The sequence below is a fragment of the Camponotus floridanus genome, unplaced genomic scaffold (assembly GCF_003227725.1).
Source record: "Camponotus floridanus strain SB8 unplaced genomic scaffold, Cflo_v7.5 scaffold5, whole genome shotgun sequence".
In the NCBI taxonomy this organism is placed as follows: Eukaryota; Metazoa; Arthropoda; class Insecta; order Hymenoptera; family Formicidae; genus Camponotus; species Camponotus floridanus.
This window is the reverse complement of record NW_020229658.1, coordinates 1,121,375-2,222,945: the sequence shown is the minus strand read 5'-3', so window position 1 is coordinate 2,222,945 and position 1,101,571 is coordinate 1,121,375. Positions and strand designations below refer to the sequence as shown.

Sequence of the window (1,101,571 nt, the reverse complement as noted above, 5' to 3'; positions counted from 1 at the left end):
AATACATTTTGCGTTCGCTTGTCTAAGTTATTCAACGAGCAAGAAAGCCATCTATTCGTTTGTCATTTTGATATTACGCTTGTCATATAACGAGTTTATCGGATGTAGCGATTGGCTATCAAATCAAAGAATTTTTAAATTTTCTATCAAGATTCTGAGAATTCTCTGATATCTAATTGAAACATCCGACAAACATTTTGTCGTATGGATGTAATATAAGCCTAAGCCACAGGGAATCGACTAAAATGGATTTGCCAGGCGATTTGGAAGGCGATGCAACATCATTTCCGTTGTAACCTCGAGCTTTGCTTCTCTGATATAACTCGGGATTAATGGCCACCGTTCCTATGGCGGTCCTCCAGGATCATGCTCGTCCGTTAATCCCGAACTCGATAACCTCCTGGCAGGATCTCCGTCTTCGCGGAAGTTACATGATGTTTCACTGTTGATCCCTCGTATTCGCCTTTGTACAGAAAAGAGAGAAAATATATATTTTATATATTGCAAAAGAAATTGATTCTTATTGTTGAGAAAATATATAATTAATCATTTGCTTATTAGAAATATTTTTCCTACGAGGAGAAAATATCCTCTTGTCTTGAAAATGAGATACGGCGATTAGTCAAAGAATTACATATTAAAGACTCTGTTACGTAGAATTTTTCATTTCAGTGCCTCTACAAACATCTCTCTTTCTCTCTCAGAATAGCGACCTATCGAGATCTGCTTCGTTTTTCGCAAAAGGAGGAAAAGCACGTCGGACCGACCAATCGCGACTCGGCAGTTATTGCGACCAATCGTCGAGTTTCCAGCATTCGGATGTGACTGCGAGCAGGTGAAGGCGGTATGCGCGGGGGTGCGAATCCGGGGGTCGAATCCCGCGGCAGAGACCAGCGGAAACCGGGAGTATGAGCGCGGTCCTGCGCGATTTGCCGGGAGTTTCCCGTATTCGTTTCCACGGACCGGAAGTCGGTATCGTATTTGCGCTTTCCATTGGGTTTCCGAGTATCGTCTGGGGCCAATGGCACGACGAAATGCCGACTGTCGTTGGGGCTGTGTGCTTTTCCAGGGGGGTAGGTTACGCCCCGCGCGGCGCATACGTATATAAGCGAGTTAACGCGTAGTGGTACGAACGGAGAGAGAAAGAGAAAGGGGGAGAGAGACGGATAAATCCCGACGGAAAGAGACGGCGAATTTCGCAGCGGGAGATCTCTCACCGTCTCTCCGTCTGTCTGTGTGTCCGTTCTCTTTCCTCCGGCAACGACCGTGCTCGCGTCCATGAGGGAAAGAGGGATTTCTCCCTCTCTCGATGCCGCCGAGCGAGTACGTACATACGTACATTTATACACGTACACGCAATCGTATGCACGTATATACGTGTATATGTGCACGCGCGCGGCTTCGAGCTATGTAGCTCCGTCGGAGAGAAAGAAAGAGAGAGAGAGAGAGAGAGAGGGCGAGAGGGGATTGGGAGGGAGAGAGAAAGAGAGGTAGATGGAGAAAGCACGGAGGAGGTCGAGAGACGCCTTGCTTCGATCCGAGAAAGAGACGCAGACAGAGTCGGAGAGTCCTGGGTTCGATCCCACAAGGAGGTAGACACTCGGCGGCACTTAAACCCTCCGTGTACCCTCCCTCCCGCCGTCCTCCCGATCCCGCTCGTATTCCTCCACTCCAACCCTCGTCGTCTTTCTACCGCGAACCTCCGACCGATCTCTCCCTCGCCTTCTCCTCTTCTGTAATTCGCCCTCTCTTTCTCTCGCTCCGTTTGCCTCGCATCCGGAATATCTTGCTCCTCTTTCTCCCTTTCTCCCGCCCTCCGTCGCTATTCTCTCTCTACTCTGGCGTTCTCTACGAGCCTCTCTTCCCACTCTCGCGGGGGAGGGGGAAATCCACCCTAGAAGCAGAAGCGCGAAGCTAAGGCCGCCCGAGGAGCGTCGAGGGTGGTTGGAGGATTTTTTTGTTACTACCGGCAGATGCTGTGCCTCGTGAAACGCAGCGAAGAAGGACGCGGCGGAGAGATAGACAGAGAGAGGACAGAGCACTGTCCGGGGATGGTCGGGGGTGGCCGCGGACGGCGAGAGGGACGAGAGGCTCCAGTGCGGAAGGTCGGAGGAAGTGGAACGGGGAAAAAGCTCGGCACGAAGCACGATATTTCCCTCACGGAGAGCGGTCACTTTTTACCTCGCCTCTTTCGGAGAGTGCTCCGACTGGAGCGTCGGAGAAAGAAATTTCGTTTTTCTTGCGCGTAGAGGAGCTACACCCACACACGTACTCGTGCACGCTATACTTTTCGTATGGCATTTTCGCAGCCACCCTGGAGAGACGTATCGTCAATCGGTTACTTTGCAAGTAACTAGACAAGGATCTAAAAAACTTGAGAAGATTGTTTCTTCGGCTGTTCAATTTTGAAATCTCCTTGATCCAAATTCGATTAGAGTGAAACTTTCTCTCTCTCTCTCTCTCTCTCTCTCTCTCTCTCTCTCTCTCTCTCTTCTTGATATAAAGTTTTTATCCTTGATGCAAAGATTTTTTAGAATCTAATATTTTGAAATAAAACTATATTTTTTGTATTTTTTAATTAAATCATCAATCAAGTTGATTTTGACTGCTACGTATTGAAAGCCCTGGTCTTTTATTCCAACTTGGCTGGATACTGGCGCGCTGATAGTTGAGATACGCTTGCGACGCAAGCAGTCGATAGGATGTTGCGCATTGACACTCGGGTGGAGCGACGATTTAATCGAATTACGGCGGCGTTGCCGCATCACAGATAATCGTTATTAAATTATCGAAGTTATACGTGGTGGCGACGACGCGGGCGCGCGTTCTTTAATGGCGCAGCCAACGGGGCCGCCTTCTCGGTGCAATTAAAACGTCCGTTACGGTCAATCGACGCGACGGTTCGTTTATTTTTATAAGTCAAGGTTACCGTAACACCTGTGCACACGCCTCTCGCCGGATGTGCCGGCGAAAGGATCGTGAAAGAAGCGAGAACGTGCCGAGCCATTTGGCGTTGACATTTTACTCGCGCTCTCATAACCGCGGGGCGCTCGTACAACGTGTCGTTAAAAACGAGCTAATTGGTTTCATCAAAGCGCCCGTTGGCTCGCAGGGGTAAAACGGCGCCGTCGTGTCACGAGGCGAGTCGAAGCCGATTCTGCTGCTCTCTTCCACCTGCTATTCTCCGCGAAAATATTTTGACAAAACGAAAATTGGCCCTGGCTATTTTTCAGTTGTGAATTTTTTTTTTATTGCTCTCTTGCACCGCCAACTTTTCCACTTTCGTGTTTCTCCTCCCCCGTCGATGTAAAGCGAGCTTTTTCCCCCCTCAATCGCCAGATTCGGAAGAAATTAATAACGCGTTCGCTCTTCGCGCCATAAGGGTGTTTTAAACGAGTTTCAAAGTCGCGGCGGCGCACTTCTCTTATTTGCTCTTATTTATGGAATCTTTTTTTAAATTTCCGAGCATCGACCACCGCGACGACAACGACGACGACACGGTCGAGGCGGCTGGGTTACGATATAAAGAGAGGCAGCGGGGCTGCGGAGGGAGGATGAGAGAGTGCGGGTTAAAACCCTTTAGTCTGGATCGCAGGCAGGACCGGTGGACAAAACCGCGCTGGTCGCGGCGCTCTGTTTCCCGGCACTTTAAAGACGGGAAATAAATTTGCCGTTGGAGCCAGAAGCTGCAGTTAAAACCGGAAGTGAGCGGACCATCCGAGCGCCCCAAGATGTCTCTCTGTTCTCGCAATTTGCATTGCAAAACACGAGTCCCCGCGGTTATCGACCTACTTATTCGCCGCAATATTACAATAATCGTCGGTTCGCCTTGCAATTCTCCCGCTGAAAGCAAAACTCGTACGTGAGTTGCGTAAAATCGAATAGTTGATAAGTTTGATAACGCGTATCAATCGGTACACGCGAATTTTCCGCGATGCCATGGCGGCGATGGTGATGGAGGAGCACGGGGGGGCGAGAGAGGGATACGCGGAGAAAGACGCGAAAAGAAAGCAAGAGACGACGGGAGGGAGGGCAATCCTCCTCCGAGAACGAGAGAGGCATCCTCCCTCCATTCCACCCCGGTCGGCAATGACAGATACAAATAAACGATCCGGCGATTTCGCGCAAGCGCCCCCGCGACTACGACTACGACGACCACCCTCTCCTCGATCTCGCGCTCGCTCGCGGCGTAGACCGAGGTAGGTAGATATAGGTGTAGGTAGTAGGTGGCTTTGCGGAGGCAACGGCAGAACGAGGGGCCCACCACCACCCTGGGTGGAGCCTGGCTGCTGACGTCATCAGACGTACAGACAAACGGCACAGACGTAGAAACCAATGCGCGCCACGGTGGTGGCCCAGGTGGTTGCTTTACGTCTGCGTACAAATAACACTGCCACCGTCGTACGCCCCCGCCTGGAGAACCGCCTCTCGTCTGTTTCTCTCTCTTCCGGGGTCTCCGAATCCCGCCTGGCTACCCGGCGACTGCCATTGCTCGTCGCCCCGTGAGAGGTAGTCTAGAACTACGTAGGGGTACGTCCTTATGCCCGGGGGAACCTGCTACTCTCCGTTAGAAATCGTCGAATCGCTCAAGATGGCGACTCGCGAATAGGGGGTGGCGGCTTTTGTCGTCCTCGCGAGTTACCTCGACTACTTGGTAGGAAGGCGGAAGGTGGATTGGTAGAGGGTAGCTTTTTATTTGTCGCGCGCACAGCGATTTGCATTCGATAGCTGACAACTGAACAAATCTGGTTTGCTTGGAGAAATCTCCCTTTTTTACGTTTTATTAACGATAGTTGGAAATTATGAATGCTTGCTATCCACAAAATATTATCTGGATTCTTCAATTCAACTTAAATTAGGCCAGATGATTAAAAGAAACAATTGTAAGTTGAGAGAGCCGAGGGATTAAATTCTCTTTTCGACCCTGCAGCCGAAAGAGTCTAGCTTTGACGCGACAGCGAACGTAAAAGTGAATTCTTAACTCGTTATCCCCGACCCTCCCCAACTTCGATCGTGGTTGCGAGAGTCGGGAGAAACTGGTAGCGCCCGATACGGCAGCGTGCGTACGGATGTACGGTGGAATAATGTGGTCGTTGGGAAAGTTGTATCGAGACCTAGTGTCACGACCGCAGCAGCAGCAGCAGCGACGGCAGCGGCGGCAGCGGGATGGACCTGCGAGAAGGGGAGGAGGGGGGAAGGGGGGAAAGAGCGGAGGACGGCGGGAGCCGCGGGTCGGTAGGTAACACCGTGGCGATGTTTGCGGAGAGAGAGAGAATAGAGGGAATACGGCAGATAGAGGTAGCTTGGAGTCGAGTGCCCGGGGCTGAATCGACCGGGCTACACACAGCACACCCCAAGCCGAGGTCCCTCTCTTACCCTCTTCCGTCACTCCCTCTTTCTCGCGCACTCTTCGCCTTCTCTCTCCAGCCACGGCCCTCGCCGTCTCTTCCGTACCGTCGCTTCTTCTTCTTTCTCTCTCTCTCTCCCTGTTCATTTCTCGGCGAGGAGAAATACTCGCTTCCTCCTCCTCCCCCGTTTTCTCTCTCGCCGTTTTCCGTTCCGTTCGCTTTCTCGATGCTACTCCGAGTGGCGTCGATCCTCTCGCGGCAACCACCGGCGTTGCCTACCGTCGTCGTCGTCGTCGTCGTCGTCGTCGTCGACGTCGACGTCGTTGTCGTTGTCGTTGTCGTTGTCGGCGGCGGCAGCGGCGTCGTTCGACCGCCATCCCCTCCTGGCTGACTCGTTCTCTCTGTCAACCACCCACCTCGTACCTTTCCTGCCTCACCACCGCCATCCCTCCGTCGTCGACCACCCTCCCTCCGTCGACGTGTCCGCCTTTCGTATCGCGAGCGAGAGCCACCCAATGGAAAATGCAACTAGCAAGTCGAGGAGAGGATAGAAACGGAGAGAGAGAAAGAGGGAGAAAGAGAAAGAATGACCGTACGTTCTCGTCGTACGTCTCCCTTCTCGCCTTCTTTCTCTATTTTCTCCCTCGGCTCTTTTATGGTACCTTCTTCGCTTCACGCATAGCTGCTTCGATCCTCATTCCCTCGTCTCTTTCTATCTTTGAAATTTCTCTTCTTTCTGCCTTTCTGCCTCTCTTCCTCTAGTCTGTGTGTTTTCTCCGCAACCAACGTGTTGTGAACTTTGTGCTCCAGTTGCCGATATGTGCCGGAATTTCGGCTCGATTCGCTATCGCGCACATGTCGTCCTTTTCGCTCTCGGTCGTCTACTTTTCAGCTCGTTTGCAAATATCCGATAATTTAAATTATTTTTAATTCTATCATACACATGTACACCAAACCGATATTCTAGACTCGATTGATTCTTAATCAAAATTGATCGTGCAACGCGAAATGCAAAATATTCTCAACAACATTGTTATCTTGTCATTTAAAGATTGACATCTCTGAGGGTCCTGCTGATTAAACGCATATCCGATCCGGGAGAATTCGCTTAGATCGCTGGATACAAGCTCGAGAGTACGTCGTCCCATTCGACACTCGACGAGGCGTCGAAAAGCGGATGCTCGCGGTTCCTCTCGACTTCGTTTTCGATGTTTGGACGGAGAGAAAGAGGGTGCAGAGGGAAAGGGGATTGTGTCCGCAATCCCCCAATCGACTGCCTATTTACCCGCCAAACAGCGAGCGCGCGCGGCGTAAACGATAGCCCTCTCTTTACAGATTCACCCCTTTGAGTTCTCTCACGGCCGGCGCCTCGCGGGCCTCAAATATTCCACCAGGACAAAAACGATCTCATTCCCATCTCAATCTATATTCGCACGTCCAACACACTCGAGATTATGAATGCGTGGGGTTAATGAAACTTGGAGAAGGCGTCTGCCTTTGCACCAGCGAGCGATTCGCGAGACCAACTCCTCCCGCCCGATCTGTCCTTTAACTCCCTTCTGTCTTTCTCTGTCTTCGGGTATACATGTGCAGGAACATCCTCGTTCTCCATATCTTTATCTTTTTCACGTCGCACTGTTGAGCTTCGCCCATTCCCGGGGCGCAAACATCGTAGACTCGAGCGCGAACTCGCGTCGTGGCTTTATTTTTTAAAGAGAAGCCGGTCGGTCTTTTTATACCATTTACCTGAGAGGCTACGTGTTCGCATGAGAAAGTGCCTCTTTGCTTCGGGCGAAATTCAGATTCGCCATTCGTTCCTGGATTTATAGCTCCTCTTGGAATGTGTGAATAATATTTTTAAGAAAGAGGATTTTCCTTTGAAAAGTGAAGCCGATTTTTTCTTAAAGAAGATTTCAGGATATAAAATTTTTATTTATAAATTATTGAAAATAACGGTTTTTAGCAAAACCATTAAACTTTATTGCACAAAAATAAAAAATGCAAAAAAATACTTGTATTACTTGATTTGGATTATTTTAACAGAATTTATTTAAGAATATGATATATAATATTATGTAATAATAAATGTGTATGTATATCATGCACTTTTATAATATTTTAATTAATTTAATAATTATTATTTCTGCTCGTAACAAAAAAAAAAATATATTACAATATAACATATATATTATATCTAATATTCGCGTTACAACTTTGTTGCAGAGCATCCACGTTGGAAGACTTTTGCAATTATTCCATCGCGTATCGACCGAGTTCCATTTGCTTGCTTTGCACCAGCCTTCTCCAGATGACTCCACGTACAGGACTAGAAAGATTCGCATTATATTTCGTGAGTTTCTTTTTATTATTTTTATTAAAATTTACTCCGCCTGGTCGATTTAATCGTCTTGATTGATAGTCGCTACTTTCTCTATTCTTAAGAAAAAATTAAATTGTTTTTCATAAAGATTCGACATATAATTTAATTACATTTTTATCAAAATGCATTTTACATTTTTTCAAATGTTAAAGAATATATTGCGACAATTTAAAAACTTACAACAATCAACAATCAATACAAAAAAAAAAGAGAAAAAATCCGCAAATTCTGAGGCCGTAAATGGAAATCGAGCGATGGGCCAGGTTGAGTTGAAACGATCGTGTCCCATAATTCGCCTTTCCTGTCGTAAATTATTTCGCAAAAAGAGACGAGACGGGGCGAGGGGAAACGAGGGACGCACGAGGTACTCGCGGTTGCGGTAACACCGTTATTATATACGTACGAAATGGACGTCGGCGACGCGGGGGGAATAAAATGGATGGAAAGTGAAGTAAGGTCATAAAGGTTTTTATTCCGGGGTGTTATCCTCGAAGTAATGCCTAGTAGTAAACCACGGCAGCCCCGGGGATACCCTATCGATACCGGGCGAGAACCTTCTTCCGTGCTCTGTGTATTTCTTATGGCCCCGTGAAACACGATGGACCTTGCATTACCGTGACTTACACGCGGTTACGCCGCGTTCCTCTCTTCGCGCCTCCTTCTTAGCGAGAGAGATATTTCTCTGTCGTCCACCGGCATAGTATTTATTTTATTACTGCGCGAATCTGTGCATAGCGCAAATGTCGAGAAAAAGAAACCGCAAACAAAAAAAGATGCCCCGATATCCATGTATTTCACGCTAAATAAATCTATGTTTAATTCTCCTGCGTTACTTTTATAAACATTATCTATAATTTATATTTTCTTTTACAAGCAGAAGAATCGTATATTTAATGCCAAATGAATCTATATTTGATTCTCATTTTGTATTATTTATAAGCATTATCTATATAACCTTTAAAAGGAAATAAAAAATAAAAAGAAATAAAAAAAGATATAATATTCTGGCGAACGTTGATGTAGGATAATCCCTAAGACTCGCGCGTAATTTACAAAGTCAGCTTTATCAATTCAGTCGGAATAACAAGATTTACTTCCGCCTTTTATTTTCAACGCTCACGATTATATTCGCCGGATGTGTTTCCTCGAGATCGGCTCTTACATCGAATTCGATACCCTCCCGAAGCTCTCTCTCTCTCTCTCTCTCTTCCGCAGGAGGATGAAGCTCGATCTGGAATACAAAAATAATGAGGGCCGAGTGTTTTGGTTCGATTAGACGACATCGATTTTTATCGCAGCCCCGACACCCCTGGCTTCTTTTCCTTCCTTCGAACGGGGGCTTCTCTCGCGGCTATGCAAATACCGTGGGGATGGAAAAAATTACGCCAAAGTGCTAAACGATCGGCGAGGAGGGCGAGCGCGCGGTGTGCGTGTTGTACGCGTGTCACACGTGAACGTGAGCGTGTGAGTGAACGCGGGGCCACCTTATGTCGAGTGGGTGACTCCGAATGGCAGAGGGTGCGGGATTTTCAGGTCGGTATGCAAATAAGCCACTCCCGGATGTCTCGGGGGTTCGATTCGGTTTAAAGTTATTGCTCGTGTCGGCCGGAATCATCGTTATTGGCGAATCGTTGCCGACGTCACGTCACCTCCCGCCATCATCAGCACGTCACGACGAAAGAAGGCGATTTAGATTATTGTTGAGCATGAGTTTCATCTCAAGATTAACTTAGGAAAAGGGAGAATAATCGAAATATGTTTTCGTGAGCAAAGCAAGCGAGGTTATTCGCCGATTTATCCTATCTCGCTCGTGCTTTGTTCGCGCACGAAGCTCGCGCGCGTGCGATATAAGGGAGCAAGACGATCGGAACTAATTACAAGATAAATGGATACCGTGTCGAGTGGAGAGTCTACGAGAGATAAGAGAGGACGGGGAAAAAGTGGGAAAGAGACGCAAGGGGCGGAGGTGGCTCCTTGAATGGTGATCAATGGCCAGCCAGATGGAAAGGATGGTATCGTCATTTAATGTTTTTAATCGTTCCGATGTGCTAGTTAGTTCATTATAATCATGTTCATTAAAATCACTTTACAAGTTGAACTATCGTAATTTAATTATTCGATATCGCTCCATTAAAATTCGCATTGTAAGATAATTAATGGTATCAGATTAGCATTACATCTATGATTTATTCTACTCTTTTATTTAAAGATACTCGCTCTCATTCAATCTTGACTGTATTGACACGCTAAAAAACAACGCTAAAATATTTTTAGAAATTTATTTTCGTTAATCCTCACAAGATGCTTCAGTGAATTTTTTATTCTTCTTTTAGAAGTGGATGAATTTAAAAGAAAGGACACGCGATACCGCGCTGATTAGCGTCTTGTAGACAGCTAATTCTTTACAGCAGCACCCTCAGCGGTCTGCAAATGAATATTGATCACCGCGGTCGAGAAGATCTGCTGCGCCGAAAAGAATCGTATCTCAAAACCGCAAGCGAGTGCCTTTAAATAGGAAATCAAACGGAGCGATCTCCGTCCTTCGGAGTTGACATCGTCGCTGCGGTAATGAATAAAAATTATAATTACGTTTCTCATCGTCGTCACTGGGGAGAGAGGAAGAGAAAAAAAAGTAGTTAATCAATCACGAATGGAGGGACCCCGAGACAGAGTTTCGTCTTTCCGGGGTAGTCATCGGTCGCCCCTTTCCGATGCCAGCCCTCCTTACGACTCTGCTCGACGAGTGCCATTCGCAGGCCACGAGATCCGCGGGCTAATCTTCGCAAATAATTATAAATTCTAATTTATGCGATTTAATACGTTTACTAATGATTTGTGTAAAGTTGTATTTATTCAAATTGTTAGTGAAATTCTGGTTATTAATGAAATAGGAATTAAATTAGCAACTTATTACACTTATATACGGAGAGATTTTTTTATAGTAATTTTATACTATTTTTTTATAATATTTTTATATACAAGAATAAAGATGTTTAAAAATAACGACATGTAGGCGTGACAAATTAAAATTGAATTGTAAATTGTATGCGTGGGAGTTGTAGAGCTGAATATATTTAAAGCAATCACGTATTCTTCGAATTAATCATAAAATGCGTTACAGAAGAATACTCCGCTTAATTCGAAAATTTCATTACATTACATTTTGATCGCAGAATACGGAAAAGATCAAACTTTTTAATCATGTTTAAAAAACGTGACAATAGAGCTGATTTATACTAGAGGACGTCGAATCTGCATATATCTATTAATAAGACGGTTAAGGCTGCGCAAAAATACAGGCGGGGGAGGATGCACGAGAGATGCTCTCATCGATGCGAGCTGGCACGGGATAAGGAGGCGAGCGAAACGAAGAATATGCAAACAACCGCGTTACACGCATCGCTCACCGCGCATCAAACGTTTATCGCGTGAAGCCATAAGAGAGCAGTTGGCACGGATGATTCATGGTGGCTGAAGAGCGCCAGCGACGTGTAGAGAAAAAGGGAGGAGGGACGCGAAGGGAAAGAGGGGTGGGTTGCAGGAGAGACTGTCGACTGTATATATACCTACATCATGCAAATGGTTCCAATCATAAGCGAAGTCTATAATCGATCTATAAATCTGCTTACTGGGAGGAAAGGATCCGGGGAGCGCGTCACAGCTCGCGGGGGTAGTGTGCCCTTTCACCAATACCATCGCGCGCTTGTACGCACTCGCTAACAACGGGGTATACACCACCGTAGACAAATGTATCTTGTTAGCATGCCATTTGTATGCATGGAGTTTTGTACATTCATTCGCTCCCGATTTTCTTCCTCTCCTCTCTTTCACCGGAACTCACTTAGATATGCCTTACATATGAGCGTTAAGCGATTGACTGCCTCAGAAAATCAAATCGTATTTTTCATTCGCCCGTATGATGACGTTCTTTTCGGACCATTAACGATGAGTCAATAATCGCTTTTCATCGACAGTAAAATTAATTATATCTTGCAATATTTAATCACTTTTAAAGAATGATATCCTTATAATGAGATTGTAATTGATATGTGATAAATAATAAATTTAAATTTTTGCTTCAATTTAAGTTTTTTATTATAAAGATTTTCTTTACGGAGAGATTTATCGGATCGATATATAATCGATTCATAAAATTATTTATTGTGGTTGTGAAATTCAATAGACGCGTATTTATTCGACTCATCGAAACAAATGGCCGAGTAATTATTCGAATCAAGGAGGGAAGAATGGATGCTGCTTACGGTGCGGCGTCGAGGAAAAAAACACCTTAAAGACGCCCCTGATAATTATAGAAACTTGCGGGGCTGTCCTGGTTTCTTGAATATCAAAGCAGCACTCGACGAAATAATCAGCGAACCAGAGCGAACGGACGAAGGGTTTGTGTTGGCCTCGAACAGAAGGGAGGAGAGAGTCTGTAGCCCGGCGATATTCTTTGCGTCATTATCGCGATTTAATTATGTCGAGTTCCTTTGAGTCTCTTAATTTGGGTTGCTTTGCTTTTTCGATCTCTCTCGCTCTCTTTCTCTCCCTCCGATTGTGGATATAAATATTTTCTAGATGAATTACCTCGCTAATCAAGGATTTCTTTTAATCAGGCATCTCGGTAAGGTGCAATTTATTTATTCATTATTCGAATCGTGCGGGTAATATAGCATATTCTGAAAGACTCGAGTAAGATGGTGATATAATTGAGAGATAATTTGAAATATTACATTTTCGTATAATACAGATTAATTAAATTTTTTATCGTGAAAACTCCTATATTAGATAGTTGATTTCGCGAAAGAGAGTAGGAATCACGTGAATCGAACGAAAAGCTGGCAAACGCGAAAACTCGCGTCCACCTTTCGGGAGAGAGAAATTAATTTTAACTTTAAATTAAGACTCGTTCGATACCTGGCTGCCTCTTTGTTGCCGCGACCGACCGACGCGGAGGCTGAATTATCCGCGCGGGGGCCAGAAGCCGGGAGAGGATGCCGAAGAAGAGGAGGAAGATGATGAAGAAGGGACGCAGTCCAAGTTTTCCCGTGCTTTTGTCTAGCGTTAGCGAGAACGTTAATAATAAAATAACGATTTCCCGCGCGGTAAAGAGTTGTCGCGCGCTTCCTCCCTCGTGATATCCATCATCGATTTCTTCGCTTGGAATTACGACGAGTCGTCGTTTCTCGCTCAAACTTTCTACCCTCGCATCCCACGATGGAATCGATATCTCAACGAATTACGAGCCCACAACTGCTTTACACGCGTACATATTAATCCATTAGATTCTATTACGTCACATGTGGAGGACAATTTAATTTTTAGAAGACAGAAACGCGATATCTTTCATAACCATTATCGGAAACGTCGCGGGAAAATAGACGAAAGCATTTGATAGATGACATAAGAAAAATAGAATAGAAGAAGGAAGGCATGGCATTGGGGGTGCTCCGGGAAGCAGAGGGGGATGGAACCGATGCCAAGGGTGGAACGTGGAGGAGGCCATCGGTCAATTAATCAAGATAATGAGTGCCACCGAGTCAAGCCGTGAAGCACTAGTACGTAAGGAGCGGAGGCGACCGACAAGTGGATGGCAGAGGTAGAGGGGGAGGAGAGTAGGAAAGGGAGAGCGGCACGAAAAGACGAAGAAGGAGGAGAATGAAGAAGGACCACTGCCTGGACGAGACATTCGACACCTCCGAACACCAACAATTCTAAAGATACGCAACTTGACGATAAACTTGGTTCAGGCCTCCGGATAAGCTGTCCAAGGGTTGGAAGGAGTAGAAGAGGGGGAGGGACGCATGATTAATTAATTAGTCTGGGCCAGTTAGAACTAGGTAGTAGCTTCACGCATAGCTCTATATCTACGTATTCGCTTTGCTCAGCTGTTATTGCCATGGTAGGATCGATGATGACGCTTTCCTTCCTTTCTATCTACTTGGCAATATATCTATGATCCAGAGGCTAAGTCTAAAGATTGCACGCTAAAGATTGCAGTCTAAAGATTAATTTACGCGTTTGAACCTGAAAGTCAGATCGATGTAAGCCAATAGCGAAAATGGAGAAATTGATGCTTATGAGAAAAAATAAATTTTTGTAAAATAATATTATTTTAATTTCGCGATATTGGAAAGATGAAGGAGATAAATAAAAATATTCCTAATAACTTTGTTTGTGGAAACACCCGTTGAATAAATTGGCAGTTTCGATTAAACCGGACATCACGTTCGTATCCTTTGTACCGTATCGCATTATTTTGTTGGTGGATCGCGAGTCTGGATTACCGTCAAGTAGTCGCATGAAATATAGATCGGACAAACATGGCGACGGCTGGCCGTTATCGCAGGTATACAAGTGCGCAGGACGAGATGGCCAGGCGCACAATCCTATCTCGGCGATCCTATCGTTCGGTAAATATAACCCTGAATGACCAACCCTTTGGATATTAACTTTCCCAATGTCGGACTAAACGCGTATCTGCCTCCACTCGATGCCGCAAGATCTCGGACGTTTACTCTAGATACCGGCGAAAAAGTACTCTCATCAAGAATATTCGTAGAGTATACTTCGTTTCTCGAAAAGTCGAGACAGACTCGGAGGGTTGACTCATCGAATGATGAAGGAAACTTGCAACAATACCTGGCTTCGAAATTGAACTCGCATATATCTCAAACAGATTATATACACATTTATAATATCATTTTTCATATTTTAATATGAAAAACATAATTAAATTATCCATTTTAAAAATAACTTATATATACATTTTAATTATTATAAGATGCTCTGTACACGTTTGTCGAGACGTTTCGGATCGGCGATATACGAACTTGTATCCGGTAACTCAAGCTTTCCCCTTAGACTCGTACCTCTTCGAAACCACTGATGTTCGCGATGAGGGGGTTGCCGCTGTTGGATGGCTGCCTGGATGTTGCTTAGAACTTGCGATAGTCCAAACATAAGGCACAAACACCGCTAGAGTAGTTCGCGGACGAGAGGACGGGTGGAAGCAGGGTAAAGGGTCGGACCGGAAGTTCTTACCCGAGAAAGGGAGAGGAAGAGAGAGAGAGAGAGAGAGCTGTCGGGTAACGTTGGGTTACCCCGGGTACAGCCGCCCAACGCGTCACGCATTAACATAATGCTAATTATCTTGCCAGCTCATTAGCGCCGGCAAACTGTCCGAGGAAACTCGGGGCCCCCCTGAGATAAGAAGGGGGTGGTCGGTGGAGAATAGGGGATGGCGGATTGTCATGCCAGAGGCTAGCCTCGGCTCCTTGCACGTGCATCTCATCCGTTCGGCCGTGTGTACGCGTTTCCTTGTCTAAAGCTACCAAGATTAAAGCTCCTCGTCTCCTTCTTGGATGCCTTGACGTGGATTCGTGTCGAGTTCGCGAAACTTCTCGGAAAGTGTTTGGGGCGCATCCTGACAACTTCCTCTCGCGCCATGACTGCATTCGACGATCGCATTTATCAAACGCCGTCGAATCCTCCTTTTATTTTGTCCACCAGGTGTTTCGAGATAGTTAACCCCTTCGGAGACAAATATTTCTTCTTTTCAACAGTATACGTGCCAATTGCTGTTATACATTTTCTCTGTCTCTATCTTTATTCATTCATCGCGCCAAAAATTGTTTCACAACATCGATTTATTCGATATGGCGTGAATAAATCTGTCGGATGTAAGTATGATTATGCGCGTTGTTTCGCCTGAGACAACGACATGGCTCCTCTCGTCAGCAATACGATTAGATTTCCGAGGCAAGTCGAAGAATGGCGCCTTTCGAAGAGAGAGAAAGAGAGAGAGAGAGAGCTTTAGCCCTCCGGTGTAATAACCGTAAAGTAGTAACGCGTCCGTCCCTCCCCCGCCGTCTACCCTCTCTGCTACCTTCGTCTCGTTCTCTTTTCTCTTCTCTTCTCTCTCTTCCTCCCCCTCGCGGCGCATATGCGCGCTCGGGGGAAAGGGCGACCCCCGTGGAAAAATCATGGCTTTACGCGTCAAATCGCGTATGCATATAAAGCGGTATTATTTCGCGCGTTGACGCACCGCCGAGTGTACCTAACCGATATACCTATACGCCCTCGGTGTATATTATGCGGCGTACTATATTTACTCGCAGTCAACGGGATTGCCGTGGAAAACAAGCCTGCTTGCGATTTTCCATCGAAGACGTAGATATCATGTCGATTATTAATTTATCCGTTTATTCGCTTCGCCCTTTTCGAGTCTCACTTGTAGCTTATCGTTGCGTTGGTCCCTTTACTTTTCACTATAGCGGCTATAGCGAGGATACTCGACTCGTGATGATACAGCGATATCGTTTGGATGGAAAGAGTTCCGCTGTCGTTATTATCGACGTCATTCGTTCCACTTTCTTCGCCCCCTTTCCTTTTCCACAACCACGCCTTTTTCTCTCCCGTGTAGCGCAGATGCATCGCGGAAAGAGCTTCTATCTCAAAGCTCGACGTCGGCCATCTTGCCTGCACTTGAATTGTTTCGGCCTTAATAGGAGTTCTGCGAGCATCTGTCGTCTCCTTGCCTCTCCCTTTTCTTCTTCTTCGCTCTTCTTGTTCGCTTGTCCGTGACTTTGCGCGAAAAATAGCGAGCAACGGAGGTAAAACATCGCGAAATCTACATTTTTACCGCGCGTCTTAACGTTCATGTTGCAATAAAGAACCCACGTATTGTGTATTCAGTTTTTCGACGTACTTATTATTGTCTTGAAAAAGTGTCTCGACAAGTGTCCATAGGTTGGTTTCCCAAAATTTTTTCAACTCTTTGAGATTGGATTTTATTTTTAGCCTAAAAGCAAATGTTACGTCCAGAGAAAATGATCGGTGAAATAAGCATTTTTTGTAAAAATTAAAATTTTTATAAGGATGAAAATTAAACGGTAATTCATTCATCTGGAAACTTGCATATTCATAATCTACGCGTTATAAACTTTATTTTAGGTCAAAAATGAGGTTCACCCTCGAGTTTGGGAAAATTTTGAGCAGCAATTGTTCGCACTCTTTACATCTTAAATTTATCTTCTATTTTAGCGAGTTGCGAAAATCGTCATTGCTCCCATACAAATAAATTTATCTGATATATAGCTCAATTCCACAGCTGATATTTAAATATGTTACGATGCATTTCTCGCGGCGGGTTGCGGCGTAGCCGATTAAAAACAAAGCCGATAGTTAAACTGTCATCATGTTCGCCGGACGTGAAGCTGCGTGAATGTAACGAAAGCGAACTCGTGGCGCGGGTTGATTTATTCGTAGTTCAGAGTAACTCGTTACGAGTTCACTTTCTCTGGTCCTGGTAGTAGTACCACCGAACGACCGAGCAACCAAGGACTCTCCTGCTCGCCGCTCGTTGCTCGTAGACGAGTGGTGCAGTCAGCCGAGCGACATCAAAGAGGGCGCGGAGCTTCCGTATAATTAGTGTCAGTCATATTTGCATATTGATTGAAGCGAACGTATCGTCGCGGCGCTCTCGACTCACTGGCCTCTTTTCCCATGACGCCTGCGCTCGTTGTTCACCCTTAGCTTCGTCTTTTCTATCGCTAAAGAGGCCTTCGAATCATGTCGCGATCCGAGCCACTGCTGGTTTCTAATCATATTTATACATCCTGACACGAGTCCCTTTCGTAAATAAAATTTACGGGGAGAATGAATTTCTTATTTCAAGCGCTTAAATAATCCCGACCGAGAATTTGAATTGTAGAGCTCGAGTTGAATTTAATTTGTCTGATGGATTTTTGATTCAATCCATCTGCAGTTATGCAACTTGCTTGATTATCATGGCGGTCCTATCTAAACGGCCCAGACCATTACCGACTATTCGCAACTTAGTAACTATAAATTGCGTCATCGTTTTGCTTTGCTTCAACGGAATGCGGGATGCCGCGAGCGAGAAAATTACGAAATGGCACCGTCACAGCGACAGTGTGTTGCAATCTTGTTGTCACGGCTTACGTGATTTATGAAAATGGAAAACTCAATGGAACTTTTACGACTTACGACTTTAGCCGCCAGCTATTGTCGCATTATTTTTCTCACGAGTGGACGCAGTAAATCACATGTTTCTTGCAATCGTCGACTCGTTCTAAAAAAGCATCGCGTGGCAATTTGCGCTATTTGACGTTTGGAAGATGCATAAAACCATTGTATTAAAACTTTCGACCAGATGTCAGTCTTAAGAGAAATTGTGAATTATTTTGCGCCAGCGAAAAAAAGAGAAAAAAATCTAATTGAAAAATCTGATCTTGATCTATTTAAATCTATTCTGATTCAACTAAATCTGTTGGATGTTAATCGAATCGAGTTTTGGATCCGAAAGTTAACGATGACTGTTGAAAACGCGTTACATCTCGACGCAGATTCTTGCCACGATGCGGTTATTATTCGGTTACCCGCTTCTCCGACCGAAGATTGCTCGTCGCGCGCGCCAGAGGATGACGGGAGCATCTTGCCACGAGAAGTGGGTCGGAAAAAGCGTTCCACGGCGCGATTCGCGCGCTTCTGCGCCGGACGGCTCTCGTTGCGGGGTTGAGAAAGGGCGCGCACCCTTCTATCGCCTCGTGCCGGCGGCTAACATATGAGGCCTTGGTGACTCTACGGTTTTGCGCCGTCGATTCAAATTCAACCCGGCACGGACGAAATCGGCGCGGATTTAAAAAAAGAGAATGAGAGGGCGGGGATGGACGCGAGCGAGAGAGAAAGGAAGAGAGAGAGAGAGAGAGAGGGGTGGAGGGCAGCAGAGAATGGCAGAGCAGAACGGGAAAACGGGGATAACAATAGATTGCAAGTCACTGGATAAACGACCGGGAATCGTTAAAACGCGAAACTCTATTTTGATTTTATACGTCGCGTCGCAAGGATGGGCGGGCGAGCGGAGTGATAAAGGACAAAAGTCGACGAGGGTCGCAGTTTTTAATTCGGGCGATGACTGTCGACATTTGTTCGGACACAGCGAGGCTCTTTTTATATCTATCATCGAAATGCTCCAAAAATCCCTTTTCCGGATTTTATGAAAGTTCCGTGAAAAGAAGAAATTTCGAAAGTCATTTTTCAAAAGTCCAATAAACATAAACGTAAACTAGAGAACGCAAATTTTTTTTTATATACAAATTTGCCTGAGAGATTTGCTAAGAAGAAATCAGAATCTGCGATTAACGGGGCATTCAATAATTTTAGTATTTTTTTCTATATTTCATATGTCATAATTTTGAGTTACGACATTCGCTTTTCTTCTTCACATATTTTTACGAGACGTAGCACGTGAGTATTTTGCCTCGGTGTGTTCGATATACGCGTCTTGACTAAGAGATCCCGCGGGATGTGCGCGAGTTCGATGCTCGTGAAGGATAGCCGTGGGTCAGGGGCTATCGCGGAGTTCCCTCATCCTCTCGCCCTGGTTTTCTCTTCCCTCAAGGATAGATCGAGCCCTCGAGACCCCCTCGTCAGTCATGGCAAAGAGCCTTCGGGCGCATCTCTCCAGGGGGGGTAAGACAAGTCTATATTTTTATTGATTTCGATTACGAGCCAATTCCTTCGCGAAACCCGCGCAAAGTCGAAGGGACGATTCCCCGTCTCGGGGATAATCGATCGATTGGACCGTGAAAAAAAATGTAGAAGCGAATCGCGAGTCTCGCAGAGCGCAATTTACATCGCGTCAGATGTCAAACGAGTGCTACACTTGGTCGCCGAAATTCGTCCGCGATCCTCTGTATTGCAAATCACCTTGTTCCGATCGGGTCCGCTCTACGTCCACGGCGCAATTTGGCGGCGGAGATTGGTCCCCGCTATCGTTATCGCAATTTTTCGATCGTGTTTCCGTATGCATATATATATTTCGCGGGCGGTATGCACGGCAGTATGCGGTATTTACAGGACGGTGGGCGCACCACCGGCCCGATTCAAAATAAGCAATTGACCCACGATATTCTCTCTCTCGCTCTCTCTCTTTCTCTCTCCAACCTCCCTACCTCCTTCCCATTTCCCTCCGACTGGCCCCGCGCGCCCACACCCCTTCAGATCCCACCCTCCCGCGCCTCCTCCGTCTCTCACTCTCGTGGTAACAAAACCCGTTCGTTCGGTGCGCCAATATGCGGCTAATTTGCACAACAAATAAAGCTTATTCTCCGGATTTGCATGTGTTTGAACTGCAGTGTAATTGGGTGGTACGCTCGGCTCGGCGTTGTCCACTCTCTCCCCCTCTCTGTCTTTCCCTCTTTCTCTCTCCTTCCATCCCTTGCCGTTCCTCCCTCCTGTATCTCCCTCCCCCTGGCGCCGTGTACAACCAGCGACGCGTCGATCGACGGATTTCGCAATATCGGCACCGAACTAGCGTTAAGTCGTTACTCGTGCCGTTGCGGAAAGTCTCTGATACCCGCTGATCGCTGAGATCAAATTTCAGTTTGCGGCCAAATTCTTCCCCGCAATCTCTTCGTCAATCAGCTGGTCCATGTCGTATGGGGATCAATTTGCGTTTCCTTTGAGAAATATATAGCGGTGATAAAGTAATTAAGGGGGGAAGAGGGGGTAATTATCTTCAAGTGTTTCACCTGCACGCGACTTTTGCCAGTCTTTAACGTGACATGTAAAATAATGAATAATTCGAGATGTAAAACGAATCACTATATCACGCGCGATTGTCGATTTAATGCTGCAATTGTCTGATGACATTTTCTCTCGTCTATTTTATCGATAATTTGCATCGAGCTTGCGCGAAATTTTGAAAAAAAAGCGCGGCGCGTATCGGAAGTAATTCTCTTAGAAAAGATGGTTATTTCTTATGGGACGAGCCATGGGGTAAAAGTGCGTGCCGATCGTCGACTTGGTCGAGTCGCCGCCGCTATTCGTGACCGAGACCGATATTCGTGCGTAAAGAGAGAAAATGGCGATAGGGAACGAATCTCTCTCCCTCTTCCCCCTTTCAAAATGGCGAGTCCAGCACGCGCCGAGATCGATTGTCGGATATGAGAGTTTCGTGGCAGCTGCGGCGCACCATGACAGACTTCCGACAGAACGAACGATCGACGACCTCGCTTTCAAAATGGCGTGAATTAGACTAGGCGGCTATCCGCGTCGATGCCTTGTAAATTCAAGGTACGACGCTTTACTCGCGACTTAAATTTTAATTACATTCATTTTTAATTACCGCAAAGATGTAATATATATATGTATATATGTAAATAATTATAGAGTGACAGATTAATGTCGGAAAGAGTCTTTCGCCTCGAAAGAAACATTTTTTACAAGTTTTATCTTATTATATTTATATGTCAATTTTATCCCCAATGCATCTATTTTATTTCTCCCAGCTTGTAAAGATGGACGATAATTTTCACGTGCTCTGTAATTATTACATGACGACATTATCCATTCTCATCCGTGTAATCGTTCGATCTGAGAAGCGTTCTGTCGCATCTCCGCGCGCGCGCGCGTGTTCGATTGAAAACCTCGATTTTTCATACGATACCCGATCTTATCGACTCTTTCGAACACGTCGACGGGGGTGAGCGAACAAGGCAGAGTAGCGGGTAGTCGGCTCCAGACAGGAGCGCGGGGCCGGGCCGGTGTGTCGGTATAAAGTGATAGTGTGCAATGAACTTGTAAACCAGTGACTGAGCATACAATGGCCGACGACGAACAGGGCTTTCGGCCGGTTGGTGACGTCATCACTTTGTGCCCCATGTCCGAATTGCATCGCATCGGTAGGACCCTTACCCACCCCATCCCACCCCCCTCCGTTTGTTTGCCCTCTCTTTGATGTGCCAAGCCTAGACCCGGCGGACTTTGCAGAGAGAGAGAAAGAGAGGGAGATGGAGAGACGACGGCCCGTAAACTCGACCGGGAGGACGAAGCGATATGCCGAAAACACGAGTTTTCGGGAATATCGTGCACCGGACGGAATTACTTTCGAGCCAATGGCACACCGATACTCCGATACCGGCGTCGCGACGAGCCGCCCTGCTCCCTTTTGCGAATTTACCCCGTCGCCGTTGACGCGTTAATCGCGATCTCGTGACGCGCGCTAATCGACGACGGAAATATTCGTCGTCGTCGTCGACGGAGACGGCGACGGCGGCGCGATCGATCATTCTCGTTTCATACCTCTCGATATGCTACATATGCGCGCGCTTATGGTCATTGTCATCGTTGTCATCATTGTCACATTGTCGATGCACGACGGATCGTTAATCGACGGCGAGTGCAAGGTAGATCGAATTTCGCGTTACAATATCAAACGCGCGCTCTTCTCGAGCGTTGTACAATTTAATTTCGAGACAATTTATACACGGTCTTGATGCATTTTCGCTGAAATTTTGCATTCTCGAGCATTGTCGGTCTAAATCTGGCCGACTGGAAAGGCCGAAGGACGCACGGCCGAGTTGTCGAATGCGAAAACAAAGAGGCTCGCGATGTAAGATCCAAGGGGGACGGCACCCGTAACCCTACCCGCGCGTACGGAACAATTACATTTTAATTAATATTTCCTAAAGAGTCTGAAGAGGCTCCCCCGTCGAATTTATGATCGTTTTATCCATTATTAGGGGCGGAGATGGGCGAATCTTGCGAAAAGCCATAACTTTGTCTTTACGGCTCTCTCTCCCCCGGTTCTCCTTGTCGTTTTCTTCGTCGCTCTCTTTCTCCCTCCGCGAGTTACGCAGCGCTTCTCCCGGTTTCCACTTTGCCGAATCTATCGTTTGCTTCTTCGCGTATTTCGCTCGCAGTTTCTTATCACATGGAAAAAAATAGACTTTTATAATTTTTATCGAGAGATGTATACATGATTGAAAGGTGGATGGAGTTTCATGCCGCATGTTTGGAACGTCTAGTTATTCTTTTTCAATAATTTTCGATAATTTTGTATGATGCATGTTCGCGTTAATCGGGTCGTAATTACTCTTAAAAGTCGATCGGCAAATATAAAGACGAATATCCAAGATGCCTTCGCTCGACGAGCGGCATCCGTAAATATGGGTTCAATGGTGGGAAACGTGCATCGGTTTAATGCAACGTGCAGACTTACATACGCATGTAACATGTAGCCAGCTGGGATGCCGGCGGCTCGGACCGTCGAGAGGCTCTCGGAGTTACTCGGGCTAAATGTTTCGAGTTGGCGATGAGCGCGGTATTATATTTCGATACGCCGTAAATGCGTTATGCGATCGATAAATGCGCGGTGGTGCACAGTGAGCGTCATGGACGCTCGGTAGGCAGCGTTTCGGCGGCACACACAAGTCTGCTGCAAACTTATTACTATTACCGCGAAAGCGTATCAGATATACGATGTACCGGGGCGCGCGGGATGCTTTAAATTCATAATTATGCACATACATAATTATGCAAATATCAATTATTACACGCGGGAACCGAAAGTTGTGTGGCCGCGTCTCGCGTTTCGGTCAGTCCGCGTTTTGTTGCCTTTTTTTCCGAGCCATTAGGCTCGCTGATAAAATATTTTCCTCGGCGTTGATGCTACCGCGGGGCATATTCCCGAATTTGCGGCAGCCAAGGTTGTTCCCGGGATGTTTAAGGCAAGCGAGCGTAACCCCCGAGATATCGTGCGGTCAGAGATTCCGCCGCCGTCATCGAGCTCGAAACTTCGCGGTCCCCAAGACGAGAATGTCTTTGAGTCCGGAAGGCATCCCCGATCCTTTCCTAGCGGCCTCGACCCGCGTCTCCGGCGCCGCCCGTCCGTCGACCCCCTCGGGGTCAAGTGCCACCGGGGGTTTGGCGGCGCGAAAAATGCGTTTCGGATGAAACTATGCCGTGGTAGTCGAGCTTACACACAGGTATGCGTCTTCTCGCTGCCCCGGGGCGTCGCGATGCCTCAGCTACGCTGCAACTTTCGTCGCGTGTTTCGGAGATGAAACTTGCATCTCGGAGCTGCATCATCTATACCAATTGGTATCTCTCCGAAGAGCATCATTAATTAATATTTAGGAAAAATTCATGATTGTTCAAAATTACAGATATATATATTCGGTCTATCAATGTATCTTATATCTTTTTACTTATTATCTAGGCTCGTAATTTGCGATATAATCCCTCTCATTAGATATTTATTATTTATATCCTTGTATAAAACGTTTTTTTTAATAAATTGCGAAGATAAACAGGTGACAACAATCGTCTTTCCTTTTCTTCCACTAATCATTCGCTCGCGAAGCTTTCGACACTTTGCGAGTGAACTCGGACGCTTCCCTTTCTGTTCGTTTGGGTGACCCTCTCGCTCTTGTCTTCTTTGTTTCTCGGGTTCTTGCCTCCTCGGCAAAAGGAGGGAGTTTTCGAAATATGATCTGCTACCTTAGCGAGGACACCCTACCGACTACTACTCGGCGGGGCGCTCCTTGCCGAAGCTTTAAGGGTCGATTGGGGCGGAATAAGGAGCAGGGTCGGGAGCAGCAGATTGACTAAGTTTCTGCAGCGGAGTTTCGACAGGTTGATATCTGCCAACCGATATCGAGACGCTTCTTTCTTATATTATAATAGGTCTTAAACTATTCGTTCGCTAGAGTCGATCGTACAAAGATGCAGCGAACTTTTCGTGATCTTTCATCCGAAGTAATTTTGAGTTTCGCGGTGAAATCATACAATATATTTTACATGATAGAATAAATTTTAGAAATAAATACAATATATCATACAATATATTTTACATGATAGAATAAATTTGAGAAATAAATATATTTTACATGATATAGAATAAATTTTATACCTTTAGAATGTATATTTTTTATCTCGTCATACACAAGATATATCGCATATAAATGTTTTATTTTATGAAATAAAAATTCTCACATCAGAATCACGTTCTGTCATCGCTGTCGCCGCCTTTGATTCCAATCTAAACAAGAGGCAGAGAGGACGAGGGAACTAAAAGGGCTGTGTTCGTCTCGTCGCGAAATCGGTGCGGCTGCTTTCTCGTCCGTCGTCGTACGGAAAGGGGCGATATTGTTGACAGGCGTCCCACGAAGTCATCCGGGTTTCGGTACAGGCGATGACGCGCGCTTTTTCCCCGTTGGTGATAAATGGCATGCACCTCTATCCTCTAAGCTGCGTATCCGAGTCGGTCGAAAAAGGATGAGAGAACGAAGGGAGAGAGGAAATCTCTCGGTTGACAAGGAGTGTGAGAGCGCAGGAACATTTGGGGATCGTTTTCGCGGTGTGGGGGGGAAGGTTGCGTGGGCAAGACATCGCTCTGATTGATACGCATTCATCCTCCTCGTCGCACTCGGCGTCTTGTTTTGCCCTCCTTCTCGGTCTATTCGTCCCCGTGACGCTCTCTCTCTCTCTCTCTGGAAATCTCGGACGCAATTAGCAATGAGTAATCATCGAAAATTAATGAATCGCATTATTTGATGATCTCGCACTATAAAACGAGACTTTTACGTTTGCGTTTACCTTTGGCTCGAGTCGAGGGTATTTTAGAAACATTGGCATTCGTCGACGCGCATATATCTATGTGTAATAAAATTAGGATGAGATGCGCGCGAGAGAGAGAAAGGGAGAAGGAGCAAGAGAGAGAAAGAACGGATGAGAGTAAAAGAAAACGGCGCGGGAAAGGCGATCGAAAGCAAAACCGAGGGATGAATTTATTCATGGATGGCGCGGGGGTATAAATGCAAAATTGGCAATACATACGAAATCTGCGTGGGTTCAAGTAAAAAGGGGTGAATACATTAGCTCCGGAATTAACCTCTTTGAACTCGGCTTGCATTGGAATAATTGGACGTTGCAGCGCGCAATGATCTCTGAATGCTCGTATAGATCAAGAGATAGATGGGAAGAGTGAGAGGAGAAGAGAGAGATACATATTTCGCAGCAGAAGGGAGGAAGGAAGGAAGCGAGCAACGATAAGAGACGAAATTAAAGACGACCATAGTGGTGAGAAAAGCAGGAAAGGTAAAATACGTAGAAAGGAAGGGAAAGATCGAGACCGTGAGACGAGTGCACCGTCGTGTATCGCGACAAGCAAAGTGTAATTTACACGAAACTTATGCACCGGCATGCGGCAGACATCCTCGAAAGTCCACGGATTTATTCCGGTACATGCGGCTGCGACAGTGCCAGATACTTTGTTTTTATTCCGCATCATGTGTGCGCATATATGAAGTTTGTCACGCTCGTTACTTCCCCTTTGTAGAGAAGAAACTGTCAATCCTTTTAAAATCCTGAAACGAGAAATTAAAAATCATTGAAATTTTTCACGCGCCTCCAGGATTACTCGATGATGACGCAAATATACACGGTAATTTGCGCGTATCGGGGATAATATCTCGTGATAGACGGCGTAAACGAGTCCAAGGCCCAAGGGTCACTCGGAAATTAGTGGTACCGCGAGGGTTCTCCATCTCTTCGATGCGACCGCGCTTCGGATTCGAAGGGGTTAGCTAATCTGATACCTCTGTACGCGCCCGTTTCCGAGTAGCGGCTCCGAGTGGATGATTAATGGCACGTTCTCCGCGGTTTTTTGTTAATTACTTGATTGGGAACGCCTAGTATGATATGCAGATTCTGCCGCGGCGATATTATCAGACGCGGCTTTAATTTCGAACGATGCTGCTGCTGCGCTCGCTCGCTGCCTTTCGATCGCGTTCTTCCGATTTGAGTGGTCCCATCCAATTGAACCCTCATTTCCTACCTCTCCCCCGGCCGTATCTTTTTAATCTTCCCGATTTTCACGAAAGGACGCCGCACCGACTCTCATAATGAATTGCGGCGCACCTTTATTTCTGCCAGGACGACGTTAAGAGTTGCGATTTAATATCGCCAATGATGTACATGCGTGTTTTATAAGGAAAACGAAGGAATCAAAAAGTTTTCCGACGAGGACAAGCGACGACTTGTTCGAGCGAAGCTTGACATTTCCCCCAATTTTTTTCTTTCTTTTTATATCGATAAAAGTGCGTTATGCGTTGCTCAACATCGCCAACGGGACGTCATCCGACGTGATTGATTTTGACGGCGTGCTTCGCTCCCGGGAAAGGAAAGTGGATACATATGTTGCCGGGCGTGGAAGACCTCGTCTCCTATTCGTCTCTTCCTCTCCGCTCGTCTGTTTCTTTTTTAATATCCGTCCGAGCCTGGCGATTCTATTGTTTGATCGTTCTGCAGACGTGTCGAGTAATCGAATAAATTCTCGACGTTTTCGTCGTCATTTGTCATACCACAATATTCTCCTCCGAATCGAAATCTTTTCGAACGAACATATTGCATTCCACATACGTACTGAAAATCGAAATTTTATTATACTAGAATTTGCATTTAATTTCGCTTCAAGCATCGACCGCTCTAGGATATAAGAATTTCTTTTGCTTTTACGGCCGAATTTCGGGATGATTGCTCGGGACGAAGCAGACATCAAAACATGCGCGCGCGATACCGATGACTTACGTCTGCTCGATCGTGAATTAGGTTTCTACGGTACGTATTCCAATTTTGTTTAAATCGGAATCGCTTCCTCTTTTTTTTTTCCCCGATCCGTCAAGATGAAACCTCGAAAATCGGCGAGCCCCGGGCTATCGTGCCCTCCTAAATCTGGACCGGCAGGTACCGAAAGGTTCTCGTACGCTCGTTCGCGACTCGGAAACGACCGGCCAATTTTTGGCAATTACCGAGATTATCTAATACACTTCGCGGCTAATGATTTCTCATTACAAGGTATAAATCTCGGTGGTCGATCGTGCAAGAATGCTTCATCTCGGAATCGATCAGTATTCTTGCCAAAGTTCACGAGATACATATAAATATAACACATGTGACATATCTATAATTTTGCAATAGCCTCACGTAATATCGGATGAAATCTGTATCAATGAGCTAGATAATGTCGTTTTTCACCTTTGCTCGTGTTGATGAATGTTGCGTCCGGAGTAAGGAAAGTGTCAAAGTATAAAGACAATAACAGGTCGAGAGCAAACTTTAAAAAAGTCATCTCTTTTTCTTTCTTTTGCTCTATCCCTCACTCTTCCTTCTTCGTTAATTATATTTATTTCAATTATGACCATCATAAAGCCGACGCGGACTATAATAAGGTAGCGGATTAATATCGGTTACCTGCCACTTTCGAACTAATAAAAGTTATATTATTAGCTGAATGACATGTTTATTCATTCGTGTTGCGATATAATGTCTCTTTCGTTCGCGAGATTTTATATCGTCTTTCCCGCGCTATCTCTCTCACAGGTTTTATCAATATTGAGGCAGCAAAACTTGGAAAATCTGAAAATCTACACTAAGGGAAAAATTATTTTAAATCAAGTAAATTTGTTTTTTTGAAACTTTTTCTTCGAATGGAAGAAATTATTTATTTCATTTAAGCAAAGGCATTTAATTTTATTTAAATATGCATATTATATTGACTCATTATTTTTTATTTATACATTTTTTATATTTAAATATTATTTTCATAAAATATATACACTATAATTTATTAAATTAAATATGTTGTTTTTTAAAACAAAGAATACAAAATTTTTTCAAGTAAAAACATGTATTTTAATAAGTATTTTGTAAAATTAAAATATAAAAATAGTTGGTTAAAAATTATATTTTTTTAAGCATATAAAATTTTTAATATATGTAAATAAATATTTAAACAAATGGACGTTTTGAATACAAGTAAATACATGATTAGCATCCACCGAATAAATAGCTTTCTCGAATTAAATAAAATTTTTTTTATTTTAAGATAGTTTTTCTCTCAGTGTATAATTAAAGTTACAGTATAAAAGACTTGAGAACTTATAATTGAACAGTATATCATCTTTATTTACATTCGTCTGATTCTCTACATCGATACGGAGAATAGGAAATCGTGTGGACTTTTTAAGTCTCTAGATGCAGCTGTTCGTCAATAAAGTGCCCGATAATATAACAAGAAATGGTTTCCGGTATCGGTTCTATTATCATCTCCGGATTGTTCATTATCATCCTGCTGCGAGTAGATTCGAACGAAGCGATACGTGCACGGCCTCATTTGCGGTCCGACTGCCGTGGATCGCGCGCATTAATATCCGCTAATTTCCAGACGATATATTCCCTTGAATGGTGCGCGTAAAAACGACACGACGTTCGTGCGAGCGCAGCGGGTTAAATAATTGAATGCGCGCTCGTTAACGGCGATTAAAGTTTTATCGGCGTCCGTGAATAAACCGATATGTGCGTATCGCGAACGATACTTTTTTTTCGCGATTTCCGAACGGCATCTCGTCATCGAGCTGGCAAATTATCGCCAGTTGCGCTGGTGGGGCGCGTTATGTGCGCGCGCGCGTCATTTTTAATTTAATTCGAAAATTTTTATGGTCAACACAAAGAGGGAGGAGGTAGTGAAGCTTTTGGCTCGACCAACCGCGCCAATAAACTACCCATAATTACAAAGTTCCATAGAAAATTGCGTTCATTCGAATCCCTTAAATGGACGCGCGCCCATTGTCTACACGCGCGCACAGGGGGGCCCGAAGCGCAAGTTTTTTAAGGGAGCCAAAATTCTAGTTCTCCCTCCCCTCCCGGCCGCGTCGGGGCTCTTCGGCCAGTGCGAGCTTTGATTTATGAGTTTTCGGTTTCGTAGTAAAAAATACGAATTAGTTTTCGAGATGATGATCGCGCGGGAGATAATGGGCCCGATTAAGAATCCGTGCTGGGCCGAGGCGAAACGGAGAGAAAGGGCGGGTGGAGGAAAAAAGAAAGGGAAGCGCGCGAGAGAATCGACGTTCGAAACAGACGGAAAGGTAGAGAGAACGGGAAGGAGGGGAGGAGGGCGAGGAAGAGGTGGACTGCCTTGAGGGCAAGGAGGGTTGCTCGCCCTCTTTCTCTTTGTTTTTCGAAACTCGGGTCACCCTTTTCGAGCGTTGTCGATCAGCGATCGACCTGTCCGACTTCGCGAATAAACTCACGATGAGCGATTCTCTCAAACGTGAATTACGTTCCAGCGCGAGAAACAAAAATCGTCGATCGGTTTCTTGGTCGGAACGCAGGTAACCAGGTCGATCAATTTTCTGCAGACTTCTCGAAGAGAGCCGGGATCTCTCGGATTATTTTTATTGGTATGGCCGCCATGGCCGTAACTCGTGAAACAAGATTCGCGCTCGACGTGAACCGCTCAAGTTTTTTTGGCGCACGGGAACGGTCGGGAGAAAATTGATTTTTTTTTCTACCTCGTCGATGGGAGAGTATCACGCGTGTTGGCAAACCGCGACTTGCGCGCGTATCGCGAATAGAAACGTCATATTTGCGCATAATAGCCGACTATTAACGTCGCGACGCCATTTTAGTCGGGGACCAGCCATTTTGAATTCATTTCCACCAATCGAGTTGGCTATTTTTTTCTTTTATTTTTCCCCCCTTTTCTTCCTCCTCCACTGCTTTCTTCTTTTCTTCTCTTTTCCTCCTTCTTTTCCTTCTTCCTTCTTTTACGTGTTCAAGAATGTTGCTGCCGCCGTACATATTCGCACATATACATACGTTACGTACATACTACGCGCTTGTAAATACGAACCATGTTCACGCAGACACACACACCAATAGTGCTACTGGCTGCTGTAAATGCTTCAGAAGGATATGGCGACGGAGGAGGAGGAGAAGAAGGAAAAGGACGCGGAGAAGAAGGATGAGAAGGCGGAGGACCCTCGGGAAGTGGTGGTAGCAGCAGCGGTCTTGAAGGGGGGGACCACCACCTCGTGGTATAACGTAAGCGAGCACACGCTGTCCATCGTAATGCCGTAACATTTATTTTGCCCTTTCCCGCGCCATCCGACGTCGGAATATTTTAAACGCGAGCGCGGGCGATGCCTTGCGAACCGTATAATTTGGCCGCGTTTAAAACTGTAAATTAACACGACTACCTGCACCGCCGCGCGATGCGATCCGATCCGATGTGATACCGGCCACGTATATAATACGGCACAACATTTTGTACATTCACTATACTATCGATCCAAGATATGTAGCTATATACATATAAATTATGAACGACTGGAACGACTGGAATGAAAGAGCGACATCGAGGAATTGTTCAAAGAGCGAATTGAACTTGACTGATCGATCGAACGAATCACCGCTGTCAGAATCGGTCCTTGTCTCCTCCGAATTAATTTTTCCATTTTAATTTTAGAATTCGACGTTAGCAGTACCGGTGATTTCTCTCTCACGCTATTATTCTTGCAAACTTTCTTGGCGAATGTCTTGATTTTCCTTGGAAGCATTCCAGCTAAAATTATGTGATGCACATTTAACTGTCGACTGAATTTTATTATGTATTTAATTATTTTATTATGTACTTAAAATGCGATACATTTTTGTATTTTCTGTATTTTGATAACAATTCGTTTGTCTCGTTTGATGAAATTGTACGCGACTTGAAGGTAAGTCGCAGCAAAGGGTTGGAACCCTACCAACGATGGAAAAGAGGATGTGGGTGGTGAGTGGGGGAGGTAGGGTGGAAGGTTGATATTACTAGCTGACTGTACGGAATGGGGCGTGGAGAGAGCGCGTTGCAGAGAGCAAGTGCATGGAGGAGGCAATAATCTGGTTATAACTTGAGAGATTAGGTCCGGATTCGATTACCGGCGAGGTATCAAACCGTTAAACAGTCTCCGTGCTAATCAAAACCGAACCTCATTATGAAGGAACCCGGACCTGGCGCTCACCTATCTACATCTTATCCCATCTACCTATGCGCGATTCGTACGCGAGGGAAGTCGCGCTTGAAAGTGTCTCCACGCTTGCAACATTTCGATCCTTGAATTGCAAGGAAGCTGATTCCAAGTTTCGGCTCGAAGCAACGTTTTTTATCTTCTTATAGAATGTAATTGTCGATTTATTCGACATAATAAGATTGTTTTTCTCTTGTACGCAAATAGGGGTACATAAGATTTCTGAAAATAGAAAGTTGAGAAATATAGCTTTATCGTCATCTTCTATCTTTCAACAATTTTGGTATGCTTTTCGAAATTTCGTCAGGTGAAGATTACTTTACCTCGGAATATTCCCAGATTCCACGATGTCTAATAGACAAGTAGCTTGGCCGACATGCCACGGATATTTCGGAGTCATAATCGGCCATTGCTCGGCAACTTTGCCGTTCCCTGCATGGCCTTAGTTGCTTCCAAATTTGCGTCACCTGTCGAGAACCTAATGTTGACCGTATATAAGAAAATTGGGCACAATGAGATAATCTAGATGAATAATTAAAATTCAAAAAAAATAACAGCAATAATATATTGCACTATGTTTTCTTTTTTGTAAATTCACGATTTATTTTTTCAACACTTGGAAACTTTTATTAAGGAACACTAATAATCAAACAGATAATATTTGCAAAACAAAATTTCGGCGTGTCAAACGTAATCCTCTTCCCTGCTCTCGTTTCTTAACCCTCTTCTCCTTTCCTTCTCTGTTTCTCCGGTCGGTGAATTTTTGCGAAACACGACGATTACACGCGAGAGAATATTTTCATAGATTACCCGACCCTATGGAAATTCGCTTCTTCGCGCCACAGGCGCCGGTATATGGATGGAAGCGACGTGTCGGGTTGTGTCTCGACAAGGGACAGGGTCCGGTTATTCGGTGGCGGGACGATTTTCTAATTATTGCCCCGTCCTCCGGAGCCCCTTCGGGGCTTGTTGCCGGCGAGCCGCGTGTGCGTGTACACGTAAATCCGTGATCCGTAGGTATGCTCGGTCCAATGACTCGATCTCGCGCATACGCGTCGCTTATGAGCCCCCGTCTCCTCCCCTTCAAATAAAACAGCGCGCGATAAGAAAATACATATTCACATGTTACGTTGATTATTATGGATTATGCTGTAATGAAAGTATAAATACGTTCTCGCGAAAAACTCGTTAAAAATATATGTTTACCGTTTTATTACGTAGTCGACTGTGAAATCAATAATAGTTGTCTATGCTCGAATTTGAATGAAACAAGAGTTTGATTATACACAGTAAAAAATTATGCGTCTATATGTTAAAATTTTCTTGTGTTACCACACACGTTTTGATTAATACTTTAATGTAAAATTACTTACAACCTATATATTATTATTTTCATAACGTTTTTATGTATTATATTTATGTCAGTTTTATAACTTAACACTTTGTATGTCTCTTAGGATATTATTTTGGAATATTATTTTGAATACTTTTAACATAATCATTTTAAACAATCAACATGTCTCAAAGTCAATTTAACATTCTAAGAAAAGTTAAAGTGAATCTTGAAATAATCTTGAACTTTGACGTACAAAAATAATCAAATGTACTAAAATCAAATGTTTCTATTACAAATAATTTAATTCAAGTTAAAATAATTACTATTATACGTTAATGTCCTCAACACTTCTTACGAGTTATCGTAACTATTTTTTTATATAATTTTTAATTAATTTGTATGTTATTTTTACATTACACTTAAAGTCACAATAACAAAAATAAAGTAAGTAAAGTATTGTGTCCATTATTTAACATTTTTAGTTTGTCAATAAGTAACATACGCCGAATGAGTTATTTTAACTTAAAATTTAGAGTGGACTTTCTGGGACATGTGAAAAATGTTACAATTAACATTTTATTTTTTACTGTGTATCCTTTTGTTTACGGGAACTTGCGAATTCGCGTCCATGTTGCCAATACAGTGCAACGACTTGCACTTATGTATACATCGTGCGCCTGTCTGCATCCATTTCTCTCCCACACCGGGGCTGTGTCGCGTTATCTCGCCTCACGATAAGTACATTAACTACTCGTATCTTCTCTAATAGTTTTCAGCCGAGGCCGAGAAAATGTTGTCCCACGCGGCCGATTTTAAAGAGACGTTATACGTATCGCGAATCGCTCTATTCACTTGGTGAGATTAGATAAATGAAGTATTACTGCATCTATTCTTGTCCTCGTCGTCGAACGTAATATCGACTGGATCTTGAAGGCAACGACGTTTCACATTAGTATTTTATACACCTGACCTAGGTCGGTGTTTTACAACGTCGACAACAAGCGACAACAACAACATCGGCCGGTATCGCTGCATCAGAAATGACTGATAACACATCGGAATTCTTCGACGACGGGAGTTACGCGTAAAATTCACTGTCGCGGAAAACGAGCGTGCGCGCACCTTTGGCAATTTTTCTTTAATTACAGGCTCATGCACGGCGATAATGCTGCTACATAGCGATCGCAATCTACGAAAATGGTTAGTGTGTACCTCTATGGTGCGGAGGCACACACGCGCATACATACGCACACGTGCATATGCGAGAAATTGGCCATGGTCGAAGTTTGTGCGGAAATTAAGTGCGAGAACTCGCACGACGCGAGACTATCCGGTGGCATGTCAGAGTCTAATGCGATTACAGCCGAAATCAGATCCCGCAGTTAGCCAATTAGGAGAAAGTGGATAACCCATTAAAACAGTCGCATGTTCCTTTTCCGTTTTCCCGCAAACATAATTACCCCAATGATGCGCAGCAACCTGATAGCCATTAAATTAGCATTCAATATTCCTCGGCTCTCCTCGCCTCTAGACCGAGAGGTTACATTTTTGCGCACTATATAGCCTTGATGAAAAAAATGGTGGTTCTTTAATATATCTGAAAAGAGAAAACGATTTTCTCGTTTCGATTAATTTCCTTTCATTTTGTTCCAAAGATATTATATCCTATTCACACACAGAAAAAAAGGACATTCTTGTTTTGAAAATATATTTAGTTTTAACATGGAAATCTTGAAATGAGATTATATTGCGCTAATTAAAGAAAAATATAATTGCTTGAATAATTGCTTACTTGAATGAAGCCATTTTATATAATTCAATCGAGAAAAATATATTTCTAAATATATCTTTATGATTTAAGATTTAAGATAAAAATATATTCTTTATGATTTAAGATTTAATTTTCTTGAATGGAAAAGAAACAATGTTAGATAGAAAATAACATTTTTAAATCAAAGATTATAATTTTCTTAAAATGGAGTTAAATAATTATATATTCTTGAGGTGACAATTACAATATAATATTAAAATAAGACTGTAATATTGTTGAAATTTAAAATTATTAAATTCTTCTAAGAAGATTATAAATTGTTGCGTATATACGAAACAATGAACGCGTTAGTTTAAGTATATAAGTTTTGATTTGACACTCGTTTTTTTTCTGTGCACTTATTTTGCAAGAGACACATAATATATTACATATAATTCATTATATTAATATAACTTAAAATGAATGTTGTTTTGATCGGTGATTTATATCTTACTTTTGCAAAATGGAAGAGATTCGAAGCGCGGCTCCCGCTGATGCGCAGAGAGTTTGCGAAGCGGAGTTCCCCGTAAAATCGCGTCGAAAAGCCATAAATTCTGACAAAGTTGCCCGAGGTCGTATATACATATATACTTTTATATACTATCCACGGGGCCCGTCGACGCCATAAAAATTAGATCGGGCATATGGTAACCGTGGAGGTGGCGAAACCCCATTACCCCGGCCTCCTCCTCCTTTTCCGATCAAAGCCAGAATAATCGAAAGCCTTTGGCACCTGCCACCTTACGCTACCCGGTTATACGCTTTGACAGAATGCCGCGTTTATTTCACGCCGGTTGCTACCAATTTCTAATGGACTTAACGCGAAGGCCGGCGTCGATCGAAATTTTTTCGTATCTTTTATACATTATAATATATCATATCTCGAGCTCTTTCTTCTTTTCTACTCGATTAATATTTTGCATTAATTAACAAATTATTGTGCTAATATATTTATTTATTTATTTACTTATTTATTTATATTGTGACTATTTATCGGGCAACTTTATGTACGATGCGAGACTATACCACTTTCAAAACGGAAACGATACGGCTCCGGAAGGTGTCCGTCTACAAGGAAAGGCTCTCCTTCAAAGTGCGCCACATTAGGGGGGTTGTAAAACTCACCGGGGTGCGCAGAATAACTCGGCGCTTAAGGGTGAACAAGGAGAGACAACCCTTTTTCACAAACAGGGATGGATTTAAGCAACGCAATCGTTCGAATCTTTCTAAAATTAATTACCAACCATCTTTTTTTATTTCAAGTGTGTAACTCGACAAGCGAGAAATATATTTTTTTTAAAAGGGTGAAAGCAAGATTTGCAAAAATATTCATCGAAATAATTCTCATTTCGTGCAATATAATTTCGAAAAAATTGCCGCTCCAAGAGGAATTATCTTCCAGCAGCTCGATGAGTTTCCTGCGAGAAAATCCGCTCCTGCGTTAATCGTCAACGGTAACGCGACGCATTGTACGACGCGGCAGATATAATGCCGTAACACGCAGCGGACTGTGATGAGGGGTGGACACGCGAAACCGATCCCTTCTGGGAACTAATTTTCACCGCGTAACGTTGCTTACTTAACCGGTCGGACAACAGGCACGGCGGCTAGGTATAGGTAGGGTACGTAACGTAAAAAGCGGCCGTCATCGTCGTGTCGTCGGCATTGTCCTCTCCCGTCGTCGTCAAGTAGCCGGTAGAGTATTTTGTCGCGCGCCCTTGTCGCGCGGCTAATTAATTAATGCTCGATAATTAGCGATTATCCCGGTTTGCGGCCGGCGTTATCGCGACTTTTCCCGCGCGACTGTCGTGCGTTTATAATCATAAACCGCGCCGGGGTGGACTCTAATAAAACGAGTCACGTCACCAGCTGTATATCATCGCTCCCACGCTCGCTCTCTCGCGAAATTCATGGCGTTAATACGCGCGTCGTACGTTTCCTCGTCCAATAATCCGTACCCTGAGCGAGCGGCCGATTGGCGCGGAGAGATATGCCATCTAATTTCTAATAACAACGCGTCCCTATGATGACGAGGTCGTAGTCGGAACGCGGCACCGCGTAACGAGAACGTAAGTCCGATGTGTGCGTGCCGGATATGCGCCAGGGAACCCGGAGAGAGAATGCCCGGCACAGAGCAACGACGATCCGATGGCATCGCCGTTGTTGTTGTTGTTGTTGTTGTTGTTGTTGTTGTTGTTGTTTCTCCGCCCGTTTCCCGCCTGTCTACCTGCGCCTGACTGTCCCCGAATCCCTCGCGGGCGGAGAAGGCTCGGGAGCCAGGGGGCGAGGGGGCCAGGGGGGGCGGGAGGAATTGGCGGCGAGGCCAAAATCGACGACAGGAGGGCACGGAAAGGGGAGACCGCATCGCCGCGTCGACAACGCGGGCAGCATCCAACGACAACATCGTCCGCAGCCGATCATCGGCCGCAGCGGCCGATGCTGCCCGCGCGCGTGCACAACGCATAACGTCAACAACAATAGATAATGCTCTAACGTGGAGCACAACGACGAAGCCAGCATCGCATCGCTCACACATTCGCGCGGTAAACGCGCGCGTTACACTACGTGTCTATCCGTTGGAGCCAAACACGACCTCCTCTCTCTGAAACCCTTCCCGCCTGCATCCCCGATTCCTCTTTCTCTCTCTCTCTCTCTCTCTCTCTCTCTGTGTTTCTCTTTCCCTCTCTCTCCCTCTGCCCCCCGCATCGGCTCTTCTCTCTTCTTCCCATCGTCATCATCAGTGCCCCTTCGCGTGAGGCCGCTTGAACGATCGAGTCCAATGAGATTCCATTGTCTCGAGTAATTAATATTGATTACAATAGGTTATACCTGCTCGGCCGCGTCGAGCCTCCCTCTTGCTCTGTCCCCTCCGGCTCCGCGGCTCTCCCCGTCCCCCCTCGCACCCCCGCGCTCCTTCCAACCCGCTTTGCGTCGTCCAACGCGACTAGCGGCGCGACGGCTTACCTAGATGCTCATATTCGATGCGTATCCGCGCCCGTAATATTAGGATTTCATGGGGCGGCTCTGATCGCAATTATCGTCACCCCGCCGCGCCGGCTGTGCCCCGCAGCCGCCTGGTCTAGTAGTTCTTCGCTCGATATTCCCGGCTAAAGCGTCGTTGATCGACGTGGCGGCGAACGCGGCGATCATCGATTTTATCATCGCGCCAGTAACCATCCGTGAGAATCTCTCAAATTGGAAAGAGAGAGAGAAACCCGAAGATCTCTCTACCGGGGGGGAGAGAGATTAAAATATTAATGAAAACGATTATACGCCCATAACACACGTGAGACTTGAAGCAAGTGTATTTGTAATTATCGCGAAACCGGATCGGCTATATAATAATATATTAGCCGGACTTGCGATTATACCGAGTGGACCTCTGCGATTGAGACGCAAAGAAGCGCGCTCCGTCAACCGCCTGGGAAAATGGAGGAATATTATTTCGCCCGATTGACTTTGCTCGCGAATCGTCGCGTATCATTAAAATCTTTAGCGGAATTAATTAACGACGTTAATAACTGTTTGCGCGCGTTATTGCGGTGGGAGAGATTCTGAGAAAAAGGAGCCATCCGGTCGCGATGACCGGATTATGGATATCGCACAATGGGACACACGATACTACCCTTATGGCGAAGCCGATCCGCGCGGGCGGACTGTCATTGAATATCACGTGCCTCTTTATTGCAAGTGCCTACCTCCCGGTTCGCAGTACCACCTGTACCGCCCGCATCGTGAAACAAAGGGGACTGCACCGCCAAAGATCCGTTTCGATGGAATATTGAGTGACGTCAAACGGAATTTTGACACTCGAGATCGCTTCCGTTCGCTTCAACTCTCGTTTAAGCATCCCTATCGGAACGCGAGGTTAAAGTTAAACCTTATGAGAATCTGAACGTCTTATTGTCTCGGGCGACAAGTAATACAGTTCTCGCCGAGTCGAGTCGTGCGGAGCTTCGTGCCATTCGAATTCTTGGCGGACGAGACTCGAGGTGTAGGCGCGAGACGTAGGCCGCGTACGTCAGAAAGATTAATTAATTCGCCAAGTGCCTCGTTCTCGCCAGCGGCCAGGGGACGAGATAAGCGATTCGACGGTTCGCATGACGGAGGCGGCGACTGTGCCATAACTCGCTCGAGACTCGCCCGCGATATCGCACACGCGGCTACCGCCGACACGACGCACAACCGCGTCGCGTTTAGCATATAGAGTGCAACAATTAAGTGGCGGAGGGGGAGGAGGGGGAGGGGGAGAGAGAGAGGGACGGACTTTCCTAGGGCGATTTATGCCACGGCGGTTTCGCATTTCATTCGACTTTACTCTTATTGTCGTCGCCTTAATAATCAGCATCGCGGCCAGATTAATGCACACGGTAATTGCAGCTCGGGGCATTCCGCCTCCCCTACTCGTGACTAATGGCGACCTCCTTCGCGGACTCCGCGTCCGGAATGACGGACTGACGGAGGACGTGAAGTCTCTCGGAGATTTTTTTCCACCTCGCTGACGCGATCCGTGAGATCGCCTCGGTTTCCAGGAGCGATCATCAGCAATCCGTTCGTTTGACGGCTGACAAAAACATTTATTTTTTTTCCACGGCAAGAAAATAATAGAGTTGCCTAGTTAGCGGAGAAGTTTAATTAAAAAACTGCGTGTCCTCCAGCGCGATGCGGCGATTGCGGAGCACGTTGCCTTCGGCGTGCTATTTTTTATGCTAGGGTATCGTATAAATACCGACTCTGCTGCTCATAAGCTAGAGAGGGTCATGATTTTACCATGACTCCGTCAGATAGGGTTATCGAGAGTATCGCCGCTGACTTAACCCGCAACCGGCTCGTGTTATCGCGAATCCCACTTATTTGCTCGCATGCGCTAATCACTCGCCATATATCTGCCATTCAGGCCGAGTTATTTTACAAATCGCTTCCTGGTCCCGAGAATTTCGCAGGGAATGCCTTTTATCGCACGATGAAAAATTTAATTCAAACGTAATTAAAATGTACGCGAGAGAGATGTAATTTTTCTTGTAAAATAAATCACCTAAATATCGATAGTTACGTTTTACGTCATCGATATCGGTGGCATCAACAGCGTCGTGAAACTTATTATTTAGAGCGAAATGCGGGCGTACATTTACCGGGAACTTTATCTCGTAACGCGGTCCATTTTCGAGGCAGCACTTTACAATATGCATTTTTGCCGTATTGTACGCTCTACGAGGCAGATCGTTCCGGTCTCCGAACAGTTGAGATTCCGGCGGCGCAGGTATACACGCTCCGAAATGACTTGACAAATAGGATCGTCGACCTGAGACGCGGAGGCGCATCCCGGCGAAAATGACGTTTCGTACCGTACCGGCGAAACACAAAGGTTCCGATAATGGAAGTGGAGGAGACAATGGGCCGCCATCGTCGGCGAAATATCAATTAAAATTGGGCCGACACGCGTTGTCCGTTCTTTATGTCTCTCATCGAGAAGCTTGAGGAATAGCGTTCCGAAAAGGGAAATCGAAATCGCGGCTACCGTTCGTGGGACGGCTACCGTCTTACGTCCATTTCACGTCATTAAATTGATTCCTTTCAATTCTCGTAGGATTTTTCAAAACTCAGCATGGGAAGCATTTTTCCTCTAAAATTCTTTTCTCTCTCCTTGTACAGTCTAGATATTTTAGATTGCTTTCGTTACGGTTAAGTATCGCGAACAGCCAGAATGTTAATCGTTGGGAAAAGAGGTCGAGGACTATTATACGCGGGAAAATAAGCACCGATGGGAGCGGCTCCTCCCATGTCGCTCGAAGACGAGTAATGACATTACTCGCAACTAACTGGATAAAGTGCAAAGTGTACGCGTAAGAGACCGAGTCTCGACGAGAGCCGTAAGCCGAGAGCGCATTGCGAGGAGGAAATACCGTTAATGTTAGGAACCGCGCTACTAGGAAGGCACTACGTCGGTAGCGATAGCGCTGCGGGAGGGAAAAAAGATATGTACAAGGGTTGGCCCTTTTCCTTTCCCGCGCGAGCCTCTAATGGCCCGGCGGGTCTTAAGGGCGATTTAAAAGGCTCTTAATGACATCTACTGGGCTGGCGCGACGCGGTTCTAATTTCATCCCAGTGGAAACTGAAGAAACAAGTGAATTAAGCAGCCCGCTTAATGACAGATCGGGTTCGCGGAGGCGAGGCGCTTCTGACCTTCCGTGTGTAACGATATTCCAGCAATTTATGCGTTCTCGCGGTGCTAATCCATTTTAATAATTCTCCTCCTCCTGCGCCGAAAAATTCGCTCGTCGTCGAGGAACGCGCGATCTTTTCTTAATCGCTCGAGGACTCTCCTGAAATTGATTCCGAGTGAAAAATAGACGCCTTTTATTCCAACGAAATATTTTAGACTCGAATAAAATAGCTAAAATAAATTAAACTCAACGATTGAATTTTCATTCGCGATACAAAAGCGTTCTTGAAATCTATTTTCATCTCTCGCTGGCAAAGTATGGGAATCTTCGTTACAAATTAAAAGAACGTTCGTTCCGACAGTCGGTGCACGATCGAATCTCCGGGAGGTAAACGATCGGTAGGTGGAGAGGTTAAGGCGGATCGAGGATGAAGAGTTTAAGAAGAAGCGACGAGGAGAGAGAGAGAGAGAGAGAGAAAGAGGAGGAAAGTCTCGAGAAAAAGGGCGGGGGAGGAAGGGTGGAGAGGGGGACGAAGAGTAATCTACATAGGCCGAGTCACCGGTGGAACCTTTACGCCCGACAAAGGCCAGTTCTCCCCCTTCATTTTTGTCTCATTTGAATATCTTCATTAATATCCTACCGGCCACAATCACCCGCCGCACCACCAGGCAAACCGCATGCATTACTCGACTTCTTGCCACCATTTAATCGATCCTCGCACGTAGATTGCGGCCAAAGGGGCGACTTGTCACTCGTCACATTGTCATCCCCGCGATCGACTAAACGAGATTTCGAAAAGCGCTTCTCTCGAGGTAATGAAACTCGCAAGCGAAACGTATCGCGGGCCTTTTCCGACGAGATGAATTCGTCCTCGCACGATTCTCAGGCCGCTTTAATGGCGATGCTATTATCCACGTGCGCTCGTTTGCGCGGGGAGAGATCGTGCCGCTTATAATCGTTACGGTTCGCGTTTGAAGGGCAGCTTTTCGACTGCCGAGGCCGTTGTTCTTCATCCTGTCCCGAGTGTCGCGGGTCAAACCGGCCACGGATCGGACGATCTATCAAGTCCGGAACGATACCGAGTAATTATTCGGCTCTTAATGACTCTTACGCGCGGCCCGTAACGAGTTCGAACGTGCGCCGAGCAATGTATTATAAACGCGCCCCTTTCACAATGCAAATTCCGCGGCGATTCATTAGGAGCTTTCGCTTAGGCGGAATTATCGCTCGTCCGTTGCTCCAGGACGCTGCGAGTCGTAAGGGTATTGTTCGCAATTTTTTCGCGAATTCCTCGATTCCGTATGTCCCGTCAATTTACGATCGACGCGCAAAATTAATATCTTATGTTCGCATCCGACGAGAGTAGTCGGCGTCGAATATCGATGGAGGGAACGCGAACCCGCGTAATTTGGACCACCTATACTCCCGACTAATCATAATAGCGTTTGGTTTTGGAGGGAGGGGACTTTTTGCGTTCCGAGAGCATCTCATTCACGAGATCGCCACCGAGAGTACGGGTATCTACGGGCTCGAGTACGTAGATGCGAACAACGTGTCTTTGCACGAGTGTGCGTACACGAGCTATATATACATGTATATTCGTACATCGGAACATAGTGATCGGGCCGTACGAAAGCGAACGAAAACCGAAAGAAGATAGCGTAGAAAAAGAGCGGCGGAGGCAAGAGAAATAGAGGAGAGAGAGAGAGAGACAGGGAGAGTACCCGGGGCCGAAGAAGCCAGCCAGTCGGTCGGACTCTGGCCACATAATAATCGCCCGGCACCATTAAACTAAACCGGCGAATAATATTATATTAAGCTGTAGTCGAAGCCGAGAGGGTGGAATAGTGGATCGACTCCGGGGAGAGAAGGGGGATCGGGGGGGAGACAGAGGAGAGTGATCGAAGCTTCGGAGGAGGACGGCCGGGGCATCGGCGCTTCTCAGAACTAAGTAGATTCGAATTTCGATACGGATGATCGGGCTGAATACAAATTACTCATATATGCCCCCTCGTCCCGAGTAATCACACGGTGGCTGCTCCACCGCGGTCCAAAAGAAAAATGCTCCTCGCCGAACGCCTCTTTTATTTTCTTTTTGCCCCCTGTCCCCGGTCTCCTTTTCCACGGTCGTCCTCTTCACCCGGTCCATCCCCGTCTCGTCTTTCTTCTCTATCGTCACTTCCTCCCGCTCTTTTTACCCTTCCTCTCCTTCTCCTCTTCCTGCCTTTTCCCCCGCGAATGCACCGACCGAAAATTTCTAAGATAGATTGCATCTCGAATAATCGCTGTGTCGTTTAATTTCGCCCGCGATCAATGTCCTTAAGTATTCTTTCTTCGAATTGCGACTGTATTCAAAGTAGTTTTTATAAAGTTTTTACTCAACAGATGCATAGATTTGTTTAATAATCGAGCGCTATAATCAAGTTTTTTCTTCCCCTCATCGTTTATAAGTTTATGCCTGATATAAATGTCTATACTTTTGCTTAATCATTAATCATCGGTTTCTCTCCGGCCGAATCGTTGGTACCATTGAGGGAGCATCAGTCGGCGACCGCGAGGATGGCCCGAGCGCGCAGCTTTGCGCTTTTAATATGACGTTTTGAGAGCCGACTCGAGTGAACCGCGCGCTCAAGGGAACCGGAGAGTCCTGCCCCCAAAACTCCGGGGAATCCAATCATGATTATTATTCCGGGCGAATCGATTGCAGCTCTCGATAGGATTGGCCCGGTTCTCCCCGGTCCTCGACTCGCGATACCCGGTTCTATAATGCCGATACCGGCGCCGCGGCAGCAGGGGCCCCGACTCTCGCTTCGCGGTGCAACACACGTGTGCGGCTACGACGACGGGGTTGGTTTCTCTCTCGCTCGCAGCATAAATAATTAATAGTAGTCGGAGAGCCGCGAAGTCAAGTCGGCCGGTGTTTTGCGGTTCCGAGGCTCCGCCCAGGCCGACTACGGGGCTCCTCCTTGTACCACCGAGTAGAACTCGATCGAAGAAGAGATCGTCAAACGGAACCAACAAAGATGATGTCCGCGAGGAACCATCCGCAAAGAATCGCGCGGCTGTTCGTTTTCCCCTCGAACTTGTCATTATCCCTATCGCGCGCGATACGTCAGCCTTGGAGCGTCATTTTACGTTTGCCACGATGAAGGATGCCGGCAAACGTCACTTGCACGTGACTAGTTTATCGAGGTGAAATTGTCGCTATAATTATGTAATTAAATGACAACTTAAGTGAAAGATTATATATTGTTGTCTGACTGAAAAAAATATTGAATTTTTGCTCATTTATCGCAATCTTTTATTATTTAATGATTATCGAATATTATAAAATATTTTCTATTTCATTTTGAAATTTTTGCAGCTCTGAGAAAGAAATGTTAATACGCGACATGTTCGAAATAGTGATCTCTCAATGGAAACAATTTTCCATTCTCTTTTCCTTTCTTCGTATATCCGTAATTTCAATACAACTTTGGCTTAACTTGAAGACATCTTTAGGAGCTATCATGATCCGCGGAGACGTTTATGTAAAGCGGAATAAGTGCGATGCTGCTGGTTCGATAATCGTAGCACGAATAAAGCGGATCCAACAATCTCTATTCTGGTCGGGAGAGGATCCTTACGTCGAAACCTCGTAGGATGAAGGTTCTCTCGGTGTCGAGAGAAAAATAGGACGAGGTGCAGGGAGCTGAGCTGGCGATAAGGAGTCATAAAAAATAATGACCGGAAAATTAATCGAATTCGACATCGGCCCGTCGCTTCGACTTGTGCCGCATCGTGAACTTTTGCCGCGGCAATTCGAATGTAAAGCCCATTACATACGATATCGCTGGGAGCAAGCGAGATTTGATCCTCGCGATCGCGGGACGAAATATGTGAATGAAGAATATCGAGAAAAACTTTGAAAATATAACGAATAACCTTATTAATTTGATGTCGCAATATCGCTTAATTTTTTGATGGGATCTTTAAGTGGAAGAAATAATTTATCACTTTCGCGTTCCTGGAGGAAAGGATGCGCACGTAAGATTAGATCCTCTGTTTTTAGACGATTATTCATACGATTCTGCAGAGCGACGACGTAACGTTTTCCGGGCTGGCGAGCGTCAGATGGGGCACGATCGGAGACGAGGCATTATTTCCCTCCGAGGGGGTATTATCATTATCGGACGAAAGGGCGCGGAAGGAGCGAAAGGCGGCGGAGGATGACGTTCCCGTAAGAAAGGGTCGAGTTTACACAAGAGTTACCGGCGATTCGACGAGCGGAGAGAGGCGCTTACCGAATCACTTAAATGATTAAGGAAAAGGGTTGTGTTTAGACAGCGTCTCGGATCTCGGGCCATTTCATTCTTCGACGCTCGGTTCTGCGTCGCGACTCCTCCACCCACGCTGCCGACGTCTTAGGGTAATCCGTTTTGTCAACGACTCTCGACCCTCGCTTGCCTCATTACCTTTCTTTTTATTCGTTTTCGCGCGATCCTACCGACACGCTCTTCAACGTCTCGTCTTAAAACGCACGAACGTCGTTTGACGTTGCGATGCTGAACATTTGAAAATCGCTTCTAATGCATTTTAATTGCTGCCCAGGTGAATTCTTTCCTCGGGAGATGCGTTAAAAAATGATAACGGTATAGACAAAACAGTGTCAAGTATAGCATTGTTTTCTCGGGTCGCTCCGCTCGGGGAAACATATTGATCGATGCTGTTGTTTCTCGCAGCCAGAGCGAACAATAATGTGAGAAAAATAAGAGGATGAAGCGAAGAAGAAGAAGAGGGAAAAGAGGAAGGAGATGAAGATCTATCCGTCTCTCGAGCCGGAGGCCTCCGAGCTCTTTTCTCTCTTACCTGTACCAATATACATTGCCTCGGCAATGTCCGCATTCTGCGATATTTGCAGTCTTCGAACAGCATAGCTTCTCTCCGAGTAAACATCGTGAGAGATAAGGCGCACACCCAGGCGCAGCACCTTGATTTAACCAACATTGCAGCACATCGAACGGCAAAAGGAGAGGCAAGGGGGCACTCGCGAAAAAATCTGAGAAAATTTTAGTTTCAAAAAGCTTTTTCTTGAAAGCTCGCAAGAGTCCTTTTTAATCGCTTTTTCTATAAATGTCGAAGAAAGAAAAATTGTACGCGTACTACTTCCATTTTCATAATACTCGTTCTCGCGAACGGGAATTCAATTAAAGTCACTCCAGCAATACATCCGGAAGCACCGAAAAATCCCAGGATACCGAAAGGGTGAGTGGGGAGGAGGGTGAAGGAGGACGTGTAGTGTCAGTAGTTATGGCTATCGAGAGTCAGACCCTGGGCCTGAGCGAACGACGGACATTAAACCTATTAAGACGGCAGAACCGCGGCGTCAAGAGATGACAGTGATAAACTCAGCCCTCTGACACGGAGGTCCCTCTCTCTGGAGAATACCTTCGCGAGGAATTAGCGTCTCTCTCTTCCTTCGCTCGGACGTCGTTTCGCTCGCGCGTCAGGGATTTCTCGGGAGGCTTACATTGAGAAAAAGCTAGAAGGATGCCCTCCTCGCTCGGTCGTAGGCGACCTCGATGAGAACCAAGGCGAGCCCGTAGAAACGGCCGGAGCCAGGAGGGCAAGCAAAAATAGCTGGCCTCTCGTATATATCGTTACAGTTTATTATAATATAATTATGTATCCCCCTCCCGCCCTTGTAGAAAAAGGATACGTTCGATCGGCGGGGCGGATAGCTTCGCTCCCTGGCTGAAATGGCTGAGCAAATACGAAGTCACGAAGTCGTTCGGGATCATCTGATCGGGTGCGGGGACGGGTTCACCAATTCCTACCTCACGAGGAGTCACGTTCCTTGCTTGCACGAGGTCGGGAGTCACCCCGTTGTTCTTTTCCCGTATGTGCCTGCACACGATCACGAGGCTCGTGACAAGAGCCTTACGGCGCCATCGGTGTACAATGCATCGATGCGATCTTACCTCGAGTAATGGTCGTACTTTTAGGGATCTTTCGAAGAAAATCCTCGATCGTTCACTTTTCCCAGTTATTGTTTTTCGGGAAATATTATGTGAGCGAGATTTAATGATGACGAACGATTTTTACGTGATTTTCTGACTTTAGATTTTCGATGGCGTTTCGAAATCTTTTCGGTATCGCGATGGGACAATATCGGGGTACATTGCCCCCCTTTTCCCTTTAACTATTGGCAGCGGCGCGAAATTTATGCAACCGTCAAAATATGGCTTCACCGCACTACGAAATATATGGTATAATAATTCTCGATATCAGGTGCCTTTAATCACCTTAAATCCACAGTCTGGGCACACCCCGTGTTCACTTAACTTCAGGGTTATCTTAATCTTTCGACAGCTGCCCAGCGCCTACTCAATCGTTTCTGCTCTCCTTCACCCTCGACTCGACCGTAGCACGTAGTGCTCCTTTATCCTTCTACTCCTTTCTTGTCTCGCCTCGTTCTTGCCCCGTGGCCCTGGCGTACAAACGCACTTGCGTACAGCGGGAATTTCACGTCTGCGAACGACACAAGGTGTCGACGAGCACGTCGACAACATCGATACATCAGCAACGCGTTCCCTGTTTTGCATAAATTTGTAAATTTCTCTACAAAAGCCATTGTGCGTGGTTGGCAGGTATTTACTTATTAATATTGTGACATATAATAAAGTAAAATCTCTCTCTCTTTCTATTAATGTGAGCGGTGCAAAATGCAAAATTATTGTACAAATTATTAAAATAATTTCTAAGGAAAAAATCCGAGAAAAAATATATAAATATAAATTTGCGACTTCAATCATCGCTAATATTATTAACGATAATTTCATTTTAAATCATACCCAAGTAATAAAGAGTCTCCCCCATCAAGACTGTTATGCGATGGAACGGTGATGCGTCTCGTAGCTTGTAAACAAACGTATATTACGCCGGAACGTGCTGTCTAACAAAACTTTTACGTTCCATAGGTTACGACCAGCTTCACCTCGTCTTCGGTGCCAACGAGAAAAGAGGAGGTGCTAACGATGCCAGTGGGAAAGATGCGAGATAACTCGACAGGTAACTAGCTGCCAGCCGAAGAGAGACAAAGAGAGTTCGCTCGCTCGCTTCTATCCGCGATTTGATTACTATGGCAGGAAATTGGGATTGTCGGATTCGCGTTGACCAGCTTCGCAACCGATGCGAGGATCCCGATGGACAACGAGATTCAGCCGTGAATTCTTCTCCCCCCCTCCCCCCGTCCTCCTTCCTCTTCGGCCGCTTTGCATGTCACGCTTCGATGCGTGCTTGCGATATCGAGAGAAGGGATCGTAACATCTGTATCATTTGTCAAGACTCATCAGGACGATTCGGAAACGCCTTGGAAAGTATCTCGCGGACGATATTCCGATACTTGTCGAGATTTAATTAACTTGGCTTATTTTGAATCTAGACGCGCATTTTCTCGCGGAATCGCGACATCGCGCGTGAATCGACGGTTTCGACATCCGCAGGAAGACTGTTGTTTCTCGCATTTAAATAGGCGCCGCCGAACCGGAGAGGAATCGACCTAATTGTCGGCGATACTGCACACGCGCGTATTACGCTACCTAAGTATGCACTTTGGATGCGCGGTGGCGGACGTTGGATATACCTTATTACGCGGTGGATCTTTTCAACGCGGGTAGATGCAGAGGAAACGATAGTGATTCCGGCTTGTTAAGCTCCTCCTTTAATTGCCCTTGGGTTTTCATCGTCCGTGCGTATACACGCCGCGATATCGTCTTAACGCGTCTCCGGTGTAGGAGCCGGCCGTTGAGGACGAACACCTCGACGCGGGAGAAATTTAGCGGAAACGCGGAAAAGATTATTTCCGCATAATCAGCTTTCATATCTCTTTCCCGCTCCTCCTCGAATCTCGCCCTTCAATGCATTTTCTTACATTTCCCTCTTATTTTATAACAATAAAATAAAATGAAATAATTTAATTGATATAAAATGAGTGTCATTTTATTCGTCTGATTATCCCTCGAGCGAGGTATCGTTGACTCGAGCGAAGGGCGCCGATTTCTGTGAAATCTGTCCTCCGCGCGCGACTCGGCAGTGCATTATTTTCCAATATTACATCAACGACGCCGGGGAGCGAAGGACGTAGGGCGAGGAGAGAGACTCCATCGGATCACGCACGGTTGAATTTCCTAGTCGGGGGAAACGGGAGAAGTGGGCGAACGCGGGGGCGTACGGGGAAAGGGGGTGGAGGACGGAGGGTCGACGAGCAGGGGGTTAAGCGGACCCGAGGGACACGTCGTCTCGGGCTTCGAAATTCCCTAATCGATCGTGCGCTCTCTCGACTCGAATCGAGATTGAAAGGTTCGCGTGCATTGCTCCAGAAATGAAGGAGCAATTTCAAGCGGCCGGCGCTCGCTCGCCCGCAGCCACACGGATAATCTTTTAATTCGCTTCGGGAACGGCACGTTCCGTGGCCGCGAATTTTTCCACAGGCGGTCTAGAGAAAAGAATTATCTGCACGTCGTCGCGCGATCGATCGCGCCGCGCGACCGAAATTGCCGTGCCTCGGCTCCCTCGTTCGTCTCCCTCCGCCCGCCTTCCTCTCTCCGTCCCTCATTGCGTTCCTCATTTTTAGTATGAAATAAAAAATTATTCCGCAATCTCTCTTCTGGCGCGAGATCGATCTCCCGTTCGATCGTATAAATCATAGGCGTACCTTTGTGTCGGGGGAGATCCCTCCCGCCCCCTTCCCTTATTTCATTTCGCCACCGTAGCTCGAATAAAACTGCCCCGCTCTCGGCCCCGCGTCCGCGCTAATAATAACGAGCGATCTCGTCGTTGTTGGCGAAATAATAGTCGGCGAGGTTGCGCTTGACGGAAAACAATAATCCGGCCCAAAAAACAATCGGAGTGGAAAAACGGCCGGCTGGAAAAACGCGTTTATATTTCACCGGTTGCGAGAGTGAATTCCCTTTGTGACTGTAGGATGACAATTTCACGGCATTTAGCCGCGACGGACCGGGGCCCCGTGGCGGATGGACGCGCGAAACAATGCTCGCCGTTCGTTTTTTCCTCTCCGTCTCTCGTGTCCCTCCATCCCATTCGTACTCACCCCCTCCGGCTCTCCCGTCTCTCTCTCTCTCTCTCTCTCATTCCGCCTCGTTCCGCGCTCTCCACGCGCGCCCGATGGTCTCTTTCTCATCGTGCCTCGTACCTCTTTCTGTTTTTAATCGGTAACAAAAGCGTTATTGCGGAAATTAAATGACACGTCGTATGGCAGCGCGCGCGCGGAGGGCGAATTGTCGGCTTAAAAACGTTGGTGCGCGAAAAGCCCGCAGCGATAGCGGCCACGCGAATGGAATTTCAACGTTCCGCCGGTAAGTCACTTTTTGGCTTTGTACCGAGCCCGGACCATGCACGAGCGGTCCCTACCACTCTTTTTTTGTGTTTTTTTTTTTCACTGTACGCGCGACTCGCGTAGCATTCGAGTGAAAGGCGCATTCTCGCGCGCCCAATGTCGCTAATTAAAAAGAAGATAAAGCCCGGCAGAATAATATCGCGCAATATTGTTTACGACGGATGAATAAGATTGGAGAAGGAATTAAAATTAAGCGCGCGCATTACCTTCGATGAAAATATATATATTAGGAAATAAGGCCAATTGCGCGTTCTCTCGAGAGACGAATCATTTATCGTCGTTATATTTCACGGCGGCGTGGAGAACAATATCTCGGGGAGATTCTGCGTGTTGTCGACTTCTCACGCTGCCGGTGCGATCCAAGTGGAACGCCCAAGGTTTGAGCTTGCTTGTAATTTCGCGGATGGAAGGACTCGCGCGCGGTGCAGCGATCCGACGCGAAAGTCGAGCCGCTTTAATTGCACATGCAAATCCGCCCGGTGGGGGCCAGCGGAGTCGACGCGACGCGAGTACCAATGCGGGGAATCCATCGAGAAACGGGGCCCAATTCTATTGTCCGATCTAGGATCTCCACTTGGGAGCGAAGTAATTGATAGATCCCTTTGGATGGCGAGGAGGAGGGATCGAGGAATGACAGGTTACGGGCCCCGGGGATGCCGGGTTCGCACGACCCTACTTCGCTGCCGTGTTATTAGTTAATTCTTACAATTACTCGTCGTCCCTGTGGTTATTCCATTACGGTATAACTCTCTCGTAGATCACCTGGACTCCTTGTCCCTCCCGCGCGGCTCATCCGACTCGACACACACGCGCACATATATATATATATATACGAGGAAGAACCGCGATCGGACGACATCGTCCGCCGCTGCCCGCTCGTTTGACGCGGGTCGATCGTTGGTCGACGATGCTTAACTCGCTTCCGCGATTCCTGATGACAGATTGTTACGTGCGCGCGGCATCTTTCCTTGTTTGATCGTTATTAATATCGATTACTACCTTGCTTCCAATGCCCGGAAATTTTTAATTATCGACTTTGGATTAAAATATACCGATAACGTCGCTCGTTTACTATATAATTTCAGTATTAGAGCCTCGAGATTTAAATCGGACGAGATAAATTTGTTTCTCCTTATTCGCGATCGAAGGACGAGTCGTTCCCGCGTCACGAGGGTTTTGCATCGCATCGGAATCGTAGCGGAGAAAAGCAGCAGCTTCGACGTGTAATCCGGCCGACGCCTCCTCACGACGCTGCACACACGCTAATAAATTGAATACTAACGAGTTGTAGTAACCTTGCATACAGTCTTCGGTCGAGAGAGGAAGATGGAAGAAAGAGAGAGAGAGAGAGAGAGAGAGAGAGAGAGAGAGAGAGAGAGGCGATGATGTTGCAATTGGGAACGGTAAAGTATAGGCGTGCACATCGAGTCGCATGAAAAATCCGGCAAATATGTGTTATTATCTATAACGCCTACTCTGAATATCTCGCGATAAATGGAATTAATTTCTGAAATGGAGGAAAATAATTAGGCATCGAGGAAGGAAACGCACAAAGTAAATGTAGCATGGATTTTTATCTAGCCCACAAAATCAGTAGCGGATCGTGAGACTCGTCCGCCGTCTTAATTGTAGTGTAATGCTCGTTGTGCGTTAATGGTGCGAATGAACCGAGCATTTCAATTACCAGGAGATGAAAGGAAGCAGAGCTATAGATCTAGGCCTCCTCTCTCGTTCGAGAAAGACTCTCGTGACTTACGTTAATCTACGAACGACGATTAGAGCCCCTTACGAATTACGAGTGGAAATTGCCTGAGCGAGAGAATCCCGCGTTCGTGCGATCTTTGCATATTCTCCGATTCGACGAGTTTTCGGTTCACGTCGCGTTCGCATGTCGACGCGCCAATCAGACCCGAGAAGGCTGAGAAAATAATTAGGAAACTAATGAAAAGCGGGCATTAACATTTATTCCCCGTGACGCGGGTACTTTTCGCGGTAATTAGATGCATTATATACCTTTTCACGCACGCGGCTTGCGAGAGAGAACGGAATCGCGCGCCGCGGCCATATGATTGGCAGGAAAATGGGCCGCGGGAATTATCGAGAAGCGAGAGGGATTTGGACTCGTTTCTTTTTTCCTCTCCCGTCCCTTTCGCGCTTGCAAGATACGCTAAACGACTCGTTTCGCCGATCGTTTATTACGCGATGTACGACAACGACGTCGTCCTCGACGGCGATCGCGCCGTTTTTTTACCTCGGTGGCGCCCCGGAGACCTTGACAAGGCGGGCGCCTCTTCTTGCGCCTCTTCTTCTTCTTCATTTGCCGGGTCGTGTTTCGAGCCGAGAGTTACACGCGAGAATGCCTCGCGATTGATGAGTGTGCGGCTCTTGGTTGGTAACGATCGCCGGATGTGGTCGGCGCTTAATCGGGGGCAGAGACGGAAAAATCTCTTCCGTGAGAAACTCACTTCCAGCGGGCGAGTCTCTCCCCGTGTATCGGCCCCGACCTTCCGCTCTTATCTCATTTTTCTCGCCTGTTACGACGGCGAAAGTCGCGGTTACGGTCATTTCGAGACGCGATTACAAAGTCCGCCGATATGATTACCGCTTCTCCGCGCGAGTGTATTCCTCGGATGCTTCACGGCACCCGTCGCGCCTCCCTTCAATTCGCGATTCGATAACGCGCTCTTTGTTACCCCGGGTGAGGGCCCTCGCAACGAGATCTCGACGGTCGATCGGAACGAATCGTGCCGAATTTTCTGGCGTATAATCAGCCGTTTTTCGCGGTGAACCGAGCACTCCTGTAACCGCGGGCGTCTTCCCCGGAAGGGCAAAGACGACGGGAAAGAGAAGGAGAAGGAGACGGGGAAGAGAGGAGGACTGGAATCGGGAGAGACATGTGGGGAACAGGGGGATGTGGATCGAGCCGAGGGCTCTTTCGAGTTTTGAATAAATTTGCATTGCCATCCCGCCCTCGTGCCGCATTCCAAACGAGTTAGTTTAGCGAGCGTTCTTCTAGCATAAGACCTGTGCACGCGCATGTGTGCCATTTCTATACGCTTTCGTATCGCGAATGCCGCACCCTGCGCTCCAAGGAACAGGACTCTAAGGAATTTATCTCATCGTAGAGTCGCACTGTTAGTCATGGTACAGCGACGTTACGCTCGCATACAAAATTACGTGGGAAATTTCATAATTATAAGTCACCTTTGCTATGTACAAGTAATTTTTTAAGATACAAACATTTTATTCGTGCATATATCTATTTATAATTATTAAATATATATTTATATATTTACTTAGCGTGATAATAAAGGATACACACACACACACACACACACACACACACACACACACACACACACACACATGTAAACAAAAGTAAACGTTAAAATTAAAATTGTATTAAAAGTCTCATTAAATTTTAACTTGACAAGGAATTCGGATGAGCAAAGATCGTGAGGAAAGTTTTAGGGGAGGAATATATCGAGAAGCGAAGGAACTTGAGAGTCTCGAGTACGTTGTACGTTTCATTAGATAGGCGAAACGACGTTCCTCGCTCGGTGTCGGATGCATTGATTTTCGTTTACCCGCCTCTCTCCCTCGTCCCGTCGCCATCTCCACCCCTCGGCGGGTCCTTTCTGCCCGTGAACACCCCCCTAAGGGAGGGATGTTTCGTTATTTAAACAGATTAGCGATACGATGGTCCCGGGAGAGCATCTTATGTGTTTCCGATGCGGTCCTCGTTCCAGAAAATTAATCCTTCTTGGAGACTTGTGTCGTCCAAAATTTCTCCCTCAGATATACTTACAATATTTTATATTTCGGCACAAAAATTCTAAATGACAAAGTGTAATAATTTTTTCAGAGAAACTGCAAGCAATGGAATTTTCGTTGGAAGCCTAATCAGAGTTGATTATCTTCATTATTAATTAATTTTTGTATAATTTATTATGGATATAGATTATTGTTATAGTTTTGTAGCAAAATACATTTATCTTTAAACGAAAGAGTCTACGATTTCCTTCAAACTTTCGATTCGATAGCTCAAGATAATCGGGATATAAGCAGACACTCGCGAAAAAAATAAATGTGCCGATGAGATGAGAGCTGAATAATTATCCGATACTCAGGTACCGAATTGTGACGGCGAAAAGTGCTTCCCCCTTGGCCATTTAACAGTTCCGTCAAGGTCTCCGCGGTTTCCTGGGCACGAAGTTTCGGCGAAACTCCGTCAGTATAAGAGGATCGTTCCCGGGCAAGAGAGAATCGGGGCTCTCGGAACCAATTCTCTAATACAAATTCATGAACGTCCTAGCGTTTACCCTCCATTAGAGAGAAGCGCAATCAAAACGGACTCCTCGATGGACGATGGCGGGATCCGGCCAGCTGTAAATCAAACTACGAAATTCCTTGCGTCTGCTCGGAAGTGTCGAACATGGACGGTTCCGTACTCTCGTCTCCACTTTCCCCTCTCTCTCTCTAGCTCTTTCGACGCGCAAGGGTGTAATTATGCGTCCATGGGTCCGAACCAATCGCGCGAGAAGACCTGTCGAAGACGGAATATCTGCACGCGCGTCAAATCTTCATCCTCATTCCAAACAACACGATCAGTTCTTTTCCCTTTTGCACAGCACGTGGCTTGCATCGTAAAGCAGCGAAAAACGAAGGATTCGGTAGACGACAAGACAAGATCATCTTAGATAGTACGCCCGAAGGAAAGTAGTTTTTTTAATCCGCCTAATTTTCATCCGGATCTCGCGAGACTCGCGCTTCGGGATGAATATGCGAGGCGTGAAGACGCGAATCTTGTAACGAGGTATCGAATTATCGAAGGATTTATCTCGGCGTCGCGAGCGTCGATGCCGCCCGAAGTCACGTTGTCCCCTCGTAGTTCAGCACCGAGTTCATCGTGACACGAGAGTCCCGCGTACACGGGGGACGATTCATCTCGTCCGTCCCGACACTCTGATTACTGGTTTCATGCTCGTGCAAAAGAGAATCGAAGCCCCGCCGCCGTCCCATCGCCCCGTTACACGCGCTCGCTCTCCTCCGTCCCGTTTTTGCATTTAGTCTCTTCGCGGAAGCGTAAATTAACTCCTTTGAGATTTTTTGCTCGCCTCCCACTTAGATACGGCACTTAAGGCTATCGGGCGAGAGGCGCTCGGCTCCTTGTGCGCCGCAACGCGAGGCATCGCCGGGGCAACAACACCGGCTATTCTGCCGCCCTTCACAGCTTGACGTTACAAAGTGTGTGTTTTACCTCGCACGCCATTGTATTCCCGATTCCCGTCCAAGTATTATTCTTGAAAATTCTCATTTTCGCGGATAACGCGAGATTTTTTCAGATAGTTTGCTCGAAAACGTGGCCACAAGTTAATGTTAACGAGATGTATTTTGACGATTATTCAGATCCTATTGAGGTGTAATTTTAGCGAGCTCGGAATTTTCGATACTATAAAAATATGGAGATTTATTTTATATATCTTCGGAGAAGGACGACGAACGGCTTTCGTTTTTGTCCCGCGAATTTGTGCTTCATTTTTGCCTCAACGTCCCCATTGGTTCGTGAGGTACGATCGTCTCTTCGGGGCGGACGCCAGAGGTTCGGTAAGAGCGTTTAGCATAATTCGAGGATGTTGCGAGGGTCCCAGCGCCGTTGCTGACAAAAATGCCTTGTTTTGCTTCGCTTAACTCTCCTCGTTAACCGCGTTGACATCTTGACGAAAAGGCAAGCCGGAAAATAAAATAGGTAAAAACAGAGCTGCGAAAAATCCCGCGGGACTTGGCGATATTTGCGACGCAGACGTCGTAAAATGTTAATTAAAATTTACAACATTACATGAAGGAAAATTTACAACATTACATGAAGGAAAATTTAAATGACAAAAAATTCAATCTTTTTTGCAAGATTGATTTTTTTTTACCTGTCTTTTGAATTTTTACCAGGAAGAAATTTAATCAAGTAGCAATAATATTCTATACATTTCATGCAATTTATAATTATAATATACACACATTTGCGAATAAAGCGTTTCCTGACGATTGTAAGCAATGTTAAATGAATAGGTCCACGACAACAAAATTAGGAGCAGAATTTTTGTCACTAAAATATTACAAGTACTTAAAATATACCCGAAATAATTGGCTCCATTTACTCCATTTAATTTTTTTAGATAAAAAATCATCTAATCATTCTAATATAATACCACTCAGAAAATATTGTTTGTACAAGAGTCATAAAGAGAACGTCAATCGTTGCAATTCTAATTAGAAGGGACTTTGCCATTTCTGCCGGACGAATTAAGCTAATCGCTCGCGACGGGAAGACAGACGAAACGCCGTTTCTCGTGGAGGAACGACAGGGAAAACGAGCCTTTCCCGAGATAAAGACGCTAAAACGCGAAAGCATGCACCCGAAGGGTGAAGAAAGGACACGACCCTCGAAGAGAAGCTTGTTGAAAAAAAGTTGGAGGGCACGAAATTAGGCGTACTCGCGGCGAAAGAGAGCATTAGACGCGGCCCCGGGGGTCTCGCCCCCGCTTTCGCGCACAGTCCCGTTTTATTCGATAATTATGCAAATGCCGGAATGATTGTCGGGCAATATGTCCTCGGAATAAAAGTACCCGGTCGGAGCAATTCGGTTATCTTTATGATTTCGGGTCGTCGAATGGCGGTGTAGGAGGGAGAAACGACGGGGGCACAGACGCTCGTGAAAGAGGGCTCGTCAATCCTCGGCGACAAGAGTCAAGCCCTTCATTTGCATCGAAACGTAGCCCTCTGGCTTCACCTTCTTACGCACAAATACGATGCGATCTGATCAACGTCTAAAAGACAGGTATTATCGCTGCACCTTTGATTGCGAAAAAAGAAAATCTCTCTTGAAATTTGTACAAGGATGAAAATATTTAAAATATATGTAAAGACAAGAAACATATAAACATGTCACTTTTTTTATAGATTGATGACTTTCTCGAGTAAAAAATAATGCAACTGATTCGATTTAACTGATCAATCAGATTATCTTTATAAATCATTAATTGGATATATTCCGTAAAATTAGCTTCGAGTTTTAGCTTTGCAATAGACTATTCGATTTTATTCGCTACTTTTAACGAAATAACAATATCTAATTAAGGTGCCTGAAATGAATAATTGAGACTGATGCAGCGGGATTTCGATCCGTACAACTGATTCAATTAAGAAGCCCCCGGCTTTGATATCTCGAATAGATTATATATCGCGTAGTGCATATGTATATTATTATTAAAATAAATTCCTTGTATCGAGAAAGGGTGGAGCTTGCCTCGACCAATGGGCTATCGTTGCATGCCTTGGATCGTTACGGAATTAAATTGATAGGAATACACTCATCGTGCTTTACATATCTTTCTTTAGGCCCTTTCTTTCGCTCTTCCGTCGGCGAAGATGTCGGACGTAGAATAAATTTTTATTCATCCCCTGAATGATTGCTTCATCGTTTTTCTTCTTATTATTTTTTTTAAATTTCATAATTTACTTATTTTCAAGAAAAGAGATCTGACATGTACGCACACATGCGTACGAAGCGAAAAACGCGTACGCTTTACGCGCTTCGGCGAACTGAAAAGCTGAAAGCTTTGATCCATTAGCCATGGAGATCTTTTCCATGGTTAAAAAATTTAGGGGAGAGAAAACTCTTCTCTTGTTTTTTTTTTTAACAAAGACTTTGTGAAACGAATATAACGTGGAAGAAAAATTAATACCTCAAGATTGAAATCTGGACACTTTGTCTCACTTTTTAAGACGATCGGCATCTTTTAGGACGATGAGGAAAGGACTGCGTGACAATGATTGAATGAAGAAAATCCGACTTACAATAACAACTATTTATTTATAGGTAATAATGCTGAATTACAATGAATACACTTCTTGCCTCGAGATACTAGATTGTATAAGTCCGGTCGCGAAATCGGCGTCGCTAGTCGCCGTCGCCGTGACTCGCAATGGCGACGACGGTGTTTTCCCCCTTTCCCTATTCCCCCCCCCCCTCATTCCCGTCCCGTCATGCTCTTCCTTTCTTCATACACGTCACCTTTTATTCTCGCCTTTATTATCATCCTCAATCTGGTAACGTTTTTTCCTCGATCAAGAATCGCCATTCAGCAATTATTTCGACGTTTCATCTTGTTGAGCCGAAAAACTAAACAATTTTGGAGACACTCCCTATTATTTCCGGGTCTTATATATCTACAGCAGTGGTTTGTGCGTGATAGCGTCGATGTAGCTTCGTCTGGCGTGAGAACCGGTTCGATCGATCGCTCTCTGTCCTCGAAATTTAATTTGTACTATTTGGCGTCGGCAAAGTTCTCGGCTTTGCCGATCGTGACGGTTCAGCGATCCTTGATCGTGAAAAAGAAGGTTACTCGAACGCGTCAACCCCCTTGACTTCCTCCCTTACCCCAATCGGTAGCGATGGCAAATACAGATCAGCTATCGGTGGTTAAATTTTCGTTTCTCTACGTTTAGCATCGTCTTAACGGGCTTTAGCTGGTACGATACTAGACACTATGATTATGTGAACTTTACAACACAAGAACCTTACGGCAAAAGACTTTGTACATGGATCTTAAATACGGGGACCGCCTCGCTCCGGGGAAATATTCTCGGCGCCTTTTTTTTTTTCATCGCATCGATGCGCTCGCCAGATCTATTGAAGTGTCCTTTTCTTCTCTCCCGTTGACGTTTCCTTTTTTTTCTCTTTATATATCATCGCGCACGAGGGTTGTGCCAAGAGATATTTCGCCGGATTCTCGGGCGGTCAACGCAAACGCGGGACACACGCAATATGGATTAGACTTACTTGTTTCGGTAGTAACTAAGTTATTTATATAAATAAGGTGTTGTTACGATTTATAAGACGCTAGGAGAGAACTCTCCGTTGTGTTTCCGTTTTCATCATTCTCTCTTCCTTTCTCTCTTAATCTTCCGCTCACATTTTCTCCCTCTCTTTCTCTCCCTCGCGATCTTCCTATATCTATCGCTCGCGTTCTCTCTTTCTCTCTTTCATTTACTCGCTCATTTTTGCATACATCATTCTTTCTCTCTCTCTCTCTCCCTCTCTCTCTCTTCCTTTCTCTCGTTTTTCTATGATACAGTGCTCGAGTCGCAGTTCTAATCTCGAAGAGATTTCACTTCTCCCGTGCCGAATCTAGAAGAGACGTTGTTATTTTTCGCGCTCTTGCGCGCATTTTACAAAAAGACGGCACATTTTCGCGCCTTCGTCCGACGAGAGATCGGCATTTTCGAAAAATCATCGCGATGTCCGCCTCGATCCACGCGTTACAAGCGCAAACGATCCACATCGATATCATCGAAGCCGGTTATCGCGACGAGAAGATCCGCGACTCGATGTTCGTTTCGCATGTGGCGATCGGATTGGGCCCCGCGTCGCCGCGACGACGTATAATAATATTAATAATGATAATAATACTCGAAATATCGGCGCGTCCGATCGCCCGGAATCTCTTAAAAACGATTAGCTAATTAATTCGCTCGATAATTAGGAGATAGGTACCTCTAGGAACGCATGCACGCGCGCACGCACTCTCCAGCAGTCTTTAGAAATATGCCTCTTTTCTCTTCCTCTCATCCGCCTCTCTCATTCTCTCGTTCCATTAATCGCTCGTTCTCTCTCTCTCTCTCTCTCTCTCTCTTTTCGCTCTCGCTTTCTCTTACTGTCCCGCCTACGATCCGCAATCGTCTCGGTATCGCGAGACATCGCGATGTGTTCGGTCATCACCCACGGGTATAATCGATGATACGTACATTAGAGAATATCTCTATTTGTCGTCGTCAATCAAACGAACGACGCGATCGTCGCGAACGCGAATCGGGAAGCGTGGCGAAAATATCGCGTCCGTTGATATGTGTGCGATCGGTCCGCGTCCTTCTTATCGTTAGCCGCGAATTTTGCCGGACCGATCTCGATTCGAGGGCCTCCGCTTAATCTCGAGCGCCCCTTTCGACGTCGCTCTAATCGTAGCTCTATACAAGTGTGCGAAAGCGCTCGCTTATCGTTCGTCGGAATCGCTCGTCGATCGCGTTCGCGTGAAACTTACGCGTCTTCCGACGATGCAAGATACTCTCGTAGCCTCTCTCGATACGCTCGGCATTGTTCGCACTGTTGGCCGATCCGCGAATCACCGCGGACACTCGCGCGACATTCGGAGAATCGTCTTCCGCGCGGGTTTCCACCATCGGGTCTACCATCACGGTTCTTCCTGCGAAGATTTTCTCGTTGCGTAGCTTCGCTCGTCCCTCCCGTAGCTTCGAATCGTCACTTCCTTCTCGTCGTCCGATCCATCACTCGCTTCGGCTGCTCGCTGCACGCTCTGCCTGCTGCCCTCGCCTGCCCTCGTCCGGCCTCTTCTAGGTCGCGCTCGTAAACAGAACGGAGTTCTTGTAGTAACCCGTTCGCGATTCTGGAACAGAAGCGATCGCAGGTGCACTTTCGAGTCTGTGCGAGCAATAGCTTCGATTAGCTTTATATCGCGAGATCACAAGTTTGACTCGTCGAATATAAGACATCGCGTAGCTCGATGCAACAGCAACGAATAATAAAACAGTCGCTACTACTTGATGCTAAATTTAAATCTTGCAACAATAGCATTGAGCGTCGCGAGTCTTGGTGAGGAATAGGAGAGAGAGAGACAGGAACGGATGAAGATGCGTGTGCGAGATGAATGGACGTGGGCGTAATTCTGCTACGAAGAGATTCGGTGATTGCAACGGCGAAGGTGGACCAGCTGGGTCATTCGATGATGGTTCATTCGGAGGAAGGCGCCGCTCACTAATTATCGTTGGTTCTCGAGACCATAGACGAACGCGAAAGGTGGATGAAGAGATGTACGAACCGAGTCGAGAAGAAGGGTGGAAGAGAAAGGAAGTCGGGGCCCTATCCGCGTACGCACACGTTCGTAAATACGAGACCGGCCGAGTCATCGGCCTCAGCGCGGCCCTTTGTGATCGAGCCGCCACTCTACTTTTTATCGAACTGTCGCTTATGATTGAAAATCACTATACGTTAATAGTCCGCGTGATTCGGTTTACTTTCGTCTCTCCGCGCCCACTATCATCCCGACCGTTTCAATCTGCCCGCCCTAATCCTTTCATCATTCTGTTTCATTCAACATGCGCGTTTTTTAATAATAAATTTATTCCTTTTTTCTAGTAGCCGCTAAAATTATTCTATGGAAAAAGTCTTGAGACGCGATCCGCGGCGATACGATTATTATTATATTCAATTGTCAAACTTTTAATAAGAGTTGATAATTATAATATTTTTACGGGGATGCTACTTCTCGTTATTTTATTTCTTTCACGACAAATCTCTGAATAACATTTTATCGTCGATAAAAAGCGCTTCCTTACCAAGACGTGGGAGTTGATTTTGCAAGGACGTTGCCAATTAAGAGCGGACTTGTTAATTCCTTTCGGGAGCCCCCGAGAGGGTGGGCGGGCGGACGGGCGAAAAACGATTATTTACGTGCAACGTCACGCCGGCCGGGGCCTTGGAGCATCGAAATCGCGCTACGGATATAGTTTTTGCGCGAGTTGGAAACTTCCTTCGGACAAGTTTCCGCGGAGGAGAGCGAGGCCAAGTTTCGAATATGCCGGGGCTATGCCGCTGACGCCTTTGCAAGAACCGCCGTCTCACCCACCCCTCTCTGAGAGGGACGCGACCGCCTCTGAAGAGTTTCTAATTAAAGATCCGAACTTTATTCCGTATAGCAAGAAATCGCTCTATGCGCGCCGCACGAAAACCCGCGCTCGACGAATGCGAGGAACTTGAGAAAGAGATGTATCGTCGTGTAAAGTTTGCCGACGCAATGGCACAAGAAAGGAGAGTGGAATGCATAAAACTTGTTATTTTCGAATCTTATATACTCTATGAAGTACGTACGCGTATACGATAGCGATAGCTATTTCGTGTTTTTGCTAAACGCACCTTGAAGAGGAGACTTGACTTGGTCCCTCTCGGCCGCTTGGTGCTGCCGCGATTTTCTCTCCAGCTCGAGTTCCTGTACCAGCGATTCTGCGACAAAAAAGGAGAAACAAAATTGACAGAGCAAAAGAGAGAGATAAATATGTGTGTACATGTGTGGCAAGGCATTTATAACGTAGTCTACATAAGGCAATACTATGTAATCTACGCGCATAATACGATCTCACTAGCGTTCTCGCGGCCCAAGATTAATATCGGCGTTCGGCGAACGCGCTCCGCTGCCCCGGTTGTATCGAAGGTATCGCCTCGAGGAGAGAGAAGTCTGTCGGCTCTCGCAGCAACGCACACGGACCCGGGAACGACGCGGCGGATTCGACGAGGCGTGAACCACGCGCGCCAAGGATGAAACGAAGCGGTAATTAGTGCAAAACCGGCAGCTACCGCCAGTCGCGCGCAACAGGGGGAGAGGAAAAGGGACGAGCCGGATAACGCACGAAGGCAGGCGTGAAAGGGCCGCGGGTTTGCTCACTGAATTTCGCAAGGATTAGGGTGAAAACTGGAAAATGTCCCTTTAATGATATCGCGTCGAATTAACCGGGCACACGCGTCTCCTTCCGTCTCCTTTCGAACGATTTGCGCAATAGATACTGTTGAAATTGAAATTATGAAGATTCTCTGAAGAAAAATAAGTTACATCCTGATAATGGAAATGTCCAATTGACGTTTCGATTAAATATCGTTTTGGTTTTAATTATCTTGCTAAGAAAAAGGAGCCTTTCGCAATCTGTTGGTCGATTGTTATGAAAATCACAAAAGCGGAGGATTAAACGGAAGGACGATGACGAACATCACGCGGCGCGACGAAGGGACGAGAATCTGATCGGTAAGCGTGAAATGGCGCCTCCTTGGGCAAAGAGCAATGGTAAAATCCAATTGCGAGGCCATTAAGTCCCGGTTAACCAGCGCGCGAACGTGCGAGAGAAGTCGGCATCGGCGAGGTGCCCTCTCCTTCTTTCCTTCCCTGTATCTCTCTCTGTCTCTATCACGCTCCATCTTTACCGCCTGTACCGGGACTAGAGACGGCGGGGCCGAGATTCCATTATGCTTTGAGCAACAATAGCTGAGGGCTGTTTCGTGGCACGTGGGTGTGAATTCGTGCGTTCGTCAGGGCCGTTATATTCCACGACTTTGGGGCAATGTTTGCGTTTCGCTGAGCCAAATTACCTCTCGCGCCCTTATCCGCGCGCGGGGTGTCGCGTCCCTTTGATATCCAAATGACAATTTAACTGCTCCAGATATAACCGCCCGCTCGCTCGTTCGACGAAGAAGGGCGAGGAAGGATAAGGAAGGGAAGACACCTTCGACACGATTTAAGAAAACTTTCTTGCCTCACTTGGAATGACTACGAATATGCCCTTTCGCAAAAGCTGCAAAAAGTGATTCGATTGATTGTACGAGTCTTTTTTCGGAAAGATTCGCGCCATTGTGTTTTCTTCTAATAACTTGGAGGATACTCGCCGTCGTATTGTCCGCCGGTTCATCGACGTAAGAAAGTAACGTGCGACAACGACTTGGAAATCCGGATTTCGCGATTTCTCGCGGATATCGTTGCGCACTCAGCGTATCGAATGAAGAAAGAAGCGAGCTCGTCGCTCGATCCCGGGGAATTTTGCGGAGAGTGCATCTCGAGAGTCCAGGAAGAATGAGCCGCTAATAGTTTCGCTACCGTCTTACACACCCTGACAAATCGCCCGGACAATGAAAACAATTTCAGACCGAGTCTATACGAGGCTCACCGTCCGGGGCCCTAAACGGTTCGTATTGTGTGCCACTATATCGGCCCATCTTTTTGGAGAAGGGAGAGAGAGAGAGAGAGAGGGAGGGAGAGAGGTGGTGGCGGCGCGACGCGACGCGAGGCAAGGGCCTCTAAAAAAGACGTCCGCTGAAAAAGAAGAAGGGCCCCGGGTGGCTCGCCCCCTCTATGACTCCGCATTTATCCGCACGTAATTAACTCCGGCACAATACGGCCGCGAGGAGAGGCCACCTTGCCTCTCTCCCGGGTAGAAGAAGAAAACGAACCGAATCGAAACCGAGGACAGGACGAGAATGCGAGAGAAGGCGCGATCTCGGGAGTCTCGCAAGAACCTGGAAAAACTCTGGCGCATTGTTCGCCCGGGATCGAGGATACATGGTGCCTCGCTCGTACGAACTTCATTATTACGTCTACCGATCCCGGTTGGATGGGATTCCACGAAGAAGGCCAATAACGCGCGATTGATAAGCACTCTCGCGGTCCACATCCCGTCGATAGTTTTTGCGTTCACTCAGCGTAAAGGAGAGAGATTTCCTCTCTCGCGAATTCGCCCGAGGACGACGTCCTTGGGAATTAACCGGGTTTGCCGCGGCGGCGCCGGATATCGGATATAACCGTCAACGTGATCAAGTGTACTCGACATGTTTCGTTCTTGCGCGAGCGGCGAAAAAAGCAATTTAAGTATCACATCGAAGCGATGGTAATTGGCTGAATGCTCTCGCTCTCGAGGATCGGGGCCCGAGGGTTAGCGACGGTTCTGCGAGCAAAAAATGATATGGAGCGCGAGGAACGGGGATGGACGTGGGGGCACCTAGAGGGTTGATTTCGTGTAGCATCGCGTTTTTAATGCTCTGATCTTTATGTAAAGCAGACGAGGTTCGAAGGGCGGAGAGGAGCATCGGCAACAGACGGGACAGGGGCAAAGGGAAGAGATAGAGAGCAAAATATGGGGAGGAGGGTGAACGAAAGATGCGAATAAAGGTGGGGATAGGCGCTTGAGCGTCAAGCCGACCGTGAAATTGTATGAATCAAGGAGCCGCGCGGAGACACAAAAAAGCCAAAGAACCGAGAGAAGAGAATAGAGAAGGAGGAGAGGAATCTCCAGGCCTCTCTCCCCCGCTCTCGTATCTTGCGCGACTTTTATAATTTCAAATTTCCATTGGCTGCAAATCCGCTAACCTCTTCTTCCCTCTCAACTTATTCCTGCCACGTTCCTCGTCTCTACAAATGACGAAATCGCCGCACTAGAACGCGAATGTAATTCTTCCCTTTGTCTCTCTCGAGGAAGGGTACAAGTTTGGCGACAAGAAGCGATATAAACGTGACGTTAATGCGCGGTTCGGTCGACTTGTCAATGAAGTCTGCTTCAGCGACGTCGTCAATATTGTTTGAAAAAAAAAACAGGCTATATCGAGGACGATCGATTCACTCGGTAATTGTTCTTTTTCCCGCGCATAAATCTCTCTCTTCAGTGCGCCATTCGCGTCGCAGCTCTCCAATAACGAATTTAATCCCCTCGCAATCCGCGCGCCTTCCAATCGGCGCCTGCGGCAACGCAAAATCACAAGTCCGACTTCTCTCTCGGTCTCTCTTTGTATACACACGACGAATTTAAGGGGTTCGGAAAAACAGCATCGACAGTTATTTCGCTTCTTTTCGAAATATTCAAGTCGATTACAACGATTCGAAGAGCCTGAGCCACGTCTCCCCGAGATTTATACATATTTGTTTATTCATCATTCCGCAGAATGTAGAAGAAAGCAGAAGAAAACTCCCCAACAAAGTCGTAACTCGTAATCGCCGCGCGGGGAGAGTCTTAAAGCAACCCCAATATTCCTGACAACACCTACCTACTCGGCTACAGCCACGCAAACTAACAGATAGAAAGTCTGTCCGCTCCCCCTGCTTCCCATCAGCCTTCCTGATTCCTCCTGTCCCGGCTTGTTCGCCGGAAAACCACGTCGTCGTGCCTCATGGATGTATTCAGGGCGAGAGGGATGTTTTCGAGCCCCAGCCCTACCAACCTGCCGCCCACGTCGACGCTTCCTTTATATTGCTCGTACACACGCGTCACGCTTTATCACTCTTGCACACGGGGGTTATTGTCTCTCGCGTAATGGTCTACGCACGTGTACGCACAGGTGCGACGCTCGCATTTTCTCGGCCGCGTTGGCGGCCGGAAAGCTGGAAATAATCTGGCGTTCAACAGAACCGCGTACATCGCCGTCGTCGTCGTCGTCGTCATCGTTATTTTTCTTCCCGAGGCGACACGCTCGATTTGCGAGACTGTCGCTTAAAACTTTTTACTTCTCTTCAGCGCAACGCTCGATATATTTTTTTTCCCCTTTTAAGTTTGTAGATCACTCGGTGCATTCAAGGTTAATTCATTCGTGGGAGCGCTCGGGTGCAGCGTGTAAAGACTAAGAGAGCGTAGTCGTTTAAGCACGTTGTTACCGTAGCTATATATGTTGATGTTGATCTTGCGAGATACCAATGAAAAATGGCGCGCCCCGATGTCTCGATCGCGATTATTTTCATTTCGGAATAATTCCCCAAGACTTCGTCCATCAAATATTAATGCCCGCGCGGCGATTTAGAATGATTGCGGTCGCAGGGAAGATGAAGGTCCACCGTGGAGCAATCTCAGAGTCTCTCGTAGGTGTGTGTTCAAACGTGCCATGTCTCTACGTGCAGTGGAAGAAACACGGTCGAACGCGGGGAAGACGGAGGAGGAAGAGGTAGGAATACAGGGGGGGAGCGCGGCGGAGGAGGGAATAAACGGTAGAGACGGCGAAGCTGAAGACGATGGTTTGTGGAGGAGGACAAAAGAGAGTGTCGGAGCGACAGAGAAAGCGAGAGTGCTGTAAAATCGGAAGGGAGGGGCAGCGAGGGCAGGGACGGGTAGGGGCGAGATTATGGTTGCTGCGAAATTATTGCATATAGTCTGAATATTAAAGCGTGGCGGAGTGCTTCGTCGTACTCTACGGATGGTGGACGTGGAGGAATCGCGCGTCATACATGTACACGTATACATGTGCACGTGCGCGTGTCTGTGTGCATGCGCATGTCCTGTATGCATGCGTGTATGTGCCAGAGGGAGGAAGGGAAGAAGAGAGCGAAGCAATGCGAGGGAAAGGCGGCGGGGTACAGAGGGCTGGGGGGGAGGAGGAGGTTTAAGGGAAGCGCGGAGGGAACGACGTGAGTGGAAGAAGGAGGGAGACCAGGTAACGCCACCGAGAGCCGCGGTGGCCGCCGGGGAAATTACGGCTCCTTCCTTACTTGCGAGAGATGTGCATAAACTCTGCATTACACTCAGTGGCGCTCATGCGAATGAGCTACATGAGACTCGAGACGACAATCGTACGACTGACCGGCAGATCGAGATGCGATGTTGCGAGCGTCACGTGTTTCCCCTCGAAAGGATCTGCAGGTACAAGTATCTAAAATACAGACGGAGAATTTTTTAATTTTGCTCAAGCGAAAGATTCTAATTCTTCGAAAATTGATCCGAACGCATTCTCCGAATGTGCGATTAATATGTGAATTTTTTTTCAAACGCCACATTGAAGCGATTTTCAGATAACGCATCATTTCGCAAAAGACGTGTCTCTTCTATCGGTCGCCAGGCGATGGGAATGAGAGCCATCGTTCGTATAGAATGCATGACTCGAAGACGCGGCGGCGGCCCCCTTTTCCTCTCCGAGGTCCCCTCAGTGGCGTAACTATCCACCTCAGACGACGTTACGTCGAACTACCTCTTTCCCCGTGTTCCCTCTCGATGGCCACCCCTCCTGGCCTCTCGCTCTTGCGATACCGCGTCGCTTGTCGTTGTCTCTCCTCTCCCGCGTCACCCCCGTCTAAATCTCCGTTGTTTATTGCAAATGGATTCCGCATCATGATGCCCGGGTGGCTGCGGGACCCTATTCAAATACCTCGTGTTTCCTCGTCAGGGCCAACTCGGTTCCTTCCTCACTCGCCCCCCCCCCGCTCTCTCTCTTCTTCTCCTCTCCCACCCTGCACGGGGTTGTTATTGCCGGCGGCGTGATTGCTCTCGCTCGAGATCTTTCGAATAATTTACTTTGCACGATACCACCACGACACACACCTCCGCTCCATCGTCTCTCCCTCGCCCTCGGGGTCGATCTCCTCCCTTCTCTTTTCTCTCTTTTTTTCTTTTTTTTATCAGGGTAATCGAGGATCGAAAGCACTCGGCCGGAAGATCAGAAAAATTGAGTGGATCCTAATACGGGAATGCGATTATTCGAATTAGCGGATCCCGCTGCTGGATCTTCATCGCCGTTTCTCCACTTCCCGACTTCAAGTTTCCAACACGCGACTGCTACTTTCTCGAATTACCGTAAACTTTACAATGTAGTTTACATGCTAGCTCTTTCTCGAGCAGTTTTATTTTCTCCCGTCAAACAACTTTCGCGACTTTGAGTTCTTCTCGCTGCGAAAATGTAACGCGACGCGATGAAACTCGAGGAGCACGATTGTATCTACCGTTTTCTCCGACAGATTCACGTAGGACACGCGATGAATATTTTAAGGCGTCGCCAGATGCAGAAAGGAAGAGGAAGAAGCGGAAGCGAGAATGATGAGACGAGCTTCCGTTAACGACAAGCGGCGCTTGTTTACTTTTCCGGATCGCGTCCGCGGTTTCGTGGGACTCAACGGCGTACGAGAGGGTGAAATTGCGGGTCGCAGGTTTGAGAGACTGACCTTGGTAATTTTGCCAGAAAGCCGACGCCTGGCTACCGATGAGATCCAGCCCGTATCCCCATGCGGGCTTCTCCGGCGTCGACGGTTGCTGAGACGGACGCGGCACTTGCGCCTCCCGGTACTGCTGGGCCGCTGCTTGTTGCTGCTGAAGGGGTTGCTGCGACGGCTGTTGCTGCGAGGACTGCTGTTGCGACTGGGAATGCACCGGGCTACCTTCCGGCGCTTCCGAATTCGTGCGCGCTTCCGCCGTGACGTTTTCTGCGTCATGGAAAAAAAAAAATAGCAGCCGCTCGATTATCGCGATCTCACATGTAAGTGTTTTTCGTCTTTCAATCTTTTCGCGATGTAATATTGACAAGCGACATTTTCGATCGAAGGCTCGCGAAACGATTGAAAAAAAGGACACGGCAAATGAGAGACTCTCGCGGAAAACTGAGACTCCTAGGCCCTCCGTAAGATCGTAATCATCGTTTCGTGACTCACCCTGAAGCCGACGCCAAAGTGGCGGAGTGGCGTGCCGTTTGATTCGAAATTAGTATCGCGACTCTCTGGATTTGACAGGATTAATCAGCGGTACCGGTGACGACGACGGCGGCGGTGGCGGCAGCAACAGCAGCAGCAGCAGCAGCAGCAGCAGCAACAGCAGCGGCGACGACAGAGACGGAGAGGTAACGCGAAAACGATGAGGTGGAAGAGATGGTGGAGAGGAGGGGGAGGTGAGGCCAGGACGAAACATTATATCGGAATAAGAGATTTCACTTAAAGGGTTTCGCGTTTGAGTTTTGGTAGTGACAGGAAGAAGGGTGGCGTGCCGCTTGTTGCTGCTACTTCTACTGCCGGAGGATCATGGGGCGAGACGCGTGGTGCCTAGTCAAGGTGCCGGTGAGACGATGGGAAGAGGGGGAGAGAGGGTTGCGGGGGGAAGAGGGCTGCCATCAGCCAGCTCGACGACGGAGAGGGATTGCATCGCCGGCAGGGGGATAAGTAAGGAATCATATTCTGCCGGGTGTCAGGCTGTTTGCTCTGCCTCGGCGTATTAATTAATTTATTCCGAGATCACCGATGGCCCCGAGGCTCTTAACGAAGAGACTGACGACGAGCTTGAGAAATCCTAAGAAAACCCGTCCATTTGCAACGATAACCTGAATCTAATCTACGCGATGAAAATCGTGACGTTATTTCCCGGCACGCGGTGCTGCTGAAGATGAATATTGTCAAGAAGATCTTAAATTTCTCGTAAATGATATTTTTCAAAAATAAATGTTTTTTAAATATTTTTATATGAAATTTCTAATAATGTATTTTAATTTCAAAATTTTCACCGTAGAAGCTTGTCCGAAACAGCGATTCGTACTTACCGGTGATCGCTCTGACTTGTTCCGAGGATGCTCCCGTGGCTTTGAGAGCTTCTTCCAGTTGTGTGCGCCTCTTGATCTCCAGGTCCAACTGCTCTTGTAGTCGTTTCCTCGCTCTCCGTTCCTTCTTGAGCCGTTTCTGATAAACCACTGTAAACAGAAAGGAATAACGCGATTATGATTAACGCGCACCTGCAGATGATGCTGATAGATATTATAACGTATCAGACGAGTGTTTTTGCGAATGTGCACGTGTTGATTAGCGCGTGTTTCGAGATGCGATGCGACCAAATTCACGCTGACCATCTCCCAGGGTTCCCCAGGTGGCGGAACCCCGGCGTGGTCAAAGTCCGATAGAATTATCCTGGCGTATCATTCTACAGCGGGGGGCTTCACACTACGCGCGGCGGGCCCCAAAACTCAAAGTATACGTCTAAGCGGGGGTCCGATCGTCTCGTCAGCTACCGTGCGCGGATCCGACGGTAGCCAACCGAGTCGAACGTCCGAGACGAATCGTTTATCGATTTCTCTCAATGAGTCACGCCGCTAAAAAGATACAGGGAGTCTCCTGCATCCGCGTAACAAATGTGAACATTAGGCAAATGCGAATTGGCGTAATGTTTCTTTTAGAAAAGAAACACCTTGCGTTCCTTGTGCTTTATTATTCTTCAGTCTTTGAATTATTTCATTAATAATACTTACATCTCGTTGAGAATAAGTATAATTAATTATACAAAATAAAATATACATAAGAGAAAATAAAAAGATAATAAAACATGTATCTCGATGTGAATTTAATATTCCTACAATTTAACTTCAACGTAAAATCGAGTGGTTTAATTAAGATTAAAGTAGATTTCCAATCATATAATATTTTTCTTTATATTTTATTTAAGATCGACTGCATTAAAGATAGCTCATTGATCGCGGATATTACGACAATGTAGGGTGTTCATTTTTTTCACATCGAATGGTCAGACTCTTACACTTCTTTTTCAGATTTCAATGTCTCGTTTTTTATTATCGATACGATCATACGCAAAATTGATTCGCGCGCACAGATTTGCGTTTGGGACTTTCACACATGCTCGTACAACGTTAAATACATGTGTAGAAGAGCATTCGACACGGCTATGCACGAGGTTCGGTCAGATACATGCAGACCGATCGGTTTGATCGTTTGAGAGCCAGCGCGTCGGCGTCTTTGAAAGAGAGAAGAACGAGGCTCTCCCCCTCCCTCTACTCGCTTTAATTATTTTCCGTCATTGTGAACCGACGCGTCCGGCCATTGTGTGTTCTCCCGGGGCGCATCGACACGTTTGACTCGATCTCTCCTCGCGAACTCGGGCTTTGTTCGATGACGATCCAGCCTCGATCGTTCCCCGAATCCTTCTTGCACCGAGTTGAACGAATAATGGAACGCGGCGCGTCCTCCCGACGAGACGATGACCGGTTCTTGCGTGCGATTTCATTCCCGCGAAAAGGTAGAAAAGGAAGCAGAAAGATTAGAAATGAATCGAGAGAACGCGATTCCATTCCATTCTCCAATCTATCGAGACGATTTTGAGGGCGACGATAAATATCAAGTTTTCAAAGATAAAAAAAAAACAAAGAAAATGATAAAATTATTACTTTATTCATAAGCGAGATTCTTCAGAGATCTCTAGTCACCCTGGTTGAATTCTTCGTATAATCGGCGAGATGGATCTGTCGTGATTCTTTCGAAAGGCGAAAGACAGTAGCTACTCTCGCCCTCTCGATTTAACATCCTACACTCTGACAGGTAAGACGGTAGCGCGAGGCGTAGGTATCACGTCGCCGTGGGCGTCCTCGAGTACGACGACATTACCTTACCTTTACCGTCGCTTTCGCTTCGGTATAGCATGGAGATTAGGCACGCGGCTTTAATCGCCCTCCACTCGGGCGTCATTTCTGAAACGGTAATCAGAGATCGTATTGCCGCCGTGAAAGTAAATCGTCGAGAGCTCGCGCAAAAAAGCATCCATCCACTTTAGATGCAAATGCATTTCTTATTCGGCCACACGCACATCGTGGAAATATCATTCCCGTGTCTCCCCTCGGACCTTTCGCTGCGGGTGCGATCGCGCTTCGTGACAGAAGCGTCTCGTCGCTCATCGGAGATCTCCGATCTTTCCTGATCCGCGTCAAATTGAACGTCCACGAATGCGTGATTCCAAGACGCGGAGTAACCGGCGGATGTGCCATCGATGTGCCATCGCGATCCTATCGATCGTGTCTCGCAGGTGGCCACTGGTTGAGCATCACTGATACGTGATTGATTCTCGGCAGACAAGGCGCAGACAACCCCTTCGTCCCTTCTACCTCTTCGCCATAACCGTGTGCCCCTCCTTTTCCTCCCTGCCTGTGTACTTGGTCTCCCTCTCTCTCTCTTTTCCTTATCCACTTTGGCATAACGCGCCTCCGAGACGTTTCTCTTCGTTCCTTTTCTTTCATTCTTTCCCTTTCTCACTCTTTCACCCGATATTTCGTTTTCTTCGCCTTCTCTGCCTTTCTCTCTTTCCTACGCAAAACGAAACAAGGGTGGAGAGAAAGTGGGAGAGGGTGGGGGCAGACGGGGAGGACGAAGAGGGCAGAGGGAAGAGAAGGTTGCGGGACGACGGGCGGCAGGAAGGAAGAAGGGGGCAGACTTCTCGCAGTGACGAGAGGGTCGGGGTGAGGAGAGACGGGGAGAGGAGTGAGCGAGAGAACCGGGGTACGGGGGGGACAGCATTATGATGCAAAGATGGCGCGGCGGCGGCACCCTAGAATTAGCTCGAGCACTCGCCATTGGCCGCTCAGCAAACCACTCCTTCGGTAACAACCGACTGCATACGTTGCATACTAAGGATACACGCGAGCCGGCAAAGAATTGCCCCGAATGGGGCTGCTGCTTTCTCCGGGGTCCGACGACGTCGTCCACCTACGAAGTGCCAGCCAGAACGAAAACTATATCTCCCTGCGACGAGTTGCACGAGTTGATGAAGGACGATTTTTTTCTTCCTCGAGATTTAGATGATCTCTCACGCGCGCAGATTCTTATAATTTTACTATCTTAACACGGTTTTTTTTATAATGTTATTACAGTTTTTTTTTAACATAGTCTGGATAATAATATATCGGGATATTAATATATTTTCTTTTATCATGTTTATGTTATAATAATAAATATACGAAGAGAATCTGTGAATGTTAAATTCGCATGACCCGCAACAAATATGAAATTATTGTTTTAATTCATCGTCATTGAATTTATCCGTAATTTGATCGACGAAAAATATAGGTACGATGCGTTCCTCGAGAGGTACCAATCGAACGATGAGGACAGCGGGTCGTAGATCGAACAGAAACTAGTAATTTCATGCTAGCGGATACAAAAGAGAGAGAGAGAAATTGCACTGGTATCTCGACATAGTGTTGAAGATGGCTGGGCGAGGATGTTGGCGCATAGGGGTCTAAAGGTTATAGGGATGATTTCAGAGTCACGGTCGCACGATCTCGCTCTCGCTCCGACAAGATGCGGGAGTTCGACGACGGACAATACTTTGCCGATCGCGAAAAACGTTCCGCCGTTCCTCGGCTTGTTTCTCTCTCTTTCTCTCTTCCCTTTCCTGTTTTTTTTCCCTCCCGATACTCGCCAGAGATACTTGTCTTTTTGCGCGTTACTTCGTCTTGTAACTGCAACGTAACTTGGTCGACCAAACCGAGTACGAGCTCTGAACCCGAGTGCTCATGTAACTTGGCCTATCGTGGCAGTATCATCTAAAGATTTCAACGCGGTGATTTTTTTGGCATTTCTGTGAACATTGAATGAAAGCTCGCTTGATCGATATGTAATATTTATTGCGTAGATACCGAGCGACGTCATCCTTTTCGTTTTGATACTAATTATCGTCAAACGTAATTGCATACTTGGTACCCGGTGCATAACGTCATTCAGCATTTCTGTTTTTGCGATGTCGAATAATCTATCCATCTCATTCCGAGCGTCTTCATTTGGATCTCGCGGCGATTTCATTGCGTCAAGACTAATCACACGTGTGCGTTCGTAAGGATGACATCAGTGATTACGCAAGGCGCGTAAGAAAGGGAAGAGACTTGCGGTCGATTATGAAATCAGAGTCGATAGAATCGAGGACTGTTGCCTGTCGATGTGGCAGATCGCAGATAGCTGAAACGCCGAGTCGTCATGCATCGAGAGCGAGCGAGAAGGAGAGACACGGACAAGCGAGCGAGAGAAGCAGATATATACATATATATAAAGACGGAGAGGGTGGTCCATTAGATAATGCAGTCAACAGAGAGAGCAGTCTCTCTCATCGGGCACGTCAAAATACATCAGCTACCACTGTGCGCTCGCTCAGAAATCCTCCGACCGCTCTCGGCGTGGACTCCCCACGTCGAAGACTCGTTGACCGGGGACTCTCTCTCTCTCCTTCCCTCCCTCTCTCCAAGTTCACCATGGGTTTAACGCTCGTTCGCCCGCCCGACAGGACACGATAGATCTCGATCGTCGATATCGAGTTCCGCAACGACGGGGGTAGATCCGAAATCGCCACATTCGGAGAGCGTGGGGTACTTAATCGCGGTCGCGATGCGAACACGGGCTGATTTATTGCGAGATATTTGCGCGAATCTCTTTTTTGCTCCGACCGACACGGCACTTTTCTCGAAAAATAAATTAAATAAATATATAACTTGGGTGACACGACTCGAGGATGTTGTTGCGGTCGATTATATACAAGACGTCTACCGGGCGCAAAACAATCAATTGCGGGGCCAGGAAACGTAATAGCCGAATCCAATCAGGAAACCCGCGGAAACTAATATAGAGCCAGGCCGTCTTACCCGGACTGTGCTTAATACCCGTAACCGAGAGCGAAAGAGAGAGGGAGGGAGAGTGAGGGGCCCTCCGGGAATAGCAATATGATTTACATTTTGCGGTTATATTGACCATTCTCGCCACCTGCAGCACTCGCTCTCCTTCGTGGCCTCCAGGCTGCGCCAAGAATGACCGGCTTCCACATTCCGGAAAAATTAATAATGGCTCGCCTTCGGGTTTCGTTAAACGATTCCCGTCCTCGCGCGCGATATCAGCGACTCTGGTTGACATTTTTTTTTTCCTCCACGATATCTCGATTTCGCGCGCGGTAATAAATAGCAATTTTCTAATTATCCTCTCGCGCGTTTCTCCTTTAAATATTTCGCTCCCCCAGGCCGTAACAAATGATATCGGTTTTAATCGGCGTATCCGACAATTTTTCCGTCTCGATGAGATTTTTTCCCTGATTATCCTCCGTCACATGTTTCGCTCGCGGCCATGTTTCGCTCGTTAATTATTCCTATTTGCAGATTAAGCGTGCGAAAACGATGTCAACGACGCGGTCACGAGTCGTTTCATGCTCGAGGAGGTACGATTTACGTAAAGATGGCAAGACGGGTATAACGCGTGTAACGCGTAAACGCGTAATTACGATTCATGAAGGCGGACCGACATGTCTGCCTGCGTCTGGACAAGCTCATAATCTCCTCAGGACGGCATTCTCGAGGGCCCAAAACCAACCGAAACACCCGTTATCCGTAACGGGGTTAGGGGGGAGGAGGGATGGGATGGAAGAGGACGGTTCTTAGGCACCTACTAGAAAAGCCGCGGTCGCTCCAGCAACGCGCTCTTCTCCGACGGACAGCATCTGTGCTCTACGGCTCTCGATATCCATATAAAGCTGTGTCTTGAATAATATTACACTTAGTCCGTACCCAGTCAGACGATTATAGTTGGCGGCAACGTCGATAGTAGTAGTTGGACCGTGCATCCTGTGCGAATGCTAATTTTGGAGGGCGCCGCGCTCCGAAGCAACTCGAAAGAAAAATTACGACACGTGCTTCGCCATCGATCTCAGAGTAGCTGGACGGAAAGTTAAAATCGACGGCGTAAAATTGCAACATTGAAAGAAAAAAAATACACACGTTTTACGATCGATTTCGAGGTCTGAATCTGAATTCTGTTGTCAAGACAATCGACACGGGCAAGATTCTCGCGGTCCACCCTCACTCGACGAAGCTGCGTTCAAATATCAATTTCCCGGTGACAATTTCCCCGTGGCTTTCTCCCGCCACCCCTGGATTCGCGACCCATATGGAAATGGAGATCGGTCATCGAAATCCAGTTTGCGAGTGGAAACATCCCGAGAGGGTCAGCCGTCTTATCCTCTTCCATTTTTCAGAGAGCTCGATCTCCCCTTTTTCCACGGCGTACATAAACCGTCATAAAGTCGAAAGCTTTTTTCGCTTTCGCGTATTATTCTTTTATCCGATCCGTCGCGCGCGATAAGGGTAGCGGCATCCGGCGATGAGATGGAAGGTATATCCGCCGTCTCTGGAGTCGGCAACGCCCGAGGTCGAATCTATCGCGAGGTGCAGAGAAGCGCGATAGATAGTTCTGTTCCATCTCGCCGGGATGTTTTCGTAGGATAAACTAATTTATCCTATTAACATCCGCCGTGTACCTTATCCGCGGGCTTCGTCCGCTTAACAGGGCGCACGTTGTTACGATTGTTTACCGCGTTTATAATGCTTCGTATCAAGAGAAAGGGAGAGAGAGAGAGAGAAAGAAAAATCGTTGTCGCGAAGATGATGAGATTATTCATGATCGAGAGTAATTAATATAAAAAACGCATGTAGAGATGCAGACTTTTGCACGAGAATCTCTTGGGAGACTCGACTGAGCTGAGACGTTGGTGACCAGAACTCTTGAATTACATGGATAAAGTAATATGAAAATATTTACGTCCTCTCGCATTCTTCCTTCATCCCCGGATGAGCGAGTGGTCATTCGAGACCCCCCCCGATCTGGTTACCGGATTCTCTCTGTATGCAGAAACGTAATAGCCGAATGGCCTGGCGTTTTGCCTCGCGGCCACCGAGCGGATCTTTTGTGAGCTCCGCGATCCCGCCCGATAAGTACTCACGAAGCGAGGAGGGAGGTCTCTCTCTCTCTCTCTCTCTCTTTCTCTCTCTCGATCTTAGGTAGGCCGTTCCAAGACGCTCGATAATTTCGAATAGCGCACCGCTCGCGATCCGATACTGTAATGTCGCGAAGTAAAGATCGTGTAGCATCAAAGATTTACTCCGGATACTTTGTAGCGTGCGAATGCGTTAGCGCGACGATTCCGAGACGCCTCGATCAAAGGGCGGAGAGGTGTCGGACAGTCGTAGAAGAGATAGGTGTAATTTTCGATGATAGACACAAGCGCGGATAATAATCTAAATGACGTGAGCATCTCTCGAGAATCACCGTATTTTCTCTCAATAATAATACTTATTTTTCAATATCAATCTGCGCGACAGGTTTCAAGTTGCAAAATTCCTCAGGCTTTCCCGAGTCCTTCGAGATCGGGAGATCGACGTTGCATCGTCCAATTGTCGATCTACGAAAAATGAAAGTCGATGACATCGGGGTTCGCGTTATTCGGATATCTCGCCGCGCGTTTCTTTATCAGCCGGAAGCAGTAGCGATTCTCGGAGGGGCTCCGTCTGTATGAGACGCGTGTTTTATTGCCCGAAAACCGACAGATATCAGGATTATGTGCTCCGTCACGGGAGAGACTGGGAGAAGCCGAGAGTGCGGCCGATACGTGTGTCTGGGGTAGAACGCGATGCGCGCGAGGGTGCCAACCCTCGGGAAAGGGCAAGAACATTACAGCGCGCGCGATTCCACACCTCCGCAAATCTTTCACGCCAACAGCCTCTTTTTCAGTTCATCTTGAAGCTATAAAACGACATCCGCGATAATTAAACGATCGGCGGAAAGTCAAAACAATTTCAGATATTGTAAAATTGTTCAAGTGCTATAAAGTTTGTAAAACATTTTAGAAAAATAACATAATTAAGACTTTACATTCTTGTTACTGTATAAAATTAACGAAAAATTACAGATGTCAAAGTGAGATTCAAATTTTATTTGCAATTTGCGCTGAAATTTTCTCATTAATTTCGCGATCGATCCTGGTTCCTTAAAAGAGATAGATTTCGCTGGACATTCGCAAACACAGACGAACGGTCGTCTGTTACTTCGATACGGTTGCGTTTATTGGCCATAACGGATATTGCTTTCTGGCAGAAAATAAGCGGCACGAAAAAATTGGGTGAGGTAAAGGGAGAAGCGATGAAGGGGTGGAAGAATAGAAAGGAATGATAGTCGAATCAAACGGATCGTGTTTGCTGTCCACTACGTGTGGTGGTATGATGATGATAGTATATGAGATATCGAGTCCGAAAAACACTAGTTAGATGATTAATATCGTCATAATCGCGGCTGAAGTCGATAAAATCAGACTGAAGATGACTCCTCTAATGCCTGGTTATTCTATAAATGGTCGTCAAATTATTTATGTATACGTTCGACGCTTTTTTCTGCTATTTCATTCCCTTGTTATATTAATTATATACATCTAGGTCCTTTTTCGAAGAGATGATTATAATTTGCGAATATGATATTCATCGAATTTTTATCACATTTTGCCGACTTATCTGGCGCGATCTCTTATAATCACACAGCAAAGAGAGACTCTCTCATCGGGATAGACATGTGCACGATAGCAGTTTAATTGATATCGATTCCCTGGAAAGATACGCCACGCGTGCATAGATTACGCGCGATATGCGTGCGATGTTTATTCAACTAAAAGCCAGGGCTCGTGTGGTTGTTTTTTTCTCGCTCGTCGGAAAATAACAACCCGCGGTGACGGTTCGCGCAGCGTGCGTTCCCCACTGTTCTCGTAGTCGGGACACGTGGTCGAGCTGTGCCAATGATGACGTTTCATTTTTCCGGGGCATTTTTCCCTAAATATCTGAAAAAAAACGAGACGAGAAAACGCGCGACGAGGGACGATGTGGATTCGAGGGGGTGACATGGGGAGAAAGACTCCCGTGGAGCGCATCGACGAGAAGTGTTTTAGCTTATCGCGTTTGTACGTTTAATACCTCTTCCTCCGTCGTCTCCGTATGATGTAGGGTCCATCCCCGGGGAGACGTACGGCGGCTTAATGGTGATTTTTTGTTGCCACGCAGTCGTTTTCGCTTCGTGACGATACCAATACGGACGACGTCGCGATACACGTTCCTCCCCGAGATACGGAGGAGACTTTTTCCGCCACGTCATGGCGACGAAAAGTTGCGGGTAGCTGGCAATCTCGAGACTCGCAAAGTTCCCGAGGAACTTTACTTTCTATCCTTGTTACGGCGCGCATGAAACTTGTAGGTATCTTAATTTAAAAAAGTTGACGGATAAAAACACGATGTTGTTTGTCAGAGAAAGGGATTTCATGCGTATTTTTGAATTTTGATACGCTTCGACAATTTCTCGTCGCGAATCTCGCGAAACAATGCGAATTCTATCTACCGGCGATGCTAAGGTAAAAGTAACTCTTTTGTCTTGTCTCTCGTAAGAGAGACGAGAAGGAAGAGAACAAAGGGCGGGTCGAGATCGCGCGGCGAATGAAATTATGCCGTGGAGCTCGCTCGAGTATCGTTTCAGCGAGCATGTAAGACGCTGAAAGTCCCGTGTGTCTCTTTTCGTGTAAGGAACATTTGAAGACAAGAAGAGGGAGAGAGAAGGAGAGAGCGAGAAAGACAAGAACGACGCGTAGGAATTAAATTCTTAAAGTTCCCTCCGACGTATGGCGGAAAGTCGCATTCCGCGAGTCCCCGAGACATCTAGAGCCAGCCTTGCTTTCCTCCTCCTCCCCCAGGAGCCTATATACCCCCCTTCTCTCTGGGGAGCCAATATTAATTCCCATAAATTTCCTCTCAACGGGTACGCATATTTCCGTACCACTAGCGCAGGACTGTTTGCCTTTTAATCCGAGAATATGCAAAGAGCGTTATTCTTCTTTTCTGTCGACACACGATTCAAAAGCCGGAAAACGGGAACCCATCGAGAATACAAGTAGTCAGGATAAAAGGCTCTTCAGAATTTCTTTAATATTTTCAAAAATCACGTTTGCATAAATTTTGATCCAAATTCGATTAATCTCTGAAAAAAGAATCTCTTGATAATCTTAAACATGTGTTTTTCTTTAAGCAACATTGACGGAACAAACGTGACATTTTCACGATGAGGAGTCGTCTGTTGCAAGGAGAAAGACGAAAGATTACGAAAGAGTTGTTCAAGTTGCTATCGCAAAGGGAATGAAATCTTTGTGGTTTCACGTCGGAAAACAGAGGGAAAAAAATAAAAGAGACAAGAGAGAGGAAGAGTTTGAGACGAGGGGAAGAAATACCGGAAGGGGGTTGAAGTGGTTTCAATCGCCGAGTGCAGCCGCAGCTTTCTCTTCCTGCGTTTCAATTTCTGAAGTGGCTCGCCCGCTACTCTTCTGGGTAGAAGCCGCACAGAACCGCGTGTTTATACAATGTAATGGCTTGTGCCAGCATTGTATATACCAACGTTTAGCGGTGTACCGTAGGTAGGCGCTCACTTCGCGATTCCCTTTCGGCATTCGTTTGGCACTTTATCACGCCCCTAGATTGCCGCATTAAACATCCAGCAAAGAGAAGCTCAACCCTTGCGCGACGCGGCTCGCGATTCTGAAAGGAGGTTTCCATTTGCCTTCTCTTTCTCCGAGCGAGGAGAAAAGAGAGCTTTGCGTTCCATTTCCACTCTCGCTCGCACAGTCCCAGTTTTTATTTATCTTTCATCAGGAAGTCTCATGCTTCTTTTTCGCGCGAACGTAGAGATTGTCGAGATATTAATCGTTTTCAGCAATCGCCGATTATTTCCCGTCTTTCCGCCCCCGCGCGTGATCGGAATTCGATATCGAGTTCCATCCTTTCGTCCTTTCGATCGCTCGACTCGAAGATGGCGTTTCGAAATTCAAGAGGGCATCGCGAAGACGAGGGAGGGAGGGAAGGGAGGATCTACGAAATTATGGCAGGTGGAAGACGGGCGACCTCCCTGGCGATCGGTCTCTCGGTCGTCGTGTACCAGGTATACGGTATCGCGTTACACGCGTGGTTGGCGCGGAGATCGAAGAAAGACGAATCGTTTTACGTTCGTGCTCGTAGCCATGAATGCCTCGGTACAATCTACCCAGATAATATTGCCACGGGTACATTGTTTACGTATAACGAGATGCGTATCGTCATCGTTGCCGCCGCCGAGTCCTGCCTCTTCTACACGAGCGGAAAGGATGCGAAGCGGATAGATTGCCGAATCGATAGGATAGCGAGTTTATCGATGGATAAATAGATTGATAAAGATTTACATACACGCCTAAAGAATATCTCTGCGTAACAGTATCCAGGTATTAGTAAATAACAACAATCGCCATACGCAACGTCTATGATTGCGGTTATATTACGAGGAGAATATAATCAAATTAAATCGATGCAGGAAAATTGCCATGCTTTTTGCGTTACATGACTTTAACTCTTTGCAAACAATGTAATTTATCGCCTTAAATTATTCGTTTTTATTCAATCATTTTCAAATCCTTTCGATTCAATTTTTAATTAGCATTTATTTTATATGCATTGATTGAATCGTCGGGAAAAACATCTTTGAGCAAAATTATTTTGAAAATTAGTTTCGAAATACAAGAGAAGCACCCGATAGCAGATGTGATCAATATTTTGTACAAAGTGTCAAACTTATCGCGAACGTGACGCTGATGATCGGCGATGAATAAGTCCGGTACGAAGATCGTACCGGACTTATTCATCGGTTCCTGCGAGGGCGATCGAGGAGAAGGGCTTCTTATGATACGCACCTTCGGGGCTTCCTTTCATATAATTTCCGTGGAATTTTGCGAAGGAACCAAAGTCGAGTCACTCGTTGCTTTCACACGTGGGTATCGATCGCAGGCCGACGTTTGACAGCTGTCACCGCGCCGATCCGAATTAATCGGACAATTCGCGCTAGATCCACGCTATGCGAACGATGTAAACGCAATTTACCGTGTAAGTCGATTTTCACGCGAAAGATGGAGTAATTTCTCTTTCGGCGGCAGAGCACGGAGCTACCGGCACGGTACGATGAACCGTCTTCGGAACAGAACGGTTCGGGTAATTGTGTCAAAGCGAGTTTCCAAATTTCAATCACAGCCGGCTCTCCCCTCCGGCGGGAAAATCATCGAGGCATTATGTATTTGCTCTCAAGTATAACCGGTTCGACGGGCTCACCCTCGCGCGGAGCAGTCGGCGTCTCCTTCGGCCGCTCGCTCTCTTTGAATCCGCGCGAGCTGTCGCCTCTCTCTTCGTCCTACAGTTATTAATATTTGCCGACAATTACCGAACAGTCTACCCCTTTAATTCTGCCCTTGGAGGACCAATCCTTATCGATCGTCTCGCGAACGTTGTCGAGATTGTTAATTAAATAACATTTCGATTGTTAATTAAATAATATCTCCGTTTCGGCTGTTATCGATGGAACAAATGGAATGCAAGTGCGAAAAAAGTTTGGACTTGATTAATTTTCCTTCTTCCTCTCTTTTTCCGTCTACTCGATGTGCGAAAACAAGGGGGAGACACTACGAGGAGCGACGATTTTCGTCACCGTGTTCGGGCGATCCATCATACCGCGTCGGACGGCGACGACGGCGGGCCGATGTCTCGTTAACCGAGAGGGCTGAGTAATTACAATCAGCGGTAGTCAACCTTGTATACGGCGGGTGTCTCGAATTCAAAGAGGAGAGAGACCGAGTTCGTTTGTGAAACATGCGATCGGCGGAGGTGTCGCGTCGAGAGGGTCTCGCACCTGAAAGCCCTACCATGGCGCTTTCGCTCGAAAAGCGAACGCAGCAGTAGTAGACACTTACGGAGGAACGCCGGAGTTTGACACGCGAAGCGAGACGAGGCGAGGTGGAGCGGGTCGAGGCGAGAGACGAGGATTCTCCATTGGAACGTGAGCGGCAAAGGCGTCTCGCTTTGGAACGTGAAACCGTCGCGTCGTGAATGAGCACCGTCTCCTACCTGGGCGTTATTTTGCGGGATTCTATCTGTTCGGCCGCCGGAAAGAAGGCGAGCCGCGGCGCAAGAAGACGCCGCTATTACTTTATTACTTTTCGTCCTTCTCCGTCTCTCGTTCTTTCGAGGGATCCTCGACACCCTGCTCGCGCAGCAATCAACGAACGCACCAACGAATCAATCCTATGAGCACACTTTGATAACGTAAGCATTCGCCGCCTGTCGAACGACTTAGGGCGGATCCCCGGGAACCAACCTACTCCTTTACTCAAATATGTCTCTATTAGTTTCTAAGCTCTGTGATAGAACCTCGCACCTGGTATTCTAAATCCTTGTTAGATCAGACACGGAGGGGATCGCCGTGATATTCGTTTACTCTCGATTCTATATTTCCAAGCTTTTCGATAATATTGAAGACCAAATGTGTATCATTATGAAGATTTTATATAGAGGTTTCTTAAAAGTGCGAAAAATTTTAGGAGATTTGTCGAAAATTAAGGAGGGTTTTTCATATAAACATATACTCCTACATTCCTCTTTGAGTTACATTCCTTCAAAAATGGTAGTAAAAATTAGGTTTTTATTTTTTTCTCAAATTTGGAACAAGTTAAAGAAATGAAATTAGGTGAATATTTTCTAGTAGTAAAACGATTTTATTAATATTTTTTCAGTAAGGGGATGAAACTAGCAACCCCTATTCAATTTTTTTATTAAAACTTTTTAAGTTTATAAAATCCTCCTTAATTTTCGACAAAGAATCATCTCCTAAAATTTGTCGCACTTATTAAAAAACACCCTGTATATCGTGACATTTGTTTGACATTTTGAATAAGGAAACTTTAGTTAAATTAATTTTATGGAATATTTTATTCATAGTAATAATTTAAATAAAAATATAATATAAAGTATAATCTAATAAAACGTAATAATTTATAAAAATAAGGAAAATAAATATAAAGAAAATTTCCACAAAGAGAAGCAAACATTTTTCGATGTATTAATCTGACATTACTAAAAGATACATAAAAATAGAAAGACTAGAATCTCTCCTCCATCTCTCAACTAACAACAAAATTGCCCGGTAGTAGCGAGTTCGCCAACTTGTGGAAACCCAGAAGAGAGACTATGCCATTATGGATGAAAGCCGGCTTCGACTTCCTCCCTCTATGTTTCTCTCTCTTCTCCCTTCGTCTCTCTTTACGTCTGTGCCGGGCGTTGGAAACTAGATCCGTAGTTTAAGTCGAAACTGGCCAGGTTCTAGTTCAAGAAGGAAGGGGAAAAGAGCGGAGGGAGGGGAGTTGGAAAATCCATCAAGGCCCGATAACGAAAGGACGAAGACAGGAAACGCTTCGATCCCTTTCCGACTCGGGCAAGTCTCTTCTCCTCCTCCTTTCCCGTCAGTCGGAGAGATCCCCTTTACGCGGCAGTCTGTCGATTCTCCGGGCGAAAGCGAGAGGGAGAGCAAGCCTCGCTAAGTACGTTTTGCATCTAAGACGTTCCTCGAGTTTAATTACCGGGGCTTTGCCGGCGACACGGATGGACCGAGCGATACACGTGGTCAATTCCGCCGCGATCTCCCTCGTGACTTTCATCATGAAACCATCTTCTTGAAGCTACTTTCGAACCGTGATCGAGGACTTTAGCGAGCGTCTCGTCGATACAAAATCAATGAGCGGTACGCTGATGAATTTTAAAAACAATATGTTAAATCGTTAGCTCATATTTATTTATAAATTTGATTGAAGGAAATTGAAACATCCACGACCTTTCTATTTACTTTGCTCCCCCTTTCTCTGTCCTACCGTTTATATTTTGCACTGGAAGCAACGGTAGGATACGCGCTGGCGTTAGAGAAGCGAGGATCAACGACAACTACTCGGGCCGTCTAGGAGCCAGAGTATAAAAGCTCGTAGAATGACGTTTTACAAAGGGTCTATCAAGCGCGGGGCAATGTTGATGGCCAACAGATAGGCGGAGGGCCGGTGCAATTTCGTCCGGCGTGCACCGCAGTCAGCGTCGCTGGCGTTACGATTTTTACGACGTTCTCTTTACAACCGACAAAATGTAATTTTCTGCGATATGTGTGCGGACGCGGCGATGGCGGACGAAAAAGGAAGGAGAGGAGAAAGAGAGAGCCGCGCTCGGACCATGCGCGTGGAAAGTATTGTCGTCGGGAATGGGAGCTTCGCGATGGGAGGGTTATAACGAGAGATTGGCTATTTTCTCGATAAATATTTTTCGTCGTTTCGCACAACGGTGTAAGGCTCCTCTCGTTCAACGATCGCTGGTCGCGACCGACTCGCTAACGTTTCCACAAAGTATCGAGCGCCCCCAACTTTTTGCATCTTTCGAAGATCTCGGAGAGATCTTTTAAGAATCATGCGCCGGACGCGAATTATTGCGAGGGCCCCGCGACTCTCGGTGTCGATCGTAAATTTCCTCGGACAATAAAGAGACGCGGACGGGGGATATTCTTCGTTAAAGGGGCCGCCGAAAAAATGCCGCGCTCGGGAGGGAGAGGATCTTTCTGATGTCGGACCGGGCAACGCAATGACCCGCCGACGAATATTTTTTCGGCATCGTCGGAGAATACGGAGGATGATGGCGTTTACCTCCATCTTGGGCCTTTCCGCGAGAGAGGACCGGAGCTCGGGGGACGGACTCGTTTGCCGTGGAATTGATTTTCAGAATTTATCGTGGCGAGCTTCCGTTCGCCGGCGCTGCCGGCTCGTTCTTACGCGAGTCGCGCGCGTAAAGAAGCCGAGTTTACGACAAGGTTGCGCCCGAAAAGCACCTTCGACCAGTTAATTGGAAGGCCTGTCTAATCACGCCGCGAAAGCGCCACGAAAGGGAAGAGGCTCCGTTCTTTGTTTCGGGCGAGCGCCTCGGTTCCTCCCCCGCACTATTTATAATTTAACTTCCGGTATATAAAAAGTTCTCTCTCGATATGCAAGATTTCAATATTTAATATATTCCTAGATGCGAATTTTAATTGCAATCGGTAAAATGTTCTTTTAATGATATTCAATAGAGAGAGAGTATCATTACACAGAAAAAAATAAAATGTTAATTATAACATTTTTCACATGTCCCAGAAAGTCCACTCTAAATTTTAAGTTAAAATAACTCATTCGTCGTATGTTACTTATTGGCAAACTAAAAATGTTAAATAATTGACACAATACTTAACATTTATTTTTGTAATTGTGATTTTAAGTGTAATGTAAAATTAACATACAAATTAATTAAAAATTATATGAAAAAATAGCTACAATAACTCGTAAGAAATGTTGAGGACATTAACATATAATAGTAATTATTTCAACTTAAATCATTTAGAACAGAAACATTTGATTTTAGTAAATTTGATTATTTATGTCAAAGTTTAAAATTATTTCAAGATTCGCTTTAACTTTTCTTAGAATGTTAAACTGACTTTGAGACATAATAATTGTTTAAAATGATTATGTTTAAAATACTCAAAATAACATTCCATTCTAAGAGACATATACAAAGTATTATAATTATAAAGTTGACATAAATGTAACACATGACAACATTATAAAAATAATATAACATATAGGTTGTATGTTAATTTTACATTAAAGTATTAATCAAAACGTGATAACACAAGAAAATTTTAACGGATAATTTATATGGACACAGATTTTTACTGTGTAATTTTGTCAGTCAGGTTTGCTTTAAGATTGATTTTTATCATTTCTCGTGCTCATAGTTATCGTTCGAATTTTGCGACGCAAAGAATGCGTCAATGCAAGATTTTCAACGAGGCGAGTCATCGACATGACGGAAACGCTCGCGCATGAGAATCGGGGACGAACGGCGGCAGCAACGCAATGCGCCAGTCGCAGTTGGGCCGAGATAATTAGGTTTGAGTGCACTCCGGCCGCCGCAGTCAGTAACTCAGTTATCAGTGGACACCCCGCGTACAATGGCTATCACAACGGCATCAAACATAACGCATCAATTAACGTGAACAATAACCGAGCCGTGAGAGAGACAGAGAGATAGAGGAAGGGAGGTGCGCAAGGGTGTAGAGTGTTATAGGGCGGCAAGTGAGCGCAAATGTACAGAGCGAGAGAGGGAGGATGAGAGAAGAGAGGGCCCCAGGACCCTTCCTGCGGTGACTACAGGATCGCGAAATGACAGCTGTTGGCTGAATACGCGTGATGACGCGTCATCATCGTGCATCATCTTTCGCAAAAAGAATCTAAAGCGAGGAATTAACGATTACATTATATTCAACAACATGATGGAGCTTCTTACGAGGCAAATTTGTATATGAAACGCAGCTGCCGGATGAATAAAAACCCAGCGAATTCCTGACATTCGTTGGCGCATGGATATCGAGTGGCTCGTGATGATGAATTCGCGAAGAGGCGAGGATGAGAAGGCAATTTTGGAAATCGGCCTCGAGCGAGGGCGAGGAGGCCGGAAAGGAAGACGAGGAAAAGCGCGAGGAGAGACGGATCTCGCGTGGGTGCTGGATCGCTCACACGTGCGAACGGCAACGTGACGGATAGAGAGGGACACGGGGAGAGATGCAGTGGCAGAGAAGAGGGTATACACGGACAGAGAGGCGTATCTAGCGCTTCGTATGCGTCGTGCACGAGATCGGGAGAGGCCCCTCTGGCCGTATTCAAAGCGCGCAACGTCGCTCCGTCTCGAGGAATGCGGCAATCGATTATCACGGTCCTGCATATCGATACTACCGTCCAGCATCGGGCACATGTACTCTCGTACACGCGCACACGTACAGCGACCGTGCCACCTTCGCAAACGCCCGGTTGGCGCCGCGCTATCTCTCTCTTTCCCTATACCTCGGCCACACGCACACACCGCGAACTAATGACACCGCCTCGTATAATACTCGTGCCTCGAATATCATCGGCCCGATATTGCCACCGCGAGAGATTAATGTTTCGTCGTAACCTGTCCTCTCTCTCCTTCTCTCTCTCTCGTACGCATGTATATACACATATAGTCACACACATGCGAGCGTATTCTCTCCGGTTCTCCACTCTCGTTTCCCCGTCGATCGTTCCCGAAAGCGAGTGGACACGTCGCCGACGATCGAGGGCGAGATAATATCGTTTCGTGATTCGCGGCACGAAAGCGTCTCCTCCGCTTCCCGGGAACGAGAGCCACCGTCGATTCGATCGACGAATCTCTTCTCTCGCAATATGTTGTAATAATCTGCTGATCGAGTTTGACAGATGTCAAATTATTTTAATATTATAATTATATGCGTAAATTATAAACCACTTCAACGTGACGAGGGAAATAAATCCTTTCCACCGATATTAAATTTTCTCTTTCTCTCTAGTACAAACATTACGTGATCTGCAGGAAGGCTCGTCTCCGACGAGGTATGGCTTCGACAAGGAGGAGTGTAACCGTCAAAGCAATTCACGGGCGTTCATCTCGAAAGTTTGGGACAGGCGGAGTTTCGGGTGCAGCAGCAGTTCGTCCTACGTCAGGAGCAGAAACGATAATGGCAGCTATTAACGAGCCGTAGCGGGCGCGAAGGCACCTGAGCCCAAAATATCACCGCGATTAATGCAATTACAGCTTACACATACACAAGTCCCTTCGGCTCCAAGACCTCCGCCATTACTAATTCAATGCGCGCGTAGAGATGTGTTTCCGGCGAATAGTGGCGGCGGTAAGTAAAGGGTTCGCTCTCGGCGGTCTGTCCGCAACCCTCTTGAAATAGTCAATAGACCGATGCTTGTAAACGCGCGTATTTGCTCTTGTTTTCGCGTCCGGTCGTCCATTATCGCGGAAAACGCGTCGATCAAAGTCCGATGCTGCCCTCAAATCTCTCTCAATCGGCGTAATTTACACTCGTGAATTATATTTGTTTGTCGTTTATAGAAAAATCGAGCTATTAATATGGAATATTGCGAACAAATTGCAGTCCCGCTCGCGATTCCGGTAGCCATGCGCGTCTGTAATTCGAAAGTGAACGATCGTAAGGGTAGACGAAGTAGGTTCGAGCGGGTTAGGGCACTTTGGGACCCCCTCGTGCCGGTGTTTGGCGGTTGCGGTTAACGTAATTACGGCGAAGGACCCCCGTCGGCCTCTTGCGCGAAACCGCGAACGTCTTAGCTCGCCGTCTTGCCCTCGTCTCGTCTCTCCCATCCCCCGCTTGTTTCCCGACCTCCGCGATTTTCCCTCGGCTCCACCCCCTTCCCCTTATCTTACTTCTTCGCTCGAGCGTGCGAATTGCTCGAATGCCGTAATCGCGAAATCGGGCGCGTCGATAAAGCGAGACTCTCGAGAAGAAGCCTCCTGCCCAAATTCCAAATAGATTATGAGATCAGAGCTTCTAAGATGCCGTTCATTTCGTTGGTTTGAGAGCCGCGTATCTTTATCGATACGTCAGTAGGATAATCATTAGACGTAACGTCACAGATAAATTATACGCCAACAAAAATATTCATGTACATCCCATAAAGATACCGGATAATAAAGATGCGTAATAATAACGTTGATCCAGGCTTGGTCGAAAATGATGGTCGCGAAAAGTCCGAGCGTCAAACGGGATCATCGATGACCACAAAAGTTACGCTTTCCAGCAATTACCATCGTGCCATCATCATTGTCATCGACACGCTCGCGAAACGTTCTCTCTCTCTCTCTCTGTCTCTCTCTCTCTTTCTCTATCGCGCTTTATTACAACCGGTACAATCGATCCGATGATTACAGCCGAAAACATAATCGTTAACGCACACGACCATTAATGACTATGGACCATTCTCGATGCCAAATTGGTAGCGGTTCGCGGATAAAGCGGATCGCGCGCGCGCATCGCGAATTGACATGCGCGGATGACGAACGTATTTAACGGGGACGTTAATTCTCGTTATGACGAATCAAAATTTAAAGGCACCGCACGTTATCGAATTAAGCGAGGCGAGCGTGCTGCGACATTAATAACAGCCACTCGAATCAACTTTCCGCTCGATCGCGCCACAATGTTCATTTAACGTCGCCATGAATACGTACGCGCGTGCTTTTCAATTCACATTTTTTCGTTTATTACGCTGCTTACATACTCGCTTTTAGCGCGCCCGGCGATTTTTCTATCGTTTGTTTAACAACATTTCTTTTTAATTAAATCCGCTTGTACTTTTTTAATTAAATCCGCTTTCACAAGATAGCTCGTGTGAGATATATGTTACCGAGCGCGTTACTTTTTAATCTTTACTCTGAAACGTTTAATCTTTCTCTTCTTTTTTCTCCGTTTTTTCCGCGGGAATACCGTTAACTATTGGTAGCGGTGTTACTACCTATAAATCGCTTTAAAAGGGCTGTACTTCCGCGTCGCGGACGCCCACCCCTCGTTCATCAGCGCGTCCCTTGGCAAGAAAGTAGGGTGGTTCTTACCGCCGGGCAAAATGCCCGGGCGTTAGTCTCGGCTCCTACATAATTTATGGAATTCTCCGTCTGTCCGTGGTAGCGGTGCTGGCGGTCTTTCCTCGCGATGTTATAATTAGAAATATGCTTACGACCGTAATTCCGAATACCGGGGAGAGCGGGTAGCGCGAGTGCGACGACAACGAGGGTGAACCCGCGTTTACTGCCAATAAGGGACGCATGCATAATAGAAAGCCGTAGATGGTAGTCAGATCGACCGACAGAAGGACTTACAGGAGAATGCTACTTTACGACGACTCGTATTATGGGGGTTGCGCGGGGATTCGTCGTCTTTCATACGCGAGCGCGCCTCCTTTTCGTGATTCGGAGATTTTAGCCCTCACGACCCGACTCTTCTCCGTAAGATATAACTAGATACAGATGTTGTGTATTTTTTTTCTTTTTCGATAAATTTTGAACGACGAGATAAACCAAATTTGTAGCCGGCGCTTCTGTCGAAAAGCACCCCGAGAGGAGATCGCAATCACGCGACATTTTAATGTACATTGGGTCGCGAAAGTCATCGAGGGATCCGATAACGCGATTCGCGCCACGCGTAACGATAACTGTAGTTGTTAATGGACTCATCGAGTGGTTAGGCGCGAGAATGATAATGTCCGGAGAATTGAGCTTAGCGTGATCCCCCGCATCGACATATCCACGGTGTACTGATGAGTAAAGGGGGGGGGGGGCGCTCCAGGGAGAGACGAGCGAGGGTGTCGGGATCGGTGTCGCCGAGCTGGGCGACGCGTAATAACCGGTTAGCAGTTACGTGTACGGACATTTATTTATTTACACCTTCCAGCGGGTAATTTCGCATAATTCGAGGTTCCGTTCTCATGGGGGAAAATCACTTTTAAATAGCGGGTTAGCCTCCGCCGACACACCCGGAAAAAAAAATCCCGTCCCGGGGAATCCTGAACTCGAACTTGCTCTCTTGCTCTATGCGCGGCGCGGTGTGCGAGAGAGAGAGAGTGCGATTAAAATCTAATAACCAGTTGAAACTACGAGAACCGCAGCGTGCGCGCGCGCGCGCGCGCGCGTGCGATCGTTATTATTAATAATTTCATTACGCAACGCCGGCCGGTCGCGCATTTAAATATTACATCTCCATTAACGGTCGCACGGTCGACGGGCGAGCCAAAGTCGGTTATGCTCGCGAAAAGGAAAAAAAAAAGACAAACGCGCGAGCGTTACATTATTTTTTTCCTACCATATTTCGTTATGAATTACATTAGAGACTCAAAGCTACCGTTATATCGCGTATAATAATCTTATTCCGCGCAAGGATAGATTTTCCTGCCGGTATATTGATATTCGTTCGCGCAATTTTTTTTTTTTAATCGCCGCGAAAGGAGGAGTTTTTCCGATAACCGATAATTCCCGAATTTCGCAAGAGATTGCGAAAAATCTGCGATGGATGACGTTCGCCGGTGCGTTTTGCGCAATCAACCCCCGTGTGTCATTGTCGCGAAATATCGTTTTCTTTCGTCGCTCGCGCATTCCACCCTCCGGGGGCGCTTGCGAGCACGGCAAGACGAGACGCTCTGAATTCTCGTGCAAGAATACACCCACACCCTCGCACACATACACAGGTACATAATCGCACGTTCGCCATCCGCGCGGAATCGACGACGACGTGAGAGCATCATCGTGTATTCGCGCGCGCGCATATATGGCGTGTATCCTCTCGTGTGCGCGAGCATAAATATGTGTACGCCCGGGCTCCCAAGTAATTCGCGCAATTTCATCTAAATTCCGTAGCGACGAAATTTCTCGCGCCGTCGTCTCCTCGCACGAGAGCGAGCCTATGTAAACGCGCGCTCTATACGAATGCTCCATCTTGGCGTATATGTGCGCCCGAATTTATGCCAACGTCGGGTTTACACCCTCCCCTCCCCTCCTCGTGTGTGTACGATACGCGCTGCGCATCTGTGTACACGGGTGTTTCTTACGCCCGCTTTGTTTATTATAGCTCGTCGACGCGGCGCGTTATTGTGAAATATGATTAGGTGCATCGCACACCTCCCCCTCTTTGTCTTTCGTTCCGCCCGTGTCCCTCGGCGACTTTTCGCGCGACGGCGATCCCAGGCATCCTAGACATTTTCGAGCCTTTGTGCGCGCGCGAGACCGATGCTCCAAATGCCAACCGCGTAAAGTATCCGCGGGAATGCTTATCGCGGCGTACCCTCCGTGTATTAATTCATGCACTTGTCGAACCCTTCGTACCTTGCGCCCGGAGGTCGCACCGGAGGCTAAAGTCACTAGATATACAAAGTATCGCAAGCCATAAGACTCGATGTATAAGCATTTGGAGCCAAAATGACGTCGAAAAGTGCACACTTTTGTTAGGTCGTATGTATGTACACTTTAAGTGCATTTTTCTAACTTGTATGTAAAATCTGAGAAGCATTCGTGACGTTGCTGTGTAAAAGGCTATAGGAATCAAAACGAAAAAGATTTTTGTTTATTTCGCATCTCCAAAAACGAAAATAACAACGAAAAAAGCGAACAATGGCTGAAATTAACTGGCAAAAGTACATTGTCATTAAGAGTTTATGTAAATATATAATTTGAATGAGCCGCTTATTGGAGCGAAAATGGCGGATGATTGCGGTATTTTATACACACAGAAAAAAAACAAGTGTCAAATCAAAACTTATATACTTAAACTAACGCGTTCATTGTTTCGTAACGTATACGCAACAATTTATAATCTTCTTAGAAGAATTTAATAATTTTAAATTTTAACAATATTATAGTTTTATTTTAATATTGTCACCTCAAGAATATATAATTATTTAATTCTACTTTAAGAAAATTATAATCTTTGATTTAAATGTTACTTTCTATCGAACATCTTTTCCATTCAAAAAAATTAAATCTTAAATCATAAGAATATATTTTTCTCGATTGAACTATATAAAATGGCTTCATTCGAGTAAGCAATTATTCAAGCAATTATATTTTTCTTTAATTAACGCAATATAATCTCATTTCAAGATTTCCATGTTAAAACTAAATATATTTTCAAACCAAGAATGTCCTTTTTTTCTGTGCATCTAGTGACTTTAGCCGAGGCATTTAAATCGCCAACGTTTTAGAATCCGCGTCCATTTTTTCGGATGGAAAATTGACGAAAGCGCTTGCAAGAGAGAGAACAATATTCTTTAGCATTCGCGAAATTAACGATGCGATATAGACGTCTTCGTGCCACTGTCGAGGTGCTAAAAATTGCGCGCAGCGTTGATTAATCAGCGGGCTCCGAGTCGCCACTAACGTGCCATTAACTCGGCATTATCCGCGGCATTATCTCATATACCGATTTTCAACTTCTCGTTGCATAACGTGACTCGAGTAGAATAATCACGGCGGTTTTATCTCCAAGCGCTAAATCGTTTCCGAGCGCAACGCTCGTAACGGAAAATCGCGTGCTTCCATCTCGCGTTGGAATAAAAGAGCGGCCATACACGTATATACACGTGTGTGTATATTTATATATATATATACATTATATATCTATATATATGCGAGTGCTATACGAGCTACGCATATGTATGTGCACACAAATCCGCGAGAAAAGCCGGACCCCCCGCCTATTTCCCGGCGGAGCGCTCGCTCGCGTAAATAAGCTCTCGCGTTTTATTTCTTTCTTTCATCGTCTCGCGCGTACGCGGTATATATATATATATATATATATATATATATATATATATTTTTTTTTTTCCCGTCCGCCTGCCGGGAATATTACGCATCGCGCACACTTGCCCAGGTAACCGAGAAATTCATCCCTCCGGCGTGTCAGCTTCGCCCTCGCAAGCGGCCAAGTATCATCGGCCCCGACTTGCGTTCGGAAGCACACTCGGAATTCACTGTGCTTAATTTGCCTTCTATGAAATGCTGTAGAAGAGGGACGAATTACGAGACAAGTTCACCGACTCGTTAAAGGAAAATGAACGAATGAATTAATTTCACATGACATTTCTCTAATAATTATCTTTCCATCATAACCGAGATCAGATCAACTGCGCATGTATCGAAATGATCTGCTGAAGCGAGGAGAGTGGAAAGGAGAACGCATAGACGAGGGAGGGTGGTTCGATGCCGCGGAAGAGAGGTACCCCTTTGTGTATTTCTGACGCGCACGATACACGCGTGATTGTCGCGTTATCTTTAGTACAGCGCGAAGATATCCCAGGGTGAAAGAGGAAAAAGTCTGACGCAAATGCTGTCGGATAACGATTCCTCTTCGCGAGCGAACGAACCCCTTTGTGTGTCGCGCGCGCCGCGTGTACTTCTTTAAAGAGCGTTCCTCTCCGCTTCGCGATCAGTGATCATCCGTAATGCGAGGTGGCGAGCGAGGCGTGCCGTAATGGCTGCTGCTGCTGCTGCTGCTACTGCTGCTGCAGCTGCTGATGCTGATGCTGATGCCGTGCGTCTATTTTTACGGTAAGGAGGGCTGGCACCCATGACGACGACGCGTCCAGCGCGCCGCATCGCATCGCATCGCATCGCATCGCATCGCATCCCATCGGTGTGCGCGATGTATAAACGCCGCCCGAGGTCCATCAGCGCATTAACAATTATATTACGGAAGCTCACTGTTACGCGCGAGCGAATTCATACGCGCGTGCCTCCGGGCCCCGCAGGCGGAGAGGAAAAAAAAATGCGAAAGAAGGGGGATCTATATAGCCGCACCCCGTTGGATTTTCATACTGTTGCGGTTCCAGACAGATCGCAGCAACATATTTTTCCACGATGGAATCTCGAATCTTACGTCGAATTATGGCTCCGAAGATGAGGTAATCAATTTGATCGCGCTTTTCCGTGAAACGAAATTTCATTATTCCTCGTTGTACGTCGCCCGACAGAGTCGCTTTCATCTCTCGGATTCGTAGTTATTAACGGATCTCGACACCCTTTCCCGGCTTGCCCTGCCCTTTGCCCGCGCGAGGGAAGGACCGAAAGGAAGACGACGGAAGGGCGGTTTCGGTTACCCTTTGGTCGCGTCGTAACAGTGGGTGCGATTTAATTTTTTTTCTCACTCTCTTTCTCTTTCTCGCCCTCCCGCTCTGCGTGTCCGAGAGAGCAGTGTCATATTCACGAGGTCGTGGCCGGGCAAAGCGAGTGTCGTGGCTGGTCGGACGGAGGGTCGAGAGAGCGAATTCAAGGGGTGAGGAAGAGGGGGATATTCCTACCGGTGCGGCGGAAAACGGGAACGGACGGGAGAGGGCGAGTAGTCTAGGCGAGACTTAATTAAACAGCGGGCAAAGCCAGGTTAGTTCACAAAGTGACCGCGGCACCTACCAACCCCTCTCCCTCTCGCTTAGCGGACGTAGCCGTTACCATCAACTCCTCGACTCCGGTGCAGCTCGATGGTCCTGGGACACAGGGTAACCTCGTCGAGTTGTGCGAGGAAAGACCGAAGCTCGAGCTTGGTCACCTTGATTGGCGAGACGAACACTGACCGCTCGAATGGCTATCCGGAATACCGATCGTGCTTTAAGAAGCCTGCTCTGGAATCGAGAAATTAAACTATGATAAAGCTTCTTAAAGTAAGCACGTTCGATTGACAGATTGGCGAGTTTTAGAGAAAAGTCTCCCCTCTTTTCTAGATTCTGGACTTTCCGATGATCGCTTCGTTGAATCTGCGAGATGAACGCGGAGGTGGTCCAGTACGGCGACACCTTTGACGTAGCCACGTAATCCCCGCGCCTGGTTCCTGCCTCACGTTGTCGACGGGGGTGGATCGGACGAGCAAGAGGCGAGGGAAGGGTTTATTTTCGCGGGGTAGCGTTATACAGTACTCGCCGCTGGCTGGCGCACCGTCGCCGCCCAACGTTCTTTTTATCTCAAAGCCGTATCCCTTTTGCGCCTCTTCTGTATTCCTCAATTTCCAATGAGTCGGAATACGACATGAAACGCTAAACTGCCACAAAGGGGGTAAGCCGATGAGCGCGGTCGAACCCTTTGCCCGGTCTTTCTCTTTCCCTCCCTCTCTCCCTTTCTCCCTCTCTCTCTCTCTCTCTCTCTCTCTGTGCGCCTCTCTCGCCTCGCACATCTCCCCTTCCCCCCCCTCTCTCTCTCTTCCGTCGTCGGATCGGGGTGAAACCTTTCCTCTGCGCTCTCTTTGAATTCTTTGTCACAGTGCATTAGATACGCTCTTGCCGTGTCATTATTTGAAACGGGAGTACACAGAGAATTATGCGACAAAAACGGCCGCGCGGGGCATTCGGGAACGAACGGGGCACGACGAGCACCATCTCGTCGTCGTCGTTATTTTTGGTACCGTCGTCGCCGTTCGAAAGTTGGACCTTTTTCGAGCGGCGAGCTTCGCCTCGTCGTCCGTTTCGCCTCGCTCGACACGTTCCACGTGCTCATTTTGCCGGCAATGGCAACGCGTTCCACTTGACGGGCTAATACCCTCCAACTTCCGGTATCCGCGCGAGTCTCCTAATGTTTGTCCACTGCGGTGACTTCGTTCGGTGCGCAGTGAACAGGATCGACATCGCGCTCGGCAGGATTCAATGAATCAGAATACTCGCGCTGAGAAAGATGAGGCGTTTCCTTCGCAGGCGAAAGGGTAAAGTGGTCATTGGCACGTTTCCGCGTGTGTGAATTTGTGTGCGTGCGTACATGCGCGTCACACGAGCGTCGGCCGACGGGGGTGAGCATCGTTGCATCCTCTACTCTGGTTTTACGTGGCTACAGCATCGAAGAGGGTTCTATCGATGGCTGTAAACGTTCACTTCAAAGCGAATCAGCTACCGTTACGCACGAGGGCATCGTTGCCATCAACATTGTCCTCGTGGGCGTCACTGTCGTCGATCTGAGATTGTCGATCGTCTTCTGAGAATTAGTCTTCGATTCATGACGGAATAGGAATAGATCCGAATATCGTCGATTTTTTTGAAGGCACGTCGTTTGGGGTCTCCTCGTGAATTTTTCCCCCGAGAAGAGACAATTAATACCTCGAACAATGTCGACGCGGCGATGCCAGTGACCCGGCATTCTCGTAATTTTATTTACGACGAGCCAATCGACCGTGCGCCGACCTACTTTTCACGGTCCTCATCCCCCGATATTTCGCAATCGCCTAGCGTGAAATCATTCTTAGTCATTCTCTTTGTCGATTCCGTAGGCGACTTCGTCGTCCGGCGCAAAACGGTGAACGAACGAGAGGTATCCAGAGGCACAACTCGAGAGAGGGATGACGCTGGCGGGTGGGCGGCGCGGCCGAGCAGGGGTTGAAGCGCGGGAAAGTCCCTCGGGTCCCAATTACACCGACACCCGATCCCAGCATTACGGCCCGGCTAATTCGAGGGGAGAGTCGTATATAAATCTCGGCGAGTTGATTGTGCAGTTTCAATTCCGTTTGTCGTTGGTACGACGCGGGAGATAACACGTCGGCAGGTCGTTACAGTTGCTTTTTTTTTCACCGAAGAGATTAATTCCGCATTAAAACGACGCGTCGTTCGATCGAGCGTGTCCCATAACCGTAACCGGATACGATTGAGCGTAATGTTTGTCATTAGGGATAACTATCTCGCGAAGATATTATACTGTCGAGATATTTCCGTCCAAGATCCTTCCATTTGTCCGTAATAAATTGTTCGCGGTTCGTTTCTTATTTAATCGCAACGATCGATGCAGTAAGTATGACTTGGTACCGCCACGTGATTGATCGAATAACTGTCACGTGGAGCTTCTTTTATCTCACGGCACAACTTGAAGTAGCTAACAACGAACAACGCACCTCTCATAGATTGTTACAAGAGGCGCCCGGTGAGATAGGCACGAGGGGGTGTGAGGGGCTTGAAAGGGGTGTTCTTCTCGACGACAAACGACTCGGCTAATTACAGGGAGGCCGCAGCTCCGTGTAAACCGGCGGTAAAGGCGGCTTCGGTTCCCAGGCTTCCGCGGTTCCAAAGGTTTACGCGTGTCGGAAGCTTTTTGCTTTTGCGCGAAAATGTCGTTCGTTCGTTCGTTTATCCGGGGTTACGACGGGACGGCCAGAATATCCGCCAGAAGATCGAATCCAGAAGCGTTTCTTCACATCATGTTTGTTATTCTTTCATCGTTCGCGCGTAAAGTTTCGATACTAATATTAATATTAGCGTCCGCGAACGGGCGAGTACCAGTCGCGTACACTTTTCCCGATCTCATAATGACTCGAAAGTCTAAATGCGATCGTTCACGTTTGCGTAAGCGCCGGAAAAAAACATGGGAGAGTCCCATAAGCATTGATGGTTCCTTCTCATAATCCAATTACAGAAAAAAGCAAAACAATGACATCATTCCATAATCGTTTGACGTTTATGGCAAAAGTAAACAAAGTGAGCGGTCGCGTTTCCGTCATGAATCAGACTTCATTAAACAGCCAGAAATTGAAATGCGATTTATTCTATCATTATTCTATCATTATTTCTTCGGGGGATTATATTCAACGAACAATCAAGGAGAGGTCGTTGGTCTTTTGTGACCAGAATTACGAGGCTGCTGCGTATTCGCCAGCTGCGAAAGGTCATCTCATTGTTCGCCGTCTCGACAAAGTCGCGCATTCAACTCTGACAACTTCCCTTGCCGTCGTGATACCACCGAGGCAAAGGAAGCCGGATTTCTCGCAGCCCCTGCTAAGATAATACGAACCCACCCATCCACCCACCCGGCAGGAGGTCGAAGATTTCAACCTTTACCGAAATGCCAAGCGGGGCTTTAAACGGGCTAATAACGTTGCTTCCCTCTTGACACGTAGTCGTCGTATCGCGTACGATTTCGATTCCGGGAGCACAAATTGCCCGTAGAATCGCGCATAAAGCGAGCCTTCGTCGACGTCGTTGACACTCGCGTCTCTCCTAATGATATCGTGTAACGAGAAACGACGTAATTGACGAGACATTCACCCCCGAGGAACGAAATTCCTTTCCGAATCGACATTGCATTCTTAATTAGCATTTACACTTTGCTGCGCGTACTTTTAAACACGTTAAATGTTGCTATTATTACTGTTACTCGGACTTTACAATCGATCTGAACGCGTGGGCTGTTTTCTTGATATTTTAAATTCCAGGTCGGATGGCTTCGCGCACGTGTGCGTCATTTCGCGGGGGAAAAAGGGGTGTGTAACGCGAAGTACTCGATCGGAAAAACTGCCGACGGATACGCCCTCGTTAAAGCGCCCCGAGGTCGTCGTCGTCGTCGTCCTCGTCGCCAGCCGGCAAAGGTTGACACGGTATCTCTTACAAGGCGGTCATTAGTCGAATGAGAGGAGGAAGTCTTACCAAGTGCCTGCGTAAATATCCGTGGGACTGGCCGGTCATCAATCATCTTAGAATCCTGCGAGCCGGCTACGCACGAAATTATGTATCGCGAGATCCGCCCTCAACTGAGACGAAATTACACCGGGGGCTTCTTAACGAACTATTATTTTTTACAGGAATTCCACGGTATTTCCGACGCGGAATTGATACATTACCTTGGATGATATATTCATCCAAGGCGCGCAAATACGAAGAGATGCAAGTGGGAAACACTTGGCAACCATTTTGAGTTTCGTCCGTCCTAAAGATACTCTAAAAGTATAAATCAACGACGATACAGGATCTCAACATCGCCGTTCAAGTGATAACGTAATGTCGTACGCGTGCGAAACATGCGCCGAGAACGCATACATCGCTCGCACGGATAAAGTTATCGATAGGGCGCACAATGCGGGCAGACTATTTACTATATTTACGATATCATAGGGCGAGTAATGGTTTCGCTTGACGTTACGGTCGGAAGGACGAAGCAATAGGGGAAAGAAGATGAGGGAGAGAAAGAGAGAGAGAGACAAAGAGGATGGATAGGATATTCCGTGAGACTGGCTGTCATATTCATGTATTGACACCGAGCTGGTTGACTAATGGACTGCTGTTGTCACAGGCTCGTGTTACCGCGAGGGCCTGGCCTCGCCGAGTCGTTTTTCCTGAGAATCGACCGAAACTCACTCGCGGTCTATACGTTCGTCTCGTGTTTATCGAAAATTTCAGCCCCCGCGAATCATTTCGAGTAACAATATCGAAGAAATAATCCAACGTTTTCGTTTACCATGTCTTTTCGTGACTATTGAATTTTATTATCGCGCGCGTATTATCTCGCTGAAGAATATTTTAATCGCGTAATTTTTCCGAGGCTTTTACCGAGAGACCATTTCACTCATTATTTTTGAATAGAATAGCACGTCGCGTTTCGTAAAGCCACGAATATGGCGTGAGCGTTCTTCCCGACTTTTACATATTTATCGAGTCTCGCATTGTTGTCACGTCAGACGAGACGTCGACATATATTGTCGAGCCTCGAAAATCCGCGATATTATATCTGCGAGCGGGAACCAAAGATCCAGTTCTGATCCCCGGATGCGGACGTTCGCGTTCATCAAGGCGGATTCAATCCGCACTTAATGCGTTCGCGGAAAACTGCAGTAAATATAAATAAAACGAGCGATTGATATTTTCGATTAAAGAGTTGATACATTTATAATACAACGCGCATTCTCTTTTGTTAACTTGTGATTTACGCAAAATTTGAATTTATTTGATAGATTACAAATAATGCATTAAATTAAGAATCATACGTACATTCTTCTCATTGTTTGATATTTTATTGTACGCGATATAACACGAAATTTTGAATAGCATTCACAAAATGTTCATTGATTGTTCAAAATTATGTTATGGAATTATATAAAATAAACAAAGGAGACTTTATATATCGGGAAAATCCTATTAGATAATATTTAGAAAAAGATCGAGGATAGGTGATATAATAAATCATAGGATCAAATGGCTGATTAAAGAGAAATGGATTACGCATCAGTAACTATTCTAGTTTGATACGAGCTCGATTAGGCGATCGCGGTCTTTGATCCATCTCGCTTTCCTTCCATTAGACTAAAAGACGTTGAGACGCGAATCTAAGGGAACGTTACGGGATTTAAGTCCAAGACCCCCAACGTAGATTAATACGATAGACGCGGAATCGACGGACGAATACGAGGTTCTCTACGGCTTTTTGATTTATCGACGAGTATAAGCTTCGCTTCGAAAACCCGCTCGAGGCTCTCGATGCACGCCTGCAAGATTATCGTGTGTCGCGAATCGAGCACGACCTACCCATTAGTGTGTATGTGTGTGTTTGCCAAGTCAATTTTCTCAAAGCTGTAAATGCGAAAGAGGCGGACGAGTTAGGTGGCACCTCGGTAAACCCGGTGCAACTTTGTAAAGGCACACCTCTCGCGATTTCGAGCAAGTAAAATCGGCTTCTGTACTCACCTCGCACCTTCTGCTCGTCTTGCAACTGCCGCTCCAGGCTGTCCTTGACCTCCCGCTCCCGTAGAACGTCCATTTTCAGCTCGGCTGTAACACACGCAAGATGATGGAAATTTATTTAACGTTTTTACGCGCTCCGTCTTACGAGAAGGGCGACTTCTCGTTCGATTCGACTCCTCGCTCTCTCTCCCTATCGTTAGTTTTAATCGCTCGGTTACCTAGTTTGCGCGAGAATACGCTCAAGACGACCGAGTGTCTCCACCCTCCATGAATAATTACTAGAAATGGTCTCATCTATTTGAGAGTTCGTCAAGGAGACTGAGTTTCTGGCCGTAAATTTCGAAAACGCGAAGGATTTCAAGATCAGCCAGCGGTTAGTTTACAGTAAAAGTGTCCTCTCTACCCATCTCTCGTTTCCCTCTTTCTCCTCCTCACTCTTCAATCATCGTCCGAGAGGTGCTACGGGGGGAGGATATCGCACGGTTGGCTGAGTTCGTGATTAAATCCAATGGCGATGGGCAGACCAGAGCTCGCATAGTTACCTCTAATAGAATTATATTAAGACATGGAGATCCCGTCTCTCTATCCCGCCCCCCCTGCTTCTTCAATCTCCACCCGCTTAGTCCATGTTTCTCGTCTCGCGTATTACTACTCGTCTCTCCCCCGTCCCTCTCCCTTCTCTGGCTCTCCGACTTGAGAACTCCCCTGTTCCCGTGGGAGCCACCGCGCTAAATTAGCCATTTCGAATCTCTGCTAGAGGGTCGTTAGGACGAGTCCAGAAACTCGTTGAACGGCACTAAGAAACCTGTGCGCTATCACGAGGCAACATGGTGACCAATATTCATTCTTGCGGGGAAACTGACGCGTTGAAACGTCAGCGTAAGCATATAAATGAGAAAATTAGAGAGTACGCGAATGTATATAAACGACGCCTCTCGGAAAAATTATACGTATTCTCGATGCTGGAGGGTGCGCGAAATCACTTTTCAGACAGTAACACGATAAAACGTTTCCGGGCTTTAAATCAAGCGAGCTAATTCGGTTGAACGAAAGAAAAGTAACGCGGCAAAAGGGGCTGCTCCTTCTCTCTATCTCTTTCTCTTTTCCTTTTGGCTGGCTCGCTTTTCAAATTACATCGTGGGCAATGAGCCACGTAACTCGTAATGCATATCAGCTCGCAATCGATCGAATGATTCACCGATCTTTCGTCGTGTAGTTGACAAGAGATATTGCTATAAATTAAAGTTAAATGGATAAAATTGAATATATTAAAATTACAATTACAAGGAAAGAAACTTTCAAGGAATAAATGTAACATCGATCCATCTATTTTTCACGCGTGACGTTTTCATCGAGAAAGTTTAATAAAATCCGAAACAACGTTTTAATCCGCTTATCGCATTTCGTAAGCTTTTAAAAGACTCTTTCGCAGGCTGATATACACACGCTATATCGTCGCATTAGCAACAATTATTTTCCGACCCGGGTTCACGTCGTGAACCCAAAAAGTTTCGCGACATACGTTCACAGACCAGAAAGAGAGAGAGAGAGAGAGAGAGATCTGACGGAGAATCAAGCCGGTAGATTAGGGTAGGGCTGCGTCGTCTCAGCAGTCTGCCAGCAATTTGAGAGCGTTTGCGAGGTCCATTAACGGCGGTAACTCTTCACGACCGGCCGCCACGAAGATTCAATTTGAATGCTAACCAGAATAGGAAGTTCGCGCCGGGGCCCCGTGGTATATACGCCGCGCACTGTGTTCCCCCCCCCCCCCGACACCCCTCCTCAGCCCCCGTTATCCCCTCGCCACCCTGTTATTGCCAATTTCGGCGCGTTTCTGCAGCCCACTTTGCGATCGTTTAGATTATCATCTCTCCCGGGTTTCTCTTTCTCTCGACGGCCCTGGCACCCTGCGCGCCCATCCCCCACCCCCTTTCCCATATCTTCTACATTCTGCTGCCCCCTCTCCCCCCCCCACCGTCGTCGTCGTTCTCTCTCAAACGTTTCCGGGGATAATTGAACTTTATTAGAGATCGTCGTCGACGAAACACCAGCCCTTGCATCCACCCCGAGGCTTATTCCGGATCGACTTGATTCCGAAATGCTTTAACGATTACCCCGCTCGCGCTCGCCTATCTTTCTCCCACTCGCAAAAACGTCTTTCAAATCTGTACAGCGATGAACGTCCTTGTCCGGGGCACTCTCTTTCTTTGATGACGCTTTAAAAAAGACTGTATTCGAAGAAAAGCTTTAATCAATTTTTAACAGTTTTTGTAATAGGTATAATGTAACTTGCCTAGGAATATATTTTTTAAAAATTATACCAGTCTGAATTTTAATTTTTCCTAGTAAGAAATAGACGCTACGACATCTGCAGGATATTTTTTTACATTTTTTCTTTTCATGACGTAAAGCAGGACACGAATCTCACGGTTGGAAAAGTTTGTCGCGACGGAGAAAAAAAACTGGGAATCAATTATGCGAGGTCGGCACTCGTGGGGGAGGCACGACCTTATTGAAATTTGGCTGCGGAGTCGTGAGCATTAAAATTGCAGGGATTAATATTAGCCGCGGTGAAAAGCGCTTTACGCTTTCCTCGCAAGGAAATGATACCGCGCGCGCCGCTTATAAAAGCCGAGCCCCCGTTCTATCATTCTTATGTCAATTAGACGAGCCCTAATCGCGACCCGGCTCATAAACCGAGAATTATATCTTTAATTTTAGCGGCCGTATTCGGACGCGCTTGAGAAGCGGAATTTCTGGGATCGTACGCGCTTCTTCAACCGCTGCGGGCGAGACCGCTTTAACCTCGACAGATAGATGGTAATTAATGACGGGAACTGTCCGTCGGTCAATTTCGTTTCCGAGTCTGACGTACGGGGAAATATATGCGGCCAACGGACCGCGCGGCGTATATTTTACATTAGTATTACATTTCTATGCTAATTGACGCTGGATCATCCTTCTTGTGCATCAACATTCAAATTATGCAAAGATGTAGATGAAGAAGGGAATGAAAAATGTAATTAATATTTAAGATAAATAAATAAATTATTGTAAATAATTCATATTTCGAAATTTTTTTCCGCATTTTTCCCGGCTCCAATTTTTTCTCCTCGCACATATGTACGCATACTTTTTATACCGCCGTCATTCGACGGTGCTACCTGGCGTATGCCAGATTCCCTGGAGCCGCGCTCGTCACGATTTACGAGTTTCTCGCCGGATGGCGGACGATATCGCGAGCGGACCTAGGATCGCTGGCGATAATAATTTTCACGGTGGCGCGAGCACTCGCGTAGTAACAATAACGGTGCAACGGAACGTGCATGGCACTGTTACCGGAGCGATTCATGGTTATTGATTAGTATATACGGTCGCAGGAAGACGAGAGAGAGAGGCTTCGATGTAGCGTTCACAAGCCCCGAGGGCTTGTACCACGACGCGGTGTATGCACACGTATACACGCACGCACACACACACACACAAATGTTATGTGTGTGTATATATCTCGCGTATACATAGCTGTACGCGACGCTAAGATATTCGCAGGGCCCTCGGGCAACCCTCAGAAACAACAATGTCAACTTGCCCGGCGCGGCCTGCAATCGTTTGAATAGTATAATGTAGTTTTCGTGTTATACAACTCACTCTCCTTCGGATACGAGCGTCTACGAAGCACCAGCCTTTTCTTTTCGACCTGCTCGAAACATCTAACCCGTCGTAGGCGCGACGACCTTCCACGGGTGAATGACGCGAAATATTTTGCGAACGAAGGAGACGAGGCGCGGCGAGGGGAGGGAAAAGGGGGGGGGGGTCTTGAGACCGGCGCGAGATTGGCGGGTATTTATGAATTTAATTTTAACGGATCAAGAGCGGTAATAAAGCGCGGGTAGGAATTAACCGCCGGATTATTTCGGTAATTTACAGCCCCGGGGATCGCGCGTCTGGTATTCTCTTATTTGCATCGCGATATCCTCGGGTCTTGCGTCTCCCTTTCGCCCAAGAAGAGTCTTCGAAAAGTTACGCACAAAGTTTACACGATAACATCTCTTCTTTTCTCCCGCGCATTTTAATCTCGATTCGATCGTATAATACTTCTCGAAAGGACTCGAGAAATTTCATAAATTTCGCGCCCTAATCCTCGTTAATCCCGATGTTGCACTATTTGCCTACGAGAAGATTCGCCGCGGACCCCGCTGGAAACGAGGATATTGTTGTTTCTACCCTTGCACATATTACAGTCGAATAATGATTAAGTATACACTCGGCGAATTAGTCCTGTCCTCCGGGCATGGGTCCTTCGCCGGAGATTCCCTCCGCCGAACTTCAATTGTCTGCCGATGCCAACGGTATCTCGTAGCCTCTTCACGATCATTCGCGCGAATAATGTTACTCAGATTTTTCGTTTATAATTAGCTTAATTAAATTTCGCATAGATGCATTCGCGAAAACGTGCCGCTCCCCCATTGGATTAATGCGCGTGCAACTATTTGACTTCCGAATTTCCGCGAAATAAGCGTATCTCGTCGATCGGAATGCACAGAATGCCGGGTTGTCGATAATAATTAAAACTTTCTCGCGCACTCGGCACAGTTTGACTCGACGAAGCAACAGCGCAGCCAATAGTTATCCCATGCGGATTACGGTCCTTGGCTAAGGGCTACAAGGGTTTCCCTCCTCCTACGGGATTTAAGACGGACTTAGCCCTTGTTCCGGTCGCTGACCACTTTGCCTCCCATTAACCATTAACGGATCTAACGAAAATAGGATTAGATCGCAGCGGAGCTAACTCTTCGAGTTCGATACGCACTAAAACTGCCGGTGCAACGTAGGTGGCGTCGGATTTCTTGCCCGCAGCTTCATTGGCAGATTATCGAAGGTTCCTGTCTCGTCCTATCAAGAGATGCCTCTTCTCCGCCGATTATTTTCGCACGAACGGCGAATCAACGCCGAGCAAATCGGTTTTGCTTCACGATTTATTGCTTCCACGAGGATTGCTCAAAGAAAGATTATCCTAAAATGTATCTTTCTTCTTTTTAAGTCGGGATAATTGATAAATTGATTTATCACAGGACTTTGCTCAGAATGCGTCAACTTATTGCATCGTACTTACACGTGTGATAATATAATATGTGAAGGAATTAAATTTATCTTGTTATAATATGTGAAGGAATTAAATTTATCTTGTTTACTATTATATATAATTTCGAAAATGAAAAAATCTTTTTTCCTTTACATCCCTGACATGTGATTTTTAATCTAACGTAATAAAATAATATTAATAATACATTTAATGTAATATTTTCTTATTTTCAACATAAATATTTCTAACGTAATAAAATAATATTAATAATGTACATTTTCTTATTCTATTTAAATTTCGAAAAAATCAATTTAATGACATAAATTTTTTATAAAAATATTTTATTTTTTATAAAAATTTTTTATAAATTTTTTATAAAAATAAAAGGACGTAAAGTGCAAATCTGATGAAAGATGTAAAAAATTTAAATGATTTCCATTAACTCTTACAGACGTGCCGATGCGCGCAATAATCGATATCTCCTCTTGAGTACGACATACCCGATGCCTAAGGTTCTGCCCGGCTAAACTTTCACTCGAAGATATGCCGAAGAGCATTTTCGCGTTTCGAGATAATCCCGTTCTCGCCCTCCTTCGAAGATAGATCCTACGGGATATCCATTGGAATTATTGCACATTCGAGTTACACGCGAGAACAAGGACTTCAAACTTTATCGATCCAAGAACCGTGTTGATATTAGACCGATAATGTCAACGAGTGTTTAGTTACGAACTGAAACAAGAGCTGGTCCCTTGAATAACTTAGCATGTGACAATATTTCATGAGTAGTTTATCTTTGAAAATTATACAGGGATATAATTTGGTATGCGTGAGTAAGAATGGATGAAGGATTCCTTTAGAAAGAGTCCCAAGTAATACACTCGATACATGTGCTTTCGATTCTTTGGCAACCGCAAACGGTATTAATTCTCAAGCCGGATCGACAAAGTTGGGAGGGAATCAAAGGTGAAGAAAATTTGCATATCGCTCCGATGAATACAATCTGGCAATTGCGAAAGCCACTGACCGTTTTCGCGTTCACCTTTCGCTCTTTCCTACAACGAGAGGCTGGCTCGTAGCTGGATCTTTATCATTATTACGACTGTCTGTCCACTATACGTGTGTGCTATAGACAGCGAGACATTAATGGCTCGCGATCGTAAAATCTTTGGTGCCCCGGTGGGAACGAGAGAGATTTTCTCTCGCATACAAAGTTTATCGAATAATAATATAATTCCTTAACGACTTATAAAGATATCCTTTACCGAGGGCACCTTTCGCTTTCTTCCGCGCCGCTTAATTATCGCGTAATTATTACAATTTAATCAGATTTCCTCTGATAACAACGCATCGATTTATACGAAAGGCTCGCGAAACGAGGATCTTGAAATGACTCCTTCTTAATACCTGTGTTTTATTGATTTGACGCACGCTCGTCCGACAATCATCGCGTGCGCCGGAAACGGCACGAGTTGTAAAATCGCGGGAGCCACCTCGTCTCCGAGAGGCAGCTGCCCTGTTTCCTTCCCCCGGGCCCTCCCGCGTGTCACTCGAGACCATAATTAACAATCGTTTTAATGAATTCGCTCCGGCTATCTTCATCTTCGCAACACGTTCGAATTATGAGCACGACGGAGACGCGAAACGGCGACGCTTCGAGGCGCGTCTTGTATGAGAGAAAGAGAAAGAGAGAGAGAGAGAAGAAGAGTATCTGCTTATTACGACCGGGCAATAATTCCCGGTATAAAATTATCATTAAGATTGTCGTTGCATCGCGCCGAGAACTGTCCGCTCGTTATCTCGACAGGTTGCGCAGGGCTGGCCCGACACGAAACAAACGCACGAGGATGATTCTTCGCAACGTCTTTCGGATGCGAACGCGTCGCTTAAAACGTCGATATAAATGTGCGCGGACATTCAACGTGACGTTAAAAGTGCCTCCGTACATTACACATGCGCCGCAGGTGTAAATCGAAATTATATCGCAGTTTCGCGTTATTAATTTTATTGACATCCGATAGCACATTTAATTTGAAACCGCGTCTCTTTATCGGCATATATGTTAAATACGATTCTAATTTAGAGAGACAGATAACCTAAGATTAATTCAGAATATCGCAGTAAGATTACTCTACCAAAGAATATAAAGTATTTTTTTTCTCTAAAAAATGGGAATCAATCAGTGATTAATTAATAAAATGAAAAAATGATAAGAATCGATACACATATATCATAGTTTGCATCGCGCGATGAAAAGACATTGAAGGGATTTGGTTCTCGTTAGTGATGGTCAGCGGTCCCTTCATTTTGGTTCCACGTCCTACCTTTCTTTCGGCGTACGATCGTAAATAACCGTCCGATGTAATAAGACATCAACGAGTGGCTCAGCACCTACGCGCCGATACCATCTTTATGAACATGAACAGTCGGAAGTTGTATATTCTTTTGGATGCGCAGTCAATTATGTATGTCAGCGAGCCGATTCGAGTATAAATGCACTCACGGCTAAAGATGAAACTGATACATTGCTCGATGAAAAAGGCACTCGTAGAAAAAAAAACTAATTAAATTTTAATTAAATGTGTAAGTGAGTAAAAAAAAGAGATGCGGGGGAGAAGATACAAGCTAATGCATGCGCTCTTCCTCTCTCTCTCTCTATTGTTTCGTTACCGTTCAAGTTCGCGTCTCGTCGTCTAATCCTTCGCTGATGTCGCGCGAGAAAATTAGCGTCGTAGGTGCGGATTACCGCACCCGTTATCCGCGATTATACGCATTAGCTGACGAGGGGAGGCGTCGTTTCGAAATCCAATTATCACGTCGTGGCGTGGAAAAAGAGGCGCCCGACGATATTTTCCCGCGTCGCGATAATCTCAAAGCGCTCAAAAGGTCTCGAAAAGTTCTCTCTCTCTCTCTCATTCCCTCCTCATCTCTGTCTTGTCTCCTTTTTTTATATCGTACTTTTATCTAAAGTTGATGGCAATAAAGGGTGCCCTCGCGTGCTTCGCGTCGCGAATCGAAGCGGCATCGCCGTCGAGCTGCAACAAAATATTCGTTCCTCGCGGCAATAAACGATGTCGTTAACGACACAAACACATACACGTATCCGATGCTCCCTTCTCTCTTTGTACTTCTCTCACGCGCGGCCGTTACTACTGCCCTTTTATTGCCGGTAAATTACACGCTTTATTCAACCGCGCAACGACCCGAAAGCAAACTGTATAATTGAACGGTAGTTAAAACTGCGGTAGGTCAAGTTCCTTTTTATCTCGGTCCTGTTGTCCGGCTCGCCTCGTCTTCTTCCTCGTCGTCGTTGCTGTCGTCGCCGCGCCTTCGTTTTATTGTCAGCGTCGCGCCGCACGTCGATATTGGCGTCGCGACGTTTTCCTTATAATTAATTTTTTTTCTGTCTCGCAGGAGATCTTATCTGCGAGCTCGATCCGGAAGCGGTTTTAATTTAATTCCGCGGAAAACGCGGCGAATTAATTGATCATCACTGGCCGCGCGGCGATCCCGTGCGACCGTCTGATTACGAAATATGTACGAAAATTGCGATAATACGCGATGCGTGCGTGTACGCCAGAATTACAGTGAAATTACGCCACCGGGAGCGTAATTAATTTCGATCGTTATCGCGCGGAATCGGGACGGTTCCGAGAAGGGAAGACGAGGGAGAAACGTGTCGCGCTCTCTGTTTCCACGAGGACCTCCTCCTCTTCCTTCTCCTTCTCCTCGCGATGACACTTAAACACCGACAGCGATAAAATTCACCACACGGTGAAACAAAGTCGTCGGACTAGGCGAAGAGAAACAAGAAGAGAGAGAAAGAGAGAGAGGGAGGCCCGTACCTCGTCTTCTCCAGGTCTAAGAGACGTCGTAAATTTTCGGTTTATAATCGTCGTCGATGCCAAATTATCGGAGACAAAGATTTCTTTCCGCAGGAAGAATCTCTTCTCGATCGTTTTCTCGCGATGAAAATTTGTTACTTAATTCCAAGACATTGTAAATGCAAGATGGCGGCCATGTGATAATCGAGCGCCGGGATCGATGTCTCCGCGATCGTTAAGTCGAGAATTTAAGTGACACCTCCGCCGAGAAAACGTCGCGGTTTATCGTTCGCGTCTCGGATCTTTTCTCTCCAAGAGGTGAGATCTCTTCCGAGATTGCGACTCGAGAAAAATGATAATTTATAACGCGAATGATTAAATCGGCTCGTTAAAATCAATGCAATTTTTCTCCACAAATTCATCGATAAAACACTTAACGTTACCATTGACAGATTCACCAACATATATCGAAAAGAAGTTTCCAGCTCTTTATCCTAATTCTCTGTTCCAGAAGAGATCGAATTTATTATTATTTAGGACGTCATTAAAATGAAATTATATCCCCGCTGGACAGACACACAAATATCCGTGGCGAAACGAACGCGGTGGAGTCGAGACTTATTTGCAAGAAGAAGCCGGGCCGATCCGAGAACGAGAGGAGCGATGTCCTTTTATTGTTAAATAAATAATCAACTAGTTGTTCTCCGTGTTAAGCATAATTTATTAGCCTGACTAGCGCTAGGCCCCTTCTCTCTTAAATTCTTTCCTCTCTCGGTTTCTCTCCGCTTCTTCCTTGCTACGACCCCCTTCCACCGCCTCCTTCCTTCTTTCTCTTCTACACCTTTCAGGCTCGTTTCAGGCACGTCTGGAGCGGTTTCTCGCGATGGTGCACGGTTTCAGACCGCAGATCGTTTATTCTCCGTTTTCGCCCCTCCTGCCCTATCTCGATTCTGTTTTGCGTTGGTGGCTTATGCTGAGAATACGGAGCACGGTTTCCTGCTCCTGTTTCTTTAATTGACAATCCACCACGTTCTCCACAGCTCGCTTCCCCGGGTGGGAACGTATCGACATCCACGACCGGCGACATTGTATTGTTCCTTGAAATTTTTTACAGTCGTACTTTCCTCTCTCTCCCGTACCTCCTGCTCATACCTTTCTCACGAACATGTGCTGTTCTTTGTGCGTTTGTCGATTTACGGGTAACAACGAAGCCTATTGCAATCTGGGCGCTAAGAAGTCTCATTAAAGATGCTTTTCTGAGCAATTCTTGGAAACTCGATGTTTGCTCAATAACGAATTTACGAGATTTCGATAAAGAATGTCAACTCGTTATCAGAAAATATTTAATTTTTTTAGACAATTGCTTCATATAATTAACTTTATTATAATGTTTTAATGACAAAAATGTGATAAAATGCTACCAATCTCGTGAAATTAAATTATGATTGATAATAGATTAAAAATACGCGAGGAATTAAGGAATGTACAATAAGTGGTTGAGGCATTCCTCGACAATTTGTAGTCGATGTTAAAGCCAGGCTTCTGAGTTATAAGCACAGATGCGGAGGTTCGTGTCGCGCGCACCGGGAGGATAGTTCCGAGGATACCCAAAAAGCATACACGATCGAATCGGTCGGCAACAAGAAGCAGCATCCTCCTCGTCCATTCTGTTACCACCCGGTCAGGTGGGAGTTGAAGAGGATGCAGGACAAGAGGAGCGAGAGTTACGATTTCGTCGGTCAATTTTGCAATATTCCCTCTCGTCGAAATAATCATCCTCACGTTGTTCTCTTTTTTTTTTACGTCAAAATTCCATCTAAATTCTCAGAAATCTATTTCGGTCTTCGTTTCGAAGATAATTAGATATTTGTAATCCAACTATATGTGTATATGTGTCGGAAATCCGCTATCCTAACGAGTGTCTCTAACAATAAGTCAGAGATCAAATTTTCTACGAGTTCGTGCTTGACGTAGCATTTGCGGGCGTATTTGTATAAATGCGAGATCTTCTCTTAAATTATATATGTATACATTAGAAAGAGTTTCGTCATCACCACGGCTACACGAAGAATAGCATGGGAACTATTATGCTTATTAAGGTGGAAAGTAATAAATTATAGACGGCTAATAATGGGAACCGCGAGAGGCGTAATTGATGTATGCAAAGGAAGTTGTTCTAGTCTAGCACCGTACGCTCTTCTCGGATACGCGTGTAAATATATATCTATATAATACACGTAATGCATGCGGAAAATATTTAATGACTCAGAGAGAGGCTCGCCGATTCTTTGCCTCTTGCGAGCTTCCTCGGCATCTCTTACGCCGTCGTGGTGTTTAAAATTTGAAAACTAAACTGTTTACTGTATATATGTGCGAGTGCTCCTTTTGTTTTCTATCCTCCTCCGCGTTTTGCCTGAGAGAAGATCAGCAGCGCATCTCTCCTCGTCTCTCTCACAGGACAATAAAGATGCCCGCTAAGCGCCACCATATAACGATTCCCCGAGATGTTCTACGACCGAGAGAGAACACGCGACGGAGATCAATAAATCGATTTCATTCTTAATTAAATCTAAGACAATACCGGCGTTAATTAAAGCAAACAGTCGACGCCAATAAAAGTCGCCGAGATGCCGTAAAAGCGGCGATTTCCAGCTTTATCGAACTGCGTAATCATTTTTTTGCGCTTTCCGATTTATGTTTATTATACGACAACCATTTACGGCGCGAAAAGATTTTATTAATTAATTAAAATTAATTTTGTAACAAGTGCAAGAGAAAGAACAACAAGCAACAATAAAAATACTCGATCGCTTATTGATTCATATACAAGATAAGAAGAGATAAAGAGAGCAAAAAAGAGAAAGAGAGAGAGAAAAAGAGAAAAAGTACGAAGGGAGGAAAAAAAACAAGCGTGCCGTTGATACACGTATGCGTACATAGTTTACGCGATAATGGCTGCTCGCCGTGCGATATAGAGATAGCTTCGGTTAAGCTAACGTATCCCTCCGTGCACGAGGAAGCGAGGAGGGTAGGAGGGTCGCCGGTTGGCAGGGTTAAGCATAAATCAATCAGCCTGCATTCAACCGCGAGCCGAGAGGAGGTAACCATCGGCTCGAACGTCTCGAAAGCACCACGATAGGTTTCTATCGATATTTCTGTTTACACTTGGAAATATTTACGCCCTCTCTGTCTTATCAGAGCTGAAGAGACACTTGCCAGGGAAGCTTCCGGTGCTTTACAACAGAAGGAGACAGAGAGAAATATATATTTTACATTTAATAATTTTTTTACAGCCCTCAATGTTTACTTTGAAATGTTCCAAAGTTTAAGGCAATATCGAGAGATCATCAGGAGGATTTATGATTGAAGACTTTGGTTGCGTGACTCTAATGGCTCTCGATTGCAATGCAGTTCCCATCAGCGTGGAAGACAATCTCGCCTCGTTTGTAGCTTTACGTGCCACGACAGCGGCGTGGGTAATTCGCGTTTCATTCGTAACGCGGGTACCTTGCTCGATAGCCCTGTAGTACGAGATCGCATCCTGCTCCTCCATCGTGCCGCACCGTCGCTCGCGATAATAGGATTTCACGTGAGCGGAGCCTCCCAAGCAGCGACGGCCAAAAATCGCAGGATTTTATGTAGCGAGGTGCGGTTGCGGCGCTCAACAGCCACCGGGGTGCACGGAACGAGGAAGAGGAGGAAGGAGGTGGAGGAAAAAAGGTCGCAAAAAGGATATAAAGAAAGCGGGGAGACGTTACTCGCGGCGACCGAGGAAAATGGCAAAGAATGGGACGGACGGAGAGAGAGAGGGAGAGAGAGAAGGAGATGTTGCGGGGCTCCTACAATTTTAATTAACCCGGTACCGGACACACAGAGCCGATCGCGATCGAATCGGGTGCACGATCTACAAGGAATCTACATAAGATCCTCCACTCGCGGCTACAACTCAATCCCCTCTTTATATTCCGCGTTCGAGAGGAGCCCTTTAACCGGGGACCGGTGGGGCCGGACACACATAATCCCGCTTCCTACGCTTCCCTTATCTCGTCCGAGATCGAAGATGGTAGCCTCGCTGCTGGCTCCTCGCCAGGATCTCTCGGCGGGCTCATATTGTTCCTCGTGCGGCATGTAACTTACCGGCGCGAGGGGGATGGTCTCCTCTCCTTCTCACGAAACGCTATCTTGGCTCCGAGAGTGTATTCGCCAGTAACGAGCAAATATTTGAACGATAAATGAGAATAGCGCGCATCTTTGATAAGAACGGACGGGATCGACACAATTGTCTTTTTTTATCCTTTGCAATTGGGGGAAACGGCGAGTCGAACCACAAGACAGTGCTTTGCGGAAGAATTGACTACAGGCTTGATTATAATTCTAACAAAAATTATGGAATACGATCGAGAGATGGAGAAAAATATTAAATCAACCGCCTCTTTTTACCATCTCTTTTTAATCATTCATCTGGAAAATTATCATCGTGTGATTGCCTTCGAGCCTATTCAATCGAGCATTCAATCCCGTGCTACTCTGCCGACATTAAACGCATAACGCGTGACGAGCGTCTTCGTAATGAGATTGTCGCGATCTTCGGAGAGTGTTTTGTGTGTTCGCGCTGCGAACATCCCGTGTTGCATAAATAAAAATCTCCGTACGTGTCTCACGGTGCATTAACGTTTACGAAACTCGAGCCGAAGCACGAGAGAGGGTAAATAACGCTTTCGGATCTTCGACATGCTTGCGAGAGAGCCACGATGGCGTCTCGCTCTTTTTAAGGCAACAACGACGACAGTCAGTCCTCTATCCCGTATCTCGGTAGGAGCAATCGAATCGCTAATAAAAAAGAAAAAAGGACGAGTAATATCGACAATATTCTCTCATCTCCAGGCATCTCCACCAGATTGGTTTAAAACCGACGAGCAAACGCGATGCACGTGTGTATATGTGTACACGAGGATGCGAGCACCAAGGCGCCCGGATCTCGGTGCCGACGAAGATGCGAATGCACCCATACGGCTGAAGGTTGGTAACACGATAGTGGCCGTATGTAAAACCATCTGGTGTAAAACGAGCTGCTCGTTCGAGTATTAAATCGGACCTCTCTTACTCTCTTTCCGATTACTTCCCCCGCTGTCCCGCCGTTTTCCTCCTCGTCGTCGTCGCCGTTGGTTGCCCGCCACGGCACGTTCTTTTTTTTTTCTTCCCTTCCTCTACCGCAGCAGCGCCCTTTATCCGCCCCCTCCAGCCACCCTTTTCTCAACCGGCTTGTCGATCGTGCTGGTGAAGATCTCTGCGTCGAGCGCGTGGAATCCGATCAACAATAACCACCGCACATTCCAAGCTTAATGTCACAACGTGCGCCAAATGAATTCGTTAACGTTCACGTGCTCACGAGTCGATTTCTCGATCGCCCGCGTCCCTTCTTATTAAAGTCCACGCGCTTATCGTGGAGTAAGAAAGGAAGATATCGCGCCATCAATGAATCGAGGACTACCGATTGAAACATCTTGGTGACACTGACAATATATCAAATCGGAAATGTCAAGAAATGTATATATCCGCTGTCATAAATTTATGATATTAAAGATTCTCCCTTATTACGAGTCGGTTTTAGGTGTCGGTGACTTAATGGGAATCCACAATGTCGTTAGCGGAATATCGTCGCCGAAAGGAAGGCACGAATTATGCAAGTGAGTCGTGCACGAAAAAGACACAATCGTCGAAGACTGTTCGTTAAGTCGCGAGGTTGGCGAAGGCGGCCACCAGCCATGGGAAGCGAATCGTCGATTTCTTTTTATGGTGTCTCTCTCTTTCTCTCTTCCCCTCGGGAATCTACCCCTACTCCCCTGCGAATCGACGCACACGTGCAACTACGAGGAGCCGCTTAAGGCGCGATGCCCGACGCATTCCTAACGTTAATGCCGGCAAACACATTAGTTAACGACCCTGAAAATGACACTTTGTATCGGCTAATGGGTAATTAAAGTCCCGTGGTTACGTTTCGCGCGGAATTTATTAAACGCGCCGCTCCGGACGCGCGACTCCGGCTGGATATCGAGCGCTCGTTTATGGGGATCCGCCACTTAAAACCTGCGAAAATGCAGATAAGGGACGCCTGTGTACATCGAGAGTCTGTGTGTATCGTTTCCGTTGCGATATGTCGTCGTCGGCCCGGTTCATTCATGTGCGAGTTTGGAACCCCTCGGAGACTACATTCGGCGCCAAACGTGGCAATTTTATTCCACGTTCGCGATATAACATGTAAAATGTCGCTTCAAAGGATTATAATTTTAAAAGAAAGTATATATATGTATTATGCGTGTATCTAGAAAAATACTAAATGTCATTTATATTTAATATATGTTTATATGCTGGACGACATTTATATTCCAGAGACTCTAGATATACAGATAATCCAGCACTGTGCTATAAATACGGGACTTCATAACGATCAAAGGTGGCATGTTGCGAAAATAGAAACGGATATAGCCGATCGATGACAGTTCGTGGACGAAATGTCGCGAAAGCTGAATTTCGCGTGAAAACATCTCAAGCTTTACTATTCTTTCCATTCTTTTTACGCATGATTCGCCGATATTACATCGACAAACTGCGATCGCTCGGCTATAAAATCACTCACGTTGCATATCATTTTATTCGTATATTCCTTTTTCTCCATAATTATATTAATAATTATTATAAGACGTTCATGAATCAGCGATTGCCGATCCCTCGTCCCTTATGTTTCGCAACCAAGCTTAGACAATAGAATTATCGCATACCATTAGCAGTAACAATTAGCGGCTATAATGGCAAATCGTTTATATCTAATGACATATAAGAGATACAGAGATCGCCGGATATCGCAATGCGACTTTTTGTCAAACGTCGTTACAATTAAATCGCGAGGATATTTTTCGATCGATATCTAATAAATGACTTGATGATTTACATACATTGAAACATCTCTGTTTTCTGTTCTTTTTTATCATAAAGTTATTAATTCCAACGGCTTTGAAACCTCGACTCGTGAGAGACGATTTCTATACGCGCCGTTTCTTGCATCGTACCCGCTCCTTTTTCGTGTGAAATTTTCTGAGACGATCTCGCGACGAGGATATTTAATAATAGCGCCGGCGTTATTTATCACGCGCCGTTAATGAGAAAGAAGTCGTATGCTGCACGTCATCTCGCGCCGCACCGACTCGTTCTTAATGGCTCTTGCCTACGTTCATCGTAATCTACGGTACAGACTCTATCTACGCGACAACGACATTTAAATTTATCCCCCGAATCGCGAACGATATCTCTTTGCGATGCGCCGAACGCAAGATTTCTTTTTTTTCTTTTTTTACGAGCGATATTTCATCGGGGGGGAGGTTCATGTCGCTCCTTGGATAAAATATTTGCATGAATCACTTTTGAAATTCGCCACTCAAAGGGGAGATGCTCGTTTTATTGATTTCAGAATTTCGCAGTAATAATATGCATCTCGAATTACCATCCTACGTTATACACACTTTAGCACGGATATTAAAATACTTTGTGCGCGAGGAAAAGCAACAAGTATACGACGTGTACGCTAAAGTTTACATCAAGATAAAAAGCAAAATTCCATACGTCATTCACCGATATTTGTCTTCATTTTTATCCTGCGAGTCTCGCTTTCACGTCCAGCTCCCCCAGATTACGCACATTATCATCTCCAGTTCGCGCATTCAGCATCTTAGCGCGATGCAGGCAAGACAAAAGTTGAAGCGTAAGGGGGAGGAGAATGCGGTAGATGAGGCCGTGGAATAGAGAGCAGGGAGCGCGAAGAGGAGCTCGGGGAGGAGGGGCGACGGGACAGGGACTAATGCCTCTTAATGTGGTTCTGGGAGAGCTGGAAGATAATGAAATTGTGGAGAGCGCCCTCAAGTGTCTTAAGAAAGCCCTGCCACTGACCTTTCTCGTAGTTGATTTGCCTCTCCTGCTGCCTCGCGTTGTCGGCCGCGACCTTGAGCAGGCCCTGGATATTCCTCAGCAGGGTCTCCGTACTCGAGACCGAGGGGTCCTGGGCACTCTGAGACACGGCGACCGCCGCCGAGGCTATCTGCGAGTAGTTGAGGGCCTGGGGAGGACTTTCCGAGCCCGGTGCCGGCAACGGCAGATTCTCCGGCACGTCCGACAAATCTGAAAAGCAAAATTTCTCATCTCATTTTCACCCGAAGAATCTCCGGCGAACGAAAGATTGGCTGCGAGAAACTCTCGCCGGCGATAAATAAATGCCGTCTATTCGGTAAAAAGCGTCGAGCTCATTTCGCGTGAGATTCCTTCCTCGCTAAGCGTTGTCGAGAGCAAAACGTCAATGATAAATTCACCGCAACGAACGTCGAACAACGTCCGACCCCTCCCGACGTGCGAGACTTGTACCGCGTGCGTGTCTCGGAGTCGTAATCTCGCGACGACTACTTGTTACCCTTCGCCACTTTTTGATTTAACATCAACACGGGCGAATTAAATTCACCGATTGAACGTTACACGTTTCTCGGACGATTAGTCGCGTCTCGGCCGATCGGCTGTTTAGCATCTCACTATGAAATACCGAGAAACACAACGAAACATTATTATCGATGATTTTGCAATATAATTTACAGCTCTTCGATCAGCCATGCAAAATTAAAATTCTTACAAGCTACGATGATACATTTTTTCGTTCTAAAAAATTTGGAGTAAAATAAAAATGTCAAGCTTAAAATATCCTATAATTAAATCAATATATTATATATCTTTTTTTTTGATAACTGAGAGAATAGATAAAATAACTGGACCACCGGGACGCTTCTAGAGGAAAGCTCTGCCTGAAACATTGACACTTTGCTATTGATCACGCCCTTGAGATCAGTGAGAAGGATCTGGCGGAATCGCGCGCCGGAATAAAGGATGCCTTATGGTTATTGCCGAAGAGGCCAGAGAGAGTGGCGGTGAGACAAGATGTCTGCGTGGGTTCCCCAGACTTAAGTGATCGCTCGCGGAACAGACCGGCCCGCACCGTAGGCTTTAGCAGCCCGGCTGCTTTACGGCTGGCGATACGTGGTTTATTGTATCGTCTTTTAATTATCTGCGCGCACCTACAACGCCACTCGGCAATCGCGGTTACTTATTGCCATTGGCCGATTTAATGCCCGGCGCGCGTCTTCGATGTTGGCCGGCGTCTTTTGATAGGGAAGCGCGTCGCCTCTCCTTTCGCTCGGTCCCCCCTGTCCACTTAAAAACCTCGATCCTCATTTCCTCTCCTTTTTTTCAGCGCTTATATCTTTCGCGCGGCGGCCCATTACAATTATCAGGAGAGAAGGAATGAGTCTCTCGGAATCTTTGCACCGCCAAGGCGCGTAAATTTGTCCTTTGCCCTTCGAATTTCTTCCTCTCGACGACAGGCGGTGGGACCACCGCGATGAAAAAGGCGGAAAATTATTCACGAATAAGTCGTCAAGATGTATCGCTTAGGGAGATTTGAGAAAGGAACAATTTGTCTCGAAGCGAACGATCGGGCTGGGCTCGGACCGAGGATTGCCAGATGCAGAAAATCGGAGGAGAAATTTCGGCAAGTCCGATTCCGAGAATGAGAGCGAGAGATAGTGTCTCATTAAATCAGAACCGCATTCCACGAGCGTGTACACTCCCACGGGCGTTCGATGGGGTTCTACTTAGATCATCCGTGAGCAAACCGTAGGTAGGTAGGTATCCATGTTGCGTACGACACGCTGCGAGACACAGATTTGATCCCTTCCCCTCTCCTCCTGCCCTCGTCGTACACGAATTGCGGCGGAATTTATACGTCTAACTCGCGCCTTTCGCGGAATTTAAGGGCCCACTAATTTGGGGGGGATATACGCGGGATCCCGTAATTTTGCGAGCCACAATGTCTTCCAATCCACTTGTCAGCCAACCGGCCTCCTCGCAGCATGAAGAATGGCGAATAATTTTGCGCTTTCTGTGAATTTTACGACTCCCGAAAACGCAATGTCCCGGATTCGTTGATAAATCACCGGGTCCCGCGAATGCGAGATCGCTTTCTCTCGAATGATTCGACCGCTCGATGCATTAAATCGCGGCTCTCAAAGGAACAAAATTAATTAAGACAACGTGAGATGATCGAACGCGTCCTCTCTCGAGCGTTCCCTCCTCTTTCCTTTCCGCAGGAAACGCATTCGTGGAACCGATCTCACGTACGTGGAACGGATACGCGACTTTACAAGCGATTCTCCGGATTCATTAATTGGACCGGCCAATTAACATGCCGGCGCGACAATGGTCGAGTCGATTAGAAATCAAAACGATTATGATGCCTCGGTGAGTCGGAACAAGGTGAGATAGCGAGACAAAGCTCGGACGGAGATTCTATCTCTCGATCCATCTTTCATTAGAAAAAATGAAACTAAATACCGAAGATGCGAGTCTAATGATCGCTTTCCGCCGACAGTGACGCTTCTCGCGCGGAGACCGCGCATTTTAGACAACCCTGAAGCTGAAGAAAATCAGAGTTTCACATCGCGAAACACGCGACGCGTCTGACGAATTCATTAAGAGAAGCGATAATTACCTATAATCTTTCTATTGAATATTATTTTCTCGCGTTAATTCGAGGCAATTAAGGACGTTCCGATTTACATGCGACTTGGCAACCGCTGCGACGTGTTTCTCAGAGCACGATGGAAGACGAATCCCGAAGCGTCCCTCGCGCTCTCTCGGTAGAGATGATGGATGAGAGGGCCTGACCCGCCAGCCGTCTAGAAGAACTCGTCTTTAAACGCGGCGTGTCCAGCAAAATCGATATAATTATTTCACAAGCACGAATCTCTCTTCTCGTTCTCTTTTTCTTTTCTCTTCTGCTTTTCGACTCGAAATCGTCCTTTCGACTTTCGTCGAACGTCAAAAGCGAGAGAACGCGTTTTAATTGATTGCGAGGCGAACAATCTCCTTCGAGCCCGTCGCTTTATCAGAGATATAATGTATCTGGCAACGCGGATCGCGTTGCTGTCACGCTTCGCGAATGAATCGCTCCTCTCTCCGAATAAAATTAAAAACGTACCCTCGTCCTTTTCGTTGTCATCCTCCAGGTCCTCCGATAGATTATCGTCCTCCTCCTCGTCATCTTGAGAACGGTGCGACGCGCCCGCCTCGCTTCCGGATTGCTCGCCCACACTTCCGCTTCCCACTGTCTTGGAGAGATTTAAAACCGGGCTGTGACCGTTTGAGGAGCCTGAAGACATAGATATCGCTCAAATTAATCAAATGACCATTTGTATTTAATAAGTATATAAAATATACGATCGATATCAGACTCGCAGTGACATTGTCCGTATTCGTGCCCAGCACAATAACGCTGGAAAGCGACGTCAATCTTTCTCGAGGAACGTTCGGTCACGAAGAACGAGATGCGCGTCCATCGACCGGACTGACAAGTTGATGGATTTTATTTGCCGCCGCGCATCCCCGTTTAGACGAGAACAAGCGGACTATCCACTTTCCGAATCTCCCTTTCCGCCCTTCCATCCCGTTGCGACCGACCACCTCTTTCTCTTTCCGCGCATCCCTTTTTCCTTCCTCCGACCTTTCTAAGCGAACGCGCGCGCGTATTTGATATCCTAGTATTTTAATCCTGACATAGATAGATACTGTTTGGGCAACGGTCGTCGGCGCTGACGCATTGCTTCGGGCCACTCGTGATCTCACGGCTACACCAACGAGTACGTGTACATGTATATGGTAGTAAAGACCAGCTCACGTACGCGCCCCGAAGCTCCATGTATCTCGTTGGCCATTGAAAGAGAGGGGTCGCGATTTTCTCGGCTCTCTTCCCAACGCGCGATCTAATGAATCGTACATCTTTTGCGTTAAATTGACTCCTACGTACTTCAGCTACTATCCCTGGATGTTCAAATCTACAAGGGTCTCTTGCGCGAATCGATCTCATAAATGTAATTGCATGTGTGTTTGTATCAAAATATAGCAAATAATCAATCGACAAATTGACATTACATATGACAGATTAAAAAATGCGAAGCATGTATTTGGTAAACGTTGAAATGTGTCGTCTTTGGCGTAGGTGAGTCTATCACGGAAGGGAAAAGGGGAGAGAAGGATTCCATCGGACGGATTATAATATTATATGGAATCGGAAAAAGAGGTACAAGGACCATGCCAGGGCGTAACCCGATATCGGACTTAATCTGAGAGATCCTAAACGCCCGGGATGGGATCTCCGTTCGACCGCGGACAAACACAAGCCAGATGGAAAGAAAGGTAGAGAAATACAGAAAAGGACGATCGCGATCCGACTCTGTCGGATCTCGCCGCGCCGGACTGTCGTGGTTAAAAATCTTTCTGCGCCGCTTGACTTCGAGTCGATCGACCGTTTTCTGACAACTCTGACGATTAAGCATCTCGCGTTACCGACTTAATCCAGGTGACAGGCGCCGCGACGAGACAGGTAGACAGGAATACGAGAAACGATATTGGAAATTATAAGCCCGTAAGAAACGTCCATGGAATAACTCGGCGCATTCTTTCGAAGCAGACATTTTCTTTGCTTCACGCATATTAATTAATTGATATTAATTAAACAAAGAAATTAAAAAGCTTAAAATTTATCGATACGGTTTGATTAAATCGATATTTAAAAATCATTAATTATTAGTTGATGTTGAATTATTAAATTTTCAACAAATGTAAAATGATAAAAATTGACATAATTACACAGAAAAAAAATAAGTGTCAAATCAAAATTTATATGCTTAAACTAACGCGTTCATTGTATGCGCAACAATTTATAATCTTCTTGGAAGAATTTAATAATTTCAAATTTCAGCAGTATTATTTTAATATTGCAATTGTCACCTCAAGAATATATAATTATTTAATTCTACTTTAAGAAAATTATAATCTTTGATTTAAAAATGTTATTTTCTATCTAACATTGTTTCTTTTCCATTCAAGAAAATTAAATCTTAAATCATAAGAATATATTTTTCTCGACTGAATTATATAAAATGACTTCATTCAAGTAAGCAATTATATTTCTCTTTAATTAACGCAATATAATCTCATTTCAAAATGTCCATGTTAAAACTAAATATATTTTCAAAACAAGAGTGTCCTTTTTTTCTGTGTACGTCAATTAAAACTGAAAAATTAATTTTTCACGCAAACGAAGGAATTGCTATGATTAAACTGCGCTATCGAGAGATTTACTTGTGCAACCTTACCATTGTGCGAGCTGAGGTCCCTGGGTTTGTGGTCCAAAGCCAGCGCTCTCTCGTTGTCGCTTCTCTCCTCGCGGAGCCTGTAACAGAGAAAGAGAAAGAAAAGAAAGGTTTCGTATTAATCCGAGGGGATTTAAATCGAGCGAGCGAACGCGGAGGTGGACTCCGTCGCGCTACGGAGGGTATTAATTAAATAATTATTCTAGTCGCTGGACGCAAGGGATCCGCGTAGGAAGATAAGTATCGGTCTCGCACACCGCGACGCTTCTCGGTCGTATCACTCGTACACCATGTATCGTTCTTAATCGCCTCGTCCTCTGCGACATCGCATTCATTTAATCCGCCACAAAGGCGCCATAAAGAGGAATCTCATTTTTCACGTCGCCAACAATAAGTTGATGAAATTTATTCCAATGTATTTGCAAAACAAAGTGTCTGCAAACAAACGCAGCGGAAACGAATTCGTAAAGCGTGTTTCACAGAGATTCCGCGGTTTTTCCGCTTTAAATTTTACTTCGATTTCCTCTCGAGCATCGTTAATGCGACGCCGGAGCTTTACGCTCCCGCGCCACGAGAAACTTTTTAATCTTGGCTTTATATTGTTTAGCACTCGTGCCCTCGGGGTCCATCATGATTTACCAAGAATCGTTAAGATTTCTGTCTCAATGTCGCATTAAAAAGCGAGCGAGGATTACAGAGTCGGATGGTCTGGAAACCATCATAAAGCCGAGATAAATGAAGAATAAACAAAATAAAAGCTTCTTACAAAATTTTAGTATAATTTCCTCAACGTCACCACGAAAAGTACGATCGACTCTTGCGACAGATTTTCCACAGATCGCGATTAATGGAATAATTAAAAATTATCAACAACCCCGTCATATTGTTTAATGAGCGTTTGACTACTCCTCTGAAATAATATCACTTCGCGGCAGAGAGAAAATAATTTTCGGGTGACAAAAGAGAGTTCCGTGATACAAGCCCTTTGGCTAAGGAACAGGCGGGCGGATTCCTTAATCGTGAGTAAAGAGTTGAGGGCGAGAACAACCCTCGGCAGAAAAAGAGGGATGTCCGCCGCGGCTTTTATCATGAGGTTTATAGCAAAGGTCACTGCTTTATATTGCATAGGGTAAAGAAAAAGAAAGAGAGAGAAGAAGCAAATGCGTCTCACATATAATTATGCTCTTTTACTATTGTATGAACACTTCTCTTATATCGCTTTCTCTCCCTTTTCTCTCTCTCTCTCTCTCCCTCCCTTTCTTATTCTTTTTCGCCTTTTGCCTCTTTCTCTTTTCTCTCCTCTCGTACTCGACTCGCCAAATTATCCTCCCGGGTATATTTTTTCCGGCTTCTATGGGTTGCGGTCCGGGGAGGGGAGGCGCCTTTTTCGCACCTCGAATCGAACCGCGGACCATTAAGTAAGAAGTTAATATCATTAAACATAATATTGGGCGCATCTGGGAGCCGCAGAGCACTTACCGACCCCTCCGTCCACCCTCGCCCCCGCCCCCTTGCTCACCGCCGCAAAACCCTCCTGTCTCAGCCCCATACTTCGTTTCTGCACCGCGAACTCGATCCCCCTCGCTCCCCCTCCCCTCGACCCTCTGCAACCGCTTCGCTCCTTTTCACTCCCGCCCGTTTCCCCCCCTCTTCTTTACCCTTAATTTTTTAATGAGAAAATGCTTTCAAAGAGCCGGAGAGAAATACTGTGTCTACGAGCGATAAGTTACGGCGGTATTAAGGGAAACGGAGAGCGGCTTTATGTGTGCGTCTCGCACAGGCCGCAAAATGTAAAGATTTCCCGACGAGGAAGAGAATCTAAAAAAAAAAAAGGATACTTCTTCAAGGTAATAATGGCAGTGACACGACGTCGCCATCGGGCACCGCAATAATTCGAATAACAATTTAATTTCGATGATAATAAAATTTTAATTGGTAATGCGAGTCTATCAAGACGGCGGTGGCGTCTTGTATCCCTAGCTCTTTCATATTCCCCCTTTTTCCGACAACAAAATCGTCGACAATCTTCGGAAGTAGCCAAGTAGCGAGTGAGGAAGAACGTCAGGCGGAAGCGCGTGGGTGGAAAGAGACGCAACGCGCAGAGTCGATTCATTTAGACGTCGCGGCCTCGCAATAACCGGCAACGAACCCGGGGGTTATTAAATTTGTAATTAGTCGAATATTACGCTCGACGTCGCCGCGCATTTTCGCGTATGTACGTGCATGTTGGCGTGTATCCGCGTGCGCGAATGCGTTAATGCGGGTTTCATTATGCGCACGTAATACCGCTCCTACGTTCGCGGATCTCTCGACGATATCCGAATAATTAGCGATCGCGGTTCTCTACCTCGCTCGAGGTGCGCCGTCTCGTACGCGAGAGAAAGGGAGGGAAGGATAACCACCGTTTCAACGAGAAAAAGCGAGAGGCAGCGTTTATATTAAATTCGTCGTCGCGAGAATTAATTTCTCCGTAAACAATCGCGGCCGCGAATCGCTCGCCCACGCAAAACTAATAAGCCGCGTACCCCGAAAACGCGCAGGACCCTTCCGTATCCTTAGCTTTAATTTTGCATCGGTAATGGCGAGCTCTGCGGGGATTCCATCCGATGTTCAGAAATGGCCGCTTCGAGCAGCGGGAGTTCATTAAAGACAGGCGAGGCTTCGAAGACCGAGAAAGAAAGATCGGCTGCGATTCCTGATATTATTTGATGAAATTAGATCGCTCTGAATCCGATAACGCGGAGGTTCCTCTCGATGCCCTTCTCTCCTCCCGGCTATATTTTTCCGGTCGGAATTCCAGGGAGACGTATGTATGTTTTTTCAGCCGCTTTGACGTTTTCGATCAAAACGGGATGCGCGACAAACAATGGGGTGGGATTTCCGCGTCCACCCCAAACGCATCGTGCGCATAACGCATCCGATAATGACGATAGCAATTGTAATTTCGGCACGACAAAGGGCCTCTGTAAAATGGCGAAGGTATGTCCCCGCGCTCTTCGATCCGGTGCGGCCGTCCAACAGCTTTTTTAATAAACGATACACGTGCCATCGGCGTTCCGGCATTCACATACGCCGATGAATTTTTATCGCGACGCGTCGTCGCATGTCGCGGCGTGTAAACATTTTTTTTTATACCTAAATCGCGAATCCCCAATTATTCGCGCGTTTATCCCGTTATCGAGTAACGTAAAGCCCGAACGTCGTAACGCCGGTCGACACGCTGTTACATTCATAACCATCGAGCGAACGAGACGAAAATTTTGCAGAGCCGCTAACTGACATGAAAATTTTAATCGCCGAAAAAAATTGCAGTCCACTTTGTATAAAATAAATTATCAAAAGGTACATTAAAATGATTCACATGCAATTTTGAATTAAACTAAATTGCTAAAAGATATATATATATATATATATATATAACTGGCTAATGCTAACTTGATACGAGTGATTTTGCGTGTGTTTAATTCTATATACAAAATTAATCTCGTAAGAGGGCGCGACATTTTCTCTCCGTACATCTCGAGGAGGGTCGTTTCCTCGTAGATATTTCGACCAAGTCGAAATAATAAACGACCTGGATCTGCGTGGAGGGTCGTAACATGATCCTTAGCGCGCGCTTCTGCGAGTCCAGGAGTGAAAATTCCACCCTTAGGACCGTGACATTCGAGGCGAAAGGGGTTCCGCGACTCTCTCTCGTAACGAGTGTCCTCGTTGCAGACGCAACGCGATCTTAAAGGGATACTTGCAATTGTAAGAGAATCTAAAAAAAATCTCACTAAATTATATCTATATCAATTCTTGTTTCAAAGATATAATTTTGTGTTGGCGCGATGCACGTCAATTTAGCGAGGGCGCGATCTAATTCAAACAAACGTAAGGGCGGAGAGGAAAAATGGGGGACTTAATTCGGGAACGTGGCGAGACCATAAATTACTGACGGGAGATTCCTCGCTGACGTACTACAAGCGTTGAAACTCCGGTTCCTTCGCGCGAAGGGCGATGGATTCGAATTACAAACGATGCCGTCGCCGACAAAAAGGGCCGGGAGTCCGATCCTCCGTGTTCTCTCTCTTGCCAGATCCTTACAGATATTATCCGGCATATCGCGAGAGACGGACAACATTTATCAAACTGCGCGCGACCCGTGGAAGGCCCCTTCCCGAATTCAATCAGCGGATGCCTGACATTCCACAAACATCAATAGGGCAAGTGAAATAAGACGTCTGACTTTTTCCGACATTAATTTCTGATTTTCTTCGATTCAATTTCAAAATTCCAAGTTGTGAAAAAAAAATCACTGCCACATTTCTTTATAAGATATAATTACTTAAATTTTAATTTCGTACTGTCAAAAGTGTGAGATGATTAATATATTCGTCTCTTCTCATTTCCAAACTATTCCGTATTGTGTATCTAAAAATTTCGGCGGATTCTTTGCAATCCAAAACAAGGAACATTTTTCCCCCGTAAATATTAATTCGATCCTCAACGAGAGCTGTACGATACTCGTGTAGTATGCCAGCAATATTGACTAAACACTGAATGTGCATCTCTAATAAACACTTCCCGCTTCGGAATTTGTCTATCGGAAAATAATCGCCGGTATTTGGCAACAAGAGCAGCGCCATTGCAAAATCCATAAACATCATATCGGCATTCTCATGCCGGATATAGTAACTGACACATACTAGTACACGTATTATCATCAACTATATACTCTCAAGAATGCACAGAAACGCGTGGAAAAATCGTCAATTCTTATCACGTAAAGTTGAAACGCAAACAGCTGACACGAGAGACACACACACACTCTTGACACATTATTTTTACGTCGCTCGTTCGAGAGAGTACCTACGCATTTTTTAAATTAGTTCGCACTTCTTCGGACCCTCGTCGTTTTGACTGATAGATCTGAGCGGCGATCACGACGCAATCGTACACAGGCTACCGTAGCTAACTCCATATCAATCCGTGTGTATTCGCCCTCGCGCCTTCCCGCTCGTAACGAGTCATGATAAATGACATGAGGCCCGCCGACAATTGAGATTAATTCACCGGCGTGCGTCTTGCAATTGACTTTGACGTCTGCACAATCCGAGGCGGCTTCCACGCCGGAAATCGCGCCGATCTCTCTCTCTCCTTCTCTCTCTTGGCGCGGGCGACTCCTCGTCAAAATTCGATTCTCGGCGGAATTATTTCGAGAAATCGATCGAAGCGCGGCATCTCGCTACGAAAGGAAGACGAGCGGAAGATCGGCGAACGACGACGCGGCCCCCCTTTCCTTTCGCATCCGACGAACCGGGCTAATTATGTATCCCCTGCGGGACCCCCGCGGACAGGAAATGAGACTCCCCGAGTTCTCCTCATCCGTTCCGTGTACACGTATACACAAGGATACGCGCACACGTTCGCGCGAGCGACGTACGTATCCCCGCGGAGGTTGAAGTGAAAACGCAGTTGTATTAAGCCCGGCCGAGGGGATCAGATACGAGGCGGCGGCGATAACCTCCGACTTTATCCTCGCGCGGGACAGCGGTTTAATTAGACGACGCCCGAGATTCGCCTAGAAATGTTGATTGAGCTAAATTGTTTTCCTCGGGGGCATGCACACCGTCTTCGTCGTCATTCGACCGAGGCGTTTTCCCTCCCCAGGCCGAGGGACACCTATCCCGCGCGTTCCGGGGGTGCTAAGGAGACAATGCTGATTAAGCGACGAGATAACCGGCTGTTTAGTCAAACGACTCCCGGATCGTTTCGACGGCCCGATTGTTTCGCCTCGGATTTTCACCGGGGACAGGCTTGTTAATTCACTCCGCAGATCCTGCCGGGAAAATTTAACACAAAGTACGGTTACGCGGAATAATTTGATGCGGGAATACGCATTCGCATCTCAAACTAAGAGCGATAAAGGAATAAAATATTTTATCATTATTGACGAGTTTGCTTACGTCGCGATGATACGTTGATGACGCGCGAATAGAAACGTTAATACGAAAGGTCATAATTTTCTGGAAGCAAGCGCTTAAAATGAGGACGCGAAGCGGAACGATTTTTCTGTCATCGAACATTCGGAGAGTACTACTCGTAATCGTTAACGTCGGCAGTTGGAATGGAAATAGAATGATAGAACGTGAAGAAAGGGAGAGATAGAGATAGAGAGAGGGAAGGAGACTGAGATGATCTTTCGTTAAAGCAACAATGTTTGTATCGAACGTTGTAGTCCCATTCGTTCAAAAATACATTCTCACACATGTAATAATATATGTAACCGAATTAAAATTTTTTTACATGCGTTCTTGTACATGAAATAAAATACTCGGCTAATTTTATATGGATCGATAAAAAAACACTATTCATCTTGATCGAAAATTAATAATTAATCGAAATTTCTGAAGACAAAATTGACGATTTTGCACATAATTCCGAATATATTATATAAAAAAAATTTAATTAATTAGGATATTCTTAAAAAATGCAGGAATTAAAAAAATAATTAAATGCAATTAAATAAATAAATATAATGAATGAAATAAATATAATAATGAATTAATGAATTAAATAAATAAATAATCTTGGAATACAATTAGATTAAAGGAAAATGTACGAAGATATAATCGGAATACCATTCTTACGTAACATTATCTCCAGTTAATATTTAATGTACCGTACAAACGACTGGACAGAGCGATAGCGCGTCAACGGAGAACATATTAGGTTTCCGTAATAAAGTGTAATGCGTAAGACAAGCCCCGAGTAGAGAAGCTCGTTAACAGATAGCACTTTGAGTGCACCGGCACTATGCGTCATACATCAGAAATGACGTTCGGGGTATGCGAAGTAGGGGTGCCTAGAAAGGGTCTGAATTATGAAACGGACCCGCCCGATTCTCCAGGAATGTACTTTGCTGTTACCACTTGCGTGTGTATGTGTATTTATGCTACATGTGCATACATATATACGACTTGAGCAACGCGTAACACGGGCAATTTGTACTTTAACGGGCCACTTTTATACTCGCCGCTTTTACGATCCAAAACATTAGCCGCGAAAATAAAGGGATATTTTTGCAAAACTATGATGATTATATATTCGACTCGTTCATTAAAGTTTCGTCGAGAAGCGAGCACGGTGATTCGCGACCACGATCTTCTCCCCCGTCGTTTCACGGATGGTAAAAGGGCGACGGGTTTCCCGCCGCGGCTGATCCATCCCGTGTTCCATCATCGCCCCCCCCCTCCCCCCCCGCGCGTGCGAAAGCCTCGAGAGCATTTTTCAATTCTCCGCGAAACTTTACGATAGGCATCTTCCCCAGGAGGAGAAACGGGCGCGAACCCCGCGCCAAACATTTGTACATAAATCTGAAAATTATGACCTTCGCGCTCCCTACACCCCTCGCGCCCTGTGTCTCGCCACCCCACCGGGAAGCAGCAGCAGCATCGGGGGACATATGCCTGCCAACGCGTAACGGAGAGATAACCGCGGGCTAACCCCTCGATCTGAACGCTACGTGTGAGGCTGCATATCTCGGACGCGTTGCCAAAAGTCGCCCATAAAGGCTGATATAAATTAGAATCAGTGGAAAATAAAAATCACTTTCCAGCAATGCGTCGAGCGGCGCGCGGATCATTCGATTAAGGGCTATCGATGGTCGTTACGGGATCTCTCTTCTCCACGTGACGTGACGAAAAAAAAAGATACACAGAGATAGAGGCCGGGAAGGGAGGGAGGGGGACAGAGAGAAAAAGAGATGGAGCACGATGGGGCTTATCGCGGTTTCGGATGGAGTCAATCTGCGGAGGTTTCACGCCGCGCCGGGACGTTTTTACCCCAATTCCAGTCCCTCGTGGACTTTTTACGTGCCCTAACCCGCCGTTGCTCCGTGCCTCTTTCACGCCGAAATAGCGGGAGGACTCGGTTTCCTAGGACAGAAAAAAGCCCTTCGATACCCTTCGGAAACTGCTCTACGTCCGAAAGCTGTGTATCCTTGAGAACTTTATCCCTTACTCGGATTTACAAGCCGGCATCGAAACTGATCACATATATTATATGTATATTATAAAAATATATATTTTGTAAAAAAAAATAGACAAAATGGTATCCGAGCAAAGAAACTTTCCCTCCCTTCTTCTTATCACAAAAAAATTCAACATCGGAACAAAAGAGAAAAAAAAAAGAACGATAAGATCTTTAGCGCAGAAATTTCAATCGTAGGGGATTAAAAACGAAATCGTCGAGGGGAGCGAGTAAATCAATTCTTCGACGAGATCGCCAAAACTTTTGACGCATCATCGATTAGACGGAATATCGGAACCACGTGCGCGCGTATAAATACTTCCATTCCGATTTACCCCTTTGCGTATCGTTGCTCCGAAGCCGGGGGCGAGATGCAGACTCGGAGGGGCGGAAAGCAGGGTTATCGTAGCACGCCGCGGCGGTTCTGCTCCAAGTTTGGCGGCGATAAGTCTCCGCTGTTCGATCGCTTCCCGGCCTTTTCTGAACGCCTGGATGCTCAGCCGCCAGGCAAAACGCAAATAAACTCACGGATACCAGCCCCTCGCCGCAGCCTTCCATGCCGCCAGCTCACCCCTATCCCTTCCCTCCTCGTCTTTGCCCCCTCTCTCTTCGTGTATCCGGCGGAGTATATTCAAGAAAAATACGTTGTGAAAAAATTGAAAGTTATCGCGCGCGATGCGAAGCAGGCTTTTCGTTTTCTTGACATAAGACGTATATGGATCAGAAAAATGCTCCAAATGTTATGAAAAATACTTGCCCGAATGATGAAATTAATTATATTTGTTTCTTGAAACCATTCTTTAATATCATATTTCAAAACAATTTTTTTACGAAATCTGTATTCATGAAAATTGTATCGATTTTAATTTTTAAGAGTTTTCAGATTTTAACATTTCTAAAGACTTTTAATTTAAAAAAGAGAAAAAGAAATCAACTTAAAAAATGAGAAGAGAGAAAGAGATAGAATAAAACATTTGTGATCTTTCACTTTTCTTTTTTTTTTTTTGGTAGATGCGTGTACAACGATGACGTAGGTGCAGGCGACGCGTGTGCGAAAATAGACGCGTAAAAGGCCCCTTATCGGGTTTGCGCAAGAATAGGATTCGACGATGCTTCCGAAAGCCATAACCGAAACGGTAACCGCCACCCTCTGACTGATCGAACTTATTCTTTTCCTTCGAACCACCCTCTCTCCCTCCCCCTTTCGTCGCGCATTCGAGTTCCAGCGATAATATTTGGCTGAAAGAGCGACGGGGGCCCTCGAGAAATGGCGGCCGCGTCATTTTTCTGGAAAATTGAATAGACAAAATCGAATATTTGCCTACTCAGCCGACGATTCTCTCCCTATGTCGATTCTTCGCTGAGGAATCGTTTCGAGAGATAAAAATCGGAAAGAGATAATGGCAAGATTGAAGTGGATGCGGAGACAATATCGCAAGTAACAACTTTGCTCCGTTTAAAATAGCATTTGCGCGTGATAAAAATAAAGGAGACGCGTACTTAATTACCGTTTATTAGCACCAAACAAGATGACACTCCACCCCCTCGTCTCGCACCTTCGCACTTTCTCATCAACCTACGTTTAATTTCTAACCCTTCCGCATCCGAGCGAACGAGGGGAAGGCGGAAGAGCCGGGAGTATATTAAGCGACACTCGGAATTACAAATAACAAATTGCAATTTGATTCCCCGTACGCCACGCCACCTCGTACGGGGAATTTTCGCAGGGCCGAGGGCGCAATTTATCATTAGTCCGCCGACAATTTGCTGACGGCCTTGCGACCTCGGTCGCAGAAAGGGAAGTACGTTGTTCGCATGCGAATGGATATACTTATATATATATTTGACATTTGAATATTTCTAATTTAGACAAAATTTCTTCGATCAATTATTATAAATTTATTTTTCATCAACTCGCACAATTTTTTTTTCCTAAATTATCACGAGAAACACACCCGCGAGCTGTCAATATTCCTTCCTTGGATTCGTAATCGAGAGGAAACGAGCAAGTGGCTCGCATCCTTTGCGCGGCGAAAAATACAGCGCGAATCGGGGGTGGTTTCTCGCTCGGAATCATCGCGTACCGGGTGATCCCGAATAAACAGAACCGAGGCTAAGCCGATGGCGGTGAAGGGACCTCGAAGGACGAGCATCCACGGTAGGTGGGTGGAACGCGAGGGAGGCGCGGACTGAAGCGGTTTATATGGCTGTATGGCTAAAGGCGCATCCCCCGAGCCGTATCGATCGTTGACTTTAAAATTCAAAGAGACCGACAATAGCTTCCCTTTCCGACGAGCCTCTGTACTACAATATCATATTCCGTTCCTTTCGTTTCATTGTCTGGTAAAGCCTGCGCTAATAATAAAAGATTGCTACCCTGGAAGCTATGCTCAGAGAGAGAAAGAGAAAGGGAGATGGAGCGAGGAAAAGCGCGCAAGAGATAAAGAGAAGAGATACGACCGGTAGAAAGAGAGAGAGAAAGAGCGAACAGGGGCTCGGCTTGGAAAAGTCTTCCCAACTTCGGTGCTACATCATCCAGATAGCCGACCCATAATGCGTCGGTGAAAAGTTCGTCGAATTCTGCGCGAATTTAATATGCTGCGCACGACCACCCCTTTGTGCCGCTTTTGTTACGTCGCTGTCATTCCGCCGCGTGCCGTTTGGTTTAACTGCGATTTACGTTGCTCTAACTATGATTAACACGAATTTACACTCTAGGTCATTATCGGGGATTTCTTTTTTCCTCCTGCACGAATTACAATCTCTGAGAAAGCCATCGTTTATAATCAATGATCCAAATTCGACGCCCGATTGCGAGAAACGTGAAGAAATAATAACTAAATAATGGGTTAAGAAGGATTAAACGAGTCGAGATAAAACTGGAAAAGATCGAAGAGATGGATACGGTAGGCATTCTTCTGCCAAGAAGCAACAATAAAGCCCGTTCAAATTACATAGGTAACGAGGACAGAAAGCGAGATATTTGTACGGGAAGAAAGGGAGATGGTATAGCCGGAGGGGACGTAACAATGGACGATCATATTAAATCATAAATGTAAACGAAGATGGGGCGGTGGGATGAGAAAGACGCAGCTATACCCCGAATAATGAAACTTCCCGATGTCCGATCAGAGTCGGAAACATGACGGTGTTTCTACGTTTTGTTATCTATACAATTTGCCGACAAAAGTTATTTTATTAGGATAATAAATAACTTTTCTCTCTTCCCACAAAGAAAGAGAAAGAAAATTCTGAATTAATTTAAATTTTCCTTCGCAAATAAAAATTTTGTGTTAATATAAACGTTACATTTTCCCCTTTGTACAGATATTTTCCCAAGTTTTACATGAACGATGACTTTGAGTCGAGCCGGGCATGAATCGAGAGCAAATCGAGAGCCACCTGCGCGAGTCGCGCAAGAACACATACTCGCGATACCTGAATCGAGATTAAACGTTTCGAGGGATGCGAAATGAAATATTTAGCGATCCACAGGGTCGAAACGAACCCCGTGCGATCGGCGGACCCCTTTGTCAGGGCGTTATAGACATCGAAACGAACAGGAATGCAGCGTAACCCCTTCTCACCACGTGTTGTACACGTTGAATTATTATAACGTCGAACGCAGCAATGGACTTTTATCTTTCGATCCAACTCTCTCCCCCTATGTAAGTAGCCTCTCTCCCCTTCTCCCTTTCATTCGCTATTTCAAATACCTCGCAATGTCACATCCGTGAGATTTCTATTTGCGCATGAATAAAATCTTAATTGTATGAGAGGGGGGGGGGTCGATCAATTTTTAGTTATCGCTTAATTACCTTCGCAAAACGTTCGGCTCGCCTATTTTATTCATTAATTCGTGTTATCGCGTCGACAAAGAAAACGATCGACGATTGTATCGTAAAATGACTGCGCATGGGAAATGTAAAAGAGAGCGGGAGAAAGGTGTCGAGGGAAGGAGGAGAGGAAGGATAAAAAAAAACATGACGAGTCATTCGCCGAAATGGATTAAGTCGTGCGAATATTGACGCGCGGTGTTGGTTAGATCGATCGGCCGTGTGTTTCACGGAAAGACGGGCGGGCGGACGGACGCTGAATGGACCGGATTGAAATGTCGGACGGCGTGAATGGCGGCTTAAAAGAAATACATTAGCGCAATGTGAAGGGTTACTTGAAAATAAACTGGAATAAGCGAGTGCCGCGCGCGCGGTTACACAAACGCCACCACCGGCTGATGGTGGTTGGGCGCATTCGCCCTTTCGCCGGGTACTCGATCATTCTTTCAATGCAGAAACGACACGCCACCGAGGGTGAACGTCGACTTTATGGACAGAGATTTTCCAGCGAGGCTCTCTCTTCGCCCGAGTTTTATCCGCGACCAAGAACGCGGCAACGATCTCCATTCCGCGACTAATGCGCTTTTTTTTCCCTTTCCCGAAAGTGAAAAGGCGTAAAAAAGCGTTTTATCGAGCAGCGTTTACGAATTGTTTTCATGCAAATCGCGAGTAACAAGATTACACATATATACAGATTATTTTGGAATAATTTAAAATTATATATAATGTGTATATACAAGGTTCTTAACAAGTTCGAAAAATTTTAGGAGATAATTCTTTGTCGAAAATTAAGAGGGATTTTTCATATAAATATATACTCCTACATCCCTCCCTGTGAAGTTACACTTCTCCAAAAATAGGGATAAAAATTAGGTTTCTATTTTTTAGGTTTTTATTATAATTTTATTTTTGTTCCAATTTTCCAAACACATTTACTCTAATTTTATTTTTATTTTAAAATTTAACTTTTTGTAATTCGAAACCTATGCTATTTAGCATCGTGCGGTGCACGATAACATATTTTATTTTATTTTTTTTAAACTACTGATTTTATGAAAAAAATAAAAGAAATAAAAAAGTTTCTAAATAAATCAAACTTTTTAATGTATATTTTTAGATGATCATATTCCGACCTCTGACTCTTTAAATAGTTCTAGTAAAAAATTGAATAGTGTTGCTAGTTTCATTCCCTTACAACAATAAGAGAAGCTGGAAAAAATATTAATAAATAACCTTTTTACTAGTACAAAATATCCATTTAATTTCATTTCTTTAACTTGTTATAAATTTGGAAAAAGAAATAAAAATCTAATTTTTACCCCCTTTTTTGGAGGAGTGTAACTTCGTACGAAGGGATCTAGGAGTACATGTTTATATAAAAAATCAAAGAATCTCCTAAAATTTTTCCCACTAAAAAGATACTCGCGATTTGGATCCATTTAATAAATTGATACGCGCAACGATCAATAGCTTGCAACGTTTGGAATCAAAGTCATGCTTACATGTTGCGATCAATCGCAATGGACATTAAGCGAGATAAAGAACGTCCAAACAGGTGCATTATTCGAGTGAATGGTTTATGACAATTTTATTGTCGGCCCCCGGTATTCAGCGGCTGTATTCGACATTCTATTCCCCTTCTCAGCTATCCCTCGACTTCCGAGAAAGAGTTAGGATTTTATTTTTCAACTATACGTGAGTAAAGGAGCGAGGGGCGGAGGGGCTCCTTCGGATCGTTTCATAAAAGTCGTCTGGCACATTCGTTCTCCTAGATTATTACCATCCACGAGTCGACAACGCACAGGAGAGAGACGCGGGATATATTATTTTATTTATTATTTCACTTTAGGGCCGCGTCGCGACCGTCCTCTCCTCTCTTCGCTCCAAAGGATTAAGGCGGACGGGCATAAAGTACGGAAACGCCTCGTTTTGCGTCACCTTGGGATCCCCGCGGATATCCGAAGCACCGGCGAGACACGTTCCTTATGGAGCCGCTCTCTTCACAGGAACCGTTCATGTGCGTGGTTTAATTAAGCCAACGTTCATCGTAAAACGCGACTGTACAAAGTTTCAATCGTCGTCTGTGCGTCATGTCGTACATGTATGCGTGTGTGGTCTACCGTAATTTTTACATTTTAATTTTCTCTTTAACGAGCGCATGAGATTGCTCGATATAAAGACGCGGATAATTAAATAACAAGGAGATATTCTGACAAAATTCGAGAAACGATAAAAGCTTACTTTTGACGGATCAAAACAATCTTCGCAATCGAAACAAGGTAAGATTCGCGGACTCCTCGCTTACGCTTTTTACGACACTCGTGTCATGTCGTGTCGCGCGCGTTATCGCATTAAGTCGGCTCGCGCGAGCTTCATTCAAATTCTTATTTCGCGAGGGAGAGAAGACTCTTCGTAAAATTAAGGGAGCCGTAACACGAAATCGTTGTCTCTCTGCAAGGGTGAAGGAGAAGACTGGGGACGAGCCGGGGATAGGGGAGGCAAACGCGCTCGCAGCTGCGACATCGCGAAATTACGAGGTGGCGGGTGGGATTCGCCGTGTCGCTCCTTAGAGGAAGCGTTGACAAATGACGGAGGCAACTTTTATTATTTTAGATGTCGGCCCATCAGACGCGCGAGCGGTTACGGCCTCACGAGCCGCGGCGTCGACTGGATGTGTTTTACATACATTTTGTAGCAGCGGCCCCCCCGGGGCGCGCTGCGCACCCCCGTTGACAAATGGCCTTGGGGTTTTATTAGACCAACTTTTTAAGGTACTCCCCCGAGCGCGCGGACGTGTGGTTACACTAAATAAAGATAAGCCCCGCGCACGGTGCTCGCTTTTCTTCGCGTTTTGTTTTCGCAAGCATCCAGACAAATCGATTCATCGCGGCAACGAGCTACTTTTTCATGCATAAGGAAAGAAATTACATCCACGAGGAATTCAATAATCTTGTAAAATCACATTTCACGCGGCTGCGTGAAAATACCAGAATAATCCTCCGATTTCTCGCGAGAGAAGGCAAGTCGAATGCACGTTTCGCTCAGGGGGCATATTTACGCTGGCGATGACAAATGGTTTTTAGCACTCGCGGTGGGTGGACGCGAGAGGGAAAGAGAGAGAAAAAGGGGAACGGGAAGGCAGAGGACAGAAGAGAGAACTAGAGTGCTTCGCAGATGCGTCGTGACTGATGATCCCTACTTCCAGATGTACTATATACTCCCGGTACTTTTATCGGCGCTTGTTTGTTCAGCGAGCTCCGAAATACCAGTGGCAACGGCGTGCCGTCGCAGTGGATCACGCGTGGTGAAAAAAAGAAGAGAGAAAGAGGAGGAGGAGGAGGAGGAGGAGGAGACGGTGGAAGCGAAAGCGAAGCGAGCGACCGCGATTACCGGCGACGGGAAGAGAGGAGAAAAAATGATAGTTGCATCAACACGGCGCGTCCAGGCGCATATATATTTATGTGTCGCCTCGCGATGTTGGGCTTTCGTCGTTCCCGATGATGGACGTCTATCACGTGAGACAACGTCCGAGGCATTTGCTTCATCATCGTCATCTCGTCTCCTTTTTCTTCCTGCGCTCTCTTCCTCGTTGTCGGCCTGTCTCTATTCGTTGCCTACCGAATCAATTCTCGAACGGATTTCTCGACAAATGCGCAATTTTCGAGACGAAAAGATCGCTACGGAAGAGGAGATTGCACTCGATTGGCAGGTTTTCTTGAACGCGGAACGCGAGAAGTCTATTTTTCTTATTACGATGCATACGAACGGTAACATTTCTCGGCGATCGAGATTCACGCTGTTTGCTCCGGCGCAATTTTTCAGCCGGGAGTATCATAAAAAGAGGAGAGTAAAGTCCGCGAAATTATCAATTAGCGAGATGAGCGGCCACTCTGCGAACGCAGAACGCGGCTATGTAAATTGAAGAGGTTACACGGTTTTACATATTTCAACAGATTCATGCGCGGCGGCGAGAACGCGAGGAGAAGCGGAGGAGGAAAAGCACGAGAAGGAGGAGGAGAGGCGACGATGGAGGGCTCGGTGGGGCCACTCGAAAAGTGCGGGCGAAGCGTTTTGTCGAGTGTTTTATGGAAAGCTTTAGAATTGTAGATTTTCTCTCTCCCGTAGCGCCCGGCTGGATTTATGACGGCCGACGTACGCGCAAACGTACGAGCCGCGATGTCCCTGCCGCTCGTGCAGCGCGCGAGGCGCCCGAAAATATAAAAGGATATTATTTAAATTCTCGAAAAAGTCCGCTTTTTGCGCCGGCGACGACGGCGAGAGTACTTTCCGAGAGCGTGATTGGGAATCCTTCCCGCGGAGGAAGTAGACAGAGCGGGGAAAAGCGTTCCGAGTCGATCCTCTTCCGCATAATCAATGTCAAAAACATTTTAGAAGCGTTCATCAATGTGGGACGCGAGGAACATAAGAGAGGGACGCGCCAAGTTGCTATTGGATTTCAATTGGAAAACGATTATTCTTGTCGAGTGACCGTGGCTGCCACTTGGGCTCGTTTGTCACCGAGAGAAGTACGTTACTCTTTACATCGCGCTGTCACACGCAGAAAGTACCACGAAAAAGGCACTGCTCTTCATCCCCTCTCTTTTCCTTCCATCTTTCTTTACACTCAAAATCTTTTGCAATCTTACAAAAAATTTAAGCGCGATTTAATGTCTGAAGTAATCAAAATATTCCAAAGAGTGTATCCCCCTCTCTCTTAACGAAATAAAAATGTAAAAAAATAATTTATACAAGTGGACCTTAATTCCACGGAGATTCTTTTCTACAGACGCCCCGAGGCGAAGGTACGGACATCTCAAAAGAACGCGACGCATCGCGCATTTCACGTATGCAAAGCGTCGCGCTGATCAAAGAAGGGAGAACGTGGCAGAAGAATCTGATTTCGGAGGTGCAATCGTCGGGAACGCAGAGCACACACGGAGCTATTTGATCTATATGCATATCGTAACAGCTCTCGTTCTCGAGCGAGGCCGCGTGCATGTGCATCGCGAGGAAGGGGACGAGGGGTAGGTGGCGGTGCGGATCTGACCCCCGCGGGGCCAAGCGCGTATTTACGGAAGGGTCGCCGATAACACGCCGACGATTGTGTCCACACGTCTCCACCTCCGCGTCCGGTCCTGGGAGCCCACGCGCGTAAGGGACGCCAACGGAAACGTGGCGACGGGCGGGACGAACACTGCAAATATTAGTTCATTACCAAAAGTGCCAGTGAAACCGAGGCTGCGAAACGGGTAGCACCGCGGAACCGCAGGAACGTTCGTCCGCGGTTTATTTAACGGCGCCCTTCCGGCCGCTTTTCAATTAACCACCCCTCCTCTCGTCGGCCGCCCACCCGCTGACCGTCTCTCGGATCGTGCTCTCGGAGAACGCGCTCCTTCATTTCTTATCCACGTTAGACATTCACAATTTCCCGGAGATTTATTCGAGAAAGGAGTATCGAGTTTCTTGTCTCTTCCCGTTATACAGAGAGGCGTCTCGGGAAAATTACTTATTTACTACGAGCGGATCGATAGCGTGAGAAAAACCGGAGGGATGAGAACGTATGGGAGATACCCCCGGAAGTGCAGCAAGGAATCGCATGTCGCGGGAGTATAAATAAGAACACATCAACGCGCGTGTAACCTCTCTTCCCCCGTACTTCGACCGCGTCCGGAGCATCGCTACGTTATTATATCCTGACGCGGCGCCAAAGGGGAACCATTTAATAACAATATATCAACGGCAGCGACGTAAAGACAAGGATACTGCAGCGTTAAAATCGATATTTGTTCCGCTTAATTAAGACGCACGGCGTAGACGATTGTCGTAATTAAATTCCGATTATCGAGGGTGCAAACTCGGGATATAAATACGAATCGCGCGAGTGCGATGAAGCGTTGAAAACTATCTGTGGTTGATATAAACAAGAAGCAGTAGTGGATAAGGGCTAAATATACAGGCTCTTTCAGGTCAGGTTAGAGAAACTTTAGGATCTCATAGGAAATTGAATTTGGAATAAAAAAGTTTCTATAAACATAGATCCGGAAACGCTTCGTTAAAAAGTTATAAATGTCAAGAAAATTACGTTTATTTGATGATTTTTAAAAATAATCCTTTATTTGAAAAAAGTAATGAAATAAATTGAATAGGTAATTAAATGACAAACTAAATTACATTATTTTCATTTATGTAATTCTGATAAGGCGTTCAAAAGAAAATAAACTCAAAACAACGAAAAAAGTAGAAACTGTGAAAACAAGCTTTCGAAGATCTTTTTATCTCTTATCAGAATTATATAAATGAAAATAATGTAATTTAGTTTGTTATTTAATTATCCATCCGATTTATCTCATTACTTTTTTCAAATAAATAAAGGATTATTTTTAAAAATCATCAAATAAACGTGATTTTTTGACGTTTATTAGTTGAAACTTTTTAACGAAGCGTTTCCAGACCTATGTTTATAGGAACTTTTTTGTTCCAAATTCAATTTCCTATAAGATCCTAAAGTTCCTCTAACCTGACCTGAAACACCTTGTATATGTATACATTTCTTCAATGCAAGTCGAATAATAAAATGAAACAATATAAAAAAAAAATGCATCTCTTAAATGACACGATAGACGACAAGCTAAGCTTTGAGAGCTCGTTTACGCGTATTCAACGACACAAATTATATGATCGCAAGCTCGTTAGTCAGCCACCGATGCCGCGACACAAATAGCGCTCGCTGTCTCGCTGAGAAAATATCCGGCGAAAGACGGCGGCTTAACGAGACGAGAGCGAAAAGCGGAAAAAAATATTAAGAAGGATGACAATTTCACGGTACATTAGCGTCCGGTAGGAGTATCCAGAGACATGTTTGCGGACGACGCGACTAATTATGTTTTTAATTAATCATCATTTTGTCATGGGCGATGCCGACAACGACGCCGATGACGACGAGAAGGCGTTCAAGTCGCCAACGTCCCAAAGTTTGCTCGGTTTGGCTCGTTACCGGCCGATGACGTACGTTCTAATAATGCACGTTGGCACAACATGACACCTGCCCCTCTTCCCCGGATGATTCCCTTCGACCCTATATAATACCCGTCGTCGCAGCACCTCCACCCCTCGGGTTACGCAGCGCTTGCACCAAAGCCACGATCGTTCTCGTATCCACGTCAACGTAAATGACTGCATATATTTCAGGAAGGAATCTGTTTATTATTTGTTATTGCTTTCATTAAAATTCCTGCCTTTTCCAACGAAATCCACAAGCGACTTGTCATCATTGGCGGTTCTCAGAACTCGAAGATTGATTATCTTTTTGAATAAACAACGTCACAGCTTCTTACGACAAATAATTCACGGTCGGTCGATAAATAATTTAGCCGGGTTAATAAAATAAATGTCACTCAGCCTCTCGGGTCAGCTTCCTTGTTCGCATTTCCCTTGGGAACGGCCTGTCGCCTCTCCTCAAGAAGACGCGACTTTAGCTTGTTCGCTCAAAGGAGTTTACGAGTCGAAAGATTTAATGCATACTATTTTCTTCCAGTTCACATCGATCATTCCTTTTTTCTGAGATTTATTCTTTTCATTATTCGCTTTGTATTCATTAATAAGTCCCACATCGATTTATTCTTTCGATCTCGATTGACGCGCAGCTTTGACGATTCCTTTCGTGCCATGTCGCAATCAATTATTGTGGAGCGATATTGGAGCATCCCGTGGAGGGATGATCCATTATCATCGCACGCAGAGGATGCGGAATCCACCTCGCACGATCGTCCGGTCACGACAGAAACAGGCTGGTGATGTAACGCGATGGTTCCTACATCGTCCTTAGAACGCGCGCCATCGATAGACAAGCGATAATCGATTCGTGGAAGAAGGGCTCGAGATCGATCGAGTTCGCCGAACGCGAGTTTTAATCGTGCGGTTATGTCGCGAATCGGGAATATATTTTTCGTCCGCACCGTTCGATTTCCGTGAGAGATCGTCCTTGGAATCACGCGAGCCGACGACGAGAGGAAGAGATGCGCCGCGCGCAAAAAATCGCCGGGCTAATTGTCGTCTAGATTGTTGTTGGGATTAGATGACGGGAACGTTAGCATAATCGGTACAACGATCGAAGGTGACCAGACGTGGAATCCATAAGCGATCGACGATGGATTTTATACCTGCCTGCTGCGCGCGAGCAGGGATCGAACCGCTTTCGTGAAATTGGGGTGACCCTAACGACGATCGAGCATCCTCCGTCTCTCTTCCTCGACGGCCAAGTGCACAGATCGCGTTTCTTTAAATATCTAAGTAATTGCACGGACGGACGCGCGCGTACACTGGCAATTACACGTGAAAATTATGTCGGGAAATTATAGGGTGGAATCCGAAGGAGAAATAGAAGGAAGGGTACAACGTCGGAGAGGAGAGAATGATAGCGTGACTAATGCGCTCTTTGTCAACGCCGGGATAATCGCAACGATTTTCGCGAATAACTCATTTTACTCGGAGCAATTTGCCATTTTGCGATCTTACTCGGAGATTAAATTTTCCTACGTATTGAGACGCGAGAGTCATCATTAGCGACTCCATCATTAGCGTACTCCAATATGCATATACGCGCTCAAATTATATATTTTTAACGAAAAAAAAATGATATAATTGACGGGACAAACATTATATTAATACGATGATAACACGTCGTGATAATTAATCGCAGCGGTAAAAAATGAATGAAAAAATCGTCGCGTATATAAGTGGCAGAAACAATCGAAATAATCTCTGATGGTCAAATTCACGTTGATGTGCGCGATTAAACGGACAAGACGGAAAACGTCGCGTCGCGGCACATTGCATAATTATGGGATCCTCGTTGCGGGATGCTGACAGCTCCGAGCCTGGACCGGTTGCCGCGTAAACAGTATTAATCACAATGCGCGTATTTGCACGCACGTCGCGTCACTACGACCCTACGTGATGCTCGTAGTTACAGTAGAGTTACCTCCGTAGGTGTTTGCACCGTTTCTACCTACATGTGCTTGTACGCGCGCTGACAGTTCGTTTGAACGCAATTAACGTGCCGCCTGTGATGGCATAAGAGAACGAAAACGGCGAAAGATAAATAATTAATTAAATAATAAATAATTCAATTAATATAAATAATAATAAATAATTAATAATAAATAATTAAATGTTTTGTAGCGATCAAAATAGACGAAGAGTCAATCGTTTGACAGATCTTGATCCGAATATTTTTCAGCCTACTATTTATCCGCGATAAGTATGAATCTTATTTTCATATAATTTCTACAAAATAGCGTATAATTCATTATTAAGTGTCGTACTCATAAAAGTGTCACGGTTAACTCCTTTGAACCTGATTAGATTAGAATGATAAAATATATTCCATAATTAATGTGCATAGCGCTGCCTGTCATCGTTTAATTAATAATCAATAAAATTTAAATTTATTTAAATACTTGATATTACGCATCTCGCGTTCTATAAAAACTTGATTTATCTTTGTCCTCTAGTTAATTTACTCGATGAAACGTTAACGCGCATTGAACTGAGACGAATCGTATTAAACCAAGTATTATATTAAAGGATTATGATGATATTGATCGTATACTATTCTCGTAATACAAATCGACATCGATGCCGGCAGCAATCGCGTGTGGTTATCAAAATGACAAGAAACAAAGCATCTTACGACGCGTTCCACGTGCCCGTTTTGTGTCTGTCGTCGTCGACACGTTTCTTCAAGAACGTCGTCTCGGCAGCCACGAAATCATGACCGTAAATGTAAATGGGCGACGTTATCCCGTTAGCAAGAGGGAGAATGAGGAAGAAACGAGAAGCAAAATCAAATGAGGAAGAGGGAGAGAGAGAGAAAGTGGAAGCAGAAAGAGTCGATCGTACGATGAGGTTCAACTTTATGAATATTATTTTCCAGCAGATGTCCTGGACGATAGGACGTCGTCGCCGTCGTCGTCGTCGTAATTAATGACATCGCGACAGCGCGACGGAGAGGGTGGAAATCCCTCCCAAGTTCGGGACTGGTTGAAGTGAGACGACGGACGAAAGACGAGGTAGAGGCGAGGGAGGACCGATGGATGGAGATGCGGAGGCAGCGCGTAAGGGGACGTCGACGATAAGGAACCCAACGTAGGAAGGCAGCGAGAGACTGACGGCGGATGGTATTCGACGACGACAGACAATGCGCGCCTGAATTATGCCGGAATGACTGGGTAGTTTTAAAGCCAGGAAGCCGACATTAGCGCATTGATATCGAACATTCTGACTGCGCGGGGAACCATTAATATTACTTACTTCATAACGGGCCGCGGTACGCCGAGGGTCGACCGGCAACTCTGCAACTCCGCCTTCATCCGCCCGTAACGACTGCTTATCCGCCAGTCATACATATCCGAAATTCAGTTCTATAGGTATCACTCGTGAAGAGAATGATCGATACATGCAATTACGACGAGTAAAAATTATAATTTCGCTATAAGCTGTGACCTCTCGGCACGTGTCAAGCGAGAAGATGATCACATTATTGGATAAAAAATACTCTAATAAATCTGAATACGGACAAACGGACTAACGTGAGACCGATGAGATTTAATTGACCGACCTGACGGATAGACTTGAGGGGAAATTGGAGTTTTCCTCCGAGTAGATCAAATGGATTAGCGGGAACAAATCATCGAGATTAAAACGCGGCGAGGGAGAAGGAACGAGAGACGACAGAAGGAGTAACGCGGTCTTCGATCGTCCCGGCTGTGCTTGTAAAATCAGAGAAGAGGACAAACAATTAATAAAGCCGGCGCCGTCGATTAATCAGAATTTAACTCGCAGTTAAATACTCGTGGATCGCCCTCGGCTGCGCGGCTGCTCTCGCGCGTATCTCGAGGGAACGAACGAGTGCGCGGGCCACGCAGGATAAACAAAGGTTTACATCAGTGTCAGTCGCAACAAGTCCGAATTCGTCTAGGGTTCTCGCCATGAATATTCACGGTGTGCTCGCCGGTCCGCCGCCCTTCCACACCAAACCGTCCCCGTCCCCCTCTTGCCGCCGCCGACGCCGCCCGCCCCCGCATTCGCTCCCCGTGGCCTCGTGCCCATTTACCACCCCCTGCGATATCCATCGAACGGCCACCAGTCAAAGGCTGAAATCACAATACGCGTTTGTCCGGTTGACGAAGTCGACGGTGGGGTCGACGGTAAAGCAAATAGAACGAGAGAGAGAAAGAGAAAGGGTGGCGCGCAGTCCAAGTGGGGAAGCGCGCGCGGGGACCGCGCGGAGCGAGTGGTCGGCGGCGGGGCTCGATCAGTGGTCATTGCCTTTGAATTGGAAATTACGTTTCGGACGGCCAAGTGTCGATTTTCACCCCCTCATATTAACGGCTCTCTGTCGTTCGAGGACCGACTTCTCCCTCTCTCGCATCTACGTCCTTCGACGAACGAGGGTAAAATTGAAGATTTTCGACATGCTTGACCCGCTCCGAGTGCTCGTCGAGGACTACCCTCGTCTCCCTCGCGTCGCTCCAACTTTTTATTTCCCGAGAAGACACGAGACACCGAATTCAACGCGAAAGCAACACGATAATATTGCAGAGCACGTTGTTTCGCAGCCTCGAGGCCGACGAAGGGGCGGAAGAATGCGGGGGGACGCAGAGCCCCTTCCCGAAATCAACCCTTTCGGGCGCGAGTATTTCGCAAGCGCTCGAATGATTTAATCCCCGAATGATGGACGGGCACGTCGCGACGATGATCTGCGTGGCGTGAAGTGACAAGTGGTTAGGATCACGCGGAAACCTCGGTGTGACTCGGCTCTCCGGCCACGACGGTGGCTGTGTGTTGGTATCGGATGAAACGCAGGTCGCGCTGGATGGATTTTGCGGCGGGGTAGGTGGCAAGGGGGCGGAATGACGCGGCGGGGGCGCGCGCAAAGAGGGGAGGGGGACGTTACGAGCTCTCGCACCATACAAATCATGTTGGCATTACTACGTCAGGCCTGGACTCAACTTGTCGCGCGACCGGAAACTCGATACCGCTCCCCGATAATGCTGATTTATCGGGAAGTGCAGCGGCGGCCTAGGCCGCCGGCGTCATCGAGCCCGCTCGGCTGCGTTTTGTATTTTTGCCGTCGGTGATGTAGCGCGATTTTTCCGGCTAATCGAGAATTACGGGTTCACGGGTGAACGACGCTGCGCGAACCCCTCTCGCATGTCGGAATTTCTGCGTAAAAACGCGATGACCGCGAGCCATGGTCCGGCACGATTTTTTTTTCATTTTTCTTTTTTCATTTTTAAATACGACTTGGATGTCCTACCTTTCGAGATGTTTGACAATATCTTCGTAGGCAGCTCGGCAGTTTTCCCAAACCGTCCCGGACCTGTGGAGCACAAAACAAAAGGCGATTACGATAAAAAATGGAAACGAAAGCCTGGGCCTCGGAAACATTGCAAATCAAAAGGGAAACGAAAGGAGAAACGCGTCGAGATTCGCGTCGTGGATGAAATTGCATAATCGCGAGCGCGTCCTCCTGAGGGAGGACACGCTTGATTAAGAGTCCTCGTTTCGTCTCATCTCTCTCGGCTACGTCGCGATTCGGCCGTTGCCGAACGCACCGAGAATGAAGAGTCTTTGATGTCGCTGATTAAAAAAGAGACGTCAGCGCGGGAGGAGCGGAGTTAATTTGTACCTAGAATCGCGCGGAGGAAAAAAGAAGGTACGACGAGAGAGGAAGGAAGAGCGGATAAGTTAATCAAAGGGCAGGGGAGAGGAGGGATCGAATCTTCGTTTGCGCGATGCAAGAACGAGACGGAAATTAAATGGCCCCGAGATCGTACGTCTCGAAAACGTTCTTTCAAGTATACCTCCCCGATCGACGGAGAGACGCTTCAGAATCTAATGTCAATATACGCCTGACACAATTTCCACGGATCTCGTTCGCGTATTTGCGGAGCGGAAAATGAACGATGGCGATGTGAGGGAAAGCGAGGAGCGCGAAAGCCGTACGTGTCGCTCGTGGAAACTGAAGAGGTCACGCCGGATGACGAAGGGCGGAGGGAGGGAAGAAGGAGATATACGTCGAGTTAAGGGATGGCGATAGAGACGGGGCGGGCTGGACGAAAGGGACGCGGTGACGGCGGTGGCGTCGGTGTCCCAGGATGGGGTTGCGTTGAATTAATCATATTCCGGTGTTTGTCGTGGCGCCCCCAGACGTAATCCGTCTTACCTCCCGATCTCTCTCGCTCCTCCGCCGCGATAGATTTGCATTTTAATTAAAAGCAAAGCGCTGAAATCATAATGCGAAACGTGCGGCGCCGCCTTCGCCGTGTCATTATACGCGCGCGTGCGTGTGTGCGTGTGCGTGTCCGCGTGCACGCACACTCGCTCTCACGCCGCGTCGTCGAGAAAGATTGAGACGCGTTAAAAATCCGGAGCGTCGGTTCTGCATTAAATAATCTTCACGTCGTCGAGTTTGCATTCAAAATGCGCGCCGGATACGACGGGAAAAAATACCCTCTCCTTTGTTTTTGGTCATCCTCTTGTCTCTCTTTCGACGCGAAATCGAGTTGAACGCCCTCGAGAGGAAGAAACGATCGAATCTCTCTCTCTCTCTCTCTGTCCGCTGCCAAGTCCCGATTTTCCAAGCGCACGCCGCCTAAAGCGAACTCTCGGGCAAAGAGGGTAATGGTTGGCGGAACGGGGCTAATTACACGGGGCGGATGTAATCGAAAATTAAGGCGAGTCTCCGTATCCTCCAAAGCTTTGGCTGGCTACGGGAGCGCTTCGCGGCGAGCGAGAACGTACCGAGAGCATCTATTAGAAACGCGTTAACAAATGCCGGGATTAGTCTCGTGTCTACCCCCTCGAGCAAGGACGAGAGGATGCTGTTCCTTTGGTTTCCCTCTCTCTCGCCTCTCTCCGCTTCTTTGCGGCTCTCTCTGTAGTCTACGGAACCGAATAAGCCGCGATATTCGTCTTGGGACCACATAAGGCGGAGATTTGCCACCCCAACAAGACCTCCGTCTTCAAAGGTGGCCTAACGCCGCGCGAGGATAAACTTGAATGGTCGTACAACTTCAAGGTCGAGCCGAGTCGTGAATAATGTCGAAGCGCGTTCTTGAAACAATGAGAGTTCTTGGACGTAAGATTGAATTACATTTTGCGAACATCTTTCAGCGAAAAAATTAATTATAAGCGAAATTGTAACTGTGCTTACTTTTTAAGAATTAAAATTCAAAAGAAATCGCTCCATTTTAAATATTCAGCACAGAAAAGGGGATTAGTCATCGATCATCGACGTGAGGCAGTGAAACGTAATCCAAGCCGAGTAAATGACGCGCGTCTAAGAAAGCAAAGTCGAAGGAAGACAAAAAAGAGACAATAACGAGGAAAGGTGAAAGAAGGGGAAAGAGATCAAGCGGTATCGAAACCCCTCGGATTTCCACGGCTTCTCTTGAAATCCTCTTAAAGTCGTATTCCTTTGGCCTCGCCGGCCAAAGAGCGCCGGTGATAAACTCGAAACAGATCAATCCAATTTTCGAATGAGCCCCGATCTCGCTCGAAATTTTCATTTCCCGACAACTCCTCCCTCATCTTTCGTCGATACACTCGTCTCTTTACGCCTGCATCTTCATTCTACGTGACTTGTCCCCGATCGGCTCGTAAAGCACGGAGGAGGAAATTAATGAAAATGTTTCCTGCTGCGAGAAGGCGCAGCTTCCGGAATATCATCGCTCGCAAGAACATCCGACACGACGGGATAAGCAGAAGGGAAGAGAGAGAAACTCACCTCGCGAGGGCTTCCATGTTGGTCATATTCGGGTTGACCTTGAGACCCTGTTCGGCGCGAGCCTGCGCCTGCGCCTGCAGGTGATGCGGTAGACTGGCCGGTGACAGGATGGCGGTGTGTCCCGCACCTGGGTGTCCGCCGAGCTGCATGAACTGCATGTGGCTCAGGTGCGTGGGTGGGTGATTGTATCCGTTCGCCAGAAGCGGTGACTTCTCCATCCTCGGTACGTCTGCAAGCAAAATATTCACGCGCGTTTGTGAGAGATCTCATACAGTTATCGCACGATACTTGAATGTTATCATTATTCACTCTAAGGTTTCCGCTGAGAAATTGTGTAAATTCAATTATCGATCTTCCTCCGCCTCTTGTAATAGCTCGGGATACGGGGAGAGAGCGAAAGAGAGGCGAGAGCAAGACCGAGAGAATCAAGGAAGGAGAACCGGGCAGAGGGGAAGTATGAACGTGTATCCAGATTTCATCGGAATCGGGTGAGACGTGTAGCTCCCGGCGAGTCAAGGATAAAGAGCGCTTTTGCGGGCTTGATGGATCGCCGGCCGCTTAACCAAATATCAATCACAACATGTAGCCTCTGCATATAATCTGCGCGTTGATTCGCGTCCGTCAGTTAGGCCCGTGTGTTTGCGCGACGCCTTAGCAAGCCACGTGATGGATTCGCGAACGAATCCGTAGGACCCCGGGTAAATCGCCGACCTGGGGTTTCATCCTAGCTGTATCGATGATTCTCTCTCCCTCTCCTTCTCGTCATATCGGGCTTATTGCCATATATTCCATATCGGGGATGCGGCAGCGCGCTTGTATTATTCTTCGGTTCGCTCGATTTTTCAAGACAAGCGCGGCTCTCTCTCCCTTTCTCTCTTTCATCGCAACGCGATAATGTATGCGTAGTCACGTTTTTTGATCGATGCCACGTATCTTCGGCGCGTGTCTTCAGTTGTAGGGGGAACGCGCGTCTCGTCGCAATTTGTCATAGCACTGCCAACACATCGATATATATTTCATCCTTGAAGATATTTCGATATCGATGTGACGAGCATCGGGATGAAATTCACTTCCGCGTCTAGATCGCGCATCACGCTCGGATTATGCAGCCTTCCCCTGAGGATATGCGTTCGAAACTTGTCGAGGCCGTTGCTTCTCGCTCTCGGGCGAGGATGAAATCCCGAATTCTTCCTTAAGTGGTCTCGCTCAAGTTCGACGGCATCCCGCTGCGATTTATTGCGTCTTTCTCGGAACCGTCATCCTATGAAATATTAGATAAACGATACTGTTGTCATTCGGCCAACAGCCGAGCTGGTCGACGCGCCCTTTGGGGGCCCAGGCCGTGCGCGAGAGAGAAGCGGAGAGAACGAGAAGACGGAGAGAAATGGGAAGGGGTACGGAATGAGTAGTGCCTATTCATTACAAATTATCTAAATGGCAGTGATTTCGGCGGACCGGCTGGCCGTTTGACGAGTAAGTGGCGGGTTCGCCGGTCCCAGTGACTGTCATTCCACGCCGGCCCTGGGCCAATTGGCAGCCGGCGACCAGCGAGCGACCGAGTCGCTCGACAACCACTGCGGGACCCGGCCCATGACCGGTCCTAAAATTGGACTTATTACAACTTATAGAGCGCGATTTGAACGCTCCGCTCAATAACATACATTATCCCCAATCCATATGATTTAATGAAATCTCTCTAAACTCGCCACTTAGCCTCAGTACCTTCTCGCGCAGTGCCCCTTTTTGTATATGTTGCCCTCACGCAGACTGGTACGTGTATTCGCGAAAGCGAGAGAGATGCTTGAGAAAATCATCCGAGCGTGTTTCGATCATTGTAAGTACCTAAAATGCATGTTTCGCAATTTTACAGCCCCGACAATACGTATTTACCGAATGCACGCAGCGTTCCGTGATTGATGAAGACGTTGCGCGATCCTTGACGCGTGACGCTACGCACAATCTCTCTCTCTCTCGGAAGAACACGCGCCCCTCCTCTTTAAACACGCGTCAAGATCTCGATCTCTCATCCGGCTTTAACTCGCCGCGCTCCATAATAAGCGAGCATTCTCTCGCGAGCGATGCATTTAGAGATTGTCATACGTCGCGTCGAATTCGAATGGTGAGAATTCGGCCGCTGTTCCGTTCAAAAATCGCGCGAGAGGCCCGAAAGAGGAGGCGCTTCGGGCGACTCAATCATCCTCCGGGTCGCCGATCGCCGGGATCTTAAAAGCCAAATGCGAAGGACGATAAAACACAATTTGAGCTAAAGACTGCACTCCTATAACCCCCCGTCCCCCTGCCCCCCGCGCAGGGGGCAGAACGCGCCGCCACCTCCCCCGGACCCTCCCGGAGGAGCTCTGATGAGGTGACAACCCATAATTATACAGACCGCTTTCTGTCTGGGGCTGACTGCGGTGGCATGCAGAGGAGAGGCCTCCATCATCCTCCTCCGTCCCCCCTCGCCCTCCCTCATCTCTTCCTCGTCCCTCTCCCCCGCTCTTATTTCCTCTTCTCCGTTCTTCCCCCTCTCATCCGCGTCTCCTTCTTCCTGCGTTCCTTTCCATTTTCTTCTTCTTCTTCTTCTTCTTCGGTTTCTCATTCTCAAGTTGGCTCAGGAGGTTCCGGGCCTCAATCCCGACGCTTAATAGTGATACGTACGTTTTCTTCACGTGAGGAAGAGTCGAAGGTGGAGCGAGTCAAAGCGAAATGACGGCGGGGGAGGAGGCAGACTGACCGGAGTAGTCGCTTCCACCCGTGCCATGCTTCGTCCCGTGCCCGTAGGAGAAGAATAACTTCTGCTACTTCTTTCTTGGTGTTAATTACAAAACGCGAGAATAAATTGCCGGGCTAAATGAGTGCCCGGTATCTCTCGTCGGTCTCGTCACGTCTCGTCTTTTCCTTCGTCCTGCGACTCGCCGCTGCCACGACGCGTCGGATATGAATGAAGGCTCCAACCGCACACGTATACATGTGCAACGCGAATGGAATTTATCAAGCATCGTTGAATCGACTATTCTTGCCGCAACCACTATTACAGGTACAGCATCGTATATATGTCAGCGTAATTCAAAAAGATATATATTCAATCTAAGGGGGCGGAATCTCTCGAATGTAGACTTTGACATTAATGCTAAGGCGACTTGTCCGATGTAAATTTATCAAAAATTCAAAGGTTAAATTCGCGTAAATTTTACCTTAGCATATAAACGTTAAAGAACAATGCGATCAGTTTCTCGTCGGAAATATTTTCCCTCCGAAACTTGGACTCGTCGTTGCGGTTCTTTTCGTCTTCCGAACGAAGGATCGCGCTTCTTTCGGTCGGCCAAGTACTGGCGAAAGAAGGGTCATGTGAAATTATTCGGAAAATATGCCCTTTGTGCTCGTCGTCCTCGGCGCAACCAGCATTGTTCTTACCAAACGACGAAGAAATCTATCGAGGGCCACGCTCGAATCCACTATAAGCGCGTGTTTGTGCTTAAGCACGTATATACATATGTTTACCCTCGACACCGACTCCCTCAAAACCCTTGGATTTAACCCTCCAACACCGACCCTCCGGCTACGGCCGATGACATCGCGACTCTACGAGCTGTTCTCTTCGAATTCCGCTCGCTTGTGCAGTTTGCTCGCTCAATTAAAAAGAGTACGTAAATCGCATCGAGTCTATTTAAGCACGAATCGTGCGAGCGCAAGAATCTGGGCCGATCTGGGAGATGAAAATCGAGCGCAACGAAAAGACGCGTATACACGTGCAGCGGAATAACCAACATTATTCCACGCGAGCGTGTATTGGTACATAAACACAAGACGGGAAACACAGTTTCGCGCAGGAGGAATCCGGTTTTTCAAGTAATCGAGAGTCGAAGCAACCAGCCAGGCCAGGCAGGCAGCCATCGAGGTAGCCCCGAACGTCGGTCGAGTCTGGAAAGAACGGAGGAGAGAGTGGATACCATGGGTATCCACACCTCCTCGCTCCTCCTCCGCTTCGTTGTGTATTCCTCTTTCCTCTTTCTTACTCACCGTACCTATCTCTCTTAATCAATCGATCGGATAACACGAAGATGTACCGAAACGTATCTCGCGACTGATGAGTAGATCATCTCATCTAAACGGTTATTGAAATTAATATATTTTCTTATGCATAAATAATTACTCGAGGAATTAAAAAAAAATTGTTTGCCAATCATCAGTATTTTTACGATCTTTCTCGTCGTGAAAAGCAACGCGAGAATATTGAGACATAGACGAGGCATCTCAGCTGACAAAAGGTTACGCGCCTCGAGGAGAAGAAGCAGAAGAGGCAACTAATCTTGTCCGGGGTGTATCGTAACGACAATAACGTACGAGAGAAGCTTCAGGACTCTCTTTTTCGAGTCCACTGCGAATCTTGGCATCGCAGCTTTATCGAGTCCTTCCTCTCCCCTCTTCTTCTGGCCGTCAGCTTTCTTCCCACTCTTCTCGCGGTCCAGTATTTGTTCTTCCAGCGCCTCTCCTCCGCCACGGAGGAAATCATCCAAGGGCAGTAAACCCTTTGATATATAGTCGAAGGTTTTTAGAGTTCTGTCAGCCACGCCCACAATCAGCCTTAGTATTATTTACACTCCTCGTGCATCGTAGACGATCGTCTCTCTCTCATCTTTCTCTATCTGTACTTTTCCCTCTTTCTCTCTCTCTCTCTTTCTCTTTTCTTCTCTCTCTCGCGTCTCTTCCACTGTCCAAGTCGAAACTAACGTCCTGCTCTCCCCTCTTGTCCTCTTCGTCTTGATCACTGGCCTTTCGTCCACTTTTTAACGGTTTCCCCGACGTATCCTGTCGCTTTGTCTTCGGGCGCTCTGCATAATATAACAGTGCCAACCCGGAGGCCGTTGGGGGAATCTTGAATCTTCTTTTGTTCCTATCCTATTTACTCCCCCCCCGCTCTCTCCGTCCTTTCGCCTCGTTCGTCTTCCCTCCTCCGGGAGAGCCGAGCCCTTCGATGAACGTACTCCGAATTTATAAAATTAGGTACGATCGCGGCTACGTCTTTCGCGAAATTATCTATCCCCGACGAAGATACTCCTCTTCCTCTCGATCGTACCCGCGGGGCCAGATTTCGGGTTTCGCTCCGCATCTAAAAGCGTACCCCGCGAAAAGAGGATCGGCCGGGCCGAATATAAATCGACGCATATTTCGTGCGACGCGAAATTTATCGGCCTGAAATTTCGATGATCCGATTATCGACACCGAATATATACCGATTGATTCGCGATTCGGTTGCCGATTTATATCGTTGTTCCTCGTTTATGCTCGAAACCAGACTCGGCTTTGTTCAGAGGCACAATTATTTCAATCGATTCCGTTTCGAGAGATAAGGAAGACGAGAAACGCGAGAGACGCGGGGAAACATTACGTTTGAAAATCGCTCCGGCCGTCACGAAAAATCGTATCCGGGCCTAATCTCAAAGGTAAATCTCTCCCGCGGGCTAATCAAAACCGAGGATCGAAACCGGGGCCCGTGTTCCCGAAACCATCTGCCCCTGCTGCCCGCCGGCCAGCGTTGCAATAGTCCGGCCCGACTACCCGCGTGGCAAACGCTTGGTCGATCTCAGCGGGGTCGATACTTTTCACGTGATCTCATAACATCGCTTAATCCTCTGCATAAACATTGCATTGTATTTCGCGCACGGGGGATGCTCCCATTATATCATATTTTGTTATTAATATCTTCTGACTGGATGGATCCCCCTCCTCCCAGAAGCTGGTACGGGCCACTTTTGTGCATCGACGAGTAAGGCTGCCAGTAAAGACAGAGAGGGCACGAGATGGAGCGAGGGAAAAAAGAAAGAGAGAGAGAGAGAGAGAGAACGATGGATCGAAGGAGAGACAGAGAGCGAACAATACCGGTTTTTTCGATTGTACGATACCCGCCAGGTATTTTCATTATCCGCGATCTAGTCCGAAAAACATCGTCAGCTTTGCACAAACCAATCATTTATATTGATTATATTTTTTTATAATTTTCTTAATTTTTTATTTTCTTGATTTATTTACATATTATTAAATTTATTATTAATCTCATGTATTACAACATTTCAATCAATGACGAAAAGGTACCAAATTATCTTTGTCCGAAATATAATTGAGAAATTTGTCACGAACAAGTGTTTGCAGAATTGCATGTTCGTAGTCGCAATAAAATCGTAATGAAATTCGTAAAGTTTTTACGATGACCGGGTTTATGTCTTTTCGCTGCACCATGTGAGTCCAATTGTCGAGCGTTTTAAAGCCGCGTGTCGCCATTTCGCTTCGCTATAAATTCATTCACTCTTTGGCGATATTTGGACGCCATTTGTGCGATTACGAAAATAAAAATTAAAGCATCTTATTAAAAAGTGATGTGTGCGTGTCTCCTAACCTTGTAATAAAAAAAAATCACCATTTCAGGGAAAAGCGCGTATTAATTTGCAAGGACGGTTGTTTTCACGCATTGTGGCACTAGTCGCCCTACAGCAAACACGAGCCATTATTTTCCGATCGTTTCCGAAAGACATTCGCCCACGCTGCGGCCAGGCTACGCCAACCTTTTACGATCGGAAAACAGCGGCCGGTGTCGGTTTTCATTTGCTCGCACCGTTATTTTTCTGTTAGCCCTTCCACACCCCGCGGTGGGGTTGCCGCTCTCTTTTTATTTTCCGCATCACGCGCGTTTGTTGGTCACGAGGGCCCGTACGAATTACACAGAAATATTCGCGCGCGGACAAAGCGGCCGGCTCGTTGATTCGCAAGTTAATTGAGCGGCGCGGCACACTCGTCGGCCTGCTAACGAGTAAATTGTTGACCACCACCACCACCATCACCACCACCACCATCGTCATTCGGCCATCGCCATTGCCAACCACCATCCGGGCCGGCGCAGCGCGAGACTGCGCGGAAATTGTACAGATTTTTGAACCAATTAGTCGCGGTTTTAATCGCAGGAAATTGCCGTCACTTTGCCCAAAAAGCGTTTCACTTTCGCCGATCTCCTCTATCGGCATCAAATCCCCGCAGTTTCAACACGCCATACGCGATCGGTGTAACACACCCCGTCGTCCCGTACACGAATCGCATTAAAAATATATAAATTTCAGAAAATGTCGCGTTATTTATTTTATTTCAACGAAAAAAGAGCGAAAGGATTCTCTATAGACTATACAGGATACTTGAAGACTCGATAAATCTATGCAATGTGATTTAAAATAGCTCGCAACAAGGATTCTAGACTTTATAGTAGTTGGAAATTTCATAAATGTACCCCCAGGTCTTTGCGAAAATTAAAAGGACGAAGCGCGAGAACCATCGTATAATTAAGTCGTACTAAAATTCGTCGTATCTCGCGAGAGGTGAATTTTATGACTGTCCTCTCAGCTGATGTCGCTCGCCGATTGCTTCTTTATTTTTTCAAGCTATACCGACAAGTTGCACGAAACATTGTTGTAAACGTTCTGCCACACTAGATTTCTATTTTTACACGACGATTCGGTATTTCTGCCAAGTTTAACCGGGATATAATCAGAGACGTGACGCAATCTAATATCCATCTGTTCACGCGATCTTGCAGTCGCATTTATCTGACGTATGGGTTCAGGAAGCAGGTGCTATGGATATTAATAATTCTTTTTCTCATACAAAAACTTTGTCCCTTCTCTTTCTTTCTTTGCTTCTCTCTCCTTCAGCTTTTTTGTCTCCTCTTATTGATGTCTTCATTTGCGCCGTCTCTTCCCTCGCGACGCAAAAAGCGATGAAACGCGAAAATTCTCGACGCGATTGATTTACGGTTTTGCGACTAACGATAAAGGCGTAACGGCGTTACAAAAATGAAGAGAAAATTTAAATACGCCGGCTGTTGTTTTTGTTACTTCGCATCGATTACCTGACGCTTTCTGTACATTTCTGTGTGCAGCCTCCGCTTTGCGAGCGTTTTTTCGCTACGCCGTGCACGCTAATTCGTCCACTTGTTTCCTCTCGTAAAAAACAATCAAGCGCGGCCAGGTCGGGCCAACACAGTAAACCTTGATTGTAACTAATGAAGGGTAGAAAATCGACCGAAACGGCCTCTGGAGATGCAGAGGCAAAAATGATAGATCCGCCATCGAGATTACATCGCACGATCCTCTCTTTTCCCAGTTATTTCGTTCGCTTATGCATAATATCGACAAGAATCTCCAGTTCAAACTTGTAGTGGCAATTAACAATTTAATAATGAAATTCAAACTTACAGTGGCAATTAACAATTTAATAATGAATTAAATTGAATTAGCAAGTAATTTTTTTCCCTCACCCGAATATTGGATTTAAAAATAGTTTTTTTTTTCAAATGATAATATCATTGATGAAACGACTATTTTGCATTCGACAACATGACTTTAATTTTTTATTGCAAAAAATTAAAAAAATGTTGCTCATATGTTCTTTAATTAGTCACGTACTTTGATGTATTTTGCTAAAACAGAAAATTGTTTTGCGGAAAAAATTGACGCGATATACATCTCGGTAAATCGTGATAGATCGCCGTTTTCCTTAATTCGTTAATTACCTCGTTACCCGATTGACCGGTATCATTGACCGCAACTTTGTAACTTTGATAATCTTCAATCAGGAAGACTGGATATGAACCTTGTGTAAACACACATTATATACCTGATTCTCCCATCAACAGTTTAATATGCTACTCTCGCGATATATTTAACGTTCTTTTTTGTTCCCGAAGTTATATATGGTGATTCTAGATTTTTTTTCTAGTGCATAAAACAATTTTCTTCATAAATATTACATGAGGAACGATAGGATGCGGAGACTTCATTTGGTAATTAGTACAAAATATAACTACATATAAAGAAGATGGTCGGTTTTAATAATGTAATCGTGACTATTTTAAATATTAACTCATAATTACCAAGTAAATTAGTAATAACGCTAGTTATTAACTTCTTCACCAACCAATGATAACACCTAATTATAAATATACAAGTAACACCGCCGTATGGAAAGGGATACTCGTTCATAGTAATCTATTCTCCTTATCGAGCCATCAACAAAACATAACTGCTCATTAAGTACTCATGTGCGCCGACAGCAATTAAAATCTTGTATGCGCGACTCCCGGAAATGCGTAAAGCAATTTACGAGCGCGAGTTCTTAAAGCTGGAAACGGAAGACGCGCACAAGTGCATTATTTCGATTGTTATGGCCTCTAAAAGTCTATACCTTTCTAAACAAAATACTTTGATCTCATTAAAACCTTGACCTGACTCGAAATATCATCGTGGATTTAACCAACGTTTCGGAAAATGAGGAACGAGGGTGAATCTTGACGCGACTTTTACGCGATTACTGTTTTGAGCGTGAAAATTAGCGCGGACGCGACAATCAACGAGAGCTTTCGGGATGGTCGACGCATGATATTGAAGCGATGTCGGGTCACTATTAGCCGGATTTTATTGGTACACGAGCCAGCCGTGTGCCGGCTGACCTACGACCGCTAACAGTTAATCAATGCTTTTATGAGCATTCGCTTGGCAGTACACCGTCGTTTCAAGCCGCGGCCCGAACCCACCCGCCCAACCGACCGACCAACCAACCACCCACCTATCCAGCCACCCAACGAGCACGACACGCTTTCCACTCTTCTCTCTCTCTCTCTTTCTCTCTCTTTTTTGCACATGTGTGTACGTCCCATGCTCTTCGAGCAGCTACCCGAAATTTGCGCTGCTACCACACCGAAGCATCGCTATCCGTTAAACGACCAAACGATTACACCTGGTCGACACAATGTATCAGTTATAATGCGCGGGCATCGTAGATGAAATCGATCTACATTCGACGAGTGCTCTCTTGAGGAGAAATCGAAATTATTTATTAACGGCAAATTCGATCATATTTAAGCTAATGTTCGTCCAAACCGGCCGGATAATTGACTTAGCTCGAGCGCTAATAAACAATTCGATATATGCATTAGGTCATGTAATATAAATTGCGCCGGGTCAATTTGATTAATGATACCTCCGCGATTGATGCATTAAATGATTAGGGCGGAATTCCGTTAACTATTTCGGAAAATTATACATCTAAATCACCGTAAAAAAAAGTGTTTGATAAATAAATGGAATAAAGTAAGTTTGACAGATATGCTTGCAACCTCATCCCATCATGCGAAACCTTCATCTCCCTTCCTCCCCTACGGCCCATCTATGGCTATTTATTTTTCTCATCGCTTTTAATTTCGTAGAGAGATAACGCATGCGTATCGGGTGCGATGAGGGTTCTCTCGCTCGTATATATAATGTCGATCCATTGTGCTCTCGAATGCGATCAGAGAGATCTCGCTATTGAGTTTATTAATTGCGTTATATGAAAAGCGCCGCGAAATTGAAAAAAAAAATCGTCGATCTGCGAAATTTCGTCCTTCTCTCGCTTTCTTTCACGCCTGATCTTACGCGATTCCGCGATCGGGGGAGATTTCATCCCTTTAAATCGTCCCTCTCAGAGAGCATTACACCGAATATGTTTCAGGCGAACAGATCGAGCGCAATCGGGCAGGTGAGAGGCAAGAGCGACGGAGACGGGGAGGGGAGCGCCGGCTCCAATCGTAAAACAATTATACAATTACCGCACGGCCGTAATTAATTACCGACCGTTTCAACATTTACCCCGACGAGAGAGCAGAGCGAGAGAGGCCGGGCTGCAGGCGCGGGACCGCGCCAACGCGGCATTAATTCATTAACGTTGCACCGTGAAACGTATTTGCTCGTAAAATTGGTCGGCCGGCGTGTTCGCGATTATTTGCTTAAACAATTTCCGAACGTCGATCGACGCCGCCGCCGTATGACGTGATTTAACGATTTCCTTCTCTCGACGTTCACGGCAATAACGTTCTCTTTCCCTCTCTCTCTCCCTCTCTCTCTCTCTTTCTCTCTGTCGTTCTATGTGTGTCCCCCGATGATAATACATCTGCGAAATAAGCGCATCCCAACGAACACCCTTCAAAGCGCTATCGAAGAGCACAAAGAGTCCGCGCAAATAAACCAATGAATATTGTATGCGCATTTATCGATCTTCCGGATGCTTTCGACGAGGGATAAATATCGCGCAAGGTTCAACCAAAGTCGCGCGAGATTATATTATTAATCGCGTTGTGTGCGTTATTAGTAATAGTAAATATTATTAATAATTAATAGAAATATATCAATGATGGATAATTGATTAATTACGGCAAACAGCGATACGATGGTACGCACGAGGAAAATGGAGAATAATGGAGGAACTTGCTCCATTCGCGGAATGTCAAGACGGTATAAGCGAGCATATATAACGTGTACAATTCGCGTAAAGGGATATCGACGATATATCGATGCCGATATTCCCGGTATCGGTGACCGCGCCACCGCAGGCCGCAACACGACGGTGCAGTCGCAGTTAATTTGCTCACTCCAAGTGTGTTTGATTCCTCTAATTAATTGATCGGTAGGGTCACCGTGTATACCGGAACGCATGTACGGATGGCAGTAATCAAGCGCGTGGGTTTCGCTTGCGTACGTTTATTTGCACGTGTACGCGCTCTATTTGACATAACGGTTTGTGCGCTTAATTTTTTTTTTGCAAAAATAAAAAGTACCGATCGAAAAAACTCGAAAATTAATCTCGAAAAAGACACGTCGCGCGCTCGAATTAAATTGCAATGACAATAGAACGATTGCAATTTTTTGCAACAAAAACCTTTTCAGTTATAAATATTTTTACTCTAGAGCGATATGAAATATAAATATTTGACACTATTTTTGAAGATCTTTACACGAAGTAATCTTTTGTGCAGGCACTCACCGAGGTGTCCGTTCTCGTAGTAATCGCCGTTGTCCATCCTGTGCTTCTTCAGGGAATGCTGAGGATGATGGCCAGCCGCCGCAGCTAGGTGGCTGGCCGCGAGGCTCAGTCCAACGGAAGCTCGCTTTGGGGGTCTTCCTGGCCTGGAGCTGTACAGTGAGAGAGAGTTACTGTGGTTAGAGACACCTGTCATCGAGGTAATGTCTTACCCCGATCGTTGTGGCCGCGATATTCATCGCGGCCGATTATCTGCTGGAATTTCAGAAGGAAATATCAGCGCAAACAAGTCTCTCTCGATTCATTTGTGCGATTGCGATCTGCTCAGCTGATTGGGGCTCGCGAAAAATGCGAGAATCGAAACTGCGAGTTATTAGTGATAATTGTAAACTGCGCGAATCCAAACTGCCACGCGGCACGAAATGTATGCTTTAACGATTGTGTGCGTTTGCTGATATTTCTCCATTAAGAATAAGTTTGACTTGCAACGCCTCGAGTGGATCTCGAATTTAGATTTAGAGATTATTGTGAGAGGAGAAATCTCACGAAGAAAAAGCCACGCAAACTATTAGAGAAACACCCGGCTTACTAGCTGAGGAACCAATTTGAAAACGTTAAGGGCTAATCTACGTAGATCGTGCGAACGTTTCGAGAGCAGACTCTTACGTGACTAGGGAAAAATGAAAATCATCATCCAGAAAAATAACGCTGGGCTTTTCTTGTGTATAAATCATATAATTCTCCATATATTAAATTAAATGAACAATCTGACGCGAATAGCAGATTGTGTACAACTTCTATTTTTAATATTTATTGATCAAAAAATATTAGTGTACTTAATTTCTCGATATTACATATATAAAATATTTATATATTAATATTTATATATTGTATATATATAAATATATATATATATATATATATATTTTTTTTTAATGTAGATATTTTGAAATAGGCTTGAAAGTTCATAAAAATTATACACATAATTTTGCATAATATTTAAATATTGATATTACTATAAATATAATATATATATATATATATATATATATATATATATATATTATATTATATCATATTATATTATATTATGTTATATTAATATTTATATTTATACTTATTAAATATTTATATATATTAAATATTATGCAAAATTATGTGTATAATTTTTACGAAACTTTCAAGCCTATTTCAAAATATCTTTACATTTTTTAAAAAATCTCGCAATTTGCAGCTTTTTATAGAGACTCATGCTTTAAAATCAAGTACGAGTGGCCGGTCTTTTCTTTTGATGAGCGTCACTGGCACCTTTCGAGCTTTGTCGGCGGCGAAGCAGACAAGAAAGATCTCCGTTGAAACAATCTGTACGATAGTGGCGATGATACCGGCGCAGGAGGGAGGGAGGTTCATTTTTCATAGGCGGTAGGCGCCAGAGAGGCGCTCACACATACAAGCATATATGTATCACACACACACACGTAGCTTTTACGCGAGCATGCACACTATTCTGCGACACGACGTACGAAATACAGAGCCGCCTTTTACTTTAGCAAGGAAATACCTATTACCTTCTTTACTCTCGAATAGCATTCTTAACACATTTCCACACGATCAAAGTATCAAATATTGTACTCGATTACTCCAATTAAATTGGAGGAATAAATGATGCGCGTTTCTCGAGATTCAAGATGGTCTTCTTAATTTGTACAAGCTTTATAGGATCGTGGGCGACTGTATTTTCAGAGAGAGAGGTAGGATCATTAGAGAATAACGAGGCAGAGGCTGAGCACCACTAACCGGTAAGCGAGCAATCTCATAGTAGTCAAGACAGATTTGTAAATCTAATTTTTCATCCCGTCTTTCTGCCCTCTCATTTTGCCTCTTCGCCAGAATCTTGCTCTCTCTCTCCTTCTCTCTTTCCTCCTCGCTCTGTCCCGTCAACGTTCTTTTTCGCCTTGCTACTTGTCTCTCGCTCTCTATCCCTTTTTCACTGCCGCCTCTCACGCACGGGATCCCCAGACGATTCTCAGACGGTCGGTTTATACGGCGTTGATCTCTTAAACCGCTTAGCTTCAGGTTACACCGAAAACACGAGCGCACTTTCTGAGCGCTTAGACTCCGCATAATGCGCATTTGTTTGCGTACCGCACCATCAGCGAAATAAGAAAAGGCGCCAACTGCAAGTCGCGGTCATCCTCTCGATGAAATCCAAGACGCGAGCGGATTCAAGCGATATGCAGGTCCCTCAAAGATTACATATATTATCTGCACATATATTATCTGTGGATATACATTATGACGAAACAATGACGAGATGGACGTGAATCAGGCCATTGACCAAGGGATCAAGAGATCACTGATAATCGCACGTTGCGGCAATAATGTTCAACTAGGATTCATTTGATTTTACATCGAGAAAATTAAAGTTTCCAAGCAAATGCAAATCAGCTGATAATTTGCCTACGTCAACCGCATCAATTGTAATATTACTTCATCGGCAAATCTCGTAATGTTTGACATTTATCATCATGCGAAATAAAAAATACTGTAAAACGGCCGGTATTTCTTTTTTCAAAATTATAATAACTTTCTCGTCCAAAAAAACATCATACACAGAAAAAAAATAAGTGTCAAATCAAAACTTATATACTTAAACTAACGCGTTCATTGTATATATGTAACAATTTATAATCTTCTTGAAAAAATTTAATAATTTTAAATTTCAACAATATTACAGTCTTATTTTATTATTGCATTTGTCCTTAAGAATATATAATTATTTAATTCTATTTTAAGAAAATTATAATCTTTGATTTAAAAATGTTATTTTCTATTTAACATTGTTTCTTTTCCATTCAAGAAAATTATATCTTAACTCATAAGAATATAGTTTTCTCGATTGAACTATATAAAATGGCTTTATTCAAATAAGCGATTATTTAAGCAATTATATTTCTTTTTAATTAAACGCAATATAATCTCATTTCAAGATTTCCAGGTTAAAACTAAATATATTTTCAAAATAAGAATATCTTTTTTTTCTGTATAAGATTCATTTGATTTTACTTTGAGAAAATTAAAATCTCCAAGCAAATGCAAATCAGCTGATAATCTGTCCACGTCAACCGCATCAATTGTAATATCACTTCATCGGCAAATCTCGTAATGTTTGACATTTATCATCATTCGAAATAAAAAATATTGTAAAACGGCCGATATTTCTTTTTTCAAAACTATCATGACACAATTTTCTTGTCAAAAAAACACATCCTGATGATATTTTCGCAAGATCGCAAATAATTATCGATCAAGTGCTTTTAATTTAATGCTCTTCCATCGTAAGAAAACTTTCGGATAATTATACAGGCTGAGCCACGGCAATGGTCCCTCTTTGGACGTTGTCTCCGCGAAGATCGTGGCGATCGAGACAGTATTTACGAGTGCACGGCGTATCGCGCGAATTATATATACGAGCAGGCCGCAATTAGAGCGGTTTAATCGTAACGAGCGATCGAAGATCGAATGCTTCGCCGACGCTTCTCCGTGCGACTCTTGTCGCGTGATTTATGCAGCCGGAATAAGACTGACGCGTTATTATTTTTCGCAAAACGAGTATAGTTCTCGGTCGGCCGAAAACGGTTCGACGGCTGGAAATTATCGCCCGAACGATCGTTTTGTACATTATTCGGCGCGGTGCGATCGATCGATTAGATTCGGCCGCGCACACTTCTATATCGTACTTGGCCGGGTTCTCATTCGGAATTGCGTGTGGGCATTAAGAGTTGCCGATGATCGGGCCAGGTGCTATGCCCCGATGCCGATCGTTCCCCGCCCTAATGATCGTTGCACCTACGGTGGAGAACCAGATCGCTGGAAAGAGACAGACGAGTCGGCGAGAGGAGAAGAAGGGATCGGAGAGATGTGTGGAAAAAGAATAGGCAACACGAAATGCGAATGCATGTGAGAGATGGAGAGAAGGACCGATCGCGCGGTGCGACTCGCGGAGAATTACATGGCTTTCGTAAGCGATGGGGCGTTTAACGATCTATCGACTTCGAGGAGTCTTTAGTTCTTTCAACCGTTTCCCCCTCGCCCCCGTGCATCCGTATCCGGTGCACTCGGCAAAAAACTCTCGGCGCAACAAAACGCAGCGAGAAAGGCCGATCGAATCGAATCGATCGAGTCGAATTCACGATGCGAATTCGCTAGAAAGGTGTCGGGAGACTCGGAGATCCGCAGGTGGAATTGACTGCGTCTTAATACGTATTAAACCAGCGGCGGGATTCGGACGGAAGAATTCGCGAAATCGAGCGTAAAAAAAGGAGAGGGGAAAAAGAACGAAGCGATCGCGCCGACGATGATAAACGGGATAGAGATCGAGCACGCATTTAGCTTACGTACATGGAAGTGGTACTCGCTTAGATCGCCGATCCGATATTAGCCTTAAGTAGATGAGCGCGCGGTGTGATTTATAGCGGGTACCTTAATTGTCTTAATTATGCGGCAGCCGCTTCCGTGGAAAGCGCTCTGCGCAATCGACCTCGATGTAATTTAACGTGAGCGTTTTCTCGCGATTCCTGGCTGCATCTGACAGCTCGCGCGCCCATTACGATAAATTCTGACGATAAACCACTATAATTTCCCGTTAAGATCAACGTGCGAGAGAGACACGCATTGTGTGTAAGTGTACACAGAAAAAAAAGGAATTCTTATTTTGAAAATATATTTAGTTTTAACATGGAAATCTTGAAATGAGATTATATTGCGTTAGTTAAAGAGAAATATAATTGCTTGAATAATTGCTTACTTGAATGAAGCCATTTTATATAGTTCAATCGAGAAAAAAACATTTTTATGATTTAAGATTTAATTTTCTTGAATGAAAAAGAAACAATGTTAGATAGAAAATAACATTTTTAAATCAAAGATTATAATTTTCTTAAAGTAGAATTAAATAATTATATATTCTTGAGATGACAATTGCGATATTAAAATAATTAAAATAATACTGCTGAAATTTAAAATTATTAAATTCTTCCAAGAAGATTAATTGTTGTGCATACGAAACAATGAACGTATTAGTTTAAGCAGATAAGTTTTGATTTGACACTTATTTTTTCTGTGTATGTGTCGCTCAAATTTCCCTCCTTCCTTTGCAAAACAAATAGAACAAAATAGAACGAGACAAATATTCCTTTTTTTTAGGAGGCAATCGTGCTATCGATTTTTAATAATAAAAACAATGCACACCTACAACTAGAAAATTGCTTGTATTCTCTGCTCGCAAAATGATTTGGCAAATGAATAATCGCGATGAATGGTGTTAATTAATTTTCTCGAATCATGTTACAATTGTTGTATTTTACCGAACCGAATTCCATTCGATTTTTTCTTTTTTTTCGTATTTTCCGTTGCTACATTCGTTCGTTATTGGCATAACGGTGATTATATTGTAAGGCAAATATTTGCCATTCGTGTTTCGCGTTCGGAGCAATGGGGAACAACGATGATGGTAAGAAGGAAAAAAGAGAAGAGGCTAGCAAAGTGCGTAGTGTGTCATGCGAACAACATCGCGTGCATGCCAATCTATGACCCTACCTATGTATGCCACATTAAATCGGTATAGATTGTGTGATGCCTTCTTGTCGATGAAACGGGAAGTCGCTAGCGGAATTGAAATAAAAATCTCGAACAAGTATGAAGGAAAGAGTTTGCTCTTGAGCGAAATATTTTAAATGTAACACTGCTAATATATAAACATATTACAATTTTTATATAAATAAATATACATATAAATATAAAAATACGAACGCGATAAATATATTATAATTTACTATTTAATAATCTCCTCGATTGCAATGATTTCTTGACGGCTCGAACGCGCAAGAAAAGGGACCAAACGAATAAAACGAGACGAGAAAGTAAACGAACGCGCGCGGACGAGCTATCGTAAATTGTCAATTTCGAAGTCAATTTGGCCAGGCTTACCAATCGGCTGCCGGTTAATTTCAAGGTGAATTGTGTCCAATATGGGTATATTATTAATGGCCCGTCGAGGGATAGGGTGCACTTCGAACCGACGAGGGTTGCAACCCCGTTTTCGCGCATTGCCCAAATCTATCGCTCGGGGCTGGCGATATGCTCTCGCGCATTCGGTATTCCGGATTAAATGCTCTCTGATGTTGCTGCAACACGGTGGGCGGTTGCATCGTGCATCCCTCGCACATGTCTAACGTCTGTGTGCGATAATCGGGAACGACATCGTCTCCTGCGATGAAGCTGGAGGAGCAGAATATGAATATTTCTACGCTAATTTCTACGCTAATTTTCTTTTTAATGTACACGAAAAAAAAATGCTTTTGTTTGTTCGCAATAATTATCTCCTCATATGTAGATTTCCATAAATATACTATGCTTCTTATAATATTCGAAATATTTTCCCCAACAGATTTGAATGTATTATGCATATATAAGGGAGGGAATTATTATCTCTCTGTTTTTATCTATTTCTTAAACGGACTTCTGGATTTTTTAGCTGTATTATGAAACCACGCTGTCTAACGTGTCCTGCTGCTGGTTTCCTGTTTCCAGGCACGGCCGGAACGCAAATATCGCGCCTTGTCTCTTACGAGACTGGCTACAAAGCTACAAAGGAGCCACTATACCGTGGTCAAACATGACGCTATCTTTGAATTACGACGCCGGTTGCCTTATCGCATCCTGCTGCTACCGTCTTGCGCCGTCCAAATACTCCCTGGCTCCTGAAAACAAGGGCCATCCACGTTGGGTTATGGGAAAATAACCCAAGTATACTCCTCGAGACTCGAGAGAGCTCGTCGAGTCTCTTACGCGGGGATCTTTGTTAGAGCTCGTCGAATCTCACCGAGAGAGTGTTCGACTATAACAGAATCCTGAATACCGAGAGTTGGAACAATCGGGGATCAATGAGAGCTTCGTGTTCCTTTACGCTTTGCCACGTGACCTTACGCGTCACAAAAACGCCGATTCAGTCATGGCTCATGGAATCCCACCCCGAGTTTCCCCTGTATTTGATCTATATATTGCGGAGTCAGGTTTCATGTGACCTTACATCTGGTGAAACGACACAGTCATCGGACATTAAGAGCGTTTACATTCGGCTGGTGAGCGAGAACCGGTGGTTGTCAATGTATTGTTATTAAAAGAAAATCCACTACACATTATCTTTTATATTTTTATGACTGGTAAAAGTCATTAAAAATAATAATAAAAAGTAGAACTTTCAAGTAAAATCCGTTTTTGCAAGTAAAGGAATTTAATTAATTCGCCGTCAATTCTTTTGTGTTTAATTAAGAACTTTTCGCTCGTGAAGTGGGATCAACTTCGAAGGGCAAATCTTGAAACGATTATGACTTTGAGAACCGCTGTTAGATCGATATTATGATAGCTGGCACGACCGAATTATTGTCTTCCGCGCTTCCCGGTTCTCTTCCGCGTGTCCCTGCCGATTCCCCACGATTTCTCTCTCCCTCTCGCTTTATTCCTCTCATCCTCTCAGCCGCTCTGTCTTTTTTTCGGAACTTGCGAGAGCGTCGACGAGAGCGTCCCCTCGTAAAGCCTCGTCGCGTGCAATTCCCGTCATAACAACGACTTCAATTTTCGTCAAAAGTCTTTCGCCGTTATCGTCGTCGCCGTCGTCCCCCTTCTACCCCTCCGCCTCCTCCCTTCGCGCCACCCACGCTTCGGTCCTTCGATTTGCCGCTTTATAAATCCGGTCGTCATGCCGGACGAAAATCGGCAGCCCCATAGCCGCGTGATATTTTCCAAATTATAAATTTTTACGAGTGTGCTCGCCCTTCGATTCCGCGTACCTATCTCTCCCTTTCAGCTTACGTTTCTTCCCTTTTCTCACTTTCCGCCCGCGATATCGTCAGTCAGATTGGATTTGTCCGATTTTACGATTTCGTTGAATGAACAAAAGGCAAAGTAGAGAAGTGTTCAAAATCGATACATTCCACCTACCATCTAATGTTTCTGCGCTTTCAAATCATCCATATGATTTTATTTATATAATATTATTTATTTCTTATATAATATTATTATTTTATTTATATAATATTATATCATATCACATATGATCAAGACTTAAGATTTTGAATTAATAATGTAAATATAATGCAAATACCATTTAATAAAAAAATTAATTAAAGACAGTAATAAGAGACAATGCGAAGGCGCATCGGTTTCTAAGTCCTGACCGTTATGATCGCAGCTAGATAACGTAATGAAATATACCGCTATCAATCCTCCACGCTCATCAATTATACCATAAGTCGACGCGAGCGTTCAAATCCAAGAATTTCCCAGTAAAATGGAGAGACAAGTGGAAATAAATGACGTTCACGTGAATATGGCGGATAATCGTATGCATCCTTGTGCCGTTACACGGAAGAGGAATGAAGGAACGAAGGAAGCTTCCCCCTCGGAGATAATGCGCTGCTTCGGACAAAGAGAGAGAAAAAAAGGAGAGAGAGCACTTTCTAATAACCACAATGTAATGCTGGGGTGCGTTATACAAAAGAAATCTTTTTCTCTCGGGGGTGGGGCTCGAGACTTATCTTAGTAATATTGGATTAAAACTTATGCCTCTCCCGGTCGCAATATGTTATTTTTATTGCTCGTAGCTTTGCATAATATTCGTTGGGGTGCGCGAGCGCCTCCCTCTCCCTCTCTCTCTCTCTTTCTTTCTCGGTCTCGTGGGCTAATTTTAATTTTTATGTCGAACCGCGTTGGGGAACATTACGATTTCGTGGCCTACTTATCTGCGTTTTAAGGTCTCGCGGCTGCTTCGTCAGTTGTATTCTCGACGTGAATTAACGAGATAAAGCTTTCGTTCCAGTTCATTCTTGAACGCGTGTTTGTTTATATTGCGACAAGGAAATTATCTTTTTTGTTAAAAAAAATCAACAATATTAATCGGTTCATTCGAGAAAACACTCGTCAAAAATATCGCGTGAAAGATCATCGCGATAACTTCTCATCATTCTTTATACTTTTAACATCTGGACATTTCACATCCGGATCCAAGATATATGTGTATTGCATTTGCTCAGCGGGACTCGATTAAAAAGGTGCGATAAATATATAAAAAAAATTGTAGGAGATTGTAATCGCGATACGAGACCACCATCGACGCTGGCACTTAACGACAAGAACACGCTATATATCTGTCTATCTCCGAGAACCTACACGCATGGTCCGTGAACCAATTTCGATTTCGAGAACCCTCGCAAAGGTGTAAAACATCTCTATTATTGTACAACAAGCTCTCGTATCAGATATACTATTTTTCTTCGGAGAGAACACGCGATGCATTCTCGAGAATCACAAACAAAAGATCGACTTGTAGGTAGATTTAAAATAATGTAATTAATATATATAAAGCGTTGAGGCAGAGGAAGCAAAACTTGAATTTAATTCTGGCCAAATTGCTCTGAATTATTTTTATTCAAAGAAAGATTTCACTTTTAAATAGCGAAGATGATTTCTTTGTCTCCTTCAAGACGATTTTGGCGGTAAATCCATTTGATGCGATCCACGAGACGGTGATGACAACGACGACTACCGTGTTCCTTTACGCACATGACACGTACTCGGCATAATACCCGATAATACCTGTATTTGCACGTGGCGGGCGCGACAGACCTACTCGTGCGACGTGCGTTACAGCCGTGTAATCCCGGCAATCTCGAGGACGTGGCCAGGTCTTCGGCAGGAGTAATCCTGCCAATTTGGGCCGCGGATTATCTCCGAAGGAGAGAGGGCAACGATGCGTCCGCGTTGCAAAACTTTGATTCGATTTCTGCGTAAGCACGATCGAAATCTTTGCGCGTCGACCGTAAGACGCATCGAATCCCCGGATTTAATTCCGTCTTATTTAATCGGATCGATAGTGTCTACATCCGCTAGAAATTGTCACCGTGCTACGGTTACTCTCCGACAAGTGCCATCAATTTCGAAAAATTGATTATCATAAAAATCATAATTTACTAATCGACGACAGATGGAATAGAAAGTTTGATCGACATTCCAAAATAAATGTAATTAAAATAAAATGTTTTGCTTCATCCCTCTATCCAATAACGCCGCGAGTAGCCTAAAGATCAAGACAGGCAAAGACTAGCTTAGGAGAAAAGTGCTGAGGTGCGAGCTGAAAACAGAACAGGAAGAGTTGAAGGTGTAAGTGCCAGGATGGTGCTTACCTCGAATAAAATATATCGGCTCGTAAAGCGACTGCGGTGGTCAGCTTTTTGTCCGATGGCGCGAGACAGGTCGAATATAGCTAGGGCGGGGGTGAGTGTGTGTACATTGACAGGGTGAAAGGGAAAGGTGGCCGCACAATCTTTTTCCCTCTCTCTTTCTCTTACGATAGGCTTCGGTCAGTGACTCTCATTTCAATATTTTCACGATAAATCCGGGCTTCTTTTACGAGTTGCGGCGGAATAAATAATAAAGCGCGTTCTGCCGCTCCCACCCCCCCTTCCCTTTGCTCGGCGCCATCCCTCTCCCTTGCTCTAGTCTGGCTTTTACGACCGCTACAAGTATGTTTGAATGCCAGATCGAAATAATAAGCTATAAGGAGAGGAGGAATAGTCGGCGGCTGATGTGGGGAATGAGAAAAAAAAAAGACATACCCACCTATGCGCGAGAACACGTGTGTGTATACGAGACGTATAAACTCACGCCGACTTATGGCAGATCCGTACGCCACGTCGAGGATGCCCGATCCTTCCCCTCGGGCCTGACCGATCCGTTTCTTCTCCCCTCGTCTTGCCACGTTATTCTCGTGCGGCTTTATTAAGTCGTTAAATCGCGGAATCGTCGTCGACACTCGAGGTAACATTCCTCGCACGATCGTCTCAGTTCAAGACGAGTAGCCTCGATTACCGTCAATTAACGAGGAACGCATTCTTATTACCGATAGTTGTACACTTGCAACATTCTTAGCTGGATATTCGCATATTCGTAAAAAAGAAGACATCAACCTCTTTTCGCGAGTGGAAATCGAGCGATGCGGATGTAGCGGAGTGAATTATGCACGCGTTCGCTTCATTTTATTGCGCTGTAAAACGTATATTCGCATGCAGATATGTTTACATGTGGCCTAAAGTCACTCCTTTCCGAGACTTTCCGCGCGTAGCGTTTTCTTTTCTTCCTCTCGCAGTCGCTCAAGGGATTAGGTATGTCTAGTCAGCAGACCGAAAAAGTATGATGTTTAAAAATTTTTTTTGAAAAGTGTAATATTTTTTTTACGAATAAATTTTTATTTAAAAATACAAATATGAAGAATGTTATATTATTTTAAAAATAAAATATTAAAAAATGTAAAAGTTATAACTATTCTCCTGGTTATTGTTTTTTAGAAAGCGCTGCGCGATAAGTAGTGCTATTCAAAGCAGATTTATCTGATATCAAAAATTCGATAAACTGTAGTTAATGTATGAAATTGTCTAGTAAATGAACGAAGGATTAATCGAAAAATTGTTTTGGGACAAAATGGCAGCCATTTGGCACTAAGATATTCTTTCTCGATTTAAAAATTGCTCATTTTTTATTAAATAACAAAAAGTATTCATTAAAAAACGAAATCCTTCGTTTATTTACTAGATTTTTATATGTAGAAGAAGCCTGTAAAATTTCAAGCAAGTCGGTATAACGATTTTCGAAATATTTTGCTCATCGACTTTGAAAAAGTGATTTCGAGAAAAACACGTTTAAGATTTTTATGTCAAATTTACGTTTATAAATAAAATACAGATTTTTTTAATTTACACAGAATTATTTATTCCGGGCCCATATAATTTTAGTTTATTTAAATCTTCATATATTGGCTTGATAACCCTCAAAACATCAGAGTTAAAGCTTTATAGTCGTGTTTAAATAAAGTTATACATTCTGGCGCTTCATGAAACATACATAATTCCGTCAATTTGCATCCGATTATTATGAAATTTTTAGGAAATATTTTCAATATGATATACTTCAAGGAATGTAAAATCGTTTTTTTTTTTATTTTTATGACTAGACATAACCCCTTAATCGGCTTCGACGCGCATCTTGCGAGCAACTCGCTCGCCGACTCGAATAGTCTTTCGTGTTTAAGCGCGATAATTAATAATGTAATTAAGTCGAGGCCCATAATTCAAAGGGCGTCGCGTTTACAAAGCATTGGAATATAATTGAGGAATTATATTTTGTTTTCGAGGAGAGAAAGAGAAAGAGACGGGGAGAGATTCCATCGGACAGAATGTCGAGAGGTTTCGCTGCCAGCATGTGCGCTGGGCAAATTGTAATTAAATATCAAACGTTTGCAATTACCGCGCCGCACCTGCTCGCATTTCCTCTTCTCGTCGATTTCGCGCATTTAGCGATCGCCCGAAAGGGAACGTTCCTCCTCGACGATAAATTTCAGACTCGATATCTGGAGACATCGATCGATATCGAGAAATTATTGCATGACTGACAAAAGGAATGTCGAAGACGATTAAAGTATATGCAATCAAAATCGAGAAATTAATCGGATCACAACTTGGTCTCGTTAAATAAAGAAGGGGTATCTTACAGGAAATTAGAGGTATCTAGCATTTTAAGGAAAAAATATACAATCGCACTTTTTTTTCGTTCAAATAGTTGTGCAGATATTTGCGATTCTTCTTGAATGAACGGATATATCGGCGAGAAACAACGACGCGAAATTGAACCACGATTGATTCGACGTCGCAGCCAAGCGGAAACCAGGAGTCTTCGTCGTCGTCGGGGGAACGCGATCCTGTTTCTTGCATTGCCGCGTTCCTGGCGTTCTCTTATTAGCACGCGTCCACCGCGAGAGAGGACTTGATTTACAGCGACGTAGCGGAACGAAAGTGTGTGTGTGTATGTGTGTGTGAATACATATGGAACGAATCTTGCTCTAATACAATACAGGCTCATTGTACAAGCACGCAACACACACACATGGGAGAACCAGTCAGATAGAACCGAGAGAGCGCGCGCGTGGACGGTTGTCGGTTTGCGGTTGACCCGTGCCATACCACACTCCGATACCTCTGCGGTCGCAACCATGCCGACACACCCGGGCTACCACAGGACCTATAACAATGTCCGCGCTAGAGGTCTAAGAACCCGACTTTTACCGTTAAAGATGCGCCCCGGCCTTCTGTCATCGGCCGTGAACACGTGTAAGCAGATCTCCGAACTAACCGCGTACAGGACAAGATACTACCTCATTTACTTAGCTCGCATTTAACGCAAGTGTGCCAACAGGTGTCTATGTCGTAAAAATCATTACAAGATAAAATGTATTCAACTGTCATCGGTTAGACATTTAAATTATTTCAATGGGTATTGAAATCACGAATCGCGAACGTAAAGTGACATATGCAATTTGCAGGGCGAGTATAATAAAAAAATTAATTAGTTTCACGCAAATCGATTATCGTTATATTAAAATTTATTCGCGCGTGCATGATTCTCGCGACGTAAAATATAATAATAAATTTCAGAGAAGTCACATTACCAGTAATTTTAACCGATTTCGCCCACCGGTAAGCCAAATTGACCACGGCTGTGTGGTCGGAAACGTCACGTCGTATCCGTCAATCTCCACGTGTTTCGTCGAGCGTGTTGAGCATAAAAAATATCCTCATATTTTCCCGCATATCTTTCATTGTTAGCGTTACTAATTACGTTATAATTAATTGCGTCGACAGTACATTTGTTTCTTCGAGAAAAGGCGAGATAAAAAAATGTATAGAAACATAAATCTTATGGGAGATAAAAAATGTGAGAAAATCGGACGAATAAAAAAAGATTTTACAAAATTATCCGAGACAATATTATTGAACGATAAAATTTTTATTTTTTTAACGTAACTGTTACAAAGAGAGTACTGTCGCCCTTTGGCAAAGAAGTCGAGCATAAAGCAATTGTTTTAAGTGCGATCGCACGCGAGAGCGAGTTTCGCACCCTGTCGAAGCGACCAGTCGCGACAGATTAACCGAGCGATTCGTCAGCCTCGTTATACGAATAATCATCGCTGCCATCCATCGCGAGTCATCCGGATAAACCGATCGAAACTTCCTGCCACCTATTCAACGTGCTCGAGTTCCTTTGCGTCACGTCGATTCACTCGGCTGTGTCAATTTAGTCGTCTTCGATCTCGAATTGGACGTTAACGTCGCCCACGCGTGCTTCGAGAAACATCAAGATTGCTGAAGAAAACACGTGGAAGAGCGTCAGACGTATCGATCAACGACTGTTCCTACTTTTAGCAAAACAGATAAAAACTTGTCTATAATATAATAATATTTCAGAAGGAATGGACAGTTTTATAAGTTTTTATCGTCATTAAAACTCCTCCTCTTTCTTCAAGCTTTCATTCATCGAAACATATCGCATAATGGCAGGCCGGTCCCGAAGGGGTTAAAAGCGGTAACGTTGTTATTGTAGTTATTGCTATCGCGTTTCGATTCCCCGGCGTCATTTCGGGAAGCATCCGTTTGTTGCGAGAGAAAGAGAAGCGGAATCGAGAACGGCAGCGAGAGGGAAGATCGAAGATCGCTTTATCTTAATGCCGAAATCGAATCAGCTCTCTCCGCGCGTGGAATTAGAGATGGCAATACGGGGCTATCAGCGCATATGCACTCTGCAATCGGCTGCAACCCCTGCCCGGTACCGTGAGGCATGCCCTTCGTCACAATGCGTCGCGAGAAGGGCGAGAACAATACGTCCAACGTGGGGAAACACGAGAACACACGTATCGGATGATATTACTCGACCCTCTCCACGTCGCCGAAGAGGCCTCTGGTGCTCGCGAAAAGTTGTTGTTTTTTTCTGAAAACGATTGCAAGGAGAGTCTCCAACATCCGAGCACCAAGAACGATTTCGCGCCAAATTCCTTTCTCCCCGAAAAAATGGCGAATGCAAAATTTAATACAGCGACTGGGAACGAGACCGAACGATCCTCGCTATTTTCAACAAAGCTCTCGCCTTTCATCTCGATACACCGGCTCTCGCCGAGAGTCTTTTTCGTTCTTTTTCCCTCTTCCTGTCGCTCTTTACATTTTTAGCCCCGCGCGCGCCGCTTCCTTATAAACTAATTTCCCGCCTCGTCGGGACCTCGGCGGCCGACGCCGAACAATTGAATTCTCTCTTTCCATTTACCTATCCGTTTGTATCAACATTTACATTTATATTTGAATAATGGGGAAAATAAAGAGGCCCAGCGCCGCCGACAGTTTCGCTTGTCGGACGCGTTCAGGGCTCCTCGCTATTACATTTTTAAGCGTTCGCTTCCGAGCCCGCGGCGAGAGAGCTTATCCACCCCCCAACGGCTCTTTTTCTCTCTCCGCTTCTCTCTTTCCATCTTTCAACCAAGGAAGATGGATGTACGCGGGGATTTGCGAGAACGAGTCAAGAGAAAATCGTGCTCCCGCCGAAAGGTTACGTCCCGGACACCCTGGGAATTCTCTGTGCGTGATATTTGTCGGAGGACAGGTCGATACGATGGCCCGTATTAACATTTAGATAAAGCTTATGTTAATATTATTTCCTCCCCGCCGCGCTGCCCATCCCCCTCGCAGCTCGTCGCAGGTTATCTCTTCGAGAAGTCGAAGAGACGTACTCGGCGCGATGTCTCGAGCGGGCGATTTCGCGAAACGACGTTGTTAAGAACGAGTCGCGGTCCCCCGAGGGTGAAAAATTTCAGAAAACGCGATATTAATGACGTGTGTAAATTATGCGCGATTTAATATGTTTCGCGATAGTAACGCGCGGCGCAAATATATATAATATATATGTATATAAAAGCGATAATTACTCGTAATAAAATAAACCGTTCGATTAAACGGGATTATTGTTAAATACGACGAAATGGCAGGGCGTTTTGTTCGGCGAATTATATTTTGCGTCGAATTTAACGCGAGACGTGTCTCTTGCGGCATTGAATTATCAAGCAAGCCATAAGTTATTCAAATGCAATTCGCAAAGTACACAAATTATTATTAATGTACACGGATATTTTCACGCGTCACTTTGCGCGCCGTCGAACGAAATTCAAGTATCGGAATAACGCGCGGTTGTAACGAGATATATATTTACATTAAATGTGTATATAATCCCGATACATATGATTTCGATATTTGCAAAGTACGGCCGATTGTTATCAATTGCAGAAGCGTAAATGCGATATATTAAACGATAACAATATTATAAATTAGATTAATCGCATTTAAAAAGGATATTTCTTAATAAATGCGAAAAATTTTAGGATTCTTTGTCGAAAATTAAGGGGAGTTTTTCAAACATATTCTTACATCTTCCCCTGTGGAGTTACACTCTTTCAAAAATGGAGATAAAAATTTGGTTTTTATTTCTTAGGTTTTTATTATAATTTTGTTTCAATTTTCCCAACGTTTACTCTAATTTTATTTTTATTTTAAAATTTAACTTTTCGTAATTCGAAACTTATGCCATTTAGTATCGTGCTGTGCACGAAAATATATTTTTTTTCTTGAAAACTACTGATTTTATGAAAAAAATAAAAGAAATAAAAAAGTGTCTAAATAAATCAAACTTTTTAATGCATATTTTTAGATGATCATATTCCGGCCCATTAAAAAGTTCTAATAAAAAAATTAATTGAATAGAAGTTGTTAGTTGTTTTTTTTTCATCCTCTTATAACAATACAGAAGGCTGACAAAAATATTAATAAATAACCTTTTTAATGATAGAAAATATCCATCTAATTTCATTTCTTTAACTCGTTCCAAATTTGAGAAAAAAATATAAACTTAATTTTTATTCTCATTTTTGGAGAAGTGTAACTCAACAAGAAGAGATATAAGAGTATATGTTTATATGAAACCTCCCCGTTTAATTTTCAACAAAGAATCATGTCTTAAAATTTTTCGCACTTATTAAGAAACATCCTGTATATTTACATGTAATTTGTAATGTATTCCTAATAATCACTTTAGCAAGTTAAGATTATTGAATTCAAGGATCTTGTGCCGCGCAAAATTAATCGACGTACGATTTTGCGGGAAATTTGCGCGACTCTGCGGCCAATTGCGTGCAATTTTGATGACGCCGACTGTCATTAAACCACGGACAAAGTGTCGCGAATGCGATACTCATGGTGGCCGGTGCCTCTCTCGCGCTGTACAGAGTATCGTGGGTTGTCTTTTATGGGCGAGGCGTGTCTCCGGCACTCGCCGTGGCATTATGGGGAAACGTTAACTAGTGATTTACCGGCGTCATGTGTACGCGCGCGGATCTAAGGATTGTGGCCCGAGGCGAAACGATTTTAATGTCGTTTACTGCGGGCGTTATTCCGCGATATTGACAGTCGTGTTAAAACCTCGATATTACGACGTACCTGCCCCGCTTCTTAACGTGAAAGCGGGCAAAATTAAAAGCGTTCCTCGTCTGCGAATTTACGCAATTGGGGTAGGGCGCGATATTTATGCATGAAAAAGAAGGAGAAAGAGAAAAGTAAAGAAAATGAGAGCAGCAACGATATACGAGCTACGCGTTTCCCAACGAGTTTATTCGAAAGTCGAGACTCTTTAGAAGACGATCGATCGACCGGTCTCTCGTTAATTTTTCCCTCTCCAATCAGCTGGGAAAGATCATCTGAAAAGTATGTATCGAGTAACCTTTGCAATTTTCATTTAAACCGAAGGAGCAAGCGTAGGAATATTTGACATGAGCCTCGCAGTAATTTCGCGACGCAAGCATATCATCGGAGGACGATATCCGGGGAAAGGCGGGATGTCGGCGGGATAAACGGGTAAACATTTGATAGACAGTTAACAAACGCGCGGTGGTTAGGTAGCAACGTGTTAGGCGAAAGGGTCTCCTTTTACGAGGTAGCATATTTCTGGTACTGTTCTGCGCTCGCTCGGACCACCCACGTGGAGCATTCAAAATAGCATCCAAAATCATATAACAGTCGATTGTCCATGCTCGAGCCAAGTTATGAAGCAGTAAACGCGTACTCTCCTTCCCACCCTCTCCTGCGTTTCTGTCTTTCCCTCTCACGTCAATATCGCGCTCAGTTCTGGTAGCCGCTCGCTTCCGGTTAGCTCGTATAGTCGTTTTCGCTAGCTACAACCGTCTTGAAATGGAATAATTCGGATGATTGCGTTTATAGAGACGCGTTTTATGACAAGGTTGCCTCGTGTTCCGACAATATCCTATGATACCTCTCTCTCGAATAATACGTTGTCGCAATAAGAGATAATAACTGTATGACGTGCAAAACAATGCATACCTTTCACACTTTCATTCGTCGCTCTCGAAACGTCACATCCCACATGCAGCAGAGAAATGAATCCAATTCGTTACGTACCTGAAAAAAGACGAAAACAGAGCCTATTAGTTTTTTGCGGTCATCGGCAAGATAAATTGGGGTAATCAGTGATTTCGTATTCGTGAGCAATGTTACTTGCGCAGAGCGAAAGGGAATCGAACGGAAACAAAGGAGCTAGAGGTATAGAGTATATTCGATTGTCAAAGTCGCGATTGATCGCGGGCGCGAAGATAATTCGTGCCTCGAGAGACAAAGACGGGACGTTTGATTTGTGGAGCGCAATCTTTTCCTCGCAATGTGTCTAGCGGCTCCGATACGAGAGAATCTTTCGCGTTGGCGAGAGAAACTGCCGGTTGCGCGCGGTGGATCGATAAATCAGGAAAGCATTAGGCGCCACTTCATATTGGATCTACGATCTCGCATCCTCTCCCACCTACGTCTTCTCGTTTTCTCGCTCTCCATCTCTCTTTTCCCTTCTCTCTCTCTCTCTCTCTCTCCATCTTTCTATCGTTCTCTCTTTACCGCGCGATACTCGGGGATTTATACGGGCAATATCGGGGCGGGATTAGCACGATCGGACGGACTCGAGTCATGCTCGTGGCCGATACCACGTGGCTATTAGTGTCAAAATAAAAATGTGGCCGCAATATATGGCGGGAACCGTAAGCCCTCTGTTATTGCTACAGCCGTGATGATAGAGAGACTCGGCCGCGTACTCTTCGCGCGAAGAAAGCGCGACGAAGAAGAGGAACGAGGACAGGAAGGGAACGAGGATGGGCCAAAAAGAAGAAGAAGACGTGGAAAAAGGACGGGCAGAGAACCTGGGCTCCTTGCGGAATGGGAACGTCGTTGTTCGTGTATGTATGTATGTACCTGGCATTTCGGCGTCTCCTCTTCATCAACCTCCTCTCTCCGCGTCTCATTTCTTCCTCGCACTTTTTTATCGGTCTAACTTTCGGAAATGAGACATCCCCGCGGCCTTTCGTCGGTCATTTCGCGAGAATTGCCCAATAATCAGCATAAATCTTGCCGAACCTTATAGCGTAATCCGTTCGCTTCTCTTTCACGCCAGCCAATCGAGACTCCTCTCGAAAAAATTCCATAGTGCGCTATGAAGGTCTTTCATCGTCGATATCGCTTCGATCGCGGATCCTCGCTCGGAAAGCGCGTAAACGAGCGTGTATCTTTGAAAACGACTAGTGAAACGGGGTTAACGACAATGAAGAATAGAACGCGCGGTGTCGTGAAATCGCATCTCTCGCCGCGTCCTCGTCCCCCAAATAAAGTAACCCGAGGATCAGGGGCGGCTGGACCAAAGCACACCGACGAGTAATAAAACGCCCTTCGCCTCGTCAGCTTGCCTGGGCCGGGGGAGGGCCATAAAACTTAGAAACAATTGTCTTTTATCGTTTTGTTGTTATTTAATTTTCTCCCGGATTGGGCAGCAAGGGCCAATCGAGACGTCGAGCCCCGACACCTCGGACCCCGGTCCTAAATAATTTACGAGCGCACCATCGCTCCCCCTTTTTCCCCTCTCTCGGTCGTCCACGACTAACGCCCGGTAGATTTGCGGAAATCGTCCCAGCATAGTTATATCACACCCCCGCGTCTTCCCGGATATTCTCGCCAAGAATTACGACCGGCCAGCCCCAGTCCAACCCCTGAGCGAAACGTGTACAAACTGAAACTCGAGCTCGCGACACCGCAAGCGAAACATCGCTAAATTGCACGTTTTGCAGAATATTTCCGCTCAAAGAGTCGGAACTCTTGCCTCTTTATATCTTTTTGGCGATTAATACATGTATGAACTAGCGTTTTAAAATTCATTTCGTAATTTCGTGACTCACATCGTTCTTGGAATAAACGTTCTCCAGCGGGTTATATGAAGAAAAAGTAACGCTGTTGAAGTTTGAATTGGCTGGACGGTCGCGCGACGTCCCGATGTACAGAGAGCTCTATTTTTATATCCGTTCGTGCAGGAAGTTGGCTATGTGTGGGATAGGGGACCGCCGTGTGGCCCCCAATGAAAATAATTATTAGCGTTAAGTGGACGTCGTTAGGCCAGGAGGAGGCCGTCGGTGACACAGACCGAGAGTGGTTACATCGAATCAGCCGCGCGGCCAGCCAGCCTGGAACGGTACATGAATCTGCTCGTCTGTCAGAGGATGCGGATCCATTGACCGGGCAACTAGATTTCATTGCGTAATACTGCGTACGGACGGACGGACGGCCGGAGCGCGCAGACCACCTATGAAATTGCGTTCGTTTGTTTCGTTACGAGAGCGAGAGTGGCATGACGTTGAGCATTATTCTCTCGCTCGCTCCGCTCGCAAAATTGATCAATTGCGTAGAAATTGAATCGTACGACACGCTGTCAGGAGCAAGTGCGCCTCGATCATTTTTTGCTTAGCTAATCTCGCGCTCGATCGTTCTCGCTCGTTGTTACCCTCGTATACTTGTCATGTATTTAATGATCGCCTCCTTAACGTCTTTCGTTTAAGGAGCCTTGCTATTTCTCCGGTTCAATGTTTTACGAGTTATAAAATCCAAGATGTAATTCGCGAAAGAAAGAGCAACGTTGCCGGAACGAGCGGTCGACTATTCGATACCGTCTTCATACGAGGCCATGTTATAAATGAATCCCACGAGGCGACGTACAGACAAACATTAAATGGAACATATAAATAAACGGTTATGTCCGAAGACGAAATCCTTCCTACTCCCAACATTTCCTGCTCTCTCACTCCCCGTCTCTATCACCGTCACCATTCGTGAGTTATGAATCGTAAATGTTAGATCAGCAATCTAAAGGAGATGGCTCTCTACCGGGGGTTAAAGCGCACGCGTTAACTCTTGACGATACTATTGACACTGCCCCGATAAGTACTCGTCTAGGTAAGTCCTGTCAGCGATTACAATGTTACGACGTCGATCGGTCTTTCTAAAGGAAAATGGTTCATCGACCTTTCGATTCCCAAGAATAGCATCAAAAGAAAGAGATGTACTTATTATCTCTTGTCTTTTTATTAAATAGAATTCGAGGAACGTGTAAGAGAACGCGCAAGCCTGAAGCCAACTAACAAGATATAAAGTAAGTAATGAAGTGTTATTAAGGAATTAAATCTCATAATAATATATACGAAATTCTATCGCGGAGAAATAACTCGTATAATTGCGTAAAATGTTTTTCATGGATATCACGAGTCGGAAATGATACGAGAACGAGCTCGTTGAAATTGTTTTAATAACGATTAAATTAATATTATTAATTGGTATGTCACAATATACTCGCGACTACTTACCCCCCGTGATTTCTCGTATCTATCTTCGCACGAACGTATCAAATTGCTCGGGTACACGCGCGTTGATACTTCACCAGACTGCTTATTAACTCTCGTCGACGGCTAATTGTCGGTTTTGTTCTTTGTCGCGCGTGGGGAAGAAGATCCCTCTATAATAGATAAGCCTACGTGTCTCCTATCCTCTTTACGCGTGTCTCCCTATGTGTCTTCTATTTTCGCTACGGCAGACACTCAAGTACGCAAAAGACGACTTCGGTGAGTCTCTTCTTTTATTAAAAAATACATCGTTATTTTTAGCAACGATTGTTCCTTGTTGCAACTCATAACACGACGCGTCTTTCTACGCTATTTAAATTATTGCGCAAAATTATATCACGCGATATAGTCTCTTTACATAAATGAATATCTGGTATCTCTGCTAAAAATACGCCTTCATAACGAGATGCACTATTGCGACTCGGTCGCATAAATCGTCTTATCGGGCGAGAGAGGCGGGGTAACCCGATGTTTTATCGTCGCGAAAGATAGCTCAGGTCGCACCTGTCGTACCGGATATCTGCGGCGCTCGCTCGAAGGTAATGACACAGATCTCGCGTCCGGAACCGCGTCGCCGAGAGTTGACACCTGCGGCTTGAGAACGAGCTCGAGGTGCGGTTCTATTTGAACGGAAACTGTCTCGGGATATCGCGGCACCCACCGAGCTCCCAGTATTGTGTGAGAGATGGCTTTGTAGTCTGGCAAAACGAACGCACACATACGCGCACACGCACGCGAGTCGCACGCACTCGAGAGAATCATCCTCGCATCTCTTCACCTCGGTTCTAGTATCTCGTTCCGCTCCTCGTATATTTGTTGCTCGCTCCTTCGGTAGCTATATGCAAAGTGGAATCGTGCCGCCGCGAGAGTTGTAGAAATTAACAGCCGGAACATCCCTCGGTGCGCGAAGGAAATAAATACCAAGACGTTTGTTTACGAAAGAAAAAAAGAAATAACGAGCTGCATCGCCAAGTTCGTCGAATTACGCATCTTTAAATTATGAGATTGTTTCCGAGCGCTCTGTATAATTAAAAGCAGCGGTAAAGGATTGACAAAAAATACTCAAGTGGCGTGTTCTAGCACGCGTAAAACTCATACGTTCTATTTATATTCTCCTTAACTTTGAAGTACCGTATATGGATGTCGCGTCTGCTTTTCGTCCTCGTCGAACGAGGAGAACGTGATCCTTTCTGGTGCTCGTATCAATTCGGAATAGTCGGCGCCACTCGAGACAACGACGACGACTGTCACTCTGGACCCTGAAGACGCAGGGCCTCGACGATAAGGGTCCCCTTCAAAGGATCTTCAACGAGATTAAACTCAAGCTGCTCAAAAGTACGGAGATTCTAAACCATTTCAGATATCGTCTACGTTTTGTATACTTTTTTAATTCTGCCGGAAGAGAACGCGATAGCTTTAGAAAGACGGACGAAAAGAGATCGAGGCATCCGATCCCAGCAAATGTAAATGTTACATAACATGTAACAGTTATATTGTCGAGTGGGAAAGTACAACTAACATTTATATAAATGTTACTTGATGTTTGCTGGGATGCGAACGATAAAGTTATGAGAAAAAATAAAATCTCTTAGTGTTGAGATAATCAAATGAAAATCGATAGGGAAAAGGGGGGGGGAATTATTAAGAGACATGAAAATCTGGAAAGAGAGACAACGAGTTAATTCCGTGCCGCTTCGTGGCGTTCAAGAAGCTCCTCGCCGTGTAAGCAGTTTCGCACGATAATTTCTCCCTTGTAAGAGCGAAAAAAAAATGCATCGCCGGCGTAATCTCCCGCTGCCATCGGATCGCACGTAATTCCGTATCATTCTTTCGACCGATGTAATTATCCCCGGACACGCGGTACCGTACGGCCGCATTCGTTATGCGCATGCGTTTATTATGCGTGCGGCCGGCGCGGCGCGGAGATACCTGCGCGTACAGGGTGTCGCAAATATTTCCGAGTTTGTTCGACAAGTATCGCGTCTCTTCACGGTCGACGGAGCCGCAACGACATGAGAACCGAATACGGGAAACGGCGCGCGAGCGCATAATACACACTCTACTTGTGCGACAATGCGCCGCGTTGTTTCCGCGTCGTGTGCGTACCCTCTTGTCCCCTCTGTCCTCCCCTGCCCCCTCCTCCTCGTTTCTGTTTCTCGAGACCGCGTCTCCTCTCGAGATGCGGAGCCTCGAGTGCGTATGTGCCACGCACCGGCTCGCGTTACGCCGAGGGTAATTTCTCGGAAAGTCGATCGACCGCACGTACTCGAGGACGTGTACATTTCTCTCCTTCTCTCTCTTTCCTAGAGATCTAAAGTCACCGCGAGATCTTCCGCGAGCCTGGAACCTCGTCGACCTACGGTATCGACCGCCTCTCTTCCGGTATTGATTTTCATAATTTTGTGAAAATACCCGCACAGTACCGTTGTTGTTACATTGCAGCAATATTGCGGCAATATTTCGAATCTTGGATTTGAAAGAAACGAACAAACACAGAATATTGCAGCAATATTGCGGCAATATTACAACATTGCAGCAATGTTGCTGCAATATTCTGTGTTTGCTGGGAAGAGTCGTTCCTCCCACTGCAGTAATATTGCAATGTTGCTGCAATGTTATAACAATATTAATAATATTGCTGCAATATTCTGTGCTGTATGGATTGCTCGCGTTGATTATTTGATTTAATTGTACGTTCATATCGTTGAAGAGGCAAATCACGTCCGTCATGGTTTCTTTCGCGCGATCGATACAAGCCTTCCGAGGGAAAGGCCAGCGAATAACAGACGGCGTTAACACGATCGCGCTCATATCGCCGGAATTGCAGACGGCAATCGAAGCGGCATAAACTCGAGAGATGGACGTACGTATTACACACTGCCGGCGACGTGTGTACGTGTCGACTTACGTACTACTCATCCCCGGAGTATTACGTGGCACCCACGCGAGGGAGGGGAGAGAGTTCGCTCGTCTTCCGCAACGATACGAGCCTCATCTCGGCAAGAGCCTCGAGGATCCTCGCGAAGGGACTTAATCAAGGATCCGAGTGTTTATGATTTTTGTTATTGGTGTCATATCTCCAGAGATAGTTCTCCCGAATCTCGCACTCTCCTCGCTCACGTCATCCTGTCCCCTCCGCGTATCATCCTCGCTACTTCTCGGTGCTTCTTGTAAGTACCGATCCGGATAAAGTCTCTGAAGTTTAGGGGCTCGCTGAAATTGCCCGCGCGGAACGTGGACGTAAAGAAGGGTATATCTCAGATGGTCGACTTAAGCCAGCTGACGGTCAGTCGAGGTGGTACCTTCAATCGAATTGCCAACTTATAATTGCTAATGTAATTCGCGGCTTTACTGTTCTCCTCCTGAGAATTTAACTCGATGACGACGTATAATAGTAGTAAATTATAATAAAAATAAAATATGAAACATTACGTGACCGATTAAACATGAATGCTTGAGAAATATAATTAAAATAATTAATTTAAATAATTTTCAAGAAATTCAAACAAGAGTTATGCTTTGTTCCCGAGGTCATTGCCATGACTCTCTGTCACAGTTTTCATGAGAGAGAGCCGGAAGACGCGCAAGAGATCGAATCTCGCGGAAGAGAATGCATTTAGAGAAAAAGAGGGACACGATGAAGCTTCGTCGAGTCGGTGATCGCGTGAATGGCTTGGCAAATAATTTCGTCTCTGTCTCTCTGGCACTTTCCTTCATCACCCTTCTGTCACGTTCTTCGTTCTTTTCTCTCCATCTATCTTGTAGCTAACCATCTCTCTCTCTCTCCCTCCCATCGTTTACAAGTTTTACCTCGTCTTTTTTTCAACCAGGTCTCTTAAACGTTTCGTGCGCGCTGGAATCATTCGATCGTGAACAGCCGTTACATATGTTGTCCATTTCATATTCAAACAGCGCGGGAACCAGCAGATTGTATCCGTTTCGTTGAAAATCTGCCGTCGAATCTTACCCGGAACCGATGAGTGAGCTTTAATCAAGCACGATTTTATTACAAATGTAAATGAAATTATGCAAAGAGCCGATACTAAAAAACTATCACCTCGTCCAAAAAGGTCTATAAAAATTTCATCGAGGATTTAGGCTGTTTAGTTTTTGGCTCACGGGCAGATATAATTAATTAATTTTCGGCCAAGTGTTTCTAAAAATAGCTTTATCGGGGAGATCGAGACACGCTTGTATCCCACCGTCATCGACCGTAAAAGCGATGCGATGTATATACAACTGTTTCACGCGCACGCTTACCATGAAGGAAGTATGTACTACTTCTAGGAGTCGCAAAGGCAACAACAGTCAAGAACGCAAACCGCGTGCAAACGCTGTTTCGTGCTGGTACTCGCATGTCGGATACCCTCCTCGACCTCTTTCCCCAACGACAGTCGAGCCTCCCTCTCCATCGTAATTTCTGCCTTGCCCGCGGCAAAAATTCGTCTAGTATATTTGCATTGTTCCAACAACCTTACGTATCTTCCCAGGCATTTACGAGGCGATGGCAAATCATAACTAGCCGTTCGTCATTTCTCGCTCTCGACGAGAGATTGATAAACGCTACGCGTACAATCGCCCGAGGGAAATGTTGCGCGTTTAGAAAGTATCGTGACAGAAATACCGGTACCGAGTAAAGTCTTTTTCTTACGGCATTTCGCGATACATCGTCCTTCGGTGAAGCTTAATGAAACGCGTTTTACCCTCGCACGAATTTACACGTTCGATATGACGCTGCCCTATCGGAAGGCTGAGGCGAATCTTCACGATTGCCCCTTGAACTCGTGACAGGGCACTCCAATCAAAGAATATCGTAATCTCCGGACTTTACATGTTCGCGAAGCTCTTACGTAATTCACGTGTCTGATGAGAATCCTGTTTGCGTGCGACAGAGAAAAAGATGGAAAAAAATTAGAGAGAGAGGATGAGGAGGAAGCAGGTCTGCCCTTCGACCCCGCAAACGCCAACATATATAGCAAAGTAATTCCTACGAAAGTATGATTAATCGGCCACGCTTGGCTCTCGTTTCTCTCTTTCTTTTTTCTTTCTTTCGAGGTCAATTCTCCGTCTCATTCCTCTCCACAGGACGGCACCGGGTGTCCTTGCAATCTCAGATATACGAAAATGAATGCGATCGATGACAATATTCGCGCTTCGAATAAATTTTCCTCTCTACGCGATATATCTCTAACTAGGTGTGATTGGAGAAAGCACTTGGATTGGCTGTCGGGTAATTTCTGCGCGATATGCCTCGCGTAACAGAATCTCCTTCTAACACATATCTCGCATCTCGCGGAACTGAACGGATTCGGATCGAGCGTGTAGCTATCCCAGACACGATCTCTGCAGGTAATTTTGCGAGAAGAAGGAGAAGAAGGAGAAGAAGAAGCGGAATAAATTCGAAGGTCTCGTGACGTGGAGTTTCGAGGCGCCGAGCGTTTCCTCGGCACGTCGGTCGTCGAGGCCCCGGTTCACGGGGTTGTTTCGGGGGCAAGCGAGGGCAAGGGGGGTCGTGCAGTTGCCACGCGGACTGACTGACAACCTGACTTATGCAAATACAGCCTCGCTTCGCCGGGTAATCTGATCGTACGTACCTACGTACGTACGTACGTACGGACGTAGCGCGCCGAGCCTTTACCTCTCCGGATGGGATTTAAATTACTTGCGAGCCGCGCCGTTTTACGGTAATAATAATATAACGGCGATGACTTTATCGCTCAGCCTCGGTCGTCTGGTTTGTTCTATTCCCGATGGGGGAACAAACACGCGGAGACCTCGATCGCGGAACATGATGATTGCTCCAAGGAAATAATTAGGGTGAAACGGTACAATCAAGGTAGAAAACTTTACAAAAATTTTAATATTTAAAAAAACAATTTTCTTTGTTTCAAAATTATTTTTGAAATGAATTTCGAATTAGTTGCGGTTAGATAAAAATGCAAGTGAATACGATGAAGAGGATAAAGTTGGCGGGAAGGGAATGGAAAAACGCTGGCGGTGGCTTCTATCTATCGGATCTGCACTTCTGTTGCACCGACGCTGCCCTCTTCCGCCGCATAATAATTACGCTTCTCGGTGCTCGAGCGAGAGAGGGAGAAACGGTATTCACGCATGGCGGGGAGAAACAGGAAACAACAGTGCGGTTCGTCCATTAGTCTCGTTTTTTACGATTACACGTCGTACACGACGCGACAGCGGCAACGAAACGCCGGTAATTGCGAAAATTCGCTCGGACGACAATAAAATCGGTATAATTAAGGCGCGGTAAAAATTTTTAATATATCGTTTCTCGACGCTCGTCGTCCTTTGTCGCGTTTTCGCCATTTTCCCGCTACATTTTTACGACCAGCGAACGCCTCTCGCGAGGCGAACCGCGTAACGACTGTCCATGGACAACAAATTACGCACATTTCACGTGGATGCCTGGTTACTTGTTCTTTGTCGTCTAATCAGTCGCTCGTAAAAGTAAATAATTTGTTCGAGTTGCATCCGAGCAACGTTAAAAGATCCGGGAATTTACGCACGTTTGGAAAATCCTCAATTTCTTCTTTTCACGTGCTTTCTCTCATTAATATCGTATTAAAAATTTATGAAAAATATATTCTAGTCGTGTAGTGAATAATATATGTTTATCGTATAATCGGCGTTTCTCTTTCTTTTCTTAAATCCGGAATCGAGCGAAATAACAAGAAATTACGCACTGACAGCTAGCCAGCCGTTGCCGGACATCCCCGATTATCGTGCCGACAGTGCGGAGTCTTTCTCTCGCTAATCACAACCCCTTCACTGAATCTCCGGGGTAACTATCAGGTTCTTCGCGCCGAGTTCTCTCTCGATGAATCTCCAGTTAACTAACGCGATGGCAGGTAATTAATTGAAAGGGTCCTCCTGGACACTAGCTGGACTTGCTCTGCCGCTGCAAGTGGGCGAACTCGATGGGGTGTGAGTCGGTTCCGTGCTGGTCACCTCTAGCTAATCATAGACCACGGACACCCTTGGCACCCGAGACTCCTCTTTCCTACCCTCCAACGCCCCTCCCCCGCCCCTTGACCATTCTCCACTCGAGCGAGCTATGTCTATCCTATACTTCGTACAAGGGTGTCTGATTGTAATTACTTTACTCAAGTGCGGTGATTAAAGTTCTCCGGTGACTCCGATGCCTGACGATCCCCTTTTCCCCTCTTCGCGCGATAATCGCGGGTTCGCTTACGTTTCTTTCCGATACGGCGTCTTTTCACGATCATCTTTTCGCGGGGATCGCGCATCGACACGAGTAAAATCGACGGTGCGTTAGACTGAATAGCCACAGATGAAATAAGCAATGACAGAGAGAGGAAATTCTTCATTAATTACGCATCTCCAGTTTATCGATCATGCGTATCATTCATTTTTCGAATGTGTCTCGAACGCGATTTCGAAGGCAATATTCAACTTGTCAGAATCCGATCCAACAAATGTATCCGTGCATTCTCGTCAAATTTTCGTTGATTATTCCCTCCTCCATCCTCCGCGAAACAATGTCGAAGCGAGGCGAGAGAGAATGAGAAAGAGAGAAAAAGAAATGAAAGCGAATAAATGAAAGGGATGAGAGAGATAGATAGATGGATAGATAAAGAGAGAGAGAGAGAAGGAAAGAGAATGGTAGCAAGAGCCCACCGGAGCGTTTTCTCCCTGACAGAGACTTTTCATCGGCTCTGCAACATTCTGACAGCTTATTCCGTCGTTCCCGCCCCAAACTGCCAACTGTCAAATGCCACTGCGCATTGAATCCGAACAATCATTCTGTCGCGTCCGCGCCCGCGCGCTGTCAGAATGCCGGATTAACGCGCCAGCACGTAATTCCCTCGTGTCGCGGTGAAAATCGTTCGATTGAATCCATTTCCCCCCAAGTTGCTAAGTACCGGAATCGCGCGACATTTTCGATTCACCGCGTTGCCCTTTTCTCTCGACAGACACTCGCGTTCGCTCGAATAACGAGTTCTAAAAAAGCACGTATATTTTCGCCTTGCATCTTAATATCCACAGTATCAATTTTGTATATTGTCCATCACGCGCATTATTGTCGAAATTATTCGTGCCGCAGTCAAGATTTCGGGATTTGCTGGGAAAGCGCGACGCGAGAGTTGCCGGACAATATCGAGAAATTAATGAATTCTTTGCACCGAACCTGGAGGCGCGAGGCAATTCGAGCCGAGGTGCAGGGGGCTATTGATCCTCCACCTCTCGTCGACCTTCCTTCCATCTTCGCTCTCTTGCTTCGGCTTCGTCTTCTCCTTCTCCCTCTCTCCCTCCTTTCGATCCGAACGTTTCGCTTCGAATTCATTTTCCATCGATACACGTGCACGTACGCTCACCTACACGTACGTACACCTACACATGGACGTGGAGGATCGCGAGATTCGGGGCAGGAGCAATAGCAGGTGCGATTATCGCAAAAGCGCGTGCAACGCAACCGAAATGTCATTCTTACGCACCCGGCGCGAGCCGGACGAGCATCGTTAACGACCGACCACGCACGCAACTGTCTGTATGCACATGTACATAAATCTATTCATCAAATGGTCGCCTATTTGGAGCAACTCGCATTGTATAATCATCATGAATATATTATGGCACAAACATATCTTATTGTGTGCGCATGCGATGTGATTCCAAATATAACATCATTGTTTTGCCGTGACATTTCGGAGCTCCTCTGGCAATCCATTTATCTCAATCGGGCAGGAATCCTCGCATCGTTCACGTCGAGGAGAAAAACTCTCGATGACGCGGGCGCAACGAAACGGAAGTCGTTCTAATGCTTTTAGCATGCATTATTTCTCAACACGAGCGTCTTGTCAATTGGCCGCCTCCATTTGCCGCGGCGTCGCGGCATCTGGGGCCCCGAATACGGCCCGATAAAAATTATGTCCCGCTAAGGAACGAGCTCTCCCATCAGCCGGCATCGTCCAGTAGACGCAGCTGCGCTTGCACTCACGACGAGTGGCGTCTGTGTATCTCGGACGAGCACGTCCGCATGCGGTACACCAAGAGACAGAAGCGTGTTCGTAACGAGTATCACGTAGGGCGATATTATGACGTGACGTTGCAATGATTGCGGCCAAAAAATCTCAATCACCAAGAGTTTGCCCGAGTTAGATTTTCTCTCAACGACTTATTCTATGCCAATCGAATTTAATATCGAACGCGAATTAATAAAAAATAATCGTATACCGATAAAATAATCGTATACCGATAAAATTAATCATTAAATAATAAATAAATTTATGAATAATTTATTAATAATTAAATAATTAATTAATTGATTAAAATATTAATAATCGTATCAATAAAATCATTAAATCATGCGAGGTAAAAAAAAATTTAAATAATAACGCATACTTGAATACGGCTGTCGTGAAGCAAATTTAGGGAGTGACTCGTGGCTCTTGAGGACGAGAGAATTAATAACGCGCGGTGTAAAGTACGCGCAAACATAATATCGTATCGAATCGACCAGTCGGAAAAAGAAGCCGGTGTGAATCGTCCAGGTGTGTACGTATTGCGCGCAAATATATCCGTGAAGCGGGCCTTATCATCGGTTATTCATTCGACCCGGATCAATCGACCCGACAAATGATTCTAAAATAAACACTCGAAAGCGCTCGTTATCGAACATTAGTCCGTCGAAGCGAAATGGCAAGATTAAATGCCCATTAGCCATAACGAAACGTTGGCAGGGTCGAAACATATGTAAATGTGTTGTGCCATCGAAATTGGACGAATACATGGGAGCGTGTAAAACGAAAGGAAAAGAGCGCCAAAGATACAACAAAGCTACGAAAGCTCTCAATATAACATCAGTGCACAACAGTGGCAATAACAATTGCCCGCGCAGTTACGTTATTTAATCTCGTGATAATCATCAATTATTATTATGTGCACACACGGCGCAATATAATTGTTAGCACTTCGACAAGACTATGAATAGCGTAACTCATTCATAATTGATACACTCTATGAATGATACGGCAATCATATATATATATATATATATATATATATATATATATATTATATATATATATATATATATAATATATATATACATATATATCGTGCGGCGAATAATTATTACTAAACTTACACTGTCGGCTTCTTATTTGGATACAGTGTATATAATTTCATCGTCACAAAAATATTACCCGTATATTTCGACAAAGTATTATAAATCGATCGAAAATAAAACGAGCAATTAAATTGGATGAAAGTCTTAATCGCGTGGGCACGAAAATTGCGCAACGACATTCGGCGGTTTCCCAAAGGATTTCCAGCCTATTTCTCCGGCATTCATCGCGGCTCGCTTATTATTTCAACGGGTGCAGAAACGCCGGACGCCTGTCGGTAGGTGTTAAATTAATACCGGCCGCTAAATGCGCCGTGTGAACAGGTCAGGTGCTCGTAAAGCGAAGCGACACACCCGTTGTACTCCAAGTCGCCTTTCGCGACCCCTCCAGAGTCGTCCCGAGACCTTAATGAATTACATGATTAGGCGATTTTATTGACAGTGATATAACGATTTCGATTTTCAATCCAAAGAGCCAGACATCCGCACCTGAAAGGTAATTTTGGAGCCCCTCAGTTTTAACCGTGTCAAATAATCGATCGATGCTTTGTTGATTTAAAGCGGTTTTGTATGAAATCGATCGAACCACAAGGAAGTTGAAGAAACTCGCGATTCGATCGGAAGAGCAAACTTTAACTCTCTTCGATGAGTAAGCGACACGATACATTTTTAATCGTCGTACAAGATTACATGGCGCATCGAGCGCCGTTGATTAATCGGCGGCATGTTCGAGATTTTAATTAATCTCTTGGAGAGAGAAGGAAGCAACGCGCGCATAAGATCGACTCTCTCGGTGAAGAAATTGCTTTGCCCTCGATACCACCGCAGGAGCAATCGGCAAACGAACCCTCGATTCCCGAAGGAACTTGACGTATCCCTGTTTCGTGCACGCTTTATCGACTATCCGGCATTCTTCGAGTTTCTCTCCCAAGTCTGTCCTTTATTTTTGAGAGGATCAACGGCGATCTCGCGTCTTGACATTCGTGATCGAACGACTTTAACTATTTCCGTTAAAAGAAAAAAATGTTTGATCATTTTAGCGTGAATAATTAGAGCTAAGAAATCGAAATTGCAACTGTATGCTTTGCAAATCGCTTTATAACGTGAAAAGAGAAAGAGCATACAATGGATCGAGGTTACCAAGTAATGTCGGAGAAATCGATTCCGACTGAAATCTACACATTCCGCTAAACTGAGCAATCTTCTGCAGGGAGACCACACTCGGGTTCGATTTAATAGCGCTCGTGCACGGTTCGGAATTTAGAAATCGCCGATTATCTTACGATAATACGCGCCGCACCGCAATAATTCATTTTTTCACATCGGCAGCGTACGAAGAGAAATTCGTCGAAACGAATTTATCGATTTCCGAATTAATTTCTCGCTCGCTATCTGCCGACCCTCGGCTTTCGCCGGAGGAATCGGGGAGAGGAGAGGCCGGGAGGGTAAAGGGGGCGGTTGGGGGGTGGAAAAGTATTCCCGGGAAATATTTCCGTTTTTACGTAGCACGAGCAGCGCGAGGGGCGAGTATAGAGACGGAGATGGGATGGGAGTTCTGATTTCATTAGGCCCTGTGTTATGCGATTAATTAAGTCGCGAGCTTCGAGGAAAAATAAGAGGTAGAGCGCGGATTGGGCTCTCTTTCTCTCTCCATCTCTCTTCCTTGCTCTGGCTTTTTTTTTTATATCGCGCTCGTCTCTCTTTTTTCACCCCGCTAAAACAAGAGGCGGACAGGCCGTAGAGAGGGGAGGGAAAAAATGAACTCGAGACATTTCTCGCCGAGGGATGGGCGTTATTAGCCAGCTTGGAGAAACTCTCGAACCGCCAACCAGCGAATTAACGCATAGCTACATGGACGGAATTCAATTCTTTAGGCATCTTTAGGCTCCCTCGAACCGGACAAATACCTTCCCGTACGATAAAGATACAAAGAGCAAACTGTCACTTTTTCATTTTCAATCATCATCATTAAAAATATCTCAATAAAAGAAGTTATACTTGTCTTTGAGTAAATTGATTATGAAAATATCGGTTGGTCGACGCGACATTCGCGACAATCTCGTGGGAGGAGAACGTCGTCCTCCCAATCTGTTCGCCATTTTCTCTCCCTCTCTCTCTCCCTCTCCCTTTGCCGGATGACTACTTTCGAGCCCCGGAAAATTCCGTCGTAACAATGTGACACCGGCGTTCGCAACGGCGCGCGATATTAACGACGCGCGGCCGTATTCGCTTTGTGAAGCGAACTATAACTGAATTTGGCCCCGTCATTTTATGCATCAGACTCGCCATGCCCGTATAACTGAATTCGATGGGTAACGCAATTACACATCTTTGCCCGCGCGTCGCGCAGATATACGCCGCGCTCCGGCTCCGATACGTGTGTGCGGACCACACCTACGCGAGTACCATTAATTATTATACATGCGTATATAGCGACGTGTGTCAACGATACGCCGGTACAGTCAGTCCCGACGACGGAAGTAACGCGGCGAATCTATGGAAGCTCGCGATGCGGTTCCGAAGAACCATTGACATTTATACAAATTCGTGACGAATATTTCTCGGAAAAGGCCGGTAAATTGGTCCGAAGCGGGAGGATTGCATTTTTTGTTATCTCCTAATCTTAATCGCACTCATTTTTATCAATTTGCGATATCACCGATACGAATTGCGGTGTATGTGTTTGTAGATAATATACAAGATGTCATTTTAAGTTATCCACCCCAATAACTTTCTTATTTTTGATTGTAGAAACAAATGTTTCAGACTAAAGTTGCTTGACTCGAAGAGAGACATAAGATGATGTCATTGATTTGAATTTGGATAATTGTTTGAAGGTCACTTTTAATTTTTTAAGTGGCATCCCTATTTTTTATTGCTTACTCTTATAGCTTATCTCGAGGGCTTTCCAAAACATTATAATAAAGTATTTTTTCATAGAGTACTTTTCGAATGAGGGTTATGAGGGTTGAAATAATTTCTTAATTTTACATAAACCATAAAATATATCTAGTAAAATATTCATTTTTCAATTATCTTACCTTAATACTTTATATAAAAAATAATGAGAGAAATCAATTAATGTAAAGAAAACATAATTGTTTCTAAGAAAAAATATGTAATTTGCAATTAACAATTCCCCCTTCGAACAACTTTGGTCTGAAACATTTGTTTCAATCAAAAATAAGAAAGTTATTGGGGTGGGTAACTTAAAATTACTCCCCTTGTATATATATATATATATATATATATATATATATATATATATAAAAGAAATAGGAAAATTTTCAAATAATGCAAACTATTGCGAGTATGGGAAGGGAAACGAGGCATCGGATGGCAGAGAATGCCACATGATATATATCGAAGCATGAAGCGTAGTGGTTCGTTATATATAGACACGTAGATATAACGCTCGACAGCACTCAATCAGAAGTCATAATACATTTACCACGACCTAATGAAGACTTGATGAAAGGCTACCGCTGGGACGGAGCCAGTAGTTCTCGGAGAGAGAAAAGGAGAGATGGCATAGTTAGCGAGAAACGATTCGATCAGACGTGATTGATCGCGAAGGACGCCAAGTGTCGAGAAAAACGCGATCGATTTTTATAAAAAATATTTTCACGACGATTACAACGCGTGCATATGCCGAGAACGAGAGGACACTTGTCAAACATACGGCGAAAAAAAAGTGGTCTATAGAAGCGAAGGTATTAGCGTCGAGTGGCAAATAGACCTTGGAGAAAACACGGGAGGCAGCCAAAGCCGCGAGATAGCTGTCGGAATCGCTGTATGCGAAAGATCGGCGCCGCCCTTTCCCAGTTTCTTCGTTCCGGTCGGCAACGTAATCCTCGGAAATTAAAAATTCCCGCTTTTTCAAACGGTCTAAAGCGTCTGAGGCGAGCCAAGGGACTGACAGAGGGCGACTCGCCCCGTGGGCACTCAGCTGGACGCGGCTCCATTTACAGAAACTCCATCAAAGGGATTGTGGCATTACGCTTTAGAGTTTCGGTGTGCCTGGCAAGACGGCCATTCTCTCTCTCTCTCAGTCTCTTTCCCTCTCTCTCTCTCTCTTTCTCTCTCTCTCTCTTCGCGGTCGAGGATAAAGTGACTGCGAGTGTACTCTCGTACAGTGACTTTGCTGGTCGCGAAATGTTCACCGTGTCTCTGCCGTAAATGAGTATTTGCCTTTGTGAATAAATAAAATGCATTACAAAGTTTCCGTGACTTGTCCGGAGAGGCGAAGAAGCGGTACATAAAGACGACAAGGGAATTGCATAGGTAGAAGGTTTATTTAGAATCGGAAATAAGATTTGTAATTAGTCCAAGGAAAATAGATAATTAATATTTGCGTTAACATTCGCTTGTCGCGTTCAGCTTCTTTAAGAAGCGAGAGAAGATGAAGGGCAATGGCGATGAGGAGGAAGGGGGAAAGGATCGAATGTACAGAGCAGGGAGCAACATCTAAGACAATGAGATACGGGCCTTTGGAGTAATCCTTCGGCCTTCCTTAGCGTATCGACATTAATTCCCTTGCCCCCAGCTTTTAACCGGAACAGACGCACCCTATAATAGGCAAGTTGGAATCCAATCTGCAAGTTTGCAAATTCGATTCGGCTGTCTTTAGCGAGAAGAGAGAGTCGAACGAGCCAAGCTGCGCGAGATGCGCCTCTCAAGCGTGAAGTTTGCGACGCGTGTGCGGTAATCGATGCACGACGTCTATGATGCCTTTGGTCCTGCTCTTTGGCGCACGAGATAATCGCGACATACGTTATTCTATTCTTGGACCATCGGATCTCCACCGGTATCAAAGTCGCATTAACCTCGTTTTCGAAGAAAGCGCGATGAAAGTGAAGAATGTCAATGACCGGCTCTTTGTTCGAAAAAGCGTTCCCGACCTCGTGTCACTGGTCTCGTGCACTCAACGCAAATGTTAATCTTACCCACGACCTTTAGCCAGTCGATAAAGTTACAACGAGCGCGCTTTATTATCAAAAGTTTTTATAAAAAATGTTAAACTTGTTAAAGAAAACATTAACTAAATAATATGAAGAAAAAACCTATAATTTGGCATTCGAGAAATTCAAATATATAACGTGATTAAGTGTTAATTACCTATTTAATTACTTATTTAAATAATTTTTCTATCTTTTTTGTTATAGTATTTTATTCTGTAAATGTAGAAACACTTTTTGAATATATCTTTCAAGCAATTTATGCAAATAAATAATGCAGAAAGTTAAACTACTGCATCATAAAAAATTCAAATCTTTACGAAATAATATCTTTGTGATATAATATTCTATCACCTTGAAATTTTATAAATAAAATAATTATTTATCACTTACCGGTACGATGTAATGCGCAACAATGAAGTCGAAGAATTCCAAGTTGATCTGTAAAATACAAATATTTAGATTATATAAAATAATGTCCAAAATAATTAATATTTCAAAAAATAATTATTGCACACAATTAAATTTTTATTCATTCTTTTAAATATATATATATTTGATAAAACAAATTATACAGAATTTTCGAGAAAATTTTTTTAAATATAAACTTTCATAAAATATGCTAAATAAATATACTTAATTTTCTTGTATAAACAATTTAAATAATTATGAATCTAAAACACAATATTGAAACATTTCATGTATATTTAAAAACCTAATTATTATAAAAATTTTATTAGCATTTTAATTTTACTTTAAGTATTTTTAAATAGAATCTAAAATATTTTATATGCATTGTAATGTAAGATGAATTATTATTATAAAATTAAGCAGACGATTAATATAAATAAAACGAATAATAAATTAAACTAAATTGCTCACCATGGTTACTCTATTGTTGCTCGATGCTTTAGTTTTTCCTTGTTTATTCTTTGTTGCTCCTTCATGGTATTCATACAATATTCACTCGCGAAAAGACGATTAATTACGATCGTGCGCGCACTAATCAACAGAATACAACGATCGCGAGGCACTTTACATAGCATTCCCGATGTTAATCGCACAAGGCCGCACTTTATTTTATATCGTGAAAGGGAAAAAATCAGAGTTAGACGATTTATATTCGAAAAATCGAGCGATTAAATTCACACAATGTTATCTCTGCTGTTAATTAAATAGTATATGCGTACGCTTTCTGTCTCATTATATAACACTAGCGAATAGATATGCAAGTTGAAATCAAATATAGATGGAATGTAATATGTCAGATTATATCTCGCCGTCGCTTTGATGATTTAAGCAATAGATTTCGATCGAATAAATTATACAAAAGATGTGTTTCAACAGATCACTAATGTACAAGTGTCAAATTTGCGATTGATACGTTAAAATAACAGTGTTTACAAAAATCATACTTGTTAAACGTAATATGTCAATTAATCAATTCGATTTATATCCGCGATATTTTGTTAATGACTGAAAAATTTCAAAACAGCATCAGCAATTTTAACATTCCACGATATAAGTCGTTATTACGCGAGGTAATGGCTAGTTGAAACGTAATAATCATAAAAATTAGCCACGTATTTTGATAATCTCTAATTGTAATAAGTATTTCGAGAGATAATATGACGTCACACAGAGCGATGTGTGTTCACTCGAGTCTCACCGCACACTGACACGTCACCGTACCCGTACGTGCGTGTACTCTTTGAATGACAACATCACGGCACGTAAACAAACCGCGCGCTGCGTGTTATTGCCACATTATCTGTTCAACTACGAACGACAAACGACGTACAAAAAGCGTATGAAATAATCATACGTTTTATTCTTATAACTCGCCATTAATTCGCGTACAATTCTCTCTGCAGTAACAAGATAAAATGATGAAAATCGATGCCGTTTTCCAACTTTTCAGTCATTAACAAAATATCAAATTGAATCGATTCGAATATTATTGCGACGCGTTTAATAAGTTGTCACATACTTGATAGTATTCTTGATATATTATATCTTGCAAATATTCATCTTTGACTTTAATTCGTGTATCTATTCGCTTGAAAGTGCGTACGTATACCATTTCGTTAACAATAGAAATAGCATTGTGTGAATTTAATCGTGCCATTTCTCGAACGAATCGCAGCTTCGTCTAACTGTGATTATCCTTATGTCATAATATAAAATAAAATACGCCTCATGTGCGATTAACATTTGGAGTGCTATGTAAAATGCCGTGCGATCTTTGCATTCTGTTAAATAATGCGCACGCGATCGTAATTAATCGTGTTTTCGTGAGTGAATGTTGTGCGAATATCATGAAGGAGCAGCAAAAGACAAACAAGAGAAGAAAAGGAGGACGAAAGCATCGAATCATGGAGCAACCATGGGGTGAGCAATTCAAAATTTTGTTAATTTATTATTTGTTTTATTAATAAAATTAACTGTTTGCTTGTTTTCATTTTACATCACTATAAAATAATATGTGCATATAAAATATTTCTAAATTTTATTTCAAAATATCCAAAGTACACTTAAAGTACTAACAAATTGTTTACAACAATTAACGTTTTTAAATAAAAATCAATTTATATATATAATATTTCAATATATGTTGTTTAAGATTTACAACTATTTATATTCATTTATATAAAAATTGCATTTTTTTTACTTGCATATACTTTATAAAACTTTGTACTTGAAAAAATGTTTCGAAATTTCTCTAATTTCTGTTATTAAATATTTGTTCAAAGAGAGATATAAATATTTAATTGTGCGCAATAATTAGTTTATAAAATATTAATTACTCTAGACATTGTTTTACATAATTTGGATATATTTGCGTTTTACAGATCAACATTGTGTGTGTTCAACTCCGCTATTGATCATCTCATATCCGGGTAAGTGTTAAATTATTCTTTATCTCGAGAGAATGAAATATTATATTAAATATCAATACAAAAATTAGGTGATCGTCGTGAATAGCAAATTCTGAATTTATTCTCCCTAACTAGCAGAAAGTAATATTAGAAATAAAAACTGCTGAAAATTACATTAATTTTATTTTCAAAAAACGCTTATAGCGAATAAACAAAGAATAACGTATCGAGTCAGATTAACGTAAATAAATCAAAGAAAAATAAAATTCACGATCTCTACAAAATTGTTGTCCTTGTGTATTCGTCACCTCGGATTTGGCGAAGAACATTGCATACACGCGCATTGCACGAGTTAGTATTCTCGGCGGGGACGTGTATTATTCAAATTAGATTCCTCGGGTTGTGCGGCGTCGTAAGGTTTGATATAAAGCCCAAATAATTCTCCGTGAGGCGGTAGCGTGATGTAAGTACAAGCAGCACCGTCAGGGGAATCCTCGAGTCCACCAGCAGCGGTAGAGAGAAGGGCTCATATAACCGACGATATATATCAACATCAGCAACGGGCCGTCAACCGGGAAAAGTTCTCGCGGAAGATGGCAACGTTGAGAGTCGACTCTTGTCACACCGATGTAACTTGGTATATACAGTCGTCTCTCGCACATTGATCTTGATTACTCGTCGGGTTAATAAAGACCTTGGAAATATATAAAGCGAGCTGCTCCGGGTATTTACACAAAGCCAGCAGGAAGATAAATCAAATGGCAGCTCGTGCGTTTGTCTCTTTTTTAAATATAATAGAAAAAGTAAGAAACCATTAGCTGTCATTACGCGAGCGATATTTTTATTGACTCCGACGACTCCGTTTTCGCAGCTCCTCCCACGAAGCTCGGCAATTAAAGGGTTAATGCGAATGTCGACATGGAAGCGACATGGTTGAACTCGATAAAAGCCGCCAACTTTATTGAAACTTTCTAAATTTCTCGAAGACGGCACCCTCGTGGCAAAGTGCGATGGCGAAACGAGGAGCATCTTACCCCTTGCGTTCGCATAAACGCAATAATTCGGAGTGGCGGTTCGCAGGGGTCGAGAAGAGGAAGAAGGAGTTGCCAGGGTGGTTGGCATGCGCGTAAATGTAGTTATAAATAAATCTAGAGGCTCTTAATGTTTGCTGTGCTCCACGGAAGCGGCGGTGGAGCGCAGCCAAGGAGAAATTCGGGGGGAAAGAAGAGGGAGGGAGAGGGGGTTGGACGGTGAGCGCGAGGGACCGAAAGGGTAGAAACCCTCGGATCGCGCGTGCTAGGCTCCTTCGGTTCTCTTCTAAAGCAGAAGACCAGTCTTGAGATTCGTCGCAGGATACTCTGTCGCTCCTGGCGTAAAAAATTGGGCGGCTGTCGTCGGAAATAAATACATCGCGGGGAGATCGATGTTCCTCGCTTCCTCTTTCGCGGCGCGAATTAATGACTATCACGGATGTTAGGCGGGCAGGCTGAAATTAGCGTTCCTCGCCTTCTCTACGTGCATACAATTAAAAGAACACCCGTGTGCAACACGCAGCGAGCTGCTCGTGCCCCCGTCCGTCCGATTGTCGGCCGAGTCTTTTAATTTCTTTTCCTGCGTGGCCGCCGACGATCTCGTTCGGATAAGAGCGCTGTATTACAGCGCATTCGCACGGTAGGCAAAGAACTCGTTACTTCGCACGCTCTTGGAAACGGTGTTGCAATCATTCCGTGAAGAACGTAGAAAAATGAGCGAATCTTCTCGGACGATTCGCCCGACGTGATACATGGTCTGACTGAAAAACGCGCACGCATCTAAATATTTCCGTTTTTTAGAACATTCTTTTTAATCTAATGTAAGAGAGAAAGGGAACTACGTCTAGATAAAAATGAACTGTCAATTTGCCGTTAATTTCGCGATCATTTGTCGCGATAAGCTTTCGCCGTCGTGGATTTCGCGTCACCTATTCCCCGGATATCCAAAGGCACAACAAAGGGCGCCCTAGTGAAATGAGTCGCGAAATTGTTCCGGTGGAATTTATCAATTTTCTTTGAGGGATTCTAATTGTACTAATTTGTTGGCCCCGGGAGGGCACGCCACCGGCTTCGCGGATTCGCCGCCATCGAGGGGGAAAAGGATACGACGGAATCCGATCGTTTAATCTCCAAGATCGCTCTCTTTCCCGCCCCTCCGGAGACGTATACGAAACTACGTACGAAAGACGAACGAACGCATCTCTCCTCACCTTCAGCCTTCGGCGGAATGCTGATTCAGTCTAGCGTGAGTGAAATGGGTTGCTCGTTTCATCTCCGAAATCATCGATCTCCGATCTTCTCCACCGCCCAATTTCCACTCGAAGGAAACTTCGTCCCGCGTTAAATGCAATCGGACGTAGCGTCGAGCGAGTCGAGAAAAATTAATCGTATAATTAATTTTACAATCTCTCTCTCTCTCTTAGTTAATTAATATCGATTGCCGAGAATAAAAGGATGATGTGATATCTAACAATATTGCAGATCGCGATCGGATTTCTGAGCATTCTCAGGCCACACATTCGTAACTTGGCATTCAAAGACACGCGTGAGAGTTGGCGAATTAGATGTACCAGGATGCACTCGCGAGCCATATATGTACCTCGTGTTGCTTTTAATTGATGCGTTCTGCATTTCTGTGCCAGTGGCGAGGCCGTGCCTACTCCGCCCACGTTGCGGATATTCATGTGGTAATGTTACGAATTTATCGCGTCTTATTATCTATACGGACTCACCGAAGAGCTCATGCTCGTTCCGTATCTCGCTTCGTCTCTCTCTCCCTCTTACGGATCATCGATCTCCTTTTCGAGCTCGCACAAAGTCCTCCTTCCTTTTCAAATGTACCGTTTTTATCCTTTTTCATCTCCTTTCTTCGTCAATGATATAATATTATAACTTTGTCAAGCAATTATTTACCATCTATATATAATGTCTTGCGTGCGTATTTATACATCATAAATCTATCCGCGAGACTTTCTCGTCGAATGTATTATACGATGATTCGCTTGTCTCTCTGGCAGTTTTTTTTCTGGATAATAAAGCGAATGGAAGGCGGAAAGGAGGAGGGAAAATTCGCAGGAGTGCGACCTCTGCGAGGTTGACGCGAGGCGAGATAAGTAGAACTCGGCCGTAATTAGCGTTACTTTTGCCAAGTTAATTACGAGGAGGATTCCGCCGGCGGCGAGATTCGGGAAGAGGGAAGAGACAGAGAGAAGGAAAAGGAAAGAAGGGACGGAGGTGATCTTTGGGAAAGAAAGAACTCGAGGAAAAGAATCGAGAGAGCTCGGGGCTGATATCAAAGCGAAGCAAACAATACGGCGAGATGCTGATGCGATTGTATTACGGCTAGTGGATCGGCGATCCATTGTCTCGTCACGTTCTGCCCACTCGATTCCTTTATCTCGATCCCCAGAATACTCGTATCGTGTCATATCGAGTGAGCATCCATCGAAAGTAGCACGCTCTCTCGCACCGAGGGGTTCATCGAAATCTACCGGGGCGCGATACAGTTACGCATTCGCACGCATGCATCGTGTCGGTATAATACGGGGACGTGTGCGACAGAAAAATGCGCTAAAGATATTCAATTACCGATCGATCGTCGCCTTCAGATAGATAGAGCATGAGATATTAGGCGGATAACCGGCATCGCTCCTCCAATCGATCGTATCTCCGCGAATCCGTCTCTCGTATTATAATGATAGGAAACAGACGCGTCACGATTCGAATCGCGAGTCGCGATTTATTCGGCGGTGTGTATAATTATATGCGGGGCGTACCGTAATTATATGATAAATCGAAATGAGCGGCGGAGACGCGTGGCTGCGCGGCTAAAATAAATGAAACCGGCGTGAAAACGAAATTGGATACACACGATCCGGCTGGAACCGGAGTCGCCGGCGGAATTTATTTGTTTTTCATTCAAATGGCCTCATCTCGCATTTATGTATTCCGTGATATTGCACTTTTTAAACTCGCCTGCTTTCATCGCGCGCCCCGCTGGATATTAAGACCTCCGGCAGCGGTGTATTAGTCGTATAAATTTACTTCGAATGACGTTGGATTCTCGTTCTCCGCACCACGGTACATACTAACGCCCCTCGAACCATTTCCCCTTTCCCACCCCTCCGTTCCCTTTCGCCACAAAGTGGCGTTTCTCGAGTACGCCGTATAACGCCGACTATTTGTATTAATTACAGTCGCCTCGCGAAGTACTCGAAGACGACGATTAATGACGCCGATGCATCGCGCGAGCGTATACAAATAAGCTCGGTCGATTATTTACATAATTGGCCTTCTCTCGCGCGTCAGCGAATTGCCATTCGTCAATTTAGTCGGAAGAAAGTCGACTGGAAAGCGCGCGTAACGCGAACGACACGTGAAGTCTAAAGACGCAGGCCTGCGAGGTTCAGTTACAAAAAGCAGAGTGGACGAATCTGATAGATTTTATGACTAAAAACGAATCTGGCCGCAGAATTTCCCCGGTGGCAGGTTTTTAAGCAATTTGTAGTTGAATGGCCCAAAAATCGATATTTTGGCCAATTTCATGAATTCATTGTGAGGAAATCAAATTTTTTGAAATATCTCTTCAATGGCATCGAATAGTATTCACTTTCACCTTTCAAATCCACTTTTGATTATCTCCGCACGATTTTTTTTCTGCGACCAAATTCGTTTTCAGCGTCACAAAATCTATCAGATTCAGCTACTCTGCTTTTTGTAACTGACAAGAGCTCAAATTTCGCAGGCTTGTGAAATCATCGATATCATGACACACGAGCGCCCCGCGAGAAATACGAAGACTGGCGAAAAAGTATAAGTGGTAATAAAAAATCGGAGAAGAGAAGAGCGCCGGCGGACGGATGTTGCGGAATAATTGGTCCGAAGTATTTTTTAATCGAAGCCGAAAAAATGTACACGGCGGCGTAGCAGTGTAGAGCAGAAGCAGCGACTACGAAAAAAAAAAGCGAGAAACGCGCGGACGGAACGAGGGTGAAGGTGCAAGAGAATGGGCAGGCGAGCGAGCGGAAAGATGGGAGAGAAAAGGAGAAAAATACAGAGAGAGGAAGAGAGAGAGAGAGAGGGAACGCGCGAAAAATTTCCCTACCGTTTAACTGTAGGCGTTGCTCGCGTTTTTAATCGACTCCCCGGCGTACACTCTGAAATTCCTTCGGTTAATTACGTGGATTTCCAATGCATCCAGACCCCGTGGAATTTTTACGATTGCATGACCGCCGCCCTGCCTAATACCAGTGGAGGTGGGATTTGTACGACTGAAATATTCCAGGGATTTAATTTTATAAATGACCATCCTGCCGCGGGCTGACGATCCTTGCTCGATCGATCACCTCGGCTCTTCGCTATTTTCCGTCTTCCGTTTACGAGACACGAAGGGTTGGCTCGCGTTGGGAGAATAAAAATGTCGTTGTTTAATTTTTCAGTTTTCATAGAAAAGTTAATTACAGAAGATATAGATTCGAGGAAGTTGCTCAATTCGAATAAACCTCGACATGAATCGTGGGGTCGACGATAAATAAATCGACGCCGAAAGCATATGAAAAACCGTCCGAAGGAATCTCGACGTTATAAATAATTCAACTCCTGTCCAGGACGAAATATCGTTTCCCTAGCACGTCTTCCCTTTCTCTCTCAATCTCACTGCGTTGTACGCGACGGTCAAAAAGGGGAACGTAATCTTTTCGCGAAAGGGTTTTCGCGAGAGCACCTGAGAACCAGGCAAAAGTCTTCTCCGACACCCCCTAAATACTTAATTCCATTCTCGGCTAATTGGACAGTTTTATTAAGGGATGCATATTTCAGATGGCGTTTTTATTATGTCTATTGGGAGCGAAGCGCGCTTTCTCGCCATCGACAACGCAGAGAAAAAAAAATAGAAGAAGAAGAGAAAGGCAGAGGATCGCGCCGCGATGCCATGTATAGAAGGGTTGCCGTTAGGGGCTGCAGGAATTAGATTTTAACCCCTTGAAAAGTATTAGCACGCTCGAGAAGAGAGACCCCCGGAGAAAGAAAGAGAAAGTATAAAGGGAGGACAAGGAAGAGGGGGCGGGGGAGAGGGAAGGGTCGATGCGAACGCAGCCCTTTACTCCCGACCACAGTTGCCCGCGGTATTGTCTCGCAGATTAAAGTAAAAGTGTAATTTCTCGAGAACGAAGGCCTCTTTTATATCTTATCTTAACCTCTTCTTCCTCTCCCTCCCTTAATATTATATACTATTACAGTAGGAAAAACGCACAATTCAATCTTTTATAATCGGCCGTTTCTTCAAAATTTAATTTTAAAGAAAATCAAGATGAAAAATATTTAAGAAAAATTTAAGAAAAATATTTTTCAAATTGCGTAATTTTATATAATGAAGATAGATTTAATAGGAAGGTAAAATTTTAGAGTAAATAATAATTCTCTTGATAAAATTTCGCTCGTGACATGAACCTTCGGTGAACTTGGAAATTTGAGGGCTCGCGAAAACTCTTCGGAGCAAATAAGAGAATCTTTCAAACATCCGAGAAGACCTGCGCGATCGCGAGGAGGGAGGCAGACGCGCGTGGACGGCTCGTATAAATTTTAATAAGTCTCATTCGCCGACCCTTTGAGCCCGGCGAAATGAACGAATTAAAAGTTTCTCTCGCTTTAGTGGTCTCGCGGTTGACATTTCGGCGTGATCTCGCGGAATTGCTCAACTTTCGCCGTTTCGAGAAAAAGTGAGCGCGCCGGCCCGCGGAAATTCGCCAAGAGCATTCTGAATTACTTATGTACGGCGTCACCGGATTATCGAAGGGAAGACCGAACGCGTCCTATTAAAGTAATTCGAGGTTGCGTCGTGATTTTGCGTCTTCTACGAATTGAGAATAATTGAACGGTGCGTTAAAGGCGAGGGAAATTAGACGAAATGAAGATTAACAGCAATAAACTCTTCGAAATCGTGACATGCATATCTCTAGTTGATGCGAAATTAGATTCGTCGCGTTCTCGCATCTGGATATGCTGTAAAGTAAATGGAAGCAACCCTGGCACGCGAAACGCTCCCTCGTTAACCCCTTCTCGTGGAGTGCATCGTCTTCTGCCCTCGCTCGCGAATCCGAGGAACCGAGTAAGATTTCAATTAAAACAACCCCCCGGCGAGGCGGGGATTAGCTGTACGAATCCGTTTCGCAACCCCCGGCGCAAGCTCGGTTATGACACGGCATAAATATCAATGTAAATTATCCCGGCAAGAGAGAAGCGTCGTGAGGAGAGATCGCCAAGATGCCACGCGGACTAACGGAGGCCTTTATGAACGCAATCATCGCGCGATTTTGCATTTATGAGGTTTAAATTGGTACCACCTACCATTGTCTGTTTCGCTTGTTAGCATTAACCCGTTCCCGATTTTCCACAGTCGCGCCGAAGATGACATGAATAATCGAAATTAAGGGGAGGAAAACAGTCATCGTACAATCAAATATTATAATGTAAAGCTGGAGAAAGAGATGCGTGATCGAATGTGTAAATTATGTGTAAATTTGCTAAACAATTAATTTTTTTTCGTGTTCGATCGAGATAATATTCCGGGTGGAAAATCAGGAATACTGGATTCTACTGTAATAATGGAAACTGCGGATCGGAATATACCGGGTGTGCGTAGATACGTTTACTCTACTCGCGTTACATAGCGATACATTACAGGCGGCGCGTCAAATAATAATTTTCCCAGCGGAGGCAGGGTAGAATCGCAATTGCGTTCGTTCGAGTCGACGGAAAATCATACTACGAAATCATAATTAACGGAATTATGTCGGAGGTAACCCGATACGTTTTCGAGTGGAGGGATGGGGTCGCGAGTAACATAGCCGAGGGAGACGAGACGGCGAGGAGAGACGATGTTTTCCAGGGGGCTACATCTAAGAAGGAAGGGTTGCGCTCGTCGAGAGACGCGCCCCCAGAGCGCGTACACGCAAGCACGCACATACGCACGCACGCACGCACGCACGCACGCACGCACGCACGCATTCGCGACGTAATGAACGTGAAATTAAACGACGCGCCTCCTCTGCTCGCGCGAGCCGGGGAGATTGCGTTTTGCTTTATTCAAGAGGTTTTAATTATACAATGCCTCGGCATCGGCGCCCGAATATCGCTCTCCACGCTCTGTTTCGAAACACCTCGAGAAGTCCAAACGGTCGCCGGTAAAAATGCGCCACGTCGGAGAAACGCGCCTTTAATGCCCCGTCGTTAGCGTTCCTCGCGGTGAAATGCGAAATGCGAAATAATGGCATTAAGCCCACCGTCATGTTTTGTAGAAAAACAGAGAGATCGTAAAAATTACATATAATTTTATTAGCAGTTAGCTCGTGTATGAAAATTATGCGCCAAAGAAAATCGGAAGCTGTAAAACTCGGATGTTGTTTCAGATCGATTCATCTGGCATCTGCGGCTGATTGCTCGATTTCTCGCTATTATTGGAAACTTTCATCTATGACAAATGTTCCGTTATGTGTTGCAAGAGAAAAGAAAGAGACGGAGACATTTCTTTTTACTCTTGCAATTAGAGAGAGAAACGTAGAAAGTAGTTTTATATAAAACCTAAAATGCATACTTAACGTGCGCGCGTATCGCAAAGTTGTATAAAATGTGAAGGGAAAATAAGCGCTCACGCCTCACATTGAATTCCGTAACAGAGCGATAATAGTGATGCGTACGCGAAAACGCGTTTTGAAAGGAATCAGCGGAGGAGAAGAGAAGCCCGGTTGAAATCCGTATCCGCTCTCGTGAAGAGCCGAGGCGTAGCGAGAGAAAACACAGAGAGAGAGACGAGGAAGACGAGGAGAAGAAGAAAAAGAAGGGGGTTCTGGACGGGAAAACGACAGAGGGCCAAGAGGGCGTTAACTGAACTTTAATGGAGATCATAGATAAAACGTTCTGGCGGACGTTGAAAGAACTCTTTGACGGATTACGCCTAAATCGTATCTATCTCCGCGTCGTCAAGAGTGCGAGAGAGAGAGAGAGAGAGAAAGAGAGAAATGGCTATTGTGTATACCTGAAGAACGCGGCAGCGAGGGGTCGGCGAGGGGTAGCCGAGGCTAAGTGTTATAATACCTGAAACCCGATGGACTTGCGAGAGGGGAGGAGGTAGAAAAACCAACGAGAGCGCGAGGGGGAGGAGAGAGAGAGCGACTCCGCTTCCTACCGTGCGATAGAATATTCTTCGGAATAACCGACGGGATTCCGAGTCTCTAGGCTTCCCTTTCCTCGCCCCCTTTCCTCGCCCCGGGCTGCCTTTTGTCGGTGGCGTTGGATCGGTATCGTTGTCACGATCTGCCAGACCCGACTCCTGGATGCAGCATCTCTCGCGCTGCTTGCAAACGTGCTTGATTTCACCGGCGATTCCGGATAACGGAGTTGAAAATTTTATTACACCTGCGCGTGTGATAAAGGAAAGAGGGGGGAGGGGGGAGGGAATCGTTAAAAGATCGCGCGCCGCGCTTCGTTCGGAGGCGGATTTAATCTCTCGTCTGTGTGCCAGAAGATCCTGCCTTCCACTGACATTTATTATGCGCAGATAGTTGGCGAATATTGTGCAAAGACCGGCCGTTTTATTATCCTTATCTCGGTGAAGAGAGCTATAACCGCATATTAAAGGCGCGCGTTGGTATTCGGGAAACTGGGTCAAGCGGATGGCTCGACCGCGGCAATCTTGTATAGTTTTGTTAAATATTTATGAATTTTTCGCCCGACACGCGCGTTAACACACAATCTCGAACGAGGCACCAAGTCGACATTCGGCGTTAAAAATTCTAATGTCTCGAAAACGCGAAATTAATTAACGCACGTTTGTGCTCGGCGTTATTCTCAACGGATATATATCTATTCGGCTTACGGGTAAAAGCCGCGACTTTGTCACTCTGTCTCTTTATGCGAAAAATCGGCGGGCGCGACCCTACACCAGCTACGCGGAAAAACGTCGCATTTTTTCCGCCCCTGGCAAACGAGAGATTTCCGGCACCCTCTCGGGCGCTACTTTCCGCCCTTTTTCCCATTCCCTCCGTCCCTTTCTCTCGCTGGATTCGTACTCGCGTTCGTCGAGAGGACGAGAAAGGAAGCGAGAGCGAGAGCTCAACAAGTCGAATAAAAAGCTCATAAATAAAGAGGAGGAATTCTCCCTCGCTCTCTCTCTCTCTCTCGAAGCGCCCGGTTGCCCGCGCCGTTTCCACCCTCTCCCTCGCATCCCTCGCAGTTTCTGCGAATGTCCCCGCGGACACCTGTTGCTGTTGCTCTCTCCGCGCGGCGACGACAAAGAGAGAAACGTAGAAACGGCAATCGCCGATCGCGGAAGCGCGAGCGAGACGGGAGGAAATTGGAGCTATTCGACATCCTGATTCCTCCTCGCTGTCGAGTGTCGACCGGGCGTGATCCACCCTCGATGAGCTTCAACCGAATGCGTTTGGAACGAAAGGAGGTGAGCGTGACGCCGTGAATAATGTCTCTCTGCGTTTGCCATTCGCTTTGGGTATCTTGGTACGTGCTCCTTCCGACTCTACATATCGTATATCATTCCGTTTAAATTTATCTCGCCTGAGAATGAGATTCTACAGGTTGTACAAGCATAAACGTGTAGTTTTGTTTATACGACTTGATATATCTCTTCCGATTTTTTCCCATCTATATAATTTTTCTTTAATTCGCAATCTGCATAATGAAGTTGAAATGTATGGTTTTATTTAACCCTTTACAATCCTTTAACTAATTTTATTATATAACCTACCAGCAACTCCAAGTTACTACATCAAATAAAAAAAAAATCTATTATTTTATCATCATTATTTTGCTCTCAAATTCATTATAATTGACTGAAAAATAAATATAATATTATAAGTAATTTCATTATATCTTTTTTATAATATGTACGCCTATGGAATGCAAAGGGTTTAAATCCTCTTATAAAATTGTATCTCATGATTGTTTTCGAATATTTTAAAAAATATTGTTTTGCATATTCGCAATTTTTTTATGCGCGCGCGTCAAAAGTTTCAAGATGTATACCAGCTGGGAATAAAGATTACGCTTCCAATTAACGTGTAAAGTATTGGAAAGGGGAAAAACAAAACGCAAAACTCTAATTTTGCTCACGAGCTTTATCAGAATGTCATGTCCGACACCATGACAGCACACCGCAAGCGGGGCCACGGGTATCCGAGGCAGCTGCTGATTTGTGATAAATGGAATCCGGGGAACGCGACAGGAGTGGGAATAGTATGCCCGTCGGGTCGTCCCGCTAATTACGGGGTGGCCTCGAATAAATTACAACCGAAAACGCCAACTCGTTTGTATACCGTCGTATTATAATTCCGCAGCGTCGTTCTCGCCGCGAACAGGAAAGCGATAATCCAAGGAGCGGGGAGGACCCGATATTCTCGTCTCGACCTTGTACGAAAATATGCGAGCTATTTTATTTCCCAATATCTGCGCGAGTCGTCGTCGGATGTTTCAATTCCGGTCTCACCGCGATCCCTCGACCCGACAAATTGAATCGAACGCCGAGAAGATCGTCCGAGGTCCAGTTTTCCCTTCCGTTGCGTGGGCGAAATGATTTTTTTCCAGTAGCGTCCGAAGACAAATTGAGAAGCACGAGATGAAACATCCAACTTGGCTCTCGATCGAGCCAGGACGTCTCGATTTTCCGGCAAAAGCAATTTTAGGGAGATTCGGAACTTGAAAAGTTTACGCGTCAAGTATACGATTCGGAGACGGAAGCAATCGCCCGTTTTTTTCTCAGAACGCGATAATAAAAGTGTCGGGGGGATAAAAGAGAGACGAGATCCTGTTGGCGAGGCAACGAGGTCCATTTGCAAGGATTAACTCTGCGAAATTGGACCTCTTTAGACGTTAAACAGTTCGCGTCGGAATAATAAGACTCCGGCATTATTCCGTATCGAATGCGTTTTCACTCTCTTTCTTTCTCTCTCGGGGAGAGAACGAAAAAAAAAAGGGAAAGAAGAACGAGGCGAGAGTTCTGTCCGCACAAGCGCCAGCTTTTATCCAGCTCGCCCGGTCTCCCCCGGGTATTCCGGGTATATAACCGACGCCGACTCTCGATTACAACTTTTTATTGCATTTCCATTTCATCTCTCGCCCAGCCGAGCAAGAAGAGGAAACTCTCTCGCGAGCGACCGGGCACCCCGGAGTGAGATTGAAACGAATGCGTTTTAAACGCGATTATTGCGCCAAGTCTCGGGCAGACCCGGGGGAAAGCGGACGTTTGCAATATACGTTTGTGACGTCACGACGTGATCCCGCGACAATAATTTTAGGCAGAGCAAAAGAATTTTGCGAGCAAACATTTTTTCAGCGATCTATGTAACAATATACATGTTATATTCATGTTATATAAAATCCAGATAGAGCGGAATCAAATTTCGCAAAGCGAGAAGAATTTTACTTGAGGAATACGATGCGCTCGACATTCTTCGATAGCGAAAGTAGAGGAAACGCACGCAGATAACGAGCAGTTCGAAGCGACCGAAACACCTTCGCATTTCGAGATAACAAAGCGAAGAGGCGGAACACCCGCCGCGTCATGCCGCTATTATTTATTGAGTTAATCTTGGGCAAACATACACACACACAACGGATATGATTCTTTTTCTCTCGTTCTTTGCTCTTCCTTCTCTTTCTCCCCCGTTCCGTTACTCGCCATAGACGAGTGTGCGACGAGCGCCAGAAGTTTTAACGCTACCGGAAGCTGCGATGAGATAGCGCTAAGGGCAATTTGTCGGAGCGAAAGATATAACGCGCGCGCGCGCGCTCGTGTTCCTCTTTTTCCGCGAGGCAAATCAGCCGGTCGAGCACACGCGCTCTTGGATGCGCACGCGTGATTCCGCTGAACAACGTTGCGGGAGTTTCTACGACATGATTGATGAAACATATCTCACGGCGCGGAAGAACCGGGATCGTGAAATCCGATGGTTAGAACAATTCTCGCGCGCAGAAAAAGAAAATACCGTTCGACTCGTAATAAATTGAGTATACGTAAAACACGCATCGAGAGACGGGAGTATCGTTATCTTTCTCTATCCACGTTTTACACAGTATCCGTTTGTCACATTTTCGAATAAAAAAGAAATAAGCATCTCGCGGACAAAAGGATGACAATATGTCAATAAGTACGATCGAAGCCGTTACCCTCCTGCTGATGGCTTCTTTTTCCGACGCGTATCCGAGATCATTCGGGGATGCGTAAAATCCTGCTATTTATCGCGATAATCGGGGCGTGAGCGATATTTGCAAGAGAAAGGGAGAAGCTGAGAGAGAGAGAAGGAGGAAGGCAGATGGACCGACGACAGAGACGATGACAGTAGCGCGTAAGTAGCAGCGAATCTCTCCGTCTACCTCTGTTTCTCTCTCTTTCTTTCATTCTAGAGGCGGTTCTCGGAGGTTTAGAGAGCATTCAGGATGCGTTTAGGGCATCGCCCGGATGAGGACTGTCGCGCAACCGAATGTCGGCCACCCGTGGCGATCGACGGGGGCGTGAAATCGGGCACCTCTTTAAACGCGAGGTGACACCCGCGGGGCGATTATGCGACAGGATGACAGGAGCGGGCCGAAAATAGAGTGCGGTGCCCTTTCAGGTATCGTCAAGCGTGCAGCGCGTGAAATATTAAGGGCAGGCATCTCAATCCGAAACACGGTTACACGTGGACTTACGTGGCGCGCGTTAACCCGAACAAAACATTGCACCCTCTTGTACGAGACACGAGGGCGCATTTCAATATCGGCCGAAGACTCATTAGTTTAATGCAGAAAGGAAATGAAATAGATTGTATTTCGAGAAGAAACATTAAAAGAGACGCGGGATCTTGTAAAATTAAAAATGGAGAAATTTCAATTTTGACAAGTCTGACAGACTCGACGCGTTGCTGAAACATGATGTAAAGGTAGAAGAGCGACTCTAAAATTTCTAAGATGAGAAAGGAGGGGGCTGAGGCCGAGACGAAGCGGAATCACCGTGAGGAGAACGCCGTGAGGAGACGCGTGTTATTAACGTTGGAGCACATACGGTATCCGTGGCGTTCTCGATCTTCGTTGGCAGCCCGTTTACCATGGCCGGCGAAAAATAAGCGTCGCCGATAAGCATCCGGCGCCGGATAAAAAGGAATGTCTATAATAACAGCGTCCATCTCCGAAGTCTCGAGTCGAGACGAGTCGCGAGTAAATAGCCGCGCATCGCGCACAATCACGATACCCAGCGCGCTCAGGTATTGCCATTACCGTACCCGTGGGATTATTTACGGTTACCATAACTCCCAAGCTCCGTTGCGCTTAAGATCTTAAGAGAGACCCGTACGTACGCACGTAAGTGGAAGAAACATCATCGACGATTTATTCGCGCCGGCTGGCGCGAAGAACGCCACGAGAGCCTCGCGTTGACGAAATTACACGGCTAATCATCATTAGCGACGCTAATCCCGAAAGTATCGATTTCCCTTTTACTCTCGTTAACACCCGTAACCTCCGAATACCGGCAATTTTTTTTTTTTTTTACTTTAATGCGGAATTTTCGAAAATAATGACTCGTCGCTAGAGAAGCGACAGACTTGCTCATATTAATATGTGCACGTCATCTCGTACATGTTAAACAACACGAAGCAGAAGCAACGCGATCCATGATGCACGCATAGCGCGATATAACACACGTTTCTGACGTAATTCACGTTTTACGTAGCCACGTGTTATCGTGACAGTCAAATTGTGGGGAAAATCACGTAAACCGAAGATGGAAGGAAACGTGCGACGGATAATGTAATCGTGATAGATAATTATCATCTCTTTGCGAACGTAAAAAAACAAAAGGATCGCGGTAAAGGAATATATACGAACTGTCGAGAATGACAAGGAAAGATAAGGAACGCGAGAAAAATACGTCTGGCATAGCACCTCGTAATTTCAGCGTCTAGGATGTAGTTTAATAATGAAGGTGCGCCTCGCCACCGTCTAAAGTGGAAGGTGAAAACGGAAATTCTCCTCTGCACTATTCGGCATGACGCTCCGACTTTTACCAACGGCACGATCGATACTTCGGCAAAGGTGAATTCCGTTGCGGCACTCGTGACATTACGATGGAACGGTACACGTAGCGGTATCTCGCGAATGAAACTTTGAAAGGTACTTTGAAACTTTGAAAGGCGAATTCATACGAGAAATTGAGGGAAGTAATTCAGGGAGTTTGGTCTCTTTTTTTTTTTTTTCGCTCGCACTCCGCCTGTCCTTTTACGGAACGGCCAGGATGCATTCATCGTACATGAACGTATGCTAATGCCTAAACGCACGAAAGCTTAAAGAGTGCACGCGTAACGCTAATGCGCTCCAGACTGGCCATATTAACGACTCGCGTATTAACAACCTCGCGTTGCAATGTCGAGGGCGAGGAAACTAATTAAGAACGCACGGGCATTCCGGAAAGAAGCCAACTCCGATGCTCACACGGTAGCACTCGTTATCAGTTAAACGAGTATTAAATGCAGGAAAATTTAATGTTACTCACACGCTACTACGATTATTAGCGGCGTTAGCGTGAAATTAAGTGATGACTTCATTACAAGTTTCTAACAGTTAGAGAGATATAAGATTCACAATGTATTATAAAAATTATACTATCAAGCACGCAAATAATACATACATACATACAAAGAATGGACAAAATAATATATCATTTTCCTTTAATTCCCCTTGAAATAGAATACATACAATTCTTGAATAGTCTCCAGGGCCTCTCACTTTCTTTTTCAAAACTGCCCATAGTGGTTCGATGATATTTACATTAAGTAATTGTGCTGGTCAGAGAAGATATTAAAGTTCATTTTGATGCTGTTTAAATCAAGATTGAACTTTTCTAGCTGTGTGTATCGATGCGTTATCATCTTGAAGAATGGTATTATTTGATAGAAGAATGGAATAATATTCCACAGATTATTCAAAAATTGTATGATTTTATTCCAAGGAGAATTGAAACTGTATTAAATTCAAATGGTGGCCCAATATCTGTTAATATTATTAATAAGTAAATATAATATTTACTTCTCAGATGTTCACATTATTTTGTCTATCCCCTGTGTATCTTGTCTGCAAAATTCTGTCTAAAATAACACTTAAAATAACGATATCAATTGAAAATCGATCGTTGAATAGAAAGTTGTGCAAGCAATTTGCATAATTTGCACAATTAAAAATGTCTAGCGACGTAATTCGTTTAATTCGTGTGCCTCCAGCGAGCCAAAATGTCTTGCGTGCACCACGTGCCACGAACGCATCGGCGTGTTACGCGCGCGAGAGCGTGACCGAGAGAATAGGAAGGACGCGCCTTAAATTATCGCAATGTTATACATTCACGTGTCGACGGGATCTGCGGTAAAACCGAGCTTCCGCAGGAAAATCGCGGAAGAAAACAAAGATATATCACGCATAAAAATAACATGTTTATGAAAAAAATTAATAAATTGCTATGTATTCACGATGCGAAATAAAATTATAATTGCGTATGCAAATTAGCGAATAGCGTTCGTGTCGTCTGCGGTGAAATTGCACCGGCAACGTTTCCGCGATATTTCACAACAACAAGAAAAAAAGAAAATTATAAATTCGCAGAATTAACTTTGAGACTTGGGGAAAGGAAGGTGACTATTATAACGATTAACATAATTATATGTTTATTGCTATCTCAAAAGGACACATTGCGACGAAATGTGAAATAAGAAATTAGCAAAAGTGCGCATTGGCAATGTAACAGTCGTACTAGATACAAGAAAAAGAGGCTAAGAGAACCTGTAGCTGTACCATGGACTCGCCAACTTTCGCAAGAATTTAATATATAGAATGCCACTTTTACGACGGCGGTTCGATACTTTCAATTTGCCATCGCCGTCTCTTTCGCGTGGAATGAGGAAAAATTTGCGCGCAAGACAGAGGGAGACAATGCAAGTTACATGAAAAAAAAGAGACAGACAAAGAATGGAATAGACAATCCTCGGATATCTCTACGCGATCCTGCTCGACGCTGCAAACAACCCGAGGAATCGCAGCTGCTGACGGTCGGTATCATTAAAACGTAATCACGGCTCTGTTCGCTAACCCCGGTGATGCTAATTTGTACGTTAATTAATGCCGAGTACCATTGTGTTCGCTTATGCCTACAGAAGCGATTATTTAGCGCGTTGCCTTAGACGCTGGTAAGCGCATTCGCTCGCTCGCTCGCTCGTCGATCAAGACACTCGCGCGCTTCCTGTTTTCTATCTGAAACGATTACGGCGAGCCGTTTCTCGAGCGAGGTCGGTTCAATGTGTTCCCGCCATCATCGGCCGCCGTGAAATCCTGGTTATCGAGGACGTAAATGCGCATGCACGTATCGCGTCGTGGAAGAAGCGCGCCAGAGATTTCTCTCCTCCATCGATTCGACCGCGCAAAATGTAGACATTTTCAGATAATATTCCGTGGAATTAAAATTTACCTCTTCACCAAGATGGATTAATATATAAAGAGTAAAAAAGTATGATCGTTGCAAATATGATTACATCGAATAAGTGAATTCGAGAGGATCTTGAATATCCAGACTGCTCTAAAAGCTGAGAAGAAAAGATTCCTCGATCCATTCTGTCGCGTTCGTAATTATAAAGCTATTATCGAGGATCGAACGCATTGTTTAGCTGAGACGCGAGAGAGAAAACAGCCGGCATCCCGCTCTTCTAAAGTGCACTTCTCGTAGGTGCTCGAATGAGGTGCGCGTTCAGTTGCGGACACGTTCGTTGTTTCCTCCCGGGGCATTCGCGCGTCCTCTCTCTCTCAAATGTTCTTCATTACCGAACGCTAAACGACCGCTTCCCACGACAATGGGCTCCCTCGGCTACTTCTTTTGAAATTCCTTTTGTTCCTAGCGGCCACAATGATTCCCCTGCCTCGAGAGGACTCGGAGGAGACGCGACCGTTGCTTCTGGATGCAATTTACAGGGCCTCCTTGTCATCGAGATTCGTTGTCATGCGCGAGCCACCCGATAATTAGGATATTCACGCACATGACAATAAAATATTGACACTCTCAATCAACAATACGTATGAAAAAAAAAATATTTTAAAAAGATATACATGCAGAGTTGATTTAAGTAAAATTTGACGTTTATAATTTGATGTATAAAATTGTGAGCGAATGTAATTGATGAAAATCGAATTGAGACTTCCATCTTTCGCGACAGCGCGTAATCCCTTTTTATTAGATGGCAATCGCAAAAGTCGATTTCAAATCGTACAGAATCCACCAAGATCGACGCACCCCTCCTCGATCGATGATATCGGTCAGCTGCTCTCTCGTGTATTCTTTGTGCCGCAGGCTGACGGTGCAATTTCGACCCCACCTCTCGTAGCCGTCGAGGCGAGTTTTTTAGCGAATTTAATATTTATATCGAATGACTGATGACTATAATAAAGAAACGGGGTCGTATTGTTCGAAACATTTTTGTCATTGATCGATACGACTGGCTGCTGAGAAGAAATGCTTTCACGTATGTCCTCTGTAAACCCCAACGTGTCGATGTCTCGAACCGTATGTCGGCGGTATCCGGCGATCGTTTTTAGATCGGCAAGTTGAGAAATCAAAGTGAAAAGCTATCGAGCGTGCGATTATCGTGCGAAATGTTTCGAATCGAAGCGATTTCTACCTTGGAATCAATTTCAGAAGGCTCTTGTGTAAATTACAGCGGTCTTAAAATGACCGAACAACCATTTGACAGAAATAAACGTGACACGACGTGACTGAAGGACACAGTAAATTGAGATCGTAACAAACAAGGACGGATCTGTTCATGAGGAAATTATCACGAGAAGGCCGGTGTGGTATCGCTTATAACGTAGTTTAAAACACTTTGGAACATTTGTGCTGAAAAGTCGATGATGTACGACGCGGTGTTTTTAAGGGGCCGAGAGCTACCTGCTCCGACTTCCTTTCTGTCCGTTATACATCGTAGTCTCGATAATTCGAGTCGAGACCACGATGTTACTCGATCCGCGTGAAATCCCGATTGTTCCATCGCCATCCACGGCGTTTGTACTTGCGGTCGGTACAAGACAAAGTCATTTCCACCTTACGAAGGGAGAATCGAATAGCGACGACGTGGCACGGGCAATCATTAACCAATCATTATCGTTCCGCTCTGGCTCGAGGCCGGGACCGAGCTCTCGAAACAAAACCATTAATGATTTCTATTTGTATTCGTCCGTTTGGCTCGTTTCTTGGGGAGGAGGTAGAGGGAGGGCTCCGGGCCCTCGAACCAAGTCCCCAGTGAATTATGTGAGAAGTTAGCTTATTTTCGTTAAGCCGAACTCCCGCGGCGCGAACAAATCGTCCTTCGCTGCCGCTTCTCGAGACCGAGCTTTGTTTCTCCTGTTTGTTGGCCCTTTAACTTTTCAACTTTGCGAGGGCTGTTGCCTTCTCGCTCTTTTTTTCCTTTCTTCTCCCTCGCTCGCGTTAATTCTTACGGAGAGTATCGCCGAGCCATTGTCAACTTTCCACTAATGACTTCTCACCTGTCCATCGTATCATCGTACATGAATCATGAGCTCTTCAACAAAATTCTCAAAATAGCCAAGAGTCGTGACAACCATTAATTATAAACATCCGTTTATTAATTTATATAGTAATTACACGATTTGATTTAATTATTTTTGCAGTTACTAATACTTGGAGTAATCCACAACGATCGGCCTTTATGCGATATGCCCGGCTGAAAACAAATTTAACGATCCACACCGCGTTCGCGCTTTGCATCCCAATAGAGCGGTAGAGATGGTAAGACAGAGACGAGACGGTGACGTGGTGGATAGACAGGGAGCAGAGAGTGCAGAATGAAGTAAAGTAGGAAGAGATGCGAGGAAAGAGGAAGAACAAGAGAAAGAGAGAGAGAGAGAGAGAGAGAGAGAGAGAGAGATAGAGAACGTGTTGCGTTTCGCACGCATATATTTCGTTTTCTGTTGTTGCCTGAGAAAACAGACGGCCATGGCCGAACGTCGGCCCGTCAAAGCAGGGCCTTCCTCGTTCTCTTCCTTACGCGTATCCCGGACCCACGGTACGCTTTCCTTCTCCTCCTCAAAACCGGGTAATCGTTCCCTCGCCGTCCCCGACGCTCAGCGAGCTCCTCTCGTTATTTATTAGCAATCGCAGGCGGTGTACGCCTAAACCAATATCGTCAGAGGCGCCGCGTTCAACATTACTGCGTGTCTAGCTCGATGACGATGATAATGACGATGACGACGATCACGGCGGTACGATTCCTCCTTTCCCCCTTCCCCTTCCTCGCGAGATATTGCAGCGCACATGCACACACGTACACACACGACTGGTGTATATCAGGCGCGCGTATCATCTGTGAAAACATTCCTTCTAATTGGCGCTCAATATTTATTGTAATTTCAAACACGTGAGCTCGCGCCGGAACCGCCTCCGTCGAGGTCCGCGTAGAAAACAGTGCCCCCCGTTCCCTGTCTGGTTGCACGAACGTTTTACGATCTCGTTGAACCATGGATTTATAGTCCTCCTCGATGGGCGATCCGCATCGTGGACCCGGAACGCGATGAAATTCGTTTGTCGATCTCGTTAACCCTGCATAATTCTGATAAATTTTCATCTCACGCGGGTATCGAATTTTTTATTAGAACGACAGAAATGATATTGATAATAGATACTTCGCAACCGAGAATTCGAAAGCACGAGAATGTGTTGGCGCCACTGGAACATAACGTTAAAGATTGATACGTGTGCTTGAGAGTATCGGATACCTCGCGCGAGAGGGTACCAGTACCATCGCTATCCTCCGTGTTCCAATTTACATCAAATCAGGAAGACAAGCTGGGAGAAGAACTCGCGCGAAGAGTTGCCGTAGAGACAGGCCGAACGTAGCGCGAAAGTATCTCTCTTTCTCCGTCCCCTCTCCCCCTCTCGCTCTTTATACCTGGATGTAACCTCGGAGGCACTGACAGAAAGCGACCCGCCCACAAAAGTAATCTCGCTCTCGGTCGAGGAAGAAAGAGAAAAAGCCACACCTGATTCATCAGCGAGGAATAAATCGAAAGACGAGCCAAAAACAAAACAATTCACCATCCACCACTTCGTATGGTTCTCGCTCTTTTCTTATCCTCCACCCCTTCGCATATATTCTTTGTCTCGCATCCACTTCTCTCTTTTTCTTTCTCTCTCGTCCGTGGTCCACTCGGTAATTCCAAATGATGCATCCCGGGACCGTTTCTTCCGCACGTCTAATGCTGCACGAGGAAACGAATAGAGCCGCACGTGTAGGTGTGCAGTCTGCTTGCCTCTCTTTCTTTCTCTCAATCGAGAGGCCAGGTACGCCCCGGCTATCCGCGTATATAAATTACCTTTTTAATTTCCCGCCAAGACAAATGATTTAATTTATTCTATCAATTATCGATGAAGCGAGGCGCGGCGGTGCGAGGATCAGGCTGGCGGGAGGTGGGCTTGTTTGGTTTTCATTTCGATTCGTCGATATCTGATCGGCAGTGAATCTTTTTCGCCCGTGTCCCTCGATCGACCCATCTCTCTCGCTCTTTCTCTCCCTCTCTCTCTCTTTCTCTCGATGCCCGATGCTCGATGCTCGATGCGCCTGATCTTTCTTCTTTTCATTCTCTACGCTACTAAGTTGTATATACACCGAACGGCAGCCGTTGCTTCTTGTTTGCCCGCAGCAACCTCATTCGATCGACCCGGCGCTCTTTTCCTCGTCCCTCTCGCTACTTGTCCGAACCTTTCGTCGCGAGACAGAGCGGCCTCTCGCCTGATCCGGCTGATGAAACATCGATTAATAAGAGAAATTATCGGGATTCGAAACGAAAAAGTATCCCGCCTCGTCGAGATCGATCTCGAACCTCGAGTCGTCGATCTAGTGGGCGCGGGAAGGAAGGTAGGAAAAGTATTTTATCGCGTTTGCACGATTTGTCGAGCACCCGTGCGCGCGCTCTTGTTACGCGTGTGCGAGAAAAACGAGATTCGACAAGGAAACTCCGTGGCAGAACAGGGCGGCGGGGAGGAGACGATCGAAGCGTAGGTAGGTACCTACACGTCCGAGACCGAAACGGCCATTAGGTACCGAATCGACCGGATGATGTATGCAGCGCGGCCGATAAAAGCAGCAGCGAAAGGGGGAAAAGGCTGAGGTATAGGAAGATACTCTAGACCAGATGAGCAGATACGCATGCAACGCGCGAATTATGAGTACCGAGCCGATAAAATCGGGAACGAGCGCGCGTACAAAGCGCCAGACAAAGGTGAGGGAGCAGGGGGGGGCAGGAGGAGGGAGGGAGGGAGGGTGCTCTGAGACATATGTTTCCACGGGTAGACGCGGCCGAGACTGCTCTCTCGGAACCGGTTCGACGTGTATCCTCTCTCTCGCTCTCTCCCGGGTTAGGTCAGTTATTCAAAAACTGAAATATCGCCTCATTAACGGCGGCAGCTCGTTTGCGAACTCTCTTAAGGGGCTGAAATACGCGGCCGTGTCGCGTCCTCGGCGTCATCGTCTCGCGGTTCATCGAAAGCGGGGTATCGAAGAGTCCCTGTCTTGTGAGCTTCAAATATACAGATTGACAATTTTTTCAAATCAAAATAATTCATACAATTTAAATATCCTTGTTACTAGCCCGTAATAAACGCGAGATCGGTATTATAAACGTCTGAAATTTATTTTAGACGCTTCGATTAAAAGCTCGCAATGCGGGGAGAGCGTTCTCGGATACGCACGCTGCAAAAAATGAAAATGAAAAAAAAAAAAAAAAGAAACGCGTCGAAAAGGCGGGAAAGAGGGGCAGATGGTACGGTCCGTCTAGAGTGGAAAGAGGGAAGAATGAGAGTGAAGCAACGAAATATTCGCGCCGACAAAACTCGGCTCGTTCTCGACGACCGGAGCGGAATTCTTCGCTCTCCTATTTCTGCGTCCGCTTTCTTTAGCTCGCTCTCATATCCGAAATTGGCCGAGCAGAAGATTCCCATAAATACGTACATCGCGTGTATAGGATCCCCCTCGATCTCCCCGCGCGCGCTCGGATCAAGTTTATACAATACTGATATTTTCGCGGGCAACGGGTGTCTAAACTTCTAGACGGCGTGAGATACGATCGAGTCTCGACGAGAGGCTTGGGCTACACGTTTATATACGAACGAAACCGCGTATTAAGTTAACGGCAACACACACTCGGATACGTTTAGGCACGCGCTTCATCGTCGTACGGTTCTTCTCGGGTTCTCGCGGGAGAGAGGAGAGTTCGATATCTATCATCCGCGTCGATAGATAAATAATTCAGCGAGAGGTATTACACGTACGTACGAGGCTCGCAGGTGTTTAAGTTACGATCGTTTTCTGGCACGTACAGCCGTATTCCTGCCTCGAGGATACCCGCGATTTATCTTGCGGCCCGTTTTCGAATACGTACCCAGATTACGCCCGACTATTCCGCGATTAATCATCATTCCGCCGCGATTAAAGGCCCAATTAAGTCCCGTTTTTGCAAGTCTGATTGTCCCACGATCGCGCGGCATATCGTATACACCCTCTCTGGATACGTACCGAGCACGCACGGTTAGCCAGTCGGCCTTATCTCGCGATGTGCGCGAATTAAAATGTACTTTATGGCCTGTGTCAGGCGATAATAATCGCCAGCGAGACATACCGCGCGGGAGGATCCTCGTCCTTGCTTTCTTTCGTTCAGGATATGCATGATATGCGCGTCAACTTTCTCGACGATCGCAGATCGTCAATGGGATCGGAAAGAAATCGGCAGCAAGCTATCGTGATCGTCAAGCATAACCGGAAAGCGTAAAGTTGGTATAATTGCGGCAATTTGAACACGTAACTACGGACATAACTCCACTTACAAAACGTCAAACGATTGTGCACAATTATGATATAATTTATTTGCAGCAGGATGCGATCCTATCGTTGCTCCATGTCGGGGAGATTAAATCATTTAACGTTATGTGTCAGCGATTTCGATGAATATAAACTGCGTATGCCAATCTCGAAATTTTGACAATTAAATCGAAATGGCGCCCGCGATTATTTCCTCCACTTTTGCCAGATTGCTCTACCCCGAGAAGATGCCATAACGAGCGACGTTGATAAATAGCGAACGCTTTCGAGAGCCAGAATCCCGCGTAATTACATGCCTATGTTCGCTCGTGGATGTGTGCAACAGTTAAAATCGCATTCCAACAGATCGTTTCGTTCGATTCCATCTCGATCGAAAATTACCCTGATTATTTCTGAAATATTCAAAATCGATCGCATCGCGACATTAATTTGTTTTCCTCTCCCGAGTTTTTTTTACAGCACAATAATATTTTCAAGTTATTAAAAACATTTCTTATCTCCGAGCCACTCGTTGCATCCGCCCTAATTAATTCGCTCGTAATTCGTTATCGTCCTCATCGAGACGACAAATACGACAAACACCTGCCTGCGAAATCGTCATCGGCGCGATCGACGAACCCGGTCCGGGTATAGCAAGCGGATAACGCAATATCCACGCCACTGCGAGCACGATCTGTGGTCGGATGTATCAATGTCAAGCGCTAATAACACCTCGAGTGCTCGTTCGCGGGCGTCCGAACTGTATGCAACAACAACGGCTGGCAGCTAATTCCGAACAATGATATAATTACATATTATTCGCTATTATCTCGAGTGTGTGATGTGCATGGACGCGCAGAAATTAGAAGATTGCGCGCCGACCGGTTAGACACGACCGTTGATAGGACGAAGTGATCCTCGAGATGGAAAAACACAAATTAATTATGAGAAGAAATCTTTTTCGTCGAACGCGCACCAAGAACTTGCCGGCGATCGTACAAGAAATCCACCGCTCGCATGTATACTTGATGTCCTTGATTACAAATTTAATTTAACTTGAGTAACAAAATGAAGTAACCTGGGAATTCCTAGTCGGCGCTTTGAAGAAAATGCCAATCAAAATTAGATACTCAAATAATTGAGGAAGAAATAAAAGTTTGAAACAATCGGATACGCTTTTTTCTTCATCGTTAGCAGAGGTCATAGACCGAGCGAGTTTATTATTTGCATATTATTATACTTGGATTAGAAGCATATGCATTGGAGTATCTCTCCTTTTTTGTTGATACAAATCGCTTAGAGAGAAGAGAGGAAGAAAGATGGAATCGGATGATTCATTCCTCAAGATTACATTAGAAATCTAGGCGTGTCGACCTAGAGCCGGTTCCCTTCTCGGTTCAGCATCTTAAGATTGTGATGCCATGTTAATCAAAGGGCGATTTCGGTTGATTCCAAAAACAATGCTTGACGAATCATAGTCGAATATATATATTTTTTTTACACGAGTTTAATAAATGAACTCGATCATTTACCGTTTCTTACGTTATCGAAACGTTATGAAACGTTATGAAATGATAATACAATCGTTTGCTATCTACTTCTACGTATTGCTATCTACTTCTACGTATACCAATACGCATTTATTTTTTTATTTAGAAGATATTTAATTTGATGATAAAATCTTAAGCAAAAATATAAATAGACGTCAATAATACCTTAATATGTGAAATTGGTTATATTCAAGGCTAATAATAATAACTAGACGCATCACACGAAGCTATTCATGCATCATGACTGTTAATTAGAGAAAGAACAGCCAATATTTATTTCGAAATTATGCCTATAATCTTGTTTAAATTGCATTTGGAACTGTTAAACAGATGTGTGTGCCTACAATTCGAAAATAATATTGTCGGTTCCTTTTCAAAAACTAACAGTCATGATTCATCAATAGCTTGATGTGATGTATCTAGTTATTATTAGTCCTGAATGCGACCAATTTCATGTGTTCATTATCGGCGCTTACTATACAACTTAGGTAAATGGATCATCCAATTTAAGTCCACGCGACGATCGATATTAGTTATTTTTTTCCATTCTTTCTCTCTCTCTCTCTTTCTATCAGAAACACTATAATGACTATCAAAAATCTAAGAGCACATTCCCGCATAACTTATTCGATCGATATCTTGCAATCACGTGGTGTTTATCCCGTAAGCCTACATTCGTGTGCGAAAGGGAAAAGCGCGTAAACGGTCGCACGTAAAGTTGAGGTAAAGAAGGCATCCGCGAAGATATACATAGAATTGTGAGAGAGAGAGAGGGAGAGAGAGAGAAAGGGAGAAAACTGTAGTCGACGGGCCCCGCGAAGGAAGAAGGAGCGGAATACCAAGGAGGAGAGGTGGCATGCGTGCATCACGCGAGCGGACCGCACGCGTGTAAAGATGGCTCCTCGCCCGACAAAACCGGCAAACACTGTTCGACTGACTGGGCTGACGACTTCGCAGTCTGGGCACCCTTCAAGGGTATATCATAGGGGCTATCAGGCGTCCATGTACGTAAGATCGACTCGACATCGACTCGCGCGGGGATCATTACTATAGGAGCAGCTACTCGAGAGCCCCGATTTTGATTGACGCACGACGTTACGCCAAACTTGGCGGCACGCGAGCCAAACAGACGGCCTCGCTCGAAAGAAGCTGCCACTGCCTTCTCGATCGGCACCGATTTCGCCCTAGCTAGAGTCGCAAACAAGTCGCGATTTTACCGCCATAGCCCGCATCATATGGTGAAACGTGCCTCTAGACTATCGATCGTATACTCAAATATCCCTTTGTAACGCTATGCAAACTAGTAAACGATTAAAAAAAATCATATCAATTATGGCCGATGCTAATCGCGACGTTTGCGCAATCGATCCGAATAAATGAACGTATGCGAGTCGAGTTCTAACAACGACTTGATTCCTCTTAAACGCCAAGTTCTAACTGCCACCTAGCTTCTCGGGGTGGTCTCGTGCGTCGTTTAATTACCGTGTGTAACGAGTTGGAGTGGCTAGCGTGCGCACGAAAACCCTCTCTCGCGAAAGGGGTGCGATATGCTCGCTGACGTCGTCCACGAATCACTCGAAATTACCGAGTATCGTTGTGACAGGCCGCCTCGCGAGAGGCGGAAAGGACGCCTTTCGTGCAGTTTGCACACGACGGCCGCACCGACGAAAACTTGAAATTCGTTCGGACTGCAACATTCCGATGTGAGGTCGTAATATGCCAGCGATATTATACCGAGCGACGCATAATTGTGGCAATTACATGGTGCAAATGCGGCGACTTTCCTACGGATTAAAAAATTTCCCGTGTAGATTTTTCGTATAATTCAGTGAGAAAATATACATCGTCCAATAAATGATTACCGCTAGTTAATCGCAATGCAATAATTCGACGCGTACCTTGTCGAAATGTTTCCCATGTCATTTCCGGCCAATCAATCATTCGTAAATTATATATTTGCGAATTATATGTGTGCCACGGATAGTGAATAGTTTCCCTATGTAAATCAAACTAGATATATTTGCCATTTGATTGATTAACGTAATCCGAGCGAAACATAATCGATTTTCATAAATAAAAACGCGTAACGATATCGTGAAGGTAATAACCGTCCTATATAAACAAACGTAGAGAAATATGAAATAAACAGAGATAGAAGAAACTAATCGCCTAATGCGAACCCCCCCCCCCCCACTATCAGATATGAGCGATTACGATAATAAGATAGCGACATAGCCAAAGTAGAGGGAGAGAGAGGGATTCGTATTGACCTTCGGATCAATTCCGTTAAATCCGCGGTCGCATAAAATTGTTGCCGTAAAGGATTTACGAAGCTGAGTGCGCCGGTAGCATGACACGTCCACGACTAAGTTTCGCTCTATCGAGGCACAGCTTACTCGACGTGAACACGCGATTGCATGTACAACGTGGGATTCTTAAACGCGTCTCCCGAGAGAGATGGTTAAGAGCTCGCGGTGCCGAATGTTTTCCGTAATGCAGGACACGATACGGGGAATCTATAAGACAATATCGATTAAAGCAAGCACTTTACAATCTTCATATCTCGTATAAGGCTTTCTCTCAAAGTCCTTCATTGTCGGTCCATCTTGTCGCTTATAATGAAACACGATCGCTCCGATTGATAAGAAAGTAAAACATTTTTCAAGAAATTTCTCAATTTGCACCTAATCAATCTATTTATAAATCTATCTCAAATTATTTATTGAATTTATGTGTAATAAATTCCTGTGGGAGATCGATACCTTCCAACCTGGGGTAACGGCAAAAATACAGAAGGATTAAGGACCCTTGTTTCACTCGATGAGTTGTATCGCGTTTTAGTCATCGGGCGGAGGCAAAAGATGCGCTCTTGGGGATAGTTCTTTACGAGGGCGGCGGTATCGTCGCAACAAGGGTGAATCAAGGGGAAAGAACGAAACGGGACTCGTGGGTTTCGCTGTCGCAGTCAGCTGTTTTAATGTAGGTCACTGGTTCGCGCAGAAACAATCGATTTTGGCTCCTGTGACGCGACATGCGTGGGCCATTGTTAAAAGTACGTAACGCAACCCGAGCGTTCTCGTCGACGAGAAAACGCTCCGATCGAATCTTGCCGACAATCCTCCTCGTCTTGGGAATACGATAAACTTGTGAGATTTACGCTTTTATTGCTTCCAGATCTACGATAAAAGGAGTTACAAGGAGCTTGATCATCAAGTAGCTAGACATTATAAAAACAAATTGCGTGTATACATTCAATTTATATATAATTCAGAGATATATAATAAATATATAACAGATATACAATAGATATATAACATGGATATGTAATAGATATATAACAGAGATTAGATATATAATCCATAAAAAGAATTGACTATAATTTTTGACTAGGAAAAATAATACAGATTGAAATAGAAATGTTAGTAATTTAATATCGTTAAAGTCGTGCGGCAGAAAGATTTCAAATGGCGCGTATCATTTATAAATTCTGTGAAGAAATCGTTTATCTTCTAAATGATAGGAGAAATTAACTTTCGCGTTTCGATCAAACCGTATCCACCGACCCATCATGATTGGCGGGAACGAACGGCGCGGTAGAAAATGTAAGATATCAACGGCATATCGGCGCAACAGTCGCGTATTTAACGCCTTAAATTGGGAGCCTTTCTTAGGGCTCCGTCGAATGCACGGCACGATAGAGAACGCGTCGGAGAAAGAACGCCGAAAGGGAAACGCGGAACGGGAGCCTGGCGCCATTGCGATACAATACGGGGCCCCGATGACTTGCATTTGTATCTCGCCATCAAGAGGCCTCGTGATTATAGCCATGGGCCCGCTCGCATCCTGCTCTCTCTCCTTCCCGGCTCTCCTCTCCTTTCTAGGCGTACCGCGCGCGGGTTCCCATCGTCCTCGAGAAAGGATCTCGTCTTATGCAGACGGCCGGCAGACGATACAGATCGCGATAATAATATTGTGACTTTATCATTGCACGCGCACACCAACACCCTCCCCCTTCCCTATTCCTCTTACGTTAGATGCGAATTAACGATCTCTTTAATTGCTCTGGATCCGCGCGGTTCAACCTCGAGGTTTAACGAGTCTCGGATGCCTCGCGGTCAGGCATTGAATGTTGAGAAAAATAACAATTGAATTTCGCTTTAAATCAACTTACAAGTGAACGGCAAATTTACAGCGCATCCGATAATTGAAAATAGTTCAGAATTGCAAACACATTTGAACAAGTCCTCTTGTGTCTTTTCTCCAGAGAAAGAAAATGGCCAAGCTTTACAAGTTTCGCGAACACAGGGGAAGAGATAAAGGAGAAGTGGCGAATATCTCGCATGGCTGCAACGGTCGGCCATCTTTGGCCAACATTATAGAACGAGAAGCGAGCATCAGCGTTAAAAAGAGGGAGAAGATCGAAGAAACAACGAGAAAAAGAACGGTGGGTGGGTAGCTCGATTTTAATCCTTCTTGTTTGTCTTTGCATTAATTATCCAGAATTAAGAACGCTGCTCGACCGCGGCGCCGCGCGCAGCCGGATTACTGGCTTTATTATTACTTGTTGCAGATTATTAATTACCGAGAATTATGAGCGAAGCGCGGGAATAGGCTGTGGGTGGTGATGGCGAATGGCATCGTGGGCGGAGAGCGGCGGACGGTTGCCGGGAAGAAAGGCACCCCTCTTAGATTTGTGTTTTCAATTAATTTCCGTAAATTAAGAACGATTGTAGTAAGAGGAGATTAGTAACCGCTAGCCATGCTTCGAAAGCTGTAAAAATACCGTCAATGAAAAAGCTCGCCTCGCGTTCCGGTTTCTCGAGTGTAAATTAAATTAAACAACTCGATAAACTATCTTCGCAACAGCTACAGCTGTTGCAAAGATCGATGAATAAACGCGAACAAGTGAATAAATAAGCGATATCACATTCGTGATACTAGCGACTGTATCATTAAATGGTCCTGGCTAATAACTAACCGTCGTGACCGTTTGATTGCGTTCGAGTTTTCCAATCGAGACACGGAACAGTGTTTCCACTTTTTATCAATAAAAAAAGAATCAGCGCGCGGCTGTGTTTTTATCGCGTTACTATATATTAGAAAGTTCAAGGCTCTGTATCCGCTTTGCGGTTTTCATCGATTGCAGTTGCCTGTGAATAATTCTCACGGCAACTAGTACAACGCGAACGAACGCGCGGACTTCGTTTTCGGTTACGGGATTAATCGACAAGCAGATTTAATGGAGACGCACCCGCGCGCGCGCGTCGTGGGGGTGTCTACGGGTGTATATATGTATCTCGATGAAAAGTAATGCTAACAATGGGGTCATGCGAGCCTTTATAATATCACGCTGGCGGCCCAATTCCCCGTGCAGGATACGGAACGGGAAAAAAAGGCCGAGAGGCCTGCCAGCTGCTGTAAACGATACAATTACCAGATAGATACGTGCTCGTGTGTACGGAGAGAAAGAAAGAGAGAGAGAGAGAGAGAGAGAGAGAGAAAGAGGGAGAGAAAGGAGACTGATCGTCCTCCACTCGGCGTCGCTGCGGCAAAAGAATCGAGCGATCCCTTTTTCGAGACGTCCGTCCGTCGAATAATATCGCGATGCTTTCCGTGAGCCACCAGGAGAGCACAGTCGCGTTCATACGAGGACTTTACCGAGCCCTATTTGTGTATTCGTGCAGTTAACACGAGCGCATAGATATTAAAAGCTTACGTAGCCTATAACCACGCATCGGCGCACGGCAACAACCAGGAGCTGGGAGGAGCGAGCAGAGGAAATAAATATTAATAACGGCTTTCTGCTGCCATCTCTCTCTCTCTATCTCTCTTTCTGTTCTACTCTTGCTCTCTCTCCCCCTTTTCACCCCCTCTCCTCTCCGGTTCTATTCTCTGTGTACTACCCCTTCTTTCCTCTCTCCTCCCTGTGTCTCTCGCTCTCTCACAATATGTCTGTGCATTGTTAGAGCCATTACGGGAGCCAATTAATCTATGCACAATTTTATAATTAAACGGCTAATAGCGCATAGAATTATAGTCCAGGGCCGCGCGCACTCCCACGTAGTTTCTGGCTGGCTGTTGTTATGTCAGGTACATACTAAGCGCCGTGCTTGCGAAGAGGAGCGTAGAAAAATTACATTATGCGTTCCCTTCTCGGTGCCTTTTCCTTCTTTCCTCTTTGTCTCTCCGGCGCGACCTCTTTTCGCGGATTCCCAATTAGAGGCTCCATTCCGAATAGGTAGTTTGCGCGCGATCGTTGGTCCGTCCGACCGAGTTAGGCGAATTAATTGATATAATTGACTCGTCTCGTTAGCTATGCGCAACGCGGCCGCATTATTATTTCCTCGCCGATTACCGTAGGGCCCGCATAAATGTATATACATATATATATATATACGAGATACGACGCGAATAATTATCGCAATCGATTATTTTTTTCAGCCTAACAGGAATATATCTCTTGGCGTTCTCCATCAAGATAGCAGCTCTCCAGATACGTGTCTCCCCGAGATACGCTCTTGAGAAAAAGTTGAAAAGAGAGAGACGGCGTCTCGCGATGAGAGATAAATAATACGCGGCATTTAAAAGCTTACACCAAGCGGCAGTAACGATTCACGCATCGCGCTCTCGTTAACACGCGTGTCTGACAGAACGAACTCGGCACGCGGCATTCGTCGTTATCGTCTGCATACTCGGCTTTTTTTAATATTATTACTCGGAAGCGCACGAAATACGAATGCGCGATTCAGCTGTATATCTCGGAGCAGTCCGGACGGAACAACGCAGCCGGCGCCGCGCAGTAAACCGCAAGAAAAATCCCCCTGAATTATCGGTGCGGTTCTGGGCACATGCTGTTGTATCGGTCCCGTAGAAGCGTACAACGGCGGCGGGGTCGACGTGCACTCGTATATATGTAGATGCGCGCGCGTACGCTTCATGCGCGCGTGGGTGTAGGCGCGTGTGTTTGATTCGTCGTAGATGTGTGCGTCCGTTGCTGCCGTGCATTATCAGAATGTAACGACGTCAGCGGTACACGCGATCGGACCGCACAGGAAGGCCGTGTCGCAGCCTCTTGATCATCCTATTTTTCAAGCGCGACCCCGTCTCCCTCTTTTCCGATCGATACGCGCGCGATCAAAGTCGGCAAAGTGTAGGTAAGAATCTGCCAAACAATCGAAACAATCTTGCTTCTCTCGCTCTTTCGAAAATGTCACCGAGTATAATATAATTGTTACCAATAATTATCACTTGTTTTCGGCAGTAAAATAATTATAAATGTCGAAAGAATTTTTCTCCACAAACTGTTGTTAAAAAATTATCCATAAAATTGACAACAATTCTATCGCTTTCTAGATTGAAAGAAATTTTATAATATTATATGTATGAGAGAAAGATTATAAGAAAGTTTATAATAAAATAAAATTACTTAACTTACGAATATAAAGAATCTACGGTGTCGAGAAAATTGCTCGCTAATTGAAGCTACAAGTCGAGGTTTGTATCACGAGAAGGAGCAAAACTGTTGGATAAAACGAGTAGGGAAAGACGAGACCCGCACGAGCCGACGGCTCGCCGAGTTCTGTTCTGTGACTGCTACTCCGGATTATTCGGATCCCTGCGATCCCTACGAGTTTCCTCCTTCTTCCTCTCGCGCTCGCTCTCTCCTTCTGGCCATCTCCGGCTCTTTCGCTCTGTCCCTCGGGATATCCCTCGATTCCCTCTCGCTCTGTCCCTCTCTCCGTGTCGCGTTGAATCCGTTTCCGTTGTGACTGCCGCTGCGCGTCGCTCGCCGAACAAATATTGCCCATTTGCCAGGCGATTCGCGGTTCTACCTCCAAGAGAACCTCATCAGCTTCGCGACAGGAAACGTACAAGTGGAATCGACAAATTATATCGAGAAGGAATCGCCAAATCTATTGTTCAATAGGAATCAACGGGACGATCTGGATTGATAAACGACGCGAGGCGAGAGGACAACACTTTAGCCGACGACCTTAAATCCCCTCGTTCCGTTTACCATTCCGTTTCGTCTGTCGTCTACCTCGTGGGTGGGGTGAGAGAGAGAAAGCTTGTACAACCGTGCTCTCCTCCTCTCGCCCGGCATCCTCTCTTTCTCTCCCTCGTCGGGGACGATTCATTCAGAGAAACTGCCGTGAAAGGGACACCTGTTGGCGCGGGAACTTGGTGACAATCCTAGAAACGAGAAGCACGTGCCCGTGTTATGACTCGGATATCTTAATTCTCTCCTTTTTTTCCTCGCCTTACGGTGCATCGGGATTACTCCCGCTTCGAACGAATATTATTTTACAAGCGGATGCGATATGTCTCTCGTTTTGGCATAATTCTCCCGAATGTAAATAAAGCTATTGCCGAAGCGGCATTCTTCTCAAACCGTAAAATGCAATTTCGATGCATGAGGATCGCTCGTGAATCGCCTGTACGAATAAAGCCCGAGGGTCACCAGGAGCCGTTCTCGATGATGATCAAGTCTTAAGAAGCGGTAGGTGGTGCACAATTAAAGTACTTTTTGGCCGACTGGTAGCGGGCGCGAAAGCTGTAGTATAAGCGAAGATAAAGTGCTGCCCAGCGGCGACATCGTGCGTTATTAATGTATGCGAGGATCGTAGCTTCCGTTTGCAACAGTGAGGTCTCAGATGTACGCGAGCCATATTTTCAAAAACCCCTTCTTTTCCTCGTAATAATTGATACGCGATAAACATCGATAACAATCGATAAATATTCACTATTCATCACTACTGTGATTCGTTTTTCAGATTCGTTTGCAGAAACGCCTGGAATACAGCAATGGCATGATCGCCACGAGGCAAAATGGAGACTGTCAAAACTGGTTTCATCGAAATTACCAGTCATGATCCCGAGCTCTGTTCTGTTCTTTTCGTTCCGCACACTCGCTCATCAGCTTCGTCATTACCGAACTTGGAGGAACGCAAATTTGTCTCGACCTAAGAATGCCTATTCGCGAGAATCGCAAGCGACGACCTAATCGAAGGGGAAATGTACAACAAGGAGAAGAACCGTCGTCGCGTCACCTTTGATGAGCGTCGTCACCTACCTGGCCGTGGTGCAGTCCCTGTAAAGAACGTCGAAGTCCTTGCAGCTGAGCAGCTTGCACCGATTGACGCCGGGTTGAATGGCTCCGAGACCGCGTAAGATTCTAACTTGCTCGACGTTACACACCAAAGGTACGATATCCAGCCGCTTGAGCTTGGTGTAGACTGTGTGAAGGCCGCCCACGAGATGCTTGAGAAACAGTTCGAAGGCCTGCGGCAGACAGAGCATCGTGTCGCCGGCGATAATAAACGCCGCGACCTTCTGTCCGCGATAATCAACCAACTTGCACTCGTTGGCAGTAGGATCGCTAGTACTGATCGGCGGTGGGCTGTTGTAAGATCGCGGTGGTAAGACCGCGTGATGAGCCGCCATCAGCTCCAGGGGCGAGCCATGATGACCGCTCAACATACCACCTAGTTGGCCCAGTAATCCCAGTCCCGGCGGCGGTAGTCCTGGCATACGAGGAACCATGCCCGGCGGTGCCCCAGGTCCACCTCCGGCCGACAACGGCGGTGGACTTAGAGGAAGACCCTGGGGTGGCGAACCTCTCGTGGGCGATCCCGGTGTCGGCACACCGCGATGCTGCTGCTGATGATCACGAATCTGATCACGCCCGTGCGACTGCTGATGAGACGGCGGCGGCTGATGCTGACTGGAGCCGTGGAGTTGCTGTTGCTGGCTCTGCGTCGACGGACTGTGCGGATGTTTCGGACTGCCGGTTACGGGACTGGCACGGCTGCTGTGATCGGAAGAGCTGTCCATCGCTCCGTGGTCCATGGAGGGTCGAAAACGCGCGTCCGTGTTCTTCCTCGTAGAGACGACGAGACACTCTGCCACGTCGTCCTTGTCGTCAGCAATACGGTCCGTGTTCCTGACGTTCAATGTCGTCACTGTGTTCGCCGGTTGGCGAATATCGCGGTGCGACTCGAACGTAGAAATGTGAATCGCTTCAATGCATGTTAAAGCATGTTTCTTCCGATCCTCTTTGTGAGTCTTCTTCAACGATAATTAACGTGTATCGCAACCGATTTATAATCTTCAAACCTGCGCCAAATTAGCGCCCTTGAAATGTGCCGCCTGTCACTGCAAGGAAGTGTTGCGCGTCTTGGCACAAGTCAAACCGCACGATTTCTTCAGTCCTTATACGCACGTGAACCTCTGTGTCCATAACAATGTTTTAGTCCACCACGCGGATATCTGATTTTCACCGATCCATCGCGGAAACGCTCAACACGCCAGCTTACTCGCGACAATAACGACAATGATTACGAGGACGATGACGATGACAACGACAATGACAGCAGTTGTTGCGCGAACGATGACAGTTCTCGGCACTGAGTTTATCAACGAGACGTAGCAACTTGTTCACTGGCTCACGACGATGATGTCTTCATGTCACAACAAACGGAAAACGGCTACACCACGACAATTACACCGGAATAAAAGAGACGCGTAAATACGAGAAAACCGCAACGTGTGTACGAGATATGACTGTGATAATGTCAATGATGAGATGACAGCGAGGATGACGGCGGCGACGACGGCGACGGCGACGGCGACGGCGACGGCAACGACAACGACGACGGCGACAACGACGACGACGGCGACGGCGGTGGTGGCGGCGGCGACGATGACGACGGAGGCGGCTGCCGCGGTAACTCGCAGGGACGCGCGTCGCTCGTTCTCAAAGTAGCAAACGCTCTCTCGGTCGAGTCGGGAGTATTTCCCTACCCAGTCACAGATGTAATAAATAAAAACATCAGTGGGAGCCCGACAAACGGGGAGGATGGGCGTTCTGTGCGCACAACCGACTATCCGGTTGGCGGAGCCACCAGGGCGGCTGTTCTCGCTATTGGACGGCAGGCTAACACTGTCTACGCCTTTCAAACCTTCCCTCCGGGTGGCGGCGGTTCGGCCAACCGCCCCCCGCATCCCCCACTATTTGCCAACCTCTGCCACCGACGTGGTAGACGACGACAACGACTACGCCGACGAGGACGGTTCCGGGGGCTACCAACACAGAGGGACAACCAGACGCAGACGCGCGGAGAGCCTGAGGACAGTACGACTGGAACGTACCGGCGGTGTGCGAGTGGGGGAATTCTTCTTTTACTCTCGCCGGGTTTGTCTTCTTTCGCGTTGCGGATCTTACGTTCTCTTTCCTGCCTCGGCGCGCGCGTGTTCCTCCTCGCCCCACTCTCTCTCTACTTTTATATCTCTTACTCTTGTCTCTTATTCGCGTGCTGTTCTTCACTCAGTCTCCTCACTCGGCTCTTATTTCTCTTCTTCCTCCGACTGTCTGCGTCGTGGGGTTTCGTTTGCGACACTTCCACGTTGCTATGTATCTGATCATTTATATTTCTTCACGTTTGACAATTCTTTACTTTTAATTCCATTCATATTAGTCTTATTCCTCGCTTTCTCTTTTTATCATCGATTCTCTAAAGTCGTATGCCATTCTAATTTTTCTTTCATTTTTTTTCTTATCTTTTTGACTATTCCCGTCTCTCCGTCCCTCTCTCATCGTCTCTCGCCACCCTCCACATTTTCCAGATTCGCGCTCTCTCGCGCGACCAGCCGTTTCTGCCTTCCGTGTATATGTTTTCTTCTTCGCTCGCTCCCGTCTGCCCTACTCTCGCTTTATCTCTTTCTTTCGTCATCTCCCTCTGCGTTAGGCGCGCACACACGTACTGCCTGTTCCGTCTCTATCTCTCTCTCCCTCTTTCTCTCACTGTTCCCTGTCCCTACGACGAAGAATGTCGCCAACGTTCGAATCGATCGCTCGCTTTCGCGTGCGCTGCCTCCCTTCTTCACCCTTCTGCCATCCGCGAACCCACTCTCCCTCTCCCCCCCTCTATCCCCCTCTCTCTCTTTCCTCTACTACCTCGTTCACCTCCTCCTCAACCTTCTCCACCTCCTCCTCCTCAACCTTCTCCACTACCCTCTCCTACTCTTTCCTCAGATCTCCTCTACCATATTCGCCATCAGCATTACACGCGCGCACTTATTTCTTCTGTAGGTAACTCCGCTTTCCTTGCGATCTCTCTCCTGCTCCGCCACCCCCTTACGCCTTCGCCCACCCTTAGTCCATCTACCCTCTCTCCGCGCCGTGCGCGCCTCTGTGTTTCCTCCGCCTCTCCATCCCCACCAGACCGACACACAGGATAGTCTACACTCTCCGACACGGTTAGGGTATGGGTGCTTAATATCTTTGTGCCATACCCAAGGCGCCCGTATCCGCCGACAGTTCCTGGAGGTGAATTTTGCCGCGATCGAGTACCTCGATTCGCGGGGCAGAGATGAAAATCACAAGTGCGAAACGAGTACGAACAATTTTATGCAAGTAGATGCAGCGAACAGAATGTTTTAGCTTTTCAAAAATAGAGGCAAACATATCGCTGATTAAAAAGAGCTGCTCGATTACAAGGGTAACCACAGTACGAGAACCTTTATGCTGTATGCACGAAATATTTAATCATAAATTAGATCAGAGGAGTATTAAATTTTCCTCTTGACAAGCTTTAATCTATACCTTTAACATGTTTCTTGAAGCGGAATGCGAAAAGCACGCGACAGGGATGATTCGCGGAGACGATCTCCGATTATCTCGTCATAGACGCTTCGTGACTGATAGCAACAGGAAGGGAAACAAGTCTAGCGTTCTCTCCTCTCTTTTGGCCAGTCAACCCCTCATCGTCCCTCGTCGGCCCGGTGACCCAGATTTGCTAGGGAGACCCTTCGCGATGCAAGTATCGTCGTATGCGTTTATACGGACACGTTCGTGTGGCCATACAAACATACCTAGGTACACGCATACACGCGCAAATAGATACGCACACGTAAATATAAACCCATACTCGTGTAGAGATTCTATGGTTCGCAAATACGTTTACTCAAAACAGCTGATCCCTACCTCGTAGATTTCGAAACGAAAACCCCTAAGCTTATCTTTCATTGAACGAGCTCGATCATTATTTCTACACTTGTAAATCTAGCTTGCGTGCCAGCAAATTCTATTCTTAATTGCATATCACCTTGTAGGTTAATTGATATTTTGCATTTTCCACGTGAATCATAATTAATTACTCCACGCTGTAATATTTGAGCGCAGAAACGCTTGATATATTTCACAAACATGTCTCAGATACGTAGATGTATGTTACGATCAATATTTTATTGTAATTGCATCACTCGCATAATTGAGCACATATTCGCTGCTAATTGTGTGCTAATAAGTTGAAAAAAAATTTACAGCGGACGAGTTTGCAAAGGCGATCTTATTGCTGAATAAATAGAATAAATCGCGATACACGAGATAAGCGCCGTCTCTATCGACAAGTATCTAGACTCGGCAATTTTTCCAGAACGGAATAAGAATCGTCCTTTGTCTTGCGAGAAGACAATCGATCATAAGATCGATGTGCGTGGTCCGGACAAGTGAGAGAGGTCGAGGGAAGGGACGGGGGGGGGGCAACCAGTAGGGGACCGATGTTTGCCGCGACCCAAACCACGTCCAATTAGTGGAATTAATACCGGCTGGGCTTTGGGGGAGCTAATGCCTCTGTGTGTGCATACCTACGGGTATGCGCGCCGATGACTGCACTTTCCTTCGTGCGTAATGAAGGACAGTCCCGTCGTCGAACCTATAGGTCGATGCATTCGCTCGTGGAAACGCGATCGCCACCGACCTCCTCTTGTTCTGCGGTCACCGATGAAATTCCGCAACTCACAGATTGTACTCTGATGAATCGTTAAGAAACTCGGCCGGCTAATTTCGTTCGATTATCACGAGAAAGGTTTGAAATATATCGCCCAGATATTAAATTTTAAAAACACAATTGACAAAAACAAACGGCAATCGTTATTATATCTTATCAACAAATGATGGGCGTTTTCCAGCTAGGATACGCTAAATTACACTGAGTAACACTGTGTAAAATTCTTGTTGGAACGAACAGTGTGACAGTAGATTTAATTTCTGAAAATCTCAGTAGAGGGTAGTTTTGATCTTATAATACATTATAGAGTCTAAAGAAAAAATTATGTTATTACAATGTAGGTACGTAAATTCTAAAAAAATATAATAAGAAACTATATATAATATATAACAAATATATAAATGTTTATAAAAATAAATAATAAAATTTTTATTGCATTTATTATTTACATCTTAGAAATCCATTTTTTTCTAAAATAAAATCCACGTATCTACTCTCTAAATTTATTTTCTAAAATTTATTGTAATGTATATAATTATACGTATAACTTGTTGTAGCATATGTATTATTTAAAGATTATATTCAAAGACATTGCCACAATTTAAATGATATCTAGAATAGAATTTCTTACAATTGGTAACATTGGACGCTTGTACTCGCTTGTATTTTTCTGTATCAGACAGTGTAACTCTGTGTTAGCTGGAAAACGCCCGATTAGTGGCCTGATGTAAACGAGATATCGAGCTAGTAATGAAGAATCTAACGATGAATTTTCCTAATCCATTCTTCGGAGCATTTCGGAGACTGTCGATTATCGGAAATTTATTTCGGATATTACGCTCGATGGCACGCATATCGTTTCTTCGCTCTCCGTCCATCGTCCCTCTCTGTCTATTTTTCGAAAGCGCACCGATATATCGCTCCTCCTGTTCGCGTTTGGCGCGAGGTTTGGCACGATGGGGAACGAGCGCCGGGCATTTTCAGACAGGCCACCGTGTGATACGCATTGTTCGTCCTGGACGTCGCCGCCGTCGCCACCGTAGTCCCTGTTACCGCTCGTTGCCCACCCCGCTACAGATACGCGCTTAGCGCAACACGGTGTGTTTGCATCGTGCATAGCTGTTACGTAACCCTCGTCATTGTTTGCGCATCGTCGTTACACGCCTGTATGGAGAAAGGGAGGACGGGGAGGGTGGTCACTCTCTCTCACCGAAAGGCGGATGGAAAAAAAGAATTTTTGCTCGTCTCGCGCATAGAATACGAGCGCATCTAGACGCAGCCGAGCAGAGGACCCGCGTCGGGAGGACCTCGTCGAGAACAGGCCCGATTGCACTTTTGTGATGTTCACATCACATCGTGCGCACGTTCATCGCGTATTTTCTCCCTCTTCCGGTCTCTTACGCGTTTCACCGTTGGATAAACTCCCGTGGCGGATGAATATCGATCGTCCCGAAGCTCTCGTTGGAATATGTATCGCGCGAATGCCAATTCTACCGTTTTAATTTTGCATCGGCACGCGGCTATTGGAATCACAATCGCAGAATCAATCGGTACGCCGTAGCCAAATTTGTCCGTTCGCCGGGCGAGAACAACAAGCGAGCGATATGCAAACGAGCGAGTGTCGACGTGGAGGGACAGAGAGGGAGAACGAGAGCGAGCGAGGGAGCGAGGCGCGGGGGCGAGGGGGTGGGACGGTTTACATTTTCCAGATTGAAATGTTAACCCGGTAGAAAGGTGGTCGGCGTGCGTGTGCATTACGGCCGATAACCCGATAACGCGTCGTTGTATGCATCACGCCCTTACATCCAGCATCCCCGTTTCAGTCCGCGATGAAGCAATCACCGTCGATAAGCATTGTACGGATCCGGCACAATGGACAAGACTTTCCAGCCTCTCCCTGCCCCTCCCTTATCCCACCGTTATCTCTGCCTCCCTCTGCCTCTGATGAAATCCCGGCGTAATCTTCCGTGATCGAATAGCCGTCCGAATTATAAACAGAAGCGGTCTCTCCTCATTTCTTTTCTATCGTTGCCCTCAAAGTTCTCTTTTAATCGGTTACATCGAAACCGCGACTCGACTGTACCATACTCGAAGCGATATTAAAATTACTAATAATACTTTCCTCGACGTGGACATTAATTTTAACTTCGAGCTGCCTTCTTTTTTCGTTTTAAACATCGACGATATTTTTTTGCATTGAGAAACGTGACGAGATTAAACGCAAAAGTTATCGAGCAGGCCTATGTTTTATGATCGCTTCATCTGACGCGCTATATAAGTAGTGGCCTATTTGCATACGAGCGTCTCTCTCTCTATCTCCCTCGTAGTTAAGATTAAAAAATCAATCGTGGATAAAATTGTCAAGAGTGTAATGTGAAATTTAATCTCCATCGACTGATAGAATATGCACGATCGAGACCACGATCGAAAGTGTTTCTCTCGCGGACGAGTTGGTGAAGCGGGAGGGCGGGGCGGGGGGAGGGGGGTGGTGGAAAGTGACGAGAGTCCAAATAAAGTAGACAAAGGGGCGCGATGAAAAACGACGGCAATTTTTCTCGATACCGATGCCGGCGTTCGGTTTTTCACTGCGGCTTGCGCGCAACTAATTACCCGTATGCCACGTGTTATTATAAATAGCCAATCGTTACCGGCACAGCCGCATTCACGATTCGCCCATAATGGCGTGTTATCGGATAAATAAAACAGATAGCCGGGAGAGAGGGTGCGCCTCGATTATACGTCGGCATCCCCTGCAAACGCGGCTCTCTACTCGCGCGGCCTGCAATTTCTCGTTATTATTTTAGCACATTCAGACGCGATAGATACACATTTGCGATAGATACACAAATTGCGGCGCGCATGCGCATCATCTCCCGCATAAGACACAGGTACCATTGCATCGGACGATTACAATGAATACGCGTCAAATAGATAAACATCAGTGATACGGAGAAAGACTCGTCATTTATTACTAATAAAGGGCGTAAAAAATGGAAATTTCATACATTATACTTCGGCTACTAATAGAAGGGAAAGTGAATTAGCTACGTTTTCTCGTTTTGACGAAAAACGAAGTCTTGATAAAACAATCTTCTCGTTGATATTGACGGCAACGGTGGCAAAATGCGTCTCTGCGCACGGGGTAGTATAGTTTTCGCCACACGCGGTATTCAAGCTAAATACATTAGAAAGCTCATTTAAATACAACACAATGGCTTCGGCCGGGCGCCGTGTCGGCCGGATAAATTCGTCGGCCGAAGTAATACTGTCCATCGCGTTTCCTGACGCGTCATTCTCGGCGCGAATCGATATCGTCGCATCGCGCGGCCAACGGGGAAACTCGGTCGTTATTCGAGATCGCGGTACAACCGGCAACCGATTTTAATTACTTTAACGACATTTATCCATTCCCGAGCGACGATGGCATTTTCGGCGGTTGCGCGAGATCGACGTCAATACTTTCCCGTGGCAAACGCCGCGGAAGACAATCGCGTTGACACCCCGTGATGGATGTCCCGCCTGCTCAAAATACCCCCTCGCAGTTTTCCCGCCAATAAAGCCCATTGTAAATGCGAACTATTCGAAATATTAGATCGGCACAGCGATTACGGCTCGTTCAGTCATCGCCGTTGACGCACCGTAATCCTTTCCCACCTCCCTCTTCCCGCCCCGCGCTTTCGCGCTCCGTTTTCGCGCGTCCCGCTCCAGCCGTATAGTGAAAAAAAAAGGTCCTCCTTTTTATACTATTCGGGCATAGTTTATAGAAGAGTTCGGGGGGGAAAACATATGCGACAGCGCGAAACGCAGCATGAAACGATGCAAATTTTAGAGAAAGAGATTTTACTCCATCATACACATGTATTATTTATATTTCCAAGAACGAGATTCGCGGCGACCAGTGCTAATTTTAGTTTACACATTTTACCCGCTGTTACATATTAATGCGCGCACAGAAGAAACCGTATGTAACGTTTAAAAGTTTTTAACATACTTAGTAATAAGTAAGCCCTACTGTCCGCCGCGTTTCCGTCCGCCATTATTCACGATTGAATTATTAAAGTACGATAAAATGTTCAAATCGCTCGTAATTATAACCTGCGGAGAAAAAGCGCCATCGGTTCTCTTAGTCGCGGAAGCCTTATTAATCCGAAAGTCTAACGAGATGTTGAAACACGTTGCGCCGATACTATACCTACTATTAACGCTCGAATTGCGAAGGCTACTCTTCTATCAGGAGCGGACAATCTGACATACCGCGCGCTCAATGAACAGCTTACATTGATATTTCAGCAAGCGTAAGCAGAAAATCGCGTGCGCCACTGCAAAGGCGATATTACGACACGGCATCTCCTGCGCATTGCACGCTACACGCGTTACAATATCCTCCGCGATAAGTAAAAAAATAAAATAAATCGCAATCGCTCGCGAGAGACGCTTTTCATCTCGAGACGTTTTCGTGTCTTCGAATTGCCACGCTACTCTGACGTGGAGATTGTTTGGATTGTTCTTAATCTCCATTGTAATTGCACGCGCGACCGCCGGGAACTGACCGGCCAATTTTGAATTTGGATTGTCGGGCCCGATGATGGATCGGCCTTTTGTACGCGGCGCTGATGATACCTCCGCAGATGTATCGTATACCGCACCCTTTTCGGACGAAACCACTTGCCGGTGATTATCGATTAAGCGCATGCACACACCGCCTCTCACCGATCCTTTTCCCCCGCCACCTCCCCCGTCTTTTGGTCCTCCTTTTTTCCCTCCTCGAATGCGCTCTTTGGCATTTTTTCTCCTTTTTTTTCTTTTTTTTTTTATCTCGAACGCTCGACATCTGGCTTAGACGACTTTTGAGACCCGTTACGAATTTACGATCTTCCGTCAGTCGATATATGACGAAGTCGATTGGTTTTATAATGTATAATTAAAATACATCGAAAGTGAATAAAGGCCAATTTAATTTCTTAGGGTATTTTTTTGTAATTTATATAATAATGATAATAATAACTCTTTCTTAAACGCAACAAATAAAAACATTAGCCAAGTCTGATACAAAAAATGCACGTGAACAAGAGACGATGCTAATAATGTTACTACTAGGCTTAACTTGAAAAAGTCTTAGAATTTGATATGATTATATCGTTGAATTTTTTTAATTCAAAATTTTGCAGATTATCCTCTAGTGTGAAATCAATGTGATTAATCCTAATAATTAATAATGTACATCGCGTGTATCATTGTCGCGTCTTTTTAACACAACGCCACGCCAAATCTTCGGGGTCTTTTAACAATTTTCAAATATGTCGAGAATCGAGATAAAAATTAATAGAGTATATCGCGCCAATTGTCACAAACTACGAACAGATGTTCCCACTTTAGATAATTCCAGCCTTTTACATTAATCTAATCAGCATCACTAAATAAGGAATACATTTAATAATCAATATATACCGCATGTTGTGCGAAAATAAAATCCATGTTATCTTGATAAGTGAAAAAATCAGTGATTTATCGTTATTGAGCAAAAAGCATCTACCGCTTTGTCAACTGGGTTAAAGCATTTTACATCTTAAATAATTGCATCGAAAAAAATAGATACGATATTTTCGTATTTTTTTACGATGATTTGAATTACATAATTAACGCAATTTATAATTGCGGCTTGCAATTGCACGATTGCAATTTAATATTACATGTTTCAATATATTTTTTGTAAGATTTAACTATAAATATATATGAAAGTTGCAGACAGGAATACTTTTACAGCGAGGTCGCTTTTATTTATTAAATTGCGATTGCGATTATCGAGAAAATAAAATAAATATTGCAGTTATATTTGAAATTCGAGAATCTCTCGAGTGCCTGATTCGTTTCAAAATTGAATAATATTAAGTAGTAATATATACACTGAAAAAAAATCTAGTTGCAGAAATCTGGTAAATATGTCTGTTAGAAAATGGACGAATCAGAATTGCTTTAGAAACTACCAGATGAGTATGATTAATTTCTTCCTGTTAAATTGACCAATTTTCTTGATAATAAAATTTTTAAAAAATGGCATCATTGTGCCCATGTTTAGTTAATATAGAACTAGAAAATATTAACTCAAATCCTCATAACAAAGTCTATTAAGTATTCTAGTTATAAAAAATCGAGTCTTAACGAGTGATAACTAGAAATTTGGCTTGGTTTAACCAAAATGCCTTTTATCATATACGTCTTGTTGGTATCAATGAAACGATTTTTTTCAGTGTATATATATATATATATATGAAGATCACGTGCATTTGGCCTGGCCACAGGCCGCGGTAGCGAATATAAGTAGCTGCGCAATTTTGTAAAATACCGTAACCGTAATTACTGTTATTGCAGGATATTTAATACACGGGGCACGTTTTTACTCGCGGTCCAACCCCTCTGATCAATCCTCGCGGCCGCGAGGAGAGCAATAGAGCCACGATATAAGCATCCTCGTAGTCGCCGAAGGCTACGAAGGACGAAACACGCCCGAGGTACTTTCGGCTTTATAAATAATAAATTCGCGTAGGAAACGGCGAAAAAAAAATTGACGACCGGGAAGGAGACGAGGGGGAGATGAAATTGAGCGTGTGAAAGGGAAGAGGGAAAGTAAAAATGCGCGATGAAGAAGGATCTGACGGCCAGTATGTTTACCGTAATTTTAGCATAAACAACATCTTTTACGAGCTAAAAAGCGCGTTTCGATAATTTTACAATGAAATGCAGACAATTCAATCCCATTTAATATAATTCTTTAAAATAAAAGAATAAGAAAATGTAAGCGATAATTTTTTCCGAAACGAATTAATATAAAAACTATGTTGTAATTTTTAATTAATTGTTACAACGCAGAATTTTTTTTTTATAACTGACGCTTTGCTCTGATAATGCAAACGTGGCATGATACATGAATGAAATACATCGTCGTTTTAATCTGATGGGAAATTTTACATATTTTAATCTATGTCTATATCGTTCTTGAGAACCGAAAAATGGAAGTGTTTCATTTTCTGCGATGTAACGAGGTAATATATATAAGCACGTGAAATGAATTTACTTACCAACCGCCTGCAGCTCTGCATCTCGTCGCACCATCTGCCATCTAGCGGTGACCACTGCGACTGCCTGTTCCTCGAAGAGAATACTTGATCGGTACAAGTGTCGATGCAATAGATGACTATTTATCACAAGCACAAACACGAAATGACACGATCACGATGGTTCAGTATCCCATACAGTACAGAATATTGCAGCAATATTATTAATTTGTAACATTGCAGCAGTATTACTGCAATATTATTGCAATATTATTGCAATATTACTGCAATGTCTGTGGTGTGTGAGATTTTATTCGGCACACCCGGCATTTTATTCATTCGCAATCGTAAATTCACTTCAATTTACGTCATGTTATGTCAGAACTATTACGAACTATCGCGAACGACGCGAAAAGGACAACGACATTTCTCAACCTTGAGATTCGTTTTGGCAAACACGACGATCATTCGCGATGCGATTTACGATGATACATGACTGCGATCGCCGAATTAACATCAAACAATGATCGCGCGACATTTATTCGACACTCCCGATACTCGTTTGAACTCGAGACCCGCTTCCGACAATATAAAAAACGGGAAAACTCGGAGCGATTGACGAGTGCGATGAGACAAGACGCGGCGCGAAACGAACATGGCGTCTGCGCATGCGCAGTACCTTTCTCGGGCTTGAGAGATTCACTTCAGCGGACACGACAAGCATTCCCGACGCGATTCACGCGGCTACAGTCGCGGAATAACGTGAAATAATGATCGTACGGCACTAATTTAATACTATTAATATTCGTTTGGACGCAAGACGTGTTTGCGACGATGTAAAAAGCGAGAAAATCTCAAGGATCATTGACGACATCGTTCGGATGTGGCGCGAAACACATATGGCATCTGCGCATGTGCGCCAAATTTGAATTGCAAGCAATAATTAATATTTTTTCTTTATTCTTCATTAACGCGATATTATCATATTAATTAATTTATTATTGGAAAATATTCTCTTTTATATATGCATACTTTAATGATGTATTCGACGCACTTTTAATAAGTCAAAGATATGACCTTCTCAACCGATGGGCAATTTATTGAAACCGACTTTACCGATTTAAGATATCGATGTTTTCTACATCTTTCCATCGAAAATCCTACAATATCGATATTTGATAACGATTTGACCGGGGACAAAATTATGCGACAAGAGAGAAAGTGAGAGAGAGAGAGGAAGAGAGAGAGAGAGAGAGAGAGTGAGAAATGTGCACTGTATACAACTACAATCAAAATACTTTATTCGCAATCAGTTCTATTGTTTTGTTTTCGTGAATGATTTTCAAACGTGAGCATGCGAGATCTAAATATTTGTAGAAGTAGAATCGCATCGAAATTTACATTGAAATTGCGTTTAATCTAATTTTAACATTGCCAGCGAATGTTTACATATTCGATTTGTCGTTCGTCATTGATGCGTATATCAAGCAACTAAAAAGATTATTGCAAACGAGTGAGTAATGTTTCGCAGAACGCTTGTGCTGATATTCCCAATTACATATATGTATGTATTTATATATAATAGAGTTTATATATATTTATTAACAGATTAAATAATATTTCATATTAGATAATATTTAAATTTATATTAGACATATATTTTTTCACAGAAAAGGACAATATTGTAACTACTGTAAATAACCTATATAAATTTATCTTTCTATATTCATATGATATTACTACCTAGTACTCTTTTGCTTTTTGAAATTTTGAATAAAATGGAAAGTGTAAAATTAGATTTATCTTTGTGTATTTGTTAAGCCTTTAGATATAATAATGGGTAATGCGGGAAGCAGCCAACCCGTCAGCCATCATCATGGAAATGTAGCAAGCAGAGAACATCGACGTAACAAAGATCATCCTCCACCCTCTCCAGGAAAGGAAGGCCAAGCATTTGTATTTGACAAAAAACCTAGTCTTCTCTTTCATTCTTCTCAAGAGGAAGAAGAGTCATATTTTGCAAAAGTAACACGAAGAAAAATTAATTTATGTATCATACTTATACACACATGTATAAATACTATATATACACAATCTTTGTATAAACAGAGCGGCCAACAAGATAGAGAGGATTTTGGTTCGCAGCGACCAAGATCAAACACTGTTTCTGAAGGAACAAAAGTTGCAGACAATAAGGTGCTACCGACAGTTTTCAAATGGGAGGGAGGAGGGAAGCAAGTATATATTAGCGGGACATTTACTGGATGGAAAACATTGCCAATGGTGAAAAGCCATGGGGATTTTGTCACAATAATTGACTTACCAGAAGGAGAGCATCAATACAAATTTTTTGTTGATGGAGAATGGAGGCATGATCCTGGACTGGTGAGCATTTGTGGATTTAATAACTTTATATATATATATATATATATATATATATATATATATATATTATTATATTATGTACAGCACTAAAAATGCAAAAAATTATTGATATATAGAAAATCGTAGACAATGGCATGGGTTCTAAAAACAACTTAGTCTCTGTAAGAAAATCTGACTTTGAAGTATTTCAAGCTCTTGCAAAAGATAGCGAGGGCGTTAGTAGTAGCACTCAAACAGAGTATGGGCAAGAAATACCACCACATAAACATTGGGAGAAAGTAACTGGTCCACCTATTTTGCCTCCGCACTTGTTACAAGTTATCCTTAACAAGGACACACCGCTATCTGTAAGTTGGATTAAAAAAGAAGTACTTTGGAAACTTTTTAACACAAACTTTTTAATAAAACAATCTCTACCATTGTGCTTATAATTTTTTTCAGTGTGAGCCTACTCTTCTACCTGAACCAAATCATGTTATGCTAAATCATCTTTATGCTTTAAGTATTAAGGATAGTGTGATGGTCTTATCAGCTACTCATCGTTATCGTAAAAAGTATGTTACTACTTTGCTTTATAAACCGATTTAATATTAAGCCATTCCTGTATTTTTTGGTGCTGCTCGTTTCTTGATTATTATAAAGTAGTATAGGTGCTGAGTATGATACAATTGATGCGAAATTTTACAAGTCTTTCTTTGGAGGCGAGGGTATGTTACAATATTCAGAAATTTGTTTTAGAAATTTGTTTGTCGCTACGTTTATTATATCTCAGTCATATGTAAAATAATGTAATTATATTATTTATTAAAGCCCAATATTTTATATTTGCTGTTCTTACTATCATCATCAACTTGTGTAAGATAACATGAATTATTTTAAAATGTGTATGCATTTTAAGGAATTACAATTATTTGTACATATATCGTTTCTATTTACACTTTGTTATCGATTATTTTCGGCATGTACGCGAAAGGTGGACTCGATCTCGTTCTGAGAAAAAATAAACCCTCGGCTGTCTGATCGACATGCTCTCCCATGAACGTCACTTGCGAATTGGCGCATTTACCGTTCATGTACGAATCCCAGTTATCGCATTTTGTCGCTGAAAATCCCGTTTTCGAATTGATACTTTCCGTGAAATATTCATATGATCGTCCATGACTGCATGCCTCTAGAATAAATAGAAATACGAGTGATATTTTTGTTACAAGACTCTAGTCTAATAACAAGAAAAATTTGTTACCCATTATTTCGGGAACGCAGCAACATCCAGGTTGAACCGCCGTACCAGCATTCGGATAAAAATCTACCTTTCCTAGAGGTTGAAGAAAGCCTAATACACCTCCACAGGAATGTATGATATCGACAAATACCGCGTCAGTAGAATCCAATCGAGTTTTTTCAGAAGTAAGCATATGGAATCCCGGCATCGCTGGATCTAAGCCCGTTACTCTGCTTAATTTCCCAGCAATAGTCGCACCACCCGCGTTCCCAGCCACGTGTGCACCAAGAGAATGGCCTTACATGGATCAATGACGAACACAAAGTAACACAAGTGTAATTATAAAGCATTATCATTATGTTACACAAGATGATATACCGATAAAGTGAACGTTCTCCGTTTTTAATCCAGTTTCTTTCATTAAAAAATCTATGAAATTTGCAGCATCAGTTCCGACTCTTACAGTATTCTGCATTGGTCCCAAGTAAAATGTGCTCGCAGCCAAGGGTTCCCAATCCACGAGGATAACATTATAATCACCATGAGTGAGGAAAGCTATTCAAAACGCAAATTGTCAACAAGTACACTATTCGTTGGATGCATTGGGATATAACTCGTAAAGCAATCAAAGAAATAAATAATACCTTCTTTCATCTTCAAAAGCCCAGTGCTCATGGCGCTTGATTTCCAACCGTGTGTTATGAACTTTGTTTTTCGCGAGGGCTTAAAATCGGAATTAGCGAGATTCGTGGTATCATTTAGAGTCACTCGCGTGCCTTCTTTTGGATTGGAACTTGAAAAGAAAAAAATATGAAGCTAAATCGAATGAACGACTAATAAAACAAGTATAAAATAGTGCGACGTAAACAGCGAGTTTATTGTTAAGTATTATATAAATTATAATCAGATACCGAGTATAAATTATATAAGCTATCTCCGATCCATCCAATACGCCACTCCTTTCGCCATCTTCTACTTTTAATACAGCTACTTGGGGTTGCCCATTGCCATCAGGCATGAATATCCAATCCTCTCCGTAGCCGTCGTATCTTTGGCGTAAACCGCTTTCCCATCGTTGCGAGTACGCAGAAGAATACCACAGTGTAATGAGAACAATAATTTGTCTCGATAATAGATTTAATAACATTTTATATAAAGTTGTTTATGATCACAAGTTGTGCGAACCGATCGTGGTAATTAAATCGTCGATGCCACGGGGTTGAAGACTCCTCTTTAAATTCTGGTAGCATCATGATAAAATGACAGTATATACCCTCTCGCTTGGCCTAGTTTCTTCAGTTTTTATCTCTACAGTTATATCGCGAGCGCGGAAGTACTGTCAAGCGACTTTGGAGATTATAATTGTATTCAAAAGGGTGCAGATTACCAAATTGCACACACCACTTCAAGCACGCATATCGCGCAGCGCTAAATCAGCGGTTTAAAAACCGGTTAGTTTTAACCGGTAATATTATAAATGCTATTAAATGCTATTATAAATGTAAAAAAGTAACAACTCGATATCATTTGGATTATTTACATTTGCATTTTCTGATACGTGTGCTTTAAAAAAAGCAAATTATATGATGATCATCCGTCTCGGATAATATGCGTGATCTAGTATAATCGTTCATAGCATGAGTATCAGAAAACGTAGTAACAACAAAATTAAAAAAAATGTATGTAGTATGAATAAAATAAAATACAAAATGTGTTTATATGAACATATATTAATAATATGTATTATTACATATATTTTTTTAATCTTCGGTAGCAACGGTTTTTAAAACTAGTGTTTTAAAACTCGTATAAAACACATGCAGAACGCATTTAAGAATAAAGTACAATCTCCCTATTTATTGCTATAATATTCGTGATATTGTATGTTTTTACTTTGTGAATATAAGAGCTGTTATTTATGTATAAACATAAATAGGAAAAAAGGATTTATTGCAAGAGGGAAAGGGAGAAGGAGGGAAGAAGAGAGAAAGAGAAATCTAGTTAAATTCTAGCAACGCAAAAAATAATAATTGCACGAAAATCACATGTCGTCTTCTTTCAATCGTACGTAAGTATCATAAATATGGTTGAGAATTGATGACACCAAGAATCGTTTTTTCCTTTGCTCCTTTTTTCTGAATCGAAATAAAAATTGTATATGTTTTCGGGAAATAATATTTTTGTTGAGAAAGAAATTGGAAAATTACTCACTTGTCTTTTTCATTTCGTTAACAGATATCGTATTTTTCCCAAACTCGCCATCACCAAAACAACCAACTAAAGGTACATTGGGAAATAGTGTCTTGAATATTATTGACTCTATTTCTTTTTCAGCGTCTATAGTGCGACCTATGCATGCGAACATAAATCCCACGGAATGTTTCCTTAACTTTACTTGGTCCTTAAATAATTTTAATTTTTTTTCAACTAGCGCCTTTGTGTCGCATTTTTGGTCTACCACTATGGACCATGATTGTATTGGACCAGTAATTAGGACAGCTACACAATATGAACTATATACACAAAATTTTGTCGCTTTTTTGAACTTTTCATTATTATGTATACGCTGTGTATATACATTTCGTACTACACCACCCCATAAAGAAGCTATTTTATCTCCTTTGCTATAAAGAAAAAATATATGTTATTCAATATCATGTCATCACATATAATATATCTGTTATATATAATTTTATTTATACATATATACACATATAAAGTTGTTGTAGGAATTTATAATTAAATTACCTGTTTTGTACAGCCGAGATCATATGCTCTGCTGTAGCATGACCTGAATAATTGCAGAATAACATTAAACACGTAGACTTGTTATTTGGCATAGATGTTTCATCAATCACATTAAAAAGTTTATTCTTCTCATATTCAAATGTTTCAGATTGTTGTTTTGCAACTTTTTGCGAAATTGATTTTTGTATATATGGCATACATATTGTAAACATATTGACTTTCACATTTGAAATTTGTGGCAACAATGCACATATTATATTTGATGGAATTGATGTATAATCTTGTTCTTCATTAACAATACTACGAGTACATAGTATTGTAGTCTCACAATTTTTTGGAAGTAAATTCAGGATATATTCTTGTAAAAAGTGATAAAAGATTAATTTCAATAATATTATTCCATGACTTATAGATGAAAATAAATAAACAAGATAAAATATGTAAGTATTAAAACATAAAAGTATAGAAATTACATATATTAAAATATGATTTATCATTTGTCTTGGAATGCAACTTTCTTTTATTTATTACAATTAATAAAATTCTTCATTCATCTGGATAATGAATATATTAAATAAATTATGCTCTTCATAGACATTATAATAATAAATATCAATAAATTAATTAATTTGCTTATTAAAAAGATATATAAAATATACCTGTTATAAGATGTGATATTGTTGTGCTAGTTACAGAAATAAAAAAAAAACCTAAAAATGGTTTAATTCTTGAGTTTTTGAGATGTTTTAGATTAAAATTATCTGTAGATCTTTTATAATTTTCAAGTGATTTAACAATGAAATATTCTTTAAAACAATGAGGACTTCTTCTTATGCTTTTTTCATTGTTTGCAGCCTCCAACCAAAGCCTGTAAAGAATAATAACATATAGAATTCATATTATATTCATACTATCATTTGTTCATATGTATCATTTGTTTATATACTATACACTCTGTTTATATCACATACTTTTTATTTACAATCTAACAATGATGTTAAATATAACTGCTAATAAATTTACGTATGAAATTTATAAATTTAGATGTACACATTAAAATAAATGACATATAAGATGTGTGATTTGCTAAAATTCTTTTGAATAAAAATTTCTCTAATTTTATGTATTTATGATTAAATTGAACGCAAAATCATTAACGTATGGACGTTATACCTGCAAACCATTGCGGCATTTGTTAAATCTCTCCCGTTTAAATATCCGAAAATAATTCTCAAAATATCATAGGTTAAGTAGATGTTCGAATCCACTGAATTTTCACAATTTTGTTGCACCGTGTCATTATTTTCGGATTCCACACGAAAAGCTTCAGTCCGAATTTTCTTTCGCGTTGAGTCTGCCATTTAAAATCCGATAATTTGTAATCCCTACTTGTTAGTTGTCCCAATATCGTAACATACATACGAAATGCGACATGAAAACAAAGGCATACAAAGATAAACCTATAGCACGTTGCTCCAAACGCCTTGAAAGAGAAAAAGAGAGGAAATTGGATGATGTCCTTTCCCTATATTGTATTATTAAACATTATTGTGAATTTAATTATCTGTGTATTATCTCTATATGTTTTCTATTAAATGAAAGATTTAATAGAAAAAAAAAAAAATATATATATATATATATATATATATTCATACATATATATAGCGTATGTGTATGTATATAAAAAATCAGCCGTATGTAACATAAACAAAATATAATATGGCATCTTTCATAAGATGTAATAATTAGTCATTTTTCCAATGTGTTATAAAATTGCGCAAATTTATTTAGATAGAAATACATAAAAATGCGCAATGAGGAATTTATTGTAAAGTATAAGTAAAGGATAGGAAGAAATCTTTTATTTCTCATCTTTATAAGTATGCAAAAATTTATTACAATAAAATAAAATTTGTGGATTTTACAAAGCAATCTTTGATTAGGGAGATAGACGCCGCCTCTCATTTGCTCCAAAATAATTGCAACCAGTGAGAAATACTCAGGTGCAAATTAAATTTGGCAATGTTATGATACCTGGTTGAATGTACGATATCGACATTGACACGTATGCTAATATTATCTGAGAACCTTTTGCATCCTGCTGTAGGCGATTCAATTCGACGGGTTGGAGTAACGGGTCTTCTTTCCTACAATTTTGTTGAAAATTACTGCATATTAATGTGATACAAAAAATACATTCTTCTCATTAATAGAAGATACCTTATCACTACTAAGCTGTACAATGGTTGACCGGGATTCGCCTTTCTATAATGATGAGTACAGGAGTACACATTGTATGATATTTTATGTCTGTTCTTTTTCCTTCTAACAATCCTTTCTGGTGCTGGTTTTATTATAGCGAGTTTGTTGAAGATCTCCGCCAATGAGACCACATTTCTCGGACCGATCAATGGATTGATAAGCTTTATGACTTGCACTTCGTGGCATTCTTCGTCATCTTCATTCGTATTTTTACAATCTTCATCATCAATCGTAATAGTTTTCTCCTCAGACCATCTTTTTTTCAGTTCTACCCATGAACTACCTCCTGAACGAGTGGTAAAGGAAGGACGATTAACGATTTCATGACCGACATAATTGCTCCTATTGGGGTCATCGTATCGTCTCATAACGGGATGCATATTATTATGCATCGATGCATTCTCTAACATTCTTCGTTGACAAAATCTCTGCTGCCACGAAAAATTCTGATAAAAACCATGGAATTGATTTTCCGCGAAGAAATGTCTCATTCGATATCCCTCCATGTGTGTGAATGGCATTGCGAAATTATTCATCTGTATAGTCAGACTTCTACTTTGCTGAACGCCGTTTCCGTTATTTCCAAAGGCGACAAACAAATTGTGAAATACGTTCTGCGTTCTATTCTGCACGTAAACATCTGGACTGTAATTAAAGGAAAATCTATACGCATAAGGCAAACCAATGTTCGTCCCATGTATGTGATGCATGGGATTGAAGGATCGTGACGGACCGCACAAAGTCGATCGTGAATGTTGATTATGGAAAAAAGTGTTTCTATTATTGACGGCAACAAGACTCCTCAAATGCGACGTATTTTGCCTCGCGTTTGTCCTAGTATCCTTGCAATTCTGTCTTGCTCTTTTGTCATTTTCTTGCATGTGTAAAATTTTCGTTCGATTATACTGATAAGCGTTCTTCTGAGGTCTTATATTATGTGGTATATATCGTCTGGGAATTTTCTCTGTAATATCCGATTGAAATGCAATATTTGGTAACAAGTTCAACATTTCCATTCTTGTCATACAGTGTGGTAATTCTTGGATCTCATCATCAGACAACTCAATTACCTAATTGAAAGAAAAAAAATTATTTTGCGAATAATACTTACAATGAATTCCATATATATTAAAATATTATACCTCATGCTTTGACTTTTTCATATTCGACAACTCATCAATTTGCGTTAATTTTCGCTTCTCCGCTTTAGAATTTTCATTTTTGAAGCCAGAATCAATTACAGAAATCTCAGGAGATAATATTTTATCATTTCTTTTAGGCAACTGCTTAACATTACGTTGAATACGAGCACCCGGCCATTTTGATACTTTAACAGTTTTCTTCGAGTTACATGTTGTATCTCTGAGGATTTTGATATTGCCTAGCAAAGTTTCATCAGAAATTATTTCTGGTTTAGAATTTCGACTTTTATCTTCGATATTTATATTGTCTTGTGTCGTGTCACTTTCCATTAATTCAAATATATCCGAGTTATTTACACTTTTCTGATCTTCTATATTAGATAAAAGATGGACCATTACATCTTGTACTATTTGATCTACAGGCTCTTCTGCTATAATATTTTCTTCATCTTTTGCATTAGCATCAACAAATGATTTATTTAATGTTTTTGTCATATCTTTTATCAAAGTTTCTTTTGATTTTTCTATGCTTTGATGATTCTGATTATCAGATATTCTCAGTCCACTTTCAGGATCAACAATAATTTTCCGTTTAACAAACTCGTCTGATCTATAGCACTTTTCCGGCTCTTCATAAAAATAACGTTGTATACGATAGCCATAACGTGTTAATTGACTATAAACTCTATATTCATCCAAAGTACATACTGAGTCATCAATCAAGATTTCATATGCTTGTTGAATCGAACATGGTACACCGTTCCAAATGAGTTCAAGACAATTCTATAATACACAAAAATATATCAAAAATAAATTATATTTTTAATACATTAAGTACTATAAAAGTTTCATAAAATTGTTCGATAGTTACAAAAATTATATTAAATTTTAGAAAACATACTGTCTCTATGAGAAATAATGTTTCTTCTGGCAATAAATATAGGGAACCATTTTTTTCCAAGCCAAAATTGTTCCATTCTTGGCCAGATCTTTTAGTAACAAGAGCTTTCTTTTGGGACGGTATCCATTCAGCACTGGCTAATTCCGAGATACGTTCAACTCTTTCAATATTTAATAAATCTCTACGATTTTTAAGTCCTTTTTCAATCTGAACATTTTGAAGCCAAGAGTTATTAGGCTCAAAATGCTTCTTTCCACTCTTGGGCAAAACTTTCAAAGATCTTTCTAATTCTTCTAATATGTTACCCCTGATACCTTTGCTACGTAGTAGTTCTTCTGCTCTATTTGTATAAAGAACATATCAATTTCAACTTGGTAATGCAAATTTTAACAAGTATAAGATGCATCAATAATTATAATGTTGTAATATAACAGTTTATGTAATCAATCTTTCTCTAATAAAATAATTTTTTCTTTAATTTGTTTTGAAAAATTCTTCAATGCAATTCAAATTAAAGTAAAATAATTTTTTCATGTACATAAAATAATTTTATACATAAACAGTATTATATTTAAATTATGCTACAATGGCTCTAAAAAATTAATTATGTTTACAATAAGCTGTTAAATAGAGAATAACAAATTGTCAAGTCACAAACTTACGTCAGTGTATTGCAAAATAATTTTTCGCATGTTTCATCCATAGCGATAAATAGATAACTATAATAAATAGCACTGTAGAATATATGAAATGCGATTTAAAAGACACATGTCAAAGGATTTTTTAATATTATTCAAAATAGCGTACAGTGCTCAAATTACTCAAATAACAGGGGCTACGCCAGTGAATTACGCATTACAGCGAAATCAATGTCAGATTTGCGTTGTCGTATCCCTAGACACGCACATTTTCGATTCAATTTCTAGGAAAATAAAAGCAGGCGAGCTCATAGATGACGCAATGGTTCTCCGATATGTTCGTTTTTCGATATAACATGCCCGTCTTGCATTTCATTCATTAGTAATAAACCATAGACATATAAGACACATAGATGGCATCAGCTGATATGGGAAAGGGGAGGGAGAGTTCCATTTTATTTAAAGAAAATAAAATTTATCATTATAATTTAATTATTATTATTTATTAATATAAATTTTATTTAAATTTAAATAAAATGTATGTTATTATAATTAATGAATATTATGTTATAATAACAAATATTATATATATAGATCATTATTAAAATTTCACTATTTATCTATAATATTTATTGATAAATAATTTATTAATAAATATAATTTTTATTCAAAATAGAGTAATTAAAATTTGAATATGAGCGGGAGTTGCCTGAAAATGACGGACCAATCAAAAGTGACTCTTTGCTGGCCACTCTGGGCTGCGTTCGGAAACATCATCCGAGTGATGATGTTTCCGAACGCAGCCCTGTTATTAGAGGACCTCTAAACTAACTTCCCCTCGTCGCAAGTAAACTCTACGTATCTTATAATCTATGGACAAAACAGGACAAAATACAAGTTTGTATTTGTAACGGGCCACTCCTTTCGCTCGCGAATTCTTACACAATGCTCGACGGTTTTTTTTAATATCCTCGTGTGTAAGCGCACGCGGTGATGCTAATCGCGTGCATCATCTACTAATATATCCTGGACTCGATTGACTCGATTGGGAAGTCGCGATCCTAAGGTGAGCCTTATGACACACAATTCGAAGAATGCGTTGGGCGTTGACCATCACTACCTAACCCTGCGGGAGTTGATTATTATCATTTTTTTTTAAATTTATTTTACCGTGTTATTTATTAAGCATGTAATGACTGGAATTATGATGCTTCCATAGGAAGTAATTAAGATCAACTGAATTTAACAAGTTACGCGTACTGCTGATTAAACGTGGTGACTGTATGTGTCAAAAATTTCGTTTGTTATCGTTTGAATATTTTAATCGAAATTACATGGCGCATTATCGCCGAAATAATGTTTTCGAGTGTCTTATGGAATATAAGTGAATGACGAATATTTTATATTTCAGCAAAAATGTGGATCTGGATTCTCTTATTATTCCTGGCTTCTGGAAATGGCCAGGTCAGCCAAGAATCACCGGAATATACTTCAAGATCTCCTCCACGAAATCGTTACGATGAGAATACAGGCTTCAGGGATCAGAATACAGGCTTCAGAGATCAGAATACAGGCTTCAGAGATCAGAATACAGGCTTTGGATTCTGGAATCCTCAAAATGAGAATGTTGTAATTAAAGAAGCGTAAGTTTCGATACATTGGACTTGACACGTTGAGATAAAACATTAATTAATATAACATGAATAAAATATCTCTGAAAGATTTAATATAATTCTTAATTTATTTGCAGTACATATTTCGTCGTTGCGTCTCGCATGGTTAGACCAAATCAAGTATACAGAATTGCTGTAAACATTCTTCACAGCCCATTACCTATGACAGTGCGTTCATCTATTCAACGCAATGGGGTGGAAATTGCGGCGGATTATCAGGAAGTGAAGGAAGGCATACCAGAAACTCTAATGATGCGCATGCCACCTACATCTGTAGGTGGTGATTATAAATTGCGTGTGGAAGGGATGTACAATGATTTGAAAGGTGGTCAAGCTTTTTTGAACGAAACCAAATTGATATTCTCACAACGTTCCATGACTATATTCATACAGTTGGACAAGCCTGTATATATGCAAGGCGAAACTATACGATTCAGAACGATTCCAATAGACACGGAATTGAAAGCATATAACAATCCCGTGGACGTATATATGTTAGATCCAAACAGGAGAATTATGAGAAGATGGCTCAGTAGGCAGAGCAATCTGGGTACAGTATCGTTGTCATATCAATTGTCCGATCAACCTGTGTTTGGGGAATGGATTGTACAAATAATAGCACAGAATCAAGTAGAGGAGAAGACATTCTTGGTGGAAGAATATTATCAAACACGTTTTGAGGTGAATGTTACAATGCCAGCGTTTTTCTTTGACAATGATCCCTATATTTATGGCATCGTTCAAGCGAATTATACTTCGGGCGCACCGGTAAGAGGTAATCTAACTCTAAAAGCCAGCTTCAAACCATTGGACAGAACGCGCATTTCTTCCGGGATTGAGCCAGTCGAAATGTATTTTAATTTCAACGAATATTATCCGGCGTGGTTTAGAGCATTAACTTCTGATGAAGAGAGAATACCAGTGTTGAGGTTCTTCAACGGGTCATATCACTTCCAATACCCTATGCGGGAATTATTTAATTTTGTCCAATCCATCGATGGAATGGAAGCCACTATAATTGCAACAGTAGGCGAAAGATTCTTGGATGAGGTGATTGTCGGCTATTCTGTGGCGAGGATTTTCAATTCCACTACAAAAATTCGTTTCCTTGGAGGCAGTCCGCAAGTCTTTAAGCCGGCGATGCCGTTCTCGTTGAATCTTGTTGCGTCCTTCCATGATAACTCGCCACTACGACCTACGCAGCTTAATGGTGCTCTAATGGAGATTCGTGCAGATGTCGAGATGCGAAGCGGACGTCGTAACATTGATACCCAGTATCTAAGAGCATTACCGGAACACGCGGATGTGTGGTCCGTAAAGATGGATCTCAGAAAGCAACTCGGGCTGGAGCAAAACGTCGATCCTAATCAGATTCTGAACGATGTTACTTCTATGAGGATCTACGCACATTTCACCGACGGTGAAGGTCACGAGGCGCGGACCGAATTATTACTGCTCGCTCATGAGTCTCCAAATATGAGGCACATCAAGATATCAACCTCTACTGAAAAGCCTAAAGTCGGCGAATACATGGTGTTTCATGTACAAACCAATTTCCATATCGATGCTTTCAACTACATAATCATGTCCAAAGGTACAATACTTTTGACCGGAGAAGACAATATGCAACACAGTGTAAAAACCTTTGCGATACCTTTAAGTCCTGAGATGGCTCCTGTTGCAACTGCAGTGGTATATTATGTGGGTCGCTATGGCGAAGTCGTGGCGGATTCACTGACATTCCCGGTGAACGGCATTTCGCGCAATAACTTCACCGTATTCATCAACAACAAGAAGGCGAGAACAGGCGAACGCGTCGAAGTAGCCATCTATGGTGAGCCCGGCGCCTACGTTGCATTGTCGGGTATTGATCGTTCATTCTACACCATGCAAGCGGGGAACGAACTGACGTATGCAAATGTGATTACGAAAATGGCACACTTCGATGAAGACACCAACGGCACTTACTTGCACACCTGGCAGTACCACGACGGCGATCCAGATGAAATCGTGTACTTCCCGTCATCCACTTTCGGTATCGATGTCAATCGTACATTTGATTATGTCGGCCTAGTTGTTTTCACGGATGCTGTGATACATCGGCGACACGAACTCTGCAATCAGACTCAAGGATATGGCGAGTGCCTATCTGGTCGATGTTATAAATTGGAGAAAAAATGTGACGGCGTGTTCGACTGCGAGGACGGTACGGACGAGACGCGATGCGTAGAGCGAAATGCAACCGATTTGGCGCAATTCCGCAAATGGCGTTTCAATCGAATTCAGAGGCATTACGAAAACGTCTGGTTGTGGAAGGACATTAATATCGGTCCACACGGTCGGCAAATCTTCAACCTGGACGTGCCGCGAAGACCGGTTCATTGGATGATTACCGCGTTCAGCATGTCGCCTAGCATGGGCTTCGGTATGTTGCCCAAAGCGTTGGAATATATGGGAGTTCTACCGTTCTTCATAAATGTAGAGATGCCAACTCGTAGCAGGCAAGGCGAACAGATCGGTATCCGTGTGTCTGTGTTCAATTATATGCGCCACAATATCGAAGCGACGGTGGTATTGGCAGACTCCAGGGAATTCAAATTCGTCCATGTCGAGAAGAACGGCATTGTACAGTCGTACAAGCCGCGCACTTCCTTCGGCGAACATCAGTTCTTCATTTGGATTCCTGCACAAGACGCTAGCGTCGTTTATCTGCCCATCGTACCGGTGAGACTCGGCAATATCAAAATTCAAATCGACGCTAGTACTCTGATCGGGAGGGACTCGGTGACTCGTAATTTGTACGTTGAGGCCGACGGAGTACCACAGCACCGGCATGAATCAATGTTGTTGGATCTTAGTAACCGAGCCTATGTACTTCAATATATGCACGTAAACATTACCGAGACACCAATCATACCATATGATGAAAACCGTTACTATGTGTTCGGATCCAACAAAGCGACTATCAGTTTGGTTGGCGACGTGGTGGGGCCAATCTTTCCGACAATGCCGGTAAATGCGACGAGTCTCATGAATCTGCCAATGGATTGCGCCGAACAGAACATGTTTAGCTTCGCCGCCAACATGTACAACACCTTGTACATGCGTCTGATTAATCAGCGTAATCGCACGCAAGAAAAAGAAAGTTTCTACTACATGAATATCGGTTATCAGCGACAGTTATCGTTTATGAATCTCGATGGGTCTTTTAGTTTCTTCCGCACTGATTGGAACCAATCGATGCCGAGCGTCTGGTTAACAGCATTCTGTGCGCGGATATTCCAAGAGGCCAGCTTCTATGAATGGGAAAATTATTTGTACATCGATCCCGAGGTGATAGCCCAATCGGTTTCCTGGATACTGAAACATCAGACGGAAAACGGCTCGTTCTACGAAGTAACCTGGCTACCGGACCGAAAGATGAATAGTTCCTTAAATTATAGAAATGATCTAATGGCTCATCGAAACATCAGTCTTACTGCTCATGTTCTTATCACGCTGGAAAGCGTCAAAGATCTCACTGGCGGCTTAGGTTCTCAAGTGGCTCTCAGCGCGGCCAAGGCTGTCAAATGGTTGGAAAGAAATCTAAACTTGCTGGAACAAAGTGGCAAGCCATACGAGGTAGCGATAGTAGCTTACGCACTTTTGGTAGCGAAAGCCTCGACCGCCGAGCAAGCTTTCAATATTCTGGCAAGACATGCACGGAGAGAGGGTGGGCTGACGTACTGGGGTAGAGAACAGGTGCCGCTTCCTCCAACCAAGACGGAAAATCAAAGAAGCTTCCTGCTGCCGCGTTTACCTTACAAATATGACTCTGAAAACATAGAAACAACCGCATACGCGCTGCTGGTGCACGTCGCTCGACAAGAGATTATGATAGAGCCGATTGTTATGTGGTTGAACGCACAGAGATTAACGGATGGTGGATGGGCCTCTACTCAGGATACTGTTTGGGCGATAAAGGCATTGATGGAATACACCGTGAGATCGAGAATAAGGGATGTCAGTTCACTGACAGTATCAGTGGAGGCTACCGCTTTGCCGGGACAGACCAAGACGTTGACGATAAACGATAAGAATCTGGCAAGACTTCAAACGATCGAGGTGCGTAACATTTCAAGGTTCGTATTTTCTGCAATATATTAGACTACTGTTTAAATTGTACGTTATTTTTTAGATACCGCATGGAGATGCATGGGGAACTGTGAGAGTGCAAGCAAAGGGCGCGGGCTATGCTATTTTACAGATGCACGTGCAATATAATGTGGACATATGGAGATTTCAAACGCAACCGCCGGTTAAATCCTTCGATCTAGTCACTAGAGCGAATTTCCACGGCAGAAATCAGTCTCACATCTCATATTTTAGTTGTCAAAGGTGAGATTACAAATTATAATCATAACATCTCTTGCTATTTTTATTTTTACTGCTATAAAAATGTACTGTGCTTCGCAGATGGACGAATCTCAATGAATCTGCGCGTTCGGGTATGGCTGTATTGGATGTAGCCATACCAACCGGTTACATAATCCAGCAGCAAACTCTGGATAAATACATCTTATCGAAACAGGTGAGAAATCTCCAGAGAGCACGTTTCCAAGACAAAAAAGTGCTTTTCTACTTCGATTATCTGGACTATGAAGAGACGTGCGTAAATTTCACCGTGGAACGTTGGTATCCTGTTGCAAATATGTCGCGATATCTTCCCATTCGCGTTTACGACTACTATTCTCCAGGTATTTATAAATTTATTATTATTTTACATTTTTTATATAATTATATTATTTGTATTATATGACTAATTTGTTTTTTTTGTTTTAGAACGTTTCAACGAATCTATATTCGATGCACTGCCAACATATACTTTAAATATATGCGAGGTTTGCGGTAGTTCACAGTGTCCTTACTGCCCAATTTACAACGCTGCTACACTTTTAGCAACACCGGCAGGTTTCCTGCTTATCGCGTCACTTGTTGTCACGATAACAAGGTATTTCCGAACGCAACAATTCAGTGACGGCTAGCAATCACTGCAATGACACAAAGATAAAAATGTTTGATCCTTGTCAATTTCTATTGCCATGGTTTGCCTCTCCTAACAGAGCACAAATATGGAACGGTACGATGATCGAAACATATAATTTTATAAAAATGATACAAATAATATGTGCGAGTCAAACAGAAGACAAGTTATTATTTCCGCATAAACAATCAATAATGTAATTAATTATCTCGTGTAATTACGCGAATCATCATTGAAATGATCATGCTATAAGTTTTATTCCTCTATTTAATGAAATTATTTTTGATAATTCTAACTATTTTTATATACGACATATTAATATTGAAGATCTTTTTTCTTGCTATGTAATTTATGTAAGACATATATCAAAATTTTTTTTTACTTTATACGCTTTTATATTTGTAGATTAATATTTTAAAAAATTGTTATCAATTTAAATAAGAACAATTAATCTTATTATTTATCCGAGGAGATTTTTTGCAATAAGCAAAAAGCATAATATACTTTTTGATACAAAACGCACAAACTTTCATTGCATCATGATATAAGAACATTGTATTGTTGAAAGTAATCATTTCGGAACATATTGATTGAGAGCAATTTTGGGCGTTTTGCCTAAGCAATTTATTATGTATTATTCAAATTCGATTATTATTAACTTTATAAATATTATATTATCCGTCCTGTGTTTTTTTAGAATGCATAAAGTTGTTTTTTACATGGTTAGGGCATTGTACTCTTGGAGGCAAAGCATCTCAAGTACAAATCAAGCGTAATAGTGCTAGCCAGCGATCTTCGTTAGCTATGCTATTAACTATTATTACCAAAATAATAACAGCAAAAGTGTTCGTAGTAATTAAAAGAGTATATCAAAGAGGATATATTATATACTAATTTTTCGGATTTTTAATAAGCTGTGTAAAATGCTTTCCACTAAATTTTTTTCATTCGATAGTTTTCATCTTCATTCCTTTGATATTTCTTATTTTATTTATACCATTTATGGAATTATATATTATTTGTAGATCGTGCCTTCGTAATGCTCGTTAATGCTCGTTAAAAATATTCTGATTATTAAAAACTACTTATTTTATATATTACATCAAATTTTGAATATATATAAAAAATGAATATATATAAAAAAAAGAATCATTCAAAGAGGCAACACAAGACTCGAATATATGATTCGGTAAAATGTGTAAATAGTAGAATAGGAGACAAATATTCCAACTCGATAAAAAATCGAGTAAATTATGATGATACCATCCTGTTTATATATATATATATATATATATATATATATATATATATATATATATAAACCTGATCCACGCAAATATATATATATACTTGCGTGGATCAACAGATTTGATGCCGTCCCGATTAGTGCCTCAAGAGAATACATTATGTGTATAGAAGATATGTGTCTGTTAAAAAAAAACGTTAAAGATATATTTTAATAACATAGCACATTATATAAATATGTATATGACTTACAAGATATATATATAGAAGCTTAAGCTATAATTAATCAGTTACGCACCACCGATGTTTTAAGGGTTTGCCTTGAACTTTAAATACGATTATCACAATTCACAAACGACAGATTTTTGCAAAAATTATTTTTTACACGCAACGTAATACAGATTATAAATATGATCCTTAAAATGCATTCGTGCTTGCGTAACTCCTCGAGATACCGTCCAAGAAAAACAAGTCTGCTTCAGATAAAATAAGTACTTTATTAACACTAATCATCGCAAAGTGATCTTTGTTCGTATGATCTAACACGATCTTTTTTTATTATTAGCGAAATCAACACATTTAATACATATGGAATACATATTTTTAAGTTTTATAACCTTTATACAAATATAAAGAATAAAAAATATTATTTCATATATATATATAATGTTTAATGTATCTTATTATCTTGATTTCGAATGAAAAGTTCTATTCTCTTCTAGGAAAAAAATAGGAGATTATATTAATATAACAGTTATAATTTCCACTCAATATAACTGTTACATGTTATGTAACAGTTACATAACATGTAACAGTTATATTGTTAAGTGGGAAATTACAACTAACAATTATATAAATGTTACTTGGTGTTTGCTGGGTTGTAGGATACAGAAGGAAGAAGCAGATGCAATCAAGTTTCACCCTGTGTTTTCGAAGCAATCTTTAATATAGCAACATAGTCAGTCTTACAATAATAAGCCAAAAATACAATCTATATCAAGCTTGACGGGGAGCAGGCAAAGGTTTTTCCCTTTTCCCGTGAGCTTCTTCGCAGTTAAATCGCGATCAAGAATCTCGACGGTGGGGGAAAAAGCGGTCGTTGCTTTCGCCCGGACCCCTCGACAAATTTTACAATTTTACACAATCATAATGTATCACGTTCGCAAAATTGTAGGTCCTGCTTTCTAACGATACGGGTTCGCATAACTAATAAGAGACGCACGCGTGCTCAATATCCTCTCATCCTCGCTCTCTATCGCGCCAACGGAATGATTACGTAGCTCTTTGAGACGAGCCTTTAAAAGTATTCTTCAAATATCAAAAAATTGTTTTGTCAAGCTTCGGAAACGGATTCCTCCGCCGCGTACCCCTTTTTGATGATTGCGAACAATTTCCATCTTGTCATTCTTGACAATCATTTCTAAAGTATGCGCAATTTGTTTCAAGGATTCGTTCTAGATATAAATCGAATTATTACTACTAAATGATTCTTGCGTGCTGGCATGAAATTATACATTTCGTTCATAATTATCGAACATGTTTCGGTTGCGTAGATTGTCTCGCAGTTTAAATTGTTTAAATTCAGTCGACTCTTAAAATTTAAAAGCGGCCCGGTCGAATGATGTAGCCGTTAGATATGCATTTTTATAAAATGTTTAGAAATTCAATCATATATGTATATATATATGTAGCAATTACAGAGATAAAAGCGACATAACATCGTAATATCCGCGCAATTTTTGTTCATTCGAACATTTTTCTAAAATTATAGTAGCACTTCACAGTTGCATTTTGATTTGACGATATTTAACGCGAGCATAAAATAACGGTAGCATAAAATTTCATCATTTTTGTGCAAGTCTGATTTGTGTAAATTTTTCTGGAGTGCGGCGGCCTCTCTTAAGTATGTTAATAATCACAAATCAATCTTAATTCTCATGCTAGGCATTAAAAATAACTACTCACGCAAAGCATGTTTCGAAAAGAAAAAAATTGAGAATACATAAAATAAAAATACACTGTTAGCTGTACAGGTGTTGCATGAAGCATGATATTTAAAATATAAATAAAATGATATAAAATATGTGCGAAAACACAATTTCGTACGAGATTTGATTGTTGGGAAAATTACTAATTATAAAAAATAGCCTGTCGATTTTCGCGTACGCTCTCTAGATTTAAAGCTCTCGCATCTAATCTCATGTATAACACTCGCACATCCCAGACTTATTGTTCTGACATTCGTGCTTCGGACCTAAAGAATCAGGGCAGGAGGAAACGATTGATACAAATATATATAGATATATTATAATATAATAGAGTTATTTGATGAAACATTTAAAGCCTTACAATAAAATATACAGTATGATGTATGTCATCGTATCTCGTGTGTGGGCGTGTGTCGTGTTTTCGTGTCGGATTAAGTGTATCTCTTACGTGTTTAAAAGATGTCTCAAAATATGCAGCCACATTTATCATGTTTTTTGCATTTTTTCGCGCTTTTTTTGTCTTTTTCTTTTCAGATCGATATATTTTCTTGATGAGTAAGATATTATTATGTACTTTTTTTGGACCGAGAGACTCGATACGGCAGTAATTCTTGGCTCTTTCGCGCGCTTCTCTGACAATTTCTGACGAGATTCGCGCGCGGGATATCCTCAACACATACCTTTCCTCTCGTCCGCGCGTCTTGTCTTTTTCTTCTCGCATAATGATTTGTATAATATAGATATCAGTATACAGAGCTAGTATCAAATCCTAACGAAATCGGCTACACCAAAATTGTTCCAACGTTCCGGAGAGATATGCACACTTTGTTCTGCATCGGTCAGATTCTTCACTGAGCCGCATTCCATCGAGAGGACACGCCCTCGAAATTTTTTTTTTTTCCTTTATCTCACCTCCTCTATAGACAGACTCGCGAGGATCTTTAATCTTTCATTTATATTATTATGAAAATCTTCTCGCTCAACACGGATCGCCGTCAATAACACGTTCGCTATTTTTTGCACACGTAGAACGGCCAACAATATATCACGACCGTCGCAAAAATATCATTCGAAGGTTCGAAAGTTGAAGAAAGACCGCAATGCGGATGTAACATAATTTATCGGATTGCAGTCACGCATTCGGCGTCTTAAGCGACACAATTATGTATTCACGCGAGTACGTGATAATAGAAAATGAGGCCTTGCGTATTTTTTTTTTTTTTTGACTGTCGTTCCTTCTCGTAAGAAAAGCGATATATTCTATGATGCTAATTCATTAAATTACTCTTCATGTACATGTTGATGCAACGTCATTAAATATGTTTATAAAATTTCATTTAAACAATAAAGTTATTTAAAGGAGCTTTTAAAGTACATCATTGGTTCGCACATCTGAATAAAAACGATGAGATGTTATATTATGCGAGCATGTACATTATATTTTGTTAAAACTGATTCGAAAGTCATGAGGAGAAATAATAGTACGCCAACATTCGTTAAAATAATTCTCAAAGCACTTATGTGCCGAATAATATCTCTATTAGGCTTATAGTTTCAAGCCATAATTAATCAGTCTAATTACATTTTTAGTTAATTAATTTATGTTATATATCAATTCTCTTATATTCAGAGAGAGAGAGAGAGAGAGAGAGAAAGAGAGAGAGAGAGAGATTAGATATCAAATCTCCGACTATCCATCATTTTTAGCATATGACAAACATTAACACAGATCAATTTTTATTTAATTTTGTATTACATTTCGGATTTCAAAAATTTAATCGAAATATTTTGAAAGTTCGTTGATATATCGTTGCAAAGATTAATGCATGTGATTCGAAAAAAAAGAGTTATAATTTTGATTTGAAAAATATCGATTATAATAAGCTGTTTGATAGTTATATTTTAATATTTCAATTTCTTCTACTTCTCAATTTTTACACATAGGAAAAGTCTATAACTAATTTTACATAAAAACTATATGAAGTATGAAAACGTATGAAAAAAGAGCATCCAAATCTTGGCTAAATGCCCGGTATATGTAGTGTACTAAATATTACTCTTGACTTTCATGGCTATCGTTAAAATTTCAAAGGATCTTTCATCGTGACAAAAGGATCACGATGAATAATAAAGTGGCGTAAAAATATCTTTGTAATACGTAAAATTTATATACGAAAGTAATGCAGTTCTGCATTTTTAGCTTTTCTTTACGAAAATGCGACGTTAGCGCAATATGTTATTTTATCCCATTATAAATTACAAATAGAGGTAATATTATATTAGTATAAGAGAGAATGTTAGTATATATACTGTAGCAGCGATAGTATTCGATACAGATAAACAGAGCCAAGTAGATAGCTGTTGGATAACACACAGTTATTAAACTGCTGTTCGTCTTTATGATCTACATCGTCTTTATGAGCTCGATTGTTTAATAAGTACGGAAAGGTAGTTACATCCATTTCCTAAAATAATAGCGGTAATAAAAAAGAATCAAGCTGCCTAATGACTACGTGATATCCAATAGTCGTTTACTTAACTCCTCGCAAAATTAACCATTTAGTCGATGTGAAAAAATAAACATAACGTTCTTATATTCTGTAAACTACTGTGGACCGCATCAAGATTGTTATTTCTATTTGGTTGCTTTTCTTGTTTTTATAATATGCTGGTTGATTCTCCTCCCTTTTCATAATTCGCATGAATTCTTAATCTCGGCGCAAATGTAAAGAAGGATATTTACGTGCAGATGATGAGCGTTGAAAATGGTGATTCTTAGACATAAGAGAGTAATATGTGACAACTTAGTACAAGCGATTGATTACTAAATTGAAATTTTTCATATTCCATATTTTAATAGTTTTTCGAAGATTAATTTTCATCCATTATATTAAGTCGCATGATATAATTCGTTATCGATCATCTGCATGTAAACTTTGCGCGATATCGCTCGTTACATATTTAAAACGAACTTAATTTCTCGTTCTTTCGGGCAATAGTATTTTTTGGAAAATTCTTGACGTTTACGGATATCAATTTTTCGCCTTAGTTTCCGCTAATTCAGCTAGATTCCTTTTCTTTAGAATCTGAAACAAAAAATACGGGCGAATCTTCAGACTTATTGGGTTTAATTTAATATTTATAGAATTCGAAATAACATGTCTGATATAATTTTGTGTTTCTAAAAATTACTTAAAATTCTATTATTTATTACTTAAAATTTACTTATTTTCTTACCGCTATCAGATTTGTCTTCTGAGGTACCGTTTGTTAATTCGGGCTCCTTCTTCTTCTCTCCCTCTTCCGACTCTACGCTAGACGCCTTCTTCTCCTCCTGATTTGCGGCCTTCTTGTCTTTCGCTTTGCCTTTAGCCGGCGTAGCTGGTTTGGGCTTCGGCTCCAGACTCGGATCCAGCACGATCTTACCGATGTTCTTGCGATCGTGCATTTTTTGCATAGCCTCGGGTACATCCTCCAGCGCCCATGTTGAGTCCACCACTGGCTTGATCTTGCCCTCGCTCCACAGTGTATACACTTGATTCACTGCTCGTCGAACGAACGCGTGACTGCCGTGTTGGTACATTAAGTGGCGTAGATTCAATCCAGACAATGTCTTGTTCTCATCAAATAGCTTTATAGGCGATACTTTATCGACTTGCCACCACTAAACAATTAAACAAATCCGTAAAAATGACGGAAAAATAAAATAAATTAAAGAGACATTATAAAAAAAACATTGAAGAGATGAATCGTTCAAGAACACAACAAAATTTATAAAATGTTACGGAATGTTGTTCAATATGATATATTTTTTATTCGAATAAATTTTATCATTTAGAGAAACCTGTAATGTCAAATTACGTACTGATCGCGCTGCGGAAAAGAAGCTCTTAGTTTCCCCGGTGACGACATTGCTGGATCCATAAAGAATGTACTTGCCCATCGGTTTCAAGAGGGCGTAGCCCTTATTACATTCTTCGCCGCACAGACAGTCTAAGACAATATCTACGCCTTCCGGGGAGATTCTGAACAATCAGAAATACGTATAGCAAAAGCGTAACATTTGATATTATATATTGATTATAAAATTAAAATTAAATTTTTTTGAAAAATATAAAGGCCATGCAATCGTATCGATATCTTACTTTCTGACTTCGTTGCTATAATCTGTGCCGCGTTCCAAAAGATGGTCGATAGTTCCGGCATTTTTGAGAGCTTCGTGCTTGGATTTGCTGCAGACGCCAAAGATAGTTACATCCTTCACGGTTTTCGCAAGTTGAACCACCGCTTGACCCTAAATGGAATAAAAATAATATCCCTCATCGACGTGTAATATATTAAAATTTAATATAAAAAATCAAGAGACATTCGCGAAGCAGCGTTAAAGAAGTAACGCATATGTTCCCGCTCGTCTTTGACATCTCGCTACAAAGTATGCTAAAAGGCACACTCCAATCCCTCCCATCTTTCTTCTTCTGTCTTCTTTTCGCAATGCAAGCTACTTTTTGTTGAGAAAATACAGTTACCCGCGCTGGGCTCGTGTTGGGCGCGTTCACTCGTAGAAGTATAACTTGAGAAAGGATGAGACGGGATTAAGAGAGGAGAAAAAAGAAGCGCAGCCGCCCGAGATTTTCAACAGAAGCGGCATACATTATTTCCGAGAATCGCGCGCTCGTTGCTTTTCATTCCTCTCCACCCCTTGTCGAGAATTCGATACCCGGCGACCGATGCCGAGAGCTTCGTGCTCCAAGAAGAGTATAAATGAGATAAAAAAAAGAGAGATGCAGAAAAAGAGGGAGAGTGATATAAAGGCAGAACAGAGGATCCAGAATCCTTAAGTAACCGCAACAAATTATGTATGCACGTATCACGAGAGAGATGCGCACGTAAAAATTATGCAAACTAGAGAGACGTATTTTAATTCTTCAATACAATTATATCATCTCAGTAAACATCAAATAACATTTACATAATTGTTAGTTGTAATTTCCCATTCAACAATATAACTGTTACGTGTTATATAATTGTTATATAACTGTTGCATAACATGTAACAGTTATATTGTTGAGTGAAAAATTATAACTAATAGTTATATAATTGTTATTTGGTGTTTGCTGGGATGTCTCCTCCCTCCCTCCCTCCCCCCCCTCTCTCTCGAAGATTTCCGTTTTACTTTGCGAGTATTTGTTTACCGAATTTATAATGATTATATAGAAGCTTCACTAACGATGCTTCACAAAGCAGAAATTTTTTTCCTCTCTCGCAGACAATGATTTAATTAATATTAACTGATGCGCGATGAAGAACAAATCACCCATCACTCCTCGTTCATCCTTCCCTTGATGTAAAGATAAGGACGACGTATATAGCGTAGGAGTTATAATTCATACTCCCCGACAACAATGGGTATAGCCTAAAGAAATGCGATAGCGCGAAAACGCGGACACATTTACGTGTGATTCTACGCGCATTAGCCCGGGAAGCCAGTCACGTAGAGCAGAAAAGCTCCCCGTTAAAAAGAGAGCACTCGACTCTTGAAAAATACCGCTTTCTGATCACGTCGGGAGAACTTTCCCTCTTCTCGTGAATCTTTCAAATGGATCGCGTCATATCTCTTTCTTTCTGTCGTCTTTTCAGTTTTCTTTATGAACAAAGTGCGCCCGATACATTCGAGAAAGCTTTCAGATGTACCTGGAGAAGATGAATACACCAAGTGTACCATAGAAAAATATTTAGAAAACATGTATTCATTTTATAAAAATAATTATTAATTATCATTCGGTATTATTTAATAACATGAACGAACAATTATTAAGATTTTCAATAGCCACTTTAATCCTTGTTTAACTGATCCTTTGTCTTTTATTACTAGCACTAGAGAGACGAAAAAACAGTCAAAGCGCGTCGACCATTAATTTTTTTAATAACATCACAAAATTATAGCCGGATTTATGAGCAACATATGAAGCCCAGTCTTTTTATGCGTTTGTATTGCGTTTCTTTTATTTCGCCTTTTCCTCCTTTAAGTGCCTACCACCAGTGCAATAAAGTATGACTAAAATAAAAAAGCAGAGTTAAGACTCGTAGTTAAATTTTGGCTCTAAATTCGAAATGTAAAATACTTTCTCTTCTCATCGCATTATCTACACTGAAAAAAATTTCTAAGATTTCTGTGAGATGCATTTAGTGATGCATTTTTTGAAATATTTAATTTTTCTCATAATAACAAAATATTTAGTAATAGTTATAAACATTTTACAAAAGCATATTTTACATTTAGTTGAATCCACTAAATATTACATTAACTAAATTATTTCGTCTTAATCACGTTTTAATAAGTTTAATTAAAACTATTTCGCAGTGGGTGATATTTGTCAAATTTGGATTATTATAACCAATCCTTTTTTTTCAGTGTAACATAAAATTATAGAAGAAATAAATGTTATAAGAAAGTTAAGATATTAAAGAGGATAAAAAACTAATGTCTATCAATAATATGATATCTCATTCTAACTCATTATGAACAAAAAAAGTGGATACAATGGCGTAGGAAATCTCTCAAGTATATCTCACGCGTATTTGGATTTAAGATAGTTTTCTTCTTTCCGTAGCACATAATTACATCTTACACGTGGCAAGAAAACACCTTTGCGAGACATTCGGAATGGAGTTAGGATCGTTGCGGAAGTCATCTTTAATTAAATTCTTCAAGTTCTTCCGTAACACCATAGCAGGGCATTCATTGATCGGGCTGTCACCGGTTGTACACGTGGCACACGATACCGACACGGTGTGAAAACAGCTTAAAATCGCGCCACGTGGTGGTGATGTGCCGGTGATGGTGATGGTGATGGTGGTGGTGGTGATGGTGGTGGTATGGTCTCAGACGGGCGCGGTCCATGACGGTGGTCGATGAGAGAGCGAAAGGTTGCCTGGCAACCCTCACACCCCCGTGCGATCTGCGTCCCGCATCCCCCGTAGATTTCGCCTTCCGTCTCAACCGTCTGGGAAAGGGGGCGCAAAGCGGCCGGCGGGGAGAGGGAGGGAGGGAGGGGGTGGTTTGCCGCCAGCCGTAGTTGGTTTCGGGTGTAACCTGTTGAGCCGTATTGATCCCGACGGTTCTTCTTTTTCTTCTTCTACCTCTCCTCGTTCGCCGTCGAGAGAGAAACCACCCCGCGTGGCCAAAGAACCCGGAAATATCTCCTTGGTACTTTAACCTTCTCGATCCCCTCCGCAGCCGCCCCTCGATTCGCACCAACAGCTATCCAACTACCATGGCTTATATGAAATTTCAACATTCGCACCCCGCGGAGGGGATTTAAATTGGTCTACAGAATGTGAGTAAATAAAGCTTGGCAAATCTCATTTTGGTAACTCGAAGGGGGAGAGAAAAAGGAATTTGTAATATTTATCGCATAGAATTTAGGTCTTTAATGATGAATTTGCTTGATATCCGATCGTCATAATAGTTAAAAAAAAATATCCTCTGTTATATCCTCGTAAAATGTAGCGTAAAGGATATAAAAAAAATGTCATAAGTGCCGCATCTTTCGCATACAAACGTTTTTTCCATAAAACGATTCTAGCAATAATGTTAATGTCGCTTGCTTCTCGGCGATATAGATGCGGCCGTAATACGCTACTTATTGGATTTGTAGTATGTTCCGAGTAACGTAAACACGCTTCGTAAAGATATGAGCTATTCACGTTTACGAGCCAAATGTCTATGCGCGAGACATTAACTCGTTTATGCACACACGGTATGCACCGTGGTAAAGCTGTCCAAACTCGCGAAACCATCTCTTCGCAGAGTCGCGTTATTGTTGGCTAAACACTTTTGTGCGTTAAAGGCATAATTTCATACGTATACACGCTGTTTAACTGTTGCTGTTTAACGATAAATCATGTGGAATTCGACATTATTATCGCGCCTGCATTGTGCCATAAACCTTAATACAATCACGCGCACAATAAATTATACAAGTAAATAGAGAGTTAAAAATATACACGGAGTTAATAATAAATCGTGTACTTAGTATAAGAAACAGAGCTATTAATAAATGTTGTTGAAATGCTCGATCCATTTTTATGGTTCAATGTAATATATAATTACGAGATCTTGAAACGAGTAGAATCTTTATGATAATGATTACAGAGAATTTTAAAGAGAAAGTATGATTAAAAAAATCCTATACACAATTGAGCATAACAACTTTATCATTAGTACTGCAACCGAGGCATTTGTGAAGAGGAAGAAAAGAAAGAGAAGAATTAAAAACAAAAGATCGAACGTAATAATTACGATACATCCATAAGCATATTGAATCCTTCATGATTAAGGATAGGATTGAGCGGAGAGTGTAATTAAAAAATACAATTCATCATCCCTCCCCCCGTATCTTGAAAGAGAGACAGCGATTTCGCGCTTCTTTCTTCTTCCCTTTCTCCTCGTTTTCTCCTTTCTTCTTTGCATCCATGATATAAATACAAATGTGAGAGAAAAATTCGTCGTCTTACCACACCGCCGCCGGCGCTGTGAAGCAGCAAGCTCTTGCCGGGCGTGAGATGGGCCAGTTCGAAGAGCAGAATATAAGCCACGGTATAGTTCATGGTGATGGCGGCCGCGTCAAGGTAGCTCATTCCGGGTGGTAGCGCGAAAACGGACGTTGCTGGAACGGTTACTAGCTCCGCCCACGCTTTGTGATCGGGAAGGGCGACCACTCTATCACCCACCTGTTAAAAAAAAACCATTATTTTCTCGACAGTGTCAAAACAGCACTTATACCGTGTGCTGTAAATCAAAGGTTTTATTCTTGATTTGAAAGCACATTTTTAGGGTCGAACTTAGGGAACGAAATGTCTTGTCCTTTCTAAAAAACACAAAATCCTGTTTAAAGTTTAATAAATTAATACTTTTATTTTTTTATATAGAATGTGTGCATAATATTATATTTTCAGGATTACTCTTACGAGTCTTGGATGATTGGATAAAAAGGATGTAGTGAATTTTTTACACTTCGTCTCCTTCTTCGTGAGCTGCTTTACCGAATTATGCTTCTCGCTATAACACATCCGTTTTAGCAAACAGAGGCAGGAGCAAACTGCTATTACTTCCGATCCGTACGCTTTCTCCTCTCTTCCTCTTTCTGGCGAAGCAAGGCAGTCAGTTTCACACATGCTGGTCGGATATCTGACCCTAAGCGCCTGGAGAGCTTGCTTCTCTGCCTACCTTCTTCTGACCTCGAAAAGACTTTTGCGAGTCACGAAAATAGACCACCCTAAGTGTACAAGCTATTTCATACGGCGACGCCCTAAAGTCCGCTGTAAAGAAATTCCGCGGATCTACTCCAGGAGACTCGATTCATCACGAACATGTTAAATATGATAAGATCCTTATATAATCTCAGGATACTTTATCAAGATACATGAGGATTTTTGCGTGTGTTTTTCTGACATCAAAAAATCATCATGGCGAGAAAAAAGGTAGCCTCCCGTTTTATTTATGGCACTATATTGTATATATTTCGAGAGCTTTGAAAACACGTAGCCAAATGTCAAAGCTGAAAATCGATACAGGACCACTATTTTAATACGCAAGATAGCTCCATCATCCAACTGAATTGGATTAGTGCGTTACTATATAGATAGCGTTCACTAGATTGAGCTTCTAGTTTCTATTAAGCCCATAGAGGAGATTTTGCTTAATCAAATCGAAGGAGAAGCTTGCGCCTTGTATAATTCAGTTATGTATATTTCCGTCTACATGTTGCTTACGCAGATGAATCTATTTCCATGATGTGTACTTCGCAAAATTATCAATAATATTCGACATTGTTTGCATTAATCTTCTCTGGATTTCAACGAGATTTCAAAGAGAGAATAGAGGCAGAGTAATTAGTGACTATTCACACGATGCAATCGCATATAATTCGATACATTTTGTAACAAAATTCCGAATACACGTAGGATTTGGAGACACAAACTTGTATACGATTTAAGCTTCGTGCTACTCCAAATCAGATTCGTTAAAAGTTTCGTGCTTATACTCACTTTGAAGTTCTCGACTCCCTCGCCGACTTGTTCAATGTCACCCGCGCACTCCGAGCCCATGATAAACGGAGTTTTTGGGGGCGAATCAATCGCGCCTTGCCTAGCCATCAAATCTTGGAAGTTCAGTCCGCTAAAGATGAAAGAAATTTTATTAAATTACGATTAATAGCAGATAAAGGTAATATCCATAAAAAATTTTATTTTAAGCCACAGAATGTAACAGTAGAATTGAGATGTCAGAAATTAATCCAATCAAGACTTATTTATTCCTGTCATTTATTTTATCCAATAACCATTATTCATTATTAGCTCAACATAAAGAGGGGACAATATTTTACTAAATTCTCTGAAAATTATTATCCTTCTCACTGTCATAGTCAAGAATTTCGTTTCAATCTTAATGTCACGAAACAAAGGGTGTGCTCGTTTTCTGCGAAACACGTCTCGATAATAAAAAAAAAATCCCGGGAGAGTCTGAATTATAAAATCCCATGATTTACGTACGTCATACGCGTGACATGCGCACATCTAAAACGTGGGGAAAAGAAGAGGCGAAGAGGGTTGAAATGGAACCATTTCACCTAACAACGAGTTTGTTCGCGGTTCGCATATAAATACACGTGGCAGTTACCTTCGTCCCCATGACAGGAGGGTACAAAGAGGCGAAGGCGCCGCGACGCCTAGACCGATGCCTGGCGTCGCACGCAACGCACAACGGCAGCGTCGCGACGTTACTCATCGCATCGTGGAAATATTTACTATCGGTATCTCCGATGAAATATTCGTGCATTTCGGCGAAAATTATCCAAGAATTTTGTCAAAACGATGCGTGTATCGACACATTATTTCATTCTCTTATAATTATATTCACGAAAAATTTATAAATTTATTACATTGATATAATAAGAAAAATAAATTATATAATATTATATAAATTTATTATATTGATAAGAAAAATATATAAATTTTATTATATTAATAATATATAATAAAAAAAATAAATTATATAGTTTTAGAATAAGTGAAATATATAATTTAATAAGCATATAATTTTTATATATTCTTCATAATATTAAATTCTTTCAATTAATAAACTCTTAGTAAATATTTTTAACAATTCTTTTAAATAAATAATTTTACAATTATTTGCAAATATTTTTAATAAATTTAATAATAGAATGTCTACAATAAAGAAAGAGAATATGTGTTATGTATATATTTGTTCATTGAATATTGTATTTTTTTCGCGTAAACTTATCGATGTTACAACGCATTCGTAACTTTCGGTTAGTATAGTTTGTTGGCTTGATTGAAAGAAATATTTTACTTTCGACAGACTGCCAACATGTAGGTTCCGTTGCACTTAGCCGCAAGATATGTCGTAAATTGTTATCAACTCTCGCGATACACCACGTAATTTCCTGGAGTCCCGAGTATATAGTACCATATGATGAATCATCGTGGACTCGCTGAAATTTTATCCAAGGTCGGCGAACGTATCGCAAACGCCCACGCAATCCCTTATCGCGTTAATTTTTTTTATTATATTTCATGAAACGTTATTTTTTCTTTCTTTGTTACGCATCTAAAATATTTCTGCAATGTAACAACAATAGTCTGTGCTGTATAGGAATAATTATGAAGCAAAAGAGATATATAAACAATAGGACATCAGTAATACTTCTAATACATATTAAGACAATGTGAGTCATTTGTAGCATGTGACTAATGGTTTCAGCTTTTCAATTTACCACACATACTTAGATGCGTTGCAGCTATTGCGTGTATAAGATAGCCCGTGTTTTGCCGATAACCGTAACGAAGGAAATTGCGGTCGAGAACGATACACCGCAAAAAACAGAAGTTCGAGCGATTTACGTAACGACGACTAGACGTATCGACCGCTGCTCTTTCCGAACAATCGAATTTCATGGGATTCTTACGGAACAATGATATAAGAGATTAAATTCCTCGATACTGTCGAAGTGTAATATAACCGTGGCGCGTGTAATTAACAATCAACATCGCGAGCACGATAACAGTGATTGAATCTGGTACGTCATATTGACACGTCACGTGGATCGCGTACATTTTTTGCGTTCAATAATACGTGTCGGGCGAGGCTGCAATGCGTGGAAATCGCGCGACTTACGCATCATTTATTGCAATTCGCGCAACCGCGAACGCGTCCCGGCAAAGGACGTTGCATTGAATCCAACGTAACGAGTGGAGAAATACAATACGATGATTCTATTCCGCGGTTTATTGACAGGTGTAAGCGAACACCAGTCGCGCGAAAGCAGTCGCGGCGCGTCGGATTAAGCCCCGATTCTATTAAATTCTGTCTGTCGATGCGAAATATTCCCGCCTGTCGCGAATATACGGACTTATCCGTATATTCGTTCGCGCCCGCGGTTGGAAAAATCCAGCGAGTTAAAATTAGCGATCTCAAATGGCCGTAAAAACGGCGCGGCTCGCGCTCTGACAGGAGGGTTGCCACGCGATTAATATACCGAGTGTCTTTGCGCAAAAGCGTAGCGATACAAAGTTACCCTGCAAACTCTCCCCTTTTTCGCGTTTATCCCTCCGCGTTTTAACATATGGCTCTAGTCCTTACAATGTACCGCAGTGCGTAACCGCAATATGATACCTAAGTTATACAATAGAGTTTGTAATTATGTTATTATAGTTGTATATTAATTATTGAGGAACGGGGGAGTTGGGGGAGAAGAAAATTGATATATTTTTGCCTCCCGGAAAATAGGGATGTTTCAGAGCGACCGTATCAGCAGTTTTTTGAAGAAACGCATTTTCGTGAAATCATCCAGCAGTTTATAAGTCAATTGATTAGGTTTGCATTCGCTTTTTTATATCATGGTTCGTGCTCTTATCTCTTCTCTTACTATATTTTCGATGAAGTTTTTCATTTGTGATGTACCAGAGTGCATCAACAATTATACGGAGTATTTTTGACTGGAATCTATATTTTACATAACAAGCAAATTTAATCATTTTTAAATGCTCGCTTTTAAGTGTCACTATCAGCTGTTAATGCAAATTCGTTGAGCGCAAGTGCGAGATAGTTAAACGTAACGAAGCGAAAACATATTCCGTCCCAGAAAGATAAAATAAAGCAGCATCGACGACGCAGCTCGGAGATATGGCATAATGAAATTCTGGTCGCGACCCGTTTCCCATCGCCGTGGCTACCGCGCAGATAATGTGTATTACATGATTTAGAGCCGATCGCGCGTCACGCGAGACGCTTTCATTCACCTTGTAAGACACCGCATTACCGTCCATTACTTTCACAATTTGTCGTACTTAGGGTCGTTTCTGCTCCTTCCGTTCGCCGGAGTTCATACAAGCGATCGTGACGGGAGAAAAACGGTCCGTTCCGGTCACCAGCAGAATTTCTGCGTAACGTCATTAACCGTTTCGACGTATCCAACATGTATAATGTGTAACTGCGCGATAGAAAAGGGCGAATAATAAACAATGATTGGGAAAAGTAATTTATTTATATTTATTACAATAAAGTGAGAGGAAAATCAACTTGATTTGATGATAGGCGATTTCTGTATCATTGAGGCATATATTTCAACGGTATAATAAATTAGACTAATTTGAGCGGAATGAAAAGATTCATCAAGCGATGTGGGTTCTCTGTCCCCTTGGTAGCCAGAGAATTTTACCTGAAAATTTCGTCGTGGGAACCAGAGTAACCGCGTCCGATGATTCGCTCTTGTTGAAGAGCCTGAAAAGGCACGCGGATACAAGGACAAGGGAAAGGTTCAGAAGTTACGAAGTTCCGAAGACTCTTGCAATCGCTTAATTCCTTCAAATTGCGTCGAATTAAGGGGAATAATTTTCTCCATTCTTGGCAAGAGGCAATTGAACGAACGGACTGGACGACGCGACATGCAACGCACCCCAGAGTCGCATAAAGCTACACAACGCAAAACGGACGTAGAGACACGCACGATATACAGGGTGTCTCCGAGAGGAAGAAATTCAAGTTAACAAAGTTGCTTTCCATTTACACTCAAATGATACCGAGTCACTCAGTTATGTATTTTATACTCAGATTAGTGACGTCATTAGTCAGTGAATAAAAGGAAATAAACAAATAAAAGTTCATAACCTCATTTTTAATATTAGTCTATTAGACTCACTAAAGCATACGGTCTCGAGCGTGTTCGGATTAACGGTAAAAACTCAGTTGAATCTCACTTGCCAACATCAAAAGGAATGTGCGTTCAACCGAGTTATGACGTCACAAGTGAGAATTATCCGAGTTTTGGTGTAAATGGAAAGCGACTATCGAGGCGAATTTCGCACATAAATAATATCTCTTTCGAATTAAATTCTCTACAATTTTAACAACCGACATGATAATTATTTTCATTAGGAGGGGAAAGTGCTATTGGTCGAAAACACCCTGTATGCAGGCGTTTAAGGTAGGAGAGCCAGACGTCGCCCTTTAACCGCACGTTTCCACCACCACGTTGCTCGCGAACGTGTGTTATCGCGTAGATGTACACGTCAATCGATCGTCGGGGAAGACATCGAGGCGCCTACGAAACTATAACTACGTACGGTGAAATCAAATGCACGAATCTCGCGTGACGTTCGTTCGAGTGAAAGTGCACCCGAATCGCCCTCGCTGCGGCATTTTCCATGTGTCAGAAAAATATCGCGTATACACGATTTCTGCCTCAAGCGTTACGTCGATATCAGTAAAGTCGCTTTATCTCGAAATATTGCGCAAAATTTCCAAGTCGTCTCCTTCCCCCTCCGCCCCCCCGGCATCGAAATGTCGCGTACAGATAAGCGTAGTTTTCCTATGAAAATAGAAGAGGACTAGAATATCGACAACTTAATGAACGTATAAATTATGAAGTTAGAGAAGATGATAGAATAGTATATAAATAACGAATATTATACACTCGGGCGACGAATCGATTTTCCTCGCAAAGTCACAGGATGCACACAATGTAATATTTCCTGCCCTTGATTATTTAAGATACGCTAGGGGCTCTCTGACCTCATTCAACCTAAATCTTCGATGTGGGAGAAATGGACGATGAACAATGAGAAATCGTAAACAATCGCCAGAACAACAGAAACAAACAAATGTAATCCTTTTGCGAGCATATAATTGAGCGTTAAAACATAGTCCATAAATATGTCCCAGCAAACACTAAATAACAGTTATATAACTGTTAGTTATAATTTCCCATTCAACAATATAACTATTACATGTTATGTAACAGTTATATTGTTGAGTGGGAAATTACAACTAACAACTATATAAAATGTTACTTGGTGTTTGCTGAGGTGTATGTATTTATATAAAATGAGCACTGAGATGCCGGCGAATTAATGATACGGAGATTAAACTCAACATATTTATATACGTATTACATCATAAATTCGATATCGAAACTGTCGAAAACAGCGAGAGAGAAAAAGAAAGAAAGAGAGAAAGAGAGAGAGAGAATCGAAATTAATCGAGTAAAAAATTCATGAAATAACATGTCACGTAATCGCGATGTCTTTGAAAAGAAACACGACCGAAGGTTAAGTTCGCGGACTGAGGAAATAAAAATAACCCGAGTACGAACGCACTAGAGTGAAAAGTATATGCGATGGCAATTATTGTACCCCACGCACGATGGATGATCGCGCTGGCGGCGACAGAGTTATCAATTGTTTTCAGACGAGCTCTGCGGGGATACCGATATAATTCTTTGTTGCCTTTTATCGTCTCCCCGATGAGACTGCTGCAGACTTTTACGACAACTTCGATAGATGTGTTATACGCCGTAGATGTTGACTCTACAGATGGAAACAGATCACAATCAAGCAGATGTAACGGTGACAAAAGTGCATCAGCTGATGTGCGGACTGACGTTTGTAAAAGAAGAGATCAAAACACGGATTAATTACGCGTCATGAGAATTCAAGGTGTGATATTCGCACGAAAAGATGTAATTTTCCTTCAAGTATATTTACAACACATTGCATTTGTTTACACGCCTCGACTTTAAAATCTTAATATTATACTGAATATTCAAGAAGACGGGAGCTATTTTAATCTGAGAATATCAAAACATGTTGTTAGGAATTATAAAATGAATTAGATTAGAAATAGCTGACAGCAGAGTCTATTATACATGAGCGAGATAACCGAGTAGGAAAACAGAATCGAATAGTAAGACAACAGCTGCGCATCCAAACGCGTCATATTGTTTTTATGAGTCACTAGCGGACACATTGATGTACTACGTGTCGCTTCTATTGTTGCAAGTTTGTACAATAATTCTCGGTAAAAATAATTTTTATATTGATCGGACATACATTCAACATTTTGCGAATTTTTGTATCTCTGCAATTTTATCATATATAATTTTCATTTTTATTTTCTCTGTAATTTTATCATATATAATTTTCATTTTTATTTTCTCTATAATTTTATCATATAATTTTCATTTAATTTTTATTTTTATCATAATATAATTAGTATAATATCATAGTATAATTTTCACTTCTTAAATCTTGACCATTTCAATTAATTTATAAGAAAATGAGACCGCGGATATAAATTAAATCAGATGGATATAAATAATCGTCATTGTCTGGAAAAAAATGTCGACTCCGATCTGTCATGGTGATGAATCTACCGGTGATTCTCATATAAATGTCAGCTGACGCATCGCACTGATTGCACTTATTAAAAAGAAAGAGAAAATATGCATATACTTGTAATCTAGACGATAACCCGAGACGACGATTAGCCGACTGGTTTCTCTGTTTACCACCAGCGATATACGTACATGAATCATACACACACAGATGAAAAATTCTATCACGGGCAAACTGTAGCTGGCGGTCGCCTCTGCATATTTTAAGACTCGGTTCGCGCAATCGAATATCGTGCTGCACAGCGAGAGATCTTACGAGCTCTCTGGCTAATGTTTTTTTTATTGTGTATCTGTGTTCCATAAAATTGCACGCGTCGTTGCAAATATGCAAGTGGAACGATCATCAGATACATGTTTCAATGCAATGGAAACGAGAGAAACCTGCATGACGCACGGAAAAACGCAAACATCGAGCGGATGATCTACACGTAGTATCTTCTCAATTGACATAATGCAGCGCAGATGTTGTCGCAAATAGTTGAACAATAAGGGGACAAATTTGCGCTGGCAACTTTTCAACATTTTACGCGGTAATAATTAAAAGTAAAATGTAAAAATATTCATAATTATAAATTAAAATTAGTTAATCATGTTACAAAGTTGCAATCGAGATGAAAAAAGAAATAGTGATTTTATACATGACGAATACATGAAGTTTATTTTCAAATTTCTGGCAAAACATTTTTGCGTCCGGATAATGATAATGTGTATAAAAAATAATAACTCAGCATGATTCACCCGACAATATGAACGCACCGATAGATCTATGGGATGTCCGTATTGATCGAACCACACCCGTATTTCCTACACCCTCTACCCTACGCCTCCCTTCCGTCCTCCCATCCCTCGCACACACGCGGTTGTCAACGTAAATGCGTGCGCATAGAAATCGATGCAATCGTTTTTAGCCGAAAAGTTTCAAGCCGCGAATTGATTTAACCTTAATTTCATTATGAATAAGATTGTATGGCCAATAAGCTGGAGAAAGAATGATTGAACGAGAGGAGAGATATAATATTATTATTATCGGGGTTAATTCGAAGATTTATTGAATGTCATCGATCGAATCTAATTGTAAGATCAATGGTACTCATAAAAACGCGTTTCGCATCTATTCTAGGATTAGACTTGACATTGACAATTGCAGCAAGCATTTATGCATTTTGTAATTTTCCACGCGAATAATGAATCTAACATTGAGTAAATCGAATTTAAAGCATACAAGAGATTATTCATTCGAGACTGAATCAAGTATCGAGCGTTATCAGTAAAGTAATAACCAGATTTCTTGGGAGCTCACAAGAATCTAAAGAAAATTAAGTAAAAACTTGAGAGATTTCAACAATTTGTGAATCTGAAAAATCAAAAACTCAATGACTAATATCTTGATGCAAGTTCCAAGACTTGAAAATTCCATCCAAACAATCATAAATTTAGATCCAAAATTTTTTTACGCGAATGTATAGGCGTTAAAAAGATTGTGGAAGGATTTTTTTGCATTAGTATCAAACACGATTATACAACATACGGGGATTAAGTCTGCATATACTGTGCGTAGATAGACGGTGCGTGAATAATCGCGAAAATATTACGCATATAAGTAGATTTATGCACGTAAATTCCTTGCATGTATATAATATATATTCAGAATTTATGCGGATGAAAGCTCGTGCTGACTTTTTCGTGTAAGTATGTTTAAATGAAAGGCACCATTGTATCTGTCCCGTCGAGTTTATCATGCTAATGAGGTCTTAATATCGCGTTATGGGAAACTTTGAACGGATACCATTCAGCGAACGAGCGATATACCACCACGATGTCCATGTTCTTCTCTTTTCTTTCCTCTCCTCTCACTTTCTACTATATTTTAGGGGCGTTTTCAAGACTCGTCTTTCATCGTACTCGTGCTCTTTTTTTCTATCGCTTCCAATTTCTCGTAGGAAAACGTCTTCGAAAGAAGAGTACTCGTAGAATAAAAAAAAATACAGAATGTCGGATAAACCATGAAATACCATGATACTATTTATATACTTTATATACGATCGCATTTCTCTCTTTTCTGAAGAAAAGCGATCGAAAAAATGGAAATACATTCATGCGTTCTTGGATCTGTTAAAGTTTAAATTTCTAAACAAATTGGACAAAGTCTCTTTCATCTCTTTTGTCAAAGATATTTATTACACGTAGAATAATATAACGTTTATCGCACTACGTGGATTATGCTGTGTCTCTGTAGATATAAACGGAAGAATTGTTTTATTCACGAGCAATTGCCTGTTTTCTTCGATTCTTCATTCTTTCATGAATAGTCAAGAAAAAGAGATACGTAGAATATAATATTACAATCGAGTGCAAATTTATAGTAAAAATTTAATAAAGAAAGAGAAGTTCTTTTGAAAAGAATTTTACATAAAGTCAAATCTTGTACAGAAATTTAAAAAATTTCACTTAAAAATTTTTAATTATTTCAGAAAAAGAGATCAGAGATGACAAACTAAATTTTATCAAAGTTCACTTATTTTGTCTCGAATCTCTTCAAGAAGTTTACTCATCTTTGATGAACAATATCAAAAGAATATTTCAGATCTAATATAAATTCTTCTTAAAAGTTGACAAAATACAAAATTAAAATAATAAAGCAAGTGTTTCGCGCATAAAGAGTACAAAAAAATATTTAAAAAAAGCATTAATTTAAATGTTCCGGTAGCGATATGCGCTTTTAATATCACTTCCACTTTCGGACGCGACATCTTAAATTTGACGTTTCCTGCGACGAATAACCCTTTACTACAAAGGGCATATATATACGTCCAAATGCGTGGAGATCACGCTCACATGTGAAGCACGCTCGACTAAAATGGAGAATGCCTGGGGCCTGCGATGGCAAAGACTAATTTGACAAAGGGAGCAATTGCATTTCGATAAACATTATTGTAATAACAGCGCATTTAACCATTATTGTCGTTGATTTTGAATTTATTACTCTCCAGCTATATAAATTCACGCAAATTTATATTTCCTGAAATATGTGAATCAGAGGAGAATAAGCTTATCTTATTAAACAGGATGGGAGGATTTTATATACGTTTTTTTTATTTCTGTAAAAAAAGATTCTTAATTTTTCGAAGAATGTAAGTTAACGAGCCCCGCTTGTGTAACGACGTACTATCGAAACGACAACTGAACTTTATTTAGCCGTCCATCTCGTCGAGCTCGACGACGGGGGTGCGCGTAGCTTAACGAACATGTCTGCAGCGAGGCAGACAAATTTATTCGTCGTGCCGGCATTGGCAGCGTGATATCCTTCTATGGGGGCTATTTTCTCATCAATCCCAATAGCTTTTATAAAACGTGACTCACGCGCGAAAAGGTCCGCGTAAGCCTTTGGCAAATCCGACATTCGCCATCCCCCCCGAGCACCATCATCGTTTCTGACTGTTCGAGATGAAGCCAGATACGATACGATACGGTGAAAGTCGATTTCTTTCTTTATAATTGAAAAATCCAATTGATGTCTCTCCCCGGTAATAAATAATCGGGTGGTAACGTTGATTTACGAATCGACGTATCGGAAATTGATTAATTGATTATCGATCGCATGAAGCGAGTGGATATTTAAAAACGAAACACATTTTTATAAAATGTAACATCTCAGCAAACACTAAATAATAGTTGTATAAACAGTTACGTAACAATGTAACAATTATATTGTTGAGTGGGAAATTACAACTAACAATTATATAAATGTTACTTGGCGTTTGCTAGGATAGCTCCTCACTTTGAGCGTTAAATCGCTATTAGGCCGCTTTGATCACGCTTTGTGCTTCGTGCGATTGAATTAAGGGTACTTCGTAAGGATATTAAGTGTGTCGGTATTAAAATGCACAATTTGATTCGACTATTTGGATTGTAATATAAAAATAATATTTGATGTTAACATAAAGATTTATAACGCATAATTTTCATTTAGCGAGGCAAGCCGTAAACAAGCTCGTAAACTTATTTTCCTTAATTCCACTCGTTTAGACATTTGAGATCATAATTAGCTAGTCACTGCTATTGTGTATGACCCGCATATAAGTCATAAAGAATTCGTATTTAACGCGGTGGGAAAGCGAAGAAACACAAGCTAAACATTCCAGAGAATTTACGTTGATAGCCCTCGACAAAAGAACGGAAGTTATCTCATTCTTTCGATGTTGATCTTTTCGACACTTATATATCTCAATGAGAGAGATAATGAGAGGTACATATACAAAATTTGATCGAACAAGATTCCAACCGTGCCGCACCCTATTCGTGACAAAGAAAAAATCCCCCCAATAATTTTATGCATTTTTCGCTCATTTAATTTCACAATCAAATATGATTTTTGATTCTTAGCTTTATTCATCGAAGATAATAAAAATTTGTTGGAAGACAAATATAATTATAAGTTGTAAAAATAAAAATTAAAATAAATAATTTAAAATTTAAAATAAAATAAAAACTTGATATTATATATGTATTAATTATATATGTATAATTTTTTTACATACACATACATGTTATAAAATTTCAGAAATTTTCTCTTTACTTATTTCTTCTGATTATGAATCACTTTTGAAAGGATGATAGTTAAAGTAATTAGAAAAATACCAGACTTAATTAGCTGGAATAGAAAGTTCTTTAAAGAATTAGAGAGATTTGAAAACTGATACGAATGTATAAATCATGGCATAGGTATGCTCGACCATAAGCAGATAACCGAGCAAATATTGCTGCGTGAATTCGAGGCGTTCCAACAAGTTAATCGGAAAAAATATGGCTCCTATATTACATTGTTCCATCTAACGACTCGATATAAGTAACGGAGAGGATACATGTATGTGCATCTCGATTAAGACGAGACGAAGCTACTCACCAGGCTTTGACTCGTATCAGGACCTCTCCCTCGCCGAGGGTGGGCTCCGGCTTTCTCAGGGCCTTGACACTCTTCAGGCCGCCGAAACCATTGAGTACGATCGCCCGCATGTCCTTCGGCTCCGGAGTGGGCTTCTCCTCGCCATTTTCCTTCGGTTTCTCGCCTTCGCCATTCTCCTCGACCTTCTTCTCGTCTTCCTTGCACTCCTTCGTCGGCTCCTCCTTGTCCTTGGCGGGCGGCGGTGACGCCGCCGCCGTTTCCTGCGGCTTCTCGCCCTCGGCGCTCGGGCTCGTCTCGTTCTTGTCCTCTGCCATCTTTACGTCTTCCTCTTTTCAGACGCCCTGAAACTCTCAAGCTCACGCGACGTCCTTTACCGCGAGACTGAGGCTGACCTGGCGGCGGCGGCGGGGATATACCTCAAGATGGGGAGCGTGCGTTTGCACCGACAAACGAAGGAGACGGAGAGAAAGAGAAAGATGGAGAAAGAGAGAGAGGTAGAGATAGAGACAGAGAGAGAGAAAGAGAGAGAAAGGAGGGAGAGAAAGCGCCCGTTCGAGTGAGTAATCCGTCGACTTCACGGCACGCTGTTGTCGTTTGTACAACCCGGCACGTACGAACCCCACGGAAGCCGACGTCGTTCTGCGCCTATCGCTCCGCTCCGACACTACGCCGGCCGGTAACGCGCGCGTTATTGCTGTTGCCTAGCAACCGCGCGCCCTCGCCGGCCGACCAATCGCGCGCCGCCCTCGTCGCTCCGCCGCTGCCACGTTCACGCCGTTCGTCGCGCGGGATGCGCGCGCAGCCGCGGCCGCGCTGCTCCGCCGCAGCCAAATAGTCCCGTTCCCCGTCGTGCCTTCCTCGTCGCTCCCTTCATTCTCCTTCGCGCGTTCCTGCCCTCCCCCGTCCCCTTCCGCTGTAATCCCTCGCACGCTATAACCTAAAAATTTGAAAATACCGACTCCGTCGTACTTCGAGTTGGGCTATCGATCCTCGGCACGATGGATATACATGGCCGATATCGCGCCCGTAATTACAAATTGCGCGGAGCGATAAACGCGAGGAGGCTCCGATCTTGATGACGCGACCGTGTAATTGTTTCTATGAATAATCGAAGGATAGGGGAGAACGCGAAGGATTTGCGGGGTGCCATCGTGATCGCCGGTGAATGCTCCTATATCTAAAGTTTCTGGCGTACTTGAAAGCTGACGTGTAAAACAATCGCGATGCCCAAAGTCTGAGAATAATACGTTCTTATCGCTATGAATCATTGCTATACGGATGGGTCGAGAAAAATTTTCTTACATTCTTTATTTGATAGATTACTGCTGCGTCATTTTAGAAATATACGAGACATTAAAATTGAAGCAAACTGTCCTAATAAGTTCGTTAATTTAAATTTTTCTAAGATAAAACAAAACATTCTCTTTATTTATTTAAAAGCCTATTTTATATTGTGCGAAAAGAAAGCTAAGTTTTTTACTTAGAAAGCAAATACGCAGATTTTAATATTTTTGTATCTTCTACATCTCATAGCAGCAATATTGTAATATTGCAATGTTGCTGCAATGTTACAACAATAATAATATTGCTGCAATATTCTGTGCTGCATGAGTTGTAACGAATTTAGCCTTTCATATCGGGAATGAATTTTCAGAACATAATAAGCTTATATGTCAAAATTTTTCAGGAGCATTTAACGTAATTGTATATCTCGTGTTACTTTAAGAGTGTTACTTTTCATTGATATATCGCAATAATAATTACAAACTTTGGTGCATTTCGCCTGGTTAAAGTACGTCAAATAGAAGAAGATATCCTGGAAGAAGGAAGCGCAAGTTAAGGTCGAAATAGAGGGATTTCTTGCGTATCGCATTCACGGACACCAGAAAATACTCGATACTAATAACTCGCATAATTTACTTGTCGAGTGTGCGAATCTCGCCTGTTCCTTATGTCCGTCTTTCAACCCTAAAAATTCGCTCATCCTTCGCTCCTCGGTATCGCGTCTGCTACCCGTGAGTGGCGAGAAAGTAGTGCCCGAAGCAGACGACGCCCGAAACGAAGCACGTGTATTCCTACGCCAACCGCGATGTGCGTGGGCTTTCCATGTCACACGTCACACATACACACACGTGTGTGCGTGCGTATCCTGCCGTCCGTTCCTCGATTTAACGAGAAACACGCCTTCTCGACACATGAAGTTCTACTTCATGTCGTCTTCAGATGGAACCGATACTTTAAATACGTTATTTTCAAGCGATCTTTTCATGTATATTATATGTTAATGAGACAGGAAAAAAAAATTCGAAATCCCATACAGCACAGACTATTGTTGTTACTTTGTCGCAATATTGCAGCAATATTACAATATTGTCACAATATTACTGTAATATAACAACAATGATCTGTGCTGTATGGGATTGTTCTTTGTAATTTACAGCACTATTGCACCTGCGTCATTTATAATAAAAATTTTTCGAATATGCTACAGACTTGCTAATTTTGAAGACATCAGGATTATAATTCCGTATTGTAAAAATATAGGAATAATATTTAAAAATGTACGATACATATTTACATCCCGTATACTTTATAACATTTATTTGTATATTCTTTCGTAATGATATAATTACAATAAAAGCATATCAAGCAGAAATAAAATTATTTGACATAGTAAGTATTAAACTCACTTACATGTTAATAAAATCGATCCTCGTTTACATATGTTTATTGTATAACAATGAACACAAATCACAATCTGTGGCGCGATCGTGCGGTTGAATTCGCGAAACAATTGGACTGGGTAATGAGAATCATGCAATGAGGATGTGCTGATTGGGATGAATGGGTTACATTGTCGGGAGGGCAAAAAGTGCTCAGAGCTTTTCTATCGAGGTCCCTGGATGCGAGGCATAATGTCGAGAACGTATCGGAATTTTTGGAACATACTTGTATTATAAACATACTTATTTCTTGTTCGAAAATTTCAATTGTATTATTTTATAAGTGATAACTATAAATAAAAACGAGGAACGATATATATTTAATGTTAAATCTTAATTATTATAAAAATAATATAAAATATTATTCATAAAGAATAAAATATATAATAAGAATATATAATATATAATATAAATATATAATAAATATATAATATAAATATATAATAAGAAATTAATAAAAAATATTGATTTTAAGAAATATCGGCATCTTACGTATATCTCGTATTTAATTCGTATGTTTTACATAGTTCAATTCGCACGTGCTTTATATACGCACTCCTATATAATTTCGCAAAATTAACGTGTAGGTGCTAGCGAAGCGTGTTACAAGCATCGGTGTTAATTGATTGTATGGTAAACTCACGGTGTAGTTGCTTTGTAAAGTACGAACAATAAGCACAGCGTAGCGATTGTTTGTCCGTATGATTCCGTATTGTGTCAAGTAATGGGGAATACCTATCAATTATTAATCACGATACACACAAAGGTGCGAAACGAAAGAGCATATAATTTGAATACGCATCAAAGTACGCGTTATTGTTAATTTATGTAACAGTTCGCTTACTTGCGTCAATGAGGCTTTATTTTGCGCTAATCTCGGAATTGATTTGATATAGTGTCAACGAAACGCGATTGCTAACAAATTGATAAATAAGACATATGTAAGAGCAGTTATCACGTTTATTTACCATCTGAATCTTTCCTAGAATTACTTTGACGAGAGAATTCGAAAACGCATAATATAATCGAAAACATTGAAAAGAATTAGATTATGCCCAGCAAACAGCAAATAACAGTTATATTACTGTTAGTTACAATTTCCCACTCAACAATATAGCTGTCATGTAACAGTTATATAACATGTAACATTTATATTGTTGAGTGGGAAATTACAACTAACAATTATATAAATGTTACTTAGTGTTTGCTAGGTGTTTTCTCTTAATATTTTTTCTATTTCATTTTACTTTTCTTTATACTTTTTTATATTTACGTTGTTAATCTTTTGCACTTACTGAGCTGCTAAATTATGATTGAAATTTAGAGACATGTAAAACAAAATAAATGAGAGATTTGAATGAAAGATTTGTTTCATGCTTAAGTTCAAAGTCGCATAGAATATTCGATGAAAGATTATATTGTTTGGTATTCAAGCGAGTAATGAGGACGCAATTAATAAATACGATAACATCAACACGTGATGATGTCTATTTTGTATATAACGAAGATGGTTGCTTTGTTCTACACGCATCATTTATCATCGCTCATAAATTTTTACTTCGGGCTTAACAATAACACGTTGCGATTATCAGTGCGATATGAACGCGTCATAAAAAGAAAGTTGACGTATTATCAGCATTTTTATCGTGCATCGATATGCGTTGCAAAACTACGATCCTTATAAATTGAAGCTTTCCTTCCGATATCGCGCAGGTATAATCGAGAATCTCCAAACGAGAAATATTATTCGCATGTAAATTCATAGTATTCCCAGCAAACGCCAAATAACAGTTATATAACTGTTATGTAACATGTTATATAACATGTAACAGTTATATTTAATGGGAAATTACAACTAACAATTATATGAATGTTACTTCGGGTTGTTTGCTGGGTTGTTATTAATCAATATGGACAATGTACTCTACATCAATATAGACAAATAAAAAATTTAAAAGACGTCATTTGAATCGTCGAAATAAGCTAATCAAAACAGAAAACACGAGCAATGCGAATCTCACATGCGGGTTTGTCACATCACGTTACAGTTCGCAAGCCGATTACGCGCGAATTATGTCATAATCAGCTGACGCTCCAGATTCGAAATTCGCGTTGCATCCGGTCTGATTCGAGTCTTCCCGGATGACAGAATTTGTCGATACCTTGGGCCAACATTCACGTCGATAAATGTTAGGCTGTTTTCCTTTTTTTACTTATATCTTTTTTCTTTACATTTTTGCATTTTTCTTTCTTCTTCGCAAATTCCGATTATATTTCATTCAATCTTCCGCAGATGCAGTTACTCTAACAACACATGTCCAAAAGACGTCCATAGAATATTTGGAGGACAGCCAAAGGATATTTTATGTCCTCTGAATGTCCTCTCGATGACTTCTGGACATCTTTTGGACATGTGTGTGTAGGGTAGCGAAAACAAGCCTATTATAAATAATCGATTCGTTATCCTTTTTTAGAACACAGCTCCACCTGTAATAAAACGGAGAAAAAATACGTACAATACGAACCAAGTTCAATTTTCGATTCTAAAACACGAAAGAGCAAAAGATTAGAGATAGATTTTATCTCTTTATCTGACTTTTTAAATGAAATCATATCGGTCATACCTGATCCTATCTACAGTCTATACAATAAATATTGATATTTTTTCTGAAAAAAAAAGTCTTGTCAGATTTCAATGTAAAATTAGATCGAAAATAAAATTCAAATTGGGTTCAAAAACCGATGAGCGACCTCGAAAGACGAGATCTACGAGAGGAAGATTCGCAGAAGATCCCATAGATAGGTATCTATCGTTTACCCTTCATCGTAAACACACTCTAGAAATTGTGCGCTTCGAGATATCAGCTGATTCTTTCCCCTCCTCTGACGTTCTCCCCTCCACGCGTCACCAAGCGTGCTTAACCGAGCGCGCGTTTCCTTTCCGCTAGATCTAGGTAATAGTGTGATAATCGCGCGTGTACGGGATACGCGTGTGTTTTTCCGGGTTGTCAACAACAAAGGGCCCGATCGTGGCGAGACAGCCGCGAGAAAACATCCCGTATCGTCGCATCCATGGCAGATCATGAGGTTGTCCAAGCGAAAAGGTGAGAATTTTTTTTCAGAAATTTTCGCGATTTTTCATGCGAATCGGGAGTGTCATGGGTTTTAAAATTACGCGATTGCCGCGCAGTCATCGTTACGTCATTTGGCACAAAAAGTGGATGTGTGCAACAGGGATTGCGATTTTTTTCTTCCACGCGAGACGATGACGGATTGTCGTGTTAGAGACGGTAGAATATTTTCTAGCAGTCTAATAAAATATGCGAAATAGACGAACAATCGTTACAATTTTAAGGTTTAATTCGCGTTAAGGTTGTGAGGCTATTTCATCATTAGATCTCTTCTGATTCATCTTCGTGGCGATGCTGTGTAGTTAATAGAGAAGGATGTAGATAATAATGTAATGATTGAGAGTCTATGATATCACGACTATTAATACACGTCTATACAGTGTATACCTGTGTTAATGCAACAGTATGACTTGACACAAATTTCAATTTGCTAATTTATCTGCTATTTTCTTTATATATAAATTGAAATACATCTTGTAAGATGAAGAATATATTTTTTCCAATTGCGTGTGTGTAAAAATAAATATTTTATTTTTTCGAAAACAGTAGCTGGATTTGGGGATGGTTTAGTTGGTCCGGATCATCTTCAACCATGTTACGTACTGTGGAGAAAAAGATTTTATCATGTAAGTAAATATAATAAAACGTTTCAACAATTTTATTCAAATTATTTAAAACTTATGTGTTCTTTTTTTCTTTCAATATTACAAGGTTTAAAAACAGCATATAGAGGATGGTTTGTGGATATTGGACCAGTAGTAGGACCAGCGGATAAAATATGGACTATTTCGTTAAATGAAGAATCACCAAAGACACCGATTGTTTTATTACATGGTTTAGGATCTGGAGTAGCGTTATGGTGTTTAAATTTGGATACGCTTGCATCTCAGAGACCAGTATATGCCATTGATATATTAGGTGAGAGATGGATATTTAAAATATCAAAACTTTCATTGCTTTTAACTTTATCTGAAATTCCATATTTAATGTGCATTTAATAATAATGTAATATGCATAAAATAATAATGTAACATAATCTGATGGATTTAAAGTTTTTCCTGCTTTTGCCATTGTCCACTTGACAAATATATGATTCATGCATATCTAAATATGATTAATTGATTGGACTTTGTAACTACATATAATATAAATGTATTGATAGACTTGTGCAATATATGATTATTTGAAATTTTTTATTTTTAGGATTTGGTAGGAGTAGCAGACCTGTTTTTAGCACTGAAGCGCAAAAGGCTGAAGAACAATTAATACGTTCCATAGAAGAATGGAGAAGGGAAATGCAACTAGAAAATTTTGTATTATTAGGTCATTCAATGGGTGGTTTTCTTGCGGCATCTTATGCTATGCAATATCCTGAAAGAGTAAAACACCTCATACTAGCTGATCCATGGGGTTTTCCTGAAAAACCAGCCGATGCTGCTGCAAAGGCAAACTTACCATTTTGGGTTAAAGCTATTGCATTTGCAGTGCAGCCTTTGAATCCTCTATGGGCAGTTAGAGTCGCTGGACCATTTGGTTAGTAATGCTGCTATGAATATATATATTCAGTATTCTGTTTGCACTAAAATGAATTTTAAATTAAAATGCTTACTACAGGACAGTGGCTTATTGAAAAAACAAGACCTGACATAGTGAAGAAATTTTCTCCTTTATTAAAGGATGATATTGCTATAATTTCACAATATATACATCAATGCAATGTGCAGACACCATCGTAAGTTTAAAAAATGTCTTAATATATTTAAAAAAGTATTGCTGTGTTATATTTTCACATTATATTTGTTTTAACAGAGGTGAAAGTGCATTTCATGCAATGATGTTTGGTTTCGGATGGGCGAAAAATCCTATTGTCAAAAGGATGCACAAGTTGAGCAATGATATACCTATAACATTACTTTATGGCAGTAAATCATGGGTTGATAATTCAGCTGGTGAAATGATAAAGCAGTATCGATCCTCATCGTATGTTAACGTCCAAGTGAGAAAATTACATTAAATTACAATGATGCTGAAACAGATTGATTGCAGTTGTTTGTACAAAAATATAAATTATATTTTACAGGTTATTACTGGAGCTGGCCATCACGTTTATGCAGACAAAAGTGAAATCTTCAATAAATACGTACTGGAAGCATGCGCTTTAAGTGATTCGATACCTCGTTTAACATCATCACATTTACGCTCATATGCTAAATTCACTAGTGATGACGAAATAAATGATTTATCTAATGAAGCAGTTGAAACACCAAGATCCGAAGAACAAAAGTTAGACACATCAAAATCAACTAAGCTTTAATTACAATTATAGCGCGAAATATTTTTACAAAACAGAAGATTTCCAATACTATATTGCTACTAGTACAAAGAACTATATATAGTAATTACATATATTGTAATGGGAGAATATCGTATACGTATGTTATACGATATGTTAAATATACAAATAAGTTTCTAATTTTTCGTTTATGTCCTATGACAAAGCCTTATAAAATATACAAATATGATGTAAAAATGTAAAATGTAAACTAATAGACATTGGCTTTATGTGATAATTGATTGTAGATATTGCATAATTATTTACATATTCTGCTTTTAGTTTCGGAAATTATGATCAGAGTCCGGATCTCGGTGCCGTTTTCCCCATTCCAAGTGCATGCTAGCAACCGAACGCCGCGAAAAGCAATATTGGCTATTTGCGCCGGTCTAACGTACCACAGAGGGCACCTTGACATAGAATACAAGTATATATATATATATATATATATATATATATATATATATATATATATATATATGATGTTTATATATATAATTTATATATATTGTATATATTATTATGTAATATTAAGTAATATATATATGTATATATAATATGTATTAAAATATATGTATTAAAATATATATGTATATATAATATGTATTTGTATTCTAAAGAGAGTCAAAGGAGTGTGGCAGAAGTAGGTACGTTTCGCTGATTGGCTCCACCATATTGTATTAATATTCTGCAACACGGTGCCCCCTTTGCTACATTAGATAGTCGCGGCGTAAGTGAAATATTGCTTTTCGCGGCTCGACCGCTAGCATGCACTTGGAATGGGAAAAATTGCACTTTGATTATGACAATGTATTACTGCGAATATGCGGAGTTTATAAGAGTTCTTGCCATAAGTAAGATTTATATTCTTTATAATCGATTTTCTTAAATACAATTGATTAAAATCTTATCATATAAACGCTACATAAGAAACTTATATAAGTCAAAGCGATCAAAGAATTTATATATGACAACTATGTGATAAAAATTTGTACATTATGTACAGTGGTACAGTTTTGTAGACATAATAAGCATAGACTGTGCACACATATCTTAACTATAAAAAATGTATGCATGCATCAAATTAGGAAACAGTAATATTTCGAGTCTATTTATCACTTTTTAGAGTGAAATCGTTTCTGTATTGATCATAATCTAATATTTGAAGGAGAAGATTAAACTCCCCAAAATTCTTTCTTTTTCTAATCATGATTTAACATTTAATCGATTGTCTGCATAGTTTATATTTATTATGTCTCATTTTGTTAAAACAATCTAATCTCTAGAAAATAATGATTAGTCCTTTTGTTGTTATTAATTATATTATCTTGGATAACAAAATTATGTGTACAATTTATTTATGTGGACAATTTATTAATTATTGTACAATTTATTATTAATAAATTATTTATTATACACAAACGTGAAAAAAGTAGAATATTAGTATTATATTTTATATCGAATAATAAAGATTGTTGAGAAATATATCAGCTTAAAATCATTGCACTTGACTGTCAAATTCGTCGCTATTCTCATTATAATCACCTTCAGGTTCATTATGATCAGATTTTATTTCTTCCTCAAAATTGCTTAACATTTCATGTTTAAGCAATTTTCTCGCCCGATGTAAGCGTCTTTCTTCTTTCCGTTTTGCGGCTAGAAAATCAGAAAGGATCTTACTTTGCTCTTTCTGTGTTAAGAAATCGTGTTCTTTTGAAACTAAGTTGCAAGAACTTTTATCAACATTAGTATTTATGTTTAACATCCGCCTTTGTGCAGCCTCTTTTGATTTGGATACAGAAGAGATAATCTGTAACAATTCAAAATATCTTTCATTTATATATTTATATTTCACTACAAAATTAAAGTTAAGATAGATTACCCTGGACATAATTTTGTAATGATCCAATCCTAATACATCATGTCTCATTATTGGCAATTCTATATAAGATTCATCCATCTCAGAATCCTGATTTGTTTCTGATTTCATATACAAAGTTTGATCAGCTATATCAGTATGTGAGACATCCAATTGAATTTCTTCAGATTTCTCATCCTTAAAATTTATTGTTGCTAATCTTCTTTCTACTTCCTTCTCCGTTGCAAACCGCTTGTCTTCGACAAATTGAATAGGAGGTACTATACCTATAATACGGAGCTGTGATAGCTCATGTCGAATAATTTTAGCACATTTTTGCAACGCTTCCTTGCTAATAGGCGAGGAGACATCATTAGTACTATTTATCCAGTATACATTAACACACTTATAATCCGGAGTTATTTTTACACAAGTAATCTCTATGCCTCCATTTATGATATCAGACACTTCACCCAATGACATCAAGTCTGTTATGTGCTTCATGAAAAGTTTATCTCGGACCACCATTCTGCGCATTGTTTGCACAGAGGCTGTTTTATTGCTCTGTTCGATTCCTAAAGTATTGTGTAAATCTATCGTTGGGTCTTGCCACTTTCTGTAAAATAATATAAAAATATAAATATACAATATGAAAATAATATATCATACAAAAATTTACATGCAAAAAAGTTTCACAATATAAATCTATAGTTTAAACATATATCTAATTTATCGAAAGAGATCTCTCACCTTTTCGACTTACGAGTTCCCTGCAGCATTTTTTTAATAAATTTACTCTCTCTGTATAAATTCAAGTACGCACTTGACGAGTTTAAGCATCTGCATATTTGAAAGTATGTAATAAAAGAACTTGCGTTTCGCATGTTGATTGTTGATTGTCAGTTAATAATATACGAATAATAAAATAAAAATTGATATTAATAAATTAATTAATATCAATTATTGCATGATGACAGAATAATCTGTTCACTCTCTAGCCAAACTTTATAGAACACGATTTGTGAAAACAAATATAGAATTAAGTTAGGTTAAGTAATAAGATAGAGAAAGAAACTTGCCATTAACAAGGATGGAGAATTCGAAAACCGCGAACAATACATAATTTGTTAAAATTTTCAAATTTAAAGAAGCAGAAAAAAAAAGATGAAAAAAAAGAGAATCAATATGAGAAAGAAAGATACAAGAATTTTTGTACATATTTGAAGAATATATAACTAACAAATTTTACAAAATTTTTTAATCATAAATACACTTATTTTTACATCTATTATGTGATGAAGATATAATTAATAAATTGATAGAATATATTTTAAAAAAAGATTTCGTTTTCTATAAAAATAAAACTTGAATGCTTTCTAAGCACATACATGTTAATCAAGAGTAAACTATAATACATGTATTTATTATATTAGATTATTAATTAACTATGACAAATTAAATATGGTTTTTTTAACGATGTAAAATTTATATAATAAAATACTGTAACACTATGTAGTCTCCTTGTGTGCTTTGTCTTCGTGTGATTTGTGTTTCAATAACGTTTCTTCTTTTCTAATGCTAAAATTACAAAAGAATTAGAAAAAAAATATATAGAAAAATTATACATAAAATCAATTATATGTATACATCTCACTACATTAATGTAAAATATTTAAAATAGTCACGATGACTTTTTTTACCTTTCCTTTCTTCTATAATCTCTCTTCTTCTTTCTTTAAGTTCTGTAGGTAGGTTTTCGATCATACTTTCAATAAAATTATCTAAAACTAATGATCTATTCATTGATATTATCGATTTTCTACAAACAGGACAATCTCTTCGTTTTTTATTCCACATACATATGCAATGGTGACAAAATGTATGTGTGCAATTTAATGTTGTTGCTCTCACAAATAATTCTGAACATATGCTACACGTCAATTGTTCATCCATAATGTCGCTCACTTTTCCAAGAATATTTTCCTTAGTATTAGTTTCTATAATATTTTGACTTAATCCAGTTAAATCTATTGTGTCTAATATTTGGAATTCTGAAGAATCATTAATTACTTCTACAAATATACAGTTATCTGCTGTACTTGCTTCACTAGTTATTAGGTTTGCTGGAAAAAAAATTAATAAGATTCAATAATTTATAGTAAAAATTGTTTTAAAAGTTGTCAAATATATAAATGAAAAATAGGTGGGAAATAATATTTTTAAATCCAATTTATTAAAACATACCATTTAACATTGCCTGTGAAGTTTCCGCCTTTGCTTCTTGTTCTTTTAAAGCTTTTTCCGTTTCTTTCAATCTCTCTTCTAATATATTTTTCTCATTCAATAATTGAGCTTGAATATTTTTTTCTTCTTTTACCTTGTTTTCCATCATATTTCTCCATTCTGTTTGTTGTTCTTGTCTCCACTTTTCCATTTGTTCTCTCATTTTTATTTCTAACATTTCTTTCTCTTGCTTACTCATATCTAGTGCTTCTTGCCATTTTTGCTTCTCCTCGTTTATCCTGGTCTCAAATTGTTGCCTTTCGCTCTCCAATTTTTCTAATAACTGGGAATACATGTTTTGCAAATATTGTTCTTGAGCATTACCTGTCTTTATTTTACTTTCTAGTATTTCAATTTGTCGTAATAAATTTTCTTTATCATCTTGAATAACAGTTTGTTGCGATAACAGATCTTCAAGTTGTTGTTTTAATTCAATTTGTTCCTTTTGTTTTATTTCAAGCTTATCTTTAAGTTCTTTTCTTTGACATTCTTGATTTTCAGCAAATGTTTTCTGCTTGATTAAAACAGTATCAAGTATTTTTTCATCTATACATGGCCTCTTAACACAATGATCTTTTTCAGCAAGAGTAAATGTATATTTGAATGTTTCATTTGGACTAAATTGTATAACATCACCTGGATAAATATTTTGTATTACTCCAGGAGAGATAGCAATATTATTGACAAATGTTGCGGATGAACTTAAATCTTTAATCATCCATTCATCTCTATCATCGCATATAAAGATACAATGTCTTCTAGATATTGTAACATCCAATATAATCTCGTCATTGTCTCTTGCACGGCCTATTTTAAACTGTATATGCCCCAAAAAAAATTATATTTTCAAAATTGATGATTTTCTGATATATATACACAATAAAAAATACAGTAAATTGTTATAAACTATTAATTTGTTGAATGTTTTGTAAATTGAATCTGCTAAAATGTCACTATATTAGTAAATATACATATAATTAAAGAAAAAATACATAAATTTCTATTAGATATATTTTGTTACTCTCCATTAACAATTAAAATTGTTTAATATTTATCTAAGATTAACTGAAAAATCCTTTCTCTATTAATTTATCTATCTAAAGTATTTACATTGCTATTTACCAGATTTTTGTCAATACGTATACGATCTTTGTTGTCGGTTCGTATTAGAACTGGTTCCAGAATTTTTGGTTCCGGTTCATCAGATCTTCTTTTAATGGACTGCTCCATCATTCAAAACAATATTTCACAGATAATTATGTCAAAACAATAAGAAAATACATTGGATATAATAAACAACCCATGCTTCTCTACTTCTTCGCTTTACCGCGACATTCGCATGATAAAGCCTGGAGCGCATAAAAAAACTTAGACAGTAAACTTAAGACTTAAACGAATCGACCAATCACCTGCCGGCCCGGTTCCACAACTCGAGTTAATCCGAGTTTAATACGTTAAACTGGTCCTGACTGGTCCTGATTGGTCCATTGACTACTTAAACTCGGATTAACTGGATTGTGGAACTGGACCTTATTGCTCGACTGTGATTGGTCGATTCGTTTAAGTCTTAAGTTTACTGTCTAAGTTTTTTTATGTGCTCCACGCTTAAATGTTAGGGGTGCTTTTCAACAAAAGATACACATAAGTACAATGTCACATGATTGGCTATCGGATAGAAAAAGTTTTGGGACATTAGACATTTTCTATTCGATAATTAATTATGCAATATTGCTTTGACCTGTGTTTTTTTCTGCGTTTGAGAAAACGCTAAAGATAAAGTATTGCATCAACCAATCGGAGTAAAGAAATTTTATTCTTTTTGTTCTTATTGGTTAATCGAATGTTTCGAAGCATTTCTAGCATTTTCTCGATTGCTAAAATTAGATTACGCATTAAAATTTGAGTAATCAAAATAAAAGGAAATAAAATTTCTTTATCCTGATTGATCAAATTTTAATCTTTAATCTCAATGTTTAATGAGATATATTTATGAGTTTTATCAAATTTGTTCTTTATAGCTTTATAGCATAAAATATACTAAATTGAAGAGAAACAGAAAAAAAAACAAAAAATGTAAGTTTAGCTATAAAAAATAAGCCTGGAGTTCATTGATTTTTTACGAAGTTTAAAATATTATGACTATTGCATTCAATGAGTTCTATAAATTATGCAAGATTCTCTTAATTCATCTGTTTTTTTCTGTAATTTTGTAATGAATATGCATTGTTATCGTTATTATAAAATTTTATTATTGAAATTAATTAGAAAAAGATAATTAAATTTATCTTTTATGATTAATTCATTAAGATTAAAAGCTAACATTTTTTATTTTACCAATTATTCTATTTATAGAAAAGAAAATAAATAATATCTGCAATTCTGATTGGCTGTTTGCGCCCAAGTATTGACCAATTAAATATGCGGATTGATCAAAATTTCGTCGCTTGTAAACTGTCAATGAGCTGCTGCCTGTGACTGCTACCGGTATATAACCTAAAAAAATGCTAAAATACTCTATCCTTCGCGTTAATTGATGATTGTGATATAACGCCGAGGAAACCAGTCGTAATAAAAATCAACGAAGTAAGTATCTCTACAAGAGACGCACCGATGCCGAAATACTATTGCGACTATTGTGATACTTATTTGACACATGATTCGCCGAGTGTACGCAAGACCCATTGCCAGGGTCGCAAGCATAAGGATAACGTGAAATATTTTTATCAAAAATGGATGGAGGAGCAGGCCCAGCATCTAATCGATGCAACAACAGCCGCTTTTAAAGCCGGTAAGATCGCCTCGAATCCCTTCGCGGCTAACAAGGGTGCGGCGATACCGCCACCACCCAATCTCGGCTCTAGTCTTGGCTCACGATCCGGAGTACCGCCGCAAGGACCTCCAGGAATGATGCCACCACCCGGTATGCATCCAGCTGGTCCCATGGGACCAGGAGGTCCAATGATGATGGGACCACATGGACCAATGCCACCTCCGATGATGGGTATGAGGCCACCTATGATGGGACCGATGGGACCAATGGGTCCTATGATGGGTCCTATAGGCCCTATGGGACACATGAGACCACCAATGAACGGACCACCGCCTCCCATGGTAGGCCCACCACCGATGAAGAAATAACAGCCAGAGGATTTTTATCTCTTGTGTGTTGTCTTGTGGATACAATTGATTTGGTTGAACCTTGATTGCGTGTGGTCATTAGAATGGTCTGATGCAGAAAAATATGTGTACGCATATTGTATATTTAAGAATTCTGTACAAACTAAAACTAATTCTGCAATTAGAAAGTTTGTCGACATTTTGATATATGTTCAAATGGCTTGTGTGTTCTCTTCGAAAAGTAAATGTAATGTTATTGCAACAGTATCCATATATTATTTTGTTTCTGTCATTTACTATTCCTTGACATATAAAATAGAATTCCTAGAAACATGAAGCATATAATTCTAAACTTTGATTTTTTAAATTGACAAATTATAATTATTCTGCCAAAATATGTGTACATATAAGATCACAAAGTTTAGTCATAAGTAAATCAAATAATTTTGAGATTTTAATTAATTAAGAAATATGTATTGTTTCTAAAACATAAAATAAATACTTTTTATGTATATTCAAAATTAATTCTTTAATGTTTTATTTAAAAACAATAAAAAGACAATTTTTTTAAATTCAGATTTTACTTGCTACAACAATGACATGATTTTAACTTACAAATATCATAAATATGAACATTTTGAGATATTGTTATAAATGGATATATGTATGCAAATAAGAAAATATTAAGATAATTATTTAATAGTTCACTTAAAAATATAACAATATAAAAGGACAATTAATTTGTAATTAATTATAGCAAATATTACACGACTAACATAAATGATACAAAATTTATCTTAAGATGTCATTAATTATATTTATCAAAATATATGATTAATAGAATAAGGATGGAAATATATGTATGTGATTAAGTAGTTTGAAGATATTTTACAAGCTGTGTATTATATCTTTTTCTGAATATATTATACACATGTTTGTGGTTATTTGATATTGCAACCCACATAAACAATTTTTCATCCACACTTAAAATTGTGCAGAAATCATATCTCTTACAAATAACTTTTTGATATTGCAATATTTGAACAAAAAAAAGTATAATATTTGAAAAAAAAACTATGTATTTAAGTTCTTCCAATATAAGTCAACTTTCTTACGATATTTCTTCTCTAATCTAATCATACTTTTTATCGAGCAGACATGTTTTAGCTGAAGTGTTCGATTGCTAATTTTTCTTTCCAATTCGTTTGCTGCATTCATTATATGAGGTAGATTAAGCGCATGAGCCTCTTTTATGAGAAATGATGCATCCTGATAAATATTTTCCTCTCTCTTTTTTTTCCTTTCAATTTTCTGTTGTTTCGATAATTTAATTTGTTTGCTTTTTTCTTTTCTTGTAATATTTTTCGGGTTTTGTTTGCATTTTTCGAGTATTTGTTTGCTTTTTTCTTTTCTTGTAATATGTTTCGTGTTTACATCCTGTTTGCCTGCGGATGTATTGCATTCAATGTTTAAATCGTTTGTTAATACTTGATTCTCATTTTTGTCTTCTGTTTGAATCAATACTGATTTATCATTGTTAGATATCTCAGTATTTAATGACATAATAGTCCCACAATTTTCTCCAACAGAATCTTCTATTATCATTATTTCATTATCATCACTATCTATGATTTCATCGATTATAGATGAAACATCGATCACTCCTCTTTTCTCAATTAATGTCTCGTCAGTCGTATTCTGTTGAATATTAATCGTAGAATTTTCAGCAGAGTTTATATCTTGCGAAACGTAAGGTGTCGCAGATGCCGAGGAATTCACATTTAAGTATGATTCGATATTTTCTTGTTCATATATTTTATCCTTTTCCAATTCCTGTACCCGTGCACAATTCGTATTTTTTGTCATCTTTTCCGCGTGTTTTTCAATGCGACTCAGCGTTTTGCATAAAGTGGCAGGTGTGTGAGGCACAAATAAATGGTTATAAAGCAGAGTGAGTTTAAGATAAGTGGCATTATCAAGTTTCTCCATCTTCAGATTTTGTTTTTTAGATTCGAGTTTCTTCATTGCATTATGAAACTGAGAAATATAAACATTTGGTTGAGGCTCAGTGTTGACAATCATAAGAAGCTTGACTTGTACACGCCACATCCTTGTACGTAGGCGAAGATATTGTTTCCTGGTACCATTGTTCCAATATTGCAATTGTTTTTTATATCGTTTTATCAAATTAAAAAGTCCTCGTGGATCATTTACTCCTTGTATATGTTCAGCATAACATGTAAAGCTCATTTTTGTGAGCTGCGGTAATCTCGAAGACAGTAGATTAAACATTTTTGTAGGACTCATGGGTAAAGTTACATCCACTCCGTAACTTTTTTCTTCGTCTGGGAGATTGAGCCAATAAAGCAGTAAATCATATATCAGTTCTACATATTCATTCATTGCTATTAACTGTAAATTTATGGTTTGATGTACTGTGAAGCCTGTTTTCAGTTCAAATTCTATCCCCTTATCTGATAATGTCCTAAGGAAATCTGGAACAACTTGGCGCTTTGGTAAACTATTTATTATAGTCTTCTTTCCATAAGATGACATATTGCTTTTGAGCAATGAAAGATTTCTCGAGATTATTCGCGCGTTCTTGTTATTTTTGTAATGAAATTTACCAAACGAAAATAAAATAGTGGTAAACTCTTCTTCATTTATTACATTTTGTTTGTGCTTCTTTTGTTTTTCTTCAGGTCGAAGTATGTTACTTATAGAAGGAGATTCCAAGTTTTTTTCTACTCCTGAACTGCATAAGTTGATTTGCAAAGTTCCTTGTGAAGCCGGCGTCTCACTAGCTTTTGCATTAGATGATAACGTATCTATATTGACAGCAGGATGTTCTTCTGTTATCTGCTGAATATTTTTAGGACTATTTGGAATCGATCTGCTACTTGTTGTCCTGGATAGAGTATCAATTTCGAAATCATCTGAAAAATTCATTGTATATGGTCCATCCATATACATCGGTCCGTCTATATAATTTGTGACTGCCGCCGGAGTTTGAAAGTGCTGCGACCATCTATATTCCTTGCACATGGACGACTCGTGACCGCGCTTGGTGCAATTGCAGCAATGCAGTAGACCCGGCGGTTTCATTACGTTGTCTGGATTCTGTGGTACGCTACTCATGTCGGTCGTTTGATGATATCGTCGCCACAGATCAGGACATTCCATTGACTCGTGTCCTATCGAATGACACATAGTACAATACAGGACACGACAATACTCGCAAGTTTTACGAAACGTATTCTGCTGCTTACCACATGTAAGACATATCTTCTGTGGACAACGAGATTCGACGTGGCCCTTTTCACCGCATATGTAGCAGCATGGTATTTTACGCGGCACTGGACAATCGTAACGTTGGTGACCATCCCGATGACAATTGGAGCATCTGACATTCCAAAATCTAGTACGCTGTCTGCTGGGAGGACTCGGCATCAAATCCTCATCTATTATCATCCACATTCGCGGATCCTTCGACATGCCTTGCTGCAGCTTACTAACATCAAAGTTTTCCAGATCGCGAGACGAGTTGTAGTAATAATTTCTCATTGCGTTTGGCATTGATTTGAAGCATTCATTCTTCGCTTCGTTTCCTCTTTCTTTACTGCTGCTTTGCTGCACGATATCTTGATTGTATTCCTGATTAATACATTGTCGTTTGTCTTTAGAATCTTCGGTTTCATTGTGTTGTCTCTTTCGATTTATTGCTACATCACTGTTGCTACATGACGCCTTTGCATCTAATGTATTGTTTTTACTTCTTAAATTATATCTATTATGTGTATTATTTTCCTCAATATTTTGTTGTGTTTTTAACGAATATTTTCCTGGAGTCACAAATATCCTTTGTTGAAAATTAGCATTATTTTCTTTAGATGTATTTTGTGATAATTGTTTTGTAGAATTTTGATTTGTATCTTCAGTTGATACTTTTTCTTGATTTTTATTTAACTCTGCACTTTTAGATGACTGTTTAATTTCATTTATACTTTTGGCACTTTTCTGAACTATTGTGCAATTCAAAACAATATCTTCTCTAATTTCTTGTGTATGTGTATGGGTATTCTCAGTATTTACTGTTGTATTCTTATTATGTAGAGATTTATCAGTATTTTTATTTTTAAAAGATGTATCTTGATGACTGCTTGATACTCTTGTATCTGTAATTTTGTATTTCATAGTTGGGATTTTCTCTGAAATTAGATTATTCATTCTTGAATTTGTATCATTTTTTTCCTCATCGGAATCTTGCAAATTTATAAGTGGTGGTTTTGGCTTTGGTGGAATTGGTACTTCAAAAATAGATTCTTCAGAATCAGAACTGTCCGAAGTCTGCTCATCGTTCTTTAATGATTTGTTTAAGGCCACCTCTTTTTTCATACATTTTAAAACAACATTATATTTCGAATGTATTGTGTCATTTGATGAAGCAGTATAATCATTTAAGGAATTTTCTTGATGTTTATTTTTTGTATGGTTAAAAGATTTATGCTTCTTGGCAACACTTTCATTGCACTTTTTTCCTTTTTCTACTGAAAGGTTTCCTGGATTGTCATTATTGTCATATTCATGTATTATAGGATTTATCTCTCGATCAGATAATTTGTCAGTCTGAATTTCCACTGATCTAGGATCATTAGTTGAATTTTGTGATTGTAACATGTCATTGCTCATCAATGGTTCTATGACAGAGCCCTCGTTTGATAATGAAGTGTTCTGATTACAATGTTCTTTTAATGTTTTTTTAGCTTTACTAGACTTATCTCTAGAAGCTTCAAATTCTAATGATTGCTTGTCCTCTTTTTGTTGCATACCTTCTGGTTCAGAGTTTAATTCAGCAACCATGTTAGCAAATTGAATCCTTGAATCCGAGGTTTTTGGTTCACCCTCGATGTTTGATTCATAATAGATTTCTGCATATAATCGGGACTGTAAGTCGTTATCATCGAAGTTTTCGCTTTTATAATCTATAATAAATATATTATCATTACCATTAATACTTGCATAAATACTTGTAAAACTCAAGTATAACAATAATATAATAAGAAATTGACAATTATGGACTTTTGTAGTAAAAAAAAAACTTGTAAATATACATGTGCGTAATTTTGTCGATTATCTACCTCTGAATAAACTATTCTCCTCTTCAGATATATTTTCTGACATAATGCTTATCTATATCTCTGACATAAATAAAGATGCTCGGAAGAATTTTTAATTTCATTAAATGACACACCAATTGGAACATAATAAAAAAATGTTATAGAAAATATATGTTCGTTATATAAACACGTGCATTACATGAAATTACTCTATATAATTTTGTTAGCAAGAAAAATGCAGTACCAAGCTTTCTTGTTTAATTCCCCTAGAAAGCAAGCTTACATATCTAGGAATATGTCATATACCTAGATTGTTCATTTTAATTATTTTAATATTTTTTCACATTCAAATCTTTTTCGAAATTTCTAACAATATAATATAATATAATATAATAATATAATATATTATACAATAATATAATAATATAATAATACTTATCTAAAATAATATATATGTATATATTATTGGCCGCATTCAGCGGACTCAACAGTTGGACGCAATAATATTAGATTTTCCGTTGTAATTCAACGCTGATTGGTCGGATCTGCAAGTAGAAACCAATCACGTTCGATTGCTACTTAGCGGTTGAGTCCGCTGAATGCGGTCACGTGACAAAGGCTGCGGTCTGGAAGACGCTCTGGATGCTTTGAAACATCATTCTATCTTTGTTCTACATTCCATGAGAATAAAGATAGAATGATGTTTCGGAGCATTCATAGTGCAGTCTTGACCGCAGCCAAATTCACATATTGCATGTACTTCAATTCGATACTTCGAGAATCGCAATTGCATTTCGATAGATTTCAAATCGCAGTTAGTAACGTAATGACTCGCCGGAGTCGGATTCGAATCACTCCATATTTCTCGCGATCGGTACCGTTTAAAAGTGATTCTCACACGCGAAGAATTATCACGAGTATATTGTAACGTGACGAAAGTTTTCTTGACACTCCTCGCAATCGTGATTTCCGTGCCCGCGGTCCTCTTTAGATTAGATTCGGAATCGATCAAAAGCTGTGACCCACAAACGAGGATTCAGAATATGGCCTCTAACAGCCAGAGGATATTTTATGTCCTTGGATATCCTGTGGATAACCTTTGAACTCTCTTTGGACATATGTGCTATTAAAGAGACCTATATATCGAGTTATCCTTTTTACAAAGTGCAATAAAAATGCAACGGATGCAAGCTGATTGTCAGGTATATAAATATATTATTATGTATGCATCGATCATATTTTATGGAGGAAAGATTATTTATTGTTCTCGTTTTATTCGCGATAAGACAAGAGCAACAGCTTCCTTGTTCCAGAAACGATTCTGGAAAGTTAGCCGCGAATGACGTATTAGAAGAAACACGCTTGCCAATAGCTCGTGCCTCTTCGATGTTGGCATCACTCGCGAATCGTTCCTCGCGACGTCGGCTGCTCCGAAAAGAGTCGGCCAATCGCGTAGCTTCGTTTAGCGCACGATCGGTGCAGTTGATAAATGGAGGATCCGTGTTTGTCAAGGTAGTTTTGTTTACGCGGAAATTTTCACTCGGTAACAACTTTTCGCGTGTCCCGTTTGTGCTGAAGAGGTAGATGAAGGTACGTAATACCGTCTCGCATTCGAGCCGTCGTTCTTGACCCTCTCTGTTACGTCCTCGCCGGGGAAATCGCGCGAACGCGTCAACTTGTCGTCGTAAGCGTACGAATCTTCTCGACAGGACGAGTAGTTGACGCTAAAAAAATTCGCCATCATCTGGCGAAATTCGCGATTTAACTTCTTCCGGATAGTCTGGCGTCGCGTTTCGCGTCAAAATCAGTGAATTTCCGTCACGTTTAACCAGCACGAGTCCCAAAAACCTTGTTTCGCCCTCATAGGTTATGGGTTGTACCTGATGTATCATTAGTATGGAATAGATGAAATCCGTCGAATCATTTGTCTCATGATATCTGTTTGCGTTATTTTTGTGTAGTTGTAAGTTTTAGAAATGTTTTCGTGCTCGATATGTGATAAAGTCGATGCATACTTCTACATTTTCCATTGTCTTTCACTGAGGCTATTGATCATTGAAGTGCAAACTTGACGATTGTTTTAATAATTGGATTATTAACAGTGTTAATTTTTTATAGCAACTGCGCTGTATCTTTCATATACGTGCGTCTTTTTTTACTTCATTTTCTTTGAAATAATCAAGTTGCACATAGTAATTTGAGTAGCGAGAATCAAGAAATATCTATTGTTCGTCAACTCCTCATATTCTAGTAGAGGGATATAATTATTATGATAAAATGATTTATACAAAAGTTGTTTCATATTTTCGAGTAAAAATCAAGTTATGTTTGAGAAATATATTATAATTAATTATATTTTTATCCTCGATATTTATATTCAAGAAATGTGATAGATGCAATAGATTGATTTTGTATAATGATTAAACTTATAAAAACATAAAAATTCATGAACGAAAAATATTATTTTACAGAAATATTTTGTTTCTTTTCTAGAATATCATAACATGTCCCGCAATCACAAGGACAAGTATGAGAACTCCAACCCACGTCGTATGTACACACTCATGTGCCCTGAAGACTATCAATCAGGGAAGAAATCTCATTGGTCGGAGTTGGAGATAACAGGCAGTATAAGAAATCTAAGCCCTAATTTGTGGCAAATGATTCATCTGACAGCTTTGTATCTAAATGACAATAGTCTGCAGAGAGTACCAGCTGAAATTGGTCGTCTTGCCAACTTGCGCATTTTAGATCTCAGCAGCAATAAGCTGCGTAGTCTACCTGCTGAACTGGGGGACCTTATCTACCTCAGGTAATATAAAGTAAACAAAATTAAATTGAGAAATATCAATGCATGTGAATGTACTTATATCTTTTTTTATTATAAAATGTTTATATTGTTTCAGGGAGTTGTTATTGAACCAAAACTACCTTCGTGTGTTACCGTACGAACTAGGAAAATTGTTCCAATTACAAGTGCTTGGACTTCAAGGAAATCCACTCAGCAAGGATGTATTGACATTGTACGGGACTGGGGAGCCTACAGGGACGAACAAGCTGCTGACATACATGTTGGACAACTTACAAGGTAAGTGGAAAAATTTCATCTATTGAGAGAAAAGAGTTATCAAAGATATTAGAATACATTTTTTTTCTCAAAAAATTATTTGTATATTTTCTGCCAGAGAATTGATATATTGTTTATTTATATCAATAATAAAATTTATAACATATGTACTTAAATATTTATGTTGAGAAAGTAAAAGGCAGAGAATAATCAAAAATTAAAAATCACATGAAAAATCTCTCATTTCATAAAGAATAAAAAAATTTTATTAAAATTATTCATTAAAATTATTCATTATTCATAATATAATTCTTGAACAAGAAGAATTAAACAGTTATAATTGTTTAAACACACAAAGTATAATTGTATATCATTTAAATTAATATGAAAAGATGTTTTCTATTTAGATTTAGATTTGAAATTTTTTTCACAATGTATGTTGTCATTTATGTTATGTTATATTGTGCACATAAAAGAGTAAAATATAAGTAAAATATATTATTTAAAAATTGTTTATTATATTATATAATTATATATATTATATAATTGTTTATTATATTATACTTTATATATATAATAATTCTTAAATATATTAAAAGTACATATAATACTATAATAATTTAAATTAATCTTTTAATTAAATTTATTAATAATTTAATAATATAATTTATTAATAATTTATTAATCATATATTTTAATAATTTATTAATGAGATAATTCATCAATAATTTAATAAATTAATAATTTAAGTTGAGTTAAAATCATTTCTAATAACTCCTTTTCACATATATACATACATAATTTACAAATTTATTTTATCTCCTTGATATTCAGAAAAAATTTCTGATAGCCAAAATAATGTAAAATTATAAAGGTGTAGGTTCTTTCGCTTTAAGTCATTGCAAAATAGAAAACGGATGGAAAGACGAATACATGAAAAGACACAGGGACTTCGATGTAACTAGTCTCCGATATTTTCCAATCCGAAGAACATAAATCACGATACACAACAAAATAGAGGAGACACCTGTAGGCGATACTCAAGGGACATGAACACAATGGGCACACTTAGGCCAATTATGGCGTAATTGTAGTCACGTTACTTCTGGAAAGTCGTGACGACGATGTTGCGCCGAGAGATCCTCACTGATACAATGCGCATAAATTTGTTTCCGGGACTTTGGCTCTCACATAACACCGCGGATTGCCAAATATGTCTATATAAATCATTATATATGTACTTTCGCATAATCGTATTTGTCGATTTAACGATTTCGCGAAAGCTTCTACAATAATCCGCGGATTCATGTATGTACGTTCAAAGGCAAACATATTTGCAATTTTATATGAAGGATATACTTTATTAAGAAAAAAAATCGCTGTTGAATGAATTTTTTACGCTGTTGAATGAATTTTAACCCTTTCGACTAATTTTCGACTGCTAATTATCACAGATTATTAGTATTAAATTTAGTTCAAGATCATTTTTCAACTTGTATAAATCAAAAAGGCTATATACATATATATTGTAAAAATTTATAAAATTTATTTGTACAAATTAGTTATGCGTATAAATCCATTTATAAAAGACCTTTAAAAAAGATTTTTATTTTACATGGAAATTAAATTAAAAAGACTCATTAAATGTTTGATGCTTTTATAACTGTTTTTTTAGACTTAATATAATTCAGTGCTTTTAATATAAAACAGATTTTCTATCTAATATAAAAATTTTAATGTACTTGAAATATATTTATGTTGTAATATCAACATAACAAATTCTGTAAATAAGAATTACACAAGAAGACATTTAAAATCTATATTTTTTTATATATGAGTAAGTTCATATTTGATTTGAAGATTATATGGATTTATCAATATTTGATTATTTATTTTGATATGTGCATTTGCTAAATTTTTGTAAAGCTTTTCCAAAAAATAAGCTTTTTAATTCATATCTTTTTACTTCTTTAATATATATTATACATTTTCTCATTTCGTACGAAAAAAACAATATATCCTGACAAAGAAATGTATACAAGATGCGTGTGACGACCGTACTCTAATAAAATATAAATATACTTTCCGCGTGATTTAAGATAAGAGGGTAACTCCATGTGAAACGAAAGGGTGGAGAAGACGCGTTGAGAAGATGAGAGAGAAGGGAGAATAAAAAGGATGATGACCGGAAACATCCTAATGCCGCTACGAAGAAGCGGCGAGAGAGCCGCGAAGGGGAAATGACTGGCAACGATGTACAGTGTGATGTTGTGGTATCGAATAGTAAAAGTTCTGAAGAGAACAATGGATAAACGGAATGGTACAACCGAGACCTTTCAGGCGATCGGATAACGGGCAAAAATGCGCGCAACACAATAGGTGCACGCCCTACAACGAGAGAGTCTCTTTCTTTCTCTCTCTCCTTCTCTCTCTCTTTCTCTTTTTCTAACTACAATTTGTTCTCCATGAGCGTTCGTTTTCTATGAAGCGTAAATCTAAACCGATCAATCTATCCACCCCTGGACATACTTACCCATCCGATCATATATAGTTGAAAAAGATAAATCCTCGCGGAATAACGTATGTCCATTTGTTAATAATTAAATTATTTTGAAAAATTCATGCAGCGATTAAAAAAGAAATCATTGTTAGAGAAAAATTTTCACAAACAATCTCTCTTAACATCTCATCTCTACAAACATTCTCTAAACATTTACATTAAGCATTGTTGATTTTTTATCTTTTATGTCTCTGGAAAAAAACTTTATAGCATTAATGTCTTAGGCGACTGAATGAGACACATGACGCCATTATAAATGATTTCATAGTACGATAGAACGCATTGAATGCCGAGTAGATAAAATAGTCACTCTCATTATCCATTCTTATATTATAATTTCAGAGTATAAATATATTTTCGAGATTTTTTTCGCGTTTGAATTTTTTAATAATGTTTATGAGTGTATCTTCATGAAAATCTTTATGATGATGGAAATAAAGAGAGAACTCAAATTATTATAATAAATTTAATTAAAAGATTGATTCAAATTATTATTGTAATTATGTATATACATATTTTAATATATTTTGAAATTATTATATATATAAAGCATATATATATATATATATATATATATTAAACAATTTTTTATTAATATATTTTTCTTATTTTTTATATGCACAATATAACGATTACGACATACATACGTATCATCATATATCGTTATAACTATATTTGGATGTTTGACAACATCCGTGTAATGAGAATGCTACTTTTTTGGGCTGGAAGGAAACCAGGTCTCGCGTCAGCGGGCCGAGTGAAAGGGGTCTTCGGGCCCGAAAAAGAAAATTGTTATCCGCGATTCACTCCGTCACGCGCCGCCCACTGAGGCATCTCACCCGTGTAATTACAGCAGGAAGGGGGGGAGGGCCCACTCCGGGACTCCGTGTAATTGAGGACGAAACCGAGGGGAGAAAGTGAACCGTCGTCGCTTTGCGTATACACCGACGCTGCATGATTCATTCGTTATTCGGCGCACACGATGTGTACGCACGCGAGGAGATGGGCCCGGTAACTAGGGCATGACGAGGATGGCACCTGTCGTGATTGCACAAATCCTACGAATATCGCTCGAGTTTCAATAATTTTTTATATTTGGTATTATCCCAATTGCAAGAAAATCTAATAATTATTTCAATGTCTCATCAGTAATAGTTTATCATATAAAATTTACTTTATATGAATCTTCTTTTCTGTCTGAGATGGACCCGATAATTAGGGCGTGATGAGGATAACACCTGTCGCGATTGCACAAATCCTGCGAGTATCGCTCGAGTGTCAATAATTTTTTATATTTAATATTATCCCGATTGCAAGAAAATCTAATAATTATTTCAATGTCTCATCAGCAATAGTTTATCATATAAAATTTACTTTATATGAATCTTCTTTTCTGTCTGAGATGGACCCGATAATTAGGGCGTGACGAGGATAACACCTGTCGCGATTGCACAAATCCTGCGAGTATCGCTCGAGTGTCAATAATTTTTTATATTTAATATTATCCCGATTGCAAGAAAATCTAATAATTATTTTAATGTCTTATGAGTAATAGTTTATCATATAAAATTTACTTTATATGAATCTTCTCTTCTATCTCTTTCTTTTTTCATCTCTTTTCACATTATGTTTTAATTAAAAAATAAAAATAAAAATACCGAAAATATTTGCATATATTTCTTCAAAAATAGCATAATAGCTAATTTCTCTTTAAAAAAATGTTATACTTTTTATAGAGATTTAATGACTTATTGAGTAATATTAATTAAGTTTATTTTTGAATTTAACACGATTTCTAAAACACAAGTTTAAATTTAGGTTTTCATGAGCTAAAACGATCTCCTGGTTACGATTCTAAAAGCAAACACGAGTCATGAATTGTAATTGCATGCGCTACCAATTCGTGTCACTCGGGTGTCCTCATTAACGCGTTGTTTGTCCGCTTCTTCCATACGCTGAGATGTGCTTCACAAGTATCGTGTTTCTCTAAAAAGATAAATTTTCTTTAGAAGAAAAGGGCTCGACTTTGACGTCACGTTGATAAATAAAGGCGAGCTCTCGTAACGTTGATAAATGAGAACTTCCATACAATTAAATGAACGAAAAGCTCATGTTTAAAAGAGATCCATGTTGTCTTTAAATATAGCCGCTATATAGGACTTATTAAGAATTGTCACTACACAAGTATGCCGCAGACAATGTAGCTTGCATTATGACTATACAAAATTAAAAAATCTTTTTCTTCTTTTTTTATTTCTATGTAGGAGAAAATGTAAAAGGAGATACAACAATCAAAGTTTCTTTAAAGAAGAATTAATGTTAGATTTATATTATCATTGTCATGTGTCATTTTAATAGAAGTGATAGAGAGTACATATAATGTCAGCATGTCTATAAGTTTGGCATTGTTTTCGCTGAAAATGAAAAGGAAAACGCTTGATGTGAAAGTAATTGAAAGTAATATTGTCGCTCTACGTGTACTATCTTACAATTAGATCATCGATTAATACATATTTCATGAAAATGAAATGTAATCGATATACGAGTTTTTTTTCTAGATGAAATCATGTGTACGCATATGTATTTGCAGAAATTTTAAATCTACTTTACATGTCTCAATTTAATTAATATTTTCCATTTATTTTTTAAATATCGACATTTTGAGAAATAACGAAGTTAACATTATTGAATATAAATGTTTAAAAAATTCCAAATCTTTTTTTCTCAATTTTTATTATTGTGTATAATCGTAACTATAATATTTATTGTTATATTAATAATTATACGAGAATTACATGTAGACTAATATATGAATAACATACGAGAATTATATATAGAAATATATTATTGTTATATACTATTATTAATTAATATATAATTAATATATACTATTGTTAATGCATAATACATTTTGAAAACCAACAGAGAGAATACAGAGAGAATAATTTTATCCAATTCAAATTAATATTTAATTCTAATTAATAAAATTAAACATGTGTCACATTTGTGAAATTTCATAAATTATTCTTCCAACCATTAATTCTCAAGTGTTCACAAATTAATGACTAATATTGCATATCATCTCATTATATATGTCCTTCAATTACGCTTCAGCTGTAGAATAACACGAGCTATTTCAGTTTAAGTTTAGCCGTACATCACATTGAGTAATAATTGATATCTGCCATTTTTTTCATCGAATTACGTAACTCGAGCCATGCAGAGACAAACGTCGCAATGTGCATCGATTACGTTTTATTTTTACGGCCAGTGCCGGGGGAAAGAAGTGCTATTTTCGAATCGGTCGGCACTTACAGCCGGTGGTTCGCGACTCGCATCGAACGATTCGGGCGTGGGAAAGCGTGGAGTGTGTTTCCGACGAGGAAACTCGTTTTTCCCTTCGATATACTTCCGCGCGAAAGTTGCGCTCTTTTTACAAGTTCTATGTGCCCGGGAGTACGATCGAAAATTACTTCGTTCGTTAAGTTGAAAGGTTTGCTCCCAGCAAAAATTGCATCCACTGCTCCGCACTCCGCGACGTACTAATTATGTAGGAGATTAGATTACTTTTCAAGATACTCGATCCTTTATCTGGGACAGATAATGAAAATTTAATGGCGATGAAATTTATTCGTTGCGTATATTGATTTAATGCTAATAAGCTTTATCGAAACCTTATTAATTGGTTTTTCGTGAAATTCAAGTAAAAAAATTCCTCCTTCTTGTCATTATTCTAATTTGAAAAAGATTTATTTTAATTCTTCCCAAAAAATTTTTTCCTTTATATATTTTATTTACTTTCGAAAAAACAAAGTTTTTTTTTTTATATTGCTCCTGGATTCTTATTATATCTCTCAGATAATAAAATTTTATTCAGGCAAAATATATCACAGTTATTAAAGTAACAAGTTCAATTTAATATACTTTGCTGAGAAAGTGGCTTGCTTTTCCAGTTTAACAACTTAAGCTGTCTAAGAATCGTCCTTGTCAATAACTTAATTATAATTGAGATAGTAGTTGCCAATCTAGTTGTTCTCAAAGTTATAAGATACATTCAAAGATACATCATTATGCTAATGTATCATTTAAAAAAGAGATGTTTAACATGGAGATTATATCTTGCATTTACATGACATTATTTTTTGCAATATTTAATAATATTAAAACAATTTTATTCATTAGAAAAACTATATAAATTAATAATATAATAATTTAATAATTTCTGTTGAAATAATATAGATTTAATTTTTGTAAATTTATTACTATTTTTGTAATGCTTCAAAATTATTGAAAAATCAATATTAATCTAATTCTTTTTTTTCTTTAAATATTAAAGTATTTTTTATTTCAGTTTTCAATATATTATTGATGATCATTACTATTCCTTCCAGAATGTTTAATTGATTCTCTAAAATAGGCACTTTAATTAATTAAGAATATTAATTTATACAGATTAAATTATTTGATCAGAATATTACGTTTGCCGAACAAAAACGAATCAGCTTCGATCATAACAGAAATTATTCAACATTAATTTCTAAATACATATAGCACTTTGAAAATAGCCTCGTCAGCTTCTCATAATCGATGTTTGTATCGATTCGTTTCGGGTAACCCGAATTCACGTCCGATTGTCGTAAAAGAGAAAGAGAGAAAGAGAGAGAGAAAGAGATTTCTCTTTTATTTTTTTAAATCCTCGGCAAATGAGCGAATCTCTGTACCGTCTTCTTCGCGGAGAGGTCTTTTTATGTCAGCAGTAACATCGGGACATGTTTTCTCGTGAGTGGGACACGTACCTAGTCGTCGGACCGCCTCTTCCTGTGTGTCCTTCCCCTCCTGTTCCTTTACAAGCTGGACCGACTGGTTACGTTCACGTTCACGTTCACGTTCTCATTCTCGTTCTCGTTCTCGTTCTCGGGACTTCCAAGTACACTTGGTTGGTTCACTTTCTACCGAGAGCACCTGACCCGCGTCGTGCCACCCAATGGGCCCCACCGTCGACGCCGTCGCGAGGTACTTTCCTCGCTCGGGCTATCATTAACCCGGCCCGAGCAAACCCGCCGTTAAATCGCTCCGCGAGCAGTGGATAACCACCGGCTCGTTTCCTCTCGCGAGTTATCGCCGCACGCTCAAAGCCGCCGACGTCGGTGGTTAAGGGGCATTCGGGCCCTTTTTGCCTCGCCTTCCCCGTTCTCTTCGTCACGAACCGCCGATCGCGTTGTTTTCTGGTCACCGAGAACACCCGGTTTCTCCTCCGGTCGCCGATTACGCCGATTGAAGCTCCAAATCGTCGTCCAACTTCCTCGTTTTTTATTGAAAATCGATTCGCGAGAGACAGGTGAATTTAACAGGAGAGATTAAACGTCGTTTTATTCATTTCGGTTATAATTGACAATCAAAATTATAACTTGTACTATGATGTTTTTCTCGCAATATCCGTTACACGCTTTACGCCATCAGTAGTCAGCTAGGTAGATATGCAAAAAACTCGCCGATGAGATCGAACTCGGGTGTTTGCGATTGCTCTTTCGGGATATTTCGAGGAGCCCTTAAAAGTGAATTTGTGTGCTTGTGGATATCGTTTCGACTCGTGCCGGATATTCCGTCATGAGCGCCTCAAAATTGCATCGATAGGGAATCGCATCGGCGTATACCTCCCCCTCCCCGTCGTCAAACGAGTTTATCGAGGTGAACGAGACTCGCACAGGGTGTGCGCATCCGATCTACCACCAATCGAAATAGCTTCGGCAATAACGAAAGTAGGGCAGTCCTTCGTTTCGCCCGTTGCTTCGCTACAACCGAAGGGAAAAATACGAAAGAAACGAATATGCGGCCGCAACTCGCGTCTCGAGCTTGCCAAAGCTTTAAATGGACGTCGTAGCCACCGTGTTAGAAGAGGAAGGGAGGAAGGGAGAAACGATTAGACGATAGAAAGCGTATTTTATAGGAGGAGCATTTAGCCTTCCTCGTATATTTTTGACGAGAAGCTGACTGTCTCTTACATTTAATATTATCATTTGATATTTCGATTTTCCCTTCACGATAAAATACGAAATGAATCGCACAAATGAAACTTTATGGTGCTGGCAATATACCGAATCTTTATTCCAACATATTGAAAACACCTGGGGAGACGCATATCAAACTGTAAATCATATTCGACCTTATCGTTTTAATCTGTTTACCTTGTAAATAACAGATCGAACAATTTACGTCGACTTTTTACTTTTTATAATCCTCGGCAGATTATTCCGCGTAGAATATTTGCGCGATGACCTACTCTACATTTTTTTCTTGCTAATATGCATATACATTCCGATATCGATTCGAATTTTAATGAGAGGTTCGAGAATCAGTTTATTACGATTTTCGTTCAGACTAACGTCCCTTTTCAACTTTTCGTTTCTCGAGATTGCAAGAATTAAAATTAATTTAAATTTGTAAAGTATATGTTAGATGGATTATATTAGACGAGGTTCCTAGACATGCTATATAACGCAATCTATAAATTATATCAGGGATGCATCGGGGATACTCCTATAAACCTGAAACTTTATTGAATTATTCATAACTGTTTTAAAATTATTTTATGGAGACATATGGTGCCTCCATAACATCTATTATGTAATAGCACTATCCTAATCTGTTTTCAATATTGTATAGACTAAAATTATTTTATGATATAAAATTATCAAATATATGAATATATTATATAACTCGATGATAAAACCTGTCTTCATTTATATTAAAAAGATGATATTTTTGCAAATATAAATTCAGATTCTGCGGTATTCCTTGGGTGTACTTCAATCTTTCAAATAAAGAAATAAATCCCTAAAACATGTACGCGGAGAGTGCAAGAACATTATTCTAGCATAGAGCAACGTACATTCAGCGTTCCACCGATCGCAGGTAGATGCACGTATAGATGTGTGCACATGATTCTGCGTATTTCCCTGTGAATATGTTGCGTGATGTCGAGGAACGCTCACCTCGGGATAGCATTGTTCCGGTTTGTTTACGAGTTATAACTTTATTCGACGACCCATAACCCCGAATCCGTTCCGATCGACAAATCCTCCCTCTCCCTTTCTCTTTTTGCGTCTCTTCTCTTTCCCGTATTCGTGTATCACCCGTGAATCACGTCGTGTGTTCGCGGGCATAACCGCACGCGATTTCCTGCCTTTCTCTAGAGGCAGCAGTCCCGGCAACAAACGAGGCGAATCAAACGATAAGGCATTCACTCGCGCGTGCGGTGCAACACACTAAGGCGGTTTGACGGAAAGAGAAAGAGAGAGAGGCAGAGAACGTGTGGGCAGTGGGCAAGCGCTTATTATAAACGAGACTCTCCTTATCTCTGTGAACTAGCCGGCCCCGTTCTTTCCCACGTTTTGTTGGTGCCCGTGAGCTCCTACGATTCGACGAAATCGAGTTGAAAGCGTCGCGGTAATCGAGGAGTAAAAAGTAGGGTGCAAGAAATTTTCGGGAAAATTTCCTACAAGTTAATAAACGCGTTTGCTTCATGCGATATTTAACCGTGTTTTGTAGAGTAAGATTTATAATTATAGAGATACACAAAGTATTCGCATTAATTATTTTGCAAGAAAATTTTGCGTTGGAATTAATGAACATACTTATTTGAAGAAAATAACTCTTCCCACTTTCTTGATTGATTTATTTCAATTTTTTAATTTCTATCTTTATTAATTGATATCGATATATTTTTTATATCAATTTTTAGCACTTTTAGATTTCGTAATATTCTAATCGGGTTTTTAATTTTTAAATTTGTAAAAAAACAGAAGAAACGCGCGGATATATTTGATGGATATATTTGATTGGAAATGATTAGTTTGTAAAATTTAAATTTAAATACGCGTACTAAATATATATTAATATGCGAATAATATCATGATTATATTAATAATAAACTGACTTTTGCTTTAGATCAATGAAATAGTTATAGGTTCTTCATTTATCCATTATTAAATAAGTTATTTTATGCCATGTTATATAAATAATGTATGAATTAATATAGTCTGACCCCTTGGACTATTATGATTAAATTTACATAATTATTATTGTTATGGTTGCGATAGTTTGATCTCAATAACCGATATAATAATTTGTATTAATAATTAGCGCCCGGAAATTTATAGAAGCGCGGTTATCGATGAGGTCTCAATGACCGTAACAATTGCCATCAACAAATATTAGTTGTCCTACGAGAGAAATAAAAGATAGTTTGAATATTTCGCTCTATCTCGAGTTTCTCATTACCGTTTCTTCTCAACTAATCGCTCTCGACTTTCGTACTCTAAATTTTTTTTTTATTTTTCGCAGCCTCGACTCATTTCCCCCTTCCGCCGATTTCTTATTCCGAGGGGAAAGTTTAATGAGAGGGTTTTTCTTGATTGCTGGGCCGATCGGTCTCTCTAAATTCGAGACCTCCTCAAGTTTCGTCTTAATGACGTTACTTTCGTAGAATCGCCTCCGAGTCGATCGTGAAGAGAGGAGCTGCTCGCGAGTTCGTAACCGTTAATAGTGCGGCGAGCGATGGAATACGACTGAAGGACCTTTATGAAGTATTCATTTGGTTCGGTCGATTCAATTCGACCCGCTGCTATTCTTACTGCGAAAAGTAATCGTGCACAATCGAGGCGGTCGAAAAAAATAGTTGAGATTGCGCCCGTTTTTTTAATCATTATTCTTGTCGTTATATATGGTATTGTATCGTACAGTTTTGATAAAAACAACACAAATCATAGATTTCATTTTCCAAGATTTTTTTAAAATTGAGAGATTTTTCATGTGTACAGAGTTGAACAAATTACTTGGATTTTTTGTTTCAAAATTGAATCAAAAGTGCTGAATGTTAATTCTGTTGTAAACTTTTATTTGAAAAAATTCACAATAATATATAGAACTAAAAGTGCACTTTTAACACAATTTTGAAAAATTGAGATATTTTAGTTGTTTCTATATATATATGTGTATATACATTTTGCGTATCTATATACGTTTAATATATGAGTTCGTGAAGATATGAATCAACGTTTTTACTACGAGTTTTTAATCCGATTGAATTTTCTCTTTCGTTCTGTATTATTATACTCACGTTCTGTGTTATTATACTCACATCTTTTCATTAAATATCACGCGACAAAGTACATTGTGAATGTCGCGCTAAACGCAATCGGGAGATCCCATCCGTCCTTAAGATAAAATTATTAATTAATAAGTTTCGGGATGAGAAACTTCTCAGAGTTTCCTCTCACCACTGTACTATAAATTTGCGGAGTATTCCAAGAATAACCGACTGCTCCAAGGAGAGATTGCGTCTACTTTCTATTCCATAGCCGTCGCCATCTGAATCCGCGTGTTAGAAAGACCGGAAAGATCCGTAGAGAGTGCTATACGTATAGAGAAACTAAGAGCCTGTCGCCATAATTTCAATCGCATTTCTTAACTTGCCTGAATTCTCGTGAAACAACGCATTTATGCATTTACTCGCGCACGCAGTGGAATAATTATTTTGCAGAATATCACAAAACAAATTTCTGTCACATTAACATTGATTGTGATTATACATTTTTTTCACAAAAGTTACAAATATAAAATACTATCGTGAACTAAAATGATAAGAAATAAGATAATTGAAAATTTACTTTTCTGTACATATAAAAATTATTAAAATAGAAACAAAATAAAAAGTTTAATTTTAATCTGAAGAGAAAATTTTCAATTTAATTTTACTAATTCATAAAATTTAATTTTTATTCAAAGTTTGTTCAAAACATTATTAACCATATATAATAAACATCATTATAATATAAAAAAATGTTATTTAATTATAAACAATATTTTACACATTTATGCCAATCATGTAGTAAATAAAAAATAAGAAAACTCTTTTCTTTACATAAAAGATAAAAATTTGATAAAATTTTTGTCTTATCTTTTACATCACTTATAGATTAACAAAGCCTGATTAACGTTGGAATCCGTACAAAGAACACGGATCGCCAGAGGAAGTTTAACCGCGGCTTCCTGTACTTTCCCTTCACTCTAAGTCTTTTGTTAGGTTCAATTAGGACTTTGTCCTAATTATGTACTACAAATTCTTGCTCTTATCAAGCTATCAGAGAATTTTTTGAATAAATGAATAATGAATAGCGATGTAAAAATCCTTAGGTACAAGTATTTTTTTTTGTACCTTTTTCTCTTCTTATTTTCTTTTTGTTCAATTTTGATTACATATTTATATTTATCTCAAGATATTTGCTGCAGCAAATATCTATAGCCAGATACTAATAGCAAAGTAACTTTTTTATACCTCATCTAGCGTAAAATTTTATTATGAAGGAAAGACATTGAAAGAGGCTATTGTTTAATACGAGCTAATTTGTTGGAAGCGACAGTCGATTGTTGCGAGTAGTTTTCGCGTCCGGCGTCTACCTCCCCCGGAAACGCCACTGGATCCAGTAATTCCGTTACTAGCACGTTCGACAACGCGACTGGAATTACCGATCGCAATTTTCCGACGGTGCGGCATTGACGAGGCAAAGGGAAACACGTCCTCACGAGCACCGCGGCATAAATCGAAATCCATCGTACTGAATATCGGCCGCGGTATTATCGCGCTCGACAGCGCGTTACGATGTACATGCAGTGGCCACAAATTCACGCCCATGTTTTCACATTGCGAGATTCTTTTTGTATATTTTTTTTGTAAAGATATTCGACACAAATAGCTTTTTGCAAATAACTAGCAAATAGAGTTCTCTCTCAAAAATTTTTTCCTAAAATTAAAACCTGGACCATTAAAATAATCTTATTCATCCGTTAATCCAAATATATGGTTCGATAATTTAAAAATAAGTCAAGGTTTTTGACTAATTTGTAAGCAAAGGAGATTTTTCTTTATATATATAAAAGATCCAATGTATGTGATTTTTCAAGGAATTTAAATTAGGATTAAGTTTCAAGATTATTAAAGATTAATCTTTAATTATGCAAAATTCTTTTCTCGTCACAGAAAAATAAAAGTTGGATTAGTCAAAGAAGCACATTATTTGCGGACATTATATATACTAAAGCTATATCGTACACACACGTGATTCGAAATAATTCCTGCCTCGAATACATGTAAAAATGCGTGACTAGTATGATAATGAATTAGTTGGATGATTTGACGAATATTTTCTTTGTTTGATATTCGTTACAATATATTCAACATCATATGTTACCTGTACTTTCTACGCTTACTGCACTTGAAATGAAGCAAATATAGTTCACGTTTTTCGAAAGAAAAACTAAAAAGATTGGTAACTTTAGAAAGATAAAATAAATTCTGATTTGATCACTGTCATTTCTTTATTGGCATCTTCAAGTTTCAGCTTTTATTATTATAAGTCGTTGCATCAGCTTCTGATGTCTTACATTTTATTTCACTTCTTCTTACACGCTTTTAGAAGTTTTTGACATTTAATTTTTAACTCTTACATACGTATCAGAGTAGAAAATTTTACGGAGAGGTAACATAAATAATCCATTAAGATCTTTCCAATGCATTATTAATTTATGACATTGTTATTTCACGGCTATTATTCTGGAAATAATAGATCTGCAGAGGGTATAATTATAATGTATTTTAAAATTTTCATGTACCATAACTAAAGGATTAAGGTACTACGAGTTTTCCATTCTCTCATTTAGAATTCTATTGGAAAGGACATTCGATCTCACTGTCTTGTTTTTTCTCTTATAATAGCGTTTGTATTCCATCATCCGTATTTATTATGCGAAATGTAAAACTGTAGATAAAAGAGCATCGTATTTGCGCCACGGGAAGCAACAATCTAATGGCGTTTGAGAGACAACTTTCTATCTTAATTTCCATGTCGCCTCTCGTAACTAAAAGTCGATAGTTTTCTTAAGACAATGTGCCATCGTCACCTTTAAGCAGACAATCATGATAGCGCGAGTGGCCAGGTATCACGACGCTCATCCCTTCTCTCGATCGATTACTACTCGAGCGATCAGACGATCACCGTAATTATCGATTAGACGACGACGCCTGGATGCGTGGCAGCTTAAGCTTATCGCCATCGTCGAGAGAACGTTAGCGTCGAGTCGCCTCATTTATAATCCACGCTAAAACTCTCTTGCTGTGATCGGCCGCGACGCGATTTTACCGAGTTTCACCTGTCACGCTATAAAGCCTCCGTTCGCATACCGTATCTTTAATGCGCTCCCTCGCTATATAATCGGCAGTGGTCTCCTCTGAAATTGATTCCGGGGATTATGGGGATATCGTCGGTGTCGCGTTCGTTTTAGCTACAGTTGAATATTCCACGATACGTCTCGAGGGAAGATACGCCGAATCTTTTACGAGACTCGCTTTTTTTATTGGACAGCTTTAACAGAGTGTAGTATTTATTTTTTAACTGTCACGTTGATTAATATTGACGTGTCTTATTGACGTATAAAGTTAAATTTAACCAACTGTACTTTGGGATTTTTTTGGATTATTTATATATGTTGGTAATAGAGAATTAGTTAATTAACATGTCAGAAATTGCATTTATGTTAAATCAGTGCGCTTAAAAAAATTTTAACATTAATTTTTATTTTAGATCTAAAAATTTAAATTATTAAATGGAGTTTTTCTGAAAAACACTTTTCTGAATGGAAGCAGTCACACAGTAATGTTCTCTCTTTCTCTTTCTCACTATCTCTTTCCTTTTAATTATTAAAAATAATTATTTAAAAAAATATTAATATTAATATTATTTTTTTGATGATTGCGATTTTTAGCTAGATTTTATAAAATTATCACATAACGATGAAAATTGTAATAATCTATATTTTAAATTTTATATTAGAAATCTACAAATGTCCAACTATTATTGGTTTCTATCAGGTAGATGTTATACGATACGATTACATCGATACTTCCAAATCATTAAACGGGAAATTGGATTTTTCGAAGCGATTTCACTGCTCTCAATAAAAAAGTATTCCGGCACTGTATCGACGCTATTTCCAAAGGGGTTTTATCGCGATCGATCGACATCGCGTTGCCTCAGGAATTTTCAATTGTTAGCTTATCAACGCGATGCGGAAATGGCGCTTCTTCGGAATCGAAATTAGTCCGCGCGGGATGCGGTTAATTCGTTTCACTTTTAACGAGGGTAGACTTGGTGTAAAAAAAAAAAGACCGCCGTTTTTTGTGCGTCGTTAAAGCTTACGAGATACTCGTATTCTGTGACGCCGCCATATCGGATTACCCGTTTCGCTCTGTTTACGCATTTCCTTTTTTTCTGCTAGCTTTCTCTCTTGTTCGTATTTTTTGTCGCACATTTCGGACATTGCGACGAAATTTACGAGACACATTCTTGCCCGGAGCTCTCCGCCCTGCTATCTTTCGATTACGAGTCTCGCTCGTCGCGACTCGATGCGGCACGTTTGCATGCTGCTGCATCGAATTCCCGTAAAACTAATTACAAGTGGCGAATGGACACTCGGTTACATGATTCGCGCCACGGACTCGTGACTGGCCTTCCGAACCCGTCCCGTCATTTCAGATTCGACCTGCGACCGTTAGTCGTGATCTGCGATGACTATTGGTATCACGCGTTACGCGTATTTTGACATACGTTGCGATCACGTATGTAGCGATCACGTATGTAGCGATCACGATTAAAAGTTTGCTAGTGCAAAAAAATATTACCAATGCTAATGATATTTTTTCCGAACATGGACTTGATTCTAAACAAGTAAAATTGCGATATCTGTGGATGCAGCGTCTGATGTATTATATGTTTGCAATAAAAAGCTCAAGATTGCATAGAAATATATCTAGATTAATTTAAATAGATTAATTTTATATATATAAGCGTTTAGATTAATTATTTATAATTAATGAAAATTTATTTATAATTAATGAATATTTTTGATGACATAATCAGCTTTTTTCATTAAAAAATCAATTATTTCACTTTCGCTACAAGACAAATATACGATAATGAAATGCATATCTCTTACTCGATCAGATTCTGATTTCAGAAGAAAATGACCCAGCGAAGGATAAGTAGATATGTAGTAGTAGAGAGAAAAATTTTCAAGAGAGAAGTCGAGTAGATAAGTAGAAAACTTTCGTCAAGCGGTGGCCCGAAACTTTTCGCGATCTTATTAAGAATATCTTCACGAGTCGCAGGGTGGGAAGGTCGGAGATAACGTTTCACTGTGTTTTCCTTTTTTGAGCTTTCGATCAAGTCGCGCCGGGAGAGAGAGAGAGTCGAATAGATCCGGCAATATGGATCGTAAAGCTCCTCGGCTTTAACCCGTCACGGGCGATTTCGCGTGCTGCGATGCAGCTCCATAACACCGGGCTAGAATATCGTCCTTTGTTCCTGGCTAAAGTCGACAAGGACGTCCCGGGAGAAAAGTAGCCGGTGTCTCGCGATGAATCGTGCGTGTCCCAGCGGTCGGCCATAAAGCCAAAGTACATTCTCTCGGACGTCCTCGCGATGCAGAGAAGACTCGCGTGCATAATAAACGCGGGGCGTACGTGCCCGGGTTGGTGGATACCGTCGTCGTCGTTTATCCGTTCCGTCGTTCAGTCCGACCTTGGCATTGGTGATTGTGCGAAAAAGAGCGTTCGGGATTCGCCTCGTTGGCATGGAAGTCGCGAGGGAGGCGTCTGGGATCTCATAGACTTTCCCCTTGGACAGGAGGATAAATTAGGATCTATGCACGTGCAATCGCCAAAGACGTGTTAGACGAAACGAGCAATATATTAGACGCGAGAAAGAGTTATATAGAATGCAAGAACGCATACTGAAGAGACGAGAAATTCTTTCGAAAGAATATACGATGTTTATTATACAAGGATTCATTTATATTATTAAAAATGCTTTTTCACGAATTTTTTAATTAGAAAAATATACATTTCTTAAAAATTATTACTTATTATTACTCTCTGAAATTATTATATTTTTTAAATAATATAATTAAATATAGCTGATACTTTGTCTTTATGATTAAGTAGCTATTAATGTAATACTTATTTTGAATAATAGGTAACAAAGTTCTTTTTAGACTCGATGCATGTCGATATCTGGCCTTATTTCGAGACACTGTACTATCGTCGTGCGTCACTATTATTCGCTATTATTATGTTTTACGTACCTTGACTGTTACGATATCATAATCGAAGTCACTCGCGGAACTCGACAGTCTGCCTTCACTCTGACAGGTTGCTCGTCTATACACGTCGTCTTCTTTACGTCGGTAAAAGCAAGTCGGTTCTATTGGCGGGGATATCAGTACCGACACACAAGGCATCTGCCGCGTTGTTGTTGTTGTTGTTGTCATACTCTAGGTACGTCATACTGATCCTGCGGCGAAAGCAAGCCCCTTCTGATGGCATGCTACGTGATTTCAATATGAAGGAGACAGTCAACAGTCAGAAACGTGTCGCGTTGAGATACGACGAAGCTCGCGTGGCTGCTAAAGCACGAGTGCATGTATCTATGTGGATGCATCGTCGATATTCGCCAGCTTCCTCGATATAACGTCCGTTGCCGGGCCTCTGGAATATTCAAGACAAGCTTTCATTCGCGTTCTAAAACCGCCATGTGCAAATATTTGTCCCATTTTGCCGCTGGTCGCGATTATATATCTGGGAAGCTGTATCTAACGCGGAAGGAAAAATTAAAAAGGAAAATTTATAAAGGGAAAGGGATAATTTAATATAAATCATCAGTTCACATTCATCAAAGATTTAGAAAACGTGAAATCTCGAGTCTTATTGAAAGAGAGAGAGAACGTGCTACTTAAATTGATTTTTATTCGATCGGAAATTGTTTTTCCGATTCAATTTTTTCATAGAGAAAATTTGTAATACAAGCTAGTACATTATATTTTGTAAATCTTTAGACCAAAGAGAGAGTTAAAAAAAGAAGCATTAAATTAACGAATTTAGGATTTGTGATTTTTCTTTATGATCGATTTTTACCTGTCGCACAAAATTTGTTAATTCTAATAATAAATATGAAACTTCTGAAATATGATCTTATCGTTAGATCATTAATTTCGGATTCGTGAACCGAGCGTTTCTCTTTCAAGTCTGCTGCCATGTATACGTTACGCAAGGCGTAATTCATAAAAATAATTTACGTGCAATTTCGCAAGGCGGTTTTCGCACGTCGAGACGTCGCATTGAGAAGTCGGGATTCGATCGCGGGATAAAACGCAGGGTTTTACACTTACCGGCGAATGACACTCGCGAGGATCTCGAGGACTCTCTCTCTTTCTCTCTTCCTCTTCTCTCTCGTATTGGCGCGTTCGGATATCTCGCGACATCGATATCGACATCATCGATCATCGAGCAACCTCTCGGAGCTGTCTCGAGAATCGCGACATTATATCGACGCGCGAAAGCGAGCGCGCGATTCGTGCACAAGAGCACTTATCGCAGCTCGTTGAGAAGCGGTGAAAGCAGCCGAGTTAACTAAGCGCGCTTGACATATGTGGGTGCCGTGCGATAGAGAAACCTTACATGTTTATGCGCTTCCCACCGAAGCGGTTTTTTTCGCTTTGCGCCTGTATTTATTCACGCAATCCTGTTTTGTTCTCTTGTCCGCGCCAACTCATGTATATTTTTCTTTTTGTCGCATAAATTCAATTTCGCATTAATTGCTCTGCGTTACACTCACTGTTCGATGGAACGAAAAGATATATAATATTATGATACAAAATTTTGAATATATATCAGGTTTAATCGCGCAACTATAATTTCAATTTTACAAGAATTGATACATTATCTCTCTTTTACATCATAGTTGTATTTACTAATAAAAAATTTCAAGTAAGTTTACCGGATTAAAATTAGCCTCAAACAATTTCTTTAAATAGTTAATGCAGTTAGCATTTAATTTTGTGTTTGAACAACTTGCTTGGTTACAAGTAGCAGTTGCAACCAACGTGTTTGGTTTGAAAAGTGCCATGACAAGAATTTTAAAACGTCATTAATACGAGCGCGTTACACCCGAGCACAACGGAAAATTTCTGCAATTCCCGATATTTTCCCTGATCAACGAGAAGACCGAGAAAGAGGTGCGGTAAATGTTGGGAGGTTTAAATTCCTCCGCGCCGAGAGAGCCCCCTCAAAGGAAACTGCATTCGCAGTTGCAGCTCGCTGATTTACAACGTTGCAGTCTCTCGCTGACGTTTAATCCTTTCACTTAGCTCGCCGCGATAAAGACGCGCGCATAGGCGCACCGTCTCAAAGTCCCGTAGCGTAGAAAATTACTTACATTCAGTTAGAAAGTAATACAATGACACACTTAGACAGAAACCGTGCAAATAAAATGTTGCAGGAAAGTGTAGCGCGCGTACCAGTTTGCGCGATTGCCGAGAAGCATACGAGTGCGATTCTGGCGCGAATTAATTTTGGGCGCAAAAAGGATTGCGAAATATGTATATGTATTTCCGAAATTTTCAATCTTCTTAAACTCGATGCAATCTTTTAATCATGCAACGTATATGTACACATGATTTCTTAATTTTTTATGCAATTAAATTTGAATGCAAAATCTGCGATATTTAGCAATGGAAAATACTGGTTTTTTTATATTTCCATATGTAGAATGTTAAAGTTAAGAGAAAAAAATTCCTATAAACTGACGGGGTAACATCCCGCGGGCAAACATTTTTTGGTTTTAATTTTTTCCGCTATATGCATGAGGCATGTGGTTCTTTGTTTTTTTTTTTTTTTTTTACGAACAACATTCAGAAAGGAAAGTTTAAAGTTTGCTCGGACAAGAACTTTGTTATAATATCTGAAATGTTTCTTGTATCGAAACACGTGTCTTTTATTAAAAGTTTTTAAAATTGTGTAGCGACACAAATTTCACATTTTTTTTTATTTTACAGGTTTTAGAAAAATTCTCTTTTCGAAAGAGAAATGGAAGAAAAAAATGATTAATACGTAATTTTATATTAAATAAATATAATTATATCATACTACGTGTTATTCATATTATGTTCTATTCATTTAATTTTGCTTTCTTTATTCTTTCCGCTCATTATTAAAAGCAAAGTAATACGAGTATCAAGATTCGCGCGCTCAGCGAATTTAACCGAAAATGTGCGCAACTTGCAATTGCGGAATCGCATCTCTCATAAATTGCGTAGTAAAAGGCGAGAGAATCGCTCGAAGCTTTAACTGATTTCCGAGTGCGAGGACTACTTGACGCCCGAGGATCGTCCGCGTAAGCCCGATAGAGTTGAAAACGAATGGCCATCGGCCGTTACGAAGCGCTTAGTCAGCCACTCGAAGAAGTGCCCGTCTGCACGTAATGTCGGACGTTGTACGATCTGTAGGTGGTTGACTTTCCACGGAGAAAATTCGGAATGTACGCCGGTATTCTCTCCCTCTCTTCTCTCTTTCTCCGTCTCTGTCTTTCTTCCTGTCTGCCGACCGAGGCATATCTCGTTCCTTTTATTGTTGGTCAGATCGATAAGCGACCGCCGCCACTTCCTCCTTCGTCGTAACTTTAACGAGTCCTCGCGTTTGAATCTTAATGACCTGCCTTCGAAACCCGGATCGCGCTATATTCGCGAATTACGCCGAGAGGAGACTATTGAGTCGTTGAGTCGAATTGATGGCGAGCGTAATTCGTACGGTTAGCCTCGAGGAAAATGTTAATAGCGGGTGTAGGATAATGAAGGTACGTTTCGAGAGTTAAGTACGGCAATGAGAAAGGCTTCATCAGCGCATCGTATGTCTATGAAAAAACAGCTGTTGAACTGTTGTCATTTTTATATAGCATTATTCAAAGTCAAGTAATATAAAATATTCTTAATAAAATAACATTACAATTTATAAATACAATTGATAAAAAAACACGTATAATTTCTTGAAAATATTAATGTTAAAAAGATATTAAAAGTATATTAATTAGTTTTCGAAATGTACAGAAACATTAAAAATATTCCTAATAATTTATATATTTTGTTATTAAATATATATAATTAAATGAATGTAAGATATAAAAAAGTTAATTATATATGTTATATCAAATAGTTATTATATATAAAAAAAGTGCAAATAATTATTGAACAATTAATGATTAATTGAATTAAAAATCAGTGTCGATAATTAGAATCAACACGTTGAAAGGACTCGTTAATTAAAACGTGTATAGAATGCCAGAACCCACAAAAGTTTTGCGTTCATGTATTATGATAGTAGCGGTTAAACATGCAAATAGCTTCGCTTAAATTGACGAAGTTTCATCATCCGATTACAATTCCGTTTGGGATATGCGAGCGGATCAAAAGTTTGACGGGCGTAACTTTCCGAACCACGTGGTTGGCGGTTTCGCCGAAAGAGCGAGAGAGACAGAGAGAGAGAGAGAGAGAGAAATAAAGAGATTTGTAAACCCATGACAGAATCGCATTCAAACATTTTAGTCATTTTAGTCATTTTCTTTGAATATATTCTACACTATAGAACGTATCCCGCAATTAACTGACGCACGGTACCGGCTGACAATAGCGAACGCACAATCTACGTGCACGCATTGGTTCTCGGAGAAGAACGCACTTCTATATGCTAAACGGATGTTGCAAATTTGGAGAAGTGGCTCGGTTTCACCGAGTTATATTTCCTTGCAAATGTGTGCTGTGAAATATTTCGCGTTACATGTTCGCGTTACAAGTTCGCGGTTTGAAATGACATTTCGCGATGTAAACAGTGCGACGTGATTTAATATTACACGGATTTAAGCACAATTTAAATATCTCGCGAAACAGGCTCGCTCCGTTGAATGCGGTATTATTTAATATTTTAGCTAAATTGATTAATTATAAACTTTATAATTAATCAATTTATTACATCTAAATATATGAGGGTTTTTGTCGAGAAATTATCAACTGTTGTGCATGTGAAATGTGACGTAACTGGATTTTACGTCAGGCGTTACACGAATATATACATATGAAAAAAGGTATGTGACGCTTGAATTGTTGCCATTTTTCCGCGATGCCGATTGGTTCTTTTATTGCGCTCAATTCATGTTGTGAGCAGCTGTCATTTGCGATTATTACAAATTTGGACAGCTTGTGTGAGTGAGAAATGTATATATAATAAAAGGGGATAAATGGCGCGCGCGAAGCGTTGTCTAGTCAGCCTTTAAAAAAATGAATATTTTTGCCGTATTGACGTTTTTAAAAATATAGATCATTTCGGCGAGTGTTGTAGGAGTGAAAGATCTTTTACGGAGATAAATTGCGCGTTACGAGAGCGCTCTTTGAGTCAGGGAAGCTCTGTTATTGTCATTCGAATGCAAGCTACAATGGCCGGGAGCGACGTGGCGAGTTTGTCGATGGTCTGTGTTTTTGGGATGCGAATACACGTGCACGCGCGCGAGTGCAGCTGCACCCCGCGGGTATATGCATATTGAAAGGCTCTCCGTGCACCGGCATTCGGCATTGCACCGCATATTACCCAAGGATGCACGAAATTCCGCGACATTTGCACGCGGGACACACGCTGTTGTTCGTTGCTGTCGCACGTACCCGCGCACTCCCATTCTTGCATGTTTCAAAGGCCTGCGACAACGGCCAAGCTCTTCTCTCTCTCCCTCTTTCCTCTCTTTCAAGGACGAAACAGTACCGTTCGTGCATCTTTTCACGATACTCGACACGTGCGCAAATGCGATTTGGAATTTTTGGCATTTGCAAAGAAAAAAAAAATGTAAGTCTGAGAAATTCTTTCAGCAGGTACTTGTGAGAATCTCGATCGTGAATTTGCCACAAACGTAATATTACATAAATATATAAAATTAGCATTTGGCTTCTCTCTTTCTCTCTTCTTAAATAATTCTTAAATAATTTCTTGTTAATCACTGTGGGAAAAATGTTTTTCGATCCCTACGAGCTTCTGAATTTTTTGAATATAAACTAGAGTTTCAATAAAAACTATCGAATTTTAAAATTGGCATATCAACTTTACATATCTATAAAAATAGATATATGTGTATAAATAAATACATGTAGATTAAATCCGTTCTACAAATAAACTCGATAATCGGTTATATTTTGCACTAGCGATAAAAACGCGAGTTGCCTTCTCTTCGCGAGTTTGCATATTGCTTTTTGTGAGTTTCGTTGTAACTTCAAATTACGCTTTATACATCCTAAGATGACGCAAACTTGTCAGATAAGAAGTTATCGTCGTAATTCACTCGCGCGAACTATAACTTCCATCAAGAGAGATATCGCATCGTTTATTAAAGTATGTGTTGATCAAGAACGATGCTCCGGTCGGTGTTCTATGAAACACCGTTCTATGAATTAAGCTCATTTTATACGAAAAATTTTATTGTTCATTTAATATGTCGTGCGATATGGAAAATATTTTAAAAATCAAATTATTAAAATTAAAATATGATTAGAATTAGATAGTGCTATTTTTAAAAATAATTAGGCTAAGAAGGTTAATAAATGTAACTTAGTTGTTTGAATACAGGGGCCTTTAGTCTTTAGTTTTAATTCTTTTCTCGCGGATAATAAATCGCGTGGAATGAGCTTAAGATGTTACTTCTGTAATGTATACGTTGCTAACAATCCTCGGATAACCGGCCGTCATTATTTTCGCGAGTTACGGGCTTAACGAAATACGACGTTGCCCTCGGGGAGGGAGTTTTACTCCAACAGGCGGTAAAATTTACAAGGAACGGCCAGGACGCGCATAAATTCTCGAGGGCGAGGAAAAATTCTGAATAAAGTCCGAAAGAGATAGGGAAGAGGAGAAGAAAGAAAGTGCAGTCGAAAATTTTAACGCGGCGCGTAAAGATTCTTTTTCCTGCGCTCCTGGATATTTCTCAGACGGATAAAAATCGAGAAAACACAATCCTTATATAATCAATCTGTAATATGTAAATTCGTTTGACGGCGCACTCCCATAAATTATTTCGCATGAAATCTGTTCTATTATTTCACGCGCGACAAATTTGCATCTCATCACCGCAATAGCATCGCGAAATGTTGAGAAAAAAAGAGCTTTCGAAAATTCGCGAGGATAAAAGAAGCAGAAAGAACCTCGATTCATAAATGTATATCATACGTACGAATACATTATTGAAAGATTTTTTGTATTTTAATATAGTTTGTCGCACGACATGCTTCATGCGAAATTCACAAAGAATGTATCATCAACGAAACGTTTCGAAAATAATATCGTGTTTATTGCAAGCTTGATTTATATCGGCTAATTTTGATGCAGAATATGCAGCGTCATAAAAAATGCACAGCGGAAGTTTTCGTGAAGCGTGACTGTTGTTTAGGGCGTCATTGGCACGCGTCGCTGCTGTTAATTACCGCCTTCTAAATCGCAATATTAATCAGCAACTACCTACCTACCTATCTATCTATAGCTACCTACCTACCTATCTATCTACCTACCTACCTACCTACCTACCTACCTACCTACCTACCTACCTACCTACCTACCTACCTACCTACCTACCTACCTACCTACCTACCTATCTACTTACCTACCTACCTACCTACGTACTCGGTAGGGCAATTAATTTTGAATCGATCAATCATGTACCGTCGCAATGATGAATACCTACTGAATGCGTTCGCTTAATGCATCCGCGTTACGAATATGAGCGTTAACTATTAAAATGATCGAACTGTCTATATATCGACGATATTAATAATCGCTATTTGCGTGCGATGATAGACAGGAGCGATTGAATTACATCGCAAGTATTTTAAATGCATGATTTTTCTGTTTCAAAATAGTTTATATTTTTTGAGGAGTTATAACTATATGATATGCGCGAAAGATAAAAAAGAAATCAAAGTCAATTTCTCTTTTATTATTTTGATATTTGATGCATATAACCTAAATTTGCAGAATATTTAACAAATTTACATTTAAATTAAATTAAAAGTTATAACAATTTTGTATTTTTTTTATTTTGAATTAGAAAAATGCAATTTTGTTTTATATAATTACTGTTATTTCCAAGCTAAATTGCGCGTATCGACGTTTAGTAATTTTATTTTGATTACAAAATGAACAAAATTGAAACTTTATCAAAGAGATCTCGATAGTGGAGAATCCAAGTGGAATTTTGTTTCTACCCACCTCAATTAGGCGCGTCTCTCTCGATGAAGGAAATTGCGTTTAAACGCTGATAATACGATTGAGAGCGGATATCTCCGGGAGATTGCGCCGCGCGAAAGGAAGCTGGGAAAAGATACGAGATGGCTCGAGTGGGAAATCTATGCCATGTAACTCGTTATTAACCACACTCGGTCGTCGGCCGCCTTTTTTCCCATATCGTCGCTCCGGGGGCTGCTAGACCGGCCATGAATCCAATCATTAACGACCCCGTTCTTGGACGTGTCATCCCCGAAACAAGACGAAAACAATCCATTCGGCGAGTTTTCTCTCTCTCTCTCTTTCTCTCTCTCTCTCTCTCTCTCTCGATTGTGCGTAATTAGTATCATTCAAGCGCCGGACCGAGAACACGTTCGCTCGAGAGAATAATGATCCGCCTCATTGGCCGCGTAATCATGAGATACCCTGTATGCAAGCATGATAAAACGTAGAATCGTCGACTTAGTCGCGTTTCTTTAACCACCGGCAGCGATTCGTTTATTCCGCCGCGGTTTGTTGCGCGTTCGCGAAATAATAACGCCGGAATAATCACTTAATTTCGCGCGCGAATCAACGATACGCTGATGCCAGAATAATTACTTATTCGTGCACGTATAACGGGAGATAATATTATCCAACTAATTTAATTGCCGAGTAATGCTAAAAGAATGATTCAATTTGTAGTTTGGAGATAATGAAATGATTAACATTTGCAAATTGACGTTAACATAGAAATATTATCCAACTAAATATATGTACATATGCTCCAAGTATTCGCGTTGGTCGAGAATTTAAAATAAATTTCACAACATACGGAATATGTTTCCGAGTTTGTTAAACCGCATTCATTGTTTCGCACAATTTTGATTTCCATGTATTATCCAAACTCGTACTTTTTCGAAATTTATGGCGCACAATATACGGCGCTCTCTGAAAATAAAAGGCTCTCACCATCTTCGGTGCCGCAGAGTGAGATTGATCGTTTCAGCTGCGAAACTACACACGTACGGTGTAGTACTCGTAAAATATTAGCGAGTTCACATTTTCCGTCCCTTGGGCCGCCGAGTGGCTTCATGCCAGTATCACATTGCAAAAACGCAGTATATCGCTATAACGCAGCGCTAGCAGCCGAGCGTTTTCTCCCTGTTGTCATACTGTAAAAATCGCTCGAAAACTATCGACTCGAACGTTGTATATGTCGTTTGAATAAAACAAAAGGCGGCGGGGCATCTGGCTGTATATATGCGTCGAGAGTGCAGTTTACTTCAAAATAAAAAATATGGCTGATTTTCAAGTACTGCGGAATAAAAAACCGCGATATCGGATTGCACATATGCGTTATTTCGAAAAATATCATATAAATATATAGGCAAACTCTATCATGACTGATATAATATCTCTTATTCCATTGTATTCGTGAATTAGCAAACTGCATGCAAATTTAATTATTCACGAGGTCGACACTTGTCAATGTATTTCCATTACCTCGGTTAACGCGTTCGTCGGAAGAGTCGAGGGCCAGCCTATTTTCGCACGTGACCTCATATTTAAAATATTACAATTGACTCTGTATATATGAATTAACTCGTATTTCGAGCAATTTCTAGCAAAGTAAATCTTCGTCTTCTCTCGTAATTAATTGTCCAGTTAAAATCGATATTTTACACGTCGCGGAAAGTCAGTATCGAATTTACATTTGTTAAACGCGAACGCGAACGGACGGACAGTAATGTTCGGCCAATGGGGACAGGGACAAATTAATGACGCGCCAGGACAAATGCATCATCTGCATGTTGATTAGCGGCCGGGCTCTGCCCGCAGCCTCCTTCAGGATTCACCGGAGCTCGATGGCCAGTATAATACGGAGCGGAAAACGGACGCGTTTCCTAGTTATTAACGTTCGCGTTCGCGTCCGCGACCACGCCGGTGGCCGATGTAACCGTGAGTTACGTTTGACAACCATTGCTAACGCCTGAAACACGAGTATGTGTCCATCGACTAGCTAATATTTTCATTGTCAGTCAATTATCACGCATCACGAGCGACATGCGCCGCGACGAATAGCGCGCGCTCGCGCGCGTTTGGAATTTCGTATTTGATGGCTCGCTAGTAAATTTGACACGTTCACGCCGGAAACGGATACAATTATACCGTAGAATGCGACTCGTGACATTATTTATCTGCAATATCGTCACGTTGTCAAGTTTATCGTCGATAGAAAATTCAACGCATCTTTTTACATTTTCTTTCGCTCAAGTATTCGGCTTTTAAACGTGTCGCTGACGCTAATTTTTTAAATATTTAATTACGAGCAAATTAAATATCGTTGCTTCAAAATAATTAAATTAACGTTATATATATATACGTTACTAAAAATATTATACGAAAAATGCTTTTAAATAAGAGATCAATATCTTAATAATTTACTCATAATCTTTATATTAATGAAACTTGTGTTTTAATGAGGATATGATGTAAAAAGTTTACCGTAAAATTGTAACGATCTGCATTTTTCTCAGCTTTACGACGCTGTTACAAATCGCTTTTAACACTCATTTATCTGCATTGAGATGTTGACAAGTATATTTAAAATGTCAGCATTTTTACCTCACAGATGGTAAAATCGGCTTGTAAAATTCCGGGGCATGGCTGGCGAGAGAGGATCTACGACTCTGGGAAACTCTCGACACGATTCCGACGTGGGGTAGAGAAAAAAAAAACGTGACTCCGAGAGTACATCTCTCGAAACGCTGAGGTAAATTAACCGTTAAATCGAGGTTTCGTCCGTGACGTCTTCGAGAAACTCACGAAACGAGAAGCCCGAGCCGCGCTCGTCCTCGTCGCTGCGAAAGAATTCTCTTTCTCCCTCTCTTCCAATCTCTCTCGTTCGTCGGGAAATGTATTTTCAGACCGCGGAGAACGTTAACGACCGTGCTGTTCCAGAAACAGATTTATTCTGTCAGCGCATTCAGCAACAGCAGTAGCAAATCTATTTCGAAATTTCGTATTTGTGTGCACACACGCGCGCGGTATCGAACAATATTTTTTACTTTTTTTTTGTACGCAAATCTTTGTCTATTACGGCGAACGACGATACAATACATGCGAAACAATTACGCACAATTTTGCGAATATCATTGTTAGGAATAAATTTTTGATGGATTTCCAATATTTCATTAAACACAAAAACTTGTCAAACAGTGTCATGTGCGGCTCAAAAGAAAGAGCTATATTGAAGGTATTTATATATTTATATCCTATACAGAGAGACTCTATATACACGTTCTAGTTTTATTACAAGATATAAAATGTTTCTTTTATCTATATATTTTTTTGATCTTTTGATTTTCCGTTTTTTGGAATTTATTTAATAGCCAATAATTTTATTATAATAAATTTTTCTACTGAAATATATTTTTCTACTTCTATTATATGTGTTTGCATAAATATAGTACCAAGCACAGAATACATAAATTTAAATACGATACTTTGATTTTTCACATAAACCGCGACGGCTTTCTGCTTGGTATTTTATAGCGTACACCAGGTGTACGCTAAAATATTCTATACATGTCATGGTTAATGTTAATATCAACAATCCCGTCGTGCGAGCGAAAGGCCGAGAGAATACCTCGCATAGCTAAGCATAGCATTTCTTTTCGCGAGTAATAAGGGTCATTATGCCCGTCCACTCGTTCTAACTTGTCGCAATCACGCACAAAATTCAAAGACGACCCGCGATTCATCCTTCATTCCGGCGGGTCTTAGAGTTTCATTAGTCACAAAACCGAGAATGGTGATTCAGCAGCGCGAAAGACAGCAGAGTATACGGTATCGGGTGCAAAGGGGTCGTGCGAAACGGGCCTAAAAGACCCGCGATCAATTTGTAGACCTTCGCGCGCCACGTTCCTTCCCTGCCTCTAATTTCTCGTTTCGCACCCTGTTGTCAATCTATCTCTTTGCTCTAGCACGTAAACTTAGGTTGGACTCATTTTATCACGCGAGTCTCTGAGTTTCTCTAGGATATATTTTCCAAATTATATTTATATATCTATTATTATATTTATATATTTATTATATATTTATTATCTTAGAATATCTTTTTTCCATTGCTGCTTGAAATGTTTAGCTTATTAATCAATTTTTTTAATATGTCCCTTTACTTACTTATATTCCATAACTTGATTGTTTTTTTTATTAAAAATGAATTTGATTTTTCAAAATTATAATAAAGCGCGATCTATTTAGATAATTAAATGCAATAATAAATAGGAGAAATAAGCGAGTATAAATTATAAATTTGTTCAAATATTCATATATGTTAGTAAAATTTTTATACAAATGTGTGAGTAAAATTTAGAAATTAAGTTTTTGTTCATGGAACTTTAAATCAATCTTTTTCCTGTCATCTATTAAATAGAATTTTTTTCACGTACCGTTGACGATGTAATGTTCTAAGATGTTCCTTTGTCGCGAAACGTACAATAAATTCTACTCCATTCTACTCGTGACGAGCGACATTCTCTATTCACGAAATAGTCGCGGCCATAACGGTGTCGGTACGATTCTGACACGTGAGATTAATTGCCGGTAATCTCGCATTAGATTATCGCGCGCGTTAGAGACGCACGAGCGCGATATCGCGAGCTCGCTATTATCGCTTTGAAAAAAATATTGTACGTTGTACAAAGAGGGGCTTGGTGCGAGAAACTGCGTTTCATTCTTGGAACGTTAGTCGCCTTGATCGTCGTTAAGTATACCTTACGTAAAGGGATATCGCGCAACGCGTACATACATAACTAACGTCGTCATCGTGTGTAGTTTTACGTCTCCTCCGGTAATGTCTTCCGCGCGCGAGTAGTCGTCATTACGTGATTTCTTACGTGTCCCCTCACAAAATTTCTGAACATCTTGTTCTCGCACCGCTGATATTTCTTTTCGCGCGTTAATAGCCCTTTACGTAATTGTCCCGACTGGGAAGAGAGTATTAAGCTGTCAATTACGCGAGAGTTACACAAATGTACTCTATGCGTATACTTACTCCTGAGTCGCGCAATATTACGCAACGCTAAGAAACGATCCACCGCTTCGTAACGAATGGTGTGCGGCATTATTAAGGTCACGCGAGATTAGTCAGGCTTAAATCGAAGATCCTAGCCGCAGACATTTGTCAAAGCTGTCCCGATAGGTCGCGATCCTTCAAACTCCCATCGACGCGCTGCCACCGCCGGCTTTGCTCGCTCCTTTCGGAATTAATGCCGAGGTATCCCCGCCGTCGTTCGGGTACCATATGAAATTCCACGGTTGAATGGATGGTGCCTTCCTCCGACTTGCATCGACCAAGTACATCATCTTCCACGGCATCTAATATCACCGGGAGCAAAGCCGAGGATTCGCTCGTATAAAGGTGAATTTGCATGGTTCCTGGTTTAATGATCGTCCCGAATGAATAGTTCGAAGCGAACGAGCTTTCCCTTATATTATCCTCGCCCTTCTTATCTTTATTGTAATCTCTCCGAGATATTTTACATATTTTTATATTATTTATGTAAAAGTATATTTTACATAATATTTATGTAGATGAAATAGGTAGATGACATAAATAGATTTACGGAATAGATGACACGAAATTGTGAGGTGCGAATCTAGTTTCCATGAAGTATGAATGCGTCGCATATTACAATCATAAACTAACAGTGACTTCCTGGCAAGACTCGGTGTGTCTGAGGTTAATTCGCAGAGCGAGTGCGGCGGCGGGCGCTACAATTCTTAACGGAGGAGAAGGGAGGTCGCTATAATTAGAGATGACCCGGCTTGATACTGTCGCGGCGAAACCCCTGAAGACTTCTGGCGATGTGTCTTTCCGCGACTCCTTCGCTCTGCTTTTCCAACCGTCACCGGCTTGAAAATTACATCCACCTTGAGTGCTATTCCCACAGGACGGCGGTCGTTCTCGAACTGATACCCGCTAGCTGCAGTTAACACTGATTTTATCTCACATGATGCTCTAATGGATACTTGTTGAATTATTTAGAGTCGTAAATATAAAGTAGAAGCATTATAGTGAATAATTGCTCTCTCCGGCATAAAAGTTTTGTTACTAATTTTAATAATATACACTTTTGATTCAAAATTGTTAAAATATCTATACATCTAAAAGTTTTTAATTACACATTCATATTTTTATTAGCAGCGAGAGAAAGGGAGAATAATGTGTCTATATTTTGTAGATTTGACTTTAACATTTTTATCACTTTGTGGTTTAATAATATTTTTTTTATTATATATTATTGAACATAATCTCTGACAATATTTCATATTTGTATTTTGAATTTACATTTGATAAATTTAGCCTGTCAGCGTACACGTGGAATTAAAAACACATTAAAAAACACACTTTTTATCTGACACAAATGAATAATATATTATCGCAAATTGAATACACGCATCGTCAATGCTATTTAATCAAGAGATGCGGTAGCATTTCGATGCCAAGTATATAAATCAACCTGGCTTAATTAACCTTTCCTGATGCTAGGGCTTCTCTCTTCAAATGCTCGAAGCGCACGATCAATATTGCAAATTCTAAACACGCATGATTTATTCAGACTTTCTGTATCACACACATACATACACGTACGGCTTTATGTACGGCGTGATAAAGTACGATAGGGGGCGTGTACTCAAATCACTGATCCGCGTGTTCGCTTTGATTCCGTTAATTCAAAGGTCCTTGTTTATTTTCGAGCTCAGCTAACGCAACAGAAACCCGATTATGAATAAAATCCGGAACAATATGAACGCGTTTTGCATCAAACGAGCGAGATTAAACACACTCGTGCATTATAACTTACTAACTCATTGTTCACATTTCAGTTTATTAACAGCCCTTTTTATCGAGTTCTTTTTATCGACTAGTCCGAGCTAACGAAAGCTTCGTTCTGATGAGAAATCCTCATATCCTTTTATCTATCTCTACTCTCGAGAGCGCAGAAAAGGGCAAAGTACGATAAGAAGAACTACTCGAAAACGACCGATGAAGTATTCGATCCTCGTTTTCTCGGTAATTTTTTTATAACTTGAAGTGGCTCGCGCACGAGATGAAAAATTGCTAGGAAATTAGCACGTGACGAGAAAAATGGCGAGGAAAGCTCTTCGTCAGGTATATTTCGTCGCGTTTCGATCGGTCGTTAATATAATTAACGTGACGGATAATTAAATGTCCGCTTTCTAAGATAGCTTAGACTAACGAATGAACTCGTCGATTAATATTTCAACGTAGAGGAACGTAGAAAAAGAGAAACAGGGATTAATGCATCGCATAAGGATAGGTAATGATGATCTTCGCGACGATGAGGATGAGGACGCGAAAGTCGGCGCGACGCGACCAACATGTTCATTATTTCGAGCTTGGAAAGTAGACCGGCCGTTATTAGCTTTCCACGATCTCTCACAACCGCCTACATTAGACGTCTATTACTACGCGTACATGCGCACTCGGCCATGAAAACCGTGGACATCCCGTCTCATTGCAGGTTTCGCCTCGCTTCGGTAATAGAGCATAACTTACCGGCTTTTAAGCAGTTACTTGAATTCGTGAATGATGTTTCAATTACTCTCACCAGTAACATCTTCCAATCACATTAAGCAAAGTAATTATTTCAAACATTGGATAATTTAATGTATATTAATTTAATCCACTAGAGTGTCATTTCATCGATGTGTAATGGTAGATTAAAATTAATTCGAGCAGTTTATGAAGGATTAAAATTATGAATAAAATTATGATTAAAAATTATAATTAATATTAAATTTCTCAGTCATCAAATTTTAAGTATAATAAATATATAATTTTCATATAAATATTTGTTTACAAAATAAAAATAAAATTAGTTTTATTAATTACAAGCTTTTTCTTTTTACAAAAAATTAGCATATTATGTACCAAAAACAAAAATATCATTTTATTTTGTTTTAGAAAATCCATATTTATTTATAAATATATCATACTCTTATTATACTTAATTAAATAGATATATATTTATGCATTTTTTCAATTTTAAAACAGTAACTCTCTTTAGAAAAACAAATAATGAATTTAGATTTATCAACTAATTTATATAAAAATAAATACGAAATATTTTTTTACCGCTGCATTCATTATCATTATAAAAATTTATATAAATACGCTTTTTATAAAATTGTCAGAAGAAGTATTTGTATCTTTTTATCCTTTTCTAAAATTATTTGATATTTCCTAGCGAAAATAGTATTAATTACAATCATGTACACATTAATTGGTAGAATATGATATTACAATTTCACGATATTCCTGACATTAATTGCACACAAATCTTATTATATTATGAGAGTAAAACATCACACAATACTATGCTGAGAATCTTAGAGTTCGAAAATCGCACGATCAAATTTACGTGTCATTCGCCTCGACGACATTACATCTGTTGCCAATGACATCGCACTGACACTATACTGACACTATACTGGCATCGTATTGACACTACTGACATAAATTGGATCGATGAAAAGTATGATGTGAAATATATTCAAATATATTCAAACGTCAAAGAATCTATAATTGTCCCATTGAATTGTAATAAAATAACTTAATAATTTTAAGTAATTTTAGTAATTTTATTCTTTGTCACACTTTGTTTTTTTATAACTTATAACTTAGAGATTAATCCAATCTGAAGCACAATCCTTAAAAGTTCTTTCAGATTCTTATTTTAAAAGAAAAAACATTTTCTCTTAATTTCAGATTATTCGTTAATTCCGTCTTAATGAAGAGAGATATTTTAAGTTATCTCAAGTTAGATATTTTAAATCATTGAAAAATTCTATCATGTCAGAAAATCTATGATATCTACTCAGTTTCAAATCTACAATTATCAATTTGTTAATTAAAATACTGATACATGAATAATGCAAGAAAAATGAATATAAAAAAAATCGATAATTTAGAATGCATAATTTCAAATGTTTTTACATTCAATATCTTCTCATTTAAAGTTTAAAAATTATAAATTTATCTCATTTTTATATTTATAAATCTTCTATTATTATTCTTCACATTAATTTAACAAAATTTGTAACGTAGTTGTAGAGACTTAGTAATAAAGACTATTTATTAATATTATATAATATTAATCGTTTAACAGAAATGTAAAAAATAATATAATAGATTGTAACATGAAAATTTTTCTCAAGAAAAGAATTGTCTCTAGATTTACTAATTACAGATTAAAGAATACATTCTTATTATCAACTTTCACAATTTGCTATGCAAAAATTTGAATAATAATAACTCAAGTAAAATTAAATAAAGAGTTGGATAGCTCGGCAATACCACTATTAGAGAAATAAGAAATATTACTCAAGTGCTACTATATACTTTCCCTTCGACTCAACAAATTTGCAAATACAAAGAGTATGGTTGCAAATACAAGAATATAATACAAAGTTTGCAAATAAAGAGATGCTTGAGAGTCCTCTCCTCGTTTTCGTTCTTTTTTTTCTCTGGTTTATTAGAATATCTTAAGAATACCATAAGAAAGATGAATCACAGAAAACGTCTCGGTAGGAAACCGTATATCTTATCTATATTCTGGCCCTGTTCAATTTAGATACCATCGATTCGAAGGGGCACACGATACCCGTACAATTAAGCCCTGAAACACGTTGTTCTCGTTGAAAGGAGGGAGAAGAGCAGGAAATTTCATTTCTTTGGCCTTTCAGAACTCGATTTAACTGAAAATAATCCATCTGATAGGCACGCATATTGTTCCTGCCCACACATGGAGACTAACGGTCGACCTCTTTCATAATATTACCATATTAATATTCGTTCGCCGCGGTTTATTTTTACTCATCCGCCCAGGGCACGACCGACCGTTCCAACCTAATCCCTTTGAATAATTAATTGCCCCTCTCCGATTCTCCCCCGCTCCTGAAGCTGAGCAGCCGTGCGCATTGGACACGCGTACTTGGTTTATACTTTCACTTCTCTACCGTTAATTACGCTTTATCGCCGCAAAACTTGTGTCTGATTTGCCTTCGCGGTTTACATTCCCGTACTACGAGTTTAGAATCGATAATGTGCTCGTTGCTTGATTTGAAAGTGAAAGTATATGTATTAAAATAGCTGATATCTAATCGCTAAGCTCTAGTCTTATGCTCATATCATGATGCGTAATTATAATTTGACATACTTTTTTGTAACATGTAAATTTCGATTGCTATTAACTTTTTTTTCCTTTTTTATTATATTTCTCGTGTAAAGATAATGATAATTTCAATGATTATTTTTTCATCTAATTCGCTTGAAGCAGCAATGCTGTGAATATTAATGTTTTTAAATATAATGGCAGAGTTATTTATAGTACTATTTCATCGTTTGTATGTATGCGCTCTCGAATTTATAATAAATTTCAATCATTCCTCCCTGAATGCCTCACGTATTTATAAATAACAATGGAAAATACAGCTGGTCTAATTGTATTATTATGAAATGAATTTCATATTGTTTACGTATCGGCATATAACATAAATATCGACACCAATTTTATTTAGCGTCAATTTTATTATTTTAGTATAATCTTAATTTAATCACGAGATAAAAACGCTGTCTGCATTTTGTTGTTAAAGATTAGCTAAAATTCTATTTCTACGAATTACTTTAAACTTTTATGAAAGAAGAACACATCAGAGGTGCAAAGGATATTTTAAGAGTGGATCGGGGAAAGAGAGAGGAAAGAAGAGAGGCAAACTTTCTCCCGGGTGATTGTCCCACTAACCGCGATATTATCGAGTAGATTTCTATGTATGTATATTTCTTCTCACCCGCTCATCGGTTTCCTTTCCAGCGACTCTTTTCGTCTTTTCTCGCTCGATTCGATTTGACCTCTATTTTCTATCTTTTATATCTAGCCATCTATGAGAAAGCCTGGTCGCGGTGAATTTCCAATAGGGTTCTGCAACTCAGGATTTGGCAAGATTCACGAAGAGAAATGTACTCTCGTGTGTCTCCGCTGCAGCATCGAGACTCGCTATAAAGAGATATCGAAAAGTGCAAGCGCGCAATCGAGCGATCGAGTAAATGCGACGAGCTACCACGAGACGAATTATTGTTGATTTTGGGCATCTACGATTGTGTAGTCAAATATTTCCCCATGGAAATAATAAATATTTACTTTAAAGAAATATTTTTAAGAAAAATAATGGTATTTGAAAAAGACGTATTAATAAAAACAATTTTTAATTATTTTATAGATTATTCGAAAAAGACTAATATAAAATTGTAATAATTTGTCATAATCCTTAAAACTTCTTCTTCTTTGTCTTATTTCTAAAGTGTTTTTCTTTCATTGAGTTAATTATTTTAATAATAATAAAATAATATAAATTACACATTTTTTAAAACGTTCCTTTTTTTATTTTCTTTTTTTCTTCAATTTTAAAGTAAATCTGTATAAAAATATTATATGAAAATATTTTATAAAAGAAGATGTTAAAGTTACCATTGTAGAAAAGTAACATATTCTTAGGATTTTTAAACACATAATAATTTCTTATGTAAAGACTGTTCAATATCCCTAAATCAATTTTAAACAAATTTGTTATAATAATTTTTCTAAATATTTTCATGTAATAATACTTTTTCAATATCTATTACATTTGAATCATATGAATCATTATAAAATTTTATATGCTCTTTGAAAATATTGTACAAAATTTTGACTTTACCGCAATTTATTAAAAGCGTTCATTTTTCAATCAAGAATTTATATTATTACTAATTAATTTTTGTTTATGTATGTAACTGACATTCGCGCAATAATATATTCCCTAGTGTATTGTTTATCATAAAATATTGTCGCGCAGTTAGTTACAATACCAAATGCATTTGACATATTTATACGCTATTTTCTCGTCGCAATATTGCATATTTCGCTTTGTCTAAAGAGAAAAAAATATTGCATTTTGCGAATGGATTTTCAAGTAATGTCGAAACATCATCTGTCTTGTTTTTAGCCGTGCGAATGTTATTGACTGTGTCTACAAGCGCGCGATATTGATGTTATATAAAATAAAATGCCGTTGTGTGACGTTACGTTTTGGCTCACAATCGATGCAACGCATAAATAACCCGTCAGAGCATCGCGCGCGCGATAAGCATGTGACGCCAGCAGCATGTCAAAAAAATTTAATTAAATATTATATCGACGAGGCGCGATACATGTATCCAATTTTAGATAGCGCGTAGTTGTGACGAAAATTATATACATATTTTATCTCATAAATATCTTTTACTCTAAAATATCTTTTAAAATTATTACGATTATCAGATGTATAATTATATTTTTTTATTTTATTGCTTTCTAAAAAATTGAAAAGTTAAATCATTCAAACTCGGAATACGCTCCGTTTATTTACGCGACTTATTTTATAATTTCATGATAAAAAAAGGAAAATACCGAGAATGTATTTAAAACCGATTTTCATTCTAGTGTCCCTTTATTTTTTAAAGAAAATGAGACAAAAGGGAGAAATAAACATTCGGATCTTTTGATTATTATCCCCTAAGGTACTTTTGATTCCAAGCACCGAAGCACACGGCTATGAAACAATGTCATTCGTAGATTGGCGATAAAGGAAGAAAAAAAATAAAAAAGGAAGCCAAAAAAGTAAAAGACTAACGCGAAGAGGTTTGAAAAGTTTTGAAGGGGTGATTTTCTTTCCGCCCACTTATTTAACTAAACGAAATTCTCCACCGACTTTTCACATCATTTTCACTCGAAAAGAGCCGTATGATTATAACTGAAATAACGAATTTTAATGCAAATATAAGAAACATAATTTTATTATTTATATCTTGTGCGCAAGAGAAAAAAAATTATGTTTATTTTAATTATAAATTCCTTTACTATTACTCCGCCATTATTAGATTCGCGTATTCGTATTCGCGTCTTCCGTATTTATTATCTTCCATTAGTTTCGCAAATAAATAATAAATAATAAATAAATGTTAAGTTACTTACTTTATTCTGACATTATCCGATACTGCTGGATTTCTTCCTTTATTTTTGTAGGCTTTTTTATGGCACTCACACGACACTCACTCACGGAAAACACTGGTAATTGCTCGCGCACTAATCTGTAAAATACGATCGCGCGACATTTTCGCGACACTCCCACACGTGGATCTTATTATGTTGCAATAGTAAAACGCAGAAACTACACATCAAATTCAAGAATCTTAGAGTCCACAAATTGCGCGAATAAAAATTCATGCGTCATTCCTCGTGACGACATTACATCTGTGCCAACAATAATATTATATTAATTTTGCACTGACACTGCATTGACCAACGAGTATACTAATAAGACACAATAGCATTTGTGGAAAGAATAATACTATAGCGTAAAAAAACTTAATCGTAGAATATTACTTATCAGAATGCCGATGACAATGATACTGACCTTCTCGTTCGAATCTCACCTCTCGAATAATAATAAGGCAGCCGTATATAAACAATGGCACGCTACACGTCATACAAAATGTTTATAGATCGTAACCTTGTCACTCGTACGATGAAATTTGAGCGAGTAGATAGTTATAAACATTTGTATCATTTGTCTATCGCGCAGATTATTTTCGGGCTATCCTGGGATTGTGGAAATCCTACGACCGACATACAGAAACCCCGAGAGGACGATATATTTGCGGACTTAATTGAGTGCACGTCGCGTTTCCTTCGCTCGTTTAGAACCCCAATGTTATCTAAAGGGAACAAGGTAGTCGATCGATAACACATCGCTTGCGGATTAAGCTTCTCCGGTTCTGGTGTGCATGTGCATCAAATAATAGACGAAGAGTTTACAGTAAGAAATTCGAAATTCATCGAGAATTGACAACGTATATTTCATACAACAATTTCATGAATATTTCTCATTATTAAAGAGAAATCCATTTCGCGAAATGTGTTTGTATAAATCTTGAAAACTGTGGAAATTATAAAAATAGAAGAACATTAACTTAAATAAACTTAAATAAGAACATTAACTTATAAACTTAAATAAAGCATATAATATACATTACTTAACATACAAACGTTGATCGAAGAATAATAATCTTTTCGTTTCATTATTCGTCGATCCTTGACCCTCTTCCACTTTCTGTCTTTGGTTATGCACCTCCACTACATTGTACTGACATAATACGACACCAAGTATGTAAATAAGATTACGTTGCTATTTTTTATATTTATGATATATAAACGATTGTCAGATACAATTTGTAATAAATATTTTATATTATTAATTTGATTAGAGACAAAAAGCTTGTTTATCGCTTATATTATAGATTTAATTTTCTGTTAAACTGATTAGATTAATTAATAAAAATAATGAAAACACGGTTTAAGAAACACGGTTTAAACAAGATTTCTAAATATACTTAAATAATGGATAATTTATTCATTTATAATTTTGTAATCAATTTTTTAAATATTGATATTTGATTACGTGCTTTTTATTTACATGACTTGATCAATTGTCACGCCTACGTATATGAATTTTATTTTTGACTTTTCAGTTGCTCGATTAGTAATTAAATATTAAATAATTAAATATCAGATATTGATAATTTATTTAAAAATATACGACTCTCTTGATATAAAGATGACGACGGCATTTTAACATGATTTTATGTCATGTCTTTCATTCATTCGATACATGTATAATATTTGCATCAATTTGCTGTTCTCGTTACCACAAGCTATTATTTTGTCAATTGTGGTTTACCAATTCATTATGTCTATTATTACAGCCTGCTCGTAACTCCTGTCAAGTTATTCCAATATCACTGTAACATCCTGTAACAGCAAATTTATATGACTCGATACCTTTCCGTTATCTAGCATGTATAAAGTTTCATTATTTCATTATCATTACAATAACTATTATGGTTCAATTCATTAAAATCAACAGAAATGTCATAAACGTACGTGTACAGAGTATCAGCACGGACGGTGGAAAAAATGTGTGTTTTTGTGAAATTGATTCGAATTTCTCCAACTTGCAAATGCGAGAAAAAACATATATCACGACTTAATCGCGTCGACGTCCCTCTTCACAAAGAAGCGCGCACGGTCGCCGATAAAACTACGTTCTTGTCGAGTTAAGTAAGCACCTACCTATCTACCACCTACCTCCGACAGCTATCGGGGTAGCCAGTCGCCAAGCTAGGAAGTAAGACGGGATAAGATTACAGAGGAGGTAACTTTGCGTCACGAGAGTAAAAAAGCTCTTAGAGCGATTTAAGTGTCCGGGAGAGTAATCCATAAGCTTTAGTTTCGATTCCCTCATGGGATCCCCTCTGGGATCCCCTCTGTTGCCTGTTGATTATTTTCTCTGGAGGAACCGCTCGCAGTACGCTTGTTCGCTGCACTCACTTTGATTAGCGCTTTGCACCGTTGCATCCAATCTGGCTTCTTTATTTACACGATGATTCGCCATCGGGCTGACCAAATATTTATATTTAAAGAATTTCATTTATATCGAAAGAGAGACTTTACTGCGCTAATTTAAGTTTTCTCGAGAACCATCCGATACTCTCACGGTGGCAGAGTTACTCTCTTGTTGGTATAATTTAACCTTACCTGACATTACTTCTAAACATGTTGCGGCAGACTTTTGCCGCCATGAATCTCCGTCCGGCCTAATTGGAAAAGTCCACCTCGTACTTACGTCGAAGTGGAGACGATTGAAATTTCCGGGCACGTAACGCGTTTGTTTCCACTGAGAAAAATATCCGCTACTTCTCTCCTGCCCCTTCTCCTCTCTCTCTCTGTCTCTTTCCTTTTCTTTTTCCTTTCCTCTCTTGCCGTATCATCTTTCGCATCGCGTACCGATGCATCCCAGGGATTCTGTGCCACGTGCCGCGATTCGTATTCAGCGTCGCGAGATGCGAAAGGATCGGAGGATCTGCTTTTCCAATCCTTTCGATCTCGTCCTTTCGCATACTCGTCAATTTTTCGAGCTTTTCTCCCTCTCTGTCGCTTTCGCTTCGTGTCGTTTCCGAACTACCGGGATTCAATTCTATGTAGGTAAGTCCTCTTCTTTGGAAACGAACGAAAGAAAGGTCGCGACATTAAGTAAACATTCGTGGATAACTACATCTTCGAGATCTTCTTTCGCGTCGATTTCCTCGTTCTTGATATCGTTCCCAGCAGGATTCGAAAGTCAAGTGCGCATATTCGACGGGCAACAACACGTTCGAAGACGTGAGGGAAAGTTTCTTAACCCTGATTCGAGCTACGTGAGTCTTTTAAATTCTTCCCAACATATTTAAAACGCGCGACAGCTAGTCTGTAAAATAAATGATTGAGGTCGGAAAACGTTTCGTAAATTTTCTACAAAATGTATCTAGGCGTGTGTATTACACACAATGTGTAACATTTATTAACGTGTTCTATTGAGAGAAAATAGCGTTGCTTGTTTGAGTTTGGAAAATATTTGAGAGATATTTTATCGCTTCGGACGGAGAATTACCCGCTTGCAGTTTCGCCCCGCAATTTATGGGGACGTCTGGATTGCGTGTAATTGAAGTAATCTGCGCTGTGCAGCAAAAACTTTCTTTTAGACAAATGATTGCCCAGACGAGAAAGCGGTTAACTACCTTACTGATTCGTTTACTTTCATAGAAGCGTTTTCGCGCAGTCTAATGGTTGTTCGAGAGAGGTGTAGACGGATAACAAATTACCATCTTTGCTTGCGCAAAAGTACTTGCTGTTGCAATAAATCAAACATTATGTCCGTATAAACTAATCTTCGAGTAAAATTCAGTCGGACGAATCATACTTATTATAAATGATGCAATAATACACTTGTATCTTATTGCCTATTTGTTTCCGAAATCCTCGTTACCCCTTCGCATATTTATACTTGTATATTAACCGTAATCGTATATAGAAACATCGCCAATAATTTTCGGACCGAGCAGAGCATGATTTGCGGCGCGAAAGCGCGAATGGCGATACATTGGGAAAGTTTTCTGCGCGCGGAATAAAATTTTCTACCCCTCGTACCTCCTTATTTTCTTTAAATGGGAACGCTTTGTCCTCCGCGTGCGCCCCCGAAGAAAATTAAACTTCAGAACTATCGTAGTTTAGAGGGATTATTGGGAAATTGCAAAAGTTCGCCATTCCTCAAAGTTTACGACTTCACCACCTTAGCGCGATTCGACCGGGCAATTTAAAAGCGTAATAGTCTGTTCGCGAATAAGAGCTCAATAAGTGAAGAGGTATCGACAGCTTGCATGGCAGACTTAATAATAATTCGTCGCGACGGGTTCTGCCAGAAATTTTGGATCGCGTCAAATTGCATTGTTACAATGACGATTAATTTTGACGCGAACGTACATTATATGAATGATTTTTTTCCTTATGTTGCGTCGTTGAAAAACGCGTAACGTGATGTACGGACACGAAATGGCATTATGCGCAATTGTTGATCCTCTCAGGGACACGCTACCCGCCCGTGACGTATGTATATCGGGTATCGATCGTGGCCATCATTGGCCGAACGTATCGTCACGTTCGACAAACAGTCGTCCCCCCCGCCTCCCTCCTCTCTCCTTCCCCGCTTCACGTTCGAATTGGTGATCCGCGACTGCTCATAGAAATTCAAACGAGTATTGTCTGACAGACACCGGGCCTCCGTTTCGCAGGCCCCGCTTTCCCTCGGCTTCCCGGACGTAATTACCGCGTCCCAACGCGATAGGACGCTAAGTGAACCGTTTCAGGATTCAGGGTGAAAGGGATAAAAGCGAGTTTACATGTTCGCTCAAAAGTGTTGAGTGAATAACAGTGTTAGTTAATGCACCGTTTACGATATGACTCATATATACTCTCTGCGGGTGTCTCTTCTATTAATTATTCCATCGCTTAATATTTCATCTGAGAAATTGACACGGTTCTCTCTCTCCTTTATTTTTTGCAAATTTTGGGAATTTTACATGTTATTTATAATTATTACATAAAAAAAAAACTTTTATATCAAATCTCGGACTCTCAAATTTTTAAATATAAATTTAAGGCTCGTTATACAAGAGAAGTTTTTTAATTAGACAAAATTACAAGTTTTAAGCTCTTTTTATTCAGAATAGTACACTATCACGAGGTACACATCTCAATGCAAATTAAGTTAAATGCAAATTTGCTCGTTCAATCTATCCGCTTTGAACGACAAGCGTCGTGAACTCGACGTAAGTATCGCGTCTACCTTTGCCGCACCGACACACAAGGGAAGTGAAACTACGGTATGGCCGTGCAAGAATAGTCCGGCTTTTTGTGTTCGGAGTACCACTAACTAAAGGCGCCGCGCCTCTTTCCCTTTCTCTCGGTATTAGCCTAAATGTACGAGCGAAGGTAGCGGGACGTTTTTGCCGAAACTTCCTCTTAACAGTCTCGGAAGCAACGTCGGCCGCTTTTTTACCTTAACAGATCCGCCCTCCATTCTCGCCACCCTTTGTTCCGACGTGGAAATTACTCGATAGAGATCGCTGCGTTCGGAGAAACGGGAAGAGAAGACGGGAAAACCATCCGGTAGACAAGATAGAAATGTTGTTGTCGCGCGTTGTTTGTCGCTTTCCCGTTATTTGTTGCTCCGGCGTTTGCAAGGAGGACTCGCCTTGGAGGAGCGATACCTGGCGAAAAGCGCGAGGCGCATAAATCTGCCAGCGGGACGCGCGCGCGTCTCCTGATTTACATAATCCATTTTCAAGTGGCGGCGCTTTTGCTCCTTACACCGGGGTTCTTTTGTTAGAACAGGATGGCCTCTAATACGACACGAGCTGAGCTTTGTCAAATTTATTTAAACAATGTAGAAGAATCGCGCGCAAAAATGACGACCAAATCGAGAAGCGCTTGGATATAATTCTGGAAATATTTGCTGGATTTATATTTATATCGATGCATTTTTATTTTGAGACGTCGACCTGAAGATATATTTTCTATAGTTTAACGTTCGCGAAACGCAAATAGAAAAGTCAATGACCGAGGAGGATCGGCGAGAGAAACCGAGCTCGACAGCAGTTCGAATGACAGGTGCCCCAGAACTTTCACGAAATAATGGTATCGCAGTCGGAAGAACGATTCGCGTTTCGAGATTCGAGGAATGATTTGAAATAGCGACAAACAAACCCTCGAATCGTGGAGTATCGACAGCGAGAAGGTGATTGGAAACGAAAGGGAAGATGAAAAATAATGATCGCGTTATAAAAATTAAACTGTAATCCTCTTTAAAACTTGGCCGGAGGCGTCTCTTGTAATTTTGCGCGCGCTTTTGTTCGATGCTGCATGGCTGTTAATAATGTGTTTGATGCTCATCGAAATTGACAGAGCGGTATTTTGCACGTGTAAAGCCCGGTATATTATCCCGACAATAGCAAATCTGTAACTTTTCTATTTCTTTTTCTAATTATTATTTTATTTTATATTTTTATACATGCTTTATTTGCAGAGCAATTTAAATATTTTATAATTTATAAATTTAAAATTTTAATATCTTATCTTTTATTCTTCCTTTTTTTTAGCATTTTGCAAATAATATTAGATACGATATATTAATACGTTTATTTCACTTCCGCGATTGCGATCGATCTGTCAAGTTTGTGAAAGAGATAACGCCATATCCGTTATGGCGCACGCGAAGAAAAAATGAATATTCAGTCTCGTCCATAACAGTCACGACAGTTTTGTCGATTGAGGATTATCGATTCGCGTCACGGAATAGAACGGCACCGAAAAGAGGCAAGGAGGAAACGGCGACGATATCGACGAAACGATTGTCGTTCACCGAGACGAGGAAGAAGGACAAAGAAGAAGTAAGCGGATGCGATGAAAAACGCGTTATCTGAAACGTGACGTACGATATTAGCGTGGTACTTTTAAGATTGATCGGTTAGAAAATTTACTATGATTGATAAGACTTTGCGTGTGTCACCGCGATTTCGTCGTAAAGTGGAAGGGAAGAAAATAGACAATGTCGCTTTGTCACTCTCTTGGTTCTAACTATTTTGTAATCGATCTTATATTTAAAATTTCACATATTCAAATTGTGACTTTTTTAAACTGTACAAAATTTTATCATAGAAATTATATCATTTTAGCTAATAAGCCATGCATAAAAAAATCTCTGCCTAGTTTTTATTATCTCATGTTTCTCATTGACACAGATACAGGATCAAACACTCGCATTTGACGCGCGATCAAAAGGATCGAGTATGTTATCCCGCCCCTTCGAATAATATATAATTTTGCACGATTTTCAATGCAACGCGTTTTGTGATGTCGCCGCAAAAAGGATGACATTATCAAGAGTGCACGGTGATTTATTTAACAACGCTGCGGCGAGCATTATTGCGAATAGATATTGCAGCCTCAATCGCATCAATCTGGCCGCAGTTTTCTGCGCCACACACAGATGTATATGTATATATAAATAGTGATAAGGTAAATTTAATTTTCCACCGAGTAATCCATTAATCTGGCGATTTTGCGGCCGAACGCAGCGAATATAGGGCCGGAAAAAAGGCATCGGGAGCATTTCGCTGCCAGATTTTTGAGGAAATATTAAAGTGGAAATATAATAACATTTATTTCAAATGGCAGGAATACGCACAAATTAAACAGATAGAGAGCGAGTGGAATAAATACACATAAGCCAATATATGAAACCGAGATAGCTTGTTGCAAAAAGAATTTTACCTCGTTTTTCGTGCTTGCTTTCCCGCAATGCCCGACAATGCTGACCCTTTTCGAAGGGACGATATTCGTAGAATGATTTCGAGACACGTGCCAGGGTATATGCGATCATCAGCCATCGATACGGTTCGAATGCATTTTCCGGGGTGGGCGAGTGCGGGAGAAGGGAAGCCGGTTATTCGTCCAAGTTATGCATCGTTCCAACCGCGGCCCGTCGTCCGTTCATAGAATACCGGAGTCTCCCATACAGTCGTCTCCGTCTTTCAATCCCTGATCGAATTTCCCTCAACCCGAACAAGAGACTCGCCCATCTCCACGTTCAACCGTACATCTCCATGGTAATTTCAACCGCGCTTTAACGGATGCATTCGAGAGAGCGGCGACAATCTGCGCGTTGATGCGCCGCAAAATGCTGCGGACGATGTGACGGGACTGTTCGATTAAGCATTAACGCGATCCGATCGATGTCGCGATGCATAGGGTTCACAATTTTCACATGCTGCAGTGACGAAAGTCGAGAGATATATCTTGGATAGATTTCATATTTATATTTCCTCTTTTCTATCGAGTTTAAAACAGCTATACGCTTGTTCACGCTCGATTTATGACTTTGCGTGATCTGCATTTATCATAATTGCAAGAGAGGTTGTCGTAACGGTAAGGTTGTCGACCGTGTCGTGTTAATGGCCATTATAATCGGCATTAGAACTCTCGTAATAGAGTCCGTGAGAGTTTGCAGGACGAGCGCGCCACGCACGAACGCCGTTTAAATCGCAGTTCCGGGAAATTAATATAGTATGAAACCAGGTTGATAGACCGCGCGTGTAACTGCCGCTGCTCAGCTGTACAAACGCATTTGATGCCGCATTGTCGTCGTATCAATGCGACGCTGCGCGTTGCGCGGTGTAGCTCAATCATCGCAAGTCTGGCTCATTGAGCCCGGCGCAAAAACAAGCAAAATATATCGCGACCGCATGCAGCAACTACATAGATATTTTATCGCCTCTGAATAAAACAATCCACATTTTGAATGGTTTTAAAGGATTTAAAAATGCGTCCTCTCTCGTTATTTTTATTTCATAATTTGAAAAGAGAACGCTATAATTTTTCATACAAGAACCACGCGCGAAATAACATTTTTATTAAATTTTTCCGTTCATTAAATTTATGAAGGATTTATTTATTAATGACTATGTATATTTTTGAGAGAGAATTTGTAATTATTATACATGTCTGGAGGCACGAAAATTTCACTTCACAATTTCGCGATTTCTCGTTATTTTCTGCACCGAGTGATCGGAGCGACTTGGTGCGCGTCTTCGTTACGACGAAATGCACGCTGGATCCATACTCCGCCAAATGGCTCGATTCCATCGGATATGACGTTATACGACGTTCTTCGCAACGTCAACGCGCTCTCGATTCAGATTACAAAAGCATTTTCCCTCGCGCAAAAGCTGACGTTTACGTAGCGAGCGACGGCGCTACGTATGTGGTAGTCGACAAGTGAGGAACAGACAAAAGTATAAAACGGGAATAAAATGGGTTTAGGGAGTGGAGGAGGGACGTGGTGGTGTGTGGAAGGTTCGCGCATAAAGAACACGAAAATCCCGTCTCAACAAAAACGGCATGGTAGAGCACTCGCGGAAGCTCCTCTTTCCTAGGGGAGATACGTCTTCCCGAATCAGCTCGCAAGGAGAGAGAACCGCGACGGAAAATGGTGCTCGTAATAATCCGCGACGAAATAATGCCACTAGACAAATTGTCTCGGTCGAGATTTTCCTTCTTGATGTATGTCTCGTTAAAAATCTCATAGTCGTACAATTTCCGGAATGCGATGTCACTGCGGAATTTCGTTCGACGCGACGTAATTAATCCTCCGATATATAAACGAGTCCTTATTTAAAAACTCGCGCAAGTAAAATTTATACAATAGTATCATTTAGAATAACTTGGTACATATTTTTGTAGTATTTGTAGAATACACGATTCGAGTATAGAATAAGATAAAAGAGCCAAAGGATAAATCGATATTCTGTAAGTATAGCATGAAAATAGAAATAAATACGGGATTATTCCGACTCTCAAAGTGCATCGAAATTAAATATCAGTTTGAAGAAGAGGGTAGGAGAGAGAGTCAGAGAGAGAGAGAGAGAGACGAGTTGTCGCCGTCGTGGTCGAAGCGAATGCATTGTGCGACGAACGGAAGCATGTATGCAAAAGACGGAAGTTCCGCGGTACAGGGATGCGGGGGTGCGGTAAAAGCCGCTCGCGCGGAAAATCACAAAGTCGAGGGACGGTCTTACGTTCGCAGATCGCGACCGCGATACGGGCTATTAAGCGTATGCAAAGCGGAGTTAATTTCATTGAACTTTCCGGGTAACAAAGTTTCGCGCTACCATGAAATGTGACGGCGATGGTGGTCTAAACGGGTTGGCGATGATGGAATACGTAATGAGAGACCTAAAACTATAGATATCTCGATTGAAATAAGTGCGTTGCTCCCGGCGAGCAACGCACTTAAACACTGATTTGCATCGTTCGTTTTATGGAGAGATGCCAGGGTAACATTGAGGAACATTGAAATCTGGAGAGCATAATCTTTTTGTTCGCGCGCGATATAAATGCGATTTTGATGCAAATTAATTTTCCACGCGAATATCAAATGAAATATTGCGAAATATTTCAGAAACGTACAAGGTATCACGTATATTTCTTAATAACGTTTAATATTATTTTAATTTATAATTCTTGAATCCCTCTCTCTCTTATAAATAATTATATTTATAATTATTTTTCCATCAATATGCGCAAATTTCTCATTTAATATGAAAATGGGATGCGCGTTGTAAATTTGATTAAAATTAGCCGATAACTTCATTATGCGCAAAAATTTAAATTTTCGCTCCAAGTAGATCAAAGGATATATTTATTAAGTTTAATACATGACTTGCCAAATATTCCATGTGGCTCGACACGCGTCATAAAAGAAAAATGAGAAAGTGCACTGGGAAAGACGTCCATGCCAAGAATCGCTTCGTGCCGGAAAACAACGTCGGGTTGTAATGCGCGTTTTTGTTACATGACACAATCGCGACTTATTTCACCAACTGTCTGAGCGACTTACAGCTTCAACTCCGGTTTCCGCAACGGTTCGCGTAATACATCGACCGCTTACCGGTATTATTCTATCCACTTATGCAAATGGGATGCGGCTCGTGCTCGCTCTCGCGTCTTGGGAACTGGAGAAAAAGGGGCGACCGCGGAAAAGCGATGGTCTCTTAATGCGAGTACTTGTATAAACTTCGATCCCCCGTCACGTCGTAAATCGAGAGACTCGCGAACAGTTTAACGCATCGCCGCCGCCACGCTATATCGGGTTTGCGTTTTATGGACTACGGGAATACCGGCCCCTCACGAGTGCTTTGTGCGCCTGCTGCTTTATCGTCTCGTTTAATATTTATTTAACGTTACCGTAGAAATATCGAGGGACCCACAATTTCCGTAAATTCAGCCATCGATCGACAATCCTCGAAGATCCATCGTTTTACGATTTTCAAGTAATTTTTTTCCGCGACAAAACTGCATCGGATGCAGGTTATTTTTGTTAGAAGAAAATTATTTCTTTGTTGCTTAATTATATTATCTCCCCAACGACATTATTTCGGCGGAAAACTGTACGAGAAGATGTTATATTTTAATTCGTTTAAAGAGATTTGTTTTATCTCGCGATAAAATTTGTCCTCCTTCTTTCTCTTTTTCTCGTTTCACGCGCTTCGCGTAATAAATATATCTTCCTCCCTCTGTTTCTCTCTCTTTCTCTTGCTTTTGTTCCGGCAATTTCCATAAAATACTCTGGCTGGTGCTATGCAAATGGCGGTCAATGCGTTTCGATTATACATACCCTTTGTACCGTCGCGTGCCCAGGAGAGCGAAAAAAATAGGTTCCGTTTAGCTTGCGGTACATGCGACCAACAATACGCGCGGCCATTGTATTTTATAGCAGTAACGGCCAGGCAGTTGTTGTAGCTTGAACGAGTGAAAGTTATGTTTTTGATTATCGCCAGCGAAGTTTACAATGTTGCCCGGCTTGATGAATTGCCGTGGACGACTGTCGGAAAATGTCTTTCACTTCCATTTTTTAATTCCCGCATCACTTTGACCGCGCGCCGGCTTTTCATAATTTCACGACAGTTATTAATTCTCAATCGCGCGTATATTAATTTTCTATCGAAGGTTCTTTTACGCGCGTCAAACTGATATTCATCACGTCGATTCGTAAGTTTTGCGCGCGCATTAAATACATTATATTCGTCGTGATTAATTTTTGACGTAAATACTCGATCTCTCGCGAGATAAATGACGAGGCGTCTATATGAAACATATTGCGGCAATCGCTTTGCAAACGAGCGTCCCAATTTCGACATTAGGCGCGGATGCTGCGAAAGAATCCGCTTCTCTGGGCCTCGCCTCGGCCTAGCCTGCGATTTTCTATCGATCGAGCGCATTATGCAAGAACATTGCATCGCGCTTGGATCGCTAGCCTGTCCGTATAGTTAGGCAGTATCGTGTCAAGGCGTGGCGAGGTCGTTTAACGCGAGGTCGCGCGCTACCGCAAGAAAGCTACGAAAATTGCTGGCATCGAGTAACTTTAATAGTCCGTATCGCACGGGTGCGGTCTATCGGACCTCGGCCATTTCTCAGCGAGCCGTGACGATTTTTCGTATTTTCCGCCGTGTTCTCTATACAAGACGGCTCTCGGTGATCGGAGGCACACGTTGAGGTATTAATTTACTTTATCAAACGCGTGAGAACAGTTACGCGGCGTGTTGGATACGTATATCCAGCGAACCTCGATAAGAATCGCGAAAGTGCAACTCTGAAGTACAGGGGTTAGACAATTATTAATTTCTCCACCTGTCGCGATTAGATTAGCTGATACAACACTGAGTGGAAAAAAATTCAATTTGTTATTTAGCAATTTAATCGAATGGCGCGGCCTCGATTGGCGCGGAATGCGAGTTTGTCGATCAAACCGGTTAATTGAACAAGGTTGAATAGAATAAGACGGTATGATTTTGTGCCCGCTAGCGTGGGGATGCTTGCTACGTTGCCGGGGAACATTGCCTCGGACGCGTATAACAAGCCGCACATAGGCCAAGATATGCATTATCGATGACAGCCCTGAAACGTGTAATTGCTGCACGGCTGACAAAAATAGAGGAACGATCCCGACCAGTCACCGCTGCACCGCCCTATGCACTTCCGCGGTGCGTTCCTACGCAAGAGCGTACGTTCCTGCGATGTATCGACGTTCGCGTAGTAATAAAATATCGCTCGTTTATATGTTCGCTCGGTTACATCATCGGGATATCCTCCGATCTTTTCCAGGCATTCGTTCTACGCTGCGATGCATCGCCCGAGGATGATAAGTTTCCTCTTATTGCATTTTGGTCTGAAAAATTGTTCGGAAAAATCGCGAGCACGATGGAATACTATGACATTTATAATATATTTATTATCGTTTTCATCAATGTCTTTGTCACGTTTTGTTTTTCTATATTGCATTGTAAATTTAAAAAGAATTAATCCTATTACATCTTTTTCGAAAAAAAAAAACATTATTTCGAATTAAATACAAATGTTGATAAAGATTTAAAAGAATCCATGATTATTAAAAAATGAACTCATAAATGCATGTAAAACCATTTATATATTTTTCATATTCACTCGTTTTTTCATTTCATGTCTGTTTAGCATAAATATATAATAAAAACCGAATAAATTGCTCACTACGTATTAACGATCATGAAAATGGCAAGATTTGCGTAAAACAAATGCAAATATTGAGTTCATTGTTTGGCGAGTACTGACGGAAAAAAATACCGCTTTTAATTGAAATCTCTGTTTGAACGTGGAACGATGCAACAATGCGAGACATGTATCACGTATTTTGACGCGGTACATTCGATAACGAGAATAACGGGGGTATCGTTACTCGGCGATAAAACGCAACGCAATGACGCAACGCAAACAGCGCATCTTCGTTCCGGCGCAATTGTTTCACGCCGAATAAAAAAAATATTAGGTTGATTCGATTTAGCGGAGAGAAATTTATAGATTGATCCGAAAGATGCGTTTTCTCTTTGTAAACAAATCGATCGAATCTCATTTCTTCGTAAATGCTGGTTTTTTTTCATAACTGCTTTTACGTACAACCGCCAAGCGTTGCTTTTAACAATTTCGAACTCATTCCAAAGAGATCTTTCGGATACACTTGAAAATATTTGCGTACTAAAAGAAAATCCCGAGTGCTGTTTATCTTTTGAGAGCACGTGACGTTAAAATTTGACCCTCTGCTGCTCTATCTCGAGATAACTCGGGTTCGTTTCTCAAAGCGGCATCATCGATAACTCGCGAGAAAGGGAGCACATCGTGGATCGTAAGCCGCGACAAACGATGCGAAAACGAGCAAAACTATGTTTCGCGCGCGCGCACATTCGCCTTATTATCGATTTTCGATAAACATCGCACCACCCCCCAGCGTGCAGCAACGTAACACGCTCGAATTGCTCGCACACGACTCGTGGAACATTATTTCCCGATAAAGCGCACATCCGATTCGTTCAGTGTCAAAAGTCATTTTAACCACTTTTTTTTTCTTTATTTTAGCGTAGAAAGAATTACACTATGGAAGCGAAAGAAAGAGAGAGAGAGAGAGAGAAATACTATGGCCGATATTAAAACGTACACCCTGCCCTTAATACGTGCGAGTAAACGGCTGATGAACAAGGGGAAGAAGGGAAAAACAAATTATTAACATTTCCGCATCGCCAGTTGCTAGAAAGAGAGCGCGATCCGCCCTCCTTCGTCCTCTTGTGACTTTTATATTGTAAGAATTATTCGATTTACGCTCATCCCGAGTTAATAAAATTGTCCGATCCGCCATTATTTACCGGTGCTCGATATTAATTTTTCGCGTATCCGTACGAGAGCCAATTCGAGATCGCTACAGATAATACAACGTCGATGTTCGGACACGTGTCGATATTACTACTAACATTGTTGTAATTACTGTAAACTGTACTGTATTAGATGGAATTGGATATCATGAAAGATACTTTTTATATAGAAGTTTTATCGTTAAAAGTTAGTTACTTTATAACGATTAAAAAAGTTAAAACTCGAGAGTACGACATTATGGCGTTAAACGCGCTAATCTGCGAGAAGAATAATTAAATCAAATAACAGAAAGAGAGATTCTCACTTTACGACGTTCCTCATCAATCATTTCATTATCGTTCGTTATTTCTAATTTGCGACTTGAGAGATTGCGCTTTTCCTCTCTTTTAAGGGAAGGGTTCCCGAAAATAACCCGATGAAATTTTCACATACGACGCGTTGCCTCTTATCTAATGCAATCTCGCGTTCTTTTTCCATTTTGCACGCGATTGACATGTCAGGGTGGTTAGAAAATTTCAAAGTATATATACCTTTGCATTTCCATCAACAATTACGGCCTCGCTGCCAGTTCCGAGTCCTCGATTTTAATCAAGTAACTTTCACGACTCATTCTGAGGAAAAAATAAAACAGTTTATAAGCCAAGATTTATCCGTGGCGTATAAAATCTCCACTTGTGTTAGGATAGGAAGTGTTTAATATTGCAGCAAGAAGAAATTTAGTTTCATGTTACTTGATTTACTCTCTTACTTTCTTATTGATTTAATATCCTTACTGCATTTGTGCAGAAATAGCCGTAAGAAATAATAATCACTTATTCAGAAAATATATGGAGAAAATCTCTTTTATGATAATGCGATTCAAATTCAAACTTAAGCTCAGTCAGTAATAATTGAGAAAAGTAGAGAATGTAAGACATTATACTTATAGAATTATCAATTAGCAAAATAATATTTGTCAGTCTATTTTAATTTAATTCTAGATATTAATTTTACGTTTATTAAATTTATTATTGAACAATCTATTTTCTGCAAAATTTCTTTATCATTTTCTTTTCTGCGTTGAGGATAATACTTGAATGACTACGTAGACTGATGAAAAATTATTTTGTCTATTCGTATATGGTAATTAGAGATTGATTTATCTAAATATTATGCGTTAAACGGACAGTTTCAAGATCAATTAATCAAACTCCGTTATGTTGACAATACATGAAGAAAAGTCAGGAATGTTATTGTACGGTATATTGATCAATCACGATGATTTGGTTGACGAACACTAAGAGTGAATCTCTCATTCGAAATTAAACTCACTTTTATGCGGATTTCCTCTACTCACTTTTGATAAATGATATTATGTGTTATTTTTCCATGAAATAAATTTTAATATTATTCCTGGAAAAAGAAAAAGAGAAGGGGAAAGAGGAATTGGCAAGGCAAATTTATTAATGATTCCAACCGCATCGATTTCGTGAAATAATAATTATCATTGTAAAAAAGTATATTTCAATATGACATGAATATATTTACATGTAAGATATATTTTCTCAATAAATTGCCTATATTTCATTTGATATAAACAATGCATGAAATCATTAACATATACAGTAATATACATATATATAATTCATTTACAATATATATATATATATATATATATATATATATAAATGAAATTAGTAGCTAGGCTGTTATTTAGAGTACTAAATAATTTAACCAACCGAGTCCGCTTACCGTACCACTGAAAATTATCGAATGTTTATTTGCACGTTTTGGCCCTGTGGGATTTTCCTCGATAATAGAACGATGTTTACATATTATTGATTCGGTTACGTGCCGTCGCTGAATTTAACGTTCAACGCTAATTGGGAGGGAAGCATACGTAATCTCGCGGCATATGCAAATTCGCGTCACTGCGCATCGTAGACTAACGGTATCGGCAGGTGCTCTTGTATATAAGTTTCATAGATATATACCTGCATGTGTACGTACATATATATCGAATTTGCAGACTCACCCGACAAACTCGAACCGCGAGAGAATCGCGTTTCAATCCGCGAATATACACGCTAGAAAGATTCATACGCGCAATTAGTGGTATTACCTCCGTTTATCTACGCTACTTGCGGGTAAAGCGATCCGTTTTCGACACGCCGGAGCCGCGATTAATAATTTTGAGATAACATATATATAGTATCGGTCAAAAGTATTCACGGTCAAGTGCATTACTTATGAAAACAGGAAAATCGTTGCTTTGGCAGAAATAACAAACATATGTGTGGATGAACAAAAATATTGATAGATATTAAATTTAAAAATATTTTATTACCGTTACTTTAATAATTCTTGTATTATCTATTATATTATATTTTATTATCGCTGTTTTAATAATTCTATGAATATAGGCAAAACAGATAGGAGAAATAAATTTAATCATTTACTTGTGTGTTCTGTATTTTTGGGAGATGATGCGATACTTTGACCGATACTGAAACGATTATTAAATATCGGTGACATGTATATGCTATGCATATACTAACACCAATATTACAGAAATCAATCATACGCCACCGCCGTGATTAAAGCAGGGATCGTGATTCATCTGAAACAGAAATGATTGAAGGATATTAATAGCAATATCGCGATTAAGTAACAGAATATTATAGACGCTAAAGCTGTGAAGATTGTATACATATTGTACATATTGTTTATATGTAACTATTGTGCAAAATATATGTTATAATTTCTTAAACTAATATTAAATATCAGGATTTTAAACATAATCTGATTTTAAATTATAAAAAAATGCCGATAGAAAATTTATAGTTCGTTTAAAACGCAATATGGAAAAGGTTAAATAAATATTCGATTCAGAAATACGGTAGAGAAAATATAATTCGCATAAATCTAATTTTAAAAATATGCGATTAATAATTCTTTTTTCTATCAATTATTATATTTTGATTACATGAAAATTTTTTTCTAATTTTTCAAAACGCACACACTCTTCGCTTCAGAGAGAGAGAGAGAGAGAGAGAGAAAGAGAGCTTGAGAGCTTTCACTGTTATGAAAACAATATGTTTATTTTCCAATCGGGACTGCTATTTCTATCTAGAGCAATAAAACGTATTTCGTTAGGGACCTGCCGTTTAATCCCGCGAGAAAGTTAGATCTATCATTTCTTGCTGCATCTCGCGTTCTCGGGGGTGTCGTAAATGTCAAGGAGGATTATTGCAGCTGTCTCGGGCGGTAAGATATTGCGAACGCGTGAAAATCCCGATCTTCGGAGTGCCGCTTGTGCCGCCGGTGTCCGAAACTAACTCGTTCGTTCCGTCTTCTATCGGAGAGACACGTGTCAGCAAAGACCGTCGGGAAATCACATCTCCGTTCGCCATAATCGGCCAGTATTGATTGACCGCCGCAATCGCGATGCCTCGATTCTATCATGTTCCATTATTGATGTAACAAAATAGGACCATGTAAAAATCGAATAAATCTCTCTAAAGTTCTTTATCATTCATGTTAGAAGTTAATCTTTTATCGTATCGTCAATTTGATATGAGATGTATATTTTGCTTCTTTATTATTTTTTTACGATACATTACACGTTAGAAATATAACATTGATATACTTTTATGGGTATATGCTTGGATTGATTTTATATTTATGTGATTTTATATTTATGTGTTTTAATTATGGGGCTCATTTTTTTTAAAGATATTTTTTTATATAGAAATTTATAACAATATATTTTTTAATAATGTTACGTATGATTTTAAAAATTTATTATATTATTAATCTTTTATTATTACCTTCTTTCATTTTTGTGATTTACTGGCACATTAATTTATTGATAATTAACGCTGGTACTGATAATTATGTATTGATAACAAAGTTAATTAGCTTTCGTGTATTACACGCCAGTTATCGCAGCATTAAATTTCAATTTCAGACGTTACGATTCAGGATCCTTTTCTAATTATGGAAGACAGATGTTGTCTTCCTCGTTGATTCGAAATAAAAAAATCGTCTACATTTTCGAAACGAAGTTTGCGGAACTTATGCTACTTATCCGTTGCGAAAGCGTTATTCACAGTTTCGCTTGTGCACATTTCGCTGCGATTAGCGCATGTTCGTTAGTGTTTGGGCGTGAACTTGGATGAGGATCTTCGCCAATCAGTCGGGCAATACTCCGTAGCAGCGAAAGATATTCCTTCCGTGACCCTCCAGGATCCTCGGGATAATGGAAGGATTCTCGGGCGGAGAGGATTTCTGCGTCCCCATGACGAAAGTAGAACGCGCGGAACAGATTGCCGTTTATCGATTTTGCGTCCAGCCACACAGACAGCCCCGTTATCTCGCTTTATAAATATTTAATTGAGCAGACGGGGAGGAGTTACCCTATATATGCGGAAGACCGCGCTCGATCGATTGACGAGAGAGAGAGAGAGATAGAGAGAGAGGGAGAGGGAGAGTAATGGAATAATGAAATAACGCTCGTGAATGTCGCACAAGTCGTATTTGAAATTCCCTTTACATGTTGAGTAATTTTACATCGCACACGCGCATGCATCTCCCCTCTTCCTCTCTTTCTTTCTTTTTCTTTTAAAACATACATATATATAATTGTTTATATATATTTGCATTTATATATCTCATATGCAATCTCTCTCTATAACATACATCGAAATTTTAAATGATTTATTGATTATCGTAATTTATTAACTTTTTTACGGCAAATATATTATTTAAAGCAAAACATTTTGAGAAAATTTTGTTCTGAATTTTTTACGCGTATCCAACATCTTATCATATCAAAGAAATTGTCCGGGCAACCGCGTTTATTTGCAGCGCATCGTTATTCGCGACAAGTGCGATCTCTTGCAATATTTTCCAGGAAATAGATGACACCGATAAACGGACAAAGTGCAGGCTGTGCATTATCCACTGTCCAATTAAATATGCCAAAACGTCGGCCGATCGGAAATATTTATTAGACGGGTGTTCGGCAGTCGCTCTTATTCAATTTATGCGCGCGTGTTTGATCGACGAATTCTCTCCAGCTGACGAGCACACTACGAACGACCAAATTTTACGAACAAATAATTTATCGTATGCGTGTCATTTCGAAAATTGTTTGTAATCTTCGTCAACCGATCGGCTACCATCATTGCTGATCCCTTTGATTTACGCATTTGTTCGATGAAAAATTTTACGCGAGCGTCATTTTTTGGCCGAACGAGATTTATCCAGACACATTGTCAAATGTTCGAAAAAGCCCTTGATATAAATAATTGATATGAATTTGTGTTTGCGTTATTAAATCAATCAAATTTTACAATATTTTTATGACTCTCTGTTATATTAAATTAATTTATTGTTTTTCTATTAAAAATTCTTTTATTCTATTGGTATAAAAGAAATGAATTATAAAGAATTTTTTTGCAGTACATCCGCATGAATTTGTGATTTAATTTATTATAAAATAGAATACATATATCTTACGAACATGTGTAATTTGTTTATATATAAAATCGCGAATCGATCAAGAGGAGTTTTCCGGGACGATGGAAACTGAAATCCCTTCAAGGCTACCCACGTTTCTCTTCGTTTCCTCTCCTTGAGAAAATTCACAGATAGCTGCGCCACGTCGACCATAAATTTGCGAACAATCATGATAATGGATGTCTTCCAGGAAAAGTTATAACTGCGGTGAGGTGTAATAATCGGCAAGGGTCGTTAGATTGACAAAATGTGGAGAGAAAAGGAACCGGAGAGGTAAAGAAATAAGCAGCAAGGAAAAGAATGAATCTTTTAGGCAAACTCGAAGGAGATAGATTCTAGAAAAAGCACGAAACGTACATCGCGTTGTTTTCGTCGAGGATGCGAAACGAGGCTGTTTTTTTCTTTGTTTTTTTTTTATTGCTCTTGTACTATGTTGTAACTTGACTCTAGGACGGTTGCTACCAACGATGTCGCGTGTTTCACCCACAGCCGAGAATGTTTATTTTTGTACGTGCCTGTACGTTCCTTTTCGTTGAAGCTTTCGACGGTACGTCAAGTGTGTCGCGTGTAATTTTAACATCCGAGTAGTCACGTGTGGAGATCGAAGATTTCATTGCTTGAGATAAACCCATAATTTGCAAAGTTTATTTTACCTACGACTTCAAAGAGTACATATTCCAAGTACATGTAAATCTAGGATGAAGTTGTATCTAAAATCGACCCTACAAATTACGGATTCCACGTTATTATTCACAGCCGTTAATCATAAATATAGTTATTTCTCTGCTGTAGTTAAATTTAGTTTTGTACCATTACTTACACGCACTCCAACATTTAGAGATCTAAGATTTGTAATTTTAAACGAGAGAAAAAGAGAGAGAGAAAGCGAAAGAGAGAATATCAAACAAGTTTATCATATTCAATTAAATTGTGTTCTATTACAACGTAACGATTATTATCATCAATAATCGGCAACTATCTGTGATTACAAATAATATAATCTACTTCCTGTTGGTTATTATCGTTACTACTCATTTTTCACATACACGCTAATCTTCAATTTTCCAAGCGTCCGAAGCTTGGTGTAATGATCCAGAAAAACGACCAGCACGGTCTTGGGCACACGTAATGGGCACGGGATGTTAGTATTCCCATTACAGGGATCCCCGCGTGCATGCCGCAGCCATAATGCGTGCACAGTGGATTTCTCATTATCGATGCCCGTGATTTATGCTCTGTTATCGTAAGGGACATTGTACACGTAGTGCAGGACCTAATTCGGATTACACTAAGAGATTACCGTGTAGGTAAAGCATCGGTCGGGTTCTCATTGGCCGTTTCCCATTGGTCGCGAACGCGTTGTATCCGCATCGGTACGATCGGCGGACCATGTCGATCGGAAATTTCCAATCACGATTGACCAAACCATATAGGATCGACATGTTACATTACATTTAACCCATTCGGAAGTGAAAAAATTGTGTGTCACGGTGTATGTCATACATTTATAATTAGTGTAAATAAATTTCTTTGTCTTTATTTCCTTGGTGGATGTTTGAAAGTTTATGGAAGCAAATTTGCATTAATATATCATAAATGTTTATTTATAAAATCTGATATTTCCACAATTCGCAATATTATTTGACGAGCTGTCCTGATTTGACAAAAAATGTTTTTGAATTGTTCTTTACAGAAATTTATAATTGCAATACGTTATTGCATGATGGTTGATGCGCTCGAAAGTAAATTGAAATTGGATTGGTTTATATTGGAAACGCTTTGAACTGACAAAGTTATTTTCATCGAATATTGGCATCCGTAAATGAGGTTTTCATACTTGAAATAATAGACGTCGCATTTTGTTATTATGCATTTTTCAACGAGGAAATCGCAATTGTATTGAAAAAAATTATTGCTCTCTAAAATACTGCCACGTGATTAAAATAAATTCCGCGATATCAAAGCAGCCTCTTTCGTGGCGTGTACATGAGTCACGTATATAGCTTTATGTATGGCTCTGCTAAGCGTTTTTCTCTCGCCTTTAGCCAAGTTGCGAATTTTTCTCGTCATTATCTCGTCTCGCGTCGACAAATTCCTCGCCATGTCGAAACCGTTCAATGTTTATCTTCAGTAGCGGCCACATTTTTAGGATGTACGTTCACGCGCGACGTTATTACGAGATTCCACGACGAAGAACATTCCGTCGTAAAACTTTGCTAAACGTTCCACTCATTGTCCACGCTCGTACACATCGTTATTTCCATTTTTACGGTCTTGCAAAATCCTTGCCTCCATTTATTTAGAACTGAATTTTCTTGTTATACGTGCGCGCGTGACAGAATATTTCAAGCCAAATTTAACGCTTGGCAGAAAATTAGAAGGTATCTTTTTTTAAATAATTTTTTAAACATTTTACCTTTGGATTGATTTATGTTGAAAACGCTTCGTAAAGTTATAAAATTATTTTCAGCGAATATTGGCATCCGTAAATGAAGTTTTCATATTTGAAATAATTGCATTTTTTTACTATTACATTCTGTCTTTACTGTTCCATTTGATTACTGTTTTATAAAATTGACATCTCGTGTGATAGATTATATTACCTTATCTGTATTGTAGTCTTACTTACCATAACTGGTCATGTCTCTCTTTTTCGTTGGAACAAGTTTCTTATACGTGCTATTTCAGTTTGCTACTTATCTTTATCTTTTTCATCGCGCGTGTAAATCATTGTTGTAGTCGCTTTCACTCAAGAATCGCTCATTCAAGCGTACTTATCGGTCGAGATTTTCTGGAGTACGCTTATAGCGGACTTTCACGTCGCGCTTCGTCTATTTTTCATTATTTCCCGATATAGCAGTTCGTTTACCTTTGATAAAAAAGAGACAAATCCTCCGCATCTCTCCCTTATCCCGAATATCTATGATGGAGAGTCGCGCTGTTCACTTTCTGTTAATTCTCTTCTAATTTAATCAAATCGTCGCGTTTATTTTTCCCCGTAAAACGTAAAAATGTTTAACATTGTATTTTTATTTTGGTAAAAATTTAAATTGACAAAAAATGTTCATTTATTCATATCCATATTTTAATTTTTTTCTGGTATTTGAGAAAAATTTAAGTAACTGCTGGGAATCGAAAAGCGTATTTAAATATGTATATCTGTAAATATTCTTAAAATATTTTCCTGCACTCTTGATTTATGTTCTTTTTCACAATGTTGTAAAACTAGTTATCAGGAACATAATAGTATGCAGTCAATCTGCAAATTGTTGCTTTTCATTTATGTTTTTTTCCTGGAACCGGAGATTTATCACGTTGTATATCTACTTCTATAGCCGAGATAATTTTCAGCCAGTAGAGTTAGAAAAGGGGCAAAAATTATGACAGTCGTTCGAATCGGTCGACGCGGTAACAACGTCGCGTTGCGGTTTAATGGTTCGACGTGTTTCACAATAATGCCAATTTACGGCGACGCTAATCGTAGACGGTCACTTTATCGAGTGGTCGATCGCGCGACGGGACATCAAAATCAGTTTGTAACAATCGCTAATGGCGCATCCCCGATCGGGACACGCGATAACTGGCATCGCCATCGCGTCGCGAGACTCCCATCTCTGATCAAGAAACACGATCTATCTTACATCGCGACTGTAATCGGTGGGAAAACTCTGTCTCGGGCTTCGCTTCATTTAGACAGGTGCACTTTATATCCAAGTAACGCAATAAAAATCATCATTTTTCTTCTATATACCCTCTTATAAGTCAGGAAATAATTGAAGCGATGTTACACAGACATTATTTTCTATTTTAATAAAAAGTGCCAGGAAATTTAATATATTTTTCTTCGTAATATTTATAATAAAAAGCGTTAATATACATAATATACATGTATGTATACAAGATTAATATGCATATACAAGATGATTCATATAAAGTGACCGATGTGAATATTAGCTAAAGTTGAAGAGCTATGAAAAAATTTTTACACCGAAAGATGTTTGATACAGAGGGGGACATCATATGGTACAAACGATATTTTTATAGATGAAGGCAAGGAGATTTCAAGATCAACTTAATTTGTTTAAATGAAACCCCCATTTTTTATTACGGATTCTTATAGTTTATCTCGAGAGCTTTCCAAAACACTATAATAAAGTATTTCTTCATTGAGTACTTTTCGAGTTATGAGGCTTGAAATAATTTCTTAATTTTTACATAAACCTTAAAATATCTAGTCAAATATTCATTTTTCGATTATCTTACCTTAATACTTTTATGTACGAAATAATTAGAGGAATCAATTGGTGTAAAGAAAACATAGTTGTTTTTAAGAAAAAATATGGAATTGTTAATTACAAATTATATATATTTTTTTAAAACAACTATGTTTTTTCTTTACACCAATTGATTGCTCTCATTATTTTGTATATAAAAGGTATTAAGGTAAGATAATCGAAAAATGAATATTTTACTAGATATTTTATGGTTTATTTAAAATTAAGAAGAAATTATTTCAAGCCTCATAACTCGAAAAGTATTCAATGAAGAAATACTTTATTATAATGTTTTGGAAAGCTTTCGAGATAAGCTATAAGAGAATAGCCTTAAGAATATTATTAAAAAATAGGGAGTTCCATTTAAAAAAATGAAGTTGATCTTGAAATCTCCTCAATGCCTTCATCTATAAAAATATCGTTTGTACCATCGATATTTTTAACATAAAATTTTCACAGAGAGAAGATTTAATCCTTGCAATTAATGGAAAAATATCTTCATTCAGGGAGCGGAATTTTCGAAATTTTTCGCGCAGTACCTTATACCTCGTTTTTATCTCATCGAAGGAAAAATGTATATGTAATAATAGAGCGCAAGCGAACTTTTTTCAAGCCTTCTGCGTAATGAGCGCGCTATTTGTTTCGAGAGAAAGAAAGAGGCGCTTACAAATTTTTCTTTGACTGGCGCGTAATAATAGAGAAACCGCTTCAAACACGCTCGTTGCTGATATATCTATATAATAATAGAGAGACGGTTTCTCCCGAACTTCTTGCTCGACGAGTGTGTAATAACAGACGAGCGGTATCGAACTTCCGCCCGATGCGTGCGCTAATAAGGAAGGTGCTTCTTTTAAAAACAACGCGTAATAACGCGCAGAGGAAACGCGGTGCCAAAACTTTTCTCGATGCGTCTAATAACGAGATGGGAATTTTAAAAAGGGACCGTGTCTCTCGGCTGCACCATCGGCAGACGGTTTGGATGAGAGAGCGAACGGGAAGAGATTCGACCGAATGGCGTGCCGCGGGCGATTGATGACTTGCGACCTACTTTTCGCGCCGGCGACCCAGATGCGAGGGTGCTCCTGATGTAAGATATCGGTCTCTTCTCTACCTCTCTTTCCCGCTTCGCCAATGTTGCTTCTCCTCTGCACTCTCTCCGCTCTCTCGATTCGCCTTGCGGCTGTGTGCGTGAGTGTGCATGTGTGTGTGACAATAATCGGCCCGGTTAGTTGCTCCGACAGCGAGAATATATAGCCGGTCTCGTTTCGCGGATCGCGAGTGACTTTGAAGTTAAGTTACGAGATTTTCGAGAACTGATTATTTTGGAGCTGACATATGTTAGATTCCAAAAGTCTTAAAACACAAACATATGTGTTTCTTATTTATTTCATCTTAGAATGTGCGCTTGTAAATATTCGACTTGTATAAATCATTTTTAAAATAATTCGTCTTAAATAAATCGATTTGTTTGAAAATTGCTTTATTTAAATTCCTTTGCTTAAAAATATAAGATAGTATTCTATTAATTATTTAATGCTACGAATTGAATCATTTGTCTGCAGAATTAAAGTTACGGCATGTCATTATTTTAATTTGAACAATATTATATTAAAACGTAACGTAAACGAGCGTGTAATAAAAAGCGCTTTCCGATAGGTGACGTTTTGCATGCGAAGAGTTATTACCGCAGGTATTTTAAGCGGAGTGCATTTTAAACGAGCGACTTATCGTTCGATGAATCATCGATACGACCGAATAGAGTTACTCTATTTTTCGCTCATGATTCATGGTGTAAGTAAGGTGATATCGATGGAATGTGCGATATTTTATCAACATTATCCAATGCAAATTCCATGTCATATACGTATGAAAATAGCATTGATAGCGGAGAATTTATGTAACTGCCCAGAATTTTCTTTGAATTAAAATACACTCAATTATATAAAAATCGCGCTCCTTTGATATTCCTACAAGATTAGATTTTTTTCTCCTTCTTTTCTACATTTAAATTTTCTACTCAATGTGTGTAATTTGCAAAAATGCAACACTTAAAAAAGAAAACCAACTATTTACCAATTATAATTTACAATTTTATCATTACATATCGTTTTTTCAGATTTGTTAATTTTCCTCAATTTTATAAAAAAACTTTATTCGATCGAAGATAAAATTAGAAAGTTATAAAATTTCTCTTTCCCTTTGTGCAATCTACCTTAGACTGGCTCATATTTTACGCTGCAGTAAGCAAGGGGCAAAGAAGGAAAATGGGGAAAACAGGTTCGGGATTTGTTTATGAAATTTATGCTAAGTCAAAGAAACCCGGATAAGCAGGCAGGCAGACAGGCAGGCAGGCAGGTAAATTCGTCTCTGTCAGTGTCGCGGCGAGTAGGCGACGATACTCTCCGACACGTCTCTCGTCCTGCCTCCCGCGCTTCTCCAACTTTCTCCGTACGATCTCTCGCCGAATTGTGACAGCGTCGTCGTCGTCGTCGTCGTCCGCCGGAAGGATACGATGCCGCGCCGCGCGATATATACTCGATGTGCTCGGCGTCGTATCGAAAGGTGGTAAGGAGTGGGAGATCGGATAATGGGGAGGGGGACCAAGTTCCGTCGTTGTAGCGGGGGTTGATGTGCTCGCGGTGGTGGTAGCGACGACCAGGGGTAGGGAGACCTTCGCGTCGCAGAGCACCGAGAACGGTGTACGGTCGCTCCGGACAGCGCCAGCTTCAGTGTCGTTCCGGCCACGGTCTCGTACGGTCGCGTTCACGGCGAAAGATCACGCTCTCGCTCTCCTTCGGTCTTTTTCCCGGTCTACTTTCGCCCCGTGAGACGCCGCGCTCGTCTCGGCGAGCCGAAGATTCGATTGTTCTCGGCGTTAACGAGGGTCGTTAAAGATGGGCTAGATCGAGGAGCGGCTTTCATCCGTTCAGCCGCGGCCACATCAAGATCGTCGGAATAATGTGTCGTGACAAGTAGAGCAACGTAGAATTGGAATTGTCGAGTGGGCAGTGTCGAGTCGAATCTATCGTCAGAGATATACCGTGCGGTTGACAGCACCGGTGGCGTTGGTGGTCCGCGGGCATTGTAAGATGAGCCCGGCCTCCCAGGGCGCCCTGGAGGTGGAGCGTTACATCGGCAGCTGTCTCATCTCGTCCAACGTGCGCGCTGGACTGCACGGAAAGCCCGCGACCGTCTGCCGGAAGCAGGAACAACCAGCGACGGTACGCGGCGCCAAGGCCCGCGGCTGTTACAATAATGGAGCGCAGGGTTACTCCGGACTGGCCGATCAACAGCAGTGTCAAGTGCAGTACGGCGGTCCTGGCGGCTGGACGGGCGCGCCATTGATATCGATGACGTCGAGCCCGCGCAGATGTAATCAGCGATTATCGCCGTCGCTGGGCCAACAGCAGCAGCAGCAGCAGCAACAGACAACCTGCTGTGCCGATCAACAGCAGGTACCGCCAGGCGGTCATTTGCATAAGAGTCCTCTGTCCAGGCTGGCGATTCACACGCAGGGCGCGCCTTTGATCTTAGCCGGGCGATTCTACAATCGCGGCAAGGTACATGGCAACAACGGTGGCAATTCCAATGGCACCGTTAACACTCTCTGCGGCAATGCCGTTGGCAGTTACGTTCATAATAACGCGAACTCGTCCACGACGAGTAACGTGAACGGCTCGACGAGGTGTCCGGCGTCGCGAATCGTCGCTCAAAGGCCACCGGAGACCTCCATGAAGAAATCTGGAACGATTTCCGCGAATTCAAAGATGCCGAATCCCGACTGTCCCTCCGCTGCGGGAAAGGAGAACGCCGGTTCCTCGAGTATTGCGAACATCGATTCTCTCAGTATCGCGAGCGACGAGAGTTCTGGGTCGAACAACTCGGAGAACAGCCTACCGCGCATAATCAAGCCTCGCAAACGTCGAAAGAAGGATCGCAAGCCGCCGAATAACGTCGTCGCGAACGGCATCGACGCGGCGAAATCGGAGGAGCCGGTAATAACGCAGCGTCAACAGTCCTCGGGTTGCGGTAACGGAGTATCCGGGGAACAGAGCGTCGTCGTCAAGTACGCGCCAACCTGCTACGAACCGAGGATTTACGAGGCGGTCGCGCCGCATCTCAGGAATTACCGGAGGCCACCGGTCGGCCATCGGGAGACTGTCTACGGCGGCTGTAGAGCGCCGTCGATGCAGATGGAGATGGCGGACGTCAGGCAGCAACGGTACGCGCATCATCGGCACCACGTGCAAGTGAAAGTGCTAGACGACAACCGTAACGTGGTCGCGGCGCCGATGCGTGCCGCAGCGGCGCCGCCCAAGGGCTACCGGCATCATCATCACGCCAACGGTAACGGAAACTGTAACAGCGGTCTGCCGCGACGTTACGTTCACGAGTACGCGGGCGAGTCCTGCGAGGCCGCCGCGAGGGAGGACGGTCTGGGCCCGTGTCAGTGCCGATACTGCGATCCGGCCGGTCTGATCTGGGACGTCGACCGGAACGGTTACTCGCCGTTCTTGACGGCGCCGTCGCTGTCGGTTCCACCGCCCTCGTCGTCATCGTCCCCGGGGGTCGATTATCGTCACGGCGGGCATTTCGGTCAGATGCCGCTGTTTCTCACGCCGCCGTGTTCGAATCTACAGGAACGCGCGCTCGATAGACTGTTCGACGAGCACTCCCGATCACAGGACGACGGTAGAGAGTCCGTTGTGGGGCCCGGCGGCGTGGTTTTGAGACGCAGCTGGAGCGATCCGACGAGTTACTTCAGCTACGGCGAGGAGATTGTCGCGCCGACGAGGGACGTCGGCGTCATCGGCGATCGCGGAGGCCAGTCCGAGAGCGGGAAACACAAACGGACCCTCTGGCGCGGGGACAGCATCGGCGGCGCGCCGACGAGCTCGTCGACGGGAGCCAACGGTGCGAGTCCGAACACTGTTGGCGGACCTGCCGCGTCCCCGAAGGGTCTCGAGGTCTCCACCGAGATCATCACCTCGCCCAACGGCCACCGCGACCTGGAGATCAAGTTCTACTCGTCGCCGTCGCCCGCCGAACGTCTCGTCGAGGAGGACAAGTCGTCGAGTCTCGTCGACGAAGCCGAGGACGACGAGCACAACGGCGACGGCGACTTTAGCGACATATGGAGTTACCACGAGTCGAAGCTGCAGCAGGACTTCCGCACGTTGCTACAGGCGGAGGAGTGATGGGCCGTTTCGTCGACTTATTATTACTTCTCTCGAAGTGTCCACGTGCGTTCGCGGTCTCGTAAACTCGCTCGGTGGAGTGCGAAGTGAGAGCGAAGCGACGACGACAACAACAATAATAATAATAACATCGATAAAAACACGGAGCAAAAAATAGAGTGCGTGGATGTTGACGACGAAAAGTGTTTGGCATCTCCCGAAGCGGGTGGAAAAAAAAATACGACGACATTTACTTCGCCCATCCGTCGCGCGTAAACACAACTCGCCCGAGTCTCGCGACGTCGCTTTTATGTGCGGTCGAGGGTCTTGGGCCAAGTGTCCCGACACCGTATCGTTTTATGAAGCGCGAAGCCGCGAAACCTCGACGAGACAACAACAACTACGACGAAGAAGGCGATAACGACGACTACGACGACGACGAAGGGCGGCTTTTCATCGTTAACGGTGTTCGTAGTAACTTTGCACGCGACGCGATACCGGATGGATCATCGCTTCGACGCTTCTTCTCGATGACGTTTCGCGTAGCGAAGTGAATTGACTCTCAGACGCAACGAGAGACGGTGCGTCGAACGTAGCCTTGTCGCGAGCGTGTTAGTCCGAGGGAGATGGAAAGAATGCGTATTCGCGCGTGTAACGACTGCATCTATCATGCGTCTTAAACGTAATGAATTTTTCTTGTAGTGGGTCGTAGTACAACGATCGTCTCGGTTGTATAAGCAACAGTCGCTCGTATACATATGTTTACGCAAGTGCTTTTTATGTCCCGCTTATGCAAGTTTTCGCTCGGAGATCCGGAGGTGGGAATTATTAATTGAGTTAGTTTATCGTGGGAAGAAACTCTGTCCGTTGTCCGGAAAATAATTACGCTGTATATTTTACAAAATCGTTCCATCGCACGACTGTATGGATCGTGTAATCGATCCAATTTGCGTCGCTCGATTAAAGAGCACCGAGTAATAAATTCTATCGACTTATAAATATGTAGCTATAAAAAATGCTTAGGTAATGCCGGTTGGCTTAATCGCGGTTTAATTACGTATCGATTCTATGCGTGGAGTAGCCACTTTCTCTTTATTTTCGTAACTCGTATTTTCGAACAACGACAGTTGTACTACGACTTACGACGAGAAATCGTGCGTTAAAAGAGGCCAGGAAACGATGACAACGTAAGAATAGAAATAAAAAATGCATAAACATTTCTGATATTTTATGTATTATCAATCAGAATATTGAAATGCTTTCAACCGTGCTCTTCGGTAGACGCGGGGCCATCGCTCATGTCTTTTATTCCTCCGCTACATCTGTTTTCCGATCGATTTCCCATTCGATGATTTTATCTCATCTATCGTAAATTTATTCCATTTCCTTTTCGCCCTCCGACGTTCGATTCTTATTTTTCATCGTGTCTTGGCTACTTAATTAGAAGTATGTAGAATACTAAATCGTCGCCGCTTTGCGCGTAATTAAGCAGCGACTATTTTTCTTGATGTTCGTTAATTACAAAAAAGCGACGATTTGTATGTATTCTACACGAACGCGCGACACTTTCTTTAATCATCTGCGTCGCGAGAAGTTAAATCGTCTCGACCAAATTTGATTTATAGTTTTACGCATCTCTCGACGCGTGAAACTTTATTCAATTACGTCAGTCATATCAGAATAGCTCGAGAGAACGGCAGCCTCGCGTCGCGAAGTCTAGAGGACGACGTCTAGAAGAAGCGCCCGGGGAAAGCACCGTGCCAGCCGCGAGGGGGTTAATCGCGAGGGTTAATCGCGAGATGCACTCGGGCCCGCGCATCGTCTCGCCCCGCAAGAGCGGCGAAGTGTACCGGCTTTTTCTCGCCGCCACCGTTCAAGACGAGTAGCGGCGACGTGACCGTTTAAAACGTAACGTAGCAATTAATCGGAGGAACGATGAACGGTCCGGTCCGGCCGCTAGCCGATCGTAATCGACGTCTGCGCCTTCCACCCCTCTCTCTCCTCTCTCGCGGCCGATAGTAGGTCGAACTGTCGGAGAGGATCTTCTTCTTCTTTTTCTTCTTCTTCTTCTTTCTCTTTCTCCTTCTTCCCTTCCCGAGGGGCTTGCCTCGCGTGAAAGGAGCTACCGCCTTCGTATTAGTAATTCCGTTTAATCGCGCGCGCTATCACCGTGTTTTATCGGATAACTCGGCACAACGGTTCAGCTCGTTGACTTGATAACCGGGCGGGCTGCCTCGCCGCGAGTTCGTAACATTGTTACGCGTCCCACCTTCCTCTTCTTGCGCGCCGTTTACCGTTGCCTCTCTTAAATAACGGCAGACGGATCGGATAAACTCGTTATTGATTTGTCCAATATCAATACTTTAGAAGCGGGACTATCGTCGTTGTCGTTTCGCCGCGACTTGAAACTGGATGGGAGAGATATTGTCGCACGTTCCGTTACCGGATATCTGTCTCTCGCCACTCGATAACTGAAGTCTATAACGTTCGCTTTGAGCGTGGAATTAAATTGTAATTAGCATACTTTTGTATTCTTCTCTTTCGCGATGAAACTTGCGCAGTTATTTCGAATTCTCTTTTTATCTTTAAATAATGCGATTATGTATAATACTTTCATATCTATTTATATCTAAAGGAATCGAGATTATTTTTTCCAGTGTCGATAAGGATCCTGAAAAATGACTAGAAAACTCGTTTCTCTATCAATTTATTATCAGACTTAGGTGACTTCCGTTAATTTTTCGAAAAATATAATCGATCGCAATCTCCGCGCTTATCGCAACGATCGGGACAGGTCGAAGCTCTCGAGATCGTGCGAGGGTGGAAGGTGCGGCAGGAATTACCACGGCAGGATCAATCTATATAAACTCGAGATACGCTATATCTATATTAAAACGAAAGGCCATCGCGCAGATTTACACAGATCGTAGAAGCGAGTAAACGTAGAAGCGAGTCGGGCGGTCACACACACGTACACGTGCAAGGTCCGTGTCGCGATCTATGTCGTGATAGGTCGACTCGTTCTTCTGTAAATCTGCGCTCGATGATCGAGAGAACGTCGGTCGAGGAGACCGACCGCGTGCGACGAACCCTGCGTCATTTTGTATGCGATATACGAAGACTATACCACCTTATCTCCCCGCTCCCCTTCCGCGTTCCCCCACAATATACATGTCAACCAGAGACAAACAAAACACGCATTACTACGCGAGCCACCACAGCATTATAACACGTTATCATCTTTACCATACACATACGGGCACAGACACACACACACACACACGTACAACCAATCAACCACCTATCGTTAGACCGTAAGTTTAGAATCTAAGACGATCCACTTAGATTATTATCTCCGTTGTCTATATGTGTATAGAAGAAATCGCGTGAAGACGGTTCGCCTTTTGTTGTCACGATTTCGGAATACGCGATGGAAAAACGACGACGAGACACGACCGGGAATCTAATCGAATGAATGTTGTTTTGCACGATATGTGTCTCCTTTTGGAGAAATGGAGCAAAGAGAAAGGATAAATATATTATAATGAATAAAACGTGAGAAAAATACAGAGAATAAAATAAAATTATTGCATCATCTCTTTATAAAATGCGATGACTGAGATAACTATATATATATATACATACACACACATAATATATATAGGAATCGGAAGTTTGATGTTCTAGTTTTCCAAAGTATACACGCGGTGGAATCACTCATGAATATTTATAGCTGCCGTTTCTCCAAAAAGAAGCGCGCGCGGATTAAACTAGGAGGAAACCGATGAAATCTTGTTAGTATTCAGTACACACTCGCAGCGTCGGGAATACGAGGGTAGGCCGTAAAAATTCTCCAATGACGACTACAACGACGTCCGTTTAGGCTGTAACGGGTGTGCGCTTTGTGCCAAGTTGGACGTGGCGAGCGTGTGTCCCGAACGAGAGTGCGAAGAATGATATTAGCAATATTTCTCTCTTGCCGGCGAGTCGCACGTTGCGGCAAGTTTTATCGCCAAGTGGTGGCAGATAAATATTTTCCTTGGTTCCCCTTGTTAAGGCAGAGTATGCGCGCGACGCATCGATAAGGGAGAGAAAGAAAGAGAGAATGATTATGCTTTAATAACATCGTCGTCGATATTTTTCTTCGGGAATTCTTACTATTGGTCGCGTCCGAGAAAAAAGGTTTGCCGCTCGCAAATATCTGTTCGTATTTTATCCGATTGCACGCGATTTTTGTTGATGCTGTATCGACGTATATTTTCGGTTATATTATATACAATGCCTCTGCATGAATGCGCTATATGAATGCATCGAATGCAGTGTCCGGCGGAAAGAGTGAAACACGGTAAAACCAAATATAAATCGAGTGACAGGAGCCTGTTTTAAAAGTCAATCCGCAAAAACTTTTCCTTCTGCATAGAATCGGTCTTTTGTATTAAAAGTATTAACGAAGACGCGCCCGAATCGCTTACTAGATTTAAATGAAAGGATTAAAGGAAGGGAATTTACAATCGCATAAGTTTTCGTAGTACACTTCAACTCGTTTACAAGTTGTCGCTTTTGCTACAAGCGTTTCTGCACAAATTTCCTTCGTTCGTCTTATGAAAGTTACGGCTTCACTTTGGTAACTTTGATAACTCGACAATAAGACTTGTAACGCACTTTTGCGCATTGTAATACTGTAAAAAATATTCCTATAATGCATCCATATTCTCGATTTGACAAACAGTGCAGCTATTGTGAACAAAAATTTGTTGCGCGAAAAAGAAAAGATTATATAAGGCGTTATTATCACGATCTCTTCGCGAGAAATAGCGACCTTAATTTGAGAAAATTAAAGTGTCCTCTCGATTTGATTGACATGATATTTGCTGATTTAACTTGTTACGAATTCGTTTTCTGGCGACGAAAGTGACCTAATTTACTTATCGGTCTAATGCTAAGAAATTTGTTAAGACACGTTGCATAAAAATTGACAAACAAATGAAGTTGATAGACATAGAAATAGATAAATAGGTAGGTTGATAGATAGATAGATAGATAGATAGATAGAGAGAGAGAGAGAGAGAGAGAGAAAGAGTGAGCGAGAACGATATATAATTTGTTTTTTGGAAAACAATGCCATTGTTGAATATGCTTTGAAAGATATTTTCGTTATCTGCTGTTTTAAAAGTTACAATGTTGTATGAAAGATGAAAGAATTTTTTTTATATGCCATTGTTATAAATATTTGCGATTTTTATTTACCGAATGTCTAAAGAATATGACGAAGAGTGACAAACATTGGAGAAAATAACTACTGCAAATATTGAAAAATGGGAAATGAAGAGATTTAAAAAAAAAGATGGAAAAATGAGAAAAAGTTAATAGGATTGTGAAACGCTTGATAGTGAGATAGTTCGTCGACAGATCCTGCGGTTTTCTAAAGTTTGAATTTCGATATTACTGCTTTTTCTTTTCTCGTGAGAGAAAATTACAATTTACATAGTTCAAAAAAAAATGAACGAAACTCACAATTCAGATCCCTAGAGATAATTGTGTAAAATATTTGTACAAAATAGACTCGCTGGATCGTCGACACATATTTATATTTTCATTGTTACTTAACTAATTATTTCCCCGGCTCCGATGTCGTTTTTCCCGATCGCTAGTCTAGTGATCGTTTCAGAAATCGTGCTTTCCGCCTGATCTGATCTCTGACGAAGGCAGAGGGAGAGACTCGAAAACAGCCGAAATGGAGAGAGTTCAATGAACGTGATTTAAATTGATTCTTTATCGATATCTTTTTCTTTCTTTCTTTGTTCTCTTTTTCGTCCCCATGTCGGCCGTCGATCGTTTTTGGATTCTCTCACCCTCCTGCTTCTTCTTTATGTATTTATTTCACTCATCGTCAATTGACGTTAATAACGTATTGTGATAATGCAACGATATAATACATACATGTAAACATACACATCTACACATACACACACAGATACTCGGCTCCGCTTCGTCGTAATAGACTGATCAACCAAGCCGACCTATCAGCGTCGCCTATAGTGCTATGTCGCACTAACTCGAATCATATTGTTTGGAGAAATCAATAAAAACGTCTTTAATTTATCCGTGTTTACTACCTTTTCATTATTATGTATTTATAGATTTATATTAGAATACATAGACATAAGCATAAAAAATGGTAAAAAAGTATATATCAAATATTATAAAAGTGATACACATATAACTTTATTTAAGTTTTTTATATGTGAAAATAATTCATTATTATTATTTAAACATAATTGAAGATATAATTAAATAGAAATTATATAATAAATTTTAAAGTATGCAAAACATACTTTAAAATTTTATAGTATTAAGACAATTTTTATTCAAATTTTAATCTTTGATTAATTTTTGTCATGTGACGAAAATTGTAGCGATTTAATATTTATGATATAATAATTATGATATATAATGATTATTTTACGTCTTTAATCATTTTATTTTAATATTAATATTTTTCTTTCAATATTAATATTAATATTTTATTTTTATATTGATTATTTTTATATTAATATTAATATTTTATTTTTATATCGCCAATGATAAATTAGTTTCTTGTAAATACTTTCCTCTGAAATTTATTACAATTTTCAAATTGGGAAAACTAATTTCGGAAATCTAGTGACAAACTAAATACCACGTATCCTTTTTTGCGATTGTCATCTGTAAGCATTAATTTATTCACGTAAAAATAACGATATTAGTTCTTGCATATAATTTATTTCGTTTACTTTTTTTCGCGAATAAGCGAATTGGATGAAAATCCATCGAACAATCAATTTACATGTTTATTCAGATAAAAATTATTCTAATGCCATAAATTACTATAATGGCAATTTCGCTTTTATTGTACGATGAGATATATAAAGCCGCGCATGATATAGCACATGACATATAACGAGTTTGACTTATGGTAACAGAGTCCGATACGTATTTAAGATTGTACATATCTTGTTGGTGAACTGATTTATCACGCGAGCGGCGATTTAATATCCCCGACAGGAGTAACGATATAAAATACTTAAGTCACGATTGCTCGACATTACGACTAGTATAAATGTTTGTAATACTTGGAGTAATATAAATATCACAAGCAACATCGAATTAAACTCTAAGAATTAAACTCTAAAATGTAAACTATTGAGACATAAATTCTATTCGTGTTTCAACCAGTATGATTCAGACATTAATAGTTTCTTATCAATCATGTGTAATCTAAACAGTATAAATCATGATGTTTGTGAAATTTCGTGACTTAATTAATATTAACTCTGGAAAAAGATAAAAAAGTGCACAAGTTTTAATTACATATAAAAATTATCTTTTAATTACACACATATTTTATATTTATCTTAATAATATTTAATTTCGCATCCAAAATCAAAAAAGAAGATTTCCACGTCATTTTTCGACGATAAGATCTCTTGGAAAATATATACTTGAATACTACTTGTACGATTGCAATCGCGATCTTTCTCCATTGGTGGCACGATATTATCTGTTTAAGTACCGTTTATGCATCGTAATTTCTCGAGAAGTCCTGCCGATTTCATCGCGAGCTTTGCATCGCCGTCCTCGACGCCTCCGCGCACGCGCGCAAATTCACTGCAAGCGAACGCATGATTCTCGTCAAGTCAGGAATCAGTTTATGCGCTTCGCGATACTAGACCGTCGTTCGACGGCGGCGGATGCAGTCCGATGACCTCCTCTTCCTTATCTCGGAATTGAGTAATAGCCCCTTCGCCGGTTCGTGTGTGGGTCGGCAAACTGCTATAATTCGCCCACGTTGCACATCCACTCCCTGATACTGTTAACATCCGCTCTTGATGCTCACCGCACCCCTTTTTGTCCGAATTTTTGAACCGATTTCTTACAAAGAAATTCGTAAAAGCTGATTCTTGCCCTCTGCTTATTGCAATGATAGGAAATCCTTATGATTTGAAGGACCAAAGAGTCTTTAAAAAAGATTCAGGACTTTTCTATACAATTAAATATTTGCGTATTAAAAACCATTTTTTTTTTAAATTCGAAAAGAGACGCGAAATAAATAATAATATATATTTCTTTTTTAATTTATTTTCCATTCAAGAGTTCTCTTATATTTATTATGTGATTATTTCCTTTCATTTTCCTGTTACAATATTCTTTGTGCACGGAATCACTGCTGGAAACAGCTATTCTAGATTTCTGAGACGGAGATGAGAGCTGGTCGTAAGCGGATTCAGGTCACGCTTGCGGTCAGATTCAGGGTCTCTCGCCTCGTGCCGAAATGAATGTTCGTAATCAATGACACTTCATTAGCTGGTCGACGCATTGCCTAACAGCCTGCGGCATGCTCTGTCGATTGAATTAGCCGATGTGTTTGCGTATATGTGCAACGTAATCCCTCTGTCTTATCGCGCCGTTACTTGAGAATGAATCATTATACCGGTTCGAATTAAGGACGTCAATCACGATCGGGGCAAAAGAGAATCAGAAAAAAATCAAGAATTAATATGCCGATCTTTACAGCAGATCCATCCGAGAGAAAAGTCAATCGAACGAGTCGATCCGCGTCGAAGTTTGCTAATCACGAAATTGTTGCAATTTACGGTTATTATCTCACCTGGCGAATACAGATGATTCGTTCGAGTATCATCTGTTAATTCGAGTTCGATCGCGAAAAAATCGGGAAAAGATAGACGCGTATATCGAGGGGAAACGTGTCACGTATCGAATTATTTCAAGGGCAGATGATGCGTAAGTTACGGCAACTTGTATTTTCTGTTGCGTGCAAGCAGATGTAGTCGTTTATGCAACATCGTAAATTTAAATAAACAAGATGATGAAGTCCGGAGCCATAATATTTATAGGATTTGAATTTATATGCGGATTCAGAACGATTCTAATTAATTTATCGATGCATTATTTCACGTCTGCAGAATGTAATGAAAACACGTCATTAATTTCAAGTTACATATATCTCTGAGCTCTATAGAGCTTCTATATCTTGATACTTTGGATTCAAATATTGCTTATGTAACGATATAGTATATAGAGGATATATATGACGAACGTGTTTTATATAACTAACGCGCGACTTAAGCCGACTAAATTCGATATCACGAAAGTGTAATGTAAGAAGAAGATTACATAAGATACATTGGATTTGCACCATTGATTGCACACGAAAATCTAAAGTCAACGCTAAAAATTTTACACTTTGATTTTCATAGCAAGTATATAATTATTTTTCCTTCTCCACCTGTGTAATTTGCTATCAACATTTACCGATAATAGATCGATATTTTATCATGTGGATATATAATCTCATATGCTATTACCACATGGCAATTGCCACTTATTACTTTGCATTACGTATTACCAGACTGAAAATTATAAAACTCCTAACGTGGCTTGATTATTTAAAAAATAAAATTTTATTAAGCATATATTAAATACATCGAATGCGATATAATCTGCTTATTTTAGATATATAATTATTGTTTTTTACCACATTTTTAAATGAGGTGATTAAAATTAATTTGAAATATACAACTAAACTTTTTATTATATCAAACAAATTATGCATACGAGAAAAATAATTATTTTTCGAATCTTGATTACGTTTTTCTTTAAAAAATTTATTTTTAAAATATTAAAAATTAATAAATATTATCTTATTATAAAATTTAAATTTATAAATATTATTTTATTATAAAATTTATTTTTACAAGAGAAGAGATTCTTACACATGTGCATGCACCGAGAGAGGTTCGTTGTACGAAGTCTCGTAACGCACTAGCGCAGTTTCTCGCTAATTATGCGACCTGTCATTAAGACGCTCGCGAAAAAAAGGACCCAAGGGCATAATGCCGACCCGACGTTGCACTGCCGCGTAAGCCGGCTGTTTTTCATCCTCGGCCTTATAATCACACACACTTTGTATCGCCGCATTGGCACCTTCTACACTCGTTAGTGCTTCTTCGTTCGTACGTTCGTTCGTGAAAGGAGAAGAAGAGAGAAGGAAGAAGAGAGGGAGAGCTGTATCTCAACGACGACGCGTTCTCTTAAGTATATTTTAAGAGCCGCGTCGTTTCCAGTCAATTTGCATCTGAATACGAGCGTCATAATGGCCTGAACTTTGCATACGTGACCTTGTCGCGTGTATCACGAGCAGAATGCGCTTGGGAGAGAACGTTGTTGTCGGTATTCCGCCGCCTATACGCTCGCTCTTAATTACGACTATTAATACAGAACGAAAGTCCTCGCACGGACGAAGCAATTGCTCGAAAATATACGACGTGCTTTATAATTTGTAAGATCGGATGTTAGAGTATGGTTCATAAAGCTCATCAGGAATAATTTAGTGTTTTTAATTTCCGTCGATGATCGATGATATTTCTCATCGAACTATGTTCGATGGTCGCTTTATATATATGCTTTATTTTAATAGTACAAACGGAAATAACTTTTTTGCATTCTCATATTTGAAAAATATTCTGTAGTATAAAGTCCAATACGCTCAACATTTCAGGCGTTATTAGCGAATAATTGGTATCCATTATTTATCTGAGTAATTATTCGAATAAAACTACTGTTGAATGGTTGTGTGACGTATATTCGGATCATAAATATTCATTATTTAATTATTACTCGCGTGGGATGCAAAAAGGCACTTTATCACAAACAGTATGGAGATTTATTTTTTTTTAGACATTATGTAATCTATATTATTTGAAAATAAACTTAATTCTGACAAATATATAAATATATAGATCGTGTAGCTTACGTTTCAATAAATGTGCCAAACGACGTACGCGATAAATTTATGTGTGAGGTAGGTCGTGTAAATGTAGTCAAAATACAGGCAAAAAGACTTCTCTCCGGTAACGAGTGGCAATTACTATAAGAGCGATAAGTGCACGGTGCTTATGCGAGGTAGATCTTAAAGCAGCAGTCGCGAAAGAAAATATTTAACCGTCGTAAAACAATCAACGAATGTTCTTTATAACTTTGCGGATCGGGATCTTTTTTTCCAGCTTCGCACTTTATCACAGTATCCGAACAAAATTGAATTCCGCACGACTGATCTTGTCGCCTATTTTATTCATTAAAAAATTAGAGAAAGTTTTATATTATATAATATAATATAAAATTTACTAAGAGAAAATTAATAAATATACTTTATATAAATACTTCAACAATTTTTAAATATTACTCATTATCTATTTATGGGAAGATGTTATATATTTTATTAATATTTATTAATATTTATTAATATTTAATTATGAATTGTTATTATTATTGTTAATTAGCCTGTAATTATGCTAATTACACTGTTACGCTTTTATTAAACTGTTAAACAAATTAATTGTATCGAGTTAAGGCGTAGAAGCATCATAATTTTCAGTTTTCTCGCTGAATCCTCGCAAACGTTATTACTCAAGGGGAGAAACTTCTACCTAGGGATTCTGCGTAGAATTTATCGCTACTGTACCGTTGCTGGCATAAATCGCGAATTTAACAGTCGCGTTTTCTCATCGAAATTCCTTCGATGAGTCCAATCTGCAGCGTAAAAGTATCGGGTTTCTTCGAAGAGCGAAATGCTGTTGTTTCATGCGGTTTGTAAAAATAAGGTTCGTCTATAACACACTACAGTACCAAAAAGTTTTTAACGATTCACTACCAATGGAGTTCCATTTCCGCCCGATTTATTCCTCGATACTGTATTATTGCAGCCGATAGTATCAGTGGATACTATCGGATTAAGTAGATCGATCACGATTAATGTTGCAAGAGTTCTGCAAATGGGCATACCGTATCTAAAAGTGCTTTGTCAGTACTGTACTTTTTCAGTAAATCGTATTAAGAAATATTTATTTAAATATTTTATTGAAATTAAAATTAAAATACGCGAGAAAATTTTATACCGAATTATGACAGGTATTGAAACAGGATAAAAAGATTATATTAAAAATAACTTATTGCCTTGTAATTTTTAAATATTTACTATCTTTAATGGAATTTATTAAAGATATTTTGCGATTTTACCTCAGGCTATATCTAATGCCTACTATCTTGAGACCTACATCTTGTATATATTAGCGTATTATCGAAAATGAGATAGTGCATCTTCAACGTTTAGTCTATTATAATTGGGTAAAAGTGGGTTAAAGCGTTCGTTTAGTGCTCTCTGTGATGGGCGTACAAGCTGTTTAACTGCTGAGGAATCGCATATTTGGAATTAAGCGCGACTTAAGGTATTATTTCATTTCACCTAATGCGGAAAACAACTTGAGAATGTTTGGTTTAATGATCAATATCTGGGTTGCGCGCATAAATAAAATCTGAAATTATCTCAAATTAGAACGCGTTCGAATAATTCATTAACTTTTAAGGAAATAGATTCTCTTCCAAAAATTTATTTTTATTATTTTATTTTCTGTATTTGATAGTAAGCAAAGGTAGACGATATTTTTTAAATTAGTTATCTAGAAATTTGATCTTTAATAAGAATCTTATTATAATCATTTTTATACAATAGTTATTTAAGGATTTAGTAACTTAATAATGGACATTCTAAATGTATGATCGTGAAATGAAATTTTTGGAAGAGAATGACACAATTAGCACTTCAGATACGAATTTAATTTTCCTTATTAAAAATTTTAATTTTATTTATATCAAAAATTTGAAACGAAATGGCAAGCAAACTATCGAACAATCATCGAACACATGGTAATGGATTATGATTGCGAATAGATTGACTTGATGCAGCTCGGTGATATCTTGTAGTCGAGCATTATTGGAGACGGGAGTTTGTACAGTTTATGAGCGTGTACGATACGATGCGCAATGTTATTATAGCGTGCGTTAAACTAATGGTAACGAAACGTTATCAGGTGAGCCGTGTCGAGTTGTCGGCCGCTCATCGTTGACATCGCGTTGCACTTATGCCACCGGGGGTTATCATGTTACCTCGCATATGGCATTCCTGTCACCTAGCTCTGCCGGTGACACGTTACACGTAAATCATCGCGCGGAGAAACAAACGGAGTCACCACCGGTGCTTCCGGTCACTTCAAACGTCGACTCCCGTAATCGTATACCTGGCGGCCAGCAAAATGCTCGTGAAATTCGTAGCTTGAGTTTATGTCGACTCTTGTCATCCGTACTTGATCGGGGATATTGTATTAAAATAGCAAAAGAGAATAATAGTAGTTTTTAATTTGCGAGATGAAAATGCTCCGATAATTTGCTTTTTTTTTTTCAAGAGAGATAATTTTGCTGATGATTGAAAAGTCTCTCTTTAAATTCTCTTAAAAAAGAAAAACTCTTTTCTTTTCTTTTCTCGACTTTTCTCTTGAAAAGTCTCTCTTTAAATTCTCTTAAAAAAATAGAAATTATTTCTTTTTATATTCACAAACATTACATTTGTTTAAAAAAATTATGGAATTAGAGAGAATATTAATACACGATAACTAATGCTGGACTAATGCGTATTATTCTCACGTCTTCTTCGTTTTTCTAGCATCAATAAAACCCGAGAATTAGCATAAGACATAGTGAGACATTTAACGCATACGTCATACTTAGCTGATCATAATGTATCCTCGACATTGCGAGCGTCATAAAATCCATTCGAGTCCTCGTCCACCTTTTGTCACGGTTCGCTCCCCTACATCCCACCGTTATCTTTTTGCGAGCCTTCAATGGTTATCAACAGGGATTATACTCAACACTTCCGCGCTGCCTTTCCCATCGCGACGGTAGTCGCGTTACGCAACTCTTTGCGCATTAATCGCCACTATTGTCGGTGGTGCGAAGTCCTTCTTGCGCGGCTCTCAGCCTCTTCGCGACTTAGCGGTGTCTTGCTTCTCTTTCTCTTTCTCTCTCTCTCGCATCATGCGAGTGGTCATACCAGAATACCTGTAGGGTTGAATTTACAGTTCTCTACCCGGACTCGCGGAAATATATCTTCCTTAACACAAGGTAGCAACGCGAAATTAACGACGGCCGCGCGCGGATTTTATGATCGCCGATATCTCTCTCTTCGCGGTCTCTTAATTCCTTTCCGATATCGCGAATCGGCGTTTATTTCTCTTTTGTGCGCACAGCGCATATAGACGCCCGTGACTTGCGGCTTATGCTCCTTGTAACCCATCGATTACATTCTCGTCCCGTCGTGAAAGAGAGAGGGAGCGAGAAAAGAGAAAGAGAGAGAGAGAGAGAGAAAGGGAGACTGTTCCTTATCCGATGTAGCTCTCCGCGCGGTAACTTGGAAACGATTGAATCCGCACGCCGCGCCGACTGCCTATTAGTTTCTCATCGGTGTGTTCTTTGAAATGCTACTTGCGCGCGAGATATTTTATGCAGGAATTTATGATCGCCCGTCTCGTAATTCAGCGGGTTTGGGAAAAAATGCGTCGAAGGTAGCGAGTCATTTATAATCGGGCGATCCGAAAACGATGAATCATCAAGTAACGAATACATTAGTGCTTTATGATAGAATCGTCCTCTGCCGTTTCTGCAAAAATTTTTCTACAAAATTTAATAGTAACCATAGACGCTAAGAAAATTATATATTAAAATGTCATCTTGAATTTTGCATCGGAAGAGTTATACCTCCTCTTAGATTAGATACGAAAATATCGCCAGGATTAGGAATTTCTCGTGAGAAAATTATGGATATTAATAACGAGAATATTTTCCTTTTGCGCGAGTCTTATCTTTCTTCCGTTAAAATGCGTTGCGCAACATCATCTCCGATTGGAGAAACTTATCTAATTCGTCGATGATAACATTGTCATTTTTCCGTGGAATCGCGACTCGTTCTTTCTGCTATTCTCGCGGCAGCCTCTCTCGTATCGCGATATCTGGAATGTAAGAGACAGATCTCAGAAAATTGATCGAATGGCTTTTAATAAGGCGAGGCGCCTGCTGCATCGAAGCCGCGGATGCAACGCGTTCCGATTACGTGTCATAGAATGCGCATCTCGAAACGTGTACTGCAGAAAAACGATACGCAAAACCATCGTCATCCGCAAATTCCGACAAGTATCGGCGGCACGTTATGTCAAACTTCTTCGGCGTGTTAATCGTTTCTGCTTCCGTAGATAGATTGTGAAAATAAAATATACGCGTGCACATATACACCAAACACAAATACATATATACATACGTACGTATCGAATGCTTTTGTACGCCGAGGCTCTCGCTGTTTTATTACTAGAGATACTCTATCGTATATCACTTTTATATGCACCGATGCATATCTATTCTCTTTTCTGTGTGTTGTCGAACGACAGCGATATAATCGATTCAAAGGTGGCATGGCTATCGAAGTAATAAAATTGCTTCTTTTTTTCCTTTTTATAACTGCTCCATGTTTTATTTCCTAAGTGCCTTTTTTATGTAGCAGATGCACTTCACTTTTTTCGCTTTGGATATGTAGAATTTTTTTATGGATTTTCAATTTTTCATTAAAACACGTAGCGTTATTCGATGTGTGCTCGGCAAAATATCAAAGCAATAATAATTTCTGAATCATCAAAAATACATTCATTCAAGATATAAAGGATTAAGTTTAGGAATAAAAATATGAAACAGATTATTTTTATCTCGTAAAGTAAAATGCATCCATTGCATTTTTTGAAACAAGTTTACAATATTTAACTATTGAGAGAGAGAGAAAAAAAAGACGGAATATTGAAATTTAAAAAATTCTAAAAAAGACCTGTGTATCTCTCCATTGATAAAAAATTAATTGCGATTAATTTCGCAAGGAGAAGCAGTACGTATTTGCTTTTTGCCAATTCTAGGACACGGTATAATCAATCAACTTTGATGAGTGCTTTCGGATCGATGTAAACTTGCGCAAACAAATATTTCCAAACGTCGTCCATTTCTGCTACAAAACGAGATAACGCGAAAATGAATAGCGCACGATTCGAAGGGATTAATCGGGGCGCGGATTTTCAAGCGAGGTACAGTGCGCGATACTCGATTCTGTCGAAATCATGGTTGAGGAACGGCAGCGGGGCAATATCGTGGGAATGTCGGTAATATCACGCGGAGCGGAGGCACAATTGTAAACGCGACTACTCCCATTTGATCAAATTTTAATTCCGCTCGTGTCTGTTTAGCATAAGCGGTACAATGCCATTACACAATGCGCGGCGAGAGTGGCTGATATTCATCTCGTTTACCCGACGATCTCCAGATTACCAATCCACTCAGAGTGCATTGTTTGCCGTCACAGGAACTAACAAGTCACATTATCGGGATACTGCTTGTACGGTTTAATGTTATCACGAGAGATACGCGTAAATAGAACATACAGAGTGCCTATCGTTTCTCTTATCCCATTGTTACTCTTGATAAAAGATAAATCGATTATCCTGCAACTAAAATTTAATGAGAGCCCGTTAGCTGTTACAACTTTTTTCATTTGTTGCAAAAAAATTATTGCACGCTTGTTAAATTTGTTTGTTGCGAGTTTTTCTCATATTTTTTTTTAAATTAATTATTTAATAAATAAATTCTGGGCAAACATTTTCCTATAAATTAATTTGAAAAAAACAAGATTAAAATGGAAACGTTAAAATCTTTTTTGTTTTTATTTTTTTGCAATTTTAGCTTGAAGTCTTCGATTTTGTCAAATCGATACGTCACTTACAACTAGCTCTCGCGCGAACATAATCGTCTGTGAAAGAACGCGACGTGGAGGTAAACGAACGAGAAGGGTGAGGAAAGTAAAGGGATATATCAACGAGCTAATTAAAACGCTTGAGGTCGCGCCACGAGTTTAGACGCATGGGCGCGTTGCAGTGGATTATTGGCCCAACCTTGGCAAGTGCGGCTCATTTAGCAACGGCAACGAGCGAAAGTTGGTGCGCCGACTTCGAGAAAGGAGCTCGTAAATAAAACGGAAGACCGAGAGACGCGGAGCGAGAGAGATTTATTAGAGAGAGGTGTGCGCTAGGATATAGGCTTTTAATTTTTCAGAATTTTAATACCATGCGTTTATATAATTTTGCCGAAGGCTTATAAAAAGAGAGCTTATTTAAATTTGTGGATATAAAAGTTGTAATGCATAGTACAAGAAAACGTATTACGCAATTTTAGATTTGATAAATTATTTGCTCTATTAAAACTGAAATATGAATGCCTAGAACGTGCGCTGTGTATAATCGCCCGCGTGTCTTTATTCACAAATATGTCGACTTTGTGTTACTACGTCGGCCTCGTGGACGGCCTCGGTGCAATTTGAATGCAAATTATCATGCATCATCTAGGCCATTATGCCTCCTTCTTCCCCGTATCGTCGCCATCGCCATAGATTTTTCCGAGAACATTAAAAGCGGCCATTATGCCTGCGTGAAGTATAAACGAGGGTAACGATCCAAAGCTGCCCGATTATAGCCCTCGAGGATTACGATGATGTTACTTTCCCGATTCGATCGCTCTCGAGGCCGAAACACATTGTACATAATTGAATTTCAGCACCACGTCCCCTCATAAATTCAGAGTACCCTGTATATAATATCGGAAAGAGGGACAATATTTTTGATGATAACGACAACGGGAGTGGAGCCTTTGCTTACCAGCCGCCAAAAAATTGATAGGCAAACTCAATTAAGCAGAAAACAGCAAAACGCGCTTTTACGAAAAAAAGCATGTTTTTTATGGAAATTTTATCACCATGCGCGATATTATATTTATGAATACATAATGTATCGATGTTTTATTCTAATTTTTCCATGCGTTCCTGCGTCAACAACACGAAAATGTCTGCAGTCGATTAACAGAGTCAATCGAGGAATGGAAATTTTTATCGACCTCATCTTGTTATCCGAAGCCGCTTGTCGGAGCAAAAAAAACTTTTAATCGCAAGAACTGACGTGTTCTCGCATTCTCGCACGCATCCTACCGGGCACGCGCGCGTAAATTCACGCACTTTAGCCGCTGCATCGCGTTGCATCTGACGCGTGCACGGACTCGTTGCACTCGTTCGCCCAACTCGCCACATCCTTCTTCGGCTTCTCTCTGGCGATAACACGAGACACTTTTGCGTCGCAACGGCCGGTTATCGCACGCCGGCTCTTCGTCTTCATCATCTTCTTTTTCTTCTTCTTTCCCGTCGTCATTTTTTTTCCGACCAAGGCTCGCAACTCGCTCGACTGTCGTCGTCTTCTTTGGAAATTCTACCTGTGTGTTTTATTAACTGACGTTGTCCTCGGAACTGGCCTCGCCTCGGGTAATAACAAAAATATTGCTTGATTTATCAAGCCAGAGAATTTAATTGTTAGATTTTATGTTTGCGCGCGGGATTTTAATTTTTTAATTATATTGTTGATGTTAATATATCAGCAGAGCAAAATCTATTCCTGAAAAGCCAAAACAGAATCCAATTATATTATCAATTTAATGTATCGATTGTATATATTATACATAAGTATATAAACATTTTATAATACATTTGTTCAAACTAGAGTGAACATCAAGAATTTATTACTTTGCAAATAGATTTTTTTCACTGAGAAAAAAATAGAATTTTTATCCATATTTATTTAATTTATTTGAAATAGTACATTTTTCCGATAAATTTTTAGCTTTAGCATACTTCTTCTGGAGAATTAACTTTTGCATTTACGCGATTTTTTTTATATAGAGATACCGAAAAAGATTTTGGTCATATATTAATGATTGCATCATGGACAGTTTGAAGTTTTAAGGTCAATAAGAAATGATTCGAGGAATTAATTTTGAGAAATGGCTTGTCTGTACTCTGTGAGATACGAGCGACAAATGAAGCGTGTTTGCATCGCGTTGGCTTCCCCGACAATACTCTCCTTTCATTGAGATTGATTAAGCGAACGATGATTGCATATTGATGCAATAACGGCGGATTCTCGAGACAATGAAATCTTTGTTTCGAGGTAAGAAAAGGTAACGCTATTGCGAAAGTCGCGTTGCATAAGTATTACATCGTATTCCTTTATATTCCCGTTTCGTATCCGTGTCTTACTCTATGCTCCACAAATAATGTCGAATGCTTTCTCTCGCCGGTGATTCATTCGGACGGATTACTATTCGAAAATACGATTCCGACATCGAATTAATTATCGAAGGATAGAAGATTTCGCACATACACATACACATACACACACATACACATACGAGTCTGGAAAGAACATAAATAATTCCTCATGCATTACAATGAATTACATGGATTTTTACATTCAATTTTTTATTATTATTTTATTATTTAAAGCACTACTGCAGGATGAGGAAACGAAAATAACAATATCCGTCTTTTAGGATCCTAAATTAATGCGTTTGTATGTATAATATTAATTTGACTACTAATAATCCAAATAGCACATTTTGTGTTATCTCTTGAATAAAATTACTTTTCCATAAAGGAAATATTTAAAAGTATAATGAATCACAATGGGAAGAGATGCGTCACGGGAGAATCGCATTTCGGGACCAGGCGAGCACAGGAAACGTTGTCTTTCATTCGTATTTTATCAGCGGTCGCAGAACTTGTGGACGTAAAGCAAACGCCGTAGTATTTCAATTCAACGAGCATGCATTGCTTTATTCGAGGCGCGTGCCATCGCCGGCGCTGAGGATTTAATTCTTTGTCTTCGCGCTTGAGACGCGTGCATATAGGGACAGATTTATGGCCGCGAGCTTCGCTGGACGAACGAACCGGTGGATCTTATTAATTTGTTACGGTTGCCCGCCGCATTTATCAGATTTTAGGTTGGAGAAACAAAACGCGACAGCTTTTAACAAATCGTCGAATTTATTATAAGCTTTTACTGAAATTCTCTCCCCTTCTCTCTTTATGTCGACAATCGCGGGGACGAATCATTTGACGCGGGGGTAAAAATTCGCGACGTTCGCCGCGCGAAATCGACTTATCCGCTTTGAATCGGATTTCGGCCGGAATTATCTGAAATCAGACGTCTCGGCTCGATGCAAATCGTGACGGGACTGCATCGGGAAAGGTTTATGCTAACTCGCGTTCGACTTGGCGTCGATCTCTCGCGTCACGATTCTAAATCTCTGTCGGTCGATTTAACGAAACGTCGCTACGCCACACAAGGTAGACACACTCCGCCTGCTCTGTGTGGCTGCTTTATATCGTTGGCTTTCCATCTGTGACTACTCGCTCGCTCGTCGGCGAGAAAGCATTATACTTTAAGTACGCTAATGCCTCGGCTCATGTTTTATTCAGGCGAGCGTGCGCGCGAAAAATGTTAAATGCGCGGCGTAGATAGGTTATTTATTATTTGCACCGCGGCATATATCGACTGGCTCTATCGAACAATGTCTATACATCGTGCAACATTTAATAACGACGAGCAAACGAGACGTTACGTATGATATTTTACATCACCTGGAAAAAATATGTCTAAAAATATCGAAACAATATTCGACATTACATCAAAAAACACGATAGAGATATTATACAAAGAATTATATAAATTTTTATAATTTTTTGAAAAAGAATGCAATTGAATATTGAACGCCAATCGTAAAAAAAACACACATATAAATGTACAAAAAAAATAATTATCGCCTCTCTTTGGCTAATTAAAGTTCATGTCGCGGCTTCAAATTTCCGACATTGAAAAATTCGCGAAAAGTATCGCAGTAACGTAAACGCTATGATTTACTTCCCTTTGCCGACCAAGTAGGTACAACTTTCTCGTCTGCAGCTAATACCGCCGGCAGACACGGTAAAGCACTGAGCTTTACGCCGCGTCGTTTCTCCTAAAGCTCCCGGCGTTCTTCTCGTTGTAATTCTTCGCCGTTGCTCGAAAAACTCCGCTTTAATTAATCCCTCGCCCCCCCCCTCTCGATCTCGCCACACGTGCTCGCCGCCTCTAAACCGCCCCGTGCGGAATTCGAATTCGTCCCTGCGGCTGTTTCCTCGCGCATTATAGCACGCGAGCGGAAACATTTCACCGGCGGAAAAAGGGGAGTTTCTATGGAGCGCTCATCGAAATTAAAAATTTCATTTTCAGGGAAATAACAGTGAGATATTTTACATGTCTCTCAATATTTTAATTCTTTAGTGAAATATTGTTCTTTTATCTTTCTCACAAGCATACTTAAACTATGACAAGATAAAAATTGAAAAGAAAAAACAAAAATAAAAAAAGAAACTCGAGTAGAGAGATAAATTTCTAACATAATAGAGCTTTGTATTAAAATAATAATATAATTCTTCTTTAATCGGGGACATTTTCTGATTCAGTTCAAGAGAGTAAAACAATTTCTTGTGCTTGGATATTTTTATCTTACGTCTATTTTGCAATGGACTATAATTTTACAAGCAGTTTACTAGGTGTATCGTCTAGTGGTACTTATGACATTATGTGCCCCTGTTAACGCGCCGTTCGCGACATTCCGACTCACTCGGTAAATAATTCACGCGGGCAAATTACAGCGAGCGAGAGCTATATATGCGCGATAACGCATTATGCGTCGCGCGCTCACAGTTCTATGCACTCGCTCTCGCATTATCAGGTGTGCGCGATTGCACCACCCGCCGCCGTCCATTCTCGCCGTAGTATTCGTCGCGTATCGCGCGCAATCACCTTCGTTTCATTACCGTTCCATTCACCAGCAATTTCGTGTTTCATCGCCGATGGCAGCCGACAACGACGAGTCCAATCCGCTTTAACAGACGATGAATTCTTCGACTGAGGGGACTGCGTTCGCATCCTTTCGAACTTCCACAAGACAGGGAAAAATTTTAGAATAAAATGCAAGGGAGATCTTTATAAAGAAATATTGAAGAAAAGATTAATTATATAAGCTATATTATTAAAATTTCTGAATTGATTAATTAAAATTTAATTTTATCTCGAAATTTTGGGGAATTAATTTTTATACTTTATAACTTTGATGAAAGTGTAGAATATTTTATATAGTTTAATAAATTTTGAGACGCTCTCTTTTTCCCTGTCTTTTTATCTTTCTAGGAATAATGATTAAGATAGATAATAATTATTTATAAAAAGTTCCAAATTTAAATAGATTTCTGAGAAAAGTGTTGGAGGGTACATGTAATGGAAATTATAATGCACATGCTGTTACCATAACTGATAACACATTTACAAGAGAAAGAGATAGCATATTCTAAGAGAATATTAAAAATTTCATTTTGACATATACTCGCGAAAATTGAGGATTCATATTCAACATTTATCTGTAAAATTTCATTAAAGAACTTGTTCGAGAGCGTATGAGCGAAGGACGTCAATTATACCTACTGAATAAGTCGCGATTTCGTCTTCGCGTCACTAATATTTTCGTTATTGAAGCAGGACAGGATGAGTAGGATAGTAGTTGCTAAAATATTCCGTTTGTACATTTAAATGAGAGAGCATTCACACCACTCAGTCCGGTTTCCCGTTGACCTGACCTATCCCATCCTACCGCCATCGTATGTGAATGCTCTCATTTAAATATACGAATGGAATATTTTATCACGGCGCTATCTTTGCGCGATCGTGACGCGTTTGAATAGTGGGGTTTTTTCTTTTCGAACTATATCCGGAACCTATTTACATCGCGCTTATTTTCAGAAGTCGCGATAAATGGTTTCCTTTGAAATCTATAACAGAAACGCAAGTATAATTCTTCGGAGAGATGTTGGATATAAAAGTCATTGTATTTTATTAGAAGGGCAAAAATTATATTAATCATTTGGATATTATCAAGTAGAGCTAAATTACAGATAATTAATATTTTAATAATAATTATGAATATTATGATAATTAAATCTTTTTATGTTTATCTTAAATCAAACAGACTTAGATTTTTATTTTTTTATCAAATATTATAAAATAAGATATGAATCGAAAAAGAGTATCGGGTATGGAAGTTGAAATAAATAATTCTTTGATAAAATTGATTTGTAAATGATGTAAAAGATGGCGTAACAGCGAGGAAATTGCTTTCGTAGAGAAATCTATAATAGTTTTACGAGATATGTCTAGTAACACTGAAAATAGTAGAGTCTATCTATATTCGCGTAGTTTGCAGGAAATGTAAATACACGGGCTAGTAAACAGCCAGTAGTATCTATAAATATCTTTCGCATCCATATTCCATCTTGTAGTTAACGACTTTCCAGTTCCTCCCTGAAACGGTTCGCAAACATTACGAACAAGATGGATAAAATTTAGCGAAATTAGAGGCAGAGAGAGAGAGAGAGATCTATATATTATATTTTTTAAATTCATATATCTAATCAAATCCTTGCTTTATTGATTTTAAATTTCTTGATTGTGTGTGTTACAATTATACGTATTATTGTCTTTTTTAGAAACCCGTGTAAAACTTGGTTTATTGTTTCTTCTCTGTAAATTAATTCCATTCAAGACGCGTTTGCGCACAGAATTTGCCTTTAAAATGAAGATCGTGAATTAAAAAACATAACAATCGTCCTGAGTCGAGTTAGATTGGACGGTGAATCAGATCTTGAATTAAGCATTCGTCTGCTGACTCACCCATACTTTGAGAATCATTCCGTTAACCCTTCCGGTCACCAGGAAGCGACGGTTACTCGGTTATGCTCAGTCACTATATCTTTTTTCAGCCCTTTAATCCCGTACTCTCCAATCCCTTTTACTCGCCATTACTATACGTTTCTACTATACTTTTGCTATGTAGCGAAGCGAGCGATTCGTTCGACGTATCGTTCGCAAGAAGCGTATATAATGAAACATAACGAGCAACACAAATACGATAAGACCGTCTGGAAGGAGGGGGTGGAACGGGAGGGGCAAGTTCTCGATTTTGCGGATTGCACATACGTTGCGTGCTTATCAACGAGATCCATTAATCTACGTTTCCACGATGAACCATCATAGATCACGCGCTCGTCAGAGGGAGAGAGAGAAGGGGTGAGGAAGAGAGGGGAAAAAGGAAGGATTTCTTGCCTCTATTCTGCATCTTCTAATAATCTTGGCTTCCGGTAGGCACTACTGAGAATCCATTACGGAGAGTGCTTTATTTGCACGTGCAGCGTTAAACGGATAGAAATTGTAAAATTGATTCCACGATAGTGTTTCCGGCAAAAGCTTAGAATTCCGGTCTACGCGAGATATCAAAGATACGTCATTATTCCTTAAAGCACAAGCATTTCATCTTGACGTTTTAATTATTTTTACGTAAACAATATTTTTACACAAACATATAAATTTATAGAAAGATTATAAGAAAGAAAAACGAAGAAAAGTGCCCCAAGCAAACAAATATAAATGGAAATAACGTTTGGTCGAGAAATAAAAAGATTCTCGCGTCTTACGAGGGATTAAATAATAAATTCGATGGATTAAGATTACATAAATTCTGTGCAGGCCGGTTTTGCTCGACATATTTACTCTGAAAAATATGTTGGTCGGCAACCTTAATAACTGACGCAATTCGACGGACGATTTACATCTATATTGTTGTCGAGAATATATCGTAGATCAACGGACATGTCAATATCGCGTTACACAGGGACTATGAATGACGGCGAGGCGCGGCTGGACGCGTGTCCATCAATATCGATTATGTGACTTTTTAGCTACGCGACGTGATTTGCATGCGTATTACGCTGCAAACGCACAGTGTGATACGCTTTACCGGTTACGCGCGCGATAAAACGAACTTATGCACCTGCCGCCGTCGTTGCTTGCTAAGTGATAAGCATCGGCTACTACGGGATACGTGTAGCAATCAGTGCCGATACTTATGTCGATATCGGTCCTTTAATGCGGGCGTATCATCGCCTCGTGTATCGGCTCGTCATCGGCGTGCCATCAAATAAATGTAAATGCGAGCGCGTTTATGCTAAAGCCACGCTCCATCTTCGCCGCATAATCGCAATCTCCGTTTCTTCCACGATCAAAAACACATCGCCTCGCGTCAAATTAACTTCTCCAAGCTTAATCGCATTTACAAGAAGGAAATTGTTATATAATTCACCATTTTATAATTTTCTAATATATAATCGGATAATTTTTATAGATAATTGTCTAATATATAATTATATTTTTTATATTTTATCTCCAGGGAAAAATAGAGGCGCTTGATATTTTCGAATTTAAATATATCCGAGAATCTACGGTTAAAAGAATATTCGGGATGGCAGACTGTGCCTGTGTATCATTTATGCAGCCGAAAAAATTTGCGCTACGTCGACGACGGAAAAATCGCGAATTAGCGGGACAAAAGCGCGCTGGACGTTGAACACGCGAATATTGAACATTTATATGCTAATAATCCGCGATATCTCGTTGTACGGGTATTGTTGTATTATTATCCGGCGGTGAGTTATCACGTCCGAGTAGTTAGCCGTGAAATTTAAGCGAATCGACGTCGCGACGATTTCCGTTCAGCCGCCAATTCGGTCACGCGATGTATCGCGCGTGACGATTCGATATTACGTCCTCGCGTGTGGGGAAGGAAGAGGAAAGGAAAAGAACGACAGGTACATTGTGAGGAAGGGAAAACTGCGCTCTTTCTACATCGGTCGCTACGAGAATTCGCGTTCTCCGGACTCCGTAATAAAATTAATGGAGCGTAGCGACCGTCGCGAGAGAAGCGCAGGGAATTCTCTCTCTCTCTCTCTCTCTCTCTCTCTTCCTTTTCCTTGATGCGACTTCTGTTTAAGCAATTCTACGCTTCGATTTCTCGGCGTGTATGCGTGTATAAAGACATTCACGATATTCGGTAATACAGCGAATGAGAGCAATTTCAGACTTTGATGTCAACCGTAACTGACTTTGACTCGATAGAGGATTGTCCATTAGTACAAGGGCGTAGTTTTGTAAAGGGATTCATCGGGCTCATTGTTACTTTTAGCGATATTTTAGCGACACGTCTGCTTCGCGGTATCGCTTCGAGGCACATCGCGTATCGGTTTCGCGCGCGCGATATATCTCTGGCGAAGTAGCAAAGCATGTTGGTGTTACAATCGCCGCGTAATTACTCGGCAATTACGTTGCTTTCCGACGATATCGAGATACTATAGCCACATTTGCGCGGTGATTGTTAACAAACTAGAGAATCAATCATGAAGAACAAATTGTTATAAGGCAGCTTCGGAAAAATGACGCCGCTGTCATGATACTTTGAAACTTTGCGGACAATAGACTTATATTTCGCGAAATTATTTGAGCATTGAAGCTGAGAAATAATAGACCAACTCGAGGAATAATAGAACAAAATGAGAGACGCTCGATAAAAGCAAGTATTCAAGAATAATAAAAGCAGAGAATAATTGTACACAAGAAATCTCGTTTTCAGATTACAATTGAAATTAAGAAACTGTCAGAAGGGGAATCAAGTAACTTCGGATGGTATCAGTGATTTATTCGCGATGCGAAGATGGAAGGCGAAAGATTATTTTTTTTTTATTTTGTTGTTTTTTGACGTTCGTTACCAATGTTACGCTACGTGATGGCGATTTTAAATGACGACGACAACGGCGTCCGGTTCCATCGTAAGCCGCTTTGCGGTCGTCACAACAGGAAAATCAGGTTTTAGAGTCGTACACGCGTTACGCAACGCAGACGGGAGCTTCTCGCATGATAATAAATTGCACCCGCGCGCTGCGAGCTGTCGAGTTACGTAAATTTAGTAATTGTCGATCGAACGTATGCTGCAAGTGTGTCGCATCGCATGCAAAATGTTTATGTTACATATAGGATAGGTTAATGCAGGCGCATTTAATAAGAGCTTCGATATTTTTTGTAGAATGTACTCAAGAGACATTTTCTTAAAATATAAACGTGTTATAATAATGTCCTTAAATGTATTTCCAAATCAATAATAAATAATCGACATAAAAAATAATTATTCATATTTTTTGTCGATAATTTTCTTTTAACTTATTTTTTCAATGGATTTTTAAACAATATTATTCTAATTTGATTCTGAGCTGTTCTGGAAAATCGTCTAAATTTTCTATGCACAATCTGGTCACATTATGCGGTCGATGACAAAACGATGCATTAAAACATAAGGAGCTTTTCGATATCCTTGTATCCGGCGCCGGTATTTCAAGATCATTATCTGTAAGACACTTTAAGACTTTCATGTCTGCGCGCAAGGAACACACTTATATTGTAGTTGTAATATGAATAACAAATAACACGGATAGCGGTGGCCCAGCATCGCAAAATAGTGGTCGACCAGTAATGCGAATAAATAACCAAGTACCGCTCTAACGTTCCAACATTTTTATCATGAATTTTATACGTGTCGGCAAGCAACCCAAAAGTCTTTGAGAGAGAAAAAGAAAGAGGGGGCACATCGCCATAAATAGATAAATATATAAATATAGGACGTTCGATAAAATTTTGATCAAAAAAAGATCAAAGAAATAAGTGAAATTGAATTATTATAAATTTTATGAAATTAAAATATATCTACAGATTTTTTATGACACATAATAATCACAAAATATTATAATCAATTTTTGATAAACAAAAAGTTACGATGTGTGTTACCTGTTCGATCTCCTTGCGAGGAACTGGTTTCGTTTTCGCGCGAATAAAGTGGATGCACCGGTATAGACGAAAGTGCATTTGGCCGTGTTTGCTCTAAAACTGTATCGACATTTCACGACCGGTCCGTTTACAAGCAAAGTGCAGTTGGAGAAACCTAAGCTTCCGCGTGTAGCAACCGTCCTCCCTCTCTTTGCAAATTTCGCTGATTAATGCATTTGCGCGCGCGCGCGCGTGCGGGCTCATTGGCCGGTCATTCGATATTTATTGCATAACAGTGTATAAAATTCGAACGTCGCTTCGTAGCCATTTGTTTTAATTAACGCGCGCATTACGCGGTAGAAATAGCTGCATCTCGCAATCTGCGTTCTGTAATATGTAACGCTGTAAATAAATGTAATTTATTTAATGATATTGCCACAAATAGCAATTTACGGGCAGTTTTTCTTAAGAAACGATCCTATGCCAAATTTATATATAAAATCAATTTTTGGTCGACAAAAACTCTTAGGAAGTAAAGACTTTTATTTTTCAGTATCTCGCTTAAAAAAAAAAAGAATTTTTACGAATTAAACTTTTGTATTCAAAATAGATAATACAATTTTTCGGTCAATTTAAAAAAATAATTCCGATAGATATTTTACTCGAGGATTTTAGAATTTATCAAGAAAATGGACGATAAAATTCTTGCTGAGCGAAAATCGATTTGAAGTTTTGATGAAAAAAATATCTTCCTATAGTTTTTCGTTAAGCTGGTATACTTTATATTATGAAAATATTATTATGCGATGCGAGGGTTAAACTTTGCACGGTATTCTAGCGGTCACCTGTTGCTGATAATTTCGTTATGCTGAAGAATGACAATGTCGAAAAAGCGGCATTTATGCATGCAAGTTTATTCTCGCGTGCATACAGACGGTCTTATATATCCTTGCCACTCGTTTATCCTCCTGGATCGTGTAAAAGCGCGTGTTTTCAGCGCGAACACCTCTCCATAAGGATACGCGCAAAGAATTAAGTCACGCTTCGCCGCGTTCTGAATTAGGTTCTCGACTACATCTGCAAACACAAATATAGACGCACCTACGCGAACACACTCCCGTAATGCATAAAACACACCCGTGTGTGTTCCGCATTTCGCAGCGGGGGCATAGGGTGCATTTCCCCGTAATTCCGAACGACATTCCCGGCCTTTTTTCCCCCAAGTTGCCGCATACGTAGAAAGTGGATGTCATAAATAAGGGAAATGGCCGAACGGAATCACCGAGCTTCCCTTGCTCGTTTTTAAGGCTTTACATCAAATATAAGATCGGAGATTCTTGCTCTTTAATCTTAGATCAAATAGCGAATCATATTATCGCATGAGAGACTAAGAAGACAGATGAAAAAAATGACAAAATTTTAGACGCGGTTAGACGCGGTTTTTCCAAGCTCTCTTTTTCCGGTTTTATTCCAGGATTAACTTACCATGCGCTTACTGTGTAAATATACTTACTGCTACGTATATGTACATTCTCTGATACTATTTTATATTTTCCTCACAATGAGAATATCCAGGTTCTGGATTGTAAAATAAATATCTATTAAACTGCGCCCCCCTTACTCCTCCATCTTTCTCTTTCCACCGTTTCCTCTTTCAAACGGGCACACGACTAGACAGCGGCATAAATATGTATACGCGGCTATGATGAGAAAGAGGAGAGGCATAACTGGAGAGCAGCGGCACAGTTATCGTATATGGGCACAGATCTCGCTTATAATAACCGTGTGGAGAGCTATCGCACGTTCCACATACTGAGTGTTGGGTAGCCGACGTGTTTTGCGAATAGATTGATATACATTTTTCTCTTTAAAAATTATGAAATGAATTTTTTTCCAGAAAATTCCAACTAAATGTAATTTTTATTGGAAAATTAATACAATAAACAATTTTTGCCTCATTTCAAACTGTACATTTGAATTCACTTCGAATACTTCGAATTATTTTGAAATATTAATTTTTATTTAATTATTTAATTTATATTTTTGAATATAGAAGCAAATGATATATATTTTTAGCATGTTTCAATAATTTAATAAATTGAATATTTTGATATTTATTGTTACCTTTTTATATTCATTTTTATTATATTCATTTTATATTCGTGACAAAATTTTTTTAATTGTTCGCGAATTAATTTTTATTAAAGAAATGTCATTTCGATTTTCGGAGCAATAAGGAATATCATCTATGTTTATTCGTCAAACACTCTGTATGTGGTAACACGAATGGTTACAAACCAGGTTTTACATGTCTCTCTCGTGTCATACCTGATGACGATGACGAATGACTGCGATTGTAATTCCCATCGACTTGCAATTACTTAACGCGAGATGAAGCGGTTAATGTAAGTATGTGTAGTTCGACTTTGGCTAGTACTTAGCGAAATTAACGATGTGGCCGCAGTCACGTATATGTGTCTGCCTTTTTCATAAGCAATGGATGATGCATTTCGACGTCATCGTCATCGTCCTCCTTATTGTTCTCGTAATTTATACATAGAAAATATAAGCGTGTTAAAAAGATGATAAATATTAAAAATGATAAATATACAAAAATTTTTTCAGGCGAATCATATTTGAAATTTAAGTAATTATAAAAATAATTAACTTACAGTAAACAATATATATTACTTAGAATTGAAATTTAGATATAAAAGAAACCAATTTGCAAAATATTAAATTAATTCAAAATTTAATTAATTTAAAACAAATTTAGATGGAATTATAATAAATCTTTTTTCTTCTCGGCATGTATTATGTTTATATAAAAACTCAGGCCATAAATTCAAGTATAAAATACTGCATTATTTTATTTTATGTTTCACTCTCTTGCATCTTTTTTCTTCTCGTTTTATTTGTTTTCTGCTAATCATTGCTCGGCATATAGGATTGTATGCATAGAACTTAAGATGAGTTTCCAAGTAAGAAAGCTTACGGATGTACAGTGCGAGCAGTGCAGTAAAAGCCGCTCTTCAGGTATTGCTTTAACTCGCTCCTTCAAAGTTCACCCAAAAACAAGGCGGGTTTATTTACCTTGACAACCGGAAAACAAGGTTTCACAGTGACATTTCATGAAGATGTGTGTAAGAACAAGTAAGACGAGTTGAAATGTCAATGCTTTGATAGTCGAACAAACGCGCTTCTTCCTAACAAAGTTAAGAATGGCTTAAGGCAAAATTCAGAAATGAGGAATCTGATTATACTCTCAAGAGTGGCGTGTGAATCTTAATGACAAATCATTTACTCGACAAAGAATTATGGACAGTATGAGTTAATCAATATTTTTTTTTATTTTAGAAAACAAATTTTATTGATTAAATCATATAAAATATCGATCGCTTTCTATAACTTCTATCAAAAAATTATTTTATATTTAAAAAAAATTATATTTTTATATTTTATTTTACTCGATATGTATACAAGCTAGCATCATTTTGAAAAGGATGTAAACCGAAACAGAGAATGCACACACACACACATATATTCTCTGTTTCGAAGTTAGGCTTACATCATTTTCAAAATGGCGCTAGCCTGTTGAGGTCAGTTATCCTGGTTTTATGCAAAGCGGTCGGTGCCGCCTGTTATGTTGATGGGGTGTTGCTGGATGCAGAATGCGTGCGTGTCATAAAATACTGGGCACGACGCACAAGCGCATAATTACTGAATATTTAAGCTCACTCATGCACCATACGCGCGGTTCGCGCGATTTTTCCGCGCCCCTAAATATCACACGATCTTCGCTACGTTCTCGGAATTTTAGTGAAAAACCTGTGTAATGTCGGCTCGTAACTTCTCCCGCGTTGAATAATTCGACCCTTCGAAATTATTGGAAAGTCATTCGGTGCCAGCGTGCGCAAGAAAACAAATTTCTCGTCGAGAAATGCAAAATTTGCGTTCACAAAGATGTAAATTATTTCGTCTCATTAATCGTACTTTAGACGTCTCGATAAATTATGATGTTTTTATAAGCTCTCCCGTTAATAGCGATCTTTTCCTCCATTTAGAAATTAATTTAAGGATACTTCAAATTACACATGCAAGGATTCAATCGATGAAATTTTAATAGTAATTGAAATTTTTACGAAATATATATTTCACGTTACTATATACATATAATATTATATATACTATATAATATAAACAATTTAACGCTTTCTTGTTTATTTTATGTTATTGTATACAAGGAAAAGATTGATTAAAATTTAAACTTATCGAAAAATTCGAATGTCCTTTCGGTCTGTAATTCTTATTGCATCGTTTTTTTTTTCATCTACCATTTTCCCGTATAATTTTACGACGTGATAATACTGCGTGTGCTCTTGGATGTATCGGCGAATATACTGGACATTCTCCGCAGATAAGACAAGTCGTATCTAAAACGTCGAAATATACTCGTGGCGCGCGCCCGAGTCGCTCGTAAATCGTCATTATCATCGGCGAAGGAACGCTTGTCATTAATTTATAATTCTAAAGATAGAAAGCGAGATACTCATCCGCTCCCGCCTTTGACTTTTTGCTCCTTCTCACGCGCAACAAAGTTTCTCCTTGACGAAAGAGAGAGAGAGACAAAGTCTTGGAATATATCGCGGATCAGGGTGTGTCTTGTTTGCGACGGGATAATCCTTAAAACTTCATGTCGCGCGTAGGCAGTCACTTACACATACACCTGTCGCACGTTGCATCTTCGACTCACCTTCGACGTCATTAGTTGTCTTACCGATAATTTGTGGCAAAACTCGTTACGATTTTCTTCTCTTCATGTGTAACATGCAAATGCGCCGAGTCGCGTAAAAGTCCAACAAATATCTGAAAGATAATTAAAGATTTGCCTCGATATAAAAATCCAATAGATATTTGAAAGGTAATTAAAGAATGTCTTAATCATTCAAATATTTTTTCCTCTTGTACGTTTTTTAGATACTAAATGCATATTACGAGTCATGATGTTTTCTGCACGTGAGTTGAATGCGAGTTGTAGTGTATAGCGTATAACTTATTAAAACTCAATCAAACGAACTTTGGTCTTATAACATTGAAACGTTTCATTCATTTTTTTATCAAATATAATATTTTTATTATACGTATAATAAATTTTTAAATCCTCGAAATCAAGTCTCGTGCGAATAATCGAATAGTATTATTCAGCGATCGCGCGAAGGTTTGATTCGCGCTCGAGGTTACGAATCGCTTTCGCAAAAGTGATCCGATTTGCGCGCAGGGAGGATTGCCCTTTAACTCGACCGCTATAATAAGAGCGGAACGGCCGGTGTCGGAGGCGTACGGTTGATGTTCATGGCGAAACCTTTCGTGATATGTCACGGCGGAGGAAATCGAGGAACGGGATCGCATTGCGCTCGTAACCAACTCTCGTCTGTGTATGCGCGTATGTGTCGATCGAAGTTTCGTGTTGCCATTATTGTGCCTCTCTCGATCGGCATTCTTCTCTTTTCATTGTTCCATCCATCAGCGACGAGCTGCTCATTATTTGCAGTAAGATAGCTGCCCCATTATCGCCGCCCGGCAAATATTATTAGCCAACTCGAGCGGACATCATACGCAGCGGGGTCGATATTAATTACGATTGAATGCACTGACGGCGATGCTCGAAAAACGCCTGTTTACGGAAACACCTGCATTGTGCATTGTCTATCCATCTCGACGTTGCTCCATTCAACGGGCATTAAGCGTGATTTAATTATGATTTCAAGAGCTCGAGATATGCTAATAATATATGCGCTTCCATGGAATTCTTCCATGGGGAAAAAAAGAAATGTTGGATAAATTTCTGACTTTTCAAATGCGATTTTTTATTAAAAATACATACTTTGTGCATACTTTGAAATATTATGATTTAAAATATTTAATGAAAAATTTATATTTAATAAAAAATTTGTATTAATTGAATTTTTGCTTTTTCAAATGCCATTTTTAATTTTTTAAAAGTATACACACTTCGAAATATTATGATTTAAAATATATTTAATGAAAAATTTGCATTTAATAGTACATTTAACGTAATCATGTAAAACATTCACAAATATATATATATCTTCTTCTCCAACAATAAGTATTAAAATATTAAACTTAATTTTTTTATTCGAGATACTTGCGCCAAGTGCAACATTGTCGCCGATGGAATAATATGGGTTATGGACTAATTTGAGAGTCAATGATTTATGGTGTTTCTGGCGTTGTGTGGTCCTCGTAAAATTCGCCGTTCCCATGACTTGGCACTTCGGCACGCCCGCCGGTCCTTCACTTTCGAGAGGGCTGTTACGAGATTACTCGTGCGCGATCGTTTCAAAATCCCGGAAGTTTCTCGCGTGCATTGTATCCTCGAACGCGCGGAGCTTGTCACCGTTCACGGCATTCTATTACGTGTGTAATAGAACATCCTCAAAGCCTGCGAAGGGAACCTCAAGTGTATCCTTTGATGGCACTTTGCACCACTTTGACGTCTACGAACGCGCATGTCGATGTACCGAAACTTGTCTTGGACATCGATATAAAGTCTATCGATTATCTCGTCGTTTCTCGTTACAATGGTATCGCGGTAAAAAAAAAGCTTGGACAGGTTGATGGAGGATGTTGTCCACTTTTTTTTAAATTTTGCAAAATATAAAACTAAATTAGTTCTTTTTCCAAAGTATGCGAAGAGACCGTTGCTCATTCCTTTTTTTTTTTTAACTGCCGCTTCCTTCCTTTGTTCAATAAATTTGCACAATATGACGTTAATAACGCTTCAATGTCTTCCGAGTTTGCTTATCCAATCTTTCAAATCTCAACGGGGGAACGGGGTCGAGCAGAAAATAAACATCCCGTGCGTAATGAAGAATTCATCCAGCTGCGGCTCGGTCGCGAATTCGAGGGCGAAGAAAAAGTTTTTCCAGGTCAGGAAACCACCACGTCCCAGCGCGTTTATTCGAACGAGGGAAAACGTGGGCGCATTATCGCCATTGCGATTTATCGCGAAAGTAGGTGCGGTAACATCGCGCGAGGAGACGCCGTTTATAGGAAAGCCGTACGATGGAAAGAGAGAGGAGAGGAAGAAAGCATGACTTTCTACTTCGTGATGCATCGCGAGACGCGTATACGAAACGTAGGCACGCGCGAGAAAAATCGCCGCCGTTCGAGCTATCGATCGCTATCGAGTGACAAACGAGTCGCGATCGAAACGCACTATTTCTCTTTCCCTCAGTCTCTTCTTTTTTCGCGCCGAACGAGTTTCTCCGCGAGAATATAAATATTAGTCGCGGCCGATAGAGAGATTAATTGCCGTCAATGGCCGAATGATAAATTGCGCCGGGTATCTCTTTTTTTTCTCTCCTCTCTTAGCCGTCCGAATTTATTACGCTCGGTGGAATAGTTCGCATTCTGCCTCTCGCCTCGAAGCATAACGCGAGATCTCGCTCGGCAATAGATAACCGGTGTGTATAATGATGCAAACGCGCAGGCATCAGGGCTTTTAGAATCGTCGGACTAGATAAGATCGAGTCCGAGTAATGCACCGTCGAATTAAAGAAGTTGGCGAGATGTACGCTGATATTAGTTAAGCGAATGCTGAAATGTGTTGGATGAAACCACCTTCTGACGGAAGGTGAATTAGACGAATTTGTAATTTCTCATCGATGGAATTGTTATCGACGACATAACGAGAAGTAATAAAATATGAAAAGATAGTAATGATATGTATAATAAAGTAATATAAATGTGTATAATAAAATGCTAATGATTAATAATATTATAATATGATAATATTATAATTGATAATTTATGGTAATATTATGGTAATATTATGATGATATAACATCTATCGCTAATGTACATAATAACGGAATTAAATTTTGCCAAAAGAATCTATCAATGAAATAATTAAGGTCGGCTGTTCGATATTCGACATACTTTCCGTAATTTTAACACAGTTCTTAATGTAACGGCACAAAGCTCCCGTAAATTTTATAGGAGTTTTTATCGCGTGGCAAGATTCTTTTATCTGTGAGAAGCGGGATCCGATATGATCAAGCTCTTAAATGCGTTCGTTCATTAAGGATGTCAGCGGCGGGTGCCGCAAACGCGCGCTTAAAAAGCTTTTGGAATTTAATTAGGCGACATGATTACGCGGATTATACGTTTCCGTCTACAAATGGAACTCCATTTAGATGTTATCTCGAGGCGGTGGGGACTACGTCGACGGCAATCGAGTTGTCGCGCGGGATCACTGGAATATCGAAAGATCCCGATAAGAGAGAGCGTGTATCCAGATTAGAACTCCATTAAATAGCCCCGCTCTTGCAGCTTCCTAAAAGCTTTGTCCCATTTACTCTGTGTCATTGAGTACTTTAAGGACTACGGTGCCCTCGACTCCTTTATTTTTCAGACAATGGAAGCTTGCGCGCAAAGTGTCTCTTCTTGCAAGAATCTCGCTTTATACCGAGTTTTAAGCTTCATTTAAAAACCAATGTCGATGTATATTTAAAAGGCGGGAGTGTAAAAATTCATGAAGCTCGCGCAACTCTGGAATTATGAACGTACATTTTTATCGTGATTTAAATACGCGTGCGTGATTTAAATAAATGTACATTGAAATTTTTGTATAGAGCAACATATAAATATACGTTTGACGTCCACGTGACTTTTATCCTTAATTATGTAGATTTTGAATTTTTATCCCCGTCCGCTTCTCAGGACCATATGATTGGTTGCAACAGTTGAATTTGCGACTTTACGTTTCTCATTTTCTCGAGCTCGACTCGTTTTCGCGCGCATAATTTTTTACCCGAGCTATAAATCGGCGTCGCGCCGCCGCTTGAGAAACCACCATCGTCATTAAGCCGCCACAAGGTTGCATACAAATGCCGCCGGCGATTTTCAGTGCAACTTGCCGAAGAATCATTCGACAAAACAGCGCCGGCTCTGCGCGGAGAATGTTCCGCTGAAATCGTCCTCGTCTCGCCGTTAAAACGACGCCAAGTTCGACGCTGGTTATTCATTAATGCTAATGATCCGTCGTTAATCTTCGCCGGCCGGCAGAGTTCGAGAGTTGCGAAACTAACGCGAATGCTATTGCGAAAGTGGAAAGTCGCACATAGTGGACTTTATTGTAACGTTTCGCTTTTTCCCTCCAACTTTATCCCCTAGAGACGTACTATATCTAATACTTTTTTCTCCTTAAAAATTTATTTAATTAACAATCTCCAACTTTTATAGCGCGAAACTCTCAGAGTGTCAATAAATTTGACACTAAAAGCTTCATTCGTGCGCGTACATAGTAAATAATAACGCGACGTGGAAAAGTAATATCATCGAAAGCAAACTATCGTTACACTTTTGTTCCATATGGGACTCTGTCCTTTGACCGGGTCGGACGGGGAACAGGAGGAATTCCCGCGTTTCAATTACCCGAGCCAATTCTATTGTGAATTCGATGCGCGAGAAAGTCCCGCGGCGAAACGCGAAATGAGGCGTCCGTTCGCCAACAACGTTGACCAACTCCGTGTTCGGTTGCAATTCGTTCGATTCGATATAGCAGCCGTTCCGTGCGCGGCATTCGATAACGTCACGGTTATAATACTCTGATTAAATTTCACGACGCAAGAGACAGAGAGACAGAGCGGGAGTCGGCGAGATTCGGATCGAGATGTAGGACTTCGTAATAGTTAGTCTATTAGTTTTACGAGGGCGGGATTTTCCACAGTAGCCGTTAGAAAGTTCCTCGGAGATGGAACTCGGAGGAGAGTTGCGATTCGAATTCCATTCGTGTCGAGGTGCAACTGGGTAAATGCGGGTTAGAGGGGATGTGCAACGAGTGTGGTTGCGAAATAAGGACAAACTATCCCTGGATTTATAACGTGCGACCAAATCAATCGATTCTACTGTAATTTAAATGTGAGAAACACATAAATCGATCATTTCACACGCGAGCGCGATGAATAAAGATTACAAACACGCAAGTTGATGTAAATCAGTATCTCAATCAGTCATTATTAATTGTTTTACAAATTTAATATTATATTTTAAAATATTGTTTCTTTTCTATTTTTTCCTGGGGAAAAACTTAAATCTGACTTATACTATTCCAGAATTGCTCCTTGAGTCGATTCGTTGTGCAGCCACTTTTAGACTTGTTCTGCTTTTTAACTCGTTAACCTATTTCAATGACAGACATTTTTCAATGTACTAAGGAATAAAACGTGTTTGATACAAAAATGGTTGAACGAAAAAAATAGCGATGGATTCTTATAAAGCGAAGATATTTGCGGCAACATAAATTGTCCAATGACGAGAAGAGATTATTTATATTCAAATGATCGCGGTTAACCGGCGGTTGGGATTCGGAACAGATGCTTTTATGTGGGCCGAGAGAAATGGTTTGCGTTCGTTCGTGTTCCGCCTAAACTTAAATGGCGTGAAAAAGCCGCGATTCGCTCTAGCAAGTGTTGCAAAGAGAAGAGAGTTCACAAACGGAAATGATAATGAACGAGTTACCTCTCTGTCGGAATTCATCGGTCCCGCGTCCTCGTAAATGCGCGCCTTATAAGCTCATCGCGTGTTTATTATGTGCCAAGTGTCGCCACGCAATGTGCGCTTTTATCAACGCGAGGATATTAATGTTTCATTTCCGCTGGCTGCCGGTTTCATGAATCCGTGACGACGACGACGACGACAACTTTTAATTTGACTCCGCTAGACTTCAACTGCTGGAATCATTCCACCACGACCCCTGACCTAGAAGTCTTCTTGTCGGCGCATTAGCTCGGTTATGACCTATATACGAGATATTCCGGAATGACGCTATCTATTCAAGAACTGAAGCATCAGTTGCCTTTGAGTTAAATCTTTACGAGGCGAGTTAGATTAATCATCATTTTTTTTAAGATTTAAACGTAATTGGAAAATTTAAATCATTTTTGTATCAGAAATATTCTTTTTAAAAATTGTATTTTTATTTTTGAGAGAATTAATTATAAATTATAATTTTTGAAGAACTCTTCGAAATTGATTGGATTATTTCTTTTTTAATTTTTACAATTTTTGTAATTTTTAGTTTAAAGTTATCAAATAGATTAATGTTAATTCTTTGATCATTTAATTTTAGTAAGTATCTTGAGACAAGAGATTTTGATAATCTAAATTAACAGGATTAAAGAACAATGTTTTATCTTAGAGTATTACTTATAAAAGGATCATTTTGGTTAATATTTTATCAAGAATGAGAAGAAAGATAATGATACTTTGCCCTCTACCATTATTTTACTTCATTAAGACATTTTCTTGTTGATTTTTGTAAATGAGAAATAATGAAGAGGAACTTTATTTCTCAGTAAATTTACTTTAATAAAATTTTCAAGCATAAAAAGGAGACATTATTATTAAGATATTTAAACCATCGAGAGGATTAACCACCGATTTTAAAGCTACATAAATCGTGAAAGCCACTATTTCTAGAATTCAGTTAGCCATCACTATTAATTCATCTTGGTTACCGGGACATTTTCGGAATCAATTAACGAAAAAAGCACTCGTTCATCATTGCAAGCGTTCGCCTTGCGGCGTCGTTTTTCTTCCGTGTCACCGGACACTGGGAGTGCGCGTTTTTCCCAACGCGTCCTTCGTTCTGAAATTGAAAAATTAAGCGAAAAACTCTCTCGCGGCCCCGAACAAATGGCGGCTCTTCGGGACTTATGACGGCGGGCGTCCCGGCCGACGCAAACACGGTTAAGGAAGAATTCGAGGCGCATTATCCTTGACCGCGCGCTACGAGATAAACGAGCCATGTACCGGGCAGGACGGAGCGAAATGACGATGTCGGAGATTGCGGGAAGAAATTCGGCAAGAAAGTTCGTTCTCTTCTCGTCGTTGGCGAGTTATGCGCTTAATGCGAGTAACAGTTCTGGACGATCGATCGATCGATCGAGAGCGAGGTAGCGCTCTATGAAACAAACCCTTCTATATCCGGATGGAATCAGAGGCTTCCGGGCCGATAACGCGAGAAAGAAGTTAAATTGACAAACTGCAATTGTCTACCTGAGAGCGAACGAGGTGATCATCGATCGTGCTCAAAAATTCGCCGGGTAGGGAAAATGCAAGCGGCTGTCAATAAAGTAATTTACTCTGCGAAAGGAGGTTTATGGGAAGGATATCGATCCTCGAGTTTCGCAATTTGGCGCTAATAATATCGATGACACTTTTCGATTAATGTTCCTAGTCTTATGTTCTTTCTTCTGCTCGTCATATTTTATTCACATTATTTAACAATGATTTGATTAATCTTCAATTATCGTCAATTTCATTAATAACTCTTACTAATATTAAATATCATATGCCAGATAAGAATAATATTTCTATGTTCTCGTGTGTTTTTCTACCAAAATTTCGGTTTTCTAAAGAGAAAAAAGAAAGAGAAAAGAGAATCGCGGGAAAAGAACTGGCGAGCAAGTGGACAAAGGCGATAAAACGTAAAAAACGGAAGACTATGAAAAGAGCGGGAGTTGAAAGTCGCTTGCACTCCCGGTTACTCTTCTTCTATCCTCCTCTACTTTTGTCGGCGGCATTCTCTGGGAGAGATCTGACGTGGAAAATGGAAGTAGGCGCCGATATCGTCGCCTTCCGGCGATAATCGAGCACATTGCATCGAACTGTAATCGACATTCGACTCATCAACCAGCGTTCTCTCTTTCTTTTCTCTTTTTAACGGGGACAAATAAATTACCTTCTTATCGACGCGTGCGGACACTTTTTCTTCTTTAATTTATCGAATATTTTTTAGCTCGCCATTCGTGTTATACAGGCTGTTTCGTTTTATTCATTTAATTCAGCTGCTATCGAATGGCCTGTATATCGCGAGAAGAATATAATGGAAAATTAAGTAAAGTACTCTCTGCAGCATAATAACTGCAAAAAAAGAGAGAATAAAAATTAGAGATTTATTATGATACATTTTGCAAAATCGAATAGATCAACAAATAATCGGATTAATCCGTAACAATTGATAATTAACGTAATATGTGCATTGTTTCGCCAATTATGCTTCTAGAATGATAATATCGTTGGAAAATAATATGGTAATTGCAATAATGATTGCAAATAAATCTTTTGCGTAGAATCTCACCCCGCGAGTTATTTACATTTATTTGATAAATATTAATGATGCACCTTCCTTGATAGATTCTCGCAGATAAATTTGTGCGCACCACAATTATTCATGACCGTTCAGTATCTTTTCTCTTTGCTGGGCGTATTTCTCGTTGTGCGTTACCAGCATGTAAGACGAAATATAGTTGAGACTTTCTAAAACTACATGTGTAGCGAGCTCTGAGAATATCTCACTCGGAAATAATTTACTTATATATATTTTATGACACCGCTCCTATTATTATTACGGCCATTTATCGATTTCTATTATTGTTTCTATTGTACCAGCTCTCGGTTGTATTATTTTACATTTATGCTCAGAGCCACTACTAACGTCCCTCGATCTTCTCTGTTCCAGGTGAGTTACGAGCTGTTCCGGGATTATGGCAGCCCGTTGACTTAGAATTATACCGAGCCTCCGACATAGTGGTGAGTAAGCGGATAGATAACATCGAGATTTATAGTCCGGAGTTAAGCCGTCGAGAGACTTTATCGGCGCAACGATTCCATCTCCGCAAGGGATAGAGAGAGAGAGAGAAGTAAATAGTTCGGCAGAATTTCGAGAGGCAGAACTGGAAAGTGCCGTCGCGTCTCTCCTCCCTAACGTAACCGCGCGAAATTCTTCTTCTATCCGACGTGCAATCTGCCCGCTGAAAGTATTCACGACCGCCCGCGACAACCTGCGGCGAGGAATGCCGTATTCGCGTTTCGTAACAGCCCGGCCTGAGCCGAATACGTCAATCACTCGCGTATTTTTTCGCGAATGCCCGTTGAATTACGAGCGAATACCACGGCATTTGAGCGGGGCCCGCGAGCAAAATACGGTTACCGGGATTCTTTCCCGTCCATATGTTACCGGGAGATTACATGCTTGGTTTGAGAATTGATAGTTGCGTCAATGGCGAATCGCTGACGAGTCGTTAGAAACAATCAATTTCTCCTCGGCATCGGTATGGGTTTCGGTGAATGAGGTATCGGGATTTCGCGATACAACAAGTATACATTTCAGCATCGGTACCTTGCTGCTCATTGTTCGACCGAGCTTAATCTCGACAAATTGATCGTATTATAAATGATATGAAGGAATGCGTCAAATGTGATGAATGAATGTTGGATGAAGAAATTTCTCTTTCGTTCTGACATTACTCGCTGATATAACGAAACAAGTTGTCGAGAACAATACGAAACAACGAAGAAAGAGATTGGAAAAATGCAATATAATTTTCAACTTTATTAACATGATCGATCGATTTCGGATAGATTAAAGGATTCAATATCGAAAAATAACCCGTGACGCAAGTAAGATACGTTGTGCGCGTATATCGCGTAAGCTGCACGTTCTCGCGGAATGCAAGGGGAGTGAAAAATCCGCGTGCTTATTACACGAGTCGCAAAAAGCGAGACACTATCGGCGGCGGCTGCAAGGGCGAGTCGTGCTCGTCTCTTTTTCCCGCATTTATTCCTAATAATTCCTCACGTCCTTCGCGTACCACCGCCGTGGTAACGCTATATCCCGCCGCGGTCTTACCGTCATTATCGCCGATGGTACGGATACGCGTATCGCGGAGGAAAGGGAAAGGAAAGGGGCGCACGCCGGGAATTGCGGCGCGGCAACGAGCGCTTAAATCTACAAGGCTGATTATCGTGCGTTTCGCACACATTGTTGATAATCCGAGGAAGGAGAATTTTCCCCATATCTGTCGCATTTTCACAGGAAATGGTTCAAACGTTTGCGATTATTATGCAAGTATGAATTATTACGGATGGACTCCTCGCTTGAACCCGAGATGAAAATTCCTACGGAAGAATGTCAAAGAAAATTATGTTTTATTACAATTTTTTTTTAATTTCAACGTGAAATTTTCTCAATAGGCGGCTAAATGCGTGGGATTAAAAATCTTTTGAAGTAATATTCACGTTAAATTAAATAAAGGATGGAATTTTTTTTTAAAATTACATTTAATTTAAAAGCTGTCAATATGTCAATATTTTTCTGATTTTCAGGTTAAATAGAGAATCGTTAATATTTTTTTCCGTAACTAATTACAAATTTTTCTATATAATATAATATGGAAATAAATTCTCTATCAATTTTTCTTTAATTCCTTTTTAATTTCAGCATGTTTTTTTGAAAGCAAAACTTTTTAATTTATTTCCCATTAATATATATTATATCAAACATTTTTATTTATATATTTCATGTTATTTATTTATTAAATTTCAGCTAACGTAATTATAAATTTATTTAATTTTCGCGATATTTTGTAATGTTTTGTACCGTTTCGAAACTATAGCGCTAATTCGAAGCTCATAAACCGTTCGACATACGCTTCCGGTGGTTTCATTGCCGGTTGATAACCGATTTCGGATTGAACCACTACATTAGTAACATGCTGATAATTATCAATTAAAGCGTCCTTTAAATGCGGCGAATTCGACATAAATTGGTAACTCGATACACCCGACCATGATTAACCACATCGCAATGCTTCGGCATGACTTAATTAGAACGCGTCCACATCGCGTACATTGTGTGTATTCGATATTTGATGCAGGGTATACGCCGCGCGAGCGATTGCGACGATCGTTACATTAACGTGTGCGCGCGCAAAACGTCGCGCTGGTTAGCGGCGGCGGCGAGTGCGCGGTAATTACTAAATCCGTGTTAATTAATTTCACGATAATCGAAAATCCGGCATGGGAGGAGATTAATCATTTTCTCTCTCGCATGTGACGCAGCAACCTGAATAATTTTTTGCTCTTTTTTTTTTTACGTAACTGCATTCTAATCTGCATGGCGAAGATAAAACGACAGTGTCGATTTTTTATCGAAATAAGAATGATAAAAAGAAAAAAACGAATCTAATACTGAGAACATTAAAACTTTATTCTTCAATCGATTCTGGAATGGAACTTTGTTTTTTTTAATTTGGGTCATTTTTAAATAATTTTGACCAAACTTTGAGGCTTTTTTGATATTTGTTTAAAAAATTTATACAGTTTGATGCTTTTAATGACTAAAATATTGAAAAAATATTAAAAATTTTAAAGAATTTCTCGAGTCGAGTCGCGCGATGAGCTTCAACAAAATTTTTGTAAAGAGGAAATCGCTTTCCGATTTGCTAAAAAAATCAATAACTCGGCAGTTTGAAATATTCGGCATACTTAGCCATTACGCCGTTATGAGTAAAAGGAGTCAGATCGCATTACTAATTAATTACGCACTCGAGCCGTGCGTTCGTGAGAAGTAGACTCTTTGCTTACAAGTGTCGAGAGGCGGAAGAGAAAAGATGAGGAGAGGTGGAGAGAAAGAGAGATGAATGGGTAGATGTAGAGAGAGAGAGGAGGAAAAAGTAATAATATTGCTTGATCCTGGCCTGATCCACTTCGCGGTGGATATAATAGTTATTGTACGACGACAGGCAAGATAGATTAGCGCGCGAGAAGCCAGCAGGAAGTCCGCGATCTTCTTCGTTCCAATTTAACTGTTCCGAGCTCGCGCGCGAACGCCGTTTACACATAATAATTACAACGATTTCTACCAGCGAGCCAGAGCTCGCTCCTCTGCTCTCGACTAGTCGCACCTGTTTCCACCTGCCTCGTTCATCACCAATTATGGTACATCGGGTGCATTACGCGATTATTGTTATTATTATTATTACAATTGCCCCGCCGGTATTATGAATATTCCGATTACAGTAATTATCGTGTGATTATATTATTATTGCCCTATTAATCTCATTTTATTATCTTGGAGCGGAGTGAAATGTAATCTTTACTTAACATCCATTTAAATTCTACGAAAATTAATTTTTTCATTCTTTCGAATGTTGAATATAAAAATATCCATGTGTACGTGTTTTATGATATACACGTGTATATTTTTTCTGCGATTCTTGGATGGCTTGTCCTAGATTTTAAACAAATGAAGCACTATATATCGTTAATTTAAGGTTGCCTCATTCGAGCGTAATCGATGAGACGCAGGTGTACGTTGGGTAGTTATGCGCTGCCGATTGAACGGCCGTCGTAATTGCCGAGATGACCGCGATAGCTCGTTCGCGAGTCGTTGCGAGAAGGCGTTATGAATACCGCGGGCTATTGTAAATATACTCCTATACTCCTGTGCACGTTTCTCGCAGAGTCGGCGGCGCGATTTGTAACGCTTATCGCTCGCGTAAGTCGAGACGTGCCGCGCGCTATTTGCGAAAAGTCCTCCAACAGCCGCCGGCGAAATACCAGAGGTCTGCAAATTTGTTTTTACACGTTCGATCGTACTCCGCTGGCGTGGTAAAGATAATTTTCTGCCGGATGTGCTTGCCTAGAGAAATCTCTGAAAAAAAGCGATCTGAAGCGAGTGCTTTAATATAATGTTAATAATTAATAGTTTTCACAGAGAGCTTTCCGGTGTGTGATCGACACGTTGTTAATCGATACAGGTTTCTGTTTCAGATTAATTTTTATTCTTTTACTTTTCTTGTGTATTTTTTAAGGCTTTTATTTTTTAGAAATATATAGTATTAATAATTATCGCGAGGGATCCCAACTCCAACAAATAATATTAATAAAAGTATTCAAATATTTTATAATATTTGTTTTATCTAAATGAATTTATTGAAGTGATTTAAATCGGAGTGACTTTAATTTATCACGTTATTGTACAACGGATAATGCGAAAATTTTTCCTGCATGTTTTATCGTAAAAGAATCACATATTTGGGAACATACATATATATACACACACACAATTGTTTTCTCCAATTCTCCGTGATCTCGTTCTCCCGACTGATTAAGGTTAATTAAAACGATCAAATTAATCTCAGTTTACGATAGTTGCGTTCAATGAGGACAATCAGTCTGGCGTCAATTGTTGGCGTCGCGGCGCCGATGCGTCTCCGTAAGGAGCACTTCGTGACACTTTGAGAAATCGCGCTTCCCACGGGCGTGCTCTCCGAGTTAACCCGGTCTTCGAAGTTAATGGGTCTTCGTTTATACTCTTTATTTTTCGGTCGGCCCGGTCTTTTCATTCTTTCTTTCTCTCTCTCTTTCTCTCTTTCTTTCTCTCTCTTTCACTGTCCAAGAAAAGTATTCCCTCGAGAGATCTCTATGATTTTCTACATTTTCGCGCGAGAACTCTTTTATTAAACAGCGGACACAACCAGGCGGAAAATCGTCGGACGGCACAATGGCCGAGAGTTCTACGGCGATTGGAGAAAAATCCGATTCGTGTAACTTCCACTCCTTTTTCCCGGAGTTTTAAAGCGCATTGTTGTTCTCTTGTTTGACCGAAAAGGCATCTCCTTTTGTGACTCTTATAAAACGACGCTATCAAATTGTTTCCTAACAGCGACGATGATGCAAAATTCATTCCAACTTCGATCGTTTTTTCCATTACAACGGCATCATTTCTCTCCGATAATGTTTAATATATAAATTGCTGAAGATTGCATTGTCCGAGATTTTATGTCTCTCTCTACGTTCATTGTAAATTGAAAAGCGATTATGAGAAGCTAAAATGGAATGAAAATTTTCAATTCCTTTGTGAAAATGATTAATTTTTTCAATGTATAATTTTATATATATAAAGATTTATAATTATAAAACAGTAATTGTATACTTTGCAACTGCTTGTTTGAATATTTTTTATCTTATTTTTTAGCTTTATATATTAAATTTCTCAATTATATATACATATATACGCGTAATAAATAATCAAATTGATGCAACATATTTAAATTCATAAGCGAAAAAATTTTACCTTATTTTATTAACGTACTTTATTTTGTTGAAAATATTCAAATTACGAATCTTTTGATTTCTTCGATTGCTCTTCTCGTCAGAAGATATCTACAGAATAATACGATTTCTTTTCCAAATGCGACAGCGGCGTGATCTCTGGGCCAAATTTACTGCGATATAAAACTGTGCGACTCGTTGAATGACAGCATATTCTCTGCAAGCGGTTTTAAATTGCTGCTCGTACTCGTCGTCGTCGTCGATCTTTAAAGTCGCACCATCCGACTATCTGCAATAAAAAGAAAGAGACGAGGTGGAAAAGAGAAACGTATCCTCCTTTCTTCGATTGCTCGAAGCGCATCGATCTTGAAACTCCTCGCGGAAATGGGTCGACGACGTATCCTCGAGAAGGAGTGCCAGCCGGCAGGATGAGAATGTTGGTAGCTTCGCAGGAAAAGGAGGATTTGTCGTTTGCCACCGGCTGCCGACAAATCTTCTCAAGCGAGATGTTTTAGCGCCGAAGGGATCATCACATGCGTTTCCACTACATACTCTTGTCCACCACGTGTCTATGTCTTTACCACGTTGGCAGCCAGTCTTCTTCGACAAGGATGACGACGATTACACGGCTACGATGGACGAAGATATGTAAGAGTTCGCTGTCATCTTGTTGGCTTTCTGAAATGCGACAGAAATCAGTTGCTCTCTAGATGAAAGTCTTCTATTTCCAAATGTCCGAGGTCAGTGGGCTGGATTTTCGTCTCTTTTATGCTGGACGCTCGACAGAAGATTCCGACATCCGAGATGTTCTATTTCGAAACGATCAAGTGGAATCTCGTCGTCTTGTAGTTAAGCTCATCGCTGAAGACGCTGAAGTTCTATTTCAAATGTTGGAAACCGATCATTTCGGTGAGAGAATCCTGCAAAGGGTCGTCGTTGTCGTCGCCATTTCGAGCGCGCGAAACCGCTGAAAATTGCTGAGATTGTCAGCGCTGCAGATTGCGGTTGGTGAACAGAAATGCTGCGTTCTATTTTAAACGGACCGGCGGAGACTGAAATAGTTATCTTGCATTCGTTGGAGATGTTCCACTTTGGATTTTCGCGATATAGCGAATTCTGGAAGACTGGTCAGTTTTTATTTAAGTTCAATGATGGAAAGACATTCTATTTCGTTGATTTTGGGACGGTTGATAAACTTTGATACAATTATCTCTTGTATAGGTCAGAAAATATCCTATTATTATTTTAGATATCCTAAATTAATAGATAAAGATTCTAGATCTGAAAGAGATTCCGAGATATAAATACAACTTATCTTTAAACAAATTATATATATTTTTTGTGCACTCTATTTAGATTTTTTATTTAAATTCATATTCGAATTATAATTATAATTTGCAAAATAATTTTTTAACTATATGTGTATCATTTCAATAATATTTTTATAGTTAGCGTTATTTTCGCAGGAATATTTCTTACTTAGAAGGATATAAATATGAAAGATTGACATATCAAATATGTGTCAAAAAAGATACAATGAATTGATTATCAAAATTCGAAAAGAACATTTCACTTATATAACTTTTTTATTAATATCATCATCTCCTTTTTAGTATCTTTTCATAGAATAGAAAAGGAGAATATATATATTTTGTAATGCCAGAAATTTTGAAGAAAACACGTTCCATAAGTTTAATATCAAAAAGTATTTTTATCGTTTTTACATTATTTATACATGGTTTAAAATTCATATCACGAACATCAAAATTATAAATGAGTCGCAAATTTATGCGATTTTATCGTAAATAGCTAATTTTGTTTTTATAATCATCAAAAGTTTCAGTCGCGTAAATTTAGAAATTGATTCGGAGCAATGTACGAATTTGGATTAACCGAGATTCATCTCGAAGGTTCACCGATAAAAAAAGGAAAGCCATCTCGGCCCTTCGCATTCGGGTCCGTCCATTTATGATGAAACGAGCGAGATGGATCAATTTCCTGAACAGGCGGACGACGATTTCTACGTATATTACGTACGGGTCGCCGGAAGTAGGTCCGTGGGAGTCTGGATTAAGGACGGGAATCGCTTCGTCAGTGACTACTATCGTCACCCACGTAATGATGTCCTTCTAATTTGTCCCCGCAACAGCCCGGCGATCTATGCCCCTATCATGCGAAGTCAGGCATCTTAGATTACGTCAAATAGAATTTGAGGACCACCCAAAATGTCTCCGACAAATTGGATTCCCTCTGCTTTTTCCTTCTTTTCTTATGGTCATTGGAATGAGGATCTTTTTTATGACGATTATTAAATTTACGAGCGAATATCAAGACATCTTTTATCAGCATCTTCCTTTCTAAATTTTTATAGCATAATTCGAATTTTATATTATAAAAAGAAATTATACTATTAATAATAATATAACGTAAGAATCCTACAATTCGCGATATCAATCTTGACAAAGATAGTATAAAAATTGACAAATGAAGAAATAAATCTTATATTTCTTAATTTCTTTTAGCAATAAAATCGGATATTTTGAGGATATATTTTTTTTATTTTAAATGTTACTTTCTTTTTCGGTTTTACATTTATTCTGAAAGATTATGCCTTTTTCTCTTTACTCCTTCCCTCTATCATTTCTAGTTTCATCATGACAAACCGATTTGATTTTGCAAGGACACTCCATATTTCCAGGTGAGATCTCGTTCGTGCTTCGATTGCGCTGGTTTGATCCTCGCGCCTCGAGGCCACACTATAATTGAGTGGTTTGCATCTCGGTCGGCCAGACTGTGGATGCCCCTCAGCGTGGAGCACGCGAACGGGAAGAAATTCGCGTCGCATCTGCGAGACGAGTGATCGACGGAGATCGAGGGAGAGAGGGAAATTTTCTCGGGATCGGAGAGGAACAGAGACAGATGGAGAGAGAAGGGGGCCACGGAACTGTGCATCGGGCGGACATTGATTGAACCGGGAGCACTTGCCCCCGCATACCAAGATAATACCGCGAAATTACGGGATGCGCCGTGCGCCATAAGCCGCTAGACGTGTCGCAATTAAAGGGAAATTCGTGAAGGAGAGGAGGAGAGAGAAATGGGTAGTTGTCACGCGATGCTCGGCCACCCAGCAACCTCCGCGAAGAAAAGTCCGACTTGACATAATGTTTTTCTTCTGACGTAAATAATGACTAATAGGTGCATTATTTGGGTAGTGGATTTTTTTTATAAAATAGGAATAAAAAAATTAATTGGAATGATATGTAACCTATTATGGGTTAAGATTAAGAGAGAATTTTTTAATAGTTACTCAACATTTGTTATATTAATTAAAAGAAGGATTATTTGGGAATATTACCTGATTGTGGAGATTGAATGTAGATATTATCTGAAAGCAAAGATTGAATAGCTTATAGTAAACAATCGATACACAAAAATTGACGAAGAGTGCAACCGCAATGCAGTATTATTTTGCTATAGCTGTTGTCTAGTATCGAGAGGACGAGGAGGACGAGCTTTGGAGTCAGTACCTTTTTATGAAGATTTTATCTTATTCTACATCAGACAATTCTAATATGACATTAAATTAATCAATATATCATTAATTATCGGCCAATTACGTACATTTTACAATATATGGATTTTATTGAAAAGCAATAGTAACGAGGTTATTTATTGCTATGCAATTTTCTTCGCAATATTCATTGATGTTTATAATAAAATGAATTAATCTGACGGAAAAGCGCAAGTATACATTTAGATTGGCATGAGCGTCGCTAACAAAATAAATGAATTGAAATTAATTACCGGAGACAGCTTAATCGGCAAATAGTCAATATCCGACGCACGAAGCGCGCGAATAATGGCACGGACTGGTTTTTAATCTGGTTTTTAACCGGTTTTTAATATCTCTCGGGAATTGCTCGAAAATTGCATCGCCGTGTCATTTCATCGGAACGTTTGATTCAGTGAATGAAAAAAATTTTTTTTTCCGACGCAAACGGGAATTGCTTTAATCAGATTAAAGTGGAATGGCTTTTATCAATTAAGGTTGGTTGGTAAGCGAAGGGGGACTGGAAGCGAGGGAAGTGGACGGGAAGGAGACGCAATGCAGAAATTCTGTCGCACGCATTATTCACCTGAGTAATCAACGATGATACGGAAAAAGTCCGACTGTTTCAGACTGTGTTGTTACGTAGATTGCCGCATTCACCTTTAGCCGGAACGCGCGATTAAACACATTGCATTCGCGTTGCACGCCTCATATTGATTTTAGATTACTTTTCCGCGCGCTCCACGTGTCTCTAACCATATACAGGGTCTACCAAAAGTGTGGAAACCCCTAAATATCTCGGAAAATATACGTTTTACAGAAAAGTGTTTCCAACAAAAGTTGTAGGGTTTAAGAAGATCTATATACTGATTCTATCAGTTTGACCTTGGATGGCGTCGTCAAGGTCAGGTCAAGGTCACATTGACTTTTTTAAATGACACCCCCTACATTTGATTGCATATTCTTATAGCTTAATTCAAGAGCTTTCCAAAACACTATAATAATGTTCATTTTTATTAAGTACTTTGCGAGTTATGAGGGTTGAAATAATTTCTTAATTTTACATAAACCATAAAATATCTAGTAAACCATTCATTTTTCGATTATCTTACCTTCATACTTTTATGTACAAAATAATGAAAGGAATCAATTGGTGTAAAGAAAACATACAGTTGTTTTTAAGAAAAAATATGGAATTGTTAATTGCAAATTACATATTTTTTCTTAGAAACAACTATGTGTTTTCTTTACACCAATTGATTCCTCTCATTAATTTGTACATAAAAGTATGAAGGTAAGATAATCGAAAAATGAATGGTTTACTAGATATTTTATGGTTTATGTAAAATTAAGAAATTATTTCAACCCTCATAACTCGCAAAGTACTTAATAAAAATGAACATTATTATAGTGTTTTGGAAAGCTCTTGAATTAAGCTATAAGAATATGCAATCAAATGTAGGGGGTGTCATTTAAAAAAGTCAATGTGACCTTGACCTGACCTTGACGACGCCATCCAAGGTCAAACTGATAGAATCAGTATATAGATCTTCTTAAACCCTACAACTTTTGTTGGAAACACTTTTCTGTAAAACGTATATTTTCCGAGATATTTAGGGGTTTCCACACTTTTGGTAGACCCTGTATATCCGCAATTACGTCACGCGCTCCATTACGACGTTCTGATTACATCAAGAATCGCGGAATAGAACGCGCATTTCATTATACGACACGTTCGTGACACATCGTCGCTATCATCACTTGACGCAATAAAATTGAGCTGTATAAATAATAAGATAATCCAGCAATCGCTTTTCCGTTACCTTCATATTTAATTTTTACAGCACAATCTTAGTCCTTCTCTATCGTCTCTTTTATCTCTTTTATCTCATAGTAGGTTTAATCACTTTATTTAGAAATCTATCATTTATTATAGCATTTATTATAGCGTGCAAACATATGTGAAGGCAATTAAATTACGAGAATCCATTTGAGCGAGATCACGCTAATATCTTTTTTTGCGACGAGTTGCAAGTTTACAGTTTCAATCAATCGGATTTCGCTCAATAAGGACTCGTATTTCTCCGATAACGATCTTTATCCGGTCATACGGTTCATATGACGTATAGTTCACCGATCCTTGAGTATAGACTCCACCATTCGATGGTCCGACATTGCAACGCTAAGCATTTCGGTAATACGAACCCCTCGGGAGAATTCTCTAATTCCAGTTCGCTCTAATACATCTGACGTCATTTGTGTGGACCAAACTTTCGAAATTTGACCGAACCAAGTTGGCGTGTCGAGCGTGCACTAATGTTGCAACTTTGAGGCAAAAACGGTGGCCGAAAGAAATCCAGATTAGCTGTCGTCCTTCGAGAGGATTTTCGACGAAAGTTGTTCATTCGTTATTAATATAGAAACGTTTAGAGAGAAAATTGAACTTGTAATATAAAAAAATGCAATTTAAATTTAATTTTAATAAAAATGCAATTTATATAGAAAAGCAATTTAAAATAAAACAATATATAAAAGCATCAATTTTTAACTTTTAAAATTTATTTCGGCATACGAGTTTTTTTTGTATCGAAAATTTCGTAAATTTTCCGTAACTTTTCATGGAGGGGGAGAAAGTTATTATACCACAATAAAGTCCTCTCGAGAAAATGAATTTTTACTAAAATGTTCAAACATGATTGACACATATTTGATAGTAAAATAGTACATTCTTTCTGTTTATTTTTTTTTTATTGTTAAATGCATCGAAACCTCTTGAAAAATATCGTCAAACCTATAAAGCTTCCTCTATATCATGACTCACATTTCAATACAAAACGTAGGTATTCAGTCAAATAACGAATTGTAAACAAGTTGTACAATCACAAAATTCATAGACAACAGCAGAGATGACGCAAGCTATTATATACATTCAAATTCATATTTTTACACTCGTGGAATTTAGGTGTGATATAGAAAGAGATATACACATGCATAGAATTGAATATTAATAAAAATATAGATTGAGATAATTGATATTGCAAATTCTTATTTTCTACGGGTATAAATCGAAGCTCTATTTTTACCGTAAACTTAAGCTTTTCCGCTGCAGAGAACAGAGAATGATTCCTACGAGGATGATGCGCGTTATTCAGAATTAGTTTGCTAATATTATCCCGCTAGTAAATCGAGAGTTCATTTTACTGTGGTTGACTAGTCCAGCACTTTAATTATTAACGGCTGAAGTACGAATCGGGTAAGCACGACGGAGAATTAGAAGTGGTTAGAGGCATGATCTGTTCCGGTTGCTATCTCTCCCTCATTAAACAGCGTAACGTTTAATAAGCTTGGTGCGGTGCGTGATAAATGCGACGAATTTGCAACAATATGCTGCGCGAACAACTGTGAACTCAACTTCAATGTTCGTGGCATACGGAGATGTATTATACAATAGTTTATCTGATTAATCTTCATAGTATCGTGGAAAGAGAGAGAGAGTTCATATTAATTTCATGCTATTAAGGTACAAATAAATAACATGAAATGTACGATGTATAAATATTGCACGAAATATTTTTTATTAATTATTTCTAACATTATTATATATTTCTTTTATGCTAAAATGTCTCGAAATTATTATCCTTATATATATATTTTTTTTCAATTGATGTCATAATTTTTATTGATAATATGAATAAATAAAATAGCTCCGATACATAAAATGTTTCAGATTCTTTAAAAAATATCTTAAAAACTATCATATGTCGCTTTGCTTTTTTAGAAACTCTTCCGGAACAAATTTTTTCAATCGCAGAGAAATCCGAAGCGAATTTTTATTCCGCGCATTTTCTCAAGCTGAAATCGTTCACACTTGGATTTTGTCTCTTCCAAGAAATCCCACGCGGATAATCTTGTGCCAAGCGCTCAATCTTGTCGCGTTACACTGAATTCTTGCCAAAATCGCGGCGGGCAAGTAAGCGAAATCGATATTGCACCGATTGCGTAAGCGCGCTCGATCGTATACGATTATTCCTTTTACATATTTTTTTAATAACTTTCTTACAGGTGATATTTATCAAATTTTCGATAAAGAAAATGTTGTGAATTTTATTATGGATTAACATCACGAAATTCTATTCGCATTATCTCTCTAAAGTGTCGCGCAAGAATTATTATACGAAAAATTACGACATATCAAGTATCAGAAAAACAAAGAGGGCACTTTTCAATTCGTACTTTTCCAACTAAATCACCACTCGATCTAGATATTGCAAGCTCGGCTCCTGAATCTCATTGTCGGTGATAAATTTTCATAGGCTTGTTCGAACAGAGCGATAAGCGAGGGAAGATTCCACCATCTGGACCCCGACTTTGCGCGTTAAACGTGTTAAAGTAAGATAAAAGAGAGTTTACGCTAGTGGCTACGTCTTCCTTCCCCTCTTTTCTCTCGTCGATCGAGTCATTCCGCCTTCCTGACTGCTTTATCGATTTCTATCAGGCTTCACATATCAATAGTCGTGGCCGACACATCTGGACCAATCGCTAGCGCGTGGTTGCGCTCCGCTCCTCGTTGTTTGATATACTCGCCCAGCTAAGCGAACCGTTACATACGTCAGATACATAATGATTACCTCTTGCATTATACACCGAAACTCGCCGACATTATAAACAACATCGTCGCTGTAGATCTCGGCATTCCGGCCAATCTCTCTTCGTTATTAACGATAACGCGCGCGCATGCTCTCCTCGGCTTCTCTCGAGGTAGTTATCTCTCTATCACAGATCAAGGTTTACACTGCATCTCCATAGAGATTATACTCGTCAAGAAAATAGGATGTCGATAAGGATATTTGTTATAGGTCGTCGAGCATCTACGCTTCCTGTACATGCAGATTAGCGTGGAAATATTGATATAATAATTTTGTCTTCATTTAAAATGGCGCTGATTGCGGCGTTATTAATGTAAGGGTACATGTAGAGAGCGTGTGTTCTTAATTTATATGATACAGTGTATTAAATTTTTATATTTACGTCGCGTGTCGCTTCTCATTCTCTCTTTTTCGGTCAAAAAATGCTTCTTGGTGCGCGTTGAATCCGATGCGACGGAAATACAGAGACGCGAAACGCTCGGTGACCCAGTTTCTCGCGCTATCCGTACAGGCCGCAAAAATTGCAAGAATGTCTGCCACCGTGGAATGAATTCCGCACGGGCGATTGCTTTCTACGGAAATGTAGTATTTCGCCTGTCGCCGTGCTCGGTGGCGCCCACGTATGATCCCGCAATCTGGTTAGCCGGCGAAAGATTGCGCGGAAATAGCAAGGAGATCGGGCTGCTGCTCAAAGTGGTGCACGACGACGATGACGATGACATCGACGACGATATGCATGCATGAGAACGCCGGAAACATCTCTAAAGTCACCGCGAATATCTTTTCCGCATCGGAAAACGAATGACACGAAATTATGCGACTCAATTCGCAATCTTTGTTTTCTCTCATAAAATGGATTTTTCTCATAAAATGTCGTATTAATTTTATCTCTAATATAGAGAATTTTTTGCCTTTGCAGTATATGATAAGTCTGCAGTTTCAAGACGGAATCTCATAGATGCTTGTTAAAATTATAACGTCAGTGTCTAAAAAATAGATGGGATAATACATAATAAATATAAATTAATCACGAAGAATCTTTGAGAACTGATGTATATGCTAAAAATACAAACGCCTTTTATCTCATAAAATTATAATATTTAGCAAGGTAATAAAATCGATATTGGTCTCTTAACAATTATCAATTCGTTATATTATTATTGCCTCGATATTTTTTTTTAGCGTTTATTGAAATATGCACTTTTTCCTTTTGTTCCCTGTCTCAAGTTATTAAGGATCTTTTGATTAAGCGATTCGTCTTTTAATTAACGGCCATTCACTCCCATTTGCATCTCATCGCATCTGTTTATTCGACTGCTTTAATATCACTTTCATATCGCATTATTTATTTATTCCTTATCAGTCGCGCATGGAGCGCATCGTTCAGACAAACGTAAAGAGTCAGCGATTCAGGCCATCATTAGAAGCCGATATCGACATAAAGTTTCTCTTCCGATTTTTCTTCCCCCGGATGGCTGGCTCGTTTCGCACAAAGGGTCGATTCAGTACCGGTATCCTTTCGCTTCTCGATTGCGATGCTTCCTCGTCTCGACATCGCATCGCCTCCTCGACGACTCCATTTACATTCGAGCGAAGCCCCGGCCGTGAAGAGGAATGAGTCGTTGCGCCGCTCGCTGCTTGCATTTATGCCCGGTGACAGGTATGATGGATGTTTCGATTTTACCCATGGCCGCCGTCGCCGTCACCGCTATGATTACGGTTAACAGTACGTGCACGCGCGCGACGAGCTGTACGAAATGTTCGATCGATCTCCCTCTCGATCGATTTCCTTCCCCTTTTTCCCTGCGACTTTTATGTCGTTGTCTGCGCTAGATCATGCTAACGATCGCCGGTATTGTTTCTCGTTCTTGCAGAGATGCACACGAAATTCTCGTACAAGTTTGGACAGAAATCTTCATATAAAATAAGAAATAACATACATCAATGACGATATAATGATTACTCGATAATTAATAGTACAGTTTAATGTGTTCTATCTGCCTATCGCAACAATGGCAATTTATTTAATTTTATGAAATAATATTTTTGTGAGACATAACATTTGGTTATTCAAGATTTTCTTGTTCTATGCAGTTTGATGCAAATCTTTCTTTATAAAAAGATACACTCATTACTGAATTCGCAGAATGGTTTGTATGACTGACGAATTTTTTACGCCGAATTTCTTCACCGTGTAAACGCTGTTATCCAAACTCGTCGTTGCGTAATTACGGGAAATTACGAAGACGAGCGCGTTGGTAGTCCCGGTGATAGGAAGTACTTACCGGTCACACGATTCTCTAGCAAATGCTGCTTCTGACTGTCTCGGTGAAGTTAATAGCTACTGACAGAGAAATGCATTGGCGGCGATGCAGGCATCGTCACCTTCTTGCTTCGTTGATCTCGTCGGCGAAAGTCTGACAATGACAGCGCGCGCACTTCGCTGATATTTACACCTTTCAACATTATAATTTTATCACCTGAAAGAATTTCTTCTTCGATATGAAAAGTTTGATTTTTTTGGATTCTCTTTTTCTGCTACATAAAAATCTTTGCTTGATTTAAAATTCTTTTGTAAAAAATTAATAATATTTGTAGAGATGTATATTTATATCTGAAAAAATACTAAAACTTAATTTTGATGCATTTATATAATTGAAAAAGAATATATGTCCTTTTTAATAAGAATAAAATTAATCCAAGCAAATGAAAAAAAATCGGATTTTGATGTATCGTTTTCGCTTGCTAGTATCTCGATCATCGATATCGATTTAAATTTAAGCTCGATTCGTCGAAAGTGCATACGCGAAAGTTGGATCGCGTCGAGACAGTCTGGCTGCGGCAGAACGATATTAAAGTTCGCCAGTGATATTCGCTGTTACTCCGTCGCGTCGGTGCTTCAAGAAGTTTCACGACTGGTATATAAATACCTCTCTCCTCCCGCAGCATCGTTGCAGGCCTTGGAAAAGTTCGGGCTGTCGCTTCCGGGAAGAGGAGGAGGAGGAGGGTGTCGGAAAAGATGGGGAAAAAAATTTCGCTGGGATGGGCTTGGCATGAAAAGGGATTGAAGCGAGACGGGAGGAACGACAAAGTTTCGAGTAGAGCGAGAGCATATTCTCGAGATTGAATTCGGAGATACGAACGTCCGCGAGTCGGAAAGAATGCAAGCGTGTAATTTCTTGCGACACACGAGGCGAGGGCACGTCCCGCAAAAGTATGACGCGGTCTTTTTAAACGAGAAACTACTACGAAGGGGAAACAGCTCGTCGATAGCGATATCGTAAGCCATTCTCGGCGGTTTGAATGGAGTCAAAAAGAAGGAACGGTAACAGGGGTTTAATCCGAGTTTATGCGGTCCGATCGAAAAGATGCGACTGAAAACATATGATTTAAATTAATTGAGCGCTTTAATTTATTTTACGCGATGTCATCGTGGGACATATTATTACAAAGCATATGCAATTAAAAAATTATGTTTTATTGTTATGAATTAATCTTATCGTATTCCTATGCTTTCTCTCTCTCTCTCTCTCTCTCTCTCTCTCTCTCTCTCTCTCTCTCTCTCTCTCTCTCTTTCTCTCTTTCTCTCTCTCTCTCTCTCTCTATCGTGCATTCGAGACTTCGTAAGCTGGAACTGCGCTCTCGCATGATTTATAAATAGGAAATAGGTGGTCACGCGACTCATCTCGTCGACGATGAGAGCTCCCCTTCACTCGTCGAGTTTTCTCGCCGCTTGTCTAAGTGGCGCGGCTATTTACTCGCGCGCATTCTCGCCCACTCTATTTTTCGCGACCTCCTTCCCGCGAGAGCGACTAACAAGAGAGAGCATCTCGAACGAGGTTAATCCCGGTGGGTAAGAGGAAACCGTATTTTGACATAACGCACGCGTAAAATGCACTTTCCGCGAGGTCCGCTCGCGGCTTTACGACATCATAATGCTCGAGTTTCCCATCTACCGTTACCTAGGGAATTCATGTGCTCTCTCTCTCTCTCTCTCTCTTTTTCTTGTGTCTCTATGTTTATCTGCTCACCATCCCCTTGCTCTTGTCCAGGGAGATTTACATGCCTTTAACGCGGTAAATGGACCTTTTAAAACGGCACTTATTATTTACGAAAGGCTACATCTCTCCCATTATCCTCACTACTTCACGATCCTAACGAGCTTTTTATCAAATGGTCCCATAACACATACACATGTTTTTCAATTTTGAGAAAGTAAATAGTAAATAATGGCGGTTAAATCACATCGATTTCCTGACAAGTATTTATTTAATTTTTTGTCGTGCATTTTGCAATATTTTCGCAATAGAGAGAAAGAAACTTGGCTTACAATTTTTCTAATATTTTGCCAACTCATAGATCAGATTGAAGAGGAATTTATAAAGTCCCTAGAGATATTACTTATACAAAAGCATAGTGTAAATCTTGAACAACAGCATATTCTTGTCAAAGAATTAGGTAAATTACACAATTTTTCTATGTTTTATCGCTCGAAATTTTATTAAAGCTTGTTATTGTACTTGTGAAAACAGCAATTATACCGTTAATTCACTAAAGATTCATTAAGTTGTTGTTTTCGCAGAACGAAGGTAGTTATTGCTATCATAAAATTCTATAAACCAAAAGCGATTAATATTTCGATGAGCTTGGCAACGTGTTCAAACATTTCCGTAATTATGAAATAATATTTTCTCGACCGAGCAATCGCGCGCGGCCGAGTATTGATCGATAGTAGATTGAATTATAATATGCAGTGTAGAATTGCAAGTTATAATTGTGTAATGTATATCAAAATTTATGTCCTTGATTTAAACAATATGCAAAACTGGAATTTAGTCGCAATTTAGAATTATGCGGAACGATTACAGAATTGTAATACATTTAATTGTTGCAACAGAAATTTATGTTTACTCTTTCAGAAATACTATCAATTTTTAATGTATTTTAATTTAGGTAATGAAAGGAAATTTTTATTCCTGTATATTAATATATTTCGGATTTTTATAATTGGTATTAATATATTTTTCAGGTTTTATAATATTAATTTTTATTTTTCTAAAGTAATCTATTACAAATAATAAAAAAATACACGCGAGAGAAACACATAGTTTAAAAGAATTAATTTCAGCGTTTTAAATATGTACAGATATTAGACAGAAGTAGACAGAATTTACGTTTTGTCAATATATGCGATAGAAATATTTTATTTCTATAGCGATGACGCAATTTTTAGCACGCACGATTGTCCTTTCAGAAAAAGCTGTTACTACATGAATTATTGACGAAATAATTTTAATGAATCCGATTACTCGATTCGGATGAACAAGCGGCGCGATTATTGCAGATTTGCACAAAGTTCATCTGTGGTAAAAACGTAGCGCGTGCGAATATAATCGAGTTGTTTGCCTATCAGATCCTCGCTCGCTCGCACGAATTTCATGAATTCCAATCGGCCGGACCAATTCGCGGCGTAAATTCAGAAACGCGGACATACACTCGCAGTAAATGATCTCTTCTGTTCGTGATAGTCGCCTCCAGCCATTTGAAAACGCGAATGTCGCCGTGTATACATGTATATGTACATGATGTATGTATATATGTGTGTGTGTGTGTGTGTGTGTGTGTGTGTGTGTGTGTGTGTGTGTGTTCGGTGGCAATCTAATTCCGAATAACTAATACACGCGAATACATAACGTGTACACGCGACGTTCGTGAATTCAATTTTTCGTCATCGACGGATGCCTCCGTTAATTGAAAAAGTAAACTTTTTCTTAACAGAAATTTAATCGAGCATTTCACGTACGCTTCAACATTGATGATTTTTTTCAATCGCGATCGTGACGTTCCCGTATGATAAAATTAAAGCCATTGTTAACCAAAGATATTCGTTTAACGCGTTCTTCAACGTAGAATTTTCCGACCGTAGATTGCGTTTTACAGGCGAACGAACGTGCAAAAGGATTTGCGGGAATGTATAATTAAAACGATACATAATTATATTCCGCGCGAACGAACAACTCTTTTGCGGAACGTAACGTAGAATTAATTTCATTATCCGACCGAATTGCGCGGCACTACGTTAATGGAAAATCCCCGTAAACGTCATAATCGCGCTACGAATGCGCGGATTTGTTAACGTTTAATATAAATGCGCATAGCTTTTAGTAAAACGCGCAACTCTCGCGAAACTGGAGCTAAAAACGATTAGCGATCGAGCCAATCGTGTCATTTTTTTTTCAAACCGATACAGCATTATACACAATTCATTAAACCTAATTAAAAATTAATATTCTGCATTACGATTACAGTCGCCAAATAATGCAATAGACAAATAGTACTTGCAAACTTTTACAAAAGCGACAATCTCGATGCTAACTTTATCGTGGGACAATTTTGAAAAGGATTTTTTTTAATATACATACATCTATACGTCTATATACATGTACATTTGTATAAATATGTATCGTAGAAATAAGAGAGAGAGAGAGAGGGAGAGAAAAAGTTGTATGGTACAAAAGAAAGAAGTGTTGAGAAAACACGTGGTGCCCACAAGAGGAGTATTATGAGAAAAGGTGAGACCGAATCTAAGAGGCGGCTGATGTAAATGGTAGGAGGGGGCACAGGATGGAAAGTACAGTCGCGAGTGTCATTTGCGGTTCGTTCTGAGCCGTTTAAAATGCATTTTCAAAGGGAATCGCGAGCGCCGCTGTAATTTTCCGCGCGAAACGGAGCATGAAATAAAACGACCGTATAGCTGCAGTATATCCTCCTCCCCTCCCCTCTTCCTCCCTCCCCTCTTCCTCCCTCCCTGCTTATTCCCCTTGCGATACACCCTTGCCGCATCCGGCTCTTTGATACGTCCTGGTTTATTTTTCCCTTCGGTTGCCCTCAACGCTCCTCGACAGGTTTTAACGATAATCTTTCCGAGAGAGGCGCACACTTCTTCTCTTCCTCTTTTACCCCCTTCCTCTCGCTGCAATCTCCGTAGACTATATACGATGGCACTGGTGTGTTCCGAGCTATCTCCTGCGTCGAGTATTAAAGATAGGGAAGAATGCTCGACGTGAAAATTGCGTTTCTTCCTTTATTCTTGAAGGGCTCGGTGGCAGAGGAAGCTCACGGACCGAGAAATGTGCTATTTTCACGTGGCACGTGCGCGAAAATACATGCCGAAGACGCTTAAAAATCTCACACGTTTATTTGATAAAAATTTGATATAAAAGTATTTTTATGAATGACTCTTGGAAATAATGAGATAAATGTTAAAATAAAGGACGCTTTATAATTTCCCTTTGCATTTTTTTGTCTTACTATTGGAGACAATTATTATTATCTCGAGTAACAGAATTATAATGGAATTATAATATTATTTGATTACAGTGAATTGCATTATTCGTCTGCAATTGAAAATAAATCGGATTTAATTTGACGGCATTTCAAGTCACATTGTACATCTGCTTATTACGACGTTGTGAGATATGTCAATTACGAGATCTCTTCGTCGAAATGGTAGCGGCATTAATGTTTCCTTCTTTATGAATAATTTGACATCACTCGAATGCGAACACGCTCGGGCGCGAAATAATGGTTTTCTCTCCCTTCCCAGCGGTCCATTTCTACGGGATTTAACGTGCAATTAATAAGAATTACCATGCAATTTCCAGCTCTCTCGCGAATGTTCATTCATGCTTTCTCTTGGATATTAAATCCCTTCGCGGGTGGGATCTGCATTCTTGGAAGCGCGAGAGTGTAAAGAAGTCAAAAATGGAGAATATTAACAACGACGAATTAATATATTCCTAGCAAATACGATTCTCGCGTCTCTCGTCGTCTCTGCGGTTTGTTTTTACATCGAAATCTTTTTGGAAACTCGCATAAAGCGCGCGGAAGTGATACATTAACGTGATGTATTTTATGTATCCAAAATAGTATTACTGTATACTGCGCATAATTGAGAGGTCTGAAAGCGACGGCAGCAATCTCCATTTAGCTACATTAAATGGAATTGGATGTACTAAAACAAGCCGGTATATTTTCACCTTGTGATAAGCTTGTCCATTAATAACATTACACAAAATTGCATAATCATATGATAATATTTTTTTAAAAACGAGCTAATGATTGAATCGATTCCGATTGGATTTTATTACAAAAATTGATATTTATTGTTTTATTGTTTAATCACATGATCTTAATCAATTATATAACTTGTATTAATATGAAATAAATAAACACAATTATCAATGCATTTTTTATGATAAATTATACAACTTTGTTTAATTATTAATTATTTTCTTGAAAAATGTTGGTTCTATTCTGAAAGAGAAGTCGCAATGAAATTTTATTAATATTTTTTTCATTACATCAGAGCAAATTGAAGGGTTTTAGCGGTGGATAATCCCTTTGACGATTATTTATTTCAATTTAATTAATTGCAATTAAAATGAGTAGAAACCCTTACCTCCACACAAATATTAAAGCGACAAACTAAGTATGTATTAAAAAAGGAAAATAGCTATCTGTCCCATCAACTACAAATATTGATAGTAAAAAATATTTCCTTGTGTGTTTTCAATAAGATTTTCAAAAGGATAATATAAAGGATAATATAAAGGATAATATAATTTTCACATTGTCACATTTATTTATTAATGTTTATTAATACTATGTATTAATACTATGTATTTGTGTTCGCAATTTGCAAATATTATATATTATAATTATCAGTACTATTAATACTGATATTAATAGATTATTACTCTATTCATACTTATCATTAATATCCAAGATTAATTATTCTCTCCATCTCTACAGATTAATTGATTATTTAAAATAATTAAATTAGTGTCCTGGACATATGTATAAATAGCCACACAATGACAGTTCGATTCTCTAAATTATATTTGCATAATAATTTTGAAATATAACTTGATGTTTTAATCAACATGACAATTCAATATCGCATTATTATTTGACAATACAAGCTTAAATATTTCACACTTCAAAATGAACATAACAAGAAAATGTTAAAGAAAATGTTACATTAACGTTTCTAGTACGAAGTAATACTGTTCTCTTTTTATTTTTATTTTTTTGTTACGCGATCTGTGACGTGCTGCAGGTTTATCGACACGCGATTCATTGAATTTGTTATTTATTTGTTCGGAAACACTCATTCGACGCGCTATTTTTCACGCGCGCGCGCGTCTGTCTCTGTAGAGTATAAAAATGATCTCTTTACGTGTATCATAACGTACCGGCTATCCAATATCGGAAAGAAATTTTCAGCGCGTCTTACATTCTCGCTTGTTACATTTTCCGACAATAACATTATGAGGACCAAATTTATCCGCCGTGTGTCGTAAAAAGTTTTCTTTTATTTTTATATGAGATAGAGAGAAAAAGAAAGAGAAAAAAAATGATATAAATAACATTTATTTTTATCTAGAAAAAATTGAGAGAATTAATTCTACATGAATGTATATTAATGTGAATTCTTCGTTTAAATTAAAATTATTTTTAAACTTAATTCCTCATTAACATTTATTTAATAGTGATTCTTGATTATCCTTATTTAATATTTTGCTCAATATTTTTTGATACAAGTTTGTAGCAAATATTTTTAACATAGTCTCAAATCGTGGAAGAGCTAATCACGTGCAGAGTGATTCGTATAACAAGGTAATGACTCTTATATGAGATTCTAGCTGCCAATTAAATTTCTGCCAATTGAGCAGCTCAAAGTTGATGAAACTTCAACGTTACAAACCGGGACCTCACCAGGTCTAGGAAAAAACATGCCGCGTGGGAATGGGGCGTCATTCCATAGACGTTGTTTTGCATAGCGAGCGTAGATAACGTCTCCCCGTCCATCCGTTTGTCTGACATAGCACGGGCTGTTATCTCTTGCCGCCGCCGCATAATCGGCGGGATAAATGTTTCGTACTTCGCGAAGTCCACAAGCCGCCTTAGATAAGAAACGTGTTCGCGCCCGGCCAAGAGACGGAGTTTCGCCTCGTATTACTGAATCGTCAACGGGCCGACGTAAGCTTCTGATGTTTATGCATTATTCATAAGCGGTTGCATTACCGACAAAAAGCATTATGTAATCGCGCATCGCGAGAATTGATATTGTGCTGGCGATAAAAAAGATAAACTGCGGAAAGCGATACCGTTCAGTTCGAGCCAATCTGCGAAATTTTAATAAATTTCACAAAGGAATTTTTTTTCTTTTCTTTTCTACTTATTCTATTAATTATTTATTCTGTTATTTGTTCGATTATTTTTTTCGTAATAAATATACATTTTAAAATTGTAATATAAAAATATGCGCTTCTTGAATATGCTGGGAAAAATAAATGAAAAATGTTAGAGTGGTATTATGATTCTTTGCACTATAAAGTCCAAGATTTAAGTTTAACTTTTTACACGTATGTTTATTTAAAGTATGCAGGTTACTGTCCTTTGCATATTGCACTCGGCAAAGTGTTTCATTTGCATATACATTATACGATTCATTCGTACGCGTAATTTGCACATATTTATGTGCGTACCTTGCGCCAAATGCATCAGCATGTGATCAACATAACTTTCGAGTTACAATATGCAAGATAACGAATTAATTTTCACCAATTTTATTTTCAGTTTTCCGCGTATATATAAACTATTAATTTTCTATTCTACAACTTTCCATTATAACTTTCTCATGCTTTCATTTTAACATGTTCTTTAATTATTGGGTCACATCCTTTATTGATAAATTTATTAAACAGCAATTATGGGAAGCATTGAAAGACTCGATGAATAAACGAGTTTTAATGATGAAGATGTGGTATACAAATTAAATAAATTTTAAATAAACCAATGAAATATATAAAAATAAATCTGCATAAATTAATTATTCTTTAATCAATTAATTTGGACTGAGAGAAAACGTTATGTACATTTTAATTACGAATGTATAAAACCGGTCGATCCCACGTAAACCTGTAACGAAATTATTTCGTCATCTCGCGTAACCGCGAGACACAAATAGGTTAAGGATTACAACTAGCGAGCGGTACGCGGTTCTTGCTCGGTGAATGATGCAGACACGCGCATTTGTTTGACCATCGCGACACAATGGAACGCACAACGCGCGGAACGCGAAAGCATTACATAAGCACGTGTACGCGCGGTAATGGCTCTTACGTAAGAGGCAACATTGCCGATTACGCGGTGGTGCATTGTGCGCAGCTCCGGGATAAAGTCGGCGAGCGAGTATCGCAGCCGGGGACGGTGGAACTTATTGTTCCTCTAATTAGCGCATCTCCCTCTAACGCGACGTTACGAGCGTCCGCCTGTTGAGCGTAATTTGCATCTCGCGCTGAAAAGTTTCTCGCTTTATCCCCGATGACGCGACCAACAACATTTCTATTCGTCAATAGTCGACCTAAATGCGTCGTTTCGTCAATAATCGACCGTGTTCTCTGCAAACGATATACGCGGTGATCCACTTCGAAACGCTTATCGGTCCGACAGAAAATCGTAATCCGGATAAAAACGTTCAATTAAATTCAGGTAGCTGTATCTGGTGATAAACACGACTGTGCAGTGCTTTATTTGTCTGTCAGAGAAATTGGCACACAGTCATTCGTTTTACCGTTTCTCGAGGTTTATTTGTGTCTACGTATTGATAGGTGTACAATTGATAGGTGATGTAAAAATGAGAGCGTGTAATGAGGAAAAATATCAGATATAATATCAGGTAAAATCGTAGAATTGTATGCATAAATATTAAATGTACACAATTGTGTAAGTTAATAACCCAACTATTAGTTAGTTGAAAAAATTGAAAATTTGTAACAATTTGACATATACTGTTGATTACGACTCAGAGACTCTATATCGAATGAAAGCTGTTAGGGCCGAACTTTAAATCGAAACTGTTAGGTAATTGTGTCGAACGCATGGACCGGACGTTCATGGAACGTAGAGCACTAATTCGTCTCGCCTTTTAGCTTTATAATTCTACGAAGGACTTTTGTCCGTTATTGGAGTTCGTCCTTATAACGGAAGTTTGGAGAACGGTCAGGCGTGGCGGGTCGTTTAATCGAGCGGGAAAAGATTTAACAACATGGAAAGAGTAATCAGTGTTCACTCATTACTTTGTTAATTAATGAACACAATTCAGCAAGCATTACGTTCGATCATTATAACAAACGCTAATTCGATGATTATAACAATTTAGTACGCAAACCGTTTGTCAATTAATTGTTTATGATTATTTATAAATAAATATATTATACTCGAAGAAAGAAAGGAAAAGAAAAAATATATATCGATATGTTTTATAATAAAAAAATTATTTAATTTTTTTCTTATTTTATCTATATTTTTTCGTTCAAATACATTTAGATCTTGTAACATCTGTGAAAAAAGATTTGCGATTGTTCATACGAGACATTGTGATAAAAAGAGAAACTCTACTTGTTTGGAAGTACATTAATCAAATGTAGGGTTACTTTGTACCTCTAACCGAGTTAGCGCACTTTCTAACAATGCATTCTTCGAAACGCGGTTTATGCGACAAAAAGCCGAAACTGCATAATCATTAGATTAAGCTTCGAAACTTCCTATTGTATGCGCCGTGCTATTTTCTCTTTTCCTTTCCTTCTTCTCCTTCTCTCTTTCTCTCTTCCAGGTCATTAATTTAGAATTTAATTTAATTGATTGCTGTTTTCTATCCAAACATTTCCCAACTTTTTACATTAAATACCTTGGAAATTCAAATCAAATTTTGCGAATAAAAATCTTTTATAATTTGCAAATAAAATTAAAGTATATATCCTGATCTTCGTGTATGATACTTAGTTGAGCAAGATGTTATCGTTTGTAATCCTTTTAATAATTTAGTGTGTTGTTATGATTTTAAATTATTACGATAAATTATTTTATTCTTTTCCACGAATTTTATCTAGAATTAAATGACTTCTTTTAAAACATTTCGCGTATACATATTTTGTTAATATATGTACGATAAGCGGATACGCATGCTGTTTACCGAGCTTCTTGCAACGCTAAACTGAAGTTGAATTTTCTATGCAACGGAGCGGTTGCTTATCATTTTCTGCAAGAGCTTTGAAGCTGCTGCCAGGCAAATCTAGATTGCGACTCTGAAGTTAATGGAAAAACCGCTGGTTATATACTTCTCTTGGCCGGCCAGCCAGACAGAATGCTTCGAATACACTTAGCATTTATAGCGGAGTGTGTATCGGAAATGAGCTGTTAAAAGGCTGCTTGAAAGGCTTCTCTTTAAATTTTATTCACGTTCAGATATTCCTTTAGATCGTCGCGCTCTTCTTTCTTCCGCTGCCATCCTTTTTTCCATTTCTTCCAGAAAATTTTCACAGAGCAATTCTGCTCTCTAATTAAAAATTTTTTTAGCTAGATTTACATTGTCAATTTATTATATTCGCATGCTTGATTTATATTATCTTCATTTTCGTAATCTTATTGTCATTGTTAAAAAAATACCCAAGATAATATCGACAGCTACTATCTACGCGATTGTTCATCATGTATATCGTGTGTATCTCGTAATAATTAGGTTGTAAACGCGATTCGCCTCGTTCTCCTGCTTGCATTCCAGAATTTAGCAGCAGCGATACGGTATTTCGCTGAGACAATGGCCGTCTAATGTAATTGTGTAGTCATCAACGGACGGGGATGATTGCGAATTTTAGCCCAGTTTCTCACAAACGCGGAGGATCCTATTGACTAATTAGCGATAAAGCGTCGAGCGAGAGATTGTTTTCTGGTTTTTTCTCCTTTTTTGCGCCTAATTGGTCTGGTCGCGCGGATGGATAATTGAAAATCTAATTTCATTACTCTTTGTTGTTTCAGGTAAGTGACTGTCGAGAGAAGCAAAGAGAAAGATAGGAAAAGGGAAGATAACTGGGATGGTGTAAGTAATCATCGCTCTTTATCTCCTCTTTGTATATTTGCCTTTCCCTTCGTTGTTACCATCGACCGGCGCGGAGATAAGGTACAAGAGCGCGAGTTCTTCCTTTGGGAATTATTAGTAAGCTAAATTTGCGCCGGCGATTAAGTGCATTTAATCATCGGCAGGGTAATTTCGTTACTTCCGCCGCGCGCGATCTTCCGCCCGGGAAATATTTCCTTCCTCGTCGAGTCTAACGAATAAACGTTTACGCGTGCTCGTTCTCCCTTGGTTTTGCTCGATCCGTTTCTACTGAAAGTGAAAAATGACCGAGACGCCTCATTCTTTATCTTTCACGTCTTGTCTTTTACATCCGTCTAGAAATGTTAAATGTTCTTTTTCCATTTTTACATATTTTCTTTTACATTTCTATTTCTAGAGAATTCAGTATGTCATCTTTTTTTATTTAAATACACATACATCTGTCTGTATAGAATATATTAGCTTTGATAGACTATTTTTTTCAGCTCGTTGATGGGCTCGTTTTTATAAAAATAATAGCACTTATAAAAACAATATAATTATTCTCTTCTCTCTTTATTTCGAATACATTTTATTTCTACGGAAAATTATTCGTTACACGCGCAAATTGTAAATGTACGGAATAAACGCCGCGATTTTTCGCGATTTATCTAATCTATTTTATGTCGGCCTTCAGCCCAGCCCAACCCAGTTCGATACATTAAAAAAACGCGAATTCATCGGAGATAATACATCACGCGCAGTTCGCGAGCGCAACGAAAAATCGCGTTCGTTACAATATAAAATCATGCGCGTTCGCGCTCGCGTATATACACGGTGAGCGATGCGGCAGCGAGGAAGAGAATTAACCGTGTTAACCGGGTATAAATTTCATCTCCATGGACACGGAGTAAATTCTGGCGAGCAGTTTAGCGCGATAACTAACTAACAACCGGTCGAAAGCGCGGCGTTGCAAAGTGCTTGATTGTAACTTATGCGACTTCATTACGCCGGCCGACACGTCGTGATGTAATTGTCTCGCGTGCGTTGTGTGTTTTTCGCAATTTCGCCGCCGGTGCAATATCGCGCGCGAGTCCCGCGCGGAAAAACCGATCATTTATTAACATCTTGCTTTATCGCACGCGTACACGCAATCTCCGCGCATTTTTATTCTTCTTCGCGTGAACCCCCGTCGCGCGAGGGGATGCACGTATCTGATGGGGCGTGAAAAATTATTCCATCGAGCCGTTCGCGTCCTTTCTCGAAATACACACGTTGGCGAAGTGCTTTTCTCTGCTTTTAATGCGGTGGTTTATTCAATATTGATGGAATCGCGCGACGTTAATGTCTACTGTTGTGTTGTTTACGCAGCACCACGCTATCAAAGAAAATAAATACATTAGTCGGTATGTACCGTAATTTCGTTCACTTAGAGTAAAATGATGAAACCGCAAAGCGTGACTAAATTATGAAAAATAACCGAAAAGTAAAAGGATTACTTACATACGTTTGCAGAGATTGCAATTTATAATATTTTCAAAATTATAATTATTATTATAGACAGAGAATGAGCAATCATGGGTATAATCGTGAAAATCTATTTAGTAATCTGTGTAATGTCGAGGAGTATAAAAACTTTGTTTTGCCTAAAATATTTTTTTTATTTTTAATTTTCTCTCTCTCTAGCGCAGCTATAATGAACATTTGCTTCCATCTTGACTTTCCTCTCCAATTACTGCTTAATTAATGTACAATTCTCGTTGCTCGGGAAGGGACTAATATCCTGGAGCATAATAAACGTTCCATCTGCATCTATGTCTCGCTCTCCGTCTATTAAGGATCGTCCAACTTTATGTAAAGTAGTCTGAGGTATAAATTATGTGCAATTTTTAATCATATTTAATTTTTACAAAAATTCCCTTAAATTTTTTTAAACGGTGACAGTCTTTTACATATTTAAATAGTTTACATAATCTTTGCTATAAAATAAATATGAAGAATATTAATACATATAATAATTATGTTTGATATCAATTTTGATATGGCAATCTCCTATGTAAAAAAATAGTAAATTGGAAACATTAAAATTATAATTATGCATATAATCTATGTATGTGCGATACCTTTCGACGTAAATCAAAGTATGAATGCAAAATCGGCGTGCATTCTCGATTTGCAGCCGTTTAAATTAAATTCCTGAGTTACCGGAAATTTCACTCGCCACATCGCTTTCAAAATAAACGACCGATGTATATATGTTAATGCAGCGCGGTCGCGCGCGATTATCGCCGGCGTCTAATTCGCATGATCGAGTCCGGGCTGCTTCCGCTGTTTTCGTGTCATCGGTTGTGTTATATTGCACTATGCCCATATCGAGGACAACGCCGTGGATAAATCGATCAAATTATCCACACGCCACACACGAATGTCGTGTCGAGCGACGATCATTACCGCCAGTATCGCCACTCTGTCATTATGAAAGCGATTTTACCGCCACCAAAGAGAAAGAGAGAGAGAAAAGGAGATTTTAATTAATAAGCGCACGCGGCCTTTTGTGCCGCGAATATCCGTGATAGCGTTCCTTGGCGATCGCCATCTTTTCTCATGCAAATGATAAAGTATTGTTATAATGTAGATGGGCAGGGCGATATGTAGAGAAGTTATTATGTAATTTATGTATTATATATACTCTCTTATGTTGTGAGACGCTTAGTCTAACAATAGCACGGTTCGTAAAAAAGTAAAAATGTGATCTAACCTCAGGGAAGTCTTTTTGTTCAAAATTTATGACTCATAATAGTAATTTATTTTCTCATTTTCTTCCATGAATAACGCGTAGTAAATATATTCTCGTTTGAACTCTATTACATTGTAGATTTCTATAATACAATGGCTTTAAATTAATTATAATTTTCTCAATGCAATAATCTTTTGGCAAATCACGTCGCTGTTGAAATACACAGATTTCATCACTTTCCTTAATTAATAAAAAAAAATTATTGAGAAAATCTGCATCAAAAAATTTAATTTTCTTTAAATAAATAAATTTTTTTTAACAAACAAACAAGGCACTATGAAATCGTGTCAGTTTTTTTGCGGCACTCAGTTTCGAAATTATAATTGCAAAAATCGCGATTGAATCAATATGTCAACACGCATATAATCGTTAATATCGCAAAGAGAACATACAGCCGCACAGAGCATTGTGACTGGGATCGAAGATCTCTGAATGATTCGCGGTCTGTTTTAATCGCGACATTAATGTGTTTGCTAGCGCCATGAGCAACGAGACTCGATTATCGTCGCTCATTATCGGGAGCGATAATGTTATGCCTGCCACAGCGGTTGTTTGACTCTGCGAAATGGCCGTCGAAATGCATCGGAAAGTCATCGGTCGATTGTTAATTTATTATCGGCCATTTGCACATATGTTGTTCTTCCCACACGTGCAAAATGTCAGATTGCGAACGGATGATAATCAGTCTCGCATAAACTGTTTTCTCGCAAAAGTCAGATATTTCTCCCATAAAATGCGAAAGCGCAAATTGCTTTGAGATGTTTTTCTGCGAGAAAAACCGGAAAGAATTGTTTTTCTTATTTTCATAACAGTTCAATCATTATACTTGATGTGTGTTATTGAAAATCGAGAGATTAAAGGTATTTTTTTAAGAAAATGAATTATCGCGCAGAGCGATGTCATTCGCTGCCGTTTCATGACATTCTACACTTTCTTTCCGAGGCACTGTTTCGTCGTCGTGCACATAAAAACTTGAAGTGTTACTCTACTCCCCGAGGCCTGACAGATTTATTACCTCGGTCCTACTTCCACCTGCGTTAATTACGAGATTTTAGTTCCGTGTCGCGCGCGAGTTCGTTGACGACAGAGAACTTTAGCCGGTGCAAAATTTTATGCAGCTTGACGATTTCATGAGGTTTGTCACTCTTCTCCTTCTTTCTCTCTCTCCGTTCATCATACAGCACGCTACCGCGTTTTATTTACGGATGCTGCTCGTCGAATCGCCTGGAAAATTACTCCGCGCGACTATTCGGCCTAAACCTCTTCACACCATTTATCACAGACGGAATGGCCGCGATAATAAATTATAGAGATAAATATTTGTCTGTGAATTAATGTCGGATAAAATCGGATGATTATAATTCTAAAAAAAATATATAAGTATATAATTATACTTATTATTACAATAAGACGCTATTTTTTTATCAAATCAATATTCTTGGAATTAGAACTTTGCATTAATGTACAATTTATTTTAACGAATCTTGCAAAATTTTAAAAATATAAACGTGCAAATATGATAGCTGTATTTGATGATAAAAAGACTGGAGTTTAAATAAAATATCATGTTTCTTTTTCTGTTTAAATTTTGTGAAAAAATATTATTTTACGAATATAAATTATATAATTACATTTATCGCGATAAATATAATTATATAAAATAATTTATCGCGATAAAATAATTATTTATGAGATGAGGGTTTTGAAATAAGAATAAATTATTTTTCTCGCTACATGAAACACATGTATTCATGATATATTTTCGTTAATATTCGATGCGTTTATGACACTTTTATATCTTAAAATCTGCTTAGAATGAAATGAATAATATCTGTAAAAGTAGAATATGAACTTTCTCATTAAATAGAGATATATTGGCGAAAATAAGATTAACGATTTTTCACGCGTGTATTTATTATAATCGACTCGACTGCTAAAACCTGAGTATCTTATTAATAGCTTGGCATGTTTGTCATCGCTTTTACAATTACACCCACGTCACACATTTTTCTCATTGCTAGACATGCCAGTTGTTCCATGCATGCAGTAATACAGGTGTCTGCATATCTTAATCTAAAATTTAGACATTAATACTTAGACCGGCATTAGCATACATTTGTATATCACGTATAGCGCGATCTACAAATTTCGAGCCATGTGAAACACTTGATACAATTTTGTCGTGGGCGAACGTACGTTAATGGAAACATCGACCACAATGCGGCGGCCACATCGCGTGGGACTCCCTACGTTCGCATTATCAAGTCTAATGTATCATCCACATGTGCGGGCGCATGGGAAATAAAGCATTGCTTTGCATACTTTAAGTATCGTACTGTTTCTCCCGTGCAAAGCAAATATTTGCTCAAGAGGAAGTCGACGGAAATACCGGGAGCCAAATTTGTACATTGAGGCATATGTAATGAATCATTATCATAATCCGAAGTAAATAAATATTTGTTCAGCAGAATATCGAAAAAGGTAAATGAAAAGAGACGTGTCTTTATTTTTTCAAAATCATTTTGTGATATTTGCATACATACATTTGATAAAAAAAATATACTTATCTCAAAGAAGAACATTATTATAAAAATACCATTGAATTAAGTTAGTTATTAAGTATTTTAGAAATAATGAAAGGAAAACTTAATTCTTTAATTTTCAGGAATTATAATGTTGAAAAGTAATAAGATATATTTTTTCTGTTTATAAAGAGATAGAAAATATATAATTTACTTTCTTCCTTTCTATTCGTTTGTCAAAAGAGCAATTGGAGAATTTCGTATATTTCAGAATAACGTGAAAGTTCCACGAGAAAATTATTCGGCCACCTTTTTTTCTCACATTTTCCACGAGCCGGATGCCGCGCGATTGCCGCCGCCGGCGAAACCAAACTTTTTTTTATGAAAATCCAGTTGCCGAGTCTTATTGGAATTGGCAAACGATCACGTAACGTCGAGCACTCCACGGTGATACCGTTCTCACGTCTCGCAATTTATAAATCGAGTGGAAAATAGCGTCACGCCACTTTTAAAAGTTCGTCCTGATCGAATTTTCAAGCAGGGGCAAATGACAGTTTCGCGTAATCCCGCATAACAGTCCGAAAGGTTGTAATTTTAATTTATTTTCGACGATGGAACAAATCATGTGCGTTATTTCACGCGTACGTAACATTCGTACTTGTCATTACACATGATGCTGTAAAACTGCACGACACGTCGCATTTTCGGAAAATTCTATGCAATCGTTTGCACGTGTATTTGGCATTTGGTTGAGCACGCTCGATTGAATTATGTGTTCAGTGTCGCTTATAATTTAAAAAGTAAAAAAAAATTGTTGAAGATTTGTCTTTATTTCTAATAATACAATTTCTCTTCATTTTATCGACTTGAAAATTTGATATTTTTGTACTATATTCTTAAGAAATATCAAAATTATTAATTGACTCTTTTGTGTTTTCAATTAAATAACTGTAGAAAGAGGAGTAGAATTTATATAACTTGATATATATTTTACATATTAATTCCATAGCTTGTAAATTTCAAACTTCATTATTTCAGACTTTGTTAATATTCAAAGTACAGAAGTGAAAATCGTGAAAATAAATAAAAAAATACATAAATTTACGTGTATTAATTTAATTTAAATTTAAAGTTGTTTTTAAATTTTCATAAATTCCTTTTGCATCAGTGACGTATGTATTTCTCTTCTTCTCATATATAGATTTATCATGTGCGATTGTGTAATTAGCAACATGAGATGGCATCAGGATGTTCTCGAATGAAATTCGGATGCGCTATTTCATGGTTGTAATACGCAATTGTTCCATACAGAGAAAGAAAGGGAGAGGGAGACAATGTGTGTAAGTGAGTGAGAGAGGTGAACGTTCATCGATCCGCTACGCTGTATACACGTGTATAGTACGTACATACACGCGCACACGCACCCGCGCTCGTCGATTAATTATCGAGATATCTCACATCGAATGCGCGCGTTTGTGGTCGCGCATGCACGTGCAGCCCAATGCAACGTCCGCGCAATGCATTCATGCGGGCCCATGCATTCGGGGCAACCGGCATATAACGCGAGGCCGTGTCAAGTCCCAAAATCGCCGATTGTTTTCCCCGTGTAAATCTTTCGAAATTCATAATCGATGGGAAAATTAGAGAAAAAAATCTGTAATTTGTGGCCGTTGCGTAACATCGACAAATTCGTTATCTTATCGGAAAGCAGAGAGATCCCAGGGCAAACAAATGTAATCTTTTTCTTCCATTAAGAATTAAAGAATGAGTTTACGAAATAAATGCGGAATTTCCATTCAATTGAATTTTACAAGATATCGCGTCAGTAAGTAACAAGGCGGCACGTGCAAAGCTTAGCGCGGAAAATCGAACTTTTTCGTATTAGTAAATGGACCGTTACGCCGATCGACTCGCTCGTCGCTTCCGACAGGCGTCACTCGCCGAAACGAAGGACTATGAATCGATTTAATTAGATTAATGGATCTCTCGTTCGACGCCTGGTAGATAGGCTCCGGCTTTTACTGTTATCGGCTCGTGCTTTCTACGCGCTTTCTTTACCAATACCTATGTTCGCACACGTTGCCTTTTGTCAATGGAAAAAACACGAAAGTACATATAAACGCTGACATCATCTAATATTTTCATTAACTGGAAGAAAATTTCCAAAGAATAATTTTTTTCTGTATGAAAAGTAGAAATTAATTTATCTAAAATAATTATTTAAAACATTAAATTAAATTAAATTCTTATAAATGTAATTGCTTTAAAAAGTCAACTATATCATGTAATAGTTCATAATAAATAATTTTGCCCGTTCAAGAATGTAAATTGCTTAAGGATTAGATCGGTGATTCCTTGCCACATGCGATTATTGAATAATATCAATATCAAATTCTCGGCTGAGATGAGTCGGCAATATGAAACATACGAAGCGTCGTGCATGGATCTAATTTAATTTCCAAAACGCCCGGAAGCAGACAACGAACGGGCTCGGGAAACGAACGGCTGTTCCACGTCGACCAAACTTCGGAAACTGTCATTAAAACTTGACGGAAAACGCTGCTTGTCCGCTGCCAGCGGCGATGACGTTGTCGTAGATCTTGATATTCGACGCGGCCATTCGATATTAGCAGCTTATTGTAGTGTGATAGTGTGATTAGAATTTTTTGTGAACTAGGGACAATAGAAAAAAGTCAAGGTTTTTCGATTTCGAGGAAGAGAACAAAATTAGAAAATATTTACGAAAATATTTAATTTTTACATTAATTCTTTCATAATATTAAAATTATCTTATATTCTATTCTCGCATAATATTACGATTTTTTTACATTTATTATTCGAGATATAATTAAGTCTATGTTAATTAATATCGAGAAAATTAATTAATTCTGCTACTTTATAATGCTTTAAGAAATGTTCGTAAGAGTTACTTCACATAAGCTTGTTATGCTAAAAAATTCAGAGAGTTAAAGGTACAATATGCGACGCTTCTCTCTTTCTCTCTATATATATATAATCGATAGAGCGCAACTTTCGAAACAACGAACTTTTACTTAGGAATGATAATGAAACTGACAACAAAACTTTTATACTCTCGATGACGATATCTCTTATACGTGATTGAAATCGAAAGAGTAAAATAAGATGGAAAAAGTTACCGAAAACAGAGATAGAGAGAGTGAGAGTGTGAGAGAGAGAAAGAGAGAAAGAGGATACGAGGGTGGAAGGGAGATAGCTTGAAGGGTCAATGGATCGCTCGAGAAAGCCTTTTCCTCCGAGATTTAAACGCTACCGGATATTAAACTGGTCCGACAGCGTAAGGTAATGCTGCTCTTGGAAAATGTCGAATCGACTGATTTTAATACCGACCCTACCGGTTCAAAGCCGCTCTTATGCAATTAGGAGCGACCGTGATGCGCTCTTTGCGCGAATTTGTCGAGCGGTATATCCAACGTAGGTACCGCCTCGAGAGTCCAGGTGGTTTCTCGAGTGTTTTATTGGGAGGGTGAATAATTGGGGCAGGTGCATCCGCGAATGCGCGCCCGTTGCTACAGAGACGAGCAAATGATTATACGCTAAGGCTGATTATTCGCGATTTATCTCCCTAAATAGGATAATTTTCCAGAGCGACATTCTGAAAAAGAAATGCGGAGGATATTAATTATTAAAGCAAAGAATGGTTATATACTATGTTAAGGTAATCTTTCAGGTATTTCGAAACGTTGAAAAATGTAAAGATTTTAAAATTCTGATCATTTTTGTAGTACTTTTAAATTGTTATACTTTGTATAAAATAACGCGTTTATATTTTTAAATGATCACTTTGCTGCTTCATAATATTCAAATATTTGAGTAAATCTAAATAAAAATTGAATTAAAAGATACATATATTACTCTTTTTCTTGTTATTAATAAAATAAAAACTTTTAATATGTCTATTTGATGCATATAATTTACTTGTATTTTCAATTGTGCTTTGTCGATATCCATATTGTTCAGCGATACGCATTAATTTCAGCGATACGTCGAGCTGAGTTATCGTTTAATTCTGAGTTGTACGCGTGGAAATTTAGCCGCTCAATCGGTTGTTTGTCAAGCAGCGGACGGGAAACAGAAGATACGATCCGGAAATTATTGGACGCGTGTGATTACGTTAATTTCTGGCCGAGATTATATTGTACATCGCACTGTGCAGAGCAATAGTATCACAATCATGCGACTTCATTCAGAGTTTCCATAGAATGATACGCGTATATACAAACTCCAGAATTAGATTTACTTTCTAATTATACATGCATATATTTACCATCCGCATAACATTCTACATCCATAATATATGGATATATTCTATATCCATAATGAGAAATTACATATATCGCTCGCAATACGAATTCAAACTTTTTGAGCCTATGGAATCACGTAGAAATGAATTTTATAAATTCTGTAACTAATAATTATTTTCAACACTTTTATTATAATATATTGTATAATTATTATATTAGCACTATTATTATATATTATATAATTATTTTCGGCACAACTATTATTTATTATTTATTCCTTTTTCAACACTTTTGCAATAATTAATAATTTTTAGAAATAAAAATTTACTTGTATAATGATAATTTTTTCTTCCACAAGATACTAGTCTTAATTTATTTTACATATTCAGATATGTATATCTGATAAAGTTGTCTATCTCATAGAATATAATTCGTTTTTTATCGCTTTTAATATGCAGGAATTTATACTTCGCTTATCGCTGCAGCATGGGATTAATGAACAGTATTAGAATTTATCGTCACATTGATATGTTATGAACGACGCTTATAATCGCATAAACCAGTAAGCTGACGAGCCGAACGAAAAATAACGGCCTCATCAAAAATTCATAACTGATAGCCTATATTTCTCGGGGCCGCGACATCCGCTAAGAATAACGAGCTGGATCGTATTCTGAAGTAGAATACGCATTTTTAATTGCGAGAAACCGGAAACGCGCGGGTGAAGCACCACGCCGTAAATTATATTATCAACGGAACGATCCGATGAAAGCATTGCGTGTTCTCGGAGCACAAATTTATGAAATATCATTGGATATATTTTCCGCCAAGTCGCACGTTACTCGCGCCGCGATTGTAAAACAGAGAAGTGCGCTCGTAAAAAGGCGGCGCCCACAAGCGCGCTCTTTCCTCCTCGCGAATTTTATGTAACTGCATGCGGAAGTCTAATACATCTTGCGCAATCGTCGAATAGAGCTGGCGTGTTACATATTTATCGTGTAACAATTACGCAATCTCGCGAGAGAACATCTTCGGAAATGACATAGCACTTAGTTCTTGGATTGAATCCAGTATGGAGGAAATAAATCATAATTTCAAGTAAATTTTTTCAAAAGAAGACATTCAACATATAGAGCGAAATTACTTATCGTTCATGATGATATATTAGTTTATTGAAGATATTAATAATAATTACTGATTATTGTAAAAGTCTTCCAATAATATATTTTCCTAAATATGAATACAACCATTGCGCGGATATCTAACATATTTTTTACCTGTGCACTTTGATTGTATCGTTTATCATTAAATTTTTAATTGAAAATAGTTGATAAAAGGGAAAAAGGAATCTCTTGCCACTTATTGATTGAAGCTTATAATAGAGCAATGTACTTTAATAAAGGCATCAAAATCATCACGATTATATCCAAGGAAAATTCGCGTATTAATTTACCATATTGTGTGATTGACTGATTATTTGCATAATATCGGTAATACTGTAATATCGGTTCTTTATAATTAGACTAGTATCAATGAGCATTTTCGATAACGCACACGATGCATGATGCGAAAGCTTGTAATTCGACCTTGCTTATTATATTCACTGAACTTTGTTTTTAGCTCTTTTTTATTTTCCATATCACCGTTTGCAAGTCGGCAGAAAAAAAGAAAAAACTAAGAGAAAAAGAGACATAACAGCTTCCGGCAACGTGCGTATCATTTTCAGCGAATATCCGCAAATAGCCGATCTGTTTGCTCGCGCGCACTGCATACACGTGCACTTTTGGAAACGTTCTCGTTTGAGTGAGTACTTCATAGACAAGAAAGGGAGAAAGAGAGATAGAGAGAAAGTCGAAATCGAATGCAACACGCCACGAATTTAAATAGCGCAGCCGGATAAAGTCCCGCGAAAAAAAATCACGAATCACCGCGTAACCCGTGCGTGCTATTCGCGTGTACGCGCGCGAACGAGCGAGCGAATGAACGAGTAGGATTGTACGCACGTACGTATACGTACGTCGAACGCGGCGCTATGTGCTCCGTTCTCTCGATTTTCGATTTTTGGCCGCATTTAGCGAGCGACGTGTGTTCGCCGACGAAACGAGACTCACGCCGAATTCGGCGTGTAATGGATGAACGTATTTCGATGAATGCGCCGACGATGAATGCATCGCTCGATGCCGACAGGCTCGCTCGATACGAGGCGTAACGAGCATCTGATTCCACCGCTTTCAGCAAGGTCGAATACAGCGGAGAGCACCGATTTTTCAAGCATTGCGCTTCGATGTTAACTCGATGGAAGGAACATGTAAAGATATCGTAGTAACTGAGACGTAATCAAACGAGAAGGTAACGCAATAAATGACACGATAATATTTAATGATGAAAATAATTAAAATGGTTGCGAATATAGTAATACAGATAAAATTTATCAAGTGTCGCTGAGAATTATTAAAGATTTAAAGTATGAAAAAAGAAAGAGAGAGAGAGAAGATAGAAAGATTATATTAGATTGGAATTATTTATAAGTGATAATGTACATTATTTATAGAGGATAATCACAATAGAGATAGAAATCAGACTTATGAGACAGAGATAAAATGTGAAATATTAATTATCGTCTTGGTTTATATCGCGTTCGCATTCGATGCCGCGCATAGCGATTTTTTCTGGGAACAATTCCCATGCAAGCGCATGGGAACAATCTGTTTATTAACCGCTTTCCACTCGATCGTGATGAAAGCCATTTTATTACCTATAAATCTCTTTAATTGCCCACAACTCGTTTGCAGGAACAAAAGTGTGGCGCGGATTTTATAATTCTCGTACTAGTTGCAGCATGAGCGTTTATGGAAACGCTTTGAAAGGGAGATAATATCTCTTCTCCTCCGAGACCTTAAAATACATAATTTTTTTACAACATAATTTAATAAAAAAATTTCTAATATCAACTTTATATAAGAATTCTTTTTCAAGTCGTCATTGTGATTACTCGCCGTTGTGTAAACGGTTAGTATGTATAAAGACGTCGCTATTTTATTGCACCTTCAACCGGTTGACAGTTTACCGGGCGGGAAAAGCGCGCTCGCGATAAAAAGCGCTCATTTAGCGGCGCAAGAAGCGAGAGTGGAGACCGCACCAGCAGCGACCCGATCAGGAAGTAGCGCTATGGTACAGTAATCATCGTCGGACCTTTTTCCATCATCTCGCTGCGTATTTTGCGTAATTGGCTTCATCGAAGAAACCGGTGCGATGCTGCGGAACGGCACGAGTCCGAGAGAGGCGTAGCTTCTCGATCCTTTTTGCGGGGTAATCACACAACGAGTATGTAAAATTATTAAGCAAAGTACAGATTTAACCTTTCGATAATGACGTATATTATCGAAGAAATCCTAGCCCTCGGTGTAGACTAGTTTCTGATTTTTCTTCGTCTAAAAGAATGATAAACGTCGAAAGAATTTGCACCTTAGTCTCTCGATATATCTCCTAGTCGGTCCATAATAAAACTTGCAGTGTTACGAAACCTTATGCTGCGAGCGAATCTTTACGACACTGAAGGAGTGGTCTGAGAATGTCACTTTCGTGCGAAACGACGACAAACTTGAACAACGATCAAACATTTGACGTCTGCTCTCTCATCTATTATGTGTATCTTCATGAATGTGCACGTGGATGTGGATGTGAATGTGACGTAACGTGAACTTGGACACATACTATGTGTAATTCGCATAATAAAGATTTAAATTTACTATCCAGTTTGTTAGTCGGGAGAATTTAATACTTTTTTTATCTCACATTTTATACAAGCAATGCTTTTAAATATTTTATATATATAATTTTATCGCAAAATTCTTTTTAAAAATAAATTTTCTAAAAAAAGGTAAAAAAATATGCTTTAAGCTCATAAAAAGATAATCAAATTTTTAAGCAACGTCAAAGGAATTAAAAAATATTAAAAAATATTAAACATCGTTAAAAAATTAGTTGTTCAAAAAGGAATATAAGATTAATGCGATTAATCAAGTTGGTCGCGAATCAATGTATAATCGTTAGCGCGATTTAAGATTCCATTAAGTCTCTTAGGAGATGCAATGCTCTCTTCTCCACGGTAATTCCCCCTCGTTGACTCGCACGCTCGGCTGGATGATAAAACGCGATAAAAGCTGAAACTTATGCACTCGCGTGCACTTTATACTCCCGGGACGAATATTTGGAAGGTTTCACCTATCTCTATCTACCTACTTGGTGCACGTTTTATTATTCAGTATGTTCAGAACGACCCGACCTCAAACCCAAAAGGCATAACTTGAAGAACGAGTGAGTCGTAAACATCTGCCGGTAGCGAGCGATGAATACTTTCGATAGCTCCTCTAAAATCTCGACTGTGCAATGTGGATGGTCGAGCAATCGTATAATTTAAAATTACAGTCACACGGGAATCTTATGGAAGCATTTCAGAAACTTGATTAGAATTTTATGATTAATATCGAACCAATATTTATCGTGTATATTGACAAAAGGAGAATTTTATGATTCTAAGAGAATTTTATGTCTCTTTTAATTTAATATCTGATATTATATATATATATATATATATATATATATATATATATAGATATATATATATATATATAGATATATAGATATAGATATATATATATATATATATATATATATATATATTACATTTTAAAATAACAAGTCCTTTTAAGGATTTGTTATAATAATGTTAGCTTTTGGACAAAATATATAACATGTTCCGATTCAGTTTCCGATTTCAAAGTCTTTCTCTCTCTCTTTCTCTCTCTTAATGAGAAGATTCTATTATATTCTGTTATATTTTATCCCAGTTTATTTTCGCGCTATAAAAACTCGACATCGAATTTGTCATTAAAATATAATGCGAATATTCTGTATACTAAGAGTGCCTCGCTAATTGAAATTAACGAATAGACTATTACCGTGATTATAGAACACCCATTGTATGTCTGAAGACGGATGCGTTTCTCATTAGACCTGGAGAACAGAACGGGGGTGCTTTCCCGGTGAGGAAGATTTCATTTCTTTCTTCAAGAGCTTCGAAGTCTTTCATTTGCCGCGTCGTTTTCTTTGTTAAGTTGTGAGTTATTATTTAACACGAGAAAGCGAAGAGAGACTTGACTTCACTCTGGTACAAAAGTTTCTTTCGAGTTTGAAAATCCACCTAGGCTAGCCGACACTAATCTCTCGCTGCATAATTATAAGTTAGAGTGTGCAATTTGTAGTATATGCATTAAGATGAAGAGTGGAAAAAGAATGAGCATTAGAATGTGTTGCGAAAGCTAAAACATTTTCATGAAAATGTAAATCGCGCAAGCGAGTAAGTTTTGCAGTTTAGATTTCTTCTCTTTGCAACTTTACGCTTTGACAAATTCTAAGGAAAAAATGCAACATCTTGATTATTATATATTTAAAATTAATATAAATTTATTAATTTAAAAATTTTTAATTTTATTTATTTTCGTGAATTTTATTTCTTTATCTAGTTTTGAAATTTGTAAAACCAATTGTGCATTAATAAATAAATTAATGAATTGTCCCCGATAAATTAATGAATTGTCTTACAGTGTGAAAATCACTCGAATAAAATCGATAAAAACTTAAGTCCGACATATATTCGAAATTTTCTGCTTCAATATTTTTATTACAAATTATATCTCCCAATATTTTCACTTGTAGGAACAGTTCTGCGCTTATGACATAAAGGTGTAAAAAAAGAAAACACGGAGATTCGATATTACATCCATACTTACATATTAATGTTACGTTGCAAAAAAAATTAGACTTGATCAAAAATATCGATTGTCATCGGTTGACCTGTCGCTTATCGTATGAATAGGATGGCATCGATCGGATATCTCGTTTATCCACGCGCAGTTCTTCCTCCAAGAATACCGAACGGGGAATCGGAATGTCGTTGCCGAGCAAGCGATACACCCCCGCAATATATCCGATAAGATCGGGACAGAAACAGCAGCCTTGCTTTTTCCTTGCGTCCCTATCTCTTATTTGTTCGCTACCGATTGCCTCGCGATTCTTCGTCGTTGTTTCTCTCTCTTTTCCTCTCTCTCTGTCTTTTTTCTTCTCTTTTTTCTTCTCTTTTTTCAATGTTCCAGCATCGCGATTCCAGCGATATAACGCGTGGCGGCGTGGATCGAACCCGTGCACACTCAACCGTTAAACGAATCAAGATAAGATAACGTAATTGAAGTGATGATAAGGAAGTTAATTTACGTCGGAGGGAGTTCGCGGCACGGGTCACAGTTAAAAGGGAAATATAATAAAATGCCGATTACGATCGCCGGTCGATATGCAATGTCCGATCTTACTGCGTTATGCTCATTAATGACTCTATATTGCGAATTAAGTATCGCGATTTCTTCTTTATTTATCATCGACTGTATCGAGTCGTAAACGTCTTTATTTGATTCCGTGTTTCGTTCGATTCCGATCTCTTTCTGTTGGAAAAATTAATGGCGAACTTAGTTGAATACAATAATAAAAATAGAATCGGACAATTTTTAATGTTACAATTAATTTTTATATAGATGTTATAAGTGAAACGATGTATTTCCTAGAAAATAATTAATAAATTTTTTGATGATATATATCGGAGTAGATATTTAAGATTGACGAATTTGTGAAATTTTACAATGTTACGCAGCATTTCCAAATAAAGTTAGTTTCAAGAAAAAAAAAACAGGTCAGTTTCAAACAAAAGAATTGAAATGAATATCTTGATAATTCTACTTATTTTATGCGAGAAATATAATAAAATGCAGTCAGAAGAGATATCATAAAGAATGTTGAAAAACCAAGGAGTATTAAAACGATATAAAAGCGATTAGGAGATGCGATAGAGACATAAGTCTAAACAATTTTTATCGACTGTAGTAATTAAATACGATTGAGGAGGATGGCTTCAGAGGACAGCGTATTTGTAACATTTTTATAACAAGCATTTACAAATTACTCGTCGTCGGCTATCATCGTTCTGTTTTTCTTATCAGCCTTTCGCGACACACGTATGACGGCGCATCGCATGCGATTGGCGGTATGTTGTTAACAGGTAATTTGTGGCACGATAATGACTATTCTGCTGGTAGCCTTGAGTCGGCGATTCGATGTCGCGTTGCGGCATGTTTCAAGCTCGCGGTAATTCATGTAACATTTATAACGCGCAGTGAAAAAGTCGAGGCGAGGCCTCGACGTAGGCGGTAGCGCGAATCGGCGAAACTATTCCGGTTCGCTATCTGAATTTGCAATCCGAATGCGTCTTAATTAACGGATTAATTGTAAAATGTTTTTACATATAGATCGACCATTAATGTCTTGAAATTTTCAAGTTAAAGCAAACCTGTGGAATTTTAAATTTGTCAAAAAAATAGTTCGAAAAAAAAAAAAATGCAATTTTGCGACAATTTAGCTATGCAATTTAGCTATTTAAAAATTTTCCGAAGCGATCTTTTCCCCGGTGTTTATTTCCACAGTTATCCGAAAACAACACAATCGTAAATCGCTGCAGACTCTCGTCGCTGTCGTTTTCACCCATTAGAGGAATACGCATTAACGTTTTCCGATGGAATGAGAGAAAAAAAAAACGCGCACGAACGCGCAGGGGAATGCCGCGTCGAAGGACGGGAATGCCGAGCCTGAGAAACGTTTCCATTATCGCCTGGAAAAAGGACACGCGATTCCTCCGCCCGGAAAGGCAGGCAGGACGTGAGGGAAAAGCGCGATTCGCCATAATGGCGCGCTCGCGAGTCGATAATAAGGGTTCGCTAGCAGCGTCCTTGAGTTAATGAGACCTCACCACGGCGTGCCAGCTGGGTCCCGTGGCGCGGATGGAAGCAAAGACGACTTATGTCCATTCTCGTGTTTACGACATTCAGGAGAGTGGCTAGTATTATGTACCCTAACTTTTTATATTTTTCTGTAAATTAAAAAAAAACACTCTAATAATTCTTTTAACAAAAAATCACCGATAAATACTATGATTGAAGTTAAAATAAAAAAGAAAAAATATATAAATGCACATATCTTTTGCTTCTAATAATATATAAATAATTCGCATCTGAATAATTAACATTACAATAATTTAATTTAAATAGAAAGAATTTTATTCCATTTTTTTCAAATGATATTAATGATTTAAAGTAGATATTCTATTCTTTCTCTCTTTCTCTCTCTAGAAAAGAGTGAAGACTGAATTAAAAATCAATTTTTTAAATTCATGCATAAAATCCAAAGATAATTATAGAGAAGGGAAATTATTATTTAGTTTAATAAAAAGATCAAATTTTTGCCAGAGAATAATTTTCTACGACAATTTTAATGTTTTACTTGTTGTAATTATCTTGCCGAGTTACACTACATAATATTGAAAAAAATTAAGCCGACCTTGAATGCACCCACCATTGTGCCTCCATCGAACCTCATCGGCGGTTTCGATGAAAAAAGAAAAGAGAGAAGGAGAGAAAAAGAAACCGAAAAAAGGAAGGAAGGAACGATCGCTTGCCGATTCAGTTGGCGTTGCATCGTTGGTGGTAAAGTGGACGCGTTTTTGTGGACGCGAAGCAAACCACGCGGGTTTCACTCATCCTCTTATCCTTTCTCCACTTCGTTTTCCTACACGGTTCTTCCTTCTCAGGGAATTCTTTCTCCTTCTCCTTTAATCCTCCTCCTTCTCCCCGGCGCATCGCCATTCTTTTCCTTTTCCTCGCATCCTTATTCCGCCCTCTCGTTTCTTTCCCAGCATTCCGTAACGGACGAACGCTCTTACGATGATCCTTTCGCGGCGCGAGGCACTTTCGGTCTAACGGTCCCTTCTCGCGCGCCATGGGATTATGCAAATTAAACGAGCGTGACGGCCGATCGGCCCCCTCGCGAAAACGGAACGAAAACGCCGGCTTCGGGCCTCGACTTGTCTCGGAGAAACTGCGCGAAGAAGCTGCCCTTAAGCTAGGTCGCGCAAACCCTGTATAAGTACATATACTTATCGCGAGAACATGTTAATTATTTTTACAATGTCTGTGTTAATCGTGTCTCCTGATCAATATAATTTTCGTATGAAATCTCTGGAAGCTGTACAACACGTCTTGTGTGTACATTTCTCCCATCTATGTACACGGAATACGAAACCCGGGTACAACTATCGCGAATGAGGTTGCGCTCGTTCGAGATATAACGAATTTACCGTGGAAACGTGGGAAGCAACACGGTTGAACGGTGTTTTATTGCCGCATCCGCGATGGTTAATAATCAAATGGTGATTAATGGCGCCGAAATGATGTTGATTTACGGCGATTTGTCATGTCTCCGGGATAAAGATTGGTCGCTCGTTAGAAATTCCCGGGTATGCTCGGTGAAGCGATAGTTAACAGCGAATATGTGCGCGCCGTGCAATTCGCTGACTTTGTATGGCAATCGGTCGAGCGAGGTACGAAGAGAAGTGACGTTTGCATGATTACAAAGTAGAAGTAGAATAACGGTTCGGCGCACGACGACAATGACGAGTGACGTTCATTAGAAAGTTAGGTGCTGAAATTAGATTGCGCTACTTCGCGAAGTCATACCGTACTTCCTCCCCATTCCATTGTTACTACTATAAATCTATAAAGTGACCGGAAGGCGTTCGATTGGCGATCGCAGCTTGAGAATTTTCAGCGATGAATATTTTATAATTATTTTAACATAATTACTTGTGGATAGCGGGATTATCATTAAATCTCGAATAAATATTGAGTTACCATTATAGCTTTCTTCAAGATATTTTTGTTTCAAATTTCTAACCGTGGCAAATGTTTTTCTTATAAACGCACATGTTTTTACAATTATTCTTAATAATTATCAAGTTTAATTAAATTTTAAATTAGAATAAATCTGAATATATTAATAAATGGAAGATATATAGATAATTTGCCCAGTCGTTTACCATTATATCGAAAAATGTTTATGAAAGTGACGACAAATATTGACGGAAGAATCCTCTCATATGCGGGAAAGGGGAAAGATGTGACGGAAACGAAAAGAAATAGCGCGAGAAGGAGAAGAGAAGGAACAGGGATGGCAGATTACTATGTCTACCGCCATGGCACGTGCCTAGGTCCCACGACGTAAATCAGCGCACGTGCCTCTCGCGGCCGCGAGCTTTTCCTCGGACAGGTTCAACGATCGATACCCCGAGAGGAATGATCGATGCCCCCGCGGCTTCTAATGGTCTCCGTATATCGCCTCCGAGGATAGGAAACCTCTCCGATAGAGAAAGAAAGGGAGGAAGAGAGATAGGGATTCATATATGTATGCTGTGAATCTATACAGGGTGTCTCTCTCGAAACTGTGAGTGCTTTTGTAATCAAAAACTGTGATGAATTTTTCCTTGATTTTTCCAAGATTAATTCGATGGAAATCTCTTTTTGAAAATTTTAATAATTACATCTTAAATTAAGATTAAAATTAATCCAATTAAATTTGTCTAAAAACTTTGTTATACATTTTAACTTTAAATTGTTTACTTTCTCGAGACTTCAATAACTCTTCGAGGTTTACAAATTGTTGAATAATTAAGCCTCGTTATCGATACTTTATTATTAAAACAATTTTTCTCAGTCTCAACCTGTTATTTTCGATGAGTAAAAAAGATATATAATGGTTTTGGGCCACTCTGTGCAAACGCGGCAATCTGTGAGTAATCTATGGAGGATCTACGCATTACCGACTATTACTCATAATTACTGAACACGGCGCGCTCGATCGTATGGATCCGTAATCGTAACGCGATATAATATGTCTCGTAATGAGCACATCTAATAAACGCCGATGGGTAGAAAGAAGAAGTCAAAGATGAAGCGAAGAAGATATTTTGTTGGCATCAAGCCGTCGTCGGTCACGTGCTACCGACTGAATCAAAAAGTTGCCATGTACGGTCATTGAACGAGAGAGCAGCAGGTTGGCATTTTCATGACGCGTGCATGTGTGTGTGTGTGTGTATATGCATATTCGTCATGAGAGGATGTATCGTTATATGTATGTATATATATATATATATTTATATATCGCAATTGCTTCTCTGCAAAGCAATACCGAGATGTGCGAACGAGGTTGTTACATAAGAGATGTATCAGACCGCAAGCGCGATTGTGAGACAGCAGGAGAAAGATGAAAGGGAAAAGGAAAAGAGAGAGAAAGAGAGAGAGGAGGGAAAAGGATATTAAATGACTTGGAATGAAATCTCCTGCGAAGATAAATGTAGGAGCCAAACGTGGAGCATTGCGATTGCGGAAAGAGTATGACTGCGAAGTTCAGAAATTAATGATTATACCAGTTTATAAAATTGCATCTCAATAAGTTAAATTATTAAAAATGCATGTATATATGTATATATGCATACACGTTGTTAATTGATAAATAATATAAATGTCAAGTATTTGAAATGAGAAAGAAGAATTTTGTAAGATACAAGTTATTTATTTTTGTAACGAAATTATATAATTTTATCCTTTTTATTCTTTTTATCACGATATTTAATTATATCACTTTCTTTCATTCAATTATTATTAAGATGTTTTCGAACACTTGAATAACCTAAATCGTGTTATTATATTACAATCTACTTTTTACATGTTGAATAATTTAATGAATGTAGCTCTCATGTGTCAAATTATTATTCTACTTCTGTCACGATTATTGATTTACTCTAAATGGAAGAAACGTGTGTGCATACGAAGAAGTATCGACATGCAGATTTATTTTATGTGGAAATGGGGAACAAAAAGAGAGTAAGAGAAAATCAGAGTCGAGTGATTAAGTGAAAGTAACGAACTGTATAACTTTTGAATACCTGAAATTGGCAGAGAGTATGATAGACGGACAGAGGGGGAAAGTCGCGACGCATATCGTGCGAAATGTACGTGCAGAATGACGAGAGTGAGAACGGAGAAAGGAAGAGAGCAGCGGCGGAGAGGGAGAGAGGCAGAGAAGAAGGAGAGAAAGAGAACGAGAGATTCGAGAAAAGTGATTTACCGCAAATTGCCCCGTTCGCTGGAGTCGCATCATAAGCATTGGGCAATCGCGTGCATACGGCTAACGTCATGTGCGGCGAAAGAGCACGTGAATCCCATGCGAGTGAGAGAATCGAAGGCTGCTTCCTATTTATACGACAGAGGAAGTGGCAAGAAGACATCTTCCGAGAAGATGCGAAGATGAAGAATATGTTCGTCGCTTGTGATCGTTTGGTACGCGGTGTTTTCGCGAACAATTTTGCGCGCTCCGTAATTATGATCGACATCTTATTTATATAACGTATAAGGAAACTTATACAGGGTTGGGCAAAAGTCCAGAAACGGTCAAATATCTCGAAAAGGATCAACTATAGCGAAAAATTGTAAATAGCAAAGTTGTAGGGCTTAAAAAAATGTACCTAATGATGACTAAAAATTTTACTTTGAGTGGAGGACGAAGATCATATAAAAGTCAAATTGAATTTTTTAAATGGAACTGCCTACTTTTTATTGCATATTCTTATAGCTTATCTCGAGACCTTTCCAAAACACTATAATTAAGTACTCTTTTTATTAAGTACTTTTTGAGTTATAAGGCTTGAAATAATTTCTTAATTTTACATAAACCATAAAATATCTAGTAAACCATTCATTTTTCGATTATCTTACCTTCATACATTTATGTACAAAATAATGAGAGGAATCAATTGGTCTAAAAAAAACACATAATTGTTCCGAAGAAAAAATATGTAATTTGCAATTAACAATTACATATTTTTTCTTCGGAACAATTATGTGTTTTTTTTTAGACCAATTGATTCCTCTCATTATTTTGTACATAAAAGTATTAAGGTAAAATAATCGAAAAGTGAATATTTTACAAGATATTTTACGGTTTATGTAAAATTAAGAAATGATTTGAAGCCTCATAACTCGATAAATGCTTGAGGGAAAAATATTTTATTATAGTGTTTTGGAAAGCTCTCGAGGTCAGCTATAAGAATATGCAATAAAAAATAGGCAGTTCCATTTAAAAAATTCAATTTGACTTTTATATGATCTTCGTCCTCCACTCAAAGTAAAATTTTTAGTCATCATTAGGTATATTTTTTTAAGCCCTACAACTTTGCTATTTACAATTTTTCGCTATAGTTGATCCTTTTCGAGATATTTGACCGTTTCCGGACTTTTGCCCAACCCTGTATATGTAGCCAGGAAGAAATTTATTATTTTGAGCGATCGTAATCGCAAATTGTCACTCGGGTAAACTTACGAGAATTGCAAATATAAAAAGAATTCTGTTAGAATAATTATATTAATTAATTGATTATCGTTATAAAATATATAAAAGAGTAATTAAAAAATAATTTGCTCTCTTCGAACACAGATATGTATCTTCAAGAAATTGTCGTTACATTAAATTCTAACGCACTTTCCTGTACATTTTCTCTCACAACAATTTTTCTCGGAAACAACCGAACGACTTCCTATCAGCTGTTTGTGTCGGTCAACTTAACGCGCATAAAGATACCCGGGCGATGACTCTTGTCGTGAGGTCATCGTAATTTCTTTGCAACATTGTGCGGGCGCGTATACCGTGGGCGTGTTCTGTGAAAATAATTCAAATTTCGCAGGTGTTTCAAGAGAAATACTATTTACTGCTTCCGTGTGTATGTGTGTGTATGTCTGACCTGCAAGAAGCATAGGGATCGTGACCTCCTGCTATCGTTCCGGCATCTGCTTGTATCGCGAATCTGGTGCAGCTTACATTCTTCTCACGGCAATTATGGCTTATTTAATTCTCTCGTTGATCCCCTAGATGTTCAACTCGCAACTTTGTAAGCTATTTAATTAACATGTATTCTAGTTCCGGGGAAAATCATTTGTCAGAAAAAATTAATAAAAAGATTTAACTTGATTATTCAAAAATTAATTATTTAAAAATGAAATGATTTGTAATTAAATTGAGAATTAATAAATAATTATGTATTGAATAAAATTCAATAATTTTGACATTCTCTCTATCTCTGTGCCTCTCTCTTTTACGAATTTTTTCCATCATATTTTTTTTCATTATTATTTTTAAATAATATAAATACTCGATCTATAGGATATACATTTCTTACCGCTTTGATGTCAATTATTATCGTCAACACAGCGATATGTGTGTAAGCGAAGTAGCGACGTCGGTTAATTCGTCGCCAGGTATCTCGACGCCTTTTATGAGAACGTATTTATCGGGTAGGATAGATCGCCATATGGCTGTTGTACGGTACATGCTTGACAAAACGAAGACTATCATCGCCGCAGCACTTTGCAAGTTAGCAAATTTCCCCAGACGCAATATCAAAAGCGACGAAACTTGGCTGAATATCGCTGAAACGACATTTGCCCTTGTATTATATGCGACATTCTCTCTCACACTCTCTCTCTCTCTCTCTTTCCTCGAGTTTTACTGCTTCTCTTCACTGAATATTTCCGCATCGCGTTAAAATGCCCCGGTCGTATCGTCCGCGGGCGATATACACTCCTCGGTGGCCCTAATCGCCCCGTACGCGAGGTTAACACCTTTAATCCTTTGTACAAGCGGATGTCGTGCTAAGCTTCCCCCAGGGATATCAGAATTCCACGTGGAAATTTATCACCCGTTTCTCTGCTCTATTCTTCCGTTAATATTACATTTGTATTAGCTCTAATCATATGTGTAAAGAATTGCATCATTTTTTCTTTATCAATGTGAAATTAATTTCTTGACGAAAACATTGTCCCATTTTGTTTGTTTATTTGTTTTTTTTTCTTTTTTCTTTTTTTTTTTAAATGGAACATTCAGTTTTATATATATATATATATATAATATATTTTATATTTTAATTTTAAAATATTACAAAAATTAAGAATTTTGGTAAATTAAATTATGAGAATGCAAAGGTATAAGGCAACCTTATTTTTTAAAACTCATCCATTTTAATTTATCAAAAATTTTATTTAAAATTAAATTGTCGATATCTTTTATTTTGAGGTAGCTTTAACTTATTAAAACTTACAAATGCTTCGAGATGCAGGATTCCATTTTTACTACGCGATAAATGTACATCTTCGATTCGTGGGAAATTGTAGCTAGTCGTTCATACGAATGAAACACGGCGAAGCAGTTTTCTGGAAACTAAAAAATTACTTCGCACCTCGCGCGTGAATACAAGTTCTGGCAGATCTGTCGATACATCGCGAGCTCCTAATTAATGGCCATAGTTCGCTAAGACTGCGTTTCATTCGTCGATAACGTCACGTAAGTTCAGAGTTTCGCCTCTGCAGTAATTCCATTAGGAGAGGAAAAAAAGATTCTATTTTTTTCACATATAATTACGGAACGTTCGTTCGCTTCCGGGATTTAAGATGGGCCGAATGACCCACGCGAGAGATTTATGTTGCGTCAGCGTACGATGCCGCGAGGTATTATTCCCCAGGGAAGCTAGCACGTGTGTCTTGATGACGTCGAAGCTACCAGACGGTGGAGTTCGCTACCAGCGAAGGTATTGTTTTATATTAATAAAGCGAAGCGAATACTTTTACATCTACTTATCGAAGCAAATACTTTGAGAAATGTGAGCAAGGATTGTTAGTATATTTATTTCTATTCTTAGAATTGAAACTTTTGTTTTCTTTTTAAGGAAGGGAAGTATAAAAAGAATGTATTACACTTTTTTTAACACGTTTTATGATATATCTTATAAGATTTTATAATTTTAGATATTTTTTAATGAATGAATTGATAAAGAGAGAGAAAGAGAGAGAGGCATTTTCTCTGACGGATAAACAAATGCTTTGAAGTATAAAGCGAAATGCTACGTTCTAAAAGCAAGATTGTTCATGCGAAATGTAGAATGCGCTTTTACACCTTCTTGCTCTCTTTTACTTTAAAACAAATGCTTTTACAAATGCTCCAGTTTCTCTCCGTTAAAAGGTACTTCACGTTTATTCATAAAATTGACTCTTCCATGCAAAATCAAGGAACACTTAACACATTCAAACTAATCGATCATTCGATCGTTACTCGTCGCATCATCGCGTCTCGTACATCAAGACGGAATTGATTAAAATACCTATCTCATCGAACTCCCAGCGATCTCGGTAAACGGCCTGCAGACGCGGAATTGCCGTCTGTTTCGAAAACGAAATCGCCGTTTCACGTTCCGCTCACGTGCCGTCGTAATTGCGATCGCGCATCGCGATCGTCAAAGGAGCTCCCTGTCCCTTTCCCCTTCGTCAAAAGCGGGGAATGCAATGATGAGCAACGGTGCAGACATGGCGAGCGGCAGACATCGAGAGTCGCGTCGCAGCGGGTCGTAATTTCTCTCGCACGGCGGGAACCATGCCGTTATACTACAGCTTGATATCCCCGGCATAATTACGGGTAATTAGTTGTTACGCGCAATTGATAATAATAGCCGTGTCCGCTTCTCGGCATTCTCGCCGAGACGCTCGAGATGTTTTCTCCGCGTCGCCGATACACGAATGCGACGTGTTTTGTCGATCCTCTTTTTCGCAGGAGCAACGAGGGATCTGTTACGATTTAAACCGAAAGTCACTTTAGACTCGCTAAATCCCTTCGAATTAACTTCTTCTCTTTGATTGTTTACTCCGCTGCTGAGCGGAACGATGCTTTTTCCTAGAATGGTCGAGCACAATTATACTCGCGAGAAGTGATACTCCTTCTAGTGGAATCTCAACGCAACCGTGCAAATCACGGGCTATTTTACGAGATGTTTTAAGCTCAAGTATGACGAAAAAAAAATCAAGTATATTCATTATGTAATTTTGATAAAAGGAATTTCGTCAATAGTTATCTAGATTATTACGATCGACATTAAAACTGATGCCGATAACACGACTCCCGATTCACATTTATCTTCGCTTCTTTACGCTCGCTCGCGCGCAGTGTTTTTAATTCCGACGCGATTGCGAAAGAGAAGCGTTGAATCGCAGCGAGTTGTCGACAAACTCTCGTTTATTCCCTGAAAGTCTGACCTCGACACTCAATTGGAATTTCGCCGATTGCCTCTCAGAGAGCGAACAACGAAACTCTGCCGCGCCGACCGTCCGGAATCGTCAGGCGAAACTTTTAGCGCGGAGAGTTACGCTCGTGTTTCGGTTCTTGCCCGATCGTTTTGCTCTCGCATTTTATACACCGTCGCTCGCAAAGATTTTCCTACAAACTTCCGGATCGTTATACGCGCGCTCTCGCGAATCCCGTAGCAGTGGCTCCGACAACTCAATCCTTCAATACAAAGTGTCACTTTTTTCTCTGCGAATGGAAATCGTAAAGTTTCGTGTGAAAGAAAATCTAGGATAAGCTTGAAAGTATCGATTTACGATTTTAAAAAGTATGGAGGAGTCATTGCGGAATTAAAAATTTCGTACGCAACAATTACAAGGAAAAAGTATTATTACCCGCGAGTTTAATTTTTAATCTTTATTAACCGAGAGAGATTATAATTTAATTATTTATTTACATCTTAAGGAGGTCTTTCTCGCGCTAGTGCAACGTGCCTTTTTCCTCGGGATATTAACTCGACAGAATCACAGCGCCGGATACTTTCGAGGAAAGCGTAAGACGGAAATTACGCAATGTCGGGTGAAAATTGCGAATTTCCATATCGCGGGAGTGCGAAAATAAAACACACCCGGCGGCGTGCTTCGACATTTATCGCCGTAACTGTGTTCTTGCTTTGCATATACCGTCCCCCGCCGCTAACGTTGCCCTACCTGGAATCGCGCAATATCGGACCGTCGTGTAACTTACGTACTCACTCGGTGGAAAAGCCGGCGAGTTAAAAGTTAATAAACGCACTTTTCCCCATCAGCGGTGTGGAAAAGCTGACGCAAATTTACTCGATCGTCAGCAGAGGAATATTATAATCAAAATTCCTTACTTAATTAACTCGAAAATATATTTAGTTTCGTTCAAAACAATCCTTGGTATTCTTAATAAGATGATATTTCAGATGATAAAGTCACGCGAATCATTCTACGTAACGTTAAAAATATATCTCTACACTGAGAAAAAATCTGGTTGCATTAATTAAATAGAATTCTGGTAGATTCAACCAATATGTCTGTTGGAAAATGGACGAACCAAAATTCTTGTAGAAATTACCAGATGAATCTGATTAATTTCTTCCTGTTAAATTTATTAAATTTTCTGATTAATAATACTAAACTCGCCAGCACCAAGTCGTCTAAAATGTTTTCCATCTAATCTCAAAAGTCTGTTTAATATTCTGAATTCCAACACAATTATTGGATAAATTCAATCCAGATTATTGAAGACTAAATTATTTTAAATTCAGTTTGTTAGAAATTAAACTGATAAACAGTGATGCAAGAAAAGGATGCAGCTCAAACACACACAATCAGAGAGCTAGCGTCCTCTTTTTGGCACTACTATTCGTAAGAGAAAAAAAATACTTTGGATTTAATGTTAATACTAGTTCTTTATATACATTTTATGGCAAATATTGAATACGAGTTAAGAGTGACTAACCGTCTAGTGGCAAGCAAAGAAATTAATGTAACAAGAAATTTTATAGATTCAACCAGAAAATACTAACCAAATTCTTATAGTAAAATCTATTAAACGTTCTGATTATAAAAAATCGAATCTTATCATGGCAACTAGAAATTCTTGTTTGATTTAACCAAAATGCCTTCAATCATATACGTCTTGTTGGTACAATCAAACGATTTTTCTCAAGTGTATCAATATTGCTTTTGATTATCTAAAACTAATTATTAAAGAGATTTCGGAAAAATATATATTACTCGATTCAAATAGAATGCGCAAATAAACAAGAGCATAGGCTATTGAATATTAAAATGTTTGCAAATAAATCTCAATCAATAAGCTTTCCCTTGAACAAGCAGATATCGTTCGTTGACTAAACATTCATTGCCGAAATCTCATCCGGACCAACTGACGCTTGCATCCTGCAACGGGGGTGCTTATCGGTTTAGAATTTGGGTCGACGCGGGCAATTAGGCAGCAACAGTCACGCGGGTAATCTGCTTACGAGCAGCGAATGTGCAGCGAAGTGGCGAGTGCATTTGTACATCGTGTGCGTGCGCGCGTGCATCTCGACGCTTCCTTCGAAGGATCGGCCGTGATTCGCGCCACGGTTTCCGGCGGTACCGTTACCGCGTTTCGCGTTTCCGCCGTCGTCGTACACGCATTTTGCTTCGTTTCGAGAGAAGTGTGTAATTTATGCGCACCAGATAATCCGCGAGCGAGCAAACGATAAATCATTCATCGCGGCCGAGTCACGTCACGCATTCTCCTCCTCCTTTCGTATCTCTACCTGCGAGTCGTACTCGTTTACACAACGAGTACTTTGGAGAGGGCGGAAGTTTCAGGCGAGAGAGAATACATTAGAATAGAATGGAATAGAATAGATAGTTGTGTAGAATCTAGAACGAGTCTTCCAAGATGCGACAAGTGAAAGAATATATTTATGTAGAAAATGCAGATAAAATAGATACATTTATTAAGAGATTTAATCCGATCTTGGAGCGAGTCCTTGAATATTTCTCTGGAATGGGAGAAATATAGCGTGTATTAATTAAATGGAATGAAGGCGAAACTTTGCATACATGATTAGCAAGTTATGCATTGCGACACGCTACACGCTACGCCTACTATGATATTCAGATAAGGTGAAAAGAAATTTGCTATTATAATTTAATATACGTTTATAAAATATCTCAGGTTATAGACAAAATTATACGAAGGAAATTATCCCTTCTCTAAACTTTGGCTTTAAAAATATTTATTTAATTTACTTAATTAAATAAACGAGCGTAATTAATTTTATTATCGGTTCATTAAAATAATATTTTATCGTAGCAGTGTTATTATATTATTTAAATATCCGTTCTATTTATGCATATGTAAATTGCAGAGAATTTTTTATAAAAATATAATAAGTATAAATGAAACATATACAGATGCAATATTTATATTTATATCTCATTTTCGAAGATTCCAACAGCTTTCCGCTAGAATCTTCGAAACACTTCGAGACACGACACGTCCTCGGGAATCCTGAACGTAACACTTTGATATTTCCGGGAAGGATCGGGCTGGTCGGTGCATTCGCGGGTCGTCGGCCGATCGAGAGATCGGAGCAATTTGGCCGCGAGAAGAGGATGCGAGCAAGCGGAAATTGTGCTCCGATTGACCCGCGAGACCTCCGTCAGTAGACAGCTTGGAGTGAGGGAGGGAGGGAGAGAGAGAGAGAGAGAGAGAGAGAGAGAGACAGAGATCAGCTCGACGCTTTTTTTCTCGCCGGAAGTGGGAGCGTGCACCTACCTAGCTACGTATCTACATGCATACGTGTGCAATGCGCGCGTGCAGCAACGCCGTTGCACTCGTCGACCTCGTCCTCTCGCTCGCGTTGTTTCAGATGCTATCGCGGCGCTGGCCGGCGGGATAATGCCACTCTTCGAGGATCACGTAGAAAAGTCCTTTCCCACTCTCACTCTTGTTATTCCCCCCTGTTGACCGTCTCTCGCGGTTATTTAAAGAGCCAAATACGAAGTGCACATATCGTGCGCGCGCGTATCTCTCTCTTTCTTTCTCTCCTTCTCTTTTTCGCTATCGCGATCTCTCTCGCGATATATTCTCGTCTCGTATAAAATTCCCACGGGAAAAGACTCGTTATGTCGCGTGCTTATTCATGAGTCTCACGAGTTATGGGTTTCGTGCTCGCGGGCTACTGACATCGATGTGTGGTCCGTCATGTCGTTTTGCGTTATTGCTGCGGTGAAATATCGTTTATATCATTCAATTAGATATATTATCTTTTTTTCGAATAGATTTATTTATTCTTCACAAAAATTACCTGTTATTTAATGTAATAAAAGAGATAAATTATAGGTCGTTTATAGAAAATCTCTTATTAAAAACGATATCGTGACTGAAAATAATGGACCGAGAATATTTTTGTATCCTGGATTAGAATCGTCATTTTGTGGTTTCATAGAAAAAAGAGAGAAAAGGAATAAGAGAAATGTCCTACATCGAATATAATCGAACGATATAAATGCTTTCTAAACCGCAAACTGACATTGATTGTACCAATTTCAAGACACTGATATTTAATAAAAATTATATCTTATTTATCAGAAGACAATGAGAATAAAAAAGAGAGAGAGAGAGAGAAAGAGCATGTATTATGAGATTTTTAATCGAGAATCAGTTACTTTATTTGCAACCTAACTCAGTATTATACATGTGCATATTATTTATAATTTTACAATAAACAAGAATATACAAAAATAAAATGTCCTTATAATGCAAAGAGAAATAAAATTCTTTATAGCTTTTACAAATACTGATCTTTTTCAAAGGTCCGGTAAAATTTGCTTATCTCGAAATTCGACACGTTTGAAAATCCTCACGAAATCCCCATAAATCCCGCGATTTTGCAGAGGAATGATCTGCAATCGATGTTACTACGAGCGACCGTCGTTTTCCCGGCGACAATCGCCCTCGCGCAGAGACTCTCTCTCTTATTCTGTCGACCGCCCGTCCATTTTCTCCCCTTATATCGGAGGGAGTTATTGTCATTCAAAGGGTGGTCGAAACGAGTCGCCGAAGTACTTAGGGGCTTCGGTCGCGCGACCGGAATCTATATTGACGGCACAAATCCGCGGCAGTTCCACATCTTTCATCATTCTTGGGAACGAGATTAAAGGCTTCAACTACGAGAGATTACGACGAATTTCTCGGCACGAGGTTTACGTATTAATCGATTTCGATCAGTATTTTTCACTATATGTACGAGAATGTGACCCTCTTTACGACGCTCTTTTCGGCGAGAATTTCTCAGGAACTCGAAAAGAGAGAGAGAGAGAGAGAGAGAGACAGCAGCTGAGATAAGGCGTCATAATATCGATGGAATCGTCCTGTCCGATTCAGCAAATATTGCTTATTTCCCCTTAAGACATTTTCTTCCCTCTCGAGCTTTCGAAAAGTAATATAATAGATCAGTCTTCTATATGTGCCATCTGAGACTATACGTGTATTCCCATACGTATGTATATATATACGTGTATTCCCATACGTGTGTATATATTATATATATATATATATATATATATATATATATATATATAATATTATATAACATACAGAAATCATATCACATGTGCTCGGGACTATTTTTCTGAAAAATATATTCTTATCTTTGACCTCAATTCTTCGAATTCTTTGTAGCAAGAATTTAATAATATTCCTTATCGCGACATTTTATCATTTTGATTAAAATATCTAATCTTTCCCTAAAATATAATCTTTCCCTTTATTTTAATCCATTTCATTAGTTAACTTCCAAGTTAGAATTTTATTAGATGTTAAAAAATTAAATAGATATTGGAAATTAAATCTAGAATACGTGTGTGTGTGACACTCTCCTACATATTCTATCTTTTAATCTCTAAAATTGACACATCACATTTTATGCAAATATTTGAAATCATTTTTAAAGCCATTTAAGAACACATAGAAAATTCATATTATGTCTTGAATTTCAACAGCATACATATTTGCAATGTTGAAATTAAAAAACGAGCGCAAACACATTAAAAAGTATCTAGAACATTATTACTTGAGATAGCATATTTTTAAAGGAAAAAGGGAAAAGATTCTTTCTTTGAAGCACCACGGTATTAATTTTAACCGACAATTTTCTCATTTAAGCGTAGAATAATAATAATCATCGCTACCCCCTTTTCTCTCTGTTTCAGGTAAGCTTCTCTTTCGCATTAAGCGCGCGAGTGCCACCGGATACTCCGGCGAGCCGGTAAGTCCCAGCCAGCTGTTACAGTTAATTAAATTTAATCGTCGCTCAGCATCCTCATTTCGCGAGACGGACAGTCAAAGCGGGAAGGAATATCGCGATAGCAACGATAATCTCGCGGACGAGCAACGGACGCGAGGAGTTTTTATACGCATAAACGACGCACGTTGATGATCTCGCGCATCCGTTAAGGTCCACGCGTATTTAGATCTAATCGCGCTTCTTCTCCTCTCTCTCCAACATCATGCAGTCGCGATTAGACGACGGGAGAAATAAAGCGGAGAGATATCGCGAGAGAATTTAGACGGCGCGCATATTTTTCTCCACCGGGAGCCTTCCCATCGGCATCGTTCGCGCCGTTACGCACTTTCGAGAGTCGGTAATTTACCGGAATTACAATTACGCGGCGCGGAGAAAACGTGCCGCTCGTTACTTCCCGACGTACCAGATGTACAATAATGCGGAAATGATGCGGTGGAAGAGGAGAGCAGTCGCGGCCTTTCGAGAAATTAAGAGATAGCGGTTCGCAACATTGCTCTCTCTCTCTCTCTCTCTCTTTCTCTCGGCGACGTCGCTCTCGAATTATCTCCTCGCGGGCGCACGGCACCGACCTCGTTTTAGCGCGCGGTCTCCGGTGCGCGCCGGACCTTCTCATCCTAGTATTTGCGAGAATGTAAATGAAGCAGATATTATTAAAGTTGAGTCGCGCGCGCGTTGAAAATGCAGCGCGCCTACCGCTATACAGCCACTTTCATTAATATCATTAAACTTTTCGCATTAAGAGCGCGCAGTCCCCGCCTCATCCTTGCCGCTGCTATCCATTCTTTCTCTCTCGCGGAGCTTGCATTGAAATTACCGGTCGCGCACCGCCGTCCCTATTTTCCATTCTTGTCGCCTCTCGCAAACGTAATAAGCGAGTTTTTCTCAAATATGCACGAATTTTTTTGTCCCCTCATTTTATCCGCAGTCTGTTTGACAATCTGATTTTTCTCTCGTGTCATACAAATATCTTCATTTTATTTGCATAAATGATTAATTATTCTCTCTTTATTGTCCCTTGCATACATGTATGTTTGCGAATTATCCTCGAATACACGCGAGCCTCTTTCCATTAGTCATTTTATCCCGTGCTCCCTTTGATGATTTTAATTTTCTTTCGCGTTATACGAGTATACATTTAATTTTATGATTGATATAAATGCATTAGCGATATCCTGAGCGGTACAACATTTTATTCGCTGATGAGCTAATAATTTTCACTGAATAATGCAGCAATTTATAAATAACCACGGGCCATTCGTAATAAATATCTGATGTTTATCGGACGATCGAAATTGATATTGCATTATTCAAACCGCAGTCTCTATATCTCTCGTTACTTTCGAAATAGATGGTATCTCTCCCGGAGAGAAGTCAGTCTCCGCCATTCTCTTTTCTTGATTCATCACTTGGACTTTCCGCAGGCTACATTCGCTAAATTGTTCGCATGAACGATACTGTACGCTTCTCGTGGATTTGTTCCAATTCGAATTTCTATATTTCGTATAAAATAAAATACATAAAAGTGAACATTGTTAATTATTCGCAAGTTTGTGCACGCTAGCAATTCACTTCCTCCGTAAAATAGTTTCCGCATGGGAAAATTGCACCATATCTATATTTTTCTTCTGCAATATTATCTGTATATATATACTTTCTCGCGTTCGCCCCCCGGGCATATTCAGTGGCGAATTCCGACGATTTCCAGATCGTATGAAATTGATAGCTCAAGAAAACTGTTTTAAATTCCAATTTTTCCATTTCACATAAGATTATTTGCATCAGTGATATTTTATTTGGATTTTTTTTAGAATGCATAATCGATGTTCTTACGGAATATACTTATATTTTGTAACAAGCATTTCTCCCCTTTCCTCCTCCTTCCTGCTTTATATTTATGCTCCGATGAACTGTATCGCTCGTAAACAAGACTTCCTAGTCTCGAACTCCATTAATTCGCCATCCATCGGAATATCGTAGAGAAAGAGAGAGCCCGATCCCAGTTACTGCCTCAATAATTTGTTGAAGCATCTCTCGCGAGTAACCGTACAGCGTCCCGTATGCAGTATATCGCGGTGTGTGTTTTTTTCTTTCGTCTTGTCCTTTTTGGGAAAGACGACAACGACGTCGCAGGAATAGGTAAGTAATTAATTTGCGCGCGGCTCGCGAATTAATTACTTATCTATTGCGAAAAGAATTCCCTTACCGTTATTTCCGGGGCTACAAGCATATCGCATCGCGATCCGCTTGTAACTTTTTTTTTCTCTAACACCAAGTCGTACCAAGTGCTTTCTCCTTCTTGGCGCACATGCAATCGACACGTCGCCATCGAATGCCTTCCACCTTTCCTTAGATAAGCATTTTTTGGAATAAAAACGCATCACACGTAGATAGTAACGTGTATTACACGTTGTTTGAGATTGGAGAAAGTAATAACGGTGGCCGGAATATCTGATAGTATGATGTGCTTGATATAAATATAAAAATGTATTTTCTCTCTTTCTCTTTTTGCCCTTGATTTCGATCGATTTCTCAATAGCGATTGTGCAGGTGGACGAGGATGTGGATAATCCGCGGTAGCGCACGGCAATTGTAAATGCAAATACCGTTTGCCGTTGTCTTTATCGATCCCATGCCATTCTTTAACGATGAAAACGAATGCCGTTTCGGTGCATGCTATGTCGGCTCTTATACCTTATAACGCTATACGGCAAATGGAGTTATCTTATTCCAACGTATAACTGTATCTGCAGAAAGTCTTTCAAGAAAACTCGCTCTCTTATACAGAAGAGGGAAATCGAGGAGGGAAATTATTATATAGAAAGTAAAGAGAGAAAGAGAGAGAGAGAGAAAAGTGAAAGTTGGAAAATAGAGAGTTGTATACCTCCATATCCCAAAGTGTATTTATTGTTTAGAATTTTATAAAAAGTACATTTACTCTATAATAGACAAATATAGATAAATTTGTCTTCAATAAATGATATATTTTGTAATAAATAAATGTAAAAAAGTATTTTTTATAAATAGATAATATATTTTATAGAGAAGGTAATGCATAGAGAATTGAACATTGTGGAAAATAACTCATTCGTCGAAGTAAAAAATAAAAACCCGACAATTGGCAATTAGTCATTCAAAGTAGAAAATAAAGACTCGAGAATTGAAAGATTGGAAGCTGAACGAGCGCCAAACTTGTATAGTGGCAACTGCGATACTGTGTGATAAAAAAAAAGCACGATATACAGATTTATACCGGGATTTCTCATGAAAACTTCACCGTTCCGACTCGCGATCGAAAATTGATTGCGTTGGACGTTTCGTCGTATAAAAGCCGGTGCAGCTGCAATTTCGGATCGAGCCTCCTTCGAAATCGATAGTGCCTTCAACGAGAACATCGGAACCGAGTAGAACTCACAGTGACACTTGTCAAAAATTAACGTCGCGCGCATGCATGTACGATCGATCGATGGCGAACGCGAAAGAGAGCCGAGTCCTCTTTCAGTGTGTAATAAAAAGTCGGTTTTTGCCCGATGCTATAGCCTGCTGTCACGTACGTTTTTCCGTAACGTAATTCGCTGCCACGCGTTATATCATCGCGCGACATCGTCCATTTTTTAATAGCCCGACAGGATACGAGGCGGCGGAAATGCTCGTCATCTCTCCGGGGGACGCGCGTCCTCTCTCTTTCCCTCTCGCTTCCGCACACACATACTACTCTCTCCTACACTGTTATTTTCGACATAATCCGGCTTACTGCGGCTTACTTTGCCGCATACCGAGAAGAGAGGAGGAAGGGGGGAGAAACGTGCTTTCATTAAAGCATTAATAAAACTCTAAGATATTTACGTTTTACGTGCGTATTTCGTAGCCGTGACATAGTTGCAATTCTAAATGACTTCTCCTGTTCATATACAAAAAGCAATACTAGTAAAAAACTTGTAAATTAATGGATATTAATTTATAATGATAGTAATCTATTTTACGTTATAAATTAAAAGAAAATTTTAATTGCAAAGTGAAAATTTTTAGAGGAAAATTTGGGTTTTATTTCAAGTTTCTTTTGCGATTTATGCGATATAAATGGAATGACAAATATTTAATTTAGCATTTAATTTTTCAATTAAGTGATTTTTAACTCTTTTATTGAAAGAAACCAAATCTTTCTGTGCATATTTCGAATCTCTCTTGACGCAGTGGATCTTGAAATTGTCCGACTAGTCTAGTCTTTTTATCAGTGATTCACCCAGTTACATCGCATTGTCCTCTCTCTTTCTCTGTCAACGGGATAAACGGTTTTACATTTCAGCTATAATTCATTTTAACGTAATTTCGTCGCGTGTACATGATTCTGCATTGCTGCATAAACGGATTATTGTACGGATTTTATCGCATTCGCAAAATACGCGAAATATTTTACGCGCACACGTATACGTATGCGAGAATGATTAATATCCTTCTTCGGTGTCTCATTATACACACGGCATGCGTGTGCATTTCACGGATGATGAGATGCAGCTATATCGATATTACTTTATTACGCTCGTCTAATATTACGAACGATATGTTTATCGTTTTTCGCGCACGCGCGTGCAAGTGATAAGCTCGGATGTTTCACTTGATGAAGTACGTAACGGGAAACGATGATGAGAGACGAAACGATGCTAAAGGTGATGCACGGGACATCATTAATGCCGCGTAGCCGTGAGCGTTATTTCTTTTTAAAAGCAGCGAGCAAATGCGCCGATATAAGCGAGTAAATATGCCGATAAGAACGTAATAACATCGTAAAAACTAGCATAACGTGTTGTGGAGATTTAATTACGAAGGAAACATAAATTGTAACGTACCATGAACGTTCGGAATAAACATTTAATTACATTACCGTTTCTTTTAACTTGGAGGCGACTTGAATAATGCACCAGTTGGAATAGTACCGCTGGAATATATTTTTTATAGAAAAAAGTTATACCTAAATGAAATATTTATAAATATAATTAATAATTCTTTATGTAGCTCTATATGATGTTTACTATTAATAAATGTTTTTTATGAAAATATATAAAATATTTTTGAATGTATTTAAATAAAGGTAGTTATTATTATAGTTATTATTATATATGAAATTTTTTGAAAGCTAAAATTGTACTACATTAAGAAACTATTGAAAACAATGAACAATTCTCTAGAAAAATCTGCCGTCTCAAATAGAATCTTTTTCTAACGTTCGAAAAGTAATCTCCGTCGCATATTCAAGAGTCAGCACAAGAACTAAAGATTGGCTTTTAGAGAAGAGGCACTGACTTGTGCGATCGTCAAGAGTGAGTAGAGAATGGGCAGGAGGACGGAATTCAATCTTTTCGAACGGAAGATTTAAGGAAGAGGACGCGATATTTAAAGTTTCCTGTCGTCGTTGTCTCGAAGAGTTTTCTCGCAAAAGCGGCTATTTTGCATTGATCTGCAAAGTCGATCGATCGTTGTCGGAGCGGCGATTCTCGAGGGCGAATGGTGACAGAAAAGACAAAAAAAAACAAGGGAAAAAAAGGATAGAAAAAGAGGAGCAAGTTGCCATTCAGCGACTTTTTCTTCGCGCCGCTTAAAGCCCGGGCTCGAATCGATTGTGCAATCAAAACGCGGACGGGTCTTAAGAAGTAAGTCCTTGCAAAGAATCGTCCCCGGAAGTGCTTCGACGAACTCCCCGACTCGTTCACGAAATACTTGGGTCCTCCGCCTTTTCCTTTCAATGGCTTCGTTCGCGAGAGAAAAAATCATTGCGGATCATCCAAGCTGATACGAAAGAAAAGACATTGAAACAACAATCACGATCGCAAAGATACATGTATAGGCTTGATAGATATTCCGAGATGGGGCGTCTATATCTCGTCGCGCAACATAAAATGCGCGAATCTGCCTGTTTCAATTCATCGCAATAAATTTTCGCCAAATACAACGTATATCTCTCTTACACGTCTCTCTATTCTTAACTTTGAGAATTTTCACACAATCGAATTTGGCCAAACCAAATAAGTTCTCCCCGACGTACACAATGACGATCGCCTGCACTGCTTTCCGCGGAAAGTTTAACGGAACGTTTCAATCCGACTCCTCGGGTCTTCCGGCGTGCTCCCGGTAGCCGGGGGTATTCTGCGATTTACATAGCGGCGAGTTCAAATATTGATTCGCCGCGCGCGAGCGCGACGTCGCCGGAATCGACTTCGTCAGCAGCAGCAGCAGCAGCCGGCCGCAATCCTCCGGGAAACTCCTCCGTCTCCGACAGGATCCTCTTCGAAGGGGTAGAAAACGTCCCGGTGCCTATCATTGCTTGTTTGCACGACGGCGAGAGAGTACACATACCGATGTTCACTCACACACACACACACATACCCGAAGAAAGCAGAGAAGCATCCCGAGAGGAGGGACTTCCTAGCGATCTTCCTCCCTCGCGCAATTACTAATTACTCGTTTAGCGAGTGACATATACCCGGAACAGAAGAGGGCGGAGAAGAGGGTGGCAGCAGCCCTGTAACGACCTTTTGTCTTAACGACTCACGAAGAGAACGGAGTCGCTTTTAACCAACTTCTCTCTCTCTCTCTCTCCCTCTTTCTCTCTGCTTCTCTTCCGTTCCTCCCTCTCCTCTGCTCTTTTCCGCCCTCCTGAACCACGTATCTGCTTGCTTTCTCCTCGACCTACTCATTCCCCTTTCGTCTCCCCTGTTTCCTCATCCTCCTGTATTCACCGAGCTGCAGCTGCATGCTCGCGATCTTTAGTTATCTTCGAGCGAATTCCTCGTACCGGCAGGAGATTTATGGCGACCTCGCGTAAGTAAGAAGAAGAAGCATGCCATAGTCATCTTCGCGTTCCGCAGAGGAGTCTTATCTGCTATTATGTGCTATTTCATTAGCTACAGTTGTGGCGCGCTCGAATTGTGAATTACGGCTTCTCGAACTGTCGTCTTTCTATTCTATTCTCTGTCGAGAGGTATATATGTGCGCCTTTAAAATATTTATTTCCTTCGTGTCTTTTCTCATCGCGTGGGCGTATAAAATGATTCACAACTAGCGTAACGAGAATTAAATATTCCATAAATATAGAGAATGTAATCTTGAATCTCTTCTTATATAAATTTAAAAAAAAAACTTTAAAAACATATTTTTGCTTACATTTATTAATAAAAACATTTTAAAATGTATCTTTGCGCGACTTTTTTCCTAGCATCGACGTTATTAAACATTATTGTGAAATTAAATGAAATTAAAATTTTTATTATGATTCTGAAGGTATTAGAATTTTTTCTCATTCACAGTGTCATCTGAAAAGATCACAGTGACATTATCACGTCGGTCTCATCTGACCTGTTACATTCGCGGGATATATCTGCATTATGAGAAGTCATTTCGCAGGCAGACGCGATTCGGACGGCTTACCTGGAGGCGTTATCTTATCTTTAGGTATGCGAGCTCGATCGTGATGAGCGTTTTGAATTCCGGCGTGAGAAAGAGAGGTAGAGAGAGAAAGAGAGCAGTAACTGAGATACGTCACATTATCATCGTTCTAAGAACGTTAAGCCGACGTCTCATGAAATGTAAATGCCCTTCCGGCATATCTAGATTCAATTAAATGTATGTATACATTTTCACTACTTTGCCACTTTTCCTGGTTACGTTATATTGCGTTACATTGCTGGCAACCGTCTCAGAACCACCCACTCAAATGCAATTTACATTTATATCTGCTTTATTTAAAAATGAACAAGGAAAGATGCATTAAAATATCAGTGATAGCGATAATATGAATAATGTTTAATGCGGAATATTAGTTATCTATATTTGTATTTTTGAAAAAATGTCTATTAATTTCCCGTCCAGGAAATAATTTTACAAATTCATTTACAGAAAGTTTCAGAAAAAAAGATTCGAAAATTTATCTCCTGTTTTTTCATCCCATTTTAACAATCTTACATAAACTTAAGAATTTAAACAATAATACACTACTGTTAATTAAAATTGATTAAATATTTTGTCGGTATATTTACTGATAGTTATACGATGATACTAATTTCATGATGCGTCGATTTGTGCAACTAGTAAATGAGGAAATTACATCTTTAGGTCAGTTTATCACTGTCAGTTACGTGGATATTAATCGATGCTGATAAGCAGCATTAATTTGATTGTTAAATGCCTGTTGGATTCGATGGAATGCAACTGTATTTGTGCACAAGTATATATTTTCGAATACATACAAGAGTCTTTTTATCTTTTTACAATTTTCCCTTCAGAATTGCATTAAATAGAGCAAGAATTTGTTAGCGAGCAATATAAATGTCACACCATCCTGCACGAGATAACTTTGCAGGTAATAGTGTTACAAATACATGCGACAGAATTTCATTATTCTCGCATTTAATACTTGTAACGAGCTGTTAAACGTTCACTTTTATTACTTTTGCATTTATAATTTTTTAATTTTTATCGCCATATTATGCGTCATTAAAGATAATAACGTTTTAATGGTAGGCTGGAATCCTTTTCAGATAAGCGGATTATTTCTCATTGAGCATGCTACTAACCAGCTTTTTTCTTTTGGTTTGTCTACAGTTGAGTATTTTTATACATGAAGAAAAATTTTAATTATTATATAGAAAATTAAATAATAAAAAATCTAATATTTTATTACAATTTTTTTTTGGAAAAATAAATGATAAGAAAATGATTAAAAACACGAGCTTGAAAAATAGGAAAATTTCTATAAAAATTCATTTTATACAAAAATCTGTAAAATTCCAGAATCATAAATTTAATGAAATTGGATCAACTTGTTTGATTACTTAAATGCAAAAATAATTCTACTCTCATCTTTCTTATCGCTATGACTATTATTAATTTTTCGAATCGATCGCAATGAAATATTTATTTCAGATCTTGCGACTTTCTTTCTTTCTTCGATTCATCTTCGAATAGCCACTCATTCATGCATTTATTCGCGAGCAAATGATATTACTATTTTAGGGGATTATTCACTGCGAGAAAGAACTCTTCGATATACATACATATATCGACATTTTGTCGACCGACGTTAGATTCGGCTTTCGCTGAGGCGACATCCAGTCGGTTCTCCGTATGCGCAATATTCCGGTGCTGATCTTTCATACGACGATATCCGCTCTTTGGGACGTAAGACGACTTATCCGTGTATGGGTAAATCCGAGGACTTGTCGTTCTCAAAGGGTGAAAGTCTACGAGGCGCGTCGCGTCACTGCATCTTAGAGGATGCAGCCCCCCAGCATCCGTTTTCCCGTCTTTTAGCATAAGTCGCGTCTGTCACAGCGTACACGAAAACTTGGCTCGAATAAACTGCACTTTGCTCTTTTCCTCGATCGATAGCGTCCTCAAGTTCTACTTGCGCGAATCGATTTTATCCACTTCCCTTTCTCCCTATCTTCACTTTATATCTTTTAATCGTGTTACACGTTATACGCGGCATGAATTTTTCTAATATTTTCTGCTATTTTCTTCTGTATAGAGTTAAAATATTTATTATTAAAAAATATAATGTGATATAAAAAGAATATCTTAATATATGTATATAAATACTTTCTCTCATTGGTTACAAGATTAGCCATTGATTATTTTATGCCTTATTTTTTTTTCATCGAAATTTTATATAGTATTTTTAATAATTTATAATTTGTTTGCCTTTTCTGTTTACAGAAAATATTAAAATAGGCATGTAGCGCAAACATGATATTTTCAAATAATTAGTTTTTACATTAATTTTTCTCTGTGTTAAGCGAACGTGAAACAAATACGGTCATTTAAAATTTTGGGACGGAGGAAATGGCACAGCTAAGGTACTTACGATGCAACTTACGGCACTACTGCACAGTCGCGATTTACGGTAGTCGCATTCCGACGCGTATCTAATAATGTGCAGTGAAAGTCCCTCTCTTATGCATGGTCGCCCATGTTTACAAGAGCGCCCATGCAGACATGCTTGCAGTTCACGCGTACTGATCGCTCGCTGGTCATAGTAATATAGATACACACCATATCCTTTTATTAATATAATAGGAGAAAAGCGGGAGATGAAGAGAAAAAGAGAGAGAAAGGGTGAAGATCATAATTTCCGACGCCGCCGTATTTCACGCGATCAATTGTGAAGAAGCCATTGGATTATTTTATAGTTTTATAGTCAGTAATAAAATATTATACATATTTTCACACGTCTCAGCCTTTCTTAGTGAGACGTACAATTTGAACTGAAGAGTGCACAAATAAATTAATCGATAATAAATTACATGCAATATTTTGACATCGAGAAATAGATCATCGACAACTGTCGAACAGAGATTTGGTCTCTAAAACGTACAGCTTGTCTCTCAACTGAAATATTTCTTATTTCCATCATTTCTTATATATTCGGTATTGCTTATTCTATGTCGCGTTTCCTATGCTTATTCTATGTTTCCGGTCGCGGCATATTAATATTTAACACACGGGCTTCTCGTAATTCAAAATCGCCGGTCCTGAATAATTTACGTCCACACATCTCATGCATTGCCGCGGCGTCTTCGATAAAGCGAAGATCGATAAGACATTACACGGAGATGAGTAATGTCCCCATGTGCCGATATATGTACAACGACAGTTTCAATTGACTATGACGAATCGCGTGTAACCGGACATAGATCCACCTTTACATACTATAGCTTGGAGGAAACTTTGTGGGCATATTTTTTTATCTTTTTTTCACTAGACGATTATATATATATGTACAAAAATAACGAGGTATATATATATGTACAAAATCAACTATTTACTCACTATTTTCTAAACGATCCTTTTATTTGATTTTCTATAAAATGTTCAGTAAAATTGTGTTATCAAAGAAAACATCGATTTTAGATCAGAGAGCTTCAAAATATGTACATTCGCTATACATTTTCTATAAGCACACACAAGTTTGCAAAATATTTTTTATTTGAAGTAAATAAAAACATTTCCAAAGCACATACAAGTTTACAAAATATTTTTTATTTGAAGTAAATAAAACATTGTACCTAAAACTTGTGTAAAAACTGTACAATTATTGTAACTGTAATATTTTTTATTAATTAGAATATTTTTTTTTATTATTTTATGCTTTGCTTTATCGGAAAAGTATCGTACATGCGTGTTACATCGATCGAATATAAAGTGCGATGTTTTCAATTGATTTTCCATTTCTTGCTCGACGCTGATCGTTCGTAAAATCTTGAGTTTTTTTTCACGTTTCTTTCGCGCGAGCGGAATTCCCAGCTTGTGAAATCATTGTCGCTCGATTTTCAGTGAACATCGCGAACGATCCCATTTCCGATGCAATGTATTGGATGGGAAAGGCATCGAGATCGAGAGGGATTCGAGAGGGGTGGTTAAACCGCGATCGTCGTCACTATCGTTGATGGGCTGCAACCCAAAGAACGATGTAACTGGTTTCGCGAGAGACCGATTGCAAGCAAGCGCGATCGATTGCATACGGCATTGCAGGTTTCAAGCGTCAGTGGCAGCCGCTATTTTGGTAGAGTAGCAAAGTACTTGATATTCTCTTCAATTTATCATGATTACAAATATAAATAGGACATTTGTTATGTTCCAATTTATCAGTTCATTTCTAGCAATAACAGCATTTATGTAAGCTAAGAATGTATAGATTATATGCATAATTTTACTGTATTATATTTCCTTCTAATAGTGCATATGCTACAAGAAATTGAAAAAAATGTATATGACATATATATCGTAAAAAATTTAACATTTTTTAAATTAAAATTATGCACTCTGTATTATTTTCGTATATGTTCAGAATTGTGAGTCTTATATTTCGTTCTTAAAATTAATTCACGCATCTGAATCTCGAGCTAATTAAATTAACCTTTCGCGGAGATCAATTATCAAACTGAAAAGTTGAATTAGTTTCTTAAATATATGTACATGTATATATATCTTAGCTGATGTCTGATTTTGCGTGGGTTAATTCGATTTTTCTCTCCATTTTTTTTTCTTTCATAAGGATCAACGCACGCGGAAGATCGCGTCACTACGTGATCGATGGTGTTTATGCGCGAAAGTGATTTGACTTTATGACGAGATCGCTTGATGGAGAATGTGGGAACGATCATACTTATGTGCTGGATCGATAAATGAGTTAATGTTGCATAATCGATGCTTATACATTTTGACATCGAGTTATAGTTAAATTATAGATTTGCGCATACACAAATCTATCTGAGTCAATATCACGATCCTCTATTTTTTACTATTTTTTTCACATTTATATGTGTGTGTATAACTGAGATGTAGATTGAAATTAATAGTTTTTTTATTATAATATTGATTACATTCCTCAAAGATATCTTGATAATTATAACAAGAATAATAATAATAATAAAGAATGTTATCTATTTCCCTTTAAAAAAAAGTATAAAAAGCATATCTTGTAGAATCTCTGCGCTATATTTGTAAAAAACATTGTTCAATCAAAATTTCGTGCTTTTTATTAAATATATTCATTTAAAAAAGGAAATTATATCGCAAATTCTTTATTAAATTATACAAATTTTTGTTCATTTAGAGATAATATTTAAAATGTAAAATATTTAAAAGTAAATAATTGAACGTAAAGAGAAAATATTTGAAGTATAAAGATTATTCTATCATAAATTATTTCACAATTATTGTAATTCTCAACAGGTGGAAGTGACTGGGAAGCTTCTCGCCGCGTGACTTAAAATAAAATATTCGTCAAATTGACTTGTCTGTTCGATCACGCCTCGATCGAGATCGATTATGCTAGCTATGTCGACGGACACGCTCGTTAATTTCTACCGTCGAGATGAACTCGAAACACTTCTTCTCGGGGTGTCGATTATACGAGATGTTCGCTTAAGAAAGGGGAAGAATGTGAGTGAGATAGAGATAGAAATAGATAAAAAATACAAAGAGAGGGAGAGAGAGAGAGGGGGGGGCAGTCACGTGCAACAAGTGTGACTGCTTCATCAATCTCTCCGTGTGCGTGGGCAGGCGTGAGAAACCCCGCTCTCGAACTCTCTCGGTGTTAGGTCGCCGCCAAGAGAAAGAGAGAGTTGGGGAGTCTCGCGCGCGCAAAAGGTCACATTTCTGAGATTTTCCCGAGTTCTCAGCAGCCGAGACTTGGATCCGAGAGCGCAGAGTCGGAGCCAGGACCGAGGGTGGTGAATATATTCGCGCGTATAATACGCCCACGTGGCTGCGGTAGTTTCGCATCGCGACCTCGCCTTCCCTCCTACATTGTCGCATAGATCAGGCAATAAAAGCAAAGATGAAGTAACGACGATGATCAAAATTTTTTCGCAGAAAAAAGGTTACGTTCTTTTTTTCGTGCGATATGAAATTATCCGGATATAAATTTTTTATGTTACATAATAAATGAAATTATCCGTACGTTAATTTTGTATATTACAGAATAATTTTTCGCAATTTAGATACATAAAAAATATGTATGCAATATTAAAATCTAGTTTTCTAATTAATCTCCAATTAACTTATATAATTATACTGACATTTATATATGTTGCATTTCAGGATGTAACATTTAAATTTTATTATTGTAATTCCATCTTTTTTATCCTATATTATATTAGCAGTTTTAAATACATTCATATAGCCATTGACATTTCACTTAAGAAATCCTTGACTTCCATCACACTTGACAGTCAATTAGGCGAATAGCCAGCCAATCATCACCAAGATCCGCTAATCATTTGTCGGTGAAACGATCGTTTGAAGTATCAATCGAGTAATCGAACGCATCCACTTAAGTCACGATTTATACGAATCATTTATCATTTCGACATGGAAGAAAACACGTGCTACGACGATTATCGTGAAGAAGTATCATGTGTCCCGCGGCGCGTAAATTCCTGTAAGCTCGTGTAAATAGTTACATCACTATGATGGAATAAAAACTATTCCCCTTTCTCTCATTCTTTTTCTCTCTCTCCTATTTATCTACCTGGAGTAACAACTAGCTGTCCGCGAGAATCGCATCAGCGTCAGCATTCGTTTCCCGAAAAGGCCTCGAGCGTTTTCGTCATTATTTCCATAAATTCGCGTTTATATGTCATCTACTGTCAGCCGCCGTATTTGTTTTACAGACGTACATGCCGGACATGCATCAATTTGACCTAGTTTTGTGCATTTATGGAGCGCTCTGCGCTAATAATTAAATGTGACAAAAATTGTCTTTTCAAAATTCTACTAGCATTTTTGACGATATCAACAGCGATAGTTTTGACATTAAGAGTAAAATATGACTTGCGGATTCGTGTTTTTCGGAATTCCTTCTCGCAATGATTTTATCCCACGTATCAGTTTTTATTTAGAGGAAGAAAAAAAGATGTGTGTTTAGCCATGCGAAACGGTCGAGCATAAACACCGAAAGTACACATGTAACGGTAGAGAGATCTCGCATCCTCGGGATTTATGGATCGATAGACCCGTTAAATTTGTTAGACTGTTAGCCTCATAAATTGCCAGATGGATCTGCGGATTGCCGGCTTCGTAAATTGCTAAGATCTATCGGTCGTTCAATTACAAAGCCGTTGATCCATAAAATCCTCACGCTTTCTCGCTGTATTACGTATATTTACATACACAATGATCTGAAATTGGATCGACATGCGCTCTTCTTCATTCTCCATTTTTCACTTTCTATTTCTAATAAATAGATGATGTGAATTACGTTCTCAATGTAACTTTTGCTAGGTATATCTACAAAACAGGAAAGAATTACGAAAATAGATTAAAATATCTTTTCATGCAAATATAATTCACATTTTAAATTTTTATCTTTATTTTAAATGTTATAAGAAATAACGTTTCTATGAATGTTATAAAAATGCTCTTTGTGAAAGTATTATTGTATTTGTGTGAAAACTACTCCGCGAGTTTAATTTTAAAGTCCGAATTTTTTCAAATTAAAAATTGAAAATTCAATTCAGAATCTAAAAAAAGAATTTATTAGCATAAAAGTTGTTCTCTCAGGATATTGTTCAAATATTTGAATAGAGAACTAAAGTCTGAATTACTTGTAAATTGACTAGTTTCGCGAGGCATTTTATGCGAAACAATGTTCCATTAATAATTGCGAAAATTACACAAATCTAGTGTCAGTAGTTTCAAAGCGCGAGATCCCTCAGCCAGGAAACTCTGACGGTATTTCGCATCTATTTTTCTGGCGACACACTCGCGCCAAATCCGTCGCTGTCACGTTGTTCGGATGGCGATCGATGGCAGTGTGCTCTGATTGACGTTCGAAACCTAATATCCGAAATGCGTCAGGCAGGAGGAGTTTGGAAAATGTATGAGGCCGTCAGTCGCACATCCCGAGAGAAGGGAAACCTTATATAGAGTGTCCCAGAATATACAAATCGGATTTTAATCAGTCACCTTTTTTTTAATAAGAAACTAAATCTCGTAACTTTAATCATTCTTAATTAAATTCAAGGGCAAATTAATAGTGACGCTTTATTCTTTCTGAGATTTCATATAATATTTATAATATTTTTAAAACATTCTTATATTTAATATTAAATTTAATATTAATATTAATTTAATATTAAAATTCGAGGAATTATAACTAATAATATCATCTCGTGAAAATTTCAACTAGTAAAAAAATTTGTCGTTGATGATTTATTTTGAGATAGCCTGTACGCCGCGTGATTCCATAGAGACCGTCCGTATGACAGTAATCGACTTTCATGTCATTTTCTTTATACGAATGTAATACTTATACGACGAGCTGTCATTCGAGAAAACTCAATTCAGTAGCTCAATTGAGAGGAGTGTCTTCGGATAATCTTTCCGAGTTATATCCTGTATCGCATTGCATCGTAACGTTGTGCGAGCTAAGAATAAATTAAATTGATAGATTACATCAGAGTAAAATGTCGATAGAGAAAGTTCGAGCTGAATTCGTAAACACGCTAGGTTGCTCGAAAGAATCCGATAGGAGCGAGAAAAATCCGTATTCGTACGGAAGGAAAAAATATATTCAATCTACTTTAATAACAAAGTATCTGATTTCTTTCGACGTGCTTTAAATTTTAAAATTTCAAAAATCGTGAAATATTATATATATATATATATATATATATATATATATATATATATTCATTACTTTATATTAAAATTAATAAAAAAACTCTGATATAAAAATTTAAATTATTGTATTATTGTTAATTATTGCATTATATTAAACAATTGTTAAGTTTTATTATATTTTTTTATATATTTTATTATATTCAAACGTATCGTTGTATTTTTTTATACACTCTAGAAATTTGCATCGCACATTTTACGAAATATCATGTAGTTTCGATTAGGTAACGATATTGAAATTTTAGCGCGGATCAATAGACAAACATATAAAAATGTTTAACACTTTAAATTTGAGAATGCGGTATGCAATATAATATCGGGGCAGAAAAATACACAGTCAGCATGATATATATTTACTCCCAAGGCCTGAGGGATTTGTAATTCTCATAAAAGCGTACCTCATTGTAAAATGCGATGTGACGCAACGATCTTGCTTCTAACCTGCAACCTGCAACCGATCTCTTTCATAGCTTCAGTAATGTATTCGAATTTTAGTGTGCCCTGGATTTAATTAAAATATTATAAAAAGCATAAAAAGAATTTTCTTAAAATTTATATTCTTTGAAAATAACAGCGTGATCTAAATGGAAAGCTTAAAATTTCCCCTCTACACTCTTCACCGCAATATAAAAAAAATTTGTAAAAATTTTGTATTTTTATATATCGCTAAAATATTATAAAATATTATTACAGCAACATATATTTTGTATTTTGTGAAATCTCGTATATTTTATTATATTTAATGTATTATTATATTTAATTTGTGACATTTATAGAAGAGTAAAATGCTATTAAAGAATGTTTTCTGATTTCATTTTTGCATATCTCTATTATTGATAGGAAACACATATTGATATAATTTTTTTGTGCCATTTTTCGGAAACTGAATAAGTACGTCACTGCAATTTTAAGCGTTGTGTACTTACGGCCTTATGACGACGGCGTGGTGCACGACGACAGGTTCTGTCTGTGTAAGCACATTTACGAGAGAGGTTGGCCAACTGAGACCCGTAACTCGTTGGTTGGGAGTAACGTAACACGTTACCTAATCGCGCTCATGGCCTCACCTCGTTCTGTCTTACCTCATTTCCTCGCGTTACGACGTGTTGTGTTTTAAGTTATCGGCTCGGTCAGTCTGAACTGATTAATTTTATGAAAACAGTCCGACGATGCTAGACTCCTGCAATGCTAGACTGTAAACGGAACAACTGAAAATACCAGAAAATTCATTTAGAAAAAAGCTTCGGCTTTTCTCAAAAAAATTAATCATAATAAAAGCACGATTAATTGTAATTTATTTTTCGAAATTTCAAAATTTTATCTATACTCTTCAAAATATAAAAGGCCAAATTATTTTATTTTCATTCAAGGTACTAATTGGAATACTAGACACAATAATTGCAAGAAGTCATTTGTGGAATATAAGGAACGACGATAAAAATTTAAAGCAATACATGGTTGCAACCGCAAATAAATTCCGCGTCTATTGTCTCGGAGTTCGCACTAACTAACCAATGGCCAATCAAAGTCGCGATAAATTTTCCCGCGCGCGACAATATTTCCGCATTGAGTTTTAATATTAACAATTTACGTTGATTGCCGGAAGACCGCGACGTGCTCAACAAATTTGCGTGTATCAAGAGCGATACAACAAGCGCGAGAAAACCTCCTTCTCTCGACAAACTCTCGAGTCTGTGTGTTGTTACAGACCGCAAAATGCGATAATAAGTTATGGTCGCTCTTGTCTGAAGACGGGAAACTGATGTTATATCAACGCAAGTCAAGCATCAGATTTGCCTGTGAGAAACTTGGAAACTTGCATTAGTCTTGTGTTGCTTGTGCAATTAGCGTTAATTCTACGATACTTGTATTGTTAGCAGTCATATCATACTGATATTATTAGTGCGGCTATTATACAATATTTACATCCTTTGGCAGTTTTATTTCAATTCTATTATTAGTAGTACTATTTTGTTTTTATTAATTAACAAAACATATTTTTATAATATAACGAAACAACTTTTACATATTAAATTAATGAAATTTTTCTTCTACATAAGCAGAATTCTTGTTTAAGTATATATTTGTTCAAGAATATAGATTACAATCTCGAAATACAGTATAATCTCGCGTATATTCAATCATTGAAGGATTGATTTCTTAGCCAAATAGCACGTATACTCATTACAATATCATTGCGGGCACAGCAACATGTGTTATGGAAATGGCGATATAATTCCATATCGACCATAGTCGAGCCTGCGGTCCACCGATAAGATCGAAAAGAAAGACATGTATTATCGAGCCGATGTAATCGGCACCGGCTAACCGTTGTCGCTGTTAAGTAGGTTAACAGCATGTCTAATAGTTCCGCTCAGCTTTGACAATAGGCGAACCACCTGTTATAGTCATTCGTTTGTAAAAGGATATGGCATTAGTGTTGAATTTAATGGTTATTGATAGATTTATTTTTTTTTATATAAAAAAAATCTGTCGAGAAGAAAAAACGCAACTTAATTTTTTAATTTTCTTATACCTTATTATAAAAATTAAATTTAATTAATTTAAGATTTTACCTCAAAAATTAAATAATGTTTAAAAATAAAATTATTATAAATTATACTATTTTGAAAAAAAAGCTTATTCTATTTTTGTTCTTATTTTCATGTAGTCGAAATATTTTAATTTATCCTCTTATCTTTTTTTTATCGCAGTAATATAAATAAACACTAATCGGAACGCTTTAGAAATGAAAGATAGAAAGATTCTTAATAAATGATATTTATATGCTTTTAGTCTCCAATTTATTACTTTTATGCTAAATAGTAACTATCTAAACTTTATCATTTACGAGCGTAATTGCAAAACTAAAGTATGAAACATACTGAACTCGAAATACATGCTGTCAGATTACTTGTCGTTGATTACTAAGTTTGAAGGCAGCAGAATTGTCGAGTTTACATTGTGCAAATTGAACAGCAATCGCTAAACGACGCAGATTTCATTGTGCGTGTCTGCCTGTGTTGGTTGCCATAGAACCAGTTTCATTTCTAACAGCCAAAGTGTCCATTCTTATGAAAGTCAACGTAACACAATGATAGATTGAATAAAATTATTTGTCGATCTATGTCATCTATGTAAATCTATCATCTACATATATTATCATATAGATGATATTCGATATTTTGTTTCACCTACTACTTATACTTGATTGAAAAATATGAATATGGCAAATTTGAAAATTATACAATAAATAATGACTTCCGTGACATTTTCACATAAGAAAAGATTGATTTCGAATTAAATGAAAAATTTCTCATTAAAAAATAGAATAAAAATGAATCACATTCTTTATAATATAATCTTGTGAATCTTGTTGTAAAAAACAATCTCGCGATTATTATACTTATCAATTTAATCTTTCTTTCTTTTTTTATCGATCAATTTAATCCTCTTTTTTCATTCTAAATTCAAAATGAGATATCGTGTGGCATAATATACAAATTTTATTTTTACTCGAAATGTCAAGACAAAGCGTCCATCTGGGCATAATAATCGCGGTCAGCGAAGACATGTACGAATCTGAAGGTATGTTGCCGTTGTTGTAAGAAAGAAGGGAGAGAAGGAGATAGAAAAGGAAAGAGAGAGAGAGAGAGTCGACAACGTTGTCAGGCAGGATAAATTGACGGCTGTCTCCTTCGAAATGGCTCCCCGGGGTCCAGTGCGACGTGCTACATTGCTACAAAGAAAGGTGATATCTACCCCTCGCCTGCACTTCCGGCGCCGCAACAAGGGCCGAAGACACGGATGGCATCCGTCGTGCAGACCAAATGCGTCCTGTTCTTCACCGCTTCTCGGTACATGTGTGTGCAACCACCATTTTCTTGCATCCGGCATCCGTTACGTTTTTCACTTTTGCTCTTAGGCTTTTTGTTTCGCGGGTTTTCTCTCGCTTTCGTTTTTAGTTTTTGGCCTCTTCCTCTTCCTCATTTTTCTTTACCTTACAAATTTTTATTTTGTTCCTTTTTGACAAACGTTTTATTAGAGAGTAAAATGAATTTTTCTCTTACCCAGAATATTAAATAAAATTTGAGAAAAGAAAAATATGTCCACTGTAATTTACATAAAATATGAAAACTTATGTAAACAATTTTTCTCTTGCTTCGTAAAATTACTTAATTTTACGTCCAATATTTATTAAAAATTTAATAGCAATATTTTGCTTGCAGTAGGTAGGTTTTAATTTTGAGATGTGTATTTCTAACGAGTGAATAAAAATTATAATTATTGTCGTTGTGATTATTCGGTTTCCGACAATTAGTTTCCGCAATTAATTTAGTACGGGATGTCTCGAAAGACTCGCAATTCCTTTTATCAATTTGTGAATTAAAATAAAGTTGATATTTATTCGATACAAAAAACGATGAGATGATTTCTCATGAATATTTTAAAGAGTAAGAAGATAAAGTGGGATCTTCTGGTAACAAGATGCGAGCGTCAATTTGGCAAAGTCAGTGAAAAATAGAGATATTTCATCGAGCAAGTAGATAAGTCAGAATCTGCGACCGCAGAATCGTGACAAGGACATGTCAGAGCCGTGCGAAAGTCATGCTAGCAGGAAATACGGAGGCCAGAAGGATAATAGAGAGAACACCCAGTGGCAAGGAATAAACCGCCTGATTTCGTTTTATTCTTCCGCTTCCGGTGCAGCGTGATGTGCAAGTTTTTACAAGTTAAGAAAAAATTATTGTGAAAGCCAAGAATTTGTAAAAATTAATATCCAAGAGTGATATGTGATATACATATACATACATAAAGTTTCTATATTTTTTAAATCAAATTACATATATGTATTCTATTATATATAATTGATTTATTATTTATTATAAATTAACTGTTGGTCACGCGTAATAATACGCGAGTACTTCTATCCTTCATTACCATTGATTACTTCATTACACTTGAAAAACATTTTATTGTGAGAAGAAACTTTATGAACAAAACACCGATTTAGTCAGAGCTTGTGGTTTTGTATTTAATAGACGTCATCAGGACAAAGTAAGTTCCCTCTTTCCATTTCTATCATTTTACGTCCATCTATCTCTTCCTTCTCTTGTATAGTCGAAAATAAAAAGGAATTCGTAATTTCATTATTTCGGAATTTTGTTAACACGCTATTTTCGTGCTGCTGTACACGAAGCCACAAAATTGTTAAAATATCGCGTGTTTGCGAGAGTTCGGGCCCTCTCCCGAACGTGGAAAAGCATCAGGATTAACGAATACTTCGTTATGAAGTTCCGTTTGACCTACTTTATCCGAAAACTAAATTCAACAGTTAGTCATAACTATAACTGATAACTGTTAAATTGTTGAAGAATTTTGCTGCAACTTTGTGGAATATTTACTTTTAATATACTCCTCCCATATTCCATGCAATATCGTTGGAATTTTTTGCACATAACCATATAAATCTATACGTACAAATATTTAAAAAAATTTTTTCTCTGATGTTTTTATTATGCAAGCCATGAACACGTGTGCGCTAATGTAGTAATATCTATTAAATTTCTTTTTATTAAATTCTATTTATTAAATTTGTTTTCTGTCTTCGTGATACGAATGTGCGCGATTTCTGTTTATTACATCTCATTATATATTTTATATCATTACGTTATTTTCATATGATTTTATAATATATTTATGTAATTTTATATGTAAATGACAATTTACAAACATTTATTATTCACTATTTTACATTTTATATATTTATTTATACATTCAAGTGTTCTTCGTGTATTTCGCTTGTCTCTCTCTTTAATTTCATAAAACAATCCAGAAGTTTCTGGTACTAACTGCGATTAACACAGAAGATAAAGAAGTAACAGTTACGGCAGAGTAAACGAACTTACGCGTACGTTCAACATCCGCAAATCGAATTTACGAAATTCGCGTGATTCTTAACGCTGAGAGAAACGCGCGCGCAGAATGTGCAATTCTAAAATCGCCACGGGAAACTTATTAATTGGGACGCCGGAAGCGTTTTCGCACGGCCCGCTCGTGGCGCCGTGATTGAAGTAGTTTTGTGACTCCCGTTCTTGTTGCAACTTCGAAAAGCACGAAACGCCGCGGGAGAAAGAGATGGATAGATAGGAGAGAGAGAAAGAGAGAACGGAGCAGCCACCGGTTGTACCACCGTATCTAATACCTATCGTAACTCCGTAATTTCTCGTTCTGCAAGCACGCGGAAATGCAGCTTTAACGTCAGATTTCAAGGATTCCACGATTCCCTCCTCTCTCTCCCTCTCTCTCTCGTTAGAATCGCAACCGGATTTCCCGAAAATACCACTCGGAAATTCATTACGACGGTTTAAGTCCCATTTTTCGCGAGTCCGTTATTCTTCTCCGATTTTGCGCGCTTATCGGGTTAAGAGATTTTGAAAAACGCACGTCCAATTTTTATAAAGAATGCTGTCGATCGCGCTTATTTTTACGGGTATTATCGGCTCCCGTGAGCGGTTTACCGGTTAAATTTGGATAATACGAGTCGAATCGTGATCCCGTGATTCCAATTCGGCGTTAGAGAAATTGTGACGAATCCGCGGAGATTTTCGCGTGCCGCGCGTCCGTAAATCACGCGAAAACTTCCGTCCGGCATGTTTATTTCGCTGCTGTTCGCGTTAAGCACGGATTCATAACTCAACCGCCAATGCAATACGTTCCGCTGGACGAATAAATATGATCGGTTATACTCTCGATGCCGTTGCCGGCCCGCAGAGGCGTGCAAACAAAAAGTATCGCGAACAACCTGGGCGTAAATTTTTTATCGCGCTTACCCGTCAAACATCGATTCGTTTTCGCGCGTGTGTTTACGCAGTTTCTGCCTCGTTCCGATTTGTCACACGTACGATATTAACCATCCGCGAAAATTATACTCGGGTGTATCGCGAATGGTAATACAAACACTTCGCCAGTGGATTCGAAAGTTAATTTCGAATGAAAAATATTGCGTCAGCGCAGGCTTATCTTGCAATGAAAATATTGTCGATTTTTTTAAATATAAAAAAAAATTTTTCCTAAAACGTATATTATATAAAATAGTTGCAATTTCGCGGGATTATAATTTTTTTACACTCATATAATTTTGCAAGAAATGTTGTAATTTCTCGCAAGTTTCGTTTCAAGTCCCCTAATGTCTAGCTGCTTCGTTACATTTTTGAAGCAAGAAGATTGAGATGTTATATCGTCGCTCGGCAAGATACGGTTACACTTATGTAATGACACCGAAAGAGAGTCGAGCGACGTTTCTCCCTCCAAGCGACATGATTCCTCTTTCGCTTATCTCTTGTCCCTAATCTTCTCGTCAGCTCTCGGTCTTATTAAAATTCCGGATGACTCCGACGTTACCACTCTTATCTCCCGCGATGAATATTTGCGAGGGGCGTGAATATGTTGAGATTTTAATACAAGGTGTCGCTGACTTATTACACGATTTTGCAGCCACAGGAAATTTGCTAATGAAGAGTGTATATCTTTTTTTTTAATCCGTAAATATTAAATATGATAATAAAGGAAATTTAAAATATGCGCATATTGAAATAGCGCGGATGTTTGATTTACAATTTGTTCCAATTATCTAGAAATTGCAATCATTTGTAGCATTTTATTTAGATTCCTTTCATATGCTTTTTTCACCAAATTATATATTCCACAATTTATACTTCCACATTCATTTTCCTAAATGTATTGTCGCGAGAATGTATTGAGCCGCATTGAGCGTGCTCAACATCGAGAGAATGCATTATGATGGATATCGCGACCTGGATTGCGCGTAAACGTCGGGAGACTCGATCGATGACAATCGAAACGCCAGGCCGGTACTATCCGACAATATATACATATTTGCATAATGCACCGAATATTACCAATAACGGGACCAATCGTGGACTGATCATAACTCTATAGCTTAGAGAATACGTGCATTAACGAGTCCGCCCAGGCTGATTATGGCTTTTGAATCAGATCTAATTTTGCCATCGCTCATCGACAATATTTTTCATGAAATAAATTCAACAATTTTGAATATGCCGATATTGCGGAAAATATTGTGCTTTTCCATTTTCAGAAATTTTGGAAAATGCACGAAGATTGCATGTTTTAAAAAAGCTTTAGAATTTTAAAACCTATAGATTTTCATCCTAGCTATTATATAATTCATATGCTATCGTAAATTCGAATTAAGCACTATTTATGTTTCTTATATAATTACTTCCTACGGTATACTAGGAAATATTACAAGTAATACTTACAACATGCATACGAAGAGAAGAGTAATTTTTACATTATCGCGCAGGAAAAGACTTCGTTAAAAGGGCAACGCAATAATCGTTTCTCCGTGCCAGATGGCACGTAAAAGTTTAATTAAACGCATGCAAACTGCGATTTACTGTTCCGGGTTTTTTTCCTTACGCATACTACCTGCAAAGCCTGAAATGTCGGCGCTTTCATAATTCCTGTCATAATAATATAAATATGACGTAAAACAATCATTAAGTTATATGCTAATATTTCGATGTAATATGTATTTAAAAATAGATTATTATTTTAGATAGATAGATTTTTATGTATTTAAAGATAGATTATAGCATATTATTAATTATCTCGATGAAAAGCAAAACGAGCAACATTAACATAAATATATGTTAATCTCGAAAAGTGCTTTGCGTTTTATAATCACGATTGCAAGTAATTATATAATTTGAATTTATATATACTTCAATATTGAAATATTCCTATCTCAAATTATATATAGATAGAAACAATTTTACTTAATTAAATCATGATTACTAAAAGAGGAAGCGAATCATTTATAAAGTATAAAACTCATTGCTATCTCGCAAGGATAGGCAAGGACAGTCCATTTGAATTAGACGAGAAAAAAATTAATCTACTGAAAGCAAAAATTGATGTATCTATCTAATAGAGCTTGAGCTGAATTAGATGAAAAAAAATTAATCTATCGAAAGCAAAAATTGATGTATCTATCTGATACAGCTTATCGAGATTGTACGCTCATTAAAGACCGACGAGAGGATAACGCGGGAATAACGGGGCCCTAATAGCCGCAGGGTCGCGAATTATGTTTCAGCCGCGGCAATGATGCTGCTTTTACGCAGCGAACCCGTAGACAGTAAAACTTTTCTGAACGGCAGTTAACTTTCACAGAGGAAGTATCTACGAATCGATTTATGGCTCATCATGCTGTCCTCTGATGTAGCGCGGCCGATGGAACGGCCCTCCGTTTGCGAACCTGTGCAGTGATTACGGCTTAATAACCCACAAATTTAGCGTTGAAAAGAGAAGAAACAGCTACAACCATTACCGCCTCGATTTCTGGTTTAACCGTTTGAATAGCGGGATTATCATCGACGCTCGAAAAGCAGACGTTGTCACCGTAATTTTCATCCGCTACCAAAATCGATTCGTGACTACAATTAATGTTCTTTTTTTTTTCAATTTTGCTATACATTATATATATATTTTTAAAATTTTGATCAGTATCTCTTTAATATATTCCAATAATTGATTTCTACAAATATAAAAATAATTAATACAAAGAGAGCTTGTGTATACAACAAATATTTTATTTTTATCGTATAATTTTTGACGTTTTCAAATGTATGAAAAAAATATTCCGCCGATGGGAAACACAAGCGATAATCGCGTCAAGAGCCCATAAACGCTCATATATGTTGAGTATATCGCTGTCGATGAACACTGAAACATATTGTAACTAAAGCCCAGCGCGATAATGGCCCGCAATTTGGAAATAACGCGAAAATTCTCGAGCGTTATCGCCGCGATGCGTATCTCTATCTTTCTCTTGCATGCGAGTTCGCAGCATGAAAAAGAGAAAATAGAGACACAACCTATGATCCTATGGCCTGACATATTGGTTTAACGATTACGGCGATAAAAATGTGCGCGCGTAAACGCACGTGCGAATCGCGAGGGAGAAGAATTATACGATGGCAGGAGCACGCGCGATGGGGAGTCGATGCATTTCCCAGCAAATCGCACTGCTCGCACGTAGCAAATCGACGGCCAATGCGGCCTCGGATAATTGTAATGATGTCTTCATCGCACATCGGTGTATTACCATCCCCGATGATAATGTGCCGATTGATATAATTTATGACGCATGCTGCGTGACTAACGTCGGTTTCATTCATGTCGCCGCGCCCCGTAGCCTTGAGTTTTATTCTTACAAGATCTTTCTGCACGACTTAATATTCTTTCCGACAAAGGACATTCTCAGCCATAGTTCGATAAATTGCGAGCAGATTTTAAAAATCATGATTTTTTCTCGTAGAGAACCTTTTTTCCTAAAACATCAATCCGATTTTCGTTATTCGGCGTAATATTTTTATTATGTTGCACATATAAATATCAGACAAATTTGAGAAGTTGTTAAAAGTTTGGAATTAGAAGTTGAAAATTGAAATTAATAGTTTTAATGTATATAGATCTATTATTAAATTATTACTTCGATTAAGCGCCAAATAAAAATCTTGCTTCATAAAGCGTTATAAATTTTTGTCTTAATTAAACTTATTTAAAACGATACTCAAAGCTAATTAAAAATATGAACGTCAAGTATCGTTATAAATGTCGCTTTCATCACTCGTCGCCTACCGTATGCGAATGATTTACAGAAGTTTATAACAATCTCCCGCGGCTGCCGTACAGGTGATGTATTTTTAATGTCGGGCGCCGCTTCGCCGTTTTTCCCGACGGGACGAAAGTCTCGCGAAACTTTTTTATCCGCGCGCAGTTATTCGCTCTCGCGAAACTTTTGACGTACGGGTGGGTCTTAAGACAGATTCCATCTACCGCGTATCTTACCGTTCGCGATCCTCCAAGGGATTAAGGCCAGTATATCAGTCGCGTCGACGAAAAATATAAATCCGCATTCCTTTTAGCCGATATGTTTCCATCTCAGCGTATAAATGTAACATTCTTTTTTATATCTTCGGCTTGAGTATCGACTTATCTCACGATATATATACTGATATGAAATAAATCAATATGTAACTAAATACTTGTTGAAATAAAAGAATAAAGAAATGAATATATTTTAATTGAGATAGACTTTTTATAATCTTTACGTGAAATATATTTGATTCGATACTGGCACTTTTAATTTATATTTCTCTGCGTTATTTTTTAATATATCTTTTGAAAAATATACTTTCTAGTTTTGATGCTATTGACTAGATTGATGATAATTTAATAAATTTCAATAATCTTATTTAATACATTTTATGAACGATATTACTGAAGAAATTGTCCAGTATATCGAATTTTTAGAAAATTCCAATTCATATTCAGCTGTTGATCGCGTGGAAGGAATGTGAAAATTTATTGGCGATGTAATATCGAAATGGGAAGAAGGTTCACTCAAAGAATTAAAGAGACAGAACTATTTTACTAGCTAGAGACATACTCGGGATGGATTTATTGAACTTGTCCCCACTTGTTTTCCACCCTCCTCCCTTCGTCCTCCTTCGGCAGTCAGGAGAAATCAATATGGCCTCGTTGTGTTTCCGAGAGCGATGTCGATACAATCGGTAAAGCATGAAAAGTGTGGTATGTTGTACTTTCCGACACTCTTACAAAGTTTTTGTATTATGCCTCTCCGTATTCGAAGATAGAAGGGCCGGTTCCCTCTGATTGGAATGTACTTCTACATATTCGCCCGACTTGAGTCTCTCCTTCAATCGACCGTGTATTCAGATGTCCGTTTCATATTCTGCACGAACTTTTGCTTACTCTATTCGGAAAGTTTCGTGATCGAGTATCATGGTAATACAATTCGATTCCTTGACAGCGAACCATGCGCCTTGAACCTGTTATTTCTTGACATATAAGTTTACTCAGGATTTTTCATGTAATATCACACCTCCAGAAGTTGAAGATATTTTTATCCTGGAATTCGTTCTCTTGTAATTTATAAAATTACAACATATATTAAAACACTTGGGCTAAATTTTTATTTAGAGAATTTAGAGTTAATAGAACGTTGTAAACGTTAATAATTAAAATGTCATTAAGAAAACATAGCGAAAGGAACGCTTTATCTCTACGAATTGTTAGCATTGTTTTTCGACACAATAGCATTTACGCCATCATCCTCTTGTTTTCGATACAGCCTTCGAATTGCAATCTCGTTTCGCATTCATCAAATATAAAGCCGAGAGTGATTCCCAGCATGCGCTGCGTCGGCTTTCGAAGTTCGACCGCGATGACAATTAGCGATGGCATAAATTGAGACAGAACGCGACGGATGTCGACGAGCATGTTGAGCAGCGCGTGCATCGTCAAGGAGATAGGCGTTCATGAATATGAAATCGAATATGGAATGAGCCCTTTTGTCTTCCGCGTGTTCCACGTCGATCGTTTTGCGCATCCCGCGAACTTAGCATGTTTAATCTCATTCGCTTTGTCTTTCGTGCTTAAAGTCGATTTTGCGCACTAACGTAACCAATCGTAAAAGAATCATCTCTGTTTTTCTTAAGCTTTTATTAAGCACTTTCGAGATATAAAAAAGATTTTATATACATATGTCATATATTTAGGTAAAACACAAATAATAATTATATGTGTAACATAAAATATAACTGAAATAAAAAAAAGATACTATAAAATAATAAAAGAAATCAAAATTATAAATATTTCATTTTATAATTAACAATAAATATGGAGAAATTTATAAAATTTATTATTTTTATATGCACATAACTTTATAGCGTATAAATATATATTATATGTATTATATAAATATATATTATAACATAAATTTATTGAGAAAGAGAGAGAGATTATTACAGATTTTTGCAGTTTCCTCTTTTCATTCCTTTTCACACGGATGGCTTTTTCTCACAATAAAACATATTTATATCCTAATATAAGAGATTGACCTAGAGAGATATCTTGGCCGTTATGTATCTCACTTCTCGAGAAAAGAGCTCTTCATTGAGAGAACAGAGTCAAAGTCGATCGGAAGATTTTATGTTGAAAAATAAGAAACGGAGAGGTAAAAGCATCCTCGGAACAAGGATACTCTCAAGTAATATGGCTCTGAATTTGAGCTTCGCGACCATTACAATTAAAACGGTAATTAAATCTTGCAATATCTTTTTTTATACACTCTCTTATAGCGAATGCGTTTAATAGGAGTGGTCGCACTTCACTTCCGTGCGCCTGAAAACGCAATTGCGAGTAACGAGACAGCTAAACGGTGACTTTAACTACATACAACTCAACGGTATTTCTTTCGGCTAAGAATTCCTCTTGCATCTCTTTATGTTACTTTGAAAAAAATGGGATCAAGAATGAAAGTAATTAAATTATTATGATTAAATTACACACCTTTCATATAATGCGTTTATAACTTAACTTTGCCTGCGAAATTAGCTGGGAATTAACTGAGATAACTTAATTATCTGGCCAGCTTATCTTCTACCCCGTATCCGCAAAACGTTTTAGGACCGAGCCATGGTTTTAGCACTTTTAGGAGTTTCCGCGCTGATAGAAACGTACGGGATTAAGAAACAACACCGCAGCCATTAAAGACATCTCTTTCGTGCAATATCTTTAATTACAAAGATGCGATTAGTACGCGCGGTGTTGGCGTCGGCGGTGGTGTAATTAACGTGATATACCCGACGACTATAATTTCGCGAGTCACGATGAACCGTCTCTCGCGAGAGGCGCGGATATTTAAGCTGTTGCGGCCATTACGCGTGACTGTCGGCGATAAAACCTTGATAGAGCAATATTATTCAGGTAATTTCGCGGCCTCGTATCAACCAAGGTATCGATGAGCAACGAACCAACGATTCGATCCCGTATGTCGTTTTGCAATATTCACATGACGGATAGTGTTCATAAAAATGCTTGGACTTCCTATTTATTTTCACATACAATATAATTTTAATTTATTTAATTACATTTTTATAGAAAGAGAAAAAGCGTGACTTTTAAAACATAGTAAATTGATTGAGTAAATTACACAATTCAAGTTAGCACGATACGATACGATGAAAGTCGATTCCGATGAATAATCGAATGCGAAATCGTCGATTTACGTTAGGGAAAGACGATCATTTCTTCTCCGTGACCGATATTCCTTCGCGATAGTGACTCAATCCCGATCACGGTTTTGTCTATTTCCGCTGTGATTTCCATGTAAATCAGCTTAAGAAAAAGAAACCTAACCTAACCAATCATCGCTTCTTCATGACTAAAGCCACTGAGACGACAATTCGATTTCTCTCGCCTCGTCGTCTTTTCATAGATCGTCCTCATCTTCATTTTTAATAATAATTCCTTATTATATTCTATAAGGTGTAATGTATATCGGAACACGTCATTGTATTTTACATATTAAACGACATACCATGTCACATCGGCAATTATCACGAATAAATCATAAAAATTAATTGATAACGGTCGAGGTATTGCTAATTGCGCATTTAAAGCTCGCAATCTTCTCAGGACAAGCAAGAAGAAATTCTCTTGACATGCCGAATCTTTCGTGATGTATGTTTTATGAGTGCTACATTTTACGTTTTATGTTTGAACATACTCGACTTCCGTCATGAATACCGTAGTAGTAGCGCCGTTAACCACTACACTACTACAGCATGATTGCAGCTTCTATTCATTTTAATGCTCGGCATGATTCACAACTCACTCGTAGACCTCCAATCGTAAACTCGTAGATCTGTAGGTCTATAATGATAATTAGTAGCGTAATATATACGTATGTTTCGGCTTGAATTTCAAGATATTCTAATTTTTAAAAGAAAATATTGTGAAAGAAGAGAATCTGTTTTGTAAGAGAATGTATTTTGAGAAAAAAACTGCAATTTACAATTTAAACAATTTACAGGATTATTTTATACTTCATAAATATTAATAATATTTTACTAACTTAATTTAATTTTGATTATTGACATGTTATTATTCTTGTGAAAGTAAATTATGAAATTTATGAGAGAAATTTACCCAGTAATTGTAAATTCTATCAAATATAAAATTATTTATATATATATTTGTATATATATTAATAACCTTTATTGTATTTTTAATTGCATTTTCAAAATGATTAATTTTAATTATTTTTTTTTAAATGACATAATTACAATTGCAACAACTTTTGTTATTCTTCTCTTTCATCAATATTATTTATCCTCGAGCGAAAGTTCTCTTTTCCATGTTATGAATGCTTTATATGTGTGTTACATTTACACATCACATATATACACACATACAATACAAGCTGTTTTATCCATAATAAATGCCAGCCACGTGTATTCCTGCATGTGAAAAAAAACCATTCCGACGTGACGTAGCTCGGAAAGCACCGTTTCACGCTTGTGCCATTTTACGCTACGGCGCTTTCTTTATGGGAAAGCGGTATTATTGGGAGCGATCGATTCTAGCTTCGCAACACGCCGGATCAATCTGATCCGCGAGCTCGATATTTTTCTTCCACGACCGTGTCACTGTCCGCGCGGGCTCTATTATTTATACAGGGTCGACCTGAAAAGTTGAGCATTGGCGGAGATTAAAATGTCGAGTCTGACATCGCGGGGAACCAACAGCGCCGTTTGTAAACGATTTCGCCGTGCGATAACGCGTAAAACGCGACGCGATCGAAATTTTTATCACGGCCCAGCGAAGCGTCCTGAAATTTTGATTACTTGCCTCTTTTGCCGGATGCTGTCGGCTTTATCGAGGTAAACTCGAATGGGAAATACGCCGCCGGGAAACGTATGCATATAACTCGATGGTGCGGCATGATGATCCCTCTCCGTTCGATGATTGCTATCAGGCTTGAATATCCATTTTCACGCTTGACGATGATTTCGACGTTTTCGTTAAATTTTCATTTAGCGACAAAATTATAACTCTACCCGAAAATCTTTATGTTAGGCAAAGTTGGAGAGCCGAGCTTCAATTTTATTGTTTTTATTATCTCGAGTAAAATATAGTTTCTAATTCATGAAAGATCTTTTGGGTGCAAATGATAGTTTTGATATAAATCTAATCTCTCTTTCAAAGTAAGTAAATTTTCGCGATTTATAAAGACCAATTCGTCGAAGGGCGCAAATTCCCCCAAACACAGAGATAATGCAGTCCCGTAAATTACACTCGGCAATTATCACCAGACCTCTCGACCGGATGGGTGCGCCTGGTTGCAAGCATGCACCGCCTGGTTGCTCGGTTCGTTGCATCTACGATAGTAAATCGCAACATAGTTCGCGCGCGCGGTTTGTTCCGAGAGTAGCGTCTACGAAGGAAGGCAAGGACCTTCCACCTCGTTCATTCTGATCCTGGGACGACGGAGGACGACGGATATGCGCGTATCTCTCCGATGGCGAGGATATACGCGCCGAGCGAGGCTACCATTTTCATAAATCCACCGTCGTTGGTCTTAATTGCAATTTGCCGCGACGTAGTTGTGCACGTCCTTTCGGTTAGGATGACACATCTTATTGCACACCATTAGGCTTTGGACGTGCTAGGCAAACAGCCGATAGACGCGCCTTCGGCTCCATCAATCAAACGATGCGATCTACTCTTCGGTAGTATTGCATAATTTAACTAAATTGAAGCTGTGGAATGCAAAATAGCACGCGAATGCATTTCTTGACACTATGTGAGAATTAAATACACATATTGTAAAAGGTCTTACAATTAGATGTATGTGAATCTAGGGAAAGTGAAAATTTATTTAACACATTTTTTTCTTATACGAAAAGAAATAAAATTCCTTGTCATAGATAATATATTGAAAGCCAAATTAAGAAAAAAATTTAATCAAAAGTATTTTTTCTTTCACGGACCTCTCATATTTTACATGAAATCTTTTGATATGTTGCTTCCGACAAAAATAAATCAAGTTATATTCGATCTGAGATAAGAGCCTTAAAAGTATATTTATGGAAAATGAGAATCGTTATTTTAGACGACGATCCGTCGACATATCGCACGCGGCTGATGCCGCGGTATGCGACTGCATCCAGTATAAATCGGGCGCGTCCTAAGGCGGAGCCGTTACGTCTCGGCTCTTCTCCCGCGGGGCGAGGCTCAAGCTTTATGCGCGCGCCAAGACGCGTTAACGACGCGCGGGATGAAGCTGATGCGTCGTAATACGACTTCAAAGATTCACACGGCCCGTCTAGTCGTGTTGGGTGCGAACCCACGAGCAGATCGGCGCATTTTTATGGACCGCAAGAGCAGCCCGTCGTCTCTGTAATACGCCGCATGCTCATTCTCCGTCGTTCTTCAGCCTCTCCTAAGACGATGGATATATATTTCCACGAATTATCGGAGGAAGATTCGAGTGGATAAAAAAATTTTTTTCTCAAGAATTTTAGTTTTAAAATTGAAATTGCTGATATAAAAATGGGAAAATAATATTAATCACAAGAGATTTTTAACTCGTCTCAAACTCTTGATTATCAATTGTCGCGATCAAGATTTATGACGTCCGAATTATTTGAATATCGGTAAGATAAAAAATTGTCTATTGTTATACTTTATGATACCAAAAGTATTCGAAGTTAGTCAATTTTTATCAATAACTTTGTGTAACAATTTATTTGCGCCAATTTTTTTTTCATTGAGCTTCCACGATTCTCGTTTACACTTCCGAGACATTAAAACGTCGTTTCGCGGTCGACGGCGGTATCTAGTAACGCAAGTAAGGCGAGCAGCAAATTACTCTCGGATCATTTCTAGGATCGCCTTAAACGAGACGCGATTTCGTTCATTCCGTTCATCCGGGTCCCTGGTTTTCTCGCCGCAAAACACGCCCAGGTGTAGTAAACCACCGCTGCTTTTCACTCCTCTTTTCTCGGCCGCTGCAACCTCGTTAGCGTGCGCGCGCTGTATGCATCTAGATTCTTGGTTAGCGTGGTGTTAAATCGTTACTTTGATTGCGTGCGCGCATCCCGCTTGTCGAGAGGCGCGGCGTTAAAGCGAATTTGCACGGCGATGCATTCGCGCGATGAATCGTTTAGTATGAAATCATGCGAGTAGTAAGAATAATGAATCATGGTGGGTAAGGTTTCCTCGAAAAAGCGCGTAATGAAGGAGGTGTACACATTCGCATTGTCTTTCGCTTTGATCAATGCGGGATAAATCATCCGGAATGAGGTCACACGCAAATTAAAGGATAATGAGAACTATTAAAGAATTGTAGTCGACCAAACTAGCCAAGAAACCAATTAATTTATTTAAATATTACGACGTTTCGACCATATGGTTGTGGTCCTTATCAAGTACACGATGGAAAGATAAAAAACAACAGGCATGGCACTTAAACCAGCACAAGTCACAAATTACAATTTTGAGAAATTAAGAATTAAAAAATTAATCAAACAAAAGACGTTATTTGATTAAAGTTCGAAATTGAGAGAACTGATGTGTCCGTGTGAGACGTCGTCAAAAAACTAAAACGTTTTAGTTTTTTGACGACGTCTCACACGGACACATCAGTTCTCTCAATTTCGAACTTTAATCAAATAACGTCTTTTGTTTGATTAATTTTTTAATTCTTAATTTCTCAAAATTGTAATTTGTGACTTGTGCTGGTTTAAGTGCCATGCCTGTTGTTTTTTATCTTTCCATCGTGTACTTGATAAGGACCACAACCATATGGTCGAAACGTCGTAATATTTAAATAAATTAATTGGTTTCTTGGCTAGTTTGGTCGACTACAATTCTTTAATAATCCTTTGATTGTTCGACTAGCGAGAATAGAGCGTTTTTTCGATAATGAGAACGTTGCAGTTCCGAAAAAAGAGAAAAAGAGAAAGAGAGTAGCATAAAGGATACAGGAATTCATATAATAGTAACATCTGACACATTATTTGAATTTGTAAAATTACTTGTTGCTTACTTGTGTCATACGAGCAATGCGTTAACATAAATATGCAGGATATACGTTACAGAGCGAAGGCATGAAAGCGTCTTAAAAGCGGATTCTCCGAGTCCCTACGGCTACGTATGATTGCTCTTTCACGCGGTGCAAATTTGAGTAACAACGCGCCTTTTTCATTCCCGGCAGCTCTCGGATGTCGTGCGCGCACAGTTCTTATCCGATCTCGCTCCCTTAACGAGATCGAAAGTGTGCAAGGGCCCCGGGAGAATTAAACGGAATAAATAGATAGTAAGGGGCACATCCGATCGCGCCTCTAATGAAGGCAACGTACGTGGAAAACGAGATTTTTACCGGTGTCTTTACATTGGATGCCAACTCGCGGCGCGAACTTGGAGCGCAAATTGCGAAATGCGCGGATTACGCACGATTACGACCGGAACGCAATGCTGCATTCAGTGTTGATTACCTTGCTACTGCAACTTTGCTACATATCAGTAATACGTAAGAAAGATTGATGAAGGAAGGAGTTGTAATACTTTCCTACAAAGGATAAATTATCGCTGTGAAATGAATTCTTTATATCCTCTTATTATAATTTATTAATACGCGAAGATTTTAGCGTTATGCGATCGATTTTAATATTTTCGTACGAGGTATATTCTTCTTCGACCACTAGAATGTTGAAAATAAACTCGATGGAATAAAACGTTTCGAAAGAGCGATGCGTCTCGCTGCAACTCTCGGGCGGGCAAGGATGCGTCCTCGCAACCGGGCATAATTGCTATTTATTGCGCGCGGGGTCTCGCAATTGTATCACGCCGGCTATAATTCCGCGGTGCTATATCACCGCGCTTTAGCGCGCCTCTTCCGCACGGGTGTCGTTTATTGTGCTCTCGAGACGACGGCGACGACGTGTCGTCGCTCGCAATCCGGTATATTTCGCGCGTAAATGTACGAAACTGTTGAAAATCTCGCGAATCAGCCAACTGACGACGATATTTCTACCTGACGAGCGTGCAGCGTCATGATACGACTATCGTGATTTCGCGGTCAGTTTGCAAGAATTAGATTCGGGGGATTAGATTCGCTCGCGTCGTTCCCACGGAATTACACAGAGTGATTCTGGCACAAATGGGACGACGGGGATATCTCTCTCATATCTGAGACAAGAGAAACGACAAAGAAAGATATTGCATGATGAGATGTGCAACTTTTCTTTCGGCTCTGTTCCTTCCGTAGCTGCAAGATATTGCGATTGCAATTTTTTTAGAGCAGCCGAGTGTATCCTGTATCTATCGATTACTTCCGTTTTTTTCGGTTAATCTCGTAAGCGGATTTTCTCTTCGTTATTTTTCGAAAATAATAAATTATCGTGTATATTTAATTTGATATAATTATAAATCATTATACCGTTATCATATCGTGTTCAATTTATAAGGTTGAAAAACACACACGTTTCATCATTTCATACCCTCATCGCTTGCCGTCATCTCTCGACACGGACAATCTTTATCATCATCACTCGCTAATGATGCTCGGCCGAAAATACGCACGTTAAATTTAGCGGGGAAGTAATTTCCGACACGTCACATGTGCGCGCTACCACTGTTAACGGACATGTAACGGGAGAAAACACGGGTTGGAACTTCCCTCGATTCCTAACGGTATGGCAAATGTTTGACTAACGTAGAAATAACAACGTGGACAAAGAAAATTCAAGCGAAACTTCATCGCTTCGGCAAACATTTAATTAAATCAACAGACGTTTTCTTAAATCAACAACAATCTAAGTTGAAAGCAGGGCAACGCACGCGTCGCTGACTTTTTCACAAAGCTTAAAACGAAATCGGACCATTTACTTTCGGGTTAAGGCGCCGTGATGGAAATCTATCGATCGCGGTTTCTTAAGCAAAGATTTAGATTTTAGCTTATCATTCAAGATGTAATCCTTCATTGAATTTTCTATTTTTATGAAACTGTATATATATATATATATATATATATATATATATATATATATAAAATAATAAAGATCTCAGAAAATTAATCTTTACAGTTACATAAAAAAATTATATATTTATTCGTCTTTGTATGAAGAATTTAGTAAGAGACGATAAGAATTTTTAACAACTTTTTAAAACAACTTTTTAGAACAACTTTTTAGTCAAGTGAAATAACAAGTTTTCTCATCACGATTTATGTTTCTTATATCGCACAGTTGCGGTAAAAAAAATCACTTCTCCATCTCATATCTCCCATATCACGAAACCAACATTAGCTCGAAGAAAAGATTTAAATCCTATAAAAAGATACTCATATACGAGTAGGTTACAGTACCGCTCTTATCGCAAGAGATGCGGAAGATAAAAATAGAAACGATCGGAAAATACGACGCAGACACGCGGCGTTGCAGATCGCAAATTCGTTTTCAATACCGCAGCCGTGTCCGAACGCATTAATGCCCCCTACTCGCCCCGCCTACGCAAACGACACTCGGGAGACCTTTTTATTTTCAGGAGCACGTACAACACGCGGCGGTCCCCCATATATACGCGGTGCGCCATAGTTAGCCGGTCACGGCGATCCGTTACTCCGTATGCTACCAGCTGGCCGAAACTGTCACGCACTAACGACTCACTAAATTTCATCGGGCTTACCTTACCCCGTCTCGCTTTTTTAAAATTCGTTTCGCTTTTATTTCGCCCCTCGTAATTCTTCACGATTTTTTCCCGTCGCTTTTGCGGCTTGCTCACGCTGCTCCACTTCTTTCTCGTTTCTGGCCAACATCCGCCTATCTTGCACGTGATATCCATCCGTTCTGCGCGCGAATTTTTCCGGACATGCGCCACCCAGATGTTTGAGATGAAAAGGATGATCCATATAAAAGTCAATAATTAAGAAAATTTTAATTTTTAATTATTCGAGGTATTTAATATAGAAGGTGATGAATTCTGACGGATAATATTGGATTAAACTTTTATGAAATTGGAAAACTATAGAAGGAATTAATATTTTAATCGTTAAAGGATTTATTATTAAAATATTTTCCTCTAATACGTTATATAACAAAGAAATAACATTTACTGTCTTTAATAGCTCTTTTCTGTCTTCTTCTTCTTCAACTTGGAGAACATTTCTTTTTCCAAGTTACGAAATTACATTAGATGTTCTAGTTTTATAATATTCAGTAAAGAAATAGTCGGAGAGACGTTTACGTTTAACCATCCCACTCCTGCAAAAAAGCCACGATGCGACTTACTCTCTCTTCCAAGCGAGAGAGACGTCTTACTTTGGGAAGCGCACAAAATGCGACTAACGCAATTTACGTTGACTAGACAATGTGTTTGCGGCGCAAAAAGATCTTCATCGCGCCAAGAATATCGCGCTGCCTCGTATCGTCTACCGTTGGCGACATTTTCCACCTTGCGCGTGGAGACCACCATTGTTGCTAACGTTGTTTAGTTCTTCTTACGCGCGATCTTGCACTCTCCCTCACCCTTGTGAACTTTACAACTCGTCGACCGTAGCGAAAACGGAAAAAATTCCCCGATGCTATTATGAAATAAAAGCAGCCGCAAATTTCAATGACTATTGCCGCAAAATTCGCGGCGAAAAACTCCGAGGAAGCTTCCTGATATCGCGGTCCGTTAAAGTTGTGTACGATAAATTAGGATACGTGCTTTGTGCCGTGAAAATAAAGGCTGAGAGGGAAACGAAAATTTAACCCGGTTATATTTAAACGCGTACGCGCGCACGATAGAAACCTTCCTGCGGAAACGCTTCTATCAGCGCTCTCGCAGCTGCTCTCTCGTTATTTTTATTTGTGCGAATTTTTATATGGTTCCTATTTTTTGTATTTTCACTTTTTAAATATTATGAAATATATATGCTTTTATATGCTTGAAAAAGTGATTTAAGTAAGCGCATAATTAGATTATTCAAAATCTCTTCCAAACTTTTTGAATCATTAAATTCATATCTGAAGATAAAATGCGAATTTAAAATAGATATATTTTTGCAAAAGAGGAAAGTAAACTTAACGAATAAAATTCATCGGCTTCAAATTTGTGCTGATTTCTAAAATATGACATATTGAAATCTATATATATTTCAAAAATTAAGAAAATCTTGGTCATATTTGTACCCTGTAAATTATTTGAATAACAAATCCTATGTATAATTACTTTCCTTAAAAGCGCTATATATGTGCATTAATATTAAAAAATTGTTTATACTAATAAAAAATTAATATTAATAGCAACATGTATGCTAAAAGATTCCGCGGGAATTTCACAAACATGTAATAAAGTTTGCGTTGAGAACGCGCAAAATTTTTCTACACGCGCATGAGAGATTTCAGCGAGACATTTTCTCGACAATGACGCCGACGACGACGACTACGACGAAGAAGAAAGCTCGATAAGCCGAAATGCATTTGCTTAAGGGGTCGTAACGTTTTTAATCTCGCCGACAATAGCGGCGTCTCTATGGGGAATCGTCAACCTTAGGATAAGCGCGGTCGCCGGATGAGAGGAGTGGAGAGCTCATTTTCCATTTTCACGTCCACGTCGTTACATATACACGGCCGTTGGCTCGCTCGTGAAACGGAATATCCACGGCATAACGTTACGACGTAGTGGACTGTAGCGGCAGATACGTTTCGAGCGGCCTCGTCATGAAATTTGAGAGCGCGCGGGATTTGAGTCACAACATACTTCGAGCACGCGCGCTGATAATTCCCGAGAGATAAGTTGGATCTTGGCATATCGTCGTTTTATCGCTCGCGTAACATTGTTACGAATTAACCTCGCAGATAAATATCAACCGCCGCGAACGAGCCTAGCATGACTGACATTTCAGCTATGCGGCTAGATTAGATGGATTAATGTCCTACATTTCTTTCGCTGTTGTTTTCGAGACGATGTACCATAAAATGTCGACATAATCCCAAATGTTTCTTTTATGTTAATATTGAAGAGTAAAGAGAGATAAATGGAAAAAATACAAGTAAACAATGAAATTAAGATATACAAAAAAATAAAGATTAAAAAATTAGCAATATATTAAAATTCGGTAAATACTTTTCTCTCAGCGCGATGTTAAATAAAAAATTACTTAAAAATATTTATTTCTCTTTATATGTTATAAAAATGTGTAATATATTTTAATTAATCTACGTTTTCATTTTTTTCACACATATCTACACATACACATACGCATTTATAAAATTGTCAATTGTTAATCTCGAATATGAAAGAAAGATCATTTCGAAAAACTGAAAATGATGGAGGAAGATGCTTCCTTTCGCTCGCAGCTCAAACATTTGCAATTCGATTCGGCAAATCGATTATTCGTCGAAACCTATCGATGCACCTGAGATCGAGATAGGGATTGTACGATTGTCGCCGGCGGCTTAATGAACGTTACCACTTCGACATGTAGCAAGGAGAAAGAGAGACAGAGCGGGATGACAGGTGCGGGCGGGCGGGTTAGAGTCCGCCACGCGCTGGGGAACAATAACTTGGTCATCGTGAGCTGACGTGAATACGGCCGAGGCTATTAATGTCCGATAATACGCTGTCATTGAATCGCGCACGGACAATCAGCCCGCGGCCAGCCGTAATTTATGCATGGCATTATGGCCGACATATGCACGAAAGAAGGGAGCCGAACGGTGCCTTTACACGCACACGTCAATGGTTCGCTAATGAAACAATACGATCGATGCATCATTGAGATTCTCTTCATCTCTTTTTTTCTCTCTCTCTCTCTCTGTAAATCTATTTTCCGTTCGCATCTTTATCTTTTCCTTCAATATTTTGCCTATCGATATTTCTCTAGTCATGTAAATGTCATTCAATGTCTCTTCGTCTATTGACGGCAAATTTGAACAGTCTAGTTGGGCAAAATTCGAAATGTGATTATAAGGAATATTATTCCAAGCGAAAGGTGTGATAAAGAAAAACGTGACGTGCATTCGAGTAAACTATTAATATTTCTTCGAGATACAAATGAGAGATGAATAGAAATGTTTATAATTAATTAAACGGTTAAATATTAAAAATAAATGCGATTAAATTTAATCTGTAATTAAAAATGTTTAAAGTATTAAAAAATAAAAAATTGTATTTATATTATTAAATAAAAAATTGTATTATTGTTCGTGCGAGAGAATTAAATTGATACATGTATGTGTATAATATGTGAATGCATTGAATATATGAGTTTTCGACAGAAATAATCTTGAAACAATTTCTTTATTATACTTTTTTAGTATTGTTTGAATGTAGAAATTCAATGTGTATATATATATATATATATATATATATATATATATATATATATATATATATTTCTAGTTCATTATGAAGTAAAAATGTTAAATGGACTCGACGTTCTGAAACATATCTTTTCTCAACAAGGAATTTTCACATGTCACTCTTAAAATACCGGGATTTGCTGATTCCCTATATAAAAGATTATTTGAATATTTTTTTTATCATTATTTAGTTCTCTCTGATAAAATAAAATTGGACATATCAATGCTCTTTTTCATAAAAAAGCTTAGATAAAGTATTAAGCGGACTCAACATTTCTGAAATATCACATCTTTTTTTTGATATATCCTATATATCCTATATAATATACGTCATTCATTTTTAATTGAGAAGTAATTGAGAAATAATATTATTTTGATGGGATTTATTTAGTCAGGATATTCGTTATATTATTTTTATTTTCGAAAAAGAAGAGTAATAAACATTAATCTTGTCTCTACACAAAATCTGTACAATTTTGTACGTATATGTAAATTTTAGTGAAATAAGAACTTTTTAAAATTAAAAATTTAAATAGCTTAAAGTTTATAAATTTTGAGAAGAAATTTATACAAGGGAAAAAATTATATATATACATTTCACACATATGTTCTGTCGGAAAAATCTCTAATCACTTGTTCATTTTACCTCTTTTTATTCGCCATTTCTTCTCATTCATGCTTATTCCTTCCTATATTTATCGGAATACTTTGACTGGACACTTGTTCTCAGGTATAAATGTTTAAATCACTTGCCTTTTTCTATTTTCTCGATTATTGTCCCTTTTTTCATTTTATTTAAAAATATTAATATAATTAATACAACAAATATTTATATAATCTTGGTATCTCTCTTAGTCTTCCCCTTCGACCTGTTCATGGGTGATCACCTAATAGCCCTAACAATCCTATTTCTCAATTAAGTGAAATTATTCGAGAAAAGCCTATATCACGTATATTTTAATTACGTGCCCTAACCGCGTAAATAAATGTCCGATATTACGTACTATTGTACGTAAAGCTTTTCTTAAGGCCAGTTAAACTTACTTTTCGAAAAATGAGATAAACACTTCTTCTTTTGCTGATTACCAGCAAATGAGCGTAAATATTTCATGCTCATCGTTCAATTTTACGATCGTTAAATATTTGAATATAATTTTATTTTAACTCAAATAAAGTGCACGTAGAAATACATATGTATTTTTCGTTACTTTTGACCAATATTTTGGTCATCCTCTTCATCTCATTTAAAATAATTCGTCAGATCAGTTAAACCTACCTTTCACTGATCACGACCGTATTTAATTTGGCTACTTTTAGCCAAAAAATTCAGAGACCTCTCTAAGGTCAATAAAGGAGAACAACTCCTTTCGTTGTAAGTTATTTATTTTCGCATCAGCGTAATTTTACGCTCATTTATAGTCGTAATACGTAACGACGATTGTCATTTTAATATAACTTTGCTTTAACTAATATAATACTAAGTCATCCATCAAAATTGATTGATTGAAATTTTTATGTTATATGTATATATATAAAATATTTGTAACAAAATTTATAATAAACTTATAATAAAATAAAATTAATTGAACATACATTTTTATATTTTTCATTATATTTTTTCTTTATATTTACTTACTTATTTATTAATTTTTTTAAATATTATATATGATTTACTTAATCAATAACTTAGATTTATAATAGTCAAAGCAAAGTTTCTGATATGCTACACTACATAAATAGATGGACTACGAAAAATTAAAACAAAATCAGCATGTTATAAAGAAACAAATTATTATATAAAATATTAATAAAAGAAACAAATTATTATATAAAATATTAATAAAATTAATAGCATGTTCTTTATTAAACAAAATAAATAATTGACTGTAATAAAGAATTGATGAAAAATTAAAATTTTTTTTCTATATTTATTTAATTTTAAATTTGCATTCCTAAGATGCTGTATTACTATATATTGAAAAAAATTATTCAAGTTAATATACGTATTAAAGTTAATATATATATATATAAAATGTAATTTGTTTAATTTGTTGTAGCCCATTTATTTTAAGGTAACGGACCTATAATCTACAATCTATATCTACAATCTACATCTACAAACTCCACAAATCCGTTATCTTAAAATTAAATAAAAGTTTTTGACTCACCGACACTGATGCGCAACAGCGGAGTCGATTTCGAAGCTACGTTGTCTATAACATACAAATATAAAATTCAAATTAGCAGTGTTTAAAATCATTAATATTTTATTATATATATATATATATATATATATATATATATATATATAATAAAATATATATATATAAATATATATATATTAATATATATATATTTTTTTTTTATTATATTCAATTATTATTGTACGCAACGAATTTTATATTCGATACGAGCAATAATAAACAAATAAATAAATATGGAATAATTTTATAAATTGTAAAAAACCTATTTTTTAAATCGAAACTTTTTTTATAGGATTTATATAAAATCTTTTTCTTTCAATCTTTCTTGTTTAAATCATTTGAATAAGTGAATCAAACTAATGCAATTTATAATAGGTAATATACAAATAATAATACCATCAGGTTGTTCCGCTGGTGCAGGATGCCTCTCCTAGGCCTCCTCCTCCTCTCAGTCTTAAACGCGCGATACTTTTAGCGGCACTCCCGCACTCACGTGCGATATTTTTATATCGCTACTTCCGCACTTTTACGCGCGATACTGAACGGCACTCCCGCACTATTCGATACGTTTAAAAATTTTCTGTTTTGTCGCGCGATGTATATATTTAATATATATATACTTTAAACGGCACTCCCGGTTTCGGTACGAGCGAAAATCCCGTTTCACTTACAAGAGTCATCTTCGAGTCAACAGGTCGGGAATTCAACGGCATCTTACCTCCGAACAAGAGTTAAATCCGAAACGGAAGAAAACTATCGATTGATGGAATCAACGCGAATGAAGTTCACTCGACTCTTGTCCGCGCATAATATCTTATCTCAGACGGAACAAGAGAAGAGATTCCATTAACGACGATTCCAAGCAATCGATCGAATCCTAACCGATCCGTACCGAACTGGAGCCCGAAGCAGAGCGTGACCTCAATCAGCCGAACTTGAGCAAAAGCTCAAAACCGCGCGCCCACATACAAAGTACTGGCATCCGTGCGCGGCCGGCATCACCTAAGTGCCGCGTTGCACCAGGCGTGAGAAAAAGATCGTTGCAGCAACGACTCAATGAGACATCCCAGTTAATTGACGTCGGAAGATGACAACTCGATGACAAATAAAAATGAAATTGGGATTGCGAGAAAGTCCAACGCAAAAACGCGATGACGCGATGACGCGAAAAAGCTAAACGCGAAAACGCGGTAACGAAGCGCTTGCCGTCCGCGGCACGTTGACGGCACCGACAACGCGACAGGGTACTTAGCTTCCTCTTCAGGCTCCTTGAGATTTATTCTAAATTAAAAAATTTAAAATAAACTTCAAAGCACCATCCAAGTACTAAGCCCTCCCACCGCGACAAGGTGTACCCCATGGGAGGGTTATATTATTGTATATATAATATTTTATATATAATATAATATATAATATATTTTGTAATATACTATATAAATTCTAATTCGCAAATAAATAAAAATTGCTGTTTCCTCATAGCACTCATATTCACTCGCGAACAAACAATTAATTATATTTAGTCATATACTATAGAAACGATCGCGAGACCTTTGCACGGTACTCCCGATCGCGGAATAATTACGAGAAATGTACATTAATATATTGTATAAGGGATAAAGAAGTACGCGTTAATTGTAATAGTCGTAGCGAATTATATTTCGATATTAATCGCGATCGCACTGTTAGAAAAAGATTCAATAATTCAATAATACGAAGTGTTCCGTATCACTACTTTACTACTGGAATGTCGCCGTGCGAATGATACAAGGTCTTCGCCTACGTAAACAATACAGCGCTACGTCATCAAGGCTGAATGTCGTGTTATTGACTTCGCTGCCGAAATATTTTACGCGTACTATCGATTCGCTCTACAATAGTCATAGCGAATTATATTTCAATACTAATCGCGATCGCGCGTTTAGGAAAAGAATTCAATAATACGAAGCGTTTTGTATCACTACTTTGCCGTTGGAATGTCGTGTGAATAATACAAGATCGTCTATGTATTTATAATTTTTTAATTTTGTCTCTTTGGTTTCAATTTTTATTTGGAATAACGAAGGATCGCGTTTCGATGGATGTATCATCGCCATATAGTTTCATGTTATTCATTAAGAGTTAATTAATTGTTAATTGTAATAGTCGTAGCGAATTATATTTCGATATTAATCGCGATCGCACTGTTAGAAAAAGAATTCAATAATACGAAGTGTTCCGTATCACTACTTTACTACTGGAAAGTCGCCGAGCGAATGATACAAGGTCTTCGCCTATGTAAACAATACAGCGCTACGTTATCAAGGCCGAACGTCGTGTTATTGACCTCGCTGCCGAAATATTTTACGCGTACTATGACGTACATATACGAAAATTGAATTTATATACAAGTATATTTTTAAAGTCGCACACAGATTACTTATTTAATAAACGATTAATATACATCACAAGACTTTCCATTACGTTAATTATTCGATTTTGCCATTCGACCGTTTTACTGTACGTTTCTTCGCAATTTCTAGAGAGCATGTCTTCCCAATTACAATAATATAGATATATCAATACCGATCATCTCCAACTTTTTTCTTCTCGAGTATAGATTTTAATCATACAATGTCTTTTGTCGTGATTCGACCAAGTAAGCATGACGAGCAGCTCGTTCCGCGCATTCTTGTCACTCGCGACGATTGAAGTCGCCGTGTGTGCAGCGCAGCATCAGGCTGCACACACATTCGCCAAAGTGACATTGCAGCTCTGGTTGCATCCGCTGCTGCCGCCGCCGCATCGCGTCGTGTCTAATACGTTGTTGCATCTCGCGCGTATGCCGAGAATCGTATGCATTGCGCCGCGTAATCCTCGGAAACAGCGGGTGCGCCCGCCACGAAGAAACGAGAAAAAGGAACGTGAGAGAGACGAGAGACGAGCGTCGCATCGTTGCCTCGTGCATGTATCTTTTATCACCGTCCACGCTTTTTCGCATCGCACGTCTCGCTTAAGCTTGAATCCGCAACGAAATGCTTTACGTTCCGTTCCGTCATTTTTCCTTCGATTTTATCTGATTTGAACTCGTTTGTACAGAAAAAAAGCTCAATAATTACTTCTTCTCATCTTGTTACATTTTTGAAAATAATTTGCCGGATTTTCTAAAAATTTAATTTTACAGTATATATACATTTATTTGTTATTAAATTTGTTAAAGTTTCAAATTAGCGAAAATTAAAAAGAGTAACTTTATTATAAAGTTAAATTGAAAAATACAATTTTGCTAATTAAAAAGCGATTAATTATTAATACAAAAGCGATTAATTGTTAATCTTTTAAGCTATTAAAATTTTTTTTGGAATTTTCCTTTTACAAGGTGATGAGATGATTATATTATCCGTACATTTATCCATAATTATTTCACAGTTATTAAATTAAACATGAAAGTTAATGCCAGAAGCAATAATTATGTGTATCATAGTTGTAATCATAGTTATCAGCAATTGAATATATAAATGTGCGTGATGCAGATGCTGTATTTTGCACGAGGTGATAATTACTATCATGCTGACTTATTCATTATAAGGTCATTCATTAGGGTAATTGTTGCAATGTTCAATTAAGTTCATTGACAAGTCAAGCCAGTTACACCAATTACATTTCGATGCGTTACTGTTGGGAAAATTATCACTGATTGATAGTTCAATGCTTCAATAAATTTATTAAACTAATTGGATGTTACGATAAACATTTACATTCTTATCGACCACGTTTTATTATTATCGGACGTTGCATCATATATCATACATATATTTTTTTTTATTTATTTTATTAATTTATGATAAAACGCAGATCATTTAATTTTTCCATAATAAATTGTTTCGATAATTAAATTGTAAGATATATACAAACTAAAAAAAAAACCGTGTCTATATATATATCATTCATGTATGAAGAATATATTGCATTTTGTACAACTACATTTAAACTAAAATATAAGAGTAAAAATGCAACGTTGCACCGAAAAGATTTTCAATTCCTAATCTCTCTCTTTCTTTAAATTCTGTACCTTTTTCCTTATTCCCTTATTCTGTTCGTTTAAGGAAGCGTTCAAGGATTATAAGGCGAGGTTTATGCCGAAAGTGAGTTAAATGAAAATTTACGATCTGCGAAGCCAAAAAATTCTAGCCGGTTCGCCGAGTTTGCACATCTTCTCTTCGTTGTTGTAAATGACATTACTGCACGTGTGTACATATGTGTGTATATATATATCTCCCCGCGAACTCTTAATTCCTTTCTCTTTTCTTTATGAGAACGAACAGACACACTTCGCTCGTTCGTTTTGTGAGCTTTCGCCGGAAACGACTTTAAAGAAACTGTACTGAACGATTCTTCAAATCGATTCTCTTTTTTCCACTTTTCACAAGCTTACTTGCATTTTTTCTGCCTTTTTTCTATGTATAATGTGAAAAAGTTGGTAGTTTACAATAAGAATTAATACTTTAATGAATTTGGAATTGATTCTGTTTTTTTTTACAAATTTAAATTGCAAATTTTTTGCTTCTTTATTGTAATGTCTTAAAATTTTTAATCTTACATGCCTTGAGAGTTAAATATCAGTTACGAAAAAATTTATTAAAAATAAATTTCTAGAAAATTGTAGATTTTATTCTATTATTTTGAAATTTTTATTCCGCGAAAATTTTAATATTAATATTAATAATAATAATATTTAAATAAAGTATTATTCTTTTTAAAAAAAGTATAATCTTACCTTTATTAATGTTTATTATATGTATTACAAATGTTTTGTTCAAATTGCGATGCGAAAATTTTGTAACATCATAATTGACCGATTAAATTTTTTATAAGGGTAAACATAATAATTTTATAATTCTTACAATTCTTACAATTCATACATTTAATTCGCAAAATATTTTAATATCAAATATTTATGTAACACGAATGGAGAAAGAGAAAACGAAAGAATAATAAATTTATCAATTTCAAAAGTGATTATTTTCAAGTTCATTAAATACTATCGTGCATTTTCGCGACAATTTCTTGAAATTGCAGATAAAGTTTTATCTTGCCGTGATAAAAACGAATAAAGCAAAAGCTGAGAAAGGAACATTTTAGCAGAAGAGAAAATAGTGTCGAAAGGGGAGTGTTGTTTAGAATCAGGGAGCTTTTTCTATATTTTTTCTCTTTTTCGGAGATGGGTTCTTCGTACTCGACGATCGTTTCCGCTGCTTTCCGTCGCCATCCTTGTCATCATGCAACATCCCAAGACCAAGTTTTAAATGACCAAGTTTCGCCAAGGCAGACCGATGCATATTTACGCGGGTGTCCGTCGTAAACTCGCGAACGAGATTACCGGATAAAAAGGAATATCGGGCGCGCGCGATCGCGCGCTAACCGGACTTGCCGGAGAGTACAAAGTTACCCCGCGGTGGTTTCCGCTAACAACGTTAGTTTATCGACGGTAGCCGTGTGTGCAGGACACAGTAAGTGCCTTCTCGTTCTCGCGAGAAAGCGAAGAGTCGCTTACCTATCTACTTACGATGGAAAAATGGGAGCGTGAAAAATACATGCGATGCGCGACAACGGGATAGATTTATCGACCGGCAAAGATATGGGACTCGCGCCATTTAAATGGTAATGGAAACGCGGTTTGTACATAATGTCGAGCAGGACAGAGATCATAAATTTTAAATAGAGTCAGGCATACAAGGTGTATATCCCATATTGAAAGCATCAGCTGATAATTCAACTATAAATAAATGATATGACAAATTCCTAAATTTTAGAAAACAAAGATAGTTTCGAAAGCAAAAAAAGATTTAAATATAAAATTAAAAAGATGTAAAAGTATAACATGTAAAAATACGAAAAAAAATATAAAAATGATTAAGTAAATATATCGATTCCTTATAATTAAAAATTTTTATCAAATATGGCAAGTTATTTCGCAGAAAATATTGGAACAATTTTGTAATTTTTTTTTATTTTCATATATATTATATTCGCAAAGGTGCGATAATTAATTATAGAACTCTTTCACACATAGATAATAATTTACAGCAAATTCTATTATCTCTCTGACAAAGTTTATCATAGGTATCGGTGACAGGCGGAAGGATTTAAGCGACGGGCCATAGGAACATAAAGCTAAAAATCGCTTTTTGCAAATTTACATCGCGCACAAATTGCAGCGATGCGCTAGCGTTAACGCTAATAACATTAACGGTCCAGCGAGATTAACAGTTATTAAGAAACGTGAGAAAACGTGTTCAAATGGTACATGCTGCACTGCACGCGCTCGTGTCGGATATCTTAATAGGCTGAATATGAATACGGCCTTACCGGTAAATCCCGTCGTCTCGTCCCGAAGCGAACGGATAAAAAGCGAATCTTTCAAATGGGCGCACGTACGGCTTGCATATTTCACCACGAAGTATGCACATGCACATTCACATGCATACTGCATCCTTTTCATTCTCAAGCAGCACAATGAAAACTTGCGTCTACTTGAGTCGACTGAAAAATCAGTCTGCCAGCGAAACGAGAAAAAAAACCTTGCCTTTTGCGACAGCTCGCGTGTAATTAGAATCTTTCGAGGATAATATTGGTGCAATATTACACGACATTGTGTTAACAACGGAAATCTCGAAGGAAATCTCCATCAACGACGGCGAGGTATAGCTTTCGTCGAAAGCTTGCACGGCTGAATGCAACGAACTATAATTTCCGGTAATATTCGAGATTGTATTCGAGGTCGAATCTTTCCGCCGGAAATTTCGATCCGGATGCAACTTGCATGGAGCTGAAGATAATTAATTTTATACGATGTTTGTAAATCGTTGCGTTTTGTGTGTCTGTGGTGTATAATATCCGATAAGAGATGTATATACGCGAAATTTATACTAGAAATTAAAATTTTAAGTAAATATAAAACATTGCGCGCATATTGACTCGATAAATAAATATATATCCCTCGGAAATACACATTTCCTCTCGTAATATATTAATATTTAATAAATTTTCATCAAACATCGCATAATAAATTGTATTTATCGATAATTCTAGAGAAGTAAATTGCTCATCGATGAAATCATTCTTAATGAAGTATCATCAACAATTTTGTAACAAGCTTAAAAACTAAGCGCTTAAAGTGTCGCGACTACACGTGCGTGGGAAGTTAAAATAATGCTCGACTAAATTCCAAGCCGTGCGCTTTACGTTCGCCATGAATAAATAATTCGGGAATTTCCGCGCGCGACGACATATCCCGAGAGAGATTTCACTTTATCGCAGAAGAAACAAAAGAGAATAAGAGAGAAAGAGAGAGAGAAAGAGAAAGAGAGAGAGAAAGAGAGAAAAAGAGAGCGAAAGAAAGAGAGAGCGAGAGAAAGCTTTTCTCGTTCCGCAAAATCTCGCGTATATTTTCCACCCGTAAAACTAGCTACTTCATCTCGGTGACATGAACATACGAATGCATGGACACGTATAGTATGACAAACCTCAGCATATCATTCGACGAGGGTGACGAAAAGACGCAATTTGCGAAAGTGCTTATATTTTGCGAGCTATTACGCGAGCTTCTTTTACTCTATTGTTATAGGAATTTGAACAATTTCACCGATCGCTTGCACAGAGTAATATTATAACGTGTGTATTATTTCAACTGTAATAACATTGCATGATCCGACGAAAATAAATCAAATTGAAACAGTGATAAAAGATAAAAATATGATTACTGAATCGTACAAAGTACATTATTGTTTTATTGAAATTTAATTCAATGAAATAATATCTTTAATACGCGTAGTTATACTGAAATTAGAGTTGTTATAATAACATCCATAAAGATATCTTTATTTTATTATCATTTCAGGAAATGCAATTATAATACAAATTGCAATATATTAACATCAAGAAAATAATCGAATTAAAACCGATTTTAATTGAGAACTACGAGTCAAAGAGAGAAAGCGCGTGCATCCCGATAATCGATCGCGCAAATTACTATGTAAACATTTATTTTACGCAGTTGAACCGAATATGTAGAATCGCAATTGAGAAGAAGTGCGTAAGAAAATCTTCTGTGCAACGTATCCGTCTTGGAAATTGCGCGAAAACGAAAAGCACTGCGTATGCATATAATCCGCGAAGATAAGGTCGCTTTCGCCGCCAGAAAATATATATATATATATATATATATATATATATATTTCCACCGTGACACGTGGGAAATTCCCGCGAGTATTAAAATATTTTATCTTGCGACCGCGTGCAAAAGTGCCGGAGAGATTCCTGCTCGAGCAGCCCCCGACAACGTTCCTCGCTTGCTCCGAGAGAGTAGCTTTCTAAAAGCTCGACTCAAGGAATCTTGTTAAAAATTATGTCCAATATTATATCTCCATTCCTTTTTCTTAAATTCCTGCTATAATTTAAGCTTGACATTTGAATATAAATGAAAAATTTTGATTTTTTTTCCTTCGACTTGTAAACTGTAATATATTTGATCACGTCAAGATTGAACAATTTTTCGATTCCTATATTCAAAATATATGCAATATCGTCGATTGACATACCATTTTTCAAAACTGCCTGTTGCGGAGTTCGTTACGAATGCAATCGACAGGTACGTACCTCCTTTCGACAACTTATAATATGCAAGAGAGAGAGAGAGGGGGAGAGAGAGAGAGAGAGAAAGAGAGAGAAAGAGAGAGCGTTACCGGGAAAGATTAAAAGTCACGCACGACGGACGGCGACTTGAAGCACGGCGGATGTCGATATCGACAAGCATTAATGTCAAGCGCAAAGTCGAGGTCGTTGCGCGCGACAAAACACCTTTTCTCTCACTCTCTCTCTTCTTTCGTTTGCGCTGTCGTCGATCGGGAGATGGGTCGTTAATCGGGGAAATGTCGATAGCTGTTTATAACTTGCAACGGCATTTCCGTAAGCGTGTCAATGGCACGTCAGAAGGACAGAGTATATTATAAGATAATCGACTACCAGCCTTTCTACAGTCTCGATGCCGCGCGTTGATGTTTAAATTGCACCTGAATTTCGCGTCGCGCGAATCGCGCACGAATATCGGGAGTATCATTTTCGCGAAAATTCATCAATCCGTAAAACTTTAATCCCGTGGAAATGTAAAGTTTCCGTATGCTTTATGTTTAATTCTATAAGCGCTAAAAATATTTATTTCCTGGAATTGCCACGGCTAATAATGTAGCTGTTTACAACTTGGAATTAAAATTTCCAATTAAAAGAGAAATTTAATTTAAATTCAACTTCATATATTTAATATTAATATTTAGAATGTAATATCTCTCGTAAAATGTTTGAGTCATCAGAAGCATCAGACTTCTATTCGAAAAATTATTTCGGAGCACAACAAATATTTACAAACGATAAATATGTGAACTTTCAAGCTCTCGTTATTGCAGCAATTGCCATCAAGTCAGGCAAGAACTTCTTTTTTAATCCGAACAGAAGTAAAGGAAAAGCATCTAATTATCGACGATAAAAAACGCGTCATAGTGCGAATGGAAGAGGAAAGCGGAGCAGACCAACAAGATTGGTCCAGATTGGCCAAGATTGGTCGTCGAGAATAGTTGAACGGACACAAAAGTGCATTGTGGGCTCTTGTTAACACTGGCGAGAGAAGACTGGAGAGCCATTAGTCGGCAGTAATTGGCCGTCCCGTTTCGTTGCCTTTCCGTTTCCATTCGCCCAATATTTTCCAACGCGTCGCTGCGGCAAACATAATATCCGCGTGGGCCTCGAAAGAGGATAAAGTACTTACCCCGATTTGCGGCATGGTCGGCTGGATTAATCGTCGCGCGTGTTTGAACGTAGCAACATGGATGCAATGGCAGGGAAGACGACGTCGCAGTAAACCCCGGGTGATTTGCAGGTTTTGCATCGGAGCGCGGCGCGGATTGTTTTAATCCGCTACGCGAGTGGGAAGACACAGTCTTGAAAACCGCACCGCGTTGCACGACAGGGACGATCATCGCCGTGACATATCGCCGGCTTATTCATTTGCATATTACAACTAGCCTCCTACGGTTGTAATCGCGGTAAACATAATGGCGCGCCTGCAAAACGCAACAAAGTACACAGGGTTATAAATTATTTAGCTAAACTTGATGTAATACGCGATAAAAGAGATAGATTGTGTAAGCACGAGTGGAGATATATATGGAGAGAGAGAGAGAGAGAAAGGGAGAAATTATATGAATTTAATTGTTTAAATGTTTTTTCATTATATTATAATTATTTAATTATTTATACATAAACTTATGAAGCTTAATCCTCTTGTCTCTTTCTCCAAGTGCGATATTTCAAAACACAACTTCTTCAAATGATATCTTATGCAGTTGAATAAAAAATATTAACGTTTAATATTAATTCATGTAATTCTCCGTTTCGCTTTACAAGGATTTAAAACGATATTGAAACATGCATTTTATCAGAAAATTTATAAATAAAAGTTACCTCGAGAGATTTATCAATTCGAATATTTAACGTACAATAATTAGGGAAATATTAATTAACGCAGTATGATACATACCTAAATTAATAACCTTTTCGCATCATCTTAGAATTAGAATATCGATTCCCGCGTAAAGTAACGTGACGTAACGCTTTCTTCCCTGCAAAGGATGCACAAAGGTGAATTAATATTTTTCACATAATCCTTCTCTTCATATATATGTTGATACGATATGAAAGTACACAATTTACCGAAAAAGCTATATATAATATAATAGTTACCTCGAGAAATTGTTTGCATTAATTTGAATATACAACTGTTTCGATGTATACTTGATATGTAACAATTGACGAAAACAAATGCAGTGCGATGCGCATTCGAATTATGTCCTTGCGTTATGTTGATGTAAGAATATCGAATTCTGTGTAGAATAGTGACGTAACGCCTTCTTCCCTGCAAGAATGCACGGAGGCGAATTAGTAATTTCCACGTAATCTTTCGTTTCTCTGTATGTAATTAAAACGATATGAAAGCATGCCATTTGCTGCAAAGATCTTTATATAATAGTTACCTCCGTTACCGAGAAGTTCGCATTAATTCGAATATGCAATTGTTTCGACGTACAGTTGACGTGTAACGATCGATGAAAATAATTAATACAACGCGATGCGTTGTATTAATTAATTAAAGTCCGTCTTTGCGCCATGTTGGCGTAACAATGTCGAATTCCGCGTGACGTAACGTGACATAACGTCTTCTTCCCTACAAGAATGCGCGGAGACAAATTAGTAATTTTTATATCATTCTTTGTTTCTCCGTATGATTAAAATGATATGAAAGCGCGCTGTTTGCTAAAAGATCTTGATAATGATTACCTTGAGAAGCTTATTAATACAAATGCAATTGCTTCGACGTACAATTGACGTGTAACGATTGGGGAAATAATTCGGAAAGCGCGTACTTGAAGCGCGTACTTGAAACGCGTCCTTGCGCCATGTTGGCGTAAGAATATCTAATCTCGCGTGACGTCACGTGACGTTGCGCCTTCTCCCCGCGGAGAGGGGCAAAGTAGTCCCCGGAGTTCTTTTCTTCTTCGTCGCGGTTTTCGCGTTTCTCTCCCGGATTTTATTCGGTAAAGATGAATAATATGCGTGAATTGAACGCGAGTAAGTGTCGACTCGAGTATCGCATGAATGCCACAAGGCGTCAACATCGAAAGCGAATATCGCGAACGCCCTGAATCGTTGGTGAGCTCCGAAATATTCCGCAGCAAGTATTTTTACTTTTTTTGACGCCGTACCATTGTGTCTCGTATTCTCGAACTTTCCATATATTATAAATAATGACATATCATCGCGCATTATTATACGTATTATGTACGCACGGTTAAAGTTGTTATTATCGCGACGAGTCGAAGGATCGAACGCGTAAACGTGTGTAACCTTCGAGTATTTGTAACCTTCAGTAGGGATGAGGGAACGAGAACGTACGGTCGCCATATTAGTCGTACTACGACATTCCTGTGGTATCTCCGTTTTCGCATAAGTTTTACGCGTGAATTAATATCGGGAGTGCCGAATATATTAATATTATCAGTTACGTATAACGAGAGTGTCGAATGATCTATAATCTATATGATATAAATATGTATAAATCGCGCGTATGCAAATGTCGGGAGTGTTAAGTAATTGCGTGTCATGATATATGTGCTACAACCATATAAAATCGCGAGTGTCGAAACCAGTGTACCTAAGGATTATTATTCTTCGTAATCATCCCAGGTTATCGAGCAATACATCGTAGAGATTTTCGAGAGATCTCCGCATCGTATTAAGGTTAGAATTTGTATTAATATAAATATCTCTCTCTTTTTCTCTCTGATAATAATTTTTATCCATAAATCAGAAATATTTTAAATATTTATGTTTTTATATTATAATAATATAATAAAATTATTATATTATTATAATTAATTAGAATTATGTAATGTGTTTTACTTTTTATGTATTATGATTAATATAATATTTAATTATTAATATAATATTTAATTATAATTAATTATAATTAATTTTTAAATATTATAATCAAACGATATTTATGTGCAGTTTTTACACATTTTCAAAGGTATATATTGTGGGATAAAAAAATATCAAATCCGTCAAATATTGATTTATAATAATACAGAAAATATCTTTCGGAAAATTTTATTTTATTTTACACGATAATGCCATTATCACATTTATGAATAAAATGTTCTCAAATACTTTTATTATTATTTTATTTATTATTATTTATACGGATATTTCGCGAATACATTGCAAATCTGATATAATATATAATTTGTGTTTTGTCAATACTTATAAATACGAGATTTTTCGAACTATTCCATTATTTTTTCTCCAATTTCACACGTGTCATTGTAATTTTTCGCATATTAAAATAAAAAACGAATATCAAAAAAGGAACAACGTTGAGACATTATTACATACACTGAGAAAAAAATAATATTGAATTGACATCACTGTAATTGGAATTTATCTTATTAACTCAACAAGATTATTAATCAAATCAATACACCATTTACTGATTTGATTAATAATGTTGTTGAATAAAATAAATTCCAATTACATTGGTGTTGTTAATTCAATTTTTGTCTCAGTGTATGCGGTTGTTATAAAGTCATTGTTATAATTCACGTTCGCTGTCATTCTTGGATCTCGAAATAAGGCAATTACCATGCTTCGTGTTCTCCGAAAAGGAACAGCGTACGCCGCAATCGATATGAAACGATGGGGACTTATTGATCAAACTGCCTTTAACCAAGACGCTTGACTGATTTCACTCGACGATCTGATCGCGGGGTATCTGTCGGGTCGAATCAGCGGCGCATAAAAATTCCCAGTCCCTCGCTCGGTCTCTCAGTTCTGTCGCGGTCGCCGATAAACGATGAAAGTTCCGGCAGGATGCAGTTTCCAGTCAGTCAGGCGAATCCGAGGCGGCGTTGGCGATCCCGCGAATTGGCCGCAGGTTCCCATGCCATTACTTTGCTTTACCTTACCCTTACTTTTGCCTTCCTTCAAAGAGCCAGACATGACTCGCAAAGGCTGTTTCTTTGCAGAAAAAAATTTATCTTATCACGCGTACTCTAGCTGAACATATTTATTTTGATTCAGGATGCTACGTAAAAAAGTTAATTTTGTAAATTCGCAAAGATGCACGTATCATATCGTAGATAATTTTGTAATATAAATATAACATATGTAAAAATGAATGAAAAAGAGAGAGAAAGAAAGAGGAAGATTTAATTTCTGTTTTCAAATTTCTGAAAAATTTTAAGAAAAGAAAATAATTTTTCTCTTACATATATAAATATAATATACAATTTTTGTAATATAAAAAAATTAATAAAATAAGAGAATATACTTTTATAATAATAATTACTATAATTTACACAAACATTTAATGATTTAAATTAATGTATTATAAAACGTTTTATAAATTATAATATCAAAGATATTATTATTGAATTATTATTGAATTATTATTGAAATTAATTATTATTTAATGTTAAAATATTAATTACTACATATTATCTTTACCATTGCTTTACATGAAAGGGAAATAGTAATGCTCGAAAAATAAAAAATTGTAAAATTGGTTTCTGATTTCTTATTAAAAACTCCACTGCATGTGGAGAGCAGCGTATCTCTCTTCAAAGCGCGATACTTGCGTCGGATATAATATTAACATTTTATTAAACGTCTCGTCTCTCCGATCTACCGTCGTCGGTGAGTTAAAGCGGCCGATTTGCATAGTCATGCTACATTATAAGCTCGGAAAGCCGCACCCGGCAACCCATTCGTCGCTTTGCTCGTCGTTTCGCGTTGCTGGCCTGCTGCTAGCTCGTATCTACACTCGGAGTACTCGTATTACAATACCATTCACAACTAGCGCGTGACTTATTACTCCGAGCCGAGAAGTCATTTCGAAGTTTAACTGCTCCACCCATCCGGCAACTGTCATGATGGCAGCTTTGAGTACGCGATTAGGGCTGCTATGTATCAAGACAATCTCTGCATCAACGATATCAGTACAAAGTCTACGTTGCTTTATTAGAGTGAAACATTCCTATAAAGTATTTTCATAATCCAGCATATCATTTGATTTGAATTTTAACTAATTTTTAACTTTACAAGTGATTCAAAATTAATATGATTATGTTATTATAATACTTTTAACAATAATTGATTATACGTGCTATAGATTTTGCCAAGTTAAACAGAGTCTCGTTGAATCTAAAAAAATCTTATATAACGTTTCACGGTAATACGTAATCGATACTGATAACGAGGTTAGCAAGCGGAATTATCGATGAATAGCGAAAAGCATCATTGCTAAGGTATCGGAGCGTCCGAAGCTAAAGTATCAATGTCGTCACCAATATCGGAATACTGTTAACGTCTTTAAATCGGATAATTTCCACGATGGGCTTCCGACGAAAGTCTCGATGGAAGCTTTTGCCCTTTGCCATCGTTGTTGAGACGGCGTTTTTTCAACCGTGAATTTAATCGAGCTTCCTATCGAGCGGCCAGATGGGCTTTTAAACGGCAAGATTCACCGTCTTCCTGGTACATAAATCCTGCGGCGATCCTCTTCCACGTCAGGCCATAACCCTGAATGCGTTCTCGCGAACGCGAGACACGCTTCGCTACCGCTTCGAGTGAGCACAGGTGGTGTTATGCCCTGCAACGGTTCCTCCGCGAACTTGGCGCGCGCGTCCGCATCCGGAAATTGCTTGTCCGAGGCTGTCGACATTCGCGAACTCGAATCCAACGACACCCCTTGAGTATGACGGATATTCGTGTTCGGTAGCCCGTAAACAACAAGTCCAGTTTACGATGTATTGATTATGTTGGACCTTTCGATCGATGATCAAAAAGATTTAGAGTTAACAGAAACATAATTAATTTTATTAAAAAGTGTATGTAGTAAATATAGAAATCTTTTATCTTTTCTTAAGTATTTTTCTAATTTTATTATTGAAGTTGTAAATATTAATATAAATATGTGAGAGAAAGATTTATATAAAAATTATACAATTATATCTTGCATTTTATATGAATTTGTAAAGCAGCATCACATGTAAGAAATATTAATGCTTTACTTTATATGTGCGAGCTTAAAATAATACAAATAAAATTAAAACTAATTTTGAATTATGAAAAATTCTCAAAAATGTCTGAAATGTAACTGTCTTGAATTTATTATATATCACCAGCTTTATTTTTTATATTCTATTTAATATACTTATCTTTCCTTTTTTTACATAATTAAAAAGGTGATAAATATTCTTTTACTCCTTTTTAATGATTTATGTAACAATTGATTCATAATCTCTTAATATTCATTGATAGAATATATGAGATTAATAGAATAATATCCATTATCTGAGATTTATGAGAATAAATTATGAACCTTGAAGAATTAGTTTAATGATAAGCAGCCATAAAAAATTGATACGCTAAGTATTTTTTCTCATTATCTCTCTATAACAATTGTCGCTTTACTATAACCATCTTGAACAAAGAGGTGGATTAAAAGGATCGAGATGCGAAATCCCGCGGAAAATCTATTATCGAGCTTTCGAACGATTTTCTCTCTAGCCCTTTAAAAAGCTGTGTGCCAGTAGTAACCTCCCAACAATCAATTACCGTTTCAATCGTCGTCGTTCCGCAATCTGAAACGGATCCAGATCTGCAGCACTCCGTCATTAACCTCCTCTCCGGACTGAATAAAAGTTCTTTGTTTCTGCACGCCAAGTTTCTGTTGTTGCGTCTTGCCTATTAGGCGTCACGATTGTTTTCAAGAGGGAAAAATGTAGGTTCTCGTTGTTGTTCTCCTCGGCAACGTACGCCGCGAAAATAACAAGTTGAAACGCAACTCATTGTAATTCGCCGCAATCAGTGCGTCACCATATTGTACAATATTTGAACTCTTTATTTAAATTTCTCTTCTGTCAGTTTGCGACTTTATTCTTCGAGTTTATATTCGCACGCTATCAAACATATCAGAAATAATGTTTTAGGTAAACAAGAAATTACGATTAATAATATAATTATAATTTGACGCAGCACGAATGGTATGAGGACGATATGATACAATATTGTGTACATAAATTGTGAATATTAATCAATTACGAAACGAGGACAATGAGAGCTTTACATAGAATGCGTTATTCTTATCGCCGCGCGATTTTCTCGGCGGCTCTATTACCGTCGTGCAATTAGGTGAGAATGTAAGCGGATCGACGTTTGTTTCTGCTGCTAATTGCCGACGAGTGTTTGACGTAACGGGAGCAACGCGAGTTCTCGTGTCCTAGAAACTGTGCGCAAACTTATGCGATGCTTGGATTTATAGAGTAGTTTATTTAATTTGAGCGCGTCTTCAATTTTTAGGATGTTTATTTCTCCCGAAGGTAAATTTATGCGCATCGTTCTACGATAAATTTAAAATATTTGTATTTTTATTTGGCGTCTCCCGTAAATTCAAATCATTCTGTTTACGATTCCGAGTTTCGTAGCTGAATTAGACTTTAAAGCGATTTTTTCACTCTTTCAATATCCCTCGCTTCTCGTTTTGCCGATCGTGCGCGTCTTCCTCTCATTATCCTGTCGTAAACGATCCCGTATTATCCACGCGCGACAGGAAGGACCCGTTGGCGAACGTTAATGCCCGTATAACAGTATTTATTGCCCGGGTTCGGTCTTTCTCCTTCTGTCTGTCCCTCTCTCTCCACCCATAAATACATACGCACAATGCGTCGTTAGACGATCGCTCGGCCCCGGAAATAGACCGTGACCGAGTGTTGCGCCCGAGACAATCCCCGGAAGAGCGCTCAGACAGCCACCACCATACCGCTACCACCGGAAGGTTAACCACCGACGACGTGCCTATCTGTCTGCGCGCACAAGCACGAGTCTCTTCGCCTCCTCCTCGACGTTCTCCCTTATCTCCGGCTTTCTGGATCGCCTAACGGAAGCCCATATTAAGTTACGCTCGAAAGATACCGCTGGCCATCTCGCGACGATATGCACCTCGTGCGATCGGCAACAACAACGGTCGCGTACGATTATCAACGCGAAATGGAATAAAAAAAACGTATCGGCGTATCGAGTAGCTTTAATGCGGTCTCTCCTTTAATGGTATTTCGTCTTCGATATACCTCGCTATCGATTGCGAGGCTACGTCGACGCGTAATCTTTTCGCTTCGATAAATTGTCGTCTGGGAAAACTCTAATGCAGTTAGCGATATCTGGAAATGGAATTCCGCACGCGAGAATCGTTTAAGTTATCTCAAGTTAAAAAATGATTAAAGTGATAGATGATATCGGTAACTCGCGCGCGGAGGAGGGGGGAGTTTGTCGGGGCGAACGTATAATTTCCACCGATTATACGTAACGGTTTCCCACGACGGGAAAGATACAGAGCAAATAGACCGCGCATTGTAAGAAGCGTTCCAAGACATTAGGGCGCCGAGCCGTGATCCGAGCGCGCTACTAAAAGGTAATCGCGAAATAATACATAGCGGAATTACATTCCGCTCGTACGGGTTGCCGCGTCGGTCTTTTGCCGGTATATTATTACGAATCGCCTGGGGAAACATCGCGCTAACATCGCGGTAACACCTAGTCCCAACGCCGAGTCCGTCCGTCCGCGCCCCTGTTCTTAATTAGCACCCCGGAGGGATACCTTATTACCTCTCATTGTGTATCCTCGACGCGAAAGGGACGCTGATAGCCGGGACGCGCGAAATCCGTGCCACAGACGTACGGGCGGCCTGCAATTTCTTGCTTCGGCACCGCTCTTCGACGCTCGTTACTCTATGTTTTGTTAAACCGTACGTAAGTACGGCTCGCGTAATAATTTTCCTTTGAACGCGATAGTCTCGTAATAATTGCGCGAGAGACGTAATAATCAATGATCGGCATCCACGGTAAATACATTACGCGCGCAGATACTCGGCCGATCGTTTCGTTCGTTAGATTCAACTCCATTCATTCGTCAAGATAAATCGCACGCTATACACATGCGCGATTTGATGCTCGGCGCTTTGCCATTTATCGCGCCGCCTACTCTTATCGCGCGATTCCCTTTGGCAGCGCGATGATTATTATAAACATCGTTTAATACGACCCGGGCGTATTCCAGGTAGATTGTCGTCGTGATCAATGAAGATGACGATTCCGAACGGTCGCGGCGGAAGAAGAGAGATAGCGCTTCGCTAATTAATTTCTTTCCTCCTCTCGCCCGCATATCTCGCGGCTTTATAGTTATTATCGGTTCTATTATACGGCGGCAATACTAGTTCCCTAATTAATATAGAATTGCCAATCCTTCCTCTTTTTCCACGCGATGTTTAATGTTGCCGGATGGTATGGGACTCGCCACACCATACCGGACGGCTCCTGATACACCACCGTGCATAATGCGTGTGTTATTACGTTTATCATACGTACATTTACCCGAGGCGAGGCGAGGCGAGGCGAGTCGCGTGATGGTAGAGAAACAATTTCCTATCCTGGGTCCTAATTAATGCGCGCTGCAGCGTAACCGCCAGCTGGGATCGTGATCGAAGACGTTGTCGTTGGCGTGTGTGTGCGGTCGCGCGCAAGCGAATTAAACATTGTTGCTAAATTAATGCCGCCTATCGGCGTAATTAATGCCCGACGGAGCCGGACATTTTTCGCCGGGATATCTCGTGTCAGGCGCGAAGCATAGCACGAGCGTCATGTTGCTTGCGTTATCGCGGCCGAACTCTCGCGGCGTGTTTGCGTAATACTACCCGCGGCTTGCCATTAAATTCGTTCCAATTTAATTAAAGTTCGCGTATTCCGATGCGCATTTCGATTCTCGCAATGTGAACTTTTCACAAGTGTTTGACGAAATTCCACGAATGTAAATAATATCGTCTTAATATTGGAAATTTTATATTAAATTTTGTTGTAAAAATATTGATTCGGATTCCTTTTTTTCGCGCAGTTCTCCCCTTACATCGGTTGGAATGTTAAAAAAATTTATTTACAAAACACACAGCGAGATTTATAACGCATTTGTTTACGCGTGCATCTCCCTGTACGTGGGCGAAGCTCTGGCACGAAACAATTATAGAGAGTTGAATGCTGAATCTCCGTTGAAAATCAGTCACTCGCGGCGGCATTACGGTAACTTTAACCGCGCTGCATTAACATTCAACGGGCGGCGCCGCGACGCGATGGCGCTATTCTAAATTACTCCAACAGGAAATAACAACTGGGTCAAACCGCCGTACGGTGGAGTGTCCAAAAATTCTGGCGAAAAATTTCGCCGAAAAATTGCACTCGCGCACGTGACGTTTGCTCTATTTGCTGTCGAAGGTTGGAAGGTTTTTTTTAAACTTTGAAGATGGGAGAAGAGGGAGGGGGATGAACCTGGTAACTTGTCGCGAGAAGTTTCCGGCGCACCCGAAGGCACAGTTTTCCGGAGAGAAACTACTTAACTATAACGTAACGGTGCTCGTATATGCAAGTAGTAAACCGCGCTTCTGTTCATTCTGTCTTTCTCTCTCTCTCTCTATCTCTCTCTGTCTCTCTCTCTCTCTCTATCTTGATCTCTCTTGCACTTTGGAGTTTCGTACTTCGTTACGGAACTTGAACGCTCGTCTTTCCGAAGTCGCGCTTTGGGCTTTGTTTTCAGTTAACTCGCGGAGTAACCGCCGAAAGTTGGAGCACCGCGCGGACTTAAAGAGGCTGCCGCCGCTATGTCGGCGACGCGACGTAAACTTGCTTTCCTCCGGTTATTCCGATTATTCGCGTTATGGGAATTAAGTCACGGATATATAGACGGAGTATTATGCTGCATTATTGCAAAATGCACGAGACCTGGATCATGGAGCGCGATCTTTTCCTACGTGTCCTTTGACGACGATACAAATACATTTTTAAGTTTGTACTTTCTTGATAAAAATTTACTAGATAATTATCAAAGATTAAAAATAAAATTATAATATTTATTTCGAAAATAAGATTTTTAATTCAATTTAATAATATTTAATTCCAATAATTGCTAAATTTTAGATATTGAAAATATTGGACTCGGGAGTTTTAAATAAAAGTTAATACGTGAATTAAAAATGCGATTAATTATAACTAATGAAAAGTACGAGCGTAAATATAGCATTCGTGAAACAAGAGAATTCAGTACCAAATTAACTGCAATATTCTAAGGATAATTGAAAAAGCAGTAATATCATTGTTAGCGGGTAAATATGCGAGAATACTTCGCAGAAACAGTTCGTTTAGCTTACTTGCCTTCGGAAAATGGAGCGTAGTCGTAGCGTGTGAGTATACGGGATTAAGTTTCATCGTTCAACAGCAACGGGAGATTTATGCTCAGCTCGGGGTTAAGATAGCAACTATTCCGTAGGCGTCTGTCCTAATTCCGAATATAATTGCTTTTCTCTCGGGCATTTAACCGGGACGAACGGTGGTGGCAATGGAAGCGGTGGCGGCGGCGACGAAGGAAGTATCTCGCGGTGTGTTTGCAGCCTGAAAATCCAGGGCGTGGACGAGAAATGCCAAGACAATGCGTCTCATAACGCGAAATGCGGGCGAACGGGCAGACAACTCGACGTAGATGAAGATTATGCCAGTAATCTTTTAATTAGCTCATTTTATTTGCTCCAACATTGCTCTAAAGAGGCCACCAGAGATACACGGTAATAATATGGAATATGCGCGCTGCGTTTTGTATTCCCGACAATGAGCCATTTTTGAAATGTGTGTTTATGAACCTCTTTTAAAAATTACTGAGATTTTGCATAAAGCGCAAATCATATATTGCAAAACCCAGAGAAATTAACATCTCTCTTTCGCCTTTTTTTCAACCCATAATGGATTTATTTTTTAAATATGAGAATGGATAAAATATTAAAAGAGTAAAATTACGAAATATTTCCATACATTAACATAGCGTTGTAACCGTGATCTTTTTCTGTTTCAGGTATGTGATCGAGAAAGTTTCTCAAAGGGACATGTGGTAAGCGAATTAGCATAATTTCTGTTATTGCACGTCGTAGCGTTTCGAAAGAATGCGACGGTGACGCGCGTTTTTATTCCATTTAATTCTTTAGAAGATTCACAATAGATGGCCGGCGTGACCTAAATATCGTAAATATTCCGCACATTAAGTCGGAATTATGTATTACGCTTAATATCCTTTGCATTGCTGCCGGAAATCCTTTGTAATTCTCGCGCGACGCCATCATTCTACGACGGTTTAATTTCGTATTTGGCACGGTTTCAATAGCATTCGTCGTCACCGTCGCACGCGGCGAAGCCTTTATGGCTCAATTTTCTGTGACAACGTATGAATATCCGGACTTTAAACTCGCCGATGAGTCACAACCGATTTCATCAGTTGCTTTTATCTTTGTCGTGTAATCGGTATGCTAATTTCCAAGTTTCGCATGAACACACTTTAAAACATTGTTAAAATGTTTTAAATGTTTTGTGTGTATTACTATATTTTAAATATATTTAGTTTATGAAAACATTTTTAATACCATTGGCACAGATCTGGAGTATAGTCTAAACTCCGAAGGGAATAATCATCGTTTATTAAAATAATAGTAACTTGTGTATAATAATAATAGATGAGTCATAAATGAGAGATAATCATAGTACAATTAATAATTATATAATGTATACATAATCAGTTAAATATTTGAAAGTAACTTTCGAGTTTCTATAAATTTCGACACGTATAAAAAAATAACAAAGGTAGAAATTTAAATAAAAGTTTAAAAAGAAAACTTTTAAAAAATTAAACATTTTTAAAATAGACATTTAATTTTGCAATTATTTAATTAATTAGGAACTAAATTCGAATTTTATCTTTAATTGATAATTAAGTATCGAATCTCACTTTAATTGATGCTAGTAATTTATAACTTATGATGCATGTACGATGACGTACTTAAACTTTTATGCTTCGAAAAAAATACCGAATCAAATATTTTATTAAACGCGCACATTTCTCGTTATACACGTGGAGATATTTTTTCCATATTCTCGCACGCCTAGACACATGCATGACTTTTGATACCGATGTTTATTTCGAGCTAAATGTGCATTCTGTCGTGTTCTCTTCGCTCTTTTCTTTTTCGTTGTTTCTACGTTAATATGAATTTGACGAGAAAAAGCATTGGATATCTTTTCATTTTTTCCCCGTCACGGAATCCCACGCGTTTCAATATTTCCGTCCATAGTAACTCTATGCACGGCTCTCGACAGCCGTGCATCGTGCATATACGCGATATATATTTTTCGTCACACTTGAACTTGCATTCCATGCGTGCCATTCTACGATTTCCGCGCAAGCACTTAACCATCTAGCAAAACCCAATTTTCATTTCGCGGATGACATGTCGAGCCAAATGCTACAACGTTGAAAACTACGGCGGAATTAAAAAGTATAGAAATTATGCGAAAGAGATAGAAAAACGCATTTATTAGAATTCCAGGCTAATTCTGTGAAACGCACTGACAGCATAAGAGCGTAAGGTAGCTTAGTATTTAAATAGTAGATTCAAAGAAATTTAAATTAATAGCAGTTTTTTTTAATATTATATCATATTTAATGGATGAAAGGAAAGTCGGGTGAGCAGTTAAAAAAGTAGCATTGAAATAAAAGTTGCAAAAATATAAGTAAATGTAATAATTTATTTCAAAAGAGTCATGATATATAAATAAATGGTTAAGCAGGATTTCTGATTAATTTTCCTAATTTGCAATAATAATAATTTGATGAATCGAAATTTAATTCCGTCCGATGTTTTCCAATTTCATGCGTAAACCAACGACGTAATTTTGATAAATTATTGCCGCAAAATTAATCCGCCTGCTTGTCTGAATTGCAAACATAGACAAATATTATCAATTACATTAGCAACTAATTAATCTTGAATTGTGTGCACGTTCACGAAGCGGCATAATTAAATAGCAGTCGCGCTTAATGGGGGGAATCGAAACTCAATAATTTCGAGATTGTCCTTAATCTATACGAGAATCTATACGAGAAAAAAAATCAATGTTACATATAATACATCGCGCAAACCGTGTTATCATCGAAATAGAGAAGAATCGAGGAAAACTCGGAGATAAAATATCAGAGTTACCGATAATGAAAATGGATTTTACAAATAAAATTTTAAATCTCTTTAACTCCTTTATATTTCATCATTCCCGTTTTTTTGCACTATTGAAAATTAATGTAACGTTCACATGGAGTGACATTATTCACGTCACGCCGGCGCAAATAGCAGGGTCGAAAAATGATAAAGTTTAAATTTGCATTCGTGTTTCGATGCTACGGAGACGTAAATAAATGCCGATACGATACATCGGTATGATGTATTATCAAAATGGTCCGGGTACGCGACACCGGAACATCTATCATGACACACGAATCTACTATGGGCAGAGCAGAGCAGGATAGGGCAGAGCAGGGCAGAGGAGATCTTCGAACATTATCGAGCAATGCCATTGTCCATGTTCATAATGATCGCCGAACGAATTGGTCGGCAATGTATTTTGTCGCATCGGTTAGCCGCGCACACGCACACGCACAGCTGACGGCTCGTAACGAGCCCGGGGCGTATTTTTAAGCAGCTTTCATTTATCATGCTACCGTAAACAACCTACACTGATCGTGATTGAATTTGAAACACGACGCGCGTTATAGATTGGCTACGAGTCGGTTTATTCCGTTCCATATTCGATCTCGTCAATAATGACCGCGATCGAAGGGACCATGGATTGGATTAGTATTACGATTGATATGAAAAGGAAGGTAAAAACCAGTAGAACAATAGTGACAAAAATTTATTCCGTTTTGGAAATATATTTAATATAATACATCTTCCGAAAGAAATATATATATTATTTTACAGAAATAGAGAGGTTACAAATATATATAATCAATCATATAGTAAGAGTATTTTGTATAATGCTTCCTTTTAATATAACAATATATTTTTCTTTCTTTAAAAATATACATATTAAAATCATATTAAGATAATATTTTTAATTTATATATATATATATATGTGTGTGTGCGTATATGTAAAGAAAAATTAAATATACGAAATGTAATAAATATATAACGATATATAGGCCATAAGATAAAATGTTCATGTTTATGTCGAATAATGAGTCTCATATCTCTAAATTTTTTTTGTAATTATTAGAATAGAGGATATCTTGATCATCTGAAAAGGGCGCTTTTTACTCCTCTCTCTCAGAGACACGCATATCACAAAACGTTTTCATGCGAATCAGCGGTTACCTTCTGTCCGATAATTCGCCCAACAACAATTCTTAACGTTGTCGACACGCCACATGTCGTGTCGCTCGCTCGCGGGTTCACTGGCTCGTGTTAATAATCCACGGAAGCGTGCACTATCGCCAAAGCGAATTCCGGACCTAACACTAATTTAAATATTAAGCCATGCGAGGCTCATGTTAATAACAGCGGTGGCTCGTTGTACGCTTGTGTGTGCGCGCGCGCGTGTATTTCTTCCCGCACAGTTACATTTACATAATCGTATTCCTCGTTGGTTTTTTTTTCCGCGTTTATCCGCCCCTTCCGGGCGCAGCGGATAACAAAAACCGGGCCGTTTGTTTCTCGGTTTATCGCCGAGCTTTTGGGAGGCCGAGCTCCTCCTCTCTTCTGCATGGTGTATCATCAAACGTATCGCACGCGACGCGTTTTATACGCGACGTCCCGCTTTCGCTCGATGAAATTTTAATCCTAGATTTCGCGTCACTCGACCGTTAACGAGAATTATACGAAAAACATATGGAATTTCGATGAAAGAGATTTTGCCAAATATATTTCGAATTGGTTATTGGAGTTTTATAAAAGCATGAAAGATAAAAGAATAAAGGATTAAAAATTGAATATCGCCGCGAGGTATAGTCGGATCAATTAATAATAATCTTAATAATGATCTAACGTGCATTCTTATCGAGACGTCGCGATTAGAATCTCATGGTCGAAATAATCGAATTCCTTCGAACTCGCGGGAGAATTAATCCTCGCTGCTAATCTTGTCGTATTCTCATTGTGTCATTCTAGAAGGCTCGTTATATCTCGCGACATCATCGAACACGTCAAATGGCATCGAGATAAGTAATCTGTCAATTATCGGTCCCGTTGCTCGCATAAGGTAGCGTGAGTGTTTTATCGCGACACGGTGATCTCGTAATGCGAATGAATAACTTCTGGCGAGATCTTTGTAAAATGGAATATTATTTTTTTATTATATTTTTTCATTTAATTTTTTATAGGATTGAAGTATACGAAAATATACAGAAATATATGGATTATTCTGTTATTTTGCACAACATTCCAAAGCTCGTGCTTGTTTCATAAAAACAAAAGATTGAAGACTGATTTATAATTGAAACGTTTCTTCTTCAAAACGATGATTATCGTATCACGACGAACGATACAACATATATCATTGAGATGATTCCTGGACTATGTACAAAAACAGCTTGATTGCGATTTGATGTATCGCGAGCCGCGAGTATTACGGTCGACAAATTCATTAGTTTTCATTCAACGATCGCGAGTGGAATGATTGTATCTTCTTCTCTTCTTCTCTATTTCTCTCTCTCTCTCTCTTTTTCTCTCTCTTCTCTCCTCGCCTCACCTCTCTCTTCAGCGTGCACCGTAGCCATATTTAATGCGCATTAAGCGAATTTCGTACTGTTGTATTCATGAATAGAGGTGTAGCGGCCATCAGTAGCGGTATTAAAGACAAATCCTTCCGGTATCCGGTAACTGCAATTGTGCATATGAAATAGCAACCGAGCGAGCAATCGTCCGCGATCCTTTCGATATTGATGGACGGCAGTTTGCGTGCAGTACGATCGTTTTTCAATCGTCGTGCATCCCGCGGAAATCGTGCATCGCGCCGGTCGCATGTGCGCGCGACAAGACACAATATGGAACAAATCCCAAAATCAGTGGATATCAATTTGTGCGAAATTACGGTCGCGCGACATTACGGCAAAATTATAACTCGCGAGCCGATCTCGTTTCGGAATACAATACCATTAATTAATGTCGAAATGTGGATCCTTTCGATAAATAAAATATCATCCGCAAGATATTATGAGATACGCATATGCAACGTTGCGAGTTTTAATTGCTTTCATCTTCAGCATTATTTAATGCAATAAATATGTAAATGTTTGAAAATGGTAGATTTGTTATTAAAATAAGAAATATATAAAAATATTCTTCTTTTTATTATTATAAAAATAGCTAGAATTAGCTAGTAAATAATTATTAATAAATCTTTTGTAAATTTTATTCTTTTAATTTTTTTTATTATAATATATAAGATTTATTCTCCCAGTCTTGTGATTAAAATAATTAAAACAAAAAAATTATTATACTTTTTTCTCAATATTTTTCCTCAAAATAATTTTATTTTTAATTTAAATAAATAATTTTTCTTCAAATCTCTCTCTCTCTCTCTCTCTCTCTCTCATTTAAATATAAATATTAAATTAGTCTTTATTTTTATTTTCTATTGCAAAAAGTAGATATTTCGAAAACGATCTGTTACTAATTTTGCCGGAAACAATTGCGGCGAGATGAAAGTAACTAAGCGATGGAAAATGTTGCAGCGTCATAAACTGGCGAAAACGGAACACGTCCGCAATTTGGGATGTTATGTGGGATTCTGGCCTTTGTTTCTGAACGCAGAGAGATATTGAGAGAAAGCATCTAATGAACCTCCGGCTAAATGAGTCATAGGCCGAATACGTGCGCAAAACCGGTAAATACCTGACCGGTATGACACTGACCGGTACGTAAACATTATGTATGTGTATGCGACTGTACGATTAAAGTTGTACCGGCATATTTGACTTTCGATTTCCACTTCGACAACGGAATTAATAACGGACCCGCTTAAAACACCATCCATAATTCTTTGACGCGTAAAAAATACGTTTTTTATCGAACATCTAAATTCACATTAATCATAGTGAATGTTTTTTTTTTCTTTTTATACATCGCTATTCGTTCCACTTTTCTTTTTCACGACGGAATTAATAATAGCTACAGGTAGATGGACGCTATCATTTTTGTTTCGATCGAAAATATCTTTCTTCGCTTCAATAACGAGATTTATTTATGTCGAGGTTTTTTTCAAATGTCTTCTCTTATAGTTCTCGCGTGCAATTTGAAGTATGAAAAAAATATGTTTTTATAGATATATAAAATTCTCACAATTTTTATTTTATTGTTTCTTTATAAAAATTATAAATTGCAGCGGTGCATGTGTGTGTTCGTGCGCGTGTCTTGAAAATAATAAATGACAATATCTCGAGATGAGATACATGTGGCTCGACGGTATTCTTTGGCTGTGGTCTGCGTTCTCTCGATTAATCTCGCTTACTCATTTTTTTCCCTCGGGAAAAGCGGCCGTGACTATCGATACATGAGCGAGATACTTCGCGACACACCGTGCAAAAAAGGAACGAGTCATCTCTCTCGAGAATCGTGTCTCTTCATCATGCCACGATATGTACGACGTGCAGATCCTTCGGCTTTATCTGATGCATTCGCGACATCTCGTCGTCGATCCTGGCGAACGTTGCGTCGCCGGACAGACATTTTCTCGATGGCGTTTCGCAAATAGAAACAGCCGGCTGTGAATAGACAGACGCACAGAGTGAACGAAATAACTGAAGAAACGGAATAATTAATCTTGCCGACGCCGAGAATCGCTAATTAATTTAATATGCTATATCGATATTATCTCGCTCTCGTGAGAAATCGATACTTATAATTAATCCTTCCTCGTATGCTTTCCGGTCATTTTTAAAATCAGCACTGCCTGCTTTCGACGTGCTAACTAATTTATTATGTCACTTTCGAACATAAAGCTTGATTACATATAGCTTGATTCATATCTAGTATATAAAATGTTAAGGATAGATTTGTTATGTAAATGTAAGACGGGAAATCTCATGGCAAAATCGAATTGGCTTGTCGTTTATTTATATATCATTAAGGATGATGTATGTGTGTGTGTCTTGGTAGTTAAGCTTGAAATAAAAATTCTGTTGCAGTAAAGTCCATTTGAATTTAAATAAAAAATAAAGCTCCATCTTCAAATACTTGATATAGTCAGCCGAGAAGGAAACATTTTATTTTAAATTTCTTATAGCTCAAAATTTTATTCCACATTTTATAAAGATTTTTATTTGATTATTTAAATAAAGAAAAATCTCTTTTCTCTTAATATTTTACAACTATTCCTTGTAATCTTTATATCTAAGAGTGCTCTTCCTTCTCGAGGACATTTTGAAAAATTGCCGACTTAAATTGGAAGACCGAAACTGATTTCGCGATCATCACCGAAATTAATAACGTCGTCGAATTGACACTTATAATTAGATCAATCTGTCATCTAATTTTTTTATAAGGCGAACTGTTTGCACGTTTCTTTTTTAAAATATGAATTCTGACATCGTTACGATAGAATAATCTTTTTAATAACGATTCAATTCACGCAGCTTTAAAACGAAAGAAATCACACGTGTCGAAGGAAAATAGACCTATGAACTCTCGAGATAATTGAAAATTATGTAAAAGCGATAAGCCTCTCCCATCGCGGGAGATCGAACATTCCTCGTAGAGAATTATTATCCGACCATCTTCTCATTGGATGATAAGCGAGAGAGCACGTTTTCAATAGCGAATTATTAATTAGGCGGCTAATTAAGTGCAATTAAACTATTATTCTAATAATGCATTGACAATGTAACGTGCATACATTATTGTCAATTGAGGTTAATGATTAGGCTAGTCCGAAACGCGTAACGAGCTGTTACGCAATGCGGTAAAAAGCTTCGGATCAAATAATTGGATGCGCTCGGATAATCATTGGTCACGATATCGATTCGATAAGTATCTCTAATTACTATTAAATAATAGGCGCTCTCTAATGATAGAGACCTTACGCGCGTGTCTTAATTAGGTATATTACGTAGTCAACATGTCAGACCATATGCTAATTTTGCATATCTCGGCTATTTCTTTTTCGAAATAAAACTCATTAACCAACGATGCATGTCTTATGTACGTAGATATCGTTGGAATAATTTAATTATCTCGTGATAAATTGTGTGCTCCAAGTCTTCCAAGTGTATTGAAAGGAATGTTAATATAAATATCTTGAGATAAATATTTTTACACATATACGCACACATTAGTATAATATTAACAGTTTTTTATATAATAATGTTGTCGAAAATTTAATTAGAATGTTAGATATATGGAACATTTATATATAAAATATATTATTATTAATTTACAATTTCTTGCTAATCAATCAACACAGTTGTTTTATCTGTGAAACATTTAATCATTAGCTTCACCTTAACGTGTAGTAAGAAAAGTGCGTTTGTTTGCACGTAATTTGTGATAGCATCGGTATTTTCTACTAAGTATTTTCGAGCAATCATTTTCAATGAAATCGATGATCGCTAATCAGCGCAGAAGGATAATTTATCGCGTTTCTCGTCTCGAGATGAACCGAAATTTCATCTCGGCGATCGTGCTTCACTATCCTTTCGAACTCCGAGTTGGTGCAATTCTCAGCCCTTAAGTGGCTGATTTATGTACCGCGTCCGCGCAGAATACTTCGGATCATGAATCAAACGAACGGAACCGGTGATTTAGACTGCCGCGGAGTTATTTGTTTATTTATGCGCGTTTCTATCTCGCGCGAATCTTGCGCGAAAGCCGATTTCCGTGCGATTATCTTGGGGCCGTGCTTGGGCACGTTGCGCGTTATCGGCATATATTACACGCTCGAAGTATTTCTTCCAGCATCCTCGTTCGTCTGGCAACAGGAAGTGCCGTTACTCCCCGAGCGGTGTAAGCCGATTTTGATCGTTTGGCCATCGGATCCCGAATGGAGAAGACTTTCCCATAGAGAGACCAAAGTGAATAAAGTCTTAAACCGCCGTGTCCCTGTAATTAAAAACGTCAGATTCGTCTTGTCGCACTTTTCATCACAAAGCTATAAATCTTCTCTCGATTCTTGGGGGCCGTGTTGTAGCATCATCCGCGATGATGAATTCCATCTGTCAGATTTTGAAAGATTTAATTTTTTTTATTTCAATAAATTTTATTAAATTTATTATATAAGAAATAATTTCGTTACGCATTTGTGCGCATACGAATCATAATTCCTGATAATTAAAAAAAAATTTTTATTATTTATAATTTCAATATTTTTTCGTTGTTTTCTTTTTTCAAATAAGAATTCTAATTTTTATCAACAATAGTCTTACATGAAAATACTAATGACATCCTTTCAGTTTCATTTATCTGTTTTTTTCATTACGCGAACAAATACGTGGAAACGAATGTATTGAAATCTTTGTGTTTCTACAAATAGCAGGATCGCGTTTGGCGTGCGAAATCAGTTGTCACGCGATACTGAATTCAATGACGAGGCCAGAACAAGAGAACACGTTGCTGACCCAGGGATATTTCGATGTAATCGTATTACCAAGGCTAAACAAACTTCTCTTTTTCTCTATCCTTCTCTTTCAATCCGTCATGATTCATTAACGAGACAAAATAAGACCATAGTGTGAATAGCACTCTGGCATAAGATACGATCAAATTTTGCAATGTGGTTCTCTGATACAGAATGACGATACTAAATTAATCGCATGGATAAATGCAATATGTGTTGTATATGTACTTGGGTATATGTAGCGTATCTCTCGATACTTTTTATGTCTTTTTATCTATATTTTTGAATCTAAAGTTGTCGAAATGCACATGCATTATTAAAAATCTTTCATTTCTCTACATCAACTAGTCACCAGACATGAACAATTTCATTTAAGAACTATTGAACTTAAAATGTAAATAGAACAAATAAAATAATTGTATATCAGAGTTGATTTGCGCTTATTTACTCTGGAATACAAATTTAAACCAAAGTAGGACAGCAGAATATTATTATTTATGTCAAAGTTGATTTCTGAATCTATTTTAAACGGATACTTACTTTTCCAAGTATATAACATATGCGTTCTCCCTTTGATTCTTCTTGCCCTAGATTCTTCGAGTTGCTTTTAAACTTTTTTATATCGAGAAATTGCACTTTCGGCCTCCGAACACTTGCGAGTCGCGTGTAGAGCAATTGATTTATACGCGTGTACACGTCATCGTCAGGAGGTATCATGGAAGAACCGCGGGTTCATGATTTAGCATACTCGCTTTGCTCCTTTATTCGCTCGCGTCCGCGAGAAAAAGTGCGCCCAGACATTTTCCCAACGTTCATAACGAGCGCTCGCTAAGCGTCGCGTGAGTAATGCGGTTGCGGTCTCGAAAGGGCGTCATTTTCGCGCGTCGCCGGTTTCCCACCAGTGTCAGGAGATGACGCGTATTATATTCTGCCATTCGTTTGCGAAAAATGGGATCCATGACGGCGATGATATAACAAACGCGAGGGGATACCCGGTAATCTTTTGCACGTGGCTTTTTTTGCAACTTTGTTATAATGCACCTGTAATGCGTTTCTCGACACATGAGTGTCGTAAATCGTCCAATAAAAACGATATGATGTAATGGTCAAACGCAAACCACTTTTAAATAAAACTACCATTTTATTTTTCTTGCTACTATTTGTATCATTATGTGATATCTTAAGACTAAAAATTGAGTTTTCGATACATGCTGTTTTAAATTGTTGATGTAAGAATTCCCGAATAGTTTGTATATTTCACGTTGCCATATGGAAAAAATATAATATAATATGTATATAGATGGAGATTTTTAATTTTTTTTAAGAACGCAAAATATTTTTACTTCATCTTCTTAATTTATTCCTAGCTTTTGTTTAATATATCGCATAAAAATCAATATCGAATATATAAATTTATTCCAACTATTAGGAAATCATACGCGATGTAGTTCATCGTTGATTTGATAAGAGCACGGTTTTCGCTTAGCTCATACACATTGTACTGATAGTGCTCTGTTATCGTTCGTGCAACGTAAAATCGATAAATATTCGTAGAAATATACAAATTACGCACACGCACGGATGACGAAAAAAATTAATATCCTGAATAATACGGTCGCGCGATACGCATTTCGCGCTCACGATGCTCGGTGATCGACCCTTTCATACGCATTTATTTCGAGTTAGATGTCGGAACGAGACAGTTACTACTAGATCCCCGTGCGACGATATGACGTTTATAAAGGCAAACGACGCTCTCTCTCTGGAAAGATGTGTTTATCTCGGAGATAGGAGAGACGAGAGTATTTTCCACGATGACATTACACCGCGTGATGCGATAAAGCGAAAAGTTACGGCATCGTTCAAAGAATGAATACGTATAAGTATACGCTTAGTTATACGCTTAGTTATACACGCATAAATTTAGATAGACTATCGCGAAGGAAGGAACCGCCATTAATTATTTTTAATACCGCTATCACAGTTTAAAGGAGATTCGAAAGAATTATGATAGCGAGTGTGCATATCGCACACTGTTTCATTACAATCGTGTGTCATCGATAACGAAACATATGATAGAAACGTATGCAACGAAACGTATCTTAATAGCGATATGTAAATGCCTCGTATGGAATCGTGCAACGTTATGTTACAATGATTGAACGCGCGAGTCAAAGTTCGCGCGTGAGATTCGGAAAGATCGCTTTTTCGAGGAGCCGACGAGCGAGCGAACGAACGAGTCTCTATACGCGCGTCTTCCTCTCGTCTTTCGAGTGAATCGACCACAGGGACTACGTTATTAGTAAATAAAGACGCGAGGAAATTCTATTTGCGGGCAAACACACCGCGGCGGCCGCGGTGTGTACAGAACCCTCGACCGCGACCATCTCCAGCGGTCGCCGCCTCTCCTATTGGAGTAATGCACTCGAGGCTGCGCGAGTCTATCTATGCGCTTTCTCGGTTCCTTTATACGGCGCGCCGATTTCCAGGGATAAGGACGAGGGAAACAGGGGAAGAGAGAGAGAAATACTGTCTATTCGTCGTTACGTGGACGGTGCGACGTAAACGTTTTTGCGATGGCACTCGAGAGAACGTTCCGCAGTTCCCATCCCGTCTGGCCAGTCTCCGAGACGAACCACTTTCGCATCCGACGCTTTTCGCTCGATCGACCGGATGACTCGAGTGTTTGCGCGACGATCGGGCAGTAATTAGCGAACAATCCGAACAAGTTTTAAGAACGATATACATTTGAGTAAAGAAGAAAATATGTATGTATAAAATACAGGAGAAACAATATTTGTGATGAATGATTGTCAGGATCGCGAATAATTTTATAAATAATTATATAGATATAATAAAGTAATGAGAAAAATAATGCGCGTAAGTTTATCTTGCACGAACAAAAAGTTTCTTTAAAAGCTTCAAAGTTTTTTATAGACATGTACAGGTGAACACGGTGATTTTTCCTACAATACTTTTTGCAAGTCTTTTTAAACATTTTCATTGAAAGAGAATTAAAAAAGATCTTTAAAGATGAACCGTTTGGCTACGATATTTCATTAGATCAAATTGCGACTTGAATCTTTTTCATTGCAAAACTACTTTAACCGTTATCGACCGCGTATCGCGGTCATGGAAGATACTAATTTCTCGGTTCATTCTTCATCGTCATTCGCCGCGCAAAAATCTCAGCCTCTCAGCCGAGAAACGAGACGAATCAAGCGCTCGTTAATACGTGTCTTCGGCACTTAGTTATCTTAAACGGTGCCAGACGCACCGAGCCGACTGGGAGCAGGCGATAAATTCTCTTGCGGTTTTAATTTGCCAGTGAATTCTCACCGGAGAACGAGGGGTAAAAAGTGGGAGACGAGGGGACCAGAAACACCCGGGTATTAAAACGGTCCGGGCATATATAGCCGCAGTAAATTATATCGTTCTCGCGAGAAAGAGAAAGAGAGAGAGAAAGAAAGAAAGAGAGAGAGTGCAGCGGTTTGCATTAGTGCTTGCAAAAAGTGTCCCGAGAGCAAAACTTTTGGATAGAAATGTATAGCCACTTGAGATTACTTTTCCTCTTTGCCGAAGCTGCGTGTCGCATCCAGGGACACATGTATCCTGAGACAAATTGCTTTTTTATCTAGTTTGTGCGAAATAATTAGATTCTATTAGGATATAAATTCTTTTTTATATATTTTTATTTGCTTTTATATAATTAATTTATAAGAGTGAAGTTTTTTAAATTTCTTAATACTCGAAAATTGGTGTTTTTTTTGTAAATTTAACATTAATATACTTTACTTTTTTTACAAACTAGCGGGAAAACGGAAAGATATAAATTTACTATTAGATTAGATATGTGTATGTCTCATTTATATTAATTTAAATTTAAAAATAATTGTTGGTTATCTGTTATTGTATTTTCTAATTTTATCAAATGATTAAGAAAATTAATTTGTGCAATTAATAATTTATAAAAATTTTTTAATCAAATTGTAAATATATTTAATTAATTTTTCAAAATTAATTTTGTCGGCGACAAAAATCGAGATAAAAATCGTGACAAAATTTCCAATTTCGCATACGAGTCATTCTTTCGAGGATCGAGAAGCGTTCTTTATTATTTTACGGTCTTTGTTGGAGGCTCTGCAGAAAGAGTGCATTGATTATAATGAAAGTCCCCGTATCCAATGACGGATTCGACGAACAAAACGACAAGATGAACCGTAAACCCATAATAATGGAAGATGAGTCTCTGTCCGGGTGCTCTTCGTTTCACTGCCACGTCGGATTGTCAATATTTCCGTTCATTACTCATGGCCGCTCCGTTGTACCTTGCATTTATGCGAATGACTTTTCTTTGGAATACAAAAATAAAAAAAGCTCATGGGATCCGAGAGAGGCCAACTCGACATGATTATTTTCACGACAAATCTTTGAGTAATTCTTAGAAAATTCGAAACAGCTAATAAACATTTAAAAAATTGGTTTTTAAAATTGTTACAAAATCTACGAATAATGAAAACTACTTGCTGTTTATTACAACAATCGCAATAACACGTTAATTCGATGCAAATAAAATGTTAATGCAACATTATACAACGTAATATTTATCCAGACTAATTACACTAATTACATAGTAAGCTCGTGGGAAACAATTATCTTACACGACGCATGGCTATTTATTTATGATTTTATCTACAATAATTTTCCGATTTATTATGCCCGTCGCATACGTATGATGCTTGTGGGTCATTAGCAAATCTAAACGTTTCGTGCAGACGTTGTCGTCGCAGGATTAATTAATAGAGCGCGCGGCCACATATGACGGACGTTAACGGATGGACCCGCCGTCATGGGAACATGACAGCGTCACGATTAACGTAAGTGGAGACAGGCAGACTGTTTGTATGATGCTGCCGCCCATCAAGTGCGTTATCTTTAGCTATATATAGCGATAGCACGAGGCATGCGTGGGGAAGAATCGAGGAAATAATGCATGTGCTTTGAAATTAACGTTCGATTCCTTTAAAAGTCACATCCGTTATGTTGCGGTAGTTTTATGCCTGCAAATATCAGTCGTGTAAAATAACATTTTGCAATGTGTAATATAATTTATATTTATCATTTGTAATATCTTATCTTTTCTGTAGTCGCGATATAAATTTACTTTAATGTGAATTTATTATTTTGCTCGAACAATAAATTTCACATATGAACCAAGGAAGCATGCAATCATCGTTTTTATTTCACAGGATCACTATTACTCGAACAATTTATAACGAGATTTTCACGTGAATCGTACGTGCACACAATGTGTATGCATGGGAGAGAATATCATAGTAATAATACTTGAAAAGAGAAAGAAACGCGCTTTCGTATATTAATTAAAGGATAATAGATTTTGCGTAACACGAGATTCATCAATAATTTGCATATTTTACAAAGAAGATATTTTTTCAAAAAACTCTTTTTTGAAATAAAATTCTCCTACTAATGGAAATTATGGAACACGCACAATATTATTCGCAAAATTGTAAAGTAAAATTTCCTATTAAAATGAAAAATTGTCAGGATATATTATTCAGTAAGGAAGATAAAATTTTTTGAAAAATTATTATTTGTGTGCCAAAATTGCAATTGTAATCGACAAATTTATATATCGTAGTTGAACCTACAATACTCGATGAATATTTAACAGTGTATCTTTTTTACTTTCGTATATCATAACTGTGGAGTAAATACGAACGTGAGTCAAATAAAAATCTTAATTTCTCTTTCATTATTTTATTGAGCAAAAATGATATCACTCTATCATTTTTTATCTGCAGGATACTCGCATGATTTTTTAAGTCACTGATAATAATATTCTCAATTTACATGATAATAATATTCAGAAAATTTCCATTGCAATTTTCAGACTTTCGTTTTATTTATCTTCATATTTTTGCCACGTTATTTTGTTGATGTCCAACTCAGTCTTTTTAATTCTAAAAAATAAAAATACATTTTAATGATAAAAATTTGACAATCGTAGCATAAATCGCCGAATGATAAAAATCGTAAATTAGTATAAATCGAGACCGATTCTCCGTTTCAACAATGCTGGCCACGCAACATTTATAATTTGACAAATTCGGCGAATGAAAACGTAAATGTAACACGCGTATGTAATTTAATTAACATTCCCAGTGTAGTGGAATGAACAGGCGGATGGGCGTTGCAGAGTTCGACCGGAAAAATATGTCGGACGAGGAAAACGCCTCGCCTATGTCCGGATGCGGTTCAATGCGGACGATCGACGGGTCGAAAATTAATATATCTGTATATATATGCATATACATGTATCTATCTGCTCAGTGATGTGCAGCGACTCGGAGAAACACAGTCTGTTAACATCTTGCAAATTTTCGTTAACGAATTTTTTAGTCGAGTGAATACCATTTTTTTCAAACATTTAATTTTTTGTGCAAATAATAAAATTTGCACTAGTAGCGCAAAAAATTTACAAAGAAATACACGTTTTTAAATTTTCCTTGTGATAAATGAAATTTTTTGTTCTTGAAAAAAAAAAATAAAAATTTTCTTTCTCCAGTACTAGTTAATACGCGCGTATATAAAATATGAAGCTTTACATGTTAGCAGTCAGCTATCATGTTAGCAGTCAAGTTATTATATGAAGAAGGTAATACTCGAGATTAAAAAAATTAACTTTAAAGATGAAACAAAGATGTTAACATAATCGCTAAGGAATAATTGAGCCCAACTAAAAGAATCCGTACGCAAAGTTTGTCAATGTTATTCAGAATCATCTTGCAGACTCATCGGCGACCGAGACAGTCATCTTCGTTGAGGGCGTCGAGAGGCTCTTCTCTTTTTCTCGAGTATGAGGCAAGAGTTCCTTCGCGTTGTGCGGTGCCCTTTTCAATCTCCGCTGCTAAATATATGCACAGGCTCTGTACTGTAAATAGTAATTATTACACACTTTACGAAGAGTATTAGAGAGAAAAGATATTATACATATATTCTTGAGTGAATGTGCAAGTGGCATAAATCATTTTCTAGTAACGAAAATTTCGAAAAAAATAAACTACCGAAAATTTTATTAATTACTTTAGCATATTAATAGAAAATTATAGAAAATTATAGAAAATTGTCAAACAAGTCATCAATCATTTTTAATACAAAATATATCTTTATATCTTTATAAGAATAATAATTATAGAGGATCAGATTATTATATACATGTTCTGAAAATCTTACTACTCTACTTTCAGCTATTTTTTCATGCTTTAATCTCGTTAAAACAATCTCGCACGATCTCGCGACATGCACGCAAGGAGGCGAGACTAATATGAATTTGCCACATGTATGCATTCGGCTTCATTCTGCGCGCGTGAAGCAACAACGGCAGTCGGCGCTGTTTAGTGTTACCTTCGCATAAATCTCGATCTCGCTCTGTAGACGTGCGGTATCGATCCTGCGGTTTGTATGGCGCGCGTTTCAGCGTCAGCCGGTATTGTTTCAACGCTATACACGTGCACGGTATACGCGTGCCAACGTCAGAACGTCTTTCGAAATTATGTAAGTTTCCGCGCGAGAGACGCCGAGCGGTTCTTGGTATAGAAGCGGGGGCCTCTTTTGTGCATTCCCTACCAGGTCGTTAATTGTTTCCGAAACAAAGCGCCTTTAATAAATAAGAGTCGCATTGCTCAAGGAAACGCGCTGAACGTCGTGGTTTACGCGATGCCAATTACCTCCGCTGTGTGTCTTTACCTCCGACATTCCTCTACGATATATTCAACTTGAGAGAATTATGGTGAAACGATGAATTCATTAATTCTCATAAATGTTGATATGTTTAAATTAATTACGTGATTATTACTATAAATAAAGTTACAGAATTTTAATCAAGAATATAATGTTTGTTACAAAAGCAAATTATATACATGATTACTGAATCATTCAATTTTATAGCTACTGTCTAATGTTGCTACTACCTATTATGTGTGCGTATAATACTTGGTTTAATAAGATACATATGAAGTATAATAGAAGTAATATCTGATATAAAAATGTTTCGCACTTTCAAAATGTGTGCCTTGACATTGTAAGATTAATTACTATAATATAGTTATAGTAAATGTAACAGAAATTTTATACAGCATGCATGCATAATATTCGTTCTCCTAATAATGTAGAAATGTAAAATATAATTTAGAGACACCGTAAAAATATTTCTATTCTTTTTACGATTATTTAATCTAATTTAGGAAGAGAGCATAACTCAAATCCTATGGAATATATATTTCCGGAGAAAAATAATAAAATTACTCTTATAAGAAATACATTAAAGATATATTAATTCGCTGAATATCTGAAGCGTTTTTCGCGAATACCAAGGTGGTCTCTCCATTAGAAGATCCATGCAATGTTTGACCGTAGATACCGAATTCCTGCAAAGATATCCCGAGTGCTGAGTATCCTCCGTTCGCATTCCACAGATTGATCCCTCGTCGTGTCGCCCCAGTAAACGATCCTACGGTAACAAGCTACATTTACAACATGACTTGTAAACTTAACGTACACTCGACGTAAATTTAACGCGCGTTTAATGTCCGCAGTTGCCAGCCGTTCTAACTTGACTAGGCGATTTCATCGATGAATTAACTTATTTACGTTCTGCTCACGCAGAGTTAAAGGCCCGCATATTGTTCGCAACGATGTTGCATCGTTCTTGGGAAATAGCTGAAGATATATGTACAATATACGAGTCATCAACCTAACGAGAGGCACGATGTTTCATCGTCGTCCAACGCAAGCACGCGGATAAATATGTCGATAAATAGACAGAGAGCTACCGGAGAATTGCATTCGATAATATCGCGAATATGAAAGCAAGATTCCATATATATAATTAAAAGAATTAATTATACGAATAATTAAAAGAATTAATTATACGAATCTTGCTTATTTTTCTTCTCTAATATTTCGATGAAAATTTTATTTGGATTTTTGAAAAATTATGATTTATACCTTAAATTTCAATATAATATTTGAATATATATTTTCACTTGGTTATAATATTAAGAATCTTAATATTTATAGCAATATTTGATTGAAATATAACATTCGCTAAAATAAGTTGACGAGAAGCATAGAAAAAGATTTGCAGTCGCATTCAAATGGAAGTTTTTGAAAAACTTGATCGTTTTACGTATCATTGATGCTCGATTGGCGTTTCTTTGGCCAAACGCAAATTGATCGTAACTCGACTTTTGCCTTCTCCATTTTCACGAATTTTTCTCTTTCTCTTTTTGTCGTTTCGTTCGCTTTCGTAAGCTTGTCGCGATGTTTTTCATCTGGATAGGAAAAGAGTACTCGAAGCGCTGTCGGTCCATAACTACGATTGTTCAGATGATGGCTCCGCCATCGATGGTTTCTAAGAAGAAAGGTTGATGGAACTAAGGAAAAATACTTGGACGAAAGTCCGAAGAAATCAACCGATGCTCGGATAGAATCGACATTTCATACTCATCCGAGATTCGCGATCGTAATCAACGGAAACGAACGTGATTTTTGTAAAAATATATTGTAGAAAATTCTAGAAAATATCAATTGAAAGTATAAAATGCTCAGTAATAAAAACACATAATTTTCTCACAAGAAAGAAAGAAATTTTAAAATAATTTCAATATATAATAAACTATTTTTCTTTGACATTTTTCTTTTTACATTTTTTATAAATTTAATGTTAAAGAGTAGTGAGAAAAACGAATGATGCATGTAAAATATTAATATCTATTAATTTGAAAATAAATAAATAAAATTTGTCGCGTAAAATAAAAAGATATCTAATTATATAAGCAAAAATCAATTTAAAAAATTTGACTATAATCAATAATTTTTATTAAGTTAATTAATAATTTATAATAATAAATTCTAATTAATATTTATAATAATAAATTAATCAATAGTTTATAAAATAATTTTACATAAAAAATTGTATTGCATGTGTAGTGCTATAAAACATTTTTTGATTTTAATTTAATTTTTTATTTTGTTTTCAAGATTTTTTAATTTAGACGTAATGAATAATGTTTTGACTCACTGAGTTATTTTCACGGGGAATTTTTGTTTGTAGAAATACGAATTATGAGATGGCTCACATACACATACTTTATTATAATTATCTAATAAACTACTGAGCAAATGTTATGTGCTAATTCCAAATCAGATACAAATTGCAGTATACATACATAAAATTCTATATAAGAGATAGAAGGCAATATTTGTTCGCCGTATATTTAATAGTATGACGGTAATTAATTCATTATTAAACCAATGTTATAATCATTTGTGTCCAATAAATGGATTCGGATTTACATTATCTGAACGGCAACAGTGATATACGTACATAATAATCATTTATTAATAAATTGAATTACATATGTAACTTCAAAGCCACACAAAGCGGTGCAGGTTCACAATGCATTCAATAGTAGTGGATATTACAGCGGACTAACAAATGATATGAAAAATATAATCGATCATACAACTGTATATATAAAATAATTCTTTCGTATAATAAAAATGTTTTATATTCTTTCTCATCAACTTCGAAGCTGGTATTACGTTATGTTATGGTCTATTTAGAGAGTTAAATTGTTTCCGTCCTAGCTGTTCCGCGCGACAAGAAAGAAACCATTTCGAAAAAGTATCAGAGCGCGAATGGCGCGTTTGGATTTCGTGGTCGCGATGTTTTTCGGACCGCAATTTTCCGCGGCTCTCTCGTGATCGTAGCCGGTGTTCGCGGACATTGCAACGGATATCCCGGCACTTTTTATAAGGCTCGTTAACCCCTCACGCGGAATGGCAGAGGCATAATTGCGTACATACGTGCGTACTTCGGGCACTCGCGTTCCCAGGAAGCTTGTCCATCGACGGATTCTTATCCGCTTAGATAACGAGGGATTTAACGGATCGCAGATAGCCTCTCTTTTCCCACCCTTTTCTTTACTTTCAATTTTGCAAATGTACGAGATGTTTTATACGCGGTAACTCGTAATCAAAATTATCCGCATGATAATTTTTATTCGTAAAAGAACAGACAAATATAAACATATTTTTTTATTGTAGAATCAAAATTTTCTCTCGAGAAAATTTCTTTTCTTACCCAATCATTCTTAGAAATTTATTCTCAATCTTTTTCAGATTTTATCACAATGAATTATTTTCGGAATCATTGTCGCTAACCACGAAGTTCTTGAAAAATTGTTTTTGTAAATACACAAAGCGAAGAAGCTCTACATCTCGTACTGAATTTTTCGCATAGAACAGAAGCGATCGTGAGATACGCGAACGAATGCGTCGTGGTAATTTCGCGAAAGTACTACACGAACAGCGGCAACGATATTACGAAATATATTTCCCGACTAATTAATGAGAATGTATATCTAGTTAAGAATAGTTACATCATTTGGTTTAACCCTGATAGCGCTGCGGGCAATCAACGTTTAGGATAATTATGAATTGTTGAGATGTTATTCCCACGGATGTTGCGCGAAGCATTTTATGTATTTATTTGTGAAAGTAAGGCGATGTCATGAACGAGTTAACGTATTACCATAGAGATTATTAACATATCTCACGTCTCGCTAATTAAATCTTTCTCCACAATTTGTAATATTAATTTCCTCCTGCTCGCTAAAAGAGCGTTTCCGCAAGATAATGTTACATCTTATTTTACAGCTCGCGATTTCTCTAGCACGCGGCTCAGTTACGTTCCCATCGTTTCCGCTCTGCGAAAAAATCCACGCGTCAAAACGTCGCGCGTTATAATCGTCGGGATAAACTTTACGCGAGTTCTCGCGAAACCTCTTCTCCTCTTCCTCTCGCGAAGCATCTTTCCGACAGTACGAGCCTAAATAGCAGTTTCTCCGGCGCGATGATCGCTGCGGCGGGTATTAACGCAGAGTAACTGTATGGTCGACAGCTGATGCCGTTATCACGGCCCACGTAGGTCTCGCATAGGGCCCCTCCCCCCGATCTTCTTGCATCTTGGCGATTTTTCGCGGTCCTGAATAATCGTCCCAGGTGGGCACGCGTGCGAGACTGGCAGATTCGTCGTTTGTCACGCGGTGCACAACCGGCAGCGTAACACCGCCCGGTAATGACATTATATTGCGCGCACTCGCAATAATAATGACGGTCGTGGCGCGTGGGCCCGACAAGAAGACTCGCGCGTATAACGGTAAAGACTCCCGTGTCGAATACGTTTCACTTAGCTCCTATTCGTTTCCTGAATCGTTCGCCTAATGGCGATGTAAAGCTCTCTGTCTTCGGCGAACGCTCGTAATCGATGGATGTGTTGATTCGCGAGTCGGAAGGATACTTTCGCAAAGATACTTTTGCCGAGCCTATTGCTCGATCGTTCGTTTCCGATCGATAATAACTCTGGTATCGCGTAGCTTCTCTCCTTCTATTCCATCTTAACATTTTTATATAATTCTTTTAACGAAGATATATCAGTTTCTGTAAATTTCTTAAAAATTCTTCATTTTTTTCTTTTATTAGGAATTTCGCGAACTATATTCTATCTCGGATTAATCTTTTATTAACATTATAAAGATTATCGAACCGATGACGCGATAATTGATGATGCTGTAAGGTTGATTATAATTAGAAAAGATGTTTTAGGAATTATTGCGCGATAAAGCCGAACATTGTTTCCTCTTAATTAAAACGATGCTGTCGCGATTACGTCAATATTATGCCACGCGACGTCGTAATGAAATTGTGAGGTTTTGAGGCGTGCGCCGTACGGGAAATTCCGAAATTGCATTAATTCCGAAATTATGTTAAGTATGCATATATCAGCTTTCACGAGAGTTGATATTGCTGGCTTTGGTAGGTGTAACTATTTGCGCCGCAACGCTATATCCCGTCGACGCGTAATTTCGAACCAACTAGTTTACCGGAATTTCTACGGAGCCTTCAGATTTCCGCATATTGCAATTGTTTTGCTTTAATGAATTTTTTCATTATTGTAAATTTTAAACGAGGGGGTCAGCTGATGCTCATATAATAAGCGCGTATCGTATTTTATCGCGAATTACGCAGGATAAATCCAATTCTATTTTATAGACGTTATTCTTTGATATGCATCGTTACCAGAGATATTGTTCGTTAGCAAAAACATTGTTGTGCTGAAAAATAAATGAAACGTTACATTAACGACATGTAATTAAAAATATTTATTTTATTTTGTATTTATTATGTAATTAAATATGTATTTAAAAATATTAGTTTTCCAAGAATTAAATAAAAAAGAACATTAAATGAAAAATTATATTTTTGCTTTTCCTAAAGATATTCTTATGTGCGATGCATGCATCGCAGGATTTTTTGTCAATTTCTTTTTATGGAAAAGGATTTTATACATCTTCAATGTCATAGATGCATTGTGTATCATCCATGTTTATTGCACAAATGCACATTTGTCGGAAGAATAGCGCATAATTGGATATGATCATCTAAATTACGGGACATATAAGGCTTAAAATTGCTTATAAAGATGTGGTCGTGAAACATGTAATCATGATTTTCTCGCTTTTGCTTCTGCGTAACGTAGATTAGATAGCCGGTATCTTTCAAGAGAATCTTCCAAGAGAAGTGAGAGATTCTTTATTGTGGAAAATGGCCACTAGTTACCTAAGAAAACTCACAGCAGTAACTATTCTATTCGGCTTTTGTAATCTTAATGTTAAATAAAAATCATAATGGCACTATCGCGTCAAATGAAATTAAATCGAGCAAAGTCCGTGTAAAATTAATTAAAAATAAAGAATACGCAGAGAGTATATATATATATATATATATATATATATATATATATATATCCTTTTATAACTTTGAAAAGCACTTTTGTCACGATCGATCATCAGTACAAGAACTTCATCTCTCGGTGTCTTGTCGAGGAAACGTTATTTCAATTCTTTTGATGAGAAATATCAATAAACACATGTGAAGTTCCTCGCGAGTCTTATCGAGTATAGGGATCCCTTTGCACTCGAACTTCTAAGTATGTACAGGAAACGAGCGGACTCTCTTGGCTGGTTAACGGTGATCGAAACCGCCGAGCCCACCGTTGGAACGATATCCCGTGTGTGGCACCCGGTGTTTCATTGATAATCCACCCCGCGTCCCCCGATCTCGGCGAGCCACTCGGTGGTCCCCCTCTCTCGGTAAACGCGTGATGGATGCGCCGCGGGGCATCCCGCACCGCACGACACGATACGGGACGGGACAGAACGGGACGAGACGGGACGCGAGGGGACGGAGCGGGACGGAGCGGGACGCTTACACACGCACGCATGCACGCGGCATTCCGGGAGCACGGTGCGGGGTCAAGTGCCTAACTCTAACGGGGAGGAATCATCGCGCTGCTGACGCGGACTTACGAGCTTACGTCACCTTGCCAGATTCCGCGATGGCACAAGGCAACCTCTCGGTATGCACGTGGTTTCCCTGGGGTCGATTTACGTTATAATATTTTAACTTTCATTTTAAACCAAGCGATCTTGGGAAAATGACGCAGAAGAAGAATGATGATGATGATTTGCGTTCATAAATTCATTCGCATAAATTAACGATATAAAATTGTAAGCACTAAATTATATTAAAATTATGTTAGCGTGATATATTAGTTAATTTAATTTAAATAATATTGTGAATTTAATTTTTTAAATAATTCATGTGTAATTTTTTGCTTCGTGAAACAAGCAGTCTTATAAAACCGATTTAGTTGCTGGTTTCTTGAAAAATCGTTTAATTTATAATCGTGTGATTCATAACAAGAGTATTGCATCCCGGGACGAAGGAATGCTGTCGGTGTGAAACGAGCATTCGATTCGCCACGGCCCGGCGACTGCATTCAATTATACCGCGTTGTTACGACGAACGCAACGCAGTTTTCGCGATTTTGTGTGCTAACACGTTTTCCGCATTATGGCGTCGTGACCTGAAAACTGCGCCGAGATATCCCCCCGCAGATTGGCCGGGGTCCAACGTAAGCGACCGCGTAGATTGAGGAAAATTCTAAATTATCCGTCCGGCGTGGCCTGAACTTTAATATGTGTGCAATATGCAACGGGAATTGGAATAATCTTCGAGAATCGCTGGCACGGTTCGTGCCACGTGCATCATTTTTGCGACTTAAAAGCTCTTTCAGTCATGGAAAAAATATATTCTTGGAATATATTATTCTCTCCGACAATCGAAAAACGCACGCACACATCTCGCATTGAATAATGAATAATATAAATGTGAGAACGATGTGCAAATATTTAAAAAGCAAATTATTGCGAAGCGCGCTATTTGCATTCGCGATGATAAATCTTTTCGCGTATACGGTTCAATTATCTTTGAATTAATAATGCTCGTATATTTCACGAATTGTATCTTAAAATTTAACAATTATCGATTAATTAAACGTTATATTTAAGATTAGTTTACGTTAGGAAGATTAGTTTCGCATAAAACTACCTGTTATTCCACTCGACGATCATGAGAATAAATATGCACATCAAAGAAGAAGATTACGATATTAATAATGCATACTTATGTATTCATCGCGCATTTTCAGGGTATTAAGAAACGTGAGAACCATCTCGCATATCCTTTTTAAGAATGCTACGGTAGACTAGACCATAAATTTCCTAGTTAATCGAAACAACTCGATCTTGTATTACAAACTCTCTTCCGTAAGCTGAATATAACTAGGTTCGATATACTTCGCGGCATGTATCATTCGCTTGTAGATTTTTCTCCATACGTCAAAAGATAAAATACACAACAGAAAACGCATTAATAATTTTTTTTTATATATTTTTCTGAATACAATAACATAATGGTTTTCATTCACATATATACTTTACATAAATTTTTAAAATTTCTTTTCTTTGCATTTTCCCTCAGAAAATCATATTATTATTAACTTAAAATTATAGATTTCATTCTACGTCATTTAAAACCTTCCATTGTTAAATCCTTGTATTACCGACGTAACATTAAAGCACGTCTAACAGCGAGAGGAGGAAACCGGTACCGATAACAGTACTTGGGATTAATATAGCCGCGGAAATAAATAAATTCGAACATTTAATGGAGCATTTATCCTATCCATCTATCCACACGGTGATTACGTGCGATGAAGTCACGTTTACGATGAAATACCTGTCATCGAGCTGGTCATATGTTTCCAGAGTTCAGACATTCGTCCCATAACACTCGGTGGTCTCGCGTCGAGATGACAATTTCCACCTCGTATCAGCCGCTGGGTCGCTCGTGACCGGAGATTATTTATGGATTTGTAAATATCAAGCGGGTACGAGAGAGAGGAGAATTCAGGGAACGTTGAGTACGCGCAATGTGACGCTACCAACGAATGACCGGCGATTACATCGCTTGCTCATCTCTCTCGCTGATGATGTGCATTACGGTCGTTGGTTCGTTGGTCGGTTGCTTCGTGCACGGCAGCGCGACGAAAGAAACCGGCGGCGCCCTGTTGTGCCGCGAATCGGCCGGCGAGTGCATAAAAGCAGCGGGATACCGCGCGCTTTAATTATTCCCCTTGTGCACTCTTACGCGTGCGCTCCTCCCTCTATCTCCCACCGCGAAACCCAGATTACAGCTGCCTCGGTGATTAACCCTTCCGCAATCTGCCCGGAAAGATTCAAACAGCGTATTTACACTACGAATTTGGTTTTGACGATGTATCCTACACGAGGGCGCGTTTGCGCTTGCGAAGCGAAAGAATATAAAATCGAAACATTTTTAATATTATGATAGATAAAAAAATAGAACAAGGACAAATAATATAAAAATACATAACAATAGAGTTGTAAAATAAATATTAAAATAAGATGAACGTAGGAAGTAAATTATACTTGGAATTCTGTGAAATTATTGGAATGATATAATGAATATTATTTCCTATTCAAGTTAATACGTAGAATGCAAGTTTGATGATTGTATCAATCGAACAATCTATTATCATTATTGCCGTTTAATATCAAATTAATATCGACTAATATCGCGGAGGATGCGAGGACCTTATCGTCATATTAATTGTTTATCGGCGAGGCAAAGTCAAATCAGGTGGAATATTGACTCGTGGAGGATCGCCGTTGCTAATGCGCCTCGCAATACTGTCAGGATCACAGGCTGCACCGACAATGCACTTGGACGCTATGATCTAATCGGTAAACAGAGGGACCCGGCGTAGTGTGCGCTACGTGCGCATGGGAATCACGTGCGAATAGATTATGCGAATACGTCGCCGGACGACGCAAATGTTTATTTAGGAAGCGGCGCGTCCTCGCGATATATGGCATTATGATAATCCGGCATGCGCTTGACACCCGCGTGAGTGCACGCGGCTGCGCTCGCCACGTGAATGAATTTTCAAATTGCATTTCCCGGACGGAGGACGAAAAATATTGTATGAATTTTACTAAGAAAACATCACGCTACGCTCTTCTATTTTAGAAAGCATCGAAAATAATGTCGTCAAGATTAGGATAAAGATATCTACTCGAGACTTATTAGCTTCAACTGTTCGTCGATATTGTCAAAGTTTCGATAGGCGCGTTATACGTATTCTCAAAGTGTACGTGTTACAAGTTTTACCGAAGAAGAACGAAGAAAAGAGAACGAAGCGAGTCGATACGCGTTGGCGTAAGTAATATAAAGTTACAGGTATTGTGGACCTCAAGACGGCAAATTTAAATAAAAAGCCCTTCCTCTCTATTTACTTGCGACTCAATTGCACGAGCAAAGGACACTCACACGCGCGTGTATACGCGCAACTTTGCTTCAGAAAATGAAGGGAGATAAACTGACTCAGTTTAGTTTGACGCAAAACGCGCGGCGTAAAAAGTAACATTGCTGGCTGCGAACAAAAAGAATTTAATTAAGAAATTCGTACACAAAGTTTGGCCGCTTTTTGCAGGGGAAACTGGGATCCGTGCATCCTCGTTACTGTTAAAGTCAATTTGTCTTTTACGGCGCGTAAAAGAAAGAAAATTTTGCTTTTGGAATTTACATTATGCATCACTGTTGCTGCGAAACTTTCATTGGTAGCAAATTAGAAAAAAAGTTTTATCCCTTATATAAAATACTAAGATATTTTTGGATTTTGTTAAATAATTACTATATGTGACATTTGATAAATAAGCTGATTATTTCTTAATTAACGCTTCATTATTTCGTTGAAATTTTAGTGTACATAAATATTGTTTACTCTTCTCACTTATGCGATGAATGAAATATTTTCCGGACGACGTGTAAAAATATTTTATTAGTTAATGCAAACGCACATATGTATGGAGTACGATGCATCATCGTCGCCAAACCTCCAACAGCAACGAGTATAACAGGCAGCGGTCGAGGTCGTCGCGCAAATTATTCCGCTGAAAAGAAATAAGAAAAAAAAATGAAAGAAAAATGGAGACGAACGAGAGGTCGGAGCCAAGCGCGTGTACGCACAATGGTGACCGTTAAATTCAAATCAACCGAGATATATAACGGCCGATGTGTAGCCGGGCGTGCGCTCTAACTAGAATGAATGCGCCGTGGCTCGACAGGAAAGTTGGCGCGGCTCGTTGCAGGAAGAGAGCTGGACGACGATGCGGCAGAGAGGCCCCGGTTTCTCCTTCTCTTCCGTAACAAACGGGATGGGCCCCCGGATCCCGCGTAGCACGAAAGCGATTTATAAATTCTCGCGTGGGCGAGAATGGTCATGACGAGAGCGATACCGGCGTTTGCCGTACGCAAGTGGTATATTTGCCGTATATTATGTAGTCTACCTTGATTGTGCGTATTCGAATGAATCGTGCTGCGGAAGAGATTTAAATAAATAATAAAAAATAAAAATATGTAGATTATTAGACGTCTCGGAAATATTTTTGAAAATATTGAATTATCCAAGTACGATCGCGTAATTGATATTTCTACTTTTCCGCGATTTTTGTCACTCGTCCTCTACTTTTACCTCCCATGTATCTGAATTATAGCCACGGGTTTATAGCCTGGGCGAGCGCGCGAGGATTAATTTAACGTATTTACGGTAAATCTTCCGTACGAAGCATTTTTCGATATCGCGAGCGCGATGCGTTGGCGATACTCGCGCACTCGCGAATACCTCGAGCAGCGATGGGAATTCACGGGCGAAAGGGTTAACGGATGGCGGATACCTCGGCATAGCGGCGGTGTCCGTATATAACGATCGTATTAATACTCGCGGCATGGTTCGCGTACCCCTCCGGTTCGGAATTCCGGTTTGTGTGTATGGAAATCCATTAGCCCCGCTGACAAATCAATAGGCGCGGCCGTTGCAAACGTTGTTTCTGCCTGCGCTACTATTAGACGGGAAGAGGGAGAGGGCGAGGGAGAGAAGGAGACAGAGAAAGGCGGACAGGTGGACGATTAAGAGATACCGAAACACACGAGCGGAGCCACCATTATCGCGCAAGACGAAGAGGGAGAGATTAATATCCTTCGGATCGAATCGCCCGCTACATTGTGCCGATACGGTTCGACGGACACCACCGGCGAACACGGTCTGCTATTGACAAATGAACGTGTAATCGACATCCGATATTCGACCGTGCGCAAAGGAGATATAAACGGCGCGCTCGCGGGGATGCGAAACCGCGTGCGGGTTAATTATCTCGCGCAGCATGCAGATTTTATTAAGATATCGAGAGATCGTCTCTCGTATAACGATTTGCGCGCATATAGTTTAGAGAGCGAAACGTCGAGCGGGAAGATTCTGTTGGCTTCTTGTTCTCTCAATCGTTCTTTCTCGATTATATTAAATTATGATGCAATTATTAGATGGAAATTGTTTTTATTTTACCGATCTATTTTATCTATTTTCTGTCACAAGAGAGATTATCTTGTTTCTCATATCCAATTCTCCCTTCGATCTTTATTATTTCACCAGTCTACTTAATGTCTGCCATTGAAATCGACTTTATCTAGAGACGATAAATGTAAATCTCAGCAATAGACTTGGACTTTGCGAACGAGGAAAGCGAGATGAGGCGGTTCACAGCCGCGAGCTGTGCTTGTTTCGAACGAAGACGATCGTCAGCGTGCATTCTCTCGCGATATAACGATTATTTTAAACAACCCACTAGACGGAGAATACAAAGTACATTCTTAGGTAAATGCGCGTTTTGCTCTCTTGCAACGACGACGGCTGTCCCCTGGAGATACGAAGACGATCCGTCCAACTACTCCCGTCTTGTCGTCTTTTTTCGCCCTGTCGCTTTTGCTTCCATTCCGTCAGCTGTTATTTCTATATCTGTGTTATCGAAATACATCTGTATTATCGAAAAAATTAGTATATAATTAGTATATATCAAAATAGTATATATCAAAGTCTTGCTTTTATATGATTTATACGATGACATTTACATATCAACTTTTAAATTTACTTTTAAACTTTATAATTTTATAATTTCAAGTTTTTTATAGATAAATTTCTTATCGATTAGTTTTCAAGCGAGATAGAAATCTTGCATTTATATATGAAAAAATGAAGGGAAAGTCGTTTAGTGCATCTACTATCGGCGCAAAATTAAATCGGATTACGCGCGATTATTGTCTTAGTCAAGAAGGTACGAAGTTGCGAAAGATTGATTTATGAAATCTCTGTAGAGACGATTAATAATCGCAGACGCGCGCGGGGCTCTGAAGTGAATATAAATTTTTTTCCTCACGCTCGCGATTAATCACTCGCGCGATCTATACGCGCGCCAACTGAATCTTATTGTCGGAAAAGTTTTATCCGTCACTCAGCTCCCTCCTGGCTGATTTTTCTCAGATCAATCGTAACTTTTTCTTCGCGCAATGAATCTAGGAATTTATTTGAATTAAAAACGAAATGCGAAACTTTACGATCCCCGCGAGAGTGATGGATTGAATTAATAACTTCTTGATGTCTCGTAACGTTCAGAATTTAGAATTCAGAATTTGCTTTATTATTACTTTATGAATTCGTGCCCGATCGTTTGTTTATTTTTATAAAGCTATATAAACGCGACGGAACATTATAATGCAATATTCATAAAAAAGCACAAAGTCAGGAAAATAACTTATTTCGTAAAATATTATGTTAACATTTTCCTCGAGAGGTTTCAAGTCGCTACGCGCAATATTGGCGGTCGGGAGTAAAGAATACAGATATTGCCGGGAAAGTAAACAATGTTACACACGGTATGACGTAAACTCATTTATATATTTCAACGAGTCTCAAAGATTAAAAATTGCATTAGAGCGAAAAAAGCTTAATTCAATTATCTTTCCTCACATAATTTTTGGTCTTGTAAAAAGTAAAAATTATAATTGTGATTGCGTAAACTCACTGCAATCACGATTGCATTAATAAATATGCACAATTATTCTATTAAATAAGAATGAAATAAGAAAATATAATAGAATCGGCCGTAAATAGTTTTATAACAGCTTGATACTCCGAACTGCAATCACGATTAACAAATATGCACAATTATTCTATTAAATAAGAATGAAATAAGAAAATGTAATAGAATCGGGCGTAAATAGTTTTATAACAGCTTGATACTCCGAATGTAAAAGTATCATTATTGCGACGGTGCCGACTGTGCAACACAAGTTCAAAGATCGGATAACTTCACAGTTAGATGCGATTATACGATCGAATGGACTGCATAATGGGTACCGACTGTTTCGCTGTTCGACCGGATAATTGAAATCCAGTGATGCTGCCGGTGGGCGCGATTTTATTATTCCCGGCAAGATCTCGGGACCAGTCGTTTCCTCAGTCGTAAAATCACGCCCACGTGACAAAACCACGAGTGAATGGCACACCCTGTTGCAACGGACTATGCAAATAAAATCGGCCGGTTTAGCGCGAAGCGGTAAATTCCGAGGCGCCGGTGCTTTAAATCGCCTAATAGCGTGCGCTTCCGTCGGGGGCGGTATCTCTTGTGTTCAAAGTACCGTTAGAAAGATCTTGCCCGAAGATCGCTCGGCCAAAGTGTTTACGATGTCTCGCGTTATCGCATTCGACGCAATGTGCCAGTGCTAATTGGATTTAACGATCGATAATCTTGAGATAGATTAATTTCCACGTCCAACAGATTCAAGCCTTACGAAATTTTCGAATTTTTCCGATAATCCAAAGTATACTAATTTTCAAAGTCGAGCCAAATAGCGTGCTTCTTCTCCATTGAACTGGCTCCAATTTTGCGATATCTCGGTATAAGACTCGGCACGAATCTCGATGCTATTTGCGCCTGAAACGAAACTCGCGTTATCGCGAAAACCGGAAATTGAAACTCTCGTCGAGTTGCCAAAAAATGATAAATCGTCGTTGAACTAACGATACTCTTCGGATTAGATACATTATTGTGCGTTTTGGTCGAGGAATGTCTTCTTTCTCTTAAATATTTATTTTTCTCATTCTACATGTATATATTAGTTTCACTATATTCTCGACTTCATTATATATATGCATAAATGCGGTTAATTATTTTCACGGATAATCAATTTTGCGGTTTTTTATTGCGGTTTTTATTGCAGTAGTAAGACGGCGTAGATCGCGTGGAAATGTAATTGAAATGTAAAAACCTTGCTCTCCTTCTCTCGCAGAGCGTAGTGAATTGTCTTGATTCCGCCACGGTTAGATACAACGTTAATTACGTTCCTGTGTTATCTGCATACTTTTGCATAGCGAAACGCTTCTCTGTTTAATGCAATTTCATTAGTCTTCCGTGAACTTTAACGTGCATTGCTCGTTTTATCCTCTGCCGAGGTTAAGCGTGTTTCTCTTTCCATTCGCTTCTTCCTCAAGGAGCAGCAGTCTCATTTGGTCGATGGAAAGCTATTCCCAATCTCAGGAAGCTGTGTCTAAAAGAAAGAGCAAATAGTTGCGCGCGCGCAATATTGTTTAAAATATGTGTTTATTGTTTTAGAGAAATATTATTTCTAAATAAAAAAACCTGAATAAAGAATATTATTTTCTGCAACTCTTAAATTTTGAATATTAACTAGAAACCAAATGTTAAATAGAGATGAGATTCTATTTATTTATATATTAAAGATTATTAAATATTCCGTTTATTATCGTACATTATAAGTTTCCTCGGCAAAGAAGCAAACTTATTACTCTATTCTAAATTGATGATGAATTTCGAACATTAAGTGAGAGTGTAGAGTTTCAGTTTCCTCGTTAAGAAACAAAAGGTGAAAATGTGAAAAGGTGTACAATGTGAAAATTTACCCGTGAATTAAGTTAATTGCACGTTTGATCCCCCGCGATTTACACACCGTCGTTCATTAATGAACGCGTCAAACCGTTTAAATTACGCAATCGCGCAATCATCGTTTATTTTTGCAAGAGAACACAATGATTACCTTTTGCAAACATGAACGTCGTAACTAACCGAGTATGACGATGGATTCCTTGTTCGTTCGCACGGCAAACTTAATTAACGATGCGGTATTGAGAGGCATTCGTCATTTTCCATTTCCAACGAAAGTAGGCGCGAAGCGGGCAAGATTGATGATAAGTAGCGCCTATTGAATCAATCGAAGCGAATGACGGCATACCGGCTTTAATACTTTTTACCAATAGATGCGCGAAATTGATGATACTGATAGCGCAAAATATATTGACGCCTAATCTTAACTCCAACTATCGATACACGCTCTCTCTCCTCTTTTATACATTCTCTTTATATATATCTTTTATATATTCTTATATATTCCTCTTTATATATTCTTTATTTATGATCCGCTAGAATTTACATTCCGGGATACGGGAATGAATCCGCCAGGGGGAATTCTCTAAGACCCTCGTTATCACTTGCGTATGCAGCGGTGCACGACATTGATATAAACATGCTCGTGGAATTTAAAAAGATTCGGCATCCCGTTGGCTGTCGGCGCGCGATAATTTGATATTCGATATATCGCGCCGGTATCTCGAACTTTGACTGCGTACGCGCAGTTATCCGCTACCGTCTCTGCGACGGCGAAGTAGGTCAAATTTCCAACGAGGCCTGCTGACTGCCTGACATAAACTTTGACGGTAGATATGATTAGCCAATTAGACGGGCTCGTGTGTAACAAGCGAGTGCCAATATCGTGTCGTAACTTCCACCGGCGAGTTAATAGGAACGGCCTACCGGCTCTCCTCCGCCGCCATACTAACCTTAGGACCTCACCTCACGTTCGATTTTATTACGAGTAGCAGTACCGTAGATTTTAACCCGCCGTCGTGAACCGCACGTTCCCACATTAAATTTTAATCGTTATTACCTGATAACTTTTTCGATTATTACAGAGCGATTGGTATTTTTTTTATCTTCGAACCGCGTTTCTGCGCTTAATTAAAGTTATCATTTATTACACGATGGGTATTTATTGAGCCATTAATTAGTTCCTACTTAAATTTTATCTTTATTACCGGTTCTTATCAATAGAGTATCTTCTCTTAATGCGCGGTTTACGATTTATCGGATCTATTTTCTCGTTGAAAAGCGATTCATGTCTGTGTGTAGCGTAACAGATTAATTTCCGTATTTAGAAAATGCCTAACGTATGTCCGGCATCCCTGTTCTTATTCAAGAAGAGAGGAAGAGAGAGAGAAAGAAAATTCCCGTTCATTCATTGGGAGACAATAGATCAGGAATGTGACTGTGTACCGTCACTCTTGTCGAATGACATTTCTCATTGCTTGAACAATGCGTCTGCGTGTCGACAATTTTCCCTTTCCTTTGATGCAGCGCACCGCAAACCGGACGAAAGGACAGATTTCCGTTCGCATGGTTTTACATCGCAACTTTGATGGCGTACGTGAAATGTTACGATTCACAGTGGCACGTATCGTAATGCGAACTTTTATCGCAATTAATTTATTATATATAATTGCAACTTGACATTTGATTCGATTTATAAAAAATTTATAAAATTTATAAAAAATATGTATTTCACATGTAAAAAATATTTTATATGTGCATATTTAGAATATAAAATATAATTGTGGTGTGCAATATATTTAAAAATATTTCCTCACGTTGCACGGATGCCGATGGTCCTTATGAAAAGGTCTTTTTAAAGAGAATATCGGTGTACGCTAATACCTTCGTTGTCGTGCAAACGCGATCCACCGACTAAGTGTCCTCTCGCTGACGATTTATGCGCCAGCAACAGGTGTTGGAAAGGCGCGACACGACACGAAGGCGATCCAGTTGCATCGCTTGAGAAAATGGGATAAGAACGCGAGGAGAGAAATTTGCGAGTGGAAATTTTCGGGAGACAATCGAAAGAGAGAGTACAACCATCTCGTTAGTCGGTGCGTTTACTATAAATGGTAATGTGGGTTTTTCTCTAGAACACAGCAAGAGGTCGGGAAAGAGGGATGGAATAGAAATGGGATAAAGAAACCCTCCAACGACTAGGAGCTAACTGTTATTTCGGTTCAAATGGGAAGCCTGATTGCGCTTTTGTTTTCGTATATCTCCCCTATCTGTTCTCGCTTTTCACTTCACTCTCGCAACCATCGTTAACTATGCCGTTATTATTGTTGCAACATTTTGTACTATTGCAGCATCTTCCCATTAACCTCTAAAAATGAAAACAAAACATTGCGACTTTCAATTGCGAGCATTTACAATTATATTGTAACAAATAACGAAGAAAACAATGATATATAAAAATGTAGTGACATAACTGTTACATATTTAAGATGTTCATATATTGTATAAAAAGATTTTATAAAGATTTATAATTATATAAAAAGATTTTATAAAGATTTATAATTATATAAAAAGATTTTTTTCTATTTATTTAACAAACTTTGTTAAATATTAATTACAGTCTAAGTTATAAATTTGTTTTCCTACATACTGAAAAAAGATGTCCAAGTGAATGAATTTATTCGAAGACAAGTGAGATACTATATATACGGAGATAAAGGTATATGGGCAGAATCCGCTTCGAGTTCACTTGCTCGGCCTACAACGGTGAAGTGACCTGCCAGACACCCATCAACGCCTTAGACGTAGACAAGCCCGAGTAATCGTCCTCATCTCATTCTGTGCTCTGTTTCTCTTCTCTGTCTTGTGCTCCTCCCTGAACTGACCCGACCTGACCCGACTTGTCTTTAATTCTTTCATATCTTGTCAGTCTATAGTTAACGTTCAGTACACAATGAGACACTCTGATAAGCCAAATTTTTATCTTTCATTTGCGGTTAATATTTCTGACGTGTTAAATTATTTTTGACTATATATTATATTAAATTATATTAATATTAATATTATTTCTATTTTTATACTAAATTTTGTTTAAAATTAATTAAATAAATAGAAAAAAATATTTAAAAAAAATTAAGAATATGAATAATTGAAGTAAGAAATATCATGAAAAATTGAAGCACTAAAAACTTTTTATTTTGTATATGGAAAATTAATTCTAAAAGTCAAAGAGGAAATATATATATTATTATTATGTTGTTGCAATATTGCTTCAATTAAGATCATCAATTATTTCTTAGAAATATATCTGATGATAAAATATATATTTTTGCTAATTTTTTTTATCTAACTCGTATAATTTAAATTAGAATCATAAATTTCTTTTTACATGCAACAATAACAGTAAACAGAAACAACAGTCGGCCTGTGCGAATGCCGTAAAAGTGGGCGATTTTTTAGACCGTGAACGGGCAGGCGCTGTTTGGTCTAGAACGATGCCTCGAGGCGAATGCACACGTTGCATTCTTCTCGTATGTAGGCTAGTAGTGACTTCCGCTTATCTCTCTCTTCTCCTTCGTCTTTCTACTCTTCCAATTAGATGTTACATTTTGTAATTGTTTCCTGCGGACCGCACGCCAAAGTTAATTATTCGAATCCGTTATGTTCCCATTCGCCTTTGCTTGCTAGGAACAAATATCACGCGGAATGAGGTGCAGGCTGTGCTATGCGCGCATTATGTCACGATCATTACCTCTAACAAGCATCGAGTTAAATAATTAGCACTATGTGTCAAATCTGTATGAAACTCGACTCTTCAGTTGCGACAAGAAATGGACTAAAAAGAGTATTTGTAGAAAATGTAAAGAATTGTAAAGAATGTAACTTATTTTTAATTTATTTTTAGTTTATTTTCATAACATTTATTTAATTCTGATACATAAGAAAAAAATTGACAATCGTATAAGTGATTCAAAATAAAATTTAATTCGTATAAATGAAACTCGAAAGTTACACGTTAAACAGATAAAATTTAGAATCTGCGTAAATAAAATTCAGATTCAGATCGTTTTACATTAAGCGTGTTAGGAAAATGCGAAGCTTTGTTGAGAGAAAAAGAAACGACGATAAAAAAAGATTACACGTTCGCTGTAACTTTGTTCCTCGCGGTCGACGATTCGCCGCCGATGCGATTTTTCCGGAAATAATATCGGAAATACGTGACGCGCTTATTTCAAGCGACGACACTTAAAATCCACCTCATCGAGTGTGGGCGAACTTTTAACGCGTTGTTTTTCTTGTTTGTTTCAGGTAAGCCACCTTCTTTCCTTCCTTCCACTCGGTTCTTCTTCCGGAACTTTCGTCAAGCTTTCTTTACCTTAGTCCTCCAAAGTATATATAGGTATATATGGCGGGTAAGTTATCGTATCACGAAGTTTTCGCACCCCTTTCCCCCACTTGAACTTTAACGTGCCATGCCGCCGTTCCGTTTTATTAAACTTTTGATAGAAAATCGTGATCAGAGATATTAACGATAGTTATGACGATTCTTGAACGAATGAGAAAGAAAAGTCGAAACACGTCGAAGATATTCCATCTGAGTTATTATTAACTCTTCGACTTCCCTGGGTATTTCCTTGCTATGACACGCTATGTAATATTGTTAGAAAATTCAGTTCTTGTTTATTAAGAAAGGTATAAAAATATCAGCAGTTCTTATTTATATTCCGCGAACGAATTTCCTGGAATTGAATCAGAGCGCTATGAATAGAGATACTGTTCGTAACTATGCATTCTCTCGGTGGTATTATTAAATAAGAAAAATTTCTGAGGAATTGCAATGAATCTGCGACATAGAAAATTTTTTGAAAGTCTTCTGAGTGTTTGAATCTTTCGTGAAACGAAAACTTTATCATATCAACATCAACATCGTGCAAATAAAGGTAGAAAATGCTATCTTGTTTTATAAAGTTATGATATTTATATTGATATTATTTTTTTTAATGTAGCGTTAGATATTAAGAAATTTGTAATATTTACTCATAAAAAATTAACGATTTTATTTTAGTTACAAATTTTGATCATTAATCACACACAATTATATAATTAAAAATAATTTATTTATAATCGCATTAATTTTTCGCTTTATTAAATTTTGTCAGATTCAGATGTAAAGCCTAATACATGAATTAGAGATTCCAAGTTTTTAATCATGGCGCTATCTAATGTCATGCTGCTTCCTTCCGGCGCCTTGTAATCAACTCGTAGTGACTGTATCACAATTTTACGTCGCGCCCTATTAATGACAGATTTAACTAATATCATACGATACATAATCGTGCTATCGTTCGTTTGTGTTATTAGCGAGTATTCATTAATTATGTCGAGACGTTTTCTTTGTCGTAATTACATTAATCCCGTCACCTATAAGTCATTTAATCATTGCGACGCTTTAATTGATGTATTCATTTATTATGCGGTTTGCCCATCGTTTTCTTTCTCTTTTTTTCCTGCAAATTGAGTTCTTTCGAGCCATCCTTAGTAAACTTGACTAAATTAATTTAATATTTCCACTCCGTAAAATTATTTCCGTTGATCTCTCTCCGCCCGTTTGTTGTTAGCCCGCTACCAGAAACGATGGGCACTTGCTAGTTTCGAGAGTTACTCTAATGGCGGTCAGAACTACAGAACTGCGACGTGCTCGAGGGCTTGCTAATCATGAGATAATTGCGTTCTCCGACCTCCGGCTCAAACAGTAATCTGATTCCGCAGCTGGCCGTCTTGCGTCGGTCGTATTTCCTACCTTTCCTAGAGACTAGAGAAAGTTTGTCGGTGCGAACTTTGCATCTAATATCATGCGTGTGAACGGATTCGCTGATAAGGCTTTTTTGCCACGAGCAACATTTTTATATTTTAATTTATTACATTTATTACATATTTATTAATTTATTGATATTTTTCCCCCCTCTCTCTCTCTCTCCTCCCTCTTATTCTCTTTCTCTCTTTTTTTCCTTTTTTCTTGAATACTTATAAAGTGATTTTTTATTGAATTGTTTCGATTCATTTATTTACAATTTTATGCGATGATTGATTTATTAATCGCAGAGTTATTACATTGATGAACATATCAAAATTATTATGTTGAAAATGAAATTACAAATTACATTAATAAAGGATTATATTAGGATTTTATATTAATTTTAATTTCAAATTCTATAGAATAAAGTAATGGAACTTTAATATGTTGTAATGAAAATATTTTGATACTTGGTGGAAGTTTGAATTACCATTAATAATAAGTCGATCGACGCCGACGTCGGTTGGAGGACCATGTATTCGTGGTTTTCCGCGCGTCCTCATGGTCTCCATGATCCATCAGGAAAGAGCCGAGATACGGCTATAGTCAAGCCGTGTCTCGTTATTGCGATAGCGCGAGCGAGACTCGATTAACTCCAACAACTTAACCGCCACTATACACGTGACAATAAGGGTCGGGTCCTTGTCAGAATATTGTTGCGAGAGAAGACAGGGAGAACTAATGCGATTACCCTCGTATGTCGCGTCTTTTCCAGATTGTATTCTGTATAGAGCTTTTACTAAATTACGAAATTCATGTTTCAGCAAAATTAACAGTAAATTGTTTCATTCAAACACAAACTATTTTTTTTTATTTTATAAAATAAACTGTGTGTGCTTAATTTTTTAAATACACACACAGAGAAAGAGAGAGAGAGAAAGAGAAAGAGGAGAGCGAGAACACTTAATTAATATTAAAAATATTTGAAAAATTGTATGTAAATATATATATATTAATCGTAATTTAATGATAAATTATTTCAATCGCAAAAGATTTGACAAAATGAGATTTATTATTGATCGATTTATATTGGAATTAGCATTAACTATTGAAAAGGGATATGTTCTATTTTATTTCCCTTCAAATAAAATTTAAGACTTGGAAAATTTAGTGAAAAATCTCTGTGCGTGTGTGCGAAAATAAATTCGATTTATAACACATATATTTTTTGCATCAGAATATAACTCTACCGATTATATTGAAATATTATTTCACTGACATTTATAAATATTTTACAATATTTTTATGTACGTGATAAGTGGCACGGAACATCTAAGCGCTTTTAAAATGCTGCTTTCAGGATTACGAGAATTAATATACGTATTAATATATGACGGAATACAAAGCCTGGCAACCTGGTTTTCCCTTGTTGCAACTTAGCGTATATCTATATAAGTTTATCAGTGTGCTCAAACTAGATTCAATTAGGGACAGCATGTATATACTCGTGTGCTCATCGATATTCATCCCGCAGCTAATACCTGCACGCCTCTCGATGGCGTGTAGCGCGCATAAGAAACAATGTAGCATTGTATGCATTACTCTATGAATCCGTGTAACATTACAAAAATAGCAGAATATTCAATAGGCAATTTTTCTGTCCAACATATAATTTTTAATTCTTTTTTGCTTATCAATTGCTTAGAAACACAAGTCCTTTTGGTATTATTGAATAACGACATTTATTTATTTGGATAATTTCTAAGAGTATTTTTTCTTACATATTTGGGCAAAAGTGAAATATTCTTAATAAAATAAATGAGGAATAATAAATAAATAAAGAATGCGATTAGAACCATTAATTAATGTTTAAAGCATATAATAGTACATACAATACAATAGAAAATTATTTTAAATTATTATATTTAAAATTATATGGTGGTATATTAAAATCTTTTAAAAATATATCGAATCCTTTCTTTTTATTTTTTTTTGTCAAGATTGACTTATTTTTCATTAAAATATTGCTTTGTTTAAAATACATATTTAAATCTATATATTTGTTCATTATTATTCATTCCACGATTAATAATATCTGAATATCTATTGATGTATGCAGAAACGACATGGTATATAGATATGATGCATTATTTGTAATAAAAAGTTAAAATACAAAGGATTGATGACAGGATTCCCGAATGGAACTTTTCATTTTTTTTGCGTATCGTCACACTTAAGTTGCGTTCGCTATAAATTGTTTATTAATCTACCATACTCTCGAATAACGAGAATAACGAGAAATCGGCGATATCTGCGATAAGTGCATGCATATAGTAATCGCGCATCGAGATTATTAATAGCGTCTAACGAACTGATTTGTAACATTGTTGTATGAAGCAGAGATAATTGAGCGCAATACATCTGCCGCTCGCGCATTCGTGTAAACAGTACGCTACGATAGATAAATTATCGATGTACCATGTCGACATATGTGATATTCAACTAGCTTGTTAATTAAGTACTGCCACTAACGTAGCTTATCAAGACGGAACAAGATACTACTGTATCTAATCATCTAGTCATCGTGTTTAAATTATGCAACGAAGTAGATAATCCTACAAATGAATGAATATGTAAAATACTCTTCAATAGTATTACCTTTAAAAAAATCTCGTAGAGAAAACCAAGATTAAATATTGTAAACTGACAAATTTATCTTCATATTTTCATTATGATATTTAGAAAAATTATAAATATAAAAAAATAATGCATAGAATTATTTTCATAATTATTAGAATATAATCATAAAATCGTAAAAGATTCGTAAAATCATAAATGTTCATGTTTGCGTTTAACTATCAGTATCAATCTCTACAAAGATTAAAGAAGAATACCGTGTTCTTCGCTATTTTCTAAATTAAACACAATTAATGAATTAAACGAGCCGACGCTAATAGTATGATATACTCGAGATTGAGCCGTTTGTCTCGGCGACAAGTAATTAAGATGTTCAATCGACCAATGTCGGATTCTATCTCGTTCACGACAACGGAAGAGCTTTTCGCAGAGATCTGGCACGATGCCGTCGTTATGCACGATCGACGATGAGAAGAAGGACGTAATCGCGATTTCTTCCACTCGAAGACGCGAGGAAGGACACACGTGTCTCCCGCCGATTTCACAGAGGTAGACAATGAGCCTACTCTTCATCCTGTCGATTCGCATGCTCGCTCCAACAGTCGGCCCATTATGTTCTCTTCCTAGTCTTACACCTTCAATAGTCCTATTCCGAAGACTTATCGACGGGAGAGAGAAGAGGACAAGAAAAGGAAAAGGAAAGAGGCGGAAAGATGGTTCTCGAATAGTTGCAAGATGTTTATTTTATAATTCTGTGAACCTGTAATTTTCGAAATCTGACATTTCATAAGCAATGAGTACAGTTGATATGTTTCTAATGAGTACTATATCGCAACCCTTTCCCCTTCTCAACTTCTCTCTCTCTCTCTCTCTTCCTCTCATTCGTGGAACCGATATCTTTGTATAACAATGACGATGATGACTCGCATCGTTTGAAATCTTTCCCAGACGTAAAATCTGGACTGCACTCTTAATGCGCCTCACTTAATGATCTTGGATATTATTTTCTTTCCGAAGAGCACACTTGCGGTTCATAGAATAAATTTCCCACAAGGATCTCCCCTACAAATGCGTTGATCTATATTACATGAGTTTTTCGATGAATTATACATAATTTTTTCTGACCTAGAATAGCTTTTATAATTTAACAAAATTAGTGGTAGACAATAATAAAATTTTCATTATATGATATCTAATTTTGCTTGTTATAAATGATATTCTTAGGTTCTTAGAATTGTGCAATATATTTAATATATTTTTATATCATACACATACAGACACAGACACATAATCATATTTTGGCTATTATAAAAATGATAAATATAATATTATGGAAGGAGTTAAACATATTAATTACGCTAATATATCGTATTTATATATAAATATAAAATCTGTTAAAAAAATCGTGTCATATTTATATATAATCTGTTAAAAGAAGTCAATAGCAATCTTTTATTATCTTTTCTAAAAAGATATTTTGACGTATATTCTGTACACACACACACACACACATACACACATACACATTCATATATATCCTTATACGCCAAAGATTTTGCTTCAAAAATACTCAATCATCAATCCGTTAAGAAAGAGTCTTGTCTATGTACATCAATGAAAAAGAGACAATTTGAAGAATCCTCGTATATTGCGGTGACCTCCCGAGCGAGTGAGCAAGGTAACCGATACTTCTCCGAGTGCTAACAATGGACGATGAAGATCTATCGTGAGAGCCATTATAAAGTTCTTACCGCGGTGCTCTGTCTCTTCCCGGCATCGATACATGCTCCACGAAAGTCCATAAAAATCATTGTGGTTTATTGAACACGCCGACAGAAAGAGTTTCAATCCAGGAATTTCATTAACATTTCGAATTCATTACTTCTGTCGGATATTTATCAGTTTCATCGAGTTATTCCGATTGAGCAAGCTGCATAATGCAGAATGCTTCAATATTTGTGTACGAACTTTATCGGCGGATTTTATGAATAGAATATGAAAAGAATATTCCATAATTGTGGATTTAATAAAAATATTAATATATATAAATGAATATAATCTTTTCTTTCATGAACTTTAATGTAACTTTTATTTTAATAAAGCTTTTTTTATTTCTATTTATAGAATTTGACAGTTTTGATTAAATAAACGCTTTACATCAAAGAAATAAATACACGCATATTTAGCAAAAATATTGTAATAATATTGAAACGCAAAAAGGGGTGATTATATTAGACGATATATTGGATGACGAAAAATACATTCAAAATTTATAGATTCAAACAGCAAATAAAATGAAGGATAAAGGACTTTGATAATCACAAAGGTCGTTGCAGGTTGCAGATTTTAACGGTTGCGACGAAAGCCATTATAGCGCCGAGGCAGGTGCAACGATTTGAAGTTTGTTGAACCGCAGATAACGAAGTGGCGCGACGCGGTGCAGGTTGGAAAGGTAATGACGTGTGATGCGATACGAGTGACACGTGTAAACGGGCCACGTAACAGCAGCCGACGCCGTTGTGCACTCGCCGATGGCACGCGTGCAGATCGCACGGTGCAGCGGCATTAAACAGAGCCGTAACGTGCATCCTAACGGATCTGACGAGGTCCACGCGCGGCTCGTTAAACGCCTGTGAATCCAATTATGTCGTCGCGAGCCGCGTAATCGGGAACGGTAGGTCTTGACTGCGCTAAGCGGCGCATTTTAAAGCTTTCTTCACTTGAACCATGAGATGCATAAAAATGCATCTCAGAGACGGAAGAACGAGTATTCATTCCTAGGAAATTATATTGATTATATTTTACAATATTTTTTTAACACTATATATAACATTTTATAACAAAGTATTTCAAGTACACGCAAAATATTTCAAATACACACATATTAGTTGTCGATATAAATTATATTAATTTTGCAGAATAATTTGTTGTGCATTACAATGTTTAAAAAAATAAAATTTTTAAATCACGTATAAAACTTACATAACTCTCGTGCGTTTTTTGCCGTACATACGGTATTTTTACCGTTGTTGCACTCTAACAACGCAATTTCCGTATTGAGAATTAAAATGCCGGCGAATGTTGGTAATTAGAGCGGTCATCATTGAATTAATTTGTGCATTAGCGCGCACCGGTTTTTATTTTCGAAGGCATTACATACCGGTCAGCCGTTACTCCGTTCTACATTTGTGATAGATTCCACGTAATTAAATTCTTTGATGTACTTTTGGAATTTTAATTCGACAGATCACGCAACTCTTGATAACAAGCATATTATATCATTTACACTGGTAAATCAAACTTATACGTAAAAAAGTCTTGCAAAAAATTCTTAAAAAAGAAGAAATTTAGCTAATAATATGTTGATATTATTATGTATAACACAATTCAGTAAAGTTGAATTGAATTAAGGAAAACGGAAAATTATTTTTTTTTATTTATATAATATACTGTAATTATTAATATCATTACTAAAACGCCGTAATAAGTTTACAGTTATTCTTTTTTGATTATGTGTATATTTAGAAAATATTTATTTACACAATATTTATTTACACAGTTATATAATTATTATAAATTTGATTATTCAATAAAAAAATATGTGTGTAAAGTGGGATTTTTTTAGAAAGTATTTTCTTCTCAAAGATTATAAATTTTTTTTTAAGAGAAGAATATATTGTAGTAAGCTGAATATAGTAAGCTTTTATTTTGTCTTACAATATAAAAAACATATTAACAAAGAAAACTTATCTTCAGAAATTGCTCTGTAAAAATTAACTTTATTTGTTATTTCTTAACCTTGTTATTTCTTAATTTCTCAAATCTTTCATATACTCATGTCATGATATTGTTATTTTGAAAAGGAGAAAAAAATGAGCGAAAGTGTAGTAATCGATCTTTATAATAGACCAACGCGATAAGCCGACGTCACGAGAGGCGCGTTTAGGTATTATTATTATTCGTGCGTTTGATAGAGTCTTCCCCTCTCCTTTTGATCTCGAGGATCGATTCCGCAGTCGTTAATTATCTTCGCCGACTGCAGTTGATTGACTTTGCCGCAGTGAACCGATTAATTACGCTGCCAAGATCGAGGGAATGAATCATCTTGCTCAGAGGCTTCATTACGAAACTGCGAAGTTTAACAAACTCCTCTCTCTTTCTCTCCTCTCTCTTCCTCTCTCTATCTCTTTCTCTTTCTCTATCTTTCTCGTCTCTACAAGTGTCACCTTTGAAATCTCTTTCGAATACTCGAGTCACATTTGATCGTGAGAAACTTTCATATTATGTAAAAAATTAGGTTTATTCCTTATTTATAATTAACCATTAAACAAAATACTTTTATCTCATTTCATTTTCATTATTATTTTATTATATTATTCTCTAATATAAAATATTTCTGGTTTTTTATTGCAGTTATTTGTCCTTATACATCTAAATTAGTGATATTCTATACGCATTTTTTTAATATAGTCATATACAAAAGCTTATGTTAAATATTACACAATTTATGTACATAATTATGTTTAATATTACACAATTTATGTACATAATTATGTTTAATATTACACAATTTATGTACATAATAACATAAAATCTTTATGTAATTCTTTATCTGATAAATTCTCTCTCTATCTCTCACAATTAATTTCAAAAACTGAAATTATATTTCATACGATAATTATGTGTGTGTGTGATTTAATTATGAAGTTTATCTATGAATCTATGAATCTATCTCTATTTCACGAAATTCAACATGAGAGATAGTTCTCCATTTCCTGGTTTTCTCATTAACTAACAATCAATCTTCTGTTATATGTAACGTAACATAGTTGCATTATTATTACCATAATAATAGATTTATGCACCAATCCTACGTTGCTTCTGCCCTTTCTTGATTTTATTCATAGCCAGCATCGCGAATAGCTTCGCTTGCTCATTAGAAATTCTGGATTGTCTGATTTCAACCTTTTCTCTCTTCCTCTCTCTTCCAACTTTTTCCTCTTTTCGGCTGTAGACATACTATCGTATTTTACAATACAAATATACCGACCTTATAAAACAGAATATACGCGAAAGATTTAAAGCGAATCATGCGATACTGTAATTTCGATCAATCATCCAAACATATTACATTAGAAAAGAATCGATTCTTATACATATTACTACATCGAAAAACGATACGTTTCTTTCAAATTCAATTAGACGAGAATTTAATTGCTATCAAAGTCATTTACTTATATCTTTTTCTATTTCATTTCAATTTTTAAAGATTTTCTATTTCTACTTATTCGAAACCATCGTCAAAAATGCAAAGCGAGCTTTGTATTTGTCGGCTGCGTTGTCTCGCGTCCCAGCATATGACTGTATCTTCCCTAGTGTCATACGTAAACCCACTACGCGAAAGAGAAGAGAGTCTGAAATCACGAACGTTCCGGTTGCAACGCGGTGCAGCGATGTCGCGTTTGTTCCGCTGCGTTCACGCGCGGAGATGCAACGCGCCAGGGAGGAAATATACTACTTTGCCCATTAAACAACACAGAACGAACGCAACGTTCTACCTACCTACCTACCTACCTACCTACCTTTTCTACTCGCTCTTTTGTTGTAATCAACGTCGAGATGAAAACCAGATGTGCTTCCGACGTGCGCTTTGGACGCGAATAATCGAGCGAGAATTCGCACAATGTATTTGTATATCGAATGTACGATTAATAATGTTTACAGATTTGATACTTACAAAGAAGCAAATTATTTAGAGAAAGAAGAGTTTGCAAAATGTTATAAATTATAGTTTCGAAATAATTTAATTGTATATTAAGCTGAATAAAAAAATTCTCATACGTTATAAAATAATACATATAAAATAATACAATCTTTAATATTTATTCTTAAACATTTTATTAGTTTTAAAATTTAAATAATTTGCACAAACTTGCAGAGCGATATTTATCGGCATATGAATTTCATATATTACTGTTTAAAAACTTTAATTAGATTTATTTTACTTTGTAATCTGTATAACTTTTTTTATTTGTAGCTATAGAAATGCGTATATTGAAATTGATAAATATTTTATTTTCCATCTTTTATTTGAGAAATATAAATTGAAAATATTAGACGACCTAAATATACGAGAAAATAACGAGTCGCTAAAATTATTGAATAAAATGAAAAATACTGCAACTGAATGCGATTAAATAAAATAGAATAGATTGAAACACCGACGAGAGTGAAACAGATAAACGGAAGCGGTAGAAGCTTCGTGTAATAAAAAATTATAAAGGAGATGGAATTATACAGAATAACGCAAAATGTGTATGCAAATAACGTTCGTGGGAAATTCGTAGAGAAATTCCGCACAAAAGAGAAGAACATCATTACCGGGGCGAGAGTGGCATAACTCGACAACGTCATCGTGCCCAGACAGTGTGTGTACAACGATTCAGAATGCCAGGCGGGTGTGCGGCGGAACCAAGCTGGCGCGATATCTCGCTCGTGCAGTAAAGAGCACGAGCGGAGAGAGGAAGAGAGAGAGATAGAGCTTTTTATGGTATTATAGAAACAGCTTGCGTTGCCTCGCACGCGCGAAGTATGCTTTGCAGACTGTTACAACGCACGAGAGTCACATACTTATTGCGTATCAAAAGCGCGGCGCGCGCGTTTCTTAAACAGACGGTCGGCGTCGGGGAATGTCGGGCGGGTGAGTCATGCGACGAGCGCTTTCCGCCGTTTCGGTATCGCGAATACGCGCTCTTTTCCCATATCCCCGTTCTCAGGTTGCAGCATCCGGTTGCCAGGCGTGAATATGCCACGGGGAATGGATAGTGTCGTTAAAGACGCGATATTAGAGCCTCCCGGCTATACGTACGGTTACTTGGAGAGAGTAACATATCTAGTAACGAATAAAGATGTTTGGAGCATATTGTATCCCGGCTCCAGATTGCGCTCCGTATCTAGGCAGAGGAAAGTTTTATGCATTCCGTGTGAGTCTATTGAAAAATATTTTTCCGCTTATATTGCGCGAGGAATACAATAATAATTCGCGGCATCAATTTTATAATATATCGTAAATTGCAGCGATATTAAAGTTTTCGGATATACGTGCCGTTATTTCTTCGATAACATATCTAGAAAGTTGTGCGCGTAAAGATATTATATTGTATTTTAATGAATTAGAAGTTTTTTAGGAAAACACTTGTAAATTTTTTAAGAATTTAAGGAATAAAATATTAAACACATTAAATATTAAAATATTAAATTCAATATATAAGTATAGATGTAATGCAATAATTAATCTCTCTTTAAAATGAAGAATAATCTTTTTACCGTAAAACAGAACGTTATAATTAACCGACATAATCAATTACCAGTCGATACACGGTCATTTAACTGGCGCAGGTCGATGCATTCTTACGGGACGCGAGTGTTGCAACGGTTTCGACGGCGTTTAGCAACGGAACGCTAATAGCGGTCGGCTGTTTTTTTTCTTCTCTTTTTTTTTAGCATACCCCGCAACGAATGGTGGCATTGTCGTCTTCGACGTACTCTTGTGCTTTTTCGGCCGATATAGCAGGCAGAGCGAAGTGGACGAACGTCGTTAAGTCGACACGGTGGTAAGAGCGTGGGCGCGAAAGCAGCAGTTAGGGCAACCGAACGATGGCTTGTAATTGTACGTTGTTTTCTGCCGCGTACTGTACCGTTAATGTAAGTGGATGTCGACGTCCAACGATCGCCGATGCCGATGCGTTTCTACGGGGTGTCTCGAAAATCGCGCGCCGAATTCTTCAAATTTGAACTTGATCTTTTCCCCAGCGAGAAAAGCCTTATTCGAAAAAAAAATGTTATCGCGCAAAATAACATTTGAAAATAATGATTGCGATTGATAATAATTATGATTAATAATATATAATGATGTGATGTTTTAAGGAAAAAAGTAATTAAAAATATATTCAGTGAAATAGAAAAGAATAGAAATTTTTTAAATTATTATTTTTTAATTGATTTTTTTTTCGAAAGGTTCCGTTTATTGATCTCTCCCGTTTTAATTGAATATTATAGTTATTTTATGTTCCATTGAATTTTTAATAATTGCTCGATTCGAGGCAAGTGTGTGATTTCTAGAATACCCAGTGTATGCGGCTCTGCCGCGATACACCGTAATTTACGAAACGATTGACCGCATCGAAAAAGTCGGCGATTGAATTATTATCATTACTTATGAAATCCATCGCGCTGTAAACGCGCATCTCCGTACCCCGTTATATCTCGCGGGTACATCGAATGCAAATTTGTATTGATTCAAGGGGCCAAGGAGAACGAAGGAGGAAGGTGTAATAACCGTAATAATAATAATAATGAGCCGCGTAATGGTAGCGAGAGATTAATCGTCCTGTCTTCACGTATATCCTGTGCCGATTGCGCAACAAACTTAAATCCACACAATCTCGACGTTTCTCTCTGAGAAAACGTATCGAGAGAGAGAGAGAGAGAGAGAGAGAAAAGGAGATCGATTATCCCTAATCACCGTAAGAGCTATCGGCCATTTATTACTTGAAATTAAACTATATCGCTCTATCTTCTCATTTATTACTACTACTTTACATTACGCTATATATGAATATATGTATCGCTCTATCTTTCAATTACGTTCCGCGATTCGTCTATCGTTGTTAACACATTCCGCATTTATCACGAAATTTTGCAAATTGTTGTATGAGATCTCGAGGGACTCGTCCGTGCACATACCATAACGAATCGCCCACCTATTCGTCTATTATTAGCGGAATTCTCTCGAAAGGGCATAAATCTCGTCTCCCACCTGCTCTTCGCGATTACTTCTCCGAGGTTCTTTTGCCAGCGATCGCGCAATCCAAGTCTATCGCGAATATACTCGCTGAAGTATACCAGCATGTTGTGGAGGAGAAAGCGCTTTGATCATGGTCGTTAGTGAAGTTGGCTCGTATGGTAGCTCGGTAAACTACATTGGAGGAGAAGTGCATGCGGGCTCGATAGTCGATCTAGAAAATATATCGCTCGCGATAGGTAGCCGTCTGATAAGTCGTTTCGCCGTTTTCCTTCTCTCTCTCTCCCTCTCTCTCTTTCTCTCTTTCTTCGTTTTCTCTTTCGCTCCCTTTCCTTATCTCGCCACATCACACTCACGCTCGGCCTGCGAGATAACTCGTACGTGTTGCGTATGCATAATGTCCCTAATTACTTTACATTGTTGCTGTTGCGCGTAATAAATGCGCGGCGACTCGCGCGCGAGCGAGTACACCCAGTGTCTTGCGCGCGAGATTTACCGCTCCGAGATCACGAGAGTCCGACAGACACCTCTTCTCTCTCGCTCTTTCTTGGTCTTCCTGCTAGACGCTCCTCGGTTTCTTCTTTCGGTTATCAGCTATCAGCTCTACACGGAGCTCGCCTGCGCGTATCGTTTCTGCTGTTTTCTTTCCACTCGACACATTTTCTTTTTCTCTGGTCACATCCTCTCGGAGAACGAACGGCCAGAGATAAATCCCCGTTTGATTGTCACGGATTAAGAATTTTAAACTTATTTGCGCTATGCGATTTTTTCGATCGATTAATTTTAATCCCCGATACTCTCTTGATATCGCTCCATCATAAATTAATTTTGTACCTTTTTATCATTGTTTTATTTTTCTTTTTGATTTCCGAATATTATATATTCCGCTATTTATTTTTCAAAAAATGTTGCGCTTTAATAATAAAGGTTTTACATGCCGGAAAATATACTAGATGATATAACGGATATCATATGGACGGAGAAACAAATTCCCAAGATAATCGATTAATTATACCTAACGGGTCTTATTTCTGAAAACCGCAAGAAATTTTCGATCGATCAACGTTTGCTAAATTTACATTCCATGCAACATTAATTCTCACAAGAACGGCATACACGAATGCACCTTTATGCATCGCGCGTCGTGCAGTGGTACCCAGGAGACCGCGGGATCTGTTTATTCGGCGCGCGTGTTATTCGAGCGAACGATCCGCGTTTTATCTGTCGTCGACGTATTCGCATCTCCTACGAGACACATTTGCACGCGCGCGAAAATAACTTTACGGCATATCCGGGCAGGGCTGTAATCGCGCTGTAATTATCGTCGCGCTTTTCGATCTCGCGTTCTACATATATTCCCAGAAGATCCGTTCGTGTCATCGCGGACTGCACGGAAATAGATACCGTATAAAAAGCGATTAAACGAGCAAGAACAACATACAGGTTCTATACCGAGCAGAACTGTTGCAGACTCCATATTTTCGATATCTACGATAAATAAGCGAGTATGAGAAAATATATATATGAGAAGTATAAAGATATAACACACATTTTCACTCTGTTTTATAATAAATTATGAATTTATTTTTTAATGCGTGCATCTTACTACACGCTTCGTTTAAGTAAAAGTAAATGTATAGTATGTTTAGATAATAGCGAAATCTACATTCAACATTTTTATTTCTATCTTAACTTAAAAAAAAAGAAATTTATAATTTGTTGAAATTTGTATACGCGAGAGGTTTTATTTAATGTCACAGAAATATTGAAAAATAAATTATACTTTTTTATATTTCATACATATAGATTTGCAAACGCGTAACATATACATATATATATATATATATATATATATATATATATATATATATATATATTGTAGCTGAGCAAGTAACACTGGATGTAGTTGGAGAGAGAGTCGAGCAATGTTCGATAAATTAAAGGAGAATATTCACAATGGTTTCATAATACAAAGCCCGCATTTGCAATGACGGCATTTTTTGCAATTACGACGATTTTAAGCTCTTCTTTGGCGCACACGTTTCGCATCACCAACGCGTAGCGTTTCCCCCTTTAATCACGCTAATCACCGCACGTGCGCGCGATCCGTGCAAACGAGAAGTATGCGGATTACGTTAACGAACGGATTAAAAGCGTGGTGTTGTCAATCCCGATGCATCCGATTCTCCGTTTAATATCGCGTATTTGATTCTCTCTGTGCGCTATTAATGCGGGCTGCGCCCACGATTGCGCATTTTTTGGTATTTTTTTTCTTTTTTTTTTTTTATTCCGCGAGACTTTAAAGTAGCGAATATTGAGTATTTTTGGTATTTGATGGGCGAGGAGAAGGCATCTCGATGCAACGCGGTCGATTTACTCTTCTCGTAATGTAGATACTTTGCAGTCCACGCGAGAAGATCGTCGTGTAAACATCACGTAGACAATGCACGGCGAAATTGCGGGCAATTTTATAGCCTACGGCAGCTCGTGGTTATAAAACTCGTATCGCGTAGCGTTGAAAGCGAACTGATGTCGTCGCGCGATATATCCGACTTGCATCTATCCCGCTTGCAACATTTAGCAGCGGGCGGACGACATGAGAAAAGGGTGAAACGATAGAATTAAGTGTGCCGGTCACGTATGTACCGTTGACCGTAAGTCGCAAGTTTAAAGAATCTTTAAGCGTTTCGCGAAACGATTTGCAACCGACCTTGCCAAGTAACAGCCTCTACCCACTTAAAGTCGCCATACGTTCAACGCCAATGTGTACGCCATCGTCTAAATTAGTCTGTTTGTCGGCGAGAAGGTCGATTTGCATCAAATCGAGGAGGTACAAAACGCCGCGCAAAAAGCGAATCGATTAAAGTTGGTTACTTCTCGGTAACGCGCATATTCGGTTTTGCATTAATTCGAGGAAATTCGCCGCGCCGTACTTTTTATTCCGATATTCCGGAAATCACGCTGTGGATCTATTTTTGCGGTTCGCAGCATTGACTCGATTTATCGGGTCATTGTATATGAAATTTTGTTTTTGCCTTAGGCGTTTTTCACAGATGATTTGCAAAGAAAAACGGACTCTATTTTGAACGGAAACATTTTTGCGCGCTCGACGTTCGTGACAAATTCTCTCAATTTAGCAGAAGTAGAATGGAGAGATCTTGAAAAGAACCATTAACTCGTTGCATTCGAATATTAGCTAATTCTAGTCTAAAGATAATCGATTTGACAACTCCTTCCTAACATCTCCACTTTTATTATTTAAAGAAGGATTTAATGACTCCAAAGAGATGTATTTTAAACTGACTCATTCATCCAGCGACGGTCGATCCGCTCTTGCTTCGTGACGCGTGCTATTATTAAAGCCCGTTGGTCTATTTCAAATAGTTCCGGCGTGCTGTGCCGCAAAGCGATCGTATTGTTGGGTTTATTGTAGGTATTCCGTTCGCTGAAACGCTTGCATAGACCTCAGCAGGCACCACCTGAGTACATCACGCTGTTAGAGAGACAGCACGAGATCAATCGAGATCTGGCATACCAACAAGGACTCTATCTCTCTCTCTATCTCAACCTGTTAAATCAGGCGGCTTAATACTCGCTCGATATAGGGTAATTCGCTCAATAGGTTACATTAGACACGAAGACGAGGTTAAATTGTTGAGATGGATGTTATAAGCTCTCTAATGGTTGTTCTCTATTCTCTCTGTGTGTTAGATATGTAAAATACGATAGATGCATTATTATGTGCATAAAATTTGAGATCTTAGCGAGAATCTAATCTAAATACTTTCCGTAATTTTTTAATTTACAATTGATTTTAACTTTTAAGTATCTTGACTAAACCGTAAATTAAAAGTTTGTTGAAAAATAAAATCCGTTTAAAATTAAATTAAATTTCACGACATTTATCTTCATGTTTAAATTTGAATTCGCAAACGCGCGCACGCAGCGCAAACATTTCCAGATGCTCATTACCTCCAAGGAAGTATCGATTTAAAATTAATAAAAAAAAGAGTACGTCTCCAAAACCTTCAGAGTTGTTTTATATAATCTCATGCTACTTGGCCTATAACTCGGTGTATAATCAGGAATGGAATTTTGTTCGCGACAGAGATGACATGTCCATTAAGGATGGAACTATGACGGGAACAGGGACGTAGACGCGCCTCGTGTCCTGGACCGCGTCCAAGCCACGAGGAATTTGGGAGTTCGCTTTCCGCGCGCGCAATGCCGTCTGCGGAGTCACCATTATGCAAAGCATTCCATTCCGTGAGGGCCGCAGGATCCTCGAACTCGACACCTAGCTATCCGCGCACCCCGACTCTTGCGGCGATGTCGACGTCGAGGACCATGCCACTACTGCGTCGTATTTCGTTCTTAGCCGCATTTCCACATTTCCGCAAGAATGTCGCCATTTCCGTCCCTTTAGCTAGAATTAATAATTGTCATCAGTTAAAGGTAACTTAAAAATAAATAAATCGTATTTTTCTGTCCTTTTTTGTACATGTATGAATATTAATAATAGATAAGTAAATGATTTTGTCCCCAAACATTATAGAAAAAGATTATTATTTATTATATTTAATATATTTTAGATTAATATATTTTTTAATAAAATATGTAAAATATGTAAAAGTGTAATTTTAAAATTTTGAAAACACGATATCGTGTTTTCAAAAATGTCGAGGGCATAATTTATTCTCAACAAAAATTATTCATTGTTTATTACTTGAATTATATAATTACCTAAAAATTCCTAAATTATTTACTATTCCCTTTTAGAGATTGTAACTATGTAATCGGATTAACTTATTTCGGGAAAATGTATGTCGCGTTATAAAATAAATATTCATTTAGAAAGCACTTTATAGCAGGGATAGATAACGGACAGAAGGAATTATCGATCGCATCAGATATGAGACGAGCTTCGAATCCTTTGCAACTTTGATGTGCATGTGGGTGATAACGCAAATCTAAAATAACGCTGTGAATATCACGTCCGGTAGATTCGGATTCGAGCTATTTGACTTTCTGTGGGAATCAGCCGCGCGTGCTACTTGCAAACTGCAAATATTTCGACACCATCTCGACGCGCTCTCATGGCGAAACTATGAAAACTTAACGTGTTTTATATGGAAAGGGTAGTGCATGATGTTGAAATAAATATAGCGCGCTCGTTTGGCCATACGTGCACCCACGGGTGCATCGTAGGTCAGTGCACCGTGTTGGAAATCCGCACGCGAGAAATAAAGAGAGCGAGCGGCATATTTTTGCGCGATGCCATCGCTGATGTTGATGTTTACCTTGACGTTTATGAACGTTACATAATGTCATTAATAATAATTGTGCTCGCTCCCATAAGTCTGAATATACTACAATGATAAATATTCGCACTGTTTATTAGATTATTTTATTATTCCGAAGATAAGCAATTATAAAATTAATCTTATATATTTGAATTTGTCGATAAAGATTCAATTTAAATGGATGTCATTTATAATAAAATGTTAATTTTGTTTAAAATTATTAAAATTATTAAAATTTTTGCCTCTCTAGAAATTAATAAATTTAAATAAAAATATAATTGAGTTAAAATTTAAAAAATAGATAGAGATATAAATTATGAGAGGAATATTTCTTAAAAGCAAAAATGAAACTAGTGGAAGCTGCAGCGTAAAAAGATACTGATTAATTAAAGACTGTAATATAATGTTGTATAAATGATACTAATATTGATCCTATATCGCTATTATATCGAAATAGATTTCTCATTGTCGTTCAATATCAATTTCGATACGGCGGCTTCGAAAGAAGATATTTATTGCCAAAAATGTGGTATGCTTTCCACGCTGAAAGATCCGCGATCGGTTAAAGATTTTCTGCTACGTCAGACAGTCCGCGATAGCCTTTTTGTATTTCCCTACATCGATTTTCACAGAGAGACATTCGTCTGACATTGCTTTTTCCCGTACTCTCGCGTATAGACGATAGATACTGGTCATTATTATTTCCCATTTATCTCTTAATCGAAATATATATCACGGGATTTGCAGAAATAGGTAAGAAAAAGAGAAGCTGCTGTTCGCGAACGTGCTTCACTTCGCATAAATCATTCCCATCTTTGCAGCTCGCTACGTTCGCGCCGTCATCCATTTTGGAAGCAACATAGATCAGATTTCGAGAATCTCACTGAAACAGATATATCGCGATGATTTGCAGCAAATAATTTCACTCGAATTAATCGCGTTACAAAATGCAATTATCTATCTATCATTTTCATGTACAATAAATTACACTCGCAATAAAATATCAAACATTTTTTTTCGAGAGATTCTCATTATTTTTTTCGACTTGATTTGATCAAATAATTATTCGAAGCAAATAAATTCCTCGAATATGTAGATTATTTTCGATTCGCTCCAAACCGCTTTTGGCAAGCCGAAATAAACGGAAGCGAAAGAATGCATCCTTTGTGAATGCGCTAGCGATGAAACGCTTTTCGCGGGAAATAGTTTCGCCCTTTCGGGATATTGGATATCGCGGCTTCTGATTCTCGCATACTCGGAAACCCGAACAGGAATAATCGCATAATCGGATAGCAGGTTACTCTCTATGCATCCTCTTCGGTATTCTCTCGTTTGGTTTTCACGTTGGTCTCGGAAGTTCGCACGCGATCCGACAGTTACGAAATTAGTTTAACTTTATCCAGTAGAATTGCTAAATTATTTCTTCCATAATGCACTTGTGTCATAGATTGTTTGTCGCCATTATCTTCGGGTTTTTCTGTTTCAGAATGTCTTTTTTGTATTCTCAAAGTAAATATAATTTATTATATTCAAATATAATAATATATTATAATATAATTTATTATATATACATAAAGTTTTTTTTATTTGTCGCCAAATTATTTATTAAGTAAAACTTATAAAGTATTTGTAATAGGAAAAAATATATAAATATCTATCTCACATTTTTATTAATATTTTTCTTTCCAAGTTGCTACACTTTATAATAATAATTTAAACATTTTTTCGTATTTCAAAATGCAAAAATGTGCGATTAGGCACGAAAATGCGAGGAAAATATTTATTATATATTGTACGTACGTATGTTGTAAGTTCCTATGTGACCGTAATATTGTAAAAGATCGACGTCGTCTCATTAGGACTCGAAGTTTAGCGCCGCGGGTATTTCGCAGCATAATTGTAATTAGGGACAGTTAATGTCGTGTGATAGGGAGACAGCCGGTAGAGTTATTTGCAGATTAGGGGGCGGTGAATCCGGTCCGAAAGGACCTTTCTCGCCGGCGGCGAAGAGAGTCTTGCGAAGAGCATCCTCGCGGCTCGGAAGTTGGTGAGTTACCAACTACTCGCCGCCTCAATCGACCGGATAATCTACTAGTCTGTCTCGTCCCCCAGGGGGGCAGTAGCTTGCATGTCTAGATAACTATGCTTTCGAAACAACGAGAGAGAGAGAGAGAGAAGGAAAGAGAGATGAGGAGTGAAATATGATCTCGTCGATGAAACGCGGTAACACCGCGATAAATTCTGTCGTCGAACTACTTTGAACTTGGCTTCCTTAAAACTTAAAATAGTACGTAGAAGGATCCTGCGGAGGATCTTTCTATCCGCGAGACTTGAGAAGCGTTTCGAATAATTATAGCGAGCGATAACTTTGCCGCTACAAATCCGTTACTGTCGAAGCTGTCTCTTAGCCTCTTCATCGTTCGCAGTAATAAGAGAGATACTTTTCTTTGAGCAAGTGCACTCGACTGCGTTACTGCATAGTCGGCGATAGTGGCGAGTGGCATAGTGGTTATTGTTCGGGCTCTCGGAGCGAGGCTATTAAGCGGCGGAGGAAGATTATGAGAACCCGCTTCTCTCCTTTGATCCCTTGAGCATGACCGAGAGGAGTCTCACTTCCCTCGCGCGGAGATCGGGAAGTTAGTAACGGAAGGACTCGTCGGTTATACGTTACGGACCACGGATTTCATTCTCCTCCTTCGCCTCTTATAATTCGCGACCGCCATTATTCCGCCTTTATCTCCGTCTTCGGAATAATGGCTAGAGACGTCGATTCGTACGATGAGCGTGTTTGGATCATGTTGTAGGAAACTGTGTTAACGCTAGCTATATATTGGAGAATAATATATACACAGATAAGGTGTATATCACGGATTTGAATTAACTAATAAGTTCTAAACGGTAGCACAAGACAGTTTATCTCCTAAAATTTATTAATCAGATATTATTAAAAGAGAAATTATAAGAGATAGTTTGAAGATATTAAAATATATTATTAAAGGTATAGAGAAGAAAGAAAGAAATCTCAGAAAAACTCACAAATGTCGATGTGCAGGTAGGGTAAAGGCACTTTCGATCGAGAAGACATCGCCTCAAGAGTCGTCATGCAACGTCATCGTGCATGACGGGCGTCTGCTTATGGTCGAACTTCGATCTCCGATCTTGTGACCTTGCGGAAATAGACACAGACAGTACCTTTGTCTTCTTCTTCTTCCTCGGGCTGTCACTGAAGAAGCCGGCGAAGAAGAAGAGGAAGAGGAAGAAGATGGAGAAGCTCACGTATGCCAAAGATGTACAATGCGCCAGTTGTATATTATACCGCTCCGAATCCTTATAGAAGCTCATTGTCTGCCGCGAAGTCCTCGTCTCTACCGGAATCTTGAATATTTATGACATTCGCTTAGGCGAACGTGAAGTTCCTTGGGCGAACGCGAGGTTCCAGCGAGTTTCAGATTCGTCTCAAAGGACGAAGTCGAGAGAGAGATTCTGTGCCGCGAGGATCTTGGATATGGCGCGCCTTAGACGACGATTTATCACGGTCTAGGGAACCTTTCGCGTATGATCCTACGATCTTTGTTGATACAAGATACCAACGCACGAGAGACTCCAGCGAATGTAGGGTGACTTGAGAAATGGAAGGAATATATCTTTTACTTCGAGAAGAATTTCCAATTTCCCTATATTTAAGATAGAAGCCGCAAATTTATTTAAAGAAATATAAATTAAAAATTGTTGAGAATTTATTTATTTAAAATACAAATAAAAATTAAATACATAAAAGTAGCATACATATAAGGTCATTTAATCCTCTGGCTTTAATCTATTTGATTCAACAATAACTTGCTTGAAATTTTCAAATTTTTTGAATTTTTTCTATTTTATTATAAATCACGATATTCATCTATGATCAAGCTATATTTAATTTTAAATTCTTAAAAATATTAAAGAAAACTAATTAAAATAATTAATTTTGATAAAAAAAATTTACTTTACTTTTTAATAAGACATATCATCCAAGTTGCTCAAATATTCTTTATATTCCTTATTGCCTTCCCTTCTTTCGCCAAGATCATGAAAATGCGCAAACAAACTTGTCGCGAACGAGCATCACGGTAAATGGTTAAAATTTAGCTCTAATGTCGTTCCCGGGAGAGTGCGCAAGAAGGCGAAGAGTCTGCAGAGTTTAGGCAGCATTAGCTTTTAAGCCACTTCCGGCAGTAACGTAACGTAACGTGGGTGGTTTGCGCGAGCATTTATATTTAAAGTTTCGCCGCATAGCAGTTTGCATTAATTACTCTTGCGAATAAACGCCCATCGAGAGGACAGCCATTGCCGTTTCATTCCAAGGTTGGCCCAAGTAAATTCATTAATACTCTTCTTTTATGCGCTTTTTGCCCGTTATTTGGGAATAACAATGTTGCGAGAGCTCGCTTTATTTCACTGCTGGACCAGCGGCAATCTATCAGCTTTATTACACGTAAAAAAAAACACCGGATGACAGCGCTCTCATCCAGCGATATGACACGTGTCTTATTTTCTATGCGCGATTTAACCAATTTTTCGCCGTTTTTCCCATGAATATAAAACGAATGAAAAATTGTTTTGGCTGCCAAAATGTGTCAAATCTTCAAATCAATCAAATGGAAAAACAAAGGGAAGATATGTGATATTGCATATCATTAATCAATATTAATTTCAAAAAATAAAAATAAAGAAACTTGGATACAAATCATTCATAATGACTCGAATTATATCATATTCAATCATTGACTCTTTTATATTAATAAATCGACAATATTTGCTTTAAGCTATAATACATTTATACATAATACGTATGTAGATGATAGAATTTCCGCACATGTATTGATTGGCGTATATATATATATATATATATATATATATATATATATATATAAAATACTTGTTTTTATTCTGTTATTTAAATATATGCAAAATATATCTTGTAAATATTTATTAATTTTGTTTTTTATTCTTTTGTAGGTAAGTTCATCTGTCAATGGTCACGTATTATTTGCTATTTGGTAAGTGACTCAATGTATTACAGTAAATTAGTGGCAATTTATTTATAGAGAAAAAGATGAAATTTAGGACTTGGTCCTTCTACACATATACTTGTTGATTTGTGCCTTATATATGAGGAAATGGCTTTTCGTAATTTCCGTAATTCTGCATGCGACGGTGTTCTTCCGCGAAAAGGTTGATCATCGCAGTTCCGCTCAAATGAATTGTAACTCGCGTTCCTCGATACACCTCCGGAAATTGCGCATAATGAAGCGTCTCGTCCACTGATGTTTATTTTAAGCGATACCGATTTATCAGGATAATGATGAGGAAGCAGCGTGCGTCGAGGCGCACCCTCCTTCCGGAAACGCGCGATTATACTCCTGTGCCGCTTATTTCAATGCGATTACAATGCGACCACGATCTTTCATATTTAATCGCGCTTAATTGACGCGATCGAGAGGAATTAACAAGAATGTTTTCTATAAATTGTTTACAAATACGACAATTGTTTCTGAGTTTTACATGCAATGATTTTAGCAAAATTTGATAGAAAATATAAATGAGTAATTCGTAAAATAATTTATAAATATGTTGCTTTATCAAATTTAAGAATAACTTTTTCTTAGAAAAAAATATTTTGTAAAAATTCTTCATTTTTAAATTAATAATATTAAATTTGAATTTTAAAATTAATATTTTTGTAAATAGTCATTTTTTACGATTTCTTAATATTTGAATATTTAGATAAAAAATAAAATATATCTAATACATTTCTATTGTTTTATAAATGTGACATGCAGATTTTATAACAATCTTAAGTTATATGAATTATTATACGATATATTTAAATTGATAAAATATAAACAGATAACACACACACATACACTTATAATGCATTATTCGATTTACGGTTTCTTATTAGTTTGATTGTAATTAAATTTTCCTGAGTTTGTTTACTATTGAAAATATTATCAATTCTAATTATAACTTGCAGCAAGTATTCTAATATAATTAAAACTTTTGAATTAAATATAAAATAGAAACTTGACAATGTGCGTGCTTAAAAATCATTCTTTTTATATTTTTATTATGTGCGTACCAAAAATATTTTTGTTTAAAAAGAGTTGAAAAAATTGCTCTTAATTGAACTGATCGCGTGCGAATCGAAAACATGCTTATCGTCAACACGCAGTTTTGATAAACGCGCGTTTCTTTTTTATTTATCTGCACAAACAAATATTTACACGATGCCGTTAAATTGTGCGAACTTATAGTAATCGTTCTCGCGTATCGCGTGGTCTCGATCTGTTACATATTCATACCATATCAACTGTCGAGAGCGCAAATAGCGCAAGCGAGCGAAAACACACCGAATGATAGTTAGATTACAGGCGAAAAAACGTCATCGATAAGTGCACAGTATCGCAAAAATCATAACTACGTAAATATTGAATTCTCTCTTATCATAAATTTTGCATCGTCGCTCTTTTGAAAACTTTGCGTATTTTCGTTGAACGAATCATAATTTTTGCGATCGCTTGCTTCTATTCCGTTATCGTATCAAATGGAAACTTATTCTTTCTAAATTGTAAAAAAATTTACAATTATTAATATAAGTAATTATAGATTTAAAATAGTTACAGTTTTGAAAAAAATTCTCTAATTTATAAATTGCCATATAGTTTCTGTTTATAATAGATCCTCTTTGGAAATAATATTTGTTCTATGTTGAAATGCAATATATGTCTCATTGATAATAAGAATGGAAATGATATTTATTTTTCGCTGCTTTGTCGCAAATAATAGAATTGAAACATCGGATAATTTGGTTTCCGAATTCTACACACCGCGAATTATTAATTATGACGAAATTTCGATTTGCTAATTCGTATTGTTATGTTAAGTACGCTAATACATTTAGTGGCGTTGGCAAACGTGCGGTTATTGCGATCGTGCTTTGCCCATAATCCGCGAAACTATTGCGATGTAATTTTACGTTGACTCTTATTCTAATGGTTCGTTCTATTATGTTTGGTTTATGTTTCGTGATAGTGATTTACACGATCACGGACGATAAACTGCAGTATTTACCTATAGACACATCGATACATACATACAAAGGCGTTTTATATAAAATCAGTATAATTAGTTGCTACATGTGTATATTTGAGCGAAATAACTGCTGCGCGTATATATTATACTGAAAACATGATCAAAATATTGAGAACACAATACATATTACATTTCAGCATATTATGGACTTCGTAGTTGATGGTTATATTACATATCTAATATATTACAATTTAGCTGTGACCTAATTTTATCGAAAGCTATTATCGTGCCAGTAAGTTGATTGATACTATCAATAAACATTTCATATAAATTACGCACAATATTGAACAATTTAGCATTAACAAATTATATCAAAACAGAACAAATTTCTGTCGAAACATGGCGAGATTTCTTTCATTTATTTTATCGATAGATTTATTTTTCTTTAAAACCCTTTGATTTAAAGCCAATGTTTTTTTCAAAAATAAAATCCGTTGCAATCAATAGAGAATTTTGCTTTTGTGTTCGAGTAAAAATCCATGTGTGTGATATTATATATAATACAAAATATATATAAAATCAACAATAATTATATAAAATAGTATAAAATTATACAATTAATATTGTGTATGTGTGTATATATATATATATTATTATTGCAATTATGTGATAGCAAATTTGTGATACTCACATATGTGAAACATAATGGCTTCTCTATTTTTTATACTGACAGATTTATTTTTCATGAAAGCCGTTTGATCTAATACCAGCACATTTTACGGCGAGAAAAACGAGCCGCGAGAAAAATCGATAAAGAATTTGGCGGTATTTGAGTCAAAAGCTGTCAAGCGTTACGTGGACGTCAGCCAGTCGTGTGAAACTTTGTAATCAAATTCTTTTTTAAAGGGAGGAGGCAGGGACGTTATATTGAATCAACGTTCAGTCGGTAGAACTTGACAGAGAGAGAAAGAGAAAAGAAGCATGCTTATTAATTAAATTATTATTCCAGGACAGTCCCACGAGTTGATTGGAACGTAAAAGTTTGCTTCCGCACTAAACTTATTTTAAAAATAGCGTTATCGCGATTTATTCGATGGGGAACCTTCTAGCGCATCTGCCGTAAATTCAGTCGCGTGATTTACACCGCGTTGTATAATATTTCGACGTGTCTCGTATTATATGGACATCGCTACCTTTATTATTTATGGACTATCATTCGTGAATTTAATTTATCGAGAAGCGTAAAAATTTCATCAATTTTTTATCGATTTTTCATAGCATAGATTTTAAATCTTCCCCCCTCTCCCTTCCCTTCGAGAATTCTTTCATCTATTTAATGATAAATAAAAATATATATAATGTTTATGAAATAATTTTTGCACTCTATATAACATATACGTTATACCAATTAATGTAATTGTAAAATATAATTGGTAGAATTTTTAAAAAATTCTTATAACTGTTTTTCAAGATAAATGAAATTATTATTATTTTTATTATTTATAACTGACATAAAATATCATGAAATTTTGTACTCCGACATTTACGACTTTTACGTAATGCATGTTATATGTAACAATGTTACATATCTATAATATTGCGCGGAATAAAATGAATATTTTTCGAAAGCGAGATATTGCCGGTGACGTTTGCATACATGCGTCATAAAATCATGCGAATTTATTTGCGCGGAAAAGCCTCCTAGGAAAATCGCCGAAAGATTAAAATATCATTTAAATGGGCAGGTGATCACTTCTGCCCTCGAACGACAATTTGTTCATTTTATTTTTTGCTTCGCATATTACCGATAATGAGAACAAAGCGGAGTCGGTGTGGGTTCATTTATCCGATTGGAACGATGCATTATTAACGAGGGCATTATCGCGTACCATTATTTGAAACACTTTGGCGCGCCGCGCGGCCGGAAATCGACGTTTGTCGCGAATTCAATGAATGAATTTATTCGCCAGTTTCGCGCGCGCTCGATTTGTCGTCGTCGATGTTCCAATCTCGCGAACCATTATTCCCTTTAATTCGCTCCCACGACTGAATTTAAATAATGTCGGATTTTGTGACGATTACAATGTGAACAAGAGAAACTTGATACGTATTTAAATTAAAATTATGTGAAATCGAAATCTAAGTCTCACATTGTCTATGAAATATATAATTTTTTATATATATATACGAACGTAGTATATTTTCGAATATTTCTGAATGTGAATAAAGGTATTGACGAATATTTCTGAATTAAATCTTTATACATATTAATATTCAAATTTAATATCCTCGTTTTTAATTCGAATTTCAAAATTATTCTACAACTAAAATAATTGTATAGAATCTTTATCGCGTTACAATACAATAATATTTTCAGAGTAACATTATCGAGAAAACGTTTCGACGATGAAAAAATAAAATGGATCAATTCATATGTTTATAATTAATAAACCGATAGGATTTCGTATCTTCTTTATGCATCTTCTCATCAGCTATAGAAATTATATTTGATTATTTGATATATTTTAAGCAACGCGTGAAAAATCCTACGGATCGTCGCGATACAACGTGGTTCCGTCGACGTGCCTTTATTCTCTCACCGCTCGTAATTAACGCCGCCCATTATTGCTTTGAGACAAGATATTTCGCACGATTTATCGCAACCATTACTAACAATGGACGGCGCGAATGAAGACGGAGAAGAGAGAATTACCTGTCGAGACGAAGCGAAAGTAAAAATTTTGCCGAGGACGTCGGTTGGAAGCTATTCAATTTGTCGTTATCTTCCTGATTCACGCGATAATGTCGAATTTATATTTAATAGTGGCTTTGCCGACATTATTAATGTATTTATTCCGCTTTTTTCAACTAGAAATAAGTCTATAAATTCTTGTTATTATTAAATTTACGTAAAAAGTCCGTGATATTTTTAAACAATATTAAGAAACGTTACATTAAACTATTTTGAGATAATCCTCTCCTTAATTTTATGTTTTATTGTTGCAACACATATTTCTTTTTAGGACTAATAAATTTTATTCGGCATTTTATAAGAAACGAATATATATATAAATTGGTAAAATTTAAATTTTCTCACTATTTCTGCGTTATAACTTGGTCTATGATATTTATAATAATTGCAGCACGCGATATCCGTTGCAGCCGGCGTTATCGAACCTCTACGCGTGCTCATTCCTTTTATTTATTTATTTTTTTCACATCACAACCGCGCAGCCGGAGCAACTCTCTCTTTTAAGTCACGTTATCTCTTATCGTTAATAAATTTTCCCCTATTCCTCGCTTTCCTTTTTCCTCGTCGTTGCATCCGGTGCATCGACGAGGAGAGGCGATCTCTCGATGAAAAAAGAACAAGTAAACTAGCAACGAACAGGGATGAGTTACCTGCAGCCTGACTCTCGGATCCTTTCGAAGCCGATTTTTCCACCGCTTTAATTGTAAACGCCATTTTTATTGCTTCGCACTAATATTGTACGATACGTATCGCTCGTAAGGCTGATTTATGATAGAGACCTAGGATTATTACTAGTCTGTATTATGACTAGTATTCCTTTTTTGCTTGGGATATTTTTCGCATTCTATTCTTTCGTCGAATATTTTTAAAAAATTTATATACTGTAGAGATATTTCAAATTTAAAATTAAGGACCTGAATAATAAAAATTCTAAATCATAGAAACTCCAAAATTACATTTGCAAAAAAAATGTAATAATTCACGGTTTCTTTTTAAATTTCGGTTACAATTATTTTTTTTTTAATTATGTAACTAAATTTAATAATATAATTAGATTCGTGTATACATTTTTTTAAATTGCAGTAGGATATGGACACGTCATGGTATAATTTAAAATTTAGATATGTTTTCACATACAAGTTTATTTATATATGGAAATAGGTTCGCGTATTTTATGATATGATGTCTTTCTCAGACCAAAAATTTATTTGATTTAGCTCTAATGTTTTTCAATTTAAGATGGATCGAAACGGAAATTCTTAATTAATGATAGGCAGGTAATAATGAATGGAAATTCGCGGGGTCTATATGTACAACTTCGGGGACAGTCTGTATAAACGTCACGGGAGAATACTCGTCTCGACAATACAATGCCGGTCGAGGTTGCCGCGTCATTTACGAATATCTAATTACGAGGAACGGTCTTACCCGAGAGAGGTAACTTTGCAGTCCTCAGAGCTCGCTCGTAATGGAATTGTTGGCCCGGTTATTCCGCTGCGGCCAGCAAGTGTAATGACAAAATACATGAGATTCTGTCGCGCTCGGTGCGAGTATGCTGTGCGTTAAGGACAATCCCAACGGTCACCAAATTTCTGCTATTACCGTTTATACAAGATGTCTCAACACATTCCATCGGGCTTAAGCGTTACTTGATATGTGAAAGATCTGAGTATTCTATAAATGGATTTCGATGTCGGGAATAATTTGATATCGCGCGCTATAAATCTAGACACGCGGGTATTTTTATCGCCGCATTTATATGCACATCGAACAAGTAAAACTTGTCGCTTCAAATTGAACTGATCGGAGAAAAATCATGTTTCCGTTGCTCGAACGAAACATATCAGACTTTAGAATCATCGCGGGCAGATCTCGAGATTTACTATGAGAACACGTAAACGTGGCAGACGTTTCTCACTTCGGGGACCGCGGACGTGCTAGGGATTTCAAGTCGGCTCTGGTCGTCATAAGTTTGGATTTCTTTATGCGAACAACGAGACGACCCCGCGCTCCCAAATAACTCGCGCGGATTTTAAACCTCGTCCGATGGACACACGTGTCCCAGGACCAACGAGCGCGTGGGAAGATTTTCTGAGGGAGAGAGAGAGAGACAGTCGATTTCTCTCTCGGTTTTTTAATCCATGGTATTAAATGAAAATTAAGTGCTTTTCATAAATAAAAAGAAGAACAACATGAGTTTCTCCCGTAATACGCGTCTTTGTCTTCGTGGCTCAGCAGGTATCATAATTCAACGCGAAAAAGTCTCGGCAGGATGATCGCGAAAAGTTCCTCTCGCGCGTTTTCGCGCGCCGTGCGCTTAATGGATGTCGCAATTTCGCCGGAATTCAATTAAAGAAACGACTCTTCCGACGTCCTCGCAAGTTAACGCGAGTCTTAGGAAATAATCTTAGACGAATATAACTGCGTTTCGCACTACTCTCTGATAATTCGACGAACAAATAACAGTGGAGCGCGAATTCAGATTCCACTTTGAGCGCTTATCCGGTTAGCTACATTTACGATCCTTTCTCACGCTTGTCGTTGAACTACTGTTTCAACGCGAAATCATAAATCCGTTAAATTTTGCACGACTGAATACATTTTACGAAGCGTCAGTAATGAATTAATTACAGAGCAAATTAATTACAAATTGTATCGAGATACCAGAGATAATAGAATATAACACGGTTAACATAGCTATTATTTAGCATTCGATTTGTAAATCTTTCCTGTATTAGATTTGTGATTGTTCTCTTTTCTTATGTTTTATTAAAATAGAGATTATAAAGCAAGTGTCAAAATTATGATAATTTATATGATTGCTTCAATTAATAATAACTTGTGTAATTTGCATTAATTAATTTGTCAATTTTATCGTTTGAATCTTATAAAAATATCTATTATTATATTGGAGCTTAAGAAATGAAAGTAATATATAAAATGATTATGTAATTCACAACCCAAGTTATATATTAGATGACTTGCGCATTTTGTCTCGACTACAGATTTCCCGGCGCACATGATACGCGTACGCTTTTCTTCTTATTCTTCCTACACGATGTTGTCGGTAGGCGGTCTCGATGACAAGATCTAGAAATGTAGATATATATCCGGCATGTCATGCGTATGTATGTGTTATCCACGCACTCCTAGTAAATAATTCATCGACATCTCGCAGAGCGAGACCGCCCTCGGTCACATTACACGGATATATCTACTCATATTGAGATCCACGGGGAGTTTGTGTACAGGGTGGTCGTCTGAAAAGAGCGACATTTATCCTATTTGCTTGAATTTTAAACTGATTCTGAAAGAATCAAAATTTATAATTCAACACATTTTTGGTTTAAAATGTGACTATGCACATGTATGTGTAATATGTGTGATCATATGATATTGCATATTATATATAACGTGAGAAGATTTATTTCTTTTATCATATAAAATAATATCTCAGGAAAAGATGTATATAGATACGGATACTATTTATTTATTACAAATAAAAAAATACAATATCTGTAAAATACAAAAATTTAAGTCTTTAAGAAATTTGTTATTGTGATTACAAATATTAAAAAGAAACAAAATTATATAACAAAGATAAAAAAGCTAAATATTAGGAGCTAAATATTAGCTATTTCTTCTTTTTTGATATTAATTAGTATGATTTGTTAAATGCAGGATCAGTTTGTCGATTGTAGAATTCTTTTGAAAAGCGTCACTTATAATAAGTGTCTCTATTAATACATTATGTGACACCTTATCGGATATGGATGACATACTTTCATATCTTTATGTACGATAATTATTAAATTATTTAATTGATACACCCGGTATAATAGCGGTATAATTCCCCCGTATAATTTTTTCAATTGAACCACCAATGCAGCGTGTGATCCGTAGATAGTCAATCATAGCCTTAAAGGGGGAGAGAGAGTGCTCGTTTCTTCCGCGGTGACTCGCAGAGACAACGAGGAGAGCCGTTTCGTTGTCCAGTCACGTCGCGAACACTCGGACCCGTCCTGGGACATAAGACGAGAAAAAAGCATCGCGAGCTATCTATCCCACACGTGGAAAAAAAAGTCGGAGCGCCGATACGCGACGCGCATAGGCGCCGAATCGAGCGAGAGAATCTCAAGAATCGAGAATTAATCCTTTGTTCCCCGGCGGCATGCTCGAGCATCGCGTGTATTTTCAACTTCTCGTGTCGTCGTCCCTCGTGCAATAGACAATGGCGAACTTGAAACCCGTAGAAAGTTAATTTCCGGTATTGTTGGAGTGAAAGTCGACGACCTTAATCGTCCTGGCATCGAGTAACGCGCGTTAGAAAATTTGATTGAAAGTATATCGCACATGTTGAACGAGTAAAGATTTAGATTTTCAGAACTAGGATATATTTAAAGGAGCGTTTGTGCAAATAATGTACGGCATGCGAAATTTTCCGATATGCTGTTATCATATTTATTATCCCATGTAAATCTTCACGTTCGCATTATAATATGCAAATTTCTTTTCCGCGGAATACTTTTCTTTAACAAGCACGCTCGATGGATGCAGATGCAGTTTGCGAAAACTTCCGACAGTTTCCTCGCCCGAAAGTTTCCTCGATTTTCCACTCGACGACCTTCGGTTCGATAAAAAGTTGCGCCGCCTATGCACGATCCAACGACGGATCGATGCCTCGGAGAAAAGCCATTTTCCGGCAGCACGCATCTCTGAATTAAATCGAAGAGTATCCGGAAGAGAGTGTAATGTAAGTAAAGTTCGACGTAATTGACGTTTGCTTTAAAGGGGATGCGTGCTTGTAACAATAGCATCTTGAAAAATTTACTCTTTAAAATTTGAAAAATTAAATCTCTGAAGAAAAATATCATTTGTACGTGTGTATGTGTGTAATATGTATGAAAAAAGAAAATAAAGTAAAACAAAGATAAATGTTACGTTCGAGATTAAAGCAGAAAGTATGAAAAAAGTACGAAATGAAATGATTCGCTAATTATAATTAACTATATAAGATACATTTTATAATCCTTGTATATACATTTTTTGCACAATTTTGTTATTTATAAGCTGCAATTTTGATTATTATCTCCTTTAGTAACTATCGAACGCTTGTTACTTTGCCGGCACTCGTGCTAACGAATGCTTTAATTACACGATAATCACTCTCGCGGCACAAAGTAATAATTAGATCGGACCGGCTCAATGTTGAATCGAGAGCTTTTTATTCGAATAGGCGGTCGTATCATGTGATGCGATAATCGCTTCCGCGTCGAATTAATCCATGACGCTTATCCGAGAGAATAATTCAGGATGCTATGTTAATAATACGCTAACGAGTCCATTAAATTGAGAAAACAGCATGTACGCACAGCGAATAATTCATGCAGTACGTAAACTTGATACAATTTTCATTTCTCAAGCGAAATTATGTCGCCATATATCTTAATTATAAATATACCAAACTTGAGAAAATAAATTCAAAATTATATTCAATTATAGCATAATTTAATGCAAAACAAAATTACACGATGGAGATTACGAAGAAAAAAAATATTTGAACAAAAATCCAAAACTTTTAATGTTGCATTTTCTTATTTTTCAAAAAGAACGTTGTCTTCTTTTACGATGCCATTTTTCTCAAAAGAAAAAGATTTCTAAAAATGATGATAGCTACTTTCGGCAAAATATACACATCGAAAACGAACACTATTTATTCGTGCTTTTATCTTGCTCTCTCACTTATATTGCTATGCTTCGGCGAACTCAAAGTGGCTCAAGAGGAGCGGAGTATTTTCGACAAACTCCCACGACTAGCTGCTAGTATAATACCACGCGAATATAGGTCGTAGGGCTCGTAAGTCACGTTTATCTTCGAAATATGGCCCTATTTTTGAAAGGTCCACCGGAGGAGTTATAAATTCCAGATGGTAATTCGGCCGTACACAACGTGGCCCGTGCCCTCGTCTCTCTCTTTCTCTCTCTTTCTCTCCTTTTCGCGATTTATAATGCCAGTTTGTAAGTGACACGTGGACTAACAACGCGTTGACTACGAAATCGCTCTGGAAGTGAAAATTTGGTTAACAAAGAAGACTTTCTTCTCTGCTCCGGAACATAAAAGATACGCGCATTTTCGCGTGAAAGATGTGCTCCGTCATGCTATTCTCACGACCGTGATGCTTTAAGCCTGGAAATGGCACCACGTTACAATGCCCTTCTTTGATATAGTGATATCTATGTTATATAACTATCAGATTGCAAGAGATTTGTCTATATCAAATATGGTTATCGATTTGAATTTTCTTTAAAGAAAATTGGGAGATTTTATACATGTAGATGTTGAAAAAAATTATTGATGACCATCTTGTTTGATAAAAATTATAAAGAAAAATATGTCAAAAAATTATAGAGAAAAATTAATATTCGATATTTATTCGAAACTATAATATATATTATAACTATAATATATATTTGAGAATTACAATAAACTATAATATATATTATAACTATAATATATATTTGAGAATTACAACAAATTTAATATTGGAAAAAATAAGAGATGAAAAGCCTTTCAAAATTTAAGGACGTAATATTTAATTTGCGGTTAGCTTTCGCTCAAAACTCTGTCATTACATTAAAAATCGAGAGTTTTTAAAGTAGTAATTTGAAATTTATTTAAGACTATTTAAATCTTAATTATAGCATGTTAAACGATTAAAGTTGTACAATTTTGTCGTTTATAATAATGAAATTCGTTCTGTAAATGCATTATTTCGAAACAAGAAATTTACAACGATTGAACATAAATTAGCTTCTCGAAGTTATCTATGCTAAATTTTTTGATATTTTAAAAGCGAAAATAACATTTTATCTCTAATCGATTCACGTACGTTACATAATTAATACCAGGACAAGCGAGCTGACAATCTATTAAAGGATTTAAATCGGCAATTGGTTTTCACGCGAGAATCTGATAGTAAAATTAAAACCAATAATTTTAGAGGATGTTATAATTAAAGATTCTTCAAATTCACTTCAATCTATTTAAACATAATATGTATTAAAAAGGAACGCGGTTAGCTCGGTTTCCCGATAATAATGGAGTTCATTATCCGGATTCGTTATTTTCAAGAGATATCGCGCGCGACAATTTAATTAATGGATTGTAAATTAATTCCTTCAAAGATATCTACGTCAAGCTTGACAGACAAGCAAGCTTCTATCGATCTTGATATAATAATAGGGATTAATTTCTAATTAACTGAAAGAGAAAGAGGGAGGGGAAGTAAATTGTGCTATGCGCACAATCGAAAAATATAACGTTGCCGGTCGGAAAAACGTTTGCTTCCGGTCGGAGCGAGCAAACGTTAACAATGGCAAATGGGTATATATGCACAACGTAACCACGTTTCCCGATGCAATTCACGTGCTATGCAGTAGTGCATTGTAGCGCGGCATAGTCGTGCACGCGACTGTGTTTTCACGGCGGATCGAACCTATCGAAATTCAATATCGCACGATAATGGCACACATGACAAGGGCGCACATTCCTCTGGTGTGGAGAAAAAAAAATTGAGGCTTACGCTGTCATGGATGACGCTCTTGCGTGCTCGTAATGAAAGCAGCGGGAATATCGCTTCCACCGCATCTTCTCTCTCGATACATTATTCCAATATTTGAGAATAACCGCCGGCAGCGGCATGATTCTCCTCTCGGTCTACGTTCTAGTTTCCGTTTAGCACAGCCAGATATTCTTGACAACCAGGTCGCCAGCGCCGGATCGGGCCGGTCGAGTTTCATCCCGGCGGTATGTATCGCGAGCCGCCGCTTTTCATTTTCCGGTGCGGTACGCACTTCCGTCGTCATAATTATTAATGCGTGTTACGCGCGTGACAGTTAATACGTTGCAATCCGCGCGCGACATGAAAAGCTCATTTCAGGAATCTGTCTGTTTCTCGCTTTGTTGCCGCGCGCTATTGAATTTATATATATATTGGGCTTTATAAATCATGTACATGTCGGGATCGATCGGAGCTCTCTTCATTACATCGCAATTGCGCGAAAATGTATAATCTTTTATATTAACGGATAATTGTGTACAACACGAGAATTTTTTCATTGGAATTTAATACCGCTTATTTGGTTATAGTATTTTCGGAATTACGCCTAAATTGGTAAAATTCCTATGAAATGCTCGAAATATCTTGTAATGTCGGTCAAATTTGTGAAATTATATATGTTAAATTAATAAATAATAATAGTTATGCAAAATTAAAAATAAAATCACTAAAATTTATAAAAATTTCATCAATATAACATTCCTAAAATTATAAGAATTGAGAAAAAATAAATATTTGCTAGAAAATATATAATAAATTTATATGAATGGATGTACATGAATAGATGTAAATGTGAGTAAATAATGATATCTTTTATAACGTTGGAAATAATAAGTTGCATATTGCATCGGATGTTTATATCGAACAAAATTAATTTATTTTGTAGTTCGTAGAACTCTCGACGAATAAGAGAAAATATTTTCGCCGCAGGAAAGGCGGATCCTACAATTACCCAACGTCAGCTAACGAGATCTGACAAATTCTATCACAGCCAGAAAATCGAATTGGGAAATGCAACGCGGCGCAACGAAATAACAAGGAATTGTTTTCCATTGTCGAGAGCTCAAAGAGCACAAATTACACAGACACAAACAATCGAGATAATTTGTTTCCGGGGACTGGTTGATTTCTACTGCTAACAAGGGGCACGCTTAGCCACCCGTAAATTCGAGAAAATTTAAAAGTTTGCATGAAAGCGGAGTACCCGAGCACATAACTATGTTTCGTCGTCGCACTTATGTATATAAATTCTTGAGGGATAAAGTGATATTCCTCTCTAATATTCGCTTAATTGACAAAAATTAAAGAATAAAAAAAATGTATAAAAGTAATAGGAAAAGAAGATGTTACAAAAATCCAAAAAACATTAAAGAATAGGATATGTGTGAAGTATTCTAAATTTAAAATGTTTTTCTCTCGTTAATAAGATAAAATAACAACGCTTATTAAATTATTAATAGAAACATAATTATGTGGAAATAAATTTGTCCAAGTTATTACGGCATAAAAATTGTTTCAATCATATTTTGTCTATCATAAATATGACAGCCCTTGAAAATATCCGTGGCGAAAAAAGCAAATCTTCGGTGACCGATAACCCGGCCGTAACTCGAACAATCGCGCGCCATAATCCTGCTCTAAAGGAAAACCAATCGCGACAGAAACGACGAGCGAGCCTTTCGCGTTGCGCCCTTTTACGAGCCGTCCTCCGGTCCTTTATATCTCTACTGTTGCGCCGCGGAATCCAATATCGTGAGGGGTTCGCCTCCGCAGTCGCGGCGATTTCGCTCGGGAAAAGGACAACGTAGTCGAAGCAATTATGTAAATCCACTCGCGAGATCAAGATACATTTCAATCCCGTTGTCTCTCTTCCTTTCCCTCTTTGTCTTTCTTCTTCTTCCCTTTCCCCCCGCTCCCCCCCCCTCCTCTCTCTTTCTTTTTGTCTCGTCATGTCTCTGCCATGCGTATCTAAAAGCCGACCTCGGAAAACGTTCAGCCATGCGCATAATATAAAGATGTTGTTACGACCGCTCCGTTTTTCCTCTCTCCTCGTGACCGACGCTATACATCCCCTCTGTATATTTTTCCCTTTGCCGTTTCTTCACCAGGTCGTCGTTTGATTTTCTGGCATTCTCTCCTTGTATTTCTCCGCTGTAAATTGCGCGGAACCGACGTATCTAGCATTCCGGGACGAATAACGACGCAAAGGGCTTCATTCTTTTTTCGTTGCCGTCGTCGCAGGAGTTCACTCTGCGGCATCGATGGGAAACGTACGTTGACGCGTTCAACTCGCAGATCGCTTCCCCCTATCGCGTGCATTACGATCGCGCGCGAGGCTTTCCTCTTTTCCTTTCCGTCTTCTCTTCTCCCCCCCCCCCCCTCGTGTCTCTCCGCTCGGCTTTTTACGACTTTGGCAACGACGAAGCTGTCAGTTCCCCGGAGGTCGACGGGAATTACGGAGAGAGCCGTGACGAGTTCTCCGCGGAATTGCAGCGGCAATTTTATTTCCACCTACATCGATTTTCGAATCCTTTCAACGCCTGGAAAATTGTCGATTGTGAGCACTTTGTGCGTGCAAAGATCTCTTAGCGCGGATATCTCTTCTACGTAGAAATATTTAAATAGCCAAGCAATTGTCAATAGAATTTTGAAGAATTGAAACTGAAGGATATCGCGAACCTTTTTCGTCTCTATTCGCGTCTTTGAGGCAACTTTCTGTTTTACGCATTTCGAGTCACTCAATTCATAGAGACTTTATGAAATATCATGAACTTTCGCTCTCTGGTTGCGACGTTCATCCTCTTGACTCGCGCAAAGCAAAGTATGCAGGAGCAGGAGCTGTATCATTTTACAACTCGATGAGTTTCAATCTCGACGGCTATTGCAGCTGGTTGCCTCCGTTAATATAATAAATACGCGCGCGAGCTGCCCCAATAACATCCCTTAACGTCTCATTATACAGTTGTAATGATGTAATAAGTATCTTGAAGCGCTGCTAATAACGCAAAGACGAAGATATTCGCGAGAGTAATAACGCGGGAAATAACCACGCCCCTCCTTCTTTTTCTCGTTACTTTTCGTGGCGCGAAAGCGTAAGGGGGTGCTGCTTTCTTATGTTGCTCGCCTTCGCTAAATCTCTCCGACCGCGCTCGTAAGGACTCGTCGAACGATTCCTTCCGTGAGGAGAAGTAGGATATTGCTCTTCTCTCTCAAGATATAACTTTGTTCTTTCTCGATTGTGTTTTCTCAGATAAATGAGGACGCTCTGCAAAAACTAATGTATTTGTTGTTCGTTATCTTCAGTCGTTTATTTTCTTTAAATCATCGATTCTTCTTCTATTCGAGTTTTGAAATATTCGAAATATAGAGAATTTTTTCTTTATATAAGTATATATATATGCGTGAAAGGGAGCGTGTAAAATGCGTCTGCATCCCGTATGCAACCCTCCGAGAGTACACGTCCCCCTGTGTCGGCGATACAAACGGCGTCTTAAGTTTTCCTCATTGCTTTGTAACAAATGACGTCGTAGAATGGCGAGTATCGAACAGCGGATCGATTCGTAGCGCCCAAGAGCGCCGCGAGAGCTCTTTATCTTCGTTGATATCTTGTCGCGATAAATCATGGGAATCCTATTCAGCACGGGAGGGGGGCGGTCTACCGCGATTTATCACGCTCGGTGCATGCCGTACCCTATTCCTCCTCCTCTCGTTATTTTCTTTCGGCCATTTATCGGCCGGTCTTATTAGCGGCGATCGGGATGATCGGTCACGTGGATAACGCGTCGCGAATATCTGTCCGAGTTCTAGATACATCGTGATTGCCTCTAGATGAGACGCGCGCGTCGACGTCATCTTGCATCGACGATTTTTCGATACTTTCAAACTTTTTATTATCTAAATTATTCTTCGGAAGTTTAAGAAAGTTTTATTATCCAATAAATTAAGTAAAATAAATTATGAATCTTGAAAGAAAGAGAGAGAGAGGTTTTAAAATCAAATAAAGAGGAAATGAAAAAGAAAACAATTAATGAAAGCGATATACCTTGAAAGCTATATTGAATGATAAAAAAATATATCAAGGATGTTTGTATGTTAGGATTATAATTATAATGTAATGAATTTAAATTAATAATAATAACAATAATTTTTAGATTCAAAGATTAATATTGAAATTAGTAGAAAATTTTCGCCGAATATATTTCGAGAATCATATTTCATTTTCGATGTATAAAAAGATGTAAATGATAAAATTTTCACAGATATAGAGCAGTGATTATTATTGGATTAAGTTGATAAAATATTCGATAAGCAAAAAATGGCCTGACTACATAATGTTCGTATTTTTAAATAATCTATCCAGAGACTTTTTTTTATGTGATTCTCGCGCGACGAACTGCCGTCATCGGAAGATTTGCATTCTACTCCGGTAACTCTGGCTCGCTGCAAGCGCCGGAATTTACGTTATTTTCCGAGCTCCTTTAGCCGTTTCATAAACATGAAAGTTTCGTGACGCAGGTGGAATAGCGAAACTAGTCAAAGTGAAATCTTGTCCGTTCGCTCAGCCGGCGGAGACAAATGACGGCGATAATATCGCCCGCTTGATTATAGCATAATGTTGCAACTCGACGCATCCATTCTTTTTTTAAATTTTCTCATCTTTTTTCTTTTTATTTTACATAACATTTGTAATTACGAAAGAAACTGTTACAAATGATTAATCGATAAATATTCCATCTTCTTTTACATGTTCCAGAGAGCGGAATATTTAACTTACATTGAAAAAACTTATTTTTAAGCAATTTTAAATATTATATTTTTTAAAAGTAAATATTATACGTTCGAACAAAATTACAATAAATTTTTATTTAAAAAGGATATAGAAAGAAAAACATAGATGCATGTAAATAATCGATGAAATAATATGATATAAAATAATAAAAAAATGTGAGAGAGAAGATCATTTCTAAGTTAAGCTTTATTGCCTATCAAGGAAAAATCCGCATTACAAAACGATACACAGAGTCTCTCACATTTCTATATCTATAATCTCTATATATCCTCTAATGACTACTATACTTCAATACATATATCGTATTGGAACTACACGACCGCAAAAAAATTGCGAGAAAGGATCGCAGCGGATTTCGACTTGCTTGAAATCGATATTCCGATACCCGATAGCTCGCGAGTGATATACTCGAACGAGACCGACAATTCAACGGCCATCAGCTCGCCGAAATTTCTTGGTCCCTATATATCGCAAGCATCTCTGAAATTCTGCTTTGATAGATCTCGGATTATGCTCCGCGCAAGTGGGTCATCCGGTGAATTATACGTAGCATACCGGTAAAAACGTGAGTAATGGAGCTTTACCTCCCCATCGTCCCGGAGTCATCGTCGTCGAAAGGGTTAAGGGGGTTGTAGAGAGACTACAGTACGAGATAAGCTCTGCTTAACAAACACCCGCGCGCGTGCAGGACGTTTCCATTCGTGCTGCCGCATCGTTAATTTCGGAACATCTCGCCAACCTATACTCTGTATAAACCTCGCGAATACGTACCTCCCGGCATGATTTATACGATTGTATATATGCAAGTTGAACTTACCGGGTGGCCTCGATTCATTTCAGGTCAATGTTCTTTTAGCGATAATTCGACAAAATACCATTTATTTTTCAATAATCAAATACATGTTAAGTATATCCAAATTGAATTTTTTGTTTTTATTGCTCTTATAATATTGCTGTGAAAATGAGAAATTTTTCAATCTTTTTCATCGAGTTAAATGTGCAATATTATATGCATTATTTTGGAATAAAAATAATATTTAGCGTTTTGAACATTCAACTTGATAATTAAAAAAATATCACGACTAGTTTTTCCGACTTTGCTAAAAATCTTGCGTTTTTTGAATATTATTATATTTGTAAGAAACATTTCAAATTTTGAATTATTGTTTTATAACTTGAACTTTTTAATAAAGAGTTTAGTGTAAATATTTCATTTTGATCTTTATTTAACTAGATGAAAAAGATATTCGGGAAATATGTACATATTTCGTAGCTCATATATTTTTCCTCTGCTTTCCTCATATATTTTCGACAATATCGACGCGACGAGGAGAGAGAAATACTTGATCGAAGAATAATCGCGGTTACAACAAGCGCGGCGTGTCAGAGCGGATAACAGTCGCGATAAGAAACGCTTACCCAACTGCGAAAGCGCTCGGCATTAATTACAGCGAAACGCTGGCAAAAAACGGGCATCGGGGGTTCCCTGCCGTGAATCCTCGATCTCCGCCGGGTCCGAATGATCGCGCGGTATCATTTATCGCGGGCGCAAAGTCCCGGACGGGTCGGCGCGCGCGTCTTTTTGCCTCGTTTGCCCCGCCGTAGATCGGCCGAATATCTCTCCATAGAGACTGCGAATTTTCATTAAGCGGCAGAGTCGCGACGTCGTAAGAAGAAATTAGGTTACGCGGGAAGAAGGGAATTTACGTCAGCGACATAGTTCGCGCCGCAGCATATTACAGAGCCGAGCCGCGAATTTACACGCCTCGTAAGCGTTAAAGTTCTCTCGCTGACTTGATCCTTAAACTCGAATTTTCGAGTTTTATTTCGAGAAAAAGCCTTTAAATATTCTTCTCGCGATTTTTTTTCATCGTTTTGCTTTGTCACTTTCGTTCATTTTATTTAACTCTACGTGTGCTTTATATCTTCTCGAGAAAATAAGTTGGTGTCAGAGGGTTAAATCAGTTTACCGACGACACAGTTTGATAAAATATGCGCCGTGTCCTGATAATGAAACGATCCATCCGTATACCTGTCACTGGATGACTTTTGATTCTTGACTACTTAAGAAGCGAGGAGATTAGAGCTCTTACGGTCCCCATGTGTGCTCAGATTAAAACTCGTCTGTAACGGTATCCGCGGTAATGTCGGTGTACAGGTACAATATAAGCATAAAGTGAAAAGCAGAGTCACTTTACATTTACGGAAACGTGGATTACTCCAAGTCAATGTAAGGTGATCGGAAAGAACGCTCGAAATCTACACAAAGAACTGAATGAAGATCGTCGTGTCGTATGACGTTAAAAGAGGGATTATCGCTAACGGAAAGAGGCATTTACGTGATTCCGAGACCGTTATATACACGAGTCGCCTATGCATTGTTGCATTAATCCGAAAAATGTTTCCGCCCATGTATCGTTTATTTATTGGAGCATTCGTTTGCAAACGAATGCTCCAATAAATAAACGATATCTGTCAATGTTATTATCAAAGGTATAAATATATATATTATTGTATGTATATTACAATTTCAATTTTGAAATTAAATTTCTGTAAAATCCAAGTCTATTTAAAAATTGATTAATCAATAATATTTTATTATTTCATTCGCATTTTTGTAATACGTGTAAATAAAAATATATATGTTTGATATACATTTTATTGCCTTATAAGAATTATGTTTAAAAAAAGCTTAGAGATTTCTTCATTAAAATATGCCAACTATTTCTTTTTTAATTACTCTAGTGCAATTTTAATTTAAGTTGAAGCACTCGTAATTTAAATGGATAAAGCTAAAAGTTTGTAAGCACTCTTTGGATTTAAAGCTGTTTAGCCAATTTCTGTGTTAGTAAATTTTATCCACTTTTGACTTTTCTTTTAATTCAGCTAAAATGAATATCTTTGAGAATATCTTTTGCACAGTTTGGATGACAGAAACTTCTCAAAATTTCGTTTCTCTGAAATTTCTCTGGAAACGCATCTCGCGTACGTACATGGTATATCATGCAAAATAATATGTATATATATAATCGCACATCTCATGCGCGCATACGTGTCTAGACCGTGAAAATTACGTAGGTAAGACGGCTATTCCCGTCGTACAGATGTAACAACGTTTCGTGGACGGCTTCTCGCGTGGGAGGTAATTACGCGGAACTGATGAGATCTTCATCTTGCGGCTCTCGCATTATCTATTCAGGATCTGCGAGCTTGTCACCCTGCATCACACGGAGAAGATTCCCCGTCGCCGCCGCCGCCACCCACGTCTGCTTCGTTTCCGCCGGTATTTTGCGGAATACATCCCGACGTGAAATTAATTTTCAGATTTTATGAAACTGCGCCCGCAACTCTTATACGTCGGAAAATTACGAGCGTGCAACAGATATGCCGCGTTTTGATTTAACAACTTAATGTAGTAATTATTATATAATGTTAATTCTAATAAAGAGGTATTTCATTGCGTTATTGCCAGGGGAACGATGCTAATAAAAATTATATAATTATGATAAATAGGTTGCTGCTTAAAATATCAAGAAAGAGAAAAAAAGAAAGCAGCTTATGCAGTGAAAAAATAACGAGCATTATTAATAAATGTCACATTTCAAATATTGAGCTCACTTTTATCTGCGAATTAGTTGACAAATTTAGAATTGCATTTTTTTCTTTTTTGATATAGAAATATCACGAAAAATATAGCGAAAAATTTTCTTATAAATTTAAATGTGCCACAGAAATTCAATCGATAATCATGCTGGTAAAAAATTGGCTTTCCAAATAAATATATAGTGTATGCGATATTTCGAATTTAAATATCAATGTGACAGATACATTTCTATAATCGATATATATTTATACACCGTTTAAGATCTCGAGTTGCTTCGGAATCTTGTCTCTCAAGACGTAGCGAGCAGGTCGCTATCAGACACGCGCGTGCATTTATTGCGCTATATTACGCGCTTTATTATTATTACATATTCTAACAAGCGATATATAATCCGCTATACCCGGTGTGCCATCTGCTTGCTTTCCGGATTGTTATTCGTACCGACTGGCTCCGTCATCGCGCCGGTGAGCGCATAAACATGTTATCTGAATGGTTTCATTCATTTCATCGCTCGTACCCTCTCGTTCCCGCTTGTTCCCCGTCTGTTCCCGCGGCTCTTTTAACTCTCTCTTTTATACGTAATTTTAATCGTCGCGTAAAACGCAATTTCCTCCTACGTCGTTTGCTCGTTGCGGATCGACAATGTTCCGCGTACATTTACGCGCTATTTTAAAATTATAATGAGAGTTATAAAGGAAGTACGGTAGAGAATACGAACAAAAGCGTTTTTTCAAAGTTTTATTTTCCGAATAATTTTCACGGATATAAACCACGTGTTCTCTCGGAAAATAATTAACGTCACATTCATATATTTTTTGAAGATTTTATTTTGAAAATAACATTTTTGAAGGAGAGAAATATCGAGGACAAATCGCAAAGAGGAATGAGGATTAAGCGTATCTTTCTTACGCTATGGGTCGAGATGACACGCGTGAAGTCAACACTCGCGTATTCGCCTCGTAGACGAAGAACGCGATGCTCTCTCTCTCTCGCATCGCTCTCTCTTGGAGCGGACAAGAGAGCGAGTGTCTTCCCTTTTCCCGGCTGTAGATCATACGGTAATGATAAACGGGATGTAGCCTCGAATGGCCGTTGACCCGCGACCTATTTGCGCGATGTACACACTCCGTCAATGCTTACGGAAAGCTCTCCTCGACACTCGAGAAGCGCATATGTGCATACACATAGATGTACACACGTACACACAAAAGTACATATAGAGACACGTACCGGTGCTCGTTACACGGACCGTCATTCGTGCATATTCGTCACACCTAACGTGTATACACTGTGAACCTGTACGCTCTGTACATATATCTTATACGGGGTGTTTCGCAAGGTTTGCGTTATGCTTCAATGGCATGCTCGTTGATGAACTTGCGTATAATTCTTACTTGGTGAAAATTTCAATATTTAATTGTCATCCAATTGCGTGTTTCAATTTATCGTTTCGCTTTTTAATTTTACTGCTTTTTTTACCGAAATAAACGTTACACATAATTGTGCTCCAGGTTAAAAATTTTTACAAGAGCTGGATTGTTTCGTCGATTAGATTTTTATCAAAGGTTGCTGAAATTTACGTCTGTCAGTTACATGTATAATAACCTTCGCTTATTTGCTTCATTTTATTTTGAAAATAAATTATTCGCAAATTGTTCGATATTGAACAATTCAAGGCTTCTAAGAACTTAATCAAATTAATTTTAAAAAATCGATAAGCATCAGACATGCAGCGTAAATGGGACCATTTTCGCTTTTTTTTAGACACTCTACGACGAATAAAATTTATGAATCGTCCTCTGTCAAAATACAATTCGCTGAAGTATTTAATTTCAAAACTTTAGACACTTCTGCAGGAGAGTAAACGAGGATCCCGGATGAAATTTCCAGCGGAGGAGTCCACTTGAGGATTTTTCCGCCGAAGCAGTTCCAGCTGCCACTAGAATATATTTTTTTTTGGAGACACCCGTAATAGAACGTTGCTGCGCGATTCTGTGCAGCGGCGCGATCCGCCTCTCGGAGGCCGGGTTGAGCGCTACTTGAAATTTTCAGGGGAAGATGATTTATGTGGCAGGCCTCGACCTCGCCACTAGTCGACTCTCTATGTGTTCGAGAGGCATACATTTTAATCTTAGTCACACTAGAGAAGCGCGAGTCTACGCGAGAGACGTGTATACCGCACTCTCTCGAAGAGATCCGCGTAGTCTTCCGCGTCGTGCCTCGAAGAAATATGATACGTTAAGGGCGGTATACACAGTTGAAAATCATCATACGTTATATATTCAATATCTGATTGAAAGCGTAATTAATTATCGACTTGTACTCTTATGAATCATCCATTGAACTTCTCGGATTCGTATTCCATAAATTCCTGTTTGAAGAATCTATCATTATTTCATATTCACTATCGATCAATCTTTATTTATTGCCTGAAATAATCATTGACTTATCAAGTTTACTTTGATTGATTAGACTCTGTTTCGACATTTATCAAAGCGCTTATTGACTCAAAGCTTCCAGGCCGTTTTAACGATCGTTGGATAAATAAATGTCGATGATATTTAATTATCCCTATCAAGTGTACTATTAATTGAAAAGTTAATATTTATTTACTCATATTTTAAATTACCCAAATCGTACTCTCAAAGACAACTATTAAAGTTGTTAAATGAGCTTTTTTAAAGTTTACGAAATATATAAAAAGGAAATATTTATGCTTCCTGTGCGACTCTCTGGCATCGACATTTTGCTAAATAGCTAAAAGCAAGTCGTTTGAAACTCTCGCGTGGTGCACGTTTATTTTTGATTTCCGGTTTTGACAAATGCCCAAGCCACCTGTGATAAAACGGGAGAAGTCGCGCGTGGCCGAGCAAAAATGACATGATGTATGATACCCCTCGACATCGTCAGCCAAGGACACCGACGGCAGGAGTGGCTCTAAAGAACCGCGTTGTATCGATAATGATTCTAACAATACGGCGTAATGAGGCGAGTCGAGACGCGTCTCGGAGAGAGAATGACCCGATAAGTTACCCTCTTTAAATGACTAGTCAAATGACTGTGTTCGATAGCGAGTTATAGGATACATTTATATCGACAGTCACGTGAAATAATGGATGAGGGAGAGAGAAATGGGCTAAAAGGAAGAACAATCGCGTATGCTGACTGTGTGATTACAGATGTGAGAGAGGTTAAAATTGCCAAGTAGTATTAAAAAATATATTAAAAAGAATACTTGAGATTCTTCATGTTTTAACTTTAAAAAGATATATAATGTGTAGTATGTCTCTCTTTTTAGAAATGTCTAAAATTTTCAAGAAACGCGATTTTTATCGAAGATGAGATTAAAATCTTCCAAACACTTTTATCTACTTTTTCATCTAGTGCTTAATCCGACATTTTTTTTTCTTTTTTTGTGTAAATCAGAGAAAATTAAACTACGACTCTCGATAAGTTAGTGGCGACAGTTGCTATTTATTGTCCGTCAACTCGAATGATTAAAATTTTTCAAACACTTGTATCTACTTTTTCATCTAGTGCTTAATCGGACATATGTAAATTCTAATTTTAATCCGATATTAATATTTTATAACATAATTGGAAAATGGAGAAATAATGATTTGTTTCCTTTTTTCGCATAAATCGGAGAAAATTAAACTACGACTTCCAAACACTTTACTCTACTTTTTCATCTAGTGCTTAATTCGACATATTTAAATTCTAATTTTAATCCGATATTAATATTTTATAACATAATTGTAAAATGAAGAAATAATGATTTTTTTCCTTTTTTTCGCATAAATCGGAAAAAATTAAACTACGACTCTCGATGAGCGAGTGGCGACAGTTGCTATTTATCGCCCGTCAACTCGAATGTGCTAAGCACGCGCGGATTACGCGTACACGTCGAATGGGTTTTCGAGATTCTCTTCGGAGGTTTCGCCCTCCCGACGACACGCCGTAATTCGCAGGACGGCGCCTCGTTTCGTCGCGGCGTCCTCGCTCCGACTGGGCTTTCAATTCGATTACGATTTCGCGGTGTGTGCGGTTTACGATGCACCGGCCGCATGCGATGGTCCCTGATGAGAATTATATTGCGCTCGTCGTCGCCGTTCTTCGCCGGAGCCGCATGTTCTCGTATTTTCCCGAAACGGCACAATGCGAGCCCCATACGTTACACGCAAACGTGGTGGTACTAGAAATACAGTAAAGTCCCTCCGTGGTTTTGTTAGGATGAAACCGGGACAAGCTTGGATAAAACTCGGATTATACGAAATAAAGGATCCGCGAGATAAAATCGAGGGAAAAAAGCGACAATATTGTCACTCGAAAAATTAAATACGAGATTTTGCGTATATTGATAATTTAGACGTCGAGATTCGAACAAAAGAACAACGAGGGAAAAGTGAGAAAATAGTTTTGGTGGCTTTCTAAAATCGGCGAGCGATTTTTAGTTTGCCTTGACTTACGCGGAATCTCAAACTATCGAATTTTGGATTATCGGGTTCCGAATCGCCGATTCTCTCTGTACTGCAATTTAGATTTAATACAATCTCGAGACACTTTTGCTCCTTCAACAGCGTAAAGTTAAATCGAGAAAAGTACACACGATTCTAAGATGTAGGAAAAAAAACGGATATCTCCGCAAGCTTTTCCCGAGCGTTTCCTGCAATGTAATTTGGAAAATTGGAAGCACACGGGATAAGCTGATCCCGCCGGTGTCGCAGCATCTATTACCACTTCTATCCTTATTCCCCCGACACTTCTATCTTTATTCCTTTTTTTTTCTCTCTTATCGCGCGCGGTCGTTCCTTTGAATTAATACAATATAAATGCAAATTGAATCGCGCGATCAACGGCGCCGGCAAGAAAATTCGCCGGCTAATCGCGGAAGCCGCTCGCAATCACTCGGTCCACGTTGCTTGTCGCCTCTCGTCAATCTCGCGACACACGATCCGTGATTACCCGCGCTGATGAAGAATGCCAGAATGGCGAAATAAATCAATTAAGCCAGTTTGATCGAGATTGACGTCCGATACGAATCGCAAAAAATTACCATTCCATTTAGACTTGCTAAACGATGAAATTTTTCTCGGAAGAGACCAACGTGACGGAAAGCGGAATAATTTACGATGTGAGTTTCCGTCGTATCGAGACAGATTTATCGAAAACTTTTGCGTCGCTCAAACTTCAAAAGTCGATTAATCGCGACGGATTTTTTCCAAAGCTTTACAATTTTTTTTTATTTCGTCGCACAAGAGTCGCTCTGTCATCTCCGGCGGTTGTCTAGGTGTAACGGGAAGACGAGTTTTCTTCTCGAGACCAAGAGAGACGACTTTGATCTAAAAGCGATTCAGCGTAATCGCTTTCATGCGAATCGGCGATACCATTTAATCGACATTCTACCGTATTACCTTCCGCAAATAGCGAGCAGACGGCGGCGGCGGCGGTTCTTCGGACGTTAAAACACTAATAGGGACAGTGACCGTTGCGAAGAAACCAGGGCACTCGAACGCAGCGCGCAGCAACCTTCCTCTCTCCGAGTATGTCTATATCGATTACGAACGGGCATTACATCCCACATCCAGTCTCTCTTCGTCTCTCGCTTGCCACGATCGATTCTCATCGGCGATCAATCAATCTTGCACCAACCAATTTCCCGATGTCTAATTAACTTGCGAATCTCCTGGTTTCTCTCATTAACTCGTATCAGTCTCTGCTAAAAAGAAAAAAGCTTCGATGTTTCATCTAGCACATACTTTTACATATTGAAGATTGTACAGATTACAAAATTATGAGTGTGCTCTTTGAAATTCTTACCTACTTCGTTTCGTTTGAAATATACGATTTAATTAAATTTAATTGTATTAAGATAGGGTTTATATGATTAAATTTAATTTTGTCTTATTCAAATAGACAATTGAAAGAAGATTCTCTTCTAGGTTAATTTGCTTAGTTTGTATACTAATTATGTTGAATAGTTCCACATTAAAAGCTCTCAAAGCCTTTACTCTCTTACCTCTTTGCTAATTATGTTGCTTGAGGAATTTTTTTACGATTTCTATTTAAAATATCAAAATTCTTATGAATTCATCGCATGAGAGGAAAAAATGCGGGAATGTAAATTACTCGGGATTGATTCTTTCGCTTATCATTTCTCACACATTTTTTATTCTTCATTTTTCCTCTTACATCTGCATAAATCTTAATCGCGTTCGCGAGAAAGAGAAATAGAATTTTTCTTCGACTATCGTACGTCGTCGCAACGAGTTTCCAGCTGGTCGTACTCGCGCGCGTAACTCGCATACCTATTATCGCGTCCATAAATTTTTATGCGACTCCGGATAAGCCGTCGCGTTGGTTGGCAGAGCAAACTTCCGCCCTTATTGTAACTGCGAATGCGAGATTGCGAGTGCGCCCCGTGCGGCTTTTACTCTCTTGCGCTAGAAACAATAAAATTGTCCCGCGAAGATTGTTAGTCACGAGTTTGCCCACGTTATTTTCTGCCAGTTTCCTCGTAAACGTAACAAGTTGGCGTGAGAAATCAAATAACGAGGTAATTTTTTTATATTTTTTTTTACAAATAATTTTAATAATATATATGGTAAACGTACGAGATTAATTTTCTGCTTCGTGAAAAAAGTGTACCTTTATCGAAATCTTATTAAATCAACTATATCTCGACTTGTTGGAATTTTATGAGAATTTTATGATTTTTTGATGATTGCGCCAATAGTCTCGGTCCTTTTGTTAGAGCTTTTTTATTTCAGCAATCTTTAAATATCAGTAAAGTGCATTAAAAGCGTCTAGATGTCGCGATCAAATATCCTTTTAATTTTATCTCGAATTTTTAGATTTGTTCTTTAAAAATAATTTGAGCTATTATCTGCCTAATTTCTCATCACATGGGTCTCGATAAAATTTCACTTTTTTATTATATTATTTTATGTAACGGTGGATTTCTATTTTTAGGAAACTAAAAATTGCAGGGATGAACAAACGAGCTTTCCATCATCGTCATCATCGTCGGCTAAACGGTTCAAAAGAGAATTTCGGTCGACTCACTGATCGTTATTAATGATCGTGTATCGCGCGACGAGATCTTCTCGCTCCAACGCCTCGGCGGCGAGAATATATACGCATAAATCGATTTACGAGCCGCTTCGTTGGTCACGTTGGTGCGTTCGTACATTCGTCGACACGCCCCCAAGCTAGTGTGACGAAAACGTCCACTCGGCCTCTTCGTATCGATCGCATTACAAAGTGCACCACATGGTAACGAGATTAAGCGCTGTCGATTCTATTTATCAGTGTTAGTCGCCGAAGATCGAGAAGCGCCGGGATATTACGAAAAAGTCTTCTTCGCCTTGATTGGCAGAAGAGATTTTAATCGATATTCGCTTTGTAATCGAAATTATTGCACTACTCATCGCTATTAGCGCGAAATGCATATCTTCTTGAATTTTTTCATTCGTCTCTCTTCTCTCTTCTCTTTCGTCTTTACTCATTCTCACATATGTACCATTATATGCAAGTAACAAATATATACTCCTGGATAAAATTAACGCATAATCTTTTTTTCATTTTTTCTTTAAAATTTTTCGTTAAAATTTAAATATCAGCTTTTAAAGAAAAAGTGAAAAAAATTATATATTTAAGGAACATAAATAAAATAGACAATAAAAAAATACATATACTTTAAAGATTTTTTTTGTGCGACAAAAAATATCTCAAATTAAAGGATAATTATTGAATTATTTCATCTCCTTGACATTTATTGAATTATTTCATCTCTTTGGTTTCCGTGTAAAATTTTATTTCACAATCAAGGACAATACACGGCGTAGGAGAGTTAGAGAGTGATAGGGATCCGTTAGACTGGAGAGGACGAAAGCGTCAGAGATAGGAGGAATAGAAAGGAGTAAGAGAAGGACGTACTTAAGCAAGTCGGATAGAGTAGGCACACACGTGGCTAGGTGGCTTATTTGTATGCTCGCGTAAGGTGCTAATTTGCGAAGTACACGGCGTATATACGCGCGTGTGTGCATACGAACTACGACGTGTGTCCTCGAGCGAAGCGTGCGCAGGTACCGCAAACTGCGCGAGACCAGAGGTCGAGAGGATGAAATGGGGATTTCAGGAGGAAGAAGAGATAGACGGATAGAAAAGAGAGAGAGAGAGAGGGAAGGGAGAGAATACGCGAAGAACACTAAACGTGCGACTGCATACTCTCGTCGTAGTTAGGTGCGTCCATCGGATCCGATATCGCGCATACGAGATTTCCGGCATACCGATGTCTGAGACCGGAAAGGTTCTACGTCTCTCTTTTCTATGCCAAGTATCGGCGATGCAGCGTTCATTGAGATCCATTGCACATCCATACGCGAATGTGTGCATTTAAATTTAAGTAATCTTTTAGTTTACTCATGTTGAGTTGTATTGAGAAAAAAATCTGGTTAATTAGAATTCTGGTAGATTCAACCAGTATGTCTGTTGGAAAATGGACGAACCAAAATTCTTGTAGGAATTACCAGATGAATCTGATTAATTTCTTCCTGTTAAATTTACCAAATTTTCTGTGGTTAATAATACTAAACTCACCAGCACCAAAAATCATCTAAAATTTTTTCCATCTAATCTCAAAAGTCTGTTTAATATTCTGAATTCCAACACGATTATTGCATAAATTCAATCCAGATTTTTGAATAAATTATTTTAAGTTTAGTTTGTTAGAAATTAAACTGATAAACAGTGACGCAAGAAGAGGATGCAGCTCAAGCACACACAATCAGGGAGCTAGCGTCCTCCTTCTGGCATTACTGTTCGTAAGAGAAAAAAAATATACTTTGGATTTAATGTTGATACTAGTTCTTTATATACATTTCATGGCAAATATTGAATACGAGTTAAGTTAAGAAACAAGCAAAGAAATTAATGTAACAAGAAATTTTATAGATCCAATCAGAAAATACTAATCAAATCCTTATAGTAAAATCTATTAAACGTTCTAGTTATAAAAAATCGAGTCTTATCATGATAACTAGAAATTCTTGTTTGATTTAACCAAAATGCCTTCAATCATATACGTCTTGTTGATACAATCAAACGATTTTTCTCAGCGTGAATATATTGTATGTTCAACCTCTAAAGAGTCCTGTCGATCGCATTCAATGTCTGTTGAGAATTAATCTCTATAAATTGACACTCGATTCATTGATTTAATTCGGTTATAATTGAACCGAAATAATGCTGACCTCGAGATGCTTCTTGTTAACGCAGCTTAGCTAAGCTTTTCGGATTCTAATATCTACAACCGAGGAAATGTATGCGACTCGCGGGACATCCTGTACATAACCGACTGGAAGGAAGAAGCGGATGGAAGCGGACCGGTAGCGGTGGCGGAAATCCATATCGCGATACATCTGTCGCTGACACGGACATTTCTCCAGTTTCCGTTGTGCACCAACCGGCCAATTCCGCTCCCTTTTCTATCCGTGCTTACATGTATGCGCGTATGCGCATCTCTCTTTCTCTCTCTCTCTCTCTCTCCGCATATCCGTGCCGTTGCTTCTTTTCGTACCGTTATGAACTACGACACGTCCGCTCGTAAATCCCGTAGATGTCGAACGATCTACTAGCGGCTATCGATCGCCGATCCGAGACTCGTTGATTATACCACTGCGAGCTTAGACCGCAGAGCGAAGTAAATACCCTCCTTTTCCTGACCCGCGCAGCCTTTTCGCACGATCACACGGAGGGATAATTAGTTTCAAGTGGAACGCATTAACGTGCATGACAGTACGTAAGTGTGATTTTTTTTCTTTCGTTTATTTCCCTGCAAAAAATATCGCTACTGCGGGTTTTTCCATTTGCGAATAGGTGCGCGTTCTCTGATGCCGCGATTTACGCCGAGTCGCAGCGTTCTTTTTATATCACTCTCTACGATCGCTTACGTAATTATATTTTCATGCCGACAGCTCGCGTGAGCGAGCTCGTTAGGCAAATTAAAAGATGTCGTATCGAGCGTGATTTATTCGACTCGCGATTGATATAATTTTTGAAAAATTGTTACAACCCTGATAAGAGAACGACGACCCGATATATTTTCGACGTATTATCCGAATAAATTTCCAAGCATCCGTCTACGTGTCTAATTTCTGCACGACCGTTAATAATAGTAGAGATACATTGCCCGTCAATAGTAATACAATTGAATAACTGGCAACCCTTTGAGTAATTTTTTCCGCCGAAGAAATGCAGCCGCTATTAAATTCTCCATGCATATTCATACACTCGGCCGTATCGCATTCCAACGTCGCCACGATAAGATGCGGAGTTAAACGATTCTCGCACCAATCTCGCGCGATTATGCGTCAGAGTGAAAAACACGTTTCCCGTTTATTCGCGGGCTTTTTGCGCGACGTGCGGTACTCGCGCGTGTACCTCGTATAAAGTATACGTACGACGCCGATAAAGGAGACTCTTTTTGCATAATCTCGTCCGATTATGCCCGATCCTTTAGGCGCGCGTGCCCCGTAACGGCCGCGTATATAAGTGGCACACAATGCGGTAACCACGGGGACCGTAGTTAGGGGTTAAACGCGTCGTGCCATCGCGTCCGTTCGCCGTCGTCGTCGCCGTCGCCGTCGCCGTCGTGCACGCTTAGTCGCTGACAAATCGTTTGACACCCGTGTATATGTGCGCCGTAATGATACGCTGCCGAGCGCGGAATGCCTCCTTTGCATCCGTGACGAATCGTAGGCGCACATTGTACCGTAATGATACGCCGTAGCGTGCTATTAATTTCGCTGCACGGAATAACGTTCGAGAGAATAGGGGAGATAGAAAGAGAAGCGGGAGAAGAGCTCAAGATTAGGAAGAAAAGAGAGAGATGGAAAAAATGATAGCACGCGCGATGCTTAATTGACGGCCGCGCGTTCGCGGGCCAAGATAAGAATCACGTTCATAGTGATGCAGATGAGCGTACGTACGGTGTATATATACTCGCATTATTCGCAATCTTTCGCGAAAGCGGCAAGCAGACGAGAGTCACGCTCCTCGGCGCCTTAGTCCGCTGGCACACTATCTCGCGCGGGTTCTCCCCGCGAGTCTCTCCTCGAAACGCATCTCTATCCCGCGCCTTACGGTATTTCTCCTCCTTCTCCTTCGTCCTCCGACAATATGAACCACCGTCATTACTCATCTTGTCTCGTTGACGATTATGCGCTCTAACAAATTGTATACGGCGTTATACGCTCTACTTCTTCCTCCTCCTTCTCCTCGTCTTCTCCTCTTCACCTGCTGTTTCTCTCTTTTTGGCCAAGATTACGAGTTCGTGCAGAAAATGAGCGCGTTATTTGCGCGGCTGCTTTTTCGGAAGAGTTACAGTTTGGACGCACGGATCGTGATTAACCTCGCAGTCGTGACCCACGATGACAAGCATTCTTTTTAAATGGAGCAACGTTTTTCTTAAGCGAAATATAACAGATATGATAAAATGAAAGTTTCCCTTAGAAATACAGACCTGGGCGAATTTATTAAAAATTTGTCTCGAGATTCAAAAAGATACTCGATACATTTTCGTTCTCTCTTTCTCATCGAATCGTCTCGATCTGAGTAATTTCCTTCGGAGAGTAATTCTTTCAGAATTTAAAATACTCGAAGAGTCAACTCTCTCACCGGTCCAATCACTTCCGTCATTCCGAGCATGCCTCGATTGCTGGTTATTATTATAATAACGCGCGCTGCTTGTTGCTTCATATCGCGAATAACCGGACACATTTCGCGCGAGCGCCTCGGGCTCGCCAACTTCGGATCCCTAATCACGACGCAGACATCATCTCGGCACGAGCACGAAGAAAATTTGCCGAGATACTCGCGCCGTTGATACCGGCACGGCGATTTGTCGTCGTATTGTATTCCCGGGCTATTCCCGGGTGTACGCGAAATTGGCGAGTTGGCCCGATAAGCGAAAAGGACGTGGCGTGCACACGTCAACAATCCGTTATAGAAAATCCACACCGCGCCCAGCGCGCGCCGGCCCACATAACTTCGCTCTCCGACAGACCGGGATTGTCTTATTACCGCAAACAACCGTGTGGTCACGGGCGGGCGTGCACGGGTCCGCGCAAATTGTCTCCGCAAGAGAGAGAAGCAGCCGTATGCGGGTCACCGCCGTTATATACAGAGCGGTCCCCGGCCCCTGGTGAACTGCCCGGCATTCCCGGCCAGCCACGGATTCCTTAACAAATTTGGAGTTGACGTTTGATGGCGAAGTTTAATTGTAATTCTCCCTGTGGCTTTGTAATCCAAAATTGCGGCTGCATTCGCTCTCGCGGCTTATGGCGTAATTTCGAAATTGACGCTTAGTTAGACAAATCATTTACGAGACGTATATATTCTTCGAACGAACAAAATTTGCTTTATTAATTGATTAGATTTGTAAGAATTTATTAAATTTATTTCTTCTCTGTTTCTTGACGAAATTTCGAAATTTTATTTTTATTGCATTTCATTTCTTTCGTATAATTCTATATTTCGATAGCTGAAGATTGTCGTGCGAAAAAAAAGTCAAAACGTCACGCGATCACTCTTGTCCACGAATTATGTATTATGAATTATGAATGCGCAATTACACGATGCCTATCTAAAGACAAATATGAATTACATCGACGGACAGCTCGTGTCACGCGCTTTCCATTCTCTCGAAGATTAATTGCAGTTACTGCTGCTATTCCAGACATTTACAGGTGTATACCCAAAAACGTCCTACCGCGTAGTTAAAAGTCGACGTGTAGTAAAAACGTCGGCGATAAAATTACGGCAAAATATGACGACGTCGTGTAGTTTATTAGAATCAAAGGATCCCGGACACTTTTTGCCCCGGATCCTCCCGAGGTTAACGAACCGGCCGCCGGTTCCTCGCGGATCATCGCGAGCGGTTAAACGATCGCTCCGATCGCGGCGAGGGAAATTCGGTTTTAAATCTCGCCTAGAGTCGTAAACTCTAATCCCAGTGCGAAATATACAGCGCGCGCTAACGGTAATCGAGCAATTACCCGCCGCTCGCGCTCTAGCGATTCTTATATATCGCACGGCCTTCTCTCGTTCTCTCTCTTTATCTCGGTTCTCCTTCTTTTTTTTTTCACGTACGCCACCTTTGCCACGACGTAAACTTGAGAAACCACGACGCGCTTCTTCGAGCCCGTCAAACTCGTACCGCTTTATACGCTTCCCGCCGATTACGGACGCCGCGGCTCATCTAACCGGCTAATTCTCGCATAGAGTCACGTCGAGACGATACTCGAAACCCGAAAGTCTCGAGTCTCGAGTGCGCTGATACGTGAGATACATGTAAAAGCAAAATCCACGCTCTCGTCGCGAGATTTCTAGCTGCGCACTTATCGTTGGAACGAAAATATGGATTTCGGGACGATTATAACTCTGCGGGAGACTTGGTCCGTTGGCACGAAGCTTTCGCCTTATCCGCGATGTTGCGGAAAATGCAACGATATTAATTTTCGCACATCCTCGGTAACCCCCGTGAGGACAGAAATTTGCGCAAAGCTCTGGTTGCGCGCGAGCGCGCTCTAAATCAGCATTACGAAAGCTGAATAAAGCCATGCGTTGTACCGTAATCGGTTGCTCTTTGTAAGCGTCTAATTAATGGTGATGCATCCTAATTCCGGGCTTTGCTCTTAGCACGTAGATAGGTCCCTCCCAACTCGGGCAGTTATGCCCGGTACAATTGGCGACTTGGCGACCATATCGCGCGAAAGTTATGCGAAAGATTAATGTTTTCGCTCGTTAATCAACATTAAGTCAAAAGTGAGAGCTGCATTTATATAAAAAATTATTTGTATTGCAGTGATATATGTTCATGTATGCATATTTTACACCATTTTCTCTATTACATATATGTATAATGATTTGAAACAATTTATTATTATTTCTTTCATATTTTACCCAGTTAACTTTTTTTATTTTATTAATTTTTGTCACTATTTAATGAAGGGGCTTTTCATTCTCGCGCGAGCTTCGGACTTAAATTTGCCGCAGACTTTCAATTATTCAGAGATATTGTTATAAAAAACCGTCATGTCTGGTGCCGAAATCACCCTTTACTTGAATCACGCAGCAATGTCGTTACGAAGGCTTTTATTCATTCCAGCGAGTTATTTCGCCGTGTCCGAAAAATGGACGAGCGAATCGGACTCTGAACGAAATTCGAGCATTCTTCAGTAACACACGCTTCTTTGCAATATGAATGAGCGAATGGCTCGTAAAAGGTTATTTTCCGGGACCGCCAACCGCTGGATACCGGATGAAGATCCACCACGGGCATTAAAATTTTCAAGTGACGTTCGCGTGATGGATCGCGATACTCGAACGAGCGAATCCGTTGTATGCGCTTGCCTGACATTACGAATGCGTTTCATCTCTCGCAGTATCCGCAGCATCATTGTTGGCATCTCTGGAAAAAGCGACGTGAAAGTGTGTAATCCGCGTGGAAAAACGCCTTTCCGGAAAGTCCGAAAAATATGGTGAAAAAATTCTCATGGTATTTCAACGGAAATTCCAAGCTTGCGCGTAAAAATTTTTCTAACACGATTTGCTAATATATTTTCATCATATTTGTAGACAGATTAAATAAATGAAACTACATACGGTGTTCGAATAATCAAAGATGTATTCTCGGAATATGATGGATTTATTGACATGCAATAAACCGATTTGCATTGAATATATTTTTTGATAAATAATTCCGCACTTCAATTATTGTTCGCTTGCTCGCGAATAAAATCCTTTGTGTATCAAATCGCGTTTTTTATGTTTTACACACGTTATCCACGTGTATCGCTTTACGCACATGAGTCCACTCGATTTAAATCGCGCTCGATTTCGTCGCATCGACACGCGATGAAGCGGCCTGTTGTAACTTAACTCTCTGGGGAGTCGACGCGGCCAGTGCTTCACCAAAAGTATCTTTTTGAAATCCTAATTGAAGTCTATGGGCGATGACTCTTCGCCTGAACGAAAACGCGATGGTTCCAAAGCGAAACCACCGAATCTAACGGTATTTAGTTTAAACAAACGGAGGACGTACACGCGCAATAGACGTTACGGAAAACATGATAATAATAGCAGTCATCTAACATGTTAAATTAGTTTTTAAAATATTCAACTTTGAAATTTAAAATGTTAATGTAATCGATAATTTTCAGATATTTTTTTAGAAAGTTTTAATACAAAAAACTTCATTTAAACGAAAAATGTCATTTAAATTTAGAAGAAAAATTACGCATTGTTGGAATAAAAACATCAATCATATAAAGGTGATTTATTGCAGAACATTCTGTACACAATATATATATTACACTTCCTTCTCTCGTTCTCTGTGCCTTGTCAAGTGCGACTATATCGCAAAGCCACGAGATAAAGCCGCCTACCTTCGGTAGCTACGCCGAGGCTACGTTTCCATATCTCGTAACTTATGAGCATGCATCTCCGCGAATGTAGATGCGCTTCAATACGATGGCGACATTGCAGAAGAGAGGATAAGATTACATATTAGCGATGTTTATAGACTCCTTGTTTGATAAACGTAATCCCGCGACGAACATCCATTTGCGCAAAGAGCCGATGGGAAAACTACGTTGCACTTATCGCGCTACCGCAAAAGCTGAAAAGAAACTTTGTATTGATCATAAAAGACTATTGGACTACGAAAAAAGACAGAATGGTATAGAAAATAAGGTTTATCGTATTATTTTTTCAGAATACAAAAAATAGCACAATATTATAAAGATGTATAAAAAAAGAATAGTCTGATATGACATTAAATATTGGAAATTAATCAAATGGGAAAAAAAGATTTTTTTTATTTTGCTTTTCGCGTGCTATTCTTTATCATACTGATTATTAAATAAACGATATCAGAGAATGATACAATTGTCACTTGCCATAGTTACTGAGCGGATATTCATATTTAGAGATATTTAAAGAGAAAAAGAATTTGTCGACTCGACATTTAAAATGCAGAATCCTTTACTGGACAATGTGCACTTCGATCAAAGTCTCGAATTATAAAACTGTCTGACAAAAGATCGACTCGATTGCGGACAAGCGAAAATCTCGTTAATTGGAGAGCTCATCGAAATGCGTTTGAATCACCCGTAGAAATTAAGCTGGCGCATGTTCAAACAAACGTGGATTCTCAAAGAAACAAAAAAGAAAATTGTGACAGGTATTTCTGACTTTTGCGAGTTAAGCTACTCCGACTGAAGAGACGACTGACTTTAAAGATCAAATATTTAAAGCATAAAAAATTGTAAATATTAATAATACGTTAATTATTAGTATAATCTGCATTCTGTATACATATTATTTTTATTTATATAAATTTAAAAAATTCTTAAAATTTTAAAGCTATGTTTATTTTAATAATCAATAGTGAAATTTAAGCGGATATATCACATTTGTTTTAAATTAATCGCAGACAAGGGAAAGAAAAAAATTAATTCAACAAAATCTGAATCTGAAATTATGAAGTTTAACGTTGTTTAACATTTTCCATAAAAGAGTACACGTTAATCGCCTCGGCTCGTCACTAATCTCATTCCAAATTTTCATCTTTTGCTCTTCCTCCTCCCGTTAATAACCTGGCGTAAGCAAGCATATAGGAGATGCCTGTCTCTTGCCGGAGGCGAGAGCGAGCTCGAAACACGTCACGGTACGGCGTCAGTCAACGTCGTCGGATCGCCTGTCACGGAATCAAGCGCCGCTAGGCTGACGGCGAAAAGTTAGTCGAGCGCGTTTTAGTCGATAGTCCGCAACTGCGAGACCTATTAGGCCGAAGTGCTTCTCTCCATCTCTCGATTTTGCTTCCAAGTCCCGCCGTTCCTCTCTCCGCGGTTGGATGCGCAGTCGTTGGCGAAGTTTACGCCACGCCGGTTATCAATGGCAGTCGCGTCGAGGAGCTGCCGTATTATGAACTTATCACGGAGACAGTCGCGGACAACTTCGCCATTAAAGTTTCAGCACGAGCAGTGTTACTGACTCTCCTTCGCCTTCCCTTCTGCCCTCCGTTTTCGCCTCTTCGTCTTCTCCTCCGTCCGCTTCATGGGAGCGATACGCCCTTTCTAACCATCGTTCCGTCGCGAGGATCTCGGCGAACAATGCGAGGAGCAAACGTGCTGCTGCAGCAGCCTAATCTGGTTTCGGACCATGATGGAGCTAACTGTTCGGGAGATTCGGGCGGATTTCCTCTTTGATATTAAGGGGAGAAACGAAGGAAGATATCCCCAAAGTTCTTTAAATTCGTCTTACTCCAAAATATTTCTAAAATTCTCGAAAATTTTACGATAATACGAAATATACAATTTACTTACAATATTTTTGATTATTAAAAAAGTAGACTTTCTCTCTTTCTCCTTTCACATACAATTATCTTGATTATAAAATTTGTGCACGATTTATTCAAATATTTCATGTTTATTCAACATTCAAACATGCATTGCTTTTTTCGTTATATTTCTGTCGTTACTATTATATATATATTTTGTTCGATAATTGATAGGCTGATATTCAACGAACTAAATGGTAAATAACTGATTTATCGAAAAAAGCAGACTCGCACACAGGCACTCCCATTGTCGGAGCAAAGTCTCTCTCGCTTCATCGATCATCCTCTGCCGAGTCGATAAAAAGCTGTTTTAATTGGCCGCGAATCGTGGAAATTCAACGACGACTTTTCAGCTTTGTCGTTGCTTCCTGAAGCGTTAAGCGCCGATATAAACGCGCGATATTGCCGTATCGGGTGCGCGTTTTAATCCTTTATTGCGCCGCTGAGAAGCGAAATCATTGACATGGTTCCGTTATTTATCGCGTCGAGCGCGCAATTTTTATAATATGCTACGTGACACTCTTCGTAAAATTCTTTACTTATGTTTTCGTCATTATTAATTTATTTCTCTTCTTTCTTTTCAGGTACGTCATTCTACCGCTAGTTGTTTTTCGCATGCAAGGTACAACTTGATAAGAGGTATGTTCGTATTATTTCAGTTGGTATTGAGAATGAATACGTTTTTAGTCGATAGAACGAGACAAGATTGTATTAATAATAATATTATATATAATTTATCGTGTGTACGTCCATACGAATGTAATATATATTTTCTGGGCATTTAATAATTGCTCGGCTGAACGAATGGGAAATTATCAGGCTAAGCTGCCTGCCTTATTATCTCAGGAAGAATCATGCGTTCTCTCTCTTCGCGATCTGCAGGGACCTCTCTGCAGGAGAAGCGAGGGTCTAATTAAAAACTTTAAGCCGCGGAACGAAGCTTCGCATGTTTCTGGACACTCTCTCCTTCTTTATTCCCAGGAAGCGCGACTTAATTAACTTTGCGAAGAATGAACCGCGTTATCCCCGCGGTACTCTTAATATATCTCTTTCGCCGCGTTTTAACTTGGCACTCGCGGGAATTCGTTCGCAAAAAGTCACGCTTTCGCGCAATTTATATATTCCCGGACGCGAGTCCTGCGACTTCCGAGAACGACGATCTTTCTAATTGGCGCAATTACGATTGCTTGTACTTGGTATGGCGCACGGTGTTGCATACCGAGGAGCGAGCAATTCGCGATTCATGCCCGCGGTTATTCCTGTCGCGACGGTTATTCCTAGAAACGGAAATTTCTTCGGCAAATGAACCGCGCATACGAAATAATTCGCGAGGCGCGAGATGGAAAATTTCAGCGGCGAGCGCTTTCATTTCACGAGAGGAATTTATAATCTTAAAATTTTTGCGCAAATATGTCTTAACGCTACAAGCATTTTTCTTACATTTCTCAAGAAGAGAAGTATGCAAATTTCTCGCCTATATCAAAGTGATATTAATATTGAAGTTTTTTTCATACACATAAAAATATACGACATGGCTTACTTTCGAGAGATACTTGTCCAAAATATGTAAAAATTTTTTTGAAAGTATTTCGGATTACATTAGCATAGAATTATAAAAATCAAAGATGAATTATTTTCTCACGGATTCATATATGTATATTATATGAAAAATTTATTTATACGAAATAATGGATTATTAAGGAATCATTTCCAAAAAGCAACTCTTGAAATCAATATATATTATATAATATTCAGATTATAATGTGCTTGCTTATATATACATATATATTCGTGAGATACACTTAATATTCTTAGAAACAGACATGTAAGTTTTCTCAATATGACTTTCTTATAAAGAAGAAAACTTTGGTTACAACGACGCTCGCAGTTCGCCAACGCGGCTGACACATTTTATACATCGAACTTTATCATATCTCGTTTGCAGTTCTTTTCTTTTTTCTTTGGCCTCTTGGAATTTTGTTTCAACTTAGCACGTGCAACGAATTCTATCGGAGTATTTTAATGTTTTTTACTTTCTCCACGATCTCTGCTATATCATTATTGATCTAAAAAGAATGAATGTCCGAAAAACCATGCGAGTAAAAATATATGATTGAAAGAAGGGGAGAGAAAATGTCATGATAAAAAACCTGGGCACTAATATCGAAAAACGAGTTTTCCGGCATCAGCTGTGAGCAACAGTTTCTAATAAAATACGATATAATCTCCAATATCCCTTGTAATGTTAGTCTATATATTCGCCGGGTGCGGTGATTTCAAAGCCCGGTTGGTAAACATTACTACGTATTAACTCCCAAATGAATAGAAAATGTTCCTCTGAGAGGTCGGTTTGTTTCACACAGGGTATAAAAAAGGTCTCATAGATTGTGCAGAAAACGCGTCATTCATAGCCGAGAGTTGAATATTGAGATCTTGCTAAATATAAAAGAATAAAAAGTTTTAAATTCAAGAACTCGATGAAATAATTTAAATATATATGAAACGTAGTAATGTAAAAATTAAATAAAAATTAATTAATAATGCATATTTAAAAAAAACAGATAATTTGCGGAAAAATAATTAACAAGAAAAAAGAACGATAAAAATATTTGAGAGAATAATTTAAATGATTTAAATTAAAAATTTGAAATATGAGGAACAAAGTTTTCAGTATTAATCCCAAACTCGATATTTTTGAGATATTTGTAAATTAAAATTTTACTACATTTTATACACATAAAAGAGTATCGGTTATCGGTACAGAAAGTTACCATTGGAAATCGGGTTTCGTGTATTATTTTGCAAGCCAAACTCGAGCCGAACAACTTTATCTCGAATAAAGTGTATAGATACAAACATCATATATGTTACAGCAATTCTTTTCATTGATATAATAATAAAATTCCGCAATTTTGACCAAACAAACTAGTGTTACTCTCTAGCGATTAAGCACGCGAGGCGTATCGCGATGACGTATGTATATGTGCCGATTCCTATTATAACATATGTTAAAACAGAAAAAGAAAAACAATCAAAATTCATTATAAAAATTAATTCTATAATATGTAAAACAAATTTTTTCAGTATTCGAGACTATGTTTATCAAGTCACCATTTTAACAATAATTTATTAAGTAATTTCCAACATAATTAGTGAAATTAATGAATATTAATTTTCCAAATAATCCTTCTATAGTTGTTCTACAAATTAGTGAGTTTCATATTAAACGTCAAGAGAATAATTTTAATTTAATAGATCATTTACATAGAGAGAGAGAGAGAAAGAGAGAGAGAACATATGAGATTTTTCGATATTTAAAAATATCTTTGTTCAAACATTTACTTATTTTTGAATAATATTCCCTCGTGAAAGGATCGATACTGTTATTCCTTGAAAAAGCGTGTGTTACATCGCCATCGAGGCTGTTAGTGACAGCACAGTCTCATAGAGAAAAATATGTTATTGCGAGAGAATGCGAATTAGCCCGCGGTTCTTCGTATCGCAAAGCTCATCTCCGTGCACGTGGTGGCGACAGATATGGCGACAATGCAAAAGAGCACGGACTCAACCATTTTCCCGTCCTTTATCCTACGCAATGATCGGCGGGGCAATATCCGCGCTACCCGGCAACCCCGCGGAAAATGGTTGAGTATGGTAAAACACTCGAGGCGATCCCTCATTTTCCTTCATACTATAACATCCTCGAAAAGATTACTCTGGCGCAAGACAAAGCTATTGCGTCGAGATGCGCATTTATCTATCGCGAAAATATAATTTTTCAATTTTCGAAGCGCGGTATATGCATTATCGAAGAATACAATCTAAATCCAATAGATAATAAAGGCTATAATAACCATTTCCGCGTATATTGATTGATATTAAAATTTAATAATATTAATATTGTTGAAATCATAACCTTTGATATTAATTAATATCGTGATATCAAGCCATTAAGAATTAATAAGCGAAATTGGTTTTCACGATATTATTTTCCATGTTAATGAAAGTAATTTACTGTTGACTTTTTCTCAGCGAAATGTCGAATATAGTTTTCCTTTATTGCACCTTTTTATATTATACACACATCTATAACATTTTTAATAAAATTAAAATTTTATTAAAATAAATTTCACTTAAAACTAGACCACTAGATTGAAGAATGTGGCTTTGAATGTATTTTCTCTCTTGAATTTTCAGTTCAACGGGAGTTTTCTTTTTTTTTTCGATATTAAATTAACTTTCTTGCGCTTCAATCTTAAATTAATTTTCTAATTACTCAAATTATGAATGCTTTGGTATTTTCGTTGAGGAAAAGTCAATTTTGAAGTCAGTCATCGAAATTATCAATAAATATTTAAAATGTAAACGCTTTGTACGACAAATTACTGTGGATATCGCTAAAGTTGTGCTCCGATACGTTGGCTCATAGTTGACAATGGAATCAACCGCGGCTTCACGGTTCGCGAGTATTTCGCGTAGGTTTCGCTAAAAGAACAGAGAGGAGAACCGAGAAAGAGCGGTCGACTTCAATAGAATAACTTAGTAGTCTCGTTTATCCTTTCGCTCGTGTACACCGGCTCGACTCGGTCCGCTCTCGCTTCGTTTGTTCTCGAACGCGACGGGCGATTAATTAACGAGCTCTCGACAAACGATCGAAGTGCCGTGTAGACTACGAAAGGGAACTAGGGTGTCGCTAGGGCGTCGCTCGGACTGTATACCCGGGTATCTGTCCTCCGCCTAATTAAAGCAGAGTTGAATCATTACCGAAGAAGGGGAGGATGTGGAGCAAACGGACGACGGCCCTTCCCATCTCCTCCCGCGGATAATGCTATTTCCCAAACGCCACTTGCAATTTATTCATAACTTGAGAGAATTATATTTTGAGAAATCTCTACTTTGGATGCTCAGTTTATGCACGAATCTAATTTCTATAACATTATCGGATTTCTGACAACGAAATATTTATTTATTTATTTATTTATTCTCGTTGTATGCGATGATTGGTTTATTTTCAAAGAGAAAAGTGATAAATGCGAATCTTACGAGATGAATAATCTTGTAAATAACCCTCTCATCGTAGCACATTTGTCAGCTTCTCATAAATTAACATTATCTTATCCTCATCCGCATATCTGTCGCGTTGCGTCGCGTTCGCTCACTTGATACACTACACGTTCGCAAATTATCGGCTCGTTTTCGCGACGCGCGTCTCTCCCGCTAAAGCGCTAATTATCGCAACCCGATTGCCAGCGGCCTATTCATAATCCGCGTGCACCTAATCTAAGCTCAATTACGCGCGCCAAGCGGATTATATGCACTCACTTAGAACCGAATTAGATCGTTCCCTCTCCCTTTCGGCGCGATCTCTGACGTTAATCTGCGAATCGCACTCAATGTATCCGAAACGCTCTGAAACGCGGCTTAATTAGACGGGCGCAAATGCTGCCTTGAGCTTTGAATTTCGACGCGACTCAACGTTGTTTGCAGTTTCCGATAGTGTGCGCAAAGTGAGCGCGCGATTTAATTCGCTGTCACGAGTCGTAATTAACGCATACATTTGATAACATCAAAATCAAAAGTATACTACGCATACGTGACTTACATATCGTTGATGAAAGCCTGCAAAAGTTTATCGCGAAGATTGGCAGAGTTGATTTAATTGCTTAATTGCTTCGTGACATAAATATTATATAGTGAATACTTGACATTAGATTATATAATAAATATGTATAACTTCTTTTACGACACAAAAAATGATAAAATAACGAGATATTTTTGTAATAAAGATATATATTTCGAAAATTTAATTAATTATTTCAATATTGCCAGCTAAGACTGTTAATCAAAATTTGCATTCAGACTGTTAATCAAAATTTGTTTACGCAATGTTCGTAACATGTACATGTGTATATGTGCGCGCGAGCGCGTATGTGTGCGTGTAGCATAAAGAGGATCGTAATTCTTCTTTAGTTTGAATTCTTCTCTTAAGATTTAAAGTTGGACTGCTTGGCGACTCGACCCGGTGGATTCACGTGCTAATTAATCCGCGCCCCATTTATAAAGCTGTAACACCAAATGGAGACCAAGTTTGAAAGTGGCTGCCATCGCGCGAAGCTGCGCGGAGGCCGGGATGGAGGACGAGGCGGCGCGAGCGGATGGTTGGTATATTAAAGGGTGCCCGATCGTTCGTCACGGGGGGACGATCATTTATAAGTCGAGCAGGTTCATGATTCTCTTTACTGCTCTCATATTTCGTCGCCTGAAATTCAATCTTCCGTTGCACCCAAGACATTTTCCGTAATTTCTGTTCGATAAACATTTTTCTCTTTTTTTTCAATTAATGTATTAATGATTTTTAAAGATTTGCATAATAACACGAGATGACATAAAGTAAAGTGGCACGAAATAATTTGATAAGGATTACGAATAATAACATGAGAAAAACAAGACTCGGAAATAATTTTACGCGGATGGACATTTTAAATAAATTGCAACAACAAAGTGTATTTGTGCCACCTTAAACAAGTATTTCAATCACGAATTTTCTTTAAATAAAAATTAAAGAGTTATATATCCGTCAAAATATATATTCGAAAAAATATATTTTGAAAGTTGATAGCATTAAATCAGAGTTGCTTCGCAAACTAGTAGTTGCACGAAACATTTTGTATACCGTCGAAGAAAAATGCAAATCGTTGAAAAGCATTCAGTGTACTTTAGAAAGTTTAAAAAATTATGGGTAACACACACACACACACATTTCCATCGAAAATTTTTCTGCTGCTTTCTCGAAGTGCTCGTATTTCGATTCTTTAAAAGAATCGATCGAGGTATCGATGTCTTCCATATAAATAAAAGAAGTCCCGGAAATGTGCGAAGCCGCCGCGAAGAGCATAAAATCCTACCGTAAAATTCAACGAGAAGAAGGATATCGGTATCGTGGGTCGTAATGATGACGATGGCGCATTGATTATAGGACGGTCGGCGGTTTAACAGTACAAGATTTCCCGGCGGAAGAAGGAGCAGAAAGAAGAGGAGATGTGTGAAAGAAGAGGCTCCTTGTTGCGTAGCCAGTCGAGCGTGCGATATTGCTGGGTAGAAGAAAAATGAAGAGCCTGTTATCACCATCAATGATATTTGAACGAGAACCGATCAACGAGATAGTAGAGTCTAATAGACATATTTAGAATGATACGATATGAATAATGTACAAAACGTTAAGAATAGACTTCTGATCTAAAAATTCTTACGAAAGTGCCGAAACGCGACAATAATTTTTAGTTACAAACATCTAAACATAAATCTCCGCGAAATTGAAATTTTAGAGATGCAAGTGGACAAAACTTGATTATTCGCTTAATTTTTAATTACACCTTGTTTTAATAGAATTTTAATTAATAAATTAGCAAAATTATAAAAAGAAAAGCGAGTATAAATATGTTAGCACACATACACGCTAGTTTCTTTAACGGGGACAAGAATGAAATTTAAGGCAAGTAATAAAGTTTTATGCAAACTAATTAATTTGCTCATTAGAATGCAGAACGGCGTATAAATGGTTGGACAGGTATTTTTTGAATTCGAGGATAGAGATGAATGGCGTTAAGCGAATTCCGAGAGAAACGAAGCTAGAAGAGAGCGGGAATGAGAAACGTTTGCAATGCTAATTATATGGCTTTTCTTATAACGCTCGGGTACCGCTTTCATGGCCCAGTTTAACTGACGATCTCGCATTGTGTTCTTCATCCCTCCGTGATCTACGAGCGTATCTTTGCGACCGGTATCGTGCAACTCGCTCGACGCTCTCTTTCTCTTTGTACTCGTGGTATTATGCGCTCCCACGGTACATCGAGGTTTGAGAGAGAAGATTCATATTCGCATTTCGTATATTTGCGGTTCGGCATTTACAATCGCGGACCTACAATTCATGAAGAAATAATATTTCTCAGAGATACGACTATTGAGGACAATTTTGAAATAATTCTTTAATTATATCGATCGACCTCTCTCTCCGCCAATTAAATGAAATAGACTTTATTATCTATTATAACGACTCGTTATCGTTTCTTATATTTCCATCATTATGACGGACTATTGGAGGAATTCTGTCTGGGCTAATAAAAGTTTCCTCCTCTCTCTCTCTCTTTCTCCCGGTTCCATGATATTTATTATATTCGAGGACCATAAGTTTCGCCGTGACGAGGATAAGCTGCAATGACGCGAGGACAATAAAAGGACCAAACTCTATTAGGAGCGTCGCGAATGGAGCAGAAGCCGTCTTTACAGGCGCGCTCCGACGGGGTATCGATCGATCCCCGTGACCGTCTACGTCTACGAGATCAGAGCCGAGATTACTTTCATCGTTTTATGCCCGTTACGTGCCACGTCGCGCTGCCCGACTCCGGCCACGTTCTCCCCGCTCGGGGAAAACTTTCCTTCCGCGTGAGGAGAGCATCCTTCGTTCTTCTTCCTCCGACCGGCCAATCAGCGCGCTCGCGAATGTGCTCGGATCGGCGACAATAAAAGGTGAGGCAGTCTCGACGGGAGTGACCCATCTTTTACGCTCGGAACGCTGAGTCGCGCGTTTTCCGTACGTGTCCGATGTAACCGTCGCTAATTACAGCGCCGTTAACTCGCTCGGACGAGCTCCGCGATTCCAAAGATTTGGGCGAATTCCACACTTTGCTCCTATTTAATTAAAGTCTCTAAAGGCGATATAATTATCTCTAAAACGAGATGATTAACAAGTTGATCGCTCGGTCGCAGCGTTCATTTCTGACACGACTATCTTTTACGACGTTTATCTACCTCCGTTTTTCTCGTAAAGCGAAGCGAATAATAATTCGCCTACGCGTATATACTTTTAACGGGGCGGACGCGCGATCGTTAATCGCGCGGTGTAATATGCTACATATATCCATTACAAAACGTAACGCAGCCGTAATAATGCATACTAATTGTTTAGATAAGCGCGAATCCGAGCGGTTCGTTTAGAAACAGTCAGAATTGCCGACCGCGCGGTTCGTCCTTGTATTTCTAGCGGCTCTTTTTCTCGCGACGATGCGATTTGCATACGTTGCTCGCGTCCTCGTGGCATTCTTTTTGCTCTTTTTATCCACCGAATAATTCGAAACGCATTACGTAATCGAGTGTGGCTCGATTCCGACCAACATCGTATGTGACACTGGGTGAAACGCGCCCCTAAATAATTATAGATATAATGGCTATGAAAGATTTGCGATCTGTTCGATTAAATGTAACAAATTAAACGCGCTTGATTAAGAATGTTTTGTATGTACAATCCCAGCAAAAAGTAGCTAAAAATCAATATTGACGAATATATCCACTTTTGGTGTATTTTGCGTATGAGAAATTGTGTGGAATATTACAAGTTGATCTTAGTTACAGTGCAGAGATGTATTTTTTAATATTTATTGCGTTTTTACTGAAATATTCCGAATTTTGTTCATCGAAATGATTAACTTTTGGCAGAGAATTTCATCTTGTTACAGATACATGGCTAACTTCATTGAATTATATTTAATATCTTTTTAATCAGTTAGTACTTGTATAATATTATTTGACCAAATATTTCCTCTGTATCTAAACTTTTGCAAATTTTAAACAAATTCTGAATATTGTTTCCATTTTAATCGACGTGGTTGTACGTTTCCCATAAGAACACATGTTAAAATCCTTATAACTTGTGAACGCTTTAGTGAATCGATTTAAAAATTGTACTGAAGATTCTAAACATATGTTAAGGACATTCTGTACAATTTTCATTTAAATTCTCAATATTTTGAAAATAGTACAAAACATCCTTAAATGTAACAAATTAAATGCGATTTTTTTTATATTTATGAGCGCATTGTAAAGCCTCGTTTAGCGATTTAGAGATTCGAAATTCATGCAATTATTTATTCCGCGCAAATTTTTTACAAGCTAGCCTAGCAAAGAGTTCCGGGAAATTATTATCCGGGTGCACTTTGTAGATAAGTTGGCCGACGCAAGATAATGAGGTAATAAGGAAATGAAACGAATGTCGTCGTTGTCTGACGGAAAAAGAAGGAGAATGAGGTAGAGAGCCATTCATACGTCCTCCGGCAATCCGTTTATTTTATGCTTTAAACGCGTCGATAAATTGGAGTACGCCTATTAAATCTCCCGTTATAGCGCACCCTCATTTATCCAAAACTCGTTCGTAATTCTCAAGAATGCTCTTGCAGTTTCTGCAATGAATATCGCGAGCGCTTGCGTTATGAATGGGACGCGTTACACAATAATTATGTTCTTTCTGTAAAATGTTGCGTTACACTTGCGTTGCTATTATATATAAAAATTATATATATAAATTCTTTCGACATTTTCACATGAATAAAAGTAAGGAAAAATGGGCGAGAAATTGAGCCTGAGATATTTAATATGAAAATAATGGTTTAAAATAATTTTATTTCAATCAGCAACGAAGGTTTTAATATTTTACAAAAATGTTTATTATGTCGTTTGATGTCATGTATAAAATCTCGTACGTGAAAGCTTATCTAAAAATCCAGTATACGACAAACAAATTAATAACTATATATAAATGCTTCTCGAATCAAAAGTATTTTCACCGAAAATATTTCCATAAAAGAAATAAGCGCTATTCAAAAATGGAATGGAAAAAGAAATTCGCGTACACTCGAGAAAAATCCCATTATCGAAGATTAATAAAGAAATAAAAACGATAACGTATTTCATCTCTGGTGAAATTTCTTACGAAATTGTCAGTCAGATGGAAACGCAAATCGCGTCTCTTTCGCCGTGAAACTATTTCTGCCGCGAATTTCTATTTAAGTTTCACGGTAGAGAACTCCTTACCCTTCTACGAAATTCCGCGCGGAACTGAATTTGCACGGAATAACAAGGTAACAGCTCGTGTTTTACGAGCAATGTGCAAATGCGTTTGTTCGCTCGCCGTGCGTTCGACCGTTCCCTTTAGCCGCACTCCCGGTAACAGATTTGTCTCGCATAAAAATCGTACGTCGTCCTATTATCGCTTTCGGATTCGCTTCGTTCTTGAGCCTTCGTCTCGTTCAAGTTGCGCCGACGATCTCTCTTCTCGTTTGCGTAATCGTTGCTGCTGCACACGTCACACGGCGAACAGTGATTCTATACTCGAAAAATTGCATACATTTTCAAGATGCAATTGGATTGTTCTTTTTTATTATGTAACAATATGACATAAAAAATAATAACAATTCGATAAAGCTTTGTCACTTGGTATTCGAGACTTGAAATGATACAAATTGTTACGAAAGTTAATCTGGAATTTTATGCGAATTTTGGAAGAATTATATTATACTTATAATTAATAATTATTAAATGTAATTATTCTGTGAGATTTCTATGATCTTTTCTCAAGAATATTGTCGCGCATTATTCGAATAAAATCAGATTGTACTATTAATTTTCTGGTTTTGTCTTATAAATTTCGTCTTAATATATGTAATTTTGTTTCAGTAAAATTAATTTAAATTTTAATTTTCGATCTTTTCTCAACAAATTTCTGGGAAATTTGTAACTGACGAGACATTTTATTATTAAAAATGAAAACACACATTTATAACACACTTTCCAGATAATTTCCAGATAAATTCAAACGTATATTTCTTTAACGTGAAATTTCAACGAGAGAGATACAACTTCGAGATTTCTATCATTGAAATTCGAGAACATCGTTGTATCAAATTTCCGTCGCGGAAAAATTGACGCCGACCTCGTCAAAAAGTCCTGAAAGTATTTTCAGGACGACGCCGATTGCCTATCTTGTATATAGAATATTGCGATAACGACGACTCACCGTGACCTGGTTCGCACAAAAGGCGTATTCGCGCGATAGCTTCGATTGCGACCGTCGGCAATGGGATCCGCCTTCTTCGCCTTCTCGTCGAGGACGGTTCTCCGAGACCCTGAGAGCCCTCGCGATTTCGTCACTCGTAGAAAGTGTCTTTGTTACGAGAAAAGGCGTTAGCTATTTCTGATGTATCGATTTTTTAGCCGATAGATATCGACTTCTTATTCTTTGCTCGTCGAGACGTAATGATCCGCGAGATTATGTAGAAAGAAACATGTAAAACGTGTTGACAAGTTAATTTCTCTTTGAACATTGATTTGCGAGAAGAAAATGTATTAAAAATTTCTCTTTGAACATTGATTTGCGAGAAGAAATGTATTAAAAATTGGTAACTTTGAAAAATAGCATGATACTGTAATGATTAATAATAATTTCATTTAATCTATTTAAAAAAAGATGATTACATTTTCGCAAAAATATAATTCTATTTTTAACTATTATATTATATCCAGGAAATGTTATTCTTGAAATTTAACATAACAAGATTTTTCTAAATTAATTATATTAATTATATCAATTCAGAAATTTCCTGAATTAATATATTTTTTAAATGCATTATGGATTTTTGTTGGTATTAATGTTTCGAAGTTAGATACTCTGAAATTAATTAACAAAGTAGAACGCATAGTGAATCCTACCTGCGGATATAATTAGTGCAACGACCGCTCACCTGGCGATCCCAATATCCGAGTTGCATTCGCGAGCTGCTGCACTCCGTCCAAAGACGACGCGTCTGTGAAGTTGCAGAGTCGCTCTGTCCCCCGCGGCTAGACGCACATTTAGGCGAGCAAACCATCTCATCTGCTCGAACACCATAATCGTAACCGCAGCGCGGACACAGCGTGCGTACGCTTTTACCTCGACTCATCAACAACGGGATAAAACAGAAGGGCCAACATCTGCGAACACGGGTATATCAATTTTGCGAGATATCCTGCGGCATTCTTTCTTTTAATTTTCTGTATCTCTGCTTAATAAAAAATGAGAGAATCTCGTGGTGTCTCTTTCTTAAATTACATAAAATGCAGAATTGTACATGTTATTAAACTCAAACTGAAAATTCCGCATTTTTTTGCTCTCGTTAAAAACGTCTATAAATTTTCCGTATATTTGTATATATCTTTCGTTGTTACAATGTTTTGTATCTTTCTAGATCTTACTCTGGAAAATTGCTCCGTTTAGAATATACAAAAATAAATCGCGAATACAATATATGCTTTAGTCGATAATTTAACGAATAGCTTTTCTACACTTTGAAATATATTCTTAAAAGAATAATTTAGACTATATCATAAATGTCTTACTTTAATTAATATAATTATGAATAATTAATTTAAGCAAATAATAAATGATAATATTATTATAATTATATGAGGAAAAAAATATAAGAACATGTATAGATAAAAACTATTTTCTGGCGATGCAGCAAATATCGCTACATATATAGTCTCATTGCATTTCATTAATCAGATTTAATGAACTGAATATATTTCGAAATACGGCATTACACATTTATACCGGCAATCACTCGTCATGATTTATGAGAGGGAATAATTTTGCGATTTTCGTCACGTATGAATTCGATTCGCTGCGAAATGAACGCCTGTGAGCGGGATTAAAATTTAACGAGAGGGATTTAATAATTACGAATCGAGCAGCGATTTGCACTCCGTCGTTTCGCGCGACATGTGGCGCGTTAGTCTTTTGAAAAACCCGTACATTATAGGGAGAGACTATTCGGAGAGTTTGCAGGTGCGCTTGGCTAATTAGCGCCGTTTTTACCGCCGCTAATAAGCGATTATCGGAAACTTGTTTTACCGCGGAATTTATCGGCGCAAATTTATGCAAAATGTTAAAGCGGATGCGAGTAAAATTCTCTCTCTCTCACACACACACACACACACACACTCTCTCTCTCTCTATGTCTCTCTCTCTGACGGTTTTATTTATTTAATAATAAACTATATTGAGATTTTTCATGACGCGTACATGTTATTACATTGAGTAAATAAATAAATAACTTTTATTCTATCTGCAATTTGTATTTATAACATGTACACGTTATCTCTTGCTGCATATTATAAATAATAAAATTCAAACTATAAATAATCTGACAATTTTTCGATGAACAAACCCCAGTAAACAAAATGCAGCTAGACGAGAGCTCGTAAATTTCTGTTGTTTAAAAATTATCGGCGTCTCTTTCTCGCCGCAAGCAGGACAGCGAACTGATTTGTCATGATATTTCCATGTTTCAACTGTAAAAAATAAAGTGGCGTTAAAGATTTATGTTCATACTTTTATGCTCTTTAATAAAGACTTCGAGCTTATAAAAATAATAGATTTGCAGTGTTTAATTAGTTTATTATTGACAAAAGCAAAAGACAATGCAAAATTCTCAATATTCAGTCTAATAACTGTCCACACATTTTTAATTTAATTTAATTTAATTTAATTTAATAGAAATTAAAATAAAAGCTGTACCTTCCGTAGAGAAGACATTGTTCGGCTGTTTTGGTGCGCGAGCTTTATCATCAGGTATTTTCACTGTTGTAATCCACGGAAACAACGTGCCACTTTGCGACGGTTCGTTCCGCTTGCATTCCACCCTTTGTGATTTATAAAAGCACGCTGCTTCCTAGAAGCATAAATTCATTCGCGTGTGCGATAAACAATTCGACTGTGCAATGCGTGCGTACGCGCGTTTCCGGCAACGAGAATACGCATTCGGGGCGTAACGTTAATGAACAGAATTTACGAACGCATTTCTAATTATCGTTTTAAGCGCGGTACTCGATTGCGTTGTTTGCGGTAAACCGAATCGAGTCGCCACCACGGCCGCTGATTACAACAAAATCCGCGGTTTAATTAACGAACGTAATAAGTCATTATGGAAATCATCCCCGAGATTGATGATCGTGCGCGTAACTAAATATTCAAACAACGATATATCGCGAAATGATTTTGCGACCTTTTTATCGTCGTCATTTCATGAATCGAAATCATCTCTCACCCTTTCCAACGCTCCAGTATTTACTATTATTATTATCATTTTGTGATAATTAAAAATCCATTGTAAACGATTATTTTTTTACAAGATTGTATTAATTATGTTTGAGAAGCGATACACATTTTTTGTTTCTACTGACATCTTTTTATATCGTTGTAAATAAATCTGTAAAAAAAATTAAAAAGTTAAAAAAATATCCTGTAAATTAATTTATCGATCTCGAAATTAATAATTAGTAGAATCATAAATTTCAATTGCGAGATAGTTTATTTGTTATTTAAAATATCAACAAGCCTTTAATTATTCGTTTAGATAACAAAATCATATATTGATAAGTTAACTTTATTAACAGTGTAGAATAATAAAGCTCTGCTTTAATTAACTTCTTTTTTCACGATAAATGATAATTGTATTGTTTATAATATATCAATATTGAAATATTAGTATTGAAATGAAGCGTATAATATCGAAAACGTTTTATTCAAGAGTTTGTTATTGACGATTTACATCGATAATAAATATTTTTGCAAAGCGTTTTATTAATTCTGCAACAATTCTTCTCTCGTCGCTTGTACGCGGAATCTCGCGGATATTGCGACGCAAGTTCCGCTGCTTGCAAGTTCTCAGTGGGTTTACAGGACGTCAGCTTCGCGTTTTTGTACTCGAGGGTGCCATAAACGTGACCGCACAACGGACAGATCATGCGTACTTTCTTCGCGCGTCTCATTAACGGAATAAAACAAAACGGCCAACATCTGTTGCAAATCGCCCTGCGGTGGGAATCTGATTGCACGTTTACGTTGTACGAATTGCGAGAGACATCGTATAATTTCGCTTGTATAAAGATTGTAGTTCATTTAAGAGAGAATTAATCTAATATATAATAATTTTGAAAATAAATTACTCTTTTAAAAGATTGAAAATGTCAATCATATAAAGTTGAGAAAAGATTATACATGTATAAATATATAAACTTTTTAATTAATTAAGTTTAAATTTCTAAAATTAAGCTTTCCGATGAAATTCTTAGAATTCAAAGTTCTCAAAACTAGATGGGGGATCAGTCAAACAAACAACAAGAACCAATTCTGAGCCGCCTACGTGCAAGAAAATTACGAGCTTTAAATTTCGCTTGGTCGATCATGTGTATCATGAAAAAGTCAATAAAAGGCAATCTCTCGTTAAGTTGCAAAAGAAGCAGACCTGTTACACGAACAAGGAAAGTTTTATCGGATAAACTCGAGAGTTCAGAAATTGCCATAATCAAAAAGTATAATCATTATTATAATGTTAATTATCACCAATAATAAATAATAAAGCAGGATAATTCTCTAACAATAATGCTATGCAATGTTTGCACCGGGAATTATAATATTTCCAAAATAACAATCAATTCATTTAAATTTAGCAAATTAAAGTTCCTATTTAATTTTTTGTAATAAATTAATATTTTAAAATATGATATACATTTATTATACATATTAATATTATATGATATTATATATTTAAGATAAGATTTTTTTATTCTAAGAATCGTTGATTTAATTAATCTCGATATACATACCCGAGAAGACAAAGAGCTCCGATATGAAAGGTTGTCAGTTTGTCGTCGCGCGTATAAAGCGTCGGTACAGTTTCCTTCTGGCATTGGGGACAGACTTTCCTCTCGCCGTGCAATTTCCATGTGTCCACTGCGACGGTGAAAGCGAATGTTAAGGCTTAGCTTTCACACCGACCACAATGGGAACCGCAGACTGTCGTTGCGCTGGATAAACCGCAGACGACAAAACATTCTTCCAAGGGCCGCTCTCACCGACGTCGCTCAGCTCTAATCGTAGCTCAACCGTTTCTCTAGGTTGTACGTCTGTATGTTTTATACAGACAGGAAAATTTAGAGCTAATTGTCATTAATAATTCTGATCGACGTTGGCGTGATCGGATCTACACAAGAATTTGAGTAGCAATCTTTTTCGTATGAATATCATAAGAAAATTTATATCTCATAAATTATAAACGTCGAGCATATTTTCCGAAATAAATTAATGATGGAGAGAGAGAGAGAATTACGAAGTAGAAATTAAAAAATGAAGGTACTTTTATATAAAATATTTATTTCGCATAGTTCGTCCCAATCATAATTAATGGATCCTAAACGTTTCCTTAAATGATTATTCTTTCTGCAATAGCTTACTTCGGATACGGTGAACAGCCATATAAATCAATGGCGGAAATTGCTACGGCGACTCGCGCCGAACATGGAACTTTAGCGTTTACCGTATCCGAATTAGGATATATCGCGAAAGCTCTCTCGGTTGTGCCGTGCGGCACGTAAGATTTAATCGCATCGGTATCTACCGCGAGTGGCATAAACTTTCTTCGACTCGTTCTTCTTGCTGCTGCTATCGTCGCCTGGCGTGACCAAAGACGAAATCCGATTCGATATACTTTTTCGTCCTTCTGCAAAAAGTCACGAACAAGTAGATTTTTGTCGTCAATCATCTCGCGTATATTACATGATTTAATTACAAGAGCAAACATAATATGGAGTATGTATATACAATACCTTTTTAGAAATGGTTTCAGATGAGCATTTCTTTAATTAATTTGATGATTATTTGTTAATAAAAACAATTTAAAATAGTACTTTACATGAAGTAATGAAGTAATGTAATTAAATGGAAACATCTTTTATAAAGTGAAAATAGAGTCGCTATATTTTAAATTATAAATTATAACTTTTTCCGTAAATAGAAAATTTGAGAAAAACATGCATATAAAGATAAATTTTTTAGCTACCATTTAATTGTTGAACGAGAAGAGTTATAAATATGTGAGGTATTGAAAATTTTATAATACGTTACAAAAATCGCGTCCAACACATGTAAGTTTTATAAATTCATCGCACGTACGTGTTTTTTTCTGTGGATTACGCGGACATAAAGATCTCTCTTATATCTATTTTAGAAACTTTATATATTCTCAACCCGAGAGACTCGTAGGTTGAAAGACCATAGGATGGATAAGATGGAAGGTCGAAGGTGAAACACGAGACGATAAGACCACCACAAACATGAAGGTGCAGTCTTTCTCTTTCTCTCTCTCTCCTCGCTTTTTTTGCGCATAATTTCCGTACGTGGTCTTCTCTCATCTATCAAGATATCTATCCCATCTATCAAGATATCTAATTTCTTAGATAGCAACTCTAACGTTGAAAAATGTGAAAATTTATACCGAACCGAAATCGAATGTTTACTCTATAAAAAGATTTTTGTTGAATGTGCCATTAAAGAAAGAGGACGCGTTTTATTATTTAATAATATAGAATATATCGCGTAAATAAAAAAGGAGATATTGGATATAAAATAATATGTATATATGATATTTTTTGATTAAGAAAAATAATTTTTAATAAAATAAAAAAACAAATTAAGATATAACTGAATAAAAATAGAATTTTGAAAAATCGAAAGTATGCATTCTCGAGAACATGATAGAAGAGAAGGTTGATTTAAATGTGAAATATAGTATTTTATATCTTACGATGTAGATAATATACGAGTATATGATATTTTACGATTTTACTGCTACTCTGTTGTATATTTTAGCTATTTTATCTGATATTTTATCTAAAAGGAACTGAAAAATATTTCTCTACGTTAGTTGAAAAAACGGATGTCTGTACCTGATTGTCCAAACATTTGCCAGCGATCTTGGAATGATATTTACGGATATGTGTTAGTAGTCTGCACGTATTTCCCTCAATGCTTACTTGCTTGTCACACACTGGGTACCAAGTCGTTACGTACGACTACATTGAGATTGAAAATAGACATTTGATTAGGATATGTATTGGAATGAATATTATCTATTAATAAAAATTTTAGACAATCTCATTATATCAATTGTAATACTTTAATTTTATAATTTTATTCGACGAAAAATTATTTGTCATTTTGATAAAATCTGAATTTTAGAAAATCTCATACGAGTTAATAACAAACATATTATTACTGTCACGAAACTAACCTAATTAATTAACTATATAATGCTAAATGATCGACTTTTATTAAAAGTCTATTATAAAAGATTTGGAAGAGAGACACACGTGTAAAAATTAAACCAACCTGCTCCTCTATCATGTTCTTGAGAATATTTTCGACTTTTAAATCTATTGAACATACTCAAATTTTATACGATTACGATTGACACAATTACATCGACAAACTTTGCGTGTATCAAATCGATAACGACGAATTCAAATTGTTTCTTGAAATGACTTCATTACGTAAAGGAAAATGTTATTTCCATTTTTAATTTGCATTCCTCTGCACATTTATATTCAATATTTAAAAAAGAAGAAAACAAGATTAACGTAAATCGACGCGAAATTATATAGATAAAAAACTTGAGTGGACGAATAATTTCGTCAATTGCTCTCGCGTAGAAAAGTCTTTCTTGTAACCCGGATATTTTCGCGGATAGAGAGAACAGGACACATGATTCTGCGGGGACTTTGTCACGTTTTAGAAGTTTCTCAACAACGCGGACGGAAGTGCTTCTCGAAGGAGGCAATCCACATGGTGTCGCCAGAGAGGTGCGAGCCGGAGAAAAAAGGAGCTTTTCCTGAATGTGCTATGAGAAGTTGAGCTCGCGCGAGTCAAAAGTTTTCGCAGACCCGAACAAAGGTTCACACAAAAGCTCGTCACGGACGACGAGCACGGGTCTCTTGCTTCCGTTTTGCTCGTTCGCTCGCAAGGAGGAAACTACGTGGTCGGATGCCCACTTCCGGTTGCCGTCGAACTCTCCCCGCCGCGTATGCGCTCTATCGAATCTTAGATAATACCACATGTAACTGTATAAGATTACCCGCGGTGTTTTCCCGGAATTCTTTTTCTCCCCCTTTTGCCGGATCGCATTCTCAACTCGACGATTCAGGAAGCGAGGTGAATTTCCGCTATTTGCGAGGATGAAGGTGAGAAAAGAGTGCTTCGTGACAAGTATTTAGTGAGAGGAGGAAGAAAATAAAATCAACATCTCTCGCGCACACATTTCCTTTCAAAAGAGAAACACAAATCTTCAGACCTGGTTCGTGGATATTTTTATGCGTTTTTGAAATAAATAATCATATTTCAAAATGTTCACTATTGTTAAAAAATAAGAGATAGTTATTACATAGTAATAATTTTTCATAATTAGATGATATATATTCCTTCGTTATTTGATTTGCATAAAAATAACAAGATTCTTATTATGCAAATCCTTCGTAGATGCTTCTTTCAGGGCTTCTCTATCTTTGAGATTTTTATTATTTGGCGTAGAACTTGCGATACATTATATTCATGCCATTCCGTGACTTGGCAACATAAGAAAGCAATGTTACCCGTTCAAAGATATAGGGCTCTCGATCATTAATCTCTCTACTACAGACTGACATTGATTGTTCTCCGCAGCGTCGTATCGATATAATACCATAAATATGGTATCGCAGCGGGTGGTCATATCGATGTCGGGCAAACTACCAGCTTGTCACTAAAATTAACAGGGGCCCGCGCCGCGAAAGGCAGTAATTGAATTAGTGGTCGAGAATATGTCTCTATCTCTTTCTCTCTCTTTCCCTCGGTTCCGGTAATGGGTCAGGAAATCAGGTCAGGTGGAGGAAGATGAAGAAGAAGAAGCGACGGGCGGACGTGGATGGAGTGGTGCCAGATGGTGGTAGAGGGACTTCTCCGAGTACCGTTAACCGCGTCTGTGCCAGCCGTACGTTTCTTTATGCGAACAGACGTGGGCAAAGAAGAGAGACACCGGAGCCACGCGGCACGTGGGTGAAAGACGCCCACGTGGATGGTCGCGAACAAAAGCTCCGACACGCAAAAATCTCGTCCAACGCGCAAAAAAGCACGAATGCGCGGCTCAGGCGTCGCTAATTGAAAGATATAGAGAAGGAATGATATAGGCGGACCACACTTACGATGGCAATGAATCGATAACTGCCTCCAATGGAGAATACTATGTATTTTAGCCACTGTTTGAATATTATAATATCTTAATATATGGCGCGAAAACTATTGGAGTTATTTTCATGTATTTTAAAATTACGGATTTTCTGGAATCTCGTTCTTTTTGGAATGGATTTTTCTTTAAATACTAATTTCGAAAATTTTAAATTTAAATTCTATCAAAATAAAATTTGAAAATTGTATTTTATTTTATTTCTCATTTACATTATTCTTATCTACTTAGATAAATCCTGCTTGATTAGAAGTTTTCAAACACAGGCTATTATTATGAAATTTATTTAAATATTTTAGTAACGCACACTTGTATTTCTCGACGTCTTATCAGATACGTTATCGAAGCGTCGTTTTAATCGTTTCTTTGTACAAAAGCGACTATGGCGGGCTGGGCCCCCGGTGCATGATGCCTCCTCGTCGATGCAAATCGTGAGAAAACATGCTCGCGTATGCCGCCCGAGGCGTCATTGTCGGCTGGGAATGTCGTGCGTGGGGTTGCGACCCGAGATCGTGACCCGATCCGAGAGAAGCTTCGCTGAGCGGAACGTATTTTTGCATAATTCTCTATTTTTGCATATACGCTCGCTATACGTCGAGAAAGGGCCCAGGATCTTGATGCGTCGGTTTACGGTTAAACGCGAGTTCGTACATCGTTGAATCTCTATTTAGCGGTAATTCTTATGGAAACAGTTATGTTTTAGGATTTTCTTAATTTTAAATTAATAAGCGAGTCTTACTTGTAAAAATAAAAATTAAGAAGAGGGAGAGAGCACATTACATCACATATGACTGCATTAACTAATTTGACAGAAAATATAGAATTTGTTTATCATATGTTTAAATATGCCATCGCATATGTCAATATTTCAACTTTGCTTGTAACTTGTACATTTAACAAAGAGCTTGTTAAATGAGAAGAAAGAGAAAACATTCGCACATTTATACTTTTTATACATCTCTCAATTTGACATAATATTAAAAATGATAATCTCTCCAAGTATACGATTTATTTTTGTAAAATAAGATTTGATATCGGGACTTAAAAAATGAGACGACATAAATAACGTGGATACTTTGTTCCTTGCCGTCTTTATATCCTCTCATGCCACTTCGATAAGTCGACAAAGGAAAATTTATCGTAATTAGTCTCCCACTCGGGGAGAAAGAAAGAGAGAGAAAAAGAGAAAGAGCCTCATCGGCGAAAAATACATTCTGCACGCCTTACTCTCAATAAATATCGTCGATAAAGTGCCGATAATCTCGAGTCAATTACTCGCACTCCGCAGAAGATACTTAGATTCATTTACAATGAATCACGTGTTATACACACCCTTTATCCTACCATGTGGTTTCGAGATCCGGCGGTTGCATTTCGCAGCCGGATGTATGGACTGGCTGTTCCGCGATAAGTGTCAAGTTACCGCGATAAATAATAGGCTCAAATTTTTAAAAAGATTCGCCACAAAGTCTAGAGTTTATTATTACTCGTCGTACATGTGTGTGTGAAATCAAATATTTTATAGAATATTTCTAAATATTAATAATTTTCAACTTTGTTAAACCCAATACAATTAATTTAAAGTTTATGTTAATTAATTAGTGCAAAATCTCTAATAATATACGTTTCGTTAAATTTTGCTACTTGGATAAAAAAATTTATTTTAGTGGATTTTTCACTACATTTCTTATTAGTGTGAAAAATGTTTTGTGTCACGATATATTCTCGAGGCTTTCGCAATTGTAAACCCGCTTCTGGAAAAATCAGGATAATTGCAGCCATGTCTAAGATAAAGGCAGGCAGCGACCTGGCCTAGTCGTAGAGCCAAAGCCTCTGTGAATTAACGTACACGATTGTACCGTGCACAAAAAGCAGTTACATCTAGTTGGATGTAATTGCGGTAGCGTGCACGACCGCGCGCGTACTGTGTTTTGTCGAATTTAGATAATTGTCGTAACAGGAGGCTAACGTGTCCTTAACTTATAGTCTTCTTCCCTCGAGAGAATCAAGTACACATTATCTCTTTTGCCGTCCTCCATTGATACGTATCAGAATTCACATATGTCTTATCGTTTTATGAGAGAAAATTTGAAAATATGACAAATTTTTCTCACACGTTTTTTTTTTTATTTGTTGATTTATCGTTTTTATTTTACACTAAGGACTCTTAATATCTGCTCTTGTACAATGGTTTATCTCGTCGGCTTACCAATGACAGATATTATTATCGCTTATCGCGCCGGCAAAGGCGGATGCCTAAGAAAGGATACTATTAAGGCCATCCCACGTCTTCTTATCGCACGTGTGCTAGCGACTTACAATTAGTCGTCTTCGCCGTCGTCATTATACTTTTGATAAAGTCGGGCACGAGATAATCATACTTGAGACTAAAGCTAGCACAATTCTTTTAACGTCTAGAAAGAATACTATGGTTAATTATTACCTTTTTCCACTGCGAATATAATAAATATATTAATCTTATAGCTAATTCTATATAATATGATAGCGTCATAAAAAGTGATTTACAGTCGCAAATAAAAATAACGATCATAAAAGTAATTAAAGTAAGGATATTAGAAATTAACAACGAATTTCATGCGAAAATAACTCGTCCAATACCTGATATACACATTTATGCAACATATACTTTGTACGTTTTAATACGCATAAAAACATAGCATCTACCGATTCAAAGAAAATACTCAAACTGAGTGCACGCGGGAGATGCTATTCGTCGTCGGAAGACAAAGGCTCGTGGAAGACGCGAACGAGCGCGAGAATTATTACTGTACCGAGAGAGGAACGCGCGCACGCGCCGCCTCGTATATCCGTAATAATCATTCCCCATTCACAAGACGAACGTTTCATTCGCCTAGTTGCAACAATCTCGTCCTGCAAATTGCGATAAAGAAGCGTTAGCGGCGCGGCTCCCATAATCAACCTTGCTCTCGCGTGCAACGACATACTTTCCAGCTTTCTTCTCCTCTCCTCGTCGTTTCTTCTCTTCCACGCTCTCTCTACGGGGTGTAACTAACAACGGGGCCGCGCCGTGTATCATCTCGCCGCGTTAAGGTTGCCGGGGCGCATGTGTGCGCTGGGAAACGAATCGTAGAACGTGTTGCAGCGGCACATTGTAGATGACACAATCGCATTTTTCCGCGGTGCAATATACCGGGATGCGTGGTATTATTAGTCTTCCAAAGCGAAAGCGATTTTGCTTGGCGTTTTGCTATTCGGTTGTTAAAGCGTTTTAGCGTAACAAGGTAAAACGAAGTGGAACTTATCTATCTTATTTCAAAATGCTTATGCGGAAGAATTTTTATTCCTACGCTTTAGCGAGGAATATTGAGTACGAAATTTAATATTTTATTATAACAGCGCATTTTACTTTAATTAGCTATATAAAATTCATTATTTATTTTTTATGTTTTTATATATTTTATATATTTTAACAATAAAATGTATTATTTTAAAATATCCTCGCGTAGAAATACATAAGTAGCTTGCGAAAGATTAAGATCTTCGTTCAAATTTTCTCATCGTTGACACAGATATTCGAGAAAGCATATTCCGTAATCGATTCTGTCAAATATCGAGTTTAAATTCCTTCTCCTAATTTCAATAAAATTTGCAAAGCTCGAAGTTTATGTAAATTATGGGCAGAAAGCGCGGAATCAATTCGTAAGTATAAGAAAGAAAGAGGATGTGAATAGTCGAAAATCGACTATCGCGAGGTCAAACCGAACGAACGAACGAACGAACGAACGAACGAATCGAAACTTTTCTAGACTTATCAACTGCGAGGATAAGATTCAACTTATCTCTTTTACGATATGCGGGATTTTATGACCCGGACGATTCTCTCGCGTTACGGCTCGGTGAAGAAGCTCTCGAGTCTTCTGTCGAGTTTTACGTATCGTTCCGATTTATTCCTTTTACTACTTCTTTACTATTTCGGATAGGGACTTTGGGATTTAGAACGATTTTCCGAAGGTTTCCTTCTTTTTTTTCCCAAGCACATTGTCGCTTCCGAAGAACGTGTGAAAGTCGCATGATCAAAGTTATAAGTCGAATCAAAGATTTCCATTTCGCGAGCGCAGAATCAAAATATATCATAGTGTAGAAGACACAAGCTTCGTATTTCTTTATGATTTTATCAACTAATTGTGCATATTTTTGAAGAACTTTGTAATAAAATAAATTAAATTATTTTTTAAAATTAATAACTATATATTTATTAATCACGAACAATTTGCGATTTTTTATGCCACTAATGTCGGATCAAATATGTGTAATAAATAGATATAAATAGATACAAAATAAATAGATATAGAATAAATAAAAACAGAATAAAATAGATAGATAAATAGATATAGAATAAAATAAATATAAAATAGATATAAATAGATATAGATATAAAATAAATAGATATAAAATTATAGCTTGATTAAATCGAACAAATAATTAAGTATGTGTGTATGAGTAATGATAATGAAGAAATATATTCTCAAAATCAATTTTACATAAAATTAAATAATAAAATATACTTTTAATTGTAATATATATTTACGTCTCGAATATAACATATTTTTTATCATTAAATTTCTAATATTTCTGATATTTCAAAACGATATCTCTCAACGGTTCATTAAATACGAAAGCATCTCGTTCAATATCATCGGAACTTTTAATTGCCGATATTCCTTCGGTATTTTGGAATTCAATCGAACTGTCGCTACAAGCAACAAAGCGGGATATCGTCTGCGGGTCAGCGACGAGAAATCCGGTTGCCGACATGTACCGACTTTGCGAACAATCCGCCATTTCATCCTCGCAATTCGAAGCTTTGATCACTACCGCGTAATATCGAATTAAGCTGAAATGGGAAAGGAGAATGGGAGAAGAGGCTACTGCTTCCGCGTGGAAGCGGGCTTCGCGTGTACAAATTTGTCTATGGACATCCGGGAACGCTCAACTCCTATGGACCCTATCGCTAGACGCCGCTCTCTACCGTCTTTGCGTCGGCATTTCCCGGAGAGACGATAATTAATTATTATCCATACGTGCCGGTGAGGAAAATTCATCCCGTATCCCATCGCACGTTAGTTAGAGATCCTGTTAAACCGCTAATAATAGCTATCTAATTTCGGTTTTCGTTAAAGCGCGCGTAGAACTTTGCGAAATTGAAATTATCAGATTACCTCGGATATAATGAGAAATTTCCAAAATTTAAATTCGGATGAATATATGTGTGCTTTAGCGCTAACACAAATCGCATCTTCTTCTTTAATTTTAGCCTTGAAAAATGTATATTGCATTCAAGAACATTTCATTACAGCCCATATTTTAAGTAACAAATGAATAAACTCTAAATATATATTTTGATAAAAATCCACATCTTTATAAAAATTTATTTAGGAACTAAAAAAGAGAAGGGGCGAGGAAGAGAGACGAGTAGATTCTAAAAAATTTTTTAAAAACATTAAAACGTAAACATTAAAATTCTGGTGAAAGAAGCTTTAACCCATCGATACAATTTCTGCCGTCGAGGTTACGATGGGGCCCGTTTTAATTTCCGAGGCCGCACCCGATGATAGACCATCGTCCCGCCGATGAAAAATGCAGGGTCATAAATAATGCCGCCTGCGAGACAGAGAAGGCCGTAACCGAGGCGCGGTGATGTGGGCCAAGGGAGGCCAACGAACCCCGACGCCGTCGCTTCTGCCAATGGCTTGACTCTGGACCGACACGATTCTGTCGCCTACACAATTGGTACCTGGCGATGCAGTCTCGTCACGATGACGATGACGACAATGTTGACACCATGCAAGCGACAACGTACAATGCGAACGCCGATTTTTGGTAGTCGCTTTTTGTCAAAACGCTCGCAACATTTGAAATAGACATCGAAATTTATAGTTGATAGGCAGAAATTTTAACGTGTTCGGAAAATAATATAGAGACGCGAAAACGAGATTTCGATGTTTACGCAGTAAAAAATAAAATGTTAATTATAACATTTTTCACATGTCCCAGAAAGTTCACTCTAAATTTTAAGTTAAAATAACTCACTCTAAATTTTAAGTTAAAATAACTCATTCGTCATATGTTACTTATTACAAATTAAAAATGTTAAATAATTGACACAATACTGTACATTTATTTTTGTTATTGTGACTTTAAGTATAATGTAAAAATAACATACAGATTAATTAAAAATTACATAAAAAAATAGGTACAATAACTCGTAAGAAATGTTGAAGACATTAACATATAATAGTAATTATTTTAACTTAAATTATTTATAATAGAAACATTTGATTTTAGTAAATTTAATTATTTTTGTATGTCAAAGTTCAAAATTATTTGAAGATTTACTTTTCTTAGAATGTTAAACTAACTTTGAGACATGTTGTTTAAAATATAATTATGTTAAAAATACTCCAAATAATATTCCATTTCTAAGAGACATACAAAGTGTTAAGTTATAAAGTTGACATAAATATAAACACATGAAAACGTTATCAAAATAATAGCATACAGGTTGTATATTAATTTTACATTGAATTTTACATTTTACATTTGAATACTAATCAAAACGTGGTGACACAAGAAAATTTTAACATATGGACACACAATTTTTTACTGTGTGCATTATTGTATTATTAAAGATGTGAAATATTGAAAATATTATTTTAACATGCGGTATTTCTCTAATTAAAATTTTCTTTTAAATTTGATATTTGCTTGAAACCTTTTTTTACTACGTATTTATAATATTTAATCTTTAGCTTTAATTAGTGAAATATGAAATCTGAAGGTATTAGAGCTTCAAAGAGCCATGTGACATTTCAGCTTGTCGCTGAAAAAGTTATTAATCACAAGAGCGCACGTCTTTCCATAAAGTTGAAACTACGAGAGAAAGAATCGTCTTGAAAAAGTTAACGCATCGTGAAGCGCGTCTTTAATACAGGACGAACGCCTTTTCAGGTCGTTCGTTGAAAGAGACACTCCTGAGGGACGTGGAAGAACCGGAAAAATGGAGGAAAGGCGATCCGGTGATACGTAGGGAGACACGTAGACGGGAAGGAGAGGAGTAGAAAGGGGAATTCTTTCCACGGGAATGCAGGCACCTTCCCTCCCTTCTTATAACCCAAAGACCCATCTTTGTTGGCCGGCAGCAATATACCGTGATATGACATTCTTTTCCTACTCGTAACGTGCCGGCTTCTTGAAAATCGTGAAAACGCTGCCCGGCGGCTACTGCCTCGCGCAAAAAGACATCTTTAATCGTTCTTGCGAAAGGAAAGACTATACACTTTTATCGTCGCGATTCCGCCGGCTATGTACTCGTGACGAGTATGAGATTAGACTTTGTCGCGATAGATTTCTTCCGGTTCACTTTGCACTCTCTATTCCAAAGAAACGCTCAAAGATCGAGATATTAACCAGCGCGTGTAAAGAAAGGCGAAAATAAAATATACTCGAAATCAATAAATTATCTTATAAATTTTGACATAAAGATTTTTTAGATGTAAAAATAAATACATGCAGATTGCAGACACACGTTCGCAAATTTAAATTTAAATTAGTAGAATTTTAATATGTAGAAATAACGCAAAGATGTAAATTAGGAGAGATAGAGTTGAATTATTTGAAAATTATCTCGAAATTATGTGAATCAACGATAATTAAGGATTTTATTCCTTTTTCGGATGTGAAAGTTGTGATTTCACATTCTGACGTTTATAGCGAAAGTGATCGAGAGGACGCAGCGTTTATTACCATAGCGTTTCTCGATATGGGTTAGTGGGACGACCGAGCATAATCGAAATACTCTTTCTTCCGACATCAACATGGAATCTAGACGATCCGTGCAGGCGCTAAATGGAACAGTCTTTAAATGTCAAGTACTGAATCACCAACTTACATCCGTCTTGACTTTGTACAGTCGTTCTTATTTAGAAAGTTGAACAACTTGACGCGCTGTTGACAGAGATTCTTCTCGTTTTTAATAATATTCGCTAAAAATAGTCAATGAAAATGCATTTGATTTAATCTGATTTAATCGATAAGTTTATAAATCTTTATTATACTTAAATAGCAATAAGAATTTTAAATGATAAATATAAACATTAATTTTTTTAATTTAATGCAGATGCTCGCACATGCGCGTTGAATTCTACGATATATGTATCGATTTTTCTTTTCACACAATTCTGTTATTTGATTTAGCGCCTGACACTGCTTAATATAGTGATGATAAGGGCATTTTATCGGCCGATTATGCGCGTTTTCTCGAGAGAAGGTAGATATATAGGCAATAGTCCGCGAATTTCATGCTGGAATATGTCAGCCCGTCGAGGTTGTCGTCGTCGTACACGGACGGGAGAATGTTAAATCGATATGAGAATGAATTGGGTGATTTTGGGCGTTCGCGCATCGTTGCCTTTGAAGCGGGAGCTGAATAACGCGCTATTTTATCTGCCTGTTCCTTCAAACGACCCGCTTACAAAAATATAACCTGGATAGAAAGAAGAGAAAAGAAGAAAAATAGCTAGCTAAATCTTTACAGCTCCGTTAATGCAACGTCGCATCCATTTATATATAAAACACGGAATCCGAAAAAAAAGATAAATATAGGGCAAACGCGATAAAAAAAAATGGTCTATTCGGTTTGATTACACAGAGACCGAAGAACATGAAATAAAAATTCGTCTACTTTTTCGTACCTTTCCCGGTTTTTCATTTTGAAACGAAAGCTCCTTTTCTTGGACAACTAATCGCGCCGTTCTAATTTTCACCGCGTCGACTAGCGAATCTAGCGGTTTAGGAGACGGTGGGATTTATCGCGATGGCATTTTCCGCGAGAGGAGATTCAAAAGCCACAACTCGAGAAAATTTGAGGGGAACGAGAGCAATCCGCGAAAATCTCGCTTTTGCGCTCTCAGGCACGAGGGAGGATCTCTCGCGACGATGTTTGCAAGGATTTTAATACCCGTCTGCCTTCCTCCTTTCCCGCCGCGAAGACAGGCTGCACGATTATTTTCCACTTCGTCTTTCGTTCGTTCGTTCGCCGGCTAATTCTTCCGCCCCGTCCGTTTTTCCTCCGGCATTTCTTTCCCATCGAACGATTCATCTCGCTCGAAAGGAACCGATAAGCGCCTTTGTCGTTTGAAATCTTTTTATAGCGAGGAAATTCGGGACAATTGCTATACAAAGATGTTTAAATATAATTGGATTTTATTCTCGCTCGGTATGCATATTACAATGCATATTAAAAATATAAGAAATGCATATAAAAAGAAACTTTTTTTTTTCATCTTCTTGATTAAAATTGACAATATCTCTCGCTCTACGAATTTGATGGAATTTTTTTCCTTGACTTTTTTTATTTCTCCAAATATATCGATACCATTCGAGTGATCTCATTCGAGCGTGTAAATCACGTGCTCTCTGTGATCCATTCGCGGTAAATTCGCCCGGCAGTTAAGAACGCGTTGCGGCCGGTCCATCGCAGGCAATTCCGATGGAAACACATTGTATTCGGTGTGTTACGACGGCTTTAACTGCTGGATAAATTTACCATCGTCTGGATCAAACGGACGTTTATTGTTCGCCGCACAGACAACAACTGGCCATAATATCCCGCTGCCAGAATTCTATTTGAATCTATCATTGCAGAGCAATACATAACGAGAAAAGTAGATCAAACTAAAAACTAGATTTGTTTATCATTAGGTTATCTTCATCGTTTCATAAAACTTGTCATAATATAGTTTAAAATATGAAGACAGTACAAATGATAATCTTGAGATTTTTATAATCGCTATTTTCAAAATTATTAAGATATTTTATTCAATTAACTTGTATAAAACAGCTGTTTCACATTCTTTTTGCAATGGATTAAATGACTTCTTTTAAGGTCCTCTTTGCACTTTTTTTTTAAATATAACGAAGATATTCAAGTTTTTAGATAATAATATATTTTTATTTATATTCTGCTCCATTCATATAGCACTTTTTAATTAAATTACAATAATTGATACTGCACATGTGCCTGTTTCTGTTAAAAAAAAGGAGAAAAAAAACAGATCGGAGCATCTGGATTTAGTTGATATACACTGCGAGTCGAATGCTCTCAATCGGTGTAAAATTCGCAATAACGGTGACACATGATGCTAAAAAGACGCGTTCATCACGTGTACACCGGCGATATTGATCACGGGAGCGAGGCTCATAGGGAGAGTCAAGGGAAAGCAAGTCCGGGAAACGGCAAAACCAATTTTGGCGATGGTCAAACACTTCCGCCTCGCAGGCTTATTTGACCGTGTGCGGTGCTACAATTTCATTCGCACGGCGCCCGGTATGCGTTGTCGGCTCGTCGTCGATACACACGGCCGGGCAAATAAAATACCATGAGAGAGAGAGAGAGAGAGAGAGAGAGAGAGAGGGATAGAGAGAGAGAGAGAGGGATGTGTGTACTCGATTGCCGCCGCCGTTACCGTGTATACTCGCTCGGTGTATGTACAATATATGCATGCGCGCAGGCTCGGATTAAAGGCCTTTGAGCCCTCTTACGCGCCTCATGCATACAGTAAATAGATAGATGCAGTCGCGTACTCGCGCGTACAATGATTATTATAGCCGTGAGTGAAATCAAGCGCTAACATACAAAGGAGAAAGTTCCAGCGTCATAACGTTTACTGCTAGATATACTTCTATGCAGATAATACGTTTAATCAGAACGCATTTTTGCATTTTGCGCATGTAATTAAATATTTGTATCGGATTGTTGCACGGTAAAAATTTGGCGATTTTACCGTGGATATTTTCAAGTAATATTCGTGGAACAAATATGCAATTTCGAAGAAATTTGCTATTGTCTTTGTCATTTGATTTCGAAAATATAAAATAAAGGATCGCGAGAGAGAAACACAAGATAAAAAAATAAGGAATTTATTAATTTGTCACTAAATCAAAGTAGATGAATAATATTGCACAGCAACTTGAGAAATTTGTATCTCATAAAAAGAGAGAGAGAGAAAGAGAGAAAGAGCGACAAATAACAGCCGCGTCGCCTTGTTCACACACAGAATTTTGATTTTCTGCAAGAGTCTTGGGCATACCTCGCACTGAATTTATCTTCCGTAACCGAGGAAGTCTCGGTAAGAAGTAAAATGACGAAGATTCTTCGCGAGCCAATCTGCAGTTTGGCAGGTTCCGCGCCGCCGCGCTCATTGTTCCCAATGAATTATCTCAACCCTGCATCCTCCGCGCGTGCACATCTTGTTCGTGTGCATCCGTACACGCGAGCGCGCGCAAATGCATTCTCGCTGGCTCGATATGCTTCACGACGCCTGGAAATGGAAATGGAAGTGGAAGTGTGCCACCGGGTCAATGGACCTCTCTCTTTTCTCCGTTCTTGCCCCCTCCCTCTTCTTCTTCTTCCTTTTCCTGCTTCCAGGCCGCCTCCTAGTTTCGTGACCCTTCGGACCCCACGGATGCATTAGCCTCGGACACGAACCGCTACCTTTTTGTCGAGCCCTGCCTCGCCACCTTTCTCCTTACATTCCTTCTCCGTCTTCTCGTTTCTTGCGTTTCTCCGATTGCACCAAGGACACGATACCGGATCTCACGTGCGGCAAAAGCTTCTTTCTATCGAGTGAAATTTCGCTGGCGAACGAGCTTTTCGACATCTTGCACGTATCGTTATTTACCGCGTCTCCGATAAATAGGTCAGCTGTGGATAGGTCAGCTGTCGCCAAATTTGCGTCCGCGTAGTGACGTTATTTAAATGACTCGTGGGCAATAATTTTTTCATAGAAAATAAATTGGAACAGAAAAAAAAATGCATTACTATCAAAATTTAGACTACGTTTTCGTTTTAAGCCAAGCGTGTTTGCGAAATTAAACGAGAAAGGCTTTTGCTTGATTATAATTTGATCAAATTTGCTAAACTTATCTCAGAGCATACGCGATGTTTCTTTTTCAAAACTTCGCTGTTTCAATTTTATATTAAACGAGAATTTTTTAATACCCGGGAATAGGTCTTTTGTATACACGTTGATGAAGAATAAGTCGAAATTAAGGCTGACATTTCGGACTTACTGTAAGACACGTCGACTTATTTCTCGCGCGTAACAGACACGGCGCCAGAATAAGACGACGTGACGCAGAAAAAGCCATCTGTTTTCGTAACGCAACGCGCGATACATTCTGAAGCACTATTTTTCACTTAAAATGCATTACGCTCCGCATGATGCTATAGTATATCATTCTTACTTTAGGCGACTAACCAACAGCATCGTCTTGGGAATGCAGATGAAGTTGCGACGCGAATAAACGCATTTTACACAGTATATATACGCAAAGACATTAATAACACCCAAGAAATTATAAGATATTAATAATAATATATATATACATATACGCATTTATTAAATTATGAAAGAATTATGGGCGATTAAGTTTAAAAACTTAAATTAACGCGAAAGAAAGGGAGAGATTAACCTGTCAAACGTTACCGTTCAGAAAAACAGCCATCTTACAACATTTGCGAACTTTCATGCCTTCGAAATACATATCACGCAAACGAGCCGCCCACTCGATTCGCTGGGAAATCGCGAGTAGATATTCGTTCGAGGGCGATCGCGCGAGGGTGAGACGTTTCGGAACTCTCAGAAATGTTTGCCTTCGTCGCATTACCCTCTCCCCTGGTCGCGTCGTAAACACGATTTATGCGATTTTTATACCCCTTTTCCGCGATCGGGTATCCCCCGGGAAGATCCTATTCACGTGACGAGAGGGGGACGGGGACAGGGGGAGCGAGCTGACGACCCTCGCACGGAAGTCTGGCGCGTTTCATACACTTTTCATGAAGTACATTTTCCAACAAAACTCCTCGACGACGTGCACGCAACCTCGTTTCAACGAGATCGACAGGAACGTCTACATATGTGGTGAGGCGAAAAAACTTTACCCAGTAGCGGCATCGCAGCGTAGTTTACTTTCCACGAATTGGTCGGAGTTCGCACGCGCGCAATCAATTTATTCATTTACTGTAGCTCCAACTCGAATACTCTTTGTCTTTTGCAAGAAATAACGGTAAATCGAAATAATATAATAATTTTTATAACAATAGTAATAAATTGTCAAAGTTTGATAAATAAATCGAATCTTTTAATTATATAACACAATGTCAAATAAAGGTAAATAATTTAGAAATATTTTTAAAATGGCAATCGTAGCTTATTTAACTTGTATATATGTAAATTTGGTCATATTTCAAGATTCTTTGCAACACAGAGAAAGAGAGAGAGAGAAGCGAGATTAATTTTACTTGATCTCGAGTCTAATTGGTAATTAATCTTCGAAATCCGATCTTTGGCGTTGCGACGCGAAATTAAATACTTTATCGTATTTACTTGCGACGGACATGCACCTGTTTTCAAACGATATATGCAGAGCCCGCGAAATATCGCAAATCGATAGGACGCGGCCATAAATCTCCCTTTCTCTCTCTCTTTCTCTCTCTTCTCGTACACCAGCGAATAACAGTTCCCCAGTGTGCCGCCCAGCGAATCCTGTCTAGATATATCGAGTGTCCTCCGCGGAAACATCTTCGTCGGACATCAGTCACGACGCTTGTTGTACAACCGAGATTGCGATATGAAAGTTTGAGCGTGTACGACGACTACATTTGAAATTGATTGCGCTCGTCCTTAATATGTCTTACACGATGCAAGTCGAAAGCGCAAGCTACTTGCATGCAGTCGAGCAGTTGTGTAATCAGACAGCTTGCAAAAGTAATGGACTTCTGATTGACTGGCTTGCCTCGTAACTTGTTTTCTTATTCGATTCGTTTATCTCACATTGTATCCATATTCCAAGTATCAATACGCGATATAAATATATATATTTAATTAATTTTTTTATTAGCTTTATTGAGAATATTTTCTTCGAATTAATATTATTGTACATAAAAATATTTTTTTCAATTTCTCTTAGCGTAGATTTCTAACGATACTAGATCCAACAAGATACATCAGTCAGTGTAAACGTACCATTAGTTTATATAGTAAATTCATATTTAGATTTTTTTCCAGGTTTGTGCAAAAATCAAGTAGAGGCACAGTCGGGGATGAGCGCGTTCTATGCGAAATTTGTTTTTTGTAGCACATATTTTTTTTGGCGTTGCACAATGCGCGGGCGAGCAACCCGGAACATGCTGTAGGACAGATCGCCCTTTATGTACCGCGAGGCACTTTATAATTCTTAAATATGGAGGTACGCAAACAATGGAAACGACTGACTGACTACTGGGTGCAGCTGCATGGCTCGCCTGTGCGCTATTAATTTCGTTCTCTCGTATTTCCCTTTTTTTCCCAAAGGCGCATCCATTGTGCGCGTAGAGAGCAAAGTCCATTGTTATGATTCAAGTATGATCTTGAATAAAATACGAAGTTTAGAAACTTCAAATTTGAGAGTTCCGAGAAAGGCTTCGCGTCCGATTGGAACAATCGATCACATATTAAAATCGATGCTCTTTGTACGTTAAAAAAAAATAAATTTGAAAAATAATTACGTTTATTTTATTTCATTTTATTTTTATGTGAAAAACGAAATTATATTGCGTATATGTAGCTTTTGAGTTGCGAAAGAAATATAACATGGCCAAAGTTTGTACGCTGTTATAGAGTTTGTGTCAGAAAGTTTTCACGCTATTATGAAGTTCTTCGCAATGTTGTAGGTTTTTCAGGATAGTCTGGAAGGAAGATTGATTAATGGTCGAAGTCAGTCTCGAAAATGTTTTCGACTCGTCGAAATTCAGGTCTTACTCAATTCTCCGCACTAACGAACTTGGAAGGTGTATCGGGAATTGGGAGAGTAATTTTTAATTCGAAAGGAGAAATATACATATATATATATATATATATATATATATATATATATATTTACGATAAAGTGCGGAGAAATGTATTCATTACTTGTATGCATGACGAGAAAGATCGATTGGTTTTAACGAATCGCATTTATCGTACGTTTGATTTCGAATTTTATAAATTTATGATGCGAACGATATTAACACGTTATTTTTCCATATTTCTGAATAATATAAATATATAATAAGGATATAGTGTTGACTAGGAATATGTTTATTCACAAATGTTAATTTTATCGATGAATACGTGTTTATATGATTTTTATTAGAAAGATATTTATATTTTTTTATAAAATTTATTTATAGTTTAAAACTAGTAATTTACAAGCAATTTTAATTTATATCTACTTATTATTTATTCTCTAATTTATTTTATTTGTTTATTGATTTATTTACATGTTTATTAAGAATTTTATCAAAATTTATTTCTCATAAATTTATGGAAATAAATACCAGCATTTCAGTCAGCGAATTTTATCGCATACTGATTTATGCGCTCGCATCTTTGATCAATCATGAAATTCACTAGCGAAGAGTCGTGTCGAATATCCAGCCCGCATCGATGATTGCGCCTCATACAGATGACGCACGGAATTATCCGATCGACATGTGTTGGAGTGTCGTGAAGGGATTAAGGGCCAGCGTGCCAGGCAAGGGCATCGCGCATTATCGCGCCTCCTCGATCGCCAGGAAGCTTCATTTAGTCGCGTTCACGCCGACAAAAGGAAGCCATAAGGAGTGCGGAAGCGCCGCATACGCGCAAATGCATTCTCGCGATGTCTACATCATATTTTATTGAGCGATCGAAAATAAAAAAAAAACATGTAGATATAAATGAAGATGTGTAGATAGATGGATAAATATTTAGAAATTTTTCTACTTTGAGAGAAAACTTTTAGATATATGAAAGGGAAAATAAAATAAATATATAACTTGTGAGAAGGGGAGATATATTGAGATTAATACTAATGGCACATTACTTAATTATTTTCATGTCCTACGATTGTTCGCGATATCGACCTCTAAACATCGCGAATAGCGCGCCATTTTCATTGAAAAAGTCCAAGTTTATATCTCGCGTCAATAATTCCTTACTCGATAGTGGTCGAGGACGGAGCCGAACATCTGTCGGCCTTCTCACGGTTAGTCTCCGCGCCTCTGGGAAAAGAGATGGCTGCTTTTCCACAGAATTATTGCAGACCGCGTAAGAAGACCTTGCGAGCGGAGGCCGAAGGGAGTAGAATTCTTTTGAGAATAGAGAGCAAGGACCGCGGCTGGGTTGTTGTTATCGTCTATACGCGAGTAACTACGGGAGTAACGTTAAAGGACGTCCTCAAACTCGCTGACGCGAACGCGACTTTGAGATGCATCGTGTAATATACAACCGCCTTTACACATCGAGTGCATGTGCATGCATATATGTGAGAATGTAACATCCTTATATAAATGCGAGCCGGGCAGAAAGAAGTAGCCGGATATTACTCTTCCACGCAAACTCTTCTCCCCATCTTTCTCTTCGGCTCTTTTGTCAGGGTGAACGATTTTTGTTTCTAAAGGCCTGCTCGACTTTCCACACTCGACTTGGCTTCGCTCCATCGAGCTTTCCCTCATCGACGAATCTCCTCCGGGAAAACGCCGCCCACAAGGTATACGAGAAAAAGGTACACGTCGAGAAAAAAGAGCTGGCTTTTGATCGGATCGATGCTTGCTTTCTGCTTGTCTTAAACGTTCGAGCGATCAAATGAATTAGATGTTGACAGCACGCCTATGATTCAATTTGTTAATATTAACGTTATTCTTAATTTATACTGAAATTTTTTCAAATACGTTTCAGTAATATCTCACAGAAATGTTATTATTCTTTTATAAATATTGAAAGTATTTTGTTTTATTTCTTAGCAAAAAATATTTAAAACTTTATTAAGGATGTTTTGTATGTACAATCCCAGCAAAAAGTAGCTGAAAATCAATATTGACGAATATCCACTTTTGGTGTATTTTGAGTCAGAAATTGTGTGGATTATTACAATTTGATCTTAGCTACAGTGCAGAGGTGTATTTTTTAATTTTTATTGCGTTTTTACTGAAATATTCCAAATTTTATTAATTGAAATGTTTAACTTTTGGCAGAGAATTTTGTCTTGTGACAGATACATGGTTAACTTCATTAAATTATATTTAATATCTTTTTAACCAGTTAGTATTTGTATGATATTATTTGACCAAATATTTCCTCTGTTCCTATCTAAACTTTTGCAAATTTTAAACAAATTCTGAATATTATTTCCATGTATTTTTGTCATTTGAATCGACGTGGTTATACGTTTCCCATAAGAACACATGTTAATTCGATGCAAATTAAAATCTTTATAACTTGTGAACGCTTAATCGATTTAAAAATTGTACTGAAGATTCTGAAGAACATATGTGAGGACATTCTGTACAATTTTCATTAAATTTTCAATACTTTGAAAATAGGTACAAAATATCCTTAAGAACATTTTTTAATTTTTTACGCGAATATCTATTGATCATAAATTTTGAAACACTGAAATAAATTTCTGAATACAAGAAAATGGAAAAATTAACGACGTAATATAAGATTGTAATGTGCGTGCAGTTCGCTTAAATTCGATTCAGAATAGCTTTATTGCAGTTACGTACAATCGTTGCACCATATAAACTCTCAGATATCTTTTACGTCGATTTGTATCGCGGAATAAAGCCGCACGAAAATATACATGACGGTGGTGATGGTGAAATCAATATCGTAGTTTTACGTGCATAGCGTGTGACATTTTGTACAATGAACACCGGAGGACAACCGAAAATGCGGGTTTGCATGCATGTGGCGCCTATGCATGAATTAATGCAACATAACAAAACAATAGCGATAGAAATTGAAACAAAGGGCTCGCGAAACATCCCTGATAATGGACTATCAGAAAGAGATTTCAAATTTCCGCCCGCCAGATTCATTTTCGAGACGATCTGTTGCATCGTAATACGTGCTCGCGAAACATCATATCGCTGAAATTGGCGTAACTTATATTTTAATGATGAATTTAAATATGATACAGACTTAATTATTGCGTATCCATTTCATCGAAACTGCAAAATATCATTTAATTATTATTATCTTAAAATAAGAATTACAATAATTAATTATCTCTTTTTCTTCTCTTTCTCCCCTTCGATTGCATATAAACGCGAAGAAGTAATATCAAATTATTAATTTATTTCTAATTAACTTATAAGTTTATTTAATTATTTAGACATACATACACACGAGTAATATTTGGAAACTTTAAATCGATATAGTATAATATAATTACCGAGTGAGTGTGTGTGTATAATATGCAAGTGTGAATGTCTGATGCCTGATTATCAATAAAATACTAATTTATTTTACTGCATGAACACGCGCGATGTGCATGACGTCATTGCTAACCATAATTATTTTGCAAGCTCGCGCGGCAAAATAACGAGAATATCGAGAATCTCGTTGCCACTGGCCGCTTAATCAAATGCATATTTATGCATAGCGCTCGGACGCGTTGCAGTGGATCAATGCACGTCAGTTGATGCTTTATGAGCGATATTTTCATTGGCTTATCCGCTCGTATTCCGGTATTAAGCGTGACGCAACACATCGGCGTGTTCGTAATTCCAGTCGGCAAGTCATTCACAGCCAGCCGCTTGCCTGAGGCTGGGATTTGAAAATCGATCGCGAAATTAATCGCGCAACTTCAACTCCCCCTCCCTTTTACTTCGAGATTATGATCACGTGTACGTCACATGCCGCGATGTACGTAAACGCAGTCATTATTCATGCACGCGGATTCGCATTTGAATAAAGTGAATGGAGTTAACGCGCGTCGTCCCTCGACTTTTGCTGCTACAGATCCTCGCTGGCCGCGAAACTGATTGATCGTTGATCCACGATCGTTTCTCGATATCCAAGCTCTGCGATTATTTGATCTACAGGATATTTTATAGATTGGTGATAGAGAGTCTTTGACAAAAATAATCAGGAAAGATAATTATATATGTTTTTCAAAAATTTTCAATCGTCTTTTTCAATATTCGACAAAACTATGTTTCAAGTCAGTTTAAACAGAACGGAAGGTTCGGACATTTTAGCTACTCGAACCTCCCACGAACTAGATTTATCTTATCCTAGACCTCGAAGTCGGTGGCTGTTGCGACTCTAAACCGCCTCGGGATTGTTCGTCGACGAGGAAATATGAGTTCGGCGACGAGTAAGTGGTATTCGCCACCGTTTCGCGCGCCGGGAGATTCATTCCGATCATCGGCGATAATTGCGTTTCATTCGATCGTGTCGGCGTGATTGTTCTATGAATATCAACGCGGTATTAAGTGCAGCGCGAGAAATTTGTCGTTCAATGCGGCAACCGGAGAAAGAGAGAAAGAGAGAGAGACGGAGAAACATACAAAGCGACAGAGAGAAAGTGGTGGAGAATCGCTATTGATTGTCGACGAGCGACTACCTGATAATCGTAACGCGACCGTCTGACGTTAATTACTAACTTCCTCGAGAGCGCCCTCGGCTCGCGAAAAGCGGCTCGTTTGCTATCGCCTACGTTGCAGCGAACGACGTGTATTCGCCTCGACGCATTTATCATCCGACCAGACTAAATTGCCGGTCATTTTTCAGTGCGCTTTTACGCCCGTCGCGAGAGCTATATCGCCAAGAAAACGGCCGACCCGTCCGACGTCATTTACGAACTGATTATTGACAGACGTAACTGGCTCTTGGGTAAATTATTTCCAGAAAGAGAAAAGAAAGTTTGAGTGATTATACACAGATATATGGGGAAGACATTTTCATTTTTACAAAATTTTATAAAAAAATCATTTGGTTTGTTGTGAAAGTGACATATAATTTGATAAAATATTTGATTTAATAAATAAAAGAGTAAAAATGTTGTTTTAATTTTATTTTCTTTTTTAAAGTCGTATTTTTTATTATTGTTTTATTATGTTAATTTTTTCTATTCCTGTTTACTATTAATTACGCAAAAAATACATGGCAATTCCGCACATTGATACGACGAAACAATTATGACAAGGATGTTTATTTTTTTATGGACAAAAATTTTATAGCAATCAGCAAGATTACACAACGGTGAAATTTGTTTAAAAGATTCGTTTTTTAATTTTTTAATACTTTGTTGGTGCAATAACAGAAAACAAATACCAAATTAAATTGCTTCTACGAGATAAAAATTGCAATTGAGAGAGAAACGTATTCGTATGTTGAAAAGAATATCAATAAATTGTCCCAGTTAAAATAAATGTTTCTCGTGTTTCTATAAAAAATAAAAATTGGTTACAATCCTACGAGAAAAGAGACAAAAAGAAAGAGAGAAAGAGAGCTAATAAGTGTGACAAAAAAATTTAATAAACCGGCATAACATTACAGATTAAAAGAATAAGATGTATAACAAGGGAATAATTCTATATACGGGATATAATAAATCAACGTTATCAATAAAATCATTATATTGAAATTAATATCGTCCCTCTATCAGTATTGATGCGGCACATAACACAGGATATTGTCCTTTGATCCATCACCGATGTCATGCAAAATGTAATTATGTGTAATTATATATTTTTGGGAGAGAGTTTTTTTGTTACGCATAACATATAAGTATCACACGTGAATCTGATTAAATTATATGTAAAAAGCGCATTTTTTACATGGGAGATGGTAATCTAACAAAAAGCGTTTGGTAATCCCTAATGTTATTAAGGCATAATTACTTTATATACACGTTTTAAAGTAATATTAATACATAATTATCCTTTACACGTCGCATAAATCATATACTTATTTCTGTACTTTTATCTCTACAACTTGAAAATATATAATAGAATTTCTTGAATTTTATTAATTAATTAATGAAAAATTGGACAATCTTTCAAAATTTAGAAACGATTCAAACGAAACAAATTTTGTCTCATTATGTATATATATATATTTTTTTTTATCGTAATGTAGAATAAAACACAGTCCGCTATAAGTATCATGGGATTGCTTCTCGGGAAATTTTTGTGGAATAGAGCAGATATATTTTCCCCTTCGCGCTTTTTTCCGCTATCTTTCTCGGTCTCTAATTGCACGTTGTCTCGATAGCGAAGCTTTCCGCCCTTTGATTAATTGCTTGATTGTCGGTAGTCGCGGATTCCGGCGGCGGGCGGGGCGACCAGTTAATTGGTTCCGAGTCGTTCTACAATCTACAATGTTACTACCAGCAACGTTACACCGCACAGTCGGGCCAAAGAGAAAGATGACAGACGACAGCCGCGACAAGATTCATCGAGTTATACCACGGCGCGAATTAAAGAGATCCTCGGCCAGAAGGCGCTCTGTAATTATTGCCGTTCGATTAATCCTCGCGCCATCGCTTCTAATTGCGAGTCCCGCGCAGCAGAACGGGACACACGTGGCGCGAGGTGGACGCGCTTAGATTCTCGTCATCTAATTGTATGTATCGCGGCTATATATATATATATTCTTATCAGGACCTCACAGATCTAGAGGGGCGACATGATTTAATTCGTCTCGCAAATTAAATGGGGTCGACAAACACGGTAAATTGCAATTTCTTCGACAACATATTACACACAAATATATACACAATATGCGGAAGAGACATGTATGTGAAAGTCATTCTATTTTATGAAAATAATTTTAAGAAAAGAATATCCCTATTTATTCGTAAAAGATAGACGTGCATTTGCGTATAATGAGGGATTTTATATAATATTTTTGAAGAGGACGCGCGCATCTCGAGGCAACGAAACGCGATAACGTTGAGAACAAAGCTCTGCGGAGGGAACCAAGTATAACTAGACGCTATCATTACTCATCGGTTCGCTGCGCGAGCCTGACGAAACCACGCATCCTGTGTATCTCACGCGACTACGTTATCGGCAATGTAACACCGTATCGCTGCGCGAATCGACGATAGAGCGAGGAATTCGCGCATCCGATTCCGATCGTAACGAGAATAGACACCCGGGTGTTCATTTGAGCCGACGTTATGGCGATGGGCGGATATAGATTTACCGACAATGTAAATGTACGCGTTCGCGCCAAGGGTCGTCTTCTGTCGGAGTCGACCGAGTCATCGTCGCCGCATCCTCGACCGCATTCAATTGTTCGCCGCTGCCGCCACCGCGAACGGACGTTTATAGGGTTGGGTAGTCGGAGCCCCATCGATCGTATCGCATCGATAGAACCAAGAGAACCCTCGCGGGAACCGCTGCAAAGTAACATGTATATATCGCGAAATAGTATAGCACGAGTATAGGTACTCCGGTTGATTTAGCCTGACGGCTTAGCAAGATCCGCAGCTAGCTACCTACCTGCCTTCCCTCTTTCTCTCTTCTGCGACGAGTTATCGAGCGGAAGCGCCGATCGATGCGTTCGCCGATATATCGAGAGGAGCCCGTGTACTTTAGTCGGCGAGAAATTACACAGCTTGCGAGTCACCGGAAGTTTCATCGTGACGAGCGCTAATATCGAGACGAAGATGATAAGAAGGCGAACGTGTTTTTTTATTTTTTTATTTATTTCCTTGTTTCATTTATCGTTTTTGCGAATTTTATTGTTGTCTTGCTTGCATTTATATTTAATAAATAACGAATATCTTCCCTGCGAATTTCTCGCGAAAACAGATAAAAGATTCTCGCGAGAAGACGAGTCATCTCCTTCTATTCCCGCGGAACGTATGCACAGATGCAGTCTCGATGCACTTCGAGGAGCTGCAGCACCAGTGGGTGCAGGTGGACGCACATGCCACGATCCGTGTGTCGCGATAGCGCACGATCGAGTCTCCGTTTCTATCTCTCGACAACTTAATTCCGGTACGAGCCAACCGTCTGGTCGGTGCTGCCCGCATCCTTCGGAATAAGAAAGAGATACAAAGGAGGAAAAGTCGGAGAACGAAATAATAGAGCGGATTGTCCAGGGAAGATCGCAATTGTTAGGATTTCTTATTAACGCTTCTTTTCTTCTTTTTATAATCACGTGTCTTGCTATCAGTTTATTTATTAATACTATTATATATTGTTAAAAATTATATATTGTTTTATTATATATTGTTAAAAATTCTATTATATATTATATCTATTATCTATTATATATTGTTAAAAATTATATATTTTTTTTCTTTATATGAAACAAAATTTCTATTAAAATTTTGTATTAAATCGACAAAATATATAGTCGACGTCAACGGCTGGAGATCAAACGGTTCGATTTTTCCAGAATACAATTTGTACGTTGCCGCTTCGTTTGGTGTCATAACCGTTCTGCTCCATTTTATCGCGATATCTCACACGACGGAGCACGGAGTTTTGAAAAATTCAAGACACAGCACAAAGTATAGAGACGTACGCGCACTTTTCGACTGGATGCACTCGCTCGTTTGTGCCGCGCGAGATGAAAAACCGGAAGCGTTGTCGAAAGGATAAAAGAAAGTGGCGACGTACCTACGTACGTACGTACAAAAGGACATCGAGGAAGAGGCGCTTCTTGTATCGCTCATAGATTAAAAATCGCAAACTTTTCACGTCGCATCACACGTTGTATAAAGTTATCCCCCGAAGTAAACTTGCCGGGAACTTTTGGGCTTCTCGCCCAGTTTCGCCCAACTACGTGCGTCGCAGTCCGAGCGAGACGAAGTTTGGATCGACTTGAAATTTTTACGGCAGTTTTACTACATTTGTTCGGCTTTCGCGCGCGAAGCCGCGCATATAAACGTAAGGACGTGCGTTTTCCGTTCATATTATGTTTAAGGCGACAAAAGTCTTAACTCTGTAACTTGCCCGGAATCATCCTGTTGAAAGCGTAGCGTGTCGAGAATTTTTTAATAGTTTGAAAAACGGTTATCTCTCTGCGTTTCTCGCTCCGAAGACACGTACGAGTACACTTATATTTCGGAGAAGTCTTATGTTTGATGTAATTATCGTGAATTTTACTCTGCCGCGCATATTCGTGTGCTTGTATAACCTTTTCTCAGACTATTGTTAAATTTCGATGAGAATTGTACGGTAATTGTTTGAAGTTCGTTGCGACATTTCTGTTAAATTTTCTGTATGCGAGATCGGCGTTGCTTTCTTATCTCGATTAATTTGTACGAGAGGAAAAAGAAAGAAAAATACGAAACCGGAGAAACACGAGATACGACAACTTATCCTTATCTCGTGTTAAACCGCGTGCTTAAAACGTTAATCGAGTTAATCAAGCGACTGGTCGATCGGCTATTTGAAAGCGACAAGTTGCACTTGTGAATAAAAAAAATGAAACCAGAACATATTCATTATACAAAAATAAGGAGCAAATATAATAATCTACCTTCAGTATAGAAGAAAAAATAAAATTAAAGTGAATTTTTATATGTTGCGAACTTATTTAAATATTAATTAATATATATATATATATATATATATATATATATATATATTAATGCAATTTTTTAGACTATTTGCTTTTTTTACATACACATTTATTCTAAAAGCTATGCATTTCAAATTCTTGATATTATTTTAAAATGTTTGTCATAGAATATTAACAGAGTGAGAAATATTAAAAAAATATAATATATTATTATAAATAAATAAAAAATATAATATGAAAGAGAGAAAGAGAAAGAAAAGGTAAAAAAATTTCAACTATTCTATTGTTAATGACTAATATAAACAAACAGCGATACGAAAAGGTAGCTTATAGGAATTCTTCGCTGTTTTAATTCTCTTTATTTTTGCGAAAAGTGAATAAGGATTGAAAGAGATAATAAGGATTGAAAGATGAAGACAGAAATATTGGGTTGTTTGCTATAAAATACGTACAAATCGCCGCAAACGTATTTTAATTATTGATTCTGCATGTTCATTGATAAAAATCGCGAATTGTATATATCACAGGCACAAATTCTTTGTAAATTTAATCTTTTTATAAAAAAAATTTAGCTTTTATAAAATGCTGGTCATGTAAAAAATTCGGCGTTTTACACAAAAAGGCTGATTTTACAAAAAGCTTGCGCACATGTATGCTATAATATAATGTTATAAAAGAGGCATTTTATTATTTCCAGTTACAAATATGCAGTACGTGAATAAAACGTTTAATGATCCTTTATTATATGCGTGGTCCTTTATTTATAGTCGCGTCTAGCTTTAAATTTTTCGTTGACATATTATCGTAAAACTTTAAAAAGATATCGGTGAAATTAAACAATTTTATTACTTTTACCACAATGACTAGAAATTGTAAAAGAAACAAGCTTTATGATAGAAAGCTTTTCATCTTATATTAAGCGTGCATACACACACATATATATATATATATATATATATATATATATATATAAAGTATCTTTTATATAACTCCATTGTATTTATACGTACTCTTGAAATATTTTTGGATGTTCGTAAAAATTTTCTTGAGAGAAGAGAGTGAAAGATTTTTTCTTTTTTTTTGTCCTTTACGTCTCTCTTTCCTGTAATAAATTAAATAATGTAATAAATTAAATAAATGTCAGTCTCTCTCACACACACACACACACACACATACACACACACACACACACACACACACACACACACACACACACACATACATACACCAACCAGAAAGCACTATGCACTTCAAAAAAGCATCAGATTTATCATTTGTGTATATCCCATTTCCGAATTACGATTTAATTGAGCGACTAAATTGAGTTTACGTTTAAAATCGGCCGGATTTCAATTAATGCCTGTCTCTCAGTGTCCAAGTGGTGAATCACATGCGATTTTTCGAGTTTTCTCTGCCTACCTATCTGTCTATCTGTCTGTTTGCCCCTCTCTCTCTTTCTCTCTTCCCCTTTTCTATCTTGATTCTCAACGATTTTGATGTTTTAATTTAAACATAGGTCATCAATAATTAAAGGGCACAGTACGAAATTAAACTCTATATGAAAAACAAAAACCGATGATGACTCATTATAAATAAACTATATTAATAGGAAGAAAGATATCGATATTGATGCAATGTATAAATAAAATAGGCTATCACAATAATAGAATATCAGCGAGATAATTTTTATAAAGAGAAATTGAAAGATTATTTAGTAATTTCATTAGAAATTTTCTTGACATGACTACTCTCGCATTAATTATTTTTGTAATTCAATAACTTTGTAATAGGAAGCTTAAAATTTTCTTGCTATTATTACGATTGCTAATATCCTTTTTACATGAGCGAGATTTAGATCTAGCTCTAAATTTCTGCAGTTAATATCCAATTCTCTCGTAATCGTCCAATCTGCGAACATGTGTATAAACTCGAATACGATGCGATCCACAGACACGCTCAAGAGAACCATGAAATATCTTCTCTCCCTCCTTCTCGTATAACTTCGGTAACGAAACCGCAATGTGTTTCTGGCGTTTCCGTTCATGTGCTGTCTGTCTGTCAACAATCTCGGAAATTACGACCTAGATGCGGCGACACGAATAATGATAGTGCCGATACTAATGCGGGAAATATCTAATATTTACGGTATATGTATAAGAAATTATTATTAACTCTTAAAGAAATTTTACAGATGTATTGTTTGGCTATGTTAAATAATTTGTCTCTTTCTCAACAAAATATGTCGAATGGTAGGAAATAAAAAATGTAAAGCTTTTGGAAATTAAATTTTAAAAATATAATGAATTAAATACTTTTTGCATGCTCCTATGATTTACATCGCGTTTTGCGAAACACTGGCAATATGGATGGAATTATCTCGATATTTTCATGAAATGAATGTGTTCCGACAGCCTTAAATCTAAGGCAAGATATTCTGCAAATAATTCGGCGTATCCAAACTTTGTCTGTTGACCAAAGTGCAATAATTCATAGGTTGTAATTTATGCGCGAATTTCATTATCCTTCAATTCATCCGTTGCAAGGCACCTTTTTTGTTTAACTTTATTCAGATCGATATTTACTTTTCACCTTTATTGCGAGCAACGTCATTTAATCACTCGATACTTGTTGCTTCGTGTCGAACGCCCGTTGCAATTTCTTGCGTATTTATTAGCACGCAATAGAAAAGCTCTCAAAGAGCTTAAATTTTGAAAGAAGCTTTACTCAAAAATATGTACAAAGCTATCTTTAAAATCTGTCTTTGCTAAAAATAAAAATAAAATGAACAAAACTTAACGCGAACAAGTCAATCAAATTTATCACATTTTAAAAAAACTGAAAAAGTTTCTCATTTAAACAAATTAATATTCTTATATTATTTTACAAGTAGGGAGTTTTTTGAATAAAATGGATCGTTCAATCCGGTTTTTCAACATTTCCCATCCTTGACATGCACCTACACGCGTATACAATGAGAGTGAGAGAGGGAGAGATTGCGGTCGATAGGAGCGAGAGCGGCCCATTGCATCGACGGCCGTGGCCGGCTGAATGCCAATTATCTGATCCTGCGTATTGGCCGCATGTACCTGTACGCTATTCGGATGCAGTACGTACGCAGGAGCAATATCCAGATGATTATCGTGTAGCCGGCGTAGCGTAATCTCCGGACCGGATCATCAAGAGCGTGCCATTATGCGCCCGTGGCAACGCGCCGATTTCGGGGAAGGATTTCTATCTCTCTCCCACTCTCCCTTTTTTCTGTTTTTCTTCCTCTCCGCCCGCATTTCTCGGCATATATCGGTTACACTTTATTAACGCATAGGGAAGTTGGAGCAACGAGATGCCGGGTAACGCCCGGTAACGCACGTTGCGCTTTTCGAGAGATCCGGACTTGTAATCGCGCTAATAACACCGTCATGCGACAGACCTGATTTTCTCGAGATAATTGCGCACACTGCTTTAATCTCAAAGGGCATCGGATTTAATTTAAATTTAAGATGGAACCTCTTCTTTTGCTCTCGGGTTTTGTACATTTTATTGTGTATTTAGATCTTGTTTTTTGTTTACCTTACAATTGGCTCTGCATGGCTCTTTGCTTATTAAAAAATATTGGATTATGTCTATTTTAAAAATATTTTATAAATAAGATAATTATACAGCTTTTTTATTCTCATTATATATGTTATATATAGAGTCATGTAATTGACGATATAACGATACAGGAAAATAATAATTTTCTATGTGAAAAAATAAATAAAACGCATAAAAAATAAATTTCTTATTAATTTTTCATTTTTCGAATGCGCATTATATAAAAAATTTATAGTAATTATGTCATTTCATGATATTTTTAAGAAAATAAGTATAATCAAATATTTTTTAATCAGCAAAGAGTCACGCATAATCAACTGTTTTCACAAGCTATTATAAAACAATTTTTTTGAAAGATTTTATATGTATAAAAAAATATTATATGTCATTTAAATGCATATCATTTAAATATTATTTTCATAACAATTTTCATAAATAAAGCACATAACTCATTATCTTGTATAAACAAAATTTTTATAATTAATAATTTTTTAATTAGTAGTTTTAATTACATAAAAAGATGGATATAAATTGAAATCTAAACCGGACTAAATGTTCTTTATGGTGCTCTTTACATTCAATAATCATTTAATCCGCCGTAAATCCTATTAGACTAGAATCAAGTTAACTTAGACTCTCGAAAGAGCCTTACCAGCGAGTTTCACGTGCAGAATGTAAGATTAAACCGAATCCCGTGAACAGTAGTAGAGCAGCGCAACGAAAGGGCATCGCGACGACGGCCTTTTGAGTGGTATCCTCTCTATTGTATGTCAAAGTGGTCGCCGGTATTTAACTCAAGTCCGTTCATTCGTAAAGTAAAATAAAGACGAGAAAGGATAGAGAAGGGGGGAATCGACGATGTAATCGCATTGCGATCACCTCCGTGATCGCTTACAACTCGCCGTTAACCGGAACAAGATGAAACGGAATCAAGGCGAAATCGTGCGCACGCGGAAAAGGAAAAAAGAAAGGGAGGAAGAGCGAGAGTGGCTCAAACAAAGGGCAAGTTGCTCGTAGCTTCTTCTCCGTTTCATCTACAATGCAAGAAGGAGAGAGATCAATCTCTCTTTTGACCGAAACTTTTCACATAAAATACTACAACTTCTTCGAGAAGGGCCTTTAATTAAACGTTATCGTCCGCCACCGAGAGGATCGAACGATTTACGAAGACGGGACGTAAGGGGTGAACGTTTAATTTACAGAAAGTTTACTTCGTGAATAGAAATTACGTAGTTGATTTTTGTTTAATTTCATCGCTATATGCGAAATCTCATTACAAGTTCTTAGTATTTTCGTTGCATTATTGAGAAGCTTCGTTTTGAATATTGAATTCTAAATATGCATACGTGGAAACGCTTTATAATTAATTTAACGATAAATTGCTCGAGTCACTTTCATGAAAATTGAAAACTTGATGTGCTTAGCTATTATACGTATGCAACTGTAAGTAACTAAATTTCTTTCCATAATTTCGTCTTCTTTTACATACCACATTTTTGGTCTTCTATTTAGAGAACAGAAAAGTTATTTTGTTTCATCTAGAGAGGAAATTCTTTAAAAATAACGACGTATTCTGATTACACATTCGAGTAAAACTATTATAGAAGTTATAATATAATTTCGTTATGTAGCCAAATTTACTTTGCTGGAATTTAATTATCCGAGTTATCCAAAGTATTCGGCGCGTTTATGTCGCAATTAAATGCCATAATACGACTAACCATTTGCCGTGTGTAGTTTCGAATAAGCCAGTGTGCAAAGTGTGACATCTAATTTCAGGAATCGTGGCAAACGTGGAAAATTTAATTAACCGTGGCAGTTAAAATATATTTCACAAACGTAAGATAAATAAATATGTAATATTAAATTAAATAATGTTTCATATATATATATATAGTATATATATATATATATATATATATATATATATATATGTATATATACAAAATAATGAAATAATGAAAATAATAAACATTTAAATTTCTTTATGAGAATAACTTTGAAAATAATAACAATTATGAAATATATATAATAATAATGAAAATAATAATTTAGAGCAATATAATTAAGAGCAAAATATTAATCTCTTTGATACAATTATACGCGATACTAGGATAAATGCAGATTGTAATCTTGGTATTTAGCACACCTTGGACTATGCGATTAATTGCGTGCTCTCCAAAGCAGTCGCCATGAATATTACGTCGGTATATCCGCGTGTGTGTAAGTGCACACAGAGAGATAGAGACAGAGGGCGAGAGAGAGAGAGAGAGAGGGTAAACGTTGAGCTAAGCACAGTGCGTCAATACAATGTAACGGCCGCGGCGTTTGTTGCTTACACGCTTGTACATTGCAACCGAATGCAATTAATTCGGGCGTCTGCGATTGAACGCACGAATTACACGTTCCGCTACATTTGTCGCGGGACAAGACTAATCTTCCAAGAAACGAAACGGACATTGGCGAAGAATTGATTTACGACTATTATCAATGCGTACATCCATCGTTCTTTACACTCGATTGATTTTCAGTTTAGTTACTTCGTACGTTATTAGATGTCAAGATAGATATTGCAAATACATGTAATAAATGTACGTACCATTAAGTTATGTGGAATAGTCGATGTATAATAATCGAAGAAAATTAATCGGCGCAGCGCAGTACTACTAGTGTGACATTTTGACACGTGACGTAAGGATTTGAACAGCCCCCTCTCCGCGAGATACACGCGTAGACGAACTATCCCCTACGCGTCCCTTAGTGTCGTCTCGTTTCTTCATCGGAGTTGACTGTTTCGCGCGATATTTATTAAAAAAGACTCGCGTCTAACAAATTAATGAATCGAAAGTGCTGATTTGTGTAATGGATGATCGTCGCAGTAATTAAATCAGGGTGTTTTCAGTCTAGGAATAATGTATCGATATCGGAAATTCGGAGATTTAAAAAAAAAATCGAAGACACATTCAAACCACTCGAACTTAGCCGCTCTCGTTATTAACTATCGCGTCGCCACTCGAGTAAGACGTATCCGCGTTTCTCGAGGAAATTTAGTCGGTAAAAGTGAATCGCGTGCATAAATAAATACCGAAAGTATCGAATAAAGTATTGCGCGATTGTCATAGAGTATCAATGTCGATGCATAGTATATTTGTGTATTGAAAGCAGTCACTTGAATTAATATATTTTATTCGTTTGGTAAGCAAACTTCGCCATTATTATATCTGTTACACCTTTCGCGTTTTTTTCATCAACTTTATTCCATAAAAATAATTGATACGTGCGGGAATGTCGGGTATTGCTATAAAATATTAAATAGTGTGGAAATATAATATATAATCGAGCATTTAAAGTGTTAAATCATCGAGACAGAGAGAGAAATATGAACATTGGAATATTTCAGAATAATCTGATACAGAGAGAGGGAAGGGGGGAAACAACGAATATACCGTGGTTATTATTATTACATATCTGTCTCGCGAATATATTATTTCGTAAATGTAAATAGAGTACACGTGAATTAATATCGGCATATCGAGTTAAACATATTACGTATTATTATTACTCGCATTATATACGCACGATTGTGTTTATAAAGTCGTAAATAATCGCGCGCACGGCAATGGTCTTACAGATAACGTAAAGGTCGATGTAAACATCTGATGCCCGTGACGTGAACCTTGAGGCAAGTACGTGGTCTGCTTATCGTTAGTCTCATTGCGACGTTCTAACAATCAAGATATCTCCGCGTTTTCGCATTTTTATATCACGTAAAACCGTGAATTAATATCGGGAGTGCCGAATTTATCAAGTAATCGCGCGTGTAGATTGATATCGGAGTATTTCTTCTCTCATTTTTTATGAGATAAATTTCGAACACATCGCGAATGTGATTATGTGTTATAATGTGTCTACGATTTATTTAAGTGTATAAATTGTTGAACTACGTGTGTTGAGTATGTGCCAAAGGATTCTTCACAATCTCGAAGCGTCATCGACCAGTCGTAGGATCATCGAGAACTCTTTGTGTCATCTCTTAATTAAGGTTAGTGTAATATTAAGTTATGTGAAGAATCTTAAACCAGAGAGGGAAAACGAGCATATACATATATAATATACATATATTTACGTAATGTAAAAATATTTTTTACATTAGAACATCAAAATTTTGCAAATTTTATAATACGCTATCAAATAATATTTTATATATTTCCGAAAATGCACGAAAATATCTCATTATAATAAAATTAAATATTAAATTTTAAAATAAATTATATATATTTAATAAATTTAATTATATTTTAAAATAAATTACGTATATATAATTTATTTTAAAATATATTTAACTTTATTATAATAAGATATTTTCATGTGCACTTTCAGAAATATTTAAAATATTATTTGATAGCGTAATATAAAATTTGCAAAATTTTGATACTTATTCTAATGTAAACAATATTTTTTTGAGAGATTAGATTTTAATTTAGATTTCACGTATATTATCAATTAAAATTTGTCAAATATTTTTATTTAGCAAATAAAAAATTGTGAATCTTGTATTTTCAAGATGTATATTTATATTACATATACATAAATTATATCGATATTTAAATTAACTATCGTAAACAAACTATTTCACAAGTTTCTTTGTACTCCATTTATTTTCTAATTACCATGCCATTGTTATTTCTCGTATGATGAAAAAGCGAATATCGAAATGACGAAATACCAATGTTGAGAAATGCCGCGAGAGCCCTTATTGTTTGTACTACAAACTCATTCTTTATTTGCACCATTGTCGATCGACGCCGTGCACTCATATCACGCTGAGTGAATCCAATTTTCACTCGTCTAGATAAAAAGCGGAGGAAAAAAGCGCGTTTTCGTTATCGATCGATCTACGATCGGGCTTCTTTCGCGGCAAACCGCAGCGCAGCTTTTTCGTAACACGCTGCTGTTCGTTTGCGTTGTTCGCGTTTAAATAGGCGCGCTTCTACATATTTGCATGTACAACATCGAATGGAGAACTCTCAGCGGCCTCTCTACAAGATCGGTCTACCGTTATCTTGTAATCATATCTTCCTTTGACCACACGCGGTATCGATTGCCGACAAACCGGCCGCTTCGGCTGATTCCATCTTTCTCTTTCTCTCTTCTCTCTCTCTCTCTGTCTGTCTGTCTATATACATACATGCATATATATATATATATATATATATATATATATATATATGCATGTATGTATTCATCTACGTCTGTGTGTCTGTTAGATTTAATTCACTTAACTCGAACTATGCACTGCTTCTCGAATCACCTGGCTGCGGATGAGAACTCGCGCGCTCCTCGGAAATCTCGATATTCCGAAATCGAAAATTAAATCGAGATATTCGAATGTAGAGTATTAAATTCTCCTTGTTGTTATCGCAAAGTATCTCGAAAAATACGAAGAAATGTCGAAACACGGCGACTTTCGGATAATTATTTATCGTTAAATACACAGGCACGTATAATTTGCGTCCGTTTATTATAATTTTTTTAAATATATATTCCTGCAAATAAATGTTCTAAAATTTTTACACTAAAAATTTTACACCTTAATAGAATATTTTATTATTTAAGTAAAATTGTATACGAGTATATAACAGTTTATTCATAATTGCTACGCAATAATATTAAGGGATAATATTAATATTAATATTAATTATATTAATTATAATATTAATATTAATATATATTATTTAATTTTCTACTTCTATAAATTTTTATTCCTTATTGCTTAACGAAAATAATCGTTTCGAAACAAACATTCGAGTTTCTAAAAATATACAGAGAAATTATTCTCAGAATAAACTTTACCTTGCATCTCGTGCATCCCGTCACTCTCTCGCGCAGTATTTACATAGGGAAGTTAAACGGCGAGTTCGATTGAGTTACGTTATCGTATCTCCCGTTGACCACTTCCACGAAGGTGCCCCATACATGGAGGTACCTTACCCCTTTCCCCACCGAGTGGATTTAATTCACTTAACTCGAGGTTCCGGTTTAATTGCGTAAGCTAGCTCTTCTACCGTACCTGACCATTAAAAGCTCGAAGGGCTCGCAAAAGGGTGATTTGGCAGAAGGGAACAAAATCGAATCGATTGCTTCTCCGAAGGTGCTTCGTTCTGACTGCTTCCGAGAGAAAGGTAGAGACAGCGAGAGAGAGAGAGAGAGAGAGAGAAAGAGAGAGAAACGTGTACGTTATCGCGATGGAATAGAACACCGATGCTTTATATATTGCTAATGGAATCCCGCTGGTCGACCAATTCTATTAACGATAGGATTACCGTTCTCTCGCGGTGGCGGCTGTCACTTGTGTTCGTGCGAGTAGTTTTGTGTCAGTCTCCGCGCGTCACGACGATTAACGTGAAAGGCGGTTAACGCCCGTGAGATATCTCGAGTCAAATATCTAGTTTCTCTAGTCGTTTAGATCCACTGATACTTAGATCCTAAGATTCTTGATTAAATCTTTCAATCCTGAGAGATTCCTGGACTTTTAACCTTTTAATCGTTGGATAGAATCTTTGTATTTAATTTATGAAATGTTTATATTCATTATAATTCCTAAAATGTTTTTCAATTTTAAGATCGCTAGATTTACGAGTTTCCAGCATCAAAAAATTGACTTTGATCAATTTAAACGTTAATTTTAAAATTCTATTCTGATTTTCAAATTTTAAATATCCCTTCTAAAGCCTTGGTTTTTTATAGTTAAAGACTTTCGAGTAAAAAGATTTTTTTAAATTTTCAGAGAGCGTTGAATTTTTTTTTTCGAGCCTTTTAAAAACGCAAAATATTGCGTTTTTGTAATCACGGTTTATTTTCACGCACTCGTTAATTCCGAATAGCCATGCACTTTAACCCGACACGATAAAAGGGGGATTCTCGCGTATGAATGACCATTTTTTAACTTTTTACCGGCCACCATTGCGGCGAACGATGTGTGCTCGTAGGCCCGATACATATGTGTCATGTGTTATTTCGACGTGAGAACGCGATAAGCGGAATTTCGAATAATATAAGCCATGGCGGGCAGCAACGCGTGTTGTATAAACCTTTTTTCCTGAACAGAGGCCGAATATTACAAATATTGATCGGGCGTGAAAACAATAAAATATATTATATACAATAAAACATATTCCCGGAGATATCTAATTCGACAAAGCATACATTAACCTTGTAATGGAAATATTTTTTCCACATTTGTGCAATTGAAGGCTAACATTTCGACTCGTATTATTATCATTATTTTATTACGTCTTTATTTTTTATTATTTTTACTTGCTATGTTATCTATTATTTAATATTTTGATTCTATATTAAATAAAACCAAAATGTGCTAACGTATAAGACGAAATGTTCATATACCATGCACAAGGAATAATTGCTGAACATTCTATAAATTTATATTTAACCTTAAATTTTAGTTTGAAATTTAACTTTTAAAGATTCTAGTTGGCATCTAAATGTGTTCTGATTGAAGCATAATCTTCAGATTTGGTCTTAAAGTGGAACTAGGTGAAAAGTTAATAAATCTAATAAATTTTGAAATTCATGAATTTGATATTACGCAAAGCACTTTTAACTTTTTCAAAGTATAGAGGCTAAAATTGCGCTTTGCGCAATGTCAAATTCATGAATCTCGAAATGTATTAGATTTATTAACTTTTGACGTAGTTGTGTGAGTCGTCCAATTCCTCTTTAAGTGTGAACTGAAAATGCTATTAGACTCGTTTTCATTTTTCGATTCCGCACTCGAGTCACGTCTTATCCACGATGTAAAACGCGACGTACACAAACTGCATCTGGATTTAGCTGCGCGAAAGTATCATCTGACGGTGAGAGGAGCGCATCTTAAATATTAAGCGATTCATCGATCGTACGCGACCAACACGCAGAGAGAAAGGGGGGAGAGGACGAAGGAGAGAGAAAGAGAGAGAGAGAGAGAGAGAGAGAGAGAGAGAGACACTCGAGATTGGTTTGGACGATGTCTCAAAGTACAAAAGGATTATTCTTTCACCAAGTCGGATAACTTTGTCTCCTCTTGTCTTTCCTTCTGCGTTTTGTCCTCCTTTTTTCTCGCAAAAAACCCGCTTTTACGAGAGCGATTTATACATTTATGGAATTTTTGAGTGACTTTCCACAACACAGATTCTGTATAGGAAGCGTATAAGAAGTTAGGTTAGATTCGTATTTTGTCCCAATATATGGGAAGGAGGAAATAGTATAGAAAAAGAAAGAAAAATTTTATTTATAATTTTTTATTTATCCATTTTTTACATAATATTATATATAAAAAAATATTTTTGATATGATGTATAAATGTGTATACTATATATAACTAACAAAAGCTAAAATTATGAGAAGTTAATGGAGCATAATAAGTCTCTAACGTAGAACTATTAAATTCCATATTCCATTTCTTGATTTCATCTGCTTGTTCAACTTCACATCAAACCTCACGAAAGAGCGTCGTTAAACTCAACTTTGACAACTCGATCTGATCTAAATTGCGGAGCAATCTGTGACTTTTCCGGTGAAGCTATTATAGTACTCGACGTCTTATGGAAGAAATTAATGAATCTGTCATTATCGCATATATAAACCGATAATGAAGAAATATCTATTATAGTTTGATCTATAACACTTTGGCTTATCTGTTTGCAATCAAATATGAAGCATGCGAAATGATACCGTAAGATACGCGTGCAAAATTATCGAGAGAACAAAATTCGCATTTTATGGAATCCCGACGTGTCTCGAATGCTTGATTGACGGATAGTGCATTATGCAGACACAAATAATTCTGTCATTTATAACAATTCTGCATCTGATTTACTTATTTTCAATCTCCGTTTTACTTAATCGTGTATTAAAAAGAAAGATATATGTTTGTAAAAATCTGTAAAATGTTTAATGAATCAAATATTCAAGAGAAATGAAAGAATAGACGACCTATATATAGAAGATTCGAAATGTTATATTATGTGGATTATTGAACAATTTTTCTATATCGATAATAGTTTTATATAGGATTTAAAGCTAAGGATCTTTCTCTTTCATTTCCCATTCATCCATTGTCGATCAAGAAATAAGTACCGGAATACGGTGAAGGTATTGGCGCGAGATATGGATTCATTTGCATATTTCTACTCCCCAGACAATCGAATCCAATTATGATGCTTCAGTGATCACGATTGCAGGATTGCTCCTGGCATAAACGCATCTGTGAATCCGATTTTCAGGACATAACGCGTACAAACGGAAAGAATATTACTTCATGCTCGAAAATTCGTATTATTATATATATATATATATATATATATATATATATATATATATATATATATATAGCTGTGTCGACAATTATTACAAATACATATATCGGCTTTCATATTGCCATCAAAAATAAAAGCGCACATTGATATTAAAAGAGTAGTCAAAAATTAAACAACATTAAATTAAAAATATATTGATTGATGTATAATATATAAAATTTATTGGAAAGAGAGAAAACAGCAAAGAGAAACTTAGTCGAATTTTATTTAAAATTTTTTTATTTCCTAAAACTTTGTGCAAAAATATATATAAACATGTATATAATATATCGAATTTATCAAATGGTATCTGATATTGTGCTTTTAACAAATTTATCGAATGTAAATTCATTAACTATTATTCTATCGTGTAACAAATTTATTCCACACATATATCTTTTCTTTCATTATTATTTTCTGTATTTTTTGTTCTATTATTTACTTTTTTATCTATGATACATGCGAGATAAAATTTTACTAAGATATTTGTCGATACGAGATGCGTACGCGATAAATCATTCGCAATGAAGGATTGATCGTCCAAACAATCTACGTGATGGAATGTCAAATTAGAAAATGTCACTATGTAGGGCAATTTTATCGATCATTAGCGGTCATTTTATCCGTATCGACATACATTATCCCGCGACCGGATAAATCATTGCTTCAAACCGCAATCCAACGTGACTGACTAACGAATTGATCTTGAAATCGATACTAAATTAGCTTTTCATATTTCTACATATCTACGTGATTACGCTACGCATTCCGCGTATTGCGTATCGATTTTATAAAAAAGTTCGGCATAACGGTTTCCTATTAATAAACTCTTTTCTGAATATAATAATTTACAGTATAAATATAAATCAATATATTTTTTCTCATATATACAGTTTTTGCCTTTACGCTAGGATACACACTGATTCATGACCTGCCAGTTTGAATGGAGAAATATTCACTCGCGGGACTCGCATCCCCTGTTAAATCGTACAGGCAGTTTTTCATTCACTCGACAGGTATTTGCATTTTGATTGCCGCAACTCGAAGACCACGAAAGAGTTACGCTGATTAAGAATTTGTAGCTTGATCTAAAGTATCTTTTTGAAATATGGAAGTTGATTAATAGGTATAATTAAAATAAAGCGCGCGTGTAGCCGCCATTAGTCTATTTTCTTCGTTAAAGCGTTGTATAGATAAATAAGTATCGCATAACGGAGCGGGCCTTTTACATCGTGACGGTAAAATTGTTATAAAAGTGGCGAGTTACGCGATATTCTCTGAACCCGGATAACCGATCCAATGAATTCAGGTTCATACAAGCCCATCCGTTGATTGGGTGTTAACGCTGAGACTGCAACTTGACAAGATAATATGTAAGCCGATGGCGAACGTTCTCCTGATCGCGATCGGAAATCTTTGCTTGAATAACGAGAGACGTGAATGTACATACGCGTGAGCGTGCTAGAAACAAATATTCTAGAAAGATATATCGTCATACACGGTTCAATTTCATGAAGAGCGTTACATTCCTTGCGTACATCTTCCTTACAAAGAGAAATAAATTTTAATCGTATTAAAAATCAATAATTTCAGTATTGTTATATGAAGAAATTTATGAGAGAAAACGGGAAAGAATTAAGTACTCCAATTTTTGGAATTTTACAAGCTTTATTACCTTGTTAGAATTATTTAGATGTCAAAATTCAATCTTATATGCAATCTTAAAGTTTATTTTATAAATTATAGGATGAATAGTAAATTACATTTTTATCACACAAGTTCAATTATGTAAAAAAATTCTAGTTTATTATATATATTTTGTATAGATTATATAAAAATTACATATAATAAAAATATAAAAATTATATGTAATTTTAAATTACATATAAAAATTATATGTAAATTCAGTTGGACGTTCAGTAGCCACTTTTTCCTCTGTAGTGGCGCGTTAAACTTTACGGCATTTTTAATAGCACTGCACGCGACCTGACATCTTTCCGTTTGCGAGCTTCTCTCAAAACTTCCCGCAATGTACGCGCATCTAATGGCCGGGAAGAAACGACAACCGCGTCGTCGTTTATGTCGCAACGAATAGTCTCGTTGTAGTATACAGTCGTAAGGAATGAAACGCGCTTGCTCGCTGTTTTGCGAAAATAATCGCCTCTCTTAAACGCTATAAATGTGTTTACTTGCGCATACAGCGTATCCGTTTACGATTCGCGAGAAGTTGCTCTCAAGTACGTCATCATGGCTCATAGAAACATCTGTACTTTGCTCAGAAATCATTTTCATCCAGGATGGTTTCAGCGCAAAGTCTTTCAAGTGCAATAAAAGCCGATATAATAAATTTCAATACAGAACTCCCATAAAAACGCGAATAATATTGTGATATCGGTACAATTTTAGATTCGTATCTTTAATTTTTTATTTCTTTCGTTTATTTCGCCCCATTTTTATTAAAATTATGAAATCATGATTGAAGAAAGTTTTCCCCAAAAAACATTGTAAATGCTTAAGTATCAAGTGTGATGCTTTAAACGACGTAAGTTGAAGATAACATATTAATTATAAATGATATATTATGACATTAATACACATAATTGCTTGAATATTGTGCTTTATGTATGTATAATGTTAATATTTATATATGAATATGAATATGAATGAACATATATAATTAATATGAATGAACATATATAATTAATCAAGAATATGTAGCAACGGCGTGTTTGATATCAATCGTGTATTTCGATATCGTTTAACACTCTACGACATAACAGAACGAGTCGAGAACGCCCCGTAATTTCGCACTTGCGGTAATTTGGCGAGCACGAGCTTAATTAACGAACAAATTACCTCGGAATAATGCGAGCGTGTTACAAGCATCCGCAATTTTGCAAACAGCGATCGGCGACAACGCGTGATCGATGCGAATGCAAACGCTCATTTATCTGACGAGACCCAAGAGTCGTTGAGAGTAGTATATTTAGCTATAAATCAGACGGAAACTTATAAAGCTCGTAACGGGTTGGCAAAACGATTTTATAAAGATGGCACGCGAAGTACGTATATAGACAGAGCTACCGAAGTTACGAGCCGGATGATTTACGGCTAATAAAGCTATCTCGCGTCTCTGTGAAATAGCCGCGATGTAAATGCGAGATCATTTTATTGCAGCCCTATTTTACGAGACATCCATCTATATGGATCTACTGATATCGTGTTCATTCACATTCGAAATTACATTCCCCGTACCTGTAATTAGAAGAATTCTCTCATTAAACTCGACTTCAATTTTTTATCGACTTTATGATGGAATATTTTTGGAAAAATTATTTTATTGGACTTTATTGGTTGGTGAACTTGTCACGAATTTAGAATCGACTTAGCAATATTAATCCAGTAAAAATAGTATACATCTGTGATACATTGCTTCTTGAAAATTGAACGTATATTTCAAAGATAACTCTTATTTTCCCCGTTCATTCGCGGAATATAATAGTTCTTCCTTTTCTTTTCGAACATATATATATAGCATTGTTCCCGTTTTATGTGTATGAAACTGTTCGTGTCTCGAAGATGCGTTATTGTTCCATCTTTCTGGAAATACTTCCGGGAGAGACGGGCGGGTTGCGCGCGTGTATGTGTGTGTTAGAGAGTGCGAAGAGAGAAACAGGTCGCCACACAACACAACACAACGCAACCCAACCCAACGCAACACAAGGCGACGCAACACACGCGGTGCGCGCGCGCGGAGAGCATGTGGTAAAGTGCGGTAGACACTTTGGTAATGGCGCTGGGGCGGCGTGACGAGATTGGCGATGCTATCAGGTGTATCTCCGCTGATGAAGGTTGTAACCTCGCGCGGACCCCATTTATTAAAGCCGCGTCTCTGCCACGGCAGATACAAGGTTACCGCTGCTGCCGGCATCACTAGCTACGACGTAGCCGAGAGCAGCGCAACATGCGCCGAACCCACCCTGCAACCTGCACAGGGATGGATCGCCAAGATGTTGCCTTTCTCCTCCGATGCGATTTTACGCGACTTTTTCCTTTTACATTTTGCCCAAGTTAATTTATCAGTCCATTCGCGTTTAATAGTTTTGCAGAGCTCGGAACGCGTAAAGCTTATTATATCGCGGAGATTGCGCGATTAAAAATGATTAAGGGTTTCCGTTTATCGGACGATATTCGCAAAAATATCGGGAATATCTGAATTTAATATCTGAAAGAATAAAAAATTTCATTTATTAATTATCTATTTTTAATTTTATCCATCGCGACTACATTTACAAGATAATTTAATATAATTCTCGAGATAATCAAATTTCCGGTTGTTGCGTACATTTGGACAAGTTCGAATTTTTTACAACAATGCAGTAAATCATGTATTTTCTCTATTAGAATTTTAATATAATGTAATGATAAACCGTTTAATATTTCATTGGAATTACAATTATCCAACTCCAGGGAAAAAGCATTTGAAACAAGAAACTTTATTTTGCAGAAAAATATATTTCTATATTTGAGTAATTAAAAAATTTTCCAGTAATAAAAAATATATTAATCATATTTATATGCGAGGAGGATTTATAAAGAGGATTCTTTATGTGTTTCTAAATTTTAATTGTGTTGTATTTGTTCATTTTTTTGTACCGTGTATGTGGTATCGATTATCGCACATAATAATACTGTAAAATAAAAATTTGCCCCCGATTTAAATGCTTCTTCACCGCGATTAATACCAAAATTCCTCGTGCATCAGCAGCGTCCGGGGTACGCGAAGAACTTCTCCGGCCCTACGTCTTACCAGGCGGGCGTCTCTCGTGCGGCTTGCTCTCGCGCAGATTGCAATCAGTCATATTAGCCGGACACACCTCGGATATGTGCGCGGCCATCTGGCACGTAGAAGCTCGGGGTTGTACGCGTCGAGAGTAACGGGTCGTCTGACGTAATCACCGGTGCCGGCGGCTCGACACCATCACTACCATCACTCGCACCACCTGCATCTCGTCGCCGCCGAGTGCAACACGTTTCTCCGTTGCCGGCTGGCTACCCCTCTCCCCCTCTACCCCCCCCCTCCCCGAGGCCCGGCTCCCGCTGCCGCCTGCTGGCTTATCGGCCTCACGGCCCTCCCGAGATATACGATATCGCGGAAAATCATTTTCGAGAGACAGCGCCGGCGAGAGATGTATCGCCCGTGACCCGGGTCGTCCCCGATATCGCCACGCCTCTCTTCAGACGTGTCAGTATTCCGACGTTTGTTCCTTGTTCCTTACCGCGGCTCCTCGAACCGAGCGACAACTGGACGAAAATGGAAGAGATATACGGAATCTCGTTTATATCGGATTCGACGCGCGGAATGATTTATCTCGTAATCAAATGCAAACCTAGGTGAAAAATGGATGCGTCTAGTCATCGCAACATCGCGCGGAAAGGTTTTTCGATATTGTACTTGAGAATTATGACGAGGATTAACGATTTGACGTCGCGAGATCCGAATGTTAGCATGCTCCTAATGCATAGTTCAGTGACGCCGTCTTCATTAATCACTTTCAATTAAGAGCGCGATAAAGCGCGATAGAACGGCGTGTCGGACATTCGGTCAAGTTAGCGGTGCCGTCTACCCGCGAGATAAAATGATCCGCTACCAGCCCGCGTTGCACGCTCCGCCGCTCGAAGCCCGCGTTCTCCTCAGCATCCGCTCTCTCGAAGGCTGTCTCGTACCCGAGCCCGAGAATCGAGAAGGCATCCTCCGCGGCAGGGATACGATATCGCAGAAAATCGTTTTCGAGACCGAACGCGAGATAAATCATGACCTGACCGTTGCCGCCAAGGCGACCACGCCTTTCCTAGACGTGTTGGCATCCATTCGCCAGCCGTAGGATAGGCAGCATCCCGTTCCACGGGAGGAACAGCTCTCGCGGAAGGTTCGTAAGGTCGCCGCGCCGGGTGATACATGCGCTCTCTCGCGAGACGCGCTTCTTTCCGCACGGAAGAGAAAAGTTCCCCTTTACGCGCACCTGCGATTATATACTTAGCCCGGCGGTTTATAATGCCGGGCGTTGCCTACGCCAGGAAATTATATCGCGATAATTTCATCGGGACGAGGCGGCTCGCGATTACGATCGGCTCCGTTCTGCGTCGCAGGTGTAACAAATCGAAAATTGCACGCGCCCTTTTTTCGGCAGTTGTATATTATTAGCGTTACGATTTAATTAACCTTTTTTATCGCGCTATCGCAATCTACACGCCATTCTATGGGGCGATCTTTATCGCATTTCATGCATGAGTATTGTATCGGGTATGCGTAAAATTATTGAAATTGAGAGAAGGTGGAGATGTATCGGGTGTCGAATGAAATTGTCGTTCAGAAAAATTTCAGTTCGACTGACCTTCAGTTAAACTGACGACAAATCGACAGTTTTAGGACACTTTGTACATGTCTCTTCAACGTTGGAACACTTTGTATATGCATTTAGATTTTATGACGTGCGGTAGAAACTGCCTATCTATCTACGTTGAAGTGACTCCGCGTTAGATGACACTCGAAATGAGAAATCTCACAACGACCCTTTCGAAAGTCATTCACGTCGGAAAGGACGATATCCTCCAGGATACACAGCAGGGGATGCAAAAAGAGAATGCGCCGCGAAAGTCGACGATCTCGTTAAAATTCGCATTAAACCACGGATCAAAACGCAAAACTTCCACTTTAATATCCCCATTTCCTAACCGTTGCCTAACGACATTCTGTATACTGGAATTAAAAGCGAAATAACCAGAAATCTAAAAAGACTCGACAAAAAAATAAATAATTTCACTCAAAGTGAAATGGGAGATGCAAAATAGTTTCATCATCGTTTTTAAATTGCCCTTTTTCACAAAAAGAGGATTAAATGCAGCGTTTAATTCTGAAATTGAATTTTGTAATAATTTATCACACGTTGAAAACGAAAAAATTAGACCATAAGTCACGATACAGTTACACGTTATCGTAAAAATAAGAATTTTGTCTGTATAGGGACCATTATCGTACATACATTGTGCATATATGAATGGTAATTTTGCTACTCCATTAGGATTAATTTAAAGTCGTTGAAAATATCCCGATAATTGGACGCGCTTTTGCATGCGTTTAATTCTTTAGCGAGCTCGTCTCATATCGAATATAATCCTTTCTTTCTCCGTAATGAAGAACGTCGCTTAGTCGCTTAACTCGATTATCATATAATAGGCTTAGATCCGCCGGCGAAAACAGCGTTTAATAAAGTCTGCGAAGCATAATCCCGCGCCTTTTTCGATCGTCCGGTGAACATCTCGATTAAGTATTCTTGCGAATTAGCATTATTCGCAGAATTATGCTAATGCTAATACACTGACTTAACGTGACGAGAGTTTGAACGTGTTATAAAGGGTATTTTATAAATGATATATTTTGTCTAACAATAAATGACAAATACACTTTAAAACAGAGCTAATAATCACATAGATTGCTCTTCACTTTATAAAAAATTATTTTATAACTAGAATCAATATCAAGATTATTGCTGTTGCCACTATTGACATTGTTCTCAGAAATATTATTTTTTAAATGATACATATTTTAAAAAGAATCAATAAGTAAGACAGGTCTGTGAAATAAAAAATCAATTAATTATAAAAAGATAGGCTTTGGACCATGACATGAGGTGTAATATACGTGAAAAAAATCTGAGAGTCGGAATTGTTACATATCAAGAAATTTAATATCAAATAAAAAATCTTTTTACTTGTGACAAACACTGCGTTTCGATTCTGTTTCGGATCTTTTTCAATGTCGACAGATGTTATGAGAGATTACAATGTTAAGAATAACGAAACTGTCAATATCAATATTCGCGGAATTATCTGTCAATTAAACTCTTAAATTTTTTTCACATATATTACACCTTAAGTCATGGTCCAAAGCCTTTCTTTTCATAATTAATACATATTTTATATTTTAAATATTACTTAATGTGTGTGTGTGATTAAATATGATTAAATATTACATATAAAAATACTAGGAAGAATTATTTGGGCGATTTTAACAGCAGAAAGAAAGAATCTTTGTGATTTCGAGGACACCCGGTGCAGGTGGGAAGCCGCCGAGATGAATTATGCAACGACCAATTAATAAAATTCCAATCACACTCGTCGGCGCGCGCGCCGTCGCCTCGTAAAAACGATTCCCCCCTGATCGAACGCCTCGAAGCATCCGGAATGAACCCCGAGCTTTAATTCGCTCCGAACCGACCGCGAAAAATTCTACAGACGTATATAGAAGACACGAAGGAAAGATTAGTTCTTCCGATGAAAACACGATTAGCATTCGTTTTGTGATTTTTAAATGTGATAAATTAAGTTGCATATACATATATGACGAATTAATTAAATAAATGCATATATGAAGCGAGCATTACTTTGGATTAATATTTCAGATTTTTTTCTTACATTTATTTTATCATCGAAATGATTACCTTTCTCTAAAAAAAAAACTACATACTTTCATGACAGCAAAAATCCACGCGTATTCACGCGTGATGAACTACGCGTGATACCGGCGTCATTCGAGTTTAACACCATTTCGCATTTTATACGAGCTCGCAATCGAATCACGCGTAAGAGAGAAAAGTAAGAGAGGCATGTGAATTTATCGCGCGCTAAAAAATTCACCATCAGTCGCATCTGAAATTAGATCGAATTTCAGATTCGCAAGGATGAACGCAAAGCTTCGCGGAATTCGATTCCGACAATGTGTTAATTAACGTTTCTGTCTAGTTGTGCTCGCTTCGTTATAGATTCTTCACTATAATCTCAGCTTCGTTATTAATTAGCATTCTTCGTTGCTTCAATGATCTTTAGCACGAGATAAAAGCGTGCTTCCCTGCATATTTATAAAAAATGTTACAATGGAAAATATTTTATACTTATTTGAAAATAATCTTAATTATCTAAGTGGTACACGTTATATCTCGATGTATAACATTTTCTGTAATTAATGCTAAAATTTTAAAATGTTAATATCGAAACATTTTCACATGTAAAAATTGCGATATGCATCTCTCATCGTGTACCTTGTAGCATTATTCGGAACGCATCCTCCTATTTTGCTACACGAGCGTATAATAACCGATTGAATTTCATAAATATTCAAGATAACATTTTGGCCACACATCATTCGACTAATATTTAATCCAATCCTCATTTGTATGTTCCAGGTAAGAAACGGAGCGTAATGGAAGCCGCCCTGGGTCCTTGACTGGGTACGTGCCACGCTTGTCTAACAAGTACGTTTTCGTTGTCTCGACTTGCGTTTCTAGTTGTTTCTCTTACGATCTTCAGACAAGTCTATTCTTTTCGACGAAAAAAAAACCTTCTCGCGAGCACATAACAATAATAGCTGCACTCACGATGGAAATTTGCAGCCCGTAAAGAAAAGATTTAAAGCCAAATGTCAAATCTCTCTTTACATTTAAATATTTTTTCGACAAGGATATTTTTAAATAGACTACTCGAAGCGTACTTGTAGACATAATAATCAAATAAATGATTCATATAATATGATTAGAAAAGAGGCGGACAAAATTGGAGTACACCTGAAAAACCTTGCGACTAAGATAATCAATCGTAACGCGATATAAGAAAGGCTCGTTACGCTCTTGCGCAAACATTCGAGCGGGCAAATCACGAAGTCATTTCCGGGATAAGAGGGATCAAAGCTTAATCATCCGCCTTGAATTTCCGAGCGCGTTCACCGCCGGGTTAAGGTCGCTACTCGAGAGGAAGAGAGGAGAGGAAGAGTCGTCGGTATTCGAGTCGGGTGAAAAAAGCCGACCTCTCTCTTCGCTCAGCGGGGCTTCGAACGGGCCTGGCCGGGCGGGCCCTATTGTCGGCGCGTTTCCCTCCCGCCCGCTTGCTCGTGTCGGTAACAAATGACGCTGCGTGTTCCCCGCTGGATGTCACTCGATATCAGCTGGCCAGATCATCCTCGACTCGCGGCGCGAGCGCTCTTGCGAGACGAGATTCCGCGGAATGTTCTCGTTACGCTTCTCGCAAAAATCCGATCGCGACGGTGAAGACGTAGCCGCGTATCGCCGTCGTCATCGTCGTCGTGCTGCTCTCGATCACGTACTGGATGAATCATGCCAAGTACCTTAGATGAATGAGTTTTTGCTCGGACTGATCGACGCGCGAGATTCGTTTCATTCCTCGGCGCGTGCACGCGATTTTATTTACGTACGCAATTTATACGGACATTAATAAAGCGTTATGAATGCGTCGTGAATGCGATGAGAAGAAATAAACAGCGGCGTAAAAATGTTCATCTCCAACTTCCCGTTGACGAGAATCCACAGTATTCTCTCGCGATACTTGTCGGATATCGCACTTAACCCGCGAGACTCAAAATCGCGCTTTTAAGCCGGGCGACCGCGTATATACTTTATACGCGCGAGCATTTTCTCTTATACATCGCGAACGTAAAAGCTTTACGAGAAGCTATTCGCGCGTCTGCATAAAAGCATCTCGGCCGATCCATTTTGTTCTTTTAAAGATTTATCTCATTTTCTCGACCAACGATCTATTAATTTTCTATGGGACTTGTTTCCAAAACACTTTCTCAGTTGATACATTTGCGTAAATTTTCAGGCTAATAAACGTTCTATTTATGTATTCCGTAATCACTTTATAATCTGTAACTCGTTTTCATCCCAATATTTTCTCGCTAGAAAATTGCGTACTATTATTTTACACTTTTTATGACTTTGTAAACTATAAATATATAAGAATTACTTTTATAAAAGCAACATGAATACTCTTTATGAAATTTTCACGACAATTTATCTATGATGTTCTGTAATAATGATTAGAAACGAAGTCCGATGTAAATGACATTTAATGCCGACATTATATCGATATAATGTGTACCATTTATAAAATTATTACAGCATCGGAAAATATACTCCCTAAATGCCAAGTTCCGCACTAGGCGGAAATTTTAAAATACCACGTGCTATACAATGCGTGTAAAATGGCGGGGCTCGCGAAAGAGAAAAAGAGAGAGAGAGAGAATAAAAAAGGGAACTACCGCCGGTTAAAGAGAGCCGCGTCTCACGCGGAATTTTGCCCGCGTGCAACAAGACAGTAACATTTTAACACGCTCGAGCGACAAATAACCACTATTAAGTGCAACAGCTGTACCATGATCACGATGCAAGGATGTGCCGCTTGCGGCTTTGGTCGTATCCTCTCGTCGTCTGTAAAGAATAAGGGTCTGCCGATCGAAGGGATTCTCTTCCACTTGTGTGGCCGGACCGACTACGACGCCTTCGTAGTGTCTTGAAAGCCACGAGTTACCGGTTCGGCGCGCGGGATCGATCGGCGGATACCGGATATTAAGACGGCAGGTACGCTCCCTGTCGATCCGTTCGGTTCGATCGAATACCACAGAGGAAGAATACCTTGCCATTTTTTGCCAATTTATAATTTTATCATTTATTATTCACTTATTACAGAATGTTGTATCTTATTTTAAAAAAATATTGAATTTGACGTTGTATTTTTAATAAAACTAAATAAAAGTAATATAAATAATATAACGTCCGAGAGTGTTTATACAGATTTGCATAGCGAAATATCTTAAATTATAAAGAGAATCATCGATGTATTTTTTTTAGAAGAGCAATATATTTTTACATATTATTTCTTTCTTGTTATTATTATTTGTCTTATAATTTGTAAACAAGGTATGTTCTTTTTTCTCTGTAATTTTCGATTCAGACGCGAATCTGTCGCGAAACAGATGATTCGAATGATCGATCGCAGAAATCGTAATTTCGCAAAACTGCCACTAGTACGGACGCAACCCTAAACGATCGGTCATAGAGAGGAGCCGGGATTTTTATTCCCCTCTAAAAAGACGGAAATCATTTCCACGACTCAGACCGCAGTAATCCGCGCGACAAGCTATACCACGTAAAAAAATGGTAGTTTCGAGACCGCAACCAAGCCGCGCGTCATTGCCCTTTATGCTGTCCGTACACGGGTCCGATTTATGGTTCTGATGTAACCGGGACTTTGTTGTTGACCCATTTTGGACACAGTTTTCTTGGCCATCCGACTGAAATGAATTCATATTTACGCCTCGGTTGCTGAATATTCAGAATTTATGGTAGAAATATCGCCGCGATTCGACATTTAAAAAACTAATGGACAAATATAAACCGGATTGGGTCATCATGTCTGTATCGTTCTTATATATCGATTTATACTATTATGTACACAATTAAGTTACACAGAAAAAAAGTAAGTGTCAAATCAAAACTTATATAATTAAACTAACGCGTTCATTGTTTCGTATATACGCAACAATTTATAATCTTATTTTAATATTGTAATTGTCACCTCAAGAATATATAATTATTTGATTCGACTTTAAGAAAATTATAATCTTTGATTTAAAAATGTTATTTTCTATCTAACATTGTTTCTTTCCCATTCGAGAAAATTAAATCTCAAATCATAAGAATATATTTTTCTCGATTGAACTATATAAAATGGCTTCATTCAAGTAAGCAATTATATTTTTTTTTAATTAACGCGATATAATCTCATTTCAAAATTTCCATGTCAAAACTGAATATATTTTCAAAACAAGAATGTCCTTTTTTTCTGTGTATATAGACCACGATTTGATACATAATTATTTAATTTGCGCAAATTCTTCAACTAATTTAATATTTAATTTTCATTGAAAGGATGAAGATGAGTACTTCTCTCTTTTATAACGCGCGCTTTCTTCGTGCACGAGTCATTATTTTGAAGGTTCTTGCGCCTAAAAATTCGTTTAAGAAAAACGCAAGAAAGACATTGCATCGACACGCGTTACATCACGACGTCTCTCATCACTCGTTTTGTCTCGGGCGAGCGTTTGGCGATTTCTCTTCTCTTCCTGTTCGGAGAGGCAATTAAACCGGCGCGGCTCGCGCCGACGGGCATACGGTAATTATTACTCGAAGCGACGATTTGTGTCGCGGTCAGGCTCGGGCGCGCTAGATTGATACGGCGGACGCAAGCACGACAAATGGCTCCACAATCCCCCGCGTGTCCCGCGAAAAGCGTAATACGCGTACGTCCGGTCCGGCGAGAGATGCGTGTTACACATGCACGACGTACACGCGAGCGCGCGCGTGACAAAGAGTCCCGCACGCATGCGCACCTGACTTCTGGGTGGTAGATCGTAATTACCATAAGTCGTGAAATATGACTTCATGATGACGCGCCCGTGTACGACAAATGGAACAGCCGACCGACCGACCGACCGCTGCACCAGGGTCCGGTAATGGCGGCCGGTCGGCCTTCCACTCTACCTTCGTCGCGATCTTCGTTCAAGATTACCGCCGGATCGTTGAACAAAGAAATATACAAGTATCCCCCCCCGGGATCTCTCATTGACATTGTTAGATGCATTACGTTATGTGTGTGCGTGTCTCTTTAATAATCTTAACCAAATTGCGAGCGTAACCGGTAATTAAACTTGACTTTTTTACTCTTTGATCCTTTTGGATTCCTCTCTCGGCAGCAGGCCACCTTTGAGTTTCTGCGCGAGCTTGTTGTCCCTAGGATAATTTCCTTCCGTCGGTGTAATAACCAAACATTTTACGTGAATATAATCTTGTACGAGCTGGACTCGACGACAAGTATATAGCGAGGTAGCAGCAGAAACTCGCTCGGTCGCTTTTTTTTTTTTCTTTCGGCGTGACTAGGTATCACTCTCCTCTCTCCGCTCGACGGAGAGGAGACGTTTGAGATTCTTGTCCCGTAAGCGTCGTAATCGAGTCAACAATCAGCCGCCGTACAGCCTGTATCCCATCGACTACGCGTGCTACGATAGATATCTCGATAATATCTTCATTGTGATAAATGTCTCCGCCGTCGATGCGATCCGTCCGCCCGCAAATTAATGACACGCACGAACAACATAAAACGACGACAGTCGTTCCAACGATCCGGTATCTCAAATCATAGATTCGATTATAGATACACCAGAGACGTTTGTTTCTTTGGCTCTTAGTTACCGGATTTTACTAACGAGAAGAAATATTTAGAGTATATAAAGGCTAGATTAGTTTTATCCGGCAAAGGTAATGTAACGTTAGCAACGGAGGCTTCATAAAACATTTTATCGTTAATCAACGCATAGCTTTCCGGTTTTATTAAGTAACTTGGAATGTACTATCAATAATTTGTCAGGATATAAATGAATCTTTTCCCTTTTTCTTTCATTTGTTGTGATTAGGGTTGCCAACCGTCCGGTTTTGATCCGGACTGTCAGGTTTTTTAGGAGTCTTGTCCAGTGTCTGATTGATGAGTCAAACCGGACACCGGACGTTTCTAAAATTGTTTGAAAAACAATATTGTAGGAGAGAGGTAATAAAAAAAAGAAAGAGAAAGAGAGAGAGAGGAGGGGAGAAAGAAAAAGTTTCTACTTGAAATTTTGTATTTAATATAGTTTTATGTTTACTGTTTCTGTCCGGTTAGATTTTGTCCCAAGACGAAATGTCCGGTAATTTAGATATTTGGCAACCCCAGTTGTGATTGAAATGTGACTCAATGGGATATTCGCGACAAGATGGCGCGAAAGCATCCGCGAAACGAACGTTGATTTCGAAAGCTTCCCGTGAAAATATAATCGAGGAAAAAAGGAACAAGCAGCAAGGGAACAATTAGCATGCCCGTTGAGTCGTCGCTTGTGCGTCCCACACACGCGCGGAAATTTAAATATAATGCCGCGAATAATGCACACAATGACAGCGCGTAGGACGACGAAAATGCCACTCGGATAGACGTACAGCGACTTGATATTACTCGCGGGTAGCGCAACATTAATATTCAACCTTCGAAATACAAGCGGGAGGAGAAAGGATGCGAATGACGGCGAATCCTCGCAGAGAAATGAAGATCGAGAGCAGGAGGATCTTTTATTAAAACGTAACAATGTGGAAAAGCAATATTCGGCTTACGTCAACGAGAGCCGCGGACTTATCGAACCTGTCGATTTCGTCGGTCCTGCCTTGGATAAGCTTCCCTTGGAATACTCGTTACTATTGCAACAACGGACGCGATTCTGAGATATGTTTTAACGATGTCGCATCCATTCAAGTAAAATCTATCGGGTGTCTGTCGACCTGCATTTCGAATAATGAACGTCCCGGCTTTACGATTGAATAGAGAACGCTTTCTCGAAAATATTCACATTCTCATTTACACATCACATATCATTTTCACATGGTTTCTTTCTATGAAAACGAGAAGATAAAAAAAAAATTCTAGCATAGATTGAAAACTTTTTTAATAATTTGTGAAGAAATAATCGATTTTATTTCTTTATATTTATTTAGTATTTATTACTTTTAATTTTATTATTTTACTATTTAGTATTTATATGAATGAATTAAATTTAATATCTGTTATAATTTAATATAATTTTGTCTCTGCATAAATTCATTTAATTTAAAATAATGTATATAAATGATTATCACAGTCATTAATTTTATGGCAGATGTTTCGCCTCTCAGGAAATGATTGCAATAATGTATGATGTAACGTCAAAAATTGTTTCCCGAGCGGAAGTAAGTACGGAACTCGGTACCGGCGAACGACGCGAAAAGGGCAATCAGAAAAAGTTATTTCCAATATGGAGAATTGCTGCCTGAGAGACGTGATCGTAACTTACCTTTTACACGCACGACCAAATTGAATTCGGCCAAGTTCGGAAATTATTTTTTTATCCTAACGGGATAAGCCCTTGTCGGCGGTAACTTGCCTTCATCGTAATTACGCTGGATATTTGGACAAAGATTCCCTTGTCTAACAATTTCGGAGTTACCGTGTAATTTCCACGAAAAAGAGTGGTTTAAAAACATTTTATGTTTTGCGCATTCAGCGCGTCTCTTGATAATCCGATTTTTGACTAGTTTTCTATCTTTCGTTGAACAGAATTTATTTATTTTTTTTAAATGGTAGGATTTTGCCTGACCTTTTCTGTGTGCTGTCCGACTGCGACCATACATTACAAAATGCATAATGTATATATATGCGACATGATGAAAAATGTACATCTGTCGCGAAAATGTCGTGGCGGGTCTGACAGATAATTCCGCACAAAGCCATCGTCCGTTTTTCATTTGTTACGTGACAACATTTATAAAATAATATAGATTCATATATTTCAACGTGAAAAAGAAGTTAGGAAATAACTACTATGTTATTAATCGTTTATATATTTAGTATATATATTGTATTTCATAGTATATATATATTTTATTTCATATTTCATATATTTATTTCATATTCATATTTACTGTTTGTCGCGGTAATGTTACTTATTATACTACATGTGAAATTTATACGAAAATAGCTAAAAGGTATGAAGTACTTCATGCATATATTCGTTTACGAATAGATATGAAACGTTAAATATAATTCTACGTGAATAACACACATAAATATGCAAAACTAACTTTTTGCATGTAGTAGTAGAACGCGTCAGATTTATCAGGGAACCGAGTTAATAATTCGCCATCGAGATTAATTCCGCTTCGCGGGGATAATCTTCCATCGACGATCATTGTGCGGTTTTTATGAGAGCGTGCTTTTTTCTTCGTAGCGTACCATATTATCATGCTACCATTTCCCGCAGTTATTATCGGAACGGATATTCTCCGACAATCGGGTATTGTCCGTCGCGTACCGGCAATTTTGATCTTTCCTTCTCAGCGAGATTCGCTTGCGGTCTCGGTCGTAGCCAGATATCGAGTTGCGGCAGTCGAACCTCGTGTTATGTTCGCAAAAGGATATATTGATATTTAATAATCGGTTGAGTTATGCGAAAAAGTTATATTGAGAGGAAGAAATCCTTGAACCTTAAATCGGGCTCGCGAAACACGCGAATAGCCCCGCTATTGTTCTTTAATCGATAATGATAGCTTTCGAATACTAAATTGAAAAATTAAATCGCAATTAAACACGTACCGCGTTTCTGCACGATATTAGCCTTGACATTTTGCCATATGACACATCTGCTATGCAAGCATATGCATTTTCCAAGAGATTGTAGTCGAGATTTTTCAGTTTTTCGAAAAATGGAGATCTCCACTGAAAAATAATGTCAGAATTTTTATATTCTTAATTTACCAATTAACTCGCCATTTTTTGTCATTTTTATCTGAGATTGTATTTTTATTAAGTAATAAACGAGATCCATTTTTTCTCATTAATTTTGTAAATTTATTCCTTAAAATGAATCACAACAAATATGTAGAAATTAATATTTTCAGGTTTGAATCTAATTATACTTCATACTTGAATATTATTATTTTATTAACATTTTATTTATTGATTTACTTATTATTAGTAAAATTTTATACATAAAATAAAAAAAATAATAATTTTATTGAGACATCTCTGTTTCTACAATTAAATCATAATTCAAATGAAACAAAATTTATGAAAATTCAATAAATAAATTCTGAATTATTATTGATCAATGCTTGCGACAATATGGTAATTGATGATTGATTTAATGACATCGAAAATCTTCATTAGCGGTCTGTTAGTTTTATCATATAATAAATATATGCCAGGATTATTTATCAACAATTGCGATTGTTATCTTAATTAAAGTCAAATTATATCATTTACATATTTGAGTGACTACACAATAGAATACAAAAAATCTGATGCTCCTCTTGCTTCGCATTGATTTGACGGAAAATGCAGGTCCTCTGAGTATCCTTTACATACTCAAAATTAACATGCATTTTCACCTTTAAAAAGTTAAAGACAATTTTAATTAGCAACACTGTTTATAGTCAAAGTCTAATTATTATTCCATTAACTGATTAACACATTAATTAAAAAATGTTATTTTTACGCAAAATATCAAATTAAATTTCTCGAGGTAAAATTCGATACAAACCACATTCTTGCTAATGTTTTACGCTCGTTAGGGACATCCGATGCGTATAGCACGACCCATGAACCTCGATGTTCTTATAGCTGAGTAAAAACGGAAACACGGAGATGCGAACAGGATATTATGAAAGAGGGCAGAGAGGGAGGGTCTCCTCTAAAAGGTCTTTACTGCCAAGACCGTTTCACGGACGCAAAATGGCGAGAAGGGCATTGAATAGGATGATCGCCATTACGTGTACGAGCCATTGTGTCGTTTCGCGACGATGACATTCTTTTTACCTTTGCGTGAAGAGAGCATGTTGCTCTTTACGGTCGGCAGGCTTATATTTGCAAAACGTCCTTCCGCCATTTTATCCCCATGCGCCCCATAAAGCACGAAGATCACGCGCGAATCGACCAGCTGCGTCCAACGATGCTCTTCGTGTTCTTTCGATGGTCATATTAACGGTTCTCTTCGCCGAGTGTGTTTTCTCTCTCTTTCTTCGGAGCATCAGCATTTTGTTAAAAACAAATAATCGTTATGTTATTTAACAAGATTAAACATTTTCGTAAATTGAGAAAGAATTGATTCGAGATTGAAATAATAGATGCAGAAAATGTGGGCTGATTTGATTTAGAGTTGGTGGTTAAATGCGACGTAAAAATGAGTTTTATGTGGTAGTGCGTTTCCCATCACGACACAAAGTAAAGTTACACGGCTGGTCTTGCCGGGCGAAAACGCGAGATCTACGTGAGCGGGCTACTAAGTTGTCTCGTATGTTTGCTCTTCGCCCATCTCTTTCTCTCTCTATCTCTCTCCGCCGCCCATTAATTAAGTATCACTTCTCGGAAGAGCAACGCATCGTCGACCGGCTTATACGCGGCAGCTAAGAATAATAATCAGGGGAGAATAATAACACCTGGTTCGAGGTTCCGCGCACGATAACGCACTCTCTTGCTTCGCATGCAATTGCGACTTATTACTCGATGAACCGCGTATGGCAATGCGGAATAATTATCGTGCCAGATCGCGTAATCACATGTGCGACGTGGATGCCGATATTATGGAACGAGCATCGTGATCTCGAACGATTGCGAGAGAAATGCTTGGTCTCGTTAGTCGAAACAGGCGAAAAGAAATTTTGAATACATATAATATTTATAAATTCTTACGAAATTAAATATCTTTTTTCTTCTCTTTTTTCTTAACAGAAGAAAAACAAAAATTTGTAAACTTAATTTGATCCCAATCGAGAAATTAATTGGACAGATTTTGAGAGTATCTTGAATTTCCGATGATATAGCTATAATAATATAGTTTTAAAAAAATTACAATTTTGCGTATAAAATTGTTCAATTATAAACTACAGTTTACGAAATTAAACATTTTCAGCTTTATATAGCTTGAAGCAAAAGAATATTACTCGGCACATCTCGCAGTTACATTCGTCTCATTAATTTGTAACATTCATTTCCTAGTTTTCAAAGTACTCTTTTTCGTTTGGGATACTTATTTTCTCTCGATATTACGTTGCTGTAACACGACGGAAATCGTAAAGCGGTCATTCGAGAATGCACCAAAGACATAAAACAAACTGTAGCGAAAACATGTGTTCCCTAAGGGCTTACCATCCTTTTCTCCCTTCTCTCACTTCCCTCATCTACCTTTCATATTTTCCCGGTCGTTATGCAAATGACACGCATACGACATGAACACGAAGGAAAAAAAAGAAGCTTTTCCTTTGACTCCGGGGAATGCTCATTAGATAGGTATGTGAAGTATTCTAAATATCTCTCCCTAAGATTCTTCGACCAACTTCACCCCTTCTCCTTTTCCTCTCTTCATCTTTGAGCAAGATCGTTTCTTAATCGATGGATTTTTCAATTTCTTTTCTATTTTTCTTCAAGAATTACGTTTTAAGAATTCTGATAAAATTATTTTATTTCTCTTTCTCTTATTGTATTAATTTTTTATTCATCAAATAAAAAATATATAAATGAATTATATTTATTCATTATTTGAACTGATCGATACATGGAAAAAGAAAATTTTTTATTTATTTATAAATAATTTGTTATTAATAAAATTAAACATTAGGTAAAAAAAAAGTAGAATTTGATATTACTAAATTAAAGAATATTATACATGCGTTAGATGTAGAAAAGAAATATATAAATACATGCAATTCAAAACACTTTCTTGAACGGTGCTAAAATTGTAATTGATTTTTTATATAAATCCGATAATAAGAACTTTATCTTCTTTCGATATGACTCTCACTCTCTTCGTTCCATCCGGATCTCGCTTATCCCCTGGCTTTTCCGACGTGCTCTCGCTTTCGATTTTACCGACCCATTAGCTAGTCGCTGACCGGTACTCGCAATTATCCGCGTCACGCGTTAGACGCGTTATAACGATGAACACGCACGGTAGCGGAGAGGTAGATAGAAAAGGAGACAGAGAGAAAGAGAAAGAGAAGACAGACGAGGGGGAAGGATGTGGGCGAGACGTAATGTGGGTCTCGGTAGACATGTCTAGATGGATAGATCCAGGTTGCACGCTCGACGAGCTCTCTTCCACGAAATCGTTAGCATATGCCGAGATAAACACGCGGTTATTTGCCAGCAAAGTGAGGCTTCTATCGAATCTCTCTCGATTCGCGCGAGGCGATCCGAATCGGTGCAGATCGATTTATACATTCCGCACATTGTATGTATTTTTCTCTCTCGTTCTCTCCGTTATTCTTGCGTGATACTTTTGCTGACCGATGGCGAATACGATTCTCGTGCACGATCGATTAATCCATCGGGGATATGATGCAGCAGCCGCGATTATAGCCCAACTTTGTTGTATATGTACTTTGTTGTATCCGTGTAGTTAGTATAAAGCCATTCTATATGGTGGCCATCTCGTTCGCGATATTTCATATAACAACATGTTTCAATTCTTGTTATTAATTAACGAACCTCGAAAGAGCCCGGTAAACTTAGCGGTGTTCCTGAAATATCACGCTTTATTCGAGAAACTTTAAGCTCGTAAAGCATGTTCGTGTAATTTTGCACGTTTGCATTCTTAATTTTCCCATTTCACGATTAAATATGTTATAGATAATATTATATACGATAGATTTATATTAATCTTGTAATTTATTTCCTTTTACATTTAATTTTTAAAAGCTGTCGTATATATTATCAAAATAAATCTAACAGATACGTGATTTTTGGAAAAAATGCGTGCACCTTCTTCATCAGTCATTATTCTTCATCTTCATTATAAATTAGCGTTCTATAGTAAATGTCGGAGAGAGTTGAACGATCTCGTAGAGAACCGCGCGCGGGAGAGATCTCGGCGATATTTGGTTTCCGTTGCCGTGTTCCAGTCGGCAGAAACGATTGCGAGGCCAATTAGACGGGAACGCAAAACATCGATGCGATGTTACATATTTATGCATAGGATCGCCTCGCGCGCCTATAGCTCTATACACGGGGGGCCGTTTCCTCCTGCGCGTTCCGTGTAATCCGATATGCAGATGCGCACGCGAATCGCCCGAGATGGCGCGGGACACGCGGAATTGCAGTGATTTATGGGAAGGTCACGGCACCGTAAATGAGTGAAAACCTTGGAAACGCCAGCGGAGGGGACGCCGAAGCGGACTTTCGACAAGGGAGAGCTCACGATCGCGGAATCGCAACCTCTCGCGGCGATATTTGTGCGAAAGCAGATGCAGCGGTTCGCGCATCTTTCGAGAAAGTTGCGTTATATCAAAAAATAATATACATAAATAATTTATTTCTAAGATATTTAAAAGAGAGAAATTCGGAAATTATATAAGATTTCGTAAAGACGCGCGCGTGCGGGCCAAAGTTGATTTTGATGAAAGAAAAAAAATATATTACGAGAAAAATAAAATAATAATGACAAGAGGTTCAAAAGATAGATATCACTAGAAAAAGGGCAGAGGCAACTGAACCACAAACGCAGAAAGAAGTGCGTAAAAAACGTATTTAGATCGTACTCATATAATTATCGAAACATTCAAATAGTCACACAAGCATATTCAGGTCATACGCATTATCAAATATATTACGAGTTTCTCAAAATATGCGCATGCACGAGACGCACCGTGACGCTGTCTCGGACGATGTAAAAGTGAAAATTACAATGAAAAAGCCGTCTTTCGACGCGGAACACAATGGGTTGCACGATGGTTTGCGAAACGTATTTCGGTGCCGAAGTAAATCACGACCGGCCGGCCGGCTGGTCGTGGGTAAAAATAAGCGATGACGAATGGAGCGGCGGACAACCCGTAATCCAGAAACAATGTGCTGAATGAATAAAAATGAGATAATGGCAGGCGGGCCCCGGTTGCGGCGGCTCTCCCAACGAAGGGAGAGAGGAGGCGAACCTGGGGTGTCGGATGCACTTCGTGCATTCGGTGAAGATGCGCTATCTTCCATCCCCCTCTTCTCCTATTTCACTCTTTTTCCTTCTCCTTCTTTGCCCGATGCACGATCGTTTCCGCTCTTCCTTTTGCTATATATATGTATATAGGGTGTATCAAAAATCGATTACTTTCTCCCAAATATAGATTCCTTCTTGAATATAAAATCGATTCTTCGATACGGAATATTTTATGCATTTCTCTTGGTAGCAAAATTTCGTATATGCTGAAAATTTCGAAGTTTATTTCCAATGCAGATAATGTGAAGAGATATATTTTAGAATACGTAGAATATATATTTAATAGAGAGATTTAATTTTATAAATTTAATGAGACGACGCTACAAAGTAAATGGAATTCGGACGATTCTGACGTTTTTAATATAAATATTAAAAAATTGAAAATTGGAGAGAGAAAAGAGAGAGAGAGAAGATTTCTATCGAAAAAATGTTTTTTTCATAAAATTCTTCAAAGAATTTACTATTGAATGGAAGAAGGCAAGACACCTTGTATTCACACGTCCTATATTGTCTTTAATTTTTTACCGATTGTAAATCTGAAAACATACAACTCGGAGAGCGCGAACATTACTTATAATTTCATACTCCATTGTAAAGAAACGCCGTAGCAGAAAGAAAAGAATAGTCGCTTTTTGCAAGGCTGAACAAAATTTATGACTCTTGAACGCAATTGCATACGCATATGTATGCTTTGTAATTGATGCTAAAAAAAAAAAAATATATATATATATATATATATATATAATTTCTTTCACATGCATCCTTAAAGTTTATTTGGACCAAGGGAAATGAACGCGCCGGATTATTTTTCGCGTCCGCGAAAATGGGAGGGTGTTTCTCTCGATCGGATACGATATTGGCTTTTGCGAAAATACACAACTATTGATACAGCTCGTGGAATAAGTTCAATTTAGATTCCGATTTGGTCTATTTACGATGCTGCAAGGCAAATGGAATTTGGACGATTCTGACATTTGATATAAATGTTCTGATAAATGTTTACAGATTATAAAAGAATCTATCTCGAGTAGAAAAATAAAATGCTTTTTGATATCGATTTATATATTTGAAATAAAAAGTAAAGTTAAATTTTTATCAAATTTTAAACAGACAAATAAATTTTTCTTAAAAAAATATATATTTTTAATAATAAAATTAAGATGAAAACTTGCACAAGATATATGATTGAAGCCAACAATGATAAGTGTAAAGATAAAAACTATTTGTTTATTTTATATAATTTAGATAATTTATTATTTTATATAATTTATCGAAACTGAATCTCTCTCTTCTGGTTACCATGCAAGCGTACACAATTATTTAAACGTCATTATTAATCTCCAGCTTCAAATCTTTTGTAATTTTCTATCATTAAAATTATATATTATTTAACAAAAAAAGTATTCGTTTGTTTGTTTAAATAAAAATTTCATACAATGTTTAATGTTAAGTGTTACCTTTTAATTCGTTAAATTCCTGTAAAGTCTTATTTGATGTTGCGCGTGTATAATAATACGCATATTCTCTAATTACTATTAATTAGTAATACTTTATAAAACGCTAAAAATGTCTTCCATACGTAATTGCGTTGCGTCGTTTAGGATTACGAAAGCCGCTAATCAAGATTCTCGGATCTGCCTCTCGCGTATCTTTCTTCGCATTACGCGTTTGTTTGAGCGTTTTTGCGATGCTAATGCAATCCCGGCGTTAATCAAAGTCCAAATTAATGTCGGTATCGGATCGGAACGAGCACTCGCGCGTGTTACTTGTTTCACTCGGGGGGTAATAACAAACAACGCGCGCTCTCGCGCATTTTTACAAGTGCGCACTCGTCGTTTCTCGTCGTCCCTCGGTCGTCGGACGACCCTGCACTGTGATGCAAATGTAATCCGGACAGTGATATGGGAATTTCACGGGTGGCATCGGAAATTCAAATTTATTCCGCCGTCTACTCCGCTTCTCGTCGTTGATAGAGATGCGTGCGGATTCGCATTTGCGCGATGGTTAGTTGCGCATCCTACAGAATGCGAAACTCCGCAGGTCGTGGAAATCTGTTCCATAACAAAGTTGCGTATCTTGCATACCGTTTTCAACGCAACGGAAACGTATATCTGACATTTGGATAGGTATAGCGCGCGTTGAATTAAAATTCGTGCCGTGCAAAAGCCTCCCGTCGCGAGATTCTGCCATCAGATACGAGCACGAACTATTAATAATAATATAATATAGCGCGATTTACATTTACATACATTTCGCTTTAAAAAGTTTTAAAATACGTGCAACGTGCAATGTAGAAAGTTTTATTTTAGGAAACGATATGACCCAGAATGCGCGTTTCAAAATGTTTACGCAAAATTCGATGAGTGCACTGAGAAAAAAATCTGGTTGCATTAATCAGAATTCTGGTAGATTCAACCAGTATGTCTGTTGGAAAATGGACAAATCAGAATTCTTGTAGGAATTACCAGATAAATCTGATTAATTTCTTCCTGTTAAATTTACCAAATTTTCTGGTTAATAATATTAAACTCGCCAGCATCAAGTCGTCTAAAATGTTTTCCATCTAATCTCAAAAGTCTGTTTAATATTCTGAATTCCAACACAATTATTGGATAAATTCAATCCAGATTATTGAAGATTAAATTATTTTAAATTCAGTTTGTTAGAAATTAAACTGATAAACAGTGATGCAAGAAGATGATGCAGCTCAAACACACACAATCAGAGAGCTAGCGTTCTCTTTCTGGCACTACTGCTCGTAAGAGAAAAAAAATATACCTCGGATTTAATGTTGATACTAGTTCTTTATATACATTTCATGGCAAATATTGAATACGAGATAAGTTAAGAAACAAGCAAAGAAATTAATGTAACAAGAAATTTTATAGATCCAACCGGAAAATACTAACCAAATCCTTATAGTAAAATCTATTAAACGTTCTAGTTATAAAAAATCGAGTCTTATCATGATAATTAGAAATTTTTGTTTGATTTTACCAAAATACCTTCAATCATACGTGTCATACTTGTTGGTACAATCAAACGATTTTTCTCAGTGTGTTGCTTAGAATCTCGATCGTCTTGAAGTACGCGCAATCTTCAATTTGATGCGGAATAGAAGAATGAAATCGAAGCGGCGACCCTGCCTGTTTGGCCTTCGCGATGATCGTGCCACGCCATTGGCGGCCTGGCATCGCGAGTGCATCGAGCGGGTGATTACCTCTTTGTGAGATTACCACTCGACGCGTCTGTCCACCACCGGGCGTGCAAATGTGCATACCGTGCGCGGATCAATTGCGCCCCCCGCCCCCGCCCTCCTCCCATTCTCTAGCTGGCGTTACCCGCCAGCTAGAGAATTAGCCGCGTACCGAACGAGGGACGAGAGCGCTCGAGCAACGAGCATAACTATGCGGAGTGGCCGAACCGTTAGCCATTTTTGCGGTTCCGCACGATGCCCGGCCGCGAGTGGCCCGCGGATCGGCGAAATTGCAACCGCGATGCACTGTTTGCACAAGCGTTCGTTCCGCGAATCGCGCACGATCGTCGAAATGTCGCTAAACGACGCGCTTTGGCGCTAATTTTACCGCAACTGTCGCGCACAGTCGCGGACGCTGTCATCGTTGACACACGCTTTTTCGAAATGGTCAACTATCATCGGGTCATGACGATGGCGCGGCAATTTTTTTTATTCCGTGTAAGCGCTAAATATTTTTCGTACGTCTGCGGATAAATGGGGCGAGCTAAGTTTAAATTTGTATAAATCGAAAAAGAAAATATTGAAATAATGCAGTGGCGCGATTTTAATTTACCTCTTGATGAAAAATTATTTAATTTGTATCTTGAAAGCGCAAATTTGCGTCTCTGAACTTGATACGTTTCCTGTAAATGTTAAAGATTTTAAAGTCTTTTAACATCTTTTTAATTTTAGTACAATCTTACACAACCCTGAAGAGATATTTCTCTTTAAAGCGTCTCTCGAAGCATGATTCTGCCGCGTAAGCTTCACAAAGCTTCAATCGTCATATCGTGTTGCGACGTATGAAATTTATCACCGACGATTCGCCAAGTTCTTTGTGACGGATTTCTGAAATTTTACTGCCGCGTCAAAGAGAAGCTCTTAATGAGGATTTTCCGACTGTATTGTCCGTACCGGCTCCAATTACGTTTCCTACGCGGCTTTTACGTCGCGATATGTTCGCAGAACTCGACTTGTGACAGATGGAGTTTTAATCCGAGCCGAATGTATCTCCCAGAGACGAAAAAAAAAATTGAATCCCAGAGGCAAGCGTTCGTTAGTATTTCGTGAGGCGGCGAGATGCCGAGCCGACATGTTCGCTTTAAATGAGGAGAGAAACGCGCACGTGCGTTTCATGAGAGATTGCGCTTTTCATTATACAACGTTCTCCGAATGCATCGAGTACGTAATTGGCGTAACATGTCTCTATTACTGTATCATGCATTTAAATACGAGTATTTACGTACGTACATCTCTTTCTCTTTCTTTACACGAGATATATTTCCTAAAGATGTTACGTATTATTCGAATTTGAAATTACATACTTATTCGTCAGTGTTTTTCCCATCTCCATGTTTATCGGATCCAATTAATCTTCAGTATCGCGGCCTCCCGCTTCATCTTCGTAGATACATAATTTTTCGCATTAATCTTTCCGCCATCTTTTTACCATACTTAATTTACTATACAATGTAAATTTCTTCTTTTAATTTAGAAATATGAAAAGGAAATTTAAATTGCGCGATAGAAATTATTCTTTAAATCGAAGTAGGAAGGAAGCACTCGCTTTCTTGCGAGAACCTGTATTTTAAGAAAATACAGGTGGAATGGATCTGCACGCATTGTGCGGATCTATGCGATCGTTACCGGAAAGGCGAAAGCTATCTGTATCGCGAATCATGACGCAAACGACGTAACAAGTATATTCATATGGCAAATCATAAAGCATGGCAACCATTATATTCCGTGAACAATAACGTCTCGTGCAAATATAGCAATGCGTATGCGAACGGGGAAGTGCATCAATTGCCACAAATACATCGGGGAGTGCCGACTCGTTTCTTCTCTCTCTTTTCTTCCTCGTGTCTTACTGCACGTCACGCACAATCGTTTTCGCCGACACATTGTTATATTTTTTCGCTCGAGAAGTCCTCTCGCATTTGAATTATTCGCGATATATTCAGATCGCATTGTCGAAAGCAAATGTCACTTAAATATTATCTTGTGCCCTAAAGTTGATTTTTCATAAGATTCATCTAAAACATAATCTGGAATATATAATAGATTGCATTAAGATAAAGTATAGCAAAAATATTATTAAATGCTATTTTGCTGCGTAACTTTATTTTTAATAGAACTTGTCTGTCACTGTTTGGAATTTTTTATTGTAACTATCCATCAGACATGTGGCGTGCAACAATGGAAAATTTAGATTGCGTGTAATGCAATTGCATGTGCCGAGAAATAGATTGTGCATACTTTTGTTGCCACGCGGATATGCAATAATTTTGTTGTACTGTGAGAAAAAAGCATACGTAAATCGCGCACAGCTTTTTATCATTTTATGTATTGCTTATTATATCATATATAGTAGCATAAACTTCCTCTAACAAGTCGTATGAAAAAAGCGAAAGTTGGGTAATAAATATCTCGTAAAAGACAATTAGAGAGAGAAAAAGTAAAATAATAATTAATAAAAAATAATTGAAAACTAAAATATAATAAAAAAATTCTACAATAGATATGTAAAAGATACGTATAAATAAATATAATAATGAAATAAACTTTTTGTGGAAAATAAATATTTTTCCCTCAGCGCAAAATGCATTTAAAATATTATTCTTGCTGTTCTTGCTCTATGCTTTTTTAATGGGAAGAAATTTTCTACATTAACAAAGTGCAAGTCCCAAGCTGGGGACTCAACTCGCAAGATTCAAATGGAATTTTTTGCAGGCAGCGTCGCGCGACGGCAGCATACATCATTTATTATCTTTCCAAGCGAATTACAGTTTGCAGTTTTAATTCCGTAGCGTCGAGACAGGATGTTACGCTAAAGCACTCCTTACATCTCCTTGAATTTCATCCTTTTTTCCGCCACAGCTCAGATTTGCATTCTTCCCGTCTTATCACATCCTAGGCCACCATTTAATTTGCCCTCGGATTCTTCTTCTTCCAGAGATGTCACGAGAGTGCATTACCGCAGCGTGACGTATTCATCTCTCGGCGACGACGACGCGATTCGAGAATATCCTCGGATTCGCGGAAAAGTACACCTCGTTTCTCACGCCCCGTCGTCACCGAGATGCATCGCACGGCGCAGCTCCCGATAATAGAATCGTTTGTTACACGACGGCGGAGAGGTTTCTCCAGCGAAAAAACACACTAAACTTTATCTGGAAATTATATCGAAAGAACGGCACTTTGATTTATAAATTTTAAAGAAAGAAAGGATATTGATTTATTTGCTTTTTACATAATCGAAATTTCATAATTTTAATCTATAAAAATAACATATAGAATATTAATAAATAAATTCTATATTATGCAATATATGCCTTAGATCCTTTAATTGATTTTAATTTCTTCTCAACGAAAACATCGAGATATCGACAATCTTTAGCAATAATTAATATTGTAATAATATAATTGAAAACTCAATCAAAAATATAAATAAAAGGCTTAAAGGACCAACGCAGAGATGACTGGTTGCGAAAAATAAAATTAAAACGGTTATCACAGAAATGTTCTAATCTATCATATTCCGTTTATTATAATAACGATATACGCGCGTTTCGACCATCTTCAGGTCCTTATCAATATCAGTAATCAAAATAAAAATAACAAATATAAAGACAAAAAATAATACATGATGTAAAATCAAATGAAGTGAGCTGTCAAACGACGCAAACAATAATAAATAATAATAAAACCTTGAGAAGTCAAAAAAGTCGATATGTTCTCGCAACTTAACGGATGATATTTAAATGCGGTAAGCAAAACGCAACAACGCAAATAAGCGGATACGCAAATCCGCACCGCAGCAATCTCGCTATGCCCTCAACAAACGCCATGATCCCCTCGATGAAAAAATTCAATCCAGAAAGAATCCCGCCTTGAGTCCAACATGCATCTCAAAGATAAACAACCGTCAAAGATGCAGTTTAGCGCTATCAACAAGGACGTGTGTATTGTGCCGGTTTCGCTCTCCCCTCGAAGTAATTGTTCATGATTCTCTGTTAATTTTGAGACAGGATATCTAGAATTATCCTAACGCATTGTTGCCCATTGCATCACTTGGCCTGTCATGGACCTACGCATCTTTGACGGTTGTTTATCTTTGAGATGCATGTTGGACTCAAGGCGGGATTCTTTCTGGATTGAATTTTTTCATCGAGGGGATCATGGCGTTTGTTGAGGGCATAGCGAGATTGCTGCGGTGCGGATTTGCGTATCCGCTTATTTGCGTTGTTGCGTTTTGCTTGCCGCATTTAAATATCATCCGTTAAGTTGCGAGAACATATCGACTTTTTTGACTTCTCAAGGTTTTATTATTATTTATTATTGTTTGCGTCGTTTGACAGCTCACTTCATTTGATTTTACATCATGTATTATTTTTTGTCTTTATATTTGTTATTTTTATTTTGATTACTGATATTGATAAGGACCTGAAGATGGTCGAAACGCGCGTATATCGTTATTATAATAAACGGAATATGATAGATTAGAACATTTCTGTGATAACCGTTTTAATTTTATTTTTCGCAACCAGTCATCTCTGCGTTGGTCCTTTAAGCCTTTTATTTATATTTTTGATTGATTTATCTTGTGGACCTTTGCATTATTATTTTTAATTTAATTGAAAACTAAAGGTCAGTTGTACTTTCGTAAAGATTTCGAATAGAGAAATCGATCGTGTAAAAGTACTCGTTAGATATAAAAAGGAACGGCTCATCATGTCCGCGATTTATCTGCGACAACGGATGTTGCTGAAAACGGAGTAGAACTTGCGAATTTGTTATCTGCTTGCTAGATTGTTAGGTGCACTGTCATTTTTATTATCTTCCGTGCTATTTTCCACTTACTCGCTGGTAAGGAACAATATTTTCCCTAGTCGCTTGTTCCGGCGTTTTCCCATCAATTTGAAGTACATCGTCTAAGTAATCTTTGATGTTGATAAGACTGCGCGGACGCCAACAGAGCGAACAGGGTAAACCCATTACTGGTACAATGAATGAACTTACATTATCGTAAGAAACATGTCATCATCGAGTAAGGGAATACTTTGATAAGCGCAGGAATCTCGATATAAACGATCGCAATGTCGCAATAATCGCGGCAATTAAACGCAAAATGATTGAGAGAAACCCATTACTGATACAATGCGAATGAATTTACATTATCGTAAAAACATATTATCATTGAGTAAGGAAATACTTTGATTGGCGTAGGAATCTCGGTCTAAACGATTGCAATAATTACGGCAATTAATCGAGAGATGTTGATCGTTAAGTTTAATAATTAATTATAAATATATTATTTTATTATCTTAATATATACATGTATTCAAAATATTTAAATATTTATATATCTTGTATCAATATATTTATTTATAAGTTACTTGTAAATAATTAAAAATTGCGATGGTTTCACATTTATTTAATATATACGACGCGTATCTAATATATATTTTACACATACGCGATACAGACGCTTTTTCAATCCTAAGCTCGATCAGTTTTCATCAATGACATCTTCACTATCCACTTCCAACGTTATCGTGGTTCGAACGAAGGACGAGGACTTACTTACGAAGGCGAGTTATCGTAACGGGACGTGGCATATTCACAGATTTCCCCGAGGAGGGTGCTCGTAGCACTATTACGTCGTAAAATTTCAAGAGCAACTGATCCGAGGCGAAATAAGAGCGCGGTCGCGTGCATTCGGACGGTTTCTGAAAGAACCATCTATGCATGAAACGTTGATCGATGCAACAATAGGTTAATTCGCGAAAAGTGAAAAAAATCAACTGGAAACATTTCTTATATATTACGATACATGTTTACAAAATCAATAAAGGAAATAGTAGAAATAAGTTTTTTGATTTCGGATATTTAAAAAATATCGCGTCATATTTCTCTTTCATTTGGTTTCTCTCGAAAAATCTGCGTTTAAAAAGGCACTCGGCAATTCCAGGACATTCTGTAAAGTGACGAATTTCCGCAGCGGATGCGTAGTTTCCTCTGCGCGTCCGAGGAATCGAATCCCTTTAAAGATTCGCTCAGAGCCGCCCTCCACGTAAAAGCTTTTTGGTTTAAAGAGCAAGAAAGCGAAAAAGACAGAGAGAGAGAGAAAGAGAGAGAGAGAGAGTATGTGAGAGAAAGAAAGAAAGAAAGAAAGAATCAGAGGCTTTGGCAGAGCTCCGTAAGAGATTAAAGAAGAAGTAAACTCGAAAGATTCACGGTCTCGACTTGCCATCCCTTTGGCGAAATAAATTTCTAAGCGGTTACAGGTTGCTCGAGCTCGCCGTTCGTGTATTCGTTTCTCAGGCGAATCGTTTCCCGTGTCATCCTTGCGCAGGACACTATCTCCCCACCTCTCTCTTCTTCCCGCCTTTATTCCACATTTCCCCGTCTTGTTCCAAGACCGAGGAGATTTCCAAGATTCCCGCGAAAGTTTATTGACCATCGACCAGCCTCAGGGGTGCTTCGCGGAGAAGAATAAGAAGAAGGGCACATCTCGCTTCGCAAATCGAATCGATCGTATCGACTCCGGAGCGAGTCCGAGTCAGCTCGGCGCTAGTAGTTAACAGCATGCCGATGTAATTCATCGATCGGCGATCGATACGTCGCGTTCGGGCAAACATATAGTGTGTCCCGCCAATACGGCGTCAGTCTTTAATGATTCTCAGATTTCTCGCGCAATTTAGAATCCTTATTCGAATCGATTCGATTCATCATTCCTTTATTTATACATTGTCGTTGATAGAGTATTATCTAGTAAGGCGTGAAATGAAAAATATGAAAAAATTTGGAAAATTGTAATTATTTTTGAGGAATACATTATGCGTAATACATAAACATTTGTATATAAAAATATTGAAATATATCTGCAGAATTTTGGACAGGCCTTACTCGTCCATCTACTTTGCTAAAATAAATTTTGCTTAGATAAGGAATACATATTTAAAAAGAATATTTTTTTTGTTTCAGGTATGTATTCTCCAAATGATTGCTTTATCAAAGATGGGAGTTAATTCTATGGAAATAATCGCTGTTTATAGACGCTTCAAATAGTTTCAACAATATTTCTGGTAAGAATATCATAATTGGAGTATTTTCTTTAGCGTTGACGTGATCGAAAGGAAGTGGCGACACACCCTGTATCGATGATTCTTGGTGGTGTAAGTCTTGCGTAGACGGTTGTCGCGACCAACACCTCGACTTATGAGACAAGTATCGATCTCTGGCGGTGTTTTCCCTTTTATTGACGCGTTAACCGGTTGTCGTGCATTCTCTGCAAAAGAGAAGTAAGACGAGGAAGGGGGACAACCTCGACATTCTGGATTCGTTCCCTTAATCGTTCCGAATAAATCTCTGTCTTTATCTCGTTATGTTAATCTCTCGCCAGATACATATCTACTCCTTGCACGGAACCGCCTTAACTCTCCACTTAAATTCTATAAAACTCAGCGATTTTATTATCTTCGATTTCGGATTTATAACTCGCTTCGGGTTCTTATCTAAATTGAGGAAATTTTCGATAAATATCCGAAAACTTTCGTGATTCTACTCGAATCATTTCTTTTGTTTGAAAACAAATATCTCAGTTACATTGAATATTGAACATTCTGGTTCTTGGTTTCACGTTATTTTCTCACGGTAGATACCACGCAATTTTTTGGGGTGATGTAATAAAAAATATCATTAGAAGTAATAGTAAGATGTATAAAAAATATAATCTTGTACGCATATATAAAGTAGTGTGATTAGAATCATTTTGCTGCAAATCTTTTACGATTTTAATAAATTTTTCTTTTTAAACGAGATGTTCATATATCCCGTAAAGGCTTAATAACATTTTTGATATCTGTTGAAAATGTTGGAGCAGGAAATAAAAAATTTAGAAGAAAATTACACACAGAGAAGATATTTTAATTTTCATCTTGTTCGAGTCTCATACGTCTTGTGTCTGTTAGGAGCCGGAATAAAAGAATAAAATTGATCTATTCATCTATACTCGACGTGTAGTCGATCGACGGCAATGGGCTGCTACATTTTTCAAAAGACTCCGGTCATTACGGCGAAGTATCTTCGCGTGTTCGCTCGCTTCCGATATTCCTCGTTTATTGCTCGTGTCCATGGAAAATGTTCCGCGAATGGTAAACGTTCTCTGTGTGCATCGATCCTGCAGGCAGCGATATCCCCGACAAAGCCCGTTCATGGACACGGCCTGCAGCAACGTTACAGCAACGATACCCTTACAATCAACACGGCCGATCGTTCGAGACGAATGACAATCGCGCGCGTGCGACCGATTCCGGTATTCACGGGACCCGGATAATTTCTCTCGTTCCTCCCCTCCTCCTCTCCTCCTCTGCCCGACAATATCAAGTCACCGTGAATTGCGCCATGAATCTCCGCGGCAACGTTTATACGCGCGGCGGCGATTCTCGCGTAACTCTCGCAGATTTAGTGCGTTCGTCGTCGGACGCACCTGACCGGTGCTGCCGGACAGCGTATCGCGACCGGTTACCGCCAACGTGCCATCCGGTCGATTCCGGTCGGCTTTAGCCTTATCGGCGAACGAGAGATTAATTTGGACCAAAGTATCGGCAAAATCGATGCGGACAACCGCGCATCGGATAGAACGGAAATATTCATACAAAGATTTTTTTAACATTTTTACGCGTCGAGCTTATCCTCCTAAAGTGATGTCATCACATATTACAAAATATAAAATAAAGATACACTGAGAAAAAAATCTGGTTGCATTAATTAAAATTCTGATAGATTCAACCAGTATTTATTGGAAAATGGACGAATCAGAATTCTTGTAGGAATTACCAGATGAATCTGATTAATTTCTTCCTGTTAAATTTATTAAATTTTCTGATTAATAATACTAAATTTATCAGCACCAAGTCGTCTAAAATTTTTTCCATCTAATCTCAAAAGTCTGTTTAATATTCTGAATTCCAACAAGATTATTGGATAAATTCAATCCAGATTATTGAATAAATTATTTTAAGTTCAGTTTGTTAGAAACTGATAAACTGATAAACAGTGACGCAAGAAGAGGATGCAGCTCAAACACGCATAATCAGAAAGCTAGCGTCCTCTTTCTAGCACTACTGCTCGTAAGAGAAAAAAAATATACTTTGGATTTAACGTTAATACTAGTTCTTTACATACATTTCATGGCAAATATTGAATACGAATAAAGTTAAAAGAGTGGCTCGCCGCCTAGTGGCAAGCAAAAAAGTTAATGCAACAAGAAATTTTATAGATCCAACCAGAAAATACTAACCAAATCCTTTATAGTAAAATCTATTAAACGTTCTAGTTATAAAAAATCGAGTCTTATCATGATAACTAGAAATTCTTGTTTGATTTAACCAAAATGCCTTCAATCATATACGTCTTGGTACAATCAAACGATTTTTCTCAGTGTAGAAATCACCTAAACGTATTTTTTTACGAGGAAAGTAAAAACGTATCTCCTTAAAAATTCATTAACTTTGAAAAGAGCTGGGATTGAACTTTTCATTTAAACATATTATATATTTAGTCGAAATTACGGACAATTTTTAACATGGTAATCATATTTTTTAAATTCATAATCTCTCTCTCCCTCTCTTTTCACGTCATATACTATGCAGATCGGCACAGATCGTAGAGTCTCGACTATCGATCGCGTTCGACTAGCAGCGTCGGACTCTAATTAAAAGTACGTCACGGATGCCGGTCCGTTTTTGCTAATTACACGGGCGTAAGAGCATTATCGGTCGTACAATGAGCAACGAGAATAATACGTCGCGTCGCTCGTAGAGCTCGTAACTCGATTCTTCGTCGAGACGAGGCATTGTTAACAGTTTTAATCAGCATCTCGTCGTAGCCGTCTCGCGAACAGAGGTAGCGGCGCGGCGCATTAAGGGGAACGTGACGATAAAGCAGACGCGAACCGTAAAGAGGCGGTCGGCGAAAGTGCTTAAAAGAGGGTAACGAGCTTAACGTTAATTTGCCGCTGGCACAATAACTCTTTGTTGATAAAAAATGTGTCTCGTATTGAACGCAAAGTGATGAAAATAGCAACGTAACGATCAACGGTGCAATTTATTGTTTATCTCACTACCGACGTTGTTAGTTCAACTTTATCAGGAAACGTAATCTAAAATTACATTTGGTGCTTGGTCATTTTTTTACAGAGATGGATCACTTAGTATATTAAAAAATGTATTTAGCTGATGTACATATATAAAATGATATATTTTTATTTGTAATGCACTTTAAAGGTTTCAAGCGAGTTACTTTGCTTAATACGCGAATTTTTGATAGTTTTTAATAAGTTTTAAAATCATGATGTATATCCTTCGTTCCCGCAATGAGGACGCAGTAATATCGGGAATTAAATATGGGAGATTAAAGCTCGAGAGGGAAAATGTTCGTGCGATCCTTTCGTTTTGAAGTATCGTGGAAAGAGAGAGAAAGGGAGAGAAGAAACAGAGGGGAAAAGGAAAAGCGGCGAAGAAAAAGAAAGATGAGGGAGCGAGGATGAAAGCCGAGCTTACCGGCGGCTCGTTATTACTCCACCTTTCGTTTTTCCCGCCCGCGAACTTTATAAAGGGAATATGTATACCAGGATATGTACCACTGCTTTCTCCCCCCGAGTTGTTTTCCCTTTTTTCCTGAAATTTTTTATACGCATCGACTTTTCCGACATAACTCGCGCATCGCGTTTTTCACGAGGTAATGTATGGAAACTTTCTTATTATCTTTATTCCAGCTTAGAAGAGAGAAAGAGAAAAGTGTTCGACACTTTTTTCCCCTCTCCTAAATTTCTCGTCGACTCTGTCCGACCAAAGCAATGACTATCCACTTCGGCAACATTGTTGCGCTCGCTCGCGCTCTCGTTCCCTTGGAACGACTCCCTGCAGACTCGTTTCGTCTCTCTCTCTCTCTCGGTCTCTTTCTTTCTTTCTCTCTCCATCTACGGAAAAGCAGGCTCTGAAGCGCAATTCCCGATGCAGCTTCGGTTCCACAAAGGGCCGATAGACATCGCGCATCCGCTTCGCTCGGTATTATCCTGCAGCGAGTATACCAAGGATATCCCTAGGCGCTCGCGATTCGAAAGAAATTCAATCCCTTCGCGAGAAAAAAAAACATCTCTGGTTTATGATTCTTTACCTCATGCGTCGTATAAAATGAATGAAAATTAAATAGCTCTTATAATCTTTCTTTCTTTCAAAATAAATTTGCATATCAAGTAGGTTTTTTTTTTTTCAAGGAAAAAATTCAATTTTTTCAAATTAATGTAGAATTAAATGCAGCACCGCGCGTATAATTTTGACCGCGTGTTTAATATATTTACTACTTTGAAGTAATTCATTAACAAACGGGAAGTTTAGTCGCTTCTCGCGATCCATTAGCCGTGGGGAGAAAGCAAACTGCGAACGCGTCTCGTTCTCGCGAAACTACAAGCATTAATTTTCCGACTAATTTCTCGGAATAGTACCGGCTATCGGCGGCGGATCCCACAGGAACGAAGAGTAAGTCGGCGTTCTATTACACACTGCCCTATTCGCATGCTAGAAACTTCGGGAAACAGTTTCCCAAGTATAAAGTCGTCTGGGTTATCGCGAGATATTTTCCTCGCAACCCGACGACACGAAATGTCGTCGCAGACGCACCGCCTGGCATTTAATTAAGTATACTAGGATTCGGTATTCGCGGTATTTAAGGGATTAAAAGCGCCGACACAATTGTGCGACTTTAAATTATACAGACAGTTTGCATCTCAATTATACGTAGAATACAAAATAACGCTAGAATATAATCTAAATTATATTATTATCTCTTAATTCATACAACGCGCGATAAAAATGATAGCACGCGGATCTTGCGTCGCCAACTTTAATTATATATTTAATTATTACTTTAATCATATGGATTATCATCAATTAAACTGAAATTCGAGCGATCTTCATCTTTTCGAAATTTTAACATGTAAGAATTAATCGATGATTTATTTACGATAACGAATATCTTCTCGATACATCTTCTCGGTACTTTATGGCTAAGAGAAAGAAATGAATGATGATTTGGAGAAACCTGACCGTCATCCCGAGAATACTCTCCCTCGAGAGATCGTATTTAGTCTACGTTGCGCGCGTTAATCCGTTTTCGATAAGTGAAACTTTTTCTTTTTCTGCAGCCGGGAAAATAATTGCCTCCGCGCAGCGGGGGATTAATATTGATATCCACGCGAATCGATTCCCTTACGAGCGTGCACCGGGTGCTCGTAGTCGTCTATAACGCGCCGCAGTGCACCATGGGAAAGCAAGGAGTTAGCAAGGGGCTGCGAGCTTGGGGGGAGGGAGGGTATATACGTTGCGACTAATTCATTACGGTTCGCCGGCGTGACTTATTGCCTCGGCCATCGTGTATATTCCCGATGCGTGTATGCACACGTACACACACACACGCGCACACACTGGTCACACGACTACCCTTCTACGTTGCATACAACACGCACTCCTCTATTCAGCAGCAGCAACAGCTGCAGCTGTGTATTCGCTGAATCCGCCAATTATTTCGCTCGATCTCTAGTCGCGCGCAATGTCGTCGGCTTATCCAATGGGTATTGATTCCGTTTCGCTTCGTCGCTCGTAAACGAGCGGACAAACGGTGACCCGAAACGAGAGGCGCGTGTTTTCTCAAAAACGTTTCATCAATGTCCAAAGACTTAACCGTTCAAAGTACTCTTTTATTTTTTTTTTTTAAATATCAAAATTGCATCCAAGTTGTAAAACACGGTTCGCGCTCTGTAAATTTAAAAAGCAAAAATACAATTATATACAGGTTTTCTGCAAGTGTATTTGATCAATTATTCCGTTATTTACTAGTATTGCCGTATACTGGAATTTATTTAGTTATTGTACGCATGCTTTATAACGCTCGCTGTTCAATTATCACGCGCTTTTATATCAAATGAAAGGTCGACATTCGCGAATAATCGCGTTTCACATTGGTTGTTTGGTACATACGGGCGACGCAATGCTATCCGGCGCAATATACAATTTTCGCAAGTTTGTGAGTTGTTCAGGTATGGGTTCGGCAAAATAATAGTTTAAATTGCTTTCGGCAGCGCACGCGGGCAAATAGTAACGAAGGCATAATAGCGTTCCATGTTGAAATGGCATGCGTGGCACGGTTTGTCTACCACCGCATGGTTAATGAAATCGTGGTTAATGAAATATGTTGACGCGCGGAGAGAAAAAATGGCTCCGAAAAGTCGTTACGCCGAGCGAGAGGGTTGAATGCCCCGAAAACCGACGAAATAATTAGTCAGTTATTGCCTCGTAGGGGTAATTAAACTTACGGAAATTACGCTTGTCGGTGTTCATGAAGGAAAGAAAAGTTTAAAAAATGAGGGAAAATAAACACGAATATCGTCTGGATGAAAATTTACGTGTAATAGAAAAATGCAAGAAAAATTAAATTACGTATTTATGTGTAAAATTGCGTTGGAAAATTCCCAAATTTAATTCGATACACACTGAGAAAAATCGTTTGATTGTACTAACAAGACGTATATGATTGAAGGCATTTTGGTTAAATCAAACAAGAATTTCTAGTTATCATGATAAGACTCGATTTTTTTATAACTAGAACGTTTAAGATTTAGATAGATTTTACTATAAGGATTTGGTTAGTATTTTCTGGTTGGATCTATAAAATTTCTTGTTGCATTAACTTCTTTGCTTGTCATTAGGCGGCGAGCCACTCTTTTAACTTTATTCGTATTCAATATTTGCCATGAAATGTATATAAAGAACTAGTATTAACGTTAAATCCAAAGTATATTTTTTTCTCTTACGAGCAGTAGTGCCAGAAAGAGGACGCTAGCTCTCTGATTGTGTGTGTTTGAGCTGCATCCTCTTCTTTCGTCACTGTTTATCAGTTTAATTTCTAACAAACTGAACTTAAAATAATTTATTCAATAATCTGGATTGAATTTATCCAATAATCTTGTTGGAATTCAGAATATTAAACAGACTTTTGAGATTAAATGGAAAAAAATTTAGATGACTTGGTGCTGGTGAATTTAGTATTATTAACCAGAAAAACATGCTGGTTGAATCTATCAGAATTCTAATTAATGCAATTAGATTTTTTTCTCAGTGTGGAAAAAAAAAATTTTATTATATTTTTCTCGTACATCGTGCCATTTCTCAGAGTATTGAATTATCATATATAAGATGTCGATAATTTAAAGAGTGATATATTCCTAAATAAAAGAATCTTGTCCAATTAACGTAAAGTGTCCTGATTATCGGAAAATATTTGGACGAACCTTCTATAGAACTGCAGAATGCAGAATTCAACATCACCTTGTATGTGCAACGATCGCGTTTACTTATCCGCAGGTCGCATTGCTGCGCCTGGTATCGCTGACCGCGTTGCCGAGGGCGATGCTCGAATCTCACACGTCCTAATTTTGTAGCGGAATAACAGATTGATTCCCCTTTCCCCGACTCCTCTCTCAGGATCTCGCAGATACCGCTCCGTTTGCCTGGAGATGCAGAATTAACGCGGTTGCAGAAACTGTTCGGGTCAGACTGATGCCTATGTAACTCTGTATCATACTTACACACAAACTCGATGCTAACGAGCATCCCTCGAAGGCCATTCGAACACGCTTGGCTGGCTGGGCGCGCGCAGTCGGTTTGTCGGCCGGTTGATCGGTCGGCCTTTGGTCAGTTCATCGTTTCGGAATCCACTGCTTGCTAAGACGCGCAAGAGCTGTTGCCGCCAGAGGCTTGATTAAACGTTCGGTGCGTTCTTTTCACCGCCCGATGCCTCTATAGAAGCGTTTGCGAAAGGTCCGCGGTTATTGGCGGGATAGAAGATATTCTTCGGAGGCGTATTTACCGTCTCGAATCGTACTTTCTAGATAATGATTGTGATTTTTTGCAAGAAATTGCGTAGAGAAAAAGTTAAAATTGACGATATTTTATGGATAACGTAAAAAAACGCTATAACATATGCGATAATATATTAGAGAAGAGTTTAAAAAAAGATATTAGAAATCTCATTCTCAATTTTATTCGATATTTTTATCTAAGAATGCAAAAAAATGATGGAATTTTGGACTCGAAACGATTCTCGCGACATCAATTTATCAATCATCCGAAGCAGCTATTATTTTCAGGATATTCCATTAGATCCGCGTCACGAATCGACAATACTCGCAACAAGGCGTCGTTCAATAAATTGCGACATTGTGAAAAATCCATGACGCCATCGGATAATCATTAGCGACAAACCGCATCGATAGGGTAAAGAACGAATAAAGAGAGAGATCGCAAGCGTATCGTACGTATACCAGGTGTATCAGCGCGAAGCTTTCCTTTTGTCTCTCCGTATCGCGACGCGAAGGGGAGAGAGGGTGAGCGAATGAGAGCATATATCTCGATATTTCATCTTGGCCGACTTTAATTAGCCCGCGTGGCATATCGCCGCTCGAAGCAACGGCAACAGCACTCTCGAGACTTTTTCGATGAGATTAGATCGCGATTACTGGGCCGCGCGGATAGTCGATAGAAAACGAGAGAGAGAGCGGAGAACCTTGCAAACAGCGTGTGTTTTTCAGAGCTTCCCTTTGCGCGTCCCGGGACACACGTTTCTTGCGCGCCAGAGAACTTTACGATGTGTGCGATGTGAGGAATGCATCGGTGAAAAGGGAGCGGTGGAAGATCCGTGTGTGTGTGTGTGTGTGTGTGTGTGTTTGTGTGTGTGTGTATGTGTGTTGGTGAAACGAGATATCAAGTTTTGCTCGTGGAACATTTAGGATATACAGGGGTGCGCGACGTTTCATGTGAAACTGCAAGAGCGTATCATCAATTTTTTGAAAACTAGAAAATATACTTTTTCGCTCTCGCAAAAAGCTCTCAGGAGTTATTGAATTTTATAAAAATTCTATAAATTTTCTTCCCTCCTCGAAGATTTTTTTTATCGACTCACTTTTAAATTATATATTTTTCAATAAATTACTTCGTCATTTTTACACGCATGTATATATAACGTTAATAATCACGCAACTAATTTAAATCTAATTAATATTTTAAAATGACTTATACGTTGTCAACTATTTATTATTATTATTATTATCCTACAGATTATCAATCGTACCAATTATTATATTAATTATCTATTTATTTTCTCGCATGCGTTATTTTTACGAATTATGAAATACCGCAACCGGGCGTATAATTGCGTTTGCGTGTACAATGGAGTGAAATTTAATCATACGTACAACAAGCAAAGCCTCGAAATATGTTATACACCCCCGACATTTATGCACCGCGCGGTTTCCGCGTCGATGCACTATCTTCCGTCAAACTTATTCCTACCGGCGTGTTTCCGCCGTGCGCAAACATATTAGCATGTATGTAAATACGCGGCGGTGTGTAAACAACAGAGGTGATGTTTGTCTTGCGCGCAAGCATGCAACGCGCGAGATTAATCGCGGATTTTGCGTGCATTTCGCGTAAACCCGCGCGAATCGTTACGCGAAATATGCGCGCGAGCGTTTAGCAGAAAAGTACGCTACTGAGAGAAAAAGAGGAAGAGAAGGAGAAGAACGATTCCCTAAAATAATACGCGCGTTCCGCGTGAAAGTTTTATCTCACGAGAGTAATTTACGATCGCGCGGCGGGAATGATTGCCGTTTCTACGAGATTAGACATGCGCGTGAGCTCGAAAGTGTTACCGTTTGTAGCATTTGCTATCTGTCTCTTTGCGCCGATAAAACTTACACGCAGCCGCTTTTCCTCCCTCCAAATATGCTAATGCGTAACTGTGTTGCGAATATCAAGGATGGATAACGCCGTGGAAAAAATTTAGCTTTATATATCGTACATAAAATGCTTTAATCGGAAACCCCGTAACTTTACCATATTATAAGCGATCTGTCGTAAAATTTAAAAATTTTGATGGCTTTATTTTGCCTCCCTGGCAAAATGTCATAAAATCATGTATAATTATTTAACGCGATTCCAAAAGTACAGATATTTTATACATTTTTTAATATTAAAATAGGAGCAAAATTATGTATAATTATTATATTACGGCTAAAAATGTACGTATGTATATAAGTCCCTTTTCGTGTCCCCTTGGGATAGACACACGGTCTAAATCTTGCCAAATTGCGCGCTGTTTACGATGCTATCAGCTTTAATCTCGCTACACGAGGGCGACTAACAGTGGCAAAGGAAGGAGATGTATAAACTCTTATATACGTGGAGGCAGTAAACACAAATTTGCCCCTATTAACAGCGAGCACGCGTACCGAGAGAAGAAGGCGTTATCACGATCGCGCTTCCCCCGTACATTCCGCTTTCGGGTTGGCCAAAATCAGCCAGGAATTGTCGTATTATTTGCGTAACTTTCCATTTGCGGTCAATTTAGTAAAAGTCACGATCTTTTGCGCCATTCGGCTCACGGTTAATTGCAAAATTGCGCGCGTGAAGACTGCGCACGAGTGTATGAAAAAATACGCGAGTCAATATATTACGGAATATTAAATAGAATGTATTATAATTGGGGATAATCATGGAGAAAAAATTCAGAAACACTATAATTATTTTTTTTTGTGTTAAGCGATCACGTTGAAAATTTTTTTATCAATATTTTGCGCGATTGTCCATTAAAAAGAATTAGAGCCAATTAGAAAATTATTATATAAAATAAAAGGCACGTGTATCCTAGATATTTCTCCGATCCAACAGATAAATTCTCAGTGTCAGCTTCCATATATATCGCACGGAAATGTCAAAGTTTCCTCTATTCTTCCCTTTTTTTCCTAAGCTCGAAAGACGAATATTCCATTCCATTGCCCGATCTTCCCTTCATATTTTCGGGAGCAACGACGAGGACGTGCTGCCTCCGGGGGGTTGCGTCGTTATCGAGGAGCGGGAAAAATTCTGGTCGTTCGCCATCGTGGCATCTCCCGCTTCCGCGGCCAAAATGTTGGCGATCGGTCGGTTCGTGTCGCAATCGCCCGCTACCACCTCGAACGAAGAATTTTACGAGAGAGCATACCTTCCTCTCTCCTCGTCCTCGTATAATTCCGTCTGTAAACACGCGTGCGTGCGCGCGCACGTGGACGTGCTTTGTGTCGGGATTCTCTCTTCTGTTGGTTCGCCGCCGGTTATTTTGCCCACCCGCCTAACAAAGGGCCCACCACCGGGCCCGGCTTATCTCGTATGCCGCAATAATGAAATAATGGCCGATGCTTTGCGATTAACGAAACAATGCGAATTGTTCGACGGTCGTTTTCCCTCCCCTTTCCTTCCCGACAAACGTTCTCCGCGAACCTAGCCGTTATCGCTTCATTTTCCTCGTGGAAAATGAAGAGGGACCCCCTTCCCTCCTCTTCGTTCCGCCCGCTCCTTCCGAAGTGGCTGCTAAGACCAACGAGGAAAGATAATGTCTCGGAGAGATAGTGTCTTTGTTGAAAGTTTGTCGTCGTTCATTATGCATAAATAACAGACGTTAATGGGAGAGGGCGGATCTACGGGGCTCTCCTGAACATGTTGTAATCGGGAATGAATGCAGCCGAGAACTTGAAGTGTCTCTAAGTTAGCGATGCGAGATGAGAGGATACTCTGAAAATGTTTTCGGAGTGTCTCCGAAAACCGGGATGTATGCTGGAAACTGTAGCGAATATTCTGTACAAGAGAGAATATTTTTAAAATATTGCTTAAAAGTTGGAGTATTTTTTTCTAAAAAATATACATTTCGTTTACAAATTATAACAAATTATATGAGATTTTTATCAGCGTCATTCTAATTTTTAATGAGCTAATTAAAAAATTAAAATTAAAATTATATTATTATAGCATAAGTAAAATTTGTTTTTAGATGTGAAATAAACACATGCTCCTTATAATAAATCATAATATTTTTATGCAAAATGTTTGAATAATTGCGTGTAAAGATTATTTAACAAATGTGAAACTGACATGTTTTTATCTTCCTTTTTTAAAGATTATAATCGCGATAAGTATTTTTATCGTCGGTAACAATTGATAACGAGATTTCCATTACGAGGAACGGCAATCTCGAAGGATCCAATTGTCATAGAGCTCATTAAAACTCGCGCTCGTTACGTAATCGGAATTATCCGGGCGTTTCCTGTCAGGAAACGCGCAGTGGACTGTACGTCGCTGGTACATGTCCACGGTCCAATAGACCCCCTCTGCCCTGCGACCCTTCGTTCGCTTGTGGAGCTATCGCTGACCGCAGCATACAATGGCTGATTAAGGCGCTTCCAAGCGTTTACAATGTCCACGTGCTGATTCAACCTCCATCTCTCTCCCTCTCACTATTTCAATCAGACATCCAGACCTGGTTAACGTGTGCGTCGTCCCGGAACAGAGGTTCCCAAACTTATCATCGGTAAATAGGGATTGTGTGATTTTCTATAGCTCTCTCCAATTTTGATTTTGATGCCATAGATTTATATCATGATTGATACAAATAATCTTTTAATCTAAAAAAAGATTGCTCAATATACGAAAATGTCTCGAGAACTATTGTTATTTGATAACTATAAATAGATTTAGATTCAGAAATTTTCGTATATATACTCGTATTTCGGGAAAATAGGTCATTTTTTTCTTTTACTAATCAACCCTTAAAGTTTCCTCATTAGTTTGGGAAACCCTGCTCTAGTTAAGGATACATGCGGACACCTACGTATGCGTACAATGTCGTTATCGTGTAGGCGCGTATCCGCCGCACCTTGAATCCATTTCGCGGATACATCGGCACCGCCACAGGAAATAGCCTGCTCTTTGTTCGTAAATTCATATACATCGTTCTCAATCTGAGCAAACTATTTTTGTAACATGACAACCCATTATTCATCACACACCATCGTTTTGCAGAGTTTATATCGCTTATTCCAAACGCTTTTTTGGATTTATTAAAAAAATAAACTTTTTAAATGACGAATTAAAATATTAAATTCATGTTAAAAAGATATAAATTTCAGACCCTAATTATTTCTACATTATTGTAATAAAGCAGAAGAGAATTTTAGAAAACTTAATTAGACATTATTCTTTCATATAATTTTTAGCAGTTCTTAATATTTTTCATCAAATTCAAAAAAAGGTAAGGGGCCTACATTGTTTTAAAGAGAGAAATAAAAAAATGAGATTTACTGTTTTCATTATAGTAGCGATACAGGACCAGCGAATCGGATTCCACATGGAAAATTCTCTTGCAAACTCTCGTTTTAACTTATTTACCTAATCCCGCAATCTCGTTTATTCGGTCTTACTGTAGTGTCGAGAGTTAAATACCGCTGATCGTGCCGACTCCATGGAAATTCGCGAGGCCTGCTTCTGCGCGGCGAGCAGCGGAATTGCTCTTCTGACAGATGCAAAGCGGCTTTCGCGTTATCCACAACCGCGCGTATTGTCGCGTTTCCGCGCGAAACTTCTCGTCTCCGAGAAATTTAAACCGACCGCAATTATTTTCACCGCGTGCCCTGTAGATTTCAGGCTCACCGAAGTATTTATGATACTCAACAGTGTGTCGAGAGTTATCGCGTCACAACAGACTTCTTTTTACTGAGAAATTATTAATGTATAAACTGATAATTTAAACGCGTTTTTTTTCATATTTGCAACGAAATGTACAAAATTAATTATAATTGTATTTATAGTCTGATTATCTTGATTATATATAATTTATATTATATAATCTATATAATTTATAAATATAATTTATAATTAATATATAATTATAAATAATTCATAATATTTAATGTATATTATGAATATATTTTTATGTAAATATGAAAAATAAATATGATAGATTTTCTGATTGTAATTTTATTATTCTAAATACTCATTTTTATCGTTTATTCGCAAAATTTCCTATATGAACTTTTCTGTATGAAAAAGCAAAGATAAAAATTTAATCTTTTTTATTCGGATACGTAGCGAACGAATGATAGAGAAATTGTCTGCAAAATTTAAAATTATTAATTAAAAGAATTTTCTCGAATGTGTGCTCGAATATATATATATATATGTTTGGATATGAAAATATTAATTAAAAAATACAATGAGTGATTAGGTTTTTTAATATAATTTTAATAAAAAAATTATTATTATTTTATTCCCATTTACACAATGTGGATTTACATAATTTCAGATTTTTCGGCTTTTTGCATAATCAAACATTGCATTATGATTTTAGAAGCGTTCATTTATCTATCTCAGTATGCGTAAAATTTTTTAATCAAAATTGTGGAAGAAGGCCATTATTATATACTATCGTAATGCATATCGATAATGCTATCATAAATATTTTATAAGATTATATCTCTAAAAAAATTGCATATAATAATGTTTTATATTCTTCATGTATGTATGTAACAAATATAATTCATATTAGCTCATATTTTTTATACAGCCTCTAGAATCAGAGATGTTTTTACCATATTTAATCTAAAAAATCGTTCGAAAATTAAAATGAAAAAGTTATAGAAGAAGAAATATGAGTGAAATTGCGAACATCATCAGTTAATGGAGATCATTTCATGAGACTATTCAGCTTGTCATCTAGACTATCACGAAGATGAATCATATCAGATTCACATCATATTATTGATTCACGATGATATGCATATATGTTATACTTTCGAAAATTTTTCAAGCATAAGTGTATCTGTACAAAGGTATCTCGGACTTTCGCTCCGATGTTTTGTTGACGACGGTTTGATAAAAATTCGTCTGTTCGTTCATGCATCTATTCATCAACTCGACGTTCGTTCCTTTGACAAATACGTTCGTTCCGATAATAACGCGGACGTATACATATCTATTTGCAAGCTGACAGCGTAATGGCGAAACCGCTATTCTCATATTGCAGAAGTAGATTATTGTAGACGAGTTTTCTCCTCGCGTACGCTGTAAAGATAATAAAATAGATTTTGTCGAGAGCGAAAAGAGAAAATTTTTTTTAACGTTTGAAATTTATATATTTTTACGATTGTTGTCGCTTCGTGCAAATTAATATAAAAAAATTAATATAATAAATATGGCATGCGCGTTAAATCGGATACAATTTGTTCATTCTAATATCAAATTAATCAAAATTAATTTATGCGAAATATCCGGAGATAGATAATATTGCGTTTTGACAGTTACAATTGCATAGACCGGTTATAAATTTATATCCAGCAACAATATAACTCGACAGCGCACGTATGATTCGAGAGCATACCATGTCATTTGGCTACGCTTGCACGCGCAGACAAGATAATATGTCCCGTGGACCAAGAATGATGACAATTAACCGTCGCCTCTCTGAGAACTCGGAAACAATGCATATATGGTGTACCGTATCATGGTGTTCGTTCTCGATTCAAACTTTCGTGTCCAGTGCGTTTGATAACAAAAACTAAAACTCTTTGCCATTAATTGTTTGTGACATTAATTCGATAAAAACAATTTAGCATTAAAGAATAACCTACAATAAAAACATATTATATGTTATATACATAACATTTTATCGAATTGTTATTGTCTCTCTTTTGCGAAATTCTGTAACCTATTTTCAAATTTTAATATAATTTGCTTTTGGAAACTCGCTTTAAACACAGAAATCTACATTGAATATTTATCAAATTTATCAGTTTATTATCATTCTCTTTTTACTTAAAACACCGCATGTTTTCTCTACAAAGTTTTAAGCGAGTTTCATATATTAATATTGAAAAATTACTGGTCATTGTAAATGAATTTGTTCCATAACATTATTCCAACAAAGTGTTTCTCTTTAACGAGACGCTTTCCATTTATGGCGGATTTGTAGCCGGTGGCCCGCGCGTACATTTTGCTGGCATTGATATGACGCTTTAATCCATTTATCGTATTCATTGTATAAATATGAACGCTTTTATCTTAATAAATCCGATACAGGAAGCTCTATTTCCGTGAATTCTGTGGATTAAAATTGTAAGCGATTATCATGGCAATAAAGCTAAACGTAATATTGATGGCAAATTGGAAATTGAAAAAACCACCAATTTATATAAAATAAATACAATATTTCGTTATATATCAAGTTGTATCGATTTTAATTGTGTGTGTTAACCGTTAATAAATTTATAAAATCTAGTTTTGTTAAAATGACATTTCAAAGAGCGACATATTATTTGAACTTGTGCCAGACGAAAAATAAAATTTCCATGCTTCTGTTTTCTCATTTTTGTCAAAAGTGTAGTACCTATCGAAGCGAATCTTTTGCGCCGTTAAAAACATGGTTCATTAATACGGCGATGCATGCAAGCGACCATGTTTCGTAAGCCAACTGCACCAAGTTGCTTATATCTCGACCTCGTTGCGAAATTAAAAGCAATTTAAACTTGTATCCCATTTAAGGAAGTTACTTCGATCCGGACGAAAATCTAGGCTGCTTTCACGATCCTTATCTATCTGCTTCGTGTCTTTTATACCGTAATCTCGCGAAATTTCAAACCGCTAAGTTGAAATTGCTTCGATTTCGAGGACTCGCTCTAGAGAAAGTTTATTTTAAATTCTCGATCTCCATTTACACACAAAGAAGTCCTTTTATTGTCATTTTATTCGCGGTATTTCATTTAGAAAATCTACAATATCTCGAGATATTTAAATCAACTTTATTATATATCGTTATTTATCGTATTAATTAAATCAATTAATATATTAATCCAAATAACAATGTTCACAATCTATCATACATATTATAAATATTTTATAACATTATATCTTTTCCACACATATTTATACTATATGTCAACTCTCTTCTGTTACATTTCAAAACTTATCATTATTTCATTTATATACTTTCTTTTAAATTAATATTTTTTACCCCTAGTTTTTCTGTACATCGTTAATGGTTTAACCTTAAGTATGACATTCGCGATACCGCTTCAACAACGAGAGAAATACGCAGCGGAGTGGCAAGATTAATAAATAATCATTAGGCAGCAATAAATAGCTCGCATGTCCCAAGGGACTGGACCGCCACGTGCGCGGGTGTCTCTAATTATTAATGGCGGGACCCAGAAGCACCGCTGTTGCGCGTTGCAAACCGCACGTGGAGAGAGATCGTCGCGAGGTGTGCCGGCCGACAATTTATGATTTCGACGCAGCCGGCTCGAGGCCGGGAATACGTCTCTATGCACCGTAACGCACCTTTGACGTTTCTCTGTTGCAAATGCGACGAGGCCGGCGTGATTGTGACGTACCGTCGAAATTACGACTGCATTATATTCATATCGCGGTTAAATACGCGTAATAATTTGCGACGACTCTCGAGAGAGTGTTTAATAATGCATTTGAATTGCAGAGCGATTAGATGTAAATGTATAAAGAGTCTAGGGTAGATCCCCTTTCGAATCTAAAATTTGATTTGCGATAATATTATAAATATAATAGCTTGATACAATTTTGTTTTCGGTTGCATTTAGAGAATGGAATCGAAACGAGATGCGATACATCGAAAAAAAGGACATTCTTGTTTTGAAAATATATTTAGTTTTAACATGGAAATCTTGAAATGAGATTATATCGCGTCAATTAAAGAAAAATATAATTGCTTGAATAATTGCTTACTTGAATGAAGCCATTTTATATAGTTCAATCAAGAAAAATATATTCTCTTATGATTTAAGATTTCATTTTCTTGAATAGAAAAGAAACAATGTTGGATAGAAAATAACATTTTTAAATCAAAGATTATAATTTTCTTAAGGATGTTTTGTATGTACAATCCCAGCAAAAAGTAGCTGAAAATCAATATTGACGAATATATCCATTTTTGGTGTATTTTGAGTAAGAAATTGTATGGAATTGCCTTGTGACAAATACATGGCTAACTTCATTAATTATATTTAATATCTTTTTAACCAGTTAGTACTTGTATAATATTATTTGACCAAATATTTCCTCTGTATCTAAACTTTTGCAAATTTTAAACAAATTCTGAATATTATTTCCATGTGTTTTTGTCATTTGAATCGACGTGATTATATGTTTCCCATAAGAACACATGTTAATTCGGTGCAAATTAAAATCCTTATAACTTGTGAACGCTTTAGTGAATCGATTTAAAAATTGTACTGAAGATTCTAAACATATGTAAGGATATTTTATACAATTTTCATTAAATTCTCAATATTTTGAAAATAGGTACAAAACATCCTTAAAGTAGAATTAAATAATTATATATTCTTGAGGTGACAATTACAATATTAAAATAAGACGATAATATTGTTGAAATATAAAATTATTAAATTCTTACTAATTTATTATATTTTGTTAAATTCTTCTACGAAAATTATAAATTGTTTTGCGAAACAATGAACGCGTTAGTTTAAGTATAAGTTTTGATATAAGTTTTGATTTGACATTTATTTTTTTCTGTAATATCGATCCATTTTGTCGGAAATTCTTCTCCCGTTTCTCGATGTCAAATAATTCATAGCAACAATTATTCAAGATTCGAGGAACCGCATAGGAATTGATGAGCGCTGTTCGTGATGCGCGCGTTCGTCTCCTTTATACATGCGGTCGCCATTAGAGAAACTTCATTACAATTTGATCAAATTCCGCGCGAAATTACGCTACGCTACGTTCCGACAGCATAATTGATACAATGGCAACGGTTACATGACTATTAGTTGGTTTCCGCCTAATTTACGAAATATCTCGAATTCGACGTTAAACGTCAGAATCTACACGCGTACATGAATGTTTATACGCATGGCATAGATATTACACGGATGCAAATAGCGTCGTTACTATAACGATGTAACGATGTAACGAATACATTTCAGTTCTCCGTTATCGAACACTTTATCATTCCGCTATTGAACGAATGTATTCGCTGCGTTAACGTTAACATAATCTCGCGTGAATTATTCTGTTGTTAAATGATAAAATAGGAGATGTGCGTACGACACGCAGCGTTAAATTACTCTATTGTAGTTATATGGTAAAATAGGAGATGCGCGTACAATGCGCAACGTTAAATTAACGCCATTTTAACCGATTCCGGGATTATAAGATTGTAACTGATGTGCTATTGCAATTGTTCAAATTCGATGGCATAATGGAATACAACCATCGAGCGAAACGAAAAACTTGTTATTTTTATTAATATTAAATAATTATTATTATATATAATAATTATATAATAATTATTATTATATATAATAAATATTAATAAATAAGTATTAAATATTAAATTAAATATCAAATATTTTATATATATAAAATGTCTCGCTATATGTTTGGAAAAAAAGATATATATATATATATATATCTTTTTTCCAAACATATAGCGAGACATTTTTAGAAACGATGCCGGTGCAATTGAGATCTTTTCAACGCACTCGGATTTTATTTATCCCTGCTTTTGCTCGGTGTAAGGGAGAAACCACTACCGGATGGTAAAATGCACCACGCTCAACTCTCGAAGGATTAATTATGCGCGCGGTGCACCGCACGGGAGAGAGAAAGAGGACGAACAAAAATCGCGTTTCCTACAGTAGCGCGCGCAGAAACTTGGCTGAAAGCAAATCTGTTTACCCTATTTACGTATAAGCTTCTTGTTTGTCTGTTTACGTATTTCTCGCCGCGATGGAGCGGAATGCGCCCCATGAATGCGGTTACCGTCCCAGTTTCCGATTTCAAATATACTTTATCGAAAGCGTGCATTTTGCATCGCAAAACTTTCGCTCGTGCTCTCTTAAGTGTTTTTATTTCATGCGAGAATCGATTTTAACGTTATAATGCCGGAAATTTTGCAATTTCGTATCCATATATTTGACATTTTAATTTTAAATTATATCGACTATACCGAGTCACTTTTTCCAAAGTCGGAACCAATTTTTCAGGAAAGAGAGAAGATTTAATATCCATCTCATTCTTCCTTGTCTTTATCATTCTTTTATTCTTTGTAATTTTCGCGACAATAAATAAAGGACGTTTTGAAATTCAGATTAAATGAACTTTCTCTCTGTGCTTATTCTTAATTCTTTATAGCGAGACAATTGGCACATTGGTTCCGCCTTTTTCATTTCCGCCAATTTCTAGACGCTCGTATCGCTAATCGCAAATAACCGGATGCAAGGATAGCGAGGACTGTTGGTGGACGATCCCGGCTCTTTTTCCTCTCGACTTGATTGCCGGGGTCGTTAGAATGTCTCTGGCAGTTAACAGCTGTGCTCCGGTATCATTCTCCCCAGAACAGCAGTAGTCGGTTAAACACAGACTGCGTGTTCCACGATTGTTGTTCTCTCTGTACTACTGCGTAACAGCGACCGGGAATTTGGCTTCTGTATCAACGATGCTTCTACGTTTGTGTCAAGTACCTTAACAGTAAATTTCAGAGATTTACACGAGATGATTTGATTCTCTAAAGAAACATTAAAGGGAAAATTATTCTATATCTACGTGTAAAAGAATAATTTCTACGATCGTAAACAAAACATTTAATACTTCAAAATATATAATTTAATTAAATCTTGTTTCGTAAAAAACGCTTTTCTCTTTCTTAAAAAAAAAATTGATAAACTTCAATTTTACGTCTTTTTTTAAAACTGTATCAATCTTAAATTTCTTTTCGCTTTTTCTTACTAGTCTTTCTTTCGCGTTTCAGGTTCGAAAAACAGAATTTCTTGTATCCTTGTGTATTCAATACAATACCTTGAATGCAATTAAAACGTTATACCGTTACCGTGGCACGTGCAATGATGCATAAAGCACTCTTTAGAGCGGACGAAGGCTCTCTTTCGTGCATAACGCGCTCTCGTCATCGCCTCATTTCGCTCCACAAGAATTCGTTCGCTTGCACGAACGTAAAAATCAGCGGCCTCGTAACTCTTAAAGAGTTACGAGGTGCGTGATCCATTGAATCTCTGGCTGCCTTGGACCTACATTCATACTTCACGCAGATATCCTTGAGTCTCGTCCGTTACCTTGTCCGTTTGACTCATTCCATATACAGAATTTTCCATCATGTCGCGAAATATATATAATTTTAACGAAATTTAGTTTCGGATTTATCGAGGTGACTTTAAATTTTTAACATGTTTGATATTTCCATCAATTATTTGGACAGTTTTGTCATAATAAAATATCTACCGGCTTAAAGTTCATTAAAAATTAAATTTGGTACAAAATTTCATTATGCGCTTACGATCGTGAAGCTCGATCCATGAAAACACGCTTCAATTTTCAATATTACATATCTCGTCCTAAAGCTTTTCATAAAAGTTCAATGTTTTTATCACAAATAGGATCGTCAAAATTTTATACATCGCTAGTACATTTTATAAAGACATACTCGTGAATATTTAACTATGTCGAATTATAAAATAAAAGAACAATAGCGTTAAAAATTTCACGACCCGCGTCGTGCAATATAGTTTCGAATAAAATGCAAAAGCCGTGTTACAGTATTTAATCGTTCAAATAAATTGCGTTACAACGATCTAGGCGAGCGCGAAGTATCATCAGTCGATTGTCACTGACCAATGGAATTGATTGTCACTGTGATTTAGTCGTGTTTAACGTGGCCATCCCCAACTCTATCAATCCTGTTTCGCATGACTCGGCCTTGGTAGTGCGCGAGTTATATGTAGTAATATATATCGCATACGTATATCGGTATTCGTCAATGTTACGATATTCGCGATAACTCGACCGCGCCTATTGTCCACAGTGATGGGACCTAATAAAATTTAGCGTAGATTGACAGTGTATATTGATGATCAGTCATGCATTAATTCGCGACAATTCTCAATCATTTCACGAAGCGGAATATATTACGATCAGACGTAATCAGATGAATCTAATTAAAGAGATTGTAGATGATAATAAATCAAATGCGTTGGAATAATAGAAGAAATATAGTAATTTTTTCAGAATTATTTAACATATGTGGAAGTACATACGTTTTATTATTATTGTATATTGCTATCTCATTTTTAATGTTTATCGATAATATTATAGACATCATATTTGCATAATATATAGAAAATTCTAACGAAAATATTATTATTGAAAACGAGATCTTTAAAATAGAGCATCAAGATCATTTATTCGTCTATTTTAAAATTATCAAAATTATATTATTAGGAAGAAAAAGATATAGAATATTGAATGTGACATAAATTGCGTCTAAATCCGGGAAGGATTTAGCGACACAAATTCACATTTATCTTCCCTCCGAAATTTCGATTTCCGCGCACGTATTCAATTATATATTACAGTACATATTCAATTTATTATCCGGCGTGAAATGATCGGGGCCAGAGAATCACGCTCGTTGCCGATATTTCGCGTACGAGGGTAATTCAGAATCGAACGGCATCGGCATCGGCGGCGGCGGCGATGCAGTGGCTGCGGCGGATTTAATCGGGAAACCCCATTGGAAACGTTTCTGTAATTGATCTCCGGTCTCGCTCTCGAAGTAAATAGCCGCGCGCGCAACGTTAACGCGGTTACTTTGATCTGTTTTCAAAGCTTCCCTTTAGCCGCACGAAACGAGCTATCGCTGCAAGGACCTACCGCTGCCGCTACTGCTGGAAATTATATCAAACTAACGACCACTACTCGTTACCGCCAAGTATATCTCTGCCATCCTTTTGAAGGATGAATTTTATTCGTTGGAACTTGGGTTACAGACGACGACGATAGTCAAAAGTATTAATTAAAAGTTGGAAAGAGCTCCTCGCGCGTTTCGCTCGTTATTCCGTATTGTCGCTGAGAAATATTAATGCATTGCCACGTGCATTCGCCGTAGATCTCTCTCTGTTTCGGGATATTGAGGTTAAAGTCGTCGTTAAAGCTTCGAATCATTTTCGTATTTATAGTTTAAATAGTAGTTTTTATATCTCAAGTGTATCGAATTTCATATCGCTCTAGCTGCACTCTCTCATTTTTTCAGTATTATTAATATTGATAAATTTTACAAAGTAACGCGAGATACATAAATGAAGATTAAATAAACAGGAAAATGAAACTAAATTAAAGGTATCTCGTTAACACATGAAATAAATAGAAAAGAGAGAGAGAGATACGGTAAGTGGATGCAAATTATCTCCACGTCGGATATCTATCATTTCGCCGCGCAATTTACGTCATAATGCTGATCCTAAGCGCCGCACACACATATACACACACACAGACATATATATACACACACTCTTGCGCGAGGCAAGAAAAATTATTCTCAGGGATTGAAGCTCTTCATCCGCAGTAATAAGATATTAAAGCAAGGCCGTAGATCGCCGTTGAAACGACGTCCTTAACGTAATGCCAGACATATAAACGGGAGGCCGAGACGTAGGTGTGGTCAGATGTCCTAGATTAGAACAATGAGATACAGCTCGCGCTAAAGTCGAGTTAGCGAGATGGTAGAAAAATTTTATCCGATAGCGGCCAACCATTTTCTCGCACTAAGCTCTACCGGGATCAGCGTCTAATTTTAGTTTGTTTTGTATATATCCGACAATGCAATTTGGCATGTACACTTTTGCGCGGAGATAACAAAGAATAGCGGTACAATTTCAACCGGCTTACGAAATAAAATTTTAGCAAACGGACCAATTTTTGGGAATGTGAAACATTTTAGATCTTTCTTTATTCAGAAAGACAAAAGAGTTAGCGTGCAAACCACCGACCAAAACACGTGTCTGTTGGTTGCAGTTGGTCGTGCATCCATCACGCGCGCATGCCAAACGCAACGTTCAGCCTCTCTTTCGCGCGAAAAGGGCGACTTTTACCTTACAAAACGCGGAGCGACGACCATAAATCGCGCGTGCGAGACGACAAAACGGCGGGTCCTGCTGCCACGTGAATTATTGGATACGCTGCTTGCGAACGGCAGCGGGAGACCCGCACGGTCTCCTATTTCTGTGTTGTTGGAAAAATCGACGTAGTCCGCGGAATCCTGTCCTCTTCCCTTTACCTCTCTCTATTTTTCCCCGGGGTAGCTCTTCCTACCTTCCCTAACCGTCGTGGCTGTTTTTTCTCTCTTTCGTTTTATTTTATTTTATTCTTTTTCGCGATGTCAAGAGCACGACATGATAGGCAATATCGATTATCTATAGGCTGCGACCTGGCGTCGTGCCATTAATGTCTGGAAAAATCGTTCGTCGATTCGCGAGGAGAAAGGAAGTCGACGTCGGCCACTTTGAAACTTCGTTCCTTATGCAAATGTTGCTGCCGCGCGCGATCGATACGTCGATCCCCCCGAGTAAAGCGAACAGTTCTTTCTATTGTCCATCGGAATAAATGGTAGATCCTCTTAAGTCTCTTCGTCGTAGCTCGTCAAACTTTCTTACATGACAGACACGGAAACACATTGAGAGAGAATCTTTTCCATCACATCACTTTAGATTTTATTTTTGAGAATTTTCTCTCTTTCTACTCGGGATATTTTCCTTCGGAGAAAACTTTTCTTTATAGATGATTTTAAGATAATGCTATAGATAAAGATACATTTTTATCACGCCATGTGTGCTTACATTTTGGCGACATTTTTATTATCAAATAAAAATAAATGTAACGTGATAGGATTTATTTATATTCATTTTTTGAAATTAATATATGAATGTGTATTTATTTATTTTTTCTCTTCATATTTTGTAACGGTTTGAATGTATTAATATCATGCAATTATATTGCTCTCTATAAACATCAAGAGGAACACCATTTTATATTAAAATATTTGATAATAGAGAAACTTTTTTTCTACTATTTTGTATCCCTGTGACATTTAAATTGTTCATTTATATTTAAGTGTACCTTTATCTCTCCTATTCATGCGATAAAGAAACACGATAATATCCTCTGTAAATGTACTTCTTTCTTTGTTATCTTTTTTTATCGTTTTCTCAATCTTTCCATGCCAAACTACATTTCCGTGATTTTCCTCGCAAACGTTTTTGCTTGCCGGCATGCGCATTTTGTGGTGGAAGAGAAACGTACTGTGTCGTACCCTTATCTCGCAACCAGCCCGAGGACTCTAGGGCGACCTTTCCATCGTACTTTGTTCCTGACGGGACTTTATCTAGCGCGGCTTAAATTCTGCAGAAAACCGTCCCCGCCCTAGCGATTTTGAATCGGCAGTCACGCCGAAACTTTGTAAATCTAATAATTGCGTATTCGTTTCTGATAAGAGGGTTGCCTTTAATTTAACGACATCCCAAAGAACCGTGAAAGTTTGCAAGAAATTTTGCTACGCGGACTCGAAAAGATGCTTTCTCAGATTTGTGTAAAGTTATGTGGAATTGAAGATTTAAAGACTCACTATATGTTTAACAATACATATAGAACGTCTCAAAATTTCACGATCCTAACTTTAATAGCACCTCAAACGATTAAAAATAAGATAAGATATCATTAATAAATTAAGATATATATTTTCTCTTTATTTCGTATTTAACGAAGCATTTTATTTTTTGTTACAGGTAAGAACCTCAGAAACTTTACAAGGTCAGAAATTAATCTTGTGGCGACAGGACATGCAATACATTTGTGAGATAAACGCTATTTTTTACTATTTATTTATTAATTTATTATGCATTACATATAAAGAAACCAATATATTTTTTATACTATTAATTATATAGAATATTAATTGTATAGATTTTTTTTTAAGAAAGCGTCACGCAAGCAAACTAAATATTAATATTTTTTTATTATACTTGTCGACTGTCGGGATCAAGAAAAGAGTAATTGACAGTTACAATACGTTTTCTCATTATATCTTTTAGATAGATAAGAGCCTTTCGTGTCTTGTGACTATAATAATTAAAAGATAATGTTTAGCGATCCATTAGACGGACTAGTTTTATTTGTCTCTTTTTATTATTTCGGCAATTTCCTACTTAATGCAAGAAATGTTCATAGCTCATCAATGTACCGAGTGACTGCGAATGTAAAATTTCTTGAAGTCGTTTGATTAGAATCGCTCTTTCGCTCGAACAAGGAAATCGCTCGTAATTTCCGCGTTCCGTACTTCTCATGGGTATAGACTTCCATTGACTTTACCCGTTAGATTATGTCAAGCTTCGCATCTGACGTGCCTCTGCGTTGTCTTGTTTCATTCATAACATAATTGCAGCTATTATTAATATCGTTATAAATTTATTTATCTTTTTAAGGCTCTAGATCGATTAAATATAATAATTTATTCTATTATCTTTTTTTTATTTTTCTTAAATCAAAAATCGAAATATTCATATATTTTCAAAGTCAAAACAATAGTATCGCGATTGATACAAAACTTAATCAGTCAGTTGTTTTGTAAATTGGTTAATTCTTTTTAAACGAAGTTTACAGCGTATTGTGATTGCTATCACAAATTCGTGCACATTCATTTTAATTTCAATTTTGTTCGTAAGAAAAACAGGCAGATATTGTTGTATCTTTTATTCTATCTCTAAAATCACCGGCAAAAAATTTGACGAAAGAAAAATAATTCAAAATCATACTTTGGTTTCTAAAAATTTATCGATTGTCAATCTTTTTTTATATACGTAAGTTATACACTAAAATCAAACTTATTGATTAAATTTTTTTATAAATTTTCTATTTTTGTAAATTATCTATTATTATTACGAATAACGTATACATATATAATGTAATAATTCTAAATTCTTATTGAAGAACATTTATATCTTATTCATCAATAATTCGCGTAATGGAAATGGAATTATGTTAATTCAAGTTAATATTTAATGAAATATGCATCAATAGCACAGAATTATTAAATGATGTATACATTATAGATGGAATAGAATTAATAGATGATATAATGCAATTCTTTTAATAATTCAATCAGTTTTTTTTCTTTTTATCTAGCAAAGACATTTTAATATATCCTTCTTTGTGTAAAAGCTGAATCAAATATATCCTGCGGTTTCATTCTAATTGATTCAATAATTATATACTTTGAATGCACGAGTTGGAGCCGTTCTTTAAATTCAAATGAGATGTCTTTTATCTGTGATATCTCGATACTATTCATCGTCGAGAAACGTTAATGGTCGCCGATGTTGAGTTTAACGAGATAATGTGTTATCATCGGCTATCAATTGGACTGACATTAATTCGAGGTTTGCTTCTTTATACCGACACCTTTCCTGAAGCTTGATCACGAGTTAAAGCGCTTAATTATGTTGCCAGACCTATTCATAGGGCCTTGGTCGAACGCACATAAGATCAGTAAAACAGGAGATTGCGTGAGTACGTTGACAGAACGACGAGTTACTTGCCACGATCCTTCTTTGACAACCCATAATTGCATTTTTATATCGCCAGTATATCAGTAATTACACTACACTAATGCTGTCTATAACCAATGTATTAACGCGATTCATAAAAGATATAAATTCATGTGAATAAATAATCTACTTGTGAAAAAATCCATCATTAAAAAAAGTAAAACATCTTATATAAAAAATATCCTCATTTATCTTGTATTTAAAATACTTAAAAATACGTAATTAACAATCAAAAATACGTAATAAACAATCAAAAATACGTAATTAACAATCAAAAATTTTTCTCTCACATTTTTCTCTAGTTAAGATAATTAATATCAAATCATAATTTTTTCAACTTGATGTCAAGCCATAATTCTTTTTCACTCACGAATGATAAGCACATATTAAACTTGACGTTAATTAAATCATCTGTTAATTATTATGCAGAAATTGCATGATACGGCAGGTTGATCAATCACCATCGTAATGGCCTTAAGATCGCGATCGCTTCTTTGCGAAATTCTACGGGCTTATCGCCGCCGCGTAATCCGCCTCTGCAACAAGTTGTTGCACCGGAGCTGTCGACTTACTTCGATCGGGCGTAATTACGTGCGCGAAGACTCGATCTAACTCACACGAGATGTATCGCGTCGCGAAAAATGTATTGAGAAAAAGACACATCTGTCCAACAAGCAAGACATCACTGGTTGCGAAACGTTGTTTCATGATAAGCTTATGACGTATCAAACGCATAAAATCAGTGCCTAGAAAATCAGTATGATGATTACACAAGTTAAATTCTAATTGCCTTTATTATCTCGCTTTACTTTATTTATAACAATATTTAATAATAAGGTCTTTTACTTTATTTTTTATTTATAAGAATAAGGCCTTGCTGATATTAGATAGTAAAGTAAGCGAAAAGAAACTCTCTGACAGAGAAAATAGAACCTTTAAACTTGAAAATAAAACCTTTAAACCTTTAAACTTGCAGAGAAAAATCGAAGACAAGCTAAAGCAAAAGGACTTGAAAAAAGGACAAATATGTTCACCCTCGGGAATACAAGTCACCATCATCTGTTATTTGTGTCAGTGAATCCTCGACTATACCGAATGTTCTCGCTATACTTGCCTTCTCGTTTCTAAAGCTACGTGAAAATTTGATAGAAATCTTCTACACAGAAAGGCGAGACTTAATCTTAAGCAGTTTAAAAGAAGATATAAATGCTCGAATAATATTTTCGATAATTCTAACCGAGTTAGTTTTCAGAAAAATATATTCACTCGCAAAAATCTCGCAAAATACGATTTCGAGATGAGCCAAGTAGTGAGAGATTATTTTTGCGCGAATATTTTTTCAAGTACCGAGTGATATTTATATCTCCGATGATATTTTTCGCTGCAAACGGCAAAAATATTTTTAGTATCTGGTGGTAAATATTCTCTACTTTTTTTCGGAGATACACGGGTAATTTTTTTTCTTTCGGTTTTGGTGGATGTATGCATTTTCGACAGAGGAGAATCGCGAACCATGGATTTTAACATTGGAAATCCTCGAGTGCTCTCGTGTACATGGGAATAATGACGATATCCTTAGTGTCTCGAGAATGACGGAAGGAAGAAAGGGAAGGAGAGAGGAAGATGCTTTAAGCGTAGCATTGGAACCCGAAAGAAAATTGTATAACAATTGCGGAAGTACACGAAACTTTGGAGCTCCCGCCACTAACTACAAGCGATTCTACCTCTCTCGTTAAAACTTTCAAAACTAGTACGGATGATGCAAATTACGCGTCCGCTTCCGGCGAGCGAGGGAAGAACGAAACGCAACCAGTCGGTCGATGAGAGCGAAGAGGATTGTTGTAACAAGTTTGCGAATTATTCGAAAGAAAATACGAATTACGCTCGCTCTAGTGTAATGTCTCTTAGTTGTTAGACGGGAACGGGGAAGCGGATAGACAAATATGAGACTATCCTTACGAAGAAAAGTACCGCGCGCAACGTTCTTGTATATATTTCCTTCTTTTCATGTCCCATATATTTTATGCGCCAAAAGACTGTTGGGGATATTTAGAAATTTTTACAATGTCACGGATTTTAAATCACAGTTTCAAATAATTTTGTTAAACAATTTTAAATAAATATAATTAAATATTTTCTAGAGTATCGCTTATTAAATTTTAATTAAATATTTTTTAGAGTATCGCTTATTAAATACTTACTAAATTATTATTTTTTAATAATTATTTGTTACATTTATATCTGATATATATGAATATATATTAATATACGTATAATTCAGATATATGAATATAATAAAAAAATTATTAAAAAATATATATTGCATATATATTACAAATCTTTAAATTTGCATATCTTTCAAAAAGGTCTCATCATTTTTTCCTACCCTTGTACACATCCATATTGTATCAAATATCATATATCATATATTATACAAAAGACCGAGTGTGTCGCGGCATTACGAGCCACCATTGTCACACCGTAGCAATATCCACGTGCGCGTCACGACGTCTGACGTCACGCGAAGATAGGCTTTTAAATTCCGCGTGCCGCCCTTTCGGCCTTGAAGTGCTGCGCCCATGGCATTAGTATGCAGCCGCCGTGTATAACACAAACTCGGCGTATACGACGAGGGTTCCTTCTTCTACGTCGTAGAGCCCGAGCATTATTCTGAAATATGACGCCAAATGCCATTCGCCTCCGGTTACATTTGTAGCTCGCTCGCTCCGGCGTCAGGCGAGTTACGATTTCGTATAAGCGAGACGCGATACGTATGCAATCTCTCCTCTCTTTACGAGAAGACTTAAATAAAGCATCGAGGGAAAAGAATGAGGTATTACAGCAGAATTGCTCGTCTTTCGTAGCATCGATTTTCGAACATTTTCGCTTAGCAATTGAAAATGCGTATTTTTATTAAATTTATCTATTTTATTATTTTATCTTTTGCATTTTATTTACCTTGTTTATTATTTCAATTGTCATTATATATATTGTAATACAGATAACATGCATAAAAAAGTTAAATTTTTCATATCATAAATATCTATTAGCCGTATATAATATGACAGATAATATTTATTACAACAGAAATTATTTTTTGCTTTTCTCTTTTTATTAGAAATTAATTAAAAATAATTTTTTATTACATAATAATTTTATTTCTTTCTAAAGGATATATTCTCTTTAGAATTTATATTCGATATAAGCAACAGATCGTTTCGCAAAATTTCGATTAAAGTAATAATTTCAAATTCCATTTTTTTGCGTTACAACAGAAAGATATTCATATTCGTGGGTCTAGGGTGACTTCATTCCTTTTCCGGGATTATAGTCGGAAACCGAGGGGTCGGAAGACTAATCTTCACTGCGTGCGGGTGATAGTCCGAGATATAACCGCGAATGAATTCGTAATATCGGGAGGCTTAGTGAGGTCGCTATGTAAAGTACGATGCGCGCGCTCGGAGTAAGTGAAAAGACTAGTCGATTTAATGAAGATGGTAACGTTCGCAAATTTCATTTTTTTTGTCCTGCAAGAAATTATTTTAATCGCAAAGCGTCATGCTCCGCGAATTTTCGTTCGTGTCTTTAAAATGATTTTGTCTTTAAAATGATTAAAAGAACGTGACAAAAAATAAATATGAATCTTTTCTCTCATCATTAAAATAAGCGAGCGTAAAATAAAAATTCATTACCTTCGCAATAATTTAATAACTTCACCGTGAGAATATTTATTGCGGAAGAAAAGAGGCGTTTCAGACACCTTAGTGAGTTGAAAGCGTCTAAAGTTTTATTATTTTATTAAAGGTCGACGATAAAACCGCGATTGAAGATCGAAGATTCATCTCACGAGCGAGCGTTCTTAGATCACGGGGGAATTAACGGCATACTTAGAATAGCTGAGTTTACACCTGTGTGTAGTTACTCCCGCGGATTCGATACGCCGGCTTAGTCCAACTTACCGGGAATTACTGCCGAGGCTTATTACCAGTTCTCAGCTAATAGCAGTAGATATAGAGAATATTCTCTCATAAGATAAGGCTCATTTCGTGATGAAGGCTCGATATCGAGATATGTGTTCGAGTAGCGAATGGAAATGCGTTGCTAACATTCAGTTAAGAGTTTGTCATGAATTATGGTTTATTTGCAGTGATATTTGCAGTGCTATGTTTTTATGGCAGAATGTGTATAGGTGTACGCGCATATAAATTTAACACACACACATACACAAACAGAACATTCCTTTTAATCGACGTGCACCGAGTAATAAAATATAGTAAACAAAATAATTCTTTACATGAGAAATTTAATTATCATCAATTTTATATATTATATTTAGATGATAAATCTAAGAATAAAAAAAATAATAAAATAAAATAATGAAACTAGATGTCACTGTTTGATATGACTCGTCGATTGTAATATCTTCTACTATTTTCTACTATTTTCAGTCAAACGGTCTTTCTCCTCCTGCAAATTTACATCTTTAGATTTTCAAATCGTTGACTGATTACGTACGAAGGAGTTGCAAATTGCGCATTATTGCGATCTCGCTGCGTCGAATTTAAATGCTCACGTATAACCTTTCAGCGTGCGCTACCGGAATGCGGCACGTATTCGATCGGATCAAAGAGGGATAGAGGAGAAGGGAGATCGATGAAAAAGCACGTCTATATAACCGGAAAGAGTACCCTATCCCGGATTTTCAGATAATAAGGTGCTCTGGTATGCCGTGCGGCACGTTCTGAAAATGGATCGACCCTTTCGAGAGTAATCTCATAAATACGGAGCTTCGCACGCCTTCCCCGCACCGAGTGGTTGATACAAAAAGTAAAGGGATACGAGGCGTAACGGGGGAGGGACAAGTAAGAAAACGAAGAGTAGACGTTCGGAACTATTTGTCTGTTACTTCTCGAGATCCCGGTAAATGTGACTTACGTTGAAAGCCGAGCCAGCACATGAAATTCAATATTGACGTACCCTATCTACGTACGGTGTACCTTTAAACTGTCGCTTGATAAAGGATAATATATATGTAAAGTATGGAGGCAGAAAACGCGAGCGACAGCGTTTTCGCTCAACGAGAGAGACTCTTTGCCGCCTTCGTTGAGAAGTAAAGAGAAAAAAATGAAGCGCACGATACAGCGTGCATTTTTCATGCTTCTCACGATCAATCCGTTCTGTTGAAGCCTTCCATTATCGATATTAATTATTACCGCCTCAAAAAAGAGTATTAGAAGACGTTGCAGTTATAATTATTATTATTATTATAGAAGCTCTTTGAAGAGAAGAATCGCAAAAATTTACTTTGCAAATATATTTTTATTGAATTTTACTGATGTAAGAATTATTATGTCATCATCATAATTATGTTACGTTTTTACCATATTTTAATTCTTGATTTTAATGATATATAATTGCAGGTACTTTATTCCGGATTCCATAAGAAATAAAAATTCTTACTTTTTAATATCATATTTGTAAAGTAATATAAATAAAAGTTGCAATTAATTCTCATATATTTTTGCCGATCTCGTCAATAAAGACAAGGAAAAAAATGACAGATATATTTTTCGACTATTTTGAAGATATTTAATCATAAAATGCAAAGATCTTTATTGCTAATAAATATTGCGATTGCATATAAAGTTTTTGGTTTGTTACAATTTATATCTTTGATGATCGTGACGGCGAAGAAGATCGATTAAGAAAAAAAAACGAGAAAAGTATACTCTCACTTTAAAAGTAATCCCAGTTTATTCCGGCGGAGAAAAAGCCCGTTTTCTCCTTAACCGGAAACTTTTTCTTAGCCGCTAATCGGCAATAAGTTGGCTGATTATTGTTCGGCGATTATCATCACCTTGATTGAGAAAAGAAAGAAGCCTCGTTATCTTAATATCGTGATAAAGAAGAGATACTTTTAAACTATATTATATCTACGTCGATTACAGCAACGATTTTGAACGAAAACATTGGTATTTTAAAGATGGTATTTTATTGACATTTTTAAGAAACGTTAAAAGCCATAATTTGTACAATTCAATGAACCATTTAAATTTCTGTTCACTATGACAGCAAAGATAAACAAAATTCGAATTCAGCGAAAAAACGAGGTTGAAAAACACGAAATTAAAATATTTCTGTCACACTTTTGTAACATATTTTGATTGTAAAAATTTATTTATTTGGAAAAAATGTCGAAAAATTACAAAAAATTGTCATGCATAAAAGAGAGAAAGCGCCGCTGCGCGCAAAAGTATGATGCAACAAATGCGAACGTTTGGCTCTCGCATCCGGTATTTAATCCGCTATTTGGTAACAATTCAGCGCGTTTTATCGAGGCCGCCGGGGTAACTCTTATCGCGATTTGTCAGAGGTCGTTTATAACACGGGCGAGAGACACATCCGTACCGCGGGAGAACGCTTCCGTCTGTCTATTTATCGCAAACGGGAATATATATTCCATTCCTAGCTCCTACATCGCTACGACGTTCGCCGAGTGCGTGCCACAAATTACCGTCGAGCCAGTAATTACCTTCGGCAAAAAGCAAACCCGTATTTTAATCGGTACGCAATTAAAGTTTATTGGACTACACGCGATACAATTTATCGTATCGGGCCTTCCGCGCTCGCGTTTATATTAATTCTCATGACTGTACAGAGCCGTAACTAGAACTGTAACTCCAAGATTCAAACGTAGCGGAATTTCTTTAAAGTTATGTAAGTAACACAATACGCACACATTAAAAAAACCATATAAAATACAGTAAAAATAATATGTCACATAAATATACAAAATCTTGAAAGTTTTATAATTATTTTCATAAAATGTTCGATAAAAAAAATTGTAAATTTTTTTTAATTTTAGAAAGAATTTGTTGATAATTTAATAATTTTGTAATAAAGAAAGAAAGAGGGAAAAAAGTTTGCTCGAGATAAAAATTATATTTATACATTTAGCTTTCTTTTCTTTTTTAAAAAAGTAAGTAATTGGAAAATTATTACAAAGTGGGAAAAACAAAGAATACAAGTAATTGAAAAATTATTATTGAAAACTGGAGATTGTCTCTTTAATTTTCTTCATTGGATACCCAACTTTCACCACGATTACAATCGCGCTACTGACTGCAACAACAATTTTTCGCTGATACTGGCGAGCCATTCGTTTCCTTCGCAGCAACGATGCGAACCCTTTAATAAGGTAGACAGCGCGTAATTACGCGCGATCAGCATACCGCAGAATTGTCAGTTCAGTCAGATGGGAATTAAGGACGGACATGTCGCAGGATGCACACGTCGATAGCTTCCTCTCATTGATTCGCACTCGCGAGTATGTCCTTACTTTGTACAGACCTCGAGAAGTATGTGTTCCGATAATTTTCTCCGCCTGACTCGGCGAAAGATATTTATGTGCGGTAATTATATGTAGAAATAACATCGCGGTCGAGTCACTCGCTGCGATTAAAATATCTAATTGAATTTATGATTAATGAACACTGTCAATTTGTTATAATCGATTATGGCTGGAGAGACCACCGCGAAACTACCGAAGTAGAATACTTTGTAGGATATTGCATGTAGAATGTTTCCAATATTCTTTTTTACTCGCTTGATGATAAAATGATTAACGTCAACATTTTTCTTAAAATTAATAATTGTCTTACCGATGATTTTTCAATTATACTTGAATTTGACAAATAAATTAAATTTTAGTACAGTAAATAGACCGTGAAGTCAATTCTCATTTAATTCAAAACTTGACATTCAACTTATAAAAGAAAAGAATAAGTCCAATAAAAATATCGCTTGTTTTTGCATTGAGTTATTTTATTGTGTCTCTCTCTCTCTTTGATTTTTTGCGCTGGATAATAAACCCTGTCATAATTACATTAAATTTTTCCCATAACTCGGTCGAGACACGTCAAATAAAGTAATATCCTAAGCGATCTTTGGAAAAACTTAAATTTCAGTGATGGCGATTATTTCGTCGACAAAAATTGTAATTCTGATAATAAAAAGGAAAAAAAGAATGAGATATAATAGCACGAAAATTTATATCCTCTCAGTTTTTCTTTATTTTCGCTCTGATTATACAATTTTACAGACTTGATAAAAAGCATCATGATGAAGCAATTTCTAGATTAAAGAGACACGAGGCTACGACCTGTTTTACAACGTGCTATTAAGAAGATTCTAAAATATGCGCGTGCATATTATGAGAGTGACTGGAGGGGGAAAAGAAATTAAAAAAGGATTTTAAATAAAATTGAAGTGTACATAAACTAAAAATGTTGACCGTAATAGTTTTAACAGGCTTCTTTTCGCAAGAATAAATGCAGAAACGTCAAAGTAATGAATCTTTGCTTAATTCTCATCCAGACCACTTTATACATTGTTATACATTTCTCGAGAGAAATAAAATGAGAAACATGAAAAAAAATGTTTCCTTTTTTTACAAATACAGTCCATTTGCTCTATCATCTCAAAAACTTAATCGGCGCTTGATCGGCACGTCGATTGACGAAACCGAGACGTCTCAATTCGCGGAATGTTAATGATTAAAGCGAACCAGTTGAAAAACATGGATAGTTTCCCATGACGGCGGAATGAAGATTCCAGGGAAACGAGCGCCCAAGACCCCGCAAGAGAGAAAGAGAGCGACGAGTTCGCGATGCGCGATAAATGAACATGAAGTGAAGAAGCTCGAACACGTTGTACCGGAAAATTACGAGGGCCGGCTCGTATGTATGTATCGGACGCGTCTCGACGGGAGATCTTAATTGGGTTTGTAAGACCTCGCGGAATGCGGACGACGGACGGGTCTTCGCGTAATTGTTTCCGCACGTATATGTGTACGCGCGTTATAATCCCACGTGTCGTTCACTCTCTCTTTCTCTGCCGACCTGACTCCTCGCGTGAGATTCCTCCGTCCCGCGAAAAGATTCGATACGATCAAGAAAGTTGTGACGCGTCAAGAAATGTAATTACCAATGTACTCTCATCTCACGAGGTGTGTTACAACTATGTATATAACACGTGTAATATACTTGTCTTTTATCTCGTCTTGTCGAGAGAGCTGACGGACCGACTCAAGAAGGAATAAAATGGGCGCTCATCTCATAATTTATATTGTAAGCAGCTTAGGATCATTGCAGCCGTCAGGAATTTATCGCGGAAATTAACACACGTATACGTAACCGTACAATCTCGCAATCTGCGGGGGTTGACGGCTCAACTTTAAGCGTGTACTCGTCTCGTAATTTATATTTTAAGAGGCTTACGCTCAAATTATACATTTAGGGGAGCAGCCGTGAATGTGTTAAAGTTGCGGATTCTCTTATGTATACATAATTAAAATTAGAAATTATATAAATTTCAAAAAATACATATATTTCATACGAGACACTTAGCCTAATTCTACGTTTAGGACCACGATTCTCTCGTCGTAAGCTTACGTATTTAAATTCATTGAAGGCAGAAATACAACGTCGAATAAATCGTCGCGATGTCAACTACGACGTAAATTACACCCCTTCACATACACGCACACGGTACTCTCTCTTTCCTTTCTCTCCCTCTCTCTCTCTCTCTTTCTCTGTCTCTCTTGCTTGTCGCCTATATTATCCGGCGCCGATGCTCCCGGAGGCGCTATCTCTATCTTCTCGCCTGCGGCTCCCGAGGGAGCGAAATAGAATTCTCAGTTTCAATTCTACGACCTCTCTTCCTCCCTTCCGACATTCGTCTACCTCCTTTCCTATCCCCTTTTCCCTTCGCATCAAGATAGACCGAGACTCGCCGAGGATCTTCGACGCTAGCGACGTATCGCCATCTCTTTCCGTTCCCGCAGGGCAGATATTTTATCGAGATCGATCGATACGCCGATACGATGATCTCTCGAGCGCCCTTATCGCCGAGCGCGAAATATTGCGCGGATAATGACAAGCTTGCCCGAAACGAGGCAACTGTGAATGGAAAATCCCGCAGGGGAAAAGAGGAAGATACATATCCGGACGCTCTTCTCACCCGAGGTGTTAAATACAGAGTAATATTGATTTCCGAAAAAAAAAAGAATAATCATACGTGAAATTGCAAAAATATCGAAGAAAAAAAATGAGCGTAAATTCCTTCCGCTGACAAACAATCTTCTCGAGATTCAACTTGATGCACCATCGATAATTGAGACTCGAAGGTAAACGTTTCATTGACATTCGACAATGCTCGAAAATTCCCAGCTTGGATTGATAGCTTTATGAAAGCTTCGGCCAGAATGACGGGAACGTTCGATTTGTTGTTTTTGAGCGCATTCAACGCCATCGCGCGAGTTATTCCCGTCCGATTAATCCCTTCGTGCCCGCGGCAGCAGCGCTGTGATTGGCACGCATGATTGTAACGCGACGTGTTACGAGCTTCGAAAAGCGTCGGATTAATCTCGATGGACGGTGCGGCGCGATTGAACTGATCATCCACGCGCACATGCGAGATAATACGGCAACTTAATGATGATAATCAGCGGAAAGTGACTGCAAATTGCGCACGCCTCGCTGCATTCGGAAAACATGTTATTACATTATTATATATGCAACATCATGGCATGTATTACTTCATATATTCTACATGTCCTCACGTATATTACGGGCTTTCTTTTTGTCCATTTATATTTCCACGTTGTTGCCCGTATTTAATTTTTTATTATTTAACCGTACTCCCGTCCTATATTTATCGTCTTGTCTTACGAAATATTCGTAAGATTATCGACTTTTGAAAAATACACACGTGTTGTATATTATAGACAATACGCGAGATAGGAGCTGTATCGGTAGATAATTCCATTTTAATGGAAAAAAGATAACCGCGAAAGTTATTTGCGAGCGGATCTTGAGTGAAATATCGGTAAGAGATCTCTCGCCTCTCGGGAAGATTCGCGCGCGACCATCGAATAGATTGCGAAACTTCCCCCGCGCCGTAAATAACTCTCCCGTAGTCTTGAAACAACGAGATTATTCTTGAAACTTGGAGGATATTTCAGAAGGCGTCTCGTGAATGCCGAACATAAACGTCCGACAGGTTGACCTATTTTCTCTTATTATTAAACCTTGGCCTGGCTGACACGTGTCCCTTATCATTCCACGCGAGGAGACAAGTTTCATAATTGCAGAAATATCGAGTCAGAGCTACGTCAATTACCGAATAACGAAAGCAGCGCAAAGTTTTACTTGCAAACTTTGTAGAGCACTTTTTGCGCAACCTGGATACTTAGGCTAACCGCTAAAGGCCAAGACAGGCTTCTTAACCGCACGATCGTCGGCCGGAAGACCGCGGTATCGCGCATCTCTTCCTCATTTGCGGTGCGCGTCGCGCAAAAATGCGGCTCGTCGTTAAAAACTCACTCGCTGACTAAGGAGGACGACAAAATTATCGATGTCGGGGTAACTCGTTCCGCTCCGAAAAAGCCTCGCGGCGTCTTTTGATATTAAAATATATAATACGTCGCCGTGTCCCGTCATTTTTGTAGCGACCTTCTTCCACCGGAGCATAATAACGTTTAATGAATTCGGGGCTTCTTCCGGAGTTATCTTCCATTAGTCTCGAGGATAAGTGGCCAAACGAAGCCACGAGGACACCCGCTGTATAATCTCGCTGTCACGTGCAGACGATGCGACGCGGCGCGTTTTCTTTCTTCGCGTTTCACGCGCGCGTACTTCTTGGCCCTATACCCCGTTAATAGCCCGGAGGGCCTGTGCAAGTGACATTTGGTTGAACGATTTAATTATCGGACCGCGCGCATGGCTTCCCGTAAGAGCGCCATTAGACGACGCAGGTGTAATGAACTAGTTTAATGAACGCGCGATCTCCCTCCTCGCTTCCTCGCCGCTTTGGCAATTATAATAACCGCGGTCATTGCGATCTTTCCGCCGTCTCTCTTCCGCTTCAACATCACCGTCTGATTACGGACATGGTTGCGTGATTAAACTATTATATATATTCTTGAATATATTACTTTCCGAGAAGTAGAACGCAAGGTGTCCAAAGATGACTTTTTGAGAGATTTTTGTAAAAGTTTAAAATAGGAAATGTAAATTTTCCAGATTAATATTATTAATAGAAATATGAAAATATATAAGCCTATTGTATAATTATAATTTAAGGATGTTTTGTATGTACAATCTCAGCAAAAAGTAGCTGAAAATCAATACTGACGAATATCCACTTTTGATGTATTTTGAGTATGAGAAATTGTGTGGAATATTACAATTTGATCTTAGGTACAGTGCAGAGATGTATTTTTTAATTATTATTGCGTTTTTACTGAAATATTCCGAATTTTATTAATCGAAATTCATTGAATTATATTTAATATCTTTTTAACCAGTTAGTACTTGTATAATATTATTTGACCAAATATTTCCTCTGTATCTAAATTTTTGCAAATTTTAAATAAATTCTGAATATTATTTCCATTTGAATCGACGTGGTTGTACGTTTCCCATAAGAACACATGTTAAAATCCTTATAACTTGTGAACGCTTTAGTGAATCGATTTAAAAATTGTACTGAAGATTCTAAACATATGTAAGGACATTCTGTACAATTTTCATTAAATTCTCAATATTTTGAAAATAGGTACAAAACATCCTTAAACTTTTATGTAGAAAAAAATTGTTGAATGTGTTGCTAATGTCATGCATTTGTGTTTTGCAGTTACAGCGAATCATCCGCCCCAAAGACCATGGATTCCGTTGACGAGGCCCAACAGGACGAGACCAACATGTAAGTGATGGAGATTTTCATTTTTACATCGCGAAGAAAATTAATCTAATAAAGTTACTCGCTCGCTAATCTATTAATCGACACATTTATCAGATGCAGGAATGAAATTCCACGCGATTTTCCCACGCGTGATTGTTCACACGATGGATTAATTCCTTTATAATTACATCACGTTGCAGAATGGCCTTCCCTTTTGCAGAAATCTCAATAGTAGATCTAGACTTGGTTTCTCCTTTGCAATCATAATGTAACGCGTGGTGCAAACCTTTCATTAACGCTCGAGCGTTTTCACGTCATCGGTACTTATTAGAATGCGCGAATCGTGCGCGCTAAATCAATGCGCGGTGTTTATTATTACAACGTGTATACGCGCGTGTTACATCATCTGTGAGATAACGGACGAGCGCGAGATGATCTATGGAGAAACTACGGCTGATAGTGACTAATGTACCGCTGTGTGACAATCGCGCACGTCGAGTCAAAATACGACGAGTGCATGCGTGCGCCGTAAAACAAATTGCGTTTTACGGTCGGCGTAATAAATTCACGCATTAAAGCCACCTTCTCCTCGGCGATATCAAACTTCGCCGTTACTCGGATCGTTACTTAAGCCGAATCGCATTTACGCTTCGTGCATTCATTCGCTTGTAGTTATAAGTACGTTCGCTGGAAGTCATAAGTACGCTCCTCTCGCCCCGTTGAATTAGCGAGATTGTTCCCACGAGCGTGTTCGAAATAAAACACCCTTTTATGCGCGATAAAAGTTATTAGTTTTTATACTCCTGTCGATATCGTGTTGCTTCGATCGCTTCTGTGAAAGTACGATAAAGTGTGCCAAATACTTTTTAAAATTAATCTTTGTATTTTTCATCTTCTCCATAAATCCAAAACCATTCGAGATATATGACAAAAATAATTATTAATATTTTTTATAAGTCTTATCTAAATTACTTGCTACACTGAGAAAAAAATCTGGTTTCATTAATTAGAATTCTGGTAGATTCAACCAATATGTCTGTTGGAAAATGGACGAACCAGAATTCTTGTAGGAATTATCAAATGAATCTTAATTTCTTCCTGTTAAATTTAACAAATTTTCTGGTTAATAATACTAAACTCACCAGCACCAAGTCGTCTAAAATTTTTTCCATCTATTCTTAAAAGTCTGTTTAATATTCTGAATTCCAACACGATTATTGCATAAATTCAATCCAGATTATTCAATAAATTATTTTAAGTTCAGTTTGTTAGAAATTAAACTGATAAACAGTGACGCAAGAAGAGGATGCAGCTCAAACACACACAATCAGAAAGCTAGCGTCCTCTTTCTGGCACTACTGCTCGTAAGAGAAAAAAAAATACTACTTTGGATTTAATGTTGATACTAGTTCTTTATATATTACATTTCATGGCAAATATTGAATACGAGTTAAGTTAAGAAACAAGCAAAGAAATTAATGTAACAAGAAATTTTATAGATCCAACCAGAAAATATTAATCAAATCCTTAGTAAAATCTATTAAACGTTCTAATTGTAAAAAATCGAGTCTTATCATGATAACTAGAAATTCTTGTTTGATTTAATCATTAATCATTTAATAATTTTTTAATCAAAATGCCTTCAATTATATACGTCTTGTTGATATAATCAAACAATTTTTCTCAGTGTATCTTCTAAGAAGACAAATATTCCTAACATTTACTAAAGAATCAGGGAAATCTTGCATACGCTATTCACCACCGTTTCTATCTCAATTTTACGATGCAATCATTGGGGAATCTCAACATACTCCCTCCGTCTAAACGATGAGAGGAGGGGGAGGGTATCTTGACGATCGGTCAATGCCGACGACGAATTTCACAGCCTCGAAGCGCCGTGTCGCGTCGCGCAGCATCCCACCGCCGACGGCTATGTACCGCACCATCTGGACAGATTTATTGCGCGACACCGGCTCGACGGCAGCGGTCGAGGTAGCGGGAAGGGTGAAAGAGGGAGAGAAAGCGCGCGCGCGGGCATGGAGGTACAAACGGCTGTTCGGAGCTGCCGTCCAAAAGGAAGCCATTGTCGGCTCGCGCTGGACGCGATAAATCATTTCACTACGGTTTACGCTATTCATTATTTACGAGAGAGCCCATTATACTTACGACGGTCGCTGATTAGTTATACCGTTTGTAGATGCGTTTGTAGACGGTGTATTTGTCTGGTTGTTCTTTAGTAAGTTTGATGGGATTACATTGCTAGTATGTTTTATTGATTTTTGTTTGATTTTGGAAAATTGAAGATTACGAGAAAAGAATGCTTTAGTTCGTTTTACGATTGGTAAAGCTTGTTCTCCTAATCATAATAATGTTAAATAATGTCAAGTAATTTGCATTCTTATTATTTCTTTGCAACATAGAATTGCTTGTTTGATTCGAAATAATTACACAATAATTACATAATAATTATAATTAATATAAGCAGTTAATATAATCCAACTATCACGTATAATGTTTGCTTCTAGCTATTATTATCTCTCTATATGTGCATGCGCAATAACTAGTGATTTGTCAATATTTAGAGAAGCGCATTACGCTAGAAATTGCGAATAATGTAGGGAATGGTTTTTATCTGAAAATATTACACTTTGCTTTAAAGGGTGAGCCATTAAATTCTGAGTAAATTACAGTCTTTTATAAAATACTCTGGTAATAATTCCCACTAGTGAATTTCACATATAAAGTGTACCATAAAATGCTGCAATCAACAGTAGGAATGCATTTTCCGAAAAAATATAGAGATCTACGATCTTTTCATAAAATTTAAAATTTAACTGTAAAGGTACACCATATAATCTTTCGAAAATTGCAGTATTATTATTCCAATTAAAATATAAAATTAATTAAAGATTTCAAGTCGGAATAAACGGTGAGTTTTTGTTCTCTAATCATAGCTTAAAGAAAAATTTGTTATAAAGATATTGCGAGTGACTCTTACGTTATTACATACAATTAATATAAATAGCAGACAATTATTATGGCACACATAAATTGTAATGAATATAACTAATGTTAATCAGAATAAAATAATTGTAATAATCATTACATGACAAGTGATCTTTTACCATGCCAATAGGTCATTTTATAATTAGCTGATTACTTAATTTTTCCCGTGAAGGAGAAATGAATGTAGCATGAAATTTATCGGAAAATATATACCATCGTGCGCTTTATAACGCATCCCGTATATTCCTCGAAATTCGGTAAAGATGCGTCGGATAAAGTAAACGGTCGGAATCCAATATTACATACCGTGCCACGAGAATATTACGTCAGGAGAAAGAGAGAAATTCAAGCTCTTCCTCTCTAGTACAACGATTTGTATGATGCCGCCGCCGGCTCGTAATTGCTCTATGCGCGCCATTTATATTCGGAGAGCTATCGTTTTACGAATGCGGCAATTTAGGAATTACGCGAACGCCCTTAAAACCAATTTCTCCGAGATGGCTGTAATTATCGCAACGACTGTGGCCCGTTACGTATTCGGGATAGATCTCACCGTCGTCATCACCGTTATATCGCGCGAGACTGGCCGACAATTATCCTCGTTTCGCGCGTACGCTCCGGAACGCGCGGAATTACATTCGGCATTATCTCCGTTGCTCCGTGATAGGTCGGTACACACGTGCACCTTCGTAAAGTGGCACTGGACCTGGCTGCACCGTCGAGGATCGGACAGAGTGTAAACGTTCATCTCTTGGAATTAATTTTTTATAAACCTGAAAGATCAACTCGATAACGATTTGAACATGACTAATAATTATTTCCATTCATTATCTTTCCGCCGGCATCTTCTATCGAGAGGAATTTAGATTAGAAAGCTTTGTAATAACCTTCCACGTGGCGAGGAGTAACGTAATTCGGTCCTGATAGTAGCGGCCGACAGGTTCCTGCAAATTACTTCTTGCACCTCGCGACGACGCTCACCATCATACTCATTATGGTGACCCCCGCACACGACCGGGTCGGTTTCCATGGGACACGGAGCAATTACGCGCCATTATCATTCCGATGCTCATAACTGCTCTTGCACGCGCGCGATTATGTTCTTATTAGAAATTATTGTTGCCTCGGCGCGCACGCGCGGTAATCATCGTGCCCCTTTTGTCGCAATTATTACCGTCATCGTCATATCGATGCGGCTTTATATCTACGATTGTGCCGCGTTTGTTACTGTTAATTAATAATAAATGGCCAGACTGACTATTATTTTCGCCTCGTGCGGAATCATCGCCATTGCCTGTTTCTTGATTACCGCGATTATCTCGATCCGCAACGATAAGTACGATCAAATAATAGCGATCAATCAGACTTATTTAGATTCTAGGACATGAGAGATACATACGCGCCGTCATTTTCCTTCATTTATTAAGCTTAAATAACTTAGCAAAAAGATTGTCAAAGCTTTATTGATTTATAAAAAATTGTTTCTATTCTCCATTGATAAATTTTATTAATTGATAAATATTATTTTACTCGACATTATCTAATTTTTATTATAACTTGAAGCATCACGTACATACGCTACAAAATTTCTTTTACATTTTAAAAACATATTTTCAAAGATAGAGAGAAAAGTCGTAACATTATGTTGCAACATAGAGCGCAAGAGAGTTGTAAAAATTTTCTACCCCCATTGATAAATTTTATTAATTGATAAATATTATTTTACTCGACATTATCTAATTTTTATTATAACTTGAAGCACCACGTACATATGCTGCAAAATTTTTTTTACTTTTTAAAAACATATTTTCAAAGATAGAGAGAGAAGTCGTAACATGTATCATTATGTTGCAACATAGAGCGCAAGGGGGTTATAAAAAAAAACACCTTTATATCTCGCGGTATCGCGGAGAAATATATGCTACTTTGGTTCGAATGTACGCTCAGAGGCAAACTTCTTTTCCGTCGATTTATATCGTTACATTTCTATGAGGCACGTCGCGTTTATGCATTTGCAAAATCGCTGGGCTCGACCGCGACATTTCGATCTACGAGTCTGGAAACTGGGTCGGTCTCTTGAATTTCGACGGGTTGGCCAACTATTCGCGGTAGATTTTTACGTTGTAAATATCCCATTGCGCTGTGCGAACTGGAGATTCACCGTAATGCCGATTTACGAGCCAACTATTTCGGCGTACAGCTGCACGGGTTTGTTGCGCCGCAAAGTCGCTTATTTATCGTCCTGATCTTTGTATGAAGTTGACCCGATTAGGATATTTTAGAAGAGATATTTCGTAAATCGTACAACGCGACTGCTGAAACTTCGCGTAAATAAAGTTCTTCGATAAAGTTGATTCCTTCGAAAAAATTATCTCGGTTGTTTACAGGACAACACACATGCCGTCCGCTAATCTTATTACTCCGACAATCTCGGCTTATTTGTCGTACACCCGGTACAAGCACGATCGCGCAACACGCGAGACCGAGCGGCGGATTCTCTGGCGTGTGTAAATTAGGTAACCTGTTCGGATCTTCTCTCTCGCGGACTGGTTTGGCGACTCTTGGGGCAGGTCGCGGCTCGGCATCGTTGACCTCGAAGAGGATGCCTAGTCGTGAATGGACCACCGCTTACACGCTGCCATTGATTGCCGCCGCCGTCGTTCTCCACTATACTTGTTTCCGTTCACTCGTCCCCTGTCTTGCTTTATTACAGTGTTATACTTATTTCTAAAAAAATTAAAAAGAAAGTGGCATAAGAACCAACGCGCGATAGTTGGAGCGCAGAGAAGCAACAATACTTCTTTCTTTTTTCAATATTATATTAAACTATAGTTTATTACAAAACTCATATTACAATAACAAAAAATTTATTGTTTATTACAAAAATTATGCAATTATGGCATCGCGTGTAAAATTAAAATCAAATTTCATCAAATGTTTAATATGTTCAACGATTAATAACGATTAATTGCGAATTTAAGGCTGAAGTTTACGAATGACTTTTTTTTAAACCTGTCTTAAAAGTTTTTTTTGCACGCACTTATCCAAGTTCAAGTGTATCTACGTTGCATTTGCGACGTGTTTGCTATCTGTATTTGTCGCTTGCCCGACGGTCGAAGTTTGGCAAGTGCTCCTACCGAGCATATTCCTCCGAGCGACTAAAACACTTCGCAGATTAAAGTGATTAACAGATTGGCTACTGAGCAAACCAAGCTCGTCAAACTTTACGATATTGCGGAACATCTTACGCCAAAAGTTTGCTCGAATGCATTCACCGAAAACTCTTCGCGAATACTTTTATCTTTCAGGCTCATCGTTTCGTTATCCGTTAAATATTCGCCTCATTATCGTCCGCAGTTGATAATGAAAATTGAAACTCTTAAGAGTGAATATAAGTGGAATTTAAGGGAATTTTATCGCAACAATGTCTCCGACAAATCGATAAAACAATTATTAAAATTATATAATTAAAAAATGACATTCAATAAGTGTGTAATACATATAATTTATCGAATAGAAGAAAATAATGTAGAAATTTACTGTATTACAGATGCAAATTTCTTGATGCTAATATAGCGAAGAGCATTTATCCCGACAGACGATATCGTAAATACTATCATACCGGATGCAGACGCGTGGATGTATATATATATAATTAATATCGGTTAGCGAAACTTGGGTTTGTTTGACTTAGTTCGTTACCAATAAATGTGCCGTACTTGGAGAAGTGATCAAGTTTCGGTACCTCGGGGATATGGTCATAGATCGTAGCGATGTGTACTATAACTATTTGATAACTTTGGTCATTATCAGTTTGGACCGGTAAACCCCGGATTAAGCTAATCCTCTCCAAAGTGGTTTTGCCGAAGGTAAAGTGCCTAAAAAACACACCCGCTCTTAACATCAAAACATATAACAACGTTAAGACCTTCGAGAGATATAGGCAATATTTTAGATTAAAAAGAATAAAGCAAAAATGAAGAGAGAGGAGAAAGAAAAAAATAAGAAAATATAAATATACGTTTCTTTAAAATTCCATTAAATTAATTTATAATGTACATTTATAAATTTATATATTGCACATATTTAAAAAATGATATCCCATAGTAAAGTATTTTTAAAAATATTAGCATAATCATTCGCTTCGGAAGAAATATCAAAAGACCATAATAACGCATTGTCAACTTCCTTATCATGGTCGTCTCGCGGGCGATAAAATCGCTTCTCAAATCCAATATATTCGTCATTGTCTCCATCTTGTCGGTCTTGCGGCACGAAGGGGAAACGACGGGGCGCCCATTAACGTCGCATATCTCACGCAAGATCGAATCCGAATAATCCCCCGTTAAGACAATCGCCGACTTAGTCGGCGAGCGCTCGAGGACTCGTCGAGATGGTTGTGTTAACAATCCCTCGGGAGTGAAGGAGGCTCGGGAGGGGGGGAGGGAAACGAATCGACGGATCGTTAACGATCGTATTTATCGCGGGAATGAAAAAATCGGCCTATCGAGCGAGTCTATCGCCGCGTCCGCGTCGGGAACGGATAATTAAAGATTAAAAGCGCTCGCGCGCGCCGCCCCAGGTACGCCCTACATCTATATATAATTAATGTTGTCTTACATTTTGCGCGTTATCTCACGTCTTACATCTCGCTTCGCGGTGATAGTGGTCGATAATAAAAATTAGAAACAGCCTTGATTTCTACCTCATTAAGCATTAAATTGACATTAAATTATTAGGTATACGTTGCATCGCGGAGCAAAGTGCCAGTGTTTCGATACTACAGTATCATTCTATCCGTATCCTCTTCTCGAATCGAGTTACGAAGGCAGCGATCGAAGGCAGGGACCGATTCGCGTATGTGGCTGAATGATTAACAGCGTTTTCGGAGCGACGGTTTGGGGCGAATCCGTGATGCCGATACCTACCTAACTGTTTCTCTCTCTCTCTCTCTCTCTCTCTCTCTCTCTCTCTCTCTCTCCCCCTCCCTCGACAGGCTGCGATATCTTCGAGTTACTAACGTAGCAGAGTACGCATACGCGTTATTGGATTGCGGGGATATACCGCGGTTCAATTATTTACACACACTCTCTCTCTCTCTCCTTCGCGATCGCGTTTGCGGTAATAGAACTGCTGATTTATACTGGTTTAGCTCGACCGTCTATCGTCCGGGCCGCTTTCAAATTAGTTCCAACGTATCGGAGCGAGATGTATTTTTCAAGGGCATCGAAAACGCCCCGAAATCTCACCTCGTCCGCGAACACACGAGCGAATTAGTTGCGAGCGAAAAGATTGACCCTGATAACAGACCGGATCAATCCGCGAGTGTTAAAGTTTTCCGATGCGCGAAGGAAGGCGAGCAACACGAGTAGAAACAGACGGCCGTTCCTACTCGAGCCATAAATGTCTCGAGTGATAAGGAGAGACGCGATGCACTTGATGATTCGCATTAGCGTGCTCTAATCACGGTATTATACCACACGCGACGGATAACTCGCGAGGTCGCGTGAGACGAAACAAAAGACGAGAGAGAGATAGAGAGAGAAAAGATGTCGGAAATTTATGCAGACAACCGGGCGACGTCGGCAAGACAGCTCGTTCGCTTTATGCTGATCCTCTTATTCCACATCGCGAAAATCTATCTACGCCCGCGTCTGAGCAACACGTATCCGTCTGTTCGTGTTTACAGCTCGTAGAACAGGAAGAGAATCGGAGAATGGAAAGTGGAAAAAGGAAAGACACGGGGCTTGAGGAAAGTGGAGCGGCTTACGAACCGAATCGCGAATACGCGAAATTAGGATTGCGAAAGAAACAAGCACGTTGATTCCCAGAGTGTTCAAAAAATTCCTCCATTGTTTACGATGGAAAAGAAATAATTTAATTTTTTTTTGGTTGTTGAATCATTCGATTTCTTGACTGGAATGAATGAAATATTCCGCGAGCAAAGTAATACCTGAGGAAAAAATGCAAAATGATGGAAGGAGGAATCGTAATAGTCTTTCCTCTCTCTTGCGTTTTTCTTATTTTTAAATAATCTCTTTTGCATTTTTCTTATTTTTAAATAATAAAATGTCAAAGATAAATATTTACATACTTTTCGTTGATTGCATTTTTACAGGCATATTTACGGTGATGTGTTACAACGTATTGTGCGACAAGTATGCGACACGACAGATGTACGGCTACTGTCCGAGCTGGGCGCTCGACTGGGAATACCGGAAGAAGGGTATTCTCGACGAGATACGGCATTACGCCGCGGACATCATCAGCCTGCAAGAGGTCGAGACGGACCAATTCTACAATTTCTTCTTGCCGGAGCTTAAGCACGACGGCTACGACGGCATATTCTCGCCCAAGTCCCGCGCGAAAACGATGGCGGAGAACGACCGCAAATACGTCGACGGCTGCGCCATTTTTTATAGGACCGCCAAGTAAGTGCATTCCTCTGTCTCGTTATTCGTTGCCCCGAAATGGTCGAAAATGGCAAATATATTGCAATGTCGGCCATAAAAATTCAAAGTATAAAAATATCTATATTTTACTACCTACCCTCTCTTTACAAACATTATACATTAATTTTAATATCTTGTCATTCTTCAGTCGTGCTTTTCTAAAATGGTTCCAACTTTTTAATGTAAATTATAACATCTCTTGTAATTAATTATTCTTCTGCAATAGCTGAGGAGAAAAAAGCAGTATAAAATATATGTAACACGATAATCGAGGGTAGATAATTAATTTTAAAGCAATTTAATTTAAATATTCAAAATTGTTATATGCGAGGATTTACATATTGCTTTTAGCCTTTGAAAGGATGTTCCATTAATTCGTCATTTTCCTATCACGGCGAGCGTTCTAATTGCCTCGCGTTGAAGAAAAAGAAAAACGATTATCGACAGTCTCGATTCTCCGGCGATCCCTCGATTTATTAAGAGGCGTGGTAATTTAATTAATAAACGCATGACGGCGCAACAGAAAACTCTGTCCAATTTAATACAGTTATCGATCACGCGCGATCGAATACTTTGCGAGCAAATGCGTCTTGAAATTCCTCGAAAGGATTTCATTCGTCAAGACTCACAACGCACACATACATATATGACAACAATAAAGCAATTTAAAAAAATTTGAAAACGAATTGATTTTTAAAACAATAACCAATTATTCCTGTGTATAGTTATACAGCCTTTTTTCTCGTATTTTTGAAATCGATATGTATGATTTTATTTGTATTTTTTTAATTAAAAAAAAAACGTAGTTTTATATATGTATATATACAAGAGTAACAATACAAATATGAAATATTTGTCGTGAAAACACTTCGTTACTTTGATAAAAAAATCCGGTGATGAAATAATTTTTCTAATTATTCGTTATAATTATCTTCGCAAGATTTCACATTTCGAGAGAGAAATACGGTTATTATAGAAGATTATCTTCATCACCTTCGCGAAATCAATTATAAAGCCGGCTCCGCTTATCATCGCCTCGATACCGGAAAGAGCTGAGATCTCCCAAAGCGCGACATTTAATTTCAAGCGGGATGAAAGACGCGTCCGCTCGTAATTTAACAAAACGTCGCGCACATGTCTGGCGTGTAATAACGTCATGGTAATCCAATATCGCGTCAGATAGTAACGCGCGTCGTAAATTGCCGTTCGTGTTTAATAGAAAAGCGAACGCGTCGCTTCGCAAGCGCGTCTTTTTTTTATTTGATAAATTAACCGGAAATCGATAGATTTCCCTTATGAAATATCTACGTACACTTGAGAACACAAGAATCTTAGATGCTATAAAATACGAGAAACGTAAAACCGGCACAAATGAATGAATAATCTTAATTATGCGTGTGAGTAAAAAATTTAATTGCACCGAAATTTACGCGCGTAAAATGGTTCCTATAGATTTGATATTGAAAGCGAGAAAATGTTACGTGGTACACGACGTTCAGATTTCAATGACTCGATATACACGAAATTATTGGCATGTTGCGGCAACGTCGATACACACAAATTGCCTTTGCGACGGCATCGAATGGAACGTCGCAGCTGCACACCGTCTATAACGCATTAATCATCGCGGCCGCCGGTCGCTACCCGAGATATCTATTTCGACTAATGCTTATTTTCAGAGTATCTCGTGACATAATGGCAGGTCTCCGCGATATCGCGTCGCAATGCCAACCCCCGGGGCTATCAAACCACGAGCGCGACGATTAATGCGCCCCTATACATATGTGCAACGGTTCCCTTTATAACCCACCCCGTCGTAAATAGCTCGAGCGAAGTAAATGTGTCTCTGTGCGACAATATTAAGGCCGATGGCGACGAATAAGTCTCCCTCTCTCTCTTCCCTCCCGTCCGTTTTAAACGCTTCCGCGGTAGGTTACGCACGGTTTTAACCCTTCATCACTTCATCGTTTGTAATATTAAACATTCTGTATTTAATTAATCTGGAGTATTCATCACTCGAGTATAATAATTTTTATTTGGGGTGGAATTGTTCGATGAATCGTGTCTTGAATAAAAATATTTTTCTCGAGATATTTTACTTCATTAAGACACGTAAAAGAGAATTCTGTGTGATTTAATAACTTAAAAATTGGTAAAAATTGTCATCTCGCACGCAGGAATTGGAGATCCCTGCGATTGTCTGATCAAAACGCGCTTGTACTACTGCGGGCGCGAAGCCGCGACATGATTCGCATGACTTTCCATTCACGTTCCTTTCCTCTCTCGCCGCCTCGCCGTGAATTTCCTCGGCCGAAGGTGATGAGGAGAAAGAGAAAGAAGAAGGAGCTTACGGTCTTGCTTTTACGGCTTGCAAAGACGCAGCCATCGATTTCAATCCGGCTGAACAACGCGACCAAATCGACCGAACCAAATCAACGCTCGCGCGATGAGCGTAAAGTTCAACTCGCGTTCAATTTCCGCCTTCGGCGCTCGCCCCTCGATCATTCCCGGCTTTATTGCCTCCTCGCGGATTATACGGCGCAATGTCCAAGTGCCGTTTAAAAAAGGAGAGAAAAAAAGAAGAGAAAAAAAAACGAGGAAAGTTTAATGTCCGCGCAGGACGCAACAACAGCGATAAAATTCTACGATCCATTAGACGATAAATATTTTTCGAGCGCGTTAAGTTTTATTCCTTCGCGAATGAGGAAGAATAATTGCACAATCTTTGTATGAAACTTTACATTCTCTTATGTGTTTTTAAATTTTAATTACATAAAATCGTATTTTTGTTCCCGATCTTCGTGTTAAGGAATTTTCTCTTCGATTCAAAGGTGAAACAGTGAGATGTTTCCGACAGTGGGAAATCAATTATGTAGAATTTTCATCGCGATCCCTTTTCTTATTTTCGGCCAGTCTTAACTTAATCCTCTTCCTTCCGCTTGGAGCGACTCCGGATGACGGTGATTCAATCTTGTTTGCGACTAAGGAGACACTCGCCCGGAGACGGAAGGAGGGATGATGGCTCGTAATGGGTATTCGGGGAAGAATATATTTCTCAAGCATACGTGCCGCACATATAAGAAAGGGGAGAGAAAAAGTTAAGGCATTCTACATCGCGTACGTGATACGCCTTTCTCTGGCTGCGACGAAAATCGCCTGATACCGACGAGACGTTACTTCTCGTCGTATCTAAGTTGTACTGCGAGCGGGTCTCACCGAGTCTTTCTCTACGTATCTACGTCACGGGACGAAATTGAGTCTCGCCAGCCCTTTACTGAGACTTAAACGACCGATTGAGAAAGGACCGGAATTCTTTTCCAGACACATAGTTTCGCGCGATTCGCTGACTCGATGACTCATGCTATCACTGCGATGACAATTGATATTATCTTTGATGCAACGAAAAGGGAATTTAACCCTCCTCTGCTACACTTGATTAATTCTAAGAAGTCTTGGTATACAATCTATTAATTGTAGATTCCTTCACACATGTTTTTTTCCGAATTTATTTTACGCGCAAGTGGAATTGATTTTTATATTAAACAAATTTTTAAAAACTCCAAAAATAAAATAGCAACTTATATCTATCGATTCAAATTTATCTCTTTCTCACGTATTCTTTATTTTATTTTTGCAGATTTTCTCTGATAAAAGAGCATTTAGTCGAATTCAATCAATTGGCGATGGCGAACGCGGAGGGTTCGGATAATATGTTGAATCGAGTCATGCCCAAAGATAACATCGGACTGGCTGCATTACTTAGGACTAAGGAAGCCGCTTGGGACAATGGTGAGTGCACTTGAGATTTACATCTTCTCGTATATTTACAGAATATTATTTACAGAAATAGCTTAGATAAATTAGAATATAAGTGTATTTGATATTCTCAATTTGAATCATATTTGGAAATTTGATACTTGTTTTTTGCAAGTTTTTTTAGAGAATATAAAATAAGTTTTAAAATTATTTAACCTTTTTATCGTAAGAATCAAATCAAATTTCCATTTCGGGACCGACAAAAAAGGTTACTGGAGCATTCAAGTTTGCGAATATTCGCTAAATCGTCTTGAAGCAAAAGATAATTAAAGATTGCGTATACGATTGATGGGAAAATAAAAAAAAGATAGAGGCGGCAGACGCTAACTGAGCATCTGCTCGTTTTATACACACCCACCGATGATTCGCGCGTATCTAGTCGCGTGTTTGCACACCCTGAAACACGAAAGTAATTAACGCGTCGGTCTCTCGGTAACCGATGAAGCTGCTAGATTACTACTAGACGCGCGCAATATACAGAAGTCCGTTTTTCCCGCGTCCGTGGAAGCTCGTGCGCTCGATGATTGAAGCGAGTAAATCGAGCACGGTACTCCGATCCGGTATACACAGGGTGACCCAACATTACATAAAGTTTGCACACCGTGTGTTTGATTTTTTCTTAACATAAATCTGCAAAATGATAACAATAATATTTCAATTATATGAAAGAAAAATTGAAAATTTTTATTCTGTTGAATTTTAAGATTCTGCTAGTTATATCAAAATTCCTTATTCCTTATTCTGTCATAAGTAGATAAATATAACATGTATTTTTTCACAGAATTTTAATTCATAATTAAAGCAAATCGCGCGATTATCCAAATTTTTCCAGATTTATAAAGATGATTAATCAAACGTTTGATGATTAATCAAACGTTAATTTCTCGAAGGGAACGTGGCGAGACTGGGACACCTTGTATAGCAAGTGTATCGCGGAATGCGCGAGTAAACCAGGTCTGAGATTTATATGGTGCCCCAAAGGTCGAGAACGGGCTCTTACGGCTCACTTGGACGCGTCGGAACGTGCTTTCGTTAATGAGCCCGCGTTACATTAATCCATACCCGGCGCAACGACTGGTCGGGAAAAAGCCGCGAACTCTTTTCGTTCTTATCCGAGAAGGAGCAATCGATCGCATTCGCGAAACGACTCCTGCGCGCTTCCTGCGCTACGGTTAACACCTGATTAGCTTCTCGTACACATCGGAAGTTATTACCGCAACGTAAATCACTATGGCGGGTGCTAGATTATCAAATTGTAAACGTTCTTTCTATTTGCACATACACTGAGTAAAAGAAGTTGTTAATTTGATCAAACCGTTTAACTAAATTATTTTTTTAATTGAAATATTTAAATATTTAAGTTAAATAACTGTTATGTTAAATTTAATATTAAATAGTTATTAATTTAAATATTATAGTTAAATATTTTAATTTAAAAAATAATAATTTAGTTAAATCGTTAAATGGTTTAGCCAAGTCAACAACTTTTTTTTTCTCAGTGTACAGATATAATATTTTAATATAAATTTGAAATTATTGCAAGATATTTGCTTACATATTATGAATATAAATTTTTATGAACATTTGTATAAAATTTTAAGGTTTTTCAAGCGCTTTTTGAAACGCTCACTATCATGGTTAAACATTCTCATAGACTTTTGTAAAGTTTCTTATTCGTAAAAATGACGAATATTAGACTTTCTAAATTTTCAAAAAAAATGATCGCAATTACGGTAAGAATTTTTACAGACATCTGTAGAAATGTACACGCTCACATTCGCGCAATAGTAGCAAACATTTTTCAAGTTCTCGAAAAAAATGTAGAATCTCTGATCCTCTCTCTTGATCCGAGAGAATTTTCACGCGAATGGAATTAATTCGGCTACTCGTGTCGAGAACTTGGTGACTCACGGCAGTTCTAAACTTCTCCAAATTTCGCAGAGTATATACTCGCATCGCGTTTCTCGCTTTGAAACCGTCGCTCAACTTCCTTATATATACTTCAGACTTGGTCAATTGAATAATCAGAGAACATGGAGTGACCCAACTAAGCTGACAGCACTCGGGCGAATAAACAGTCTAATTAAATATAATCGAATATGTTCATTGCCCTCTTGATGAACCTTAATATGGCACATTTCTCAAATTCTAATTAATATTCCTCGTTTTATTCGAAAAATGTTGCTCTTTTATTAAGTCGCGTAAGAAAAATCACACGTACACAAGAATGTTTACACGTGCAGCTAACTTTCGAGGAAAATATATGTAATTGTAAGGTTCGCTTCAGTACTTAAATGCGCGATAAGGATACTCGCATAGGTCGATGTTCTCTCGCGCAGATAGATGCGCTCGCGCCGAGGGCGAGAGTATCGAGATTAAATCTCGATCGAAGAGCTAAAATCCATGTAACCATGCCAGTGGGCCGCGATTAATGATCTCTCTTGCTCGAATACGAGAGCAAGCCCGAGATCTCGCATCCTTTCAGCCTTATGTGGGACCGAGCTGATAGTCTCTCCGGCTCGGTTCGTGAAAAAGATGACCCGTTCCGAAGGAACATCCCTGTTCGGCGAATCTCTATTGGTCGGACTAATAGTGTACCATCAGCGGTACTAATAAACCGATATCAGCTGCCGGCGAACGATGAACGATGCGCCATTCGGAGATATATAAGGGGAGCAAGCGGATCGTTTATCGCAGGTACGCCCACGATTCGTCGGATTCTTTTTCATGTGTAAAAATTTCAAGACGGCATCGTTCATCATTCCTTAAAGACGGCTTCTTAAGGTCTCTGACAGTACTTCGAGTAACGCTGCAAAAATCAGGCATCCCGCTCTTTAAATATTTTTTAATCTCGTACGTGTGTTTCATATAAATACATTTCAGACGCAAGTAATAAAAATCGATGGTGTAGAATAGAGAATTCATGCACTGAGAAAAACATCTGGTTGCATTAATTAGAAATGTAACTAAAATCTGGTAGATTCAATCAATGTCTGTTGGAAAATGGACGAATCAGAATTCTTTTAGGAATTACCAGATGAGTATGATTAATTTCTTTAAATTTGTCAAATTTTTCTTGGTAATAATATTAAATTTACAAAAAAATGGCATCACCGTGTCCATGTATAATTAATATAACAAGAAGTTTTATAGATTCAAGTAGAAAATATTAACCAAATACTTGTAGTAAAGTCTATTAAGCGTTCTAGTTATGAAAAATCTAGGCTTATCGTGATAATTAGAAATTCTGCTCGGTTTAACTAAAATGCCTTCTATTAGATAGTTATACATCTGGTATGGTTGGTACAATCAAACGATTTTTCTCAGTGTGCTGGATAAATCTTTCAATTATACGACAATTATAACTTATATGCGGAGGATATTCTAGAATTAGAACGAATGTATTTTTTCAGGCTTGCGTCCATCTTTTTTCTCTTATTGTTAGTGCGAAGAATAGAAAGCCAGCGTGACTTTACGCGCGGTTAACCGGCTGAAAGTTTCTCCGGCTAAAATGCCGCTGAATTCATTCAGATCCCACGGGATTATTCTGTGCTACCGAGGATATAGTTCTGCCGTCCAAGCGGAATACATTTAGATACGATGCGGCGATACCAAATATCGAATTTCTCGGTGGTAAGGAAACACGAGAGAGCTCAATTATTCTCGGAGTAATCAACCGATGCGCGATCACGTCTAGAAAATTAGAGCAGAGTCTCTAAAAGCGACGTAAACGTATCTAGACGGTATTAAGATAAAACGACGTTAATAATTCAAGGTTTGTGTAAATAATTCAAAGTTTCATTACGGAGAGATTTTCCGTAATAGGAGAATTTCTGTAATGGGAGAAATCTCTCCTCTCTCCCACCCTCCCTCTCTCCCATCGCACATCAAAGAGTCATATAACGAGAATGTGTTAAAATATTACATTTTGTTAATTAAAAATTCAAAAGAGATTCTCAGTGTTTCCTATATTATATCATATGTGCGTATTTTATTTATTTATAAATCACTTGTAATTCCGATTGATAAAAAAAAAATATTGGATCTTTTCTGAAAAAGAGACACGAGTGCATTTAAATGATTGAAAACGCGGATATATTCGTGTCGCCGCGTAACGTTACGATGATTCGTATTTCCATGACCTCGTTGCAATCGGCAGATAAATCGTTGGGTAATTGAATCCGCGGGCTGGAGCGAGTAACCGCGAGTACCACGTCACACGACATTCGTTACACGCGAGACACCTTGTCGCTTAATTAATCGCGCTCGCGGCACGATTCGCATCCCGCGAGAAGAGTGCACTCGCCTCGGATGCACGCGTTGCATTCTCGCCCGAGGCGGATGAAGTAACGGCAGCGACAAGCTCCGTCTCTCTCTCTCTCATCTGCGCGCGAGCTTTATAAATTCGCGGGCTGCACAGAGATGCCGGGACACCGATCCTATCTCGAACGAGCATCTCTCGAACGAGTGTTCATCTCCGCGTGTCACCCTGTCCGATTTTTCACTGATATATTGAATCGCCGTGCACTAAAAACTGCGCAACTATGTGCGTATGCATAATTAAGCGCGTGCTTCAAGCGTGGGTTTTGTATTTTTCCACATTGCGCGATAGCGTGTCTCCTACAGGCTGTTTCATTAATACGTATATATATGTCTATCGATTACACAGGCCTGTGAAAAAGAGGGTCAAAATTTTCTTTTAAGATGCAATAGTGATTTTTCACGTAATTTTGTGCGTTGAATCCGAATCCGGCCGCCGAATTTGCGTAGCACGTCCGATTTTTGAATTTTGTAGTTGAATAGCTCAAAAATCGCTATTTTGGCCAATTTCATGAATTTATTATGAGTAAACCAAATTTTTTGAAATGTTTCTGTCAATAGCATCGTATAGTACTCACTTTCATCTTTCGAATCCACTTTCGATTACTGCCGCACGATTTTTTTTCGCTGAGATATATAAGTATGACGTTGTAAGAAAATTTACGTTAAAGAAAATTTATATAGACATCAATATGGTAGATCCATGATTTTGAAATTTGAAAAGATTGACATATGTCAGGTTTGGCCAAAAAAGTATATATATTGTAAAGAAATATCTAATACAGTTGTTACACAAGTTGAAAGGCAAAAGTGAATATTATACGATGCCATTGGCAGAAATATTTCAAAAAATTTGGTTTATAATACCCACAACAAATTCATGAAATTGGCCAAAATAGTGATTTTTGAGCCATTCAATTACAAATTACTCAAAAACGTGACGTGCTACGCAAATTCGGCGGCCAGATTCGGATTCAGCGCACAAAATTACGTCGGAAATCACTATTCAGCATCTTAAAAAAAAAACCTCGCAGGCCTGTGTTATTATTGGCGTATTAATATATATTTATTATCATGTATTATTAGCGTCATTTATATTTTATTATTCATTATTATTATTAACGCGATAAAAATAAAGTAGGATTTAAAGTGTGAAATATTTGCGACTTGTGTAAAGTGTTTTTGTCGTATTGCTTATGAAATTATTAACGACATTGTATTTAAGATCCACTCTTTAAAACAAAATTTTTGCACGATATTTAATTGACATTCTTGCGAAAAGTTTCAAAATTCGACTATCGTGTTTTGGAACGTTCTGTAAATTCGCTGGAGAATATGACATATCGGTATCGGATGTCTCATTAAACACATCACAACGGTTTAATTGGATAGGCGACTTTCAAATATTATCCGCGACGACGAAATGAACTTTCCTCGGAGTGACGCTCGTAATCATTCACCAGCGCGCTTTAATACCGGATACATCGTTCTCGCATATGCATATTAATGCAAAGCGAGCGGCGAGAGATTTGCGTAAAGTAACGTGGCGCGAGAGTCGGAGACAAATCTATCATTAATGACAGCGTATTGGCATTTAATGATTTTTAGATATCGCAATCTTTTAACAATATCAACACTGCAGCTTCTTTATTTTTATCACATTTGTTTCAATTTTAGCTCGCAATTTTTTGCCTTCATAGTCATATTTAAATTGCGTTTTGTGTTCCTGGTGACTGTATCATTTTTATTGATTTTGATATGCACACGCATGCGAATGTATCTAATCGATACATATATTATATACACCTTCTAGTGTTCTTCTATTTTTTTCAAACGAATAAAAATAAATTTCCATTATTACCGATATAAAATTAATTAGATATCAATATCAATATTATGTATATGCGTTGTATTTTCCGGTCAGGTTATTTTAAAAATTCTGGAAAATTAGCCTCCGATTTCGTCGACCCTTCATAAAAGCCAGTTCGTAGATTGCAGGGTCCCTGCCTGATATAAAAGCTTCTCTTGCCCAAGAGGCATTCGAGGAAAGGGGATAGAACGGATATTGATTCCCTCAGTAATTTACGAGACTGTTCCCAGTTCGACCCGGCGAATGCCGGTTCGCGGGTTCGATTGTCGTACAACCGCCATTCGAAGAGGTACCTTAACCCTCTATTCTAATCTAGCCTGATTTACACCCCGGAATATCCGTATTGCCAATGGCGAACAGCCGTGTTACCGACTTCTCTTAATCCTGCCTTACGCAATATGAGGGCGACTAGTACAACTCACACGATGAATTTCGAGATAGCAATGGGACTATTTTATTTCCCACAACGCCTTGGGGCATTTAAACTTCTATCTTGCTTCTCTATACGCTTGTGGTAAATACTATTTTTCATTTGATTTTTAACAAATAATTTTTTATTTATTTATTTTTTTTATTTTTTTTATCCCTAACAAAGCTTGCAAAGTAACGATCTTGTTTTTTTCGCGCAAGTTTCTCTCGTAGAACGAGCGATTCTTGCGGAATGTTTCTGCGAAGGAACGTGGTGTGAGAGATTGAAGACGCAAGGCGAAACAGCTGCTTGAGTAGGGTTAATCTGTAAGGTCCGATAGTAAAAGCGGATTCTCGCGGGCGCAATTAAACGGGGCGGATTTACGATATTGTGTTCGAAAGGACAGAGTATACCCCCCGGATCTCACACGGGGGTATTAAATAACGATTTTTGCGCCCGATAATCCTCGAGAGGGTCGGAGGAGATCGCCATGGACTCGAAGAGAAGTGAAAAAGAGAAAAGTGAAGAAGAACTTAAGGACGTTTAATCCTCAGGGTTGGACGCGATTTTTGCAATAAAGCCAATTTTTTTGCTCGGACAACTCGAAAGTTATATTAAAAACTTTTCACAAAGTATCGCAATTAAATTAAAAGTTATTATATTAAATAGATGAAGTACTTCAACTTTTTAAATAAAGTATTAAATTTATAAATCAATTTGACATTTTATATACATATAAATATAAGTATGTATATAATAAATAAAAAATATATAAATAAATATAATTAAAGAAATAAATAAATATATATATATATATATATATATATATATATATATATATTTAATTATCAAATTTTTTTTGAAAGCTGTTTCTATTAAGTTTATTCGCGCATATCCTTTTTCTAATTTCAAAGAAAAAAATTTATCTACAAGATCTAAAGGATTTTTTTTTCTATTGGGATAATTATTATTAAATTCTTGGCGATATACACATTATTACATTTAACATATTTAATATTTATACATTGTTTTGCTTTAATCATAGTAATAATGTTAATCGGAAATTAAATCACTCTTCGGTAACTTTTCCAAATACATTAAATGATTCACTCATAGGACGATTAATAGAAGGGTTGACATATCGGTCGATTTCCGATAATGGGAGGAGCTCAAGCATTAATTTCGAATGGCCATCTCAGAATCCGTTAGCATCTCCTTCATCGCGCGAATGACTTTACTTCCTGCCACGTGTCGGGAAACTAACTTAAGTCATGGGTGAGTTAATATACTGTAAAAGCTAAATTAATATACTGAATTACTATGTCGTGAGATCATCAATATACACAGCGGAGAAGGGATATTATAGTATCCGATAAAATTATGACGCTCTTCATCTTCATGTTGTCTATACTTTGCCGTGCTTGAGAAACTTATGTCCCAGGCAAACTTAAATCAATATTTAAAAAAAAATTGGGATTATATGTTACAAAGTTATATGAAAAGCTCTTCGTCATCTCCATTTATTTTTATAGTTTTAAGACAGTTTGAAAAAACAAACATTTTCTTGGGAACATATTCTACGCCGTGTATACTTGTTGCGGCAAAGTGTTCTCAAGTCGAGCGATTTCCAGTACTCTTGTCAGCCAACGGCAAAGGAATTTATCGACAAGGGAAAATAAATACAGCATTAATTTACCGTAATTGGCAACGAAAGTATTAGCAGCGTTAATTTACGGGTCTTATTAAAGACCGAGCCGAGACTCCAAACCGACGTTTTCGGGATTTACACACTCTTAATGTTGATAAATGTTCTAGTTGTGTACCAATAACTTAGCACTGAGTATCGCGTAGCTGCTCCTTTTCATCTTAATCACCCTTGCAATTAATAACGAGACGTAAGAGGGAGATTGTGAATTCAACTCACACAAAATACGACGAATTTGCGCAACAAGATTATGTATACATGTTTTTTGATAAATGTTTGATACATGTTTTTTGATAAATATATATCAAATTTATATTTTTCTCTACTTTTTTTCAATTAAATTTATATTTTTATCTTTTCTCTATTTATTTTAAAAAATTTTTGAAAATAATATTATTCTTTTACACATTTATGTGCAATCACTTAAACATATATAATTAAATCATTTTTAATAATATGATTATAATATATATAAAAGAATGATGATATTATAAAAAAGATTTTTAAAAAATAAATAGAAAAGACAAGAATACAGATTATACAAGATCAAGAAACACTTGAAGACTGATTCAACAATTATAAAAAATTATAAAGAAGTGAAGAAATGAAAAAGATACAACAATCATTTAAATAAGTAATCAGTATTACTCGAGAAGAAAAATTATGTACTTGGATAAAAATAATTTCTTTCTCTCGAATTGCAACTAAACTACCGAATGTCGCTAAAGCAGCGCTCTGCAATATTACTGTTACCTCGCAATAAATGAAGTGACCTAACCTCTGCTGACGTTTACGACGGGTTGATGTGTCAACATTCCAAATAACTCGAAGCATCTCAAAGTCAAGGAGACTCGAATCTATAAAGAAGAAACGTAACCATAAAACGTCGGCGGGATGTCCGGTTACACCGGCCAGGACAATACCTATTGGACCCAATCGCCACCGTTGCCACAGGGCCAATTCAACTTCGAGTCGTCCGGTTTCGGTCAACCTAACCAGCAATTCGAATTCCAGACCTACAACGAGCAAGCGACTGGCGATTATTCATATGGGCGCAAGAGTTTTCTCGATCCTACGCAAAGCTCCTATAGCAGCGATCTATTCACGCAGGATGATTATGCGAGAGGTAGAAAAATATGATGAATTTGTTCCTCGATCATCTGATCCTCGAGCAGATGTTAGCACAGTCAGATTAATGACGAGACGAGCGAGAACCCAAGCGCTGAAAATATAAGATATTTCGAACCATGTATTCGATACGTCTGCTCGAGAATCATTGATTATTGCTAAAAGAAATCTTCATGATACCGAATTTGCAGGCACCACCGGCTTCGAGGAGGAAGAGGACGAGCCGCCTCTATTGGAAGAGCTCGGCATCGATCCCGACAGAATAATGCAAAAAACTCTGGCTGTATTGAATCCCTTCCACAGGAAAGGACAGATCGATGATGCGAATTATCTGTTGCAAGATTCAGACTTGGCGGGACCTGTGGCATTTTGCTTAGTCCTCGCAGCGTTTCTGCTGCTAGCCGGTTCAAAAGCGCACTTTGGCTATGTATACAGCTTAGCCATGACCTCTTGCATACTTATGTATATCCTGCAGTCTTTGATGAGTAGTAGCTCTAACATCACGCTGTCGTCTGTCGCATCTGTACTGGGCTACTGTTTGTTGCCCGTAGTTGTTCTGGCGGGTGTTGGCGTCTTTACTACGTTGCGAGGCCCGATTGGCTTGATTTTCGCGATCTTGGCCGTCGCTTGGGCATCTTTGTCCGCTTCTAGACTTTTCTCCACCATGTCAGGAGAAGAGGATCAGAAGCTTCTCATAGCATACCCATGTCTGCTTCTCTATGGTGTATTTACATTGATAATAATATTTTAAGTCAAAAGTTGATTGAATTGTATGTATATTTATAGGATTTACATCCATCTATAATTAAACTTTTTGTATCTGAACAGGAAAAATATCTTGTTCATATACAGATTGCCATTAATTGTGTAATAAAGTGAAATTTATTTAAATTTGTATTTTCTATAATTGTACTATTAATAATGAACTGTCTCGTAAATGTGTTAATTATTGGTAACAGTTAAAAGAATACATAATTTATATATATAAGTTTTTGCAGTTTCTTGAATAATTTAAACTATTTTAAAAAACATACGATTGGAGATATGCTTATATTTTAAGAGTAAGAAATATTCGAGAGCGGATATTATATTTGTTGTAAACGTTAGATTAACACACATTTGTTATACAATTTCTAAATAAAGTTTATGACCTTAATTTGTGTTATCTTTGTTATTTAAATATCATTGTCATGTTTGTTAAACATAGGAATAATTTTCAAGCTAGAGATCTAATTATTATATCTTATTTCTCTCTTTTCAAGGACATGAAAAATAAACATCTATATATCTCTATTTTAAAAGCATAATAATGATTCTTAGCTGCTCAGAATTAATTTTTTTATTATTCTTATAATTAAATATATATCTTTTAATTGATATAACGAAAGCTCATATACAAATAAATTTATTATTATACATAGCATTTAAACTTTGACACAATATTTTAATTTTTCCATTAATACATTTTACAAATATGTAGTATAATTATTAAAGATCAATTAAATTTTAATGATAATTAAGATGCTGATCTTATAAAAATTATTATATAATTCTTCTATATTATAATATAATTATTCTACATATCATGTAATAAATTCGTGAAGGCAGCAAACAAACATATTATATGTATATTTTTATATTATTACAATTCATAGATATAAGATTATAAATATATCATTTCATTTTTTATTTTTTATTTCTTTTTCTCAAATTATACCTGAAAATATACCTGAAAATTTAATATGTTTGCATGTTATTTGATTATATATCTGGATACAATTGATCAGATTATTTCTTTTTCTTTCTGCAGGTGTTCCATCGGACCCGGCACAAGTGCAACAACCAATTTTAGTTTGTACGGCTCACATCCATTGGGATCCCGAATTTTGCGACGTGAAATTAATACAGACGATGATGCTGAGCAATGAATTACGTTCCATTTTGGACCAAGCTGGTCAGTCGTTCAGACCCGGCCATAAGCCTGATTCTTCCAATGTTCAACTGCTACTTTGTGGCGACTTCAATTCCTTACCTGATTCTGGTATACGCATGTTTATATTAGCAATTTCTTTTTTTAAACGATCTCTTGTATTTATTAATACTTGGTAATAAATGTATGTAGTCTGTGGTAAAAATAATATTAATAACAATAAATTGCTCCACAGGTGTGATCGAGTTTCTTACATCCGGACGTGTGGCGGCCGATCATCGTGATTTTAAAGATTTAGCGTACAAATCGTGTTTACAAAAGATCTCTGGCTGCGATAAACCTAACGAATTCACGCATTCTTTCAAACTTGCATCTGCCTATAGCGAAGACATTATGCCCTATACCAACTATACGTAAGAATAATCTATTTTTTATCTTTCCATGTGCACATATATATATATTTTTATATATATTCGGATATTTGTTTTAATATATGCTTTTTCGCGTTTTCAGATTCGAATTTAAAGGCATAATAGACTACATTTTCTATTCGAAGCAAAGTATGGTACCACTGGGCCTCCTAGGTCCATTGAGCCCAGAGTGGTTTAAAGAGCATAAAGTAGTAGGATGCCCTCATCCTCATGTCCCATCTGGTAAATTTACATATGTTTCAGATTGCTTTCTTCCTTCGATGAGACTAAAAGTAATGTCAATACTTTATGTTTCAGATCACTTTCCTCTGTTAGTGGAGTTGGAAATGACACCGACAGTAGGAACAAGCAATGGTTTGATCTCACGCAGGTAGCAGCCGCTGCGATCTAGACCCAAATAACCATAAAAAGGCGAGAAATCAATAAGGAAGGTTAAAAGAGGGAAACGAAAGAATTTGCATCACTTCTTCTCTACTTACTTCTGGCTCTAGCAATATCATTCGCAGTCGACTTATTACTCTTACTACAATAGAGCGAACATTATACATATAAATACTCCATACATTGCCGCACATTCAACCAACAGCAATTGCTGTCGTTGAGACGCCGACGAACACACAATTCTAATGACCAGGTGAAGGGAGCCGTGTTGTAATGCGTTTAGCTAGCCCATGTATAGTGTATTGCATTTTTAAGAGCTAACTCACTCTCCCATGCCTAAGAATTATTGTAACCTCTCTATTTACCATCATAATATGTATGTGTAGATACCTATTTTCCTACAAAAAGTAAAGAAAGAGAAAATGACGATATTCCGATCAAGAAGCCTCTGTGATATCAACATTTAACACAATTGGAACAAATTAACGTATTTACTAATAAACAAAACTAGTAGAGCGTCTTACTAGGTAGAGAGAGAAAGAGAGAGAGCGAGAGAGAGAGCGAGCGAGAGAGAGAGAGAAACACACACATCTTAAACAAAACTCCCTCCTCCCCTTCCTAAATGTCATTACAACATTCTCCAAGCCAACCTTTTGATAAGAATGCTGCCATCCAATGAGAGAGAAAAAGAAAAAAAAATTGTATTTTTAAACAAAACGAAAACAAAAAAGCATATGAAAACATACATGCTATACTGGGCTGTGCGAAGTGATTGGAGTGATTGACTTAAAACAATTTCAATGCAAGTACAAATCTGTTCTTATTGGCCACGTATATATTGATATAATATGATAATGTTATATAAGAAAACAAGAAAACATAGATGATATTGTAGCGGGTGTATTTGTAAGTATGATATAATGTAATGATATTCATCATACACATTTGTCATAGCGTCAAAGTAAGATCAGTTCGACATTCGCCCACATTTTAGGTATCCGTTCGATTCCGATTATATTAATGTATATGTGCTCCGTATACCACATAATCCACTACTTGTTAATTCAGTTGCCATCGAAAAACGAGGGAATTTTTATATAATCGCGCGTACGAAAGTTCTCGCGTTTTTCCACAATATTGCATTTCTATCAATCTGTCTCGCTTATTTGTTCTTTTCTATTGTCTTGCAGTGTGCAGTTAATACCGCAGCTACCAAAATATAGATTCTAATCTTATTTTAGTTATCGTAGAAAATGTATTAGACAGTTTTTAATGATAATGTAAAATATGCAATGTTGCATGTGTATAAATATGCGCATGATTATATAATGCAAATATACTTGCATTTAAATATTTTTTTCTAAAATTACCAAGAAAGGTCTGTAATTTTTATTTTCTATTGATTATTTGACATGTGATGCTTCTTAAAATGCAAATAATCAGAATGTGCAATCTGTATACAACCTTTCATGCAGATTTACGGTTTGCTAAAAATTTTATTGGAAAAAAACTTGATATTTTTTTTCATATTGCTATGTATAATTTAATCTGCAAAAAAATTATATCTTTTACAGCAATTGTCTATATTCAAATATAATTTCCTTTTATATATACATATATATATATGTGTGTGTTGTAAATATGACAGTGGGATTTTGCAATTAATGTGTAGCTTGATTTTTTTTATGTTAGGAAAAAAACACAATGTAAAAATTTATTTTAATTTTCTTAATACCGTGCATGTACACATAAATATTCTGTAGTATTATGTTACAAAATCGATATTGTGCTTTGTGCTATATTATATAATTTACTTTTTTTTGGAAATAGTTTACCATGATGTAAAAATACTCATGTTTCCTGAAATGCAATTGCGTCGACTAATTTTTCTTTTTTTTTTTTATAAACAGAGTATACAATGAATACTAAACAATATAACAATGAAATACTATAATTACAGTTCCATATATATACACACGTATATTTTGATAGCATTCACACAAAACAGTATAACGTGTAACATGCACGGGTAACATATTCAGAAAGATAGTTTATTCAGATTATAATTTATCAATTAATAATTTATTTTATGAATATTATAATGGATCTCGTTATATATATGGCATAATCTGTAATTAAGAATGTAAAAAGTTTTCTATTCAAAAACTGATTCATTGAGGATTGTTATTTTAATTTGAGGCCCCGACAACTGAATTATACAAGTAAAGGATTAATTTATCAAAGACATGTGTGTAGTAAATGTTGTATAAAGTAGGTAATTATGCTATAGTTTTAATTATCGAAAGAAGAGATGGCATCTCTTCAATATTTGTATATTCCTTCGTATTAAGCATGTTTTCACATGGCAAACGAATGATTGACGTATGCGAATGATGACGTATTAGTATCAATTGCCGGCTCTGCTTTGGGCCTAATTTAAATTGTCGGAATAAAAAGATATATGACAAGAAAGCAAGATGGCGAATTTCGTTTCAATAATAAAAAACTTTAAAATCTTAATTTGTGCTATCGTATAGAGGAAAGAAAGACACGAAAAGAGCACGATAATAATCATTTTTAACTCGCTCCTCTTTTAATATTATGATGTATCACACGTAGCAAAGGCAAATTAGTACAATTCGTAATGTCTCTTAACTAGTATATCAAGTGTGGAAATGTATTTTCAGCATGAAAGTACCTATGTTTTTTCGCGGTAAAAGGAATCTTTTGACGGATTTGATGTAATAGTGATCACTGATAATCCTTCCTCGAAATAAAACCCAGCGCAATTTCTTTTGCAAAATTGGTTCTTCAAACAATTGCAAAAACATGACGCGACAAATAGCGCACAAATCATAATTTTAGCAGTATTTGAGATTATCGCATGGGTATTTTCATCGCTTTCGTCCGTAAAGAACACTCTGTAATTGTCTCTTATCTACTAGCAAAGAAAAAAGAAAACGAAAAAAACATGAATGTATACGTTATATCGATCGCTTTTCGATTTTTTTTAAAAATACGTGGATACACATGGATTGCGTTTTAGAATAAATGTAATGATTGATTATATAATGTATGGTGCAAAAAAGCAGCATTGAGACTTTACCTAATCGTTGTCCGATGACACGTATAAAAATCAAAGCATTTTATTTGAAAAAAAAAAAAAACGTGTAAACAGTACATACACACAGCAACACTGAATTTTGCTTTGTGAACGAGAAGAACGAAACGAGTCGGGTGACAAATACGTGCTCTCATGCATTTTTGGCTCACGCGCGAAGCCGCCTATGCCATAGTATTTCAAATATATTAGCTTTGAAGTTATGGAAGAGAGAAGAGATTAATGATTCAGATAATATACTTTAACTTAGATTATGAGCATTCATGTCGCATTTGCGAACGCGGTGATTTTACAAAATGACGTTTTTAGCCGATTTAATACTAATAACTTGAAAAAAAAAACTGACGAATCGAACTCTTTGTAGAAAGAAAAAATATTAAAAGAATATATATTTCCGACAAGTGTATATACTCGTACAACTGAGTTGCATTTGAATGGAATGACATTTATCTAAATTTGTCAAAAGTAATCTAGTTTTGTGCGATGTTGTATCAATCTAATCATTTTTACAACATGAATATTTCAAACACGACTGAAGTATTATACATACATTTATCGTCTCTAGAATAAATCAATAAATTGATTAAAAAATATATATTATCGTGCTACTCTATTGTTTCTAAAATCACCGTTTTCTCACAAACAGAAAAAACTAATTGTTTAATAAGAATCATTTTATCATGCACGATTAACACGCGAGAGTCATTGCGAAAAGATGCAACGGTTAATAATAAATTATCACGAGAAATTTTATGCTATAGCATTATCTCATAATAATTAAGATAACGTGTTCTCTCGTTTTTTCTGCAAAGCGTATACAGCGATTTTAAAGGAATTATGCACATGTACTGTAACGAAAGTTTGATGAATCCTGATTGAATTTAATTTTCTGTCTCTATAAGATCGATATCGGATGGCAAATTGTATATATGTTTTTCTTATTGTTGGAGAGTTTTTTAGAACTTAATATTCGCGTAATACTAACGATACCGTTAACAAAGCCCTAGATATCATACCGGAATAATGCGTGTATTAAGATAGATGTAGATTTAAATATATCAAAATAAGATAATTATATAATTGCATTGGAAAAGATTGTGGCGCACATATTCTGTTTAATCTAAGTTTTAAATAATGAAATAATTAACGCCTCTCTCATTATAGAAATATCTTCTATTAAATATGTTATTAATATAATATATTATAAGTGCAATTTATTATATTTAAAATTCTAAACTATATTAAAATTCTGCAACATTAAATTGTTATAATACTCTGTTTTAACACTTTTGATAATATTTTTAAACCATAATTTTCTTTTTATATTACATTTTATTTCTATAATGTAGATGATAATAGATGAGACGCCACAATTGGCGAGAAGGAAGATATTTGTCTAAGCTTGACAATAACTGGGACAGTCCTATGGACTATCCTTATATCATTTAACAGATCTTTCAATAAAAAATTTTACAATAATGTTCTTGTAATATCGGTGATGGGCTACTGGCCTACATTATTTTATTACTTATAGAAAAATTATTTCAAATATTTATAAATAATTCTAATGTCGCTTCAATAGCTTTACTCTTTTTGATTGGTATATATAAACATCTCAAAAATAATGTTATATCTTTATTTGCAAAACCTATACAAAATTGTAATTTGTAATCGTATAAAAAATCTGATAAAAAAAGCATTTATTATTTACTTTAAATAGATTTTTATTCTATTTTTCTCTAGAAAAAAGAAGTTAAAGTTTCAATCTCGAGAATAATGCATTTTGAGACATTATCTTTTCAGAACTGCAATAATATTTGCGAGAAGATGCAATGAAGTTTATAGTTTCATAGTATTATACTACATGGCTCTAATTCGAATTCGATATAAAGCATTGATTTAAACTAGTATTATTACCGGTATTCGATGTATTAAGCGAACGAGTAATTAATTAGTTAAGAATAAGGATTCATCAAACTCTGTAGCATATAATAGTAAGCATAATCTTTATTTATACGTTGTCAAAAAACTACTAAATTGCTTTAAAATCGAGTTAGCGAAGAGAAACACCACATTTAAGCTTCTAAGAAATTTCGAATAATGCATTACGCACTTATCTCTAAATACTTTTATTTTAAACCTTCTCCTACAGTAGTGCGTTCAATCTCTTATAGTTTTTTTTTTATCTTATTTAATATTAAGTAGGTATTTTTACTTGAATCGATGTGGAGATAGCAACTTTTTAAAATCTAGTACAATGCGAACGCTGTGTTCTGTTGCTTGGAGAATTTAGCATACTTTTGATATAATTTTGATTAATATATTTAGAATTAATGCTCGCAATTATCTTTGTAATTGCATAGGCGTATTATAACGACTTATATATATATAAGACGATATATATATATATATATATATAAATATATATAAAAACATAAAAAGACGCTGTATACGCAATCTGATACAGAATAATATGCAATGGTCGATCTATCAGATGTTTCATAAAGTTTATATAATTTGTGTAATAAATATCAATCACTAATTAAATTAATTTATATGTTATTTTGCTGATATGTACATTTACTTTTAATTCCTCTGTTTATTATTATTAATATTATAATTTATATAATTATAATATTTATAATATTATTTTATAAATTAATTATATTTTTACGAAGATTACTGTTATATGTAAAACAAAGTCACTTCATTGAGATGTTACTTTTAAAAGTAATCGTGCATTTGTTTTATATATCAATATTATTTCTGACAAAAAAATACAATCTTATTTGAGAATTAAAACATCAGATAACATATGATAAATTAACAATGGAATGTTACATTTTTATAATTATCCGGAAATATTGAGAACATATTTTGAATAATCTATTAAATATATTTTAAGCAATCGAAGGCATGTTTATAAAATACGATTTTCTCGAAATTTAAAAGTCATTATTCTATATAGCATTGCGGTATAACGTCAAACTTTGACTTCCATAGCTAAAAATACTAAATTATAGGATATTAAAAAGAAATAAGACGAGCACAGCACATTTCAGCCTGTACTTTTATAAAAGGAGTGATCAAAAAAATTCTAGACATTGGAACACAATTGTTGCGTCCATCATATAAGATCAATTACATCCCTGCGCTTATAAAATCTGTAATTTCAATCAGGTTTTGTGTAAGCTCTCTTTCTTTTGAAAAACTTTGTTTTAATTGTACTAAAAATTTTTCATTCAGAAGATTTATTACTTGATCCTCGCAAAAAAAAGTTGTAATTGGCAAACAAAATTTTATACATATGCATATAAATATATAACTCCATTATTTATGATTGGAATTTAGATTGTAGTCATTTAAATATATTGTAAATAATTTAACATTAATTTGTATTAAAAAATTATATATGTGTGTATATATATATATATATACATACATACATATATATATATATATATATATATATATATATATAATCAATATATATATAATATGCATAATTATAAAATATGTTTTGTTTCATCGATATACATATTTTAAGCATAATATACTTTGAAAAAGTAATTTCGTCTTAAATACATTTAGTACGAGCTAGTTGCATCATCAATGTATGATATAATTTTTATACAGACATTTGATTATAATTAGTCTTATCTAATAATTCATGAAAATAGTATGGATATCAAGTAATAGCATTCTTCCTTATCAGACATTCATGTAGAATAATGATATTAAATGAGACATGAAAAAAAGTACAAATGTTAGCAAAGAGAGCTACACATGGTCCTGATTGAATATTGAACGAATATGTAGGAGTTATAAAAGTATATAATGAATGAGAGAATATGGTCTAGTAGCAATTATATAAAATTATTATGCTATATTACCTTATATATAAAGTTTGTGAATGCTCTGTCAGTCTGCTCTTGAAGCCTTTAGTTTTATTTGGGTAATCCTTTTATGGTGTGATGTATGATTTCTCTTTTTATTATAAAGATGCAATGATTGTATATGGGCTGCATTTGAGTCATGATCGAATGTAACAACAATTTATTATAAGTAATGCAAAATAAATGGATGACATGCAAAGAATAAAAAGCAAAGAAATTTTTTTCTGTGGAAAATGATAACATTTTAAGATACTAATTTATTTATTTTAATATAATTTATGTAGACATATATTTATTTGTATATATACATTTTCGGCATGATATGCTATAATTATTAAATTATACTTTATAATGGATGAAGTGATATTTAAATTGAAATAGGAAAAGTCTATGCGATATATCATATTAAAATTTACTGAGAATTATTATTATAAAAAAATCTAATGTATTTTACTTACACGTGTTATACATAAGTTCTATATATACTTGAATACTACATCTTTCTTACTATCAGTTGTAACCAATTCTATTTTAATGGGACATTGCAGCCAATAACTCAAGAGTTCCTCGGTATAGCCAGTTAAGAAATATATTTTATAAGGTGCTATACTACGAGTAATAATTCCAGCTATCCTAATAATATTATGTTGCCGTTTAATGATAACTTCACTAACGAATAAATTATGCCATGTTCCTCTCATAAATTGTCGAATAAACATATCTTCCACAGCTGTCTCAGATGGTCTATTGCCATCCTTTACATTTGCTAAAAAGATAATATTCAATAGAAGTATGACAAACTGACATATATATATATATATATATATATATATATATATATATATATATATATATACTTCTTACAAATTATACATACAAGTATTCCAAGAGTTCCAACTTTTCCTGTGAGCCAGATAATGAGGTGGATTTGCCATTTCGTATGTTAATGGTCTATCTCGCTTAAGTGTGACTTTGTAGCGACCAGAGCTTGATTTATTAAGAACTGTGCTTCTGTGGAAATGTCTTTTTATAAGAATTTGTTGAATAGCTGGTAATATCTGAAATCGCAATAAAAAAATTATTATTACACATACTTATTATAATTTAATCCTAAATAATAGACAAAGGAAAAAACCTGACATTAGTTATATATAGAAAACAATAGAAAATAATATATAATACAGAAAACAATAATAAAAAGATTAAAAAGGTTATAATAGAAATCTTTCATCAAAGCGAATTAATTATTTCAATATAACTTGCGGAGGTAAATTTTAATACATTTTTCGTATGTTCCAATAAAACCATCTTGCACTGATTTGTTAATTTATTGGATGTAAAATTGTTAAGCAATGTCAAGAACGATAAACATTAGCCAAAAGTAGAAAGAACAGAATTTGTGAATTTCTCTTTAACTTGAGAGATAGAGAGAGACAAGCTATCGAGTATACTTTGTTATCCAAAGTCGATATTATGTCAAGTCGATTTCTACTTTACCATCAATAAATTAGAAATTAAAATAAATTGCCGTTGGTAAATTAGAAATTATCACTGTTAACATTGTGTGTAAATTATAATTTAAATTCGTAAAAAATATCAAAAGAATATAATTATTAAAGAGATAGCACACAAAAAATTTTTTAAAACTGTGATTCCAAGAATTCTTAAAATTTCACATTTAGCTCTTTGATAAAATTAAATTTTCACAAAATTGAAAAAATATTAGAAGAGAATATATTCATTAAAGAGATATATTCATTAAAGAGCGTAAATCAAAATTTAAACAAACTAAATTTTTTAAAAATAGAACAAATATATTAGATAGATAAATATAATCAATTTACAATTGTTAACAAGATGACACGAAAGAAGTAGTAATTAAAATTTCAAGAAAAATTGAATTATCGAAAATCGGTAAGGAATAATAAAATTTCTTATATACATTTAGTATATATTACATTATAATTAAAAATATATGAAATATAAGTTATATATGAAATATAAGTTATCACCACTCGATCTCAGTTTCTTAATCGCTATACAACTTAATTAATTAATTAATTAGGCGTAACAATAAAAAGAAAGATGAATTAATGATTGGCTTTTGGCTTTGTTTTTACAGGATAAAAGCTTCCTTATCTTTTACCGTTTTTCTCTGTTTAATGATTTAAACGATTTCGCAAAATAACAAAGAACCTTTCTCTCTACTACTCTATTTCTCTAACTTCCAAAGTAATACTACAACATTAGACCGAAGAAGAGACGAGTTCAAAAATCAACGATTGTCAGAATTGTTTTTCAGGTGTATTCAGAAATGTATTTAGAAAATAATGAAACAAAACACAATTTATTAGAATTGAAAAGTAAATTTTCTAAAAATAAATCATATGTTATATAATAATAAAATGTTGTATAATAATTAATTGCATGGATATACATACGTCTTTTATTTATCATCATATTTTTCATAATAGTACAATCTTACAGATTTTTAGAATAGGAAAAAGAATTTAATAGTTTCAATAAAACTAGATAGTAGTATATGTATACATTTAGCTCTAGATAGATAATAATATATACACTTAAAGAATATAAATAAAGTAAAAATAAATAATAATTAGAATCTAGTATGTTGCATATTAATATAGAATAATCATATAATCGAGAATTATAATGATATATAAAATATATTTTGTAAAAAATTTTGTAGAATTTATGGAATTTTATAGAATTTTTTAACATAAATCAAATTATGAAATATAACTGAAATATGATTATACCACTGAATACTACTTCAATGGATGCATGTGCATCTAGCAATACTGGAGCTTAATGTAGAATAAAATGTGTTGAATGGTCATGGTGGGCACGAGATGGTAAAAGAAGAAGATTGAACAAGTGGCCGATCTTAAAGGTACGTTTCTACTATCATTGGTATTTCTATAAGATACAGAAGAATATACATTTAGGAAAGAGAGAATAAACTTTTAGGGAAAAATATACGTATGTAAAAATAATATACACGTGCAAAAACATTAATTCTAAAGAAAGTTTTTTTTCTAATAAAGTTTTTAACATTCTTTTCGAACGATGACAATACTATTAAGATCTTATTGTGATCATTGTTTTTAAAAAAATTCTTGTTTACTATTGATAAGTTTATCAATATCTATCTATTCATATATTTATCTATTAATTCTCATTTTCTTATAAAGAAATTTTCTAATAAAGAAAAAGTTTATATAGTTGTATTATATGTATGTATTTTACATAACTTTCTAATATATAATAAGGTTCGACTAAATTGTTTTATTAAACTCTTTTTTAAATTATTTATTATTGTTAATTTAGATTAATTTACATGTATATTTTTGATTAAAATCGTTGATGAAATATTATACAAGCGTTCCTTCGAATAAGTCTTTTTACTTGCGAGTGAAATAAAATATTTTTTTTTCTTCTACGTATACTTTATATTACGTTTCGATACAAGACAAGTATCTAACGATTGCAATCGTTGAAAGTCGAATATAAGTATCATTAGCTTTAATAATTATACATGTTTCGCGTCGACTTAAATAAGATAAAATGATATAGGTTAATTCATCATCATTATAACTAGAGGCGATTATAATGATAAAATTGCGCACATAATGTCCTAAGGACGAGTTGTCACGCTAGAATATGAGAATATGAAAAAAGCATTGTGCCTTTTTAGCTATATATTTAGATATATTTAAACATGGATATTTAATATCTTTGGATAGTATTATTATGAAAAATATGATATGCAAAAGATGTATATGCGATATAATTATAACATGATTTATTTCAGAAAATATGTAAACAAGAAAGATAAATCATAATATCCATTGTGCATAATGTATAAGAATAAACAGAATATAAAATATGTTATAAAATATTGGCAATAACTTGAGAAAAAGAAGAATAAATGCGTTAACAAAATCATAATAATTTGTAATCAATAAATGGGAGAAGAAAGGATATATATATTAATAAAATTGGTCATCGTATGGTGCGTGAGAAAGATTTTCGTACCGTTTAATCGATTGGATCGTAAGCTTGGCGTTTATATGGAGGTCGTAAAAGTGGCACAAGACGCGAAATCGCGAAAAAGCGCGCACGCAAACGCGAAAAGGGCGTTAATGGAGACGTACCTTAAAAGACGAAAAGAAAGACGCTGAACGATAAAGTGAACAGGAGAAACGCGTGAAAAGGAAGAAGAAGGAAGGGGCAAAATAAAAGGAGAAAGATACCGAGAGAAAACGAAGGGGGATAACAACGAGCGGTTGAGGGAAAAGGGGGGGCGGAAGGCCGTCGACTGACAGGGAAGGACGATGGAGACAGAGCAAATGAGAGGGAATGCGTGAAGGAGATGACAGGAACGGCTATCTCTTCTTCTCTCTTGTGAATGAATTTTTCATCATTGAACAATTTTTTTCACATTTAATATTCTCTCAAATTTCTGTTATTTTTATCAAAATAACGTTTTTAATTATTTTATGACAATATTAATAATTCAAATAAAAGAGGAGATTTTATATTCCATTTTATATATTCAAATGTACGAAATCTTTATTCCAAATGTTTCAAATTAATGAAATTTGTTCTCAGTAAAATTACTGTAATTACAATTTTTTTATGATATTTATAAATTTGATATTAATTCGTTTACTGATAAAAAGAAGAATATGAATACAATTTTGTTTCCAAATAATTTTTAATAATATTTATACATACTATGATACGCGAATCCAAAGCGAGCTTTGACAAAGCCAAACACGTGCTTTCTCTGTACATACTTAGAGCCGTCCCTGGAAGAGGGAGCGATGGATCAGAGGGGGATGCCGTCAGGTAGGGTGGCGAAACGAGTGGGAGTCGATCGCACGGAGGAGAATCGCGAGCGAAAGAGAGAGAAGTCAACGAGATTGCCCGAAAGTGGGAGCGCGATGCACTCCGAGCGACGGAGGGGGAAGCGGATGTCTGAAGAAGAGGGGGAGATCGCCGGGGGTGACGGAACACGCAAAGTGCAGCGCAGAGGAAGGGAGGGCAGGCGGTGGTCGCGACTTGCTGGCAGTCTCGTTGATCCGGCTGCGAGCAGTGCGCGCCGTGACGTGACAATGGCGGCAGTCGTAATTGCGGTACGGTGCGTTGCTGCGATCAGCTGATTGACCGAGCCCGAGAGAGAAAGAGAGAGAGAGCGAGCGAGCGAGCGAGAGAGCGAGATAAAAGACGCGCGCGGGCGTTCCGAAAAAGGAGCCGACCGAGGTAGAGGCTGAAAGAGAGGCCCCTCGCGCAAGATCGTCTCGTCGCTGGCCATGTCGTTGCTCTCGTGATCAACTCGTAGGTGGTGTGCTCCTAGTTTCCTCGCGTAGTATATGAATTATACAGTGTGTCCCCTCGCCGCCTCCGCGGCGGCTCCGTAATTCCCTCCGTTGTCGCCACGCGTTTACCGTCCGTTCCCGGTGTGTTGTGTCTGTGTGGCGCGTATGCGAGGAGTTCGCACGATCGGTAGATAAATGTCTCTCAGCCATGCCCGCCGTGCGGAAGTATCGAAGGGATACCAGCGAGGTGAGCTGCTGCCTCAAGTACGTGATCTTTGGATTTAACGTCATGTTCTGGGTGAGTATCACGCGCGCGATAATAACAAGAGCGCACGATGTCGCACGCGCGAATCACGAGTCCTTCGACATTTCGGACGTTATCCCCTAAGGGGGATAACGCTCCTAGCCAACGTTAACCCTGATTGTGAGCGTAGCTTTATTAGAGGAGAATGTATATAAAGAGTCGAAGGAAGACACAAAAGGGCAGTGCTTTGGTAAACGGAAGAGTAGTTGTAAAGGGGTTCCTTTTAATTTTTATACTATTTCAAGCTTCAAGCTTTCGCGAAGCCGTTATTAGTTGACTGCGTTTGGGAAATATGACGGCAAACGATATTTCCAAGGCAGAGTGAAATTTGCGTACCTTCCGGTTGCTTTTGTTCGCATTACAATGAGACTTTATTATCGCGTTGCATGCAAGCCCTCAAATAAAGTATGTCAAATTGTTTAGTTTAATAACATTTATGCTTGATGAAAATATTTATGGATTATAGTGGTTATTGTGCGCATTGTATGTCTAACGATAAAATGCTAAACGAGAGAAGCGCGTATGTACACCCCTTTTTAAAAAATTTCAATACCTGAAGCCATTACTACTTTATCTCGATCCACTCCTTTGCGCTCTTATCTTAATGATATTAAATGAGAAAGTCATTGACGCGCGCGATCTATCGATTACGCTCGCGAAGCGCTCATCCCGCTCTTTTTCACTCCCTTTCGTAAAGCTCTCACCCTTTTGGATGAAATCTGCTAGTAGAATGCGATTACGTCTATCACGTCAGTCGAATGGTTTCTCCTTTAAACGCTATTCGAGAGTTGGACAGATATCAATTATGGTTCTAAAGCCTTCTTATTTATCGCTATTGTATATATCTAAGAAACGCAATCCAAGCTTTATTACGTCATAAGTACTCTTTTATATCTGACATATAAAGATCAAACAGCTTGTCTCGATCGCGATTAAAAGATTATTAGTATCCTCTTCTCGATAGCTCTTATATTTCGTTGCTATTAGTAAGCGAAAATTAATGATATATATTCGAATAAAAAAAAGAAGAATAAGGAGAATCTTTTTAAAAATCTTGCCACTCGTTTTATAGCTTTTATAAAAAATTAATCAAACTTGACAAACTTTTAAATTTAAAACACGGATAAATTAATTGCTTATTACGTTTCAATCTTTAGTGATGATCCTATCAATCTTTAGTTATAATCCTATATAATTATAAAGGTACTATGATTATTGCAAATCGGGTAGTTTAATGCTAATTTCACTCTTAGCGAAATCTTTCAGAGTAACATCGTGTATACGATCTTGATAGAAGATAAATATATGAATCAATCGCATTTTAGTGAGGTGGCACTATAAATGCGACAGACGGATACGAAACGAACGTCGGCCATCGAATTTATCGTGAAACTTCTCGGCGGAGGGACATGTTTCAAGGGATAACATTTTTGGCAGTGACAAACTTGTTTGCCGGAAGGGAAATTTGTAACGTTCCGTTCTTGGCGACGCTGCATTTTTACAGAAGCCGCCGCAAATGACCCGCAATGCAGCTCGCGCGGCCCGCGAAGTGTCCCAATTGCGAGGACCGCGACGACCCTATGCAGCGTGCACGTGTGCGATACGGTCTGTATATTACTCGGCATGTAATCCACACATACTAAATTACTCGCTGCGAAACACATTAGTTAGACAGACGTGTAGAAAGTCGCGCGTTTCTGTCAGCTGAGAATCATTCTTTATCTCTCTTCTCGGTCCAAAATTTTGCTTATAGGAAATCAATAATTTTTATATTTTTTTTTACATTTCTATCTGTGCATTTTAGTCGATATTTATTTCCATCCTAAATTTTCATTCATTTGTGTTCGTTAAAATTGAAAGAACGATGAATCGCACGCGTGCAATTTTAACATCTTTCGTGAAAAAATTAATGCGTTCTGATGGTACGCGACATTTACGATTAAAGGGGATAGCGCGAACTATCGGGAAATGAAAGATTTCATTTGCGGGACACTATGCGTTGTGTCCGTTCCTTTCTCTCTTCCACTTTCTCTGTCTCTTTTTGATTTACGTTCTGTTTGATCGAACGACTGTCCGTTCTCGCGGTGGATAACGTACGATAGACGGCGATAGATCAATTCTGCACGCGAGCATTGTGTATGTTGTGTCGCGCCGTGTTTATACGATGTTGTTTACAAATCGTAATTTTATTTCGCGTACGCGTATTAACACGGAGAAGTTTGCGTGGATTGATTGAAATGCGAGAATAAGCCTCAACTTCATTCGCCTCAATTTCTAATCCCAAATCCTATTCCTCAGTGACATAAGCTTCATGTAATGTCTGCAAGACGTAATGACGCCAGATTAAAGTCTTCGATCAATCCTTGTCATTGATCCTTGAGAAAAACTATCAATAGTTTTATAAGATATTTAAATCGAAGAGAGAGAGAGAGAGAGAGAGAGAGAGAGAGAGAGAGAGAGAAATTTGCATCAATTTGTCATTATTAATAAATCAAATTCAACTCGATATTTTTCTGTTGAACATATATTATATTTTTTGTCATTATTCATGCCGATTAATGGAAGATATTGAAACTTGGTACTTTATAAAGTTTGGACGGTGAAAAATGCAAGGATCGCATTGCGCTCGCAAACTGAATTGTTCTCGGGTTGAAGTAACCGCACGATAATGAACTCCGTGCGAGCTTATTTCACCGGGACGGATTAAAGGTATTATTGATTTTCCCGCAACCGGGTAGCGGGCTGGGTTCGGGGTTTTCATGAAATGTAGCACTGGCCTAGTGATATGTGGAGAGTTCTTCCTGCCAAGCACTCTGCGTAATTAAATAGTGACTGTGCCACGAAAGGTCGCACTCGTCTAGGATCCATTTTATGGTTCATACGAGAAAATATACGACGAATAATATTAATTACATTCATATATATATATAATATTAAACACAGCCTATTTTAATAATGGATTAATCGAACAGCAGTGTTTGCAAAATATTTTATCTGCATGAAAAAGGTAGTCTGATAGATAGAACAAATTTAATAGTTGACTTAAATGACGTGTAAAAAGTGAAATGCAATCATTTTACATTTTTTAATGATTAATTTTTTATGTTAAAAGTCAATAGAATACAACAATGTTTGATCGCGAAAAGTCAAATATTTCTGGACATATATATATATATATATATATATATATATATATATATATAGCAAAAACAATAATAAATAATAAATAATTAATTAATAAACCATAAAAAAATAATTTAAAAAAATTAATTTAAAAAAATATTCTCTTTATTTATTTAAGATTTATCTACATAAAAGTAAATATAGTCTATAGGAAAATTATTTTCTTAGTTATCAAAATCTCACACGAGATTAAACGCAATATACACCCATGTAAAAAATGCTAGACTTAACACGTGGCTATGTGCAATGTCTCGAGCAATCGCGTGAAAATCCGCGGAATCAGACGAATCATGATTCTCGACTCGTTCTGAGCTAATAAAAGTCGCAACTTCGACGATACTGTCTCGATATTCTTTCGACGAACTTGCAAACATTCGCCAAGGCGCTAAGTTTCGTAGTTTGGAAGTCGTGGTGAGTTAACCTCGGCTACTATCAGCGTTCCTCGGTCTATATAAATTGGGATATGTGCGGAAGATAAAAAGAAGGGAAGAAAAGAAAAAGAAAGAGAGAGACAGAGAGATAAAGAGAGAGATTTCGTTAGGAATGCGCGTTTCGCGAAACACCGACCTCGTAAAATTTTTATGCGTCGCTGAAAAATAATAACGACCATTGCGCGCAAATAATTTTATCACAAAGTTTTTCCGCGAACGGAAAGGTTTTCCCTCGGAGCGGAAATCCGTGCGCGTCGCACTGTTCGTAAAGTTGGCGCACGGAAAATGAGATATTGCGCGAAACATTTATGGCTTGTCGAGACGAGCATCTCCGAGATCATTTGCAATCCTGTAACGAATTCATAATGTAATTTTCCGCGCGTTTGCTCTTTTCTCTTTAAATCCCGAAAAAAATACCTCTCCCGCGTTTTTATCGCAATTTAAAACGTAGATATTGTTGTTGCTTATCCTGCATTATTTGCATCTGCGATTGATATCGTCGCTATTACATATTGATGCACTTGTGCTTATCACGCTTGCACAGCTGGTCCAGTTTCGCTGCAATTCGCTGGAATTAATGACAGCTGTTTCAATAGCTAGTTTAGATGCTTATTTTCGGACAAAGAAAAAAATGGAGGAAGTTATTCCAAGTTATTCCAAGTTACTCCATTTTTTGTTTTCCAACAAAATTACATGTACTACTCAAAAAAATAAAAATAAATTATATACGTAAATAACGAATTATATATAAATATTCTTTCTCTTTCTTTCGTATTCTATTTAAAAATACAGATGATTAGTCTGAATGATCCGAAATGGTCGCAATTAAAATACAAGTCAATTATTTTTATGTTCTTGAAACAAATAAGAATTGCAATTTAAATATTACAGAGGACAGCACGAATCCAATTTTAACCTTAACATAAACTTAAAATTTTAAAGAGAATCCGCAGATAAAATTTTTCAATAAGAGAGAGATAATATGTATAAAAATATCCAAATTTCGTAGGAGCTACGAATTAATCGCTCGTATTCTCGTCTCCGAAAGGAATCCGGCTGCGAGATAGACATATTTCACGAACCGAATCCGTTCACCGCGCTTTCTGCATGGTTGCCCTCGAACAGATGATTGGCCTTGCTAGCTGACGATGACTCCGAACCGGGCGGTATTCTCCCGCTTTATACGTCACTCCCGTGCGTGTGAACGGCCGCGAGCATACGCGTGTTCCATAGATGATTCCAAAGGTGCTCGAGCACACGAAACTTCACCGATACTGCTCTTCGCGAAAACGTTAGCTCATCTTTCATGGACCAATATGTTCCCAATTTTGAACAATAAATCTTATATTTTTTTAGCTTTCCAGGTATGTACGTACAATTATATTACCTATATAAATCTTATTACATATCTATATCTAAAAAGTCTGGAAGAAAAATGAATAAGTTTAATAGTCAATTTTGACGGTATTTGTATGTAGCTATATAAATCGGAAGAATCATATAATTTATAGAATAAAACAAATCCGATTAAGTTTTCAACAACGAATTATGAATGATTATTAGATGGAAAAATAATAATGCAGTAAATATATGTTGTAATAGAGACTACTTATATAAATATAAATTATTTATATAAATTATTTATATAAATAAACACCAAAAATCTATGTTATATTATAATCAAGTTTCAAAGTGAATTCTTATGTTCATGCTTACTTATTTATTTTTTGTACACAAACTTTATTCATATTTTATTTTATTTCATATTTTAATTTATTCTGGAAATGTATATTTTTTAATACTTCAAAATTGCAAATTTTTCTTGAAAAAATAATTTTTTATATTATCCTTTACTTTTCAAATATAAAAATAACACTATCTTTGTTATTCTTGCAAAGACAGTTTAGAATATAATATATAAAAGAGGAGAGAAAATCCAAGATAAAAAGAGAGATTAATAACTTTATAAAGTATAAAAAAAACTACTTGTTTCGAACACTAAATTCCCGGTATCACCTCTTTAAAAATTCTTTAGATCCGCCCCTGCCGATTTTCTCCCTTCACCCGGATTTCCCCGCATCACCCTTCATCGCCATCGGCGGCGTTTGAGGAATCTCATTACAAAAGTTGCGCGCACAACCGGTTTCTAACCAGTGCAACCGGCTACCATGCCATGGAGGTGCACGAAGGATGTGAACTCCTCATTCGGCACGTCCTTACCTGCCAAGATGTGCGAACTTCCGGTAATGGCGAACGGATAGAGAGAAGCGCGCACGTAGACTTTCCACGGGGATTTTCAAGACGATGATGACGACGACACACATGCGATCGGAGCAACCTTCGTCGATTCACCTTGGGCTTTACGGTCAAATGACATAATATCGAATGATTTAAATTGTTCCATGATCTCGCGTGATTGGATTTTTCGCCGTGATTTTTCTTATCGGCAACTAGAGAGGAAATCCAGCGAAGCGCATCGGATCAATGTGACTAGGGTTTCGTTTATATTAAATTTTCATACGTTAAATTATCGATTTTCATTTCATAATTTTTATCACATTAGAGACTGAAGTTTTGCCGAGACTCGTCAAATAAATCGATAAGCCTCTCTTATCTTGTTAATTATTCAAGAATTGATAATACGTTGAAATATTTCTGCTTGAAAAAAAACCAACTCTAATTTAACGAGAGAATCTGCCATTGGAGAAGCTGACAGGACGTTCTGTATATTTCGACATTGTATATAAATTTTTCAAAAGAACGTGCGCGAGATACGACATATAAAAGAGTATAATTCCCTCGAGATGTCCCACATCTCGGCGATCTAATCGCAGCCGGAGACTCATGTAGGAGAACTATAGGAGAACACCACAAGTGTGCGAAAGACGTCGTTAAAGCAGTTTTGCTCTGTCGTCGGCCGGCACTTGAATAGAACCATGGCACACATTCTCGCACCCTACGCGGTTCTTTATAAAAATTCTCTCGAGAAGAACTTTAAGATAACTTTGTTCCTCGATATTTTTCTCAAGTCGTTGCGTCGCGAAAATAGAAGTCATCTCGTTATTTGTCGCACAGACTTTATTAATCCTTAGACAGCGTCGCGCGACGATTCTCTTTATGATATAAAGTAACAATCGATGCAACAATGATTATTAATAATAAATGTAAATCTTATTTATATTAATTATGTGGATAATTTGTTTAATAATTGGAGATAATGATCTTTCGATATATACTAAATATGACGAGCGTTTGAAGTTGTCAATAATTGTGTATCGTGTTTCTAAAATTAATCGACATTGAGTTTTCAGTTAAAACAGTAAATAAATCAAATTGTTGACATATACTTGATACATGAACAAAAAGGAATACAAACAAGAGATATATATATATATAAATGTATCGATATCAGCGTTACTAATTACTATGAATATTATTTGCATGTCTGACGAATTAATTAAATGTCCAATTTAATTAATTAATCTAAAGCTAAATGTTTCCGTGACATATCGACTATAATATGTATTATTTGTGATTGTTCATGTGCGACTAAAACAAGAAAGGAACACGAAAAGTTAAAAAAAACTTTTATATATGATTAATGTCACAGCAAATTAATTTTTTATAATTCTTGGTATTTAAAATGTAACAGTAATCTCTTCATTTAATACAAATAATGTAAAATCTACAAGTCAAAATTATCTGCTTAGTCCAATTATATTTCTGAATCTAGATACAGTGAAATCATATCGGTATAATATTATACGTGTTTTATAACGATAAGTCACGATGTATAAGAAATTGCGGCTGCGTTTGAAAAGACAAAAATTTCGAGTGTGCGAATTTCGGAGTGTGCGAGGTAAACGAGCTGCTGCTGACGTCGAGAAGCGCGAGGCCAAGAAGTCTCATGAGAAGCGAGATAATGACATTTGGAGGGATGCGAGTTGCATGAAAACGGAACGTCGCGATGGTGGTTGTGTTCGCGCACACGTTTTGTCAGAATTTCTAACATCAAAGACCCCACTGATCCGTGTGCAACGGCACAAAGGTGCATATACGACGATCTCTGCATCTCGACATCCGGAATAGTTCGCGGTGCGGGCCAAATGCAAAGCCGAACTCTGTTTCTCCCTCGCTCTCTCTCCTTCCGTCCCGGAATTATGGTAATGTTAAGTAGGGATGATCTCACAAAGCTAAAGTCTGTGAAAATGCAGAATGCAATCGGACTGTTCGTCCAAGTTTCGATAGAATTGTATCTGTCATATCTCTATCATTGCAAGACGAGATCGCAAAAATGCGTAAAATTATTGAACTACGAGATGGTATCTCTTAGATTTAAATTTTTTAAACATTTTACATTAAACAATATTGATTTTAATTGATTTCTTTTAAATTAATAGATATCTATGGCAATTATTTTCGATTAATTGATTAAATAGAGAAAAACTGGGAAGCACAAAAAAGTAAACTTTAATAAAATTTATATCACATTTTATCATTAAAATGCTATAAACTAAACGTTACATAAATGTAATAATAAAACGAGAGGAAGGAGGAACAAAGTTGCGATGGTAGAAAATTTAAAAAAATCCGCACACAGAAATCATTCTACGTTGATTACTCCAGTGCAACTTTGTTGAAAGAATGCACCAAAGTTACGGACGTAGGTTGCGGGAGAGGGGAAAAGAAGAAATGTGCTTAACAAGCGGCTACTCGGGGAACAATTTTAAGAATTAAACTTTTCCCCGAGACTCTTTCTCTCCATCACCCCAGCCGGTACCCGCAATTTTCCGGGGAAAGAAAGTGGGAGAGCTCTTTGTAATCTTATCTCTCACCAGTGTAACGCGAGCGCGCGTTACACTGCTGAGATTATTAAAACGAACTTCCTGGTTTTAACTTTACTAGAATGCGGGAAGGAGAGGATCGGCCATCGTTACTTTCAAAGTCCGATGAGAACTTTAACAGGTGGGCGATACGCGCCCTTGGCGCGCCTCCATCGGCTTTTACACAAGTACTCTTTAGTTCGACTTTTATCGGTATACAGCAAATAATAGCTAGTTATTTTTTAATTCAGTGTATTGTTAAATTTTAATTGAACATGTCGTTGCCTCGAAAACTTGTTATGCGCATAAAAGTAGCTCCAAAGTTTTAAAAACAACCTCAAGAAAATAAAATTAAATATCATTTATGTTAATTACAAGTTATGATCGACGAGCAATTGTTATATTTTTTACAATACTGCGACTATTTATGTAATGATAAAATAATTCTGATACACAATTATGTTTATTCCTTTTTAAAATTCACAGATGTATTCTAAATATTTTTCTTAGTCTCCTAAAAAAATATAAATCTATATATACATATATCGATCAGAAATAATCAATATATAGCTGCGCATATCCTATATTTTCTTTTAATATAAATCTCGACTCGTAAAGTTCATATAATCTTATATTTTGGCAAAGTTACCATTGCCAATCTAAATCATCTGTTACTTATTTTAAGCATTATTTATCGGTCTTTGAAATAAAATCATATATATAAAGAATAAAATATATTTCTTCCTCTTTCTCTCTCTCTTTTTCGATTCGGACAGCAACAATGTTCAGCGGACTGTATTACGTGCAACTCGGAGATGCGGCCGATAGAATCGTAGCGGGAGCGACGTTAAAAGCTTTCAATTATCAACGGTTAACTGCGCCGGCAGACTTTATACCGATCGTTACGCCGATTACGCTCGGCGATAATACTTTTTATCATACGCGAGCAAGCGCGTTGTCATCGTCGTGCGGTATAATTTGGCGAAAGCATAAATGCCGTATTAATGGCGCGCGCATGAACGAAGAATGGCGACTACGCGGTGGTTTATCGCCCTGGCATTACTATAACGCTGACGTTTCGCTCTCGACTCGAGACTCGTAAAACTCATGACCAACAACAAAGACAACGACGACGATGATGACGAGATATACCTGCCATTCGGAAACACGCGTAATTCCTATTTTTAGGTACGCATCCCGTCGCGATTCGCGTTCTTTTTGTTGCTTCTCGACCGCAAACCTGTTTATGCGCTGAGTTGCGTTCGTTCGAACGTAAATTTCGTCTCTTCTGAATGTTCGCTTGACTGAAAAATATCTTGACGATTAGATTACGATTCAATTTTTGGATTTGAAATAATTAAAATAATTTTAAAATTATTAAAATACTTTTTCCTTTCACGAGAAAATGCCGAGAAGGCTCGCTTGACTGAAAAATACCCTGACGATTAGATTACGATTAAATTTTTGGATTTGAAATAATTAAAATAATTTTAAAATTATTAAAATACTTTTTCCTTTCACGAGAAGATGTCGAGAAGGCTCGCTTGACTTAAAAATACCCTGACGATTAGATTACGATTTAATTTTTGGATTTGAAATAATTAAAATAATTTTAAAATTATTAAAATACTTTTTTCTTTCACGAGAAGATGTCGAGAAGGCTCGCTTGACTTAAAAATACCCTGACGATTAGATTACGATTTAATTTTTGGATTTGAAATAATTCAAATAATTTTTAAATTATCAAAGTACTTTTTTTCTTTCACGAGAAAATATCGAGAAGAGTCGTAATTTGTCGCGGCTCTTGTCAAAGTTAAAAAAAAGAACAGCGGAACTTAAATCTGTGCCGTCTTAAATTTCCTCTTACCATGTCTTCAGTATCATCGGCATTCATCGCGCGGGATAATGAGCGATGTTAATTAACAACGGAATGGAGGCCGTGCGCCTTGTATGTAACGCGTTTGAAACGAGTGTTAGTAATGAATGTCGGGACAAGCTGTAACATCGATTCGCTTTCTAATCATTACATAATCCGATAGTAGAAGCCTGATGGAGTCACGGTATAGTTGCTGCCCGACATTCATACACGTATCACACACGTATCGCTTCGCAATCGCGGTCCATTGTCGGAGATAAGAATCGTATTCTTTTTATAATCATAATTAAATCAAATATAAATAAAAATGTATTGTCTGGATTATGAATGTAATAAATTTGCCTCGTATGTAGGATTCATAATTAAATTAAGATATTTTATACACAATAGAAAATAAGATAACATAATGAGAAGAAATATGATGAATAAAATATTTCAATTTATTCGTGAATGTGTAATAAATTTAATTTGTGCAATATGTTCGCAAATAAAGTGAAATTAATCGAGAAATTTGAATCGATAAGTAGTGCCCTCCCTTTCTTTTTTTCTCCTGCTTTTCGAGAGAAACGATTCATTTCCTGTAGCGCTTGTGCTCGTATTCTCACTCGATTCACCATAGGGAGAATGATCTCGCCGCTCGATCATCTCCGTCGGTCGGTCAATTTACGTCTCTATTAATACCTTCCGGCTAAATAACGAGCCAAAGTGATGCGCGCACGGAGCAAGGACGATGTTACAGAAATATATCTCTGTATATTCCGCGATAATTATTCGCGCAAAATCCGATATCACGCGAATTATTATATCGCGACGAGCGCTTGCGTTTGCACTATATTTTCGATCGCGGCAACTAATTACGACGAGAGGTGGCCATTAATTTCCAATCGTCGAATGCCGTCACTGTCGAGAAATTAACAGCGCCGTTAATTGATCATGTGGAAACGCGTTATCTCTGCATTAATTATTAAATTGCGTCGTTAATCACCGAGATTATTCCCGGCATTCGTGTTACTTTAGAGATGATCGTGTTACGGTTAGAAATGACGGGCAAGTTAGACATTTGAGGAATCTTTTATAACAGAAAGTGCTTGTTTTAACGAAAAATAATATATACCTGCATATTTAAAAAAGATACAGTGTCCGCGTGACTATAATTAATTGAAACAGTCAGGCTATTGAAGGGGCGAAAATGATCCATGATCCATTCCACCGCAACGCTATACAGCGAATTTCTGTAATCTACGTTTCACATAACTGCGATATTCTATCGAATCGCGCGAACAGCCCCGAGCGTTTCCGTATACGCGCTTCCGTATTAACTCCCCTCATTAATATTCCTTGTAATTATTGTAGCAAATTACTGCCGCATGATATTGTCGCGAGGCACCCCGAAATTTCAATATTATCGAAATTCCGCGCCGCGTAATGCACGGCGATCCCGTTAAATGTATCGCCGCGGGGAGAGGGGGAAGGGGGTGAAATACGCGCGGCTGGAATATCGGGCGTATTTTACCACCGGCGGGTGTGTCCGCGAACGCATTCATATATACGGGAAGAGCGTATTCTCTGTAGTACATTGTTAGCGCGCATCGAATATAACCCCCTGTTGAAAAACCGACTCTCCGTCTCTTAGCTAAATTGCCGCGAATTCAGAGACGGAGGGCGGTTTCCGCGTCGCGCTCGTTTGTTTCGCGGCTGCGGATTAAGAGATTTTCGCGCAAAATGCATCTTGTTGCGCGAGGGCAGCAATGCAATTTATTCCCGCACAAATAATTTCCTTCGCTCTGTATAATTGTCATCGCTTTAAATACACGGACGTTTTATAATAGATTATTCGTGCGTGTGCGCGTGATGAAATATATATGATAAAATACATTTTTTACATATATCTTGTAATTTTTTGCGCCGTTAACTGAGGGTCGTGTACACGAAATAATGTAGTTATTTTATGAGATGTAAAAAAAAATAGCTTATGCTAATCTCTGATTTCTCGGCGCGTGGATGTATGTGAGCTTTCTCTTCCATTTTTTCTCTCTCTATCTCTCTCCTCGATCATATTGTATCTTTATTGCGTCGTGGCCAACGTCAAATTGAACGATGGAAAATCATTCTTCGTTCTTCTCTCGGACGGCTTTATTTGTTTGAACGCCGGCCTGTTGTGTTGCCACAACAATTGTGAACGAGTTCACAGAAGAGATACAAAGAGAGGAAAAAAAGGGGTTCGACGACCCTCCATACTTTATCGTGAGTCAAGCGAATAAGCGCAATGACGAGAGTGCGTGCGTACGTGCGTGGATGCGTGTGCGTCCCACCTTCCGGCCACCGGAAAATGTCATGAGGAATATTATTATAGCGCGACACCCTATCGTCTGCCCTTTCTCATAAATGTATAGCTCCTAAACACATTTCCTGCCAAGATAATCCCTTTGTTCTCCGATGGAAGTCTTTGATCTGCGAGATGAACCATGTGACGCAACAAACTTTGCGCGTCGACGTGACAATGACAACGACGATGATGGCAATCTGGATGATAATATCATGATTATATCACGCGCGAATGAAGCTTGTGGCTAGATTGAAAAAAACAACACGTATAATTACCGTTATCACAAGGCATTATATTTATAATGATTCTGATTTTTCTCGAGGTACATTTAATAATTCCTTCCCAAGAAAAAATGCATCGATTCAAATCTTCTACATCACGTTTTGATTTATCCAACGTGTTTGTTTTTCCTCTTTGTCTAAAAATCTAAAAAATTTTCAAATATATAGCTTTAATTATTTATTTCAATTTAATATCGCCTCGAGTTTCAAGCTACTTTTTAAAGATTTACAAAAGATATTTACAAAAAAGGTCTAATTTTATACGAGAAAAAATATGTAATAAAATATGAATACAGCATAAATTAAAATGATGGTTTCCCCAATTATGATAATAAATTAAAAAAGAAATATCTACATGATAATGGTCGGTTTTTATACTTTATCGATTTATTTAGGAACGCTTTGTGGTTTTTACTCTCTAGAGAAACTTTTGAGGCAAATTTGTCGACTAGAGAAGCGACTTGTTTTTGCGACGAAGCTCTTCTAATCCAGAGATGGCCGAGCTTTACAAAATCGAGGATTTATTTTTATCTCGCAATCGATTTGTATTCTCCCTCGAAAGCAGACATTTCGTCATTGCCAAAGAGATAGAAGTTCGTACCGTGGTCATAAAAATAAAAAAAATACATACAGCACTTGAGGGATTTACTTTATTTTCGAATACAATAAAAAAAAGAAGATAATAAAAGTACATAAAATAAGATTGTGCTGGAGATGTTTTTCGGAAGAGACATCTTGCATTGGAAGCGTTTCTTCCCAACGTAAACTTGGTCGAGATGTAATGGAATCTCATCGTTCTATTCGTGACATAAAAGCGTACAAGCACTTTGGTAATCCACTCGACGAGAAAAACCGGCGGAAGGGACGTAAAAAGAATGAATCGATGCACGGAATTACCATACTCTTAAGATGTTTACGTCTTGACGTTCTTGTTCGCCGGTATTCACTATACACTCGGTAATCCAATATTCATGAAAGTCGAAGATATAATTTAGCTTTCGTGATAAAACGACAGTAAAATATTGTCGTCGTCATCGCCGGTCAATCTTGGTCCACTAGGTAGAACATCATCATTTCATGGTATTGATCATGATATTAATCCATTGATAGGCAATTTTATTTTATTAACGCGCAATGTATTGTTCCGTAATTAGGTTCGATCTCCTGTGACGTCATACATGCTGCATACCTCGGTTCCAATAAACATATATATATATATATATATATATATATATATATATATATCGATAATTTACGCCAAAGCTCATTATTACATGGAGGGGAGGGTGTCTCCCATCTTAATTAATATCGTGTTTACGTTTGTGCCAGTCACAATCAACCAGGATATAATCAATGTCGCGTGCAACCTTAGTTGCAAGATCTTAATGAGAAACGTGGACGACAGATGACGATGACGATGGTGACGACACTGGACGCATATGATGACAATAGGTAACTACATAAATATGCGCGCGCTCGTCTCCTCCATCTCGACATTCCGCGATCACGATCGACCTTTTATTACGCAAGTGCGCCCCTCCGTTCATAAATAGGTCAGGTCGGGATATGGTAGGGCTTGGGATGCGCGACGCGCTTGGACGCGCAAGCAGGGTAAGTGCACTCACGCTGTTCTTGCGTCCTCAATTGTTGATGCTCCGGACCGGCTGCTGACGGGATTCACAAAGGAATTTCTCGTCCTTCTACATCAGCAGGTGAGGTAAGACGGGAGATGAAACCTCGTCGTGCAATTCTCCCGAAAGAATGGCATTTGATGCACGATGATGCACTTCAGCGACAGTAGCTGTCTCGAATAATGGCCGGAAACGATCGAAACATTTCCGCGCACTGTTTCATCCATGAACCCTTTTACGATGATCGTATGATGAAATAATATATGAGAAAATATCAATATAATGTGCGCTTATACAATATATTCTAACTTGAGTATCTTAAGTATTCTTTAAAACATCTTTTGCTGTCTTCGTATTTTATATTATATGAGACTTCATCTTTAATTTAAATATTTAGGGAAACAACTGTTAATTATAAAATATGATAACTTTGTATACTTTAAATTCATTAGTATGTTGTCTGAGAGAGATATGCATCTTTTTATTTACAATTACTTAAAGAATCATAATATCAAACTCGCTTCAAAATTTGAAATTTAAGATTAATTTAAGATTTTACACGCGAAACTATTTTGTCTAATTTCTTATATTAATCTTATATTATTGTATTTATAGGGAGATAGAGCGCTATTGTTATTATTACGATAATTGTTCCGGCATATACCGCGAAATATTGAAATTGGTACATTATTTCAGATGATGGCAAGCTTTTGAAGCATATTATAGCCACCAAACTCTCTCGTTCGTGGTTTATGCGTACGTGATTGCATTGCGTTACGTTCACAATATCGTTCGATTGATCCTATATTGTTTCCCAGTACGACACGTTAGGACCCTTTAACGCAAATTCCACTTCCCCCTTTTCGTTTCCATACCCTACAATATATTTCTGCTCTCAATGCAATCCCCCTGCGAATGCTCTATCGACAACGCGCAGATGGGCGCAAAATTATTTTCAAACGGCGCGTGAACATTAATCGATTAATATCCGCGCCCAGTTGGCATTTAAACGCAAAATGGGAGAAAACTCGAAACGAGAGTGAAAAATGCAATTATTATGACAAGTAATACAATCGCGATGAAATAAAAAAAGAAAAACAAGCAAAAAAAAGGGAGCGCAAGCTAAATTCTTTTCGAAAAAATTTCGCAGGCATTCAAATATTTGGAAAAAAAAAAAAATAACATTTAGACGCGTCGTTTCGGGACAATACGCGTATTTTTCAAGCAGTTATCTCGTATTTTAAATATCGAGATTTTGCATTCTCGTCGTTCGTTGTTATGCGACTCGATATCGCCGATCAGTTAGCTCGCACGTCTAGCTCGTGCTATTTGCTACAGATCGGTTCGCAGATGGTGCGCGCCGTCATCGCGTCACATTGTCATCCAAGTTATCGGCGAACTGCTTGTTTCGGAGCAGTTTCTCTCGCCGGCATCAGTCGCACGTTGCTCGACCTCGGCCAATTTGCATTGGTAAATTCGTGCCGCAGGCTAGCAAAACGCTTTTCATCCAAGCGAACAATACACCCACGTGTGTAGCTATCATGCGAGACCTACGAGAGACGATATCGAGAGGCGGCGGACCGGCGTCGTAAAATTTACGTCTCGTAGTTGAGCGAGTAGCCGCTCGAGTGATTCGAAATGTCTTTCCGACGAATTCCCGTTACGAGCTATTAAGCGAAGTGATAATGAGAAAACAGCTCTGTTGCCTGTCAATTAATGAGAAAACTCCGAAGTGTTAAAAACGAGATGTATAAATTAAAATTAAACTGTCACGTGTCAATGAGAAGTAATTTTTTTTTCTTTATTTGATATATTATAAGGTGAAATGTGTGTAAATGGAGTTCAGTCTAAAAAAACTCAGTTAAAAGAGATTATTTGATTCAAACAGTGATATGGTAAAAAGATCTTTAAACATCATGTAATATTTTTGAAGAGTTTTTTGTCGAAAAGCAACGTGTACCTATATGTGATATAATATTTATATGTCTCTATTTAAATATTTATTATATACTTATTTCAAACTGTTTTATAAAAATACGCATAAATTGAATTTAATGAAATATTTTTACAAATTATTTTCGCTCCATTAATTTCTGCGAATTTTTTTTACTTCGATGTTTTTTCCGCCGTAAATAAAGCTACGTTTTTAATTTCCTCACAAAATAAATGTACTCGAAAAATAATGTTGAAACACATCGATGTTATTAGAAAATATTCACACAATTTTAGCAGTAGAAATATGGTAAGCTATTTACACAAAACTTTCTACAATACATAATACTTATTCGAAGTAATATATACAGTCTGGATAATCGAACGCGTAAAGCTAATGGATGTTCCGATAATCGAACCCTCAGCTAATGGCTGTTCGAATAATCGAGATTCTGCCGTAGACCCATGTTAAAGTACTCTATATCCTGTTCTGCGCTGATTTACTTAAGCCATTGACTTTACCCACTATCACGACCTACATATTGAAACGCAGTAATTTCGACTACATGCTCTTCTATGCTGCACACGCACATATATGTTGCCGCAATATGCTGGTAATAACGATAAAATAACGATTAGGATTGAGTGAGATCTTTGTCTCAAGTTGAGCGAGGCATTTTCTCGATACTTTGCATATTAGACTTTGCATATTAGACATTACTGGAAATATAAATAAATATTCAAGGTTCTGCAACGGACAAAAAATATATGTTATTCATCGTGGCATTTGCATTTAATTAATAAAGATTGAATTGTAAATCTAATTAGTATACGATTAATCGCAAGGTGAGCTGCAATTAGTGTACGGAAATGTTAAGAATGTTAGATTTTCTTATAATTTTATCTTATTTAAAACACAAGACTTTATTGAAATATATGTCGAATTTAAATCAATTAAAAAAAATAAAGATTACATTTCCAAAATTTAAAATGAGGATTTAAAAATAAACTTTTCAATTACAGTTATCTCGAAGACCAGCAATCTGCTAAAGATTTGTCGTCTGATGATGTCTCATGAGAGTATCGATTTTATCACTACGTCGTGATCATCCCTTTTATAAAATCACCGCTTCGGGAAGATCATGCCTCGGCGCCGGTATTAAATTTCGTTCGAGTGCTAACTTTTACACGCCGCAAAATTGCAAATGCGTTTCGGGAGTCTCATGGACCGCGACGCAGCGCGCGGTTAAAGTCGGTTTAATTGCGTCCCAGGAGATTTATCGCGAAAGTAGCGTCTTCCGCTCGTTCGGTCCTCGAGTTTCCTCGATCCTCTCTTCTCGTCGAGACGCGATTCGACTGCGAATTTCACGTCTAGAGGGGTAGTCTCGAAAGGTCAACCCTGCCAAAAGGGGGTGAGAGACCTTCCATCCCTCCATATCCCTGATATATAACAGTTTCCTTCATCCTTGGAAATATACGGAGTGTTCAATAATATGCACATTTGTGGAATTAATTTTTTAAAAATAAATAATATGATTTTATTTTCATGTATCTGTCATTTGCGGAAAAAATCGAGTTGTATAAATAACTAAAAAATCTATTTATTTACTATTTTATTTTCTAAGTATATATTTGACGCACAAAAGTAATTCTCGGTATGAATAGAGTCGGTATTCATGGTGTTCAATGAGAAGAGAAAGAATAGTCAATCTCTTATTGGAGAAGAGAGGACACGTGAGCGAGTTTCATTGGATTAAGGGTAAATGTGGCGACAACTGAATAGGCATCTTTTTCAACTCGAGATTAGACTGATTGACCTGCTTTATGAGAGCACGTGGGTGTATCGTGTCTCAGTATCTACATCGTTGAAAATCGTCGTTATTATTCTGGCGGTGAATCATAAGCGCGCGTTGGCTGAAGTGGCAATTATTATCAGCGAGGCTGCTACGTCAGGTTTGAACGAATCGTTTGCGCGAGTTTGCGATGATGCCTTTTAATTTTGCGCGAGCGTATATGAAAAATTAGAATGCTTTCAGAATTCATATTTATACGTGAGATTTCCTCGAAACGGTTCCTATCCCATATAATTTCCCTTAGTTTACCCGCGTATTATCTCGAAGCGTTCTGCGGTTATTCGGAGCTCATTAAAATCGTGGAGAAGAGCTACGCGAGCTGCTTTCTGAGATGAATAAAAATCACCGGAATTCTCGGTTGCGAACGCGACCGAGCTGCGCGCCGTTGAATACGTCGGATAATTCGCGCGTCGCGCATAATTCATCGACGGTGAATACACGACGGAGGCATCTCTTTCCTCTTCTTCCTCCCCCTCTCTCTTTTCGATCTATCTCTTTCAAAAAAAAAAAAGAAGAAGTAGCAGGCAACTTCTCAGGGGTGGCTGACACTGGAGATGCTCCATTTCTTGGCTCGGTTTTCTACGTCGACGAGCCTCGTTAAACTCCCATTGGGCCCGTTCCAGCTTCCGGAACGGCGCAAAAGTGACGCGATTCGCGTGCAGTATACGAGATCTCCTCTCCCTCTCTCGCTCTTTCTTTTTTCTATCATTTCGTCTCTTTCCCTCTTTTTTAGTCGGCGACACACGTAAGCAGGCCCTTCGGGTAGTTACGATCCAGACGATCTCGGACGTAGCATGACGAAGTTGCAGCCGCGGCTCGTAAGGATGTTTCTCTCGCGTACAAGCAGCGACTATCCGTTTTGCATTCGCTGTTTTACTGCGCGAAAGTTGACACATTAGTCAGAGGCATTTGGACGCCAGCAATTATTTATGATATGATACATTAGTCAGAGGCAGACGCTCCGGGAATTATTCGTACGACGTAATTTTGTACGCAATTAGAGTTGCCGACTTTTCTGGCTATTAATCTGTCTAGTAAAATTTACTCTTTACGTATGCGTTTAGTAATAATTTCGATAAAATATTCAATTTGAAAATAAATAACCAGATATTCAAAACGCATTTGTATGAAAAAAAAAAAAAAAAAAAAATATGTTTACGTGTAAAAATAGATTTGTTACGTGAAACAAAATTATCTAGAGAATGAGTCTGATTGCTAGATTAATCGATTACTAAACTATAGCGACGAAAATAGTCAGTTGCTGGGCAACATTAGAGAGCCAATACTCGACCATGTTACAGCGTGCACGTTACTATCGTAATTTAATATCGCGCAGTTTCCTTGTTGATTAAAACTTCGATAATGGCCGCGGTGTCACCGATACTCACTCATCGCGGCGCAACTCCGATATTCGCCAAAGTTTCGATAAGCAGTAATACTGATGTAATATCGCTACGTTAAACTACGTTTCTCTCCTCCCTTTAGTTAACTGTATGTGCGCTCCGATTGAATTTCCGTTCGAGCAAATCGCGCTTGCGTACGCCTACAACTCGTATATTGACGCACAGTAAATACCTTTGAAATTCTTTTACATGCGAGCTATTATCGAGGCATTATTATGCGGCTCGTTCAACTAAACGTCGTTCCACATTACAATAAATAACGTAAATAATTCGATATACATGCGTATATATTTATCATTTTTACTTCGATTTCGCACTGAGAAAAATCGTTTGATTGTACCAACAAGATGTATCTGATAGAAGGCATTTTGGTTAAGCCAAGCAGAATTTCTAGTTATCATGATAAGACTCGATTTTCTTATAACTAGAACGTTTAAGAGATTTTACTACAAGGATTTAATATTTTCTAGTTGGATCTATAAAATATGTTGTTATATTAACTAAACATGGACAGAGATGCTATTTTTTTTGTAAATTTAGTATTAATACCAAGAAAATTTGGTAAATTTAACAGGAAAATATTAATCATACACTGAGAAAATAATCTGGTTGCATTAATTAGAATTCTGGTAGATTCAACTGTTGGAAAATGGACGAATCAGAATTCTTGTAGGAATTACCAGATGAATCTGATTAATTTCTTCCTGTTAAATTTTCTGGTTAATAATATTAAACTCGCCAGCACCAAGTCATCTAAAATTTTTTCCATCTAATCTCAAAAGTCTGTTTAATATTCTGAATTCCAACACAATTATTGGATAAATTCAATCTAGATTATTGAAGATTAAATTATTTTAAATTCAGTTTGTTAGAAATTAAATTGATAAACAGTGATGCAAGAAGATGATGCAGCTCAAACACACACAATCAGAGAGCTAGCATCCTCTATCTGGCACTATTACTCATAAGAGAAAAAAAATATACCTTGGATTTAATGTTGATACCAGTTCTTTATATACATTTCATGGCAAATATTGAATACGAGTTAAGTTAAGAAATAAGCAAAGAAATTAATGTAACAAGAAATTTTATAGATCCAACCAGAAAATACTAATCAAATCCTTATAGTAAAATCTATTAAACGTTATAAAAAATCGAGTCTTATCATGATAACTAGAAATTCTTGTTTGATTTAACCAAAATGTCTTCAATCATATATGTCTTGTTGGTACAATCAAACGATTTTTCTCAGTAGACTCATCTGGTAATTCCTAAAGGAATTTTGATTCGTCCATTTTCCAACAGACCGGTTGAATCTATCAGATTTCTAATTAATGTAATCAGATTTTTTCTCAGTGCGCGAATGCGTAAACGCATTCAATATCATCGCCGCAAAAATGAAGAACATGAATGAGGGAAAATAAATTTTGAATCGTATGGAGCTTATAACTGGAAATTGTATTTTATATCAATATTATGTCAGCACGCATCGTATAATAATATATATCCCCGAGAACTGTAACGAATATTGGAATTTCCGCAAACGTATCGGAGCAACCCCAGCCACGATAATGCAACACGTGTTTTGCTTTTTCCCCATATTACGGAAACATTATTTTTCCTCACGCGCTGCCCGCAAATATTTCTTACAATTTTCCGCATACATAACGGCAGAGACTCCATATTGGACTGTTGTTTCGCGTGTGGCAAAATAACGTAATAAATGTTTCCTCACGGAATGGCGAAAAAATACGAAAAGCTGCATACAATTGGAACATTCGTATGAAATATATTCCATTTTCCGCATAAATACGATTATGTAGGTACTTTAAATAAAACCTATAGTATTCCAATAACCCGGTACAGACGTCGAGAAACTATAAAAGATAAAATTGGTTGACGATACGTTAAATATTATATATAAAAAAAATATCCGAAATATGTGAAACATTTTGTCCTTATACGATCGAGTTTTGACGTTTAAAACGCCTGGTACGAAATTACGATACAGCTCGATCACTTGACGCGACGCACGCAATGAAAATGCAGCGTGAGAAAAAGAGTGGTTGACAGTTATACTGGCCGCGATGTTCCGTGACATTGGAATATCAAGTGCATCTACAAAGTTTGCGATGCTTGAAATGCGACGCCGTCACGCGTTACTCATTGGTCGACTGGTGCAAATTGGTATCGACACGTCCCGGTAATTTCCCCAGGGGCGTTAACCTATGACTTACGAGGTGGTAATACTACATGAAATCCTGACGAAGAGATTTCCGTCGTTCTTCCGTCACGTACGATAATTTACATCTTCCACGTGTCGTCGTCTCTGCGATAATGCAAGAAATGACGAAGATAAAAAGAGAAAGAATACACGCACACAAGAAAAAAAAATGTACGTTGATTTTCCGAGGATGCAAATATTTTTTTACTTGTTCGATATTTGGAGTAATTAAATTTTGAATTAAAAAAAGAATCTAAAGATGCAGAATTTATATATTATAAAGAGACCACATATTTTTTTGTTTTGTATACTAAAATATTAATAAAGATATATTTAGTTATAGTTGAAAATATTATATATAATAAAATATGTACAGGAGAAAAGAGATATTATAAAAGATGTAAAAAAATATTAGAAAATATATATGATTTATTTTTGAAATGAAGAATGTATCATGTATAATAATCCAAGGAAAATGATGGATTACAATTGATACAATTTTTCAAGATTCATTTTAAAACAACAGAATTTAATCATTATCATTTTTCTTTGCTTTCTTAAACACTTTTAATTCTTATACATTCCTCTTCTTATTTTTTTTATAAATCTTCTCCGATTAGTTATATTTTAAGCCATAATATTATTTTAAGCCATAAAGATAGCCATAATATCATCTCCTTGAGCTCAAAATATTTTCATTTCGTCAGTGGAAATAATTACTTAACAATGTGCCACTGGAAATTAATTTCTCATGTCGCACGGCGCGGGTGAAAATTATCGCGGTGCAACGATGACGTGTGTGTTATGCAGCATAAACGTCATATACCCCTTGAAAGGGTCCTCCTGTCTCTACTCGGTCTCGACGGTCGTGTTCTGCTTACTCACAGATTTACCACCCGAGATGGCATATCCATGTACTTATCAGATTGTCTACCTTGTAACGACGCGGCAATGCCATCGCTCAAAGGGGCTATGCAATTGTGTGTGTCACGTCCGAGTCTGTAATATCCTACATGCCTGGACGTTTCCGTTTGACACCTCCGTCTTAAATCGATAGCCGTGCCGACGATGGTGATCGCCGCGTGTAAAGAAGTGTTCCTTTGAGACTCACCTCGAGCTGCTCAAAGATCTCCTCGGTACGCTCATTTTTCTTCGCTCGACTATTTTTTGTTTTTCCCAAAAGAATTTCGGACTACTACTGCAAAGAAAGAATGTGCCATGTTTTTTTTTGGTAATACAGAATTAAAGAAGCTTCCAAACTAACGTGTATAAAATTTGTCGAGTTGATAGGCAACATTGATTCAGAGACTAATGCTATTCTGCAAAGTGTTTCCTTCTTTCTTCTTTTGATCTATATATATTTATATATATAGATAGATATTATATATATATATAGATATAGATATAGATATAGATATTTTATTATTAAACTATATTATTGATTTATTCGTGAAAGATTCCGTTTATAAAATGCATTTATAATTTTTTGGGATTATTGAAATGTGACGGAATCGATTAAAACTGAATTCCGAAGTGGAAAATGCTATTTCCGTCGAAATGTCAATCTCGAGCGTAAAATGTGGAAGTTCGACCGATTACATCACACCGGATTCGTGTGTACAATGCCATTTGTGCGCATAAACGTCAGGAAAATTTTGAACGATACGCAGGAATGAAAGGGCAAAAATCGTCCGGGTGATATGGCGAAATATGCCGATCATATTCCATTTCGTTGAACGTTGGAACGTTTTGTATAATATTTGCAATGCGGCCACGTTGAAAATTTCCCCATGATGAAAACGGCACTCGTATTACGGCCACTCGACGTAATATGCGAGCGGCTGCATCATCTCGCCAACGCGTTTCGAAATCATTTTGATAAAATTGTTTCGGTATACGGGATTGTTATGAAAACGTGTGAAATTTCTATTAAATAACATCGGCTCTCTTTAACTATGCGCTGTAATTGATTATTATTGATTTTCATAAATGCGCGTTATACGATACTCAATTATACAATAAATATAACTGCGAAACTCGATGATTAAATTTTAGAATTTCAATAATTTTGACGTTTAAACTCTAATCTCGTTTTACAGATATTCTCGATCCGACATAAATATTCGATGCTTCTGAATATTGATTGACATAATTTCCATATAACGGTTCATCATTAGCTTAATGAAATCAACTCAATGAAATCTCAATGACTCAATGGCTCTCATATCAACCAATTGCAGTAGAGTGTCGGTATAATTTAGCAAACGGATTCCGCGAATATCGTTATTATCCAATAATTCTCTGCGCATTAATTCTATCTAACGCTTCAAGAACGGAATAGCGGAGGCGTAAAAGTGTTTGCGTAAGCATCAATGGCAATGAGTTTTAAGTGAGTTTCGCCTTGCTTGCGCGATTATGATCGACGCTACTGACCCTGACGCCGCTAGTGTCAGGGTTGTTTGTTCATCATCGACGAGTCGGACGATCAAGATAGATTTATCATCGGCATTTATCCTATTTAAAAGACATTATTATCAAGAATTTAGATTACATAAACTGCAAGATGAACGCGCGTTCTTGAACTGCGTACTTCGTATGTTTTATTCATATTTTATACTCAAGACCCTAAAATTCGCGAAACATTATTCGCCTGCAAATTGAAATCTAATGTAGAAAGATCACTGTTATACTCTGTTTCTATTAAAAAGATCAATGATCATTGTTCTTAGGAATAAGAATCGCCTTACATTTAGTGTGAAAAAGACTTCTTTCACATCCGAAGCTAAGAAGAGAATTTTTTTTTACACTCGGCTACGACTGACTCTTTCGTTCGTCCACCCTCGCCATTTTTTTGTCGTGGCGTATCTGCGCGATCTCTCTTTTCCCCTTCGGGACAAAAAGAAGCCGATCCGGGGATTGATCTCCGTCCTTGATCTCGGAGGCAGACAAATCGACGAACTAGCATGGATCAATGCTCCGCAATAATTTATACCCGACGACACGTCTCTCGATGCATGTTATATCCTCTCCTTCACGTGACAAGGAGATGGTCTCTACACGTCGATATTTTATAGCGTTGTTGGTACACACCGATGTATTCTCGCCGAGATCGGGAAAGTGAGATAGCGACGTGCCGGCCATTTCGTCCGCGTGACATCTACGAGAAAATATATCGCGCTATCGTCCCGTTACCGGAAACGTGCGGTAATATTCACGTGGACATCGTCTGCCTAAGTAACGATCTTACGTGACGACGCTAGTCATCGAAACACTTGAGTTTCTCGATACCGAAATAGCACGCAAATCTAAAAAAATGTTTCACACGAAACGAACGAAAAATTGACAAGTATTTTCGACGCCTTTATAAGATCTTTTAATCGAGAATCAAAATTGCAGAAAAGAGGAAAATCTAATCGATCGATAATTTTGCGGTAAAAAACGAAATCGTTGATTTTATTCCCACCATAACTTTGCGACATTATTACTTTGTACTCATCAATACGGGATTACATAATATTCTGGTGTATTATGATTGCGTGATCATTTCTATCCTTGTCATTAAGGAGCAATTAAACAATGAATATTAATCGCTGATTTAATAGATTAGAGACGCCGTTTAAATTATTCAGGAACAGCTATTAAATCTTGCAGCAGCGGGATAAGCAACGGTACATGTAGTCCATTGTGTAAACGATCTCGCCTGCTAATTGTAACGGGCAGACTAGTTGAATTGGCATTTGCGTTCGCGCAACATCCCGCATGCATTTGCCGAGGATGCGAGAGCTCGTCTGCGCTTCGAGGCGGCAACACGCGGCAAATCGGATTATGACATGAGAGCGACGGCGACGGCGACGGCGATGTCGTAACCGGAACGGGCGGTGCGAGAATCAAGTTACATCCCCGTCGTCACCGGACCATTAGCATTTATATACGAGATGCGTCACGCGTCGAAAACGCGATGCAAATCGCGCCGATTAAAATCGCGTCACGCGCGCGCTCTCGCGTATGTACGTCGGCGCCGGCATCCACGTGCGTCGTTTTTGCATCGTGGGTGACGGTAGGCACTCAAGAGTTCGACGACCTGTCCGAGATAAAATTCAAAAATTCAAAATTAGCGGTAGATTTCTCATAATTACTCGAATTATCCGATGTTATTTTATGCGCGCGCAAATTCATTACTTTCTTAATATTTTTCAAATTTTTATACTATTATTTATTTTCATATTATTTTATCGCATTGCGATATAAATATTTTTATTTCCTCGAAGAAGAATCTAAAAATTTCTTGTTTGAAGAAAATAAAGAGACTATTTTTTTTTCTACTATTTGCGACAAAGCTATCCGCTGTGACGCTATTTTCGCAATTTAAGAGTCGCATTGTATATATATTCGCACTACTTTATTCCGATGCGAAAGGCTTACGCGCTTGCAGTCTCGTCTTGTAGATGGATAGGGTACGTAGGGTACTTGTTAAAATCCAATTTTGGCGGATTTGAACGTCAGTCGTTCGCTCTTGTTGAATCAGTAGGACGCGTGCAAAGTTGTGCTTGCGTGCGTGGTCCGGATGGAATACAGCATAAGCTAGAATTTCTCGCGCGCGAGGACGCCACGAAAGACGTTCTCAAGAATCCTGTTCTCGACCTTCCATACACCTCAGGCTACTCTTCTTTTTCTTCTCTCTCTTTCCCTCTCCTTCGTCGGGATTTTCCCGAGGCGCCAGGATCTCCGGAATATCACGACTGCTTGTCACGTCCGTTTTCAGCACGAAGCGCGAGCAAAAGCCGACGTTACCCTCGTGAAATCACGATCACTGTTGACAGTCGTCAAAATGACACTTGGCTAGGGATAGGGTTAGGTAGACTTGTCGTTTTCCCCGCAGCTTTTTCTCCTCATCCGCCTCCTGTTCGCCATTCCTGTCGAGTGAATCCTTAGCGAGAGGTTTCGCCGAGAATCTATAGTGATTTCGGCATCGTGCGAGAGAACGTAAGCTCGGGCTTATCTCGTCGATTTTTCCGCCGCATGCCACATTTCACGAGGGAATATAAACGATCTCCTGATCTCGTTGACCTGATTGCATTAATGCCACCGTTTTGTTCCGTGAGTTTATCCGCGCTTTACGATGAAGCGTGTCAGTTAGTAATGCTGTAAATTGGCATTCTTATTAGCATAATAAATCGGACTTCCAGACATAGCTCTTTAAAAATGAATGTTATTGCGAATTAGATGCACAGTCTAGACTACATTAGATTAGATTTCAAATTAAACGATAAATTCTGAATGGATTCTCTTGGAATGGATTCTCAATTGATTATATCTCTTTTTCAATTATTCAAGTAACAAATTTAAAAATTCTAACTAAAAGAAGACATGTCCTAAAAAAGTAGAATGTTTCATGAGCATTTTATGTACTGCGAATGAAAGGTAAATGCATAAGGATGCAACGAGAGAATATAATCCCGGCAAAAAAATACATTTTTAAAATAATCGTTCCCGATCGCTTTAAAGCCGTCGATCCGAAAAAACGACACGCAGATCTCTCTCAATTATTCATCCCCCGTGAGAGCTGACGGGATAGCCACTATTCTCTTCAGGATCTCACCACTCTATCTTCTTCTCTTTCTCCCTTTTTCTCTTTCTCCCTTTTTCTCTTTTATTTTCGCTACTGCCGCGTTGCTCGATTCGTGAAATTAGTCTGCGTCAATAATTGTCCTTTCTCGTCCCGGATTTCGATCAGGACGCCACTTCCATCGGAACCCTCCGCATTCCGACGTTCCGGAAATTATTTTATCTTCTCTGCAGAGCCTGCTCGTCCTCTAAACGTCCCCCTTCTGCTCCTTCTCTCATCATCTCTCTCGCTAGACCGAACTTTCATTTTCTCCCCGATTTCTGATCGGCAGTTTCTACAGGGTAGCCAGGGTGGCCACCGGAAGATATTTTAATGACAAATATTTAGATAAATTTGTAATCAATCGTAAACAGTTACTCGACGAAAACTTTGATTGAGTCGGCCTAATTTCGAGAATATTTAAACATTGGGACAATAACAACTAAAATTAATTGTTATTGAAATTATATATATTTAAAAGATCCTGTAATTATTCTCTCTAATTAAATTATATAAAATATTATAAATAAAAATATGTGCAATTTAGATTAATAAAATAAATTATATTGAATCACATTGTTTGCTTACAAAATAGCATACTATTTATTAAAAATAATTCTCATTGCAAAAATATTTTAAACAGACTTTTTCAAGATTTTTTTTTTAATTTCATTTTTATTCTAAAATTATAGAATCTGTGAGTGATTTGAATTTTTAATTAACTTTAAAAAAAACTTCATCTTTTTTCATAGGAATTTAATATAAGATTGTACAGAAAAATTTTAAATTGCGAAAATATTTTATTATTACTTAATCTGAAAAATTGCGTGTTTAATACTAGAGAAATTGCTTATCAAAATGATCACCGATATTGATAAAACACCGTATATATCCGTAGTATATATATATGCTTACGCTTTTTGATCTTTCTTTTTACGTATCGGCGTGCAGACAATAGATCATTGTTTCCACGGCTTTGGAAAAAGCCTTTCACGTGGATATATGAAAAGAATCCTTTATTGGTGCACATCGCGCCAATATTTTGGGTGCTAATAAAAAGGCTCAATGAGGACTGATTGTTTAACGATTGTGAACGAAAAAGACGAAAATTAATCAAGGGAGATCAATCAATGTTAATATACAGTATGTATGCTCATTTCTACATTACTTGAATAAATTTTGCAGACGTATTATTATACGATTCTATTTTATACGATTGTTTGATTAATTTAGAATTGTATCATGTAAGTAGAAAAACCTCTTTTATGATTTTTCTCTAATTAATAAATTAATTTCAATTTAGAAAGACATATTTATGTCTTCACCGCCTTTCCTTTCCCTTCATTGTTCGGCTTTAAATATATCGGACAATTCTCGGGAGAAATATCTCCCCGTTGCGCCGGCAAGCGATTATTATTTTACCCGCCATCGTCGTAATTGCACGCTTTTACTCTCACTTCCATCAATTTCCTTCTTCGCGTCTGCGGTTATTAAGTCCGAGAGAGGGAAAGGAGAAGCGTGCATAAATCTTGCAGTTTTCCAGTAACGCGGTGCCAATTACAAGATGCGTGAAACCGGTCCGCAAAATTATGTATTAGGAAAATAATCACGAAGCATTTTAAAAAGGATTAAAAATTTGAAATTACATATATATTATTGTATTATTTTTTGAAAGGTTGATTCACTATTGCAGTGTCTTGACAATATATCTTTCATCATTGAGCAATTCGATACTTTAGATATCGTGCTCTCTCATCGAATGTCTCGTAGTAACACGAGAGCTCAAGGGATGCTGTTGCAATGAGAGACTATCATCGTGGGCGAGGAACAAGTCTAGCTTTTCAAAACTCTTAGAGCAAATTTAACGTCTTTATTGTAAATATCGTGCGTGATCTGATGTGCAATTATTAATTTATTACAACGAAGATTAGCGCACTTTCGAAGCAATGATATTATGCACATTGATTCGTCCATCAAAGAAGATAAAATTGTAGAAATAAATATTTTTGTAAAACACAGTCGTATAAAGTGCATCGTACAGAAAAGCTTTGCGATATTGCGGTATTGAGGACTAAGTACTTAAAAGAGAATGAAAAATTTCCGCAAAAGCTCTTTTGCAAAATATACTGCTACGTGTCTTTCATTTGTATTTCAATCACTCTGACTCATCGAGTTCATCGCCAATCGTTTCCACTTCCTTTGAAGGGATCCGCCGCACGGAAGGAACAGGAAAATCCCTGGCAAAGGTTGCCTGCAACCAACCAACCATTTTCTCTCGCGAGCTGCTAATTACGAAGGTATGCGTGAAAGGCCTTTGAGAGGGTGACACGAGACGCTTCGACAATCCGGATTACAGAAGAATTATAACCCCTATTGTCTTTCAAGCTCGTTAGAGAAATAACTCGACGAACGTTCCGGCTAACGTTCGCGGGTACTTTTGTCGCTCTTTTCCTGAATTCTCGCGAACACGCGCGCACGTTCTTACGTCGTCCCGACGACAACGCTTTTTTCCACCCGGAATGGGCAGGAATCTTAATTGGAAATTTAAATGGACTTGTGGAGAGAGTTGGTTCTTCCGCCATCGTTGGCTCTTCGGCAGCGTCGAAGAGCAAAAAATTGCGCTTCAAATATCGATAGCAGTTCTTATCTAGAGAATTAAACTTTTATCGAATCAATTTTTAGACAATATTATTACAGAGAAAAATGTATAAAATAAGCTAGTCATGATTTATATACAAAAATGTTGATGATATTATTGAGAAAACTTCAAATCAATAAATATAATAATTGTAAAAATATAAGTATAACAAATACATCTTTTAATTAAATAGTGTATATAAATAAATTTATATAAGCATATGAACAAATATTTTGTTTTGGAGAAAACACTTAGCTTGTTTTAAACGGTACAATATAAATATAAACGGTACAATATAAATATAAATGGTACAATATAAATATATTCCAGGAAATGTGCACTGAGCGTAAATAGATTCATCCATTACAAAATATTATTTTAATTATGAAATTATATAAAATTATATGAGATATATTGTAAGTTTGTATAATATGAATACTAAATGTTTTGTCCGAAATTATAAATAAACGGTCAATACATAATGGTTTATTTAGATTATTAAATTGTTTTAATCGTAAGATGTGATATATGAACCATTAAGAAAATAATAATCATGTGTTTATAAATATGTAACGAAATGGCAATTTATAATTCTCGCTTCTTATCGCTTCCATTTTTAATGATAAATGAATAAATTGTGCAAAATATTTATCTCGATAAATAGCTGCCGTTTCGAGAGGTGCGAATACTTAATCGTGAAGTTGATTAATCGGATTGATATAATTGTCAATTATTTGTAATCACGTTTCGATTGTGCGGATTGTGTTACTATCTGCCAGTTCGAGTATCGCTGCATAATTACAGTATACCTATACAACGTGAACAAATGTCACGTCAATGTGCCAGCCGATTTGTCCGCTCTAAAATAGTATTTTATACCAAATATTTTATACCAAATATTTATTTTAATAAATGAAAATCGATATATAACATTATTTAAATTATTTGATCCAGATTTATATTATTTTATTCTATATCAACTATTATTTGAATTATTCTGGCAATTCGTGTATGTTACTCCGCTCTTTCAATCCGGAAATGATAATGATAATTACATCTCGGGGAAAAAAATTAATGCGCAATATGAAAGTGTTTGACTTCACACAAGTATCATTAAAAAAATAATTGTACATTATATGAAAATATCATACAAATAAATTAATAAATTAGAATTTCTCCTCAATTACTTCAATTTCTGTTTCAAAGGAGAATAATATATTTTATTATTCTTGGAATCATGTGTTCCGTTTAAATAATGTAAACGTGCAAACTGCGTCGCACAGCGTACGAGAAAAATCCTTCTTTGCAAGTTGCATACCTAAGCGGCTGCGCTTTTATCCCAGGAAGGACCTTTCTTTTATACGCGCAAAATTAGCGCGATTGCCCGCTCCTTTTATCAACGCAATGACGTGGCGAAAGTTGGAGCAAGCAGATAGCCGGACGCCGCGATAAATCGCGATATCATCGCGTCTCGCTAGACACAATGGGCATGTATCTATATCGTATCCGCCACGCGGGGGTGCCGACCGGCAATTAATTTTCAACGTGGAATTAATCGCGGCCCCTTATCAAGCCAGCCGCGATACTTCGCTGCCCGTTCTTCTCCTCCTCTTCCTCCTCCTCCGGAATTTGCTGTCGCTTCTGCCAGCCGTTCATTCGCGGATGAAATTTTTCACTCGCTCCAATTTCGCTCCAATTTCGCTCCTCAGGTATAAAAATTATGCAGACCGCGAAATATTTGATCAATAATGGGATCAATCATCGGATCAGGTTGATCTGCGTTCGATTCGGAATTTAATCGATCGCTCGATACATACCGCGTATCAAAGTTTTTATCGAGATTTCGCCAGAACAGAAAGTCAATCATTTCCTCTCCCCTCCTCGCATTTCCGCTACATAGTCTTCGTCTCGATGAACTTTGCCAAGTTTGGACTTACATCATTAGCGATTCGAGGCACATATCTTGTTATCTTGCCGTTGCCAGCCAGTTGCTGCATCCGAATGCACGTTTGGGTGTGAGAGGGTGCAATTGGTATTATTATACATCGCGATAATAATACCGCGCTCTCCACTCTCTGTATATTGTTACGCGGGCGCGTTGTATAATACAATATTACATACATCATTGTTTAGAGATTATTCTGTATGAAATTATTGTTGTCTCTAATTATTTAAATTATTGCATGTTTCGTGCGGATTTGCAAAGTTTAACGATTATTATACAGAGATGGCAAAATGTTTATTTAGAAACACATTTCGTTAGTTTTATAATTTAGTTGCGAAGAATCTTACTTTAATAACGAATTAATTTCATCATTAAAGCGATGACGATTTCTCGCTGCAATAGCGAAACTCTGTTCTTCCCTGCAATTAAATAGGGAACAACGTGACCATAGAACCATAGAAGATATGAACATACTTTAAAGTTCCACCCAAGACGAGAGAGAGCCAACGTCAACGTAGTTTTCGCATGCAATGCTTATTCCCGTTGTGTAAACGCAAGAAACACACAGTGCGATCAATCTCGTGCGGTTCACCGGCGATCAATCCGCGGTTCGTTTCGTCGGCAGGAAAACCGACAACGCGACACCGGGCTGGGCTGCCCGGTCGGATCTCTTCCGTGTGTTTTCGTTTGACCCTTCGTTCAACCGACGGTACTTCACGATCGTCCATCAGTCAGCCCAACACCCCGGATTCTTTTACGAGCACGAAAGCGGAGATTACACCGCGAATTTTATTTTTTTCTGTTTTTTAACGCAAGATCCTCGTCGTAAAAGCGCACTGAAAATACGGAGCTGCAGCGCATAGCCGGAAGTAATGGCTCTTTAACTATCCGGAATCGGACTCCGCTGGGTATTTTTAAAGTTAATATTGTCGATGTGGGCGGTTACAAAACAATAGCATGATTTTTCCTTCTAACAATCGCACAGTTTTAATTTAAAAGATTTTCAAAGATTTTAAAATTTAAACAAGTCGATAAAGACTGAAAGAATTATAGGCAAAAAGAGATGTATTACGTTGAAACTGCAAATATACAATTTTTTTAAGGCAGGATATAAAGGCAAATGTGTTTATCCATGTCTGTTTATTTGCGTCAAGTGATATCATGTCAAACATCCTAGTTAATTTACATGTCTACGTCATACAGCTGCGGTTGTTTACTTTCTACGTTTAAGAGAAACCCGAGCGTTTGTTACTATTTCGTTCCTCGACTCTTGTAGCGCAAGCGTGGCTTTTAATAAGAGGATTTGCTCGTGATACAAAGGGCTATTGTTTCCAGAGCTATTATCAACTTACAGGACTTCCGAGCGCGCGCTACATGGCAATTTGCGCTGCGTATTAAAAATTATCCGTTAACATTTTGAGCTTTCTCGCCACACCCGTAAAAACCGTACAACTAATTTTTATCTGGAGCGCAATTTTTGCTCTTCAACGAAAATACCTTCATATAATATGCCAAAGAATTATTATTCTCTTTGTTAAATTATTAATACGTGACCTCGTTTTTCGAGAAAAATCCAATAATAATATAAATATTTAAAGAAATATTTTTAATACTCTTTTTTAACAATATACAATATTATTTGATGGACGAAATATATAATAATTAAATCTTGTAAATATTATTATTTAATTCATATTAAAAATTCAATAATTGCAAACAATATGTGGATATTTAAATTTATGTAAATAATGTATTTACCTCTTTCTTTTCTTCTCTCTTATAGAGAGCTTTTCAAACCCAATTTAACGTAATAAGAAGAATAAGATAGAGATAAGAGAGCGAGCATGATAGTGGTTCAATGCAGCGCAATTAGGTTTTACTTCATTAGGACTAATTAACATCACAGCATTCCCGCGAGAATGCGCTACAACGAGCAGGAATTAAAAAGCATAAACGACTTATATTTTAATACGCGAATCTATTTCGGCTCATAATCCGCGCTCAGCAGCTCCGTGCTTTTTTAATTAAGTCGTCTCATCGAATCGCCCTACTTGACTCCCTCGCCTTGCTTATGAAATTATTACATGGGAAAAAAGCCGAGAGAACAAAAATGCGACGACGGCAACGGCGACTATCTTTCCGCAGCCTTTTAAAATCCACGGTAAATGTTTAATCAGTTAATATCGGAAAACGCGCTATGGCATCTGCGGCATATCGGTATCGGTATCGGTTCCTCTTCTTGCTTTTTTCACGGGCTTGAACGGCAAAGGCGAGAAAGAGAGAAAATGAGCGAGAAGAAGGAAAAAAAGAGAGATGGGAACACACAAAGGGGGAGGAAATATTTGCAGAACCACGAAGACCACTCTGTAGCTTCCGCTGGTCATATTTTATCGCTATCTGGTCTTCCTCGCACTACGCTTGTACGTTTCTATTACCGTACGATCGTTACACTATGGCAAGTAATGGCCCATCTGAAGAATGAATGTTCGATGTACGATATCTTTGCATAAGTATTCCAATAATTAAACGTATGAAAACGAGCAAGTTTCGTAGCAAAAGAATGTAACGAAAGAATTTATATACACAATGATAGTAACTGCGGCAAAAATATGCTGACGATTCCGACGAAAAGGGTACTTAAGTCCATTCGCCACCATATAATTCTGTTCCGTTTTTATTAAAGCGGATACTCGCTCGTTCTCGTCTGGGCTTTTTCCCTTCGTCAAAGCGACGAAATACCACCACGAGGTTAATTTCGCAATGAATACGCCGTTGTAACCGCTTAATGCGCACTGCGATTCCCACAGGACAATTTTCTTTTGTGACAATGGTAGTTACCGTGCGCTCGGTGGCGAATTACTTTCGACAATTGTTAGTCTCTGCTACAGAACGGGAATCGTTTATCATTTATTCTGAGTAAAGTGTAAAATTATCTAAAACATAAGCAAACATACAAAAAGAGAATACGATGCGCAAGTGAGGAAAACAGAGTAAGCATTCAAACGCATAAATAAATGCGAGAAAAAAGTAACAAGCATAATATAATGTATGTAATCTAAAAGAATAAAATAAGAAAAATAAAATGTATTTTGTAGACACATAATGTACATATATGATTATTATATATCCTATTTTTTAATATATGATGTAGATAATTAGAGAAAAATTATTATTAATAAAGTAAATTACGAATAAAATATGTTAATAGATATTAATAATGAAATATTAATTATTTAAATGTCTAACTCAAGGTATAATATATATTATTAAAATCTGAATTCTTCATTTGTCAACTTTTTAACACGAACATTTGATTTTCTTAAAGTACCGACACAATATCCATTTTTAAGAGAGAACATGAATGCCCTCTTGTCTACTACATTGTTCTCTTCTTCGCGCGAAATCTTTCTAAAACCCAGTTTTCTTGAAACAATCGTGCAACTTCTTCTATTCTCCAAGCGACATTGCACGCGTGTATAAGAATTTCACGTTATCGCACAAGTAAAAAAAGTAAAAATACTCGGAAATACAGTGAAGTGGAAAGTTTTTTCGGATTGCGAAAGCACTCTTGCTTTATTGCGATGATTGCAAACTTGCAAAGTGACGCAAGAATTGAAGATTCTTCGAAGAATATTAAACAAATTTATCACGTTCGTGTTCGAGAGCGAAATTTTCGATATTCGTTGACAAAAATGTATGTTTCGTGATTTTCTTATTGAAGATGAAAATTAGATATTACAGAAAATAAAATAAAAATAAAATTAAAAAAGTAAAGTTCTTTTTAAGAAGAAAAATTAAAAAGAATATATACATGAGTTTTAAGACAAATTGTATTTTCAAGATTAAATTATTTCAATATAGATAATCATCAGGTTGAAATTCGTATAAAATGACGAAAAAATTTGTTGTAAAATAACGAAAAAGCGAGAGCGAGGGAGAGTCATGCCATCGATCGCTCCATCACTATTCCGCTTCTTGTGCTTGCTCTACCTGACGACGAAACAAAAATATCCGGCGCGCATTTGCGCGGAAACGTGCAATTTTACGGGTCGCGGCTCACCCCGTATGTGTCGCGACTCATCGAACCCTTCTCGCGAAGCGAGGCGAGGATTGCGAAGCTGAAAATCAGCCGGTATCGACCGCGTCTTCCTCTCCTCTTGAACCACATTCCGCCGAGGGTCTCAGGGACGGAATCGCTTTGATGACTTTCGTAGCTCGTTCGACTCCCGCGCGCGCAATGTTCCGCCAAGCTCGCACGTACGTTTGAATTATAACCCGCGCGTGCGACGAGTTCGCAATAATCGTGACCATTTTATCGTCACTATACGGGTCACCCATGTATAGCGGAATGTGTCCCAAAAGATTGCCAACAAACCCCTACGAACGGCAGAGTTTTGCGAATTGGAAGTATCGGGAGAACCACAAATTTATATCTGAAAATGCTCCGATTTCTCGCTATAGATTTACGGAGTGAGATCAGGTGAGGAAACAAACTGGTATTGTTGTTCCTTGCTTATTTGAATATTGCAATCTACGAAGCATAAAGTGCGCGAATGTATTATATTTAATTATTTTATCTCCAACTCGTATTGTTTGGATTATCCAAATTACTCGGATTTTAAAATCGGATTAATGGTCTTTCAAATACGCCAGTATCTGCGCAAAATGTATTACGCTACTCGAAGTTATATGGCTCGGGCTCTGCATCCACGAGATGGAAAGTCCGGATCGTAAAGTTCCGATCGGCGTTCTGCAATTTGTACGTCACCTCGTGGGCCGACACTTAAAAGTTTATCCGAAGAAAACTCTAGCTAGCTAGCCTGCCGGCAAAGCATTCGGGCGCTCATCCGCCAAACTCGAAGCGTATGAAGATGCGCCCCGAATACACATTCGAGACCCTTTTACGGTGCATTTCGCCCGGAGACGTAGTGTCAATCGTCCGCTATTCAAGTTTCACGCCAGCCTGGTCGATGCTTTACGACAGAGACACCGGCGCTTTCAAGTATTAAAATTTCCGATGGGGATTGCCTCCCCTCAACGTTCTTCCCTTGCATTCTTCCCTTTTTCTTCCGGGCATCGACGCGGAATTTCTCCCCCGTGGTTCACCGCCGAGAGAAATTGCGTCGCGACTCGAAGGATCTTGCACGTTAAAACATAATCAGGCATTACGGCCGGGCAGGGCGCGATAAAGCCAACGCGGGGGCGAGAAAACCGAGAGGATAATTACGTAAATACGATAGCGGCGGCATTACTTATGCGTCGGCTGTAAGAGAGATTTATGGCGCATCGTGGCATTGCACGGGGCAAGCACCGCATGTCTGATGAAATTAAAAGTCCCTCCATCGTAGCTTTTAAACACGCTACGAATTCAATTAAAAATAACATATCACCCTGAGCGTATTTGTAGATATAATTTCTTTCGATAATTATAATATTATTGATGTATTAATCTTCAACTCTGATAAGAAGAAAAACAATTTACTGTAATTTTCTCTTGTATATAAATTTTTGACACAATATACCTATTTTTCAATATCATACATTATATATATTTGTACGTTCGTGCATGTTACGTCACATTTTTTTAAAATTTCATATAAATTAAGATCGATGATTTTTTCTCCTTTCGTCGGTAGCGAGAATTTCATGTTTTTTTCCTTTCTTTTATTTCAAACGACTAGAGCTTTTCGTGACATATTTTTTCAATATTATATTGAAGCAGTTAATTATAAGATATAAAACGATGTTCGACATATTTGTCGAATTAAGAGATTAAAAAAGAATAATTTGTCCATACATCTTCTCTTCCAATATCCTACTCTTGCACAACTTTTTTTATTCGAAATTAAACTATGCGTTGCTTTGTGCATATGGTCATTTTCGCATGCGCGCCACATCTGCGTTTGACACATTTGTCAGCCTTTGACCAAAATTGGCTAATAATATTAATTTTGCACAAATTCAAACCATAAATGTTTTTCCAATAAATTAGCTAAATATTGCGGACGGTAAAATGATATGCAAATTGCTAACTCAATACATTCTTCAATTATGATTAATTAATCTTAATATCATCTAATTGGAATCATCAATAAAGTTTAAGATAAATTTTTTTCAGAATATCAATATATTAAGATGCATTTTCCATTATTTTTCAACGATGAATTCTAGTGAAAAAAATGTAGAACAAAATTTTTTGAGATATGTTGAATTATCTAAAGATAGAAAAACTGAAAAACAAAATAAGAAAAACTGAAGTGTATTATTGAGCTTTCTGCTGTTTGTGCCGAGCACTTCTAATTTTAATAGAAACATATAAAGAGAATTCAAAAGAAAAATCGTACAAGTTTACGTCACATCATGCATATGGGCAAACTGCAAGACATTCCACGCAAGAGCCGTCTATTATGTCGGCCGTTTGCTTTCCCTTCGTATCAACTAGCGAAGCAATATAATTTCGCTATATATCCGGCAGTTACAACTTTCAAATTGCATGGACTATGACTTGTACACGAGGGAAAGGAATTGTGACTTAGGTGTCACAGGTTGGGGCGCAGCGCATCTCGCATCTCGTGAATTATTACAACTGCACTAGTCACGAAACGTAAATCGTTGATAGCTGAGAACTCGGACTCCTCCGAGAGAAAAAGAGAGAACGTTGCTTTTATACCGTTGCATAGCCTGTCTCGTTGCATAGCTTGCGAGAGGACGACCTGGCCAATAGATTACGCGAGGGTGAATAGCAGAATACAGACGTGCAATCCGGAGAAGAGTGCTACGAATACAAGAATGCATTCGCAGATGGATATAGAGCCCGAAATGGTCCGTAGAAATTTCTGTGCTTTCGTGGATAAGCGAGAAAAGAACCGAGTACTGGTGATAAATATTTAGTTGCACCAATCAAATCGCATCAAAATAGCGATCAGTTTATACGCGGCTGTTCTAGATGAGTTGGAGCGCAAGCTGTCTTTACCCTTATACAAAAATAATCGTCATCATTGACAAATTTATTACGGTTAATCATATATAATTAGAATGCGAATAAGAAACCAAGCAAGAACAGTTGAAAATACACATTTATCGATACATACAATATTTCGTATCGTGCGCAGAAAATCCTACTACATCTCTCGAAATAGATGTAAATAATTTGCCGACAAATCGTGTAACATGTAAAATGTAAAAAGAATTTCAAAGATAGATTAATCATTTCGGATTTTGACAAAGAGTTTGGACAAGTTTCAACGCTTTGCGCTTCTCAAAATCATCTATTGCGAAAATAAAAGAATTTTTTAAAATTAAGAAACGCCTTATATGGATTATTTAGCGGCCCGACAGAATAAATTGTAAGCAGAGAGTAGCTCAAAGATATTCCTTCACGTGTACACGTTGCGCGACGCAGTATGCACGAGGCGAATAAACTCAGCCGAGCGTGTCACACGTTTCATGAAAGATGCACGAGCGCATATTGTATTAGGGTACACATCCGCTTAAAATAACGCGCTACGCCATCGTCCGGACTTTTCTCGCGACACGAGGGTGCCATATCTGGAGGAGAGGGGGAGCAGGAAGATGACATCTGAGCATGCAAATCCGCACAAGTGGCGTTCGGCGAAAAGTTCGCGAGGGAACAGGAAGATGGTTCACGCGCAAGATATCTTAATCGAAAAACGATCGATCTCCGCTCTTTAATGCGTTCAAGTCGAGCATCCCCTTTTATCGGCCGCATAAAAACGAAGGATTTGACGTATGCGTCGCCGCCGGCCTCCCTTTATCATATGGGGTTACGACACGCGACGCTCTGCCGGAAGTCCATAGCGCAATTGAACTACTTCCCTTTCTATTTAAGAGATTATTATGAATTCTTGAATAAACCGGTTATACGTCTCGCTGCCTTGCAAGATAATATTAAAAAAAAAATAGAAGAGAGCGTGCTAACTGTATTTTTCATATCCTGCCATTTTTCCCTTAGGAATCTGAAAAAAAAAAGAAATTGCTTCTCTCCCGAAAAATGTGCATGCAACTCCAAATTAATGAGATCGTTAAACACGACCGTATTATTTCTTTCTCGGATACAACGAGCATGCCGTCGTCGTTAATTCTCATTTACGTTACGACGACGCGGCAGGATGCTAGCGCCGATGTCGCGTGCATGCGTGCGTGCGTGCGTGCGTTTACCTAAGTTCGTGCGAACGGTGGGAGCTTTAACGTACTCCCTCGTGTCAGTATTAAAGTTGCAGCCAAGCTGCAGGGAGAAAAGAGGCCGGAAGGGAGAGAGGGTTGCCGACGCGACACGGGGCGCAGGATGCAACGAGGGAGAGGCGACGGAGGGGCCCTGGTTGGCGCACCAGCCACAACCTGGCTGCTTGGCAGCCAGGGGCAACTGCCGAGCTATGTTTATTGCACACAACCCAGTTTGTAAAGCCCACTTTAAATGGAAATAACGTACCTCCTACCCTCTCTTTCTCTTTCTCCTTCTCTTTCCCGCTTCCTGTTCCTCTATCGCGGAAACAGAAGTTTTCACGTTCGAGGCGGTCGCGCCGGCGCGGGGTCCCGCGTACGCGCCCTGCAACTGCAGCTGCATCTAAGTTCGGTCGTTGGGGAACTGACGCGGCTCTACTCTTTGTTTTCGCGATAAACTGAGGAGACTAATTGAGAAAGGGAATGTATATGCAAGGTGCGAATATATTCCGTTCACGTACGAATTTCGTATGTGTAAGCGGAGAATAATTTTATTTCTCTCTCTTTTCTTTACAAGAAAAATAGAGTCGACTAATAATTAGTCTCCATTATCATTTAATTTCGACTATAAAGATCAAGAATATACGTATGCATTTTATTTGCAATTTTTTTTCCTTCTTATCTGCACGTTATGTGCTTGTAGTTTATTCTCGTTAGATTGAGAATTAAAGAGAGACTTGCGTGTGTCTCTTTATGCGAAGCAGTTTCCGCCATTCCGTCTGGCGCAATTTTACGTATTTTATGTATTGTAAGTTGTATGTCGTTATGTCGGGGCATTATGGTGAATTTCGTGGAAAATGTAATATCGTAGTCGGATGCCGCGACGAGCTTGTCGGGTCGCGGTAATCCAGCAACCAGCAATCCGCCTCCGTTTCGTATCAAAGAACGTCTGTGTGTCTGTTTGCGAAAAGTAAATTGAAGCGGTTATAACTGATAAAAAATTCCATAATTCGAAAACGTCACGAATAATCACGAGGCTGACACCATAACGAAGTAAGCTTCTCTCCCTCCTGCTTTTCTTCTGTTCTAATAAAACTTCAATTTTAATCATTTTTTTCTCGCATTTTTTTGCACTATAAAATAGCATATCTGATATTTATATAGCTTTTCGCTTTTAATGAGATTAATATTTTATATGTATGGATATTTTTTTAATTTTTACGCCAATTAGAGTCTTATATATAATAATATGGATCTAGTTATCGCGACGTTAACACGATTCCGAGATGCGAAGCGATCACCATGACGGCTATAGCCGTCAGAATAGCATAATATGTTAATATCGTGTGCTGGCGCTTTAATTACTTTAACAATTCTATAACACGCTAATTGTTTTGCAAGTATTCTAATACGTGCTTTTAATTATCGCAATTGCACTAAACTGATACCGTGACTTTTTCTTAGGAAAAACGAAACTTCTTCTCTCAGGCGTGATTAAGTTTGCGAACTTATAGAGAAGGAACATAAAAGGAGGCGAAGTACAAAAGAATATCACGATCTTTTCGCACAGAAAAAGAATCTTTTTAGGTCGCAGGTCACGTTATCGTCGCGTGCATGGTCGATGGAACATTTGCACAAATATTTTCAGACGCGTGTTTTGCACAATAATAAAAAATCTTGCGGAAGACTCTTATAGATACGCGTGCACTTTATCTCGCATTTATGTTATATTTTAATCGTGTACAACGTGACCCCTTACATTTTGCAACTCGATCACGCTGTGATGACGAACGTGATGAAAATCGATAAACAGCACTGTCTGAAAAAGCTTTTTGAAAAGAGTGTTCGAGGAAAATTATTTTCACGGGACTTTTCCACAAGAAAGTAATTATAAAATAATAGACGGTGGCCAAAGTCTTGCTTTATAATTAGCAGACAGGCACAGGATGATTAAAAAACTGCATCTCCGCTGAAATACCCCTTTCTTTATAATTCAAATCTTTTTGCGAAAGCCTCTTTATATTCAATTTGAATCGTATCTAATATTAAATGACTCATTCCTTCACAGTAGAATAAATTTTCACCGGAGAACGGTCATCTTTCACGATACTTTGATCTTCTTTGCTATTCGCACGACTAGCAAGTACTCGTAAAAATTAATCTCAAACTGACCGTCAAGCGGCAGAAAAGTATAATCCGGGTACAAAGGGTTAACATGTCGCGACGCGAGACGTTTCTGGCGAAAAAAAAAAACACAGACCCACATATGCATTAACCGTGTACGTCGCAGGTGTTTGCGACGTTAATAAAAATATAGTGCGACTTCTGTAATCCGAAAGCTATGATAATCCAAGTTTCTCAAGTCTATATACATTCAGAAATTATAATATCGTGTGGTTTGTGCATTTAAATTTATTTTTTTTTAGCATGTTAAATCAATAAAAATGTACGATCTATTTCTTATTAACTTTTACAAATATCATTCGACTGCTAAATCAATTTTAATTAAGCAGCCTTAATATTGAAGAATCAAATGTTAGAGATTTTTCAAAAATAAATTTTATCCTATATAAAATTAATCAAATAAAATTATTCCTCGTTTGATTTGAATTGGTTTTGACAGATAATTTAAAGAATATATTTTGAGAAATGATTATAAAACCAATGAGTGAAATAAAGTAGTAAAAATTTTTTGCGAACAATATTGATCTCCCTTGTTTGTGTTAAAAATAGATTTAAATTTTTATTTCTTCTAAAATAAGTTTTAATAGAGAGAGAGAGAGAGAGAGAGAGAGAGAGAGAGAGATTTGTAGTTTGAAGATTATTATTATGCAAAAATACATATATATTCGCAAGATGAATCGTTGTGTGAATATTCTTATCTATTGTTTTCGTTTTTTTTCCAGGTAAGTTTGCCTATCGATGATCACGTGTAGTGTTACCCTACATATTTGATGTATGGTAAGTAATCTTTATTTGCATGAAATGCATTGAATTTTAAAGGCTTTTCAAGGCTGGGTTTTAAAAGTGCAAACTCCACAGATATAGAGTAGATTTTTAATATAATTTTAAAAGATTAAAAGGTGTTTTTACCGTACAAAGATTTATAATGTAAGAATTACATAAAAATAATAAAAATTTGTGATAAATGTAAATTTTTTTCAACATTTTCATTAGGGAAATGTTCTATATGCGAATTATTCATTCATGATATATACGATAAAACCTACGAATTCGTAATTTCATTAAATCGGGAATATTTTATATATAAAATTTTTGTTAATAAAATATACATAGGATAATTCAGACGACTTTGAATAGAATTTAACGAGTATCCTTTTGCTTTGATATGACACGTTGTAGACGAGAATAGACAAGAAAAGATGCCGCAGTCGAAGCATCGAATTCCTTCTTTCCTCCTACATTTCCATTCCCATTTATCTCGCACGCACAACTCGAAGATATGCCGCGGCTATTCGAGGCTTTAAGAAGATTCTCATAATCCAAATCACACAGGTGAGATGTCTACTCGACCGAGAATTGGATATTCAACCTAACTCCCGTGCGGTGAGAACCGTAATGTAACTCCACTTAATTCCCAATCGGCTTAACCTACATGCAACGCGATCACTCGACGCTATTCCAAGGTCTCATTCTGATTCCTGCGAAATACAACTGTGGAAATACTTAAGAAACACGCACGAGTGCGTAGTCGCTCTCTGTTTTACAATCAGAAATCACGTACGTGTTTCCATTCCCCCGTTTCCATCAACGCGCCGTTGACAGAGTAGGTACGTACGTTCGCGAAATTTTGTCCGTGATTTCTCCCGTTTTTCTTCTCGCTCACAAAGTTCGCTCCTTTATTTGAGAAGGGATTTCAGGTGTTCCGTTGTGTGTGCACGAAAGAGCCAACGGGATAACCGAGTTTACGATGCAAATTCCGGCAATATTTCACATCCGACAGTCGAACAGATATTTGCAATCCGTTGCTCCGTTATTTATTTACCGGGTGGGGATATGAGGGAAAAAGTATACCGGGGGCTTCCTGTGCCAGTCGTTCGTGAATAACGAAGTGCGGATTGGGGGCAACCTAGAGGGTGGATTTGCGGGGAGGGGGAGGACGATGAATGAATAGAGCGGAAATACGGGCAACTTTATAGTGTTGCGGCGTGCAACCGTTGCTGTTTCGATGGGAATGGAATTAAAGTCTCTTTATCGAAAAAGAAAGAGAGCTTTTTTCTCGGGTCCCGCGGGAAATGAGCCGGGTAATTAAATCGTGATAGTCCATCGGCTGTTGGCTGCTTTCGGATTATCTAATTATTGTATACCGCTATTGCCACGTCTCTCGTTAGTCATACACCGGCTGCAAATTGTTCGATGGAACGATGATAAAGCGAAAAGAATGAGGTACTCACTGTTCGTCGAACTTTATTTGTCGAGCATCGCTTCCTCTCATCATCAGCTGCGAGGCGTTATTTATATATACGAGGGATGAATTGCTCGTTGAAGGCGCATCGTTGATTTCTATAACAGATTTTATAAAGTAGCTGTAAATTATTTTCCGATAAAAATTAATATTTTATTAATACTTCATTAAACAATTATATATCATTAAACAATTATATATCGGAAATTATATATCGGTATTAAATATTCGAGTATCAATTAGTCTCGATTGAAACGTTCAATTAATTCAGATAACTTTAAATGATACTTCTCTATTTAAAATTAAAAATAAAGAAAATTCTCCGCTTCAATAGCCATTAAAAATGAGATAGAGCGAAAACAATCTCGTGTGAGAGATTCGCGTATAATTTTCAACAATTGAATTCAACGATGTTACGCACGCCGAGTTACATTAGACTCGCGAGGAAAATTAAGTCCGCAGTTTCCGCATGTGGACATATATATTATACGTGGGCGGTACATCAAAGACCGCCAATGTGGGACTTCCATTAAGAGCAATGCCGTTACCGTGTAACAACGTCCGCTATCGGAAACGCGCGCGTTGTTACACGATTTCTCTCACGCGGAAACTTTGCACGGCGAACCACAGGAGTTTATGTCATCGATGCCCGCGGCCAGGAATAATATAGGCAGAAGTAATTAACCTCATGAAAGTTTCCTCGTCAGTATAATCGATCACTTGTCAATTTAAGTTACACTCATCGGTTTAAATCCTCCATCCTTATATTGAATTTTTTTCGCGCAGTTAAAGTTTCTCTCTCTCTCTCTCATTCCTTGATTATATCCGGAAAGAAATATGTAACACGATTATATTTATATGAAAAATACTCGCGGGCAAACGTTGTAGGAATTTCCCGAAATTTGTTCCGTCGGGTTTTCCGTCGCTCGTGTCGTATTTTCCGGTAACAGCTGGAACTCGACGACGATCTTCCGGCAAAGTTCGCGGGTAGACGGGTTAGCTAGCACGAAGTTGGCCGTTCTCTTCTTATCGCGCGGCAACGATAAGTTTCAGTTAGGTCAGCGGGGGATAATCCGTGATGGGGGTAGCGGGGGAAGTATACATACATATATATACGTATACATATGTGTATATATGGTAGATATGTAACGCGACGCGGTGGTCGTATAACATAAGATTCGGAATGGCGGGCGACGTTGCATGCGCGACATAAATCATTAAGTTAGTGGTTCCTCGCATATCTGGCCGCTTTACGAGAGCGCGGCGACGCCGACGCGTCGCCCCTTTCGCGTTGCTCCTTTTGCGAAGCGAGAGAGCTTTGCCGGACCGCACTCCGTTTCTATTTTTACGTCGTTAGCCGCGAGCGAGTCCGATATCGCGACTTAGTGCACCGTTCCATTATGCTTTGCGTGAAATTTATTATTCGCCCCCACCGTATCTCGTTACCGCGTGCCGGAAGAAGCTCGATAGCGGGATGACCCGTGGAATCGATGACCGAAAGTACACAGGTTTGTAAATCGCGACTAAATTCCGTAGTATTCTATAGTATTTCGAGGAGGCTGACAATGAATGAATGAACAAAAAAAGAATTCATAAATATATTGTCATTTCGTGTCTTTCTTTATCGTGTAAAAGTTTGTCTTAAAAGTTATAATTCAAATCAATTCTGATCGTAATTGTTAAAAATTGAATACCTTATTTATATTAAATGTGTAATATATACACATTTATAATTTTAGAGATTCAATTAAATCGAACTGCAAATAAGAAGAAAGCTTGTTCTATTTTTGAAAATGTTTTTAAATTTAAGAAAGAATCACTATATTAGTTTTTATTAATTTTACAGACGTTGTAAAATAGTGCCTTGAGTTCTGTCAAATAATTCAGGGAATATAAAAGACAGCAATCTAATATATAATACTCGAGCTATTTTAAGAAATAATTTAATATATTCTCTTTACCTCTTTTTCTCTGATATATCGATAAAATTGCGTGTTTAAGTAATATAATTCATTTTTGGCATAATTGCAATAACTGATATTACGTTCCCAATAATTCGATCTCTATTCATGAAAATTTCCAATGTATCGGTTCTCGAATCCATCAAATTGAAATTATACAATTGGTAATTTCGAGATTGAATTAATAGTTTCAATTAGAGATTTATTTTTATTGACGAGAACGCATAGTTGCCATTACTATCCCATTTTACATTAATATTATAAGAGGTACTGTTGAAATACGGCACCGCAAATTTTACAACGTGTCCTCGTGTCATACAGATCGAGTGGGCGTAACAGCAATGTCGTGTTAATTAGAACCGGGTACATTCTCGCTCTCGAATACCGGTAGCGAGTGTTGGTTAATTCTACTTTGGTCGTTTGCCGAGTCGCTGTCTTCTCCGTTATAAACACATATCAAAGCCACGCTAGGCCGTGAAAATAATTGACAATTTAAACGTTTTATCATTATTCGGATATGGAATAACATGTCATCTTTTTAACACACTTGTACAAGAAAATAAAAATTATAATTTGACATTTATTTTGAATAATTGGTTTTGTTAATCTATCTGTTATCTATTATCTATTTAAAAACAATATATTGATAAATTTAAAAACGATGAAACAAATTTTAGTTTTTAAAATGCAATAAAAATAAAAATAATTTAATCTTTTAATGCATTCCACAGGAGTAAAAATAATTGTATACCCTTAAATTTTTTAATCAAAATACGTCTTGGTATGTATAATTTTAAGTATCGATGTAAATCTATGTATATAATCAGTTGGATTTTTTTTATTTTACAACTGCGAGCTATAAGATTGATTGTTGTTGCTTCTACATCAATAAGCGGAAAATTTATATTATCAAGGCGATGTGTTACAACTAGTTAGGTGCCGGTTACGTAACGTTGGTTACATATGCATTTTATAGGATTAACAAGTTACACAAGTGAATTGTTCGACGGGGCACGGCGTCCCGTTAAATTATTCCACAGCATCCTGTTGCCATTATTCCTAAGCCAGTTAATCCAGCATCCGTTTCGTCAGGATCATTGAGTTTGTTTATTGTAAATTTTTCACCCCTTGCCAAATAAAAATAAATTCCTATTTTATGATGATTCTAAAAAACTCTACAACATTTTTTTACGAGCTTTACTCGAGATTTATCGAAATGAGAGTACTGTCACCGTGTAATGTAGCAAATGAAAAAATATGTATTTAATTAAAATTTTATATGTACAAATGAGACACATGTGAGTAAATCAAGAAAAAAATCTCTTAAAATTAGAAAAAAAGTATTTTGTTATAAAAAATTAAATGAAAAAAACAAAATTAGATTATATTATAAATTTATATTATAAAAAATGAGAAATTAAAAAATAAATGAGGAACAAAATTATATTATACTAATATGAGATGTTATACTAAATCATTTGGACGCATTTTGTGGCAGTGTGTTCCTTGATGAATCGGAGCTATCTTATAAATTGAATCGCTGCACAATGCGAAGTAATTGCGAACTGCGATCTGCTCGTACATCACATTCGCCGACTGACTACAAAACTGCATTAAACAAGATTGCGTCTCATTATTCTTGTCATAATACAAGATACTATTCGATTATTACATTTTTCATTTATCACGCATGAAGTCTCGTATCAATCACGTCGAAATACAATTTACAAGCTCGATCGAGTTTTTCGGACATTTCCGTTCCCGAATAAATACGTCGGAAAACAGAAAGGCGAAAACGAACGAAAGGCGCCGTATGTCGAAACGAACGCGTATAGACTTCCATGGTCGGTTGCTCGCCGATTATAGCGAAATACCGTGCATTGTAACGCGCAAACCACATGTACGAGCACATGTGTGTACGTGTGTGTACGTAGAAGCGCATTGCGCGACGCAAGGTCGTCGTCATTGCAATGTAACCGGGGTTAGGTATATTCGCGCCGGCGACGATGTCGTGTTAATTACTCTACAGCTCGCTTCGTCGCCTTCCAACACGAGAAAACAGCCACGATAGCCCCGCGCTTCAAAACCCGTTAATCCGCTCGCTCATTGTTCCCGACGACCGACATTCGAGCGCCCTGCTAATCCGCGAAAGTCGCGAACAAGGACGAAGACTCGAGGACGAAGACTGCTTTGCGCCTCGGTCAACATTAACGCTCGACTACTCGCGATCAGTCCGATTAACCATGCCCAAATTCAAAGGATAATAGCGCCTAAAAGCGACAATCCTTGAGCTAATAATTTCCTGGCAATTTTGACGGTGATTTCTCTTCGAAAAGAGAAATGTCTTTTTGATACAAATTACTTAAGGATGTTTTGTACTTATTTTCAAAATATCGAGAATTTAATGAAAATTGTACAGAATGTCCTTACATATGTTTAAAATCATCAGTATTATTTCTAAATCGATTCACTAAAGCGTTCACAAGTTATAAAGATTTTAATTTGCACTGAATTAACATGTGTTCTTATGGGAAACGTATAACCATGTCGATTCAAATGAGAAAAATACATGGAAATAATATTCAGAATTTGTTATATAATATTAAATAATAGTCAAAATTTGCAAAAGTTTAGATACAGAGGAAATATTTGGTCAAATAATATTATACAAGTACTAACTGGTTAAAAATATATTAAATATAATTCAATCAAGTTAGCCATGTATCTGTCACAAGGCGAAATTCTCTGCCAAAAGTTAATCATTTCGATTAATAAAATTTGGAATATTTCAGTAAAAACGCAATAAATATTAAAAAATACATCTCTGCACTGTAGCTAAAATCAAATTGTAATATTCCACACAATTTCTCACACTCAAAATACAGTACATACAAAAATAGATATATTCGTCAATATTGATTTTCAGTTACTTTTTGCTGGGATTGTACATACAAAACATCCTTAATCGATTGCAGTCGGTCTATTTTTCTCAATAAAAATATTAAATACGTATATGATTGATTTTTAAAATAATGTATGATGTAATAGGAAAGAAAAAACCTGAGTATAAAGGATACGACCATAAAATATACTTTATGTTCAATAACGTAAGCTACTTTTAAAATTTCACAATTTTAAAGTGAAATATCACAGGATTATATAAGTAAATCATATAATTGATTACAACTTAAATGTTTTCATTATTTTAAGATTGATTTTCTCAAATGTTTTCACGGGAAATTATATTAAACCATTGTTACGTTGAAACTTCTCCAATTGTTAAAGATTAATGACGCGTGTGTCTTCGTGCGAGGAGGACGAGAGGAGAAATCGTTAAACGCGGTGTTACAAGATAAGCTCGACAGGCACGGATGTACCAAACTCGGCTATAAATTCAACGAACCATTAATTTTCGGTGCCTTCACGCTCGAATATGCCTCGAATCTGGAATGTAAATCTCGACAATTTCTGTCTTCGCGGATCTCACACGGACTTTTTGTGCGTTCGGTCGTTCCACCCGCATGCATGTAACTATCTGTCTGCGAAAAGTGTAGCGTATATACTTTCCGGGCACGTATCCGCGAAACGACGACGCGTAGAATGGTAATATGACGTGCATATAACGTTTCGATCTTACCTGAGGGAAATAACGGAAAATATTTCCGATTATCGGGTATCGCCCTTTTACAGTACTTTATCGCGTTTTATCGATTTTTGATCCTCAAAAGATCCAAATGTACGCCCGCGATATTTCTACATTGGATTTGTAATTGGAAATAAAATTTTCCAAGTCGTCAAAAACGTTATTGAGTTTGCTATTGAAACTAATAATAAACGAGCGAATTTTACTTCATTTCGTTAACAAGATACGTATATTTATATAGCTTTAATAACTTATATTTATATTAATTATTTTTAATCCTATTGATGTTGGCGCATTCAACTTCCACTTCGTAATTCTTAACAATAAAGGAAGAGGAGGAGAGAAGGATTCCAATATTAGAAAAATACCACCAACTTACGACAATCCCTTCTTCATCGACAATAAATTCAAAGTCTTTCCGATAATTGCAGTGCATCGCGATCGAAAGTTTCCGGAGCGCGACGGGACTTTAAGTCGGCACTTAAAGTAGGAAGTCCGGAAGGGAGGGAAAGAGCTCCTGGCGAATAAAACCCCTTTTTCCGGTCCGTGGGAAATTATTTACTACCTTTATTTATCGGCTAATGACAGTCGTTGTCTTCTCGGCCGGAACCTCTTTTCCCCCCGAACTTGACTCCCTCTCGTCTTTACGACAACAAAAGGAGACGACGCTTTTCCCGGTATACGACCGATAAATCATTCGGTATCCGGATAACATAAGTCCGAAGGAATGTTGACATTAAATGATTACCCGAGGATGTGTACCGATTGGCGAAATCCCCGTAGATTGCATACAGGGTGCAGTGTTATCGGTTTACCTATCACTTATCCTTCAAAAACGATCTATTATATATCGCAATATTTTTCTAAAAACATATAATAATTATAATTTTTTTTCATATTTATATAAAAATAAATCTGTAGAGAAATCTATCACGTAATAAAAATATATCGTGTTGACGTTGATTTATATGATGGCAGAGTTTATCAAGTGCAGTTTTCCAACTGTAAGAAATATTGTTATATCGTGTAATTTTATAATATATATATACTTGTGTATTATAAAATAATAATATATATACTTTTTAATAGTATAATAAGTACAATAATATATATATTATAATATAATATAATAATATAATAAGTATAATAATATATATACTTATTTTAATAGTATAATAAGTATATAATAATATATATACTCTTTCTCTCTAAAATGACATTCCTAGGTTTGCAATGTTCTCTTTGGAAACATCAGTAGAGAAGGCTGATCTAATACAACGAAAAATACATATTCGTTGCACCGGCAGCAAAACGATCCGCAGAGTTCGCAGATTTAATAAAACGTCGACAAAAGTTTCATACCTACGAATATTGGTACATCAAGTATAACTCGTCCTCGTCATAACACGTATGCCACATGGCTCGTAAATTTTAAGCGAGCATCTCTGATCGAACCAATAGCGTCCATGCGATATTAGTTTGATAAGAAATGACATAAAATTGATTTCTTCTTTCTTTTATAACACTCTGAGAAAAATTCTTTAAACTATATATAAGAGTGTTCTACAAATACATATAAACATAATATAACCATATTAACCATATTTTAAGAAAAAATAGAAACTTGTCCCTCCCTCCCCCTCCTCTCTTTCCCATTATGTGAATAAAAAAATTGTGCCAACCGAAATGGTACCAAATTTATAAAGGAAAAAATATACATGAAATTGACGTATTTAAAAATTGACGTATTTAAAAATGAACAAGATATCTGTCATTTACTTGGAAAGTGACATACAGCAAATTTTAGAACAAATTAAAATACATAATTGACTTTTAACATATATGTATATATAATACAGCGTGCATCTATTTTAACAGAAATTTCAAATTCTTTTCTCTTTTAATATTTTATAAAATAAGTGACTAAAGTATGCGCGCAAACTTCAATTTTAGCTTGTATTTCGAAAAAATATATTTAATAATAATTGCCTAAAATTAATTTTCTTTTGATCGAAAGATTGAACAAGTGAATTACTACTTTTCACCTTCGAACAAGCATCGACAACTGAATTATTTCTTTCTATTCATCAACCGAAAATAGACTAAATTGACAAAAGAGAAATGCAAGGTGTCACCAGGACGAAATTTAAAGATTCAAAAAAGAAAAACTATCTCACTTCAGGAGGGAATTACTTCATCCAAGAAGAGTCCCGCTTCATAAATATATATCCAAGTGACAATTCGCGCGTTCCGCGTGAAATTATTGTCGCGACTCTGACACCAAGTATTACATTCAAATTACAATCGTGGCATGCAAGCGGCATCGGTTTAACGTACCGAAAAATTGAAATGGATTATTTGCACTAACTGTTCACCGTACGTTTCGGAAATTTAAAAGTGCTTTGGGAGATTGATCGACTAGTTTTACATGAGAAATTGCACAAATTGATCCAATCATTTGAATTCCAATGTCCAGAATATAATATTCTTTTACAAAATAATTTTTCTACGAAGATATTCGTTACATTTACGAAAAAAATTTCGAGAGGAAAGAGGAAAGAGAAATAGGAAAAAAAAAACAGGATTTATTATACAAATTTCAAAATTTAAAATTAATACGAATAATGGCAATTTTATCGGTGCATTTCGATTTTCGATATTGCTAAAAGCGGAAATGGCGAATTCGTAAAGCCGGACGATCCAACTCGCAGCAAGGCGAATTATTATTCCCATTTACGTTTCGGCGGTCGTAATCAAGTAATATTAAATATGCGAATATACAGCGGAAAGAGGGGAAGAGAGAGAGGGAGAAGGAAGGAAAGCAGTGGAAGCTGTGGCACAAAGCGAATCATATTTCACGACTTAATTCGAGAGAACTTATCTCGCGACGGCGAGAGATTAGCTTTAATGGAATCGAATAAATTCTCGCTTTTCTCGCGCGCTTCGCGGCTGATGACCGGCGATGCCTGCAGCACGCGCGGAACGCGGAAGAGCCGCTCGCGTCATTCCGCTCAACGTCTTCTTAATGCCGTATGTCAGTTTCTGAAATATCGCGAACATTAAAACGCGTGGCACCTCCAGCCGTGTAGTCCGTTTCTACGAAAGAGACGCTCTTGTACAGAGGAAGCCCGGACCGTTATAATTCGAGTTGGAGAAATGATTGGTCTCTCATTCAGAAAGCTTTACGCGCTAATTGAATTAACAATTTCTAAAACTCGAACATGACACTTTGCTGATTATGATTGTACAAATATTGCTATTTTAATCAAATAAAATTATAATATTCATGTTATGTTAAATATTAATAATTGTTGATCATGATGCATCATATAGCAAAGACAGATGGCTTTCACTTTCGAATAAATAGAAATTTGATCATAGAAACGTCGCGATGAGGTTCCATTCACAGGTTTCCATCGATATTGATGTGATGTTGACGTGACGTATAGCGTGAATCGACTTTGATGTGAAACTGCCAACGTCACAAAGTTCGATAACCATAGAGACGCTTTTTCTCTTTTAAAGTTTAATATATAATCTGGAAAAATATACGTAAATTTTCAAGTATCAATAATTTTTATTTCTTAAAGCCATAGGTCTAAATTTAATGAAACTTCATTTTCTTTATGTAATTATCTAAAATATATTTTTCTATTTTTATATATATTTTTTCTAAGATATTATATTTAACTTATTAAAAGTAATATAAAATAATTTATCCTAATAATAAAAAACTCAGTTATTTGAGAATTTCTAATATTGGATTATATTCTAATATTGGATTATTTTCTAATATTGGATTATATTTTTCTCTTAATTGTCTAGGATCCGCTCATAATTACCTTGTCATATTACCTTACTCACGTTGCTTCGACAAATTAGATATATTTTGTATAATTTAGTGAAATCAATTTTGGTGGATCTATCGTTTTAAAAAACAATCTCTCACACGTTTCGCGAGATGTTCTTCGCCAGAGGTGCCTACATCAGGACTGCTGAGATATTTCCTACTAATGTCTGTTACGTCTTGATTAATGTTCGTGCCTTAACCCTTTATTACAAGTCTGTCAGCTGAGACTCTACGAGACAGTGAAAAGAGAGGAAGAGGAAAGCAACGGAATCAAAACCACTCTCTCAACCGTCGGAAGCAACGATGACGAATGTTTTTCCTAGAGCGAAAGAGAGTATAGAAGATGTCACGGTTCTCCCCCGAGTTTCGTTTCGAAGGTCGCGTCCTGTGTTCTACAAGATGTCTACGAATCCTTCGACATTCCTGAAATGACTCTAGGGAAATTAACGAGCCGCGGATTCAATGTCAATTTGTACCAGAAAAAACCTCCACGCGACTTCTTTTTGATCGAATCATTCTTGAGAGAAAATTTATTTTGGAAACTTCTGGGAATAAAATTTAAATAATTCGATCTGGAAAGAAAATTAATATAATTGGTAATTCTGTCAATTCGGAAATAATAAATTTTAGCTTTAATCATTTATATCTGAGTAAGTGGACTGTTCCATTAATGAATTTGATACACGCGAGTAGCGCAACAAAATAATTAAGAGATTAATGTTTGAGAGAGAGAATGCAAGCGAAAAATTAAAAACTTCTTTCAACTTTCCTCTTGAAATATATACGCGCAAGAGGATTAAAAGTTATGGGAGCGAGATTTCCAGCAGAAGTTTAATAGCGTACCCGTGTGTATATTAACATATATTCACGCGAACGAAGATACTATAGCTTCCTTTCTCTCTCGCTTTAATCACGAGGACGTTTTCGGCTACTTGTGAGAACCAAAAAAAAAAAAGAGAGAGGAGATCAACGGTATAATAAACGAGAAAAAGAAATAAAAAAAAAAAGATTTATCGGTCATTATTGCCGGTATGACTCGTTATTTCAACGTAAAAATTTTAGTAAAAAAAAAAACAATAAATTGTGCGAGTAAACGATTTTTAATTTCTCGGTTTAAACGAGAAGCAGCTACTGTTAAAAGGCAGAATTAATGTTGAAAAATGATGTATTATCCTGGGGTAAAATAAAACCGAGTTTTTGGCCAGTCGTAAATCGATTCCGTGATAGTAATGACCCGTAATTTTAGACACCCAACATGGAATTTATCTTCTTCGAGATAATACCAAGATGCATTTTTTGAGACACTTTAATGAAGAGCTATACGAGTAACCAAACTCTATTGTTATCGTTGCCGAGAAAGCGATGTTAATAGCTGCGGCAGTTTCACGTGGCCAACCGAACAAAGCGCGGCTTTCCTTATCCGAACTAATTAACGACCGACTTTGAAAGTCGAATTTTCCGATGCACGTTTCCCAAGGATGTTAGATAATGTTACTCGTTTAGGATAGCGGTGATTAAACGGCGTTCCTTTGGTGCGTCGCGATGCTTTGTCAAACTCTCTATTCCCAAAGTATTTTTTTTCCCAAACGAAAAAGACTCGCGGCGAGGAAAATTTCTAATAAACCGGCCGCGGTATTTTCCTCCGCAGATCGATAAGGCACTGCCGCCACGTCGAAACTTAATTCCGACGATCTTTTCTCTCTCTCTCTCTCTCTTCTCTCCTTCTTTTTTTTCCATCTTACCACGACGAAAAGATGAGTCGCTTTCTCGGAGCAGACTTTATGAAGACATGTCTTACGGGGAGTCGCTACTTGGCTTCTCTCTCGCGCTGGCATTTTTCGCGCAAGTCGACCGAAGGTCGGATGCGATGTACGTCACGAGAAATTTTCGCCCATGCAATTCCTACAGCTCGTAAATTCCTCGCCCCTGCACCGCCCGCTTCACTTGCCTCCGCAGAGACGCGGTTAAGGTGCACGTGTAAATGCACTAAGGTAAAGTATTAAGCCGCAAGGAGCCTGGCGCTTGCCTTTTCATCGAGGAGAAACTATCGCGCCAAGAAACCGCCAACCACCTATTCGCACCGCATTAATTGTGGTTAGATGAGTATCGAAGAGGCAATATTTATGCGATAATTGCAAACAAGAATAATGCTAATATAAAATAAAACGCCGGGAACAACAATTAAGATACATTTGAACTTGAAGAAAGCGAATTTCGAAAAGTTTCAATTTTTAAATATTTAATTTTGTATCAAACATGATTTTTGTCATTAACTTGGTTTTTTTATTTTGTTCAGCATCTTAAATACAAATCTGAATTGTACAGCAGGATATTTTCCGCCGAGAGCATTTGCCTTCAGTCTCTTTAAATATTGCAACAAAATCGTATTACAAGACGATACGGAAATATTCCGATACGAATTAAATGCGACGACAAAAATAACGAAGCGAATTTCACAAGGATTTGTGCACGATACAAGACAACGGATCCGAGAGGGATGAACTGCACTGTTTCCGCGTCATTGAGTATCGCGATTGTCTCCGCTCGTTGCAACGATATTTCAAGACAGCCGAAATTGTTCTTGTCGAGGCGACCGCTATTGTGTCGCGGTATGCGAACAACAACCATTCAGAGTCGAGATTTTCGCGAAATACGGATTCTCGAAACCCTCCCAGTCTCATAAGCGAAATGCTTATGTGTTTCAACTCCTTCCTCTTTCGGGTTTCGTTGATGCTGAAAACATGATGCGTTTTGATGTCTGACATCGCGTAAGAAAGATTAAATCCCGATTAAGCACAAATGGTAATCGTATAACGCGACAATGTTAAAAATCCACATCTGTTTTGTTTCGTATGTCTCGATTTAACGCGCGAACGAGCTTTAACGATTAATCCGCCAGATCTTGTGAAACGCGATATTTATATAGAATACATCCGTGTGTATTTCCGATGTATGCCATTGCCGGGAAGCGAGATTATTTTGTGTTCGGCTGATATGTCGATACTCCTGCAGAACCTACCCCTCATCTCGTATAATATTCGGACAGGAATCTACACGCGATACTGGATGAAATGAATATTCGCGGCTTTGCTTTATTTAAACTCGCAACATATAACGACAGTAGACGGTCGTAAAATGACTTTGTCGATTTCCGATTTCCGTTTCTGTTAATAGACGTTTGATAATTCGATCTTTTAATCGCTCGATATTTCTCGCACGACGGATAATCCGACAAATGAACTGATTTCTTAAATTAAATAAATCCTTATCAAAGCAGAACGTTTCCATAGTTGATCACGCAACGTCGGTTCGGCGACTGCATGGCATATGTTTGTCGACAGTTTGTCGAGACAGGCAATATACAGCACTTTCGTGTGCTTTTCGTACACTCGCACATAGTTACGTTCATAAGCGAAATACCTTCCACTGTCAACGAGTCCCGTGTTTAATCTCCAAATACGCACGCGCGTCGCTTAATCCCGAATGTCTGGAGAGAGAGAAACTTCAATTTCTGTAATATCACAGCGAGAAGCAGCGATACAGATGTCACGTAAAACGAAAAAGTAAAGTACAACAGATACACGAGTAAGAAGTGGAATCTAAGTATACAACGACAATGATGATTCATCGCTGATTACAGACGCGATAGCGTCGGGAGATAATAACTTCTCGGGCGAGAGTTCTGCATGAGTCGAATGCGAAATCTATTCAAAAATTCATGAGCACCCTTGCGCAGCGTTCGACGAATCAGGAGTACCATAGATCCTATAGTAACCTCGTGCCATGCACCCTCCCTGAGGGTGGGTAATCGATTTTCTCGGCAACAAACGCACCATTCGGCTCGAGCTACCACGAAACACCGGTATTGACGAGAGTTAAAGAAAGAGAGAGCGAGGATAGAGAAAGCAGAGAAAGGGAGTGAACCAAAGACGAGGGGATAATCGAAGGCGGGTAAAAGACGCAGCTTCCATTTGTCATTCCGCTGATGGCATGTCTGGAGGAAATCGCGAAATAGGTCCGAGCCGATCGTGCTCGAATTCCCCGCGGAACTCTCGTCGAAAAGCTCAACATTTTCGAATCCTTCCTCTTTCTACCTCTGTCTCCCTTTTCCTTTGCGAAAGTTCGCTTGCCTTGAAATTTTTTTTCTACCCTCTAATGCGTTCGCCTCTCGAGACTATTCGTCTCGATGGCCTAAACGGTACTTCCTCCCTTCTTCCCTGTCTGGTGACTTTTGCTCGTTCAAGAGCATCGTCTGATCTTTGAGATTAAACTTTAAGCTTAAAAGCGTATATAAGAGAGATAAGGCGTATTACCGATGCAAAATAATAACTACGAAAAGACAAAAAAATAGTAAATTAATCGTTCGAATACAAATTACAACATCATGGCTAGCACGGTTAAAGTAATTACATTATCATGGATATGCGCAAGCGCGGGCAAGAAACCCATCCAATCTTCTCTGTACACTGCCAACTATTTCCGATGTAACATAACCGAATAGGAGAGCAGAAATCCGTAGCAAACAATTGTGTTCTTTAAGGAATTGATTGCATTTCTCGCGATGTTCAATGGCAGCTTCCCACATTGCTCGTACGTGTTTTCCGCTCTCTTTCTCCTCGATCTCTCCTTCCCTCTCGCGTTCTAATTTCACTGTTTTTCCTAAAGAACGTGATTCACGTTGAACAATGAAATGGCGATCGATAAACAAGAAAAATATGCTAGTCCAAAAATTTAGCGACATATTGTAAGTACAAAAAATTGAAGTCTTAATATAAATTTTTCGAAAGATGATACAAATGAAGCGAACAAGTGAATTATTCAATTATTCGTAAATTTTAAACAAATATCTCTCTCTTGCATTAGGTATCATATCTTATTTTAGCTCATCTGCAACACTATCGGCAAAGCTGGTTAATATCATTAACATCAATAAATCAACTCAACGCAAGCTTGATTAGCCGTAAGCCGTTAATGTAGTTGTAACTTTAATTACAGTTTGCACGAGACAGGTATATGTAGTTTACGTTTCTATCAAACGTAATTAAATTTTCATTTGCATGTCTGAGTATTCCTCGAATCGATGACGATCGAGCGTCTTTTCCTTCAAGTCACAACGGAAAACTCGGAAGTCTTTCGAGCGCCACCCAGTGTGTCGTTATCGTTCACCTTCGTAAACCCTATCCAATGGGGATTTCCGTTCCCCGGCCCACCCTCCGCCAGTTAAGTTTTATGGTAACGCACGTGGGCGAAGTCCGCTCGTCGGTGTGACTCCTTCTCAGTCAAATCGATGAGGAAAATAAAATGAGCAAATGTTCCAAGTGCATTCCCTTTATTGCCTTTTCTATCGGCGCTTTCGTAAATCCTTAAGCCACCCTTCGTGGGCATACTAAAGTCTCTGTCGCCGCATTTACGGGTTCACGCAAACTTTATTCAAGTGCCAAAAGAGCAACGTGTGTGTGTCTTGCGCTCAAATCGGAAGATACATTCAATAGAAAGCAGCATAAAGAAAGAGGTGCAACGATTGTAAATCTCTATCTCAGAATAATGTTATTATTTATTATATGTAATATTTGCAAATCTTTAAACTATCATAATAATGTTATTTATTTTTTCGTGCTATGGAATTATTATTAAACTTATCCCATTATTGTGTAACGTTGATGAATTGAATTTGAAAATTGGCATATGTCAATTGTAAAGGAAAATGAAAAATTCGCAACGGAAGTATAACTTCGTTCGTGATTGCTTCGCTCTCATTAGGAAAGTCAGTCGCTTCGATCTGGTCTAAAAAAAAGCGTTTTCACGCTCCGCGCTTTTCTCGCTCGGAAATATCGCACGCAGGATGGCATAATGAAAAGTCCCACAAGGAACTAGGCCAGATTTATCCAAGCGCGGAATTTAAAAAAACAACGAAAATAAGCGTGTACATCCACCCTACTTTCCGCGAGTTTTTTCTACGCTATTTTCGAAATACGTCGTCGCGCTTTCACAATTCGGATCGCGCTGTTCGCGACAGCACATTTATTCACAATATTTGCAAAACTGATATTCGATAACGAGCATACAATCGAGTTCTTTTTAACGTTTTAAGAAACAAACGCTCTTTCGTAAATTATGTATAAGTTAAAAGAATATATGAGAGAGAAGTTTGCATATTTATATAAAAATCGTGTTAAATATTAAGTACTTCATTTGCTCGTGAATAAGAATTAATTTTGTCAGCAAACATTGTGAAAGAATCACTTATAGAAAATGTAAATTGAAATTAATGGAATGTAATATTAAGTAGCAGAGGAACGATTTCTGTCGTGAATAGAGGCAATTCAACGCAATTTCATGCCGAGTTTATACTCGATATCCATAATAAAAGATGAGAAATGCGCGCAAACTTTATTCTAATGAGATTTGTTACATTTTCAAAAACGCACACTTAATCACAACGGAATTACATAAAAAGGATGAAACTCTTAATGTAAGAAGTATACACGACAGCTGCGCGAATAATTTCCCTCAGCCTGTTGCATATCTCGCACCCTCGCTGAAACAGCAGAAAAAAGGATCGATAACCCTCTGTCGACAGGGTGATAGAAATTTCAGAGTAGGGGTCGCTCTCTTGTGTAACTAGATATTTCTTATCATAGGTTGCAGACTTCACCTTAAATTATTTATCATGTTGAGATCATGATAAGTAGACACGTGCACTTTGCTTTTGAATTATGTCTATAAACTTAGAAATCGATCATTTTTTTGCAATTGATTATTTATTTCGATTATATCGATTACTCCATCTAAATTAAGAGTATTGATAACATTTACTAAAAAAAATGTGCTAATAAATTTATCATAATATTTAAAATAATATAGTGTCAATTATATCTATTAGAGTGAGTCTTAAGGATTAAGATCTTAAAAGATTTTTTGTATCGATCAGGTCACGTTTCTGATTTATCTCCTACCACTTTTCTGTCTATCGTATAATTATCTCATATATAAATCGCGTGCTTGATAAAATATGTAGCCGCCGGCCGCATCTCAATTTTTTATTCAAAGCACTTTGCGACTCCGCCGCTTCTGAAAACTTCCCGCGGCACGTTCGTTTCACGTTCGTGGCGATGGAAGTTAACTTTCCGTTTGGGCCCACACTTAAAACTTATAAATGCAATCCGGTCATGATGTTTGCCCGTCGATGACTTTTTCACCCGCACTCTTCTTTCTCGGTACCTGAAGATTATTGACCGACCGCAGTACGTATTCCAAGTCTCTCCAACTTTCTTCTGGGAATTCTATTTCCTCCAAAAATGATTCCTCCTCCCTTCGTCCCTTCTTCCCGTCGAATCACGAAGAAAGATGGCGAACGGGAAAAGCGCTTTAAACCGTCTAGAGATTTCTTCTGTAGTGAAAAATCTCCGGATTTTTAATTCAAGATACGACTCAGAGAGTTGCATCGGTAAAGCTATGTACGTGACTCTTATATAACTAGTGCAAGGTAATTTCTTAAAAAGGTCAGGTTTTTTCTATTTTATATTTTAGGAAAATACAATTATCGTTTATATGTTTATTTGACTACAAGGAATAACTCTAGGATTCTTTTTTAAACAATTCGTCTCTAACTGCTTATGCACGTTTGCAATTCATTCGTCAATTTCTGCGTATGTGTGCGAGAAAAAGAATTTTAAAATAAATTTTTTCAAAATGAATTTGTTCAAAATAAATGATAAAAAATAATTTTCATAATAAATGATAAAAATGATTTAATTTGATTTCGAATTTTGCGCACAAAACGAAATATTTTCAATATTTTTCATATCGCGCTATTTTAAAATAATTGCAAGCAAACTATATTAATCAATTTTCTTTCGCTCTATGCTAGAAATTAATTGCAACTACATCTCACGGCGATCGCGCTGTTTGTTTATCAGTAGTTTGCGATATTCAACGGGTTCCGGATCGCGTTTACACACTCGGAACGCTAGCCCGAAGTTCGGGAACGGGCACGTGCGAAGGAATCGATGTCGTTTGCATTCACATGCATGCTAGCATTCCGGGACTACGTCGGGCAATGTGTGTTTACACGTTGTTATAAAGCACGGGTCGCACCCGGTTAAGAATTCGGGATAGCATCGACGGGTAGTTTAAAAAAAAAAGGAAATTACAACTGTATGATGATGCTCGATGCATTTAAAGTATATTTCGACTTTTCATATCTCTATCTGTAATCCCTCAAAGAATAAAGCGCCCATATGATTTTTTACATAAACAGCAACCTTATTTTATGCAGAAAAAATTATCAAAATTTTTACGAAATACATCTATAGAATGCGATGATTCCAATATGTGTTATGCTTTCTGATGATATACGGCTGGCAACTTAAATGGATTTTCTCGTAAGTGACTTTTCCTGTTTCCGAACGTTCCATCGAATTCGCGATCGATGAATTTTATTTGGCATTCGGGCGCGGATATAGACGCGAAGTTTATACACGAGGGAAGCGAATATCTCCAATTTTCTTACGGCTAGATAACATTCGCTTCACGGAGAACAGCGATAAAATAAAAATCGGCTTAGCGGGAGTAACGACGGACTTCCACGTAGCCACCATGGGTCGCATTTATCAGTCGGCTATTTCATTTCGGTACGCGCACGCCGCATCCGTAATCCTTTAAAGTAATATCGGTACATCCGCGTGTTACATCGGATTTTCTGAAATTGATTTACAACGCCGAATGCACGCACGTCGGCGAAAATTCGTTGCGGCCGGCGCAATTGTTTGCGTCGGATCGTCAAATAAATAAAGGTACACACGCATTTATATACTAAAAAAAAAACTACAAGATGCACTTTCAATACAGAATCAGAAAATCAAATCGTTATACATCAAGATATATGAAATGTTTGCGCGAAATATTTTACAAAACGCCCCGATATTTACATAAGAAAGATTTACGTAAAGCGAAAAATTTACGTAATATATTTTTCCTTTAGTTGGAGAAATTATATTTAACATTTGATGTGATATTACGTCTTCGAATATATTATAATAATATATTTCAATAACTTTTCAAATACTAATAATTCAACTAATTGGGAAATTTAATTCCACAGTTTATTCGTTACTCCAATTATCCGACGAATATATATTTTTATCATTGCCGTCCAATGTGTTGTTCATCCCGTACACGTGTAATCCGCCGGAATATATCCCGTGATTCCGGATGTTCTCTCGGTCTTTCAATTTATGAGAGAAGGAAATAGTAACGTAGAGAGAGAAAGAGAGAGAAAGAGAGCGTGGACAAAAAAATAAAAAATAAAAAAAATAAAAATTCATTGAAACAGTTATCCGAAGTGACGGTTTCGCTCACTCGTCGTCGACTCGTATGCTTTTCGGCTTGCGTAAAATTGATTTCACCGAGAAATTTTACACCGGCTATGTGTGTGTGCGTTATTGCATTTTCGTTGATGTATTTTTAGTTTCTAAGCCTTAAGAGGGGAAGAGAGAGAGAGAGAGAGGGAGGAGGGTTCATCCGATTTTATGCACACATCGAATAACTCTCGTAATCCTTTTTTTCCACACTTCCACCACATCTTTGATCGACTTTCATCCTACGAAGATGATATTCCGAACACTCTGTCGGTTTATGATGATCTGATAGCGGCCCACTGATGATACGAGCCACGTTCCTCGATCTCATCCGCGAACCTGTCGCATCTCTGAACCGACGACGCGACAAGAATTTGACACACGAGCATATTGCACGTTTCTTAGCCACACGGGCATTATTAGAATATCGATTAGAATATCTGAGATGTATAACACGTTTGTGAACGTTGAAAAGACACAGGAAAATTTTGGTATCACGAAAATAAAAAAATCTATATTAAAAATGAAATGTATTTAAGAAATCATTAGCTCTAATTAACATTATGAATTCTGATGTTATTATATGCATTTTAATTAAAAAATTGCAAACTCTTGCAAACATCGTATGCATTAATAGTTATCAATATAATATCAATGTAAAATAATATTCATAGTATTATACCTTGTGTATATGTATGTAAATGTGTGTGCTAAATTGTAAATTACACGACATTATGTCATTGTTTTCTTTAGTGGTAAAAATTGTTTATTACATGAAACATTTTCTATAAAATATCGATATAAAAATTAGATTAAAAATATCGCTGCTGAAAAAATTAAATATAAATTTGTAGAGATCTGCCGCAGCGTCTAATTACACCCAGCAATTATTGTCGCGTACGTGACTTTCAAAAATCATTTCCATATCGATTGTCATACGCCGTCTCATTAACATATTCGCACACATACGCGATTATTTCGCACGGTTTTAGGCGGCATAAAGGATACACGAGTGCAGCCTCCGAGATTCCAAAATATTCAGAGGTCGCACGACAACTAGTTGATTAGCATTCGTGACGGGAAATGCATCGAAATTTACATGGAAATTTATGTAGCGGCATACAACGCATACCGGCGACATAAATTTTCGGTCGAAAATCGGCCGGGGAACACATCAGCTAACATAATAACAATAAAGAATACAGCATTAATGATACATGTGACATTTCATTAACGGCCGCTACCGTAATTAACCTCGTTGTGGCAAACGCTTGTTATTACACTGCGGTTTTTTGAGCTTTAAATGCATGCGACGCGATCGCTTCGACTGACAACTTAGAATTTGGCGAAATTATTTGAGCGCATAAATCGCATTCTGCTTCTTACAATTAGTACCCTAAATTGAATTTTAGTGACAATCACGAGAGCAGATTATAATGAAATTTATTTATTAAAGTATATTCATCTATGTGCGTTTCTAAACATAAATAAATTTCATTATAAATTTCATTACTAAAGCGTGCTAAATCTTGATTGATTGATAAATTCTAATTTTCTCTCTGTAGCATCGATAAATGATACTAATTTGCATTTTAGTGTTTAACGATTAACAGTCTGGCAATTGAGCGAATCGATTTTACGACAGCGTTTCGGAATCGCGCAACATGAACGCATCCTCAGGCGTTTAACAAAAGGACGAACGATGCAAAGCTTTCCGATAAGCCTGGTCGCATTCGGAGAATGTTGTGGAGACGCGGTACATGATTAATCACTTCCCGGCGTCTCTTTCGCCCGCGTCTCGCACCCATCGGTAGACTCTCTATTGGCACATTCGACATTTCGGGAAAATTCAGTCGAAATTTCATCCTCCGCATCGCTGGAAGGCTTGGTAGACTTGCACGCAGTTCCACGTCGGAAGCGATTGCATCGGATAGATTGAAATGCTTAACCGTGGTTGCACGGAACATCAAAGCCTTATAGCTTTGTTTCCGCGGTTGCCTTTCCGTCGATACAGAAAGAGAGATAGACAGAGAAAGAGGAGAAAAGGAAAGAGTGAATGATAAACGTGGAGACAGTAAGAGAAAGGGGGATAGGGTCTGTCTCGTACGAGAAAGAAGATGAAGCGATATTGCACCGAAGAAAGAACGGTGACAGAATATACTATCGAAAAAGAGGGAAAGAAAGAGAGAGAAAGAGAGGAAGAAAAGAAGAGACAGAGGGGAAAAGTGCATCCGAATACGAATCGATTTGAATTGTCAAGCCAGCTTGCAAATGTCCTGCCCTGTCTATATATCGCATTCGTAAGATCGATGAAAATATTTTAAGAAAATTCTTGCACTCCCTCCCGAAAGCATTATCAACATGTACACAGTACAAAATTGTCCATATGTTAAAATTTTCTTGTGTTACCACGTTTTGATTAGTATTTTAATGTAAAATTATTATAAATGATTATATTAAAAATACTCAAAATAATATTCCATTTTCAAGAGATATAAATAAAGTATTAAATTATGAAGCTGACATTTATGTCAACTTCATAATTTAACACTTTGTATATATCTCTTGAAAATGGAATATTATTTTGAGTATTTTTAATATAATCATTTTAAACAATCAACATGTCTCAAAATCAATTTAACATTCTAAGAAATGTTAAAGTAAATCTTCAAATAATGTTGAACTTTTGTATGTTATTTTTATATTACACAAAGTCAAAATAACAAAAATGAATGTAAAGTGTTGTGTCAATTATTTAACATTTTTAATTTGTCAATAAGTAACATACGACAAATGAGTTATTTTAACTTAAAATTTAGAGTGGACTTTCTGGGACATATAAAAAATGTTAAAATTAACATTTTATTTTTCACTGTGTACTTATTGATCGTAAGTCTACACAGTCCTAAAGGAATGAGAATAACTTTTCAAGTTAACTTCAAGTTAATTAAGAGTTGTCACGTTTTTTCTCTTTCTGATATTTTCTTTTTTAAATCTATTTTAATCGATTTTCAACGTATGTAATAATGACGAAATTTGGAGGCTAAAGCTTTGATATTAGAAAAAAAACCTCATCATTATCTTCAGCCGTGTATTACAAGACTGCATTAATATATAACAGTGCGGCTATTAAAGCGGGAAATTAATTAACTGCAGAGAGTAATTTTAATTATAGTTTCGCGCGCACACGTCCTTTTTTTCTTATTTTAATGCATGGCGGCTTGTACCATGTTGGATAGCTGCCGATGTGTATATGCTAAAATCCATGTGTATAACTCGTCTCGTAAGTTGAAACATTGTATTTTTATTTTTCATTGTACTGCGCCAAGAGAAAAATGTACGATCGTAACTGCAATTACGCCGCGCGTTCATGCAAGCGTCAAATTTTTCAACAAATTTCAGGACGCGCCAAATGTTACGGAAAATCGCGGAAACTCGTGAAAAATTCGCAAAGGTACACATGGTTGACGTTCAAATGTCAATCTTATTAAAATTTACCGTCGCCCTCTCAAAGAAATAGTTTAAACATATTATCTCGAATTGTCGAAAACGTGCTGGAAGAACAAAAGACAATGCAAAGATACAACAAGGGACAATAGCATTCGTAGGAAAGATCTTCCCCGACGCGTGTTAATTCATTTCGCACGGAAAGCGCGAACTCGCGGTGACGCAAACTTATGTGAATAAATAAAAAAGTAATGCATTTCTTTCTCCGCTTTTCCCGCCGTTAGAGGCACAAAGGTTGAATTTTATATAGACGACGAAGGAATAAGTAATTATACAGTAGCCACTCCTGCTTTGGAATTCATAGCATATGTGTGCACGAATGCGTTTCGCAAAAACAATTTAAGGCGGTGGAAACGCGAGAAGAATTGCATGACAGTAGTGCAGAATGGACAATATTTTTTTTCATCAATAAAAAAGTCATGAATATATGTACATATTTATGCGGTAATAATTAATATAAAAGAATTAAGGATGTTTTGTACCTATTTTTAAAATATTGAGAATTTAATTAAAATTGTACAAAATGTTCTTACATATGTTTAGAATCTTCAGTACAATTTTTAAATCGATTCACTAAAGCGTTCATAAGTTATAAGGATTTTAATTTACACCGAATTAACATGTGTTTTTATAGGAAACGTATAACCACGTCGATTCAAATGACAAAAACACATGGAAATAATATTCAGAATTTGTTTAAAATTTGCAAAAGTTTAGATACAGAGGAAATATTTGGTCAAATAATATTATACAAGTACTAACTGGTTAAAAAGATATTAAATATAATTCAATGAAGTTAGCCACGTATCTGTTACAAAGCGAAATTCTCTGCCAAAAGTTAATCATTTCGATTAGTAAAATTTGGAATATTTCAGTAAAAACGCAATAAATATTAAAAAATACATGTCTGCACTGTAGTTAAGATCAAAGGAAACGAGATAGAAAGAGAGATTTGCGCGCGAAAATTACTTAATCCACGAATGCTGCAAGGAAGCGTTCTCATCGGGAAAGCGTTAGTTGGAAAATGGTAATCGATGACTACCCTCAGTGTCATAATGACACGCTCTCGCTGCCATGTCGAATCCCCATCCCGCCTATCCATCCCCTTGTTTTTTTCCTTCCTCGGGCTCTTCGCTTCGTTTTTATCGAAGAATTGGCACCGAACGAACCGTACGGATAGCTGAAAGGACACTCCGACACTGTGCGTCCGTTCTCATTGCCGCGAGGCGTCTCCAAGTTTGCTCGAGTTTAATTGAGCTTGAAAGTTTCCGACTTGTTGTCCGGGTCCACCTCCTCGATACCTCCGTCTTTTGCCACCCCTCGTCTTTCTCATACCAGACACCGACGGTCCCGACGTCGCCCCGGAAACCGGTTGCGGCGCCCTGACGGTCGCGGAAAATCACCTTCGGAATCCCTTCGTTCTTTTTTTAAGAGCTGAATCTCAGGCTAGACGATTGGCTTGGATTATCGGCTAAATCTTTCCCGATCCCATCGACATCGCATTTAAGTAAAATTTATGTATCAGCTTGTTATATAGGCGAAAGATAATCCAGGAATTCACGCTCTGGTGAAACTGCAATTTAAAAGAGTAATTGTGGTTGATGGCGGTTTAAATGTCAGGGCCAAACGTCAATGATACATCATCGCGTCCATTAATGACGGGGCATCAGGCGGGGAGTGGCGAGCGCGATAAATCAATCCCTCTCGCGGCCAAGTTTGACAGGTGCATTACCCGTTGCGCGTGTTTTCTTAGGTAACGCGTCGCGTGGTATTACACACGGCTATTATCGAATCGCGAGCTGTATGTACACAGAACGCGTCATAAATCAACGAGTCCGGCCAGTGCTTTGCGTCGATCGCGGAAATTAGATCGCAGTTCGCTCGATCGTAAAACTGTCGGCTGGCGAATAGCTAATTGCCATTTAGAGTCTTGAGAAAGAGAGAGGGGAAGAGAATCGGGATGGCATCGCGCGACAAGACAGGTGGCATTAATTAAAACATTGAGCACGAAAATAAAACGCAGCCGACCGACCAATGCGAAAACGCTTGAATAATTCAGCACCGAAATGTCACGGACGGATAAGCTTCATCGCCTCGCGAGCGCGCGCGTGCGCTGGAATAAATTAATCCGAAATCAATTAAAGTCGCGCCGGATCGCAACGTACAGAGTTAGTCAGTGTGTACGGTATGTCTTTAATGCGAGTCCTGTTTTTCTCGCGTATCAGCTGCAACGCGTCGAACTGGTTACAAATTTTCGAATTTTAAACAAAACGATATTCCTTTCTTCCATAAAATTTGTAGAATTTTATACTCGATTTTTCTTCACTCTTTTTCATAATATTTAATATTTCAGATTCCGATCTCTCTAATATATCGCATAGCGTTGCGTTTTGTCAAGAGAAACCGCTACGCGAGTTTTTCAAATGTGTTACGCACAACTGCAACTATTGAACTCGTGTCGGTTCGCTTATCGATTGTTCGAACACATTTTCAAGTTCAAACAATGGAACCTCGCAGGAAACTCATTAACCGAATCCATTTATATAAGCAATTTGTTTACGTAGGGAAAATGAATTCGTCAGTTCTCAATCAAATGCGTGAATAAAACATATAAATATTATTCAACGTCGACAATAATTACGTCCTATTCATGGTACATTGCATTCAAATTACCGTAACTGTACGATTGTCATGTAAACTTTGATTGCTCACTTCGGTGTATAAGCAGTTGGTATTTAATTTATCACTTGTCTTATTTTGTGTAGGTTTGTATACATGTAGAGAAAGAGAGGGAAAGAGAAAGAGAATGCGTTTCATATGCAATTATTATTTACATTAACGTTACTTAAAACGACTGTCGATTTAAATATCATCAAAGACTCGTACAATCGATTCGTCATGCTCAATATTTCGCGAATTTCTATGTTTTCATTGTTCTCTATGTCATATTCGCCAATAACGGAGCGACGTTATAAGAAAAAAAGGCCAGGAAAAAAAATTAAATTCCTGCCAAACGCCAACAAAACGCATTTTACCGTTAATATTGACGCACTCTACACGTGACACGTATATATACCTATATATATATATACGCGTACTGTGGACTCGTTCGGCTTTCGGTCGAAAACAGGTGCGCGATAAATTTATTTAACAACGCCGCATCGTGCGTGATGTAGTCTCATCATTAAATCAACTGCGAAATATTTATTTCTGACAATGTTCTGCACTTTGTCTATCAGTCACGCTATTTTTCGATGCAAGATGCATTTCCATTACTCAAAAACTGAATCAAGCATGCTTTAAGTATTTATATTACCTGCATTATTTGTGTACTTTTCTCGTATCGAATATGATTTGTTCTCTCACGTCAAATTATCGTCTTGTTTATCTTCATGCTTGTTTATCATCGTCTTGTTTAATATGCACAATTTTTACTGACATAAAGATATTTTCAACGTAAAATTGAACATAACTTCTATTTGAACATAAGTGATGTCGATAAATAAATAATATGAATTTTGAACTTATCATTTTGGCTAAATTATCATCTTGTTAAATTTTTTCGTGTCATGGAAAAATTTATTTTTTATTCTCTCTAAGTTCTATGGATTTATTATTTCGCATTAATTGTGTCACGATGATATAACATAAATGCCGTTTAAATGCTTGAAACGAAGGGAACATTTAATACTCGACAAAAATATATATATGTACGCTCTTCACAAACGATAAACGTAATTAATAATTTTAATCGCTATCGGGAACCGTGTTAAATCACGTCAGTGTCGACCAACGTTTCCAATTTTTCGTTTGCGAGATGCAGATAGATATTTATCGATAGCGAAGGGATTTTTTTTACACAAACAAAATATTTTATCAAAGTCATAAATTTTTTTTTTAATCCACATATACTTGCTTTATGTATTCTTATATAATAATAGATAGATTAAATTTGTCTAATTTATAAAATTCTTATTGCTCTGATAACATACTTCTTATTTTAATCTAATTCCTCTTCCGTTTTTCATTGAAAAGTTTAGAAATTTACAATCTGGTCTCTATGCTTGTTCATCGATAATTATCTTTTGTATTTATATTCGAAAATTACCTGTTTTGCTTCTTATCAACACAATGAATATAAAGGAATAAAGAAAGATATTTATATCATGTTACGCTTTTTTCATTTTTTCCAAAAGAATTAAACTTTACTTTGAGAATAAAAATTCAAGCAAAATATTTCGGTTACTTTATACAAAAACAAATAAAAGAAAACATTCCAATTATTTCAGAAATGATTAATGAAACATCCCTCTTCTTTTGACGATAAAGAGAGGAAATTTTACGCGAAAATAAAAACTCGAATATTTATTAAAGTTTCATTTTTCTTCACTTTGTTTTGTCACGTTGGCATTTTTAATAAAATAATTAAAATAAAACAAAGCGATGACTCAAAAATAAAACAATATTATAGTATATTCCAATAGCCATAAGAAAAAAAGAGTTTTGCTTTCCTGATTAGCAATCTACATAAATATTTGATATCAAATTGTCAAAATTGATCGTCTTAAATATATTCTCTTCTGCTGACCAAGTATATATTAAGTTTGCCTCGAAGTTTTAATTAAAAAGTAAAGTGATTCTATGAGTGTGCCGTTCATTTGCTATTGATCACGTAAAACCCTTTCGAAAACGATGACCCGATTACATTCACAGGATGGTCACCGTAGCTCGTGACACCGAACGACTGTGGCTCAGCCCTCGTTATCGCCAAGATGTAACAGAATTACTATCGATTCTCCGTAGTTGCTTTTAATTAATGCAATTAATGAACCCGGGGCTAACCGTCCGAGTACGCTTGAACTATCTAGCTGGACCGCCAGTGTCATCGTGCTAGTTTGATTGTTCAACGAGAGATTACAAATTCCATATTTATGACACGCTCGTCGGAACTTCGTTCGAGAGCTTTTCAATGATGCAATTCGCTATTTCTATTTCGCACGCAAAATCCTCGCAGTAAGCTCTGCTTCATCTATTCCGGCGAGAGAGATTTTCTTTTCAGTAGTGTACACGAGAACCGACGCGACGAAGACGCGCATGAAAATTTTAGTGATTCGCGCTATAATGCCACAGTGTATCATAGTTGAGCTAACTTGAGCTCGAAACATTTTCAGACGAATTAAATGGTTGAACGACGAATTTTTTGACGACAAAAGAGCGCCAAATATCCAGCAATGAATGTTCCACGTCTGAAAACAGAATAGACTTAATAACTCACTTTAAACGTTTTATATGTACCATCGTTGCTGAAATTTCTCGCTCACCTCTTCGATCTCGTTGTTAAACCCCTTCCCCGTTTATCGCTTTGCTTTGTCTCGACTTTCATCCAGTCTTTTATTTGCATGAATTCAAATTACGTCGAGCGGCTTTCCGCAGTTTCCGTCCGGACGAGGATCCTATTGCACTTGGAAGATGAGATAAACGCCAGGCCGATAAATTCCACTTTGCCCTCTTCTTTACCGCTTTTCGCTTTCCCGACATCTCACCCCGCCTCCGTCCCTCTCATCCTCGCTGGATGATACTACTTGATTATACGATAACAGCAGACCGGCTGTGTTTAACTTTCGGGTCGGCAAGAAAATGAGATTCCCGATTGCTGACGTCGTCGGATTTGTGTTACGTCCGCGACGATATCTCCTGTACTCGCGCCCAGAGTACATCTTACCGTGAATACGGTTGCTAATAATTACGAGAGTTCCCTTCATTAACCGAACGATCCGCACATTTTTCCGCCCACTGATCGGTGATCACGAATTTATTTATTTATTACATTCGTTTCTCCCCAGATCATGTCTAAAAATGAGATGTACAGTTATAAAATCGACATATCTATGAGCGTATATGTATATATATATACATGCAGTATGATATATAAATGTGATTATGAAAATAACTTTTCATGTAGCACAGAACATTGCAGCATTGCCGCAATGTTGCTGCTATGTTGTGTACTGTAAATCAAAAACATAACTGCATTTACATCTTTAATCACAAACTTAAGGAATTAATCATGCTTTGCACGTACGTTCTTATGGTACTTGGCACTACATACTATGGCAAAACTTTATCCTAAAACTTTAGCATTAGAAAAGAGATGCAAACATATATAATAATAAATATGTACGTGTAATATATAGTAGTTTCTTAAATATATTTGATAACATTTTTAATAATAATTTTGTAATACATAAAAAATATAAAAATAGAATTATCTTATATAATATATTTACATTATAAATGTGACGTAACCCATTTTAATAATCAATCATTGAAAACATTGTGAATTTTGCAAACATGTAGATTTAAATTTTATAATATCAAGTTAAAAATAACAATGTTTACGCGTCATGGTTTTCGATTAACGTAATTTGCGAGTGTATCTAGTTTTCTAACAAAAAGTCTCACTACAATCGTGTTTAAAAAATTAATATCAAAAGTGCATATTTTTACGGAAGCTTTTTTTTGGTATAGTTTTTTTGGTATAGTAGATTGTATGATAGATTTCGATTGCGCTTCCGCAAAAACATTTCGCGAATAAAAAGTTGGTGGAAAAATATTAACTTAGCACAATAAACATTTTATTTACTTTCTGTTCGATCATGTCAACACATACGCGTTCGTTCAAAGGAAAAGTTTCATCCCGACATTGTCGATCATGTTATTTTTTCCGAAACTTGTTGTTTTCAACAGGTTACTTGTTATCAATAGTTTTCATCGTTAAAATAGCGCGATAAAGTTACTTGTTATAGTTAATTAACCAAACAAAATATTTGGTAACATTAATTAATCAGATAAAAATCGTTTAATAAATTTTTTTTCAAATATTTTAACAAAGTTTTAAACACACAACATACTATTATCATTCATTATAATCAGTAAATGTTCTATTTTTCGATAATGCTTGAAATTGCTGTAAAATTGAATTTTAATTGCTACGCGTTACACAAGCAATTGCATTAAAATCCAAAAATGTTTGAATAATAAATAAGTTGCTAAGCATGCAGCTGCGAAACAAAAGATTAATGTAAATTATATAAATGTAATTAAGTGAGAAGCAAAATAATACACGCTAAAAAGTAACACGAATAATATAATCATATAATTTACATTGCTAAAATACAATATAATTTGACAGATCTGTAACGTGTTTAAAATTATGCTGCTATATTCAATGTTGAAAAAGGGATCTATTTATGCAGAAGATGCGAAGAATATTATTTACGATGCAAAAATATATAGACAGCAAAATAAAACTTTAAGTGCATCATATAACCATCGCAAGAAAACGTACGTATATAGCATGTGTATTGATTAGTCATCGAGGTAAAGAATGTGAAAACCATAAATGTGAGTGTACACGCGCGATTCTTTTATTATAAATACGCACACAAATACATATTCGTTCTCTTAATATATTTATATTTCATTTCATTTCGCGAAATTACACAGGACCAAGTAAATTATTCTGAGCAAAACAAATATATTGTAAAATTAATTTTCGCAATTCAAAATTGTTTGTTGGACAATTAAAAATTCACGTAATGTAAACGTGATATAATAGAACTATATCATTAATTTTTGTTCTCTTTCTCTCACATACGCAAATTATATTTTTATCTCGGTATAATAAGCGAAAAAGGAGGACATGCGTCACTCATGTCATCGACGTCACCTTCGTCTCAACGTTACGAGTCTCTTGAGTAGCAAAAATCGTTCGATCGTGAATTATTGTGCGGCGCTGAGAAATTGTTTGCAGTCATCAGAATGACATGCGTGACGCCAAACATGGTCATGACACGTATTCAAAAATAGAAATAAATATTTCTATATAAAATTTATTATGGCACAAGAAAATTTCTATGATCTGACAATCTCAGCTTTGTTTCTTTATATTTCGCAAACTTGTGCATTAAAATTATATCGTACAATGACATTGGCGGTGTACAGGAGGCGCGAAAGCAAAACACCGTCTCGACGATTTTTTTATTAATGGTTGGTCGTCGATGTAAAAATAAAATACCCACGAACATCCACAAAGGGGAAAAAGTTATTCTCAAAAACTAAAAGTGATGCATGCGGAAAAATCGACAGATCATTTGACGGAAAATCATTTGTGTTCTCGCCTTTTTTTTCGTTTACATCAATACATATCGATCGACCAATAATTGATGCGTCGGACGAAAAAGTTCGCAAAAAGTTTTTACTAATACTTAAAATAAATGATAATAAAATAAATCGAAGAATATAAATAGAATCACATAGAATTATATTTTCATAAAAAAATATAGAGAAAATATTCGTTAGAAATATATAAATTAAAGTGACCATTTTTTTCAATATCAGTAGTCGTACATCGTTGATTTCACCACACTAACAAATTGACACTCGCTTGTAAAAAAGCACAAACGTCGTATATTTCAGGAATATATTTATATGGGATTGTGTAATTTTTTTACATGTCAGCGTGTTTGTATTGACTTCGAGATGATTTACCGCGAATGGATCACAAACAATTTAAATCTCGCGTTGTGCAATTCTTTTTAATCCTTTTTCAACTTCCGTCAAATCGATCACAGTGAAAAAAAAGGGGTCAGTCGCTAGTTCGTTGGTGAGATATTATCGCGCGTGTACACGGATCGTTTAACTTTCCAAACTTTCTAATTTTTATGAGCATCGAGTGTATGTCCATGAAGCCGTGTAACAAATTTGTAAAACTGGATGGTTGCTATGTGCAAATTAAATCACACGAGAGATGTATCGATCTTTGTTATACAAGTTCACAGAATAGGACAATCTGATTTATAGCCGACAATGTATGTAATTATAGTACACATCGTCAAAGACACACACATACAAGCTCTAATTTTATATGATGCGCTATACAAGGCCATGACCCATTTATTCCGCCTCGCATGGCGCGCGACTAGAAATTATTGAACGCAAAGCAAACGGAGAATAGTTACACGCGCTGTCATAAACTGAGTCCCCGAGAGATTAAAGCCGATTACCCCGCGAGAGAGATGCATACGCGTTATCGGGCGCAGCCTCAGGTGTTGCAGCTACTTCAAGTTAAGTCGGTCTTGTCACGCAAATGCGCTCTACGTGTGTCATCGGTAATTGCGTGGATTTAACGTCGGTAAATGCACAACGTTGAATATCAATCTCTTTGCAAATGCGATTGCCACGTCGGTCAAAGCAACATTAAAGCTTACTTTGCGCTTGCCCTCTTGATTAACGGAATTAAATGTTATGTAATTTTGCTCATACAAACAAACACAGCTCTATCTGTCACTTCAATGTATCAGACTGGTGTTTTTTCAATTTTTCTGACATTAAAAACAAAAATTGTTAGTAAAAATTCTAGGCTAAAAAAAGTTGGAATTATTAAAAAAAATGGTTAAAATTTAAATTATTAAAAATAAACGAAAATATTCCGCATAACAGCAGCCACTTATAAAGAATAGACTTTCAAATTTAATTGGTACATTTGGAGCCGTAAGAAATTCGCGATCGATCTGATCGCGTTCGAGAGGTATTTCTTTCCGCTCTATATTAAAATCACGATTTCAAAGCTTCGTAGTTGCTTCAAAACACGAGCGAAAAGAATCGTCGATGAAACGATCCGGTTATAGAAGAGCACTCGGCAAACGTTTACGAATTATTTGAGTCTACGCGTACAAGGGCCGCCACAAGAGTGAGAGTTAACGGTCGAAAGCTGTTAAACCTCTACTACCCCCCTTACTTTGATTTCCTTTCTTTTTCTCACTCTTATCCGGCGCCTTTCTCATTATCCGCGAGTAATCGTATCCACCACGGTGCAATTGCACATGCTATACTCCGAGACCCCGACCGCAATTTCGCCAAGTAGCTGTCTCCCCAGAAATGTACGAATCGTGTATAAATGTGTGCGCTAACAATTATGTTGAATGATTAAAGATTCAACAAATAAGCTTTTTTTTTTAAATCTGTTTCTAGATAGGAAAAAGAATATTAAAATTTTCATATGTGTTTGACAAAATTTTAATTAATAAAAATTATTTTTCTCTCTCCTGTAAAATTAAATCGTAGATATAATACATTTCGTCTGTTACAAATATGACAAGTCCTTTTGCACTAATCTAATCTAAGATTACTACTGAAATTTGTTCTTTCCTTTACATTGAGATAATTGAAAAATTCTGTTTACACAAATATAGCGGACGAAGCGAAAACAGTCCGGAAGAAGTTTTCCGGTCGAAACTTGCCGCCGATATTCGTCTTCACTTAAGTCAATTTCTGAGACTCATCCCTTTTCTCTCTTTCTATGTCGCAGTGGCTCGGTTTGGGCATCATGGCAGTGGGCGTCTGGGCATGGACCGAAAAGGACACCTTCAACAACCTGTCTCGCCTCACGAACGTCGCACTCGATCCAGCATTTATCCTTATTCTAGTCGGTGAGTACTTTTCTCTCCTTCCATTTCGTCTTTTTCTCTGTTTCTCTCATTCACTCATTACGACTCGTATGAAGAGTTATAGTGACTTGGAGCTAAACTTTATGAAGAGGTAAATCCTAACTATATATATATATATATATATACAACGTGCAACTTCGTTAGAGACTGAGATTGCCAAAGATTTTAATTCCTTTCGTACGCGGAATAATTTCCGCTTATTCCTCATTTATCAGTATTATCCAATGTCACTTTTAGAGAAAATACTGTAACTTTTTATTAAAATAACGCTAGAATAATGTGAAGATATTAAATTGAAACTGCCAAAACGCGAACGCATAAATTCATTTTTTTAAATATCTTCAAGTATATAAATCCTAAGAGTTTCTCCGATTTAAACCTTTCAGAAAGATATTTATAACGTCTAACATATTTTTATTTAAAAATATAGAAAAAGATTTTTAAAAAATATTATCGTAAATTTTCGTAAGGAGGGCGAGAAAGAATTGTAATAAAACGGAAGAACTTTAATAAAAAATTGCACGGTGTAAAGAAACGTGGCAACTTTCTTCAGATTCTTAAATATATAACTCCTAATTATTCTTAAAATAATATAAACATTTCAGAAAGATATGTTCAATAATCACTATTTAGAGAAATAAAAAAAAATTAGAAAAATATTATCGTAGATCTTCGCGACGAGAGCAAGTCGTAATAAAGGAGGGAAACGACTTCAATAATGCGCCGTCTGATCATGGCGAGAATCGCAGTTTCGGCTCCCGGACATTTGGTGCATTCCCGGAGCGGAGACAGCAATCGCAATTTTTCCTCAGAACTGCCTGCGAAGTGGCTATCGCTTCCGTCGACGAAAACATTTCGCACGACTGCGCCGCCGCTATTCTCGTCGTAACTTAATTTCTGTATTAGCGCCGCTTGGACGCTCACTGACCTTATAAAACTGCCCGAAAACGACATTCGTTCTAATTCGTCCGCGAAATTCGCACGGAAATCGCGTAATGCGCGGCCAACAATAGCACGGATTTGTAATTTGGATAACGCCGAGAGACTGTACGTATATATATATCCGAGAAACGAAGCACGATGCGGACCGGAAATTAAGATGTCTGAATAGTCGTGAATTTTCCGGATAGTTTAAATCTTTCAAGAGAAGAGCTTTTTCTTTCGCGCATTGCAGAGAAAACTCACACTTTTTTATTCCTCTCCTCTTAGACTCGATGTATCTATCATTAAAATTCACGAAATTCACGAGGTCACGAAAATAAAAATTGTGAGACAAATATCATCTTTTTTTAAAAAAGAAAGATTTAAGATCGGAATAATACCGAGTAGAAACAAACTATATACTATACTATTTCTATTTCTTATAATTATTCGACCAAGACTTATCGATGCAAAATAAAATCTTTACGATACTTTAAAGTATGGTCTCCGAAGCAAAAATATTTGATTATTCACACGCTCTGCAATTCACTCTTCAGAGTACAACTTCTTTATAATAGAGATCGGAAAACTCTTATCCCGTTAGTCTGATTTATACAGCACTTCTCTTTAATGTACTGGAAGATTAATAGTGGAGGATTGATATAGTAAAAAACGATGGAAAATCTATTTTGTCCACACATTTTAGGTTCAAAATATAGTAGAAAAGCGAGAACAGATGGTTGAAATTTTACACAATTTACAATCGTTTTGAAACAATTACAGCTTTTTTCCTCTAGAAACGAGAATATATTTATAACGAGAATAATTTTATTTATCAGGTAAACATTTATCCAAGCATTCTACGAAAAGCGTGTTTACAACATAATAAATCTGTTTCAATTAACATGGCAAGTGTATCAAGCGGAAAAAAGAGATAGAAAAAAATGATTGGTGGTTTTCTTCGGGGATGAATCGCTCTCTCGTAAAACGTAGAGTAAATTAGGCGGAATGACAGGATGAAAAATAATGTCGGGGCCGTATAACGGTAATGTATAAATGATACTTGCGGCCTCGGTGCCGAATGCGGTCCTATGAATCAGAGTCCCAAAGGTAACGACACAATTTCTTCGCCGCGAAGGCGGAAGATAAGCTATGTGCACGCGACATTACCGGTCGTTAAAGGGTGCGTTTTGCCAACGCGCAAAGGGAAGAGCACGTCGCTTTTTGTCGGTGGTCACGATCGTGACGACCTATTTTCACAATACTGAATCGACTGCATGATGTTCGTCGCCATTAGCATGTATAAAGATTGGTGCAAAGCGGATAGATTTCTCGTAAAAACTCGAACTGATTTTTCTCGGCAAAACTGGTGCAACACTAATGATTATTTCAATATTGAAGCGATGTTTGAATCTTTTCGAGCATGAAATTTCAATCTTTGCTAAACGAGAAAAGCTCGATTTGAAAAAAAATCAGAAATGTCACCCAGAGAGAAATCTGCGAGGATTTTGAAGGGAACATTAATTAAAATGTACAGCGCATACGAAGGGTTAAAGGCGTGTAGAAAGTGCCGCCATCCTTGATACATCTTCATTAACCATCGTAGGCGCTTTCTCTCTGTTTCTGCCACGTGAATATAATATTCCGTCAACTAAAGCAGATGCCTTGCTGACAAATAGGCATAGATTGCGCGCCCCATTCCATTCCTATCCTCTTTCTCTCTCCTTCTCCGTCTGTCTCTTTAACACGATGTCAAAGTTTTAATTGGATACGAGCTGGCAGCGAGCATTGGACATAAAATTAGGACGAGGTTTGCGTCCGATTTATTTCGTCGGTCCTCTGGGTTGCATCGAGGTTGCAAACGTCACGTTTCTAACAAAGAGACAATGAGAAAGAGAGAGAGAGAGAGAGAGAAACAGATGCGTTCCCAGAGAGCTTCACATGCACCGTCGCAAAACGCGATGCTGTAAGTCGGATTACCACTGGGTATACACGTGGATTCTGGGAGATTCCGTCCTCCGGAAAGCCGTTCGCACTCGCGGAGCGGTCAGCCGCTCGCGGTTTCACCGAGCCGTAATGGCGAGAATGCTTCCGGGAATGTTCCCGGCGACCGAATCCAAACTAGTCTGAGACGACCGAGCCGAGGTACGACGTTCTCTGCGGGATGTCGTGCGGCCCAAATCGAATTTGCACGTGTGATCCGGTACGTCGAAAGAACAACGGACCGTACGCGGGAGACCGCTCGGGTACGAAAAGAGGGACCGATTTGCGGGAGCTCATCTATTTGTTTGCCTCGAGACTGTGGAAACAATCTCCTCGGAGTTCGAAGGGGATGGCGAAAAGAGACGGAGCATGTTCGCTCGGTCGTTGTTCTTAATCGAATCCGATAGTAATAGTAATTATTCCTCAATTTACTTGAATGGTATTAAAGATTCGCGCTCAATTTTTAAACGTAAATAATATTATATTAAAAATATATATATTATTAAAAATATATATTAAAAAATATATTATTAAAAATATATATTAAAAATATATATATTATATTAAAAATAAAAAGAGGGAGAAAGAGATATATCTGATACGTTTTTTTTTAAATATTTGTCGTTTTTTATCTACACATGCTGTTTTTTATTCCGTCAAAATAAATGCATCGATTAATTTTGTTATTCATTCCGCTACTGTAATACAAATTAAATATCATTAGTTTAATATTTGTAATTTAAAGCAGTGAATATGCGCAGTTTGCGTGAATATTTAATTCGTAGAGTTAAAATAAGCAGCGAACTAGCTCGTTGTGTTTGACTTTCAGTCATTAAGAGTTTGTTCAGCGCAGTAGTATTTGATATTACGAATATTCGTTATAGCTGATCAAATATCAGCAGACAGTCTTTTAATCTCAATCTTTAATATAACTGTATAATTGTATATATAAAATTTAATGCGCTAAAAATCGATATTAACGATATCAACTTCAAGAGACATTTTCAAAACAACATCTTTTCATTATTCATCTTATTATTATATCTATACTTAGGAAAGCGACGCGCTTGTTAATTATTTCGTACTTGCGTAGCGTGCTCCATCGACCTGTGCCCGGCTTTCGATTATCCTATGCTCCAATTACTTCCATTTACTTTGACAAGTAACTCTACCTCTTCTGGCTTGCGCTTAATTTAGTGTAACGGTTGCCAAATAACAACAATTTAGACTTTAGATACGCTACACCAAAAGTTTTAAACGCATTTAAAAACAGCATATATTTTTATCTAAACCGTTAATAAAATGAAATTGTGATACCATATTGCAAATATTATAAATTGTTTAAGGTAACGTTCCTTTTTTGTCACATTCGATACAATTATTCTCAAATTAAAAATTATATTTCAAAAGTTTCTGATAATGTAAATATACATTTCTCAAAATTAATCCGTACTTCGAAGTTCATAAATCCTGATACGTTGGATACGGCGAGAAACATCCGTTCGAAAATCCGACTAAAGTTATTAGCATTGCTGCCCGCTAAAACCATGTGACGTTTCGAATAAATCGCAATTCATGCAAAGAGAAACACTGAATCCCGGATTACGTTTATTTTCCGTACTTAAATAAATGCGATCCCGTGTGCACGATTAAATGCGACATTTTGATTTTCGCCTGCGTATGTCCCAATTCTGATCGGATATTATTTCAAATATTCGTATCGCAAAATTACAATAAATATGAAATAATTACAGAAGGATATCCAACTAAAGTTGAACCATAAAAACCGATTTTAAATTGCTTATAAAATCCATCGAGAAAAAAGAGAAAAAGATCTCTCTCTCTCTCTCTCTGGATATTTTTTAGTTAGTAAAAATCTAAAATCGAAACGAATATCGTTGGTCCACATTCCCCGTTATATTCGCGTGTCGCGAGCCGAGATCAAACGGATGTGTCTCTCTTTCATGCAATTTTATTAGCATATGACATAAAGCAACGTCGCGATATTGCAGAGACGGCAAAGCCGCCCTTTCGGCTACTATTGGCTCACACCTACTAACGTCTCTTTTATAAAACATTGAGTATGTACCACATATTAATGCGAATGCGAGCTGAGATGTAACGTAAGTTAAACGACATTTTTTCAGCGTGATTACAAAAAATCGCATTAATAATTAACAATGAAATTCATGTGAATTAAAATAAATTCCATGCTTTCAAGTATACTCGAGATAGAGTATCGTGTATAATAGCCAGTAACCTATACAAAAATTGTTCAACTGCATTTTCAAGTAGATACACGTTCCTACGTGTTCTCGGTCTTCGTTTTTCTTCGTTGACTTTTTCGTTCGGGCGCAAAGCGTTCCGTCGTTGCCATTTTCTTCTAGTTCGCAGCAAGGCTTAACAAAAGTTTCGAAAGTAACTCCGGACTAATTATTCAGTTATTTGAAAGCTTCGTTTTACGCTACCGCACCCACTTTACCATCGGATTAAAAGTTACCTCCATTTCCGGAATACATCCTAAAATCTTATAACTTTCGATGATAGATAAAATTCATTAAGTCCGACAGCATGCCCACCGAGTTTGGCTTATAATCGTTTTCTCGATGCAGCTATTAATTTTTAATACACCGGAGCCACTTTCATCAACGTTATATACGATAAAATTTGCTTTAAATTGTTTTAAACATTTGAGCCATATAACTTCTGTTCACGTAAAACTATCATCTGATTAGTAAGGAATATTTATGAAGTACCGAATCAATTTTGGGAAAATGTACAATATTTTTGAAAAGATTCATCGGGACAAATTCAACAGTTTATCATTGTATGACCCGAGACGAGGTCAAAGACCAAAAATCGGGGAGACCCAACTTTGGGCAAAATTCAAATTTTAATTGTTTGTGCGCGGATAAGTTGATTTAAAATCGAAATACGATGATGTATTTGAAATTTACTCATGATGCTAAATCGGATGATATTAAATACTTAAATTATCTGCGCATCAATCAAATTTTGAATTTTATCTAAAATTAAGTTTCCCGATTTTTGATCTTTTGTCCTGATCTCGGACAGTAATGATATATATGTGGAACTTGTCTCGCGCGACAAGTACTTTAAAAATATACACACTTCCCTAAAGCCGACCCGACACTTCGTGAATGTGTCTTGTAAGATTCATCAGCAAAAGTTTACAAAAAATATTTTTGTCTCAACTACTATTTTCTTTAATATTGAATATTAATATTGAATATATATTAAATATATAGAAATAAATAAAATTATATATCGAATATATAGAAATAAATGAAATTCAATTTTTAAATTTATACTTGCGAGTTTATTTCTATGCAAACTCCAATACTGTTTATTACGTTTTTACGCGGGTTTGATCTTTTTAATACCACTTAAAAATTAATATTTGTATTTTCGTTGCAGCGATATTAAATTTAAAATTTAAAAACCTGCGTTCAAATACGCGCAGATTAATCGTGATAGCATGAATTTCGAGTATTTGTCCTCTGGCCAACTTTTCGTTAGCATATACACGAAATTGATTCAGCGCTCATTACGCTCGTCCGCGAGTAGCAGATAATTTCATAAATATTCCGCATTACCATCGCACGCGCAACGCAGTACCGCTGATGACGCACTATCACGAAATTCAACTGAATCTCGCAGAGGAATTTTAATATAATTACTTGTGTAACTCTACGAACGTTCGCAAATCCACGTGTAGCGTATACGCAACGTACGCTACGTAAATCAAAGTTGATGAAATTCCAGAACTCTACGAATATTTCTCGATTTCGCCGATCAATAAACATTATCACTCTCACGAATCAAGACTGTAAGGAAATGTAAAGCTTAAGTAAATACGAGGATAAAATAAAAGAAACTCCCTCGATTTTGTATTTTATCATCGCTTATTTGTATAATTTTGTCTGATTTTTGGGGAATTTTCATGATTTTCTATACACTTTGCATCCACACATCAATATATAAATATACCTGTGAAATCTCACGCGCAGGAATGTCGATGCGAGAATGAATTCACCGATGGGACTCACGCTCATAATTCACGATTATACGATACATTGATGAATGCGTTCGTGTGTTCCTCGCGTTACATATTTCGCGCGCTATGTGACGAAGTACCCGATATTATTTATTCTGTTGCAGGTACAGTGACATTTATCATCGGTTTCACGGGATGCGTCGGCGCGTTAAGGGAGAACACATGCCTCCTAGCTGCGGTAAGCTCTCTATGGGATTCAATAAAGATCTCGCTGAATTACTTTAATTGTTCAATATCTTTTGAAACTTTTCAAGTTTGATTTCGCGCTTCCGGTTCATTACGTGATATCTATGGTCTATCGCTGCCTTGCCCGTTCCCCGCGCGATCAAACAAAAGTCCTTTGAAAAATGTAACGTTTCAAAGTATTTAAAATTTCAAAGAACTCGGCTTTCTTTGAAGATTAGAGTTGCTGGAAAGATAACGATCGGTCCAATGGCGGTTGAAAAGGATGATCTTGACGAATAGGAAACGACACTATAATAGCCATTAATTAATTTCTTTTCAGGGATCTTACGAGAATTTTCATTCAGAGTTAATTTCGTATTACTGTTGTAGTACGCGATATTTCTGGCTCTATTACTGCTGATGGAAATGGGTGCTGGTGTCCTAGGATTTATCTTTAAAGATTGGGTAAATATTTCATAGCGTATTGTTTAATTTAGTTTAAATTTTAAAAAAATTACTCATTTATTTTCAGAATTGATAATAATAATAATAATAATAATAATAGCAAATATCTAGTAAATATTAAAGTAATATATCATAGACAATATTATTTTACAGCTATAATTTGGTATCATTTTTTTATGTTGCATGCGCAGGAATTTAATTATTCGCTCGAATAAAATTGCACGGGATGTACAGTTTTGCTAAAATTCAAAAGATTTCTACGGAATTAAACATTTGCAAAACAAGTGTACTTGTTCCTCGAAACAATTTTGTCGCATTTATTCGTAATTATTTCTACATGCAGTGTTTATTAATTAAATAATTATAGGGAAAGCATGGCTAAATTGTCAAAGCAAATAAGTCCAATGCATTGTGCAAAATATTCGTCGGTGCATATTTTACAATCTTATTCGCCGAGAAAACATGCACGCGCGCTCGCAAGCAAGACGAACACGTAGAACAGACTCTAGACCATGCGCCGACGAAGTTTGCGTATAATTATGCAGCAAGTTCTCAGGTTACTAATTAATTCCATTAACCGTATCCTTTAAACATGACGAGAATTTTCTTCAGCCGGTGGAAAATTTGAACAACCGACAAACGGCGCGCTATCGTATCACGCGCAGCTCGCGTTTTAATGCGCGTCGTTTTGCTTTACGACCGGCGAGAGAAGTTAAGTTTCGTCCTTGAGTATTTGCACCTGCAACGCCTATAACAACCGTCGATTGTCGAGAAGAGGGAATATCCGAGCCAGAAATTACCGATTGTAAAACTTCGCAGAGAAATTGTGAAACTTTTTACACGAGATTCCATCTCTTCGAAATTTCTCTTCTCTCCCTTTTATTTTTAACGAAGAGACTGTTGGAGAGGAAGCTCTTATTAAATGTAAATAGTTTAAAATAGATCTCCCACTTTAAAATAGATCTAAAAATTATATAAATAATATAATGGACGCATTAATTAGACTGATATTTTATTTGCCACGCAGATAAAGTCACAAGCTACGGGAGGCTTCCAAGCATTTATCATCCACTATCGTGAAGATCCTGATCAGCAGAATCTCATCGACTGGATTCAAGAAGACTGGGCAAGTTGATTAAAATTATTCAATTACATTGGCGTATACCGCACGTGCATTTCCTCTTCCGTAGATTCAATAATATAATTTCGACACACGCGTTTCCCTTATATACGATTCCCCGCGAAATAACCAAACTCGAGAAACCTAACCGACTCGGTCTCAATAAACGTACGTATGTGTCTAAAGTGACCAAGGGAATGGGGTTCGCGCGCATTCCTAAGCAGCAGGGGAAATTGTGCGGTTAGACGGTTACCGATATGCAAGTTTGCGCCAACTTTATCGAGTCTGCGCCGCATGAAAATCTGGCCGCGAGATCAGCTTCGGCGACCGCCCAAATAGCGCGTAATATAATAGCAGAATTCGACAATCGATATCTGGTCATCCAATTGTGGTTTATGAGATTTCAATAGAACCGCTCAGGTACACTGCCGCAATTTCGGTAATCCTATCAGTAGAAGCTAGTCGACGGTAAACCGCACACGCCGCTCTCGCGCGTCGCGCCGCACACATTACCAGATCTGGCGAAAATTTCATCCGTTCCGCCAGACTTTAGCGGACACAGGACGCGACGGTGTGATTTACGTTCGGCCAAGTATCCAGTGGAACCGCGAAAATTAATTCAACCGATAGATCCGTGGCGTTCTCAATGCGAAACGCAGTTTAGCTAAAATGTGAACCTCGCGGAAGGGAGACGGGGATGAATGACTTTGGTCGCGGAATCTGCCATAATAAGCTTATGGGCGTTTATATACTTATATATATATATATATATATATATATATATATATATATATATTCGTTGCATCCATCGATCGATCGATCGAGTCGCATACACGCACAAATTATTCCGCGCATCCCGGGTACATACGGAAACATTTGCGAATTGATTCGGTTAATGTCGGAACACGCGAGCGGCAGGCCTCAGAGACCGCTGATGAGTCCACAAACATCGAATTACTACCACAATTCTCCATCATCGGCCCAATTATTCCAGCAGACATATTCTTATGCCATCGATGATTGATAGAGGAAGTCGCATTTTAACCAATTGAATAAAATAAAAGTGACCAGAAAAGAATATTGTATCGCGGATATTTCTGCCAAATTAATGAGCAATTATCAGAAAAATGTTTATAATGATTTTATCATAGCTTCTCATAGAAATTCTGTAGAATCAGCCACGTTTAACGTAAAATGTCTAAGTACGTGCATAAAGAACAGCGATATTTCGAAAGATCTCATTTAGTTTGTTTAAATATGACAGTCGCGTTTCCGGCGCAATATCGAAGAACTCGTTAATCGATGGTCGGCCGACCAATTGTGGTTCGCGAGATTTCAATAGGGACGCCCGGTATGCCGACGCGCAATTTCGACAATCCTATCAACCTCGGGGAAACCGAGATACCGCCGAGTTGCCGTATACTGTATTGTCTGGCTTCGTCGGGATCCATTCGGTACCATTTATAGACGGTTAATGAAATGCTTAGTACTTCGACTTCGTGCGGTAGCGAGGCGAGGAGCATATTTACTATCACCATCCCACTTATCAATTGACTCACTCGGTCGGTTTGACCAACACGATCGATGTACAGGACGTATCAAGAGAGATGTATATGTATGTTGATAAAAATTTTATTTTAGAAGTCGACTTTTCCGTAAGGAATATCTCATTTCCGTCTGATTTCGTCGAGCATCGTATCAAGGAGTCTAAATTAATTTCATTATCGTTCAACGATGCGAGCATTAAATGAATTATGGTCCGATCTATTACTATTCGTGCATCTATATTGTTGTGCCTGTGCGTGAATATTTTTTTACATGATTTAAGCGCAAGTTTTAGCCGGGAAAAAATCGATACGGGAATTGAGATCCGTTGTTGACGTCTCTTGATATCGTCTGTACAGCGTGTCGAGCGCATAATAATTAAATCCAGCTAGAATCGGAAACTCGTATCCCCTATCTCAATACTCGGCGCATTCGCATCTCGTATGAATATTCCGCGCGCCCGTGTTTCGTATTATGAATATTTGATTGGAACGAATTGAAACGTTGCCGCATGAATGATTGAAATAAAACGATGCTAAAAACAAATCAGCTAAATTACGCAGTTGGTCGGAATCCGCTTGATATTACTTTTCCGTCCTCCACGCAAAGTTTTTTCCTTCTTCCTTTCTCTCGGTGTATCGGCTTTGTGTGATGGCCACTTCTTACGAAGCCTATAATCGAATCGTATAAAGCACGTGTGAAAAAAATATAACAAACGATACATTCTCGCATATAACCGCGTGTCATTATTAATACTGAAATTAACAAATATTCTCAGTATCGATTATCTATTTTTAACATTGATATAGAATCTCTTTCGTGCTGGATAATTCACTCTGATTAACGTGAAATGTCTTTACTCGCGTAATTGCAGTACCAAAAAATATGAATATTCCCGTGATTAATTAATTATATGATAAACTCACAAGATATACATATAGCGAACATTGGTTGATTAATTAATGCATCGTATAATGGTAATATTAATTGACGATACAGCGAATTACTCCTATCTCATAATTATCCCAAATGGATTAATACTTGCAAGATCACTGAATGAATTGTCCCTTAAAAGTAATCATTAATACGAAATACGTCATTTTCAAGGGCATATTTGTATGCAAAATTAACATTGGCTCTAAAAGATTTTTTATTAGATGAGCTTTAAAAAGGTATACATATATTATAAAAAAATATTTAAAATTATATGAACGAGTATGAAATATGAAATTATACGATAAATAATAACATTCATTATTTAATAATTGCATTATTTATTGCATAATTTTACGCTTATATTATTCACATAATTTTGTAATATTTTTTTACAATGTGCATGTATGTACATCTGCTATTCTTTAATCTGACGTTTGATGTAATCAGCGGGAAAAAAATGCTAAATTGACGATTATCACATACGAGAAGGAATAAGAAGCCTTAGAGTCTCGTAGAGAAGACAGATATTGAAGTTTAATGAAAGTCTCGAAATTTGGACCAACCGACCAAATCCGACTTACGTCGCATCCTCTCAGCCTTTTTCTCATTCCTTTAATACTCTGCTGCTTGCGATGGGATTCCTTTTTTCTCTCGCACTCTTATTACTTCGCCGCTGGACGATACGCGCCAGTTCGTTTCTTCTCTTTTTCTTATCCCCCCCGCGCGCGACTGGATCTCTATATAAATCGCGTATTTAATATCATACCGCTCCTCAATTCCCAGCGCAATCGGAATTATTTATGACAGCGTTTGAAATTCATATTTTCATCCGTGGTATTCATCGCAAATTCGATCACGATTGATCATATCGGCACTTCATATCGGCACTACGCGAACTCCGCCAATAATGCAAAATATCCCCTTGATGCGCTTTGAGCACGATTCTCTAACTTTGCTCTCATGTAGATAACATTCTCGTCTGTATGAACGTTTTAAAGCGGCGAATTTTCCACCCGACTATTACGTATAGAAACGAGTTCCATTCTAGCGCTCTATACATAATGGATCAACGAGAAAAAAAATATTAGAGTTCAATATAAAGTTGTAAAAGTCTATATTAAAAAAATCCAGACACGTATCAATATTGTTTTAAAATTATTAAAAAAAATGTATTATTGTGCACAAAATTATAAAATTTATCTTTTATCTTTTCCAGTTGCAATGTTGCGGTATTGAGGGCCCAAAGGATTGGGACCGCAACAATTATTTCAATTGTTCGTCGAGCGACATCGGCTCGAGGGAAGCGTGCGGCGTGCCTTTTAGCTGTTGCAAGCGAAAACCTAATGTAACTTTTTATACATTGATTAGAATATGCAATTTTCTGCCGTCTTGAAAAATATTTTCTCATCAAGTACTAATCGCACTGTTGAAAGTCAAGCAATCCTTCTTATTTGTTTCAGGAAATTATTAAAAATAAACAATGCGGCTACGACGTTAGAAAGCCTAGTTATGTAAGTACAATATCTTACTTTTATCGTTTTAATACCAATTAAATATTTTTAATTAAAAACCCTTGTTTTTCCCATCTTATTGTAAAAGTAATGACTAACGTAATCGAGTAACAGAAAATTCCAGACGTAAAAAAAACTAACGTCTATAAATATTATTCAATTATAGCGCAAATAATAGCTATTTTTTTATTACCTTTGTTCAATTTTTCTCGTATTTTTTATATTCTTTTAAGTTCATCTTTCATTGTAAGAGATCTTATATCATCTAAACAGAACTCTTTTAATTTCGTTAACAATCATAAAACTTCATACTTATATTACATCTAGTATTCTAAGCGACATCTTACGTATTCCGACTGTTAGTTCTGCTTTGTTTCCGATTCGAAACTTGCGTTATTTCGCGAAAGATACGGTAAACCAGGGAAGGAAAACGTGCCTCGAAGGGGCACCGAATAATTTGTCTTTGGAATTGCGTTCTATCGCGCGAGTCCAGATTTGAGATAAGGAAGGGTGGTTCGCAAGGGTAGTTAGTTCTGCATAGGCCGCGCGCGCAGGATTACACAATGTCTACACAAGCGCAGCTAAAAAACGACTCGGGTCAAGAAACCGTGGAACTTAATTAGAGAGAAAATGCTCGAATCCAAGGGACGAGAGAAAGTGTGGAAGAGAAATAAGAACTTCTGTGCCGTCTTCTATTTTAAGAGCAGATATATCATCCCCGATGTAATGGCTCTTGAAACTCGCCCTCGCTAATTACGCTTTCATCGAGAAACCCCCATCGCTTAATTATATTTTTTGCCGGACGATCGTTAATGCGCCGCGATGCGTTACGAGTCGATAAAAAGCGAATAAATAAATAATGAAAAAGAGCTTTTTCCGGCGCATTAGCAAAGTATCGGCTATTCACTTTGAACATATGTGTGCAAATTAATAGAAATTAAATCCGAAACGGATATCATCGTTTGACTAATTTTACAAATAAAAAATTAAGTCCGAAATAAACTGCTACGGGTGAATTTTGTAAAAATTTATTACGCGGAAGAGAACTAATGTTACGTGTGCACCATCACGAATATACCCATACCCCCTTTCGCTCGTTACAGCACACTTGCACTAGACCACTTCACGCAACAGCGAGCATCACGAACACCTTATTACATTTCTCTTACTTTCCCCCTGTGGTTTAAACCGCTAAATTATGCTCGCGCGTCAGTCGATAAACCCTCTTAAGTTTCCTCTTTCCCTTAAGGGCGTGCGCTTTGTAGATTCGTGGTAACATAAAAAATACATATATCTGCGCGCGGGAATCGCGATTAGAACCTAACGGGCGAGTCATTTATTTTTTTCTATTCACTCCCTTCTCGGGAGCGAGACGACGTTTATTCTCGGTTTACAACAACGACTTAATTTCGAGCGTCTCTGTCTGAGCTGTTAGATAAAGATCCTGTGTCTGCCGACTTTTAAAATCATTTCTATTTGCCCCCTTGGGCCAATGCAGACGGGAGAGAGGAGTATATTCGAGCGGGGTTGTCTAAGAGCGGGCGAGGAGTGGCTAGAATTGAACCTCGTACCCGTCGCTGGTGCTGTGGTCTGCACCATGATTTTGCAGGTACTCTTTCCCTGAAAACTGCCGTCCACCAAGATGGGAAGTCTGAACTTTCTCTGCTCGTCGATCGACTAACTGAGCTACTAAACTGCGCATCGATCGATCGCTCGATGAAATCGAATTCATCGAAATACCTTTTCTGCTTGGAATGTAATCCAAAAATCTAAATACAAATATAATGCGTTTGCTGTATAATACTTTAATATAGAATATATTAAAAGGAATTTTTCAAAATAAAATAAGCACGTTTAGAAAAATGATGCTTTCAATTCCGCGATACATTTGCCGGATATAGTTATCTATGAAAACCTCTCGAGTGATATTTCTATTTCCATGAATGAAAGTTTCTATTTTATTCGGGCGCGAAATTGCGCCACGGCGTAGAAATAAAGTATCTCTCGCAAGAAGCGACGCGGATTTTCAGACAAACCGCGTATATAAGTTTCGCGGAGAGAGAAATACCGTCCGACAATAAAGCGCTCGCGGAGATTGATAGTCGCGATCGTCGTCACGGAAAGGAAAGTACCAACTATCGTTCGTTGCACTCGGCGGTGACATCTGCGAGGGCGCGTATTTCCGCCATCGAATCTTCGATCGTGCGTTGCCTTACATACCTTTCTAAAAGCGTATGAATATGTCAGGCCGCGCGCTTACACAGTTTGCCGCCGATCGATCCGCTTTTATGCCACGGTGCAAAGACCGAAAGAAGTAAACTTTGGCGGGAGATCGACCGAGAGCGCGCGCGCGAAGCAAAGCGGTTTACTGTTGAAACTTTAATTCCATTAAGCGATATTTTGCGCGCGGCAAGTCTCGACTATGATGCCAATTAGCTCTAAATATGCGCGCCGAGTTTGAGAAAGTTGCAATTTCCCAACTTCTCGATTCCTTCAATAGAGATGCCACTATTTGCCAACGTGGTCGCATGTATGTTAAATGTAGACGTGATGAAACTTTGCGCATAGAACGTTCCACAGTCACCAGAGTGTCCTTTCATTACTGTGTAGTTTTGCATCTTGATATTTTTTATGAAAATATATCAATTTCAAACCGACTGACGGAAAGGGCTTTCGTGAATTAGTCACGATTTTGGAACATTCTGTGTAAAATTGATTGACGTTTCCGTTTTCTTTCTGCTTATATCGACTATTCTATGACACATGTTCGCCTTTTCAAATTTAGAAATGTCACCATTAATATGTACATTTAAATATATCTTGTCATTATATGGGTCAAATTGCAAGTAAGTACACTCATTCACGACGTGTATATCGCATTTTTATCGATGCGTTTTACGTCTATACACGATGGCTGTGCGAAAGAATCGATACGGTAAGTACAACACGTATATATCCGCTTTTAAACAAAAACGTCACGTGTACAAACACATAGTATAGTGCAATATCGAAGCGAAACCAACACAAAAGATTTTGTGTCCCACATAACAGGTCTATAGAAAACGTAGCTCGTATTACGATTGATTTATTTGCAAAACACGGTGTACGCCAGAGAGATGTACGTCTTTGGAATGAAATTTTATACATATGTGTATATATGTGTATACATGTACTAGATTTGATTTGCAATAATTGAATAGTCGATCGAAATATTTGCGACAGAAATTTATAATAGATGATGTTCAAACACGATATTAGATCAAATATATGTAATACACATTCTGATATATTGTATATATCCTTTGTCTAAACAAATATTATAATTGGGGTAGTTTCTTTATGAATTTTGTGGAATTATTGTTCATATTTCAGAAATATTGCATAATTTAAAAAAATGCAAAACGCTTCGTTCATATTTTTCTTTTTTGGAAACGCCGCTTTTCGCATAATTAGGCACATTATATTCTCTTTAATGAAGATAGGAGCGTAAGTCATAAGCGCGCATATACCATACAACTATTCTATAAAAGCGCTTATACGAACCTGGCACGCGATGCAATAATACGAGTTTTTGTCTGTCTCATAATCAGTACGGTAAATTACTGCCAACTCGCTGCATAATCTTGACGGCCAGAACTATTATGCTACCCTTCCTCCGATGGGCGTAATAAAGTCCGAAAAACTAGTTTGCACGTCATAAATGAACCTCTCTTTTCCTTTCTCTGTCTCTCTTCTTCCTTCTCTTAGCGCAACTATTAATTCCATGATAATTATTCAAATTTCAATTTCGCGGCCGACGAGTTTTATTATTATTATTTCGATGATGTTCGCATGCAATTATGTCGCAACAAGATTGCATATTGACATATCGGCCGATAAACTGGTGCGCATTAATATTACATTAATTGACACGTTTAATCGAAAATTATCGAGAAATTCATAATTAAATTTGTTATTAAAATACGATTAACTTAACCGTCAGTCAATATGTAGCTCCGAAATTAACGAATGATTCAATGGGGCGATAAATTGATTTAGTAAAAAAAAAATCGCAACTGACCGACTGACGGCAGTCGATGTAAATTCTGTTCATTGAAATGGGGATTTTATAGATTATAGATTGGTGGATCGAAGATTTTCAGGACAGACAAACGTCCGACTTATGTTGATTCGAGGGAAATTATCAAGGCACATCGCGAGACCGTAAAGTCGCTCGCGTGCAATTATATAACGTCAGAATTACGTACGCGCGGAGCCGGTCGGCGCAGAATCATATTACGCTAAAATCACGAGATTATACTACTACGCTAGAGCCCGGGATTATGCTGCGCTATAATCGCGCGCTTATCTATGCTAGCGCACGTGATTGTACCGTGCTAGAATTGCGATGTTATCTATGCTAATACGGCAGATTATAGTACGCTAAAATAGGGAGGCTGCCATTGCCCTCGTGCCTGTCCAAAAAAAAAACACGAGAGCGCTTAAAGAAGGTCTTCGTCAAGGGGTGAGAAATGTAGCGCACAACGAACGGTGGAAACGAATAAAAACGAGTGGGCACGAGTCTCTCTCCAGAGGTCTTTTTCATCGTCAAATTAATCTTCCTTGCCACTCGCAAAAATTTTCTCGTCGTTCGCTTACCTTACGCCTTGTCGGAGAGTCTCAATTAACTTTGCGCTTAACCAAAGTCACGTTGCGTACACATCAGACCTTCGTCACCTATTTTTCATCCCAATCTCTGTCGTTACCCTCATCGCGCGCATCATCGGCTGCTTTGACGCGTACGAGTCGAAATAAATTAGCAGTTTCCGCTCAAAGTTGTTCGAAACGACGAAGAGGGCAGGGCGGAGACTCGAGTAATTAGGGCATCTAACGCCCCGCTAATGAGGAAGTCGCACAATATCGTCGCGTATCACGGCATCAGCGAAAACGAGAAGGGGAGACGACGATGTTGGAAAAGTTAGGTCGCGAAGAGGGATAAGGTGTAAATGAAGTAGCAGCTTGAAAGCCTCGCGTAGTTACTCGCCGGTTCCTTGAGAGTAAACGCGAGGCACGACGTAACAGAGTAGGTTTGTTACTTAGACCCCTTTTCCCGCCCCCCATTTCCGCCTTTCGCGCGCCACCGTGCCCGTATATATTTTCTTGAGCACGTACGTGTCCTCTCCTCTCGTTCCCACCCCTCGGAATCTTCCTTCCGTTCTTCTCTTCCTCTCCTCCTTCCCCAGGAACCATTTTATCTTGGCTCGATCTAGCCCCTCCAACGCAACCCCCCGTCCACCAAACCTCAATAAATTAGGTTGCTACCTTTATATGACTGGAAATTGAAGTTATCGGCCGGAAACTCGCTAGGAGATTTAAGCGGAATTTATTGTTCGATATCCATGGCCGAGAGAGTCGCTTTTTTAAGCGCGTCACTCACGTAATGCACGAACCATTCTTCGTAAAGCTCGCTTCGCGAGATTCTTCTCCCGATGATATAGTTCTCGCGACGGAATCGTGGAAAACGGAGAGGAAATGCCTGCCGGACCAAGTACCTTATTGAGTTTTCACTTAACGGAGTGGAGACCGGGATCGAGCGGCGGGATGTAAAAGCGAGGACGGTCTGACCTTTTCAACGTTTCTCGCAGATCCTCGCTCGAGCGACCGAGAGTTAACGACGCCGCAGATTTTATCCTCTCTCGGACTCGTAAGCGGCTTTCGCATCCGCGTAATTCGTCGTAATTTTTCATAATAATTCATCAATGTTATTATTGCAATTCATTTATAGCAAATAAATCTTCTATCATGAGAGAAAGGAGAGAGACACGATTGATACAGTAATTCAAAACATTAAACATAGAATATATCTTAAAAGAAAAAACATTTACCCGGATCGCCTATGTCAAATCTAATGCAAATTATTACGGCAATTTGCATAAATGACGAAACATACATCGCAACGGTACGACAAACGGTTGCGACACGCGCGCATTAAAATAACAACCGATTGACGCGATCGACGCTAAAAACGCTGGAGTTACATAAAGAACGGCCAAGTTATCCTTTCACTTTCTCCACGGAAACCTTCACGGAACTAACGCCATCGAATTGTCCTGGACTAACCAACTATAATAATAACATACCGGGGGGGGCAACAAACGGTAAGCCAAGTAGCCGTTTCTCCTTTCTTTTTTCAGAACTTTGAGGTCGCCAAAGTGATTTACGAAAAAGGTTGCATACAGGCCGGCGAAGAGTGGATGGAGCGTAATCTCCTCGCGATTGCCAGCGGTGTGGTTGGTACGGCATTCGCTCAGGTACTCGCCAGTAAAATGCATTAGTATAAGTACAAACTCCGACCTTCGACACGCATCGGTGAACTTTTAACGAGTACGTGCAAATCCATCGACCCGCCTCGCGAATAATTAACACTTTGAATCTCTCCATTTTACGCTTGATTCGAGTAAAGAATCATAAAACTTTGACAAAATACTCAGATGAAAATTCATGTTTGATGGAAATTTTTGAAAAATTTTATTCTAAAATTTAAATATATATCTTTGTCTCTCTTTCGCGGAATATTCTTTTAAATTTCCGCTTATAATGGAAAACTTAAACCTTACAACTTGCTTAATTTTCAATTTGCGATTCAGATACATTCTATGTCGGTCGAGAGATTGTCGTCATTGATTCAAAGTGTTAAAATCAGATTTTAGCACGTTTCTCGTAATATATTCGCCGATGCGGCCTGCTACGAGAGCATTATTAGAGCCGTTGCATGCCCTAGAGGAAATAAGGTGAGACTTTATCTCGCTTGCAACGTTGACTGTTACCTATCTCGTTCGTAGCGCGTTACACGCGAGAAGACGTAAAGTAGATGCGAGATACATAGTAATACGTAGCTAAGCGATGCAAGTGCATTAATCAATGTAATATATTAAGCCTTCTGAAATTTCATTAAAGGATTTTAAATTACCGCTTATTTATGGCACCAAATTTTTATTATTGTTCATGTATGAGTCGAATCAATACTCAAGCATGTTGATATTATCTGTTGTATTACGATAGATTTTATTATTTTTATTTCATAATCTATATTATTTAGATAATTATTCAGATATCCCTAATTATGTATGTACATATGTACTTAGTTATTTAAAATTACGAATATATTATATATAACGTATATCAACTATATATATATGCACCAAAAAATACACAAGTATACTATCAAATAATAGCAAGTAAATAAATGTAAATTGAGCAGCTTTCTTTCGATTGAAAAATGCGTACGGTTGTTTCATGTATATTTTTTAAATTTCTCTCTGCAGCTATATACAAATTTTACATATTTCTCATTTTCACAGAGTTGATTCAACGTTCATATATGTTTTTCAATTTTTCTCATCAAAAATATGAAAATAATACGTATTTTCAGAAATAAAATAAGATGATTGAAACATTTTAATTTTTTTATTATTTTTTCCAGTAAAATTTAGAACTCTGTAAAATAGAGGAATTATAAAATATTTCGAAATTGTATGTCTCTTCTGTAATTAAATCAGATATAAAAAGCAACATGTTTAAAACATATGAATATTCTGTGGAAGTGCTAGGAATAATTTTGTTCGTAGTTCTCGTAGCTTTTAAATAAATAAAGTATCCTTGCTATTTTCAGATTCTGGGAATCTGCTTCGCGCAAAATTTGCGCGCGGATATATTCGCGCAAAAGGCAAAGTGGCATTGACAATCGCGTGCCCCCACGGCAGTCTAGCATCTTGTCTTTATAGATGCTAACCGGCTACGTTGATCGAGTTACAAGACCTCGACACGGACTTGGAGCTTCGGCGAGCGGACCAATTGAAACTTCCTTTGGATGAAGAGAAAACATAAATCCCTTCGAGAGATTTTCACGGCGATCGAGGCAAAAAAAATCGTCAGACGGGTGATGCCAATACGCCTGTTATCTTTGCGATTCTTCGACGATAATCAAATTTGCCGATAACTTTACGTTCGTGCCGCTCAAATCCTTCGACTTGTAAACATCCGAGAAACTTCGCAATTGCACGCGACGATTCCCGTCCTACTCTTTCTATACCATTCAATCGATTAACTCGCTGATTATATGTCGGATAACGAGAGAAATTGATTGTTTTCGAAGTTCATTCTTATCTGCCGCGCGTTAATTAATTTTGTTCGTAGATGGATTTCTTATCGTAAATAGATTTGGAGCAATCTTCCAAAATAGTGACAGATTTTGCAAATATATTTATAGCCGCATTATTTGGCATTTCGTAGAAATTAATTTTATTACTTTATAAAAAAATTAAAAGATATTTCTTATTTAATATACAAAAGATGTATAAAATGAACCAACAATTTATCTGTAGCACGTTCAATTTTACAAAATAAAAAAATTAACTTTTTATTGATATCGTATTTAAATCGGTGATGTATATTTAATTTAAAAGAATGCTTAAAATTTTTTAATTAATAAAATAGAATTTATTGCCATGCACATTTTTATTAATTATAATTAATTTCTCTCAATATCGGACAACGTCGGCGAGAGGATGTCCGACACGAGCGTTCAATAGCGAGGTTTTTCGACTGGAGAGCGTCGCATGATATTGTCATGAAACGTCCAAAGTAACGTTTGTCTTCATCACCAAAGCGGAACATCTCGATATTTCATCTCGACGTTGCCTGCGAAACGTATCTACTTCTTTGCGAGAAATCGCGCACCGAAATATTTCACTCAAGAATTGCGAAAGACAGGCATCTGCTTTCAAATCTTACATGAATTAGCACTCAAATCTAGAATTTTTTTATATTTATGAGATAATTCATTCTTTTACACTGAGTCAAGTCTGTAAAACGCGCTCCAGATAAATAAAAAAATTTCAGAATTTCGTACAAGAATACAATGCGCTTCTGGCTATATTTTTAATAATTTTTTTATATATATATTTATATATATTCATATATATATATATAAATATATATATATAATAATTTATATATATATATATATATATATATATATATATATAAAATATCAATTTGAAATACAAGTGTCTTAAATGACAAGAGTATAAGAGTGAATTATTGGATTACACGAAATGGATATTCTCGAATCGAAAAACGACTTGTTCTAGAATATCCACACCTCTCTTAATCCAAGTCAACAAGCAATCACAAGTGACTCTTAAGACGCGGACTCGATTCCACTGAGAATCGATACTCGTAGAACAAACAATAAGATCTCATCCTGTGCCTGGTACTTGCAATTCGATCTCTCTCGAAACGTCTCGGGGCCGATTACATCAACTTCGATTATCGTCGTTTAATCGTTTAACTACATTTTCGCTCTCCACCTATAAAGTTAGAGGGGTCGCAGTTTTGCCTCAAAGAGAGGTAGAAAGTTTCGTTAACCAGAGTTAGTTAATTGAACCTATCAAATAGTTGACTGTCAGACCCGATTAAATCAACATCAGCCATCACTAATTGTGGTTAATCAATTATTTTTAGTAAAACTCAATCGTACTAAGTACATACGGGCAAACGAGCATCCTGGTGGAGTTAACCGATAAATGCAATTGATCCTTAATACGACTCGCAACTCTTGATCGCTCGACCGTGGCAAGATTCGAAGGACACGGTCGATTGCGGAATTTCGCTCGGAGACGGAAGTCGATACGTTTCGTGCGTTTATATATGGGGAAAAAAACAGATAAGCACCCTCGCCAGGTCCGCGAGCTAAAACGTGTCGAGCCATTAAAGTCGATCGACGTAACGTCGTCGTGGGGGCGCGGTGAACGAGAGAAGTCGACTTCACCGCATAACACAACACTTGAAACAACAACTTTCCGCCGTGACGGGGAAGAACGGCAGCCATACAACACGCACGAGTGTACAATAACTTTCCCTTGCTCCAATCGCTCTCGCTAAAACGATGGCAATGGATCGTACCACTTCGGGCATATTGATCCCACAAGTAGGCACATCCCTCCATCATCAGCGGGCCAGGTGTCCGTCGTACACCCTGTCTATTCGTATCGCACGCACGTCAGAAAACACGTCACTCAAAAGCCTCCTCGACCCTTCGATTGATCCTAAAATAGCTGCTATTTATCGCTACGGTAACTCAGATTGAACACAATGACGAATTCGTGAATTTCGGAAATGGATTTACTAAAACCAGCCACTCGCTTTACATTTCATTATAAAATTTATTTTTAATTAAAAAATTTATTAAAATTTATTTTTAAATAAAATTGAAAAAGAAAATTAATTAATTATATTATGTTTACATTTATCCTTTGCTAAAAATATTGAAAATTGCATGTAACAAACTTGTTTGCAACAAATAAACGCTGTTATGAATTGCAATAATAATCTGATATGTTTATATTGATATGGAATCTTTTGCGGGAAAAATAATATCAAAGAGATTTTGACATATGCTGCTATGAAGGGTCGACATGGTAAATATGAGCGGAGTGTATGTATTTTATATCATGTATTAAATTGCACGTGCAGTTGAATGAATTATGTGCTTTACGTGGATTACGTGCGAGTAGACGTGGGTGACGCAACGTGCTAACTTGGGCTGTTAATATTTATAAATCTTGTGTGCTAGAATATACACGACGATTCCTTACGTATTAATTTATGCTCGAACTTAGCGACGTAGCAAAAATTCGTAGGAAAAATTGTTGAGAAAATATCACAAGATTTTCCCGAATCTACGAAAATTTATTTCGTTGGACAAAAGAGACAAAAAATAAAATTTTTCCGAAAATTTATAATATTAAATTAATAATATTATTTTATAATATTAAATTAGATCGTAAAACATTTTAACGCGGCTGGTCCGTGAACGAAAATAATTAAATACTATAAATAAAATTACATAATTAATAAAATAATCACATAAAAAAATGAAATGCAATTGATAAGTTTTTAACTTTTGCAAAATGCATCTTGAATTATAAAACAAAAATCTAAATACCAATGTGTTTTCTCTGATCAATCTACGTGCCAATCGATTGCTTGATAACCTGTTGCTAAACAGTTCGAGCATAAATGCGAAATATGTCATATATATATATATCCTTCTTTTCCCTTAAAGACATTTTTACAAAATTATTCCCTGTAAAGTTCATGATGTTAATTAATCGAATATATCGGTACAATTAACGAGAAATATCTGTTGAAGGAACGCCGTTGTTATTTTACATACAAGTCCACTATACGAATTTATTGTCGACTCACTCTAGAAACACCTCTATCATAAGTACACGATATTGATTCGTGATGTTGATTAGTCATACTTGTTTCACCGTATAAAGAAGTTAAGTTAATTGACGATTGTAATTTTTCCCGAGCCACTGGCGCGAATGTGAAAACGCGGGTTTAGCAAAGCGGCTGTGCTATTTAAGACGAATAATACTCTTTTCATAGATAATTGTTTTTAATATTGTTCCCCTATCTGTCTCTTTCATGTGTTTTATGACGAGTGGCGAACATAATGCATACGATATGTGTATACACAAGATCTGTAATGATCTGCTTTATCGAGATTAAAATATTAAAAAAAATATCATACATCTCCTAGTAAACTAAGAATGACTGTTTTAAAAAGATACATTCCAATATATGTATATGATTTCTGTATTTATAAGTACACGACAAGCACAGATGTATGTAGGTTACGTTTAATATAAAATCGTCAAAACAATTTGCTAAACCCGACATTTCCGGCCAGTGCATCGTTCCATTAATTTAATTTGTTAACCTGATCCGATATCCTCATTGAGATTATGGGCAATCTCGCCAAAGAATATACGGATCACGTAACAAAAATTAAGTTCGAAAAATATATTTTATATTAAATATATTATATTAAGCGAATTAAGTTAATGTATACAAATTAATTCGTTTTATTTTTTTGCAAGAGATTTTCAATTTTTCTCTTTCAATTTATTCAAATAACGGATAATATGTTGATAATCATGCTTTTTCGTTTCGCATCACAATTGTTAAAATATCAGTTGCTTAGATTCATAAGGTATCAAATTTACCATAAGATCGAGCCAGTAATTTCTGGTTAAGTTATTTAGTTTAATTATTCGCAAGAAATCTACACTGCAACCGTCTTTCATATACAAAAATGAATGAAATTTATTTTTAAAACGCGATATATAGTTTGCCATACTTTAATAATTTCATAAACCAGTCATCTATAATTGGTAATCTATTAAATTATATTTGAACGAATTAATGATTTTTATTCTCTGTACGTAGGATTTATCACATTACATGTTTGTAATCTCATAAATGTTTCAAAACCACATATTTCATCTTTAAGCACAATATCATTTGCATATTCTTTTTTATTATTAACTTTTTATCGTAATAAAAATATGATTTACATAATTTTTGTTGTTCTTTTCTTTCACTAATTTAATTTTGCCGATATATTTTCTATATTTTGTAATACATTAATATATATGTGTGTGTATCATCTCTTTTTTAATTGTAATCTAAATGTTTTACATACTTATTTTTTAAATTTATCCAAAAAAATTATAATTTTTTAGATATTAAATATTAGAAAAAAATGTTGACAATTTTTTAGTTGTATTTAGAATGATATTTCTTATAATATCACTGCATTTCGATGTAGCAATCTTTAAATGTTACTGATAAATAATTGCAATTGTCTCCGATTGTAAAATAATCAATAGTGACTCGACAAGCTAAAGGTAACCAAAATGATAATAATTTATATCTTACTATCCGATCCATCTACTGTCTTATGGGCAGTTATTTCATTACATTCCTCCTTTAAAATTCTTGTAAATACTGTATATTTACTTGTAAAAAAAGAACTAAGGGATAGTTTAATCGCTTGACCAATACCGTTATAAAAGAAAATAATGTAATATAACGTTTTATTTCATGTAGAATAAAAACAAGATTCTTTGTCCAATCAGCGCATTCCGAATCTTGTAAATATGTAATCGCATATGCCATCGTATTGACATAATCGGAAAATAAATCAATTATCGTGCCAAAAAATTCCAGTCACATTTGGATATATCATCGATGAATTTGAGAAAATAGTCGAAAACAAATGTATAAATGTACAATTCAAGAGCTTATTTCTCCACAGATAAACTATATTTCATATATATAAATATATTTTTTAAAATAAGAAGATTATACGTCTACTTCTCCCGTATTAACTTTCTAATACATACTCTCAACTTTTCTTAATAATAATTTTAAATATTATTTAAAGCGAAATAAACTCTTGGAGAAATAAACTCTTCAGTTTAAATTCAGTGTACAAGTGGCTATTGTTTGAAAATCGAGGTATAACGTAAGTAACGACTAAAAAATTCGCGATGCCGGTTATACCACGATTAGATTGCGTAATTACTTTGCGTTTTTTTTATATGACGCATATCTATATACAATACATTTAATGTAAATAAGAACGAAACATATTCGAGTAGAGACTAGGCAAACTGACCAGGCAAACCGATTTTATAATGTTTCGATCTTTCCCTTCGTGCCACGAATGCGTTCAATATTGTTCGGAAAGACTATGGAATTTATAGGTCCATTAGTCGTACTAAGATCTTTGCTATGGATAAAGTCTATATTAATTGTAATTGCGACTTTTACGTACTGCCTTATTTTACTATAGCCTCTCGATTTAATGGTTACGAGATATACGATTGCCAATCGTACTTCGAGCCGTATGCGTATATCTCTAATTAAGACGACACTGCCATTGTGGTGTTTGATTTTTTGATAATTTACGATTTATTATATCGGTGCGATTATACATATGTAATATAGATAAATAGCACTTCTAAGTGTAATCACATTGTAATTGAACTAATGTAAATATACAGTCACATACTTTTCTTGTAAGAGATTACTGTAATGTTTTTATGGACAAAAAAAATGGATATTTATACCCATCATGTAAAAGAGTCAATAAAAATTATGATAATTGGTACTTTTGCACAATTTCGTTAAAAAAAGATTTATACTTATTGACGTAACATTTATATTTTATTATCACGATGCATATATCGAAGCGAAAAGATATATTAATATATAAACTATTATTATAATATATATAAAATATATTGTTATTATATTGTTTGTTGCATGGTTCAATCAGCAGTGTTTTGATAAATATTTTTCTGTATTATTATATTCCCTCTTTGGGTTCTTTTGTGTTTTTTTATATTATGCGCGAAGTATATAATCAGACTTATTATACTTATTATACTATTATTATTGCATTTAAATTGCTATTAAATCATTCTTCACTGCTTATCAATCGAGAAAAAAAACAAGAAATAAAGCAATTTTGTCGGTCATAACATCAAATGGTAACTGGACAAACGCAGAACTAACTAGTAATACCGGCTATATTTGCACTTCCCAGGTAACTCTTCCCAGGTAAGCGTTCATTTAATAATCACTAGATGACTACACATATTTTTTTACGAAATTTAATGACAACAACCATGTGCAGTAATTATTAAATAAATTTTTCTTCTATTTACATTAAAAATATTGTCTCCAAAAATTTATCAATTTTTATATAGTAAAGATATATTATTTATTTGTTATAAAAAAATTATATTCCGTATATTTTCTCTCTCTCTTATTCTTCTTCTATCATACATTTACAATAGAGTCTATCTCTGTCCACTAAATCTAACATAAGTCTTTTGTTCAACCAGACTTATCCGGATTGATTCGGACTCTTCTTCAAGAAATCATGCATCGTACCAAACATGTCTATAAAACTCTTGCACAAAATTTTTAGCACTCGGTGCGTTCATCGCCAAAGCATTATTCTTACGGTTCTTTATTGTCAAAGCACGATATCTTCCTGCGCGCGTGACCTAGTTTTGACGGTAGAATTGTTCGAAAGTCTAAAGGTGTATGTGTTTATGTATATGTATGCAACCGTTATAACATGAATCTTATCCAATCTGGAACAGAAATAGTTTATCTGATTGTGCAAATAAGTACAAGCATAGTATATATTCGATTGCAAATATTTAATTACGCGATTATTATTATTGCTGTTATTGCATAGTCCACGAATATGCGGGGTCACTCAAGAAATTTCCTTAAATATACGTAACCGAGACTTTACATATACGTGTCGAGAGGTCTACGTGAAAGTCGCGACGTAGATTATGGTGAGCCACGACGGTCATTATACAGCAATCACCGTGATTATTGTCCTTCGAGTCGAATGGAAGGTGACTCAGGTTATCATTTATTTTTTTTTGTCTTTCTTCTCTTACATAGACACTCAATATTGTTCCGATATTTTTGTCGAGCTGACCAAACTATATATATATCGATAGATCAATCTTTCAACGTTTTTACAAACTGATTTTTTTTTCAAACGCAAGCGCATTTAATTTCCAAAGAGATTTTTTTATAAAATATATAACAAGTTTTATAAAGGAAAATATTCTAAATTCTAAATTGATACGATATGTAAAAGTTTATATGACTGATGTCCGAAATATTACTTATTGTTATAGTACATATATAGAAGAATGATACACTTGATAACTATTTTTGATCTCCGAATAACGATCTCACTGAGAAGCTTTATATATTTAAACTTATCCTGGAATCCAAGTGGCAAACTGTCGACCCAACAGCAGCATAAATGTCAAACGAATCCTCACATAAAAATCGACTAAAACAAATATGCGAGCAGTATCGCGAAATCCTTTCGGCCTACTTTCGCCTTCTTTTATCTAGACTATGCGACCTATAAAGAAGAAAGGGAAAATTCACCGAATTTTCTTAACAATATAATATACGATTAGATTCACGCGACCGTTTTTTTCTAATCGGAAACAAGATGATCCATTATTTCTCGGATCTAAAAACACTAATGATTTTTGATTATACACAACCTATAATAAAAATATTGCAGAAGATAGAAACATCGTAAAGTACGGCATTTTTACTTTGTGTGTGTAATTATTTATTGAGATTAAATATCGATATATCTGATTATGCATTTTAACATTACAGCACTCGTAAAATAATTACAATGTTATGTAAATAGTAATTGTTGCATAAGCCGCACAACTGATAAAGAGGGAAATAAAATTATTCATCGAGATGAGTTAAAAATGAACTTGACTCTCAATCAGAGAGTAAAATGAATTTTATATATCTCAAGATAAGATATTTTAGAGGTACTATCTCATCCATCTCAAGTATCAAGTTTATCCGTGAACATATTGACAAATTCATTTTTTTTCTATGTTTTCTTCTTTTTATCTACAGTATCGAAAAATCTAAAATTTTTACCGATTGCAGCTGCCGATCGTTAAATGACAACTAACACAGCTTTCAAATACTTTTATTACATTCTACTACATGATATTGCACTTTATGACGTGATATCAAGTGTATTTTTCACTCTACGATCTCTGGGCCAAGCTAACCTGATAAGTCCGCGAATATACGTTCATAAATAGCGCAATGTAACGTGCTAACGCGCGCTATGTAGAACGAGCTTTATATTACGAGTATAAAAAGAAAATTTGCACCGATGATATATACATGTCCATGATAATCAGATACAAATGTTCTATTGAATAATTCAATCATTTTCCTCAATAATCATTTTCCTCAATAAATAATCTCGAAAATATTTATCTATTTTTATCAGACGAATTGATTAATGCAAAAAAGATTTCTAAAAAAACTAATATTAAACGATTAAGATTTTTCGATCCATACATTTTTTATTACATTTTATAATATGAATTTTGTTTTTTTAGCTCTCGTTTGTGTGCGAAAAATGAATAAATAATTAAAATTTTAATGCAATAATTTTCTTTTTCTATTATGCTCTTAAATATTATAAATAAACAATGTAATAAATTAATGATATAATTATGTTTAATGAGTTAATAAAAGTTTAGAATATAAAAAAAAGTTTAAAAAATTTAAAACAATATCCAACATTAATCGCGTTTACCTTTCCTATATATATGTCCTACCAGTTAAAATTAAATAAGTATTTTTTAAAACGCATCTTAAAATATTAATTATGAAATTTGCGTTTTATCATTTTATTCGGATGTGACTGGCGTTATCGACTTCCGTAGGTGTGGCTTATCGTTAGTAACTAAGCGATGTTAAAAATAGAGAACATACTTGTGTTGCGACAGATGCACTTATAGACTCCAAGCGATTGTTAGATATTATTTAACCGAAAATCTATACACGGAGATCATTGTACAAAATTATTAAAACACCAATTTGTTTACTTATAACCGTTGTATTCGATATCGCAAATAATACCACACATATTTATGAAAGTTGGATCAATATTGAATTAAAATATCGACCGATAGCTACAAATACTTAAATCGAGTGAACTTATATGTGAGTAAATTTATCTTCGCACATGTGATAAAGGTAAATATAAATATAATCGTGCAATTTTGAAAACACGTCTTACCGGTTAAAATTCAACAATTTATTAAAATACGCTTTAAAAACATTAGTCATCAAATTTACGTTTCATTTTTTCATTCGGAATTCGAGCAATGAAAAATATCGCTGAATATTGCAACATGCTGTTATAGTAGTAATAAAAACAGAACAAATTATTATAAGCAATATAAGTTTGAAGAAATTGTTAGAGCTCGCCGCAGATAATAGCGATAAATGAATGAAATAAAAAGTCAATATGATTCAAGGCTCGTATTTAGTTAGCACTGAGCGTATGTTTAATATGTAATATGTGCAAATTTTTGTTGACCTTACAATTCTTTTCATAAAAAAATGCATTCAATTGTAGTAAGGTAACGGTATTAATATCGTAAAGTCTTTACAATATCGCTTTGTCAAGGCATAAGAACAAACGACTGATGGTATGTGAAAAATCTTATCTCGCACAATATTTTATTTCCGGGTGAACTGGTTCCTACTTGTGATATTGTCTTTATCATATCAAATGCTAAAAATATAAAAACGACATGAAATGTTCAAGATATATATCTATCTTTTTGTAAAAGTCTGAAATTAAACTTATTAATTGAGGCTCATTTTTAAATTCTGCATATTTTATTATAAATTTTCTGCTAATAATTTAATGAATTTGAAAAAAAAAAAATATATATATATATATATATATATATATATTTAAAATTTAAATTATTAAATTATTTGAGGTTAAGCTTAAAGAAAGAAAAAATTTTATTTTTATCATTTTACGATTAATTAAGAAGAGTAAACAATGTTAGTCTAGAATTGTGTTTATTCTAAAAAGAATTTCATCTCTCACTCTAAATGCAAATGCATAATATTATTGTTGTAAGCTCACATTAATGTTTAAAAATTAATAGAGAAATGCTTGAAATAACAGAAACCGATATTTACTTATGTTTTTATGATATATGAGCCGCCACTTATTTTGTCACAAAAAATTATATGTTTAAATTTGTAATTGCATTTTAATATTTCTGATTCGTTTAATAATGAAGATCAGTCACATAAATCACTTTTATCATATTAATGTAAAGTGCCCCGTATAAATATTGCGAATTTAAAACATCTCACTCTAATTAATCGAACAAACTGGAAAATATAAATGCGACATTGCATATATTTCGTAAATGTATTTTATATTCGATGTTTCTTTGCTACTTTGTGATGTAATAAATTCTATTCTTTTTCACTCACTTTTTTTGTTATTGACTTGCATATTAATTTAAATCCTGTATCTCTATCTTCGGATATATTTGAATAATTATTGATGCCCATAATTTGAGCAGATATTAATAATGTCGGTATCTTTATTATTAAATATTACATAAATTGGTAATAATACATTGGTTTGTAATATTTTTGCTGATAAAAAAAAATAGAATAAAAAATTGCACTAATAAGCCTGGTACATACATATGCATACATATACCAAATTGATTCGAATTTTATTTTAATAATGCTATATGTAAAATCATGCTTGTGCATAATTATTATTCTAATTATTATAAGTAATAATGTTCTTAATAATAATAAGTAATAATTCTTGCACGTGCCGTGATAAACATCATTATAACACAATATGTTACACGGAAACTGAGTCACAACACGACTAGTGAGCCTCGTAACGAAGCAAGTCCGGTATTTACAATATTTCAATGAGCGCTTTATTCTCTTGTCACGCTAATTACACACGCACGAAATCGTTATCTACGCCGCACGAGAAAGTCCGGTAATGAATTTTATAATTACTGTGAGATACATATACTTAGGATACTTTTTCTATCGCGAGATAATGTCTAGTGCATATAATTTCGCAGGAATTATAATGAGATTCTTATAGATAATGGAGAAAAAATACCGAGCATGAGACTCTTATTTTGAACTGGGAAGAATGGCGTATATGTTAATAATACACGTCTTCGCGTAATTAATGACGATAGTCCTCGTGCAACCTCAGCTGGTATCAATTCCGTAAACATCGCTTAACGATCAAGCCGCGAAGACCACGTGGAAAAAAATACACAGCTCCTTTATCACATGCAAGACAATGTTCTGACACTGAGACGGAAAAGCGATTGAACGATATATAAATATTACGTCGCGATATCAGCGGAAATTGAGCGATAATTGAAGAAAGATACCGAAAGTCTTCAAACTTACGTTTCTCTGTATTTAAAAAATATGGAAATAAGATGTAAAAATATGTGACACAATGTCCGAATCCAAAATCTTTCAACAATACATATATCGCGATATTGATGGCGCGATAGATCGCCCATGACAGGTGCATATTTGATATGCGATCGGATGTGTGTAAACAGGATAATACACATCGCGTGAGGGAGGGAATACCATGCGAGAACATTGCGTAATACGAAAATGTCTGGTGTTCGAATTAGCATAAGACAACAGTAAATGCAGAGCTGAAGCGCGCGGTCCAACGAGCGTAAGTCGATTCGCGACAAGGAAACCGCGAAATGTAAGCCCGACGAGGAACTTGGCGATACGTTCGGATTAAATTCTCCTCCACGTACCGCCAAAGTTTATTCAAGAGCATCTGCAGACAGACGTTATGCCGGAGAACCTGCACTTTGGTCCGTCAATACTTGCGTCATCTCCGAGAAAAGTAGAAAAAAATATTTTTTTATATTCTCTTCTGAATAGCACAAGTGCAATAAAAGAATATTTTTTTCCGCCTTCTGAATGTGAAATTTGCACATACGATACGTAAAGATAATAAATCTTGATAGCAGTTGTTAACCTTTATACTGCCAGCATATTTTCGTCAAAGTAATAGTTTTTTTTCCCAGAAATTTTTCTATATAATAACTATATAATAATTTTTCTATATAATATATATTACGAGAATTTCGAAATTTGTTCAGAGTCGCAAAAGCTTTCTCGGCAGTTGATCGGCTAAAGATTAAACCTCCATAGCCATATTTCGCATGTAAATCTCTTCTTTATATACAATACATTTCCATTGGATTCACGATTCAAAAAGATAAAAACACGAGAAAAAATGATGATCCGTAAAAAGAGGAAACAAAAAGAAATAACAGATTAATCGCACTTCAACGTTCGTTCGTTCGTTGATTCATTTATTTGTCGATAGATGTTACATAATCCACGTATATCATTAATCCATTGATACGCAGTCGCCAGTGTGTCAATACATTTATGCCTGCGCTGCACAAACTATACCTTACAGCCTTACAGCTTCAATAACCGAGATTAGGCGCTCGGTGAGTCTTTTCCTATAGCATTGTCCGAAATCGCCCATAGCGATGAATGGCGCCGAAAAACCGTCATGACTCATCGCGACTCGGCGTCAACGCGTATCGCTCACCGAGATGCATCGCGCGAAATGTGAGATGCTCGTTAGTCTCGTTCCAGGTGGCTCGTTACCGCCGGTAGCTCTGTGTCAAGTATCACATAAGTTAGCCTCGACGCGCGTGACACTCGCGTAATGCCGCATGAAGGAGGAAGAATTATGAAAGAAAGAGGAAAAAAAGGAGCCGCAGCTGTCGAGAGCGAAATGTCGATCACGTACCGTTATACGACGTTCTGACGTATTTCCTCTGCGTCGGTCTCTTGGACAAAATTCAGAATACACGGCTTTAAATCGCTTTCCCTCGCTACAATCGCGTGGTTTCGCGTGTTAAAAATATTTTCATAGTCGATCGATCTTTCGTCTGTCAACGGGAGAGACTCGTTTCAAGATTCGCCTTTACATTCTTTACTTTTATCTCGTTGTGCAACGCTTGCAAATTTAGCGCGTAAACAAATCGATGAAGCTTAGAAGAATCAATTTAGCGATGCATACTTCGTGCCGTGTATGCATAGGCAAAAATACATGTTGATCCATCAGTCGTCTATTAAGAATAGCAACGAGTAGCGGCTCTGTCACATATTGAAAATATCAATGCAGGTGGAATTGTAGATAATGCGCTTATTTGTCTTATTTTTAATTCCTCGTATTGTCATTATATACACAATAATTGTGCATGTTTTATGAGTGACGATTTATGTATAACGAGATAATTGCGCGTCTTTAATACGCGATAAAATGTATGAAATGTTAAACTCCAGACGGCTTTACTTGTAACGGGAACATTGGACTAGGAATTACCGCGCATACGAGCACAACGAGCATATAACACGCAGACGAGGAGATTATGCTAATTCAGTGGCAGTGATTTGCCAGCGTGTGTGGTGACATTTGGATTTGCAGATGGCTAAACGCGACTCGGAGAAACGAAAATTCAGACAATGTCCACTGGATCAAAGTTCCGTAAATTATGCAACATACCGTCCATTATTTCCTTCGATAACTTAATTCCTCCATTTGTGTTTACGGCAGAGAACATATAATTGCATATTTTTTAAATATTATATTTTATTATATGTGTGTTTATGCTTGAAAGTTCAAATTACTTACTCGAAAATTGTAAAAACATAAATAAATTTGATTACAATTTATATATTATCGGCAACAGATTGATATTCAAAAATTAAAAATCCGGAAATCTTATTGTATCCAGAGTTCGTGATCATATTATTGAAGATAAATTAAAACAAAATTTTTATAAAGCAAAAAAAAAACAAGCATTATATACAAGTATTATATTCAGTGATAAAGACGTCTTATATAATTTTTATGCAGTAGAAAAGTAGTTGAAATAAAAAAAGAAATCATGAAAACTCCGTGAAACTTATAAAAAAAGGCGATAAAAAAATCTATTCAGACGGATAGAAAAGCTAATGTCGGAAGATGTTAAATATGTGAATTCTCTATTTTTTTAACGGCTGACATGATCGAGAACATATAACCGTGTTACGATTGGAAACCTAATGGAGATCACGTGAAACATTTCCATATATCACTCGTTCAACATTTGAAGAGAAATGACCGAGTTGCAACGACGATTACTACAGTGACACATAGACACTACACATATCGAATCATTCAGTTGTATAATTCTTGACACGTGTCTATAATGTAAAGTTTTTCCGTATTTATTTTCATACTGCGAATAATGTGTTTTCGTAGTGATTAGCAGGAACACATTTAACTATTCATGTGCATCCGTTTTATTTCCGCGATACTTTAAAGTTTGCGGAAACGCAGTTTATTTTCGCATCCTGTATTCCAAAACATCCTAACAATCTGCCTTATTCTCGACAAGTCTCGACCGTGGCATCAGATCAGTGAGATGACATCATAATAAGTGAACAACAATGACATAAGAATCGCAAAAATGAAGATATGCATTTATCGTCAAGGTCTATTTGATGGGAAATGCAAGCATTTTTAATCGACGTCCTTCTAAAAATATGAAAGAAAACTCGAGGCAACGAAATTGTAATCAATCTTCCCAAGAATATAAATTAATATTAATAATAAAATATGAATAAAAATATATCAGAATAATATGTATATTTTTCTATCATTATATTCATAATGAGAGTTGGATTCTTATATTTATCATGTCCCTCCTTTCGTATATCTTATTTCATTGCATCTCAGGCTCTCTTTTTACAACAGGACGGTGACCTCAGCGATGAATTCTAAGAAAATAACGGCAGATAAAATCGTAACAAAGATACACACGATACATTTATTTCGATTTTAAAGACGTTATAACAGGAAGAATTGTTTGCGGTTTATGTTATCGCGCGAATGAAAGATGACACAAGAAATAGTGACGCGATATATCATTATCACATTGATATTTTTAGCCAACGTCATCACAATAATTGTGACAATATTACCGGTAAAATTACCGGTGCGAGATTAAAGTGTTTCGGTTGGCGCAAATCAATTTCGTGTATATCCCATGACTAACGTTCCTCTGACTGACGTTCCACTCACGTGGACAATGTGAAATAAGTTATAAGATGGTCGGTAATGTCTTTCGCGGAAAACTGACGCAATAGGATTTTCACGAGTTTCTTGGATCATCTCGTAACGTTTCGACAAAGGTGACATCTTTTCGTCATCGTGACTGGATGACTTGCTTATCGATGGAAACATCATATGATTCACATTAATCATTACCTCTCGAACACACGTGTCGCCGAGATGCGCGCGCGCGCCGAATCTTATCAAAAAAAAAAACTATACAATTGTCGTGTCACGTATCTTTGGCCATTTCTCCATCGGGATGAAAATACACATTTGTTTCCATCGATCGTCGAGAAGATCGATGACTCTTCGCCCCCTTCCTCCCTGTGCGTATTTATATCTTTTAATATTTTTGCGCGTATATGACCGTGTATATGAAACTTTCGTTAAAGTTATCATAATTATTCCCAAGCTTCTCTGTATATATCTCTTTCTGTTATTCCTGTACGAAATGCCACAAGAGAGAAAAACAAATGTTCATAATTCTGGTAACTTTATAAAGTTATAAATATCCATTGTCTCTGGTCCTTCTGCCATTTTACATGCAAACTGCATAAAGGTACCGTCCGATAAGTTGAAAATGTGTGGCTCTAAATGCGCGACTATAGTCGACGAATTTTTTTCAATTTTACGGCGAGATATACCGTAAGAAATATAATGATATCTACTCTGCACGGTTCGAGAAGCAGGCACGTATGTAAATGCCGAACGAAGACTTATGGAAACGTCGAGGACTCGGGAGAAAAAAGATCGACGTCTCGCAAATTCGCCTTAAAAAATTGAATTCTCTTTTTAGTTCACTCTAATAAAAAAAAAAGAAATGAAAAAACGACACGCATGCGGCTGGATCAAGGAGCGTGGAAATAAACCGTAATCGTTGCGCGCGATTACGAAAGGATTTCCATGACGACTGGTGATCTGGTGATCTTAACACTTCACATCGAGCTTATGTTTTATTGCCTTGGTATTTAAATGATCCAGCAAAACCGATATTTCATTATATATACGCAAGTTTTTTATCGTTCCATAATCAATTTGCCATTTATTACTCGCCTACTATCAACATGTGACGCGGACATTTGTATATTTGTCGCATTTAGAGTTATATATAATCATTATCAGCCGACCGTTTCTTTTCCAGTCGCGAAAAAGAAAGCAAACTCGAGGCAAAAAAAATGTACGTCCTAAAAATCTAAATGTTCAAAACATATACATATACATCATTCTCACATTACAGCACGGAAATCAAAACACCGTTAACTATACAATATTCTTTTTCAATTTATATTCATTACTCATTTAGAAAGAATGATCAGAGTCATCATTAATCAGAGTTGGCTAATTGCCGTCGACGGAAAGAGCATCAATTTTCGTGACAATAAAAAGGGACACGATCACGATCGCGAGTATCACGTTCCGCGTATCGTGGGGGGACGAGCGGGGCCGCGAGTTAGGGGACCACGTTGTTGTACTTCGCACTGGGAGGCGAGAGGATTTCAAGCACTTCAGCGGCGCGCACCAGAGAGCGAGCAGGAACGGGCCGTCCCACGACGAGGTGCGTCCGTGGTGGGGTGTCAGTGGCTTATCTGGCGACTTTATGTATATTACGATACCCGAGGTAGGAACACGAGCAGTTCACTGCTGGCTAACCGGTCGGAGAAGTCGGCGAAGCCGAGTCGTCTGCGCGGCGCGCCACATCAAGTGAAACGAGAGTCACGTGTGCCGACGAGAAAAATCGTTCTCCTTTTCTTTTCCCTTTTTCTTTTTATAAGCGAAATATCATCGTGCGACCGGTATCGAGTTTACATGCGTGCGACGCGTAAGAGACACGTGAAAGTCACGTAAAGTGCGCGCATCGACCGAGCCAGTTCGACAAGCTGATCGGCAAACGGATCGTATTTCCACTGATCAACGATCGCTTCGATCCAGGATGATCATCCTCGCGTGGTGTCTCTTCGTTATCGTCTCGTTTCTCGTGGCGAAAAACCAGGCCTTCCTCAACGCGCCGATACCAGGTACGTTCTAGGTAAAGTTTCGCGCCGATGAGCATGGCGCGATTTATCTCGTTACGATGAATATCTTGTCGGTGGAACAAAGGCGAGATCTCGTGATTGGTCATGCGAGTTTTTTGTTTCCCCGGGGGAGTTTTTATATTACTTTTTCAACGAACTATTATTTGTGCACAGAATTTATCGCACGTTAAGTGATAAGAATTGCGATGAGATGATAAATGATCCGCTTTGTTTTTGATTTTCTAACGTACCGACAAAAGCGATCTCGTGTGTCGCGGTTGTGCAAGGTCTTTGAACACTGGTTTATTTTGGGTATCAACTTGTACACGTGTGATTAATTTATCGATTGTGATTGTATTTTAATTCAAGATTACTCTAAATGACTTTGAATGAAACTACAAATCGCTCGAAACTAATCGTACACATAATATTGAAGTATTTCATTTGAAAATAAGGTGATAAAAAATACTATCTAAATAATTTTTTATACTAATGAATCCACATAAATCGATAATAATTTTCTTTAATCTCTTCCTTCCTCTATACAATTTTCTAAGTATGAAGGAATTAATATGTAAAACAATTTATTTTAAATAAAGCAGTAACGAAATATATATTAATCGCGACAGAAATTTCATAGCATCTAATAGACCTTGCTTAAACTACTTAGCATTAAATTTGTCATTTCCGTTTCGAGATGCTTCGAATATTGCGCTTGGATCGCGATGTGCTATATTACGAAACCAGTTCAAAGAAATGATCTGTGCCAAAACACTGTAAAGATAACAAAGAAAAAAAAGACAGGCATCGCAGAAGTTTTATAAACACGCTTGAGGAAGAAAATTTGGTTTATTGGACCGCGTTTCGATCGATCCAGCTCCGAATATAGATAACGTTGCATTATTTAAAGCACGGTATAATCCATACGATTATGAGATTTCCATAATTCGATTAGACTCTTCAGTTTGCAAGCTTTCCAGCATTAATTAATTAACCAAATCCATCTCACTTTGGTTGTCTAAAGTCAATTATTGTATGTATTAGCCAGGCATTTAGACACACTCCGTGTCAAGGAAGATGGAAAGATATTGAATAAATTATTTGTATTTCAAAATTTAGTCGATTTTCGAAGAATATTGTCTCAAAGCTCTCGATATTACGCAATACATGACGCATGCACTAATTTCACAATTAAAAAATCATTAAGTTTTAAAATTAAAAAACGCTCTGAAATTTAAAAGCATAAATCATTTCAATATCTCATTGAAATTTTTTCATTGATATTAATTAGTATAGATTAAAAATTTTTTATTATGAAAATTAATAAAATATTATCTAAAATGAATATACAAATAAATATTTGCTTCTAATTTAATGTACTACAATAAAAACAAATATTTTAGTGATCTCAAGATTTCTTTGTAAAATTTTTACAAAGTTTTAAATACACATGGCTTCAAATACGATAATATTCAATGAAAAAATTTCTCTGGAAAAAAGATACATAATTTATACTTTATATTTCTGTAAATCGATATCTCAATTGATGCAGCGAGAACTTTGCGCTTTCACATGACATCATTATCGAAAGTTTATATCGAATACGCAAAGATTGTATGCGACAGGAAGCATTAATAGCACGGATGATTTACGAAAGAACTCGCATTAAAAAGCGATTAATTCCGCGAATGCATTGTATTCTATCGCGTGTGCATTTTGCGTACGTTATGAATGACGGATTTATCTCGCGCGCGCGCTCTCACAATCGATCAAAATTTGACTTGAACTATAACCATCCAGGTGAGACGGACTTGATCCGTTTTCAACGTCGGGAACCGATCGATATACGAAATTTTCAATCGTCCTCTTGTACGTTTAGCAACTATTATCCTCTTTCTCCTTTCATCCGCGCGAAAGAACACGATCATATAATCAATAAGTGCTCTATAAAGCGATTAACAAGACACTTGACCCTGCGCTTCTGTACTTTGCATCTTTTTTATCTGACTAATGTATCCGTAATTAATGATACTATGTAAATAAAAAATGATACTTATTAATCTTCTAATTACAAAGGTATAAATATTATTGGATTGCTCTTTCAAGTCATTTGCCTAACTAGAATAATTTCTCAGAATAACAAATATAAAACGAAGAATCGAAGAAATTTATTTAATAATCTTCGGTTTCATTTCGAAACTCAATTCTTCTCCGCGGAAATTTAATTCTGAGCAAAGTGTCAAGAAGCCACGCGCCACGGCATTGTTTTATTAACGAGAGTACATCGTAATAATTCAGTGGCGTCTGAGCAATGTCGATGCAGCAGCTTTTTCCATATCTAACTATTGAATAATCCACACAAAAGTACCTATAATCCAGAGAATGCGATCATTTTTGCCGCGATACTATTTTTACAAGAAAATTTTATCATGGTGGAAAAACTTCTCAAGCACACTATAAAATTACATATAATTTATTATTAATATTAAAAGAGGATTAGAAAAAAATCGATAATTGTTTAAAATCAATGAATATGTTATATATTTATATAATTATTTCCTTCAAAAAATATTTTATTTTATCATTGCTCTTAAATGAAGAGTATGCAATGTACAATAATGTATGTAGTAAATGTGTGTAGGCAATTTTCAAATTTTAAAATATAAATCATTACTTTAAATATATTCTTCTGGACAAAATTAACGGATAATATTTTTGTCACTTTTTCCTTAAAATTTTTCGTTAAAATTTAAATTAAAAAAATTTAAATCAGCTTTTAAAGAAAAAATGAAAAAAAATTAAGCGTTAATTTTGGCCAGGAGTATATTAAAGTCTTTTACCGAATGTATCTTACAAATTTTCTATATAACCGGTCTAGATGTCAGTTAACGGATATACGAACATAATCATACATATAATGTACTCGTTGCTAAATATAGAAGTACAAGAGAGCAACTGGAAACCGTTACATATATCTCTAGCCTCAAATATATCCTGCGAATCCTTAACGCACAATTACGAACTTTCTACATTTAATAATAAGTATACTTAAAGATAGTATACTTAAAACTGCGAATCTTCTTGTTATTCTTTTTCTCGAGATAAATATTAACTCTGAATTTATCAAGAAATTTATTTTATAAAATTACGAATTTATTATTAATTTCACAATGTTGTACATTAATAAAAATTTCATAATGTTGTACATTAATAAAAAGAAAAAGGGTCATATCGAATGAAATTTGTGAATTTTTTTATTCCAATCGTAATATATTAATCGTAATATATTTTTCCAATCGGAATATATTTACCGGACATTTCTTGATATAGCAAAATTAACATAGGTACATCCATTCATATATATTTATACATATCATTCATATATATTTATCAGTATATACATTAGAGGCCAGATTATTTGAAAGTCAAGCTTCGATATAATATATATGTATTATGATTTACATTATAAATTATCCGCTTGTTATGTGTGTTGCGCGAAAGACGTCAGAATCTTATATACACTTGACTTTGAAATATAGGCGAGAAGCTCCGCTTTTGATCTATATCTAGACGAGAGAGAAGAACGAGACCGATACTCTTTCTTCTTCAGAGAAGGAGACAACACTCGCTTGTACATGTTCATCGACAATAGGCTCTATATAGATGCCCTCTTAAACCAACTAACAATACTTCCGATAATAATATACGGTGATCACGAAACTTGGAGCGATGCCAGGAGAACACGCCGGACTTGGTCACAAAGTACAATTAGACAAGGTACGAAAACTTTACTGTCGGATAAAGTTTTGAATAATTCGCAATTCTTCGAATACAATCGCGTTCTTCGAGTACAATTAGGCGCATCTTTATGTAGATTTTAGAAAATTACGTGATCGGATCATTAAGTAAAAATACGAAATGATATCCGCGTTTCTGGCTCTCATTTCCAAAGATTTTTATCGAAGATAATTGGAGGGAAAAGGGAGGACCATTCATAAGTTTAATTTGATTCTATCAACGATAAATGTAAAACAAAAAATTAAAAAAATATAAAAAAAATTATATTAATTATTTTTATGATTAATATTTTTTTCAAATTAAATTGTTCAATGGAAAATTACAAAAATAGTAAAGTCATTCTGTAAAAAAAATTCCGTTTGCATTTTGAATATTCTGATAAATATCTCGCATATACTAACTTATTGATTGTATCTTAGAGATTTTATCTTAGAGATTTTATCTTAAAGATTATATCTCTCAAATTAAATTAAATTTGAAGCAATAACATTAATAATTATTTAATATTTGATATCAATGGAATAATTGCACTCTTGTACATGTATCGTTAATTAATTCATCGATGCTCGATAGATTCTTTTTTAACGAGATGAAAATGATGCGAAGTGGAAATGGAACAACGCGAATAAGATGCGTTTAGTGCGAACGAGATGAGAGCAGGCGAGATGAGACTAAAGGAAACGAACTTGAATAAGCGTACTCGAAGGTCACGATCGTGTCGAGCGATTCCCGATATCTCGTTGCAGAGGGAATCGAAGAGACTCCAAATATCGCGTTTCGCGTCGAGATGATTTCGCGAGCACAATCGGCTTGTTTTCCACTATATCTCAATGATTGCGTCACTTGTTTACCATCGTCGGATGATTTAATTACCTATTAGTCAATTGCGCGTGAGCGCATCACCTGTAATTGTACCTCTACTTACTCACCCCTTTTTTTATTCTTCTCGTGAATATATAATTAATATAATAAGTATATGTTAATAAGTATTGCGTTTTACATCAATGGCTACTTTGATATGTAAATGGTCGAGCTCTTTGTTTCTCAATTGTATAGTGGGTACATAAAAATCCTAATAATATATTCTACATTTGGATACATCAATAGCACAAATGGACGATCGTTAAAGCCGATCTCAATTATTCAGTAGTTACGTAAAAGCGGCGATTATAATTGTTGAAAGAGCAAACAATGTTATCAGGATGCTGCCATCAAAATTAAGGTAGCTTCGAGAATCGAGCATAAAATCATGCACGTATAGTTAATTCGCGATCAATCAATGCTATTTATTCAAGGTTTAATAAAATACTTTAATAAAATACTTGATTGAAATATTTCTATAAGAATTAATTTATTCAATCTCGTGCAATTATTTATTAATTAATAACAGATATCTTCAATGCAGTGTATGCATAATAGTAAAAAATATTATTCAAATTTTATGTCGCGTTTCGATTCAAGTTACAGATTGAAATATTTTATGTGCCGCTATTGATATATTTCCAATAGGGATGCAGCTCTTTTTGCAGCAATATCATTTTCAAGTAACAAACAATTTATGTGATGCAGACATAATAAATTAATTGGACTCACCAATTTGCTGAGAGATAGAGAAAAGAGATGCTGTTCCATTCGCTGCTTCATCGCTGATATGTTCCAGCTGATAATCCTTCATGTCGTCAGAGTACACTTATACAAATTAACCGAAACAATTTGCTGTAATTACAGCCGCGTATTCCAATTAATGTGATAACACAATCGTCCGATATTTCAAGCGGCATTTATTTCGATTCTTTTCCTTTGACGCATTTGCTTTTAATCGGCAAACATGCGTAAATAACACGCTTTTGGGACAAATAATTGGCACTTTCGCCCAATCACACGATACATGAATTAGCACTCCCGAGATTCACTCGCGCGATACTTTGATCGGCACTCCCGAGATTCACTCGCGCGATACTTTGATCGGCACTCCCGAGATTCCTTCGCGCAGCGAATAATTTAACTTCACGAAAGATTCAGGTGCGACGTGATTTTCGCCGATCGAATCGTCGCCTCGATGCAAGACACGTGACACACACGTATACGTATCTGCAATTATATATTATTATACATGTCTTATTATACATATATTATTATACATAATTATATATATTATTATACACATATGTATATCATCAAGTATATATGTGAGATTTAATACAATAATAATTCATTTCACCTCTTATTAAGTGCTTTAAAGTGCTATATAAACTTTGTCCGACACTGTTTAATATAAACATAAGAACTTATCTTATCGTTTCTAAGAAACTTTTAGTACTTTTAGACTATTATCTATAAAGAAGAGTAAGTAAAATATTGTGTTTTTGTTAATCTATATCATTGATTAGATATTCCAAATATAACGTATATGTGTTTGAAAGCTATTAATTTTATCTATATAAGACACTACATGATTTTTTATTTATTTTTTATTATAAATATCCTGTTATAAAAATCTTGATAACAAAAAAGCGATAAACGATAGAAAGTTGTCATGTAGATTACGATGCAATTTAGATACAAAATATCTTTAAAAAATAGTTTTTTAGTCAAACAAGCGGACAAAACTTGTATAGCAATCTATATAAACAAATCCTTTATTTTGAAAAAAGTGGAAAAACCGGCTGCGAAATCAGTTTCGAAAAATCTTAGGGGATCAACGTTTCTATCCTACTTATTATTTTATAATTAAAATTAATGTTTTCAAGCTAGATTTACATCACTGAGAATAAATGGCTAAAATTATAAGCGACAATTATAAGCAGACAATTTTAAGAGGCAGATATGTATGCCGCTGTTTGATGGCGAATGCATGATGATGGATGAATGAAAATGTGCAACTTGTGCGTATTGCGCCGAGCTATAATTTCATGAATTATTGATCTATCAACCCAATTCGGATATACGCAACGGATATACGCGATCATTAAAATGTCTCACGTTGAACCTCGCTTGAGGTACACATATGAATCTTTCTACTTTCCCGATAACGTGCGCATGTGGATGCATAAGGAGTATCTCGTCGCGTGATGCGTTCTTTATGAGAAATAAAGAAAGATACGAGAGATATTCGATTTTTACGATAATCGATTTTTATGATATTTATTACTCTGACATCTAATCATATATTTAACTTGCCATTTGCGAGCTTATAACGAAGCATTGTAAAAAAAATAAAAATAAAAAAAATGATGTTAATTAATTTAAGCCAAATATTGTGTAAAAATGAATAGCTTATTTAAAATTGAATTTAAAATTGATTAAGAGGACAAATAGAATTATAAAAGGTAGACTTTACAATTTATTTTTGCATGCGCACAAATCTTGAATTAATAACATTTTAAAAAAAATTTATGATTGCAAAATCATAAATTCTAGACTCTTATATAATCTTTTTTTTCTATAAGATTTCAAAGTATTACTTGTCGCTATACTATGTCAGCGATTTGTCTTGATTCCGTTGCTGACCAGAGTTTTGCAAATATTTCGATCAACTCGGTGTCTCCGTAACCACGATGTATCTCAGTCGTTCTCGCGCACGTCAAATAAAACTTTATAAACAACGTTCGCGCGAAACAGAAGGAGTCATTTTCACAAGGAAATGTTTGAACGGCAAAGACTTTAAAGAGACTTCCTTCTTTTAAAGTTCAAAAGTTTACGTGAGAGAGAAAAGTTTATCAACGTACAGCAACATAAAGTGGATATGTAACGTTTCTTAACAAAGACAAGATAAATATGCCACGATAATATTGGTAACATGTCATATAGTCGTATAATATTTTGAAAATATTCTTAATAAAAAAACATATATGTACGTCTGTGTACGCTACATAATTGAAACGGCAGGTGTAAATAAGGAAAGTTAATTATCTCTTAAGCATCTTGTTGGAAAGCTTAACAGTATTATAGTTCTTTTCAAATAAATTATTTTCACGACACATTTCGGATTACGAGCGGCAAATTAGCATATAAAGACAAAGCCTATCGAGACGACAATGCTTATAAGTACCGAGATCAAGTTCCTCTCACGTGAATAAACTGCTCACGTGACCAAGTGTGTATGCTCAGAATAACATCGTGATGTTATAATATATATATGTAAAGCGCAACCTTGTGAGCTTCGCTGGTCATTGGTCATAAACGAAAAAATTAACATTTTAGGCGTAGTCAATCGTACGTTCAAACACTTGGATCGATTGCTGAAACGTGACTCGCGATCGCGCCTAAGAGCCGTTACGTAAACGCTACGTCTGTCGCATAATACATCGTAACAACGTTAATATTAACCGTTTCCCATACACGTTTGCGATGCGCGATGCATCGATGTAAATATAATACGAAGTAGAAATCACTACTACGCATTCCCACTGATATGAGGTAATTTAAATCGCGACAGATGTGAAATTACGCGATTTTTATGCGACGCGTGCAGTTGACATAAGTACAAACCTGTTATGATAGATGTTAAGATGAGATGAAGATAGATTCTGTTGCTTTGTTCGCGATCTAATACGGAGCACTTGCGCCACGTTTCTTCCCCTTCGAGCCTCGCTGCGTGAATGATGAGACGACCTCGCGACATGTAAACAATAGCGTCTATACGTCGCGCAAAGCGACCGCTGAATTTCACACATTGTTGTTATAGCGCGACATTGTTGTGTGACTTAAGCGTCTTATTATCATGTATGGTAAAAAACTATCGTTATGTATATCAAAGAGATGAAAATCAGGATCGTCTTCTCTCGCATTTCATTTTATTATAAGGTTTGCACTTGTGTCTGTCAGTTGCACGCGCGCATAAAAAATTGCGAAAAGTTTTCATTTGTCGCGACTTAAATTACTTATTCATGTCTGTGGAAATCCCTCTCATAATCGGTTTTGTTTATCGAAAAGCATACGTGACTCGCGAAACGTGGATGCTGTGATTCTGACGAGGCCGTAGCTAGCAAAAAGTAATGGACATTTCTCATACACAGTGTCAGGACACGACTACGTCTCTTTCTGTCTTTGTTCGTTTCTCTTCCCCTCTTCTTTCTCCCTCTCTCTACTTCGCGTGACTTTGTCTTTAATTACACACAACCTTCAATGATACGACGGATCAACAAACTGAAAACGATCATGCTTACAAAGAATTATTATCTTGACAGTAACACGTAAGTTGAGTATTTCTTATCCCCCCCTCGGACTTTGAAAATATTCATTAATTTTATTATTTATTAATTATTTTATCAAAATAAAACTTATCGAAAAGTATTAATCTCTTATCTGAAATGGGATTTTATGTGTTGACATAATATATTCATAATATATTTCTGATATGTTAAAATCATTTATTATTTCCCTGTGCTCTTTTCAGCTTTGCAACATTTATTAATACAATCGCGCAAGAAGAAGTATTTATTACAATTGTATTTTTCATCTTTCTCACATATGAGTTTTATACATAAATTTGATCAATTTTAAAGAGCCTCAAATATAATCGACATATCGAAATTATATTAAGGGTATTTCAACTCGCTACAATATAATCATAACATATTACTAAATTATAGTGTATTAGCAAATTATACCGTATTAACATATTAGACCAAATTTGCATTTAACGCAAAAGCAACTTTAAGCGCGGATCGTAACGTGTTCTTAAACGTAAGTGACTCTGACTATAAAGCCAAAGCCAAATCTGGTCAGGCAACGGTGCTGCTAAGTAGTAGGTAATCGTGTCAGGATAGAGACGCGAGTTTCTGGCAGAACTGAAAGGTATCGACCACACCTCGCTTTAAGAAAATGTAGTAACAATATATCAGCATTTCTTTTAAAAAGGGAAGCTTGAGCTTCGATCGATTTTACGTCTTATCACTTTGTAAGTGTAAAACAATGAGCTGAAAATAGCACAGAGCAGCAAAATATTCATCAACATATAATTGATTAAAGAAAAGCAAAAAAAAAACATGTTTTTTATCGAGAGACTTGACAATAATATTTGTTAATTGTCGCTAATTATATCTGAAATTTTTATAATTATTATTTCAGCATTAAATTATTTTCTTATATTCTCGATTACTCCTTTTCTTTGTAAAAACGGATGTTGTTATGTACAGATAAAAGTTTAAAGACCGTAACGCGATCTTCGACTTTTATGAACTCGCGAAACTTCTTTCCAGACTGTTCATAATTGAAATTACTTTGCGGTAATACTTAATGTCGATATGACTCCCTAAGAATAAATTTAACTTTGCAAGCAAAATCAAATATTGATACTGTAATAGACAAAAATAGTTTTTGAACGTGCTATTCAGACTAATCTTGTTACGAAAAAGAAGCTATTTGTGAAAATTACTTGGAAATGTCAAGGATCTTTATTATATTGATTGAATTTATTCGACCGTCTAATCATCAATATGTTTATACTAAAGAAATGATTATGAGAGGTTTTCGTTTATAAATTCGTTAACATAACGTTCGTTTGCAATTAAAAGTTTTTTAGAATACCTGGGCAATAATTAATCAAATTATGATTGATTTGCTAATAATTACGAATGTTTGTTCTAGTCTTTTTATTATTATTTATTAAAAGATACGCGTATACCAACAAATCGGAGCAAGACTGACGGTGAAATAGAGTTGGCTTAATAAGTAGCACGTGAATAGCAGTTTCTAACATTGCGATTCAAGTTAGCGAGTGACAGGCGGAGTTGTTTGTTAGGTGTTACAACATCTTTAGCCCTGAGATCTCGTTCGATAATACACGTATAGTTGTGTCCTATTTGGGAATGCGAGCAAGCGGTAAATAAACTGCGTGATATTTGAAATTTTTTGAGGAAAAGGACGAGTAAAAAAGCGATTAATAAATATATAATAATTTAAAGGAAAAAGATAACTTTTCTACATCAAATTGTAATATAATCACATATTAATTATATTTGAAAGATTTAGAAATATATATTAAAAATTCGAGAATTAAATATCAAAGATAATTAAATGACTACGATTACATTATATATTCCCAAATATACTCCTGGACAAAATTAACGCATAATTTTTTTTTCATTTTTTCTTTAAAAGCTGATATTTAAATTTTAACGAAAAATTTTAAAGAAAAAATGAAAAAAAATTATGCGTTAATTTTATCCAGAAATATATATATATATATATATATATATATATATATATATATATATATGAATACTTTTAGAATAAGAGTGATGTAAGAGTAAGAGTGATATAAGTGCACATACATATATCACACTGAGAAAAAATTTGGTTGCATTAATTAGAAACTTGGTAGATTCAATCAGTATGTCTATTGGAAAATGGACGAATCAGAATTCCTTTAAGAATTACTAGATGAGTATGATTAATTTCTTCCTGTTAAATTTACCAAATTTTCTTGGTAATAATACTAAATTTACAAAAAATGGCATCACTCTGTCCATGTTTAGTTAATATAACAAGAAGTATATATTATAGATCCAACTAGAAAATACTAATCAAATCCTTGTAGTGAAATCTATTAAACGTTCTAATTATAAAAAATCGAGTCTTATTATGATAATTAGAAATTCTGCTTGGTTTAAGCAAAATGTCTTCTGTCAGATACTTCTTGATGATACAATCAAACGATTTTTCTCAGTGCACACATACACATATACAAATTTCAGAAAATATAATTTATATATTCAAGCATAAAATTAAGTACACATTAATTAATTGGTTGCAATTTGTGTCGCAGCTCACGCAGTGTCGAGTTACAGCATCGGTGCTGAAAGACGAATGGAGAGCAATAAAGCCACTTACAGCGTAAACGACAATCATTCAGTCGACTCGAAATCCAACGATGACGACGAAGGGCCCTATGTAATTTATGAAAGGAAGGACGAGAAAGTGGAAAAAGATAGAGATACGGAAGAAATCGGTAAAAAATATGAATCATTTTTACTTATGAACACGAGAGAATGACTTCATATAATAAATAGTATTGCGCACTTCCTGTTGCTATCAACGAACATGTTCATGCATCATTCAGTGATGCTTTTGTGTAGATGTATTTCATTAATCTTTTTTCACGCTTGCATATTTTTTTATATTCACATTCATATCAAGCTTTCATAAAGGTCAGCAAACGCTAAAAGCGGAAATACTCTATCGAATTTTTAACATTTCGCTGAATATTTACATATCGATAATTATATACTATTATTACTTCGTTTCGTCCATATCGTACTATACTCTTGATTTCTTTTTCCAATATTTTCCTCTGACGTCAAATACAAATCAATTTACCATGAAACACGACATACTCATTTTTATGACTGAGATTATGACTGAGATGATTAATGTAATTCTTCGTAAACGATGTCGAATTATATAATCATTTTACTAATCAAAACTATTAAATGTTATATAATAAATGCAAAATATTTTCAATGGCGAGAGAAAAACTATGTAATATAATAATAAAACTATAACTTTATAATATAATAATAAAAATTTTAAATAGCAACAGATTTTATCTAATTTTTTTACATTTACATGTCTAAAATTAAATAATTATTAATTGATTATAGTAATAAATAATTAGTAATCATATTTATCTTTTGCATAATATTGAACATAAATCGAAAGAAGTCAATATGTTAAAAATATTACATTATAAAGAATCGAGTTTAATGCCAATAAAATCATAGACAAACGAGATTTTAAATCACAACTATACTAGCGTTCCGTTAAAATCACGACTGCAAAGAATAATCTATGCCGCTCCTGCCAAGGATTTATGCAAATTAGTGGTCGTTCCATCTTCATTTACATCGTCTTTCCAAGTTTCACTTCGTGCTCGTCATGTATTAACAGCAATCGAGAATGTCATTTCCACGCGCGTATCGTCAATGAAAAAGAAGAGCGTGGTTTTAAAATTTTTTTAAAAATATTTATCGCAACCATATCAAGAATGTAGAATATGCCATTTGTACGAAATCATTATCGCTTCTATTTTCGCAAAGCAATTTGCCAATTTTTTCAACGCGAGTATAAAGTACAAAAATACGCTGTGTAAGATTCCAAGCAAATTATATTAGCAAATAAAATATGCAAATTTAACAACTATGTTTAAATAAATATTTCTTAATACTTTTCTTGTATTTTTTAACGATAAATAAGCAATGTAATTTTAAATCCGACGTTCGATGTTTTTATCAAACATGTCATCATAACAATAAAAGATTATGTGAATAAATGAAAATATGATTATATACATATGTGTATGTGTATGTGTTTACACCTTTCATATTCAAATTATAAATTACATTTTTATCATTTCAATTTCATGCAAATCTACGAATCACAATTATTCGTTAACGTGATAATTATAAAATTTCTGACATGATTCGCCAAGATTTCTCGTTATAAAAATTAATCGATTTAAAAAATTAATTTTTTAAATTCTCGTTATAAACATCCTATTCTTCATTTTGCAGCTGCACCTTTATTAATCTTCTTGCATGAGCATATAGTTTAACAAATTAACACATTTCTGGTTATTAACGAGAGCTGCTCTCTCACAGGTCCCCGTTTTGTTGTAGTCAACAGCGATCTGCAGAGTCCGCTGGACCCATGGTCAATAGTTTGGTACATCGGCTCATTCGGCGGCCTGGTGGCGTTCTTCCTCATTGTCAGCTGCTCCGAATGGTGCTGTCGACGAGGTAGCCGATCTTTATCGGTGCCCTATGCACAGCGGGCCGAGACGATAAATACCCCTGGAGTTACGGAAACTCCACCACCACCTTATCATCTGTTCGCGCCGCCTTCTTACGATTCCGTCAACTACGGCAAAATCATCGACAAGACGACCGGCGAAAAGGTGGACATCTACGTGATTTCGGTGCCGATTCACAGACCAATGCAGGCGCCTGCGTAGAAGATCTTGAAAAGATCATCCTCTTGGCGAGGATTATCGGACTAACACTGACGATCGAACTGATCGATGAGATCTAGAAGAAGTAGTCTCGTGGATCTCTTTGTTAAAGTTTTCGGGTGGTTAACGGACGTTGAAGATGACCGTTCGATAATGAAGCTGTTTTTGACGTTATCGTTGCAATGGTATAACGAAAGAGTGATTAAATGAAGTGACTAGATGTGTCTGCGCTGTGACATAATTAAGGGATAAAAGTAACGAGCAAAATTCACCAAAGTATTAATATCATTCCGAATTGTATAAATCGTTTTCACGTTTCTCTAAAAAGTGTTGGATGTCTCCAATCCCAAGGAGAAGTTGTGCGAAAAATTGTCATTCTACACATGATCTCGTGAAAAAAATCGCGATAATGGAAAAGATTAAATTCGAAGAAAACTTTGCTTCAAATGAAACAACGTATTACACCAGTTAAAATTAATTTTCATTATTTACATGAGATTCTATAGCTTTATCGATGACAAATATTTTCTTGGAATCAATAAAAAGAAAAAAGAAGAGCTAACAGATATTCTTGTCAATGCTTGTATAAAAAAACTTATCGTAGCATGATATATCGATTATATATAGATTGATATATTTGATATATGATTAAAGTTGAAGAATGTTATCCAAGATAAATTATAAAAAGTTAAAAAAAAAAATAGAATAGTTTGTAATGGAAAGTACATCTTCGTGAATTTCTTGAACGAATAGATAATATATATTTAAGGAAATATTGTTGAATTGTAGAGCAATAATTAAATAATTAATTTAATCGGCCTACGAAAAATGGTGAATCGAAAATGCGACCAAAATCGATCATTGGATTCATAAAAACGTTGATCTTTTCACATGCGCGACGTATTCTAAAAAACATGATGGCATGATGTGCGAATATTTAAGAATATTTAATGAAATTAAATATTAAATGAAACGATTATATTCAATCAGTCACTGCCATTTAAAATAAAATATAATCAAGATTTAGATATAAAATTTAATTTTAGTGTATTACAAGGTTTCTTTTTTAATATATCAGTATAATAAATCATTTATTATATTATTTCTAGATATCTTAATCTCCATCATATACAACAATTTTGAAAGGTCCCCTGTAAGGATCCATCGTGATTAATATCACAATGGTTTTATCGATTATCGTTGATGAATTCAAAACATGTTATTATAAATGGATTGTAAGAACCTGCAGACTTATGCAAGATAAATTGATTTTGGAAGATCCCCCGCGACGATCCATATCATATTTGATATCGTGATTAATTTATCGACTATTGTTGGCAAATCCAGCAAAACATGTTATTATAAATAAATTGTGAGAACTTGCAATCTTATATATGATATTGTATGCGATTAGTCTCAATCGTTTACCGACTTCATCAATTAGGGACGATTAGTGTAGATTATAAATCGACAGTCATGAAAAATGTCTCCCCGCAAACGAGGTCGCAAAAATAATTTAAGATGATAACACGAGATCGCGTATATTTGTCGCGAGACAACTGCGACAATGTTTGCGATAAGAGCAGGCACCGTAGACTCTTTGCGTGAACAGCGAATCGCGAGCGATCAATTACGCACTAATTAACGTTCATGTCACGAGTAATCACGAGCAGGGTCTTTCTGTGTTTTTCCGTGACCTCTCATGACCAGAATATTCTCTGACGCAATTGGTTTCCAAAAGTACACAAGAAAGTTGACAAATATCAATGAGTGTTCCGTTATAAAGAATCCTTGATTGTAGATTCCGTTATGACGAAATCCGATTAAATGTGCCATGTAATTCTTTGAACTAGAGGATTTATATCTAATTTAATTTAATCGTGCGTACATGTGTGTGTGTGTGTATGTGTGTGTGTTGTATTGAATATGCGCGCGCTTGGGAATATTAATGTTAATATTACATTTATATTGAGATAAATAATCTTATGTAGCGAAATTTTGAAACCGCAAAAATCGTTGTAAACAAGAGTTTATTACATACTGGGGATAAAAAAATTGAGAGATTAAGAAACTTTCCCCAAAATCTGTCTATACATACAGACCTAATTTATATTTATAAAATTATAATATAATGTAAGGGTTGAATCGTTCATATCATGTGTGTAAGACAATTAATTAGCAGAATTAAACAGTAAATTCTAAAATGTGCAAATCTGCAATAATCTTCCAATTTAGTCTTTCAAATGTAAAACATGCGAAATACAAACTAGTTAGCAAATATAAAAATGCTTGTACTTATGTGAGTAAAAGACGTGAGCATTATAGAATGTTTTTAGTGAATTGAAACTTAACTTTAACTACTGTAACACTTTAATACAATGTCAATTATAGTAATATAATTATGATTATATTACAATTATAAAAGAAATACTGGACTATATATTACAAGTATAAATCACCCAATTATTTTAAAAATAATATACCAGATATAGATGTACAATTAAAATTTTTTTAATTTTTTTATTTTAAAATATATCTCTTTGAAATTATGAAAAATTCGCAAAAATCATTTTTTACCAATTTCCAATTTTTAATAACATCAAATAAAACTGTAAAAATATTTATAAATACTGTGATTCACGCGTAACAAACCATAGAAATTATAAATAGATTGTAAATGCTGTCTCGTTCTCAGCAGTGTGTTATCTTTTTAAAGTGAACGATTCGCCTATTTTCTCGTGCTACTGTTACAATTATCATTATTGTTACACGTAGTTTTACTCTCGGCTGTGCTCGCAACGCATTCCCGTGTTGTCAAGGGCGCATCTCGACCAACTCATTATACCCACGAGACTTGCAAAATGACGGCGTGCATGCGCTACTAATATTTATTTTTTATACTTTTATACACACACTGTTTATATACGTATTTGGATATCCCTACGTTATCAATCAAATAAATTTCTTTTCTCGTATAAAAAGCAATTGTATTATTCACATCGATCACCATGTAATCAACACCTTTTTCTTTTAATGATTATATAACAAATATACTCTACGCTTTACATGATTGTGAAATATGTAGAATATGAATGAATTTTTTGCTACAATTCTATATATATATCTGAAATTTTGTAAAACTCTATGATTTTGTACATAAGTAAAGATATTTTATGTGTGATATACATACAAAAATATTTAAATATGCATATAAATTGTATTATCATTTTATTATTTTCTAATGTAAACAATTTCACTTAACTTTGAAATTAAATTATTTTTTATCAATTATTTTATTATTTAATTATTTTCTAATGTAAACAATTTCATTTAACTTTGAATTTGAATTATTTTTTATATGCAAAATAATAACAATTCTTTTCTTTACAAATATGCTAAAAATTTACAGCAAATTATTCTTATGAAAAAATATATTGCTGTATTTTTATTCAAAGTATAAAATTAATATTTCAAGAACGTATAGTATCAGTTAAATACTATAAATGGATTAATTAACATCTAAGATACTTACCTTCTTCTCGTTGCTGCTGTAGACGGGATTTTGGCCTCGTTCCTTAGTATTCAACAGCAGATCCTGAATTCTCAATTCTCGAATTTCCATCGTAGATTATGCATCCAGAGTCCTCCGAATCCCTCTTGCTCCTCCGATTGTCTTGTGGCGACACAAATGTTCTTCGCGGGAAGGATCGCGAAACGCGCGATGGACAATTTTCCGGATTAAACGATATTATCGCGATTTTCACGGAAATCTTTTATCACCTCGATTTCGTGGAGTTTCAATTCGCGACTTGTATGCACTTTCGACAGTTTCGCACCACTAAATTCGAAGAAATTCGGTAAAATATACGCGATCGCGTCGATTGCGTCGTTCACGACTGCGAGACTCAAATCAGTAATGGCGACCACTTGCGCGCGCATCGAAACAGGCGACAAAAATGGCGCGCACGTCAGAATTTCAAATCCAAAATATTCGCTGGTCGTACACCTCGGAACAGCCTACGTAGACAAAAATATAATTTTAAGCTTATCTTCAAATAAATATCTGATAATATTTATGCAAATTCAATTTACAAGATATTTTCATTCGATAGGATGATGGTAAAGTCCGCATCAGACGACGCATTAAATATTGAAATTTGACGAATTAAAATAAATGAAATTTCTTTGATCAAATTTCAGGCTTAGTGGTTATGAGAGGTGACCGCGTTCATGCTTATGAGAGTAAAATAAAATCTCGAATAATGATGCAAATGGCTCGATAATTATTCATCTTGATCATCTTGATTATCTAAAACATTGTATATTTTTCACTCACGACTTTAATTAACCTATTAATTAACCTATTAATGGGGAACGTACCTCTCCATTCTGCAGATGAATACATTTCATTCGTCGCAATTAATGTACATCATGAAGTTATCGATTATTGGAACTTGTTAATGCTTGCAACTCTCGAAATTATACAGCGCTCGCAATTTTCACTAGTGATTATCACCCGCTACTTTCAAACGTTAATAAGGCACGGGAAAAAATATAATGAAATGTCGGAAGGAATATGCTCCAATTGTTTCTTTTTCCATCGGCAATGATTCGCAACATAAATTTCATTGCCAATTGTTCGAGAGAAATCGTGCGAAAAATGCTGATATATAGAGCGACGAATGAGAGCGCATTGAGATAATAACTATTAAGATAATAACAGGCTGTGCGTTTGCATAAAAAGCTCATTTAATTTGTAATATGATTATTACGATAATCGAGAGAAAATATATCGCCACTCGACACGAAACAGATACAAGTAGAATGCACGTCACCTGCAGGTTTCACCGACGCGGAAATAACATTAGATACTTCATTCTCGTTTCGAGCTGCGTTTCTTGCATTTTTCTATCTAAAATAAAATGCGTAGAACTCGCGTTTCTGAAGAAAAAAAATAAAACGGAGGTCAAAAGTGTAGAAAGTGCTAAAACGAACAGATCTCTACTTTATATTTTCAACTCGTAACCGACTAATGTTGGCAGTGCCGAATAACCTCATTTCCGCGTATCTAGCTCTTATTGTGACAGCTGTCATAGAAAGAGTTATGCTGGTGTGAGTCAGTGGTGTGTAAACAATCCTCTTGTCAGTCGTTCGTCCCGAAGCAGCGTCGACTTTGCCTCTCGCGTCTCGACTCTTTGTATTTTTGACGTCTCAAACGACAACACACACTGTGAAGGATGACAATGGGCGATGAGATCCCAGTTACATCACTGGTTCTTCCTGTAATATTAAGACCGATATTAACCAAGGTATTATCTGCTTTGCTTGTAAATATGTCATGGTCTAATATGATTATCTCTTTCTCAAATAATTTCATTTTTATACATCATACGTATAATGTTGATGGATAGCTATTTTTCAAACAGTATGAGGGAACAAAAGTGGATATAAAACAAGTCGAAAGCATTCTTTTAGTTTACTTGACAAATTATTTGCTCTTTATATTGTATACTTTGCATTTTTAGTAAAAAATGTTTTGTTAAAGATGTTTAACGTTTATTGATTATAATGTATAAAATTTTTATAGCTGGAAAGGCAAAATGTCATGGCAGCGCAAACTCTACGCGCAGCTCTCTCAAAAGCAGAGAGCTCACATCCTGGGATTACACATGATTTAATTATGGGTATAATACGCAGAGCAGAACTCAATCTTGATATGAACGAGAGTGTTTTACGATTGCAAGGCGCTGCATCTGATTACGATGGTAAGATAAATCTTACTTCTTTGTTTTTATCCTAATTCTTTATATAGAAAATGCAATTATATCTCATATTTATTATTGAGATAGTTGTGATATCCATGATTTCTTCATTTTAAGATTTTTTTTAGATAAATTATATTTTGTCTATGTTTACAGTTGTGGAATATCGTTCAGCACGTTCAGAAGATGCATTTCAAGAACTAAATCGCAAATCTACTTCCTTGAAAAGAATACTTAGTAGAATTCCTGATGAGATCACAGATAGAAAGACTTTTCTCGAAACAATCAAGTTTGTATAACATTTGTATATGTAAAAACGTGAATTTATATATTGTTAAGATATTATTAAGATATAATCTATATCAACTATATTTTCTTTCAGAGAAATAGCAAGTGCGATAAAGAAACTTTTAGATGCTGTGAATGAAGTTACCGGATTTATACCTGGCTCAACTGGTAAACAAGCATTAGATCAACGCAAAAGAGAATTTGTGAAATACAGTAAAAGATTCAGCAATACGTTGAAGGAATATTTCAAAGAGGGACAGTAAGTATATATATTTTTAAAGACAGTTTAAAAAATTATATATTGCATAGTATTTAGTATTTAAACCATAATATGTAATAATAATAAATTTTAATAATTTATTCTTAAATTAATGTAAAATAAAAAAAATAGAATTTGAATAAATAAAGTGTAATTGAAATAAAATTAATAATACATCTAAAAAAAATTAAAGATTTATAATCTCACATTCATATTTGTCACAATATAATGCAATATATATATATTTCTTACAGAGCAAATGCAGTTTTTGTGAGTGCACTGTATCTGATACACCAAACAAATATGATTATGCTTACTGTAAAGGATAAATGTGAGTAAATCTCAATTCTACAATGAATTTCCAGAATCGAATGTGATAATATCACAAAAGTCAGATAATCTATAGATATTACAACCTGCTAATCTTGCATATTCAATTATACGAACAATAGAACCTAAAAATATCTAATATAGAAAATTTAACATCATTACATTTCCGTGTTATCTGATTGCATTATAGTTTTTGTTACATATATATACATATATATAAAATGAAAGTGTTGGTCTATTATTCTAAATTATTTATACTTTTATTTTGTGCCAACTTAAAGAGCCAGGTATAAATATCATATTAGTCGTCAATTCTCATTGTAATGGTCAATAATAGTATATACAATGAAATGTTCAGATATGAGAATGACTTTATTGTTGTTATATGAAAATAATGTCATATGTATACATATATATATATATATATATATATATATATATATATATATATACTCCTTTGTAGCTTCTTTCAAAGAAGCTGGATGGACTCTAAAGAGTATAAAATATAAGTGAAACACGTCAAATTTTGAAATATAATGAGATTACATTATAATAGTACACATTTGAATATTAAATATCACAAAATATATAAGCAAATATGTTTCTTCTCATTTATGTATAAATAATATTATTATATATTAATAATTATATAATATATTATTATACATAATTATATTATTACTATATATAAATAAATGTGAAATCACTTTTATTTATACTTCTTAGAGTAAAATGAGAGCAACAATGGAGAATGTAGAGGGATTATTTCTTCAAACGTACAAGAAATAAAAATTACTTTATTGATAACAAATGTACACAAATTTGTTATATTTTCCATATGGAAAATGATGTGAATGGCTTTCCTATCTACATCCTCATATTAACAATGACGATGAATAACAGTAAGAATTAATGGTAATTACCGTAATGAGCGTTACTGCGAAATGTACAAAACTTCAAGCCCGTTTGCTGTCGGAGAATACACGAACGATGCAACCAACGCCGCTTATATTAAATACTTTTTCATGCCAAATTAACAAGTGACTACTGCTACCTTCCGTTGGAATTTCAAAACCTCGATAAATGTACTTCATTAGAACATCCACTAAATCACGATCTAATTGTGCTAAGCAATCGTCCATTTGATTCGACTTTATACTTAGAAGCACCTTTAGTGTCAGGTTCCGTGCACTGTCCTGCAAACAGATATATTTCACATATATATATGGAAATTTATGTTCTACTACTGAATATATATATGTAATATTGTATAAAATATAAAAGGCGTCTTTCAGCAAGTGACGCAGAAGACATAGTTTAACACATGAATCATTTCATTCTTGTTTACATTTGGCAAGGATAAATATGACTTCACTGTGTCCTCTGTGTTACTTGCTGAAAAACGCTAAAGTTATGTATTAGGAATACACTGATATAAACAATTAAATCATATACAAAGTATATCTATGATTTTCATAAATTATTAATTCCAGATGTGCGCAAAAGCAGATAATTTCAAAGTAATATCCTAAAGAATAATGTAATGGATTGTCAAAGAGTAAAACAAATTCTCGGACTTGGGGTCGATATATAAAATAATAAAAAGTATATTATTCTGCGAAAACGAATAGTTATAACACGCAGGATATATTTTGAGGTTACCTTGATTTGTTGGTTTTTACATTCCAGTGGTGCGGACTTTAATACCGATATTAGCGCCTCCGCATTCTTACCCTTAATAAAGTGCTAAGGAAAAAATTCGTGAACGATGAGATTGCTGGAAAGGTAAAGCCTTTATCGAACGCGAGAGCTTTGTAAAGGATATTGGCTAAGAAGTGTCAAAATCTCGTTCTCGTCGGGACCGGTGGGCGCGCCTACGCCACCATCGGCGTCCTCCTCTTTGAAATTGTTGTCGCTATACTGGTCCACGTCGATCTTGCGGAACGCGGACGCCGAAGTATCCTTCCTGCCATCGTTCCTCGACATCTCGGTTGTGCGCTCGAACGTCTCCTACGTTCACGCCCGGCTTATCGAACAGCGCCTTGCCTCGATTCGCGGCGGCGAGGCTTGCCTAGGGATGCGTTCGGAGATTTGACTCACAGAGTGGAGTGTATTTAATTGACCAATAGGGAGCAAAGATTTCTTTGTCCCGATTGGTCAGTTAAACGTCACTTTTCCCGAGCGGTAGGATTTTCGAACGTTCCCTAGATATATTTGCGAATGAATCACGCGCATCGTGGCCGTCATCTTGGCACTGACTGTCCATATGCTATATATATACGTATATTTTCATTCATTTATCGGAGCATGTATACGTATTGTACATAGAATTTAAGATTACACGCTTCACGCGAATGAGATCAGCTGCATTTCGTATTAAAATGGTACGTCGTAAATGAATAAAAATACGTGTATGAATGATTTTTCAGTATTGCCATACTTTTAGTATGGACGATTTATATCGAGGTACGCGTATAAGAAAACATCTACCGACACATGACGATACGCTGTCATCCGAGAAAGATTGATATTGCTATAAATAAAGATTATGCACAGACACGTGAAGTCTTATTTCTATCAGTGCCTTAGCTACTACAGCGATTCTATATTCAATCAATAATCCAGTAGAATTATGAGAGAATAAAAATTATACAGATTAAATTGTTTCTACAATTATTATATATATATATATATATATATATATATATATATATATACCCACACATCACGAAATATTTTAAAAGATATTTTAAACAAAATTTATTTGCTTCAATAAGACATTTGTATTGTTGATAATCTATATAGAGATTTGTATATAAGATTTTTAATTATTAATAATTTTTCAAAAAAAGTAAAATATCAAGAAAAAGGAAACGTTTTTATAACATAAAAATATATTAAAATATATTAAAATCAATATACATATTCACTATATTTCGCGCAACTACTTTAATAATATCTATTTTATTGGAAATTAATTTTATTTAGATTTTATGAAAAATTATTTATGTAAATGCAAATTGCACAAATATCAACCGCATGGATTTCCACAGTTCTAATGTCATAACCCAGAAGACTGTAAAAAATGCAGACTGTTAAAGAGCACGCTTATATAGATCTAGGAAGTGTTTGAGCAGGAAATAGATATCTGTGTATGCGTGTGCTTCGTAGGCGTCCATGTATGCGAGGAAGAGATAAATGATTTGCTTATTATGTGTGTATAAAATTTCAAGGTTAATTCTCTTCTATTTTTGAATTTCGTATAAATATTCACAACAAAGCATATTTTGTCATGACTGGAATATAATGTTAAATTTTATCTTTCATTATTTTTGCAAAAAATTTATTAAACTAGAAGTATATAAGTGAAATCAATCCTTTATTATTTGAAACTCAAAGTCAAAGACTAGATTATGTAAAATTATTATTTTATAGTTTAACGAATTGTGCTAAAAATTTAATAGAATCGTATAATGATTTTTATGCGCATAATTAAATTATATAAAATTGATACACCTAATTTAGAAGGTCAATAATTAATCCCGAGTCTTTTTTCGATGAAGAAATAATTCACGTCAGCCCCTTAAATGATTCTATCCGTAATATCAATGTTAATGAGACGAGTGCGTAATGTGGTTATCCCCGACCGCTTTCGACATATCGTTGGTTTTTTCCTATATAAGGAAATTATGTGGAAGATAAGAATATACAGAAATATATAAGTTGAAAAACAGTCAAAGATCGTCATTCGAGTTGAATCGATTGATTGTGTATCATTTCAAGACCGATTTTTTCTCTTTTCTCGTTTTTTTCTTTTTCATTTTGGAACTATAAAAAGGCTAATAAGGGTTGAAAATAATCATGAAATATATTATTGCATGTGAGTATAATATAACAATAAATACTAATTGATTTGTCAAATATGCAGAATAAAAGAAATATATCTTTTAAGTATATTCTTTTTATAAAATTTTAAGATAATATTTTAATTTTAGACATGCTTTTTCTTAATATAATTTTTGCAAAATTTTAAACATTAAAAAAAAGATTCTCTCTCTCCTTCTCTCTCTGAATGACTTCTCTTCTTTCTCTATTTATTTAGTATTTTTTCATATTCAGTAAGTTTACAATACTAAAACGTGCATCTACATTGTGTAATTTTCTTTTATTCAATAGCTGTACAAATATTGGCCATGATTTGGTTGGTCGCCTTGGCATTCCCGCAAAGAGATTTCCAGTGGTCGAGTGACATTTTTGATGTTGATGATAATGATAATAATGTGCCGAGTAGCACCACACAAGCAACGACGAATTGTCCTTGTATTGCAACTGCAGAATACAACCCAGTATGTGGCACCGATAATGTTACATATTGGAATATGGGAAGATTTAATTGTGCAAAAAATTGTAATCCACGTAAGTAATATTAATTTTACATTATATTGTTTTTTATTGTTCTTCGTTTATTATCAAAAATAATATTGTTAAGATACAATTTTTAAATATTATTGCTTCATATAAACTTTTATATGTATTCATTTTTAATATTTTAAACTTATATTTTATATCAATTATTAATTTAAAAGTCTCAATTCTTAATTCTCAGTTTAAATCTTTCAATTTTTTCAACAATTAATTTTCAGTTCTCTTTAAATCTTATATTTCTGCCTTTTTATCTTCCAATTTTTTTATAATTCTCCTCAACTTTTAATTTTCAATAGTTTTAATTTTAATTTTTAAATTTTCTTCATTATTTAAATATATCTTATTTTAATTATCTTAATTATTATAATTATCTTAATTATCATAATTATCCAATTTTTTAAACTATTTTAATTGTTTTAAATATCATGTTTTATATATATATATTTTATTATATTTTATTATATGTAATTCATGTGTGTATGTATATAATTACATTTTTTATCTAAGACATATTTATTGGGCAAAAAATTATTAATGAAAATATAATTTTTTAAATTCACATAAATAATTTTTGAACAAATTTTCTCTCTTTTTTAATTATGTTTACATATTTATTTATTTAATAATTTCTATTTATTTATTTATAGTTTTAAGAATCTTGTCTAATAATTTCAAACATTTTTTTAAGGACTTGAAATAAAGGTGATTAGAGCTTGCGAGCCATACAGCCAATTGAGCAGTAGTTAAATATCACATGGTTTATAATTCGCTTCCATATGATTGAGAAAACGGCATAACAACACGTGAGAATCCAGATGGACAAGTACAGATATCTTAATATTTTGATACTTTTATAATTTTAACTTTTTGTACTGTTATTATTTTTTGTTTCTTCAACAATAATTCTGACATTTTTTGTATATTGTATGTGTATATTAAATATTGCAGATTTTTACATTACTATAGTATATTCTCTCGATATGCAAGTTATCGTAATCGCAAATTATTATCACATTAATTACATCTTCTTATAAGCTTACATATGTTATCAATAGTCAATAGATTACTACATCGCATGTGTATAAGTGTATGTTTTCCACGAAGTGTTATTAATATGAAAACTGACGTGTACATTTTAATATTCTAGCTAAATTAAAATATTTTGTAATACATTTCATTATTTATCATATGATTAATTCAACAATTATGAATATTGACATTAACATTTTATCACCAAATGATTCTAGCTCAAAAACAAAAACGTTTTCCATTATCGTTGATGAGCGATACGATCAAAGAAATAATAATTCTGTTAATAGGATTTTATTAGCATTCTTGTATGATTTGTAGAAATATGTCTGACGAATAAATGCTGGAACATGAAGAGGTTATAATAAAATCTCTGAAAATATTATTCTTAAGAAAATGAGTTTATTTCTTTCAAAAAAAAGAACAAAAGTAGCAGAAGTATTATAGATATTAAATAATTTGCAAATATTTTAACTTGATTTACAAATTTGAAAATTGCGAGCTAATAATTAACTTGATTTATTAGCCAGTTTATTCAAATATTATATTATTTTACTGGTACTAACACTAATATGCTGATAACGCTAATTGCTGATAAAAAAAAATAAATTGTTGTTATAAAAAAACTGCAAAATCATGATGTGAATTAGTTAAATAGTAAGTCTCATTATTACGCTAAAAATATATATAACTGTAGTTTGACTTAACACTGACTGGTAGCCAATGCTATAAAAGGGAATGCAGCTCATACTTTGAAACAGTAGATCGTCAACCTTCGGTAGATCATCTCGAATATATACATTATTCAATAGCCGATCGGCGCGGTCTTCTAAGAACGAAACGTCACTAACGTCATCAATATGTTATTTTACTTTTTGCTAACAATAAGTGAGAAAATGATTTTGTTTGCTTCGTGTGCTACTTATTAATCAATTTTTTTTATTATCGTCAATTATATTTAATTATTTCTATCTATAGTTGCTGCATCACCGTTTCTCATCGCTGCGTTCCCACAAGTAAGTGAATATTCTTTTGCACAAGAAAAGAAAGAAATATATCCAAACAGTAAAAAATATTTAAATAGTTAAAAGATGGTTTTTACACAAGTATTACAATAAAGTTAGAATGTGTTTTTTATGTCCCAGCCCATCTATAATTAAAAGCAATAACTGTATGTATTTTATAAACAAACATCACAATGTGAAATCTAAGCAAATTTTCGGCAAATTTGGTGTCTGTCAAGCTGGCACGATAATCTACGAATTTAAAAAAAATATTAAATATAAGAGTTCTGATAGCATTTTTTATAGTTCTGCAGTTCCTGATAAAAATTGAAAAGAGTTTTGCAATCCTTATATTAAAAAATCAAAATTAAAAAAATGTGCTTATTATTTGTTAAATAATTTTTTATAATTATATCATTGATTACTGGAATATCAAAAGTTACATATTATACACTGAAAAAAAAATTTGGTTGAAAATTTACCAAAAAAAGATTCTGTTGTAGTAACTGTACATCGTTGTACTGAACTCTCTGTTTTGATGATTTGAATAAGCTTTGTTTACAACAAATTATTTCGGAATATTTTAGTTATATTTATATGAACGTATCGGACAATATATTTAATTGGGCAAAACAAAATTTTGCCTTTTTCAATCAAGTTTTTTTTTCAGTGTAGGCTGAATTATAGCAGAACTATCGAGAACTATTATCAGAAATAGTAATTTTCAACGCGTTTTAATACTTTAGAAGGAGATTGTCGTGCTGGGTAATTGTAAAAAATTGTTAAAAAAATTAAACTGTTGGAACTCTGCGTAGAACTATTTCTAAAGGATAAAGAACTTTTATAAAACTGTCGAGAACTATCGTTAAAACTGCGGAAAATCATCTGTACGACACATTTTCACTAAGTGTCGTGCTGATCGAGAACGTTAGAAATTCATAAAAAAATTATTAATTTTTGAAATATCAATCTAAAATTGTATATATAGACTGATCTATAATAGAACGGGAACTCTTGTTAAAAATATGATATTCAACGCGTTTTGGTACTTTAGAGGGAAGATTGTCGTGCTAGATTCGCAAAGTTGGCACATTTTTTCGATTTTAATTTCTTATACAAGGAATGTGGAATTCTTGTCAATTTTTATCAGGAACTATAGAATTATGAAAAATGCTATCAGAACTTTTAATATTTTTTTAAAATTCGTAGATTGTCGTGCCAGCTTCACAGACACGCAAATTTGTGGATGGATAATGTCATTAATGTAAAATTTTCTGTCTTTTTTGTATTTTCCTTTAAAGAAAGAATATATACGTATTTTCTCAAAAATAGAAAAAGAACCATTGGGAATTTATTTCAGTATCTAAATATCTCGAAAAATTTAGATTATGAGTAACAATAAGATATTTCAGGCAGATTTTGTCTTTGACGGACCAGTCGCCACACCGCCTAATGGACAAAGAACTACATCAACATTCACAACGACTGTGACATCTAGGAACGAAAATAGTATTACGACTACGACTTCTCAGTCCGTGAATCAATACAATGCGTGCATCACTTCTTGTCCGGTAATTATTTTTTAATTAAGAATATTATTTTATTTTATGCAAATGTTTATATAAATATTTTATTTGATTCGAGAAAATGTTTTAAATAAATAATTATTTTACATATGTAAAATGAGTTGTAAATTGGTTCTAATAAATTATATAATAAAAACACAAGAAAAAAAGTACATTTTAAAGAAGGTTGTATATACTATGTATACTTTCTCTCGATTTACAAAATATTGATTGTAAAAAAGACAATTGTAATTGAAAAAAAATATATGTTGACTATAAAAAAGACAATTGTGACAACTGAAAAAAAATATATATATGTAAAAATATATATGTATATAAATATATATTTGTATTCGTTTGGAGAATAATTTTGATAATATTCTTGTAATTATATACATTTTAATTATACACATTTTAATTATTTAGGTGACAAATGAATACAATCCTGTTTGCGGTACGGACAATGTTGATTATACCAATCCAGGAGGAGTAGGATGTGCGCAAATATGTGGAAAAGGTACGATATATTTAATAAAAAGGAGAAAGAATCCTTATATTCAATAATTTAGTTTGTCATGCTGTTAAAAAAGTATATATGATTAAGTTATATATATAAGCTTTCTATTAGAAACGAGAGTAAAATTTAAAAAAAATTTTCGGTTTTATATTAAAAGTTGAATTAGTTATTAATATTTTTTAATCAAATATCTTGATTATCTTTGATTAATATTAATGATCGTTATTACTTTCTATATCTTCAATATTTAATCTAATACTCTTAATTGTTCTAGCATACAAATTTGGTACAATAGTGAATATTTAGTAAATATATATTTATTTCTTATTTTTTGACAATTTTTGTCCTATCAAGTTTAAAATAAAAAGAAATACACTTATTATATATAAGGCAGTGCGATTATTAGGTGGATACATTAAAACATCAAATGTAATATATTTACAGAAGTGACATTGCAATATTATGGGCGCTGTTCAACAAGAACGAGTGGATAATTTACAATCGTCATTAAACGATGCAAAAAATAAAAAAAATATTCTAATGAGAATAAAAGATTAATATGTAGAAAATATACATATTTACATACCATAGCATATACATACATTACAAATATATTCATTCATGTTAAGCAAAAATAATAACTAGTGATAGACACTTTATTTTCATTTTGATTTGTAAATGACCTTCTAAATGACTAAGATTAATGATGCTAAAGTTATTATGTGAATTTCAATCTTTTTTAAATTATTATCGCATTATATCAAAAGATTGATATTTTCACTAACTTTTAGCGCTTCCGGTTTTTTTTCGGTGACTTCGCATTTTCAACTGAACATATCGTTTCTTTAAAACTTAGAAATTAAAACTGAAAATTTTGTTTCTAATTTTACTTAAAAAATTTGGCCACCAACTTAATACCTGAATTCTCTTTGCTTGAAAAATTGAAAAAACTAATCATCCAATCGAGGAATCGTTTCGATCGGCCCATCTAACTCTTCGTGCGATTTCAAAGTTTCCTCCGTGAATCCCGTAAAGATGCCTCGCTAATATATCAGCTCTGTCTTCTTCGGCCTCAACAGCCATCTTTCTATAGCGACGAACTGCTAAAAGGCAACCGGCGGTGAGTATAATCTGAATTATTAACCAAAAGATCAGAAGACCCAGAGCCAGACTCGCGTCCACGCAAATAAGGCCATCTATAGATCCTAAAAAACAATTTATACTGTACGATAATTTATACTGTACGATAATTTTATAATCATAAAAACCAGAAATATATGCGAATGGATTTATAGACGTTCCCGATGCTTGGAAGAGGCAACGATACCGATATTCTTAAACTCACTTCCACCGGTAATCAGAACTGTATCAGGAACCGGATTTTCCCTGGACAGTAAATGGTCCGCTGTTATCACCGGACTTTGAACGACGATAGAAAGTTGCAACGGTAATTCCGCGGGGGTGAGGTTTCTGAAAATTTCTGTTACCTCGGCGATGAGCGGCTGCTCGATCGATCGTCGTTTCCTGCCATATGAAATCTGGCCTCCTCTGCATGTAGCCTTCAAAAAAGTCACAAATTTATCATTTTATTAATTTAAAAATTATCATTAATATTTTTAATATTTGTAATGCTAAAAATAATTAACATGCTGTGATATACATGAAAATTAATTCCATAATAATGTCAATTACATAACAATTTAATAACGTGAAAACGTGTTATACAGTTTTCAAAAAATCATCAACTTACTGGCTCACATTCTTCGAGGCAAAATTTAACGATGACGTTGAATCGCACAATTTGACTATCCGGAAATTTGAAGGCAGTAAATGTTGAGATCAGAGAACGATTGTCCATTGGATCCTTTAATAGCGCGGGAAAAGTTGTCGAATCCGTCGGACATCCAGATTCATCTAGAAGAAGGTACGAAGAATCTCCGGATGCGCTACTAGCTACAAGATGTCCAGCTATGATATCGTAAGGTCCTGTGAAAAAAAAATTATTGATGCTTCATAATTTCGTTAGAAAAAAATTTCATTTCTTTGAATCGATCAAGAAAAATTCATAAGTGAAGAAAAAGAACGTGAAATTTGACATATTTTTTGACAAGTATCAAGAGACACGCGAGTGACCCACCGTCAACAGGTCGGATTTCAATTCTGAGCGTTAACTTTTGTCCTAATTGGGTAACGACTGCATCCATATGTTCTTCGTTAAGGATCCTCATCGTCACCACTGGTGCTTCGGATGATGCGTTTATTACGATTGATCCAACCGGCGGTACGCCTGCGCTAAAAAGAATATCCAGAGCCAAAATATCGGGGATACTTGTAATGATATCGAGATAAGATTTTTATATCAGACTCATAATTAAATTATAAAGTGATGGCATTCATTTGAAAAATTGTAAATGATATTGCACGAAAAAAAGATAGACTTACTTTGGATCCAAGAAAGAAAAGCTCGAATTAACGGACACGTTTCGCGGTTCCGGGATATCGCGGCCATCTAAGGAGCATCCAATTTTCACCGACTGATCTCCCAATCGTTGGATGATTGGATTATATTGTATGACAATGGTGGCCCAAACTAATGTATGCGTTCTGCAAATAAGAGACGTCGCAAGATATCACAATTCAAATGCATGACAATTCCAAATTTACTGTCAATTATAGGGTTTTAAGAATGCAAATACCGATTTTCGTTGTTGATGGAAAACGCGGGCGTAAGACCACACTCAATGTTAGATCTACCGATGATCTCTCTCTTCGGAAGCGGTATTCTTAATATTGTCACATTATTCCCAACACCATTAACACCGCAAGTATCTCCAAATCCACTCACATACATCCGTCCGTCAAAAGGCTCCGCAGTGGTTAATACAACTGTCATGGTTGATTCGCCGCATTGTACTTTCACTGTAAAATATAACAGTGTTAAAAGTTTAAGTATTAAGAAATATCGCTAATAAAATTATCTGTTTATCGCAAACGTACAATCTAGACAAGCTTCTTGTTCTTTATAAATGACGTTGGGTCTGGTAACCAATGAACTGACTCCAAGACTGATTGTATCGTCAGAATGCAGCAAGCAGAATGGTTTCTCTTCCGAATAATCGAGGGTGTAGGCTCTGCATATGAAACCATGCTGACTGCGATCACATTTCTCCTCGCACTAAAAGGTTCATAATTGAGTCACACATTCATTCACGCCCGAACCGATAAGATAAATACGAGATCTACCTGTTTCAAGTCGAGTCCCGGTAATGCTATATCCGAGTATGGCAGTGTTACGTTCCGATACTCCGCATAAGAGCAATAGTTTTTCTTCGCTACATGAAAATATGTACAAGTTGAATGCAATTCAATTGATTTTTGCAACCAAAAGCCTAGAGAGATTAATGACTTACATATATTATGGCATTGATCTTGCAGATACTCATCTCGATACATCGACGATCTGTAGGCTTGCGGTCTAGTACCTCTCTCGAACTTTGACAACGAACACGTGCCGAGGGTATCGTCAATTGACAAAGGCTCGCTCGTACGAAATTGCGTAGATTCGCATTCATTTTCTAATATTATACAAAAAAATTTTGTGCAGAATTTTATACATAAAAAAATGATCATTTTTTAGAAATTGAAATTGATTTATTTCAGGTAGATTATATTCAACACACGATTTGTGTAATTATTTTGTGGAGTGCATACCTGCTTTCAGACATTTCTCGTAACACTCGCTTCTCCGTAACAATGCTTGAAAATATAAGTTGGAGTATCCATCTTTTAAAATAGCTCCCAAGGTTCTCTCTACTTGCCACAGTCTTTGTCGCTTGCAATTTGGTGAAACTGAAGAGTAAAACACATTTTAAAAAGTGCATTTTTCTCTGATGAGAGGAAATTTTTTAAATAACTAATATAAATAATACTCTGCATTTACAGCATACTATTCGGAAAAACGAACAATCTTTACCTTTAACACAGATTTTATGGAAAAACGTGGTGTTAGTTTCGGGAATGAGTTCCTCGCCTTTTACTTGCACACTGTAACAAATGTTACTCACAAAGTCGATCACAAATGCTGTGCAATTCAAGCTTTTACACCTGTAATAAAATAAAAAAATATTTTCAATTAATATTTTTTATATATTTGATACATATAATGATTTACTTTGTGTTTGTAGAAAATAGAAATTAATTTTTATTATAAAAAATTTTGCGATATTTAGGTTTTCAATAATATAATATACAAATCTAATTGTCTAAAAATTTAAAAAGATATGCTTATATTATTATATATTAAGATTTTTTAATATCTAAGTATATTAAATTAGATTAAATAAAATAGAGCTCCCATTAAAAATGATTAATCGATGAATTACCTGTCGAAACAAGGCACGACAATACCGTTATTACCTATGGCACTGTTTTTGTATAACACAGTTTCTACAGAGTTTGCAGGCTTAGCTCCGATGATTTTCTCCCATCCCGTATCTTGATCCTGACAATTCTGAGACCAACCTGAAGGACGTAAGTCTTATAAAGTGCGAAGTGCAGTTAAATAGCGTGTATCGCGCGCGCCGATGACTTATCTATACTTTTCGCGTGATACTACATAACGAATTATATTTGCAACGCAAAAAAAGAAATTTATTTAAATATACTTTATAAATTGTCAAATTTTAGATATTCAAAGTAAAAATAACATTACACAAACAAGTCAGAAAAATGATTTTTGCGAATTCTCTTTGAGCCAAATAAAATTATCGTTGAAAAAGTACCGAGAGAAACAGTACAGTTTTTATACATTTTCATTTCTTGACGAGATAAAATTTTATTATATTAATTAGAAATAAATTTTCTCTTTATATATCTCATAATATTGAATAATAAATAAATATTCGTTATACATTTACTATTTATTGAAGACATTAGATTCTTTAATTAATTGTGTAAATTGATTCTTACCTGTGTTGCATGCAAGACTGCAGATGAAAACCATGAAACATAGAGTTGTCGCCGTCATTCTGTATCTTTGCGTTTGTATCAAATGCGAAGAGATGAAATCAGTTGCGAGAGTTTGAAGAGTTCCTCTTCAAGGATTCCCAGATATTGTTCTATAAACTGCGGAACGACATCTTCTGCTTCTCTCTCGTGTCGCTGATTTACCTATATATATATATCAATGTCGTTACGTAATGTCATTATCACTTGTAAAAAAGTTGAAATCAACATGCATTAGATCGTCGAGTGAAGAAGCGGTCGAATGCGATCATCCGCGTTAGCTGCTCCTTTAAGAACTCCCTCCTATCTTCAAGGTTTCAAGATAATGCAACGTTTCTCACATATAAGCGAGTTATTCGCTGCATAATGTTATCGTGTGCCGTTTTTACCTCGTGCTTTTGGTTCCACTATCTCTTGACACTGCGTAAGCATACGGCATAATTCGCGATAGCGATTTGCAATGGATTTTATACTCAACTTTATTAAACACGCGAAGATGAGTGCAGAAAAAATGTGGTCGTGCCTTTACATTCCGCGATCAAAAGTCTCGTGATAATATAATTGCAATATGTAAAAAACAAATCTTTTCACTTACAGATTAAAAGAATCGGTTATGTCACATAGTATAATGTATATAATAATATAATTAGATCCTTATAAATTATATCCTTGTGAAAAGGATACAGCACAATGAAAGAATAATGTGCAATGTGACATTTATGCCGATGATTACTCATACTTATTAAAATGGTGATGACTGATAACAGAATAACAGCTATTTCTATACTTACACGTAATCATACCCATAGTCGCATAATTTTAGAATGTAATTGAACTATAAGTCTATAGGGCTTAAATTAAAATTACTATATAAAATTATAGAGTATTACAAATCGCCAGAATAAATCCCCATAATTTACATAGTTTTTTTTTATATTAATTATATAAAATCATATTCGTAACAATGCGATTCCTGTGAAGCCAAAAGTTAAAATAAAAGTTTACAAAGTTCTGTTTTATAAATTGATTTAATTAAAAAAAGTAATATTGCAGAGAAATAAATGAAATGTATAAAATGTCGATATACATTAAAAATAAGAAATTTATATTACATTAATATTCATTTTAGAGGAATTTTTTACTATTAAAATTTAAATAATTTTTTAGAAATCTTTTAGATTTAAATAACTATTTAGAAATTGTGAATATATGAATTTTTTCTCCTTTTATACTTGTGGAGCATCCACTCACATGTTCTTACGCAAACCGCTGATCCGTCATTGAACTCTCTAGTAGCAATTGTCACACTTATTGTTAGCTGAAGTGTGCATCGTCGGCGGGTTAAAGATCGATATATCTCCCCAGGGACTGCATGCGCTCTTCGACGTAATCGAGCCGTGCTCGCGATTCACTCTCCGCGTACATTCGTCGTCCTTTCGTTTATACAGAGAGTGAGATGGACGGGCAAACGTTCCACTAACCAACTGCGGGACAGACACGTAACGAAATGAAAAGCTATCGCGCGCCGAGCCACAACGGCGGATACGACGAGGAAGAGCAGAGGGGCATCCTCCGGCCGTGCCATCCGCCTGCCTGATCGAACGATCGGATGCGGCTGGGTAAATACAGCTCCGCGCACATCAATCCATTCACCGGCATTGTCGTAAAAAGGAAGATAGGAAAAAAAACGATGGCGAGGTCGGCAAACGATTATCTGGGATGTTTTGCGCCGCCCAAGTATACGTACGTTCGCTCATCGGTGACACAAATTCGGCCTTCGTCATATCGTTATCGTGGACGATTACGAAGTACTCGATACTTAAATAAAGTAGAGACCTGCTGTCGAGGAGCAAGTGTTTGCTTTGGTTATTAATATACCATTGAAAGTATGACACGTTAAATTATTTGAACGTGAGTTATTTGTCTGATTAAATTCACAATGATGGAAAAATTATGCAAGTACGCTTTCCCAGTTGATTCTGGACTGAATTTTAACAAAATTAAAATTTAATAATAGGTATGAAGAAATCCTTTACATTTTGAAATAAATATATATCTAGGAGAGGCTTTTTTACAATGGCGTTTAAATGGATTCAGACACCGCGTTTAATACGACTGCCAAATGCCCTATTAAAGGGTTTCCCATAGCGCAACAACTATACAATTAAACAAGCATTAGAAGTCTATATCGATAGTGAACATCGAAACTAGTGTCCTTCGCTTTACGTAACTCTTTGGCATCGTTTACGCTTGTTAGTCAGTCACATATACATATATGGATACAGCAAGACGGAACGGCTAATGTGCACTTCGTAAAATGAGATATCTTTCAAATAATAACAATAGGATATAAAACAAAATTATAGATGTACTTTTGAAAATTTCGATTATACTATACATATATTTCATAAAACTTTTTTGGATAGATAAAAGCATGGAATCCGCTTTACATAATAATATATGTATTGCGTAAAAAAAGTCAAGCAAGAGAAATTCAAATATTTTTTGAATTAATAATATATTTATCTTTGCAGAATAAATTGCTGTCAGTCTTTATCTACTTTTTGAAGTCATTTCATACGGGCAAGTAAAAGTAGAAAACAATTATATTTTATAATAAAAGCATACAAAATGTTATATAAACGACATGAAAGATGTCATAATGCTTTTTATCTTTAAATTTTACTACTCTCACTTTAAACTGATAGCTCCACTTTTATTTTCATCACTCACTATGTTACTTTTATTACTAAACATGAGTGAAATCTTCGATTTGTGAGTTTATAGCATATTGAGCTGCGGGTACATGACGGTCTTACATAAATGACGTATTTATCGTGATACAGTATTTATTGCGAAATAAATGCAAATGAACAAAAAATTTACAATATTTTAATTCATGAGAATTAATAGTATTTTTGGAGTAATGAAAGAGAGCTAAATTATACATTCACTAAATTGCTATTATAAGATTATATTACAATAATAATTTTCACTTTATTATTCATAATTAAATATAAAATATTTTTCATATTAAATATAAGAATATTAAGTAATATAATATTAAATGTATTCTTATATTTAATATTATTTTATTTAATTCTTATATTTAATATTCTTATATATTTAATATATAACTATTCATTTAATTCTTCTATGTTTAATTATTCCTTTTCATTAAAGTCTTAGTCAAGTCTTTATCATTCTAATATGTATTTAAAACTTTTTTAAATGTCTAGCAATTTTAAACTGCGTGTCACACGCTTGCTTTTGTAATATTATAGCTTGTAATACGATTGTAAAGTTTAAATGGCATGTGTTACAATGAGCGCAATCGATCCGATCAATTTTGTATAAATCGATTCCACCGTTTCCGATGAATAATGACGGTGTCATTGGCCCGTATAAATGAAAGCCATTTCCTTATTATGGGTAGGATGCATGGAAACGCATTTAATGGAATTTTAAATAACGGCAAATTTACATTTAAATTAAGAAAATGCATGTTATTACTTAAATAAAAATTCTTTACAATTAATTATTAATTAAAAATCGCTATATCGTATTGTAGCCGACATAGGCATATCTCTCATCGTTAATTAAAAAAAGAAATCATCGAACACACACGAATACAAACATGTATATAGATGTCAAACTAACTTTTGTCAATAATAATTATAAGAAATATCAATAATTAAATCATCTAATAACGCTTTTTTGTTTACAGCTAAAAAAAATGACGCGCGAGATTTACAGGAGGACTATCTTTCCGACGATCGTTCAAACGCAGATTTATATCGCGAGCTGTTTTACCGAGCAAAACTGTTTTACCGGCCGGATAATTCGCGCTTGCTCCGCCAGAGGCGCTCGGCCAATTGGGGCGCGAGCGAGCACGGAGTGAGTGCGAGTCGTCGACTGTCGGGCGAGCAGTCGTGAGCTTTCGGTCGATCCGGTTGTTTTTTTTTTCGTCAGTGCGCCTATTGCGTTCGTAACGCGTGAGATTTTTGCGCGTCTCGTCTCGAAGTGAACGCGCGCGTCCGATCACCCCGATACGTCATTAACCTCGAATCGCTCCGCGTAGTTGACGCGCGACGTCAATCGCCTGTACGGGCGTGACGAGAGGAACGGTACGTCGCGGCGCGTAGCGTCGCGTTAAAATGGGAGCTCGCGCGGCCGAAAAGAGGCCAGCCTCGTCTCGGTCGCGGCGCCCGATCTCGTACGCGCGAGAAACGGCGTTGTAAGAGGAAGAGAGGAGAGGAGCGTCGCGAATCCCGCGAGGATAACGGAGAAGGAGAGAGAGAGACGACGGGAGGAGCGCGAAAGCGAGAGAGACGGGAAGAAACGAAGAGGGAAGGAGAGAGAGAGGAAGAGAGCATCGTCCTCCGAAGCGTCGTGTTGTCCTTGCCACGACACTAACCTTAGTCGGTGTTGCTCGCTCGACCGTGATCAACGTCCATCCGTCGATTAAGCGAGGCTCTCTCTCTCTCGTTGGATCGCGCTGCTATCGGAATGCTATCCTCGCCGCCGTCGTCATCGTCGCCGTCGCCGTCATCGTCGTCATCGTCGTCGTCGGTGTTACGCTAAAAATATGCGGCAGTGAGAAACGCACGGCGGAGCACCGCCCGTGGCAGAGCGAAGCGGCTGGCTCTCGGCTGCGTGTGCTAGGTCCGGAGGTGCCGGACGGGGCAGGAGGGGGAGGGGGAGGGAGAAGGAGAGAGAGAGAGAGAAGAGAAGAGAAGAGGAGGCAGGCAGGATCCCGCTCGAGGGAGTGAAGAAGGGGGTGATCATCGTGTTCGCGCGACAACCCATCGACGGAAGGATCACCGAGGAAAATGGCGGACCTCGAGGCGGTGCTGGCCGATGTCAGCTACCTGATGGCCATGGAGAAGAGCAAATGCACGCCGGCCGCCCGTGCCAGCAAGAAGATTATTCTGCCGGATCCTAGGTACACGAGTTCTCCTTACTCCTTACTACGCGATTTCCGGCGGCGGTGCGTGCGGTTCGATACGAGGAGGAGGCGGACGGCGGCGGCCGGAGGACCTCTCCCCATTTCCTGCCCCTCCCTTCTCTCTCTCTTCCGCTTTTGTTTTTCCCGTTTTCTTCCTCCTTTACCTTCCCAATCTTCCTTGTCTCGCACGCTCCGCTCGAAATCCCAGCTCGAGTCCGCCGATGCATCCTTCCAGCGACGACGTCTCTCGATCGTCCGCCTCCTCCTCGCCATCGAACCCGGTTTCCCGAGTTTGGGGAATAAAAAAATGTTTACAAACAGCCGCGATATCGAAAGTCGACGCGCCAAACTCTTGGGGAGCCGATCCGTTTCCGGTTCTCTCGATAGTTGGTGTTGATACGGATTCGCGTAATGTCGAAAAATAATCGCATTCTCATACGTGTATATTTGTTGGAGGCTCGATCTCGATAAATCTCGAAAATGAATTACGTTATCCGTTTCGCGTGAGATGTTTTGACGTGGAAACATCTCTCTTTGACCGACAATCTATCTCGGATCTCTCATCGTAAAGAGATACCAATATTCCGAGTCAATCTCCACACAGAAATATATAACGTACACACGATATACGCTCGCATGTTAAACTTTGGTTTATCTTGGGGAGATTAAATTCCCGGGATGGAATAAATTTCGTTCTATCGATCACAATCTCTCTCTCTCTCTTTCTCTCTCTCTCCCTCTCCCTCTCTCTCTCTTCCCTTCCCCTTTTTTCGGAAAATCACTCGTTTCCGATCATATATCGTGGATCGATACTTTGCATCGATTATAACTTGCTAATGTTTACACTGTCGGTGTTATTTTTGGTCCGCAAACCGCGGATATTACCGAAGCTTTCGCTCCGTGAAAATAAGTCGACTCGGTAGCAGGCTTCGTTTTTGCTGGCGACTTGCCAAGCGAACGCTTCACGTGCACGGCCGAAACACTGAATAAGGTAAAACTGCGTGTTCGAACGGCATAAAGGGTGGTGTCTGAGAGTAATGAGTGGCTAGGAATTTCCACGGGATGACGTATCTCTCCCAGTATTCGTTATTTTCTTTTATCTAGCCTGTTAGAAAATATCTATATCTGCAAAATGACATTAGAAATATCTTCTTTTATCTAGCCTGTTAGAAAATATCTATATCTGCAAAATGACATTAGAAATATCTTCTTTTATTTAGCCTTCTAGAAAATATTTGCAAAATGACACTAGAAATACAAAACTCGGGAAATTCCATTAATTATGAAACTATATACGTCAGGAAAATATATATTCAAGGAAAATATATACGTCAATGTATCGTTAATAGAAACATGACAGGTTTAAAAATCTAGTAGATTTTTTTCCTGTGTGTCGAAACATTTCAACCATTTTTTTTTTATCTTTAATTCTTGTTAAAGAGTACACGTCTACAATCGGATATGTTAATATCCGGTATTTAAAGGAACATTTCGTGACTAGCTTTCATATTATTCGTGAGAAAACACGAAGTGTTTAAAGCGTACAATTAATTATGTAAACCACGATATGGTTTTTAAACATCACAGAGAAACCTTTGAACGTAAGCAAACAAGCATTTGACAGATTAATCAAACTACTGCGGTTTAGAAAGAATTTTCAAAAACAAACCACGTTAATGCTTTTATTTTTAATCCCTTTCGTTCCATTAAACGATGCCGTTTATTCTCCGGATTAAAATAGAGAATCATTGTGTAATAATTTTGTTAGTTCCTTGTCAGTGTCGGAGTACATATTTGGCGCACCCAACTTGCGTGAATGAATGACGATGCTGAATATCGGATTACATCGCTGTCCCCGTCTATCGAGGCTTTAAAAGTCGATAATCTCGTGGCATTTCGAGCGCGAGACGTCTTTTTCGTCAAATATAATTACGTTTCAATTACACGGTGTGTACGCAAACGGAAGTTCCCCGTCGGCGAGCAGCTTCGTAGAAAGAGTATCGATTATTCCGCGGAGCTATATATCTCTCTTACACGAAAGTTCGCTAAACTGTATTCGGCTAGGAGCAAAGTTCTCGGAGCGTGATCGATCCCGGGCAATTCCTTCAAAGCCATCGACACCGACAGCGGTAGCGGCGTAATTAATCGCGTATAGACATTTGATTGCGCCGTCAAATACACGGATATCGCGCGCGACCTCCCTCCCCCTCCTCCCCGCGTCCTTAATCCGTATATACAGGGTGTTCTGAAAAGATATGTCAAAAATTTAAGCAGATATTCCTCACACCTGAAGGATGAAAAAATGTTATATGGACGTAGGTGCGGAAATGCTTATTTCAGGAGTTGTGTTGAAAATACTGTTAGCTGTGTTACTTACACAAGGAAAAATTTATAGGATTAATTATTGTAGACGACAATCGTTTAATTAGACTTATTTACATTTGGTCTTAATGTGACCTTGAGCTCACCATTTTTTTCCTGAATACAAGCCTGGCGTACAGCGGATTGTCTCGCAATCTGTAGTGATACGGTTACGAAGATCTTGAATATCACGCACTGGTGGCATTTTTGAACGTATCCGTGAATCGATGCATATTACTGCTTGTATTTCAGGAAAATGATGAACATTTTCAACATTTATTGTAACATACTCAAAGTCACATTAAAACCAAATGTAAATAAGCCTAATTAAACGATTGTCGTTTACAATAATTAATCCTAAATTTTTCTTTGTATAAGTAATACAGCTAAAAGTATTTTCAACATAACTCCTGAAATAAGCATTTTCGTACCTATGTCCATATAACATTTTTTCATCCTTCAGGTGTGAGGAATATCTCCTTAAATTTTTGACATACTTTTTTTAGAACACCCTGTATACGTATCCTCAATATTACGTCTCTGCGATCGGAAGAATCTACAGGCTATTTGTGCGAGTGTCTCGTATTACAATTGAACGTAATCTCACCCTTACGTCGGTGCAAAGGTCGGATTGAAATTGATGGCCGATATGTATAAACGAAATACATAACTCTTGTATAACGGAATAACAGGGAATGCCGCGACGCATGGTGTAGCTTAATGAATGGGTTATGTCATCGTTCTCATTTCTATGATTAATCAATGAAATTTATCTCCGTAGATCTCACGCATTTGCATTCGATCGCGGTAATAAGTAAGCTATAAAACGTCATATTTTACGGGAATCGTAAAATCAAACGTCTGTGGAGGGTGAAAAATGAGCTTGGTCTACGATTGAAAAAATGCAATTTGTCTCTAGTTACTACGCGCATAAAAAAATGTTTCCAATTTTCTTCAACCTTCGGTTATTATAGAGCGAGATCAGATCCGACCTCGATGGATGCATTTTAAAAAATGTCAGAGTGCGCGAGTTGTTTTTAGCTCATTATTTTTGTAACGCTTTATAACATTACGAACGCGGTTAATTTGTATTATTCATCATCGAGGCGATCGTCGAGAAGTAAATTCAAGTAAAAATGGCCTGCCCCTTTCTCTCTTTCTCCCTTTCGCGCCTAATTCCACGATGATCGACGGGATAAGACTCGGATACCGCGACTCGTCAAATCGATATTCGACGTCGACGTTATTAGAAAGGGAAAATTGCACGCGTGATAAACTCATTCGATGGCGAGTTTGAACGATCGAATGGGGACACACAATGCCGACGGTCTTTTTTTCTCAAATAAACTGTAACCAGGTCATATGCTTAGTTTACGTAGCGTAGTAATCGCTGAGAAGCTTAGTCGACTAATATTAGACTAAAATTAACCCCGACTAAAAGCGTTGACACTGGTCGAGTATACTCGACTTGTCACATCGACCCAGTCGACCGTTACGTCGACTGTAAATCCGGTATAAGTCAACGTTAACGCGCTGTCAACGGCGACGTCGCAGTCTCTCCTCTCGTTCAGAGTGCTGGCTAATTAAAAAAAATCGCATACACAGCGGCGACGGTCAGATTATTCATGATAGCATTAATGCAGTGACACGTAGCGTACCCTCGCACCTTCACGCGGCCGCCAAGTTAAAAATGCGTGAACGCGCATCTGGAAGCACGATAACTATCCCTTTTTTCGCGCTCTTACGGACCTCGCAGAGGGATCGCGCCACTCGTCGCGTAAAATAAGATTCCGAAGGGGGAGGAAAAAATCTAGCGCCTGTAAGATTGATCATTAACTTGGTAAATTACGAGCTGCGCTCGCAACCTGCGCATAAAACGAGAAATGCTACGTATCATTTATGTGATATTTAAGGATGTTTTGTACGTACAATCCCAGTAAAAAGTAGCTGAAAATCAATATTGACGAATATATCCACTTTTGGTGTATTTTGAGTATGATAAATTGTGTGGAATATTACGATTTGATCTTAGCTACAGTGCGGAGATGTATTTTTTTGTATTTATTGCGTTTTTACTGAAATATTTCGAATTTTGTGAATCGAAATTATTAACTTTTGACAGAGAATTTCGCCTTGTGACAGATACATGCTAACTTCATTGAATTATATTTAATATCTTTTTAACTAGTTAGTACTTGTATAATATTATTTGACCAAATATTTCCTCTGTATCTAAACTTTTGCAAATTTTAAACAAATTCTGAATATTATTTCCACGTGTTTTTGTCATTTGAATCGACGTGGTTATACGTTTCCCATAAGAACACATGTTAATTCGGTGCAAATTAAAATATTATCCTTATAACTTGTGAACGCTTTAGTGAATCGATTTAAAAATTGTACTGAAGAGTCTAAACATATGTAAGGACATTCTGTACAATTTTCATTAAATTCTCAATATTTTGAAAATAAGTACGAAACATCCTTAGGCATAAATGCTACGATCGACGCGAGATTTAAGGATGGAAAGATTTAACAAAAGAAATGTACATATTTCTCGAAAGTTAAGATTTTCGATAAAAAAGAATTTGTCACGTAGGCGGGAAAATCCAAGAAAAGATTCGTCAAATTTATCGAGAAAGGTATCCTTCAAAATTATCTTCGTTGCCAGCGCTTAGCTTTTATACTCGGCATTTTGCGAATGTTGATGTTTTAATGACGAGGGACAGCTTCGTGCGTACTATACATCCTTGAACTATAAAGTACGATGCGATACTGTGATACGGCACGTAGTGTGCCGGTCTAATATAGTAGAAGCTTGAACAACTCAATTTTCGAGTTTAATTAACCGACGTCTCTTGCTCTTCGCGCGAAACAGGCATGCACTCGTTACAACATTTCGATATCTTACTACCGCGATTCCCGGTATGCCAGAGGCAAATGGTAAATTTCCTAGCATACGCGTAGAAAAAATATACGTAGAGCTAACCAAGAGATACCGCTTGCGTATACAATGCGAATGTAAACTATTTACCTTGTTCGTATTTTTTTTTCTGCTTCTCGTCTGGAACGAAACGTCGGATTTTTGGCCAGCGATCGAACCGTGACAATGATAAATTTGATTGCAAAAAAAAAAATGATTGAAAAGATGCGCCAAATATAATTGCGAGAGAAAGATGCAGCGTACGAAAGTGTGTACCTTGTTTCAATCCACAAATAATCGAATCATCGCTACTGTTGACGCTCGGTAAAGTTTACTCTGGCTCTCTCTCTCTCTCTCTCTCGTTCGCGATGTGCGCCACATTCTCGTTCAGTTTCTTCCTCTCTTAACGTGATGTCGACGTGCCGGCGCCTCTCGAGATGCCTCCCTTCTTCAGAATCTTCTTATTCGCAAAACGACTTGCTATAAATCCTCGGATTATTACGACGGGGCGAGTAAGCGTATTAGTTCGAGATTATTAACGTAGCTCTATATTGCCACATTAATCCGTTACTCGCCAGAGTATCACTTACAATGGCACAGATATATATTTAGATACATTTTTCCCGTGTCTGTTTCTTAATTATGCATATATATTTTTTTAAATAGATTTTTTTTATCTCATTGGCACAGCTCTCTTTCACGAGGATTCAAACGCGAGACGGTATTGACATTATCCGTCAGTGTCGTCGGACGGGATCGGTTAATCGTTGATTGGCTCAGGTGGAATCGATAAAATACTGGGCCACTCGTTCTACTCCCGATATTCAGAACGAACGACTACTATTCCTTTTTCGCGCGGAAGGAAATAACTCTGAGCAAATATATGAGGAAAGGGCAGCTGCCAGTCCTTCAGAGAGGACATGTATCGAGGAAGCCACGGTCCCAGATGTAATTAAAGGTAGTAATCAGCGAGCCGGACAAATACACGTTCTCTCTCGTTGCTCTTGCGTCGTTGTAAAAACGCCTGGTTTGCTGTGTAAAAACGAATTTCGAAGAATAAATAAACGAAATAAAGTTCGAGAGAGAGAGAGGGAACCCAGTCACGCGCGCTATCGCAAACTTTCGTGACGAACTCTCGCTAGATTAAATAATTATGTCCGAGTGACATTTGATGCCCGGAGGAGTCGTTTTCTCCTCTTTACGATTTTAACGATATTTTCAAACTCTTTATGTTTTTTTACTCCTCATCATCAATATTAGACTTTTATCGTTTATGCGTCGATGACGTAACTTTGAAAATTACGAATGTAATTAGCATGAAAGTCCGTATAATAAACACTTTATTTGCATCTCATTAGCGAAAAGAAAAATGAAACGTCAAGCGTATTAAAGAAAGTGGTAGCAAAGTATGGTAATCAATGAAAATGAATATTCTTTCTCTCTCTCGAAACGCGATCGCGACGATTTGCTTCTCTCGAGAAAAGGTATTCTTGATAGACGTGACAATTGATACATCGCGCATCCCCATCATGCTACACGTCGTATGATATACGTCGCATTCGCGCATGTTGGCGCGCACAACTGTCACCGTAAATAGTGGGATACCGTCGTGCTACGTACATTAATTACCGTCCTTTATCGACGCTGCAACGCGTTGAGACGCGTTGAATGGTAGCCGCGAAACTACTCTATTCATGTAGGAAAAAAGAGAAAAGGAAAGAAGAGATCGCAATCAAGCGAAGAGAAAGAAGGGGAATGGAGGCCAGGGAGATTGAAGCCCCGAAAAGCCGATGTAAGAGATCCGCTTTGCCTAAAGGGAGCCTAAAGGGACACCCGCACGAGTTCCCTTCGTTAATCCGAAGCCGCTTTTGCGAACAAAGTGTAATTTTTTCGTCGTTAAATCGCTCGCGGAATACGATAGCAGCCGATCGATGGAAATGGATAATGGCTGATGAAAATTCCGATCTACGTCGCCTCGTTATTTCGCTACCGTCGTCGCTTGTTTACGCGCTTTTAACGCTGCGTTCACGGTTTTAATCCCTAATGCCGGGCATAACTTTAGAAATGATTGATATTCGAGCTCGACCGCGGCCGGATCGCATTATGCGACACGAGGATAAATGACGTTACGTCGAATTTCAAACCGATATCGAAGAGTATCTCTCTCGTTTTTCTTTTATTATAGTTCGAGTCATTTTTTTCGATATGATAAATGGCCTCGGGACAAACTCAACTTTGCTATGTGATATAGAGGTGGTGGTTACGTATTAAATATTCTCGTCTACGCACACGAAAGGTTAAATGTGAGTTCTTTCGGCTTGATGGACGAGTATATCTTCTCGAGCGTTAACGACGCGTTGCCTCTGAAATGCTACCTAATCGATGAAATTTCAATGACAGCGGAAAAAAGTATAAGGTCTCTTTTAATCGATATACATACACAACCAAGATACATGACCGCGCGAACGTATTATATTTACATTTCAGATGTATATTTTATAGAAATAAATAAATACGAGTGTGTTGAAGCGGCTTGGCTGCAGCTTTTACCGCGCGACTAGCTAATGCAACCGAGAACGACGCGAGTAATCTCAGTTTCAATAAACTTCTGCCTCCAGAGAAACATTTATTGCGACGCGCGCGGAAGGTCTTGCTTGATTTTTAGGGTGCGAACAGAAATACGCCGCGGTTTACGCGATCTTGGCGCCGTATTTTCCGCATAAACTGATCGTTCTGCCGACTACGACCGTGCCACTTAAAATTCAATTGCCGATGATTAATCGAGCATGTAATCTCGCGATCGTTGGAAATCCTGCGTCCTTGCGGTACAAAATATCGACAAACGATTAAGACGATAAGGTCTATATATCTTTTCGCGGAAATAAGCAATCAGCTGAGTTTTTAAGACGCGAAATTTGGTAGATAGAATTTTACGATTATCGAAATCGCTGGCTGCGTTTCAAAATAAGTATGCGGAACTTCAGATGCTGACGTATATTATTACGATATGTTCTCGAGATTCAAATAAAGACTATAAATACTGGGTGGAAGATTTGTTAAACCAAGATCTCGAACGACCAGAGGCTGAAAAAAACTTGTAGTCCTCGGAAGTGATATTTAATTGGCAACAGGAGAGTCTGTCAGATTGCTATCAGCTTTTTATTTTCTTCTTCTGTATTCTTTTTTTTGTGGGCGATTATGCGAGTCAATTAACTAAACGGATTCCGAACAGATGAATTTGCATATAACTGTCACTTTTTTTCCATGCTCGCATAATATTATGCTCGACTTCAGATTCACTGCGTCGATTGGCATCATCGAATAAATAAAAATCTATCATTATTGTATATAACACTGTCGTATGTGATGGCTGGCGATGTTCCAACCAGTCATTTGGAAACGCGCGAATTTATTTTGTTTGGTTGCAAAGCTCATTCATCCTCTTCCCCTTAAGTTCTCAATACTTTTGTTCCACCATCGAAAATTAATCCATCTTCGATTACAAAAATTGATACAAAACAAAACTTTACAGCTACGCGTTTATCCTTGAACTCTATTGCTTAATTCTCTCCGTGGCTTTTATTTTATCACTCTATTTTATAACCACAACAGTTGTGCGAAGACATTTTCTCTAAAATGCCAAGGATGTGGTTGTTTATTCGCATATTTTTTTTATTTTTTTCTTTTTATAACTTTAATTACAGAAAATATATTTCATCGACATTCAAGGATATTTTCCTATCTTTATTTTTTCGTGCGTGGGAAATATCAACAATAAAATATCGAATGATCCTTCCTAAACACATATATATTCAGCAAGGGTGGGACACGCCAAATGTCAAAGTCAATGACCCGAGAACTCTGACAAGCATTTGTCGCTTCTTCATTCGTTTCCCTTAACGTTTTCTCTTGTCGAATTTGTCGTACTTTGAACGATAAACTGTATGGAGAAGTAAAACTGGAGGCGGAGCGCTATTAAGTTTTGTCAGATTTATGGCAGCGTCTCACGAAGAGGAAAGCTATCGTTTTCCCAACGGAAGTTCGTTGACCACAACAAATTCGCCACAAACTAAAGATCGAAGAACTAAAACTTTGAACGCTCATGTATCGTTCGCGCATTACACGATGGCTCGATAAATATTTACTTAATCTCTTATTTACTCGTCTTTAAATATTTCAAAAATTCCCGAGCTACTCTCTTTAATTATTCCCGTAATGACATGCGAATAAATTGCGACATTAATTTAGTAATAAATAATCGTGCGACTATTAAAGAATTAGCAAGGATAATATAAATGATAAAATGCTTTTACGTCAGGTTGAAATAAGAGTCTATGGCGTAGTGCGAGATGCGTTCGAGAGAATAAATTTTAATATTTCTTTTACAAGTAGTCATTTTACATAATAATTCTTTGAGACTTTCGAAAAACGCTTGGTACTTTAAACTTGCACGATTGCGTGAAATTAATAAAAATCCGACCGTTAACTGACAATCAGTGGCTGGATCGTCCTACTCACGACTCTGATAACTTGTATAATTTAGAGGGATCAGCGCCCCTGGTATCTCTATGGTGACCAATCCCCGAGGCGCTATTGCATAAATAAGAGATACACTATAGGTGGAACGCGGCGAACTTAATTATTCGTTCGCAAAGTAGAAAGGCACTGAATCCAGCCGAATAGACTTCACAGGCGATCGACCAAGTGACGGTGATAATAAATACGGTTAATTGAACATTAATAAAACTGTAAGATTCGAAAATTTTGCGATGGAGTAAAATTTTTAAAAGGAAATTTTCATATAAAAATTTTATGGAGTCAAATTCTTAAAAGGAAATTTTCATATAAAAATTTTAATCCTTCAATGATTAACTATCTTTTACTATCGATTACTTGTTTAATTTTTTTTCACGATAAACTAAAAGTTTTGGAAATAAAAAATAAATGGTTTTCTCTTGCAGTAATTTTAAACGGATAAAAGAATACATTCGATATCATGTATTACCATAAATATTTTATTTTCGGATTTTAAAAAATATTAATCTTTAATTTAATATTAATCCGACTGATATTTTTTCCACAAGTCCAAAGTATTAAATAGCACAAAAAGAAGAGAATTCTCGAGGAATGCGCTTTTAACGTACACGCCCTTTAACATTATCTCTTGAAGAGTCATTGATGATTACATTCTTGTTATCATGAGAACGTTGCTTTTTAACGAGTATCTTTTTTAAATCGCCTAGTCACTTTGGTCATTCGATTAAAATAGCAATTACCATTTGCAGTTACGAGGTGCTTCGAAGTGCATTCATTGAGAAGCAATTGACCGCGATGCTGCGGTGATATCTAATAGTTTACGATGCTCAATTTGACTTGATACTGCTGTATCATTATTTACTTTACCGACCAATTTGCATAAATGCTCATCAACGTGACTTATGTTACAGTTATGGCTAGAATATCAAATTAAAGCCCAAAGTGTTTGTGCGATCGATAAAAATAATCGCAACGTATGATGTAGGTCTGGTTTAAATCATCGACTGGTTGGATTTTTAATCGGTTATAGCGTGTTTCCTAGATTAAGAATATATAGAATATGATTTACTTCTATTTTGATTCTATATTTATTTGATTCTATATTATTTAACAAAACAGCTTGTTTTGTTTAAATTTTAATTTTGATTACAAATTTTTGAACGCAATAATCTGATAAACAAACATGCAAAATATTCGATAAGACTACCTCTCGCATTATTGATCTAATTTTCAATTTATAAAGTATGAAATGCAGGCATCACATCAAGTGGAAAAATAGTATAAAAGTAATTTTAAAAGCAAGAAATTGTATGGTACAATATTAATACTTGTTTTTATCATAATGAGCTTTCTGATAACGTATATTTCTCTGAAATGGTTTGAGAAATATATTTAGAATATAAAAAGTAATTTTTTTTTATTTGTCGTTTACAATCGAAAGATAAGTCTTACGTAAGTATTGCAATTTGCAGACGCGATCGCTCGAATTACTAATGTAATATTTATGACGGTTAATTAGTCGTTTTAATATTTTATCAGGTATCGTAGAGCAGCGCGATATATGAGAAAATAAGAGAGTCAAAGCGATTTTAATTAGCGCCTTCGTATCATCGATGAACTCTACGCCTACGTATTTTCCGTATATTATGCCATGAATCATTTGGATAATTGGGAGAGAAAGAGATACATACTCACTGTATTTTGTCAAATAATTGGCTATTATGCATCTCATCATAGCATTGCGCTTTGTTATTTGAGCACGGCAGAGAGCATTCGTGTTCATGGAAACTCGTAAATCGTCATATCAATGCGATGCGACAAGCTATAACTCTATCGTTTTACATATTGATCAATTTTGCCGTGATATGGATGCAGCGAAACGTATGGAAATTTCGGATCACCGAACATGCTAATATATCTTCCACGAAATGCCGAGCGCATCTTTGATAAGTTTATTATCGACATTTGATGGAATAACTGATCAGGGTTGCCACTCTTTTTCTGAATTCGGAATCTTTGAAAATATTCGTCCTGAATAAAAAATAATCTCTTTATGTCGTCAAGTGTTATTTATTAATTTATTAAAAAAACATTTGGCATGCAAGCGATTGATTGGCAACGTCTCTATAAAAGTAGATACATATAGGCAAACGAACAGCGAATAAATACAGCAAACGCGCAAAACTAAATTCATTTGAAACTTTCTTTAACATACCACTTTAGGAGCGAATTAAACGTTAACGAACATTCCGTTTGCATTTCATTATAGTGTAAATATCTTCCGAACTTTAATAACGAAAATTTGCATTCGCTGTTTGTTGTTCAGTGTACATACTTACCTTTAATTAAGGAAAAAGTCTTATATACATCAAAATTTAACCTCAACTATGAATAGATGTTATATTTTGGAAGAGAGTAAAGTAAGGTTTTCTTCTCTCTTTCCCCTTTTTTTTCTAGAATACAATCTCCGGTCGAAGCTCGATTGAGATGGTAATCTTATATAATTAATTGATGGAGAAATTATCTCTTTTCTTTCATGCTTTACTTTCCAGACAGAATATTGGTCTAATTGTAAATATTTTCATTATATGTACATATATATGTTTTATTTTTGTTTTACAATTTTTTTCTTAAATCTTTGCTTTTTTATTCTTAAACTTTCTCTTTTTAATGTATTTAATTTAGTTTATACTCTTTGTAATAATTTTCCGTAATTATTATCTATATTTTCATTGTTGTGCGTTCATTATAGTTGCTCAAAGAGACAGAGGGCAGGGGGGAGGAAGAGGGGGAATATTAATCTAAAATATTAAGGCTACTTATTAATTATAAAATCAATATTTTTTGTTTCAGTGTTAGGAGCGTTATGCACAGATATCTGGAGAAGAATAACGAAGTAAACTTCGACAAAATATTTAATCAAATGTTAGGTAAGTAAGCTGTTGTTTCGATATTCCATCCTTTAATCGCTATTCGCGACTTTCGCTTTTTGACAAGATCAAAGACAGAAATCCTGAGATTTAGATGATAAATTCATCAATTTAATAATTTATCGAGTTTGTAACGAGGAAAATTTCCTCTCAATAAACGTTTCTATTTGTATTTGACGATGTAACCGAGGTATATGGTACTATTTTAGATATTGGCATATTCTCTTCGATTGATACAATTAGAAAGATGTGTGCATGCACTATTCGCAGATAATTATAGTTATAATTATATTATTATTATACAGAATAATTGTCGCGACTTATGTTTTGCACCGTGAATTTCAAAGATTTTTTTAGCGACAACGTAAATGTAATATTCATTCGCGTAAAAAAAAATTAACAAAAATATCCTCGAGATAATTAACAGTCTCGTTTTAATTGAATGTTTACTATTTGTAAAGCATTATTTTGATACATCTGTTTGAATATCGAATAGAGATTTTTATCTGAGAAAATTGCAAAATATTTCAGATTTAATAATATATTTGATTTTTTGTCGCATAACATGAAATGTATAAATTAATCGCTATCGCTCCGAGATGACCTGGAAAACTCTGTCCTCTTGTTTTTTAGCAGAACCGTGGCGTTTCATACAGATTTATTTATCACTTTTCGTGAAAATAACATCGATGTAGTGAATTGTGACAATATTGTAATATTCGCCGATGTCAAGCAAACTCCACATGTACTTCCAGGTTACCTTTTATTCAAAGACTTCTGCGAGACTGTAGCGGAGGAACCGATTCCGCAACTTAGGTTTTACGAAGAGGTTCGTGTTTTTAGCCCGCACACTATTTAATTACATTTCAGTAGCGTCGCATATATCCATGTATCGTTGAGACAACTGCGTAAAGGAATTTCTTATTTATGCATTGTAGATCAAAGCGTACGAGAAGCTCGAATGTCCGGAAGACAGGAGAAAACTTGCCAGAGAGATCTACGACAATTATATTATGAAAGAGTTGTTGTCGCATTCTCACGTGAGTATAACATGGCATTGAATCGAACGTTCACGTATTTCCTCTAGAGATATCGCTAGAGAAAAATTTTCTCTCTGTGATTTTGATATCATATAATAATATATCTATATATATTTTGTAGGAATATTCACCAGAGGCGGTATCTCACGTGCACAAATATCTCATGAAGAATGAAGTTCCAGTTAACTTGTTCGAGGTAGATCACAGTCTCGTAGCCTTATCTACGTGATTGCGCATACGTGTCGATATTTACATGTCTCACGAAATCCTTTTTATTTGTAGCCGTACATCGAAGAGATTTTCAATCATCTGCGAGGGGAACCGTTTCAAAAATTTCTGGAAAGGTACAACTACACTTTGACGATATGTAAACCGTGCTGCGATTTCTAAATGAATAATTTGTATATGATTTTTTTTATAGCGATAAATACACTCGTTTTTGCCAATGGAAAAACTTAGAATTGAATATTCAGGTATATTTCTCGAATTATTTGTCAAATTATTTTTTTTCAAGGACATCATTTTTGATACTGTATCGTTTAATGGAAATTACAGTTGACGATGAACGACTTCAGCGTGCATCGAATAATAGGCAGGGGCGGCTTCGGTGAGGTATACGGTTGTCGGAAAGCGGATACCGGCAAGATGTACGCCATGAAATGTTTGGATAAAAAACGCATTAAGATGAAACAGGGTGAAACGTTAGCTCTTAACGAGAGGATAATGCTCTCGCTAGTCAGCACCGGAGTGAGTTTTTTTTCTAAATGAAAATATCTTTACGATGAATCATAAGCAATAAATAACGAAACGTAAAATATTGTCGTTGCAGGTAGATTGTCCATTCATAGTGTGTATGACGTACGCGTTTCACACGGCCGACAAACTATGCTTTATCCTGGATCTGATGAACGGCGGCGATTTGCATTACCACTTAAGTCAACACGGAGTCTTCAACGAGCCGGAAATGAAGTTCTATGCCGCGGAAGTCATCCTCGGCTTAGAACACATGCACCGCAGATACATTGTCTACCGTGATCTGAAACCCGCGAATATATTGCTGGACGAGCATGGTCACGTCAGGATATCGGATCTGGGTTTGGCATGCGATTTCTCGAAGAAGAAACCGCACGCGAGCGTGTACGTATAATACTGTTCGAAGCACGATTAAACTTTTCGACGCATATAACGCATCACTCTAGATTTTCTAACTCTCTTGTAACAGTGGCACGCACGGATATATGGCGCCGGAGGTACTTTCGAAGGGCACCGCATACGATTCGAGTGCGGACTGGTTTTCTTTCGGTTGTATGTTGTACAAGCTCTTAAAGGGCCATAGTCCATTCAGGCAACACAAAACCAAGGACAAACACGAGATTGATCGTATGACACTGACCATGGTGAGTTGCATTGAGACTTCTGAGATATTTCATTGCAGTCGTGTGTTGAATCATGACATTGAAAAAAACTTTTGATGAAAAAAAATTAAATAATTTTCGGATCATCACATGTAATCTATTGCTGCGCTGAACAATCAGCAAATATTTGAGCGATTTCGATAAAGATTTCTTTGAAAAAAAAAAACATACTCGAAGATTCGAACAATTTTTTAATCTTTTGCAGAACGTTGAATTACCAGAGACATTTTCGCGAGAGTTAAGATCGCTGTTGGAAGGTTTGCTACAACGAGATGTTAACAACAGACTCGGCTGTCGCGGCAATGGCACGGACGAGTTAAAGGCGCACCCGTTTTTCAGTGGTATCGATTGGCAGCAGGTGTATCTGCAAAAGTATACACCGCCGTTAATACCGCCGCGCGGCGAAGTTAATGCTGCAGATGCCTTTGACATTGGTTCCTTCGATGAGGAAGACACGAAGGGAATCAAACTGACAGAGGCGGATCAAGATCTGTACAAAAACTTTCCCCTAGTCATCTCCGAAAGATGGCAGGCTGAAGTAGCCGAAACTGTGTTCGAGACAATCAATAACGAAGCGGATAAGGTAAAAGAGACTCATCTTAATTGCTTAATATCTTTTCTTCATTGTTGTTTAATAACTGATTGCATTTTATTTTCTCGACAGTTGGAAAATAAGAAAAAGGCGAAACAAAAGCAACGGTTTGACACGGATGAGAAAGGTAACTGCATTGTATTAATATTCTAAGATTTAAGATTAGATGAAACTATAATTGATACAATGTCGATTATTCATATTTACAGGTTCGGACTGTATATTACATGGTTATATAAAAAAATTAGGAGGTCCATTCGCGAGCGCATGGCAAACGCGTTACGCGAAACTTTATCCAAATCGGTTAGAGTTACATCCAGAATCTGCGACTAAGCCCGAGCTCGTGTTTCTCGATCAGGTAAGCGTGTCGCTTACAAAGAGCATATGAAAGGAATAAAGCAGGAATAAAATTGCCAAATTAAAATGTAGATATATCAGCATTTACTTAATAATTGTATAAATTTCAAGTTTTGTTTTACTCGTGAGCAAAAATAATTTTGTACAACATGCAATTTTTTCAGGTCGAGGAAGTCGGGGCAGATTTGCAGCTTGTAAAGGGAGAACAATGCATTGTAATGCGTACAAGAGATGCAAAGATTGTACTTACAAATGCCGTAAGTAAATTTATTTTCATTTAGCGATAAAATACAAATTATATCTCGTACAAAAGATATGACAATTCATGATTTAATTGTTATGATTAGTATGATTTAATTGTTTAAATAGTTTTGAGTGAAAATGTTTTAATTTAAAGTTTCAGTATTTCGTACATTTCGAGTAATAGTTTTTAATGAAACTTAAAAGATTAATGACATAAATGTATTGTAAAAAATTGAAAAAAATTTAAGTTTCTCGAATAGAGAGTTTGAACTTTTTGAATCATTCAATTGCCGAAAAATTTAAACATTAACAATAATTAACTCGCCGTAGGACGAGATAAGCTTGAAGGAATGGGCGCTCTCGTTAAGATCGGCACACAAATGCTCAATGGAGATGCTCGGCAATATGGCGAGGAAAGCAGGTAAGATCTACGGGACTGAGCGAGACGCCGTGATCCCGGCGACGCAACGATCCACAAACGGCAACTAGCCCATCATCGCCGTCACGTGCAACGTTGCACCAACATACTCCAGTCCCACTGCCCCGCAACAGCGACAGCAGCAACTTTTTTTATACTAAACGAATGATGGGGAGAGTGGCGATGAATGAAGAAAGAGATTCAAGTAGAGCGAGAGGAGCATTTCTTGTGGAATGATGTCGGTGACAAAATGCACTCGTAGTGCCTCGTCCTCCGAAAGCTCGCTCTCAATTTTTCGCTGCGGCATTAATAAAAAAAAACAAGCGGATAAAAATCCCTCTCTTGGCACATCTCGATTACAAACGCAACGTCCCAAAAAAATCCCGTTATACGGCGGATAGCGCTGCGCTGTGTATTATAGAGACTCTAGCCAAGTAGTATCGTATCGTGCGTACGTTCTCCCAGGGCCATGAGGATAATGCGCGCATGCCCATATACAACATATACGTACACGTGTACACTCACGAAGATACACATATACTTAATCGCAGCTCCTTCTGGTCACTGGCGCGGACACGTAGGCATCTCGTTATATTTGTACATTAGTTGTATGTGCAATATGTGACGTAGCGACTAGCGACCGACCGAGCGACGAACAAAAATTAACAGATAACACACGGAAAACACGAGACACACATCCGGTAGTGTATTATTATAATCTAGTACTCTATACGCGATCCCGTGCTCTTATTATTTTTTTTACGTTTCGTCGTATTGTTGGTTTACTTAATTTATTTAATAATGCAGGGAGAAAGAGACACCGGTTTTATATCTTGTCCTTACGATGAAATAGAAGTGACCCATTATTTATTATGTTGTTAAGTGCGAGAGAATGAGAGAGAGAGAGAGAGAGAGAGAGAGAGAAAGAGAGAGAGAGAGAGGGAGAACAAGAAAACTCGTTTGTATATTAGCCAAAAAAATCGAATACCGAATATACAAGCAACATGTGTACGCTCGAGTGGATATATGCGAGTCCGCTCTGGCAATAAAATGTGCGATGAACGTAGATGAGAAGAGCTTTCTTTCGTCCTACATCTTGTGTCAATAAATCAACGCTAAAGGCGCGAGTAAGTATTTGTGATCTCCATTATATTATGTTTGAACGGATCGTAATCTTTACGCGTCATCATGATCGAACGATGTATGAAATTAGTAAATGTTCGATTTAGCAAAGTTATACGAGAAAGAATTACATATCAATGTCACGAATGAATTGATTCATGGTCCATTTTTTATAACGATCGAGATTTAATATATTTATGAAAGACCAATTTCTCATTTCGATTAATCATTCATATTAGTTATAATTAAGTAATAATTCATATCTTCTCTGTAGTTTCATTCATAATTTAAACGAATTGATATTCATAATTTGTACGTTTCTGCTTTAAATATCCAACTATTGAACATTTACTGTGCAATTCGTTAAGATATATATAGGGATCGTTTGTAGAATCGTAAAAAAGTTTTATTTTTTAGGCTTATATTAAATAATTATAACATTAAATTTCATCGTAAGATTTACGATACGAACATTATAATTAGCGATCACTGTGATAAAAAAAAGAACATGTATAATAAGAGAAACACACGTCATATTTTATCTGTCACGAATCTCCTTCAATAATAATGCCAGCGTGATATCCACCGATTCGGCTGACTTAAGTCTTCGTTCCAGAGCTTCGAAGTCTACCTTTTCGAGCCAGGCTGGTGGATCGCTTGTTCTTGACGGCAGAGGACATAGCAACCTCTCGACAGCGGCGCACAATCCGCACCACTCTCTAAAGTTCAACGAGTCTGTTATCTCTCCTATCACAGACTTCAGATAGGATCGCTGCTCGTCCGTCAACGCCTTCCCGATCACTTCTTGAAGAGCTTCTTCGACGCTACTCGACGAAATGCGTCGCACGCTGTGCAATGCCTCTTCGTTAAATCTGTTAAATATTCGACCGAAAATCAGTTTTCTTCCCGAAGTGATGTACGCATATTTGCTGAGATATTGAAGTGGCGTTAATCCTGCAACAATCATATCGTGAATAAATCCAAAATCCACAGTGATACGATGAAATAATTCAGGTAAAATACAAATATAAATATTTATGTATAAATATTGATTATATATAATTTCTAAAGTATAGATTGTATTGAAGCATAGAAATATATATATATATATATATATATATATATATATATATATATATATATATAGATAGATTAAAGAAACTTTGCTTAGTGTGCGTGAGGAATACCTTGTATAAGATTTGTTACTTGTTTTAGTATATATTGTTAGATTCTTCCAATATATTGAGAATACATTAATGAACTCTACATAAAACATACCACAAAGACTTTGACTGTCGAGTAATTCAAATCGCACTGCTTGACGAGAAAATACTCTGGGTGCGTTTTGCGCCAATAGACTGGCACTAGCTTGACGAGATCCGCGGAGAGTTGAGTAAGCATCGCCTTTTACCCGTAACGCTTCCTCTAAGGCGATTCGTCTCTAAAATAATTAATTAGCATTTAAAAAAAGCATTTAGCAAACTTGGAAAGATTAATCTCAGCATATTTACTTTAATTGAGAATTCTGCTTCCACCTTATCGCGATCTAGCTCTCGACACAAGTGTTTCAGAATGTCGGGTGCAAGGAAACTCGGAGGCATCGTGTGACTCGTTGTAGGCATGGGCGTCTTCTTAGAAGATGTCGAATCGTCAACATTATCGGTATTAATATGAACCCTGTTACATTGTTTTTTTTCTTGTTGAGAAAATTATTTTTCTTATCTTTTTTTCAATTCTCTCTTCATACATTAAAAAAATATATTGTTTCTATAAATTTTAATGTAGATTTTTGTAAATACTAACGATGGCCGCCGCGATCCGTTTCCTATCTGTGAGACCTGCGTTACCGTAGGCTCGAGCGGATCGCGAACTTCCGTTTGTTGACCATAAGTCGAGCCCCTCCTACACTTTCTTTTACGCAATCGCTTTCCCCGTCTTCGAATAATTATCGGTTGTTCACTGCCGCTATCAGCTTCTTCCTCCACGTTCTTGGATGAGCTCTTTCATCGATTACATTCAACATTATTTTTCAAATGACATAAAATTTCACAAAAAAATTTCACGCGCGAAAGGAGGGCATATGTAGCAGTTTCTAGAGAAAGGTCGGATACTTACCGTTTCGCATCTTTCAGCGATAGGTGAGGGAGGTGACGGAGGAGGCGGTGCGGGTGTTGCTGACAAATGTTGTGGTTTCGAGACCGGCTTACAGACAAGTATCTCGCTTTTCCGGGGCATTGGCGGTAGTTCGAGCGTAAGAGCATGCCAGCTAAAGGTCTCGTTTTCCTAAAATTCAAATGAATCATTAATATTTTTACATACAGAACAATCATCTCAAATAAAATAATTTCATTTTATAATGCATTGTAATATATCAATGTATTGATATATTACAATTGATCTTTTCAAAATTAAGTTAAAGTTAATTAATTTTAGTTTTATCTCATTTCTTAGAGCACATTATCATCTGTTGTGATATAAAGTAACTTATTTATTATTTTTATATCACAGAAAATTGTCTAAACTGCAACTATTATATATATACTTTTACAAGAATCATTCTATTTATTACTAATTAATATTAATATTTAGTAAAATTATTATAATATTAATATTGTTAATAATAGATTATTAATATTATTTTTTGCTTGATGGAAAAGAAAGAGAAAATTGATCTATAATAAAGCAGAAAAAAATGCTGATAGCAGCAATCGAGCGAAACTGGCGTATCTAATACTGACCACCTGCTGATTCTGCGAGTTTGTTCGAAGATCGAGGACGAGGGTGGTGCGCTCGCGCGGAATACAGGTCACCGGTAGGTCCTCCTGCGTCGCGTGGTTAGTTAACGCGGTTGGACCGCTGGCAAGCGTGGGCGCCGGGGTCAAAGGTCGCGAGTCAGTTTCTGTATATTTTCGGAAGAGCTCCTCAGGCACCGCCGAACCAATCATGTCGGTATTGTAACTATCGCCGGCGTCACCTCCGACATTTCCAGTCATCTCGCCTCTGTTCCCGCCCGCGCCCATCGCCAACAGACTCGTCCGTATCATTTCCATTTCCTCCGGCAGTAAAAGAGCTTTTCCCTCGGTTGCCTAACGTTACGAAACATAAATAAAGAGACGAGTATTGTTACATGACAATAAACAAACGAAATAGGAGAGAGAAGATAATAAATTTTGATCAAATTCCTCTGCTTAGTAAACAATTGCTTAATAGTTCTTCAAATATCGCTCTATTACAATATAAAATATAAATGAAACACATAAGTTTCATATCACTCTAAATGAAACTGCGTATTACTATCCTCTCTCTTCGTAACGATGGATAACATTTTTTTACCCATGTATCTTTAGCGCGTCGAACCACCTCCTTTGCCTCGCAATCCGCTGGATGGTTGCACAGTACCGAGCAACCATAAGGATAAGGATTAAAAAGGCCGGCAAACGGTCGAAGGACAAACGGCGCTGCTTTGGTACAACCCGATAATTCCACGCTCTACGTATACGTAATCTCTAAATAAATAATGAAGGCTGATACATAAAGTGACGCGCGTGGCGCCCAGTTTCGTTGGCATAATTTTGTTTTTCTTTTACCTTAGGCTTCGGTCTGCGAACTGGATGAATTCGCGCGGAGATGAGACCGGTCGCACTCGCGATTCCGGGCATTTTGATTATGATAATAGATCGCTCTTTAAAAAACGACGTACGCTCGCTGTTACAATACTGCAACGTACAATACTATAACACACTGTGAGCTAAATAAATTGCTCTCCGACTTCGCTACTTTGATCCTACATGGGGACGTTGCTACGCGCGTCTGATGGGTCGATCGGGGAAACTCGCATCCGTGGTTACGCGATCACATATGCGACTCTTTTATATTCCTATGATATATATGATGAAAATTTACATTTTTCTCTGAAAACAACGACGATTCCTAAAGAAAACGTCAATATACCAATACATAAATATTTCATGATTGTAATATTATGCAATGTTATTGCAATAATAAAATTGTAGTAGTAGTCGCCTTTGGAAGGACTACAAAAACAACAGATAATTTAGGCAACTGGTTTTGTTTAACAAATTTATTATTCCCTAATGATACTTTTGAGATTATAATTATAATTATCTTTAATATCTGACAATAGATTAATTAGAGCTTCATCTGCTCGTTCAACCATGGATTGGTTTGCTTATGTCCAGGATATTTCTTCTTATACTTGATACTGGTCACAAGGGTAGAACTTTTCGGAAAGGCCGTTCTGCCGTTGAATAATGTATCGGTATCTATGAAAAAAATATCGTCCCTTAAATACTTATACATATATCATGTATAAAGTAGTTTATATATCTTTCACAGCAATATTTCTGCAAATTCTACAAGACGTCTCACCTGGATGAAATCGATGATATTCCTGTTGGACGTGCAAGTTCTTTGGCAAATCTAATCTGCCTAACGTTTCGTAAGGCGTCGTATTGTCTACCAGTGTCGTATAAAATTGTTTCAAGTCCTCTATGTAACATTTATTATTATCAGTTTTATTAAATTCGTATTATTAAATTTCTCAAAATACAATAAAAAAAGAACTTTACTAACTGATGCTCTCGATGGTATAAAGCAATGAATTTGGGATGGAATGCTTAAATTCTCCCTCGCAGGCGACAAATAACTTGAAACGAAGAACAGGATCTTCTAGTTTTGTGTCATCGTGCGTGGAAATGGCTTGTTTCTCACAGATTTTGTTAATCCTATCAACCACATCTTCGGGAGGCTCATAACCATTCTGCGGCCTCAAAAATCTAAACAAATGGTATCTAATTGGCTTTTCTAATTTTTAAAAAATTATATAGATTATTTATTATTTAATATATTATTTAAAAAATTATATATTTAAATAGTTGTATATGACGCGCGAAAAGTTCTCGATCATTTCCAATGTTGAATAATTCGAATTCCAATTGACATTAATCGTTCAATTCAAGATATTAAGTTTGCAACTACAAAAGATAAATCTTTTTTTTCTCAAATCTTTCAGTAACATTGAGAAAATTTACAAGCTTGTTGAAATAAAAAAATATCGAAGAGGGGATAGGATAGAAAAAATAGTTGTATTATTAACATGTATTTAAAATATCTATTTATTCATTTCTCGCCCTCTAGGAGCGTCTCCGATTTCGCGAGCACGTCAATTGGTGTAATCTTGCGCGATTATTGTCACGATGAGACTCGCGTGGAACTTTTCGCGCAGTCCGGAAAAGATTGCTCTCTCGCGAACGAAAAATTCAACGCGATGAGGGACAAAAGAATCAGACGCGGGACGCGATGACAGGAGGGAGGAGATCGATGTCCGCTGACCGTACGGTGCTGCCACCACGCGTGTCGTTTCTCATCGAACAGTGACGTATTTGTAGTGCGTCAAAGTGCCCCGCGGATGGAGGAGAAACTCGCGAAACTCTCGGTTTCGTTACTTTCATAAATACGCAAACAGCAATCAATTATCGTAAGCATCGTTTAATTTTCCAAGAAGGATATCGAGAAAAATATCGATTAACCGTACGTTACAAATTAATGCATCAATTGGACGTATTAATCGATCGATGTTAAAAACGAGAATTGTACGAAAGATGCATAATCGGAAGCCAATCCCGAATAGGAATCGTTCCTCGCGAGCAAAAATGAAAGATTCCCTCTCCAATTCTCGCTCGTGTTTTACGTTCCGTTTCGAAAGACGTCGGTTGCGTCACGATTTTTGCTCGTTGAACAGCGACATGCGTGGCAGGAGGAGATCGCATTACGAGAGCGCAAACGTAAACGCTAGAAGCGGGCATCGATCAATCATAATAAACTATCGTCGCGAGATCGAGTCGAAAGTTTGGGGAGACGCGTTTTCTCATTTTTTTCGCGGTCGCGCCTGGACGCGACGCGTCGAGATATAAATAAGAGGCGGGAGGGGGAGAGGAGCGACGTACGGCCCTGCGGACCTGTCAGATTCGTCGGGCGATTGGTCGACGCGCGGAGGGAGTGGTGGCAGACGGTAAGATGGCCGCGGTGCGGCCCCCGTTAGTCAGGCAGCGCCGCGACGTAACGCCAATTTAACCGTACATCTGCGACGCGAGAATCCGGACGCGATCGTGCTTACCCGCGAGCGGCCAAGGATTCCCCGATCGAGCCGATCGTCGTCTTCACCTTCGGCTTGAGGACCTTGCTCCTGTCGATCTTGTGCCGGACGATATCGCGACGCGCGGCCGTCTGGAAGAAGAAAAATGACGATGTCGTTAGCGGTGACGCGCGTACTCGTCCGCGAGCCGTCCCGTCCGTCCAGGTGCGCGTGATCCGCGAGTGACGGGTGTGGGCTCGCGCGAGCGAGAGCGACGAGAGTAGTTCACTGACCGTGTTAGCGACGAGTATAGCCGAGGTACTCCTAAAAGCGTTGGCGAACGAGCCATGCCTGATGAGCGCCGCCATCTTTTTCACGCTCGTCGTCGTCGTCGTCGCCGTCGCGGTGTCAGTGTCAGTGGTGGTAGCAGTGGTGGTGGTAGAAGCGGCAACAGCGGCAGCGGCAGCATCAGCAGCGACGGTAGCCGTCGACGGCAACTAGAACTGCGGCAGTGAGCTTTAGGGGGCGCACCCGGCGGCTGCGCTTGTTGTTTCCCATCGCCGCCCGCCGCCATTTTACGGTCGCCATTGAGAAGTGAAAACCCTCCTAAATGCACGGGTCGAGTGAATAAGCGCGGTGTGGCCCCGCCGTTCCGCGATTTCTCGTGTGACCGGGGAAATATCGGCGCCGAAGCTGCCGCTCGAGAGTGTTAGACTAATGCGTGTACGGCGTACAATGGAGAAGCCATGACGCATCCATCGCATCAAACCAACGGCGCCAGCCTGGAGGACTGCCACACGAATTTCTTCGCACTGGTGAGTGATCGTAAGCGCGCGCGCGATTCCAGCGCGGAAGGAGAGAGCGATTCCACGAGCGGAGCGCGCCGATGGAATTCTCGTCGACCTGACGCCCGACGCCTGACGTTTGACGCCTGGCCAGGCGCGACTCGGCTCGGCTCGCGCTAGAGAACCAAGCCGAGGGCTCTCGGTGGCCGCCGGCACACGGTGTCGCCGAGCGACAGCGAGAACGCGACCACCGTCGCGCTCCGAACGTTAACCTATATTCGCGACCGTGTCGCGCATTATGTGGCGAGTGCGTCTCGTACCGTTCATCATTTGTCGACGTCAATGTCAACGTCGCCGTCATCGTCGTCGTCGCCGTCATCGCCGTCGCTGTCGCTCGTGCTGGTGTTGTGTATTGCCAGATACCCTTCCCCCCCTCTTTCCGCGCTGTGGCCTCATGCGTGCGTGTGTACATACGTCAGTGAGATTTCAAGTTTTGTTGTGTCGAGCCAATGTCACGCTTGATTCACGTCAGACCCCAGAAGTCTTACGGTACGCCGTACGAGACGGAGAAAAAGAGCGAACGAGCGAGAAAGACGGAGAGCGAGAGAGCGAGCGAGTGGGAGGTGCGAGGCAGGCAAGGAGGACGAGAAGTGACCGCGAGAGGAGAGCGGAGAGAGGGCGAGAACGCAGACAGGCACGCTGTGTGTCTCTCTCCTTCTCCCTCTCTCTCGTCTTTGGCGTAATATCGGGTTTGTGCGAAGCGAAAGATAGGTTCTCGGTAGCCGCGGATATTTTCGCGACGGAGTCGCGAAAATTCCCCGAGAAAATTCATAGAGCCGTTCCCGCCTCTCTCGCGGACTTTTTTTTTTTTCGCGGGAGGAAGAAGAGACGGAGGCGATTGGAGGCGGCGACAGCGACGGCGCGAGATCGTGTCTGTCGCGTAACATTCCTTTCGCCTCGGCGACTTGTCGCGAAGGAAACAGCGTCGCGCCGGCCGCCCGTTGGAATGAAAAACTGCGTCAGGCGATATGTTTGTTTCCCCGATGGCGTGATTTTTTTTATGGCCGAGGTCGCCGGAATTTCTCGAAAAATTGAGCGAAATTATTTCCTCGAGCTTATTTCCGAAGCGCACTCGCGTCTACGTATTACGTATCTACCTGCCCGGTGCGAGAAAGAAGCTCTCTTTCTCTCTCTCTCTCTCTCTCTCGATTCTCGTATCTTCTGTTTCTCGCGCTTCGTTCCACTCCACGCGCGCTCGCGCTCATGTGTGTGCGCGCGCGCGCACTCGTGCGTGCCGACACACGTACGTACACAGGTACGCACGCACTCTCGACACAAGCTAACGGCGACGAGGCGGACGCACTTTTCTGCCGCTCGTGTTGCATCTCTCGCGTTCCCACAGAGTACGGTTAAACGTCACTGCGAACGGATGACGCGCCTTCCTTCTCTCGAAGCGGCTTCAAGGTGTTATAGTTACGTTGTGACGAGAGATAAAATCGAAACCTCGTTCATATATTTCAATAAATTTTATAAACGTTAATGAATTGCAAATTTTTACAAAAATATCGACAAAAAGGTATACATATATATGAATCGCGAAGCGTAGATTTTTTTTAACAATAGATTTGAATATTTCTCCGAAAGACTGAATATTCTTTTCGCATTCGTTTCGATTATTTATTTTTCCATAGTCTGTACAAATTTATGTATGTATAAAATCACAATTGAGGTAAAGGACATGGGAATATTAATGTTAATTTCCAAAGTAATGGAAATAAGGATAAATTGATGGTCGACATTTTGACGCAAAATTTTGTAAATTCAAATTAGAAAGAACATTAAAAATGACTAAAGAATTAATATATATTTACATACGAGAATTGAATACTATAAATAGAATAGAATACTATAAATTTTTAATAACGAACGCGATTTTCGATTAGCTTAATTTTAATAATTCCGCGAAGAACGGATAATAAATATTGCGTAAATATAGCGAATGAAAAGTGGAGGACCGGAAATTCTTTTTATATCGACATTAATAATTTATCAATTTTTAGAAACGATATTTGAAAACTTACGCACGTTTTGATCGGTAGCGAGCGAAAATTGATTGCGAAGTACTTTTCCAAAAAATGCAGTTGCGTCACACATTTATTAGTATAACCTGGCGTTCCTCGGTCGCGAGATTGCACTGTACGAGACAGACGCGTGCCCGTTCAATTTTTCTCGCACGGAGCGCAGTCCGATAAAACGCATCATTTATCGCCAGTTAAGAGCATTTATCGAGCGAGACCACTACGTTGAAGAAATCGGTTCGATTCTTTTTGCGCATCATCGGCGAATCGTGCGAATAACATGTCTTCTTATTTACTGACAGTCGATGTTTACCGTACGGTTGGTGCATAGTCTGAAATTAACGATATTGTATAAACATTCTCGACGACTATCTCTCTCTCTCTCTTTCTCTCGTCTTTTAGATAAACACATTTTTTGAAGGAAGAAATACGCGTTTATTCCCGTATTTAGCGTCTGTGACATAAATTTTTACAAAGAACTGTTAATTTAATGCAGATAAACGGCTGGAATTATTTTAAACAGCGCACGTTTCATCGGATTCCGACAAAGCGGCGAGCTTTTTTCGGAGCTTTATGAAAAGCACGCCGCGAGCTAATTCGGCACTCCCTCGGCACAAAGCAGCCAATATAGTTCACATAGTTTTATTCGATTAAACGCGATAATGTATAAGTCCGCGCACAATCTATCAAAGCCGTTTGATCGCAATACTTGACATCCCTGTTATGTTCTTTATAACGGCACGAGTGTATACATATATATATCAGAAGTTAATACGATTTAATTAGATGCCAGTCGCAAGTAATGACACGAATAATTAATTACGCTTATAAAGGGAAAAACGTTATGAGCTTTTCGCTAGAAACGGAAATAAATTGTGAATTTAGCAATCGTATATGTACATCTGTTTAGCTTAACATGAAATATCTATAATCGTCTCTTTTTGCAACATAGTCTCTTACTGATAATGAATTCACATCGATAGATTTTTTCGAGGAAATTAATTCGCTTGACATTCCCAGAATTCAAACGCGATCGGTTATACCCTGCTCGCCTAATTAATATTTACCAAATATCAGAAATCGGTTTGCATAAAGTCGCACTTTTCAGTATTTGGACATAATTTGTCGATAATTTGTTCCAAACTTATTAACGCTCCATGAAAAATGGAAAGTAAACGTTTGCATCTTGCACACGTTGCGTTTAATTATCATAATTAATTGTATTTATTAATATAAACATTTTTTCAAGTTTTTAAAGTAGATAAAATACTATTAAAACCTTTTTTATTCCTACATGCAATCTCCAATAAGCATAAATAATAGAAGCAATAAGATGTATTTTTGTCGATGACTGAAAAATTTAAATTTCAACTTTTATCAGCTCTCACTTATTCGAAATTCGACATTTTTCTCGTAATAATATACAAGTAATTTGACGCGCAAGATATTGTCTTTTTTTTTCGAGTAAAGCTTGCATGATCAGGATTGTCCCAGGTTCAGGTCGAGCCCGACAACGTGAAACGTGTAATGATCCATTGGTCTTAATTAAGACGACGTGTAACGCGTTGATGTACATACACCTTACAAGCCCCGCACCGACAGGAAAGAACTACAAAGAAATCGCTCGCGGTGGTTTTTTGTGCCTACGGTCCCGTGTATTCGCGAGTAAAACTCGAGCGGTATGGCACGTAAGAATAATACTCTCACACAGTGGTACTCAATTACGAGACAGCGACGCTCATTGACGAGAAACGCGGGTCAATATCGCGCACTTGATCGAATTAAACGAGCGACGAGATAATAATATGTACGCCAGATAATGACACATGGTTTTGATTAGCTTACTCTGCCGAGAATTTTCGCCAGATCTGTGATACGCGCAATTAAAGCATCGATAAAGCGGGGTTTCGATTTCAGCGCATTTTCATTGTCAGCGAAAATAAAAACGCATTGCGTAGTTATTTACGCGGAACGCTTCACTGGTCGATTAATCAAAGTAAAATTTCTCATCGTTGAAGCTTCTTTTGGTCCAATCGACATCCTTGACATAGCTGCGGTCGCTTTTTGCAATAACACAAGGTAACGTCGGCTCGAAAGGTGCAATTTAATGGTTGCATATATGGGGAGTCGGTTCATCCATTCTCTTCTTCTTCTTCTTCAACTCGCAGCAACTCCCAGAAGCAATTGTGCTGCGATTACATTTTGCGCTATAGTGGAAATCAACCGACTTCTTTATTCAATAGCAGATAGGTAGTATCAAATGGCAAAAGAGATTCTGAAATTTTCCGACCGCATAATTATATTCTAGTTGCGTCAATCAAAAGTGATTATTTAAATGTGTCATGTTAATTCATTGACCGCTTGGCATGCTTCTTCTTCAATCAATAGATTAATACTTATCGATATATATATATATATATATATGATTTGTATTTCTTAATTTTATTTTAGATGTCAAGTATTTCTTTTAAATTATTCTTTAAATTTTGTATTTAAAATTATTAATTTATTAGATAAATTAGTTCTAGACAAACAATGGCATGACATTAATACAACTAACATTTAAATTTAAAATGATTTCAAATTTTATTTAAAAAGTTCTTTATATTTTTATCCTCGAGTTTATGACGCGAAAAAAAAAGTTTTTCGAAGAGAAATTTTACGGAAAGACAGATGCCTGCTCAAAAGTAGTCCATTATTTTAATTTGCGTTTAATATTTGTATTCATATTTTTATTATAATCGGGGAATGAATTTATTGATCTATAACTCGTACATAATAGGTTTCTTAATAAGTTTTTCATATAAACATTAAAAACTAGTTTTATCCTCTTGTAACAATACAAGAGGCTGAAAAAAATATTAATAAATTATCTTTTTATTAGTAGAAAATATTCAAATTTCATTTCTTTAACTTGTGCCAAATTTGAGAAAAAAATCTAATTTTTACCTCCATTTTTGCAGGAGTGTAACTCCATAGGGAGGAATGTAAAAGTATATGTTTATATGAAAACCCCCCCTTAATTTTCAACAAAGAATAATTTCCTAAAATTTTTCGCACTTAAGAAACGCCCTGTATATAATTGGAAATTACGCAAGGTGACAGCAGAGAAAAAAAAATGTTAATTTTCAAATCCGCGAGTTTCTCAAGTACAAATCGTCTCGTGCAGACAAAATTTTTCTTTACATAAATTTTTCTCCATTTTCTCTTTTTTTTTTACGTGATATTACTCGCTTTCCGTTTCGCTAATAAAGAATCACCCTGTATATATTCCATGTCGTGATTTTCGCGCCGGTTTGGGAACCGCTGGGCAACTTTACGCAGCCACGTCGTAGCGTTCCAGTGACTCCCCGCGTTCGCCAGGCGTAGATACGTCAGGCACGCGGCGTCTCCTCGCGGCACCGACCAAGTCAGTCGGCTAGATTATGCTGAAACTGGTGCTCTCCGGCAGGAGAGAGACAGTAGGGGAAGCCGCGGATCGGAGGGGAGGGGGTCCCCCGCCCAGTCTAGGTGAAAGCCTTGCACCGACTCTTGCGAGGACGCGAGTTACAACTATAGAAGAGCCTCGAAACCTCGAGTCGAGTTTCGCTTTGCCTTTACGTGTGTCGTTTTTCCTCGTACTTTTGTCACTAAAATATACATTGTTTTATTTATCGATAGAATTTAGATTCTCTACGACGAAAAGTAGTAGTATTGAGAAGTAGTAGAATTTGAAAAAGATGCAAAACACAAAATGAAAGAAATATATTTCATTTGATTAATAAGAACGATATCAAATAACAACATCTATTAAAAAATTTATAAAATTGCAAGAAATATTTAGACAATTTTTATTCGTCATCTTTATCTCGAAATGAAAAAATTTTATCATTTTTGGTCAGCTTTTCGAATAAGATTACAAAACGCGATCGATTTGCAACCATTCCATCTGGCTCACATCGGATGTCCGGATGCGTTGCTTTTATTCACAAGTGACTTGCCGTATTGACATTGCCGTATTTAGAAATGCTCGATCATCTCGTGTCCAATACACACTCACGTAAAGATGTATTTTAAGAAGGTTCTTTATATATACTTTATATATACTATACACTTTGACTCGCCGATCGCTGTTCGTGATCATTGTACGTGATTATTGAAACGTCAATGAATTAATCGTTCAAATCGGACCAAGTCCCGTCGTTATCGGTACAAATCTCGCTACACGTCGCGTATAACGATATTACCTGCATTTCGTGTCTGTCGACAGTCTCCCATAAAAATTTACCGATATCACAATCCTGGTGGATTCCTTCGCTCGACACAAATTTTCGTCAAAATTCATTGACAACAATTAATCGTTTTAGAGCAAAAATAACGAGAGGAACGGGACAAAGAGGAAACTCACGGTGAAAAATGTCGAGCGACTGCGAGTCTATGAATTGGAGAGAAAAAGAGGCCGAATCCGAGAAAGAATCCGCCGCGAGAGATGAAAGGCGGCGATTCCGTTACTATGCGTACGGTTTCCGAGGAAAATATACCGGCGGGGCCGGTGGAATCGACCGAGGTGCCGCGCAGCTCGGGGCACAAAGGCGATTGTCGAGGCGAATTTTAAACTATCTAAACCGCGATTTGAGCGCCGGGGGATAGGGAGGGGGGGGGAGGACACGCGACGCGCGGGGGAAGCCCTCTTCGGCGTCCCCTTGGCCGATTCCCCCGCTGAGACAACGGCCAGAATCGTCGGTTGCTCGCTCATCTCAGGTTCGAAACTCGGTCTCTCTGTCTCGGCCTCTCCTCCTGCTGCATCCTTGCTCCTTTCCTTCGAAATCCCTGCGGCATAAAAATAGAACGCGCGCGAGGATAACGTGACCGATTAGGAAGCGAACGGTATACAGGGTGTCCTTCGCTAAGCGAAAATCTCTCTTTCGAATTTTTTTAATCGAATATATTAGAAACACATTAATGAGAGATTTATATTAAATTTTCCTTTCCACTTTCTTGTCAATTTTTCATTTATAGGATATAAAATTTGCACAAGAATATTCTTCATTAAGAATTCGCAAACGTTCGAAACGCTCTGAAGACCATAGAATTCTTTAACACCATAACTCGTTGCAATATTTTAGCAATTTTAAGATATTCCGCTTTCATAAACAGTTTGTAAACAAGTCTGTTAGCACTTATAAAGCGTATACATTATTGACGTATTCGTTATGTAGCCGCATGCATATACGTGCGTTTTATGCGAATGTCGCGTGAATGTAGTGCTTCCGAGTTACATTGATAAATTGTTATAATAAATATTAATAATGCTTGGTATATGCGCACTTTAAATACGAAACTCAAGATCGGAGTGTTGCTATGTACCGCCAAGTCGCAAAATCTGGGCAAGATTATTGCGTTACGATTATTACATTCGCATCCACATCTCGCCCACGTTTCTCGTCGCAAATTATAGATATTTTACTTTTCGTAGCGAAAGGAGTTTTGCGAGTCCTCGCGAAGCATGTGTGTCTATTTTTCGAAAAGAAAGCTGCGGTTAGCGGCCCGATCTTCAAGGTGAGGCATTCAAGCATCTTTCGTAGCGGTGCTCGTACGTGAAAGAACAATATGGAATAAAAGCTGACATTACTAATGACGCACGATGCATAATGTAGTCTTTTGCGGCGAATACTCTGCGGTTTTACGGGATAAACAGAGTGAATTTCGAGTTAGTCGTAACCAGTTTACTCATATGGAATGGAAATTTACAATGACCGCGTATGTAGAAAATATGCAGGTCTATCGAAAATATCAACGTGCATCGTGAAAAAGATATATAATCTTTTCAATTCTACGCTCGTGAAAATGCATTTGAAAGTAATTTTATGAAATTACTTTTATTTTTAAATATTTTATGAATATAGAATTCTGTCTTGTATTTTATTTTCTTTTATACTAGTCTTTTAAATATTTTATGAATATGGAATTCTGTCTTATATTTCATTTTTTTATACAACAAAGATACTAAATTTATAATTATTTTTCCTAATCTCGAAATTCAACAACTGAAGAGAAAGACTGGAATACTTGTACAAAATTCAACGAGACAAAATTAAAAAATCTTTAACCATCGTATCAGACTCGAATAATCGCGACTATAACGAGATCCATTGTTACAGCATTTGCTTTCTCTCGATCGAACGGATCATCGGCTGCTTAACCTCTCCCCGTTCGTTCCGAATCTCACTAGTTTAGTTTTACTTCCATTAGTTAGCGATCGATTCGTTTCTGTCGTCTAATAATCGTTACGCTTCACCGTACCTAATAATCGCGTCATCATACTTGGAAATGTCAGTGCATCTTGCTCTCGTAACGTCATCTCTGGAAAACTTAATACAGTTTATCTAATCTCTCGTACAATGGAATAACTTGTAAGTGAGAACTCGAAACTCGTTTCTCAATTTTTAAAACCTTGTCCCGGTCTCGGTCCTGTACAATAATAGCCGATTCTCGATTTCTTCTTCGGGAAGCTCTTTCGCGGAAGACAAGTAGACGAGTTATATAAAGCTTCGCGCATAAATTTATTTCGTTCAAAAGAGGCGCGAGGTTGTACGTTTGCGTACGCGATAAAAGAGCCTTTGCCCCGCGGAAACTCGCTCGTCGTCTCGAAACGTTAGATCTCAGCGGTTGATTGTTGAATCGCAGCATCGGCGGTAGTCTTGGCCAAGCACCTCCGCGCTTCTCACGCGGATAATACCCAACGCATTTTCAATGTTAACGCGGTGTTCTTTTATTTCCGCCCTATGCTATTGGAACAATATCAATTCCAATATACTCGAGCGTGGAATAGAAATTTAATTCGAGAAAGATCCGAGGAGAGTTCCTCCATCTTCCGTCAGCTGCTTCTCGTCGAGGGAAAAATCGAGTCGAAAGAATCGAAGGACTTTCTAGACGAAAGGCGCACGATGTCGTCACGGGACACCCTGTATAGAAACGGAACGTCAAGTTGTGCAGGAATCTACCGTGGCAGGCAGGCAGGCTCGCTAAGGCGGTTGTGGTAGCGAGAATCCGTGAATCTACTTTCGAGCGAGCGGCTCGACTCGCGAGGAGAATTCTGCCTCGTTACGCACACGCACGCGACGTAATGTTCGTGCGGCTTTAACGGCGGCGGGCGTAAGGAGGGCAGTAACAGAAATGGGAACCTATAGCAGGCGGAGGAATGCTCTCCGAGTACCGTAAATACGTTGCAGCGCAATAAAAATAGAACGCGGGATACCCCACATCGATGATATGTCATATTGAGAGATATTTTCGTCGCGAGACTCTCTCCAACCCCGTCTCCACGCGCGTCTCCTCGCGTAGCGTACCCGCGCGCCTACGTTTTTCTCCGCTCCGTGCTTTATCATTGCCGATAATGATACCTGTTAATTTTCCGCTCGGGCGGAATTGCGGTCTGCGTGTGGTATCGCGCAATAAATTGCCATGTTACGCGCATAAATTACGTACAATCGTCTTTGCAACATTTACGGACCCCTTCGTATTAATAATTGACTCTTTTTCTTTTCTTAATAGACGTTTCGATACTGCATTTTAAGGATGTTTGTATGTACCATCCCAGCAAAGAGTAGCTGAAAATCAATATTGACGAATATCCACTTTTGGTGTATTTTGAGTATGAAAAATTGTGAGGAATTATAATTTGAATCTTAGCTACAGTGCAGATATGTATTTTTTAATATTTATTGCGTTTTTACTGAAATATTCCGAATTTTATTAATCGAAATGATTAACTTTTGGCAGAGAATTTCGCCTTATGACAGATACACATGGTTAACTTCATTGAATTATATTTAATATCTTTTTAACCAGTTAGTACTTGTATAATATTATTTGACCAAATATTTCCTCTGTATCTAAATTTTTGCAAATTTTAAACAAATTCTGACTATTATTTCCATGTATTTGTCATTTGAATCGACGTGGTTATACGTTTCCCATAAGAACACATGTTAATTCGGTGCAAAATAAAATCCTTATAACTTGTGAACGCTTTAGTGAATAGATTTAAAAATTGTACTGAAGATTCTAAACATATGTAAGGACATTCTGTACAATTTCCATTAAATTCTCAATATTTTGAAAATAGGTACAAAACATCCTTAAAGAATACAACAATATCATTTTATCTCGTACGATGTTCAGAGATTTACAAGTCTCATACTTAAGATTGTTTACAGATTCCAAGTGTTCTGCATGCTTATCATATGCGACCATTGAAACGTATCCTCCGAACTATGAAATTATCACAATACGTAGTCATGTCTAGAATGCGAATCTCGCGCGACATGTTGACCATCGGTCGGATCTCCCCGTGGACGCGCGAGAAAAAGGTATAGGGGAGTGGAGGAGAGACAGCACAGGAGAATCGAGAGAGGAGGAGGAGGAGGAGGAGGCTGTTCGAAGGTAGAGGAGCAGAGAGAGAGAGAGGCACAGTGGCGCGCGTGGACGGATGGTTCGAGGGGATATGGGGGTTCCCCGAGTCGAGTCGAACGCGAGCCCACGCGGGCGGCCTTGCACGTCGCCTTGCTTGTATTGATCAGCGGGCTTGACAGCCCCGTAGCGTTACGGCGGGCGCCTTCGGTATTCTCTCTCTCTCTCTCTTTCTCGTCGGTCGGTGCGCGAATATTTTGTCTCACCACCGTACCGTGGTGGCACACAACATGCACACACACGTATACCGCGTCGGTGTGTAACAGGCGCCACTACGCGGGCGACGTCCCTACCTTCCGACGATGTGCGATATGCCGTGCTCGTCCTCTCCGCGGAAGGCGCGGAGCGTATCGACCGATCGTTACGCCTCCACGAGACTCGGCCGCCACGTACCACGCACTCTCGAGAAAGAGATGCTCTCTCGCCACGAGGGGACAGCGAGCGGTAACCGCGTAATTGCCCGAGATTCCCGTCTCCTCGCGACGATGCGGTCGCGTCGACGAACGATGGCTGTTGATAATTCGACTCGTTAAAAAAAATTGAATCGTGACACGAGGATAGTCTCGAATTGGCATTCGATATTTATGCGTCTCGTTCGAGGCATACGAGAAAATAACGCGGAAATCGGAGCTACCCTGGCCAGTCACTGACAGGCGCAATCGTCTCCAAAGGCGATGCCCCCGATTTTCGGAGGAAATTCCTATCGATCGGTCGCCACGTTTCGACGAAACTTAACACATCCGCTACCATGAAATGCCACCGAAAATATATGATCGGGTCAATGCAGAGAGCGCTCTTCTCTTTATTTCATAGAATAATCGACGTATGCTATTTTATCAAGTTATAGTATATTGAAAAAAAAATTGCTGATTACATTAAAATAAAAATGACAAAGAGACTACAAGAGCCCTCTAAATAAATCTATTCAAATAATTGCTTTGAAATAAATTGTAAAAGTATCGTAAGAAGCATCTCTTTACGCGTAGCCTATTTTACTTAAATCTACGCGCTCTTAACGTCAAATTCTCTCGACGTTAACGCTCGCATTACGATCCCCGAAGATGCCAAGATCTTATTACCTGCCTGTGCGGTGGCTGTATACACATTTGAATCGTTCCGATTATGTCAGCTGGTTCTCTGACGTAAGAAGACGCCTGGCACCGATTGGACCGCCGGCGCGCGCCCACTCCGCGACCGTGTGCGCGTGCGCGCGGTCGCGTCTCTCAAAGCGGTCCGAGCCCTCGAGTGCATCGGCAATGGCGTCGCACGATATATCCCACGTTCATTTTCCAGAATGTACGTGGTTACCATAAAAGCAAAAAGACATTTTTTTTTACCGCATATATTACGCGTAGCATGGAAATTGCAACGAGACGAAATCATTCTCAAAGATGCCGCGCGATCGGCAAATTTTTTTGATACACGAATGAGGAAGAGAAGAGGACGTATACGTATTCGTGCGTGTCTAGGAAATACGTTTGTCGCCGCTCTCATCATCAATCGGGAGTTTACGCGCGCGTGCATCTCGGGACGAGGCGCGAAATGCGTCGCGCACGCGTGCGTACGATCGACTCTAAGGACGCGCGTCGATGATTCGCCGTTGACCGCGCGACGAGACCTAATCTCGAGGGACAACGGCGGAAAGCGCGCGAATCAGGTACGATGAAGATACCAAATCGGGGTGAATGGACTCCCTCTTTCTCTCTCTCTCTCTCTTTCTCTCTCTCTCGCTCCCTCTCTCTCGTTAACGGAGATAAGGCGATTTTCCGTCAGTGCGATGCGATAAATACGTGCGAATCAAGATCGCGGCTTTGACCTTATACGTTGCGATCGATTCTGTACGCATGTTATTTTTAGTATGGAAAAAATCTCGGTATGTTTTGCCGACAGCTATATCTTTCATCGTATTACATTACGAATAATGAATAGAGAAAGTAAACGAGGTCTTTCTTTCTCTAATGTTAAGCGAAGAGAGTGAGAGAGTCTGAATGCGAATTGCGCGAATCTGGAATGGCAATTATTTCAACTATTTATCATTTTACACGTCAATATTTCGCTCTATTTTGGTCCTTCTTTGTACAAGTCTAAACTGAAGAAATGTAGACGTTAATAAATAAAGAACAAAATTGATTTTCGAAAGAAAACTAACAGATGCGTAGGAAGAAAAGTGAATGGTCATCTCGAAATATAAATCTATGTCGGAGAGAAAGTTGTTGAAGTGGTTACACGTTATCCCAATCTCGAAGAAATTTTACTAGAAAATGTATAATCCTGCGAGAGAAATTTTGTTTTTCGCTCTAGAATGTCCCTATTTTTACTACGAAACATCGATTAAAGTCGAGTGATTTAATGTCAACGGGATATTGAATATTTTATAAGGTCAAGTAGCTTTTAATACAGGATCGAAATGTGGATAGGAAATGTGGGTTGGAAGTATCTTAAGTGGAACACTTTGAATTAATCAATCGAGCAATTAGCCCCTGCGCATGCCTAATTATTTGCTAAAACCATCGCGATACAATAATATATATGCGATAACGTATATTTGAATAACGACTTGTCATATCGCGTGACAAATAGAAACACTACCGTAAGGTCAAGGACCGACCCGATGTTGCTTTCTCGACGATCAAGAACCGCGCGAGTACGCTACATATGTGTATTTTACTGGGTAATGCATGTTTTGCCGTTCAAAGGATAATTTATTACCTTGCGATTTAACATCTTCGTTCGCGTTCTAAAGCTACCCGACTGGTCACGGTCAATGTTACCTTTTGTTCCGTCATAAATATTTTTTACATTCATATTTCGCTTGATAATTTCCACAAATTTATCGGAACCGATGCACGGAAAATCTAGAAAACTAAATCCCGCGAATAGAATAAATGAACAGAATTCCGGGATTTTTTAATCAACAATTCATTGAAACCATCTATAGCGGCGATATCGCTCCTTTTCTCTAATTATTATTAATAATATAATATTATAAATAAATATATATATATGGTTTCATCGATACATTTGTGATTGTAGGCGAAATCGCTAATATTCCTCTTTATCTTTCAGACATCCCTCTGCGGTATAAAATGGAGAAAACTCGTGTGGGGAGAAGTGGCAGGCGGGTTCGGTGGCACCCCCCTCGAGGATCCGGTGTTGTCGAGTTTCTCGCGATGTTTAGCTGGTGACATTCTGTGCGTATGGCGACGAGTGGCCGCCACGCCGGCCACTGCCGGGCCGGCAGCCGCTGCCAACGCCGCCGCTTCGGCGCCCGGGGCTGGCATCTTCGACCTGGGCATCGCGCCCTCGCCCGCGCCCCCGCCGCTCTCCCTCACCGCCGCCAAGGAGCTCTGGATCTTCTGGTACGGCGAGGAACCCGATCTCTCCGGTCTGGTATCACCGGAGCTCATCGCTTGCGGTGAGTATAATGTATCCTCCGCCTTGCCCCCGGAAACGCGTTTCGCCTCACCGAGGACTTCCGGAAGTCGAGACTAGGGAGCCTCGGCTTGTAAAGGCTATCTCGCTAGATGACGCACGGTAATTTATTTTATATTATTTTTACTTGCTATTTATAATATTTTGTTTTATATAATTTAGTTTTTTATAGATCCTTATCACTCATTCTTATCACATTCGCATAAGTAGGTTCGCGTACCTTAAAGCGGCAGATTTTGTAGAGGAAAAATGGACAGTCGATCGAAACCTTGAAAATGAATCTTCGTTCTTCGCAGAGGGGAAGAGGAGACGACAAAAAAATTCTTGGCAGTCTAAATTCGTAATAATCAAGCGCGATATACGGTATACCATCTATGTAGGACTTGGAAGTAGCAATTACGCGGTGTTTATACGCCGTTGTATGTACGGTGCTTTACCTAACGCCAGCAAGGAAACCGTGACTAAGCTAACTTTTATTACGTACTTTCCAAGAGGAAGTTTCGACACGTAAGAGACACGAAGGGACTACGTTGCATTACCGGATTTGCAAATGCGCTCTTGACGGACATTACATACGTGTGCGAATAAAAAATACATGTATAAAGTATTCTTTTCGATCGGAAACAACGGCATTAAAAGCTGCGGAGAAAAAAAGGAATACGATTAAAAGTGAAACTCGCTTAGTTCTTAGATTACCGCGATAATCACTGGCGTATATAAACGCGGTACCTCATGAATCATACATAAAATTATCACTCGCAACTGGAGTTATTTCTTCCTTTAGACGTTAAACAATTCATTTTTATTATACGCGTAACACACGAGCTGTTCCTCGAATCATATCATAAATGTTCGTTTTAAAGTTATCTCGAACGTATCATTAAATTATAAAATCCTTTCGATATATTATATTTATACCGTTTCGAGATGAAAAATAGAGCCGAGTGACGTACGTTGAAGACGTCTGTGCAGCCGATAAACACGCGAAAAAATTTGAGCAATAAACGGAGCGATTAATCGGAGATTGATTTTAATAAACGGAGCAATCGACGGATCGATCAATCACAAACATTCTCAAAACAGAATGTCGATTAAATTACTCTGCTTAAATCTTTTTTTGCACACGTTGATTCTTAGCGCGCTCCGATTCTTATGACTCCGTAGTACTCTAGTGTCTCGATCGACGATGACCTCTCTTCCCACTGTGTGCTTTTGCTCGAAAAGGTTGCGTTGTGTGCAGCGGTAACGCCGTGCAACGGACCAACGTTCGAGCCGCGCCGGACCAGAGGCCCCGGCGGCGTTTCTCGACACGGGGTCGCTGAACCATGCACTTGTCTGCAACTCGTTGCAGCGCGCAACGTATAGATCCACTATGTTGTGTGCATCGCGCGGCGCGCCGCGCGCTGCGCCGCGCCGGAGTGCACCAATTGCGAAACGACGACTAACCGGCCGAACCGTTAAGATTAAAAACGTATAGCATCGCGATGGGGTCGACGGCTCGCTCTCGTAGAATCAAAGTCGCCGATCGTTGGCGATGTCTCGCACAGGTTTCAAATAAGCTGTCGCGCGTGTCGTGCGCTCGTGTGCGCGTCTCGCCCCGCTCTTATCGGATAACGATTTTTTTTTTTTTTTTTTCGCGAGGGGAGAATATTATTAGTTTATAATCCAATCGAGAGAATATAGAATTGAAGACGCAACTGCGTCGTGTCTCCTTTATCCCCTGTAAGAGGCGCGAGGGATAATTGATGTTGGAGTAGACATGAAAATTACGCGTGAAAACGATGATCTCTCGATGAGGGAAAATAATATTGCGTTTTGTCGTCGAGAATAACGTGTTCCATCGTCACGCGCGATAAGGATGTTTCTCGGATGAATGTTCGGATTTTGGGAGACGCGGGCTGTGCAACGAGACCACCGCGGCTAGTGGTCCATGAGAGATGCAACTCCCTCAGGCTCCGGTCATATCGATCGACGGAACACGTGTTCTCTCCTACCCAGTGATTCTCAACGGCACGATACGCGTTGCTGTGCAACGCGCGTGATTGTAAAAGACCATCGACCAAGTCGGATCCGTGAAATTTCTCACGTTGAACGAAAAATTTCGCGTTTAATTCTGCGTTGAATTACTTCTGCATATCGTTCTGTACGTAATTTGGGGGAAAAAATACGCGAGTATCTTTCGAGAAAAATAAATCTTTCGACACGTACATTTTTTACCGGAACAATATAACGAAACACTGGCTGTTCGCAGGCGCAAACTCTCGCAAAGCCGTATTTCTCTGCGTTTCGAGGCGGTCGCGTGAGAATAAAATCAGGGGAAAGCTAGCCCGAGCGAGACGCGGGATTCTAGAACTTTTCAGTTTTCTCGGTCAACTTCTCCTCTGCCTTCCGCGAAACGCTCACTGGTCGGTCGACGGGATTCGCCGCGATTTTATGCGCGAATCGCGTATTACTTTCACGCTAAATTTCGCCATTATTTGGATACCTGGCGCGCGGGCCACGATAGTTGGACGAATATATTAACCGGATTTTATTTGCTCTATCGTGTAAAGACCCTCCGTGATAATTAAATAGGAGGTATGGTCGCCGCGCGGAAATATATGTTTGCAACGTTGAAAGGAGACATCCCGTTTCTTCTCGCTTAATTAGAGCAGCAGCAACAGCGTAACCGTTATTTCTGCGTATTTTTAGAAATCGATCGTCCGTACGAAGCGCGCATTAGAATACTCTACTATACTCCTTTACATTGTTCGTCATACATGGTACAAAGAGCAGCAACGTTATACCTGAATCTTGTGTGATTGTTTTTTTTACAATCTTACCATTTATTGTCGTTACAGAAAGTGAACAGGGTTCTTGGGAAAGCGGATTGTCGTACGAATGCCGGTCACTTCTTTTCAAGGCTCTGCATAACTTGATCGAACGGTGTTTGCTATCCCGTGACTTCGTTCGTTTAGGAAAGTGGTTTGTGCAACCTTATAATGGCTACGAGAAACACCGTTGCAGCAGGTACATTTGCTTAACACCTTTATAGTATTTTGACAAATATTAAGAAATTATATTTTACCAGGGCCGAATTTAGAGGGGGCAACAGGGGCTGAAACCCAGGGGCCTCCACAAGAGGGGGCCCTCTGCAACACAAATTTTTGGGTAAAATTTCCTATCGAATGGTATACAACACTTACAAGGTCTATTGCTTGACCTTGTTATTTCGCGATAAATTATTTAAACAACGTAAACATTTCTATTTGATTTTGGTTCAAAAATGGTTAGAGGTCTCCACCTCTTCGTTGCCCCAGAGCCTCCAAATCTTTAAATCTGGCCCTGTATTTTACATATTTATTATTTTGAAAATATATATTCTTTTATGTAAGGGTAAAAAATGTACAAGATATACACTTGGTGTATATACATCTTACTATTCTTACATGCCTTATTGAATGAAACTAGTTACATCTTGATATACTCGGAACGTATGTATCCTATGTAGATATTCGTGCGTCATAACTCATTGTCAGACTTGTGTCTGATAATTCTATAAGTGTTTAACATACGAGAGATTTAAAGACGCAAAATCAAAATAACAGAATATAGAAAGATATATATTTCTGATATTTGAACAATACAATCACGAATATCTAGATAGAATATAGAACCCAAAGGTTCCGAATATTGCTTTATCGCTCGATACACATATGACGTCGAATATAAAAAAATTCCGAAACGCTGAAAGTCTTTATATGTATTGATTACTCTTGTAGCAGCCACCTGTCGTTCTCGTTTGCATTCTTTGTCCACGGAGAAAGTACTGTGTGCGCAAGTGTGGACGTTAGGCAGCATCCTGCGGTGCGACATCTTACAAAGACATGTCTACAACGTACCCAAACCTCTCAATCCGGTGTTAAGGGTAAGTGCCGTTTGCTACGCAGAGAAAAAGATCCATTCATGTAGTGTTGATATGATTAAAATGTTAATTCATCATCGGTGTATTAACGTTTCTTTTTATTTTCTACAGTGATCCTAGCCCCTTATGGATTGGCGGGCACATTAACGGGTCAAGTGAGTCGTATGGATAGTCAACTTCTCGAAGAATGGAAACATTTCTATCCGATCAGTACCGGCAGTAACCCAGAGACCGGGCTTCCGCCTCTCGTGGAGGTCCTCGTCGGTGGCGTGCGCATGCGTTATCCTTCTTGTTACGTCCTGGTTACGGATATGGATGATACGCCACCCGAAACTCCTCTCTCACCACCGAGCAGTCCCGTCGCTTGCGAACGACCCCTTTTAACGCAACAAGAACTGAGCGCAGCTACCGAATTGCCGGAACGCGTGTGGGCAGAATGTACTTTGAGTTCGCCAGTGTCCGCTTCCAAAACAGAATCTTCCACGGAACCTGAAACCTGGACGTTTGTGGAACCGACGCAAAAGTCTTCCTGTACCTGTTCATGTTCGAAGTGAGCTACATTTTCAATTTTGATTATATTGCATCGTGTGAAAGACATTGTCTTTATATTCCTATTCCTTAGATTTCGATATTACATCGTAAAAATTAATTGTTTACTATGTCCACGTTAATAGGATAATTATATTAGATTCTTTTCATTATTTGGACACAGCCGCAATGTAACCTAAAGTCAATTACAATTTTTTAAAAAGCATAATGAACATAATAGTAAACATTTAATTTTTGCTGCATATATTATGTTAGTTGAATAATAGTAATACTTGCCATTATAGCCATATATTATTAGTTTTTGTTTGCATGTTATAGCACAGAGTATAAAATGTAGAATATCCAAATTGTTATAGACTAGAGAGTAGTGAGTGATGCTGTTATTTATAATGTATGCATGGAAATTTAGTTTTTGAAGATGACTCAAATGCAATTATTCTTAGTGATCAGCTTGTTAATGCATTTATTATTATAAAGCTATACACACACGCATACACATGAGCCTGGATAAATTTCTCATTTATAATTTTGAAGCAAAAATTCAAACACAAATAATAAATATTTGTCACACAATAACATGATAAAAAATATGATACTATTATGCGTTGCATTTGAGCTTCTATAAAAAAATGGATTTTTAGGATCAAAACTTATTGAGTACCAATATCAGTATGATTTCAATTAAGTTAAAGGGTTCTGAAGTATTTAAATGAAAAAATTAGCTGCAATTTCTAATCGCCGCGTACATATTTTTTTATATGTTTTAATTAGGAGAGGGACTAATGTAAAATGTCCGATTATAAAAATATATTTCTAGTTAATAATTGTTTTTTGATCATGTCAACTTGTGATTGTTTCGCTAATATTTAAGGAATCGATAAATCAATCAATTACACAACTTAATAACAAAGATATTAAAAGTGTGTACAAGTTTTAACTAATTTTTATCTCTTAACTTATCTTTGAATCTTCACTTTAAATATTTATTTGAAGAAATTATTTGTTATTTCTGAAATTCCATTTTAGGGTAGTCTCTCTTATACATGGTATTTTATGAAATTAATAATCATTGCTTCAGAACTCTATAAAGTGAAATAAAGAATAAAGAAGATACGTTCACAAAGAGAAACAAGATGTTAAATACATCGGTTGCAGGTATACGACCCCCGGGGGTTGGAAGAGCCTGGCCTCCTCTCAGATTCAGAGGGAGAGGGTAGATAAAGGTGGACGGAGGGTCGTACCGTTTCACCGACGCTCTACCACTCAATGGGACACTTGTCCCTCTGTCCCTGCTAATGCCCCCAGGTGGGTAATTTCTGTGGGTCCCGAGATAAAAAGAAAGAGAAAGAGAATCATCTTCGTCATTTCTTCTCTTATGTTAGTCACTGCAATAACGCCAGTTTTACATATGATCATAATGATCCCACATGCAGATTCATCGCTTTCGGCAGCTCCATCATATGAATTCGTCCAAATAACTCTCAATCCGATGCACGATATAACTCATTAATCTGATTTCATCAATCACTATTCTGCAAAGTGTGTAAAGCATGCGTCTTAACAACAATCGTATCGCGCGTTAAAAAGGCAAATAGCAGACTAATATTTTCACACTTGAAACTATAAAATTGTGCAAATTTCGTCTCATCAAGTATCTAAAACTTATTATGTGGGTAAATGGGGTCTTATAATATTAATATCTTATAAATTCCATGATAAAAGGCTCTATCAATTTTTCACGTATATTTTAATGCGATGTATATATTTAGTAAGTACAAATGTGTTTGACGTGCCAATGAATAGATATATAGCAAATTTATACAAAGAATGTGTATTTTCTTAATAATTATTTATATAAATTTTATTATTTACATATTACTTTCCTAAAAAGTTAAAACAAGGGACAAAACTTTCACATGTTAATGAACTTTCACATGTGATTTGTCGACCCAAGTGTTTTCATGCGCATGATTCAGTAGATAGTATCTAAGTTTTACATATATTGGTAGTGCATTTCTCTTTCATTCATTAATTTACTTATATTATACATATAACACACATAGCAAATTGTCTTTGCTTTGCACGTGACCAATATGCCTCTAGCATTTATCTCATTTTAGATTTTTATTTTTGCTCCATCTGTAATACATATATTTGTAATAAGCTTTTATTCATACTAATGCACGTCTTAAATTTCAACAGGTGCAGAATATATTTTTTGTTAATGGGTTGATTTATCATTATATTATATATATATTATAAAATCATTAATTCAAAGAAATGATATTAAAAAAACATTTTAATAGAAATTTTTAAAACTAACTTAGAAATAACTTGAAGTAATCTATCACTTTAAAGTAATTACGATATAAAGAAGACTGATATAAGATATACCTCATAAACATAATTTATACATGTAAAACAAATTTGAAGTATTTTGTTTTAATTTTGGATAATTAGCTCATTATCTTTGAGAAATATTAACATGTCTCTGGTATATTATTTTAGTCTTCCTTATTTCCGCTTATTATATGCCGCTTTTAGTATTTTCTTTCATTCATACAACACGACTAATTTCATTTTCGATTACAAGATAAGTGAACATATTTATAGAAGGTATTCAATCTGTTTAAAAATCAAACAGGTCGGTACTAAGTAGAACGGAAGCACCTAGTACACCACCAGGCGGTCCTCCTTCATATTCACGTGGACCACCAACGGGAGGAGATTGTTTACCGGTACCGTCGGTCGGCTCGCCAGGTTCCCCGGCACCGTCACCCCTCCTGACTCCGCACTCTGAACCGGCGTCGGTTCCGCCCGCGGAACCCACGATGCCGACTCTCAGCCCGCAACCGCCACCCAGTCACACAAACACTGCCCCACCTTTGACCCCATCGCAAGGGCCCAAGTCCATTTCTTCCGCGTGCAACAATCAGGTGCACAGTCCATCGGTTCCCGGGCCGATATTGAAACGACCGGTCTTAGCGTCCAGGGAATACGAGGGCGCTCTTTTAGACGACGAGCAACCTTTGTCCTGGCTCTACGATTATTCGCTTCAGGAGGCATGGCTGAATCACCCCGTGAAGCGTTTCAAGGCCACAAACACCGCTGGCCCCCCGATCAATCGGAGCAACATTCTTTACCCACCGATAAACTCTCAAACGCTCCAAGCATCTCAAGCACCTAAGTTGGAAATTAAACAAGAACCTGTCTCAGTTGTAAGTGGTATTATATGAAAAACAAAATTAATATTACAAACCGAACATATTTAAACATATCTAAGAGTAGTCTGCTTTACTCTAGTTTCCTCTATTATGCTATCTATTTATTTGTAAAATGCTAAAAGATATTAACAAATATTATATTATATTAATGTTACATTAACAAATATATTTGGCAGGCTGAATGTATTGGTAGAAGAACTGATCCATACGAATTTGATGCAACGGGTGAAGAAAACGGCACAAATGTTGATGGTCTCAGACGACAGAGAGATGATCCGTCTAAACCAGGATCTCTCTTTACTAGCGAAGGTCTTCAGCCATCCTACAAAGATTTAGATCAAATATTTGACAATTCCGACGCTGATACTTCCAGTGACGAAACGGTAAGTTTGCATCTACTTGTAAATAGTTAAATTAATGTAATTTTGTGCTATAATGACAAACAAAAATGAAAAGTTGCCTATAACGGCAATATATTTGAAAGATATAACAGATGATGGATAAAAGTACATTTAAAATGTTTACAGAATTTGAATCAATTACAAATACAAACGCCGCCGGGCTCGAATAAATCTGGTGGATTGCACGAGGAAACGAGAATAGACGGTACGAATAAGAACAACAATCGAGGAGTTACAGTTTTACGACCAGAAGAGCTTTCCAAGATGTTTCCTACTCCACCTTCTCTAGAGCATAATCCGGTTGCTTCGCCTTGTCAGCTAAGCGACCCTCTCATAGATCAGACTGAACTTCTGATGCCCACGCGTCCACTCAGACACTTGCCCGACATTTATCCTAACATGGGCTCTCCACAAGAGGAGCCGATCGATGATTGGTCATACGTGTTCAAACCGGCAGCTATCTGCAAGATGGTCGGTTCTTCCAAGTATGCACCTCTCACGAATCTGCCTAGCCAATCTCTGCCATCCATCACACTGCCATCGCACTGCGTGTACAGACCTTCCTGGCAGTGCAATCCAGCTTCCACTAATCAGGCGGAGAAATCTCTTCCACCAACCAGACCCGGATCCGTACAGCAACAGCAGCAGCAACAACAACAACAGCAGCAGCAACAGCAGCAGCAGCCACAACAACAGCAGCAGCAGCAACAACCTTGTCCTTCAAGTCCGGCGCCACCCTATCGCTCGGCCACCCTTCCCGGTAGGCCACCACCGCCGCCATACGACCAACCAAGCCCGGCTACTTCCACTACTTCCTCGTATCTTAACAAAAATCTCAACAGTATCGAGGCAGATACACCGGGACCTGCTCGCGCACCCGAATCCAATTCCCTTATAGTAAATATTCTCTTAGGCGACACGGCACTCAACATCTTCCGCGATCACAATTTCGATAGTTGCAGCCTGTGCGTTTGCAATGCCGGACCTAAAGTAGTAGGCAATATCAAGGGTGCCGATGCGGGCGTTTATCTCAGCAATTCGTGGGCAGGCTCTGCACTTTTCCAGGATGATGATCCTATTAGATGCAGTTGCGGTTTCAGCGCTGTGGTTAATCGCCGACTCGCGCACCGGGCAGGTTTATTCTATGAAGACGAAATGGAGATTACAGGCGTCGCCGAAGATCCAGCGGAGAAAAAGAAGGGTTCACTCGCCACGGCCGCGTGTCCTGGTGCGAAAGCAACTCCGGATGGCCTGGATATAATATCGCCCAACGTTCTCGAATTATTGCGCGAGCAATGCTTGATTGTTCAAAGCTCTGCCAGCAGTCTGTATCGAGCCGCTAGGATATGCGCCACTACAAAGAGCTATCCAACGCTGACGCCGACGGTTAACACTCTAGAATTTAACGACGGCAACGAAGTTTGCGTTGCCGCGCTTGATCAAGGCAAGCTTGATGGCGCGCACAATGAGAGAGTCGTACGCGTAAATGGTGTGCATCGATGGGTGTTTCTCAGAGCGCGTGGTCCTCAGTGCAGCGGTGACATTGTGCGGATGATGAGATCGCTGCAGCCATTGCTCCAGGACGCGGTACAAAAGAAATGTACAACTCGTATGTGGGAGGCACCGTACACCGTCGCCGGACCGCTTACGTGGCGACAATTCCATCGTTTAGCCGGCCGCGGCACTGATGATCGTTGTGAACCGCAACCAATACCCGCTCTAGTCGTCGGATACGATCGCGATTGGCTATCATTGTCACCGTACGCGATCTGTTTCTGGGAAAAACTGTCGTTGGAGCCGTTTGCCGGACCTAGAGATGTTGCTTACGTGGTAGTCGCACCTGACAGTGACTGTATTATCAATAGAGTCAAGTCATTTTTCCGAGAACTGTCTTGCACATATGAGGTAAGTGTATATGTAAGAATTAGTTATCTTGTATATTTTAATATTGGGCAATATGTAGCTAACCACTTTTGATAAATATCAAAGTTATATTCATTTTTGTCTGCTTTTTAAATGATATTTTCATTTTAATATTTCGCTTAATCTCGCCTATAATAGGCGGAGTATTAAGATTTTTTAATTTACCGTAGATTTGCCGATTAGGAAGACACACGCCAATTTCGAAACAGCTACGCGACGGAATTTTACGGGTCGGCAAATCAACCGCGCAGAAACTCGCAAAGCAACCAATGGATGAATGGTTCAAATTTTTGGGAGAGAATCATCTAGGCGAATTATTAAGGCTGTATGCTCAAGTGTGTAATCATCGATTAGCCCCCTATTTGACGCAGGTTATACAAGACCGTAGTTTGTTAGACCCCGCTGATTTACAATCGTCCAACAAACAGCAACAGCAATCTACTATTCCCGTTCCCGATACTATGCCAGCTACACCCGACGTATTAACAACGACCAAACCTGAGTCTGTCGGTATGTTTCATCGTTTAATTATATTTTAAATTGAAAGAAAAGTGAGCAATATTATGCATCAGATTAATCCAACAAGATTTTTCGTTGTTTCTTACAGAAGGAGAAAATCCACGAAGTGAGACTCCCTCCTCGACAAGCACAGCAACAAATCAGACCGCTACTACAACCGGTAATACAACACCAACTTCGCAAACCACAAACAGCACTACACCAATTACTACGACTACAGGCCCGGACGAGGAGGAGATCGAGCCTCCGGCTATCGTTGTCTATTTTGTTGAACCATTCTCCTTAGGCGGCACTGAAGATCCCGATCGACGAAGGCTCGCCATTTTAGCTCTACTCAGAGCTTATTCATCCGCAATCAATAGCATGCCTGAGAATATGAGATCAAATATTCATGTCCAGGTAATAACTGATAGTCAAATGCAGAATCTTAATGATAAGGAATCAATGATTGAATCATTATGGCCGTGAGATTTTAAAATGTATTTAGAAAACAAAGTTAAGATTCTGAATAAATTATTATATTTAAAAAATTTTTTATGTAACATTTTAAAAATGTAAAAATTGAAATTCTTATTTGAATATTTCGATAATTTATCTAATAATTTAATTATTGTATTACATTATATTGTACTATATTACATTATACTAACATTATACTAACATTATTCTAACTTAATATACTATAATTATTTAAAGAAATTAAATCCTTTCTAAAAGTATAAACAAAATTTATGATTTTTTGAGCTAAGCTCTTTTTTAAAATATAATATTATGTATCGCAAATTTATTTATGCGACTGTGTGAGATTAATTTGTATTTTTTAGATAATATCCTTGGAAAGCATAATGGAATTGGGACGAGCTCGAGAGAGGCGAAAGATTCAAGATGAAATGCGAGCTTTGGCATTGAATGTCTTCCTACAAGGGCGTCGATTGTTGAACCATAATTCTACAGTAAAAAGTCTCACCGGTTTCGGTACTGCCGCCGCTGCAGATCTCTTCCTCAAGAGTAAAGACGTAAGTCTTATTGCTCGATCGCTCGTCACGACATGATTGAGGATAATCTGTATCCGGTTTGTTCGCCGCGATAATAATATTAGCGTGAATTTTAAAGATCCACGATATATAAATCGTTTTCAGTCATTTAGTAATACTCTTGCAACTATACATCAGGAACGGAACAAGGCACCTTACCGACTCTACGCACCGGCCTTCGTGTTGGCACCGCTGCGGGCGAAGAGTGAAGCTCCCGAATCATTTGGCATGGCGAGGCCCGAGGAGTGCGCCGTGCTTTATCTCAGCTATTGTTTGAGCGAGGATCAATCTTGGCTATTGGCAGCCGCGACCGACGACAGGGGTGAAATTTTTGAAACCGCTACCATTAATATTGACATACCCAATAGGAAGAGAAGAAAGCGAGCTTCAGCTAGGCGCATCGGCCTTCAAAAACTCATGGACTTTATATTAAGCATAATGTCCCAGGGCGTAAGTAAAAAAATGACAATATAATTAAAACTAATAATATCCAAATAACTATTTATCTCTTTTTATTCTTTATTCCAAATTTATAGGTAATATATACATACATATGTATATATACATTTGTTAAAAAAAATTTGTTTTTTCATTATTATAAATACTGCTTTCTTATATTAATTATATTTTTCTTATCTCAGGTGCAACCATGGAGATTGGTCGTAGGTCGAGTAGGACGCATTGGACATGGTGAATTAAAAGGATGGAGTTGGCTACTTTCCAGAAAAGCACTCTTGAAAGCTTCGAAACATCTAAAAGAGATATGTGGACAATGTAGTCTCTTATATCCTTCAGCAGCACCTTGCGTACTCAGCGCATGCTTGGTATCGCTCGAACCGGACTCCACTCTCAGATTGATGGCTGATCAATTCACTCCCGATGAACGATTCAGTCAGGCATCTGTAAACTGCCAATTATCCACACCACAGGATGTCACATGTACTCATATACTTGTTTTCCCTACATCCGCTACCACCCAGGTAAAGAAATTCATTTACATATGTCCATGCAGTTTCTTATAAAATATTCTCGTTAAGAAAACTTTTTTAATTGCAAAATTTATGGCCAATAAATTGATATTTTTGAAATAAAAATATCAAAACGATTAAAAATGGATGACTTTGAAAATTATGTTTTAAAAGATTAAATTGTTATAAATTTATTTATTAATTAATTTTTCATTTAAACTTTAGATAGAATTATAATTATTATTTAAAATTTTACAAAAAAAGATGCAAAATTGGAAAATTTCACGATTGTTTTTACTAATTAAGAGAAAAATTGATTAATACAGAATTTATTGAAAAATAATTGAAAGAAAATAAATTTGTAATGAATAATGAAATTCATACATATATACATATATATTTTTTTTATTTATCTTTATTTATCTTTATTTATTTCATATTATATATATATAGAGAGAGAGAGAGTCAGACTAAACATTTTTTATTGTTTTAGTCATCGCAGACAGCATTTCAAGAGCAACATAATGTACCCGAATTAGGAGACGATGAATTGTTCTCCGCTCTAAACGACGATATGCCAGAGGGTATGGAAGGAATGGGAGATTTTAACGATATATTCAATGTTTGGCCTGAACCGGGTGCAGGCGGTGGACAAAGCCCTAACGGAAGTCCGCATCGTCCCGAAGGATCACCGCACGGAGGAGATGGCGGTGGATCGGGATTAGGCAATCACGATGGCCCCGGTAGTCCCTTTCCTTGCAGTAATACACCAAGAGTAAGTTTAAAAGAAAGTCTTTATAATGCAAATCGCTTATAGTGTTAAAAAAAAAGATAAGAATGTTTATTGTCTAAGAATGAATGTTTCTATTGTCTAAGCATTTCTCGTAATATCAAACTTTAAAATTTTTGGGGTAATGTGTGTGAATTGAACAATGAAATATTTATTATAAATTTCTTAATAATTTTTCTGTTTTTGATTTTCAGTTCTTTCATAAAACATTTATATAGTGATATATTTTCAGAAAAAAAATAATGTTCAAAATGTTTTCAAATCTTACATTGTTCAAATTTTAAATCTCTTGTAGTGTCTAGACAACAATAATAGAGATAAATCTAATATAAATTAGTTACAAAATCTGCCTTAGAGTTTATTATTAATCTTTGTATTTTAAATTCATATAATTAACAATGTTTATCTTATGTTTTAAATAGTTGAATTGTTTTAATATATTAAAATATTAATTGTTTTAATATATTAAAATATTAATTTTTATGTTAATATTCATAATTTCTTTAATATTCAGATGAAAAATATGCAGAAAAGAATCAATAATTTATTTAGAAAATCAATAACTTGTTAATGATTTCTTTCTCTTCGATTAAGTCTGTTATTGCTATATTGATGTAAAATTATATGCATACTTTGATCATCTGTAGATAGCGATAGCTGAGCAAACGGAAGAAGTTGGCACTCTTCTACAGCAGCCTCTCGCTCTTGGCTATTTAGTATCGACTGCGCCAACCGGACGAATGCCACCATGGTTTTGGGCAGCTTGTCCTCATCTTGAAAACGTTTGTCCGGTATTTCTGAAAAACGCGTTACATCTGCACAGTCCTGCGATACAACAGAACAGCGATGATTTACTTCAGCAACAAAGCGCACCCACTGCTCATCCGTTGGACTCGCAATATACCACCGACGTGCTTAGGTTTGTATTCGTAATTATATATTATATATATATATATATATATATATATATATATATATATATATATATATAATTTTTTTTCACAATTTCTGTTTTTCGAATATTTGTTAGAAGAGCTTGCGCCGAATTGTTATTAAAAATAAATTATCACGATTGACAGGTACGTGTTGGAAGGATATAACGCACTGTCGTGGCTCGCTTTGGATGCGAACACCAAGGACCGATTGTCCTGCTTACCAGTGCATGTGCAGGCGCTCATGCATCTCTACCATGCGACGGCAGCTCTCGTCTGACCCACACCCTCTCCCGTTGTAGTGCAGTATGTGCACCTCTCTCACGCACTCCTTATTATACCGTCACTCGGGGCTTTACGAGAGCAACTGATTTCCTATGCCCTTTTACCTATACTACGTTAGTTAGGTATTTAGAGAGAAAGAGATTGTGTCTAGGTACAGAGTACGATCCTTCTCGATCATATGTAAAGAGAACCGAGAATCTTTTTTACTCGGAATATAATTAACACGACACACACATAACACACAAGGTAACACGATGAATGCAACGGTTGAAAACTTCAAAACCCGATGAGAACGAAATATAACGCGCGCTCGCGCGACTCTCTTTACCATTTTTCTATTATATAACAGGCGAAATAGATTGTACTTTGTGTTTACGATCGTATCTCGTATTTCATAAGAGAAATGCGCATTCAGTACGACTATTGCCAATAAAAGCAAATGTGAAACTTGAATGATAGAAACGAATGTATTACAACAACAAAAAAATAAGAATGCAAGTGATGAGAGATATCGTGAGAAAGGAAGAAAGATAGAACGAAAAGAGAGAATGGGAATGAAAGAGAGAAAGAGAGAACAAGAGAAAAGTATGAAAGAGAGGGAGAGAGAGAAAAGTTGAAAAAGAGAGTGCATAATAAGAAAGTGATTTTTCGATTGCCTCTCAATCGATAGATAGTTGAATTACAAATCAGAATCTCTAGAAAAATTACGTAACCAAAAGTTTTTAATTGTAAATTAAATTTTGTACAAAGCTTTTATTATTAATGACGATGAAGTAATATAAATGATATTACGTTGTTTTTTAATTTTATATAGATGATATAAAAAAAAGGAAAAGAAAGGTGAACTTCTTTTTTATAAACGATGCCTCGTATAAGCCCCCGATGTGAGATAAGTATGATGATTATAATATTATATTATGCTCGCGCGGTACTGGGTCGCTGTTATCATGTTTCCTGGACCCGTTAGCGCAATTTTTCGATGCTGTTTGACAAATTTTATTCAGATTAGGTGACCTCTATATATTATACATACATTATAGTGTAAAATATTGTTTTTAAATAATTTATGAAGTGAGACATCGCCGAGATTAGGTAATTGAGAATGAAAGGGGAAAATTACGCGAGAATGAAAGAGAGAGAGAAAGAGAGAGAGCGAGAGAGAGAGAGAGAAAGAGCGAGAGAGAAAGCAAGCGAGAGTGAAGAAAGAACGAGCCAATTATGCATGATTGTTTTTTTTTTCTCCAATTTAACTTTGAATGAAAAAAAAGAAAAGACATGAAGAGAGCGAGAGAAAGAGAGAGAGAGAGAGAGAGAAATGTGGGGCGCGTCTGAGTGGAGCCACGGTGGCCAATTGCGTCAGTCGCATAGTACAAATATGACTTGTACATAGAACCCCTACTCCCTAATTAATTCATTAATTTACTCACACACCCACACTCACTCTGTATCTATAGTATTTATTACTGGGTAGTACGTCATTATTGGGATTATTATTATTATTATTATTAAAATTATTATTACCATTATTATATTAATATTACGAAATACAGTTTTATGTGTATATATATAATTACATGATTTTTTGAATTTGCAGTGCCCGAAAAAATTACGTACATTGCAAGCACAGTAGAAATAAAATGAAGAATATTTTTCATTTCTATAAATAAAAAGAAAAAAAAACATTTAGCACACATGATTATACTAGGAGTCGAACTAATTGGGGATTTTTCACGTACCATGTGGAATTATTTGTATCACTAGGTTTTCCGAATTCTGTGTACTTATATTCTTGCTCTCATATATATATTTTAACTCAAGAGAACAGAAAATAAAGTAGGCATCTTCAATGATATATACATATTAGTAATAAAACAAACTTGTTCTCTTTCGTGTAAAAGCTAACTTTGTTTAAGATTAGATGCATTTATGGTCATAAAAATCATTATCATATTTAATATCTTATAATTTAAAAAGTGACATAAGAACCAACTAAACTGATATTCCTTTAAAGGAGCATATCTATTGTGCTTGCAGTATTTCCTTCTCCTTTTATTTTGCGTTATATCTATGGCTCTATAATATTCTTCGACTAACATAGATACGTATATAAGGAGTTCATTTATCTAAGAAGTACGATATATCACACTTTTCGTCTGAGAACATATTACACTCGTATCGTTGACTCGTATGACTAGTATCGTGTATAAAATAATCTTATTATCTATTTACGATCTATTTAGTGTATGGATTAATAGAGATGTAAAAAAATCGGGGTTTTTTTAATAGAGAGCGTTGGAAAAAAAACATGTTTTTTTTTCATTGAAAATTTGTTTTCTAGTTTTTTCATTATTTTAATGTAGTATTTTTCTTCATAAATCTTTTGTTAATATAATAAAATTATACGATAAGAAACTAGCAAATAAGAGCCACCGCTCACCGCGGATGGTAGTGCGTAAAATTTTTCTTAAATTATTCGCAAAAATTTAAACGTGCACAAGGCATATATATATATTTTATTTGGTGTATTTACCAAGATATAGATTCTCATTTTTGAGAATTCTATAAACCCCTTCTATAATTTTTGCGAATAATTTAAGAAAAATTTTACGCACTACCATCCGCAGTGGCTCTTATTTACTAGTTTCTTATCGTGTTGTTTAATACATATAGAGCCCAATTCTTTAATTTATTAATAAAATTATAGTTCTTGTATTTTTTTTTAAATTAACTATGAATTAATGATACTTCTGTCACAAATCCCATCGTGATGATACGATTCGGATAATTTTCGATTGGGTGATTTTTAGTAGATAATTTTTATTATACATTTTAACTGAAAGTTATACAAACTATGTATTTAGTCATATCTTTTACACGCAAAAATCTCAATAATTCATTAAAATTATTTTCGATAAAAATATAAGAACTTTAATTTCTATTACAATATTAAATTAGTGACTAATGTACAGTTTTAAAAATTACAAATTGTTTTTATCTATAATAAAGATAATTCATTCAAGTTCAATTTTGATGTTTTTAAGAATTTACCTATTTAATAATAGTAATTATTACATAAGTATATAGTCAATTAAAATACAATTTACATTTAAAATATATTTAAAATGGCTAGTTTGAATCTATCATCTTCTTCCTGCTATCATTAAACAAATCAAAAATAATAACAAATCAACTTGCAATTATCAAAAGGTAAAAATGTTAAATATTTAAAAAAATAAAATTTTGAAAAGGCATGTTTTTTTTCACAAAAAAACCGCATTTTATAAAAAACGTTTTTTTTTCTATTTACATCTCTATGGACTAGTATTCGGTCAACGTTGACGGTCGATCCGCAGATGGTTTTTCTAGACCGTGATTGATACCGTACGGTCTCAGGTGATAAATCAGATATTCGAGAACGTACATCATGTTTGGTGATACATAATGAAATGAAACTGCGCTATCCGAACAGCAGTTTAAACCATCCTTGGTATCGTAATAGATATACTTCCAATACCAAAAGTTTTTGTCCACATGATTGGGTATCAAGTGATGCTCTGGCACGAATGGAAAGAATCTACCCCGTCCATGAGGATCTCTAGTGTCCATCGCTCGTACACCGACCTTTTCAAGACATTTCCCCATCTCTACGTCCTCCGCGCCACCATTATCCGACCGGCACTTGGTTTTATCGGGTAAACCCACTTCCACGAATTTACGTAAACCTTCCTTACTAAGTACGTATCCTGCTCCACCGCTCATATAGCCTTGCTTTACAAAAGGCTTAAATCTGCAGCCAAAATATAGTGACGAGTTTGGATTGTAAGATGATAACATATATCGCAGATTTTCCACTATTACATACCTGCAAACAGATTGAAAAATTCATTTGTAATTACATATATATATATATATCACAATAAATAGTAATATAATCTTTTTAATTTTATCTCATAATTGTGTGAATTAAAATATAACATGCGCATGTAAGTATTTAGATGCATAGCTCTCTCTCTTTCTCTGGACATTATTTTTGTTTGTTCCTTTTTTCTATTTTTTCAGTTCATTAATATAAAATAATTATAAAATAATCCCAATACAAATATGTAATTTCAAATATATAAATATATAATATATAATTTCCCAAGACAAATATATAATTTCAATGAAAATTATAAAAAAAACAGGTTGTTAGTGATATAATATAATTTTATAGACTAATATATGATTTTAAAGACTTAATATCTCTGAAACCTGTATATCATTTTCTGTCTTTTTCCTAATTCATCTTGTTCTTCAAATATTTTAAATATATATTTTATATCCATTTTGATTATTAATATTAAAAAGGCTAATAAAGAATTGTTAGTGTACATTTTTAATTATATATTAAAAATAAACACACAACATATTATATATATATATACACACACACACACACACACACACACAAATACTTACGTATCATCATCAGCTTTCATGAACCAATCTACTTTGTCTTTGTACTTTTCGTAAGCGTATTTAAACGCTTCTTTGGTTTTCGCCCACAGATTATCTCTACCTTCTTTTACTGGGAGAACTACAGTAGGTAAGCTAGCATCTGAAAATAAACGACATATATTGTTGTAAGCTTTTTGTTCATATCACAACACTTTTCTTCTATAACTTTTTAAAATGTTGTACCTTCTGCCGAACTCATGAATAATAGTATGTTACAGCGTTTGCCCCATGTCGCTTTCACGTGACGAGCCTTACTCTGATGATTCTTTGGGCCAGTCATAATCCAACAAAGAACACGCACTTTTTTTGCCATATCTTGAGCTATCCTATCTTCTCCTTTATGAAAATCTTCATCTTCACCATGAAATTTCACTTCTGTTTCAGGACCAATCTATTGAATCATCAGAGATAATCAAGAATTTAATATATAAAAGTCCTTCCATATACTGGATGATCATATGATAAATTATGATATCTGTTTACGTAGATGTTTCTACAGTTAAGAAAAATTTTTAAACATTTTTCCTCATTTAGTTTTTCGATTCAGCCATTCTTTAAAAATTAGCATAATTATATTTGACAGATTTTTCCAATTTTCATAAATTGTGATATTTATAAAAATTTAGACATCTATAAAAATAAAGAGATTTACAAAATCTCTATTTATATATTTGATATTTCGATATCCAAATTTTTATTGTTTAAATTATTAAAAATGTGTTGTGCAACAAATCAATCTTTTATTAAATGATTTTATTTGAAAGGACTCATAACAGTTTCTTAAAAGTTTTATTTAAAATATAAAATAAAATGTTCTGTATACACATACACTAACCTCTGACTCCAGTTCTGAATAATGATGAGGATCTCTAGAAAGACCAGAATTACCCGGCATCCACCTGAAAATGTGTGGTACATCTCTAGTAGATGTAATAAGCAGACATGCCGATAGAAAGCCAAAAGCCATTCCAGCAGCGAGTGTCAGTATAAAACGCCGCCCACTTCGACCACCTGTATATAAAATTGGTTGTAAATTATAAAATTATATTTTCAGATCCGTATCTACAAATTACAAATTAACATAGATAGATTTATCCATTGTTAATTTATCCATAATCTCTAAATATTTTTCATACTTTAATATTCTAAAATTTGAGTTTTAGGATTGTATAAATATGAAAGATATATAATAAATTTGTAGAGAACTCTCATTTATTTACTTTTAATAATTTCATGAAATGTTTACACACATGTACATTGTCATATTGTAAAAAAATTCTTTTTATTATTATTTAAACAAGAAAAATGTGTGAATAAATCTATCTATGTAAATTAAAAGTCTTTGTCTTAAGAAATTTGCTGAAATTATCACACTTGTAATTCAAGCATATAGCATTTATTATGTACAGTATTTGTTATAATCATCAGTGTTTATATTTTACATTATAAATAATTAATAAACAAGATTTTAATATCTCTTAATTTGGATTAATTTTGCAACATGTAAATAAAAAATTAATGTAAATAAAAAATACAAGGCATAATTTCCATTTTGACTTTTAATAAAATTGGATGTCTTATAGGAGAAGAGAACAACTTGACTATTGACATTTATTTAATTAGATTTATTTAATGAAATAATTAAGTAGACACCTACCATCAAAACTGGGAAGCCGTTGTTGCACCATGATATATAATATAAAGTGCAATTTAACTCAATAAAGTTATAAATATTTCAATATTAATCTCTTCAATATCTAGAATTTTAATGTCTTCAGTACCCATTTTTATTTGTAAAAATGCATGACGTTACTGATATTTTATTTGCTTCCTAAAACATTACAAGCATATAATTAGTATGTGATTAATTTGATAGAATCTTGCATTTAATTATTCATATGGAATACAATAAATATTGAAGAAATACTTGAAATACAATATTTATATTTTATCTTTATCTATTAATATCAATATTTTACTACATACAGAGTGTAAATGAATATCTGTTGCAAACTTCTAGGATAGTATTGTAGCTATCTGTTTTGACATTGTTAAACATTTTTGTAATGCAAATAAAGTTTACTAAACATAGTATTAGGAATAATTATAATAATAACTTTATTTGCATTACAAAAATGTTTAACAATGTCAAAACAGATGGCTCATAATAACTTTATTTGTTCCAGTTTGCAGCTCGCAACGGTTTCCAAATATGAGTTCCTTATTAAAAGTTAGTCTACTTTGAATCCTCTACATATCCTAGAAGTTTGTATTCAGTAATAATATTCAGTAATAGTTTTAATTTACACCCTGTATAATAAAATCATGAAAAGATGAAAAATTATACTATTATATCTATATATTAATAGTGCATTGTGCAAATTATGTTATTAATGTATTATTAATTCTCTTTAATTTCTTTTTTATATTATAATTTATTACTTCATCTACATACTTTTATAACAAATTAATATTGTATCAATTGATGATTTCAATATCAATAGCTTTCCCAGGTGAAATTTGCAAAATAAATTTATTCAATATTTCACGATATTCATATACATACTTGATAAGTGGAATGTTCTGATAAGATAATACACTCTTCAAGTCCATGTTTTAAGATCATTAAGCTTATCCACCAAAAAAATTAATGATCTTTGTAACACACATTCCTTCTATCTTTAGTCAAGAAAGATAGGTAATATCAATAAGTTTTTTTATTATATGATATTCTGCAAACTCTTTGATTCAGAGATCTGAAATAAAAATAATACTGAAAACACAAAGAAGCAGATAAATAATTTATATCTGATAACAAATTTGTAAAAAGCAAAAGCCACTTGAAAATAATATTACTTTGTACGATAATAATAAAATTGATTTTACATATTTCTCTAATGTATATAGGCAAGTCACAGTAAATAATTTTTAACATCACATTGTTATTTTAGCTCTTTAGCTCTCTACTGTTGCACTGTCTGTACTGTTTGCATACTGCTGAGATATATGAAATATTATCTTCAGTGGGCAAGCAATTTATAACAGAGAGATTGGTGTTAACTGCTTGTTTAAGTGCTTGTATATAACAAAGAAAATATGCAAAAATATAATGTCCTAGAAAAACATATAATAGCTTACTATTATGCAACATAATAATGGAACATAATACAAAATAGTAAATAGTATATAGAATAGTATATAGAATAATGGCATATATATATATATATATATATATATATATATATTACATACAAAATCATATCAAATAAAATAATTTATAATAACATTGTATATATATTGACTTTATTAATAAGGTAAAAAATATGTAAAAATATAAAAAATATTAAAAATTTATATTTTGATGATAAAAATTACATTAAACAGAAAGAAACAATACATAATGAACTTTATTCCTCGATAGTCACCAGTTTTTTTATCTCACTGAATTCTTATCTATATTATTTAAAATTATAATTATATAATTTTAAAAAATAACTTACATAATGATAAGAAATATAGATAAGAATTCAGTGAGATAAAAAAACTGGTGACTATCGAGGAATAAAGTTCATTATGTATTGTTTCTTTCTGTTTAATGTAATTTTTATCATCAAAATATAAATTTTATATTTTTACATATTTTTTACCTTTTTAATAAAGTCAATATATATGTACAATGTTACTAAATTATTTTATTTGATATGATTTTGTATGTAATATATATATGCCATTATTCTATACTATTTACTATTTTGTATGTCCATTATTATGTTGAATAATAGTAAGCTATTATATGTATTTATAGGACATTACACTTTTGCATATTTATAATTAATATTATGCATATTTATAATTGATAATTAGATAACTCTATAAGCTTTCATTTCTGTAAAGCTTTAAAATAAATGTTTTCAGTTATAACATAAAATGTAACTTGTGTTTGTCTAACTACAAATCCGCATTCAACTGCATTATGCATATTGAACAATTTTATTCATGAGCTTATTCACCACCGATAATGCCAGGTTGCATGTCATTTATTTCGCTATCGTATGAGAAATCGCGCGCAATTAATCGGAAAACTTAACATATAATTTAGATGCATCCGGCATGCACACATGTCTTTCTTATTATAAAATCATTCGATCCTGTTTACTCTATCAAACGTGCCGAATGCGCTTAAAACGTCATTGGTTCGAAGATTAATTATAGATTAATAAAAATCAACATGTGTGTGCATTCGTACAGGATATGCTCCGTCAATTGTTAGCCGACCGTATCTCTTCGCGGAATTCTGGGAAGCCTTCAACGATAACATCATCCCGCGAACATTCCTTACACGAGCAATGCATATGAACAAACACACAAGAGGTACTCCGGGGTGCATTTGGCGATGCGCGTCTCTCGCAGCGAGCGTGTACATGCGTGCATGTGTGTATGTACTTTGTATGACGTATGCATACGCACCGATTCTTAAAGATCCGTTTATCGAGGCCGAAGTTTCCATTTCAACTCACGACTTACTGTTAATATGCGGCCGATAACGTCCCGTATCACTCATTTGGGGGAGGAAGCGTCGGAGGTGGTGATGGCGATACGACGTCCAAAACGATGCGTGTGTGCGTGTCGTATCGCGCGACGCGACGCAACGCGACGCGACGCGCAATCTCTTCATTACAGCACCGAGAAAGATTACACACTCGTCAGTATCGTATTCCTCTCCTTTCACCGCGCGGATGCGAGTGTTATCAATGTTTTTTCTCGCCAACTCTGTTATTTTCCACAGATCAGGCTAATTACACGCTCTGGTGGCCGATGACAGAGAACTTGCTCACGTGTGCGACTCGCGGGTACAGGTCCTGTCAAAAGCAACGACATGTGATGATGCGATGTGTATATGGTATGTTGTTTTTTTTGATTGACGGAGAGTCGATCCGTGTTGAATGAATAACACCTGATCCGCTGTCGCTCGCGGGATGACTGCCAATTATTATTTCGCGATCGTCGGCCATGCTGACAATCCATTATTCGAAATAGAATTCAATAATGCTGGGAAGAGAGAAGACGCGAAGGTTAGTGTTTGAAGGTTAGATTTTGCTTCAAAATGATTATGCCCTCAACTTGATTTTCGGGGTCATTCGTATTGTTTTCTTCAGAAAGAGGATCATTCGCATTTAAATCAATTCATCGCTCATGCGGCGCTCGATCTTGTGGACGAGCATACGTGGAAAACGACGAACATGCATCTTAAAATAGTAGATAAGTTTAATCAATGGTTCGTCAGCGCTTTCGTGACAGCGACTCACATTCGATTTGTCATGGTGCACGATAGCAAAAATGAGGATGGAATTAAGAATTTCTTCAACGAAATGTATGAAACTTATATAAAGGTAATTATCACCTTTATAATATTTAGAGAGGATTTATTCAGTCTCATTTAATTATCACACGTATATTATACAAGTTTTATTGGAAAAAATTTTTATATCGATATACTGTTCTGTTTCAGTATTCTATGAATCCATTTTACAAGTTTAATACTCCTATCAAGTCTGTAGGATTTGAGAAAAAGGCACAGTTGTATGGCAGGAAATATTTATCTTCGTAAACTTATAACAATTTAGTTGAACACAAGTTTTATAAAAGGGTGCTTATAACTTATTTGTCTTTGTACTTTACTTAAAAAATTCTTATATACATTACGAAATATATTAATGGTAGAAGTCATAAATAAATATGTATATATTTTAAAGAATGTTTCATTAACTAAAATGATTATGCTTCTTTCTATTATTTTTATACAATATATTGAATATTATCAAAGAAAATTATAAATTTATATATTTCAATCATATACAATGAATATATAATTATATAATTATAGAGAAAGTAATAAAATTGTTTAGATCTTTAAGTACAAAATTTATATGATATTTATATAATTATGCTACATTTCCTATTCCAGTTCTAGATCTTGTATCTGAAATATAAAAAAAATATGTATATATATATGAAATAAAAAAATATACATATATATATATATGTTTGCAAGTCAAAACATTCAATGCAATGAAATATAATGTATTATTTTATTACCTCTTGTACTTTTTGCATTTCTTGAGTTAACAAGTTATCTAAAATTTCCTGGAAGCGTTGTTTCAGTTTGACATTTTCAATATTGGCTATTTCAATTTCTTGTTGTTGTCTTCTTTGTCGTAGTTCCGCCAATTCCGCATGAAGAGTAGCAAGACGTGAATCTAGATTTTTTAGGCAAATAAAAGTTGAAAATTTATATTGTTCTATAAATGCAAATAATACTTATTTAAAATTACCTTTACCTTTAGATATGGATACCGTTGGTGATTCCGTGTAATTATCCGAAATAATATATTCCGCATGAAATTGCTCCAATTTTGGAACTTTTGTCGAAGTAGCATCATCCTGTTGCTTCTCAGTTTCCGTATCACCATTGTTGTCATTATGAAACATTTCTTTACTAAATTCAGTAACTAATCCACTGCTCGTTGTTGCATTATTACTTGATCTTTCAGAATATGCAGCTTGCATGGAATTTGAGTCTGAAACTCTACTATCCGCAGTAAGATGACTATTTTCATCTAGTTCCATCACATTTATGTTAGCCTCTTCATCGTCGTCTTCGCTATCGCTCACAGGTTCACCAAATATGTCATGTTCAGCTAAAATAGAAATTAGTTTTATATTTTAAGACTAACTCCTATATTTTTTAGAAGCAGTATGTAAATCATCACTCACCAACATCCAAACTCTGAGATGTATTTCCATTAATATTTTCCCGTTTAGTCTTAACTGTGCCAGATGATGATACTTTACTAGGTTTTGACTGATCTTCATCTTCACATATTACTTCCCATTTAACATTAACAGCATCATTGTCCTCTCGTAATAAACGTTTAACTTCTTTCTCGATCTCAGGTGCTTCTACATATTTCTTCTTCAAAGTTTTTCTAAATCTCCTGCGTCTTACATTTTTACTGGGCGGTGTTATACCATGAGGCCAAAGAAATTTTTTATCAACTTTGTTTGGATCTTTCTTCTTCTGCTTAACAGGAGATTCCTCATCTGTTGCAGTATGATCATCCTCTTCTTTACATATCAGCATCTGAAGGATGTCACAGTAAAAGCATTAAAATGCTATATATAAAATGTTTTATGTCACGCGACACTACAATATTCTTTCAGTTTACCTGGCATATATCGGCAGTTTTATAAAAGCTTTTGTTATCAATCGTTTTTAAAGATTCCACTATTGTCGGTAGATCTACAACCTATGAATAAATTCATCTTTATGCACATATATTTTTGTGGTTTCAATTGAATGTATAATAATAAGATTAACCTTAGAATGGAGCAACCAGTGATCAAATCTGACTTCACCATAACGCATATCATTTTCTAATTTTATCATCAACCTATCTTTTAAAGGTAAACTGCTACGTAAGGCTTCTCTTAGTACTCGAGCAGGTTCCTTGAAAAGAATAAATAATTAATTATTTATAATCTTTGATTTTAAATCACACACGTAAAATTAAAAAAAAATAGATTGTATCAAAATGCAAGGACATACCGATGGCAGCCGCAAAATAAACTGGCTCTCTAATTCAACTTGCGGTTCATTGCGACCAGAGAGAAACTTGAGAGCGGCCATCCTGAGACGTCTAATTTGGAAATTGGAATCTCGTTCGTACTACATCCAAAGTGTCATCCGAGCATGAATAGAATGTGGTAGAATGAAGATAACTCTGTTTTTCCATAGACATAAGATACATAGATTGTGATGTACAAACTATATGCCGATTTGACACAGAACCCTCTGATTGGTCAATCGTGCCTGGTATAATAAAAATCCCTAAACACCGGTCGATTTGAATGGTTGTATCTCATTTATACATTTTACGTCTATGATCACGACTCGCTGCTAGATGCGCATGTGTGGATGAGATTTGCCCCACCATTTACTGCGCATACAAACATGATGTACACATGAACGAATGACAGGTCCAATGATCTAATCTCGAGACTCGGGATCGCAACGCGGCCGTAATGACTCGTTATTGCACGTACGAATCCATTGGAGGGAGTGTAATAAAAACATAATCTCAATGCCTAGAACGGTAGTGAATCATCGTGAAAGCGTGAGATCACCGTAGAGTGGGTACAACAGACGACGACGCGAAAGTTGACAGGCATCATGGAAGTGCTGGATCCGAGCGTTTCTAGAGACGATCAGCCCCTTTGCGTCAACGATTCTCTAGAGCGAGGTCCGTTTAATTTTCTTTTAAACATCCGCATTCTTGTACGCTTATATCTCTGTACGCTTACGTCACTTACATAACTGCATATCGTTCTCGCACAAATAACAGAGACGCTTGCTCAAGCCGTTATCAACGCGACGCGTTGTGTTTGGAAACAAAGGATGATAATGACATTAATGATTATACGAGGGGACGTTATTAAGTTCGTAGATATTACAAATGAAAATAATATTAATAAAATAATAGTAATATTTTTATATTTTCAATATTTTTAAATTCAAATGTCACGTCATAACTTTTATTTTTTTTTTTTTTTATCAATACTCGCGAATATGTGCTTTGAGTTTAGAGATATGCAAAATTGATTTTATCGAGTCCACACTTTTCTGACCTTTAGTTGATGTCATTTTTAAAAAACAAATCAACAATTATTGTTTTGAAAATATTAGAAGAAGATATATGCTGTCAAATTAGTAATGCTATCAAAATTTTGATAGATTTCTTAGGTCACTTTTATAACTAAAATTATTTCGAGGAAATAAATATACATAAGAATTCTAATTGACACAAATAATTTGTACAGTATCACAGTTATTAAAATTTCTAATGACAATTATCATTTACAATTATAATTTACACAAATTTTCATTGTTAGTCATTCAGCAAGATAATCAATGATTAACTACAGTATTTAATTAAAGTATAAACTACAGTATTTAACTACAGTATTTAACTAAAATGACTTGGTTCTATTTTTAGTACAGATTAATATTTTTAAAAAATAGTATTTTTAAGGTATTTTATAATAAAAGGCATGAAATAACTTAAAAGGCCACAGTACACACTTTTGCATAATCATAAGCATAAGAAAATTGATTGGTTCATTTTCTTATGCTTGGGGATCAATTAATTTCCTTATTCTTATGGTTATGTGCTTATGCAAAAGTGTGTGCTGCGGCCTAAAGACTTTGCAAAGTCTTACATAATATAAGATCTGTTGTGCATAGATACATAATGAAAGGTTTTCATTTTGCAATTGTGTATTTTAGCTCTTTTTTATTGGCAATATAAAGAGAGTTGAACCTTTATTCTTAACACTTCTTAGCTACGATTCTTACCTACGATTCTTTCCTTTGACATGCCTTCTGCCAAATGGAAGATCCATCAAATTGACAATTGTTAAGAAACCTATCTTGTACCATCAAAGTATAGAGAGTATTTTATTGGCAATACATAATTATACTATTATTTTTCCAGTTAATACATTGCAGATTCCAGCAGATACCAAATCATGTATAAAAGCACGTCATACATTGGGTTTCCTGGGTTTTCTTGGCTTTGCCCTTGTTTATGCTATGAGGGTCAATTTATCAGTAGCCATTGTCTCCATGGTTAATCAGACAGCGATACCGCATACCGAGGATAATGATACTAGTGATGTTTGTCCTAAAACTAAGCCAATAAATGGAACTTTTATACCGGTGGGTTTAGGTTTGTTATTTTTTCAAATTGTTAATTTGTTGATTTATTATATTGTTATTTTTACTTTTTTAAATTTATATTTTAAATAAAGAGTTACTTCGCTAGGTCATTTAGATATTAATTATCATTTGATATTAATTATCATTTGATATTAGTCATCCAAGCTTTTATCTCATTTTATACAACTGAAATATATACACATAACTTCTAGTCATATTATCTTCTACTATAATATTAATCTTTATAATATAAATCTATATAATTATATAAATTTATATAATAAGAATCTTCCTTGTTAACATTTAGATATTTTCTATAATTTTATATTTTAAAATTTCAGTTATTGACATAGTATATGAAAAGCAATAAAATATTTATTGTAAGCAATAAGATATTATATTATAATTATTGTAAATTTGTTAAATATTTTTCTACTTCTATTTCCAATTATTTTATTAAATATTTATGTAACAATATTTATGTTGTCATCATGAAATATATTTTCAAAAAACAAATTGTTTAATTAATATTTGAAAATTAAAGTTATTTATATTATTCATTTCTTTATAAATTAAAAATATTAATTTAGTAATTGTATCTTTTATAGCTTACAATCAAAGCTTTTAAAATATATCATATTAGAAAATTTATTTCCTACTTTTTCATTTCATGATATTTTTATTATTCTTTATTATAGTATATATAATTTGAAATAAATTTTGATATTTTAGAGCGCGGGAGAATTTGCTTGGAATGAAAAGACTCAAGGTATCATACTGGGTGCTTTCTTTCTTGGCTATGTGACGACAAATGTGCCGGGTGGTAGGATGGCCGAGAAAATGGGCGGCAAATTAATTTATGGTCTGGGAGTGTTTCTGACTGCTGTTCTAACAGTGATAAGTCCATTCGCCGCATATTGGGGTTTAATACCGTTTTTAGTTGTACGGGTCGCAGAAGGATTTACCGAGGTAAATGTTTCGTTTCTTATAAGATGTATGTCGCATATGCGATCAGTAATTAATATTTTTTTATAATACAGGGAGTAACATTTCCTGCGATGCATAGTATGCTGGCGCATTGGGTACCACCATTGGAGAGAAGTAAATTTGCTGCTATAGTATACGCAGGTATTATTTTTCTGTCCTTTCTTCTCCCTCTCTTCCCTCTGATAAATATAACTATTCGAAAATATTTTTATTTTCTTTTTCAGGTTCGAATTTCGGAACTGTTGTTTCGTTACCAGTGAGCGGTTGGCTGTGTTCATTGGAATTATGGGGCGGTTGGCCACTTGCATTTTATTTATTTGGAGGACTTGGTCTTGTATGGTATGCATTCTGGTTGATATTTATATACGATACTCCTTCGCAACATACGAAAATCGATCCTTCCGAGAAAGCATATATCGAAGCTAGTGTTGAGAAAAAAGACGAGGTCGGTATTATATTTAATGTTCATACGCACATATTATCAGTAAGTTTGGCTTAATAAGCAAATAATTTTAGAATGACGATTCGGGAGTACCTTGGTTATCTGTCTTCACTTCTCTACCTATGTGGGCTATTACTATTACACAATGCGGTCAGTCTTGGGCATTCTACACTCTTTTGACCGAGTTGCCGACGTACATGGACAAGATTTTGCATTTGAATGTACAACAGAATGCATTCCTTTCGGCGTTACCTTACTTGAGCGCTTGGTTGGTGGGACTCGGTATTTCGAGCTTTGCGGACGCGCTCCTCGCACGTCGTCTGATCTCGCCCTTGACCTCGTTCAAATTGTGGAACACGGTTGCCTCGTTAGGTCCCAGTCTCAGTTTCGTCGGTGCTATCTGGGCCGGATGTGATCGTATGACCGTGATGTTGATGCTCGCAGGATTAGGCTCTCTTCAAGGCGCGATGTACGCTGGAAATCAAATGAATCATATCGCATTAGCGCCTCGTTACGCGGGAACTTTGTATGGATTGACAAATGCTGCAGCAAATGCGTGTGGCTTCTTGGCACCTTACGTTATCGGCAGTATAGTAGTGGGACATGTAATTATCGCATATTCTTTGTTTCAAATTTATTTGTTGAGATATAAATATATATGCATGTATTTGTTTTTCTTTTGTATTACAGGAGACACTTGCACGCTGGCATACAGTATTCTGGATGGCAGCAGGAATAAACATGATTACTAATTGTTTCTATTTGTTGTTTGCATCTGCTACTGAACAGCCATGGAGTAAAGGTGATAGTTGATGACGACATCGCATTAGAGACGCGATATTAAATGTGGAAAATAATATATTCTCTAATCATGTTGCACACAGTACATTTTAATTTGGATGGCCAATTTTTTATAATATTCGGTATAGATATTGCCGATTATTTTTTTGTAAAATGATTTAATATTTGTTAATATCTTTTTAAAGTTTTTATAGTCTAATCGTATTTATCATTAAGTGATATATACAATGACAAATGAGTCGTATTTCAGTATTATCAATTTCTATCGACACGTGATAATTATAGATAGCGTTACCCGTATGGCCTTTGCTTTAGATGATTGAAATTGTTATATTTTTTTTACCAATTTTGTTTTCAATCCAGATTCAGATGGCATCAAATATGAAACGTGGGTATATAAAAATATCTGCAATTTTATAAAGAAACTAAGTAAATACAAATCTTAAGTTTGGCATATATAGTGAATGTTCTTCTTCCAGTTGATAATTGGAAAGGAAGTGATTATATGTGTAAATTAAAATAATTAGAATAAAATTTTCAAAGCTTCGTTTTCGAAAAAAATAATTTTAAATTTTAATAAATTTCAATAAATAATGTCTTAAAATAATAAATTATCATGAAAAAGTTACATATAAAATATTTTTATTTAATAGAATAGTTTCAATAGCATAACTTCTTTTGAAGCAATTCGACGAGGCACAATACAAAGTCATTACAAGTTCTCAATACTTTAGAGAACAGTAGATAATAATTTTTCAATTCTAATGTCAATTTTTTTTCATACAAAATCTTTCCTTTCTCGATTATATTACCAGAGAAATTTCTATATAAAAATGATATTTAATTTTGCAAATATGTTGTACTAGATATATGTATTTCACATACACACATGTATGTACACGACAATACACACAATAGATAAAAACACACTTGAAATCTGCTATATACACATGTGTTTTATTATCTGATACATAAAAATTATATGGACGATAGATTACAGAGAATTGAAATTATTAGCGATATGAATATTAAAAATTTTTCCTTTTTACTCATATAATTAAAAAAAAATTATATATATATATATATATAATTTCTAAACATTTTGAATATTGTCAATTTATTATTTTAAAAATAAAGGTATTATTTATTAATAATGCCAAAGAGAATAAGTAAGATAAAGAACTTCTATTATGTAAAAATTATATAGGAGGAATTTATTCTACACAAAATGTTAATATATTATTATATATTTCTGGCAGTGAGAATTGGCAAAAAGAGTATAAAATAATATATGAAATATGATGTGAAATAAATGATTTTGTTCTTAAAAACAAAGATATATATGTATAATTTATATAAATTTTAGTCCAAATATATCGAGATAGAATAAAAATCATTAGGAATTGTATCTAGCACGATTAACAAGTATATAATATATCGCATAGATATCTTTAATTTGAATATTTTTAAGAATATAAAACTTTGCATAACACTGTGTGTATGCAAAATGACATAATCGCATTTTAATTTCCGAGAAAAATATTAGAATAGTCTTCTATATGGATAAACGTACAAAAATTTTTCAAAATATATTTATCATGTTTAAATAAGTGATAACAATAATCAATTATTTATATATAAATTTTTTAATCATGTTCGTACCATTTATCCAATAAATATTGATGTTAAAATACATATACATTTTGCACCGTTTTTATAAAATTTTTCTGTTGTGTTTTATTTCAATCCAATTTGTTTAAAAATTTTCTGAGATAAAAATATTACATTTATTTATCATCTATTAAATTTAATATGTGTATTCTATTTAAGTGTATATGATGTTAATTCCTATCATCATATAGAATGTTAATAGGAATTAACATACAATTAAATAGAAGATTATATTAGACAGGAATGTTAGATAAGAATAAAAATTATATTAATCAATTATGTGCATTTTCCCCGTTTATTAAGTATAATTTTAAAATGAAAGAAATGCTAACTTGTATTTAAATCATCTTTGTTTTTTGCAGTAAGCTCAAAAATCATATCTCGCATGCGACTCAAATCTGTCAATTCCGCTTTCATTCTTTGATTGTCTTTTTCTTTTTCTAGTATGGTTTGTTCATGCGTTTGTAGCATTTGCACCATTTGTTGAATTTCTTGTTTAAGTGCAGATATATTGCTTTGATTTATTTCTATTTCTGCATTCTTCTTCTCTAAAATCTACACAATATAAAAGTTAATTAACATAGAATAGTAATTTCAGTTTCATGTAAAAAAAAGTTAATTTTACCTGTTCCTTTTTGCTGAGAGAATCTTTTATGTTTTGTAAATGTTTACTTAATTCGTGATTTTTATTATTTATATCTGTAGCTTTCTTTTCTGCGGTTAAACGTTCGTTGTCTAATTCCTGAATTTTTTTATTTAAAATATTAATCTTACTTTTGCTAGCTTCTAATTCATTTGTACATTGTATTAACTTCTTATTTAAGTGCTCCAAATTTGCTGATTTTTCTGTCACAATTTTTCTCAATGATTCAATTTCCTAAAAGCATGACGAAAAAGTGTAGACATATTATAAAAGAAAAAAAATTATTATAACTGCATAGATATTTCATATAATTATAGCAAATACTATTAACTAACTTGTTTTTTTACGAAAATTGCTTTCTTCGATTGCTCTTCCTTCTCATGAAGCGTTCTTGTTAATACAGATTTTTCAGCTCTTATTCCTTCCAAACATTGCTGAGTATCAAATAATAATTGATGTAATCTACTAGACTCAGCTACTACTTGCGCTAATCTGTGTTGAAGACTAGTACCGTGATTATTCGCCGCTTCTAAACTCGATTGCATCGCTCTTTCGGAATGTCTCATTGCCGCTAACTAATTAATTACAATATAACACATATAGATATACTGTATACAAATTATAAATATGAAAAGAGAACAATTACCTTATATTCATATAATTCCATTACTGCAGATGTCGCAATATCATTTATCTGATTCGATTCAAAAGCTGATTTGAGTTTGGCTAGACATGCATCAAGGCGCTCTTCTTGTGTGACGGAAAATAATGGTGCCAGTTCATTCCCGGTATAATTCAGAGATGACTTATTCGTGACTTCCAATACATTATTGTTACTTTGAATTAACATTAATGGTTCTAATTCTTTCATGCAAACTGCCACTGCAGAAATACTTGTCAAACAGAAATTTCATATATACAACTGAAATTTCATATATACTACTACTACTATGTTAAATGAAAATATTAAACATTTTTAATGCATGAAATATTTACCATTCTTGTGGAAATCCAGTTGATGATGTTAACTGTAAGACTTTTTGTTTCACTTCCTCATCACCAGTGAATAATGCTAATGCTAATATCATTTGTATTTGCTTCCTACTAAGTAATTCAGAATATAATGTCAACCAATTGGAATGACTTGTTGCCAAATCTGCTGTCAAAGCTAACGCATAAATGTAAAGATTGATGGAAGCATTCTGCAAAATTGGAAATAGGTATTTGATACAACTATTTAATATTGTATACACATTTTGTATTAGATAACATACTTGCACGAAATTTCCGGTCCAATCTCCAGCGGCGGAAAATTCATTATCTAATACGCGAATAAATATTCTACGCATCACGTGTTCACTAAACGATTGCATAATTTTTTTCTTAAATGCAGGAGTTTTAATCATTTCTTGAAATAGTTGCATCAATTCAGCTTGTTTTGTTTCCATCTCTGCATTTTGACTTCCATTCTGTTCATTAATTTCATCTTCTGGATTCGTTATAAGCATAAGAACAGACGGATCTACCTCTGTTAAAACTTCCGCGCAAGTTTTAGTGCGTCGTGAATCGATGATGATGTTTCGTATAAGTGCTAAAGCTTTGGAGCACACCTATAATATTTGAACAAAAACTTAGATTAAATTATTTTGTTTTTCACCATCTCAAATCTCCAATTATAAAATTAATAAAAATTGCAATAATAAATTTCATACTTGTTCTACAGGCACCCACGTCATAGCCGATTTTATACAAATAGGATATAAAGGAATTAAGACACATAATTTCAGTTTCACCAATGACAGTAAAAATTCCATCATAACAGCAATGCATTCCGGATCTGTATTTTCTTCCAAAGTGGCTAGTATATTTTTTACATCTCTATCATAACTATAAACAAAAAAATGTAGTATCCTTATATATTATGTTGTACAATTATCTAATTTGATAGACTTACTTTGAATATGTAAGTAATATATTTCGCGAATGCTCATTTTGCACGACGTCGTTGAAAAAATCGACAATGTGCCGCAATAAAAAAACGTTTTTTTGTTCCATTGCTGTTTTAAGATTTGTGAAAGTTATCGACGCAAAGTCCATGATATATTTCTCAGAAATATTTGTATTGGTTGGCTCCAATATAATTAATAGTTTGCAACATTGTACACTAGTATTAACATGCTCTTGTAGTTTTAATAATGTTCTGATGAATGCTTTGGTATCGATGGTACGCATCAATGTATAAACTGCTGGAAGATTTTTATAACACAAATTTACCAGCACTCCTAAAGAAAGTGCAATAATCTCTTCTTCCTTTGATTGTACTACCCATTGAGTTAACGTAGAGATTAAATATGAAAGATAAACTTCTTGCCACGATATTTTGATTCCATATGTTAATTCCTGAAGTAATTTTAATACTCGTATCCTTTTCTCAGATGTCACATTTGCCTACGATATTAAATAAAGAATATGTATTAATCTAATTATTAAAAAACTTATAAATAACTTTGATAATAGAGAATTTTGATAAAAATATATTTCTTTGTAAAAAAATTTGTTATATGTAACAGGAGAATATAATATTAATATTTTATACCTCTAATAATCTCGCTAATATTGGTGTAAATTTGTATGTATGAATAAGCGATTGTCTAGCAGGAACATTTCTGCAAACATTTTGTAAAACATCTACAGCACTCCAGATCAAAGTGGACCGTGATCCTACAGAATTCATAAGCTCGTACAGACTCACATAGAATTCTGCAGCTATGCTGGTTCCAGGATCAAATACATTCAGATCCAGTGACACGCTTATTACCTTAAAAAAATATAAATTTATAATTTAAAATATTTATAATTTAAAATCTTGTGTGTTTGCAATTCTGTGATTCCAAAATATAATTAACATAAAGATAAAATATTGTATAATATATACATATATATAATATTATAATAAGTCATAATATATATTTACTCCAAGACTTCTTTGTATAGCAGATGTAGCACTTTCGCTGGGATGCTTGGTATAATCTAAGGCCGCTGATATAAATGCTCTCATGTGTTGATACTTCTCCATATTATGTTCGAATATTTTGACAAGATTTACTCCTCTCAGCTAATGTATATCGAATATAAAACTCGAATTCTCTCGAAAATTTATATTAATCTCCTGATCCACGTCGTATCAAACGCAAATTACACAATCACGTGTCAAAAGTCAACGAAAATATTTATTAAGAAAATATTTATCAAGAAAATATTACGAGTCTCAGTTTAGCATAGTTTAATACTTTGTTGCTGCGCGTATTTTCGAATCGCGAACGAAGCCAACAGATGTAAGATGAATCGGTTCGAATCGTCCATTTTTAAAGATCCGTCTAATTTAAATTGACTAATCGCATTCATTGTTGCCGCGCGGGCCAATCAACGAATAGCATAAAATGGAGAATCGGAGCGGTATTTTTTTTTATCAAGTTGCTAGAAATGTATCACGGAGCATGCGTATATCTAGTGAGGTATTCGCTATGGATTTTAAATTTCACATTTCTAATCGTTCGAAATGAATTGGAATAAAAAAATTTCATTGTACATACATTGAAAATGTTATAAGTTATCGTATATATAACATATGAATAATGGACGGAACCTATCGCAAGTGACAGCTGATCCAGCCTATCCGAAGAGGATCGAAGAAGATCGCATTTCGATGCGTCCTTGCTATTTTCAAAATTTCCCCTCGTCCACAGGCCCGTCTGTGTATTTTATACGTCTATGATCAACATACTGCTTCCTACTTGTCGTAGTAGTCGGTACGTATACATTCGTGAATCGCGGAGAAGGAAAAACGGCGGAGTCGCGAGAGAGAGAGAAAGAGAGCCGTTCGACGTTTCGAGATTCAGCGTTTCCGGTTCCGCGAAATCGACCGAGTAATCGAGCAGTTGACTGCGTCGCACGATCTACGGAAACGGAGCAGAACGAGTCGACAAAAAGTGACGCAGCGCCGTATGCATCGCGCGTGTCGGTAATCTTCCCCTTTTCTCTCTCTGTCTCTCTCTCTCTCTCTCTCTCCTTCTGTCTCCCTCTCTATTTCCCTCCCTCTCTCAACGGCGTGTCAAAGTTCCGATCATTCGCTGTCGACGTATGTTCGTCGCTGTCGTCGGTGCTCATCGATGTAGGTTACGGGAGGAAACGTGGAACGATAGCAGGATTAAATCGTGAAGGTGTAACGAGCGATAAAACCGCCGGGACGTACGCCTCCTCCCGCAGGTTGTGCGACGATATCCAAGTGCGAGTGAGAAGAGACGACGCGAGAAAGAGGGAGAGAGAGTGAGCGAGAGGACGAAAGTGCGAGTACAGTTGACGGGATCGGTTCGCGCGCGCGCGCGCGAGAGAGAGGAAGAAGGAGAGAAGGAGAGAGAGGATTCGTCTTTGGAGTTTTTGCGTGCGTGGTTCTGTGTACCTTGTCTATCCTAACTCTTCTCGCCGACTCGGGAACTGTCATAAATGTACACGTTCTACATAGATTGCGCGATTTATGCTCGATCGACGGGCCGATCTATCGGTGGCAAGTGCTGACTCGAGCCCGACTCGGCTCGCGCCAGTGAATCGACGTTAATAATCGTCGCGCAGCGTTGCGCGTTGCACCTGTCGTCATCGCCGTTGTCGTCGTCGAAAACACCATCATCGTCGTCGCCGCCGTCGTCGTCGTCGTCGTCGTCGTCGTCTCAAGAAGCAGCTAGCCAGCGCGGCGCATCAATCTAACGGCGAACCTCCTCAACGTAAACAGGTTAAGCATGCTCTCGAGACTCATGATCTCCACCTTGGCAGGTGTCCGTCATCCTGAGAATGCGCGAGCACGAGCGAGCGAGATAAGAAACGAATCGCTAAATTATAATATCCTCCCCACCCCGGACATTCGGAGGAAGATGTTTATACGCGTGCCACATTCTGACAAGAGAGACGGAGAGAGAAGGAGGGCGAAAGGAGAAGAGAGCGCGTGTATTTGTCACCTACGTGACTCTCGGGTGACGATGCGCTCCGGTTGTTTCCGAGGGGCGTTCTAATATTTCGGATGTTGCTGACGTTTCAACGTCACGGGCGGTGACAAGTACTCAGGGCTGTAACAATCGTGGCGCATTCGTTCACTCCCTTTATTCGCCTCTTCTGTCCTCCTCCCTCTCCCCCTCCCTCTCTCTCGCTCGTTCGCTCGCTCCCTCGCTCCCTCTCTTTCCTTCTCCGATCTCTTTCCGCTATCTCGCAACGTCTATCTCTCCTCTTGTTTGCACATACACATACATTGTGCCGCGCTTGCGCACACGTCACACGTACACACACAACACTCAACACACACGCAAGTATACGCGACATAGCTCTTTCCCGAGTTCCCGTCTTTCTCCTTTCCTTCATCGTCGACGCGTCGTTTTAACGGTTTCTCATGATTTTTCGATGGTATCCCGTCTACTCGAGATTATCGGCGACGTACAATAATCGTCGGTGAATCTTTCCCTCGACGCGAATGTCACGGCGAAAGACGGCTCGTACGATACGTAGAGCGGAGACCCTTTTTACAAGCATCGGACAAATCTCGTGATTGTCGTAAAAGTCGGTGCATCGCCTCCTCTCGTGACGGCTACTCCCGTATTCGGGCTCTTTCGCGCTAGCCTCTTCTCGGGATCGTTGATAAAACCAAAAAAAGTAATACTAATAATAATAATAATAATAAAGGAAAAGGAAGTAATACGGGAAAACTCGATGACGTTAGTCGCATGAAGAGTTAATTGGATAATATAATTAACAGTCCCTCTCTTAATGGGTTAAAAAGAGTCTATACTCTTTTTTGTTTCTCAAATAAGTTAGCTACCTTCGATTTTATCACCGTACTTGTAAGTAATCTAAATAATCGTTCTTGTTTTAGAGAATTCTGAATTCTAATTAGTCACATTCAATCACAGAATAATTATCCAGCAATGATCTATACTAAAATACAAGTGATTTAGTTGAGTCGCTTTATATTCTGGGATTTCGCAAATACTACTGACTTGTCTTAATGACACTTTTATTTTAATACCGGTTCCTCCTACAATCTTGGTTTTTTTGAATATTCTTATCTTATCACTTACACTTTCATGTTTGGTGAAAATATCTACTCTTGAAATGATTTTTTGCATCTTCTACATCTTCCAAATTATTCTCAGTCACCTTTTTCCTTCAAAATTACATCCAATCTTTTATTTGTGCTTCCTATTTTATATTCCTAATTGAAATAAAATAGGTATGTAAACTACACAGTTTAAGAACATAATTATCATGAAACAACAGCTTATCTGTCATGCGTATAAAGTTTCAGTATAAATAGACATTTATCTACTTAATTGAACTTTAGTTAGCAATTGCAAATTATAAAATCTTATTATGACAAAATATTATTTTTTTACAAAATTTCCTTTAGAAACATCTCTAAAAATTTTTGCATTTTATATTAAATTAGAGATTAGATTTTTAGTATTAGTAATATCAACATTTTATTTACTTTATATCATGAACAGATATTCAGAGAAATGTTTTATTACAACTTATATTAAATTTTTAAAATTTTTAGAGATATATTGTATCATATTGTTAGAATATAACTCTTAGATACATCTTGATTTATATTCATTTTTATAATATTGAAACATATGTCAGTCAAAGACACTAAAAAAATATCACCACACATGAAATCTACAAATGTAAAACTTATCATAAAACAAATAAAAGCTTCTTAGAAGTTTAACATGACATGACTTTACATATATTCATGACTAATGATATTTTTTAAGATATCTAAAATTGTAAGATTAATTAAAACTATGAAATTGTAAGATTAATCAAAATTAAGAAATAAAATTTTGTTTTTAGGTGATCATGGCGAATCGGGGTACAGCTCAAAGGCCAAATGGATCGACACAAGGGAAAATTTGTCAGTTTAAGCTAGTTTTACTTGGTGAATCGGCAGTTGGAAAATCAAGCCTTGTTTTAAGGTTTGTCAAAGGACAGTTTCATGAATACCAGGAGAGTACAATTGGTGGTAAGAATACTAATATATAATAGTGTTTCTCAATTTTACATTTATCAAAATATAATTTATCTTTTTAAATTAAATATAAATTTAATATAAGCTTTATATTTAAATATAAATTTAAATATAAAGCTTATATTTAAATATAAATTTAAATATAAAGCTATTTATTTATAATTTTTTTTAACTACATATAATAACTCATTTAAAGAAATATTTATAATTTGTTTATTTCTAAAAAAGTTTGTAATATAATAATAATATCCTGTTATAGCAAGCAAAAAATTATACTTATATAACAATAAAATTAAATATATATGATTTTTGTATACTTATTTTATATTGATTATTTAATACTATGGCAAATATTACTCTTTCTAGCTGCATTTCTAACACAAACCGTATGTTTGGATGACACAACTGTAAAATTTGAAATTTGGGATACTGCGGGGCAAGAGCGTTATCATAGTCTTGCGCCAATGTATTATCGTGGTGCACAAGCAGCCATTGTTGTATATGATATAACAAATCAGGTAAGCAGTTTGTTAATCCTTTTGAGTATTTAAGAGAGAGAAATTTTTATGATTTTTATTCTTATGATACAGATGAATTACTAGGTACAGAAATAAATGTATGTTTATTTATTATTTTATTAGGATACATTTTCACGTGCCCAAACATGGGTAAAAGAATTGCAGCGCCAAGCCAGTCCGAGTATAGTAATAGCATTAGCTGGAAACAAGGCAGATTTGGCAAATAAAAGAGTTGTCGAATATGACGAAGCTCAAACGTATGCAGATGAAAATGGCCTTCTTTTCATGGAAACATCTGCTAAGACGGCGATGAATGTCAACGACATATTCCTTGCAATTGGTGAGCTATGTACATCTTTATTTCTTATTAATATATGATTATACATTACATTATTATACATAATATAAATATTATAGCAAAATAATTAGGCTATAAAAAATAATGTTGTATTATCAAACGATAACGTGTGTTTGTATTAAATTTGCCATTTTATTTGATAATATATACATAGAAATATTATTTCATCTTACATTACATTTATTAACTCTAATCACAGTGCATGATAATTCTGTACCTGTTGATAACATATCATGTTAAACAGTAAAAACATTTTTGGAAAGTGAAAATATCTACAATATTAAAATACGTCGACATATGCACAGTCTTATTATAAAACGGAAAAAAAATAATATTTTTTTTCAACAGCTAAAAAGCTTCCTAAGAACGAACAGTCAGGAAGCGCAAGTACGAGTGGTCAAGGTCGTCGACTAGTCGAGTCGGATGGGCAAAAGGCAGCAACCGGCAATTGCTGCAAGTGATTATCTAAATCCGTATGTGTCTCACAATATATATATTCGTATATCTATATATATTTTTACATTATTTGAATATATATAATGTCTTTAAAATTAATTGGAAAAAAGAACTACAAGAGATATTATTCCATTAATGAGGAGCCGAAAAATATTTGATATGCCTAATGAATATATTAAATCAAATATTCGGTGTATAACAACCTGTTCACATATTTTTATAATAATAGAATTGATATATAATGAAGTGAAAGCGTGATCCAAAAAAAAAAAAGAAAAAAATGGGAAACGGGGAAATATATCAATTTAATATTATGTAGAATAGACATTTGCACTTTGAAATGCTTTTAGCAGATTTTTGTATTAATATTATATAATATTGGAGGTATCTCTGAGTAGTCACACACATGCAGTTTCATAGAGTATATTATATTTCCTGTTATATGTTTTTAATATTTTTTATAGTGTATATTCTCTCGCGACTTTCGCCCTCTTTATATTTATTGGAATAATAAACAAACACGGTGGGTTAAAATAATTAGATAAGATAGAAAAGCGCGGATTGTGAAAGTAAGATCCATTATATGACCATCAAATTTATAATGCAAGATATATAAATGTGTAACTATAATATTGATGTATGATATTTAGCTGATGTTGACAGTTTCTTGTAATTAAAAGATGGTTTACACAAAGTACATGCAAAGAAAACAATTCTAAATTTTCTGATGTTTCTATCCTAATGACGTGAATCTGTGCTTATTTGTTGAATTTCTCTTTTAATATTATTGCAATATATCTCTGTTCAAGTTTTTCAATATAAAAATATCTAATATATGTAGCAATCTCACATAATCGAAATTCTTTTTAATCAAAATCTTTTGCAATGTTATTTCATTGAATGGCCAATATTGAATATTATGCGATATCTCGCCTTTTTACTTCTTAAGTAACAATTATATTATTACGACTTTATTAAAATCAGAATTATTAGTTGCGCATAATAATCGTTGTAATCTATGTTACATAGTGCCTAAAAATATAATATTATTTTCTTACTATATAGTTTCTCCGTTTTATTACTTATTCGCGATTAAATAAGTGCATAATTTTAGCAAAAATTTGCATAAAAGTTGTTTAAAGCACTATAGATATTTTTTGATTGTATAGGTACATAGTAGTGTTTATGTAAAACACTATATAGATATTAATAGATATTATAAATTTATAAAAGTTTCTTTTCTTTGGTAGACTCTAGTTTCTGACTGATAAAAAAAAGGTGCTACAAAATATACATGCATGATTCATTATGCAAGCTTGCGAAAATGTTTCTTGCGATTTATAATAATACTCCCATTTCCTGTGCAATGATTCGTATCATTGGATTGTATGTTTTGAAATATAATATTTTTTGTAATAATATGATAGATAAAACTATTTAAAATTGTTACAAAAAAAAAATGAAATTCTCAGGCTGCAATCTTTCTTCACAATCTTTAATATCCTTGTATGTAATATTTATTTCCACTTTCTCTCTCTCTTTCTTTCTTTTTATCAGATACAAGATTATCTAGATATATTCTATTAAAATCACAGGTAGGTTTCATTTTTATATAGAGAAATTTGAATATTTGTCAGACAAATAAATTGTGTTTTTATAGTATAATTTCTTATGCATTGTAGATATTTTGACAACTATAATACAGTACTTTATGGAATCATACATGTGACTCTCATTTTCCTTATTGTTATGTACATAATAGAAAAGAGAAACGATCTGTATTCGAAAACTGTATATACTTTTAGCATTATATATTTTAAAAATTGATATATATTACTTAAATATTCATTACTGTTTTATTTCTATTGAGGGAATTAGTTATTTTTCAGAGATTTTTTATTAAATTAGGTAAGTTGCAAGTGTAAGTTGTTAATTATTCAACAAAATTTGTGTCAACACAATGTTACTGTTATATCCAGTTTTACATTGTTGGCATAAAAAAAGATTCTATTCTATTTAAGTTAACTACTCAATACCTGTCTCTTATTGTGTTGATTAAACTCGGCGTTTATATGCATATCTTGGAGTAATATTGCAGTGTAGACGCGCTATCTATTTCTGATTACAGATATGTACTATAATCTACAAAGATAAGTGCACTACAAGTGTGCTACGATGAATTTGAAAGGAGGACGCACACAACTTGGGAAAAGTACAGAGTGGGAAGTGAACTGTGTGGAACATTTGCAAACATTTTGCTAGAGTGATTGACTAAGAGTCTGCGTCTCAATGTAATCGACGATATATCATCTATTTTGAGTATCAGATCTATTAAGAGGTGGTAAAGAAAGCTCCCATTTGTAATTCTAGTAGTGTAATGGGCGGTGTTCGTTATAAATATATAAATATATATATAAATACATTATATATATATTATATAAATCATATAAATAAATATGATTTATATATGTAATAAGTAATAATAATAATAAATAATAATAATTAAAAATATATATATAATATACCGTTAATAATACATCATAAATATTGATAATAACAGTACATTTAAAATATGCAACATCTAATGAATTTTTGGCACGCGAAGATCTTGTAAGATAGAAGAGGCTATTCCTGCTGCTATTACTATGTATTTTCTTTCTTAGTTTGTAACACATATAACAATTTCTTGCTCTAAAAAACATTGTATATTAATTTTATTGACAACTCATAATGAATTATAAATGAATTACACGGTAAAAAAAATAAAACTTGTGAATATTATAATGGCTTTTCATAATTGTCTTTTTATTCGACCAAAGAAAATTGTACTTTATTAAAAATCGTGTTTATTACATAAGCAAAAATATAATAATTTACTGTTTAACTGAATATACATATGCATTTATCCATTTATATACAACTGATCTCTTTTTTTTTTAATAACTCTTTTGTTAATAAATTTACTTATATATTCATACATTAGATATACATAGGTATTACAAATATTAACATACTTCTGTGTATTCAGTAGATATGTTATTAACATTATTTGTATAACCATTTGTATTACGACACATCAAAGTATGATGCAAAAATGAACGACTCCCATAATAACAAATCGAATGCAATAATAGATATAAAACGCAAGTTTCTATCTGAGTGCACCATACTAGATGACGAGAAAATTGTACTCAGGAAAATACGTTCTGAACCCGAATTAGAAAATATTACAAATTATGACGATATATGTGGACCTTGGCAATTTCATAATGTACAATTGCATAATCAATACAGTTGCTTATCTTCCAAATTGATAACATCAAAAGATATAGCTTGCATGAGGAAACAAAAGGATAAAAAATTAATTTTACTATTTTTCGGTAAAAATGCGTATTTTGTTCAAAATTATTAGAATTGTCATATTTTTTCAAATCCAATAATATGATAAATTTACATTATTGTTTTCAGAAGAAAAGATTCCATGTAATATTCCATACAAGGATAAAAACAAGGAGATATTTATAAAACTTTTATGGCAAATTTTTCAATTTTTCAAGTATTAACATGCGCGAAATATTTCATGTGTTTATTAATATTCTAAGTTAAAAAGATCATTTAATTACACAATCAAACTTTGTATTGTAACAAATGTAGTATTTAATTTGTCCACTCTTATGCAATTTACAATGAATAGCTTTATGGCAATAGCTTACAGCTATAAAAAAAATGATATTGCATTTTAGAAAGAAGCTATTTAACGATCAACAAATTTCTACAGTTATAGAATTAATACTTTTGACTCATAACTTTTATCTTGCAAACTATTGGAACACAACTGAAGAAACATTTAAATATTTTTTCGAACATCTTCTTTTATATACCGTTACAGTAATTATAATGAAACAGTTTGATTATAATATACATATATTAATTTATATTATACATATATATATTCATTCAGTATTCTCAATAATTCTAGGATCCACCAAACTGTGTAGAAGTATTTACACCAAACCAAGCTGAAATAATACTTGAATTTTTTCGTAAGATATATATGGAAAATATCGTGTTACTGCATCTCGTTTATATGATTCATTACTGTATCGTTGTGCGACAGTGATAAACATATTCGTACGTTAGAAGAAACGTCTATTTATTTTTTAAAAAAAGATACATTTGATTATATATATTATATATATGTAGAAAATTGTCACGCAAAAAATAGCACAAACATAAATTACATTACAAACACGTTCACACAATAGTCGACATCAGACTTTTCTTTTACAGTATTTATTACGAAAAATCTCTCGTTCCTCTTTATTTGCTTGCAGAAGAAGACTGATAACCGTAATCACGGTTCTCTTCCAGTGAAGTATCGGATTCCGTTGCATGGCTAAAATTATCATTCCATTGATTACTTTTCTGCATCTCACTTATTAAATACTCCATTTTAGGAAACCACCATGAGTCACCACATGTCGATATACGTCGATTAGTTTTTATTGGTTCTATGAAATATTTCTAAAGACAAAAAAAAATAAAACAATAAAAAAATAGATTTTTTGTTTTTTCAACAAGTACTAACCTTGTATAAATCTGTGTAATTTAAACTCGAAATTAAATCCGTTTCTACATTCTGACGAGTTTTAATCGACGGTGAGATATCGTTTTTTACATATGCTTTTTTAAGACCTCTACCAGTTAATTGTCCGTGCGTTCGTTTTAATTTCTGTGCCAATAAATTAATTCGTTTCAGTTTCTTGATTTTAATTAATAGAGCTCTATAAAAATAATCTTTATTTAAATACATAATGTAGAAGAAAAAGAAGATATCTCCGATTTTGAAGATAAATGTAAAAAAAAAATAAAAATACACATATCTGAAATTATTATATACACTTACTTTTTTTCAAATACAAGCTGCATTAAAAGTTGTTGTTTATTTTTCAGATTTTTTGCTAGAGTTTTATTATATTTTTTTTGTTGTTCCATGCAATCACGAATGCATGAAATTATATATTGAGACTCTTTACAGAGTTCTGATCTACTCATAGCTGCTTCGGTCAAATCAACCGACATACATGTTAGCGATTGGTCCTTTAAATGGCATTCCTTTTTCAATTCAAACAAAGATTTGCGCATGTCCTTTAACTAAAATAAAAATTATAGTTTGATATTAAATTAAAAATATGATAAGTTACAATTAAAATGGAAAAAATGATACATTTAATGATACATTTTTTTAATTATAATTATAATTATATATGAAAAATACTTACAAACTATGTATATAATATTTTTTGTTTAAAAGCATTAACAGAAAAGAGTATTATACCTCAGTTATGTACGTGGAATTATTTTGCTCAAGTGAAATCTTCTGTTGACCAAGCTGATAATTTTCGTTCATGTATTCTTGTAACTGTAAAATCAAGTCGCGATTCACACTCTCGGCCTTTATTAATTCATCCTTTTCCATCTCAAGCTAAAAGAATAAAAAATGTTGAGTTCAAAAAATTTACCTTTATTTTATTCATATTTGTGTAAAATAAAATTATTATAAGTAAAAAAAGAAAAATATCTATATATACATCTTGTCGTATGATATCCAAATGATCGGTATAACTTTTGCATTTATCTTGCGCTTGACAAAGTTCGATGTTTTTTGACGCAAGTTTTTTTTTAGTTTCTTCCAATTCTTCGTTCAATTTGTCTACTAAATCACGCAGACCGATCGCTTCATTTTCTATTTTTTCGATTTTAGAACAATAATCTTTTTCCTAAAGTAAAATATAACAATTTTAATAATTAATTTTATATACAATTTTTATATATAATGTAAAGATGCCATCTATTCATAACAGTATATTACCATAATTATTAATGATTTTTGCGAATCTGCTTCATGTTTTGTTGCTAACATTAATTGTTTTTGAGCTGCATTGAAATCTTCAATCATTCTCTGATAATCACTTTCTGTTTGATGCAATTTTATACGTGTCTCTTTGAGCTAAAAAAGTTTGAAAAAATAATCACATAAAAAATTTAACCTTTTTGATAAATGCAAGATGTTATTTGTACCCTCTTTTTCAACTGAAAGATATCATCTTGAGCTCGAGTTTCAGTAATATTATTTTGTTTTTTTAATATAGAATTCTCATTCTGAAAAGAAGAATATCGATTGATAAATCAATGCAAATTATTTTATATTTTATCATACATTAAATATTGAAATGCAATTATCTATATGTACTTTAAGTAACTCATAATCGGCTTGCAATTTAACCATGTTATCCGATTTCTCTTGGAGTAAAACTTTCAAAGAATATATTCGATCACATAGAATATTCAGCATCTCGTGCTCCGGTATATTTAATTCAGATAAATCTTCCTCCATCTGTTGATTATTCGTGAATAATTTCTTCCGAAGCATTCCAAGTTCATCAGATTGATTCTTAATGATCTCTTCATTACTAGTAATTCGATCATTTAAGATTTCAATCTACAAATTTTTTAATAGCATTAATCAATGTTTTTTGGAAAAAATATATGGTTACAAAATATATGATTACAGATTTTAATATTGTAGGTAAAAAAAAATGATTAAATATTTTTCCTCGCGAATTTCACATTGAAATCTATTAAGTCTTATTACTTCTATTTATGCATTTTAATCGCAATTTTATTTAATTATAAAATTTAAATTGCTATTGCGATTTTTCATTTTCATATTTTTGATACCACTACTGTTATGCAGTTCAACATTTTAAGAAATGATATAAAATAATTAAGAAAGCGTAAAAAACGAAAACTTAAACATAATCACCTCTTTCTCTCCACCTTCCAGTTTTGATAAAAGTTCCTGATATTCACTTTCTTTTTGTTTAGCATGTTCAAGTTGTTTGGTCAAATCATCAATTTTTGATATGTGACACTGAAGATCAGTCTTAAATCGCTGATTTTCGCATTTTAAATTGCATTCTCTATCTTTCAACTTTTGTAATTCAGTTAGTTGTATTGGAACAATATTCTCTACATCTTTATCTAAGATATTAACATATTTATTTTCGTAAATTTTTTTTATTTAGATTTTTATTTTATTTTTATTTTATCAAATCTTTATTTTACTCAGATTTTATTTTATATAAGAAATTACCTGACTGTTCATCCAGGTGCAGTAGCCTTCTATACACAACATTATCTGAGGAAAATTCCAAATCTTGAGTATCGCAGCTTTTGTCTTTAAAAGACATTGTACACGATTTGCTCATGCATTTGCTTTTAGAATAATTCTTCATTTGCATAAAATTATCCATCTATGACAAAATATATTTCGACATAAACATAGACAAAAATTTTATTATAAAACAGAAGTATAAGTTTCTAATAATGTACCTTCCATTTCAATTCCTGAAGATCCTTCACATGATCATGTATCTGTTCCTGAAAAAATTCAAATGATATATCATTTCTGTAAAAAATTAATTTTAAATCTCTGAATCATTTCACATATCAGATAATGCATAATGAACTTAAAAAAAAAAATATATATATATATATATAGATATTATAAATTTTTTTTCTTAGTTTTTTATTACATGTTATTATATTCAATACCCACTCAACCAAAATATTGCAGCTACATTGTCGCAACATTGCTGCAATGTTGTAATATTACCGCAATATTTTGTGTTTGCTGGGTAATAATGCAAGATAAAACACTTATTTAATGTATGCATATTTCTTTATTGAAAATGTACAAAACTTTTTCATTGTTTCAATTATTATTAATGTAGATTATTGAAAATTAAAGTCTTTATGTTATGTACTATACCTGTACTACACTTAGGATTGAGGAATACATTGTATGCAGAGTACTAATGATTAGACACTTATCATACTCCAGATAACGAATTCTCTTGTGCAGACTATCAATAGCATCTCGTTGTAAATCCAATAATAAGTCCTGATTAGTTGCCTTTACAAGTATATATATATATGAAAAATAATTAGATTAAAAATACTTACTAGTATGTTAAATTGATCAATAGTTGATATATAAAATAAAAGAGAAATTTTTAATTGATACAAATATAATAGTATATTTTTTACCTCTGTAAAACATTCGTTATATTGATGTTGTGTTTCATCAATGCACATTGTTAATTCACGAATAGTTTCATTTTTTTTGCAAAGCTGTAAAAGATACAATATATTTTTTTTCATACAATTTTTATTTAGTTCTAAAAACAGCAGACACTCACGTATGTAGGTTCGTGTTATTTGTTAATTTTATACAGCATAACAGCTCTACAACTGAATCATCCAGAACACTTGTTAATTTCTTGTATATATGGTACAATTTCTTGTCACTTGGTAAATAAAATATTTAAGTGTGACCAGCATATCACAAAGCTTCAAACATCTTGATTAAACAAGCTATATGTCATGCATGACACTCATTATATTTCATTCGCATTGTACGATATAAAAACATTAAAGGCAAAAAGAGAAATATAATAATCCATCATCTTCAAGAGTCATATTTTTAATAATCATTGCAGCATTATTTACAATTATAACAAATACATTTTAGCGCAAAAGCTAAATAACAATTTAAACTATTCATAATTTTACACGTTTAAACATCATGCACGTTTCTATGATTAAAAGCCGAAGACGATATTGCAGGTCTCAGCTCACTCACATCGCTCATTGCTTTATGACCCATTTGATCCAAGTTTCTCTTAGCTTCAACAACAGCATTTTGTAAATGTCCGATAGTTTGAATCTGGAGTTCATTCTACAAAATATAGCATAATGTTGGAACGCAAATCTTATTGGTGCTAAATGAAAAATGACAAAAAAAGCAAACCTGCTTCACTAATTCGTTCTTCTCTTTCTCATATTGCGCGATAGTAAGATTTTGCTTATCAATCTGTAAAAAAATTTATTTTATATAATATTATAATATTTTGTCAATACATACCTTCTAAAACTTCATTCTTGACAAATAGATTATCTTTGTAATATATATTAACATGTATTGTCTATGAATGCACAGTATATAAAAATCAAACAGAAGCGTAACAATTATATTATAAATAATAACATAAAACTTTTAATTAAAAAAGCGATATTACATAATTTTTCATAAAAAAAAATTATCATATAATATAAAATTTTTAATCAATTAGAGTCTGTAATATCAATTAAAATCTATACTACTAACTATAACTATTCAATTTACCTTTTCTTGCAGCTTCTGATGCAGATCTTTTACTTCTGTTTGACTCATTGTTAAGGAGTCTCGTTGTATTCGTATGACTTCTTCCATATTTTGTAGCTAAAATAATTTTAGTAATTAAATTTACACTTAATTATGAATAATATTCTGATAAATATATATCTTACCACATAAAAATTTTATATAAAAGTTGAAATAAAAATTTATATCATTATATTTATATATCGTATATTCTGATTTGAAAAAAATAAAATATTCAATTTTACATATTTAATTATAAAAAGGCTTATATTTAAAAATAATATTTATATTTATATAATAAATATATTGCATATTGTTTAATTATATTATATTGTTCAATTTACGTATTATTTTTTAGAAAAAACTAAATTTTGTAAAAAACATATATACATAACTAACCAATTTCTCTTTGGAATATACAGCACTTTTAAGTTTGCTTAACTCATGAAAACAAATGTCCAATTTCTCTTTACATTTTCCTATTGAGTCTGTCAATGTCACAACAGATTTTGCCGAAACAGAAGAGAAAGATGATTCTTCACATATCTGTAAGTAAATTTTTATAATAGCTTTTTTAGTATACTATGTATTTAAGCTTGACGTAATTTGTAAAGAAAAAAAAAGATACAAACCGATTTTTTAAATTCACTTTCAAGATCTTGGATTGCCAATTTTGTAGATTGCACAGCATCTTGTACAGTTTTGAATAAATCAGACATATTCTATAGTAAAAAAATAAAATATAATAATTAAAATAATATTATCTTATTAAGAAATATTACAAATAATATTTTTATATTACACCATAAAATTTATATTCTACATATTTAATACATAATATCTGTGAATTACGAATTAAATCATATTTATTAATATTTATTAATATTTATTAAATATGTATTAATAATAGTTATGATAATTACTTCGTGCTTAGATGGATACTCATAGCGTAAGAGTGTTGCTTCTGTGCTATAGTCTATATGCTTTATAATAAAATTAAATTTTTATAAAAAAGATGAAAATATATTAAAAATATGTATTTGCATACATAATTACAGAATTTACTTACAAAAGCATTTGAGATTTCTGTAGATTTCTTAATACTTAAATTTTTTCGAAGATCGTTTTCTATTTCTTTTTGCATTTTGATCTGAAAATCGATTACAATATTAGATGATTCACATTAATGTGATTGTAATGTTTAAAAAGTTTATAATTTTTAATACTTACAATGTTTTCTAATTCTATTATTTTCTTTTTCAGTTCCATACTATCTTTGCTGTGACTCTGTCTATAATGTTCTGCCTTTGTTCGTATAATAATTAATTCTTTCTCCATTGATTGAATACCATTCTTTAAAAAACTATTTGTTTCTTGTTTACATTTTACCTATCACAGAAAGAAAATAATCCAAAGTGAAAATATAATTCTTTCTAGTTAATTAAATCTTTCTAGTTAATTAAATCTTTCTAGTTAATTAAAGTTACCTCATGCTGCAATACTCTGATTTGATCTTCTAAATCAGTTATATGATTTTTCCACTTATTTAGTTTTTCATCATATTTTATCTGACATGTTTGCTGTAACATATAGCATATAAAATATTAATTAAATTGTCTAAAAAAATTTGTATACATATGTATGTATATGCATTACAATGAAACAATTTATAAAAACGATATTATAAAAACAATTTTAAAAAAATGGATTAGAGAATCTATATACTTATGTACCTGAATCATGCTGAGTTTCAGATCATCATATTCCTTTCTTAATTTATGTAAATCTTCTTTTGTTTTTATTATATCATTTATTTCCTGTAAAATAATATATTTATACATTATGCTTTGTGTATGCAATTATGAATTAGAAAACAAAAATTATATATTTATTTACAGTAAATACATTTGCTTTAATACCTGATTGTCAAAGTGAGGAAATTGTTCCTAAAAACACAATATTTTCAAATTTAAAATAGAAATTAATATTAATCTTACAATTTAATATATTATATATTTTAATACTCAATCAAATACAAACATTATTTTTTTTTATCATATGAAAAAATATTCTCTTGACAAAGATTTTAATTTGAAATAAAAAACAAAAGAAATGAGAGGGAAAGTAGAGAGAGGGAAGAGAGGGAAAAGAGACAGAGTATATGTAAAAAAAGAAATAATTTATTTGCTATATAGAAAAAATCTAATTTGTAATCTTGACATATAAAAACATTTAATTCAAGAGAAAAATTGAAAGAAAATTGTTTAAGAAGAAACTATTTAAAAAAAAGATATAAAATGAAGAAAAAAAAACGAACCTTTTGCTCAACTCTAATATATAAATGTTAGTAAATGTATCTAATATATAAATAACCTTTTCTTCCTGTCTTGTAGAAAGAAAAGTTTCCAATACATCTTGCATTCTTGTATGTGCATAATCGACCTCTTCTTCCAGTTTAGTCAATCTGCCTTCTCTTTCGCAGAATGTCGTTTTTGCAATTTCATTGTTTAAGAGCTGTATAAATGATTAGAAGAATGTAAGATAACATGTCTCTCTCTCATCATTAATTTCTTTTCTTTACAACATTCTTTTTTAAGATACTCACCACTTCACCGGTTTTCTTCTGTAAGTCCTTTAAAGAGCAATCTATAGTACATAATTGACTTCTTAATCCCTTTACTATCGACGTCATGCAACCACCCTGAAAGACGATATTTATGTAATAAAAATGTTTTTAAGTGTTTAAGTTAAATCGAAATTGGTAAGAATTATTGTTTTTTTCTTGAATTTCTTTCTAAATTAACCACCTGAGTTTGAAATAATTGCAAATTAGTCAGTATCTGCTCAACCTCTTCCATCACAACAGTTAATAAATCATTGCTAATACATGCTCCTGTGTACCCAGATTCATGATATTCCTAAAATTTACATTAAACTTTATATAATAAAATAAAATTCATGAAAAGTTTAACGAAGTGATTATTTAATACAAATATTCCGAACCTGTATATTCGTCTGCATACTATTAATACAACGGAATAATTCCGATTGAACCTGATTAATCTCATTTTTTATATCTTTCAGTTTAAGCTTGCCATTCACAATTCTTTCATTATGCCTTAATCTCTCTTCCTCCTAAAAAATAGAAAAATGCATTTTTCGATTACAGAGATAACATAATTTATATAAGGAAACCTTAAGACCAAAATTAATGTTCCAATTTAATATTCCAAAAATAATTACTATATCTTAAGGACATATCTATTATGTATGAGCTTGCGTATTTTGATAAATTGATATATATATATATATATATATATATATATATATATATATATTCACATTACTTGTAATTCCAATCTATTAACAGCTTCTATTAATCCTTCTCGCGTTCTTGCTAAATAAGTTTGTGTACTAGTAACCATTTTGCTCAATTCTTCATACTGAAAATATATTAAATTAATGTCAATTGTTAAGTCATTGTGTATTAGTATGTTTTTATTGATTTTTTATTAACATAAACGTACGTTTTGATGTCGTGAATTAAATGTGGAAATAACAGTGTTTATCTCTTCGCGAATATCTTCTGTTGCTGCCTGAGCTTCTACTGTACATACTCTGAATTCTTCCATCAACTTGAATTGTCGTGCATTATTTATATTTGACTGGAAAATATATCAATTTATTTAGATCAATTAATACACACATACACACACACATATGTATATATATATATATGTATGTATATGATATAACAAAAATAAATAAATACTGAAACATATAATCTTACTTTAATATTCTTAGGATCGCTGCACATACAATGATTTTCTTCTTTCTTTATCTAAAGAAAGAGAAAGTATAATATGATCAAAAGCAATATGATTAATTTTCTTAAATAATCAATGAATAAAATAAATTTCTATGTTGTGCATCTGATATACATACTATACAATCAAATAGAGTAATCTCCTTTTCTCTTTCCGAGTACATTCTGCTGATAATTTCAATACAGTTGACCAATTTATCTGACATGCCACTTGCAAAAAGTTTGTTTTTATTTATACAATTATTAGCCATAATGCAATCACTCATCTAAAAAAATATATTTTTTGAAAGAGAGTGAAAGAACTATAAATATATGCTCTTTAAATAAATTAATTAAAAAAAAAAGAAAAAAACCGTTGATTTTTTGTTGCAATGTTTACTTTGTAATATTTAAAAAAAAATAATATTTTATTCTTTTACCTCGTTATCTTCGACAGTTAATTTTTCTACAAATTTCCCCAATTCAAGTTTTAAATCCGATAAAATTTCACATTCTTTTTGCACATGCGCTTTTGTATTGTTCAGAAATGATATAAATTCATCCTGCAAACAAGATGAACGATAATAATATATAAATTTTTATTTATGCACAAATAAGGGTATTTTTTTAAATATGCATGCAAAAATTATAATAGAATATTATGTAGACGAATTTTCTTAGAATGCGAGATATCTATCGAAGGACATTTTTGAAAATAGTATTACTTCTAACTACTAAAATTATGTAATATATGATGATTAAATTTGATTTGACTCACTTCTGGAAAATTATTTGTATCAATGCGAACTTTCCGAGATGTATCCTGAAATTACATAAAAAAATATGAATATATGTTGATAAAACATTCGGGAGAGAAGGGAGGATAAATATATATATATATTATATTATTTACTATAATCTCTCGCAAAAAAAGTTAAGAAACATAGCATTTACTTAAGTTATTAAATTTGTATAAGTGATTGTATACATATGATTTGTAAAATGGAAAATATATATAAAATATTTGTTATTATCAATTAAAATATGTTAATTTTTAACAGTAATTGCTTTGTCTCTTGGCTTTTATTTTGTTAAATATATTAATATTAAATATGTGTCTGTAAATGTAACAATATATAAAAATGATCATTTTAAAATTATTAATTTTATAAGTGAGGCAATCATGTTGATATATAATTTTTTGTTTTTCACAGATGACATTCTAAAGAATATAGAAATTTATTAGACTATTTTGAAACTTAATAACTAAACTAATAATATTTTGAAACTTAATAACTAAACTAATAATATATATACTTAACTATAATAATAATATATATATATATATATATATATATATATATATATATATATAATTAATCAAATAATAAATGCATATGAATTTATGCAGACGAATGTACACATTTATTATCAATGATCTAAATATCTAATTTACTGACTTAAGAAAATTTATCTTATTTTATTATATATTATATAATATTTATTATACAATAGAGAGAGCCTAGAGAAAGAATAATCACATAATCATTATATATGAATCAATTTGAATTTATTTCCTTTTATATTCCTTCCTCAACGTTCCTTAGCTCAATTCTAGAACCTCTCATCAGAATGCCACTGAAGGATTTAAATTTTTAAGAAAAATATAATGAAAGTTATTAAATCATGTTTTAAAATGCCTTAGTTCAGCAGTTTAAATCTAATTCAGTTTGCTATGAGATATCAGTCTTATCTTGAAGATGTGATGTGATCGAACAAACATAAGTATTCGTCGTGACTCTATCTTGTAAACTGCTATCTTTGCAAGGAGGTGATAATTTTCTAGCAGTTTGTAAGATTTTCCTATCGATGTTCTTCAAATGTTTGTATCGAGTTTGAATATTTATATGATTTCGAGAATGACTAAGCAATTTATTTTGTAACTTTGCATTCATTATTGATACGTTTTGTGTTCCGTAATTTAACAGGCTTTTAGAATCATCATGCAGAAATGATATATTGTTCTTTCGTTGTTTGGATATATGAAGGAGATTTGACACTGGAAATTGCTCGGAGGATTCATGGGAAGGTTTAATTTTAGTGATGGCAGCAACACGATCGCGAGAATTACAGACGCGAGTAAAAGTGGAGAGGCTCTTCTACAAATGAAAAAAAATTATAAGTTTAAATTTAAAACTTTATGGATTCATATTGTACCTCTAAAGTTGCTTCTTTCAATTCCTTACGCATCTCTTTAATTAAATCATCCTTCAAAAGATTTCCTATATTTGCATGGTAATTTTGTTTCTGCAATGCAGTGATCTCCGCCGTTAATGTATCCTGTGTTTTCATAGCTTCCTGAAATCAATAAGAGAGAATGCATACAATAAGAGAGAATGCATATAATAAAGTACTATAAATGTACTATGATAAAAAATTATGATAAAAAATTAAAAATAATATTTTCGATAGATAATGTTAGAAATTTAAAAAAATATTCCTAAAATATCGTTAGAAATAATAAAAAAAACATAATATATTAATAATATAAATTATAAAATAGACATTTTAATATGATAAACCAACTTTTTCGAGGCGAGCCACTTTATCCTCCAATTGCTGTATTTTTTTAGATTTTTCTTCCAATTGTACTTGTAGATTAGTTGTATCCATATTGTTTTCATAAGTGTACACCATAAGCTTGGATTCAACATCTTGCAGTTGTCTACGTAAATTTCTGTTTTCCAAATCTTTTACATCTAATACACTTTCCAAAATGTCAGGTGTTAAGATAATCTGAACAGCAATATACATTTAAAATAAGAGTCTCTTGTCTCAATATTGGGGAACATGAATAATGTTATCTTGCTTGCAAAATATAAAATTCAGGATACATTAAATAAATAGAACCGATTATTGTAATAAAATAGTTTTTCATAATTTTTACTATTACAACATGATTGCCTCGATATTACTCTAAAAAATCAATACTTAAAATATCAAAAAAAGACATTAAAATCAGTTTCTCTTTTGTGTATAAAAATTATAAAAGACACACTTACATCGCAATTTTGATCATTTATCATTGGATGAATAATAACTTCATTTGTTTGTTTAGCATGTTCCTTGAGTTTCTCGCAAAAGCACTGAAGTCTAGAAACGTATTTATTTATAGTCTCATCTTTCATTGATAATTCTGTCATGAGATCTGCTACTTTTCCTTCCAATTCCAATTGAGATCTGAAAAAATGTATTCTTATTTTTGTGCAAGAATATCTATAATATAAAAGAAAGCTTAAAAGAGAAAGTAAAAATAAACATCTTTTATATAATTAATTAAGAATTTACAAATGTATTATTGCCTTTAAATACATGTAAAAAAATACATTAGAAAAAAAAATATTTATACAAAAACAAAATGAAAGAAAATTAGTATTTGTATTAGTATATTAGAAACTCAAAAACTGATTTAAAAAAAAGTAGAGTTTAAATTCTAAACAAGATAATAATAATTCCTAATTATAAACACACATTTGTTAATGTATATATTAAAAATTTTGCACAATATCTTACCTAATTAATTTTTTCTCATTTTCCTGAAGTTGTTCTACTTGCAAATTCAAGGATTTGATATGTTCAATGTCTGTTTCTTCCTAATTTAAAAATTTATTTTATTAAATATCATATAAAAAAAGAAATTATATATTTAGGGACATTATATTAGAATATTATATAATATTATGTAGATTACATACTATTTGTAAGTACAAAAAAAAATTTCTTGAAAATATAATACTCTATTAATGAGATAATTGACAATTTATTGAATACAAATATATGTGTATATATGTGTATATGAGATAGTTAAATTTAATGTAAAGGGTGTAGGGAGTGAGAAAACAGTTTTCAGCATGAAATATATATAGTACAAGTATTGTATCATATGTTCTTACACAAATAATTTGATTTTTGAAGTTTACTATGCTCTATATCTAAAATAAGTCTGAGCTTTTTGGCTGCTTTTACACACATATTTACCTGACTGCAGATACAGCTGTAAAGATAAAACAATTCGCATTACTAAGAGATAAAATAATCATTATACGAATGCATTAATTGAAAACAGTAGTAACTTACTCCGAAACTGGAATATCCTCAGGTTGAATCTCAAAGAATGTAATACCATCAAGATTCCAAATATTTTCCTGACGTGCGCGACGAATCACTTCTAATAATCCTCTAATGTCACTTTGCAGATATTCTATTTTCTGTTGCAGATATTCTTCATCCTTTTCTAATTGACTGACACGATTTGAAAGTGTATTTAAAGCCTAATGCAGAGAAATATATGATTACATATATTTTCTAATTGTTTAAAAGCTATTAATCTAATAGAATTGAACGATCTCTTTCTCTTTTACCTTTTCAGAATGACTTGATCTTGTCAAATTATCTACAACTATTTGGGACGATTGTTTTAATTTCTCCTCTAGTAACTTAACTCTATTACACGCGGCCTGTTCCAAATCTTCAACTGTGTGCACTAACATAGTATTTTGCTCTCCTAGATCCTTAATCCAATCGCTCATTATCTGCAGCTTCATCTACAAAGTAATGTGTAATGTTTCGATTACACTTGACATTAAATACAAGCAAGAATTGATATTGTTAAGCTGCAGCTGTTTGGAGCATTTGAAATATCGTACAAAAGATGCGAAGAAATAATCGAACAAAGCGGCATGCATGAAACGAATTCCATTGCGATAAGAAACGCTGCTTACGGAGACCCGATCAGATTCGCCGCCGGATTCCCGATCGATCTTCTCGATGCGACTCTCGTACAATTTGCGAAATTCATTGAGAATACGCAGACCCTCGGTTTCGCCGCACGGTTCACCGGTGCTCTCGTCGGTCGCTTGGCAGCTTTGATCGCGTTTAACCAACGGGATCGTCACGTCGTCTACATCCGCGGAACTCGACAAACAGGCACTGACCGAGTGCATCGCTTTGCAAGTATAATCGATGACGTGCAATTGTAATGTGATAGATGCTGACAGATTTTTTTAAAGGTCTCCCTACACCCTTATTTTGACCAAGGAGCACTTTAAATAAACGTCAACACGCCATGTATCTCGCCATTTTAGCGACTGTTGTGACGTCACTGGACCATAAATAAGCCATAAATAAAATAAATCATAGAACAGCGAACAAGATTTCGTTTGGGCTTAAAATATTTCTTTCTAGATGGTACTTTTTGTCCGAAGATCTAGTTACATTAGATCGGCCAATCGGAAGAAAGAAATGTTTTTTCTTTCATTCCGATTGGTCGATCGAATTTGTCCCGTCGAGAAAACTGTACACAAATGTCACTTGTATTCCCTAGACACGTAGTGCGAATTCATATCGATGCGCACGCATATTCGTGCCGATGCGTGTAATCGTAGGGGAAGTCGGTGGGAACGCAAAATTGGGTTGTGTGCAATTCGCGGAGCGCTTTCGCGAGCGAAACCGGACGTCCGACGAGAATGGAATTATCGTGCGGCGACAATGAACCGCGTTACAAGTCGCGGCCGCGAACCTGTAATTTCCTGTAATTTCCTAGGTTTGTCAACCGTAGCGTCGAGAACGAGAACGGCCGGCGCGGTTCCGAGGCGGCTTGTTCTCTGACGATCGTTTTCGGATAAACGGTCGTCTTTCCGCGGACAGCTCTCCTCTTCCCGGCAAGAAACGGAGAATCCGCGCGAGGCGATCGCGAGTCATTTGGCGAGCTGCTCGCGCCGACGATGAGTCAGATGAACGGGCGGACGAGTCGCGCTATCAGCCGTACGAGCGGTCCCGTCAGCTGATCGTTATTAAACAACGAGATGTGAGGTAGCGCGAGCAGATTCTTCTCTAGTCGAGCGTACGCATCACGATTTCGATTATTCGCGGCCTGATTCCTCCGCATGCATTAAGTGACTTGAGTGTGACTGCGCCGAGTGTAAGAGCAGGGGCACTGGCCGGTTATAGTTATTGAAATTTACATGGCAACATGGGGAACAAGAATAGCTGCTGCGTATACTCCAGTCCACAAGTCGGACGCAAGGAGATCGGGCCCGAGAGTGCCACGCGCAATCTGGAGGAACACTTGCCGGAGGGCGGGATCAGCGTTAATAATTTGCAACATATCAGTGAACGTGAACCGGAAGATTGGGACTCCGATCCGTCATTGCATCCGTGCGCGGGAACTATTTTTATGGAACGTTCGAAACAAGCTATAGAAAGTGGGTATTCTGGGCAATTGCGAGAAGCAGAAATTCAATTGGAATAAAACGAACGCGTTGCTAACTCCCTTAATCGTTTCTTCTCTTTTTTTCCTTTTTTTCTCTTTAGACGGCATGGTGAGAAAAAAGAGCCAACATCAGATAGCGGATACAAGGCCTTTGAAGAAGAGTAGTAGCTGCAGTACAATATATCTAGACGACAGCACAGTTTCACAACCTAATTTGAAAAATACCGTCAAATGCGTTGCCTTAGCTGTTTATTACCATATTAAGAATAGAACTTCACAGCGACAAATTGATATATTTGATGAAAAGTTACATCCATTGACGGTAATTTAAAAAGAGATTCAATATATATATATATATATATATATATATATATATATATATATATAATAGAAAAACTGGAGATTGCCAATTTATATTTTTTTATTTATTTATTGCATATTTAAATTATAGTAAAACTTTTTCTATAGTGATACATTCTGAAGTAGTTACTCGAAAATTTATATATATAAATCTTTTAGAGAGATGGTGTTGCAGAGGATTATGACAAACACAATCCAGAACACAAACAAATATATAAATTTATAAGGACTCTGTTTAACGCCGCTCAGCTTACAGCTGAATGTGCCATCATAACACTGGTTTATCTCGAACGCCTACTTACTTATGCAGAGATTGATATAACGCCAGCTAATTGGAAACGAATAGTGCTAGGTGCTATTTTATTAGCATCTAAAGTTTGGGACGATCAGGCAGTATGGAATGTAGATTATTGTCAAATACTGAAAGATATCACAGTGGAAGATATGTAAGTTTTATTTTTAATTATATTATTTACATTATTATACATTTGTTTTATAACTTACAACGATCAAAGATAAAAAAGTTGTTTTATAACTTACAACGATACAAAGATAAAAAAGTTAAAATGATGAAAATACGAAAATAATTATTAGTCATTGTTTTAATTGAATTGATATATTCTACATTTTTTATCTAGGAACGAATTAGAGAGACAATTTCTGGAGATGCTGCAATTCAATATAAATGTTCCTTCAAGTGTATATGCCAAATATTATTTTGATCTTCGTACACTTGCAGAAGCGAACGAATTAACATTCCCTAGCGAACCTCTTAGTAAAGAAAAGGCGCAGAAGCTAGAAGCTATGTCCAGAGTTTACGAAGATAAGGTTACAGCCGAAGCTCTACGTACTGGTATTAAGAAATGGTCCAGTTTAGACAATGTATGCATAGGTGGACCTAGACGTAGCATTGCTATTTTATCTTAAATATAATAAATAGATATACATGTGGATATCTCAACATAAACACATGATTAATGTTCAGATTTTAAAGGTATGTGAACTTTTTTTTTAACAATATATATATATATATATATATATATATATATATATATATATATATTATATATTATCGATCAATTTTATGAATATAAAAAAAGATTGTTTGAATTGTTTGGATCACATTTCTATTTAATTATTGTGAAAAATGTTTGATGTATTATATACATCTTTAAATTACTCTTATATTCAAATTAGATTATATTTAAATATTGTATGTTTCATAAACATCACTAAGTTATATCATAATGAAAAATTTTTCGCTGCAAATTTAAATTTAATTATTGCAGTGTCTCCTAGTTATAAGACTGTCGTTCAGGATCGGCCATTAACTTAAATGGAGTACGGATCTTTTATATCTTCCAGGAAATTATTTTATAAATCTTGCTAAATCAACAGCTCGTGAAGCTCTGGAAGAGTAAGTGAGATAAAACGATATTTCACATTGTCGCCTATTTTATCTTGCGACATCGGATATGATTCGATTACGCTCGCGAAAGAGAAGTAATCGCAATCTTACGAAAATCGGTCTTATAACCGGAAGATGCTCTTTGTATATATGTACTCTAAAATTTAGATATCTCTCAATTCCTTGTAACTTCCAATGCGTTATTCTTATTATCTATACATTCGAGAATCGAAAGACATTTCAATAGAAAACAAGTTTCATATTTATTGGCCTTTTTTTGTTCTTAATTTTTGATCGCTTCGATTAATCGTGTTATACTGTTAATTATGAAAAATGAATTATTATAATCTTGTTTGTCATATATTGAGGAATATATTTGCTTATGCAAAGATTTTACTGTCTGGGACCTTGTAATGTGGATATAATAAATTTTAAAGCGAGAATGAAGCACATTAACGAAGTAAACGGTGACAGAAGAAAAGTTGTTTTATATATATATATATATAGTCGTAGCATTATCTATACTGTCCTTATATAGGAGAGAAAATAACTTGTGATATATATTAGTCAACTATTCATTATCCAAAGCATTTTATATTGACTGAAGTTAATAAGAATCAAATTTACGGCTAACTTATTAGTAACATTTTAAAAAGCGAAAATATACAGCATGCTTCACGCTAAAATTATCGATATTCGTTCAAAATATACTAATTAAAAATTTGCAAGTCAAAGCAAAATAATGCATACTATCTTGGTATATTCAAATTCTTTCTAAGCATATATCTTTTTTATTTTTCTATCTATCTCGCTGTTCTCTACATCAAAAAATCATATGAAATTATCATAGAATTGAAAAATAAAAATTATATTCCTTTTTATGTATAACATAATACACACCTACATTTCTATATAATATAAATATGCCGTTTATGTTTTCATTACTTTAATTCAGAGAGTAATTTTAGAATTCTCTTCTTTTTCATCGTAAAACATTATATAACAATATTATATAATAGTTAGTTTATGTAAAAAAAATATTTTACTCTTGATTGATTTGAATCATCAAGTTTTACATATGGAGACTTGTATATTTTGAATAATATAGTACATATATACATAAGAACACCATTTATACATATATAATTTACACATGTAATAATAAGTATATAATAGCATAAATATTTTAGCAAATCAGCCTTTATAACTTATTAGGAATGAAAAGCACGATAAATTAGTCTGAATCATTGCTTTTGTATGGCGCTACTTCCATTTACAAGAATTTACAATTTTAGATAAAACGCGAGATAAGCCACGATATCAGGGTTACATCTTTATTTTCATAAGAATATGTTCAGTCAGTTAATAATAATTGAATTTGATTTAAATAATTATATAGTCTATATTCTAAATTATTAGAAAAGAAGTTAATTTGATATCAAGTCCTTTTTTTTTATTTGGTTTTATTTTTTCCCTAGTACATATATATTGCATCTTTTTAATATTCTTTATGTGAATGTGTCTATATATATACATATATATATATATATATATATATATATATATATATATATATATATTTATATTTCATAATATTTTTCATTAATATTATTTAAAAAATCATAAAGTGATGATACTCCTATGGCCATAACATTAATGTGAAAGATTTAAACCTGATAGCTATGTATGAAATATTCGTTTCGTGAAGCACTCGAGTAAATTTTCTAAAAATCGTCCAGAAATACACACGCTCACTAGAAAAATAAAAAGAGAAAAAAAGATACAGATTTTCTATCATCTTACGCTACATGACCAAGGTCAAATTGAGATACCATTAATGTAATTGTGTATCATACGCCACTAATTGACTTGTGTAATAATTTAATATTTTGTACCTATACCGATTAGAACTCTTTAAATATAAGATAGTCTTATATTGTAACACGACTGGTTATGTCTATAAGGATTAAAGTATAATCTCTGAAGTTCCGTTGGATTTTCAGAATACCGTTGCGGAGAAGAGCAATTACGATTTATTATTATTTTTATATTTTATTACACGAAAGTCGGAGAATATTGTAATGGTTGAATTTATAATTATAGAGAGAGATTGTAGTAGAGCGAACTGTAAAGTCCAATCGATGTGCGCGATCGAGAGGAAACGAAATAACAGCGTACATTCTTAGCTTTTAATAGCATATTGTATAGTATACCGGATGGTAAGCGATAGTATAACATATCTGCAATTTCTGTCCAGAGATTACAATGTTTTATTTTGCTGTCAGATTTATATAAAAATATATTTTTACCGCATTACAGAATACAAGATGGCATACATACGTATGCTGCAAATAAATATTAATGCAGCTTGTAATACACTGTGTGATGCCAAAATGTTGTTAAAATTATATTGTATAGACTATGCACACACATATACATAAATGTATACTGCACCGCGAGATTTTCATTCGCTTTACGCTGATTTTCCGACAAAACTAAATCTTTATAAATTTTCACGTGCATGACTATTTTTATAAATAGAGATTCATTAATAAAGACAATCCTCGAGTCTTATTGCGTCCTGTAAATAAATTGCCGAATTCGTGTAAGGTTCATATATCATATAAATCGTGTGTATTATAAGCCGAACCACTCTTTGTTAGTAATTACTTAAAGTATAATGTAGCAAATATTTAGTATTTATACTTGAAGGCAATAGGATCCTTTAAAGAATCGCCTTTAAGTCTTCCAGCTTAGCGTCCGTATAGAATCCTACAGTTTTTTAAACTCCATGTGTAATAAATATTACGTTAACATATTATGACCGATGCTTTTATAACATGAATTTGCGATAAAGAGCTTTATCGATATATTAATAATGTTTTGTATGTATATTTAAAATTTTTATTTTATAAATTATTTTATTGTCCGATTACACAGAAGGACAAGTATTGTAAGGCTGTTAAAATTTATACTTTGTCGTATTTTTCGCTTTCAATTAAAAACGAACAAAAATTTCTTACATCTTGCTGAATGCAAAAATTGCTTTCACTGAAGCACATAGCGTTTTAATGCAATTATTGTATGCAAAATATGCATCTCCCTCTTGGATATGTAAGATATAAATTATTCATTCTCTTTAATATCTATTTTTAATGTATAAATATATGTATCTTTTATACGAAAGGTAACGCGATTGTGTGAAAGCGTAAAAAAGCGAAAAGTATGCGCATACGTATGGCAGTAAGATACATAAAACGTGAACTTTTTGCAAAGAAATTATTATTATTATTAATAACAATTATACACACAGAAATACAATTATAAGTTATTCAGCTATGTATACAATGATTGTATATTGAAACGATGATTGTATACAAAAATGGAGCTATTTTCGTCTCTCTCTTTCTCTTTCTCTCTCTCTCTCTCTCTCTCTCTCTCTCTCTAAAAACCGCCAAATTTTTTAAAAAAGAAAAACTCGATTTCCTAAAAAAAAAAAAAAAATAAATAAAATTGTGCCTGAAGTCATTTACTTAATTAACATGTATGTACATTTGCATTCTATGCCAAAATTTTTAACATGTATGTATAAAACAAATATACACGAAATTTTAATAAACACCTCATCTCAGTACAGAAATAAAGTGGACAAACATGTTACTTTTATTTCAAAATTAAGTTTGTAAAGTATATCTTTTTTTATCGATATTAATAATTAATTGTTTATATAAAAGTTGATATTGATGATTTACAAAAATTTATCAGAATAAAAACATTGTAATGAGATTTGTATGGCACGATCAAATTTTTGTATTTTTTTATGGTTAAGAACAATGAAAGTAGCAAAATGCATTTCAAATGATTTATTTGACGGCATTAGCGCGTGTTTGACGATCAGTAGATATATCTTGATTCTCTTTTAGGGTGTCTCATTTTAAAGTTTTCACTAAAATATCTCTTCAGGAAAGCAGAACAAAATGTTTCAGACAAAAATTGTAGGGGTTTTAAAAGTTCTATTGAATGGTCATATCCATTTAACCATGAATGGAAGGATCAGGATCATATGGAGTTCAATATTGTTTTTTAAAATGGGACTCCCTAGTTTTCATTGCATATTCTTATAGCTTATCTCGAAATTTTTTCAAAACACTATAATAAAATATTTTTTTGTTAAATGCTTTTCGAATTATAGTTGTTTTTAAGAAAAAATATATAATTGTTAATTGCAAATTACTTATTTTTTCTTAAAATTAACTGTGTTTTCTTTACATTAATTGATTCCTCACATTATCTACATAAAAGTAATGCATAAAAGTATTGAGGTAAGGTAATTGAAAAATAAATATTTTACTAGATATTTTATGGTTTATGTAAAATTAAAAAATTATTTCAAGCCTCATAATTCGAAAAGTACTTAACAAAAAAATACTTTATTATAGTGTTTTGAAAAATCTCGAGATAAGCTATAAGAATATGTAAATGAAAACTAGGGAATTCCATTTAAGAAAACAAAGTTGAACTCCATATAATCTTAATCTCTCTACTCATTCAAACAGATATGACCATTTAATAGAACTTATAAAATCCTACAACTTTTATCTGAAACTTTTTTTTAAATGTTTTTCTGAAGAGATATTCTAGTGGAAACTTTAAAATGGATCACCTTGTGTGTGTGTGTATATATATATATAAATAATTCACAACTTATAATCAATCCTTTTTTCATATTATAGGATTCAACAGAAGATTTCAAGAAGATAGATAACTTATATTACAAGCCTAACAGAAACAATGCAAAGTCTTTTCAAATTATACATAATAGAAAAACTGCATAAACTATACAATAATACATTAATTAAATATATATTATTATATCTACACATCTTGTATTTTTTATATACTTGCTTTGAATATAAAAAAAACAATTTGTGATAAGAAATTAAATATAAACATTATAGGTCATTTGTAGTCTGATATTTATAATCATTCTACCATCATCAATCTGTCAAATTCGATAATCCGATTGATGGTAAAAACGTTATTATCGTTCGTCACGCGTTATATCTATATTCTTTCTTACGATCTACCAAAAAGAAGTTTAGTGTGAACCGCGATACTATATTATGTCTTACGCATATGACACATTTATGGTAAGCATTGTTATAATACGAAGAGGACGTTTACTTTCGTCTCTGTTTACTATGAATGCACACGGAATCACTGTAGAATATTTAACTGTCCGGTACTTGTAGCATAAATCATCCCTTGACCCGGCTGCGGCGCCCACCTAATACAATTTAGACTGATTTGGCCCACAGTTTCCCGGTTGCTTGATAATAATTCTCGAATAACTACCATACTTTTTCTACCACGTTTAATGTCCAGTTCGGTTCTCATTCGTATTCGCCAGTCTTGAATGTGCGGCCTGTAACCGCTGGCTGTAACGTTATTGTTGTTTCGTCTCGGGATACCATTTGTAGAAATGTTATCGTCAAGAATCTCGTCAGAAGAATCGTATGCAGATTCTACCGAATCAGTCGATGAGACATCCTTCTCATCGTCAGGCTGTTTCTCCTTTAACTTATAGATTAGAGCCATCGGAAACGGCCTGGAGCTATAATATCTTCCCAACCCTACTAAGACATGCTGTTGCGTTGGTGATATCGAGACAGATACTACCTGGTGATTAATTTTCGTCGAATAAATCCTTTCTCCAAGTGTTTCCCACTGCAGACTATAAATACCTAAATCAAATATATATAATAATTTTACTCAAATATAATAATTTTACTTTTTCACGAAATAATTTTCACAAAAATTTTTATTGTTTTTATGCATAATACATGAACAATTATACAGAAAAAAAATTTTTAATTTAAATTTTAAAATAAAAAATTTTCAATTTTAAAAAAATTTTAAAAAGAGATGCCAAGCGGAATAACTAAATAAATTACGATTTTTTTAACACAAAAGTGACTCGGAAACGACTTATTTTCAGACTTATGCTTTTTTTCTTTCTTTTTGGGTCTCGAATCACTCCCGAAATTTCTCGCGACGTTTTTCCGGGCACTCTCTCTCTCTCTCTCTCTCTCTCTCTCTCTCTCTCTCTCTCTCTCTCTCTCTCTCTCTCTCTCTCTGTGTGTGTGTGTGTGTGTGTGTGTGTGTGTGTGTGTGTGTGTGTGTGTGTGTGTGTGTAATATAGAAATATTAAATAAAGACTTGAATATTCTTATCTTTGATATTATATAATTTGTGTATTAATTCAAATTATATATAAATTTAAAATTAAAAAAATAATCTTTTTTTAAGTAAAATTGAGTTTCCCAATTCCATCGCTAAAATTTAATCAATATATATTTACCTAACATGGTAGTCACATTACGATTACCCGATTGCAAAAGAGATACTAACAACTTCCCATCTGCAGATATATCGATAAAGGCATCATTCTGAATTTTACATTCACGCACCACAACGTTTTTGTCAGCTAAAAATCATATCAGGTCAATGACATATAATGATATACAGAAAACGTGTAATATATATTTTCAATATTATAATAATTTATATTTTCAATATTATTTTACTCACGGTCTGTAATATCAGGTATATCACCATTAGAAAAATCCCAGGCTTGTACTCGATAACTACTGGGTGCTTCCAACTGGGTTGGATTGAATGGTACATGTTCTAAGAAGTAATTTGTGCATATAATCATACATTATATATTTTTTACATTATATATACATTATATATAATTTAAAAATGCTTTGTATAATTTTTAGATTATACTATGAAGATGATCCCCCTAATTAATAGTGATTTTATGTGAATAATATGAGATACCAAAAAAACATAGAATATCATTTTTTTTTATATGAACTTTTGTTTTTAAGAAAATTACTTTTGAAAATTGAATAATGAAATACCTTTCATTATTTTGAAATTTGCATGACTTGTATTAACAGAAAAAATGTTCGGTGTTAGCTTCAAAGTAAATGATTAAAAAACTTATCTTAAAAAATAACGGAAAATATTTTAAGTTTGTTGCAAACAACATTATTTGTGTATCATAAAAAAATGCTATTTTTGACATTAAATATGTTTAATTCCTTAATAAAGAATATTATATTTCTATTCATTTATTTTGACCAAGCTATGAAATAAATCATTGGATAAATCATTCAATAAATCTATGGATAAATCATTCTGTGGTATCGATGTCAAAGTTACAAGCTTAAAATAGAGAAAAATTATTTTTAATTTTTCGATTTTTTTTTAAATTCCACACAAACATTTAATTAGATAAAAATAAATTTTTATAGAAGAAAATATTATTCTTTGTTCTATTTTTCTAATTTTGTTTCTATTTCCTTACATGTCATTATCTTCTTTCTAACTGTATCAATAAGGAATTATTTTATATATCAACATGTGACTATACTTCGGTGAAAAAAATAGAGTAAGTTACCAATGTCCAGATATTCGTTATCATTTCCAGGATCTTGTCCTCCCTCTGCTTCTCCTCCTCCTCCTCCTTCTCCATTAGCTCCATTTTCGCCATTCCTACCACTATTATTGTTATCACCAGGATTGACATTAGCATTTCCTCCAACCCGTGATTCTCCATTAGCCGCGAGTTCGGAATAACGAGGTATAAAAAGAGGTCCAAATCGATTGCGCCAAAACGCCAATACCTAAGAGATTTAACAGTTAATAAATAATAATATGTAGAAAAGAATCTTACCTTTTTCACAATGAAATGTTCATCAATTCAAAGATAATTAAGATACAAAATGATTTATAAGACTAAACATATTTTCTAAAATACATTATATATTTATATATTATAAATTAAAAATTCATGAAATTATAAAAAAAATATGAACTTAATGTTAAATAATAATCGATATGAATAATCCTATTAAAATCATATAAATGTATACATATAAATGCATAAAACCAGAATTTAATATACTGTACTCTATTTCTGCTATTGTTCGACAGTCCAGCCCAGCCTGGTCCAGATTGTACCGTTGATTCGTTTGTCCGATCGTTGTTTCTATTGTCGGTATTGTTGTGATGACAATTATTGATTAGGTATGGAGGAAGTATATGCGACAAGGTCGGCGGTGTGTTATGTCTTCTTCGAGGATTATTGGGCAACAAATTGTCAAAATCATTCACGGGCACGCTGTTCACTTGCAATTCGGGTACGTTGAATTCTCGTCGAAGAGATGCGCCCTCTCTACCATGAAGAAATAAGCGATTGTCAGACGCGATCAGAAAATTCGCATTGGAATTATCGTATCTGTGCAAAGAACGCTCGAATGACGAATTCGCATCTCGCACATATTGACGGGACCATCGAGGTCTCTGTTGCGGCGATCTGATGCTGTTTTGTTCATCTCCCGATGAGGAAACGTAGCTTCTCCAACTTTCATTGGTAAGACTAGTATTCCTTTCTTGGGAGTTTCTTGATTCATCGACGCGTCTTCTCATCGCCGGTTCGGATACCGTAGCATTTCTGTAATTCCGTCGATAGCTGTCGTTCAAGTTTCGTGATTCGCGCGAAGTATGTGCAGTATCGATCGTTCGATTTTCAATTCTGACCTCGTCATTGTCGATTGAACTGCTACTCTGGATTCTTTCCACAATACTTTGCACCTCTGCTGACAGAGCATGCTCGGAGATCGAATGCCGATTATCTTCGCTTTGAGCGTTATCGTCATAATTGGTATCATCGCCATTGCTACTAGGTGCAGCTATTACTGGATCACTTTGATTCTCGGATGAATTATTATTACTGCTTTCTATTCTCTGACGAAACAGTTGCTTCAATTGTTGCGCCATATGAGAGAAACGTCTATTTCTGTTTATCGAGAAAAGATCCTCTACGGATTCCACTCTAGATGTGCTTGGCATATTACGGATGCTAGAAATCCATTCTCTATCCGCGTTTTGTCTCAATGTGTTATCGTTCCCGCGATTATTTTCCGTCTGTAGACTACTGTCGACGCTGTTATTACGTGTTCTCTCGTTCTGGTTATCTACCGATAAATCGGTAGTGAAAGATCTATATTGACTAGATTCCAGTTCACGTCTTGTTATCACTAATTGTGCTAGCAATAAATCTGTTAATTCTAGCGCCAGATGTAACAGCACATACAATTCTAAAAAATAAAGAAACCAAAATGTAGAATGTTTTTAATATGAAATCTCATATTTTCGAGAAATGCAAATTTAAGCTTATTTAAGCTCGAAAATATAACGAAGAATAATCGAAATTTTATAACTACATATGATATTACTTTTTATAATTATATATGAAAACATTTTATCCTACTTATTCTATTTAATTTTTTAAATTAATTTTTTTATGTAGAATTATTATTTTTTTAAATTGCAATGCTAACAATCTATAATGTTTTATATGTAACTATATAATTTTATAATACACATTTAACTTACTATACATTTGTTCAAGGAGAACATTATTTTGAGAACCATTTCCTGATCTTGTCACTTCGAAGAATTGAATCAGAGATCTCACCATCAAGCCAAGAACTTGTCTGAAACATTTATTCACATTAATATATGTTGATCATTCATGGATTTTTTAATATATATATATTTATGTTCGATATATGTTACTTTACAATACTAATATATATAAAATTTACAATATTTTATATATATATATATATATATATATATATATATATATATAATTATTATACATAAATACAAAAAGTATGTGATTGAATTAATGTGTCACTTTTTACCTAGCTCTCAATCTTGTAGCTTCACGAATCTCTTCCATTTCTCGATTGTCATTATCTCTGCCAGATTCTGATTGACGATTATCACCGTCTGAGCCTCTATTAGTGTTGCTGTTGCAAGCTAAATCTCTCTGCTGTCGGACCAATGTTTCTAGTCGTAAGATCATCTTTTGTAAATATTCAGACGTGTTCGAGCTTTGCATTCTATCTATATCCGCATCTAAACCGTCGTTGTTATTGTTATTATTCTGGGATGTATTTCTGCGTAAATTCCATGGTCTTCTAACATGCTTGCAATGACGAAACGGATTATTGGATTGAACTCTAAGATTTGGTCTTCTACGGCGATGACACAAAGATAATAGTTTTAATCGTCTGCAAAACAAAATACATCATTAAACGAAATTGTTTAGGAAAGTTAGTTTAGAGAAACAATATATAGTGTGTTTGCTTTTGTGTTTCTACTAGCTTACTTCTAAAAATGTAATTGCTTTTGTGTTTCTACTAGCTTACTTCTAAAAATGTAATTGTTTTAATATTTTTAATATTTTAAAACCAAATACGCTACATATTTCTTTACTCTTATATATCAATATTTCTTCAGATGCACCTGACATATCTCTCTCGTCTATTACAGTTATTAGCAGATGAATCGAGTTCCGATGATACAAAAGTTCGCCACTGGGTCGCTTCACTTTGATTCGTCGAACCTTGCATAAGGGAATTGGCATTTATATTATCATCGTTATTATTATTATTATTGTTATTAGTAATTGCGTCGTCCATTGTAGTGTAATTAACATTCGTGTCTGATACTTGGGTTGACCTGCTGGAGTTGGCACGATCGATACTATTGACAAAACTTGAAATACTGGGTAATGGTTCTATTGTTGTCGTTATCGCAGTAACGGCCGGTAAATTCGAGTTAGCTCCGATATTCGATACAACACTGGATATACTCGGTAATTGCACGTCGCTGTTGGATGTTAAATTGGCATATGTATGATCGTCATTTTTCGCTCGCGATGCAACATCGGTAACGGGACAATTTTGATTGTGTGATTGTTGTCTGAAGATCCCGTCCAGCAGCTCGTCCAATTTGAGACGCTGCATCTGTCGTAATTCGATATCACTTGGCAATAAATTCGAGAGACTTATATTCGTGCTCTCCTCGATGTTACAATTATTAGATGACGTAGAGCCATTTTCGCAATTTCCATCGATATCGGTTATTCCCCTCGAAGTTGATGGTTGATTTTGATCTATGTACGATCTCGCATCCCGATCATTCTCGCTGTTCTCTCTCTGATAATTCTCTAAAAGAGCTTTCTTAAAATTCTTCGCCGATTCATTCGATGAACCCGCAGTAGATGTTGATGGACCAGGATTTTCTCTTTGCGCCTCCGTTTGATCACTGTTCTGCCTTTCTATACGTACTGTCACGTGTAACGATCGTATTTGTCGTTGCAAATCTTCCCACATTTTACGTACTTGACATAACTGAACTATTTCTACGCGTGCTCTGTAATAAAAGTGAGAAAAATTATTATTTTTGTTTAAAGATCAATAACAAGAGCAATGAAAAATATTTCATAATTGCACTTTCAAATGTAATTATTTTTTTAAATACTATTTATTAGTTAATATATTTCACAAGAATAATTCTAATCCATCTTATTTTTTGTATTTATTCTAATTAATGAGTAAAAACTTCTCTTTCTAAAAAAAAGTTACACAATGATTCTTCTAAAAATTGCATTTTAACAATTATATTTTTTATTGATATCATATCAAAATTAACGAAAAATCTGACTGAAAAACATTTCAGATAACTGTTGTTTATTTTTAAAATGTTAATTTTCAAATTTTCGCTTAAAAGGCACATTTCGATTTCAAACATTGACAAAGTAAATTCTGGACAATAAGAATTCTACTTTTATGAACTTACCGGCATAAACGATGCATGTTGTCAATATGACGACTAAGCAATTGAATCCCTTGCCGAACTCCTAGTGAACTTTCTCTCGGGTCTATTATATTATCGTCAGTAGAATCGAGTATTTCAAGAAGTGCGTCCTCTATACTTTGTTGATCCTGGTTTTCCTGGTTTTCTTGATTTCCTGGTTGTTGCCTATCCATTACCGTTGATCGAACACTTTCGCGATCAGTTGGATCAGCTATTTCCGCTGCAACAATATCGTTAACGCTTCCTGTTAATTCTATTGTATCTGCTATGCCTAAATTAGACATTTGCGAGTGAACACTGTTAGAACCGCTGCCGGAAGATATTTGATTTTGTGCTATTCTTTGGGATTGGTTTTCTCGTAAACTTCTAAACGGGAACAACGGTGGTTGTTCATAGCGAATAGGATTTGCCGATACAGGCGATAACAAGTGATTTCTTTGATCTCTTTGTCTATCGTTGAAACTTTGATCCCCATTTCCTGATAGAGATCTTGATTGAGTTCGCTCGTTTGGTAAATCGTTGGTGTATTCTGAGTTTCTACTTGAATTATCCAACTGTATCCATCGGCTGGTCCATCGACGAGAGTTTGAGTTACTATTGGAATTCGTATCATCCAAATTTGAATCTGAATTACTGTTCTCTTCAAGGAGCCAATATCCATTTTCTGAATCATCCAAAGATACTTGTTGTCCAGTATTGTTGTTTTCTACTCGATCCGCATGTAAATTTCGTTGGATACTATCCAACACTCTTCTAAATGAATTTCTAAATATTAAAAATTTCGAATAAATACAAATAAAGGCGTGTTTTTAAATAAAATAAATATGATTAAATATATATATATATATATATATATATATATATATATATTTATATATGAGATTAAAAATATAAAAATTTATCCTTGCCTACTACTGAATTCTTGAGACCTCGGCGTTTCTTGCGAATTTTGTGTAATTGATGTTCTATTATTCTGGATATTATTTTCGTTTGATTCATTATTTAAACTGCCCAGAAGACTGTTAATTTCATTAATTTCATTTAGTCTAGAAGAATTAGCTGGCGCTTCTCGATTTTGCGAGCTTGCTCGTTGCGTGATAGATTTGGGCACATTTGGCTGAAACGCTGAATGACTTGAAACTGTAAAATTAGACGCACTGTTATGGGATGTCGATGCTTGCGTATAGCCTTCGTCGCTCGAAGATGAGCTATCTCCTAAAAACATAAACAAATTTATAATCTACGATATAAAAATGTTATTAATTTGTATGTAAAATTAGAGATATGCATATGTAAATCGAAATATTTAAAATTCTTGATTATAAATGGATATTTAAAAAGTCTATTTTCTGAAAAATTTTATCTTTTATCTTCAAAGAATTTTATTTCTATTAACATAAAAATATTACCAAGATATTCTGGTAACGTTATTAGTTCCAATTTACGCTTTCGTCGTCTCGGCGGTTCATCCTCTGTATTTGTGGCATCGAATCGTCTTCTCATAGCCCTCCCTGTATTTCTTGATGAAGTGCTTTCGCTACCATTCGCTCTGTCGGGCCATATTATGTCGATTTCTTCATTTTCTCTGACATGACTTGTGCTAGGGTATACAATAGATTCGTGTATTCTCGAGGGCATCGATGCAGAACTGGTGCTGGGCAATTGTCCGTCGTTTGGTGTAGGTATTCTCAATTCGACATCGTTTAAATTCACCTGCGAAGAATCGGTCGTGCCGCGCTGATTTCGCGGCAGAAAATCATACATCGCGAATTCGTCTCGCAATCGTTCGATCCTAGAACTTGTGTTAGTAAATTGCGCTTCCATATTGTTAAGCGCTTCGATCTCGTCAATGATAGCATTGCGAAGTAATCGAAGGCGATAACGGTTGTTGGAATATTCGAATAAAGTTGTTGTCTGTCGTTGTAATCTCTCTCGCAGTTTCTGTAATCGCACCAGGCATGAACTATTATTTTCGGCAGCGGCATTCAAAGCCTCTCTCGAATTACGAAGGATAGTTCCGATATCCTCCTGCTCACAACATTCCATCAGTCGCTGGTATCGTTGTAGATGTCTTTCCAGATTCGTATTATTTGCTTGGGCGCTGGAATTCAATTCATTTCTTAATCTTCGTATAGATGATTCAGTTGCTGCCGATGATTCGTTTCTTCTATTATTATTAGACTCTTCCAAATTAGAGGATGTTTCTGGCATATCCATAGGATCTGTGCCACGATCGATCTTTAAACGAAATTAATATAATCTTAATATAAGTTATATTTCAGAAAAAAAATGTTCACAAATGGAAAATTAGACAATAATACATACATATATATATATATATGTATATGTATATGTGTGTGTGTGTGTATATATATATATATAGAGCTCACCGTATCTCTATTTCTGGAAATGTCAAAGTAACGTCTTACGAGTCTCACATATTGATCGACGAGACTTCTATAGCATAAATTGATCCTCCTTTCCGGATCTCGAACATTCCTTCCGCGCAATCTTTCTCCGTTGTTCAACACGTTGTTCAATTGCTCGTATGTGTCCCCAAAGTAAGCGTTTGTTGTGTTAGGTTCTCGATCACGATTCCTCATTGAACTGCTCGGAAAATCGTCGTTGCTGTCGTTTGCTGATCTGTTTTCGATATTGTCCACATTCACCGGGTTGCCGGGCGGGCGAAGAGGATTTCTCGTGATATTCGGTGAAGATGTAGCTTCGTTAGTTTGATTCAGTTCTACATCGTAAGGCAGAAAACTATTACGACGAATTTCAATTGTTACAGTACCGGATGGAGTACTTGAAGATTGAGCATTGTTACGAAACGACATAGCGGTTCTAAGTTGTCGTACTAGTTCATGATGTCTGTCGTTGTATCTATGATGGTATGAGGACCATCGTAGCATAGACATTGTACCTTCAGATAGATTACGTCGTCGTTGAAACCGCGCCTCTTCCTGCCGTGTACCATTCCTGAATTGTTGGTGATTGGCGAATCGTGAGAAGTTGGACATTTCGAGACCTCTGCGCATAAACAGATACGCACTGAAAAGATTTCTATTCAAATTTTGTACATTGTCCGATGAATTTAATTGATTTAATTTTGTGTCCTATAATTTGAATACCGGGAAGTTCTATCTGGCATGTGATTATCTGTCGATCCTCTTCCGTATACGGAGCCATGATTCCACAAATGCCAAGGTGAAAGTTCAACATCCGGGAAGCCTTCTCGTGGATATCTAAAATTCCTATTTTTTTGGGGAGAAAAAAATTTATAATATACGCATATAATATACAATATTCATTGCTCAGTGAATATAATATTTCAAAATTCAAATTTTTAAATAAAATAAAAAAAAACATTTTAATAACATAATGTGTGACAACAGACTTATATCTAAAATTTATTTTTATGTACAATATATACAAAATCATTGTATTCTTACATTAAACTAGTTCTAAGTAATTGTCCCATAGGAGCCCGATCCCATTGTGGTTGAACTTGTGATGTATTTGCAATTCCTGTGATTAGTTTTCTTCCTAAATTGTCAAAAGCTACATATCTGCAATTTTTATAAAACTGTCAAATATTAAGTTATATTAAATAATTTAAAATAAATCGAAGAATCTAAAAACACACACAGTATCTATAATAAAAATTGATTTGTAATGTTTCTTATCCATATAAGTATTATCCAAAGTGAAAAGTACACAAAATATTGACATGATAAATAAATATTATAGATTACAGTTTGCAAATAATTAACAGAAATAAAATAACTTGTATTATTAAAATTAAATTAATTGATAAAACGTACTTTTTATCTATCTATGCAAATATATTGTATGTCTCTTCATTTTCCAATTTTTTTTTCTCATATCACTTACAAAAGAAAAAATTTTTTAAATAAAAAAACAAATACTTATATTGTGCCATTCTAACAATCTCATTTAAGAAATAGATACCTCACTTTTTCCTTCTCAGTCTTTGTAGCAGCTACAGCAAAAGGTTGAGACTTACTCCAGTCCCAGAAATGAATTTCATTGTATGTTGCTATAACTAATAATCTTTCAAATGGATGGAATGCAAGCGAAGCAATAACAGTATGACTATCAGCATTCCAAATTTCACTACCACCCTACATAAACAAATTTATATTACAAATTTTTACACCTTTAGATCTTTAGAATATTACACATCTTTAGATCCACATTTTTATAATTTATTATTGAAACAAATTACATAGTTCAGAGACAGTTCAGAAACAAATTACATAGTTCAGAGAAAACTATACTTACATTTAAATCCCACACACGAACCTGACCTCCTAAACAGCCAGATGCTAAGATCTGACTCGAAGATGGATGGAAAGCTATGCACCATGGAGTACGTGGATGTCCAGATAAAATTTTAATGTTCTTTCCCGTTGAAATTTCCGTGATATAAACATTATGATTCCCATGTGTAGATGCCATCATAGTCCTAAAAATTGTCATCTTATATATAAATATAATTTTTTAATATATATAAATATAATATTTCCAACATAAAAAAAGAAAAAAAAAACTACCACCTATTATTATGTGCACACTCCTTTTCTTCTCTTAGCATTACCTTTTGACGAGTCTGATAAAGTATATTATTGTATCTTACCCATCAGCACTGAAAACCATCAAAAATGAAGATCTAGGAACACCAGGTAAATTACATTTCTATAAATAAACAAATAATACATAATTAACATTATATCATTATTAAATTAGCTATCAAAAATTAATATAAAATTACTATTGTTTCTATTCATTGTATCAAACAAGATTTATTGTTGCATTATGTATATCTATTTTGATTCTCTCTCACAAATTAGAAATATTAATTAAGAGTGAAATTAGTAAAATAATATAGTATATATGTATATATAGTCATCATATAAGAATATACCAATTCTTTATGATCTCTTAGTACTAGGTTCGCTTCAGCTATTGGCTCCAATTCACGCGTACTAGTTTTATGCGTTGTGCGTAATCCAAAATCTCTCAGCATTAAATTGCGCAATATATTGCGCGATTTGCCACAATGTAGCAATTCTGGTCTCTTCTTAACTTTTCCCATTTATATAAGATTGTGCTTGCAAGTCCTGAACAAAATACAAAACTGTGCATTATAAGTGCAATCTTGTAGAGATAGGTTTAATCTTTCATTTAGAAAGATATAATAAATAATCTTGATGTATACTCTGCAAACTCATTTAATAACTTTAGAAATATTTTCTATTCTATTTTATTATATTTTTGTTTTTTTATTATATATATATATTTTTATTATATATATATATACACACACACACACGCGATTATTAAAATTTTAACATATAATGAAAAAAATGAAAAAACATAATAATGATGGGATTTATTGATTCTTTTAATTAACAATATGATCGTCTTGCCAGAGTATCTTGAATTACATATAAAGCTATAAATTTTTAAGGTAGGTTAGGCTTGAAAGTATCCATACATATAAACATAATGAAATATCGACAATCCGATTAGATAAAAAAGATTAATGATTAAATAACTTATATATATTGTATACGAACAACGCGGCATTTGCTAATAAAGTTGATTATGAACTGATTGCATCTGATCGAGATGAACTAATTGCATCTAACCGCTGGAAGCAACGCGTCGCTTGGAAACAGCGACGAATAAATTGAGATAAATTCGTGGTCACCGCGAAAGAGTTAATACGTTTGCTGTCTCCATGAAAAAACATCCGTTTACCTGCGAAAGTTATCGTTCTGTTGGAACAACGGACATGGGGGAAAAATGCACTTCACTTCGCGTATACAACGATGTACTTCCGATCGTCTGATCGCGTATTTTATCGAAACATCATCTCGTCCTCCATTAGCTTCATCGAGCTAATACAGGAAACACTGAAATCTGCGAAAGTTGGGAGCTCTGTTTTCGCGACCGATTAAATTCGTCGCGCATCGCCAGATGACGTTTTTGCGTCACGCTAATCTTGCATGATCTTATATATATATTATATATATGTGTATATATATATATATATATATATATATATATATATATATATATTTATATTTATATATACGATAATATATAATTTTATAGTTTTTTCCCTTCTTTTTACAAAATTCTCATTAAATTAAAAATACAATTTCTAAAATCAAATTTATATTGAATTGAAAAATGAGTAATATCTTAAACTTTATTTTTTAGTTATAATATTACTTGTGTATATATACATATTTATTATTATACATATATTCCCATACAGCACATATCATTGTTGTTACATAGCAGCAATATTATAATATTGCCGCAATATTGCTGCAATGTAACAACACTGGTTTGCGCTGTATGGGAATATATGTATAATAATAAATATGTATATATACACAAGTAATGTTATAATTAAAAAATAAAGTTTAAGATATTATTCACGCTGGATTTGTATCTACATGTTTCTTTGTTTTTACTTTAGTAAATATCATCGTGGGTGATTTAAAAAGTAAAAACTACTGTATACATAACTTATTTTTCAAATCATTCATAGTGTTGTTTATTTAATATGCCTAATGCTAATTCTAAAGAAACACTTTGATTAATAAAATTATAAAAATTGAAAGAGTATTCATTTATTATAATATGCCATATAAACTTCAATTACTTGTATAACATAATACATATTCTATGATTTACTATACTTTAAAGATTAAGTTCTTATGTACAATATATATTTTTCAGTAAAATAGTTTTTATAGAAATATATCTTCGATTTTTTCCTAAAATATATGTGTATATACAGTTGCTTGACTAGCTAATTTAAGATACATGATAGCTAAACATACAGACATACTATTCTTTCAGCCATTTATACAAATTTATTAATGATCCAATATGCGTAGATTGCCCGATACAATCTTATTTTCTAAAACTGTTCCAGAAGGAAGATCTATACGTTCTCCATGATTGGCAATTATAATAACTGTGCCTTTCAGTGTTACTCCTTTTCCAAAGGTAACATCGCCTGACACTGTTAAATGATCCAATTCAAGAAGATCCGGTATTGTCGGAAATCTAGTTAAAAATTCTTTCACCTATAAGTTGAAAAAATAATAATTAACAATAAGATCATTAATATATAAAATTAAAAGTAAAATTCATACATTATCAAAAATTGATACTGACTTTTGAAAAATGATTATCTCCCAACTTGATAAGAGGTGTTGTAGGGAACATCCTTTGAGGACTCATTACAAGAGATCCATTACGTAAAGTATACAGATTACTCATAACAAGCATCAAATCAGAAATCTTTTTCACCGGTAAAAATCTACTACGTGGCACATTAATACCTGTAGCATTAAATATACAATGTTAATTAAATATCAATTATTTGCTAATAAAATCAATATTTAAATTAGTGATAATTTCTAAAATAAATTATAGAAAGATAATTTGCTTTAAAGTTTATCATCTTTGAACTTACCAATACTCCCTTCAAATGATTTCATAGCAGCTCCTACAGCTGTTTCAAGTTGTATTATATTTAGACCATTTGCAAAAGTTTTGTTGTTTACTATTATCTCCATATTCAGCACATTTTTTTCAAGTACTCTCTCAATGGCTAAAGAAATAACACTTGTTAACTACAATTCTATGTTTATTGTCTATATTAATGATAACTAATGTTTATTGTCTGTATTAAATTAAAGAATACATACCACTAAGTTTAATCCAGAGATTATTGGTATTGAAATATTTAAATGTTTTGACAGATTTAAAATCATCAATATGATCTTTAGGAACTTGAGCTATTTCAAGAAGACGAAGCTTATCCTCATATTTTATGAGTGTACCACCCTATACACATAAATATATATGAAATAAAATATACAATTACAATTATTACTATTTAAAAAAAATTTCGAATAATTTTAATAAAAATTTGAATAATTTTTGAATAATTAAATATACTTTAACATCCGCTCGTGTTTTATCGGTTACTTCCATGAGAAATTCAAGATTGGACGCTGGTGCTTCATTTAATAACAATTTCAAAATTTTGATATCCACTGTGGCACCAAGATTATCTATATTCGAAATAAAACAATATTCACGACCCTGGAAAAGATCAGAGTTTCTTGTAAATGGATGTTATTATTAAGGAGTATTAAAAAAACAAAATCTCGTACCTCTCGAATAAATTTTTTAAGTAAGCCAGAATTCTGAAAACTCTCATAAAAATCCCCATGGCCAGGTGGATACCAACTATTAACAGATTTTATTTTATTTACTGTGTAATATTATTAAAAAGTATTAATAATATTATTATATACAAATCATCTTACGATTCTATATCCTCATCAACTTGACAATGCTTCGCTATTGGAAGTAAAGAATCCCTATTTATACGCGGATAACAACTCTGATTAAAAGTGTAAATATCTATATCAATTCCCTTGTATTTTCTAATTATGCGTTGCGTATCATCATCTGTGTTAAACGAATTCATCAATATGAGTGGCACGTTGGCGTTGTACGTTTTATTCAGGTGCTATTAATGGAGATTATAATTATTATAATTATATAACTATGTGTGATTAAGAGAAAGAGGTAAAGAAATAAATGAATAACATGCATATGTATACATTATAAGTAAATAACGATAACTTATTAAAACCTCGATTTGTTGAACGGTAAGATCCAAAAAGGTCAATCCATTTCGCACAGCGATAACGGATTTTGGTCCATGACATCCCATGCTCGTTCCGAGACCGCCGTTTAATTTAACCACAACCAATTTATTTAGTAACGCTTTTATTTCATTATTTTCCGGTGTTGGTAAAGAGTTATAATTTTTGACCTGTAAAAATATACAATTTCGATTCAGTTTATTTCACTAATTATTAGTAAAAAAAATTATTAATCAAAATAGATTAAAAACAAACAAACAAATAATGTTCTTAAAATTCGTTAAAAGATAATTTAAAACAATATCTTTTAATAATAATATGAATAAGCTTTCCTTTTATTTTATAATCCTTAATTTCATTTTCAATTCGCTAAAATTAATAATAGAATTTATTGATTAAAAAAAACTATCAGAATACTATTTAAATTTATTCAAGAGAAAATGAAAGAAGCTATTGGGTACTTTTATAAAATGATTTTTTTTACGTAAAATGATTTTATTCTTACCGCATCTTCCGGTAGTTTTTGAATGTGATCCCATTCTAAGGACGGGCCCTCCTCCTGCAGAAATCGCTCGAACAGATGCTTAAATCCGGCAAATTGCCGGCCCGTAATTTCCTTCTTATCATCACGAGCGGTCGCCTGTAGCTTTTCCAATTCACGTTGCAACTCGGCCCGTGCATCTCTCTTCGTACGCTCGCGAAACGCCTGCGTATCTGAAGAGCTGCGTTGATGACCGCGAGCCTGAATTAATGAAAATAGACCAAGATTTTTTTACCTATTCTCCTTATGAAATCCTCCTCCTCCGTTCCGATAAATCGATTACCGAACGAGTGCAAAAGCGCATGCATGGTGACTTTTTAAAAAAAGCAGCCGTAAAAAAAATAGTTACTCAAAAAAAAGAAAAATAAATTGTATATAAAATAGATCGATGTCCTATATCGGCGCGATTATAATCGTCCTTCTTTAAAAGTTCGCTAAAATCTCCGAGATCGTTGGAGTAAAATTCTCGTGTAGAAATGCAAAATCGGCTGCGTGCGTAGTAATAGGCGTTGTAAATGAGAAAGCACAAAGATATCTGTCCTTCCTTCTCTTTTTTTTTTCTTCGGCGTGTAACAAATCGTCGTTTGTCCGAAAATGAGAGCGATCGTGTCGTCGCACACGTTCGAGAAATCTCGAAAGACGAATGACAGAAACTTATTGTAAAGCAATTGCGTGTGTTTCGAAAAAAAAAAATTAATGCTAACGTATACAATCGCGTGTATTTGCGTCCACATGCTACGAGGACAAATATAATGTATATCTAAAGTGAAAATTAGCATGACAATTCAGTTATGAATAGATTAGTTACGATAGAACGTGTTTATCCTATTTTTTAAAAAAATAAATATTTCTCGATATCTTCGTTTTTCTCGATTAAAGGAGTATCCGACAATGATTAAAGTTTAATATCGGACGCCTTCGCGATATTTCTTAATTATTATATATATCGCAAACAATAAATACAAGGGGGCTCTAAATAAATAATACATTATATTAATCACAACAAAAAGAAAAAGGCTAAAAAATCTAGAATATAAGTATCTTAATAAATGATAATGTAATTAATGATAATAGATGTTTGTACGATAATATCAGAAAAATGTCTATATATTTCAATCCGCTTAAGATCTTCCTCGACAATTAAATTTCTTAAATGTCGCTATCATCGCACTTTAGTAATAATCCGAGTTTAATCATGTTTAGCTTTTAAAAATTGTTTTATTCTTAAAAAAAAAAAAGAAATACGAGAGATAGTATTTCGTCAAAAATTATTTTGACTCAGGGTCGACTGATAACATGGTTAGATATGATAAATTTATTTTTAATTATGGATGAGACTGATAAAAAATGTTGATACTGATGTCGATAATAAAATGTGTCGGTAATAAAATGCGAAATAATATAATCGCTTATTTAAAACCTCAACTGTTAAGTTTAAAGCCAAGATAATCTTTCATATTATTTCGCAATGATTTATAACATTCTATGAGTTAAGATCTAATTATTCATAATAAAAAACGCATTATCGTTACATAAAATCGACATTTTTAGAGTATATTAAATCTTCTCATACTTTTACATAAAATAGTCGACAACAAAACAATAACTGATACTTGGATAATGTAGCTTCTGTTAACCTTTATGACTCACGATAAGATAATTTTGAGAGGAATGAGTCCATATCATAAGTTCTTCTCGATTCAAATCATAGTTTTTAGAGTTTTTAGAATTTAGCTTACGATATTCTTTCTCAAGAAATTTCTTTTTCGCAAAGATTAATCATAACAGAAAGAAAGAGAATTATAAAAAATTGTAATATAAGTATATCAATAAATGTAATTAATGATAACAGATGTTTGCAAAATAATAATCAGAAAAATATCAGATATTTCGATCCGTTTAAAATCTTCCTTGGTGACAATTAAATTCAAAATAATATTCATTGTTCTCTCATGATTATTGGTTATAAATAAAAAATATCTCATTATATATGTCAAATACAATTGCATTAGATAAAAAGAGTAATAAAAAAATAAAAAAAAATATTTCAAGATATATATATATATATATATGTGTGTGTGTGTGTGTATGTATGTATGTATGTATATGAAATATCTTGATTCCCATTTCTCATATTCATATTTCTCTACTTTATTCTGTGATGTATATCTTATTACATATATATATATATATATATATATATATATCTGCTCTATTCTAACATAAAGTATTTCCCCCTTCCCCTCTCATCCTCTTTATTAATCTCTGGCTTCAATCGACTCTAATCTTCCTATTGCAGTTCTCGCATTTTCTCGAGGACATACACAATTTACAAGTTGGAGACGCAGCTGTTGCTCTTGAAAAAGATATGTAAAAAGTGAACAAAAGCGACAATAAATCGTTCGAGAGTCAACTAATAATTATATTTCACAGCGTGACGCACTTGAATCGGATTAGCTTATCATTAGCTTACATAACGATAGATAAAGACGTAAAAACTTAGATAAATCATTAAGTATTGAAGAAGCTTTCAAATTCTTTAGTTTTAGTAGCATCACTATATAATCTTGCATAAAAACACAAAAAATATCTTTCAAGATTTTTCGTTTAATACGCAATTAAGAAATTTAAAAATTCGTTTATCGAAGAGATATATCTAAAAATAGTTCTTATCTACGTACATAATTTACAGAAAATATATAAATGCGAAAATTATACATTAGAAAATACAAATAGCCGTTCGATTTCGCTAGAAAAAATTCTATTTTAATTTTCACTTTTACGAAAAAACGAAAGAAAATATCAAGAGATTTTTGTTTGTTTATATTCTTTCATGCGAATAGCTTTAAACAAATAGATATCCTCTGTGAACATCTAACAAAATGACATAATTCTCCTTGAATTATATATCTCTTCTCTTCAAGTTTTTTGATAAATAGATAACAAATATACTTATCGAAAACACGTATCAGCGCGAGAGGATTTACATTTCATATCGTAATCAAAGTTTTCTTAATAAAGAAATGTACATGAAATCGCAATTTTTCGATATCGATTATTTCGAAGATTAAACAAAATTGAATACAAAATTCGTATAATTCTTTGCAAGTAATCGCGCCCGTGTAAATTTTGAAGGAAATTTCGATGGAAATTTTCTGCGCAACCGATATCGCATGCGCTATTTGAAAAATATATATATTTATTCTCGTCAAGTTAACTTACTTGTAACAGATACTCCATGAATGGGATCTTCTTAGGGGCCTGTGCGTTCCGATTGACGACGAACGAATGTGATGACATCGTAACGCGCGATATTTTGTCGAAGCGAGGTTATTCGAGATATCGCGCTTCGCTCGAAACACGTGATTTCAAATAAATGTCGCTAGCGCGGAAGTGAATTCCGCGGGATTTGGAAAGGGTGTGATTATTATCACAGAGTAGATGTGTGATACACACCTGGGAATGTCAATCGTAATCTATAGGCATCGCTCACACACACGCTTTATATCGTCCGACGAAATATATACATACATGTACATAAATAAATAAATATATATATATATATATATATATATATATATATATATATATACATATATCTTGACATTGACTAAGTCAAAAAGAAACATATAAGCTCCTGTTGTCCTTTCTTACACCTATTTATTTGGAGCTTGCTCATAAATATACACATGCATGTATTTTTTTCTAACTTAATTATTCTTACTTTTATAGAAGTTTCGATGAATTATTCACTAGACTGTTACATGTAAAAAACCTTTCTATATTAATGTACTTTTTTTATTAATATTATTCAGAAACAAAAGATATTTAAAGATAAATATGTTTAAAAATTTGAAAAATTCACGAAATATATACTCAGTTTTTGATCACACGACATTGAAATTGATCTTTGACATTGAAAAATAAGTGATAGATATCAATATGAAAAAATATTTTCAATGACGCTATACATATGTATATTAAAATTACATATACACATATATGCAAAATTGAATTTTATTCTCTATTTATATTTTATTTTTCTTATTTATCATACTTTTGAAATAAAGATTTTATTAAAGAAGATTTCAGATAAAAATACCACTTGATATAGTTTTATATATATATAATTTATGAAAAAATATATATATATATAATTTATGGAAATTTAATATATATATATATATATATAATATTAATGTATATATAATTTAAATACAAATAAGTAGATTTAATAAAATCAGTAATACGTTTGGAAATACTTTTAGCTGCTATATCAGTTACTGTTACGAAGTTAAAATGCGCCTAACCTCAATAAATTCGCATATCGATATAGCCAAGCAAAGAAAACTATTTCGCCAATTACTAAAAAAAAGGAAAAAAATTCTTGAAGTTCTTCAGAAGTTATAATCTTCTGAACTCTATAAAAACCTTCAATAAAATGTCATTACTCAGCCGTATTATTCTTATCAAATGGTCAACTCTTATAAAACAGAGAAAATAAAATGCTCGCAAGAACGAAGGTGAAAAAGGCAGAACGTGTGCGAGAGAAAAAAAGTTAATAAGCCAGTAAAATAGTAAAGCCTGAAAAAAGATTTATTTCAAATATCTTTCATTTTACCTTTCTGTCATCGACTTGCAACATTCTTTCTCGAACACTCGTTGCAGTGTTTAATGCCCTTCACGCTCTGAGCGAAGGTCACAACAGGTTACAGCAGTCGATCGAATCTTACCACTTTCGATAGTTTTCGACCGTACTTATTATGCGGTTACCTAACACTGTGCGAAATATTCAAGAGAATTGCGAAAGAATTCGTGTATTTGCTTGGAATATTTTCTGCAGCCTCGTAAAAATACGTACGCCGGTTTGTACGAACGTGTCACCGACACGTCGATAATTGACATTATAAATATTGACTGTACCGATGGTGAAGTTCACTATCCTATAAGTGTATTTTATTGCCGTTAGAGTGTGCGACTGGGATTTTCAAACGGAGCGCTACAAGTGTCTTAAGAGGTTAGGTTAGGTTTTCTAAAAAAAGAGGGACAGAAATTCATAAGAAAGAAAGAATACGATAGACACTCTCTCTATTATCGGACAATTTTTTGCACTTTAACGTGCGCGGGGTGTTTTATTATTTTTGAAATTAAAGTATTTACATAACGTGTGACGATGGCAGAGAAATGTACAAACGTCAATGACGGGGATTGTCCACCGGCGAAAAAGATAAAACTGAACGACGAAAACGCGACCGAGAATACGGACAAGAGCGAGAATGATGCGACTCGCGAAGTAGAATTGAATCTGTCGAATTTCAAAGTGACAAAGGTATTGCAGAACAATTGCGTGCGAAAATCGATATGCATAGAAGGAACATTCGAGGATCGCGAAGGCTCGGCGATCGTTTTGCTCGAACAAAAGAGTTTCCCCCATGACAAGTTGGTGTTGGAGAAAGGTTATTTTGACGGGAAGACGCTCTTCCGAAAGCACTTCACCAACGATATTTACAGGAATTACGATTGCTTTCCCACCGAGGAATATAACAGTACATCGATTTTTCGTGTATTACTGTATTGATTATATATTCGTTTACAAACAAATCCATTTTCTGTTTCTTAAGGCATACACACGACCGTGATATATCCCGCTACACAGAATCACATTGAGAAATATAAGAGACAAGAATTATATATAATAGACGAAACGTATGAACTTTATCAGCAAGTTACTCTTCCTTATATAGAATCAAAAAGTCTAAGTTTGGAGGTATATAAAATATAGAATTTATTATTGGAATTTATCTAAAATATAATATTGAGTCGCTTGGTATGATTTCTCATATTTGAAAATCAATATTATGTAATTCTTTTTTTTCATATTACTTTCAGTGGATAACAAATATTTTGGAGCACAAAGCTGAACAGGAAAGTATTATCTATGAAGACTCTGACAAGAACACTGGTTTTGTATTAGTGACAGATTTCAAATGGGATAAACAACTAGATACATTAAAATTATTGGCTTTACCGTTTCAAAAAATAAGGTCATTGAGGGAATTGAATGCTTCTCATCTCCCTTTATTAAGAAATATACGAGATGCTGGGACAACGGCAATTAGTAAAAAATTCAATATACCTGCATCGCAGCTTAGAATATATTTCCATTATCAGCCATCATATTATTATCTACATGTGCATTTCTGCTATCTTATGTTTGAAGCACCAGGTAAGTTAATGTAAGAAATGATAACAATCTATAATAGAAAGAATATGCTAAATAATTTAAGAATGAGTAACAAATATCTATAATTATAGCATCTTATTTTCTTTTATTTAGGGATATATGTGGCAAAAGCACATCTTTTATCAACAGTTATAAGCAATTTAGAACTGATGTCAGATTATTATAAGAAAGCGGTTCTTTCATATATAGTATTTAAAGATAGTCCGCTCTATGAAAAATTTAAATCTCATGGAACTGTAGATACAATCACATGTGAGACATTAGATTGTAAATAATATAAATGAGACTACTTTATACATATATACATATATGTATATGTAAAAACAAAAAAAAGTTTTATATTTGATTATATTTGATCATTCAATAAGGAATTACATAATATGTATTTTATTTACCATTTGAAAATAAGAAAAACAGTGCAAAACATATAATGTTATTAATTAAAAATATCATTGACAAAAATGTTACATTAAATTACTTTAAATCCAAACATTAAAAACATTAAAAACAAAATTAAGATTATCAACAGAAAAAGCTTTACAAATTTTATGTTACATATAATTCTTACAAGAACTATTTTTTTCTGAAAATGTATATTTCTGCAAATGGATAAGATATACCATGGTTTTCTTAAGATTTTACATTTCAAATTATAAATTTATTTG

General features: G+C 37.9%; 40 protein-coding genes across 72 annotated transcripts; 20 read left to right on the top strand and 20 right to left on the bottom strand.

Moving 5' to 3' along the window:
• Positions 1-58,210: 58,210 nt before the first annotated feature.
• On the bottom strand, positions 58,211-238,243 carry LOC105255782 (dachshund homolog 2). 6 transcript variants are annotated; one of them, XM_020028946.2, is made up of 13 exons: positions 236,489-238,241; positions 199,466-199,513; positions 162,322-162,470; positions 150,484-150,712; positions 148,012-148,074; positions 123,847-123,923; positions 121,671-121,841; positions 118,544-118,771; positions 101,699-101,782; positions 69,969-70,115; positions 68,611-68,868; positions 62,079-62,165; positions 58,211-60,552 (listed from the first exon to the last, which is right to left on the bottom strand). In XM_020028946.2, the coding sequence occupies exons 1-13, from the start codon at positions 237,262-237,264 to the stop codon at positions 60,500-60,502; spliced, it is 2,370 nt and encodes a 789-aa protein (XP_019884505.1). In that variant the 5' UTR covers positions 237,265-238,241; the 3' UTR covers positions 58,211-60,499. The 6 variants fall into 6 exon arrangements, with proteins under 6 accessions (XP_019884505.1, XP_011263574.1, XP_011263577.1 ...); XM_011265272.3 differs by having other exon boundaries at positions 162,322-162,464; positions 236,489-238,240; XM_025412339.1 differs by having other exon boundaries at positions 60,470-60,552; positions 62,034-62,165.
• Positions 238,244-249,504: 11,261 nt separating this feature from the next.
• Positions 249,505-251,427, top strand: LOC105255812 (5'-AMP-activated protein kinase subunit beta-2). Of its 2 annotated transcripts, none has more exons than XM_025412359.1 (5): positions 249,505-249,770; positions 250,079-250,282; positions 250,367-250,642; positions 250,759-250,989; positions 251,084-251,427. In XM_025412359.1, exons 2-5 carry the CDS (start codon positions 250,094-250,096, stop codon positions 251,228-251,230), a joined length of 843 nt encoding a protein of 280 aa, XP_025268144.1. In that variant the 5' UTR covers positions 249,505-249,770; positions 250,079-250,093; the 3' UTR covers positions 251,231-251,427. The 2 variants fall into 2 exon arrangements, with proteins under 2 accessions (XP_025268144.1, XP_025268143.1); XM_025412358.1 differs by having other exon boundaries at positions 249,505-249,821; positions 251,084-251,426.
• A 64-nt stretch (positions 251,428-251,491) lies between these two features.
• On the bottom strand, positions 251,492-253,532 carry LOC105257936 (pancreatic triacylglycerol lipase). The gene is made up of 5 exons (XM_011268889.3): positions 252,776-253,532; positions 252,509-252,657; positions 252,243-252,419; positions 251,886-252,161; positions 251,492-251,813 (listed from the first exon to the last, which is right to left on the bottom strand). Exons 1-5 carry the CDS (start codon positions 253,009-253,011, stop codon positions 251,575-251,577), a joined length of 1,077 nt encoding a protein of 358 aa, XP_011267191.2. The 5' UTR covers positions 253,012-253,532; the 3' UTR covers positions 251,492-251,574.
• Positions 253,533-253,610: 78 nt separating this feature from the next.
• LOC105257940 (F-box only protein 22) lies at positions 253,611-256,117 on the bottom strand. The gene is made up of 5 exons (XM_011268899.3): positions 255,786-256,117; positions 255,272-255,480; positions 254,613-254,970; positions 254,076-254,488; positions 253,611-253,999 (listed from the first exon to the last, which is right to left on the bottom strand). Exons 1-5 carry the CDS (start codon positions 255,971-255,973, stop codon positions 253,923-253,925), a joined length of 1,245 nt encoding a protein of 414 aa, XP_011267201.1. The 5' UTR covers positions 255,974-256,117; the 3' UTR covers positions 253,611-253,922.
• Positions 256,118-256,484: 367 nt separating this feature from the next.
• Positions 256,485-259,829, bottom strand: LOC105258443. Its single transcript, XM_020029616.2, has 5 exons — positions 259,580-259,829; positions 258,918-259,257; positions 258,017-258,799; positions 256,833-257,944; positions 256,485-256,759 (listed from the first exon to the last, which is right to left on the bottom strand). The coding sequence occupies exons 1-5, from the start codon at positions 259,618-259,620 to the stop codon at positions 256,612-256,614; spliced, it is 2,424 nt and encodes an 807-aa protein (XP_019885175.1). The 5' UTR covers positions 259,621-259,829; the 3' UTR covers positions 256,485-256,611.
• A 613-nt stretch (positions 259,830-260,442) lies between these two features.
• Positions 260,443-266,643, top strand: LOC105257950 (CD109 antigen). The gene is made up of 6 exons (XM_011268911.3): positions 260,443-260,621; positions 260,967-261,198; positions 261,306-265,332; positions 265,406-265,605; positions 265,684-265,964; positions 266,050-266,643. The coding sequence occupies exons 2-6, from the start codon at positions 260,972-260,974 to the stop codon at positions 266,250-266,252; spliced, it is 4,938 nt and encodes a 1,645-aa protein (XP_011267213.2). The 5' UTR covers positions 260,443-260,621; positions 260,967-260,971; the 3' UTR covers positions 266,253-266,643.
• Positions 266,644-268,419: 1,776 nt separating this feature from the next.
• LOC105257955 (synaptic vesicle membrane protein VAT-1 homolog-like) lies at positions 268,420-291,803 on the bottom strand. Its single transcript, XM_011268925.3, has 7 exons — positions 291,145-291,803; positions 279,535-279,664; positions 278,002-278,217; positions 273,630-273,778; positions 273,350-273,509; positions 272,722-273,148; positions 268,420-272,570 (listed from the first exon to the last, which is right to left on the bottom strand). Exons 1-7 carry the CDS (start codon positions 291,456-291,458, stop codon positions 272,545-272,547), a joined length of 1,422 nt encoding a protein of 473 aa, XP_011267227.2. The 5' UTR covers positions 291,459-291,803; the 3' UTR covers positions 268,420-272,544.
• A 4,982-nt stretch (positions 291,804-296,785) lies between these two features.
• LOC105257963 (protein ABHD4) lies at positions 296,786-299,753 on the top strand. Of its 2 annotated transcripts, none has more exons than XM_011268938.3 (8): positions 296,786-296,971; positions 297,545-297,624; positions 297,710-297,916; positions 298,202-298,531; positions 298,613-298,730; positions 298,808-298,994; positions 299,079-299,281; positions 299,613-299,753. In XM_011268938.3, the coding sequence occupies exons 1-8, from the start codon at positions 296,940-296,942 to the stop codon at positions 299,674-299,676; spliced, it is 1,221 nt and encodes a 406-aa protein (XP_011267240.1). In that variant the 5' UTR covers positions 296,786-296,939; the 3' UTR covers positions 299,677-299,753. The 2 variants fall into 2 exon arrangements, with proteins under 2 accessions (XP_011267240.1, XP_011267248.1); XM_011268946.3 differs by lacking the exon at positions 296,786-296,971 and adding an exon at positions 297,056-297,157.
• Positions 299,754-300,761: 1,008 nt separating this feature from the next.
• On the bottom strand, positions 300,762-302,228 carry LOC105257976. Its single transcript, XM_011268959.3, has 3 exons — positions 301,939-302,228; positions 301,213-301,804; positions 300,762-301,140 (listed from the first exon to the last, which is right to left on the bottom strand). The coding sequence occupies exons 1-3, from the start codon at positions 302,070-302,072 to the stop codon at positions 300,829-300,831; spliced, it is 1,038 nt and encodes a 345-aa protein (XP_011267261.1). The 5' UTR covers positions 302,073-302,228; the 3' UTR covers positions 300,762-300,828.
• Positions 302,229-302,639: 411 nt separating this feature from the next.
• On the bottom strand, positions 302,640-304,816 carry LOC105257984 (E3 ubiquitin-protein ligase RNF8). The gene is made up of 4 exons (XM_011268969.3): positions 304,594-304,816; positions 303,433-304,288; positions 302,889-303,311; positions 302,640-302,766 (listed from the first exon to the last, which is right to left on the bottom strand). The coding sequence occupies exons 1-4, from the start codon at positions 304,702-304,704 to the stop codon at positions 302,741-302,743; spliced, it is 1,416 nt and encodes a 471-aa protein (XP_011267271.1). The 5' UTR covers positions 304,705-304,816; the 3' UTR covers positions 302,640-302,740.
• Positions 304,817-305,936: 1,120 nt separating this feature from the next.
• LOC105257994 (U1 small nuclear ribonucleoprotein C) lies at positions 305,937-306,855 on the top strand. The gene has a single exon (XM_011268981.1). It carries the CDS (start codon positions 306,082-306,084, stop codon positions 306,607-306,609), a length of 528 nt encoding a protein of 175 aa, XP_011267283.1. The 5' UTR covers positions 305,937-306,081; the 3' UTR covers positions 306,610-306,855.
• Positions 306,856-307,482: 627 nt separating this feature from the next.
• LOC112639165 lies at positions 307,483-311,908 on the bottom strand. 2 transcript variants are annotated; one of them, XM_025412327.1, is made up of 3 exons: positions 311,727-311,908; positions 309,858-311,570; positions 307,483-309,782 (listed from the first exon to the last, which is right to left on the bottom strand). In XM_025412327.1, the coding sequence occupies exons 1-3, from the start codon at positions 311,767-311,769 to the stop codon at positions 307,663-307,665; spliced, it is 3,876 nt and encodes a 1,291-aa protein (XP_025268112.1). In that variant the 5' UTR covers positions 311,770-311,908; the 3' UTR covers positions 307,483-307,662. The 2 variants fall into 2 exon arrangements, with proteins under 2 accessions (XP_025268112.1, XP_025268111.1); XM_025412326.1 differs by having other exon boundaries at positions 307,483-311,570.
• A 1,252-nt stretch (positions 311,909-313,160) lies between these two features.
• On the top strand, positions 313,161-805,970 carry LOC105258010 (CCR4-NOT transcription complex subunit 6-like). Of its 2 annotated transcripts, XM_011269000.3 has the most exons (10): positions 313,161-313,295; positions 314,199-314,517; positions 314,612-314,793; positions 779,178-779,246; positions 788,350-788,662; positions 792,321-792,472; positions 803,742-803,972; positions 804,097-804,274; positions 804,375-804,514; positions 804,590-805,970. In XM_011269000.3, exons 2-10 carry the CDS (start codon positions 314,210-314,212, stop codon positions 804,664-804,666), a joined length of 1,650 nt encoding a protein of 549 aa, XP_011267302.1. In that variant the 5' UTR covers positions 313,161-313,295; positions 314,199-314,209; the 3' UTR covers positions 804,667-805,970. The 2 variants fall into 2 exon arrangements, with proteins under 2 accessions (XP_011267302.1, XP_011267313.1); XM_011269011.3 differs by lacking the exons at positions 313,161-313,295; positions 314,199-314,517; positions 314,612-314,793 and adding an exon at positions 700,891-701,131.
• Positions 380,722-389,330, top strand: LOC112639169. Its single transcript, XM_025412341.1, has one exon. It carries the CDS (start codon positions 381,141-381,143, stop codon positions 383,247-383,249), a length of 2,109 nt encoding a protein of 702 aa, XP_025268126.1. The 5' UTR covers positions 380,722-381,140; the 3' UTR covers positions 383,250-389,330.
• Positions 801,566-802,925, top strand: LOC105258001 (protein YIPF7). Its single transcript, XM_011268991.3, has 2 exons — positions 801,566-801,929; positions 802,123-802,925. The coding sequence occupies exons 1-2, from the start codon at positions 801,698-801,700 to the stop codon at positions 802,680-802,682; spliced, it is 792 nt and encodes a 263-aa protein (XP_011267293.1). The 5' UTR covers positions 801,566-801,697; the 3' UTR covers positions 802,683-802,925.
• A 6,121-nt stretch (positions 805,971-812,091) lies between the features above and the next one.
• Positions 812,092-951,756, bottom strand: LOC105258031 (28S ribosomal protein S24, mitochondrial). 2 transcript variants are annotated; one of them, XM_025412321.1, is made up of 5 exons: positions 951,253-951,756; positions 950,405-950,889; positions 938,514-939,011; positions 812,568-812,748; positions 812,092-812,456 (listed from the first exon to the last, which is right to left on the bottom strand). In XM_025412321.1, the coding sequence occupies exons 3-5, from the start codon at positions 938,562-938,564 to the stop codon at positions 812,167-812,169; spliced, it is 522 nt and encodes a 173-aa protein (XP_025268106.1). In that variant the 5' UTR covers positions 938,565-939,011; positions 950,405-950,889; positions 951,253-951,756; the 3' UTR covers positions 812,092-812,166. The 2 variants fall into 2 exon arrangements, with proteins under 2 accessions (XP_025268106.1, XP_011267400.1); XM_011269098.3 differs by lacking the exons at positions 938,514-939,011; positions 950,405-950,889; positions 951,253-951,756 and adding an exon at positions 812,972-813,118 and having other exon boundaries at positions 812,095-812,456.
• Positions 816,768-915,926, top strand: LOC105258015 (tetraspanin-5). 3 transcript variants are annotated; one of them, XM_011269053.3, is made up of 10 exons: positions 816,768-817,333; positions 894,787-894,907; positions 902,012-902,085; positions 902,463-902,537; positions 903,565-903,663; positions 907,355-907,483; positions 907,599-907,649; positions 909,148-909,258; positions 913,823-913,939; positions 915,301-915,926. In XM_011269053.3, exons 1-10 carry the CDS (start codon positions 817,244-817,246, stop codon positions 915,367-915,369), a joined length of 936 nt encoding a protein of 311 aa, XP_011267355.1. In that variant the 5' UTR covers positions 816,768-817,243; the 3' UTR covers positions 915,370-915,926. The 3 variants fall into 3 exon arrangements, with proteins under 3 accessions (XP_011267355.1, XP_011267374.1, XP_011267364.1); XM_011269072.3 differs by lacking the exon at positions 913,823-913,939; XM_011269062.3 differs by lacking the exon at positions 909,148-909,258 and having other exon boundaries at positions 816,769-817,333.
• Positions 932,621-947,906, top strand: LOC105258014. 4 transcript variants are annotated; one of them, XM_011269027.3, is made up of 3 exons: positions 932,621-933,125; positions 944,692-944,874; positions 946,523-947,903. In XM_011269027.3, the coding sequence occupies exons 1-3, from the start codon at positions 933,041-933,043 to the stop codon at positions 946,873-946,875; spliced, it is 621 nt and encodes a 206-aa protein (XP_011267329.1). In that variant the 5' UTR covers positions 932,621-933,040; the 3' UTR covers positions 946,876-947,903. The 4 variants fall into 4 exon arrangements, with proteins under 4 accessions (XP_011267329.1, XP_025268105.1, XP_019884987.1 ...); XM_025412320.1 differs by having other exon boundaries at positions 932,627-933,125; positions 946,541-947,902; XM_020029428.2 differs by lacking the exon at positions 932,621-933,125 and adding an exon at positions 936,743-936,899 and having other exon boundaries at positions 946,523-947,906.
• Positions 951,757-951,929: 173 nt separating the features above from the next.
• LOC105258060 (actin-related protein 2/3 complex subunit 5) lies at positions 951,930-955,581 on the bottom strand. The gene is made up of 4 exons (XM_011269124.3): positions 955,337-955,581; positions 955,174-955,246; positions 954,435-954,707; positions 951,930-952,152 (listed from the first exon to the last, which is right to left on the bottom strand). Exons 1-3 carry the CDS (start codon positions 955,495-955,497, stop codon positions 954,468-954,470), a joined length of 474 nt encoding a protein of 157 aa, XP_011267426.1. The 5' UTR covers positions 955,498-955,581; the 3' UTR covers positions 951,930-952,152; positions 954,435-954,467.
• Positions 951,990-953,723, top strand: LOC105258048 (programmed cell death protein 10). Its single transcript, XM_020029433.2, has 5 exons — positions 951,990-952,181; positions 952,460-952,637; positions 952,791-952,923; positions 953,017-953,181; positions 953,436-953,723. The coding sequence occupies exons 1-5, from the start codon at positions 952,110-952,112 to the stop codon at positions 953,518-953,520; spliced, it is 633 nt and encodes a 210-aa protein (XP_019884992.1). The 5' UTR covers positions 951,990-952,109; the 3' UTR covers positions 953,521-953,723.
• A 1,647-nt stretch (positions 955,582-957,228) lies between the features above and the next one.
• On the top strand, positions 957,229-959,335 carry LOC105258072. The gene is made up of 3 exons (XM_011269133.3): positions 957,229-957,391; positions 957,688-957,927; positions 958,625-959,335. The coding sequence occupies exons 1-3, from the start codon at positions 957,373-957,375 to the stop codon at positions 958,681-958,683; spliced, it is 318 nt and encodes a 105-aa protein (XP_011267435.1). The 5' UTR covers positions 957,229-957,372; the 3' UTR covers positions 958,684-959,335.
• Positions 959,336-959,701: 366 nt separating this feature from the next.
• On the top strand, positions 959,702-962,637 carry LOC105258082. Its single transcript, XM_011269146.3, has 5 exons — positions 959,702-959,853; positions 959,944-959,981; positions 961,382-961,540; positions 961,961-962,051; positions 962,496-962,637. Exons 1-5 carry the CDS (start codon positions 959,826-959,828, stop codon positions 962,543-962,545), a joined length of 366 nt encoding a protein of 121 aa, XP_011267448.1. The 5' UTR covers positions 959,702-959,825; the 3' UTR covers positions 962,546-962,637.
• Positions 962,638-962,676: 39 nt separating this feature from the next.
• On the bottom strand, positions 962,677-968,709 carry LOC105258088. Of its 3 annotated transcripts, none has more exons than XM_011269157.3 (14): positions 968,307-968,709; positions 967,020-967,220; positions 966,434-966,572; positions 966,025-966,155; positions 965,763-965,900; positions 965,462-965,626; positions 965,295-965,383; positions 965,049-965,226; positions 964,748-964,970; positions 964,494-964,655; positions 964,189-964,343; positions 963,802-964,037; positions 963,397-963,610; positions 962,678-963,256 (listed from the first exon to the last, which is right to left on the bottom strand). In XM_011269157.3, the coding sequence occupies exons 2-14, from the start codon at positions 967,075-967,077 to the stop codon at positions 963,006-963,008; spliced, it is 2,139 nt and encodes a 712-aa protein (XP_011267459.1). In that variant the 5' UTR covers positions 967,078-967,220; positions 968,307-968,709; the 3' UTR covers positions 962,678-963,005. The 3 variants fall into 3 exon arrangements, with proteins under 3 accessions (XP_025268037.1, XP_011267459.1, XP_011267465.1); XM_011269163.3 differs by having other exon boundaries at positions 963,065-963,256; positions 963,539-963,610; XM_025412252.1 differs by lacking the exon at positions 968,307-968,709 and having other exon boundaries at positions 962,677-963,256; positions 967,020-967,146.
• Positions 968,710-970,950: 2,241 nt separating this feature from the next.
• LOC105258109 (G protein-coupled receptor kinase 1) lies at positions 970,951-990,072 on the top strand. Its single transcript, XM_011269190.3, has 15 exons — positions 970,951-972,000; positions 984,677-984,753; positions 985,509-985,582; positions 985,692-985,793; positions 985,915-985,989; positions 986,076-986,137; positions 986,215-986,266; positions 986,349-986,540; positions 986,623-986,930; positions 987,016-987,190; positions 987,414-987,791; positions 987,873-987,927; positions 988,010-988,158; positions 988,322-988,414; positions 988,731-990,072. Exons 1-15 carry the CDS (start codon positions 971,888-971,890, stop codon positions 988,887-988,889), a joined length of 2,064 nt encoding a protein of 687 aa, XP_011267492.1. The 5' UTR covers positions 970,951-971,887; the 3' UTR covers positions 988,890-990,072.
• Positions 990,073-990,313: 241 nt separating this feature from the next.
• LOC105258101 lies at positions 990,314-993,599 on the bottom strand. Its single transcript, XM_025412253.1, has 8 exons — positions 993,528-993,599; positions 993,274-993,429; positions 992,679-993,026; positions 992,056-992,223; positions 991,744-991,940; positions 991,452-991,617; positions 991,219-991,381; positions 990,314-990,894 (listed from the first exon to the last, which is right to left on the bottom strand). The coding sequence occupies exons 1-8, from the start codon at positions 993,597-993,599 to the stop codon at positions 990,479-990,481; spliced, it is 1,686 nt and encodes a 561-aa protein (XP_025268038.1). The 3' UTR covers positions 990,314-990,478.
• A 413-nt stretch (positions 993,600-994,012) lies between these two features.
• On the bottom strand, positions 994,013-996,496 carry LOC105258118 (39S ribosomal protein L50, mitochondrial). The gene is made up of 5 exons (XM_011269202.3): positions 996,328-996,496; positions 996,077-996,186; positions 994,534-994,736; positions 994,330-994,449; positions 994,013-994,223 (listed from the first exon to the last, which is right to left on the bottom strand). Exons 1-5 carry the CDS (start codon positions 996,400-996,402, stop codon positions 994,090-994,092), a joined length of 642 nt encoding a protein of 213 aa, XP_011267504.1. The 5' UTR covers positions 996,403-996,496; the 3' UTR covers positions 994,013-994,089.
• Positions 996,497-996,684: 188 nt separating this feature from the next.
• Positions 996,685-1,026,837, top strand: LOC105258127 (mediator of RNA polymerase II transcription subunit 13-like). Of its 3 annotated transcripts, none has more exons than XM_025412250.1 (17): positions 996,685-996,849; positions 1,010,415-1,010,763; positions 1,013,621-1,013,789; positions 1,014,542-1,014,687; positions 1,014,796-1,015,234; positions 1,016,389-1,016,538; positions 1,017,878-1,018,451; positions 1,018,634-1,018,840; positions 1,018,985-1,020,763; positions 1,020,952-1,021,291; positions 1,021,389-1,021,699; positions 1,022,125-1,022,316; positions 1,022,473-1,022,784; positions 1,022,976-1,023,314; positions 1,023,796-1,024,077; positions 1,024,740-1,025,011; positions 1,025,172-1,026,837. In XM_025412250.1, exons 1-17 carry the CDS (start codon positions 996,781-996,783, stop codon positions 1,025,302-1,025,304), a joined length of 6,063 nt encoding a protein of 2,020 aa, XP_025268035.1. In that variant the 5' UTR covers positions 996,685-996,780; the 3' UTR covers positions 1,025,305-1,026,837. The 3 variants fall into 3 exon arrangements, with proteins under 3 accessions (XP_025268035.1, XP_011267516.2, XP_025268036.1); XM_011269214.2 differs by having other exon boundaries at positions 1,022,440-1,022,784; XM_025412251.1 differs by lacking the exon at positions 1,016,389-1,016,538 and having other exon boundaries at positions 1,022,440-1,022,784.
• Positions 1,026,838-1,028,425: 1,588 nt separating this feature from the next.
• On the bottom strand, positions 1,028,426-1,034,553 carry LOC105258145 (glycoprotein-N-acetylgalactosamine 3-beta-galactosyltransferase 1). 4 transcript variants are annotated; one of them, XM_011269256.3, is made up of 7 exons: positions 1,034,274-1,034,553; positions 1,032,373-1,032,579; positions 1,031,464-1,031,637; positions 1,030,642-1,030,817; positions 1,029,990-1,030,197; positions 1,029,768-1,029,906; positions 1,028,426-1,029,171 (listed from the first exon to the last, which is right to left on the bottom strand). In XM_011269256.3, exons 3-7 carry the CDS (start codon positions 1,031,492-1,031,494, stop codon positions 1,028,628-1,028,630), a joined length of 1,098 nt encoding a protein of 365 aa, XP_011267558.1. In that variant the 5' UTR covers positions 1,031,495-1,031,637; positions 1,032,373-1,032,579; positions 1,034,274-1,034,553; the 3' UTR covers positions 1,028,426-1,028,627. The 4 variants fall into 4 exon arrangements, with proteins under 4 accessions (XP_011267558.1, XP_011267542.1, XP_011267567.1 ...); XM_011269240.3 differs by having other exon boundaries at positions 1,032,373-1,032,562; XM_011269265.3 differs by having other exon boundaries at positions 1,032,373-1,032,562; positions 1,034,331-1,034,553.
• LOC105258170 (probable trafficking protein particle complex subunit 2) lies at positions 1,034,322-1,035,467 on the top strand. Its single transcript, XM_011269274.3, has 4 exons — positions 1,034,322-1,034,508; positions 1,034,593-1,034,878; positions 1,034,963-1,035,196; positions 1,035,316-1,035,467. Exons 2-4 carry the CDS (start codon positions 1,034,783-1,034,785, stop codon positions 1,035,412-1,035,414), a joined length of 429 nt encoding a protein of 142 aa, XP_011267576.1. The 5' UTR covers positions 1,034,322-1,034,508; positions 1,034,593-1,034,782; the 3' UTR covers positions 1,035,415-1,035,467.
• A 237-nt stretch (positions 1,035,468-1,035,704) lies between these two features.
• LOC105258458 (transcription initiation factor TFIID subunit 7) lies at positions 1,035,705-1,037,685 on the bottom strand. The gene is made up of 7 exons (XM_025412264.1): positions 1,037,413-1,037,685; positions 1,037,185-1,037,313; positions 1,037,033-1,037,113; positions 1,036,581-1,036,947; positions 1,036,145-1,036,504; positions 1,035,903-1,036,063; positions 1,035,705-1,035,786 (listed from the first exon to the last, which is right to left on the bottom strand). The coding sequence occupies exons 1-7, from the start codon at positions 1,037,491-1,037,493 to the stop codon at positions 1,035,763-1,035,765; spliced, it is 1,203 nt and encodes a 400-aa protein (XP_025268049.1). The 5' UTR covers positions 1,037,494-1,037,685; the 3' UTR covers positions 1,035,705-1,035,762.
• Positions 1,037,686-1,037,724: 39 nt separating this feature from the next.
• LOC105258176 (sialin) lies at positions 1,037,725-1,042,758 on the top strand. Its single transcript, XM_011269288.3, has 7 exons — positions 1,037,725-1,038,106; positions 1,039,358-1,039,581; positions 1,040,314-1,040,550; positions 1,040,622-1,040,709; positions 1,040,793-1,041,013; positions 1,041,085-1,041,615; positions 1,041,701-1,042,758. Exons 1-7 carry the CDS (start codon positions 1,038,037-1,038,039, stop codon positions 1,041,821-1,041,823), a joined length of 1,494 nt encoding a protein of 497 aa, XP_011267590.1. The 5' UTR covers positions 1,037,725-1,038,036; the 3' UTR covers positions 1,041,824-1,042,758.
• A 946-nt stretch (positions 1,042,759-1,043,704) lies between these two features.
• Positions 1,043,705-1,047,201, bottom strand: LOC105258183 (ELKS/Rab6-interacting/CAST family member 1). Its single transcript, XM_020029631.2, has 10 exons — positions 1,047,100-1,047,201; positions 1,046,722-1,046,943; positions 1,046,080-1,046,573; positions 1,045,838-1,046,012; positions 1,045,400-1,045,735; positions 1,045,122-1,045,327; positions 1,044,772-1,045,018; positions 1,044,461-1,044,700; positions 1,044,108-1,044,359; positions 1,043,705-1,044,037 (listed from the first exon to the last, which is right to left on the bottom strand). Exons 1-10 carry the CDS (start codon positions 1,047,199-1,047,201, stop codon positions 1,043,810-1,043,812), a joined length of 2,502 nt encoding a protein of 833 aa, XP_019885190.1. The 3' UTR covers positions 1,043,705-1,043,809.
• Positions 1,047,202-1,047,622: 421 nt separating this feature from the next.
• Positions 1,047,623-1,056,649, top strand: LOC112639161. Its single transcript, XM_025412281.1, has 11 exons — positions 1,047,623-1,047,640; positions 1,047,788-1,047,835; positions 1,047,986-1,048,147; positions 1,051,023-1,051,191; positions 1,051,564-1,051,715; positions 1,051,839-1,052,055; positions 1,052,422-1,052,530; positions 1,055,575-1,055,894; positions 1,055,998-1,056,074; positions 1,056,238-1,056,417; positions 1,056,509-1,056,649. Exons 1-11 carry the CDS (start codon positions 1,047,623-1,047,625, stop codon positions 1,056,647-1,056,649), a joined length of 1,593 nt encoding a protein of 530 aa, XP_025268066.1.
• Positions 1,047,916-1,054,943, top strand: LOC105258192 (ras-related protein Rab-5C). Of its 4 annotated transcripts, none has more exons than XM_011269336.3 (6): positions 1,047,916-1,047,934; positions 1,051,023-1,051,191; positions 1,051,564-1,051,715; positions 1,051,839-1,052,055; positions 1,052,422-1,052,546; positions 1,054,658-1,054,943. In XM_011269336.3, the coding sequence occupies exons 2-5, from the start codon at positions 1,051,029-1,051,031 to the stop codon at positions 1,052,532-1,052,534; spliced, it is 645 nt and encodes a 214-aa protein (XP_011267638.1). In that variant the 5' UTR covers positions 1,047,916-1,047,934; positions 1,051,023-1,051,028; the 3' UTR covers positions 1,052,535-1,052,546; positions 1,054,658-1,054,943. The 4 variants fall into 4 exon arrangements, with proteins under 4 accessions (XP_011267638.1, XP_011267613.1, XP_011267622.1 ...); XM_011269311.3 differs by lacking the exon at positions 1,047,916-1,047,934 and adding an exon at positions 1,048,228-1,048,911 and having other exon boundaries at positions 1,054,658-1,054,918; XM_011269320.3 differs by lacking the exon at positions 1,047,916-1,047,934 and adding an exon at positions 1,049,455-1,050,007.
• A 56-nt stretch (positions 1,056,650-1,056,705) lies between the features above and the next one.
• On the bottom strand, positions 1,056,706-1,058,564 carry LOC112639177. The gene is made up of 6 exons (XM_025412411.1): positions 1,058,402-1,058,564; positions 1,058,121-1,058,309; positions 1,057,868-1,058,014; positions 1,057,436-1,057,683; positions 1,057,118-1,057,313; positions 1,056,706-1,057,053 (listed from the first exon to the last, which is right to left on the bottom strand). The coding sequence occupies exons 1-6, from the start codon at positions 1,058,486-1,058,488 to the stop codon at positions 1,056,850-1,056,852; spliced, it is 1,071 nt and encodes a 356-aa protein (XP_025268196.1). The 5' UTR covers positions 1,058,489-1,058,564; the 3' UTR covers positions 1,056,706-1,056,849.
• A 1,793-nt stretch (positions 1,058,565-1,060,357) lies between these two features.
• On the bottom strand, positions 1,060,358-1,070,751 carry LOC105258216 (rootletin). 2 transcript variants are annotated; one of them, XM_025412410.1, is made up of 31 exons: positions 1,070,384-1,070,751; positions 1,070,024-1,070,206; positions 1,069,740-1,069,933; positions 1,069,641-1,069,656; positions 1,069,176-1,069,255; positions 1,068,665-1,068,842; positions 1,068,189-1,068,398; positions 1,067,820-1,067,960; positions 1,066,381-1,066,425; positions 1,066,043-1,066,165; positions 1,065,743-1,065,889; positions 1,065,588-1,065,638; positions 1,065,325-1,065,462; positions 1,065,145-1,065,240; positions 1,064,801-1,064,932; positions 1,064,605-1,064,715; positions 1,064,403-1,064,498; positions 1,064,171-1,064,311; positions 1,063,717-1,063,743; positions 1,063,531-1,063,614; positions 1,063,285-1,063,377; positions 1,063,028-1,063,186; positions 1,062,867-1,062,947; positions 1,062,721-1,062,780; positions 1,062,430-1,062,519; positions 1,062,197-1,062,343; positions 1,061,780-1,061,875; positions 1,061,405-1,061,467; positions 1,061,237-1,061,332; positions 1,060,642-1,060,725; positions 1,060,358-1,060,507 (listed from the first exon to the last, which is right to left on the bottom strand). In XM_025412410.1, exons 1-31 carry the CDS (start codon positions 1,070,603-1,070,605, stop codon positions 1,060,358-1,060,360), a joined length of 3,534 nt encoding a protein of 1,177 aa, XP_025268195.1. In that variant the 5' UTR covers positions 1,070,606-1,070,751. The 2 variants fall into 2 exon arrangements, with proteins under 2 accessions (XP_025268195.1, XP_025268194.1); XM_025412409.1 differs by lacking the exons at positions 1,060,358-1,060,507; positions 1,060,642-1,060,725; positions 1,067,820-1,067,960; positions 1,068,189-1,068,398 and having other exon boundaries at positions 1,061,076-1,061,332.
• A 291-nt stretch (positions 1,070,752-1,071,042) lies between these two features.
• Positions 1,071,043-1,074,493, top strand: LOC105258226 (cyclin-Y). The gene is made up of 5 exons (XM_011269363.3): positions 1,071,043-1,071,865; positions 1,071,975-1,072,195; positions 1,072,393-1,072,679; positions 1,072,872-1,073,227; positions 1,073,523-1,074,493. Exons 1-4 carry the CDS (start codon positions 1,071,634-1,071,636, stop codon positions 1,073,158-1,073,160), a joined length of 1,029 nt encoding a protein of 342 aa, XP_011267665.1. The 5' UTR covers positions 1,071,043-1,071,633; the 3' UTR covers positions 1,073,161-1,073,227; positions 1,073,523-1,074,493.
• A 4,089-nt stretch (positions 1,074,494-1,078,582) lies between these two features.
• LOC105258237 (probable serine/threonine-protein kinase DDB_G0282963) lies at positions 1,078,583-1,091,394 on the bottom strand. Of its 6 annotated transcripts, none has more exons than XM_011269399.3 (20): positions 1,091,177-1,091,394; positions 1,090,338-1,090,533; positions 1,090,050-1,090,108; positions 1,089,695-1,089,878; positions 1,089,362-1,089,534; positions 1,088,842-1,088,958; positions 1,088,521-1,088,643; positions 1,088,313-1,088,452; positions 1,087,780-1,088,132; positions 1,086,799-1,087,627; positions 1,086,298-1,086,604; positions 1,085,372-1,086,154; positions 1,084,034-1,084,945; positions 1,083,427-1,083,798; positions 1,083,113-1,083,213; positions 1,081,625-1,082,814; positions 1,081,113-1,081,338; positions 1,080,233-1,080,331; positions 1,080,003-1,080,128; positions 1,078,583-1,079,385 (listed from the first exon to the last, which is right to left on the bottom strand). In XM_011269399.3, exons 2-20 carry the CDS (start codon positions 1,090,506-1,090,508, stop codon positions 1,078,859-1,078,861), a joined length of 6,792 nt encoding a protein of 2,263 aa, XP_011267701.1. In that variant the 5' UTR covers positions 1,090,509-1,090,533; positions 1,091,177-1,091,394; the 3' UTR covers positions 1,078,583-1,078,858. The 6 variants fall into 6 exon arrangements, with proteins under 6 accessions (XP_011267701.1, XP_025268046.1, XP_011267677.1 ...); XM_025412261.1 differs by having other exon boundaries at positions 1,088,313-1,088,440; XM_011269375.3 differs by having other exon boundaries at positions 1,087,780-1,088,452.
• A 666-nt stretch (positions 1,091,395-1,092,060) lies between these two features.
• On the bottom strand, positions 1,092,061-1,099,550 carry LOC105258261 (UTP--glucose-1-phosphate uridylyltransferase). Of its 2 annotated transcripts, none has more exons than XM_011269429.3 (10): positions 1,099,284-1,099,550; positions 1,094,627-1,094,863; positions 1,094,109-1,094,291; positions 1,093,777-1,093,982; positions 1,093,621-1,093,696; positions 1,093,403-1,093,549; positions 1,093,150-1,093,288; positions 1,092,915-1,093,052; positions 1,092,614-1,092,780; positions 1,092,061-1,092,522 (listed from the first exon to the last, which is right to left on the bottom strand). In XM_011269429.3, exons 1-10 carry the CDS (start codon positions 1,099,305-1,099,307, stop codon positions 1,092,310-1,092,312), a joined length of 1,530 nt encoding a protein of 509 aa, XP_011267731.1. In that variant the 5' UTR covers positions 1,099,308-1,099,550; the 3' UTR covers positions 1,092,061-1,092,309. The 2 variants fall into 2 exon arrangements, with proteins under 2 accessions (XP_011267731.1, XP_011267723.1); XM_011269421.3 differs by lacking the exon at positions 1,099,284-1,099,550 and adding an exon at positions 1,097,885-1,098,148.
• Positions 1,099,551-1,099,685: 135 nt separating this feature from the next.
• Positions 1,099,686-1,101,202, top strand: LOC105258276 (m7GpppX diphosphatase). The gene is made up of 4 exons (XM_011269442.3): positions 1,099,686-1,100,208; positions 1,100,284-1,100,429; positions 1,100,552-1,100,888; positions 1,101,000-1,101,202. Exons 1-4 carry the CDS (start codon positions 1,099,836-1,099,838, stop codon positions 1,101,179-1,101,181), a joined length of 1,038 nt encoding a protein of 345 aa, XP_011267744.1. The 5' UTR covers positions 1,099,686-1,099,835; the 3' UTR covers positions 1,101,182-1,101,202.
• The last annotated feature ends 369 nt before the right edge of the window (positions 1,101,203-1,101,571 follow it).

Coding starts and splice junctions, on each gene's coding strand:
- LOC105255782 (XM_020028946.2), bottom strand. CDS start 237,264: ATGGACCACGGAGCGATGGACAGCTCTTCCGATCACAGCAGCCGTGCC. Junction 121,842..123,846: donor GGACCTCAGCTCGCACAATG/GTAAGGTTGCAC, acceptor CTATGTCTTCAG/GCTCCTCAAACGGTCACAGC. Junction 62,166..68,610: donor TTTCTGGCAAAATTACCAAG/GTCAGTCTCTCA, acceptor TTTTTGTCGCAG/AATCGCTGGTACAGGAACTC.
- LOC105255812 (XM_025412359.1), top strand. CDS start 250,094: ATGGGTAATGCGGGAAGCAGCCAACCCGTCAGCCATCATCATGGAAAT. Junction 250,283..250,366: donor AAGAGTCATATTTTGCAAAA/GTAACACGAAGA, acceptor TTGTATAAACAG/AGCGGCCAACAAGATAGAGA. Junction 250,643..250,758: donor GGAGGCATGATCCTGGACTG/GTGAGCATTTGT, acceptor ATTGATATATAG/AAAATCGTAGACAATGGCAT.
- LOC105257936 (XM_011268889.3), bottom strand. CDS start 253,011: ATGTTATTAAATCTATTATCGAGACAAATTATTGTTCTCATTACACTG. Junction 252,658..252,775: donor GCTTATATAATTTATACTCG/GTATCTGATTAT, acceptor TTTCTTTTCAAG/TTCCAATCCAAAAGAAGGCA. Junction 252,420..252,508: donor GCTTTTGAAGATGAAAGAAG/GTATTATTTATT, acceptor CGTTTTGAATAG/CTTTCCTCACTCATGGTGAT.
- LOC105257940 (XM_011268899.3), bottom strand. CDS start 255,973: ATGGCAGACTCAACGCGAAAGAAAATTCGGACTGAAGCTTTTCGTGTG. Junction 255,481..255,785: donor AATGCCGCAATGGTTTGCAG/GTATAACGTCCA, acceptor TATTCTTTACAG/GCTTTGGTTGGAGGCTGCAA. Junction 254,489..254,612: donor ATCTCGGCTGTACAAAACAG/GTAATTTAATTA, acceptor TTTTCTTTATAG/CAAAGGAGATAAAATAGCTT.
- LOC105258443 (XM_020029616.2), bottom strand. CDS start 259,620: ATGGATGAAACATGCGAAAAATTATTTTGCAATACACTGAC. Junction 257,945..258,016: donor TGAAAAAGTCAAAGCATGAG/GTATAATATTTT, acceptor TCTTTCAATTAG/GTAATTGAGTTGTCTGATGA. Junction 256,760..256,832: donor TACAGCTTAGTAGTGATAAG/GTATCTTCTATT, acceptor ACAAAATTGTAG/GAAAGAAGACCCGTTACTCC.
- LOC105257950 (XM_011268911.3), top strand. CDS start 260,972: ATGTGGATCTGGATTCTCTTATTATTCCTGGCTTCTGGAAATGGCCAG. Junction 261,199..261,305: donor AATGTTGTAATTAAAGAAGC/GTAAGTTTCGAT, acceptor ATTTATTTGCAG/TACATATTTCGTCGTTGCGT. Junction 265,606..265,683: donor TCATATTTTAGTTGTCAAAG/GTGAGATTACAA, acceptor TGTGCTTCGCAG/ATGGACGAATCTCAATGAAT.
- LOC105257955 (XM_011268925.3), bottom strand. CDS start 291,458: ATGGCAGAGGACAAGAACGAGACGAGCCCGAGCGCCGAGGGCGAGAAG. Junction 273,779..278,001: donor ACAGCGCCGGCGGCGGTGTG/GTAAGACGACGA, acceptor TATTCCATTTAG/GGTCAAGCGGTGGTTCAACT. Junction 273,510..273,629: donor TATAGCAACGAAGTCAGAAA/GTAAGATATCGA, acceptor CTGATTGTTCAG/AATCTCCCCGGAAGGCGTAG.
- LOC105257963 (XM_011268938.3), top strand. CDS start 296,940: ATGGCAGATCATGAGGTTGTCCAAGCGAAAAG. Junction 297,625..297,709: donor GGAGAAAAAGATTTTATCAT/GTAAGTAAATAT, acceptor CAATATTACAAG/GTTTAAAAACAGCATATAGA. Junction 297,917..298,201: donor ATATGCCATTGATATATTAG/GTGAGAGATGGA, acceptor TTTTATTTTTAG/GATTTGGTAGGAGTAGCAGA.
- LOC105257976 (XM_011268959.3), bottom strand. CDS start 302,072: ATGCGAAACGCAAGTTCTTTTATTACATACTTTCAAATATGCAGATGC. Junction 301,805..301,938: donor GGAACTCGTAAGTCGAAAAG/GTGAGAGATCTC, acceptor ATTATTTTACAG/AAAGTGGCAAGACCCAACGA. Junction 301,141..301,212: donor ATTACAAAATTATGTCCAGG/GTAATCTATCTT, acceptor GAATTGTTACAG/ATTATCTCTTCTGTATCCAA.
- LOC105257984 (XM_011268969.3), bottom strand. CDS start 304,704: ATGATGGAGCAGTCCATTAAAAGAAGATCTGATGAACCGGAACCAAAA. Junction 304,289..304,593: donor TACGTATTGACAAAAATCTG/GTAAATAGCAAT, acceptor GGGCATATACAG/TTTAAAATAGGCCGTGCAAG. Junction 303,312..303,432: donor TTCACAGGCAATGTTAAATG/GTATGTTTTAAT, acceptor TTTTTTTTCCAG/CAAACCTAATAACTAGTGAA.
- LOC105257994 (XM_011268981.1), top strand. CDS start 306,082: ATGCCGAAATACTATTGCGACTATTGTGATACTTATTTGACACATGAT.
- LOC112639165 (XM_025412326.1), bottom strand. CDS start 311,769: ATGTCAGAAAATATATCTGAAGAGGAGAATAGTTTATTCAGAG. Junction 311,571..311,726: donor GGAGAATAGTTTATTCAGAG/GTAGATAATCGA, acceptor TATTTATTATAG/ATTATAAAAGCGAAAACTTC.
- LOC105258010 (XM_011269000.3), top strand. CDS start 314,210: ATGTCCCGCAATCACAAGGACAAGTATGAGAACTCCAACCCACGTCGT. Junction 803,973..804,096: donor CAATTCCTTACCTGATTCTG/GTATACGCATGT, acceptor ATTGCTCCACAG/GTGTGATCGAGTTTCTTACA. Junction 804,515..804,589: donor TCATCCTCATGTCCCATCTG/GTAAATTTACAT, acceptor TTTATGTTTCAG/ATCACTTTCCTCTGTTAGTG.
- LOC112639169 (XM_025412341.1), top strand. CDS start 381,141: ATGAGCCCGGCCTCCCAGGGCGCCCTGGAGGTGGAGCGTTACATCGGC.
- LOC105258001 (XM_011268991.3), top strand. CDS start 801,698: ATGTCCGGTTACACCGGCCAGGACAATACCTATTGGACCCAATCGCCA. Junction 801,930..802,122: donor GCAGGATGATTATGCGAGAG/GTAGAAAAATAT, acceptor CCGAATTTGCAG/GCACCACCGGCTTCGAGGAG.
- LOC105258015 (XM_011269053.3), top strand. CDS start 817,244: ATGCCCGCCGTGCGGAAGTATCGAAGGGATACCAGCGAGGTGAGCTGC. Junction 902,538..903,564: donor GATTTATCTTTAAAGATTGG/GTAAATATTTCA, acceptor TTTGCCACGCAG/ATAAAGTCACAAGCTACGGG. Junction 913,940..915,300: donor TTGGTACGGCATTCGCTCAG/GTACTCGCCAGT, acceptor TGCTATTTTCAG/ATTCTGGGAATCTGCTTCGC.
- LOC105258014 (XM_020029428.2), top strand. CDS start 936,758: ATGTTCATCGACAATAGGCTCTATATAGATGCCCTCTTAAACCAACTA. Junction 936,900..944,691: donor ACAAAGTACAATTAGACAAG/GTACGAAAACTT, acceptor TTTGTGTCGCAG/CTCACGCAGTGTCGAGTTAC. Junction 944,875..946,522: donor TAGAGATACGGAAGAAATCG/GTAAAAAATATG, acceptor GCTCTCTCACAG/GTCCCCGTTTTGTTGTAGTC.
- LOC105258031 (XM_025412321.1), bottom strand. CDS start 938,564: ATGAAGCAGCGAATGGAACAGCATCTCTTTTCTCTATCTCTCAGCAAA. Junction 812,749..938,513: donor CTCTATCTCTCAGCAAATTG/GTGAGTCCAATT, acceptor TTGCGATTTCAG/ATATTACCAGCTATTCAACA. Junction 812,457..812,567: donor TTGGAACTCTTGGAATACTT/GTATGTATAATT, acceptor TTATCTTTTTAG/CAAATGTAAAGGATGGCAAT.
- LOC105258048 (XM_020029433.2), top strand. CDS start 952,110: ATGACAATGGGCGATGAGATCCCAGTTACATCACTGGTTCTTCCTGTA. Junction 952,638..952,790: donor CGCTGCATCTGATTACGATG/GTAAGATAAATC, acceptor CTATGTTTACAG/TTGTGGAATATCGTTCAGCA. Junction 952,924..953,016: donor ACTTTTCTCGAAACAATCAA/GTTTGTATAACA, acceptor ATTTTCTTTCAG/AGAAATAGCAAGTGCGATAA.
- LOC105258060 (XM_011269124.3), bottom strand. CDS start 955,497: ATGTCGAGGAACGATGGCAGGAAGGATACTTCGGCGTCCGCGTTCCGC. Junction 955,247..955,336: donor ATTTTGACACTTCTTAGCCA/ATATCCTTTACA, acceptor GCACTTTATTAA/GGGTAAGAATGCGGAGGCGC. Junction 954,708..955,173: donor GTAAAAACCAACAAATCAAG/GTAACCTCAAAA, acceptor ATCTGTTTGCAG/GACAGTGCACGGAACCTGAC.
- LOC105258072 (XM_011269133.3), top strand. Junction 957,928..958,624: donor TGCAAAAAATTGTAATCCAC/GTAAGTAATATT, acceptor CATTTTTTTAAG/GACTTGAAATAAAGGTGATT.
- LOC105258082 (XM_011269146.3), top strand. CDS start 959,826: ATGTTATTTTACTTTTTGCTAACAATAA. Junction 959,854..959,943: donor TTACTTTTTGCTAACAATAA/GTGAGAAAATGA, acceptor TTCTATCTATAG/TTGCTGCATCACCGTTTCTC. Junction 962,052..962,495: donor TGCGCAAATATGTGGAAAAG/GTACGATATATT, acceptor ATATATTTACAG/AAGTGACATTGCAATATTAT.
- LOC105258088 (XM_011269157.3), bottom strand. CDS start 967,077: ATGACGGCGACAACTCTATGTTTCATGGTTTTCATCTGCAGTCTTGCA. Junction 965,627..965,762: donor CGAGAAATGTCTGAAAGCAG/GTATGCACTCCA, acceptor GTATAATATTAG/AAAATGAATGCGAATCTACG. Junction 965,384..965,461: donor AGATCAATGCCATAATATAT/GTAAGTCATTAA, acceptor ATTTTCATGTAG/CGAAGAAAAACTATTGCTCT.
- LOC105258109 (XM_011269190.3), top strand. CDS start 971,888: ATGGCGGACCTCGAGGCGGTGCTGGCCGATGTCAGCTACCTGATGGCC. Junction 985,583..985,691: donor AACTTAGGTTTTACGAAGAG/GTTCGTGTTTTT, acceptor TATGCATTGTAG/ATCAAAGCGTACGAGAAGCT. Junction 987,928..988,009: donor GTTTGACACGGATGAGAAAG/GTAACTGCATTG, acceptor TCATATTTACAG/GTTCGGACTGTATATTACAT.
- LOC105258101 (XM_025412253.1), bottom strand. CDS start 993,599: ATGCCCGGAATCGCGAGTGCGACCGGTCTCATCTCCGCGCGAATTCAT. Junction 992,224..992,678: donor ACTCGCAGAATCAGCAGGTG/GTCAGTATTAGA, acceptor TTTGAATTTTAG/GAAAACGAGACCTTTAGCTG. Junction 991,618..991,743: donor AACGGATCGCGGCGGCCATC/GTTAGTATTTAC, acceptor ACAATGTAACAG/GGTTCATATTAATACCGATA.
- LOC105258118 (XM_011269202.3), bottom strand. CDS start 996,402: ATGGCGGCGCTCATCAGGCATGGCTCGTTCGCCAACGCTTTTAGGAGT. Junction 994,737..996,076: donor GAATCCTTGGCCGCTCGCGG/GTAAGCACGATC, acceptor CCATTTGTTTAG/ATTTTTGAGGCCGCAGAATG. Junction 994,224..994,329: donor ATATCATCGATTTCATCCAG/GTGAGACGTCTT, acceptor TTTTTTTCATAG/ATACCGATACATTATTCAAC.
- LOC105258127 (XM_011269214.2), top strand. CDS start 996,781: ATGACGCATCCATCGCATCAAACCAACGGCGCCAGCCTGGAGGACTGC. Junction 1,022,317..1,022,439: donor TCTTCCTCAAGAGTAAAGAC/GTAAGTCTTATT, acceptor AATCGTTTTCAG/TCATTTAGTAATACTCTTGC. Junction 1,025,012..1,025,171: donor TATACCACCGACGTGCTTAG/GTTTGTATTCGT, acceptor CACGATTGACAG/GTACGTGTTGGAAGGATATA.
- LOC105258145 (XM_011269256.3), bottom strand. CDS start 1,031,494: ATGGTGCAACAACGGCTTCCCAGTTTTGATG. Junction 1,030,818..1,031,463: donor ACGGCTTCCCAGTTTTGATG/GTAGGTGTCTAC, acceptor TTTTATATACAG/GTGGTCGAAGTGGGCGGCGT. Junction 1,029,172..1,029,767: donor ATGAAAGCTGATGATGATAC/GTAAGTATTTGT, acceptor ATCTGTTTGCAG/GTATGTAATAGTGGAAAATC.
- LOC105258170 (XM_011269274.3), top strand. CDS start 1,034,783: ATGACTGCCAATTATTATTTCGCGATCGTCGGCCATGCTGACAATCCA. Junction 1,034,879..1,034,962: donor GGAAGAGAGAAGACGCGAAG/GTTAGTGTTTGA, acceptor TGTTTTCTTCAG/AAAGAGGATCATTCGCATTT. Junction 1,035,197..1,035,315: donor TGTATGAAACTTATATAAAG/GTAATTATCACC, acceptor GTTCTGTTTCAG/TATTCTATGAATCCATTTTA.
- LOC105258458 (XM_025412264.1), bottom strand. CDS start 1,037,493: ATGGCCGCTCTCAAGTTTCTCTCTGGTCGCAATGAACCGCAAGTTGAA. Junction 1,037,314..1,037,412: donor TTATTTTGCGGCTGCCATCG/GTATGTCCTTGC, acceptor ATTCTTTTCAAG/GAACCTGCTCGAGTACTAAG. Junction 1,035,787..1,035,902: donor AAATGCAAAAAGTACAAGAG/GTAATAAAATAA, acceptor TTTATATTTCAG/ATACAAGATCTAGAACTGGA.
- LOC105258176 (XM_011269288.3), top strand. CDS start 1,038,037: ATGGAAGTGCTGGATCCGAGCGTTTCTAGAGACGATCAGCCCCTTTGC. Junction 1,041,014..1,041,084: donor GTGTTGAGAAAAAAGACGAG/GTCGGTATTATA, acceptor AAATAATTTTAG/AATGACGATTCGGGAGTACC. Junction 1,041,616..1,041,700: donor GCAGTATAGTAGTGGGACAT/GTAATTATCGCA, acceptor TTTGTATTACAG/GAGACACTTGCACGCTGGCA.
- LOC105258183 (XM_020029631.2), bottom strand. CDS start 1,047,201: ATGGAGAAGTATCAACACATGAGAGCATTTATATCAGCGGCCTTAGAT. Junction 1,045,736..1,045,837: donor CGTGGGTGCCTGTAGAACAA/GTATGAAATTTA, acceptor CAAATATTATAG/GTGTGCTCCAAAGCTTTAGC. Junction 1,045,328..1,045,399: donor GGACCGGAAATTTCGTGCAA/GTATGTTATCTA, acceptor CCAATTTTGCAG/AATGCTTCCATCAATCTTTA.
- LOC112639161 (XM_025412281.1), top strand. Junction 1,056,075..1,056,237: donor AACTTTTATGGCAAATTTTT/CAATTTTTCAAG, acceptor TTATGGCAATAG/CTTACAGCTATAAAAAAAAT. Junction 1,056,418..1,056,508: donor TTCTTTTATATACCGTTACA/GTAATTATAATG, acceptor CAATAATTCTAG/GATCCACCAAACTGTGTAGA.
- LOC105258192 (XM_011269336.3), top strand. CDS start 1,051,029: ATGGCGAATCGGGGTACAGCTCAAAGGCCAAATGGATCGACACAAGGG. Junction 1,051,192..1,051,563: donor CCAGGAGAGTACAATTGGTG/GTAAGAATACTA, acceptor TACTCTTTCTAG/CTGCATTTCTAACACAAACC. Junction 1,051,716..1,051,838: donor TATATGATATAACAAATCAG/GTAAGCAGTTTG, acceptor TTATTTTATTAG/GATACATTTTCACGTGCCCA.
- LOC112639177 (XM_025412411.1), bottom strand. CDS start 1,058,488: ATGATTGAAGATTTCAATGCAGCTCAAAAACAATTAATGTTAGCAACA. Junction 1,058,015..1,058,120: donor TGGATATCATACGACAAGAT/GTATATATAGAT, acceptor TTATTCTTTTAG/CTTGAGATGGAAAAGGATGA. Junction 1,057,314..1,057,435: donor CAGCTTGTATTTGAAAAAAA/GTAAGTGTATAT, acceptor TTATTTTTATAG/AGCTCTATTAATTAAAATCA.
- LOC105258216 (XM_025412410.1), bottom strand. CDS start 1,070,605: ATGCACTCGGTCAGTGCCTGTTTGTCGAGTTCCGCGGATGTAGACGAC. Junction 1,063,615..1,063,716: donor TTCCTCACTTTGACAATCAG/GTATTAAAGCAA, acceptor ATTATTTTACAG/GAAATAAATGATATAATAAA. Junction 1,061,876..1,062,196: donor TATATTCCAAAGAGAAATTG/GTTAGTTATGTA, acceptor AAATTATTTTAG/CTACAAAATATGGAAGAAGT.
- LOC105258226 (XM_011269363.3), top strand. CDS start 1,071,634: ATGGGGAACAAGAATAGCTGCTGCGTATACTCCAGTCCACAAGTCGGA. Junction 1,071,866..1,071,974: donor TTCGAAACAAGCTATAGAAA/GTGGGTATTCTG, acceptor TTTTCTCTTTAG/ACGGCATGGTGAGAAAAAAG. Junction 1,072,196..1,072,392: donor AAAAGTTACATCCATTGACG/GTAATTTAAAAA, acceptor TAAATCTTTTAG/AGAGATGGTGTTGCAGAGGA.
- LOC105258237 (XM_011269375.3), bottom strand. CDS start 1,090,508: ATGGGAAAAGTTAAGAAGAGACCAGAATTGCTACATTGTGGCAAATCG. Junction 1,088,644..1,088,841: donor TTACTTAGAACTAGTTTAAT/GTAAGAATACAA, acceptor CCAAAAAAATAG/GAATTTTAGATATCCACGAG. Junction 1,083,214..1,083,426: donor GCTACAAGATTGAGAGCTAG/GTAAAAAGTGAC, acceptor TAAATGTTTCAG/ACAAGTTCTTGGCTTGATGG.
- LOC105258261 (XM_011269421.3), bottom strand. CDS start 1,097,962: ATGTCATCACATTCGTTCGTCGTCAATCGGAACGCACAGGCCCCTAAG. Junction 1,094,292..1,094,626: donor AAAAACTACCGGAAGATGCG/GTAAGAATAAAA, acceptor ATATTTTTACAG/GTCAAAAATTATAACTCTTT. Junction 1,093,550..1,093,620: donor TTAAAAAATTTATTCGAGAG/GTACGAGATTTT, acceptor GATCTTTTCCAG/GGTCGTGAATATTGTTTTAT.
- LOC105258276 (XM_011269442.3), top strand. CDS start 1,099,836: ATGGCAGAGAAATGTACAAACGTCAATGACGGGGATTGTCCACCGGCG. Junction 1,100,209..1,100,283: donor TCCCACCGAGGAATATAACA/GTACATCGATTT, acceptor CTGTTTCTTAAG/GCATACACACGACCGTGATA. Junction 1,100,430..1,100,551: donor CAAAAAGTCTAAGTTTGGAG/GTATATAAAATA, acceptor TATTACTTTCAG/TGGATAACAAATATTTTGGA.